General features: G+C 42.4%; 13 protein-coding genes across 19 annotated transcripts in view; 6 read left to right on the forward strand and 7 right to left on the reverse strand.

Moving 5' to 3' along the window:
- The first annotated feature begins 10331 nt into the window (after nt 1-10331).
- On the forward strand, nt 10332-57220 carry LOC132835845 (ras-specific guanine nucleotide-releasing factor RalGPS1-like). Its single transcript, XM_060854940.1, has 11 exons — nt 10332-10463; nt 10714-10809; nt 12755-12805; nt 22656-22739; nt 23406-23495; nt 24097-24189; nt 28223-28349; nt 53669-53806; nt 55064-55154; nt 56127-56191; nt 57111-57220. Exons 1-11 carry the CDS (start codon nt 10332-10334, stop codon nt 57218-57220), a joined length of 1077 nt encoding a protein of 358 aa, XP_060710923.1.
- LOC132836062 (angiopoietin-related protein 2-like) lies at nt 32645-57932 on the reverse strand. Of its 3 annotated transcripts, none has more exons than XM_060855309.1 (6): nt 56434-57932; nt 42160-42837; nt 40120-40312; nt 34476-34666; nt 33155-33425; nt 32645-33058 (listed from the first exon to the last, which is right to left on the reverse strand). In XM_060855309.1, exons 2-6 carry the CDS (start codon nt 42799-42801, stop codon nt 32862-32864), a joined length of 1494 nt encoding a protein of 497 aa, XP_060711292.1. In that variant the 5' UTR covers nt 42802-42837; nt 56434-57932; the 3' UTR covers nt 32645-32861. The 3 variants fall into 3 exon arrangements, with proteins under 3 accessions (XP_060711292.1, XP_060711291.1, XP_060711290.1); XM_060855308.1 differs by lacking the exon at nt 56434-57932 and adding an exon at nt 48103-48296; XM_060855307.1 differs by lacking the exon at nt 56434-57932 and adding an exon at nt 47998-48296.
- A 20271-nt stretch (nt 57933-78203) lies between these two features.
- Nucleotides 78204-107099, forward strand: LOC132835846 (suppressor of SWI4 1 homolog). The gene is made up of 13 exons (XM_060854941.1): nt 78204-78396; nt 79146-79316; nt 80141-80242; nt 81736-81786; nt 83048-83218; nt 84656-84732; nt 85650-85757; nt 87466-87589; nt 88039-88117; nt 89188-89317; nt 90546-90709; nt 93255-93534; nt 105415-107099. Exons 1-13 carry the CDS (start codon nt 78379-78381, stop codon nt 106364-106366), a joined length of 2427 nt encoding a protein of 808 aa, XP_060710924.1. The 5' UTR covers nt 78204-78378; the 3' UTR covers nt 106367-107099.
- Nucleotides 107100-119815: 12716 nt separating this feature from the next.
- On the forward strand, nt 119816-128995 carry eif3g (eukaryotic translation initiation factor 3, subunit G). Its single transcript, XM_060854908.1, has 10 exons — nt 119816-119887; nt 119979-120025; nt 121449-121537; nt 122693-122752; nt 124395-124499; nt 125910-126096; nt 126755-126862; nt 127048-127184; nt 127285-127391; nt 128895-128995. Exons 1-10 carry the CDS (start codon nt 119877-119879, stop codon nt 128908-128910), a joined length of 867 nt encoding a protein of 288 aa, XP_060710891.1. The 5' UTR covers nt 119816-119876; the 3' UTR covers nt 128911-128995.
- Nucleotides 128996-130581: 1586 nt separating this feature from the next.
- Nucleotides 130582-183509, reverse strand: dnmt1 (DNA (cytosine-5-)-methyltransferase 1). The gene is made up of 34 exons (XM_060855320.1): nt 183360-183509; nt 174142-174181; nt 173601-173708; nt 172736-172988; nt 168929-169004; nt 166834-166909; nt 165685-165728; nt 164374-164428; nt 163889-163972; nt 160050-160162; nt 159585-159703; nt 158733-158825; nt 158264-158415; nt 157794-157981; nt 157068-157245; nt 156280-156377; nt 155558-155711; nt 152666-152781; nt 147801-148002; nt 146197-146336; nt 144819-144995; nt 141866-142090; nt 140634-140826; nt 139212-139302; nt 138585-138716; nt 137585-137867; nt 136892-137033; nt 135558-135724; nt 134663-134840; nt 133674-133869; nt 132746-132909; nt 132286-132402; nt 131181-131271; nt 130582-130889 (listed from the first exon to the last, which is right to left on the reverse strand). Exons 1-34 carry the CDS (start codon nt 183419-183421, stop codon nt 130852-130854), a joined length of 4545 nt encoding a protein of 1514 aa, XP_060711303.1. The 5' UTR covers nt 183422-183509; the 3' UTR covers nt 130582-130851.
- A 13990-nt stretch (nt 183510-197499) lies between these two features.
- Nucleotides 197500-214890, reverse strand: LOC132835799 (surfeit locus protein 4-like). Its single transcript, XM_060854868.1, has 6 exons — nt 214543-214890; nt 210944-211130; nt 203933-204009; nt 202803-202846; nt 200796-200982; nt 197500-198426 (listed from the first exon to the last, which is right to left on the reverse strand). The coding sequence occupies exons 1-6, from the start codon at nt 214591-214593 to the stop codon at nt 198160-198162; spliced, it is 813 nt and encodes a 270-aa protein (XP_060710851.1). The 5' UTR covers nt 214594-214890; the 3' UTR covers nt 197500-198159.
- A 214499-nt stretch (nt 214891-429389) lies between these two features.
- Nucleotides 429390-947689, forward strand: LOC132835847 (voltage-dependent P/Q-type calcium channel subunit alpha-1A-like). Its single transcript, XM_060854942.1, has 49 exons — nt 429390-429649; nt 508063-508168; nt 511255-511394; nt 634010-634101; nt 634796-634945; nt 635367-635369; nt 642870-643057; nt 697060-697163; nt 707724-707839; nt 710576-710632; nt 710854-710859; nt 717469-717558; nt 724678-724887; nt 726171-726283; nt 727098-727210; nt 730346-730477; nt 734561-734633; nt 735088-735205; nt 739407-739474; nt 740190-740296; nt 757348-758238; nt 760260-760735; nt 763827-763986; nt 767617-767746; nt 772634-772693; nt 780594-780700; nt 800588-800684; nt 800976-801136; nt 813337-813477; nt 816134-816335; nt 819471-819635; nt 822726-822836; nt 824003-824086; nt 831396-831512; nt 832716-832781; nt 844759-844859; nt 845661-845811; nt 851641-851768; nt 873863-873959; nt 883547-883652; nt 884224-884331; nt 885644-885744; nt 904562-904671; nt 908771-908906; nt 914978-915091; nt 925347-925382; nt 929136-929328; nt 931833-932068; nt 947069-947689. The coding sequence occupies exons 1-49, from the start codon at nt 429390-429392 to the stop codon at nt 947687-947689; spliced, it is 7452 nt and encodes a 2483-aa protein (XP_060710925.1).
- A 54208-nt stretch (nt 947690-1001897) lies between these two features.
- LOC132836016 (immediate early response gene 5-like protein) lies at nt 1001898-1003285 on the reverse strand. The gene has a single exon (XM_060855213.1). It carries the CDS (start codon nt 1003114-1003116, stop codon nt 1002364-1002366), a length of 753 nt encoding a protein of 250 aa, XP_060711196.1. The 5' UTR covers nt 1003117-1003285; the 3' UTR covers nt 1001898-1002363.
- A 13399-nt stretch (nt 1003286-1016684) lies between these two features.
- LOC132835790 (syntaxin-6-like) lies at nt 1016685-1031968 on the forward strand. Its single transcript, XM_060854856.1, has 8 exons — nt 1016685-1016863; nt 1019391-1019560; nt 1020905-1020999; nt 1022012-1022074; nt 1023625-1023741; nt 1025884-1025990; nt 1029595-1029689; nt 1030181-1031968. The coding sequence occupies exons 1-8, from the start codon at nt 1016829-1016831 to the stop codon at nt 1030255-1030257; spliced, it is 759 nt and encodes a 252-aa protein (XP_060710839.1). The 5' UTR covers nt 1016685-1016828; the 3' UTR covers nt 1030258-1031968.
- A 9423-nt stretch (nt 1031969-1041391) lies between these two features.
- LOC132835925 (nucleus accumbens-associated protein 1-like) lies at nt 1041392-1057209 on the reverse strand. Of its 2 annotated transcripts, none has more exons than XM_060855037.1 (5): nt 1056370-1057209; nt 1047822-1047995; nt 1047078-1047183; nt 1046278-1046375; nt 1041392-1042695 (listed from the first exon to the last, which is right to left on the reverse strand). In XM_060855037.1, exons 1-5 carry the CDS (start codon nt 1057202-1057204, stop codon nt 1042430-1042432), a joined length of 1479 nt encoding a protein of 492 aa, XP_060711020.1. In that variant the 5' UTR covers nt 1057205-1057209; the 3' UTR covers nt 1041392-1042429. The 2 variants fall into 2 exon arrangements, with proteins under 2 accessions (XP_060711020.1, XP_060711019.1); XM_060855036.1 differs by having other exon boundaries at nt 1047822-1047998.
- Nucleotides 1057210-1066735: 9526 nt separating this feature from the next.
- Nucleotides 1066736-1090943, forward strand: trmt1 (tRNA methyltransferase 1). 3 transcript variants are annotated; one of them, XM_060855209.1, is made up of 18 exons: nt 1066736-1066803; nt 1069861-1070258; nt 1071121-1071176; nt 1071268-1071401; nt 1073056-1073243; nt 1075095-1075210; nt 1075704-1075816; nt 1075910-1076058; nt 1076778-1076861; nt 1077857-1077926; nt 1078459-1078593; nt 1079768-1079853; nt 1080792-1080900; nt 1081588-1081664; nt 1088370-1088489; nt 1089616-1089648; nt 1089803-1089917; nt 1090742-1090943. In XM_060855209.1, the coding sequence occupies exons 2-18, from the start codon at nt 1069891-1069893 to the stop codon at nt 1090796-1090798; spliced, it is 2010 nt and encodes a 669-aa protein (XP_060711192.1). In that variant the 5' UTR covers nt 1066736-1066803; nt 1069861-1069890; the 3' UTR covers nt 1090799-1090943. The 3 variants fall into 3 exon arrangements, with proteins under 3 accessions (XP_060711192.1, XP_060711194.1, XP_060711193.1); XM_060855210.1 differs by having other exon boundaries at nt 1066784-1066830; XM_060855211.1 differs by lacking the exon at nt 1089616-1089648.
- Nucleotides 1090944-1092207: 1264 nt separating this feature from the next.
- Nucleotides 1092208-1124716, reverse strand: man2b1 (mannosidase, alpha, class 2B, member 1). Of its 2 annotated transcripts, none has more exons than XM_060855207.1 (24): nt 1124609-1124716; nt 1118790-1118892; nt 1117950-1118123; nt 1116851-1117044; nt 1115498-1115630; nt 1114525-1114670; nt 1112435-1112551; nt 1111072-1111154; nt 1108921-1109041; nt 1107859-1107937; nt 1107165-1107274; nt 1106351-1106458; nt 1106040-1106156; nt 1105056-1105265; nt 1103480-1103577; nt 1102388-1102505; nt 1100824-1100942; nt 1100107-1100208; nt 1098596-1098683; nt 1098113-1098193; nt 1096409-1096645; nt 1095103-1095252; nt 1094258-1094360; nt 1092208-1092941 (listed from the first exon to the last, which is right to left on the reverse strand). In XM_060855207.1, the coding sequence occupies exons 1-24, from the start codon at nt 1124708-1124710 to the stop codon at nt 1092832-1092834; spliced, it is 3003 nt and encodes a 1000-aa protein (XP_060711190.1). In that variant the 5' UTR covers nt 1124711-1124716; the 3' UTR covers nt 1092208-1092831. The 2 variants fall into 2 exon arrangements, with proteins under 2 accessions (XP_060711190.1, XP_060711191.1); XM_060855208.1 differs by lacking the exon at nt 1124609-1124716 and adding an exon at nt 1119739-1119823.
- A 21686-nt stretch (nt 1124717-1146402) lies between these two features.
- clpp (caseinolytic mitochondrial matrix peptidase proteolytic subunit) overlaps nt 1146403-1153433 on the reverse strand; it is an 8039-nt gene continuing 1008 nt past the window's right edge. The window contains exons 2-7 of the mRNA XM_060854989.1: nt 1152477-1152578; nt 1151694-1151765; nt 1151512-1151608; nt 1149761-1149948; nt 1147702-1147807; nt 1146403-1146681 (exon numbers count right to left, since the gene is read on the reverse strand). Of these exons, the coding sequence (XP_060710972.1) occupies nt 1146521-1146681; nt 1147702-1147807; nt 1149761-1149948; nt 1151512-1151608; nt 1151694-1151765; nt 1152477-1152578 (726 nt within the window). The 3' untranslated portion in view covers nt 1146403-1146520. The remainder of the gene's footprint in view (nt 1146682-1147701; nt 1147808-1149760; nt 1149949-1151511; nt 1151609-1151693; nt 1151766-1152476; nt 1152579-1153433) is intronic.

Genomic DNA, 1153433 nt, shown 5'->3' on the forward strand with positions numbered 1-1153433 from the left:
GAACAGGCTGGGGCTGTTTTCCCTGGAGCGTCGGAGGCTGAGAGGTGACCTTATAAAAGTTTATAAAATTATGACGGGTATGGATAGGATAAGTAGACAAAACCTCTTCCCTGGGGTGTGGGAGTCCAGAACTAGAGGGCATGAGTTTAGGGTGAGGGGAAAGATTTAAAAGGGACCTAAGGGACAACTTTTTCACACAGAGGGTGGTACATGTATGGAATGAGCTGCCAAAGGATGTGATGGAGGCTGGTACAATTACAACATTTAAAAGTCATCTGGATGGAGACTTGAGTAGGAAGGGTTTGGAGGGAAATGGAGCAAATGCTGGCAAATAGGACTAGATTAGGTTAAGATATCTGGTCGGCATGGACGGGTTGGACAGAAGGGTCGGTTTCAGCACTGTACAGCTCGATGATCTGAACATAAGGGGAACGGCTGATGAATTAAACAGGTAACTGACCTTACCAAGTGATGCCCACATCCCACGAGTTAATGAAAAAAAACTGTAGAGAATCCCGAAAGAAATGAGGAAATGGACGAGTGGGAGGAACTCAGGGAAATCAGCAGGGAAGTGGTTTTGGGTAAATTGTTGGAGCTGTGGCTGACAAGGTACCTGGTTCTAATGGACATCAATCTAGGAACTTACAATATAGCTCATGAGATAATTTATGGTCTTAATCTTTCAACAGTGCGTGGATTTGGGCAAGGGTCCTATTAGATTGAAAGATTGTGCATTTAACGTCTTTAATCAAACAGAAGAAACAGAAATCAGGAATTAAAGGACAGTTAGCTTAACATCTGTCACAGGAAAAATATTAAAAACTATTATTAATAACATTATGTAAATGCAATTCGATAAGTTGAAGATAATTGGGCAGAGTCAACACAGTTTGGTGAAATAGGAATCAGGTTTGACCGATCTATGAGAGCTTGGTTTTGGGGAGGTAATATGCGCTGTGCATAAAATAAATGCTTTTTTGGAGAGCCAGTGAAGACAAGATGGGCTGAAAGGCCTATTTCTTTGTTAAAGGAAGTCTCTGATTCTGTGACTGTGTGGATCAGGCTGACCCAGAACCCTGGTCAGGTGGATAATCCGCCCCTCCCTACTCGACATTGCCCTTTGCTGTTTGACCTCTCACTGTTGGATTTGAAGCTGTGTTGATTTTCCAAAGACTCCAGTTGGTTTTGGTCCCACCTTCAGGCGAGATGTTGAGGGACTGTGATAGATCAGGTGTTGTTTTAGCTCTTTCCTCCGGCTTTATCTCAGACAGACAGACAGGCAAGCAGAGAGACACAGAGAGAGATAGACAGAGAGATAGAGAGACAGTGATAGCTAGAGACAGAGAGAGAGATAGATATAGAGAGAGACACAGAGAAAGAGAGAGAGAGAGATAGAGAGAGAGAGAGACAAGAGATAGATAGAGAGATAGAGAGAGACACAGCGAGAGAGAGAGACACAGAGAGATAGAGAGACAGAGAGATAGAGAGAGAGACACACACACACAGAGACAGAGATTGAGAGAGTGACACACACAGAGATAGGTATAGAGAGAGAAAGAGAGATAGAGAGAGACAGAGATAGATAGACAGAGAGAGATAGACAAAGAGATACACAGAGAGAGACAGACTGAGATAAAGAAATGATTTGGAAGTACTGGTGTTGGACTGGGGTGTACAAAGTTAAAAATCACACAACACCAGATTATAGTCCAACAGGTTTAATTGGAAGCACACTAGTTTTCGGAGCGACGCTCCTTCATCAGGTGATAGTAGAGGGCTCAATCCTAACACAGAATTTATAGCAAAAATTTACAGTGTGATGTAACTGAAATTATACATTGAAAAATTGATTGTTAAGCCTTTCATCTGTTAGAATACAGTGATAGTTTCACTTCTTTCATGTGTAAATCACAAAACCTTCTTTTTAAAGTTACATTCGCAGATTAGCTGTTAACAATGGGTGGTAGCTGGACAATATGTTGAAGGTGTTAGCCCCTGTAAATTGTTGCTATAAATTCTGTGTTAGGATTGAACCCTCCACTACCACCTGATGAAGGAGCATCGCTCTGAAAGCTAGTGCCTCCAATTAAACCTGTTGGACTGTAACCTGGAGTTGGTGATGTTTAACTCTGAGATAAAGACAGACAGCCTCACTGTCTCTCACTCACAGCAGCTCTCTCCAGGCGCGCACCTTTAATTGCTCACCTGAGGCGCGACCCCGCTTGGTGCGCGTGCGCAGACAGGTAGCAGACGGGAGCGTGTGTGCGCGGGACCGCCTCTCTCTTCAAACATGAACCCGCGAAGCTGCTGTGTTCCTACAGATTGCAACCTGCCCAGGGACTGCACTGGCCTGGCCTGGGACTGACCAGGAGCTGCACTGGCCTGGCCTGGGACTGACCAGGAGCTGCACTGGCCTGGCCTGGGACTGACCAGGGGCTGCACTGGCCTGGCTTGGGACTGACCAGGAGCTGCACTGGCCTGGCCTGGCCTGGGACTGACCAGGGGCTGCACTGGCCTGGCTTGGGACTGACCAGGAGCTGCACTGGCCTGGCCTGGGACTGACCAGGGGTTGCACTGGCCTGGGACTGACCAAGGGCTGCACTGGCCTGGGACTGACCAGGAGCTGCACTGGCCTGGCCTGGGACTGACCAGGAGCTGCCCTGGCCTGGCCTGGCCTGAGAGTGACCAGGTCTGGGTGCTGAGGGTATATCTCCTGATCTAGAACATTCCATGTTTGATTTAATGTCTTTCTGTTAATCTTTTAAAAGCTGGTTTTGGGAATTGTGTGCAGCTGGGACTGGTGGGAACTTAAATTTACTTATTCAACAGTCAAGGAGAAGGGACTCTCCAACTTGAAAGAATTTGATGGAGTTTTAATTAAATGAGACGTTTGAGGGACCGTGCTCACTTGGGGAAGCATCTGAAGAAGGTTCTGTGGGACCCGTCGTGTAAACGTGGATTGTTAAAGTTGTGACCATTTAAGAGTGGGGGGGATAGCAGAGGCATCCAAAGGGGCGGTTGGTGAATTGTGCTGTCATTGAATGTTTGGGAGGAGGGTGACCCTGTACTGAGTACCATTGCATTAGGCACCTGTGAGATGTGCCTTGCCCCTCCCCATCTCCAGAACCTTCCCCAGCCTCTGCCCCTGTCTAATTCCATTGCCCCCTTCCCCCCCTCAGTAGTTGCAGAGGCCCTAAACTCTGGCTTTGCCCCACCTCACTCCTTCATCTCTCTCGATTTGAATTCACCTTAAAACATTTCCCCTTGTGTCTTTCTCTGGCCCACTGCTATGTTGTACTGCAGCAGAATATATTGGGGCATTTTACCCTAATAGTGGTACATGTAGGTAAATGTTTTCCATTGTAATTTTTTGTATTAATTATTTGATATTTGACAAGAGGGGATGGGAATATCAAAGGGAAACGCTTAAAATTGTCAGGCTGTTGGTTGTAATCTTTAATTGTTCCAAGACCTACTCTATTTGATGGCTCATTTAATGAAGTACAATCTCCAAAGGTGAAACCCGAAGCTCATTACTTTCATTCCATCTTTTACAGAGTTTGACCCACTTGGGGTGTCCCAAGGTTGAAGGATTGCCAGCTGTTGCTATGGAGATGACCGAAGACTTGCACAGTGACACAGAGTCGGATTGTGACCACAAGGTAGGAATGTGTTGTGTCTCAGCCTCAGTCTGTTGTTGTAGCCTCCGGCACCCATAGCCGAATGCAGAGAAAGTATGGTGAGGTATACTGACACACTGACGTGGAGTGTCCCATTGAGAAGGGAGTTTGACTTCAGGAATAAACTGTTGGGTTTGATGAAATGCAGTTTTCCTCCCAGCTCTGTGTTCTGGCTGAGCTGGGAGCTGCAAGCTTGCATTTTGCTAGCACCTCTTTAACATCCTTTGCAACAACTCTGAAATATTCACTGCTGGAACTTTGAGAAATGCAGCAGTCACTTTGCCCGTGGCGGGAGTGCATAGGCAGGCCCGTGCGGTAGCTGTGTGGTGAATATAGAGTCATAGAGATGTACAGCATGGAAACAGACCCTTCGGTCCAACCCGTCCATGCTGACCAGATATCCCAACCCAATCTAGTCCCACCTACCAGCACCTGGCCCATGTCCCTCCAAACCCTTCCTATTCATATACCCATCCAAATGCCTCTTAAATGTTGCAATTGTACCAGCCTCCACCACATCCTCTGGCAGCTCATTCCACACATGTACCACCCTCTACATGAAAAAGTTGCCCCTTAGGTCTCTTTTATATCTTTCCCCTCTCTCGCGAACCTATGCCCTCTAGTTCTGGACTCCCTCCACCCCAGGGAAAAGATCTTGTCTATTTATCCTTTCCGTGCCCCTCATAATTTTGTAAACCTCTATAAGGTCACCCCTCAGCTCCGATGCTCCAGGGAAAACAGCTCCAGCTTGTTCAGCCTCTCCCTATAGCTCAAATACCCCAACCCTGGCAACATCCTTGTAAATCTTTTCTGAACCCTTTCAAAGTTTCAGAACATCTTTCCGATAGGAAGGAGACCAGAATTGCACGCAATATTCCAACAGTGGCCTAACCAATGTCCTGTACAGCCGCAACATGACCTCCCAACTCCTGTACTCAATACTCTGACCAGTAAAGGAAAACATACCGAATACCTCCTTCATTATCCTATCTGCCTGTGACTCCACTTTCAAGGAGCTATGAACATGCACTCCACGGTCTCTTTGTTCAGCAACACTCCCTAGGACCTTACCATTAAGTGTATAAGTCCTGCTAAAATTTGCTTTCCCAAAATGCAGCACCTCACATTGATCTGAATTAAACTCCATCTGCCACTTCTCAGCCCATTGGCCCATCTGGTCCAGATCCTGTTGTAATCTGAGGTAACCCTCTTCGCTGTCCACTACACCTCCAATTTTGGTGTCATCTGCAAACTTACTAACTGTACCTCTTATGCTCGCATCCAAATCATTTGTGTAAATGACAAAAAGTAGAGGGCTCAGCACCGATCCTTGTGGCACTCCACTGGTCACAGGCCTCCAGTCTGAAAAACAACCCTCCACCACCACCCTCTGTCTTCTACCTTTGAGCCAGTTCTGTATCCAAATGGCTAGTTCTTCCTGTATTTTGTGAGATCTAACCTTGCTAATCGGTCTCCCATGGGGAACCTTGTCAAACGCCTTACTGAAGTCCATATAGATCACATCTACTGCTCTGCCCTCATCAATCCTCTTTGTTACTTCTTCAAAAAACTCAATCAAGTTTGTGAGACATGATTTCCCATGTACCAAGCCATGCTGACTATCCCGAATCAGTCCTTGCCTTTCCAAATACATGTACATCCTGTCCCTCAGGATTCCCCCCAACAACTTGCCCATCACCAACGTCAGGCTCACTGGTCTATAGTTCCCTGGCTTTCCTTTACTATATTTTTCTTAAACAGTGGCACCACGTTAGCCAACCTCCAGTCTTCCAGCACCTCACCTGTGACTATTGATGACACAAATATCTCAGTAAGAGACCCAGCAATCATTTCCCTTGCTTTCCACAGAATTCTAGGGGGAATTTATCCCCTTTTATGCGTTTCAAGGCATCCAGCATTTCCTCCTCTGTAATATGGATATATTTCAAGATGTCCCCATCTATTTCCCTACAGTCTATATCTGCCATGTCCTTTTCCACAGTAAATACTGATGCAAAATACTTTTGGTATCTCCCCTATCTCCTGTGGCTCCATACAAAGGCCACCTTGCTGATCTTTGAGGGCCCTATTCTCTCCCTAGTTACCCTTTTGTCCTTAATGTATTTGTAAAAACCCTTTGGATTCTCCTTAACCCTATTTGCCAAAGTTATCCATTTTGCCCTCCTGATTTCCCTCTTATGTATACTCCTACTTCCTTTATACTCTTCTAAGGATTCACTCAATGTATCCTGTCTATACCTGACAAAGTTAAAAATCACACAACACCAGGTTATAGTCCAACAAGTTTAATTGGAAGCACACTAACTTTCGGAGCGACGCTCCTTCATCAGGTGATAGTGGAGGGCTCGATCATAACACAGAATTTATAGCAAAAATTTACAGTGTGATGTAACTGAAATTATACATTGAAAAATTGATTGTCTGTTAAGCCTTTCATCTGTTAGAATACAGTGATAGTTTCACTTCTTTCATGTGTAAATCACAAAACCTTTTTTTTAAAAGTTGCATTCTCGGGTTAGCTGTTAACAATGGTGATAGCTAGACAATATGTTGAAGGTGTTAGCCCCCTGTGTTCTCTGTCTATGCCATGATGTTTAGATTGATTCTAATCTAAAAAGTGAGATAACGGAGTTTTACATAAATTCATCCAGTTTTTAAGCAAAGTACAATGTAACTCTGCAAGTGCAAATTCACCCCACACAATATATGTGTGCATGTGTGTCTGTGTCTGTGTCTGTGTCTGTGTCTGTGTCTGTGTCTGTGTCTGTGTCTGTCGTGGGGGTTGTGTGTGTGAGAAAGTGTGTCTGTGTCTGTAGTGAGTGCAGAGAGTCTTAAGTCTGTGAGGGGGTGCATATGTGAGTGTGGGAGTGTGTGTGTCTAAAGTCTGTGAGGGGGTGCATATGTGAGTGTGGGAGTGTGTGTGTCTAAAGTCTGTGAGGGGGTGCATATGTGAGTGTGGGAGTGTGTGTGTCTAAAGTCTGTGAGGGGGTGCATATGTGAGTGTGGGAGTGTGTGTGTCTAAAGTCTGTGAGGGGGTGCATGTGGGAGCGTGTGTGTCTAAAGTCTGTGAGGGGGTGCATGTGTGTGTGGGAGCGTGTGTGTCTAAAGTCTGTGAGGGGGTGCATGTGTGTGTGAGAGCGTGTGTGTCTAAAGTCTGTGAGGGGGTGCATGTGTGTGTGAGAGCGTGTGTCTGTGTGTGTCTGTGTGTGTGTGTAGTATAATGGTGGTCACCTGTAATGTGACATGAACCTAAGGTCCCAGTTGAGGCCCTCCCTATGGGTACCGAACTTAGCTATCAGCCTCTGCTTGGCCACTTTCCTCTGCTGCCTGTCCCGGAGTCCACCTTGGAGGATGGTCACCCGAAGGTCCGAGGCTGAATGTCCTGGACCACTGAAGGTACATCACAGGTAATTTCAGTTACATCACACTGCAAATTTTTGCTATAAATTCTGTGTTACGATCGAGCCCTCCACAATCACCTGATGAAGGAACGTCGCTCCGAAAGTTAGTGTGCTTCCAATTAAACCTGTTGGACTATAACCTGGTATTGTGTGATTTTTAACTTTGTACACCCCAGTCCAACACCGGTATCTCCAAATCTACCTTGGAAATCTACCAAATCTATGCTTCCTTCTTTTTCTTAACCAAGTTCTCAATTTCTTTAGTCATCCAGCATTCCCTATACCTACTAGCCTTTCCTTTCACCCTGACAGGAATGTACTGTCTCTGGATTCTTATTATCTCATTTCTGAAGGCTTCCCATTTTCCAGCCGTCCCTTTATCTGCGAACATCTGCCCCCAATCAGCTTTTGAAAGTTCTTGCCTAATACCGTCAAAATTGGCCTTTCTCCAATTTAGAACTTCAACTTTTAGACCTGGTCTATCTATATCCATCACTATTTTATTATAGGCCAGAGAACATTGCCAGAACGCACGTGCACACATCCTCTCACCTCTTTGCTGCTCCCCCCCCCCCCCCCCCCCCCCCCCCAAAAACCACCCCTTTACAAAACAAAGTGTCTCTATTTCTTTGAATGTTAGCACTGGATCCTTAATAAGCTCCTGAAGACATGTTACTGCAGTGAGCACACCTTGTGTTTGTGTCCTCTGGTGGGGCTTGAACCCATGATCTTCTGACTGAAATGGAAGTATTACTGGCCCCAGATAGGAAGTACAGTCTGGTGAGACCTTTTATCCAGTTTCTCTCTCTTTTTTTTTCCCCCAGCTCGGACCAGACCTTGGGGATGTTAATGATGGAAGTTCCAATGACAGGCACTGGGGTTAGAAATACCCGACAGAGTTGCTGACCACCTTGGACTGTCCTTCAGTCAGCACTCTCTGTACTGAGGTTTCAGGCACTATCTTGCTGCATTGCATAGCGACTGGGAAAGGGGTGGACTGTGTTCCTTTGTAACGGCCAGAGATGGTGGCAGGGAGGGGCAGTATTGGTTTGTGTCACAGTCTGTACTCACTCTACGCTTCTGAGTGAACAATGTGATAGCAGTAGGAGGGAGGGAAAATATTATTCGTCTCTTCAACATGAGGAGGAAAGTGCTTTTGGAATAGCTATGGTAGCTATTGGACTATAAAAGGCTTCACAGAAACTCTGCTCTTGTTGACGTTAATTTTGCAACTAAATTTGTTGCATCTCTGGCTGCTCTAGGTGTGGAGATACAGATATCATTCAGAACCCTGGCAATGAACAAGCAATGTTTTTGTGTCTTTGTTCTGTCCTTCAGTCGCTATCTCGTGTCCTCTGCTTTCCAGGCTAATCCACATCTTCCTGGAACAGCATTAAAATAGTTTTCCATGTTAATGTTGACCCTTTCTGAAAGGAAATTAATTACGGCTCAGCATCAAATACAAAAAAGATTGATTAGTGTTTCTTTTCCCCCCCCTCTCTTCTCTCCCTGTTTCCAATTAAAATTTGGAGGATGGAGGTTTAAATAATTATGTGGGATTAAAGCTTTCACGCTTTGAGGTTAATTTTAAACTTTTGGTGTTAATTAGATTTTTCTCATGTGTTGGAGTTTAAGATTGAAGGGGTGGGAGATCAGACCCTGGCTCTTGGAGGGAAGGTCTCTGATTTTGTGAAATTTCATCATCATCATCCACATCCATTTCCACCACCTCCAGTGAGATGTCACCACCCAGATACATATTCCCCTCCCTTACCGTCAGCGTTCCATAAGGACCATTTCCTCCGGGACATCCTGAATACTCCTCCTTCACTCCTGACATCCCCACAGCCTCATGGTACCCTCTCCTGCAATCACAGAAGGTGTAACTACCAGCCCATTTACTACTGCCCTCCCCACCATTCAGCACACCCCAGACACACCCTGCAGGTAAACCAGCGTTTACTTTCACTCCCCTCAATCTAACCTACTGTGTGCGCTGACCACAATGCGGTCTCCTCTACACTCGAGAAACAAAGCGCAGGCTGGGTAACTGCTTCACTGAACACTGCAAAAAGACTCTGAGCTTCCAGCTGCCTGCCAGTTCAACACACCTCGATTCCTGATGAAGGGCTTTTACTCGAAACGTCGATTCTCCTGCTCCTTGGATGCTGCCTGACCTGCTGTGCTTTTCCAGCGCCACTCTGATCTAAACTCTGGTTTCCAGTATCTGCAGTCCTCACTTTTGCCTAGTTCACCACCCCACCCCATTCCCTGGCCAACTTCTGTCTCCGTCTTGGTGCAGTGCTCCTGTGAGGCTTAGCGTAAGCTGGAAGAGCAGCTCCTCATTTTCTACTTGGGAACCCTGCAGCCCTCTGGACTTTTATTGAGTTCAACCATTTTCGGGCTAGATCACCTTTCACTTGCTTCCCTCCCACCCCTACACCCCAGGTCTGGCTGTCACATCAGCTGCTCCCATACATTGTTAGCTGTTAAAGACCCCGTTACCAGTTATTCATTCCCCCAGACTGACCTTTAACCATTCCTTTATCCAACTGTTGTTCCCCTTCCTTGGGCTCTATCCCCACCTATTGTTTCTGCACCCACCTTTTGCCACCCTATTTTCTGTACAAAAACCCTCCTTTCCCGAGTTGCCATCAGTTCTGAGGAAGGGTCACTGGACCCAAAAAGTTAACTCTGATTTCCCTCCACCGAGACTTGCTGAGCTTTTCCAGCCACTTCCTGTTTTGGTTTCGGATTTCCAGCACTTTTTTTCGGGATTTTTTTTTGTCAGGTGAAACTCTTATGTTGGAGGGAGGCGGGGGGTGGGTGGCATCAGACTTTACTCTGACAGACAAATGAGGAACCTCTCTGGAGAGACTGTGATAAACTCCGGGAATCCTGGGATCACCTGAAAGGCCTTGGGTTGTCGGGGAGAGATTCCAGCACTTCATGGATGAGAAGAGGCTGGAAACAGAAAGGCAGGGAAGGGACAGGAAAGGTTAACCAGTGAGCACCTTCACAGAGGATTTGGCCAAGTTTTGGCAGAGCGAGTGAAGCTGTTCCCATTGAGGCCCAATAACGAAGGCTGCTGGATTCTGAGCGCATGGCGATAGATCGCGAGAGGAGTTGAGTGTTTTTGCTGGGAGTCGGGATTGGGAATGCTGCACCTGAGAAGTGGTGGAAAGGGATTTGATCCCATGCTGGAGAAGTCAGTGAGGCTGTGGAGACAATGACTCCTTCAGAGGCAGGACGGACTCTGGCCTTCATGTTTCTGTTTCAGGCGTCTGGGGTTGTGTTTCTGATGGAGCAAGCGGGAGTGACTGTCTCACTCCGTCACCTCGTCCTCCTCACTGGGCAAGAGGTGGGTCAGCAGCTGTGTCTGGTGTCCTGGCTAAGGATCTCTCCATCGACGTCCCAAAACACTCTGGGATCTCACGCTGCAGCAACGGTTGCTGTGCACCCTACATTTTAAATATGTTCATTAGAAGTTCAGGGAATTTGAAAGTGTTCCCAAGCTTGGGTGTGTGAGTGAACGAAGCTGACGTTAGTGTTGGAGCCATCAATGTTCTTGACTGGAATACCTCCTGCTGATGCTTTCTGTCTTCCTGCAGAGCCCAGCTGCTCCCCCCACACAGACAGCGTCCTGTGACTTCCACTTTGATGCTGTGGTATTTGACATTCTCATGGTGACCCCAGAAGAATTTGCAGTGAGTAGAACGTGAAGTGGGCCGTGAGGGGGTGGGGGGATAGCGGACAGTAAATTGGGGGTCTTGGTTTTATAATAATGCCTGGAGCCATGAGCTGTGAGATCGTGAAGCTGCAGGGAATGAATTTGAACTTCAGTGTCTCAAATTGACCCAGAGGTGGTGCTGAATATCGTGGGAGTAATAGGTTGGCGATTTCACTCCCGAGTCTGCGCTCCCCTCCAGCTGTAGCTCATTTCAAATGAACTCTGATCAACGTCCAGTGGGCTCCCCAGTGGACATTCCCAAGAATATCGGAGAGGGGGTCAGGATTACCTGCAGTGAATCTGCCCCTCAACACCCCGCCCCCACCCTCAGGTTCAGGGCCCAGGGACTCTGTCAGGCCCAGGGAGACAATCCTGGAGAGTAGGCAGGGGCCAGAGGGAGAACAGTTGGAAGGAGGTGACAGGATTGGGGCCACGCTCTTCCTGGGAGAAAGGGGTCTGTTTGTCGAAATGGAGTGAAGGACGGTTTTAGAGCTCCAGTGGGAAAACCCCACCCAGATTCATGGATGACAGGTTTTAGAAGTGTCTGACCTGGTCATTGAGCTTGAGTTTGGATTTCTGTCACACCTTCCACAGCTACAGGATCTGTTAACCACCCTTGAAGGTGGTCATGGTTGTTGGAAGTCAGTCACCTCCGCTCCAAGAGTGCCTCAGGGCAGTGACCTTGGCCCAACCATCTTCAGCTGCTTCAGCAATGGCCTTCCCTCCATAAGGTCAGAAGTGGAAATGTTCACCAATCATTGCACAATGTTCACCACCATTCACAGCTCCTCAGATACTGAAATGGTCCATGATCAAGTGTGACAGGATCTGGACAATATCCAGGTTTGACCTAACAAGCAGCGAGTAACATTGGCACCAATGCCAGGCAGCATCTGCTGTCAAGACCAGTCCCTGAGTGAGAGTCCCCAGTTCACAATAAGTCGAGATGGGATAGTTCCAAAATAGTTAAATCCCAGGTGAGGAGGGATGCAGTGTTCCCCTTCTTTTCTCAACCCCCCCCCCCTCAGTTTATTGCAACAAAGTTAATGTATAAAAGAACCCCTTCCCTTGTGGATACCTTTTTTCAAGTCCAAATATATTGATATTTTAAAAGGGACCAAATAAGCCAGGCTATTTTGAATGAGAGAGTGAGAGTTTATTAGCTACTGTACAGTATTCCCTCCGTGTTGTACTGGACTGTCAGCCTGGGGTCAGGTATTCTGTTTGTGGGTCCCATCACTGCTTTGGATTAACTCCGTCCTGCAGGTGAGGCTGGAGATGGGGAAAGGGTCATCTTTTGTTTCTGAGCAGTCTGCAGTGAATTGTTCTGCCGGTTGTACGTTGATATTACTCTTAAATATCTCCACAATCTTTGGACCATGCCTTAACCATATCACAAAACCATCAGCATTTGCTGTCTGTGTTTGCAGAAGAGAAGGTGAAAGGTTTGTGGATTTTAGTTTTGGAAATCTCAGACAGTGTGGCAGGTAAGTCTTTTTCATGATAAAAGATCAGGTCAGCTTTTCAGTAAGGCCAGTGCGAGTTTCCTTTTTAAGAATATATTTTTGCGTGGTTCTTTGGTAATGTAATTATCTATTAAACCTTTGGCAGTGAACGTCTCACCATAGCATCATAAAATAGTACAGCACTGAAGGAGGCCACTTGGCCCATCAGCTCTGTACTGGCGCTTTTGAAACGTCTAGTTTGTCGCAACCTCCTGCTGTTTTATATTCCTGTAGAGGATGAGTTAGGGATGGACGATAAATTCTGGCCCAGCCAGAGACAACACCATCCTGTGAATGAATAAAAAAAATTGATCTGGAAGAGCAGATTGTGAAATAGGTTGTTTTTATTTGTCGGTGAAATAATTCTGTTCCATTTTCTATCCTGAGCTTTGACTGATCCTGAATGTTCTATTGCAGAGTCAAATCACCCAACTTGACATTCCAATCTTCACAGCCATTCAACTCCAGGTAGGACCTGGGCTGGAGGTGGGATTCGGGGGGAGGGGGACAATGGAATTGGGGACATGGAGAGGGGTCAGAGAGAGCGAGAGAGAGAGAGAGAGAGACGCACGAGGGTCAGGGATTCAGGCTGGTGGAGGTGAGAGGGGCTGGCTTTGGGTGGATGGGATAAGTACTTCAGGTGTGGAAGGGGTAGAGGAGGGGGGAATGAGAAAGTGAGAACTGTGGGAGAGAGAAGCTCAGCTGAGGGGTAGGAGTCTGGGTCAAGGGAGAGGACTAGCTAGCTATGTGCTGAAATGGTGCAGAACTGGGGCTAATCTCGCTGTCAACATGACCATCTTTCACAAAAGGATTTTCTGATGGGACTTGAACATGGTTGACATGGCTAGTGTTGGTTGTTCATCGTTTAGTTCTCCTGGAGATGGCCATCAGGCATAAGAGCAGGAGTGGACTATTTGACCCATTGAGCCTGTCCCACCATTCAGTGAGATCATGGCTGATCTGATGGTCCTCAGCTGCACTTTCCCCCATAACCCTTGATTCCCTTACTGATTAAAAACCTGTCCATCCTGTCCTTTAATCTATTGTATTACTCAGCCTCAACAGCCCCTGCAGTTTAAAAATAAAATACATAGACTCACTTCCCACTGAGTAGAGATTCCTCCTCATCTTTGCCTTAAATGTACGACGACTCATTCTGAGCTTTATTCTCTCTGGTCCATGACTCTCACAAACACCCTCTCTGCCTCTATCCTACCAAACCTCTGAAACTCTGCTTCAATAAGGTCACCTCCCATTCTCCTAAACTCCAGTGAGTACAAACCCCACCTACTCGACTTCCCATCGGGAAATCCCTTGCTGCGTCCCTGGGCTCAGCCAAGTGAGCGTTCTCTGGATCGCCTGCAAGACCAGCCGATCGTTCCTTTGATAAGGGACCCAACACTGTTGACCATGTTCCAGGTGTGGTCTTGTATAGTTTGAAAATAGCTCCCTATTCTTAGACTCCATTCCCTTTGAGATAAAGGCCAACATTTCATTGGCCTTCCCTCCAGCTGCTGACCTTGGGCACTAACTACTTCCTCTGGTGATTGGAAGGTGGGGGTGAGCTGCCTTCTTGAACCGCTGCAGTCCATGTGCTGTAGCTAGACCCACCATGCACTTCGAGAAGGAATTCCAGGATTTTGGCCCGGTGAGATTGAAGGAATGGAAATATATTTCCCCATCAGGCTGGTGAGTGACTCAGAGGGGAACCATGTCTCTGCTGCCCTTGTCCTTCTAGATGTGGGTGTGGGCTTGGAAGATGCTGTCCCTGGAGCTTGGTGAACTTCTGCGATGTGCCTTGTAGATGGTACAGGCCGCTGTGACTGGGTGTTGGCGATGTCTGTGTCTCCCTCGATCACTGTTGTGACCTTGTGGAGTCTCTGGAATATTGGATGGCTTCAGGAATTGGAGGGACCTGTTGCTGAGTGACTAGAAGGACAAGTAGTGCCCCTCTTTACTCTGGAGAGCAGCCTCTCTGGGTTAGTCAGCATGGGGTTGTGATGAGACTGGTCTATGTCACTAAGTTGCTGTTTCGGGTCCTACAGTGGTGCACTCCTGGATTAACCAACTAGCTCTGACAGGTGGAGATGTGAATAATCTCCACCTGGAAAATTATTTTGTTTTTATTTTTTCACAGAACAATTTTCCTCTTTCTCACTGTAATATGATGATTATTGCTCTGCTTTGGTGGCTGTAGGCTCCTGGATTTTAATATCTTTGAGATAACGTGAAGGCTTTTTCCTCGGGTAGTGACCCTGACAATTCGGAGGCTTTGCTCAGTCATTGGTCTCTGAAACCATCCTGATAGTGCTGCTGTTGGTTTAATTGCATATTTGCATGTATCCATGGTAACCTGCGTTAATTATACCTTACTGGGTGACCAAGTTCAAACTAAATGGAATGGTTTTAATACAATGGCTTCATGTCAAATTGAATAAAGTCATCTCAAGTTCAAATCTCTCCACGATATTGATGCCTCAGCGTGACCTCTGTAATCTCCTGAATTCAGGCCGACAGCCCTCCAACTCTGTCCTGCACGGTAAAACCCATTTCCTTCGGTCCCCGTGACGTGCTTCCAGAACCATGAGCTTTGCAATTCCCTCCCCGAGTCTCTCACTCTTTCCTCCTCATAGCATGCTCCTTCAAACCCCCCACCGTCCAGCCTGGCTTGTCGGTTGCCTGTCTATGATATCTCCTCCTGTGACTCAGCGCTGGGTTTCATTTGACAGCCCTCCTGTCAGGGTTTTCAGTGTGGCGCCACACAAGTGCAGAAAGAAGGTAGTTGCCTGAGTTTAGCCAAAGGTGTGGGAGTCAGGGTCACGCGCTGAGGAAGGGGGCCATGAGGTCTCCCACTGTCTGCTGTACCCCCTCCCACATGTCCTGCACACACCACCTCCTGCCCTCCCCCTCCACCCCGTCACTGCCCTCTCCTTTTCCGGAAACTACTTTGGTCTCCCCTCCCCACCAGCCCAGCGGCAGAGTCCCAGTATTCCAGTCTGTGTGTGTGTTCTTTGGTCTTTTGAAAATAACATTACTTGGCTTCAATTGTGGATTAACTTCATTGTTTTATTTAAAATTTCCCTGTGATCCCACATCACGATCATCACCTTCACCCTGGATTCCTATGTTCTGCTCCACCTGCCTGCTGTCTTGTCTCTGTCTGCCCGCCCGCCTGTCAGTCGGGGAGGTGTGCCCACCCGCCTGTCAGTCGGGGAGGTGTGCCCACCCTGCAAATGTGTTGCTGGTCAAAGCACAGCAGGCCAGGCAGCATCTCAGGAATAGAGAATTCGACGTTTCGAGCATAAGCCCTTCATCAGGAATAAGAGAGAGAGAGCCAAGCAGGCTAAGATAAAAGGTAGGGAGGAGGGACTTGGGGGAGGGGCGATGGAGGTGGGATAGGTGGAAGGAGGTCAAGGTGAGGGTGATAGGCCGGAGTGGGGTGGGGGCGGAGAGGTCAGGAAGAAGATTGCAGGTTAGGAGGGCGGTGCTGAGTTGAGGGAACCGACTGAGACAAGGTGGGGGGAGGGGAAATGAGGAAACTGGAGAAATCTGAGTTCATCCCTTGTGGTTGGAGGGTTCCCAGGCGGAAGATGAGGCACTCCTCCTCCAGCCGTCGTGTTGTAATGTTCTGCCGGTGGAGGAGTCCAAGGACCTGCATGTCCTCGGTGGAGTGGGAGGGAGGGTTAAAGTGTTGAGCCACGGAGTGATTGGGTTGGTTGGTCCGGGCAGCCCTGAGGTGTTCTCTGAAGCGTTCCGCAAGTAAGCAGCCTGTCTCCCCAATATAGAGGAGGCCACATCGGGTGCAGCGGATGCAATAGATGATGTGTGTGGAGGTACAGGTGAACTTGTGGCGGATATGGAAGGATCCCTTGGGGCCTTGGAGGGAAGTGAGTGTGGAGGTGTGGGCGCAAGTTTTACATTTCCTGCGGTTGCAGGGGAATGTGCCGGGGGTGGAGGTTGTGTTGGTGGGGGGCCTGTCAGTCGGGGAGGTGTGCCCACCCGCCTGTCTTGTCAACACACAGAGACAGACACTTAGAAAATAAAATCCCAATCCGACAACTTCACCACCTCCTGCAGTCAGGTGACCCACGTGCTTGAATGTCACATTTGAAGAGTTCACCGTGCCAGCAACTTCATCTCCTTGTCACAGCATCGGTTTCTGTTCATACACACAGTATTGCTTTGTGTTTTGAGTTAATTGTTGCTGCCTCATGTCTAACAGCCTTTATAATAAGGTGTGGTTGTTTGAAGTGACCGTGAGAGGCTGCGATGTAGTTGGCAATCCAGATGTTCGAGTCTAATATCCTGCTGCTGCAGAACGTAAAGCAAAACAGCAAACAACACCAAAACGAGTGAGAACGGAACTAAAAATTGCAAATCCCCCGGATTGAGAATTCCTGAGTGTTGAACACCGGTTTCTCTGTGATAGGGTGGGATTGAAGCTGGTGTTGCTGTATCTGTGTCTGGAGTGCCCCACAACCCCAGTATTGGATAAATGGAAACTCTCTGAGATTGCGGTTGACTGAGCTGGGAGATTCTTGGAATTAATTCTACCCCCCCCCCCCCCAAACTCTTTCTCCTCCCCACCCCCACACCCCCATAACCACCCAGTGGGAGTTTTGAGGACTGTAGCTTCAGATTCCATAGAGACAGTGTTCAATATTTTGATTGGTAATGGACAACTGCATGAGGTGCCAGCTGGTTTATAGAACCTTGGTCTGTGTCTGTCTCCCCATCTATCACCCACTCCCTCACAGCAGCCTGACTGGGGCCCAGTCTGAGGGATGGATGCAAAGTTTTGTCCCTCTGTCTGGGACAGGTCAAGGTCAGTCCCACTGCGTCAACTGTCTCTGTGTAAGGTCCTGTCCAAACACTGTCCCTAACGGGGCTGGTTCCCACAGCAGCTCTGTAGGTACTAACAGAGGTACGTGATCCAACAAGGGACTGTGCGTGTGGCTGCTTTGATAGATTATTTTTAAGTTGCAGGCTTGTTTTTATTACCTTGCCAAGTAACTGAAACTCCGTTTGGAGCTGGCTCCCACTCACCCAGCTCCTGACTATTTGTGAATTCAGAAATTATTGCCGAACCCTCCCAGATTCTGGGCAGAAGCTCTTCCTGGTTAATTGTATCTTTTACAATCCATGTTGCTGTCATATATGGTCTTTCTGGGTCAATGGTTTCCCTCAGCAACTTGTATTCAGCCTTGATTGGTTAAACAGCAGCAAATCACTGTAGATGGGGAGAGCTAAAACAGCATTGTCAAGTGTTGGAAAAACTCAGCAGGTCTGGCAGTATTTGTGGGGAGGGAGAGCGAGAGAGAGAGTGTGTGTGTTTTGAGTCCACTGCGATTCTTCTTTGAGACTGCTGTTGGTTAAGTGTTTCTGTTCGGGGTTGTCTGAACCTTTCCATACACAGTGACAGCCGAAGGTAGCTAGGTGTGTGCTTACGATTTAAAATGGTCGCTGTAATGTTCAACTCCCTCCATAGCCTCACCTCCTGACCCTCTGTACGTTCCTGCAACCCTGGACAGAACAATACAGCACAAGAACAGGCCCTTCGGCCCACCAAGCCCGCACTGATTCTGACCCTTATTTAGACCCACTACTTATTGCCCCTAACTGGTTTCTATCCCCCTGTTTGCCTCCTGTTCATGTGTCTACCAAGATACACCTTAAATGTTGCTAGTGTGCCTGCTTCCCCCACCCCCACTGACAGTGTGTTCCAGGCACCCACCAGCCTCTGTGTGAATCCTTCTCCCCTAACCTTTCCCCTTCTCACCTTGAATCTCTGCCCTCTTGTAATTGACCTTTCCACCCTGGGGTGGGAAAAAACCCTCTGACTATCCACCCGATCTAAGACTCTCATAATTTTGTAAACCTCTATCAGGTCGCCCTCAGCCTCCATTTTTCCAGTGAAAACAATCCAAGTTAATCCAACCTTTCCTCATAACCAAAACCCTCCAGACTAGGCAACATCCTGGCAAACCTCGGCACCCTCTCCACAACATCCCCTTCCTTCTGGTAATGTGGTGACCAGAACTGCATGCAGTATTCCAAATGTGGCCTATCTAAAGTTTTATACAGCTGCAACATAACTTGCTAACTTTGATATTGGATGTCCCGCCAATGAAAGCATTTATCTGTGTGTCTTTCTGACCACCTTATCCACCTGAGTTGCCACTTTCAGGGATTGTGGACCTGTACACCTCATTCCTTCTGTATGTCAACTCTCCTAAGGGTTCTGTCATTTATTGTATAATTTACGCCTAAATTTGATTTTCCAAAATGCATTACTTTGCATTTGTCCTGACTAAACTCCATCTGTGATTTCTCTGTCCAAATCTATAATCTATCTGTATCCCGCTGTGGTGCATGTTGTGGAATGAGCTGCCCGAGGAAGTGGCAGAGGCCTCTACAATGACACCATTTAAAAAAAAACATTTGCTCAGGTCCATGGATGGGAAAGGTTTGGAGGGAGATGGGTCAAATGCAGGCACATGGGAGCTGGTTCAGTTTTTGGAAATCTGGTTGGCATGGGTGAATTGGATTGGAGGGTGGAGACCTCTGACCTCCTCCTTCATTATGTTGACTTGCCCAAGAATATTCTTCCTAACCTCAGCGTCCCTCGTATCCCCCTCCCCTTGTTGTAAAGTGCTCATTAAGGTTCTCTCCCATTTCCCCTGGATCCATACCCAACCTCTCCTCTTTATCCTTGAGTGGGTAGACGGTTTCCCTAGTTACACTCCAGTTTCTAATGTACGTATATAACTCTGCTGACCAAAGACATTTCTGAGCCCCTTGTAGCTCCCCTAACTGCCCATCGCAGCTCCTTCCTACTTTCTGTATATTCTTCAAGGACTACATTTGTTTTTAGTTCATTAGACCTTAGGTACACTTCCTTCTGCTCTTAAACTCGGCCAGTAACTCCCCCGTCATCCCATCTTCCTGAATCCTGACGTTCCTGCTCTTCGTTTTCATGGGAACGTGCCTGTGGTGCCGTCTAATCAACTGGTCTCTAAAATACTCCCACGTGTTGGATGTGGATTTACCCTCAAACAGCTGCTCCCCAAATCACCTTCACCAATTCTTTGTCCAACTTGATGTGGAGGTGCCGGTGTTGGACAGGGGTGGACCAGGTTAAAAATCACACAACATCAGGTTAGAGTCCATCAGGTTTATTTTCGGAGCAGCGCTCTGAAAGCTAGTGCTTCCCAATAAACCTGTTGTGCTCTAACCTGGTGTTGTGATTTCTAACTTTGTCTAACTTGCTCATAGTTGGCCTTAGGCCAGTTTAACACCTTTGTCCAAGGTCTACTCTTGTCTTCATCCATAAATATCTGAAAACTTGTGGAATTATGGTCACTATTCCCGAAATCTTGCCCCATTGAAACTTTGATCACCTGGCCAGTCTCGTTTCCCAATATGGCCCACTCCCTCGTTGGACTCTCCGTATACTGTTTCAAAAAGTCCTCCTAGACACACCTATCAAACTGCTCTCCATCCGAATCCCCAGCACTGAGGGAGTCCTAGTCAATATGGGGAGGGGGGGGAATGTTAAACTCACCCACCACAACAACCATGAATCTGCATACACGTCCCTTCCCCACTTTCCTGCTGAAAGCTGTGAGGTCTATCGTCCAATCCTAGCTCTGTGATTGCACCCTCCTTGTTCCTGAGCTCTACCCATAATGCCTCACTGAAGGGTGTCCACCCCAGCAGAGTTTGCTCTGCTTCCTCACCAGTTATGCATTCCCCCACCTCTGCTTCCCTGTCTCATCTGAAACACTGATATTCCAGAACGTTAAGCTGCCAATCCTGTCCCTCTTTCAACATCTCTCTGTGAAAGCAACATTTAATTGCATGCATTAATCCCGGCTCGAAGTTCACCTCTCTTAACTGTTCTACCTCTTACATTGAAACAAATACAGTCCAGCCCTCCAGTTCCGCTGAGTTCAGCAACCTCTCCCTGACTGCGCTTCCTCTTAGCTATATTTGTCTTAATCTCAAACATTTCCCCAGCCTCTGTACGTACTGACCTGCTGCTCCTGTTCCCAGCCCCCTTAACCACACGTAACTCTCCCGAATGGCACCATTAAATCTCCCTGCTAGGATATTGGTGCCCATCCAGATTAGGTGCGACAAGTCCTTCTTGTTCACTTGTCACCTTCCCTGGTAGACATCCCAATGACCCCCCCCCCCCCCCCACCCAGCTGAAGCCCTCCTGCCTACACCAGTTCTTTAACCACATGCTGAATTGTACTACATCTCTGTTCCTCACCTTGGTAGCATGTGACATGGAGAGTAATGCTGAGACTACTCCCTGGAGGTCCTGTTTTCTAGTTTATTATGTAATTGCAGGACCTCCAATCTCTATGTTCCTCTAATTCCAGCGTGCTGCGTATTCTGTCCACCACTGGGAGGTGGGTAAACCTTGAGCTGATAAAGACCTGTTCTCTTCCCGAACCTTCTACCCCAACCCACCCCTTGCCTTGTCCAAGAACTCGTTGACCAAGCGTTTGGCAGCCCAGGGTCTCGATCTTCAATAGCTTGCTGATAACACTCTCGTGAAGCACCTGGAATGCTTCCCTCTGTGAAAGATGCTATCTAAATGCAACTTATTGTTGGTTAACTCCATGCCAGTTGTTTGAGGTTTGTTGGCAGTCTGTTTGGGGTGATCCACTTTTCTTGAACCTGGGTGCCTGGCCGCTCAAAGCGAGGGATTGGAATCTTCCGTTGGGTTCCACCGGTTTCAAACAGCGACTGCTTTTGGAAAGCTGGAGAGGGGCAACTCCAGCCTCTGGCTGGGATATTTACTTCAGCACTTTGTTTAGCATCTTCCCCCTCCCAACCCCCATGGTCTCACTTTTTTTTCTCTCCAAATTAAAATAATCTTGCTTCAATAAAAATCATTTTATGACCAACTCATGCAGTTTGCCAAAGAACAAAGCCATGTAATTAAAATTCAAGAGTCTGGAAAAACATCTGTCTTCAATCTTGAAGTTATTTGATGAAATGTTTCATTTCCAAGGCCCCCCCCCAAAAAAAAAACCTGATTGGATCAGCAGCTTACTTTAGGTACTTTTTAAAATCTCAGATCTACAAATAGTTTCTTAAATATTATCTCCAAATGTGAATCTGTAGTTGATGATTGTATCTGAATCACCCTTCAACTAATCATTGGCCGTTATCTGCCTTGGTTTGAGTTCATTGAAACCATGTTGTGAGTTTTAATGTACAGTAGCCAGATGCTAACCTGTACCTTGCACCATGTCAGGTACATTTTACTGGATAAATGCAATTCCCATTCGGAGATTGAGTTCAAGCACCAAACTGGACTTGCTCATCACCTTTTGCAAATTTTTGGGGTGAATGCTAACTCTTTATCTAAAACGTTGCGTCAAATTTGGAAGTATGCTCATTTAATACAAGCAGTGAAGTTCCCATGTTGTGTGGTCACTCATGTAGGAGACACACCAGCCTATCTGTGCACAGCAAAATCCTATTAAACACTATCACCCGATAAAGGGGCGACGCTCTGAAAGCTAGAGTGCTTCCAATTAAACCTGTTGCTGTATAACCTGGTGTTGTGTGATTTCTAACTTTGTACATCCCAGTCCAACACCGGCATCTCCAAACCATTAAACAGGAATGAGATCAGGATCAAGTGATGGGTGTGGAGTTAAATATTATCCAAGTCACACAGGGAGAGTTCTCCTCTTCCTCTTTGAGTAACTGATGACGGATCTTTGCAGAGAACAGGTGGAGCCTCAGTTTAACACGACAACCTCCGACAGTGCGGCACTCCCTCAGCGCTGACCCCCTCCCCGACAGTGCGGCGCTCCCTCAGCGCTGACCCCCCGACAGTGCGGCGCTCCCTCAGCGCTGACCCCCCCGACAGTGCGGCGCTCCCTCAGCGCTGACCCCCTCCCCGACAGTGTGGCGCTCCCTCAGCGCTGACCCCCTCCCCGACAGTGCGGCGCTCCCCCTCAGCGCTGACCCCCTCCCCGACAGTGCGGCACTCCCTCAGCACTGACCCCCCGACAGTGCAGTAAATGAACTCCAGGTGTCACAGGAGGCTCCAAAGCACGGAGGATGTCACCGAGACAGGGAATGAAATGTCTGTAAATCAACTTCCCAGCTGAGTGAACATACCCAGAACTCCAACAACCTGCACCCGGCAACGAATCCTCAAGCATACCTTGAATAATATTTGGAATAAAGGGTGAATTTCAAATTGGGATGGGGACCAATAACTGATTCTGTTTTTGTTGGGTGTGGAATTAAATCCTGAATGATTGATTGTTTTCTCTCCAAACAGGAGTTGTCCAATTGCAGTTGGAACAGGAAAGAGAAGCACACTTTGGCTCCAAATGTGGTGGCTTTTACCAGGAGGTTTAACCAGGTAAAGTGTCTAACCAGGTAACATCTGGTAACTAAACCGAGGTGTTGAAATCTCGGACTGATTGGGTCTGTTTAATTTCTGTATTGTTGACCTGATCTTGCCCAGTTCTGGAAATCTGTCCACATCCAGCACCTTTTGCCTGTCGCTCCCTAGAGCCCCTGCCCCCTTGTTCCAGACTCTCACTCCCTGCTGTTGGTATTTCAGTTAAATGTTCTCCCCCGCCTTCAATCAGCTGAATGATATTTACTGTCAGAACAAGTCCAGTTCTGGGCTGGAGAATGAGAAATAGAATCTTGAAGCTGCCTATTACTGGGATCCATGGAAGTGGAGGGGTTCTGAAGTTTAAACTTTCTGATGCCATCAATTCCATGAAGAAGAATGACCTCTAACATTGTTGACGAAAACCTATGGATGTCCCAGAGTGTCGGAGCCTGGATGAAGTAGTAGAGTTTGGCCCATTGAATCACCTCCACTGTTTGAACATGGCTGATGTTTCTCAATCCCCTTGTCCCACCTTCTCCCTCTAAGCCTTGACCCCCTCACTAATCTCCCTCCCACCTTGACCCCCATCCATTTCTGTATTAAACGCACCCAATGACTTGGCTTCCACAGCCCTCTGAGGCAACGGTGTTATGACAGAGAAGTGAGGAGTTCTGTCTTTTTCAGGTCAGTTTCTGGGTCATCCGAGAGATCCTCACCAAGCAGTCCCTGAAAAGAAGAGTGCAAGTTGTTGGGCATTTTATCAAAATTGCAAAAGTGAGTTTCTTTTGATCCCGAGAGGAGCTGTGAGTAAGCTGCAGGTTTGACCAGTTGACGGTGTGTTGGTCCTGAGAATTCACTCACTTGCCCCAAGCGTGTGATTATTGAGGTTCCTCCAGATGATGAAAGTGCTGCTTCCCACCTGTTTAAGATTACTTACAGTGTGGAAACAGGCCCTTCGGCCCAACAAGTCCACACCGACCCGCTGAAGCGCAACCCACCCATACCCCTACATTTACCCCTTACTAAACACTACAGGCAGTTTAGCATGGCCAATTCACCTGACCTGCACATCTTTGGACTGTGGGAGGAAACCGGAGCACCCGGAGGAAACCCACGCAGACACGGGGAGAACGTGCAAACTCCACACAGTCAGTCGCCCGAGTCGGGAATTGAACCCGGGTCTCTGGCGCTGTGAGGCAGCAGTGCTAACCACTGAGCCACCGTGCCACCCACAAACTTCAGAAAGCCTTTGGTAATGAACCCTGTGAGAGAGAGAATGGAATAAGGTCTTCTCTCCCAAACATTTCATCGCGTGTGTGTGCCCCTGAGGACAGGGAAAGGATTTCTATGAAAACTAGTTTGTTTGTTCTTGCAGAAACTTCAGGGTCTCCATAATCTTCATGGACTGCTGGCTGTTGTTTCAGCGTTACAGAGCACACCGGTGTTCAGGCTGAGGAAAACCTGGGCGGTAGGTCATGCTCTCTGTCTCGTTGGGTTTTTAATTGTTGGTGGTGGGACTGAACACTGTACCAGACTGAAGAAGAATCCAGCATTAACTCCCCCCATCTCTCCCTCACCAGAGACGTGACGTTTCTCCAGCATTGCCTGTGTTTGTCTCTGATGTCCGGCAGCCCCACTGTTTCGTTTCTTTATCAGAGAGTCCTGATCCGGTTAGGCAGTGCAGGGGTTAGTTGAGGAGTGGGATTGGGGTGAGTTTTGAATATTTGTGTTGGTTGTGAAACAGACTGAAAAGCATAATTAACAGAAGAGATATGCGCTCTGTTGGCTCGTTAACCTTCGTGTCATTTGATTATTTTTACATGTGTTTATTCCAAATTCAGCGAGAAGTGGCGTTTAGTGTTGCCACTGTCTGGTGTCAAGTTAGAACACGGAAAATAAACCAAAACACAGAATATAAAGCCAGAAAAATACAACAGTGAGGTTCACCTCGTGGCCTTATCTTAATGACCTTGTTTTCAGCATAAGGGTCTGGTTTTGTTCATTCGTTCCGTCCATGCTCTTTCATTGAGTTTATTCGGTGAGGAGGGTCGGTTGGAAATGATTAGGACTGTTCTTGGAGAGCAGGCTGATAGAGATTTGCAGAGGCTGAACAGGCTGCACAACGTAGATTGGGAAAAGCTGTCCCCTCTCCTAAAGAGGTCAAGAGCCTGTGGAGTGCACTGCCTGGGACTGTGGCAGAGCTCAGTTCACTTGAGGCCTTTGAGAGATCTTTGGATCATTATTTGGACAGAAATAATGTGGAAGAGTATACAGAACAGGCAGCAGACTGGCTGTCCTCATGATCCTGGATTGTTCGGTGCTGTGCAGTTTGGTTTTCATCTGAATCTCGTTTTTTTTTGTGTGAATTAATTTTCATCAATTTCAGCCAAACGATTACGGTGTACATCTCTGCACCTCCCACAATACTGACATCAGAACAGATCACTTCACGTGAAATTTACTCTCTTTCCCCCTGCCTCTTTAACCTGTTCAGGCAGGAATTAGGCAGAGTATGGGATTAGTTTGGGATTGATACAGAGCTGCGGTGAATAATGTTTACATATGGCCTCGTGGTATTATCGCTGGTCTGTTAATCCAGAGAGAAAGTGAGGGCTGCAGATGCTGGAGATCAGTGTGGAGAGTGGGCTGCTGGAAAAGCCCTTCCTGATGAAGGGTTCTTGCCTGAAACACAGACTCTCTCCTGCTGCTCTGATGCTGCCTGACCTGCTGTGCTTTTCCAGCATCACACTCTCGACTGTTAACCTAGAGACTCGGGCACTGTTTGAATTCTGTCAAGCCATTTAAAAAAAATAAAACCTGGAATTAAGAGTCTAATGATGACCATGAATCCTCTGTCAGGGAAAGTCCATGTGGTTCACTAATGCCTTTAGGGAAGGAGACAGCCATCCTGACCCGGTCAGGCGCACAGCAATGGGGTTGACACTTAACTGCCCTCTGGGCAATTAGGGATGGGCAATAAATGCCCACATCCCAAGAATGAAGCAGAGATCTTGTTCTTTGGGCATTCGGTTTCTGAAGTAGAAGTGGGTAGGTTTTTTTGGTTTTCAGTTTTTTAAGAGGGACTTTTATTTTAAGGGTCAGAAACCTTGACCAGTGAGTTAACGTATGACAAGCAACATGAGTTCGACTGGGACAACACTACTATTATAGGACAAGCCAAACAGAGAACAGCCAGGGAATTCCTAGAGGCATGGCACTCATCCACAGATTCAATCAATAAGCATATCGACCTGGACCAACCACTGCAGCGGACAGCTGGAACTAACAACCGGAAGCGGCAGATACAAACCACTATAAATGCCGGAGGATTGATCACAGAAGCGCTTCACAGGAGGCTCCCAATCCCTGAGGATGTTACCTAGACAGGGGACGAAATGTCTGCAACACAAATTCCCAGCTCGGCGAATAGAACCACAACAACGAGCACCCAAGCTACAAATCTTCTCCCAAACTTTGAGTGAGTTAATGTGACATTTCCAATGAATCATTTAGATTAGATTAGATTCCCTATAGTGTGGAAACAGGCTCTTCGGCCCAACAAGTCCACACTGACCCTCTGAAGAGCAGTTCACCCCCCTCTGACTGATGCACCTAACACTATGGACAATTTAGCATGGCCATTCACCTGACCTGCACATCTTTGGACTGTGGGAGGAAACCGGAGCACCCGGAGGAAACCCACGCAGACACGGGGAGAATGTGCAAACTCCACACAGTCAGTCACCCGAGGCTGGAATCGAACCTGGGGCCCTGGTGCTGTGAGGCAGCAGTGCTAACCAACGTATTTGATTTAAGCTGAATGACCAGAGAAGCGACCTGGTGAGATAATTGCTGAAGCATTTCCGAAGTTAAAGTTTATAGCAGGTCAGGCAGCATCAGAGGAGCAGGTCAGGCAGCATCAGAGGAGCAGGTCAGGCAGCATCAGAGGAGCAGGTCAGGCAGCATCAGAGGAGCAGGTCAGGCAGCATCAGAGGAGCAGGTCAGGCAGCATCAGAGGAGCAGGTCAGGCAGCATCAGAGGAGCAGGTCAGGCAGCATCAGAGGAGCAGGAGAGTCAAAGGCTGGTTCAGTTCAGAAGGAAAGGTTTGTGGCAGTTTGGTTTCGGACGTCTCCAGGTCATCAGGACCGGAAAAAACCGTTTCCACAGCCCAGGAAGAAACAGGGCTTGAAGTCAGTGAGTTAACCTGGCGCTTGGGATAGACTGAGAGACTCATGTGCAAGTAAGCATTTGTGCTGTATGAAGGCAGCAGTGCTGTGTTACTGACATTCCCTGTGGTTGCTTTCTCTTCGCATAGAGAGACAGACAGACAACTGGTGATTAACTTCACCTGAGAGTCATCTTGGGTGGGGTTGAAGGTGTGATGCTTGTAGTGAATCCGCACTGTTGGTGTCACTCAGTATCGCAAAGCAGCTGTCCACCCAACTGAGCAATTACCCTCGAGGAGTGATCCTTCACTGGGGTTGAGTGTCTGTAAAGGATATTGTTCGGATAAAAGATTGATTCTTTCTTTTTACTGTGTACGATGAGCCGTTTCTAAATATATAATAGCTTTGTGTCAGAAACTTGCTTTTTGATGGTCAAAAGCACATTGGAAATCTTGTCTGAATATGTTCAGTGACTGAACACCATGGTAACTAAACTTAGGGAAAAGTAGTTCTAGTACATGAAGCTAGATTTCACACTGGAATCTGACTTGTGTGGGGTCAGAACATGATGGGGCAGTGGGATTGGGGTGGGGCAGTGGGATTAGATTGGGATTGGGGTGGGGCAGTGGGATTAGATTGGGATTGGGGTGGGGCAGTAGGGAATGGAGCAGTGGGATAGGGGTAGTAGGGAGTGGGGCAGTGGGATTAGATTGGGATTGGGGTGGGGCAGTAGGGAGTGGGGCAGTGGGATAGGGATGTGGGCAGTAGGGAGCGGGGCAGTGGGATAGGGATGTGGGCAGTAGGGAGCGGGGCAGTGGGATAGGGATGTGGGCAGTAGGGAGCGGGGCTGTGGGATAGGGATGTGGGCAGTAGGGAGCGGGGCAGTGGGATAGGGATGTGGGCAGTAGGGAGCGGGGCTGTGGGATAGGGATGTGGGCAGTAGGGAGCGGGGCAGTGGGATAGGGATGTGGGCAGTAGGGAGCGGGGCAGTGGGATAGGGATGTGGGCAGTAGGGAGCGGGGCTGTGGGATAGGGATGTGGGCAGTAGGGAGCGGGGCAGTGGGATAGGGATGTGGGCAGTAGGGAGCGGGGCTGTGGGATAGGGATGTGGGCAGTAGGGAGCGGGGCTGTGGGATAGGGATGTGGGCAGTAGGGAGCGGGGCAGTGGGATTAGACTGGGATTGGGGTGGGGGCAGTGGGGTTTGCTCCCTGAATGGGCCTGATGATCTCCTGTGTGGTGTCAGTTGTTGTTCACTGTACTCTGAGAGTGTAATCCTGTTGTGGTTAGTGCGAAAGCAGAATGTTGTCATTAAGCTTGTGTTCTTTTGATTACAGCTGTTGAGCAGGAAAGACAAGGCTACGTTTGAGAAGCTGCAGACTCTGACGTCCAACGGCAATAACTATGAAGAGCTCCGAAATTACATTTGCAGTTTGAAAGCGACCCCGTGTATTCCATATTTAGGTGAGTTTAATCTCTTCCTGTCTCTCTCAGGGCAGCTGCGTGTTCAGGATCTGCTACAAACTTCCCACATTTCAATAATAGTGCCTGCTGTCCCATTGACTGGTGTCTGAACCCGGGGACTAGGGGGAGGGTCTCCCCCTGTTGAGCCCGGGGACTGAGGGGAGGGGAGAGTCTCCCCCTGTTGAGCCCGGGGACTGAGGGGAGGGGAGAGTCTCCCCCTGTTGAGCCCGGGGACTGAGGGGAGGGGAGGGTCTCCCCCTGTTGAGCCCGGGGACTGAGGGGAGGGGAGAGTCTCCCCCTGTCTGATGTGACCCTCATTGATGGTTTCCTGCCTTTTGCTTTGTCCGTTGTGGAGCAGAATTCTCACGGTGGTGAAATCAGCTCCAGCCTGAGGGGTGTTTGTCCATTCTGCCTCCTCTGGCTAATGCACGGTGTGTTAACAACAATAAAACGTCTGCTGTTTGGAGGTAGGAGGATGTGTGTGTGTGTGATCCATGTTTGAAATAACCCAGGCTGAGGTAACTCTGGGAACAGAGTGGGCCTGGTTTTTCAGGTTGTTGCTCTCTGCCCCATTCCTAGACAACTGCACGGATCCATCACTAACCTCTGCAAAGAGGAGATTGTCTGGGGAAAATTTGAATTACAGTGAACATGTAATGCATCAGGAACCTTGGGCTAGAACACCGGTGAGCAGTTTTATTCTGGAAATGGTAGTTTGTCTAAACTTTGCTCCATCAATGTTCCTGATGTCTGAAAACCTTAATGAGTCCAAGAAATGAGCAGCTTTGAAACTGTTAGCAGGAGGTTGTTATTAACGAAACTCTTATCCACAGTTCCGATGTGTTAGTTTATTGTTTCTGCAATGTAATGTTGGCCACGTGGTTTAGTTTGCGATGTGTGGAATGAATTGGAGCAGTCATGTGTCTGAGTGTGTGGGTCCTCACTTCATAGACAACACTGACCACCCCTCCTTCCCGTCCGCTCCAGCCCACAGCCTTGTATGTTCCTGCTACAAGGGACACCAGTCCCAGTTAGAAGTCAGCATTGTGTTTGGAGGAGGTTTGTTGCCTGTGAGAGGTGTATTGTGTCATTTGCATGCAGAGAGTACTGTCGAAAGGGATCTGACTGATGGTGGTTAGTGAATGTGAAGCTGTGACCCATAGCAGGTTGGTCCAGTGGTTTTGTACTTACAGTCACCCCTCACCAACAGCCCAACCCTCTTTCTGCTGTTTCATTCCCACTATCCTGAGGTTGAATGAAAACCCAGCTCTCTCCCTCTGCTGCAGCAGTCGTGTGAGCAGTTTCACCATCGCATCGTTCTGTTTTTACCCAAATGGGATTTCTGTGTTGACTCGGACACATACTGGGACCCTCCAATACCTCACTGATTCACCACCCAACTCCAAAGTATATTACAGCACAAAGTGGTTTATTTGTTCTGGTATTTACAGTGTTTTCTAGCACACAAGTGTAAACAAACACAAAGAGTTAACAGATTAATATCTAGGATGGGAATGCATCTAATTCCGTGTTAGTTTTCTAGGAAATTGGGCCATGTCTTGTTTAAAGCAGTGAGCTGATGATCAAATGGAGGGAGTTGGATTATTCTGATGGTGGGTTCCCACACAGAATGATGGTGATTAATGTCTTGGTGAATTTCAGGAGAGGGTCGGATTGGAAATGGTCAACCAATCCGAACTGAATTGCGACTGCCTCCTGCTGGCCTGTTTTGGAGGTACAAGGGCTTAAGAGCCAGCGTTGCCGAGGGGTGTACAGTCAATGATGTGGGTGAAGTGTGGTGTGGAGGAATGAAAGGACTGCAGGCCGTACTGACTGTGGTTCTGCTCATCACCTTTATCTCCAGGTGCTGGAGAGAGTGCCCGGGGGGAGGGTTCTAAACGTGAAGCCAGAAACTAGGGTGAATACATCAGGAGAGAGGCTAACTGTCTTTTCTCTTGAAAACAGAAGGTGACCTAATTGAGGCGCTTTTAAAATGGTTAAAGATTTTGATTGTGTGAAAATATTCCTCTTGTGGGAAAGAGCAGAATTCGAGGCTGTCAGTATAATATTTCTCCAGAAAGCCACTTGAAGGGAGTGAGAATGTGGAACCCACACCCTGAGGGACTGAATGACATGGATTTTATTTAATGGGAACTAGAGAAATGTTTCGGGGAGACTGGAGTAGACGATTACTCTGACTGCAGTAATCCTAAAGCTGAAAGAGTTAACTTGAAGAGAAGTTGCAGAGACTGGGCTGATATCTCCAAGTATAGAAGATGTAGAGGTGGTGTCATCAGTGTTTAATAGAATGGGAAGAGCTGACTGGGTCAGTACAGTAGCCAGCTCCTCCAGGCAGGTTTTGGGAGGGGGATAGTTGGGGTGAAAGCAGCATTTTAAACATCGAGCCCCCAGCTCATTACCCTTCCTGAGACACAGGCTGTGGAAATCTCCACCTGCCCTTCACAGGACGGGGCTTGGTTAGAAAGATCAGAATTCAGATTGCTGAAGGTGGGTTTTTTGTTTAGGGGACAGTGTTGAGGGGGGTGGAAATAAAGACAGGTAAATAGTGTTAGGATATCCATCAGCTATAGTCTCCTGGGATGCTGGAACAGGCGAAGGGGTGGAATGGCTTCCTAAGTCACCAATTGTTTTTTTTTAAAATCACTCCTGGGATGCGGCCATCACTGCCTGAGCCAGGACTTCTGGCCTAGCTGCCTTTGGGAAGGCAATCCCCATGTTATAGGGAGGGGATTCCAGGATTCTCACCCAGTGACAGTCAAGGAACGATGATATATTTCCAAGTCAGGATGGTGTGTGGGTTGGAGGGGAACTTGCAGGAGTGGTGTTCCCGTGTATCTGCTGCCCCTGTCCTCTAGTTGGATGTGGCAGTGGGTTTGGAAGGTGCTGTCTGAGGGTCTCGGGTGAGCTTCTGCAGTGCATCTTGTCGGTGGTACACACTGCTGCTACTGAGCGTCAGGGTGGTGGAGGGAGTGGGCACTTGTGGATGTGGGGCCACTCATTAATTTCAGATAATTGCCTCAACTGACGATCAACATCCCAAAGAGGTTCTCGATTGGAAATGAACCCCAAGTATTGAACTTTAAATGTTGACCCTAATGATCTGTTCACATTTTTTTTGGGGAGGGGGGGGCAGTTTTGAGGTGTAGGATGTTGGCATAGAGAAGATGATGTGGGCAGCTTGGTGGCTGTGTGGTTAGTACTGCTCCCTCACAGCGTCAGGGACCCGGGTTCGATTCCAGTCTCGGGTGGCTGTGTGGAGTTTGTACGTTCTCCCCGTGTCTGTGTGGGTTTCCTCCGGGTGCTCCGGTTTCCTCCCACAGTCCAGAAAGATATGCAGGTTAGGTGAATTGGCCACGCTAAATTGCCCGTAGTGTTAGGGGCATTAGTCAGGGGTAAACATAGGGTAGGGGAATGAGTCAGGGTGGGTTACTCTTCGGAGGGTCAGTGTGGACTTTTTGGGCCCTGTTTCCACACAGTAGGGAGTCTAATCTAAAGACACGTTCTGTTATGGGGCACCCAGTCTCCCCATCAGACACCTGAGGTAGGGTGTAGCAAATCTGCCTGCAGGGTTAAATGTGCCACTCATAGTACCGCCCCCTCCTCCCCCATGTAGAGCCCACACCTTGGTGACCCCGGGCAGTGTGGAACTATGGAGCAGTCCTCTGCTTTCGGGCCTGTGTTTAATTGAACTGCATGAGGGCTGTCCTGTTGACTTCCTGTAGCCGCCTCTCAGTTACTGTGTAACTCTGCCAATAGCGTATTAGCTTCTAATTATCCTGATGCTTCCAAGATGGTGGCTACTTCTCCTGAAATCTCTATTTCTATAATTCACTGAAAAGACACTGCAGCTGATTATAAAATGTCATAAATGATGGGTGATATTAGAATGGTGTGTTGCTTGTCCAGTGTGAGGATGTCAGTGGGAGATGGGAGGCTGGGATGGGATTTGGTGTCCCTTAACCACTACTGTCCTCAGGACTTGGAGTTGCTGGCTTTGGACTGGGGTGGATAATGTTAAAAATCACACAACACCAGGTTATAGTCCAACAGGTTTAATTGGAAGCACTAGCTTTCGGAGCGTCGCTCCTTCATCAGGTGGTGGTGAAGGACAGGATTTAAGACACAGAATTTTTAGCAAACGTTTCAGTTACATCACACTGTAAATGTTTGCTATAAATTCTGTGTCTTAAATCGTGTTCTCCACAACCACCTGATAATGGAGCAGCGCTCCGAAAGCTAGTGCTTCCAATTAAACCTGTTGGGCTATAACCTGGTGTTGGGTGATTTTTAACTTTAGTTCTCGGGACCATTCTCTAGTTCAGGCTGAACAGAAGAAACGGCTTGAGACTCCTCAAGCCATAGTATACTCTAGGTAGGTAGTTCAGTTGTTTGTAATGTTGTGGATACAATGGTGACTGTAACACAATGTGTAATATAGTATGAAGAGGTGATAACATGGGCAATGGGACACAAGTGCTGAGAGAGTGGGGTTTACAGCAGGATCTGGTTTGGGCGGATCATCATCACCACTCTCTTCAAGGAGTACGCACCCCCACGGAATTCTGCCCAATAAACTCCGTCCTGATACTTGCTGCGATAGTGCCCTCCTTTATACCACACCCCGTTCAGGTTTGAGTGGGCACACGTGTAATACCACCAGCCTCCTTTCTGGTAGTGGGCACAGTTACCTTGGAAGGAAACAGAGAGAGAGAGAGAGCAGTGAGGACAGTGCTTCATTAACCTGACTGACCCATTGCACTGTAACCCCAAGGAAACTGTCCTACCTAAGTACAGATCCCGATCCCTGTCCAGGGTGGTGAACTGCTTGCCGTTGTGCCAGGATAAGGAATCTCCGGCGTTCCCATGGTAATGGCCTAACCTCATCCTGTAGAAGTCTCCCTCTGCCTCCACCCGGAAGTCGTCGTACTCTGCAAACACTCTCCTGCCTTGCCAGTCTTCCATTACAATCCGCAGCTTGTAGTTATCCTGATTGGTCAGCCAGTAGATGTTTTCCAAACCCAACCAGTATTCACCGTCAATGTTGCCAAAACCTTGCTACAGATAACAATCAAGGCATTGATAACATTCCCTTGTGCGTGTGGGGAATACAGTGGAAAGACAGTCTGCTTTGAAAGGCAAGTACGTTAAAATCGAAACAAGCGCTGGAGAAACTCTGCACGTCCGGCAGCAACTGTGGAGAGAGGGAGTTTGGTGACTCTTTGTCAGAACGAGAGCCGATGGGGAAGGGTGCTCTTTACGCTGGTGATAGAGCTGAGGGGTGGGATGGTGAGGAGAATTTCCAACACAGATGATGGCCTTGCTGTAAACAGGTCACAGGTTACTGCTTTGAGCCAGTCCCTGTGTAGAGTTGCATTCATTTTACTCTTTAAAGAGTCTGCCCACTCCTGAGTGACGTCCAAGGCTCTTTCAGAGAGCAGTTAAGAATCTAGCAAGGTGGGTGGATTGGTTTGTGAGGCCAGGTGGTTTGATTCATCTCACTGTGAATTTCCCTGTTGTGAGATTCCGATCCGCGGTCTCTGGATTACTGTGACTGTCCGTTGCCTGTTCAGGCTTGGGCACTGGAATATCTTTTGAGTCAACCTTCTCCCAAACCTGCCCACTACCTAACCCAAACCCTGACACCTAAAATCCCCCCAAAAAACCCCAGAATGCTAGAGAAACTCAGCAGGTTTGGCAGCATCTGTGCAGACAGAAACAATGAACGTTTTCAATCCAATGACTTGTTTCGTAAGAAGAGTCATCCAGCACAGAAACAGACCCTTCAGCCCAACCAGTCTATGCTGACCATAATCTTAAACTAAACTCAGCCCATATCCTTCCAGACCTTACCTATTCATGTACATCTGAGCCTGAAATGTTAACTCTGTTTCTGTCTCCACTAACCTGCTGAGTTTCTCCAGTATCTTCAGTGATGTGGGCAGGAGGTGTGGGGATAGGTGTATGGTGCCCAGTAACTGAGGGTATCCTTATACTCTGGCCCGAGGCAGCCCAGGCCTGGGCCTGTTATGGGAAATGTGTGTGTGATGGAGGTGGACACAGACTGAGGGCAGAGTGCTGGGCAGCTGATGCCCCACCTTCACTCACCTTGTAACTCTCCCAGGTCCTGAAGAAATTGACCGAGCCATCTTGCCGTCTCTGGATGACAGTCCAGCCGCTGGGACCTTCCTGATGGTCACACCAGACCTGCATCAGGCGATTGGTGGTTGGCTTGATCAAGTAGATCCCACTGGATCGGTGACCATCTTCCAAAACCTGGAGACAATCCTTCCAGGGACCTGGTCAAGACAGAATCGCCCGGTAACCCCACAGAACCACTCCCATCTGGCCCTATCCATATGTTATTCCGATGCTCATTCCCAGGATATTGTCCTCCCCGTCCCAGACCACAGTATGTCCATTCTGTACAACAACTTGGGGCATCGAGGGAGCAAATGATGTCAGAAATTTGAGTCATAGAGATGTACAGCACAGACACGAACCTTTCGGTCCAACCCGTCCATGCCGACCAGATATCCCAACCCAATCTAGTCCCACCTGCCAGCACCCGGCCCATATCGCTCCAAACCCTTCCTATTCATATACTCATCCAAATGCCTCTAAATGTTGCAATTGTACCAGCCTCCACCACTTCCTCTGGCAGCTCATTCCATACTCGTACCACCCTCTGTGTGAAAAAGTTGCCCCTTAGGTCTCTTTTATATCTTTCTCCTCTCACCCTAAACCTATGCCCTCTAGTTCTGGACTCCCCGACCCCAGGGAAAAGACTTAACCTATTTACCCTATCCATGCCCCTCATAATTTTGGAAACCTCTATAAGGTCACTCCTCAGCCTCCGACGCTCCAGGGAAAACAGCCCCAGCCAGTTCAGTCTCTCCCTGTAGCTCAGACCCGCCAACCCTGGCAACATCCTTGTAAATCTTTTCTGAACCCTTTCAACTTTCACAACATCTTTCCGATAGGAAGGAGACCAGAATTGCACGCAATATTCCAACAGTGGACTAACCAATATCCTGTACAGCCGCAACGTGACCTCCCAACTCCTGGACTCCATACTCTGACCAATAAAAGAAAGCATACCAAATGTCGTCTTCACTATCCTATCTACCTGCGACTCCACTTTCAAGGAGCTATGAACCTGCACTCCAAGGTCTCTTTGTTCAGCAACACTCCCCAGGACCTTACCATTAAATGTATAAGTCCTGCTAAGATTTGCTTTGCCAAAATGCAGCCCCTCACATTGATCTGAATTAAACTCCATCTGCCACTTCTCAGCCCATTGGCCCATCTGGTCCAGATCCTGTTGTAATCTGTGGTAACCCTCTTCGCTGTCCAACACCTCTAATTTTGGTGTCATCTGCAAACTTATTAACTGCACCTCTTATGCTCGCATCCAAATCATAGATGGAAATGACAAAAAACATGAAAATAAACCTTGTATCTATAAGCATTGCCTCCCTAATTCTGACATGTTCAGGGTGGATTAAATGGGTTAGAAGTGGAGTTAGTGTCTGTTTGAGGTAATTTGTTTTTGTGGGAGAGTTTGAAATCAGCAAACTCCAAATGAAGGGTCACTCATTTAAAACCGCTGGGGAGGAATTTCTTCAGCAGGGAGTCAATCTGTGGAGATCTTTGCCACTGAAAGCTGTTGAGACTGAGTCAGTGAGAACATCCAGAGAAAGCTGAGAGACAGACAGATTTTTAATCAGTAAAGGAATCTAGGATGAGCGTAGACATGCCTACCTAATGATCTGATCAGCTACTGAATAGCAGAGCAGACAATGGGCTGAATGGCCTACCTCCACCTTATGGGTAAATGCCACCTTTTTGTGTACAGCATGATCCCAGGAATGTTAATGGCAGGGATCAGTGGTTATTCGGTGGTTGGTGGTGACTGAGAGCAGAATATTAGCTGGAACCTGCTGTTTTCATGTGTCTCCGATCTTTCACTTCCACCTCTGCATGAGGCAACATTTCAGTGGGAGTGCAGCCCTAGGACGATGCTATACTCCCTGTGCGCTTCCCTGCGTGGTCAGAGCTCTGGGCCAGAGGGGATGCCATTGTCAGCTCAGCTCAGCTAATCCGAGTCGAGAGGGTGGTGCTGGAAAAGCACAGCAGGTCAGGCAGCATCCGAGGAGCAGGAGGACCGAAGTTTCAGGCATAAGCCCTTCCATCGGTAATGAGGCTTTTGTACGAAACGTCGATTCTCCTGCTCCCCGGATGCTGCCTGACCTGCTGTGCTTTTCCAGCACTACCCTCTCGACTCGGATTCCAGCATCTGCAGCCCTCACTTTTGCCCAGCTAATCTGACCCAGGTCAGGCTGACACTGTCCTGGACTAACCAGTGCTGACGGGGGCTATGTTTCTCTATTCTGTGTGGCCTGTGCTTTCGCTCATTCGGACACACTCTCGAAGAATCGTGAGGAGTATAGCTGATCTCATTGTGGCCATTTCCTGCCTGACTCCATTCTCTGGTCAATCAAAAATCTGTCTAACTCTGTGCTGATTATATTTAACGACCAGCCCCCACTGCTGTCTGCGCAGGAGATGTCCGGTCCAAAGACAGAAGCAATTCCTCCATTTCTGTTGGACCTGAAGGGCAACTTTTTTACACACACAGGGGGTGGTACGTGTATTGAATGAGCTGCCAGAGGAAATGGAGGAGTCTGGTACAATTACAACATTTAAAAGGTATCTGGATGGGGATATGAATAGGAAGGGTTTAGAGGGATATGTGTTGAGACTGTGGTGCTGGAAAAGCACAGTAGGTCAGGGTGCATCTGAGGAGCAGGACAATCGATGTTTCAGGCAAAAACCTTTCTTCAGATTCCTGGGAGATTCCTGATGAAGGGCTTTTGCCCGAAACGTCGACTCTCCTGCTCCTCGGATTCTGTCTGACCTGCTGTACTTTACCAGCCCACCACAGTCTCGACTCTAGTCTCCAGCAGCTGCAAACCTCACTTTGTCCTTTAGAGAGATATGGGCCAAGTGCTGGCAAATGGGACTTGATGAACTGAGGATATCTGGCTGGCATGGAGGAGCTGGACTGAAGGGTCTGTTCCCGTGCTGTGTAGCTCTGACCCGATGACTCGATCTTAAGTGGGAGGGAGACCTGTTCCTGAGCACACTGTGCTGTAGTTCACGTGTTTCATTGTCAGTGGTTGCTATGTTATTAGAGCTGTGGGAGCAGCTTTTGTGTTTTGTAGCAATGGTCTATTATCACCGAAAGTGAGTATGTTCATTGTTGCCCCGTGATGCGCTTCTATCTGTGGTGTGAGTGGCAGTTGCTTAAAGGTCAGAGAATGATCCCAGACCCGCAGTGACCTTGGTTTAACTTCTTTGTTCTGCCTTATTTAAGATGCTTCACAACACATTCCAGTCTTACTTTGACCTTCAGATATTTGTTTGGACTTTTACCTGTTTTTGAAGAAAACAAGCTAGTCCCTTGAGGCGATGTGAGGTGGTGTCTGAGCTGGGGGTGGAGAGTTTGAGATGGCACTGGATTTATCCCTCTCCCTGTTGCTAGGGGGAGGAGAGAGAGCGGTTTGTCCCACTGGGATCTCGGAATTGGCTGGCCTTGGTTTTCCAGCAGTCTGTAATCCCTGTGAGACATCTGTCTGTCTGTCTGGCTTTCCCATGGTTATTTTTAGCAGGGCACATGAGAAGCCAAGATTAGTTTGAAGACTATTTCCTTATCTGTCTTGTATCTATGTTGTTTCTCTTTGTTCTTGTGTCTCTTGTAAATGGGAATGCTCAGTGAACTGAGGCCACTCTGGACCGTGTTTGGCTTCAGCTGTCCTGGGGACAGACTAACTCCTGATAAGGGAGTTATTGAGCAATGTCTACCACAGTCAGAATCACCCTTTGCCCCACCCCACCCCCACCCCACCCCCACCCCAAACCACGACAGTATGATTTTTCAATGTGTTTCCCCTGCTCCTCACCCACCAGCTGGAGAACACCAGAGTCATACAACACGGGAACAGATCTTTTGGTCCGTGGAATGAATTGAATTGAATTTATTGTCATGTTTACCAAGGCACAGTGAAAAGCTTTGTCTTGTGAGCAACAACAGGTAGATCAGAGTTAAGTAGCAAAGATAAGTAAATAATAGTTAAACAGCAGCAAAAACAAAACCGATTCGACGTCCCCATCTCGTCCCACCTCTGAGAGGGGATCTGATTGAGACAGTGGTTAGCACACGGTGGCACAGTGGTTTCACGGTGGCACAGTGGTTAGCACTGCTGCCTCACAGCGCCTGTAGACCCGGGTTCAATTCCCGACTCAGGCGACTGACTGTGTGGAGTTTGCACGTTCTCCCCGTGTCTGCGTGGGTTTCCTCCGGGTGCTCCGGTTTCCTCCCACAGTCACAAAGATGTGCGGGTCAGGTGAATTGGCCAAGCTAAATTGTCCATAGTGTTAGGTAAGGGGTAAATGTAGGGGTATGGGTGGGTTGCGCTTCGGCGGGTCGGTGTGGACTTGTTGGGCCGAAGGGCCTGTTTCCACACTGTAAGTCTAATCTAAAAAAATCTATATAAGATTATTAAAGGATTGGACACTCTGGAGGCAGGAAACATGTTTCCGCTGATGGGTGAGTGCCGAACCAGAGGACACAGCTTAGAAATACGGGGTAGACCATTTAGGACAGAGATGAGGAGAAACTTCTTCACCCAGAGAGTGGTGACTGTGTGGAATGCTCTGCCCCAGAGGGCAGTGGAGGCCCAGTCTCTGAATTCATTTAAGAAAGAGTTGGATAGAGCTCTCAAAGATAGTGGAATCAAGGGTTATGGAGATAAGGCAGGAACAGGATACTGATTAGGAATGATCAGCCATGATCGTATTGAATGGCGGTGCAGGCTCGAAGGGCTGAATGGCCTACTCCTGCACCTATTGTCTATTGTCTCACTGTGAGCTGCCCATTTGCCCCTGAAGTTTTCCTATTTCTGTCCATTTGTAACTGTACCTGCATCCGTCACTTCCTTTGGCAGTTGGTTCCACGCACGAGCCACTCTCTCTGAGGAAGTTGCCCCTCATGTCCCTTTTTTAAAATCTTTCCCCTCCCCTTAAAGATCTGCCCCACCCTAGGGGCCGAGCCCTTTGTTGTCAGCCTGCGTGTGTTTGAGTGGATAGTTGCTACCTGGCTGACCTCTGTAGGGTCGTGGGTGTTTCAACACAAGTCCGTCCCCCCTCGTGAAAGGATGGACACAGTGTCACCGCACGAGATCTGACTGCCTCCCCTCACAGCCACAACGCTCCGTCAGCCGATTGGAGAATTTCATTGGGAATAGAGAAACGAAGGGGCCCTCAAAGTTCAAAAGCTAGAATTGGTGTATCCAATCAAAACATAGAACGTGATTTCGGTGAAATATTAACTAAGGAGCCAGACAGTGTGCACGCCATCGGGTAATGGACACACCAAGGTTATTTGGTGATTTACCCACCTCTCCATGGGATATCCACCACCTCAAGGGCAATTAAGAATGGGCCTAGCCAGAGATGCCAGAATATGTAAGGAGCCTATCTCCCCGTTTACTGGAGGCAAAATCTGAGTGAATTGGATGTGGTGGGGATTTTGTGTTGAATGATCTTGTCAGCTGTGACATTCAAGGGCTTGTGGGAAGTGTCCTGTCCATGGTCAGCAGGAAGTGGGAGGTACATGGGGGTCTGCTGATGGTAAACATGGGACAGTATCTCCCACTGCAGCGTCCCTGAGAGGTGAGTGTTGACTCACCGGCTGTCTTGGTGGTTGCCATCGGGATTGTTGTGGGAGGAGGTGACTGCTCTCTCCTCTTCAGCCTGTCCTGTGCCACGCTGTAATCCTGATCCTTCAGTATTTCGTTGCCCGAGGCCAAGCTCTTGCTCCAGTTGTTGCTGGCGTTCTGAGTGTTGGGTATCACAGCTACGAGTGGTGGCTGTCCTAGTGCCTGTTGATAAACACACAAATTCCCCCCCACTCAGGGAGATCATTCCATGTAAATCTGTCACATCACTCACCTCAAACTAATTCTTTACTGATTAACCCTTGGCTGTGCCAGCGTGTGACTGGGTTCTGCACCCACACAAAGTGGTGGATGTCCAAGTCCTGAGTTGAGTTTGTGCTCACTAGCAGCAGGAGGTACCCAAGGCGTTCTTTAGATACACACTGTACTCCCTTCTCCACAGACTCTGAGTGAACAGCTCGTGACTGACCGTCTCTGTCTGTCACCAGCTCTCAGACATCCGCTACTATCAACAATATGTTGCAGATAGCACACCGTCTAATGGTCATAATCCCAAGAATGTGATGGGTTTGGGGAGATGGGAAGTGGTGCCGGAGGGTGAATCATGTATCACGTTTTCCGCTGCTAAACTCCCTCCCTCCAAACCTGGGAATGCAGGGAAGTGATCGATTTGAGGATGGTTGTGTTCCAATCAGAGGCTCCTCTCTCTTACAGAGCCCTGTCCAATTCAAGTCGGACTGGGTCTCTCGCCTATTTCAGCCCATTTCCTGTATTCCTGATGTTCCACATCTCCCAGCAACCCAGCGGTGGGATGGTTTTCTAGTTTGTTCGGGGGAGGGTTTGCCCTGAAGGTAAAGTCTCTTTTTTTGAAAAAAGGCATCATGGTCCCAGTGACGGGGGTCAGGGTCTCGGGGTGATGGGGTCAGGGTCTCGGGGTGACCCTCCCTGTGACCGGGGTCAGGGTCTCTGGGTGATGGGGGTCAGGGTCTCCGGGTGACCCTCCCTGTGACGGGGGTCAGGGTCTCGGGGTGATGGGGGTCAGGGTCTCGGGGTGATGGGGGTCAGGGTCTCTGGGGTGACGGGCTGGGTCAGGGTCTCCGGGTGACCCTCCCTGTGACCGGGGTCAGGGTCTCGGGGTGATGGGGGTCAGGGTCTCAGGGCGACCTCCCTGTGACAGGGGTCAGGGTCTCTGGGTGATGGGGGTCAGGGTCTCGAGGTGACCCTCCCTGTGATGGGGGTCAGAGTCTCTGGGTGATGGGGGTCAGGGTCTCGGGGTGACCCTCCCTGTGATGGGGGTCAGAGTCTCTGGGTGATGGGGGTCAGGATCTCAGGGTGACCCTCCCTGTGACGGGGGTCAGGGTCTCCGGGTGACCCTCCCTGTGATGGGGTCAGGGTCTCGGGGTGATGGGGGTCAGGGTCTCGGGGTGACCCTCCCTGTGATGGGGTCAGGGTCTCTGGGTGACGGGGGTCAAGGTCTCGGGGTGACCCTCCCTGTGATGGGGTCAGGGTCTCTGGGTGACGGGGGTCAGGGTCTCGGGGTGACCCTCCCTGTGACGGGGGTCAGGGTCTCGGGGTGACCCTCCCTGTGACGGGGGTCAGGGTCTCGGGGTGACCCTCCCTGTGATGGGGTCAGGGTCTCTGGGTGATGGGGGTCAGGATCTCAGGGTGACCTCCCTGTGACGGGGGTCAGGGTCTCGGGGTGACCCTCCCTGTGATGGGGTCAGGGTCTCTGGGTGACGGGGGTCAGGGTCTCGGGGTGACCCTCCCAGTGACGGGGGTCAGGGTCTCCGGGTGACCCTCCCTGTGACGGGGGTCAGGGTCTCGGGGTGACCCTCCCTGTGACAGAGACAGTGTAATGGTTACTGGGGGGTTCTGCTCTGTTTCTCCCCCCCATCCCAGCTCCTGTTTGGTGGGGTGGGTAGTGAAACGGAGCACTTCCTCCTCCCCCTGGGGGTGGGTGTGTGTGTGTGTGGGTGTGTGTGTGGGTGTGTGTGTGGGTGTGTGTGTCAGGCTTGTTGACTCGATGTGAAGGAGGGAAGCAGTGGTTTTACCTGGGGTTTGTGCTGCTGGTTCTGCTGGTGTTCCTGAGCGCACAGCCTGTACTGTTGTTCCAGCTGTCTGATGGTCTGGCTCTGGTTGTTCAGGAGTGAGCTGAGGGCCATGTACTTGCGCTCCAGCTCCCTGTACTTGCTCGAGAGCTTCAGTACCTGGGTTGTGACGTTCAGCACCATGTTCTCCAGCTGGGAAACCTCCAGGGAGTCATCCTTCTTCTGAACGATGTCGTGCAGTAACTGGGTGTAGAGCTGGGTCACCCTGGTGTTCATGATGAGGTTCTCCTTGCGCAGAATCTTCACCTCGTTGAGTACGTCCCCGTCCACCTCCACCATTTGTCTCAGGTCTTCGATTTGTTGCTGCTGTTCCCTCATCTCCTGGCGTATGAGCTGGAGCTCACTGTGATTGTGGGACACTGGGCTCCTGGTGTTCAGGCAGATCGGGCCTGTCAGTTGTTGCTGTGGGACAATGAAGGTGTAGGTGCACCCACTGGTCCCTGGGCTCTCAGCTGAGGGCCTGGCCCCTCGGCTGGTCTCCCCTCTCTTGGCATGGTGGGGGCCGGTGCCCGGTTTTGGGGTGGCTCCTTTGGCTGTTGCTAACCCCACCAGGAACAGGAGGTTGGTGATGAACATCAGTTTCATTCCAGCTGGGATTGGAGGAGCTGGAAGGTTCAAAACCTGCGACACATAGAAAAACAACACATTGAAACATAGGAATATAGAAACCAGGAGCAGGAGTAGGCCGTTCTGCCATCCTATCCCATCATGGCTGATCGCAACACCAAATCCCCACTTTCTCCCCAAACTCCTTGAGACCTTTAAAATGTTTTTTTAAACAATGTAGCCGTCTCTTTGCTGAACATTTTCAGTGACTTGGCCTCCTTCACGTTTCTGTGATGGAGATTTGCCCAATCTTTGAAAACTAGTTCAAGGCTCATGTTGTGTTGTTTGTGATCAACTTTTTGTCAGCAAATGCCTTGACTGAACTAGCTGTGGTGGAACACTGACATGTGTGGAATGAATCCAGCTAACGGCCCCGTGAGGGAGCAGTGAGGGAAAATGTTTCCCATTTTAGATTAGATTAGATTACCTACAGTGTGGAAACAGGCCCTTCGGCCCAACAAGTCCACACCGACCCGCCGAAGCGCAACCCACCCATACCCCTACATTTACCCCTTTACCTAACACTATGGGCAATTTAGCATGGCCAATTCACCTGACCCGTACATCTTTGGACAGTGGGAGGAAACCGGAGCACCCGGAGGAAACCCACGCAGACACGGGGAGAATACCAGTTGCCAGGCCATCTCCCCCCTCCCTCACTCTCACTGAGTTGCCAGGCCAGCTTTCTAAAAGAGAAAAGCGAGTATTTGCTGATCTATCCTGACACCGTCCCGTAGTTGTCCTGATCAGAATCTCAATCTTAGCCCATTGTACAAACCCACCAGGGTCTGGTTTGTTCCAGAGTGCACCCTGAACCCATCGTTTCTCAGAGTGCGAGTCTGCCTTAGCAGTGGTTCCTGCGCTAGCTAACTGTAAAATCCACTTGATGCAAACCCTGGGAATTCTCAACTCTCAATTAAAATGCCAAGATGCGTACTGATGACAGTGTAGGGTTTAGTCAGTGCGGTAACCTCCCTGTCAATCTATGTCTTCACATCTTTGTCTGTGATCTCTCGCTCGCTCGCTCTCGCTCTCTCTCCAGATTCCCACAGCCCCTTTGTAATTATTTGTATTCTACTCATTTGCCACAGAGACCTGTGGAGGCCAAGTCACTGCCTGTCTTTGATACAGAGACAGCTTCTTGCTCATTAAGGGAATCGAGGATTACAGGGAGAAGGCAGGCGAATGGGATTGAGAAACATAACAGCCATGATTGAATGGCAGAACAGATTCAATGGGCCGAATGGCCTTATTCTACCCCCTTCACTTGTGGTGTAACGGAGATGTTGGACATTATGCCTCTTGGTTGCCAGTTAAACGTTTTGAACAAATTGGAGATGCCAACTCTGGGTGTATTCCTGGAGGTTTCATCACATAATCTCCCGTTATCTTCTGGAATATCTATCATCACATACCCTGCTTTCTCATAGTCAGAAGACTCCCAACCATTGAATGGGAGGCAACACAACAAATATTTTATCCCATCTCTAATATTAATCAAGTTATTAGAAAAAAAAGATTTCACTGTCCCTCGCTATCGTGCTGGAACTGAATAATTTCGGGAGATGCCGGTGTACAAAGTTGGACTGGGGTGTACAAAGTTAGAAATCTCACAACCCCAGGTTATAGGTTTAATTGGAAGCACACTAGCTTTCGGAGCGACGCTCCTTCATCAGGTGATTGTGGAGGGCTCAATCCTAACACACAGAATTTATCGCAAAAATTTACGGTGTGATGTAACTGAAATTATACATAGAAAAATACCTTGAGTGTGTGTTGAATCTTTCATCTGTTAGAATACAGTGATAGTTTCACTTCTTTCATGTGTAAATCACAAAACCCTTTTTTTTAAAAGTTGCATTCTCGGGTTAGCTGTTAACAATGGGTGATAGCTAGACAATATGTTGAAGGTGTTAGCCCCCTATGTTCTCTGTCTATGCCGTGATGTTTAGATTGATTCTAATTTAAAAAGTGAGATCACGGAGTTTTACGTGAATTCATGCAGTTTTTGAGCAAAGTACAATGTAACTCTGCAAGTACAAATTCACCCCACACAATATATGTGCATGTGGGTCTTTGTCTGTCTGCATGTGTGTGTGTGTGTCTTGGTTGGGGGTTGTGAGTGTGAGAGAGAGTGTGTGTGTTGTGAGTGTAGAGTGCCTTAAGTCTGTGAGAGTGTGCACGCGTTGGGATAGCCTTTCTCCAATTACTTCAGCAGAAAGGAAGCAGGCAGAGAGTACACATCTGAAATGAAGCCAGCACCTATCAGCTGGTCCCTTGGTTTTCAACGGTAAAGGTTTTGAATGTGACCCTTACTTTGGCAGTCTGACTGTGATAAGATCAGGGCTGAGATCCAAAGCTTTTTCTGTCTCTTTGGCTCAGCCACTGACCACCTGGACGTTTCCAACAATTTTATTTTTAGCCTGCAGCTCTGTTCTCTGTTAAATCTGCTTTTATTACAGTCTGGAGGAAAGTCACCATTTCTAACTGCTGATATTTCCACAATCCCGTCTCAGACAACCAGTTCCTTCTAAATACGCAGTAGCTGCATTTTTGTTTAGTCAGTGAATTTTTAGTAATTGAAATTTCCAAAAAGATCTGTAAAACGTTCCTTATTAAACCTGTTGAAAAGGACCAGGAACATCCAGTGAGTGATGTCTGTGGGAACGTAGCTCCCTCCTTTATTCCCATGGAAAAGTCCTCACACAGCTTTTGATTTGTTCCTAGATTTTTCTTCCTATGTACAGTTTAGGAGTAAATTCAGTTGAAAATTTCATAATTATAAATAAATTTCAATCAGTGACTTCATTCGAGAGTTTTTAGAGGAGTGAAAAACAAGCAAAGAGTGAAGTTTTGTCTAAATTTTACTGCTAATAAAATGTTGGAAACATTAATTCTGTTGATATTGATGCAAAAGATGTGTTGGGAAATAAACAAGACTTTAGCTTTTACTTCCTTGGAAACACGCCAACACCTGGAACCAATCCACCCACCTCCCTAACCTTATAGTCACAACAATCCCCTCCATCTATATTAGGAAGATTGTCTAGACCCTAACTTATTTTTCTGATTTTAAACATAAGGTGTTGTATTCCAGATGCAATTCAATTTGTCAAACTGTTCGACATTAAGTAAAATACACTTATTTTTACACTACAGTTAAAATACAGATAAAATGAAAAGAGACCCAGGTTCAATTCCCACCTCAGGTGACTGTCTGTGTGGAGTTTGCACGTTCTCCCCGTGTCTGCGTGGGTTTCCTCCAGGTGCTCTGGTTTCCTCCCACAGTCCAAAAATGTGCAGGTTAGGTGAATTGGCCATGCTAAATTACCCCTAGTGTTAGGTGAAGGGGTAAATGTAGGGGAATGGGTCTGGGTGGGTTGTTCTTCAGAGGGTCGGTGTGGACTTATTGGGCCGAAGGGCCTGTTTCCACACTGTAAATAATCTAATCGAAAAGGTAATCTAATCAAATTGACTAAATTGTAACTATCACAATGTTTAAGAAAATAATATATGTATTAACAATATGAATGATTTGACTGAAGGGGTGGAAGGTACGCTGGCTACGTTTGCTGATGACACCAAGGTACTTAGAAAAGTAAGTCACAAAGTGAATGTAAGGAAACTACAAAGGGATCTAGATAGTCAAGTATACAAACCAGAGCTGTTCTGGAGTCTGTTTGTATGTAACTCCAGATAACATAACCATTCATATCAGCATTTCCTGTACTTGTATCAGATCTTTATAATTCCAGCCCTGCACCGGATTGTGTTGTCAGTCGCGGCACCCTTGTACAATGTGGGAAATGTGAACTCAGGAGAAAGTGAGGACTGCAGATGCAGAGTGTGGTGCTGGCAAAGCAGAGCAGGTCAGGCAGCAGCTCTCTGGGAAATGGGAAACGGCTCATTTTGGCAGGAAGAATTTTTTATTTTAAAATGCAAGTTGCCTGAACGGTGAGTGTGTGTAGAAATATCTGGGTCTCATCATTCATGAATTGCAACAGGTTGATGTTCAGCTGCAGCAAGTAATTAACAAGCTGATGGAATATCATTGTTGATTGTGAGAGAAGTTGAATCGATAATAGGTTAGTTGAGAACCACGTCTTGAGTTCTGAGAGCCGTCTCAGTCCCCTGCGTTAAAGAAAGTGTTAAAGTGTTGGGAGGAGGTCAGAGAAAGTTGATCAGACTAATGCTGGCAATGTCAAGATTAGAGTGGTGCTGGAAAACCGCAGCAGGTCAGGCAGCATCCGAGGAGCAGGAAAATCGACGTTTTGAGCAAAAGCCCTTCATCAGGACCTTTGGGCTCCTGCCCGAAACGTCGATTCTCCTGCTCCTCGGATGCTGCCTGACCTGCTGTGCTTTTCCAGCACCACTCGGATCTCCAGCATCTGCAGTCCTCCCTTTCACCTAATGCTGGCAAACGGGGAATTTTGTTTTATGGGGAAAAGGTGAGGCCCTGCAACCTCTGGGGTTTATATAAGAATCCGAGCTGACTGGATTGAAACCTACAAGAGCCCAAGGGGTCTAGACCGAGTTGAGAGGATGGTTCAGTTTGTGGGAGAATCTCCGATGGGGTCACAGTTTGAAAATAAAGGCTCACTCACCTGTTTTGACGCAGAGGTGAGGGGAAATGGTTTTTCTCACAGAGTGAGTCTCTGGAATTCTCCCTCCACCGCGCTTTGAGGAACGGAGGCCTTGACCCTGTTTCTTAAAGGTTTGAGTCTCGATCAGGCAGGGGAAGGTGAGAGGTTGTTGTGGCAGTAATCGGGTCATGATCTGGTTGAAAAGGGGAGCAGGCTGGAGAGTGTAAATCTTCATATCTTTGTGTGTGATTGCTGCTGGAGTTTTTCCCGTTGAGGAGATGAGAGATTGACCTGCCATGGTTTCCTGGTCGTGTCTGAGGGAGGGGTATTGCTGAGCGGCTTGGGGTGACGTGGGAATTGTTCACAATTCTCAGATGACTGGGACCGTTTAACCCACCTGAATAGTGGAATCCTTTCACTTGTCTGACTTCTCAAGAGATGTGGGTGTGTCTTTGTCTCCCAGTGGGTCAGTACACTATATAGAACCCTGAGAGAAAACTTGTTTAACTTTCTTTACAAAACCTGAGAAGTCACATTTACACAAAAGCAATGTATTTCACTGGAGTATTGTAAGATAACGAAAAGTCCTTACCTGTAAGCAGACTGGAGCTGCCCAACAGCTGGATATCTGAGTGTATCTAGTATTCTCAACTTCAGATCGCTAGGGAAATGTCCAGTGAGAAACATATTCCTGTACCTTTAATTCCTATGGATCAGAGTTAATCCGGATTCCCTCTGTGCTCCTCTTCACCAGCCTGTGTTCACAATCTTCCCGGTCGGAGGCGTGTTGTCAGTCATTCCACCCTGTGCTGCTGTCTGTGTCTGTGTGTGTGTTTGACAGGGCAGTGGGGAAAGGCAGCTGTAGTTCAGCTCTGCCCTGTCTCTCACTGACTTTTATCAGAATCAGCAGCCAATCTCCTTATGCCTTTCGGAGTTCGGCTTGTCAAGCTGATAACTGATGTTTCTCCACTGGACCAGGCTCCTCCCAGACACAGTCAACTGTTGATCAGCATCGACCTGGGAGTGATCCTATCATCTCCCAGCCTCTTGTCGTTTCCAACGGGACTGATGTTGTTTTAATTCAAGCTGGACATTTCTCAAACTAAATGAGTTGAGATCGGTCTCCTGTGTGAAACCTGTGTGAAACCAGTGTGAAACTAAAAGGTCTGTGTGTGTGTGTGTCTGTCTGTGTGTGACTGTGTGTGTGTGTCTGTGAACGAAGTGGGGCTGGGGGTGTGGTACACAACAGAAATGTCAATTAAACAGTCTTCAAATAACCCCACTTTGAAAAGAATAGTCAGCTCCTGTGAGAGTTGGAGGAGTGACTGGGAGACTCCTGGTTTCTCTCTCTCAGCATGGTGTCAAACTTGGTGGGTGCTGAGAGACCCTTTGTTCCCGGGCAGTGAATGGGGAGGTGGTGGGGAATTAAAATAAACTCCTGCCCTGATTGTTTTGTGGTTGGGGAGTTTATGTCACTGCTAGCTGCCACTAACAAGTGATGACAATGTCTCTGTCTCTCTGATGTTGGTTGACGGACAGATATTGGCCAGGTCCCTGGGAAATTCTTTGCAGTTATGTTTAAATTGTGTAGTGGGAACCTTCTCCACCAACCTGAAAACCCAGACAGGATCTCCAGTTAATGACTAGATCAAAAGACCAGGCCTAAACCAGTACAGCACCATTGCTAGTGTGGCACCCCCTCTGGTGCGGCACTCCCTCAGTGTACCTCTGCTGATGTTGGCCTGGATTTTGTCCTGCAGTTCCCGAAGTGAGCGTTGACTGTCTTTCCCTGAAGTGGGAATCCTGTCTGCAGTCACCAGGTGGTTGAGGAAGTGAGGAACCATTTAAAGCAGTCACAGCAGAATCACTGAATGCGGATCTGCTACTGTGTAATGATCAGTGACTGAGCCAGACGGATGTTCTCAGGTCAGTGATGTTAGCTGGACTGGACTAACATGTTAAAACTGGCCTGAGCCACCCCAGGGCTGAGACACGCCAAAGATTAGCCTGAGTTCCCAGGGCTGAAAGCAAGCGGAGGTCCAGGTGGTGCTGTGTCTCACTGTTCCTGCTCCCTGCAATCCTGGGTGAGCTACTGCCTTCAGGAGAAGGTGGAAGTGGGAACTGGGAAAGCGAAAGGCATTTGTAGGACTTGGCTTTCCAAACAAATCTGCAGAGATGAGTCACCAGTGATTAAAATGGATGTGAGAGCAGATGTTAAAATATACATTCAGGTCAGTGGCCTCAATATCCAAACAATAGCTCACTAAATTCTGTGGTTTTGCAGCACTGAGCTTGGGTTTATTTACTGAGCTGACGGATTTACAGATTGTGAGTGATTCCAGGGCTGTTGGTGAGTTTTCAGGAGGGTCCCAGACTCCCCAGGGACACGGCAGGAATGTCGGGTGAAAATTCCGGTCCAGTGCCTTGGTTTGGGATGGAGCTGTGAGGTACTGGATATTAAGCTCTGGTGTTGTCTTTATAGATCTCTCCAGGACACTTTCCTCCTTTACAGACCCTCCAATCTGCCCAAGCCCTAACATGTCCTTGCATGGTTCAGTGTCATCTTTTATTTTATAATGTTCTTATGAAGCTTCTAGGATATTTAATCATCGGTGGAGTCAGTATATAACCGATAGTTGCTTTTCATTGTTAACTGTATCATCAATTATCACTTTTTTGTGTTTGAAATTGGGACATGGAGAGTTTGCTTTTGCTGTTGGTACAATCACATTCGGTCTAATGCGCACACACCCTCACACTTAGACACTCTCACGTTCTCTCTCTCTCTCTCTCTCACACACGTACACTTGTCTGTACACGCTCTTGCCCACACTTGTTCCTGCTAACCCCCTCCCCCACACACACTCACATGCTCTCTCACACCCGGACCCATACACCCCATTCCAACGTGAATTCCTGACTGAGATCCAAACTGGCACCACCCTCTGCTGGAAGGGGTGACTCCATTTATAGTTCCGATCCAGTTAGTCGCTGGGTAAAATGTCCAGCCAGGCCAGGCTGAGGGACTGACCTTCGTCCATCCCCGATAAGTCAGTCCATCGATTGAGGCCTCGAATACGTATCTCTCCCCTCCCATCACTCTGAGGTGACCCTGTTAGTATCATGTTGAGTAGGTGCTTGCTACACCTCCTTGATTATTATGGTGACTATCTTCAAAAGCACCTCATTGACGTTACAGCATTTTGGGATGTCCTGAGGTTGTGAAAGGTGCTACATAAATGCAATCATTTAATCTGTCGACATGCACAAGGATGGAGTATTTCTAATGGGGCTCTCCCCCTCTCCCAGCAGGCTGGAGCATTGCTGTGTGCTGGAGCAGATGGATTATGTTGAGAGAGGCTGAACAGGAGATAGACTGACAGGAAATGACCAGGCCCGTCCAGCAGCTCCGCTCTTGCCTACCACGGGGAATGTTTGTGGGTCAGGAGCTTCTCCTCACCCCCCCTCCACACACACACACACACACACACACCACCGAGAAGTGTTAAACATTTCCACAGGAATATGTACCCAGTGTTACTGTTGATTAGATCAAGGATTCACTGGCTGCTTGTGTCACTTTGACCTGGTGTTTTGCACGAGTTTCCAAAATTATCTGAGTTCACTTTTGATCTTGTACCTTCAAAACTGTCTCCTTTCCAAGTTCCTTTTTAATTGAATTGTGGTTATAAAATGAAACCATTGCAACAACATGGTGTTGATTTTGTTTCCGCGATGCAGCGGGGTAAGGGATGTACCGGGCAGGCTGGGAGGGAGTTGTCGAGCTCTGGAGCCGTGGTTTACTAAAGGAAGCTGAATCTCTTGTCAAGAGGAGGAAGAAGGAGGTTCCTGTTAGGATGAGACGTGATGGCTCAGTTAGGGTGACTGAGAGTTACAAGTTAGCCAGGAAAGACGTGAAGAGGAGCCAGGAGGGGACATGAGAAGTCACATGGCATGGGGTGGAGGGTGATTTAGTGGTTTGGATCAGAAATTGGCTAGCTAAAAGAAGATAGAGGGTGGTGGTTGATGGGAAATATTGATCCTGGAGTTCAGTTACGAGTGGTGTATCGCAAGGATCTATTTTGGGGCCACTGCTGTTTGTCATTTTTATAAATGACCTGGATGAGGGCATAGAAGGATAGGTTAGTAAATTTGCGGGTGACACTGAGGTTGGTAGAGTTGTGGATAGTGCTGAAGCATATTGCAGGTTACAGAGGGACATAACCTGCAGGGCTGGGCTGAGAGGGGGCAAATGGAGTTTAATGTGGAAAAATGTGAGGGGATTCACTTTGGAAGGAGTAACAGGATTACAGAGTACTGGGGCAGTGTAGATGAGCAGAGAGATCTGTGTCCAGGTACGTAGATCCTTGAAAGTTGCTGCCCAGGTTGATAGGGTTGTTAAGAAGGCACACGGTGTGTTGGCTTTTATTGGTAGAGGGATTGCGTTTCGGAGCCATGAGGTTATGTTACAGCTGTACAAAACCCTGGTGCGGCCGCACTTGGAGTATTGTGTACAGTTCTGGTCACCGCATTATAGGGAGGATGTGGAAGCTTTGGAAAGGGTGCAGGGGAGATTTACCAGGATGTTGCCTGGTATGGAGGGAAGGCCTTACAAGGAAAGGCTGAGGGACTTGAGGCTGTTTTCATTAGAGAGAAAGAAGGTTGAGAGGTGACTTAATTGATACATGTAAGATGATCAGGGGGTTAGATTGGATGTACAGTGAGAGTCTTTTTCCTCGGATGGTGATGGCTAGCACAAGGTGACATAGCTTTACACTGAGAGGTGATAGATATAGGACAGATGTCAGAGGTAGTAGGGGCGTGGTATGCTCTGCCTGCGACAGTAGTAGGCACACCAACTTTAAGGGTATTTACGTGGGCATTGGATAAGCAGATGGGTGAGAATGGAATGGTGTAAGAGAGATGGGCTTCAGATTGGTTTCACAGGTCAGCACAACATTGAGGTTGAAGGGTCTGTACTGCGCTGTAATGTTCTATCTAGGTAACACATCATTACTAGGTTAATCACCCAGAGAATCAAACTGACGGTCTAGAGAGCAGAACTCCAACTAGGGAGGTTTCAAATGATTGGATAAATCTGAAATAAAATGCTAATCCTATTAATAGTAATGAAGCTGCCCGATTTTACAGAAATCTTCATTTGCTGAGCCTGTCTCAGAGGAACTCTACCGTTCCTGGTCTGGCTAACGTCATGTACACAGTTTCACAATGTGATTAACTCTTAAGTGTTCTCAGATGTAGCTGAGCGAGTTCCTCTGTTTGATCCAACCCTTACAGAATGAATGATTGAAGGTGTACCTACACAGGCTCACCAGCATCTACCCAAGGAGAACTGAAGATGTTCAAAGATCCCTGTAGTTTTCTGGTTGAGGATCCAATCCGCACTCCAGCCTGTCGTTTCAGAGGGGTTTTGGAGGGGTGGGGGTAATTTGTTGCAATTGGACGGGTTGGACCGAAGGGTCCGTTTCCGTGCTGTACATCTCTATGACTCTTAATGGTGATCCAACTCTGAAAGAATTTTTTAAAAAATCATTCGGGGTGTCGCTGGCTCGGCAGAGGGTGGTTCAGAGTCACCCACATCACTGTGGGTCTGGGGTCACGTGCAGGCCAGACCAGGTGGGGGTGAATTTTCCTTCCCTGAAGGACATTACTGAACCAGATGGGGTTTTCCAAACATCCAACGATGGGTTCCCAGTCATCATTCGATCCTTAGTCCCAGATATTTATTGAATTCCATTCCCACTGTTGCTGAGTTGGGATTTGACCCCAGGTCCCCAGAACACCACCTGGGTCTGTGTATTAACAACCCAGCGATAATCCCACTTCCCCACTTGCAGCAAATCAAAGGAGAGCGTAGGGTGGGGGGGGTGTACGTTTACCAGACAGACTGAGGGAGTTTTATCGAGTGACCTGATGTTACACCAGACGCTGTCTGTGTGAAATATTCCTGTAGCATCCTCCACAAGCTCTGCATTGCCTACAATGAAGTTGTTTCTAAGAAGGGTAACCTCTGTGAAGTAAGATTCGAGGCTCCCAACCCGTGTACAGCAAGATCCCATGTACAAAGGGTCAACGACCTGGTTGCTATACTTTAGTGATGGCAGGTGAGGAAACATTTGTGATGCAAGAACTTCATGTCCCTCCCCTTTTAGTGAAATGGGACGACCAGCTAAAGGTTTGTGTTTCAGAGAGAAGCCTCCATTTCGGGTGGCTCTGACCCTGGCGCCTCTTGTCTCTCGCAGGGATTTACTTGTCTGACCTTACCTACATCGACGCTGCGTTTCCACCATCGACAGGAACCCTGCAGAGGAAACATTGCTGTGACCTGACCAATAACGTTCTACGTCTCATCTTGGATTTGCAGCATTTCTGTAAATACGGTAATAGCCTCTGACTGTCGTCTTTCAATGTGTTGGTGGCGGTGTTGGACTGGGCTGGACAAGGTCAGAAGTCACACCATCCCAGAATATAGTCCAACAGGTTTATTTGAAATCACAAGCTTCCGGAGCGCTGCCCCGTGGTCACTTGACCTGATGAAGGAGCAGCGCTCCAGAAGCCTGTGATTTCATGTTAACCTGTTGGACTGTGTAAGCTGTGTCATGTGCCTTCTGACTTTGTCACCTTTTGGATAAACTGAGATTGTGGTGGTTTTGAACCTTTCTCAATAAAGTCCACCTGCTGGTGCAGAGGAAAGCCCTTCATAGAACGGGGTACATCTGATTCAGGAGAGGTAGCTGAGGTATTTGACAACGTGCAGTACCTAGCAGTGATCAGAAATAGGCCATTCAGCCCATCAAATCTGCTGTCCTATTCCAAGATCACAGCTGGATCTGATAGTCTTCTCTTTCCTACCTTTATTCCCCATTACCCTGGATTCCTTCACTGGTTAAAACTATCTGTCTCAGCCTTGAATATCCTTAATGACCCAGACAGACTAAGGGAGTTTTACTGAGAGACATGATGTTTCTGTAGTGTCCTCCACAAACTCTGGATCGCCTGAGAATGGCGTTGTTTCTTAGAAGAACTCTACCGTAAAGAATTCGACATTGACTTGTTGCTGAGAGAAGGAACGTCCTCTCCGTTTCTGTAGTAACTCGTTGTTCTGAGATTATTCGGCTTGTCCTGGACTCTCCCACAAGGGGAAAACAGCCTACCCTGGCAGGCTGCTGGCAGTCTTATGTTTTAATAAGGTTTCCAGTGAGTAAAAGCTTCACGTTAGGGAAGCAGGTTGGGATTTTCCCCACAGCTTTTCCGGAGGTGAGCGTTCAATCCCAGATTTATTAATTGAGTTTGAATTACACCAGCTGCCTTGCTGGTATTTGAACCCAGGGCCTCTGAGTTCCTCACTAGTGACATTGCCTCGGCTCCAGGGCAGAGTGTCTATTTGAATGGGCCTGGTGGTGGTGATGATGATGAGTGAGACACTCTATACACACAGTCATTTGCCAATTTCATCAAAACAATGAACAAATTGCTGGCAACGTCCAATGGATTCATTGGTACCTCAAGGGAGAGTGTTAACGTGTGTCTGTGTGTGTGTGTGTGTGTGTGTGTGTGTGTGTGTGTGCGTGCGTGCGCTTGCGTCTCTCAAATGCTGCCGTGTTTTCTCCTCCCATTCCCACCTGGCTGGTTTGCAGACCTCCCAACATTGCCTCATGTGCAGAAATACCTGAATTCCCAGACCTACATCGAGGAGCTGCAGGGATTCATGGAGCAGGACAACTACAGGTTAGTTCTGTACTCGGCTGTGCTTTCACTGAAGATGTTATCCAAAAGGGCAGCCAATAGGTTTCCTAAACCAGGGCAGAGAGAACCTTGCAAGCTGGAAAATGCTGGCTGTTTCAGAATGTCCCATCACCTCGACTGGATTAGAGGGGGAACTGGGAAGTGGATTTTGTTCATAAAGAAATAACGTAAGGGCGGCACAGTGGCTCAGTTGTTAGCACTGCTGCCTCACAGCACCAGGGATCCGGGTTCGATTCCAGCCTCAGGTGACTGTCTGTCCTTGTGGAGTTTGCACATTCTCCCCGTGTCTGCGTGGGTTTCCTCCGGGTGCTCTGGTTTCCTCCCACAGCCCAAAAATGTGCAGGTTAGGGTGGATTGGCAATGGGAGATTACCCATAGTGTTCAGGGATGTGCAGGTTAGAGTGGATTGGCGACAGGAAATTGCCCCATGGCGTTTAGGGATGCGCAGGTTAGGGTGGATTGGCCATGGGAAACTGCCCCATGGTGTTCAGGGATGTGCAGGTTAGGGTGGATTGGCCATGGGAAACTGCCCCATGGTGTTCAGGGATGCGCAGGTTAGGGTGGATTGGCCATGGAAATGCAGGGTTACAGGAACAGGGTTGGGGGGTGGGGCGGTGGGGGTGGGGGTCCTACTGGGATGCTGTTTGAAGGGTCGGTGCAGATCCGATGGGCCAAATGGCCTCATTCCACACTGTAGGCGTTGTGATTCCAAGATGATGGAGAAGAGACTGAGTGAGGATGCCAGAGGTTGGGGTGTGTGAATGTGTTAATCGAGAAACTTGGAGTGGATTGAGGGAGCTTCACTCAGCCTCAACGTACAGTTAGATGCAGAGTATTTCAGGCAGAGAGTGTCCCATTTGTATCCACCTGCTCACAGTGAATAATTTCCAGATTAATCCGTTGTTTTCACTGAATAAACCCTGAACGTTTTTATGTTGTGACATCTTTCTACAGATTGTCTCTGATGATTGAACCTGCATCATGTGCTCAGCATCAGGTTTCCTCAAGGCAATCTCAAGGTGAATGACTTTTTTAAAAAACCCTGCCATAAACCTATTCACAAATGGGCAATTCTCAGAGGCTGAGGCTGATTGAGAGATGGTGTGTAGTGGTTCTGGGGACATCTAGTGGAATCTAAATTCACTTCATCAATCTGATCTGGCCTCCATGATGGTGACCCTGATAACCATTATTGTATGATTTGATTTGTTATTGTCACCGAAACAGAGATACAGTGAAAAGTATTGTTTTCCATACTAACCAGACAAATTATAACTTGCGTAAGTGTGGCAAGGTGGCTCAGTAGTTAGCACTGCTGCCTTCCAGCGCCAGGGTCCCAGGTTCGATTCCAGCCTCGGGTGACTGTCTGTCTGTGTGGAGTTTGCACATTTTCCCCGTGTCTGCGTGGGTTTCCTCCGGGTGCTCCGGTTTCCTCCCACAGTCCAAAGATGTGCAGGTCAGGTGAATTGGCCATGCTAAATTGCCTGTAGTGTTAGGTGCATTAGTCAGAGGGCAATGAGTCTGGGTCAGTGCGGACTTGTTGGGCTGAAGGGCCTGTTTCCACACTGTAGGGAATCTAATCTCATCTAATAAGTATGTCAGGGTAATAGACCAGAATATAGTGTTCCAGCTACAGAGCAGGTGCAGAGAAAGATCTAACCTATGAGAGGTCAGTCATAAGCCTGATAACAATGGGGAAGAAACTGTTCGCAAATATGTTGATACATGTTTTTCAACTTTTGCATCTGCTGTCCAATGGAAAGGGAGTGGAGGAGTATAACTGAGGAGGGAGGACCCTGATTTTGTTGGCTGCTTTCTTAAGGCAACGTGAGTGTAGACTGAGTCAGTGGAGGAAGGTTGGTTTTCGTGATGAACTGGGCTGCGTTCACAACTCTTTAACCATGGAGCAGTCTGTAAAGGATTCTGTCTTTTCCTCAGGCTCCCTCTCCCCCAGTGAGGAGACCGAAAGCTCTCTCAGTGATGCCTCAGTCACATGTCTGTGTTTGACCCGGGGCCATCGAAGATGGCGGAGTGTCGATTACAAGTGAGTGGTGACCTCAGTTGGGAATCTGTTTGTAATCTCCCCTTTGACTCTCTCTTGAACTGAGACACTGCTGGATTGTGCCAGTGGGCTGTTAGGGGTCAGTCATAGATCCCCATTGCTCTAACGCAGCCATTCTCCTGTGGGGGGGTCTCCTCCCTGGAACAAAACCAATACTGACCCTGGATACCCCTTGAACACGTAACCACGGTCTGTCTCAGGGTACTTTAATGACTGAGTAACATGGTAACGCTTCGGGATATGGTTCTGTTTTCCTTATTGGGAGACCGTGAACAGGTACCAGCATTGTTCAGTCCCACTTGCTTTCCCCACACTGGGGGCTGGTGGGAGTGAGACGAGGGCAGAGTTCTTGTTGGGTGGAATGTGTGGCTGGGAGAGGGGGTATAGGGCTGTGGAGAGTGAGCACACTGTCTCCTATCATCAGTGTCTGTGACATCTGGGAAGTCCAACTTGACAAGCAGATGCTGGGAGAGGTCAGCCCATTGACCTGGACCAAGGTGAGCCAAGCTAATAGTCAGAACGTTCTGAGAGAGTAGTTATTGTTTTATCTAGAGGTGGCTGTCTCTGGGCTTTGGGGGAGCATTGGTGACTGAAGGGGCCTATGGGTTTGGATCCGCATAATTGGAGAGAAGGGTGAGGGGATGGTTTTGGGTTACAGCTGGCTGCAGATTAAGTGCCTTCACTGTTCCTCTCTCTGCCTCCCCCCCCCACCCCCATCGCCTACTATTGGATATTGACAGAGCTGGACGGACCAATGCCAGCACCCAGAGGAGTGCCACCTTCCCTGGCTCGCTGCCTCGGTATCTCCTGGACGACAGTGAGATGGAAGGTGATACGCTGTGGGTGAAGCAGACAAAGGGTGAGTCTACCCATGAGCGCTCTCCAGGTCAAACACCGCCCACCAGCAGGCACGGCACCGTGTACCACCCAATGGGATTTGATCTCTTTCTGATATTTGGGGTTTGGCTTTGGTAACCCGGGGGGGGTGGAAGGAAGGGTACCCTGTGGGGGAAGTGTTGTTGTGAGCTGCTTCATTGGTGGGTGGTCCTTTACCTGCTCCCCATTCTCTCGCTGGTGGTCAATGTGGCTCCTCCAAGGATCGGCCTTTGAGGCCGTGAGACGAGTTTTACGAATCCCTGACGTTTAAACACTTCCTTCCAGATGCTCAGCAGAAGGCTGTTAACTTTCTGGGTTCTCTCCGTCTGCGACGCGAAGATGGGGGTGGGGGTGTTGGGGGGGTGGGGGTGGGGGGAAGCGGGGGTCACACCAGGAGACAGTTTGAGAAACCCTGTTTAGATCTGAGCAATCTCTCCACGTCCCAAAGCCAATGAGGTGCAGGCGCTGTTGTAGGTCAGGAACTGCAGCAGCCAGTGTACGCACAACAAGATCCCGGGTGGACTGTCTGCTCAGTTGCTGTTGGTTGAGGATGAAATGTTGAGCAGGACCCCAGGGAGAGATCTCCTCTCCTGCTCCTCTCGAATCTGTGACCATGACCTTAGTTTAACATCTCACCTGAAGGATCATTCCCCCTGACCCTGTAGAGCCCGGCAGAGCTGCCCTGGGGTTGGGGATGGAAGGGACTGGGGTTTGATCCATGTAATGTGCTGCAGGCTTTTGAAGTTGTTCCTGTAACCTCCTGATGGGGGGTGTGGGGGTCTGTGGTTTTTATGTTTGGTTGTTGGCCATTATCACTTTTAGATGGTCTCGGACATTATCACATTGTGGGATCTTGCTGTTCACTGTTGTGGCAAGGTGGTGAACCCTCCTGTTAATTAAACCGAACCCCCAGAAAAGCTCTGCTCACCTCGTAATCTGTTAAAGTAGGAAAGAAAAATATTAATTTATTCTTTAATTCTAAAAGGTGATCATTAAACAACAACTATTCACAAATCTAATCCCCCCTTTCTCTTAGCTGTTTACTATCGACCTCCAACTCAGTACCAATATACTGGTCCAATCAAAACTTATTAAAATAACATCATTGTCAGTGTCTGTCTTCCTCTGGCTGACGATCTCCCTGGGTTGAAGGCTTTTTTTTCGGTGCGAATATGTTTCATATGAAAAAGGTACCTTTGATACAGAGGCTCTCTATCTGTCTGTCTGTATCTCTCACTCTCTCATTCATTTATTGGCAGTTGCTCTGTCTGACTTTCAAACTGCCTGCCTTTTTTAATGCTCCTAAAATCTGATCATCTTATTGGTTCGATGATGGCAAAACAATAAATTCACACTCGATTGGGTTTTAGTATCCTGGGGCATAATTTAAACTGGCTAAATTTGAATTGTTGTCAACAGCAACCAACTCAGGTATCCATTTCACAGCCAGATGTTACATATTTTCAATTTTCCAGTACACTCTGAGACTGCCAGCTAGTCATATGACAGGTGCTTGTCATCTCTCAGTGCAAGACAGCATTCACTGTCTCTTGAAGATAAAGTACATGCCTTAAACTTCTTAACACCACAAACACCTGCTACCTTTCTCTCCAAGTCCAGTGTCTTCAGTGGCTGCACATCCTGATGCTGTATAACAGACTCTGGTTTCTGTGTCCCCACGTCATTCACCAAGAACCCAGCAATGTTTATCAGCCCCACAGCAGCAGAGCATCTACATTTCACCCACACTGAGTTTTCATGCCTCATCTCTTGCCTGGACCTCATGGAGTCTACCTGCTCACTAACCTGAGTCAGAGTTCGGGCCAGTGTGAGGGGATTGTGGAAGCGATTGGTTGGGGTTTCATGGATTCACTTTACTTTCTTGTTCCCAGCCCCTCAGGCAGAAAACTGTGACGTTCGAGAGAGAAACCTGTGTTCATCTTTTGAACGGTGAGACAAACGAGCAACTTAACTCGAAGTTAAACTCTCTTTTAAGCAAAGCAAAGTGAATATTTGGACTGCCCCCTGCCCATGCATGGAGAGATGCCAACTACCAGGAGTGTGGGAGGGTGAGGGGGTAATCTCTCAGACAGGGGCATGTTTAATGGTGTAGGAGGAAATCAATCTGCCCATCCTGTCTACGTCATCTCTCCAAATGATTTTCTTGGTGCCATTCTCCTGTTAACCTTCGATATCATTGCTGTCCAGGTAACAACCGAACTCCCTCCCGAATATCTCGACTGAACCGGTCTTTGACCCCACTCTCGGGCAGCATATTCTCGACCCAACTCACTTGCGTCGTGGCTAGCTTGGTTTTGGTCAAGTTTGTGTTTGCTGCTTTTGCACATGATTTTAAATCTCTTGTTCTCGAACTTTTTAAGAGTGGGACCAGCTTCTCCTGATCTACTTTATCCAACTCTCCCTCATACTCCTGAAAACTCTCTCTCAAATCTCTGACCGACTGCCCACTCTCTCCCAGGCGACCCCTCTGTCCCCACTGCTGGAGTTTTGTACCCCTGGGAATCTCTGCTGTACCTTCTCCAATGGGTTTGGATCCTTTCTGGGCGTTGTGGGCATAATACACCAGCTGAGATCTAACACACGCCTTGTACAAGGTCCACATCACCTCGCTGCACTCCTACTCTCTGTCCTTTTAATAAAACGGGGAATGTTGTCCACTTTATTCATATCTCTGTCTGCACTGTCCTCCCACCTTCAGTTATCCACATCCAACTCCCTCTGCCCCGAAATCATCTCAGGATTGATGGTGAGTTTTGGGATTTTGCAAAGACCTGGCAGGGTTATTGGAGGGGGAGTGTTGACCGGTGAAGGATTCGGTTAAGGGGGGTTAACCTGACATGGACTCATGAACAAAAATGGAGAGCTCTTTCTTCACACACACAGCAGTCTGAGTGTGAAACACTCTGAAAGGAAAACAATACTAAATCATGAATGGGAATGTTTTAAATGTTCGGGTTTACTCTGGGTGGTAAATTGGGTCATGGGGCTGAGGCAGCTGGTTACAAATCCCTGCTGTTCCTGTGAGCCCCCACCCCCCACTGTGCAGGCGTTGATTGGGATTTGTTTTATTCTGTTTCCACAGTAACACTGGGTTTTACTGCTCCCTGGGCCGTGTGACAACGTCAATGTGGAACCCCCTCAGGAACCTGCCCGGGTACGTACCCCCACCTCACCCAGCCCTGTGTGAGGCAGCTGCTGCACCGTCGGGTACTGAAACCCCTCTCCCCACCCCCACCTCACACACACTGTCAGGTACTGAAACACCCCCCCCCCCACACACACACACCGTCAGGTACTGAAACACCCCCCCACCCCCCCTCACCGTCAGGAAGCTTGTTGTGTATACAGGTCGGGGTATAGGATCCATACGGAGTGGCCATTCGGCCCATCGAGTCTGCACCCACCCATTCCCCATCAGCCCACACTTCCATGACCAATCCACCTGACCCTACCCGTCTGAGAGGAGCCTGAACCCGATCTCCTGTGAGTGTGTTGCCTGAGAATCTCACGGACTCCCTGCTGACCCTGGCCGAGCTGCAGGGCTGTGTCTGATCCTGGGAGGAGAGCTGGCAGGGAGTCCTTGGGTCCCTTTTCTCTTCCCACGTCAGTAACGTGCTAGTGCTGGAAGTGTCTCCCTCCGCACAGAAAGCTGAATTGATCGGGGGGGGGGGGGTGGTGATTGAACATGAGGGGTTGTGGAAATTCACGATCCTGGACTAATCGATCCCAATGTTACTGTACCTAGAGCCGCGCTGCATTCCGATGGAGGGGCTGCAACTATCCAAAGTGCATTGAGAAGGAAAACCATCCTGAAAGGCAGCAAGAAGCCGACGGTAATGGGAACAATCAGGAACAGCTTGTGTTTGCTTTCTGATATCACCTCCTGGTGGTAACAGAGAGATTCAGATGGTTATAAATTCTGTCATGGAGCGGTTGGTTCGAATCGGTGTTTGACTTTTTTTGTGTGGGAGCTCCCAGCTTCTGTTGAATAATGTTCTTGTATTTTTATATTTTGTGCCAAGACTGCAACACTATAACCTCCGACTGGCCTGATTCCACCATAATAAGGAAACAACCACAAGAACTGCATTTCTGTAGCGCCTGTCACTGTCAGGGCACCCCCCCCCCCCTCAAAAAAGCATTTCCCAGCCAGTGAAGGAGGTGCTGATGTGAGTCTCCCGTAATGAGCGATGTGAGAATGACCACTTTTTTAGTGATGTGGGAGGGGACAGATGGTTCACTCAGAGTGAACTGGCCTTCCATTCAGTCAGCCTGCACTTGGCAATGCCCACGGAGTTGAGAAGCCTGCTGTCTTGTTACACACGTGGCACTTGGGGACAAGGGACTGGTGAGACCCAATGGGGAAACTGGTGGGTCAAATGTATGTAGCCCCCCAACACAGCACACAGAGACAGACAGACATAAGTACACCCACGCACACACCCCACCATCTCTCCATGTACCCTCTCAACACAGCCCTGAACCAAGGGACTGCAGGAACCAGCCCTCTCGCTAACTGACCTGTGGGATCTGGAGAGAGATCCGTGTGTCGCAGGGAGCCGGTGAGGACAGATTGTGGGGCGAAGTGGTCAGTGATGTTGGAGAAGGAGTGTCTAAACTAGAGACTCTGCTGTCTGTCTGTCCCCAGGTCTCCCTGTGGACTACCTACTGGGTCGTACTCTCTGAGGGTCAGCTGTTTTACTATGGAGCCAAGTCACTGACATCGACTGAAAGGGACCAGGTCAGGATGGTTAAAAGACCATTGGGAAAGGGGTTTACTTATTTGATCAGGGCACGTGGCTGTGATCGAAAACACGTGTTGGGGAGCATCTGAAGGGGGAGGGGGGCATCCGCGAGGGGAGGGGAGGGGAGGGGAGGGAGGCACCCGTGGGAGGGGAAGGGGGGGCACACTCTCGTTTTGGGTTCACATGATTCTTCTTCAGAGCTGGAGTGAGGTGTAGAGGGGACAGCGTTCATGCTGGAGTGGCGTTGGGGAGGATGCAGAGTTGGTGGAGGGCCGGGGGGAGGAAGGATGTTGGTCGTTCCAAGTAAATGATTGGAATGTGAGAAAGATCCAAAACTGGAAAGAACAGACAGGAGAGCATTCCAGATGAAGGGCTTATACCCAAAACATCGACTCACTCACACCTTGGATAATCCAGCACCATCCTTCTCGACTTGGAAAGAACAGACAGACAGTCCCACGGGAGGGGGGTGGGGGGAGGAGAGAGAGACCGACTGGAGAATGTAAACACAGAAAGCTTCCCCTCTGAGCTCTAACTGTGATCCTGGGAAACAGACCGAATCTGCCCAATCACACCAAGGTGTTTTCTGATCCATTCTGATGCTTTAAGTCAAACATTTCAATGGGGTCACCCCTCAACCTCAAACTCAGGCCTACAGGTCAGGTTTATCCAACGTGACCCGGTGGGTTAACCCTTTTACTGCTGGTTATTCTAATGAGTCTGTGCTCCTGCTGTCCCTCCCTCCTTTGAACTAAATAACTCTTTAGTGAAAGGGTCCTGACCCTTTCTCCTCCTCTCTCCCTCGTTACTGTATTTTGGGGAATATTTTTGAGCTACAGGGACAGAGTCGTCAGCTGAATTTAACTGTTTCTGTCCTGTTGTTGAAGATAATGATTTGTGAGATTTCTTTTTTATTTTGGAGCAGTTTAAGTCGAGCTGGTGTAAGAGAGTGTGTCTTGTTGGCTGGATGCCGTTTCTGATGGAAGACCCAGATGTAGATGTTTTCCAGCTCTCCGACTCTGAGCACGGTGAGTTCACACTGTCCTCACCTCAGGAACTGCCTCGGTAGTTTAACAAACTTAGGCAGCTGTCAAAGAGAAGCCTCTTCACTAGGTATCGAGGGGCTATTTCTCTCGATGGGGCTGGTTAAGGAGTTGTTTGTGTTTGTGGTCACAGTCTCAGCTTTAAGTGAATCATTGATTCTCAATGTATTCAACTTTAAGGCTGGTGTTGGGTTCATTCAGACGTTTCTCAGGTGGGGATAGCAAAATAAAATTGGAAACAATCTCCCCCCTCGTGTACAATGCTAGCATCCCTGGGTGAAATAACTGTTAATTACAAACACTCTGAAATCTAACAGAAATATCCCGTACAATATTCCAAAGACTAGATTTGCCTGTATGGTCCCGTTGGATTAACCAGGCTGCAGGGTTAGGACATTGCAGGGAGTATTGGGGCCACACCAGAGGTGAGCGACAGTGTAGAAACAGGCCATTTGGCCTAACAAGTCCACACTGACCCTCTGAAGAGCACCCCACCCAGACCCATTCCCCTACCCTGCATTTACCCCTGACTAATGCACCTAACCTATGAGATAATTTAGCACAGCCAATTCACCTGACCTACGCATCTTTGGATTCCTCCGGGAGCACCCGGAGGAAACCCACGCAGACACGGGGAGAATGTGCAAACTCCACACAGACAGTCGCCCAAGGCTGGAATTGAACCCGGGTCCCTGGCGCTGTGAGGCAGCAGTGCTAACCACTGTGCCACCGTACCGCCCAGGTTGATGGAGATGGTGGGGAAGGAGGAGTGGAGGAAAGGTTAGGCAGACCACAGAACGTTGCAGTGTACAGTAACTGGTCATGTTATTATTAATTGGGTAGGTCAACAGGACTTGACTGAGCATGTTCTTCACAACACTGTTAACTTGCTGTAGCTTGTGGAGTTTCCCAGGACCAGGGTACACTCCCTGTGCTGATCTGCTGTTCACTTCAGTAAAGTTGTAAAGAATTCCTGAGGGGCAACAGTAAATGAGCATGTTCCCCACCCCACCCCCCTTCACTAAAGGAACATGGTTAGCTTTATAATTCTTTCTTTCATTTCTGTACTCCCTGCCTCCTTTACTGAGAGAACTATCCAGCGAGCTGTTCCTTGGGCAGGAGTGATGGTCCTGAAAGGGATGGGTTGGGCTTATGGAGAGCAGCAGGATTGGAATCAGATGTGACCATGGTTTGTGAGAGAGGCCTGCATGTCTGAAGTAAAGGGATCGTATTAGTCTGGCCTTTCCTGTTGAGATAGTGGAACTTTGCCAACTCTCCGTCTGTTTCCAAGCAGGGCATTGTTATCGATTCCACGCAGGGAGCAGACTGAATGCAACACTGTGGGTCAAACACTTAAGCAAGGCCTGTGAGAGAAACAGGAACCAGGTAAGTGTGGCCCAGTTAAGGACAAACTTATTTGAAAACAAGCCTGTGTTTCCCTGATGGTTTGGTTCATCCAGCCCTCTACAGTGAGGACTGCTACACCTCTAGTGATCAGATAGGTGTCACATTTCTCCCTCCACCTATTGTGTTTGACCCTCCGACGGGCGCAGGGCTCCCTCGGTGCCACCCCTCCGACAGTGCGGTGCTCCCTCGGCGCTGACCCTCTGACAGTGCGGCACCACCCCTCTGGCGCAGCACTGACCCTCCGATGGCGCGCGCTCCCTCGGCGCTGACCCTCCGGCGTGGTGCTCCCACGGCGCCACCCAGCTCCTGACTTCATTACAGCCTTGGTTCAAACGTGGGCAGAAGAGCCAAATCCCAGAGGGGAGGGAGGGGAGGAAGGGGAGGGGGACAGCCCTTCACATCAAGGCTGTGTTTGACTGAGTGTGACATCACAGAACCTGAGCAAAACTTTCCACTGGTTGGAGTCTATACCTGACACGTAAGAAAATGGCTGTGGTTGTTGGAGATCAGTCTTCTCAGCTCCAGGACGCCTCTCTATAGGAGTTCCTCAGGTTAGTGTCCTCGGCCCAACCATCTTCAGCTGCTTCATCAATGACTGTTCCCTAGGGTAAGGTCAGAATGGGGATGGTACAATGTTCACCATCATTCCCCACTCCTGAGGTACTGCAGCAGTCTGTGCAAACCCAGATGCAGCAAGGTCCGGACGGTATCCAGGCTTGGGTTGACAAGTCACATTCACACCACACAAATGCCAGGCTATGACCATCTAATCACCAGCTCTTGACTTTCAATGGGGTTACTGTCATTGAATCTTCCAGATTCAACATCCTGGGAGTTATCATTGACTGGAAACTGGACTGTTCTCAACATATAAACACAGAGGCTACACGGTGCGGCACGGTGGCACAGTGGTTAGCACTGCTGCCTCACAGCGCCTGAGACCCGGGTTCAATTCCCGACTCAGGCGACTGACTGTGTGGAGTTTGCACGTTCTCCCCGTGTCTGCGTGGGTTTCCTCCGGGTGCTCCGGTTTCCTCCCACTGTCCAAAGATGTGCGGGTCAGGTGAATTGGCCATGCTAAATTGCCCGTAGTGTTAGGTAAGGGGTAAATGTAGGGGTATGGGTGGGTTGTGCTTCGGCGGGTCGGTGTGGACTTGTTGGGCCGAAGGGCCTGTTTCCACACTGTAAGTCTAATCTAATCTAATCTAAAGCAGGTCAGAGGCTAGGAGCGAGTAACTCACCATCTGAGGTAGGATGGTGCCTCAGCTATGCCTCACAGCGCTAGGCCACCTGGGTTCGATTCCACCCTTGGGCAACTGTCTGTGTTGAGTTTGAAGATTCTCCCCGTGTCAGCATGGGTTTCCTCTGGGTGCTCTGCTTTCCCCCCTCAATCCAAAAATGTGCAGGTTAGATGGATTGGCCATGGGAAATTGGCCATGTTATATTGGGGTGCGTGTGGACGGGATAATGTTTGGAGGATTAGGGTGGACTCAATGGGCCGAATGGCCTCTTCCACACTGTAGGGATTCTATGATTCTATCTACAAGGCCCAAGTCAGGAGTGTGATAGAATACTTCCCACTTGTTTGGATGAGTGTAGCCCCAATAGTTGAACACCACTCTGTGGACAAAGCATTTGCTTGAGTTGGCACCACATCCACTCCTTCCAGCACCGACGCTGAGTAACAGCAGTGTGGACTATCTTCAAGATACCCTGCAGAAATTCACCAAAGATCCTCAGACAGCACCTGCCAAACCCAGGACCATTTCCATCTGGAAGGAGAAGGGCAGCAGATCCATGAGAACACCACCCCCTGCACGTTCCCCTCTGAGCCCCTCGCCATCCTGACTTGCAGCTATACTGATGCTTGTGTAACCTAAATTGATGAATGTTTATTGAACAATTAGTTGGTCTCCATAGTTGGTGCAGGATCTGTTAAGAGCAGGTTATTAACTGGAAGGAATCTTCGTACCAGGGGCATACAGCAGTGTCTCTGTCAAACTCCCTCACATTTATCCCAATTTCAGATTAAGCTGTGAAATCAATTCAATCCAGCCTCCCCTTCCTCCCCATCTCTCTGGGGCTTTTTTTCTCTCGTTGACCTTGTGTCTGATTCCGAACCCGATTTTATTTTGCACTAATTAATATTTATTGCAGCCTCCCCTGAACTTGATGTCTTTTGAATGAGTGAGGAAGCCGTGAAGATTTCCAGGATGTTTTCAGACACTGAAGCAGATTTCTGGCTGAAGATACTGAAATGTTGTAAACTTATGCCAGTGTCACCCCCGGGTTTGCAAGCTTTGGACATTTTTCATTGTCCCAAACAGATTGGGAGAGAATTGTTAAACTCTGCTCTGTTCCCAGAGTCTGGAATCTGCCATTCACAGGTACAGCTGGTCACTGAACAGACAGTGATCAGTGACTTTGTTGGTATTTCTCAATTATTATCCAGTGTCAGTCACTCTGACTGTAATGAGGATGTTGTGGATGGGGCAAATCTTTTGTGTATGATCTTGTGTGGAATTTTACTGCACGTTGTTTTCAGATGGGATGGATGGGCTAAATCACAATCATTCGTACAAAACCTATTGGTGGAAATGGCTGTGGAATTCTTGAAGTCAACAACCACTGTTAACCCCTTCCTGTTCCTTTTCACATCAATTAAATGTTTGACGTTTTGCCAGAGTAAGTTCTGCAGCTCCTGTATGTTACACTGACTCACATCGTTGACATTACCTGGTCACTTTCCCATGTTTCCCAATCGGAGTGTGACTGCACTCCTCCTGATTGGTGGTGAATGAGCAGGGCACTCCCTCTGTCCACATGGTCCACTCTCTCCACTGTTGGCTTTTGTTCATGTGTGTCCTGTGTTTTAACAGCCCCTGGTGTTCCCCTCCATTCAAACCCAGTGAGGAGAGACAGAGAGCAGGGCACCTCAGACCACAAGCTGCTGTCTGGCACAGACCTCCCCCCAGACTCATCCCAACCCTCAAACCACCAACAGGACAAATAAACCAGGTCCAAACCCTAGGCAGGAATTCCAGGTTGGATCCTCTGAGCTCATTGTATAAAGTCGGAATCCACTTTGCCAGCTCATCCTTGCTTTCCTGAAAAACATTAAGGGGTTTTGTTTAAAGCAGGGATCAAAATAAATCCATCCTGACATCCGTGTAACACCTGGGAATGTGTTAGAGAGAGGGAAGTCTTGTTGTTCTGTACGATTGTTTGGAGTTGTTCACGACTCACGTGTTCGAGTTTCAGTTGCCAACTCTCCTGTGATGTTTTCCTGCAAGGTTCATCTCCACTTTCTCTCCTCAAATCCCCAAAAGCTGCTGCAGTTGGTCACTGAGCACATTCACCCTCACGATGTCCTCCCCTTCCCCCTCACTACCCCTGCCTCACTGATCACAAAGCAGTTGCCGATTGAGAATCCCACTTCACCTCACTGCTGTGTTGGCCATGAGAATGGTTGCTGTCTCCATCACTGTACCTCCCTCCCGGGCTGTCACCACTTCAGCCTCATCCTCGTGGTGCTGTGCTTGGAGTGGGAATGGACAACTCCCTCTCACTGTCCCCAATGAGAAGCTCGGTCTTCCCGAGTGTCATCGAGGAATACAACACCAGCTCCTGACAAGTCAGCAAGTCTGTTCGACAGCACCCTCCCTTCTTTGTTTTTGTGTTCAATCCCAGTAGCTCCTGGTGTAGTGTCCCACTCTCCAGTCCCCCACTCCCTTCAAACCCCAACCTGACTCAGAGGGTGAATGTTACGATCGTGCTGACTACAGCACGCTGGTTTGGTTTGATCTCCTGACTGTACAACCTTTTATCTTTTAGTTCACTCTGCTGCAGAGCGAGGATGAGACACCTCTGGGAAACCGGTGCTGAATTTTCATTGACATCCCCAACTCCACTAACTCCCACATTACACCCAGAACCTGACTCTGTCCCTTCACAATGTCTGAGAGAGAGAGAACGTTGTTGGTGCAAACCCCCCTGACTCCTCCCTCGCTCAGTACCTTTAACAAGATTCATGAACCGACCACCAAATTAAAACAGAATGTATGTAAAATGTGTAAATATTAATTTAACTAACACCCAGAGCCGTGTGGATGTTGGCAGATTTGTTGCTGCTGTAAGTGCGGATGGCGAGAGTCCAAGACACAGCTGCTGTGTGTCTGAGTGTGTGTGACAGACCCTGAGTGAACCCAGGGGGACTTGGTGATGTTTGTTGCTCTGTGTTTACCCACAGGACCATATTCACCAGTCACAGCAGCCTCTCGGTCTCAGCTGATGGGGTTTTCTCTGCTCAGGTTTGATACATTGCATGGAGATGGATTTTTTTATTTTTAATGTGATTGATTCCTCAACCCCTGAGCTGACTGTGGTTTAAGGAAATTGTCAGAGGATTTTCACTCGCTCATGTACAGCGCCTGCCTGTGGTGACTTTTTACAATAAAATAAATATTTGGTGTAACCCTGTCCCTGGCTCTGCCATACTTTATTCCCTTGTAAAATGGTTTTCTGTCTTGTTTTATTTCAAAAAATACTTTATACACTAAAAAAAACCTCCTATACATGCAAACACAGTTCAGTTCTGAACAGCAGCATATAAAGGAATCAAACATTGGAGTTTCCCTCCATCCAGTCAAACCAAAGGCATCTCTTACTTGAACCAGACTGTGACTCAATATATTAGAGGCACCAGGAGAGTCCAATAACTGAATGGATTCCCATTAACCTTGGGCAGGAAGCCCTCAGCTGGTGGTCTTTCCCCACTGTACCTTGGCGGCAGCTCCCCTAAACTTTAGTGCATCCCTCAGGACGTAGACCTGGACCTTGGGATGTGTCAGTATCTGTACTGGGCTAATTCACAGGTCAGGTTCTCAACGACAGCGACAGATCGACACCGGACAATCTCTGCTCCCTGTTAGCTTACCACTGTGACAACTAACTCGGATTATAGACAGGGCTTCAAACTAAACAGGGGTTCGGGAAGGTAATGTCGATTACGAAATGATAGAATATGGCACCATTACAGGGTAGCTATTTGGGTGTCTCTAATCAGAGAGGGTCAGAGTATATAAATGGGGAAAATAGCAAAAGGAACAAAGTTTGGGAGGTGGAGGGGAGCTGGTGGTAAGAGGTAAAATCAATGGCTCTTTACTGAAAGGCATGTGCTAGACAGAACAAAATGAGTGGATTTTTGGCACAGAGGTTAATAAGTATAATGGGTATAATAGCCATTATGGAAACACAGCTGGTTAGAAATAACCAGGGGGAAAAGGCACTGATGGGAACAGTCCAAGTGGGGCAGCATTGTGGCTCGATGGTTAGCACTGCTGCCTCTCAGCACCAGGGACCCGGGTTCGATTCCAGCCTCGGGTCTGTGTGGAGTTTGCACGTTCTCCCCGCGTCTGCGTGCGTTTCCTCTGGGTGCTCTGGTTTCCTCCCTCAATGTGCAGGTTAGGGGAATTGGTTGTGCTAAATTACCTCTAGTGTTCAGGGAGTGTAGGCTAGGTGTGTTAGTCAGGGGAAAGCTAGAGTAATTGGTGTAGGGGAATGGGTTTGGGTGGGATGCTCTTCCGAGAGTCAGTGTGGACTTGTTGGGCTGAAGGGTCTGTTTCCACGCTGTAGGGATTCTAATTCTAATAATCCCTGAAGAGTAGCTGTATAGTAGAAGATTACAAGGGCATATCGAAAAGGCTGTACCTTGTTATTGGATTAGTTTAATTGTCATTGAGATTGGAAAAGTCACATTAGTGAAGATAGTCACGAGGAAGGATGTATTTGTGACAGTTTCAGAGAATTGTGGATCTAACCAAGGATCACGTTTTCTTAGATCTGTTTACACGTAATGAGGTAGGTTTAATAAATCTTACCAGAGTAGACGATTCCCTGGGAAACAGTGACCATAACATGGTAGAATTTAACATTCCGTTTGGGAGGGGGATACTTTGGAAACAGCTGTGCTGATTTGGTGTGGATGAGAGCAGGCTTGTCTGTGGTGAACTGAGAAAAGTTTAGCACAACAGACAGCTGAGGAACAACGTTTAAGAACATTAGGATATATCTTTGCTGAAAGTCAGGAACAATGAGGAAGAATAATTCTTGGAAAGTTAACCAGGATGTGGAGATGCCGTTGTTGCTCTGGGTTGGTCAAAGTTAAAAATCCCACAACACCAGGATACAGTCCAACAGGCTTCATTGGAAGTACTAGCTTTCGGAGCGCCACTCCTTCATCAGGTGGTTGTGGGGCAGGATCATAAGGCACAGAATTTATAGCAAAAGATTACAGTCATGCAAATGAAGCGATATATCGAACAAACCGAGATTGCTGTTCAGTCTTTCGTCTTTTAGAATGGATTGCAGGTTTTGGTTCATTAATATGTCGATCCCTGAACTTCTTTTAAGTCACCTTCTTGAGATAACTTAAGGTTTTTATTTTAAAAAAAGCGACAACTCAGCTCAGACCATGCATTAAAGATATGAAGTTAGAGATTGTATGCATTCCAATCTTGAGTCAGACTGGTTCTATTTCCAACCTAGGAATTTATTACATGTCACATGTACTAACTGCCTGCAAATTGTGTGTTACGTGAGAAAAATAGAATGGATCTGCAAATATAAATTCATCCCATAGACGTCTTTGTGTGTGTGTGTGTGTGTGTGTGTGCGTGCGCGCGCGTAAGGTTTATAAAGCCTTAAGTTATCTTAAGAAAGACATTCTGGCTATTGAGGGAGTGCAGCGTAGGTTCACGAGGTCAATTCCTGGAATGGAGGGATTACCTTACACTGAAAGACTGAAGCGACTGGGCTTGTATACCCTCGAGTTTAGAAGACTGAGAGGGGATCTGATCGAGACATATAAGATTATGAAGGATTGGACACTCTGGAGGCAGGAAACATGTTTCCGCTGATGGGTGAGTGCCGAACCAGAGGACACAGCTTAAAAATATGGAGTAGACCATTTAGGACAGAGATGAGGAGAAACTTATTCACCCAGAGAGTGGTGGCTGTGTGGAATGCTCTGCCCCAGAGGGCAGTGGAGGCCCAGTCTCTGGATTCATTTAAGAAAGAGTTGGATAGAGCTCTCCAGGATAGTGGAATCAAGGGTTATGGAGATAAGGCAGGAACAGGATACTGATTAAGGATGATCAGTCATGATCATATTGAATGGTGGTGCAGGCTCGAAGGGCTGAATGGCCTACTCCTGCACCTGTTGTCTATCTTGAGAATGTGACCTAAAAGAAGTTCTGGGATTGCCATATTAATGAACTGATTCTGCAACCCATTCCGAAAGATGAAAGACGAGGTTTGTTCAATATATAATTTCAGCTGCATGACACTAATCTTTTGCTATAACTTCTGTGTCTTACGATCCTGCTCCACAGCTATATGATAAAGGAGCAGCGCTCTGAAAGCTCGTGCTTCCAAATCAACCTGTTAGACTATAACCTGGTGTTGTGTGATTTTTTTGAACACGGTTAACCAAGGAAGTTAAGGATAGCATCTAATTGAAAGGAAAAAAAAGCCATGTGGGAAAGGTTTGGGAAAGGTGTAAGAACCAACAAAAGATGATCTATAAAAACCAAAAAGGGAGAAAATAAACGAGCAAGTAATATAAAACCAGACAGAAAGAGCTTCTTTAAATATATACAGTAAAAGGGAGAGGCCAAAGTTAGCGTGTTCCTTCAAGAATAAAACTAAGGAAAAAATAATAGGAATGAAAAGGGAACCAGGATTTGAATAAATATGTACTTTACATCTGTTTTCACAGAAGAATACACTGATAACATTCAAAAATTACTAAATAATCAAGGGATAAATGGGGAAGAGGAGATAAACACAACAACAATTACTCGAGGAAGAAGTACAGTGGAAACTGAGCTAAAGCTGGTCAGTCCCCTGGATGGGATGGGTTGCTTGGAGAATATTAAAGGAAGTAGCTACAAAAATAGATGCTTTGGGAATAATCTTCCAAAAGTTCTGACATTCTGTAAAAGCCTGAGAGGATTGGGAGACTGTCAATGTAACACCCTTATGGAAAAAAAACAGGGAGATTAAAAATAGGTAACTGTAGGCCAATTTACTTGATGTTTATCATATGTTAAGCAAAGGGAAGATGTTCGAGTCTGATTTTAAGGATGTGTCAGGGCATTTACAATTGGCTGAGGAACTTCATTTCAGTCTTCACGGTGGAAGACACAAGTAATATCCCAAAGGTTCAAGAGAGTGAGGGGGCAGAGCTGAGTATGACGGCCATCACCAAGGAGAAGGTGCTAGAAAAACCGAATGGCCTGAAGTTGGATAAACCACCTGGACCAGATGGACTACACCCCAGTGTTCTAAGGGAGATAGCTGAAGAGATAATGGAGGTGTTAGTGATGATCTTTCAGGAATCGTTCAAATCAGGAAGGGTCCCAGAGGACTGGAAAATCACTAACCTGATACTCCTGTTTAAAAAGGGAGTAAGGCAAAAGATGGAAAATTACAGTCCGATTAGCCTGACCTCGGTTACGGGTAAGATCCTGGAATCCATTGTGAAGGATGAGATTTCTGAATACTTGGAAGTGTATGGTAAAATAGGGCAAAGTCAGCATGGTTTCATCAAGGGGAGGTCATGCCTGACAAATCTATTAGAATTCTTTGAGGAAGTAATGAGCAGGTTAGACCAAGGAGAGCCAATGGATGTTATCTACCTGGACTTCAAGAAGGCCTTTGACAAGTTGCTGTACAGGAGGTTACTGAGTAAGATAAGGGCCCATGGTGTCAGAGGCAAGGTGCTAGCATGGATAGAAGCTTGGCTGTCTAGCAGAGTGCAGAAAATGGGGATAAAAGGGTCCTTCTCAGGGTGGCAGTCTGTGAGAAGTGGTGTTCTGTAAGGCTCAGTGTTGGGTCCACAACTTTTCACTTTATACATTAATGATCTAGATGAAGGGACTGAGGGCATTCTGGCTAAGTTTGCAAACTATACAAAGATAGGTAGAGGGACAGGTAGTGTTGAGGAGGTGAGGAAGCTGCAGAAAGATTTGGACAGGTTAGGAGAGTGGGGCACAGAAGTTGCAGATGAAGTACAATATGGGAAAGTGTGAGGTCATGGTGGGAAGAATAGAGGCATGGACTATTTTCTAAAGGGAGAGAAAATTCAGAAGTCTGAAGTACAAAGGGACTTGAGAGTTCCAGTCCAGGATTCTCTCAAGGTAAACATGCAGGTTGGGTCAGTAATTAGGAAGGCAAATGGAATGATGGCATTTATTTTGAGAGGACTTGAATATAAAAGCAGAGGTGTACTTCCGAGGCTCTGTAAGGCTCTGCTCAGACCATGTTTGGAGTATTGTGTGCAGTTTTGCCCCCAAATCTCAGGAAGTTTGTACTGACCCTGGAGTGAGTTCAGAGGAAGTTCATCAGAATGATCCCAGGAATGAAAAGCTTAACATATGAGGAACGTTTGAGGATTCTGGATCTACACTTGATGGAGTTTAGAAGGATGAGGGGAGATCCAATTGAAACACACACAAAGCTGAATGGCCTGGACAGAGTGGATGTTGGGAAGATGTTTCTGTTGGTAGGAGAGACCAGGACACAAGGGCACAGCCTTAGAGTAAAGGGAAGGCCTTTTAGAAAGGAGATAAGGAGAAACTTCTTCAGCCAGAGAGTGGGGAACCTATGGAATTCATTGCTACGGAAGGCTGTGGAGGCCAGGTCATTGAGTATATTTAACATGGAGTTAGATAGCTAGATTCTTGATTGTTAAGGGAATCAAGGATTATGGGGAGAAAGTGAGGGAATGGGGTTGAGAAACTTATCAGCCATGATTGAATGGCGGAGGAGACTCAGTGGGCTGAATGGTCTAATTTCTGCCCCAATGTCTTAGTTCTTATGAAAGATAGACTGACATTGGAGTCAGTCCAGAGTCAGGTTACAAGGTTGTTCCCAGGTAAGGTGGAATTTCCCTATGAGGGGAAGGAATCAAGTGTCATGGGGAAAATCAGTCCTCAGCAGGGGCCTCACCTTCATTCCCCTACGCCCTCGGATTAATGAGTTCAACACGCGCCGAGATATTGAACAATTCTTCCGCCGCCTTCGCCTCCGTGCCTACTTTCACAACCAAGACTCCCGCCCACCCTCTAACGACCCCTTCTCCCGCCTCCAACACACCCCATCCACCTGGACACCCCGTGCTGGCCTCCTACCTGCCCTCGACCTCTTTATAGCCAACTGCCGCCGTGACATTAACCGTCTCAACCTGTCCACCCCTCTTACCCACTCCAACCTCTCACCCTCAGAACGTGCAGCCCTCCACTCCCTCCGCTCCAATCCCAACCTCACCATCAAACCCGCAGACAAGGGAGGCGCGGTGGTAGTTTGGCGCACTGACCTGTATACCGCTGAAGCCAAACGCCAGCTCGCGGACGCCTCCTCTTATCGCCCCCTTGACCACGACCCCACCTCCCACCACCAAACCATCATCTCCCAGACCACCCAGGACCTCATCACCTCAGGGGATCTCCCATCCACCGCCTCCAACCTCATAGTCCCACAACCCCGCACCGCCCGTTTCTACCTCCTGCCCAAAATCCACAAACCTGCCTGCCCCGGCCAACCCATTGTCTCAGCCTGCTCCTGCCCCACCGAACTCATCTCCCAATACCTCGACACGGTCCTGTCCCCTTTAGTCCAAGAACTCCCCACCTACGTTCGGGACACCACCCACGCCCTCCACCTCCTCCAGGATTTTCGTTTCCCCGGTCCCCAACGCCTTATCTTCACGATGGACATCCAGTCCCTGTACACCTCCATCCCCCATCACGAAGGACTCAAAACCCTCCGCTTCTTCCTTTCCCGCCGCACCAACCAGTACCCTTCCACTGACACCCTCCTTCGACTGACTGAACTGGTCCTCACCCTGAATAACTTCTCTTTTCAATCCTCCCACTTCCTCCAAACTAAAGGAGTTGCCATGGGCACCCGCATGGGCCCCAGCTATGCCTGCCTCTTCGTAGGTTATGTGGAACAGTCCATCTTCCGCAACTACACTGGCACCACACCCCACCTTTTCCTCCGCTACATTGATGACTGTATCGGCGCTGCCTCGGGCTCCCACGAGGAGGTTGAACAGTTCATCAACTTTACCAACACCTTCCATCCCGACCTGAAATTCACCTGGACCATTTCAGACTCCTCCCTCCCCTTCCTAGACCTTTCCATCTCTATCTCGGGCGACCGACTCAACACAGACATCTATTATAAACCGACTGACTCCCACAGCTACCTGGACTACACCTCCTCCCACCCTGCCCCCTGCAAAAACGCCATCCCATATTCCCAATTCCTTCGTCTCCGCCGCATCTGCTCCCAGGAGGACCAGTTCCAACACCGCACAGCCCAGATGGCCTCCTTCTTCAAGGACCGCAGATTCCCCCCAGACGTGATCGACGATGCCCTCCACCGCATCTCCTCCACTCCCCGCTCCTCCGCCCTTGAGCCCCGCTCCTCCAACCGCCACCAAGACAGAACCCCACTGGTTCTCACCTACCACCCCACCAACCTCCGCATACAACGTATCATCCGCCGCCATTTCCGCCACCTCCAAACGGACCCCACCACCAAGGATATATTTCCCTCCCCTCCCCTATCAGCGTTCCGCAAGGACCACTCCCTTCGTGACTCCCTCATCAGATCCACACCCCCCCACCAACCCAACCTCCACCCCCGGCACATTCCCCTGCAACCGCAGGAAATGTAAAACTTGCGCCCACACCTCCACACTCACTTCCCTCCAAGGCCCCAAGGGATCCTTCCATATCCACCACAAGTTCACCTGTACCTCCACACACATCATCTATTGCATCCGCTGCACCCGATGTGGCCTCCTCTATATTGGGGAGACAGGCCGCTTACTTGCGGAACGCTTCAGAGAACACCTCCGGGCCGCCCGGACCAACCAACCCAACCACCCCGTGGCTCAACACTTTAACTCTCCCTCCCACTCCACCGAGGACATGCAGGTCCTTGGACTCCTCCACCAGCAGAACATAACAACACGACGGCTGGAGGAGGAGCGCCTCATCTTCCGCCTGGGAACCCTCCAACCACAAGGGATGAACTCAGATTTCTCCAGTTTCCTCATTTCCCCTGCCCCCACCTTGTCTCAGTCGGTTCCCTCAACTCAGCACCGCCCTCCTAACCTGCAATCCTCTTCCTGACCTCTCCGCCCCCACCCCACTCCAGCCTATCACCCTCACCTTGACCTCCTTCCACCTATCCCACCTCCATCGCCCCTCCCCCAAGTCCCCCCCCCCCACCTTTTATCTTAGCCTGCTTGGCTACTCTCTCTCATTCCTGATGAAGGGCTTATGCTCGAAACGTCGAATTCTCTATTCCTGAGATGCTGCCTGGCCTGCTGTGCTTTGACCAGCAACACATTTGCAGCTGTGATCTCCAGCATCTGCAGACCTCATTTTTTACTCATGGGGAAACTGGATGAATGTGGAATTGAGGATCCTCAGTTCAGTCATGATCTCATGGAATGGTAGAGCAGATTTGATGGGCTGAATGGCCTACTTCTGAGCCTGCGTTTTATGGATTCTCTCTCTTTGGAGCTGGAAGCAGTGAAAACCCAAGGCTCAATCCTCCAGTAACCTAAAGGTTCCCTCTCCCTAATTGTTCAATCAATGATAGTGTCATGATACCAGGGCAGGAGATTGGATTTTATTCCTTTAAATATAACACAGGCCAGGCTCAGCTCAGCGCCTGTATTTGACAATAACCCACAGGGAGGCTGTTGTGTCAGTGAGAGCTCAGTGTCATTCCCAGACTCTCCACTAGGGGCTGGTGTGAGGCCGGAACCTTTCTGCGGGAGAGGGCGGTTCCGGCCGGAGCGGTGAGCGGGACGGACCCGGGGTCACGTGGTCAGCGGTAATGGCGGCTCCGGCTGGAAACGTGTGAGAGGGAGAAGGAGAAGGAGGAGGAGGAGGAGGAGGGCGGACACCGGACACCGGACACCGGACACTCCAACAACAACCACCGCCACCGCGACAGCGACAGCGACAATGGGGAAACACGGAAGGGTCAGGCCCGGACTCATCCTCACCCTCCCCTCCCCCGATGCCCCATTCTCCCCACTCCCCTCCACCCCCCCACCCCCAAACCCCCCCACCCCCAAACCCCCCCTCCCCACCCCCCCACCCCCCCACCCCCAAACCCCCCCCCCACCCCCCCACCCCCTCCCCACCCCCTCCCCCCCCCCTCCCCCCCCCTCCCCACCCCCTCCCCACCCCCTCCACCCCCCCCACGTCCCTCCCCCTCCACCCCCCCCACGTCCCTCCCCCTCCACCCCCCCCACGTCCCTCCCCCTCCACCCCCCCCACCCCCCCACCCCCAAACCCCCCCACCCCCCCACCCCCAAACCCCCCCTCCCCCACCCCCTCCCCACCCCCTCCCCACCCCCTCCCCACCCCCTCCCCCACGTCCCTCCCCCACGTCCCTCCCCCTCCACCCCCCCCACGTCCCTCCCCCTCCACCCCCCCACGTCCCTCCCCCTCCACCCCCCCCACGTCCCTCCCCCTCCACCCCCCCACGTCCCTCCCCCTCCACCCCCCCCACGTCCCTCCCCCTCCACCCCCCCCACGTCCCTCCCCCTCCACCCCCCCCACGTCCCTCCCCCTCCACCCCCCCCACGTCCCTCCCCCTCCACCCCCCCCACGTCCCTTCCCCCCACGTCTCTCCCCCCCACCTCCCCCATCTTCCTGTCCACACATCTCCCTTCTGTCCCCTCCCCTTTCTCTGTTGTCACTAATTTGTTTAAATCTTGTTTCAGACCAAGGCCCAGAAGAGAACTCGTGAGATTGCGATCCAGCGCGCTCAGGAGGAATTCGCCAGTGTCCCTCACACCTTCATCTTCAGCCGAGGACAAGTGGGTCTGAATGTTCACCAGCTGATCACTGACCTCAGAAGGATCATGGAGCCTTATACCGCCCGGAACCTGAAGGTGAGGAACTCTCCTTACTCTCTGAAGGTCAACCCCGAGAGCCACCCGCTGAGCGTCCTTGGCAGGGAATCCTTGCTTTACCCAGGGATTGATCATTTCTCCTTTCTATTTAGTGGAAGCGTGAGAGAGAGAGGAGTGGAAGGTTATGTTAATACAATGAGGTGGGTGGGATGTGAAAGCATAGACCATGTGGGCTGAATGGACGGTCTCTGTCAATGCTGTGTACCTTTAGAGGAGAAAGTGAGGACTGCAGATGCTGGAGTTCAGAGTTGGAGAGTGTGTTGCTGGAAAAGCGCAGCCGGTCAGGCAGCATCCATGGAGCAGGAAAGTCGTCATTTTGGGCATAAGCCCTTCAACAGGAAAATGGCAGAAACGTCGATTCCCCCTGCTCCTCAGATGCTGCCTGACCTGCTGTGCTTTTCCAGCATGTGTTCACCGACCATGTTCCTTTAGAGGTAATTTGAGTGCATTTCTTACTCTCCTCATGGGAGATGGTGTGGTAGTGGGAATGTCACTGGACCTGGCACAACAAGGCCCAGGATAACGATGTGGCTTTACAGCAGCTGGTGGATTCGAAAGTTACTCTCCGTTACCATGATGGTTATCTTTAAAAGAAACTGTAGGCCACTACTATCCTTTAAGGAAGGAAAAGTCCTGTCCCTAATTGGTCTGACTTGTGGGACTGTCCTGTACTGACGAGCTGCTGGGTGTGACAGTGTGACTCCTGTATTGACAAGCTGCTGGCTGGGACTGTCCTGTATTGACGAGCTGCTGGCTGGGACTGTCCTGTATTGACAAGCTGCTGGCTGTGACTGTGTTCTCAGGTACAGAAGAAGAACTCGCTGAAGGATTTTGTCTCTGTGGCTGGACCACTCAGCGTGACGCATTTTTTAGTTTTTACCAAATCATCGACAAGTGTGAACTTTGTAAGTACGTGGAAATTCTTCCTCCAAGGAAGAAATGATTTTCCTCTTTATTATTTATTGTTAGTTTCGGGATGTTTTTATCAATGAAACTGTCCTTGCCACCTGGAGGTGTTTTTTGCTACTTGAGTAATTAATCTGTTTGTCACTGCAGATATTGTTAGCTCCTGATTCATTCTATTGTCAATGATTCGGGTGTAGCCAGCGCAGGTAAAGTGTGACTCTGTGTTGTCACTCCCTGTCCAGCAGTGATTGCTTGTTTCGTTACCTCTGGAGGTATTTAGTCTGTTTGCTGTGGTTTCTTCGTTTTATTGAATTCACTTGAAGTAACTTCCTGCCACTGTCCTGATACAATGCAGGAGCTACAGCCTACAATCAGGCTGTTCGGCCCAACCAGTTCATGCTGGTGTTTCTGCTCTGCTCAACTTACCCCCACTCCCCCCTGCCCCCCCATCTCTTCTCATCTTAACCCTTTGCCATCCTCTTCCTCAAATGCTTAATCTCCCCTTAAATGTATCCAGAAACTTTACTCCAGTCCCTCCCTGTGGGAGTGAGGTTTGTACTCCCTCCCATTCTGTGGATGAAGACATTTCTCGTGAATTCCTGATTGGATTGCTTGCTTCTAATTCCGCTCAGGAGGAAATGTTCTCCCTCGATTAACTTGATCAAAACCTGTCAATGCTTCAAAGATCTTGATTACGTCAGCTCCCGGACTGTCAGCCATTTCCTGATCGGTTTGTTCACTGACAGACACTGTACCCCAGGGATAATACTGATACACTCTGTAACCGGCCACTAGATTACTGGAAAAGAAACGTTTCAATCATAAATGTTAAAACTTTAAGAATTCTTATAATGTTGAGAATCAGTGAGGGGCAAAACTAGTCTGAAGTAAGATACCTCTGAAGCTGCTAACAGTTTCCTGTTAACCCAATCAGTAATGCTGAGATTAGTGAAGACATTTTAATAAAGTTATAAATACAGATTTGACTTTGGAATTCCAAACTGAGACGCTGGAATATCAAAAGACGCCTTTGCTGATTAACCAAAAGCCGTGAAGGTACAACCCAGGGCCAGGCACTGCATGTGTTCCTCCTGCACATAGTGAGCTCCGAGACCCCTCCACCAGCCCTGTTCAATGACCAGCCAGTGGATTGACTGTATTCTGTATTGCAATAGATTCCATCCCATCCCAAACAGTCAGTGGCGAATTGCTGCTAAGATATAGCTTTGAAGTGGTTGTGAAATGCACACTGAGTCATTGTTTTACCAAGTGTTACAGACTTAGAGAACTGGTCACATTGTTGTACAGTGCTGGGGGTCGAGGAGACATTGCTGGGTTGACATCCAGTTATGATGTCAATTTAACCACCACCTGCTGCCCCCTCTTGGTGTGGAGGTGACATTGATGTTGCTCTGGGGAAGCTGTTTCTGACAGTAAACGTGCGGGATTATCTTCAGATTGCTGACTTGCCTTTTCTTCCGTCGTCCTTCAGAAAGTTGCCCGTTTGCCCAGAGGCCCCACGCTCACGTTCAGAGTTCACCAGGTAAGTGTTCCTGTTCGGGGTTCATTGTAAGGACAGTGGCTCAGGGACAGCTTTGATCTAACCATCTGAATATCATGTTTTCAGCAACTAGCAACTAAATAGTTCATCTCTATTTTCTGTATAAGTTATTAAGCCGACGGTTAAATTGCTCAGTGTTGGTATTACCGTGTCAAATTGGGAGAGGTCCACTTTGGAAGTGTAAGCAGACTGTTACAGACAGATATCTGGAGATTGACCCCCTGTGATTACTGAGATCTCCATCACCACTGGTTCAGGGATCACTGGGGTTGAAGTTGAATGGGATTAACCGTGGTATTTATTCAGTGTGTCTATGGTGGGTTTTGTCGGTATTATTGATCTTGAATAAAGAGTATTTAACTTGGCTTGCTCACCTCACTGACCTGCTGGAGTGCTCCCATCTGTTTTCACTCTCTGTGGGAGGAGGAGTTCTCCACATCAGTCTCCGGAGACCTGGTGTTTGGTTCGAGTCCTGATCATGTCGGGGGGTGCCCAGGGTCTAATGACAGCAGTGCCGGGCTGAGGCAGAGCTGTTTTCCTAATGAGCTGGTGAATTCCAGTCCCTGTTCCACTGACTGGCAGCTGCTGGGTGAAAGCTAAAGCTGCTTTATCATGATTACAAACAGCTCACAGTCGGTAGTCTCTACTGTCCAGTGTTTCTCTCCCCTCGGCCCAGGACCCCTCCTGCTCATTTCTGCAGCCCCCAGCCTCCCCAAATATCTGAACAGCCCTGACCGCCACCCCTGGCGTGGGTGTGCCCCTGTCACTATCACCCTCTCCCACCCCAGGTTGCCCTCACTCTCCCCCATTTATTATTCTCAAATGTAAAAAGATTTAACCATCTGGCCCACCAATCCTGTTCCTCCGTGGGATTGAATGTCTGACCATCAAATCCCATGGGCCCTTTCTTTGGTCTAATCCCCTTGACTTGTGGGTGAACGATCCAGCTGGCTCAGACTAACGCATTTGAAATGTTCTGAGCCGGTTTTCCCTGAGATTATGCCATGTTTCCCAGCATTCCCTGGGTTAGCCCTGTCTTTCCCAGCATTCCCTGGGTTTGCCCTGTCTTTCCCAGCATTCCCTGGGTTTGCCCCGTCTTTCCCAGCATTCCCTGGGTTTGCCCCGTCTTTCCCAGCATTCCCTGGATTTGCCCCATCTTTCCCAGCATTCCCTGGGTTACCCCTGTGTTTCCTGTCTTTCCCAGTATTCCCTGGGTTAGCCCTGTGTTTCCTGTCTTTCCCAGTATTGCCTGGTGAAGGATGTAGTCTCCTCCCTGAAGAGACACCGGATGCATGAGCAGCAGTTCCTCCATCATGCGTTGTTGGTGCTGAGTAACTTTGGGGGAGATGGAATGCACATTAAGCTGATGGCCACTATCTTCCAGAGTATGTTCCCCTCCATCAACGTCTATAAGGTAGGAGGCTACCGTGTGGGTGAGTGTGCTGTGGGAGGGACAGGCTGGGGTTAGAGGTTACCGTGTGGGTGAGGGTGCTGTAGGAGGGACAGGCTGGGGTTAGAGGTTACCGTGTGGGTGAGGGTGCTGTGGGAGGGACAGGCTCCGGTTAGAGGTTACCGTGCGGGTGCTGTGGGAGGGACAGGCTGAGGTTAGAGGTTACTGTGTGGGTGAGTGTGCTGTGGAAGGGACAGGCTGGGGTTAGAGGTTACCGTGTGGGTGAGGGTGCTGTGGGAGGGACAGGCTGGGGTTAGAGGTTACCGTGTGGGTGAGCGTGTTATCGGAGGGACAGACTGGGGTTAGAGGTTACTGTGTGGGTGAGGGTGCTGTGGGAGGGACAGACTGGCGATGGAGGTTACCGTGCGGGTGAGGGTGCTGTGGGAGGGACAGACTGGGATTAGAGGTTACTGTGTGGGTCATCGTCGTGTGGGAGGGACAGGCTGGGGTTATAGGTTTCCGTGTGGGTGAGGGTGTTGTGGGAGGGACAGACAGGCGATCGAGGTTACCGTGTGGGTGAGGGTGCTGTGGGAGGGACAGACTGGGGTTAGAGGTTACTGTGTGGGTCATCGTCGTGTGGGAGGGACAGGCTGGGGTTATAGGTTTCCGTGTGGGTGAGGGTGCTGTAGGAGGGACAGGCTGGGGTTAGAGGTTACCGTGTGGGTGAGGGTGCTGTGGGAGGGACAGGCTCCGGTTAGAGGTTACCGTGTGGGTGCGGGTGCTGTGGGAGGGACAGGCTGGGGTTAGAGGTTACCGTGTGGGTGAGGGTGCTGTGGGAGGGACAGGCTGGGGTTAGAGGTTACTGTGTGGGTGAGGATGCTGTGGGAGGGACAGGCTGGGGTTAGAGGTTACTGTGTGGGTGAGCGTGCTGTGGGAGGGACAGGCTGGGGTTAGAGGTTACCGTGTGGGTGAGGGTGTTATCGGAGGGACAGACTGGAGTTAGAGGTTACCGTGTGGGTGAGGGTGCTGTGGGAGGGACAGACTGGGATTAGAGGTTACTGTGTGGGTCATCGTCGTGTGGGAGGGACAGGCTGGGGTTAGAGGTTACCGTGTGGATGAGGGTGTTGTGGGAGGGACAGACAGGCGATCGAGGTTACCGTGTGGGTGAGGGTGCTGTGGGAGGGACAGACTGGGGTTAGAGGTTACTGTGTGGGTCATCGTCGTGTGGGAGGGACAGGCTGGGGTTAGAGGTTACCGTGTGGGTGAGGGTGCTGTGGGAGGGACAGTCTGGGGTTAGAGGTTACCGTGTGGGTGAGGGTGCTGTGGGAGGGACAGGCTGGGGGTTAGAGGTTACCGTGTGGGTGAGGGTGCTGTGGGAGGGACAGGATGGGGGTGAGATGCCGTGTTCTCCAGCGTTGCTGTTTCCTTGGCCCTAACCCTGCATTGTCGATTCCTTTTCAGGTCAGCCTGAACACGGTTAAACGGTGTGTTCTGATTAATTACAACTCCAGTACACAGAGGGTCGACATCAGGCACTAGTAAGTGAGCATCCTATCTCACAGCCCAGCCTCCAGCTTCACTACACTGTGGATGGGTGTTGGAAAAGGAGATTCCTTCCCCTGTCAGGGTGTGGAGAGTATAATTCAGGGAAGTTGGTGAACAGGGGATGGAATTAGGTCAGTTGACATGGATTTAGCGAGGGTATTTATTAAGGATGTTACTTGTAGCATAGATAAAGGAGAACGACTCGAGGTGGTGTTTGAGTTTTAATAAGAAGCTGCCCAGCTGGTTGGTAAATGGATTAGGGCACACAGGATGTCTGCCCATCGATTCAGAATTGGATAACCCGCATTGGGAGTGAGCAGGTTGTTGCAATGGGAAACTGTCAGGGTTAGTGCTGTGTTCCCCGTACTTACTGCAGGTTTGGATATGGGGACCAATGGTCATGTTTCTAAACATGGTGAATGCACAGAGCTTGATGCCGTTACTGGTGTGTGTATGGGGTTGGGAGGGGCTGGGTGGGATATGTCAAGGAGATGTGTGAGTGAATGGGCTAGAACATGGCAAATGGAATATGATGTGAGGTCTCCCACTACAGGGGAAGATGCAGGATTTCACGGTGAGAGGTTCGAGAGATGTTCATGTCCAAGGGGAACATGGCTATGGGATGAGTCACTAAAAGGTGCAGCTCCTGCTGAGATATGCTGGCTTTCACCTTGGGAGGGTTTGAGACCAGGGCAAAGTTTTGCTGTGTCCAACCTTGGGGAGAACATTTCCTGTTAGAGTGTGGGATCACTTGAATATATCCAGGCTAGGGTTTAGTTGTCTGTTGAGCTTAGGGTATATCACAACAGATTGACTGTGGCCTAGTAACAGGCTGGGCAGGTGGGGCTGAATGGTCTCCTGCCTTTCTGTGTAACCATGTCAGTAATGGCTGTATCTCGCCTGTCTGCAGCTCCATTAAAGTGATTCCTGTCGGGATGAGCCGAGGAATGAAGAAGCTGCTTCAGGAAAAATTCCCGAGCATGAGCAGGTTTGAGGATATCAGTGAGATGCTGATCAAGTAAGTCCCACAGTCTCTCAGCCCGCCAGGTCATTTCCTCTGCCCTGAAGCTCTTCATCCCCTCTCCCACTCACCCATTGTACTCTATGCTACCCTCTCCCCACCCCACCCCCCTCTCGCTTATCTCTCCATGCTTCCAGCTCACTGCCTTTATTCCTGATGAAGGGTTTATCCCGAAACGTCGATTTCGCTGCTCATTGGCTGCTGCCTGAACTGCTGTGCTCTTCCAGCACCACTCATCCAGAATCCTTTCCGAGTCAGCGCCGCCCCATTAGGAAGGTCTGCCCTATCATTGGTTGGGGGTTTCGGTTGTACAGGGAAAGGACCATCAGTTGTAGTTTTTCATTTCTCTGATGAACTGGCTTGTTTTTGGTGAACGGATCCAAGTTATTTCCAGCTGTTAGTTTATTGAGCCATGGGATTTCAGCTCGTGCCTGGTTTTTGGGGGGGTTGGGGGTGCTGGGGGTGTGGGAGGTGTTGTTGACTTAGGTTTTCCAGCCAGCAGAGGGAGGGGCCTAGAAGCTGCAATATACTGGGCAGAGGGGCCCATAGCAGCAGAAGTGCTGTCGTTAGCAGTTTACAAGTGATCAGGGCCCGGGAGGGTTTGTGCGTTGTTTCAAAGTAAGTGAGTAGAGAGCTCTGGTTGGGGGGTGGGAAGAGAAGGCTGTCAGAGTCCAACTCGGATGTCGGAGTCCTGCGTTCAGGGAGCCCTCATTAAGCCGTAGATTGAGATGGCAGTTTGTTGTTGGGATTTGCTGAAGAAATAGAATCTCGTGAATGCACAGAAATATGCAAAACAAACCCCCAGTTACATCTGATCCAGCTGAGCTCGGCGCTTCACGCTTGGAATAGGGAGGATCCCTCACTGAGCTTTGTCTCTGTGCGTGAGTGTTGCTGAGAATATTTGTAATGAGATTGTTCCACTTGACTTTGTCTGGTGTAGTAGCATTTGTTTTATTCCCTTGTGTAAGAAACTTTTTTTTGTTAGAAGTATACTGGCAGACTCTTGTGAAAAATCCAGAGTTTATCAAAGTCGAGCTGCAGACTTTGCTGCCATCACTGAGATGATAAACCACCCTTTGAGTTTAGTTCCATTGACCCTGGATATCTAGTAGTCGCTCTGTATGGGGCAGGCACTATCTGTCATATTCAGTGACATCCTGCTCTCACTCATTTACAGCTCACGATTAACTAACTTTGTATTAATTACATGCAAATAGTCAGCATTAACCTGTAGTTCTCTATCGATACTAAGTGAACCTGTTGTTTTGGGGTGAGGATGTTTGAGTTTGTGATGTATAACTTTGTACATAAATCCTATAAAGTTGTGTAAAGATTGGTTTCAGTTGCATCCTTCACTGACTGTCTTTCTGGATTGTAGCACAGGGATGTAAAGTATGCAGTCACTCTCGTGTATTGCCAGTTTGAGTTACAGATCCTTGGGTTTTCTGGCTGTTTAATGACACGACTTCCTGCCTGAATGACTTCCCTCTGGATTTGTCGTACTCCCTCCCCCACCCTCTGTCCTCTCACAGAATTGTCAGTGCATTTATCTGCAAACATCAAACTGAGTCGAACCACAGCACTGTGTTACTTCAGTTTTTTTCCTCCTCTCTTGCGGTCCTTCACTGGGCCCTGAATCCCCGTCTGCCTGTCCAGTTGTTAATGAAGCGGGTTTCTGACCGGTTTCTTTCTGTCTGATCTTCAGGGGAGCCAATCTGTCTGAGAGTGAAGCTGAGCCGGACGGAGAGCACAACATTACGGAGCTGCCACAGGCCTGTGCAGGTCGGGGGAACCTGAAGACTCAGCAGAGTGCCATTCGACTGACTGAGGTCAGTGTGTTCACAGTCTGTACCCACCCAGCTCCCATCTGGAGGATAGCCTGACCCCTGGGGAGGAGCAGCACCACTCTGCTGTTACTGTCTGTCAGAATCTTGTCAATAAACATTCAGTGTCTGTTACACAGAAGGGGATCGGGGAATTAAAGCATCAGCCATATCAAACGGACCATCCCAGGTTACACTGCAGGACTGTGCTGATATAACCAGTCCCTCCTCAGACCATTGCTGTCACTGCCCTCAGCAGGGATGGTGATGAGAGAGTGTGAGTGAGTGAGGGACACTGCCAGCTGGGTTCCTCGCCCCCGGTTCCAAGTTAACCGGGGACACAGCGAGCTGTCTCTCTGCAATCTGTCTGTACTCTGATCTCAGGCCCAAGGCCTCGAGGAGGAATGTTCATGTTTAGCTCTAACCCTCCCCCTCTGTGCAATCCTGCCTCTTAGATTGGCCCTCGACTGAGCCTGGAGTTGGTGAAGATTCAGGAGGGGATGTGTGATGGACAAGTGATGTATCACTCATTCAGTAAGTATGGCTGAAAGGACAGAGGAAGGGTCAAGGGTCACTGGCTCGTCCGTCAGTGTGGGGGGGTCAGGGGTCACAGGCTCACCTGTCAGTGTGGGGGGTCAGGGGTCACAGGCTCACCTGTCAGTGTGGGGGGGGTCGGGGGTGACAGGCTCACCTGTCGGTGTGGGGGGGGGGTCAGGGGTCACAGGCTCACCTACTGGTGTGGGGGTCAGGGGTCACTTGCTCACCTGTCAGTGTGGGGAGTCAGGAGTCACTGGCTCACCTGTCACTGTGGGGTTGTCAGGGGTCACAGGCTCACCTGTAGGTGTGGGGTTCAGGGGTCACAGGTGACCTGTCAGTGTGGGATGGGTCAGGGGTCACAGGCTCACCTGCTGGTGGGGGGGTTAGGGTCACCTGTCGTTGTGGGGGGTCAGGGGTCACATTCTCACCTGTCAGTGTGGGCGGTCAGGGGTCACAGGCTCACCTGTCAGTGTGGGGAGTCAGGAGTCACTGGCTCACCTGTCAGTGTGGGGGGATCAGGGGTCACAGGCTCACCTGTCGGTGTGAGGGTCAGGGGTCACAGACTCACCTGTCACTGTGGGGGGATCAGGGGTCGCAGGCTCACCTGTTGGGGGTGGGGCCTTGTTAGTTTGTTGAGGGCAGTGTGGGAAGCTCTGTCTGTTTTTGAGAGCCTCCTTTTTGAGCTTTGCTAACGTTGTTGTATGAAAGCAGCAGCGCTGTGTTCAGGGGTTTAGGGAGAAGCTGCCTCCATCTGTTGGTGCTGCAGGCTCCCACAGTCAAGTTAGATCCCAGACAGACCTGTAACGTCAGGCCTATGCTGGGAGCACTGTCGGGTCCAAAGGCAGTGTTCTGTGCTCCGAAAGCCCCTGCTCTCTCAATGCCCTGTCAGATGAAGACCCCATTCCACTGTGATGCTTTCATGGTCAAGTGTTCTCTGACGGTCTGTCTGATAAATACTGGGTCAGGTTTGTCAGCATTTTCCTATTAAGCAAGAGATGAAAGCAGTATTTTCTGGAGAACAGTGTTTATGAAAGTCTGTGTGAAATATTCTTCCTTTTCGGTCCCAGTTGAAAAGACCGAGGAGGAGCTGCAGGCAGCGCTTCAGCAGCAAGAGGAACGACAGAAACTGAAAGAGGAAAGACGCCGAAAACAAGAGGGAGACGTTCGCCGTAAACAGAGGGAGCGTGAGCTGCACAGGTGAGTGACCCCACCCTCACCCTCTGTGTTCTCCCTTCACCACCACTGCAGCTCAATCCCACTGATACCATCTACATCGTCTCTCACACCCTGGCAGTGCTAGCCCACCGTGACCCAGAGCAGCACTCTCCCTGGAGGAGGTTTGTTCCACATCTTCACTTTGAACGTGGGGAGTGCACACAGTGACAGCCCTGGGTCTGTGTAACTCCCTCCCAAACTCCTTGGGAGTCGCATAATCCAATAATACTGGAGTCATTGACCACTCTCTGATGGGATTCCCTTGCGAGGAGAGACTGTGGAAGCTGTCAGGCCTTTGAACAATGGGAGCTGAACTCATGTCCCCTCCCACAGTCCTTACTGAGCAGGACCGGGTGGATCGCGTGCAGGTGTTTGCCCCTGTCCAGTAAGTAGAGAGCTGTGCAAGTCCAGGCATTGAGCAGGTTCAAGGCATAACTTGATAAATTCCTGGTGACTAGTGTCCTCAATGGATTGAAGCCAGTGGGGGTGGGGAAATAGCATTGAGTTTGATATTCAGATATAATCTAGAATGGGTTGAATGACCTGCTGTTGTTTCTATGATGGAATTCATCTAATTTGTGTTGGATTTGATCACTTGCTCCCATAGCTGCATCACTCACTCAAAACTCCAATGCTACCCTCTTGATTTGCATTTGGATACCCATTGTTTACATAATAATGCATCTAATCTCTCCTTCCATTCTAACTTGAACTGAGTGAGCAAGAACATCTCTCTCACTCTCCATCCGCACCTTCCTGTGGTGGGGTGGGGCAGACAGAGAGAGAGAGTTAAGTGAGCAGCAGCAGAGAGTGGGTAGAAATATACAGGACTGACATTTTGACAGACTGATAAGGTGTGGCCAGCCATTAGTGTCAGAGATGGCACAGGCAACTGGGATGTTAGTGACTGCAAGGTACCAAGACTGAGAGATCCTGCTCAATGCCTGAACTTGCACAGCTCTCTACGGCTGGTTCTGGAATGACTGGCCAAGGGACAAACATCTGGTCTCGATCCACGCTGTCCCACTCGGTATCTGGGAGGTGTGGCAGTGAGTTTGCGAATGCATCCTGACAGGGAGTGAGGCAGGTTAGGGCAGAAACAGCTGGCAGCACACGGAGCCTCAGGGAGGGAGGCTGCCTCAGATACACCGATCATGGCTGGCTCTGAACATCAGCATGTACATCCTTCATTTTCATTTCTTTACTTCAGGAAAAGAAGTCTGGCTGGAATGAAGAAGAATGCGGAGGGTGCCCAAGATGACGAGGAGGTTGAGGATCCGTGTACCGAGGAGCCAGGAGTTCAGAGTGACCAGTCTAACAATGACTCAGACCGAGAGTATTATCGCCAGGAAGTCGGAGTTGAACCAGATGATGGTAATGGTTTATTTTGCTTTCTGGAAGATTGCCGCTGTTCATTGAGCTTTGACAATGTCAGCAGAGTTTGAGTGGGGTTTGCTGTTGTGGGGATATAGGTGTCAGCAGCAAGTCCAGCATTTGTTGCCCCTGCCTACCTGCTCTGGTACTGAGTGGTTTCAGAGGGAGCTTCAGCCTTGCTCACATTGCTGTGGGTCTGGAGTTGTGAAGGGTGGGGGGCCAGACCGGGTAAAGATGGTAGATTTCCAAAAGGAAATCACTGAACGGTCTTTATGACAGTCAGACTTGGTTTATTTATTTAAAACCAAAAACCCATCTCCATGTCTGCTATGTAAATTCACCGTTTATTTATTTAGCACCTCTTGGTCCAATCTACATAAGATAAAGACACAAAATTCAAGAGAATCTCTCCTCTTCCCTTCAGTGTCAGGTCTGTTCATAAATGTTTAGAAACATGCCTTTAAGTACAATTGTGATGACTTCACTGGCAAGTGTCGCTGATAATTGTTCCTCACCATTCCACAAGCTGCCTCACCGTGGGTGGCACGGTGGTTAGCACTGCTCCCTCACAGCGCCAGAGACCCGGGTTCAATTCCCGACTCAGGCGACTGACTGTGTGGAGTTTGCACGTTCTCCCCGTGTCTGCGTGGGTTTCCTCCGGGTGCTCCGGTTTCCTCCCACAGTCTAAAGATGTGCGGGTCAGGTGAATTGGCCATGCTAAATTGTCCGTAGTGTTAGGTAAGTGGTAAATGTAGGGGAATGGGTGGGTTGCGCTTCAGCGGGTGGGTGTGGACTTGTTGGGCCGAAGGGCCTGTTTCCACACTGTAAGTAATCTAATCTAATCTAAAAAGCTGGAACAGTATGTATAAAATCCCAGGGAAACCAACGAATCGATCTATTTGTTCCACTGCTGGCTACTCAGGACAAGAACAGTTCACACCAGGTATCTACAGGAATAATAAAGAATAATTATTTATTGTCACACTAACAAAAACATAAAGGATTTCTAATCTCCAGGAAGCAATTGAAACTCTGTCCCCTCAAAACTCCAATTTTATGCGCATTCAGATACAAAATAGATGAAAAACATATATTTAAGTGAAAAAAGACAATAGAAGGAAACAGAATTCTAAAGATCAAATGTCTGAGACACAGTTACATTACTTTCTCTCAGTCCTTTTGATTTCAGCAAAGAGGTGGCTGATCAGTTGGACCTAGGTCATGTTAGAATGCTTGTCTTTTGTCTGTCTCCCCCCCCCCCCCCCCCCCCCCCCCCCCCCCCCGCCCACACACACACATGCAGAGAGGGAGATGGATGCTTTCAGTCTGTAGGCTCTGTGTATTTTTCTCTGCTGTCCACGCAGCTTTTTAATGCACTGTAGCTCAGTCAGAGTGCTGTTGTCAGGCAGAATTTCCTTGACTCAGAAGCCTATGTACTGTTGAGTTCTCCCCCTCAGTTTCCAAGAACAGCTCTGCATCATTCAGCTCAAAAATAAAACATTTGGTTTTTAACTTGCTCTTCTAATTCTCAAAGTATTTGAGTTAGATCTGTTCAGCTTCCAGTTTATCGTTGCAATAGAGAGGGCTGTCTGCTCTCTGACATGGTCATGTCAAATTTCTGTCTGATACCCTCTCAATCTCTGCATGGTCTTATCACCAACATGAACCCTTGACCTTTATTGCTGTGAATGTTCTCTGGAATCAGAGGTCACTTCGAAGGAACGTAACTGTTAATTATCCGTTACAATAAATTCCCAACTGATAAGTGATGATGAGGAATATATGAACTTCATGCTGTCAGTTGGAGAGATTCCTAGGAACATTATCAGTTATGCTGCTTCAAGAAATACATGGCTTTTATCTTTTGTAAATTTGAATTTGAATTTTGTTTAAATGTGATTTACAAACTTAATTTCCTAGTTGCAGCCTTCAGAGTATGCCCCCGGGCAGATAGGGAATGCAGTTTTCAGGCTGAGTGTCTTTGTTTTGTTGGGGGTGGGTGGGAGCTGGGTTTGATCCACGCTGTCTTACTGCCGTTCATTTGGATTGAAACAGCATTCTGTGGCTACATTGAGTACACTCAAATCTGACTGACACCGTTCATCTCTGCAATCTGACATGGTCTGCTTTTGGAATAGATCATTGTAAAGACCCCACAGCACTGATGGAGTAACATTCCAGAAATGTGTAATGTCTGTGGGCGCAAAAATGATTAATCTATATCTCAGAGTGTTTAATATCGTTCAACAGAAGCAGAACACAACAGGAGCAGTTTACATCCCCCTCCTCTGGTTTGGACAGTGTTTCATACTAACTGCTCCTGTAGATTAATGGTTAAAGTTGACCTAATATCTCTTGAATGGGATGCAGTATTGACTAAAGAGCATACACAAACCCCTCCCTTTATCCCACCGAGACTCATCCCGTCACCGCTGAAGCAGATTCGATTAATTTGCGTTCTGGGTTTATCAACTGTGACGGCTTTTTTTTTAACTTCTCGGCATTATAGTTTTCTGAGCTGATTTGAATTTTTCTTTTTCCTCAGACCTATTTCCAGGAGCTTTGCAGGGAAAAAGGAAGAGGAGGAACAACTCCCCGCGCTCGGTCAGGAAGCGGGCAAAGGATCCCGAGAAAGTAGCCAGCAAGAGGCCCACCAGCCCAGACTCGGGCCGAACCAAAAAGAGGAGGCTACAAGGGAGGAAACTCCGACTTGTTGGGTCTCGCCTGATCCACTCCAAATTTAGGGGCTCCGTGCGCAAGAATAAAGGTCATCAAGGTCAGAGGTCCAAGGCCAAGGGTCAACCTCCGAGGAAAGGCAAAATGAGGCATTGATCAGAAATGGAAAAAAAAACCAAAGACAGCACGGGGACAATAAAAACAATTTTGTTTGATTCAGATAATGGTTTCTCCACTTAATAGGCCACACCTGAAGCTCTGGGTTATACAGTGATGCAGCCTAACACTGCCAGTGTTGAGGGACGGGAGTGTGGATTAACTCCCAGGGACTCTCCATCTCACACAATATAAACCGGAAAGGCTGAGGGGCAAGTTTTAAAGACCAAAGTATACAACAGCAGCAGTATTTGGATTGGGGGGTAGGGGTGAATGTTGAGTTTTTGGAGCGAGATCCTCTTGAACGTTACCTTTGAGACAGAGGCACAGTAGCTGGGATGGGGGGGAAGGTGACCAGGGGAACTCCACAGGAATTATTGCTGCTGCTACCTGGTTAGGTGTGTCTCAGAAAGGACGTCCAGTAGATTACACTGAGAAGTATGAGCTATTTCTTCCCTCGAGTCTGAGAGTCAGGAGTTACCTACATTTACACCAGGAGGCAAAGGCAGTCTCACTTGATCTGTGCTCTTCCTGTAACAACTCGAGCAAAAGTGTTGTAGAGCGGGTCATTATGATGGGGATGGGGCCCTGGGGAGTGGAGGGGGGGGCGGTGCTGAGATCTAGGAGGAACGGGGGTTGTTGGTGCGAGTGACAGAGTGAGTGCTCTGTCCCTGTCTCTCACTCTCAGAGGGTTGTGACTCAGGAACTGGATTGAGAACCACGTTAAGGGGACAAACCTCAGAACGAGCCGTGCTTAGTATCAGGCACATGGAAAATAAACATCCCGAAAAGATCAGATGTTCTTTCTGTGCTGACTGCCAGAGATTCCTAGCCACTGAGTGAGTGAGCACTGATTCTCACAAGTTCCTGGTTACCTGTGGGATACAATGTCAGTGTAACGGAGTGAACATCAATAACGTGCACAATTTCACATGAGAGTTCCAGCTCTCTGTGCCCATCAGTATTGGTAGAATTTCCCTCCCATCTGTTTTGCTTGTAGCAGTCAGTGTTGGAGATGATCTCAGCAGCTTCATCCAGTCACCTCAGCACCAGGCCCCCCCCCCCCCCCCCCCAGGAACGGCCTGCCAGTTGGGCTAAGAGGAATGGGGCAGAGGAACCCTGATGATTGAATTCAGAGTCTGGCTGTATTGAATCAAATCAGCTGGTCACTGCAGCGTGTATCAGTTACATACCAGTTAGATGCAGCTTCCCACCAAGAGATGACGGGGAAAGCAAGTCATGCAAAATTCTCACACGTGTGTGTGCACTGACCATGTGTCACCCAGAATCTCTCCTGCAGAAACCAACAGATGATTGGTGTTTCTGTGGAATTCTGATGGCTAATATAATGTGAGGTTCACAAGGCTGGTCTGTGTACAAACATCCATTACAACCTACTACAGCCAAACTCTGCCACTTAGCTCTCAAAGTTCCCAACTCCATCGCTCTCCCTGAGAATAGTGTGAGATTAAACCAATCCATTCGCAACTTGCTGTCACTGAGATGAGCTAGTTCCGTACCATCAGTTAATGACTTGGAACGTTTCCACTTCTGTACCTTCCCAACTTGGTCCTTGTCCCAGTGCCTCTGCTGAGGGAACCTTTGGGTATCTCAAGGTTTTAATGTTCCAACACATTCCTGATCTCACGCTCATTTCTATTTGTTCTTTTGAGCAACACTGTAGGCACATTCTAACATCGAGTGAGTACTGTTTCCACTTAAAACCCTCTGTTCGCAATCGTCAGTTCCTTTGTCTCCCCTTACTTCCTTTGTGAGCTGTCTGTGATATCTACTGTCAGGCCTTGTACACATCCCCGAGATGTAATTGCTCTGCTATTGGGGCAGTCTTTGAAATTCCCTCTTGGATCTCTCCACCTTTCTTGCCTAGTTTAAGGATGCTCCATAAAACTGTCATTCACCAAATGTTCCCAGCCTGGAAGCTTCACAACTTTTAAACAAAGATAACGGATTTCCCTGAGCTGCTGCACGCTGCTCGAGGGAGAGAAGCGATGTTCTTCTGACCTCCCCTTCCTCCTGAACCTACCCCAAACGTCTTCAATATCTTGGTTTTCTAAGCTGAACTCAATCCCAAACTGAAGGTAAGTGAATGCCTTTCAATGTTTACACGATTTCAGTGTAAACCCCACAAGACAAATGATGTATTAACAGCCCAGGACGTTTGCAGTCAGTTCTCTTCATACAATACTGGGCTTGGGTCCCTGCTTAAGAAAGGCCTTTCTGACCTTGTTTCTTAAACCCTTCACGAAAGTAACTAAAACCCATATGCCACTTATTTAAAATCCAAACTCTAACTATGATAAATCTCACATTTTTGATCACATAGGCCATTCAGCCCCTCAAGCCTGTTCTAGCCAATGGGATCATAGCTGGTATTAGGCTTAATTCCCTAAACAGGTACCTACCTGCCCTGGGGCCACACCTCATTACCTTTGCAGAACAAAAATGTATCTGTGTCAGATTTGCATTAATTGGATTTAGCATTCCTTGCTGTATGTGGAGCAGAATTCCAAACCTCTCCCACCCTTTGTGTGTAGAAGTGTTTCCCAACATCCCTCCTATTCTGGGATCCCAACCAGTGGAGATAGTTGATCTACCCCTTGATTTTTCTGTTCATATCTTGAAGACTTTGATTCGATCTTTTTTATAATCTAATCCTTCTAACATAACCCCTGAGCATCGCCCTTGTAAATGTGCTTTTGATGCTGCAAAACCAAATAAGATAAAAATGCAGATAGTTACTTGATTTAATGCTAGAACACATTAACTGGCTAACACTGGATAATGCATATTAACTGGTTAACACTGGATAATGCACATTAACTGGTTATCACTAGCTAATGAACCACATTCTATTATTAATAGGAAGGATATTAATAAACAGGAGAGGGTTCAGAAGAGATTTACCAGGATGTTGGCAGGAATGGAGGGTGAGTGTAAGGAGAGGTTGGAGAGGCTGGGATGTTTCACTGAAGCGTAGGAGGCTGAGGGGTGACCTTGTAGAGGTTTGTAAAATCATCAGGGGTATAGATAAGGTGACTGTCAGGTGTCTTTTCCCTCGGGTTGGGGATTTCAAAACTGGGGAGCAGGTTTTTAAGGTGAGAGGAGAAAGGTTTTAAGAAGATGGGTAATTTGTTTTACCCAGGAAGTGGTTCATGTGTGGAAGGAACTTTCAGAGGAAGGGGTGGTTGTGGGGACAGCTACAAAGTTTAAAAGACATTGAGATAAGTACATGATTAAGAAATGTTTGCAGGGATGTTATGCATTAGCCAGTGTTAGCCAGTTATTGTGGTTCTTTAGCTAGTGCGAACCAGTTAATGCTGTTCATTAGCCAGTTAATGTGGTTCATTGGCCAGTTAATGTGGTTCACTAGCCAGTGTTAGCCAGTTAATGCGGTTCATTAGCCAGTTAATGTGGTTCATTAGCTAGTGATAACCAGTTAATGTGCATTATCCAGTTAATGTGGTTCACTAGCCAGTGTTAGCCAGTTAATGCAGTGCATTAGCCAGTTATTGTGGATCATTAGCCAGTGATAACCAGTTAATGTGGTGCATTAACTGGTTATCAGTAGCTAATGTGCATTACCCAGTGTTAGCCAGTTAATGTGGTTCATTAGCCAGTGATTACCAGTTAATGCAGTGCATTAGCCAGTGTTTCTGCTCCTGGTATGATGACCTTTACTGTCTGGTGGTAATGCTAGGTGCAGGCGTGAAATGATCTTTTTCTGCAGCCCCACCCTGGTTGAATGTTCTTTTTTTGGGGGGGTTATAAAAAGGAAAGGTAAATATGAACAGCATATTGCAACACTATACGCAGCATCAAAAGAGGGTGTTGATTGCGCCAGTATTTGCATGAAGTTATATCAACAGCAGTTTATTGTCAGTCGCACCTCTCCAAGAGGCAAGTGCGTTCTTGTCCAGGTGTTATCAGAGAATGTAGCAGCGGGTGGCTCTCTCCATTTACTCTATTCGTATGAAAAAGGAACAGTAAAAAAGGTAGGTGTGCACCCGAAGGGCAGCAGCAGGTCAGAATGGGACTCATCCTCTCAGGGGGATTTTGAACTAGCACCAACTGTTGGTCTAGTCTGTAAGTGAATAAATAGATGGGAAGTTTCAGATCTAACTGCAGGCAAGGTCTAGCTGAAGACACACTGACGAGAAACCAGATGTCTGAGATGAAATGTGGTTTCCTGGAAATGGATGATCAGTTTAATCAGCTGCTTTCTGGTCATTTATTGCAACTTTCCCATCAGCTGTAAGAGTTAACAACACGCAGGTTCTAACAGAAAGGAATCTGGAAGGAAACCACATCCATTTGGTTTGTGTATTGCTGTAGGGCAGTGTTAGAGGGGTGGAAGGGAACATGATGGGACAGGCAGCTGGAAACAGTACAAGGGCTTCTTCTGATTGAGGTTAGATTAGATTACTTACAGTGTGGAAATAGGCCCTTCGGCCCAACAAGTCCACACCGACCCGCCGAAGCGAAACCCACTCAGCTCAGGATTTACCAGGAGCGAGGTTTATTTCTTGTCAAGCGTTGTGATGTGTTCTTTCATTGACCTTTTAAAGACTGAGTGAATAATGTATGACATTAAATTAGATGTCCTACTGCTCATCAACAGTGTGTGTAGCTGATTGTCACCCGGAACAAGCAAGGAACCCTGCATTACCTCTCCACAGTTACACCTTCCTATCATAGAGTCAGTCATTGAGTTATCCAGTAACAAGAGAACCTTCAGCCCATTGAGTCTGCATCAACCTCTCTCCACTAATCCCACTTCCCAGCATTTGACCCAAAGTTTTCAATGTTCTGGCAATGTTTAAATGCACATCCAAGGATTTCTTAAAGGTTGTGAGGTTTCCAGCCTCCACTATCAGCTTGAAGAACAGCTTCTTCTCTGACGTTAGTAGCCAGCTGAATGGACCTCTCTGATTTCCACTCTAATGGTGATCTTGCTGTAGTGCACTTCCTGTGCAGATGTAATCCACGTGCATTGCTCTGTCTAAACGCCCTATGGACTGTATGTCCTTGTTTGTTATGATCTGTCTGTACTGCTCACAAAACAGAACTTTTCACTGTACTCAGGTACACGTGACAACAATAAATCAAATCAAATTAGATCATGTTCATCCTCCCAGGCAGTACTTCCCAGATTCCCACCAGCCTCTGGATGAATGAATTTTTCCTCATGACCTTTCACCTTGACGGTAGGCATCCCCCACCCAGTAATTTCCTGCATTTAGTTGTCAGTGAGTCTCAGGCCATGCTAAGTCTCACTGAGGGTGATATTTCAGTGCTGTGCTGGTGGAGACAGCTTCATGTGACACTGTCATTCTGTGAATAAATAAAACCGTTAGTGAACCTGCCGGATTTTGAGCATTTGAACAACGCTCAGGGTTGGAGACCATTGGAACGTGTGGCTGTATTGAAAGTGTTGCTCCCTCAGACTTGCAACCACAGCGTTATTTCTGGGTTTGTGTTTGCTGTTTATTATGTAATGGTAGCACAACAGCATCCAAGTCAATATTTGTCCACTCGGATTCAATGTTAATTTTGGAGCTATTTGTGAAATCACTGCTTGGCGTACCGAAGGGAAAAATAGTTCATTGTCTGTGGTTATCTCAATGAATGAATCAATTTTGTGTCTGATTTTAATTAAATGCATGAGCTGTGTTGGTGTTCGGGACGTCCATTGTGGATACAGAAATTCAGAGACTGGCTCAGGCTGCCTCCTGTGAGGCAGAAAGATTTGCATTTTCATAGCGCCTTTCGGGACATTCCAAAGCACTTCACGGTTTCTGGGGTTGTTTGGAATAATAAAAAATGCTGTAATCTCTCAGAGATATTCAGCTAGTATTTCACTCTGAGCTTTGTTAGCATCAGTCTGCACTGTAAGGGAAGGAGATGAAAGTTTCATGATGATTGTACCATCTACAATTCCTCAGATACTGAAACAGTTCATGTCCATGTTAAGTGGTAGGAACATTCAGACAACACTGAGGCCATCTTCAACAAGAGAGAATCTAACCACAGCCCTTTGACATTCAGTGGTGCCACTATCACTGAATCCCCCCACTATCAACATCATGGGGGCTACCATTACCCAGCAACTTAAAACTGGACTCACTCTACAAACACAACAGCAGGTCAGAGGCTGGAATCCTGCAGCGAGTAACTCCCCTCCTGACTTCCCCCAAGACACTAATCAGGAGGGTGCTGGAATGCCCCTCCACTCGGCCCATCACCTTCTCCTGGGGCAATAGCTCCTGCCCCATCAGGTGACCGCAGCATCCCTGAAGGAATTTTCAGCAAATACTGATTGTCATGTGAACCTGGAAGTTTGTGGGACATTCAACTACGGCATGCCTCCGCTTGGAGCCTGTATCCATGGTTAGGTGTCAATGGGTGAGGGATCCACGCTGAAAACCACTGGTCCTTTGCAGAAGAGCCAGTGGAACAGGAGGTGATTGTTCCCTTCCAACCACGGATCAAGCTGAGAACTCAGCTGCAAGAGTTTGGAATCAAAACGTAGTCCGGCCAAAAGCTCAAAATGCTGTAAAAGTGCTTTTTTTTTTCTAGTGTGATAAGAACTCAAACTGAAATGGGTTTCCTGTTCAAATCTCACACAGGAAGTAACAAGTGCATGGTTTGTATCCACCCATTGTGAACACATTTTTCTGAATAACAGGCTGCACAGACGAAACAGTTAAACAAACAGGCTACAAGAAAGGAACTGTCTAAAATAAGGACGCGGTTGCTTCACGGAACAGAATTCCCACTTGCAAAAGCATTCAAAAATTCTGGATTGTTGGCAGGTAACCATGAGAGAAGATGTTTTAACTGTGATTTGGATCATGTTTATAGCTTCCAGTGATATCATTAAATCTGATCGGGGCAGTGTGATTGGAATTTCATTCCCTTAACCGTAATACGGTTGTTAAATGATTTCTTTCTCTCGGGGAGAGTAGGGGAATATATTTTATCGTTGCACCTTCTTTGCTCTGGGAAACAATTGGCGTGTTCTCAATAACACACAGAGGCTTTGGATAATGTACTTGGATCAGTGAACATTTACAGGCAATGGCAACCAGCCTTTCTGGGCTGGAATTTGGTCAGAAGGAACACTATTTTAGGAGACTCAAATCACAGCCACGTGGTTCGATGGGGTGAGAAGGTTTGCTCTCCAAAAACTCATCCTGTTCAAATACCGTTTCAAAAAGTCTGCAGCAGCAAAAGAGGCCGAGACAGCTCCATCTCGGGGTCAGGAAACTGTCAGTGTAAGGCAGAAATCCAGCCTGACACACACTGCTGTGGGAGTGCCGCACTGTCGGAGGGTCAGTGCTGAGGGAGTGCCGCACTGTCGGAGGGTCAGTGCTGAGGGAGTGGGCACTGTCGGAGGGTCAGTGCTGAGGGAGTGGGCACTGTCGGAGGGTCAGTGCTGAGGGAGTGCCGCGCTGTCCGAGGGTCAGTGCTGAGGGAGTGCCGCACTGTCCGAGGGTCAGTGCTGAGGGAGTGCCGCACTGTCCGAGGGTCAGTGCTGAGGGAGGGCCGCACTGTCAGAGGGTCAGTGCTGAGGGAGGGCCGCACTGTCAGAGGGTCAGTGCTGTGGGAGTGGGCGCTGTTGGACGGTCAGTGCTGGGGGAGTGGGCGCTGTTGGACGGTCAGTGCTGGCTGAAAATGAAATCCTATTGGCCTTCTCAGGTGGATATGAAAAATCCTTCTGATCCATTTTGAACATGGCCTCATCTCCTGTAATAGAGTCATAGACTCACACAGCATGGAATCAGACCCTTCGGCCCACCCAGTCCATGCTGACCATAATCCCAAACTAAACTAGTCCCACTTGCCTGCTCCAGGCCCATATCCCTACAAACCTTCCCTATTCATGGACTTAACTAAATATCTTTTAAACATTGTAATTGTACCTGCATCCACAATCTTCTCAGGAATTTCATTCCACATGCGAACCACTTTCTGTGTAACAAAAGCTGCCCCTTCTGTCCTTTTTAAACCTCTCTCCTCTCACCTTAAAAATGTGTTCGCTAGTCTTGAAATTCCCCATCCTAGGGAATAGACACCTACCGTTAACTCTATTTGTGCCCCTTATGATTTTCGAACCTGTATAAAGTCACCTTTCAACCCTGATTGGGGCTGTTAACTGGGTCCAATCAGGGAGCCCTGGCTGACACAGACACACACGCGCGCACACACCCACACACACACACGCACGCGCGCACACACACACGCGCACACACACATACACGCGCACACACACATACACGCGCACACACACATACACGCGCACACACACACACAACACGCGCACACACACACACACATACACGCACACACACACACACACACACCCACGCGCGCACACACACACACACACACACACACAAAAAACACTCAGGGGTCCTTGCTCACTCAGGGAGCCAGATCTGTCCTAGCAGGGTCGGTGCCATGGACTGTGCATGTTTAAATAAAGGGGGACTTGGTGACGGGGAACTCTCTCTCTGGCGTTATTTCAGCTCGAGCAGAAGGCTAAAATTACCAAACGGCCCAGGATGCCAGCACTGTGGAGTATCCGAGGCTCCGTGTTTACTGAATTGATTGAATCTCGGGAGAGACAGGAGTTTGAACCCGACCTCAGTGTGGGGCAGAGACACTGCTGGGTGCCTGCTCTCTGTCCCGAATTTAAGGTACCCACACCGAGAGCTGTGAGTTCTTTTCCATTTTAACTTTACCTGGCCCGGTGAAAATAATTCTGAGTGTACACTGTCAAGTTTAAACTTAGCAGCTGCCCCATGCGCTTATTTTTGGACACAGACCTTCTGACGAGACGTGCTGCACTTTGATCTTTGTTACTGGAGGTCCTCGACTGTGCCCACGGCTCCGTTTTTAAAACGTGCAGATCGTACAGTCAGATTAGATTACTTACAGTGTGGAAACAGGCCCTTCGGCCCAACAAGTCCACACCGACCATCCGAAGCGAAACACACCCATACCCCTACACGTACCCCTTACCTAACACTACGGGCAATTCAGCATGGCCAATTCACCTGACCCGCACATCTTTGGACTGTGGGAGGAAACCAGAGCACCCAGAGGAAACCCACGCAGACACGGGGAGAATGTGCAAACTCCCCACAGTCAGTCACCTGAGGTGGGAATTGAACCCGGGTCTCTGGTGCTGTGAGGCAGCAGTGCTAACCACTGTGCCACCGTGCCACCCACTTACAGATTAGATGATTAGATTACTAACAGTGTGGAAACAGGCCCTTCGGCCCAACAAGTCCACACCAACCTGCCGAAGAGCAACCCATCCAGACCCAGCCTTGTAGGACTTGCATTGCTGTAGCGCCATTCAAATCCTCAGCATGTCCTAGGGAGCTGGGCAGTCAATGAAATGCTACTATGGAATACAGTTGTTGTTGCTGGAGTGGGCAGCTTATTTGCATACAGCCAATCCAACCAGATATTGCGTTTTCAACTATTTTGGAGTGATGTGCAGTAACAGGGTAATCTGAAGAAGTACAGCAGGTCAGGCAGCATCCGAGGAGCAGGAAAATCAACGTTTCAGGCAAAAGCCCTTCATCAGGAATACCGGCAGGGAGTCTCCAGGGTGGAGAGATAAATGAGAGGGGGGTGAGGGTGGGGACGGAGTTGATAGGTCAGAGAGGAGGGTAGAGTGGAGAGGTGGAAAGGAAGATAGGCAGGTAGGACAGGCCATAGGGACAGTGCTGAGCTGGAAGACTGGAGCTGGGGTGAGGTGGGGAAGGGGAAATGAGGAAACTGTTGAAGTGCCTGGGGTTGAAGTGCTCCGAGGCGGAAGATGAGGCGTTCTTCCTCCAGGCATCTGGTGGTGAGGGAGCGGCGGTGAAGGAGGCCCAGGACCTCCATGTCCTCGGCAGAGTGGGAGGGGGAGTTGAAATGTTGGGCCACGGGGCGGTGTGGTTGATTGGTGCGGGTGTCTCGGAGATGTCCCCTAAAGCGCTCTGCTAGGAGGCGTCCAGTCTCCCCAATGTAGAGGAGACCGCATCGGGAGCAACGGATACAATAAATGACATTGGTGAATGTGTAGGTAAAACTTTGATGGATGTGGAAGGCTCCTTTCGGGCCTTGGATGGAGGTGAGGGAGGGGGTGGCAGTTCCTGCGGTGGCAGGGGAAGGTGCCAGGATGGGAGGGTGGGTTGTAGGGGGGGGGGGCGTGGTTACTGACCAGGTAGTCACGGAGGGAACGGTCTTTGCGGAAAGCAGAAAGGGTGGGAAGGGACATATATCCCTGGTGGTGGGGTTCGTTTGGAGGTGGCAGATAATCTGAAGGTCCAGTCCAACAGCACGGACATGAGTTGAAATCTCCCCTGGGAAATCCAAAAGGCGTTACCTGCAGTGACAGACCTTGTAAGCTGACTCTGCCTTACCTGCAGTTTTGATGAATGTGGGGTGGTCTCAGTGAAGTATTACAGATTACTTGTTCAGGGAGATGTTAGTTTCCCCCCAGCCTGGAGAACCCAGAACAGAGATGAGGAGAAATGTCTTTGATCAGTGGAATGTGAATCTCAGACTGGGACCCACAGAGCTCCAACTAACACAGGCACCCTGGTGGATTTGGCTGCTCTCGTTTCCTGAAGGAACACTGGAACTATCTCGGATTCTCCAACATTACCTATGTTTGTTTCAGATTTCCAGCATCCACAATATTTGGTTTTTATTCAGAGACCAACCTACAGCTGCCTCCTCCACACTCTCAGGCACTACATACCCTCAATTTAATCACTCAATGCATGAAAATGATACTCTGAAAGCTGCTGGGGATTTTCACCATTTCCTTTGCTCTCTCCATAAGTTTGCTTCCAACAGATAATGTAGCGGCTCCCTCTGTCCAATCAGAGTCCCCCTGACCCCACTGTTCAATCAGAATCACCCCAGCTGACCCCACTGTCCAATCAGAATCACCCCAGCTGCCCCCTCTGTCCAATCAGAGTTCCCCCAGCTGCTCCCTGTCCAATCAGAGTGCCCCTAGCTGTCCCCTCTGTCCAATCAGAGTCCTCCCAGCTGCCCTCCTGTCCAATCAGAGGCCCCCCAGCTGCCCCCTCTGTCCAATCAAAGTCCCACCACCTGCCCCCCCCCCCATCAAAGTCCCACCAGCTTCCCCCTCGTCCAATCAGAGGCCCCCCAACTGCTCCCTCTGTCCAATCAGAGGCCCCACCAACTGCTCCCTCTGTCCAATCTGAGGCCCCCCAGCTGCCCCCTCTGTCCAATCTAAGGCCCACCAGCTGCCCCCTCTGTCCAATCAGAGGCCCCCCAGCTGCCCCCTCTGTCCAATCAGAGCCCCCCCCAAGAATTCCTGTTAATGAATGGTTTGGAGTTGGGACCCTGCCCTGGGAATGCAGGTGAATCCCTGACATTTCTGTTTGGGTGATCGAATCAATTAGATGGGAAACTGGGTGTTTCTTTTTCAAAGGCTACCACCCAGTCGCCCCTTGTGTCTCACTTGCTGAGGCCTGGCTGATAATTCTGATTAACCACAGCCTGAAAGCTTTACCCCCACCCTCTCATTTTCCCTCAGGGCACTGGCCTTCTCCTGGGGTTTTTTTTTTGTTCAGGTTCAAACTGAAACGTTGTTGAATCCAGAAGCTCAGGATCGGCAGAGTAACGGTGTCAAAGGGTGAGGGTTAGAGGCACCTCTTGGGTTTCTGTGAGTCTCACATTTACCATTCTATCCACAGGAAGTGGGCAGTGACAGATACCAGTGATCCCTCTCTCTATCTCACACCTCCCCCCAACACCCCCCCACACACACATCCTTCAAACAAGGAGCTGTTGGAAACTGAAAACTGGATCAGCTGAAGACAAGTGGAACTGGCGGAGGGAGTGAAAATGTCAACCAATGCTTCATTTGCTGATGTCCAGAAGGCCTTACTGCCTCCAATATTCAGCATTGAGTTCATCTGGGCTTTTATCGCCAACTCTCTGGCTATCTGGTTCTTCCTGAGCAAGGTTAAGACCTGGCACACGGGCATCATCTTCGCCTTTACCCTCGCAGTGAATGACCTGGTGTACATCACCACCTTGCCTCTTCTGATCGTTTATTACTCCAACGATAAGGACTGGATCTTTGGGCAGGCACTTTGTAAGATCGAGCGCTTCCTGTTCACCTGTAACCTGTACGGGAGTATGTTCCTGATCACCTGTATCAGCGTTAACCGCTACCTGGGGATTGTTCACCCCCTGTTTACCCACAAGTACATCCAGCCCAAACACGCCTGGTTGGTCAGTCTGCTCAGCTGGACTCTCTCCATCATCATCACCTCCCCGACATTTGTCTTCTCTGAAGTGGAAACGGCCAGGAACAGAAGCGAGTGTTTGGGCTCCTCCAACGATGAGCTGCTCCCACGGTATTTCTCCTACAGCCTGTTCCTTGCTGTTTTCGGCTGTGCCTTCCCCTTTGCAGTGACTGCCTTCTCCTACGTTTGTATATTCTGGAAGGTGCACAGCAGTCAGACAGTGACTGGCTCAGAGAGGAGGCAGGTAGCTCTGCTGGTCTGTGCTGTCATTGTGTTGTACATTGTATCCTTCATCCCCTTCACCATCCTGAGAAACATTAACCTATACCGCCGCTTACACGACCTGGACAAGGGGAGGCCCAGTGACATATACACTGTCTACCAGGTGAGCAAGTGTCTGCTCACTCTCACCATGTGTATCCACCCCCTGGTGTACGCTGCCATCCTCAACAATGTCAAGGAGTTGTGTCAGAGGTGCACCCACAGCATTGTCAGTACAGAGGTAACACAGTGTTAACCACCTCCTATTCATGTCCCCCCACTGCCTGCCCACTTACCCACAACTCAGGAGGGTCAGGGAATACTGCCCACTTGCCCTGGATGAGCAACGACACTCGAGGAGCTCAACACCATCCAGGACAAAGCAGCCCCGTTAATTGCGTCCACTCCCTCTGCCTCTCCACGCCCCCACCCCCACCCCCGATGCTCAGTAGCAGCAGTGTGTACCACCTACATGATGCTCTGTAGACATGCCCCAAAGATCCTGTGATGCTAGAGGGCATCAACCACCCAGAGACACCTTGGAAATGCCGTAAAACTTGCAGCAGTTCAAGAAGCAACTGACCCCCACCTCCTCCAGGCCAGATAGCAATGGGCTATAAACACTGGCCCAGCCAGTGATACCTGGACACCATGGTGAATGAAAATACAAATTCTTGGGATGTTAGGGGGTGGACCTTTATTAAACAGCCCTCCTTGTCCTGGATTCATGTGGGTGGTTCACTCAGTCATTAACTCATCTCATCTCAACACGATCTGGCGAGATAGCTCTCTAAGTCCGTAACACCTTTACAGTCTCCCCATGATTACCCAGGTTGTAACAATGTTTAAATAAAGGATTTTTAAAATGCTCTCAATCGATCCTTTCCATCACGTCTCAACATGACACAAATTGTACAGATATTTACCTGAAATTCGACCCAACCTCACATTGTTACATTGCTGATTGAATACAGTCTTAATAAAATATGCTTCTGGAGATGACAACCAAGTTTGAATGTACAATAATTAAATAAACTCCATTAATATATTTACAATTGTAATATATTTGAAAATTTGAATTTTCAAAACCGTGACTAAACTATTTTATGGACAGTGCCACCTGACAGTGAGGTGTTTACTCTCCCCTCTCGGTACTCCCATGATGTGAGATCCACTGTTTAAATTCCTCTCGGATCCCAGCACAGGGAGATTTCTCATTTCCTACAGTGTTTCCCACCTTAGGAGATCAGCTGACGACAGTTGCCTGGGAGAACACACAAACCCTCTCTCCCACACTTCCCACCTCCGAAACAGTCAGATTTGGTTTATTCTGAAAAAAATAGAATCAAGGGTCAATTTCCTGATTTAATTGTTGAGTAACTCAGCAACAGACTGGTCAGTACAACGTCAACTTGGTAACCTCCAATAGGGAAGAATGCTTGAATGGAAGGAATTAACTTTCAAAATGATGACTGATTGTTATAAAAACAATGGAACATTCTGCTGGGAAACTGTTCCTCGCAAAAAAACTGCAAAAATGTGGCTTGGGAACAGCATGGAACAGAACCATGTGATTGTCTGAGCTGTCGAAATGAGTGATGATGCTGAGGGAGCAGTGGAACAACGAGACACACCTCACCCTGTTCCCAGAGACCAGCGTAACTGCCCAGTGTACTGACACACCGATAGTGCCTACTCCCTCAGCACTGACCCACCGACAGTGCAGCACTCTCTCAGTGCTGACCCACCGACAGTCTGGTGCTCCCTCAGCACTGACCCACTGACAGTGCAGCACTCCCTCAGCACTCATCCTCCGACAGTGCAGCACTCCCTCAGCATTGACCCTCCAACAGTTAGGCACTCCCTCAGCACTGACCCTCCGACAGTGAGGCACTCCCTCAGCACTGACCGTCCCACAGTGTGGCGCTCCCTCAGCAATGAACCTCCGACAGTACGGCACTCCCTCAACACTGACCCTCCTACAGTGCTGACTCCCTCAGCACTGACCCTCCGATAGTGCAGCACTCCCTCAGCACCGATCCTCCCACAGTGTGGCTTTCCTTTAGCAGTGACCCTCTGACAGTGCGGCACTCCCTCAGCACTGACCCTCCAACAATGTGCCGCTCCCTCAGCACTGACCATCTGACAGTGCCCACCCCATCAGCACTGACCCTCTGACAGTGCGGCGCTTCCTCAGCACTGACCCTCAGACAGTGCGGCACTCCCTCAGCAGTGATCCTCCGACAGTGCGGCACTCCCTCAGCACTGACCCTCCGACAGTGCCCACTCCCTCAGCACTGACCCTCTGACAGTGCGGTACTCCCTCAGCACTGACCCTCTGACAGTGCGGTACTCCCTCAGCACTGACCCTCTGACAGTGCGGCACTCCCTCAGCACTGACCCTCTGACAGTGCTGCACTCCCTCAGCACTGACCCTCTGACAGTGCGGCACTCCCTCAGCACTGACCCTCTGACAGTGCGGCCTTCCCTCAGCACTGACCCTCTGACAGTGCGGCACTCCCTCAGCACTGACCCTCTGACAGTGCGGTACTCCCTCAGCACTGACCCTCTGACAGTGCGGCACTCCCTCAGCACTGACCCTCTGACAGTGCGGCACTCCCTCAGCACTGACTCCCTGCCTGTCAGGATTAATTCTAGATTCATTATGAATGCTCTGATTTTGACCGTGTGACCAGCACATCTCCTGCTGTCGCGGGCTGGCTGTGTGAATGGTGACTGAGAGACTGACAGGAACTGCCTGGGTCTGATCTGACGCACTGCCCAGTGACTGACTGACCAACCACCTGGCGTCCAGCTCATCCTGAACAAACCATCTGGAGTGGAACCAGTGCTGAGGTAAAGTTAATTCTAAATCGGAAATTCTGATTAGTGAATGGTCAGGCATGCAGCACATTCAGGATGTCCTGTTTATATACAATATTTAACCTGTCTGCAAAATGTTTCTGTTGTTTGACAGAGTCATAAATCTCCTTTATCAACAACGAGACATTGCGTAGCTATGGGATTTAATGAGAGATACAACAGTTGTTTGAGGAAATGAGATATTCCGTGAGGATTCAGGACTCACAGGTTAAGGCTGGATCGAGATGAGTGTGTCCCTGTAATATCCAGTCTGTCCATGGATAGACACCCCCCCCTCCTTAGTCAGGCAGCTGTCAGACTGGGTAATGGCAGTGGTCTGCTTGCTTGAGGAAGAAAGATGTGCATTTATATAGTGCTTTACACATCCTGAGGTGGTCACCTGACAACCAAGGAAGTAGATTTGCAGGGTGCTCACTGTTAGTGATCCGGGAAAGAAGGGGATGTGGGCACTGGGGAAGAGATCCCCTGCTTCACTGCCCCAGCTCAAAGAGGAGGGGGGGGGGGGGGAGAGTTCAATACCTCACCATAACCACTGGGTCATCAACTCAATGCGAGGGAGGGACAGAGAGCTGTGTTCCTGAGGCAGGTGGGGGGGGGAGCTCAGAGAGCTGTGTCCCTGAGGGAGGGGCAGAGAGCTGTGTCCCTGAGGGAGGGGGGAGCTCAGAGAGCTGTGTCCCTGAGGGAGGGGGGTGCAGAGAGCTGGATTCCTGAGGGGGGGTGGGGGAGCTCAGAGAGCTATGTCCCTGAAGAAGGAGGACAGAGAGCTGTGTCCCTGAGGGGGGGGGGGAGAGCTCAGAGAGCTGTGTCCCTGAGGGGGGGGGGGGCAGAGAGCTGTGTTCCTGAGGGGAGGGGGTAGAGAGCTGTGTCCCTGAGGGAGGGGGTAGAGAGCTGTCCCTGAAGAAGGGGAGGGTGAGTTCTGTGTCCCTGAGGGAGGGGGGAGAGAGCTGTGTCCCTGAGGGAGGGGGTAGAGAGCTGTCCCTGAAGAAGGGGAGGGTGAGTTCTGTGTCCCTGAGGGAGGGGGGAGAGAGCTGTGTTCCTGAGGGAGGGGGTAGAGAGCTGTGTCCCTGAGGGAGGGGGGAGAGAGCTGTGTCCCTGAGTGGGTGGGTGGGGGTAGGGACCTGATTGAAGCATTACGGTAGGAGCTGCAGCAGTGAGGGAATCGATAGCAGAGGCCGTCCTGAGTCCATCAGTTTCCCTCCGAGGGAACAGCTCCTGGGGGCCATGGACAATGTGAAGCCTCTTGGAGTCCCCGCGGCCCCCGGGATAAAACCCCTTTGTCACAGGATGTCCTGTGACAGAGAGATCCGAGGTTCCTTTGGGAATGACGAGTCCGTATCCAGGTAGCACGAGGCTGGGAACCCCACTGGAACACACCGCAGTGAGGCCTTGGGCAGCGGGGGATCATCACCCCAGTGCAGACTGTACCGATCAGGACGAAGGGGGCGGGAGATGGTGATGGAAGCCGCAATGAAGGACCAACTGCTTTGGGGTCTCAAGCTGGCATTGACTGCCCACGGGGAGAAGGGGGTGGACTGAGGGCACAGCCAACCCCTGCAGGAGGGCACCAGGGAAATCCTGGCACAGAAAACCACGGCGACCTGGGTGGGGACATACCCAGGAGGGGTCAACAGCACCCGCTGCACACAAACAGGGAGAGGCACTGTCATCACTAATACAACACATTCTCCACCACCCTCCACCCTGTCAAACTCCCTCCTTCCCGAGTAGAGGCTGCAGGAGGAAGGTGGGGAGGGGTATTTGGGACATGGAAGGTGGAAACAGGGAAATGATGTTTGAAGATGTTGACAATGAGTTAGACAAGGCAGCACGCTGATCAGAAATACTTCCAGGACAGGCCGCTGTAAACCATGAACAAATTGAACCTCAAGACATTTTTACTGCGTCGCTGTGTTTTCACCTGACATTTTCCTTTCAAAGTACAACATGCCCTTCGGTAAATCTGGTTATGTAGGGCACAGCCGGTGATCCGATAGCGTGGGTCTCAGGAATGTGCTGCCAGAGGAAGCGAGAGTGACAGTTGAACAGAGACATGGAAATACTGACAGGGGGATCTGAGCCAACACAGGCAAATGGGACTTGGTTGGTTTTGGTCAGCATGGATGGGTTGGGCCGAAGGGCCTGTTTCTCAACTGTTATGACTCCTCTGAACAAGATTCTGTGGGTAAATCTCATGTGATTGGTCTTATTGTTGTTGTCAAATTAAACTACAGCTGCAAATCTGAACTAAAAAGCAAATGTTCAGTTCTGGCAGTGTTTGTGGTCAGGGACATGTTTTAACTGGAGTCCAACCATTTCTCAGGAAGGGATTCTGAACGACAGTCATTTTAACTCAAAATATACTTTGCAGTTTTTGTTATTGTGAAGATGTCGTCTGAGATTTAAGGAATGCAGTTTCTAATCTTTACTCAGCATCGATAACATCAATAGCTGCGTGTGTGTTTTAGTTTGAAATATCTGATCGATGCGGCTGATAGTGTGACTATTACACCAACATACACGATGTGATGAGAAACACAACACACCCTTTCCACTTACTCAGCTTTTACTGTTGCACTGATTACAACAAGACATTTCTGCTTCTGTTTAACTCTCTACTCTTTACAAGAACATCTTTGGCGAACACTTATCCCTCTTGAACGCCCTGTGATCAGTTAACCATGTTAAAAGCTCTATACACAGTAAATGCAAAATGTTGGGAATTTTAAGAGTTTTCTTAAATAGTTCCATGAAAGACCTTCCCTTATTTAGCCTTGTAACCAGAGGAAGAAACCCTTGATTCCACTCTGACGTTCAGTCAGATCGTGCCTGCTCCTTACCTGTCAACAGTCCAGATTTCTGCTTACACAATATCCCTGGACTGAACTCTCCAACTGAACCATCTCACCTGCAGCCTTCTGGGGATAGGGTTACTGATTTCCCTAATCTTTGTGTGAACAGGGATCTGTTTCCTGATTTCACTCCTAATTTAACTGTAGCTTCCTCAATTCTGGACCTCACTGGGAATCTCCAAGTGCAAGCAAAATAATCTGACTGATGGAGATCTGAAACAATATCCCTGTCAGGGTGAAAGGAAAGGCTGGTAGGTATAGGGAATGCTGGATGACTAAAGAAATTGAGGGTTTGGTTAAGAAAAAGAAGGAAGCATATGTCAGGTATAGACAGGAATAGATTGAGTGAATCCTTAGAAGAGTATAAAGGAAGTAGGAGTATACTTAAGAGGGAAATCAGGAGGGCAAAACGGGGACATGGGATAGCTTTGGCAAATAGAATTAAGGAGAATCCAAAGGGTTTTTACGAATACATTAAGGACAAAAGGGTAACTAGGGAGAGAAATAGGGCCCCTCAAAGATCAGCAAGGTGACCTTTGTGTGGAGCCGCAGAAAATGGGGGAGATACTAAATGAATATTTTGCATCAGTATTTACTGTGGAAAAGGATATGGAAGATATAGACTGTAGGGAAATAGATGGTGACATCTTGCAAAATGTCCAGATTACAGAGGAGGAAGTGCTGGATGTCTTGAAACGGTTAAAGGTGGATAAATCCCCAGGACCTGATCAGGTGTACCCGAGAACTCTGTGGGAAGCTAGAGAAGTGATTGCTGGGCCTCTTGCTGAGATATTTGTATCATTGATAGTCACAGGTGAGGTGCCATAGACTGGAGGTTGGCAAACGTGGTGCCACTGTTTAAGAAGGGTGGTAAGGACAAGCCAGGGAACTAAAGACCAGTGAGCCTGACCTCGGTGGTGGGCGAGTTGGTAGAGGGAATCCTGAGGGACAGGATGTACATGTATTTGGAAAGGCAAGAACTGATTAAAGATAGTCAACATGGCTTTGTGCGTGGGAAATCATGTCTCACAAACTTGATTGAGTTTTTTGAGGAAGTAACAAAGAGGATTGATGAGGGCAGAGCAGTAGATGTGATCTATATGGACTTCAGTAAGGTGTTTGACAAGGTTCCCCATGGGAGACCGATTAGCAAGGTTAGATCTCACAAAATACAGGGAGAACTAGCCACTTGGATACAGAACTGGCTCAAAGGTAGAAGACAGAGGGTGGTGGTGGAGGGTTGTTTTTCAGACTGGAGGCCTGTGACCAGTGGAGTGCCACAAGGATCGGTGCTGGGCCCTCTACTTTTTGTCATTTATATAAATGGTTTGGATGCGAGCATAAGAGGTACAGTTAGTAAGTTTGCAGATGACACCAAAATTGGAGGTGTAGTGGACAGCAAAGAGGGTTACCTCAGATTACAACAGGATCTGGACCAGATGGGCCAATGGGCTGAGAAGTGGCAGATGGAGTTTAATTCAGATAAATGTGAGGTGCTGCATTTTGGGAAAGCAAATCTTAGCAGGACTTATACACTTAATGGTAAGGTCCTGGGGAGTGTTGCTGAACAAAGAGACCTTGGAGTGCAGTTTCATAGCTCCTTCAAAATGGAGTCGCAGGTAGATAGGATAGTGAAGAAGGCGTTTGGTATGCTTTCCTTTATTGGTCACAGTATTGAGTACAGGAGTTGGGAGGACACGTTGCGGCTGTACAGGATATTGATTAGGCCACTGTTGGAATATTGTGTGCAATTCTGGTCTCCTTCCTATCGGAAAAATGTTGTAAAACTTGAAAGGGTTCAGAAAAGATTTACAAGGATGTTGCCAGGGTTGGAGGGTTTGAGCTATAGGGAGAGGCTGAACAGGCTGGGGCTGTTTTCCCTGGAGCGTCGGAGGCTGAGGGGTGACCTTATAGAAGTTTACAAAATTATGAGGGTCATGGATAGGATAAATAGACAAGGTCTTTTCCCTGGGGTTGGGGAGTCCAGAACTAGAGGGCATAGGTTTAGGGTGAGAGGGGAAAGATATAAAAGAGAATTCGGGGCAACTTTTTCACGCAGAGGGTGGTACGTGTATGGAATGAGCTGCCAGAGGAAGTGGTGGAGGCTGGTACAATTGTAACATTTAAGAGGCATCTGGATAGGTCTATGAATAGGAAGGGTTTGGAGGGATATGGGCTGGGTGCTGGCAGGTGGGACTAGATTGGGTTGGGATATCTGGTCAGCATGGATGGGTTGGACCGAAGGGTCTGTTTCCATGCTGTACACCTCTATGACTCTGTGACTCTAAAAGGAAGTTAATTGAAACTTAATCTCAAAACGCAAATGCAGGAGTAAGTATGGAGAAGAATTCATGTTTCAACTGCAGGAGTTGTCTGTTCAATCTCTCATCCTCTGATCTACACCAACCTTTCTTTTTTTAATTCCCCAGTAGTCTTTCTGTATACAATCTAACCCTCATATTAGGGCCCTAACTCTGGTAGAGGAGGGCCAATTTTATATCCCCGACTCCAGAGCTCTGTTGTAACACATCTCAGCAGAGTGATTAAAAACACCTAAAACCCTCATAATTACACTTCTTTTCAGTTCCAAATAATTGACTCTGGACACAAAATGTTAACTCTGTTTCTCTGTTGATAAAGTGTGGTGCTGGAAAAGCACAGCAGGTCAGGCAGCATCTGAGGAGCAGGAGAGTCAACGTTTTGGGCCTAAGCCCTTCCTCAGGTGTCCCGATGAAATGTTAACTCTCCTGCTCCTCAGATGCTGCCTGACTTGCTGTGCTTTTCCAGCACCACACTTCATCGATTCTGACCCTCCAGCAGCTGCAGTCCTCACTACCCTGCCGAACCGCGTTCCTCTCTCAACAGGTCGGAGGGGTTTTTCCAGCAATTTCTGTTCTAATTCACCCAAATCCAAACTGATATTTCCAGAGGCTGAACAAAACAAAAGAGCTGATCATTAACTTTGGAAAGAAAGGAGGAGGAAATGCCCCTGTCTACATCAACGGAGCTGAGGGGCAGAGGGTCAAGAGCAAATGTTCCCGGGAGTGATGCTCACCAACAATCTGTCCCGGTCCACCCACAGAGATGTGATGGTCAGGAAGGCACAACGGCGGCTTTGCTTCCTCAGGATGCTAAGGAAATTCGACATGTCCATGAGGACCCTCACCAACTTTTGCAGATACATCACAGAGGGCATACTGTCCAGGTGCATAACGGTCAGTTTCCTTTTGTCTTTAATGGTCTGGTACAGCAACTGTTCTGCCCAGGACCGTAAAAACTTACAGGGAGTTGTGAACACAGCCAGAACTTCACGCAAACCTGCCTCCCAACCATTGACTCTATCTACACCTCCCTCAGCCTCAGAAAGGCAGAAACATCATCAAAGACCCCTCCCACCCCCGGTAATAATCTCCGACAACCTCTTCTGTCAGGCAGAACATAGAGAAGCTTGAACACACGCACCAACAGATTCAAGAACAGCATCTTCCCTGCTGTTATTAGACTGATGAATGGACCTCTCTAACTTTAATAATGTTGATCTTGTTTTGTGCTGTAACCCTGTTTGCCTCACTCTGTCTAAACACGATCTGTATGTCCTTGTTTGCTATAATCTGTCTGTAGAGCTTAGAAAACAAAACTTCCCACTGTACTTAGGTAACGACAATATATAAATCAAAACAAATGAAAAGGAGTCTGGGTAATCCAATATGGAGGATGGAAAACTTGTGGCTCCTTTTTGAGGTATTTTCAGTGTGGGAGCTGATTTCCTTGAATGTTTGGAGCAATTATTATTGTTTTATAAGCAGTATCATTGTTTTGGAACTTTGGGGATAAAAGTTAAAACAAAAGCACGATAAAAAGGGGGAAGATGGACAAAAGTGCTGACCACATGGGAAATGTAAAGAATGGAGGAATAAACCTGCACAGCTGTCTGATCCAGCAGGGAAACTGCACAGCTGTCTGACCCAGCATGGTACCTGCACAGCTGTTTGTACCAGCAGGGAACCTGCACAGTTGTCTGACCTAGCATGGTACCTGCATAGCTGCCTGACGCAGCATGGAACCTGCACAGCTGTCTGACCCAGCATGGTACCTGCATAGCTGCCTGACGCAGCATGGAACCTGCACAGCTGTCTGACCCAGCATGGAACCTGCACAGCTGCCTGACCCAGCATGGAACCTGCACAGCTGTTTGTACCAGCAGGGAACCTGCACAGCTGTCTGTCCCAGCAGGGAACCTGCACAGCTGTCTGACCCAGCATGGAACCTGCACAGCTGTCTGACCCGTGAGTAAAAAATGAGGTCTGCAGATGCTGGAGATCACAGCTGCAAATGTGTTGCTGGTCAAAGCACAGCAGGCCAGGCAGCATCTCAGGAATAGAGAATTCGACGTTTCGAGCATAAGCCCTTCATCAGGTACCTGCACAGCTGCCTGACCCAGCAGGGAACCTGCACAGCTGTCTGTCCCAGCAGTGAACCTGCACAGCTGCTGCTTCTGCTGTTTAGGAACATGTTTCACTGGACATTGGACTTAGTTCTTAGAAAAATAAACAAAAGTGAAACTCACAGCCGTCATATAGTGGGTGATGTGTGTATGGAATAACCTGCCAGACGAAGTGGATGAGGCTGTTACAATTACAACATTTAAGAGGCATCTGGTGGGTATCTGAATAGGAAGAGTTTGGAGGGACATTGGTTGAGAGTGTGGTGCTGGAAAAGCACAGCAATTCAGGCAATATCTGAGGAGCAGAAGTAGCAATGCTTTGGGCATAAACCCTTCATCAGGAATTTAGAGGGATATGGGCCAAGTGTTAGCAAACGGGACTAGATTAAGTTAGGGTATTTGGCCAGCATGGATGAGTTGGACCGAAGGGTCTGTTTCCATGATGTTCATCTGTTTGACTCTAAATCCTATTCACCCGAAAACTGTTGGTGGCGCTGTATTGGGAGGTCACCGTGTCCGCCCAGCCTGCGGATGGCGCTGTGTTTGGAGGGCACCATGCCTCTCCCCAGAGTGAGGGAGACACTGTGTTGGGAGGTCACTGTGTCTGCCCAGCCTGCGGATGGCGCTGTGTTTGGAGGGCACTATGCCTCCCACAGAATGATGTTAAAAATCACCAACACCAGGTTATAGTCCAACAGGTTTAATTGGAGGCACTAGCTTTTGGAGCATTGCTCCTTCATCAGGTGGTAGTGGAGGGTTCAATCCTAACACAGAATTATAGCAAAAATTTACAGTGTGATGTAACTGAAATTATACATTGAAAAATTGATTGTCTGTTAAGCCTTTCATCTGTTAGAATACAGTGATAGTTTCACTTCTTTCATGTGTAAATCACAAAACCCTTTGTTTTAAAGTTGCATTCTCGGGTTAGCTGTTAACAATGGTGATAGCTAGACAATATGTTGAAGGTGTTGGCCCCTGTAAATTGTTGGACTATAACTGTGGACACCCTGGTCAAACACCAGCATCTCCAAATCATGACTACTATCGACACCACTAACCGCTGGCTTAAAGTGGAGAGGATCTCCAAGAAGATCGCACATATCAACAAACATCAAGTTTCTCCAGGAATGCAGGCAAGCAGGAAAGATCCCGAAAGGATTACAGATCACGAACCCACTTAGGACGACCTACAACACAGACTACGCAGAGAGACTTTGCAACCGCTCCTCTCATAAACCTCTCAATCATTTTGTGCACCAACTCTACGGCAGACGCCACAACCTTGAAATTCAGATGGAGTCCACACTCATAGCCTGCACACAGGATACATCAGTACAATTACATGACATTACTAAACAGACAAGGCGACAAAACTACACCACATACATGCAGGATTTGTCTCTGCCGCTTCCGGTTGTCAGTTCCAGCTGTCCGCTGCAGTGGCCGGTATATTGGGTCCAGGTCGATGTGCTTATTGATTGAATCTGTGGATGAATGCCATGCCTCTAGGAATTCCCTGGCTGTTCTCTGTTTGGCTTGTCCTATAATAGTAGTGTTGTCCCAGTCGAAATCATGCTGCTTGTCATCTGAGTGTGTGGCTACTAAGGATAGCTGGTCGTGTCGTTTCGTGGCTAGTTGGTGTTCATGGATGCGGATAGTTAGTTGTCTTCCTGTTTGTCCTATGTAGTGTTTTGTGCAGTCCTTGCATGGGATTTTGTAAACTACTTTGGTTTTGCTCATGCTGGGTATTGGGTCCTTCGTCCTGGTGAGTTGTTGTGCGAGAGTGGCTGTTGGTTTGTGTCCTGTTATGAGTTCTAGTGGTCGCAGTCGTCTGGCTGTCAGTTCAGAAATGTTTTTGATGTATGGGTTGCGACAGTCAATAAGCACATCGACCTGGACCCAATATACCGGCCACTGCAGCGGAACTGACAACCGGAAGCGGCAGATACAAATTCTATAAATGTCAGAGGAAACATCACAGAAGCGCTTCACAGGAGGCTCCCAAGCACTGAGGATGTCACCTAGACAGGGGACGAAACGTCTGCAACACAAATTCCCAGCTCGGCGAACAGAACCACAACAACGAGCACCCGAGCTACAAATCTTCTCCCAAACTTTAAGACACTCTGCACTCACTACACACACACACACACTTTCTCACACTCACATCCCCCACCCCAGGCAGACACACACACACACACACAGACAAAGACCCACATGCACACATATATTTTGTGGGGTGAATTTGTACTTGTAGAGCTACATTGTACTTTGTTCAAAAACTGCATGCATTCATGTAGAACTCTGAGCTCAAAAACTGCACAAATTTATGTAAAACTCCGTTATCTCAGTTTTTAGATTAGAATCAATCTAAACATCATGGCTTAGACAGGGAACACAGGGGGCTAACACCTTCGACATATTCTGGATGAGTGGTGCTGGAAGAGCACAGAGTTCAGGCAGCATCCAACGAGCAGTGAAATCGACGTTTTGGGCAAAAGCCCTTCATCAGGAATAAAGGCAGTGAGCCTGAAGCGTGGAGAGATAAGCTGGAGGAGGGTGGGGGTGGGGAGAGAGTAGCATAGAGTACAATGGGTGAGTGGGGGAGGGGATGAAGGGTGGAGAGGGTGGAATGCTTAGGTGGAAAAGGAGATAGGCAGGTAGGACAAGTCTGGACAAGTCGTGGGGACAGTGCTGAGTTATAGTCCAACAATTTACAGGGGCCAACACCTTCAACATATTGTCTAGCTACCACCATTGTTAACAGTTAACCCGAGAATGCAACTTTAAAACAAAGGGTTTTGTGATTTACACATGAAAGAAGTGAAACTATCACTGTATTCTAACAGATGAAAGACTTAACAGACAATCAATTTTTCAATGTATAATTTCAATTACATCACACTGTAAATTTTTGCCATAAATTCTGTGTTAGGATTGAGCCCTCCACAATCACCTGATGAAGGAACGACACTCCCAAAGCTAGTGTGCTTCCAATTAAACCTGTTGGACTATAACCTGGTGTTGTGTGATTTTTAACTTTGTACACCCCAGTCCAACACCAGTACCTCCAAGTCATCCCCCAGAATGAGGGAGACAGTGTGTTGGGAGGTCACTGCACGCCCAACCTGCGGGTGGCACTGTGTTAGGAGGTCACTGTGCCCGCCCAGCCTGCGGGTGGCGCTGTGTTGGGAGGTCAGTGCGGCCCGCCCAGCCTGCGGGTGGCGATGTGTTGGGAGGTCAGTGTGCCGGCCCAGCCTGTGGGTGGCGCTGTGTTGGGAGGTCAATGTGCCCGCCTAGCCTGTGGGTGGCGCTGTGTTGGGAGGTTACTGTGTATCCGCCCAGTCTGTGGGTGGCGCTGTGTTGGGAGGTCACTGTGTGCCCGCCCAGCCTGCGGGTGGCGCTGTGTTGGGAGGTCACTGTGTGCCCGCCCAGCCTGCGGGTGGCGCTGTGTTGGGAGGTCACTGTGTGCCCGCCCAGCCTGCGGGTGGCGCTGTGTTGGGAGGTCACTGTGTGCCCGCCCAGCCTGCGGGTGGCGCTGTGTTGGGAGGACCGCGGCCTACCTCAGGCTCTCTGGCGGCGCTCCCATGGATTTCGAGTGAGTGAGCGCGGCTGTGGGTCCGGGGCGGCCCGGGGGGGGGTGAGATTGAGTCGCTAACCGGAGCCTGTTTTCTTTTCCCTTTTGGCAGCTCGAAGCCGAGTTGGGCGGATCAGGTGGAGGAGGAGGGCGATGAGGGTAAGGAGCAGGCCCCAGGCCCCAGGCCCCAGGCCTCAGGCCCCAGGCCCCAGGCCCCAGGCCCGACACGTGGGAGCGGCCCCGGCCCCGGCCCCGCTGACACTGAACATGATCAGGACCCCCCCCCCCCCCGGCTCTTCAACTGCGGAGAACATCACCCCCCGGGCCCCCCGGATACTGGGGGGGGGGAGTGGGGAGTGGGGACGGGGGGGTGAGGGGGGGTGGAGGGGGACGGGGGGTGAGGGCACAGGATGAGGGGACAGGGTCGGTGGGGCGAGGAGGTGAGGGAGGGGAAGCAGAGAGAGATAGGGAAGGGATGATATGGGGGTGAGGGAACAGAGGGGGATGGGGGTGAGGGTGCGGGGGCGGTGGGTGAGGGAGGGGACGGGGTTGGGGGGGCGGTGGGTGAGGGAGGGCTGGTAGAGAGGCAGAGAGGAGTGAAGGGATGAGGGGGAGGTTGGGGCTGGGCAGAGTGAGGGGCACAGGGATGGGAATCAGTTACTGGGAGGGAGGGGTACAGGAAGGGGGAGGGGTACAGGAGGAGTGAGAGGGTTGGGGGGAGAAGTACAGGTTAAAGGGGGGGGTTACAGGGGAATGTCAGGCAGAAAGGGATATGGGGAAGGGGGAGATAGTGGGTACAGGGAGGGAAAGAGAGAGATGATTATGGGGAGAGGGAGGAGGAATGAGCAGGATTGGACACGGGGTGGGAGGGCACTGGGAGATTAAGGAACGGGGTGGGTGAACAAGGTGGGACCTGGGGTTTGTGGTACCTTCCAAACTGTTTTCTCCTGAGGAGCAGTGAGTATGTACACTCACCAGCACAACCATGGCGGAGTTTGTTTCGTTAATAGAACGTATGCTGTTATTTTGTTTGCCGAGCTGGGAATTTGTGTTGCAGACGTTCTGTCCCCTGTCTGGGTGGCGTCTTCGGTGCTTGGGAGCCTCCTGTGAAGTGCACCCAGACAGGGGACAAAACGTCTGCAACACAAACTCCCAGCTCGGCGAACAGAACCACAACAACCAGCACCCGAGCTACAAATCTTCTCACAAACTTTGAGTATGCTGTTATTTTCATATCACATTGACAACCTACATTTGTATGGTGCCTTTAATTAAGTAAAGTTCAGGGTGCTTTATGGGATAATCTAACAAAATTTGAGCTGTAGACCAAAGCTGTATATGACACTCCAGATTGATCTGATAGAGACCCTGGTGTAGGAGACAGGTCAGGAATCAGACTGTGGCCGTTTGATGTTGCTGGTGGTGCGTGCCACGTGCTGACTGCTGCTTTATTTGACTCCTTTTCCCTTTGTACTGAGTGAGCTGGCAGTGTGGTATTGGGGTCCTGTTAGCATGTTGCTCAGCTTCACAACCAATACGAACATGTATCCCCTCATTAACGTGAGGTTCTGACTATCTTTAGGTCCCCTACCTTCACCTAAGGAACTGATCAAAGGGAATATCAAAACTATCATTGAGTACAAAATCGATGAAGATGGCAAAAAAGTGAAGGTGAGGATTTTTCAGTGCTCAGAAATCCAGTATTGACCAGAGTTAAATCAAAACCTATATTTCCTATTGTTGACATCAGCCTCTGTGTACATACACAGAAAATCCTAGCTGTCAAGCCGATTTCTTGTTGCCCTGAGATCGGGACATTAGCGAGAATCCATCTCTTGGAACTCTGTCCTTGTTCCTGGATTGTTAACATTTAGAAATCCTCTGGCTCTGGAAAACTCCACGCCACTGTTAAGTGGGAACGTTTAAGTGTGATCTCAATAAATCTTTCAGTTGCTCAGTGATTTGAGCACCAGGCTAATCCGGAAAATCTGGCATCAGATTTCACCGTGACAGTCGGAGAATCTTAGAATTAGATTACTTACAGTGTGGAAACAGGCCCTTCGGCCCAACAAGTCCACACCGACCCGCTGAAGCGCAACCCACCCATACCCCTACATTTACCCCTTACCTAACACTACGGGCAATTTAGCATGGCCAATTCACCTGACCCGCACATCTTTGGACTGTGGGAGGAAACCGGAGCACCCAGAGGAAACCCACGCAGACACGGGGAGAATGTGCAAACTCCACACAGTCAGTCGCCTGAGTCGGGAATTGAACCCGGGTCTCAGGCGCTGTGAGGCAGCAGTGCTAACCACTGTGCCACCGTGCCGCCCACAAATTGATGCAGGTTTTTAAAAATCTGGGAATGAAAATGTTAAAAGTCAGTAAAAGTGACCATGCAGGAACCTGATGGTAGTGTCCTGGGCTGGGCCTGTGTGTAATTCACGGAGACACATTCACACTAAACAAAGCCTTTTGCCCTTGGAAATATCTGTTGACTGTCGCGAGCAATCCAATCAGTCCCTCCTCTTTCTCATAACCCTGAAATTTATTTTCTTTTTGAAATCGTGTATCATCTCTGCGTCTGCCACCATCATATGCAGCAAGGTGCGTTTTACTGCGTGAGTGTTTCTTTGGGGGCTGTATGTATTAGTGTGTCTGGACTGCACGCCCATGTTAGTTCCCCTCTGCCCCCATCATGTCCAGCTGCCTCAGCAATGGGTGATAAATATTGGCCTCGTCAATGGGAGATTGGAAGCTGCAGGTTCATTTCTGAAGTGATTACCTGAAACTTACTGAAAGATACTGAACCTTTATTTTCAGATTATCCGCACCTTCAGAATTGAAACGAGGAAAGCTTCAAAAGCAGTGGCCAGGCGAAAAGTGAGTTTCTGTATGAGCACATCCTGATCAAACAATGCCTTTTTAAAGCTTATGTTCTTGGACATTGTTGCCATAAGGATTGACTGTTTACTTGGTAAGATATGGACCGATTCATTCCACATGTGTGTGTGTGTGCACATTGTGTATACAGTTAACTTTGAATAACTAAATATCACTTACCAGTAAAGGCTGGTTCGCAAATTAAGATCATACACTTGTTAGTAGGTATTGAGTTCAGTTTTCTGTGTATTTTCAGTATTGGATTGTCAGTCTGCTGATGATAGCCCTTAGGAAACGATACAATACAGCACTGGAACAGGCCCTTCGGCCCATCAGGCCCATGCTGATTCTGACCCTTATTTAGATCCACTACTTATTGCCCAGAAGTGGTTTCTATCCCCCTGTTTGTCTCCTGTTCATGTGTCTACCAAGATACACCTTAAATGTTGCTAGCGTACCTGCTTCCCCCACCCCCACTGACAGTGTGTTCCAGGCACCCACCACCCTCTGTGTGAATCCTTCTCCCCTAACCTTTCCCCTTCTCACCTTGAATCTCTGCCCTCTTGTAATTGACCTTTCCACCCCAGGGTGGGAAAAAACCCTCTGACTATCCACCCGATCTAAGGCTCTCATCATTTTGTAAACCTCTATCAGATCGCCCCTCAGCCTCCATTTTTCCACTGAAAACAATCCAAGTTAATCCAACCTTTCCACATAACCAAAACCCTCCAGACTAGGCAACATCCTGGCAAACCTCGGCACCCTCTCCAAAACATCCCCTTCCTTCTGGTAATGTGGTGACCAGAACTGCATGCAGTATTCCAAATGTGGCCTATCTAAAGTTTTATACAGCTGCAACATAACTTGCTAACTTTGATATTGGATGTCCCAGTTGATGGGGTCTCATGTGATGGTGAATGAACTAACCCACAAAATCAGCTTCTTGATCAGTTGGGAAAAACTGAACTGGTTACAGGCAAATAGTGAGAGACCTGGTGCTATGGCTGGAGGCAAGAGCTTTCTGAAATCACCATCTGTATGGTTAATAGAGGAACCCGGTGGGATCCTGTAAAGGGGTAGGTTGCATCTAGTGAAAAGCCTACAATTGAAGTTATACTCACCGAAATGAAAGCAAGATACTGTGATACTGTCTATCTTAAACAAACGAGAAAATCAGCCGGTCTGTGGAGAGCGAAACAGTTAACATTGAGTCTGATATGATTCCTCTTCAGCTGAGTTTCTGTTATTGTTGCTATACAGGCAGCAGCCACAGAGATGCAGTGTCTGAGCCGCCTGTCAGGAGAAGCCTGGCAGAGAAGTGAAGGTTCACAGAATTAGAACAGGAAGAGGGAAATTGAACCCCGTCAAATATTTGACACTGCTACCTGAAAGAAAGACGAACATTTATACAGAACACTCTGAAGATGTACAGGTCAGGCGATTTGACCACGCTAAATTGCCCATAGTGTAAGGTGTGTTAGTCAGAGGGAAATGGGTCTGGGTGGGTAACTGTCCGAAGGGTCGGTGTGGACTGGTTGGGCCAAAGGGCCCGTTTCTACACTGTAGGGAATCTAATTTTTCATCACCTCGGGCTGTCTGAAAGTGACTGACTGATTGTTTTACTAACTTTCCTCCCCTATAGAACTGGAAAAAATTTGGCACATCGGAATATGACCCTCCCGGTCCGAATGTCGCTACGACGACGGTCAGTGATGATGTCTACATGACCTTCATCACCAGCAAAGAGGTACGCACAAAGGTCAAAATTCAGAGAAGGCAGTGCTTCAGCAGCCCCTTGGGCTCAGGAGCTATTTCATAAAACCATGGCTTCAAATCCACGTTCCAGCCTACTCCCAATAACCCTTCAATCCCAACAAAAAGTTCCTGAATAATATTCACACGCTGTTTCCACTGACATTTGAGGGAAAGAGTTCCGGACATTTGGCACCCGGAGAAAAGATACTGCTTCAGCTGTCTTTTAAATTGGTCACCCTTTGGTTTTACTTGGTGATTCTGCCCCAAGAGGAAACATGGGTGGGACACACAGGGCATCGTGTGCACTATGTTGGTCAACCCACCTCACTGCTGAGCACAGGCTGTTTGACTTCTCCTTTCTGTCATATTGGATCATGCAATGTTATTCTTCAGCCTTATTATGTAACACCATTATTCAGTCTATTGTTAAATACCAGCTTTTTAAAAGAACTACCTGATTATTCCCACTGACCTGCTCTTGCCCCAAAACAGAGCAATTTTTGTGCTTTTTAAATCCAGACATATGCAGGTAAGGTGGATTAACCACGGGAAATGCAGGGTTACAGGGAAAGGCTTAGTGGGTGAGTCTTCAGAGACTCAGTCTGGACTTGTTGGGCCAAATGGCCTGTTTCTATACTTCTGGAGATTCTGTGGAATTATACTCCAGTTCTCCTTTGGCAGTCATAATTAAATCAGTTCCCACCACTCTCAAAGGCAGCACTGCCCAGATTTATCACAATTGACTGGTTAAAAAAGAAAACAAATTCTCCCCTCTGGTTCTTCTGCCAATTATCTGTGTCCTGTGGTTTACAATCCTTCAGGCAGGGGTTCTCGTAATGTACTGTGCTGATTGGAACATCGCAGTTCAATCTCTGCTATAAGAAAAACAACCTCCTCATCTCCAGTTTCTGCATTATTCTGAACTCCAGGTCCCTGTATCCTCACTGAGGCCTTGATGTGATACCCAGACTTGGACACGATATTCAGCTTAAGCTAACTTACAATTATTAACAATTTAGCCCTTGTACTCTGTGTCTCAATTAATAATGGCCTGCGTGAATCCCATTGTAAATTATGTGCTAATAGAACCTACAGTGACCAAAACCTGGGACAAACTGTGTGGTAAATAGAGGTATGAATTGACCAGTATAAAAGCAAGCTAGGATGGATAAACATGCAACTGGAGTTGAGGGTCAGTTCAGCCATTGTCCGATAGAATGACCTGACACTGGGGTTGAAAAGCTACTTCCTGTTAATTTGGAGGCCTGTTAGATTCCATGCACAACATTTAAAAATATTCCTGTGTATGTATTTACTCTTATCCTTCTTCTCCAGGTTTGCGTGCCTTTTCACTTGGATATGTTTCAGTCACCGCTAGCTGTACTTTTACACTCTTTTATAGGATTTGAATAACACCGAAGAGGATGACCCTATGACCAAACTGAAAGGCCAGAAGATTGTGTCATGTCGAATTTGTAAAGGGGACCACTGGACGACTCGCTGTCCATACAAAGACACCCTGGGACCAATGCAGAAGGAATTAGCTGAGCAGCTTGGACTCTCCACCTCTGAGAAGGAAAAGGGCTCAGGTACAGACAGGCTTCAAGCATGTTCACCTTGTAGGAGGATTTCATGTTCTGCGTGTTATTCGTTCCCCTCCCCCTGTTCTCCTGAAGCAGCTGATTCCAGTTAGATTGGTTTCAATGTTATTGGCACACTAACTTTCTCATTTTCCTTTCTGAGCTGGGACTGTGTTGACGGTTATAATCGGGAAAAATTACTTGTAAACCTGATCCTGTCAGTGAATGGGCTCATTGGTTTATTTTCTACATCCGAAAGAGCTGGGGGCATTTAATATTTAAATCGGGATAAACTAACAGTCCTGGAATCAAATGTGATTAGCCTTGCTGGAGGGAGAGGTGAACTTATCCAAATGAAGCCCCTCCAGCTAGTTAGTTGATAACCAGGTAAAGATGCCGATTTTATTATTTTCTCATTCTGACAGATGGTGATCAGAGAGGCAGCTTTTCCAGCAGCATTTGATGCACTATCACCTACAACCAGGTGATGGCACTAGTGTTCCCTCCAGTGCAGGCCCTGTGTTTATATATTTGTTCACTTGTCCAGGAGAAGGACTGATGCAGGTTCAGGAGAGAAAGCAAACAGTGTGCAGCAGTATGAAGTGGTGTTGGTTCCTGCATTACTGAAAGTAACTGTTAAACATTCTGTCTCGTTATTTGCTCCCAGAATCCGAACCAGTCCAACCAGCTCAGAGTAAGACTGGGAAGTACGTTCCGCCCAGTTTACGAGATGGAGCTAATCGGCGTGGGGAGTCAATGCAGACAAATCGCAGAGGTGAGGATATTTTGCTTCAAACATTAACATTTTTCAGATGTCACATGAGCCTTTGAAATAAAAAACATTTCCCTTGCTGACTGTCATCCCCTATCCCTGTCATATAATTCATGGGAGGGGAGCCTTTATTTTTCAGCTTCTGACCCCCTAAGATGGTGTTGTTAAGTGTGTTTTCCGTTCCACAGCGGATGACAATGCCACAATCCGTGTGACTAACCTTTCGGAGGACACGCGAGAGACTGACCTGCAAGAACTGTTCCGGCCTTTTGGTTCCATTTCTAGGATCTACTTGGCTAAGGACAAGAATACCGGCCAATCCAAGGTATGACCATTAGTGCTGACGCTTGGATTTAAAGTCAGTTACACCTTGCTGTCTACTCTTTTATATGTGACATTTGGTTTACTTTATACTTTGTTTTCAGGGATTTGCCTTTATTAGTTTCCATCGACGTGAGGATGCTGCCAGAGCCATTGCTGGGGTCTCAGGCTTTGGTTACGATCACTTAATCCTGAACGTGGAATGGGCTAAGTAAGTGGTGCAAATGTTTGGTGTGATGTGTTGTCATGACCCACTACGGGAAAGGGTGCTTTCTGAGCTCCACTACTTGCAGACTTATTGCAGCCGTTAATGATTTAATTAAATTACTAAGTGTACCTGCTTACCTGTCTGATGGACTCGGGTTGTTTGAGAACACTGACCAGATTTCTGCACTGAAGAAGTTACTATTTATTGCCACAGAAAAATATGAATGATCAAATTTGTGGGCAGCACGGTGGCTAGCACTGCTGCCTCACAGCGCCAGAGACCCGGGTTCAATTCCCGCCTCAGGCAACTGTCTGTGTGGAGTTTGTACATTCTCCCCGTGTCTGCATGGGTTTTCTCCGGTGCTCCAGTTTCCTCCAACAGTCCAGAGATGTGCAGGTTAGGTGAATTGGCCATGGGAAATTGCCTGTAGTGTTAGGTGAATGTAGTTGGGTTGCGCTTCGGACTTGTTGGCCCGAAGGGCCTGCTTCCACACTGTAAGTAATCTAATCTAATTAACTCTGCTAGCCTAAGCTCCATTCCCTTCGTGAGCCATTACCCCCATACACAAATGCTTCTTGATGGAGGAGAAATACAAGGGCATTAATGGCACAGTCCCCTGCAGGATTTGATTAGGTTCTTTTTGCTTCTAGGTCCTTTTGATTTCCATATCCTTTTGTTTTTTTTTGCTGCATGTGGAAAGGGTTGAGACGATTACTCAAGTCACTGGTTAGAGGCAGCAGTTTCTAACAAATGGGAGAGGATCTCTTTGATTTTGTTACTTCACTGCAGAGAGAGATCATTTGGTCCTAATTGTAAAACCAATCAGCAGCCTCTCTCTGTGGGCACAGCTTGCACTGAATATACCCAAGGTACTATTGGGTCTCAAACATCTCCTGCCCCAACTTGAAAAAGCAACAGTGTAAGTACAACTCACAATGAGTTCCAGTAATTCGGTTTTAAAAATAATGTAACTCCTTCCTTGAACCACAATCCCAAATAAAGAAAAATAAAAAGATGTGGCCTTTCTAAGCTTTGCCCTGATGTGATTTCATGCTGCCATTATCCTTTGTGAAGCACACTGATAAGGCTGACCTTGTGAAGCACACTGATCAGGCTGACCTTGTGCCAGTATGACTGACCACAGTGCTATCGTTACAAATGTGCAGAACGTATCTAATGGAACCCAATAGTACACACCAGAGCAGGTGCCGTGGATACATTTTAATCTTTTAAAACTGTCTTCTTAATCTAATGGTTTAGTTTACTAACTAATGTATTAGTTAAAATGTATCATTGGATTAAATCGCAAGTAATTTTTAAATATCCATTTGAGTAACTGTGTATTGCTGCATTTTCATTCTTACTACCTTTGTATTTTATTCAGTTTAGCACACTGACAATTTCAGTTGTATTATTGATTTAACTTAATTGATTAAGAATTAATAACACTTGAACTCATGTTTTATCTGATAATGTAAATCTTAGTTATATATTTTTCTTTTGCAGACCATCAAACAGTTGAGAAGTAATTGATGAGATGGAGTAGACTTTAAGCAGAAGTTGCTCTGTTAATTGTTAACAGTACTAAATAAAATTTCTGTACTGGCCATTTGTCTTGGACTTATTGAAGGTGAACCTCAGAAGTCTCTTCTGCTCAGTTCTGCTGTAAAATAAGCAGGTTGCCATAGTAAAGTCGTCAAATTTTTTTTCTAGTTTGCTCAGTGTGTTCAGGCTTTGAAAAGGGCAGTGAGGGATGTTACAATTACAACATCTAAATTTAATCTGGATAGGTATATAGATAGGAAGGCTTAGAAAGATATGAGGCCAAGTGGGACTGGATTAATTCAACGTGGCTGATTTAGACTGAAGGGTCTGTTTCCATGCTGTACAACTCTACGAAACAAGGATGAGAACTTCAAATTTGAAGCATTGTCAGTCATACTACAGAACAGTGACCAACACTCCTGCCTGTCATTCATTCAGAATGGTGCTACGAGATAGTGAGGTGAGGAACTGTCAGTGACTGCAGCTTAACACATGGCTGCGAGGGAGGGCTTCAGAAAGGGCACAGCAGACACATGGAGATTGTTTAAGGAGCAGTTGTTGCAAGTGATGTTCCTCTGAGACAGGTAAGAAGGGGTAAGATTAAAGGTGCCTTGGATGACTAGAACAGAGGAGCTTCTTGTCAAAAGGAAGAAGGCAGCTTATGGAAGGTGGAGGAAGCAAGGATCTAGCACAGCTTGAGGATTACAGGCTTGCAAGAAAGGCGCTCAGACTTTTCTCTCTGGAGAGGAGGAAGAGAGGTGATCTGCTTGAGATATACATGATAATGAGGGGCATGGATAGAGTCAGTAGCCAGAGACTTTTCCCCAGGGCAGGATTGACTGGCACATGGGGTCATAGTTTTAAGATATTATGAGAAAGGTATCGAGGGGATGTCAGAGGAAGGTTCTTTACGCAGAGAGTTGTGAATGCATGGAATGCGTTGCCAGCGGTGGTGGTGGAAGCAAGCCATTAGGAACAGTTAAGCGACTGCTGGACATGACCTACATACCCCTCAATTCAGTGCTATCCAGTGCAAGTTATTTTGTTTTACATGAGGATAAATCCTCGGCATAACATCATGGACCAAGGGCCTGTTCTGTGCTGTACTTTTCTATGTTCTATAACTTTAGTCTTCATATCTATATTTCCTTTAGACTGGGAAACATCCAAAAAATCTGCTATAGAGGGTATATATGTTGTTCAGGCCAAAATTATATAAATGTCAATTTATTTGATATTATGTGAAGTGCTTTTATGGCTTTATCCACTTGAATTACTGCTTTCAATATCTTGTGACATGAGTAAGATGCAACAGAGGACATGAAAGTGTGAAAATTACTGAACTGCATTTCAAAAGATGTAAAACATTAAAATTAAGTTTGATTAATAATTGTATTGAAGTTAGGCAGATGGTGTGATTCTATGGAAAGTGGTATCAAAAAGATTTGACAGAAACTAGCTCAATTAAATGGAAAATCTCAAAGAAGGGGCAGAAAGGTTTAAACAAATTCCAGACCTTGGGACTATTATTTCTGGCTATTGGGTAATTGGACAAGTAAAAATTAAAAGCTGGCTATCCTAATACAAGCAACAAGATGGAACATTAGCATTCCACTTAATAAAAGGTATTTATTGGAAGAAATATTACAACATATAAAAACTACAAGTTTATTAAACATATGAATTACCACTGCAGAAAGTGGGCAATTATTCAAATACTGCGCATTTAAAACCATGTTAAAATCCACAATGCATGACAGCACTGCACAATTGAGAAAAATGTTCATTAACTAAAAACAATGTTACATCTTCATTGGCAACTCCATGCCAGCCAGTTAAAAAAAGACATTGTTTCACTGAATATTCACAGGATATGTTGTGCACGAACAGTCTGGGAACATCAAGCTGAAGGTGAGAATTAGTCGGTAGTGTCCATAGTCTCCACTTTGACAGGCTCTATTAGAGAGAAAAGAAAAGTCACTGAGAACGGAACTGTTATAACCACCTTGCTGTACCTCTTCTATGGCGAGATGAAAGAATCAATCATATGTACCCCCACCATTACTTAGGACCAGATCAATACATACAGCTGGTCCTTTTTCTAAAACTTCAATTCTATCCAGGATGAAGTGTTTGACCTTTAATTACCTATTTCTTGTGCCTTGGGAATTCAAAAACTATATGATCACAATGTTTTGAAAGCTTGGTATAATATTAACATAGCTGTCCACATTTCAACCGAGTTACCTGCTGTGTTCTTTTTCATCTTTTCAATCATACACAGCTTAATTTCCAGACCAATAGCTTTAGCCAGAGGAGGTGGTACTGCATTGCCAACCTGTGGGGTTTTAAAACATAAATTTTAATAACGAGTGGCACAAAACGTATGCTCTGGGAGATTTCATGGTTCGTACATGGTCGGTATTTCTGTGACTTGACATTTAAAACCCATTTCCACCACAGAACACAAGATCTATTTGCTGCTGGTTCAACATATTATACTGGTAAAAAATGAGGTCTGCAGATGCTGGAGATCACAGCTGCAAATGTGTTGCTGGTCAAAGCACAGCAGGCCAGGCAGCATCTCAGGAATAGAGAATTCGACGTTTCGAGCATAAGCCCTTCATCAGGAATACACTTGTAGAGGGAGGAAGAGAGCTTCTTCAAGGAAGGCATCCTTGTAAGAGGATTCGCAGTAGGTTAAAATCTTAGAGTAAAAAATGAGGTCTGCAGATGCTGGAGATCACAGCTGCAAATGTGTTGCTGGTCAAAGCACAGCAGGCCAGGCAGCATCTCAGGAATAGATAATTCGACGTTTCGAGCATAAGCCCTTCATCAGGAATATTCCTGATGAAGGGCTTATCTCGAAACGTCGAATTCTCTATTCCTGAGATGCTGCCTGGCCTGCTGTGCTTTGACCAGCAACACATTTGCAACATATTATACTGCCCATTGGCAGCAGGTTTATCCCAAATGTAAACCCACTACCAAGACAAACTCCACCCAATCCTCTGCTACTGACAAGATTCACAAGACAGTCACTTCCCCCCGATCTGACATACAGGCAAGAACTACGATGATTGTTTTATTCCTGTAACTTGCAACAGTTGCTTATTTCCTGTCAGAAACTCTATGTGCAAATAATATTCTAGGACCCTGTACCAAAAATTGTTATACAAATTACAGCTCAATGTGCAGGCAAGCATCCTCAAAATGATTAACTGCTGTATTAAGTTCTTGCAAGATTATAGATGTAGTGTTACTCATTTAACCTACCCAACAAACACTTTTCTTCCGTAACATTATTGACATGTTGCTGTTAATAATTAGTGTAAATTTATGCAATACTCACCTGTCTGTGCTTGTCCAAAATGTTTCCAAACAGCCTGTATGTATCTGGGAATCCCTGGGAGCGTGCGCATTCTCTAACACTCACTACACGGTGCTGTTCAGGGTGTAACACACGGCCCTGGAACACACACAACCACATTAGATGCTATCAAAAATATTATTCAGTTCTTAAATCTCTTGAACGCCTCTAACATGACAACAAAAAGCACCATAGCATAGCTGAACTTATTCCTAATCAGGTAACATGCACAGAGATGCACTTTGCAGCAGAAGGCATTTAACAATAAAGGAGCCAGGATTAAATATTCCCATCTGTAGCTGGAATCAAAGTCCACCTGGTTGCAGTTTTTATTAACAACTAAGCCATCAGATAAACCTCAATAAGTTAGTTAGTGGGATGTACAATTTAAAAATTAAGAGACTGCAGTACAGAAAAAGCTTGAGCAGAAACCATGATTTACCTGTTTACCCATAGGTTCTGGATTGGTGACTGTCGTACTGAAAAATCCATCCCACTCCAGCCTACCATACAGGCCAGCCCAGTGATTGTGCCTGTTCCCAGTGTGGGGGAGACACCAAGGAATGAGTGTGTTGAACTGCCTGTCAGCTGACTCACACTGTTTACCTGAAAAACAAAACAGAAGTTACAAATTGGACTCTTGTAATTGTGTATGGTTCGGTGTGGCATTTAGTGCTTAGAGAGGGGAGGATAATGTGCAGGACACATGGAAATACTCAACATGAAATAACTCAAACAAAGCATTTAAAGAAGTCTTATGAAAAATTTTTGAAAAAAATCTATTTTCAATGAAAATTAAATTGTACAACAGAGCCACGTTGTAGTGAGGCAATTGATTAAACAAATGAAAAATTTAAGCCTTGCCATATTTTTGCAAAGATATTTTGGAGAAATTTGCATTAAAGATTTAAGTGTGTGTGCTGTGAAGGATGGGAATTAAAAAAGTTTGTCTTAAAAAAACGGTGTCACCATCCTAGGCTGAACCATAATGTTCATGTATATCGGATACCAGAATCGAGGATCCATGGGTTTTTTCTACCACAAAAATAAAGTTAATTATGTCCCCATGACGTCCTTCCTAAATTGTGATGCCCAGTATTGAAAATGATGACTTTACCGGAGACCTAACCAGTTCAGGTTCAACAAAACATCCTGATTTTTCACTGATACCTATATTTTGAATGCTGAGAATCCAGTTGGCTTTCTGAACAAGTTGTCCCCCCACCTTTAGACCTGTGAATCCCAACAGCTGTTCCAACACCCATATAAAAATTACACTGGCTGATATTGTCACATTCTCTCAAAATACGCCAAGGTGTTAGTGTCTATATGCGACTGAAAATGGGTAGTTCGTGCCATCCTCTACTCACCTTCTGCACAAGAGCACACTCCACGCAGCATGCCAGCACTGCTAAGTCCATTCTTTTTGTCATGGTGTGTGTACCTTAGCTTTTTGGTAGTGGTGCCATCTGAAAGGCGCACTTCAATGTTGGGAAGATCACGCCAGTCTGACCCTGGAGCAAGGGGGATGTGCCGCATTCTGCCTGCCACTAAGGCACTCATATCCTGCAGAGGAAGAGAGAGAGAGAGTGAGAGGAGATAAACAAGGGCATGTGGTATGGCAGAAAGCTCTGAAAATGTTTAAACTTCAAAGTCTGGAGAATCCAGTAAGCCTGGGACAGTAGAACATCAAATATACAACAGAAGGTGAACAAAACCAATATTATTGTTCTGTTAAGCCATAAATTGGCACTAATTAACATACAAAAACAATCCAACAAAAAAAATCGGGGTCAAAAATCAGGGGATTATGTTGAGTCTGAACTGGTTAGGCCTCAGTAAAGTATAATTCTCAAATCTAAGTATTACACTTTAGAAAAGATGTTATGGGGAGATAAGTAATTTTTTGAAATAGAGAAGACTTCTATGAACGGGCCCTCAATTCTAGATCAGATAGGATATGAACATTCAGTCTAGGATGGTGACCGGGAAGGAAGATTTAAATTGTGATGGTACAGGTTCTAAATAGGTTTGGAGATAGAGAGAGAGAAACATTACCAAAATCACAATGTTGTCTTTAAGAAAGAATGGTAAATGTTTGGGTTAATGTGCAGAGTAAAGTAATGAAGCCCATAAGAGATGACAACCTAAGTGAATTGGGAAACTAAAAATTGTTCAATGTTATTCCCTAGCTTTGAATCCCTTCGTGCTTGATCTGCAGTGATTGCAGGCTTTCCAGTTGGTGTTGGCTTTCGTAAGAACATAAGGAAAAGGAGCAGTATTAGACCATTCAAGCCTGCTGTGCTGTTCCATGAGATCATCTGGTATGAAGTTGAGCTAGTTGTAAAAATTCACCTACCTTGCAGATGTGATCCCGCAGAATGGGCTGGTATTGTGTGCCCCGAATCTGTCGCTGGAACCAGGACTGTGGTTCACCATTGTAGGATATTTCCAATGCAGAAGCTCCATTACGGATTTCAGGGAGATCGGACATGGTATCTCTTACAGTGATAGTTCTGAATGGAGCAGACCTTATCCTTTGGAAGATTTAATATATATATATTTAAAAATGGTCCTTCTCTTCAATAATAAGACATATTACCTGCAAGTTAGAAAGAGCTTCATATGCTAAGTTAGCTCACACAATACGCTCCTGAGCTACACCAGAGGGTTTCCACTTTTAACTACCAACCAGCGGTAAGTTAACTGCCTTCAGTCAACATGAGTTGGACTAAATGTCAGTTAACATAACAGGTGCTATGTGGTGGCAAACTCATGCAGAATAAAAATAAAAATGAAAAGCTAATGCACTATATTTTAGAATTTCTTTGTGGAGGATTGACAAAAGTTAAATGTAAAATAAATGCATGGTATTTCTATGAAGGAAGAGAAACGACAGTATGTCCATTACACTATAATTAAACTGCAGCTATAAAATTTACACCTCAATTTATGCAGAGATTAATGGAGCCTACTAAATAGGAATATTACAGAGACGCCAGTACCCTGGGTTGTTCAGCAATGGGAATGAGACTACTTCCTGTTGTCTAATTAATCCCTGCAAATATATGCGTGCTGATTTCAATCTGGGCGGTGACACCATTTGTGGTTGAACAGCCTGTGGCCCATGATGGTCTAGGCTAGCAAATGAGGTGAATTATTACAGGGTGATCAGAACCAATCTGAGGAATCCAATCTTCAGGAGAGGAGAACATTGACCAGACAAAGCAAAAATCCTGCACAGCAACTTTAACCTGGTAATATTGCTGACAAATTTCTTATCATCCACAGCCACACTGAGTTGACAGGCCCTGGGTGCAAAGACATGTAAAGGCTCCGGGAACAGGGGCAGCTTCTCTCCAGGGGCTGCAGCCAGAATGATAGCTCGCCGACGGGTCTGAGCAACTCCATACTGCCCGGCCTGTGAAGAAGAAAACACGGAAAATTCAGAAAGGGACATGCCAATCTGTTGTCAGGAAGGTGAAAGGAGTATTTAAAAACAGTTACTTCAAATGCATGAAGCAGCTCCACCTCTATTCATCCATTGTATTCATTGAACCTGAACTAAACCCACCTTCCCTACTACACAGTACAGCCCAGAGTACCAGCTACATCACTGCTTAATATTAAAACGTGAGTGGGATCAACATAAACCCGAGCCATAAAGACCAATTGAGCCCATCCTAGTCTAGTTGTCCAATTACAGATGGGTCAACAGTAGCAAAAGCTTACCACATGCTAAAAGTAAGGGAAGTCAGACCAAGATCCTGCAATTGCAATTTAATGGCTCCCATTGGGAGAATGGAATCTTGTAATTGAGACTTGTCACATTCCCAACAGGTAATCCAAGCTCTTAGTACAACTTAGACCTGTATGAGATTCTAGCACCACAGAATAGTATCCTAACAAAGTCAGGGCTCCCAGGGGACAGAAGGAATAAAACTAATTTCACATAACTTTGCTACACAGTGCAGCAAAAGATTCTTCAGATCAATTCAATTTCAGTGATCTTGAAATATCTCCAATTCAAGAAAATGAAAATTCTTTGACGCCTTGATTAGAATACACTATTGTGGTTCTGTTCGCGGAGCTGGGAGTTTTTGTTGCAAACATTTCGTCCCCTTTCTAGGTGACATCTTCAGTTCTTGGAAGCCTCCTGTGAAAAATTCCTAGCTTGGCGAACAGAATCACAACAACGAGCACCCGAGCTACAAATCTTCTCACAAACTTTGAACATCTATGGGCGAGAAACGCTAAGACAAGCCAGGAAATGGGAATCCGCCTAAGCGCCACAAACTCCAATAACAAAAATTCCCAGCTCGGCGAACACAACCACAACAACGAGCACCCGAGCTACAAATCATCTCACAAACTTCGATTAGAATACACTAGATAGTATGGTACCACCTTTTCTTAGAAACAAAAATGAATGATTACTGGCCACTGATCTCTTAAATATAGTTATGATTGCCTTCATAGCTTAACACACCACAGACAAAAATGATCATGAACAACAAGAGAAACAGACAACCGCTGCACAAGACACACTCTGCTGACAGATAAATATTCAAGAGTAGAAACAGCTCACCTGTAATACACCAAACGTGCATTGGTAACCCATTCGCACCAAACACCGAAGGGTCAACTTCAGAACCATGGAGCGCTTGAATGAAACAAAGTTCCTCACATTCTCCAACAGGAAGAATCTGGGTCGGTAATAGTCACAATAGCTGCAGAGTACATGAATACAGGTGATTGTAAACTGTGTACAATGCCCTGGAAATGCCCTGCCTGATCAATCACACAGATTTGCTATAAAAGAAATTAGAAACAGTTTCCTGTTGTTACTCCACAAAAAGCCCTGCTGTTACAAAGTCAGAAAAGCAGAATTGTTCGGCTGAGGCTTAAGATGAAGGAAGAAGTAATGTGAATTTCTGAAGCAAAATATTCCACATAGTCAGCCCCAAATGTTCATGTGAGATCGATTCAAATCCAACTGGTGTTCCACCTATTGTAAATGGATGAACACTGCTGAGCAATAGATCAAGGCAATTTTCTCTTCCATCCAGCACTTTACTGACCTACACTCCCTATAATAATGTGTTACTGGCTAAGGTGCACTAAGAATCTAATAATGATTTCTGTGCCACATTACATAATGTAAGCAATTTGAATTAGCAATCATCTGTTAGATTAGTCTAGAAATAGACGAAACAAATCACTGAAATAAATGTTAAACCAGTGAGAGAGACAACTAGATTTCAATGATCTGTCCACTGACCTGAGATAAGAGACAACCAGGGAGTTCTTGAATTTGGAGTAAGTGCGGGAATTGAAGCGATTCATTCCACTGAAACCTTGACACGGGGGCCCACCACAGAGCAACTCCACATCACCCTTCTGTGGCAGCTTCTGGCCAAGGGAATTGGTCTTCTCCCCAGCCATGACAAGTTTCAGGAGAACATTGCAGTCCTCAGTGAAAACAGTAGCACCAGGATTGTTCAAGCGGAATGCTTGTGCTGCTGGATCCCACATCTCAATAGCCCACAAAGTCTCTGAAATACCTGCAGGACAGGAGAGTTAATCTTCATGTTACTTCTTAGAAACTTGCAGCACACTTGGCTTGTGCTGGCTTTCTGGAAGAGCTATCAAGTTAGTCCCATATTCCAGGTTACTGGATAACTTGTCATATTGTTGTACCTTGAAGATGGTAAACTGTACAGTCATAAGGTGCCCTGAATCAAAAAGAAATTCACCAAATTCTGGCATATATTAAAATATTGTAATCAGTGACTTGACTGCTTTTGTGAACTACTTTTGTTAAATTAAATTCTGTTACAAAACACATATTGAATTCCCATTCCCTCCATATATTTAAAGTTACCAACTAAGTGAAAGTACTTATGTTTGAACTTTGAATTGAAACAAAAACAAACCACATTGTTCAGTAATATAAATTTTCCAGGCACTGCCTGAGTGAGAACCAATTCCAAATCCGCCATTGAGGAAGCCGAGCTCTAAAGCTTTTTAAAAATGATCAGGCCGGTAAAGATGAAATAACCAAAAATCCAAAAGGTCAGATAGCCAGAACTGCTGGATACCTGCATAACAACTCTGATGATTAAACTAACAGTGACATGCCAGAGAACAATTGCTCGTGATGCCACAATGCATCAAATGTGCAGTTTTGAGAGAACATTGATAGTCACCAACTGTAGAGCCCTAGTTCTCAGTTACTGGTCTGATTAACGGCAAGTCTTGTTTCTCCCTGCAAAACCAACCTGCCTGATGAAATCCTTCAGAGAGACCCCCACAACCTGAGAAAACATCAAGACTTCGCAACTTTTCCAATTTGCTGTCTGCCTCGGGCTCAGTCTGTTCAGGCTCAGCTGTAGATTTTGCCTTTCCTTTTCCTGCAAGAAACAAAAATAAAATCAAAACTAAACAACAATTTTCGCCAAACCTCAAATAAAATCTCAGTTCACCCCAGTTTCACAATACATGTAAAACTGTATAAGAATAGATCTTTCTCCTCTTCATTCAGCTACTTTAACTAGAACTCATTCACTGACTGACAAAGTGGCTGTTCTTAGTTTGTGAATTTACATCACGAGTATTGTCTGGAAGAGTACAGGACTATTAAACCCACACAAGGCATCATAGACACATTTAACAAGTCTCCAACAATAGCCACAAAATTGGTTGATTTCTCTAACTCAAGAGTATAAAAACCAATCATCATGTGTGATCTAATGCTTGATGGGATTATTCTAGGACCGAAACTATTTGGGGACTAAACAGGATCTTCTGATCTGTCTTCACCAATCAGCCTCTGGAAAAAACTTGTAAAATCAGACCTGCCACTTTGCAGCAGCTTCTCTAGCGACCAATGTTCAAACAGTATTTACCTTTGCCTTTACCTTTCCCCTTGCCTTTGTTTGCTGAACTGCGGGCACGGTTTGGTGGATCTTCATATGTTTTTAATTTTGCATTGTAAGCCTATAAATTAAACAAACAGTTTAAGATCTTAACCAGCATTCAATATATAAAAAAAAAACTGCTTGCGAAACATATCAAAAATAACTGACAACCATTATCAGTCCAGTGCCCACTCGACATCTGAAAAGGACTGGAGTCCTTCACAATTGAATCAAAGATACACAATTGCGGTAAAGACAGAAAACGCCATTTAATTCTCCATCTGTCCCCTTAATCAATTCAAAATTAAAATACACTGGTCAAACTCAGGTGTGGCAGGTGATGGAGATAGAAACAGAGTTAACATCGATTCAAGTGCCGCTCTTCAGACTGAAAAATGATGGTTCCTATGTTGTTGACAAAGGGGGAGGAGAAAGTGGAACAGATGGTAGGATGCCCAGGGCAAAGAATAAAAGGGATTGGTAATGGTGATAACAGAGAGATTAAGATACAATATAGAGATCAATGATCGGTTTGAGTTGGAGAAATAGGTCAGCTCTCCTGGGAGGAAAACCAACAAGATAAAAACAGGATGCAAAGGTAGAAGGGTGTTGTTATAATCAAAAGGGAGTATTCATAACCTGAAATGGTTGAACTCATTGTTGGGTCCTGATGGCGGTAAAATGAAGTGGAAGATGAGGTGGTGCGCCTCCAGTGTATGTTGAGTTCTCTAGAACACTGCTGCAAGCCTAGGATGGACCCGAAACGCTGATTCTGCTTTCTCTCCCTAGATGCTGCCAGACCTGCTGTGTTTCTCCAGCAATTTCTGTTTTTGTTTGTGATGGAAGTACTCACATGGGAGCAAGATGGCTTATTAAAATGGCAAGCAATTGGAAGGACAGAGTGAAGGTGAAAGTAAAGTAGTCACCCAGTCTCTGTTTGGTCCCATCAACATAAAGGAAATTGTATCGTGAACAACAAATGCAATAGGCTAGCTTGAGAGGAGTAAAACACTGCTTCACCTGGAAGGGGTTTGGGACCTTGGACAGTGAGAAGGGCAAGAACAACACCTTTTACAACTGCATGAGGTGGTGAGGAAGTATTAGGAGGAAACCAGGCTGTTACGGAGGGAACACTCCCTATGGAATGCTGACAGTGGAAGGCAGGGAAACACACATTTAGTGTTGGAGGTGCTAGAAACTGCAGAGGAGTTTCTGTTTACACAAATCATTCACTTCATTCCAATGCATGAATCTTTATTCCAACAACATGATGACCAGTTAAGTGACAATGTTCACTGTTAAAGATAACACTTGGAGCAGGTGGTAGAACAATTCTATAATTCACTTTCAGGTGGATGTGGGTGATCAACTCCAGTAGAGTATAAAGCCTCCTAATTTAAAACATCTTACCTCTAAGAAATAGAATCTGTCCGATCCTCCAGCAGAATACTCCTGAATGGACACAGTAAGATCTTCTCCATATTCCACAGTACAGCGTCCCTGAACATCTTTGAAATCCACAATCACTTCTTCATCACTCCAATACAACAAGTTGATGTCAGTGTGGTAACTGGCTTTAAGACCTTTGTGTGTGTTCTCAGCCCTAAAAGAAATAATTAGTGGCAGCATAAACGAACCCAACTCAAACCCTCTCAGCACTGCAAAATGGAACTCTTGCCAAAAGCGGGCAAGTCAAACAGATCTTTCGGTGGAAACATGCATTAAGTCACAAATTAATTTCTCGTATCAGGAGCTCCAACTAGTTTCATTTGGTAGCATCGACTGCACAACTCAGAGAACATTCTAGATCAGTACTTAACCGTAGACCCTAGATTATTTGTTCAAGTGGAGGATGCTGATCCCATGGCACTATCCAAAGAGAGAACAGTTCTCCTGGCATCTCAGAAAATATTACTCTTGTAAGTAAAATCACCAAAACTGATTTTTGGATCTTGCTATATAAATAATGGCTCCTGTATCTGCCAACAGAATGTTCCTCACACATTAAAAATAGCTGTACATTAAACAATTGGATACATACCAAACTCTCTGGGCTACAGAACTAAAACTTAAGGGCACTGTTTTAGCCACTTCAGACTTAAGTGGTGAGAAATTTCTTCATTCAAATTGTTGTCTGATTCTCTGTGCCCAAAGGCAGCGGACACTCAGCTGTTGAATATATTCAAGATTCACTTGATTGATATTTGGGCAGTTAAGGAATGAAGCTATGTGGGATTCAGAAAAATAGAGCTGATTTAAAGTTTAATCATGGGTCTTATTAAATCGTGCAGGAGGTTCAACCAGATGTTGAGTTATCCTTGCTCTTATTTATGTGATTGTATTTCTTAAAAAGTATCTATTCCTCCTTTGTACCTCCTGGACACTTTGCTTCTTGGGGAGAGTGTAAAAATCTAACTACCTCATAGAAGGTGACTAATGTGTACAAGCGTCCTCAATACCCCATATGGCAGAGAAAGTATCTCCCTAAACCTTGTGGCTGGCCAAGCAAGATAAACTGGAGGGTACCGATACAAACCAAATTTGGGATTATTATCATTTATATATCGTGCTCACCCACACACACAGTACTTGAACGAGACAGTTAACATTTGCTGTAGCTTTGTGTCTTGGGAACTGCTCACCTATAGAATTTATTGATACGCAGCTTAATATCTGCTTCATTGGGTTTTCCGTTACTACGCTTGTGACAGAAGATTTCTTGAATGCGGCCAATTCGGAATGGATCAGGTGCGTCTAGGTTGCTGCCTTTAATATAATCAGAGGATTTGCGGTAGTATTCAGGGTAGAGGTCTTCATCCACATCATCTTTTTTTATTGGTCGCTTGCCAGGGCTGGACGGTTTCACACTAAAGACAAGAAACCCAAGGTGAGAAAACTATCAGAGAACCAGATTTTAAATCATCTCTTCAGACATATTTCAGTTTTTGAATTTCTTCCTTTTAGCTTGCTTCTTCATCCAACACTCATTTTTTAATGAAACAAACCACTTAACAACTCAGATAGTTTCTGAATTCGCCATCCAATATCTCAAAACATTAGAAATTGTACCTCAATACAGAACAAAAAAAAAGCTGGAGAAACGCAGCAGTTCAGGTAGTATTTGTGGAGAGAAACTGAAGTAATGTTTCAGGTCAATGACCTTTGATCAACTGAAAAAAGATTGAAATGTAAGGGAAGTACAATGTAAGAAATATAAGGACTTAAGACTCCTCTTTAAAAACCCTCTTCAAAATCCTGGAACTCCCTCCCCAAAACATTGTCGGTCTCCCTACAGCAAATGGACTGCAGTGGTTCAAAGTGGCAGCTCACCATCACCTTCACAAGGTTAACCAGGAATGGACAATAAATCCTGGCCCAGCCAGTGATGCCCACATTCCACGCACAAATAAAGACATTCAAAAATGCAATAGCCAAAGATAATGGCAATGGATAGGGTAAAGAAACAAAGTTTGCAACAGAATGAGTTGCCAATAGCTGCTTAAAAACATTCCTTCATGTTGTATTTATAAGAAAGAAATAAAAGACTAACCCAGCAAAACAAAAAAAAAGAAACAAGGTGGAAATATCCCCAGAACACTTGTAACTTTAAACTCTTCAATAATGTGCCATGTGGCCATTTCTTCATTTATATGGCAGGTTGTTCGAACATGAGGTTTGGAGCCAAGTCCCACTTCTACTGATATGCACATTTCCATTCTACAGGATATCAGAACGGGAAACCAAAAACTAGAGCTGAAACTGTTGATAAGGCAAGATCTTGGACGCTTCATGTGGATGCACTGGTTACAAAGGCCCAAAAGCATCTCTTCTTCAGGCAGCTGAGGAAATTTGGCATGACGGCGAACACCCTTGCCAACTTTCATAGGTGTGCCAGAGCATTCTGTCTGTATGTGGTTTGGCAACTGTACCATTCAAGATCAGAGACGGTTACAGAGAGTTGTGAACTCTGTCCGGACAATCACAAAGACCAACCTCCCATCCATAGAATCCAGTTACCAGGCCTGCTGTCAAGCATTCTTAAAGACAATCCCACCCTGGCGATATTTATCTATAACCTCTACCAGCGGGGAGAAGGTACAGAAGCCTGAACATATGCACCAGCCAGTTTTTCAACAATATCTACCCTGTTAGAATACTGTTGTTTGTGAAAAGACTCACAAAACCTTAACATCTACTTTTTGTCATTTACATAAATGATTTGGATGTGAGCATAACAGGTACAGTTAGTAAGTTTGCAGATGACATCAAAATTGGAGGTGTAGTGGACCACAAAGAAGGTCACCTCACATTACAACAGGATCTGGGCCAGATGGGCCAATGGGCTGAGAAGTGGCAGATGGAGTTTCATTCAGATAAATGCGAGGTGCTGCACTTTGGGAAAGCAAATCTTAGCAGGACTTATACATTTAATGGTAAGGTCCTAGGGAGTGTTGCTGAACAAAGAGACCTCGGAGTGCAGGTTCATAGCTCCTTGAAAGTGGAGTCGCAGGTAGATAGGATAGTGAAGGAGGCGTTTGGTATGCTTTCTTTTATTGGTCAGAGTATTGAGTACAGGAGTTGGGAGGTCATGTTGCTGCTGTACAGGACGTTGTTTAGGCCACTGTTGGAGTATTGCATGCAATTCTGGTCTCTTTCCTATCGGAAAGATGTTATGAAACTTAAAAGGGTTCAGAAAAGATTTACAAGAATGTTACCAGGGTTGGAGGGTTTGAGCTACAGGGAGGGGCGGGGGGCTGTCTTCCTGAAGCATCGGAGGTTGAGGGTGACCTAATCGAGGTTTACAAAATCATGAGGGGCATGGGTAGGATAAATAGACAAAGTCTTATCCTTGCGGTAGGGGAGTCCAGAACTAGGAGGGCATAGGTTTAGGTGAGAGGGGAAAGATATAAAAGAGACCTACAGGGCAACTGTTTCACATAGAGGGTGGCACATGTATGGAATGAGCTGTCAGAGGGACTGATGGAGGCTGATAGAGTTGCAACATTTAAGAGGCATTTGGATGGGTATATGAATAGGAAGGGTTTGGAGGGATATGGGCCGGGTGTGGCAGGTGGGACTAGATTGGGTTGGGATATTGGGTCGGCATGGACGGGTTGGACCGAAGGGTCTGTTTCCATGCTGTACATCTCCATGATTATGACTATCTGCTCCAGGAGGCACAAATTGGAGGTTAAACTAGACAAGTAGTGGCAACTACTGACTGAAACCTCAATTATATCAATTATAGCAAAATACCACAGTTGCTGGAAATATGAAACAAACAGAATGCTGGAGAAACTCAGGAGATCTGGCAGCATCTATGGAGAGAGAAAAGCTCTTCTTCAGAATTTGGTCTCATTCCCTAACAGAGTTGCACCCTTCCCCCAATGACTGCAGCAGTTCAACATGACTCACCACCATTACTTCACGGGTAATTAGGGGGAGCAATAAGTGCGTTCTTAGAAATGCTGAGCTCAACTTTGAAGTGAATTGCCCCTCTACTAAGAGGACAGTAACCTTCACAACATTTCAGTGCTAATCGACAGTGCTCTCTCAAACATACATCCAGATTGGAACTGGTAAGGAAAGTATTACCTGAAGGAAAATGCATCTTGCAGCAGGTAAACACCATCTCCAACTCTATAGTGCGTTCCATTCTTAGAAGCCAATGAGTAGAAAACCTTGGAGTCATCTTTCACATCCAGTGCTTCGAGAATTCGCGGCATCTCTTTTTGTCTTATGTCAGCCAAACGAGCACAGCTGTCACAGAATCTAGAAAACCAGCAGCCAAAAGAACTCACAGTTAAGACTAACACTTTTAAAAGGTGATGGCATTTAGATCAGTTTCGGTGTCGCAGAACATTTTCAAATTGAACCAGTGAAGTAAATTGAAGGCTTTGACAGACAGGTCTTCCAAATTAGATCTAAAAATTAAATGTTGAATATAGAAAGCAAATATTGCTATTGCTTTAACATTTTGTAATTTTTGAAAATTAAACCATCACACGGGAGATAGACAGTGCTCACAGGATTATTGTACAATTACAGATAATGGTCAATAATACCAGCTCCGTCATTACTCAAAGATTACTTTCAGTCCTAAAGTATCCATTTCCTGATTTGAATAGCTAAAGGAATCCTGCACATGTCCAAGTAACATACAAACAAAAGCCTGGGAGATCTCTGATCAACACCTACAGTCTTAGGAAGGTCAGGTCGGTTGAGACTTTTAATTATGTCATCCCTTCATACTTCGCTGACAAGTGAACCATGTAGAGACAGGAGAACATTGGAATGGCAGTGGAAATGATCAAAATTCTTGATTCTATATTTTATTACATCATTGGTTTATGTTCATCCATTGATAGATCCATGTACTTTAAAAAAACCCTTGCTTTCAAGGGGAAATGGTGATATTGCTCTATTATCACGGAATAATCTAGAGGCACATAGTAGTCCGTGTTCATGCGTTCAAGTCCCATCACGGCAGCTGGTGGGACTTAAATTCATTTAATAAATCTGGAATTGAAAGTTAGTCTTGGTAATAATGACCATGAATCTAACGTTGATTGTCATGAAAACTCATTTAGTTCATTTTAGGAAAGACAAAACTCCCATCCTTCATCTATCTGTCCAACATGTGAGTACTGATCCACGGTAGTATGGTTGACTCTTAACTGACTCCGAAATGACGTAGCAAGTTACTAAATTTAAGAGCAATTAGGACTGGCACTATTGCTTGCCAGCAATGCCTACATTCCTTGAAAGCATACATTTCAAGTCATGTTTGCCATTTCAACCTTGGTTCTTTGGTTATTAAAAAAAAAGGGAGCATCACCTTTTCACCCTGATTACTCTGTCTTCAAACCTAACATTTCAAAAGCACAAGGTTTCTAATTGTGTAATGGACTTCAGCAACTATAGGAAAACTCTCTCTACACCCCCAAAATAAATGTCACTGGCCTTTACTCACTTATGTTTATTCTCCTCAGTTGGCTCACATTTTGCAGGAGTCTGGAATCGTGAATACTCTGGGTCATACCACATCTGGTAGAAATAGGTCTTCCCATCATCTTCAACCATCTTCAGTTCAAAACCTTCATCCATTCCACCCTAAGATGCAGAAAGGCAAAATGCTCACAACATATTCCAGACAAATCTGAAGTACCTTTACAAAAAAAGTCACATTATAGATGGTACAGTTCAGGATATTGATGCACGATCCAAATGGTTGGTGGTAATCTGTCCAATTAGTCAGTCAAAGCAAGTCCAGTTTTGTTTAGAAAATATGAAAGCATTTTAATTTTTTATTGCTCAGGTTATTTCAAATTAATAGACGATTTAAGAATAGATATTGATGAGGTTCAGGAGGCCAAACATTCCCATTCTTCATCAATACCCCAGTTTAAATGAGGTTGCTGCTGTAGTCTAATCTAGCATGTAAATCACTGACTTATGCTTAAACAAATGACATAGATATCGTATGGGAACACTTAAGACATTGAAACAGGAGAAGAATATCAGAGGGTTAGATAGGGTAGACAGGGAGAACCTTTTTCCAAGTACGGTGACGGCGAGCACGAGGGGGCATAGCTTTAAATTGAGGGGTGATAGATATAGGACAGATGTCAGAGGTAGTTTGTTTACTCAGAGTAGTAAGGGTATGGAATGCTTTGCCTGCAATGGTAGTAGATTCGCCAACTTTAAGTACATTTAAGTCATCATTGGACAAGCATATGGACGTACATGGAATAGTGTAGGTTAGATGGGCTTCAGATTGGTATGACAGGTCGGCGCAACATCGAGGGCCGAAGGGCTTATACTGCGCTGTAATGTTCTATGTTCTAATATGTAACCCAAGCCCACTCCATCATTCACTCTAAGCTTGGCTGATCACACGTCTACAATTGCTAACTGGTGTGTCAAAAAAAATCTGCTCTCTTTTATATTTCACCGGAACCTTGATGTTCTTCTGTCTCAGACCTGAAATGTTACCGGTTTTTCTTTCTCCACAGAATGCTGCTAGATGTTAATATTTTCAGCATTTTCTGTTTTCATTCTAGATTTCTAGCATCTGCTGTATTTTGCTTTTTTGTTTTAACAGTACATCTTGCACAATAGTATCAGAAAGAAAAACATGATTTTGTTTTTGGTGGTGGGGCCGGAGGCAGCAAAGGCCAAGATTAGGGCCATCAGATTTCAGGCTCCAGCCTCAGTGAAACATGAGGGAAGCACATTTATTGCTGACTTACAGCACAGTATAATGGGAATGTGATTATAGCTAAATTCTGCACATTCTTCAAGTTTGTCTGTGCTATGGGCCAAAAGCAGGAAACAAACCAAATGATACTTTGACTTGAGTTCCAATGACAATGAAGTGGCAGCAAGTTTGGAAATCCAAATCTAAGGAGATACCACCAAACATTCCCTTGATGAGGTTGAGGAGGCCAAACATTCCCATTCTTCATCAGCAACAATGTGAGATTTAGGAGGAACTAAATTTGTAAGCATTTTCATTGTACAGAAAATAATTAATAAAGCTAATGAAGATTTTTCAGACAAAAAACACTTCCTCACCTCTAATGCCCAATTCTCTGAAGCAGCCTTGTAGATGACCTTAACTTTGCTGTCTACATAAGACAGCTGCATGTCTTCACACTCATCCACCAGAAAGAGCTCAAGAGGGTCAGACGTCTCACCCAGCACAGTGTCAGTACCACGGCAAAACCAATTTGCATGGAACATCTTCCCATTGTTGTCTTCCCACATGGATGTGATTCTGCAGAATCAAGTATAAATGTTTTACACTAATCACTAAGACACCATTTCACACGTTTCTGGCCACCACTTAAAAATGTTTTGTTTTGAGGATCTCTCTATTCTACAGGACACAATTCCAACTCACACAGAAACCTATGGTGTTAGCCAAATACAATGATTATATGGTGTAATTTAACAGTGAAGCTGTAGAGCAGGTGACACTCTTAGATTGTTACAAATGCTAATAAACCCCTATTTAATCAACTCCAAAGTATATCCTTGATTGCAATTGTTTAAAAGAAACAGAATTATAGAGTAATAAAGGTACAGCAAATGACATCATGTATCCCAACCTGTACAATTATTTGGTGATTAACATCAACAAGATTGGAGGAAGCAGAACTGATAGAATTTAGTCAGAACTCCACTGCTGCCCAAGAGCTCACAACCCACGATGGGTCCTGACCCAAGTTTTGGATAGCCTTGCTGTATGGTGTTCAGTAGTTTAGACATTATTTTATAAACTTTCTTTTTCATGAGAGATCTCCCTCATTTAGTGGATCTCATGTCTGTAAAACAGACACAGACACCTCTTTCTGCCATGTATTAATTACTCATAAGACCGTAGACAATAAGACATAGGAGCAGAATATAGGTCATTTGGCCCATTGAGTCTGCTCTGTCATTCAATCATGGCTGATGCGTTTCTCAAGGAGAAAGTGAGGACTGCAGATGCTGGAGATCAGAGCTGAAAATATGTTGCTGGAAAAGCCCAGCAGGTCAGGCAGCATCCAAAGAGCAGGAGAATCGACGTTTCGGGCATTCCTCAAGAAGGGCTCATGCCCGAAACGTCGATTCACCTCCTCTTTGGATGCTGCCTGACCTGCTGCGCTTTTCCAGCAACACATTTTCAGCTCTGATACGTTTCTCAACCCCATTTGTCCACATTCTCCCCATAACCTTTGATCCCCATAACAGTCAAGAATCAATCTACCTCCGTTTTAAATATACTCAATGACCTGACCTCCACAGCATTCTGTAGTAATTAATTCCACAAATTCACCACTCTTTGGCCGAAGGAGTTTCTCCTCATCTCCATTCTAAAGAAGTCTTTCCGGGAGATCCAAGATGGCGGCGACTCAGCAAGTCTGAGTCTACAGAGCCCTTCCCAAAACCTGGGTAAAGTGGGTTTCCTGTCCCCACCACACTTGCCAAACCACCCAAAAAAATTTCTTTAATCTTAATTAGCTGCTGAATATTATATTTAAATAGTCTAATACTGAGTGGATAATGAGTAAATCAAAGGGACCCGCAGCTCTCAGAAAACAAAGACCCCTCCCCCACCCTCCTCTCCTCTGGCTGCAGCTGATGTAAAAACAGGCCTTATAGAGATGATTGCTAGACTGGAATCGACACTCGTCAATTTCATCGCAGAATCCCGACAGCGATGGAATGCATTCGAAGAAAAGCTGCAGAAACAGAATCAAACCATGGAAGAGCTGCAGGGCCGAGTGGAGGGGGTGGAACTAAAGGCCACGACCTCCGAGGCTGCAGCTCAAACAGCTGCAGAACAGGTGAGAGCTCTGGAGCAGAGAGTCAGGGCCTTTGAAATCTACATGGATGATATTGACAACAGAAATTGGAGAAAGAATATTCGGCTGCTGGGCCTTCAAGAGCAAGAAGGGAAAGAACAGTTAGTAGCATTTCTGGAGCGATGGCTGCCGCAGATTTTAAACCTGGGGGCTGAAACTGACCGGGTAAGGGTGGAGTGGGCCTACCGGGTCGCAGTACGCGGATCTGGCCCAAACCAGCGCCCACGCCCGGTCCTGTTCCGGCTGCAGAGTTATAGGGAGAGGCAGATACTCCTGGATGCCTCCAGAAAGCTTGGAAAGGATCCTAAAGCTATGATTCATGCAGGATCCAAGATTATGTTATTTCAGGACTTCTCCCCGGCTTTGGCACGAAGAAGGAAGGCGTTTGATGAGGTGAAGAAATGTTTAAGGGACTTAGATATTCAATACACCTTACGCTACCCAGCGACGTTATGCTTTACCCACGAAGGATCCGAGTATAATTTTAGATCATCGGAAGAGGCCAAGAAACTTTTAGACTCGGTTAAATAAATCGTAAGAGACAATTTATGTTGGCTTGCCTCTTCCACACTCCGTGGGGAGAAATGGTTACTTTATTCTACTTTACTTTTGCCTCTGGGAGCGGGGTTGTCTTCCTTGCTATGTTATTATACTTAACTGTAATCTGTTGGAGTTGTAATTTTATAGTTATGTGTGTTTGTACGTGGCATTGATGCTATTAGATATACTCCGGTATGGGTGGGGTGGGGTGGGGGTGCGGCGCTCACTGTTAACTCTAGCTCGGTATTATATCTAAATCCTATTAAGGAGCGCCCGGGTCGAGGGTGGGACACTGTTTGGGAGAGGATATGGTGGAACGTTGGAAAGGTAGTAAGGCCCCCTGAGAACAAGGGGGAAGATCTCCATTCAAACATGTTTAATGTTTTTTTTGTTTGTTCTTATTGTTTGGAAATAGCTTCCTTTTAATCATACTGTTATGAGTGTATTAGAGAACATTTTCTCTTATTTGAAGGATGTAAGCGACTCAACTATACACTCTGGATGATTGTGGATTAGTTGAATTTTGATGATTATATATTTAAGATCTATTTTTATATTAATGTTTGTGCTTGAAAATTCTGCTTATTTTTGTAAATTTGTCAAAATGTTAAATTCCCAATAAAAATATCTATATAAAAAAAAAGAAGTCTTTCCTTAACTCTAAGGCTGTGGCCTTTGAGTCCTAGCATCACCTGTTAATAGAATCATCTTCCCAACATTCACCCTAGCCAGGCTTTTCAGTATTCTGTAGTTTCAATTAGATCCCCTCTCATCCTTCTAAACTCCATCAAGTACAGCCCCAGAGTCCTCAAACGTTATACCTTTCATTTGTAGGATCATCCCAGTGAACCTCCTCTGGACCTGCTCCACGGCCAGTACGTCCTTCCTGAGATATGGGGCCCAGAATTGCTCACAGCATTCTAAATTTGATCTGACCTGAGTTTTATAAAATCTCAGAAGTACTGCCTGCTTTTATACTCTAGTCCTCTCGAAATAAATGCCAGTATTGTATTTGCCTTCCCAACTATTGACTCAACCTGCAAACTAACCTTCAGAGAACGTTGGACCAGGACTCCCAAGTCCCTTTGCTCTTCAGACTTCTGAATTCTTTCTCCCCCATTTAGAAAACATCCGTACCTCTATTCTGAAAATGTGTTGTTGGAAAAGCACAGCAGGGCTGAAGAAGGGCTCATGCCCGAAACGTTGATTCTCCTGCTCCTTGGATGTTGCCTGACCTGCTGCGCTTTTCCAGCAACACATTTTCAGCTCTGATCTCCAGCATCTGTAGTCCTCACTTTCTCCTCGCACCTCTATTCTTCCTACCTCATACTTTCGCACATTGTATTCCATCTCCCACTCTTTGCCCACTTTCCTAACCTGTCCAAATTCTTCTGCAGCCTCCCTAATGCCACCTGTCCCTTCACCTACCTTCGTATCATCTGCAAACTTAGCCAGAATACTCTCATTTCTTTCATCTAGATTATTAATGTCTAAAGTGAGAAGTTTTGGTCCCAACACTGACCCTTGCAGAATTCCACTAGCCCCCGGGGGCCATCCAGAGAAAAACCCTTTTATCCCCACCCTCTGCTTTCTACCAGACAGCCAAGCTTCTATCCATGCTAGTACCTTGCTTCTAACACCATGGGCCCTTATTTTACTCAGCAGCCTCCTGTGTGGCACCTGGTCACATGCCTTCTAGCAGTCCAAATAGATAGCACACGTTGATTCTCCTTTGTCTGACTTGACTATTACCTTCTCAAAGATTATGAACTGACTTGTCAGGCATGACCTCCCCTTGATGAAGCCATGCTGGCGTTGTTCTATTTTACAATGTATGTCCAAGTATTCAGAAATCTCTTCCTTCACGATGGACTCCACAATCTCACCAACAACGGAGGTCAGGCTAATTGGTCTGTGATATCCTGTCTTTTGCCTCACTCCCTTCTTAAACAGGGGTGCCGTGTCAGCGATTTTCCAATCTTTTGAGACTCTTCACCATCTCTTTCAGAACTCTGGGGTGTAGCCCATCTGGTCCAAGTGATTTATCCACCTGCAGACTTTTCGGTTTTTCTAGTATCTTCTCCTTGGTGATGGCCACCATACTCACCTTTGTTGTCCGACTCTCTAGGATTTTTGGGATGTTACTCATGTCTTGATGCAAAATACTTATTCAGTTTCTCAGCCTTTGTTCCCCATTACAACTTCTCCAGCGTCATTTTTGAGGGGCCCACTGTCCACTTTTGTCCTTCATACATCTAAAGAAACTCCTGCAATTTTTTTTATGTTACTGGCTATCCTACTGTCATATTTAACTTTCTCCCTCATTTCTTCTTTAGTTGTCTTCTGTTGGTCTTTGTCAGCTTCTCACTGTCCTGTGCTGCATTATATGCTTTCTCTTTTCCTTTCATGCTGTACCTGACTTCCCTGATTAGCCATACTCAAAGACACTCCAAGGTGATCTTGCAGTAACCACCACTCCAAGAAATCCAATGACCTCAAATTTCCATTGCTAAGTTTAGTATTAAAACCTACAGTTTAGAAAATACTAACCTTGCCAAGTAAAGGGGTTTGCTTGGGTCGTCGGGGCTAACAGCCACACAGTCACTAATCTCCAGAACTTCATCGTCAACAGACACCTTCTGGTAATATGTTTTCTTCCCATCAGCCTGAAACAAAGAAGTATTACACATTGAGGATTATGGACAATCCAATCCACGTGTGTCTTCAGGAGATGCTAATAAAATTCTCAACCACAATGGACCATGTGGTTAAACACTGAAGGAGCAGTGTTATAATTTTGGCACCACACCATCAGAAAGATGCATCTATGTATACAATGTCCACAGATGTACGTGATAAGGTTTGAGGAGACAATAAATGACATTCACCACATTGAACAAAGCAGTCAAAATAAATATGCAAGCAGAAAGGGGTATTGGCTGGAAAGCAGTAAGCAGAGGGTAAATGTTAGTTCTCCATGCCAAAGGAGGGTGTTCAATAGTGGGGGTGAAGGTGGAATTTATAAAAGTAACTCAGTTTACACAGCAACATTTCCTTTTAATGTATGATTACCAAAGCTTTTGGCATGCTGAAAGTCCACATTGGGTTTGCAAACTGATATTTTCTCAAATCAGTTATCCTTTAACTAAATAAGGTTCCCAAAATAGAGCTGAATTAAATATGGATAATTTTGTGCAAGACTTCACTCCAGGTTGAACTCAAATCCAGATGCCAGAAGACAAAGGACAACAGCAGAATCAAGCTCCATAGTCAACACCTAACCTGGAATGAGATGTCAACACATGGACAAAGGTGGATCCTTTAAATGATCCATTAATACTAAACCTATCGAGGAGATCCAAGATGGCGGCGACTCAGCAAGTCTGAGTTTACAGAGCTCTTCCCAAAACCTGGGTAAAGTGAGTTACTCACCTCCACCACACTTACCAAACCACCCAAAAAAATTTCTAACCTTAATTAGCTGCTTACTATTATATTTAAGCAGTTTAATATTAAGTGGATAATGAGTAAACCAAAGGGATCCCGCAGCTCTCAGAAAACAAAGACCCCTCCCCCACCCTCCTCTCCTCCGGCTGCAGCTGATGTAAAAACAGGCCTTGAAGAGATGATTGCCAGGCTGGAAACGACACTCGTCAATTTCATCGCAGAATCCAGACAGAGATGGAACTCATTCGAACAAAAGCTACAAAAGCACAGCCAGGCTCTCGAGGAATTACAGGGCCGAGTGGAGGGGGCGGAGCTAAAGGCCACGACCTCCGAGGCTGCAGCACAAACAGCTGCAGAACAGGTGCCAGCTCTGGAGCAGAGAGTCCGGGCCTTTGAAATCTACATCGATGACCCGGATAATAGAAATCGGAGAAAGAATATCCGTCTTCTGGGCCTCCCTGAACAAGAAGGGAAAGGACAGTTAGCAGTATTTCTGGAGCGATGGCTGCCCCAGCTTTTAAACCTGGGGGCTGAAACTGACCGGGTAAGGGTGGAGTGGGCTTACCGGGTCGCAGTACGCGGATCTGGCCCAAACCAGCGCCCACGCCCGGTCCTGTTCCGGCTGCAGAGTTATAGGGAGAGGCAGATACTCCTGGATGCCTCCAGAAATCTTGGAAAGGATCCTAAAGCCATGATTCATGAAGGATCCAAGATTATGTTATTTCAGGACTTCTCCCCGGCTTTGGCACGAAGGAGGAAGGCGTTTGATGAGGTGAAAAAATGTCTAAGGAACTTAAATATTCAATACACCTTACGCTACCCAGCGACGTTATGCTTTAACCACGAAGGATCCGAGTATAATTTTAGATCACCAGAAGAGGCTAAGGAACTTTTAGACTCGTTTAAATAAATCGTAAGAGACAATTTATGTTGGCTTGCCTCTTCCACACTCCGTGGGGAGAAGTGGATACTTTACTCTACTTTACTTTTGCTTCTGGGAGCGGGGTTGTCTTCCTTGCTATGTTATTATACTTAACTGTAATCTGTTGGAGTTGTAATTTTATAGTTATGTGTGTTTGTACGTGGCATTGATGCTATCAGATATACTCAGGTATGGGTGGGGAGGGATGGGGGTGGGGCGCTCACTGTTAACTCTAGCTCGGTATTATATCTAAATCCTATTAAGGAGCGCCCGGGTCAAGGGTGGGACACTGTTTGGGAGAGGATATGGTGGACCTTTAGAAAGGAAGTAAGGCCCCCTGAGAACAAGGGGGAGGATCTCCATTCAAACATGTTTTTTTTTTGTTCTTATTGTTTGGAAATAGTTTCCTTTTTATTATACTGTTATGAGTGTATTAGAGAACATTTTCTCTTGTTTGAAGGATGTAAGTGACTCAACTATACACTCTGGATAATTGTGGATTAGATTAGTAGTTAACTGAGTTTCATTGTTTTTCTTTCTTCTTTAGTATCATTCCTTTGAATTTTGATGATTATATATTTAAGATCTATTTTTATATTGATGTTTGTGCTTGAAAGTTCTGTTTATTTTTGTAAATCTGTCAAAATATTAAATTTCTAATAAAAATATCTTTAAAAAAATACTAAACCTATCACTTAGTAGCTCTGATGCATCCCATGATACTTTATGAAAAGCAAGAAATTTTGTCAGCACTCTGGTCAAATGTTCTTCCCTTAACCACTATCACCAAAAAAATTCCCATTCGTTCAACTTGTTGTTGTTTGTCGGATTGGTTGTGTTGTTTTTGCACAAAATGACTGAACTTCTAAGTGACATATTACACATGAAGCACTTCAGGGATGTTTCAAGATCATAATGTGTGATGTCAGCCTTTTTTGTCTCAAGCTGTTTTACCCAATGAAGCACAGAAGTTCCTCGTTGAAAAGGATGAGGCTGAGTTTAGGATTTCTAGCAGTTTATAAATCAGCAGCTGCTTGCTATTACATGAATACAATGAACTAAATTGAGTTTACCCTGATCGCCTCTCCAATCCAGGAGATGCGGCTTTTAGACTGCTTCTTTTTCCTGCCCTGCAACATTCTTTTGGGAGAAGCTTTGTCAATTATCTCAGAATCATCTTCATCATTTTCATCATCATCAGCCTCCTTCACAGCCAGGTTTGGACACCTGCAGAAAAGGACAGAACATCAGCAACTTAGCAACATATTTTCACTTAAAAAGCTAAGTGCAGCAACACTTTAAAGTTAAGATTTATTCTTTTTGGTTGGACAGTTTCTTCAATTTTCTGAGTTCATATATTTATTTACAGTTCATTTATTTTCCTGCATTCTCACTGCACTCCTTGCATTCTCTCCAACACCATCACAGGGCAAAAGCAAAATGACTGAAAATACTGAAGAATGGACCTGTTACATTTTTTAGTTGTAAGTGGGTTTAGTTTTTAGCATGGCTATGTCTTGCTGCAACATTTTTCTGTTCACTGGTCTGTACAGGAACCACAATATATTTTGCCAGATAGAAAAACACAGAATTTCACATCACCAGGAGTTTCATAGCTGCACACTTAATGATGTGGTTCTTTCAATTCAGTCTTAGTTCAATTGTATGTATCACACTGTTAAAAAGCATCCACTTCCTTAATGCCAAATCAGCATTTGAAATTTCTGTAGAATTTCTTGTCATTATACTACACTGTTTTGATATTTTAATGATGCATCATGTTTGTTGATTTTACCTTCTCTGCAAACAGGCCTGTTTATTGCGACCACTTCCTCCAAACTTCACCATGTCTTTACAAGCTCTGCATTTTCCACAGTCAGGTTGTTGGCAAACCTGTCACAAAACAAAAAAAGTGACCAATTTTCTTCTATTTTCCTCTATATTCCCTCAATAGCTGCAGCTTTCAAATTGTCCTGTTACATGAATCATCTTGTAATCTTTCCAGATTAATATTACAGAGTAGCTCAATGGAATACGAGAAAGCAATTCACTCTCATTGGCATAAACCATTGGTGACAACTAATGCACCATCAGTTACAGGGAGGTAATTCCATATAAGTACTTCATAAACTCCATATATAAGCCAAGCAAGCTGTTACACCAGATTATGTCACCTAGCCTGCAATAATCCCCCCAAAAAGTTCAAAATGTCAGGATGAATTCAGTTTAAATAAGTCTGGGCATCAGCAAAGTCTGAACTAAAAAAAATGTCTATGCATTTAAATAAACTTTGGTTGACCAAATCATTAATTACCATCTGCGACCAAGCAACCATAAAGTTATAAAACTGGACAACAAGCCAACAGCAATTCTACTTTCAACTGGAAGGGGTCTCTGGTTTTCTCAAGGCAGTGGGATCTCAATCAACCTGCAACAGGTTTTGCCTATGACAGTTTCTCCTGGTACAAAGACATTCCACATCATAACTGTTAAGCAGTAAACTTTGTACAGTAATATGCTGAAAATTCAACAACAGTGCGACCCTCTAAAAATGATTAAGTACAGTGACTATGTAGCACTTACCTCACATACTCCACAGCGCCTGCGCTTTGGACCGTTCTCTTTATCATTCTGATCGATTTCCTCAGAAAAGAATGTATCGAAAATTTGATATACCAGCTTAGTGGTGGTTGCTTTGGTGGGCCCTTTGTCCTTATCGATCTTGGTGGGGTGCCGTATAGCCTGTCGTCTTGCTGCGCGTCTAGTCACCAAGCACAACAGCCAAAATAAAGAGATCTTTCAAACAACAGTTAATTTGCAACTCTGAATTCTCCTTAAAACAGTGACACCGCCTCTTATGTGGCTATAGTTAGAGCGACAAAAGAACAAATAAGCCAAGAGCACAAGGCTCAAGATTGCTCTTCTACAGGGCCAACAATTACAATGGTCCAAACAGCTTCTTTCGCTGTATTATGCTATGAAATCAGTTGTACTGATGGTAAGAATTTAATACATTCACAAGTTAACATCAAGGCAAATTATCCTAAACTAACACTGCTATAATAAACAGCGAGTTAAGACCATCAATTAAAAAATCTTGTTGTTTCCAGTAACGAAAGTGTGCGTGTTTTTAGGTGGTGCAAGGAAAATAGGAGGGCTTGAAGGACTGCAGCTCCGTGTTTGGGGTGTTCTATTTCTCACCTCTACCTTTGTCTCAGCTTCAGCCCCGACATTAAAATATCTAAAGATACACACATTTCTCCCACACTTTAAAATGACCGAGTGCCTCATTATTCCCAAAGGACATACCTTTTTCCAAGGGTGACACCTGCCAGTTTGATTAAGTCTCTCATACACGGAGTAATGATAATCGGCTGCTCATCTGCATCTCCAGCCTCATCGTAACTCTCCACTTGTTCCACTACAAACTGAGCATGTCTCAGGAGGGAATCCTCAGTGAAGCGAGAAAAACTCAACCCAGCAGGAGGCACTGTTGTCTGTCAATACAAACAACTGATAGTCAAAAATTAATGGAACAATTATAAAAAGGAAGCGTTACCACCCTCCTGGATTTCACATCAAAAAGGTTCATGAACATGCAACTATGCCATAGTGAACAGGAAGAATCTAAGTTACATTACTTCTGTGTTGAGTTTAATCGTCTCTAGCTACTCAGTGCAGGCAGCAATATAAACAACCTCAGTGCCTTGGAATAAGGAGAATGAAGGCATAGGTTTACAGAAGTTTGCATCCTGTAGCCACTAAAGGAGAACACTTACTTCTATCTTATTCAGAAGATCTTCATAGGTGGAATCAGGGTTATTCTGCAAAAACTCGATGACTATCTTACTGATGTGGATTTTCTCTTGCATGACAGCAAAAATGGCTGCATATTCATCACTGGGATCCATCAGTATATAGTCAGCAAATGCTATGGGAGAAGAAATACATTTCATCGTCATCGCAGTCTCTTCCAATAATCCAGAATCACCACACAATTACAAATAACCTATTTCTACATCACCACTAAGACTCTTCAAGGAATCACTTTCACTGATTGGGATGTATGGCAAAATTGGGAAAACAAAGATCGCCTGACTGGCAGAATTAATATGAGGTTTAAATCAAACCCTGATTCCTACAGAGCACCACATAACTTCAATATTGAACAGCATTGCTCAAGACTCAAAAGCACATGTTCAAGATTAGAAACAGGATCTGAAGTTTTAATAATCCTAACTTATTTACCTGTAGTGAACCCAATCAAAGCCTTTTCACCACCATCAAAACCAGTTATCCACCAAGCGTTTATTGGTCCAAGTTTCTTCGCTCTGACTCCACCTGTTTGAGAGAACACAGAAAATGATAATGTCTCACCATACATTATCACCCCACATTGTATAATATTTTTAGGTGATAGCAAGTGACAAAGGAAAGGGCTCCACTGTGCAGAGATGGCCAGTAAAGCGTACTGGTGTCAATTCACATATTGCAGGAACAAATTATGCGAGTGAGTTTCAATTTGATCACCATAGAGGTTACTGTAGGGGATAGCCACTACTCAGTCTGTGGCAAGCTTTTCAGTTTAGGATAAAGGCGACCAAATGAAACAGTCACACTGCCCACGTGAACTGCAATAAACATCCAGCTGTAAACGAACAGATGCTATCTTCCCAAAATTAGATTTTGTCCAGAGCAATCATTGAGGTGCATAAAGCAAGGGTGAAATACCAGTTGGTACAAGTGACGGAAGCAATTAAATTGCATTATAAAGCACACTGCACAACATTCACATGCTGACTTTAGGCTTTCTTGTTGACACCAATAGGTTTACTACATTCTGTGAGAACAGTTTTTTCAGCAAGGTGGTAATGCAGACATAGCATCATCTACATTTCTTCCTAACAAATAAATAAAAACATATTCTTTACTTGAGAATAGGTTCACAACATGGAATTCACATCAAGGATTCTTACTGTACCTCAGACCACATGTTTTCAATTAAGCAGTGAAAGAAGTCAATGCCAGGGATTGGTTTTCAATACAATGCTATCTTAATGTCAACATTGATCAGTTATTCACAAGGGGGAATTCACGCACCATCAAGGCTAGGATTGTCATCATAGATTGGTTTCACCACACCGCTGAAGTACAACTCCACATTTTTTTCAATCAGCCCAGTATCAAAAGGACATAGGTGGCCTTTTCGATCATAAATACTGCAAAGACAATGGAATAAAATTAAAAACTAAAGCTGCAGCAAAACATTTTCATAACATTCATTTTTAGAGGCTCACTAAAAATATTGACTAAAACAACAAAATCAAAGCACATTTCATTTCACTAGTTGTTCTTGTAATAGCATCCTCTTAATTGACTTCTGAGAGCTGAACTACAGTAATACCCAGGTTCCTTTAAAACTAATTGCAGTTTATATCCACTCCTCTTGACTTGATTGATATTTATCCTCAAAGTACCTGCACCTGATGGGAACAAGTCACCTTCCATGTTTTGAGGAAATAGAAGAGTAAAGGAATTATTACCAATGTAGTCATCCATACTGACCTGAAGAAGGTAACTTTATGTTGAGGCAGGTCATCATAACTCTCAAACCCTTCATCATTTGTTCCTTCAAACAGTGACAAACGCTCATTGGTCAGCATCTCGGGCTCTTCCAGCTGTTTAAGTAACAATAGTATGGCATTAAATTCTTCATCATTTTAAGGTTCATAATCACCAACACACAAGTAGAGGGGACAAAGAGCTGACCATCTCCCAGGCATTCTCCTGAACATAATTGGTTCCAAGGATCGCGAATGAACATGTGAACGGTGTACACAAGTATCCTTCCAAGTACAGATTGTTCTGCTATAATACATGTTTCGTTAAATGTGAATTTGCTATAACATGATTGATGAATTGGGGACACAGTGCGAACATTTAAAGCGTGTATTGTTTATGATGCTATTCTGGCCCCGTTCATTTAAATGGTGCCGCTATTATGTGATTTGCGATTTTCTTATAACACATGGGGTTGCACAAGAATAGAACTACCGTGTTGTAGCAGAACTGACTGTACCAGGGGTGGGGAACCTGCGGCCTTAAGGCTGCATGCGGCCTTTGAGGCCATTGTGTGGCTTTCTGAATGAATCCAAATTTTGCAGAACAAATCTTTTATTTTTTATTAAATTTTTTTGTCTTTTATTATTTTTATTTTAATCTGAAAATGAATGATGCTAAGAAAGATCCAATTGAAATATGGAAAAATGCAATAGAATACCCATGCCTTCGGCAACATGCACGAAAAATTCCTTCTGGCTTTTCAATCACTTATTGCTGTGAATCTACATTCTCCTACTTAACCAAAATCAAGACGCATTCAAGGTCACAGATGATGGATACCCATCTAGAGGATCAGCTAAAACTGCAGACCTCCATGCTGCAACCAAATATTCAAATACTTTCCTACAAAAAGCAGTCACAATAAAGTCATTAAAAGGTTAGTTAACTTTAGAATTAACATTTTTTTCTTTTTTTTAGTTAGTACATAGTAGTTAGATTTTTACAAAGTAATGTGAATTTTGAAGAACATATAATTGAAGTGTCTTGGATGCGGCCTTATTAGATTACAACTAACGTAATGCGGCCTTCCAACATGAAAAAAGGTTCCCCACCCCTGGACTGTACCAAAAGCCCAAGACTTCTGGTCTGGTTTCCTCTATCTGTAATGGGACACATTGTAGGGTATTAACAAGCAGCACTGTAAAATCAGAAATGCAAAGTAACTCTGCAAGACCACATTTTCAATGCATGTGAGGTACAGATGTAAAGACCATGACTTTTTTTTAAAATTGCTTTTACAATTGGGGACTGAAATGAGAAAGAATTGTTTTAAAACTAGCAAATATTGCTGCACATTTTGAAAAGCAAGTAACCAAATACTCATGGCAAACATCACTTAAACAGCTGCTTGTAGAAGCAGTAACTGAAGATTAGGTTGCAGGTGAGGTAGAACCAAAGGGCTCTGTATTCAGACACAGCTTTGGATAGCAACAAGAAGTTGATCAGTCTACGGATTAATGATTAATTATCAATGACAAAGGCCTTTTGCTTGCAAAGAACTGGGTAACTGGTTCTCAGGTAACTGAACAACTTGGGGCTAGAAATAAGATATAGTGAGAAGTGATCAGATCTTCACCAACTCAGCAACTGTCTGTTTTTTTTCTTTACTTGCGGGACATGGGTACCACTGGCTGGCCAGCATCTACTATAGTTCTCTGTGGCCAAAACCTGAAGACAATCAGTTTATCTTTCCTTTAGCAGTGTCTTGTAAGCTGGGAAATTTAGAAGTATGTCAGAGATCTTTTTATAAGTGAACAAGCTACCCAGTGCCTCGTGCAAATCAGTGGAAGCATTCAGAAAAGGAAGGCTGCAAAGAACATTCTGATCAGCAAGAATCAACTCAACAGATTCTGCGAACAAACATGATTGAACTGCCTTCCTAGTTGTCCCTCTGACTCACCCCACAACCCATCTACATCAGCCTTTCCATATGGAAGGGGGGGTTTATAAGGGGATTAGAATCTTAACTAGTTGTATTTTATGATGATGGTTTATAACATTATCTATAGCTCGATTCTAATTAATTGCAACAAATAGAAATACATATTAAGGATAGAAACCTGTCCATGATTTTTATCAGTGTGTTGCTGTAAAAGCACAGCCAGTCAGGCAGCATCCGAGGAGCAGGAGAGTCAATGTTTTGAGCATAAGCTCTTCATCAGGAATGTGGGGGTGGCCCTGGGGGTGCTGAGAAATAAATGAGAGGAAGGTGGGGCGGGGGGAGAAGGTAGCTGGGAATGTGATAGGTAGATGATGTTGGGGTGAAGGTGATAAGTCAGAGAGGAGAGTGGAGCGGATAGGTGGGAAGGAAGATAGATAGGTAGAACAGTTCAAGATGGTGGTGCCGAGTTGGAAGGTCGAATCTGTGATAAGTGGGGGGAGGGGGAGGGGGAGGGAGAGAAAATTGGTGAAATCCACATCGATCCTGTGTAGTTGGAGGGTCCCAAGGTGGAAGGTGATGCATTTTTCCTGCAGGCGTCGGGTGGCTAGAATTTGGCAGCGGAGGCGGCCCAGGACTTGCATGCCCTTGGCGGAGTGGGAGGAGGAGTTTTGGTGTTCGACCTCAGAGCCACATGGAATCAATGTGGATTTCACCAGTTTCCTCATTTCCCCTTATCCCAGATCCAACCTTCCAATGCGGCACTACCCTCTTGAACTGTCCTACCTGTCCATCTTCCTTCCCACCTATCCACTCTGACCTATCATTTTCACCCTACCTTCAACTACCCATCACATTCCTAGCTACGTTCCCCTCAGCCCCAAACTCCCTCCCATTTATCTCTCAGCCCCCTTGGGCCACCCCTTTATTCCTGAAGAAGAGCTTTTGCACCAACTCTCCTGCTCCTCAGATGCTGCCTGATCTGTTGTGCTTTTTCTGCACCACACTCTCCGACTCTGATCTCCAGTCCTCACTTTATCCATGATTTCCATCAACCTGGACCTGAAGATCAGGTACATTGGGGATCTTTGCATACTTACCTATAAATCTTTAACTTGTGAGACAACTCTGGAAATAACAGGGGTTTATTTCCAGCACACTATCCCAGTGATCTAACCAAGTGGCAGCACAGGCTTGAGAACCGAATGACTACCCTCTTCTCCTATATTCCACTGTATGCCACCAGGATCTCTGGTCATAAGTAGTGACATGGAACAATATAATGTTTTGTGCCACTTCCAGATATCCATGTGCTTAGTGTACCTGAAACAGATGACTAACATCCTTTCAGGTTAATGGCAAAACATTTCAACAGGACTTGCTTTAAGCAAAACAGCTTCTACTGTTGAAATAATGGAACAAGGAAACCCCAGTTGGAAACGATTTCATTCTCATCCCATTCTCAGGTCAGTTGAGCACCAACATTTGCAGAATCTAGGAGCAGTTCAGAGCTTACTGTTGTCAGGTGATGTAAGTGGCTACTTTATACTTTTTGCAGCAAGTACTTAGTGATGGAGGATACCCTACTCAATGCGTATGTGCATCAGCCTCCCTCCACTGATAAAACATATCAGTATAATATACACCAAAATCTTCAGACACTTCAATCACTTCCCAGATAAACTAAAACAACTACAATGCCTCAAACTGGAGTTCTGCCCCATTCTACTGCACAGCGACTTGTTAAAAATGCTCATGCATGGCAGACAAGAACAAGTTGCAATGCTTTTCAGAATAGAAATATGGAATCTCATATGAGAAAATGCACTGGAGCAGGCTTCAGAAAGGCTAGAAGCTTTTTATTGCCTTCAGGAGAAAACTCAACAAAAGAAACACCACTTACTGCATCATCGGGATCGCCCTGGAAGTACTTGAGATCTGCATCATCCAAGAACTGCTTGCAGTCTGTGCATTTGGGAGGTGGAGTCTGAAAAAGAGCACAGGTATGAAATTACATTTTTGGATTCCAGATAATGACCAAATTACTCACTGAAACATCTAGGAGAAACTAGTGTTCAAATTTGTATCAAAGAGCAGATGATGTTGGTAACATGATGGACAAAGGTAACACTTGCATATTATTGTTAAAAAAAAACTCCTCAAACTCAAATTTGCTTAATTCTCACATAAAAATGAACAAACTGAAAAATGTACATATTTCATGAATGAAAACATTATATTCAACTAAGGCTCATTCTTATATTAGATTTCAACTTTAGAAGCATTGTTTTTCAGAATTACTAAATTGAGCTCTTTCTCCAAAAGCCATCATACAATTAACAGAAATACGTACTCCCAGTGTACAAGTCAATCTCTAATCCTACTCACCTTAGGAGTTTGCACAGCTTTGGGTTTGGAAGTAGCTTCACTCCCAGCAGATAGCCTAGAAAGAAAATTCCTGTTAATTTTGCTGATGAAGCAATATTTCCCTCCATCAGAGCCTACCTTCAGTGCAGGTCTCAGCCCTTTAACTGCAACAAGATGAACAATCACCAACTTTTGCCACAGAAAAGCAAGCTTGCTTTGTGATCCAAAATGTTAAGTCAGTCAATCTCAAATCCATCTCCACCACTTTCCTGTGACCCTTTGTGCATCCATTTTTGTCTCTTCAGCCTGGTTTTATCAAAAATCTGTTTTTCAAATTCCTTGCTTCCAAAGCTTTCTACCCTTTACCACAATACCTCTGCAGCTGTCAATGTGATTAACCACTCACTCATCTCTCCTGTTGGCACTGCAAGAAGCAAGACAATTCTTTGAGAACATTTGCCAGCAAAAGGAAGTACACAAAAAGAACTGGAAAAAGAATATGGGTGATCTCAAGGCCAAGGACCAGTTCCGCCTCCTGGAAACACCTGCCAAATGTGTGGTTGGAGATGTGGTTCTAGGATTGGGCTCACTGGCCACACACAGACCCACAGAACCCATAAGAGTGACTTGGAATTTCCGAGGTGGACAATCCTACTCATTAAATGAGTGATTGCTGATGATAATAACAATTAACACCTCTGAACTTACCAAAGTCCTTTTAGTTTCTCCCATCCTGGTCACACTTCTGCATTAATTCCCCCAAAACCATTGGTGAAAACTTTAGCATATTTGATGCTCAGCTTGTTTGCCAATCATCAGATCTGGGTGGATAGTATCAAGTGCTAATAGGGCTCCGTCTCCTCTGCCAAACTCCTTCACAACTCCAGGGTACTCCACATCTTTTTTCAACTCTTCAAACCCTTCACCCTCCCTCCTCACGTCACAATGAGACAGCTGCACCAGCCCTCTTCCCTAACAAGCCAACCTTCAACAAGGCATTCCTGTTCCAATCCTGAACTCACATCTCTTTCTAGCTTTACTTGCATCTCCTCACCTGAACTCATTTTCTGCTCAAGAACATCTACTCTGATTAAATTGTTCAGTACTCAACTTCCTTTTCTCACTCACATGTCCTTGAATGAGCCGTCATTTCTAAATCTGTGTTTATCATCCCCACTGTGTTTCAATTTCTGCCTCTATAATGGTTGCAAAGTCACAAGTGTCTGCTATGACTATAGTTAACATTGCTGTTACAGCATTACTTTCCAACATTCAAAGTAATTTATAGATTAACATTTTTAAAGTCATAAATAAAAAAAAACAAAAACCTACTTTTGCTCAGATTCCACTTTAATTCTCTTTTCATCCAGTTCCCTCTAAACCAGAAAAAAAACATCCAAACTGTAAGATTTATGTATCTTTTACATTAGCACTCTACATATGTATAAAATATCCCTAACACAATATTAGACAGGATAGGATGAAACGAAATAGTGATATTTCCATTTTCCAAATATTTGACCTGTTGACAAGACCTCCTATTTAAAAGGCTAAACTATGTCTGTATTAGAACATAGAACATTACAGCGCAGTACAGGCCCTTTGGCCCTCGATGTTGTGCCAATCTGAAGTCCATCTAACCTACACTATTCCATATACGTCCATATGCTTGTCCAATGACAACTTAAATATTGTATTGCAAGGAGATGTATTCTACACATTCACAAGAATTTGATTGAAAGCCATGCAATGTGTTGTAAACTTAATCAACCATTTCACTCCAGTAGAGAGGAATTTGTTCAGCTTACAATACAAGCTTATTTGTTTTCAACAAGTATCCTCCCTCTGTTTAGTGTTTAGCTCACCTCTGCTAATTCTATTATGAGCTAACAAATAGAGGGAAGGGGAATGGGAAAGGGGAAAGAGAAAGGATGAGAAGAAGAATAAATAAAACTTCTAGGAAAACGCTAACTCAAAAGTTACCATTTCTCTTTACAATTCTAAGGCAACCAATGTCTGCACAGACACACACCAATAACTAGGTTAGTTTGATATTCAGCTAAGAAGTGTCTATTCTGAGCTAAGTATGTGTGGCGGTGAGAACAGGCCAGAATATTAACAGTTCAATTCCTATTTATACTATATAAACTGTTCTCAGGAATTGGCTGAGCAGGGAGGTAGACAAGGAGTGACAGAATGAATGAGGACACAGGAAACAAATATAAGCATGGCATAGCATGCATGTGCTGTAATCGGTATGTACGGTCTAAAAATAATCATCTCCTGAGGTTCCCAATCCACAGCTCTAGTCAATGATTCTCGCTTGAGTTGACCAGAAAGATTCCTTGAACAGTTCTGACACTCATTGTTTAGCATCTGTAATAGCCAGCAGGCACATGATGGGGACCAAAAAATTAAGGAGATTACAAATGATAACGCTCTAGATCATCGTCTGAACCAAAATTAGCCTAATTTCATTACCTGGTCATCAGATTCCTCTTCTTTAACATTTGCCACTTCTAGTTCATTTAGATCCTCTGACTTGCGCTTATTTGCTCTAGAACAGATGATAACACGACCATCAAAAACTTGTCTTTGGAACATATAGTATATCATCACCCCATACAGAATCTATGCACTTATGTTTCAGTGTTGGTCTTCACCCTACAAGGGTTCTCTATTTCACTATATTCTCTATAAAGCTTTCAACTCCTAACGAAGGCTAATGCAGAAACAAAGGACATCAGAGAAGTAGGCCTCCTGGCCACTAAAGTTTGTCTGCCAAATAATTAGATTGTGGTGAATTTTCTATAACAAAAGCCATTTTTCAACACCAATCCCATATTCCTTAATATCTTTAATATCTAAGAATCTATCCATTTCTGTTTTGAACATACTAGGAACATTTTATAAAAAGGAGGAGATTCTGCTGGTTGAGCCTACTTCATTATTCAATTAGATCTATTCCATTTGCTCCTCTTCTGTCAACAGTATAAAAGCCACCTATATCCAGCTTCTTTCAATTATGGAAAGTCACACTGAACTTGAAAAGTTAATTCAGTTTCTCGCTGCACAATTGCTGCCATACCTAACCTTCTTCAGCATTTTTTAATTTCAGATTTCCAGTATCAACAACATTTTGCTTTGTGTGCTTTCAGATACAGTACTCTTAATTCAGACATTATTTTACATACTGATCCTATCTGATATTTGCTTTTGCCTCACCTTCTAATTTTGCTTGCTACTGTTCTACTTCCATTTACAAGTTGTCTTCCCTCCAATCTGATCTTTCATTTGGATTCCAATCCCCATTTAGTTTAATCTTTCTGTTGCAGCAAAGTAAGTGTCCCAGTGAGGATATTCATCCTAGACCTGTTAAACTGCGACCTACCCATCTGGCACAGGTTCCATCTATCCATGGGCTTGGAAATAATCCCGAGATTACTACTATTGAGGATCTATTTTAAAAGTTCCTTTCAAACTGCCCAAAATCTGCTTTTAGGACCCTGGTTTCTTTCCTACTTGTGCTTTTGATATTCACCTTGTTGCCAAAGAATGCCCTACAGCCAGGCCATGAGATCCTTGACCCTGGCAACAAGGGACAGAACATGCCAACACATATCTACAGTCACGGAAACACCCATCTTTTTCCTTATCACTACAGCTTTTCAACTCTTCTTCCCTTTTGCGGCTGAGCCACCGGCGGTGCTATGGACTTATACTGACTGCACTCCTGAGGAGCTATAGTCCTTGACAGTATTTGAAAAAAAAAACTGGTCAGTAAGCAGAATCATGTCAGGGGACTTCTCTTTACCGGCCTGGTTCTAGACTTCCTCAGTTACCCACTCCCTATTTTCTTGCAGACCCCCAACCAACTGCGTGGCCACCTCCCCACATAGCTTTCATCACTGTGGATGTAACTCAGAGACTAAATGCACTGTTCAAGCTCCAAAAACCAAGAGTTCAAGTTTCTGCAGCCAATGGTACTTTCTGCACATGATTGTCTAGGTCACAACTGGTGCCCATGACTTTCCACTTATTACAACAGGCATACTCCACATGTCTGAACTGCTGTGTTTGAACTTTATTTCACTTACATTAATTTTATCACAAGTTGTTTTAACTTAACTTTTCTTCCTTTCTTTTTAAAAGGCAAAGAAAAAATACAAAAGTCATGAGATAATTCTAGACAATTATCTAGAGCGCGGTGACTCATTGACTTGAGACTGCACAGTTCCTTGGAATAGACGCATTGTCTACCTGTTAGTCCTAAATAGCCAATCCCTTAATCTGAGATTGTGACTCCTGGTTCTACATAACATCCGGCATCAGGAAAAACACCTCTTCAGTATTTAACCTAGTGAGCCCCATAAAAGCTTTATATGCTTGAACAACACCTTCTAAAAATATCAATTTAGTTAGTAGTTTGTTCGACATGAGAATTGCCTAAAATCATTCAAGCTTTACGAGCATCACCTGAATCCAATTACTATTTCCTTGTAATTCATCAGTCAGGAACTTGACCTGAAACCAGGCACTCCCCCTTCATGCTACCTCTAACTACTTGAATACTCACGCCTTAGCAAACATGGAGATGATCGTAGTTTGCTGCTTGACTGAATTCCTGGTGACCCTTGGAGATCCTGATAGACCTAGAATAGAAATAAATTTTGTTAATTGGAAGCAGAGCTCAAAAGACAACACGGGATTTCAATTTTGGAGAAATATGAAATGTAGGAAACTGGGTTGCAATGGAGGATTTTCACGAAATCTCCCAACCCTTTTAAGGAATTCCTTCAAAGCATTGAGAGGGGAAAGTTCAGAGCCTCAGAAGGGCACTCAAGACTGACCCACATCCAGTGAGATAGCGGACCTCAGTAAGGGGCTGCGTTGAAACCAATAAAATAGTATTAAGATCCCTGGGACAAAGGATCAATCATTAACAGTGGCCCCTGCTATAAAGAAAACATGAAAGTTCAGTGAAAACATAATCACATTTTGCTTCAAAGCGCAGTGATGCAACAGCTTGCCCAAAATACATTAATAATGGCCAAAATTATAAATGTGCCAACTTATGTATATATGCCTATGGTAGTGCATAGGGGATTTTTAAAAGAATGTTCATGGTGTGTGTGAGGGGAGATGGTGATTTTATAGTAATGTCACTGGATTAGTAATCCAGAGTCTCAGGCTAAATGTTCTGACAGCGTGAATTTGAATCCCACCATGACAGATGGTGAAATCTCTGGAGGCATTGTAGATCTACCTATACCACATTGACTGCAGTGGTTCAAGGTGGCAACTCACCATTATCTTCTCAAGGGCTACTAGGGACGGTCAGTAAATGGTGATCTGCCTGCAACACTCAAGTGAATCAAAAAAAAAATCTGAATTCGATAAATATCTGGAATTAAAAGCTAACCATATCACCAATGACACTATCATAATAATTCATCTGGTTCCACCTGTCCTTCAGGGAAGAAAATTTGCCATCCTTACTTAGTCTGACGTACACTTGACTTCAGACCCACATTAATTGTTCTGTAGGCAATTTGGGGCAGTAATAAGGGCTGCTCTAGCCAGCATTGCCCACATTCCACGAAAGAATACTCAAATATAAATGTGGGTGTCACTAGCTAGACCAGCAGTTAGTGCAAATTCCTAATTGCCCAGAGAGCAGTGAAGAGTGAACCACATTGCAGTGGGTCTGAAGTTATGAGAACTAGCAACCATAAACACATGATAAGGACCAGGAAAATCCAAATGGTTCAAGCCTGTCCTTCAAGAATATTAATGAGCTGCTCTCTCCCTGACTACCTATCACCTGAGACTCCCTCAACTCTCAGGAACCTTCCGAAAAGGGCTGCAATAAATCCATATTTAACGATGAATTCTGAAATTCTTTCTGGTATCCAATTTAACAGAAAGGTTTGGATTTGAACCAATTTAAGTTTCCTAATGCCGGAGATCCAAGATGGCGGCGACTCAGCAAGTCGGAGTTTACAGTGCTCTTCCCAAAACCTGGGTAAAGTGAGTTACTCACCTCCACCACACTTACCAAACCACCCAAAAAAATTTTCTAACCTTAATTAGCTGTTTACTATTATATTTAAGCAGTTTAATATTAAGTGGATAATGAGTAAACCAAAGGGATCCCGCAGCTCTCAGAAAACAAAGACCCCTCCCCCACCCTCCTCCGGCTGCAGCTGATGTAAAAACAGGCCTTGAAGAGATGATTGCCAGGCTGGAAACGACACTCGTCAATTTCATTGTAGAATCCAGACAGAGATGGAATGCATTCGAACAAAAGTTACAAAAGCACAGCCAGGCTCTCGAGGAATTACAGGGCCGAGTGGAGGGGGCGGAGCTAAAGGCCACGACCTCCGAGGCTGCAGCACAAACAGCTGCAGAACAGGTGCCAGCTCTGGAGCAGAGAGTCCGGGCCTTTGAAATCTACATCGATGACCTGGATAATAGAAATCGGAGAAAGAATATCCGTCTTCTGGGCCTCCCTGAACAAGAAGAGAAGGGACAGTTAGTAGTATTTCTGGAGCGATGGCTGCCCCAGCTTTTAAACCTGGGGGCTGAAACTGACCGGGTAAGGGTGGAGTGGGCCTACCGGGTCGCAGCACGCGGATCTGGCCCAAACCAGTGCCCACGCCCGGTCCTGTTCCGGCTGCAGAGTTATAGGGAGAGGCAGATACTCCTGGACGCCTCCAGAAATCTTGGAAAGGATCCTAAAGCCATGATTCATGAAGGATCCAAGATTATGTTATTTCAGGACTTCTCCCCGGCTTTGGCACGAAGGAGGAAGGCGTTTGATGAGGTGAAGAAATGTCTAAGGAACTTAAATATTCAATACACCTTACGCTACCCAGCGACGTTATGCTTTAACCACGAAGGATCCGAGTATAATTTTAGATCACCAGAAGAGGCTAAGGAACTTTTAGACTCGGTTAAATAAATCGTAAGAGACAATTTATGTTGGCTTGCCTCTTCCACACTCCGTGGGGAGAAATGGATACTTTACTCTACTTTACTTTTGCTTCTGGGAGCAGGGTTGTCTTCCCTTGCTATTTTATGTTATTATACTTAACTGTAATTTGTTGGAGTTGTAATTTTATAGTTATGTGTGTTTGTACGTGGCATTGATGCTATCAGATATACTCAGGTATGGGTGGGGAGGGGTGGGGGTGGGGCACTCACTGTTAACTCTAGCTCGGTATTATATCTAAATCCTATTAAGGAGCGCCCGGGTCAAGGGTGGGACACTGTTTGGGAGAGGATATGGTGGACCTTTAGAAAGGAAGTAAGGCCCCCTGAGAACAAGGGGGAGGATCTCCATTCAAACATGTTTTTTTTTGTTCTTATTGTTTGGAAATAGTTTCCTTTTTATTATACTGTTATGAGTGTATTAGAGAACATTTTCTCTTGTTTGAAGGATGTAAGTGACTCAACTATACACTCTGGATAATTGTGGATTAGATTAGTAGTTAACTGAGTTTCATTGTTTTTCTTTCTTCTTTAGTATCATTCCTTTGAATTTTGATGATTATATATTTAAGAACTATTTTTATATTAATGTTTGTGCTTGAAAGTTCTGTTTATTTTTGTAAATCTGTCAAAATATTAAATTTCTAATAAAAATATCTTTTAAAAAAAAAGTTTCCTAATGCCAACTAAGATTGAGTAAATAACCCACTCCAAGAACCAAGTACTGTACTGTACAAAACCTCACTCATGGCTTTGAATTTTGTGCATTGTTCCTTATTTATTTGGGGGGTGGGGGTGGAATCAAGGGTTCCATTTCTAAGTCAATCCTAAAGCAGTTCTTCTTAAATGCGGCAGATCTCAATTTCTGTTATCAAATTAAGGAAACAGATTTGAGCAAGATTCCAGGGATGGGGTGGGGTCCGAACGATAATCTTGCACAAGAATTGTACTTTTCGTTCTTGTTCAACCTCTAACCTTGTTTTATAATAACCTGATCTAGCTATGCATCCTATTTACTTCCCCCAGGTTTTCTCAACATTAGCTGTGAATCTTGCATGTTGTCAACAAATCTTGAGTACCCTTCTTGGTCCACAGCTTTGAGCATAGAAACCTAGACATGGGGAAAGGACTTTAAAAAAAAAATAAAATGCCACTGAATTCTTTTTCCAGTGTCTTCATTAATTAGAACATTCAGCTGACATTTTTGGCCCCTCATTCCATACACTTTTCTCTGCAACCATAAGAATTGACAAAGATCAGTATTGCATATTTACAATAGATTAAAGGTGGAATTCAAGCTGAGCATTATTCCAAGTGGAATGTGATTGGAGTGGTAATTTAATATTTTTCAAGAGTGACAGTAAACAAACAACTCGGAAAGTGCACATACGTTTGTTATCGCCATTGGATTTACTCAGCCGCTTCCCACGACTCTTTGCAGTCGGGAAAACCATCACCTCGGTCTCCATATTGTTTTCCTCTTGACCATTTGGCTCATCAACCACTCCATTGGTCTCATTTTTATCACTGTCCAAAGCCCCATTCTCAGAGCAACCATTTGAATTGATTCCAGGCGCAGAGTCTCCATTCCCTTCGAAAAGCTCCTGACTGAGCAGCGCTTTCACTTTGGCCAGGTAACCCTCCTGGAAAAAAAAGTCAAACAAGTGAGAAACTATAAAGACAGACTAGCAGCAAACACACACAATATAATCACTGAAACAAATTAATATGGACAAGATTAATACCCATCTCAGACCAATGGAATGACAATGACCCTTTCTCAGCCCCAGGAATAAACAGGGACAATATACTTCAGCACTTTTGGGGAATCCAGAACCAAAACCAATGGGCAGGAGGCACAGTGTTCCCTTATCATCAGAAAGTTCAAGGCCAGGAAGCAAACATTAGATCTACAAGGGGCGAAGGATACTTAAAATCTACAACAATGCATGCCCAAATGTCTGTCATAAGAGAGAGAATAAGATACAGCTTATTGCTAGAAAAAAAAGGAAAAGGTTCATCTTCATAACTCGGGAGGCAACGAATAAATTATAAAGCTGTGGCTGGCAGCTGACAGTCAAGAGTCCACTATTTGATATCACTGACGCTCACTACTGCAAACAAATACCCGGGTTTTATACTGCTGGGACGGTTCACAACCATTTCTTGGAGGTTCTTTTATGTATTCATGATATTCCCCTTTTAAATATACTACTGAACAGAGCCTGCCCCACCAACTTTCTTAACAGACTTACCTCAGAGAGTTCCTCTCTCTGAAGTTTTGTTTCCAGTTCACTGAGGTCATTTTGTGTATTTGCTTGTAAGAAGCTATGTAGTAAACTCAGCTTTTCTTTTATACATTCCTGAAAGAAGGTATTCACTTGTTAAGTTACAAAAGCATAAAAAGACACCAACAATTAAAACACATCACTTATGCCATTTGCATGCCCAATACAGAAACAATACAGCATGAGAAGTACTGCTGCTGTTCTTCTTCTTCCCTTCCCCATTAAAAATAGTAATTTCATTTGATAATGCTTGCATTTCATTTTAAAAATAGTCGAGGTAATAGAAGTAACTCCACACACAAGTGCAGAGAAAGATAATTTCCTACCCAGTCTGAGAGAATTTAAAAGGCAATTTCAACTGCATTTCCACCCTCCCCCAACCACCATCGCACTTTGAACATATTAGAAATAACAACACTTCTCACTGGTGGATTTCTTTCCCGTTGAAACATGAACACATTAAAATGCAAACTAGAATGTAAAATAAATGCTTAATATTTCAACACACCTTCTCGGAGAGATCAACTTTATCCTCAAGCACTTGAAGTCTACAGAAACAAAAACAGATCAAAAAGTTAGAACTAGGAGTTTCAGCTTTTAACTATAACTTGGTGCCTCAATACTTAGCCTTTTTAATTTAAAAAAGTTGGACTAGGGTAGACAAAGTTAAAAATCACACAACATCAGGTTGTAATCCACCGGGTATAGTTTATTTGGAAACACTAGCTTTCAAAGCCCTGCTCCTACATTAGGTCGCTGTGGAGTATAAGATCAGACACAGAACTCATAGCAAAAGGGTTACAGTGTCATGGAGCTGTCACGACATATTAAACAAATTCAGATTAGGTTTTTCAACTTTTAGAATGGGATATGCTAGTTCCAGTTCTTTAATATATGAATTCCAGAATTCATTTTAAGTTACATTCTCAAAATATGATTTGGAGATGCCGGTGTTGGACTGGGATGTACAAAGTTAAAATCACACAACCCCAGGTTATAGTCTAACAGGTTTATTTGGAAGCACTAGCTTTCGGAGTGCTGCTCCTTCATCAGGTGGTTGTGGAGAATAAGATTGTAAAACACAAATTTATATCAATTGTTTAGTGTGATGTAACTGAAATTATATATTGAAAAAGACCTGCATTGTTTGTTAAGTCTCTCATTTGTTAGAAAGCCCATGTTGGTTTCAGTTCTTTCACATGTAAATTACAAAACTTTTTAAAAAAAAAAATTACATTCCCAAGTGAACTTTAACAATTGCTGTCATGTCAGCCCAGATAATGCATTAATCCATTCATCCGTTGCTGTAGCTTCTGCTTGGTCTCGCCAATTACCTTGCCTGCAGCGTATGAAATAGACAACGTTGGCTGAGTCGCATGAGTACCTGCCACGTACATGGTGAGAGGTATCCATGGCGTAATGGTGGTATCCATGTTGACACTCTGACATGTCTTGCAGCATCTACCATGACAAGGTTGTATGGATTGTCCTGAAAGTCGGGCAGCTTGCTATGAACAATGATCTGTTTGAGGTTCGGTGATTGTTAAAAGGTGAGAAGTGGATGTGTGGGGAAGGTTTTGGCAAGGTGCTCATCCTCAGTGTTGCAGGCTGTGAAGACCATGGTGTAGTTTTTCAGCTCCTGGACAATAAAGAGTACCCTCTCAGATGCAGCTCATATCTGTCTCCTGAGGAGGTTCCTCGCTGTGGCATGTCGGAATTGGCTGTCAATGAGTTGAGCATCTTAACCTGTTCTTACGAGGGCATCCCTGAGTACTTCCAAGTATTCTCAAAATAGCTCTGGCTTTTTGAACAACAGGTGTCATCTCGGGCAGCATGGTGGCTCAGTGGTTAGCACTGCCGCTTCACAGTACCAGGCTCCCAGGTTTGATTCCAGCCTCGGATGACTGTTTGTACATTCTCCCAGTGTCTGCGTGGGTTTCCTCCAATAGTCCAAAGATGTGCAGGTCAGGTGAATTGGCCATGCTAAATTGCCCATAATATTAGATGCATTAGTCAGAGGAAAATGGGTCTGGGTGGGTTACTCTTCAGAGAGTCGGTATGGGCTCGTTGGGCCAAAGGACCTGTTTCTACACTGTAGGGAGACTAATCTCAGCTCAGACAATGCCTTAAAGGTGTGAGGTTAAAGTCTGTGTCTCAATGTTAAGTGAGACTGGTTCTATTTCTAAAGTGGCATTTACAGAATATTACATGGATTTTTGAGCAAAATTACATGTAATTCTGCCAATACAAATTCATCCTATAAACTTGTGTGTGCACACGTGCAGGAGAGACAGTGTGAATGAGTGCATGTGAGTGTGAGCACAAGTGAAAGAGTATGTGTAAACTTGGGTCAAAGATGTGTCGAAGTGTGACGGGGGATAAGCCGATGAGAGAGTGCGTGCATACGAGAGAGAGCCTGTGTGTGCGTAACAAAGTGTGTAGTACAGTGGGGTTACGTGTAGTGTGACATTAACTCAATGTCCCAGTTGAGGCCACCCCCAGGGGTACCGAACTTGGTTATCAGCCTCTGCTCTGCCACTTTGCAATGTTGCATGTCCCAAAGTCCGCCTTGGAGGGTAGTCACCCGAAGGTCCGAGGCCAAATGCACTTAAGCCAAACTAAGTGTTTTTTTTTCAAAGATCAATGTTGCGTTCATTTGAAGAAGTTAGATCTCATTGAAATACAGGGAAAACTAGCCATTTGGATACAGAACTGGCTGAAGGGTAGAGGACAGAGGTTGGTGGTGGAGAATTGTTTTTCAGACTGGAGGCCTGTAACCAGTGGAGTGCCACAAGAATCGTTGCTGGGTCTATTACTTTTCGTCATTTATATAAATGATTTGGATATGAACATAGGAGGTATAGTTAGTAAGTTTGCAGATGACACCAAAATTGGAGGTGTAGTGGACAGCGAAGAAAGTTACCTCAGAGTACAACGGGATCTTGATCACATGGGCTAATGGGCTGAGAAGTGACAGATGGAATTCAATTTAGATAAATGTGAGATGCTGCATTTTGGGAAAGCAAATCTTAGCAGGACTTATACACTTAATGGTAAGGTCCTAGGGAGTGTTGCTGAACAAAGAGACCTTGAAGTGCAAGTTCATAGCTCCTTGAGAGTGGAGTTGCACGTAGATTGGATAGTGAAGGCGGCGTTTGGTATGCTTTCCTTTATTGGTCGAGTATTGAGTACAGGAGTTGGGAGGTCATGTTGCGGCTGTACAGGACTTTAGTTAGGCCACTGTTGGAATATTATGTATAATTCTGGTTTCCTTCCTATCGGAAAGATGTTGTGAAATTTGAAAGGGTTCAGAAAAGACTTACAAGGATGTTGCAGGGTTGGAGGATTTGAGCAATGGGGAGAGGCTGAACAGGCTGGGGTTGTTTTCCCTGGAGCATCTGAGGCTGAAGGGTGACCTTATAGAGTTTTATAAAATCATAAGGGGCATGGATAGGATAAATAGACTTTTCCCTGCAGTGGGGGAGTCCAGAGCTAGAGGGCATAGGTTTAGGGTGAGAGGGGAAAGATATAAAAGAGACCTAAGGGACAATTTTTTCACTCGGGGGTGGTACGTGTATGGAATGAGCTGCCAAAGGAAATGGTGGAGGCTAGTACAATTGCAACATTTAAAAGGCATTTGGATGGGTATATGAATAGGAAGGGTTTGGAGGAATATGGGCCAGGTGGGACTAGATTGCGTTGGGATATCTGGTTGGCATGGACGAGTTGGACTGAAGGGTCTGTGTCCATGCTGTAAATCTCTATGACTCTATAAGTGTTGAAGTGGCTGAATAACTAGTCTAAGACATGCAAATATAATTTTGATTTGGTCTGTATCTACTTTTTGAATTATTTAAAGATTATAATCACCTTGATTGGATCACTTTATAAACAATCGAATAATTGAAACAAATTTTTCTTTTGAAACCACTTGTAGTACAAGCACAACAGGTTGTGTTTTTTGCAAGGTGCCACTCACAGGAACTCTGCCAGAGAGTGATCATTTCTCACATCCTGGCCAACAGTAAAAGAAATACATCTCCCCAACCTATCCATGGTCCAGCTTATAACACAATTAAGCCATTTAAAACTTGCAATTCTGTACAGATATTGAACAGTAAATGTTATGTTGCAAAGATAATGACGATACAGGTGGAGAATGGAGTTTAAACAGTTTCACACAATGCCTCATATAGCATTCAGACCACACATTCTTAAGCAGACAGCACAGTCAGTTCTGTTATAACGTGAAAGTTCTGTTCTCGTGCAATCCTTAGTTATAAGAAAATCGTGTAATAGCAGCACCATTTCAACTAACGGGACTGGAACGGTGTTATATCTAATATGTGCTTTAAAAGTTCACATTACAGAAACAGTGTCCCCAATTCATCAATTATGTTATAGTGAATTTGCATTAATGAAATGCATGTTATAGCAGATCGAACTATATTCAAGTCCCATTGTGATCATTTGCTAGCAATAGATCAGTTCTTAGGACCCTCTTATGGTGCAGTGGTAGTATCCCTACTCCTGGACCAAGAGAGCCAGGTTCAAAGCCAACCTGCCCCAGAGGTGTGTCTATCATCTCTGAACAGGTTGATTAGAAAAATAGGTCACAGTAGGGAGGAGACTAACTGAGCACATTTTATTGATGTTTGGAACAGGGAATAGAGATGGTCAGAAACAAAGATTCAACTGTCCAAATATTACAAGTTATTCCAAATGCTGATCGATACAGCAACATAACTCAGAAACGCACCGACATAGTTCCTCAAATATTTCTCAAGTTGACAACGGATCATTTTAAAAATCTATCCACAAAGTAACTAATCAAGTTTCCCAATTCATTCATCAAATAACTGAAGACTAATTTTCGGAAAATGTGCATTAACGTTCTGTGAAAAAGGTGATTAGCAATGTTTTCTTGAGATATTGTACAGGAATCTCACCATTAGCCAGAAGCTGCAGTCACTGGTAATCCATGGTAAATGATGATAATTAAAAGCATTGCCATTTCTCTACTATTGCTAACGTCATCTGTCTGAAGTTCAATGTGATACAATGAACATGACCAAACACAAATCTATGAATTCACAGGCAATGCTAGCTAGATTCATCTCAAGGAAGTTTTTCTCTCGCATTTGTTTTTGACACAGCTTTTCTCCCCAGAACAAAAATAAGAGAAGGACCCATTTTGCTTTCTCTACACAATCTGGTTTGCTACGAGATGTCGTGACATAAACCAGAACAAAGGGGTCAGGACTGAGTTATTAATCTAAAGAAACTCAATGTCGCAAATTTAATGGGCTAACAGTTTTAACACTGACCAACCCCACTCCCATGCTTTTTTCAAGAAACTGTTTGCTTTTCAATAGAATTACTGTTTCAGCAACAGATGACACTAAGTTTTAGTTTCTAACAATCTTTTTAACTGCATTTTTTTGCGAGTATGAGTGTTAGGGGATGCAAATTTAACAAAAACACGAATTTCACAATAATGAATATTTTATCAACTTGTTATTCAAGGAAGCCATGTTAAAAACAACTCAGTGGTATAGAATCTCCTTGTCTCCAAACTGGGAAGGAGCAGTAATGACAGCTTTTATTTCTTTTAGAATTGTTCAATTATTATCTAATCTACCAGCCTGTACATCCCTGGACACTATGGACAATCTACCATGGCTAATACACCCAAATCTCAGAACTGTGGGAAGAAACCAGAGCACCCAGCAGAAACAGACTTGGGGAGAACATGCAAACTCCACAGTCACCCAAGGCTGGAATTGAACCTGGGTCCTCGGTATGGCACTAAGCCACCATGACAGCCGGAGGGTTGATATTAAACAGGCTTGAAGGCCCGAGAGGCACATATTTGTTTGCCTGTGGAACTGTCTTCTACAGAGAGTAGCAGTGTCATTTTTTTAAAAAAGACTGTTTTGGCAGGTAGGACTGGAGGATTATAAGCAGCAGATAGGAAAATAGAGTTAAAGCCATGACAAGAGAGCCATAGTCTTAGTAAATTGTGTTTGATGGCTCTATTGATTTTTCCTACAAGACCATAAAACATGGGAGCAGAAATAAGCCATTCAGCCCATCAAGTCAGCTTCACCATTCAGTTACAATCTTCTAATCCACAACTCCACTTTCCTGTAACCCCTGATTCACTTAATGATTAAAAATCTATCTCAGCCTTGAATATACTAATGACCCACCCTCAAAAGTCCTCTCTGGTAAAGGATTCCACAGATTCATTATTCTCAGAGAAGAAATCCCTCATCTCTATCTTAGATGTCCAAACCCTAATTCTCACATTATGTTTTCTGATATTAGATTCTCCCATACGGGAAACAACCTTCCTGCATCTACCCTGTCAAGTTGCCTAAGAATTCTAAGCATGTTCTGACGAACATTTACTGGATTCAAAGCGTTAACTCTGTTTTTAATGTAGAACAGTACAGCACAAGAACAGGCCCTTCGGTCCAAGATGTTGTGCCGAGCATGATACCGAATTAAACTAAACCCCTCTGCCTGCCTATGGTCCATATCGCACCATTCCTTGCATATTTGTGTGCATATCTAAAAGTCCCTAAACAGTCTAACATATCTGACACTACCACTACCCCTGGCAGGGCATTCCAGACTCTCACCACTCTGTGTAAAAAACTTGCCCCTCACATTTCCTTCCAACTGTCTCCGCCCCTCCCCCTTCCTTAAATGCATGTCCGCTAGCATTAGACATTTCAACTCTTGGGAAAAAGATTCTGACTGTCAATCCTATCTCAACAGTTGTTGTCAGATCCACTTTTTCTCAAGCACACCTTTTGTTTCAGATTGCCAGCACTCAGTTATTTGTGTTTATTATATTCCCTAAGAATCTCCATTCTTTCGGTAAGCTCTTTTCCAGTCTAAGGAATCTTGGAAGATCACAGTATGCTACATTACTGCATCCCCCATCTCTGCAGCCACTTCCTTTAAAATGCGAGAATGCATCCCATTACAATCCACTATAACAATATACATTTTTAAAACTCTCAACCACTCAACCCATACTTTACCTCAAGCCTCTGTATCCTTATGATCTTCGAAAACGTTTTGAAGATTCTGTATCCCTACAACTCTGGCCCCTGACTCAACCCACACACCCAGATACATATTTACAACTCCCTCAATGGCGAACTTTATAGGCAGCCTGGATCTTGATGAAGGAGGGGGAAGAATGGTGGAGAGAGGGAGTGATGATGAGGGTTGGGGAAACAATGACTGAGGGGAGGGAAGAGAATAATGATGGCAGGCAAGGGGACGAGGGGAGGGGGATGACCACAAAAGGGAAGGGGTTGTCAGGATCACATGACAGGCAGGGTTGATATTGATGGTGAAGTGATGGAAGAGGGGAGGGTTAAAATTCCAGGGAAAAGGTGATGATGACAGGGTCAAGGGCAAGGGGAAGGGAATGGTATAATTTTGGGATGGCGATGCTGATGACAGGAGGCATTTATGACGGGGAGGAGGGATAACGATGGAGGGAGGGGGAATTGATGACAAGGGAGCAAGTGTATTATATGGGAAACCTGATGATGAGGGGGTTTGATGACGGGGAGTGGGCGATGGGAGAAGGGATGTTGATGATGGTGGGGAGTGGAACATGACGATGGCGGAGAGGGAATGTCGACATTGGCGGAGGCAGGATGATGATGGCGGGGGGGGATGATGATGATGACGGAGGGGGAGATGATGATGATGACGGAGAGGGAGGATGATGATGACGGCAGGGGGGATGATGATGACGGCGGCGCGGGGGATGATGATGACGACGGAGGGGGGAGAATGATGATGACGGTGGAGGGGGGAGAATGATGATGACGACGGGGGGGGGATGATGATGATGGAGGGGGGGATGATGATGATCATGGCAGAGGGGGTGATGATGATGACGGCAGGGGGGTGATGATGATGGGGGGGATGATGATGATCATGGCAGAGGGGATGATGATGATCATGGCAGAGGGGGTGATGATGATGATGTTGATGATGACGGAGGAGGGGGTGATGATGATGACGGGGGATGATGATGATGATGGCGGGGGGGATGATGATGATGATGGCGGGGGGGTGATGATGATGATGATGATGATGGTGGGGGGAACGATGATGATGGTGGGGAGGGATAATGATGATGATGATGATGACGGAGGGGGGATGAGGATGAAGATGAAGGAGGGGGGGATGATGATGATGACGGAGGGGGCGATGATGATGACGACAGAGGGGGCGATGATGATTACGGGGGATGATGATGATGGCAGGGGGGATGATGATGATGATGGCGGGGGGGTGATGATGATGATGATGGTGGGGGGGAACGATGATGATGGTGGGGAGGGATAATGATGATGATGACGACGGAGGGGGGATGAGGATGAAGATGAAGGGGGGATGATGATGATGGAGGGGGCGATGGTGATGACGACGGAGGGGGGGGATGAGGATGAAGATGACGGGGGGGATGATGATGATGATGACGGAGGGGGGATGATGATGATGATGATGACGGAGGGGGGGATGAGGATGAAGATGACGGAGGGGGGGGATGATGATGATGATGATGACGGAGGGGGAGGATGATGATGATGACGGAGGGGGGGATGATGATGATGTTGACGGAGGGGGGGATGATGATGATATTGACGGAGAGGGGGATGAGGATGAAGATGATGGAGGGATGGTTGATGATGATGACGACGGGGGGATGATGATGATGACGGAGGGGGGGGATGATGATGATGACGGAGGGGGGGATGATGATGATGACGGAGGGGGGGATGATGATGATGATGGGGGGGGTTGATGTTGATGACGGGGGGTGTTGATGTTGATGACGGGGGGGATGAGGATGATGACGGCGGAAGGGGGGAGATGAGGATGATGGTGGTGGAGGGGGGGATGAGGATGATGACGGAGGGGGGGGATGATGATAATGACGAAGGGTGATGGGGAAGAGGGGTGATGTGGGAGGGGGATGATGGGGGAGGGGGTGATGGGAAGGGGGAGTGATGATGGGGAGGGGGGGTGATGATGGGGGAGGGGGGTGATGATAGGGGGTGTGATGATGTGGGGGGGGTGATAGTGAGGGAGGGGGTGATGATGGGGGAGAGGAGTGATAATGGGGGAAGGGGGGTGATGATGGGGGAGGGGGGGTGATGGGGAGGGGGTGATGGGGAGGGGGTGATGATGGGGGAGGGGGGTGATGATGGGGGAGGGGGGTGATGGGGGGGGGGGGGTGATGATGGGGGAGGGGGGTGATGGGGGAGGGGGTGATGGGGGAGGGGGTGATGATGGGGGAGGGGGGTGATTGTGGAGGGGGGTAATGATGGGGGAGGGAGGTGATTGGGGGAGCGGGAACATGGGGGGGTGACGGGGGGAGGGGGGGTGATGATGAGGGAGGGGGGTGACGGGGGGAGGGGGGGTGATAATCCCGGTCTGCCGTTTGGCGCCAAATGCTCCGATCGCCATCACCAAGGCGCCGGGGCTGGGGTTTCACTCACCAGCTCCACAGCCTCCCCCCGGCCCCATCATTCACACCCGGGACCGGCCGCTGCTGACGGTGACGGTGACGGTGACGGTGACGGGACCGGGTCGCAATCCCCCCCCCCCACCCCACACACACAGAGCCCGGGGATGGGGAGGCCACAGGCCCCGGCTTCGCCTGAGGGTAATTCATTCACTCACCGCTTCCTGATGTCCTCGGGCAGGGAGGATGCGGCGGCACTGCCGCTGGTCCGGGCTGGCATTGCGGGCGGGTGGAGCGGGCCTGCCGGCGGGCGGGCGGGGAGACCGGGGGGTGGGGGGAAGGGGGCGGCGGTTCCCGGCTCCGGGCGGAAAACAGCGGCGCGAGCGGGCGGGGAGTTTCGCGCGCGATCAGGACTGGTCGACCCGCCGCCAAGTGGGAGGGGGGGACCAGTCATAAATCATCATTTTAAACATTCAGGTCAGAATCAAAACATCAACATTCTGCCGCCATCCATTAATAATTGATTTTGTCCATTCAGCTGGTTGCCTTCTATGTTTCAACAAAGAACTTAGCGGGAGGTTTCTTTCTCAAACACAGGATGGCCACCCCCCTCCTCCTGCATGTAATGGTACATGCTCACGGTCCAAGTCATTCATCATCAGAATCCCAGAAAAATAACAAAGGGGGGGTTGTTGTAGTTATTTGTTTATGTTTTTATTCCATCCAGCACTCATGCTGTGAGCAAAATATTTCATCACTTGTGATTTCTTAACAGTAAATTAACTGTCTGATTATGAGTAATCGCAGTGATTCTGATGAAAGAGGATATTGGCAGGAGGTTGCTTTTCTGGAAGTAGTCCCCCCCTCTTCCCGAAATGGGATCCTCCCAGGCTGGAGCTCCTGAAAAGATGAATGGGAATCAGGGGAGGGAGGGGGCGTGACTCCTGCTCGTTGTAGTAACTGGGCTGAAATACTCCACACTCTGCAACCCTGCGCCTTACTCCATAGACAGCACCACTACACATAGCTTCAGCAAGAATAAAGCAATATCAGTTCGACTATCGTTTTAAATTTGACACAATCATTTAAGTAACTCCCTCAGGCGTCATTGAATAAGCCCAGGTTATTTAATGCTCACTGATGTAGCCCCCATTCATTGTAACTTGCTTCCTATAATTTATAGCTGCAAATGTGTTGCTGGTCAAAGCACAGCAGGCCAGGCAGCATCTCAGGAATAGAGAATTCGACGTTTCGAGCATAAGCCCTTCATCAGGAATAAGAGAGAGAGAGCCAAGCAGGCTAAGATAAAAGGTAGGGAGGAGGGACTTGGGGGAGGGGCGATGGAGGTGGGATAGGTGGAAGGAGGTCAAGGTGAGGGTGATAGGCCGGAGTGGGGTGGGGGCGGAGAGGTCAGGAAGAGGATTGCAGGTTAGGAGGGCGGTGCTGAGTTGAGGGAACCGACTGAGACAAGGTGGGGGGAGGGGAAATGAGGAAACTGGAGAAATCTGAGTTTATCCCTTGTGGTTGGAGGGTTCCCAGGCGGAAGATGAGGCGCTCCTCCTCCAGCCGTCGTGTTGTTGTGTTCTGCCGGTGGAGGAGTCCAAGGACCTGCATGTCCTCGGTGGAGTGGGAGGGGGAGTTAAAGTGTTGAGCCACGGGGTGATTGGGTTGGTTGGTTCGGGCAGCCCGGAGGTGTTCTCTGAAGCGTTCCGCAAGTAAGCGGCCTGTCTCACCAATGTAGAGGAGGCCACATCGGGTGCAGCGGATGCAATAGATGATGTGTGTGGAGGTACAGGTGAACTTGTGGCGGATCCTCTTCCTGACCTCTCCACCCCCACCCCACTCCGGCCTATCACCCTCACCTTGACCTCCTTCCACCTATCCCACCTCCATCGCCCCTCCCCCTAGTCCCTCCTCCCTACCTTTTATCTTAGCCTGCTTGGCTCTCTCTCTTATTCCTGATGAAGGGCTTATGCTCGAAACGTCGAATTCTCTATTCCTGAGATGCTGCCTGGCCTGGCTTTGACCAGCAACACATTTGCAGCTGTGATCTCCAGCATCTGCAGACCTCATTTTTTACTCTTATAATTTATAGCAAAGGTCACACTTCCCTTCACCTCGGTTTATTCTTCAAATGTATTTTTGTTGCATTGTTAGCTCTTATTTTTTTGACTGCTTCCTTTCCTATCATGATTAGATTAGATTCCCTACAGTGTGGAAACAGGCCCTTCGGCCCAACAAGTCCACACTGACCCTCCGAAGAGCAACCCGCCCAGATTCATTCCCCTACATTTACCCCTGACTAATGCACCTAACACTACGGGCAATTTAGCGTGGTCAGTTCGCCTAACCTGCTCATCTGTGGACTTTGGGAGGAAACTGGAGTACCCGGAGGAAACCCACGCAGACATGTGGAGAATGAGCAGACTCAACACAGACAGTTGCCCGAGGCTGGGATCAAACCTGGGACCCAGGTGCTGTGAAGCAGCAATGCTAACCACTGAGCCACTGTGCCACCCCAAAACTGCCATGATATGTAGAGTCATAGAGATGTACAGCATGGAACAGACCCTTCAGTCCAACCCGTCCATGCCGACCAGATATCCCAACCCAATCTAGTCCTACCTGCCAGCACCTGGCCCATATCCCTCCAAACCCTTCCTATTCATATACCCATCCAAATGCCTCTTAAATGTTGCAATTGTACCAGCTTCCACCACATCTTCTGGCAACTCATTCCATACACATACCACCCAAAAGCGCCTTTAATTTGACAGCGGTCAGGGAGTGAAGTCTTTGAATGCAGAACATGTTATGTTTCACTAAAGTAACCAGAGGTTCGGTGCAGTTGCTGTTCCAGAGTTGTCAGCAAGTGGTATGCATAAACCGAAATGGTGGTGGAAGCAGAATCCACGATAGCTTTCCAAAAGGAGGTGGACGAATCTTTTAAAAACAATTATGTGTTAGAAAAGTAAGGGCACAGCTAAAAGTCAGTGTGTACTGTCAGGCACAAACAAAAATTGCTGGAGAAACTCATTGAGTCTGGCAGCATCTGTGGAAAGAGAAAGGATTGGAAAATATTTCTACAGTATTATACCTTTGAAAGAACAGAAGAAGAGTGAAAAAAATACATGATGTGAAGTGAGATTTGAGAAGATTTGTAGCTCAGGTTGAGGTTCAGGATGTAAGTTTACTTGCTGAGCTAGAAGGTTCATTTTCAGATGTTTCGTCACCTTACTGGCTAACATCATCAGTGAGCCTCCAGATGAAGCACTGCTGATGATTCCTGATTTCTATATATGTGTTTGGATTTTTTTGGGTTGGTGATGTAACCCAAAATATATAAATGGTAAGCAAGGCCCAGTGCAAAAAGGGTTGTTGGTTGTGGTGACAGAAAAATAGAGATGTAAAATGGGTGTAAATTAAGGGGCGGAGGGAGGAATGGGTCCCTTCCATTGAGAGCAATGTAAACAAAACAGGTGTGATGGGAGTTGTAAGACAAATGGAGGCTGGAAAGCATCCAAGCTGAACACGAGATGTTGTTCCAGAACATATTTTGTATCACAGAACTGAATGTATAATTTGTATAACTTCTACAATTTTTATTTCAAAATAGAGACGGGTAGGTATTGGTTACTTCTACGAAGGTGTTTGTTTAAAAAAAATGAAACAAAGCCAGACTCCTTTTGTCCAATAAAATGCTGATGTTTATTCTGTTCGATGAACATAGGTCATTTGTTTACAGTTCAGTTCAGAAAACACTAGTGTTGAGTTTAGAAATAAGTTTTGTTCCTCTCCCAGGTGAGGATTCAGAGAATAAGTTCATCACAGCAGAAGGATTAAAGTTTTTAAACTAGCAGAATTTGGTTAACAGCTTATTAGAACTAAGAAAGTTTACGTCTCTGGTTTGTGAAAAATTCACATCTGCAGATTTGGACAGGAATAACTGAATTAGCTTCCCAGTCTACAGTAATTAAACTGTCAGGAGTCAATTCAGTAGAACCCTATTAAGTTGAGATAGGGGTATAATTTCTGTGAACTTGTCTCTGTAACAAAGTATATTTGGAAACTGGTTGAAATTTTGTTTGGTGCACTTTAAGTTCATCCCATGTATATATATTTAAATGTTTTTTGCATTTGTTCTGTTAAAGAAAATTATAGCCTCGTGATTATGTCTCAATGATTAACCACCACATTAACTAAACAAACTAACAGACATATCGATCAAGCAAAATTTCATTTTTAAATATATTTTGTCCAGTATTATCATCACCTGGGATCATAATATTTACATATGTTGGAAGGATTGGCAGGTACTTAGCCACGTTATGGATGGATTTTCTTTGGCCATCAAGTACTTGGATGGGACTCAAACTGGAGTTTCTTCTCAGAGACAGGGCATTCATTACTTGTTACGTGACAAGCCCTTTAATTGTAATGACATCCCTCAATTTAAGTCAAAGTTGGTGGTCAAAGTGTGGACTTTTGACATTGATTATGGAATTACGTCATGATGCAAGATTCAATGGCTTCCCATGTGACTTACAGATATAAAATCGATAAAAGTAAATGCACTAACTAAATTAGGTCATAGAGTAGCCATGAACACATCAAATAGAACATCCTCAAAGGAATAAATGGTGTCATCCTGTTCTTGTGTTTGCTGATTCAAGTCTGTACTTAGTGCTCAAGGTTGGCAATGTTTTCCATAAATGTAATGCTTCAGTGACCTACAAACGCAATGCTGAGAACTAGATTCAGCAGTTAGTACTAGCCCGGCTGTGCTGACAGTGATAATGATTTCTCATTTTACAGAAAATTTCAGGCCATTTCCAAAAGCATTAGACTCAGCAGTGTTGAAAACTCACAGGACATACCCTACATATGTATCAGTATGAGGTTCCCCCTCCATTACCAGTACAATGGCATCAGCAAGTTCTGTGTTCGGAATAGGACATGATTCTCTGCTTTTCCAATTTTCACATCCTTGTACTTGCTAGTAGCAGATTATAGTAAATATGTGAGAAATTCAGTTAATTCTCCAATTAGTCTAGCGAACTGAAACTAATTGTAATTTCCTGACTTCTATATGTGTGTGGTCAGGTCAGAAGAAAACAGAAAATCACTCTTCTAATCCATATGAATGTGTAGTAAACCACATGGCATACATCATAACAAGAAAATTCACCCACAATTTGTAAACTTTAATCAGTTCAGAATGTTTTAGATATGAGTTTAACACTGACACACAATCTGTCAAATTTATTAATTTTAGGTTGTAGGTTCGCTTCCTGAGCTGGTGGATTTATTCTCAGATGTTTCGTCACCATGCTGAGTAACATCATCAGTAAGCCTTCGGTGATACATTGGTGTTCTGTCCTGTTTGCTATTTACCTCCTCGGTTCATTGAGGGAGGTGATATCATTTCTGGTTCTATTTCTGAGAGGTTGGTAAATAGGCCTCAGGAGGACCAGTTCCAACACAGAACACACCAGATGGCCTCCTTCTTTAGAGACCGCAATTTCCCTTCCCACGTGGTTAAAGATGCCCTCCAACGCATCTCATCCACATCCCGCACCTCTGCTCTCGGACCCCACCCCTCCAACCGTAACAAGGACAGAATGCCCCTGGTGCTCACCTTCCACCCTACCAACCTTCGCATAAACCAAATCATCCGCCGACATTTCCGCCACCTCCAAAAAGACCCCACCACCAGGGATATATTTCCCACCCCACCCCTTTCCGCCTTCCGCAAAAGACCGTTCCCTCCGTGACTACCTGGTCAGGTCCATGCCCCCTACAACGCACCCTGCCACCGCATGAATTACAAAACCTGTGCCCACACCTCCTCCCTCACCTCCATCCAAGGCCCTAAAGGTGCCTTCCACATCCATCAAGGTTTTACCTGCGCATCCACTAATATAATTTATTGCATCCGTTGCTCCTGATGCAGTCTCCTCTACATTGGGGAGACTGGACACCTCCTAACAGGGCGCTTTAGGGAACATCTCCGGGACACCCGCACCAATCAACCACACCGCCCTGTGGCCCAACATTTCAATTCCCCCTCCCACTTTGCCAAGGACATGGAGGTCCTGGGCCTCCTTCACCGCTGCTCCCTCACTACCAGACGCCTGGTGGAAGAACGCCTCATCTTCCGCCTCGGAACACTTCAACCCCAGGGCATCAATGTGGACTTCAAGTTTCATTTCCCCTTTCCCCACCTCACCCTAGTTCCAAACTTCCAGGTCAGCACTGTCCCTATGACTTGCCCTACCTGCCTATCTTCTTTTCCACCTATCCACTCCACCCTCCATCACTTCATCCCCTCCCCCACTCACCTATTGTACTCTTTGCTACTTTCTCCCCCCTCCCACCCTCCTCTCGCTTATCTCTCCACATTTCAGGCTCTCTGCCTTTATTCCTGATGAAGGGCTTTTGCCTGAAACGTCGATTTTACTGCTTCTCGGATGCTGCCTGAACTGCTGTGCTCTTCCAGCACCACTGATCCAGAATCTGGTTTCCAGCATCTGCAGTCATTGTTTTTACCATGTCGTCTGGTGACTAGTTGGTGCTTATGTGTCCTGGTGACTAACTTCCTGCCCGTTTGTCCAAAGCACTATTTGTTGTAGTCCTTGCAGGGTATTTTGTATGACATTTATTCTGCTCGTTGTTGGTATAGGGTCCTTTAAATTCATCAGGGGTTTTTCAGTGTGGTGGTAGGTTTAGGGGCTGGAGTAGTCAATTGCCACCTCTGCGATGTCTTTGATATACTGTAGGGTGGAGAGAGTCTCTGGGCATGTTGTGTCTTCCTGTTTACTCAACCAGATACTCAACTGCAGCAGCAACCACCCATAAACGGAGCTGCATCAGGACATTATTTAAACAAGTAACAGTAAACTAAGGAACTAAGAGAAGGCAAGGCAAAAATACCTATACAACGTATTCAGGAACAAAGGGTACCCGATAAGTGCAGTCTGCTGCTTCCTGCACAACAGATCTAAACAGGATGACCCAACACACCCAGAGACTCTAGCCAGCCGACCAGATATCAAAGACATCTCAGAGATGACAACCAGACTACTCCAGCCCCTAGACATCATGGTAGCCCACAAACCTACCGTCACACTGAAACAGCTCCTGATGAATTTAAAGTACCAACAACGAGCAGAACAAACGTCATACACAAAATACCCTGCAAGGACGGCAACAAACATTACACTGGACAAATCGCAGGAAGCTAGCTGAGCACCAACCAACCACCAAAAGACATGACGAACTATCACTGGCATCCACATGCACAGACGAAGGGGGACACCAGTTCGACTGGGACAATACATCCATTCTGGGACAGGCTAAACAAAGACTTTTTTTAGATTACTTACAATGTGGAAACAGGCCCTTCGGCCCAACAAGTCCACACCGACCTGCTGAAGCGTAACCCACCCCTACATTTACCCCTTTACCTAACACTACGGGCAATTTAGCATGGCTAATTCACCTCGCCTGCACATTTTTGGATTGTGGGAGGAAACCAGACCACCCGGAGGAAACCCACGCAGACATGGACAGAATATGCAAACTCCTCACAGAGAGTCACCTGAGGCGGGAATTGAATCCAGGTCTCTGGCGCTGTGAGGTAGCAGTGCCACCATGCCTGTGATCTTAAAATTGTAGCTAGGCTATTCAAGATAATGCAGAATACACTTCTTCATACAAAGGGCATGTGTGGGAATTCCTAGATGCCTGGCAATCAAACTGGAATTTTCCTGGTCCTCAGATGCTACCTGACCTGATGTGCTTTTAAAGCACCATTTTAGAATCTTTGACTCTGATCTCCAGCATCTGCAGTCCTCACTTTCGCCTAATCAAACCGGAACTCCATTAACCAAGATATAGATTTGGACCCCATTTATCAACCTCTCAGAAACAGAAACAGAAATTATATCACCTACCACAACAAACCGAGACAGATTAATTGCAAGTGGGACAGAACTCCAGTACTTCACCGGAGGCTCACTGATAATGTTACTTAGCATGGTGACGAAATGTCTGAGAACAAATCCACCAGCTCAGCGAGCAAACTTACAACCTGAGCTACAAATCTCCTCCAAAATCTCAAACACCTGTGGGTGCAATACGCTCAAATTAGCCTGAAGATAGGAAACCAACACCATATGACTGAGTGCCACATGGCAACAACTGTACTTCCTACAAATACAAACCATCTTTCAACACCCCACAAGCCAGGAAAACAGAACGGTCACAGAATGCTACAAAAAAAAATGATTAGATTAGATTAGATTACTTACAGTGTGGAAACAGGCCCTTCGGCCCAACAAGTCCACACCGACCCGCCGAAGCGCAACCCACCCATACCCCTACATTATCCCTTACCCCTTACCACTATGGGCAATTTAGAATGGCCAATTCACCTAACCCGCACATCTTTGGACTGTGGGAGGAAACCGGAGCACCCGGAGGAAACCCACGCAGACACGGGGAGAACGTGCAAACTCCACACAGTCAGTCGCCTGAGTCGGGAATTGAACCCGGGTCTCCAGGCGCTGTGAGGCAGCAGTGCTAACCACTGTGCCACCGTGCCGCCCGGATGTGATGCCCACAAATACAAATGAGAAATTTTGCGCCAAAAAACTCTGTACACTAATGCGACTGACCATGAATGGATAAGTATGCTAGAACAAGCCATTAACATTAAACAACAGCAGAGAGGAGAAAGTGAGGACTCCAGATGCTGGAGATCAGAGCTTAAAAATGTGTTGCTGGAAAAGCGCAGCAGGTCAGGTAGCATCAAAGGAGCAGGAGAATCAATGTTTCGGGCATAAGCCCTTTTTCAGGAAGAACAGCAGACCAAGACAAAGCAAAGACCAGCCCTACAAGAAAAACTGGACAAGCTCTCTCACAGTAATGACATGGACAAATCAGAGACTTGGATAAAGAACCTCAAACACATAAAAATCCATCCTAGTACAAGGGATGAACTTCAACCACAGGTATACGGATAAAAAGGTCTTCCTAGCAGCACTGATATCCTCCCTGAAAGACAACAGACTTACAGAAGAAACCCAGCGGGCCATCAGATGGGATCCAAACTGATGTGTTTGTTGATAGTTTTCCGGTTGGAATGCCATGCTTCTAGGAATTCTCATGCGTGTTTCTGTTTGGTTTATCCTCGGGTGGATGTGTTGTCCCAGGCAAAGTGGCGTCCTTCCTAGTCTGTAAGTATACTAGTGATAGTGGGTCATGTCTTTTCGTGGCTAGTTGATGGTCGCGTATCCTGGTGGCTAGTTTTCTGCCTGTTTGTCCAATGTCGTGTTTGTTAAAGTTCTTGCATGGTATTTTGTAAATGACATTAGTTTTGTTTGTCTGTGTAGGGTCTTTTAAATTCATGAGCTGCTGTTTTAGTGTGTTGGTGGGTAGATGGATGGCGGGGTTAGATGGGGTTGTTGGGGCAGGAAGGGGTGGGAGTGGAATGGGGGAGCTAGGTGGGGCTAGATGGGGATGAGGTTGGAGATGGTTGGGGGGAATTGGACAGGAGTGGGTTTGTACAGGGTTGAGGGGGCCGGATGGGGGTCTGGGTGGGGGTGGGAGGGGGATTCAGATTTTTTTTTGGAGGGGGCAGTCAGGGGGTGCGGGGTTGGAAGGGGTCGGACAGAGACTGGGGGTGGTCAGGGTTGGGGGGTTGTCAGACGGAGGGGTAGGGTCGGACAGTGTTGGCGGGGCTGGGCGGGGTCAGGGTTGCGGGGGGGGGGGTGGTGGAGACTCATGCGTGGTGTGCTGCTGCCTAGTCTCCTGAACAGGGAGTGGACTTAGCAAGTGCTCGCTGTGTCAATCCCATTAAACTGACTGGGGAGCAGGGGTAGGCTTCAGCAATGCTGCAAGTCCCTTACACACACGTGTGTCTGCTCAGAAACACAGAGAGACAGAGAGATGGAGCAAGGCAGGCAGAGCAAGGACAAAGGAAACTTTAGAAACTTGGAACCCCAGAGCAGAGGCATTGAATCAATTAACTGAATAATCAATTGTCTGAACGAAATAATGCCCACCCATCTCGTTCAGACAATCAAAATTCCTCTGTACACTGGATAGGTGGTTTTCTTCTGCTCTTCTGAGTTCCTTGGTGCTGGTGTGTGTGGCAGCTCATTGAAATAATGTTCTAATGCAGATTTGTTTGTGGATTTTGGGATGATTGCTTCTGTAGTTCAGTATTTGGTCCGTATGTGTTGTTTTCCTGTAGACGCTAGTTTGAAGATGCCCACTGACTGTTCATTCTACTGTGACATCTAGGAATGGCAGTTTGTTGTGGTTTTCCTTCTCTTTTGTGAATTTTATGCCAGTAAGGGTATTAGTGATGATCTTGAAAATTTCCTCTAATTTGTTTCTTTTAGTGATGACAAAGGTGTCAGCTACATAGCGAACCCACAGTTAGGGTTGGATGGTTGGCAGAGCTGTTTGTTTGCATCTCTGCTAAGAACCCTGATATCGGAGATCCCATGGGTATTCCATTGGTTTGTCTGTAGGTTTTGTTATTGAAAGTGAAATGGGTGGTATGACATAGGGCCATCATCTTGAAGATGTTGTCCTTGCTGATGAAGTTGGTGGTATTTGGTATGTGTGTGTTCATTGGGTCTTCTAATAGTGTAGTCAGTATTACTTGATGGATGTGGACCAGCTGTTGCATCAAAGGAGACCATTATTTCATCCTCTCCTATCTTGTTATCTTTGAGGGTGTTCAGGAATTCTTGGGTGGAGTGAATTGAGTGGCGTGAGTCTTCTACTAAGTGTTTAGTCTTTGGTGTAGTTCCTTGGCTAATCTGTACATTGGTGTTCCAGATAGAGAGACTGTAGGTCTGAGGAGGGCCCCTGGTTTGTGAATGTTGGGTAATCTGTAGTGGCGTGGTGTGTTGGAGCTGTCTGGTTTCATTTTCTGTAAGTCTGTCTTGTTTAATTCTCCAGATTTCTGAAGTTTTTGAGTAAGGCTGTGATTCAGTTCTCTAGTTGTGGAGGTCGGTTGTATCACTACCTGTTGGTAAGTGTTGGTATCTGCAAGCAGTGTGTTCGCTTTCTCAATGTAGTCTGTTTGGTTGAAAATGACTTTAACTGGGACAACACATCCATCCTAGGACAAGCCAAACAGAGACATTCATGAGAATTCCTAGAAACATGGCATTCCAATTGGAATTCGATCAACAAACATATCGATTTGGATCCCATCTACACTCCCTGAGAAAGAGAGGAAACATCACCACAGGAAATGACATCACCAACCCAAGGAAACTGAAACACACAAATAGACAGTGGGACATAGTACCAGTGCTTCACCAGAGGCTCACTGGTGATGTTACCTAGTATGGTGGTGAAATATCTGAAAACAAACCTTCCAGCGCAGCAAGTAAACTTACATCCAGAACCTCAACCTGAGCTACAAATCTTCTCACAACTCGCTAACTGTAACTTATGTGTTAGTCAAGTTAAGTACAGCAAAGACACAGAAATTGTATTCAAATCAATAACCAGGTTATGTTTTGGATAGGCAAGAGATAAATGTTAGGTGAAAGATGCTGAAGACTAGAATTGAGACTATGGTGCTGGAAAAGCACAGCAGGTCAGGCAGAATTCGAGAAGCAGGAGAATCGACATTCCAGGCAAAATCCCTTCATCAGAAATGAAGCTATGAGCCAAGGGGGTGGTGGGATAAATGGGAGAGGGCTGGCGGAGGGGGAAGGTAGCTGAAAGTACGCTAGGTAGCTGGAGGTGGGGGTAATGGTGATGTGTGGCAAGGAAGATGGACAGGTAGGACAGGTCATGAGGGTGGTGCTGAGTTGGAAGCTTGAAACTGGAAAAAAGGTGGGGTGGGGTGGGGGGGGGGAAAGAGGGTAAATGTGGAAACTGGTGAAATCCACCTGGATGCCCTGGGGTTGGAGGGTCCCAAGGCAGAAAATGAGGCGTTCTTCCTCGAGGCATCGGGTGGTTAGTGAGGAATGCCCAGGACCTACACGTCCTGGGAGGAGGAGTTGAAGTGTTCGGCCAAAGAGTGACAGGGTTGGTTGATGCAGGTGTCCCGGAGATGTTCTTTAAATCGTTCTGCGAGTAGGTGCCTATGGCTAGCCCTTTCGTTTGGAGGAAGTGGGAGGATTCAAAGTAGAAATTATTGAAGATGAAGACTAGTGTGTGTGTCAGTGGAAGGGTACTGATGGGAACGTCGGGAGGAGAAGAAACAGGGCTTGGAGGCCCTCATCATGGTGGATAGAGATGTATAAGGACTGGATGTCCACGGTGAAGATGCGTTGGGGGCCAGGGAAACAAAAGTCTTGGAGGAGGTGGAAGGCGTGAGTGGTGTCCTAAACATATGTGGGGAGGTCCTGGATCGGGGGGGTGGGGGTGGGGGAAACAGTATTGAGGCAGGTATGTGGAGGGGAGTTCGGTGGGCCAGGAGCAGGCCGAGACAATGGGGTCTGCCGGGGTAATCAGGCTTGTGGATCTTGTGTAGGAGGTAGAACCGGGCTGTGCGGGGTTAGCCAGAACATCAGGAAAATACCCTGATCTTCACTAAATAAATGTAAGGTCCAACAGAATATACAGACAGTAATATCTCTCATGAAAGTCTTGGAGAGGGCCTTTATTCCACAATCTTGACCCACAGCCAAATGTGCTTGTAACAGAGCTGACACTTCCGGAGCTTTCATGTCAAAATAATATACATGTACACATAAATACATTTTGCCTCTTCCAACTAGGTATGCCTGCACTATCAAGTCTACTGGTGGCTGTTGTTTAGTGAACTCCTGGAATACCAATAATTGGCCTTAGCAATAACTGCATTTCAAACGTTTCACTGTGAATCTCTGGAATTGTTCAGTGAAGCAGTTGAGGCTACTTCATTGAATGGTTTTAAGACAAAAATAGATCATTCTTTTACTGTTCACAAAATGTAAGGGTTATGGTGAGCAGGCAACTTAGTGGAGCACAGTCCTCGAAAAGATCAGCCATAATTCTATGGAATAGCACAGCAGGGTTAACAGGCCAGAAGGCCTATTCCTTATGTTGATTGGGAGCAAGACAGATGTGGAACCTCAAAATTTCATGCATCAATTTAATTTGATGAGTGAGGAGGACAAGAGAGCACCTTATTTTCTTGACTGCTCTCCTTTTCTTCAAGCACATAGATCACAAAACACAGACGTTTAATGGAAATTAAATTAAAACCTTCTACATAGATTCAATAATGTCAACTCCCTTTGTAACTCATTATGTATTGATAAAGAACGGTGGCTTCAGTTAGTCTGATATAATATACAACAAACAGTAATTTTTGAATGTATTTAATGAGTCTTCAGCAGAACTGCAAATACAACCACAATGTCAAGACGTTTAAAAATCATCATTGGCTGCACTTACCGCCACAGATTTAAGACATTTTTGTACTAAACACAAATTTATTTATAAAATGGTTGTGTGTCTGTAACAGATTATATTTTGGCAATTTGTGTATCTGAGGTATCAGTGAAAAAGTTACTGCAGGGTTGAAAGTGACTTTAAAAAGTAACCTGTCGAATTTTTGGAAGGTTGGAACTTTGATTTTACACGTGATCTGGAGCCTTCTTTCATTCCCTCCAAGATCTTGAACCAATTCAACTCCAATATGAAGGCCAATATGACAAGCCCAATGGTTACCAGAGAAGATCTGGCTTTTTCTAAACCATCCTCACAGTCAATGGAGTGTAGCCTCTTTAAAAGAAAAGTGGGCCACACGTGAATTTTTCCCCAAATTGGTTAATTACGTTTATATTAACACAGAAAGGGGGAAATTCAGACTAGCTTTAGGAACAGGGAAACTACTCAACCTGTTTCATCTGGGGAGGGGTCCAAACAGGGGGGAATTACCCTTAAAATTCTAATCAGGCTATTCAAGAGCAATTGCTGTGTAACAGTTTGGGGTAATTCCTGGCAAAAATAAAATCTACAACTTTGGCTTCAAAAATGTTACTAATAAAAAAAATGACACTAAACACATGGACAACTGAGGCCCGCAATTGTTAAAGAACTAATAACAACAAGTGAAACATTGTCAACAATTTGAGCATTTAAAGGTCTAGGATTATATCTGTCAAAAGATTATATATTACAAACTGTACTAACTTTAATTGAGCTCTTGATTGCTTGTTGAGCCGGACAGTGTATAAGTATTGGGTGTACCTTTGTTTCAGTCATGCAGATGCTGCTTTGCCTAAGACAAGTTATTTTAAAATAATGATTAAAAAGTGTTTTTTCAAATAGTTGTTTCAGGTTAGGTGAGGAATGGGACACAGGTATAGTTTCAAAGTTGCTGCCTGTACAGGAACAATTAAGCTCGAAACTCAACCCATTAAAATATTGCTGTGCAAGGCACTTCAGTTTGTAGCAAGGCAGTTGTAGCATGACACCTGAAGGATTACAAACTCTGAAAGCTCCACTCATCACACCATTTCAAAGTGAGTTTGACCAATTTTTCAAAGGTATTTTGTTTTATTCATGATACAAGTTGGAATGGTCCAAGGTTAAGGAATGTTTAATAGCCACATGCTATTACACATCTGAATCAAAATATGGCACACTCAACATTCATTTCACCATCAAACCTCAGAATATTCCAACCTCCTGTTATGTAAGCCTGCACACAGAAATTCGTTAAATAGATTGTCTGAAACATCAAAGCCCAGAAAACAGAAGAAACATTCCCCATCTTTGAAGCAGTACCGAAGGTGCTGTAAAGAAATACTGTACCTGAAATAACTGCATGGTAAATTTTGGCACCAATTTTAACATCACCTAATATTAAATACTTGGAGGAAAAGCAACAGTAAGACTGATGTGTGTCGTTTTTAATTTATGCATCACATGAAGGAGATTCGATAGTAAAATAATTCAGATTCAGACAGAAAGAACTGATACTGTAGTAAAAATAATTAAAAAATTACACAAATATATATATATATATTTCTCTTCAGAAGAAACTCTTTACCACTTCTTCTTATGTTCATCCATCGAGACTCCACCAGGTCCCAATGCTACTACTAACAGAAGGCCACCAATCACAGACATGGTTTGGAAAAAGTCATACTTTAGGAAGTCATGCATGGGCTTGTAAACCGGGATTCTCCAAAATGGATTCTGAATCAGATTCAATGCAAAGAGCCAAATGACCAGTGTAAGAGCAGCTAACTTAGTCTTGAAACCAATCGCCACAAGGATTATCAAAGTAGTGCCAACAATGTCTTGAAGAATCTATGAAACAAAAGTTTTAACATGTATTTAGGAATTATATTATTTGATTTTTTAAAAAAAGTATTCTACTCTCCACTCAGGTCTCACAAAGTTATCAACTCACTGCAGTAACTTCCATGGATGCCAGCATCCTTTCTAAACTTTAAGTTAATACACACACACACACACAACTCAAAAGCAAGTGTTAGGAACACTGCATCAGGAGACCATTCAGTCCCTCAACTCCATATCACTATTCAAATAGATCATGACTGATTCCATTGTTTAAGTATCTGTAACTTGGTTCCTTCACGAAGTCTCTTGTCTAATACTGCTGTCTAACAAAAACTATTAATCAATCTCAGTTTTAACACATTTAACTAATCCTCACCTACAAAAAAGCTGTCCTAGCTAAGAGGAGGTCAAGATTTCTATTGCCCTTTGTATGAAGAAGTGTGTTCTGCCATTAAAATTGTAGCTAGGCTATTCAAGATAAGATCACAGGCACAGTGGTTATCACTGCTGCCTCACAGCGCCAGAAACCCGGGTTCAATTCCCGCCTCAGGCGACTCTCTCTGTGTGGAGTTTGCACATTCTCCCTGTGTCTGCGTGGGTTTCCTCCAGGTGCTCCGGTTTCCTCCCACAGTCCAAAAAATGTGCAGATTAGGTGAATTGGCCATGCTAAGTGCCCGTAGTGAAGGGGTAAATGTAGGGGAATGGGTCTGGGTGGGTTGCTCTTCAGAGGGTCGGTGTGGACTTGTTGGGCCTAAGGGCCCATTTACACACTGTAAGTAATCTAATCTAATCAGTCCCTGTATTGCGAATGAGTTCTGTTCTCATGTCAGTTCACAAGTCTGAATGCAATGCAAGTTTTGTAGGTTAGATCTTTACAATCAGCCCTTGTACCAAATTGCATTTGCCAGCTGGATGTTTGTAAATCAGGGAGCCCCTACACTGCTTGGTTTGGATCCCCAGAAGAAACAGCACATATAATTACTATCAACTTGTTAAATTCATCTTCAATTCTGTCACCTTGTAATATTCTTTACACAAGTGAATACAGACCTAGTTTAAGCAAACTGCCATCAACTTAACCCTTTTCGCTCCTGGTTAAACTACATGGCATTGAAGGACAATATATTATTCCAAATCCACAAGGGTTTCAAGGCTTATGATACTGGCAGCAAGGATGTGGAATGGAGACAACAATCAGATCAACCATTAAGGGATCAACATGGCCTTTGCGTGCTACTATTACTTAAAGATTTATGATGAGCAGTGCTCAGAAGTAAACACAATATTCTGAATAAAATCTAACTGAACTTTTAACATAACTATCATAACACTCCAATGGATTGTTTCACTGTGAAAGACTGATATCCAAGCTGGATCCTGTTCTTGTCTTGTATCACCGTCTCTGCAGTTGCTAATGTTCACTGGATAAACCAAAGGACAGAGACAAGGGTCACAAGCTAATATTTTAGGTCATGAGCACTGAGGCAGTAATGGATGGTTTGGAGCTCCATTCAAGTGACAGCAGCCATGCTCTAACAGGTCTATGTTCTCACAGGCACCCCCCCACCCCACCACCATGCTCTCTCAGACTCTACCCACCTTGGCTCTCTCAATCCTCACTGATGAAGTGCCACAATTTTCAAGCCTTGAACTGGGGAAAACATTTGTGAAGCACTGCCCCCTGCCTTCAATCGTGATTGTGTACTCTAATCCAATCCCTAACCCGAAAATAGTGTATAGCAGAGTACACTGCTGATAGGAGATAAAAAAGGCAAGCTAAGGGACAGGCAGAGACAAAAATAGCACAGTTAGATGACGTTCCTCTCAGGCCTTGGGCCAGGGTTTAAATCCACTTAAAACAAACAGCATGAAAGGCACTGAAGGCTGCAAGTTAACTGAGCCAACATTGTTGCATCATTGTACAAGTACACAATCCTTTATCCGAAACCCTCAGGGCCAGCTGGTTTCGGATTTCGGAATTTTTCGAATTTTGGAATAAAGTGACAGTTTCATAGTGATATTAAAAATAAATTACAGAATAGCAGATGCACCTGTGAGTACTATGAGCACCGAGATAGAATTGATGCTTGCCAGTGCTGGGCTACGCTAACACGTCACATCTGAGTGACGTGGGTCAAGTGGGTATGGAGTTGGGTTAGCTGTTTATGGAGAAAAAAAACTTCACGATAAAAACTTTGGATTTCAAAGCTTTTCGCATTTTGGATAAAGGACTGTCTATCTGTACAACGAGGGAGGACTGACCACAACACAGAACAAACTTCTGGATCAAAATTATCCTCGCACTGCAAGGTCACATACTGAACTAATGTATCAGATGGCATTTAAAGTAGACGATTTTCTTTCTAATGACTCACCATAAGTGCATTCATGGAGAAATGCAACAAAGTCATGAACATTAGGACAAGCAGAACGCGGCCTCCCAACTGCATGTACTGCCGTGGGGAATTTGTGTCCATGGTAGGGACACCTGCGAACATGGTTTTCCCTTCGGATCGAGACTCAGCCAGTAGTAGCAGCAAGCCACCACCCAATGCAAGGTTCCTAAACAAGTAGGAGATCAAAAGGGAGTCCAGGTCATTTAACATTATGGATAAAATTTGGAAATCAAAATACAATCGGTTCTGGTATAATGTGATAGTTCAGTTCCCCAGTGACACCATGTTGGCATGTGATAGCAGCACCATTTAAACTAACTGGACCAGAATTGCATTATAGCCAATACAGGTAAGGAAAGTTCGCATTCTACAAATAATGGTCTAAATTTTTCAATCGCATTATAGTCAATTTGTGTTGAAGAAACACACATTACAGCAGAACTGACTGTACTCTACTCTGCCAGAATTAATTAACCTTTGGGCAATGAAAGTTGGGATAACACATACAAAACGTTGGCTCTCTCTAATTAGAATTAACATGTACTCACATGAGTACAGTGAAAGGTTTACAAGTCACCTCTTACAGCAACATCTTACGTACAATGGTCCTAAGATACAGATTCTTAAGTACAAATTCTTAGAAAAAAAATTAGAAAAATAAAGAAATAAGTAGTCCAGTATTACAGACCTTGGGACTACCTTAGTTCCAAAAGTACAAAATCATAGGAATAAATCAGAAAAATAAAGAAATAATAAGTTTAGAATAACAGTCCTTCCAACCCAGTCCAAACCGGTGCCTCAACTCCAGACCTGGCTGGGCTTTGCCTGGAGTTTGCATTGGCCCTCACCTCCTGGTTCTCAAGGCCAGGAATCCTTGGCTGAGGCTCACTTAACAACATATCGTTTTAATGTTGTTTTATTTTTAAGGCTTGCTATCTCTAATAACGTAGCCAGTGCACGATATTCCTGCCACCACCACCACCACCACCACCACCACCACACTAGCCCCCCCCCGCCCCCAATTCCCTGGAGTTACCTCCTCTGACTTTGTTTCTTCCCCGCCCCTCCATTCCTCTGGTTTTTCCTACCCAACCTCCTGCCTGGCCTCTCCTCCCACTTTAGGCATTCTCCTTTCCATTCTGAACTTAGACTCTGGCTCCACCAAGTAGCACAGATTGGTCGGTGCAGGGATGCTGCATTTCCTTACATTTACACATCTGGCACTAGGTAGAGTCCAATCTAAAAATGCAGCTAAGTTTCTTTACTTTAGGAGAAAGTAAGGACTGCAGATGGTGGAAATCAGAGTTGAAACGTATGGCACTGGAAAAGTACAGCAGGTCAGGCAGCATCTGAGGAGCAGGAGAATCAATGTTTCAGGCATAAGCCCGTCATCAGTTATACTGCACAGACCAAAACAGGCCCTTCTTAAAGATATACTTTAAAATACTGTATTTACAGAGGGATATAGTATACTGTATTTCTTTTATGGTGGAGAATTTTGTTTTACTTCATCTAGAAATGCAGTGCTGTACATATGTGGCACAGTATTTCAATTTGCTGTGTTTTTCCCCTGGGCACAAATGTCCAAAGAGATCCAGCTTTGACATTAACATCGATTTCTTTGTGAACTTTTGATTCACCTGAAGTAGTTTCAGTTATGATTTTCAATTATGCAATCACAACTCGGAGGACTTTCTGTATATGTACTGTAAACAGGACAAACTAGAATAAATTCAAAGATATCTAATCAAAATTTCTTTTTTCACAAATTCTCTCGAAAGAAAGGAGAGATTTAAAAGGATTTTTATGTTTACACATTCTTGTTCACACATAAAAGTCACTCCAACCCATGCTTACAGTTTTGAGCAAAGTGTGAATGAACTATGTTAAAGCCTCCAAGCTAAATTTTTCACTTCAGCAGCACAAGAAATTCTTTTCACTCCTGTATGTTAATTTTCAGTACAGCAATAACTCTGATTCACATACCTCATAAGGAATTTAAGGTCCCAGAGAATACTGTATGCAACAGTCTGAAAAGAAAAATCATAACAAACAAGTCATTATTTTCCTGAAACCACAACAGTCTAGGTGACTGAATTGGATTATGACAGCACAGGAAGTAGCCCTCGGACTCATGAGACTGTGAGAGTGCCTTTAACCCATTCTCCCTTCCTTTTCTGAAAAACATATACCTTCTCTCATCAATTATTATTCAGTTCTCTTTTAGAAGACTGGAGATTGTGCTTTCAACACCATTTCTGGCAGGGTTCTGGTTTTATGTTTTAATAATTTGTCAAATATTGTAAAAATTCTCTCTTACACTCCCACACTGTTCTTTCAATAATCTTAAATTTATATACGCCAGTTGGTGGTTAACCAAACAGAAATAAAAAACCCATTCCTCTGATTCATCCTGACTTCAGAGTGTGGAACAGAGGTTATTCTCACAGTATGCTGCTCAGCTCAGTTATACTGCTTTGGAGTAAATGCATTTTAAGCTAAGTATCAGCATTTGAAAGTTACCATGGTTCCAGCCTTTATTTAGGTTTTGGGTATTTGTCAATATCTTGTCATTGCTTTGGAGATGGGAAAAGCAGCATCAACTATACACCAAGCAAGAAGAAACTCAGCAGGGAGGTAAGAATTAAAAACGGTGGACAAGTAACAGAGTGCTACAGCCTGTTTGGTGAATGGAAAGGGTGTGCAGTATTGAGAGGTGGAATAGAGAGCTATTGACCCAAATTGCATTCACTGCACCCTCCCCAGAGGGCAGCAATGCACTACTACAGACAGCACACATAAAGAAAGTCAATGCAAGCAGATTAAATGTGAGGATTCAAGTTATTTCAAGGTGGATATGATAGGGGTGGTAACAGAAGATTAATAAAGGCCTCGGAGTACAACTACTATCTTGTCTATAGGAATGAATCATGAGTTAATACCACAGCACCCATGTATCGAGTTACTAATTGCAGACTATTCACAGCGAGATAGATCCAGCACAAACATTAGCCCTCCCAGCAGGGAAGAAAGGACAGGGATGATGGAAAATTGCAAATTGGCGTTTATACAATCCAGGAGTAAAAGAGCAGTTTCTTTGTATGCCTGGAACTTACCTGCATAGCAATGAGTACAAATAAACCACAGCAAGCATAAGGCACAAACTTCCGACTCAGCACCAGGATGCAACCACCTGTAAACAAAAAGACTGATGTTTAAAAGAAAGTCAGTGTTAAAATTATCCAAAAGCGGACACTTTCAGGATAATTTTCAACTTGCACTAAACACTAAAAGATATTGTAAATGTTAAGAAAAGGATAATACTTGATTTTGAAGCTCCAATTCTTTTAACCACACGGTATTTCTGTAGAACATAGATCAGTACAATACAGACCCTTTGGCTCTCGATGTTGTCCCAACGTTTCATCCTGCTCTCCGCTCAAACTAACCTATATACCCTTCATTGTACCATCTTCCATGTGCCTACCCAAGAGTTGCTTAAATGTTCCTTGTGTATCTGACTCTCCAACCATTGCCGGTAGTGCATTCCATGCATCCACTACTCTGTGTAAGGAACCTACCTCTGACATCTCCCTTAAACCTTCCTCCAATCACCTTAAAATTATGCCCCTTCGTGATAGACATTTACACAATGGGGAAAAGTCTCTGGCCATCCACTCTATCTATACCTCTAATCATCTTGTACATCTCTATCAAGACACCTCTTATCCTTCTTTGCTACAATGCGAAAAGCTTTAGCTCCCTCAATCTTTCTTCATAAGACATGCCCTCCAGTCCAGGCAGCATCGTGGTAAATCTCCTCTATACTCTCTCTAAAGCTTCCAGAGGTGACCAGACCTGAACACAATATTCCAAATGTGTTCTAACCAGGGCTCTTTCCAGCTGCAGCATAACCTTGTAGTTCTTAAACTCAATCACCCTGCAAATGAAAGGCAACACACCATACGCCTGCATGATAACCCTATCAACCTGGGTGGCAACTTTGAGGGATCGATAGACATGGACCCCAAGATCCCACCTTCCTCAACACTGCCAAGAATCCTCCCTTTAACCCTGTATTCTGCATTCAAATTCGACCTTCGAAAGTGAATCACTTCACACTTTTTCAGGTTGAATTCCATATGCCACTTATCAGGCCAGTTCTGCATCCTGTCAATGTCCTGTTGCAACCTACAACAGCCCTCCACACTATCCACCACTCCACCAACCTTTGTGTCATTGGCAAACATACTAACTTGTAATGGTAGTTAGTATGGCCCACTGTGGCCCACTTATCTCCATAAACTATCTCTGTAAAGACAAAATGGAGAGAACACACCAAAAAGTACATAATTAATTATTGCCAATCTTAAATCACTCAACACTCAGCTTCCATTATGAACTAGACATATCTAGTTTGCAATCTGTGATTGCAAACTGCTTATGAGAATTGGCCGGGGTTACAACAGAGGCTACTGTGCTTTCACATGACCATTTCCTTAGAGTTGCTGCAATTTAAACTCAGGTAACTATATTTTATCAGAACACTCCCATAGCAAACTCCATCCTCTGCCTGTCAGATGCTTGACTGATACCGTAGCACTAATTTCACACTTACATCTATATGTGCAGATTGATTTGATTTCAGATCTCTCTCATTTCGTCTTGTAGGCACAGAACATAGACCACAGTCTGACTTGCAGGTTCAGCAAACACAGAACAGCACAGAGTAGTGATTGCTAAGTACGAGTGCTAAATAAACTGCAGACATCAGTAGAGTGGTATGCTCACACAAACATGGGATTGTGCAATGTTCCTTTCATGGATGTATCTTCTCTCTTAAGACTAAGCTGACATACCCACTGATCTATTTGTGTTCATTCAATCAAAAAGGTGAAACCCAAGTTACCTTGAATTTCCTTACAAACCTGTTTAACACTCCTCAGACAGCACTGCTGATGTGTCAAATTTCTCAGCATCATGTCTTTGGGCTAAAGCTAAAAAAACTGACAAAATTTAAAATCCTGGACATGACTGGACTTTACTGCCCACATGCACAGCCACAGTGCATGAAAGCAAACAGATATGCAGGAAATTATATCAGAATTCCCCTTCATGGTAATTATCACAATCTCTTCTGGCTCACCAGCTTGAACATGCTTGGCAACAGGAGATCAACCTGTGGCAGATTTCTGAGCTAGTCAAGTGTTTCAGATAACTGCAAGCGATTGACCAAGCTACCTGGTTTATTAAAAGAACGTGGAATGTGGACCTGTTATTGGAGCTAGCTCTCTTGATATTCTGCTCCAAATCTAGGGTGGCACGGTGGCTCAGTGGTTAGCACTGCTGCCTCACAGCACAAGGGACCCTGGTTCAGTTCCCGACTCAGATGACTGTCTGTCTGTGTGGAGTTTGCACATTCTCCCTGTGTCTGCATCGGTTTCCTCCGGATGCTCCAGGTTTCTCCCTCAACCCAAACACGTGCAGGTTAGGATGAACTGGCCATACTAAATAGCCCATAGTGTTAGGTGCATTAGTCACAGGAAAATGGGTCTGGATTACTCTTTAGAGGATCGGTGTGGACTTGTTGGGCCCAATGGCCTGTTTCCACACAATCTCTCAAAAACATCTCCCTGTCAACCCATCTTCAATGGGGAATGGTGATCCCAGCTGGACAAACAGCAGGAAGCTAACGAATACTCCATGCAAATGAACTGCTTTAGCTAGTTCAAAATTATAGGTGACATCTCACTTTGAGTGTTGTCAATTTGCACCCAGCTTTCTAACATTAGTGCAGTGTGCTCTCTTGGGGAGATGTGCACCATACAGAGCAAACAGGAACTCCTCTTGAATAGTGTTATTTAAATGTGATGCATTCTACAGGTGAACCACTAGGATGACTGAAAAAAACCTTAAATTCTTGTAGAAAATGGATATTTTGTTGCACATCTGGAAAACCCTTCACTGACACCTGCATGGTTAACTGGAATCTCACAATACAATAAAATGACCATTTTGAATGAGGTGGTTCTTAAAAGTGTACATAATACAGCAAATTAAAGATTTGTCATCCAAGTTCTCTCTCTCTTGATCTTCAGATTTCTCAACCATCAGAAATATAAAGAAAGCTATTTCTAGAGGGCTCTAGATGTTGATCACTCATTCTCTATTTCTCATTATGACAAATACTTCACCTTCTGCCTAACATTCAAGGTATGATGAAAACTGGCAAGTTCTAGCAAATGACACGTTTGAAGTTCCATCCCTTTCTGGTCACATGAACAAAAGAATTAAACATTTTCATGAAAAAAAAACTTTTGTTGCTAACTTATGTCTGTTGTGTCAATCTAAATACTGTGGTATCTATGAAATTAATGCTGTCTGTGTGTGTTGTGGTTTAAAGTTTAACAGATTTAACAATAATTGAGAATGTTGACAATTTCTAATTCTTCTTGAGAGAGAGTCCAATAGCCTTGTATGTCAACACAAATACAGAGATCTTTTGTTAGCTCAAAACTTAAATATTAAAGAGTTGGGAACAGAAGTATGCCACGGTACCTAAAGTATGTTCTGCCATTTAATAATGACATGGTTAATCCAAGTACCAGCACAATTTCAACTCCAGCTTCCTCCCTATAACCTTGGTTACGAAGAAGCTATCCACCACGGCCTTAAAAATATTCAACAATTCTGCTTTCACCCTCTTTCAAGGAACAGAATTCCAAAGAGCCTTCAACAAAACTGTGAAAGAAAAAGAAAATGCCTCATCTCTCAAGTGGTGATGCCACATTTTCAAATGGTAACCCCCTAGTTCTGAATTCTCTCATGGAATTCTCTCAAGACAAGAATAATATCCTTTCCACATTATGCTCTGTTAAGACCCTCAAGATCTTGTATGTTTTAATCAAGTCACCTCTTAAAGTCCAGTAGATACAAACCTAACCTGTCCAAACTTCTACATAAGAAAACTTACTTGCTCTATGCATTAGTCTGAAACCTTCTCTGAACCACTTTCAATGCATTAATTTCCTTTCTTAAAAATGGTGATTAATGCTGTACACAATATTCCAGATACGGTCTCATCAATGCCCTGTATACCTGAAGCATAGCTTCCATACTTTTGTACTCAAATCCCCTTGCAATAAATTAAAACATTGTGCTAGCTTTCCTATTTACTGGTTATACCTGCAAACTGTTTTGCTACTCATGCATGAGGATACTCAGGTTCTTCTGCACCTCAGATATCTGTAATATCTCACCATTTGAATAATATGTTTCATTTTCATTCTTCCTGCCAAATTTACAATAACACATTTTCTGCTTCCCTCCTGTTTTGTTTTGAATAAAAGAGTTAATGTGCTATTTTCCAATTATGGAACCTTCCCCAAATCTTTGGAATTTTGGAAAAGAAGAATTAATACTGCCAGGATCTAACAAGGCACTTCTTTTAAGACCCGAGGATGGAGTCTTAGGAACCAGGGACTTTTCAGTCTGCAGACCCAACTGTCTTTTTTTAAACAATACATAATTACAGAAGCTTATGTTACTTTGCAGATGCGTCAGTTAATAAAAGGAGCATGGGAGAATGAAAAGGTAGTCCCTGAAGTAAAAGGGGAAACCTAAAATAAATTTTAAAATGCCCTCCAAACCATTTCCCCACAATCACTTTGATTGATGTTCCTTTGACAAACAGTTATTCTTTCCATCATTTAGCCTGACTTATCTTTTCCTGAGTCAATTCCTTCTGATATTTTTGTTTAATGCATATTATTATCCTATTTGCCAAACTTTCAGACATTTCATGTTAGGAAAACATTTGAATCTTATGATGTTACTCATCCAAATATTTCATTCTCTTCTCTCCCATTACAAGATATTTTTCTCCTGGAACACACTTCTACCTAACAGCTGCCCATTTCTAGACATTTCCCTATCAGATTATGAACAAGAGTCAACATTTCCATAACAAATGAAGATATTTCTTAGGTAAATTCACCATTTGATGTCCAGTGATGAGTCATGCAGACCTGTGTTTACTGATCCTGTTCAGACACTGCAATGAGCTATATATGGCTTCACTAGAAACTGCTTAAGTTGAAGATGAGCAAGAGATACCTCCTGCTCACAAAATTAAATTGAAACCAAAGAAAGCTTTCCTGTAAAGCTTATAAGATTCTATTAAAGGTATTGCTGAGATCTTTGTTCTAGAGAAAAATGCATATCAGAAAACTGTAACACAGCTCACCAAGCCTATTCAAATACAGAACAAAAACAAACAGTTGTTCACCTTAAATTGAAGAAATATTTTTTCTTATTCAATTATGGAATGAGACCTGTACTTCTGGGGTTAAGTTTGGAGGAGAGATTTTACAAATTAGACCTGTTTTCTCTAGAACTTAGAAGGCTAAAGGGTGACCTGATTAAGGTTTTAAGATATTAACAGGAAAAGACAGGTTATATGCAGATAAACTATTTCCACTGATTGGGGATTCTAGAATCAGGGTATAGTCTGATAATTAGGCCTAGACCATTCAGAAGAGATGATAGGGACATAGTTAGGGTGAATGGTCAACGTTTTTCCCCCAGGGTAGGGGAGTCCAAAACTAGAGGGCATAGCTGAGAGGGGAAAGATTTAAAAGGGACCTAATGAGCAACTTTTTCCATGCAGAGGGTGGTGAGTGTATGGAATGAGCTGCCAGAGGAAGTGGTGGAGGCTGGTACAATTACAACATTTAAAAGGCATTTGGATAGATATATGAATAGGAAGGGTTTAGAGGGATATGAGTTAAATGCTGGCAAATGGGACAAGATTAACTTAGATTATAAGGTCGGCATGGACGAGTTGGACCAAAAGGTCTGTTTCCATGCTGTACAGCTCTATGAGGAAGCAAACAAAGGGTGATAAATGTTTGGTAGTGGATGTTTGATCAGTTGTTAATTTTAAATCTGAGATAGATACATTTTTGTTGGGCAAAGATATTAAGGGATATGGCCAAAGGCAGGCACATGAGTTAGGCCGTAGATCAGCCATGATCTCATTGAATGGTGGAACACATTCAAGGGGCTGATTGGCCTACACCAGGTCCTATGGGGATGTAATTGGCCAGGCCAGTATTTATTGCCTATTCCCAAATGCCTTTCAGAAGATGATGAGCTATCTTCTTGAAATTCCATTTGGTGTAGGCAGACCTATCGTGCTGTTAGGGAGGGGGCAGCAGGAGATTGTCCCAGTTACATAGTGATATACTTCCGAGTCAGGACAGTGAATGGCTGAAGGGGAATTTGCGGGTGGTGGTATTTCTATGTATCTGAACAATTTCTTACTGGAAGACAAGGAGCTGTTGAGGATCAAAGCCATCTTCAGGAATATAAATTACTAAAAGCTAGTGCACAAGTACAAAAGGGCATTGAAGGTTGTTTGTCAGGGTGGACTATAAAATAGAGGAAGTTACACCTCAGTCATACAGCAAAATTGGCCTGTCTTTAGTTTTGGCTCCTACACCAAGTAGTAAACAAATTAGTGTTAGGGTGTGTATAGTGCAGATTCACCAGCATACCAAGCATAATAGGGTTGAATTATAGCAAAGATTGTGCAAGTATACCTTGCACTGCCTTGAATTTAGAAGGTTGATGAGTGATCTAATTGAAGTGGTTGAAATGATGTTGGATTCAATATATCTATTTTGTCCAGTGAGTAGATACATATCTAGGCAGCACAATCTTAAAAATAGAGTTTGGCTATTTAAGTGTGCAATCAGAGAAACACCTTTTCACACAAAGGATAATAGAATGCTGAACTTGCATCCTCAAAAGATGTCGATGTTAATTGAATGGAAATTGTCACACTGCTATCAATGATGTTGATTAAAGGCAGGAAAGTGGAATGGAGTGACAGATCCACTGTTATTTAATATAATGACTAAATGAGTAGTAAAGGTCGAAAGACCTACTCCTATCTGCAATACCCAGCACTGCAATGTATTACGATGTTACACAAAGCCTCTTAAGAAATGCTTAATGCCTGAAGATTTTCAGAGGCAGTGTTAGGACACCAAAGCCACCACTTCCTTTTGCTGAATGAAACTACACAAATTTTATGAAACTCAATATACTATCCAATCACTCACCTAGCTGCCCGACCATATTTAGCAAAACAAACACGGTGGCAAGGAAGTTTCCACAGTGCCAGGCCATGTTGATGTAGTCACACTGTTCATTCCATTGGAACCACATGCGAATCCCATCTTCCAAGAATGTACTAATCAGACACAAGTGTGCAACATGAGGCAGGAAACGCTTGGTCACACGTAAAAACTGAAAAACAAATAGAAATTATGCCATTCTAAAGTCAAAATGAGCACGTAAATGACAAATGTCAATGTGTTGTGACTGGCTCTTTCCTGCTTTTCTGGATTATTTTATTTCAACTGTATTAATACTGCTTATTCGGATTAATCTCTGATTGAGAGACAGAAAATGTTGCACACTACCTTTGATGAAGTGACTATAAAGTTCAGAGCTAAAAAGGTGATAATCATACAGAGTTAGAGTGGAATTATTCAGGTTTCATGGACCAGAGTTTAAGACACAGAGAAGCCCCACAGATTACAGATTCACATTTCAGTCTTAAACGTAATAACAAAGGAATGTAGAACAGAAACATTGTGGTTTTCCGCAGTAAGGAAATAAATATATTTTCTTTTGTCAACAGTAATAAGGTTACATCTCATCCAGGGCTTTGTCTTACACAAAGATTCTGTACACAATTGGAGGCAAGGAATTTGGAAGCTGAACTGAATATTTTTACACGTCAATTAATCAAAATTCTAAATGCTCTTGTCAAGAGTCACTGTATTAAAAATAATGCATGCTTGCCCTTGTTTAAAAGTACATCCGTTGAATCAACTAATCCACTGGAAATTGGTACAAATTGTACCTATAAAATAGAACTCTCACTATATGTCCATGCCAAAAATCAATGTTTTAACTAAGTTTTACATCGATAGTATCACTGTTTCAACATATTGTACAAAATGTACTATTTAGCTTTTAAATCAGATGACCATTTACTAACATTCATCAAACCATTTAACTTTTACCATTTAACTTTAATTTGCAAACTACTTATCCACTTTTCTGCTGAACAAGGTTAGGAATCAAATTTCTGGTATGAACTGTTCTCTACTGCTTTGCTGATGACCTTATGTGTAAACAGTGTCAATTGGTGATAATTTCTTTCAGGAAGTTTTGAGACGATTTGTAGCTCAAGTTGAGGTTCTGGATTTGGTTTGCTTGCTGAGCTGTTTCATCATCATACTAGGTAACATCATCAGTGAGACTCTGGTGGTATGGCCCACTTTTTATTGTGTGTATAGGTTTCCTTGGGTTGGTGATGTCATTTCCTGTTCTTTTTCTCAGGGGTGGTAAATGGGATCCAAGTCAATGTGTTTGTTGATCGAGGAATGCTTCTAGGAATTCTAGTGCGTGTCTCTGTTTGGCTTGCCCTAGGATGGATGTATTGTCCCAGTCGAAGTGGTGTCCTTCCTCATCTGTACCCAAGGATCCTAGTGAGAGAGGTTCATGTCTTTTTGTGGCTAGTTCTCTGCTTTGTCCAATGTAGCGTTTGTTACAGTTCTTGCAAGATATTTTGTAAATTACATTAGTTTTCTTTGTTGTCTGTAAAGGGACAAACATCTTGGAAATGACCGCCAGCCTACTCAGACATCATGGTAGCCCACTAACACACCAAAGCAGCAGTTAATGAACCTGAAAGAACCTATACAGACAACAAGTACTGTATCTGTTGCTCTTAATGTGGTTTCCCCTACGTTGAGGAGATAGGAGGCCAACTCATGGAATGTTTCAGGGAACATCTCTGTGACACATGCACCAAAGAACCCCACTGCCTTGTGGCCGACAACTTGATCCATCATTAACATGCCCTATAATTTAACCAACAATTGGCAGTGTTGGGCAGAAGTGAAGGGTGATTTAACCCAGGGAAATTGAGCCAACAATCATCACAGCTCAATCCTACTCTTACTTGGATCCAATAGTTACAACAGCAGTTGTATTGATTTAATTTATTTCTTCCTTGCCTCTCAACTCAAATCAACTCTGGTATTCATCCCTAAATATTTCACAATTTGCAATTTCATCAAATGATCTCCCCTTCACTAGGAAGGCGAAAGTAGGGATATTCAACAATGACTGCCGAATGTTCAGCACCATTCATTACTCCTCAGATACTGGAGCAGTACGTATTCAAATGTAACAAACTCCAAGCTGGAGCTGACAAGTGAAGAGTAATATTCATGCCACACAAATGCCAGGCAATGACCACCTCCAGTAAGAGTTGCCCATTGATGTTCAATAATGTTACCATCATTGAATTCCCCCAATATCCTGGAGGTTACCATTGACCAGAAATTCAATTGGATTCACCACACAAATACAATGGCTACAAGAACAGGTCAGAGCCTAGGAACACTGCAGTGATTTACTTACCACCTGACTTCCCAAAGCCTATCCATCATCCATATGGCCCAATCAGGAGTTGATGGGAAAATACTCCGCACTTGCCTGGATGAATGCCGTCCCAATAACGCTTGACACCATCCAGCTCAAAGTTGCACACTTAATTGGAACTATGTCCACAAAAACCTACTCCCTCCACTACTGACACTCAATACACACGACTGTTAGTATCTACAAGATGCATGGCAAAAATTCACCAAAAATCATTTGACAGCACTTTTTAAACCCATGATCACTTCCATCTAGAAGGACAAGTGCAGCAGATACACAGGAATACAGCCCCTGCAAGTTCCCCTCAAAGCCATTCATCATCCTGACTTGGAAGTATATTGCCTTTTCTTCAATGTCACTAGATAAAAATCTTGGAATTCCTACCCTAATATCATCATGGGCCAACTTACAGCATATGGACAGCAACAGTTAAAGGAGGCAGCTCACCACCACCTTCTCAAGGGGCAACTAGATATGGGCAGAAAACACTGGTCAGCCAGCGATGTCCATATCCCAATAGTGAATAAAAAGAATTGCATAATCTAGAGTTATATCATATACTGCATTCACCTAATAAATCAAAGAACTTAATCTACCCAAAACAACATATGGGAAAACTGATCTATACTTGGCAAATGTGGCTTTAGTGCCCTATAAATAAATACAGAATAAAGTTTGCCCAAAACTGCAAGATGGCACACAATCTGTTTCAATCCACGTCAATGTCACAAACCACTGAATCACTTGTTTTTGTGACTAAACAGAACGGTTTTCACTCTCCCTTAGAGTAAGGGTTTATGAAACAATCATACACAAGAAATTTGCTGAATTTAACTTTAAAAAATGTAAGCAATTTGAAAGATTTCGGTGAAGTTGAGTACACCGATTCATGTGTTAACACACTCTTTTAAAACATGAACAAGATGTTGTGCATTATGCAGGGTTTTTAACTTTATGAATTAAGACTTTTGGTCCTGTTTGATCTAGCATTAACTTTTTTTTATATAATAAGCAGTGCTTCATTGTAGTGTTTTAGGTGAGGGATCCCAGCTCGGCACAGAGTCTGTTGAGGGGTCAACCCTAGTGCCGAGGCTGCTGCCCTCCTACACTAGGCCCGAGGATCCCCCCTACTCCTTTAGTAACACGATCCCCGGGCGGAGGGGGGGGGTGTGGGGGTGTGTACGCGCGGGCGGCTAACCTGGTCAGCGAGGTCCTCGGCGGTCCCCATCACATCGGTCTGCACCGACATCTCGCTCGCTGTGTCTACTCCGGGCGCGGGCCGGGAAAGGGGGGGTGGGGGGGCAAGAAAAGGGGATGGGCGAAGGCGAGACCGCGCCGCGTGCCCGATTGCCACGTCTCAGCGCGCCAGGCAGCGGGTACGAGCCCGGTCGGCGGCACGTACAGCCGGGGGGGGGGGGGTGGGTAATGGGGAGCTGAAGCGGACGTGAAAGAGCGTGAGGAAACGGACAATAAATATAGAGGGGAAACGCGGACGCGAAAGGAGCAGTCTCTCTCGGGCGGGGAAAGCGGACGCGAAAGTGATGGGGAGGGCAGCAGAGGAAGGGAAGCGGACGCGATAGGAAGAGAGTGGGTCGGGACTGCGCAAGATCTCAGGGACCATTGGGAAAGCAACACGTACGTGGGAACTGCAAGTTTACACACACACAGTCAACACAAGGACTGGCCTGGGGGTTGCATTAGTTTTGCAATGCGAATTCGCAGAGATGGATTGGGCAGCCTTACGAAGAGTTCAGAGGGCATGAGCAATGGTTCACGCTTAAAGAACGTGTGCATGAAATAGAATTACTAATTCCTGTCTGGCGCAAATATAAAAGAGGAACCGTGACTTTCAAAAGTTAAATTAGACAAGGCATTAGATCCAAAGTGGAAACGATAAAATTGCCAGAAAAAAAGTCAGCAAACCTGAGGACTGGAATAGTTTAGAAATTCAGTAAGGAGGACAAGAGGGGAAATACGAGAGTAAAAATGCAGTGAAGATAGAAATTGATCATTAAAAACTTAGAAAATATGTGAAGACAAAAAGAGTACAAGACAAATGTAGGTCAGTTACAACCAGAGGCTGAGGAATTTAGAATGGGGAACAAAGAAATGGAAGAAGAATTGAACATGCTACTTTGGTCCTGTCTTCACAAAAGAGGGCGTACATAACTCCTCTTGAAATGTTGCAAAACCAGGACTCCAGTGAGAGGGAGGAATTGAAGGAAACCATATTAATAAGAAAATGGTGCTGAGGAAATTAATGAGGTTAAAATTTGACAAGTCATCATGGCCTGATGATTCGGATGCATTGGTGGCCACCTTCCAAAATTCTAGAGACATCTGGAGTAGGGTGTCTTTCTACACAAGTCAATGGAAGTAGACTGGCAGGTGAATCAACAATTTGACAGGCAAATGGTATATTAATTTTCATTGCAAGGGGGTTTGAGTTCAGATGTAAGGATGTCTTACTGCAGTTGTACAGGGCCTTGGTGAGACCATACCTGGAGTGTTGCATGCAGTTTTAGTCTCACTACCTAAGAAAGAATATACTTGCAATGGGAAAGTGTGGCAGTGGTACACTAGGCTGATACCAGCGATTTTAAAAAAAAATCTGCAGATGCTGGAATCCAAAATAGACAATTAGGAGACTGGAAGAACACAACAAGCTAGACAGCACCAGGAGGTGGAGAAGTTGATGTTTTGGGTATAACTTTTCTTCATGAATACCAGGGATAGCAGGAATATCCCATGAAGGAGATTGGTTTGACTGGATCTGTATTCATTAGAATTTAGAATGTTGAGAGAGGATCTGACTGAATTCTCTGTCACAGAAGGATGTGGTGGTCAAGTCACTGAATTTTTTCAAGCAGGAGATGGATTTGTTTTTAGCTTTTCAAAGCATCAAAGATTTTGGGGTGAAAACGGGAATGTGGTATTGAGATAGATAATCAGCCATGATCATGTCAAATGGTGGACCAAGCTTAGAGGGCCAAATGACCTTTTGACTGCTCTTAGTTTCTATATTTTATAAAGTCTTGAGACACTGCAGCAAGTAGAAACCAAACAGGTGGTTGAGCAAGAGAAAGAAAGTGCCTTTATGATTTGGGAGGCGAAAAAGCGATTTGATTAATTAAACAGAGCTTGCATTTCCATAGGACTTTCACAGCCACTGGAGTTCCCAGAGCACTTAACTTTGAAACTGCTTAATTCACTGTATTTTCAATGTAGTCCTGTAAAATATGCAAAAAGTGTGTACAGCAAGCTCCCACAAACAAGAAAGTGATGCTGTCCAGTCAGTTTTTTAAATGTTGTTTGTCGAATAAATACTGGTCAAAACATCAGGGAGAAATCCGTTGCTCTAGAAATAACTCCCTGTAATCTTTCTTGATCTTTAATTCAGTCTGCTCTCATGTTCCTGATAACTATCTAAGGATGAGAAAATCTTTCTTTGGGACATCTGGTGAGCAAGGATCATTTTGATGTGACACTCATTGCAGATGCATAGCAATTAGCCAGTTGTTGGCATAAACGATTGTCATTTTAACATGGAGGTATATCTTCAGGTGACATTCAAAACAAAGGCTATTATACATGGGACACATCTGGGCTTCAGTAAGATACCAGAATTGAAAGGGCAGTGTAGTAATCCACCGTGACGTTTATTCTCTCCACATTTAGTGAGTTTTGCAAGTTTTGTAGCTCAGATTGAGGTTCTGGATGTAAGTTTGCTCGCTGAGCTGTAAGGTTCGTTTTCAGACATTTTCATCATCATATTAGATAACATAATCAGTGAGCCTCCGGTGGAGTAATGATATGATCCGCTTTCTATTTTTGTGTTTAGGTAAACATATAAAGAAAGCAGGTCATATCACCAGTGCTTCACTGGAGACTTACTGATGATGTTACTTAGTATGGTGATGAAACATCTGAAAATGAACCTTCCAGCTTAGCAAGCAAACTTACATCCATATTTTGTTATATTTCACACCTCAGTCTAGAATTTTCCTTCAAGTGTCCTCTGAATTTATATGCAATAAAAATAATTTTTAATATTGCAATTCATTTGAACTGAATTTCCTCTCATCTTTTTGAAATGTAGACATTTAAAACTGACAGTCTGTCTTTAGTGGCAGAATAAAATGGAGCTGGAAACATGCACATAATCACTCAATAAACAAAACAAATATTTTTAGCTTTGGGATTTAATCCAGTTACTAGAAGTACTGTGTTCCAAAATAAGTTGGAATCTAGGATGCTGGATATTGCTAGTAGTCTCAACCATACTACAAGAGAAATGGCAAAGGATCTTTCCAATGGAAAAATGGTAAAATAAAAAGTAAAGGTGTCTCTGCTAAACTTCAGTCAAATAATTCTGATGAAACAGTAAGTTATCTAATTATTCTTGATCACTCATTGGGTAAATGCACCATATCTGGGTTATGAAACTAGAAGATTCACAAGTAAACTGGCTTACTTTGAAGCTAGACCTTCAATAAATTAGTGGGCAGTTCAGATAAAAATGTTATAGCTTTTCATTTTGATAGTTTTCAAAAATTTTGTCACAACTGAAAGCTTGGTTATTGAGGTTTAAACTGATCTTTTCTTATTATGTTCTACATAGAGTTATACTCATTAACTGGAATGATTCAAATAGATGAGTTTGAGGAGTAATTAATTTTTCAGTGTTGTTTGACACTGTGAAGCATCTCTGCCCTCAGGACAGTCAGCTTTTTCAAGATGCAGCTATGAAGGATCCTTTTAATTTGTTGTGTGTGATATTTATTCAGCTAACTGCATTAATAAACTTCAATGAAAATTACAGATCTTGTACTTCAAATGACCTTCTAGCAAATATTGCATTCTGCAGCTATTTCCAGAGTGTGTACATAATGTCTTAAGAAACAAGAATGGTTTCTCTTGTTCAAGGCTGGTTTTGTTTTTGATTCACCGAATGCTGACACCCTGCCCTTTTAAAAGTGGCATTTATTACCAATCTCTGTCTGCTCTGAAATGGGGTAGGTCTGGTAGAGTGAACATTTTTAGTGTTCACACTAGGTTAAGGACAACAGCTTTCCTTCAGTGATTAATTGGTTTACAACAGCTGCATTGTTGCTTTCTATTTCCAAACTGCTATGATGGAGTTTCAGTTTATGTTTTTAAGATTACTAGTGTTTACTCTGGAGTGAAGGGATTACTAAAGGCTGCTAATCTTTCACAAATGCCAATTTCAGTTATGTGAAGATTATCAGGTTTTGAGGAGATTGAGAGACTGTATTAGGAACCAATGGTACTGCAAACAACCTCTTCCATCAGTATCAATGGTCATGGCACAAGGTGGCATTCAAAACAGAAAGAGAGAGACAATCTTTGGAGAAATAAGATGATGAGATAGTGAAGAGGAAACAAAGAAACCAGCATTTTTTTTTATCTACTTGGGTGAAATCTGTTGCGGACTACTGTTGCTCACAGTTAATGTGTCATTAAGAGACATGCTCATGATATTGTCACTGCATCATAGCATGTGACCCAAGAGTAAAAGTACTCATACTCCACCTTACCATGGATCACTTGAAACATCATGTGGTATTGGAAACATGCTCCTTTGTTGTAAGCTAATGTTAGCTCAGACACTTAAATGCCCAAAGAATGCAATGTTTGGACATGATAATTAGCTATAAAAATAACTGTTTGATTCTTCAATTCCAATACGTCCATGCCTATATGGAAGATAATATACTGTAACTATCGCTGCATCAAGTAAAACATCTGTAGGATACAAACTGACATCATTTACATACAGCAGCTCATAGAGGAGTATGTAATCCACTTAATGCACCACAATTTATTAGCAATGAACTAGTAAGAGATCGAATGGGGGGAAAGAACAGAATTTTTAAAAATCGCATAATGCAAAATGTCATAAGTCAATTTATTCACCTTCAATCATTTGCTTTGCACCCTGTGACCAGTAGATGGCTATGAGGGACTTACACTTGTTGAATGCAGTATTCCATCAGGCATATGCGACTACAGAGAATTCATGTAATGAACTCTCAGATACTTCATAAAAACCAAAAGATCTGGGCATGCAGTAAATTAGAAACAAAGACAAAAATTGCTGGAAAAGTTTAGCAGGTCTGGCAGTATTTGTGGAGAGAAATCAGAGTTAACATTTCAATCCAAAGACCCTTCCTCAGAAACATTAACTCTGCTTTTTTCCACAGATGCTGCCAGCCCAGATACATCATGTTTGACACACGTGGTATAGTTCTGGAATTATTTCTCCACTCATTATGGGGTGGCACAGTGGCTCAGTTGTTAGCACTGCTGCCACAGAGCACTAGGGACCCAGGTTCGATTCTAGTCTTGAGTGACTGTCTGTGTTATGGACTAGGCCAGACCACTCAAAACATTCTTAAGCAGGCAGCCCAGATCGTAACTTTGCAATTAGTTTTGGTAAGTGTACAGTGAAAATTACCCATAGTTAGTTAGCTAGGTTGACTACCAGATTTTAAAACAGACAAAAATTTATTCACAAAATTACAGAATGAAACACATAGAACAGAATAAAGAATACCTAGAGAACTCAAGCAAATCTTAGCAGGACTTATACACTTAATGGTAAGGTCCTAGGGAGTGTTGCTGAACAAAGATACTTTGGAGTGCAGGTTCATAGCTCCTTGAAAGTGGAGTCACAGGTAGATAGGATAGTGAAGAAGGCATTTGGTATGCTTTCCTTTATTGGTCAGAGTATTGAGTACAGGAGTTGGGAGGTCATGTTGCGGCTGTACAGGACATTGATTAGGCCACTGTTGGAATATTGCGTGCAATTCTGGTCTCCTTCCTATCGGAAAGATGTTGTGAAACCTGAAAGGGTTCAGAAAAGATTTACAAGGATGTTGCCAGGGTTGGAGGATTTGAGCTATAGGGAGAGGCTGAACAGGCTGGGGCTGTTTTCCCTGGAGCATCGGAGGCTGAGGGGTGACCTTATAGAGGTTTACAAAATTATGAGTGGCATGGATAGGATAAATAGACAAAGTCTTTTCCCAAGGGTTGGGGAGTCCAGAACTAGAGGGCATAGGTTTAGGGTGAGAGGGGAAAGATATGAAAGAGACCTAAGGGGCAACTTTTTCACGCAGAGGGTGGTACGTGTATGGAATGTGCTGTCAGAAGAAGTGGTGGAGGCTGGTACAATTGCAACATTTAAGAGGCGTTTGGATGGGTATATGAATAGGAAGGGTTTGGATAAATATGGGCCGGTGCTGGTAGGTGCGACTAGATTGGGTTGGGATATCTGGTCGGCATGGACAGGTTGGACCGAAGGGTCTGTTTCCATGCTGTACATCTCTATGACTCTATAACTCAGTCTATCCAAGCCAGACTGAATTATGCTGTTCTGAATATGCACAACAATCCCAATAAATAAACCCCTTAAACAGAGAGCAAAAATGAAACAAATGCCTACAGGTTGAACTTAGAATGGCAGAAGGAGAGAGAATTTAGTAGCCTGTTTCCACACAGCCCACTGTTCTAAATTAACTTCAGTTTCGAGGACTGGCACTCACCTTTCATTATACAGGTCACTTATAAACATAAAAGCTTTGGCCTAAAATCGCATCTGTTTACATATAAACAAAAAGGCTTCTCAATCCCCTTTTATTTCTGTACCAAACCCAGCTGTTTTGGAGCCCAAATTGTTTTATGACCCCTCTGAACAAAATAAAGGACACAGTATCCTTGAGAACAGCTTTTAGAAAAAGGACCAGCTTTGTGATAGAATTTGCAAACTTCACACCATGTCTGCATGGGTTTCCTCTGGGTACTTCAGTTTCCTCACACAATCCAAAGATGTGCAGGTTAGGTGGATTGGCATTGCTAAATTGCCCTTTGGTGTTAGGGTTATGCAGGCTAGGGTGAATTAGTTATGGGTTACAGGGATAGGGTAGGATGCAGTTTGGATGGTCAGTGCAGAATGGCTGAATGACCTTGTCCTGCGTGTAGGGATTTTCTGATTTTTTTTTGCTCTGTGTTTAAAGTGTTTGTTGATTGGGACTGTTGTGCATATTCAGAACAGCATAGTTAAGTTGAGCTGAGTTCTGTAGATATTTTTTAATCTGTTCTTTTTGTTACATTCTGTAATTTTGTGAATAAATTTTTGTCTGTTTTAAAATCTGATATAACTTACTTTGGGTAATTTTCACTGTACATTTACCAAAACAAATTGCAAAGTTACGATCTGGGCTGCCTGCTTCAGAATGATTTGAGTGTCAGGCCTAGTCCATAACACAGACAGTCACTCAATACTAGAATCGAACCTGGGTCCCTAGAATGGCCTCTTCCTGTGTGTAGGGATTCTCTGATTCCTGCTCACTATCACTATTTTACTGATTACCCTCTGTTCTGAATACTGCACAGCACATTTACCAACATATGGTAAAATCTATATCTAGCATGCATCAAGCTCACTTCAAACTGTCAACTGTCAAAAAAAGTTAATAAAAGCTATTGGCTTCATGTTGGTTTCTTCTGACCAGAAGTCAAAGACTTGATAGGCCAAATGGCTTACTTCTGCTCCTTTATCTTACGATCTTATGGTTCGAAAAATTTACAAATGTCCGTCAACCAACAAACACTAAATAACCTCCAATCTACTCCAGAATGTGTTTATTTGCAATAATTAAAATGTCTGGGATTACCAATGCAAAAATATGATGATCTCAAATTGTTGTTCTTTGCTCCCCAAAGATGTTGAATAAGGAATGACAGAATTCAGTATAAGTAACTCAAAGCTTGGTGAAAGAGAGAATATGTTTTGAACAGGTGGCTTAAGGATTGGGTAAAGGGCAGAGGGAGCTTTTGGTGGGAGCTCATTCTGAAAGGGAATAATGCAGATCCAGTTGGCAAACAGACTGGTAGGTGGGGTGATGGCAAGGAAAGTTGGAGCAGTTATCTTGATCTTGACAATCTTGACAAAAAAAATGCACTCTTTATGTTTTGAAGGAGGAGAAGTACAAATGGGATAGCAGAAGGTGGTGATCCAAGGAAATATAGGAGGATGTTGAAGTGAATAAGGATTGTGTAGTTAGCGTAAAGGCAGAGGGACAAGATATCAGCAAGTAATTTGCTATGGAATTCTGGAAGTCAGCAGATAAAAAAGACCAAATATTCAAAGCATATTTGGAAGGTCACTGATATTCTGCAATAAGTAGTATTGCCTGGTATCTCAGCTAACCATATACTTCTGTAACTTGTACGGATGCTTTTGAAATTTAGACTGTTAATCTAACCCAAATAAACCATCCATTTGGACAAAATAAAAGGTTAAATAGGCTAGTATTTAAAGCAAATTCTGATAAACTAAGACACTTAAGGTAAGATTCAAGTCATCCCAGATGGGGTTTTGTGACACACTGGTATGCTATGTCCCTGCTCCTGGACCGAGTTCAAGTCCCACCTGCTCCGGAGATGTGTGATAACATCTCTGAACAGGTTGATTAGAAAATTAAAACAAAAGAATCTCACCTTTCCATCAATTTTCTTACAGGCTGTCAACTCGGTCCATCGTGAGCAGACTGAAATTGAGCAGGAGTCTAGTTGTGGTCCAACTTAGTATTATGACCAGGTAAGAATGGAGTGAGTTGGGTCCTCTAGTTTCAACTTCTAGGTTGACAATAACAAAGACTTAATGGTCATCTTTTTAAAGTACATTTTTATTGATATAAAGTGCTGACAGAAAGTGTACTCATAGCACTGAGCACCCTCTTCCCTATGTCAGATTTGGAGGGATCAGTCAAAAGTAGTCATTTTTGAATAAAATCCCTAACTTGAAAAAAACAAAAGAGGTTCCTGCTAGACAGTTCATATTTCTGCACTAACTGATAAAACGACATCATATTTTAGACCAGATTGTTATCAATAAAAAAAAGAAAAAGAAAGACCTGACTGGACTTCTTTTTTTTAAAGAGAAGTAGAGACATACCCAACCAACACTATTATTGATACATACTAAATTGTTCAGATCAAGTTAATTTATCCACAAAGAGTTTTGCCTTCTCTGATGTGTCAAAGAGATGTACAGATTCATCTAAGGTGATCTGAAGCACCGTCAGATACCTCAGAGAATACTGGATCCCGAGCTCCCTCAGTCTTTTCTTGATGCTGTCACAGGATTTTCTTTTCCGGATCACTGCCACTGAGAAATCCTAGAAGAACATGATCTTAGAGCCCACATAAACTAGGGCCTTTGGATCCTTCCCCTGGATTCTGGAAGCTTCCATGATTCTCTCCTTTTCTCTATAGTGATGAAACCTCACCAAGACAGGACAAGGACATTGGTCCAAACCTGACCTCTGCTCTGTGACCAGGTGAGCCCTCTCAATCTTCAAGCCTCTCATTTCAGCCTCTAAGTTGAGGAATTTTGGCAACCAGTCCTCAATAAATTCCACTGGTTGTTCACCTTCCTTACCCTCCGGCAGACCGACAATCCAAATATTTTTTCTCCTGCCCCTATTCTCCAGGTCATCAACCAGGTCAAGCAAATTACGTTTCCTCTCCAGGGCCTGGATCCTATGCTTGGAGGTATCAGGGCTTCCATCACTGTGACCCTGCTTTCTACCTCATCCGTCCCTTTCTCCAGCTGCTGTTCATCCCTTCTGCAGCATGATAGAGATCGGGACCAGCTTCTCCTCTATCTGCTTCCCCAACATCTCATGAGATTTCACAAGGTCCTTTACCATGACTGGTAGGAAATCGAGACCAAAGATCCTGCAGGCTGGCCTCGGACATAGCTCCTCCCTTCTTCGGCAGCTCTGGATGGTGAAAACTGAGATAAATTGCTCTCTGACAGTTTCCTGGGACTCCATGACCTTTCCAGAGTCCCAGGATACCGCAGTGGTCCGGGTAGGGCGGCTTAGGACTTTGTCCTGCTTGCGGTGCAGTATGGAGCTCTGCAACGTGATCTTCCTAGATCGCTGCCATCTTGTATCCTCAATGTTCATTTTTTAACATGTAACTACATCTCACTTCTATTAAAATACGGTTAACTAGTTTGCTATAAAAAATTAAGGAGCCAAGAATAAGATTTTCTTCCTTGTAAGAAGGGACATTTAATACGTGTTAACACCAACAAATATAAAGAGGCACAAAGACACATCAAACACGTGAAATCACAAGTACAAAGTTAAAAGGGTCCAGTATGAAAGGGAAGATAAAAGAATATGCAGTTTAAAGTTCTAAGGTGGTCTGGTGGTTTAATGTAGTAATTTGAGACCATTGCTGGTTCGTGGTATCCTGGATCAGCAAAAGTCATGAACATTGCAGATATCTTTGCATTTTCATTGTTAGAATGTTTCTGCAATTTGTGTTGTTAGTTTTTTTTAATCCTTCCTGAACAAAAGTGCCTTCCCATTCAGCGATTACATCCATATCAATGCTCTGCCAAAGCAGTTCTTTGAAATACAGCTCATTTGTGTCCTTTTTAAAATTCATTCATGGGATGTGGGTGTTGCTAGAGCTAGGTCAACATTTATTACTCATAAGAGTCACTCAGATTGCTGTGGATCTGGAATCACACATAGGCCAGACCAGATAAGGAGATGGCAATTTCTCACCCTAAAGGACGTTAATTAACCAAAGAGGTTCTCTGTCAATTGACATTGGTTTCATGGTCATCATTAGACTTTTAATTCCAGATTGTTAATTAAATCCAAATCTGCCATGATGGGATTTAAACTTGGGTCCCCAGACTATTACTGGGATCTCTGGATCAAGAGTCTTGTGCCCCTATTGTATTCCTATGTCTGGGGTCATTATTTCAAGATGGATAATAAATATGGGAAATATTTAAGTATGTGTGAACTGAAAATAGAAGATCTAAGTTTCTTCATACCTAATTGGTTTCATTCTTTTCGATAAAAAAGTTAATTTCAGTTTGGATGATATCATTTATTCCACACTGGTTTCCTGGAACTTGACACAACCTAAAGTCAGGTGATCACTACACTCATTTTAAAATCAGCATCTTCTCTTTTTAAAAAACTATTTTAGTCCATGAAAGTCCCAGGTATTAAATTCAGATAATGGAAGTGAAAAATTGATAGTTCACATTTCACCACCATTTTCATGCAAGGTCTAGTACAAATACATAATTTTACTGTAATAGTCTCAAAATGCAGATTATGAACATTCAGTTTTTGTGACGTGCAGCCCTCAGATCTTTCCCTTTCTCTAGTTCTGAGTGAGTCACTGTGCATGATTTATATATACGCAGAATTACCCAGCATAAATGAAACACTTATCTACTTTGAAAGCTATCTACTCACATAGGCCCATTGGACTAGACTTGTCTATTTATTTTGTCAAAGGTCTGAGGTAATGGCAACACTTTTCCTTAATTTTAAACGACACTTCAGCTTCTGTTCTAAAAAATTAGTATAGCACAACAGCAACAAAAAAAGGGAAAGTCTATGCTTTAATGGGATGTTAGATTAACAATGTTACATCATAACAGCCCTTCTTAAACAGTGGCACCACGTTAGCCAGCCGCCAGTCTTCCGGCAACTCACCTGTGACTATCGCTGATACAAATATCTCAGCAAGAGGCCCAGCAATCACTTCTCTAGCTTCCCACAGAGCTCTAGGGTACGCCTGAGCAGGTCCTGGGGATTTATCCATCTTTACCCATTTCAAGACATCCGGCACTTCCACCTCTGTAATATGGACATTTTGCAAGATGTCACCATCTATTTCCCTACAGTCTATATGTTCTATATCCTTTTCCACAGTAAATACTGATGCAAAATACCGGTTTAGTATCTCCCCCATTTTCTGCGGCTCCACACAAAGGCCGCCTTGCTGATCTTTGAGGGGTTGAAAAGTGTGGTGCTGGAAAAACGCAGCAGGCCAGGCAGCATCCAAGGAGCAGGAGAATTGATGTTTCAAGCATAAGCCCTTCTTCAGGAATGAGGCTAGCGTGCCAAGCGGGCTGAGATAAAAGGTGTGGGGGAGAGGAATTTGGGGGAGGAGCACTGGGAATATGATAGGTGGAAGGAGGTGAGGGTGAGGGTGATAGGCCAGCGAGGGGGGTGGGGCGGAGAGGTCAGGAAGAAGATTTCAGGTCAAGAGGGCGGTGCTGAATCCGGGGATCGGGACTGTGGTAAGATGTCCATTGTGAAGATAAGGCATTGGGGGCTGGGGAAGCGAAAATCATGGAGGAGGTGGAGGGTGTGGGTGGTGTCCCAAGCCCTCCACCTCCTCCATGATTTTCACTTCCCCAGGCCCCAATGCCTTATCTTCACAATGGATCTCCCATCCACTGCCTCCAACCTCATAGTCCCACAACCCCACACCGCCCGTTTCTACATCCTACCCAAAATCCACAAACCCGACTGCCCCGGCCGACCCATTGTCTCAGCCTGCTCCTGCCCACTGAACTCATCTCTGCATACTGTCCTGTCCCCCTTAGTCCAAGAACTCCCCACCTACGTTCGGGACACCACCCACGCCCTCCACCTCCTCCATGATTTCTGCTTCGCCAGCCCCCAATGCCTTATCTTCACGATGGACATCCAGTCCCTACACACTTCCATCCACCATCATGAAGGCCTCCAAGCCCTCCGCTTCTTCCTCTCCCGCGGACCGAACCAGTATCCTTCCACTGACACCTTCCTTCGACTGACTGAATTGGTCCTCACTCTTAACAACTTCTCCTTCCAATCCTCCTACTTCCTCCAAACCAAAGGAGTAGCCATGGGCACCCACATGGGCCCCAGCTATGCCTGCCTCTTCGTCGGATATGTGGAACAGTCCATCTTCTGCAGCTACACTGGCACCATTCCTCCACCTTTTTCTCCACTACATCGATGATTGTATCGGCGCTACCTCATGCTCCCACGAGGAGGTTGAACAGTTCATCCACTTTACTAACACCTTCCACCTGACCTCAAATTTACCTGGACCGTCTCAGACTCCTCCCTCCCCTTCCTAGACCTCTCCACTTCTATCTCGGGCGACCGACTCAACACAGACATTTACTACAAACCGACCGACTCCCACCGCTACCTAGATTACACCTCCTCCTACCCTGCCCCGTGTAAAAATGCCATCCCATATTCCCAATTCCTTTGTTTCCGCCACATCTGCTCCCAGGAGGACCAATTCCACTACCGAACAGCCCAAATGGCCTCCTTCTTCAAAGACCGCAGTTTCCCCTCCAACGTGGTCGACGATGCTCTCCACCGCATCTCCTCCACTTCCCGCACCTCTGCCCTTGAGCCCCGCCCCTCCAAGACAGAATCCCACTGGTCCTCACCTTCCACCCCACCAACTACCGGATACATCCTCCGTCATTTCCGCCACCTCCAAACAGACCTCACCACCAGGGAGATACTTCCCTCCCCTCCCCTATCAGTGTTCCGGAGAGACCACTCCCTCCGCGACTCCGTCAGGTCCACACCCCCCACCAACCCAACCTCCACTCCCGACACCTTCCCCTGCAACCGCAAGAAGTGCAAAATGTGCGCCCACACCTCCCCCTTCACCTTCCTCCAAGGTCCCAATGGATCCTTCCATATCAGTCACAAACTCACCTGCACCTCCACACACATCATTTACTGTATCCGCTGCACCCGATGTGGTTTCCTCTACATTGGGGAGACAGGCCGCCTGCTTGCAGAACATTTCCGGGAACACCTCTGGGACACCCGCACCAACCAACCCAACCGCCCCGTGGCTGAACACTTTAACTCCCCCTCCCACTCCGCCAAGGACATGCAGGTCCTTGGCCTCCTCCATCGCCAGACCCTGGTCACACAACGCCTGGAGGAAGAGTGCCTCATCTTCCGCCTAGGAATCCTCCAACTACACGGGATGAATGTAGATTTCCCCTCATTTCCCCTCCCCCCACCTTATCTCAGTCCCAACCCACCACACTTTTCAACTCTGATCTCCAGCATCTGCAGTTCTCACTTTCTCCTCGTTGATCTTTGAGGGGCCCTATTCTCTCCCTAGTTACTCTTTTCAATCAGGTTCTGTATGGTTTGTAGTGCCTGTATCTCACAAAAGAAGTGCTTCCTACTCCCCAATAACCTCCTCCTCCTCAGAAGAGTGCTCCCATTCTCCCAGTTTATTTTCTTCCACCCTCTTCCATGAGGCAGAAATTATAACATGTACGAACAGATTCAAACACAGCTTTTTCTCCACTGTTATCAGACCTATGAACAGACCTGTCATATATCAGTGTTGATCTTTCTCTCCACCTTCTCTGTAGCTGTAACACTAAATTCTGCTTTGTATTCTATTACCCTGATATACTCATGTGAGGTATAATTTGTCTGGATAGCAAACAAAACAATACTTTTCACTGTATCTCAGTGCTTGTGACAATAATGAATCAAATCAAACCAAATCAGTTCAGCGTCCAGCACACCACCTCATTGGCTACTCCAATTATACAGAGCCTAGCTCACCAGGATGGGGTGGCACACTGTGCCCAGATTATACTGGAGCACCATCCCTCCCCTCCAAGACTGCTCCTTGCCGTGGAATTGGAACTTCAGCAGCTTCATCATCCACTTCACCATGAGGCTGATTACAGCTTGGGTACCAACTCAGTGATGATTTCGTGCTGGCTGAGTGACCGACACATTACATTCAAAAGGGAGCATTCCTGCAATGCTCTAACTCCCTTCCCATCCCAGACCCACCACAGCCATTTCACTTTCCATTGCATTCATCAGAATTATAGAGTCACAGAGATGTACAGCACGGAAACAGATCTTTCGGTCCAACTCATCCATACTGATCAGATATCCCAACCCAATCTAGTCCCACCTTCCAGCACCCAGCCCATATCCCTCCACACCCTTCCTGTTCATATACTCATCCAGATGCCTTTTAAATGTTGCAATTGTACCAGTCTCCACCACTTCCTTGGGCAGCTCATTCCATACACGTACCACCCTCTGTGTGAAAAAGTTGCCCCTTAGTTCTCTTTCATATCTTTCCCCTCTCACCCTAAACCTATGCCCTCTAGTTCTGGACTCCCCTATCCCAGGGAAAAGACTATGCTTATTTATCCTATCCATGCCACTCATAATTTTATAAACCTTTATAAGGTCACCACTCAGCATCCGATACTCCAGGGAAAACAGACCTAGCCTATTCAACCTCTCCCTGTAGCTCAAATCCGCCAACACTGGCAACATCCTTGTAAATCTTTTCTGAACTCTTTCAGGTTTCACAACATCTTTCCGATAGGAAGGAGACCAGAACTGCATGCAATATTCCAACTGTGGCCTAACCAATGTCCTGCACAGCCGCAACATGACCTCCCAACTCCTGTGCTCAATACTCTGACCAATAAAGGAAAGCATACCAAACATCTTCTTCACTATCCTATCTATCTGTGACATTACATTCACAGAGCTATGAGCAACACTCCCTAGGACCTTACCATTAAGTGTATAAGTTCTGCTAAGATTTGCTTTCCCAAAATTCAGCACCTCACATTTTTCTAAATTAAACTCAACTGCCACTTCTCAGCCCATTGGCCCATCTGGTCAAGATCCATTGTAATCTGAGGTAACCCTCTTTGCTCTCCACTACATCTCCAATTTTGGTGTCATCTGCAAACTTACTAACTGTACCTCTTATACTCATATCGAAATCATTTATATAAATGATGAAAAATAGTGGACCCAGCACCAATCCTTGTGGCACTCTACTGGTCACAACCGTCCATCACCACCCTCTGTCTTCTACCTTTGAGCCAGTTCTGTATCCAAATGGCTAGTTCTCCCTGTATTCCATGAAATCTAACTTTGCTAATCAGTCTCCCATGGGGAACCTTGTCGAATGCCTTACTGGAGTCCATATAGATTACATCTACTGCTCTGCCCTCATCAATGCTTTTTGTTACTTTTTCAAAAAAACTCAGTCAAATTTGTGAGACATGATTTCCGTCGCCAATCTTGAAAAACATATGGTGAGGTGATTTCCCTATCTCCCACAGCATCCTTGGATGTTTCACAAATGATGGGATTGTTTTATTGGGTATTCATCCATTTGTAAGCCAATGCCATGAACTTCAGCGTCATTGAGATGTCAATGTTCGAGATCCAAGATGGCGGCGACTCAGCAAGTCGGAGTTTACAGTGCTCTTCCCAAAACCTGGGTAAAGTGAGTTACTCACCCCCACCACACTTACCAAACCACCCAAAAAAATTTTCTAACCTTAATTAGCTGCTTACTATTATATTTAAGCAGTTTAATATTAAGTGGATAATGAGTAAACCAAAGGGACCCCGCAGCTCTCAGAAAACAAAGACCCCTCCCCCACCCTCCTCTCCTCCGGCTGCAGCTGATGTAAAAACAGGCCTTGAAGAGATGATTGCCAGGCTGGAAACGACACTTGTCAATTTCATTGCAGAATCCAGACAGAGATGGAATGCATTCGAAGAAAAGCTACAAAAGTACAGCCAGGCTCTCGAGGAATTACAGGGCCGAGTGGAGGGGGCGGAGCTAAAGGCCACGACCTCCGAGGCTGCAGCACAAACAGCTGCAGAACAGGTGCGAGCTCTGGAGCAGAGAGTCCGGGCCTTTGAAATCTACATGGATGACCTGGATAATAGAAATCGGAGAAAGAATATCCGTCTTCTGGGCCTCCCTGAACAAGAAGAGAAGGGACAGTTAGCAGTATTTCTGGAGCGATGGTTGCCCCAGCTTTTAAACCTGGGGGCTGAAACTGACCGGGTAAGGGTGGAGTGGGCCTACCGGGTCGCAGTACGCAGATCTGGCCCAAACCAGCGCCCACGCCCGGTCCTGTTCCGGCTGCAGAGTTATAGGGAGAGGCAGATACTCCTGGACGCCTCCAGAAATCTTGGAAAGGATCCTAAAGCTATGATTCATGAAGGATCCAAGATTATGTTATTTCAGGACTTCTCCCTGGCTTTGGCACGAAGGAGGAAGGCGTATGATGAGGTGAAGAAATGTCTAAGGAACTTAAATATTCAATACACCTTACGCTACCCAGCGACGTTATGCTTTAACCACGAAGGATCCGAGTATAATTTTAGATCACCAGAAGAGGCTAAGGAACTTTTAGACTCGTTTAAATAAATCGTAAGAGACAATTTATGTTGGCTTGCCTCTTCCACACTCCGTGGGGAGAAATGGATACTTTACTCTACTTTACTTTTGCTTCTGGGAGCAGGGTTGTCTTCCCTTGCTATTTTATGTTATTATACTTAACTGTAATTTGTTGGAGTTGTAATTTTATAGTTATGTGTGTTTGTACGTGGCATTGATGCTATCAGATATACTCAGGTATGGGTGGGGAGGGGTGGGGGTGGGGCGCTCACTGTTAACTCTAGCTCGGTATTATATCCAAATCCTATTAAGGAGCGCCCGGGTCAAGGGTGGGACACTGTTTGGGAGAGGATATGGTGGACCTTTAGAAAGGAAGTAAGGCCCCCTGAGAACAAGGGGGAGGATCTCCATTCAAACATGTTTTTTTTTGTTCTTATTGTTTGGAAATAGTTTCCTTTTTATTATACTGTTATGAGTGTATTAGAGAACATTTTCTCTTGTTTGAAGGATGTAAGTGACTCAACTATACACTCTGGATAATTGTGGATTAGATTAGTAGTTAACTGAGTTTCATTGTTTTTCTTTCTTCTTTAGTATCATTCCTTTGAATTTTGATGATTATATATTTAAGATCTATTTTTATATTAATGTTTGTGCTTGAAAGTTCTGTTTATTTTTGTAAATCTGTCAAAATATTAAATTTCTAATAAAAATATCTTAAAAAAAAAGAGATGTCAATGTTCAATTAAAAAGGACCAATGGCATGTTGTATGTTCATTCTGCATGAATTGCATATGGATAAAGAAATACTTACAAATGAAATGTAGCTGGAGTTTGCAAATGCATGCTTCATATATTTGCCCCTTCAATGTCGTAACATCCATAAACATGGACATTGTGTTTTCACTCATCAAACTGACACTGAGTCCATACACCCTATGTATTGTCACTGCCATTTTCCAGTGAATTTTGCACCTAGAGAACGGCAGGGAATGGAGGGTGCAGTGGACACCTACTTGCCACGTAGCTCTGTCTGACAGCTCTCCCACCACCCCCCCGAGCCTCCAAGTCCCCTTTTACCCTGTATTACTCAAATACCCCTTTTCTACATTTTCCCCCACTGTGGAGACTGACAATGTTGAACTTTGCCTTCAAATCTCCTCTCTGCTCTGAACTGCAACATTACACCTTTATGAAGCCCAACCTGCTCCTCCATGCTCCTACTGGGAAGGCCATATTGGTAATTACTACCAATCACTCCCCCACCATGGCTTACCATGTTGTCTGATGCTGTTCCACCTAGGCCCCTTTACCCCTAACACCCATGACCCCACCTCAGCAAATGACTCTGCTTCCCATCATCTTGGTGTGCCAAACAGCAAGTTCTCCTCCCTCCACTGTCTGTGCATCCCCTCACAATTCAGACAGAATCCTACTGACAAACATGGCAAGCTATCTGTTTGTGTATCAGTGCAAAAGAGCTCATCCAAATGGCAGTACTAGTAGCCTGTAGGATCTACTGAATTGCCAAGGTACAGTAAGGCAAGGCAGGATGCTATGAGCATGCAGGTAGGCATAAATGAGTGCTAAGAGAGCAATCAAGCAGCCCTGCAGCCTGGTCTAATACAGGAGCCACCTGAGCCTGTGCACAGTGTCCATGCAACAGCCTTTCAATAGGAGATGTGGGTGTGCTAAGCAATGCAGGTCTGTGTTCCCTACGTATCCTGCAATCAGATCAGACAGCTGCCATGTGGACCAGGAGGGTATGGCAAATCTAGGATGCCAATGTCTGTGGACAAGGACTGGTTATGGCTGGTATTCACGGATCATGCTGAGCATGGGGGGAGGTTTGCTAGTGCTCTTTGGGAGGGTTTAAACTAACTCCGCGGGGGCATGGGAATCAGGACTGTAGCTTTAGGGTACAGGACCTTGAGTGTAGGGAGGTTAGGAATAATGCAGCGATCTCTAAGGAGGGTGCCTGTAACCAGAAAGGTGGATTGAAGTGTGTATACTTCAATGCCAGAAGTATAAGGAATAAGGTAGGTGAACTTGCAGCGTGGGTTGGTACCTGGGACTTCGATGTTGTGGCCATTACAGAGACGTGGGTAGAACAGGGACAAGAATGGCTGTTGCACGTTCCAGGGTTCAAATGTTTTAGTAGGATCAGACATGGGGGTAAAAAAGGGGGAGGCGTGGCATTACTTGTCAAAGACAGTATCACAGCAGTGGAATGGACGATGGAAGAGGACTTGCCATCTGAGGTAGTTTGGGCTGAGGTTAGAAATAGGAAAGGTGAGGTCACCCTGTTAGGTGTTTTCTACAGGCCTCCTAATAGTCCTAGAGAAGTAGAGGATAATATTGCGAGGATGATTCAGGAAAAGAGTGAAGGTAGCAGGGTGGTTGTTATGGGGGACTTTAACTTCCCAGATATTGACTGGGAGAGCTATAGCTCGAGTTCATTAGATGGGTCGGTGTTTGTACAATGTGTGCAGGAGGGTTTCCTGACACAATATGTCGACAGGCCAACAAGAGGGGAGGCTATATTGGATTTGGTTCTAGGTAATGAACCAGGCCAGGTGTTAGACTTGGAGGTAGGTGAGCACTTCGGGGACAGTGACCACAACTCGGTGACTTTTACTTTAGTGATGGAGAGGGATAATCGTGCGCCGCAGGGCAAGAGCTATAGCTGGGGGCAGGGAAATTATGATGCAGTGAGGCATGACTTAGGTTGTGTGGATTGGAAAAACAGGCTTCAAGAGAAGAACACTAATGAGATGTGGGGATTGTTCAAGGAGCAGCTACTGCGTGTCCTCGATAGGTATGTACCAGTCAGGCATGGTGTAAAGGGCCTTGTGAGGCAGCCGTGGTTTAGTAAGGAATTGGAGTCCCTTGTGAAAGGGAAGAAGGCGGCATATGTAAAGATGAGGCGTGAAGGTTCAGTAGGGGCGATTGAGAGTTATAAGGTAGCCAGGAAGGAGCTAAAGAGGGAGCTAAGAAAAGCGAGAAGGGGACATGAAAAGTCTTTAGCTGGTAGGATTAGGGAAAACCCAAAGGCTTTCTATAGGTATGTCAAGAATAAAAGGATGACTAGGGTAGGTATCGGTCCAGTCAAGGATAGTAGTGGGAAGTTGTGTGTGGAGGCGGAGGAGATTGGAGAGACATTAAATCAGTACTTTTCATCAGTATTCACTCAGGAACAGGACACTGTTGCTGATGTGAATATGGAATCACAAATAATTAGAATGGATGCCCTGGAAATATGCAGGGAAGAGGTTTTGGGAATATTGGAAAGGATGAATATAGATAAGTCTCCTGGGCCTGATGGCATTTACCCCAGGATCCTATGGGAAGCTAGGGAGGAGATAGCAGAGCCATTGGCCTGGATTTTTATGTCGTCATTGTCAACGGGAATAGTACCAGAGGACTGGAGGATAGCGAATGTGGTCCCATTGTTCAAGAAAGGGAGAAGGGATAGCCCTAGTAACTATAGGCCAGTGAGTCTGACTTCAGTGGTGGGCAAAGTCTTAGAGAGAATGGTAAGGGATAAGATTTATGAACATCTGGGTAGGAATAACGTGATCAGGGATAGCCAGCATGGTTTTGTGAAGGGCAGGTCGTGCCTCACAAACCTTATTGAGTTCTTTGAGAAGGTGACTAAGGAAGTGGATGAGGGTAAAGCAGTAGATGTTGTGTATATGGATTTTAGTAAGACGTTCGATAAGGTTCCCCATGGTAGGCTAATGCTAAAACTTCGGAGGTATGGCATTGAGGATACATTAGAGGTTTGGATTAGGAATTGGCTGGCTGGAAGGAGACAGAGGGTAGTAGTTGATGGATTATGTTCATCTTGGAGCGCAGTTACTAGTGGTGTACCACAAGGATCTGTTTTGGGACCATTGCTTTTTGTTATCTTTATAAATGATCTAGAGGAAGGACTTGAAAGCTGGGTAAGCAAGTTTGCGGATGACACGAAAGTCGGTGGAGTTGTGGATAGTGAGGAAGGAAGTGGTAGGTTACAGCGGGATATAGATAAGTTGCAGAGCTGGGCAGAAATGTGGCAAATGGAATTCAATGTAGCTAAGTGCGAAGTCGTTCACTTTGGTAGGAATAACAAGATGATGGATTACTGGGCTAATGGTAGGCTACTTGGTAGTGTGGATGAGCAGAGGGATCTTGGTGTCTATGTACACAGATCTCTGAAAGTTGCCACCCAGGTAAATAGTGCTGTGAGGAAGGCATATGGTGTACTGGGCTTTATTGGCAGAGGAATTGAGTTCCGGAGTCCTGAGGTCATGTTGCAGTTGTATAAGACTCTGGTGAGGCCTCATCTGGAGTATTGTGTGCAGTTTTGGTCGCCATACTATAGGAAGGATGTGGAAGCTTTAGAACGAGTGCAGAGGAGGTTTACCAGGATGTTGCCTGGAATGGTAGGAAAATCTTATGAGGAAAGGCTGAGGCACTTGGGGCTGTTCTCATTGGAGAAGAGAAGGTTTAGGGGAGATCTGATAGAAGTGTATAAGATGATTAGGGGTTTAGATAGGGTAGATACTAAGAACCTTTTACCGCTAATGGAGTCAGGTGTTACTAGGGGACATAGCTTTAAATTAAGGGGTGGTAGGTATAGGACAGATGTTAGGGGTAGATTCTTCACACAGCGGGTTGTGAGTTCATGGAATGCCCTGCCTGTATCAGTGGTGAACTCTCCTTCTTTATGTTCATTTAAGCGGGCATTGGATAGGCATTTGGAAGTTATTGGGCTAGTATAGGTTAGGTAGGACTCGGTCGGCGCAACATCGAGGGCCGAAGGGCCTGTACTGCGCTGTATCCTTCTATGTTCTATGTTCTATGTTCTAAATTAGAGGCTCTTCATGGCCAGTGTTGAGCTGAAGTTGCCAGATACTTGTTCCCTCTTCCATATTGAGAATTTTCAATGTCTAATTTGCTCAGTGCATCTGGTAAGTTAGGAAGCTGCATATTAGACAGGCTAGATGTGCAGCTAATAAAGTGTTTAAAAAGCACTATCTCTTTTAATTGACTACTTTCTTCTGCTGAGTGAAACACTAGCTTCAAAGTATAGCAGATGCATTAACGACCCAATGATTTGCTCCTGACACTGGGATGGGGCTTGTCCGTCTTCTCATAAGATTCTGCCACAAATCTTGCATAGTCCTCATTGTTCAGATCCCTGTAAGATTCCATTCTTGTTTTTATTTTGATTGCATCCAAATTGAGTAGCCTTACCATTACCGAACCATTAAAACTAATGCATAACAAAAAGAATCTTTGGTGAGTTACCAGAATGCTCTTTAAACCTGTTCAATAGTGCTGCAGAATTAGTCTGTGTGTTCAGAAATGCAAGGAGGGATTCATGCCAATATTAGTTCTGTCAAAATAAAAAGGCTACTGGATTTGAAAAGTTACCTCTGCTGTCTCTCCACAAATGCTGCCAGACCTGCTGAGCTTTTCCAGTAACTTTTGTTTCAGAGTTCCAGCATCCACAGTTATAGAGTCATAGAGATAGCAGCATGGAAACAGACCCTTCAGTCCAACTCTTCCACGCCGACCAGCACTTGGCCCATATCTCTGTAAACCCTTTCTATTCATATACCTATCCAGATACCTTTTAAATGTTGTAATTGTACCAGCCCTCACCACTTCCTCTGACAGCTCGTTCCATACACGCACCACTTTCTGCGTAAAAAAGTTGCCCATAGGTCCCTTTTAAATCTTTCCCCTCTTGCTTTAAACCCTTGCCCTCTAGTTCTGGATTCCCCCACACCAAGGAAAAACCTTGTCTATTTACTCTATCCATCCCCCTCATGATTTTATAAACCTCTATAAGGTCACTCCTCAGTTCTTCGTTTTATTTTAGTTCTGTCCAATATGAGTTCTGTCCTACATTGAATAGCCTCAACTGGTATTTCATTGGTGGAATGCAGCTGCTTCCATTCCAATGAGTAATTACAGACTAAGCTGGCTGCTTCTATTTCTAGTTCAGTGGCGGTTACTCTTGAGTCGGGGGTCCATAACTGCTTGTTAGTCACCGAATTAAAACCATAATATATCACATAATTAATTTTTAAATCACACTATTAAGGGTGTGGAAACAAAAATAAATTACATCATCAATGACATATTCATGCTTTTCTTTTGTAAGAGAATGGAACTGTAATTTAGAAGTATCTTTGGCAAAAGCAAGTGCTTTAACGATTTGTATTTGTCTCACACATAGCAGTATACAAATGCAGCATCGTCTGTTTCATTGTCTGTACAATCTAAGATAATTCTTGTACTTTGGTTGAGAAACCTTTTGTGAAAGGATGTATGATGTGCACTGTTTAGACAACAGCAAACAACATTGTAAATATTCATTAGGCCCTTGTGAGTGAGTGAGGGTGATTGCTTGTTGTAGATTTCTAGTATATTGAGGATAATTTAACCAAAGGGTGAATTTAACTGTCAGTAAATCCAAAATGTTCTTACATCAGAAAAACATTTTAGCACTATTTTAGAAAATCTCAGGGAAATGGGCCAAAAGTAAATACGTGATCTGCATGTCTAACTTTTTCTATTGGTTTTCCTGTCACTATTGTAATTGTACTTGTTGAAGACTGATCAGGAACTAATGCATTGTCTATGCAAAGCTCATACTCAGGTTCTCGTGCAAATAGTTGTCTCTTGTTGAAACTCACCCTAAGGTAAGAAAACTACATACAAAGACTAGGTCAAAATAACCTAACATTTAAAAATGCTGTCAGAAATGGACAAAGCAGAGTTGACAGATCAATTGCAACATTAATACTAACACTCAGTTTGCAGCTCATGTTAATATTTTTGAAGATCAATATAGTGAGTCAGACTCTGCAGGGGATGAAGAGGCACCCCTCCAAGATCAACTTTCATTACCCTGAGGTGCAATGTCCAGAATGAACTGCTCTCCTGATGTAGGTTAACCAGAACCTTCTCCATCTTGAGTCTCATTGACATAATGGCTAATATTCCTTGAGACATTTTAATTAATTTTGTACCTGATTTTATTGGTTTCTGTACATGCACCTTTAGATCTCCCTGCTTCTCCAGAGATCTTAATTTCTAAACACTTAGAAAATACTCATTGTTATTTTTCTTGGGTTTAAAGTAAATTACCTCAACTTTTTCAAACTGAACTCCATAACACTAATAAATGAAAGGAACTGAGAGAACTAATGTCATTAACAGCCTAAACATTCATGTGTCAATGCAATATTGTACTAAGCAAAGGAGGGCAGAAAGTCATAGGTTTAATCTATGGTCTGTGTTGAGCTAAGTCTTGTTTCACAAATTTGATTGAGTTTTTTGAGGAAGTGATAAGATGATTGATGAAGGTAGAGCAGTGAACATTGACTTTATTAAAGCATTTCACAAGGTCCCTCATGGTAGGCTGGTCCGGAAGATGAACTCAGGTCAACAGTGAGTTTGTAAGTTGGATACAAAGTTGATTTGGTTATAGCAGGTGGACAGTAGCTGTGGTAGAGTGCTTTTCTGACTGGAGGCATGTGACCAGTGGTAATCCACAAGGATCAGTGATGGGACTTATGTTGTTTGTAATATATATAAACTATTTGGATGAAAATATAGGTGGTCTGATTAGTACGCTTGCAGGTGACATAGAAATTGTGGAGTTTTGGATAGTGAGAAAGGTTGTCAAAGGACATAGCAGGATATAAATTAGTCAGAAAGTTGGCGGAGAACTGGCAGATGGAGTTTAACCCAGACAAATGTGAGGTGATGCATTTAGGGAGATCAAATGCAAAAGGGAAGCATACAGTTAACAGCACAACCATTAGGAGCTTTGATATACAAAGGGACTTTGGAGTGCAAGTCCATAGCTCTCTGCAAGTGGCAACACAAGTGGATAAGGTGATAAGAAGGGTTATCGCATGCTTATCTTCATGGTTGCATATTGAGTATAAAAGTTGGCAAGTCAGTTTTGAGCTGATTAAAACTTTAGTCAGGTCACATGTGGAGTATTGTGTGAAGTTCTGGTCACTACGTTATAGGAAAGATGTGGAGGCTTTGGAGAGAGCAAAAGAGGTTTACCAAGATGTTGCCTGGATTAGAGTGTATTAGCTATAAGGAGAGATTGGAAAAACTTGGATTATTTTCACTAGACCGTCAGAGGCTGACAGGTGACCTGATAGAAGTTTATAAAATTATAAGAGGCGTGGATACAATGGATAGTTATATCTTTCCAGGGGATAAGTGTCAAATACTAGGGGCATAGGTTTAAGGTGAGGGAAAAAAAATAAAGGAAATGTGTGTGGAAAGTCTTTTACACTGAGGGCGGTAGGCACCTGGAACATATGCTGCGGGGGTGGTAGAAGCAGAGACAATAGCAGTGTTTAAGAGGTATTTAGATATATGCATGAACAGGCAGGGAATAGAGGGATACAGACCATGTGCAAGCAGGTGGGATTAGTGTAAAATGGCATCATTGTTGGCACAGACATGGTGGGCCGAAGGGCCTGTTCCTGTGTTGTATTGTTCTATGAACACAAAAGAAAAGTATCAAGACCTGTCCTAACCATGGAAGAAAGTAGATGTGTACTTGAAAGCCAGCTTTTGCATGGTCTGAAAGCTTGTGAAACTCAGCTGGGGTAGAATGTCTTTGCTCCCAGAAGAGAAAAGAAAGGACAACTGAGCGGTGAGGTCTCATCACTTAGATGGTCTTTTGAATTTTAAAAAGCAAGGCTGATGATTTCAGAGGGCCATGTTTGTAAGCTTCTTTATTAACAGCACTCTTTACAGCTGTCACTGTAAGAAGAGGGATGGCTTGGCAAATTGAGTTCCTGAGAGTGAAAACACTGCTGCCTCGAGGCCAAAGCACTCTCAGCAAAATCAGTTGAAACTGGAATGATTCACTCAATTTAAAATTAGAGCTGGGGATGTAATCACTTCTGCTCCACCACGGGGCTGGTCATGGCTTGGGCACCAACTCAGTGAAGGTGCCACCCTGGCTGAGTGATTGACACATTACATCCAAAAGGGAGGGTTCCTGCAGTACTCTGACCCCCTTCCCATTGCAGACCCACCTCAGCTATTCCATTTTCCATCACATTCACCAGAGTCCATCATCATACTTGACTGATGATGCAGCAATGCTCCCCCTGTCTCACAGCACTCTTCCAAGTTCCACCAATAATGGGGAGCTTTTGACCAGAACTTGTCTCCTTTTAAGTTATTGCCACTAACTTCCCCATCACTGAGACATCAATGTGAGCATCAGTAGCACTCTGCAATCTGCCTTTGACAAACATTTCACCATCTGCACGTTTACTCTGCACATGTGTTAAGAAATGTTTGGAAATGACGTGTAACTGGAGTTTACAAACACATGCTTCATGTATTTGCCCCTTGAATGTTCGAACGTCCAGCAGACATGGACATTGTACTTTCACCGATCAAACTGAAACTGAGCACACCCCACCCTGTGCACTGCCCCAGCCATTTTCCAATGTATTTCACAGCTTGAGAACAGCTAGAGATGGCAGGAAATGCAGCTTGTAGTGGACCCCATCAGTACTGGACACTGCTTGGTCATCAGGGGACTCTGCTGAGCTGAAAATGTGTTGCTGGAAAAGCGCAGCAGGTCAGGCAACATCCAAAGAGCAGGAGGATCGACGTTTCGGGCATGAGCCCTTCTTCAGGACTCTGCCCCTACTTCCCCCAGCCAACCTCCAAGTGAATTGGAGAATTGCCACAAGGAATGTGGAGTGTCAGAGGTCATGTCCTTGCATAAGTGGTGCATGTGGCTGGTGCCCAGGGATTGTGCTTGAACTGTTTGGTGCTGAGCAACAAGGAAGCTTTTTACCTTGCATTCCTCCATCAGACCATTTCCATCCAAACCCTCATCCCCAATGTGGAGACTCATCAGATTGAACAACATGAACAGCTACCCTCCCTGCCCTGAACCATAACCTTACATCTTAATAATGACCACCCTGATCCTGTGGAGGCCACTGTGGGGGGTCACTGCCAATAATTCCCCTCCCCCATACTGTTCCATACATCCTCAACATCTTGAGATTCCATACACTCCCATCACAATTCTTGTTCTGACCTCCACAAATGCCTCTGCTTTCCCAGTCTCCCATCTAGACACCAGGCTCCCTCTCCAAATCCACCCCCCCCCCGGCAGTGATTTCTCCACTGCTCAAAAGGGGAGGGAGGGAGGAATGGATGGATAAATTGGAGGGATGGATGGAGGGAGGGAGGGAAGGATGGATGGTTGGAGGGATGGATGAGGGGGTGGACGGATGGATGAAAGGAGGGATGGAGGGAGGGATGGAGGGAGGGATGGACGGATGGAGGGAGGGAAGGATGGATGGATGGAGGGATGGAGGGATGGATGGAAGGAAGGATGGACCGATGAAGGGAGGGATGGATGGATGGCGAGATTCCTGATGAAGGGTTCCTGCCTGAAACATTGATTTTCTTGCTCCTCGGATGCTGTCTGACCTGTTGTGCTTTTCCAGCACTACTCTAATCTTGACTGTACTCACCCCCAGACCTCTGACTTATTCTGACAAGCAATCTCTAGATGTGCTGGAACAGACCTTTGCAGCTCCCTGACTGATAATATACAATTCTGACTGCTGCTGGCCCGACAGATGGCGTGGTGTCCACTCCCTGGATTATAGTCAGACAGATCACATGGTGGTGAGTGTCCAAAGTTGTCAACTGACCATGGCCAAGCCCCCGAACCATGGCAGACATTGACCTGACTGAGGATACTAGGACCCACCCCTTGCCTGGACTGAGGATTTTGCCCACCCACTTACCACATGGCCTTTTAGCCAAACACACAAGGAGTGTGTTTGCCATGCAGGCAGCTGGCATGTATTGTAGGTATTAGATTTACATCTTGGTGTTCTACAATGCAAGATGTTCCATCTTCTTTGGATAGATTGCCCCTGACAAGCAGCCTGTCTGTGTGTCTGCACAAAATAACTTATCAACAGAGCATTACTGATAGCCTCTGGCTCTGTGCCAACATGCTAACAGGCACAACATGGCAAGAAAAATCAACTCAAGGCAGGGATGAGGTGAGCCCAAGGTGGACACAAAGTGAGCAAGTTCAAAGAGAGGAGGGAAACAGCACTGATGTGGAGCCAGGTTCAATTCATGAGTGCTTGCTTCTGTTTACAAATTTTCCCTTTCAATACTTGTTGCCAGTGTGCACTGCTGTGCAATCCTCTGCTTCCCAAATGGCATGCAAGTTAAATGGAGAGTTGCCATACGGATTGTGATGAGTGTCAGATGTTATGTCCTTGGATGGGCGGTGCATGAGGCTGGTGCTCTACGATGCTGTTTGGTGCTGAGTAACAAGGAAACTTTTTGCAACCAGTGGTAAGTTGAAGTCACCTGCTCAGACTCCATGTCAAGATTACTTTGACATCTAGCCTTTTCGGAGTGTTTGCTCATGGGGCATGTTGAAGTGTTAAGAGGTGTTTGGCAAGTATTAATCTATTTTAGTTGGCATCTCACTGCTGCTAATCAAGAAACATGCCTAATCCCCATTGGGTAAAAACATGAAATGTAAGAGGCTGCTCTTGATGTCGAGATGAGCCTCAATGGACTTCTTGTCTTATTCTACCACAAATCTCACCATAGCCTGTATCACTCAGATGCCCATAAAATTCTGAGCACTGAGTTGAAGGTGTCCTGGTTGGGACAGTTCATTGGTGAGAAAGTTATTGAGGATTGGCGGGTACATGGAGGAAAATTGACCTTGATAATTTACACATATCCCAAGGTCACTAACGATGAGAAATTCTTTGGTATATGGGCTAAAGAACAGAAAAAGGTGAGGAAATCAGAATTAGTCTTGGGAGGACTGTAAATTACAATAATTTTAAAAGGATCAGATGGCTATAAGAAGCTGTGGTTCTTGAGGAGAATGTGCTAGAGACAAGAAAGAAAGATTTTCACTGTGCACCATCTTTCATTATAGTTGGATGTCTCAAAGCACTTTCCAGCTAATAAGATGCTTTACAAAATGTAGTCTCTGTTGTAATGTAGGAAAAATGGCATCCATTGTATGCACAGCAAACTTCTACAAACAACAATGTGATAATGAAGAATTTTTAAATTATGTTCTTTGATGAATACATGTTAATCCATGACACTAGAAATAAATTCCCTGATCTTTTTGGGAATAGTGCCATGGAGTAAACTCATAGATGTTTACAAGACAGAAAGAGGCCATTCAGTCGATTGTGTCAACACCACGGTTGACAAAGATCTGACGACACTAATCCCATTTTCCAGTTTTTGGCTCATAGCCCTGGAGGCTATAACAATTCATGACTATCTAAATACTGTTTAAATGTTATGAAAGTTTCTGACTCAACGACCTTTTCAAACAGTATGTTTCAGACAGTGTTTTCCAGACTCCCAGCATCCTCTGAGTAAAACTTCTTTTCCTCGACTCTCCTCTTAGTCTATGCCCTTAAATCTATGCCCCCTCCTTATTGACCCTTAATTAGAATAATTCCTTCCTCTCAATGCTGTCTATTCCCATCCATCTTGTACATTTCTATCAGGAAAACAGTCCCAGCGTGTCCAACATTTTCTCATATTTCAGACCTCCAGCCCAGACAGCAACCTGCTAGATGTCCTCTGCATTCCATTTTCTGCAATCATATCCCTCCAAACTAGAACTAGAATAAATCCCTAATTGTGGCCTAACTAACAACACTTTGTAAGTTCCAGCATAACCTCCTTGCTCTTGTATGCTATACCTCAGCTAATAAAGGCAAGTATTCTATATACCTTCTTAGCCACCTTATTTACCTGTCTTGCACACTCAAGTCCCTCTGACCTTTACTACTTTCCAGGGTCCTACAATTCATTGTGTAATTCCTTGTCTTGTTATCTCTCTCCAAGTGCATTACCTCATACTTTTCTGGAATCTTTTACACCCACCTGAATGGGCAGACAAGGTAGTGGTTTAAGACTGAACCTGAATGATGGCACCTCCATAGATTCATACAGATCCTTCAGCCCAACTTGTCTGCTAAACCGAACCAGTCCCATTTGCCTACATTTGGCCCACCTCCCTCTAAACTTTCATGTACCTGAGCAAATGACTTAAATGTTGTAACTTTACCCACCTCAACCACTTCCATACATGTACCATCCTCTGCATGAAAATGTTGTCTCTTAGGTCTCTTTTAAATCTTTCCCCTCTCAATTTAAATCTTATGCCTCTGGTTTCGAACTCACCAACTCTGGTTTAAAGACCTTGGCTATTTACCTTATCTATGCCATTCATGAGATTTTATAAACCTCCATAAGGTCATCCCTCAGCCTCCTACATCCCAGGGAATACATTTGCAACCTATGTCGCCTCTTTTTACAACTCAAACCTTCCAGTCTCAGTAACATTTTTGTCAAACTTTTTGCACCTTTTCCAGTTTAATAACTTGCTTCCAACAGAAGGGTGACCAGCACTCCAAATATGGCCTTATCAATTAATTGTACAGCTGTAACATGATATCTCAACTCCTGTACTCAACGCTCTAATAGATGAAGGGAAGTGTGCCAAACACCTTTTTCACCACCCTGTCTACCATGATGTTATTTAAAAGGACCTGTGAATCTGAATCTGAGATCCCTTTGTTTGACAACACTCCACTGGGCCCTAGCATTAACTGTGCAAGTCTTGCTCTGGTTTATCTTACAAAAAAACTCAACACCATGCATCTATCTGAATTAAACTCCACTGCCATTCCTTGGCCCACTGGCCACTAATAGGCACGCCTCCAATTCTGTACAGGGTTGTTATCTTTGATATTTGCATCCAGTCCTGGAGAGGAATGTGAACACAGAACTTTGACTCAGAAATAAAAGTACCAGAAGTAAATGGGATGTGGAATTGAAGAAGGCCATTTAGCCCCCTAACCTGCTTTGCTCTTTAAAAAGATCTGACTTCAATACCACTTTCCTGTCTACCCCAATAACGTTTGACTCCATTGTAGACCAAACATCTGTCTAATTCAGCCTCAATATACTCAATGACTGAGTCTTCTCTGCTCTCTGTGGCAGTGAATTCCAAAGATTAAGAACACCTTTAGACAAGAAACTCTTCCTCATCTCCAGCTGAAATGGGAGACCCTTAAATAGTGCCCCCAAGTTTTAATCCTCCCTATGTATATTTCAGGATCTATCCTGTCAAGTCCCCTCAGGAACTTATCTGTTTCAATAAAATCACTGCACATTCTTCTAAATTCCAATAACTACAGGCTTTACCTGCTCAATCTTTTATCATATAACAACCCTTTCGGGGGTGATCTAATTGAAACCTATACGATTGTGAGGGGTCTTGACCGGATAGATTCTGAGAGGGTATTTCCCTTTGTGGAAAGCTTAAAACTAAGGGGCACAGTTTAAAAATAATAAGTCTTTCATTTAAAATAGAGGGGAGGAGGAATTCATTTTCCTGTTGATGGTGGTATTGTATTTGTTGATTTATATTCAAATATGATGAACCCAGAGATCTCTTCACTGTCCTATTTCCTCCAGAGAATCTCTTGGACTGAAGCCACTGATACAATAAATTATTTACATTAAACAGACTCTTAAATGCTCAAAATGTCAAAGAATTGAGAAATAACTTGAATAGAAACAACCACTGGCGCTAACTGGAGCATAATCTGAAGGGCTTAAGTTGAAATAAAGTCACTGTAAACATCAGCGAGGTGGCAGACAGATGGAATCAGATGCTGAAACCAGTCATTCAGAAAAAATAGTCAACAGAGGTAATATTTATCAAAATGATGGGGTGCAGGCTCATTGAAAAAGACTGCATAAGCTTCCTGTTGCTGATTTCCAGATTGTAATGTTGCCATAGTTCCAGGAACTGAAGAACTGATTCAAATGCTCAGCTGCGTAAAGCAAATATACAACTTGGCACCCATTCCTCTTTGTTATTGACGCTACAACCTGCCTGTAATAACCACTACAGTTGGCAAATATGCATTGTGACAATTGTCCAGATAAAAAATCTAATTATTTTTCTCAAATTTCTCTCCAGCTCTGTTGAACATGTTGATTGTTATTGGAGTGGAGTTGCGTTGACAACTCTTGTTTATATGGCATCATAATGCTATTTATGTCCAGACAGTATCAGCAGTTTCTTAACTGGATATGGGTGGTGAATATTACAGCTCATTCTTTCATGAATCTCCTGCTTGCATCTTCCATTGGTGAGTGATCTTATGACCTAGGCTATGGGAGAACATCATCTTTCTCTCGTCCTATCACCCCTGGGTCACAACAAAACTGTAATTGTTTAACCCAGTTTCCAATATAGCCAATAGTTTGCTTTCTCGATAAGAACATACTAACTAGGAGCAGGAGTAGGCTACCTGGCCTTTGAGCCTGCTCCACCATTCAATAACATTATGGCTGATCTTTTCGTGGCCTCAGCTCCACTTACCCACCCTCTCACTATAACCCTTAATTCTTTTACCGGTCAAAAACATTATCCATCTTAATTTTAAAAACATTTACTGAGGAAGCCTTAACCACTTCACTGGGCAGGGAATTCCATAGATTCACCAACCTCTGAGTGAAGAAGTTCCTTCTCCAAAATCTGGTCCCCCTAATTTTAAGGCTATGTCCTCTTGTCCTAGTTTCACCCACCTCACTACTTCTATCTTATCTATTCCCCTCATAATTTTATATGTTTCTCTAAGAATCCCCCCATTCTTCTAAATTCCAATAAATATAATCCCAGTCTACTCAGTCTCTCCTCATAAGCCAACCTCCTCAACTCCAGACTCAACCTAGTGAACCTCCTCGTCTGCACCCGTTCTAGTATCAGCACATCCTTTCTCAAGTAAGGAAGTCAAAACTGCATGCAATTCTCCAGGTATGGCCTCACCGGCACTCTATACAGCTGCAATATAACTGGTCTGTTTTTAAACTCAATCCCTTCAGCAATGAAGGACAAAATTCCATTTGCCTTCTTAATTACTTGTCGCACCTGCAGACCAACCTTCTGTGATTCATGCACAAGGACACAAAGGTCCCTCTGCATAGCAGCGCGCTGCAATTTCTTACCATTCAAGTGACAGTCCTTTTTACTGTTATTCATACTGAAATGGATGACTTCACATTTATTAACATTGTACTCCATCTGCCAGACCTTTGCCCACTCACTTAAACCATCTAAGTCCCTTTGCGACATTTCACAGTCCTCTGCACACTTTGCTCGATCACTCATCTTTGTGTCATCCGCAAACTTTGACACATTACACGTGGTCTCCAACTTCAATTTATCTCTGTAAATTGTGAATAATTGTGGTCCCAACACTGATCCCTGAGGCATATCACTAGTCACTGATTGCCAACCAAAATAGCACTCATTTATTCCCACTCTTTGCTTCCTGTTGATTAACTAATCCTCTATCCATGATAATACATTGCCCATAGTGCCTTGCATCTTTATCTTATGCAGCAGACTTTTGTGTGGCACATTGTCGAATGCCTTTTGGAAATCTAGATACACCACATCCAATGGATTCCCATTGTCCATCATGTTCATAATGTCTTCACAGAATTCCAAAAGATTAGTTAAGCGTGACCTGCCCTTCATGAACCCATGCTGCGTCTGCCCAACAGGACAATTTCTATCTAGATGCCTTGCTATTTCTTCCTTAATAATAGATTCAAGTATTTTCCTCACTACTGAGGTTAAGCTAACCGGTCTATAATTCCCCATCTTTTTTCTACCTCCCTTTTTAAACAGTGATGTCATGTTTGCTGTTTTCCAATCTGCTAGAACTGCCCCAGAGTCCAGTGAATTTTGGAAAATTACCACAAATGCATTTGCTATTTCTCCAACCAACTCTTTTAGCATCCCGGGATGCATTCCATCAGGGTCAGGAGACTTGTCTACCCATAACTCCATTAGCTTGCCCAACACTACATATTTGGTGATAATGATTATTTCCAGTTCCTCACCTACCTTTGTCTCTCTGTCAATTACTGGCATGTTATTCTTGTCCTTCACTGTGAAAACCAACACAAAATACTTATTCAATGCCTTGGCCATTTCCTCATATCCCATTACTAAATGCCTCTTCTCATCTTCTGAAGGAGTGATATTTACTTTAGCTACTATTTTTTATATATATTTATAAAACATGTTTGCTATCTGTCATTATATTCTGAGACATGGATTAAAATGATCATCAACCAGGTTTCTTTAATACTGTAAATATAAAAATATTGATTTCTTGTAAAAGAAAACTTACTCCATGATGACTGAAAGCTGATTAATACACAGAATTTGTAGTATGCATTAGTTTTACCCTTTGAAATAATGCATGGTTAACTCAGTTATAGGTCTTCTAGGCATACTGGTTTTTTATTTTTTAGATTTTGGGATCATTGCTGAGAGCTTGAATTTAATAAAATTGAAAATGCCCAGACATATCGTATTTACCGTTGCCTCTCCATTTTTTAATGGTCCTGAATTGGACAAAGTCAGTATGGATTTACAAAAAGGAAAATTATGCTTGAAAAATCTACTGGAATTTTTTGAAGATATAACTCGTAGGGTTACAATGGGACCCAGTGAATATGGTTTACTTGGACTTTCAGAAGGCATTTGATAAGGATCTACCTATGAGATTAGCATGTAAAACTAAAACACATGGGACTGGTGGTAGTGTATTGTTATGCATCGAGAACTGTCTGGCAAGCAGGTTACAAAAAGTAGTAAATAGGCTGGCCATTTTCTGAGTGGCAGCCAGTGACCAGTGAGGATTAATGCTTGGACTACTATGACCAAGGCATTATACTTGGACAATATCCATTAATGCGTTAGATGAGGGAACTAAATGTAAAGTATCTCTAAGTTTTCAGATGACACAAAGCTGGGAGGGTGAACAGTGAGGAGTATGGAAGGATGTCTCGTGATTTGGACAAGTTGAGTGAGTGGGCATATGCATGGTGGATGAAGTATAATCTAGATAAATGTGAGGTTATCCACTTTGGTAGCAAATACAGGGAGCAGATTATTACCTGAATAATAACAGAGTGGGAAGTGGGGAAAGGCAATGAGACCTGGGTGTCCTTATACACCAACTGAAGAAATTATATAGTTAAAAATCACACAACACTAGGTTATACTCCAACAGGTTTAATTGGGAACACTAGCTTTCAGAGTGCTGTTCCTTCATCAGGTGGTTGTTAAGGCATGAAATTATATATGCAGATGCTGCAGCTGGTGAAGAAAGTAAATGGCATGTTGGCTTTCTTAGTGAGAGGATTTGAGTACCAGAACAGTGATGTCTTGATTCAATTACAGTGTGTTAGTGAAACCACACCTGGAGCATTGTGTACAGTTTAGGTCTCCTTATCTCTGGGGAAGGATGTTCTGGCTATGAAGTGATTGCAATGAAGGTTTACCAGATTGATTCCTGGGATGGTGGGACTGATGTATGAATCAGTTAGGATTATATTCATAGAAATTTAGAAGAAGAGGTAGAATCTCATAGAAACCCATATAATTCTACCAGGACTAGAAAGGGTAAATTCAGGAAGGATGTTCTAATGGTCATGCAGTCCACAACAAGGGGTCACAATTTGAGGGACAGGACTGACATGAGAAGAAATTTCTTCACCCAGAAAGTGGTGAGCCTGTGGAATTCTTTGCTACAGAAAGCGATGGACATGAAAGCATTGAATGTTTTTGTGAAGGAGATAAATATTGTTCTTAGGGCTAAAGGAATCAATGGTATGGAAGAGGAAGTGGGAACAGGACACATTGTTGAATGATCAGCCATGATTATATTGAATGGTTTAGCATGCTTGAAGGACCAAATGACTTACTCAGGTTCCTATATTCTATGTTTCTATGAATTATTGAACATTGACAGTAATATAAAACATTATCCATAAATTAGTCCCAATCACCTCAGTGGGGCTGATAACGAAAGTAACATTCACACCATATAAGTGCCAGGCAATGGTCTTTTCCAACAAGAGAAAATTTAACCATCCTTCCATGATATTCAATGGTGTTATCATTACTGAATCCACATTATTAACATCCTGCAGCTTACCATGAACAGAAATTGAACTGGACTATCATATTAATACCATGGCTATAAGAGTAGGTCAGTGACTGGAAATTCTGAGGTGAATAACTTAGGTCATTTTTTAAATTCACAGAATGTGGGCATTACTGGTCAAGACAGCATTTATTGTCCATACAATAGTTAAGGATCAACCAAATTGCTGTAGCTCTATGTCAGGTGTACACCAGATCAGGTAAAGATGGCAGTTGCCTTTCCTAAAGTGAATCAGAAAGTTTTTACAACAATTGGCAATGGTTTCATGGTCATAGATACACACTTCATTCCAGATCTTTATTGAATGCCAATTCCATAATCAGCCATTTGAACCCAGGTCCCCAGAGCGCTACCTGAGTCACTGGATTAATAGTGTACTGTACCAGTATCCCTACATGCCCTTCAGCCCAGCAAGTCCACACCAATCCTTTGAAGAGCAACTCATCCAGATTCCCCCTATATTTTCTCCTGCCTAATCTACACATCCCTGAACACTATGGGCAATTTAGCACAGCCAATTCACCAAATCTTTAGATTGTGGGAGGAAAGCCATGCAGACACAGGGAGAATGTGCAAACTCCACACAAACAAGGCTGGAATCAAACCCAGGTCCCTGGCACTGTAAGACAGCAGTACTAACCACTGAGCCACCATGCCGCACAACGGTACGTAGTAGCAGTAAGCCATCCCCTCCCTCCTGAATCTCCTGATGCCTGTCCACCATCTTTAAAGCACAAGTTAGGAGTGTAATGGAATATTCTGTACCTCTATGATAAGGGTGGCTCCTTCAATGTTAAAAAACTCAATGCCTTATAGGACAAAGCAGCCCCATCCACAACCTTAAACATTCATTCCCTCCACTAATGACGAACAAATAGCAGTGTGTACCATTTACAAAACACATTGCAGTTATTCACCAAGGCTTCTATGACAGCATCTTCCATACCCATGACCTCTATCACACAGGAGGAAAAGGACAATGGATATCTGGGAGCACTTGCAAGATCCCCTCCAAACCACATACTATCCTGACTTGGAACTTATATTGCCATTCATTCACTTTTGCTGGATTAAAATCTTATCTCCCATGGACAATATGTAAAAAAAGGCTCACCACATCCCTCTCAAGGCCTTGTCAGTAATCTGTACACCCCAAAAATAAATTTTTAAAAAATTAGGCTTGTTATCTGAACTTCTGTATTCCATAGGTCCTAGGGTAGCATGTGGTGTCTAAGTGTTGAACTTCATTCATACATTCAAACTTTTGCTAAGTAATTAAAATTAATTACTTTGCTACACTATCAGATTTTAAAAAACCTGTTACATGACGTATTGAAATTCATTCATCCCAGCTTGGGAAGATACACACTGTTCATTGGAGTGACTTAATCATGTGCAATTAGATTATAATGCCATTCCAATCTCTCTGGAAGGGAGCACTGTGATAAGTCTAGACATTACAATAGTGACCACATTTCAAAAGTACTTAATTGGCTGTACTTTGTGATGTTGTGAAGTCGTGAAAAGCTCTACAGTCCTTAGTTCTTAAAACACCCATATTAAAATGGGCAGTTTGCTTATATTGGCAAAAAACTCATAACCATTATCCATTCACATTGACATCAATTTCAAAATTGCCAATTTTAAGTGCTTCGTTTATTTCAGGCAGAAACAGCTGTGCTGACTCACCAGTGCCATCTCATTATAAGGTTCTCATTTTCATTAAGTCCACCTCCATACCCAGTTATTTCTTATAGCTTCTGCCCTTTGAAATGCTGCTGCACATGTTACAGCGTGTTGTTTTTACCCAATTGCATCACTAGTCATTGCTGGAAAGGCCAAAGCTTTTCTTCCAGAGTCATTCCAATTTTTCTTTCCTCCAATGTTCATTAGTTTTCCTGCAATGTGAGAAGAACAATAATGCAATCTAACGAACACTATTATATCTGAATAGTTTATTCTTTCAGTCTTTCTCATACAATGTAACAAGCTGACTGTAATTGTCTAATTTCCTGTCTACTCTGCAACAGGAATAGACTACGCCTGAACATATATATGGAAATACCGTTTTTGTTACAAATTTGAAATTTCCACATTTTTATGACATCGTGTAGCAGGAAAACCAGCTACGCACAACGATGCCCAAAATAAACAATGCAAACTGTTTTAAGCATCAGTATTTTTTTCTTCAACTACTACAGGGCTATAAAAGGATTTTAATGCTTATAAAATGATTTTTATTATGACCAAATGAGTCAGCTTCATGAATGACAATAATAATAGACAGTTTGTAGTCTATTTAAATAAATGTTTTTGTCAGGGTTGTTATCTGAACAGCTTAAAATATCTAGTCTTTCGTCTCAAGCCAAACATATGTATATGTTTGTCGTCACCATCCCTCAAATTCCACAGTCTGAACTGTCACAGCAAGTCTTTTCTGAATTCAGGAGATCTAATGCATCTTAATTCTTTTCTGATTGCTTGTTTCAATACTAACTATTCAGTTAGTCTTTTGTATACCCTCTTAAGAATTCTTTGCAGTCATGCTGTACCTGGTGGCTTGTTGTAAGTGTTGTTTTCAGTATTATTGATTATAAATCATAATCCTGTAATTGGAGGTTTTCCCTGTAAAACTATTGACTGCCCTCGTAATCCTAATAACTCTAGGTGAATGTCTCAAACACTTTGAATTATTATGTTTAACACAATCCAATCAAGTCCATCTCCATGTCTTACTTGGCCAGAGAAATAATATGATCAAGCAAATGGCAAAAGCTGGTTTAGCAATCAGAGAAGAAAAAAATGTCATGAGTCAGAGAGAAGATGTTCACGATAGCTTTTACTCTTGTTGCACATATTGATTTTTCATGATTACTGTAAAATCAGATGAATGTGTCACACTGATGTAAAAGTTAAGTTTCTGTTTTCTCCTCTCAATTTTTCACCCCTACACTTTTAAAGGTACAGCTACAAAGGAACATGTGACCATCTTCCCATTCAAATTGATAGTTTTGAAAAAATGGTTTTTGTTGATGCTTTGTATCTTTTACTTATTAGTATAATTTGCAAGAACTAGCTTTCAAACAGGAAAATCAATATTTATACTGCATGATTGGTTGACAAGTGGACTTTGATTTGTAAAGGCGAATAGAATAGAACAGAATAGTTTATCCTTTATTGTCACTTATTTTCAAATACAGAAGTACAGCAGTACAGTGAAAAGTTTACAATGTTGCCTCTTATGGAGCCATTTTAGGCACAAATCTTTGATACAAAAAAAGGAATAAAAGAAAGTTGCATTACCTTATAGGGATTCATAGTATAAGCTAGAAATAAGTCATAGTTAAAATGATAAACATTATAGTTAGATAAACAAATTATAGATAAACATGACATTGCAGTAGCTCAGTGCAGAGACTTCCATATGTGTCTGACCAGCTTCTGTAGCCACTGACCGCCCACACCAGACCCCAGTCCAACTACTGTCCCTGCTCTGCTCCATGCCTCTGGCCTGCTCCGCTCCGGCTCCCAGCTGTTCCAAACTGCTCCAAGCCTCCTGCCCAATCTGCCCTGGCTCTCAGCCACTCCATGTTGCTTCAAGCCTCCAGCCCACTTTGTTCTGGCTTTCAGTCAATCCATGTCACTCTATGCCTCCAGGCCGCTCTGCTCTGGCTCTCAGTCACTCTTAGCATTGATAAATTGAAACTTTTTGTTAAGAAAGAAAAGATTCCTCTTCTAAAATATCTTCGCATAAAAGGCAGAAAACACAACAGAGGTTATCTTAATACTTGCTTTAATATTGTATTTATGTCTGAGTCACAGATTCAGGATGTGTTCATCAAAGTGAGAAAAAGCTTAAATGTGAAGCGTATTTTGAAGAGAGAAATGTTTTAAAAATGATAATAGTCTCTTTTGTATGCTTTCAAAACCCACCCAAAACAAAATCAAATTCCATTTGTTGTACTGGCCTTGTTGAAGAGGAGGAAGATTTTTAAAATTAAAGTTGTTACAGTTTTGAAATAGAATTAGTCAAAATCTGCGAAAGTCCAAGTCAATCAATCATTCTTATTCTGAAATGACAATTTTATAGGAAAGCTGTGGAGCATTTTCCAAGTCTGATAAATTGCAAGACAAATTCAGAAGTTCATCATTGAGAATAGGATGAAACGTGAAATGAGATAGGACATTTGGCCCATCCAGTCTGCCTTTTCCACAATTCACATGCAATCTGTTGTGAATCTGGGGAATTCACTGAAAGATTTGTGCTTATAAATAGAATCAAAAAAGTTAACATGGAGAACTGTTTTCAATTAAATAATTATAATTCAATAATTGGAATTTAGAGAGACATCTGCAAAAGACACTGATATCAAGAAGTACATCTTTGCAGTGAGAGATGAATACCTAGAATAGGTTTCCAGATATGGTAGTGAGTACACATATGGTAATGGAAAGACAGTCACTGGTGTTATTTCAAAGGAAGTTGATGCTGTGATAACATCACATACTTTTACAGAGGAATGAACTAATGGAAAGAATTACATTTCTCACCAGCAATTTTACGATAAGTTCTCTTCCTGATTGCTTTAATTTTCTGATAAGAGAACATTCAACATTTCATCTACTCTAAATCAGTCCTCATGCTAGAGCATTCATTATATCTCTCTGAACGAACATCATCACATCCTGGGATGACTGGGACTTCCCTGACAAAATTTTCAGTAGTACAACTTAATGCACTTATTTGTCTCTATGGTATGCTGCATGGTGCTTTGTGCAAAGATTGTACTTCACTTGGAGTACTCATGAATCTGTGTTTGTGACTGACCCCAAATAACAAATAAGGACTGTTCTGATCTGTCACCAAGAAAGGAGACTGATGTCTCAAATCACTGGACTGCAAAAATCACATAATGGCTTTTGAAACAAAAACAGAAATTGTTGGAAAAATTTAGCAGGTTTGGCAGCATCTGTGGAGAGAAAGCAGAGTGAATGTTTCAGGTCCAGTGACCCTTCCTTAGAACCCTTTTCTTTTGAATATTTCTTGTTGTTATTAGATACACTTTAAAACCTTGTTGCCTGATTAATGTTAGCAATCTGAAGAGTCATCTGTTATTAAAATCCTTTTATAGAATGAAAGAATCTTATTCATGGCACTTTACCTAAATTTCCATCAGAAACTGCACTGTGCCACATTGAAACTGACATTTCAGCGCAGCAACATGATCTGCCAAAGTATCATTTATTTGGCTAATGTGACACAAATGAAACTCAAGTGTTCAAAATGGCTGGAGTTTCCTATAGCAACTTCCAGATGGTCCAGCCACTCAGTGGACCATACTATCACCTGGGAGATAGGTTTGATTGTTGAAGGTTAGCAGGGGATTCAATCATCAGAAACTGATCCTAATAGAGTTCTCACTTAGGTCAGGAGGGTCCCTGGCACCATTAATAGTATTCATATTACAGGAAATTTAGCCCAACAGATCTATACCAATCTTTGTGCTCTACACAAACCTTCTTCAACCTCTTTTACCTAACTTAATTCACATATAGAGTCATACAGTCATAGAGATGTACAGCATGGAAACAGACCTTTTGGTCTAACTCGTGCATGCTGACCAGATATCTGAAATTAACCTAGTCCCATTTGGTAGCATTTGGTCCATGTCCCTCTAAAACCTTCCTATTCATGCACAAATCTAGATGCCTTTTATATTTTGTAATTTTATCAGCCACCACCACTTTTTTTGACAATTCACTCCATACATGCACTATCCATTGCATGAAAATGTGGACCCTTAGGTACCTTTTAAATCTTTCACCGCTCACCTTAAACATATGCCTTCTAGTTTTGGACGCCCTATCCTGGGGAAAAGAACTTCACTATTCACCCGATCCATGTCCCTCATGATTTTATAAATTTGCATAAGGTCACCCCTCTAGCCTCCGATGCTCCAGGGAAAATAGCCCCAGCCTACTTAGCCTCTCCCTATAGCTCAAACTCTCCAATCACTGCAATATCCTTGCAAATCTTTTTTGAACCCTTTCAAGTTTCACAACATCCTTCCTATAGCAGAAATTGAACACAGTATTCCAAACTGGCTTAACCAATGTCCTGTACCACTATGCAATAAAGGCAAGCGTACCAAAAGCTTTCTTCACTAACCTGCCTACCTGTGACTGCACTTTCAAGGAACTATGATCCTGCACTCCAAGGTCTCTTTGTTTCACAACACTCCACAGGATCTTACAATTAAGTGTATAAGTCCTGTCCTTATTTGCCCTATGACAACATAGCATCTCACATTTATCTAGATTAAACTCCATCAGCTACTCCTTGGCTTTTTGGCCCATCTAATCAAAGTCCTGTTGTACTCAGGTAACCTTTTTTGTTGTCCACTACACCACCTATTTTGGTGTCATCTGCAACCTTACTAACAATATTTCTTATATTCACATCCAAACCATTTATATAAATGACAAAAAGCAGTGACCCAGCATTGATCCTTTTAACACACCGCTCATCACATGTTTCCAGTTCAAAAAGCAATCCTTCACCACCATTCTCTGTTTCCTATCTTCAAGCCACTTTTGTATCCAAATGGCTAGTTCTTCCTTTATTCCACATGATCTAACCTTGTTAACTATTCTCCCATGCAGAACATTGTCGGACACTTTATTGAAGTCCATACAAATAATATCCACTGCTCTGTCTTCATCAATCCTCTTCATCACATCTTCAAAAAACTCAATCAAGTTAGTGAGACATGATTTCACATGCACAAAACCACATTGACTTTCCCTAATCAGTCCTTGCCTTTCCAAATACATATAAATTCTATCCCTCAGAATCCCCTCCAACAACTTATCCACCACTGATGTCAGGCTCACCAGCCCATAGTTCCCTATTTCTTCTTACCACCTTTCTTAAATAAAGTCACCATGTTAGCCAACATCCCATCTTTTGGTACCTCACCTGTGGCTATCTTAAAGAACAAACTGAGAGTGCTTAATTTAGTTTGTGACTTTTTAAAACAATTAACACATCCACAAAGAGTGTGGAAATTGTGTGGAAATGGAGAATTCATTTGGACACTCCTTCCTCTGTTTTAGCCTGGTTGTGAAAAGCTAACTGTAGAATCTCCCAGACCCCTCACTACAACTTAAATGCCACCATAGGTTGTAGATTAAATTACAAATTTGCTGAAAATATGTCACACAACCTCATATATTTACCTCCTGATACACTGGATGATCTTTCCAAATAATGTCTCTTGAAGGCAAAGTGGTTTTAGCTTATGTTCAACTTATTTGAGCATGAAGACTTACAATGCAGATAATGAGCATATTAAAGAAAATAGAAGCATTACCTTTATAACCTCAGCACTATAACTGCATTATTTAATCTATGCAGCACAGAACCAGCCATCACTGACCCTTCTACCTCACAGAAGACTGGATTTATATTTGCTCTAAAAATACAGATTAAAAATACACACAATTCATAATGTGGAATTAGAAGATTAAAAATTCCAAAATGGCTTGTTTGTAAGAAATGTTTCAAACTGTTAGGCACATTATGAACAATCGCCATTCAAGAATTCTTTAGATATTACCCCCAATAATCATCACATCTTCAAAAAACTCAATCAAGTTAGTGAGACATGATTTCACATGCACAAAACCACATTGCCATTACATGGTATTTTATAAAATGTAGTAGAGAATTTACTACATAATGTTCTGCATCCTATTTGTCCTACTTCAATCTGCAGATGTATAAACATAAAGAAAACAACAAAAGTTAAACTTTTCATTTTTCTGGTTTGAAGCAGGCAAGCCTAAAAGAAAGTCTTATAATCCTTTGTGTTGTGGAACTCCTCTCTTGTAAACACATAGTAGCCAACTGGTCAGTGTTGGGGCAACCATCAAAACTTAGTTTACTGTGTTTCAAAGACCAAGGCTTAATAATTGATGTATAGAGGAGGGCTAAAGGTGGTGATGTTGATACCACTTCTGCATTGGAATTTTCAGTCATGAGAGGATGACCAGGAGATGATGAAATCACTCATAGCTTGGACTTACTTGAGTAACATCTTTTGATTTGATTTGACTTATTATTGTCACGTGTCCCAAGATGCAGTGCAAAGCATTGTTTTGTGAGCTAACCAGACAAATCATAATTTACATAAGTACATCTGGGTAATAGAACAGAATGCAAAATGTAGTGTTACAGCTACGGAGAAGTGCAGACAAAGATTCACCTTAATATCTGAGTGGTCCGTTCATAAGTCTGATAACAGGACGGAAGAAATTGTCCTTTAATCTGTTGGTATGTATTTTCACAACTTTTGTAGCTTTTGCCTGATAGAAGAAGGTGGAAGAGAATATGACCATGGTGGTAGGGGTCTTTGACTATATTAGCAGCTAGGGCCAAAAGCTGATGATGCAGAAGCATCTGCCATTCTTCAAACTTGTATGACCAGTGATTATAATTAAACTCAGCATTAACAATTAATTTATGATCTTAAAGGATTGACATCAATCCTGAATCAGAATCTTCAGTTATGAAAGGACAAACAGAAGATGAAGAAATCATTTATAGCTTGGACTTACTCAAATAACATAGAGTCAACAATAGATACTTGTATAACATATCAATAAACATATGCTTCCCACATGCTAGTGGCTGGTGTTCATGGAGAATGATCAGTAGGAACCCAGGGTAATTTTCCTTGTTTGTTCAAGGGCATTGGAGCTATTAATAGCACATACTGTGGTCACAGCAAAGAAATTGCCTAACTTAGCATAAACTGGAGTTCTAACCTAGGTCTCTCACCTGGTCTTTATGCTCAACTTCACACACGTTGTTGTCAATACAAGTGAACTATCAGAGGAACAATCAATTTGTCATTAGGAACAATCCAGACTGATTTCATTTCTCAAAGACAATCAAGTGTAATAGGTAAAGTGGGAAATGGCACGGGGCAGGGTGACACTAGGCACAAGGACACACAAGATGGCCGCTGTGCCATCAGTTGGCCACTTGACACACAAGATGGCCACCGGACCACAATATGGAGAGAGAGAGAGAGAGACAGCAGAGCAAACACAAATGCTGTCTATGGCCAGCAGAATGCCAGCACAATGCACTCACAACCTAGTTGATTAGTTTAAGGCGGGTGGGGGTGGGGGGAGAGAATAAACATGAGTAGCATAGATTGCCTGCCGAAGTGTCTAGGTCCAGCCAACACCTTTGATAGAAATGTTAACTGTTTGATATGGACAAAATACAAAGTGATAATAGCCAGGGCTGCAGTAATCATCCCTTTCAAGAAGAGCGATTAGTGCCATTATAGCAATGGACTTTCCCGCAGACATTGAAACTGACAATGTGTGCGCTGAAACTGACAATGACCACACTGAAATTAGCAAAGAATGCGCTGGAACTGACAATGACTGCACGATACTGCAATGTTTACAATAAACAAACTTTGCTAAAGAGACAATAACGTCATCACTGGCCTATTATATCACAAAATGTATAAACGTATCTTGACATGTGCTCTAGGTTGAGAAAACACTCACAGTTGATCACTGTGTTATTAGTGTCTTTCTCTCCCCAGAGCTCTGGTATTTGCTTGTACAATAAACTCTGTCATTGAACCCCGACTCTGATTCCGAGGCTAGTGATTTCCCCCACAAAATAGGAATATGGAAATATGAAATAAACTGGATAAAAGAAATAATGCAGCAGACACCACTGACATTTCAGAAACTCAGTTGGAAACAAGATACTAAGTAGATTACTTAGTGACTAAAATTTTCCTTATTGATCCAAAAGCATGGTTTACATTTTAATTAAAAACAGAGACATCAGTGAGTTAGACATACTTGCATCTTGAAAGCTGCTCTATCCTTGGGGAAATTTACTGGAGGTGGTATTGGAGATCATTCTCCACTCAGTCATCACCTAATTTCAATTTGCGCCTGACACTCTATTGTGTTCCTACTCACAGGCTGAGAAAAAAGTGTTTGAAAGTGTTCATTAATAGGACTTAATTTGGGGAGAAAATAAATGTTGCAAAGAGAACATGAGGAAGCTAACATTATCACAAGTATCTGTGGTTCCTTAACCAAGTGTATAAGGTCCTTCTACATTAAACTTTGTCTTTCGATCTGGGTATTTCTTAGACTTTTTCATTAATTAGATCACAAATGATTTATTGATAACCTTGAGAGCAATGATAGCAAAGATGTCAATGATACAACAGTCATTGTACATCAACGAGATGGAGTGCTTTGGCAGTTATTGTGAATGCTATTACCATAACACACAATGTCTAGTGGTACATGTTTTATAGGACAGGAGAACTATTTAAAATTACCACGGTGAAGTGGTCTGTCACCACACCTTCAAGAGCATCCTGAAAACCTGCCTCATAAACCATGCTTTCAGCTTTTCAGCATCTCTTCTGATTCTGACCTCCTTTCCTTTGGTTCTCTGAGAAACTATAGATGTGCCATTTTACAAAAAGCAATTTTAAAACTTCAAAAGCAAAATGGAAAAAAAATTCTTATTGCATTATCTTTATAAAGAGTATTTATGTGATATGGACATCATAAGTTAGTCCAATGTTTGTTGTTCATTCCTAACCACTTGAAAAAGTGGCGATGAGCCATGTTTTTGAAATGCTAGTCATGTACTGTAAGGAAATCTATAGTATTGTTAGGAAAGGAGTTCCAGATTTTTACACACACACACACACACACACACACACACACAGCCTTGGAGGGGAAGGGGAAGGTGATTGTGTACCCATCTAACTTTTGTCCTTGTCCTTCTAAATATTGAAGGAGGTTTGTCAAGATACCACAGCAAATTAAGAAGATGAAGCACAACAATGCCACTGTTTTTCCTGTCGAAATGGCAAGTGTATATTGTGATAATCATTTTGAAGATAGATTTTTCTTCTCTTCTTAAGATTTAGTGACTATAGGTGGAGAATGAGAATAGATGAATAAATATGGGAGTTTTTTCTTCCCATCAAGTGATCAGTGATCATTTCTGAGCTTTAGGCATGATTATGAATAGCCTATTAATCTTTGGAATAATCTTTACCAATATCCATATATAATTACTTTCCAGCAACAGCCATGGAATAGTAAGCACAAGCAACAACATTCGTTAATTTCCCCTCTCTAGATAAGCATCATTGTGAGCTAATGTATTGACCCTACTATCCCTACATTTAAGACCAGTTAGCTCAAAGCATGAGATCTTTCGAGTCTGCATGGGTCAGTTCTACATTGCGACATGTAGGTCCATAACTACTACTTAAATAAAACACTTTAAAACATCAAAGTCTAAACTATATTGAAGAAGCAATTGTATGGTTTGTTGAATGCATTAGAAGTGTTCACTAAATGGAAAATAAATCTTTTATTCCTTAGCATTCCAACCACATTATTCATCTGAACATTTGAAGGAGGCTGGTAATCTGATAGATTTTTGTGAAAATGTGTGGGAGGATTAGGACAAAATGATTAGTATGATTGTCATTGCCATGAGTGTATCCAAATGTCAGAAGCAGAAATCAATTTACTGTTTGGTGATTAGCAGAGGATGAAATATGTAACAAGAAATAAAATGGTTTCAGTGAACTTAAATTTATCACTATCAAAGTTTTTAATCTGTACATGATGCTGCAAAACAGGAGGTGGCCAGTTTTCACATAGCTCAAAGTAAATTTGAAAAATGTTTCATAATTTTGAAAAATCTTGATGAAGGATTTTTACAATAAGAACATTATGCAAAAGTTATGCAAATACATGTTTTGTATCTTTGCATTACTATGTTGGCTAATTTTCATTAAATCCAATGCACTTTTCAAGTTTCTTGTCTCTAAGTAAAATGCTGTATTTGCATAGAGCCATCTATCACACTTAGCTACTGCAGACTATTACAGAAACATAAATGACAAAGGACTAATACATTTATCATTTTCACTGTGCAGCCCCAGCACCTACTGATGTGCACAAGTAACAATTCAGGCAGCAGACTGGACTTTCTGTGATTTGATTTATTCGTTTGATTGTGGATCATTTAAATCCATTCTTTTTAAGGCATAAGGTGGCTTGTCATTACCCCACTGTCAATTTTCAAAACAATATCTAAATAACCCTGGTAAAAGTCGAATTCTTCCTTGTTCACATGATTTCATATCGCACACACATTGGATCAATCATGAACAAACTTACAAATGAGAGTTGAATTGGAAGGTTGGGTGCACACTGGGTGTACAAATATTTACATATGATCACAATACTTCAGTCTGCACAACATTAGAATCCACAAAATTAATTTCTAGATCACAGTCATCCTAATCAGATAAGTGGAGATTTTGAATTAGTTAAAACTGTATGTTCAGGCTTATGGCATTAATTCTAAGCTACCGAATATGCTCAGAAGAGAACTTGTGGGGACAATAGTTGAACAAATCTTATTCAATTGTTTACTGCTCAGTCATCTGACACAGACATTTTATCTCCTCTTGTCCTGAATACTTACTTCTTATAGAAAAATTGGAAGAATTAGATAACGACTACTGCGACAGAATAATACATTGTGATAGAGAAAGTAATTTCAGATGTACGAACCTCGAGTTTGTATAATCTCTGAAATAACTTAATCCTTGAAGTCCAAGTACTGTATAAATTTCACAAAACTATGCGTCCACCTCCCTACAAGAGCAATATATCCTTCCTTAGGTTTAATATACATTTTTGTAAATGAGAACAATAAGAACATAAGAAGAAGAGCAGGAGTAGGCAATTCAGCCCCTTGACCCGATCACCCTAACACTAACCCTAATGGCTGATCTTATCTCAGCCTCAACTCCATTTTCTTGCCCACTCTCCATAACCCTTTAACCATTACTAATTAAAAATCTATCTGTTTATTCCTTGAATTTATTTAATGTCACAACATTCACCACAATCTGGGGTAGTGAATTCCACAGATTTACTTTGCTTTGAGAGAAGTCATTTCTCCTCATCCCCATTTTACATCTGCTACCCCTTATCCTAAACCTATGACCTCTCGTTTCCCACGAGGAAACTTCTAATTTATCAATCCCATTTAGTATCTTTTCACCGCTTCTCATTCTAAACTCCAGTGAGTATAGACCTAAATCTCTGCTTAATCTTCCTGCATAAGATAAACACCTCATCTCTGGAGTCAATCTCCTGAACCTCCTCTGTACTGCCTCCAAAACAACTATATCCCTCCTCAAATAATGGGAGCAAAATTGTACATAACATAACCAATACCAATTAAATTGTTCTCTCCCACTATTCCTTCTACTCTGGTCTACCTGTTTCCTTTAGCTATATGCCATCCATGTCTCATACATTTTAACGAAATAATTCCACTGTCTCCTTACCTTTAAATTGTGGAGGTGACACTTGCAGATATTTTAGCTCTAGCTGATCTTAGGATATTACATGGTGGGGAGAAAAAGATTCCAGAGGTAACATGATATGTTCCTCTCATATCTAGTGTTCTAATTCTCCTTGAAAGCATCTTGAGATTTTTATGTTAAATGCTACGTGTGTGTGTGTGTGTGTGTGTGTGTGTGTGTGTGTGTGCGTGCGTGTGTGTGCGTGTGTGTGTATATATATATATATATAGGCGGGCAGGCAGTGTGTAGGAGAGGTCAGATATGTACAGTAGGCCTCTCGGGTCTAAAGGACATTTTCCTCACATTTCTTATTTCCTGATTTTATGGATGTCCCAAAACATTTCTGTAATCAGCTCTGATTGTTTGCATAATGCAAATTGTTCACTATAATGCCAAATGAAAGCAGCATATTCCTCAAGAGTCAATGGAAAAGTATTTTTGGATTAGCTCAGTACTACTCTTGAATCAACCAGAGAGTTTTCAATCATCAGGATGCTTACAGTCAGTATTTCAAAGGGAGATAAAACAGAATGGCACACCTAAGAACACTCAGAGAATTGGAAAAACGCGGATAGATATTGATGGACACACAGAGCAACAACCAAAACAAATCTGTGGTGAAATTAAAGGAAGCCAAGGGAGTACAGGAAGTTAAAATGAAGTTCAACGGAAGGCTTGTTATCTGCAAAATCTTTCATTTAAGCTTAATCTCCAGCAGGTTGTTTGAGAAGCACTTTTCTCCTGGTTTTATGACTTGCTCCTTCATTAAACAGAGACAATCAGATGGTAGATTGTCAATGGTTAACATGATAACACATCTGCTTCTCAGGCTGCTGTTTGCTGTTACAATACCAAGGGCCATGTAGCTGTTGGACACAAGCTTTAACCTAGTTACATCCAATTAGTACAGAATGAAATCAGCAGGAACAAATTATTAATTTTTCTTCAGTATCTTTAAGGTAATAAACAAATTAACTGTTCAACCATTATGACGATAAAAACTAAGGGAAAACAGTGTTGTTATTGTTACCGTGTGAATGAAAAAGGATCCAACAGATGGTTCAACACAAAAGCAAAGAATGTACTCAGGCCAACATATTGGTCCAGTGAATGGATTCATGAAGGGAGGACATCATCACAAGTAGAAAGGAAAAGAAGGAGGAACTTAGGAATTGGCCATAATTTCACTGCTGAATGCAGGTTTCAAAATTCTGTCCAAGGTCATTGCCAGCCAGATCGGCTCTGCTCTGGCGTCAGTTCTTCACCATGTCCAAACCTGTGCTGTATCATGCATGAAGATCTTGGACAGCCACACACTACTCAGGGATACAATCACCTCTGTGAAAGATAAGGAGTACGGGTGGGGGTTGGGAAAGGGGAGTTGAAGCAGGAAGGGGTGCCTTTTAATCTGGACCAGGAGAAGGCTTTTAACAGAATATTGCACACCCACATGATGGATGTGTTCTCAGCAATGGGCTCTGGGAAGGAATTCACAATTGGATCTGACTGTTCTGTACAAACACCAGTTCTGCAGCCTCAATGGATGGGAATCAAAATACTTCCCACTCAAACCCAGGAATGGTTGCCCTCTCTCTCCTGCCTTGTTTGTGTATTGTAGAGATCATTTGCCAAGTCCATTGGGGAGGATGGGACTTGAGAGTGACTTTGCTTTCTTGAATTAGCTTTCTTGTCACATGTATTTAAACAAGTACAATGAAAAGTTAATAAGTCACCACTTACAGCACCATCTTAAGTACAGAGTACCTAGGTACAAGCCTTTGTTAAACAAGTCAGAAAAAATGGTTAAAAGGGCTTTCCACAGCAGACCTTTTGGGGGGTGGGGAGAGGGAGTCCCTGCTCCCTGCTTCCTGCTCCAGTCTCTGGTCACTGGAGTCCTTGCTCCGGCTGCTGGCAATAACTGTCCCAGCAGTAGTGGATTGCAGGTCAAGGCCTTGCCTATACATAGATGGCATCATTGTTTTCAGCTCAGATCCGTGATTGGTGTGTGCAGCCATGAGCATCTGTGACCAATCAAACTGGTATCGGGAACCAAAATAAATTGGGGCAAGATTGAAGCCACATTAATTGGAAAGTGCACTGACTGATTCTTCATACATATCATAAGTCAGATTACCTGAAAGTGGTGGGCAAATGACTGGGAAGTCTGGGTTATGCATTAAAAATTGAGACATGCATATCACTAAGATGAGGCAGAAACCGAGCATGTGAGGGTGCCACTCCCTGTTCCACCTCTGCTCCAGAAACTTCAACACAAAATTTACACTAACACTGCAGTATAATACTGAGAGTGGTGCTCTACGAGAGGGGCCAACTTTCAGATGAGATGTTAAATCAAGGCCCATTTATTTTCCAAAATGGTTGTAAAAATCTCCCATGTATCGTTTGAATAAGAGCCAATATTTATGGTCCTGGTCAATGTTTATCCTTGAATTAGCCTTGCAAAATTGGATGATCTGGCCATTATCATATTCATGTTTGTGGAACCTTTGTGCACAAATTGGCTGCTGCATTTCTTACATTAGAACAGGGACTAATCCTCCAGAATTGAATCAGTGACTATAAAGCACTTTGGAATATCTTGAGGTTGTAAAAGGCACATATAAATGCAAGTCTCTTTTTCTATTCTTTTTAAGGATGAACGTTACGATTCTGGAGTGTTTGTCTCAGCTTTAATTAAAAATTAATAAATACTTTCCTGAAAAAGAGCCAAATAAATTACAGGATTTTGCCAAGGTTTAAAAACTGTTTTTAAAATGATTTCACAATAACATCAATATTGCTTTGAGTCCAAATTCAAATTTGACCAATGATGCTGATATCCTGTCGTGAGGAATAATTAGAGAGTCTTGACTCATTATCAAAACTAAGTCTAGACTAGAGTGGTGCTGCAAAAGCACAGCAGGTCAGGCAGCATCCGAGAAGCAGGAAAATCGATGTTTCGGGCAAAAGCCCTTCATCAGGACTGAAGGCAGGGAGCTCCAGGGTAGAGAGATAAATGGGAGGGGAGGGGGTGGGGAGAAGGTAGCACAGAGTACAATAGGTGGATGGGGATGAAGGTGATAGGTCAGAGAGGAGGGTGGGGGAAGGTAGCAAAGAGTTCAATGGAAGGATGGGGGTGGGGATGAAGGTGATAGGTCAGAGAGGAAATCAAAATCAAATTGACATTTCACAGATTGTTGATTTAAACATTTCCGCCTGATTCATTATGTGAACGGTGATAATAGTAACTTAGATCATAAGACTGTAAGATAGAAGAGCAGAATTAGGCCATTCGGCCCATTGAGACAGCTCTGCATTTGATCATGCCTGATATGTTTCACAACCACATTCTCCTGCCTTCTCCTCTTAGCCCCTCATTCTCTATCTATGTCTGATTTAAATGCATTCAAAGACTTGGCCTCCACAGCTTTCTATGGCAATGAGATTCACTGATTCACCACCCTCTGGCTGAAGAAATTCCTCCTCCTCTCAGTTCTAGAGGGTTGTCCCTTCACTCTGAGACTGTGCCCTCAGGTCCTAGACTCTCATAGTGGTGGAAAATCTTCTCCAGATCCATTCTATCGAGGCCGATCAGTATTTTGTATTTTACCACCAGATCATCCCTCATCCTTCTAAACTCCATTGAGTACGGACCAAGAGTTCTCAACTACCCCTCATATGACAAGCCCTTTATTCCCAGGATTATTCTGGATCTCCTCTGGACCTCTCCAAGGCCAGCACATCCTTCTTTAGGTAGGAGTCTAAAATTGCTTACAGTATTCCAAATATAGCCTCAGGACTACATCCCTGTTCTTTCATTCTAGCCCTCTTGAAATGAATACCGATAGTGCATTTGCCTTACTAACTGCCAACTCAAACTGCATAGTAACCCCAAGAGAATTCTGACTAGGATTCCTAAGTCCCTATGCACTTCAGACTTTTCAAACTTTTCCTCATTTAGAAAATGGTCTGAACCACTATTTTTCCCACCAAAGTGGATAACCTCACATTTTTCCACATTGTATTTCATCCACCACTTTTTGCCTACTCTCCTACGCTGTGCAAGTCCTTCTTCCTCGACACAACGTGTCCCTCCACCTATTTTTGTGTCATCTGCAAACTTAGCTACAATGCCCTCAGTTCCTTTTTCCAATGGTCCCAACACTGACCAGTGTGGAACTACATTAGTCACCAACTGCCATCCTGAAAAAGACCCCTTTAGCACTACTGCCTGCTTTTTGTAAATTGGCCAAATCTCTGAACTCTGATTTTATTTACCAGTCCCCTGTACGGCACCTTGTTGAAGACCTTCTGGAAATCCAAATAAATCACGTCTACTGCTTCTCCCTTGTCCAACTTGTTAATTCTGCCCTCAAAGAATTCCAACAGATTTGCCATGCATGATTTCTCCTTAATGAAATCTACTAGTGCCTGGTATCTTTCTCAACCCCTGACTCAGCCCTACTTTACCATGCACTTGTTGAATGCCCTGATTCCTGATGAAGGGCTTATGCCCGAAACGTCAAATTTCCTGTTCCTTGGATGCTGCCTGACCTGCTGTGCTATTCCATTTCATTGGCCATTTGCAACCAAGTGACTTATCCAAATGATCAACCAGTAACTTGAGCTTAGAAGTGCACATTTAGGGACAAAATAAGGATAAGGTTGGGTCAGGTCTGGCTCTGATACTATCTCCTCCCACTCTCCACACCCACCCCATTCACAGTTAAATGACCTGTCAACAGTGATGATCTCTGAACCAAAAATAATAAGTGACCATTTGGGCGAGATACTGGAGAACTGTCAGTGTTCAGTAAACTTTAAATAAGTATGTGTCAACACCTTCAGGAAATAATCAATCACAAGGTATCCAGCTCATTCATGATTCCAACTGTATTCGTTCCTTTGAAACTCTCGCTTGTCGTCTGTATTTCACATTAGTCAGGATTAATTTCAATTTACCCTAAATAAAATTATTTGAAGTTTGTGTCACATCGAGATAGGGTGATAAAGAAGGTAGTTTAGCACACTTGCCTTCATTGTTCAGACCTTTGAGTATAGGAGTTGTGATGTTTTGTTGAGGTTGTACAGGATGTTGGTTGAGGCCTTATCTGAAGTACTGTGCCCAGTTATTGTCACCCTGTTATAGGATCGTACCCATTAAGTTTTGGGTCCACCCAATGGAATAGGAAATGGCCAGAATTAATGTTCTTTAAAAAGAGCTCAGTGACCATGTGCGTCTTGTTGATCCAAACAAAACATGTAGGTAGAGCAAACCTTTCCCTGCAGTAATTCTTGCATACTTCCTCTCAAAGGTCCTTTCCTTTTAATAGCATGCTGCAGACCTATGCTTTGGAAATGACCTTCTGTGATTCTCAGTCCTCAGAACAGCAAGACGATGGTCAACACTTGAAATGTATAGGCAACTACAATTATATTTAAGAGGCCATGCTTCCAAAGCTATCAGGGAGTTAAAAGTTAATATTTTAATAGGTTGATTAACTTGTTAAAATCCCAATGGAGATTGCATCGATTGCATTTCAATGCTTCAGCACAATAAATGGTGATGATTGTATTGTCTCAAAGTAATTTCTGTTAGTTTAAAAAGAGAAAATGTGATTTGGAGCATTACATTCTGAACATGAACTAACATCCAAAGTTTAATTCAAGAATGGCAGAAAACAGGATAGAAGGTTTTAATTCAGTCAGTTTCCTCAAATCAGTGCTACTCACCAATTTTCTGTTAATGTACCACTTATTGGGATAGTTCATCAGGTTGGACTGTGAAATTATGATTTAAATGCAGGCCAGTTACTCCTCATTTGGTGAGCTCTTAAATTTCGTTGAACCAATTTATATAGTTGCTGTTTCAGTTGTTATGGATGATGGAATAGCATCTGTCTTCTTAGTCCTTTATCATCTCATTTCAGGTTATGAGTACATTAATGTGGCTGACACTCCACTGCAGTATGAAGGGAGAGAGGTTTTCTTTTTGATGATACATTGATCAATGGTCTATCAACCTGATTCAGTGGTTCCTGTGGATATGAAGGAGTCTATTACACAATTGGGGGGTAACTAGCTCAGTTGGTTGGATGGCTGTTTTGTGATGCAGAATAATGCCAACAATGTGGGAACTGAATAGCTGAAGTTACCACAAAGCTCCTGTCTTCTCAACCTCATCCCTTGCCTTATGTGTGGTGACTCTCAGATTAAACTCACCACCAATTGTCTCTCTCTGAGTTATTACAGTAACTTTATCTTTATTTTATATTGCACAATTTAAAGAAAAATGAATTCTCAAGATTTCCTGGCCTATCTCTCCAATCAATCAAAAATAAAGATGAACTATACACAGTCCGTGTATTGTACAATTCCCAAGAGCCCAAACAGGAAAGAAATACATTTCCTTCAGGCAAAACCACAGTGTGGGTAGACCATGGAAAGAGTCACAGAAATACATTTACCACTATTCATATATAAGAGATCAGCATATGATGTGAGTTTACGGGCTTGCCTCAGATGATTACTATTTTATTCAACTTTTTTCCAATCCTCCCTATAGAAATTGTCAATTCTTATACCTGAGAATACTTACTGTTTGAAGTAGCCACTGACTTAGAGAACAATCATGGCCATTTCCAGCAAGAGACTTATGCCACCACATAGTAATCAGACGTGAAGGAAGCCAATGGTTCTGCCAGTTCAGATTGAGTAGAATAGAGGGTGAAAAACTCCACATAGGCTGGTATCCCATCACCAAGTTGTCCTTTATTTATACATGGAAATTCCTTTACGATGTTCCAGCTTCCTCAGAGCCAGGTCTCAGAATGAATAGAATCCCTGACACTCTCGTTTATATCTGTCAGCCGAGGTTCCCTCATTCCAGCCTTGGGCGACCGTCTGTGTGGAGTTTGCACATTCTCTCCATGTCTGTGTGGGTTTCCTCCGGGTGCTCCACTTTATTCCCAAAGTCCAAAGATGTACAAGCTAGGTGGATTAGTCATGGGAAATGCGGGGTTACGGGGATAGGGTTGGGGAAATGGGGAGGCGTGGCTTGGGTGGGATGCTCTTTAGAAGTTCAATGTGGACTCATTGGAACAAATGGGCTGCTTCCAAACATCATGATTCTACAATTAGACCAGATTAACAGCCCAAATCAGGGAACCCATATTCAATGATGCTGACCTCCTTATGATCACTACAGAGGGGAAGATATATTAATGGCCACAGGTGGAGAATACAGGAGAAGAGATAGCATACAGTGGTTTCAGAAATAGGCAATAATTTTTGATAAAGGCAATGGTTTTAACTGCAGAGTGACCAAGATGTAAACTCCAATTTAAACAAGTTCAGGATTCAAATTCACAGTGGCTGTACAAGCAATGAGATTACGAAAGGTACAATGCCAACCACAAGCCCGCTAAGCAGATAAAAGACTTGCAGCCATCAATCAAAAGATTAGCTCAAATCTCTGAAACATGCGAAGTAGAACTACAAATTGCAGCCAGTCAAAGGGATCCATTACACACAGACAAGAAAGGAAATGCATATATGACATTAAAATTATTTTTAAAATTTATATTATGATTGTACATAGAAACAGTAATTTGTATGTGGGAGGGATTATTAATAACCTGCAGTGCACTAAACCTACATAGATTGTGATTGACAAAATATGTAGGGTGGAATCTTAAAGGGATTGAGTGTCAAGGGCTATGGCGAGATGTGTGGCAGAATTAGGCAAGAAATTTGGCAAAGTGCACCTTGGTGTTAAGATCATCTCACTCCATGTGTTATGCTTGTCACAAGCAATTGGTAACATTCTCGCCAGGCAGCAGTGAGTTGCCAATTGTCAGTGATTGACATTTGTTGATGACTAAACTTACATCATCAACATTTTTGTTGTGACCATACCACATTTGCCTAACGAACTAGAAGTTGGGAAACCAGAATGGATGCTTGGTTGGTTGAGTTGTCGCCTGCTCCGATGGCTTCCTTGGGCACCACTATCTCAGGACACACTCAATGGGCACTGATCACACTCATCCCATGTCAATGGACATTGGTATATGACATGGATCAGCCTTTAATTTTCAATCCATCCACAGGGTGTTCTGTACTTAAATATTTGTCCAGCAAATTACTTCAATGCTGCAGGCAGGACACTATCCACTGAGTGACATACAATTGTGATGATGTTGCTCCTTTAACAAGGTCAGGTTGCCCTTGGTTTTTTTTCAGGAGGTCGGAAAGACACAGATTCTGAAATGTCTGAGGTTGTTCTACTTGAGGATGCTTTCAAGCTTTTAATAAAGAACTTATACAATGAAAGGGGAATGGCCAGTTCTCCCAGCTCTTTTCTTTGGTTTGGTTTTAACAGCCTGGCTGTTCACTGAAAGCAGGCAGTCAGTTTGAGGCTGCTGGCCCAAGAAACAGCTACATGGAAGAAGGTGTTCCATGCTGCCATCTCTCTATTTCCTGTAAGCCCCTGTGTTTAATTTTACCTTTTGTGCCAAGGCGTGTTTATGGATATTGTTGCAAGTATTTGGAACAGCATCATTAGGTTGGGTTAATCTGTTGAGTTTTCAGATAGGTTATGTTGTTCTCTATTCTGTACTCTTTTGTTTGTGTTTCATTTGGTAGTTTTGCAAGTAAATTCTGTTTTGTTTAAAACTAAGTGGTTGGGCTAACTCATCCCTCCTGGGACATCCACTGTACACCTACTTAGGACAACTAGCAAACTTAGAGTCCGGGCTACTTTCTTGAAATGTTTTGGGGGGGGGGGGTCTGGCCTGGTCCATAACAGATTAGGAGTTCTTGGCAGGGTTTGTTCTACAGTTCCAATTCGGGGTTAGGGTTGCTGGACCTGAAAGCAGCAAGGGGTAGGTGATAGTGTCTTTTGTTACAGGTGTTGAATTTGGTTGGTTTAAACAGTGCTTGGGATAGTAATGACTCTATTAGTCACCAAGAGTTTTCTGGGAGTGGAAGAAGTGACTTGCAAAAGGTGTTTAAGGCCAAGCTGCTGGAATTAGTAGACACATTGGAGCTGGAGCTGCCTCCTTCTGTGAGGAAAGAAGAGATAATTACAGCAATAGCTCAGCAGTTAAATTTGCTGGGAATGTGGTCAGAATCTTAAGAGATGGCGAAAATTCAATTGAAAATGAAGCAGCTTGAAGTAGAGGCAAAATACAAGGAAAGGGCAACAGAAATGAAACTGTTTGAATTATGATTAAAAGCAGGAGAGAAAAAAGGAGAGCGAGTAAAGTAAGAAAGAGAGGGACTTTGAACTTCAGAAATTGGCACTTAGACAGGAAAGTCAGCTTAAAAGGATGGAGATGAAGACTGTAGGTAAGTTTAGTGAAGAAGAGAGTGAGGATGAGTAAACCCATGGTAGCCAAAGGCCTGGTGAGAAACTACTTAAATATATTCAAGTCTTGCCTAAATTTGATGAGAAGGATGTGAAAGCCTTTTTCATCTAATTTGAAAAGGTGGCGAAACAAATGCAGTGGCCAGTGACCATGTGGGTCTTGTTGATCCAAATAAAACATGTAGGTAGAGCTAGTGAGGTAATTGCATCCCTATCAGAGGAGGTATCTGAGGCATATGAGGAGGTGAAGAAAGCCATCTTAAGGTATATGAACATGTACCAAAAGCCAACAGACAACGTGTCAGGAATCTAAGGAGGGAGCCTGGTCAAATCAACATTGAGTTTGAAAGGATCAAACAAAATAATTTTGACAGGAGGATAAGGGTATTAAAATTAGAGTAAACCTATGACACTCATAGAAGGACGATTATTTTGGAGGAGTTCAAAAGTTCACTTCCTGAAATAGTGAGAACTCAGGGAGTTAAAATGGCAGGATGAGCAGCTGAAATGGCTGATGATTATGAATTGAACCATAAATCAAAGTTGGGCTTTCAAAATTAATTTCAATCTGTGAGGGATAGAAATTGAGGAAAAGAGAAATCCTCACATGGAAAGGGAAAGGTAAATCTTGGTGAAGATCATAAGGATAAATTACCACAGGGTAAAAAGGAAACCCTTGAAGGGGAAAGAGAAGTTAAAAAGCTCAATGTTTTCACTGCAATAAAGCAGGCCACATGAAATCACAGTATTGGTGGCTTAGAAAAAGCACTGGGAAGCTTGAAGTTGGAAAACAGGATAAGCCAGTGAATTTTCTTAGAGTGGTAACAGAAAGCACAGTGGAGGCTAGAAAGCTACATTAGATTGTACAACCTGGTCGGATGTTGGTTAAGGAGGAAGTGCCAGATTTTCTTAAACCATGTACCTGGGAAGGTAAAACTTACTGGCATAGGCCAGGAGCAGCAGGTAAAAAAGTTATCATATGAGAGATACAGGATACTGTCTATCTTTGATGTTGAAAGATGAGGAGATATGTACCTCTGAAGAACTATTGCCAGAAAAGATGCGAGTAACGGAAATTCGTGGTGAGACAAGAAGAGTCCAATTATGTAAAGTGAGGTTAGAGTGTCCAGTGAAGGGTGGGGAAGTCATGGTAGGAGTACTGGACAAACTCTCTGCTCCAGGAATGCAATTTGTCCTTGCTAACAATATAGCTGGTTCACAGGTAGGAGAGCTGCCTACTGTGGTTGAAATGCTATTGGAAACTCAGGCAACTGAACTATTGCAGGACACACATCCTGGGATTTTTCCTGACAATGGTATTGAGGTCACAAAATCACCAGTTGGAACAGGAGAGATCAAAGAGTACACGTAAGAAAGTTGAAGTAAAATTAGCAGAGACCCTGTTTGATCAGACGGTTGAGACAAGCCAGAAACAGAGAGATGACAAAGCAGACATTTTTAGCTCAGTTAAATTAACTGAGTTACAGCAGAAAGATAAAAATTTAAAGCAGTTGTATCAAAAGACATACACAGGAAAAGAATCTGAGCGTATCTCTGAATGTTACAATCTTAGAAATTGTGTCTTAATGAGAAAATGGAGACCATCACATATTTAGGCAGATGTTCATCAAGTCATACTGCCAGTGGGTTATAGAAAGGAGATGTTGCGGGTAGCACACAAACTACCATTAGGGGGTCATTTAGGAGTGAGAAAAAAACTCAACTTAAAATACGAAATCATTTTTACTGGCCTGGATGTAGTTGAATTTCGCCAGACATGTCATACATGTCAGGTAATTGGAAAACCACAGGCAGTAATAAAACCTGCACCTGTAATACCTATTCCTGCTTTTGAGGAACCTTTTATAAGCGTCTTAATTGATTTCGTAGGACCCATATCTAAAACAAAAAGTGAGAATCAGGATTTGTTAACAATAATGGATATGCCCACAAGATTTCTAGACACCATTCCATTACGCAATATTACAGCTAAAAGAATTATAGAGGAATAACTTAAATTTTTCATGAGATACGGACTACCCACAGAGATACAATCAGATCAAGGGTCAAACTACACATTGAAATAATTCAAGGAACTTATGGACAGCTTAGGAATAAAACAATTCAAACCTACTGCGTACCATCCAGAGTCGCTGGGAGCCCTAGAAAGGTGGCATCAACATTAAAGACCATGTTGACAACTTATGGTCACGACCATCCAGACGATTGGGATAAGGGAATTCTGCTTGTAAATTTTATGATCAGGGATGCACCAAATGAATCGACCAAATTCAGTCAATTTGAATTAGTTTTTGGGGCATGAAATGAGAAGACAGCTAAAATTGATTAAGGAGAAATTAATAAGTCATAATTCAGAGACAACTTATTTATATTATGTGCCAAATTTTCAGAAATGATTAGGTAGAGCGGGGGAGTTGTCTAGACAACAGCATTTAAAAGATGACAGCATACAATGAACAGGAAGCAAACAAGAAATCAAAAACTCACAATTTTGCTTTCAGAGGTATGGTGTTAGTGTTACTTGCAGTGATAGGTGAACCTTTAAAAGCAAGGTTTAGTGGACCTTATAAAGGCAAAAGGAAATTGAGTGACCCGTTAACTATTTGATAAAGACTCCAGCCAGAAATGAATCTCACTGATTGTGTCATGGGAATATGCTTAAAAGGTATTTTGACAGGATAGGAAAGCCAAAGGAGACTGTGTTATCGGTTACAACACAGACTGAGGAACCAAGTTCAGAGGATTCTGAATTGAACATTCCTCAAACTAAATTGGACAATGAGGAAATTGTCAAAAATTGGGATAAATTATTGAGTTAGCTTCCAGAGAAAAATAGAAATTACCTTAAAGAGTTATTACTATCACATGGGGAGATATGTGGAAATAAGCTGGGCAGTATTTACCTAATTATGCATGATATAGACACAGGAGATACTGTTCCGATTAAGCAACATCATTATAGTAAAACCCTCTAAAGTGGCATGGGTTCAAAAGGAGAATGAACGCATGCCCCAAGACACTATAATCAAAATGAATTACAGTGACTGGAACTCACCCATAGTAATGGTGCCAAAACCAGATGAAACCCAACGGTTATGTGTGGACTATTGTAAATTCAATGCAGTTACAAAGATTGATGCATATTTGATTCCACATTTGGAAGACTGAGCTGAAAAAGTGGGATAGGGAACTTATATTTCTAAGTTGAACTTGCTCAGATGATAGTGGCAGGTACCTTTTCATAATGCCAAATGGACTATATCAGTTTAAAGTCATGTTATTTGGTATGAAAAATGCACCAGCCACATTTCAGAGACTAACTAATAAGGTCATTTCCAGATTCCCAATTGTGTCGTATATACCGATGACCTGGTGATTTTTAGTCACACATGGAAGGAACATTTGCAACATTTATCAGACTTGTTCGATCGACCTTGGAAGACAGGCTTGCTGATAAACCTGGCTAAAAGTGAATTTGCCAAAGCCCAAGTCACCTTCCTGGGACAAGTTACTGAACATGGACAAACGGCTGCACAGAAAGCTAAAAAAAGGTAATTGGGGAGTTTCCTATACCATCGACAAAAAAAAGCAGTATTTTGATTCCTTGGATTGAGCGGATTTTATTGAAAATTCATACCAAACTTTAGCAGTATGGCTGCTCCACTCACTGAATTGCTAAAGAAAGGCAAGAGGTTTCAGTGGACAGCAGACTGTCAAAAGGCATTTGACAGTCTGAAAGCTGTGTTAACCTCTGCCCCTGTATTAACACACCTAATTATGCAAAGCCATTCAAAGTGGCTATCAATGCAAGTGATATGGGTGTCAGCAAGAACACGATGAGAAGATAAAAAGACCTATCGGGTATTTCTTCAGGAAGCTGAACATTCATTAGCAGAAGTATTCGACAGTTGAGAAGGAGGCTCTGAGATTGGTGTTGGTGTTACAACATTTCAATGTTTATGTTACTAGTAATGTACCTGAGACAATCATACACACTGATCATGACCTATTGAAGTTTGTGGAGAAATTTAAGGACAAAAATGCCAGGCTGTTTAGATAAGCTTGTTGTTACAGCCTTTCATTTTGAAAATTGTGCATGTAGCAGGACAAGAAAACATGATTGCCGATATATTGTTGAGACTTGAATGAGAAACGGAGGCATTTGGTGGTGGGAGTAAAGGTGAAGGTGCTGCTCCTTTAACAAGGTTAGGTTCTCCTTGGTTTCTTTTCAGGAGGTTGTAAAGATTAGATTAGACTTACAGTGTGGAAACAGGCCTTTCGGCCCAACAAGTCCACACCGACCCGCCGAAGCGAAACCCACCCATACCCCTACATTTATCCCTTACCTAACACTACGGGCAATTTAGCATGGCCAATTCACCTGACCCGCACATCTTTGGACTGTGGGAGGAAACCGGAGCACCCGGAGGAAACCCACGCAGACACGGGGAGAACGTGCAAACTCCACACAGTCAGTCACCTGAGTCGGGAATTGAACCCGGGTCTCAGGTGCTGTGAGGCAGCAGTGCTAACCACTGTGCCACCGTGCCGCCCACAAAGACAGAATCTGAAATGTTGATCTACTTGAGAATGCTTTCAAGTTTAAAAAAAATGGACAGTGGCCAGTTCTCCCAACTCAGCTTTTCTCTGGTTTGGTTTTAGCAGTCTGGATGTTCACTGAAAGCAGACAGTCAGTTTGAGGCTGCTGGTTCAAGAAACAGCTTACATGGAAGAAGGTGTTCCATGCTGCTATTTCTTCGCTACTGTAAGCCCCTGTGTTTGATTTTACTTTTGTGCCAAGGAGTGTTTGTGGGGATTGGTACAAGTATTTGGAATAGCATCATTAAGTTGGGATAATCTGTTGGGTTGTCAGATAGGTTGAGTTATTCTCTATACTGTTCTTTTTTGTTTGTGTTTCATTCGGTGATCTTGCAAGTAAATTCTGTTTTGTTTAAAACTAAGTGGTTGGGTCAGCTGCATCCCTCTTGGAATATCCACCATACACCTGCTTAAAATAGCTAGCAGAGTTAGGGTCTGGGCTACTTTCTTGAAATATTTTGTACAAATCTAGCCTGGTCCATAATATACCCACCTCATGGACCGGAACGGGCTGCATCTCCAGGCCCGTTGCTCACTTTCATAGTGCTTACTTACTCTGAGCCGACCTGGATGGCCATGGCTTTTTGTGCTTTTCCCCTCATCCAGAAATAACAGGCTCATTTTATTACTGTCTTGCCAAGCCATTAAGCAGAGAGACAATTCCAGGAAGCCTGTCATAATTGTCAGCAGGTCTCAGTCAAGTCAAGGGGAATACCCTTTTTGCTCACGGGACCCTGACACAGTAACTTGAGGGCAGCCTCTAATACCAGTCCAAGGCCTACTGGGGGTGGTCAAAATAGGGATTCTGTCCTCATGAGGGGTCAGGAGCTGAATAATGAGCAGCACACCATCCATCTTGATTCTTCCTTTCCAATGTAGGCTGTTTTCCCCCTGGAACGAGAGAAACAGATATGATGGAAGATAAAAGTGGATGGCACATCTGTTACGGTTGATGCGGGTGTAGATGTCCCAAATTAGTGTGTAGGCAGTGCAAAGGGTTAGTAGTGTTGTGGGTTCCGTTGGTTGAGGGCAAATGGGGAAGTTGTTGCAGGCAATAGTGAGAATAGTAGAGCATAAGCCTTGATGGATACTAGATCAATGATCAAATAAATGTGCTATATCAAAAGGAAGATGATTGCACTTATGTTGGCAGAATGGAGATGGTCATTAACTGGTCTCCAGATGGCTGAGAAAGCTTTAATTTGGATGGCCTCCTCGGACTAGGCTGCCATGGTCTGTCATTGTCTCCACTGCTGGTCCTAAGGAAAAGGTCAGAAGTCACTTGACACCAGGTTGTAGTCCAATAGGTTTATTTGAAATCACAAGCTTTTGAAGCACTGCCCCTTCATCAGGTGAAGTGCAGAGAGGCACATAGTCACAGAATTTATAGCAGAGAGATCAAAACATCATAGAAATGGTGTGAGTGGAATGTTGACAGGTTGAATAATAAGTCTCTGCAGGTGATTAAAAGTGTCAGATGGTGTGAATAAAGTGTCAACAACTGAATAGCAAGTGAAGGGGGTGACCAATCATTCACCTAATTGAGGCACAGAGATAATTACAAAAAACTAAAAATAGGTGGAGCTAGAGACAAGCCAAATGGCTAGAATAACATGATAGGTAATAAGAGTCGCATGCTGAGGATCTAACCAAAGTGACAAGTAATGCAAAACTGTACAAACTAATTAAGGTACAGAGATCATAACATGTTACCAAGGGGATGATGTCAAAACAGGGCAGTAAGGCAGGTTTTACAGATACAGAACAGTATGGTGGGAGTTACATGTAGCACAACATGAACCCATGAACCATGAGGCTGTCTTCATAGGTACAGAACTTGGCTATCAGTTTCTGCTCGTTGATTTTGCGTTGTTGTGTATCTTGAAGGTCACCTTGGAGGATGATTGCCTGAAGATTGGAGGCTGAATGTCCAATAGACTGAAGTGTTCCCTGACTGCGAGGGAACATTCCTGTCTGACAATTGTTGCATGGTGTCCATTTAACCATTTTTGTAGCATCTGCATGGTCTCGCCAATATACCACGCCTCAAGGCATCCTTGCCTGCATCATGAGGTAGACAACATTAGCTGAGTCACAGGGCTATCTGCCGTGTATGTGATGGGTGGTAGTCCCACATGTGATGGTAGTATCCATGTCGATGACCTGGCATGACTTGCAGGGTTGTGTGGTGTTGTGGTTGATGTTGTCCTGAAGCTGGGTAGTTTGCTGCAAATGTTGGTCTGTTTCAGGTTTGGTGGTTGTTTGAACATAGGAAGTGGAGGCATAGGATGATCTTGGTGAGATGTTCATTGTCATTGATGACATTTTCAAGGCTGCAGAGAACATGGCAAAGCTTCTCTAGTCTGTGGAAGTATTGGACGATCAAGTGTCCTCTATCAGTTGTATCCTGTGCATGTCTTCCGAGGAAATCATCTGTCCGAGGATAAGACTGATTCTGAAGAGTAGTCCATAGTAAGTCTGACGGTGGGATGAAACTTGTTGATATTGTTGAGTAGTCGTTGCAGTGATTCCGTGCCTTGACGCCAAAGGAAGAAAATGTCGTTGAATATCTGGTGTATAACGTTGATTAGCGGTCCTTTGCAGCAAAGATGTCTTGCTGTAACTTGTGCATGAAATGTTGGCATATTGGAGTGCAAAGATTTTCCCCAGTTGTTCCATTTATCTGGATGAAGAGCTGGTTGTCGAAGGCGAAGACATTGTAAATGAACCGGATGAATAATAGGATGGTATCTGGAAATTGGCAGTTGTTGGTGTTGAGTACTAAGACTGTTGCTGCTATGTTGTCACAACAACCTCCTCAGAAGACAGACACAGAACACAACTGATAGAGTACCCTTCATTGAGGGTAAAATGAGGCTAATCAGTCCATTCAATTTCATTTTTCCTAGTGTACCTTCCCATGAGAGCTTTGTTTTTTGACTCTCCACTTATTTCAGACTTTCGCAAGAGCAACTAGAGATGGACAATAAATGCTGGTCCAAACAATGGTGCTCGCCTACTGTTAATGAATAAAACAAATGACACCCTCATCCTTTGCAGCAGGTTATTTGAATTGTTTAAAGCCCAATTCTTTCTATTAGATTTATACTTATTTTTAAATAATTCTAATTTATATCCTCTTGTACTAGTCTGGTTTTACAGTAATATATTGTAGTTACTTTTTCTCCATCTTTAAGAATACATTAGGATTACATGTTCAACAGCTTATGATAACAGATACCAGAATTAACAGGGCAGAAATCCGCAACATCTGACCCATCATTAAACCCATTGAGCCTGAAACAATCTTTCAGATCCTGAAGGAGGAGGAATTGGCAGACCCTGACTAGGATCTATTAATCACACTGATAGCAACAGAGGGTCAGTCATAGCTTCCATTATTGTGTGATAAGAAATTGCCTCCACCCTTCAGCATGACTGGATATTGGACATTTGACAGTTTAAATGACTGTTCCTTCCAGATATAAATACTGGGAAGCACAGTACCATTCAAGAGCTCATGAATTTGGAAGAACTGAAAGAAGATATTGCAATGTACAATGTGCTCTACTTAATACAATTTATTAAACGTATCAGATTTTTAAATTAATAATAATTTTTATTAGGAATACTGGTTAGAGCAATACTGTTCATAGATGGGAAAGGTTTGCTTGAAACTGGGTGATCAGCACGGGAAGTTAAGCAAGTATCTGTCTGAAATTACTTTTCCTTCTTTTAGCAGCTGTATTATGTCATTTGTTCTAAACAGGCTAGTTTCCCAGCTCGAATTATAGAGATGTGAACATAGCGATAAGAGGTGATCATTTGGACCTCCAGCCTGTCTTCTCATTGTAAGATCATGGCTAGTCTGGATCCTGACTTGCCTTGGCTCCATACTGCTTAACACCCCTAGCAGCAAAGATCCATCAATTTCAAATTATTTGAGCTACTATCCATTGGGACAGAGTTCCACTATTGTGGAACCACTCATTATGTGGAAGATCTGCCTACCGAGTCAGTATGGGTGGAAGTTAGGAACAGCAAGGGAGCAGTCACCTCTTTATGGGTTTACTATAGGCCCCCCAATAGCAGCAGGGAGATGGAAGAAAGCATAGGTCGGCAGATTTTGGAAAAGTGTGGACGTAGTAGGGTTGTTGTAATAGGGGACTTTAACTTTCCCAATATTGATTGGAACCTCCTTCGAGCAGAAGATTTGAATGGAACTGTTTTTGTAAGGTGTGTTCAGGAGGGTTTCCTAACTCAGTACGTTGACAGGCCGACGAGGGGAGAGGCCATTCTAGACTTAGTGCTCGGAAATGAGCCGGGGCAGGTATCAGATCTTGTATTGGGAGAGCGTTTCGGTGATAGTGACCACAACTGCCTCACATTCTACATAGCTATGGAGAAGGAAAGGATTAGGCAAAATGGGAGGATATTTAATTGGGGAAGAGGAAACTATGATGCGATTAGACATGAGTTAGGATGCATGGATTGGGAGCAATTGTTCCATGGTAAAGGCACTATAGACATGTGGAGACTGTTTAAGGAACAGTTGTTGCAAGTGATGAATAAATATGTCCCTCTGAGACAGGCAAGAAGTGATAAGATAAAGGAACCTTGGATGACGAGAGCGGTGGAGCTTCTCCTTAAAAGGAAAAAGGTAGCTTACATAAGGTGGAGGAAGCTAGGGTCAAGCTCAGCTCTACAGGATTACAGGCAGGCGAGGAAGGAGCTTAGAAGTGGTCTGAGAAGAGCCAGGAGGTGGCATTAGAAAGGCTTGGCAGAACGGATTAGGGAGAACACAAAGGCATTTTACACTTATGTGAGGAATAAGAGAATGGTCAAAGAAAGAGTAGGGCCAAGCTGGGATAGCATAGGGAATTTGTGTGTGGAGTCTGAGAAGGTAGGGGAAGCCCTAAGTGAGTTTTTTGCTTCTGTCTTTACGAAAGAAATGAACTTTGTAGTGAATGAAACCTTTGAAGAGCAGGTGTGTATGCTGGAATGGATAGAGATAGACGAAGCTGATGTGCTGAAACTTTTGTCAAACATTAAGATTGACAAGTCACCAGGCCCGGACCAGATTTGTCCTCGGCTGCTTTGGGAAACAAGAAATGCAATTGCTCCGCCACTTGCGAAGATCTTTTCATCCTCGCTCTCCACTGGAGTCGTACCTGAGGACTGGAGAGAGGCAAATGTAATTCCTCTCTTCAAGAAAGGAAATAGGGAAATTCCCGGCAATTACAGACCAGTAAGTCTCACGTCTGTCGTCTGCAAGGTGTTAGAAAGGATTCTGAGGGATAGGATTAATGACCAGCTGGAAGAGCATGGCTTGATTAAATGCAGTCAACATGGCTTTGGGAGGGGCAGGTCATGCCTCACAAACCTTATCGAGTTCTTTGAGGATGTGACTAGAAAAGTTGATGAGGGGCGAGCTGTGGATGTGGTGTATATGTACTTCAGCAAGGCATTTGATAAGGTTTCCCATGGTAGGCTCATTTAGAAGGTTAGGAAGAATGGGATTCAGGGGAACATAGCTGTCTGGATACAGAATTGGCTGGCCAACAGAAGACAGCGAGTGGTAGTAGAAGGAAAATATTCTGCCTGGAAATCTGTGGTGAGTGGTGTTCCACAGGACTCTGTCCTTGGGCCTCTATTGTTTGTAATTTTTATTAATGACTTGGATGAGGGGATTGAAGGATGGGTCAGCAAGTTTGCAGATGACACAAAGGTTGGAGGTGTCATTGACAGTATAGAGGGCTGTTGTAGGCTGCAGCGGTACATTGACAGGATGCAGAGATGGGTTGAGAGGTGGCAGAACGAGTTCAACCTGGATAAATGCAAGGTAATGCATTTTGAAAGGATGAATTTGAAAGCTGAGTACAGGATTAAGGATAGGATTTTTGGCAGTGTGGAGGAACAGAGGGATCATGGGGTGCAGGTACATAGCTCCCTTAAAATGGCCACCCAAGTGGACAGGGTTGTTAAGAAAGCATATGGTGTTTTGGCTTTCATTAACAGGGGGATTGAGTTTAAGAGTGTGAGATCTTGTTGCAGCTCTATAAAACTTAGTATAGACCACACTTGGAATACTGCGCCCAGTTCTGGTCACCCTATTATAAGAAAGATGTGGATGCTTTGGAGCGGGTTCAGAGGAGGTTTACCAGGATGCTGCCTGGACTGGAGGGCTTATCTTATGAGAAGAGGTTGACTGAGCTCGGACTTTTTCATTGGAGAAAAGGAGGAGAAGAGGGGACCTAATTGAGGTATACAAGATAATGAGAGGCATAGATAGAGTCAATAGCCTGAGACTATTTCCCAGGGCAGAAATGACTAACACGAGGGGTCATAGTTTTAAGCTGGTTGGAGGAAAATATAGAGGGGATGTCAGAGGTGGGTTCTTTATACAGAGAGTTGTGAGAGCATGGAATGCTTTGCCAGCAAGCAGTTGTGGAGGCAGGGTCATTGGGGACATTTAAGAGACTGCTGGACATGCATATGATCACAGAAATTTGAGGGTGTATACATGAGGATCAATGGTCGGCAACATCGTGGGCTGAAGGGCCTGTTCTGTGCTGTACTGTTCTGTGTTCTAAGTGACGAAGCATTTCCTAACTTCTGTCTTAAATAGCATGGCTCTGATTTTAAGGCTATAATCCCTGTGCTACATTTTCACCCCAATAGGAAAAAATGTACTCTTGTATCTGACATTTTAGGGTCAACGATTCCTAACTAATTGCCATCCGGTTGCCTCACTGACAAAGTAGTGGAGAAAAGAACAGATTACAAATGCCAAATGGTCTCACCCAGTCCTGCCTTGTCCCTTTTGGAATAATCTGCTTAGCATGATCACCTATCAATTACAAAACGTGATTAACTGATAAATCATGTGTTAAAAATCACACAATGCGCTTGATCATGTAATTCACATTAATTCTTTGTCATAATAAAGTTAAGTCAAGAGTCTACTTATTTTGGGTGAATGGACATAAAAAAGATCTCCTGGAACAATTCCAAAAGAGAACAGAGTGTTCTGATCAATATTCTTCTTTCAACCAATATTATCAAAACAAATTATTTGACCATTCATTCACTTGCTTTTTATGGTACCTTGGTGTGGAAGTTGACAGCTTTGTTTGCATAAATTAGTGTAGTGTCTATACTCAGGGAAAAAAATGAAATGACTATTTGTAAAACAATTTGGAAATCTTGAAAATTAAAAAGATACAAACATAAATATATTTAAAATTATTTTCCTTGGCAGGGACTATAATACAACAATTGTGACTTTAACTGTCCAAGTAGCATCTATGGTTATTGAATTTAAAACCTTATCTAAATACACACTGCAGCAAGAATTTTGCACGTTAAATTACGTCCCTACTTGTTTCATTGAACTTTACAAGCACCGTCCTTCCCAATGGAGACAAGGAAAATAATAAGAAAATAAAAGCTATATTCATTTAAAACAGAGGCCATGTTTATCTCTCGCCATAGAACTACCATTTTCAGAAATTCCTGGTGATCTTTTCAAAAGATCAACAGTTATTACTGCCTCTGAAACAGGCACAGGCACATCAGATTTTTAAAATGAGTGGATGAATGTAGCATGGCAAATGTGAGAAGTTTAAAAACCCAAAAATAACAGAAAGATAGATAACTTAATTAATTAATGGAGGGGCTTTGTTTGAATTTCCTTACATGGTTTCCCAGACAACAATCTGGAAAAACTGCTGTTGGCTGCAGTGAGAAACTGGAGAGGAGGGAGGGATGAATTGTGAGCATAAGTTTAAGGTAAGAAACAAGTGGTTTAGGAGAGATCAGAGGAAACATTTTTTCACCCAGTGGGTGGGAGAAATATGGAACACACTATCTGAGAAAGTGGTGAAGGCAGGTACTCTTGCAACATTTACAAAACATCAATTCTTTATTCCCAATTCCTCCGCCTCTGCCGTATCTGCTCCCAGGAGGAGCAATTCCAGTCCAGAACATCTCAGATGTCCTCCTATTTCAGAGACTACAATTTCCCCTTGCACGTGATCAACAATGCTCTCCAGCACATCTCCTCCACTTCCTGCACCTCGGCCTTTGAATCCCACCCCTCCAACTACAACAAGGATAGAATCCCCCAGTCCTCACCTTCCACTCCATTAATCTCCGGATACAGTGCATTATCATCCACCATTTCTGCAAACTTCAGTCAGACTCCACCAGCAAAGATATATTTCCATCTCTACCCCATCTGCGTTCTGCAGATAAATTTCCGTCTGCAACTCCCTTGTTAGGTCCATGCCACCTCCCCCGCTAACCTCCACGCCCCCCCTAGCCACCAACCCTCCCTCCACACCCAGCACCTTCCCTTGCCACCATACAAGGTGTAAACTCTGCACCCACACCTTCCCTCTCACCTCTGTCAAAAGCCCCAAAAGATATGTTCACATCCGGCAGAGATTTTTCTACATGTAGTGCACCTAACACTCACCTCACCTACTGCATCCATTGCTCTTGATGTGGCCTCTTCTACAATGGGGAAACAGGATGCCACCTCGCGGAGCAGTTTAGGGAATATCTCTGGGAAATACGTACCAAACAACCCCACTGCCTTGTGACCAACCACTTTAAATCCCTTCCCACTCCACCAAGGACACAAGTCCTGGCCTCCTCCACCACCAAATTAAAGCCATCTGCCTACTGGAGGAAGAACGCCTCATTTTCCACTTTGGGACCTTTCAACCACATGGTATCATCATCGATTTCACTAATTTCCAAATCTCCTCTCATCCCAGAACCAACTCTTGAACTCATCACCACCTATCTGCCCTACCCTTCCCACTGACCCATTTCCCTCTGACTAATGCACCCAACACTACGGGCAATTTAGCGTAGCCAATTCACCTGACCTGCACATCTTTGGATCGTGGGAGGAAACCAGAACACCCAGAGAAAACCCACGCAGACACAGGGCGAATGTGCAAACTTCACACAGACAGTTGCCCGAGGCTGGAGTCGAACCCAGGTCCCTGGTGCTGTGAGACAGCAGTGCTAACCATTGAGCCAAAGCTCCTGTAAAATCAATGCTTTCTAATTGATTGCATTTTGTAAGGAACACCTGGAGAAATGTGAAATCACTAACTGCAACATCTGATTTCCAAACTGAACAATATTAAGTAAACACCAGCTGCTGCTGTAAGTTTGAAATTGAAGTGACAGCAACAGCATCCAATTTCACTTTTTATTCCAAAATTCATGTTGATACATTTTATTATGTTGAGTAAACGGAACCTCAATATCATCTTTTGTTTAAATTCATGGGTTATGGCTAATACTGGCTACGTCAGCATTTATTGCGCATCCTATTCCCCTGGCCAAGATGGTGATGAGCTGCCTTCTTAAACACTTCCTCATTGCAGCACTGAAAGGTTAGCATCGAATGTTATGCATAATTCACTGGAGTGGGACATTGAACCCATGATCATTTGACTCAGAGAACTATCTTCTGAATCATGACCAATATTTTGATAATGACCTATTTAATGCAGACTGGAAAACGCAGCTGAAGACCCTATAACAGCTTGTTAGGAGTTAGTGGTGAGCAAAATGAAGGACAGTCATCCGGCAAAGAATGAACCTCAGGCCTGAGTATGAGTTTGCGGGAGAATGGGGAAAGGAGAGGCTGTGTGGATCGATGCAAAAAATCTTTTTCTGCTTTGCTCGTCAGAGATGTCATAAATAACTGATATCTTAATCTTATGGGCTGAGAAAAATCTTCTATGAGTAGTCAAAATCCACACATTTACCATTCTCTAACCAATACTTTGTGTTCTAATATTTTAAGTTGCAGCTCATCTTGCCTCTTGACCTTTGAAGGGTATTTGTTTGAAGTTTCTTTCACATCTTTAGGTGTCACATTCTATGAGTCTCTCTCTCTCTCTCTCTCCCTCCCTAGATAGCCACTTAATGTACTTCTGCAGTCTTTTTTTTGGCTGTCAGTCCTCTTTTAGAAAAGGATGTTTCTAACCTGTGGTCAAGATGCATTGCAACAAAAAAATGGGAGTTACAGCTTACCAAAGATTAGTATATTCCTGGAGTATACAAGTTCCGTGTGGATTCTTGTAGGCTTGGAGATATAAATAAAATTGAAGTGATCTAAGGATATGCTGCATAATTTTGTATGAATCAGTCCAAGAAATAATATCACAACCATGCCCTTGACCATGGTTTTGAAATGGGAATCACTGCAGCAAAGAAGGAAGCAACATAGACAGATCATGTCCAATAAAACCTGAAATAGATTGGTGGGAATTGATAGAAACACGTACCTGGTGTGTTCTGGTAATGACAAAAACATGAGATCACCATCATTAGACACAACAAAGATCATTTGTTTCCAAGACACTGAATGAACAATATTTCTTCCCCAGGATAATTCTACAATGAAAAATCTTGTCAAATGAAACAGTCACTGCTCCATCACTTAAAATCTTCAAAGCCCAACTTTGGATTATTTCCATTCAAACATGTTCACTATCAGGTCTACCAGCTCCGCAGATGATATATAGTTTACTATAATTATCCATATGAACATTAGTGAAATTAGTTACATTATAGAGATATTAATTTGTTATGCTGATACACCAACAGATTGAGCTGCAGATCAAACCTGCAACTTTTCTGTAACTTTAAGATTCAGATGGTTCTTTTTAGAGTTGACATTGAGACACACATAAAACATGCAGAGTATGTTTTTTTAAAAATTCATTCATGGGATATGGGCATTACTGGCCAGCACAGCATTTATCACCTATCCCTAATTGCCCAGAGGACAGTCAACAACATTGCTGTGCGTCTAGAGCCACATGTAGGCCAGACCAGGTACATTTGGTAGTTTCCTTCCCTAAAGGGCATTAGTACACCAGATGGGTTTTTTCCCCCAAAACTGACAATAGTTTCATGGTCATCATTAGACTTCTAATTCCAGGTATGTATTGAATTCAAATTCCACCTCCGACCATGACAGGATTTCAACCCAGTCCCCAGAACATTATCAAGGTCTCTGGATTAATAGTCCGAAACAATACCACTCGGCCATCACCTCCCCCAATTATAATTGGATGAAGTGATGGCCTAGTGATAATATTGCTAGACTAGGAGTACAGATAATGTGTGTCACATTATATTTTATAAATTTTAATCAACCTATTCAGACATGTTATGGTATATCTCTTAGGCAAGTAGGACTTGAACCCAAGCCTTCTGGCTCAGATGTAGGACACTACCACTGTGCCACAAGCCTCTTCCTTGCTCAATGTGTACTGTGCATACATAGAAGTTAATGTTAAACTATCCAATATATATAGTTACAGTGGAGATTAAGGTGATTTGCTTAGTATACACTTTAAATATTCTGGAACTGATAGTGAATTGCACATGGTATATTCTGTAATTAACACTAAGTTATTCAGTCTGTGCAGTATTTCACAGCTATATCGGAGCTGACATTGCACAGGAATATAAATAAACAAATTATATACTTTGTCAGACAAGTATAACTGAACTGATCCTGAAACTAACATTTGAATTTATGACAAAGATGTTAGTAAATGCAGCTCCTGCATTATATCTTTGATGAAGATTTGCATCTCAGCAATAAACTGATAGCAGTCTCACTGTTAATAGTGTGAATGAAGTACTGATAAGTCAGAGCTTTTAGAGTCATGCATTGGCATGACAACAACTTAATAAAACTATTCCTTTTTCATCGCTTAGATCTGATTCAGTTCAGTAAACAGGCAAGGGGCATGATCTGTACAGTAAATAAATTCTTTGCATCTGTACAGACTCTAAGTACCAACAAACTATAGACAAAATAATCTTTCATAGTCTGCTAAAGTAAATGATATAATGGAGCAGCAGACATATAGTTCAATGCTTTTCCACCAATTCATAGTTTAGTATACTGTGGATTATTTTAAGACTCGGTATCAAGAAGATATGGCTACTTCATATGGGGTTGCTGAAAGGTTAATTTCTTTTCCTACCTCTGTTAAATTTCTACATTCAACTGCTTTGATATCAAGTGCAATTAGGAAGCTACATCTGTTGCCACTTTTTGAACAAAGGGTGAGGCAGAAAATTGAACAGACATAGTTCATAATATGACATATAAAATATGACACAGATTCTGGGGAAAATAACAGAAATAATACAAATGACAATATTTTGAATGAAATGGGGAAGAAATGGGGAATAAACACAAACCAGGCACAGGCATACAGATCATTAAAAGAAGGCTGAGGTTGGAAAAAGATAATAAAAATACAAATGAGATTCTGAGTTTGATATGAAGAAGGCAAGGATTGATATTGCAAATGTAGAAAACTTTAGTTAAACTAAAACAGCAGCAATTTGTACAGATTTTGACACTGTGAAAGAAAAGATGTTGAAGTGATTTGTAATTTGAAGGATAAGAGATTCAATACGCTAGGTATATATGCACTAAACAGAGATGATTAAGAAAGAAGCTAAAGGAATCATTCAATGTTATGAAAAGATTTGTAACATTAGTGAAGTTTTTTTTAAGCAATGAATGAATAAATCAGGTGCACATCTCTATTACTCTATGACAATATTAAATCACAAAAGTGAAAATTAGAAGATTTTTCTTGCATTTATTAGAATGTGGAACATAATATCATAGGAGCTAATGAAGCCGAGTCACAGTATTTAAAAAGAAAAAGAAATTATAACATTTCTTTCATAATCTTAGGATGCCCCTCAACATTTTGTAATTAATGGTGTACTTTTGAAATAGAGTCACTTTGTAATCTGGAAAAAAGTGGGGGCAATTTTCCACATGTTCTAAATTAAACTATATTGGAAAAATATTTAAAGGTAAAGAGAAGGGAAATGGGATTGCAGTAGATATATGTAGAGATCATACTAGCATAAGTCCTTTGAACTGAATGGACTCCTGACGTACTAACATTTATTTCATTGTAAACTGCTGGTAGGAAAGTTAAATAGTAGAAGGATGCTCAAGAGATTGAGGATCAAAAAGGGAGATTTACACATGGAAGCAGAGAGCACAGGTGAGATAGTAAATTACTTCTTTGCATCTGTCTTTACCAGGGAAGGAGATATTACACAGGCTATGGAGAAATAGGAGGTAATTCAGACACTACCAAGTTTAAAATTGAAAAGCAAGAGGCAATAGATAGGCTGTCTGTACTTAAAGTCGCTAAGGTATTAGCACTGGATGAGATGCAACCCAGGATACAGAGAGATGTGGGAATGGAAATTGTGAAGGCACTGACCATAATTTTTCAGTCTTCTTCAAAGTTAGGCATTGTGCCAGAGAACAGGAGAATTGCAAATTTTACACTCTTGTCAGAAAAGCATGTGAAGATAAGCCTGCAATTATAAATCCAATGTTTAACCTCAAGTTTAACCTCAATGAGTGGAAAAAATTTCTAGAAACACTCACTCAGGAAAGAAATAATAATCAGAGACAAAAATAGAAATTGCTGGAAAAACTCAACAGGCCTGGCAGCATCTGTGGAGAGAAATTGGGTTAACATTTTGGGACGTTGATTCTGACTTCCTTTCACAGATGCTGCCAGACCTGCTGAGTTGCTCATTCAGAGAATGGATGGTGATACGTTGGGCTGAGTGGCATTTTTTTGGTATTGTAATTTCTGTGATTCTGTGACATCAATAATGGTTAAGCTGGGATCAGTTTATCATCTAACTATTTAGCTTCAGTTGGTATGTGGCCAGGAGGCAGCTAAAGATTTATCAGTATGGCAGAAAAATCAAATTACATGCAAGAGTTTTCTTCATGGGAGCAATTCAGAATTTGAACTTATATTGTACCTGAAGCTGCATCTGTTTTGTCAACAGCAAGTTGCCCGCAAATATCCTTTCAATCTCATTCAAATTCACTTGAATCTTAAGTGGGCGTAAATGGGTAAGTAGTGGTAAATTGAATAAATGAATCAAATTGAATGCAGTCGAAGTCAAAGGATGGTCTCATGGACAAAGAGTGACAATTTAAATTATGATTGGTTTTCCTCCTTTAAGCCCAGGACAACGAGATGTTGTTTAATTTACTCCTTTCCCTTTTTACTGCTGTCCTATACTGAGGTAGTTCAAAGGGTGACATGATGGGCTGAGTGGGTTTTTTATTTCAGCACTGTAACAATTCTGCGACTCTATGATATCAATGTTGATTAGGCTAGGATCAGGTTATCATCTAAGTTCTTGGCTTCAGTTGGTATGTGGCCCCCAGATGTTGGTTTCAGATTCCAATTTTGCAATAAACTGACAGCAAAAAGACCTTTAAGATGAAATGAATGGTTGGATTTATTAACAAAACATTCAAACACAGAGGAATTGCTTCACTACACTAGTCTTACACATTATGAACACTATAAAATAAGGAAGACAGGACAGGAGAGGAGGTGGGTTATAAATTACAAATTTTGGTAAATTCAGAGATATTAAGAATTAATTCACATGAGTGATAACTTCTTGGAGATCAGTGTCCTACAGTAATCTCCTCAGTGAGCTGAACCCATTAGGTTTCCTTTTTGCAGGCCTAAGGCAGGCTACCAATTCAGTCTGGAGTCCTGCTGTCCCTCTGGATGTGAAACAGCAACTAATTTTGAATCTCAAATTGTATACATGGACTGCAGTGGTTGAAGAATGCAGCTCATCACCACCTTCTCAAGGACAACTAGGGACAGGCAATAAATGCTGGCCAGCCAATGATGCCCAAGTTCCACAGATGTATAAAAGATTTAAGCAGTTCAGCTAGCTCTAATTTCAGTCATGTATCAAAGAGACAGACTTCAGATGCTGACAGGCCTTCTCAGTGAGCTAACTGGAAGGTCATTACCCTAAGAAGGTGGATTTACCTCCTCCATTAGAGTTCTAATTCTGACGTGGAAGTAACTGCAAAGGCATAAGTGCTGATTTCAGCATAATGGCTCTTTTATCCAGAGCTGGCTGGACGTCAAGTCTCTTATTTCAGATTTTGCTAGAATGTCTATACAATTTAGGGGTTCAGAAGCTTCTGGAAATATGATTACTCTCATCCATTTTATGACTCCAGCAATGTTGTCCATTTTTGTTTTAAGAAAGCAGAATTTAGAAATGAAGAGAATACAGTTTTCTGTCAGGTTTCAGATATCCTTCAGATATTTGTATATTCAAGTCCTATTCCAGGAAATGAAGAGCATGGTGGCTCAGTGGTTAGCACTGCTACTTCACAGCACCAGGCATCTGGGTTGATTCTGCCCTCAGTTGAATATCTGTGTGGAGTTTGCATGTTCTCCCCATGTCTGTGTGCTTTTCCTCACACAGTCCAAAGATGTGCAAGTTAGATGGAGTGGCCATGCTAAATTACCCATGGTGTCCAGGGTTCAGCTAGCTAGGTGGATTAGCTATGGGGTATCTGGGGTAACAGGGATAGGGTGGGTGTGGGCAGCATACTCTTTGGAGGGTCAGCATTGACTAGATGGGCTGAATGGCCTGCTTCCACATTGTAGGGGTTCTATGATTCTCCTCATGCATCAACGCTTTTTTTCATGGCCAAAGGCATCTAATATATTTTTCACTCACTTGTGTGATTGGAGAGATATGAAATTCTGGAATCCATCATCAAGGACTTTATAGGAGACATTTAGAAAGCAGTGGCAGAATCAGACAGAGTCAGCATAGATTTCTGAAGGGGAAATCATGCTTGACAAATCTGTTGGAATTCTATGAAGATGTAACTATTGGAGTTGACAAGGGGGAGACAGTAGATGTGGTATATTTGGACATTCAGAAAACATTTGACAAAGTCCTGCATAAGAGGTTATTGTGCAACATTAATGTGTATGGGATATGGGGAAGTGTGTTGAGATGGATAGAAATCTGGTTGGCAGAGAGGAAACAAAGAGTAGCAGTTAATGGGTCCTTTTCAAATTGGCAGGCAGTAACTAGTGGGGTGTCACAGGGACTGGTGCTGAGACCTTAGCTATTTACAATATCTATTAATAATTTGAATGAGGGAACAAAATGTAACATCTTAAAGTTTACAGATGATACCAAGTTGGGTGGGTGGGTGAACTGTAATGAGGATGCAGAGGTCCTTCAGCATAATCTGGACAGGTTGGGTAGTGGGCAAATCAATGACAGATGCAGTATAATTTGAATAAATGTGAGGTTATTCACTTTGGAAGCAAAAACAAGAAGGTAGATAACTATCTGAATGGCTATAAACTGGGAGAGGGAGTGTGCAGCGGGACCTGGGTGTCCTTGTGCACCAGTCACTGAAGGTATGTATTCAGGTGCAGCAAGCAGTAAAGAAGGCAAATAGTATGTTGGCCTTCATTGCGAGAGGTTTCGAGTACAGGAACAGGGATGTGTTGTTGTGGTTATACAGGGCCTTGGTGAAGCCACACCTAGAATATTGTGTGCAGTTTGGTCTCCTTTTCCGAGGAAGGATGCTCTTGCTCTCAAGGGAGTGCAGCAAAGGTTTACCAGAAAGTTTACCACCAAGATGGTGGGACTGATGTATGAAGAGTGATTGACTCAGTTAGGATTGTTTTTGCTGGAGTTCAGACGAGTGAGGGGAGATCTCAAAATTCTAACAAGACTAGACAGGGTAGATGCAGAGAGGATGTTCCGATGGTGGTTGCATCCAAAACCAGGGGTCACAGTCTCAGGATTTGGGGTGGACTATTTAGGAAGGAGATGAAGACATTTTTTCACCCAAACAGTGATGGGGCTGTGGAATTCATTGCCACAGAAAGTAGTTGATGCCAAAATATTGAATGTATTCAAGGGGCGGATAGACACAGCACTTGGGGCAAATGGGACCAAATGTTACGGGGAGAAAGCAGGATTAGGTTATTGAATTGGATGATCAGCCATGACTGTGATGAATGGCAGAGTGGGCTCAAAGGGTTGAATGGCTTCCTCCTGCTCCTATCTGCTTTGTTTCTATGTATTAATTTGGAATATCACCCAGTTATTTTGTTTCAAAAAGACCACAAGTAACTTCTTACCGCAATGCTTCTTTGGAGAGGAGAATTTAAAAGGAAATTTGATCGTAATTTTCAAAATCACAAGGGTTCTGGACAGAAGAGGCAAGGAGAAACTGTTCCCACTCACAAAAAGATCAGGAGACAGCACAGATATAAAGTAATTTGCAAAAGAAAGAAATGCACCGTGAAAAGAAATTTTTTTGACATATGTGCTTTTGGGTCTGGAACACATGAAGTGTGATGGAAGCCAGTTCAGTCGGAACATTCAAGAGGACATGAGATGGAGATGATTGTTTAAATAGAAATAGTATGTAGGATTATGGGAAGGTGCAGGAAAATATAACTAAGTCACGTCACTCACTCAGAAAGTTGTGCAGACACAATGGGCTGAATGACCCGCTTTTGCACCATAACAATTCTCCGATTCTGTCTCTCACCCCTATTTGTTATCTGTTTGTTTACAGTCAATTGTTTCAAAGTTTAATGGATTAATTTCAACAAACTCTGCTACACAGATAGGGTATGGCAAAAGGAAGAACTGATCAACTTTACGCAAAGATGTGGATTCAGATCCAGACCTTGTAACATTTTGAAGAAATTTTTCACTTTGGGGAAAGGGGGAACTGACTTTTTCAAAGAATGTTGTGGATTAATTTATTCAGTTTTGTTAACTTACAGAATAATATGGATTAACTCAGTTTCTGCAATGAATCTCATCACAGTTATCAGTGCATATGCAGAGTTTACAAAGCATGTTGTAGGGTGTTGATTGGCCTGAGGTCTCCTCCGTGGTTTGGAAGTACTGAATAAAATGTTTCTTTTTTTTCTGCTGTGTTACTACAGAAACGTAACTAAGCAAGGAAGAGTTGCTTAATTGTAATAATATTGACTTAACATGAATGTTAGAGATATGTACTCCACTGAATTCCCTCTACTTGTTCATACTTGTTTAGAATGACTTAGAGGAAGAATTTACAAGAATGATTCTAATAGACAAATGCGTTTCAAAAGCAGCAGTTAAGTCTCGAATTGAATTCAGTATCTTATAGGTTATAGCAATTCAACTTTTAAATCTTAAATTAACAGGTAAAATAAAACATAAAGTAAAATACAGTAGATAAACAAAAACTGAAACAAAAAAAAAGACAATACAGGAAATATTCAGCAAGTCAAGCCAACATCCAAGCAGAGAAACTGAAGAATGACTAGTGAGTTTTGAGAAGATTTGTAGCTCAGGTTGAGGTTCTGGATGTAGGCTTGCTCACTAAGCTGGAAGGTTCGTTTTCAGATGTTTTGTCACCATTCTAGGTAACATCATCAATGAGCCTCTGGATGAAGCACTGGTAGTATAGCCTGCTTTCTATTTATGTGTTTAGGTTTCCTTGGGTTGGTGGTGTCAATTCCTGTGGTGATGTCATTTCCTGTTCTTTTTTCTCAGGGGGTGCTAAATGGTATCCAAGTCAATGTGTTTGTTGATAGAGTTCCGCTTGGAATGCCTTGCTTCTAGAAATTCTCATGCATGTCTCTGTTTGGCTTGTCCTAGGATAGATGTGTTGTCCCAGTCGAAATGGTGTCCTGCTTCGTTTGTATGTAAGGATACTGGTGAGAGTGGGTCATGTCATTTTGTGGCTAGTTGATGTTCATGTATCCTGGTGGCTACTTTTCTGCCAGTTTGTTACAGTTCTTGCAAGGTATTTTGTAAAAGACATTAGTTTTGCTTGTTGTCTGTATAGGGTCTTTAAAGTTCATTAGCTGCTGTTTTATTGTGTTTGTGGGTTTGTGGGCTACCATGATGCCAAGAGGTCTAAGTAGTCTGGCAGTCATTTTGAGATGTCTTTGATATGTATTTTTGTCTGCTTGCTTGGGTTTGTTGGTCAGAAATTGGCGGACTGTGTTCATTGGGTACTTGTTCTTTTTGAATTCCCTGCATAGGTGATTTTCCTCTGCTCTGTGTAGTTCCTCTGTGCTGTAGTGTGTGTGTGGTGGCTCATTGAAATAATGTTCTAATGCAGCTTTCTTTGTGGGTGTTGGGATGATTGCTTCTTTAGTTCAGTATTTGGTCTGTATGTGCTGTTTTCCTGTTGATGCTGGTTTGAAGTTCCCCATTAGGCTGATCGCTCTACTGCGATATCTAGGAAAGTTGTTGCTTTCCTCCTCTTTCGTGAATTTATTGCCAGTAAGATTATTATTGATAGTTTTGAAGGTTTCTTCTAATTTGTTTCACTTTGTGATAACAAAGGTGTCATCCACGTAGCAGATCCAAAGTTTGGGTTGGATGGTTGGCAGAGCTATTTGTTTGAGTGTCTGCATTACTGCCTCTGCTAAGAACCCTAATATCAGACATCCCGTGGATAATCCATTGGTTTGTCTGTAGGTCTTGTTATTGAAGGTGGTGAGCGGTAAGGCATAGGTCCACTAGCTTGATGATATTGTCCTTGCTGATGATGTTGGTGGTGTTTGGTATATGTGTCTTTGGTTCTTCTAATAGTGTAGTCAGTGTTTCCTTGGCTAGGTTGATGTTGATAGATATGAACAGGGCTGTTACATCAAAGGAGACCATTATTTCATCCTCTTCTATCTTGGTGTCTTTGATTGTCTTCAGGAATTCTTGGGTGGAGTGGATGGAGTGGCGTGAGCCTTCTACTAAGTATTTTAGTCTTTGGTCTAGCTCCTTGGCCAATCTGCAAATTGGTGTTCCAGGTAGTGAGACCATGGGTTCTGAGGGGGGCTCCTGGTTTGTGAATTTTGCATAATCTGTAGAAGCGTGGTGTATTGGATCCATCTGGTTTCATTTTTTGGAAGTCGGTCTTATTTATTTCTTTAGATGTCTGAAGTATTTTGAGTAGGGCTGCGATTCGGATCTCTAGTGGTGGACTTGGGTCTATTGCCACTTGTTGGTAAGTGTTGGTATCTGCAAGTAGCGTGTTTGCTTTCTCAATGTAATCTCTTTGATTTAAAATGACTATCAAGTGTCCTTTGTCTGCAGGTAGGATAACAATGTTTTTTATAGTCTTTCTAGTGCTTTCCTCTCTTGTGTATTGAGTTTGTTTCCTTCCTTTTTCCTGCTTAATGTTGGTGTGACTGATGGTTTGCTGGGTTTCTTCTGTGAGTTGGCTGTCTTTCAGTGTTGTTTCTAATGCTGCTAGGAAATCTTTCTTGTCTGCATCCAGGAAGTTGTAATTTAATCCTCTTATTAAGACTGCCTTTTCAATGCCTGTTAAGTATCAGTCAGATAAGTTTTTTATCCATGCTTCTGTGTTGTCTGTGTTGTTATTTTGAGTGAGTATGTCTAGTTTTTTCTGCAGGTCTAGTTTTTTCATTTTCTGCATTTGTTGCTGTCTAATATCTATGGCTTGTTGTACTATGTCTGTCCATTCATGAGCTGTTGCATTAGTGAGTGAAGATTTTTTGGTGTAAAATTTCCCCATTGTATTTACAGAATCTGTTGTGGGCATCATTAATCATTTCTCAAGGACTCTGCAGCCGTTTTGCTCTGCTATTCTTTTGGCTAGTGCGGTGTTAAGGAGAGGTTAACTAATGATGTTACCTAGTATGGTGATGAACCATCTGAAAATGAAGCTTCCAGTTCAGCGAGCAAACCTACATGCAGAATCTCAACCTCAGCTTTAAACCTTCTCAGAACTCGCTAACACCTATGGGTGCAATATGCTAAAACTGGCCCGAAAATGGGAAACCAATGCCATCTGACAGAGTGCCATCTGCGAACAGCTGTATTTCCTGCACAAATGCCTAAAGAAACAAGTACTATCTCAATGTCTTAAATACAAGCCTCCCCTTAACACTGCACTAGCCAAAAGAATAGTAGAGTCAAGATTAGAGCAGTGCGGGAAAAGCACAGCAGATCAGGCAGCATTCAAGGAGCATGAAAATTGACATTTCATGCAAAAGCCCTTCATCAGGAATGTAGTACCCACTTTTGCCTAAAAGAATAGCAGAGCATAACGGCCATAGAATATTTAGAGAAATGCCTAAAATCTTTACTCACTAATGCAACAGACCACAAGTGGACAAACAGCCTGTCCTGCTGTGCTTTTCCAGTGCCATACTTATCGACTCTGAATTCCAGCATCTGCAATCCTCACTTTGTCCTCCTTGCTTCTATTGGCTCCTTTCAACAAAATTCTAAGATTTACAATCTGATAGCTGCTTTGTACAGCCTCATTCAATAAAAGGACAGGAAGATTAATATTAACACTGATAGATTACAACAATTATTGTTAGTGTGTTTTATAACCAATTACTTGTTTGTACTGGGGAAATGAAAAGTCTTCACATTTTTGAAATAAGTGAGAGTATTAAGCAATCTGATGACTGGTAGAATGGTTCGATCCAGAGAAAAGCTCCCTTTACTGTGTCCGAATAACATAGCCCAGAAGGAAGCCTACTGCATCAATGTAATCACTCCATCTTTGACACTAGTCATTCCATTGGTGTTTCTGTGTTTTTTTAACACTACATTTGATTTAGTTTTATTCTATGACGGTTGGAAATTTGGATGAGACAGTCAAATGAATTTCTTGTAGGATCCTTATCACCATAAATGGCAAAGATTTTTGTCTGTTCAATCTAAGTTGGATATCAACCCTGAACAGAGAGGTAAAGGCCAGTGTTTAACACAGTTAGTCTCACACTTAATGGTAAGGTTCTATGGAGTGTTGCTGAACAAAGAGACCTTGGGGTGCAGGTTCATAGCTCCTTGAAAGTGGAGTCACAGGTAGATAGGATAGTGAAGAAGGCGTTTGGTATGCTTTCTTTTATTGGTCAGAGTATGGAGTTGGAAGGTCACATTGCGGCTATACAGGACATTGGTTAGGCCACTGTTAGAATATTGCATGCAACTCTGGTCTCTTTCCTATTGGAAAGATGTTGTGAAACTTGAAAGCGTTCAGAAAAAATCTACAAAGACGTTGCCAGGGTTGGAGGATTTGAGCTATAGGGAGAGGCTGAACAGGCCGAGGCTGTTTTCCCTGGAGTGTCGGAGGCTGAGGGGTGACCTCATAAAGGTTCACAAAATTATGAGGCACATGGATAGGGTAAATAGACAAAGTCTTTTCCCTCGGGCCAGGGAGTCCAGAACTAGAGGGCATAGGTTTAGGGTGAGAGGGGAAAGATATAAAAGAGACCTAAGGGGCAATCTTTTCACACAGAGGGTGGTTCGTGAATGGAATGTGCTGCCAGAGGAAGTGGTGGAGGCTGGTATAATTGCAACATTTAAGAGTCATTTGGATGGGTATATGAATAGGAAGGGTTTTGTGGGATAATGGGCTGGGTGCTGGCAGGTAAGACTGGATTGGGTTGGGATATCTGGTCGGCGTGGACAGGTTGGACCAAAGGGTCTGTTTCCATGCTGTACATCTCTATGACTTGGAGATCACAGTTATTTTGACATTCTTTGTTTTGGCAATTTTTCATGCAATTTTAGTTTCCCTGAAGGTTTGAGCATTTGGTCCACACCTCAGCAATGCCAATATCTCAGATATCTGTCAGAACGTGTTTCAGTTACACTCTTCAATTCTGAAACCTCACTGTGACCCGGCATCTGATAGGTGAGTACCAAACCTATTGTTATGGACCAGGCCAGACCCCTCAAATCATTTCAAGGAAGTAGCCCAGACTCTAACTTTACGACTTGTTTTAAGTAGGTGTAAAGTTGATATTCCAGGACAGATGTCGCTGGTCAAACCACTTTGTTTCAAATAAAACAAAATTTATTTACAACATTATTTCAGCAAGGTATTTGATAAGGATCCCCATGGTAGGCTCATTCAGAAGGTCAGGAGGAAAGAGATACAAGGGAACTTAGCTGTCTGGATACAGAATTAGCTGGCCAAAATAAGACAGCGAGTGGTAGTAGAAGGAAAATACTTTGCCTGGAAGTCAGTGGAGAGTGGTGTTCCACAGGGCTCTGTCTTTGGGCCTCTACTGTTTGTAATTTTTATTAATGACTTGGATGAGGGGATTGAAGGATGGGTCAGCAAGTTTGCAGACGACACAAAGGTTGGAGGTGTTGTTGACAGTATAGAGGGCTGTTGTAGGCTGCAGCGGGACATTGACAGGATACAGAGATGGGCTGAGAGGTGGCAGATGGAGTTCAACCTGGATAAATACGAGGTGATGCATTTTGGAAGGTCGAATTTGAAAGCTGAGTACGGGATTAAGGATAGGATTCTTGGCAGTGTGGAGGAACAGAGGGATCTTGGTGTGCAGGTACATAGATCCCTTAAAATGGCCACCCAAGTGGACAGGGTGGTTAAGAAAGCATATGGTGTTTTTGCTTTCATTAATGGGGGATTGAGTTTAAGAGTCGTGAGATCCTGTTGCAGCTCTATAAAACTTTTGTTAGACTGTACTTGGAATACTGCGTCCAGTTCTGGTCGCCCTATTATAGGAAAGATGTGGATGCTTTGGAGAGGGTTCAGAGGAGGTTTACCAGGATGCTGCCTGGACTGGAGGGCTTATCTTATGAAGAGAGGTTGACTGAGCTCAGACTTTTTTCATTGGATAAAAGGAGGAGGAGATGGGGACATAATTGAGGTATACAAGATAATGAGAGGCATAGATAGAGTCGATAGCCAGAGACTATTTCCCAGGGCAGAAATGGCTAACATGAGGAGTCATAGTTTTAAGCTGGTTGGAGGAAAGTATAGAGGGGATATCAGAGGCGGGTTCTTTACACAGAGAGTTGTGAGAACATGGAATGCGTTGCCAGCAGCAGTTGTGGAAGCGAGGTCATTGGGGACATTTAAGAGACTGCTGGACATACATATGGTCACAGAAATTTGAGGGTGCATACATGAGGATCAATGGTCAGCACAACATCGTGCGCTGAAGGGCCTGTTCTGTGCTGTACTGTTCTATGTTCTATGCTCTATGTATTAGTGAATGAAACATGAACAAAAGAGAACAGAATACAGAATAACATAACCTATCCCAAAACCCAACAGATTATCCCAACTTGATGATGCTGTTCCAAATACTTGCTACAATCTCCTTAAACACCACTTGGCACAAAAGGTAAAATCAGACACAAGGTCTTACAGGAGAGAGGTCAGAGAGAGATCAGCATGGTCCTGCTTCTTTGGATCCAGCAGCTTTTTAACACTACTGCTAAAAACCAAACCAAACGAGACAAAAGCTGAGCTGGGAGAACTGGGCACTCCACTTTCATCCTACTAGTTTTCTTTTCAAAAACTTAAAAGCCTGTTGCCTAAGGCAAGTATCTGTTAGCTACAATCAAACTGTTCCTAAAACCTTTCAACTTAGACTTTTTGGAATCTGTGTATTTTATCACCTCTCTGAAAGAAAACCAAGGACAACATAACCTTGTTAAAGGAGCAGCTTCATCACACTCTCCCCAGAAGATTGTGATTGTAATAGTGGAATTAAAACCAGGAAATTATTATGTGAACAATTAAGAATTCGAGCTGCTTTGTACCACCCTGTCATACCGGATGAACGAACCGTACCATCTATCCGTTCCTTATGAATGTACCGTCAATGAACAGATTTAGTCAACCTGGTCAAAGTTAGGTAGGACACAAACAGCTTTTAGTCAAATAGAATATTAGAGTCATTCAGCATAAAACAGATCCTTCGATCCAACTCATCCATGCCAATCAAATTTCCCAAATTAAATTAGTACTACTTGCCTGCATTTGGCCAATATCCCTCCAAACCTCTTCTATTCATGTACATGTCCAAATGTCTTTTAAATGTTGCATCTACCATTTCCTCTGGCATTTCATTCCACATACAAACCACGTTCTGTGTGAAAAAGCCGACCCTCAGGTCCCCTTTAAATCTTTTTCCTGTCACTTAAAAAAAAGCCCTCTAATTTTGAACGTCACTGCTGCGCCTGAATCTGTGTTCTTATAGTCATGAAATTAGTAACTCCGGCAGTTGAGTTCATCTTCAATTCAACCGTGTATGCCCAACTAGATGGTATTGCCATGGGGTTCCTTCCAGGCCCAGCCTTTGGTAACATTGTTATTGGTTACCATAAAACGTGTATCTTCAATGGAAATACCACTAGCCTCCTATCTCTTGCATACTTCCAATATGCAGATGACAGGTTTGAAGTATTTGAATAATTAACTGCATCAAACAAGTTCTTTATATAGCTTAGTAACCACATCCTGTGCTCAAATTTACCATTGACATTCAGCAATCATATAAGCTCCCTTCCCTTCCCTTGATGTATTAGAAACTCAACTGTTTCCATCACATAAACCCAGTTGTTACAAGAACAGATAAGAGGCAAGGAATACTGTGGAATGTAACTCACCTCCTGATTTCCCAAAGACTGCCCACCATCCACAAGGCACAAGTCAGGAGTATAATGGAATATTGTCCACTTGCCTTGATGGGTGCAGCTACAACAATATTCAAGAAGCTTGACACATTCCAGGACAAAGCAGCCCACTTGATTGGCACCACATCCACAAACATTCCATTCCTTCCACACTGATGCTCAGTAGCAGCAATGTATACTATATGCAATGTGCACTGCAGAAATTTACCAAAGATCCTCAGACAGCACAACCAGTTCCATCTAGAAGGCCAAAGGCTGCCAGTACATGGGAACACTACCAACTGTAAGTTCCTTTCCAAACTACTGATCATTCTGACTTGGTAATATATTGCTGTTTCTTTACTTTTACCGGGTCAAAACTTGGATTTCTCTCCAGAAGGGTATTGTGGGTTAACCCACAGAAGGTGGTCTGTGGCAGTTCAAGAAGACAGCTCACCATCGCCTTCTCAAGGTCAACAAGGACAGTAAATAAATCCTGGCCAGCCAGCGACATCCACGTCCCACAAATTAATATAAAAAGAATAGGCCTTTCGGCTTTACGAGCCTCCTCTGCCATTTGATAAGTTCATGGCTGATTGGAAAAAATGGTCTGGTCTCCATTTTCCTGTACATCTCCCATAACCTTTGAGTCAATTACCTGTCAAAAATCTATCTAATTTGGCCTTGAATAATTTTAATGGCCCTTCCTTGATGACAATGAAAATGAAATAGTCAGTATATTTTTTATGGAGTTAAGAAAAAATTATAAAAACTGACATGTTTTTGGTCACTGAAATGGGAATCCCAAGATTCAATAAATTATGAAAAATCTTAGGTCATTTGGAGACAGTGCAAAGGAGATTTACTAGAATGCTAATTGGATGAGAAACTTCAGTTCCAAGGAGAGACTGGAGAAATTGATCTTACACTCCTTGGAGCAGAAAAGTTTAAGGAAAAATACCATAGGTTTTCAAAATGAAACGTGTTGATAGAATAAATAGGGACAAACTGACAGGAGGGTAATTGGTTAAAAAAACAGAAGGGGGCTCAGGAGATAATTTTGCATGCTTTATCAAACATAATATGGTCGCTGAAAGGCTGCTAGGAGCAACTTCAAAAGTAAAGGTAACTTTCAAAAGGAATTTCAACAAATGCTTGAGAAAGAAACATTTGCAGAGTAGGTACATTCGATTTGTTCTTTCAACTAACTGACACAAGCACAATGGGCAGAATGGCCTTCTGTGTACTAATACAATGTGATACAGTCTGAACTAACAACCCTCTGCTCAAGAGTTCAAACGAAATATTGTGCAGATTTCGGATAGAAAACGTTTTTACATGCTTTCCTAGGTTTACGAAGGTATCAATGTCAAAACTAGAAATGTTCAAGCAAAAACATAAACAGTGATATTTTATGTGATACTGTGGGGATCACATAAATAGCCCTAAAGCCCACATGATCAAGTTAAACCCAAACACTATTTTCTTCCAGGATATCACAATGTAATGGTCTCTTTTTGTTTTACAGTTTTGAACCAATATCTTTTTAAATTACGGAAAAGTCAACGGGTTTTCATTTACTTTGGTGACACGAACATGTCTTTGGGTTATGATTTTGAGAACTAACACTCAATTTTAAAATATGACATTACCAGGTAAATTAGGGACCCGAGTGTGTCTGACAGTCTTCAGCTTGGAACAGCGCGAATCATCCATCCCTCACATCATTCGAGATGCCTAGCTATGCGCCAGGGGCAGTTCACATTTGTTTGCTTGTGGAATACAGCGGGGTGATTGATTATTTTTGAAGATGGACGAGTGGAGTATTGGGGTCGCTGAAATCTTCTGATTCTTTCTGAGAATGGCTGTGGATTGTGTAGTCGCCGAGACAGACGGCGGAGGGGGCGGGGGATGGGTGGAGAAACCCGGGTTTCGGAAAGATTGCAAGCCAATGCCTATAACCGATTTTTGCCTTTATTTCGTATCAATTTTCAAAGTACAGTGACTTGTTTTCTATCCCCTTATACGATTGCATGGATTCCAGGTGAGCTTTTTAAAAAAATTATATTTTAACATCTGCTATTTTGAATAAAAATATAAATTCACATCTTAATTAACGCCATTTATCTAAGTACTCCTGGGTTAAAACTTTGAATCCTCTGAATTTAATTGATTTGAGGAGGTGCTACAGAAAATTTCTTCTTAAATTCAAAATTAGTGTGAAGAACGAGCCTAGCTTCATAAATTGAACAAATGCGTGAGGGAGATATAGGAGTCTTGAAGCATTTAACCCTCAATTTGTGGTGATTTCACTCGGCTGCATGATTAGGCTGTGGTATCTACTCAGTTGTATGTTTTCCACTCGGATTTTTGACAGAACTTTCAGTCAGGAGTGCTGCTAGATCCACAGTGACGAACGTGGTTAAAGACCTGACGTGCTTCAAGTACTGTCCTTTAATATTTAACGTGACCAAAACATATTTTATTTGCGTTTAAAAATAGATAATCTATGTTGTTCCCAGATAGGGTTTATCGGGACCAAGGTTGGTGCAGCTGCTAAAATAAAGCTGTAATTAAATTGATGCACCCAGAAAATGCTAGCGAAACGCAGTAGGTCTGGCAGCATCTGTGAAGATTTGCGTTTCGAGTCCGATATGACTGTTCTTTAGAATATCAACATGGTATGTTGGTTTAGAGGAACTTTTCTGTAGGTGAGTGGTTTAGATGCGTGTATCCTGAGGCTGATGGCTCCAGGAAATTCTGTGGATTGACAGATGCCGGTAAATCTCTCAGATCAGGACAGACTAGAAAACCCAACAGAAAATAGTCGATACTTCTGCCGTTATTTTTCTGTTTTGCTACAATCTTTAACTGGTTTATTGTCACAGAATATTTGAACATTAATTGAATTTTTGAGTGAGATTGATTTTCCTTTTCCCGGTTCATATTATTACGATAAGTGTAGTTGTTGTCTTGGCATAGATGTAAAAAAGAGCGTTAGTCCGTCTTATTTTTAAAATTTGCATTGGTAAAATTATGGCATGGGCTATTGATTTTTTGCCACTAAATTTGCTATCACGTTGAGTTTCTTTGAATGTATTTGAGACTGTTGCGTAACCATATTGGGAACATGCGCAAACTCAATGCAAGTTATTCAGATATACTGTACAGGCGTACTGTACTTAACAGTGGCAAATGTTGGTAAATGTTGGGGTGCTGCCCATTTCGCGAGACACGTGCTCCACGTTGACGTGATCTATGTGAAGATACAGTTGAAACACAATGGGGAATAATTTTTCATGCTATCCAGTCACTTACCAATTAACAAAACAGATCATGCCATTATATTGCAAAAACGATTTCAGAAGTGGCAGAGTGATCTGAAGATACCGTTTAGTTGGACACCAACCAAAAAACTGAACTTTTCACGACCTCACAGCGACTTCACAACAAATGTTGTCGCTGTTGTAATATAGAAGGCTCAATGCACCTGGCACACAGCTGTCACAGAGACACAATGACGTGTCGGCTGCAAAACTAACCCTTCAAAGATTTGGGGTTTTGGGAAAGCAAATGTTAGCAGGACTTAAGCTCGGGAGTGTCGCTGAACAAAGAGATCTTGGAATGCAGGTTCATAGCTCCTTGAAAGTAGAGTCCCAGGTACATAAGAAGGCATTTGATATGCTTCTCTTTATTGGTCAGAGCCTTGAGTATGGGAGTTGGAAGGTCATGTTGCAGTTGTAAAGGACATTGGTTAGGCCACTTATGGAATGTTGCATGCAATTTTGGTCTCCTTTCTATTGGAAGGATGTTGCGCAACTTGAAAGGGTCTGGAAAAATATTTCAAGGATGTTGCCAGGATTGGAGGATTTGAGCTAGAGGGAGAGGCTGAATTGGCTGGGACTGTTTTCCCTGGAGCATTGAAAACAGGGGTAACCGCATAGAGGTTTATAAAGTCATGGATAGGATAAATAGATTTAGTCTTTTCCCTGGGGTGGGGAAGTCCAGAATTAGAGGGCATAGGTTTAGGGTGAGACGGGAAAGATATGAAAGGGACCGAAGGAGCAACTTTTTCACACAGAGGGTGGTACATGTACGGAATGAGTTGTCAGAGGAAGTGGTGGAGTCTGGTACAATTGCAACATTTAAAAGGCATCTAGATGGGTATATGAATAGGAAGGGTTTAGAGGGACATGGGCCAAGTGCTGGCAAATGGGACTAGATTAGGTTGGGATATCTAGTCGGCATGGATGAGTTGGACAGTAGGGTCTGTTTCTCTGCAGTACATCTAACTGACTCTATGACTCTATTTAACAACTACTTTTCCGTTGAATTATCCTCTACATTCAAGTCTGGGATTAATAATAATTTCTTATTCTAAGTTAAAAATCACACAACACCAGGTTATAGTCCAACAGGTTTAATTGGAAGCACACTAGCTTTCGGAGCGATGCCCCTTCATCAGGTGATTGTCCTGATGAAGGAGCGTCGCTCCGAAAGCTAGTGTGCTTCCAATTAAAGCTGTTGGACTATAACCTGGTGTTGTGTGATTTTTTAACTTTGTACATCCCAAATGTACAAACACCGGCATCTCCAAATCATTTCTTATTCTAAGGTAATTTAATAACTTTAAACTCATTTTCTTAGGAATGCTGCTTTGCACATTCAACTTTTTCAAAAGACTTCTCAGCACTTCAAAGCTTGATACATGCATTGTTTTAATTTGGCTTCTCAGCCCAGACTGAAGAAATCTGAAAAGTTTTATCCTTAAGCCCTCTGGGAATTCCTTAGAAGCCCTGGGTAAATTTGCTCACCTGGGATTGTGGAAATTGTAGTCTTTAAAAAGCTAACATCAAGTTCAAAAACATTCACTTAAATCTTTACCCAGAATTCCACAAATTCAAACTCATAGAGCCATAGACTCATAGAGATGTACAACGCGGAAACAGATCCTTTGGCCCAACTCGTCTATGCCGACCAGATATCCTAAATTAATCTAATCCCATTTGCCAGCACTTGGCCCATATCCCTCTAATCAGATTCCTGATGAAGGACTATTGCCCAATATGTCGATTTTCCTGCTCCTTGTATGCTGCCTGACCTGCTGTGCTTTTCCAGCACCACTCTAATCTTGATTCTAATCTCCAGCATCTGCATTACCCACTTCTGCCATATCCCTCTAAACTCTTCCTGTTCATATATCCATCCACATGCCTTTTAAGCGTTGCAATTGTACCAGCCTCCACCAGCTCATTCCATACAAGCACCCTCCTCTACATGAAAAAGTTGCCCCTTACATCCCTTTTAAATCTTTCACCTCTCACCCTAAACCTATGCCCCCTATTTCTGGATTCCCCCACCCCAGGGAATAGACCTTGTTTATTTACCCTATCCGTGTCCCTCAATTTTATAAACCTCTTTAAGGTCATCCCTCACCCTCTGATGTTCCAGGAAAAATAGCCTATTTAGCCTCTCCCTATAGCTCAACCCCTCCAAACCTGACAACATCCTTGTAAATATTTTCTGAATCCTTTTAAATTTCACAACAACATGAAATTGGTGTTGCAACCAGTTCTAAGTGAATATTCCATATTTTAGTTTATTTATTCATGTGGGACATGGCATTGCTGACTAGGAAAGCATTTATTGACCATCCCTGGTTGGTCTTGAAAAGGTGGTCATTGTAGTATAATGAGGTCAGCTAGGTGGACCCACTGGAGTTCCCTGATTGGACTGGGTTTACAACCCCAATCAGAGAGCCCTGGCTGATAGATATAAACAGGGATGTTAAAAGGTCAGTCAATATGCGGGTCGTCAGGTACTGGAAGGCCTTCAGCCCATCTGTAGGAAAGCTGGTCGGGGGTGGTTTGGTTAGTATGCGGGGTGACCAGGAGCTGGTGGCTGACATCCGACCTGGAGAAAAGTGGGCTGGGGAGGGTCAGTCAGTACACAGGGCGGCCGGGAACTGGAAGGTCAACAACCAGCTTGTAGGAAAGTGGCCCGGGGTAGTCCGGTCAATATGCGAGGCGACTGAGAGCTGGGTGGTTGACGACCAACTTGAGGAAAGCGGACCTGGGGAGCACCAGTCAGTATGCAGGGTGGCCAGAGACAGGAAGGTTACTGACTGTCCTTCAGGAAGACTAACCAAGCATGGTCCAATCAGTATATGGTGTGGTCAGGTGTCTTTTTTATAACTACATTGGGTCTGTGTTCTATGCACTGTTTCTCATTTGATTGCACTGTCTTGCATTTGTTTGTAACTGTTATCTTTGTGATGAATAGAAGTGGGATTTGAGGTTTGCCCTCATCGCCTTGAAAACTGGTTGGACAGTAGGGTTTGGGGTTTGGCTTTGCTGCCCTTTCCCTGTATATACTGTTTTTTTTGTGAACTGTTGCTTTCTGTTTATTGTTAACTGTATTTTGTACTGTTTAATTAAATAAAAATAACAAGATTATTAAGTGTCTGTTCATGCTGAGAGCTGGCTCTGAGGAAGTTGGTTCAGTGTCAAGGACTCTCCATGCGTAAATAAAAGGTGACTTGGTGATGGAATATTTTACTGGAGTTATTTTAGTAATGAGCTGCCTTCTTGAACCACTGCAGTCCACATGATGGACATAGACCCTTTGGGATACAATTTCAGGAGTTTGACCTAGTGACAGTGAAGGAATGGTGATATCTTTTTGAGTTGGGGTGGTGAGTACTTGGAGGGGAACTTCCAGGTGGTGATGGTCCTATATATCTGCTAAACTTGACCTTCTAGTTATAAGTGGTCATGGGCTTGGAAGGTGCCATGTAAGAATCTTTGGCAAATTTTTGCAGTAAATCTTTCATTCAGCACACAATGCTGCAACTGAACATTGTGGAGGAAGTGGATGAAGTGGATGCTTGTGGATATGGTGCTCATCAAGTGGGCTGCTTTGTCCTGGATGGTGACAAGCTTCTAGAGTGTTGTGGAGCTGCACTCATTGAGGCAGGTTGGCAGTATTCCATCTCACTCCTGACTTGTGCCTTTTGTCAGGCTTTGGTGTGTCAGAAAGTGAGTTACTAGCTGTGGTATACCTAGCCTCTTATCTTCTCTTGAAACCACTTTATATAGAATGAATCATAGAATTCTTACTGTGTAGAAACAGGCTATTTGGCCCAACAAATCCACACCGACCCTCTGAAGAGTATTCCATCCAGACCCAGTCCTCTACCCTATTACTCTGCATTTTCCTTGATTAATATAACTAACCTACACACCCCTGAACATTATGGGCAATTTAGTATGACCAATTCACCTAACCTGCATATCTTTGGACTGTGGGAGGAAACTGGAACACCCAAAGGAAACCCATGCAGACACTGGGAGAATATGCAAACTCCACACAGACAGTCACCCGTAGTTGGAATCGAACCCAGTCCCTGGCACTGTGAGACAGCAATGCGAACACTGAGCCACCCTGATGCATCAACTATGATGAGTCCAGTTGGGTTTTGGATCAATGGTAACCCCCCAGCATGTTGATAGTGGTGGATTCAGTGATAATAACACCATTAGTGGCCTCTGTCTGTACTGATGGGATTCTATGGTATTTCATGGCATCAAATGACATTCTCAATTAGATGCCAGGCAACACTGTATTGTGTCCAGTAGATATAATTGTGTAACTGTTAAACAAGGGAAAATGTGATTCTGCAATAGCAGATGCTAGCACTAAAAGTACCATAATCCTATCATTGAGCTATATTTTTCATAAATAGATTGACTGATACTGAAATTAAATGCTGCAAATGTGTTGCTGGTCAAAGCACAGCAGGCCAGGCAGCATCTCAGGAATAGAGAATTCGACGTTTCGAGCATAAGCCCTTCATCAGGAAATTAAATATCAACTTATATTTGCTGCAGGGCTCAGCTAGCTTACAAATCTAAAATTAAGCATTTTGCCTGAGGGCTGTGCAAATGTTGCTTCTAATTTGTAGTGTTTCCTATCTTAGGAGCAGACAGTAATATAAACAAAAAGGTCTGGATACCTTAGAAACACACATTTTCCTTAGTCCGAGAAGTGGATGTTCATTGAGCCTCATACGTTTGTAGAAATGTAGCTGGTCCAAACAAATGGCTTTTTAGTGCAATCCTCCTATCCTTTTTAAAAAATATTTGTTCAATCTCATTTGAATTTTACTAGTCTCTGTCTCCCATTCCGTCATGCTGGTGAATCTTGTGTCTTTTCCATAGTTTTAATTTCTTCTCTATGACCAAATCAGTCTGTTCAGATGCAATGAGACCTCACCGCTTTTGCTGTGAAATCTCATATCCAAGTACATAAATAGGTTTTGAAAATCTATTTTCCAACGTGCTTTTCTTCCACCTTTATTGGTTTGATCGACGTGGTATCACTGACCATATATAGGGCTCAAACCTTCTGGCTTGAACAAGTGACATACTGATTCAGAACATACCTGAATGGATTCTGGAAATCCTCTTCCAATTTGACTACAAACCTCTTAACCCAGACTACAAAGAGACATTTCTCATTATTACAATTATGTAAATATTAAAAATCGCTCCAAATTTCATACAAATGTCAATTTCTACTCTCTGGCGTGTGTGTTATACAATCAAAATGATAACAGATGTCTTGTTTTTTAATATAGATTATGTCTATGCACTGTTTGCTGGAAATGAAAAACATTGCGAGTAGGACTTTCCTTAACTGATCAGGCTACCTTTTCATTGCCGCGCTCTCTCTCTCTCTCTCTCTCGGCTTCTTCTCATCGCCCTTGCATCCAACGCACGCACGCGCACCTCCCGTCCCCAACTGTCATCCCGCTCCCCCGGGCACGCGCACCTCCCCGTCCCCACATGTCAGCCCGCTCCCTCGGGTACGCTCTGCTGCCGCACTCAGCTGACAGCCCGCTTCCGCGCACGCGCGGCTCTCGTTCCCAACTGACAGCCCGCGCGCCAAAGGCGCTAACGGTTTTTGCTGCTTCTTCAGAGCCAACTGCCCATGGAGCAGTGGGAGCTGCACCGTGTACCCGTCCATTCTTTAAACCTTGGAGACAATCCTCTCGTTTGTGCTTGTCGACATTTTTCCTGGATATTTGTTGGGTAATTCCCAAAAATCTTAATCTAAAGTTGTTGGTGCTGGGTTTTTAAAGTGCAATTTTCTCACCGATTCCGATTTAAAAAAAGGCTTTTTCCAAAGGCTGTTCTGCTGCAGCAAAAATGGTAAATGTGAGTGTGTTCACCCAGAAGTGTTGAACGTGCAGTCTCCAAATAAATCCAGCCTTTGAAGCCCAAGCCACTTTTCTCTTACTGTATATTCACCATAATTTTGTTTTCAGAGATTTTGTATGTGGATGTTATTCTTGCTTGCGTTACGTCATTGGTGGGCAAATTCTAAATCAACATCAGAGAGTCCAACTAGTCCATACTGAACATAATCAGTCTCACTTGCCTGCTCCTGGTCCATGTCACTCCAAACCTTGCCTATTCATATATTTATCCAAATGTCTTTTAAACATTGTAATTGTAGTCACGTCCGCCACTTCCCCAGGAAGTTCATTCCACCAACCAACCTCTGTGTCAACAAAAATTTCCCTTGTCTTTTTAAAAATCTCTCTCCTCTCACCTAGTGCCTCTAGTCTTGAAATCCCCCATCCTAGGGAAAAGACAACTGTCATTAACTCTACCTGTAAACCCTTTTTTAAAATAATAGACAATAGGTGCAGGAGTAGGCCATTCTGCCCTTCCAGCCTCACCACCATTCAATATGATCATGGCTGATCATCCTTAATCAGTATCCTGTTCCTGCCTTATTTCCATAACCCTTGATTCCACAATCCTTGAGAGCTCTATCCAACTCTTTCTTAAATGAATCCAGAGACTGGGCCTCCACTGCCCTCTGGGGCAGAGCATTCCACACAGCCATCACTCTCTGGGTGAATAAGTTTCTCCTCATCTCTGTCCTAAATGGTCTACCCCGTATTTTTAAGCTGTGTCCTCTGGTTCGGCACTCACCCATCAGCGGAAACATGTTTCCTGCCTCCAGAGTGTCAAATCCTTTAATAATCTTATCTGTCTCAATCAGATCCCCTCTCAGTCTTCTAATCTCAAGGGTATACAAGCCCAGTCGCTCCAGTCTTTCAGTATAAGGTAATCCCGCCATTCCAGGAATTGACCTCGTGAACCTACGCTGCACTCCCTCAATAACCAGAATGTCTTTCCTCAAATTTGGAGACCAGAACTGCACACAGTACTCCAGATGTGGTCTCACCAGGGCTCTGTACAGCTGCAGAAGAACCTCTTTGCTTCTATACTCAATCCCTCTTGTTAGAAGGCCAGCATGCTATTAGCCTTCTTCACTACCTGCTGTACCTGCATGCTTACCTTCATTGACTGGTGTACAAGAACACCCAGATCTCTCTGTACTGCCCCTTTACCTAAATTGATTCCATTTAGGTAGTAATTTGCCTTCCTGTTCTTGCCACCAAAGTGGATAACCATACATTTATCCACATTAATCTGCCATGCATTTGACCACTCACCTAACTTTCCAGGTCACCCTGTAATCTCCTAACATCCTCATCACAGTTCACCCTGCCACCCAGCTTAGTATCATCAGCAAATTTGCTAATGTTATTACTAATACCATCTTCTATATCATTAACATATATTGTAAAAAGCTGTGGTCCCAGTGTAGATCCCTGCGGTACCCCACTGGTCACTGCCTACCATTCTGAAAGGGAGCCTTTATTACTACTCTTTGTTTCCTATCAGCCAACCAAACTTTCAATCCAAGTTAGTACTTTGCCCCCAATACCATGTGCCCTAATTTTGCTCACTAACCTCCTATGTGGGACTTTATCAAAAGCTTTCTGAAAGTCCAGGTACACTACATCTACTGGATCTCCCTCGTTCATCTTCAGAGTTACATCCTCAAAAAATTCCAGAAGATTAGTCAAGCATGATTTCCCCTTCATAAATCCATGCTGACTCTGATCTATCCTATTACTACTATCCAGATGTGTTGTAATTTCATACTTTATAATAGACTCCAGCATCTTTCCCACCACTGAGGTCAGACTAACTGGTCTATAATTTCCTGCTTTCTCTCTCCCACCTTTTTAAAAAAGTGGTACAACATTAGCCACCCTCCAATCCTCAGGAACTGATCCCGAATCTATCGAACTCTGGAAAATAATCACCAACGCATCCACGATTTCTCGAGCCACCTCCTTCAGTACCCTGGGATGTAGACCATCAGGCCCCGGGGACTTATCAATCTTCAGACCTAACAGTCTCTCCAACACCAATTCCTGGCAAATATAAATTCCCTTAAATTCAGGTCCTTCAGCCACTGTTACCTCAGGGAGATTGCTTGTGTCTTCCCCAGTGAACACAGATCTGAAGTACCAATTCAATTCTTCTGCCATTTCTTTGTTCCCTATAATATATTCCTCTGTTTCTGTCTTCAAGGACCCAATTTTAGTCTTAACCATTTTTTTGTCTTTCACATACCAAAAAAACTTTTACTATCCTCCCTTATATTATTGGCCAGTTTACCTTCGTACCTCATTTTTTCTCTGCATATTTCCTTCTTAGTAATCCTCTGTTTTTCTTTAAAAGCTTCCCAGTCCCCCGTTTTCCCACTTATCTTTGCTATGTTATACTTTTTCTCTTTTAACTTTATATTTTTCTTAACTTCCCTCATCAGCCACGGCCACCCATGCCTCCTCCTAGGATCTTTCTTCCTTTTTGGAATGAACTGATCCTGCAACCTCTGCATTATACACAGAAATATCCGCTATTGTTCCTCCACTGTCATCCCTGCTAAGGTATTGCACCATTGAACTTTGGCCAGCTCCTCCCTCATAGCTCCATAGTTCCCTTTATTCAACAGAAATATTGTCACTTCCGATTGTACCTCTCCCTCTCAAATTGCAGATTGAAGCTTATTGTATTATGGTCACTACTTCCCAATGGCTCCTTCACTTCAAGGTCCCTGACCAATTCTGGTTCATTGCACAATACCAGATCCAGAATTGCCTTCTCCCTGGTCGGCTCCAGCACCAGTTGTTCTAAGGATCCATCTCTGAGGCACTCCACAAAGTCTCTTTCTTGAGGTCCAATACCATCCTGATTCTCCCAGTCTACCTGCATGTTGAAATCCCCCATAACAACTGTAGTAACATCTTTGCAACAGGCCAATTTCAGCTCCTGATTCAACTTACATCCAACATCCAGACTACTGTTTGGGGGCCTGTAGATAACACCCAAGAGGGTCTTTTTACCCTTAGTATTTCTCAGCTCTATCCACACTGACTCTACATCCCCTGATTCTAGGTCCACCCGCACAAGAGACTAAATATCATCCCTTACCAACATGGCCACCCCACCCCCTCTGCCCGTCAGTCTGTCCTTACGATAGCACGTGTAGCCTTGAATATTCATTTCCCAGGCCCTGTCCACTTGAAGCCACATCTCAGTTATCCCCACAATATGGTATCTGCCAATTTCCAAAAGAGCCTCAAGCTCATCCATCTTATTTCTAATGCTTCGTGCATTCATATATAGTATTTTTAATTTGTTACTGCCCTCACCCTTCCCATCAACTCCTATTTCACTCAACCTTACAGCATGATCCCTTTCTGAGTTTTCTGCCTCATTGATACAGTTGTCTTTCTTGACTTCCCTTGTTCTAACTTTCCCTCCAATTTCCTTCTTAAGCATCCCGTTTGTCCCCTACCCCCCGCTACTTAGTTTAAACGTAGCTATGTTGCAGTAGCAAACCTGCCTGCCAGAATGCTGGTCCCTAGCCTATTAAGGTGCAAACCATCTCTCTTGTAGAATTTATGCTTACCACAAAACATACCCCAGTGATCCAAGAATTTAAATCCTTGCTCCCTTCACCAGTTCTCCAGCCACACGTTCAAGTCCATTATCTCCCTGTTTCTGGCCTCTCCAGCCCGAGGAACTGGAAGCTAACCGGAGATAACCATCTTGGACGTCCTGCTTTTCAGCCTTCTTCCTAGTTCTCTGAAGTCCCGCTGTAGCATATTCCTCCTCTTCTCCCTATATCATTTGTGCCAACATGTATCACCACCTCTGGCTCTTCACCTTCGTCCTTGAGGATTTCCTGCACTCTGTTTGTGATATCTTTAACTCTGGCACCAGGAAGGCAACACACCATCCTTAAGTCCCGTCTGCTGCCACAAAATCCCCAGTCAGTTCCTCTCATTATGGAGTCCCGTATTACCATGGCTCTGTGCGATGTCCGACTCTTTCCGCTCTGTTTCTACGCCAACTTTTGATTGACAGACCTGGCCGCCTCGCGGACTGACAGTGTCATCTGTCTCTACTGCTTCCAAAAGATTCAACTTGCTCCTGACAGGTACTTCCCTTGGGGTCTCTTGCACCTGTCTCCTCTCTGCCTTCCTCATCGTCTGCTCTCTTCTGGTACGATTGGTGTAATAACCTTACTGAAGGTCTTGTCCAGAAAGATCTCATTCTCTTGGATGAGCCTAAGGTCCTCGAGTTCTTTCATCAGTGCTGCAATATGCTCTGTCAGTAGCTGAACGTGCACACACTTTCCACACTTATACGAGCCAGACACACCAGAATCGTTGACCTCCCACATCAAGAACGTAGCACACTGAACCAGCTTGGCAGTCATGTCTTCACCCTCTTCAACTGTGGCGTAATCACTTCACTCAATCTTCTTGTCAAAGACTCCTGAGCTAAAGCCTCACTCTTCAATCCACAGGAACTTCCTTGGACCCTCTTTTTGGGGCAAGTCTGTGGACTTTTAATTTAGGTTAGAGGAGGAGGGAGGGAAGGAGGCCCTACTTTGTAGGACTTGGGGTCTAGAACACACCCACTCAAATAACAATCACTTACCTTCCCAACCGGCTTTGCGCTCTGCCTTCACTTCCGCCCAGCTCCCGCTGCTCTCTGATGCAAAATAAACTTCTATCAGGTCACCTCTCAAAATCCTATGATCCAATGAAGAAAGTCCTTTCTAATTAAAACCTTCTATGGGTTGTAAGTTTGTTCACTGAGGTGGTAGGTTTGTTCTCAGACATTTCATCACCAGGCTAGGTAACATCATCAGTGAGCCTCTGTTGAAGCGCTGGTGTTCTGTCCCGCTTTGTTATGTGTCTTGTCTGTTATGGTGGGTTCTTTCTCTCAGGTTAGTAACTGGGGTCCGAATTGTTGTGTTTATTGATGGAGTTCTGGTTTGAATGCCAGGCCTCTAGGAATTCCTGTGCATAACTTTGTTTAACCTGTCCTAGGATGGATGTGTTGTCCCAGTCAAAGTGGTGTCCTTCGTCTATGTGTAAGGATACTAGTAAATAGTTGGTCATGTCTTTTGGTGGCTAGTTGATGTTCATGAGTCCTGGTGGCTAGTTTTCTGCCTGTCTGTCCGATATAGTGTTTGTTGCAGTCCTTGCAGGGTATTTTGCATATGACATTCATTTTGCTGGCTGTTGGTACAGGTTCCTTTAGGTTCATCAAGCTGTTACAATGTGGTTGGTAGGTATGTGGGCTACCATGATGCCAAGGGGTCAGAGTAGTCGAGTTATCATCTCCGAGATGTCTTTGATGTTTGGTAGTGTCGCTAGAGCCTCTGGGCATGTTGTGGCATCTTGTTTGGCTTTGTTGTTTAAGAATCGTAGACTGGTACCCGTTGTTCTTGTACCCGCATCTTAATGAGATCATGGCTGATCTGGTCATCTTCAACTGCACTTTCAGGCTTTATCACCATAACCCTTGATTCATCTACTTATTTGAAAATCTGTCTATCTTAGCCTTGAACACACTCAATGACCCAGCCTTGATAGCCCCCTGGGATTTATAAAATCACGAGGGGCAAGGATAGGGTTAATAGACATGGTCTTTTCCCTGGGGTGGGGAGTCCAGCGCTAGAGGGCATAGGTTTAAGGTGAGAGGGGAAAAGTTTTAAAAGTACCAAAAAGGGAAACTTTTTCATGCAAAGGGTTGTGCAAATATGGAATGAGCTGCCAGTGAAAGTGCTGGGGGCTGGTACAATTACAACATTTAAAAGGCATCTGGATAGGTATAGGAATAGGAAGGGTTTGGAGGGATATGGGCAAAATGCTGGCAAATGGGACTAGATTAGGATATCTGGTTGACATGGACAAGTTGAACCGAAGGATCTGTTTCCATGCTGTACATCTGTATGACTGTTAAACAAAGTAGATTTTTATATAAATATTTAAAAATTAATTTTATATTGCATATGCATGTGTACAGGCTGGGGAAAAACAGAGGTGAGCATGCACAGTCAAAATTTATTAAATTGTTGGTGTCAGTAGACACTTTGAAAAAGATCCTCCTCATCTATCTTAAATAGATGATCCCTTACTCTGAGATATGCTTGCTGGTTCTAGATTCTCAGGCAAGGGGAAACAACTTCTCAGCAGCTATTCTGTCAATCCCCCTAAGAATTTTAAAAGTTTCAATAAGATTGCCTCTCATTCTTTTAAATTCTAATGAGAATCAGACCAACCTTTCAGAGTCATAGATTCATACAGCATGGAAACAAATCCTTCAGTCCAAGCTGACCATGTGCCCAAACTAAATTAGGCCCACCTGTCTTTGCTTGGCCCATATCACTCCAAACCTTGCCTATTCATGAACTTATCCAAATGTCTCTTAAATGTTATAACTGTACCTGCTTCTGCCACTTTGTCTGGCAGTTCATTCCACATGCGAATCACTGTGTGTAAAAAATAGTTGCAGATTCAAGATGGCAGCAACCAGCAGTCTGAGTCTGTAGTGCTCTGCCTAAGACTTGGGCAAAATGGGAACCCGTCTTCACCACATTTAAGATAGCTTTTGCCCAGCATAGTCATTTTACATCAAACTTGGACAGTTTGGTGTTGTTTTTAAAATGTCTAAGGGCAGAAATTCCTGCAGTTCGTAACAGGCAGGGACCCCCACCCCCTCCCGTAGCAGCAGAGACGTCCGTGGCTGCTTCGGGGGACTTACCTGCAGAAGTGAGCCTGATCTCTGGGATCAACAAACTTCAAGAGAAGATCGACGCCTTTATTGAAGAGACCAGGTCCAGGTGGGAGATGTTCTCGGTCATGCTGCAGAGTGGGGGGGGGGGGGTGGTGGGGTGTGTGGTGGTGGCAGAGCAACGGGCCCTGGCCTCAGAAACTGCTGTCGGGTTGCCCGTGGGTCGGGTCCAGGCTCTCGAGCAGCAAATCTGGACCTTGGAGGAGTACATCGACGACCTCGACAACTGGGGCCGTTGAAAAAATACTCGGTTGCTGGGCCTTCCCAGACAGGAAGAGGAAGGCCAGCTTATAAACTTTCTGGAGCAATGACTCCCACAAATATTAAAGTTGGATTCTTTCTTATTGAAGGACAGCAAACTTATAAAAATTTTTCTCAGGAATTCAAAACCTTTTTTGGAAATTAATTCAGGTACAGCCAGTAACCTGTCGATGATGTGGGAGACCATTAAGGCTTATGCGTGAGGTTTGGTCGTCTCATATTCTGCGACCCAGAAAAGACAAAAGGGAGAACAACAGCGCCTGCTCAAGGCTCGCTTGAAGCCAGCTGAGACAGTGTATGTTGATAGGCCCTCCATTACTAAGCTACAAAGGATCACAGCCCTTAGGGCAGCCTTGAATACCGCACTTAACCAATAAGCAAAGAGGGAAATATTATTTGCAAAGCAGAGATTATATGAATATGGCAACAAGCCTGGCAGATACCTAGCATATCTTGCTAGGAAAAAAAAAGGCTCCTCAAGCTATTACTCCATTAGAGAAAGTGCTGGTACTCTGACTTGTGATTGTAACAAGATCAATACAGCCTTTAGAAAGTTCTACTTTGAACTGTATAAATTGCAGGACTGTGAGGATAGAACTGAGAAGATGGAGTCCTTCTTTAAAAACTTGCCCTTTCCGGGCTTAACCTCAGAGCAGGTGCCGATCTTGAATGCTCCCCCTGATAACCCAGGAAGTACTTGACGCTATCAGTCAGCTTCAGAGTGGCAAAGTGCCTCGACCAGATGGATTCTAGGTTGAGTTTTATATAGAATTTATAGGGGAACTGGCTAGGCCAGCTGGCTGAGTAAATATGCGTAATTACTCACATAGTCAGGGCTGCCTCCCGCCTTCATTGAGAGAAGCAAATATCTCATTCTTAAAAAAGGAAAAGCCCCAGAATATTGCTCATCATATAGACCAATATCCTTGCTAAATGTGGATGTTAAAGTTCTTTCTAAAATGTTAGCATTAAGATTGGAGAGGGTCTTACCATACATCATAAAAGAGGACCAGACGGGGTTTATTAAGGGCCGCAGATCGACTAATATTAGAAGGGTCTTAAATATGATACAAGCCTGTCAACAGTGAAGAATACCGGGATTAGTTGTCTCCTTGGACACAGAAAATGCCTTTGTCGGATAGAATGGTCATAACTTTTTTATACACTGGAAAGGTTTGGTGTCGGAGAGTTATTTTCTAAACGGGTCTCAGTATTATACAATGACCCCAAAGCAGCTGTGATCACCAATGGTTCTTCTGGAAGCTTCAGTGTTGGTCGGGCTGTCATCAGTGATGTCCTCTCTCACCATTATTATTCACGCTAGTAATCGAACCACTAGCGGAAGCTATACGAACTGACCCTAACATAGTGGCTCGGAGGGTTGGTTCGGGTAAACATAAAATTACTCTCTATACAGATGATGTCCTCCTTTTCTTAAGTGATCCTTTGATCCGCCTAATTCAAGTGGCCAATCTATTTAGCATGTTCTCAGGTTATAAAATCAATTTTATGAAATCGGAGGCCATGTCGTTGGGTGGTCTCGCCGGAATATCCAACTTACCGGACGGATCTTGCTTTCCCTTTCGGTGGTCGCTGGAAAGTTTTCTATACTTGGGTATTTTCATCACCCTAGTATTTGGTCAGCTGTACAAAGCCAATTTTGTGCACCTATTAGAGAAAATAAGGCAGGATCTTCAACGCTGGGGAGATCTCCCAACATCCTGGTTGGGCAGAGTAGCCCTAGTTAAAATGAATATTCTACCTCATCTTCTATATCCTATGAGAATGTTCCCTCTGATGTTGCCGAGGTTGGCATTGCGTAAGCTTCACGGCTGGCTTGGTTCTTTTATCTGGAATGATAGACGGCCCCTTATCAAATTAGAAAAGCTGCAGCTTCCACAGGCAAGGGGAGGACTGGACTTCCCAGACTTTAGGAGATATCAGTTGAGCTCTTTATTATCTTATGTAGCTGACTGGGTCTCTTGTGACCCACAATCAATTTGGCTAGATATTGAGACCACCCAAGCAAAGCGTCCCCTCATCAATCTTTTATTTATGGATAAGATGAGAGCTATTATGAACTATTGCAAAAACCCTATTGTATTAAATAGAATTAAAGCCTGGAGGATAATGTGACAAGATGAGGATAACCTGCAAAAAACCCTCCCCTTAAACTCCTATAGTGGGAGCATCGGGATTTCAGCCAGGGCTGACAGACGCTACATTTAAAACTTGGAAGTTCAAAGTATCTCTTACTTGGGGGAACCTGTTTGATGGGAAGGTTATGATGTCTTTTGAGCAGTTGCACCAGAAGTTTGAACTGCCTAACAGGGACCTTTTTCGGTATTTCCAAATAAGAGATTATATCCAGACGAAGACCACACTGATAGGCAATCCCTACAAATCGGTTACGGAAAGAAGAATACTCTGGCCGATGGGGCCACCCTCGGTCAGTACTCTTTATCACTCATTATATAATGAGGTATCAAAAGACCTGGAACAATTATTTAAAATATGGAGCCAAGAATTGGGGTTAGAAATCTCTTCAGAAAAGTGGGAGGACATCTGGGAAAATGCCAGAAAGGTCTCTATTTGTAATAGAACTCAAGCTATTCAATTAAAGATACTCCACAGGGCCCATATAGCACCTGAACGACTTGCAAAATTTAAGGTAGGAGCATCTCCAATGTGTCCTAAGTGCAAAATCGAAGTTGGCACTCTTAGGCATTGCCTATGGACATACCATAAGATCCGCAGGTATTGGGACAGAGTAGTGAATGCCTTGACAGAGATCTTGGGTACGGAGATTAGATTGGATCCAGCGTCTCTACTCTTGGACTTTTCAGATTTTCCCTCCCTGGACGTGCACAGGAGGAAACTATTTTCCATCCTTTCCTTTTGTGCAAGGAAAAATATTTTAGTGAATTGGGCAGCTGAAGGCCCTCCAGGACTTTCGAAATGGCACAGGCTAATCATGGAATATATCCCCCTTGACTTCCTCACAAATATGGTGTACCAAAAAATTGAATTATTCTATAAAATATGGCAGCCCTTTTTGAACTGTATCGATACAGATATTTCAGCCACATTGTTCAGGGCTTTTGTCTGGCTGTGGGAGTGGTTCTGGCTGGTCTGGTGACTCCCGGGAGGAGGAATTCCGTATAAATACCGGTTTCATTATGACTTGATGTAAATCTACGTTTAGCGTGTACTTAGTTATTTAATTATTCTGTTGTTTATCGCTAGTAATGTATGATATCCTATTTTATGTTTTGGTTGTTTGTAGGATAGATCAATAGTTAGTTGGTTTTTTCTCTTTTTCTTGTTTCGGTTATTATTTACTTCTTGTCTTTTTTTCTTATTTATTTAATTTTATATTGGTGTTTATACTTGTTTATATTACTATTGTAATTTTGTAAAAAAGTCTTGAAAAAATTCCTTTTTGTTTCAATAAAAATACCTATACAAAACAAGTTGCCCCATATGTCATAGGGTCACAGAGTCCCACACCACAGGCTCTTTGGCTCAAACTGGTCCATGCCCAACCAAAATGTCCACCAATGCTAACTCCATTTTCTTGCTCTTGACTCATAAACTTCTAAACCTTTCCTATTCATGTATTTGTCCAAGTGCCTTTTAAGTGTTGTTAATGCATTCTACTGAACAACTTCTGCTGGCAGCTCATTCCATATGGATAACACCTTCTTTGTAAAAAAAACTTGCCCCTCAGATTTCCTTGATATTCTTTCCCTTCTAATGTTAAACTGATGCCCTCTATTCTGCGATTCCCTAACTCTGGGAAAAAGACTGTATGTGTTCACCGTATCCATGCCTCTCGTAATTTTATACACTTCTATAAGATCTCCCCTCAGTTTCCTACACTCTAAAGGTCCTAGCTTGTCCAACCTTTCCCTATAACTCAGACCATTGAGCCCTGGCAACATCTTTGTAAATTTCTTCTGCATTCTTTCCAGTTTAATGACATTCTTCCTTCACCAAGGTGACCAAAACTGAACATAGTACTTCAAGTGCAACCTCACCAACATCTGTACAACTGCAACATAGCTTCTCAACTTTAATACTCAGTGCTCTGACTGATGAAGGCCATTGCGACAAAATCTTTCTTCATTGCCCCGTCCACCTGTGACTCCACTTTCAGAGAGCCGTGCACCTGAACTCCAAGATCCCTCTGTTCCATATGTTCCTGAAGGCCCTACCATTCACCATGAAACTCCTGCCTCGATTTGACTTTCCAAAATGCAAGACCACACACTGATCTATATTAAACTCAATTTTCCATTTCTTGGCCCACTTCCCCAGCTGGTCAAGGTCCCGCTGCAATTTCTGATAACCTTCCTCACTGTCCACGATACCGCTTAGTTTAGTGCCATCTGCAAATTTACTAATCATGCCTTGCACATTCTCATCCAAATCATTGATATAGATAATAAACAGTAATGGGTCCAGCATCAACCCATGAGGCACTCCACTAGTCACAGACCTCCAGTCTGACAAGCTTCCTTCTGCTATTACTCTCTGCTTCCTACCATTATATTAATTGTGTGTCCAATTTGCCAGCTCCCCCAGGATTCCATGCAATCTTACCTTTCAGAGCAGCCTACCATGTGGAACCTTATTAAAGGTCTTACTGAAATCCATCTCGACTACATCCACCAACCTGCCCTTGTCAACCTTCCTGGTCACTTCATCAAAGAACTCTAACAAATTTGTGAGGCATGGTCTCCCATGCACAAAGCCATGCTGACTGCTCCTCATCAAACCCTGTCTGTCCTTTTTAAATCTTTATTAAAAATATGCCCTGTAGTTATGGACACCTCCAGTCCAGTGAAAAGACCCTTGTCATTCACCTCATTTATGCCCTCATGATTTTATAAGCCTCAAAGTCACCCTTTTGGACATTCGTCTGCCTCCATTGCCAGTATATCTTTCCTTAGAACTGGGCACTTGTGGCACAGTGGTAGTGAACTTATTTCTGGGCTAGAGGCTCAGGAGCAAGTTTCACCTGCTTCAGAGTTATGTTCCAACATGTCTGAACAAATTGATTAAAATATCTATTTTTCCTTAGATAATGGGACCAAAACAGTTTGCAGTATTCCAGATGTGGTCTAAACCTTGTTTAGTTTTAGCAAGACCTCCATATTTTTATAATGTACACCATTCCCTTTGAAATTCCATTTGTCTTAAATAAGGCTCATTGTATGTGGATGCTAGCTTTTCGTGATTCATGCATGGGAACCCCAAATCCCTCTGTGCTGCAGTTTTCTGCAGTCATTCTCCCTTTAAGTAATGTGCAGCACCTGTATTCTTCCTGCCAAAGTGCATTTTCACACATTGTAGTCCATCTATCAGATTTTTGCCCATTTGTTTAACCTGTCTATATACCCTGTAGACTGTTTATGCCACCCTCACAACTTACCCTACCACCTATTTTAGTTCATCTACAAACTTGAATGATAGTACACTGATTTCCATCATCCCAATCATTGTCTCTACATAAAAATACTTGTAGCTTCAGCACTGATCTCTGTGACGCTCCCAGTTACATGTCGCCATCCTGAAAATGCTCCTCTTAACCATACTCTATACTTTCTAGTTAGCCAATCCTCTATCCACGCTAATGTACTAGCTCCGATTAAGCAGCCTTCAGTGTAAGATAGAGAACCAGTACATGTAATATATTTGGATTTTCATAAGGAATTAAATTCAGGTACCAACCTTAATTGAATTCCTTTTGAAAATCCAAATATATTACACGTACTGGTTCTCTATCTATCCTGCTTGTTACCTCCTCAAGAAGCTCAAATCAATTTGTCATGCATATTTTATTTATTCATGGCATGTGGGCAGCATTTATTACCTGTCTCTAGATGCCCTTGAGAACATGATGGTGAGCTGTCTTCTTGTCTGCTGCAGTCCATATGCTGTAGGTTGACCCACAATATCCTTAAGGAGGGAATTCCACGATTTATTCCCAGCAACAGTGAAGGAATGGTGATATATTTCCAAGTCAGGATGATGAGGACTGCAGATGTTGGAGAACAGTCGAACGTGTAGTGCTGGAAAAGCACAGGAGGTCAGGCAGCATCTGAGGAGCAGGAGAATTGATGTTTTGGGCATAAGCTCTTCATTAGGAATTGCTTGGAAGGGAACTTATAGCTGGTGGTGTTCCCATGTATCTGCTAGCTGTGTCCTCTAGATGGAAGTGATCGGGGGTTTGGATGATGCTGTTTAAGGATCTTTGGTGAATATCTGCAGTACATCTTGCAGATAGCAGTAGTAGCAGCAGTGTGTACTGAGCATTGGTGGTGGAGGAAATGGATGCTTGTGTCGTGGTACCAATCAAGTAGGCTGCTTTGCCCTGGATGGTGTCAAGCTTCTTGAGTGTTGTTGGATCAGCTCCCATCCAGGCAACTGGGGAGTATTTCATCACGCTCATGACTTGAGCCTTGCAGATGGTTGACAGGCTTTGGGAAGTCAGCAGGTGAGTTACTGACTATAGTATTTAGATTAGATTACTTACAATGTGGAAACAGGCCCTTCGGCCCAACAAGTCCACACCAACCTGCCAAAGCGCAACCCACCCATATCCCTACATTTACCCCTTACCTAACACTACGGGCAATTTAGCACCCGGAGGAAACCCACGCAGACACGGGGAGAACGTGCAAACTCCACACAGTCAGTCGCCTGAGTCGGGAATTGAACCCGGGTCTCTGGCGCTGTGAGGCAGCAGTGCTAACCACTGTGCCACCGTGCCGCCCACCAAGAGGGTATTCTTACCCTCTGACCTGCTTTTGTAGCCATTGTGTTTATGTGACAAGTCCAGTTGAGTTTCTGGTCAATGGTAACCCCAAGGATGTTAATAGTGGTGGACTCAGTGATTGTAACACCATTGAATATCAAGAGGAGGTGATTAGGTCTTATTGGAGATGGTCATCGTCTGGCATTGTGTGGTGCAAATGTTACTTGTCACTTGTCAGACTAAACCTGGATATTGTCCAGATCTTGTTGCATTTTAACATTTTAACACTTCAGTATCTGAGGTGTTGCAAATGGTAGTGAACATTGTGCAATGATTGGTGAATATCCCCATTTCTGACCTTATGATGGAGGGAAGATCATTGATGAAGCAGCTGAAGATGGTTGGGTCTAGAACACTACCCTGAGGAATTCCTACAGAGATGTCCTGGAGCTGAGATGACTGAATTCCAACAACCACAATTGTCTTCCTATGTGTCAGGTATGACTCCAACCACTAGAGAGTTTTCCCTTGATACTCATTGATCTCAGTCTTGTTTGGGTTCTTTGATGCCAAACGCAGTTGAATATGACTTTGATGTCGAGGGCTGTCACTCTCACTTCACATTTGGGATTCAGCTCTTTTCCCCTGTTGGAACCAAGGCTATAATGAGGTCAAGAGCTGAGTGGTCCTAGTGGAACCCAAACTGGGCTTCACTGAGCAGTTATTGCTAAGCAAGTATTGTCCTGCCTTTTTTGTGCAGGATGTACTCGGGCAATTTTCCACATTGTCAATAGAAAATGCCAGTATTGTAACTGTACTAGAACAGCTTAGCTAGGAGAGTGGCAAGTTCTGGAGGACAAACTTAAGTACTATTGCTGGAATGTTGTTAGGGCCCATAGTCTTTGCAGTTTCCAATTCCTCCAACTGTTTCTTGATATCATGTGGAGTGAATCAAATTGGCTATAGACTGGTATCTGTAATATTGGAAACTACTGGAGGAGGCGAAGATGGACCATTCACTTGGCACTTCTGGCTGAAGATTGTTCTGAATGCTTCAGCCTTATCTTTTGCACTTGTATGCTGGGCTTTTCCATTGTTGAAGAAGGAGATATTTGTGGAGCCTCCTCCTCCAGTGCGTTATTTACTTGTCCACCACCAATTATGACTGGATGTGACCAGGCTGCAGAGCTGTTGATTGAAAGATCATTTAAGTCTGTCTATTGCTGGCTGCTTAGGCTGTTTGGCATGCAGGTACTCCTGTTTAGTACTTTCACCAGATTGACACCTCATTTTCGAATATGCCTTGTGCTGCTCCTGGCATGTCCTCCTGCACTCCCAATTGAACCACGATTGATCCCTGGCTTGATAATGTTTGAGTGGAGGATATGCTAGGTCATGAGGTTGCAGATTATGGTGGAGTTCAATTCTGCTGCTGTTGATGGATGCCCACTGCTGAGTTGTTAGACCTGTTCAAAGACTGTCCCCTTTAGCATAGCGGTGGTGCCACATAACACAATATCAGATATTCTCAATATGAAGGCAGAACTTTGTCTCCACAAGGACTGTCCGATAGTCAGTCTTACTGATACTGTCAAGGACAGATGCATCAGCAGCTGGCAGACTGGTAAGGATGAGGTCATTTATATTTTCCCACTTCTTGGACTCCTCACCACGTGCTGCAGGCCCATTCTAGCAGCAGTATCCTTTAGTGCTTTATCTTTCATTATTTTCCCTTTGTGAAGTCATGCTAGTTCTGCTTAATAATTATTATGTATCCATTTTCTGTTATGATATCCTTTATAACGGACTTTAACATTTTCCCAATGACCCATTAAGCTAATAACCTATAGGTTATGTGTATTTTGTTTCTTCTCTTTTTGAATAAGGGTGTTACATTGGCAGTTGTCCTTTGAGACATTTTTTGAATTGAAGAATTCCTGGTAGTTTATTACCTGTGCATTCATTACCACAGTCGATATTTCCTTTAAAATCCTAGGATGTTACAGGTCAGGTCCAGGGAATTTATCAATCTTTAGTCTTGTTAGTTCCTTGGGTGCTGATTCTCCAATGATATTTATTGTTTTCACTCCCACCCTGCATCCTTCCATTTTGAATGCTATTAATGTTCTCAACCATGAGGACACATGCAAAGTATTTTTTTAACTTCTCTGTTGAAATAATTCCACAGAGATTGGTATGCTGTTACTAAGCTGCTCTGTATTTATATGTGCATAATACTTGAAACTGGTCTGGCTTCCTGACAGCCAGCTCTGAATGAGCAGAACCTCTGACAATCCTATTTATATCTAACTGGCAGGGCTCCCTGATTGGGGTTGTTAATCTGGTCCAATCAGGAAACTCATATTCTGAGGTCCACTTGGCTAACCTCATTAAAAATCATGACATCTGCCAAATCTTGCTGCACCCATTATTATTTTGTCAGCTGTGTTCTTTAAGGGGCTAATGTTCGATTTGGCCTCTCTCTTCCTTTCTATATTGATTTAAAGAAGCTTTTACTAGCTATTTTTGTATTACTTGCAAGTTTGCCCTCAGTTTCTCCTAATTTATTATGTTTTTGATTGTCTTTTGTTGGCTTTTAAAGTTTTTCCAACCCTCTTGTTCAATCATTGCTGCATTGTATATTTTTTTTTACAATTTTATACTCACCTTAACTTCCTTTGTTAGCCATGGTTGGATTTTCCCTTTCCTAGAATCTTTCTTCCTCACCCTGTTTTGAGTCATGAACTATTTTCTTAAACTCAACTTTTACAATGACTTAGATAAGGGGACTGTAGGTATCGTAGTTAAATTTGCAGATAACACAAACATAAGTAGGAAAGTATGATGTAATAATAACAAAACAAGGATGCAGACACATATACATGATTTATATGAGGGGGCAAAAATCCATCAGGTGGAGAATAATGTGGGAAAATGTGAAGTTGTTGACTTTGGTAGGAAGAATAAAAAGCCCTGAGTATCATTTTAATCAGTAATGACTGCAGAATTGTGAGCTGCAGGGGGAATCTAGGTTTGTGCTAGTACACAAGTGACAATAAATTAATATGCAGATAAAACAAATGATTAAAAATTAATGAAGTGCAATCTTTTATTATGAGAGAAAATGAACAGAAAAGTAAGGACGTGATGCTTCTGTTATACAAGCCATTGTTGAGACCACATCTTGACAATGGCATGCCATTTTGGTCTCCTTATATGAGAAACAATATAAATGTTTGGTGGTTCAGAAGAGGTTTACTAGTTTGATGCCTGGCATGAGTGGATTCTCTTATGAGGACAGCTTGGACAGATTGGCTTGTTTCCATTGGAGTTTATAAGAGCAATGGATGACTTGATTCTGATAAGATTCTGAATGTTTTGACAAACTGACAGTGATGTTTTCTATTGTGGGAGAGATCTGATCTAGGGGGCACTATGTAAAAATTAGGTGTCGTACTTGTAGCACAGAGATGAGGAGAAACTTTCTCTGACAATTATGAGACTTTGTCGCCGAAGGTGGTGTCATTGACTATTTTTAAAGCAGCAGTGGATTTTTGTTAGGAAAAGGAATTGAAGGATAGATGTGCATGTGATATTCATAACATATGATCTTCTTGAAGGACCAAATGGTTTACTTCTATTCCTGATTCATAGGTTTCTACCTTTTTAATACCAGTTTTATGTTGTTGGTTTATTCCATCCAGAAGTTAGCTAGGAGTAGTGTTAGATCCTAATCGGCAACAGATGTTGTACACTTTAAGTTAATCAAATTGAGCTGAGGTAAGAGGCTGGTGTGTAACTTATTGTGCCATTAAGTCTATTTTGTTTGTAATCATAGTGTGAAAGACAGATGAATTGCTGAGCAGTGTGTTGTGTTGCTTGACTGTGTGATAGGGCATGCACAATTGATTTTGATACCTTGTGATTTGGAGGTGTTGAAGTTCTTTTTACTCTTGGTGTTTTATTTTGCAGTTGTTCAGCTACCTCGCTCAGGGCAAACAGATTGATGAATGCAAACATAACTTCATGGACGGACCCTTTTGAACATCTTCATACACACGTTCTGGACTTCAGCTCATCATCCCCTCCTAGTTATTATGAAGAGCTCTATGAAGTGAAAGGTGAAGTGGGCATAGATTCCATTAACCATTGCAATCCTAGTGCGTTACATGAAGCTCAGTATTACCAGATGACGGAGAGTGGGCTGGCTGCACCTTATAGAAGGCGAGGAGGCCTGGTAGATCACAGAGATGTCATCAAAGCACACGAAGCTCATAAAATGCACAGTACCCCTCAGGCAAAGAGAAAGGAATGGGAGTAAGTAGTTGCTTCTACTTCACATATTGGCAGAAAACTTAATTCTAATTCTTAATTTGTTCCTATATTCCCACAAGCACTGGCTGCTCTCAAGTACTTTACCAAAGTGGACACTTACCATATGTCAGCCTAGACCAGGGATTCCCAAAGTGCAAGCTGAGACACCAAGTGCATGGTGCAGTGTTTGGATTGCAAGGACCAAGTCAGCACTTACTAATTCCTTGCCCTACCACTGCACTCCAAGGTATTCTCCTTTTCTTCTCTCCCTACTCACAAGGGGTGGAAATGAGAGTCTGAAACCTGAATACAGGCTGAGCTAGGACATGGAGGCTCATGACCTGTGCCTACGTGACTAGTTGCAGTTAGGAACAACCGCCTGATGGATGCTCTTGCATCGAGAAGCCATCTTGTTGCCATCTAAGTTACCAAGTTAGCATGACAAAATGGCTTCTAGGCTGCCAACTACAAATTCCGCTAGAATTGCATGAATAACTAACCACAGACCATTGCAAAAAGAGATTAGCAGACAGTACGCCCTTTAGAATACAGAAGTAACTGATAAAGTATGGGAGTACGAACTATTCTGACTGACCTTTGGGTGCAGTTGTAGCGGCTCTGTGTCACAGGAAAAATTGACCTAAGCGTTGGGACGTAAGTTGTTTACCAGTTATTATCATTGGACCAAGTAACTGCCAATGAAGCAATGTGTATTGATTGGTAATTTTTGAATGCACTATGCAATCATGCCATGTACCCTGCTTTAAGAAAAGTATAAAAATGTCTTTGTCTTCAGCTGTGTTGTGCAGCTCCTCCAAGGAATACGGAAGTGCTCAACTTCTGTGTTTCCGGACACTCTTCATCCGGTTGAATGAAGAAATAAAGAGTGAAGTCTTAAACAGCCAGACCGATTGTGAGTGCTCATTGACTGGTCATGGAATTGAGGGGCCCCAACGGGAGTTAAGATCTTCATCATAGTGGTTGTCCTGGATTAGGGATTAGGATATCTAAAGCAGAAGAAGAATTACTGTTCAAACCATGCAGTTGTATCTTAAGAGTCTGGTGTTACCAACTGATTCCGATTCCTCTCCTAGTTTCCCATCGCCTCCATCTCCATCATCTTCCCCCTTGCAAGGGCCTCAATCGATGACCTTGTAATGATGGAGATGAACCCAGGAAGTGTGCCCAGTGATCTTAACAGCACTAGAAGTGGTGAGGAGAACCTGGAACGGCCCCTCCATCAAGGTTGGAGGCCGCGACGTGTCCAATTCTTGATGAGAATGAAAGAGCCGGGTTCAACAGCTGGAACATAGTTGAGGGGAGCTTCTCCTGAGCAGCACAGAACTAGGAGTGAAGACCTCGCAAAATTTTAGTCAAAGAAAGAATATAGGAGGACATGTCCTCAGTCATGTGGTGGAAATGAATAGGGGAAGAGGCATCATTTCAGGGCATGCGGAAAGCTCGATTTTGGCTGGGGACAAACGAGTTTTTCCTGCGGGAGTGCAACACAGTTGGAACAATACCAGAGGCAACAACTGAACCCAGGAGAAACCAGTCTCAGAAGTCAATTTTACAAGTTCAATTTTCAAAATCTGGTTACAACCCTCCACAAGCCCCGAAGCCTAAGGGCGATAAGCACAATGAAGTTGGCAGTAGAGCCCAAAATGAGAGCATATTTCATAATTGATATCCCCAATAAAGTGGGGGGCCATTGTCAGAGGACAGGCAAAAGGGAATACCAAAACGGGAATAATTTCTTTGAGCAAAATATTTTCAATTGTCTTGGTAGTAGTATTGGAAGTAGGGTAAGCTTCAACCCATTCAGAAAAAAACATCAACAATAACCAGAACATGCTTACAATGTTGACACCATTGCAACTCAATAAAGTTAAGCTGAAGGGTCTGGAAGGGCTCTTCAGGAAGGGGTGTATGCCCCATCGGGCAAGGCACACCCTCGCCTGAGTTGTGTTCTTGGCAGATGAGCCATCGAGCACTGACACTCTGGGCCATTTGCTGGAGGCGAGGATGCCATCAGGTAGTCAACAGGAGGTCCAATGTTGAATGAGCACCACAATGAGAAGCATAACGCAAACAGTCAATGACCCATGAGGCAAGAGCATCAGACATAAAAATTTGACCAGCCGGAGTGGTAAAGGAAAGGGGCAATATACCCTAGAAAGCAACTGCCAATCCAGGAGGCAGGCAGCCAGGGGTATGTCTTCTGGCCACAATTGAATTAATTGCTATTGAAAGCTAACAAATGATCACGTTGGATACCAATCCAAAAGGTTGTAAAAGAGAAATTAATGGCAGTCCTGTTGGGAACAGTGAGAATAAGTATGCTGCCATCCATAGTGGATTGGAAATCAGATATTGAGAGGAGGATGGAGTGAAGGCATTTACTGAACCCAGCTCACCAACCCAAAGGGTGTTTACTTTAAATGCAAATACTTGCTAGGGGTGTAGTCATGGTCATTACATTAATGAGGAACACAGGATAGAGTATAGCGAGGCTGGAACCATCCCTCAAAGATGTCCATCCTATATCCCGCTGAATGGCATCATAGCTGGGTGTTGTTCCCATAAATGGAAGGGGCACCTATCATTTTTAGGAAGGTAACAGGGTTATGAAAAGTTGTGACAGCAACAGAATGACGTTGATGCAGCCACCATTCAGCAGTGTCAGGTTCACTAAAAGGAACTGCCCTTAAGGGAATTCCACATATAGAATGGAAAGGAATGTGCTCACAAACCCAGCACCCAGAGTGGCTGACCTTCTGTGCATAAAGATATGCTTTATAAAGGAGGGTATTAAAATGTAGTTCTTTATTAGTAGAGGCCACCAGGTTATACCAAGGACCCCAAACAAATAAGAGCAGCATCAGAAAAAAACAAATAAAAAACAATATAATAACTGCAAGAACAATCTATTGGGCACATCTGCAGTCATGGGTTTTGCAGGTAATGCACCAGGAATCAATAGATTTTTTTCCTTGAAGTTGTGCCCTCTTGCACTGCATCCTGTGCGTCCATGTGGCCTCCCCTTGACCTTGACTGCTATGTGGGTGACCAGCCAGACTAGGAATGAGTCCTTCCACCTAGGCTCCAATTTGCCCCCTTCCTAATTCTTAGGCTTACCGTACCTGTGAATGTAAACTTTGAAGAGTTTTGGTTAACTACCTTAGATCTAGTCCTGTGTAATGAGACAGGAATAAGTAATGATCTCATAGTTAGGGATCCTCTTGGAAGGAGCGATCACTATATGGTTGAATTTAGAATACAGATGGAAAGTGAGAAGATAAAGTCCAATACCAGAGTCCAATGTGTAAACAAAGGAGACTACAATAGAATCCAGGACAATAATAGTTGGCTAAAGTAGGCTGGAAGCAAAGACTTTATGGTGGAACAGTTGAGGAAATAGTGGAGAACTTTCAAAGCAATTTTTCAAAGAGTTCAGCAAAAGTATAGACCAGTGAAAAGGAAGGACTGCAGGTAAAAGGACAATCAGCCATAGATGTCTAAGGAAATAAGGGAGGCTATCAAATTAAAAGATTAGACATACAAAGTAGCAAAGACCAGTGGGAAACTAGAAGATTGGGAAAATTCAAAAGTTTAACAGAAAGCTATTAAAAAAGTAAGATAGACTATGAGAGTAAACTTTCTCAGAATAAAAAGATAGATAGCAAAGGTTTCTACAAATATATAAAATAAAAGAGTGGCTAAAGTAATCATTGTACCTTTAGAGGACAAGAAGGGAGTTCTAATAATGGGCAATGAGGAAATGGCATTGAACAAGTGTTTTTGGTCGGTTTTCACAGTAGAGGATATGAATAAAATGCCAGTAATTGACAAGGAGACTAAAGTAGGTGAGGACCTAGAATGATCATTATCACAAAAGAGGTAGTGTTGGGCAAGCTAATCAAGCTAAAAGTAGACAAGTTTCCTGGCCCTGATGGAGTGCATCCCAGGGTGGGTGAAATAACAAATGCGCTTGTGACAATTTTCCAAAATCCATTGGACTCTGGGGCAGTTCCAGCATATTGGAAAACAGCAAATGTAACACCATAGTTTAACAAAGGAGGTAGACAAAAGATGGGGAAATTATAAGTCAGTTAGCTTAGCTTCTGTAGTGGGGAAAATGCTTGAATCTATCATCAAGGAAGAAATAGCAAGACATCTAGATAGAAATTGTCCCCATTGGGTAGACACAACATGAGTTCATGTGGGGCAGGTCATGTTTCACTATTTACTGGAATTCTATGAAGACATTATGAGCATGGTGGACAACAAGGACCCAATAGATGTGGTGTATTTAGACTTCCAAAAACATTTGACAAGGTGCCGCACAAAAGGTTGCTGCATAAGATAAAGGTGCATGGTATTACTGTCAATATATTGGTTAACCACCAGGAAGCAAACAGTGGGGATAAATCAGTACTTTTCTGGTTGTCGATCTCTGACTAACATTGTGCCGCAATTGTTTACAATTGCTCAATATTATTGGGACCGCAATTGTTTACAATTTACATAGATGATTTGGAGTTGGGAACTACGAGTAGTGCCAAAGTTTGTGGATGGCACTAAGATGAACTGTTCTGAAGAAGAGTCACTGAACCCAAAACATTAACTTGCTTTCTCTCTACACGTGCTGCCAGAGCTGCTGAGATTTTTCAGCAATTTCTTTTTTCTTTCTGATTGCCAATATCTGTAGTTCGCTGTTTGTTTTTCACTGGAATTGCCTGCCTGACAGCATTGTGGATGTACTTGCACTATTTGTCTGCAACAATTTAAGAATGATGCTCATCACTTCCTTCTCAATGGCAACTAGAGATGGGTAACAAATACTGGCCCAGCCAGTGAAATCCAAGTCCCCTGAAAGAACATCTTAAAATCCATCAAAGTCACTTCAGATTCAGATTAAACGTGACTTTCAAAAATGTGACACTTTGATTTAAAAATGGGATATTGATGAGGTCTGCCTGTTGAGTCTGTGCAGCATTACTTCTGTATTAATTAAATATCTGAGAACAACAAGGAAACTGAGATGAAACTAAGTTCATTGTACTGATTGACATGTTGCACCCCTCGTGTCAGGATTGTGTACTCAGCAAATTCTGGGCCAAATTGTACATTGAATAAAAGGAATGGTTTTGCTATTAATGGCTTCCCAGAGACTTTTCATGGCCTTATCAGTTATGGTTTCTGTAGGCTTTGAATGTCATTTATCCATAGATCAAGACTATGCATTTTACTTATTTGTAATCACCATAAAATGGCAATAATTGATATTCTCATTACAATCCAATGCCACATCAAATTGTTCCTTTATTCTTTGATTTTTCTTCACACTCACTTGACATGACTCCTCAGTTGACTTTACAAATGGACTGAAAATGTCACTGCTATCTGCTGCTCACTTTATATGCTGGTGCTGTTGCTTATGTTGCCTAACTTGTAAGGGCTGCTGTTTGTCACTGAACTCCAACTCTTGGAATTTGTGGACATCTGCTTTGAGACTTGTTTTTCTTTTGGATAGCAAATACTGTTATTTGAAAGCTAAGATATAAAGTGTCTAGTTGCATGTCAATAACTGTGCCAGTATTTGCAAGAAATCCCTAGCTTTATTTGAAAAGGTGTCCTTGAAGACACCAGGTTATAGTCCAACAGGTTTATTTGGAAGCACTAGTTTCCAAATAAAGTAAATAAAGCACTAGCTTTATTTGAAACGGTGTTCTTGAAGAAGTCCAATATTTTCAGTGTCAAAGGCACTGAAACTCCTTGCAAAACATTACAATTTCTACATGCTTGATGCCAACCATTGGCACCAAAACTTTATTATACCACATTTAAAAAGATAATTGCAAGGTTAGAGATTTTTTTACTTGAGCCCACAGGAAAGTTCAGAATGTTTTTCTGATGTTTAAACACATTGCTGCCACTAGATGGTGCTCATATACCTTTGGCATAGTTTATTGAGCAAAGAACTGAACGTCCGTCAACCATTTTGAAACTTATTAGAGGCATAGAGTCACAGAGATGTACATGAAAACAGATCCTTCAGTCCAACTTGTCCATGCCGACCAATATCCAAATCTAATCTAGTCCCACTTGCCAGCATTTGGCCCATATCATATACCTTTGGCATAGTTTATTGAGCAAAGAACTGAACGTCCGTCAACCATTTTGAAACTTATTAGAGGCATAGAGTCACAGAGATGTACATGAAAACAGATCCTTCAGTCCAACTTGTCCATGCCGACCAATATCCAAATCTAATCTAGTCCCACTTGCCAGCATTTGGCCCATATCCCTTCCTATTCATATACCCATCCAGATGCCTTTTAAATAATATTATAATTGTACCAATCTCCACCACTTCCTCTGGCAGCTCATTTCATATGCACACCAGCCACTGCATGAAAACGTTGCCCCTTAGGCCTCTTTTATATCTTTCCCCTCTCACCCTAAATCTATACCCTCTAGTTCGGGATTCCCCCACCCCCTTTCCAACCTCTTCATGATTTTATGAACCTCTATAAGGTCATCCCTCAGCCTCTAACGCTCCAGAAAAAACACCCCAGCCTATTCAACCTCTCCCTATAGCTCAAATCGTCCAACCTTGGCAACATCCTTGTAAATCTTTTCTGAACCCTTTCAAGTTTCGCAACATCCTTGATTAGTGATGATTAGAAGATAGAATATAGAACAGTACAGCGCACAGCAGGTCCTTCGGGCCGCGATGTTGCACCGACCTGTGTATTATTTTCAGCTCGTCTCCCTACACTATCCCATCATCAACCATGTGTTTATTTAAGGATTGTTTAAATTTCCCTAATGTGGCTGAGTTGACTACATTAGCAGGTAGGGCATTCCACGCCCTTACCACTTTCTGTGTAAAGAACCTGCCTCTGATGTCTGTCTTAAATCTATCACCCTTCAATTTGTAGTTAGTGCCCCTCGTAAAAGCTGATGTTGTCATCCTCGGAAAAAGACTTCCACTGTCGACCCTATCTAATCCTCTGATCATCTTGTATGTCTCTATCAAATCCCCTCTTAGCCTTCTTCTTTCCAATGAGAACAGACCCAAGTCTCTCAGCCTTTCCTCATAAGACATTCCCTCCAGACCAGACAACATCCTGATAAATCTCCTCTGCACCTTTCCAATGCTTCCACATCCTTCCTGTAATGGGGTGACCAGAACTGTACACAATATTCCAATTGTGGCCGCACTAGCGTTTTGTATAGTTGCAGCATGATAGACAATAGACAATAGGTACAGGAGTAGGCCATTCTGCCCTTCAAGCCAGCATCACCATTCATTATGATCATGTCTGATCATCCTCAACCAGTATCCTGTTCCTGCCTTATCCCCATAGCCCTCGATTCCACTATCCTTAAGAGCTCTATCCAACTCTCTCTTGAAAGTATCCAGAGACTTGGCCTCCACAGCCTTCTGGGGCAGAGCATTCCACACACCCACCACTCTCTGGGTGGAGAAGTTTCTCCTCAACTCTGTTCCAAAAGGTCTATCCCTTATTTTTAAACTGTGTCCTCTGGTTCGGGATTCACCCATCAGTGGAAACATGCTTCCTGCCTCCAGAGTGTCCAATCCTTTAATAATCTTATACGTTTCAATCAGATCCCCTCTCAGCCTTCTAAAGTCAAGGGTCTACAAGCCCAGTCGCTCCAATCTTTCAACGTAAGATAGTTCCGCCATTCCGGGAATTGACTTCGTGAACCTACGCTGCAGTCCCTCAACAGCCAGAATGTCTTTCCTCAAATTTGGAGACTAAAACTTCACATAATATTCCAGGTGTGGTCTCACCAGGGCCCTGTACAGCTGCAGAAGAACCTCTTTGCTTATATACACAATTCCTCTTTTTATGAAGGCCAGCATGCTATTAGCTTTCTTCACTGCCTGCTGTACCTGCATGCTTGTTTTCATGATATTGCGGCTCCAATACTCAATCCCTTTACGAATGAAACCTAACACACCGTATGCCTTTTTAATAGCACTATAAACTTGGGTGGCAACTTTCAGGGATCTATGTACATGGACTCCAAGATCCCTCTGCACATTCACACTATCAAGAATCTTTCCATTGACCCAGTACTCTGCCTTCCTGTTATTCTTTCCAAAGTGCATCACCTTACATTTAGCTGCATTGAACTCCATTTGCCACCTCTCAGCCTGAATCTGCAGTTTATCCAAGTCCCCCTGCAACCTGTAACATTCTTCCAAACTGTCCACTACTCCACCAACTTTAGTGTCGTCTGCAAATTTACTAATCCATCCACTTATGCCTGCGTCTAAGTAATTTATAAAAATGGCAAACAGCAGTGGTCCCAAAACTTGTGGCACACCACTAGTAACTGGACTCCAGGCTGAATATTTTCCATCAACCACCACTCACTGCCTTCTTTCAGAAAGCCAATCTACTAAACTACTAAATTCCATGCCACTGCATTTTCTCCAACAGCCTACCATGAGGAACGTTATCAAAGGCTTTACTGAAGTCCATGTATACCAAGTCAACTGCCCTACCCTCATCTACATGCTTGGTCACCTTCTCAAAAAAACTCAGTGAGATTGGTGAGATGCGACCTGCCCTTGATGAAACTATGTTGACTATCTGAAATCAAATTGTTGCTTGCTAGATGATTATAAATCTTATCTCTTATAGTCCTTTCCAAAACTTTTCCTACAACAGATGTAAGGCTCACTGGTCTATAATTACCTGGGTCATCTCTACTGCCCTTCTTGAAAAAGGGCACAACATTTGCAATTCACCAGTCCTCTGGTACTAAACCTGTAGACAATGATGACTCAAATATCAAAGCCAAAGACTCTGCTATCTCCTCCCTCGTTTCCCAAAGCATCCTCAGATAAATCCCATCCGGCCCGGGGACTTGTCTACTTTCACTCCTTCTAGAATTGATAACACCTGTTCGTAACTAACCTCGATCCTTTCTAGTCTAATATCTCGTACCTCATTCTTTTCCTCTACAATGTTCTCCCTTTCCTGAGTGAAAACCAATGAGCAATGTTCATTTAGCACTTCTCTTATCTCCACAGAGTCCACACTCAACTTCCCACTTCTGTCTTTGACTGGCCCTATTCCTACCCTAGTTATCCTTTTATTCCTCACAAACCTATAGAAAGCTTTAAGGTTCTCCTTTATTCTCTTTGCTAAAGACTGCTCGTGTCCTCCCTTTGCTCTTCTTAACTTTCTCTTTAAATCCTTCCTAGCTCATCTGTAACTCTCCATCATCTCATCTGAATCATCTTGCCTCATCAACTCATAAGCCTCCTTCTTCTGCTTAACAAGAGATGCAAGTTCTATAGTAAACCATGATTCCCTTACCTTATCACTTCATCCCTGCCTGACAGGGACATACCTATCAAGGACACGCAATATCTGTTCCTTTAACCAGCCCCACATTTCCATTGTCTGCATCCCCTGCATTTTGCTACCTCATTCTATGCATCCTAATTCTTGCTGAATCACATTATAATTGCCCTTGCCCCATTGATAATTCTTGCCCTGTGGCATGTACCTATCCCTTTCCATCGCTAAACTAAACGTAACTGAATTATGGTTACTCTCTCCAAAGTGCTCATCTACAACTAAATCAAACACCTGGCCTGGTTCATTACCAAGCACCAGATCCAGTGTGGCCTCTCCTCTTGTTGGCTCTTCAACATACTGTATCAGGAAACCCTCCTGTACACATTGGACAGAAACTGATCCGTCTGACATACTAGATTTATAGCATTTCCAGTCAATGTTAGAGAAGTTAAAGTCCCCATAATGGCCACCCTGTTCCTTTCACTCCTACCCAGAATAATTTTGCCAATCTTCTCTTCCACTTCCCTGGAACTCTGCGGAAGCCTATAAAAAACTCCAAGCAATGTGACCTCTCCTCTTCTGTTTCTAACCACAGCCCACACCACCTCAGTAGATGAGTCCTTGTCAAAAGTTCTCTCAGCCACCGTTCTACTATCCTTGACTAACAAGGCCACATCTCCCCCTCTTTTACTGCCTCATCAACACATAAGTCTCCTTAACAGTGATTATTAGCACAAATTTCTGTTTGTTGCCCTTTATTATTAATAAGGCATGTTTTTAATTTTCCCATTCTTTTTGATCTTTTTTACTTAATGTTGGTGGCTTCAGTTTCCCATTATTGCTCTGACCAGCTGTAGAATCTTGATGCATTTTGTTGAATTCTCAAAAATACAGCAAATGTAATAGGCATTTACTTTGTTGGAGCCCTCCCTGTATTGAATAGTAGCTTGCTAACTCCTTTTGACTAAAATCGAGGATTATACAAATGGTAACTTTTCTGGCACATTTGGCTGAACCTGTCATTGGAGACACAATTGACCTATTTGAAACCCATAATGATGACTCTTTATGAACATTCCTTACACAAGGAATTGTTAGGATCTGGACTGCACTATCTGAAAGAATAGTGGTATTAGATACCATAAGAAATTTTAAATGGCAGTTGGATAAATGTTGATGAGGACTAATTTTATGTGACTATTGAGAAAGAAAAGATGGGGCATTGGACTAAATTGGAATGATCTTTTTCAAAGAGTTAGCAGAAGCAGACTGGGCTGATTACCATTCTTCTCTTCAAAATTTGAGCTTCCATTCTAAACTGTGTGAATAAGGTTTTTGAAGGTGCTCAATAAATTCATAGAAATTAGCCTGCCCACCTTTGCTGAGCTAGTTATAATATTGCAGATCCCTATTGGGAGGCAGAGATTTGAGGCCAGAAGTCTTCCTGCATCAGTGGCTGTTACTGAATTATGCATATTACATGACTCAAAGTCCAGGGAGAAACCTGGAAGCAGCATAATTGCCTTTTCATACCCCAGAGGGATGTGTGGCCCAGAAGACCACTGGAGGAACGAAATAAGCTAAAACATAATCAAAAAGCATCACTTGATTTTCTTTGAGAGTTTTTCTCCAATTGATAACTAATGTCTCTAAGTATCATTTTTCTCTTTGTTCATGGGATGTGGCCATTGTCGGCTGCATTAGCATTTATTGCCTATCCCTAATTTCTGTTGAAAAAGTGGTAATTATTTGTTATCTTGACCTGCTTCAATCCCTGGGTGTTAGTACACCTACAGTACTGTTAGGAAGGGAGTTCCATGATTTTAATACAGCAACAGTGAAGGAATTATGATAAGTTCCAAGTCAGAGTGGTGTGTGACTTGGAGGAGAATTTTCAAATATTGGTGTTTCCAAACATCTGCTGCCCTTAATCTTCTAGGTGGTAAAGGTTGGATTTTAGAAGATTATGTCAAAAAAGCCATGGTGAGTTAATGCAGTGTATCTTATAAATGGTGCACACTTCTGCATCAGTGTTGAGGGGAGTGAATGTTGAACTGGTGGATAGGATGCTATTCAAGGGGGCTTCTTTATCCTGAATTCCTACAGAAGTTTCACTGGAGCTCCACTCATCCAAGCAATGAGAGAGTATTCTATCTCACTCCTGATTTGTGCCTTATAGATGGTGAACAGATACTGGGAAAACAGGAAGTGAGTTACTTTCCATGGAATTCCTATCTTTGGCTTACTCTTGTGGTCACAGTATTGTTCAGTGTCTTGCTATTGGTAATGGGAATCAGGGGCAAACTCTCCACTGATTGGAATCATACCTGGCACATAGGAAGATGTAAATGCCAGTCATCTCAGCTCCAGGACCTCTCTGCAGGAGTTCCTCAAGATATCATCCTAGGCCCAACCTTTCTCAGCTGCTTCATCAATGATCTTCTCTCTGTCACAAAGTCAGAAATAGGGATGTTTGCCGATTTCACAATCTCCAGCATTGTTTAAGATTCCTCAGATACTGAAACAGCCCATGTTCAAATGCAACAAGATCTACGAGTAAAAAGTGAGGTCTGCAGATGCTGGAGATCAGAGCTGAAAATGTGTTGCTGGTTAAAGCACAGCAGGTCAGGCAGCATCCAAGGAACAGGAAACTCGACGTTTTGGGCCAGAGCCCTTCATCACCGAAACGTCGAATTTCCTGTTCCTTGGATGCTGCCTGACCTGCTGTGCTTTAACCAGCAACACATTTTCAGCTGCAACAAGATCTAGACAACAAACAGTCTTGGCTTGACAAGTGGCAAGTAACATTCATGCTACTCAAATGCCATGCAATGACCATCACCAATAAGAGACAATGTAACCATCACCCCCTTGATATTCAGTGGTGTTACCATCATTGAACCCACCACCATCAATATCCTTGGGATTACTATTGACTCAAGACTCAGCTAGACTCCCCATATAGATACAGTGGCTATAAGAGCTGGTCAGAGGACAGAAATACTGCAGCAAATAATTCACCTTCTGACTCACGAAAGCCTAACAACCATCTACAAGGCACAAGTCAGGAGTGTGATGGAATACTCATCACTTGTCTATATGGGTGCAGCTCCAATAACACTGAAGAAGCTTGACACAATCCAGGACAAAGCATCTCACTCAATCAGCACCACATCCACTCCCTTGACCAGTGATAGTCAATAGTAGCAGTGTGTGCTATTTACAAGATGTACTGCAGAAATTCACAAAAAATCATTAGGCAGCACCTTTCAACTCACAATCACTTCCATCTAGAAGGATAAGGACTACAGATACTCCGTCACCTTCAAGTTCCCTTCCAAGCCACTCACCATCTTTACAGGGAAATATATTGCCTTTCCTTTACTGTTGCTGAGTCAAAATTCTGGAATTCCCTCCCTAAGGGCATTTTGGATCTACTTATTGATGTGGACTTGCAGCGGTTCCAAAAGGCAGTTATCCACAACCATGTCATGGGCAATTAGGAATGAGCAATAAATGCTGGCCAGCCAGCAATGCCCACATTCCAGGAGTGAATTTTAAAAAAAGGATGTTGATAGTGGGGGATTCAGCAATGATAATACCATTGAACATTCAGGACAGATGCTGATATTCTGTCTGTTTGGAAATGGTCATTCATGCCACACAAGTGCCAGGCAATGTTACTTGCCCCTTATTAGCCAAAGCCTGGTTGTTGTCTAGATCTTGCTGCCTATGAACATGGGTTGCTTTAGTGCCAGAAGATCATGATTGGTGCTGAACATCCCCACTTCTGACCTTATAATGGCAGGAAGGTGATGAAGTAGTTAAAGATGGTTGGGCCTAGGAATTACTCTGAGAAACCACTGCAATGATATCCTCGGGCTGAGATGATTGACCTACAAGCCACAACCAACTTCCTTTGCATCAGGCCCGACACGAAAATCTAAAAATTGTCTTTGATTTTACTTTTGCTAGGTTTCTTTGATGCCATACTCTGAAAAGTGCTGTCTTGATGCCAAGAGCAGTCACTCTCCCCTCACCTCTAGAGTTCAGTTCTGTCCATGGTTGGACCAAAACTGCTAAGGGTTTTGGAGTAGAGCTCAAATTGATTGTCTGTGAGCATGAGCATGTCAATCCTTTGCTAGAAATATTGATGAAGCTTTAGATCACTTTGCTGGTGATTGAAAATCATCTGATACAGTGATCATAGGTTGGATTTGTCCTGCTTTGTTTTGAACATAAGACATACTTGGGCAATTTTCCATTTTGGTAGATGCCAATGTTGTAGCTGTACTAGAACAGTTTGGGTAGAGGCATGGCTAGTTCTGGAGCATATGTCTTCAGTACCATTACCAGACTCCTTTTGGACCCCATAGCAGCATTCAGTGTCTTCACCCATTTCTTGATCTCACATGGTGTAAATCAAGTTAGTTGAAGACTGGTATTTGTGATGCTGGAGACATCAGAGAAATTTGAGATGGATCATCCACGTGGGTACTCGAGTTGAAGGTGGTGGAAATGCTCCTGACTTGTCTTTTCCACTGAAGTAGTCCTCCGTTCTTGATAATGGGCATATTTATGAAGCCATCTCTTTAACCAGTTAATTTAATTGTCCATTAGCATTCATGGCTGGATGTGGCACAACTGTTGAGTTTAGATCTTATCCATTGGTTGTGGGATTACTTTAGATTAGATTAGATTACTTACAGTGTGGAAACAGGCCCTTCGGCCCAACAAGTCCACACCAACCCGCCGAAGCGCACCCACCCATTCCCCTACATTTACCCCTTTACCTAACACTACAGGCAATTTAGCATGGCCAATTCACCTGACCTGCACATCTTTGGAATGTGGGAGGAAACCGGAGCACCCAGAGGAAACCCACGCAGACACGGGGAGAACGTGCAAACGTCACACAGTCAGTCGCCTGAGTCGGGAATTGAACCCGGGTCTCAGGCGCTGTGAGGCAGCAGTGCTAACCACTATGCCACCGTGCTGCCCACTAAGGGGCATTTGTGAGGCATAAGCATTTTACTTCCAAATTATTCGTTATGTATGTGAACCAATAACTGCATCTTCATTGAATAAGCTTTGTTGATAAATCAACAAAAAAGTTTAAGAAATGTGGTGGTTTAATTGGTCATTTTGGCAATTGTTACCTATACCACAATGGGAGTCAATGATGGGCATTTTTGGATAAGTTATAACACAGTACACTGAAGTTTCAGCTACCTGCCCCAAAAATGTAGCAGTCTCTGATTAGTATCTTCTTTGACAATTTTTCATTTCACACATCAGCCATCATTGGGCTTGTCTGAGTGACATTGGCAACTATTGCTCAATTCAGAGTAGTTGAGTCCTGTAGGAGCCTTGTGAACTTTATTGAAATAACTCAAAACCCATCTAATCATATGTCCAGCAAAGATTGCAAATTTCAACCCATTAGTCTAAGCCAGACCTGAAGTCCCACAGGTGAAATGATATTGATATTGTGTCATCTCAATTCTAGAAAGCACATAATGAGTCAACATTGTATTGAAGTTAAGAAAACAGCATATGTTAGTTTGGCAAGAGCAACACAGACATGATGCAAAATTACCAGAAGTGTTATTTTAACATTTTAGGAAAATCAAGCCATGAAACTTGAAATCCCAATACCTTCAAATACCCTCAAATAGCGCTCTCTCAATTCTATACAATGCAAGCTAATTAGTTCAAACAGTACGGGTTGTTGGCAATTATCTGAATTACATTAAATGCTGTTCCATTTCATCTAATTAGCTTTCCCAATTACTGCGGTTGTGCTATTCAGCACTATCTCCTCAGGCCCAAATTCCACCACTTGAGTTTACGTATTAACCCACTAGGTGCTTAAATGTTCCCAGCTATCTGCAGTGTAGCATTTGTTTCAATAATCTGTCATATACACTGTAACCAGGGGCTGGCCTTGTGGTCTGGACAGTCCAATCTTTGATTCAGGTGTTTAGAAATTTCTAAACTTGAACATGAAGCATATTTTAAAGCTGGATTCAAAACTTTTCAATGCCTTGTAAAATAATTTTTAATTAATTTAGTAACATTAAAGAAAGATAGACTTTATTTCTGAAACACCTGAACATGTTTTTAATGCCGCTAAGTACAGGGTATACAATGCTTTTGTAGGTAAACACAGTAACTGTTCTAATTACAATGAGATCTGACAAACAAATGAGACAATGATCAGTTATTTTAATAATGGTCTGACAAAAGACCATTGGCTAGAATTCTCTGTTTTTCTTTAACATTCAGCACAATAGGCAGAAACTGTAGTTCAGCATGTTATCCAGCAAAGGGCATCAGAGTCAATGCAATATTCCTTCAGTATTATAATGCAGTGTCAGCATAGAGTTTATGCTCATTTTCATATAACTCCTACAGTATGGAAGCAGGCCATTCAGCCCATCAAATGTACACCAACCCTATGAATGGCACCCCACCCAGACCCACTCCCTACCCTATTCCTGAAACCCTGCATTTCCCATGGCTAATCCATCTAGCCTACACATTTTTTTTAGATTAGATTACTTACAGTGTGGAAACAGTGTGCCCAACAAGTCCCCACTGACCCGCCAAAGCGCAACCCACCCAGACCCATTCCCCTACATTTACCCCTTACCTAACACTACGGGCAATTTTCCATGGCCAATTCACCTGACCTGCACATCTTTGGACTGTGGGAGGAAACCGGAGCACCCGGAGGCAATACACGCAGACACAGGGAGAACGTGCAAACTCCACACATTCCAGCCTCAGGCGACTGACTTGAACCCGGGTCTCTGGCGCTGTGAGGCAGCAGTGCTAACCACTGTACCACCGTGCCGCCCACCGTGCTGCCCATCTCTGGGCTTTGGGGAGTCAGGAGGTGAGTTACTCACTGCTTAGCCTCTGATCTAATGGTTGACATAATGGGAAGGATGTAACATCAGTGGGGCTGAAGGGTACTTGTAGATACTGAATGGCATAAGTTAACTGATTACTGCCAATAGGATAGCTCCTTTTTATGTATAAAATTAGACAAGCAGCAGATTGAGGGGAAATTAAGCAAGGGCAACAGAACTCGTGTATTGCTATGAATGTTATTAATATTTAGCAATATAAATAATATGCTATTAACCCTTACAAATCTGTCTTCTGTCTTTGATGTTTTGTGCTATAATAGTCAACTCTGTTAAACGCTTCTTTGATGTTTCTTCCGGTATTTATAGTGGTCTGTCCTTGCCGCTTCCGGTTGTCAGTTTCAGCTGTCTGCTGTAGTGGTTGGTATATTGGGTCCAGGACGGTGGGCGGCACGGTGGCACAGTGGTTAGCACTGCTGCCTCACTGCGGGTTCAATTCCCGACTCAGGCGACTGACTGTGTGGAGTTTACACGTTCTCCCCGTGTCTGCGTGGGTTTCCTCCGAGTGCTCCGGTTTCCTCCCACAGTCCAAAGATGTGCGGGTCAGGTGAATTGGCCATGCTAAATTGCCCGTAGTGTTAGGTAAGGGTAATGTAGGGGTATGGGTGGGTTTCGCTTCGGCGGGTCGGTGTGGACTTGTTGGGCCGAAGGGCCTGTTTCCACACTGTAAGTCTAATCTAATCACATGTCGTGACTCAGGTGTCTCATTCTGCCAGATGTCAATTTCTGCCAGATTTGCTGTAGGAGAAGACAGTGGGATTAAGAGTGCATGATGTGTGAGCCTTTGTTTTCTTTGGGCCCCCTTCATGGCCAGCTGAGCTTTTTGTTTCTGCTCACCTCTGACACTATCCTTCCAAACAGTCATCCTTTAGAGGCCATGGCTGTCAGTTACTGTCTTGTAGTTGTCGTGTCAAAATCTGCCCTTTTCATACCCTGCTTGAAGGTATCATTGTAGCATTGTATGGCACCCAGAGGATTATGAGGTAGTGGAAATTTACCATTCGGAAGGTCTTTGAATGGCTGAACGCCTATGAGTGTGGCTGAGTGGGCTCAGAAGTTGATGGCTTAGCAATGGGTGTGTTATTACTAAGATACTTTATACTAAATGCTGCTTGGAGGACTTAAGTTTTAAAGGGTTGAGCACAATGAATTTACTTTGGGTTTTGTGGAGATACTTGAAATGATTTCTTTAATGATTGACAGCTCAGTGGAGTTTTTTTTAAACAAGGCTTTGTGTAAAGGTGATACCTGCTTGCTTTGATGTACATCCTTGTTACTCACAGCTCCTAATCTCCCTATAATCTCTCTATGCACTGTCATTATCATCGCTTTATTGCTACCTTTGCTTCTGAAACCATGACTCACCTTCTCTCAGCCTCGTATAAATATCTCCCTATTTCTCCCCTTTTTTTTAGCTTTGACAAAGGGTCAGTTAGACTTGAAATGTCAGCTCTTTTCTCTCCTTGCAGATGCTGCCAGACCTGCTGAGATTTTCCAGCATTTTCTCTTTTGGTTTCTGGCTGGAGTGACTGGCTGGAGATTCTTATTTTGTCTGGTTTATTTGGAGGAAAACCTACAAAGAGCAGGCTGAGTTGGAGGAAAGGTGGCTGAGAACAAAGTGCCGATTTGATCTCTCCCATTCTTGAAAAGAAATATCTCTCGTTCATTTCAGACTTTTTTTTTGGAAGATTTATTGAAGAAACATGTTAAGATTGTATTTTCTGAGCAAGATTTGTCTGCAAGGCCTCAGACAGCCAAGTTTGATTAGTGATTGAACACACTGCTAGAATATCAACAGTAGACTCCAGAACACTCTACATTTATCCTTTAGCCTTGAATAATAGCCCATTGGCCAAAGTTTTCTTTTCAGAAAGCTAATCCTTTTTCCATCTTTTCCTGAAGAAAGAGAGGAAAGGAGGGAGGGTGTGTCTATGTGTGTGTGTTTTTAGATTAGATTACTTACAGTGTGGAAACAGGCCCTTCGGCCCAACAAGTCCACACCGACCTGCCGAAGCGCAACCCACCCATACCCCTACATTTACCCCTTACCTAACACTACGGGCAATTTAGCATGGCCAATTCACCTGGCCCGCACATCTTTGGACTGTGGGAGGAAACCGGAGCACCCAGAGGAAACCCACGCAGACATGGGGAGAACATGCAAACGTCACACAGTCAGTCGCCTGAGTCGGGAATTGAACCCGGGTCTCAGGCGCTGTGAGGCAGCAGTGCTAACCACTATGCCACCGTGCTGCCCACTAAGGGGCATTTGTGAGGCATAAGCATTTTACTTCCAAATTATTCGTTATGTATGTGAACCAATAACTGCATCTTTATTGAATAAGCTTTGTTGATAAGTCAACAAAAAAGTTTAAGAAATGTGGTGGTTTAATTGGTCATTTTGGCAATTGTTACCTATACCACAATGGGATCAGAACAACTATGTACTCCCCAAACTCCATCATAAACAGTATGCTGACAGAATTTACTTCCATCAGACCCTCTAAATTGGTGATCTCATCCTTGGCACCTCTTTGCAGGACATGTTTGAGATAATAAAGGTGGAAACTGTCCTCTCTTCAGCCTAACATATGCTTTTCAGTTGAGGAGTGCACTGAGGACATAGGCTTGATATACTCACGTTAATATCGTTAAACAAGAAATCAATAGAAACTTGAGTTTAGTACTCTATTCAGAAGAAGAAAGTTCTACAACAACCATGAACAGAACACTCTCACATCTCTCAAGGAGTTCAGAACTAGGTCACAGAGATTGGTCAGTACCACAAAGCTTGAGATTTTTGATAGCGATACATAGAATGTAAACATGCTTGGAGCAAGACTTGAAAGGGTAGAGGGGCAGAAGATGATGGTTATGTAAAGATGTCAGAGCTTCATGAGTAGGTGGTGAGACCTGGAAGGAAGGAGAAGCTGTAACCTCAAATGAAGATAATGCATGTAAATACCTAGCTGTAAGTAGTTCTTCCACAAAAGGACCATGGACTTGAGAAGTATATTTTTGGGAGATAAAACAGTTTCAAGTCTGGAACATGAAAAAGGAGAATAATGTTGAGTATCCTGTTTCTCTGCCACAAGCCCATGGATAACTTCACGATGTTACACTTCTCTAGCCTTCCACCCTGAACATATTAAAGCGGCCATCTCTTACAGACAAACCCTACGCATACACAGGATCTGTTCAGATATGGAGGAACATGATGGACACCTGAAAGTGCTGAAGGATGCCCTCACAAGAACAGGATGTGATGCTCAATTCATTGATCACCAGTTTCGTCGTGCCACAGTGAGAAACCGTAATGACCTTCTCAGTAGACAAACATGGGATACGACTGATGGGGTACCCTTTATCATCCAGTACTTCCCGGGAGTGGAGAAATTACGCCATGTTCATCACAGCCTGCAATACATTATTGAAGAGGATGGGCACCTTGCAAAGATCTTCACTACGTCTCCACTTCTTGCCTTAAGACAATTGCCAATCCTTAAACAGACCATTGTTTGCAGCAAACTACCACAACATCATACAACCCTGTCATAGAAACCACTGCAAGACTTGTCAGACGGTCGACAAGGATACTGCTATTACATGTGGGGACATCATCCACCACATGTATGACAGGTCCTCATGTGACTCAGCCAATGTTGTCTATCTCATGCGCCGCAGGTAAGGATGCTCCGAGGTATGGTCTATGGCGAGACCAAACAGATTTATGACAATGGATGAATGGACATCATGCAACAATTGCTAGACAGGGATGTTCCCTTCCAGTCGGGGAACACTTCAGCAGTCAGGAACATTCGGCCTTGGACATTTGGATGACTGTCCTCCAAGGCTGACTTTGCGATACGCAATAACGCAGAGTTGCCGAACAGAGACTGATAACCAAGTTTGGTACTCATGAGAATGGCCTTAACCAGGATCTGGGGTTCATGTCACACTACAGGTGACACCACTACAGTATACACTCTCACTCACACACTCACACAGACCCCTTCTCATACACATGCTGTCTGTCAGACACACACATACCCACACAAACTCATGTGCACACCCTCTCACAGACATATACTTTGTCACATTTGCGCACACACTATCAAGCATGCATGCACACACTCACATACTTTCGCCCTCTGTCCCACATACACACACTCTCTCTGTCTCACACATACATGCACATACAAGTCTATGGAGTAAATTTGCATTTGCAGATTTGTATTTGCAGATACATTCTATTTCATTCAAAAATCACATAATCTGTAGGCAGTCAGTCCATGTGACATTTTATAAATTCATACTATGGAAATAGAACCAGTCTGTCTCAAAGGTTGGAGACAGTACAGACAGATTCTAATCCCACACCTTTAATGCATCGTCTGAGCTGAAATGCCACCTTTCTTTTATAAAACCTCAAATTATGTTTGGACTGTGACTTGAAAGAATTTACATATTAATTATTCGGAACCTGTGTCATTCTAAGTCATTAAAGCTTTAACAGCAATCTAGGTTTGTTCAATACTTCGCATCAGTCGTATGACACTTTGATCTTTTACTATAAATTCTGTGTCCTATGATCCTGCCCCACTAGCTGCCTGATGAAGGAACAGCGCTCTGAAAGCTTGCACTTCCAAATAAACTGGTTGGACTATAACTTGGTGTTGTATGATTATTAACTTTGTGCACCCCAGTCCAACACTGGCACCTCAACATTGTGAGTACCCTGGAGTGATTGGAGGGAGTAATTTTCCACATGGTTGACTCCCTAATTCATGGACTTGGGGGCATGATGACAGAAGGTCATCTGTGCTATAACATCCACAAGAATCGGGTCTTGCCCTTAATCATAAATGTGAATTTTCACAATGACTATTAAATTCCTAGGGTGTTTTTGTATATGAATCAAGAGTCAAAGCAGATCCTCATAAAGCCAGAGTAATTAAGAATTTTGGCCTCCTTGAAATGTTACCAAATTCTAGTGAATCATGGGGATGGTAAATCTAGTGGGGAAGTTTTTCGCCAATTTAACAAATATGAATGAACCATTATATTACTTGTTAAGGCAAGACCAGGTTCTCTGCTGGGAAGAAGCCAAATGTTGTTTAAAAGGATTAAGGAAATGTTAATATCACTGAACACATCGGCAGTTCTGAATTATAATGAGTCAACAATTATTGTCAGAGAAGTATCATCGACTGGATGAGAGGTGCACTTTTTCAGATTCAGAGGTAAATTAAATGAAAACTGGTGTACTGTGTTTCTCATTCTTTGACCAAAACAGAACGAAGATATATAATTATTGTAAAAGAGATCTTAGCTGCTGCAACAATGGGTAGAAGGGAGCTGTTTCAGTGGGATGAGCTTTACTTGAATCATGCTGGGAACAGTGCCAAATTGAATAGGGCTGTAGAGAGGTCTTTAAGCTAAATAGAGGAAGGGAGGGTTCAGAGAGGGGCTATGCATTTCTTATACAGCAAAAAAAAAAGGCAGCATTGCAGAGAAGCTAGTTAGGTAATGATGCCTAGAATAGGACAGGAAGGGACAGAGTGTACAAACATGATTTTAAAAATAAACAACAAACAGGGTCACTGTGATGAAAATGGTAAAAAGGCAAAATTAATAGCTCTTTATTTAAATGCACATAGTATTCAGAACAAACTATATTAATTATCAATATAAATAGAGCTTAATGGACGTGATTTTATACCCGTTTTGGAGACATAGTAATTAGGAGCAAAGCTGGGAGTGAAACATTCAGGGATACATACGTTTCAGAAGGCCAGGCAGAAAGGAAAAAATGGTGGGGTAGCTTTTTTAGTATAAGATGGAATAAATACAATAGCAAGAAATTATCTTGGATAGGAAGATATGGGATCCGTATGGGTGGAGGTAAGAAATAGCAAAGGAAAGAAGACTGGTGTGAATAATCTATAGGCCAAATAATGATAGGACAGCAAATAAATCAGGAGATTATATTCTTTACAGTGTGGAAACAGGTCCTTCAGCCCATCCAGTCCACACCAACTCTCTGAAGAGTAACCCATCCCAGACTCATTTTACTCTGATGCACCTAACAATATGTTATAAGTCAGCATAGCCAATTCACCTAATCTGCACATCTTTGGACTGAGGGAGGAAACTGGAGCAAACCCACACAGAGAATGTGCAAATCCACACAGACAGTCAACCGAGGCTGGAATTGAACCTGGGACCCTGGTGCTATGAGACATTAATGCTAACCACTGAGCCACCATGCTGCCCCTAAATGAGGATATGGAAGCAAAGCAGAATATAATTCATTGTTGACCAGGAAGAGTTCAAAGTGTGTATTTTGGACAGTTTCCTAGAGCATTGTATTGAGTATCCAACCAGGGATCAGACTATTTTGGATCTGATAATGTGTAATGAGACAGGTTTAATAAATAATGTTAGAGTAAAAGATCCTGTAGGAAACAGTGACCTTAACATTGTAGAATTTGGCATTTGGCTTGAGAATGGGCAACTTGTGTCAGAAACAATAGTGCTGAATTTAATTAAGGGTAACTACCTCTGAATGAGGGCAGAGGTGGCTGGAGTGGACTGGGTAAGGTGTTCAGTAGAAAAAACTGCCGAGGAACAATGTAAGCCCTTTAGAATGAGACTAAGGAAGTAATAATGGGAAACTAGGAACTGGTAGAAGAGTTGAGGATTTTGCATCAATCTTCACATTAGAAGACACTAATAGCATTCCAAAAATGCCAAATAATCTAGGGCAAGAGGTATAGAGGATACAAATATATTAACTATCACAAGAGAAAAAAACACCAGGGTTACTAATAGAGGCTGATTAATCTCTAAGACCTGATGGGCTGATAGTAATCTTCCAAGAATCCTTAGATTCTGGAAATGTCCAGGAGATTGGAAAACTGCCAATGTGTTATCCTTGCTCATAAAGGGAGGGAGACAAAGACAGACAGTGAAAGGCCCATCAGCTTAATATTTGTTAGTGAGAAAAAGTTAGTGTTTATTAATAAAGGATGTAATAATAGAGCATTTAAAAGTCCTCCAATATGTTCAAGAAGAGTCAGCATGGCTTCATGAAGGGGAAATCATGCTTGAAAAAGTTATTAGAATTCTTTCGGGGGATAACAAGCTGGATAGTTAAAGAGGAACCAGTAGATTTAATTAATTTGGTTTCCAAAATGTATTTGAAAAGGTATTGCACATAAAGCTACTAAATAAGAGCCCAAGTGTTGCAGGAAATATATTATGATACTTAGAGGATTGGCTAACGAATAGAAGACAGAGAGTTGGGACAGTTTCAGAGGACATTTTCAGAATAGCAACCTGTAATTAGTGGAGTGGTACAGGGGTCAGTGCTATAGCCACAATTATTTACAATATGTATCAATGACTTGGATGAGGAACTGAATGTAACATCTCCAAGTTCGTCATGATCACAAAAGTAGGTGGGAGACAACAGAAGAAGGTGTCACCAAGTGAGTTGGCAAACAAGTTGTCAGTTGGACTATAATGTGGGAAAATGCAAGTTCATGCACTTTGACAGAAAAAGTAGAGAAAGTGAATATTAATTAAATCAAGAAAAACTGCTGAAAGCTGCAGTATAGAGGGGCTTAAGGATCCTTGTGCAAGAATCACAAAAAGCCAGCATCCAAGTTCAGTGGGTAATAGGGATTGCAAATGGAACGTTGGCCTTTGTTCAAAGTGGAATGGAGTATAAAAATAGGAAAATCTTGCTAAAACTGTACAAATCATTAATTAGATCACCCCAAACGTACTGTGAAAATGTTTGGTCCCCTTATCTCAGAAAAGATATGGAAGAGAAAGTTTACTTGGTTCATCTCAAAAACAGATGGATCTTAAAGAATTTGAGTAATATAAACCTGTACTTAGCTGAATACAAGAATCCTCACCAAATGTTGCTTGGCAGCAGCACTACTGATTGCGCAAGTCGAATCCCAAAGGGCATTTCTGCTTGACTGAATCTACTGCAGGGGTGGTGAGGAAACCAACAAGAGGTAAAAACATACTTGACCTCATCTTCTCCAATCTGCTTGCCTCAGAAGCATCTGACCATGACTGTATTGGTAGAACTGATCTTATTGTGGAGACAAAGACCTGCCAGCATGTTGAGAATACCTTACATCGTGTTGTGAGGCATGATCATCATGCTAAATGATACAAACTTCAAACATAGAACATAGAAAAATACACCGCAGTACAGGCCCTTTGGCCCTCGATGTTGCGCCGACCCAAGCCTACCTAACTTAAACTAGCCCACTATCCTCCATATCCTCCATATGCCTATCCAATGCCCATTTAAATGCCCATTAAGAGGGAGAGTCCACCACTGCGACTGGCAGGGCATTCCATGAACTCATGACTTGCTGAGTAAAGAATCTACCCCTAACATCTGTCCTATACCTACCTCCCCTTAATTTAAAGTTATGCCCCCTCGTAATAGCTGACTCCATACGTGGAAAAAGGTTCTCATTGTCAACCCTATCTAAACCCCAATCATCTTGTACACCTCTATCAAGTCACCCCAAACCTTCTTATCTCCAATGAAAACAGCCCCAAGTGCCTCAGCCTTTCCTCATACGATCTTCCTACCATACCAGGCAACATCCTGGTAAACCTCCTCTGCACCCATTCCAGTGCCTCCACATTCTTCCTATAGTATGGCGACCAAAACTGCACACAATACTCCAGATGCGGCCACACCAGAGTCTTATACAACTGCAACATGACCTTAGGACTCTGGAACTCAATTTCTCTTCCAATAAAAGCCAGTACGCCATATGCCTTCTTCACAGCACTATTTACCTGGGTGGCAACTTTCAGAGATCTGTGTACATGGACACCAAGATCCCTCTGCTCATCCACACTACCAAGTATCCGACCATTAGCGCAGTACCCCATCTTCTTGTTACTTTTACCAAAGTGAATCACTTCACACTTACCTACATTGAACTCCATTTGCCACCTTTCTGCCCAGCTCTGCAGCTTATCTATATCCCGCTGTAACCTGCCATATCCTTCCTCACTGTCAACAATTCCACCGACTTTCGTATCATCCGCAAACTTGCTCACCCAACCTTCTAGCTCCTCCTCCAGGTCATTTATAAAAATGACAAACAGCAATAGTCCCAAAACAGATCCTTATGGTACACCGCTAGTAACTGCACTCCAAGATGAACCTTTACCATCAACTACTACCCTCTGTCTTCTTCCAGCCAGCCAATTCCTAATCCAAACCTCTAACGCATCCTCAATGCCATACCTCCGTATTTTTTGCAGTAGCCTACCATGGGGAACCTTATCAAACGCCTTACTAAAATCCATATACACCACATCTACCGCTTTACCTTCATCCACCTCCTTAGTCACCTTCTCAAAGAATTCAATAAGGTTTGTGAGGCACGACCTGCCCTTCACAAAACCATGCTGACTATCCTTGATCACATTATTCCTATCCAGATGTTCATAATTCCTATCTCTTACAATTCTCTCTAAGACTTTGCCCACAACAGAAGTGGGGCTCACCGGCCTATAGTTACTAGGGTTATCCCTACTCCCCTACTCCCTTACTCCCATGTAGCAACTCAAGACTGGGCATAAGTAAGGCACTGTGGGCCATCACAAATGCAGAATCACACTCCAACACAATCTGCAACATCATTGTCCAGCATAGCTCACATTCTACCATGATGACAGGCTGAACCTTGATTCAACAAAAAGTTCAGGAAGGCATATCAGGAGCAGTACCAGGCTTACTTAAAAATGAGGTATCAACCTGGTGAAGGGTACAAAGCAGGAATACTTGTATGCCAACAGCATTGGCAGCAAGTGTTTGGCAGAGATAATTGATTCCAACCAATGGATTAGATCTAAGTTCTGCTGTTCTGGCATATTCACTCATGACTGGTGGTAGATAATTTTTTGTAGACCAGACCAAATTCAACCATATCGTTATGCAGTCCAGGCCAATAAAAATGATTTTGTATTTTGGCTTGAGCTTTTCTTACTCACAAATGACCTACTCCTGGTAATTCATGAGTTACCTGCAGCATCTCATTTCTATAACAACCTGATGAACCTTTGCCCATTTCTCATTGGCCTGAATATGTGATGGTCTCCATTTTCTCATTAAGACATCATTTTTAAGATAGTAACATTCTGGGATACACTCAAGTTCTTTTATGTATAATTTTTGAAAAACTACTTTAGTTTTTCATCTTTTTGCTGTAATTCAGTTACTTTCTCTGAACTAAAATATCCACTTTGTCCTTCACCTGTTCTTGTCTTTTTTCTCAATGATTTGATCAAAAATAGTCTCTGATAATTGAAGTTCAATTTCTTTACCTTTATTCTTTGATTTTTCTTCCTGCTTCGACCCGTGGCCTTGTGATCTTGTTACCATAGGGTCAGGAAAAATGATGTATTTCCTGTACTACCTCAGTTGCTTGATTTTTCACTGGATTTTCAACTACAGGAGGCATCATTCCCACCTGTGATTCAGCTATATCAATGATAAGCTATATGTCAGGAATCATTTCACCACTTTTCACTGGGCACTCAGCTGTATTTATATAATACAACATTGATCTTCTCACCATGAATTCCACAAATTATCACCTTTTCTGGCAATACTCTTTTTGAATTACATTACTCCTCATCCCTCACCTTCAAAGATTGACTTGCTTCCGTAACTCTTAAAATCTTAATATCTTGACCTGCTCCCAAGGCGGGTAAACTTTACCCACGCCAGTAAATTTTTAAAAGAGATCTGGCACTTTCTTCTCAACCAACCTCTGATCAGGATTTGCACTCTGTTGCATATTTTTAGCTTCCACTGTGCTTTCCTCTATTATTTCAATAAAACTCATTGGCTTATCTTGTTTTCCCACATCTGTCTTCCCAATGCTTTTTTCAAACCACCAACACTGCGAATGTATGTGGCCTACTTTAGTATAGTGAAAACTCTGGAGCTTTTTTCCTTTTCTTTCCCCCTCATTGGTTTCTTTCTTATTCTGTGGTAAACCAACTTTTCTGTCTTCAACGAGATCTTCCTTTCCCTTACCACCTGAGGATTTCTCTTTTCCCCAATTTCTATTCCTCACAGATTGAAGTTGGTGTCAGAAGCCAAGCTTTGGTTTATGAACCAACATCTGCTGCTGCTAATCTTGTAGTCTTAACTCTCTGCCCTTCCACATGAGTTCTCACTACTTCAGGAAGTGAATTTTTGAACTCTTCTAAAATAATTGTCTCTCTAATAGCATTATATTTTTGATTTATTTTCAATGCCTTTATCCATCTATCAAAATAATTTTGTTTGGTCCTTTCAAACCCAGTGTATATTTGACCAGTTTCCCTCCTTAGATTCCAAAAACATTGTCTGTAGGCTTCTGGTACTGAAGATCTCAACCCACAGGAGGGGTCTTTCGGTTCCACAATCGGTCAAGTAATCAACAGAATTGTGGTCCGCTTCAGCAAGATTTCACAGTTTATTACAAAGCTGGGCACAAGTTTGTTCAGCAACACAGAGATGAAAAGCTTCTGTGTTCCCTCGGAGAAACTACACAATTTCACTTGGAACAAAGGCAATTTTTATATGTTTCTTAAGAAATAGTACAGCCTTAGATTAGATTAGACTTACAGTGTGGAAACAGGCCCTTCGGCCCAACAAGTCCACACCGACCCGCCGAAGCGCAACCCACCCATACCCCTACATTTACCCCTTACCTAACACTACGGGCAATTTAGCTTGGCCAATTCACCTGACCCGCACATCTTTGTGACTGTGGGAGGAAACCGGAGCACCCGGAGGAAACCCACGCAGACACGGGGAGAACGTGCAAACTCCACACAGTCAGTAGCCTGAGTCGGGAATTGAACCCGGGTCTACAGGCGCTGTGAGGCAGCAGTGCTAACCACTAATTGCAGAGTAAATCCAATAAAGTGTAATAAAATGACATAATGGACAGCAGGTTAACCCATGGATATTTTCTGGAAAACAAAGTTATTTACTACACATTTATCTCCTTTCACCTGCATTTCAAGGTTACTGAAATGGTTAGTAATGTCCTATCTGTCTTAGTTAATTCCATGCTGTGAATGGTCCATTGTTCTGCTTTATCTTTAATTCAGTTAGTTCAGCAAGGCAGGAATAGAGCCTTTAGCAGGGTGCGAAGCCATAATTTGCAGCCTGAAGCCATTTTGTTATTAATAAAAGCATGCATAAAAATGGTTACTCGTGACAATGGTCTAATTCCAGATTTTAGATCCTCAGTATATGCTCATATGCACTTAAGATGGCATTTTCACCTCATTATACTCCCCAGAACCTCCTTTGATAGTGATGCAAATACCTCACTAGCTCTTCCGACCAACTTTGTTTGGATCAACAATACCACATGGTTGTTGGTCATTTCATTTGTTTAGCCACTTCCTCAAATGAAAAGAAAAAGGCTTCTACATTCTTCTTGTCAGACTTAGGCAACACTTGGACATATTTAAACAGATTCCGACCAGGCCTTTGTCTGCAAAGGATTGCTTACCATCACTGTCTGCATCGCTACTCCTGCTTTTCACCTGTACCTCCACTATTTTAAGTCTACTTTGAGTTTTCAATTCCAACCTCTGAAGTTCAAAAACTCCCTATTTCTCCTTTTCTTCTCTCTCTTTCCCCCTTTATTCTATCTCTCCTCTTTCTTTTGCTAATCATAATTCAAAAGGTTTCATTTCCTTTTTCTTTTTCTTTTGCCAAGGCTATTTCCTTCTTTTTATCTAATCCAAGTTGCCGTTATTGAATTTTAGCCATTTCCAAATATTCTGATGGCATTCCTGGCAATTGTAAATGGTCCATGATTGCCAAAATTATCTTCCACTTCCTCACAGACACAGGCAATTCCAACTCCAGCTTGTTTGCAAATTCTGAAAGCTTTGCCTTGCTCACTTTCGGTAAAACTCCTGAAGTGACCTCTTCCATTCCCAGGAAATTTAGCGATTGAAGGAGCCTTTATTACACAAGGCACACCTTATTTAAACCAACCACACACAACACCTGAAATAAATGACACCAACACCAACCCTCACCATTCACTGCCTTTGAGTCAAACAATCCTAAACCCAATCTGGAATTAACAATTTTGATCCCAACAAGAGCCCCCAATTTATTATGGACCAGACCAAACCACCTCAAAATCAAATCCAAAGATAGTCTAGAACCTAACATTTTCTTATTTTGAAGATAAGTGTAAAGTGTTGCATTCCAGATGCAACTTGATTGGCTAAACTACCAGATTTGAAGCTAACCAAACTTTATTCATAGATTATAGTTAAAATACAGCAAGAGAACTAAGAAATTAGAATAATTAACTCTGTTGGAAAACATAACCAAATAACAGAATATATAACTACTAAACAGTAACTGTTCCAAAAGAGTAACATTCCATTAACACACCCTTGGAAAAGGCAATTTCAGATATTGCAGCTTCCAAACCCAGCATCGAGACCCCAGCAACAACTGCAATAGAAAAACTAAAACTAAAAAGCCTAGCTTTGTAGAAGCTTGACCCCACCCATTCAGGCTGCTCTATTGTTCCAACTTTAGAAAAAAGACCCTAAGGCCTGTTTTCTTTGTGGACTTGAAGCAGACTGATTGCCACCTCTGATCTAAATCTTTCTTCATAAAAAGACCAGGACAAAATACACCTCTTAAAACTATAGTATCATCACAAATAATTTCACAACATTCCCATCAATGATAGGGGAACCTAGCACTTCATTGCAAAAGATAAGGCTGAAGCATTCGCAACAATCTTCCACATTGTCAGTTGCTGCCAGTGTTAGTAGCTGTATGAGAATAGCCTGGTTCAGCATGCACCAAGTTCTGGAGCACAAATCCTCAGTACTAATGCCAGAATGTGGTTAGGCCCTACATGCTTTGAAATATCCAGAAGTGCCAAGTAGATGTTCCATCTTGGCCTCCCTCAGAGGTCCACAGCATCACAAATGACAGTCTTTAGCCAATGTATTTCACTGCACATGATGTCAAGAGCTGAAACATTGGATATTTCAAAGCATGTATGCCCTACCACATTCTGGCATTAGTACTGAGGATTTGTGCTCCAGAACTTGCTGCATGCTGAACCAAGCTTTTCTCATACAGCTACAACACTGGCATCAACTGACAATGTGGAAGATTGCCCAGGTATGGGTAAAAAGCAGGACTAATCCAACTTGGCCAATTTGCACCCCATCAGTCTACTCTAGATCATCAGTAAAGTAATGGAAGGTGTCAACAAGCAGCAGTTGCTTAGCAATACCCTCCTCACCAATGTCCATTTTGGGTTTCGCCAGGAGGCACTCAGCTCCTGACCTCATTCCAGTCTTCGTTCAAACATGGATAGAAGAGCTGAATTCCAGAAGTGAGGTGAGAATAACTACTTTTGACATCAATGCTGCATTTGATTGAGCATGGCATCAAGGAGTCTTAACAAAATTGGAGTCAAATCAGGGATAAACCTTTCCATGGTTGGAGTCATACCTGGCACAAAGGAAGATTATTGTGGGTGTTGGAGGACAGTCATCTCAGCTAAGCCATTTTCAGCTGCTTCATTAACAACCTTCCCTCCATCATATGGTCAGAATTGGGATGTTCACTGATGATTGCACAATGTTCAAATCCTGAAGCAGCCCATGATCAAAAACTCAACCAGACTTGCTACATAGCAGGTCAGAGTTTTGGAACACTGTAGCAAGTAATTTGCCTTCTGTCTCCCCAAAGCCTGTCCATCATCCATAAAGCACAATTCAGGAGTGTGATAGAATACACCTCACTTGATGGATGAAGCAGCTAAATAACACTCAAGAAACTTGACACCGTCTAGGACCATCTACATGATAAACTGCAGAAATTCACCAATCTTCTTAGATAGCACCTTCCAAACGTATGACCACTTCCATTTGAAGGACAAGACCAGCAGACACATGGAAGTATGAATATTCCCCTCCAAGCCACTCACTATTCAGAAATATATTACCATTCCTTCAATGTCATTGGGTCAAAATCCTGGAATTTCCTCCTTAACAGCATTGTGGGTGTACCTACAGCATATGGACTGTAGTGGTTCAAGAAGGCAGTTCACCACCGCCTTCTCAAGGGCAACTCTGAATGCATAATAAATGTCAGCTCAGCCAGCATTTATAGTCTATGAGTGAATTAAAAACAAAAGTTTAGAAGAATGAGAAGTGACCTTACTGAACCATATAAGATTCTTAAGGGGCTTGACAGAGTAGGCGTGGAAAGACTTTTTCCCCTTGTTGGAGAGCCTCAGACCAGAGAAGTTAATTTCAGAATAAGTGATCATCTGGAGGAATTTCTTCTTAGAGGGTGGTGTTTCTGTTGATTCTTTATTGTAGAAAACTGTTGAGGTTTGATCATCAAGAATATTCAAAGATGAGATAGATTATTATTAGTAATGGATTAAGAGTTTTTGAGATAAGCCAGTAAAGTGGAGTTCAGGATTGTCAAATCAACCATGATTTCATTGATTGGTAGAACAGACTTGATGGGCTGAATGACCTTCATCTCCTTCTGTGTCTTATGGTCTGATGGAATACTTGGCTTTCCAGATGACACTGACACATAAAAAGTTTCTGCATAAATGTGGATAATGTCTGTATTGTTCTTTGTTTGTGACAGAAGATTAATTAACTGACAGGAAATAGAGAGTGGGCATTTTACAGGTTGGAATGATGTCACAAGTGGATTGCCATTTAGATCAGTGCTGGGGCTTCAAGTATTTACAATCTATATCAATGGTTTGGATAAAGGGAGTGAATATATGGTTTCTAAATTTGCTGATCACCCAAAAGAGCTGGCGTGGTAAATTGTGAAGAAGACATGAAATATAGGAAGAATTAGCCATGTATTAGAACTGGCTCGAAATTAGAAGACGAGAGTCGTGGTGGAGAGTTGCTTTTCGGACTGGAGGTCTGTGACCAGCGGTGTACCACAAGGATTGGTGCTGGGTCCACTGCTTTCATCATTTATATAAATGATTTGGATGTGAACACAGGAGGTATGGTTAGTAAGTTTGCACATGACACCAAAATTAGAGGTGGAGTGGATAGCAAAGAAGGTTACCTTAGAGTAAAATGGGATCTTGATCAGATGGACCAAAGAGACCTTGGAGTGCAGGTTCATAGTTCCTTTAAAGTAAAGTCGCAGGTAGACAGAATAGTGAAGAAGGCATTTGGTATGCTTGCCTTTATTGGTCTGTGCACTGAGTGTAGGAATTGGGAGGTCATGTTGCGCTGTACAGGACATCAGTTAGGCCACTTGTGGAATACCGTGTGCAATTCTAGTCTCCCTGCCATAGGAAGGATGTATTGAAATTTGAAAGGGTTCAGAAAAGATTTACAAGAATGTTACCAGGTTTGGAAGGTTTGAGGTATAACGAGAGGCTGAATAGACTGCTATTTTCTCTGGAGTGTTGGAGGCTGAGTAATGATCTTATAGAGGTTTATAGACAATAGACAATAGGTGCAGGAGTAGGCCATTCTGCCCTTCGAGCCAGCACCACCATTCATTATGATCATGGCTGATCATCCTCAATCAGTATCCTGTTCCTGCCTTATCCCCATAACCCTTGATTCCACTATCCTTAAGAGTTCTATCCAACTCTTTCTTGAAAGTATCCAGAGACTTGGCCTCCACAGCCTTCCGGGGCAGAGCATTCCACACACTCACCACTCTCTGGGTGGAGAAGTTTTTCCTCAACTCTGTTCTAAATAGCTTATCCCTTATTTTTAAACTGTGTCCTCTGGTTCAGGACTCACCCATCAGTGGAAACATGCTTCCCTCCTCCAGAATGTCCAATCCTTTAATAATCTTATACGTCTCAATCAGATTCCCTCTCAGCCTTTTCAGCTCAAGGGCATACAAGCCCAGTCACTCCAATCTTTCAACAAAACATAGTCCCACCATTCTGGGAATTGACCTCGTGAACCTACGCTTCACTCCCTCAATAGCCAGAATGTCTTTCCTCAAATTTGGAGACTAAAACTGCACACCAGGGTCTCACCAGGGCCCTGTACAGCTGCAGAAGAAACTCTTTGCTTCTATACTTAATTCTTCTTGTTATGAAGGCCGGCATGCTATTAGCTTCCTTCACTGCCTGCTGTACCTGCATGCTTGCTTTCATTGACTGATGTACAAGAACACCTAGATCTCGTTGTACTGCCCCTTTACTTAACTTGACTCCATTTAGGTAGTAATCTGCCTTCCTGTTCTTGCCACCAAAGTGGATAACCACACATTTATCCACATTAAATTGCATCTGCCATGCAACTGTCCACTGACCTAGCCTGTCCAGGTCACCCTGTAATCTCCTAACATCCTCCTCACATTTCACCCTGCCACCCAGCTTTGTATCATCAGCAAATTTGCTAATATTACTTTTAATGCCATCATCTATATCATTAATGTATATTGTAAAAAGCTGCGGTCCCATCACTGATCCCTGTGGTACCCCACTGGTCACCGCCTGCCATTCCGAAAGGGAGCCGTTTATCACGACTCTTTGTTTCTTGTCAGCCAACCAATTTTCAATCCATGTCAGTATTTTTCCCCCAATACCATACGCCCTAATTTTGCTCACTAACCTCCTATGTGGGACTTTATCAAAGGCTTTCTAAAAGTCCAAGTACACTACATCCATTGGATCTCCCTCGTCCACCTTCAGAGTTACATCCTCATAAAATTCCAGAAGATTAGTCAAGTATGATTTCCCTTTCATAAATCCATGCAGACTCTGACCTATCCTGTTACTGCTATCTAGATGTGACGTAATTTCATCCTTTACAATAGACTCCAGCATCTTTCCCACCACTGAGGTCAGACTAACTGGTCTATAATTCTGCTTTCTTTCTCCCTCCTTTCTTAAAAAGTGGGACAACATTAGCCACCCTCCAATCCGCAGGAACTGATCCTGAATCTATAGAACATTGGAAAATGATCACCAATGTATCCACGATTTCTAGAGTCACCTCCTTCAATACCTCCTTCATTATAAAATCATGTGCGTGGTTAGGCTGAATAGACAAGGTCTTTTCCCTGAGGTGGCAGAGTCCAAAATTAGAGGGCATAGGTTTAAGGTGAAAGGGAAAAGGTTTAAAGGGAACTAAGGGGCAACTTTTTCATGCAGAGGGTGGTGCGTTTATGGAATGAGTTGCCACAGGAAGTGGTGGAGACTGGGACAATTACAACATTTAAAAGGCATCTGGATGGGGATATGAATAGGAAGGATTTAGACGGGGAAGGGCCAAATGCTGGCAAATGAGACTAGATCTCTTGTATTACTACATGGGGTAAACTTTCCTGCTTAATTTAAAACCAGCAACACAGAAAAAGTTTATCCCATGCAGCAATCTGTAAAGATTTGAGTGGCCAAGAACTATGTAAAGTAAAAATGAACAACTTTATTTATTAAAATATAACAGAGAATAATTAATTAACAACTATTTATAATTTCTTCCTCTAACATATCTTTTACCTTCCCTTCTATAATACAAGTCTAATCGCATATAAGATTTACAAAACAACATTTATTATCTCAAAACCAGGCATAGGTAGGTTCTTGTCTTCGGATTTTCCTGTGTCATCTTTTCTCCTTGTTAGGAATTTCTGCGTCACAGGTTACTGATTGAAAAGAGACTTTTAAGAGAGATTGTTTTCAAGCTGTTTACATGCTAGGACTTGGCAGTTCTCCTTTCAACTGTTCAACTTTTCCTGGTCTTATACTCCAGATCATTGGATTGTGTCATTGGATTTTAAGCTTGTCAATATACTCAATTCAAACTTGATTGGAAATTGCTATTTTTATCGGGGTATAATTTAAACTGATTGGTTGGATTTAAATTTGTTTTGGTCTCCAGGCAACGAACTACTCGAGTTGTTTAACCCAGTGTTACATATATTGTTGCCTTATTGAGAACACTTGGTGCTGTGTCCGGTAGTTCTGCTGCTTTTAACTCCCCTAAAGATACACCCACATTTTCATAACACCTCCCCCCTTAAGAAAAAATGAACTATCATAAGAAAAAGATGGCTTCATTCTTTTAAACCTTTTAAACACATTACCCAAACATGCAGATAACTTTCGTTTAAGTTCACCTGAACTTCTTCCCATATACCTATCTATACATAAAACATTTAATAAAGACAAATCTCATCTAAACTCTATCAGTTAAATCCACGATAACGTGTCTGCGATTACATTCTTGTGACCCGCAACACGTATGATTTTTAAATTAAAAGTCTGTAACATAAGACTCCAACAAAATAGTCTCATATTCTTATCTTTACAATGTTCTAAGAATGTACGTGAATTGTGGTCAATCCGTCTCTGATACATTGTTCATGACATACACATTAAAATGCTGTAAGGCCAGTACCAAACCCAATAGTTCCTTTTCGATTGTGGAGTATTTCCTCTGGTGGATGTTGATCTTCTTCGAAAAGTAACCAACTGGCAGTTCAATCCTATCCTCATCTTCCTGGAGTACAGCTCCAACTCCAATATCACTAGCATCGATGGCAACTTTAAAAGGTTTTGAAAGGTTTGGTGTAGCTAAAACTGGTTTGGTGGTTAATATTGATTTCAAATGGTCGAATGCCTTCTGGCATGGTTCTGTCCACCAAAACTTTGTGTTCTTCTTCTGCAAATTGTTTAATGTTGCCACTACACTGCTGAAGTTTGGAACAAACTTCCAATAGAATCTGCTGAGTCCTAAAATCAAAGCACTTCTTTCTTCAAGATTGGTCATGGAAATTCCTCGATGACCTTTGTCTTTGCATTCTGTGGGGTCAACCTTCCACGATTGATGTCACCTCTGCTTTTGCGAATTCCATTTTATTTAAATTTATCACCAATTTTGCTTCTCGTCATCGTTCAAAGAGCTCTGTCAAATGTACCATGTGATTTTTCCAGGACTTACTAAAGATCACTACTTCGTCCACATAGACTGTGCAGTTTGTTAACCCAGCCACAACTCTGTTCTTGACTCTTTGGAATGCGGCGGGCACATTCTTCATTCCAAAGGGCATCACTTTAAACTGATATAGCCCATTTGGGGTTACAAATGCAGAAATTTCTTTTGCCGTCTCTGACAAAGGTACTTGCCAGTAACCACACATTCAGTCCAACTTGGTGATGTAACTGGCTTGTCCAACTTTCTTGATACAGTCCTCCAATCTAGGAATTGAATGTGAGTCCGATTTTGTAATAGCGTTGACCCTCTGATGATCCAAGCAGGATTGTTGAGTCCCATCCGGTTTGGGAACTAAGACGATCTGTGAACTCCACTCGTTCTGGCTTGGTTCAATGATGTTCACGTTGAGCATGGCCTCCACCTCCATCTCAACCTGTCTGGCTTTGAGAGGATTAAGCTGCTAGGGGTGTTGTTTTATCGGAGCAGTATTCCCTACATCTACTTCATGTACAATAGCATCAGTCCTCCCCATCTGATTCTTACATATGTCCTTATACTGTACTAACAAATCTTTCAACTGCGTTCTATGCTCCTGAGCCAGACAGCTAACTAATCTATCCCACTCCTCAAGGACTTCTTCATTTTTAGTCTATTTTGAGGCACCTCAAAATCCATATCATCTGGATTTGGTTCCTCACTCTGTGGGGCAGTAACTAACATCTGTTTCTCCAGTTCTTTCTCTCTAGTGTAATATGGTTTCACCATGTTCACATGACATACCCAATACCTTTATTTTTCTATCTGGCCTCTTTACTAGATAGTTCACTGGACTCAACTTTCTCTCAATTTGATAGGGACCACTAAACCTGACTTTGAAGGGATCTCCTATCATTGGTAACAATACTAACACCTTATCCCCTTGGGAAAACGTCTGAGTCTTAGAGCTTTTATCTGCCACCTGCTTTATTCTATACTCTGCCCTCTTTAGGTGTTGTTTAGCTAACTCACCTACTCGATTTAGTTTCGCCGTCATCTCCGATATATAATCTAAGAATGAGATCTCCAACTTTGGTCCTGTCAATTTTGCTTTAATTAATTTCAGAGGACCTCTCAGTTCATGACCGAATATTACCTCAAAGGGAGTAAACTGAGTAGATTTGTTTGGGGCATCTCTAATGGCAAACAATACGAATGGGATATCTTTATCCCAATCATTCAGGTAATCCTGACATTATGCTCTCAACATGGTCTTCAAGGTTTGATGCCACCTTCCTAAAGCTCCCTGGGATTCAGGATGATATGCACTGGATTTAAAGTGCTGTATACCTAAGCTATCCGTAACCTCCTTAAACAGCCTAGCAGTAAAAGTTGACCCTTGGTCTGACTGAATCTCTCTGGGTAATCCATACTGGGTGAAGAAAGCTACTAACTCCTCTACCACCTTTTTTGCCTTGAAACTCTGTAATGAAATTGCCTCTGGAAATCTGGTATAGATCCATTATGATTATCAAGTACTGGTTCCCACGTTTAGTTCTTGTGGGTGACCTACAAATCAATTATAACCCACATTAAAGGTTTTTCAAATGCGCGAATTGGTAACAAAGGTTTTATTACCGTCTGTGGCTTCCCTACCATTTGGCATGTATGACATACACGGCAAAAGTTAACCACATCCTTGTGCATTCCAGGCCAATAAAAATGTTTTTATACCTTAGCCTGAGTCTTTCGTACCCCTAGGTGATCTCCTACAGGTAGTTCATGTGTTACCCGTAACACTTCCTGTCTCTATGCTACCGGCAACACAATCTGGTGCACTTCGGCCTATTTTCCCTCTGCACTAACCTGCCGTGGTTTCCATTTCCATCTAAGGATTCTATTATCTTTCAGATAATGACCCCTTGCATATTCTCTGCTTCCTTTTCAGACTACGTATCCACATATATATCTTTTATCTCTTGTTTTCCTGTCGCAAGTCTCTTAGCATTTCAGGACTAAACACTTCTGTCTGACCCTCTGCCTGTTCAGGTTTTTCCTGCACTAAACAGGGTATCCATTAAATGAACCTCAACCTCTTCATCTTTCACTTTACTTTTCAATTCATGCTGTGACTTACGATAGTGGGATCTAGTTACCATACACTCTGGGAAAATAGCAGGATATTTCTGTTTTAACTCCTTAGTTTCTTGGTCTTCCCTGGGCTTCTCCACAACAAGGGGTGTCACCCCCATCTTGGATCCTGCCAAATCATTCCCAAGAACAAACTGAATTCTTGGAACTGACAGTCTGTCAATTGCTCCCACTGTAACTTCCCCTGTCTTAAGTTGGCACTCCAACCTGATCTTACATAAGGGTATGCTAAATTTCCATCCATCTATCCCACAAATTGCCACACTCTTGGGTAACAGATCAGAAAGAGCGCATATTCGCTCATCCCTTACTTTCAGCGATTGGTTAGATCCTGTATCTCTCAAAATTATAACTTCTTGTCCTTCTCCCCTGTTCTTTCTGAGTAAACTTTACCGACAGAGGTGAAATCTTTGTAGAAGTCAAGTACTAACTCCATACCCAGCCCCTGCCTAGGCTGTGCACTCTTCTGCAGCTCCTCAGCTCTTCTTGGGGTCTCCTTTACTACCTTCACTAATGCCACTGTCTTAGCTTCTTTTACCACACCTTTTCCCACAGCGCCTTTCTTTAACGACTAGCACTGTGTGTTTACGTGTCCCACCTTCTGGCAGGGGAAACACCTTTCCCCAGTGCCCTTCTGAAACCACTGGCACTGTAATTTTCTGTGTCCCTCTCCATTACAGTGAAAACACCTGAGGCCTTTCACCTCCTTTCCACCCCTTTGGCGTCTTTTTTATCCTTTGGCAAAACCTTACCAGTGCTCTCTATTTTTGGCTTAGTAGTGTAGGATCTCCCCTTCTCCCACCTTCTATCCCTTACAGGATGAAATTCTGGCCGGAAGCTTGTCTTATGCACCAGCATGCACTCATCTACTAATTCTGCTGCCCTTCTCACTTCCTGAGCTTTCTGTTTCTTCACGTGAATTCTTTCCATCTCTGGAAGTGATTTTTCAAACTCCTCCAGCAGAATAATCTCTGAGAGCTTCAAATGTCCTGTCTATTTTCAAAGCACACACCCATCGATCAAAATGACAATGTTAATTCTTTAGAACTCAACATAAGTCTGACCTGGTTCCTTCTTTGTGTTTCTGAACTTCTGTCTATATGTTTCTGGTACAAATTCATATGCACTTAAAATAGTCTGTTTAGCCTCTTCATAATCTCTTGACACCTCATCTGACAATGCGGCAAATCCCTCACTAGTTCTGCCTACCAATTTAATCTGCACTAGCATTACTCATAAATACTTGGACCACTCCAGCTGCCTAGCCAATTTTTCTAATGAAATAAAGAAGGCTTCAACATCTTTCTCATCAAAATGTGGCAGAGTTTTGACATATTTATATATATCACTACCTTCTTTTTTGATCTGCATCATGTTAACTTGACTTTACTAATTTGCAACTTCTCAAGTTCAAATTCTCTCTCTCTCTCCCTTTCTTTCTCTCTCTTTGCTTAGCCAAGAACCTTCTCTCTCTCTCTTTTTCCTCTCTCTCTTTTTTCTCTCTCTCTCCCTTTCCTCTCTCTCTCTTTCTTTGCTCAGCCAAGAACCTTCTCTCTCTCATTTTCCTCTTTCTTTCTTCTCTCTCTCTTTCTTTCTCTTTCTCTCTCCCTCTCTCTCTCTTTCTTTGTATTCTAACTCCATTTTTCTCAATTGTAATTTAAGTTTTTTCTACCTCTACTGCACTTGTCTGTTTCTCTGACACACCTAAGTGCTTGAGTAATTCCCTTTAATTTCATCTTTACTTTTGTCCTTGGTTAATCCCAAATCTAACTTCTTTGCTAATTCTAAAAGTATGGCCTTTTTCTTTCCTTGTAAACTTTCATGGCAAATTTGAGAATCATCTTCAAATCTCAGAACCTCTTTAACAATTTTAAGAACCATTTCTCTCACTCTTAATTTAATCAACTACAAGTCACTGAAGTTAAACAAACCTGTGTTTTATTTATGATTTCGAGATGCCGGTGTTGGACTGGGGTGTACAAAGTTAAAAAACACACAACACAAGGTTATAGTCCAACAGATTTATTTGGAAGCATTAACTTTTGGAGTGCTGCTCCTTCATCAGATGGCTGTGGAGAATAAGATTGTAAGACATAGAATTTATAGCAATAGTTTACAGTGTGATGTAACTGAAATTATATATTGAAAAAGATCCGGATTGTTTGTTAAGTCTCTCATCTTTTACAATGACCATGTTGGTTTCAGTTCTTTCATATGTAAATCACGAAACATTTTTTAGAAGTTACATTCTCAAATGAACTTAAGCAATTGATGTCATGTTGGCCCAGATATAAACCCACATGCACACATACACATATAAGTTTGTGGGGTGAATTTGTACTTACAGAATTACATTTTACCTTGTTCAAAAACTGCATGAATTGATGTAAGATTCTGTAAATCCATATTTTAGATTAGAATCAGTCTGACCATTGTAGCACAGACAGCCTCACACAGGGAAGCTCACACTTTCAATACATTATCTGGGCTGACATGACACCAGTTGTTGAAGTTCACTCTTCTTCAGAACACATTATGCAGTGTGAGAACAGCATGTGCTGGTTGAGACAGAATGACTAAGTAAATCCCTTAACATCCAGAGTCAACTTCCAGAATCAAAGAATTGATTAAAGTGAGACCAGTGGGAAGAAACCTCCGGTTGATCCAGAAGCTTCTTCTCTGAGCAAAGGAAGGACATAAACTGTATACAGTTGTTTTCAGCCCACCTTTGACTATAACAAACCAATTATATTACTAATTGATCACATGTGCATCCAATCAGGTTAATCATGTGACTGCATGGTCAGTGATGGGCAGCCTTATGGACAACCCCAGGTATTCCCACAATCTCAGTGTTTACTAGACATCTGTATCTTTATCCTTAGGCTTTTACAATGCAATTTATTCAATCCACATTCCAATGTCTGCTGATTTCAGTTCTCCCTGTAAGCAGTGTGGGGGGCCTTTCCTTATTGTCTAAGGTTGTCTGTTCATAGGAATATAATGGAATTGCTTTAATGCTTATTGTGTCCTTTTTAAGAGACTATATATATATATATTCAAAATATATGACTATGGTTATCTGGGAATTTCAACTAAAATAAATTTATTTGTGCTGGATCTCAGACTTTAAATCAGTTAGGTATGGAATTACTTTATCAGCATACTTAACGGTGTCCTTATCCAGCTGTGTGTAAAAAAACAACTGCAGCTGCATGTATGCAACAGGACCCTTTGTGTACTCATTGTCAGACCCTTTCTGTGCTATCTTAATCTTGTTACCTTGGATACATTCTGTCTACAGAGCTACAATTGTCCTAACTTATGGTTTACTTTAATACTACATTAAACAGGCTCCTGCTTCAGCTAAAAATCTTTTCCACCAATTTATGTAACCTAAAACTCACAGGCAGCCATTTCTATGTCACCTTAAGCCAGGACTGCCCAGCATGATTTTCTAAGAAGGCTATCATAGGCTTATGTCATCACATGCAACAAGAAGCGCAACCAGTTACCATAGGTTCATTTTTTTAAATTAAGTATTCATGGGATGTGGATGTCACTGGCTAGGCCAGCATTTATTGCCCCATCCCTAACTGCCCTGGAGAAGGTGGTGGAACAGCTGTCTTGAACTGCTAAGGTCCTTGGAGTATACGGACACTGACAATGCTATTATGAAGGAATTTGTGGATTTTGACATGTCTACAATTTTTCTTGCCAAACTTTGCCTCAAGTTTATCTGGCCTAACTCAATTCTTACCATTAAACTCATTGAAGTTACGCGACATTCTTACTTTATAAATTAGTCTTACTGTATAGTCCATTGCCCTTTTTCAGCACTATTCTAAATCTGATTATACAATGATGACCGTCCTCTAAACATTTCCACACTGACTTTTGATCTATTTGACCCATATTGTTCCCAGGAAACAAGTTATGCAGTGCCTCCTTTCTTGTTTAACTGTAGGAGATTTTCCTGAACACGATATAAGAATTCTTGCCCCACTCTTCCCTTAAAACTATATTTGGATAATTAAAAGCTCCTGTGGTTAATCCTCTATAATGCCTGACCTCTCTGTAGTTACCCTGAAGATTTGTTCCTTTATAGCCGTCCTACCAGTTAATTGTCAGTAGACTACCTCTCACAATATAATTGCACCCATTTTGTTCTTTAGCTCAAGCCAAATTGATTCTGTTCTTGAACTGTCTGAGACATCTTCTTTCTCCAGTGTTGTAATGCGATCCTTACCAATACCACTACTCTCTCCTCCATTTACCTATCTTTGCTAAACACCCTGTAACCAGGAATATTTTATGTCCTTGTCTTGCTCTCCTCCAGCCATGTCTCACATTACCACAATTTCAAAATATTACATGGCAATCTGTGCCAGCAGCGGACCAGTCTTATGTGCTGTTCTCTGATCATTCACATATATGTGGTTTTCTAGTGCTGTCTGTCCATATGTATTTTGTGTACCCTGGTATTATTCACTATTCTGTCTTGGCTCCAATAACCTGTGGAGATAGTTTAAAGCCTCCTCCCAATCACTGGCAAAATGTCCTGCAAGGAACTCCATCTGGCTGTGTTCCAGAGCAACCTACCTGGCTTATACAGGTGCTTTCCCCATCCGAGCCAATCCCCTTCCTCCTGCATCATCTTTCCAGCCATAAATTTATTTGTCTCATCATCTCATTTCTGTGCTCAATTGTCGATGGTAATCCAGGGATTACATCTTTTCAGGTCCTGCTTAATAATTCTCAATCTATCTCCCTAAATTCTGACTGCAGGTCACAAACCTCTTCCTATTTATATCATAGATACTAATATGGACCACCACCTCTGGCTGATCACTCTTCCCTGACAAATGTCCTGCAGCTGTCCTGTGACATTAATGATCCTGGCACCAGCGAGGCAGCATATTGGAGTCACATCTATAGTTGCAGAAACACATGTCTGTTTCCCTGACTAATAAATCCCTTTTCACTTCAGCTCTGCCACCCCTCTCTCTTTCCTGTACAGCCGTCAACCTGGCAATTGGGTTCCCCAACTGTCACTTGTCACTTATCACCTGAAGTCTGGATGTTATCCAGATCTTGCTGACATAGACTACTTCAGTATCTGTGGATCAGAATGGCAGGGAAATTTGTGAAATTGTTAGTGAATCTCCCCATTTCTCATCGTGTGACAGCTGGAAGATTATTAATGAAGCAGTTGAAGATTGTTGAGAGTGCAACATTATTCTAAGGAACTCGAAGCCTGTCCTTTATTGGAGATGATTAGTCTCTAACAAGCACAACTATTTTCCTTTGTGTTAAATATGACTTCAACCAGTGAGAGTTTTCTCCTGATTCCCATTGACTTCAGTTTTGTCAAAACTTCTTAATGCCACAATTTCAGTGCATCAAAATCTCTCACTAATGATGGATCCTTTCACACACTCTGATGTATTTTCTGGCAGGCAAGCTCTTCATTTTAAAAGCTAGTCTTCTGAAATGTGTACCTCTGGCATCTTCAACAGAAAGAAGGTACCTGTTGGCTGGCAATGATGGTGAGCAGTAGCATAAGAAGCTCAAAATTTGCTTTGATTGTTTGAAGCCTGACTATGAAAATCGTTTAGGTTGAGCAGATACCTTGGCTATTGTCCACACAATTTATTCTTTGCACAAACATTTTAAATTTTTGGGTATTTTATTCCTGAAAATATGGAAATAAGGGAGAAAGAAGGGAAAACACCAGCAGGCTTTATCAGTGCTATAATGTGGACTACTATCAAATCAAAACCTAGTGAAGGGGTTAATTTAAGCATTGCAATCTGTTTGAATTATTTTTAAGTTCAAACCCTTGCTGTCATTCTCATGCTGTTGTTTCTGGTTACCACAGAGGGATGTTCTTGGAATAACAGCTTTGAAAATCTACTTAAATTACAATCTCAGAAGCAGGATGGTATAAAACATGTTTAGTGCCTACAGTTTATAATATGGTAGGCGAAGACTGAGATTTAACTGGCTGTAACTTAGAAACAATATCTCTCGTAATGGTTCTTCAATAGCCATATTTTGGTTTAACATAATCTAGGCCTTAAAATTGCTTTTAGATGTATTGATATTCTATCTTGCAGATACAGCAAATATTATCTTGCAAATTCAGAGCAAATTTAATTCTGTCAAAATATCCCCATTCAAAGCCTTTGCTTTGATATATTCATGATCAGATTTTCCAAAACAAAGGAAATCATTGTAAAAACCTAGGCTAGCATTGCATGTTGGAACTATGCTGAAGTCCTATCTCATCTGCCTTTGTACGAATTGCCCAGAAAGTTAAGCTTCTATTGGATAACTACTTGGAACTCTTTTAAGAAGTTCCCAAAACCTGGAGGTAGGGTCAGAGAACTCGTACACAAATTGACTCCCTGTGCTCCCCAAAACCATCTCTCTCACCCTCCTGTCCTCCTTCCCCAGCCCTACCCAGAGCAATCACTCACTTCTAATCAACCAACTGGGCCTTCACCAAACTGCCACCTTACCCCTCTTTAGCTACCTTATTTCAGTAGTTGTCAATGGGAATTTTGAACCTTTAAACTATGGAGAATGTCAGCGATCAGTGTAAAAACTTGGCATGACTTCAGAATTAATCCGCCCTGCTTCTTGTGGATTGCAGGACTGGATTGCTTCAGCTGTGAAGGTTCTTGCCTTGGAGGTTCAGTTGGAAATCTCTAAAGGAAAAGCGGCAATCTTTTGTCTGTTCTAGATCAGAAATAAGGATTTATGTAAGCACTGAAAATAAGAGCAGGTGTAGGCAATTTGGCCCTTTGAGTCAACTCTAGTATTTTATATGGTAATGGTTGATTATCCAAATCAGAATCCCGTTCCTGCTTTTATCCCAAACCGTTTGATCCATTTAGCCCTAAGAATTATCTCCACCTCCTTAAAACATTCAAAATTTTGACCTTAATTGCTTTCTATGGCAAAGGATTCCACAGGCTGACCAATCTCTGGGTGAACAAATTTCTTTTCCTAAATGACCTATCCCATATCCTTAGACTGTGACTCCAGGTTCTGCACTCCCTGGTCATGAAGATCATTCTTCCTGTGTTTAGCCTGTCTAGCCCTGTTAGAATTTGATAAGTGTCTATGAGGACACATTCATTCTACTAAACTTCAGTGAATTCCTAATCAACCCAGTTTCTCTCATTATGTCATTTCTGCCATTCCAGGAATCAGTCTGGTAAACCTTCATTGTGTTCCCTCCATAGCTAGAACATCCTTCCACAGATACGGAGACCAAAACTGTATACAATACTCTAGGTGTGGTCTCACCAACATTCTGTTCAACCATAGTAAAAAATCCCTAAAATCCTCAGTCTTTATGGGTGAAAGTCAGAAACTGGAAAGGAGCAGTCACTTTATTGGGAGTATTCTGTTGACCCTCCAATAGCAACAGTGACACAGAGGAACATATTGGGAGGCAGGTTTTGGAAAGGTGCAGAAGTAACATGGTTGTTGTCATGGATGACTTTGAATTCCCTAAAATTGTTTGGAACCTCCTTAGTGCAAATTGTTTGGATGGAACAGACTTTAGAGAGTGTGGTGCTGGAAAAACACAGCCAGTCAGGCAGCATCCCAGGAGCAAGATAATTAACATTTCGAACATAAGCTCTTCGTTAGGAATGAGGTGTGGACTAAGGAGGCTGAGAGATAAATGGGAGTGGGGGGGGTGGGGGAGGTGAGTTGGGGATGGGGGAAGATAACTTGTTCCCCCCCTCACATTTATCTCTCAGCCCCCTTGGCCTACAAGCGTAATTCCTGGTGAAAAGTTTATGCTCGAAACATCGATTCTCCTGCTTCTCAGACGCTGCCTGACTGGCTGTGCTTTTCCAGAACCACACTCTCGACTCTGATCTCCAGCATCTGCAGTCCTCATTTTCTCCTGGAGCAGACTTTGTCAGGTGTGTCCGGGAAGGATTCCTGAACTCAATATGTAGATAGGCTAACTAGACGGGAGACCGTATTGAATTTGGTGCTTGGTAATGAACCTGGTCAGGTGTCAGATCTCTTGGTGGGAGAGCATTTCAGTGATAGTGACCACTACTCCCTGATCTTTGCCATAGTCATGGAGAGGGATAGGAGCAGATGATATGGGAAAATATTTGGATGTAGGTTTGCTCGCTGAGCTGGGAGGTTCATTTCCAGATGTTTCGTCACCCTACTAGGTAACATCTTCAGTGGGCCTCCAGGCAAAACACTATTCATGATTCCTACTTTCTACCTTTATGTTTGAGTTTCTTTGGGTTGGTGATGTCATTTCCTGTGGTGATGTAATTTCTTGTGGTGATGTCATTTCCTGTTCTTTTTCTCATGGGGTGGTAGATGGGGTCTAATTCGATGTGTTTGTTGATAGAGTTCCGGCTGGAATGTTATGCTTCCAGGAATTCTCGTGCGTGTCTCTGTTTGTTTTGTCCTAGGAAAGTATTTCATTTGGGGCAGGGGAATTACAATTTGGGGCAGGGAAATACATGACAGAAATGTGGAGGTTGTTTAGGGAGCACTTGCTGTGAGTGCCGAATAGGTTTGTCCCACTGAGGCAAGGAAGGGTGAAAGAACTTTGGATGACAACAGATATGGAACATCTAGTCAAGAGGAAGACGGAAGCTTATTTAAGGTTGAAAAAGCAAGGATTAGACAGAGCTCTAGAGGGTTACAAGGTAGCCATGAGGGAACTGAAGAATAGACTAAGAAGAGCTATAATGGGGCATGAAAAAGCCTTGGTAGGTAGGATTAAAGAAAACCCCAAAGTACTCTACACTTATGTGAGGAACAAGAGGATGGCCAGAGTGAGGGTGGGGCCAATCAGGGATATTGGAGGAAAGTTGTGCCTGGAGTCAGACCAGTTAGGGGAGGTCCTTAATGAATACTTTGCTTCTGTATTCATAGTGAGATGGACTTTGTCGTTTATGAGAACAGCGAGAAACAGGCTGATATGTTCAAACAGGTTGATGTTAAGAAGGAGGATGTGCTGGAAATTTTGAAAAACATGAGGATAGATAAGTCCTGCGAACCAGATGAGATATACCCAAGGTTACTATGGGAAGCGAGGGAAGAGACTGCTGTACCTTTGGCGATGATCTTTGCATCCTCACTGTCATAGTACCAAACCATTTGAGGGTGGTAATATTATTCCCTTGTTCAAGAAAGGGAATAGGGATAACCCTAGGAATTGCAGACCAGTCAGTCTTACATCGGTGGTGGATGAATTATTGGAGTGGTTACTTACAGACAGGAATTATGATTATTTGGAAAAGCATAGTTTGATTAGAAGTAGTCAGCATGGCTTTGTGGGGGGAAGGTCATATCTCACAAACCTTATTAAATTCTTTGAGGATGTGACAAAATACATTGATGAAGGTATAACAGTGGATGTAGTGTACATGGATTTTAGCAAGGCGTTCGATAAGGATCCCCATGGTAGGCTCATTCAGAAAGTAAGGAAGCATAGGATACAGGGAAATTTGGCTGTCTGGTAACAGAATTGCATGGCCCATAGAAGACAGAGGGTAGTAGCAGATGGAATGTATTCAACCTGGAGCTCGACGACCAGTGGTGTTCTGCAGGGATCTGTTCTGGCACCTCTGTTCTTTGTGATTTGTATAAATGACTTGGATAAGGAAGGGTTAGTAAGTTTGATGCAGTTGTGTATAGTGTGGAGGGCTGTCGTAGGTTTGCAATGGGACATTGACAGGATGCAGAGCTGGGCAAAGACATGGCAGATGGAGTTCAACCTGGAAAATTATGAAGTTATCCATTTTAGAAGATCAAATTTGAATGTGGATTACAGGGTTAAAGGCAAGATTCTTGGCATTATGGAAGAACAGTGGGACCTTGGGGTCCATGTCCATAGATCCCTCAAAATTGCCACCCAAGTTGATAGGGTTATTAAGAAGGTGTATAGTGTGTTGTCTTTCATTGGCAGGTGGATTGAGTTTAAAAGCTACGAGATTATGCTGCAGCTCTATTGAGCCCTAGTTAGATCACAGTTGGATTATTGTGTTCAGTTCTAGTCGCCTCATTATAGGAAGGATTTGGAAGCTCTAGAGAGGGTGCAGAGGATATTTACCAGAATGCTGCCTGGACTGGAAGGCATGTCTTATGAAGAAAGGTTGAGGGAGATAGGGCTTTTCTCATGAGAGCAAAAAAGGATGGGAGGTGACTTGATAGCAGTGTATCAGATGATGAAGCATAGATAGAGTGGATAGCCGGAGACTTTTTCCAGGGCAGAAAAGGCTATCATGAGGGCCATAATTTTAAGGTGATTGGAGGAATGTTCAGGGATGATGTCAGAGGTTGGTTCTTTTCACAGAAAGTGGTGGGTGCGTGGAATGTACTGCCAGAAGTGGTAGTAGAATCAGATATGTTAGGGACATTTAAATGACATTTTGATACACACATGGATGATAGTAAACTGAAGGGTATGTAGGTTAGTTTGATCTTAGAGCAGGATAAAAGATTGGTACTACATCGAAGGCTGAAGGCTGAAGGCCTAACTGTGCTGTACTGTTCTATGATCTGGTTTTCTATGTTCTATGAAGGCCAACGTATCATTTGCCTTCGTCATTGCCTTCTGCATCGACACGCTTACCTTAAGTTACTGGTGAACAAGGACTCCCAGGTTTCATTTCCCTCCCCCTTTCCCAAATTATCGCCATTCACATAATCTGTCTTCCTGTTTTTGCTGCCAAAGTGGAAAACCTAACATTTATCTAGATTATCCTTCAGCCATTATGTGTTTGCCCTTGTCCATCTTGGCCAACTTGTCCAAATCATGCTGAAGCATCTTTGCCTACTCATAGTTTAGTCTCCCACCCAGCTTTCTGTTATCTGAAAACTTGGGGTTATTACAATTTAATTCCCTCATTTAAATTATTAATATATGTTGTGAATAGCTGGTGTCCAAATACTGACCCCGCCGCACCCCACTAGTTATTGCTTTCCATTTGAAAAAGACATGTTTATTTGTACTTTTGTTTCGTATCTGCCAACCTACTCATGTCAATATACTACCCCCAATCTCTTATGCTTTAATTTTACATTCTAATCTTTTATGTGGGTCAGGATGTCAGTTTGCTTGCTGAGCTGGTGGGTTTGTTTTCAGATGTTTTGTCACCATGCTAGGTAACATCATCAGTGAGCCTCTAGTGAAGCGATGGTGTTCTGTCCTGTTTACTACTTATGTGTCTTGGTTTATTGTGGTATTTGATATTATTGCCAGTTCTATTTCTGAGAGCTGGTAAATGGGGTGCAAATTTATATTTTATTAATGGAGTTCCTCTTTGAATGCCAGGCTTCTAGGAATTCCTGCGTGTGTTCTTGTTTGGCCTGCCCCAGGATGAATGCATTGTCCCAGTTGAACTGGTGTCCCTCTTCGTCTGTGTGTGCAGATACCAGTGATAGTTGGTCACGTCTTTTAGTGGCTAGTTAGTGCTCATGTCTCCTGGTGGCTAGCTTTCTGCCGTTTGTCCAATGTAATGTTTGTTGTAGCCCTTCCAGGATATTTTGTATATTATGTTTGTTTTGCTAACTGAGGTGTGGGTGTCCATTAAATTCATCAATAGCTGTTTTAGTGTGGTAATAGGTTTGTGGGCTATCATGATGCCTGGGACTGGAGTAGTCTGGTGGTCATCCCTGAAATGTCTTTGATATATGGTAGGGTATTACGTGGGCCCTTATTTGGCAGCCTTTTGAAAGTCATTCCTGATGAAGGGCTCTGGCCCTAAACGTCGAATTTCCTGTTCCTTGGATGCTGCCTGACCTGCTGTGCTTTAACCAGCAACACATTTTCAGTCTTTTGAAAGCCCAAGTTAACCACATCTACTGACATCTCCATTAACTCTACTAGTTTTATCACTGGAAAATTCCAGTAGATTTGACAAGCATTATTTCTCTTTTATAATCTATATTGAGTTTGTCTAACCCTGTTCACTGTTTTCCAAGTGCTCTGCTATGAAATCTTTTATCATGGACTCCAGCATTTTCCCCACTTCTGAATGTCAGACCAAGCAGACTGTAATTCCTGTTTTCTCTTGACCTCCTTCTTGAAATAGTGGGGTTGAATTAACTGCCCTCCAATCTGTAGGAACTGTTCTGGAGTCTGTAGAATCTTGAAAGATGTCCACCAATGAATCCACTATTTCTAGGGTCTTAAATACCCAGAGATTTAGATTTTTCGGTCCAGGGGTTTATTGGCCTTTGATTCCATCAATTTCCTTATTAATTTGCTTCAGTTCCTCCTGTTCACAAGACCCTGTGTTTCCAAACTTTTTTGGGTTATTATTTTGTTTTTCTTTGTGAAGACAGGACTTATAGTTTATCTGCCATCTCTTAGTTTCCTATTATAACTCCCCTTATTTGTGACTGTAAAGGATCTCCTACATTCATTCATCTTTATCTGTTTTGATTTGATTGTCACATGTACCTAAGTACAGTGAAAAGTTTTTGTTTTGCATGCAGCACAGCAGATCATAAGATACACAGCACAAAGATCATAGGGTGATTGAACAGCATGAGGAATACAAAGTTACAGCTGCAAAAAGGTGTGGGCTCTACTCAGAAGACTAATGACAGCAGGAAGAAGTTCATGAACCTGTTGGTATGTGTGTCTAAGGTTTTGTATTTTCTGCCTGATGGAAGAGTTAGAAAAGATTATAACCTGGGTGAGGGGTCTTTGATGATGTTGGCTGCCTTTCCCCAGTAACAAGAAGTGTAGATGGTGTTAATTGGTGGAAGATTAGCTTGCCTGGCCTGGGCTATGAACACAGCCTGTAGTTTCTTATGGTTCTGGGCAGAGCAATTGCTGTGCCAAGCTGTGATGCATCCAGAGAGAATGCTTTAAAAACGTACCTATAGAAACATTTTGCATGTTCAATTGAGCTTTCTCTTGTAGTCTATTTTGCACCTCTTAATCAACCACTTTGTCTTCTCTTGCTGAAATCTAAGCTGCTTCCAATTCAAATGCCCCTTCCTTAGATCTAATACCATCCACAATTTCCCTTGATAGCCATGGTCGGGCTTCCTTTCTCACTTTACTTTTGTGCCAGACAGGAACAAACAAGCACAAGATGGAAGAACAGCACGTGATTTACCACTTGGGAATTTTACAGCCTTCTGGACTCAATGTTGAGTTCAACAATTGTAGGACTTGAAGCACCTTCACATGTGCTTATCTCACTCCCATACACCACGCGTGGTATCACATTGTCTGCTATTACACACCACCCATTGTTAGGAGAAAGTGAGGACTGCAGATGCTGGAGATCAGAGCTGAAAATGTGTTGCTGGAAAAGCAAACAGCTCAGGCAGCATCCAAAGAGCTGGAGAATTGACGTTTCGGGCATGAGCCCTTCTTCAGGCTCATGCCCGAAATGTCGATTCTCCTGCTCTTTGGATGCTGCCTGACCTGCTGTGCTTTTCCAGCAACACATTTTCAACCCATTGTTAGCCAATAATTGTCTTCTAATAGTTATTCATCTTCTCAGGCTGGTGATTATCCACTCCTTTGTCTGTCCATCTGTTCTTCTCTCTCTTTGGGATCTATCTTCACCTACCATCAGTTCTGAGGAAGCTCACTGAACCCAAAATGTGAACTCTGATTTCTCTCCACAGATACTGCCAGATCTAATGAGCCTCTGCAGCAATTTTTGTTTAGAAATGAACAATTGCTGCAGTTCTGCCTTGTACTCATTAGATGTTTGTTATTGCCTCTCCACCATCATCCCTTTAAGTAACATTCCCCAATTTATCATAGCTCATGCCATTGCAGCTTCCTTTAGTTAGATTCAGGACCCTAGTGTTAGAATCAACTATGCCACTCTCCATCTTAATGAAGAATTCTATTATATTATGGTCACTCTTCCCCAAGGGGCCTCTCACAGCTAAATTGCCAATTATTCCTTTCTTATTATGCTATATCCAGTCTAGATTGGCGTGTCCTCTAGTTGGTTCCTCAACAAATTCATCCAATACCATCACGTGCACACTCCAGGAATTCCTTCTCTACTGTATTATACAGTATTTCAACCCAGTTCGGAAGGTTTTGTCCATGATTATTTCAAGTATATTGAATACTTTGCATTACTGAATATTCATGTTTGGAACATGAGGGTGTATGAACAGGAATAGGTTATCCTTCCTGTCAAGCCTGCTCTGCCATTCATGTTAAGTCATGGCTGTTCATCTCTCTCAACATCACATTTCTGCACAATCCCCATATTCCATGATGTCATTAGTATCCAGAAATATATCTGAACATGCTCAATGATTGAGTTTCTAGTCCTTTGGGTGTAGATAATTCCAAAGATTCACAACTCTGTGTAAAGAAATGCTTCCTCATCTTAGTCTTTAATGGCATACTATTTATTATGAGGCTGTGTACCCTAGCCCTGGATATGGACAGAGACACAATGCAGAGCTGGGCTGAGAAATGATAGATGGAGTTCAACCTGGATAAATGTGAAGTGATGCATTTTGGAAGGACGAACTCGAATACTGAATATAGGATTAAAGACAGGATTCTTGGTAGTGTGGAGGAACAGAGGGAACTGGGTGTGCAAGTACATAGATCCCTCAAAGTTGCCACCCAAGTGGATAGGGTTGTTAAGAAAGCATATGGTGTTTTGACTTTTATTAACAGGGGATCAAGTTTAAGAGTCGCAAGGTTTTGCTGCAGCTCCACAAGTCCCTGGTGAGACCACATTTGGAATATTGTGTCCAGTTCTGGTCGCCCTACTATAGGAAAGATACAGAGGCTTTGAAGAGGACGCAAAGAAGGTTTACCAGGATGCTGCCTGGACTGGAGGACTTGCCTTATGAAGAAAGGTTGAATAAGCTTGGACTTTTCTCTCTGGAGAGAAGGAGGAAGAGAGGAGACCTGATTGAAGTGTACAAAATAATGAGAGGAACAGATAGAGTCAATAGCCAGAGACTTTTCCCCAGGGCAGGATTGACTGGTACAAGAAGTCATAGTTTGAAGATATAAGGAGGAAGGTATAAAGGAGACGTCAGAGGTAGGTCCTTTACGCAGAGAGTTGTGAATGCATGGAATGCGTTGCCAGCTATAGTGGTGGAAGCAAAGTCATTAGGGACATTTAAGTGACTGTTCGACATGCACATGGATAGCAGTGAGTTGAGGGGTGCGTAGGTTAAGTTACTATATTTTACATTAGGATTAAATCTCGGCACAACATCATGGGCCAAAAGGCCTCTTCTGTGCTGTACTTTTCTATGTTCTATGTTCTATGGATACACAGCTAAGGAAACATTGAATATATATCCATCCTGTCATATTCTGAAAGGACAGAGATTTAAAGTAAATCAGCCAATAAAGTATAGGAATTAAATTCTTAATTAATATCAGTATTTTAAAATTTAATCTGAATTAGCATGTTATGAGATGTTATGGTTGACATGCTGGGTGGAATCTTGTGCTGACAGAATATATTCAGGAGTTGGGACAATTTCTATGTCTCAACCCTGCACATGTTGGCAGTGAATACTCTGCTACAATCATCTGTGACGTGACGATTAATTGGCTGCCTCCACACCCCACTGCCAAGTTAAGGATGGCAGTCAGGTTCTTGAGACTACAGTCCTGGCAGAGTTCCAATCATCAGTATAGTTGTCAGTTGGGTAACCTGATGATCATCTTGCTCTGTCAACATTGTGCCGCCTAGCAATCACTGTGATGATGCAAAATTGACATCTTGTACCTCTGATTTTATTCTCAGATCCATCTTCAAATTTTACCTCTGTGGGACCAGGATGAATCCACCCACTATGTGGAGAAATGTACTAATAATCCAAGCTCAAATCTATATTGGACTGAATAATATTTCCTACAATATGGAAACAAGCCATTTGGCTCAACAGGTCCACACCGACTCTCCAAAGAGTAATCCACCCAGATCCAACTCCCTCTGACTAACGCACCTAACACTATGGACAATTTAGCATGGCCAATCCACCCAACCTGCACATCTTTTGGATTGTGGGAGGAAACCCATGGGGAGAATATGCAGACTCCACACAGACAGTCACCTGAGACTTGAATCGAACCTGGTCCCGGGTTTCCTCCGGGTGCTCCGGTTTCCTCCCACAGTCCAAAGATGTGCGGGTCAGGTGAATTGGCCATGCTAAATTGCCCGTAGTGTTAGGTAAGGGGTATGGGTGGGTTGCGCTTCGGCGGGTCGGTGTGGACTTGTTGGGCCGAAGGGCCTGTTTCCACACTGTAAGTAATCTAATCTAATCTAAACATCCTCATAGTTCATTTCAAGGGGGATGGAATTAGTGGAAGGTAAGGAAAAATATGAGGATTTTAGCAGAGGCACCAAACCCTTCCTTATACCTTAAAAAGATAATCCACCAAATTAATTATTATTTTCTAATCAGTCTTCAGCAGACTTTTTTTTATAAAGCATTGGTTTTTCAATAACTGGATGACGCTTCTGCATTTGTAGAATTCCAATTTGTATATAGTGATGAAATTTGAATTCATGACAGGAATCCTATTTGCTTATCGTGTGCATAAAAGAAGTGACAGTAAATGATTTAAACCTGTGTCCGCTATTTTGCAATTTCCCCCAAAGATGAGACCGGCAATCTAAAATTTTCTCCTGCTGTGACTATATTTCCATTTGCTAAGTCTGTGGCTCTGCTTTTGACCTGGACTAGTTTAGGTCAGGTAGGAAGAAAACTCATTTGCTGTTCTAGGAATGAAGCATGCTACAATTAAACTTATGGACCTCAATTAAACTCAGCCAGAAAGCCACAAGGTCCCCATGTGATCTTGGAGATACATTTCTGGTCTTCATGCCTTCTTCAAAAAATGTGAAACATACATTTTTGACCTCTTCTGGCCATTGTTTTCCTTCATCACTGCTAATCTGTATAAACACATGCATCCTGCCTTTATCTGTTTCTGCCTTTCTGATTCTGTGGGTGGGTTTGGATATATGTGCAAAATAGATATATATGGATATATATATCTATTTGTAATATGCACAATCTGTATCCATCTTTCTGAGAAGCACACACAAAAGTGCATGCAAACATACACTCACACATGTTCATAAAGGTAATCAATCCATTCTCATCTTTCTCAACCTGTCTGCACTCTTTAACAATGTTGACTATACAAGCCTTCTCCAACACCTCTCCGTTATCATCCAGCAGGATGGCACTGTTGTAGTGTATTCTATTTGTTCATTCTAAGTGTCACTTGAAATTGGTTCTGTTCCTGCCCCATTTGTTCCCTTTGACTCCCAAAGATCAATGCTTGATTTTCGTCTACTTTTCATCCACAGGCTGGGAACATTGTTCAAAATCATAACATTAGAGCTAAGTGTTGTCATTATGTACATACACACATCTCACCACCACCTCACTCAGCTCTGTACTGTTATTAAATTACTAGACTGGTTATCTGAATGAGTAGAATGTTTTTCTGATTTAAATAATTGGTAACTTCAAAGAAATTGTCATTGATCCTTAGATCTAAATTCCTTTCCCTAGCTTTGAACTCCATTCCAGTCCATGGCAACTGCCTGGGACTAAATGAAACTGTTTTCAACCTTGGTGTTATTTGATACCACAGCGAGCTTCCATCCATATATCTGCACCATCATTAAAACTTTCCATTTCCGATAACTTAGCTTGTCCTATTCTAGTTGAACTTCTGCTGGAAACAACACTTTTGCCTTTGTTACTGTTACTCCTATGGCAATTTGCATTTGTGACTGTAAACTGATACAGATTAAACTAGTTTTGCTTTTGTACCAGACTCCATTCTGTACGTGAATGATTTTATTCTGTTAAAATATGACTATTACAACTGGACTTTTCCAGATGTAATCTAATACACTCTTTACTGGCCTCCAACATTTACCCTCTCTAAATTTGAGGTTATCTAAAACTCTGCTGCACATGTTCTTATTTTTTCCAAGTCTGTTCAGTCATCGCTGCTATGTTTGTTGATCACAAGCTCCAAATTAAGTAATGAATAAATTTTAAAATTCTGGTCCTTGTTTTCAAAGCCCTTGAATGTCTTGCCTCACTCCATCTCTGTAAATTTCTCCAATCTGACAAGTTTCCTTGCTTACCTATTTATAGCCTCTTACATATTGTTGATTTTAGTTGCACCACCAATGTTGATTTTGCCTTTTGTGCTTTTAGCTGCCAAGGTTCCAAACTCTGGAATTGCCTCTCAGTAATTATCTACCTCTTTATTTCCCCTTGAAATGCTCCTTCAAACTCACCACTTGACCAAGTATTTTGCCAACTGCCTTAATATTATCTTATATTTAATTTTGCTCTACAGAAATCTTGTGAAGTGGCTTAAATGTAAATTATTGATATTTTGTGTAAAAAATGAGGTCTGCAGATGCTGGAGATCACAGCTGCAAATGTGTTGCTGGTCAAAGCACAGCAGGCCAGGCAGCATCTCAGGAATAGAGAATTCGACGTTTCGAGCATAAGCCCTTCATCAGGAATAAGAGAGAGAGAGAGCCAAGCAGGCTAAGATAAAGGGTAGGGAGGAGGGACTAGGGGGAGGGGCGATGGAGGTGGGATAGGTGGAAGGAGGTCAAGGTGAGGGTGATAGGCCGGAGTGGGGTGGGGGCGGAGAGGTCAGGAAGAGGATTGCAGGTTAGGAGGGCGGTGCTGAGTTGAGGGAACCGACTGAGACAAGGTGGGGGGAGGGGAAATGAGGAAACTATTTCTCCAGTTTCCTCATTTCCCCTCCCCCCACCTTGTCTCAGTCGGTTCCCTCAACTCAGCACCGCCCTCCTAACCTGCAATCCTCTTCCTGACCTCTCCGCCCCCACCCCACTCCGGCCTATCACCCTCACCTTGACCTCCTTCCACCTATCCCACCTCCATCGCCCCTCCCCCTAGTCCCTCCTCCCTACTATTGATATTTTGTCTCTATTTTGTGTTTGCTTCTTTTTTTCAGTCTTTCATATTTATCCTGCCCCCTGTTTGTTTTTCTTTCTTTGTCATCTAAGTTTATGCCAAGTTGTGACTGTTACACATCACTTCATTTTTTGTGTATATCTCCTATGTTTCTTTTGTTATTTTATGTTATTTGTTTATCCATCTCTCTCCTGTCACAAATAATTCTAAATTGCCTTTCTGTCTGTCAGATATCACTATCTTGTGATTCTATCCATTTCTTTCCCTTTCTCTGTGATATATTATGCCTGCCACATGAATTTATGTTCTGTCTCTCCCTCTTTTCCTGTGACTCACCAGGAAGAAACTCTTTCCTCAGGCAAGTGATGAGTGACTAGAGGCTATACTTTTAAACTTATTGGGAAAAAAACATAGAGGGGCAATGAGGATTTTTTTCACACCATTACATATTATGATCTGGAATGCAATAGCTGAAAGGGTGGTGAAATCTGATTCTCTAAGAGTTTTCAAAAGGCAAGTGAACAAAGACCAACTAGAAAGACCAAACCAATGTGGCAAACTTTCACTACCCAAAAGTGGGAAAGATAGGATAAAGTCTGAAACCAAAATCTCAAAACTATCCAAACCTACCTCCCTCTGGTTTCATTACAAAAGGTCAGTCAACCTCTTCCAGAAAATAATTTGGTAGACAAGCAGGAGGCTGGGTGAACATAGCAAGCCAGGCAACATCAGGAGGTGGAAAAGTCAACGTTTCGGGTGTACTGCTGCCAGGCTTGCTGTATTCTTCCAGCCTCCTGCTTGTCTACCATGGATTCCAGCATTTGCAGTTTTGTTTTGTCTCCAGAAAATAATTTGCCAATTAGATATTTTCCTGATGCTCGCAGCTTCTGATTTAACCAAATTGCAAGTTTAACAGTTGTTGATCCATGTGCATGAAGATAAACCTGCATTGTTTAATGTGCTAGACCACTTTAAAACCAATATTAAGTACATAATCCAAAAAGAGGTTTAAATGGTTCCCTGATTATGATCTTTTTAGATTTCAAGAGTGCTTTTGTGACCTGAGGTTATCACAAGGATGAACAGCTAAAAACTAAACTAGAAAGCTAATTGTAGTGGTAATGGGGTTCAGTCTGTCTTTCTGACTGGAAGTTTGGAACAGATTGAGAATTTGTCTGCAATGAAGCAAGCAAATTTCTTTTTGAATGGATCATTTTCAGTTTGGCAGTTCAAAACTCACCTTGATGATGGAGTGGGTCTCAGAATAGTGACTGCAATCTGAGTGTTGCCAGAGTCAATTGGACTATTTGAAGGGGTCAGAGAAGTAAGTCTCTGGGAATCTGAGCCAGGTTGTTGGTGCTAACTGTGTTTGGCAATTTTGAATGGAATATGGCTGCTGGTGAATGTGATTTGGGGCCAGAACAATTGAATGGGAAGTGAGAGATGCAATATATTGTTGACTTAGTTGCAAATGCAGCAATTGCAATGGGATTTCTACAGGAAGTAATGTTTGTAACTATTTAAAGTGAAAATTTATTTTATTTGAATATTCTTCACCTGTTAATCAACATAAGATGGCCTTTTACAGATAAAAAGTTATAAAGTGAAATCATAGAATCCTTACTGTGTGGAAATAGGCTATTCGGCCCAACAAGTCGATGCTGACTCTCTGAAAAACATCTCATCCATTCTCACCCCTCTTACCTTTCCCTGTAAACCTGTATTTCCCATGGCTAATCCACCTATGCTACACATCCCTGGTCACTGTGGGCAACTTATCATGGACAGTCCACCCAGCCTGCACATCTTTGGACTGCGGGAGAAAACCAGAGCACCAGCAGAAACCCATGCTGACATGGGGAGAATGTGCAAACACCACATAGTAACTTGATGATGGGATCAAACCCAGGTCCCTGGCACTGTGAGGCAGCAGTGCTAACCACTGAACCACCAATCATTAGCTTTCTTTCCATTGCATATGTAGGGATTCATTTCCTTTAAAGTTATTAGTTTCTATGGAGATCATAAATCAGTGACCAGCCAGATTTCCCATTCCCTGCTGCTACTACAATCCTAATAATCTCATTGCTTTCAGATTTGCTATTTCTGGACTTGGATGGCATGGGTGAGGAATGAGGATTGATCTTGGGTTGTGGAGAGAGATCTGGACATGATTAGGAGGTTGTATTTAGCTGGTGGGTGGGTCTTTGAGTGGTAATGCCCGTATTCCTAGACTGAGAGACTTGGGTTTGGGTCCCAATTGCTCCAGACATGAGTAATAGCATTTCTGAACAGATTGTTTAGGAAAAATAGGTTAAGTTACAAAAAAAAATGTTTTACCAAGGCTCAGGAATCTGGCCAACCATGGTTAGTGCTATCAGATACAATATGGGGCATGTACTGTATTAAAATATTTAAATGGGTTGTTTGCCTACTTAGCTATCCCTACCTCCAGGATCCCACCATCTGAAAAGCAGAAGTGATCAAGTTCATAGTTTGCTGAGTTAAGGTTTGAAGTCATTTTTATTTTAATATACCAGATAGCCTAAGTTCACCCATTTATGTGGTTCAGCTTACTCTCACTGTGACGATTTTTCTCTGTTTTATTTTGGATTTCCTCCGCGTTTGTCAATCTTTGTTTTCTTTCTTACTCGGAGTTTTTTTTACCCTCGGGTTCCTTTCGTTAATTTAGCTTCTCACTTCAAACTTCTGTCTGTCCATTTCACTCGAACGGTTTCCTGAATTTGCTCTCAAATCATGTTTTATCCATTTTTGTTTTTCTTTTAGTTTCTGTCTCAATCCTGTTTACTGTCTTTTTCTTTATTTTTAATTGCTGAAAATGTATTTATTTTAATATATTCTTGTCAGCTTTGTAGGGTAAATTCAACAACTGAGTTTTGCTTTCTCCAGTAACCAGATGAGAACTGGAGGTGAGCAAGCCATTAGCGTCCCTGCTGATTACACTTGCAAGAAGTGCACCCATCTCCAGCTCCTCCAAGACCGTGTTAGGGAACTGGAGCTGGAGTTGGATGAACTGCGGATCATTCGGGAGGCAGAGGTGGTCATAGATCAGAGCTTTAGGGAAGTAGTTACTCCGAAAGTTATAGAGAGATGGGTGACAGTGAGGGGGAGTGGGAGGAAGCAGCCAGTGCAGGGACCCCCTGCGGTCATTCCCCTCAAGAACAAGTATACCGTTTTGGATACTTGTGGGGGGGATGACTTACCAGGGGTAAGCAACGAGGTTCAGGCATCTGGCACGGAGCCTGTCCGCGTTGCTCAGAAGGGAAGGGTGGAGAAAGGTAGAGCGATAGTTATTGGGGACTCAATAGTGAGTGGCACAGATAGGCAGTTTTGCGGGGGCGACAGAGACTCACGATTGGTATGTTGCCTCCCAGGTGCAAGGGTACGTGATGTCTCTGATCGTGTTTTCCGGGTCCTTAAGGGGGAGGGGGAGCAGCCCCAGATCGTGGTCCACATTGGCACCAACGACATAGGTAGGAAGAGGGGTGAGGATGTTAGGCAGGCTTTCAGGGAGCTAGGTTGGAAGCTCAGAGCTAGAACGAACAGAGTTGTTGTCTCTGGTTTGTTACCCGTGCCACGTGATAGAGAGTCGAGGAATAGGGAGAGAGAACAGTTAAATGCGTGGCTACAGGGATGGTGCAGGAGGGAGGGATTCCGGTTTCTGGACAACTGGGGTTCTTTCTGGGGAAGGTGGGACCTCTATAAACAGGATGGTCTACACCTGTACCTGAGGGGCACCAGTATCCTTGGGGGGAGGTTTGCTAGTGCTCTTTGGGAGGGTTTAAACTAACTCTGCAGGGGCATGGGAACCTGGACTGTAGCTTTAGGGTACAGGACCTTGAGTGTAGGGAGGTTAGGAACATGGCATTGATCTCGAAGGAAGGTGCCTGTAAACAGGAAGGTGGCTTGAAGTGTGTATACTTCAATGCCAGAAGTATAAGAAATAAGGTAGGTGGACTTGCAGCGTGGGTTGGTACCTGGGACTTCGATGTTGTGGCCATTACAGAGACGTGGGTAGAACAGAGACATGAATGGCTGTTGCATGTTCAGGGTTTAAATGTTTTAGCAGAGTCAGAGATGGGGGTAAAAGAGGGGGAGGTGTGGCATTGCTTGTCAAGGATAGTACAGCGGTGGAAAGGACGATGGAGGAAGACTTGCCATCTGAGGTAGTTTGGGCTGAGGTTAGAAATAGGAAAGGTGAGGTCACCCTGTTGGGAGTTTTCTACAGGCCTCCTAATAGTCCGAGAGAAGTAGAGGAAAGTATTGCGAGGATGATTCAGGAGAAGAGTGAAAGTAGCAGGGTGGTTGTCATGGGGGACTTTAACTTCCCAGATATTGACTGGGAAAGCTATAGCTCGAGTTCGTTAGATGGGTCGGTGTTTGTCCCATGTGTGCAGGAGGGTTTCCTGACACAAGATGTAGACAGGCCAACAAGAGGTGAGACTATACTGGATTTGGTTCTAGGTAATGAACTAGGCCAGGTGTTAGACTTGGAGGTAGGTGAGCACTTCGGGGACAGTGTCCACAACTCGGTGACTTTTACTCTAGTGATGGAGAGGGATAAGTGTGCACTGCAGGGCAAGAGTTATAGCTGGGGGCAGGGAAATTATGATGGGGTGAGGCATGACTTAGGATGCATGGATTGGAAAAATAGGCTTCAAGGGAAGAACACAAATGGTATGTGGAGATTGTTCAAGGAACAGCTAATGGGTGTCCTTGATAAGTATGTACCAGTCAGGCAGGGAGTAAAGGGTCTTGTGAGGGAGCCGTGGTTTAATAAGGAATTGGAATCCCTTGTGAAAGGGAAGACGGCGGCCTATGTAAAGATGAGGCGTGAAGGTTCAGTTGGGGCGATTGAGAGTTATAAGGTAGCCAGGAAGGATCTAAAGAGAGAGCTAAGAGCAGCGAGAAGGGGATATGAAAAGTCCTTAGTTGATAGGATTAGGGAAAACCCAAAGGCTTTCTATAGGTATGTCCGGAATAAAAGGATGACTAGGGTAGGTATCGGTCCAGTCAAGGATAGTTGTGGGAAGTTGCGTGTGGAGGCGGAGGAGATTGGAGAGACACTAAATCAATACTTTTCATCAGTATTCACTCAGGAACAGGACACTGTTGCTGATGTGAATATTGAGTCACAAGTGATTAGAATGGATGGCCTTGAGGTATGTAGGTAAGAGGTCTGGGGAATACTGGAAAGGATGAAAATAGATAAGTCCCCTGGGCCTGATGGCATTTATCCTAGGATCCTCTGGGAAGCTAGGGAGGAGATAGCGGAGCCATTGACCTTGATTTTTATGTCGTCGTTGTCTACGGGAATAGTGCCAGAAGACTGGAGGATAGCGAACGTGGTCCCCTTGTTCAAGAAGGGGAGTAGGGATAGCCCTAGTAACTATAGGCCAGTGAGTCTCACTTCTGTTGTGGGCAAAGTCTTAGAGAGAATTGTAAGGTATAGGATTTATGAACATCTGGATAGGAATAATGTGATCAAGGATAGTCAGCATGGTTTTGTGAAGGGCAGGTCGTGCCTCACAAACCTTATTGAGTTCTTTGAGAAGGTGACCAAGGAAGTGGACGAGGGTAAAGCAGTAGATGTGGTGTATATGGATTTTAGCAAGGCATTTGATAAGGTACTCTATGATAGGCTAATGCAAACACTACGGAGGTATGGCATTGAGGGTGCATTAGAGGTTTGGATTAGGAATTGGCTGGCTGGAAGGAGAGAGAGGGTAGTAGTTGATGGTATAGGTTCATCTTGGAGTGCAGTTACTAGCGGTGTTCCACAAGGATCTGTTTTGGGACCATTTTTATAAATGACCTAGAGGAAGGGCTTGAAAGCTGGGTGAGCAAGTTTGCAGATGACATGAAAGTCGGTGGAGTTGTGGACAGCGAAGAAGGATGTGGCAGGTTATAGCGGGATATAGATAAGTTGCAGAGCTGGGCAGAAAGGTGGCAAATGGAGTTCAATGTAGCTAAGTGTGAAGTCATTCACTTTGGTAGGAGTAACAAGAAGATGGATTACTGGGCTAATGGTAGGCTATTTGGTAGTGTGGATGAGCAGAGGGATCTTGGTGTCCATGTACACAGATCTCTGAAAGTTGCCACCCAGGTAAATAGTGCTGTGAAGAAGGCATATGGCGTACTGGCTTTTATTGGTAGAGGAATTGAGTTCCGGAGTCCTAGGGTCATGTTGCAGTTGTATAAGACTCTGGTGCGGCCTCATCTGGAGTATTGTGTGCAGTTTTGGTCGCCATACTATAGGAAGGATGTGGAGGCATTGGAACGAGTGCAGAGGAGGTTTACCATGATGTTGCCTGGCATGGTAGGAAGATCGTATCAGGAAAGGCTGAGGCACTTGGGGCTGTTCTCATTGGAGAAAAGAAGGTTTAGGGGAGATTTGATAGAGGTGTACAAGATGATTAGGGGTTTAGATAGGGTTGACAGTGAGAACCTTTTTCCTCTAATGGAGTCAGCTGTTACTAGGGGACACAGCTTTAAATTAAGGGGTGGTAGGTATAGGACAGATGTTAGGGGTAGATTCTTTACTCAGCGGGTTGTGAGTTCATGGAATGCCCTGCCAGTAGCAGTGGTGGACTCTCCCTCTTTCTGGTCATTTAAGCGGGCATTGGATAAGCATATGGAAGTTATTGGGCTAGTGTAGCTTAGGTAGGCTTCGGTCGGCGCAACATCGAGGGCCGAAGGGCCTGTACTGCACTGTATTTTTCTATGTTCTATGTTCTATGTTCTAACTTTCTCTTGTAATACCACTCATTCATATTGCTCCTGTATTCTACTATCCTCAAATTGCAGGTAGTGACGTACAGAAAACAGGCAGGAAGCAATATTTCAACACTGAGTCTTTCGTGCTTCACCAAAAAGGGGGACAGCATGGATGTTTCTTAATCATATAGAGATGCTGCTCTGCCTCAGATGCTTCATCTTTGCCACAAATCTCTGAATCTCTTGTACAGTGTATTTGGAGTGACATAGGCAGCTAATATGTGTTGTGTAGATCTTCTTAGAAATAATCACCTTCTATTCATCCTTAGATATTCTTTTTGAAAATTACACCTGTAATTTTAGCAACAGATTTGTGCGAAGATTTGTAGCTCAGGTGCTCGTTGTTGTGGTTCTGTTCGCCGAGCTGGAAGTTTTTGTTGCAAACGTTTCGTCCCCTGGCTAGGCGACATCATCAGTGCTTTGGAGCCTCCTGCGAAGTGCTTCTTTGATGTTTCTTCTGGTATTTATAGTAGTCTGTTCTTGCCGCTTCCGGGTGTCAGTTTCAGCTGTCCGCTGTAGTGGTTGGTATATTGGGTCCAGGTCGATGTGTTTGTTGATGGAGTTTGTGGATGAATACCATGCCTCTAGGAATTCCCTGGCTGTTCTCTGTCTGGCTTGCCCTATGATAGTAGTGTTTTCCCAGTCGAATTCATGTTGCCTGTTGTCTGCGTGTGTGGCTACTAGGGATAGCTGGTCATGTCGTTTCGTGACTAGTTGATGTTCATGTATGCGGATTGTTAGCTGTCTTCCTGTTTGTCCTATATAGTGTTTTGTGCAGACCTTGCATGGTATTTTGTAAACTACATTAGTTTGGCTCATGTTGGGTATCGGGTCCTTTGTTCTAGTGAGTTGTTGTCTGAGCGTGGCTGTTGGTTTGTGTGCTGTTATGAGTCCTAAGGGTCGCAGTAGTCTGGCTGTCAGTTCTGAAACGCTCCTGATGTATGGTAGTGTGGCTAGTCCTTTTGGTTGTGGCATGTCCTCATTCCGTAGTCTGTCTCTTAGGCATCTGTTGATAAAGTTGCGGGGGTATCCGTTTTTGGCGAATACCTTGTATAGGTGTTCCTCTTCCTCTTTTTGCAGTTCTGGTGTACTGCAGTGTGTTGTGGCCCTTTTGAATAGTGTCCTGATGCAGCTTCGTTTGTGTGTGTTGGGGTGGTTACTTTCATAGTTTAGGACTTGGTCTGCGTGTGTTGTTTTCATGTGTACCCTTGTGGTGAATTCTCTGTTTGGTGATCTCTGTACTATCACGTCTAGGAATGGGAGTTGGCTATCCTTTTCTTCTTCTCTCGTGAATCGGATTCCTGTGAGTGTGGCGTTGATGATCCGGTGTGTTTTTTCTATTTCCGTGTTTTTGATGATTACAAACGTGTCATTGACATATCTGACCCAGAGTTTGGGTTGAATTTATGGTAGGGCTGTTTGTTCTAACCATTGCATAACTGCCTCTGCTATGAGTCCCGAGATTGGTGATCCCATGGGTGTTCCGTTGATTTGTTCGTATATCTGGTTGTTGAATGTAAAGTGTGTAGTGAGGCACAAGTCCAGTGGTTTAAGTATGCCGTCTTTGTTGATAGGTTCCGCCTCCTGTTTTCTGTTCTGTATGTCCAGTAGGTTGGCTATTGTTTCTCTGGCTAGGATTTTGTCAATCGAAGTGAACAGTGCCGTCACGTCGAATGAGATCATGGTTTCTTCTTTGTCTATGTGTGTATTCCTGATGATGTACAAGAATTCCTGTGTTGATTGTATGGAGTGTTTGGATCCGCTGACCAAAAGTCGTTAATTTCAAAAACCACTAATCATGAATGGACCCGGGCCATAGAACAGGCTGTCACTATTGGACAGAACAGGACAACCCACCACAAAAAAACGGCACTAAAAGAAAAAATGGCCAAACTAACACACAAAAAAGAGGACACTACAACACACACCTGGGTTAAAAACCTCTCCCACAGACAGCTCACAGACATGGAAAGAACTATACTGGCCAAGGGACTCAACTACCACCACAGGGATGCCAAGACAGCAGACTTCCTGGCAGCACTAGAATGCACACTCAGGAACAATGGACTGACAGAAGAGACACAACAAACAGTGAGACAAACGGTCGTACCTATGATGATAAGAAAAAGACAAACACATAACCTCAACACCAAGGAGAGGGAAGCACTGAAAGCACTAAGAAATGATAAGAACATAATCATACTACCAGCAGATAAAGGCAGAATGACGGTCATCCTAGATAAATCAGATTACATCAAAAAAGCACAACAACTACTCGCAGATACCAACACCTACCAAATGAAGGAATCTGACCCCACACCACAACTCACCAATAGAATAAATAACACACTAAGGAATCTCCAAAAAAACGGACAGATAACCAAAGCTGACCTACAAAGAATGAAACCTGAAAGCAACAACACACCCCAGATTCTATGGACTACCTAAAGTACACAAACCAGACATCCCACTCAGACCCATAGTATCACTACCAGGGACACCATCATACAAACTGGCCAAAGAACTACAACAGAAACTGAAACGCCTGGTCAGCGGATCCAAACACTCCATACAATCAACACAGGAATTCTTGGACGTCATCAGGAATACACACATAGACAAAGAAGAAACCATGATCTCATTCGACGTGACGGCATTGTTGACTTCGATTGACAAAACCCTAGCCAGAGAAACAATAGCTAACCTACTGGACATACAGAACAGAAAACAGGAGGCGGAACCTATCAACAAAGACGGCATACTTAGATTAGATTAGATTACTTACAGCGTGGAAACAGGCCCTTCGGCCCAACAAGTCCACACCGACCCACCGAAGCGCAACCCACCCTTACCCCTACATTTACCCCTTACCTAACACTACGGGCAATTTAGCATGGCCAATTCACCTGACCTGCACATCTTTGGACTGTGGGAGGAAACCAGAGCACCCGGAGGAAACCCACGCAGACACGGGGAGAACGTGCAAACTCCACACAGTCAGTCACCTGAGTCGGGAATTGAACCCGGGTCTCAGGCGCTGTGAGGCAGCAGTGCTAACCACTGTGCCACCGTGCCGCCCATATTAAACTACTTAACCTACTTAGCCCACTTAAACTACTGGACTTGTGCCTCACTACACACTTTACATTCAACAATCAGATATACGAACAAATCAACGGAACACCCATGGGATCACCAATCGGGACTCATAGCAGAGGCAGTTATGCAAAGGTTAGAACAAACAGCCCTACCACAAATTCAACCCAAACTCTGGGTCAGATATGTCGATGACATGTTTGTAATCATCAAAAACACGGAAATAGAAAAAACTCACCGGATCATCAACGCCACACTCACAGGAATCCGATTCACGAGAGAAGAAGAAAAGGATAGCCAACTCCCATTCCTAGACATGATAGTACAGAGAACACCGAACGGAGAATTCACCACAAGGGTACACAGGAAAACAACACACGCAGACCAAGTCCTAAACTATGAAAGTAACCACCCCAACACACACAAACGAAGCTGCATCAGGACACTATTCAAAAGGGCCACAACACACTGCAGTACACCAGAACTGCAAAAAGAGGAAGAGGAACACCTATACAAGGTATTCGCCAAAAACGGATACCCCTGCAACTTTATCAACAGATGCCTAAGAGACAGACCACGGAATGAGGACATGCCACAACCAAAAGGACTAGCCACACTACCATACATCAGGAGCGTTTCAGAACTGACAGCCAGACTACTGCGACCCTTAGGACTCATAACAGCACACAAACCAACAGCCACGCTCAGACAACAACTCACTAGAACAAAGGACCCGATACCCAACATGAGCCAAACTAATGTAGTTTACAAAATACCATGCAGGGTCTGCACAAAACACTATATAGGACAAACAGGAAGACAGCTAACAATCCGCATACATGAACATCAACTAGTCACGAAACGACACGACCAGCTATCCCTAGTAGCCACACACGCAGACAACAAGCAACATGAATTCGACTGGGAAAACACTACTATCATAGGGCAAGCCAGACAGAGAACAGCCAGGGAATTCCTAGAGGCATGGCATTCATCCACAAACTCCATCAACAAACACATCGACCTGGACCCAATATACCAACCACTACAGCGGACAGCTGAAACTGACACCCGGAAGCGGCAAGGACAGACCACTATAAATACCGGAAGAAACATCAAAGAAGCACTTCGCAGGATGCTCCAAAGCACTGATGATGTTGCGTAGCCAGGGGACGAAACGTTTGCAACAAAAACTTCCAGCTCGGCGAACAGAACCACAACATTTAGCAACAGACTTGTTATTCAAAAATACTATTTGTTTAAATCAGGAAGGCCTGACTTAATAGAAAGCATTTTGGTCCTCCTTCTGGCACTCAGCCAACATGACCAGAATAATTATGATACAATGACGTAAAAGCGAAGTACACTATTTGCTGAAAATCTGAAATGAAACAAAAAGTGCTGGAAATTCAGAACAGCTATCAACTTGAAACAGTTTCCCCAAATGCTGCTTAACAGGCTGAATATTTCCAGTTTTTTTTTAAATTTCAGAATTCTTCTTTTGATACATTATTTTTGGATTTTCAGTCAGCTTTTGATAGGTTTCCCCATAGGAAATTGGTTAGCAAAATTAAAGTACATGGTGTAGGAGGTAATGTACTGGCATGGATGAAGTATTGGCTAACAGACAGAGAACAGGAATAAATGGTTATTCTTGCATTGGTAGGCTGTCACTATTGAGTACTGCAAGAATCGATGCATGGGTCCCAGCTGTTCACAACATATATCAATGATTTGGATGTGGAGACCAATTAATATTTCCAAAGTTGTGCATGGTACAAAGCTAAGAAGGAATGTTGTGAAACATTTTCAGGAGGTTTTGAATAGGCTTGGTGATTTGGCAACAACTGGGCAGGTGGAATATAATCTAATAAAATGTAAGGCTAACCATTTTGTCAGAAAAACAGATGTGCAGAATATTTCCTAAGTAGTGAGAGGAAATTGTAGATGAGCAAAGGGACTTGGATGTCTGACTCAATAAGTCACTGAAGACTAACATGCAGGTGCAGCATAATTTTAGAAAGGCTTCTGGAATGTTAGTCTTTCAGGCAAGAGAGTTTGAGTACGGGAGTAATGAAGTCTTGCTTCAGTTGTTTGGAGTTTGGTCAAACTGCACCTGGAGTACTGCATGCGGCTTTGGTCTCCCTATCTTAGGAAAGATATTATTGCCATACAGGGTGTGCAACAAAGGCTCGCCAGCCTGTTTCCAAGCTATCCTAAAAAGAGAGATTGGGCAAACTGGGTGTGAACTCCAAAAATTATATAGATGGGTTTGTGGAGTGGGCAGGAAAGTTGCAATGGAGTTCAACTCTGATGAGTGTGAAGTAATGCATTTAGGAAGGTCAAATAGTAAAAGGGAACACACAATCAATGGGAATATATCGAGAGGGGTAGATGAAGTGAGAGCCCTTGGCATGCAAATACACAAATCCCGAAAGGTAACAGCACAGATAGATGAGGTTGTAGAGAAGGCATATGGAATCTCTCCTTCATCAGCACAGTTACAGTATAAAATACAAAAGTAAGGATATAATGATGAAACTGTATAAGACACTGGTGAGACCACAACCGGAATGTGGGCAGTTCTGGACATCACATTACAGATATGATGTAATTGGAGAGATTGCAGAGAAGCTTTAAAGAATGTTACCAGGGCTGGAGAATTGTAGCTATGAGGAAAAATTAGAGAAGTTGTGGTTGTTTTCCTTGGAACAGGGAAGGCTGAGGGGTGACATGATTGATGTATACAAATTGTGAGAGGTAGAGATAGAGTAGACAGGAGGAACCTGTTTCCCTTGGCAGAGATTCCAAAAACCAGTGTTCATAGATTCAAGCTAAGTGGCAGAAGGATTAAAGGGGACGTTAGGAAAAACCTTTTTATACAGAGGATGTGCATGTCTGAAATTCTGTGCCTGAGTTGGCAGTGGAATCCTAAATGTTTCTAAAAGAGTACCTGGATCTAGTGTGTATGCAGGAAGCTGGGATTAGAAAGGGAATCTCAGTGTCTTTTGGTCAGCATGGACAAGATGGGCCAAATGGCCTCCTTCTGTGCTGTATCATTCCTATGGTTCTATGGTGGTCTCTAGACGTTTAAAGAATGAGAGGAGACTGAATTGAAACTTACAAATCCTTAAAGATATAGACAATGTACACACAGGTAAGATATTCCTCCTGCTTGGGAAGTCTAGAACCTGGGGTCACAGTTTAATAATCAGGGGGATGCCATTTAGGACTGAAACGAGAGATTGTTTTTACTCAAAGGTTGGTGAATGTTTGGAATTATCTACCCCAAAGGGCTCTGGAATCTCAGTCTTTGAGTATGTTTAAATTAGAGGGTGATAGATTTCTAATTATCATTGACATGAAGAGTTGCGGGAATTCTGTTGGAACTTCGTTTAACTTGCTTTACATCTTCAAGACAATTCCTTGTGTACTGTTCAAAATGGCAGAGGGACAGAGAAAGAAGTGACAGAAATATAGGACTTGGGTCATGAGGTACTGAATGAACTTTTATTACAGTACCTAGTATTTATAAATACACACTACAGTCACAGGCATTTGCATGTCTTGGGCTGAAACTAAGCAATTCAGGCATGCTGTAGGAAACATGCTACAGTATGTCATGCTGCAAGAAGACAAAGCCTCAGTAAGGTGGAGATTGAGACCTTACTATCATGAGATCTTATGTCATGTAAAAATGATGAGCATGTTCCTTAAAGGTGTATTATATATCTGCTGTGAAACATAACAGAGGGAAGGTCTTTGGTGATGCAGCTGAAGATGGTTGGGTCGAGGACACTACCCTGAGGAACTTCTGCAGAGATGTCCTAGAACTGAAAATGACTGACCTCCAACAACCATAATCATTTTTCTTATATGCTGGTATGTCTCGTCAGTGGAGAGCTTTGAACGAAGAGGCCAGAAGCTGAATCTCCCTGGTGGTACTCAAAATGAGCATTAGCAAGCCAGTTACTGCTGTTTCATAGCATTGTTAACAACCTGCTCAATCAACTTACTGATGATCAGGGGAGGATTGGGACGATAATTGAATGGGTTGAATTCACTCTGCTTTTTCTGTAAAGAATATACCTTGGCAATTATCCACATTGCTGGATAGATACCAGAGTTGTAACTGAAGTGATAGAATTGGTTTCTGGGTTGGATAGATGATTGCTAACTTAGAATTATAGAATCCTTCTAGTGCAGAAAAAGGCCATTCAGCCTATCGGATCTACACCAACCCTCTGAAGAGTAGCCCACTCAGGCCGAGCCTCCAATGCATTCTCTGTAATCCCCATTTACCATGGCTAACCACCTACCCTGTACATCTCTGTATACTGCGGGATAATTTAGCATAGCCAGTCCACCTATCCTGCACATGTTTGCTCTATGTGAGGAAACTCACACAGTCACAGGGAAAATGTGCAAATTCCACACAAACTGTCACCTAAGGCTGGAATCGAACCTGGGTCCCTGGCATTGTGAGGCAGCAGTACTCTGTACACTGAGCCACCATGCCACCTCCTGAGTCAACATGCTGCCCCTTGAGCCACCATGCCACTCCATGCTGGCAAGGTTGCATAGCAGTGGGAAGTTGAGGGAAAACAGGCTCCCAGCCTTTCCCCAGTGAGCTGGTAATATCTATCCCTTTGTCTCTAAAAGGGCTGTGCATTGGTTATGTCTGGCGTTGCTGCAAATAGGTTGATGCTGATGAACTCAAGTAGCTTTCCCTACAGTCAGTTCTATCATCATACGCGATTGGCCGAGTCTGGCAGATAGATTCTATTGGCCTGTTTAGCTCAGTCAGTAGTAGTTCTATTGACCCTTGCTAGATGATGTTGGAGTTGAGGAGTGTGATGCTGTAAAAGCATAGCCAGTCAGGCAACATCTGAGGAGCAGGAGAATCGATGTTTTGGGCATAAGCCCTTCATCAGGAAGCCCAAAACGTTGACTCTTCTGCTCCTCAGATGCTGCCTGACTGGCTGTGCTTTTCCAGCAGCGCACTCTTTGACTCGGATCTTCAACATCTACAGTTCTCACTTTCTTCATGCTTGATGGTGTATTTTGAAGTCCCCCATTATAGAACAGTTTTTGCTTTTGCAGCCTTCAGTACTCCTTCCAAGTAATGTTCAACATGGCAGACTATAAATTCAGTAGCTGAGGCAGAGTATTATATGAGTTAGTCTGTAGCAAATAGGGTTCTTGTGCCCATGATTGATACAATGCAATGTGACTTTACAGGAATCACTGTTGAGGACTCCTTGGACCACTCCGTCATGATGGTATATCACATTCCTCTGGTGGATGTGTCGTGCTGTTGGAACAGGATATACACAGGAGATGGTAATGATGGAATTTGGGATACTGGCAGAAAGGATTCTGCAACATGACAATCAGTCTGTTGTTTGACAGTGGGACAGTTTTCTTGATCTTGGTGCAAGTCCCAAGTTTTTAAACCAGTTGGTGAGAAAAACGTTGTAGGATTGACTTAGATATACACCTTTTTCTGGATTAGTGGTGCTTGAAAAGCACAGCAGTTCAGGCAGCATCCGAGGAGCAGTACACCTTTGTCATATTTGAATTCAGTACCTTACTTAATTACAGTTAAATCCAGGTTTGATGACCAAATTAACTTCAATAATAGCAGTTTACATTGGAAGCATCAGTGAAGCATCATTTCAGGGAAGGCTTGTGCCTCCAAATCCATTAATGCCTAATCCTTTATATTATTGTTTGAAATGGCTATCACTGTCCTATAGTGATCCTACAGCTAAAAGGGACATTAGAGAAAGACTAAAACTCCCTTTGCTCTATCACTAAAAATGTGCTTCACCCAAACACTAGAAGAGCAATCCATATCATAAAAAGTCATTCACCCTTTGGGGGGGGGGGGGCCATGGTGGCTCAGTAGTTAGCACTGCTGCCTCACAGCACCAGGGATCCAGGTTCAATTACAGCCTCGGGGGACTGTCTGTGTGGAGTTTGCACATTCTCCCTCTATCTGAGTTTCCTCTGGGTGCTGCGGTTTCTTCCCAATCCAACAATGTGCAGGTTGGGTGATTTGGCCATGCTAAATTGCGTTGGTGTTCAGGGATGTGTAGGTAAGTGTAAAGTAATAGGGGAATGGGTCTGAGTGCGTTACTCTTTGGAGGATCGGTGTTGACTTGCTGGGCCAAAGGGCCTGTTTCTAGACTGTTGGGATTCTATGACCCATATAACTGAGATTGCAAGTTAATGCCAGTTTATTGTGTGCCCATTATCACCAGGAACTGAAATGAAAACACCTAAACTAATTTTGTATTGGAACCACATAAGTAGAGCTTTTGTGGCACAGTAGTAGTTTTCTGCTTCTGAACCAGCCAGCCTGGGTTCAGGTCTCACTTGCTCCATAAGTTCTCTGAACAAGTTGATCCAGTCTGGGTTGACTTTGAATCCTGAAGGGTAAACAGAAACTAGGAGCAGGCGTAGGTCATTCAGCCCTTTGAGCCTGCTCCAGCATTCAACATGATCATGGTTGATTCCAGTCTCAATGCCACATTCTTGCTTTCTATCCATATACCTTGATGCTTTTAATAGCTATAAGATCATAAGACTATTTGATACTGGAGAAGAATTAGGCCATTCAATCAGGACTGATATGTTCTTCCATCCCATTCTCATGCTTTCTCCCCATATACCTTGATCCCCTTACCAATCAAGAACTTATCTCTGTCTTAAAAACATTCAATGACATGGCCTCCACAGCCCTCTATGGGGATGAGTTCCACAGATTAACCATCCTCTGTCTGAAGAAATTCCTCCTTACCTCAGTTCTAAAGAATCATGTCTTCACTCTGAGGCTGTGCGCATGGCTTCTAGCCACTTCTACATATTTTTTCCATGTTCTCTCTATCTAGGTCTCTCAGTATTGCGCAAGATTTCCCCCTCCACAATTTTTCCCAATTCCATTGAGTACCAATGAAAGGCTTCAGCTGCCCCTCGTCTGACAAGTCCTTCATCCCTGTATAATATTTGTAGTTATGGGTTCATGCTCCTTTTAAGAGAGTGGGCCAGGTGACCCATGGCAGGAACTTTGAGTTAGTCTAGGTCTTACTATGTAGCTGTGTAATAAATTGTTCCCAGTTCAAGATACACAGGCTTACCTCATGGTCTTTTTATAATTTATGAATTATCCTAAACATATTAACTGGCATTGAGCCTGAGTCATGGCACACTAACTGTGTGCTATTTCATTCTCAGAAGGAAGGGAGGAGACTGAATGTCACCTGGATTTGGAAATGGAATGGAATTGAGGAGGTAGTTTAGTAGACTTATTGAGAGACAGAACATAATGTCAAGGGATGCGGTCACGAGGGGACTCTGGTTGCAAATGATGCTGGGTAAGAAGGGTACTTACTGGGAAGAGGGCTGTGTGCGCAGTCATGAGGGAACTGGACTGTAGCCAATGGCTAAGAAAGAGAATACTCATCCAAGAGCTTACTGAAATTGTCATGGAGAGCATTCACCAAGGGGTCTTGGGTGGTGAGCTACCAGACTTGAGTGACAGGCAAACAAAATAACTGAGTCAAAAAGTGTGGTGCTGGAAAAGCACAGCTGGTCAGGCAGCATCCGAGGAGCAGGAGAGTCAATGTTTCAAGCATAAGCTCTTCATAAGGAATGTGGGCGAGGTCCAAGGGTGCTGAGAGATAAATGGGAGGGGGTGGAGCTGGAAGGTGGGAAAGAAGATGGACAGTTAGAACAGATCAAGAAGGCAGTGCTGAGTTGGAGTGTTGGATCTGCAATAAGGCGGGGGGAGGATAATAAGGAAACTGGTGAAATCAACATCGATTCCATGTATTTGGTGGGTCCCAGTGCGGAAAATGAAGGGTTCTTCCTCCAGGCGTCGGGTGGCTAGAATCTGGCAGTGAAGAAGGCCCAGGATTTGCATGTCCTTGACAGAGTGGGAGGGAGAGTTGAAGTGTTTGGGCGACAGGGCGGCAGGGCTGTTTAGTGTGTGTATCCTAGAGATGTTCTCTGAAACGTTCCGCAAATTGGCGTCCTGTCTCCCCAGTATAGAGGAGACCACATTGGGAGCAAAGGACACAGTATACGATGTGTGTGGAGGTGCAGGAAAATCACTGCTGGATGTGGAAGTATCCTTTGGGGCCTTGGATGGAGTTGAGGAGGGAGGTTTGGATGCAGGTTATATACTTCCTGCAGTGGCAAGGAAAAGTGCCAGGAGTGGAGGTAGGTTGGTAGGAGGCATGGACCATTTCCGCCACCTACAAACAGACCCTACCACCACAGATATACTTGCCACCCCATCCCTATCTACATTCCACTAAAATCATTCTCTCTGCGACTCCCTTGTTAGGTCCACGTTCGCTCCACCACCCCATCCTATACTCCCAGAACCTTTCTTTGACACTGCAGGAAGTCTAAAACCTGCACCTACACCTCTCCCCTCACCTCCATCCAATGCCCCAGAACGGCTGCAGAACGCTTAGAGAAATGATTAACGTTTCCCACAATTGACTCCGCAAATGCAATCAGGAAATTTTGTATCAAAAAACTTGATACACTAGGACAGACCATGAATGGACAGACACATTAGAACTAGCCATAAGCATCAAACACAGAAAATAAAAAAAGCTCGCCCTTCAGGAAAAATGTGACAAGCTCACACAAAAGAACAACACAGACACCACAGAGGCATGGAATAAAAAACCCTATCAGACCGACCAATAACAGATACAGAAAAAGACGTCCTAGTAACAGGGTTAAACTGCAAGAACAGAGACACGGACAAAAAGGACTTCCTAGCAGCATTAGAATCAACACTGAAGGATAACAGACTCACAGAAGAAACCCAGCAGACCATCAGACTGACAGTAGCACTGACATTAAGCAGAAAAAAGGAAAGAAATACACTCAATACACAGGAACAGAAAGCCCTAGAAAGACTCAAATAAGACAAAAACATTGTAATCCTACATGCTGACAAAGGGCGCATGACGTCATTCTAAACAATTCGGACTACTTGGAAAAGTGAACTCATGCTTGCAGATACCAATACTTACCAATAGGTGGCGATAGATCCTACCCCATAACGAGAAAACAGAATCACATCCCGACTGTAAAGGCTTCAGAAACCAGGAGAAATAAACAAGACAGACTTCCAAAAAATGTAACCAGATGGATCCAACATACCACACTTCTATGGATTACCTAAAGTACGCAACCGAGGAGCACCCCTCAGACCCAACATCTTACTACCTAGAACACCGACATACAGACTAGCCAAGGAACTCCACCGAAAACTAAAACACCTAGTAGAAGACTCACACCAGTTCATTCATTCCACCCAAGAATTCCTGAACACTATCAAAGACACCAAGATAGAAGAGGATGAAATAATGGTCTCCTTTGATGTAACTGCCGAAGAAACACTGACTGCACTACTAGAAGAAGCAAGGGCACAAACACCAGACAGCACCGGCTTCATCAGCAAAGATAACAGCGTCACCTAGTGGACCTGTGCCTTACTACCCACTTCACATTCAATAACAAGACCGACAAACAAATCAATAGGCCATTCATGGGATCACCAATATCAGGGTACCTAGCAGAAACAGTAATGCAGAGACTCAAATAAACAACTCTCCCAACTATCCAACACAAACTTTGGGTCCACTATGTGGATGATACTATTGTCATCACAAAACGGAACAAATTAGAGGAAACCAACAATACCATCAACAATATCCTTACTGGCATAAAATTCACAAAAGAAGAGGAGAATGACAACAAACTCACATTCCTAGATGTCACAGTAGAGCGAACAATCAATGGGTAAATTCAAACCAGTGTCTACACGAAATCAACACACATGGACCAAATACTTAACTACAAAAGCAATCATCCCAAAACCCACAAATAGAGCTGCATCAGGACATTATTTTAATGAGCCACACTGCACTTCAGCACCCAGGAACTATGAAGAACAGAAGAAAAATACCTATATAGCATATTCAAGAACTGATACCCAATAAACACAGTCCGCTGATTTCTCAACAACAAACCCAAACAAGCAGACACAATGTGCCGAGAAATTCTAACCACATTACCTTACATCAAAGACATCTCTGAAATGACTTCCAGACTACTTAGGTCTCTTGGCATCATGGTAGCCCACACATCTACCAACACACTTAAACAGCAGCTAATAAACCTAAAAGACCCTATACAAGCAACCAGAAAAACAAAATGTCATTTACAAAATACCATTCATTCCCGACTCAGGCGACTGACTGTGTGGAGTTTGCACGTTCTCCCCTGTCTGTGTGGGTTTCCTCCGGGTGCTCCGGTTTCCTTCCACAGTAACAAAGATGTGCGGGTCAGGTGAATTGGCCAGGCTAAATTGCCCGTAGTGTTAGGTAAGGGGTAAATGTAGGGGTATGGGTGGGTTGCGCTTCGGCAACTTGTTGGGCCGAAGGGCCTGTTTCCACACTGTAAGTAATCTAATCTAATCTAATCTAATTCATACACTACATTGGACAAACAGGCAGAAAACCAGCCAACAGGATACATGAACATCAACTAGCCAAAAAATGCCATGATCTGCTATCACTAGTATCCTTACATACATATGAAGAAGGACACCACTTTGACCTGGACAACACATTCGTCCTAGTTCAGGCTAAACAGAGACACACATGAGAATTCCTATAGCATGCCATTCTAACCGGAACTTTATCAATAAACATATCAATTTGGACTCCACCTAGCATCCTCTGAGAAAAAGAACTGGAAATGATATCACCTATCCTAAGAAACCAAGACATATAAATAGAAAGTGGGATATAACACCGCTTCACTGGAGCTCACTGACCATGTTATCTAGCGTAGTGACAAAATGTCTGAAAACGAACCTTCCAGCTCAGTGAGCAAACTTACATCCAGAATCTCGACCTGAGCTACAAATCTTCAAGTACTTCATAATCTTGTCTAAAAGCAAGGCCTAAAGTGCCAGCAGCACGGAGTGGGAACTGCAGAGAGTGAAAGCTATGTGAGTTGAGCTAAGTGTGGGAGTTTTAAGGGTATATATCTGAATCTTTTGCCTTCTTAGAATCTAGCAAATTGTGTGTAAGTGAAGGCTAGATATTTAAGTTTCTCTTTCTTTCAGGCAGCCAATTAAGTTAATTCGGTAAACTGGTTTAATCTGGTTTGTTTAGCAGGCAGGCCATCTAGTACAAAAGCAAGGCCTAAAATACTCCCAGCTCAGAATGGAAACTGCATGGAGTATAAATACTGGCAGTTGAGCTCAGTGTGGGAGTTTAGGGATATGGGACCGGCATTGCAGTGTCTTGTTTTGACCATTTTTGAGATGTGCTGCTTTGAGGTCAAAGCTCTGCTGGTAGATCAAAGTGTGTGCCTAGGTGAATACGTGCTTTGTTGAGGAGGGCAAACAGCAACAAGGCAAGGACAAGGTAAGACTTTTTGTTTCCCCCTAAGCACTCTAGTTGTTAAAGGGGCAGAGATGAAAGCCAATGGATTGGTATGCTCCTGTCAAGAGATCATGAGGGTAGTCAAGTATCTCTGGTGACTATGTCTATAGGAAGTGTGGCAGTTGTAGCTCCTCTCTGCATGGATCAGTTGAAGCAGCAGTTGGACACTGAGGAGTATACAGGAGGCAAAGAATGTGATAGCTAGTAGCTTCAGTGAAGTGGTTACAGTGCAAGTTCAGTCAAGTCAATGGGTGACTGCCAGGAGAGGCAGGCAGGTAGTGCAATAGTCTCTGTGACTATCTCCCTCTCAATAAGTATACCATTTTGAATACAGTTGGGGTGATAGCCTCTCAAGGAAAAGTAACTGCAGCAGCCAGGTCTTTGGTACCACAACTAGCTCTACTGTAAAGTAGGATATGGAAAAGCCTAAGCAACTGATTGTGGCAGGGTCTTTCTAGTCAGAAGAACAGAAGTGTTTCTGTGGCCATGAGTCAGAATCCAGGATGGTGTTGCTTCTTGATGCCAGGGTCAAGGATATCTCTGAGCAGTTGCAGTAAATTCTCAAAGGGGAAAAATACCAAATACCAATGAAGTTTGAATTGAGTATATTGACAATGTTAAAAGCCAATGACACAATCCAATGCTTTGGGGTATAAGAGCAGGGAAAATTGAACAGTTGGGAGGAGAACTGCCAACAGACCAATAGCTGTAGACTGCTAGTCAGAACTCTCTGAGAGGTATCTGTCTAAAGAAGGAGTTTGCACAGAGAAAAACCTCTAAAACGACTCGGAGAGCCAATCTACCAATGAAGATAAAGAGAAGATTTGACCGCTGGCTGGTTTTAAAATTTGAATTTTCCAGTAAATCCTAATTGGTAGTTTTATCGGACTAATATTATAGAAGGGAAGGTAAAGATAAGTTACAGAAAGGAGGTGTAAATAGTTGTGAGTTAATTATTCTCTGTTATACTTTAAGAAATAAAGTTATTAGTTTTTACTTGAAATAGTTCTTGGCCTCGAATTTTCAGATTACTGCACAGGGTAAATTCTTCTGTGTTTCTCGTTTAAAATAAGCAGGAGGGTTTAACTCACGTTATAACATATTACAGAACATAGCTCAGGGAGGGACAGGACTGGCAGCCTCAATGTTCTGGGACACAGATCCTATAGGAAGGATAGCACGGGTAGCAAGAGAGGAGGGTCAAGTGACATTTTTGATTAGGGAAAACATCATGGCAATACTGAGGATATTCCTGACGGATCGTCCAGTGAAGCTACATGGATGAAACTGAGAAATAAGAAGGGGTGATCATTTTGATTAGATTATACTATATGCTAACCAATAGTCAAACGGAAATTGAGGAACAAATGTGTGGGGAGATCGCAGATAATTGTAAGGACAGAAGGGTTATAATAGTAGGGGATTATAACTTTCCAAACATTAACTAGGGATAGTGTTAAAGGCTTGGATGGGGAGAGTTTGTGTTCAGGAAAACTTTCTTAATCAGTATGTAGATGTCCTACTAGAAAAGGGGCACACCCGACTGCCTCTTGGGAAATAAAGCAAAGCAAGTTACTGAGATGTTAGTGAGGGAGCACTTTGGGACTAGTGACCGTAATTCTATTAGTTTTAAAATGGTTATAGAAAAAGATAGGTCTAGTTCACAAATTAAATTAACCAAGGTCAGTTTTGATGGTTTTAGACAGGATTTTTCAAAGTTGATATGCGAGGCTGTTCAAAGGTAAATGGACGCCTGGCAGGTGGGAGGCTTTCAAAAGCAAGATAACAAGAATTCAGGAGCTGCATGTTCCTGTTAGTACAAAGGGCAAGGCTGCCAGGAGATGACTAGAGACATTGAGGCTCTGGTTGAGAAAAAAGGAGGCATAAATTGAGTACAGATAGCTGTGGCTCAATAACTCCCTTGAGTATGGGGTGTAGGAATACATTTAAGAAGGAAATCAGGAAGGCAAAAAGGGGACATTAGAAAATTTTGGCAGAAAAGGTAAAGGAGAATCCAAAGATATTCTACAAGTACGTTAAGGGCAAAAGAATAACTGTGGACAGAATAGTACCCCTTAAAGAAGATCCATGAGGTCTTCAATTTGTGGAGTCACAGGGGATGGCTCATCAGTTATGGCTGTGGGTAAAAAAAACATGGAAGCTAGGGAACTCCGGGAAATAAGTAGTGGTGTCTCAAATAGTCCACATTCCAGAAGATGAGATGCTGGAGATCTTAAAATGCATAAAGGTATATAAATCCCGAGAACCTGATCAAGTGTATCCCAGGACACTGTGGGAAATTAAAGAAAACACTGTGGGGCCCCCCGTGGAGCTATTTATATAATTGACAGCACAGGCGAGGTACAAGAAGACTGGAGGGTGGTTAATGTTGTGCCAATATTTCTGCAAGGAAAAGCCAGTGAACTACAGACCGGTGAGTATAATGTCAGTGGTGTACCAGTTGTTGGAAGGGATTCTGAGAGACAGGATCTACATACATTTGGAAAGGATCTACATACATTGACTGTCTGACTAATAGTTAACATGGCTTTGTGTGTGGAAAATCATATCTCTCTCAAATTTAATCGAGTTTTTTTGAAGAGGTGACGAAGAATATAAATTAACACAGAGTGGCAGACATGATCTATTAGCACTAGTTAGGGCTTCAACAAGGTTCTGGATGGTGATGATTAGTGAGGTTAGATCACATGGGATCCAGGGAGAGCTAACCATTTGGATACAAAATTGATTTGATGGTCAAACAGAAGATGGTGGTAGAGGGTTGCTGCTCAGACTAGAGGCCTATGACCAGTGGTATGCTTCAAGGATTGGTGTTGGGTCCACCTTTGTTCATCATTTATATAAACTGTTTGGATGAAAATATGGGAGGCATTGTTAGTAAGTTTGCAGATGACACCAAAGTTGGTGATATAGTTGACAGTGAAGAAGGTTAACTAATAGTACAACAGGATCTTAATGAACCGGGCTAGCAAGGAGTTGTTGAACAGAAAGACCTAGGGTGCAGGTACATAGTTCCTTGAAAGTGGTGTCACAGGTAAACAGGTAAAGAGAGTGTTCGGCATGCTTGCCTTCATCAATTAGAGCATTGAGTAGAGTAGTGACCTTGTAGAGGTTTACAAAATCACAAGGGACATAAATAAGGTCTTTTTCCCAAAGTAGGGAAGACCAAAACTAGAGGGCATAAGTTTAAGGTGAGGGGGGAAGATTTGAAAAGGGACCTGAGGGGCAACGTTTTCACGTGAGTGTGGAATACTCATATATGGAATGAGCTGCCAGACAAAGTGAGAAAGACAGGTACAATTGCAAAGTTTAAAAGACATTTGGACAGGTACATGTAAAGGAAAGGTTTAGAGGATGTGGGCCAAACACAGTCAAATGGGACTAGTTTAGGAAACCTGGTCATCATGGATGAATTGGGCTGAAGGAATTGTTTCTGTGCTGTATTACTCTAGGACTTTAATATTGCTCTCTCATAGCTTACCAATGATTGAGGTCAACGTAACAGGTCTAAAGCTTCCCCTCTTCCGCCTCCCTCCCTTCTTAATTAGGGGTATTACATTAAACATTCCCAGCGCATTGGGAGTCTCCCTGACTATGATTCCTAAAAGATCACCACCAATGCCTCTCCCATCTCCTCAGCTATCTCCTTCAGAACTCTGGAAATGTAATGGGTTGGGTTTAGGGTTTTCAGCTTCTTCAGCACCTTTTCCTTAGGTGATGACCACTACCCTATCTCTGCCCTCAAATCTCTTGAAATTTAGGTATCAAAACATTAATCTGTCCCTTTCTTGAGTATATTCCATGACTTGGCCTCCACAGCCTTCTGTAATAGCTAATTCCCTGGGGTCACTACCCTTTGAGTGAAGAACATTTTCTCATCTTGGTCCTAAATGGCTTATCCCATTACGCGTGCCCTGTTAGAATTCTAATGTTTCAGTCAGGTCACCTATTATCCTTCTAAACTGTGGTGAATACAGGCCCAGCTGAACAATATTTCCTCATACAACAGTCCTCCCATTCCCAGTATCAGCCTTGTGTCCCTTGGCTGCACTCACATGTATGTAATTTCTCAGGTGGCGAGACCAAAATTATTTACAATACTCCATGTGTGGTCTTGTCTAGGCCTGTATAACTGCAGAAAGACAGCTGTATGCCTGAACTCAAATTCTCATGCAATGAAGGCCAATACAGAGGAACTTCGATCAACTGAAAGACACAGCGGGGAGTATTTTGCTCAGTTAATAGAATTCTGGATAATCGAATGCCGGTTAACTAGTTTAGCCGGCTATCGGGAAACATTGCGATCTTGCTGGATAATCCAATGTTCGGATAATTGAATGCTGGATAATTGAGGTTCCTCTGTATACCATTCACCTTCATAATTGCTTGCTACACCTGCCTGTCTATTTTACTTGAGTAGTGTACAAGGACACCTAGATCCACATTTTCCAATATGTCACCATTAAAATGATACACTTCCTTTCTGTTGATGTATATAACTTCATATTTAACCACATAGTACTGCATCTGCCATGTGTTTGCCCACTCACGCAACATGTCTAAATCATCTTGATGCCTCCTTGCATCCTCCTCATGACACTCAATCCTATCCATTTTTGTGTCGTCAGTAAACTTTGAAATGTTGCATCATTACCCTCATATAGATTGTTTTTATATAACTGTGCATAGCTGGGGCCCAAGCACGGAGGGTAAAGGCCAGTGCATTAATTTGGTACATTGATAAGTACAAATGATAAAATCACTGATATTCAATGTAAATATGTTCAGAGTTGCTGGTCCAATTGTTGATGTTTCATCAAAATTCTACCTGTTTTTGTTCCCAATGTGACCACATCCACTGGCTCTATAAATCTTATTATTATACCTCAAGAATCACGCTATTGTAAACACAGACATTGAGTCCATTAAATGTCTGTCTGTGACATCCGATAGTCTGCTTATGGGAGAGGCAGTTAACACTGACTAAAGAAAATAGATCTGATATTTGTAACAACATTGAGTGAGCCCCAATGGAATATTAAGCGGCTTTGTTGAATGCAGCAGCTGTATCAATTTGACCAGAAGACAATATAGATGTCTTGGTTAATAATAGGTGTTGAAAATAGGAAATAAATTACCAAAGGTAGCTATTAACAAGTCAAAACTCTCAGAACTTGACAATATCAGGTGAATTCCATTCATGTATGCAACATTAGTGCATAAGGATTTGTCACTTGCTAATGAACTCACACATTCACTCACTATGACCAGGTGAAAAACAGTTAACTGGTTCCCCACTTTTCAACCTTTTGATTAGTCACAACAATTCTTTTTATCTTGAAGCTATATCTACCTTTATTTAAAAATGCAATTCAATAATTTTTACTTTGGTATTAAGGAGCCAATCACAACATTTCTTGAATTAAAGAGTAGATTTATTATTTGCTAATCCTGAGAAAATTAATTAAAATGCAATGTCAAGCATTTGCTGTCATTTGCTGTCCCCTACCTTCCACCCCACATACTCGTACTCTGTCACTTACTTATTCATTCTCTTACACACACCCCTACTCATTCCCTCTTTCTCTCTCTCCTACCCCCCAGACACACACACAGACAAGCACACCTACGCACTCACCTCTTTTACTCACTCATCCATACACACTCTCTTAAAATGGAATAATCTTCAGTACAAAATAAACATATACAGTTTAAAGTCCTTTTGATGTCCTTGAGGTGTACAATTTTAACCTGAGGCCAGGACTATTTGGTTTCTTGGACTAACAGCTGCACTGAATATTGCAATTATCCTTTAGGCTCTTTTCTGCCTGAGGTCCTTTTCAGTCAGTTTTGTTACCAAATGCTTTTCTTCTTGAGGTGGAGAGAACCTCCCCGAGCCTATGTTCAGTTCTGTTGTCTCAATCCATCTCCTCTGCTTTGCCAAAATAGTCCATTGAAATAGCTTGTTTGTATCTTCTGTCTCCTGAAGTTTGTTTCCAGACTTGATGATTGTAGGTGATGTTTGTTATTGACAAGGCAATTAAAACATTTCAAGTAGGTAGTCCAGTTGCTAATTTTTCTAGTTGTTTCAAGCGGGTGAAAAGTGTATATACCAGAAGTGATGCACCTGGCCCAACCACTTGGTTTTAAACAAAACAATTTATTTATATATGAACAAAAGAGAACAGAATATAGAGTAACATTACTTACCTGAAAACCCAATCAACTCTCTCACAACATAATGATTCTATTCCAAATACAGGTATTTGTAAAATTTCCATAAACACCCCCTTGGCAAAAAAGGTAAATCAAATAAAGGTTCTTACAGGAGACATCTCAGAGAGAGATGATAAGCATGAAGCTTATCTTTAGTTTCTTTAGTCCAGCAGCTTCTTTGGGCTTCCAGCTAAGACTTGACCAGCAGCTACAAAAAAGCCAGATTGCTAAAACCAAAACAAACCAGACAAAAGTTGGGAGAACTGGCCACTCCCCTTTCATTGTACAGCATTTTTTTTAAAACTTGAAAGCTTTTTGCCTGATGCAGTATTGTTAGCTATATTCAAATTGACCCTAAAACCCATACAAACCAGACACATCTGAACCTCAGCATTTACAAGTCCTCTAGAAAAAAAAACAATGACAGAATAACCTTGTCAAAGGAGCAGTATCATTGCATGTTTCATCTCCAATATATGAAATCCTCTTTATGGTATAAATCAAATTGAACATGAAGCCCTTTTGCAACTATTGGAGAGCCTGGCTAACTTGTTAAAATGTTAATATCAGCTCAGACGATGTTGGTTTAATTCATATTGGTTTCATGAAGCCTGGCCAACCTGGATGGGTTAGGTGACTCCTGTGACAATTTTATATCAGTGTTTCAATCCCTTTTTAAACTTATGTCAGTCAATGAAAGTTCAAGATATTTAATCAGCTGATGGATTTTGAAGATCAGCATTTCATATTTTCTATTGTGATGACATACTTCCTTCTACAATTTGCAGAGTGAATATAAGACTGAGAAATGCAACTGATTGTGAGCAAAACTTCAGTGCACCTAGGTGTAGGCAAAATGAGGATCTGATGGAGGGGCATGAGAAGTGACCACCATAGGTTTTCTTTAATAATATATGTCCACAATTAGAAGATGTCCTAAGTGCGAGAATTTATAAACCCCATATAATGATATGATTGGATAATATAATCATGCATATTAGTTTGAATATGATTAGATAATATAGTTGTGTATTAATTTGAACACGATTGGGTAATATATCCATGTGAACTAACTTGGAATGTAACCTACATGAGCACAATTGGATAGAGATTTGGGTGAGTAAATGTATTACCTTTTGATTGGAAGTTTTTATCAGCAAAATAATATAAAACCTTTGCTCTTGTAATAAGGATTTGAGCTGTATGCCATTTTTGGGTATGTACATTTTCCATACATGCATCAATAAACATTGAAAATAAGAAATCTAAGTGTCATCTGGTCTAAGAGGAAATAAATGGTTAAAATCACCCCTTCAATGGTTTTAAAAACTTGTGAAAATATGAGCAAGAATAGGTTAGAATTACTTATATACTGAGAATATAAGGAAATGTGTTTGATAATGTTTAATATAGGGTGTCGGTTTGCTCGCTGAGCTGTAGGTTTGATATCCAGACGTTTCATTACCTGGCTAGGTAACATCATCAGTGGCGACCTCCAAGTGAAGCGAAGCTGTTGTCTCTTGCTTTTTACTTATATCTTTCTCCTAGATGGGGTTCCTGGGGTTTGTGATGACGTCATTTCCTGTTCATTTTCTGAGGGGTTGATAGATAGCATCTAGATACATGTGCTTGTTTATGGCGTTGTGATTGGAGTGCCAGGCCTCTAGGAATTCTCTGGCATGTCTTTGCTTAGCCTATCCCAGGATAGATGTGTTGTCCCAGTCGAAATGGTGGTTTTTTTCATCTGTGTGTAGGGCTATGAGGGAGAGGGGTTTGTGTCTTTTTATGGCTAGCTGGTGTTCATGTATCCTGGTGGCTAACTTTCTTCCTGTTTGTCCTATGTAGTGTTTGTGGCAGTCCTTGCATGGAATTTTATAGATGATGTTGGTTTTGTCCATGGGTTGTACTGGGTCTTTTAAGTTTGTTAGTTTTTGTCTGAGAGTATTGGTGGGTTTGTGTGCTACTAGGATTCCGAGGGGTCTCAGTAGTCTGACTGTCATTTCTGAAACTTCTTTGATATATGGTAAGGTGGTTAGGGTTTCTGGCTGTGTTTGTCTGCTTGTCGTGTTTTGTGGCTCATTGGAATAGTGTTCTGATACAGCTTCGTTTGTGTGTGTTGGGATGGTTGCTGGTGTAGTTGAGTATCTGGTCAGTGTTTGTCGGTTTTCTGTATATGCAGGTTTGTAATTCTCCCTTGTCCTTTCTTTCTACTGTGACATCCAGAAATGCGAGTTTGTTGTCAGTTTCTTCCTCCTTGGTGAACTTTATGCCTGTGAGGGTGTTGCTGATGATGTTAAATGTCTCTTCTATCTTGTTTCGTATTGTGTTGACAAAGGTGTTATCTACGTAGCGAACCCAGATTTTTGGTTTGATGATTGGTAAGGATGTTTATTCTAGCCTTTGCATTACCGCTTCTGCTATGAATCCTGATAGTGGAGATCCCATGGGTGTGCCGTTGGTTTGTTTGTAGATTATGTTGTTGAAGGTGAAGTGGGTGGTGAGGCACAGGTCCACTAGCTTCATGATGTTTTTGTTGGTAATGCGATTGATGGTGGTTGGTGTATGTGTGATGGTCTGTTCTAAAAGTGTGGCGAGTGTTTTTTTGCTAGGTCGATGTTGATGGAGGTGAACAATGCTGTTACATCGAATGAGATCATTGCTTCGTCTTCCTCTATTTTGGTGTTTTTGATGATTGTTGTGGTTCTGTTCGCCGAGCTGCAAGTTTTTGTTGCACACGTTTCGTCCCCTGGCTAGGCGACATCCTCAGTGCTTTGGAGCCTCCTGCGAAGCGCTTCTTTGATGTTTCTTCCGGTATTTATAGTGGTCTGTCCTTGCCGCTTCCGGTTGTCAGTTTCAGCTGTCTGCTGTAGTGGTTGGTATATTGGGTCCAGGACGGTGGGCGACACGGTGGCACAGTGGTTAGCACTGCTGCCTCACAGCGCCTGAGACCCGGGTTCAATTCCCAACTCAGACGACTGACTGTGTGGAGTTTGCACGTTCTCCCCGTGTCTGCGTGGGTTTCCTCCGGGTGCTCCGGTTTCCTCCCACAGTCCAAAGATGTGCGGGTCAGGTGAATTGGCCATGCTAAATTGCCCGTAGTGTTAGGTAAGGGGTAAATGTAGGGGTATGGGTGGGTTGCGCTTCGGCGGGTCGGTGTGGACTTGTTGGGCCGAAGGGCCAGTTTCCACACTGTATGTAATCTAATCAAAACCAACCACTACAGCGGACAGCTGAAACGGACACCCGGAAGCAGCAAGGACAGACCACTATAAATACCGGAAGAAACATCAAAGAAGCGGTTCGCAGGAGGCTCCAAAGCACTGAGGATGTCGCCTAGCCAGGGGACGAAACGTTTGCAACAAAAACTTCCAGCTCGGCGAACAGAACCACAACAACGAGCACCCGAGCTACAAATCTTCGCACAAACTTTGTTTTTGATGATTTTTAGGAATTCCTGGGTGGAGTGGATGGAGTGCTGCGACTCTTCTATTAGGTACTTCAGTCTCGCGTGTAGTTCTTTGGCCAGTCTGTAAGTTGGTGTTCCGGGTAGTGAGACTATAGGTCTGAGGGGGGCTCCTGGTTTATGGATTTTTGGTAGTCACCAGGATACATGAACACCAGCTAGCCACAAAAAGACACAACCCCCTCTCCCTCATAGCCCTACACACAGATGAAAAAAACCACCATTTCGACTGGGACAACACATCTATCCTGGGACAGGCTAAGCAAAGACATGCCAGAGAATTCCTAGAGGCCTGGCACTCTAACCACAACGCCATAAACAAGCACATAGATCTAGATGCCATCTATCAACCCCACAGAAAACGAACAGGAAATGACATCATCACAAACCGCAGGAACCCCATCCAGGAGAAAGATATAAATAGAAAGCTGGAGACAACAGCTTCGCTTCACTTGGAGGTCGCCATTGATGATGTTACCTAGCCAGGTCATGAAACGTCGGATATCAAACCTCCAGCTCAGCGAGCAAACCTACACCCTAAACCTCAACCTGAACTACAAACCTGCACAAACCTTGCAAATATTTAGTATATCTGAATTATAAAGGAAAGTTATGAGAAGTCACAGTATTAGTAGTTATGCCTTAATGTCCTGTAGGCTGATACAGTTAAGTCACTGAACAATGGCTAATGCTGAGGAGGTTCAGCAATGGTAATGCCATTAAATGTCACTAGTGGTGATAAGCTTTTGTGTTGTTGGAGGTGGTCACTGGCATTTCCTGGTTTTTATAATGTTTGTTGCCACTTATCCGTCCAAAGCTGAATTTTGTACAGGTCTTGCTGCATATGGTCACAGACTGCTTCAGTATCTGAGAAATCCAAAATAGACAACAACATTTATCACCTTTTATTATGGAGAGAAAGTCATTGATGAAGTAGCTGAAGATTGTTGAACCAAGGTCACTACACTGAAGAACCTTTTGTGGTGCAGTAGTAATGTCCCTGCCTATGAGTCAGGAGGCACAGGTTCAAGTTCCAGAGGTGTGAAACGACGTGTCTGAACAGGTTGATTAGAAAACATCTACCCTGAGGAAATCCTGCAGTTGTGTTGGGATGATTGGCTTCCAACAACCATAATCAAGTTATTTTATGCTAGGTTTGACTCTAACCAGTCAGGAGATTTTCCTCAATTCCTACTGACATCAATACTTTGGTACTCAATTATTGGGCCATAAGTTGTAAGTAACATCTAATTCAGTGTGATTACATCTAAAATCAATTTATTGTTAATGTCTTTTTTTTTCTGTCTGTGACAACCACCTCTAAAGTAGTCATCAGTAACAACCTATAGATATATTTGTGGTATGTGTTCATATCTATTTGGAATTGAATAGAGACTTCACCGTATAATAAGATACCTGGCAGAGAAGAGGCTTTTTCCTATCAGCTAAGGCTGAAATTGAACCTAAGTTTCATAAATAAATAACACAGTCCCAATCTATCTCCACTCAAAAACATTGAGATTAACTTTGTAAAATAGGCATTCTGGCCACATAGTTTTAAATATACACTATTTATAGGTCATTTGGTTTCAGTTACAATATATCTAAGCAGGTGCAGGAAGCAATTTCTACTTATGAAAGGATCTATAATAATAGGGAACAGATGTCATACAGTCATAGAGATGTACAGCATGGAAACAGACCCTTCAGTCCAACTCGTCCATGCCGACCAGATATCTCAACCCAATCTAGTCCCACCTGCCAGCACCTGACCCATATCCCTCCAAACCCTTCCTGTTCATACACCCATCCAAACGCCTTTTAAATGTTGAAATTGTACTAGCCTCCACCACTTCCTCTGACAGCTCATTCCATACACATACCACCCTCAGCCCCTTAGGTCTCTTTTATAGCTTTCCCCTCTCACCCTAAACCTATGCCCTCTAGTTCTGGATTCCCCAACCCCAGGGAAAAGACTTTGTCTATTTATCCTATCCATGCCCCTTATGATTTTGAAAACCTCTATAAGGTCACCCCTCAGACTCCGACGTTCCAGGGAAAACAGTCCCAGCCTGTTCAGCCTTTCCCTATAGCTCAAATCCTCCAACCCTGGCAACATCCTTGTAAATCTTTTCTGAACCCTCTCAAGTTTCACAACATCCTTCCAATAGGAAGGAGACCAGAACTGCACACAGTATTCCAAAAGTGGCCTAACCAATGTCCTGTGCAGCTGCAACATGACCTCCCAACTCCTGTACTCAATACTCTGACCAATAAGCGAAAGCATACTAAACGCCTCCTTCATTATCCTATCTACCTGCAACTCCACTTTCAAGGAGCTATGAACCTGCACTTCAAGGTCTCTTTGTTCAGCAGCACTCCCTAGGACCTTACCATTAAGTGTATAAGTCCTGCTAAGATTTGCTTTCCCAAAAGGACTCTGCATTTATCAGAATTAAACTCCATCTGCCATTTCTCAGTCTAATAGGCAATCTGATCAAGATCCCGTTGTAATCTGAGGTAACCTTCTTTGCTGTCCATTACACCTCCAATTTTTGAGTCATCTGCAAACTTACTAACTATACCTCTTATGCTCACATCCAAATCATTTTTATAAATGATGAAAAGATGTGGACCCAGCACCGATCCTTGTGGCACTCCACTGGTCACAGGCCTCCAGTCTGAAAAACAACCCTCCACCACCACCCAACGTCTTCTACCTTTGACCCAGTTCTGTATCCAAATGGCTAGTTCTCCATACATTCCATGAGATGTAACCTTGCTCACCAGTCTCCCAAGGGGAACTTTGTTGAATGCCTTACTGAAGTCCATATAGAGCACATCTACCACACTGCCCTCATCAATCCTCTTTGTTACTACTTCAAAAAACTCAATCAAGTTTGTAAAACATGATTTCCCATGCACAAAGCCATGTTGACTATCCCTAATCAGTCCATGCCTTTCCAAATACATGTACATCCTGTCCCTCAGGATTCTCTCCAACAACTTGCCCACCACCGTTGTCAGGCTCACTGGTCCAGAGTTCCTTGGCTAGTCCTTACTCCCTTTTTAAAACAGTTGCACGTAAAGGGACGTCTGAAAAATGGGAAGCCTTCAGAAATGAGATAACAAGAGTCTAGGGAAAGGATATTCCTGTTAGGGTGAAAGGGAAGGCTGGTAGGTATAGGGAATGCTGGATGACTAAAGGTTTGGTTAAGAAAAAGAAGGAAGCATATGTCAGGTATAGACAAAATTGATCGAGTGAATCCTTATAAGAGTATAAGGGCAGTAGGAGTACACTTAAGAGGGAAATCAGGTGGGCAAAAAGGGAACATAAGATAGCTTTGGCAAATATAGTTAAGGAGAATCCAAAGGGTTTTTACAAATACATTAAGAACAAAAGGGTAACTAGGGAGAGAATAGGGCCCTCAAAGATCAGCAAGGTGGCCTATGTGTGGAGCCACAGAAAATGGAGGAGATACTAAACGAGTATTTTGTATTAGTATTTACTGTAGAAAAGGACATGGAAGATGTAGAATGTAGGGAAATAGATGGTGACATCTTGAAAAATGTCCATATTAAGAGGAGGAAGTGCTGGATGTCTTGATACGCATAAAGGTGAATAAATCCCAGGACCTGATCAGGTGCATCTGAGAACTCTGTGGGAAGCTAGGGAAGTGATTTCTGGGCCTCTTACTGAAATATTTGTATCATCGATAATCACAGGTGAGGTGCCAAAAGACTGAGGTTGGCTAATGTGGCAGATGTGAAGTAATTGATAAAAGAAGGAAATGGAATATAAGAATATTTTTCATGCAGTGAGTGGTTAAGTTCTGAAATACATTGCTTGAAAGTGTGGTGGAGGCAGGTTCAACTGCAGCATTGTGTTATCCGAAAAGTATCTCCCTTAGAACTCTGGGTTGCAGTCCATTTGGTTCAGGTGATTTATTCACATTCAGGCCATTCAGTTTTTCTAACACCTTTTCCTTGGTGGTGGCCACCATACTCAGTTCTGCCCTCTCACTCTCTTGAAGTTTTGGGATATTACTCATGCCTTCCACCGTGAAGACTGACGTGAAGGAAATATTCAGTTCTTTAGCCATTCCCTTGTTCCCCACTACTATCTTTGCAGTGCCATTTTTCCAGTAGCCCAATGTCCACTTTGCCTCTCTTTTGCCCTTTATATATCTGTCTTCCTTTTATATTACTGGTCAGCTTACCCTCATATTTTGTCTTCTCCTTCCTTATTTCTTTTTCTTTGTTGCCTCTGTTGTCTTTGTAAGCTTCCCAATCCTCTGGTTACCCTTTACCCTTCACCACATTATATGCTTTTTCTTGCTTTTATGGTAGCCCTGACCTGTCAGCCATAGTTGCCTCATCCTCCCAGCACCATGCTTCTTTTTCCTCGGGATGAATCTTTGCTGTGTCTCCTAAATTACTCCCAGAATCTCCTGCCATTGCTATTCCATTGTCTTTCCTGCTAGGTTCCTCTCCCAGTTCAATTCTTCCCAGATCCTCCCTCATACCTCAGTAGTTGCTTTTATTCAACTGTAATACTGTTACCTCTGATGCTATCTTCTCCCCCTCAAATTGCAGACCAAGTTCAATCATGATATGATCACTGACTCCTAAGGCTTCCTTCACCTTAAGCTCCCTTTATCAAGTCTGCGTCATTGAACAACACTAAATCCAGAATTACCTGTTCCCTGGTGGGCTCCACTGCAATCTGCTCCAAAAAAAGCCCATTTTGTAGACATTCCATAAATTCTTTTTTCTGCAATCCGCTATCAACCTGATTTTCCCAGTCCACAGCATATTGAAATCCCCCATGATGACTGTAACTTTGCCTTTCCCACACATCTTTTCTATCTCCTGGTGTATGAAGAGGAACCTCAATTATCCAAATGAGATGGGCGGGCACTATTTTGTTCGGATAATTCATTATTTGGTTAATTGATTTTGCTCTGGGACTCGGAGTTTTCTGTGACGTCTGCTCCCCATTCAGGAGACTAGGCAGCTGCACATCACGTGCGAGACCCCGGCCATCGCCCACCCCCACTCCCATCTCCTGTCTGCACCAAACCCCACTCCCACCCCCGCCTGCCCCAAAACCCAGTCTGCCCCAATCCCCCTCAACCCTGCCCCTACCCCACCCCACCCCACCTTAGTAAAAGGCAACCCTGCCCCCCCACCCACTTGCCTTTCTTTTTGAATATAAAATTCAGCTCCCAATTTTGATCCCCTTGAAGCCACGTCTCCGTGGTGTCTACTATGTCATACCTGCTAATTTCAATCTGCACCACAAACTCATTTACCTTATTCCTTATATTGCATGCTTTCAGATATAACACCTTTAGTCCTGTATTAACTGCCCTTCTTCTCATTGTTATTCATTTGTCCAGCGTGCTTGAAGTTTTGATTGTTAACCCTTTCCATACATTCTGTCCTATTTGTGTCTGTGCTAGAGATTTTAATAATGTTTCCTGAGTTGTGCACTCTTGTGTCCTTCTTTAATTTGGGTTTTGTAATTTCCTGTATATCCCTCCCCCCCTCCAACCTATTCAGATTAAAGCCCTGTCTACACCTTGGTTATGCGATTTGCAAGGAATCTGGTCCCAGCACAGTTCAGATGAAGACTGTCTCATCGGAATAGGTCCCTTCTTCCCCAGTATTGGTGCCAATTTCCTATGAATTCAAACCCATTTCTCCCACACCAAACTTTGAGCCATGCATTTACCTGCTTAATCTTATTGACCCAGTGCCGATTAGCCTGTGGCTCAGGTATAATCCAGATTATTACCTTTCTGGTTCTGCTTTTTCACTTAGCTCCAAGCTAGTCATACTCCCTTAGCAGAACCTCTGCCCTGGTTTCATCTCTGTCGTTGGTCCCTACATGGATCACGACCACTGGATCTTTACCCTTGCATTCTAAGTTCCTCTGCAGCTCAGATGAGAATCCCAAACTCAAGCACCAGGCAGACAACACAACCTTTGAAACTCTCGATTCTGATCACAGAACAGTGTTTATGCCTCTCCCTATACTGTCTCCAATTACAACAACATTTCTCTTCTCTCCCCTCACTTGAATGGCTCCCTGAAGTACGGTGCTGCGGTCAGTCGTCTCATTCTTCCTGCAGTCCCCATTCCCGTCCACACAGGGTGCAAAACTCTTGAACCTGTCAGACAAGGAAAGGGGCTGAAGCTCTTGCAACTCTACCTCCTGGATTCCTTGACCTGCCTCATTCACAGCCACAACCCTCTTGTCCCTGACGACTGGCTGAATTTGAGTTGGTTAGTCTAAGGGGTGTGACTTTCGCATGAAACACAGTGTCCAGGTAACTCTCCCCCTCCCTGATGTGTCACAATGTTTGAAGCTCAGACTCCAGTTCATCCTCGACTCTGAGCTAGAGTTCTTCCAGCAACCAACATTTACTGCAGATATGGTCACTGGGAACCACAATGGGGTCCACATCATGCAGAAGCAACAAAGAGCCTGACCCTCCATTCTTAGTTTATTTGACTAGTTTTGAATTTGTTTTTTTAAATTTTTGATTATTTTTGTATCTCTGCTTATGCAAATTGTAACCAATAAATAAATTGTAACCAAGAAATGAACAAGATTCAATTTAACACAGATTCAAATTTAGCAGACCCCTTAATAACCAATCAAATCACAGCCCTCCTGTGTCACTTTTTTTCAGTTTCCCCTCCATTAAAACTGTTTCGAATCAGAATCTGTTACCTTCTCAGACTGCTCTCCGTTCTCTCCTGCTCAGCTCCAGTCCTGAATTATAGGCTCCAAATCCATGGGGTAAGTTTTTATAATCTCTTACCTTCTCAGATTGCTCTCCATTCACCCTCTGCTGGATGCTTTTCCTGCTCCTGATGATGGGGGCTGTTGTCAGATGATCTGCATTTCAATGTGGATGACTGCTTCCAAATTGGAATGTATACACCATAGTGATGCCTCTCCCTCTCGGTCACTGTCTGCTTGATGCTGTTCTTGCTGCTGATCACAGGGGGGCTGTTGCCAGATGATCTGTTTTTCAGTGCAGATGACTGCTTCCAGGCTGTAATGTATGTGTCATAGTGATGCCTCTCCCTTCTGGCAGGCAAAAAGCCTTTGTCATTGGTGAATAGACTGATGATCAGTTGGCAATCAGCTACTTGTGGTTGGTCGAATCTCATTTTGTGCACACCATTATCTGTAAGTTCCCCTCCATGTACTTGCCATCCTTACTTGGAAAAATACCATATTCCTTCACTGTCAGAATCAAAATCTTGGAATTCCCTCCCTATCGGCATTGTGGGTCCATCTACAGCACATGGACTGCAGCGGTTCAAGAAGGCATCTCATCACCACCTTCTCAAGGGCAACTAGGGTTGGATAATAAATGCTGGCCTAGCTAGCAATGCCAATATCTCGCGAGTGAATTAAAAAAAGTCTATGATTCTAGTTCACCTGTATCTAAACCTACTGAAAGAACAAACAGCAGTGTAAACAGCACTTACAATGAGTTTTGGTAATCTTTTAAAAAGTGCAATAATCCTTTCCTCAGTCCTTTATTTTTAGAACAGTTGTTTTCCTATTTTAGTCCACAATCAAAAATATAGAAAACTAAAGATATGATATTTACAGTCATCAAAAGATTTGTGCATAGTCTCTGATAGGTGGAATCCATGGTAGATTCTGTTTCATTTTATAAGATGATGTTCAGTTTCCATCGTCTTCTTGGAATTTATCTTGATGCTTCTTATACTAGTTTATGCTGCATGCTTTGATGGCCTTCCTGGGTAATTTATTTAAGCCCATTATTGATGGATTTTTTAGTCAATATGAAGGCACTTAAAAAATTCATGGTTGAAAGGGAACTTGAGGAATTGTTGTACTTGGTTATACAGAAAGATTTTATAAATTGAAGATACTTAAGAACACAAAAAAAATTAAGGAAGGTTGGGCATTTTATACAAATTTTTAAAATTCTGAAATAATATGTAATGTATAAGAAAGCAGGATATTTAATTTGGAAGAGGTATGTCAAGATCAAAGGTACAAATTTTACCAGTTGAATAAACAATTGTATGTAGAACAGGCTGTCAGATAAAGCAGTTAATGTGCAATTAAAATTTTTAAGAGGTTGAATGAATACCCCCCACCATGATTAACAGGGCTCTTAACCATGTCTGAGCAATCTCTGATACTTCAGCCCTTACCCCTTCCTCTCCCTGCTGAAATAACAGTAGGATTCCTCTTGTTCTCACTTTGCATCCCACCAGTTTCCACTTTCATCTCTGCCATTTCTGCCAAAGCAGGATACCATCACCCAACACATCTTCCCCTCTCATCTTCTATCAGCAATCTGCAGGGATCATTTCCTCTTTGACATCCTGGTCCACTTGTCCATCACTCCTAACACTTCCTCACTCCTCCATGGCACTTTACCATGCACTTGTAGCAAATGTAACACCTGCCCCTTCATCTCCTTTCTCTTCACCCTCCAAGCACATCTTTCAGGTAAGGTAGCATTTTATAAATACTCAATCTAGTCTACTGTATTCACTGCTCAGAATGTGTCCCCCTTTAAGTTCATGAAGTCAAATGTGGACTCTAATCACTTTATGGAACACCTCCACTGCGTTTGTAGATAACCTTCCAGTTGCATGCCATTTCTATAAATCACCTTGCTACCATGCTAATTTTTCCAACATTGGCTTGCTACAGTGTTCCAGTGAAACTTAACATAAGCTAGAGGAACAATACCTTTTTTTAATCTGCTTAGGCTTTTTACAGCCTCTAGGATTCAATACTGAATTCCACTACTTCAGAGAATGACCTTTGTATTCCATTTTTTAAATATTCCCACACCCTCCCCGGCTATGCCTCTTTCAGTTCATACTGAAAAGTCAACATTTTAACTCTATTTCTCAGTCTTCAAATGCTGACAGACCTGCTGAATACTATATTGATTAAGGGGACAGGGTTGAGGGCTAAAGATCAAAGGAAGAAAGGGATGATGAAATACCATATAGAACATAGTGATATCTGAGTGACTGGGAAAGACAAATATTTTCAAGAAATGATACTGAAAGGCATTGTAGGGTGCAGATGCAATTTTGTTTATTGCTGAAAAACACATTTCATCAAAACTTTTTGTCTAGTACTCATCAGGTCAGTTCACAAAAAATACCAAAGTAAAGGGAAAACAAAATTTCTACTATATGAGACTACGAACGTTGTTTTGCTTTTACTTTAGTATTTGAATGCACCATTAAAATGCATTTTTTTCAACTGTACTCCAGTTATATCCTACCAAAGGACTATTAGGCAAAATGTTAGAGTGTTACCTTGCAAGCCTTAGGATTGGGAAGAATTTCATAGAGAATAATTCTGGATAGAAAAAACACCCTGCTTTCACCAAATTTCGAACTGCTTTTCTTGGCATCACGAAATTTAAGTCAGTGAAAGATTTATACTTAAAGGACCAATAACTCGATCTGTGCTTTAATCCATCAGGTAATGTTGCCAGTTGATATCTTAACCAAATTTTGCTGCTCCTTTCTCCGAAAACAGGATGGATTTTTTTTAAAATAGGGGGAAATGATTTTTTTTGGCTTTCCTCTCTCTAAGCTTTTTTGAATAAAATCTGATTTTGTTCCCTCATTGGGCAGTAAGAATCATGTGGCTAGCTTTGATGCTGTGGGCTGTTGGTTGGCTGCATAAATCTGATCAGATGCTCCCTATTGCTTACGCTTAACCGGTTGATCGGTGCTTGCATTTTTGATCCTGATTAATATAAATACACGAGAGAGGACGAAAAATGTTCGGCGATGCAGTATGTGAAGGAAGCCGATGAAAGGCATGAGTAGATGGTGGATGTTTGCCTGGGAGGATGTGTGGATTTTACTCTGGGATTCTACAGCTTTGAGATGCAGATGATGCAAAGGCGATCGGGAGAATAAAAAAAACTGCAGATGCAAAAACGACGAGAACATAACAGATCTGATTTTTGACACGAGGGGGAAATATTTCTTAAATCTGCAAATGACCCAGTTTTATGAAGGATTAACCCGCTGGACAATGAAAAACTAAGAAAAACAGGGGGAAAATCTAAACTAATTGCATGTGCACCAGTATTGGAACAGATGGGATGTAATGTGGAGTTGCCGTATTTCTCTACTGAATGGTGATCTTTGGCATCTGTTTATAGAATGGCAAGATTTGGAGACGAGGTGCCGGCCAGGTATGGAGCCGGCCAAGGAGGCGGAGGACGCGGCGGTAGCCGCCAGGGCGGACCACCAGGAGCACCACAGAGGATGTACAAGCAGTCGATGGCCCAAAGAGCCCGGACCATGGCTCTCTACAATCCTATCCCAGTCCGACAAAACTGCTTCACAGTTAACAGATCTCTCTTTCTCTTCAGTGAAGACAACTTTGTAAGAAAATATGCCAAAAAGATCACTGAATGGCCATATCCTTTTTTTTATTTTGTCTAATTTATTGATATATTTTAATGTCTTGCATGAAAGCAAATAGTCTAAATTGATCGATAAAGAAATCAATGTGAATTTCACACTAGAAAGTACATATGTTAGTTTCACGGGTATAAATGCTAGTATAATGTCAGTTTCACTAGTAAAACGGTAACATCTTCTGTGACTGGCCCTTCATGTAAATTGGATGGCGATTGCTTTGCCATTGCAGTGAGAGAACTATTTGCAAAAGAAAAACAAAATAAAACCAATCACTACCAAAAATGTTGCTGTGCTTAAAAATTCCTCCACAGTGTGATGCAGCCAGTTTCACTTTGAAGGTATATAAACAGCCATTTGCAATTTTTAAAAAAATGGTACACCCCATCCAATCCTAGCTTTAAAATAAATTCAAGAAACCTTTTATTTGGTACATAATTGCACACTTTTATTTTTGTAGCGATTCCGAGCTAGTTAAATGCCTGATGGGAGAAGGATGCATTAACTGGTGTTGCTGACGTGGGGCTGTACCTATTTTAAGGAACCATTCAGAGAGGTTGGAGTGATGAATAGGATTTTTTTTCATGCGTGTGTTCACATAGTCACATGCACACCAGTGGACACATGATCATACGGATAAGATGCATAGAGTGATGGGAGTCTATACTGGTACAAAATCCTAACCAGCTCCTTTTTTTAAATTATCCACATGCACTTGGCAGTAGAATTGAAAAGAAATAACAAATGCATGTTTTTGAATTTCTAGCACTCGAAATTATAGTAAATGGTAATGTTAAATTGCACTTTTTGATTGGAATCCATATTCTGTAGTCATGTTGTGAAAATTGTGTTCTGCATTTTTTTTGGTGCAGACTAGATGGTATTGGCTTTGATTATGTAATACCTACTCAAGCTCCACTTGTATAAGTTTTTTATCCAGTTTTTGTCAATCATTTGAGCACTGAAAGAAAATAGACTAACACTTATTTAGAAAAAATAACACATCTGTTATGGAAATTTATATGATATCGCAGGTGTACCGATTATATCCAACTTTTACTTCACCACTTCTGTGACTGCTGCTGTTAGTGCTGAGGAATATCAGAACCGAGCATTTCAGATTAGGTCTGAAATTTGTTTTTAATTTGTCCTAACTTCAGAGGAGTAGTCCCTTGCACATTTTCAGCCCTGCCTACCACCACTATTACCACCATACTAACAAATCTGTGGCCTTTTCTTTATTCTTCATGATTTTGTTTCATGAGGAATTGGATTTAGACTGTTAAATTGATTTTACATAGGACATTTACAACCAAAAGATAGAGGAAACTTTAATATCTTCCACTTAATGAAGGCTTAATCCAACTTATTGTTTCAGTACTGAATTTCTACGTTGCTATCCTTGCAGTTCTTCGTTTTTGTCTGCATTAAGCTGCACCTCTGCACTTGTTTGTATTTCTGCACTGCAGAAGATTAATTTTAAAATTCAATGTTTCCCATTCTCCTGTAAATACCTATACAGGCTTGGACTTTATTTTCTGAGTCTTACTCCAGCTATACATTCCTTGTACATCCTCCAGTACACTGAACAGTCTGCTACTTGTTTTGAGGTCCTACTGTTATCCGTTTTGTTACAGTTGCTGTGTGTTCACTCTCTGGGCCTTGTTGCCCACATCCTCCTTAGTTTATACACACTGTCAGCTTCATGTTTTGGTTTTGAGTTCTCCCCACCATATTATCACTTTGTAAATACAGTACCAAGTACTATAAATTTAAATTAATCATTTTCTTTTGTGCATTGGCATGAAATTAACAATGATGATATCAAATTATTTGCAAACAGATATACCTAAGTTCCGACTTTGAGGTAGCTAACTAAAAGCATTTTTGATTACACAGAGGATTACAGGTTATTTGGCCCAACTAGTCCATGCTGGTGTTCATTGCTTCACATTAGCCTCCTATCTTTCTTCATCTAAATGTATCATTGTAATCATCTATTTCCTTCACCATCTATTATTTGTCTACCTTATCCTCAAATATACCCCATATTGTTTGCTTTACCCACTCTAGTGTAAACGCTACTGAGTTTCTTCTTTGGTGCTGCAGCATAGTAGTTATGTTTATGTAGTCTCACCATTTGAAAATATATCATTATTTGCAGTTCTCAGATTGCTGTAATTTCTGTGATATGAGTATGCATAATGTTTTCATCAGGCAAAATTTCAGTCTAACCTTAAATCAATTAAATATTTAGTTTGAGAAGCAACTCTTGTGGAGTACAATGCCATTGCTCAAATTAAAATTGGTGATATGGTAAATGTTTGTGAGACAGTAAAGTAAGTGGATAGTGGAAAACAGAAAGCATGTTACTACATGTACCCACTTGTACAGATTTGGTGAAAAATGGAAATCAGTCAGAAATTTTTGCTTTGCACACATTTTAAAACAGGGTAAATTATATGCAGCATTATGTAAATTGTAGTGTAAGTTAGAAAATGCATATTTGTTTTGAAAATTTTATATAAACATTTAAGCCCTACAATATTGTCTTTTTGGATATATTAGTTCTAATTTACACATTCTCTCACCATAGTTATCAAACCTAATCATATCTAATTGTTTAATTTATGGATGTAGGTTTGCGCTCTGAGCTGGAAGGTTCATTTTCAGATGTTTCATCACCATACTCATCATGAAGTATGGTGACGAAACGTCTGAAAATGAACCTTCCAGCTCAGCGAGCAAACCTACATCAAGAACTTCAACCTGAGCTAAAATCTTCTCAAAACTTACTTAATTTATATCAGAAACAGAAATTGCTGGGAAGCTGAGCAGGTCTGGCAGCATCTGTGAAGTGAAATCAGAGTTGACATTTTGGGTCCAGTGACCCTTCTTCAGGAGGTGTTGGCAGACCTGCTCTGCTTATCCAGCATCTGCAGTTCTTTCAGTTTTTGCTTCATTTACATGTGCATATTGGTGGGCTTTCTTGATTTTGTTTTTCCACCCACAGCTTTATTACACTCTCTGCCTCTTTTATTTCCTAACTGTAGTTGTGTACTAGTGAGAATTTTTCAGTGAGTAGTTTTCCAAGATCAACTTTAATTTCCTTAATTTATTTTTGGAATTCACTTGGATTATCTTAGTTTCTGTCCACAGAGAAGCTAAAATTCATAGTTTTTTTATTTATTCACTCATTTTTGTGGGATATGGGTGTCGCAGGCTGGCCAACATTTATTGCCTGTCCCTAGTTGCCCTTGAGAAGGTGGTTGTGAGCTATCTTCTTGAACTGCTGTGAGTTGACCTACAATGCCATTAGGGAGGGAATTTCAGCATTTTTACCCAGTTGCAGTAAAGGAATGGCAATTTATTTGATGGAAGTGGTCATGGTTTTGGAAGGTGCTGCCTGGGGACTTTTGGTGAATTTCTGCAGTGCATCTTGTAGATAGTACACACTGTTGCTATTGAGCATTGGTGGTGGAGGGAGTGGATGTACTGTCAATCAAGCAAGCTGCTTTGTCTTGGATGGTGTCCAGCTTCTTGGAGTGTTGTGGGGCTGTAGTCATCGCAGGCAAGTGGGGAGTATTCCATCACACTCCTGACTTGTGCCTTGTAGATGGTGGACAGGCGTTGAGGAATCAGGAAATGAGTTACCTGCTGCAGAATTCCTAGCCACAGACTTGCTCTTGTAACCACTGTATTTATGTGATGAGTCCAGTTAAGTTTCTGATCAATGATAACTCCCAGGATGTTGATAGTGAGGGATTCAGTAATGGTAACACCCATTGAATATCAAGGTGCAATGATTAGATTATCTCTTGTTGGTGATGGTCATGGACTGTCATTTGTATAGCACAAATGTTACTTCTCAGCCCAAGCCTGGATATTGTCCAGATCCTGTTGCATTTGAACACTGCTTCAGTGTCTGAGGAGTCGTGAATGGTGCTAAACATTGTTCGCCGATCATTGCGTAATCTCTTCTGACCTTATGATGGAGGGAAGCTTATTGATAAAGCAGCTGAAGATGGCTGTGTACAAGGCACTACCCTGAGGAACTCCTGGAAAGATGTCCTGGAACTGAGATGACTGACCTCCAAAAACCATGACCATCTTCCTATACGTCAGTTATGACTCTAACCACTGGAGAGTTTGGCCCCTGATACACATAGATTCCAGTTTCCTAAGGCTCCTTGATGTTACACTTGGTCAAATGCAGCTTTGATGTCAAGGGTTGTCACTCTCATCTCACCTCTGGGATTCAGCCCTTATGTCCATGTTTGAACCAAGGCTGTAATGAAGTCAGTAGCTGAGTAGCCTTGGCGAAACCCAAACTGGGCATCACGGAGCAAGTCATTGTTGAGCAGGTGCTGCTTGATAGCGCTGATGACACCTTTCATCACTTTATTAATGATCGACAGTAGACTGATGGGGCTATAATTGCCTGGGTTGGATTTGTCCTACTTTTTTTTGTATAGGACATACTTGACAATTTTACACATTGTCGGGTAGATGCCAGTGTATTAGAACAGCCTGGCCAGGGGAGCAGCAAGTTCTGGAATACAAATCTTTAGTACTATTGCTGGAATGTTGTTAGGCCCTGTAGCCTTTGCAGTATTTAGTGCCTCCAACTGTTTCTTGATAGCATGTGGAGTCAATCAAATTGGCTGAAGATTGGTATCTGTAATGATGGGGACCACTGGATGAGGCCAACTTGGATCATCCACTTGGCACTTCTGGCTGAAGATTTCTCGAAAGCTTCAGCCTTATTGTTTGCACTGATGTGCAGGATTGGGATATTTGTGAAGCAGCTTCCTCCAATGAGTTGTCTAATCACCCACTACCATTCATGACTGGATGTGACAGGACTGCAAAGCTTAAATCTGATCTGTTGGTTGTGGGATTGCTTAGCTCTGTCTATCATTTGCTGCCTATGCTGTTTGGCATGCAAGTAGTCCTGTTTGGTGACTTCACCAGGTTGACATTAAATCTTCAGTTATGCCTGTTACTGCTCCTGGCATGCCCTCCTGCATGCTCCATTGAACACAGTTGGATACAGTCAACATCACAGAATAAAAATTTATGTAATGTTTATGCTCCACACAAGTCTTCTTGCCACACCTCTTCCTTTAGCCTTCAGTTCATATCCTGATTATTTATTTCTCCTTCTTTAATCTATTTTCCCCTGCATTGCATCTCTCATACTTGCCTCAGCATTCTGTGTCATATTAGTTTCTGTATCCCATCACTTTCAGTAAGTTTACCTTGAATCTTCTGGATTTATTCGGTATCCTAATTTTGGACATGGTTGTGGACTAGACCATATCAAGGAGATAGCATAGATCCTAACTTTTTTTACCTTATTTAAAGATAAGTGCAAGGTGCTGTGTTCCAGATGTAATTCAATTGGTTACAATACTCAACTTTAAGCAAAACATACTTTATTCTTACTCCACAATTAAAATACAAACACAAGGAAGAAGTGATTTGGAGATGCCGGTGTTGGACTGGGGTGTACTAAGTTAAAAATCACACTACAACTTGGTGTTGTGTGATTTTTAACAAGGAAGAATTGATATAACTTTAACTCCATTGGAGTTATAATAGATTATTTAACTACTGAACAGCAACTGTTCCAATATTAGTAACAACCCATAAACACACCCTCAGTGAAACACATTGTCTCAAATGCAATTCTGGCTGCAGAGAGAGAGAGAGCTTCCGCAGCTGTTGTTAAAACCCCAATAACAGATGAAAGCTAAACTAACACCCTTGTTCTGTGGGAGCCTGACTGCACCTATTCATGCTGCTTCTATTGTTCCCAAGGTCTCACAAGCTGTTTACTTTATTGGTTTGGAGGAGACAGCTCAGCAGCTCTTGCTGAAAATCTCTCTTTTAAAAAAAAGCACAAAATACACTTCTATCATCACACCTCTCCCAGCCCTTAAAAATGAACCATTAATATTAAAATATGGCTTCCTTTTTATAAATCTTTAGTTTTATGCTATCGGTACAATACAGTATATAAACATTGACTCTATGCATGTAAACATTCAATACTGCAGTTCATCGCGATCTGTTTCTTCCTCCACTGAACACCTTCATCTTCCTTCAAATGTGACAATTACATTCTCTCATTCTGCCACATGTATAATTTTCAAATTAAACTTCTGTAACAATAAACGCCATCTAAACAGTATGGTATTTTTACTTTTCCACTTTTCCACAAATGTTAAGGGGTTATGATCAATATTTACAATTGTTTCAGACACATTATTGACAGAAATGTTGCAATGCCAACATCAAACTTATGGATTCCTTCTCAGTTGTGGAATATTTCATTTGAATATTTAACTTGCTGGAAAAATACCCAATAGGCCTTTCTATCTTGTTGTCGTCTTGCAAGACGACAGCACTGGCACCCACATCACTTGTGTCCATAGTCACCTTGAATGGCTTTGCATAATTAGATGTGGATAATACTGGAACAGTGGTTAATACAGCTTTCAGGCTGTCAAATACCTTGTCATATTCCTCTGTTCACTGGAATTTCCTGCACTACTTCAAGTTAGTCAGTGGAACAACAATGCTGCTGAAGTTTGGTATGAATTTTCAATAAAAATCACTCATTCCCAGGAAGTGTAGTACTTTTCATTGATGGTCCGGAAATCTCCTCAATAACTTTTGTTTTCACATCTCATTGAGCTGTGTGTCCACATCCAATGACATGGCCTAGGAATGTGACTTGGGCTTTTGTGAATTTACTCTTGGCCAAGTTTATCACCAAGCCCACCTTCTGAAGTCGATCAAACAACTGAGAGAGATGCTCCAAACGTTCCTTCCATGTGTGACTAAAGATCACCAGATTGTCTATGTACACCACACAATTGGGTAATCCTGAAATGACTTTATTGGTTAGCCTTTGAAATGTTGGTGTATTTTTTTCATGTCAAATGGCGTGACTTTAAATTGGTACACTCCATTTTATGTCATGAAAGCTGAAATTTCCTTCACTTCCTGGGATGAAGGTACCTGCAAGTATCCTTTGAGTATGTCCAGCTTCAAAATATAGGTTATTTGTCCTCCCTTCTCAGTACAGTCTTCCGACCATGTAATAGTATATTAATCAGATTTTGTAATCGCATTGATTTTGCAGTAGTCAGCACAAATGTTGGGTTCCATCTAGTTTTGACACCATTTTCATGGGTGAGCTCCATTTGCTGCAATTCACTTCAGTTACGTTGTTTGTGAACATGTTTTCAATTTCTTTTTTGAAGCTGTGTCAATGGAGGGTTTAATCTATAAGGATGTTGATTTATAGCAACAGCATCTCCTATCTCTATATCATGTGTAATCATGTTATTCCCACATCTGTGTCATTGTAATAACTTTTTGACGTAATTTTGATTTTCCTCTGGAAGGTAACGCAATAATTTATCCCAATTTTTGATAACTCCTCATTGTCCAATTTAATTTGAGTAATATCAAATTCAAATTTATCTGGAGTAGGTTCTTCATTCTGAGTTGTAACAAGTAGCATGTTTTCCTTATGTTTTCCTTCCTGTCAAAATATCTTTTGAACCCATTCACAATATGCACTGAGCTTTCCTTCTATCTGACGTTCATATAAAATAATTAACCTCATTCAGTTTTATTTTGATTTGATATGGCCCACTAAACCTTGCTTTTAAAAATTCATTTACCAATGGTAGTAGTACTAGCACTGTCTACTCTAGCAAAATTCATTTTGATTTCTTGTCTGCTTCCCATTTCATCACCTTTTGTGCTACTTTCAGATGTTGTCTGTTAATTCACCTGCTCTATCTTTAAATAAAATTTGACAAGTTGTCCAAATCTGTAATTCCAGTGGTCCTCACACCTCATGTCTGAAAACTAATTCAAATTGACTGAATTTAGTTGATTCATTAGGTGCATCCTTAAATGCAAAAAGTACAAATGGAATTCCTTTATCCTTACCTTCTGAATAGTCTTGACTCTAAGCACTCAACATAGTCTTTAAAGTTTGGTGCGATCGCTCTAATGCTCCTTACAATTCTGAATGTACGTAGTTGTTTTAAATTGTTTTATTCCTAAGCGTTCCATAACTTCCTTGAATAATTTTGATGTAAACTTTGACCCTTGATGTGATTGTGTCTCTGTGGGTAGTCTGTATCTAGTTTTAAAAATAAATTGAGTAATCCTTCTACAATCCTTCTAGCTATGATATTTTGTAGTGGAATGGCCTTTAGAAATCTAGAATACACATCCATTGTGGTCAACAAATGCTGATTCCCACCTTTTGTTGTAGGGAGAGGTCCCACACAATCAGTTAAGATTCTTTGTAAAAGCTTCCTCAAATTTTGAATGGATACTAATGGTGACAATTTTATCACTGCCTGAGATTTTCCTACTACCTGATTATATCTGGCAAAATTCAACCACATCTCTATGCAGTGCAGGCCAATAAAAATGTTTTTGTATTTTGGCTTGAGATTTTCTTACTCCCAAATGATAACTGGTAACTCGTGCTACCCGCAACACCACCTCCCTTCTATCACGCACTAGTAGTATAACTTGATGAACCTCTATCTATTTTTCATCTGCCTGAGTATGTAATAGCCTCCGTTTCCTCGTAAAAACTTAATTTTTAGGTAGTAATATTCTGGGATACTCTCAGATTCTTCTTGTGTGTCTGCTTCTTGATACAACTGCTTTGTTTTTTTCATCTTTTTGTTGTAATTCAACTAACGTCTCTGAACTAAAAATATTCACTTTTCCTCCACCTGTTCTTGTTTTTTCCTCAACATGATTTTGATAAATGAATTTCAACTTTCTTATCTTTTATTCCTTAATTTCTCCTCCTGTTTCAATCTGTGGCTTTATGAGCTTGTTACTAAACAATGAGGAAAAATCCCAGGGTACATTTCCTCAACATCTCAGTTGGCTTAGTTTCCACTGGCATCACTCCCACCTGTGATCCAGCTGTATCATTCCCGAGGATAAACTGCATCTCTGGAACAGAGAGTTTCACTATTACTTCTACCACCACTTCACCACTTTTCACCGGAATCTCCAACCTCACTTATTATGTAATGAAACACTGCAGTTTCTTACTATGAATTCCACATATTACCACCTTTTCTGGCAATACACCTTCCAAAATACATCTCTCATCAAAGATTGACTTGCTCCTGCACCTCTTAAAAAATTTTAATGTCTTTATCTACACCTCCTGGTACATGAGTAAACTTACCCTCAGTTAAATTCTTCAAAGAGATCTGGTGTTTTCTTATTAACCAACCTCTGACAAGGCTGCACATTCTCTTGCAGTTCTTTAGCTTCCATTAGGATCTGCTTTACCACTTTAATAAACCCCATAGACTTATCCTGTTTTACTACATTCGTCTTCACAGTCCATGTTCTAAACTAGCAACATTGCGACTTGATGTGTCCTACTTTATTATGATGAAGACACCTTCATTTTTTTACTTCTGTTCTCCCCTCATGGACTTCTTAAAAAAAATTATGATAAACTATCTTTGCTATGTTCAATGAGATCTCCTTTTCCTTTAATACATAAGGATTTCTCTTTTCCTCAATTTCTATCCCTCACAAATTGAAATTGATGTTGGAAGCCAAACTTTGATTTATGAACTAGCTCATAATACAGGTGCATAGATCCCTTAAAATTGCCACCCAAGTGGACAGGGTTGTTAAGAAAGCATATGGTATTTTGGCTTTCATTAACAGGGGGGTTGAGTTTAAGACCCGTGAGATCTTGTTGCAGCTCTATAAAACTTTGGTTAGACCGCATTTGGAATACTGTGTCCAGTTCTGGTCGCCCTATTATAGGAAAGATGTGGATGCTTTGGACAGGGTTCAGAGGAGGTTTACCAGGATGCTGCCTGGAATGGAGGGCTTATCTTACGAAGAGACTTTGACTGAGCTCTAACTTTTTTCATTGGAAAAAAGAAGGAAGCGAGGGGACCTAATTGAGGTGTACAAGATAATGAGAGGCATAGATAGAGTTGATAGCCAGAGACTTTTTCCCAGGGCAGAAATTGTTAACACGAGGGTCATAGTTTTAAGCTGTTTGGTGGAAAGTATAGAGGGGATGTCAGAGGCGGGTTCTTTACGCAGAGAGTTTTGAGAGCATGGAATGCATTGCTAGCAGCAGTTGTGGAAGTGAGGTCATTGGGAACATTTGAGAGACTGCTGGACCTGCATATGGTCACAGAAATTTGAGGGTGCATACATGAGGATCAGTGGTCGGCACAACACCGTGGGCTGAAGGGCCTGTTCTGTGCTGTACTGTTCTATGTTCTATAATCATCTGTCATTTCTGTTGTCAATCTTGCAGTTTTAACAAACAGCTCTTCCACGAGTTCTCACTACTTCAGGAAGTGAAGTTTTGGTTCTTTCAAAATTAATAGTTTCTCTAAGAGCATCATATATCTGATTTAATTTCAATGTCTTTATCCACCTATTAAAGTTTACTTTGTTTGATCCTTTTGAACTCCATGTACTTTTGATCAGGTTCTCTCCTTAAATTCCTAAAATGCTGTCAGCAGGCTTCTGGCCCTGGTTCATATGTACTTCAAATGGTTTTTTTCACCACTTAACTCTTCCCAGATATCTCCTCTGGTAATAATGCAAATACCTCATTAGCTGTACATACCAACTTTGTTTGAATCAACAATATAGAAGTGGTCACCGCCATTTCATTTGTTTAGCTGGTTTCTCAAATTAAATGAAAAAGGCTTCTATGTCCTTCTCATCAAACATTGGCAATGCTTGTACATATTTTAAATAGATGCCCACTAGGCTTTTGGCTGTGATGGGTTTGCTCCTCATTACTGTCCCCATAACTATGCTTAATTTCTACCTTGCTATTTAAGTTGCCATTCCTCTTTCATTGCCAACTTTTGAAATTCAAAGTCTCTCAATTCTTCCTCCCTTTCTTCTGCTAGGGCAATCTTTTCCTTTTTTCCTCTGCTTTTTAATCTTAATTCAAACCGTTTCATTTCCTTTTCTTGTTTTGTTCTGCCAAGGCTCTTCTTTCTTTTTCCCTTGCCATTACCTCTAATTCAAGCTGGTTCATTTGCAATTGAATTTTAGCCATTTCCGATGATTCAGATTGCATTCCTGGCACTTATAACTGCAGAGCTATTGCTGCAATTATCTCCCCTTTCCTCATAGAAACAGGCAACTCCAACTCAACTTGTTTGGCAATTCTGAAAGCTTTGCCTTGCTCACTTTCTGTAAAACACCAAAAGTGACTTCTTCTATCCCCAGGAAATACTTAGCAACTGAAAGAGCACTATTAAACAAGGTACATTCTGTTTAAACTTGTTGAATGCAACATCCAAAATAAAAACACAAATACTCATCACACACTGCCTTAGAGTCCAATAATCCTAAACCCTGTCTGAATTAGAGATTTTGATTCTTTCAAGAGCCCCCAGTTTGTTAGGGACCAGTCCAAACCTCCTTCCAACATATCAAGGAGATAGCATAGACTCTAACTTCTATATCTTATTTGGAGGCACGTGGAAAGTACTTTGTTCCAGATGTAATTTGATTATTTATACTACTCAACTTTAAGCAAAGTACACTATTTTTACTCTACAATTAAAATGCAAACACAAGGAAGAAGAATTGATATAATTTTAACTTCATTGGAAGACCTAACGGAATAATAGATTATTTAACTACTAAACAACAACCAATATTAGTAACATTCTATAAACACACCCTTGGCAAAGGCAAATTCAGTAAAACAGATGGTCTCACATGCAATTCTAGCAGCAGAAAGAGAGCTTTCACAGCCACCTTCAAAACCCCAACAACTGATGAAAGCTAAACTAAAACCCTGGCTCTCTGGGAGCCTAACTGCACCAATTCATTCTGCTTCTATTGTTCCAACATAAATAAGAAGCCTAAAGGCCTCACGAGCAATTTACTTTATTGGTTTGGGGGTGACCGCTTAATACCAATTGCTGAAAACCTCGCTTCAAAAAAAAGGACAAAATGCACCCATAAAAGCCATATTATTGTCACATTATTGCTTTAAATAGAAATTTTTTTCTTTATCTTGCTTTTGTAAACCCCTTCAGAATGTTAGATTTCTGTTGGTCTACCCTCTGCCTTCTTTTCTGGTCTCAACTTTATGAATCCTTTAGAACATAGAACATTACAGCAGAGTACAGGCCTTGTGGCCCTCAATGTTGCGCCGACCTGTGAAACCAATCTGAAGTCCATCTAACCTACACTATTCCATTCTACTACAATCTACTCCTGTTGCAGGCAGTGCATTGCACGCCCCTACTACTCTGAGTAAAGAAACTACCTCTGACATCTGTCCTATATCTATCACCCCTCAATTTAAAGCTATGTCCCCTCATGTGTAGCCATCACCATCCGAGGAAAAAGGCTCTCATTGTCCACCCTATCAGACCCTCTGATTATCTTATATGTATCAATTAAGTCACCTCTCAATTTTCTTCTCTCTAATGAAGGGCACTTTTTGCACTGTTGACAGTCTTTTTATATCCTTTTCTTCATTTGGAGACCAGAACTAAGCACAATTCTCAGCAAATGTGGTCTAACCAAGCTTCAATGCAAATTTATCACAATCTCTGCTCTTCAGTTCTACTTTTCCAGAAATGAGCCACAATTCTTAGTCATAGAGATATACAGCATAGAAACAGACCATTTGGTCCAACTTGTCCATGCTGACCAGATATCCTAAATTAATCTAGTTTCATTTGGCAACATTTGGCTCATATCTCTCTAAACCCCACCTTATTAATATATCCGTCCAGATGCCTTTTAAATGTTGTAATTGTGACAGCCTCCACTACTTCCTCTGGCAGCTCATTCCATACACGACCACCTTCTGCATGAAAAATCTTTCCCCTCTCATCTTAAACCTATGTCCTCTAGTTTTGGACTCCCCTACTCCAGAGAAAAGACCTTCACTATTCACCCTATTTGTGACCCTCATGATTTTATATGCTCGTGTAAGGTCACCATCAGCCTCTGACACTCCAGGGAATAAAAAGCCCCACCCTAGTCAACTATTCCATATAGCTCAAACCTTTCAACCATGGCAACATCTTTGTAAATCTTTTCTGAAACCTTTCAGGTTTGACAACATCCTTCCTATAGCAGCAAGACCGGACTTGAATGCAGTATTCCAAAAAGAGCCTAACCAATGTCCTGAACAGCCACAACATAACCTCCTAACTTCTATACTCCATGCATAGACCAGTAAAGGTACCGAACACCTCCTTCATTAGCCTGCCTACCTGCAACTCCACCTGCAAGGAACTATGAACCTGCACTTCAAGGTCTTTGTTCTGCAAAATCTCCAGGACCTCACCATTAATTGTATAAGTCCTGACCTTATTTGCCCTACCAAAATGCAGCATTTCACATTTATCTAAATTAAACTCCATTTGTGACTCATTGGCTGATCTGATCAAGGTCCCATTGTACTTTAAAGTAACCTTCTTTGCTGTCCACTTACACCCCCAATGTTTCACCAAGTTAATAGTGATACAATTGCTCTCAATTATTTCTTTAATCTTATACACGCCTGTTATTGAAAAATATATTTTGGGGATTCCATTGTTGTGGAATTTAACAGCACAGAAGGAAACCATGCAATCTACCCTTCCCATGAAGGCCCTTTGACAGGCTGATTTAATTACCAAACCTTATCCTGTTTGTCATACTGTTATTTTTTTTCATGAATATATCCAACTCCCTTCGAAAATTATGTTGCATTTGCTTACCTTATTATTTTGGGCAGTGCATAAATTACTGTGTAAACTAAAATTTAAAAATCTCATTCTTTTGCCAATTATCTAAAATGTGTGCATTCTGAATATCAATCCTTGGACTAATTGAAACGGTTGCATCCATCTATGCTGATCAAAACTTCATAATTTTGAATACTTACAGGAACGCCTAACATTCTCTTCTGTAAAATGAACCCTAGGTACTCCAGTGTTTGCTAATCTTATCTTTGCGACCATTCCAGTAAATTTCAATTGCACCTTTTCTCATTAAGGTTTCCACTTTCTGTTGTTTGGTGCACAGAATAAGGTACAGTTCTTCAGCTGAGGCCTAACCAGTAACTTATAAATTTGCATAACTGTGCTTTTATATTCTATGCCTTTATTTATAAAAGCCTACAGTCTAGTATGCTTTTTAAAAGCATAGTTATCAACTTGTCTTTACCATTAAAATATTATTACAACAGTTGGAGATTGGGAGTTCTCCTGCTTCCATGCAGGTGAGCTGAATATTGTCAATGCATTCATGTTCACTTGCAACCTGACCTTTTTTTATTCGAGGATAAAAGTGGAATGATGACAGACAAAGTATGTACCCATTTTACCTGGTGATAGAGTTGACGTTGGTTTTTCTAGGTGTGGTAATCTCCCTATCTCATAAAAAGACCCACTTGTTCATGATTCCCACCATCTACTGGCTCAAAATCCCCTAATTTATCCATATCAAAATTTTCATTCTTTTCCAATCTCTAAAGGAGTGTGTTTAATTCTCAGTAACCTCTTATTCACAGCACAGATCTTCTTTCTACTGATTCTGGCTTATTTTTCACCTCCGTTTTCTGCATGTGTCATTTTCTGCTTATGCCTTTTCTCTACCTATGTTGAACTATACTTTTGTTCACCTTCCCTAACTTATTTTAATTCATGAGATTGGAATGTTGCTGACAAAGCCAGCATTTATTGCTCATTTCTAGTTGACCTTGTCAAGATAAACAAGAGTCTATTTCCTACTAGTGCTCACCACTAGAGAGGTGAGCTATTCCTGCTAAAAGCAGGAAAAACCTGACTTTCTTTAAAGATTGTTTTGCAACTTCAATTCTCTTAACATTCATTTAAGGAAAACATGCACCTATTTCCTTTCATGAAGTGTTTCTAAGACAAGATGACATAGAGGTCACCTACTCATCTCTTGTATAGTCTCAAGCCAATGTGAGGGGTCCACAGGAATAAGTCTTCCTGTCAGACATTTTTTCCTCTGCTCAATGGCATAGCCGATACAAACTGATATCCTGTCTCTTCATGAAGTTGTTGCATACTCACTCTCTTGCCCTTTCCTCAGTTCATTAAATGGGAGTGCTAAAAAGGAGGCATCTACAAAACAATAACAAACAAAATTCTGGTAATATTCAGCAAGCCACTTGGTATTTGTGGAGTTTTCTAGAATCAACCAGAAACCAGTAATATTTAAATTTTTGGAAGGGGATTCTGACCCCAAGTTATTTACGAAAAGAATATAGACACCATCTTCACTGCTCGAAACAACAATTTTTAGTACACAGGAATCAAAGAACATGAATACTAATAACTATACGCTGTATCACAGTTACATTAAAAATATTAAAATATAATGAACAGATACTTAAGTAAATTTCATAATCCAAAAATGAGTACGTCACTTTGACCATTTAAAAGAAAATCAAGTCGGAATTTTATTGGAAATTGGAAGATTAACGACTATTGATTCTGGGTACTGCTTTGAAGTTTAATTTAAGGGCCAAGATTTGTTGGGTCTTTCGCATGTTTTCAGTAAGCTTGTCCATTCCACCCACCACCAAATGTTGACTGTTGTAGACTCTGATTTCAAAGCAATCATAGCACCTTAAGCATAGCCAACTTGGGGTTTCCTGATTCAACTGTTATTATTTAAATCCTCAAATATAGAATGCCAAAAGCTGACACAGTTGTGGAAGTGCAACAAAAGAGTTCGGGGGGGGGGGAAATTGGTGGGGATTGAGAGCAGAATGTTGGTGTGGTTTTTTCCCATTTTCCTCTAAGTGCAAGCAGTAGGTTGCACTTAGCTCAATTTCACAATTGATTTCATGAAAATTGAATATATAGGTCTCCAATTCCATGAGCAAATTTAAACTTAATGTTGAGTTGAATATTTGATTAGTAGAGCAACTGCTGATCTCACTCATCACTATCACACTGTTACTGCTTACACAGTAATAATTTGTCTAAATTACACATAGAGTCAAAGAGATGTACAGCATGGAAACAGATCCTTCGGTCCAACCCATCCATGCCGACCAGATATCTCAACCCAATCTAGTCCCACCTGCCAGCACCCGGCCCATATCCTTCCAAACCCTTCCTGTTCATATACCCATCCGAATGCCTCTTATGTGTTGCAATTGTACCAGCCTCCACCACATCCTCTGGCAGTTCATTCCATACACGTACACCCTCTGCGTGAAAAAGTTGCCTCTTAGGTTTCTTAAATCTTTCCCCTCTCATCTTAAATCTATGCCCTCTAGTCTGGACTCCCCGACCCCAGGGAAAAGACTTTGTCTATTTATCCTATCCATGCCCCTCATAATTTTGTAAACCTCTATAAGGTCACCCCTCAGCCTCCGACACGCCAGAGAAAACAGCCCAAGCCTGTTCAGCCTCTTCCTGTAGCTCAGATCCTCCAACCCTGGCAATATCCTTGTACATCTTTTCTGAACCCTTTCAAGTTTCACAACATTTTCCAATAGGAAGGAGACCAGAACTGCACGCAATATTCCAACAGTGGCCTAACCACTGTGCTGTACAGCCACAACATGACCTCCCACCTCCTAAGCTCAATACTCTGACCAATAAAAGAAAGCATACCAAACGCCTTCTTCACTATCCTATCTACCTGCGACTCCACTTTCAAGGAACTATGAACCTGCACTCCAAGGTCTCTTTGTTCAGCAACACTCCCTAGGACCTTACTATTAAGTGTATAAGTCCTGCTAAAATTTGCTTTCCCACAATGCAGCATCTCGCATTTATTAGAATTAAACTCCATCTGCCACTTCTCAACCCATTGGCCCATCTGGTCCAGATCCTGTTGTAATCTGAGGTAACCCTCTTCGCTGTCCACTACACCTCTAATTTTGGTGTCATCTGCAACTTACTAACTATACCTTTTATGCTTGCATCCAAACCATTTATGTAAATGACAAAAAGTAGAGGGCCCAGCACCGATCCTTGTGGCACTCCATTGGTCACAGGCCTCCAGTCTGAAAGACAACCGTCCACCACCACCCTCTGCCTTCTACGTTTGAGCCAGTTCTGTATCCAAATGGCTAGTTCTCCCTGTATTCCGTGAGATCTAACCTTGCTAATCAGTCTCCCATGGGGAACCTTGTCGAACACCTTACTGAAGTCCATATAGATCACATCTACTGCTCTGCCCTCATCAATCTTCTTTGTTACTTCTTCAAAAAACTCAATCAAGTTTATGATACATGATTTCCCACGCACAAAGCCATGTTGACTATCCTGATCAGTCCTTGCCTTTCCAAATACATGTACATCCTGTCCCTCAGGATTCCCTCCAACAACTACCCACCACTGAGGTCAGGCTCACCGGTCTATAGTTCCCTGGCTTGTCTTTACTGCCCTTCTTAAACAGTGGCTCCACGTTTGCCAACCACCAGTCTTCTGGCACCTCACCTGTGACTATCAATGATACAAATATCTCAGCAAGAGGCCCAGCAATCACTTCTCTAGCTTCCCACAGAGTTCTCGGGTACACCTGATCAGGTCCTGGGGATTTATCCACCTTTAACTGTTTCAAGACATCCAGCACTTCCTCCTCTGTAATCTGGACAATTTGCAAGATGTCACCATCTATTTCCCTACAGTCTATATCTTCCATATCTTTTTCCACAGTAAATACTGATGCAAAATATTCATTTAGTATCTCCCCCATTTTCTGTGGCTCCACACAAAGGCCGCCTTGCTGATCTTTGAGGGGCCCTATTTTCTCCCTAGTTACCCTTTTGTCCTTAATATATTTGTAAAACACCTTTGGATTCTCCTTAATTCTATTTGCCAATGCTATCTCACGTCCCCGTTTTGCCCTCCTGATTTCCCTCTTAAGTGTACTCCTACTGCCTTTATACTCTTCTAAGGATTCACTTGATCTATCCTGTCTATACCTGACATATGCTTCCTTCTTTTTCTTAACCAAACCCTCAATTTCTTTTGTCATCCAGCTGGTATACCTACCAGCCTTCCCTTTCACCTTGATAGGAATATACTTTCTCTGGATTATTGTTATCTCATTTCTGAAGGCTTCCCATTTTTCCAGCTGTCCTTTTACCTGTGAACATCTGCGTCCAATCAGCTTTTGAAAGTTCTTGCCTAATCCCATCAATATTGGCCTTTCTCCAATTTAGAACTTCAACTTTTAGATCAATCCTTTTCCATCACTATTTTAAAACAAATAGAATTATAGTCGCTGGCCCCAAAGTGCTCCCCCACTGACACCTCAGTCACCTGCCCTGCCTTATTTCCCAAGAGTAGGTCAAGTTTGCTGATGTTTCTTCAGCAGAGTCCACAACACAAATGTGGTGCAGCCAGTGACGTAATGAGAGAAGATCTCATTCAAAGTGAAATAAATCAGTTTAACAAGTGCAACAATGTTGATAGATTAGTATTTGAGTGTTTTTGGAAGTTGAGAGTATCATGCTGGGAAAACTATAGCAGGTCAGGCAGCATCTGAGGAGCAGGAAAATCGATGTTTCTGATTAAGAGCTTTTGCCTGAAATATTGATTTTCCTGCTCCTCGGATGCTGCCTGATCTACTGTGCTTTTCCAGCACCACACTCTTGATTATAATCTCCAACATCTGCAGTCCTCACCTTCACCGGGTGTTTGGAAATTACAAATTCACTCAGTTAAGAGTTTGTGGTCCCAAGCATATTTAAAAGAATGATGTTTTTAAAGTAATGAAATCCATTAAAAACATTTTTTATGCACTTAGAAGTACCTATTATGCTGTTTAACCTTTTTTTTGAAATTATTCTCAAGTACTAGATAGCCAAATAGTCTTTAAGTAATTTAAAAGTTATCTCCTAAAGCTGTTGCTTATGATATATCAGTGGATATGGTAGAAATGTTGGAATTAGTGCATTAAATAGATATCCAAAGTGTTTAAATTTCACAAGACACCAATCAGAACTATGCCAGATGATTTCAAAAATATGAACCATTTGCAGGATGATGCGCACTAAATGCAAAAAAACAAATTAAATAGATTATTTCTGCCTTAAAATGACTTTGAGGTGTTTAAGTTACTAAATGAAGGCAAACGCTGCTAAATTACAGTGGCTTTACAGCTTAAAAAACTTCAATAAATATGTTTAATTTGCTGTGTCTCAATCATAAATGTCAGTCCCAGTAATTGCAGTATTCCATTACTGTCAGTATGATAGGCTGGTAATTGTCATGTATGGTTAATAGTCTTAAAACCGAGATGTTCTCAGTTTTACTAGCATTAAACCTCACCTACCATCCCTTGAGTAATTATAGTACTAGTTTGTTTAACTGAAGTTGGGATGCAACATTAGCCCCAAGGGATAAATATCTCAGGATATACCAGTCCATGTCTAGTCCATGAAATGTGCTGGAGAAATGGACACGAGGAATTCTAGAATGTTGGGCTGAATCTTCTAGTTCCGGAGGTATATGGTCTCAACTGGGCGAACAACTTAGTTAGGCAGGACAGTAACATCCCAGAACCCTATGCCTTGCCACCACTGTTTGAACTGTGTTAAGAGTGGGAAAGCCCAAACTCGATGTCCCTGCTTCACTGCCAGTTGGGACCACTAAACTGTCGATTAGTTACTTAATAACCACTTGAGGGTCTATTACCACATGGGCCGAATTATGTAGGACAGAAAAAAAAATCTGTCCACCTGACTGGTAAACCACTCTGGGCAGGCTCCCAGTTGTCTGAGAAGGTGTGGTAACCAGTGATTTGCACTGATTTGTGCTTGTTTGAGGGACTGGGCATTGGGCAGGTGAGATGGCTGCTGAACACTATCTCCTGCACCCCATCTCCCTGTATCCCTCCAGTCCTCTGGTATAGCGGTCTTTAGGCAGGACTTCCGCTTCAAAGTACTTTATTCTGGAGAAAGGCTGACTGCTGCCTTTTCAACTGCCTGATTGGAGTAAGGTGCAGCACACCTTGCTGTAAACATCAGGTCAGGTTTCTTGCCACTTATTCATTGAACATGAGATCCAAACAAAATAACAGGAGGTCCCACACATTGACTTTTCATGTTTGGGACCTTTTTTGTTAAATTCAGTGTAGCAGACAGGGACTGACATTTAAAAGAACAGTGTTCTTAAACTATCCCTGGGACCACAAACTCTTAATTGAGTGAATTTGTAACTTCAAAGTCTCCATAGAGATGATAGACCCCATGTTAAGTGAGATTGGAGGATTTTCAATTCCATTGTTGAAAGGACAATTAAGTACAAACCTGTTCATAATTTAGTATTGGTATATAAAATATTAAGACCAATGCAGTCATTCATCTATTGAAGTTGATTGTAAAGCTAAGGAAACTTTAATGTGAACCTGATCCATACAAACTCAACCTTGATGAGCTTGATTAGGCTGTTGCAATTAAATTCTTTTCATGTTTTCATTCTAATTACTGATACTCATATTAACCGAAAAGGCACATTTATTTCCACTCGACAATTACATGTTTTCTTTCAGTTGTCCACGGAGCATGCTAATGAAAAATTTGAACAGGGAAGTAAGAAAAGATAGAAACAGTTGAAATATATTGGTAAAGTTCATGTAGCTGGTTTTGACATTCGGATTGTTTTGTGGAAGAATGTCATCTGTTGGCAAAGACACCTTTGTGCTTTTGAAGACCTGATGTCATTTGAATTAGGCAGGCAAGCTGTAAATTGCAAAGAAATGTCAAAATCATATGAGAGTGGCTTCTAAATGGTAAGTTGCTGGGGGGCAAACCAAGTAACTTTTCTGAATCCTGGAGGAGGCATGCATGGACAAAAAATAATTTGACATCTTTGGTTCTGTCAACCTTTAGTTTGCACAGCACAGGCTTTGAACCAATTCTGACTAAAACTCCCAATAGGATCCCCCAATTTCCATATTATAAGTAACCAACAACCTAAAGGTGGCAAGCTGTTTGGATACCTGTGGTAGATGTCTTTTAAAATAGAACTATCTTTGTTGCTAGTGTTAACAAGACAGTGAAAAATCTGAGCATTTTGATGCCATTAACATGAATCAGAGTGTGAAAATGACAGTGATAATATTTTGAAATTTAATTTAGGTAGTATTTTCTCTTTATAGTAAATCTATGGTTTTAGCCAATTGATATGAAAACAAAAAAAAATACTTGTGCATATGCTGACATTTTAAAACAAAAACAGAATATGCAAGAAACATTCAGCAGGTGAGGCAGCATCTGTGGAGAGAGATTGAATTGTGGCCTCAATTCTACTTTCATGCCAGTACCCAGTTCCTGACAACCCCCTCATCTTTGTCTGCCTTGTTGGTCAAAAATCTATGTAATGTAGCCTTGAATGCATTCAGTAACCTGGCTCAATTGCTGTATGGGAAAAATAATTCCAAATATGAGGAATAAACTCTTGCTTACTTTCTTAAATGAGACAGCCATTATTTTTTAGCTGTGTCCAAGACTCTCCTAGGAGAAGAAACATCCTCACAATCCTATCAACCCTTGTCAGAATCTCACATGTTTTAATAAATCACTTCTCATTCCTCTAAATTCCAATTTTTATTGCTCAACTTGCTAAATCTTTTCTTATGAATAGCACCTTCATTATAAAAATTAGCCTGGTGAATCTTCTTTGAACTGCTTCCAATGAAAATATATCCTTCCCTAATTACACAGTATTTGAGGTGTGGTCTCACCATTTCCCTGTATATTTTTATATGCGGCTCCCATTGTGGAATTTGAACCCATGCCACGAGGACATTGCTCTGAGTTTCTGATTTATTTATTCTGGTTTAGTGATGTTACCACTAGTATTCCAGAACCTCATTCTAATATTCTGAAGTTGTGGATTTCAGACCCACAATGGCAGATAATGAAATTTGAATTCAATTTTAAAAAAAACTACAATAAAAAGCTGACCAAATGGTGACCATGTAATCACCATTGATTATCATAAAAAAACCCCATCTGGTTAACTAATGTACTTTTAAGGAAGCCTGACTCCAGACTCAGCAATGTGGTAGACTTTCAACTACCACCTGGGCGATGAAGTTGGGTAATAAATACTGGCTTGGCCAGCAATGCCATTTCCCATGAATAAGTTTTGTTTAAACACAGCCTCACCACTTTTTTTTTTCTTCTTGTTCTTCTGAAATTTTATGTATCTGCCTTGACCGTCTTTCAATGACGTCTCTGATATAGCTATTATAAGAATATTTTTTGTTCTTTCAATTCATCTAATTATGAATATTGCATATGTTTAAAGCCTTTAATCCTGGCTTTTTAAAAAAAAACTGTTTTTGGCTACTCTGATGTTATTTGCTGGTACACACTAATGCTTGTAATCTCCGCCCCTTCCCATTGAATTCTTTTTTTTAAGCTATTGCCTTTCCTTTCTCTTTACAAAAAAATTCCAAATCTTCCCTCATGTGAACCCCCCACCCCCACAGCTATATAATTTATTTTCCTGTTTACATCTTTAATATGCCAGGACAGTTGTTCTATCTCAGTTCAGGTGCTGACTACTCCCATAGTACAGCCCTCACCTATTTTCCAGTACAGGGTCAGTGCCCATAAATCAGAATCCATTTGTTCCACAGTAATATTTGAGCTGCACGTTCAACTCTCTTAGGGCTTAGGCTCCTCCAATGCTACCTTTTGGATTCCCATACCTGCCTCACCTGCAGTCACATGCCGATGCCCCTGACCAAGGCTAGGTACAGAAGGGTATGATAACCTCTTGGAAAAAACTATTGAGATAACATTGCCTTTCCTTCATCATTGTCCTTTCTGGAACTCGCATTGCAGATTATCAACTGTGAGCCAAAAAGCTTTAAGTTACAGGCAATTATTGCAGATGTGGTTGATATGCCTTGCTCAGATGGACACCAGCTCTCATGTACTACAGCCACAACATATCAGCTGCCATGATTTTTAAATTATGTTTTATTTAACTGATTGAGCTAGAAATATCACTTGATTGTTATCTATAGTTTTATCAAGTGCTTTTAACTGACTAATCTATAAATTCAATGCAACACCTTTGTCTCCTCGATACCAGTTTAAATGACTGCCCCCTTTTAGAGCGAGAGAAGAAAATAAAACTTAACACATACCAACACCATGTCTGCTGACCTAATTAAGCTTCAGTTTTCAGATCCAACTGTTGGGTTCTGGCACTTCTTTCTGTTAAAGGTCAGACAGCACTACATCAAATTCCTAGTTCACACTGTATCTCAAGCTGCTATCTTGATGCCCGCTTACTTTGTATGCTTAACAAAACCATATATGTTTATGCCAGCTGAAATACTACAGAGATAAGCCAGGCTCTGCTGGCTGAAGAAACCGGTTCTAACTAACTTCAGAATTAACTAACACTGTAGCTGACACTCCAGCTTCTTTGTCTCAAAGATTGAAAAGAACTTAAATTTAACAGTAATTTGTAGTTAAATGATAAATTCAAATTATGCTAGATTTTAGAAAGTGATCATCCTTAAAGTTCCCTCACTTGTTAAATTTCTAAGCACTTTCTGGAGATATTAACTTTCCGCTCAGTAAGTAGCGTATAGTCAACTTCTAGTCTGCAGTACTAAAACTGTAAACAAGAATTTTCTGTCCAGTGTTCTGAAATTTGGTGAGCCCATGGGAACTGTCAGTGGTGCTGAAACTGGTTGCGTTGTCTGTTGTGTTACCATTTACCCTATTAGAGAATTTCTTAAATAAGGTTAGTGATTGATCAGGCAAATGACCGTGGAACTGAACGGTGCACACTTGTCAGCAGATTCTTTCAAAATCTGGACTGTACACTTTTCAGATCCAGAAGCTCCTCTTAATAAAAACTGACTTTTTCTTAAGAGTTTGTTTCAGCATTGGAACTTAAACCAAAATTATATGGCTAATTTACACTTGCCAAAAGCTGCATACTCACATGCAGACCCTGATCCTCTGCAGGCAAAAGGAATCTATCCAGTCATAATCAACTTTTCAATTAAATAGAAGCATGAGGACATTATTCCCTGGACAGTCCCAGAGGCACGTCTTAAACAATGAGAGCTGATTTGCCTTATTTAAAGTTTAATCAAAAGCTGTGGGGTAACTTTATCTTTCTGTATTCTACATGGCAATATCTTGACAAGCCAGTACTCTTGCCCAATTAATTAACATATTATCTTTCATGCAGTATGAAGTATTGTTCCCTTTAAACATAGAGACATAGAAAATAGGTATGGGATTAGGCATTCAGTCCTTCAAGCCGGCTCCGCCATTCAGTTGGATCATGGCTGATCATTTTACTCAATCTTCTGTTCCTGCTTTTGCCACACACCCTTTGATTCTTTTGGCCCTAAGAACTATATCTATTGCCTTCTTGATAATATTCAATGCTTTTCCCTCAACTGCTTTCTGTGTCAGAAGTTCCACAAGCTCACCACACTGGTTAAAACATTTCTCTTCATATCAGTCCTAAATAGCCTAATCTACATCCATCAACTGTGAGCCCTGGTTCTGGTCTCGGTAGTCATTGGGAACATGTTTTCTGTGTTTACCCAGTTTAGTCCTGTTAGGTTTCTATACGATTTCCCTTGTTCTTCTAAGCTTCAGTGAATAGAGTCATAGAGCTGTACTGTATGGAAACAGTCCTTTTAGTCCAATTCGTTCATGCAGAGCTGATGTCCTAAATTAACCTAATCCCATTTGCTAGCATTTGGCTCATATCCCTCTAAACGCTTCCTATTCATATACTCATCTAGATGCCTTTTAAATGCTGTAATTGTACCAGCCTCCTTCACTTCCTCTGGCAGCTCATTCCATATACACACCACCCTTTGTGTGAAAATGTTGCCCCTTAGGTCCCATTTATACCTTTCCCCTCTTATTGTAAACTATACCTTCTAGTTTTGGACTACACTCTGGGGAAAAGTTCTTGTGTATTCACTTTATCTGTGCCACTCATGATTTTATAAGTGTCTGTAAGATCATTCCTCAGCCTCCAAAGCTCCAGGGAAAATAGCCCCAGCCTGTTCAGCCTGTCCCTATAGCTCAAACCCTTCAATATCCTTGTAAATGTTTTCTGCGCTTTTTCACGTTTCACAATATCCTTTCTATAGCAGGGTGACCAGAATTGCACACAGTATTCCAAAAGTGTCCTTTCGAATGTCCTGTACAGTTGCAACATGATCTCCCAACTCTCATACTCAGTGCACTGACCAATAAAGGCAAGCATACCAAACACCGCCTTCATTATCTTGTCTACCTGTGATTCCACTTTTGAGGAACTATGAACATGCACTCCAAGTTCTTTGTTCTGCAGCACTCCCCAGGACCTTACTGTTAAGTGTATTAGCCCTGATTTGCCTTTCCTAATGGATCTTTGTACAGAAGTTCTGCTATTCCAGGAATCTGTGCGGTTAACCTTTTGTTGTACTCACTTAATAGCCAGAAAATCTTTCCTCCAATAAAGAGACCAAAACTGGACAGCCCTCTCCAGGTGGTCTCACCAAGGCTCTCTACGAGTGCAGCAAGACATCCCTGCTCCTGTGCTCAAAACCTCTCACCATGATAACCTCACATTTACCCACATCACACTTCATCTGCCGTGTATTTGCCCATTCATTCAACTTGTTGAAATGTTGGTAAGTATTGTCCATTTAAAAATGTATTCTCTTGTGTCTGTCCTATTGGTGTAAGGCAAAAAGCACTTTTTTTTTCAGTGATACCTGAATTTTTTAATACCAAATAATCATTTAAAAATAAATACAAACAGTGCTGGACATCTAAAAATAAAACCAGAAAATATTGGAATTACATGGTTAGTGCTACATAACTGACTGTACTAAATATTTTGCACACATGTGTTTTAAATTATTTTAGGCAAATGTCAGAGACACTAAATAATTGTCATGCAATTTTACCAGTAATTTCAGGATGCACAAAGCTATAACTAACAGGCACAATGGTCTTGAGCTAGATTAAGATTTATTGCATTGTAACTTTAGTTTTGGCTGTTATTAAACTGGAAAGAGTGCAGAAGAAATTTATAAGGATTTTGCTAGGACTCAATGGTCTGAGTTATAGGGAGAGTTTGGACAAGCTAAGACCTTTTTCTTTAGAGCTTGGAGACTGAGGGGGATCTTATAGAAGTATATGAAATCATGAAAGGCATGGATTGAGAGAACACACTCAGTCTTTTTTCCCAGGGTTGGGGAATTGAGGACTAGAAGGTATCAGTTTAAGGTTAGAGAGAAAATAAAAGGAAACCTGAGGGGCAACTTTTTTTTACAGAGGGTGATAAGCAAATGGAATGAGCTGCCAGCAGAAGTGGTTGAGGTGGGTACATTGGCAATATTTAAAAGGCATTTGGACAAATACATGGATGGGAAACATTTAGAAGGATAGGGGCCAAATGCAGGGAAATGGAGTTAGCCTGGATGGACATTTTGGTTGGGCATGGACCAGTTTGGGCCAAAAAGCCTATCTCCGTACTGTAGGACTCTATGACTCTATTGGTGTAGAAGTCAGCAGGTGTCAAAATAATATTTCTTTCTCCAGAGTTTCTTTTGATCTTTTCAGAGGCTACTTTTTGATTCTCACCACTTCATTTATCAGGTCTTGCTGTATTAATTTGTGTCGATATAGGTATATTTGGACTTTCACAAAAGCAGAATTAGAATAATCAATATCCTCAATAATTATCAACTCTACTAAATATAAAGTCACAACAGTGAAGGAAAGAGCTAATTTCCTCAATTACACAGTATTTAAATTTGGTGTAAGACCATAAGACACAGGAGCAGAAAATAGGCCTGCCAGCCCATTGAGTCTGCTCCACCGTTCAATCATGGCTGATGAGGTTCTCAAACTCATTCTCCTGCTTTCTCTCCATAATCTTGGTCCCCTTGGTACTTAAGAACTTGTCTACCTCAGTCTTAAATATACTCAATGACCTTGCCTCCACAGCCAGCAATAAATGTCTTGAATAGTAATAAATTTCACAGATTAACCACTCCTTGGCTGAGGAAGTTTCTCCTTATCTCCATTCTAAAAGGTCTTCCCTTTTATTCTCAGGTTGTGCTCTCGGGTCCTAGTGTTTCCTACCAATGGAAACATCTTCCCAATGTCTACTCTGTCCAGGCCATTCAGTATTCTGTATGTTTTGACTGGAACCCCTTCCCATTCTTCTAAGCTCTATCGAGTATAGATCCAGAGTCCTCAAATGTTTCTCATATGTTAAGCTTTTCATTCCTGGGACCATTCTCATGAACCTCCTCTGGACCTCTCCAGGACCAGTACATCTTTCCTGAGATATGGCATTCAGAAGTGTGGTCTGACTAGAGCGTTGTAGTGCCTCAAAAGTACATTTCTGCTTTTATAGTCAGCCTTCCATGGTCTAACCTACTCATTACTTCCTCAAAGAACTCTAGCAGATTCGTCAGGCATACCCTCCCCTTGATGAAACTGTGCTGACGTTGCCCTATTTAGCATACACTTCCAAGTATTCAGAAATCTCATCCATCAAACTGGATTCCAGGATCTTACCTACTACTGAGTATAAGCTAGTTGGTCTGTTATTTTCCATCTTTTGCCGTACTCCCTTTTTCAACAGGGGTATCAGGTTAGCGATTTTCCAGTCCTTCTGGGACCCTCTCTGGTTCTCGTGATTCCTTAAAGATCACCACTAACGCCTTCACTATCTCCCTTAGAACTCTGGGTTGTAGTCCACCTGATCCAGGGGCTTTATCCACTTACAGGCCATTCAGTTTTTCTCGCATCTTCTTCTTGGTGATGGCCCCCTCAGTCTCTTGAATTTTTGGGATGTTACTCGTGTCTTCCACTGTGAAGATTGATGCAAAGTAATTATTCAGTTCCTCAGCTATTCATGTGTTCCCCATTACTATCTCTCTAGCATCATTTTCCAGCAGCCCAATGTCCACTTTTGCCTCTCTTTTCCCCATTATATATCCAAAGAAACTCTGCCAGTCTTTCTTTATATTACTGGCCAGCTTACCCTCTCATTCAGTCCTTCCGTTTTTTTTTGTTGCCCTCTGTTGGTCTTTGTAAACTTCCCAATCCTCTAGTTACCTATTGCTCTGTGTCACGTTATATACTTTCTCTTTTGCTTTCATGTTACCCCGACTGCCCTAGTCAGCCATGTTTGCCTTATCCTCCCTGTACCATGCTTCTTTTTTCTCAGCATGAATCTGCTGTGTCTCCTGAATTACTCCCAGAATCTCTTACCATTGCTATTCAACTGTCTTTCCTGTTAGGGCCCCCTCCCAATCAATTCTACCCAGATCCTCCGTCATGCCCTTGTAGTTGCCTTTATTCAGCTGTAATACTGTTACCTCTGATGCTTTCTGTGTCCCCCTCAAATTGAAGACTAAATTCAACCATATTATGATCACTTACTCCTAAGGCTTCCTTCACCTTAAGCTCCCTTGTCAAGTCTGCCTCATTGCACAGTCCTATATCCAGAATTGCCTGTTCCCTAGTGGGCTCCACCACAAGCTGCTCCAAAAAGCCATCTTGTAGACATCCCACAAATTCCTTTTCGTTCAATCCACTACCAACCTGATTTTCCCAGTACACCTGCATGTTGAAATCTCTAATGATCACTGTAACTTTGTCTTTCCTACACATCTTTTCTATCTCCTGGTGTATACTTCACTCCAGCTCCTGACTACTATTTGGAGGCCTGTACATAAGAGTCATAGAGATGTACAGCACGGAAATAGATCTTTTGGTCCAACGTGTTCATGCCGACCAGATATCCTAACCCATCTAGTCCCAACTGCCAGCACCTGGCCCATATCCCTCCAAACCCTTCCTATTCATTTATCCATCCAGATGCCTTTTAAATGTTGCAACTGTACTAGCCTCCACCACTTCCTCTGGCAGCTCATTCCTTACGCATACCACCTTCTGTGTGAAAAAGTTGACCCTTAGGTCTCTTTTATATCTTTCCCCTCTCACCCTAAACCTCCAGTTCTGGACTCCCCCACCCCTATTTACCCTATCCATGATTTTATAAACCTCGATAAGGTCACCCCTCAGCCTCTGACGCTCCAGGGAAAACAGCCCCAACCTGTTCAGCCTCTCCATATAGCTCAAATCCTCCAACCCTGGCAACGTCTTTGTAAATCTTTTCTGAACCCTTTCAAGTTTCACAACATCTTTCCAATAGGAAGGAGATCATAATTGCATGCAATATTCCAACAGCGGCCTAACCACTGTCCTGTAGAGCCACAACATGATCTCCCACCTCCTACACTCAATACTCTGACCAATAAAGGAAATCATACCAAACACCTTCTTCACTATCCTATCGATCTGCGACTCCAAGGAGCTACAAACCTGCACTCCAAATTGTCTTTGTTCAGCAACACTCCCGAGGAACTTATCATTGTGTGTAAGTCCTGCTAAAATTTGCTTTCCCAAAATGCAGCACCTCACATTTATCTGAATTAAACTCCATCTGCCCCTTCTCAGCCCATTGGCTCATCTGATCAAGATCTGAGGTAATCTTCTTCACTGTCCACTACACCTCCAATTTTGGTGTCAACTGCAAACTTACTAACTGTATCTCTTATGCTCACATCCAAACCATTTATATAAATGATGAAAAAAGTGGACCCAGCACCGATCGTTGTGGCACTCGTTGTGGTACGGTGGTCACAGGCCTCCAGTCTGAAAAACAACCCTCCACCACCATCCTCTGTCTTCCACCTTTGAGCCAGTTCTGTATCCAAATGGCTAGTTCTCCCTGTATTCCATGAGATGGAACCTTGCTAACAAGTCTCCCAAGGGGAACTTTGTCGAACATCTTACTGAAGTCCATATAGATCACATCCACTGGTCTGCCCTCATCAGTCCTCTTTGTTACTTTTTTTTAGATTAGATTCCCTACAGTGTGGAAACAGACACTTTGGCTCAAAAAGCCCACACCAACCCTCCAAAGGATAACCCTCCTAGACCCATTTTCCTCTGACTAATGCACCTAACACTATGGGCAATTTAGCGTTGTCAATTCACCTAACCTGCCATCTTTGAATTGTGGGAGGAAACCGGAGCACCTGGAGGAAACTCACGTTAACACGGAGAATGTGCAAACCTCACACAGGCAGTCACCCGAAGCTGGAATCGAATCGGAGTCCCTGGTGCTGTGAGGCAGCAGTGCTAACCACTGAGCCACCGTGCTACCTCTTCAAAAAACTCAATCAAGTTTGTGAGACATGACTTCCCATGCACAAAGCCGTGTTGACTATCCCTAGTCAGCCCTTGCCTTTTCAAATACGTGTACATTCTGTCCCTCAGGATTCCCTCCAACAACTTGCCCACCACTGGCGTCAGGCTCACTGGTCTATAATTCCCTAGCTTGTCCTTACCACCTTTCTTAAACAGTGGCACCACATTAGCCAACCTTACCTGTGACTATTGATGATACAAATATCTCAGCAAGGGGCCCAGCAATCACTTCCCTAGCTTCCCACAGAGTTCTAGGGTACATCTGATCAAGTCCCGGGGATTTATCCACTTTTATGCGCTTCAAGACATCCAGCACTTCCTCCTCTGTAATATGGACTTTTTTTTTTCAAGATGTCATCATCTATTTTCCTACATTCTATATCTTCTATATCTTCCATGTCCTTTTCCACAGTAAGTACGGTTGTAAAATACTCATTTAGTATCTCCCTATTTCCTGTGGCTCCACACATAGGTCCCTTTGCTGATCTTTGAGGGGCCCTATTCTCTCCCTAGTTACCCTTTTGTCCTTAATGTATTTGTAAAAATCTTTTGGATTCTCCTTAAATCTATTTGCCAAAGCTATCTCATGTCCCCTTTTTCCCTCCTGATTTCCCTCTTAATTATACCCCTACTGCCTTAATACTCTTCTAAGGATTTACTCAATCAATCCTGTCTATACCTGACATATGCTTCCTTCTTTTTCTTAACCAAACCCTCAATTTCTTTAGTCATCCAGCATTCCCTATATCTATCAGTCTTCCCTTTCACCCTGATAGGAATATACTTTCTCTGGATTCTTGTTATCTCATTTCTGAAGGCTTCCCATTTTCCAGACGTCCCTTTACCTGTGAACATCTACCCCCATTAGCTTTTGAAAGTTCTTGCCTAATACCGTCGAAATTGGCCTTTCTTCAATTTCCCTCTGACTACTAGGGGTCTATAATACAATCCCAATAAGGTGATCATTCCTTTTTTATTTCTCAGTTTCACCCAAATGACTTCCCTGGATGTATTTCCGGGAATATCTTCCGTCAGTACAGCTATAATGCTATCCCTTATCAAAAACACCACTCCCTCTCCTGTCTTGCCTCCCTTTCTATCCTTCCTGTAGCATTTGTATACTGGAACATTAAGCTGCCAGTCCTGACAATTCTTGAGGCACATTTCTGTAATTGCTATGATATCCCAGTCCCATGTTCCTAACCATGCCCTGAGTTAATCTGCCTTCCCTGTTAGGCCCTTTGCATTGAAATAAATACAATTTAATTTATCAGTCCTACCTTGTTCTCTGCCTTGTCCCTGACTGTTCGACTTGCTTCTGTTCTCAACTTAACCAGTCTCAGATGGATCTCTTTCCTCAGGATCTCCCTGGATCCCACCTGTTCCCCCACCCCCCCCACCTTACTAGTTGAAATCCTCCTGAGCAGTTCTAGCAAATCTCCCTGCTAGTATATTAGTCCCCTTCCAAATTAGATGCAATCCGTCCTTCTCGTACAGGTCACTTCTACCCCAAAAGAGCTTTCATTGATCCAAAAATGTAAATCCTTCTTCCATACACCAGCTCCTCAGTCATGCATTCATCAGCTCTATCCTCGTATTCCTGCCCTCACTAGCTCATAGCACCGAGAATAATCCAGATATTACTATTGTTGAGGACCTCCTTTTAAAATTCCTGCTTAACTGTCTGTAATCTCCCTTCAGAATCTCAATCTTTTTCCTTCCTATGTTGTTGGTTCCAATGTGTACAATGACCTCCTGTTGGCCCTTCTCCCCCGTGAGAACATTCTGCACCCTCTCTGCGACATCTTGATCCTGGCACCAGGGAAGCAACGTACTATTCTGATTTTTTGCTGATGGCCATAGAAACGTCTGTCTGTATCTCGGACTAGAGAGTCCCCAAACACAATCTATCTCTTGCAACCCGATGTACCCCACATTGTATTAGAGCCAGTCTCAATATCAGAAACTTGTCTGTTTATGCTATGTTCCCTTGAGAATCCATCATCCCCTACATTTTCCAAAACAGCATACTTGTTTGAAATAGGGATAGCCATGGAAGACTCCTGCACTAACTGCCCATCTCTCTTAGCTTTCCTGGAGTTAACCCATCTATGTGACTGTGTCTGCGACTTTTTCCCCCTTCCTATAACTGCCACCCATCACACCCTCTTGCTCTTGTAAATTCCTCATTACCTCTGTCTGTCCAGCCGATCCATTCAATCTGATAGGATTTGCAACCAACGGTATTTATTGGGGTTATAATCCTCAGTAACACGTAAACCCTCCCTAAGCTCCCATATCCATCAAGAAGAGCATATCGCTCTAATAAAGGCCATTTTTGCTCCTTCACAATCTACAGACCCAGAAAATAGCACTGTCTTATTTCTCCAGGATAAATGAATAGTTATGACTTATATTTTAAGTTTAATCAAGAGACATATCTCAATAAAACAAATAATCAAGAAATAACCCACTCTCCTCAATACTGCAGACTTAATGTAAGGCCATGTTAAATATCCACTTATCTGTTTGTGTTATGACCTCTCCCAAACAGGCTGCTCCAAGATTAGTTGTGAATTTCACTGTTTGTTAGTTTTCCCACATGCACTCCGATGCCCAGCAATACAGCAAAGACAGTAACTGTGCAAGTTCACTGCTGTGTCAATTTGTTTGTTTCTTCTCTTTCTCTCTCCTGCATTGACCTCACCATGTGCTGCCTTTGTGTGTTCCTCTCCCTTTTAAAAGTGCTGTTGTCTTGACTTTGTTTCTCCAGAGTTCCAAAACAATGCAACAGCATATAAAGTAGTAATTGCTGCTCCTGGAATTTGAGGAAATCGCCTCCATCAACTAAAACACCTCAAAAAAAGGTAGCAGCTGTTACAGCCAGAAAGTTTTCCTGTCCTCCATCTTGGATTACCCGGAATCCTTCAGCTACTCCAACAATGGCTTTTTATTAAACCTTTTGCGGTTCTTCAATTCTTCAAACACAAATTCTACACCATCTGACCCTACTTTGTTTTTTACTATTGACTTAATTTAATACTAATAAGGTAACCCCACTCCCTCTGCCCACCTGCCTATCTTTTTCATAAGATGTATATCCTTGAATATTCAGCTCACAATCCTGATCCCCTTCCAGCCAAGTCTCCGTGGTGCCCACCAAGTCATACCTGCCAATTTTGATCTGTACCACAAGCTCATTTACCTTATTCCTTATATTGCGTGCATTCAGATATAACACCTTCGGTCCTATATGAACTGCCCCTTTTCTTATTGTCATTAGTTTGTCCAGTGTGCTTGAAGTTTAATTGCTAACCCTTTCCAAATACTCTGTCCTATTTGTGTCTGTGCTGGAGATTTTAATAACGTCTTCTGAGTTGTGCACTCTTATCTCCTCCTTTTAATTCGGGTTTTCTAATTTCCCCTATAACTGAACCCTTCCCTCCCCCGCCCCCATCTTATTTAGTTTAAAGCCCTGTTTTCAGCCCGAGTTATGCAATTTGCTAGGACTGTGGTCCCAGCATGGTAAGTAAGTTCACAAAGTTTTATTTCAAAATAAATTATGAAAACTTTTAGACATAAAAAGCCAGCACCCTAAACATAATTTGCTCAGACTGGTAATGTCATTGCTAATGCATTTTCATTGCATATGCTCAAAGCTGGAACATTTTAACCAGTTACAACTTTATTTATTGTATCTCCGATCTCGAGCGCAGATTTAAATTTAACAATTGACAAGATTCATCACAGTAGGATCCTCTATGCCCTTTCCAAGTTTGGATGCTCTTGGTGTCACTTAGTCATAAACTAGTTATTCTACATTAATTTACAAGGAATTTATTACCTCAGTGATTTAAAGTTTTCTAGGTTCCCAGTTAGCTGAGTATTTCTTTGTTGACAGGTTTAAAATTGATCTCTCTGGTATTGTACTTCTCTTCCCCTGCTCCTTTGCAACCAAACCTACACTTCTTATTTCCTTCCCCAACTCCCCATGCAGCTGCCTTATCCTATTTTATATCTTTTGCAGTCTCTTCCTCACCAGAATCCAGATCCAGTGGATGGAACTCCCAGAACTGGTGATGACAAAAAGCTCAGCCATTCCTGCCAAAAGGTGTGTGTCCCCTCCCCTTCTCTCTCCTCCACTTGGATCTCACACCTTTGCTCTCGGCACTCCCACTCCTGGCTATTGCCACCTGACCCTGGGTTCAACCCTTGGCCCTCAACTGTAATCAATTGTGCCCTCAGGCTCTTGTCATTTGGACCTCATCCTCTGAAAAAGGCATTCCCTGGTAATTTCCTCAAGTCAAAGTCAAAAGTCACACGACATTAGGTTGTAGTCCAACAGATTTACTTAAAACCATTCCTCAAGTCAGCACTTGCCTTCCCAGCTACTCACTGCTCCTCCAATCGCAGACTGATTTTTTTTGTCACATTTGTTGCTGATAAACTCATCTGCCAGCCTGTAAGATGCAAATATGGGAAAGGCCCAGTCTGTGCTTGGAGGAGCAACTCTTAATCATTTACTTTCATTGCAACTAGAGGGGAAACTTTTCTGCTTTTGGGCACTCTTTGAGTGAATTTTCTCAGGTGATTGGGGACTTTTGCCTGAAACACCTGCGTATTTTGAGCAATGAATATCAGAATGGTCCTTTTGCTTACAGTGACTAGCAACTCAATAGTTGTCCTGATTTCAAAATAAATTGAAATCAAAACTGTAGTCTGAGCATTCAAACCTTTTTAACGCACAACTATTTACAAATCTCCTCTGTTGTGTGGAATATTAGAGGACAACTGGATCCTGGTTCTAAAAATGTGGCAAAAAAATTTGATCTCAAAATTTATTTTGTAATGAATGGCCCTTGTCAAGGAATTTGGTTGTTGATTGATTAATTTGAGACTATTATCGTGGTGATTCTGAAATATCCAAGGCAACTATTACTCAAGATTGTGTCTGTCTTGTATTTTATGATTTTAAAGCTTTTATGTATTCAGTACTTGATTTGCTACGATCTTTTTGTCTCTCACTTTAAAATCATAGCTCCCATGACACCAATGCTATAACTAAACTGTATGTAAATGGAGTTCCAAAGAAGAACTTTAAAGCTGTTTCTCCCTCCACAGATGCTGCCAGGCCTACTGAGTTTTTCCAGCAGTTTCTGTTTTATTTCTTATTTCCAGTATCTGCAGTATGTTTCTTTTATTAAAATGTAAACGAAAGCTTCTTCCAAGGCTTAACTTTCTTCTTCCCCCATGATGTAGAGAACAAGGCAAATTTACTCCTTTGGAGACTGACCATTAGTGTAACAACATTAATGACTAAACTTGGAACTCTGTGTTCCAAACATATATTGTTGAACCTCTCATGGTTATTCAAACTTATCTCTCAAGAATCATGATTTATTGTTGAATTTATTCCATTCAGTCTAAGCGTCATCCTTAGCCAAGCATCAGCCAGCTACCTACTCTTAGAGTTACTCATACAGCAATATTCGTTGTTAATAAAAGTTGCCTAAGATTGGTCAAGAGTGACATTTGTTCTCTCTTGATCCCCTCATGACACACAGCTGAGAAAGTCACATTATGGGAAGGTTCAAAGTCACCATACTCTAATTTACACCATCGTTTGTTATTTGATTATTTCAAAACATAGTGTCATGGATGTCACCCATCATTGAGCTAAGATACAAAACTCACCAGTTAGCTTTGTTTTTAATTGATGAGATTGACTGGGTAGCCTGTTGAGAAAAGTAGTATTTAAAGGCATATATAGTAATGTTGATTTGAATTCTGCAAAAGATGAACTATTTTATTGTTATTCTTGTCTCAAATTTGAATAAAAGATTTTTGTTTCTCTCAGAAGTAGCACAAATGTTTGATTTGTAATCAAACTAGAATAGCAGACATTTTGGAAGAGATTTTATTGTCCCAAAATATCAAAATATACATTTCTGTATTGGAGTAATCTATGAAGAAACTGGGTTCTTAGTTTTTTTGCTACTACTGAATTAGCCAAGACACTACAAGATTTCAATTCCTAACACAAAAAGGAGTTACTCATTCATTCAGATATTTCGGAACATAGTCTTGCCATTTAAGTTTTAATCAATTTGTTTTTCTTCCCAAGCTTGTGTGAATATACAACATGCAGAAATTCATGTATATAGAACATGCATTTTCCACATTGCAAACATTTCATTGTTACAAGCTCCCTTACTTCACACAATCAAATCAATAAGACCAATTAAGTATCTGCATTTGATATTTTAACGTTCATAGAATTCTGAACTAAAATATTAGATTTAGGTGGAGTCGGATCCAGGTTGTGCTTCCCAATATTGTTAGAACAGAGAATGGAAAGGAATTGTATATTCCATAAAGTGACAGTGTTATATGTCTCTGCACTTGTAATAACATATGGTTTCATAATTGGTAAATGTCTAGGAACAAATTTGTCACATTGCATCATTTAGGGATGAGAAAGATGCAATGAATCTGAGAAGATAAATTAAAATATGTTACTAGATGGAGAAAGTGAGGACTGCAGATGCTGGAGATCAGAGCTGAAAATGTGTTGCTGGAAAAGCACAGCAGGTCAGGCAGCATCCAAGGAACAGGAAATTCGACGGGGTAGCCTGTTGAGAAAAGTAGTATTTAAAGGCATATATAGTAATGTTGATTTGAATTCTGTAAAAGATGAACTATTTTATTGTTATTCTTGTCTCAAATTTGAATAAAAGATTTTTTGTTTCTCAACCCTGATGAAGGGCTTATGCCCGAAATGTCGAATTTCCTGTTCCTTGGATGCTGCCTGACCTGCTGTGCTTTTCCAACAACACATTTTCAGCTATGTTACTAGATGTCCTGGTTGTGAAAAATCTTGATCAAATGAACCATGAAGACAGCCCATAAACCTTTTAACCACGACTCCCCACATGCTGAACCTCTATATAATTAAATATGAAGAGCAAACTCTTCTTTTGAGACCGGATGGCAAATTTAGAAGATGGATTTGCCCAATGTCTGGTTTGATAACTGAGTAAGTGAGTCGGTCAAATGTCAGATTTATATAATGTTGTCCACAATTCAGTATAAAATGATAAGGTCCTTGAAGAGTCCACAAAGATGGGTGGTGTGGAAAAATCAAAATTTTCAGCTGACACAGTGGGTCTGTCCTTATAATATATCACTAGGAGAGAATAGAGATTTTGCTTTGAGTTTACTTCTCTTACATTTGAGGTACTTGATACTGGATACTGAGATGAAAAATGTTCCGCTCCCCAACACTAATATCACTTACCTGAATGAACACAAAATTGTGTGTGTGTGTGGAAATCTGGAATGTGCAAGATAAAATTAATATTTTGCTTTACAATGCAACTCACTGTAGATATAGATAAAACGTTTCGTAGGTCATGTAAATAACGTTAAGTGCAGCTATAAACATATTATAAAATCCAATTTGTTTATTTAAATCCAATTTAAGAATAGTAGTACATACTTTTTACTGGTGAATGACGATTCCAAAGTAATGGATTGACAGCACTCATTTTAATTAATGCAGTTCAGTGGTTTCAGTGCAAGACTTTTAGAAAATTGTTAGATATAGTATAATATTTGTTTGTATCCATACCATAGCAAATATTATAACAGGAGCTAGTTTGGAGTGTGTACTTTGTCCTTCTTTGTGCTACTGTTCTCCTTCATCAGTAAGACAGATTTAAATAGTAGTTTTTGCCATCTCCAGACAATTGCGATTTAAAGATTTCTGCCTGGAAATATTTGAACACCTGAGCAGCCATACTGAGATGCAGAGTTGTTTGTAAGATTCTAGACTTGCTAGACTTAAGTCAGTACAGGATTACATAGATAGCATGTATTCTTTTTAAAAGGAAAAATGGTTAACTCTTCCCGTGCCAGTATATCTGTAGGAATATTACCTTCTTTGCGGACACACCTTCTTTGTGTTTCATATCCTTTTATATTAGATTAATTTGCTGCTGTTTCCCTTATCTTCTTCTATTCTTTGAAGCTCCAACTCCCTTTCCTGCTTTGCCATTTCCTGTTCTTTCAACTTTTCTATATGCTTAAACTTCTTGACAGCAAGTCAGTATCAGTTGATTTTGATGTTTCACTACCCAGAGTGCACAGTCCCTCCTGTATTTCTATTAAACTGAAATACTGTGCTATCCCTTTGATTATTTCAGACTTTTTAGTTTTGGCAGGCAACTCTGCTTCGACTAACTTACTAAATGAATTGACTGGGCTGTTGTAATCTCTTACCTTTGTGAGGAACAGCTCTGCCACCTGCAGAAGGCTTTAGCAGTTTCCAGCGTCAAAACCCGTTTCATCCTTTTAAATCATTTACCATTCTCTAACTCCATATTCAAATCTTCGTCCTTGTTCCAAAATATACCTGGCAAGAGCGAACAATCTTGAGACTCAATCAACTTAGGAAAGTGTACTGATACTAGATGACGACTACTGAGGATTGTCACAAAAGTTAAAAATTTAGTTAAATTACTCAAAGTTCCCAATTTTCAATCTAGTGAACTTAAAAGTCCTGATCATGATTCTGTACTTAACAAAATTACTATTCATTCCAAATAAATCAGTTCCAACTACACTTAAACAAAATATGAATTTATCAACTTTTAACTCTAGCCTGTGTGCTACCCCTTCTTAAATCCCTACAAACACATTGAAACAGACATAGATGAACAAAACAAAATTGCGGAAAGAAAAATATTATGGGAGCTCCTTTCAAAAAGTACCACTCCAGTGAAATCAATTAGGTGCCTTTTTGTTTCTTTACTCAGACACAGGGCAGTTGACACACCAATTGTTCGGTCTGTCAGTCATTGATTAGAGGCAGCAGCCTTATAGGCAAATAGTGAGAATAGCTAGCTGTCTTCCAATTCTTTATTTCTCTGGAAGTAAAGAGAGATGCTGTCATCTTTGAGTCTGGAGGCCTTTTGCCCCTCTGTTGTTCACACACAGACTGGCTACCTACTCAGATGCCAAGCAACGAGCTGTTGTACTGAGCATTCCTGACCCACACAACTGATCCTGTTTGAAAACCAATCAACAGCTTGTCTCTAGGCAATTGATCTGAGCACAGACCCTGCTACCAATGAGTCCAGCAATCCTCTCTCACTGCTTGATCAAGGCAACATTGTAAATACAACTCTCAATGACATGCAATAACTTGTTTGGAAACTGCAACACTTCTTTAAACAGTTTCCATAGTTAAAAAAAAGTATCTTTTTTTTCGTTTTGGTCCACAATTTAAAAGTAAAGAGGAAAAGGCATGCTCTTTGCAAGATATTTGACATTTCATAATATTCAACAAGCAATTCAGTAGAATGATGCTTTTCTTCTTTCAATGTGTGACTACCCTTGAGGAATGTTTTATAACTTGGCCTTTCCATTTTGTATAGACCTTCAGTTTTCCTTTACCAAATTTAATAACCAGGGTTTTAAAATTGTAAATAAGAATGGAATAAGCTATTTGAATATGGTGTATGGCTGCCATTTGCTATTTAGACACTGGACATGTGAACACATTCTGATGGTGGAAGTTGGTCTCTCACTTAGCTTAGACTTGAAATATTTATATTGCTGTGGCACCCAGAAGCTATTTTCTGCCTGCCTTTCTCTTTATATTTGGCAGACTTGCTTCATGTGCCAAAGCCTGGTTTTAAAATTACAGTAAAACATGCAGCAGTATTTTTCAAATATAAAATTGAACTGTTAACCCGATAATTGAAAAGTGCAAACTTCTTTTATTTCTTCTCTTTCCTCCTCCCTCAGTCTGTGGTGAAATAGTTCTAACTTATACTTCGCAACTTTTAACATTTGGTATATCACAACCACAGCTTTTATTTATGCATTTTCTTTTAATGTGGGAAAATATCATAAGTCACAGGAAGATCGTCAGGCAAAAATTGTCACTGAATAAAATAACAGGTAACTGAAAACTTGCATTGGCCATTGTCAACACAGAGTTGTGTTCCATCACTTGAAGGTGAAGGACTGCATTTTGAGAAGATATTTAAGATTTAGAGCTGACTGTGAGTTCCAAGGGAATGTATCAATAAGTAGTTCATTTCTCTATGGTACATGCATGAGATTGCCGATTATATAGAATTTGAATAAAATATGGACTCAAAGATTTTTTTCCACACTTTGTAGGTTTTATATAAAATATTGGAAAAGCTCAAATGTTTTTATATTGATTACTGAATCACTTGATTGTCTGATAGTAACAAAACATGCAATGTTATGCTGTGAGTAGCAAACAATTTTTGTAAAAATTATATACATTTTATGGTCGTGCTATTGAAGAGTACATGTGATCTCAAACTTTAAGCTTTTTGGTATTTGTGAAAGACCATTTTGTTCAATCACTTTATCCTTTCAATGTATCTCTTCAGAAACCTTAATAATTGTCTTTATAAAAGTATTTCAGTGACTTTCTTGGTAAGGAAAGAAAAATTAACTTCTTAAATGTCTCATGGCATTTCATATGCAGTGAATTATTTTGCGGTACTGTAATGACATTTTTGTACCACCAGAGAATATTAACAACATTGTTTTGGGAAGAAAATCTGCTGACCATGTTCAGTCTGGTATATGTGTGAAGATAATGAGTTTAATTCTTCATTGTCCTCTGAAATGGCCATGCAAACCACCCAATTGTGTTCAAGAAAGCTGCTTATAATCAGCTTCTCAAGGGCAATTAGGGAAGGGCAATATATACTGGCATTCTCTGGGTCATAGGATAATATAATAAAACATGAATAGTGAATAATATTCATATGAAAAATGAATAATAATAGAACACTAGATGATTTTTCTACTGTTTTATGCATTATGTAATGTGATCTTTAACTGCCTTTGAAGAAAACCAAATTACTCTACTCTAAATCTAAAATTTACTTACTTTAGTGAAAGCAGTCTCTCCTGATTCCTAAATTTTAAGTAGTTTCCCTTGGTGATTGAACTCTTGACTATTCACCTTGGTCAGTTCTATCAGTTCCCATTCTAGCTTTAAACCTTCCATATGAGCATACTTAACAGGAGCAGAAATACACATTCAGCCCTTGACCTTGCTCCACAATTCAATAATATCACAGCTGATCTGATTGTGTTTTAGATTCCACATTCCCATCTATCCCTGATAACCTTTTGATTCCTTGCCTAATGATAATCTATCCATCTCTGGCTAAATATTCAATGACCCGTTTCTACCACCTTCTGAAGTAGAGTTTCAAAGTTGCACTACCCTTTCAGACAAAATTCTTGTCTTTTTTTCAAAAGGGGTCTCCAATGTTTACATATTGACCCTACTTCTGGACTGATCACAAAAAGAAACACCTTTTTGATGTCCACCCTGTCAAGTCTGTTCAGGATCTCTTAAACGTCAATCAAGTAATGCCTTGCTCTTCTAAACTCCAGTGGAAACAAGCCCAGCCTGTTCCACCTGTCCTCATAAAATACCCTGCTCATTCCAGATGTCAATCTGGTAAGCTGCCCCTTAGTGAAACTTGTTGTTTCCCATTAGAAACCTTTTGATAATTGTGATGTGTAACCTTTCAGGAATGCTGAATGATAACTGTCAGAAAACGTAAGTACTGTATACTGGATAGGCATGGGGAAAAATTCTTTGCCCTTCAAATGGACTCCCCAGCTTGTAGCTATGTGATATTCCACAATTTAGTATATAGGATAAGCAGCAGGCCTTGTATGTCCAGCTGTAAAACTAATCAACTGAGTACAGTATTGCATGATTCTTCATTGTTCATTTTTCAAAATGTAATGTGTACCAGTATGCACCAGTACAACATTTGTACCCAGTCAAAGCTATACATGTTCATACAAGTAATATAATCTAATTCATGTAAGAATGCAGATTCTTAGGGCAGCTATTGAGTAGAAAAAAATGTCTATCTTAATGAATGGAAGAAAATTTGACATTTCATTGAAGGATTCATCTTATGACTGAAAATTTATATTTTTAGTTTGCTTAAACATCAAACAGTTCACTTGTGAATAGGAACTGTTTTAATTGCAGTGGCTGTTCTGGAAATTATATCTGCCTGGCTTTGATCTCTGCAAGGGATGACTGAGACAACAGGATATGTTTGAAGCTTGTCAGCACAGCAGCATTCCTGTGGTGGCTCTTTTAATTTGTTACAGCTTCATCATTGTTATATCAACCCCTGTGGTAATAGTATGTTCCTGAACAGCCTTTGATCAGCCACCTATTATTCTCATCCTCTGCTACTGAACGTGATGATCTTCAACTGAAGTTTGTATCAACAAGAACAGTGTATTGCCCAGTCCCTAGGTGAGGGTATGCAATTTGTAATGATTCCAGATGGGATACTTGGCTGAGGAGGGATGTACTAACTCCCTTTGTTTTTTCAGTCACTGACCACCTTCACTGATTACAACCAGCGCCATTTTAAAAATTTGATTCAAAGGAGATATCTTTCTCCAGATCCACAAAGACCCATACAGCACAGAAACAGACCCTGCGGTCCAACTTGTCCATGCTGACCAAGTTTCCCAAACTAACCTAGTCCCACTTGCCTGCGTTTCACCCATTCCGTGTAAACCCTTCCTATGCATGTACCATCCAAATGTCTTTTAAGTGTTGAACTTGTACTTTGATCCTCTGGCAGTTCATTCCACATACAAACCACCCTCTGTGTGAAAATGTTGCCCCTCAAGTCCTTTTTAAATCTTTCTACTCTCACCTTAAAATTTGCCCCCTAGTTTTGAACTCCCTCATCCCAGGGAAAAGGCCTTAACTATTCACCTTATCTGTACCCATCATGATTTTATGAACCTCTGTAAGGTCATGCCTCAACCTCCTACATTACAATGAAAAATGTCCCAGCCTATCTAGCCTCTCCCTATAACTCAAGCCCTCCAGTCTCAACAGCATCCTGGTAAATCTTTTCTGAAACCTCGGCAATTTAATAATATCCTTCCTGTAGCAGGTCGACCAGAACTGTATCCTCTTGTTTAAAAGGAACTAATTTAACCAGGCTTTCTCGAGTTAACAAAGAGTGAGGTTATTAATGATGAAAGTTGAGAAGAATTCTTAATGGAACAAATACCGATTTTAAAAGAAGTGAGTCCAAAAAGATCAAAGTCTTTATAAAAAAAAACAGATATATAGACCAGTCTCTGGATTCATCATAAAGAGCTAGCAGTTCAACATTGCAGCCATTGCAAAAGAGGTTACTGGTCATGTGATGTTGTAGCTCAGCAATCAATTTCAAGATTCTTAGTTTCACAAGTTGGTTGAGATTCTGTTGTTCTGATTCCTTATGACTGTGACTGAATTCCAGTAGACCGTGTGAGAGAGAGCCTTTTTATTGTCAATTTTGTCTGGCTTGCTAGTTGGCTGGCTCAGAGTAAGAGGTAAAAACAGCTTAAAAACAATGACTGCAGATGCTGGAAACCAGATTTTGGATTAGTGGTGCTGGATAGTTCTTCAAGTATGGACTTCACAGCATGCTAATCTAGGCTAATACACACATGAGAACTTTAGTCCCTGTAGCCCATCCAGTACAGTTGAAACTGTCTTTTTAGCACTTGTCCTTGTGCATTCTACAAAATGGATCTACAGTTTAGGGCATAATTCACACTGGGTGGCTTTCTGTTTAGTAGGAGAGCATTCGTTCCTAATTATCTTTGTAGCCACAAGATCACGGTCCAGTCTTTTTTGACTTACCTCTTTCCTCCTTTTGAAAGATTGTTTGGAATTTCTTTTATACCTTTCGAGTGACATTTCAGGGGTCTCTCCTCTAGCCATCATTTAATTTAATGCAGCTATCTTTTGCTGCATCAGCACTCTTATAATTCCAAAATGTGTTTTACAGTCAGAACTGTGGTCATGATAGCATTTCTGACCTGTGGTCATGATAACAGCAACACATTTGTTGTAATGTCCTCTTCATTTTCTCTGTGTTTTCCCTATCCCCAGGAACATGACATGGTAGTCCGCTATCATGATTATTTGGGCTGACACTGAGAAGAGTACTGCTTGGTTAAGTGCCAGGCAGTCAAAATGGAAAAGAAACCCAGCATAGGTCATTTCCTTTGAGAAGATTGATGCTGTTTAACATTCAGAGCTTGCATTTATACATTGTCTTTGAGAGAATTGATCAGAAGTTTCATAGGAATATAATTGGGCAAACATTACTAACAGAAATGCCCGGTCTTGGTCAAAGTAGCTTTTAAGGAGAATCAGTTATTATTGAGAAGTTTAAGGTGGAAATTCCACAGTGTATGGCCTTGATAGTTCAAGGCACCACCAACTGTGAAGTGGAAATGTATAAAGCACATCTGTTACTATAGTATTACTGTACTGATAACATCATATTCAGTGTGTTCTACTTAAAATTAATGGTAAATATTTGACTGAGGATTTTGCCTGAAACCACTCTCTTTAATAGTGGACAAAAGCTATGTCTGAATATTTCAGAAAAATTAGAAACCATTTGGAAAGTCAGGACTGTTTAGCATGTGAGTCTAATGATTCCAAGGAATCCATGTGCCTGTGATTCCCTGAATTGGGCTGATACCATTCTAACATTAGAAAGCAATGATTGGAGGTTCGGTTGGTATAAAAATAATGAAATGATTCTCCTCACCTTACCAACCAGTTTATAACTTTAATAGTGGAGACCTGGGAACAGGTTGAAGAGAGCTTTCAGAAAGGCTATGTAGTGATTGGAACGAGATCAGCTAGGTAGACCTCATCAAACTTGAATTCCCTGATTTGGATCAGGTTAACAGCCCCAATTAGGGAGTCCTGACTGACAGATATAAATAGAGTATCAGGGGTTCTGTTCACAATAGGTGCCAATTCTGAGCTAGTTGGGTCAGTGTCACATACTATGCATGTGTAAATGAAGGTTGACTTAGTGACCAAGTACTAGCCTTCCTGGAGTTATGCAGTGGGGACAAGAGAAAACCACATACCTGAAGAGATTCACTCATAACAGTTACCTTTGAGTTGGGGGTAAGCATTTCTGGCATTATAATGCTATTTGGGAAGCTTGACTCAAAGATTGGGCCCAATATGTGGAAAGAATGTGCTATTTCTTTCCAGCCAAATGGCATTGGGGCAGATGTAAAGCAACAAGTAATTCTCCTGACAGTTTATGGACCTGTAGCTTTTTCTGTTATTAGGAGCCTAATGTTTCCTGAGGCACAACATACTAAAACCTTTCAAGAGGTGCCAGATTTAGCTAAGGAATATTATGACCACAAGCCGCCTCTAATTCTGAAATGCTATCTGTTTTATTCGACAGTTCGCGAACCAGGGAAATTTGAATCGGGATTTTTGACGAGATTAAGATGACTGGCAGAGGCATGTGATTTTGGTTTGACCCCAAGTGAGGTGCTGAGAGATCATTTGATATGTGGAATTAAAGATGTGACCATGCAAAAATGTCTATGAGCTGAAGTCCAACTGGACTTCAAACAGGTATCACACTGTCACTAGAAAATGCAGCAATTGGAACATATGAGTTATAGGGTATTCCAATGGAAGTGAATACTCTCACCAGTTCAACTGAATTTGGGGAGCACCACTTGAGTGAATGCAATTGCAATACCATACTCAGGACATAGCCTGAATAGAGGCCCTCTTGGTCAACTCACAGCAAAACCCTAAAACAAAGCCAAGCTTCGACAAAATGTTTTAAAAATTTCTCAAGGGTCTGGGCCAGCAGACCATTGTACTTGCTGCTGATATGTAAATGCATACCAACCAGCAAAAGTGTGCCACTTGGCCTGAATTGAGTAAGAGAACTCATAGGCAGGTATCCAGGAGAGTGCATACCCTGGAAAGTCCACCTACAGGTAGCTTGAACAGTTAAATTGCTTAGCAACATCCAAATCAGAACTATTTAAAGTAAGTGTCTGGTTAAATGTTAACTCAGTTATAATGGAGGTTGAGACTGGCACGGATGTATCAGTGATTGCGAAACCAATCTTTAGCAAAATTTGCTCTGGACTCCATAAGTTTGCAGAAGACCTTTGGCCAGGTTGGAAACCCATACCAGGGAACCCCAACAAATTAATGGTACTACTTCAATTCTGGTCTCTTATGAGAAGCAGCTGGTTCAGTTACCACTGATTGTAGTAAAAGGCTTGGACCCAAGCTTGATAGGGTGAAATTGGTTGAGAAAGACTCAACTTGATTAGCTTAATATTTTTTGATTCAAAATGCCTCCCTGAATGAAATCCTAATTAAATACCTGGATATTTTTCAGGAACGTCTAGGAACTATCAAAGGGGCCAGGGCCACCTTACATGTTGACCGAAAAGCAATTCCATGACCCTGCAAGACCCACCCAGTGTTATTTGATTTATGTGCGAAATTAGAGGCAGGAAAGCACAGAAATGATCAAACCGGTAGAGCTTGCAGAATGGGCAGCCTGACTGACTATGCAGCTTGAAGGGTTGCTTTGCCTTTTGTGGGAATTTCAAACAAATGGTAAACTGCTTTTCAGAGCTTGATAAATACCCATATCCTTGCTTAGAGGATTTATACGCAATACCGATGGGATAGCTATCCTTCACAAAACTGGACATGAGCCTTGCGTACCAGCAGTTGTGATTTAGATGAGGATTCCCAGAAGTATGCTACAATTAAAACCCATAACGGTTTGTACCAATATATGTGCCTGCCTTTTAGGGTATCATTAGCCTGTGCCATTTTCCAGTTGATGTTGGAGAATATTTTCCAAGGCCTACCCTAGGTCGCCATGTGCAAATAACCTGGAAGATGAATAAAGAGAACTTAGACATTGTGCTTAATCATTTCTCAAAGGCAACTGCATGCCTTAGGAGGGACAAAAGTGTGTTCCTGGCGCCTAAATGACCTACTTGCACTGCAGAGTCATCAAGACTAGTTACACCCATTAGAAGATAAAGTGAGGGTGATCAAAGGTACCTACAGAAAATTCTTACGTAACCTGGCCTCCACCTAGGCACCCTTACATCAGCTACTGAAAAAGGATAAATCTTGAAAATAGTCTTGTAGCCAAAACGTGTCCTTCATGGAATTGAAGAAGCAGCTATTGTTATCTCAGGTGTTGGCACACTACAATCCCAAGTGATATGTGATCCTGACGTGCAGTGCCTCCCCATACGGTATCAAGGTAATGGCGACACACTGGTGAGCTAGTGGAAAGGAACACCTGATTGGGTATTCTTCACAGACTTTGGCTAGTGCAGAACAAAGTGCACCCCAGATAGAGAAGGAAGATTTGGCTATCATCTTTGATGTGAGAAAGTTCCACCAATACCTTTATGGCTGTAATTTTATAATAAGAATAGACCACAAACCATTGCTAGGTCTACTTTGAGGAGAGAGCCGCTTATAGCCTCTAGTCGAATTCAGCGGTGGGCTCTTATTCTGAGTGCATACAGTTACATGTTGGAATGCCGTCTGGGTGGACTGTTGGCAAATGCAGATGCCTTGAGCTGCCTTCTACTGGCAGATACAGCATTGGTGGTACTGCCACGAGAAGAATCCATTCTGCTTTTAAGCTTTTAAGGGATACCTATCCAGATATTGCTGACAATATCAGACTGGCACAACTAGAACAGTTGGTGGTGATAAGGAAAAGAAAAGGACCGTCACAACTAGAATTGAAATCTTTCTGGACCCAGCGAGATCAAATCACCATAGAGGATGTCATATTAGTATGGGAAGCAGGAGTGATTGTTTCGAGCAAAGGTCACCACTGGATACTGACTGAACTCCACTAGGGTCATCTTGAGGTTTCCAAAAGGAAGATATTAGCGAGAAGTTATGTCTGGTGGCCAGGACTGGATGCTGACATATCCACATTGGTGGGGCAGTGCTGAGTGTCAACAAAGACAAACATCACCACTACCAGCTCCCCTACATTCATGTGAATGGCTGGGTAAGCCCTGGTTTCAGTCACATATTGAGTATGCTGATCCTTTTATGGACTCCAGATTCTTAGTCATTATGGATGCCCATTAAAAGTGGAAGGACATGCAGAGAATTAATTTATCAAACTCAAAAACGATGATAGAAAAGGTGTGAGCATCTTTCGCAATATGCAGACTCACAGGCCACAGCCCATCATTTGTCAGCAGAGAATTCAAGTGTTTCCTCAAGCCAAATGGCATTTGGAATGTAACGACAGGTCCATACTATTCATTGTCTGGTAGAAAGAGCAGTCCAAACTTTGAAGGCTTAAAGAAGCAGCCTCCAGCTTCACTTGATACCAGTTCCTGTTTGATTGTAGGGCCACCCCTGACTCAACTTGAGGGCAGCTCCAACATAGTTGTTAATGGGGAGAAGACTCCACCCAGGTTAAACCTGATATTCCCAGGTCTAGAGGAGAGGGTGAAATGGCATCAAGGGCATCACTGGACACAAGACTCCCAAGCGAGAGAAGCCGTTTACTTCAGTGGTTGAAGTTTGGTGTTGAAACCATAGAAATGGCACTGCATGGGTAAGAGGCATGATTAATATGAAGTCAGGTCCTGTGATGTACTAAGTTCGGGTAGGAAAGGTGGATCCAAAGAAGCATGTGGACCACATGAATGCTGCAACTTTGTAAACTGAGGTGAGTAAAATGTACCTGGTCCGCAGGCAAGGCTGTCAGAACGCATTGGTTCTCCCCATCAGCCTAGTGTAGAAGAAACCTCCTGAGGACAAGGTGGACACAGCAGATCTTGTAACCTTGACGCCATTGCCGCAGGAAGAAGAAGATAAATTTCTTCTGAGATTCTCTAAGCACAAAAGCTGGGTCTAGAACACGCCGCCAATATGTGAGGCAGAGTCGGACAAACTGGATCTAGTGGACAGACATCACAGGAGAAGCTGCAGGACTTCATAAAATAAGAGTTCCCTGATTGGACCAGGCTAACAGACTCAGACTCAGAAAGTTCTGGCAGATATAAACAAGAATTTCAAGGGTTCTGTACACTCTAGGAGATGTCTCTGAGCTAGCTGGGTCAGTATCATGTACTGTGCACGCTTATATAAAGGGGGGACTTGGTGACAGGTTATTAGTCTTTGTGGAGTTATTTCAGATTGTTTTACAAAAAAATACACACCTCCTAAGATCAGATCATGATCTTGACAAATGTATTGTGTATTATTGTGGATTCAGCATAAATATAGCAATGCATCTAGGTCATTCACAGTAAAGGTAACCCATTTTTATATAAAGCAATGTAAAGATAAAATGGGTCTATGTTTACATAACACCTTATCAGTTCTTTCCACGATTACATAAATCATTGTACTTAAAAATAAGTCATGTTTTATAGGCAAACACAGCAGCAATAATGCATGCAGCACTGTCCCAAAAACAATGATTTTGGAGAAGCAGTTAATCTGTTTGCTTCTTGTGTTGATTTGAGGCAAAACGTTGGCCAGAAAATGTGATCTATGTTCACATTTTTCAGTTGTGGAGTGAGATCTTTAGCATCTATCTGAATCAGTAGCAATTTCACAATTTTGCTTGTATTACGTTTGCATGTCTGTAAAGGTTGCATGCTTAAACCCTTGAGTGTGCCTTGACATACAACTTAAGGAAGAATACTACCACTTTAAGCTAAACCAAATGGACACTAATGGTTTATTTATTGGAATGAAATTTCTGGCTAACTTAGTTGATCTATAAATATCAACATCTCCTTCAGATTTTTTAGATTAGACTTACAGTGTGGAAACAGGCCCTTCGGCCCAACAAGTCCACACCGACCCACCGAAGCGCAACCCACCCATACCCCTACATTTACCCCTTACCTAACACTACGGGCAATTTAGCTTGGCCAATTCACCTGAACCGCACATCTTTGTGATTGTGGGAGGAAACCGGAGCACCCGGAGGAAACCCACGCAGACACGGGGAGAACGTGCAAACTCCACACAGTCAGTCGCCTGAGTCGGGAATTGAACCAGGGTCTACAGGCGCTGTGAGGTAGCAGTGCTAACCACTGTGCCACCGTGCCGCCCACAATTATTTACTTCTCCTCCTGTAAGTATGTACTTGATCCTCACAGTATACTTTTAGTGAAGACATGGTTAAGATTGATAACTCGCTACAGTTGAGCAGCCTGGTTGTACATTACTCTGCATTGCAGTGCACTGCCACTGGACATGTGTTATATCACTGTGTTGTCATCCTTTTCCATTATAACTGAGGGTGGGAAATCTGATAGCTGCAAAACTTGCTACTTGATTCAATTTTGGAATGTCAAACTCTCCTTCAGCAATCCTTGGGCTGTGTTTTCTAGACCCAAGACAACAAAAAAGAATAGGATTGATTGAACGTTAGTTCAGTATGTATTATTCCATAAGGCCTTGGATTATCTAAAGTAACCCTGCTACTGCCTCTCTCTCAAAGTAAACCCTAAAAAGGTGATTGAGTACTGAAGGTATTTATCATGGTAATGATAATCGTGTATTGATCAAATTATTTGTCAGTGATTGACCAACTCTGTGGGTTAGTTTACTTGAAATAATAAAACACTTTATAATTAATGAAGCAGATAGTACAGTAAATAAACTTGTGTCTGCGCTGCCTACAGACTAACAACTGGGAAAGCCACATACACACAGTACGAGCATTCTTAAAGGCATACAACAACATTTGTCAGACCATTTTGTTCTCCTTTTTAGCCAATGTTCCAATTAATGCCTAATTTTGCAACTTGAGTTGCTTGCCTTCTCCAGTTTTTCATATTTTCCTGCATGCTAAACATTGGCCAATTATGGGATTTATTAATTTAAGTTTTAATATCTGCACCATTGAAAATAATGCTTTTAGTGACCTATTCAAGGATCAGAACTTTTTTGTCTCTAATCATGCACCTGTTTGCTGAATCTTTTTGCTTCTGAACAAAATTAAAGGCATTTCATCAGGTAAAAGTCTCTAATTGCCTTGGACCCAAACCAACAAAACAGCAGATTTTTTTTTAGGAAATAGATTATGAGATTGCTAAAATGAAGATTTGTTTCATGCACAGATTGCAATTAATCAGTAGATAATAAGAACTCAGCTCAATTTAATTTCTTAGTGATCCCCTGACTACTATCATCCATTTTGTCCAATCTCCACTCATATATTAGATTCAGAATAAATGAAGCCTGGAGGCAACATCTTTTTTTTAAGATGTGAGAGGAATCCACATCATTGTCAACAGGACTGATGTGAAAATGATAGGATTCTAAATTTTGTTAAGCAATAGTATAATGAGAAGGAACAGAAAAAATAATTAATGGAAGATGGCTATGAAATAGAGCAAACACTCCTGTAGTGAAATTTCTATGAATGTTGGTCTGGGATCAGTTGTGAACTTGTTGCAACTCACTAAGCTTCCTTTTGCCAACACCTTCAAAACCTGCAGCTCCTGCTACCTAGAAGGGCAAGCAAGCAGCAGGTACATGGGAATACCACCACCTCCAAAGTCTCCAAGTCACATACTATCCTGTCTTGAGAACTATATTGCTGTTCCTTTACTGTTACTGGATCAAAATCCTGGATATTCCTGGTAGCATTGTGGATGTACCTATGCCACATGCAGTGGTTCAAGAAAGGTGGTCCACCACCACCACCTTTTAAACAGTAGTTAATGGTGAACAATAAAATGTTCATTTTTGCCACTTATTCCCTTATCTGATGAAAGAATTCAAATAAAGAAAACAATGTCTGTTATTCTTCATGTGTTATGAATGTTCTTTTTGTGTTGCTTTTGAGAAAAGCATTAACATAAAAGAGATACTGCCAGACCTCTAATTGACTTGAGGACCTGAATACCAACCAAGCTATTGGTTATCTAGGAGAGCAGAGTAATTAAACCTTCCTTAAAGGAACATATCATCAAGTTTTACACACCTGCTCTTCAGAAATTATTATTCTTTGGCTTCATATTTTCTCATTCTATAATGTTGCTGGAAGTGTAGCAAAAAACATTAGGGCACACCTCACAGCAATAGTTGTGGAATGAGAGCAATTCCAAGCAAATGTATCAAATATCCTTGCTAGCCCATTTGTGTGGTATAACATGTCTTTATTGCCTGAGGTATACTTTAAGTGGTATTGTGAGGAGTTTTTAAAACAAAAGTTACCCTTCATATTGGCATGATTATGAGAAACACAGAAAAATATTTCATTCAGTTCACTCTTTTTTCTTAACCATAGGTGGAACTTTACAAGCACCTCTCATTGCAAATTTCTTTAGAGTGGGTAAATACAAAATGTTCACAGCATTAGTGACTTAAGTACTCAATCTGTCAAGCGAAGCCTGCAACTGCACATTTTGAGGGATCGTTTCTCTGACCACAGTTCTGGATCTCTGTGTTCAAGTTTTACCAACTAAAACATTGTGGAAAACTTGAGTTATATCATTCAGAAAAAGGTTCATGTGCAGATTTTTCAGATACGTTTCGAGATGTGTTGCTGGTTTCTTGAGTGTTATGAAGTGGTTGATATCAATCCGTGAAGCTAACATCCAGTTACTTGAACCTTCACCCTGTAATTAGCTAAATGCAAACAATGCCTAAGTGGATGCCTAAGATAGAAATCTTCTCATGCAACATGCTGATTCAGTCATTTCTTGCCTTGCACCAATCAATGAACAGTAAAAGTCCGCAGCAGGGTGCGTTCATCAGTAAGTGATGCTTCCAATGCATTATATTAAAGTGAAAGCAGGTCATTGAGAGCTACGATCACCAAGATACAGACACTATATCTGCGGTGCTTGACTTAGGCAGGTCAGGTCCACCTGGGGACTCTTCAAATTGCAAGATCTGATCTTGCTGCAATGTGATTTCAAGCATCGGTAAAATGAACAGCCACAAAAAGTAGATGTGTAAATTATTTTTGGGTCTGGAGTCTCCACACTTTGATTCTTAACAATTTTTACTGTATTTCCTTTTGATTGGCAAAGTTTTGGGGCTTCCTTGATAGTGAATAAATGCCATCCAACCAGCTCTGTGACTTGCTGTCTCAAAAAGAACAGGAAATCCCCGCTTTGAAGTATGAATATGATGCTTTAGCAGGTTAAGGCAATAGACAGCTGAATGAAATAGCCAAACGAAGTCTCTGCCTGAGTTGCCATCTGTAGTTAGGCTATTACATATTGGTTTGTATTTAAAAGCCAGCAGTTCTACAGGCAGTACTTCCCAAATCCCGTCAACCATTTACAAGAAAAAGTCGTGTTTGTGATGGAATCCTTAACACTTGCCAGGGTGCAGTTCCAACAATTCTCTAGCTCAACATCGTCCAGGCCACAACAGCCTGCTTGATTAGCATCCTGTGTAACACCTTCAACATTCAATTCCTTCACCACCATCACAGTGGCAGCAGTTGAGTACCACATAAATGATACACTGTAGCAACTCATCCAGGCTCTTTAGACAGCACCTTACAAACCAGTGGCCTTTACTGCCCGAACGATGCTTGCTGTACGACACTCAATGACTGTAACGTTTCAAGAAGGCAGTTTATCACCATCTTTTCCAGTATAATTAGGGATGGGCAATAAATGCTTGTCTTGCTAGGGATGCCTACATTACCATGAACATTCCTGCTTAAGGAGTGGAAAATTCTGAATGTATTCCTGTCCCTAATCACTAGTCAGTGATTTTTGCTACAAAGTCTGGTTTACCCAAATCACTGTTAAATGTACTTTGCCTTCTGATGTTAATACCAAACTCTCATTTGGGTAGGCTCACCCATAAATAATTGCCATGTGAAGTACTCAAACCAAGCTTAAATGCATTATGGATGAGGTTAACTTCCCAGCATAAGCTAGGAATCAAACTTGAGATTTGTCTGATCAGTGTGGCATTATCCTAAATAAAAATTAAAAATAGGTGAAATCAGATGGACTACCAAGTACCAACATGGGCACAGGAAACAGCAACAACTTGATGAAATGCCTTGATAAAGCAGCAGATGTTTAGGATTTGGAAACTACCCTGAGAAATTTGGTTGCGATGTCAGTTGAAGTGATTGGCCTCCACCAACTATAGCTAATATTTTATGCCAGCTAAGACTCCAGCCAAAGGAGACTTTTCCCACTAATTCACAGTGCCATTAATTTGAAAGGGCTACTTGAAGCAGATTTTTGCCACCGTGGTAGGTGGCTCCAGCAAGGACATTTCTAGGCTTGTCACACCAGCCTCAATAGAAAGGCTTCCAAATGGCTGTTTTTTCCCCTCTGGGGTAGGGGAAGCAGGTTATAGAGTAAGGTCCATGTTAATCTCAGAAATAGGTTGTTGGTGGTCACAGAGTCGCTGAGGGCTGAAGTGGACTGGTTTTTAGTGTGTCTCAGTTCTGTGATTTAATTCAAGTTTTTTGGTTATGTTTTAGATTTCTCAGCCCTCACCTCTCACACTTCATTATCCCCCCACTCCTCATGCCAACTCACACCCTTCCCACAAATCCCCGTGGAATCTTGTAGCTCTCATTCTAACTCAGTGCCAACCTATTGGCTGAGTGCCAGGACTTGTAAAAGGATTACGTGAGTAAGAGGCTATTTGGATAGCTTGAAAGAACTGTTGACTTTGCTTGACTGACATCTTTATGAAGTTATGTTTTCTTTGGTGACCTATCTCAATATTCCAATGTTTATTTATGCACGCTTAAGTGGTGTGAAATGCTTAAGCTGCTATTACTGATACTTTAATGGTATATTTCATTGACACTTTTATAAAGTTGTAGGAAGACTTGTATTTGTTTCCAAAGAATAATGAATGGACATTTTTTTTTGTTGAAGCAGTTTCAAATATACCATGGTTACTATAGGGTTAATTGGTTCCATGTATAGTGTCTACTGATTAAATAGACATGAAAGGACCATGAGCTAGTATTGGAGAGCATGCGAGGTATTGGAGCTGGAAGGGATTACGAATGCTATTGGGAACCATGGTGAATTGGAGCCATTCATGGGGGTTGGGGCTATAAGAGGCTATTAAAATGGGTGGGAGAGGCTACTAAATTGGTTGGGAGTTAAGAGTGTGGTGCTGGAAAAGCACAGCAGGTCATGCAGCATCCGAAGAGCAGGAGGAACCAATGTTTCAGGCATAGGTCCTTCATCGGGCATCTCTTGCATCTCGGATGCTGCCTGACCTGCTGTGCTTTTCCAGCACCATACTCTCGACTCTGATCTCCAGCATCTGCAGTCCTCACATTCTCCTATTAAAATGGTTGGGAAAATGAATTGGTATTCAGTTGGCATGGAAGTGGCTAAGATCATTTGAGTTTACCTTTCAAATGTTTCCTGAATACAGATGATCGTTCAGGACTCCCCTGGCATCTGTGAAGCACGAGTCATGGAGAAGCTGGTCTGGCTTGATGATAATTATAGGAGAGGCTGCAATACAGTTGGCCAATGTGGAAGTGCAGAATGCAGGTTTACTATTTGCATCTGGGGATGCCGGGAATGGGGACAGGGATCTCAGTCCTACTCACCATTTTCAAATTGGTCTGGAGTCCTTCCAACTCTAGACCAATTCCAGGTTTTGATGTCACATTTGGTCAAATGCTGTTTTGATGTCAAGGTATTCATTACTTCACCATTCAGGTCTTTCTAAATGTTTAGAACAAAGCTGTAATGAGGTCTGGATCAGAATCATCCTGGCAGATGCCAAACAACATCAGTAACATGTGATTTGGGAGTAGGCACTTGTTGATACCACCTTTCATCACTTACTGACAATTGAGCATACATGATGGGGCATTAATTGGGTGGATTGAATTTGTCCTACATTTTGCGGATAGGTCATACCTGGGCAATTTTCCACTCTGTCGGATAAATTCTTATTGTGAAAGGTTTTAAAAATGCATTCATTGGATACAGGTGTCATTTATACCCCATTCTTAAGAACCCTTGAAGAGATAGTGCTGAGTTTTCTTCTTGAACCTCTGAAGTTGATGTGGATTACGGTTTTTCTTGTAAAGAAAATGAATAGTTGGCTGGCTAGAGCAGTAGAGTCAACAAACTGGGAATGGGTTTAAAGTTGCACTTGGCTAAAGTGGATAAGGACACAGAACTCCTTCCCACTGGAATATTTTGTGAACAAGAGAAGTGTGTATGTCAATCTAACAGTTTCAGAACCATTGTAATTACTAGCTTTTTATTCTAAAATTATTTAATTAACTGAGCTGCAATTCTGAGATTTGAACTCATGTCTCAAGATCTACAGCCTCAACAGCTTGTCATTTGATTTGCACCTTAAGGTGTTAAAAGCAATTCATAGGGCATTATCAAATAAAATTTATACCACAAAAAGAAATTAGGTAATTTGAACAAGTGAGTAAAGACTTGGTAGTGAGATAGCTTAACAGAGCATCTTAAAGGAGGAGAGAGAGGAAGAGTGACAGAAAGGTTTAGCCAGAGAATTCCAGTACAGCCACTGGTAGTTTGATTAATCTTGGGGTTCTTCAAGAGGCTAGAATTGGAGGAGCGCAAAGGTTTGTAGGGACGGCAGAACCCACAGAGAGAGGATTAGGAAAGGCCAGTAAAAGGTGTAGAAATCAGGATAAAAAATTTACAATTGTAGTTTTGTATGTGATTAATGTATTCTAGGGATGACTCATGCATAAGAAATAAGGGGTCAAAGATAGATCCTTGTTAATCATTAGTGCAGGCATCTAGATTGGTACTCCAGTGACAATGCTGATGCAACTGTCCCATTATTCAGCTTTCTGCCGCAGGGCCACTCAGTTGGTGGTCTTATTTTTCCAGTGTCTATTATCAGGCTTCTGCTAGTTTATTACAGGAGCTACCATTCAGGTTTTCTTGACTTTAGGCATATTACAGTATAAGGAAGGCCATCAATGGCCAGGGCTAACTAGTGTATCATGTCACAGACAAGATCAATGTCACGGAGGCAAATTTGAATTCTTTTCCTTTTCACCATGGCAGATATAGTTTTAAATTATTTTATTTTCTTTCCCTTTTAGTAGAGACATGGTGCATTTGCCTCAAATGTTCTGTGAAATCTAATTTTTTAAAAATACTCACAATAAGCCATGCTTAGAGTTCACAAAAAAAAGGATGGTTTATTCAAGTATTCATTCAGGGAATACGTTTCCATAAGATCATCATCATTGGCGGTCCCCTGTAGATAAGGATGACACTCTCCCACTCTCAGTGTGAGACTGTAGGTGGCTGTACAAACTGATGCAGCTTTTGCAGGCTCTGAGACACTTTGGGTAGAGGGTTTTTGTGGGAATGGGTGGGTGGGGTATTGGTGTGGCCATATGCTCCTTACCTTACCTTTTCACCTGGCTTCCACTTCCATCAATCAAACAGACAGACGAGCGTGTACACACACACACACGGAAGAAGAAAGAAAAGAAGTTTGAATTACAAATAACTTAAAACAAAACACACTGGTATTAATGCATTTGAATCGGAGTGCTGTAATTTAATATTCAGTGAAGGCTCTTGCAGAATTCCATTTTGTAGGAGCTCAGATGCAGTTGAAGAAATACTGTTTTGATTCTTATAAACTGGAGATTAATTCACTTTCTAAGCAAATGGGAAATTCCATTAATAAATAGCAACATAGTTCAGAGCTGTGCTCTTGAAGTTTATTCAAAAACCTGAAGATTCAGTCACCTGGCAAGGTTCTTGGATGGGTCAATTCAACTTATTGAGGTGATTTTTATGTCTTTTGTCAAAACCAGTGTGCCGTATGAGACAACTGTGAGACCTTCAGCTAAAATGAGTTTCAGTGATTTCCTTCTTTCAGAATTGGCTGGCATAGACACATTGTATGGACTTTGTCTACACTTCTCATTTGCAGTAATGTTCAGACAAATGGCAGACTGGAAATTCCTGACCGACTATGAGTCAGCTTTTGTTCAGGTTACTACTGGATGTTTCTAGAAGCACCCAACTAGCCCATGCTACATTCAATATCAACCATTAAATTCAGCAAGAGTCAATTTTAAAAATTAAACAAGGGGATACAGATTAAAAAATAAATAAGATCTCTCTTCATGCCTTGTAGATAAGACAGTTGTTTTTTCCATAGTCACCAGCATTTGAAGTGAGTGCTCTGTGGAAGTTTCTGCAATTGCTGACTTTTCCAACATTCAGGACATAATAGACTGCATGTAGTCATCAAGACCCCAGAAGGTTTCTCTAACAGAAAGAGCTGAGCACTTAACTCATTTCAAGTTGGAGTGTGATTAATGAAGGGGGATGGTATGTCTGTGCCACTTTAGATGGATAGAATTTTGAATTTATTGCCACATTAAGAAAAGAGGATAGCAGTGCTACAGAGGGTGCAGAAAAGGATTTACAAAGATAGTACTAGAAACGCATTTGTATGTATATTAAGAAAGTGTGAACAGATTAAATGTTTTGTTGAAAAAGAAGGCTGAGGGATGACCTAATAGAAATTAAAAATTACAAAATGTTTTGATGGAGTGGCTTTCCAGCGAATGTTTCCACTTGTGAGGAGGAACATGTCTATCTTGTATTGATGGCATTTTGTTACCATTAAATCCAAAGGAAATTCAGTGGTGTTTTTATCTAAAGAGTGGTGAGAATGTAGCACTCTGTTATACAGAATGGCTAAACAAATTGCATAGCTGAATTTAAAGGAAAACTAAATGAGGTACAAATAACGAGAGGATATGCTGATGGGTTGAGCTGAGGAAAGGCTTGAGGAAGCTCAGATAGATTATGAATGCCAGCATGGACTGTTTGTGCCAAATATCACATTTATGGACCATAAATTCTATTTAAGACCTTCAGCATGTGTCACACCTGCACTGTAGACTTTAGAAACTTTAATTTTTAAAATTGCAAGTATATATTTTATTATAGAAAGAATCATTATCTACATTCACAGGTACTAAAGCAGTTCTGTACAATCTTTGCTTATCAAGAAAAACATTAGAATTTTACGTTCCCTGTAGTTGCAAAAACCAAAGGAATTTCTTATTCATACTGAACAGAATTTATGTACATTGAGGCAATGAGAGGATCTTATAATGGAACAAAATCTCATTATGCTTTGGTAGAAAGACCTTAGATGGTAGTCTTTTTCCACTGTGCCTGCCCCAGGCTTCATTACATACCTTAGCACATTGTCCTGGACTTTGGAACGTACCAGTCCGCAAAACTCGGTCGATGTCAACTGTTGACACTGGAAGATCAACAAGTTTCAGGCAGACCAAAAAGTATCTTTCACTGAGTTGATGGTCCTCCGAGCACAATTGATGTTTATCCTGCAGTGTGACCCGGGGTCCAGCTCATAGAGCGCAGAGTCCTGGGTCACAGAGCTGCTTGGGATGAACCTCAACAAAAACCACTGCAACTCTTTCTAGATCTCCTTTGCACAGACATTGACTCAGCATTGTAGTCAGTAAAAATCAATCAGCAACTCACCTTACATTAGTTGATTATCCCTTTAATTAATGCTGGTGATTCGTACTGCTGATAGCTGTAATTGGTGAGGAGAAGGCATTAGCTGTAGCATTATGTTCCCAAATTGCCAACCTGCCATCAAATCAACATTACATGTTGATTAACATCATGATCTGCCTACTGTTCAGACTTATTTGAAAAGCTCCTTGTACCTCCAGTAATACCATCCCCAAGATCGTGTCCAACACTGCCTGTACAGAAGTGTATATGCATGGCTTGGACTAAAGCTAAACTCAACACAGCACCTGTAGCACTGAAAAACACTGGCACTATGCGGTTGAATTTTGTGTCTATAGAATGTTAAAGCTCAAGAAAGCAGTCAGTCATTGTGCCTGTGCTGGCTCCTGAAAAGGACTGTTGGTCCCATTTCTATCCTGATACCTCTGAACATCTTGCCTTTCCAAGTGTATATGTACAATTTCCTTTTGTATTTTAAGTCATCCTCCACCACTACCTCTGTAATATTGACATTTTTCAAGATGTCACCATATATTTCCCCACATTCTATATCTTCCATGTCCTTCTCAACAGTAAACGCTAAAGCAAAATACTCGTTTAGTATCTCCCTCATCTCCTGCGGTTCCACACATCGGCTGCCTTGCCAATTTTTTGAGTTTTAATAGTTTTAATCTATTTTGTGTATACTCCAGTTTTTATACTGATAAAGCAATTTATGTCCAGATATGCTCAACAGTGACTTTGGAGATAAGGGCAGTATGCTATGTTGTTCTGAGTCACATGAGCTAGGGGTTTGAAGTTTGATATTTGGTCTGTTCTGCATTGGGTAATCTCAATAGATTAAAAATGGAAAGGGTTAGTCAAACTCTGTGAGGGATTTCTGTTATTAACAATGAGAGTGATGAGGGCAGAGCGGTGGACATGATCTATAAGGCATTCAACAAGATTCCTCATGATAAACTGGTTAGCAAGATTAGATCACATGGAATACAGGGAGAATTAGTTATTTGGATACAGAACTGGTTCAAAGGTAGAAGACATGGTGGTGGTGGAGGGTTGTCTTTCAGACTGGAGGCCTGTGACCAGTGGCGCGTCATAAGGAATAGTACTAGATCCACTGTTCTTCATCATTTATGTAAATGATTTGGATGTGAATATAGGAGATATAGTTAGTAAGTTTGCAGATGACACCAAAATTGGAGATATAGTGGACAGTGAAGAAGGTTACCTTAGACTGCAACTTGATCAGATGGGTCAATGGGCTGAAGAGTGGGTGGATGGAATTTAGTTTAGATAAATGTGAAGTGCTGCATCTTGGAAAGGCAACTCAAGGCAAACTTATACACTTAACGTTAAGATCGTAGGGAATGTTGCTGAACAGAGACCTTGGAGTGCAGGTTCATGGTTACTTAAAAGTGGAGTCACAGGTGGATAGGATAGTGAAGGTGTTTGGTATGCTTTCCTTTATTGGTCAGAGCAATGAATATAACAGCTGAGAGGTCATGTTGCAGCTGTACAGGACATTGGTTCGGCCACTTTTGGGAGTAGAGTAGCGAGTTTTGAGAAGATTTGTTGCTCAAGTTGAGGTTCTAGATGTAGGTTTGCTCGCTGAGCTGGAAGGTTCATTTTCAGATTTTTTGTCACCATGCTAGGTAACAACATCAGTGAGCCTCCAGATGAAGCACCGCTGATCTTTCCTGCTTTCTATTTATATGTTTGGGTTTCCTTGGGTTGGTGATGCCATTTCCTGTGGTGATGCCATTTCCTACTCTTTTTCTCAGGGGGTGGTATGTGGACTGTAACAAGAACTGTAACAAACACTACATTGGACAAACAGGCAGAAAACTAGCCACCAAGTTACATAAACATCAACTTGCCATAAAATGACATGACCCTCTCTCGCTCGTCTCCTTACATACAGATAAGGAAGGACACCACTTTGACTGGGACAACATATCCATCAGAGGACAAGCCAAACCAGACATACATGAGAATTCCTAGAAGCATGGCACTCCAACTGAAACTCTATCAACAAACACGTTGACTTGGATTCCATTTACCATGTGTTTGATTGAGTTCACCCTCCAATCATCTGCCACCATTCCAGTGGACAGTGAGATTGCAAAGGTCATTGCCAAAGGCGCAACAATGTCTTTCTTTGCTTCCTGTAGTAACATTGGGTATATCCCATCTGGCCCATGGGAATTATCAATCTTCATGTTTTTTCAAAATTTTCAGCACATCCTCCTTAACATTAACATGTTCAAACATATCAGCCTATTTAATGCTGTCCTCATAAATGACAAGGTCCCTCTCACTAGTGAATACTGAAGCAAAGTATTATCAAGGACCTCCTCTACCTCCTCCAACTCTAGGTACAATTTCCCTCCACTATCACCGATTGGCCGTACCCTCACTCTAGCCATTCTCTTGTTCCTCACATAAGTGTAGAATGCCTTGGGGTTTTCCTTAATCCTACCCACCAAGGTTTTTCATGCCTCCTTCTCACTCTCCTAAGTCCATTCTTCAGTTCCTTCCTGTTGTCATCCAAGGTTCCATCACCCTCCCAACCCATCTTTGCCTCAGTGGAACAAACCTATCCAGGAGTTGTAGCAAGTGCTCCCTAAACAACCTCCACATTTCTCTTGTGCATTTCCCTAAGAACATCTGTTCCCAATTTAGGTGCCCCAGTTCCTGCTTAACAGCATTGTAATTCCCCCTCTCGCAATTAAATACTTTCCCATACCGTCTGCTCCTATCCCTCTCCATGACTATATTAAAAGTTAGAGAGTTGTGATCACTATCACCAAAATGCTGTCCCACCAAGAAATCTGACATCAGACCCAGTTTGTTGTGAAGCACCAAATCCAATATGGCCAACCCCCCCTCCCAATCTGCCAATCTACCAATCTACATATTGAGTCAGGCATCCTTCCTGGACACATGAGCAATTCTACTCCATCCAAACTATTTGCACTAAGGAGGTTCCAATCAATATTAAGGAAGTTGAATTCACTCATGACAACAACCCTGTTACTTTTGCACCTTTCCAAAATCTGCCTCCTGAACTGCTCCTCTATGTCTTTGCTATGGAAACTCTTGCAGTTTTGTGCTGCAAGATTCCTAGCCTTTGACTTGTTCTTGTATTGACAGCACCCATACAACTGGTCCAATTTAGTTTTGTTCAGTGGTAACCTTCTCTCTTTTGCTCATGCGCATCACACACACGCACAGGCACACACACACCCCCCAGCAGCTCATTCGTCTCTCCTTGCACAGACTTTCTCGCTGCCTAACAAGCTCTCTCACTCACTCACATGCTACATACGCTCGGCTCTGTCATCTTGATTACAGTCGTTCATGCGGGTAACACCTCAAGTGAAGGAATGATTGTCATTCTCCCAAGTCTTGTTCACCTACATGAAGCTTTTTCCCTTGACCTGCTTTCCTACCTGAAGTCCTGGCCTCTCACCTGCCTAGAAAACAACCTGCCCTTTGATATCTCCTACCTATCAGCATCAATGGTGGGAGGGAAAAATCCGATGATTGCAAGAGTATCTCCTTGCAGAATCTTCCTTAAGCACTTATCTGTATTTGGAACAACAGTCACTGGTTCCTTAGGGGCCATATTCTGGACTAGGGGCTGCCTTTTGACAATGGTTTAGGGACATAGATTCAGATCATACCATGGCAGTTGTAGGAAATTAAATTCATTTATTAAATTTAGAAATATTATAAAGCTAATCTAGTAAAGGTGACTGTGAAACCATCATTAATAGTTGTAAAACCCATATGGTTCATTTAATATTCTTTAGGGAATGAAAACTGGTCATTCCCCCGTCTAAGTCTTCAAACTGAGAACAATGTGGCCAATTCTTAACTGACCTCTGAAATGGCAAGCCATTCAGTTCAAGGGCAATTAAGAACGTGCAACAAATGCAAACACTGGCCTTTTCTGCAAAACCCACATCATACGGAAGAATTGAAAAATCTCAGAATTTGGGCCAAGTGATTGAAGAAGTGAGGATGAAAGGTGCTTTTTGCGCCCCACTCTATTTAATGCCCCAGCATCCCTCACCATTGCTGTTTGCAGATTAATAATTTGTCGAGTGATCTATGCACGTACTGTAGTTTTTCACTAAAATAAATGTAATAAAAGCGAACTGTTAGTTGAGCAGCATTTTGATTGTGTTCCCAATTGGCATGGCATGTTTCTAATGCTGTGCACCATAACACGACAGTGCACACTTCTCACCCACGATCTCAGCTGGGCCATATGGGTGAGGCGGAGCATTCCCATGAACTACGGATGGAAGTTTAGATGGTTAATCATCACAGAGTAAAAAAAAATCCTTTCACATAATAAAAATGGATGATAAATGGTTAATCTGATAGTGTGGAGAAATACCACCATAACTGTGATTTCTAAAAGGGTTGAAGCTACTTATAATATTGCACATCACAAACATTCATGTGGATGGCACTGGGCCATCCATCAACTCAATGACAATTGATTTTTGAAATGCCATCTTCGGAGTCTTTGACAATATTTTCTGCGGCAGTAAACTAGGTTACAGTCTAACAAATATAAAAATGAATATTTGGCTACCTTTGATTTAAAAAAAGACTTGGCCATCTATCCTGATCAAAAAATAATATTAATGTGATACTAATTCTGCTACTCCTGCTGATTTGTCTTTTAAAAACCATTTGTGCTAATGTTGACCTGTTAACTTGATATGCCTTCTCCCTACAATGCTCTGCTTAAAAACCCTTTTTCAAAATTAAAGATAGAAGACAAGAGTTCAGAGACAGATGGGATAGAAGTCACCTCCAAAGGCTATCAAGAATCCTTTGTGAAATGAGAATGGGCAGCTTCAACCACGCTCTCAGTTGGAGTTCAGTTCAGAAAGCTGCCCCCACAATTCATAGCAATAAAAAGTGTACTGGCCTGAGAAGGGTGAGATTCTGTGATTTGCTTTAACCCTTTTGTTCATAATAAATCCCAAAGCAGTATCTTCAGGTTGAAAAAGTACAGCCTCTCAATCATTAAGTAACACTTAATTTGGCAAATGGGCAGAAAGCAGGGAGAGGGATAAGGCATTTTTTTTCAGGTTGGTGACCTGTAACCAATGGGGTACCACAGTAATCAGTACTGGGATTGCAGCAGTTATAATATATTAAAGACTTGGAGGAAATAAGGGAATGTTCTCTAGCCAAATTTTCAGGTGACACAAAAGTAGATGGAAAGACAATTTGCAAAAGGGATACCAACAGCTTAAGAGAGATAAGTGGGCAAAAATTTGGCAAATAAAGTATAATATGGGGAAATGTGAAGTTATTCATTTTGGAAGTGAGAACAGAAGAAGTGTTATTTAAAAAGAGAAAATCTGTAGAAAGCTGCAACACAAAGACACTTGAAGGCACTTGTGCATGAAATACAGAAAGCTAGTACAATGATGCAGCAGGTAGTCCAGAACGATAGTGGAATGTTGGCCTTTTTTTAAAGTGGGTTGGATAAGAAGAGCAGGTATATCATATTGCAACTGTCACTGTGCTGGTGTCATAGAATAGAATCATAGGAACTCTACAGTATGGAAACAGGCCATTCAGCCCATGGAGTTCACACGACCCCTGCAAAGAGCATGCCACCCAGACATATCCCCCCTGCCCTATCCCTGCATTTCCCATGGCTAATCCATCTAACCTACACATCCCTGAAAACAATGGGCAATTTAGCATGGCTAATCCACCAAACGTGGACATCTTTGGACTGTGCGAGGAAACCCATGCAGACAATGGAGAATGTGCAAATTCCACACATTCCACACCTGAGGCTGGAATCGAACCTGGGTCTCTAGCACTGTGAGGTAGCAGTGCTAACCATTGTACCATCCCAAAAACAATGTCACCATTACTAATAGAAGCTTCATTTTTCCACATGTTTTTGCTGAATTTAATTTCCACCAACTGTTATAGTGGGATTTAAACCTATTTTGCCTGGCTGTTAAGCTAGCCCACTGGGTTACAAGCCGAGTGACTTTTACCATTATACCACCATCTTTCTGCACGTCTGAGTACTGTGAGCAGTTTTGGTATCCTTATTTAAGGAAAAATATAATTTTATTGAAGGCAGTTTCGAGCGGGTTCACAAGGATAACCCCTGGTATGGAAGGGGGGTCCTGTAGTACTTGCTTGGAATTTAGAAGAATGAGAGGTGATCTCATTGAAACATATAGGATTCTTAAGGACCTTGACAGGGTAACTACCAGGAAGATGTTTCTTGCTACAGAGAGCTGTGGGAACAGAACCCTTGTGTATATTGAAGGCTTAAATACATCGATTCTTAATCAGTAGGGAAATCGAGGGTTACGGGGAAAGGGCAGGAAAATGGACGAGAGGCATTTCGGATCAACCATGATCCTGTTGAGTGATGGAGAAGGGTTACGACCGAAATGTAGACTTCTCCACCTCCTGATGCTGCCTGACTTGCTGTGTTCTTCCAGCCTCCTGCTTGTCTACCAAGACTATGTCATTTCCCAATTTTGCCTTCCTGATTCCCCTGTTAAGAATGCCCCTACATCTCTCATACTCTCCAAGAGATTCACATGATCCCAGTCGACTATACCTAACACATGCCTCCTTCTTATTCTTGACCAGAGACTCAATATTTTTATTCATCCATTGTTCCCTACTCTTACCAGCCTTACCCTTCACTCTAACAGGAACATAATGCCTCTGGACTGTTGTTATTTCACTTTTGAAAGCTGACTTACCAGTCATCCCTTTACCCACGAACTGTCTACTCCAAACAACTTTTGAAAGTTCCTGTCCCATTCTGGCAAAAATTGCTTTACTCTAATTAAGAATTTTAATTTTTATACAAGGAATCTCCTTTTCCATAACTATTTTAAAACTAATAGAGTTATGATCACTGGTCCCAAAGTGCTGCTCCACTAACATTTCAGTCACTTGCTCTGCCTTATTTCCCAAGAGAAGGTCAAGTGTTGCTCCTTTCCTGGTATGTACATCTACATATTGCTAAAGAAAATTTTCATGAATGTATTTAACAGATTGCTTACCATCCAAACCCTTAACACTATGGCAGTCCCAATTTGTGTTTGGAAAGTTAAAATTCCCCATTATTACAACCCAATTATTTTTATATATATCTGAGATCTCTCTACCTATTTGCTTCTCAATTTCCTGCTGACTATTGGGGGGCCCTGTAGTACAATCAAGGTTATCATCCCTTTCTTATTTTTGAGTTCCACTTATATAGCTTCACTGCATGATCCTTCAGAAATGTTGTCTTTAAGTACAAGAGTAATGTTTTCCCTAATCAAAAAGACTCCCCCCATCACCACCACCATCAGAATCCCTACCACCAGCACTATCTCCCTTTCTAACCTTCTTTTAGCATCTAAACTCCGGAACATTGAGCTGCCAATCCTGTCCCTCTCTAAGCCATGTTTCTGTAAGAGCTATGATATCCCCATCCCATGTTCCCATCATACCCTGAGTTCATCTGCTTTACCTTTAATTCATTAATTCTCATCTGTCTTTCTAATCTTACTACTACTTAGGAATCCCCTTCTCCTCACCTAATAGCTTAAAGCTTTATTAAAGTGTTCAGCATTTTGAATAGGGCATATAATATAAAGTATTATTCTTGAGTACTGGTGGTGCAGGGAACGAACATTAATGGATGTGATGCCAAATAGGGGGGTGGCTTTGTCTTGGATAGTCCCAAACTTCTTGAGTGTTGTTGGAGCTGCACCCATTCAGGCAAGCGGAGAGTATTTCATTACATGCCTGACTTGTACCTTGCAGATGGTAGACATGCTCTGGGAAGTCAGGAGGTGAGTTCCTTGCTTAGAATTCCTAGCCTCTGACCTGCTCTTGTTGCCATATGGCCAGTCCATTTTAATTTCTGGTGAATGGGAAGGATATTGAGATAGTGGGGTTTCAGTGATGGTAAAGGCATTAAATGTTAAGGGGCAAAGGTTAGATCCTCTTTTGTCAGATGATCATTGCCTTGTACTTCAGTAGTGCAAACATTATTTGCCAATTGTCAGTCCACACCTAGATATTGTTCAAATATTGCTGCATTTGGACATAGATTACTCATGGAAAACAGAAATAAACTGTTAATATTGGTATAAGGTGCAAGGTTAGATTAGGATGTCTGGTTGGCTTGGACAAATTGGACTGATGGGTATGTTTCTGTGCTGTATGACTCTGGACTACAACTACACTCACAGATTTAAAGTAATTGGCAAAGATGTAAAGGTGACATGAGGAAAATAGTTTTCATGTAACATGTGGTTAAGGTCTGGAATGCGCTATCCCAGAGTATGGTAAAGGCATTCAGAAGAGAATTGGCGTCTTATCTGGAAAGGAAGAATGTGAAAGGATTCAAGAAGGTAGAGGAATGGAATTATAAATAAATAGTTCTACCAGGGAGTCAACATGACCTGCCAGTGGGCTCCTGTGCTTGTAATCTGAAAGGCCGGTATCCCATCACCAAGTCACTGTTTAGTTACAGGTGCATAGTACATTACCAGCTAGTTCAGAGCTAACTACTAGAGTGAACAGAACCCCTGACTCTCCTGTTCTTTTTTTCTTTTTCTTTTCCCCTTTTCCCCCACACTACTGCCTGACAGTGGTAGTACTTATTTTTTCCCAGAACCCATGTCATGTGTGTGCAGGTGTTGGACACAGTGGAAAAACAGCAAGTGTGTAAATCTTTATTTATATTCCACCACCAGGAAGAAAGGAAACACCTGAGTGGCCAGTGAGACACTTGTGTTTTTTTTTCCTTTTTTTTCTTTTTTTTCACCCCCACACTACCGCCTAACTGCGGTAGTGCTTATTACTTCCCCCAGCACCCATGCTGTGTGTGCAGATGTGAGACACAGTGAGAGACACAAAGTGTATGAATCTTTATTCAAATATCCACCACCAGGAAGAAAGGAAACGCCCGAGTGGCCAGTGACAAGCAGTGCCCTTCACATCAAAGGGCAATGCTGTGTGATCAAACAGTGAAGGGGAGGGACACTTCTGTTTAATATTTTTTCTTTTTTTCAGAGTGAGCAGAAACTCTGACACTTTTTTTTGTTTATCCCCACACTACCGCCTAACTGTGGTAGTGCTTATTTTCTCCAGCACCTATGTTGCGTGTGTGCAGATGTGAGACCCAGTGAAAGACACAAGGTGCACGAAGAAAGGAAACTCCCGAGTGGCCAGTGACAAGCAGTGCCCTTCACATCAAAGGGCAATGCTGTGTGATCAAACAGTGAAGGGGAGGGCAGAGATTAAATCAAAATAGAGTTGGAGGGGGAGATAATGCATTCCACTCCCTGCAGCGCCCACCTCTCCCTGAACAACTCCAGGGTGTTGGTGGAGACCGCGTACACTTCTGTTTATTTTTTTTCCCCAGCACCCACGTTGTGTGTGTGCAGGTGTGAGACACAGTGAGAGACACAAGATGTACGAATCTTTATTCAATTTACACCACCAGGCAGAAAGGAAACACCAAAGTGGCCAGTGACAGGCAGTGCCCTTCACAAAGGGCAATGCTGTGTGATCAAACAGTGAAGGGGAGGGCAGGGATTAAATCAAAATAGAGTTGGAGTGGGAAATAATGCACTCCACTCCCTGTGGCACCCACCTCTCCCTGAACAACTCCAGGATGTTGGTGGAGACCGCGCACACTTATGTTTTTTTTAACCCCCACACTACCGCCTAACTGCGGAAGTGCTTATTATTTCCCCAGCACCGATGTTGTGTGTGTGCAGGTGTGAGACACAGTGAGAGACACAAAATGCACGAATCTTTATTCAATTTCCACCACCAGGAAGAAAGGAAACACTCGAGTGGCCAGTGACAAGCAGTGCCCTTCACATCAAAGGGCAATGCTGTATGATCAAACAGTGAAGGGGAGGGCAGGGATTAAATCAAAATAGAGTTGGTGGGGGAAATAATGCACTCCACTCCCTGCGGCACCCACCTCTCCCTGAACAACTCCAGGGTGTTGGTGGAGACCGCGTACATTCTATTTTTTTTCTCTTTTTTTCATCTTGTTTTTCCTTATTACCCCCACACTACCGCCTAACTGCGGTAGTGCTTATTTTACACTCCAGTTCTTTTTTTTAAGAATGTCTCTCACTCCTTTTTTTTCTTTTATTTCTTTTTTTTTTCTTTTTAACCCCCCACACTACCACCTAACTGTGGTAATGCTTATTTTACACTCCTGTTCTTTTTTCTTTGCTTATTTTTTCCCCAGCACCCATGTTGTGTGTGTGCAGGTGTGAGACACAGTGAGAGACACAAGGTGTATGAATCTTTATTCAATTTCCACCACCAGGAAGATAGGAAAACACCCGAGTGGCCAGTGACAAGCAGTGCTCTTCACATCAAAGGGCAATGCTGTGTGATCAAACAGTGAAGGGGAGGGCAGGGATTAAATCAAAATAGAGCTGGAGGGGGAAATAATGCACTCTACTCCCTGCGGCACCCACCTCTCCCTGAACAACTCCAGGGTGTTGGTGGAGACCACGTACACTTCTGTTTTTTTTTTGTTTTATACACAGTCAAGGAGGAGAGACCTTGAAAACACACACACACACACACACACACACACACACCCTGATCTAGCTCTCTCAAGTGCTACCTCTCAGAGTGAACAGAATGTTTGACACCCGTTTTTCTTATCTTCTTTTTCTTTCTTTTTCCAAGTTGTGTGTGTGCAGGTGTGAGACACAGTGAGAGACACAAGGTGCACGAATCTTTATTCAATTTCCACCACCAGGAAAATAGGAAAACAGGAAAACACCCAAGTGGCCAGTGACAAGCACTGCCCTTCACAAAAGGGCAATGCTGTGTGATCAGACAGTGAAAGGGAGGGCAGGGATTAAATCAAAATAGAGTTGAAGGGGGAAATAATGCACCCCTCTCCCTGAACAACTCCAGGGTGTTGGTGGAGACTGCATGCACTTCTATTTTTTTTTACAGTTCCAGACACCAGACCCGAGAGACTATAAAGTGATGGAATGTTACACTGAATGTTTTCGAGCTTCAAAGGTTCTATTTGAAATAATTCCCCAGAAACCAGTATCCTGACACCCGGTCCCCCTTTTATTATACGGAGAGAGTCCCTGACACTGACCCAGCTCCCTCAGAGCTAGCTCTTAGAGTGAACAGAACCCTTGACACTCCTGGTTATTTTTTTTGAAAAGGATGTCTGATGCTCCAATTTATGTATTTATTTATTTATTTTTAACGCCCACACTACCGTCTAACTGCGGTAGTGCTTATTTTTCCCCAGCACCCATGGTGTGTGTATGCAGGTGTGAGACACAGTGAGAGACATAGGGTGCACGAATCTTTATTCAGTTTCCACCACCAGGAAGATAGGAAAACACCCGAGTGGCCAGTGACAAACAGTGCTCTTCACATCAAAGGGCAATGCTGTGTGATCAAACAGTGAAGGGGAGGGCAGGGATTAAATCAAAATAGAGTTGGAGGGGGAAATAATGCACTCCACTCCCTGCGGCACCCACCTCTCCCTGAACAACTCCAGGGTGTTGGTGGAGACGGCATACACGTCTGTTTATTTCTTTTTTGTTTTTCTTTTGGGTGGCCAGTGACAAGCAACTCTTGCCTTTTTTTTAATCCAATTTTTTTTAGACTTAACCCCCACACTACCGCCTAACTGCTGTAGTGCTTATTTTTCCCTAGCACCCATGGTGTGTGTGTGCAGGTGTGAGACACAGTGAGAGACACAAAGTGCACAAATCTTTACTCAATTCCCACCACCAAAAAGATAGGAAAACACCCGAGTGGCCAGTGCCAAGCAGTGCCTCTCATCTCAAAGGGCAATGCTGTGTGATCAAACAGTGAAGGGGAGGGCAGGGAGTAAATCAAAATAGCGTTGGAGGGGGAAATAATGCACTCCACTCCCTGCAGCGCCCACCTCTCCCTGAACAACTCCAGGGTGTTGGTGGAGTCCGCGTACACGTCTGTTTATTTTTTTCTCTTTTTTAAATAATTAACCCCCACACTACCGTCTCACTGCGGTAGTGCTTATTTTTTCCCCAGCACCCATGCTGTGTGTGTGCAGTTGTGAGACACAGTGAGAGACACAAGGTGCATGAATATTTATTCAATTTCCACCACCAGGAAGAAAGGAAACACCCAAGTGGCCAGTGACAAGCAGTGCCCTTCACATCAAAGGGCAATGCTCTGTGATCAAACAGTCAAGGGGAGGGCAGGGACTAAATCAAAGTAGAGTTGGAGGGAGAAATAATGCACTCCACTCCCTGCGGCACCTACCTCTCCCTGAACAACTCCAGGGTGTTGGTGGAGATCGTGTACACGTCTGTTTATGTCTATCAGTCAGGACTCCCTGATTGGCCCAGATTAACGGTCCTAATCAGAGAACTCATTCTATGAGGTCCGCCTGGCTGACCTTGTTCTAATCACTACATCCATCCCCCTCTAAGTCCTGGTACATAGGCCCCTTCTTTTTTCTGCAGCTTCTCGTGGCGTGTTTTCGCACCACGTCTGGTTTCTGCCTTGGATTCTGGTGAGGTGAACTGGACTGTAGCCTGCCTCTTGTGCTCAGAGCATTTCAGAAGAATTAAATCTTCAGGTGGTAATGGCATCGAGGCTGCGACATCTGCCATTTTCATTCTGTCCTTGCAAGTTTCTTTGGTGCTAGGCAGATGGGAGAGCCCATGGGTTCTGACAGCCTTGCCTGATGTTCTGAAGGGCTAGATATATTTTGCTCCTGCTCTGTTTGGGAGGTTGCAGGTTTCATGTGGTCTATATGCTTGTTCAGGATCACCTCTTGTACCTGTATGTCATGAGACTTGATCTCACGTCGACCATGCCTTTCACCCATGCAGGAACATTTCCATGGTTTCAACACCAAAACTTTGTCCCCTGAAGTAAACTGTCTCTCTTGCCTAGTGGATTCTTGTGTTCAGCATTGGCATTCCTGATGCCGTTTCAGCCTCTCCCCTAGGTCTGGGAGGATTGGGTTTAACTTGGGGTGGAGTCATCTCCCCATTAACAACTCTGCTGGAGTAGCCGCTGTAGTGGTGTGAGGGGTGTTTCAATAATCAAACAGAAACTGGGCCAGTTTGGTATCAAGTGACGCTGGAGGCTGTTTCTTTAAGCCTGCCTTCAAAGTTTGGACTGCTCTTTCCGCCAGATTGTATGGACAATGGATAGTATGGAGTTGTCCTTACATGCTGAATGCTGACTGACTTTAGAAAATAATTCAATTCCCTGCAGGTAAACCATGGCCCATTGTTTGTGCCAACTCCCCCGGGAGTCTGTGTATTGCAAAAGATGTTTGCAGCTTTTCAATTGTCATCCCCATGTTTGACAAATGTGCTCTTTGCACATCCAACCATTTTGAATAGATTTCACAATGACTAAGAATATAGACCCCATGAAAGGACTGGTGAAGTCGACGAGTAACAGAGTCCATTCTCATGAATGTGGGGGAGCTGCTGGTATTAATTCTTGTCTTTGTTGGTACTTTGGGCACTGCCCCACCATTGCAGCTATGTTGGCATCCAATTCTGGCCACCAGACATAACTTCTTGCTGAGATCTTCATTTTGGAAACCTCTGGATACTGAGTTCAGCCAGTAGCTGGCGGTGAACTTTGTTCAGGACAATTATTCTTGCTCCCCATAATAATATGCCATCCTCTATGGCGACCTTGTCTCGATGGGTGCAGAAAGGAATTAGTTCTGGTTGTGATGGCCCTTTTGTTTCCCCAATCACCGCCAGCTGTTTTGGTTTTGTCAGGGCGGGATTGCTTTGTGCCTACAGTCTGATATTGTCAATGGTGACAGAAAGGGTGTCTGGAGAGCTTAAAAGCAGAGTGGATGCTCTTCTAGTGGCAGTACTAACAATGGAGTATCTGCCAGAGGGAGGTGGCTCTAGGCATTCATATTTGCCACTTGGCCTCCCGGACAGTGTACCAACATGTAACTGTCAGCACTCAGAATAAGAGCCCACTGCTGGATTCGGCCTGAAGCTATGGGTGGCATAGCCTTGTCCTCTTTAAGTATACTTAGCAGGCGTTTGTGGTCTATTCCTATTACAAATGTACGGCCATAAAGGTGTTGGTGGAACTTATTCACACCAAAGATGACCATCCAACTTTCCTTCTCTATCTTGGTGTATTTTTGTTCAGCACTAGCCAATGTCTGGGAAGAATGCGCTATCAGGTGTTCCTCTCCCATGGCTCTGGTGAGCTAACACTACCCTGATACTATATGGGGAGGCATCACATCTTGCTTAGGATCGTAGTGTGACAACACCTTAGAGGATGATAGCTGTTTCTTCACTTCCCTAAAGTCGCATCTTGGCTATGAGATCATTTTCAAGGCTGACTCTTTATTGATACTGGATGTAAGGCTGAAGGCCAGGTTACATTTGTATTTCTGTAATAATTTACCAACTCAAGGAAATACCTAAACTCCCATACAGACATGGGAGCTGGGCACCTTTGATTGCCCTTATTTTATCTTCCAATAAGTGTAACTTGGTCTTGTTAACCCTTAGCCCAAGCAGGTCACTTAGAGTGCCTGGATGAACACCCACCATGGAGAAATGTTTAAACGCTTTGTCCAAGTTCTTTAAATGTTCTTTCTTGGTTTTCCTGGTTATTAGTGCATCACCCAGATAAGTGTTGATTTGGGTTAAACCTTGTAAAGTGTTCTCCATTGTCTGCTGGAAAATGGCACAGGCTGATGCTACCCCAAAAGGCAGTCGCGTACATTGGGTATTAATTGTAGCATACCTCTGGGGATCCTCATCTAATCACAATTTCAGGTACGCATGACTCATGTCCAGCTTTGTGAAAGACAGCCCTCTCTCTCTTTCTCTCCACCAACTTTGTGTGCAAGTCCTCAGTTATGGTCAGCGCAGACTGGTTGGACTGAAGGGTCTCTTTCTGTGCCGTATGACTCATTGCCACATATCTGAGAGGGGGACAGTTGCAGATGGGACAGTGACAGGATGTAGTGCATCTATCGGGAAGGTTTCTCATCTGATGAAACACAGGGATTGGTTAAAATATGTCTGCTTCAATGCAAGATTTGTCAGAAATAAGAGTGACGGACTTAGAGCATGGATCTGTACTTGGGAATATGATGTTGTGGCCATAACGGAGATGTGGGTTTCGCAGGGGCAGGAATGGTTGCTTAAAGTTCCAGGGTTTAGAACATTTAAAAAGAACAGGGAGGGTGGAAAATGAGGAGGGGGTGTAAGCATTGCTAATCAGAGAGTGCATCACAGCTACAGAAATGAAGGTTGTTGAGGAAGGTCTGTCTGCTGAGTCAGTATGGGTGGAAGTTAGGAACAACAAGGGAGCAGCCACCTCATTGGGGATTTTCTACAGACCACCTAATAGCAGTAGAGAGATTGAAGAATGCATAGGCGGGCAGATTCTGGAAAAATGCAGAGGTAGCAGGGTTGTAGTTATGGGTGATTTCAACTTTCCCAATACCGACTGGAACCTCTTAAGTGCAGATGGTTTGGATGGAGCCGTTTTTGTCAGGTGTGTTCAGGAGGGTTTCCTTACTCAGTATGTAGACAGACTGACGAGGGGAGAGGCTATTTTGGATTTGGTGCTCAGCAATGAGTCAGGACAGGTGTCAGATCATGTGGTGGGAGAACACTTTGGTGACAGTGATCACAACTGCCTCACATTTAGCATAGCCTTGGAGAGTGAAAGGGTCAGTTACCGAGGGAAGATATTTAATTGGGGAAAAGGAAATTATGACGCTATAAGATAGGAGTTGGGAAGTAAGGACTGAGAACAATTGTTCTACACAAAGGGCGCAGGAAACATGTCGAGCAGTTGTTTCGAGTGATGCATGCATTTATTCCTCTGAGACAGGTAAGAAGGGGTAAGATTAAGTAATCTTGGATGACGAGAACAGAGGAGCTTCTCGTCAAAAAGAAGAAGGCAGCTTACGTAAGGTGGAGGAAGCAAGGATCTAGCACAGCTTTAGAGGATTACAGGCTTGCTAGAAAGGAACTCAGAATTGGACTGAGGGGAGCCGGTAGGGGGGCGGCGGGCACGAAAAAAGCTTGGCAAATAGGATTAGGGAGAACCCGAAGGCATTTTACTCATTCGTGAGGAATAAGAGAATGATCAGGGAGAACATAGGGCTGATCAGGGATAGCCTAAGGAACTTGTGCATGGAGTCTGAGCAGAAGGGGAGGCCCAAAATGAATATTTTGCTTCAGTTTTCTCTAAGGAAAGAGACCTTGTTGTGAATCAGAACTTTGAGGAGCTGGGATACAGGCTTGACCAGCTCAAGATTGATTAAGTTGATGTGCTGAAAATTTTGGAAAACATTAAGATTGATAAGTCCCCAGGGCCTGACCAGATTTATACTAGGCTGCTCTGGGAAGCGAGAAAGGAGGTTGCTAAGCTGCTGGCGATGATCTTTGCCTTGTCACTCTCCACGGGAGTCGTACCGGAGGATTGGAAGGAGGTGAATGTCGTTCCTCTTTTCAAGAAGGGTAATAGGGAAATCCCTGGCAATTACAGACCAGTCAGTCTTACGTCTATGGTCAGCAAAGTTTTGGAAAGAATTCTGAGGGATAGGATTTATAACTATTTGGCAAACATCGCGTGATTAAAGGCAGTCAGCATGGCTATGTGAGGGGTAGGTCATGCCTTACAAATCTTATTGAGTTATTTGACGAGGTGACAAGACAGGTTGACAAAGGTCGAGCAGTGGATGTGGTGTATATGACTTCAGCAAGGCATTTGATCAGGTTCCCCATGGTAAGCTCATTCATAAAGTCAAAAAGTATGGGATATCAGGGAGATTTGGCTATCTGGTTTCATAATTGGCTGGCTGACAGAAGGTAGAAAGTGGTTGTAGATGGAAAGTATTCTGCCTAGAGGTCAGTGGTGAGTGATTACCTGCAGGGCTCTGTTCTTGGGCCTCTGCCCTTCTATGTGCAGACCTGCTGCACTTTTCCAGCAACACATTTTCAGCTTTGTCCAATAATAGTAGTGTTGTCCCAGTCAAACTCATGTTGCTTATATGACAAGCAACATGGGTTCGACTGGGACAACACTACTATTATCGGACAAGCCAAACAGAGAACAGCCAGGGAATTCCTAGAGAAATGGCACTCATCTACTGATTCAATCAACAAGCACATCGACCTGGACCCAATATACCGACCACTGCAGTGGACAGCTGGAATTGACAACCGGAAGCGGCAGATGCAAATCACTATAAATGCCAGAGGAAACATCACAGAAGCACTTCACAGGAGGCTCCCAAGCACTGAGGATGTCAACTAGACTGGGAACGAAACGTCTGCAACACAAGTTCCCAGCTCGGCGAACAGAACCACAACAACGAGCACCCAAGCTACAGATCTTCTCCCGAATGAGGTTTTACTGTTCTGTGATGCTCAATGAAGCTGCTGTCTGGACAGATTCTCTATGTCTTCTGAGGTCCTAACAGAGGGACTAAAAGTCTGCATGGGTAGCTGTTAGTTCAGCTGAATTAAGGTTCACAGAACAACATCAATTATGACATTCATTTAACAATTTGAAGGATTTTTATTGAGAATGTGAATTAAAGTATGCAGCCAATGTATGTGTAAAAAGAAATTCCCCCAACTGTACATGGCTCACTGGCTTGTCTTTTGTGGGTCTTTTCAAGTCCGTTATCATTCCCGAGATGTAATTATGGACCCAGGCTTATTCCTTGTAGGCCCCTTCATCAGTTATCTCCTTGGTGTAGATTTCTGGCCAAAGTGAGCTGCAGATGTTGAGAAAAGAGGGAGAAATAATTAATGGCTGTGACTGCCGAGATAAAGGTCACCATTTCTAAAAATTAACAACCAAGGTGAGATAGATAAAAGCATAATTAAATATTGTTATTGTCTGTCGTGAACCCATCTTTAACACCACTTAGCTTTTGTAACCTGCCACGGATGAATCTGGTCCATAGTATCTTGGAGCATCATGCAGCAATAGCAAAGATATTTACAAATATTGCGTTTCTCTTTGAACTATTGCTCCTCCCTTATATGGATGCCACCCTGCACTTTGCCACTTAATTATTGCTTCTATAAAAATGCACCATCTCACAGTTATCTACAATGAAGAATCATTTGCACATTTTGGGGTTGCAGTGGTGCAGTGGTAATGTCACTGGACTAACAAGCCAGAATCCCAGGTTTGTGTTCTGGGGACATGGGTTCAAGTCCCGCAGTGGATTTTAAATTCAATTTTAAATAATGGAATTAAAACTAGTTTCAGCAATGGTAGCCATGAATCATTGTTGGGATGAGCAAGCCTCTCAGTTCAAGGGAAATTAGGAATGGGCAGCAAATGTTGACTCTGCTAAAGATACAAGCATCTTATGAAAAATGTGGACAACAATACCCATTCTGCATGTTTGTTGATATCCTCTTGCAATGTGTAATGATAGCAATATGTTTAATTGAACATTTTACGGTGCTATTTCATTAACTTATGTTTCTATCAGAGTGTTGAAATACTGTTGAGGTGACAAAGGACTCCTGTTTGAAACTGAACTAAGACTTATGCGTAATATTTTATAATTATCTTACCTTTACATGAAATTTTGCCTTAACTGCATCTCACTCCATTTGAGTATATGATTTTAGCAACAATCATTGCCAACTGCATAGTTTTAGCTCTGGAGCAGCACTTGCCTGATGATGACAAGACTCCCATGTCTGAACGACTGGTGAGTAATATGTTTTACTTGTATATTTTATTATGTGTGTGCATTCATTGTACTAATTGTTAGTGGATATTGAAGTGAAGGTTAACTCTAGATAATGGCAATGTGCTATAATTAAAAGTGCATGGGTATGGGTATTGAGTCAGGGTAGGAACATGTTTGACTGTCTTGCTCCCATTATAAAATAACCACTTCATGTATAAAAGTCAGACTCACAGGTAGCTGGGATCCAAGGAGCTGACTCCTGCTCAACTTGGAATTCAGGACAAGAGGAAATTTCTTAAAATTCGTTGTAAACACTATTTTGATTTCTTCCTAGTTGGATCTTCTGAGATTGTTGATGTCCTGGAGTGTGAGATAGTGGTGGAGATTGTTCTTGTCAGGTTTGCAGTGTAGTAGACTTGCTTGTACTGGAAGCTGCTTACATTATTACACAGTTCCTGTTCTTTGTGGCAGAAGGAACATGTACGTGCATTGCATCAGTTTCAACTGAACAAAGTAGGTGACATCTGTTTGCTGGTTCATTCCTCAGGGCTGACACTGACCATTCAGAGCCAACCTGCCTGATTTGAAATTAAAACAAAGTTGTCAGTCAGCATGAATGGGTGCATTTGTCATGGAAATATCCCTCTCAATCAAAGTCCATTTGCCAACCAATCAGTTTTTTTTTAACACCGAGTCAAGGACACCACTTCGCTTGTCACATCTTGAAGATTTCTGTTAAAAATCACACAACACCAGGTTATAGTCCAACAGGTTTAATTGGAAGCACACTAGCTTTCGGAGCGACGCTCCTTCATCAGGTGATTGTGACAATCACCTGATAAAGAAGCGTCGCTCTGAAAGCTAGTGTGCTTCCAATTAAACCTGTTGGACTATAATCTGGTGTTGTGTGATTTTTAACTTTGTACACCCCAGTCCAACACCGGCATCTCCAAATCATGAAGATTTCTGAGCATCCCTATTCATGCCCATAGGTTCCTAGATTGCTGAATAGCTTATTACATAATTGTTGATAGTCAGAAGGCTTTTATCATCGACAACTGTTCACCACACCATAGACCAATTATCTACTTATTAGTAGCCAAGTTTCCCTTTGTACATGTGTTGGTTCCATCTGTAACTAAATCTGTCCTGCTGGTTGAACAAACAACAGCATAAAGACACTTACAAATAAATGCTGGTGTCTTGCTCTTAAAAAATACAGTAATCCCTCCATAAACTTTGATTTTGAAACATACCTTTTCCCATTTCAGTCCACAATCAAAAATACAGAAAATAAAAAGATGCAGTCTTTTACTGTGGATACAGCAGATAGGGAGAAACTGTTCCTGCTCCTATGAGTATTAGGAGGAGTGGGCACAGATTTAAAGTGTTTTGCAACGGACACAAATGCAAGATGTCAAAAACCTTTTACACACAGTGAGTAGTTAAGGTCTGGACTGCACTGAATGAAAATGTAATGGAGGCTGGTTCAATTGAAGCATTCAAAAAGGCAAAGTGCAGGATTATAGGGAAAAGGCAGGAGATTGGTGCTAAGACAACATTCGGAGAATTGGTGCAAACATGATGAGCCAAATGGCTTCCTTTGGCACCATATCACATTTGCAATTCTAAGTACGTATGGGCAAGTTACTGGATGGTGACCAGTGTATTTGGAACTTTACTTCAATAAAAGATAGTACTTTCAGGAGAGAAGAAGATAAATTTGAATACAAGAACTTCTAAGAAAAATCTTTCATGAGCTGTGAGCACCATTATTAATGCCAGTAATTATGGTTTACATCTAATTGTCTTTAAGAAGATGGTGGTGAACCGCTCCTGCAAAACCAGCTGAAGTAAGTACATCTACTGTGTTTTTGGGAAGGAACAGCAGGATTTTATCTGGTATCAATGAAACAACAGCTTTATAGTTCCAAGTCGGGATGGCTTGTGACTTGGAAGGGAACTAGGTGTTCCCATGTATCTGCTGCACATGTCTTTCTAACTGGCAGATGCCATGAGTTTAACGAAACTTTCATGAGTTGCTGCAGCACATTTTGAACATGATGTATTTTGCTGTCACCGTAGGTCAGTATGGAGGGACTGAAATTATTTTCAGTGAAAATCCTCCTAAAACTAGTTTAAGTTTTGAAAGTTACTTGGATTCTTCAGCCATCAGAATTTGCTATTCCTTTGCAGGTTAACTAACTGTGTTGATCATTTCTGGGTTATAGTATTAATCTGGAATCTCAGTTAATATCCACATCTTGGGTCTCAAAACTGTAAACGCAATGTTGGAACAACTAACTCCCTAAAGGCACTTTTTCACCGTCATCTGCCTGACCAATATTCAACCAATTCTGTAGGTGAATAAATTCGTAGTCCCTGTGTGTCTTGGTTATGTAGATGAGGCAGATTATCTGATTGGGAAGACATGGTTTCAAACTGTTCATAGTTGATAAAGTTGTTTTTTGAGTGCTTTTTGAGATAATATGTAACTGTTTCATTCAGACTATTCAATATTTTCAACACCTGATTTAAAATTGCTTAATGTTGTCAATGGATGTAAAGTAGAAAATGACAGTCACTGATTTTTATGAAAATAAAGAAAAGTGTAGCATACATATTTATAGCTTTATCACATCCATCTCTTTGGAAGTGAATTATTTTGATGTACACCAACTACTGTTAGATAAACAAATGAAAATAATTTTACATATAACCAGATGACAGTGAGGTATTTTCTTGATATTGTATATGTGGGAGAGGAGTTTTTGTAGGACAAGAGAGAAACTCCCTGCTCCTTGCTGAATCCTGCCATGGTTCCTTTGATATTTGCTTAAGCAAAGTAGTAAAGGGATAAAAATTCAAAGCCAAGCTCAAAGGACAGAAAACACAAATGCTCATTAAGTACGACAATGGGATATGATCTTAGATTTTATGTTGAAATAGAATGGTTCTTGAACCCACAATTTCTGATTTAAAGTCAAAAGAGTGCTGCTAACTAAGGAAAATTAGCATCCTTTATGAGCTCTCAAATGTATTAAACAAGAATTTATTGAGAGAAAAGATTTCTAACTCTTTTTTCTCTTTCTGCTTTGTTTCAGGATGACACTGAACCATATTTCATTGGGATCTTTTGCTTTGAGGCAGGAATTAAAATAATTGCTTTAGGGTTTGCTTTCCATAAAGGCTCTTACTTACGGAATGGCTGGAACATCATGGATTTTGTTGTGGTCCTGACTGGGTAAGTCATAGAAATGTTGTCTTATAGTATTGTCCTTGTTAGACTGGAATTATTTTGCAGCTGGATAAACATGTGCAATATGTGATTGTATTCAGTAAATACGTGCAGCTCATTAATAAAGAAACTATGTGAAGTCAACTGCAAATAAAAATTGAATTGTACTTGAGTGAAGAGTACTTTGCTCAATGGTTAAATAATCCAAATACTGCAAACACAGATAACAAGGGATTTCCTAGTCTTTCTCAGTCCTCCCTAAGTTCTTATGGTTTTTTTGTTGGTCAGATAATGCCATTGAGAGCTTGGATTGGTGACTATGTCTTGGAGACATCTAAAAAACAGAAATAAGGTATGAAAGGGGATCAGGCAAGGACAGGGATCCAGAATGTTCACTGCAACAATTTTATTGATCAGGTGTGATTTAGTAAAATACCTTTCTCCTTTTATACAATGAAATTCTGAAATGAGGAGGAATGGATCACTTTTGGTGTGAAGTATTTAACCACTTGTATCTCAAACATATGTTATGCCAATTTACTCAAACTGACAAATGTTTATTTTATCTTTTCATGTAAAGTTGAGCTACAGTATCTGGGAGACTAGATGCTGGGGTAGGAATTGTTCCTGAACATTTTTGCTACTTTGCAATTCCTAAATGCTGATTGATGCAGAATTTATTTTCCCTGACATGAGACTTATTCATCCCAATGATAGGAAGAACAGACATGGAGATGGGAAAAGAAGGGCACCTTAGCATTCAAAATTTCATTCCTCTGTCTACTTGCAAGACTTGCTATGGATATTTGCAAGAGATAGCAACCAAGTGATAGAGTGGTCTCTTGAGCAGTTTTTCAATGAAGGAGTCATTGTTACAAATTAGAATTATATACTAAATGTAAATGTGTAAATATTTTAGAATAAATGCTCTGACAGTATCGTTTCTGAACCAACAATAATTCTGTGATTTAATTTTGCTCAAATCTAAACTCATTCTCAATTAGAATAGTGTACTCTTAATTGAGTTTTAAATGCAATGTATGATGAAATCACTTTAATTTTTAATTTAATGCCTGGTTCATTCAAGAATTTTTATTACCTGAAATAATATTGATTAAACCTAAAAAGAATGTGTTTTGTTATGTGATTTTTTTTTAAAAAAGGCTCAGTTGGCTGGAGAAGGGTTACACTCGAACATTGACTTCTCCATTTCCTGATGCTACCTATGTTCTTCCAGCCTCTTGCTTGCCTACCCAGTTGGCTGGATGGCTGGTTTGTGATGCAGAGTGATGCTGACAGTGTAAATGGGAGGAAAAAAATGCCACTAAAATAACAGGTGTAAAGGATTATAAGTAGCCACCTGTGTTGTGACTGAAATATTGAGATTTTTATTTGCTCTTTATTCCTCCTTTTCTGTATATTTTGTGATTGATCTCAGGTTTTCATTTAGTGTATTATCTGAGTTTTATTTGAAAACAGATGACAGCTCTACAATAGCCAATAGAATGCTGAGTTCTTGATTGAATTTTGTCTAATGTAGTTTGTGGATTTATGTTTTCTAGTGGGTCTTACATTTATTTGGTCAATAGAACAGTGGAATAGGAGCACTGGAGCCATTCTCTTGTGTATGTCTGCCAGCACTACTGGCACTTGTCTTTTTTTTAAGGTTCATCATAAGTTACTTTTCTACTTTCATCCCTGAAGCTTGTCCAAAGTCAGAAGTCACATGACACCAGGATATAATCTAGCAGGTTTATTTGAAATCACAAGCTTTTAGAGCATAGCTCCTTTGTCAGGTGAAGTGAGAGAGAAGCACACAGACACAGAATTTATGGGCAGAGAGATGAAGGATAGAGAGATAAAAAGATCAGAAAATGGTTTGAATGGATCAGCTGCTACTGTGCATTAGTGGTGGAAGTGTGAATGTTGAAGGTGTTGGATATGGTTCCCATCAAACAGGTTGCTTTGTCTGAACTCCTCCAGGCAAGTGGAAAGTGTTCCATGTACTCAATGATGGTAAATCCACTGAATGTCAAGGAGCCATGATTAGATTCTCTTATTGGATGTTGAGCAATATTCAATTGCAATCATGGTAAATATAGACCATCAAATTTTAATGCCCATCATCATATTGTTATTTCAGAGATTTATCATGAACTAAAGTGGGTTTAAAATTGAAAATACTGATTGAAAATGGCTGATCTGATCACCTGATTACATTGTCCCTTTTAAATGTATTACCTGATACTGTATGTGTATATTGGTGCCTTGTTTCATTGTTTTTTTTTCCCTTGGGGTAAGCAGGTATTAAAATTCCTCAAGAAAACCATGTAATTGACTTCTTCATGTTGATCTACAGTTACATACCCAGCTAATGTTATTACCGGACAAGTCAGATCCCAGACTGAAATTTGCCTTCATAGTTCATATTTTGATTTGTTTTGGTTTTAACAAAATGAACTTTCACTGAAATATAAGCGCACATTGTTGCAGACTTTGTTTTAACAATTAAACATAAATTTATTAACAAAAGAGATAAAAGAAATAAACGAGAATATACCAAAGTATCTACTTGTAAATTCAAATATTTTTAACACACTATAAAGGTACGATATCTAATTTCAAAGTAGTCCTTTATGAATTAAAAGAAAATCAACAGCTTTTGTTTAAATCCAAAACATACCCCTGACACAGTACCCAAAACACTACTTGTACAATACTCACATCAGAGTCCTTATATCTTACACTCTGATAGGTTTAAGTCACTTGTGACATTGGCTAGTTGATGTTAGCTGTAGATAGCATTATACACATGACTTTAAATGTACTCAGCTTTATCTCTTCAAGTTTTTATCCCAACATGACTGGTTTGGAACTAAGATTAACCTTTCTCTCCAAAATAACCTAGTTCACTATCCTTCCCTTCTCAGGATCACTAATCTATACAGCCATCCTCATCCCAAGGACTTCACACGACTGTCCAAAACTCAAAGTAAAACTGAAATCAAAAATCAACCCTTCTAATATATGGGTGTTTTTCTTAATCTCTTACAAACCTTAAGCCTCTATTATTTGCCATGCTGAGCCAAAAAACATTCTAAAATAAACAAAAGTCCATGAGAGGTGCATAAAACTAGCTAGGTTTCAAAAGTGTTTTTCAAAATAAATTGCCTTGGAATACTTTAATTAACATCAGACACATAAACTTTAATGTTTCTAACTCAAAAAAACATAATTCTAAACTGACAGTAAATGATATTCAAAATATAAATCACAAAGTTTACGTCATGCTACCTTAATCTACCGCTGGGTTGATGAGTCTGTTGTATGAAGAGAGATTGGATGATCTTTGGTCTGTTTTTCTTTGAGTTTTGAAGAATTAGAGTTGATCTCTAGAAGACTTATAAACTTGAAATGAATTGAATGATTTATTATCACTTACATTTTACAGTGAATAATACAGTAAAATAGAATGAAAGCTTTAATTGTTGCCACAATCCGGTGCCATTTTAGATTGCTTAAGAATAAAAAGATACATAAAGAAATAGAAGGATGGATGCAGGTAAGACATTTCTTCTGGATGGGGAGACTAGAACCAAGGGGCACAATTTAAAAATAGGGAGGATTCCATTTAAGACAGAGATGCAGAGAATTTATTTTATTCAGAAGGTTGTTAAATTTTGTAGTTCCTTCCAAATTATTTTGAAATTAAATATTGTGCCTTTATAGTGTGTTTAAAAATATTTGAATTTATAAGTAGATAGTTTGGTATATTCTCATTTATCCCTTTTATCTTTTTTTTTGTTAAACTTGGAGTGTCTTGAAGACTTTGAAGTATTTAATCAGCTGAGTATATTAAATGGCAGAGCAGGCTCAATGGGCAGAATGGCCTACTTGTGTTCTTATGTTTCTAAGACCATAAAATGTTAAAGCAAAAGTAGACCATTTGGTCTACTGCTCCACCAAATGGTAATATCGTGGCTGATCCTATAATCCTCAACTCCACTTTCTACATCTCAATTACTACATCTTTGAATATGCTTAATGATCCAGCCTTGACAGTTTTCTGCAGTAAAAAGAATCCACAAATCACTACCTTGTGAAAGCAGAAATTCCTCCACCTCTGTTAAATAGGTGACATTTTGCTTTGAGATTATGCCCGCTGCTCTCAAACTTTCTTACAGTGGGAAACAACCTTACAGCATCTATTCTTTTTTAAGCTTTCTAAAAATCTTATATGTTTTCATAAGTTCACTTCTCATTCTTCTAAACTCCAATGGGCACAGGCCCAACTCAACTTCTTCTCATAAGGAAACTCCTCTGTACCTGGGATCAATCTTGTGAGCTGTCCCATGACTAATTCCAATGAAGAGACACTGACCTAATTAACTACATTTTTAATTGATATGTGTGATGTAGCTGCATGCTAAAAAGAAATAAAATTTTTTTGTGATCAAGTGAGCAGTGGTCAGAAAGAGGGGAACTGAATCAGCCTTCCCCATATCCATTAATGTATTCAAAAACTAGAAATCTAGCGAAATGTCTTAAATTGAATGAATGAGCTTCTACAGCTCTTTGGGGTAGAGAAATCCAAAGATTCACCAACCCCTGAGTGAAGAAATGCCTCCTCACCTTTGTCCTAAATGCTTACCCTTTATTCTGAGTCTGTGTTCGCAAATTCTGGACACCTGAGCCAAGGGAAACATCTTTTGTGCATGTACCCTGTTGAGACCTAGAAGGACTTTGCAAATATCAATGTGGTCCCTCTCTTACTTTGAAACTCTACAGAATACAGGACTAGACTTCTTGATTACTCCTCCAGACAATCTTGGCATCCTAAGATCAGTCCAGTAAACTTTTGTTGGGTTCCCTCTGTGCCCAGTATATCCTTCTTAAGTAAGGAGAGACATGTAATGATTAGAAAAAAAGGTTCTTTTCCCTGGTTGCAAAACATGATGGATCAAAAATTATTGCAATGTATAACTATGCTTACATGTTAGAGTCATTATTCATTCTCTGATACAAATTATTTGCTTGGATTTTTGCATAAAAGTTGTCAAGGGATATGGTGAGATACAGATCAGTTGAAAATATGTGGAGAAATGGCAGATGGAGTTTAATCCCAGCAAGTGTGAGGTGTTGTGCTCTGGGTGATCAAATGTTAGGGGAAATTGTACAGTTAATGGCAGGACCCTTAACAGCATTGATGTACAGAGGGATCTTGGGGTTCAAGTCGATAGCTCCCTGGAAGTGGCCACACAGGTAGATAGGGTGATAAAGAAGCCATTTGGCATGCTTGCCTTTATTGGTTGGACAAAGTTTAAAAATCATGTAACACCAGGTTATAGTCCAACAGGTTTATTTGGAAGTACTAATTTCCAAACAAACCTATTGGACTATAACCTGATGTTGTTTGATTTTTTAATTTTGTCCACCTCAGTCCAACACGGCACCTCCACATCATGGCTACCATTAATGGATTAATTAGTTGAGTACAAGAATCAGATAGTGATGTTGCAGCTTTATAAAAGCTTGGCTGGGCCGCACTTGGAGCATTGTGTTCAATTCTGGTCACCACGCTACAGGAAGGATGTGGAGGCTTTGGAAAGAATGCAGAAGAGGTTTATCAGGATACTGCTTGGATTAGAGGGTATGAGCTATAAATAAGCAGAAGGTGGACAGATTAGAATTGTTTCCTTTGGAGCAATGGAAGCTGAGGGGAAACCTGATTGAAATTTATAAAGTTATGAGATGCATAGATAAGGTTGACAGAATGTTTTTCCAAGAATTGAAATGTCTAACACTAGAGGGCATGCATTAAAGTAAGTGTGGAACGTTCAAAGGAGATGTGGGGGCTAAGTTTTTTACACAGAGAATAGAAAGTGCCTGGAACACACTGCCAGAGTAGTGGTGGAGCCAGATACAATAGGGGTGTTGAAGGGACTTTTAGATAAGCACATGAATAAATAAGGAATGGAGGGTTGTGGACCATAGGTAGACAGAGGGGATTAGTTTCACTTGGCGTGATGTTCAGCACAAGATTGTTGGGTGAAGGGTCTATTTCTGTTCTGTACTGTTCTATTACTACGTTTTTCCAACAACACAAGGTCAAACTGCATTTTGCCTTTTACATGGCAATACAGCTTACCACAGCAGCTGCCCTGACTTACTCCACATTGCTTTTTGTTTTATCATCTTCAAAGAAAGCAGATAAGCTTGGGCAGAAAGTAGGATCTAGCCCTACCTTCTCTAGAAAAAAAAAGACAGGATTATTCGAATTCAGATTACATTTTGGCCACAGTTCAGACCTTAAGTACATAATGATTAAGAATGGATACCAAGAATACAAATCCAAAAACAAAAGTTTGATCATTTTAATCTAAATTTCAGGAACAAAAATATTTCACGATATTTACTGCTGTGCCAAAGAGGTCAGTTCTTGCTTGTGCTGCTTCTTTTATTTCAGAAGAGTATCCTTCAGCAGTAAATGATAAAATTTTAGTCTGCAAACCACTTCAGGTTGAATAATTAAATTTGAAGCATAAGTCCAAGCATTTTTCATGCAGTAAGACCCCACAAAAAAGTGCTGAGATGAAGGATATGTTGATGCATTTTCTATTATGATCTCAAGAGAATGTTGGATAGATACCAGTAGACCTCTCTACTTCAAAATTTACAAAGGTTTCATCTTATTTAGGGTAAGGTTAAAAATCACACATTACCAGATTATAGTCCAACACGTTTATTTGGAAGTACAAACTTTCGACATGCTACTCCTTCATCAGGTAGCTAGTGGGGCAGGATCATAGGACACAGAATTTATAGGATAGCATTTATTCAATACTACACACACATATTATGTGCTTTTTAGGGACATTACAACAAGCTCATATCTTTTCTTGTGGCTCATGTGTATGTTAAAAGTCCCATGGCACAATTTGAAGAAAAGTGGCAAGTTTTCTAAGATCTTGACAATATTCTTCCTGCAGTTAATAACATCAAAAATAGATGAACCCACTTGAACCAATTTCTGAGTCTGAAATGCCAACTGAGCAAAGTGACAGTTTAATGAAGAGCTATTGATGGATTATTTATAGATGAATGGATGCCTATGAGTAAATTATAGGATGAAATTTTACTGAGTGGTTTGGTTAGTCTATAAAAGGAATAAAAAGGAATAATGGACACCCAGGAGTGAATTACAGAATGGAATCCAGTCGAGGTGTTTGTGTTATTTTATGACCCACAATAACAAATACAAAGTTCTAGCTGTTTCACAAGTATGAGTGATCTTGAAATCCATTATTTTCTGCTAATCTGTGTGATGGGTTCATGGGGTGATGGAACTACTATCAGAAAAATTCAATTTTAGTAACAAATAACAGATATTGGCAATTAATGTGCTCTGTGTGGCTGGTGTTGGTGCCATTGAAGTATTAATGATCATCTGAGAATTGGAGCAAATTTTTCATACAATAGTCAACAATTAATTTCCAGAAATAGTATGATTATTACACAATAATACATTGGAAAAGTGTGCAGCCCATTTCTTTTTAAACTAAACTAACATGTCTGTTGACAATAGAAACTACCCCTGTAAACTTGTTACAGTATAAATTTATCCTCCCGTTGGTAATGGCAGTCTCCATTTTGTATCTGTCAACCATTTTAGTTCCTCTGCATTCTGTAAACATGTTTAAACCAAAAGACAAGACAATGAAAGAATGTAAGACTATAAACTGAAATTGGAACTGAATGAAATGTGGATTGTCTCATGACTTTCCACCCAACTTCACCTGAAGCTTATGTTTAGTTTTAACTCCTTACATTGAAATCTGCCAAGTCTTTTTATTTCTCAATGGTGAAATGAATCTTGAGTATGACATTGAGTCATACGGATTAGGAATGTTTCAGTTTGAATCCATGATTTACGACAAGTTAGTTAGCCTCATCTCACTAGGGTCTGGGTGGGTTCCTCTTCGGAGGGTCAGTATGGTCTTGATGGGCTGAATGGTTTGCTTCCACACCATGGGGATTCTATGATTGGAACTCATAGCTTGGAAAGCTTTTGTTTTCCATTTGCAGAAGTTCCGATGCAGTTAGATGCATGAAATGACCTCTCCTGAAGAAAAGAGGTAGCTGACAACTGTTAAGAAATAAGTTACTTCAGCTGTAAGGGTTTTAGTATGAGTATTTCAGATCAGAAGGGGTTGTTTGAAGCTGAGAAATTCTAAGATCAGTTGTGTGGTTAATCAACAAAGAAGCTACCAAACTCTTAAGACTGGGAATGAAAAGAAACAGTTAATTAAACCCTTAGATATGATAGAGAAGGCATTCTCTCTCATCTTTGAATATTGTTGAGTGATAGTATTGAGACAGGTCAGATTCTATTTTTTCTGTGTTTTGAAATCTTTTGAATTGTGTTATGTACACATAGTTTGGTTTATTCTAGTTTACCTTTTCTTTTGTGCAATAAAATTCTGTTTTATTGTTAAAACTAAAGGTCCAGCATTTACTTAGTTGAGTTTCAATGAAATATCCACTGTTCTAAAAAAAAATTATCTGTGATCTGACTTGTCCAGTAATATTATCAGCTGAGATCATAACATTTTCTTTCTGTTGTTAGCTGTCTATCACAACCTCCAGAGATTGTTCCTTAGGTAATTTGTTCTTATGAACATTTCTCTCAGTTTGAGGTGGTTATTCCAAACTTCCTGAAGTTTGCCTTCAAAGCATCCTTGATCTTTAGACCTACTTTGCACATGGTGTTGTTCAATTTGTGAATACACAACTGCCAGAAGAATTTTATCATCGGTCATATGAATTGCATATCCTGAATATTCCTGAGCTAGCCTTTACCAGATTTCCATACGACTATCAATGGGTGCTTATTGGGATGTGCACACCTTGTGTACTCATCAAGATTTCTTAGCTGCTGAGTTAAGATCTTGGAATGTTCAACTTTAATAATGCTGTGAGAGCACCTGAACTCCATAGACTTCAGTGGTTAAAGATGTCTCATCAGCACCCCTCAATGGCAGTTAAATATTGGTAGTATATGAAGGTCTTACTGATGGAATCTCTATTCCAATAATGAACTAAACAAACAATAGAAAGCCAGTTAGCTTTGATGTTCGCATAGTGAATGTCTTTCTGATATCACCCAGGCTAGGTTTGCCAACCTTAATAACAAAAAGAGCCAATTTTAAAATTGAGTCTAAAATGCAGTAGCTTAAATGCAATGCTATGGCTCAAATGCCAATAATAATAAAAAATAAGACACAGCTGCAATTTAACAGGCAGCATGGTGGCTCAGTGGTTAGCATTGCTGCCTCACAGCGCCAAGGACTTGGGTTCAATTCCATCCTCAGGCAACTGTGTGGAGTTTGCACATCCTCCCTGTGTCTGCGTGGATTTCCTCTGGGCGCTCCATTTTCTCCCACAGTCCAAAAATGTGCAAGTTTGGTGAATTAGCCATGCTAAAGTGCCCATGGTGTTAGGTGCATTAGTCAGGGGTAAAAACAGGGGAATGGGTCTGGGTGGGTTACTCTTTGGAGGGTCGGTGTGGACTTGTTGGGCCAAATGACCTGTTTCCGTACTGTAGGGAATGTAACTAATGTAAACACCGATTAAAGGTTTTACAAAATTATAAATTTGTACTTACGAATAAGTATCATTCAATATTAATATGTCTTAAAAAAATGAAACAAGTCCTTTGGCAGTCCTTTAATTGCCATCAAATTGAATTGATCAAGGTCTGGATCTACACACATCCTTAAAGAGCTACATTCAGCTCTAAAGTGTATTCCCCTGATTTATGTTTACATTGGACATGACCGCTTGAACTGGGGTCAAAGAGTGTCTAGTACCTATTTAATCTGGTTGCTTTTAAACTCTTCAAGGTAGGTCCATTTGCGGCAAGTACTAACACATTTCTATCATTCCAACTATAATTATTCATTTGTATTCAATAATGGAGATAGTATGTTAGCAAGCCAATAAATGTAGAAATCCCAGGAGAATATGAAGATTTTGTCCTCTCAACCCACCGATGTCCACAAACTCTAGTTTGAAAACTAGAGGTATAACTTCAGTTCACCATGAGTAAGATTTACTGGAGTAAATAACAGTAAATGCATAGAGTATGTGTACAGTAACAGGATTTGTATACTCACAAAATAGTTTTATTCTCATGAGACAAATTAATCAAATAATGAAAACCACTAAGCTACAATACAATTAGAAAAAATCACTGGTTTTGGTTTCGTTCAGTGGATTATTTTTCAATAAGTTGTTGCTGATTATTGCTAGGAGGAGGACTTGAGTGTTGTTAAAGTGAATCCTAATTTTTTGTAACAAATCAGATCTCAGAGTGAAACCAGGCTTGCTATATCGCAAGTTTTGTTTTTGCAGTTTGCTTACTGCGGTGGTCAGTCATTGAGCAAATTCATACGAAGTTGTCAATGTTCTTTTAATAAATGAATGCAAATTGATTACACGTAAGATTAAAAAATTAGATATATGACAATTTAGAAAGGTTTTAACACTAATAGTAAGAAGATTCAACTCTTTTCCCATCAATGTCCCTGTTGCACAATTCCAGAGAAGCATCTCTTTAACTTTTTAAATTTTTACTCAAGTGACTCTCTCCAGCTCTCCTTCTTGGACTGCTTAAGCCTCCTTTTCAACTCTCATGACCTGAAGACTTATTTCTAGTCCTGCTAGCCTGGATACTTCTTTCCAATTATGAGATTTGTACAAACCAAACTGTCTTAGTCTGGAGAATTCTACAAATCCTGTGCCCTTTTGCTACTTCTTTTCTACTGAACCTAACTAAAACATACAATTCATACATCTGTTTCTTCTTCATAAAGCTAAGTTCAGTCTCCTTGTACTGACACATTCTATCTTATGGTTATCACAAAACCAAATTCTTCTTGAAAACAGTAATGAAGACATTGTCAGGTCTCTTATTTACTTTTACAATGGAGCTTACATTATATGCCATACTGAAAGGCTTCTCTTTGGCTCAAAGTTGAGAGTGGAAATGACGGAATCAGTGACAGTGATATATATATTGCATTACATGTATAGAACAGCAATACCTTAGAGTCAGGAATATAGACAAATAAAGCAATAATAAAATAAGCATTATGTTTTATAGCTTTATTTCATGGGAATTGGAGAATAAGTAACCAACCAACTGTGTAAATTCTGACAGATAATTGTGGCAGTTTATTTAGAGAAGTTGTTTTGCCTTCATTGCAAACTTTTGAAATGTTACTAAAATGTACTAAGCAAAATTTTTGAAATGTAGATATTATCTTGCCTTTGTTTATAGTCATAGATGAAGGGTTCTGATGAAGGGCTTTTGCCCGAAACGTCGATTCTCCTGCTCCTCGGATGCTGCGTGACCTGCTGTGCTTTTCCAGCTCCACACTTTCAACTCTGATCTCCAGCATCTGCAGTCCTCATGTTCCCCTTTGTTTATAGTAAGTTGAAGGAAAGCACTGTTTTGAAGATGGTTGTGTCACGCATAAAGAAGGGAACCATAATTTGCTGGGAGTATAAAAATGATTTATCTTGCACACTGCTACAAGTGTTAAGTAATCTAAAAAATTGTAACAAAATATAAATACAGTCACCCTGGCAGTTGCAAATTGCCTCTGGTTACTGGGTGATTTGTGTCGTTCCACTGTAAGCATTGAATGAATGGCAATTAGGTTTCCTATAAGTTTTAAAAGTTTTTCACACTTTATTCTGTTAAAGTAAATTAAACTTACTGCAGAAAGGTAGGACTGAGAAGGACAATTATAATAATAACGTTTTATGTTCCTGCAACCCCAAACTGAAAGGGACAGCTTCCGAGGAGCCGTGGATGGTTCTGAGCATTGTGCCATCATCCCCAGTTTTGACCTTGTGATGGAGGAAAATTCATTGATGAAGCAGTTAAAAATGATTGGGCCTAGCTCACTATCCTGAGGAACTCCTGAAGATATCCTGGGCTGAGTCGACTGACCTCTATCAACCACAACCACCTTCTTTTGTGCTAGATATGACTCCAAACATCAGAGAGTTTTACACCTGCTTTTCATTGATTTGTATTCAATAATGGAGATAGTATGTGCGCTCCTTGATCGCGCAATGTGTCAAATATGGCCTTGATATTATGTCACATCTGGAATTCACACCTTTTGACCATGTTTCTGACAAGGCTGTAATGTGGCTCTGATGGAACCAAAACTGAATATCAGTAAGCAATTTATTCCTATGATTGTGATATTTGATGATCCCTTCCATCACTTTACTGATGATCAAGAGTTAACTGATAAGGTGGGTTTGGTTTGTTCTATGTTTTGTATACAAGACATGGCTTGACAAATTTCCACATTGGTAGTTGGTACTAGTGTTGCAGCTGTACTGGAACAGCTTGATTAGGAGGTGTGGCAAGTTCTGGAGCATGTCTTCAATACTATTGCTAGAATGTTGTCAGGGACCACAGTCTTTGTGGTATACAGTACCTTCAGCTGATTATTAATATCATATACAATGAATTAAGTTGGCTGAAGATTGCTGTGATGCTGGAGACCTCTGGAGGAGGCCGATATGAATCATCCATTTGGCACTTCTGGCTGAAGATTGCTGCAAAAACTTCAATGCTATCTTTCACACTGATGTGTTGGGTTCCAGTGTCACTGAGGATATATGTGGAGCCTCTTCCTCCAGTAAGTTAGTAATAGAGGTCTACAGCACAGAAAAAAGGGCCTTCGGCCCATCAAGTTGTTTAATTGTCCATCATCATTCGTAACTGGATATGGTAGAAATGCAAAATTTAGAGTTGATCCATTGGTTATAGAATCACAGAATCCTGCCTATTATTTTGCTGCAACAACCTATACTGTTTGTAGAATCATAATCCTTACAGTGTGGAAAGAGGCCATTCAGTCCATTGAGCCTGCACCGACCTTCTGAAAAGCATCACACCCAGATGTCCCACCCTATTCCCGTTATCCTGCATTTACCATGGCTTATGCATTTGGCCTGTACACCTGGATAGTATGGAAAATTTAGTATGGTCAGTCTACCTAACTTGCACATCATTATTAACTGTGGAAGGTAATCAAAGCCCCTGGCAGGAGCCCACACAGACATGGATAGCATGTGGAACCCCCACACAGAGAGTCACCCAAGACTGTAATCAAATCTGGGTGACTGGTGGTGTGAGGCAACAGTACTAAACAGTGAGTAACCATACTGCCCTGGCATGCAAGTTTAGCATGAAATAGTCCTGTGATGGAGCATCGCCAGCTTGATACTTCATTTTTATATTTGTGTGGTGTTCCTAGTATGTGTAACTGTATAATTTCATTGAACCAAGGTTGATCCTCCGATTAATGGTAATGGGAGAGTAGGGGAGTATGACTGGCTTGGAGGGGATCTTACAGGTGTTGGCGTTTCCATGTATCTGCTGCTCTTGTCCTTTAGATGGAAATGGTCATACATTTGGAAGGTGCTGACTAAGGATCTTTGGGAACTGACAACCAGAAGCAGCTGGAACAGAACTAAACAAATTCCAGAAGACATAGTTCTTCACAGGACGCTCCAAAGCACTGAAGATGGCACCCAGACAGGGAACGAAACGTCTGTAAATCAACTTCTCAGCCCAGCAAACATACCCACAACTATGACATCTTTGAATTTCTACAGTGCATCTTGTAGATGGTACACACTGTTGCTATTGAATGTTGGTGGTGGAGAGATTGGATGCTTGTAGATGGGGCCCTAATCAAGCAGGCTGCTTTTTCCTGGATGTGTCCAGCTTCTTGAGTGTTGTTGGGACTGCATCCATCCAGACAAGAGGAGAATATTCCATCACATTCCTGACTAGTGCCTTGTAGATGGTTGTCAGGCTTTTGGAGAGACAAAAGGTAGCTATTTGTTGCAGTATCTCTAACCTCTGACCTGCTCTGGTAACCACAGTATTTATGTGGTGAGTCCAGTTCAGGTCGATGGTAACCCTCAGGATGTTGATAGTGGGGGATTCAGTGATGGTAATGCTATTGATTGTCAAGGGCGGTGCTTAGATTGACTTTATTGGATTGCCTGGCAGTTGTATAGCTTGAATGTTATTTGTCAGTTTTCAGCCCAAGTCTATTTGTTGTCCAAATTTTGTTGCATTTAAACATGGACTGCTTCAGTATCTCAGGAATCATAAACACTACTGAGCATTGTGCAATCATCAATAAACACACCACTTCTGACCTTATGGTGAAGCAGCTGGTTGGGACAAGGACATTACCCTAAGGAATTCCTGCAGCTGTATCCTGGAGCTGAGATGACTGACTTCCAACAACCACAATCACATGATTCCAACCAGTGGAGTTTGCCCTGATTCCCATTGGTTCCAGTTTTGCTCAGCTCCTTGATGCCACACTTGGTTGAATGCAACCTTGATGTCAAGGGCTGTCACTCTTGCCTACCCTCTGGAATTTAGTGCTCTTATCCATTTTTGAACTAGTTTGCATTTTGTGTACAGTACATATCTGGGAAATGTTCCACATTGTCAGGTGGCTGCCAGTGTTGTAGTTGTATTGGAACAGCTTTGCTAGAAGTGCATCAAGTTCTGGAGCACAAGTCTTCAGTACTATTGCTGGAATGTTGTCAGGATCCATAGCTTTTGCAGTATCCAGTGCCTCCAATTATTTTTTGATAGCACGTAACGTGAATCGAATTGGACATTTGGCATCTGTTTGCTGGATATGACTGGAAGGGGCTGAAATGGATCATCCTTTTGGCACTTCTGGCTGAAGATTGATGCAAATGTTTCAGCCTTATCTTTTGTACCGAAGTATCGGGCTCTTCCATCATTAAGGATGGGGATATTTGTAAAGCTGCCTCCTCCAGTGAGTTGTTTAATTGTCCTCCAACATTCATGGCTGGATATGGCAGGACTGCAAAGCTCAGAAATGATCCATTGGTTGGAATCACTTCTTTGCTATGTCCATTAATTGCTGTTAGTGCCATTGGCCTGCAAGTAGTCCTGTTTAGTAACTTCACCAGGTTGACATCTCATTTTCTATGTATGCCTAATGCTGTTCTTGGTATGCTTTCCTGCACTCTTCATTGAACCAGAGTTGATCCCCTGGCTTGATGGTAATGGTTGAGTTGGAGATATGTCATGCTGTGAAGTTGCAGATTGTATTGAAGTTTAATTCTGCTGCTGCTATTGGCCTCATGTGTGTCCAGTCTTGAATTGTTGACTATTCAAAATCTATCCCATTTAGCATGGCTATAATATACAACATCGATAGAAGATATTTTCAGTGTGAAGGCGGGACTTCGTCTCCTCAAGGACCATGTACAATGGTCATTATTACTGATCCTATCATTATCAGATGCATCTACAGATGATGGATTGTTAATGATGAGGTCAAGTCTGTTTTTTCCTCTTATTTGTTCCCTTGCCACCTGCTGCAGACTCAGCAAAGTCCTTTAAGACCTGGCCAACTTGATCAGTAGTGCTGTGCTGAGCCACTCTTAATGGTAGACATTGAAATCCCCCATTGAGGTGGAATTGAGGAACCACCAATGCAAAAAGACCATAATTGGAGTTGTGTACAGACCTCCTATCAGTGGTCAGGACCAGGGACGCAACATGTGGGCGGCACGGTGGCACAGTGGTTTGCACTGCTGCCTCACAGCGCCAGAGACCCGGGTTCAATTCCCGCCTCAGGCGACTGACTGTGTGGAGTTTGCACGTTCTCCCCGTGTCTGCGTGGGTTTCCTCTGGGTGCTCCGGTTTCCTCCCACAAGTCCAAAGATGTGCGGGTTAGGTGAATTGGCCATGCTAAATTGCCCGTAGTGTTAGGTAAGGGGTAAATGTAGGGGTATGGGTGGGTTGCACTTCGGTGGATCGGTGTGGACTTGTTGGGCCGAAGGGCCTGTTTCCACACTAAGTAATCTAATCTAATCTAATCTAATGTACTGAGAAATAGAGAAGGCATGTCAGAAAGGCAAGGTCACAGTGATCATGGGAGACTTAAATGTGCAGGTGGACTGGGTGAATAATGTTGCCAGTGGATCCAAAGAAAGGGAATTCATGGAATGCTTACAGGATGGCTTTTTGGAACAACTTGTCATGGAGCCCTCAAGGGAGCAGGCTATTCTGGACCTAGTGCTTTGTAATGAACCAGACTTTATAAAAGATCTTAAAGTAAGGGAACACTTAGGAAGCAGCGATCATAATATGGTAGAGTTCAGTCTGCTGTTTGAAAGAGAGAAATCAAAATCAGATGTAATGGTGTTTCAGTTAAATAAAGGTAATTATGAGGGCATGAGAGAGGAACTGACAAAAATAGACTGGAAGCAGAGCCTAGCGGGGAAGACGGTAGAGCAAAAATGGCAGGAGTTTGTGGGTATAATTGAGGACACTGTACAGAGGTTCATCCTCAAGAAAAGAAAGATTATCCGGGGAGGGATTAGACAGCCATGGCTGACAAAGGAAGTCAGGAAATGTAATAAAAAAAAGATCCTATAAAGTGGCCAACAGCAATGGGAAATCAGAAGATTGGGAAGGCTACAAAAACAAACAGAGGATAACAAAGAGAGTAATAATGAAGGAGAGGATCAAATATGAAGGTAGGCTAGCCAGTAATATTAGAAATGATAGTAAAAGTTTCTTTCAATACATAAGAAACAAACGACAGGCAAAAGTAGACATTGGGCCACTTCAAACTGATGCTGGAAGCCTAGTGATGGGAGATAAGGAAATAGCAGGAGAACTTAACAAGTACTTTGCGTCAGTTTTCACAGTAGAAGATATGAGTAATATCCCAAAAATTAAAGGGAGTCAGCTAAAATAGCCCGTAGTGTTAGGTAAAGGGCAAATGTAGGGATAGGGGTATAGGTGGGTTTCGCTTCGGTGGGTCGGTGTGGACTTGTTGGGCCGAAGGGCCTGTTTCCACACTGTAAGTAATCTAATCTAAATCTGAAGCCATGTGATATCATGAGTCTGGACTCAATGTTAAGAACTTCTAGGACAACTCCCTCTTGACTGTTTACTACAGTGTTACTGCCTCTGCTGGGTATGTTCTGCCGGTGGGATAGAACATGTCCAGGGATGGTGATAGTGGTGTCTGGGATATCTGTGAGGTATGATTCTGTGAATATGACTATGTAAGGCTGTTGCATGACTAGTCTGTGAGACAACTGTCCCAGTTTTGGAATTAGCCCCCAGACATTCGTATAGGGAACAATTTGCAGGACCAATAATTTGCGCTGGTTATGATAAATGCCAGCTGGTCCATCCAATTTCATTCCTTTTTTAAGCAGTTTCCTTTTTTTGAGACTTTTAAGCAGTTTGTTGCAACAAAATGACTTGCTAAGGTCATTTAAGAGAGCAGTTAAGAGTTAATCTCATTGCTGTGGGTCTAGAGTCATATGTAGGCCAGACCAGGTAAGGACAAAAGTTTTCCTTCCCTAAAGGACATGAGTGAACCACATTTTCTTTCAATGACAATCAACAATGATATCATAGTCATCAGTAGACTTTTAATTCCAGATTTATTTGGATTCAGATTCTATCATATGCACTGCTATTATTCAAATTCTGCTCCCCAGAATATTACTTAGGAGTCTGGATTACTAGTCCAGTGACATGATCTTTGCACCATCACCTCCCCAGCCTGAAAATTAAATATGCCCTGTAATATTTAGGGTTGCCAAGCCTACAAAATAACGAGGGATTAAAGGGGTATTGAGGAATTCCTGACTAATCTTTGGGGCTGTGATATGTGCACCCAAGAGAAGAAATATTGTAAAACTTGCCTTTTAAAATTTTCTTTGAACACTTCAGCATTTTGAAAACTGTAAAAATATTCAAATAAACACTGTACCAATAGTTAAATCAAATTTGAAATTGAGATCTGAGATGCAGTTAAAATTTGTAGTAAATATTCTGATTTTGTGCACAAGTGGTGGTAACATTTTAGCTGTGGCCCCACTAGTTTCTGGAGGATATAATTTGGGTAACGGCATTGTTACTGTCTCATAAGCAACTAACTCCTTGACTGCAGATATTAGCAGACCTCATGGATCCATGAATCTTGATGATAGTGACTTTAGTGAACATAGAACATAGAACATTACAGCGCAGTACAGGCCCTTTGGCCCTTGATGTTGTGCCGCCCTGTCATACTAATCTGAAGCCCATCCCACCTACACTATTCTATGTACGTCCATATGCCTGTCCAATGACGACTTAAATGCACTTAAACTTAGCGAATCTACCACCGTTGCAGGCAAAGCATTCTATACCCTTACTACTCTCTGAGTAAAGAAACTATCTCTGACATCTGTCTTATACCTATCTCCCCTCACTTTAAAATTGTGTCCCCTCATGTTTGCCGTCCCCATACTTGGAAAAAGGCTCTCCCTGTCCACCCTATCTAACCCTCTGATTATCTTGTATGTCTCTATTAAGTCACCTCTCAACCTTCTTCTCTCTAATGAGAACAGCCTCAAGGCCCTCAGCCTTTCCTTGTAAGACATTCCTTCCATACAAGCAACATCCTAGTAAATCTCCTCTGCACTCTTTCCAAAGCTTCCACATCCTTCTTATAATGCGGTGACCAGAACTGTATACAGTACTCCAAGTGTGGCCGTACCAGAGCTTTGTACAGCTGCAGCATAACCTCCTGGTTCTGGAACTCAATCCCTCTATTAATAAAGGCCAAAATATTGTATGCCTTCTTAACAACCCTGTGAATCTGGGTGGCAACTTTCAGGGATCTGTGTACATGGACACCGAGATCTCTCTACTCATCTGAACTCCCAAGAATCCTACCATTAGCCCAGTACTTTGCATTCTGATTACTCCGGCCAAAGTATCACCTCGCACTTGTCCACATTAAACTCCATTTGCCACCTCTCAGCCCAGCTCCGCATCCTATCTATGTCTCTCTACAACCTACTACATCCTTTGTCATTATCCACAACTCCACCGACCTTAGTGTTGTCTGCAAATTTACTAACCAACCCTTCTAAGCCCTCATCCAGGTCATTTATAAAAATGACGAACAGCAGTGGATCCAACACCGACCAAAACAGTGTTGCCCAAAACGTCAATTTTCCTGCTCCTCAGATGCTGCCTGACCTGCTGTGCTTTTCCAGCACCACTCTAACCCAGGTCTTCCACTCCTTATGACTGAAGCTGTTCAGAGTACTGTCTCCTGCTGGTGTACAATGAGCAGTTTCACAGGTTTGGTCTCTCCAGACCACAGTGAGCAGTTTCAGTGGTGAGGTCTCCAAGGAACACAGTGAACAGTTTCAGTGGTGAGGTCTCCCCGTATCACATTGAGCAGTTTCAGTTGTGAGGTGTCTGGCGCAGTACTGTGAGCATTTTACTGGTTAAGTCTCCTGGGAGTACAGTGAGCAGCTTCAGTGGTGAGCTCTCCTCGGAGTATAGTGAGTAGTTTCAGTGGTGAGGTCTCCCCCGGAGTATAGTGAGCAGTTTCAGTGGATGTTTCATTTTAATGTGTATAAAAACAATGTGAAGGAGTATATATCAGCTATTTTGTAAACAAAATTGTGCTAATTTTTGCTATTCTCTTGTGCCAGTTCAAATATTGTGCTATCTAGGAAATGAATGCTGTCAAACTCTATTGCAGGTATCATAAGTTTAATTAGGTTAATGATTATTAAGGATAGAACATAGAACATAGGAAAGTACAGCACAGAACAGCCCCTTTGGACCACGATGTTGTGCCGAGGGTTAACCTTAATGTAAAATAAAATAACTTAACCTACGCACCCCTCAATTCACTACTTTCCATGTGCATGTCCAGCAGTCGCTTAAATGTTCCTAATGACTCTGCTTCCACCACCACTGCTGGCAACACATTCCATGCATTCACAACTTTCTGCGTAAAGAACCTTGCTCTGACGTCCCCTCTATACCTTTCTCCTAATATTTTAAAACTATGACCCCTCGTACCAGTCAATCCTGCCCTGGGGAAAGATCTCTGGCTATTGACTCTATCCATTCCTCTCATTATCTTGTATACCTCGATCAGGTCGCCTCTCTTCCTCGTTCTCTCCAAAGAGAAAAGTCTGAGCTTATTCAACCTTTCTTCATAAGGCAAGCCCACCAGTCCAGGCAGCATCCTGGTAAAGATAAAGTGCCTCATCTTCCGCCTCGGAATACTTAAACCCCAGGGCAACAATGTGGACTTCACCAGTTTCCTCATTTCCCCTACCCCCACCTTACCCCAGTTCCAACCTTCCAGCTCAGCACCGTCCTCATGACCTGTCCTACCTGCCAATCTGCTTCCTGCCTCCATTCCTGATGAAGGGCTTTTGCCCGAAATGTCGATTTTCCTGCTCCTCAGATGCTGCCTGACCTGCTGTGCTTTTCCAGCACCACTCTAATCTAAACTCTGGTTTCCAGCATCTGCATCCTCACTTTTGCCTAGCATCCCGGTAAACTTTCTTTGCACCCTCTCCAAAGCCTCTGTATCTTTCCTATAGTAAGGCGACCAGAACTGGATACAATATTCCATGTATTGTCTCGCCAGGGACTTGTAGAGCTGTAGCAAAACCTCGCGACTCTCTTAAACTTGATCCCCCGTTAATGAAAGCCAAAACACCATATGCTTTCTTAACAACCCTATCCACTTGGGTGGCAACTTTGAGGGATCTATGTATTTGTACACCAAGATCCCTCTGTTCCTCTACACTGACAAGAATCCTGTCCTTAATCCTATATTCAGCATTCGAGTTTGACTTTCCAAAATGCATCACTTCGCATTCTCCAGGTTGAACTCCATCTGCCATTTCTCAGCCCAGCTCTGCATCTTGTCTATGTTGCGCTGCAGCCTGCAATAGCCCTCAATACTATCGACGGCACCTCCAACCTTTGTGTCAAATTTACTTAACCCACCCCTCAATCTCCTCATGCAAGTTATTTATAAAAACTACGAAGAGCAGAGGCCTGTGGGACTCCACTGACCTCCAGGCAGAATACTTTCCATCTGCAACCACTCTCTGCCTTCTGTCAGCCAACCAAGCCTGAATCCAGATATCCAAACCTCTCTGTATCTCATACTTTCTGACTTTATGAATGAGATCAGTTCATTCTATTAAGAGAAATGCCTTTTGGCGCAACATTCAAGAATTATCCAATCAGAAACTGAAGAGTCTCGTAGCTTTGCAATTGACCATTAAAAATGAAGGTACTATGCGGGAAGTCATGTTATGTGATCAATGGCACGAATGTCTGCGGAGACTATCAATGTCCGATAGTCTTAGAGTTGATAACACTTCATGTATGCAATGGTAGCACTACTAGTGGATATGAAAATGCGTCAAAAGCTAAAAGAGAACCAAAAGCATAGAAGCTGAAGCAAGGACACTTGTACATAAATCTCCTATTATAAATCATGATTCATCACAGTGTGTGCTAACCTGCTTTGTGGGAATCAGAACATTCACACTGTGCAGATAGAATTTTCCAACACTACAGGGCTGTATCTCTTCAGATCTTACCTACTAGCTTCTTGTTCTAATAGTAATAGCGGGCATGCTGCTTTTCTGTCTCTTGAGACAGCAGCTCCTGTAAGCCTGTGCTAATGACTGTGGTAGACTGATGTTTAACATACTGTCCTCAGATTCATAATAATGGCATGGCCTTGGTATGCAATATTTGTTCTTTCATTTTCAGAGATTCCATTAAAATTATTGATGTAGTGTGAAGGGTAAAGGTTAGGTAACAAGAGAAAATAACTTCAGTCTTGTTGAGTACTTGTTTCTGTTCTTGCAGCCCAGTAGTGAAAGCAGTGTGAGTGATATATAAAGATGTTACCCGTCCTCCCCTGTGAACAGCTTTATCATTGACCTTGCCAGGCTGAAAGACACAGGACACAGGGAATTCAGCAATGTCCTATCTAGCAGCAACCTAATGAGAGAAACAGTTGACATTTTTTTAAATCAATGGTTGCAGCTTCTTAGTATTTCAGTGCAAAGAAAGATGGTTGTGAACTTAAAATTAGGGACTAAGAAGAGAACAGCAATCACAGAGAACATTGTCCTTGCAGTCACCTTGATTAAATGGCCATCTGTTTTGCTTTTGTATTGTCAGAAATTGCTGTGCTTATAGATTAATTGGCAATGAAAACTATTTCCATTTTGATGACCTTCCTGATGACTAAACTATTAACACGCTAGCGTTAGTAAGAAATCTTGGTGAGTTTGTACACTGTTTGGCAATGGAAGGTTTTGCTGTAGGCAATAGCTTAGGCTCAGATACACACAAAAATAAAAATGATTCTTGTTTTTCTGCATTCCCTCCTTTTTTTTCCTTTTCACCTCTTCTGACCCATCCTCTTGATTGGTGTATAGTACCACAGTTTTGGTTTCTGACAAGACCTCCCCCGATATTGGGGAAAAGTTAACATTATTTGCCTGGAAGCCATTTTCCTAATCTGGCTGAGAAACCATTCTGTGTCCTCAGCCAGAACTTTGCTGGCTGCGCATTCCTTACTATGAGGTAATGTAAAAGGTAGGCCTTATCTTCCTAAGGTGTCAAGATAGTGTTTCCTCCCTTTGCTGAATGATCAGCGCAGGCTGTAGCAAGCTGACATAGACTTGCCAATCAGTCCCACTTCCTTCACAAGTTATTGCCACTTCACGGTCAATTAGGGATAGCTCTGCTTAGTGTTAGCAATCTGTGTAACTCGAACGGATAGTGATACTATTTGTCTGTCCACTTGTGGAATGCATAATAGTGCTTTAGTTTTGAACTTAATGATTAACCTCTAATTTAGTACCAACTTGTAAGCATACCAAACTGTGTAATTAACGATCAGTTCCTATCTGTTTTCTCTATATAACCCTGTAGTATCCTGATGTACTTCGGAATAACACCGAGCCACAGTTAGGACGGTGAATTCCCCATGATATATTCTGTAATAAACTAATCAGTTCACAAGGTCCGAGTCTTGAGAGTTTCCTTCAACACCCAGGGAGCACAGTTTTAATGTAAGGTGCAGGAGATTTAAGAGGATATAAGGAAACTTTTTTTTTTACTCAGATGGTGATGGGTGTCTGGAACACAGTCCAAAAAGGATGGTAGAGGCAGAATCTCTCGACATCTGAGAAGTAGTTGGATGAGCACTTGAAACAATGTAGCACACAAGGCTAAATGTCAGGTGCTGGAAAATGGATTACAACAGATGGATGCTTGATGACCAACATGATACAATGAGCTGAAGAGTCTTTCTTCATGCTTAAAAATTCCATGACTCTAATTATTAGTGTTGAGTGGTAGTAGTTGGAGTAGGAAATTGCACGTACAGACACATCTCAATATTGTGCAAGATGCCCAGCTTACTTGATTAGTTGGCATCTCTTGGAAATTGAAGTGTGGCAAGGACTTGGCAATTCATTCAGAGGAATAGCAAAAAAGACAACGCAGACCATTCCTCCCTACCTGCTCCTTCTGTTGTAAGTGAAATCTAAAGGGACTGAAGTTATGATTGTTGGGAATGCAATGGAATTGTTGATTTTTAAACATGGCTCAGGGCATATTAAATGACCATAAAATTAAAGTAAAAGTCCTTAACAAATATAAAGATAAACTAAGTGCTTTGACAAAATGAAATATTTGTACACTTCCTATGTACTCATTCACCTCTTATGAGCTTGTTTTATAAGTAAAATATGCTAGTTTTGGAAAACTGAAGGGAAGACATTTTTAGGGTAGTTTTTGGTAGTGTTTTATGATGCACAGTGGGAATTGTTTGAATGTTTGCACCATCACAACAGTCTGTTAGGACCAGTATAAGAAACCACAAACAAGGTTCCAACCTGTCTGTCTAAAATGTGCATTAAACATCTGACATACAGATTCTTAAAATTGTATTTTAGTAGGCTGATTTGTTGCCTTTCGGCAGGATGCTTCTCTTTGATGACAGATGGAGAAATTATTAGGAACCTGGAAAATGCCTGAATGGACCTGTTTAATGTGTGCATTCACAGGAGCTTTAATTTATCAAATGTCCAATTGCATTTCTTAAATGCCTCAAATCGAGAGATGAAGAATGAATAACATTTGATTGCAATAACTTATGTAGTGAAACTGCTGCTCTTTATTCAAAATAAGAACCCAGAAGCAATAAGGTGAATGATGTATTAGAAATTTTGATGTTCTTAAATGAAGACGGAATATTGGTCTGGGCACTAGGAGAACAACTTAGTATTCAAATACCCTAAAAATGATTTCAGAGATCAGTCAAGCTTGTAACGTAGCTCAGTTAGAGTTGTGGAAGCAATATGCATTTATACATTAGGACCTGTTCTTTTTAAACTTCAGAAAAGTTTACACCTTGAATTATTAAGGAGAATGGGGAATTTCTAGCTCTTCATGCTTTATCCAGGGCAGTGTGGTTTCCAAGCAGGGCTAACTTGACAACCATTCAGCACTGTTCTGTCCTGCTGAATAAATTGTTGTGATCATTTGAAATTTGACATTCACGCACTTGTCCTGAGGAGTGTCAGAAGAAAATCTTTGGCACAGGTCTCTCATTTCAGAAACTTTGTAATTAATTATGTTGTTAGTAAGTTCAATGCAATTGAGCTACCTATTAAATAGAGGCATAAAGGCTCGGAAACTGCACTGTGCAATACTGGTCATTCATATACGTTCTCTCCACTTGTTGGTAGCTGGATTACACTTGTTTAACTCAGTCAGGAAGTCTTGTCAGCTGGTCAGCCTGCCATTTTTATTAACAAAGCCAGTTGTCACTGTGCCAATTCATTTTCAACAATAAATAACAGGTTCAGAATTATTTTATTAAAGAACAAAAGGATCAATGAGCTAGGAGATTTTTCCTGGAGCATATGAGGCTGAGGGGCGAACCTATGGAAGTTTATAAAATCACAAGGGATATAGATAAGGTGAATAGCAAAGGTCTTTTCCCTGGTGTAGGGGAGTTCAGAACTGAGAGCACAGGTGTAAGGTGAGAGGAGGAAGATTTAAAAGGAACCTGAAGGACAACGATTTCATACAGAGGTGCATATTTGGAATGAATTGCCAGAGGAAGTACTAGATGCAAGTATAGTTACAACATTTAGACAGATCATTATATAATACATGGATAGGAAAGGTATTGTATCACTGATTGTTGGTTTTCTTTTTTGTTCAGATGAACTCAATCAGTTTTGATTAGTTGAGTTATATACTGAACAGGAGAATGTCACAGACACTGCAATTTATCAAATATTATTTCAGAGATCTCTGAAAGAAGTATGCAAAATGTTAAGGCCTGAATGTGTAATCTGGCAGCTTTTATTGTGGAAGTTGCTGATGTCTGTGTTCTTGGAGAAATTATAGATTTATTTTTACAGTTTGTCAGCAAAGCAGTGGCAGCTTGAGGCCTATCCAGAGCTCTGATACAATGCTATATGTCCTTGGTGTCACTGAAAGATGAAGTGATCCACTGTGAAAAGGAATGACTTCTCTGGTTAGGAAGAAATATAAATGAAGGTAGGAGTGAAAGGACTTTATCTTCCCCAATATTGACTGGAAATGCCATAACTCTAGTAGGTCAGATGGATTAGTTTATGTCCAATGTGTGCAGGAGGGTTTCCTGACACAGTATGTCAAAGGGCCGACAAGACGGGAGGCTATACTGGATCTGGTGCTTGGTAATGAACCAGGTCAGTTGTTTGATTTTAATGGTAGGTGAGCACTTTGGAGAGAGTCACCATAATTCAGTTATGTTTAGTTTAGCGATGGAAAGGGATAAGTACATGCCACAGGGCAAGAGTTATCAATGGGGCAAGGGCAATTATAATGCAATTAGGCAATACTTAGGGTGCATAGAGTGGGGTAGCAAAATGTAGGGGATTGGGACAATCGAAATATATTAAGGAACAGGTATTGTGTGTCCTTGATAGGTATGTCCCTGTCAAGCAGGGAGGAAGTGATAAGGTAAGGGAACCGTGGTTTACGACAGAAATTCCATCTCTTGTTAAGTGGAAGAAGGAGGCTTATATGACGATGAAACAAGATGGTTCAGATGCGGCGATGGAGAGTTACACATCAATTAGGAAGGGTTTAAAGAGAGAGTTAAGAAGAGCAAAGAGAGGACACGAGCAGGTCTTTAGCAGGTAGAATAAAGGAGAACTCTAAAGCTTTCTAAAAGTATATTAGGAATAAAAGGATGACTAGGGTAGGAGTAGGGCCAGTCCAAGACAGACGTGGGAAGTAGTGTGTGGATCTTGTGGAGATGGGAGAGGTGCTAAATGAATATTTCTCATCGGTTTTCACTCAGGAAAAGGAGAATATTGTACAGGAGAAGAATGAGATGTGAGATATTAGACTAGAAAGGATCAAGGTTAGTACGGAAAAGGTGTTATCAATTCTAGGAGGAGTGAAAGTAGATAAGTCTCCTGGTCTGGATGGAATTTATCCGAGGATTCTCTGGGAAGCTAGGGAGGAGATGTCAGAGCCTTTGGCTTTGATCTTTGATTTGTCATTCTCTGCAGGTTTAGTACCAGAGGACTGGAGGATTGCAAATGTTGTGCCCTTTTTCAAGAAGGTCATATAGCTGACCCAGATACTTATAGACCAGTGAGCCTTATGTCAACTGTAGGAAAAGTTTTAGAAAGGATTATAAGAGATAAGGTTTATAATCATCTAGCAAGCAACAAGTTGATTTCAGATGGTCAACATGGTTTTGTTAAGGGCAGGTCATGTCTCACAAACCTCATTGAGCTTTTTGAGAAGGTGACCAAGCATGCGGATGAGGGTGGGGCAGTTGACAAGGTGTACATGGACTTCAGTAAAGCCTTTGATAATGTTCCACATGGTAGGCTGTTGGAGAAAATGCAGAGGCATGGGATTGAGGGTGATTTAGCAGTTTGGATTAGAAACTGGCTTTCTGTAAGAAGGCAGGGAGTGGTAGTTGATGAAAAATATTCAGCCTGGAGTCCGATTACTCGTGGTGTGCCACAAGGATCTGTTTTGGGACTACTGCTGTTTGTCATTTTTATAAGTTACTTAGATGCAGGCATAGGTGGATGGATTAATAAGTTTGCAGATGATGGCACGGTGGCACAGTGGTTAGCACTGCTGCCTCACAGCACCAGAGACCCAGGTTCAATTCCCGACTCAGGCGACTGACTATGTGGAGTTTGCACATTCTCCCCGTGTCTGCGTGGGTTTCCTCCGGGTGCTCCGGTTTCCTCCCACAGTCCAAAGATGTGCGACTCAGGTGAATTGGCCATGCTAAATTGCCCGTAGTGTTAGGTAAGGGGTATATGTAGGGGTATGGGTGGGTTGCGCTAAGGCGGGTCGGTGTGGACTTGTTGGGCCAAAGGGCCTGTTTCCACACTGTAAGTAATCTAATCTAATGACATTAAAGTCAGTGGAGTAGTGGACAGTGTGGAAGAATGTTGCAGGGGGACTTGGATAACTGCTGAATTAGGCTGAGAGGTGGCAAATGGAGTTCAATGCAGATAAATGTGAGGTGATGCACTTTGGGAAAAATAACAGGAAGGCAGAATACTGGGTCAATGGAAATATTCTTGGTAGTGTGAATGTGCAGATCTTGGAGTCCATGTACATAGATCCCTGAAAGTTGCCACCCAGGTTGACAGTGCTGTTAAGAAGGCATACGGTGTGTTAGGTTTTATTGGTTGAGGGATTGAGTTCCGGAGCCGTGATGTCATCCTGCAACTATACAAAACGCTTGTGTGGCCACACTTGGAATATTGTGTACAGTTCTGGTCGCCCATTATAGGAAGGATGTGGAAGCATTGGAAAAGGTGCAGAGGAGATTTACCAGGATGTTGCCTTTTCTGGAGGGAAGGTCTTATGAGGAAAGGCTGAGAGACTCTGTTCTGTTCTCATTGGAGAGAAGAAGGCTGAGAGGGGATTTAATAGAGACATACAAGATGATCAGAGGATTAGATAGGGTAGACACAGTGAAAGTCCTTTTCCTAGGATGATGGCGTCAGCTTGTACGAGGGGGCATAACTACAAATTGAGGGGTGATGGATTTAAGACAGATGTCAGAGGCAGGTTCTTTACTCAGAGAGTGGTAAGGGCGTGGAATGCCCTACCTGCCAATGTAGTTAACTCCGCCCCATTAGGGAGATTTAGACAATCCTTGGATAAACACATAGATGATGATGGGATAGTGTAGGGGAATGAGATTAGATTAGTTCACAGGTTGGCGCAACTTCGAGGGCCAAAGGATTGGTTCTGCACTGTATTAGATTAGATTAGATTCCCTACAGTGTGGAAACAGGCCTTTTGGCCCAACAAGTCCACATCGACTCTCTGAAGAGTAACCCATCCAGGCCCATTCCCCTACCCTATACTAATGCACCTAACACTATGGGCAATTTCCCATGGCCAATCCACCAACCTTCACATCTTTGGATTGAGGGAGGAAACCGGAGCATCTGGAGGAAACCCACGCAGACACAGGGAGAATGTCTGTGTGGAGACATTTGCACAGTCACCTGAGGCGGGTATCGAAAATGGATCCCTGGCACTGTGAGGCAGCAGTGCTAGCCACTGTGCTGCCCACAAATTGTATTGTTCTGTGTTCTAAGGCATGTGGCTTTGAATTTAAGTTAATGTTCCAGCTCATAGGGTATTCTAATCTTATGGGCTATTTAGTCATCACTGATTTTATTTGGGGTGAAATATCTATTGTGTAGTATACAAGTGATAAGTTTTGTTCCATGGTGCAACAAGAGTACATTGTCTGTTGTGTGTAAGGAAAGTTGGGCCATCAAGTTCCAACAGAGGGATATTGATACACTTTGAACAAATGCCAGTTCTGTCCTCCCTAACCTGTTCCACTTTGCAGTTTTACTGACTGTCACACTCTGAAACACTTTTTCCACTTGTGCTAGCCTGGCTGACTTCACTGGCCTATTATCCCGTTGTATGTAACTCTTATTGTAGTTGAGTGGATAAATGCACTTGCAATGTAGAATTGAGTGATCAGAGTAAAATTAAAATGACAGCTTTAATGGCCAATTAACTCAGGTAATATTGAGTCAGGTAATAGACCTTATGATACAGTTTATGTGGCTGGGAAAGTTTCTGATGAGATTCAGAAAGAAAGATACTTTGAAATCATTGCCTATTATGGAGGTGTATTTTATTGGAAGTCAAGTTGGGTTGAGAAAAAGACTAGGAATAGCAGAATCACTAAAATCTGCCTTAAAGCCTCTGACATAACAAGTGGAATCACACTTATTACCCATTGAGTGGCTGGAAAAAAATTGTGTGAGGAAAGGCTCATTTTAATGTGACCTTCCCATGTGAAATTGTGTTTTGTTACTTACTATTTGGTCTGCTACATGAAGCATAACAAACACAGAGAATGCTGGAGAAGCTCAGCAGGTATGGCGGCATCTGTGGAGAGAGAAACAGAGTTAATGTTTTGAGTACAGTATGACTCTTAAGAACTGTGTTTGTTTCAAATTTCCAGCACCTGCAGTATTTTGCTTTAGTTTTACATGAAGTGTAGTTGGATGAGATACATCAGGATTGATTGCTGGTGTAGAACCCACCACTTGAGAAGGATATAAAATGATGGTGAAGTCTGCAGTGCTTACATGTACTAAATCAGCTAGGTGAGTTTCATGAATCTTTAGTTTCAACACTACTGTTCTTAAAATCCAAGTGCGCTGTTTTCCTCTGTGAATAACTGACCTAGTTGACTAACATACATTCAGTTGCTTCAGATTTTCCCAATTGATGAATCATTGTATTCATCAAGGTCAGTACTAGAAATTGAAACATTGGCTGCAGCCAGAGTCCACATCACATATTCTCAGATAGGTAACAACACTGACAGAATCCTGCTACAATAATGCAATAACCCAAACTTCAAAAGTACCTTCACAGCACCAGAGTCCCTTGGTGTTTTCTATACCAGCTATCCTAGTGGTCACTGTGGAAATTGCTGCTGTAGTGTTCTGCAATGTTCTCTGTATTGAATTGTGCATACTGTGTAGGATTGATTTTACCTGGCCCTAGAAATTGATCTCTACAATATTGTTTTATGGTTGTTAAACTGTCCTAGTATGGTGAACAGAAAAATGCAAATATTTTTATCCAGAAGTGCGTGGCTGCCATGATTGGTATGGACAAAAACAACATGTTCTTATCTGGATGAAACAACAACAGCTTGCATATATTTATCCTTTTAACAGTAAAACATCCTCGTGCTTCATAGGATATTATGGCAGATAGAGTCATAGTCATAGAGATGTACAGCATGGAAACAGACCCTTCGGTCCAACCCGTCCATGCCGACCAAATATCCCAACCCAATCTAGTCCCACCTGCCAGAGCCCAGCCCATATCCCTCCAAACCCTTCCTATTCATATACCCATACAAATGCCTCTTAAATGTTGCAATTGTACCAGCCTCGACCACTTCCTCTGGCAGCTCATTCCATATACGTACCACCCTCTTCATGCAAAGGTTGTCCCTTAAGGCTCTTTCATATCTTTCCCCTCTCACCATAAACCTATGCCTTCTAGTTTTGGACTCCCTGACCACAGGGAAAAGACTTTGTCTATTTATCCTATCCATGCCCCTCATAATTTTGTAAACCTCTATAAGGTCACCCCTCAGCCTCCGATGCTCCAGGGAAAACAGCCCAAGCCTATTTAATCTCTCCCCGTATCTCAAATCCTCCAATCCTGGCAACATCCTTGTAAATCTTTTCTGAACCCTTTCAAGTTTCACAATATCTTTCTGATAGGAAGGAGATCAGAATTGCATGCACTATTCCAACAGTGGACTAACCAATGTCCTGTACAGCTGCAACATGACCTCCCAACTCCTATACTCAATACTCCGACCAATAAAGGAAAGCATACCAAACGCCTTCTTCACTATCCTATCTACCTGTGAATCCACTTTCAAAGAGCTATGAACCTGCACTCTGAGGTCTCTTTGTTCAGCAACACTCTCTAGGACCTTACCATTAAGTGTATAAGTCCTGCTAAGATTTGCTTTCCCAAAATGCAGCACCTCACATTTATCTGAATTAAACTCCATCTACCATTTCTCAGCCCATTGGCTCATCTGGTCCAGATTCTGTTGTAATCTGAGGTAACCCTCTTCGCTGTCCACTACACCTCCAATTTTGGTGTCATCTGTAAACTTACTAACTGTACCTCTTATGCTCGCATCCAAATCATTTATGTAAATGATTAAAAAGTAGAGGACCCAGCACCGATCCTTGTGGCACTCCACTGGTCACAGGCTTCCAACCCTCCACAACCACCCTCTGTCTTCTACCTTTGAGCCAGTTCTGTATCCAAATGGCTAGTTCTCCCTGTATTCCATGAGATCTAACCTTGCTAATCAGTCTTCCATGGGGAATCTTGTCGAACGCCTTACTGAAGTCCATATAGATCACATCTACTGCTCTGCCCTCATCAATCCTCTTTGTTACTTCTTCAAAAAACTCAATCAAGTTTGAAAGACATGATTTCCCACGCACAAAGCCATGTTGACTATCCCTAATCAGCCCTTGCTTTTCTAAATACATGTACACCCTGTCCCTCAGGATTCCCTCCAACAACTTGCCCAAAAGCATGATTAAAGAAATGTTCAACAAAAGTAGAAATTGCTGGAAAATCTCAGCAGGTCTGACAACATCTGTGGAGAGAAATCGTAGTTTATGTTTTGGATCTAGTGACCCTTGTTGAGAACTGATGGTAACTAGGAAAAGGATGTTTTTTGTACAGAAGATGCAGTGGAGGAAACTGGGGGAGTAAACGATAGGTGGGGATAGAGCCCAAAGAAAGAGAAAAACATTTGGGCAATTAATCCCATTCCTTTGTCCTGTTTTTCCACATAATGATAGAACTGATTTTCCATTAAATATTTTATCTATCTTTCAAATTAAATTGGATCTGCTTCTACACTATTCTTTCCTACAGTGCGTTCTAGATGACAACAATTCATTGCGGTTAAAAATAAATTCTTAATGTGGCTTCTGGTTCTTTTGCCAATCTCCATAATTGGGGACCTCTAATTACCAACTTGCCCAGCACACTTGAAATTATTTATGATTTGGAATACCTCCATCAAATCTTCTCTGAAGCTTTTCTGCTTAAGTTGAGGTCTGTATCTCTTGTTGTGATATGTTTGTACTATGCAGCCTAGAATTTCTTCCTCTTGGGTTATCAGTTTTTATCACAGTTGTTAATGTTAACAGATTAAAAGTAGCTTGAAGCAAAAATATTTTAAGCTCACATATGGGGTTAGGATTAACTGTTCACCGAAATAAACATATCATCAGTTGCATTTCACATCTGCTGATCTGGTAAAGTGCTAACTAAATGCCAAGTGCTTATTGCATTTGAAGGCAGAGTCAACCCAGGTCAATGGCATAAAATTCCCAGTAGACACTTTATAAATATTTTTAGTAACCAATAAATTGTTGAGTTGCTTGATCTTTGAGTTGTGGAGGGTGTGAAATGTGGAAACCTGGAGCTGGGGAGAAGATATTGCTATTTTGTTTGTACCTTGAATCCAAATTATGAAGAGTAGTTTAAATGCAAGTATAATACTAGCTTTCTAAAAACAATTTCAGATATCAGTCAAGTTTGAGAGTTGTAGAAGCAATATGTATGCATATACAAGGACCTGTTCTTTGTAAATTAAAGAAAAATTCAGCCTTTGATTATTAAAGAGAACCAGGGCAGTGTAGTGTCCGATCACAGCAAACTTGCCAACCATTCAGCACTATTTTCTCCTGCTGAATAAATTGTTGTGATCATTTGAAATTTGATATTTGTACATTTATCCTGAGGAGTGCTAGAGGAAAATCTTTGCAAACAAATCTCCCTTTTCATAAGCTTATTTTGTGAATTATATTGTCAGTCACATTAATGTAGTTGAACTATCTATTAAATAGAAGCATAAAGGCTCAGAAACAGTACTGTACAATATTGGTCATTCATAGAAGTTCCACTTGTTGATAGCGTGATTACACTTGTTTAACTCGATTACTGGTGGCTCAATGGTTAGCACTGCTGCCTCACAGCGCCAGAGACCCAGGTTCAATTCCTGCCTCGGGCAACTGTCTGTGTGGCATTTTCACATCCTCCCTGTGTCTGCGTGGGTTTCCTCCCACAGTCCAAAGATGTGCAGGTTAGGTGAATTAGCCATGCTAGGTAGTGTTAGGTGGATTAGTCAGGGGTAAATAATGGGGGGGGGGGGTTCTCTTTGGAGGGTTGGTATGGATTTGTTGGGCCGAAGGGCCTGTTTCCACACTGTAAGTAGTCTAATCAATGCTTTTGTTCAAATTGCAGAGGAAGTCATGTTAGCTAGTCAGCCTGCCGTTTTTATTAACAAAGCCTGATTTTAACCAGTTTGTCACTGTGTCAATTCATTTTCAGCAATAAATAACAATTTCTGAATTATTTTATTAGAGATCAAAGTGATCAAGGAGCTAGGGCATTTTTCCCTGGAGCTTATGAGGCTGAGTAGTGACCTTATGGAAGTTTATAAAATCACAAGGGAAATAAATAAGGTGAATATCAAAGGTCATTTCCCTAGGGTAGGGGAGTTAAAAAAAAATGAGGGCTTAGGTTTAAGATGAGAGGGAAAAGATGTAAAAGTGACCTGAGGGGCAATATTTTCACACAGAGGGTGATATATATTACATATATGGAATGTATTGCCAGAAGAAGTGGTAGATGCAGGTACAATTACAACATTTAAAAGACATTTAGACAGGAACATGAATAGGAAAGTTTTAAAGGGGTATGGACCAAACATAGACAAATGGAACTAATTCAATTTAGGAAATTTGGTTGGCATGGAAGAGTTGGACCAAAAGATCTGTTTCCATGCTGTATGCCTCTATAACCCCAAATGGGTTGCATTGGAGTGGCTACAGCATTACCTGCTCAGAGGGAAACAATATGGACTGTTTCATGTTGCCCAAAGCTGCTAGATGAACCACATTTTACCTGTACACCTGATGTATACATTTCAATTACTTTCTCTCCCATCCACTTTGTTGGAAATTGTGCATGTATAGAATTTGGATTCCCCTTACTCTTGGAACTAGGTAGTCAGTTCATAATCTCTGTCTAGTTTCTTATACAAAGAATAATGCCCATTTGAATGAGATAGCAAAAGTATCCGGATACTTGTGGAATTGTGTGGCAACATGAATGAATATATTCAAAAGTAGAGGAGGCTACAAATAACCATGCCTTGATATGAATTGTAAAAATTTGAGGACCCAGCACAGACTCTTTAAGAATTCTAATAAATCATTAAACATGATTTTTCACTTCACAAAACCAAGCTGACTCTTCCAAATTATCTGTAGATTTTGCAAGTGCCCAGTTATAACCCCCTTAAAGATCAATTCTGATACCCTCCCTGTAATAGATGTCAAGGTAACTGGCTGACAGTTTCATGTTTTTTGCCACCTCCCCTACTTGAATAGAGGGATTATAGTTGCTAATTTTCAGACTAAAGGAACCTTTCCAAAATATAATGAATTTTGGAAAATTAACACCACTGCATTTGGTACCTCATCAGTCACCTGGATGAAGTCCAAAAGGACTCAGAGACTTTCCAACTTGCACCTTCATCACTTTACTCAGGAGCATTTCCCTAGTGATTATAAGTTCCTGTCTTCCTTCGACCTCCTAATTTATTGGAACATTTTTTGTGTTGTCACTATTGAAGACAAAGACTGAATACTGAGGACCATCTTCCCATGCCCAAAAGGAAGGTGAATAGACTCTTTATTACTGAATTGAGCGATTCTTCATTTTCTGTTGACAATATTTTGTCCCATTGGAATACTTTTATACCTGAACGTTCAAAGAAAATTATTTTTTAAATATACTTTTAACTGTTTTGATGATTCTTCTGAATTACTTGTATCAATTCTTTCCTGAAGATTGATGTTCAATTCTTGGAAGGATCGCAACCCTACTCTGCTATCTTTTCTAGTGAAAAAGTCGTAAAAAGAGAATCCTGAAGATATTGTTACTGTCTTCAGTCGAAAGTGTTGAATGGATAATTCAACTCAGCCTCTTCGTGAGTTTCTCAACATTATAGATTTCACTTCAATTCACTTAATATCATGTCAAGAAAGGGCTGAAGGCACTAGCTACAGCAAAAACAGTGGGCTCTGACAATATTCTGGGCTGTAATATTTAGCTTCAGAACTAACCATGTCCAAAGCCAAGCTATTCTAATATAACTTCAATGCTAGCATCCATCGAAAAATGCGCAGGTATATCCTATTTACTAAAATTAGAACAAATCCGATCTATCACATCTGTTCACTCTCAAACATCAACAAAGTGCTAGATGTTGTTGTTGACAGTACTGTCAAGCAGCACCTCAACAGTAAGCTGCTTATCCATGCTTGGTTTGGTTTCAGTTAAGGCCACTTGACATTTGTTCAGGAGCAGCATCAAAAGGTCTTAGCAAAATTGAATTAGTTAGGAGTCAGGCTAAACTTTCAGGTGTGGCACCAATCACATACCTCAAAAGAAGATGATAGCATTGCTGGAGGTCAGTCATTTCAGTCTCAGGGTATCACTCCAGGAGTTCCTCAAAGTTGTGTTCTCAGCCTGATCATATTTGGATATTTCATGATTGACCTTTCCAAATAGATAGCTGCAGTGCAAGAAGGTAGTTCCCCACCACTTTTTCAAGGGCAATTAGGGATGGGCAATAAATACGGTCCAGTCAGTGCAGCCCACATTCTGTAAATGGATGAAAAATAAACATTCATGTCATTCAAGAACCAGGCAGTAATACAAAGAAAAGGAAACTAACTATCTGCCCTTGATGTTCAATGATATTATCATTACTGAAAACATTCTGTGTCACAATTGAAGAGAAACTAAACTGGAACAGCTATATAAATACTGTGGTAAGAAAGGCTGGGAATTATGTAGAAGGTAATTCTCCTCCTGATTCTCAAGTTTCAATCATCTGCAAGTCAGAAGTCAAGAGTGTGATGCAGTACTCCCCATTGGCTTGGACAACCGCAGCTCTAACAATAATAAAGAAGGCCAACCCCATCCAGAAGAAAAAAAGACCTACTTAAAAGGCATCTGTTACCACCTTAAGCAATTAGTCCCTTCACCACTGATGAATAATCGCAACTGTGTTCCATCTAGATGATACACTTGAGCAACTTGTCAGAATTACTTTGATGAAACCTTTCCAACAATGTGGGTTCTATCACCCAGGAGGAAAGGGGAGCAAATGCATGGGGACTCCACTTCCTAAATTTCTTCCCAAATTACGCATTATCCTGACATGAGCACAGGAATAGGAGGAGCCCATTCAGCTATTGAGCTTGCCCCACCATTCTAGATCTTGGCTGATCATCACCTCAGTGCCATTTTCTGAAATATTTCCATATCATTTAACATCAGGCTTTTACCAATTTGGTCCAACAAATTATTTCCCTAAAAATAAGTTAGATTCTTTTATTTTGTGGCTAGCGGTGAAATGATACTATCTAATGTAATCTCCTCTCCTTTCACTTCAGCACAGAATTGCTGGTACCTAATGCAGCACCAGCCTGTTTGAAATCTACTAAATCAATACAAGCTGAAGATCTGGTTTCCTGATTTCTGCTTAGTGTCACAGCTGGTGGTGCGTTTCCCACTGAACTACAGAAATCTGCTACAAATGCAACAATGCCAAGTTCAGGCATTTGTTGTGATGTTTAACATCATCAGCACAGATCTGCTTCACCACATCACTAGCATGTCGCCTGTGGGAGTGCTGTGACACTCTTCCGCCCCCAGGAATAGCTACACTTCAAAAAATTGATGTGGGGTCTAATTTAAATCTCTACTCCTGTGACTAGTTTGCATCAAATAAGTATAGTTTAATGCCAGAAGCAATAAAAATGAATTATATTCTGATAATATTTACAATACTGTTGGATCACGCAGACAAAATTTAAAACAACTAAATGGATTATTAAAATATTTAGTCCTTGGTGAACAGCCCATAATTTCTCAGTTAATTCTACTGAAATCTCAGGAGCAGGCTAGAAATCTATGACAAAAAGCAATTGAAATTCTGAGATTAAAAAGCAGTAAATATAGTGAAGAAAAAATGTAGGATTTCTTGGAGCCTTGCCTAATGTTCTGTGCATAATTACACTGTGGTGTAAGATAATGAGCCTTTGGGTCGAAGGAGACAAAATTGTGTGGACTAGAAGGTTAGAGCCCTATCAATGAAGTATATGGAACCATAAAGAACCATGAGATCTTAAATGGTCTCCTGGTCTGTGTATTGATTTGGCTGTTTTTAGCTTGAATTTGAAAGAAAAACTATTGTTTTGTGATCCCTGGGTTTAAAAAAAGGAATATTAGCCAGGATCCCAACTCCATTATACTGTCCAATGACAAGATATGTTCCAATCAACCTATTCGGAGATGTTGTTACACACCTCTGGAGCAGGAGGGACTTGAACCCAGGCTCCTGGCATAGAGGTAGGGACATTAGTGCTGCACTGCAAGAGCTCTTCCGTCTAGTGGCTACTGTATTGGCATCTATTGAAACAGATGAATACATTATCACCATGGTTAATGACATAAAGATCAGGGCTCTTGTGGTGCAGTGATGGAGTCCCTGCACCTGAGCCAGCTGATCCAGGTTCAAGTCCCACTAGCTCCAGGGGTGTATAATGGGTTGTTTAGGAAATATCTCCATGACATAATGGCCCTGAATATAATGACTCCACCTGGTGGAAGCTTTTATAAATCCATCTGTGAGTTGCGCTTGAGAAAGTTGTGGTGGTGACCTGCCAGTGGACAGCAAGGAGGGTGTACTTGGCATCCCATGATTGCAGAACCTTCCTGCTGCATTAAGCTTATCTTTTGAGAATGTGAATGGGAAACGCTAGGAAAAGGTGAGGACCTTATGTATATTGGGTCCAAATCACAGAATCTTGGCTTATGAGGGACACATCAGAAAGTTGAGTTGAAACCAAGATCGATCAGCCACTAAATTATTGAAAGGTGGTGCAAGCTTGAGGGACTTCTTTGCCAAGTTCTGCCTTATTTCTTAGGTCTTGATTACCCTACTGAACATAACAGTAGTTTTTCAAGTGAAGATCTGAGTGGTAGAAGATATTTGCTAAGAGGTCCATCTTCACCAGAAGAGGCCTTCTAAGTCAAGACATTTTTATTAAGGTTCCTTTGAATGAGTTTATTTCCTTTATTTGTCCCTAAGTATTTTTCTGGCTGCAAGCAGCTACTGATTTAAAAAAAGCGCAGAGCAGGTATATGCTATAAGTTGCTGGCTTCCTGCAGTAATTTTGGGAAAAATTAATTAATATTCCTGTTGGTGTTCATTGCAAAGTTCAGGTGACAAAATTACATGATTTCTGTAGCTCATTTAGTCTCAATTTATGAACAGGTGAGGTGATGGCATCACGATAATGCCACTGGACTACTAATCCAGAACCACAAGCTAATGTTTAGGGGACATAGGGTTTGAATGAGAAGAAATCTCTTCTTTCAGAGGGTTGAGTCTTTTGAACTCCTTGCCAGAGAACTATGGGGGCAGATTGCTTTGGTATATTTAAGGCTGAGATAGATAAATTCTTGATCAGCTGAGATATCAAGAGTTATGGGGAAAATCTAAGAAAATACATGTGAGGAATACTGGAGCAGCCACAATCCTATTGAATTGACCCAGGGTCTAAATACCTGCTCCTGTTCCTTTTCCTTATGGTCTCATGGTCTGATTTCACCATGCCAGGTGGTGAAATCTGAAGTCAACGAAGATCTGGAATTAAAAGTTAGACTAATTGCAATGATGTAACACCTGTTGTTAAAAACCCATCCTACGCACTAATGCCTTTAGTCATCCTTACCCAGTCTGATATACATGTGACCTCAGAATGATACCAATGTGGTTTACTCTTAACTGTCTTCTGCTATGATTTAAGAGGCCACTCAGCTGTCTCACACTGCTACAAAGTATAACAAAAGGAATGAAATTGGATGGACCACCTGCTGTTGACCTAGGCCAGAAATGACAATGCCAAAGACAGCAAAGTCCTTCTTATCAACAACTGGGAGTAAATATTAAAATTGGGAGAGCTGTCCCACAGACTGGTTAAGTAACAACCTGACATAGTCATACTCACAGAATCATACAATGTCTTAGATGCCAACATTACCATTCCTGTGTATGTCCTGTCCCACTGGCAGAATAGACCCACTAGAGGTGGTAGGCAGTTGTAAACAGTAGGAAAGGAGTTGCCCTAAAAGATGCCCAAAAATAGCTTGGGTATGTGTTAATTAATGAAAGAAACAATAACAGGGGAAAATCTACTTGTTCATGTCCTCAACAATCTACCTGTTGCAGATGCATATGTCCCTGACACTTTTAGTAGAAATACTACTATACAGCCCTTGTGAAGATGTGGTTCCATCTTGACCGTTGTATTGTTTAGGTTACCAATAACCTAAATGGAACAGACTTTGACCATATCTAGCAATTCAAAAATAGGCATCAGCAGCAGAATCATATTCACCTACAGTCAGTAACCTCATGGCCCAATATATTCCCCCCTCTCCTACCACCACCAAACCAGGAGAACAACCCTGTTTCACTGAAAAGTACAGGAGGGCATGCCAGGAGCAGAACTAGGTGTACCTCAAATGAAGTATCAACCTGGTAAAGCTACACCATAGCAAAATCAGATTGCAAGACAGAGAGCAACGGAAACCCATAACCAATAACCAACAAGTGATATTTCAGCTGATCCAGGACAGTGTCTTATTCAGCTGCTTCACCAATGTCCTCCCCTCCATTATAAGATCAGAAGTGAGAAGGCTGATGATTTTATAATCTTCAACACCTTTCATGTCACCTCAGGTATGTGTATATTTGGAGCGAGATCTGGACAGCATCCAGGCTTAGGCAGATAAGTTGCAAATAATATTTGTGCCACACAGGGCCAGACAATGACTATCTCCAACAAGAGAAACTCTTAACTATCACCCCTTGACATTCAATGATGTTTCTTTTGCTGAGTCACTATTAACATCTGAGTGGTTGCCATTGCCAAGAACTGAACTGGATCAGCCGCATAAATGTTATGCTGTAAGAACAATTGATGCTATGAATTAGGTAATGAGTACCCCACATGCCTACCCAGTGCCTATCCACCTTTTACAAGACACAAGTCAGGAATGTGATGGAATACTCTCCACTTAACTGGATGAGTGCAACTCCAATGTTCAAAATTGTCTTCACAAGGTGACAATTTATGAAGTATATTCACTAAATGATTATGCTGATACAGACCCTGTGGTCACACCTCCAATGCCAAATAAATTAGTTAATTGTAAGAAACAAAAACAGAAATTTCTGAAGAAATTCAGCAGACTTAAAGATTTACTTAAAGCTTGACATCATTGAGGACAAAGCAGTTTGCTTGATTGGCACTTTACCTGTCATCTGCAATGTTCAAAGCTTCATGTCAAGTTGGGCCGAAATATTGTGCCTTAGTGTCCTGCTTATTGGTGCTCTAGAATGTTTCCAAAATAGTGTCCATGATGCACATGCGCACGTCTGGTACAAGGCACACTTGATATCATTTTATTGGGAACATTTGGCCTCATATTGGAAAGGATGTCAATTTCAAGTTAATCACTTCAGCTCCCTCTTCTAACTTAGCACAGCTGAAATGTGTTCAGCAGCAAGGAAAACACATCATACTCCTGCCTGAGGTAGGATTGTCAACAACTTTCTGGTTAGCTACAGTTGGATTTCCACTGGCCTGTTGTGATTATAGACATATTTGTTAGGTTTTAGAGTTGAAGTTGCTGAAGTCTAGAAATAGTACTGTGGCACATGCTGAAGAACTTTGTCCTGAGTGGCATGATGGCTCAGTGGTTAGCACTGCTGCCTCATAGCACGCAGGACGTGATACGATTCTAGCCTTGGGTAGCTGTTTTTGTGGAGTTTGCATTTTCTCTCTGTGCCTATATGGATTTCCTCCAAGTGCTCCAATTACCTTCCACGGTCCATCATGCTAAATTGTCCATGGTGTCTGGGGATGTGTAGGCTAGGTGAATGAGGCATGGTAAATGTGAGGTTACGGGGACAAGGTGGGATACTATTTGGAGGGTTGTGCAATCCTCATGGACTGAATGGCCTCTTTCTGCACTCTAAGGATTCTATGATTCAAGGATTTTGCACAAGCTATTTGGTTTATTAGACACAGATGAGGTAGCATTCTCCTTGCACCACAGCAGGATAGAGTAAGATGAAAGATATGTAATTTTGTTTCAGAATTTGGATTTCAAATTAGTGACATATTGATGTTCATTTATTTTTGTGATGGTGTCTAAAATTTTACTGGATCTGTCTTTCCATCGGACTTTAACCTAGTATGCACCTCCTGAAGTGTTGGTGGAGGTTTCTTTATACTGTGAGGGTTTATGACAGCAGAGAGAAAGTATTGAGCCATTAGTTTAGCAGAAGGTGAAAAAGTGTTTTTAAATTTAGCTCAAAAGCTTTTGGCTTCAGTTCAAACAAAACCCGTTTGAAGTCAGGTGAAACTATAGTTTGTCCTAGAAAAGAAGATTATTCAGACAAGTTAAGGAAATTATCTATCTCCTTGAAAGAGAGTAATTTGTAAAATTTCCAGACCATGAGTATTTGGTGAGAACACTGCAAATTTTTAAAAGACTGAGAAAATATAAGATCAGTTGTGCAAGGATTCAAAGAAAAGGCTTTGCAGCCCGCAGGACCAGAGCTGAAAAGGAGCAGTAAAGTCAAACCTACAGATTTGATTGGGAGTTATAACTCTTATAATAGAAAGTAATTAGGGCAGATAAATTCTTTTATAATTTCTATGGGAAAACATATGAAAATGAAGTAGTGGGTTGGAATATATAAACCCCCTTTGGAGACAATTATTTATCCTTATATTTTGGACTTTGATACTTCCTTGCCCTAGCTAATTGGTAGAAATAGAGATTGTAGTACTACTTGAAAGAACTCCAAATAACTAATGAAAATCAATATCACTTTCAAGTGTAGTAATGTTCAAAACTGTAGGCACAAGGTGAGAATTTATGAAAGTATATTCTTTAGAGAAGATTAGATTACTTACAGTGTGAAAACAGGCCCTTCGGCCCAACAAGTCCACGCCGACCCTCCAAAGAGCAACCCACCCAGACCCATTCCCCTACATTTACCCAACACTACGGGCAATTTAGCATGGCCAATTCACCTAACCTACACATTTTTGTACTGTGGGAGGAAACCCACGCAGACACGGGGAGAATGTGCAAACTCCACACAGATAGTTACCTGAGGTGGGAATTGAGCCCGGGTCTCTGGCACTATGGGCCAGCAGTGCTAACTACTGTGCCATCATGCACTAAATGATTATGCTGATACAGACCAAATAAATTAGTTAATTGTAATAAACAAAAACAGACATTGCTGAAGAAATCAGCAGATTTGGCAGCATCTGTGTAGAAAAAACAGTTAAAGTTTCAAGTCCAGTAACCCATTAACTTTTCTCTCCACAGGTTGTGGGGTTGTACTTTTGTCTGTGCTCAAACTACATCTTTTATAAAGGCAACAGATTGTTCAGATACTGTTTAGGCCTCCCAAACTTTGATTGCAATTGTTCTGGGTCAATTCTTTCATAGCCTGTTAAAGTTGACTTTTTGCAGTTTTTTTAAAATCCTGGACTGTCCTCTGTCCTTTTCTATCAACAAACTAAAACCTTATGATACAATGATCACAGATCCCTAAATGTTCTCTGACTGACACTACTCAAACAGCTAGGGGTACTGTTGGTGTAGGAATTGTAGGTGCCGCAGATGCTACCCATGATGTAAAAGGAAACCCTCTATACCCTCTTTAACAATTTAGCTGCTGTCCTGTTTGAACAATTAATTTCATTTAATACCGCTAGACCTACTCTGAGCTTATAACCTCATTAATTCCCTTACAACTACAGTAACCCAATTTAAATTCTTAATTTCCCAGATCCTAATTTGAAAACAGTCCCCAAGTTTTGATAGAAAGAAGAAAAATAGTTATCAACCAACTACTTAACTGATGTTCTGTGACATCACATGTTTTCTGTAGGGACCTCCTGCTGGTCTGTTAGTGACTCTCTTGCTCTCTCTGCCATTCCCTTTACCTGCACTGTGTTTGTATTTCTCCTGGTTTTGCAATCTAATGTTATTTGATCTGTGCTTTCGCTTCTCCAGCTGGTTTCACAATATAATAAAAAATAATATGAATGCAATACTAAACATGCTTCACTTATTGGATGACACTAGTCAGTCATGTGTGCCACAGAACAATTTTTTTAAACTTTATGACAGCATTATAGACACCTGGTAAATTGCATCAGAGCTGTAGAGAAATAGGTGCCCAAGAGCTCATTTATTTCAGGGCAGTAGCAACAAATTCACTAACACTCATTTATTCCTCTCCTTTCTGCTGAGTTAAATTTAGCTGTTTCTCAGTTTAGATCTTTAAATAGCATAAAAACCTATTCCCTAGTTTGTATTTCTAGTGCTTTCCAGAAATTGGCAGCAAATTTCAACTGAGATGATGGTATTGTGGTAATGTCACTGGACTAGTAAACTAGCGGCCCAGGCTAATGATCTGCTTATATGGTATCAAATTCCACCATGGCAGCTGCAGAAATTTAAATTAAATCAAAATCTGGAATGGTGACCACACACAGAAACCTGTTGTAAATGGAGGGAAATCTATCATCTTATCTGGTCTAATGTGACTCACACCCACATCAGTGAACGACTCTTAACTGCCCTCTGAAATAATCTAGCAAGCTACTCAGTTCAAGGGCAGTTTGGGATGGGCAACAAATGATGGCCTTGTGAGTGATGCTCAAATTCTATAAAAAGAAGTAAAAAGACCACATTTGAGAGCCATATTCACAGTTTCCAAAGAATACTTAAAACCAGTGGCTGCTGTACAGAAAAATGCCACCTCGTCAATGTGATATGCCGGTTCTCTACAGCAGCAATTCAGCTAGTTGCACTGTCACACCCTTTCCACATAGTCCTGCAATTTTATTTCCTCTTTTGAAAGCCATGGTTGAATTTTAACACAGATTTTATGTGGTCAAATTCAAATCAGTCTGCTTCCAGCTTTTTTCTTGTGGCTATATTTATATTTGCTATCAGAGGAAAAATTATAGATACAGTAGAAATTAATTAGGATATTCCTGAGTATAAAGTTAAAAAGGAGAAAGTGAGGACTGCAGATGCTGGAGATCAGAGCTGAAAGAGTGTTGCTGGAAAAGCGCAGCAGGTCAGGCAGCATCCAAGGAGCAGGAGAATCGACATTTCGGGCATGAGCCCTTCTTCAGGAGAGGGGCTCATGCCCGAAACATCAAATCTCCTGCTCCTTGGATGCTGCCTGACCTGCTGCGCTTTTCCAGCAACACTTTTTCAGCTATAAAGTTAAAAATCACACAACATTAGGTTACAGTCCACCAGGTCTATTTGGAAGCAGTAGCTTTTGGAGCGCTGCTCCTTCATCAGGTGATTGTGGAGTATAAGATTGTAAGACACAGAATTTAGAGCAAAATAAAAGTTCTGGGATTTACATATGAAAGAACTGAACCAAAATGGTCACTCTAAAAGATGAGAGACTTGAAAAAGACCTGGATTGTTTATTAAGTCTCTCATCTTTTAGAATAATCATGTTGGTTTCAGTTCTTTCATATGTAAATCCCAGAATTGTTTTGCTATGAATTCTGTGTCTTACGATCTTATTCTCCACAACCATCTCATGAAGGAGCAGCACTCTAAAAGCTAGTGCTTCCAAATAAACCTGTTGGACTATAACCTGGTGTTGTGTGATTTTAAACTTTGTATACCCCAGTCCAACACCAGCACCTCCAAATCATTCCTGAGTATGTAAGGTTTGAGTTATAAAGAAAGGCTGGATAGGTGGGACTTGTTTTCACTGAAGCATAGGAGGTTGAGAAATGACCTTAAAGAAGTTTATAAAATCCTGAAAAGTGTAGATAGGACTAATGGTAGGTGTCTTTTCTCTAGGATGGAAGATTTCAAGACCGGGGACATATTTTTAAGGTGAGAGGAGAGAGATTTAAAAAAAGACACGAGGGGTAATTTTTTTGCACAGAGGGTGGTTCTGTGTGAGTTGAAGAAGTGGTGGATGTAGGTGCAATTACAATATTGAAAAGACATTTATATAAGTACGTGAATAGGAAAGGTTTGGGATGATATGGATCAAGAGCAGGCAGGGGATCTGATTTAGGATTTCGGCATGGACTGGTCGGACCAAAGGTCTGTTTCTGTGCTGTATGGCTCTATGACTCTTTGACTCTATGTTTTTGGATCAATCTTTTCATGGATGATATTACACACCTCTGGAGCAGGGTCAGCTTGAACCCGTGTCTCCAATCTCAGAGGTAGGGACACTGCCACTGCACAGGAGTCTTTATGTTATGGCTTTGGAGCCACTTGGAGCCTCTGATGGCAGCAGCTCCATCTTACTCACCTTATACCCTGCCATCTAGGTCAGTGCCACAATTAGCCAACAGGTTGCTCCCAGAAATGCTCCAGTGAACAAGTGAATTCTTTCTTGTATTTCAAGGAAAGAGAAGAAAATAAGGTTTGAAGTTTCACAGAATCCTAAAATTTTTACAGAGCAGAGGAGGCTACTCAACTTATCATGTAAGTGCCAGCACTCCTAATCAGCGATTCACATAGTACCAATCTCTCACTTTCTTATTCTGCACATTCTTCCTTTTTAGGTAAGTCCAATTACCTCTTCAGTGCTTCAATTGAATCTGCCTCTACCATATCGTCAGGCTGTGCATTTCAAGCTTTAAGCACTTGCTGTGTGAAAACCATTTATTCTCATGTTGATTTTACTTCCATTCTTTCATTCTGATGTAGTTAATTTGTGTGTGGATTTAATAACTTCTGAAATATGGTTTTGGAGTGATTAAGAATGCATTCTGCGTCACTACATGAAGTTATCAATGTTCTGGAGCTAATTGAATAGAATTTATTAATAAGTTCAAAGATATGCAGGTTAGTTGGACTGGCCATGCTAAATTGTCCTGTAGTGTCCATGGGTGTGCAGGCGAGGTGGATTAGCCATGTAAATGTGGGGTTATGGGAATATGGTAGGGTCTATGTGGGATGCTGTTCGCAGTATCGGTGCAGCCCAATGGGTTCTTTTTGCGTTGTAGGGGTTTGATGATTCTATGAAGTCCTCAGTCTGAAGATTTGTAATTTCCTCAAAGAAATTCCAGAAGTGTCGTGGTTGGGCAACTTATAAAATGTTTCACTGTATCTTTCATGCCAAAGTGCACATGACAATAACTTTCTATTCTATTCAAATTTAGATCAGGATATATGATATTTGATTACAAGCTATCAATTTCTGGTCAGAGCTGATTGTAGAATTAACATTATTGGGACAAAGGCTATAGTACTTCTCTCCCTCATAGATTAATGAGAACTTCCAAACTTTATATAAAAAAACTATAGTATATCTCAATATTTGAGTCTATATAAATTTCTGTATGGATTGCAGTTTTCTGTTTCAAAGTGACTTGGAATCATTTTTGTCACATTCCATTACTTTGCTGCCACATGTACATCTCTGTCGCTTTGCTCCACCATTCATGAAGGCGATTTCAATTGCCTCAGTCCTACTCCATGTAGCTTTCAAACTTTCCCTTTCCTCCTCAAGGTCCACGTACAAGATACAGGTATTGGTCTTACCCCAGCTGGAGAATTTGCTCTGAACATGAGTAATTCAGTTAGCACCATTTTCCTGCTTTCTGCCATTAATCCTTCACATTCTTCCTTTTCAGATAACAGATAAATTCCTGTTTTGAATGCTTCCATCAATCCTGCCTCCACCACAGACTCAGGCAATACATTCTCGATCTTAACTACTTGCTATGTGAGGAGGGTTTTCCTCACTGCAACATGATATGCCTTATCTCATAGGCTCACTATAAATGCTTGCTGTTGTTGCAAAAACAATAATTGACCTTTTCATCTCTCTCCTGAAGTTGCTCACCAGTGCATATTTTTATAAATACTGAGTACCATTCAGTATCTCATCCATATAGACATTGTTGATTTCATAGCAAAAGCTGTTGGCATCAGCAAACTTCACCTGTGTATAATATCTCAGATAATCCTAACCCTGCATTATTTCAGCATTTACACAAATGCTGGCATGTGATCAGTAGCGGGAACCACAATGAATTTTGTGTTTCCATAGTCCATGAACACTGAAGCTTACTTGTTGCACCACCCCAGTTGCTGCCAGACCAGAAACAAGCAAAAACCAAGAGAATAAGCATATCAACTCTGCTAAATATTTATATCAGCCAACTGTCAGGTACATTTGGAACCTGTCATCACACTTCAGAATCTTCTAATCAATCTACTGAGAAATCCAAAAGTATTTCTACTTGTCTGATACATAGTGCTCAATCTATCTATAAACATTTTAATTACATCCAGCCTGACCTTATAACTCAAACCCTCCAGTCTCAGTAACACTCTTGTTTTTTTGGACACTTTCCAATTTAAAAACATCCTTCCTATGGCAGGGTGACCAGAATTGTATGCAGTACTCCAAATGTGGCCTTACCAGTGTCTTGTACAGCCATAACATGATTCCTACACCGACTGATAAAGGCAAGCATGCCACCCTGTCTACCTATGATGCTACTTTCAAGGAACTATGCACTTGCACCCCCAGATCTCTCCATTTGACAACACACCCTAGGGCTCTATCATTAACTGTGTGAATGATTGAAACAAGGGTGTTCCAATATAAACAGGAGTCTCAGAGATTCTCTTCATTCCAGCGACTGGCTCTAATCAAGCTAGTCATAGTCCAAGTACAATCCACGCATAAATAAAAGGTGATTTGGTGACGGGATACCTGCCTCTTTGAAGTTATTTCAGTGGTGACGAAAGAAAACAGTACGCTCCTGAAGAAAATTTGCTTGCAACAGTTGTCTCTGAGTTGGGGTAGGCATTTCTGGCATCATGCCTTTATTTGAGAAGCGTGACTCATTCAATCCTGCTGTTGAAGACCAGGCCGGTTTATGGAAAGAATGTGTTTCTTTTGTGGGCAAAAGACTTTGGGGCAGATGAAAAACAATAAGTAATTCTTCTGACTGCTTGCAGATCTATAGAATTTTCAATTATTAGGATACTAAAAATCTTGCATGAGTCGATGACTTAGCGAAGGAATATTATGAAAAAGTTGGTCTGCAGCCGCAGCAGGTAATTAAGAAGGCAAATGAAATATATCCTTCATTGCTAGAGGGATTGAGTTTAAAAATAAGGAGGTTGTGCAGTAGCCGTATAGGGTACTGGTGAGGAATACTGTGCACGGTTTTGGTCTCCTTACTTGAGAAAGGATGTACTGGCTTTGGAGAGGGTGCAGAGGAGGTTCACTGGGTTGATTCCGGAGTTGAGAGGGTTGGTTTATGAGGAGAGATTAAGTAGACTGGGCCTACACTCATTGGAATTTAGAAGAATAGATGTTATAGAAACGTATAAAATTATGAAGGGCATAGGTAAAATAGAAGTAGAGTGGATGTTTCCACTGGCAAGCAAAACTAGGACAAGAGGGCATAGGGGACAAGATTTAGGACTGAATTAAGGAGGAATTTATTCGCTCAAAAGGTTGTGAATCTGTAAAATTCCTTGCCCAGTGAAGCAGGTGAGGCTCCCTCATTGAATGTTTTTAAGGCAAAGATAGATAACCTTTTGAGCAGTAAAGGAATTAAGGGTTATGATAAGCAGGCCATTGGATAGAGTTCAGTCCATTAAAAGATCAGCCATGATCTTATTGAATGACAGCGCAGACTTAATGGGCCAGATGGCCTACTCCTGCTCCTATTTCATATGTTCTTATGAAACCAAGCCTCCTCTAATTCTAAGATGCTATCAGTTTTATTCGGCAGTTCAAGAACCAGGAGAATCAGTATTGGGATTTTTGACAAAGTTAAGACAAATGATAGAGGAATGTCATTTTGGGTTAACACTGAATGAGATGCTGAGGTGGCTAAGTCTTTGGGACCTGATAAAATGTGACTCAGGGCGTTATGGTAAGTTAGGAAAGAAATTATGGGATGCATCAAATGCTGGAGATCACAGTGGATCAGGCAGTATCTATGTTTTGAGTCTAGTTGAATGACCCTTCATCAGAGCTGACGTCAGCTGCCTGACCTGTGGTGATCTCCAGCATTTGTTGTTTTCAGTACAAGTTCCAGCATCTGCAGTAATTTGCTTCTCAGAAATTGTAGGAACTCTAGCAGAGATGTTTGCACCATCTATAGCCACTGGTGAGGTACTGAAGGACTAGAGGGTGGCTAATGTTGTGCCTTTATTTAAGAAAGGCTATTAGGAGGAGCCTGGGAGATATAGACTGGTGAGTCTGACATTTGTGGTGGGTAAGTTGCTGGAGGGGATTCTGAGAGATAGGATTTACAAACAGTTGGAGAGACAGGGACTAATTAGGGATAGTCAGCATGACTTTGTGTGTGGGAAATCAAGTCTCACAAACTTGCTTGAATTGTTTGAGGATATAACCAAAAAGATTGATAACAGCAGAGTGGTAGACATTGTCTGCATGGAGTTTAGTAAAGCCTGTGACAAGATTCCGCATGGTGAACTGATTAGTAATGTTAGATCACATGGGATTCAAGGACAGCTTGTCAATTGGATACAAAATTGGCTGATGGCAGAAGTCAGAGGGTGGTGGGGGAGGATTGTTTATCAGACTGGAGGTCTGTGATCAGCAGTGTTCCGCAGGGATCTGTTCTGGGTCCGCTGTCGTTTGTCATTTATACAAATGATTTGGATAAGAATTTAGGAGGAATGGTTAATAATTTGCAAATGATGCCAGAACCAGGGTATAGTTGATAGTGAAGAGGATTATCTATGATTACAAAAGTTTAATTTGAATAAATGTGAGGAAAAGCATTTTGGTAAAGTGAACAAAGGCAGGACTTGTACAGTTAATGGTAGACCCTGGGTAGTGTTGTCAGATGGAGAGACATAGGGGTTCAGGTGCATCAAAGGTAGACAGGCTGGTTGAGTAGGTGTTTAGCATGCTTGCTTTCATTGTTCACACCATTGAGAATAGGAGTTTGGACGTCATGTTGAGGTTGTACAGGACATTGGTGAGGCCACTTTTGGAGTACTGTGTATCAGTTCTGGTCACTCTGCTATAGGAAGGATGCTATTAAATTGGAGAAGATTCAGAAAAGATTTACCAGGATGTTGTCAGGACTGGAGGTTTTGAGGTTTAAGGAGAGGCTGGATAGATTGGGACTTTTTCAATGGAGTGTAAGAAGTTGAGGAGTGACCTTTTAGTGGTTTATAAAATCATGAGGGGCATAGATAAGGTGAATAGCAAAGGTCTTTCTCCTGGTGGGGCCGGTTTCAAAACTAGAGACATTTTTAAGGTGAGAAGAGGATAAATTATGAGGGACATGAGGGACAACTTTTTCACACAGTGGGTGGTTGGTATGTGGAATCAACTGCCACAGGAAGTGGTAGATGCAGCTACAGTTATAACATTTAAAAGACATTTGGATAGGTGCATGAATAGGAAGGGTTTAGATGAATATGGGCCAAATGCAGGTAACTGGGACTAGTTTAGTTTGGGAAACTTGGCTGGTGTGGACAAGTTTGACTGAAGGGTCTGTTTCTATGCTATGTCTGTATAAATGGGTGTCTTTGTATTTCTACATGATTGGTCTTGACCCTCTCCAACCATTTCAAGGATCTTCTCATCAGGGGCGAGGAGCCAAATGTTGGCCACTCCACTGCCCATCCTGGCCCTCTGTGTTATTTTCTCCTGCAATGAATCAGAAGGAAAGATTGAGTGAGACGGAAGTCGATGGAGGAGCTGTTCATGGTAGTGCAGGAAAGGAGAGGTAGTGAGTTGTTGTCCCTAGTAAGTGAGCAGAATGTACAGAGGGCAGGTAGAGTTATAGTTTAGGAGGATGATATGTGAGAACCGTGAGTCAAGATGTGACATGCAATGGTAAAAGTTGTAGACCATTATCCTTGGTGATGCTACTGTGCAGTTGGAAAGTTAGAGTGGGTGTGAGGTAGCCAAGAGAAGATGATGGCACCTTCCTCTTGAATTGCTGGGCTTTTATTTTGGTCCAAGAAGTGGAATTGACTGGCTGCTGTCTCACCTCTGGTTGTATGGAATCTGATGGTATGGCTTCCTTTGCTAGTTTGTAGGAAAGAGGATGGCTTTTCTAGCTACCACATCATTCACCAGCACCTCCAGGTCCCTGATGGACAGAACAAGGTCACCAGCTTCCCTTTCTGGGATATCTCAGTTCTGGTAATGTTCAAGCACCATAAGGATAAGGCGAGTTCCTGACTTGTTACCTTTAAAGTGGTGCCCAGCTGCAGTTTAAATATGGGGCCAGCAGAGTGAATTGCGCAATGTGCTTGTAATAGTGCTTATGTATGAGATGTGCACTGTTAGCATGGGTGCATAATTAATGAGATTGGCAATTGAAGATAGCATGAGAAATATTACTATGAACCATGATGGGAGAACTGCCTTGAAACTCCCCAAAAATAATACCTAACCCAAGACTGGGAAAATTCAGCCCACAGAGTTTGTTTCTGAGTCTCCATCACACATCCTGTCTCACTTTCCTCTACTCTCAGATTCTGCAGGTCTGATTTTGATTTTGTCTTTATCATATGGTTTATCTCACCTAGTTTACATGATACCTTGTACTCTATAGCATTTCCTATTCTGTACTTTTTGTCAACATGTCTGCATCTTTTTCTCAATCCCACACTGTGAACCAGCACTTTCACAATGTGACTTGCACTGAACATATACCTGTTCTGCTTTGCTTTTCTTGTTTGCAACTTACCACCTAAACACATAAATAGTATAAAATAACTGGAGCCTGAAACGCACACAAAAAAAATCATATATTTAATTTTAGTTTCTCTTTTGTTAATGTTATGAAAATTATTTTAAAGCCACTTATCCATCATTCTTTCATGGCAAGTACAACAAGTATAACAAAATACCTTGTTGAAGCTTTTATTTTCATTTAACTTTGATACCATTATAATATGAAATATTAAAGAAAATATAATGCAGATCACACTATGGAGAACTTATTGAAAATAAATCATTACAAAACACCAGAAATAGTTACTTAAGGCTGTTCTGCACAAAATACATTGGAGATAAGTTTATGTTGATTAAATATTGTTGCTAATGTTTGAGAAAGTTTGAAGTATTATTTAGTTGTAAAACTATTCCGTGCTATCATATGTGCATTTTATCTGAGGGGAAAGGATGACACAACTCTGACCTTATTCCATTGGTACCTCTAGGAAATGCTGGGCTTCTGCACACTGTCAGACTCCATGTTAGTGTTGATGAATAGGGAGCATATGATTTGTGTTGTTTAGGAATTTGTGATGTTTTTGACCATGAATTGTCAACTTTTATTACCATTACTGAATCTGACTGCAGCTTCTGGATTTGGCGCAAACGCAGATTAATGTCAAAGTTCAGAAGTTACCGTTTGCCATTCATTGTTTCTCCACAAGTGGTGTGATGTCACCCCCTATCCATATCCTCATGTCATCCCTAAAACCAGCAATCAATGAAATCAGTTGATAAACTTCCTCATTGCTGCTGTAATACTGTTGGAAACCCCATGAGCACTTGAGCCTTATTCATTGAAATATAATTGTGTCTTTAATTGTAATTAGAGCAATAACTACTGTTTTCATGAGGTGCTGAGGTTTACTGATGATTTGCAACTATTATGCAATGGTAACTTTGTCAGTTCCTGTATCATAAATATAAGACTTGGGTCATTTAGTACAGATGGAATTCAGTGAGCTTTTCTTACAGCTCTTGATATTTACAGAGGTACACTATGATCGCAGATATTTGCACGTCAGAGCTCAAGCTAAGCAATTCAGAAGTACTGTAGCATGTTTCCCTAAGATTTGTCAGGCTGAAAGCAGACAGAGCTCAGTAAGGTGGAGACTCAGAGCCTTATAACATTAGGTCACGTGTTGTAATATTGTGATGATTTCATAAGCATATCCCTTAAAGGTATATTGCACATCTGCTGTGAGACATAACCACAACAACTGTGAACAACCATTCTGACCCAGAGAAATAGTAGACATTATTGACTCTCTCCATTATGATTCATTTACTATTCTTTTAAATAAATCTTTAAAACCATTTTCTTTATTGTTTGCTCATCTTTTCACTTTTGCCGTTCCCCACATGCATATTACAACATTAATTTTATTTTTTGTAAAGCAATTTAAATATATTAGTGTTTTCAATATCTTGGGTTGGAGTCTGAAATCGTTAATGTATTTGGCAACTTAATGACAAAATTCAACTGAATACTGGGAAATCCTATAAAATACTGTACAATCAGTTGAATTTTGCAAGAACTAAAGTTCTCCCCACAGAGATAACTAGGTCTCTCCAAAACATTTTTGAGGTAAGTTGTGAATTGGTATTGCTTTGTCACTAACCACAAAGTAGCAGTCAATGTATTTAGATTGTTACATGTAAATATTCATTGCAGGATCTTTTATATTGCTACAGAAACGTTTTCAACATGCACTCAAACAAATATGAGACATCAGTATAGCAAGAGAATGTCTATAAAAGCATAGAATGTGCAATTGTAATTATCTCTGAATTTTCTCTAGATCTGCTAATGTATTTTATTCCACACTGCTTAGTGCAACCCCTGGATTAAAATCTAGTTATAATTTGGTGAGATTCCCAATTTATAGTAAATGAATAATGATTTGTTTCCAATTTTCTGATATTTTTGATTTTCTCATAAACCGTTCACTGTTTATACTCCTTGCAGGTTCAGAATTTCTTCTAAAGACTGCCAGCACAGAATGAAGTGTGGTTATCTACCATGTTTAGTAGTCTGTAACCATGTGATAAGTCAAAAAGATAGATAGCATTGGATATTTAAAAACTGTGTGATATGTAGATTGGATTTGTTCAGAACAGATATATGAGATGGGGTCCAATCGGACACCACAAAACAGGGTCAGATCATGCTCAGGCAATGATTTATATTCCAAGCACTAAGCACAAGCTGAACACTTGCAGTTTGTCCTGTATTGTTTATCAAAATTTCCAGATATACAAGCCACAGCTCTCAAACCACTTGAGAGATCAGTTGAATTTTTTATGTACGTTACATTTCTTTGATCTCTACCCCACTGTCCAACTTCACAACAGATCCCTCAATCCTTCCCTCAACTATCTCCTTTCTTAACATATCCCTTAGCCCTGTCTATCAACTGCCTATCTGCTCACCATATCTTTCCATTGCTTTCCACTTTTTAGATCTGATTTTTATTATAGTGAGAAGTGATAATAGCTTGTTTCCATGAGGTTAATCGATGTACATATAATTTTCCAGAAGTATTGGTCATATTTGAAAATCTTTGCTATCGGCTAAGTTACGGAGATACTTATCAGGAAAGACTAAACAGACTGGGGCTTAGAAGACTGAGGGAGATTGAAGAGTCATTGAACTGAATGTTAACTCTGTTTCCCTTTCCTACAGATGCTACCAGATCTGCTGAGTTTTTTAGGCATTTTTCTTGCCTCATTATGGAACATATTAGCCTGAATGTCCTGTGTTTAGAGAGAAGAACAATTAGTCATAATTCTTTATCCTTCTTCTGGTTCCATGCACTAGGTTGAGAAGTGCATATGAGCATATATCAGCTGAGTAAAGAATTAATTTGGTTGTATTATGTTCATAGATAATTTATCAGCTGATATGCACACAAGAAAATAGAAATTGAGTAAAATGCCAAATGGTTACTGGTAAAAGGTATTATATTTGGGAGAGGAGAGAATGTGGGGTAAGAGGGGTGTATGCAACTTGAGAGACAAGGACAGAAATCATTTTGTGCTTTGATGCCAAAAAATAGGGAAATAACAAACTATATGCCACTGGGAATTTTGCAAACTTTTAAATTTCTGGTAATTCCAATATATATTTTGCCAAAAATTCCTTATTCATAACGTTGTCCATATCGACATCTGACAGATCTCCTTTTCTTCATAAATTTCAATCTGAGTTTTGCTTAAAAAAAATACATTTGCATGGCTACCTGGGAGTAGATTGTCAATCATTATTAACTGCTGCAATTTCCACAATAAAACCCCACCAGAGTCCACTTGTTAATCAAATAATATTCTTCTCTCATACAGTATAAATATTGGTTCTCCCCTTAAATTGATATTCTTGTGAATTGGCGTGATGAGTGCAATACATAATGTTTTGACAAAATGTTTTTTTTCAGTAATACACAAATCCTGAACCAAAGGAAAATATAAATTTATGCAAACATTTACTGTTTATTATACATTCTATTCCAAACTGATGTGTTTCCATCACCCCATTTTCCTACTGTACTACAGTGGCTATCTGCTTTCTCAAAGTCCCCACTTTTAAGTATCTGTGCTCCATGGCTTTCCTGTGCAGTATCTTAGAAATAATCTTGAAGTTCTTTGGGATACTCTTATGTTGAAGATGTTTTTAAATTGTAAGTCCATATTGGTTATACTGGATGAGAAATAAAAATAACAACTTTCCAGCAGTCCTAGTTTACTAAGACAGTATGTTTAAAGATTTAATGACATAGCAATGATAGAAACACCAAATCTACCAGGGACTTGTGGTGCTCTGTAATCTTCCCCCAACCTGCTGTTCCCTTGTATACTGTAATGTATGCGGTGTAATTTGTTTTTCTCATTACATTCTGTTAAAATTTGGCTGCCATCTTTTAACAGTGAGTTGGCTGCATGGGTGAAGAAGTCTTTGGTCATCATGAAAATTAGTGATTTACATCATTGGTGACAGGAATTCTGACAGGAATCAGAAGTGGATAATGGTAGAAATAATTAATATACAGGAATGTAAAATTTGGATAATATGGGGAGAATATTGTACCCAGCAGAACTTAATAAGAGCTAATATTAATTATGTTAAAATGTAATATCTGGGTAACTGGGCTGTGTGGTAATGAGATAGAAATGCTGCCTGTACCAAGCAACTGAACACTTTTTTCTGACAAATACTTCAGTGAATTGCTCCATACTGACACACAAAACCCAGGATATAGTAGCAGCTGGTTATAAACCCCAGTTTTTTTAAAACACTGGCAATGTTGTAGAATTGTGAAGACAATTTAACGAAGGCACATGTATGACATTTGTATTTTCATGTAGCGCATTTAACGTAGTAAAATATCTTTAGGCAATTCATTGGGCCATATAATGGGATATAGGACATGTGATCAAAGGTTTGGTCAAACAGACTTCAAATAAGAAATGAGAAGAACAGAAATAGAGATGAGTATATAGGAAATGCCAGAGTTCAGGGGCCTTGCAATTGAAGGCGTGGCTTCTGCAATAGCAAGAATGATTAAAATCCGGGTTGTTCAAAATGCCAGAGTTGAGCGCAAACACTTCTGAGGTTGGTAATTGGAAGATGGTAACAAAGGCAGGAAAAGGTGGAGGGATCTGAAAACTGGAATAATAATTTTAATATCAGGTCATTACTTAGTTAGAAGTCAGTATAATCAGCAAGAGTGGGTTGATAAAGGATCAGGACTTAGTACAAGTTAGGATCTGGCATCAGAGTCTTGAATGTCCTCAAGTTGATTGATGGTGCAACAAGTCAGGCTGGTCAGAAGTGCATTGAGATTATTAAGGCAACAGTGCTTTATTTACTTAGTCATTTTAACCTATAGCTCTGGTTATCATTGACCCATAAAGAGGGCTAAAGGTTATAGCATTTCAGATCTTCATTTTCTACGTTTTCCCACTTTTGTATGCATTATTGACCAGTCTGTAATTTAGAACCATGCTATTTTAATAAACTTCTGAAGTGACATACATTGTGCTGTCCACTTGATTTAAAGTTTAATGATTTTTAAGATTTAAATAACTGGAAAGAGAAATGTAGTGCAATCATCAACCCTCAGGGCAGGTCTCTGTGTATTAACTGTATAGCAGACACATCAGCTGAGAACCTTCAGGAAGCATGCTGCTCTTGAGCATGTGAAGAATGAGTGCCCATGGCACTTGATGACCCTTCAGACTGGCTTAGCGCCATAATGCTACTGAGGACCTGCAATATTAACTCCATAGACAAATATGAACAAATGAATAAGAATCTAATAATCAGGTCATTGTAGTAGATGAAGCTATTGAAATTTGGCTAGTGGAATAATAAGACTGTTGATCTTTCTGTTTGACAACGTGCGGGACACAGTGTTCTGCATATACTGTCATTTATGGAGGTTGGAAGTCGAAGGCAACAAAAGAGCACCTGAAGTTGTAAACGCCTGCAGTAAATTCTTGGTATTGAATTGCTAGGGGGACCAATGGGCAATGTTACAGAGTTGATGATATCTCGGTGTCGGTGATTGATGAGATAGATACACATGAACAGGGTTAAGCTATTCAGCCTCTGGATAAAATTGTTGAGCTTTTGAGAGAGACAAGATGCACAGTCCTGGGAATGTTCCCCAGCAAACTGCAGTTTGGGAAAAGGCCACGATTGTAGGAATCTGCATTGAGGAGTTTGGAGAAGCCCATGATCTTGATAGTTGGGGCAAAATGATAATTGGGGCTGGAGGAAACTAAAGGCATCCTTGAAGATCCTGGGAAGAGCTCTTTCTGGTCCACAAAAGATTGCAGCTCCCAGTTTCCTCTTAGCAGTCTAGTTTCCCAACACCTGGAAAATACAGCAGCAAAAATTTCAAATGATCTCCCAGTTGTACTGTGGAAACCCAATTTAAATATATTAATTAAGTGACCCACTTCTGCACAGGAGGGCAGTGAAATATTCACTGCTATAAAGCAGCTGGGAATGTATATGCAGGAAGCTGGGTTCATATTCCTTACAGTTCACCATTTTACCCTCTCCTGCCATCTTATCTCATGAATATTAATGTTAAGGTCAAAAGGTTACGGAAAGGGAAACCAACACATAGGTGTGGGAGCAAGTATAACCTAAGCCACTCCTCAAGAAACTGATGATTGATTTGAACGGTTTTACACCATGCCCAACACTACTTTCCATTTAAGTCAATATTCATCAGCTTGTAAAACAAGCAATGAGATTGCAGCCCAGGAAGTTAGGATAAAATAACTTCCAATTACAGGTGGGAGAGAATTTTAAAATTGTAACTTTAGTCTAAAAATATCACACCTCAATACACTTGCGTGTTGTTTAGGTATCATGCTAGTAAAATATTAACAGTTCAGCAGGTTAAAAATTTGCCAGAAAAGGATAATTTTATTTTTGAAGCAGGAATAAAACTTCCAGCTTGGCGTTTTCTGATCCGGAGATTGGGATTCACAAGTGGCTGTCTCTTTACAAATCAAAGTTAAGAATATCCCTTTTGAGTGTTTCTGCTTTGTTGCTTTGCTGAAAGTGACTTGCTCAAGCATAACTTTAGTTTAGGTGGAGTATGGCCTTGTGTACTAGATGGTATAACAATCTTATCCTTGTAAAATGCCATTATGATGTGAGATCCATAAGAAAGGAACAAAGGAATGCATTTAATCAAATACTGTTTTTGACTTTTCAGAACACTTCACAGCCAATATAATACTTTTTAAAGTCTAGTTGCTCTTATAGTGAAGGCAAATGTGCAACACCTTTTTGCACAGCCAAGTTCCACAAACAGGAATCAGATTAATGATGGGAATTATTTGTTTTTAATGATGTACATTGGATACCAAAAGAGCTCTGATATTTTTTCCTAGTAGGGTGGAATCTTTTGCATTAATCTGAGAAACAGGCAGTGCTCCAATTTAATATATCATCTAAAAGACCCCACATCCAAATGTGCAGCACTTGTACAGTATTATTATGCAGTACAGTGTTGGAATTTTAGTCTTGATTAAATACTGGGTGCCGAGTGAAGCTAGTATATAATAATAGTAATTTTCTCTGGTATGATATGTCCATTTTCAAAAGCAGCCATACTTTTGGTCTCGGAAAACATTTTGCTCTGTTTTGTGCTGTAGGCCAACATCCAGTGGGATTTGGATTTAGAATTACTCAGACTCATTAAACAGATATCTTAATTGCATTTTTACATTTAAAAATTAAAACTGCAAGCATGTGATTCTCTCCTCACTGGCTACAGATCAAGAATCTAAACTTGCAAATTTGACTTAATTCAATGTTAAGTGGAAACCTTATTCTCATGGGTTACAGGAATCCTGCTACCAGACTGACCACATGTAGTTGTGCCCAGGAATATCTGATACACTGTTCCATTAAATGTAGGCATAAACAGAGTGAAACAGTATTAGATGACAGTTTGGTGCTTAAATGGAGAATGCCTTTAGAACCTGCAGAGAGGGGAAGCTGGATTTGTACCCATGTGCTAGACATGCAAGGATTGTCTTTATTTCCTCGTATTACACCCTTGATTGGAGTACAAATGTACTATCTTATCTCTTCCCTACCCCACAACGTAGTCTGTATTTACATGTATTGTATGAAGTTAATCAAAGAAAATTTCTTCTTTCATTCATGGGATATGGGTGTTGATGACAAGGTCAACATTTATTGTCAATGTCTAAACTTTAAGCTGGTTAGCCTAACATCTGCCCTTGGACAAATGCTGGAATCGATTAACAGGGAAGTAATAGCAGGACATTCAGAAAATAATGTTCATTTTCTTCTGAGGCAGTTCTTCAGGATTGAGGATGACTTTCTCCCACACTGGTATTGTGAATTCTGAGGTGACTAAATAGCACAATGCTGGGTCCACACACACTGTCATAGTTGGTGCAGGTATTGTTTGGCAATGTTGGTATATGGGATGCTTGAGTTTTTTCACTCATCTTCTGACATTGTGCTTGACATCTATCTGGCCTGTCAGGGTGTACGTACCTTTGAGATTTTCTTTCTCCAGTTCGTGTGGTCTTAGACAAGAGTCAGTGGTATTATTGCACTTTGTTGCAGAAATTTAAAAGATATCCTTTGCTGGCCTGGTAGCAATGTCCCCTCTAAGTTAGGTTCCACCATGGTGATCAGTGTCAGCATGTCAGCCGTGGAATTGACTTGCAGTTCTAGAAGCTACTGCTGTGCAAGGACCTCAGAGACCAGCACAGATGGAAAGAAAGTTGACATTATGCTGCCTGGTGGTGCTTGCTATAATGGAACTTGGAGTAGAGAGCTTGTTTTGAAAATGTTTTGTCAGGCGTGAGGATGCTGTGGCCTTCCCAATACAGCTGAATAACTAACCAATGTCTTGATAGGAGGAATTTTGGCTTGAGAGAGTTCACTGATATTGGAGCACCTGTCCTTTTCTAAATAGCCAGAAGCTCTGTAGGCACACTGGAGATGATGTTGATTTTCATGATTAATATGTGCCCTCACAGAAGGTCCCAAGATATTGTAATTGATTCATATTATCTAGTGGCTCACCATGGATCTTGATAGTGGGGAGGTAAGAAACAGATAATGTTGTGCAGCAGAATCAGGCTGGTAGATTGTACCTCAGGCCCATTCTCTCATATTTCTGTGAATGCCATAGTGCAGCAGGCCGAGGATGATCATGGATTTCTGCAGGCAGTCACATTTGAGGAAGGCACTTCACATTTTCCCAGTTGATAGAGTTTGAAGGCCATGGTGAGGTCAAAACAGGCCACATATAATGTTACTGCTTCTCACTGAACTTTTCTGTTCAATTTGCCTTGCTGTGAAATTCATGTCCAATATGCCTCTTGATCGATGAAAAACATATTCATAACTCAAGGAGGAGGTCTTCAGTCACTAAAAGAGACGATTGAGAACGATTTTTGAAATGATGTTTTCAGTGCCAAATAGTAGAGATAACCTTTTTTAATTAGTTTGATTAATTTTCTCTCCCTTTTTGAAGATGATCACAACATTGACTCACCACGTAAACGCAGTGGCTAGAAGAGATTAGGAATACTGTGACGGGTAACTCATCTTCTGACTCCTCAAAGCCTGTCCACCATCTACACGGCACACGTCATGAAATACTTCCCCACTTTCCCTGGATGGGTGCAGTCCCAACAACACTCAAGAAAGTTGATACCATCCAGGACAAAGCAGCCCACTTGATTGTCACTACATCGACAACCATCTACTCCCTCCACCACGGACCCTCAGTAGCAGCAGTGTGTATTATCTACAAGATGCACTGCAGAAATTCACCATAGATCCACAGGCAGCACCTTCCAAACCCACATGCACTTCCATCCAGAAGGACAAGGGCAGCAGGTATGTGGGAACACCACCACCTTCAAGTTCCCCTCCAAACCACTCAACATCCTGATTTGGAAATATATCGCCATTCCTTCTCTGTTGCTAGGTCAAAATTCCCTCCTTAATGGCATTGTGAGCCAACCCATATCAGGTAGACTACTGCAGTTAAGAAGTAGCTCACCACAACCTTCTCAAGGGCAACTAGGGGTGGGTAATAAATGCTGGCCAGCCAGCGATGCCCATATCCCACTAATGAATATTTTAAAAAAAAAGACGGCTCAGAGATCCTCTGGCATACTGTCCTCCTTCCAGTTGAGGAATATTATGAGTATGAGCCAAGGGTGTTTCTCTGCCATATGTTACTGTTTCAGCATTGATTCTGTCTGTGCTGGCAGACTTGGTGGTTCTCAGTTCTGAGATGGCTTTTTCAACCTCATGTTGGCCTTCAGTTGTGATGGTGACCGATAGTATACTGAGAATGTGGTCAAGGACACTCAACGTTAGGATTGAGCCTGTGGCGGAGATTCTGAAGTTGGTGTCTCCAGTTTAGGAACACCTTGTGCATAGGATAAAGTAGGTTTTAGAACTCCTGGTTGTTCTCGCTTCCTGGCAGAGAAACTTAAAATCTCCTTGAGTGCTACTTATGATCAATATAAGGAAGGGTCATGTGCTCAGAAATTAAATTATTCCTGTTTATTGAACATTGCCAGGTTGGTTATGAGGCAATAACTGATGGTAGGTCATTCTTTGTCAGGTCCTTAAATACATTAACTTGAAATTTGTTCTGCTGCTGTTTTAAACAAAGCTAATGGATTAGGCCATGGTTGATCGAACAGATGTCATGGCACAGATGATGCAAACTTTTTTTTTGATAGTGTATTTGGTCCTGTGAAGGTCTTGGAACAGGATGGCTGTATACAACAGTGCTTCTGACAAGGGACTGATAGAGATAGTGAATTAGATTGAAGAGTTAGTGTTAGTTCCAGACCAGAATTATTTCAATAAAAGCCTTGAAAGATTACTTAAAGCTGAGTACAGTAAAGCTCAGATATACGGTAGCTCCACCAAGAAGCTATCTACAGTTCCAGTTGAAGTCACAAGTGATGGTGTTCAGGTATACAAACTCTAGAGTATCATACAAATGGTGTTTTCAGTACTGTACTAGGGATTTGTTTTGGGTACTACACAAAAGCTGTTCCATTTCTTTTCGCAGGTCTATAAAGACTTACCAGCTTTTATAGGTGCATTATTAGAAAGCATTCTATCTGGATGCATCACCGCTTGGTATGGCAGCTCCTCTGCCCAGGAAGAGCAGAACATACAAAAGAAACTGCAGAGTTGTGAACTCAGCTCAGTCCATCATGCACCACAACCTTCCACCCTTGATTTCATCTGTAGTTCTCATAGCCTCAGAAAGGCAACAAACATAATCAAAGACCCTTCCCACCCCGGTTATAATTTCTTCCAACCTCTTCCGTTGAACAGAACATACAAAAACTTACATACATGTACCAACAGATTCAAGAACAGTTTCTTCCCTGCTGTTATTAGACTTCTGAATGGACCTCTTAAATTTAATGTTGATCTCGCTGTTTGTGCAGATTCTCTGCAGCCATAACATTGTATTCCTCACTCTATTCTATTACCTTTATACACTTTGCACCCTCATACTCTTTTCTACCTGAACTGCATGCAAAACAAACTTTTCACTGTAACTAGGTATGTGACAATAATAAATGAAATAGAATGAAATGAAATGAAATCAAATCAAATTAAACATGTAAGGTTCTAAGAGTCCTGGCAGGGTAGATGCAGAGAGGATGTGTGTGCTTGTGGGGAAATCTAGAACTGTTGACCCAGTTTAAAAATAAGGGATCACTATTTTAAGACAGATGAAGAGATTTTTTTTTCTCTTAGAGTCATTAATCTTTAGAATTCTCTTCCCTAGAGATCAGTGGAGACTGAGCCATTTAATATATTCATGGCTATGTTAGGTAAAAACAATGACTGCAGATGCTGGAAACCAGCTTCTGGATTAGTGGTGCTGGAAGAGCACAGCAATTCAGGCAGCATCCGAGGAGCAGTAAAATTGACGTTTCGGGCAAGGGTTTTTGCCCAAAACGTCGATTGTACTGCTCCTCGGATGCTGCCTGAACTGCTGTGATCTTCCAGCACCACTAATCCAGAATCATGGCTATGTTAGACAGGTTTTTGATCGACGAGGGAGTTGAGGATTACGTTGGGATACAAGCAGCATAGGAAAGCAAAGATCGTGATCAGATCAACAGTGAACCTCTTGAATGATGGAGCAAGTTCAATGAACTGAACAGCATATTCTTGTTTTATGTCTTATGGACATAAATGACATAGGCACTGCTCTGTTCACTGTCACTATTGACAATGTGCAAAAATTGCATTTCTTGTCTATGACTTTACCTAGTTGTATTATGGAAAACTTCCATCTGAAAATCGGATGGAAGACTGCTGTGCTGGCCATTATCGGTAGAGTGTGTTATCCTGAGAAGCATTGTACTTGTCCTCAGCCCACACTGATCCTAGTCAAATTCAATTACATTAGCAGTTACATGGAGTGACATTTTTCAGGCCCACATGTACAGTCTAGGCAGCTTTCAGGAAATGCCTAACTGCGTAGAAATACTAAATTGGCATCGCACAGCCAGTTCCTGTTAAATTAATAACTACTTTGCTACGAATCATTCATTTATTGAATAGACAGATAAATCCACCCTTTTGCTAGTGGCTGTTTCGAAGTTTAATTTCTGATTGTAATTAAAGCTGCAACATCTCATCAGCTTCACAGACTGCAGTAAGAGAAGAATCATTTGCTTGACATTTTAATGTATTTTGTCCAAGTATACACGGCTGATTTGTTATGTATCAGATTCTAAAAAAGACCATAAGATATAGGAGCACAAGTAGCTCATTTGGGCCATCAAGGTCTGTCATTCATCAAGATCTAATAATCCTCAACTGCATTTTTCTGCCATGTCTCTATAATCTTTGATTCCATTGCTGATTAAAAATATTGAATATGCTTACCAGCCCAGTTTCAACCACCCTCTGCAGTAAAGAATTCCACAGATTTTTTGACCCTCTGAGAGAAAACAAATCTTCCTCATCTCTGTCCTAAATGGACGATCTCTTATCCTTAGGTTGTGCCCACTGGTCCTTGACTCTCATAAAGAACAAAAGTTGCCCATTTGATCCTTTGAGACTACTCCATCATTTATTAAGATCATAGCTGATCTGATTTTAGCCTCAATTCTACATTCTTGCATATCTCCAATAATCTTTCATCCCCTTAATAATCAAGAATCTGGATTTTATATGTTTCAATTAAGTCATCTCTTTCTAGAGGTGCCAGACAATGCAGGCCTAGCCCTATCTAGCCTTTCCTTATAAGATATTATGCTCAATTCAAGTATTGGTCTAGTAAATCTCCTGTGAACTGCCTCCAATATAATAGCTTTTGTAAGCATGATGACCGGTACTGTACACAATACTCCAGATAGCCTGTATAACTGAAGCAAACCTCTCTACCTTGCATTAACTTCACCTCGCAAGAAAGCATAACATTGGATTAGCTTTCCTGATTACTTGTTGCACCTGCATACTAATCTCCTGCAAGTCATGCACCAGGACAACAATATCACTGCATTTCAGAGTTCTGCGACCTCTCGCCGTTTAGATAGTATGCTGCCTTTGTATTCTTTCAGCAAAAGTAGACAACTACACCTTCCCATATTGCATTCTTTCTGCAGATCGTAGCCTGCTTCCCCAACCTATTTACATCCCCTTGTAAGCTACTTACATTCTTCCCCAACTTACTTTCCTACAAGGGGAAATAACCTCTCTAAATCTACCTTGCCAAGCCCTCCAATAATCCTGTGTTTCATAGAGTCATAGAGATGTATAGCACGGAAACAGACCCTTTGGTCCAACTCGTCCATGCCAACCAGATATGCCAACCCAATGTAGTCCCACCTGTCAGCACCCAGCTCATACCCCTCCAAACCCTTCCTATTTGTATACCTATCCAGATGCCTTTTATGTCTTCTTTCATTCTCCTAAACTTCAATGAGAAAGGCCTAACCTGCTCAAACTCTCCTCACAAGAACATCCTTCCAGGATCATTCTTGGGAATCTTCCCTGGACTGCCTTCAGACCCATTATATTTTTAAATATTGTTCACAATATTTCAAGTGTGATCTGACAAGTGCCTTGTATGATTTTAGCAAGAACTCCCTATTTTTGTACTCTTCCATTTGTCTTCTCTATTCCCACTGAACTTGTATGTAAGTTTTCTTTGTTATTGATGCACAAGGATCCATACTCCCTCTGTACTACAGCTTTCTTTAGTCATTCCCCATTTAAATAATATTAGATCTTCTATTCTTTCTGCCAAAGTTCATAAACTCACATTTTCGCACATTGTGTTAAATCTGCCAAGTTTGTGCCCATTCGTTTAACCTGTTTATGTCCCCCTGCAGGCTCTGCGTCATCCTCACTACTTGCCTCCCACCTACTTTTGTGTCATCTGCAATCTTGGTGATAGTACATTCATTTCCATTATCTAAGTCATTAATATATATTAAAAATAATTGTGTCTCCGGCATTGATCCCTGTAGCATTCCACTACTTACAGGTTATAATGTTGATTATGCTCCCCTTTATCCCAACTCTCTGTTTTTCATTAGTTAGCCAATCCTCTATCTATGCTAATAAACTACTACCTACATCATGTGTTCATCTCTTATTAAACAGCCCTAAGTGAGGTACTTTATCAAATGCCTTTTGAAACTCCACATATATTACTGAGTCTCTTTTATCAATCTTGCTTGTTACCTCTTTAAAAAACTGTAATAATTTTGTCAGGCATGATTTCCCCTCCCCTTTCCCCATTTTGTATTTCTAAACGCTCTGCCTGTTGCAATCTTTTTTACCTCCCTCCCTCCATTTTTGAATAAGCATGTTACACTGCAGTTTTCTAATCCTCTGGGACTTTTCTGAATCTAAGGATTCTTGAGAGATTACTACCAGTGCATCTGTAGCTGCTACTTTTAAAATCCTTGGATGATGAGCCATCCAGGAAACTTATCAACTTTTAAGCATAAATCTATTTCCATAATACATTTTCTCTAGTAATCGTTATTGTGTTTATTTCCTCCCCTTCTACCCTGAGCCCCTTGATGACTTAGTATTTTTGGAATGATATTAATGTCTTTTACTGTGAAGTCAAGAAACGTCATACCAAGCTGTGAGTCAGGACCACTTTATGTCCCTTTTATTGTAATGATAGCCAGAGATCAAAGTCATTCTCCAAGAAACCGATATACGCTTTAGAACCTAAAACCTTGATATTGCATCATTTGGATTTCTCTTAATGTTATTTTATTGCTTCTGAAGTAGAACTTTGCAAAAGAGCCGTTCTTGCAGCATCTGACATTTACTAAAATATTACCTCCTGTACTTGAACAGTAGAATCATAGATTCACATTTTCTTAACTGTTTGATTTTCCCATCACAAGAAGTGTGTCTGATTTAATAGTGTAGATTTGAGAAGCCATCACATGGATGATACTTCTCTACAACCGAGTTGAGAAAGCATGTCAAATGTGTATGGCAGTCAGGTGTGGCTTAGTGGCTAACATTATCACTTTTGGATCAACAGATTTCAGACAAAAGTTAATCGTGACAATACTGGAGAAGTACTGCAACTTTGGAGGAGCCTTTCAGATGATATTTCAAACTGTGGCTGTCTGCCCTCTCAGACAGAAGTAAAAAATCCAATGAAACTACTTTGTAGAGGAGTCGGGGAAGTTTTCCCTTGTATCACTGACCAGTATTTATCCCTCAATCAACATTACTGTAACATGAGAGTTGATCACACAGGCAGCTCAAAGACCATGAAGCAGTAATCTTTATTTCACAAGCATCAGACCATTATAAACAAGAAGGAAAATTCAGGAAAAGCAAATAATTATTTACAGCGTGTACATGGATTAAATATTGCAGATTAATTGAGACAGCCTTTTTCTCTTATTCCCCTTTCCATCTGCCTCCTTCCATGCCTTTTATCATAGTAACTGTGTGCTAATCAGTGGTATGATTAAGAAGTTCAGTCGGATCATTCTAGCTAGAATGTTCATGTTTACATAGGTGACACCATTCTCTTCTTTTAGCACTGATCTCAGCAAATGTTAAGATTTGGGATGATATGCAGCATTTTGTTGAGAAGATCTTCTAGACCCCTTTCCTGCATTGGTTCCTTTATGATGTACAGGCTCTGTAGCAGATTACCCACATTGGGGTCCAGGACAGTCAAGGCTTCAGGAGTCATATGATAGGTGGCACTTGTTGCTTCAGTTACTGCCTCTCAGCAGATCATCCCCATGATGTTTTCCAGAGTGGGAGTATGACTGGGTTCACAACACACCAGTCACTCCAGGATTCCACATCACTATCTGACTCCACTTCCCTCGAGTCATCATGCACCGTTACTTCAGGTTCTGCAGTGAACTGAGTGAGTTTCTTGCCACCATGTCATCCATAAGACTCATGGCCTCACACAACTTGCCTCTGTTAACCATTTTCCACGGAGCTCCTTTCTTTCATAAAAAAAGAGGTGGATTGGCAATCTGCATGAGATTGAAAGTACAGTCCAATTGACCTATCCACTAATTTTTTTCCATTTTAGGTGTGTGAGTTAACTAACCACTGTAGCAGAATCTTGGTGCCTTCCCAATAATTGAGAGAGCTTAAATATTGTGGTGTGAATTTTAACCGTATATTTCAAGTTCTCAAGGATAATGTTCAATTCTGTGAGCTTTTAAGATGTCAGCTGTTTCTGCCTCCTCCAGTTTAGGTTCTCTGTGGCCATTGTTGTGAACAGTGTTTTACTTAAGAGCCCTTGCACTTGATAGAAATTAAAGAGGCTATTTTGATTTTAGCAAATTTTGAGAAGATTTATAGCTCAGGTTGAAGTTCTGGATATAGGTTTGCTCGCTGAGCTGAAGGTTCATTTTCAGACATTTCGTCACCATACTAGGTAACATCTTCAGTGAGCCTCCAGACGAAGCACTTCTGATGTTTCCTGCTTTCTATTTATATGCTTGTACTTCCTTGGGTTGGTCCAAGTCAATGTGTTTGTTGATAGAGTTCCAATTGGAATGCCATGCTTCTAGGAATTCTCGTGCATGTCTCTGTTTGGCTTGTCCTAGGATAGATGCGTTGTCCCAGTCGAAGTGGTGTCCTTACTTATCTGTATGTAAGGATACTAGTGAGAGAGGATCATGTCATTTTGGGCTAGTTGATGTTCATGTATCCTGGTGGCTAGTTTTCTGCCTGTTTGACCAATGTAGTGCTTGTTACAGTTCTTGCAAGGTATTTTATAAATGACATTAGATTTGCTTGTTGTCTGTATGGGATCTTTCATGTTCATTAACTGCTGTTTTAGTGTGTTGGTGGGTTTGTGGGTTACCATGATACCTTGGGGTCTGAGTAGTCTGGCAGTCATTTCCGAGATGTCTTTGATGTAGGGTAGAGTGGCTAGGGTTTCTGGACTATTTTGATTTTGCACTCATCAATTACATATGAACTTGATCTAGAGGAGGCAGATGTACAACCCAGAAATTTAACTAAGAGAAAGCACTTTGTACAATTATAATTTTAGGAATAAAAGCAATTCACCTACGGCAAGAGGGGCTATTTAAGGTCCAACATTTGCACAGTTACTCACTTTGCTTTGGGATGATTGAGTTACTGAATTTGTTTGCATCTTTTGATCAGGGTATAACTTTTGATTTTGATGTTCATTAAGTCCCCATTTTACATTGCCCCATTTAACATTGTTCTGCTTTAAATCTGATCAGTAAATAGGGCTGACGTAGGACTTCATAACTGACTGGTGCCATTTTGGAGTAGTCTCTCCCACACACTGATTCTATCTCTCACTGCTGACAGTCCAACTTAAAGCCAGGTAGCAGCACAGGTTTTATTTCTTGACTCACTGGACTGCACATATTTGCTTGGAAATATAAACTGGGCAATGAAAATTTGGTTTCTTAGTTTTTTTCACAACTTGAAGGAGTATTCATATGAATGATTTATAAAATCAAACAGCAATGAAATAGACCCTTCAGACCAATCAGTCCATGCCAATCATAATCTCAAGCTAAACTAGTTTCTCCTGTCTGTGCTTGGTCCATGTCCCTCCAAACATTTCTTATTCATGTACTTGTCTGAATGTCTTTTAAACATTGTAAGTGTACCTGCATTCACCACTTTCTCCGGAGGTTCATTCCACACACGGACCACTCTCTGTGTTAAAAAAAATTGCCCCTCCTGTCTTTTATAAATTTTCCTCCATACATCTTAAAAATATACCCCCCAAGTCTTGAAATCCCCCACCCTGTGGAAAAAACACCTGCATTCACCTTATCTATACCCCTCATGATTTTATAAAACTCTATATGGTCACCCCTCAACTTCCAAAACTCCAGTGAAAAAAAGGTCCTAGCCCTCTCCTTAAAACTCAATTCTCCATTCCCAGCAACATCCTGTTAAATCTCTTCTGAACCCTCTCCCTTTTAATAATATCTTTCCTATAACAGGGCAACCAGAACTGCCCACAGTCTTTCAGAAAAGGCCTCATTAACGTCTTGTACAAACTCAACATATTGCCCTAACTCCTATACTCAAATGTCTGAACAATGAAGGCAAGCATGCTAAACGGCTCCTTAACCGCCCTATCTATATGTGATAGAAACTTCAAAGAATTATGTATCGGAATCTCTAGGTATCCTTGTTTGACAACACTACCCAAAGCACGACTTTTAATTGTATTAGTACCTGCCCTTGTTCATTTTGCGAAAATGCATTACCTCACATTTATCCTAATTGAACTGCATCTGCCATATTTCAGCCCATTTGACCCACAGATAAGATATCTTTGTAATCTTAGATAACCTACTTCACTGTCTGCTATACCACCAATTTTGGTATTATTCACAAATTTATGAACCATGCTTTCTATATTCCCATCTGAAACACTTTGTCATCTAAATGACAAACAAAAGTGAACCCAGCACTGATCCCTGTGGAACACCGCTGGTCATAGGCCTGCTATGTCACAGTTGTGATATAACTTTGCTGGATTTTGATACTCTTGTGATGACACTAGAGTCTTTGAACAAAACTGTCCAGCAACAGGATTTGGATTAGTTGTACATGGCAGGTTGTCATTGAACTGAGAGAAGACAGAAATCAATTGAAACACAGGTTTGCAAAAGCCTGCAGTAAGTGAAATTGTTCTTTCTCTCTTTCACACACTCTCTGGTCACTTTTCAAGAATCATTTGATCAAGGTCACCTTGTCAGTTCACTTGGATAAAAATAGTAATTATTCTAACTCAGCTTTCTACTCTTTTGGGTTTCTCGAAGCTAGTATGAGAGCTTAGACAGGGAGTTTTCAACCCTTTATGTTGTGTCACCAGCAGCCAATCTCATCTCCCCAAAAAACATGGTTCAAAAAACCAACTTCAACTACAGGCCTGTCATGATAGACTGACCATCTCTTCCCGAAGTTTCAATTACCATGCAGCATCTGCCATCTGCTTGGACATCAAGTCTGTTCCAGACTTGCCAGAACTATTTTCCAGGAACTCACTTCATTAATAGCCAACTTCTGTTATCTGTTTAAACACAATGCTCTTCCTGGCCTTGCTGTGTGTGTGAAAAATCAGCAAGTTCTAACAATAGAGTATAACATAAGTAAATGTAAATTTTAAAAGTTGTATGCTATTTAAATGGCAAGAGATTGACAGATTCAGTGGTCCAAAGGAATCAGGGGTCCTTTGTATATGAATCACAAAAAGTTCGTACTGTACGCAGGTTCAGAAATATAATTTAATTTATTGCAAGGAACTGGAGAATAAAAGTGGGGAAGTTTTGCTGCAGCTGTACTGGATGTTGGTAAGACCGTGTTTGGAGTACTATGTGTAATTTTGGTCTCCTTATTTGAAAAATATACAATTCCTTTAGAAACAGTTCAGAGAAGGTTCATTTGACTCTTTTTCCTAGGATGCAAAGCTTGTTTTATGATAAATAATTAATATGTGATTTGATGTATCTTCTTTGGAGTTTAGAAGAATGATATTGATACATAAAGGTATTAAGAAGACTGGTTAGGGTGTATACCAGGAATATATTTTCTCTTATGGGAGAGATTAAATCTGGGAAACATAGTTTAAGTATAAGATGTCTGTCTACCTTTTAAGATAGCTATGAGGAGAATTTTTATTTTCTCAAAGAGTCTTTAGAGTGTGTGGAATTATCTTCGCCAAAAGGTAGTGCAGGTGGGTCATTAAATGTATTCAAGATTATTAAACAGATATTTGATAGACAAGTGAGCTGAGGGTTATGGGTTGGGGTCAGTAACTGATACCACAACCAGATCAGTCATAATCTCATTGACTGGTAAAGAAAGCTTGATGTGCCATTGCTGCATTTATGATGCTGCATTTTGACTACCTTCTTAAAAATGGCTTTTTACTATTAAGGAGGCCAACTCCTAGTCTAATGCATCAGCCACTGATCATTAAAACAATGGATAAAATGATGCGTATGTGTGCATTTCAACCTGGATGGAGATTGACAAAAGTTAGGTACAAAAGTTTGGGTTTTAATGTTTGATTTGTAGGTGCGTGTTATGTTATAAAATATTTTCTGCAGAAGATGGTGGGAATAGTGTAAGGTGAGGCATCTTCAGATCATCTTTCTTCTCTATTGTAGGGATCCGGCATGCTTGGAATTATCAGAAAACAGCACAGTGAAGACTTGATAGTGTAGGATATCGGAGGTCACATTGCTCTTTTGCTTGAAGTGCTTTCTTTTGTAAGAGGACTGCCTGAATGTCATATAAGAGTGTGTGGGGATCGAGGTTGGGAGTTTTTTCCCTTTTCATACTCTTCAGAGACCACTGAAAAATTCATGGTGACTCAACATTAAGAATTTAATTTTCAGAAAATGCTTGTGATCAGATGACTCTCTGTAGCACTGCTCAGAAGCTGTGGATATTTTGCTGTTATTTCTGCTAAGGTAGAACATGGTTTCCTTGTTCACTTACCACAGTGAGTGCTTAACATATGAGTTGTTCCTTTGACCTGTAACTGTTTATGTACTGGATTAGACTTTAGAATCTTAGAAAAGGTTGCTTCTTTCTTCTTTATTTCATCTGTTGCACTCCTTTTGCCTGCCCTCTTGTGGCACACATTATTTTTTGCCGTAGAGATAAAATGAAATACTATCACACATTTATATTCCTGATCTCGCTTTGTGCCAAAGGGCAAAAGCTTCTCAATTTTCCATCCATCTTCTTCAAAGGGGCTTCTTTTGCATCAGCAAAACCAATAATTATAAACATATACCCAGTGTACTATTCACAAATCTGCCCCCCCCCCCCCCCGCCGCCCCCCAGTGCAGGACCATTCCTGTGGTTCCCATGCCAAATTTTGTTCCCTGAAGTAAACTGTCTCTCTTGCTTAGTGGGGACTCATGTCCAGAATTGGCATTCCTGATACCATTTCACCCGCTTCCCCTCCCCCAACACCCCATTAATAACTCTGCTTGGAGCCATCCCTGTAGTTGCATAAAGGACAGTGTTATGGACCAGGCTAGACCCCTCAAAACATTTAAAGAAGGTAGGCCAGACCCAAACTTTGCTAGTTGTTTTAAGCAGGTGTAAAGTGGATATTCCAGAAGAGATGCTGCTGGTCAAACCACTTAGTTTTAAGCAAAACAGAATTTATTTACACAATTACCAAATGAGACCGAAACAAAAAAGAACAGAATACAGAATAACTTAACCTATCTGAAAACCCAACAGACTATACCAACTTAATGATGCTGTTCCAAGTACTTGCAACAATCCCACAAACACCCCTTGCCACAAAAGGTAAACTCAAACACAGGGTTTTCCAGGAGAGTGGGTCAGCATAGACCTGCTTTCTTAGATCCAACAGCTTCACAACACTGCTGCTAAAAAAAAACTAGAGAACCCTGAGCTGGGAGAACTGGCCACTCCTATTACATTGTACAAGTTGTTTTTAATCAAACCTTGGAAACCTGTTGTCTGAGGCACTATCTGTTAGCTATAATCAAACTGGCCGTAAAACCCTTCAATTTAGACTTTACTGAGTTCGTGTCTTTTTCGATGTCTCTGAAAAAAAAGGACAACATAACCTCATTAAAGGAGCAGCTTCGTCACAGGATCTGGGACAGTTTGGTATCTGCTGAAGCTCTGGGTTGTTTCTTTAAGCCTATCTTCAAAGTTTGAACTGCTTTTTCTGCCAGGCTATTGGATGATGAATAGTATGAAACTGTCCTTATGTGATGAATACCATTCAACATTAAGAAATAACTCAAATACCCTGCTGGTAAGCAATGGCCTGTTATCTGTGATCAACACTTCTGGGAATCCAAGTATTGCAAAAGGCGCCTGTAGTTTTTCTATTGTCTCTGTGTTTGACGAATGGACTCTGAACACATTCAGCCATTTTGAGTTGGTGTCCACAATGACAAGAACATTGAGCCCATGAAAGGACCTGCATAAGCATTGTGTAACTGGGTCCATGGTTTACCTGACCATTTCCATGAATGCAGGGGAGTTGCTGGCAGTAATTTTTGTCCTCGTTGGCATTCAGAACACTGCCCCACCAATGTAGCTATGTCTGCATCCAATCCTGGCTGCCAGACATAACGTTATGCTAACATTTTGAAAACCCTAGGGTGGACACTGGTGGAGATCAGCCAGCATCTGGTGACAACCTTTGCTTGGGAGAATCACTCTTGCTCCCCATAATAATATGCCATCCTGTACTGTGATCTGGTCACTCTGGGTCCAAAAATGTTTCAATTTTGGTTGCAACGGCCCTTTCATTTCTCTCATCATGATCAGCTATTTTTTAGTTTTGCTAGGACCGGATCTTTCTGCACCCAAAGTTTGACATTGTTAGCTGTGACTGGAAGTGTGTCCAAAAATTTTAAAAGCATGACAAATTTTCCAGTAGTGGTACCACTGGTGGTGTATCTGACAACAGGAGGTGGCTTATTGCATCTTCATTTGCTACTTGTACTCTCGAACACTGTTCCAACTTGTAATTATACTTACTTAATATTAGAACCCACTACTGAATTCAGCCTGAAGCTATGGGCGGGACTGTCTTGACCTCTTTGAGTAGACCTAGCAGAGTTTTGTGGTCCAGTGTTACTACAAATTTATGACCATAAAGGTATTAGTGGAATTTCCTGACTCCAAATATGACTGCTTCTGGGCTTATTTGCGCTTTGCATTAGCTAAAATCCTGGATGCATACCCTATTGAGCAATCCTCTCCATTGGGCCACTTATGCGCTAATACTACCCCAATGGGGAGGCATTGCACGTCAATACTAAATTTCGCTTTGGGATCAGAAGGTACCAACACCTTTAGAGGATGCAAGCTGTTTCTTCACTACCCTGAAAGCTATGGCTGGGGTAGATGACCACCTCCAGGGTTGACCCTTTTTTAAGAGTTGATGTAAAAGTGGATGGCAGGTTATATATGAACTTCCTTTAATAATTCACCAGCTCAAGGAAAGACCTAAGGTCTGGTACTTAATGGGAGCTAGGGCACCTTTGATCCCCCTCACTTTATGAAATCTGGTCTTATTGACGCTGTCGCCAAGCAGGTCATTTGAGGTGCCTGGAACACATGTACCTCCATTCTAAGGCATACGCCTACTAGAAGAAACATCTGAGGACCATATCTAAGTTTTCTAAGTGCCGTTTATTGGTCTTCTCTGTTATTAGCATGACATCTAGAAAATGGTGACCTGGAGTAGATTTGTAAAATGTTCTCCATCATCCGCTGAAAAATTGCACAGGCTGACGATACGCTAAATGGTTGTGTGATATATTGGCTCAAACTTGCTGGGTATTAATTGTAGCATACTTCAGGGAATCATCATCTAACCGCAATGCTTGGCTCATGTCCAGTTTGCGAAAGACAGCCCCCTCTGCCAACGTTGCATGTAAATCCTCTATGCAAAAGATTGGGTATTTATCCAGTTGCAAGAAGCAGTTTACTGTTTGTTTAAAATCCTTACAAAGGTGAACTGACCCATCAGACTTCACAATTGGCACAACTGGTGCTGCACATTCCGCCAACTGGACAGGTATGATCATTCCTTCACTTTCTGGTCAATCTGATTTCTGCCTCTATTTTTGCTTGTAAGGCGAGTTTTGCAGAATCATGAAATTGCTTCCTGGTCCACATGCAAGTTGATCTTGGCTCCTTTGATTGCCCTAGAACTTCCTGAAAAGCTTCTGGTATTTAATTAGGACTTCGCTCAGGCAACTACTTTCTAATTGCAAAATGTTGAGCCAATCTAGGTGAATATTTCTCAACCAATTTTACCCCATCAAGCATGGGTTTGAGCCCTTTACGACAATCAATTATATCTCAACCAGCTGCTTCTCGTAAGAGACCGGAAGTGAAGTTGTACCCTTGACCTCTAAAGGTCCATAGGTATATGTTCTCAGTCTAGCTGACATCTTGCGCAAACTTAAGGATAGGAGTCCAGAGCAAATTTGGTTAAAGATTGGTTCTGAGACCACTGAAACGATTGCACCATTATTGGTCTCTATTGGAACTAGGTGACCATTTCACCAGACATTTATTTTGGTTCTGACTTAGAATTTGCTAAGCAATTTAATTGTTCCAAACCAGTAATAGGTGGACTTTACAGAGTGTGCACTCTCCTGGATACTGGCCCATGAGGTCTTGTACTCAGTGTAGGTCTAGTGGATCTCTTTTGTTGTCTCAAGTCTGCATAGGGGCAGCAACTACAATGGCTTACCGCCCGAATCCTGAAGAAAATTTTAACAGTTTGACTGATGCTTAGTTTTGTTTTGGAGTTTTGTTGTGGGCTGACCTAAAGTCCCTCAATTCAGGCTATGTCCTGAGTGAGTCTATGCAATTGCCTTCACTCAAGTGGACTTGGGTGAGGGTGTCCACTTCCATTGGAATACCCTGCAACTCATATGCTCCATTTGCTGCACTTTTCCCAATGATAAAGTCAGTTGTAATGTCAGTTTGAAATCCAGTTGAGCTTCAGTTAGTAGACACTTTTGCAGGGTTACATTATTAATCCCACATACCAAATGTCTCTCAGCAGCTCATTAATGGTTCAACAAAATTCACATCTCTCTGCCAGTCATCTTAACATAGTTAAAAATCCAAATATGGAATCTCCTGGTTCTTGGATTGCCGAGTAAAACTAGTAGCATTTCAGAATTATGGGAGGCTTGGGGCCATAATAATCCTTATCTAAATTCATCAACTCTTAAAGCTCTTGGAGCCTTATGGAAAGTTAGACTCCTAATAATTGAAAAAAACTGCAGGTCCACTAGCTTTCAGGAGAATTATTTATTGCATTTCATCTGTCCAAATGTCATTTGCCTTGAAAAATAACGTATTCTTTTCACATGTGGGGCCCACTTTTTGATGGCAGCATCAAATGGGTCAAGTTTCCCAAATAATGACATGATGCCAGAAATACTTACCCCAACTCAAAGACTACTCTTGTAAGCGAATTTCTTCAGGAGTGTGTTTTTCTCTCATTGCCACTGAATTTACTACACAGATGCCAGTATCCTGTCACCAAGTCACCTTTTATTTATATGTGGAGAGTTCTTGACGCTGATCCAGCTCCTTCAGAGCCACTTCTCAGAGTGAACAGAACCTCTGATGTGCCTGTTTGTGTCTGTCAGCCAGGGCTCCCTGAGGGACCAGATATCCTATGAGATCCACCTCATTACAATCACTACACATCCAATAAAAACTGCTGAGATTTTCTACATTTATTAAATAATAAATTAAATTGTTTTGGTAGCCTTGCCTGGTATTGAGTACTGAGTTGCACAGAAATTCGCCAAGGATCCTGAAACAACACCTTCCAAACATATGATGACTGACATCGTGAAGGACAAGGGCAGCAAGTTAAAGTTTCCCCCTAATCTTGTCAGTGTCTTGACTTTGCAAATATGTCACTGTTCTTTCAGTGTCGCTGGGTCAAATCCTGCAACTCCTTCCCTCACAGCATTGTAAGCATATCTACACCAGTGGGCTGAACTCACCTCACCACTACCTTCTGAAGGACAGTTAGAATGGGCAGTAAATACTTGCACAGCCAGTGAAGGCAATATCCCATGAATAAATTTATGAAAGATCAGAAAACTCCAATATTATATACAAACAAGGAGCAGAAATAGCATAATAGGTTTGGATCTTTTCTAAGAAAATGAAGGACCTATGGAACATATTTCTTGCTTGTGTAATGAATGTTTGTCTTTTGTGTAACTTATGTTACTCAATCTTACTTAGAACCCTACACACCCAGACTCCAATTCCATGTGATCTGACATCAAGATGTCATTGCTGCTTTTGCACATCCTCAACTATATCCAGAGAAAAGCTTATTTTTCTTTGACAAAGCAGCCTTTTTTAAAAAATCTCTTTGACTCTCATTCATTTCCTTGCTATTTCTCTCTCACTCTTCCACCACCTCTCTCCCTCTTTCTGGAGATTGGGTAAATGTGAATTATTTCATCATATGTGCTTGTGCTTTGTAGGGTGGTGGACAGACTTTGGGGAGTGAGGAGGTGAGTTATTCGCTGTAGAACTCCTAGCCTCTAACCTACAGTTGTGGCCATAATATTATTATAGGATTTCGAGACCAGTTTCTGATTACTGGTAAGCTCCAGGATATTGATAGTAGAGAATTCAGTGCTGGTAATGGCATTGAATGTCAAGGGGCGATAGTTTGATCCTCTTACACCTGAGCTAATTGTTGTCTGGCACTTGTGAGATGTTACTTGGCACAGCTTAAGCTTGGATATAGTTCAGGTATTGCTGAATTTGGAAGTAGACTGCTCCAGAATCTGAGGAGTCACAAGTTGTGATGAATATTGTGCAGTCATCAGCGAAAAATCCCCAGTTCTGATCTTATGATGGAGGACATGTCACTGCTGCAGCAACAGAAGATGGTTTGGCTTAGGACACAATCTGAGGACCTCTGTAGGGCCTGAGGTGACTGAACTTCAACAACCATGGCCATCTTCCTTTCTGTCAAGTGTAATTTCAATCAGCAGGATGCCTAGACAAATTGAAATTTGTCTATTTAGCATGTAGTGCTACAGAACATGTAGTGCCACAGTGTGAAGATGGGACTTCATCTCCACAACGACTGGCGGTGGTCACTTTTACTGATAGTCGTGGGCAAAGGCTTCTGTTCAGGCAGACTGATGAGGCTGAGGTCAAATGAATTTTCCCCATTTTTTGTTTTATTCACCACCTGTTGCAGGCCAGCTCAGTAAGCAGTTGTGCTACTCAGCCATTCTTCATGATGAACATTGTCTGGTGGGACATTTCACTCTGCACCCTCCAAGACAGGTTAACTTGGAAGAATATAGATTCTTCTGCTGAAGGTGCAAGTGTGAGGGAAGTGGGTGTATGTGATAGTTAAAGATCACATGGGTTTTCTTGCCCATGTTTGACCTGATGCCATAAGTTCATGGGATGCAGAGCCAAATTTGAGGACTCTCAGTCAAATCCCTCCCAAGACTATATTCCTGTGAGAAAGTGAGGTCTGCAGATGCTGGAGATCAGAGCTGAAAAATGTGTTGCTGGAAAAGCACAGCAGGTCAGGCAGCATCAAAGGAGCAGGAGAATCGACGTTTCGGTCATAAGCTCTTCTTCAGGAATGATGCCACCTCTGATGGATGACCTGCTGGTGGGGCAGGACATATCCAGGGTTGTTTGCTGTGTCCAAAGTGATATATAAGTTTTTCGATGTAAATTGGGGTGCTTTTATGGTGTGATATCAATGCTGGATTTTTAATAACTTATTTCTTTTAATGCTGAACAAGATTGAAAGTGTGTGTGTCCCAAATACTTGAAATAGGAACTGTAAAATGAATTAAAAAAGCAAATTGTTTTAGGTTTTCGTTTTAGCCCACAGCATTTAGCTATTAAAAGCTGTAAAAATGCCATTGGAGTCTATCTTTGAGTCGGCTAGCCTGTCGCATTTTTAAAAAAATGCCTAGTTTCTGAAAATACCTGATGAAATTATCATGGACAAAAAAATGGTTTGCACTAACCCATCATTGATTTGCTAGAGCTAAGAGTGCCTGCTTAATGAGACTATTTGTTAAAAGCTCAGCAGGGTAATGCTGGTGGCATGGCAGAGCTTGGCGAATCACGTTAGATCCCTTCTGGCTCTGACAACGGTGGGCGTCTTTCTCCATCAACTAAATTGTCTCATGCTGGCTCAGCACAGTGCAGACAAAGCTCCTTGATGGCGATTCATTTTGTCAGAGTCACTGCGGAATTTATTTTAAAAAAAGCCTTTAAACTCCTCTGGCAAAGGAAATCAAGGCAACCTATGAAATATTGTATTCTGTAACTCAGTGATTTGGATGCTGTGGCTATAAAGGTAATGGTATACTGAGGCAACAAATAGATATTGCTGTGCTGGTTTCAATAAAATTGTGTCAGAATTTAGGTCTACAAAATTTTAAGGATGAGAAATTGGGCATTTTACTTCCAGTTTGGGGTATTATTATGGTCCCTAGTGCTCCAAAGTGGCATCCAAAGGATGTGCATGTTTAAAGTGAATTATACCAGATGCCATATTGATGAAGGTGTTTATACCTTTCACATGCCAGGGATATGCAAAGCAGTCATATCAAAACATCAGTCAATTTGCAATACTATTTTAAAGCTTCATACCGGCTAACATCCTTTCTTAACCACAAATAAACAAACATGAAGCGCAGCAAAGACAGCAACACTTTCCACCCACTTCCTCTCCCCACCTCTGCAATTTGTAGGGATATTTTTAACATCTCACAATTTGCATCTACCTTTGCATGATAATTTAGTCTCATATTTCAATGAGAGCTAATTTCATTGCTTTGACTGAAGACAAGCAGGCAGAGTGAACAGACCTTTGATATATCCAAAGGAGTGGAATCTGACTATAGGCAGCAAATTAGGCAAAATATTGTATGGTATTCTGGTTACAGTCAAGATTCCATCATTTAGAGGCAATCCATTATGCCACCAACATTGAAACCGTTTGGCAAACCAAAAGTTGGCACGAGAGTGAGAAAGCTGTCTACTGACAGCAAGAGTAATGCCTGCTGCCGAGCCCACACACCAATGAAGCATGTAGAGGATGAAAACATTACTACCATAAGTACCACTATAGAACCATCCATTAGCATGCTGTAATAATATTTTTGTTGTGTGGAGGAGCTCTTTAGGAATCAGTGGATTGGGCTTAGATTTGTAATGGTCTGCAGTGTGCTGCACAATCTTGTCATCATGAATGGACATCCCTTACCACGAGGTATGTGGTGACCAGCTGAAACGTTTGGGAACACAAAGATGATTAGAGGCCTAGTAGCTTTTCGAGAGAATGAAGAAGACAAAAGGAGGCAAAAATTTAGTCTGTCTTTTCCCAGGCTGTCTGTGACAAACTCATTTGAGTACGAAACTAGTAACCTCAATCCCAATTCCAATTTCTCATTCACCAACAATCCCATTCTTTACTAAAGCAAAATACTGCAGATTCTCCGAATTGAATTGAATTTTTTGTCACGTGTACGAAGGCACAGTGAAAAGCTTTGTCTTATGAGCAATACAGGCAGATCATAGAGTTATGTAGCATAGATAAGTAAATAATAGATAAATAGTAGCAAATACAAAAACACAGGTACAGGCATATGGTAAGAGTTCGTGACTTGATCCAGTATTCTAACAACAGTAGGGTAGAAACTGTTTCGAAACCGGTTGGTGCATGTGTTCAGGCTTCTGTACCTTCTCCCCAATAGTAGAGGTTGTAGAAAAACATTGCCAGGGTGGGATGGATCTTTGAGAATGCTGGCGCCTTTCCTTGACAGTGGGCCTGGTAGATGGATTCTGTAGATGGGAGGTTGGCTTTTGTGATTGTCCGGGCTGAGTTCACCACTCTCTGTAACCGTCTCTGATCTTGAATGATACAGTTGCCATACCAGGTAGAATACCCTCGATGGCACACCTAAAAAAGTTGGTAAAGGTATTCACATCATGCCAAATTTCCTCAGCTGCTTGAGGAAGAAGAGACGTTGTTAGGCTTTTGTAACCAGTGCTTCCACATGAAGAGTCCAAGAAAGCTTATTGTGGATGACCACACCCAGGAGCTTGACACTCTCCACTCGTTCCACTTCTGTGCTGTTAATGTGGAGGGGAGCATGAGTAACATCCTGCCAAAAGTCAATAATGAGTTCCTTGGTTTTGCTGGCATTGAGAGCTAGGTTGTTCTCAGCGCACCATTTTTCCAGGTCTTCCACCTCCCATCTGTAGTCTGTTTTGTCGCCGTCTGAGATTCAACTGACGATGGTGGTATGGTGGGTATACAATGAGTACAGTAGAGGGCTGAGTACACACCCCTGGGGAGGGCGGGGGCGGGGGGGGGGGAAGAGAGGCTGCTGTATTGAGTGTTAGTGAGGATGAAATATTGTCCCCAGTCATCACTAATTGTGGCCTGTGGGTCAGGAGCTGAGGATCCAGTTGCAGAGAATGGGGCTTAGTCCGAGATCACTAAGTTTAATAATCAGTCCTGAGGATATAATAGTGTTGAAGGCTGAAATGTAGTCAATTTCTAGGATTCTTACATTTGTTTAAATCAGAATGGTGTCAAGATGTTCTAGGGAGGAGTGAAGGGCAAGTGATATGGCATCTGACTTGGATCTGTTGGTCCGATAGGCAAATTGGAGTGGGTCAAGAGTAGTGGGGAGGCTGGAGTTGATTAATGCCATGACCAGCCTTTCAAAGCACTTTGTGGCCACTAAAGTTAGGGCCACTGGGCGGTAGTCATTGAGACATGCTTCATGAGCCTTCTTAGGCACAGGGATGATGTTGGTCCTCTTGAAACAGGCAGGGACAGTGGCCTGCTGCAGGGAGAGGTTGAAGATGTCTGAGAAAACCTCTGCCAGTTGATCTGTGCGTGCTCTGAGTACACGGCCTGGTACTCCGTCTGGTCCCATCGCTTTCCTTGGATTCACACGAAGGAGAACTGATCTGACCTTTGATGCAGTGACTGTTGGGATAGGTTCATCAGAAGTTGTCAGAATAGGTGTTACCTCTCCGCCGAAATTCTGCTTAAAGCGAGCGTTGAAGGCATTGAGATGATCTGAGAGGGATGTGTCATCATCTGCTGTCTTGCGCTGTCTCTTTTTAGAACCTGTGATGTCATTCAGTCCTTGCCATTGTCTCCGGGTGTCTGTCTGAGTCTCTAGTTTGGATCGGTATTGGTCCTTGGCTGTCTTAATGGCTCTGCGAAGGTCATACTTGGATTCCTTATATTTGAGTAGGCCTCCTGATCTGAAGGCCTCATGCCTGGTGACTCATGGGCAAACCTGAAATAAAAAAAACCTGCTCAAACATCAGATGCAAAGTAGAACTAATGCAATGAATTGATGATCTTTCACCTTTATCATACCTTTCCTTGTCGTTAAACATCAAAATGTCCTCTTAGTAACAATGCAAAAATAAAAGTCCCAACAAAATAGCCACCCCATTATAAACCTATACATAAAATCAGGCCATTTTGCTTACAAATATCCTTTAAGGACAGCCATAAGCAGCTCTGGGCTTTGTACTGCACCATGTTTGCATGAATGGTGGCAGTCTAGGCTGGTCCCGGTCAGGATTAGACCAGAACAGGGCCGCTGGTGTAATCGCAGGGGTAGGAGGATAGAGGACAGTCATTGCATATACTTTGGCAAGTGTACGAAGATAAATTTTATGTTACAGATACACAACAGTTGTTGCATGCATTTTGGAGTCATGATGACACCATTATTAAATACCAGAGATTAAATTGCTTGTTAGACAGAGTCCAGTTGTATACGTTTCTAGTCAGAGTTTTATTTCTAGTTTATGCACCTTAAGTTAATTAATTACTCTCCATGTTTATGCTCCCAGTTCTCATCCAATTAACCCTTAATAATATATCAGGCTGATCTATTTTCTAGTTTCGTAAGGTGTCAGACTTCCTAGCCAGACCATACTAGATGATAATATCCACTATGTTTTAATTTCAGCAATCCTTATGAAGGACAGATTGCCGGACTACTGGGGGATCTATCAAGTCTTTTTAAACACTCAACCCACAGTCAGGATGGCTAGAAAGCTGGACTGGACTGCAACACCCAGGTGCTAGGTGGCTCTTTATTTGGGATAAAATGGAAACTGCATTTAGCCATACACTGCTGCATCATGGATTGTTTCACAAGTCTCTGCATGGTGTTGGCCACCACATTCATGCTAGAAAGTATGGTCCCAAAGTATTGTGAAATACCTCTGGCAAGTTAGTGCTGCAGAGTGACACATGTGAGATGAGATGATTGACTTCCAATAACCATAACACATTTCTTTATATTAGGTATGACTCCAACCAGCAGAGAGTTTTCTCTCAATTTCCATTTTGCTAGGATTCCTTCATGCCATAGTCAAAATGAGGCATTAATCAGAAAGTCATTTACACATCACCTCTGAAGTTCATCTCTTTTTCCATGTTTTAATCAAGACTTTAATGGTACTGAATGGCCCTTGTGGAATCCAAACCGAATGTCAGGTTGAAAAATAAAACAAAATTCAAAGAAACTATGTTATATTTATGTCAGAAACCAGGGCTTTCAGTTGGTTGTGATTTTCTCTCACAATTGGCACAAACTCAGATAAGCAGATTCCCATAAATAATTAATAAGGATGAGTGTTTGTGTGCCAGTCTATAGAAGAAGAAAACAAATTAAATGGCATGTTTATAAAAATTGCCAACACCAGCAAGGCTCTGTGCCATTGGTTACATTTAGTCTCACTTTGGATGCAAGGTTGCCATATTTATCTGCTAACCTGTCTTTAATTATCTGTCCTATTTCTCTAATGTGCTTATGTGGATTTGATTATTTCAGCGTTGCAAGTTACTGATAATGAGGCCTGTATTTTCCTTGCTGGAGCCATTATACTTTGGCAGTTGAAAGGCCATTTGATCAAATAAAGGGCAAGCTTTCTGCAGCAAGCTAAGAGGCGGGAAAGGAATTTATTTGGAGGTGAATGAGTTTTTTTTTACTAAATTCCACCACCTTCCCACCTCTGTCAGAATTAAATCCTGGGAAGGAAGGCCTATGGTTGACCTTTTCACTTGTTACCATGTGCTTCTCTGTGGGCAGCCTAATCAAAGGCCTGGACATCATGCCAACTGGGAGCCATGTCACCACCCTACTCTCCTTGTAACCACAACTGGAGAAGCCTTTGGATATTCTGTGATCCTGGGACTCTGGAACAGGAAGGTAAATGGTGTACTTGTTGGGGAGGTGATAGCCTAATGGTATTACCACTAGAATATTAATCTAGAGATCCAGATAATATTCTGGACCCCAGATTTGAATCCTACCATGGCAGATAATAGAATTTACAATCTACAGAAAAAAGTCTGAAGTAAGAGTCTAATGATACTGTCAGATGTCAGGAAAAAAATCTATCTGGTTCACTAATGTTCTTTAGGGAAGGCAACTGCTGTCTTTACCTGGTCTGGTCTACATGTGACTCTGGAACCACAGCAATATTGTTGATTCTCAGTTGGGGATGGGAAATGAATACTGGTCTAGCCAGTGAAACCCACTTTCTTGGAAATTATGACCTTTGATCAGCCAGCAGCGCTCACTAGGTGGGACATTTAACATGCAGACTTGACTCCAGGGGAAGATTCATTGGTAGCCACACCACTGAATTGTGATTTGGGTAAGTATTTCACTGCTCTCTTGCCAACTTATGAGACTTTTGACACTTCAATCAGATCCTGCCCTCCAGCCCAAAAATTAAGTGGAGTAACTTCTCTCCAATGACCTCCATCCGACCTGTTGATTCTCATTTTAATATTTGGTTAGTTATGCAGGCAATTTTTCTGACTTACTAGGTAGATACCATTCTTACATCCTCTGTAAACTTAACCTTATGCATAATTACTGCCCATATCCTGACCCACACTAAGGGTGGGACTTTCCCATCTTTGGAGTCCATCCAGTCAGAGGCTGAAATCTTGAGAACTTGGGAGTGCCACAAAGGAAGCCACAGCTGTTCGGGCACCAATCCCGAGATTTCCAGAGGGAGGATTAGAACGAAGATGATAGTTGTTATTTGAAGGTGTGGGTGAGGTTTCAGGGACTAGCAGGGAGAGGGAGATGAGATGTGTCTGAAGTGGGGACAAGGGAGATGGCTCTCAAAGATTCCAACTCTGCCCTATGTCCATTCCCTCATTCTTGCACTAATGGGACTGTCCACCCACCCAACCGTACAAACTGATAATCTATCCACACATAGATTACAGTTGGGTAGGGAAACTGTTTCTTGTCCTGGTGGTTGAGTAAACTGACCAGTTAAGAGACTTAATTAGTGGCAAGGCAACAATGTCTGCCATTGGTCTTCCCAGCCAGGACTTAATTTGTGAGATGGTGGGAAGAAAGTGGGTATCTTCCTGGTGTCAACTTGCTCTTTTCTCTGTCTTTCCCTCCCATATTTCCTGCCATTTCTCAGGAGGGCAAAAGTCTGCCCTAATAAGTCTCAACCATCTCCTCAGTCATCTACTCAGTGATTTTAAAATTTGTTTGGATTTTATTGAAATAGAATAAAATATTGATGTTTTACTATGTTAAATTACTGTCTTTTCACAAAGTTGTTATTTATAATGGGGACATGGAAGAAAGAATGGAAGCCGAGGGATTGTAACACCTTATAATCAGAAACTTTTGACATATAGATAGCCATGCCATAAAGCCTATAGACAGAAGGATCTGCCAGAGGTTTTCTTATAAACAGTACCTGAGGAGGCTAAAAGTGTCTCTGGACTACTGAGATATGTCATCTGGGAACCAGACCTGTAGTAATTTTCCACCAGAATAATAGACTTGTCAGTGTATGTAAAGGTGACAACAGCAGCACTAAATTATTATTCATCTATATGTTTTACATAGTTTCTAGTGTCATTAATCATAGTTGATCAATAAACATTGTAATGATGCATTACACAGGAAAAGAACGTTGCGTTCAGACAGCCCCCTGCATTTAGTAACTAATTTGTGTGCCTAGCAAAACAAAAAGGAAGGCTGTCAAGTCTTCCAATCCCTGTAGACATCAACAACACAGTAAGAACTATTCCCCATGATCACTCCTAGCAACCTAGCAGGATCATTTCTCCCCACCAGGACAGGTCAAAACTTCCGGGGTCCTTCAACAATCACTCTGCTGTTTTAGTTTTCTAGATCTGAATATCAACAATACGGTGCACCACAGTAACTTCCTATTTCCTATATTTTCAAGAGTTCAGTCTGGTTATTACCTTCAATTTTCATGGAAATCAAACTCCTCAGGTTGAAAAAACAAAACAGTTCAATGGCTCTCCCATACCCTTTGTTTCTGTATCTATAACAGCAGCTGCCTTTTTTCTGTGAGTGATTGTGGAAAGATGTTAAAATTGAAGCTGGACACTTCAACACTTTTCTGTTTGAGTCTTTCTCCCCATGGCAACCTGATTACTGGAGTGTGTCCAAACTGAGGTTATTTATCAGGGCTTCACCATCCTCTATTTCAGAATGTTAAAATTCAGTTAAAAGGGGCATTTTGAGACATTACTGCTTGCAAATTTCAACATTCATGCCACAAGCACTTCCTTTTATAATGAATTTCCATAAGTTTAGGGTGATATTAGGACCATAACTGAAAAGGCTAAGAATTTCATATGCAGTTTAATTTTCTAAATGTGCTGGAAGCTATCATATTCTAAGTGTCAGTACATTTATTAACTTAGGCAATCATGATTATCTTATTCTTGGGTAAACTGAAGCTGCTGGATTGTTAAAAAAGGGCAAGCAGACAGTGGACAGCATATTCATTTCAGTGCAATAACTCATTTCTATCATTTTATGAAGGCCAAAAGAGCATTGCCTGATTGGACTTGAGCAGCCTAAGGTATCCAAGGCCTGCAATACTTCAAGATGGCAGCTCAGTACTATCTTCTTTAGGGTAATAAATGGGATTGACAACAAATGCTAACCTATCCAGTGAGCCCACATCCCACGCTTGAAAGAATGATGTCCTTTCCATCATGTGGATCAGTTAAGGCACTCCATTGTATCATTCATAACAGTTCAAGAATTACAATCAAGAATTGCTATATTCTTCATAATTTGGCCATATTACAAAGGGAGTGAGCCTTCCAAGCACAGAAAGAAAACAAGAAGAAAATGCTAGAGACCAGTTTCTTGATCAAGAAGTGGACACTCAGGAGAAGCTGATGTACACACCATCAGGTAAAGCATTGTCAGCAAATTTTTCTTTTAGAAGTTACAACCTCATAACTACAGAAATCAGAAGTGTCCCAAATATTGCTTGCTTTTTTTCTCAAATGACTGTGACCAGTTCTGTGATGCCACTGACATGTTTCAGGAAAAGGAAATTTCCAAACATGAATTGCTGTGTAGGAAAGATAATCATAGATTCCCTGCAATGTGAAAACAGGCCATTTGGCCCAACAAGCTCACACCAACCATCTGAAGGTAATTTAACAAGGCCCATTCCCCTGACTAATGCACCTAACCTACACATCCATGAACACTATGTGCAATTTAGCATGGCCAATTCACCTAACCTGCACATCTTTGAATTGTGGGAAGAAACTGGAGCACCCAGAGGAAACTCACGCAGACATGGGGAGAATAGACAGTCGCCTGAGGCTGGAATCGAGCCTGGGTTCCTGGGTGTGAGGCAGTAGTGCTAACCACTGAGCCACCCTAATATATAACATATAATATGAGCCTTTAATTCATATGATGCACTAAATGGACTGAATTGTCAAATATTTATATATTTATTTCTTCATGTACCTTCATTTAACTGTATTGCACCATTATCACTATTACAACTACTACTTTTCTTGCTATGTTTGAATCTAACTTTTCATTTCTAAGCGGCCTCACTGCCAGGACTATGGTTGCGTGAAACTGTACTTATGGAGCTCTTATGAATTTTTGTTTGACGGTATTCTTTTAAGGAACTACTCTTGGTGTTACATTACTTGAAGATTGAATATCTCCCAAGAGGCCCAGACCATGTACTGCGTCCTGTGCAACCACTGAAAGTCATTTAAAGACTATGATCAGTGATATTATTATCTGCAATCATTCATTAAAGCCCCAAAGCATTCAGCATTAGCTTATGTATTAAAGTGTGCTATTATTTCTTAAAGTTTTTCTAACATGTTTTTAGGGTCATTTTCTGGAAGCTGTTGTTGTTAATTTCATATTAATTTTGTTCAATTGTACATAGGTTGTGAGCATTAACTGGAGATTTACATACATTATTTTGAATAGAAAATGCTTAAGCTATGTTATTAGGGCCAGTTGCTTAAGCTGTAAATAAATGCTTATAATGTGCATAAAGATCATCTCCATTTCTAGCATTTATTACCTGGTTTTCTTTATAACAATCAGTGCTACCAATCCTGAACACAATTCCTCGGCACTTATAAGCTCCAGTTATCTCCTAGATAACTACCAATGTTCATTATTATGTTCTTTATAGTGTGCAGATATAATTTCTTTCAACCTATGCATCACCTAAAATGCACAAGATAGGATTGTTTCCAATGCTTGAAAATGAAATCCATGCTTCCATATTTCCTGAAGACTCTGTTCCTGCTTCTTGGCCAAAGAAATCATCACTGTAAAGATGTGTTTTTCTTCCAGATTCTCATGCTTATTTGCACTCTATGATTCATCTTGTATATCACTAGTAAGCATATCTGGATTAGTGGTTTCATAAGTAAGGTGGGGCCTGTTGAGCTGGAGACTGCTCTACAGATCTCGTTTTCTGTGAAGGTGCAACAATGTCAGGAACAGGTGGGCCACATTTTAGGATACACAATAAATTTTAAATTAGAAAACATGAAAGGAGAGCTTTCAATTAATCAGAATGTCTAAGAGCAGGAAGAATGGATCAATCCCATTATGAACTTAAACTTGACAACTCTGCTCCAAATTTGTGGACAATTGTCTGTACAGACTATTGCATTTACAATAGATTTATCTTCATGTAAATCAGTTTCACTTCTCACCCATTTATTAGCTAGATGCAACCTAAATCTACAATCTGAATGTGACTTGACATCAGTGAAGCAGAGCTAGACCTGCTGGAAGGATAAGTAATATTCAACTTTGCTCCAGATTCAGTTTTGAGCATACCTTCAATTTCTGAATAATAAAATTCTAAGAATGCCAATAACCCTAAGCTGTGTCATTCAAAGCAGTAACTTTTGAGCTTGATATGCTGACATCTTAAATTGAAAAAGGAATAATCTCAATATCGAAATCTAGAATAAGAGAAGACTTACCTTTCACGATCTACCATGGATTTACCAGTTACTACAATGCTTATTGGTATACAAACAGTCAAAGCAGATGCTCATCTGTTTCACCATAATCCAGAGATCATTCCTTATATACAGCAGAATAAATCAAAGTGACTTCTTTCTTCTCTTTCTCCCAACTCAACTCATTATGCATTTACACAGATTGTAAGCATATTGTCATAGTGACGCGATTGTTGAGCCTCAGTTTTTTGCTGTGGAGATTATATGAATGAGCATATGTCCATTGGCATAGTAACCATTATGAATGAGTTATGGCCTATTGGCATGGTAACAGTTATGAATGAGCACTGGCTAGTTGCCAAGGAAACTATGTGAATAAGCAATAGTCCATTGCTATCAAGATGGTGTGAATAAGAAAACATCCTGTGGCATGATTCCATAGGTTTCAAGAATTCATAATGAGAAAGCTTTGAAATCATTGATCATGTATAAAATTTATTTTAGAAGTCCCACCTGAGATGCAGAGTTTTGTACCTTAAAAAAATTAAAGATCAACGTACAGAGTTATCTCATAGCAAAAGAGAATTTCAGCTAGAACTGAAGTTTTATCTTTTTATCCACACATTCAGTCACCTCATGTTACTTTGGACACTTTGGGATGGGAAGGAGAGAGGAGACTATCAAGTGGCATTTTTTCAGTAATTGACAATCTTATTAATAAGTACGAGTAATATAATAAAGCTTGGTGTCTCAAGAACATGAATGGCCCAAAGTCAATGAATAGCAAAGACAGAAAAGTTGAAATTAATTAGACTTATTACCTGAAAATATTGACAAGACAAAACATCCAGGGATCTTGACGCTCCTGATTGAAACCTGTGCATGATTTACAAGGATGTTGCCAGGGTTGGAGGATCTGAGCTACAGAGAGAGGCTGAACAGGCTGGGGCAGTTTTCCCTGGAGCGTCAGAGGCTGAGGGGTGACCTTATAGAGGTTTACAAAATTATGAGGGGCATGGGTAGGATAAATAGACAAAGTCTTTTCCCTGGGGTCGGGGAGTCCAGAACTAAAGGGCATAGGTTTAGGGTGAGAGGGGAAAGATATAAAAGAGACCTAAGGGGCAACTTTTTCACACAGAGGGTGGTGCGTGTATGGAATGAGCTGCCAGAGGATGTGGTGGAGGCTGGTATAATTGCAACATTTAAGAGGCATTAGGATGGGTATATGAATAGGAAGGGTTTGGAGGGATATGGGCCGGGTGCTGACAGGTGGGACTAGATTGGGTTGGGATATCTGTTCGGCATGGACGGGTTGGACCAAAGGGTCTGTTTCCATGCTGTGCATCTCTATGACTCTATGTCAGATAACAATAGGATTGGGTTCTGCTCACAACCAAACAATCTCAAATATGTAGAGATTGATCGAGACAGTGGTGGAAAGGTAGTGCTCAAGAAGCTGTACCATGATTTGAGTGTGACTATTAGAGTAAGCTAGGAAAAGATTTACAGACGGATGTAGATTTGACAGTGATAGTGGAAAATGGAACATGTTGTGAGTGCAGACCAATTGTATGCTCTTCATCAAGTTACACTCTGAACTGTCTAAAGGAGAGGATTAAAATTGAAGTGCTATTAAATAGACATCTTTGTGGGTGTACTGCAGTGCATTTACTATCTGAGGAGTCGATAGATTCTGTGTTGAAGCTATACTTTCTATAGCTTGTTACAAGCGTTGAAAATTGTTGATATATATATACAGTAAGTAGATACTAAAATACACATAACTTGAAAGAGATCAGAAAAGATTTACAAGGATGTTGCCAGGGTTGGAGGATCTGAGCTACAGGGAGAGGCTGAACAGGCTTGGGCAGTTTTCCCTGGAGCGTTGGAGGCTGAGGGGTGACTTTATAGAGGTTTACAAAATTATGAGGGGCACGGATAGGGTAAATAGGAAAGTCTTTTCCCTGGGGTCAGGGAGTCCAGAACTAGAGGGCATAGGTTTAGGGTGAGAGGGGAAAGATATAAAAAAGACCTAATGGGCAACTTTTTCATGCAGAGGGTGGTACATGTATGGAATGAGCTGCCAGAGGATGTGGTGGAGGCTGGTATAATTGCAACACTTAAGAGGCATTTGGATGGGTATATGAATAGGAAGGGTTTGGAGGGATATGGGCCGGGTGTGGCAGGTGGGGCTAGATTGGGTTGGGATATCTGGTCAGCATGGACGGGTTGGACTGAAAGGTCTGTTTCCATGCTGTATATCTCCATGACTCTATGACATGAATTTTACAAAACATTCACTACTAAGCGAAGTCGAAACTAATCCGAGGCAATAATACATTCCTACCCAATGAGCTTGAAGCATTGTATGCTTGCTTTGAACAGAAAGACAGTGAAATGCTATCACCTGTCCCATCAGCCTGTACCCTTGGTCACCACCACTGATGTTTTTTAAGGGTGAACCCATAGAAAGGGACCAGATGGAGTACCCAGCCATGCACTCAGATACTGGTAGGACCAGTTGGCGGGAGTGTTTCCTGACATCTTCAACCTCTCCCACCTGCTGCAAAAAGACCACCACCCCAGTGCCAAATAAAAATCATGCAGCATGCCTCAATGACTACCGTCTGGTGGCTCTGAAATCCATAATTATGAATTGCTTTGAAAGGTTGGTCATGGCTCACATCAACTCCAGCCTCCTAGTTTACCTCGATCTCTTGTAATTTGCTTACTGGCGCAACAGGTACACCGCAGACACCATCTCCCTACACTCATGCCTGGAACATCTACATAACAAGGACACCTATGCCAGGCTCCTGCTTACTGAGTATAGCTCCGCCTACAACACCACAATTCCAAACAAACTCATTTCCAAACTCCAGATCTAGGTCGCCACTACTTTCTGTAACTGGATTCTTGATTTCCTGGCCAATAGAACACAGTCAGTAAGGATGGGTGACAACATCTCCTCCACGACAATCCTCAATACTGGTTCCCCACGCGACTGCATACTCAGCCCCATACAAATTCCTTGTACACACTCCAATTCCATTTTCAAGTTTGCTGACGATAGTTTCGCGGTAGGTTGGATCTCAAATAATGATGAGACAGAATACAAGAAAGAGATTGTTTAGCGGCATGGTATAAAGACAACAATCTCTCCATTAACATCAGAAAAATGAAGGAGGTGGTAACTTCAGGAATCGGAGTGGAGGGCATGCCCCTGTCTGCATCAGTGGTATTGAGGTGGAGATGGTTGAGAACATCAAGTTCCTGGGAATTACAATTACCAACAATCTCTTCTGGTCTACCCACGTTGACACTAATGTCAAGAAAGTACAACAACGTGGGCGGCACGGTGGCACAGTGGTTAGCACTGCTGCCTCACAGCGCCTGTAGACCCGGGTTCAATTCCCGCCTCAGGCGACTGACTGTGTGGAGTTTGCACGTTCTCCCCGTGTCTGCGTGGGTTTCCTCCGGGTGCTCCGGTTTCCTCCCACAGTCCAAAGATGTGCGGGTCAGGTGAATTGGCCAAGCTAAATTGCCCGTAGTGTTAGGTAAGGGATAAATGTAGGGGTATGGGTGGGTTGCGCTTCGGCGGGTCGGTGTGGACTTGTTGGGCCGAAGGGCCTGTTTCCACACTGTAAGTGTAATCTAATCTACTTCTTCAGAAGGCGAAGAAAATTCAGTATGTCCTTATAGACTCTTTCAAATTTTTATAGATGCACCATTGTAAGCATCCTATCTGGATGCATCACAGCATGGTATGGCAACTGTCTCCCCAAGACCAAAAGAAATACAGAGAGTTGTGAACACAGCCCAGTCCATCACACCAACCAGCCTCCTATTCATTGACTTCATCTGTACTTCCTGCTGTATCCAACACTGGAAAACAACCAAAATAATCAAAGACACCCTGGTGTCCCTCTGCTTCTACATTGGTTATTCTCTCTTCCACCCTCTTCCATTGGGGAGAAAATATAAAAGTTTCTTTACATACACAATCAGATTCGAGAACAGCTTCTTACCTGCTGTTATCACGCATTTGGATGGACCTCTTTATTAATGTTGATGGCTCTCTGCACCTTCTCAGATACTGTAGCATTGCATCCTGCACTCTGTTCTGTTACCCTGATGGACTTTATAATATGATCTGCCAGTAAGGTACCTTAGACCAACACTTTTCATTGTACTTTGGTACACATGCCAGGAATAAATCAAATCAAATCATTGATTCGCATCCTTATCGAAAAATGTTATACGGTGCTACGTGGATAAAAAATTAATTGTCTTATCCACACCAAAGTTTAAATTAGATTTATATTTCGATTTCTGTTCATGTATTGCTCATGTCATTTCGAATACATTCAACTTTACTTTCACTACTGCCTGTTTTGACAATTCACCAACTTTATAGATTGGTACTTTTGTCGATCCATTGAAAATAACCTTCAAAAACTACCTTTCCATTATAGCTACTAATGAATCTCCAATGGCACTATTCACTGCTAGGATCATTTGGAGGTATAAAAGAGAATTAAGGGGCAACCTTTTCACACAGAGGGTGGTACGTGCATGGAATGAGCTGCCAGAGGATGTGGTGGAGGCTGGTACAATTGCAATATTTAAGACGCATTTGGATGGGTATATGAATAGGAAGGTTTGGAGGGATATGGACCAGGTGGGACTAGATTGGGTTGGGATATCTGGTCGGCATGGACGGGTTGGACCGAAGGGTCTGTTTCCATGCTGTACATCTCTTTTTTTTTGTAGATATTTTTATTGAAATTTAACATTTTTGCAAATTTACAAAAATAAACAAAACTCTCAAATACAAACATTGATGTACAATTAAATCATATATACAATAGTCATAATTTAACAAAGAAAAGAGAAAGAAAGAAATCAAAAAAAGAAAAAAAAAGAAACGAAAAAAGAAAGAAAAAAAAACCTCAACTTTCTACTAATCTAACCTATAACTAACCAGAGTGTATACCTAAGTCTCTTACATGCTCGGAATGTATAAACATCAAATATAATACAACCCGTATTCGCGCAGGATTCCTCTCCCAAGGGGCCCCGGAGCAGCCCGGTCTGAAATCTTCACTAAATAAAAGCCCTTGTTAGGATAGCCGAAATATCTGCATTTATATAATTCAAAAAGGGCTGCCATATTTTATAAAATAATTCAGTCTTTCGGTGCACCATATTTGTGAGGAAGTCAAGGGGGATATATTCCATAATTAATCTGTGCCAATTTGAAAGTCCAGGGGGGCCCTCAGCCACCCAGTTCACCAAAATATTTTTCCTTGCACAGAAAGAGAGAATAGAAAATAGTCTCTTCCCATGCATATCCAGAGATGAGAGGTTCGAAAAGCCCAAAAGGAGAGATACAGGGTCCACCCTAATTTCCGTTCCTAAAATTTCTGTCAGGGTATTTGCCACTTTAGTCCAGTATCTGTGGATTTTCTGACAAGTCCACAGACAATGTACAAGAGTACCCACCTCTATTTTGCATTTAGGACACATTGGAGATGCTCCTGCCTTAAATTTTGCCAGTCGAGCTGGAGCTATATGGGCCCTATGAAGTATCTTTAGTTGGATAGCCTGAGTTCTGTTACAGATAGCAATTCTTCTAGCATTTTCCCAAATGTCATTCCACATATCCTCAGAGATTTCTAGCCCCAAGTCCTGCTCCCATGTTTTAAGCAGGTCATTCATGTCTCCTGAGACTCCATCATGTAGCAAATGGTATATAGTACTAACGGAGGATGCCCCCGCTGGTCGTAAGACATTACGTTCTCTGTCTGATTTATAAAGACTATCTATTAATGTAGTCTTCCTCTGTATATAATCTCGAACTTGGAAGTATCGAAAGAGATCCCCATTAGGTATTCCGAATTTCAGACGCAGCTGCTCAAAGGACATCAGGATCCCATCTTTAAATAGGTCCCCTAAGCATGAGATGCCCCTGGATCTCCAGAGTTTAAAGGTGGCATCTGTAATCCCCGGTTGGAATCCCCATGCGCCTACTATTGGTGCATGGGGGGATGTTTTATGTGAGTTACCCTCATTTTGCCGCATTATATTCCAGGCCTTAATTGTGTTTAATATTATGGGATTTTTACAGTGGTCTGTAATGATTTTCCTCTTATCTGAAAATAAAAGGTTAATAAGTGGGTATTTTACTTGGGAGGCTTCGATATCCAGCCAAATTGATTGTGGATCAGATGAAACCCAATCAGCTATGTAACTTAGTAGGGAGCTTAACTGATATTTCCTAAAGTCTGGGAAGTCCAGTCCTCCCCTTGCCTGTGGAAGCTGTAGCTTCTTCAGCTTAATAAGGGGCCGTCTATGGTTCCAAATAAAGGAGCCCAACCAGCCATATAATTTACGTAGGGCTAGCCTTGGCAGCATCAGCGGGAGCATTCTCATAGGATATAAGAGACGGGGCAGAACATTCATTTTAATTAATGCTATTCTCCCTAGCCAGGAAATTGGAAGGTCTCTCCATCGCTGGAGGTCCTGCCTTATCCTTTCCATTAATTGTACAAAATTAGCCCTATACAGCTGATCAAATACTGGCGTGATAAAAATACCTAAATATAAGAAGCCCTCCAGGGACCAACGGAAGGGAAAAGGGGATCCGTCCATTAAGTGGGGTATCATAGCCAGACCACCCATTGGCATGGCTTCCGATTTTGAAAAATTAATTTTATAGCCTGAGAATGCACTAAATGTATTAATAACTTGAATTAGACGAGGCACTGACATTAAAGGATTACTGAGGAATAAGAGAACGTCATCTGCATAGAGGGTAATTTTGTGTTTACCTGTACCAATCCTCGGGGCCGTTATATTAGGATCAGTCCGGATGGCTTCTGCTAATGGTTCGATTATCAGTGTAAACAACAATGGTGAGAGAGGACATCCTTGACGGCAGCCCCTACCCACACTGAAGCCATCCGATCTTAACCCACTAGTAATAACAGCTGCTTTGGGGTCATTATACAATGTTGAAACCCATTTGGTAAACACCTGTCCAACGCCAAACCTTTCCAATGTGTAAAATAAATATGACCATTCAACCCTATCAAATGCCTTTTCCGCATCCAATGAAATTACTACTCCTGGTATCTTTCCCTGATGACAGGCTTGGATCATATTCAAGACCCTTCTGATATTATTGGATGATCTGCGGCCCTTAATAAATCCCGTCTGGTCCTCCTTTATAATATATGGCAGTACCCTTTCTAGTCTTAGTGCTAACATTTTTGAGAGAATTTTAAAGTCTACATTTAGTAAGGATATTGGTCTGTAAGATGCACAATCTTCTGGGTCTTTTCCTTTTTTGAGGATAAGAGAAATATTTGCTTCTTTCAGCGTGGGCGGGAGACAGACCTGACTATGCGCAAAATTATACATATCCATAAGTGGGTCAATCAATATTCCTGTAAATTCTTTATAGAATTCAGCTTGAAAACCATCCGGGCCCGGTGCTTTTCCGCTCTGAAGTTGCCTAATTGCCTCAAGTATTTCTTGGACTGTTAAAGGGGTATTTAGGGCCGACACCTGTTCCGGAGTCAGGCCCGGGAAGGTCAAATTTTTAAAAAATGACTGCATCCTCCTAATCCTATCTTCACAATCCTGCGATCTATATAGTTCAGAATAAAATTCTTTAAAGGTCGCATTGATCTTTTTATGATCATGAGTCAGGGTACCTGTACTTTCCTTGATGGTCGGAATAGTTTGAGGGGCTTTCTTTTTCTTTGCAAGAAATGCTAAGTATCTACCCGGTTTGTCGCCATATTCATATAATCTTTGTTTCGCAAATAATATTTCCCTTTTAGCCGTTTGAGTAAGCGCGGTGTTTAAAGCTGTCCTAAGAGCTGTAATCCTCTGCAATTTTGTGATAGAAGGTCTATCAGCGTATGCTGTTTCGGCTGCTTTTAGGCGAGCTTCGAGCAGACGCTGTTGCTCTCCCTTCATTTTCCTCTGGGTCGCTGAATAGGAGATGATCAAACCTCGTGCATAAGCTTTGATGGTCTCCCACATCATTGACGGATTGCTAGCCGTACCAGTATTAATTTCTAAAAAAGTTTTAAGTTCTTGGGAGAAGTACTTTAAAAATTTGCTATCTTTTATCAGGAAGGGGTCCATACGCCAATGCCGAGCAGATGTCCCATTGTTCTTTACCTTAGTTTCCATGTATACAGCGGCATGGTCAGAGATTGCTATAGTACCTATTTTACAGGTTGCTATAGAGTTTAGAAAAATCGATGGGGCAAAAAACATATCAATTCTTGTGTGACATTTATGTGGATTAGAGTAGAAAGAAAAATCTCTACCCTGTGGATGGAGACATCTCCATACATCTACCAATCCTAATTCTTTATTCAGGTCCGCCAGTTGTCTAGATCTGGGAGATACTCCAGCGGCACTCTTGGGAATCCTGTCTATTTCCGGATCCATAATACAATTAAAGTCTCCCCCTATAATTGTTTGACGGGCACCAAAGGCCATCAGTTTTGAAAAAGCTTCCGTTATGAATTTAAAGGGGTGTGCCGGGGGGCAGTATACATTTAAGATCCCACATTCCTCTCCATTTATGAGGGCTTTAATCAAAATATATCGTCCAGATTCGTCTTTTATCTGATTTAGAATTTTCAAAGGGAAGTTCTTCCGGACAAGGATAACGACTCCCCTGCTTTTTGAATTAAAAGAGGAAAAAAAGGCCTGATCAAATCCGCCCTGTCGTAATTTTAAGTGTTCTTTATCCGACAGGTGTGTCTCCTGTAGGAGAGCTATATCAACTCTCTCCTTCTTAAGATTTGATAATATTTTCTTCCTTTTAACTGGCGAATTACTCCCCCTGACATTCCAGGTGCACCACTTAACCGACTGTTCAGCCATAATCATCTGGACAGATCCGAGACCCCTCGGGAGGGGAAACCCTATCTAGAACATCCCGAGCATGGAGCATACAAGATTTACAAAAGTAAAGACTCTCTGATATACTCAAAACAATATAACAAAAAACTCTTTCTAAGTATAAAAAATATAAAACATTCCGAATTGGAGATTTTCTCCCTTGTTCCCAGGGAGCGTCACTTCCTCTCCCACAGTCCATCTTACCCTCTTCCAACCAGTGCCCCACCCTTGACCCAGGTGTTCCTCAATAAAATGAGGAGAATTCAAATATAATATAAAGCTAGAGTTAACAGTGAACACCCCACCCCCACCCACACCCACATCTAAATATATTTGGGAATATTAATACCATATATAACTATAAGATTACAATCTCAACATGTAATACTTAAATATAATACCACAAAATAACAGGGGAAAGAAAAACAACCCCGCTCCTAAAAACAGAAGTAAAATAGAATAAGGTAACCACCTCTCCCCATCAACATTAACCAAACGCCCCAACATATATATATATACATACACACATAGGGGGAAAGATAAGAAAAGATGAAGGGATGTAAACCAAAATAATGGGAAAGGCAGACCAGCGTCCACAATCTCTTACAGTTTATTTAAGAGAGTCCAAGAATTCCTTAGCCTTCTCCGGTGATCCGAAGTTATATATGGATCCTTCGTGGCTAAGGCGTAGCGTCGCTGGATATCGTAAGGAGTACTGGATATTTAAGTCCCTTAAACGCTTCTTCGCCTCATCGAATGCCTTCCTCTTTCGGACCAAAGCTGGGGAGAAGTCCTGGAACAGCATGATCCTGGATCCTTTGTGGGTCATAGCTTGGGGATCTTTTCCCAGATTTCTTGAGGCTTCCAGGAGCATCTGCCTCTCCCTATAGCTCTGCAGCTGGAACAGGACCGGGCGTGGGCGCTGGGTTGAGCCGGGCCCACGTACTGTGACCCGGTAGGCCCATTCTACCGTTACCTGGCCTGATCCAGCAGGCAGATTTAAAAGTTGTGGCAGCCAATGCTCTAAGAATGCTGTCAGCTGACCTCCCTCTTCCTGCTCGGGCAGGCCCAACAACCGAATATTTTTTCTACGACATCGATTTTCGAGGTCATCAATGTGGTTTTCTAGGTTCTGGACTCGATTCTCGAGAAAACGGATGTGGTCGGCTGTTGATTTTATCCCAGTCTCTGAGGCTGCGGCCTTCGACTCCACCTCTCTGACTCGGCACCCCAATTCCTGAATATCTCTGCCCTGCTTCTGCAGCTCGGCTGATAGTGCTTCTCTGCTCTGCCGAGACTCATCGATAAAAGCATCAATCTTCGCCTCCCACCTGGCAAACATCTCCTCAAAGCTCATCTTCATTGGTAAATCTCCTGAAGTAGCTGAAGACACCTTTGTTGCAGATGAAGAGGGAGAGGGTGGGGGAGGGGTCCCTGCTTTCTTAGAGCCGCCTGTTCCCTTCCCTTTACTCATTTTCCAGCTAGTATTAGACTATTTAAATGTACTAATAGGTAACTATTTAAGGTTAACAACTATTATAAATGGTTTAGTGAGTGTGGTGGGGGTGGATAGCCCACTTTTCCCAAGTTTTGGGTAGAGCACTGTGGACTCAGTCTTGCTGGGTCGCCGCCATCTTGGATCCCCATGCTGTACATCTCTATGACTCTTTGACTATTAACAGTGCTGATAAGCAAACTAGCAGATGATTATAAATTTCTAGCTAGGAAATTTAACAGGAAATAAGTTAATGTTTGTCTCCTGAAATAAATTCCATGCTTTTGACAGTGTGACTGTTAGCTATTTAAAGAGAGTGCAGGGACAGAGACACCTAGAAGTTCACATTGATAATGTTTGGTGATCAACCTGTTGTAAAGTTATTAAAATGTATTGCAGAATCCACAGTTTAACATATTACATGTTTTTCCTCAGATCACCAATGACAGCAAGTTATTGTCAAATTATTATCAACCAATCCTTCAGTTCTTGACCTTCCCACTGATGTGTACAGTTTTACCCTCTCTACATTGTTCAGTTCCTTCATGATTGAATCTCCTTTTAGCATTCTTTTCTACAAGGCAAGCAGTTCCAACTTCTTCAATCTATCCACATATCTGAAGTTTTGCATCCTCAGAACTATGATTTATCTAGGGACAAGAAGCTTGAGCTGTGTGTATGCACTTGAGAAGCATGTATTGTTCTATCACAGTTATCATTATTTTTTCCTACATATAAAGCATTTACTGGGTACTTGATGATGTGATGGGTTAGTGTGATAAACCAGGCCAGACAGCCTCAAAACGTTTCAAGAAGGTAATGCAGACCCTAATTTGTTTAGTTCTTTTAGGCAGATGTAAGGTGGATATTCCAGGAGCGATGCAGCTGGTCAAACCATTTGGCTTCTAGTAAAACAGAATTTATTTACATAACACTGAATGATACACAAGCAACAGAAAATAGAATTTAGAATAACACCTCTTTGAAAACTCAACCAACATGATATCCCCACAAATTAACAAAGGAGCTGTTCCAATTTCTGCAACCACCATAAACATACCCCTTGGCAAAAAAAAAGTTAAGTTTAAACACAGGTTCTTATAAGAAAGATGTTAGAGAGAGACAATCTGCCAGATACATCTGTTGAATCAGGGAACCTTTCTTCCCAGCAGCTTTCTTTGACCAACAGTTTTGAACAGACTGCTTACTAAAATCCTGAACTGGGCGAACTGGCCACGCCTGTTTGATTGTACAAGTGTATTTTTAAAAAAAACCTCAAAGCTTTTTCACTGATTGTTGACTTATCAGTATCTGTTAGCCATGAGTAAAGTCCCTAATCCCAGACAAATTGGAACCTCTACCTTTTACAACCCCGCTTGGAAAAAATACTAATGTCTCTGGGACATGTCCCTGCAGGTAAAGGAGGCTGGGGCAAAATGAGGGCGAGCCCCTTGGGGATGGGGTTAGTTGGGTCCAGCCACTTTACTGGGTGAGGACAAAGGGCAAAAATCTGAGGGTGCAGGAGTCTGTGGGTGAGGCCAGGGTTGCACGAAAAGTAGCCCATTAATAAAAACCTTGAAAAAAATCTAATTTAACTTCTGCTGTACAAATGTTATATCACATTAAAGTAAAACCTTCCTCTTTCTATGGTTTCTAATTATGTTCAATTAACCTAACCAGACATATTTTGACACACCTTCACAACAGGTGGCATTTGAACCAGGTCTTGGTCCATTAATAGGAATATTTCCACAGTGCCACAATAGCTCCCGCTCTGGAAACGGAGAATGTTAAGTATCCTTTGAAACAATCTGTTCAGACACGTTATGCATATGACGCATCTAAATGGCAGGCAGGACTTGAATCCACACTATGATGTGCCAAACACTTAAGTCTGTTGCTATGGTTTAAGTCAATAACATAATTATATGGCTTTCAAAGTTAGCTTGCCTTCTTCCAGATATTAATCCATGATTTTACCTCAATGCAAATTCAATGGCTATTAGAGTTAGATTAGATACAACGTTCTCCCCGTGTCTGCGTGGGTTTCCTCCGGGTGCTCCGGTTTCCTCCCACAGTCACAAAGATGTGCGGGTCAGGTGAATTGGCCAAGCTAAATTGCCCATAGTGTTAGGTAAGGGGTAAATGTAGGGGTATGGGTGGGTTGCGCTTCGGCGGGTCGGTGTGGACTTGTTGGGCCGAAGGGCCTGTTTCCACACTGTAAGTCTAATCTAATCTAAAAATCTAAAAAAATGCTGCAATCGCTAAGAACTGGAACATAGCAAGCAGGAGGTCAACACTTTCATTCCATAATTTTGTGTTAGATTTAACCTTGAGCTGAAAAAGTGTCTAATGTGACAATGCTGCTCCTTTAACAAGATTGTGCTGTCCTTGTTTTTTTTTCAAAAATGTTGTACGAGGCAGAGTTGCTGCGATGTCTGGATTTATCTACTTGAAGAAGCTTTTAAATTTAAAAAAGACACTTGTGCACTGAAAAGGGAGTGGCCAGTTGTCCCAACTCAGCTTTACTGTTTTTTTTAATTTTAGCAGTCTGGCTGTTCAGAGCTGCTAGTGAGTTTAAGCTGGAGAATCCAAAGAAACATCTGCAGTGGAAGGAGGTTCCATGCTAAATCTCTCTCTGCTGTAAGAACCTGTGTATGATTTTACCTTTTTGCCAAAGGGGTGTTTATGGGGACTATTACAGGCATTTGGAACAGCATTATTAAGTTGTGATAGAATTGATTGGGTTTTAAATAGTTATGTTATTCTAAATTTGGTTTCCTTTTACTCTTATATAAATAAATGCTGATTTTTTTTTAAACTGAGGGATTTTGACAGCTGCACCACTCCTAGAGCATCCATTATTACCTGCTTAAAACAACTAGAAAAGTTATGATCTAGGCTATCTTCTTGAAATGTTTTGAGGGGCTCTGGCCTGGTCCATAACAAGTAGCTGTGAATGTAATGTTTATACATATAAGCTAGTTGTAATAAATGCTTGTGGAAACCAATATCCATACCTTAATACCATATTAGGAGAGGCAATATCAGCATTGAAGCATCAGATAAAAAATCCTCCTGAAGGTAACAGCACACTCCCCTTCTCGCTGTTCCTCCAATCATTTCTGCAATTGCTGCTGCTCAGCTCACAGAGAGTCTAACAGCAGCAAATACTGGGGGAGAAACACCCTGTGATTAGAGAAATACTTCCTCTGAAACTGTCTGTTTTGTGAAAGGTGTAGTGATTGTAATGAGGTCAGCCAGGCGAACTTCATGGAATGTGAGTTCCCTGATTGGACCGTATTAACAGCCCCAATTATGAAGCCCTGGCTGACAGATATAAACAGGAGAGTCAGAGGTTCTGTTTTCTCTGAGAGCTGGCTCTGACAGAGTTTGATTGGTGTCAAGGACTCTTCATGTGTAAATAAAGGATGACTTGGTGATGGGATTTCAGCCTCTATGGAGTTATTTTAATGGTGTGCAAAAAGCACAGTTCTGAAGAAAATTGCAATATTTGTCTTTGAGTTGGCTAAGTATTTCTGGCATCACAGTGTTATACAGGAAGCTTGACTCGTTCAATCTTGCTGGTGAAGAATGGGCTCAGTGTTTGGAAAAAATGCATTATTCTTTTCCAGGCAAATGACATTGGGACAAATGAAAAGTAACAAGTCATTCTCCTGACAGCTTGTGGACCCCATAGTGTTTTCATTTACTAGGAGCATAACATTCCCTGAGGCACCAGATACTAAATCCTTCCAAGAGTAGACAGATTTAGTTAAGGAATATTATGACCACAAGCCTTCTCTAGTTCTTAGGCATTATCGGTTTTACTTGGCAATCTGAGAATGAGGGGAATCCACGTTGGGATTTTTGACAAGGTTAAGATGACTGGCAGAGGCATGTGACTTTAGTTTAACCCTTAATGAGATGCTGAAAAACTGTTTGGTGTGTGGGATTAATGATGTAACTGTGCAAAAGTGCCTACTAGCTGAAGCCAACTAGACTTCAAACAGGCACTACAACTGGCTTTATCATTGGAAAATACCGCAAGTGGATCATATGCGTTGCACGGTATTCTGACGGAAGTGGACACCCTCATCAGTCTGACTGAGCTTGGAGAACTCTAAGTTGAGGGCAGTCAATTACATAACCTCACTCAGGACATATCCTGAACAAAGGGACTCGAGATCAGCCAACAGTAAAACCCCAAAACAAAGCCAAATCTCAGCCAAACAGTTAAAGTCTTTTCAGGATTTGGGCTGCCAAGCCATTATAGTTGCTGCCCATATAAGTGCTTGTGACAGCAAGAGCCCCACTACACTTAAATTGAGTAAGAGAACTCATATCCAGGAGAGTGCCAATCTGGAAGTTCCACATATATTTTGATTTGGAACAGTTAAATTGCTAAGCAAATTCTGAATCAGCACTAATGTCTGGTTAAAGGTCACCCAGTTCTAATGAAGGTCAGAAATGGCATTTTTAATGATCGCAGAGCCAGTGTTTAACAAAATTCACTCTGGACTCCAATCCTTCAGTTTGCATAAGGTGGCATGGTGGCTCAGTGGTCAGCACTGCAGCCTCACAGTGCCAGGGACCTGGTTTGATTCCAGCCTCTGGCGAGTCTTTGTGTAGAGTTTGCATGCTCCCCCCACCCGTCTGTGTGGTTTCTGACACATGCTCCGGTTTCCTCCCACAGTTCAAAGATGTGCAAGTTAGGTGAATTGGCCATGCTAAATTGCCCATAGTTTTCAGGGATGTGTAGATTAGGTGCATTAGTCAGGTGAAATGTAGAGTAATAGGGTAGGGGAATGGGCCTGGGTGAGATACTTTTCGAAGGGTTAATGTGCACTTGTTGGGCCAAATTGCCAGTTTCCACAGTGTAGGGATTCAATTCAATTCGATTCGATTCTACTCTATACATCAGCTAGACTGAGAACCTATACCAGCTTAATGGTACAACTTCGGTTCCGGTCTCTTAAGAGAAGCAGTTGGTTCAGTTACTACTGACTATAGTAAAAGGCTTTGGCCCAAGCTTGATGGAGCAAAATTGGTTGAGAAAGTTGAACCTCGATTGGCTCATCACTTTTTGATTAGAAAATGGCTGCCTGAGTGAAGTCCTAATTAAATACCTGGATGTTTTTCAGGAAGGTCGAGGGATGACCAAAAGGGCTAAGGCCACCTTACATATTGACCAGAAAACAAGTCCATGATTCTGCAAGGCCCTCCCAGTGGCGTTTGCCTAACAGGCAAAAGTAGAGGCAGAAATCAGAGGGCTGGAAAACGAAGAAATCATTAAACCTGTCCAGTTTGTGGAATGGGCAGCACCAGCCATACCAATTGTGAAGAACGACAGGGGTCAGTTCGCCTTTGTGGGGATTTTAAACAAATGGCAAACTGTCTTTCCCTGCTAGATAAACAGCTATCATCTTGTAAGATATTAGCATACAATTGTGCCAAGCGAGATCTGATATTGTCTTGCAGTGCCTCCCTGTACCGCATGGAGCAGTATTAGCTCATAGATGCCCATTGGAGAGGAATGCCTAATAGCTCATGTATCCAACACTCCGGCTAATGCAGACTATAAAGGCACCTAAATTGAGAAGGAAGGTTTGGTGGTTATATTTGGAGTCAGGAAGTTCCATCAGTAGTTTTATGGATGTACATTTGTCATAACAACAGACCACAAACTCCTACTAGATCTACTTAAAGAGGACAAAGCAGTGCTACCATACCTTCAGGTCAAATTCAGCAGTGGGCTCGAATATTAATGTGTATAATTACAAGTTGGAACACGCTCCGGGAGGCCAATTAACAAATGGAGATGCATTGAGGCACTTCCCGCTGGCAGATATGCTACTGCTGATACTGCCACTGGAAGAGTCCATAATGGTTTTAAATTTTCTGGACACACTTCCAGTCACAGCTGACAATATCAAACTTTGGGTGCAAAAAGATCCAGTCTGGCAAAGCTGAACCAGCTGGTCATGATGGGAGACATGAAAGAGCCGTCACAACCAGAACGGAAATGTTTTTAAACCTGGAGAGACCAGATTAGACTAGAGAATGGCATATTGCTGTGAGAAGCTAGAGTGATTGTTCCAAGCAAAGGTTGCTGCCAGACACTGACTGAACTCCACCAGGGTGATCTAGGCAATTCCAAAAATAAGATGTTTTAAATTCCTTTATTGTTCAAAAAAAAATCTGTCTTAGCTTTAAAAATATTTATTGAGGATGCCTCAACCACTTCACTGAGCAAGGAATTCCATAGATTTACAATGCCCTGGGTGAAGAAGTCCCTTCTCAACGTAGTCCCAAATCTGCTCCCTCTAATCTTGAAGCTATGCCCTCTTGCCCTAATTTCACCTGCCAGTGGAAATATCTTCTCTACTTCTTTCTTATCTATTCCCTTCATAATTTTATATGTTTTTATAAGATCCCCCCTCATTCTTTAAATTCCAATGAATATAATCCCAATCAATCAGTCTCTCCTCATAAGCCAACCTCCTCAACTCTGGAATTAACCTAGTGAACCTCCTCTGCACCCCCTCCAGTACCTGTACATTCTTTCTCAAGTAACGAGACCAAAACTGCACATAGTACTCCAGGTGTGGCCTCACCAGCACCTTGTACATAACCTGACTGTAGACCAACCTTCTGTAATTCATGCACAAAGACACCCAGGTCCCTCTGCATAGCAAAATGCTGCAAACTTTTACCATTCAAGTTATAATGCTTTTTACTGTTACTCCAACCAAAATGGATGACTTCACATTTATTAACATTGTACTCCATGTGCCAGATCTTTGCCCACTCAGACATATTTTCCATGTTCCTCTGCAAAGTTATAGAGTCCTCTGCACACTTTGTTCTGCCACTCATCATAATGTCATCTGCAAACATTGACATACTACACGTGGTCCTCAACTCCAAATCATCTTTATAAATTGTGAATAATTGTGGTCCCAACACCGATCCCTGAGGCACATCGCTAGTTACTGATTGCCAGCCAGAATAGCACTCATTTATCCCCACTCTTTGCTTCCTGTTGGTTAACCATTCCTCTATCCATACTAATTCTTTACCCGTAATGCCTTGCATCGTTATCTTATGCAGCAGCCTCTTGTGCGAAGGCCTTTTGGAAATCTAGGTACACCACATCCACTGGGTCCCTGTTGTTCACCTTGCTCATAATGTCTTCACAAAATTTCAAAAGATTTGTTAAGCACGACCTGCCCTTCGTAAACCCATGCTGCGTCTACCCAAAAGGATAGTTTCTATTGAGATTCCTTGCTATTTCATCCTTCATAATAGACTCAAGCATCTTCCCCACCACAGAGGTTAAGCTAACCAGTCTATAATTCTCCATCTTTTGTCTATCTCCCTTTTTAAGCAGTGGGGCCACACTTGCTGTTTTCCAATCTGCTGGGACTGCCCCAAGGTCCAGCAAATTTTGGAAAATTACCACCAGTGCACTTGCTATTTCTCCTGCCATCTCTTTTAATGCCCTGGGATGCATTCCATTAGGGCCAGAAGATTTGTCTATCCTTAGCTCCATTAGCTTGCCCAACAATAGCTCTTCCATAATAATGATTGTTTCCAGGTCCTCACCTGCCTTCGTCTCTTTGTCAATTACTGGCATGTTATTTGTGTCCTCCACTGTGAAGACCGATACAAAATACCTGTTCAATGCCTTGGCCATTTCGTCATAAGGTAAATTCCCCCTCTCATCCTCTAAGGAACCAATGTTTACTTTAGCCACTCTTTTTTGTTTTATATATATTTATAAAAACTTTTGCTATCTGTCTTTATATTCTGTGCTAGTTTTTTCTCGTGTTCCCTCTTACTTTCCTTCAAAGCTCTTTTTGTGGCTTTCTGTTGATCATTAAAGTTTTCCCAGTCTTCTTGTTTCATGCTGTTTTGGCCACTTTATACGCCTTCTCTTTCAATTTGATAGCCTCCCTTATTTCCTTAGATATCCATGGCAGATTACCCCTTTTCATACTGGCCATTGTTTACCAGCAGAGAATTTGCATATTTCCTAAAGTTTACAGGCGGCACGATGGCACAGTGGTTAGCACTACTGCCTCACAGCCTCACAGGTTCAATTCCCGCCTCAGGCGACTGACTGTGTGGAGTTTGCACATTCTCCCCGTGTATGCGTGGGTTTCCTCCGGGTGCTCCGGTTTCTTCCCACTGTCCAAAAATGTGCATGTTAGGTGAATTGGCCATGGTAAATTGCCCATAGTGTTAGGTGAAGGGGTAAATGTAGGGGAATGGGTCTAGGTGGGTTGCACTTCGACGGGTCGGTGTGGACTTATTGGGCTGAAGGGCCTGTTTCCATACTGTAAGTAATCTAATCTAATCTTATATAAAGTGTTTGTCATATAAGGACAGCTCTGTATCATCCATCACCCAATGGTCTGGCAGAAAAAGCAGTCCAAACTTTGAAGGCAGGCTTAAAGAAACAGGCTACAGCTTCACTAGATAACAAATTGCCCTGGTTCCTATTTGATTATAGAATGATCCCTCAAGCAACTACAGGAATAACTCCAATAGTGTTGCTAATGGGGAGAAGATTCTGCACCAGGTTAAATCAAATCTTTCCAGACCTTGGGGAAGAGTGTGAAATGGCATCAAGAATGCCAATGCCAAAGAAAAGATTCTGCTAAGCGAGAGTGACAGTTTACTTCAGGGGATGATGTGTGGTGTAGGAATTGTTGGAATGGCCTCTTTGGGTAAGAGGCACGTTCGCCGCGAGTTAAGGTCTCCAGTGATGTATAAAGTTCAGATAGGTCCAATGGTCTTGAACAAGCATGTGGACCATATGAAAGCTGCAAAATCACAAATGATTTGGAAGAAAACCTGCCCGGCTCCTCAATTGCCTTTCGGACTGCTCCAGAACCTGTGGGTTCTCCCTTTCCATCGAGCATTGAAGGTATCTTAGAATCTGAGATATACATGATGGATGTTGCCACCTGAAGAGAATAATGCATTTCGCCCGGAACCTTCTGGGCGCAAGAAATGAGCTACTGCGCATTACATGCTACCGTATCAGGTAGAGTTGGAGGAACCTGACTTGGTGCTAAAATGCCCCATGCAGAGCTACAAAACAAAAGAGCTGGCCTATCTCCTTGGACTAAGAGAGTGAGAGATGTGGTGATTGTAATGAGATCAGCCAGGTTGACCCATAGAATATGAGTTCCCTGATTGGTGCTGTTAATCCACTCCAAATGGGGACCCCTGGCTGACAGACATAAGCAGCCATTCTGGCTCTGAGCGAGCTGAATCAGTGTCAAGGATACTCCACATGTAAATAAAGGGTGACTTGGTGATGGGATATAGGTCCCTGTGGCATTATTTCACAAGGGAACAGCTTTTCTGAGCATTCATCCATTATTGATGTTTCCACTGCAATTTTGGGACTTTAGAGGATGAATTTGCCTTCCACACCTGTGTACTTTATGCCCTGAGGTACAGAATCACTAATTGCAAAACATTGGAATGGTTTGCGAAACATTACCTACATATTATTTGCTAATTTTTGATTCCATTACCCTCTAGTCCTGATTTCCCTTGATGTGCCTTTTGCCTTGATCCCGAATCTCTCTTAAATTTAGAAGTAAGTTGGCTTTCTGGCAGCTCACAGATGGATAGTTTGTGTGGAAGTACTAACAGTATTCAGTGATTGAAGTGGTATAGAGTCAGAAAGTGTAGAATCTGTTTGCGTAGAGTAATGGGAGTAGGGTCAGGCCTCCTACCAGTAGTCAGGATGTGGGGAAGAAAGTAAATCAAGAGATAGAAAAGGCATGTAAGAAAGGAACTATTACAATCATAATGGGGACCTCAGTATGCAGGTGGACTGAGAAAGTTAGATTGGTAGCCAGTGTCAAGAAAAGGACTTGTTGGAATGTTTTGAGGCAGCTTGTGGTAGAACCCATTAGCGAACAGGCAGTTCTGGATTTGGTGATGTATAATTAGGCACACTTGATTGGTGAGCTTAATTCCTCATGGGGCAGTGACTGCAATATGATAAAATTCAGTCTGCCGTTTGAGAGGGAAAAGCTGGAATCAGATGCAACGATATTACAATTGAGTAAAGGTAACTACAAAGACCTGAGGGAGGGTCTGGGCGGAGTTGATTGGAAGGGGAGACCAACATGGAAGATTGTAGAGTAGCAATGATAGGAATTTCTGGATATAATTTAGGAGGCACAGCAGAAATTTATCCTAAGGAAGAAGAAACATGCCAAGGCAAAGATGAGGCAACCATAGCTGACAAACCAAGGAAGTCAGGAACAGCATAAAAGCAAAAGGAAAAAAGATACAATGTGGTGAATATTAGTGAGAAGCCAGTGGATTGAGAAGCCTTTAGAAACCAGCAGAGGCTAACAGAAAAACAATAAGAGGGGAGAAGATGAAATATGAGAGTAATCTAGTTAGTAATATAAAGGAAGATTGCAAAATTAAAAAATATATATATAGACGTTAAGAGAGAGGTAAGAGTAATATCGGAGCACTAGAACATGATACTGGAGGAATAGTAATGGGGAATGAGGAAATGGCAGAGGAACTGAATAGATACTTTGTATCAATGTTCACAATGAATGGCACCAGCAGCATACTGGAACGTAAAGGGAGTGGGAACAGAGGTGAGTGTAGTGGCCATCACTAAGGAGAAGGTGATGGGGAAGTTGAAAGACTGATAAATCACCCAAACCAGATGGACTATATCCCTGGGTTCTGAAGGAGATAGCTGAGGAGTGTGTAGAGGCATTAATGGTGATCTTTCAGGAATTACTGGAGTCAGCGTGGATCGCAAAGGACTGGAAAATGGCTGATGTAACACTGTGGTTTAAGAAGGGAGGGAGGCAAAAGGTTGGAAATTATAGGCTAGTTATCTTGTAAGATGTTAGAGTACACTACTGAGTATGAGATTGCAGAGTACTTGAAGTGCATGGTAAAATAGGGCTGAGTCAGCATGACTTCATAAAAGGGAGGTCATACCTGACCAAGCTATTAGAATTCTTTGAGGAGCAAACAAGCGAATTAGACAAAAGAGAGCATTGACAAGGTGTTGCACAGGAGGCAGCTAAATAAGATTAGAGCCCATAGTGTTAGGGACAAGGTACTGGCATGGATAGAGGATTTGCTGACTGACAGAAGGCAGAGTCCAGGGATAAAGGGTTTCTTTTTCAGGATGGCAGCTGGTGACTAGTGCAGTTTAGCAGGGGTCCATTTTGGGACACAACTATTCACATTATACATTAATGATCTGATCGAAGGAACTGAGAGCATTGTCGCTGAGTTTGCAGATGATACAGAGATAGGTGCAGAGACAGATAGTGTTGAGGAAGTGGGGAAGGTATAGAAGGACTTGACACAGTAGAAGAGTGCAATACAATGTGGGAAAGTGTGAGATTATGCGCATTGATAGGAAGAATAGAAGCATAGAGTATTTTCTAAATGGGTAAAGGCTATAGATATCTGAAGCAGAAAGTAACTTAGGAGTACTGGTTCAGGATTCTCTTCAGATTAATATGCAGGTTCACTTGGCAGTTCGGAAGGCAATGCAATATTAGCACTCATATTGAGAGGGCTGGAACACAAGAGATGTACTCCTGAGGTTTTTTAAGCCTTTGATCAGATGACATTTGGAATATTGTGGAACAGATTTGGGCCCCATATCTAAGGAATGGTGTACTGACATTGGAGGGAGTCCAGAGGAGGTTTACAAGAATGATCTCAGGGATGAAGGACTTGCCATATGAGGAAGGGTTGAAGATTCTGGGTCTGTACTCAATGGAGATTAGAAGGTTGTGAGGTGGGGGGTGGGGTTGGGGTGGGGGGTGGGGGGGGGTGGGGTTAGTGAATCTCTTTGAAACTTACAGAATATTGAGAGGCCTGGATAGAAGATGTTTCCATTAGTAAGAGAGATTAGGATCCAAGGGCACAGCCTCAGAGTGAAGGTACAACCCTTTAAAACCGAGATGAGGAGGAATTTCTTAAGCCAGAGGCTGATGAATCTGTGGAACTCATTGCTACTCTGGGATTCAAGTCATTGTATTTTAGTTAGAAATAGATTGGTTCTTTTGGTGAGGGGATCAAGGGATAGAGAGAGAAGGCAGGAGAATGGGCTTGAGAAGCAGCCATGATCAAATGGTGGAGCAGACTTGATGGGCAGTGTGACCTAATTCTGCTCCTATATCGTAATGTCTTATGAAGTGGAAGAATATGTTGAGACACAATTAAAGCTGCTATATCATGCACTTAACCCACAATGCACTTCATCTGGGGTGCTTGGTGCTGATGCCTGATGATCAAAAGCATTGCATTTGACATGACCATATATTTCTTTCCTTGATAGACATGAAATTAATACAATACTGTTAAAACTGTCCATAACTTGTTTCAGTGTTATATCATTATTTTGCATGTGTTTGCTAAAACCATTAAAGTTTTCTATCATGTCAGCATACACAGTTTGAGATGGACCCTTCTCAGGAACAAGTTTACACCATACACAAAACACTATGGATGCTGGAAATCTGAAATAATAACAAAATATGGAAATACTCAGCTGGTCAGGCAGCTTCTGTGAAGAGATACAGAATAAATGATCTTTCATAATTAAATATTGATTATGTTTCTCTCCGCAGATGCTGAGTTCACTCCTGCTGAATTTTTCCACTTTATTTGGTCTTATTACTGCACCAATACAGTCTGGCTTTAGTCTCTGTTGTGGTGAGGGAACTGTTTATTGATTGAGTGAATAGGTATTTTATTTAACTGAGACGTAATGAATGTGAGCTCTTATTAAAATTAACATGATGCAGCAGGGAATACAATTGCCATGGTGATAGCCTCTTAATGAAATTAACATTATGCAGTAACTGAGCTGTGTTGTCAGCAAAATACCATTTTACTTCAGTATGTGAGTGGTTCTGTTCTTGCTTCATTCATATTTCCATCTATGTCAGTTCACTGAGCCAAACAGGCTCTTGGCTATGTATAGTCATATGATGCAATGGCAGATCATTATGTCCGTTGTATCTGATTCGAATGGCTGAGCTTGCCTGTGCTTTAAATCTATTTCCTAGCGACACTGTGTGGCTTAGATGGTAGCACATTCGCTTCTGATTCATCTTGGGTTCAAGTCCACTTTGGGACTTGAATGCAGAAATCAAGGCTGACATTATAATGAACTACAGAGGGAGCACTGGAGGGTTTGAGGTACTGTCTTTCAGAGATTTTAAACCGAAGTTGCATCAGCCAGTTTGTATCCATGTTAAAGATGTGGCACAGTTTTGAAGAAGAGCAGGGGAGTTATTGCTTGTTTCCAGGCCAATGCTTATCTTTTAATTATGATCACAAAAAACAGATTGCTTCTTCATTCATAAATATTGATAGAGTACAGGTGCTGATCTGTGATGCTGATGCAACCAGAACAGAAATGTTAACCATGTCTGATGCCGAACCAGAATACTTGACTATTTGGCATTCCATTTGAGCTTGAGTTAAATTTCAAACCACATATCCCCTCCTGGCTAAGACTGATTCTTGATGAAGGGCTTATGCCTGAAACATCAATTCTTCTGTTCTTCGGATGCTGCCTGACCTGTTGTGCTTTTCCAGCACCACACTTTTGACTCTGAACTCCAGCATCTGCAGTCCTCACTTTCTCCATGGCTCAGACTACCTAATTTCGCCTTTGTAACCCTCCAACATAGGGAACTGGTGTTATTGTGGCATTATCACTGGACTAGTAATCAAGAGACCCAGGTCAGTACTCTGGGGACATGGTTTGAATCATGAGGTTCAGTTGATAAATCAGGAATTAAAAGTTGTCTAATGGCAACCATGAAACCATTAGAGTAGAGTAAAGTAGCTTTTATTTGTCATTTCTACCATACACAGCTGATAGAGTAAAAATGAGACAGCGTTCCTCCAGGACCGAGAGTGCTACTTTGACAGCACATTATCAATTGATGTTAAAACCCAACTGGTTCACAACTGTCCTTGAGAGAAGGAAAATCTACCATCCTTAAGTAATCTGCCCTACATGTGACTTCAATTCACAGCAGAGTGGTTGACTCTTAACTACCCTCTGGAATGACATAGAAAGTCACTCAGTTGTATGAAACGTCTACAAAACAACAATCACAACAGCGCTGATGACCCTGTGACGTGTTATCACCAAACTTCTTGGGGCTTGTGTCAAAACTGGGAAAGCTGTTCCACAGACTAGTCAAGCAATAGCCTGACATCTTAAAAAACACTGAGAGCAGTAGTGGGAGGGGATTCTGTCATAGGAGAAAATGTTTTGTGTTTGTTAAAACTATTAACATTTTCTATCCTGTCATTCGCATGCACTGAAATGAGCTCTCCTTGACAGTTTACAAAACATGATGGATCCTGACATTGGAAATAAGAACAAAAATTTGTAAATACACAGTTGGTCAGGCAGCCTCTGTGAAAGATATAGAATAACTATTTCAAATCAATGGTCAATGTCGATTCTATCAAAATGCATGTTTTACACATTTGAGATTGCATATGTGATACCAGAATGGTATGTTGGTGGCCCACTTTAGTGACAGCAATCTTATCTGCACCACTGATACGGGCAAATAATAAGGGTTGTGGTAGGATCCAGCATTTGCTGGAGAAGACCTTCTCAACTGCTTCACTGTTCTGGTATCTTCCAAGGAATCCAGTCTCTGTGGCAGATCATGCATATTGAACTTTAGATCTGTCAGGTCTCCAGAAGTTGTTTGATCAATGACACTTATTGCTTCTGTTTCTGCTTTCTTGCAGGACAACTGCACCATTTTTCAGGGTTGGTGGTCCCCACACTAGATGCTCTCTGTGGAATCACAACACACAGACAATTCAGAATTCTATATTACTAACTGACTCTACTCGACACTGATTATTCAGATTCCATTGAAACACTAGCACTGAGTTGGTGGACGTTGGGCCACCCAGTAATCATGCCCACATTAATCAGCTGAAGCTGAAACTACCTGATAGCTTCTTTTGAAATAAGTGGCAAAGTGTCTCAGCATTTGTATTACTTTTGTTTGACCTGTACCAAATTTAGAATTGAAACTGTGCATGTTCATTGAGCCTTTCTTACACCAAGATTGGTGAACATTTAACTTTAAACATATCAAAGCTTGTACTAGTCAGATCTCTGAAGTTCTAGGAAACAGCCCACCTCAAAGCTAACAGTTTGAATTTCATACTGGGATCATTCTCCTTGTTCCTCTCATTCAACTTGAGACTGACTGGAATAAATGATAACGGCTCTTTTTTGCCCTTGAACTTTTGGCAGCATCAATATGAAATGGAGTTGGAAATCTGGATGCGAAGGGCAAATGATGAGATAAGCTTCTGCTTTTGAAGGTGCAAAAGGTGTCGTCACATAGGGATAATCCAGAGCCCAATAATGTTCAGTCACGTAGCACGCTCATAAGCCTTTCCCAATCACTCCTTCTACATTCTGAGATATCCATAGCAAATTGTGAGATGGTGTCCAACTGTGCATAGCCTTGCACAAATCTCCTATAGCAACTAACTGGACCAAGGAACCATCTCAGGTTGGGCCAGTCCTCTACCTCTGGGATTTTCTCATCATCTTGAAAAGTTGGCACTTCTCTGGTTTGATTCTTGAGTCAAACTTAAGTTAAACTGCAAAAGGTAAAAGTGAGGACTGCAGATGCTGGAGATTAGAGTCTAGATTAGAGTAGTGCTGGAAACGCATAGCAGGTCAGGCTGCATCTGAGGAGCAGGAAAATCGACATTTCGGGCAAAAGCCCTTCACCAGGAATGAAGACGGAGCCTCCAGGGTGGAGAGATAAATGGGATGGGCATAGGACTGTGGAGAAGGTAGCCAAGAGTACAATAGGTGGATGGAGTTGGAGATGAAGGTGATAGGTTAGAGAGGAGGGTGGAGTGGATAAGTGGGAAGGAAGATTGGGAGATAGGACAGGTCATGAGGATGGTGCTGAGCTGGAAGGTTGGAACTGGGGTAAGGTGGGGTGACAGGAAATGAGAAAACTGGTGAGATCCACATTGATGCCCTGGGGTTGAAGTGTTCTGAGGTGGAAGATGAGGTGTTCTTCCTCCAGGTGTTGGGTGGTGAGGGAGTGCAGTGGAGGAGACCCAAGCAGGATAAGATTGTCTTGCAGAGGTCTCCTCAAATGTCAAGCTGAAAGTGACTTTGTCATCCAGGTACTCAAGGAGGGACTAGAAATTAAATCGCCAAACGTTTTAGCCATCTCATGCATGAGAGTAGCAGGGACACTCCAGAGCCCAAAGGTGATCTTATGTATTGGTAAAGCCCTTCAGTGCCTGTTCAGAATATCATATATTCAATACCTTGTTTAGTGATGGATAGTGCTTATAATTATGAACCAAACTGCGATTGCAGAAATATTTTGCACCTTTGAGAACTAGCAGTGCTTCCTTAATCTTAGGAAGATATTAAGTATCCTTATAAATTTTTGCATGAGTGTCTGATCAATGACGCAGATCCTTAGTTTTCTATCTTTCTCTCTCACAAGGACTATGGGAGAGGCATATGGACAAAACAGCTGTTGGCTGGTATCCCCCTCTGAAGACAGCTGCAGGTAGTCCAAGATGTCTTCCCAGTGATGGTTTGGGATCGGATAGTTATGAATCCTTGCTAGATGGTGACCTTTAGTCACAATCTTGTGGCTCACCAGCTCACAATTCTCAATTTTATCATCATCTTTACATGAAAGTTGTATTGTAATTGGTGAGGCCTTCTCTGAGCATTTTCAAACTTATCAATAAGTAGCTTTGAAAAGAGGTTAAAGGTGTATTCTCTAGTCTGTTCACTAACCACGACATTGGCTGGTTTGAGGATGGAGTAAATTCTTGGTTGGAGTAAATATCTTTATTGCTGAAATAGGCAATCTGTATGGCTACCCCAATCTTTTCTCTAACAATGATGAAGCTACCAGAATTATACCAAGTAGAAACACTACTACATGTGACACGTGGTGGTCTACCAAAGGCTGATGGCAATTAATTGGCAATGGTTGGCATGAGCCTTTAAGAATAGTGATGTTGTGAGCAGATAAAAGCACAGCCTGATTCCTTGCTACTTGAACAGTTCTACAGTCCTGTACAGATATAAGAACATAGACTATAGGGGCAGGAATAGACTATTTGTCCCTTCAAGGCTGCTCTGCTCGCCAATGTCATCATGACTGATCATCCAACTCAGTATCCTGTTTGATCCCTTTAACCCCAAGAAATACAACTACTTCTTGAAAACATTCAATGAATTCAGTTAAAACCTGAAACACTTGCTGTGGCAGAGAATTCCACAAGCTTACCACTCTGTGGGTGAGGAAATCTCTCCTTATCTCAATCTTAAATGGCCTACTTTATATTGCTCAACTGTGACTTTAGAATGTGTCCTTAGACTGATAGTTCTTGAGGACATTTTTAGAAGAGAATCCCTACAGTGTGGAAATAACCCTTTTGACATAAGAAGTCATTAGCAGATAGGATCAAGGAAAACCCTAAGGCTTTCTGTAGGTATATTAGGAATAAAAGAATGACTAGAGTAAGATTAGGGTCAATCAAGGATCGTGGTGAGAAGTTGTGCGTGGAGGCAGAGGAGATGGGGAAGCGCTAAATGAATACTTTTCATTCGTATTCACACTAGATAAAGACAATGTGGTCTAGGAGAGTTCTGAGATACGAGCTAATAGACCTGATGGATTGAGGTTCACAAGGCGGAGGTGTTAGCAATTCTGGCAAGTATAAAAATAGATAAGTCCCCAGGGCCGGATGGGATTTATCCTAGGATTCTCTGGGAAGCTAGATTGCCCAGCCTTTGGCTTTGATCTTTATGTCATCATTGTCTGCAGAAATAGTGCCAGAAGACTGGAGGATAGCAAATGTTGTTCCCTTTTTCAAGAAGGCGAGTAGAGACAACCCTGGACATTATAGACCAGTAAGCTTTACTTTGGTTGTGGGTAAAGTGTTGGAAAGGACTATAAGAGATAGGATTTATAATCATCTGGAGAGGAATAATTTGATTAGGGATAGACAACACGATTTTGTGAAGGGTAGATCATGCCCTTGAGTTCTTTGAAAAGGTGACCAAACAGGTGGCTGAGTGTAAAGTGGTTGATGTGGTGTGTGTGGATTTCAGTAAGGTGTTTGATAACATTCCCCATGGTAGGCTCTTGCGCAAAATATGGAGGCATGGGATTGAACGTGATTTAGTGGTTTGGATCAGAAATTGGCTAGCTGAAAGAGGACAGAGGATGGTGGTTGATGGTAAATATTCATCCTGGAGTACAGTTACCACTGGTGTACCGCAAGGATCTATTTTGGGTCCACTGTTGTTTGTCAATTCTATAAATGACCTGGATGAGGGCATAGAAGGATGGATTAGTAAATTTGTGGATGACACTAAGGTCGGTAGCGTTGTGGATAGTGATGGAGGATGTTGTAGGTTACAGAGAGACACAGATAAGCTGCACAGCTGGGCTGAGAGGTGGCAAATGGAGTTTAATGTGGAAAAGTGTGAGGTAATTTACTTTGGAAGGAGTAACAGGAATGCAGACTACTGGGCTAATGGTAAGATTCTTGGTAGTGTAGATGAGTAGAGAGATTTCGGTGTCCAGGTACATAGATCCTTGAAATTTGCCAACCAGGTTGATAGGGTTGTTAAGAAGGCATACAGTGTGTTTGCTTTTATTGGTAAAGGGATTGAGTTTCAGAGCCATGACGTCATGCTGCAGCTGTACAAAACTCTGGTGCGGCCACATTTAGAATATTGTGTACAGTTCTGGTCACTGCATTATAGGAAGGATGTGGAAGCCTTGGAATGGAATCAGAGGAGATTTACTAGGATGTTGCCTGGTACGGAGGGAAGGTTTTAGAGGAAAGGCTGAGAGACTTGAGGCTGTTTTCATTAGAGAGAAGAAGATTGAGAGGTGACTTAATTGAGACATAAAAGATAATCAGAGGGTTAGAGAGGGTGGACAGTGAGAGCCTTTTTCCTCAGTTGGCGATGGCTTGCATGAGGGGATATAGCTTTAAATTAAGGGATGATAGATATAGGACAGATGTCAGAGTTAGTTTCTTTACTCAGAGAGTAGTAGGGGTGTGGAAACTGCTGTCTGCAACAGTACAGACTCACCAACTTTAAGGGCATTTAAATGTTCTTTGGATAGACATATAGATGAAAATGGAATAATGTAAGTTAGATGAGCTTCAAATTGGTTCCACAACATCGAGGGCCAAAGGGCCTGTACGCACTGTTATGCTCTATGTTCTATAACCTCTTAAAGCCACAGCATTTAAAATATATTCAAATGTTGCTTGGCCTTTAACACATTGAGATTAAATTGCTATGCAGCTCTTTTCCAAACAACAAAAATGTTCAGCCACAAAAAGGTAAATAAAAAAAAGGGTTTTGTGATTTACACATGAAAGAAGTGAAACTATCACTGTATTCTAACAGATGAAAGGCTTAACAGACAATCAATTTTTCAATGTATAATTTCAGTTATATCACACTGCAAATTTTTGCTATAAATTCTGTGTTACGATCGAGCCCTCCACAATCACCTGATGAAGGAGCGTCACTCTGAAAGCTAGTGTGTTTCCAATTAAACCTGTTGGACTATAACCTGGTGTTGTGTGATTTTTAACTTTGTACACCCCAGTCCAACACCGGCATCTCCAAATCATATAAAAGGTTAATACAGTAATTCTGAGTACTTCAATATACATCAAGTTAATCTAACATGCATCAGTGCTATGAAGAATGAATTTCTAGAATGTACGCAAGATGGTTTCCCGAGCAGTGCGTTAAGGAAGTATCTAGGGAGTAGGCTATTTTATATTTAGTATTATGCAAAGAAAAAGGGGTCAATAAATAAATGGTAAAGTAAGGAAAAGTTGCCACAATCCCAGAGGACTGTGATTAGAGAGCAACAACTGGTGTTGGTTTTAACCTGATGGTCACCACACCTCAGGCAAAATGAGACATTGAGAAGGAGAGTGTGGGAATTGAACCCAAGCTATTAGCATCACTCTGCGATGTAAATCAGCCAACTGAGCTAACCGACCCCAGTCAATAAATAACCTTGTTGCAAATAAAAAGACTTTTAGAGAGTAGTGACCATGAATGTGATTACATTTTCCATTAGAGTCATAGGGACGCAGAGAAGGACAGCACAGAAACAGACCCTTCTGTCCAACGCGTGCATACTGACCAGATATCCCAATCTAATCTAGTCCCACTTGCCAGCATCTGGCCCATATCCCTCTAAACCCTTCCTTTTCATGCACCCATCCAGATGAATTTTAAATGTTGCAATTGTACCAGCCTCCACCACATCCTCTGGCAGCTCATTCCATACACGTACCACCCTCTGCATGAAAATACTGCCACTTAGGTCTCTTTTATAGCTTTCCCCTCTCATCCTAAACCTATGTCCCCTAGTTCTGGACTCCCCCACCCCAGGGAAAAGACCTTGTCTATTTATCCCATCCATGCCCGTTATGATTTTATAAACCTCTATAAGATCACCCCTCAGCCTCAGACGCTCCAGGGAAAACAGCCCCAACCTATTCAATCTCTTCCTATAGCTTAAATCCTCCAACCTGGCAACATCCTTGTAGATCTTTTCTGAACCCTATCAAGTCTCACAACATCCTTCCATTCCATTCAGTCAGGACAGCCAGGTTCCGATCAGTGGGTTGCAATGTCGTTCTTCTCTTATTCCAGCACCTTCTGGAAAGCTCCTTAACCAAGCAGGGGCAACTTGCAGTATGTCTGTGCTCGTCCAGATGCACAGCAGCCTTTTAAAGATGGCGTGGACTGGAGATGCCAATCTTACAGCAGATAATCATTGGATGGTGAATTGTTCTGGGAACAGTGTGCTAATTGAACATGACTGACACAATAAGGGCATGCTAGGTAGTTAATGAGGTGAGTTTGGTAAGATACAACAAGTGCTAGGCTTTGTGACAAAACCCGTGGCATGGTGGCTCAGTGGTTAGCACTGCTGCCTCACAGTGCCAGGGACCTGGGTTTGATTCCAGCCTCAAGAGACTGCCTGTGTGGAGTTGGCACATTTTCCCCATGTCTATGTAGGTTTCCTCTCACAGTCCAAAGATGTGCATGATAGGTGCATTAAGGAGTAAATCTAGAACAATAGGGAAGTGCATTAGTAAGGGGTAAATTTAGTGCAATATGGTGGAAGAATGGGTGGGTTACTCTTCAGAGGATCAGTGTGGACTTGTTGGGCCAAATGGTGTGTTTCCACACTATAGGTTTTATATTTAATTCAATTCAACCAGCACTTAGCCAGGAAAATATAAGATTCAGCCCATTCTGTCCAATTCTGGGCACTGCAATTTAGGAACACTGAGGGCTGTGGCAAGGGCTTGGAAAAGATTTTGAAGAATGGTTCCAGTAATTAAATATTCAGATTTAGTCACATGAATCTGGGATTGTCCTCCTTAGAAAAGTGGATATTCAGTGGCGATTTGGTGGAAGCTTTCAAAATCATGATCTAAACAGAGTGGATAGAGAGAAAATTGTTCCCTTCAATGGATGGAATAAGAGGATCAGGATCAAGGTCGTTGACAAAGAAACAAACAATGGTGGAAGGAAAATCTTTGTACATGACAAATAGATTGGATCAGGAATGTAATACTTGACATGGTGGTGAAAGCAAATAAGATTTTGGCTTTGATAAGGGGATTGGTTAAGTACTCTTAGAGAAATAATTTGCAAGGCTGTGGGAGAAGTGTGTGGGAAGGGGATGAGTTGAATTAATCTTACAGACATCTAACATAGACACCATGGGTTGAATGGCTTCTGCCCAGGTTATCATCATTCTACAATTGCATTAATTTGAATGTGATGTCTTCCCACTTATTCCATTACTCCAGAAAAAAAAACACACTATCATATGAGAAGTGTACTTGCTTACTTGAGGAACTGTAACCTAGCATGAGTTTGTACTTTTAAATGAGATGAAGAAATTGGGAAGAAGCTTTTTGTTGAGATGCAACCCAGCCCAGTATTTATATCATGCAGGAACAAATTTACTTCTTGCATCCTGTAGCCAACATGAATCTTGACGTATATGTACAATGCAGTGTGGAGCTACTACACACATATGTAGTTGTGTGTAAATAAAACATGTCATATATTTTCTTTTCCAGTATTGTTGCTACAACAGGGGCAGAATTCGATCTTCGAACGTTACGTGCAGTTCGAGTCCTCCGACCCTTGAAGTTGGTTTCTGGAATTCCAAGTAGGTATAACATCTGTGTTAGGATATGTTTTTAAGATAAGGATTCCAAGAATAATTCTATGGTACATTTGATCCTTCTATTCTAACGTGATGAATTACAAATTGGTGGAATGTGGCCTTGAGTCTTATTTTAGTGAATATAATATATCAAATCTCTGATTCTTAAAGCTGCTAGAAGTTTCAAATTTTATGTTCAAACAGGCAGAAAATGATCTGGAAATTTGCTTTTCAATACTTTCCAGTCAAGCTTAATGCCAATTTATGCTTTGTCCATTTTGCATCTGATGTTCAGGAAACAGGGTTTGGGGGAAAATCCATGATAAGAGAAGTGGATACAATAGATTAGAGTTCAGAAGAGCAAATAAACATTGCAAAGTGAAAACATAGATGTTTTTTTACCTTTTAAATTTAGGTTGGATCCCAGTGATGTTATTGGAATTTGACATAAAGTGTGTAAAGATGGACCTTATCAACTTTAGGTGACTGCCATTTTGAAATTCCTAATGGTGAAATTCTGATGGCTTTCTAGTGTTTAATAAATTAGATGTTTTTACCTGCTCACCTGCAGAAAGTGATATGCCATATCTTAGTGAGTAGAACTATCATGTAAAATTTATAAAATGGAAGATGTAAGCTATCTGTTAGGGATGATTTACAAAAAGTCTGATCTAATTGGTATTACTTTACATTTCAGGTTTACAAGTTGTGCTCAAGTCCATCATGAAGGCAATGATCCCCCTCCTTCAGATTGGATTGCTACTTTTCTTCGCCATTCTCATGTTTGCAATCATTGGATTAGAATTTTACATGGGAAAATTTCATAAAGCATGCTTTGATAGCAACAGTACGTTTTTACATCTGAAAATTTGTGTGTGGAAGTTTGGATGATGCTGCAGTTTGTTCTAGACATTTGTTGTAAGAATAAAGGACAAGTTTTCATCAGATTAACCGAGGATTAAATTACAGTCATATTCTCATGTTCTGTTATTTGCATTTACTAATATGCTGATTTGAAGAGTGCTAATGAGAATTAAATGAACAGCTAATGTGATACTGTGCCATAAATAGTAGAAATGCATGTTTTGTTTCTTGGTTTATTCATCTCAGTAGGCAAGGTAAGAACCCATACTAATGCTACAAAGTATTCATTTGTCACAGAAGGGAATAAAATCAGCTGCTTTTGTCTGCAAAGAGTATTTGGTGATCTTTGCTGGAAAATTGGCCAGTTTAGAATAAGCTGAAAATGTATTGCTGGAAAAGCGCAGCAGGTCAGGCAGCATCCAAAGAGCAGGAGAATCGACGTTTCTGGCATGAGCCCTTCTTCAGGAATCTTGCAGCATCCAAAGAGCAGGAGAATCAACGTTTCGGGCATGAGCCCTTCAGCTCTGACCTCCAGCATCTGCAGTCCTCACTTTCTCCTCCAGTTTAGAATAAGGACAGGAACTAGTTTAGCCACAAGAGCCCTAAGAGATAGCTGACCACATTAATCCTGTCTAGACTCACGTTGAGAAATAGGCTACCTTTATGAAATCACAAAGGTTTGCCAGTGTATATAGCTTGCACCTCCACAAGACTCCATACTTTAGGAGAGGAATTGAAACAACTTAAATGACTTCGGGTCAGAAGGGTGACCAGGTACTTGCATTGGCCCTAGTCATGCCTGTCTCTTTGTGGGGTATGTGGAGCGTTCCTTGTTCCAGCCCGAGTCTGGCTCCCATTTCGATGCCCGCCCCCTTCATCACAACCACCTGATGAAGGAGCGTTGCTCCGAAAGCTAGTGCTTCCAATTAAACCTGTTGGACTATAATCTAGTGTTGTGTGATTTTTAACTTTGTACATCCCAGTCCAACACCGGCATTTCCAAATCTTAATTAAACAGCATAGTATTATGTTTAATTTTGGGTACGAAACAAGGATATTCCTTACACAATCACCAGGAAGATCACAGGGCTCAGAGTTTTAAAAAAATCGATGAACCTTTCCAACTCTGCATCTGACATCAATGCTGCTTCCCTTTTTCATCTGGAGTTGGAAAGGTTCATCGATTTCTCTTCTAGTTTCCATCCCACCCTCGCTTTCATCTGGTCTATCTCTGACTCCACTCTTCCCTTCTTCGACATCTCTCTTTCCATTTTTGGGGATAGGCAGGGCACTAATATCCATTTTAAACCCACTGACTCTCTCAGCTACCTTGACAATACATCCTTGCACCCTATTTCCTGTAAAGGGTCTATTTGATTCTCCTAGTTCCTCCGTCTCCATTGCATATGTTCTGAGAAGGCCAACTTCGACAAGGGATCCTCCGAAATGTCCACCTTATTCCTCAACCAAGGATTTCCCTGCAACATTGTTGACAGGGCCCTCAACCAGGCCTGATCCATCTCCCGCACTTCCGTCCTCACCTCCTCTCTCCCCTCCCACAACAGCGATAGGTTTCCACTTGTCCTTACGTACCATCCCACCAGCATCCATATCCAGAAGATCATCAGCCACAATTTCCATCACCTCCTGTGAGATGCCACCACCAGAACATAATCCCCTCCCCTCCCTCATCTGTGTTCCACAGGGTCTGTTCCCTTGGGACACTCTGTCCACTCTTCAAAAATGTCCAACACTGCCCCACAGCACTATGGCACCTTCCCCTGCAATCACCAAAGATAGAATACCTGCCCATTGACCTCCTCTTTCCCTCAGTATCCAAGGGCCCAAACTATCTTCCAGGTGAAGCAGCACTTTACCTGCACTTTTCACAATTTACTCTACTGCATTCATTGCTCACAATGTGCTCTTCTCCATATTGGGGAAACAAAGCATAGACTGGGTGACTGTTTCACTGAACAATTATGTTCTATCTACAAAAAGACTGAGCTTCCAGTTGCTTGCTGTTTTAACACACCACCCTGTTCCTTGACCAACATCTCTGTCTCAGGTTTGCTGAAGTGTTCCAGCGAAGCTCAGTGCAAGCTGGAAGAATAAGTTTTCACTTGAGGACCCCAGCACCTTCCGGATTCAATATCGAGTTCAATAGTTTTAGGGCCCGAACTCCCCTATGTCCTAGCCCCCCACCACACACACCAGGTCTTGTTATCACATAGGAAAAAGTGAAGTGTGCAGATACTGGAGACGGAAAGTGTGGTGCTGGAAAAGCACAACCGGTCATGCTGCATTCGAGGAGCAGAAGAATGAATGTTTTGAGCACGAGCTCTTCGTCAGGAGCACACGCTCAGAATGTTGACACTCCTGCTCCTCAGATGCTGCTTGACCGGCTGTGCTTTTTATCATATAGTCTGCCATTACACGCTATCTATTGTTAGCCACTAACAGTCTCCATTAACAGCTATTCATGTCCCAGCCAAATCGTTAGCGACTTCTTTGTCTGTCCAACTATTGTTCTCTCTCTTTGGCCTATCGTTTACTCTTTGCCCCTCATCCCACCCTATCTTCTGCATATAAACCAACATTTTTCTAGCTGGCATCAGTTCCGAGGAAGAGTCACTGGATCTGAAATGTTCGTTTTGATTTCTCTTTATTGATGCTGCCAGACCTGCTGAGCTTTTCCAGCAACTTCTGTTTTTGTTTCTGATTTACAGCATTTGCAATTCTTTTGGTTGTTAAATGTAATGGTTAGTAAGAATCATAGAATCCCTACAGTGTAGAAACAGACCATTTAGCCTAACTGGTTCACCCTGACCCTCTGAAGAGCATCCCACCCAGACTTATCCCCCAACCTATTCTTGTAACCCTGCATATCCCATGGCTAACCCATCTAGTCTGCACATTCCTTAACATTATGGGCAATTTAGCATCTTCAATTCACCTAACTTACACATCTTTGAACTATGGGAGGAAAAGGGAGCACCCAGTGGAAACCTACACAGACATGGGGAGATCATGCAAACTCCACACAGACTGTCTCCCAAGGGTGGAATTGAATCCGGGTCCCTGGTGCTGTGAGGTAACAGTGCTAATCACTGAGCCAACATGCCAAACTTTAAGTGGGATGCAATAATTTTAGAGGTGGACTAATCCAGTTCTGTAATTCTTTTCTTTCTTGGAAACCCTGATATATTGTGTTTTATACATCTTTAACAAATAGATAGGATTAAATGCATGGTTAAATAATTCTTCTCCCCCATGCCTAACATCTTACACCAAGTTTACACTATAACTAATGCAAATAATGCAGAATACGAATAAAGCAAGTAAGGCCAGCAGCCTGCTTGGGAAAACTAAGCAAACATAATTGCAGCACCTTCTCTAGTCATCTGTTTTAACAATCTATAGAACTGCAGTTCAGTCTAAAGCATTTTTTTATTTGAACAGTATCTTGTACCTGAAGATTAATTAACTTAAGGGTATTAAATTGGCCTTCAACATGTTTTCTGACTTGCCATTACATCACTGCTTTTCCCTATTTACATTGGACCTTTTGTTCAGTTGACAGTTATTGAATTTGTTGATCAGATTCTATGTGTAGCACCTTCTAAGTGAGTCAATAGTTTATAAATAACTGAGAAGGCACATTTGGATTCTCGCCCATAAATTGCTCCTAGATATTCTTTATTCCGTAGGTATACCATCTGAAACCTTTTACTCAGATTCCAGTCAACATTTACTCTCAGGTTTCTGATATTCAATATAGATTCCATATAAACTCTAGTCTGCAATCCCTGCAATGTGTTCATTATAAGTTTGAACCTCCCAGTGGAACTGGAGTTTGTTACTTAATACTGATGCTTGTTGATGCATGCATGTGTGTGGACAACATTTAGATTAGATTTGGCAATGACCCAAATTGAAGTATTTTACCTATATTCATTGTCTGACCTCAAGCACGACATTTGATGTCTGAGTTAGGTGCTAGAGTGCTGCAGGTGTCCAACAGCTTGTATTCAGCAAAATATCAGCACATCTAAAAGTGAAGGTCAGAAAAAGATGGGAGAAAATAATAAATGAATTTGTTAATACTAATTTAGTCAACTTCCAATAACTTTAGCAGTTTGAGCTCAGTGCTGAAGTGAGGTATATGCAATCACAAGCGTGTTTACTATACTGGAAGAATTAATCTTTTGCCCCTCAGACTGGGGATTATTCCTGCCCTTCTTTAATAACTGGACAAGTCTCTTAAGTGCTGTTTTATATCAACAAGTAAAATCATAAAACCTTTAGTGTGGAAGCAGGCCATTCTGCTATTGGGTCCACACCGACCCTGTGAAGAGCATCTCTCTCAGACCACCCTGCTGCTTTAGCCCTGCATTTCCCATGGCTAATCCACCTAGCCTGCACATACATGAACATTTTGGGCAATTTAGTATAGCCAGTCCACCCACCCCACACTGGACTGTAGGAAGAAATCTACGCAGGCATGGAGAGAAGAGATACATAGGAGATAGGAACAAGAGGTGGCCATTCGGTTCTTTGAGCCTGCTCTGCCATTCATCATGATCATCCAACTCAATAGCCTAATCCTGCTTTCTCCCTCTAACTTTGACCCCATTCACCCCAAGTGCCTTTTGAGTACATTCAGTGTTTTGGCATCACCTACTTCCTGTGGAAACGAATTCCACAGGCTCATCACTCTGGGTGGAGAAATGTCTCATCTCCATCCAAAATGGTCTACCCCGAATCCTCAGACTGTGAGCCCAGGTTCTGGACACACCCACCATCAGGAACATCCTCCCTGCACCTACCCTGTCTAGTCCTGTTAGAATTTTATAAGTATCTATGAGAGTTCCCCACATTCATCTGAACTCCAGCGAAAACAATCCTAACCTAGTCAATCTCTCCTCATATGTCAGCCCTGCCATTCCCAGAATCAGCCTGGTAAACCGTTGCTGCACTCCATCAAGAGCAAGAACATCATTTCTCAGCAAAAGAGACCAAAACTGCACACAATATTCTAGGTGTGGCCTCACCAAAACCCTGCATAACTGTGACAACACAGCCCTGCTCCTGTCCTCGAAACCTCTCCCAACAAAGGCCAACATACCATTTGTCTTCTTTACCGCTTGACTGGTGCACAAGGACACCCAGGCCCCACTGCACACTCCCCTCTCCCAATTTACAGCCATTCAGGTAGTAATCTGTCTTCTTGTCTTTGTTTCCAAAGTGAATAACCTCAGATTTATCCAAATTATACTGCATCTACCAATGATTTGCACACTCACCCAGCCTGTCCAGATCATGTTGGAGGAAGTCTGCACCCTCATCACAGTTCACCCTCCCACCCAACTTGGTATCATCTGCACACTTTAAGATGTTACATTTTGTTCCATCATCAAACCATTGAGATATATTGTGACTAGCTGGGGTCCCAGCACCGATCCCAGTGGCACCGTACTGCCTGCTAATTTGCCAATGTGCAAACTCCACACAGACAGTTGCCTGAGGATGGAATTAAACCAGGGTTCGTGGTGCTGTGCCACCCCAAAAGAATAGACTTTATTGCTGTAGGTTAGAAATTAGTTGTTGCAGGAAGATCAACTTTATATTGTAATTCAAGCTATTTCCTGTAATTTTGTGATGCACAGATAGTTAGGTGGACTAGAAAGGCATTATGTAGTGTGTTCCTTTTCCGTAATCAGAGTGAGTAATGAATACAATGAATTGGTGGAAGTATTTTGAGAGTTCTACTGGTTTATGTACAAAACAATTGAATATTAAAGCTCATTGCCAGACAGAAGCATAATGAAGAGAAAAATAGATAGCTATTATTAATTCATGGGATGTGGGTATCTCTGGCTATGCCAGCATTTGTTGCCTTTCCCTAATTGCTCAGAGGACCATTAACCGTACTGCTGGGGTCTCGAGTCAAATGTAGGCCAGATCACGTAAGGACATATCACTAAATGACATTAGTGAATCAGATGGCTTTTTATCACATTGACAATAGTTTCATGGTTACCATTAGGCCAGTTCTTTATTCCAGATTTTAAATAAAATTGAATTCAAATTTAACCATTTGCCATGATGAGATTCAAATTCATTAGCTTAGCGTTCTGGATTGAAGGAGAAAGTGAGGACTGCAGATGCTGGAGACCAGAGTTGAAAAGTGTGGTGCTAGAAAAACACAGCAAGCCAGGCAGCATCCGAGGAGCAGGAGAATCGTTTGTGGCATAAGCCCTTCTTCAGGAATGAAGGTCTAGTGACATTAAAGCATTGCCACCACCTCCCCATCACCTTTCTACTCAGATCACTGCTGCCAGTCTCCCAGATCTTCATGGTCATTCAAATTCCTTCTTTAGCTGTTCCAGTTATGCAGAGCACAGCAAATTAGGATTATGCAGGACAGTCTTTTTGGACTATGCTGCAAGGCGTTTATCAGATTAATCCAAGCATCAGAATCTTATCCTCAGCAGGCTTATAGTCTGCTCCGCGATGGTTCTGTTTGAAGAATGGACAGCACAGTGATTTTAGATTAGAATTACCAGCCTAATGACAATACCATATACCACCATCTTTTCACATACAGGATCATGCACAAAAGGGAAAAGTGATTTTTAACTTCAAAACTTCTGTTAATAACTGAGGAGTTTGAAATTTATGTTCTTATATTTTCCCTTTCGAAACAAGCCATGGTGCATTTGCACTACACCACTCCCACCTGCCCCAAATGCTTTGCTTGTGAAGTCAAATGTTTAAATGTCTTACAATAAACTCTCTTTAGGGTTAAAACAAGAAAAGATGTTTATTCAAGCATTCAACCTAGGAGATAAATCATAATACACACATATACACATGTACACAAGCATACAAGGAAGAAAAAAGGAAAATAACGTGATTTCACATTACTTAAAAATCATGTGAATAGTGCCAGTATCTTTGATTTTTAAGTCAACGTCCAGTAAAGGTTTGCAGTCAGCTGGTTAAGCAGAATTCCTTTTTGTAAATCCTTGGATGCAGGTGGATTACATTTGAAAGAATAGCGATATAGTTTTTGCTGACTGGGAAGTAATTCACTTTTCAAGCAAAATGCAGGAGCCTTTCCACAAATTAGACTTTTGAGAGAGATTGAGACTTGAGGAAGCATTAGCTAAGCCAAGTTGCTTGCTGTTTTCTGTTCTGATGTTAAAAGAAGACTAAGGAAAAGCAATGTCAAAACTGTACAATAAAACATGTTCAAAACCAGGGCTCCCAGTTGATACAGTCAGCTAATGAGGTGGTTTTGATATCACTCGTTAAAATACATTGTGTATTTAAGGAGATGACGGTACAGATCATTAGCACCATCTCATGAGTAACATATTTCAATGGTTTCCTTTGTTTCAAACTGGCTGAGTGTAAACATCTTTTCTGCAGTTTCTTAATTGAAAGGTCTGTATGATGCAATAAGTATAACACTCCAGGAGAGTTATGTAAACCTTTGTCCCTGGTTACTGCTGATCAGAAGTTTTAGGAAATTATAGTCAACTGGCATCTTGTGATCAGTAGCAGATCTATTGTCAGTCCAACAAAATATCAATATAATAAATGTCCAAACAAAATAATATTGTTTTAAAGAAAACCAGTGTAAAATCTCTCATTTTGTCCCTTCTGGGCACGACAATGTTGTGAGGTTAGTTATAGACTGGAATCTGATTCAGGATTTCAAGTAATATTGGGAAATGAATGAGACAGAGTTTTGAAATCTCATTAGAAACAGCATTACTTTTTATTTATGACTGATAATGATCCATGTGGCTTTAATTGAATGAAATTAATCAATCTGTTTTGAGTATAGTACTACAGTATTTAAATGCTAATATTAGATTGTCTTGTTCACTTATCAGATGAAATAGTGGGTGACTCTCCTTGTGGGACAGACTCACCTGCTCGAACCTGTCCAGTTGGAATGAACTGCACTGAATACTGGGAAGGGCCAAATTATGGAATTACACAATTTGATAACATCCTGTTTGCTGTGCTGACTGTATTCCAGTGCATCACCATGGAGGGCTGGACTGATCTCTTGTATGATGTGAGTAACTAGGAGACTTGACTTCAGCAAGTATTTCTGACAACATTTTTTCAATCTTTCAATTAATTTGAATTTGAATCTGAGTTTTGGTCTTGGCTCTGGACGTCAATTTTTTTTTGTAATTTTATTTGTTGCTTTGGAAATAAATTTAATCCTAATTTTAATTGAATGTTTTTTCCTGAGACTTTAGTCTTGGAGAAACATTGTAAATGGTTATTTTTTGCTTTCTGTGCTTATTCTAAAATTAATTTTTCAAAATATGTTTAATATAAAGTTTTCAATTCATTAATGGTGTAAAGAAATGCAGAGCTTTTGTATTATTTATACTTGTGTGAATAATTTGAGTTAGGGTATGTATAATTTTAAGAGAACAATGTAAAATGGAATATAGGTTTCTGTCCTTTCAGATGTAAACAGAGAATTATTCTATGAATGAATACATAGGCCGATTACAGATAACATTACCGACGAGAACCCAGGTTTTGCTTTGCTGTGATCTCCATGTACAAGTTGAAGGCAAAATGGAATAATGTTCTGGAAAGAGTCAGCACCCCTTTAAGATCATTTTACACTGGTATAAGAGCTGAGTGTGTAAAGTAGAATGTATAGCAACAATCTTAATTGAAAGATGGCTCTGTTAAGTTTAATCCTTCCTATACTAACATGTAATGTGGAATTATTTAATTGTTTTTCATTTTTTAAAATCTCACTTAGAAGCTTTTGCAAACAAAATTTTCGTAGATGATAGGGCATAGAACGGCGGAGCAGGGAGAATGATGGAAATAGAATCAATAGTGGTTTTTAAACGTAAAATTATAGAAACTATGTGCAGGAGTTGGCCATTCAGACCTTCAGATCTGCTTCACTATTCAACGTGGTTATGGCTAATCATTCAACTCAGTACCCTGTCCCCACTGCCTACTCATATTGTTTTGATACCTTTAGCCCTCAGTGCTAGCTATATCTAACTTTTAAAAAAGGAAGTGGATGAATATTGGACAAAGAGAAATTTAAAAGAATATGGGGAAAGGGTATGGATAATGGATTTAAATGGTTTATTTTTGTAGACAGTAAAGTAAAATGCTGGTGATGCTGGAAATCTTAAATAAAAACAGAAAATACTGGAAATACTCCACAAGTCAGGAAAGAACTGAAGAGAGAAAACAGTTAACATTCCAAGTTGAAGAAGGGAAGGTGTAATGTGAAGGTCCTGGTGTTAGACTGGGGTCGACAAAGTCAGAAGTCACATGACACCAAGTTATAGTCCAATAAGTTTATTTGAAATCACAATCTTTCCGAATGCTATTCCTTCATCAGGTGAAGTGGAGGGAAGTACACAGGTACAGAATTTATAGGCAGAGAGATCATTGCAAGATAATTTCAGGGAATTACTAATATGTAAAGATAATACTAATGGTGTGATTGGAGTGTCGACAGGCTGAATAACAAGTCTTTGCAGGTGATCAAAACTGTCCAATGGTGTGAGTAAAGTGTCAACAGCTCTACAGCAAACAAAGGGGTGATCTATGATCTGATTGATTAAGGTCAAGAGGTAATTACAAAAACATCAAAAATAAGAACGTGCTAGAGACAAACCGAATGGCTGACATAACATAATAGGTATAAGAGTTGCTTGCCGAGGACCTAACCATGATGTGGAGGTGCTGGGTGTTAAGCTGCGTTTCTAACTGAATGAGAAGAATTTAAAAATATATGTATTTCACAATAACATGGAGAAAATAATGCATGAAGTTGCCTCTTGCATCTTTGAACAGCTTTATTAATGATTTGTTTCTCTAAGGCCTTACTCTTTATCAAAAAAATCATGGTTGGAGTTAATCATTTCTGAAATATCAGGTCTGATTTTAAATCTGTCCAAGTTACCAATCATCTGTGCAGAAAGGAGTTTATGGGTCAATTTCTACTTCCAGCATGGAAAATCATAACAAGCATCACATGATTTGCTTTGCTACTATGAAAATAAATCTTTCCTCAGATTATCATATTATGTGAGTATGTGTTTCAAATTTTTTTCAAAACAAGCTAAAGGATGAATTTAGAATCTCTTTTGATGTGAGATTTCACAGGAAAGCTGCATAAACTTCTTTCGCATGTGAGAGCATAGCTTCTTGAGACTGAGATGGAGAGTCTGTGTTTTATTCAAATTATATTAAGAATTTGAAAAGAATGTTAATATAAAAGGTATTTATGCATCTCCATTGTATTTATCGATAGTGACTGAGGAAAATGCTGATTACTTACTCTATTGCAACCAATTTAAAAGCAAGAGAGTTTTCAACTTATGGGCAGAAGTATTGTTTGTATTCTTTTGTTGTGAAGGTGCATCACTTGTTACCCTATAATCCTTCCAATATTGCCCTCCCATTGCTGTCAGATCATTGAGCAATGCCTCAGGAGGTCAGCTAGTTTGATTGTGTATTCAAAACACCCTTGTTGTTCCAGATGCAAAATAAAAAAGGGCAAAAACATTTTATAATGGAGATTCTTGACAGGAAGTCAGAATTTACAATCATCTTTAATCCTGATGTCTCCCAAAGCAAATAACAATTAAATTCCCTTTAACCTTGCTTTGTGTTTACTTAACAATAACAATTCAAATGTATCACCATTAAGTGGCATTGTTTTTCACATGACATGAAACATGTGTCTTTACAAAGTAGCACATTATCAGATTTATATTAAGCATGGCCAATCATAGAATCAAAACATCCCATTTTGCAAAACATCCCATTCCTGTTTTTCTCGTAATACCAGAAATTTCCAACTTCTGTTTCATAAATCTTAGATTACTGTGTAATGTCCTGGTTAGAAAGAATTTCCATTTTAGGCTAATCTCTTATTTCAAATTTTAGACTTGTTTTGTTGAACAGAATACCCTGAAAATATTTGTACTATTGCTTATACAGCTAGTTTACAACATGAGGACCTGCATGTTCTTAACATTTGGCCAAACGACTACATGATGAAACCAGTGCTGAGTACCAATACCATGATTAAGTAGATAACTGCACTGATTGTGGCACTATTGAGTCATACAAATAAACATAATCGCAAGTTCAGTTTCTGGGGTCAAATTTTCTGTACAGGGCAGAATGAAAGTGAGATAACGTAGCAGCACACATCAGGTGAGATTGACTTCTTTTGAGTACTTTGGAGTAGATACTGGCTGCTTGCTCTTCAAGAAATGCAGCTTATTTTAAACCAGTGTGGGCGGCACGGTGGCACAGTGGTTAGCACTGCTGACTCACAGCACCAGAGACCCGGGTTCAATTCCCGACTCAGGCGACTGACTGTGTGGAGTTTGCACGTTCTCCCCGTGTCTGCGTGGGTTTCCTCCGGGTGCTCCGGTTTCCTCCCACAGTCACAAAGATGTGCGGGTCAGGTGAATTGGCCATGCTAAATTGCCCATAGTGTTAGGTAAGGGGTAAATGTAGGGGTATGGGTGGGTTGCGCTTCGGCGGGTCGGTGTGGACTTGTTGGGCCAAAGGGCCTGTTTCCACACTGTAAGTAATCTAATCTAAGTAATCTAATCTAATCAGTGTGAATGTGTGAGTTGTGATTTAGCTTCCATGAATGACAGCATGAGGGAGAAGAGTTGCAGTGCCCATGGGGCAGGATGAAGCAAAGGTGGCATAATGGAAGAAGGATCAGTGGAGAGAGAGGAGGAATGCTGTCTGGGGAAGGATGAAATAGACATGGTATCATGTGCTTGTCCTATTCTGCATCTTCTGAGCTGGTTGCTGGATTGGATTTATCTCTGGGAGTTGGGTGAAAGACAAAATTATCTGGGATTGGAACCTTAATTTTCTTCAATTAGTTGCTCAAGATGGGTGGGTAGCGTGTGTATCGTGCCCGGGCCTGAGTTCAACAGTTAGGTTTAACCTCACTGAAGGGAAGCTTGTTATTGTGTCCAAGAAAATACAAAGACATTCATAAGCATCCCTGTCATAGAGCTGTACAGCATGGAGACAGACTCTTTGGTCCAACTTGTTCATGCTGACAGATGCCTTCGTGTTCTACATTTGCAGGTTTCCTATAGGTGCAATGTTAGAATTAGAATTAGAATTCCTACAGTGTGGAAACAGGCCCTTCGGCCCAACAAGTCCAACTGCCCCTCCGAAGAGCACCCCACCCAGACCCATTACCCTACATTTCCCCTGACCAAAACTATACATCCCTCGACACTATGGGTAATTTTAGCTTGGCCAATTCACTTAACCTGCTCATCTTTGGACTGTGAGAGGAAACCAGAGCACCCATAGGAAACCCACACAGACACAGGGAGAATGTACAAAGTCCACACAGACAGAAAGAGGCTCTTCAACTCTGTTATCTATGCCTGCTGAATAAACAACCCATTCCAATTACACTTTACAGTACTTAGCCTATAACCTTACAGGTTTCAACATTTCAGTGCAGATACAAATTCCTTTTAAATGAGTTGACTGTTTCCACTTCAACCACCAGACTGGGCAGAGATCCACCAGTACGGTGGATCTTACATCATGTTCCTTCTAAATCTCCTACTGATCACCGCCTTTAAATCTGTTTCCCTTGGCAACTGTCTGCTTGTGCGAGGTCATACAAGTCTTCTCTGTCCACTCTTTCCAAGCTCCTCAATATTTTGTATATCTCCATTCAGTTGTCTGTCAGCTTCCTCTGTTCTAAGCAAAATGTCTCTCACCTATCCAATCTTTCTTCAGAATTGCAATTTTCAAGACTTGGCAACATCTTGTAGATCTTTTCTGTACACTCTTCAGAACAATTATGTCCTTGTTGTGTGGTTACCAGAACTATCCACAGAATCCAGCTATGGCCTAACCAGTGTTTTACATAGTTTCAGTATTCTTTAGCATAATTACATCCCTGTTTTTGTACTCAAACCTCACCCAAAAACATCCATATGTCTTTTTAGCCAACCTACCTACCTGTATGGTTCATTGAAGGACCTGGACCTGCTTTCTAAGGTCTCTCACTTTCTTTATCTCTCTCAGAATCTTCCCATTTATTATGTATTCCTTTGTATTGTTTTCCTTCAAACGCATAATTTCACAATTCACTGGATTGAATTTCATTTGCCATTTCTCCACTAATAACCAAACTATTGATATTGTCCTGCAATCAATAGCCATCCTCTTCACTATCAACTATCCAGCTAATTTTTTGTGTTGGCTGCAGATTTCCAAAACATGCCTCCATATTTAAGTCCAAGTCAAGAATATATATTCCAAACAGCAAGAGACCCAATACTGAGGAAGAGAATGTGGTATCACAATATTGATTAAGGAGTCAATTACTACTTTAATGAGGATGATATCTTAGAAGGTTCCTCAAACTTCAAAAATAGGGTAATCAGTTCATTGGAGGCATATAATAAACCTCCAAACAGTGAGGGTAAGACAGGTAGACAGATTTCAGAGGCACATTTCAGAGAAGTGTAAAAATTTTATCATAATACCAATGTAGGATTTCAACTTTCCCAGTATTAACACTTAATTGACAAAGTGTAAAATGCTTGGAGGGGAAGAAATTCTTAAACTGTATCTAGAATAGCCTTTTAAGCCCATGTAGAAAATCCTCCAAAAGTACTGGATTTAATTTGAGGTAGCAAAGCTGGACAAGTGGTGAATATGTTCAATGGGGAAGAATTTCAGTGATAGTGACCATAATTAACAAGATTTAAGGTAATTATGGATAAGGATAAAGGTGAATCTGAAATAAAAGTACAGAATTGGAGAAAGGCTGATTTTAATGTGTTAAGACAAAATCTAGTCAAAGAGGACTGGGAGCAGCAACTTGCATGAATATACTCATCTGAGCAGTGGGAGATGTTCAAAAGAGAAAAGTATCAGTGCAGGGCCAACATATTCCCGTAAAATGAAGTGTGTGATCAACAAGTCCTGAGAATCTTCAATGTCAAGGGAGAGACATTTAACTAAGGATTAAAAAGGAAGATAGGGAGGTTTATCCTAGTAGTATTATCGCTACACTACTAATCCAGAGACCCATGTAATGTTCTGGGGACCTGGATTCAAATCACGCCATGGCTGCCATTGGAATTGTCAATTGTTGGAACAACTCATCTGGTTCACTAATATCCTTTAAAAAAAGGAAACTGCTGGGCAATTAGGGATGGGTAATAAGTGTTGCCCTAACCAACGATGTCCACATCCTGTGGATTAATTAAAAAAAAAGATTGTGACAGATACCTAGGGCATTATTAGAAGATGTCCTTGAGTGCAGAAAGTGCATGGCATTACTTAAAGTAGAAATTAGGAAGCTGAAGAGGGAACATGAAAAAACACTGTTTAGTAATATTAATAAAAATCCAAAGGTGCTTTAAAGTGTGGAGCCATAAGATATAGCTGTGACAATGTAAGTATCGAAATCAGCAAATTAGCATTGAGAGGGAGGAGACATTTGTGGTTTTAGTGGGCTTGAAAACGAATAAATCCCCGACCTTGGATGAAATGTATTCCACGTTGCTGTGAAAGGCAAGTGAATGGATTGCAGGGCTCTGACATTAATTTTCAAATCCTGTCAGATCACAGGAAGTGTGCCAGGGGCCTGCGAACATGAAGGGTCTTCCAGAAGGATGATGTGGATAAACCAGGAAACTACATCCATTGAGTCTAACGTCAGTGATACAGAAACTATTGGAAAAATGTTCTGAGGGACAGAATTAATCTCCACTTGGAGAGGCATGGGTTATTCCTCTAGAGCATCTGCTGTTTTGTATCTGTCATAATTTGTCCATAATCTCTAACAGTTATGAGAGCTGTAGATCAAGAGAAACTTCTCCCTTTAGCAGAGGGGTCAGCAACCAGCGAGCACAGTTTAACGGTAAAGAGCAAAACATTTAAAGATTCACCTGGACCACACTTCAACCTCTATCACCTTTTTAGGAGCCCTCAAGACATTTAATAAATATTTAGATGAGCACTTGAATCATCATAGCAAGGCTTTGGGCCAAGTGCTGGAAAGTAGGATAAGAGTTGAAAGATGCTTTATGATTTGGATTTTTTTTTAGATTATTAGATTAGATTACTTACAGTGTGGAAACAGGCCCTTCGGCCCAACAGGTCCACACCGACCCGCCGAAGCGCAACCCACCCATACCCCTACATTTACCCCTTACCTAACACTACGGGCAATTTAGCATGGCCAATTCACCTGACCCGCACATCTTTGGACTGTGGGAGGAAACCGGAGCACCCGGAGGAAACCCACGCAGACACGGGGAGAACGTGCAAACTCCACACAGTCAGTCGCCTGAGTCGGGAATTGAACCCGGGTCTCAGGCGCTGTGAGGCAGCAGTGCTAACCACTGTGCCACCGTGCCGCCCGCTAAGGACCTTTTGAAGGACCTTTTTCCATGCTACAAAGCTTCTATGACTGACCCCTGTGGAACACCAGTAGAAACCATTTTCAGTTCACAAAAAGATCCACTACAAGTCAGCCTAGCCTCTTTGTCAGCAGGAAACAGTCCCTTAATCTACAGCTGTCATGTGACCACATCAAGTTTGTATATAACAATCAGGACCACTCCATGATTCCTATATTCTGGTGCACTCACAAGTGGCTAATGTTTTCAGTTTCCCTCGTTATCTACAGAGTTGGCAGCTGGGAAACTAGGGTTACTTCCAGAAAACCCAGCTGATGACATAATTGAGGAATTTCTGATTGATGTTAAGGAGAGGTACAATGCAGCACATGGCTTCAAAAGGGCCATCATTGATTTGGCCAGAGGTCCTTGAATGCCACAGACTATCAAACCCTGGCTTTATAGCTTACATCACCATGACAAATGCAGTAAATGGAGTCATGCAGAGAACTTTGTAAGGCAGATGGTAGGACATATGGAGAGCAGAAAGAGAGGCATTATTAGGTCAGTATGACCCTAGAGCATGCTCCACAGACCTATATCATGGCTGATAGAACTCATCACCATACTCCCCCACTATCCCTGTAGTCCTGGAGCTATTTCTCTTTCACAGTTCTAATGTTGCATTAGTGAGTGTCTAGTGGCTGTGCCTCCAGTACTCTTATAATGGGCCAATTCCAATCCTTTACATCCCATCCTCCTGAAAAAAACTAAGTCCTTATTGTCTACCTCTCATTCTGAGAATTTGTTTATCTGGCTGTGGAACCTTTAGCTAGAGGAAAGATTTTTAATTTTTCCAATTTGTAGAGTCTGGTCACTTTTTTTTTAATTCCTCAAATAGATTCTCTCTCTATTCTGTACAATCTAGTGAACTTTCTCTTTAATTCTTGCCTCATCTGACAATGCTATTTCCTGAGCTGAAATACTCTTGTGAATTACATTCCTAGTAATGATAATAACATGAGGCATACTCATCACTGATCATTTGTTGTTCTTTCTTTGTAATCACTATGTCTAAGTGCAGTTCTGACATCGGCAGCTGGTTTCCAAAGGTAGCTTCTTGACTGGTACACCCCGTTGACTGTGATAAATTTGTTTGAGGTTTAAAGGGTACAATAAACTGACAGTCTGCTGCACAGTGCACGTATAGACTTCTTGACCTGACCTGCAGCAGGAATGGGGTCCCTGCCAAAGATGAAGTTCTGAATATCCTGTGATGAAACCTCCAGGGTGTCTGACTGGAACTCCCCTCTGTGGATATGATAGAACTTCACTAGCTCCTTGAAATGAAGGGTCATCTGGTGGGAGATCACCTTGTAGTCATTGTATACATGGCTATATTGATGGCGTTCAAGTGCAAGTCTGGCAACCACAATGTGTTCTGCTGAGCATGAATATCCAAGGCACCTTTCCTTGGAAGCACAGTAAGTCCTTACATGCCAAAGTCACAACTGAGACAGCTTATACCTTGTCGACTGACTTCCTCTCCCTTGTTTGTCTTTGAATCTCCAACATGGCTGTTATGGTGGAGAATAGAAGCAGATTAGATTAGATTAGATTAGATTACTTACAGTGTGGAAACAGGCCCTTCGGCCCAACAAGTCCACACCGACCCGCTGAAGCGCAACCCACCCATACCCCTACATTTACCCCTTACCTAACACTACGGGCAATTTAGCATGGCCAATTCACCTGACCCGCACATCTTTGGACTGTGGGAGGAAACCCACGATGACACGGGGAGAACGTGCAAACTCCACACAGTCAGTCGCCTGAGTCGGGAATTGAACCACTGTGCTAACCACTGTGCCACCGTGCTGCCCACAAGCTTGGCAGCTGTATGGGGCTGATCAAGGTCCTGATCTCCAGCAGTCCTTCTAAACATCAGTGATCTTCAGATACTTCTTTCAAATTGTAACCCTGAGCTTATTCCAGAAGGTGCATCTTTCTCTGTGCTATTGCCGATGCACATTGCATCAATGCTATGCCAGTTCATCCTTTCAGTGTGAAACTGAAGGGTGCTGTTGACCTGTAATAAGTGAAGGGATGTCTAGGTGGCCTTTAAATATGGCATCAGGACCTTGGAATCTGGATGATCCCGGTTGGAATTGCCCTCTAAGATACTTCATTGTAGTTATACAAAAACCGCATGCATATGTAATGAGCTAACTATCACATCATTGTGGAAGCAAACCTGATCAGTCCCTCTGCAGCAGTGACTTTCTCTTCTACATTTAGAACCAGAATTAGACTCTCTAATGGACAATTCCAACCCTGGGCTGTGCTAGTGTCGTTGATCTTATTTGCATTTCCAGAATGGAGAATACGTTTGATTTTGCAGCTCCTCCCACTCAATTAAAATTACTATCAATCAAGGACATGTGATTGGACATGATACTACCGCATGGCGGATGCTGAATGGACACTCAAGCACTTAACCTGCTGGACATACAAAACAGACAATGAAGAATGAGTGTTTGGATAAGTTGTGAAATGTTGATCGTTGAATTGCACCTCAGTATAATTCAGAAGAGGACAAAGGGAAATTAAAATCTAGCTTTAGGTTAGTACAGCTATTGCAAAGCTACAAACTGGGAAATAATATTCCTCCAAAATTATCATGCTATTTTGTTTTTAAAAATTTTGAATTTTCTTTCATTCTTTCTGTAACACTTCTCCAGAACAAGCACTCCCCATAATTCCCAGAAAGGTGATGCACATGAGCTTTTACAGCTGTTTCTCTGCTGAAATTGCTCGACTCACTTTATTATTGATTGGTTGCATGACCGTGTTATATATAGTATGACAGTCTTTGGCCACAGGCCAGAATGGCATTCATTGTGCAGAATAAGATGGATGATGTTCCATTCACAGGAAGAGACAGAACCTTAATGTCCTCTTTCACTGCCGGTTAGAGAGGCATGTCATATCAGTACAGTATTTCTTTACATTCAGATTACAATAACATGCATTAAACTAATCCTTGCTTTATAATTTACTTTGCATTTTCTATCCTTGAGCAAACACATTTGTAGCACTATGGTCTCATTCGATGTAACAGCACTGTTCACCTCTATTGACAAAATCTTAGCCAGAGAAATAATAGCCAACCTGCTGGACATACAAAACAGGCAACAAGATGGTGGACCTATCAACAAAGACTGCATACTCAAACTACTGGACCTGTGCCTCACAACACACTTCACATTCAACAATCAAATATATAAACAAATTAACGGCACAACCATGGGCTCACTCATCTCTGGACTCATAGCAGAGGCTGTAATGCAAAGGTTAGAACAAACAGTCTTACCGCAAATTCAACCAAAACTCTGGGTAAGATATGTGGATGACACCTTTGTAATCATTAAAAACACAGAAAAAGAGAACACACACCGGATCATCAACGCCACACTCACAGGAATCCGATTCACTAGAGAGGAAGAAAAGGACAACCAACTCCCATTCTTAGACGTGATAGTATAGAGAACACCGAATGGAGAATTCACCACAAAGGTATACAGGAAAGCCACACACACAGACCAAGTCCTGAACTACAAAAGCAACCACCCCAACTCACACAAAAGAAGTTGCATCAAGACACTGTTCAAAAGGGCCACAACACACTGCAGTACACCAGAACTGCAAAAAGAGGAAGAAGAACAACTCTACAATGTATTCGCCAAAAACGGATACCCGCGCAATTTCATCAACAGAAAAGGAAAGACAACGGAATGAGGACATGCCACAACCCAAAGGACTAGCCATGTTACCATACATCAAGAACATTTCTGAACTGACAGCCAGACTACTATGACCACTAGGACTCATAACAACACACAAACCAATAGCCACTCTCAGACAGCAACTCACCAGGACAAAGGACCCGATACCCAGCATGAGCAAAACCAACGTAATGTACAAAATCCCATGCAAGGACTGCACAAAACACTACATAGGACAAACAGGAAGACAGCTAACGATCCGCATACATGAACACCACTAGCCACGAAATGACACAACCAGCTATCCTTAATAGCCACACACTCAGATGACAAGCAACATGAGTTCGACTGGGACAACACTGCTATTATCGGACAAGCCAAACAGAGAACAGCCAGGGAATTCCGAGAGGAATGGCACTCATCCACAGATTCAATCAAAAAGCACATCGACCTGGACCCAATATACCGACCACTGCAGCGGAACTGACAACCGGAAGCAGATACAAACCACTATAAATGCCAGAGGAAACATCACAGAAGCGCTCCACTACTTGGGAGCCTCTAGAAACATCACATAAATTTGCTTGAAGTTTAAAGGGCCCCAACAAACTGACAGTCTGCTGCACAATGCACGTATAGACTCCTTGACCTGACCTGCAGCAGGAATGGGGTCCCTGTCAAAGGTGAAGTTCTGAATATCCTCTGATGAAACCTCCAGGGTGTCTGACTGGAACTCCTCTCTGTGGATATGATAGAACTTCACTAGCTCTTTGAAATGAAGGGTCATCTGGTGGGAGATCACTTTGTAGTCATCGTATACATGGCTATATTGATGGCGTTCAGCCTCCACAGGAGGCTCCCAAGCACTGAGGATGTCACCTAGACAGGGGACGAAACATCTGCAACACAAATTCCCAGCTCGGCGAACAGAACCACAACAGCGAGCACCCAAGCTACAAATCTTCTCACAAACTTTGAACATTTGTAGCAACATTCGAGAGTTGAAATTACAACTTGATTCTAATATAAGTTTTAGCTATTGAATTCATTTAATAGCAATCACTTTTTCCCTGGAAAACTCTATGTAAAATATTAGTTTTTTTTCTGCTTGTTCTTTGTCTGGACTCAGGAACTGGGTCATCGACATCATTTCATATTTGTGACCATTCTTCCTTTCATATACCATGCAACTGTGGACACAGAAATAAATGAATGAAAATAAAATACATAGAAGTTGTAACATGGGAATAGCTAATTCAGACTAACCAGTCTCTGTTTGGGTTCAATGTTTGCTTTAGCATATACTCCTGATCATATTTACACATTTTGTTCCCAAGTATTTTCTTCTTCTCATCCACTGATCCAAACTAATTTTTAATACTCGGTTTTGCATTACTTTTGTACCTTGCTTCATAGAATAAAGAAACTATATAAATATAAGTTCACTTGCTGAATTGAAGCAGCATGCTTCCATTTAGTTTCTCATATTTATCTTTCATCATTTTAAACACGACTGTTGTGTGCTATTTCAGAATTTATTGCCAGTTTTGTGTTGTGGATGGTCCCTACTTGAACTAGCATTACTCTTTTGAAAAGGAATTCATGCCGAACCCTGGTAGACAACAAGTGGGGTGGAGACTCATGTACCATGTCTGTACATAAGCACAGGCCTGATGTGACAGGACATTCATTAACTCATAGTCTGGACAGATTTTAAAATATCTAGGTCCTGATCTTTCACCTTGATTGGAGGAGAGGATGGATCAGCAGCTTGTGCTCAGGAAGGCACATGGAATGTATCCACTTGTTGCAGAGGGAATGGTATATAAAAGCAAGGAAGGAAGTTTTATGACAAATATAAAAGGTGTTTGTGAGGGTCTGGGGGAAAGATGTGACTGTTCATAGTTTAAGAAAAATGCATTTCCTTTTTAGGGATGGCATAGAAAAAATATTTTCTCTGAGTTAAAGTCTAGAATTCCCTTCCCCAGAAAGTAGTGGAGGCTTTGTCATTGAATTTATACAAGACAGAGTTAGATAGATTTTTGATCGACAAGGGAGTTGAGAATCATGGGGGTCCGACAGGAAAGTAGAGAAATTCACGTAAAATAGTGCTAAAGCAAGAGTTATGTTCCGGAAAAATAGTCCTGAAAGTTTGCTTACTTTAAATTCTGGAGGTTTCTGAAAAGAAACTGCAGAAATGGCCATTTTCAGCTACTGTTTTCAATGTGCAGTAGTGAGATTAGTTACAAATTATGATGAACTGATTATAGAAGCATTTTGATATCATGTCTAAAAGATTAATCGTCATGTGTGGACCAAATCAGTACATGTTCAATGGGAAGGAGGAAATCAGAGTCAGATACGACTCTTGAACAAACTTCACATGGACACATTTTGCAGCAAAGATTAATGTAGAAACAGATTATTGGGAGTCTAGGCTTATTTATTCCACCCCTGGTTCAGAGGTGCTGAGACCAAGTGTCACCTTAATAATGACATTCTGGCTTCAGCAAAATAGCACCAATACCATGTTGAAGCAATATTTTGCACTTAATTCCCTTGGTTTACTCCCTGGATTTCTCTTTTAAAGTGCCATATCTTTCCCTCCTATCTATAATTAACTCATATAATAGAGATCACACTAATCCCTACTAGTGATCTAGTGCTGAGAGAAAAACACAGTGTTAGCACTGTTTATTTTGCTGTGAACGTAAGTTCCAGGTTATTCATTTAGAATAAGGGTTAACTGAATACAGGGCAAAAGTCTGAGAGGCTGTTAAGAGTTCTTGTGCTCCAGGCAGAAGTTTGCAAAATATTAGAACAATTCACTATTTTTGCCTTGGAGTAGTTTATGTTCTTTAATGTTGCAATATATTTAGAAAACCCGTGTCATTATGCATGAACATATTTTTCTAAGAACATTGACAATAATGGGAACGCAAGAGAGCAACAATAATGGATTTCAGCGCTCAACTGAAATTAAGGACTCAGGATTTTGAGTATTTTCTGAATTTAAGCAATTTTTGGATTCACTGATGTGAGCAATGTCAATTTCAGGAGGAATAAAGTGCTTCAGTAAATCTGTGCATCCACTGTCAGCAGCAGTGCTATATAGCAAAGGTTTTATTTATATCAAAGCTCCCTTTTCTCAGGCATAATGCTCAATCTTAGTTCAAACCTCAGAAAAATGTACCCCACAGCATCACTGTTAACTTTTCCATTTCATAATCAGTTATCCTTTTGCCTTCTGTAAGTGAAATTGTTAATTCTAGCCAACTCTAGGGATTTTTGTGCTGTGGATTTATGCTTATTAGGATGTAAATTTATTGTCTCATTAAAAAGAAAACACTATTTCTGTGTCAGCCTAAAATAAGTACTTAAGTAATGGAATGGACTTGAAAGCACGATCTTTAGCTCAAAGGGCATAAGGTACATAAGACCATAAGACATAGGAATGGAAGTAAGGCCATTCAGCCCATCGAGTCCACTCTGCCATTCAATCATAACTGATGGGCATTTCAACTCCACTTACCCGCATTCTCCCTTATCAATTTCTGCCTTGAAGACATTTAGCGTCCCGACTTCCACTGCACTCTGCGGCAATGAATTCCACTGGCCCACCACTCTCTGGCTGAAGAAATGTCTCTGCATTTCTGTTCTGAATTGACCCCCTCTAATTCTAAGGCTGTGTCCACGGGTCCTAGGCTCCTTGCTTAACGGAAACAGTTTCCTAGCGTCCACCCTTTCCAAGCCATGTATTATCTTGTAAGTTTCTGTTAAGTCTCCCCTTAATCTTCTAAACGCCAATGAATACACTCCCAGGATCCTCAGCCATTCCTCATATGTTAGACCAACCATTCCAAGGATCATCTGTGTGAATCTCTGCTGGACACGTTCCAGTGCCAGTATGTCCTTCCTGAGGTGTGGGGCCCAAAACTGGACACACTACGCCAAATGGGGCCTAACCAGAGCTTTATAAAGTCTCAGTAGCACAACGGTGCTTTTATATTCCAACCCTCTTGAGATAAATGACAACATTGCATTCGCTTTCTTAATCATGGACTCAACCTGCATGTTTACCTTTAGAGAATCCTCGACTAGCACTCCCAGATCTCTTTGTACTTTGGCTTTACGAATTTTTTCACCGTTTACAAAGTAGTCCATGCTTGTATTCTTTTCTCCAAAATGCAAGACCTCACATTTGCTCACATTGAATTCCATCAGCCATTTCCTGGACCACTCTCCCAAACTGTCTAGATCCTTCTGCAGCCTCCCCACTTCCTCATTACTACCTGCATGCCCACCTAACTTTGTATCATCGGCAAACTTCGCTAGAATGCCCCCAGTCCCTTCATCCAGATCATTAATATATAACGTGAGCAGCTGCGGCCCCAACACTGAACCCTGCGGGACACCATTTGTCACCGGCTGCCATTCTGAAAAAGAACCTTTTATCCCAACTCTCTGCCTTCTGTCAGACAGCCAATCCTCATTCCATACCAGTAGCTCACTTCGAACACCATGGGCCCTCACCTTGCTCAGCAGCCTCCCATGTGGCACCTTATCAAAGGCCTTTTGGAAGTCTAGATAGGCCACATCCACTGGGTTTCCCTGGTCTAACCTACTTGTCATCTCTTCAAAGAATTCCAACAAGGTTTGTCAGGCACGACCTCCCCTTACTAAATCCATGTTGACTTGTTCTAATCCGACTCTGCTCTTCCAAGAATTTAGAAACCTCATCCTTAACGACGGATTCTAGAATTTTACCAACAACTGAGGTTAGGCTAATTGGCCTATAATTTTCCATCTTTTGTCTTGATCTTTTCTTGAACAAGGGGGTTACAACAGCGATCTTCCAGTCATCCGGGACTTTCCCTGACTCCAGTGACTTTTGAAAGATCTCAACCAACGCCTCCGCTATTTCCTCAGCCACCTCCCTCAGAACTTTAGGATGTAGTCCATTGGGGCCAGGAGATTTATCAATTTTAAGACCTTTTAGCTTTTCTAGCACTTTCTGTTTTGTAATGGCAACCATACTGAACTCAACCCCCTGACTCCCTTTAATTGTTGAGATATTAGTCATGCCTTCTACTGTGAAGACTGACGCAAAGTACTTGTTAAGTTCTCCTGCTATTTCCTTATCTCCCATCACTAGACTTCCAGCATCAGTTTGAAGTGGCCCAATGTCTACTTTTGCCTGTCGTTTGTTTCTTATGTATTGAAAGAAACTTTTACTATCATTTCTAATATTACTGGCTAGCCTACCTTCATATTTGATCCTCTCCTTCCTTATTTCTCTCTTTGTTATCCTCTGTTTGTTTTTGTAGCCTTCCCAATCTTCTGATTTCCCACTGCTCTTGGCCACTTTATAGGATCTCTCTTTTTCTTTGATACATGCTAACACTGGGTCCAATCTCCCTAATTGCCAAGGTGACATCCTACACATATTGCATGTGGAAGAGTTCTTAATGCCATACTTGCTGAATTAGATTTTGAAATTCATATCCCTTCAGTGACTGGGTCAAACCAAAATTAATGAAAGATTCTTGAATATTCTTTTCAATTCCAGGCTGCTTTCAAAGCCCTGATTACATGAATGCTTGACTTCTTAAAGAATTTTTGAATGAACTTGTTCTGAAGTTGGCCTACAATATTTTTATTGGCACTGATATATTCCCATCCAAGTGGAATCTAAGAAAACATCATAGTTACTCTCAAGAAGGAAGCTAGTTCAACCATGTTGTCTAAATATGGCTGTGGGTCCACACAGTTTCTTGTTTGAGATGAATGCTTAACATTAAATGTACCTCTCCCAGAAAATGTCTCTTATATAAGAGCAAATAGGGTTTGGAGAGCTGAAGGCTTGGCTTTCTGAACTGTCAGTTTATTGCAATATCACTTAATTTTTTCAGTAGTTTGAATATTGCACAAAAATAGGCATGATGCTAAAGCATTTTGTTCTATACTCAATCAGGAATGACAAAATTAAGAATGTCAAAATTTAATTGAGCACAACAATTTATATTACAGGAGAAAAAATGCTGATTGATTTGCATGTCTACTCTGACTGGCCCTGGTGTTTCCATGGGAAAAGAAACAGGCAACTTTACGGTTTCCAAAGACTATTGGTCTTGAGTACTTCTAAAAAGGCATATTCCTTTAATTTGTAAGTGTATGAATGTATGTTGCTTCAAGCAAGTGTGAATGAGACATTTTAAAACTTGACTATCATAAATTTGGTGTTAATGTACTTACAAACACACTAAAGATAGTTCACAAGTGCTATTCAAACAGGGAATGGTACCCAACAATGGAGAGTTAGTTTTGGGTTTCACAGATGCAGGCTGGTTAAGTATGGTCTGTGTTCAACCTCATTATGAACAATCAAAGGAGGATCCCCTTTGATTTGATTAGCCAATTGCTGAGGCAGCTGGCCTATGTAGCAGACGTCACACTGGTCAGTTGCTTTGTCTACCACTCAATTGAGCAATGCAATGTATTAATTTTACTGCTGCTAAGTATCTAGGCAGTATGTCCCAAAAAATGGCTGATCAAATCAAACAATGTTTTACATTGGTAATAGACAGTACAGATCATATGTAAAAATGTATGGGTGCTGATGGGATTGATGTCTAAAAGGTGCTAAATATTTTTTTCTTATTATGAGGTTCCAGTCATCTATTACTAGGCTATATTTGACATTGTGCCCACCATCACAGTGTGAAAATGAAACGGTACTCTCACTCTTGGCCCGAGAAACCGAGGAGGAAAGACCAGCCTAAGGGAATGAGGAGGAGGGGACCTGAGGGAGTGAGGAGGTGGCAAGCAAGGAGCAGCTGTTGATGTCAGAGTGAGACAAACTCTCCCAGAATCTCTTTATTTGCTCTTTCAGTTGCAAACCCGCATTTTCCAAGAACTGGTGGCTACTCAATAACCTGTGCAGGCATATGGAGAATAAACCATTATCTGTGAATATGACGGATGTGCTAAAAGTTTCTCCAGAAATGTTTATCTTACAAGATAACTCCTGCCTCATGAGGAGAAAAACGTACAGGCCTATCAACTATCATAACCATCGCCATGCCTTCACCTTCTCTTCAACCGTGGTAACAATTGTTGGAACATGAGTGTTTGTTAGTACCCATGTCCTACAGCAGAGCCAGGTCTCCAGTTGTCTCAGATTTTCCTTGCCATTAGGTCAAAACCTCACTCTGCTGGGAGTATATGGTGGTTGATAATGACATGTCCAGAGAATCCATGTGCAGTGATTTTCTACCCTAGCCTCCTGTTTCCACCAACCCCACCCAAATGAATTTCAGGACCTGAAATACCAGGACTTTTATGGGCCCTAACCCAACAATGTCCTGAACATCACACTGCCATCATAGCTCAGGAACTCCAGTATTGCAATATCGACATTGCTGCCCTGAGCTAGACATCACTAACAGGAGAAGACCAGCTTAAGGAACACTGAGATGGTTATACCTTCTCCTAGAATAGCAAACCAGAAGAAGAACACCATCTCCATGGAGTCGGCTTCACCGTAAGAAATGAAATGGTCAGACCTTTTAATGACTTTCCCTGTGGCATATGATATTGCATCATGACCCTAGGCTCACCTTGGCCCAGAAGTAGTACATCACAGTCGTCTGTGCCAGGTCCTGACCCTAGATGTAACGGATGAGACAAAAGGGGCATTCTGTATCAGCTTCAACCAATCGCTGTTCCGTATGGTGATGGGACACAAGTTGATTCTCCTGAACACCTTAAATGCAAGAGTCGGAAGGGACAGAAATCTTTGGAAAGGCATTTTTGGCAAGGAAGTTGTAAGGAAAACAAGCTCCGACAGAGTCCTCGTTCTGGCCAACTGCCTAAAATGTCACCTCATCATAACAAACAAACATCCTGTTCCACCAGAAGGAAAGCAGAAGACCTCATGGTAACATCCCTGTTCCAGACATTAGCACCTGGTAAACTACATCAACATTCAAGCAAGGAACTGCAATGGTCTGCATCACCAGTACCATGACTAGAGCTGACAACTGCTGGACCAACCACTAATCTACCATCAACCTGGCCCTAAACTGGCAGCAGAAGAAAAAAAGATCTGCTGCAGGATACTCAGTGTTGGAGTCAAAACCCTGAGAAGAAAGACCTATTCAGGCGGTCCCTCACAGCCAATCCAGCAATGACCAACATACCAGAGCTGCAGAGTGCTCACAGCACCTGGTCCACCCTAAAAACTATCATAGTCAACTCCTGCATAGAGATGCTTGGCCTCTTGACCAGGAAGCACCAAGACTTATTCCAAAAGAACAATCAGGTGATCCAGGATCTCCTACATCACACATGCAAGGCATTCCTGAAATGGTAGCTCCACCAAAACTAGTGCAAGAGGAAACAAGTCTCCAGGCAATTGACGTCTAAGGTGCGACAAACAAGGGTGACCTAAGAATAGATGGTGGGTGGAAAGCACGCAGGAAAATTAACAACTTAACAACAACCACAATGTGTGTGGTTTCCTCATTGCACTCTACAGTCTGAGTACCCAGGAACCCGATCCAGCAAGAGCCAAAAACAGAGAGTTGTTCATTAATGCCTGTTGGAGACAGCACTTCGAGGACCTCCTCAACCTAAAGGAGCGTTCAATGCAAGTGTTCACAGCCGCATCCCACAACACATTATCCAGTGCAGCCGAACAGTCTAAACAGCCGAAAGACAGATGTCCAGCAGCAGCCTGTTTCTGCTACACAGTCCTGCCTCCATTCCATCAAAATCTATTTCAAGTCCCTGGACAATGTGGATCTTTTCTCATACTTTGGGAGCCTCTTCTCGGTGTGACCAGATATTGACGATGAAATCCAGCATTAACTGCAATGCATCAGTGCAACCTTTAGACACCTGACGAATACGGTGATTGAAACCTGAGTATTTAAACTCAGTACCAAAGTCATGGTCTATAAAGCAACTGTGCACTCAATCCTCCTGTGTGCATCAGAGACATGGACCATGTACAACAGACATCTCCAAAACCTGGACAGTTATCAACAACACTGCCTTTGTAAACTCCTGAAAAACACATGCAGGATAGGTGTAAGAACTTGAGTGTTCTCTCCCAGGCTTAACCCTAACCCTCACCTTAACCCCTATATCGAGGCTGTGGTCTCTCACATTAAGCTGTGATGGGCAGGCCACATTGTCCACATGTCTGATACAAGACTCCCTAAACAAATGCTCTACTCTGAGCTTCTCAAGGGTAAGCAATCACTAGGATGGCACGCTACAAAGGCATCTTGAAAGCCTCCCTAAACAAATGCTACATCTCCATCAACACATCAGAATCACTTGCCATTGAATGTACAAAGTGGGGAAGAAGCATCTGCAAAGGTACTACTTTGAACATCACCAAGTGGAGCAGGTGGAAATGAAGTGTAAGAGCACACAGAATGCAGAGCATCCCACCCACTCATCAATCATCAGCTGCCTCACTGAAGGCAGAGTCTGGCACTCCAGGATTGGACGAATCAACCATTTAGAATTTATCCCCTCAGAGTGAAAATAAGTAATCCTTGACCTTGAAAGACTGCCAAGGAAGAAGAATAGACCAAACATTACCAGATCATGCTTGCAAAACCTAAAACAAACTGTCTACTGTCAGATGTGGTTATCAGTTGGTCCATACCTGCTGAATAATTCCAAATGTACTAATAGCTCATTATCTTAAAATGGTTTTATATGTAGCTTGTAATGTGGTTTGTTTATGTTTGCTAAAAGCAACATATATTCATATAATTAGACTGGTTTTCTGCAACAAGCTTTGTGACCTTGTTGAATTATACAAAGCTGGGGTGGCTTTCTCTACAGCACTATCTTGGCCAATCTGACTCAACTTTTTTTTTCAATAATTTGTATGTTAACCATCTTAGGAAATGAATGACAACATATTTGGTGATTAACAATTTTTACTGAATTAAATAAATACTATTTACAAAATAATCATTTTGCTACATTTGGCTGGCTTTTTACACATGGGCCCTTAACGTACCTGTTGGTTTCTCCGTCTTTGGCCTTCATTATTAGTTCTTTGGTTACAGGATGTTGCCAGAACTGAGTTTCAGTGCTAATCCTACATTTACTCTTATTTTGTGTTGAGATGAGACAATGTTGACAGAAAAACTTTTGACTTGCTCCCACTTGGCTGCTACTTGCGATTTGAAAACCAGGAGATCAAACTAGGAAATTTGCTGGTGTATCTTTGATTTTTTTTGCTCTATGTTGAGGTATGTTGGAGCATGTGTGAAGGTCACAAGAAAGATGTTATTTAGGACTATGGCCATGAACAAAGAGCATAGAGTAGCAGGGCAGTGGCAACTGTTTTGTTTTAGCAATCATGTGTGGCAATCGTGTGATCCCAAGCCTCTGGATTCAAGTGGTCAAATTAAATTCCCAATCTGGGAAATACTTACAAAGATAACAAAAGTCATAAAACCAGAAGTCACAAACCAAACCAAAAGAAAGAAACCGAGAAACAAAGTACAGTAGCACCTCAACATACGAATGACCCCGTTCACAAACAAATCAGTTTACGAACAGGATTGTACATAGAATTTTGCTTCAACGTACGTACGAAATTCAAGGTACAAACGAAGGTACGAACGCAATAAGCCCATGTGCAACCACGTGGTTTAATTGTTCTGCTTTGCTATGCGCTTGTTGAACGCAAAAGCTCTCAGGCCCTGCGCAATCTCATTCAGTTCGTCTTTGGCGCATGCGCTGTGAACAGGCATCCAAGCATTCTTCCGCTATCTGTCCAACGGAAAAAATAGATTCAGTTCGTGAACTTTTCTGTTCGCAAACCGGGTCCCGGAAAGGATTAAGTTTGTAAGTCGAGGCGCTACTGTATACGAAAATGGAGGAAAGTAAGATGCCGTTGCTATGATTCTTATGTATGCGTTTTATGATTTAATGTTTTAGGGATATTACTTGAACCACAATTAGTTGCAAGTGAGACACTGAATTTGCAAACCTGATACTTTTATGCAAGAATTTGCTGAACTTGATATTTTATATGATAAATAATGTGAGACCCTACAAAACCAATATATATTAGTGCTGCTGATGGTGCAGAACCTGAATAATCTTGGTGTGGAAGCCTAGTTCTGGTGTCCAGCTGCTGTCCAGAAGGTGCATTTAATCTGGCTTGTTATTTTGATAAAGGCATCAAAATAGCTATCTTGAAGTCAATTAGGGTTTATTAATTGGGAAGGAATAATTCTTTCTTTTGGTAGATGTTGATTTTCCTTCCTTTGGGAATATGCCAAATTGAGATTAGAAAATCCAGGAAGAGATGTCAAGCTCTCGTTCATCATCCTTTTAAGTATAAGGGGCATATCCTGATCATGATCTGCATAATTTGACTCTGAACACAAACCTATCATGATGCATAAATGTACAGAATTATATAGGCTTAAGGAATATTGTATGTTATACATGCTGTATATTTATATGCATCAAATTACTATTATTTTTATTGCTGGGTCCAAGTAATAGTAATAGGTTCTTTACGCAGAGAGTTGTGAATGCATGGAATACATTGCCAGCGGCGGTGGTGGAAGCAGAGTCATTAGGGACATTTAAGCGACTGCTGGACATGCACATGGATAGCAGTAAGTTGAGGGGTACGTAGGTTAAGTTATTATATTTTACATTAGGGTTAAACCTGGGCACAACATCATGGACCAAAGGACCTGTTCTGTGCTGTACTTTTCTATGTTCTAATATGATCTGCACACAGCAACCTTACTGTGCCATTGATAATAATCAGTCTTAAAACTGCAATCTGTTTAAGAGCTCAGATTAACAGGACACTTGATATGGTTTTCGTTTCGATACAGACAGATTTCTGATTAATTTTAGACACAACTGTTACATAGTAATCTGATGCATACTGTGTAGCCTATCAACTCCATAAATATGCAACTGTTATTTGACGCACGTAGCTTGTCACTATGTAAGGACACATGGATGCAGCACGTGTGAATAGATGAATAGAAAAAGCAATGGCTGCATTAGCTAAAAGGTTTTTTTTTATGTCAGCACTTCTCCAGAGTACGTGATTACCAAATCCTATTCATCATTTCTTTGACTGAAACACTACCTCTGTCTTCATTTTCCCCTTTTGCCTTGTTTTTATTATGAAAGCTGAATGCAGATGAGTGAGTCTCAATTAAAATCGAATTAGAAGACAATTTTTTTTTGTTTTTTCCTAATACTGTTGTTGATACTTTTTGAACTATTACAGATGATATCTCCTATCATACTGGGGTGCTCACTTACACTGGAATGTGATTTCACAGATGTTGTACACTCAAACAGTCACTTACCTCGATAATCTTAGACTGAGCATCAACTGACTTTTGGAGGAAGAGCTCACAGTCAACCTTATTTCCTCTCACTCAGAGACTACTTATGTACTTTCCAGTAAGAGGTAGGGATGCTACAAGTGGCCTCAACAACTTTGAGCTAATCAAAATCCACTTGAGCATCTCTAAACCAACCAAGATCAAATACAATGTTGCACTCATGTACTTTTCAAGATTTTCAATAACTAGTGACAAAATATTTAATTCCATTTTTTTGCAAATATTTATGTTTATCAAATAAAGGGATAGGAATAGTAAATGGAAATTCCTCAACTTAGATATTTAATGTCATTATCAAGTATTTTCAGGTCAAATCTATTAAAGTTAGATGGAGCTAAAACTCTCACCATTCTCCTTTAGCAAATGCCTCAGTTCCTACTTCATGTTACCATATTTCTATAATAAAAGTCGCGACAATCTTACTACACCACAGGGTTGCTTTCTCATTAGAAAAGAGATGACTGGTGGTGGTTTAGCCTGAGGTTCAGGGAAGGGTAGAGGTCTCATAGTAATGGAAGCAGGAGTAAGCCATTTGGCCTGTCGAGCCTGCTCCGCCACTCATTAAGATCATCTCAGCTCCTTCTACCTGCACTATCCCATAACCCTTAATTCCCCTACCAATCAAAAACCCATCCAACTGTGTCTTGAATATATTTAATGAAGCTGCCTTTATTGCTTCCTTGAGCAGAGAATTCCACAGATTCACTACTTTCTGGGAAAAGCAGTATCTCCTCATCTCTGTGCTAAATCTACTCCTCCTGATCTTGAGGCCATGTCCCCTAATCTTAGTCTCACACACCAGCTTGCCTGCTGCTATCATATCTGTCCCTTTCGTGGTTTTATATGTTTCTATAAGTTCCCCTCTCATTCTTATAAATTCTAGCGAGTTTAGTCCCAGGTGGCTTAACTTCTCCTCATAGGGTAACTCCCTCATCTCCGGAATCAACCTGGTGAACCTTCTCTGCATCGCCTCCAAAGCCAGTATATCCTTCCTCAAGAAAGGAGGCTAGAACTGTGCACAATACTCCAGGTGTGGCCTCACCAACACCTTGTACAATTGCAGCAGAACCTCCCTACTTTTAAATTCAATCACTCTAGCAATGAAAGCCAATACTCTGTTTGCCTTCCTGATTACCTGTTGCACCTGCAAATCAACTTTTAGCAATTCATGTATGAGCACTCCTAAGTCCCTCTGAACAACAGAATGCTGCAATCTTTCACCATTTAAATAATATTCTGAAGTACTATTTTTACTTCCAAAGTGCATAACCTTACAGTTACCAACATTGTCCTCCATCTGCCTGACCCTTGCTCACTCATATAACCTATCTAAATCTCTCTGCAAACTCTCTACATCCTCTGTACAATTTGCCTTTCCACTGAATTTAATATCATCAGCAAATTTGGATATGTTACTCTTGGTCTCCTCTTCCAAATCATTTATATTTATCATGAACAGTTACGGGCCTAACATTGACCCCTGTGGGCACCCCGCTCACCACTGATCTCCAACCATTTATCCCAACTCTCTGCTTTCTATTGGTTAACCATTTCTCTATCCATACTAGTACATTCCCTGTAATTCCATGCATTCTTATTTTATGGATGAGTCTTTTATGCAGCACCTTATCGAACACCTTCTGTAAATTCAAGTATGTAACATCCTTAATTAAGAGTGGGACCCTACCTCCCTTACCTTCATGCCTATCCTTCCTAATTACCTGATACCCTTGGATATTTAATTCTGAAACATCACCACTCTGCAACCACATTTCTGTAATGGCAACTAAATCATTCCCCTGTGTACTATTTGCACAACAAGCTCATAGACTTTGTTTTGAATACCACGAGCATTTGGATGAAGTACCTTTACTCTCATTGTTCCTCTAGAAAGAAAGTCCTTTAGAGTAACCTCAGCCAGTGTGAGAACTGAACCCGCACTGTCGGAATAAGTTTGCAATGCAAACTGGCTATCCAGCCATTTGAACGAATCAAGTCCCACATATAATTCAGCAATGAACTTTATTCATCTTGCAAATCTGCAATTTTTCAGTGTGATTATGATGTACCTGGTCAAGAATGCAGTTCAATTTTGACCTGCCAGTTATTTGACCTTCACCACAGGCAGTTCACAGCAGAGATCACTGGATAACAAAGAGGAGAAAAATTTCTATTATTTTTCCCTTAGCTCAGGGATGTTCAGGCCACTTGTTATATCACCATTTGTGACACTGCTGATTAGCATAGTCTGGACCAACACTGGATCCTTGGGATTTTCATGATTTTAGTACTGCATTGACGAGTACTTTTCCCCAATAGATCACTTGGGAACAGTGATGCATTTTCAATATGTGACGTGCATTGTTCTGTTCAGTCTCGAGGGTAACACTCAATCCTCTGTGCTACTTCATGCAGTGATTAAATATAGTAACATACAGTCGCAGTGTGTAAGATCACAGTCAGCACAATTGCTCAGGATGAAGATTATTTTTCTAAGCAGCATGTAGGCTGCAGTGATGCAATTCTCTCCAACTCTGCTGATGTCTGATCTCTTGCTTATAGGGATGAGAAATGTATTTCCAACTCGTGATATTAAGCATAAATCATTGGTTGCCTCAGTATGTGATTTGCGTTGAGAGCAAGGCTAAATAAGTTATGCTTTTCCCCGACAATATTTTCATTCTCTTCCTCCTACCATGACATCAGTTGTGGCTTACTTCAGTGGGTGCAGGCAATCTTGCAGTAACCTAAACAAATCTTCATGTTTGAGGTGGAACAAGTTGAAGATCAGCAGTTGATATGGTAGACTTTATGAAGCATCACAGCCAAATCTAATCTCTTCCTCATCTGATGTTTACCTACACTTCATCCACACTTTTCTGTTCTGTTTGGGCCATCACTGTCTGGGACAATGCATTTATAGACTGAGCCATCAATGGTCTGGTTGATACACAATGACAACAGATGTACACCATTTACAAGACACACTGCAGCAGCTTGCCAAGGCTCCTCCAACAGCACCTACAGCACAACCTCTACCACCGAGAAGGACTAGGACAGTGGAAGCTGGAAACATCACCACCTGTATAGTTCCCATCAAGCCGTATAGTTTCTTGACTTTGAAACATAACACTGTTTCATCCATGTCACTGGTTCAAAATCTTTGAACTCCTTCCCTACTAGCACCATTGTCAGACTTACACAGATAGTTTGCAGTGTCATGGAGTCGTAGAGATATACAGCATGAAAACAGACCCTTCGGTCCAACCCGTCCATGCTGACCAGATATCCCAACCCAAACTAGTCCCACCTGCCAGCACCCGATCCATTAAAGTAATGGGCCTCCAAACCCTTCCTATTCATATACATATCTAATTGCCTCTTAAATGTTGCAATTGTACCAGCGTCCACCACATCCTCTGGTAGCTCATTCCATATACGTACCACCCTCTGCGTGAAAAAGTTGCCCCTTAGGTCTCTTTTATATCTTTCCGTTCTCACCCTAAACCTATGCCCTCTAGTTCTGGACTCCCCGACCCCAGGGAAAAGACTGCCTATTTTTCCTATCCATGCCCCTCATAATTTTGTAAACGTCTATAAGGTCATCCCTCAGCCTCCGACACTCCAGGGAAAACATCCCCAGCCTGTTCAGCCTCTCCCTGTAGCTCAGATCCTCCAACCTTGGCAACATCCTTGTAAATCTTTTCTGAACCCTTTCAAGTTTCCCAACATCTTTCCATTGGGAAGGAGACCAGAATTGCATGCAATATTCCAACAGTGGCCTAACCAATCTCCTGTACAGCCGTAACATGACCTCCCAACTCCTGTACTCAATACTCTGACCAATAAAGGAAAGCATACCAAACGCCTTCTTCACTATCCTATCTATCTGCGACTCCACTTCCAAGGAGCTATGATCCTGCACTCCAAGGTCTCTTTGTTCAGCAACACTCTCTAGGACCTTACCATTAAGTGTATAAGTCCTGCTAAGATTTGCTTTCCAAAAATGCAGCACCTCACATTTATCTGAATTAAACTCCATCTGCCACTTCTCAGCCTGTTGGCCCATCTGGTCCAGATCCTGTTGTAATCTGAGGTAACCCTCTTCTCTGTCCACTACACCTCCAATTTTGGTGTCATCTGCAAACTTACTAACGGTACCTCTTCTGCTCGCATCCAAATCATTTATGTAAATGACAAAATGTAGTGGTCCCAACAACGATTCTTGTGGCATCCACTGGTCACAGGCCTCCAGTCTGAAAAACAACCCTCCACCTCCACCCTCTGTCTTCTACCTTTGAGCCAGTTCTGTATCCAAATGGCTACTTCTCTCTGTATTCCATGAGATCTAACCTTGCTAATCAGTCTCCATGGGGAACCTTGTCGAAAGCCTTACTGAAGTCCATATAGATCACATTTACCTCTCTGCCCTCATCAATCTTCTTTGTTACTTCTTCAAAAAACTCAATCAAGTTTGTGAGACATGATTTCCTACACATAAAGCCATGTTGACTATCCCGAAACAGTCCATGTGGTTCAAGAACTTGGTTTATCTTCTCGAGGGCAATTACAATGGACCTCAAATGATGACCTTGCCAGTGACATTTGTATTCCATTAAATAATTTAAAATCTGTTGGTCTTTTTATCAAAGGAAGGTGAATATTGTTGTGGTTCTGCTCGCCGAGCTGGAAGTTTTGTGCAGTCCTTGCATGGTATTTTGTAAACTACGTTAGTTTGGCTCATGCTGGGTATTGGGTCCTTTGTTCTAGTGAGTTGTTGTCTGAGCGTGGATGTTGGCTTGTGTGCTGTTATGAGCCCTAAGGGTCGCAGTAGTCTGGCTGTCAGTTCTGAGACGCTCCTGACGTATGGTAGAGTGGCTAGTCCTTTTGGTTGTGGTATGTCCTCGTTCCTCGGTCTATCTCTTAGGCATCTGGTGATAAAGTTGCGTGGGTATCCGTTTTTGGCGAATACCTTGTATAGACGTTCCTCTTCCTCTTTTCGCAGTTCTGGTGTACTGCAGTGTGTTGTGGCCCTTTTGAATAGTGTCCTGATGCAGCTTCGTTTGTGTGTGTTGGGGTGGTTACTTTCATAGTTTAGGACTTGGTCTGTGTGTGTTGGTTTCCTGTGTACCCTTGTGGTGAATTCTCCGTTGGGTGTTCTCTCTACTAACACGTCTAGGAATGGGAGTTGGCTATCCTTTTCCTCTTCTCGTGTGAATCGGATTCCTGTGAGTGTGGCGTTGATGATTCGGTGTGTTTTTTCTATATCTGTGTTTTTGATGATTACAAAGGTGTCATCAACATATCTGATCCAGAGTTTGGGTTGGATTTGTGGTATGGCAGTATGTTCTAACCTTTGCATAACTGCCTCTGCTATGAGTCCCGAGATTGGTGATCCCATGGGTGTTCCGTTGATTCCGTTGAATCAACGGAACACCCATGGGATCACCAATCTCGGGACTCATAGCAGAGGCAGTTATGCAAAGGTTAGAACATACAGCCATACCACAAATCCAACCCAAACTCTGGATCAGATATGTTGATGACACCTTTGTAATCATCAAAAACACAGATATAGAAAAAACACACCGAATCATCAACGCCACACTCACAGGAATCCGATTCACACGAGAAGAGGAAAAGGATAGCCAACTCCCATTCCTAGACGTGTTAGTAGAGAGAACACCCAACGGAGAATTCACCACAAGGGTACACAGGAAACCAACACACACAGACCAAGTCTTAAACTATGAAAGTAACCACCCCAACACACACAAACGAAGCTGCATCAGGACACTATTCAAAAGGGCCACAACACACTGCAGTACACCAGAACTGCGAAAAGAGGAAGAGGAACGTCTATACAAGGTATTCGCCAAAAACGGATATCCACGCAACTTTATCACCAGATGCCTAAGAGATAGACCGAGGAACGAGGACATACCACAACCAAAAGGACTAGCCACTCTACCATACGTCAGGAGCGTCTCAGAACTGACAGCCAGACTACTGCGACCCTTAGGACTCATAACAGCACACAAGCCAACATCCACGCTCAGACAACAACTCACTAGAACAAAGGACCCAATACCCAGCATGAGCCAAACTAACGTAGTTTACAAAATACCATGCAATGACTGCACACAACACTATATAAGACAAACAGGAAGACAGCTAACAATCCGCATCCATGAACATCAGCTAGCCACAAAACGACACGACCAACTATCTCTAGTAGCCATACACTCAGACAACCAGCAACATGAATTTGACTGGGAAAACACCACTATCATAGGACAAGCCAGACAGAGAACAGCCAGAGAATTCCTAGAAGCATGGCATTCATCCCCAAACTCCATCAACAGACACATTGACCTGGACACCATATACAAACCACTACAGCTGAAACTGACACCCGGAAACGGCAAGAACATCCATCAACAGACACATCGACCTGGACCCCACATACAAATCACTGCAGCTGAAACTGACACCCGGAAGCGGCAAGAACAAACCAATATAAATACCGGAAGAAACATCAAAGCAGCGCTTCACACGAGGCTCCAACAGCACTGATGATGTTTCCCTAGCCAGGGAACGAAACGTTTGCAGCAAAAACTTCCAGCTCGGCGAGCAGAACCACAATAACGGATACCCGAGCTACAAATCTTCAATCAGATTTTTGAAGGTGAATATTTTTAATCAATCTGTTCAGATATGTTACAACACATGTCTGGGGTAGGTGGGATTGGAACCCAGACCGTATAAGAGCTCTTAATTGAGGGAAGGATATACTTCCTTTAGAGGTGCACAGCAGAGGTTACTTTCAGTGATTCCTGGAATGAGCTAGTTGTCCAATGAGGGGAGATTGAATAGAAAATAGGAAGTAGTTTAGGAAAATGAGAGTTGATCACGGTGTATCATATGAAGTTTAGAGAAGGCTTGACAGGGTGGATGATGAAAGGATGATTGGAGGTTACAGTCTCAGGATAAGGGCTCAGTCATTTCAACCTGAGATAAGGAAATATTTCTTCACTCAGAGGATTTTGGAACTTTGGCATTTTCTCCTATGCAGTGCAGTTGATTCTCAGTCATTCAGGATGGTCAAGGCTGATATTGATTGATTGCTTAGCATTCAGGGAATTGAGAGATGTGAGGAAGTGCCAGGAAAATGCAGCTGAATTAAGATTATGCATGATCTTTTGGTGGACCTGCCTCAAGGGGCTGATGATTCACTGCTCTCATATTTTATGTTCTTAAGGCAACCGTATATTTCTATATAATAGTAAAGATGTGGTTAACACTGGTAATGATGGCTAATCTAACTCAGGGACTCTGTAAATAAACAGTTGAGGATGTACATAAGATGGTGATTTCTTTTTACTTTAATAAGCATAGTATAATAAACAGACAACTCTGTAGGCTCTGCTACAGCTCGACTATCTATGTTTCTCCCTTGTGTTCTGTCATGCCACTGAAGACAGAATTGTCAGGTTCTTGAAGTGCATTCATCCTCTTCTGATTTAGATTCTCCTGAGAATGTGAAATGAGCAGGCTGTGTTAGTTCATTCCTATTTGGTAGATCTGAAAATGCTGGATGATTGCCACTGTCTATTGTTACCTATGGGCTTTTGTTGCATGAATGCACCTTCTGGGACAGTCAGAGCTCAGTTTCACATCCCCGTGAGGACAGAGATTATATTTCATTGTTAACTGGTCACATTGATCAACAGGAGACTTACAGGATAGTATCCCTACAACAAAAAAGTTTTGTGTCTACTTTATGACTGCTTTATTTCAGTTCATAAGAAGGTCAGTCACTCTTAATTTCTCCTTTATTGCATGTTCTTTGATAACTCAATGCCCTGCAACCCTGCATTCCAGGTTGTTCACCCCTAGCATTCATTGATTCGAGATAATTGATTTAGTCGAGCAAAACGTCCTCCTCCTGAAACAATGAAATTATGTTTCCTCTATCAATCTTTCTTGATTAGCTTTGGATCAATCTGTTCTTAGTTTTGTTTTGTGATAGTTTTGTTTGTGTGAACTTATGCTGAGCAAACAGTGGATTGCACCTTACCCACATACATTCTTCGTGGCATTATCACAGCTGGTACATATTGAAGATTCTTATTATATTTATTTGAAATGGATTTCAGACCAAAGCTAAATGATAATTGTCTAAGTATATCATTTCAGTGTAAATCTGCTCAATTCATGAAACGGATTCTTTGTTCTATGAGTGCCAATTACAGTTTAGTGCTTTTACAGATGTTTTTATTCATTCAAGGGAAGGTGGGCTTCACTAGCTAGGCCAACATTTATTGCCAATTCCTAATTGCCCTGGAGGAGGCAGTGATGAGCTGCTTTCTTAAACTGCTTAGTCCTTTTGAATACACAAAGTGCTGTTGTGGAGGGAGTTCCATGACTTTGTTGCATTTAATAGAGTGAGAAATAAGATGTGAATACACAGCAAGTGTTTGGATATGTGAGATGGTTTGGATACATAATATTGCATGTATTCACACTGTCTGGTTCATTAGGTTGACCTGACATTTTACAGCTATTTTTGTTCTAATTTCAGAATTTCAGCATCTGCTATATTTGCTTTTATATATATTTTTGTCCTGCTTTTGAAAAAAATGACAATTAGCAATGTTCCTCTGTAAGAGGAAAGTGTGACTTTTTAATGACCAGCTTCAACAAAGCTGCTTTACACTATTCCTTTCATTCTCTGGTAGCTATGTATTCAGTTTGATCTTTCAGAATATAAAGTGAGCAGATGATAGTGTAAGTCAGGACAACACATGACATGTAATCAATGAGCACTTCAGTTACTGTTGGCTCCCTTTGGTGTATATGTTAGATGAAATCAAGGGATTTTCTTGTGTAAGGAATGAGAAAACTGCTATCTGAGGAAATCTTAACTGAACCAGTTAAAGATTGTGCTTGAAATCCAGTAAAACATGAACAGAGGGGTACTTCCCTCTTTTGGTGAAAGGATGAGGAAAAGATTTCCTTCCTGGGGCAAAGACAGGTTTCAGAGCTGTTTCTGAGTCCTGCTGTCCTGCTTAGGTGAAACAATTACAGCTCCTCATTTTTATGTGTCTGCATATTATTTGGCTGAAGGTTAAATCTGAATGGCAAATTAGTGCTCAAGAAGGTGGGAACAGAGATGGAACAGAAAGGGAGCGGACCCAATTTAAACCCGCCATAAGCTATTACCATGGCTGCCATTTTAGTGCATCAATTGCTGTGGTAATGTTACTCCTGCTTACTGGATTGGCTGGTGACAAGTACCCAAGATAAACATGGAAAAAGCAGAGAACAAAATAAATGACCAGATGGCAGAAAAGAGAGTCTGCTACAAGGGAAAACACCAGTTGACTTCAGGCTGACACTATTTATCTTTGCCAGCTGCAGAAGGGACTGCCAGTTACAAAATGGCTCAGTAACTACAATAGTATTCAGTACACAACTTATATAAACCGTGGGTGCAATCCATTGTCTCCCAAGTGGCAATAAACCTGTCCAAACCAATGTGCACCATCACTAAAATTCTTCAGCAGTGCAACAGGGTTGGGAAACTATGGTTTGAACAGCCCTACCAATTTGTTGCTGTCTCATATAGGTCTATAAAATTCTCCCCATGATCCAATTTTGTTTTGCCCCACAGGTGTTGACATCAAAGTACAAAACCAGCACTGCCAGAGCAGAGCTCATCACATCCAAGCATATCTGACACTAGCACAGATGCAGACATATTGGTGGGTCCCTGTGTATCATTAGGTAGGGTGGAGCTGGGAGTTGAGTCTGCAGGAGGAGCTAAAAGAAGCTATGGCATCTGTGAAAAGAATAGCTAAAGCCCTGTTCATGTGGGTCCAGGTATAGGGCCTCAGGAATCACAAAAATGGAGGCTCTGATCAGATCATCAGACATAAAAGTACTCCCACATATTACAGAGTTCTCCAAGGCAGTACAGGTCACAAGATGAGAATGAGCTTATCCAGTCCAAGTACACAACAGTGGTTTGTGGCTTTGAGCACATGAGCTCCTCCATTGAAAGAGGAGCCAACCTCTGAGAGTCAAATGTATTAGCACCAAAGATGCATGAACTATGCACTAATGTTCCCACAGTATTTGTCGTAAGTAGCTTGACTGGTCAGTGCCTGATAGTGCAGAGATGTTTTGGCAGGATGGCAATCCCAGCTACTGGCTCCCTCCTTGCAGCGATCTGAATTTTTAGATAAGGGCTATGGCAATCACTAAGGAGAATGAGGGTGCTACATCTTTAGCCTCTTTATGACTGAGGGAGAAATTGTGCAGTAGGGTCCTGTGATGGATATTGCTTGTGCAGTATCATTGGTGCAGCAGACTCTAGAACAGCCCTCACCGATACCTCCTGGGAAAGGATACTTGCCACATATATTTCAGTCATTGGAGGAGACAAATGAGTAGGCTGTCTCCACTTTATCCATTTCCACAGGAGGAACACCCTGTAGAAGTGGCTAAGAGCATACAGCACCACACTGAACAGAGTTCTTTGCTGCAGAATGGGATGTCTGTGCATATTTTGACTTTTTGAACATCAGCTAAATAATGGTGTGAGCCTTTATTAATGGCAGGACAGGAATAGAGGGATAAAGTGATGAAGGGTTTTGGAGTCTGTGAATGATGTACATTCTCCATTAGTAGTAGGTGTTGAATTGTTTTGGAATGTGCTGTCTTTGAATGTCAAATGTAGCTAAATGAGGTCCATAACATGTCATTCCTCTTGGTTGGAGGAAATGTCCTAAATCATACCTGAATCAGATGATTCCTGAAGTTGATGGTATCCTGTCAACACTCTTGAAAATCATGCTGGGCCTAGTCAAAGCAACAGGGGTCCGTGTTGGCACCACAGCTATTCACGTTATATATTTGTGATCTGAAGGCATTGTTGCTAAGTTTTCAGATGACAGAAAAGTAGGTGAAGGGATAGGTATCATTGAAGAAGTGTGGAGGCTGCAGAAGAGCTTGGACAGACTGGGAAGGTGTGCAAAGAAATGGCAGATGAAATACAATGTGGGAAAGTGTGAAGTCAGAAGAAGTGGTTTATTTTCTAAATAGGAAAGACTTTGGGAATCTGAAGCACAAAGGAACTTAGGAGTCCTAGTTCAGAATTATCTCAAGGTTAACATGCAGATTTCACTTGCAGTTAGGAAGGCAAATTCAGTGTTAGCATTCATTTTGAGAGGGCTAGAATGCAAGAGCAGTGATATACAGCTGAGGCTTATAAAGCTCTGGTTAGACTTAATTTAGAATATTATAAACAATTTTGGTCCCTATGTCTCAGGAAAGGATACTGGCCTTGGAAGAAGTCCACAGGAGGTTCACAAGAGCAATCCCAGGAATGAAGGTTTTGTCAAATGAGAGTAGGTTAAGGACTTTGGGTCTGTGCTCGATGGAATAAGGATAAGGATGAATCTTATTGAAACTTACAGAATACTGAGAGACCTGGATAGCATAGGCATGGAGAAGATGTTCATACTAGTAGGAAAGACTAGCAGCTGAGGTCACAGCCTCAGAGTGAAGGGATGGCTCTTTAAAACTGGGATGAGTAGGACTTTCTTCAGCCAGAAGAAGGTGAATCTGTGGAACGCACTGCTGCAGAGGGCTGTGGAGGCCAAGTCATTGAGTGTATTTAAGACAGAGGTAGATAGGTTCTCGATTAGTAAAGGGGATCAAAGGTTATGGGGAGAAGGCAAGGGAATGGAGTTGAGAAACAAATCAGCCATGATTGAACGATAGAGCAGACTTGCTGGTCTGAAGCACCTGATTCTGCTCCTCATATCTTATGGTCTTTTGGTCTTAAATTCTAGTGGATACAAGCTTAGCCTGTCCAATCTTTCCTCATGAGGTAACCCACCCATTCTAGGTGTGAAAGATCACAAAAGTTCTGAGGTGCAGAAGGATCTTAGTGTCTTAGAGCATGAATCGCGAAAGATAAAGCATTTCTTTCTCTTTATTCCTTCATGGGATGAGGGCATCGCTGGCTAGGCAGCATTTATTGCCCATCCCTAGCTGCCCAGAAGGCAGTGAACAGTCAATCACATTGTTGTTGGTCTGGAGCTGCATGTAGGCCAGACCAGGTAAGGATGGCTGTTTGCTTCCCGAAAGGACATTAGTGACACAGATGGGTTTTTCCAACAATTGGCAATGGATTCGTGGTCACCATTAAACTCTTAATTCCAGATTCAAGTACAGGAAATAATTAAGAAAATTAATAGGATGTTATCTCTTAACTTGAGAGGAATTCGATACAAGCTATTATGCTTGGTACGAGTATTTTCATCTTTGCTGCATCCATTATCCAACCCCTCCCAACCATTCCTGATGGGACCGAAAAATTCACCCTATGATTTGATATTTGGGATAGTTAGACTAAGTAAAGGTTGAAAGTCATTCACACAGACCTGCATAGCCCTTGCCTGAAAGTGTTGACTCCCATCTTAAGAATGATACAAAAGTAAAATACTGCAGGAACTGCAAATCTGAAATGTAGGAAATAAAAGATTCTGGAAATGCTTAGAAAGTCTGGTTGGAGAAACATAGCTACGGCTTCAGATCTGAGACCTTTCATTGAACATCCTATTCCTCTTTATATGCACACTATAAGATCTGTTGAGTTATTTGCAGCATTTTCTGTTTTTTTTAAGGAAGGATGTACTTGCTATGGACATTTTGTGAGAATTGATTCTTTGAATGAGAGGTTTGTTCTATGATAGCAACATTTTGAGTAGAACAAGCCTGCACTCTTGAATTCAGGGGAATGAGAGTCTAACTCACTGAAGCTCGTGGGCCAGATTTTCAGGGAAGTGGTGATTTCATGCACATTGCCACTCAGATGCTTTTTTACAAAAAAGGTAGCTCTGCAATTCTGTCAGAAAATTCCACTTGGGACTCCCTCAGAAATGTGGACCTGTATTTCCATTCTTTCATACCATAGAACTGTCAGAGGAAAGCAAACCATGCCCATTTTCACAACAGGCAGCTGCTGAAATGTAATGGTCCTGACAGTCGCTTTGACAGCTGCTGTCAAACATTATATACGTACAGTAAATATGATGTTAAGGTGCTGGATGGGGGAGTTAGGATGCCAAGTAAATGGTTCTTTACCAAAGATGCAGGCAAATCAATTGTTCAGTCTTTCAGTCACTGGTTAGAGGCAAGATCTTACTGAAACTGGTGAGAGAAATAGCTAGCTATCTTCCAGTTTTTGAGTATTTCACTGCAGAGATAGGGAAAGACTATCTCTTTTACAGTCGGAAGGCTTTTGTCTCTCTGTATTTTTCATACACAAACTGAACATCTACCTGGGAGCCAATCAGACAGTTTTTCTCATGCTGATGATGTCCACATTGATCTTCCCCCATTGGTTGAACAAAGCAACAGTGAAAATTCAATTTGAAATGAATCCCAGTTGCTTATTTTTAATAGTGCAGCAACTCCTTCTGCAGTCCTTAATTTAAAGCAGTATCCTTATCCCATTTTGGTCCACAATGCAAAATAAGAAAACTAAAACATGTGGCCTTTACCTAGGTTGGTTTCAATCAAAGCAGTAAAATTAATGTCACTGCCCTTACATTAGAAATCTGTTTGTTGAGATGTTGCCCTCTTGCCACTGAACATGATGGCTCCCCAAAGGTGCGATGCTTTGCAAGCAGAATGTGCCACGAATGTCAAGATGACAATTACTGTCTTAATTAGGATCTCCTGACCAAAGCATATAGCTAAAAATCACACACTTTGCAACACAACACTTTACTGAATTGACCGAGACATTGTACTTAATATATAGACGCAGAGATTGCCAATCAAAAATGGGAGTCTGTTTCAGAGTATTTCAAAATACTCCAAAAAGACTGTGTTATTTGGCTGTTGAGACCTATTGTATCGCTGATATGTTTTCTCATTTTATGTAAGGCATGATTTGTCTGGATAGCGCACAAAATAGTATTTTTTCACTACCTTTTGGCGCATGTAACAATAAAAACGTCAATCAAAAATCAAATCAATTTTCTCTTTTCCTGTCCTGAATCTGTTGATCCATGCTGGGCTGCAGTTGCCTGGTCCTGTGTCTTGCTCAGTGGTGTTCCTCATGTGATATGTTATCATCTAAGCAACAGCAAATTTCACTTCTCAAATTGTAGTAATTGTAGCAAGGTCAGCCATGTGGATTTCATAGAATACGAGTTCCTGATTTGTACTGTTAATAACGGAGCTGACAGATATAAACAGGAGTGTCTGAGGTTCTGTTTACTCTGACAGCTGGTACTGAGGTCGCTGGATCAGTGTCAAAGACTCTCCACATGTAAATAAAAGGTGATTGGTGGTGGGATACCAGCCTCTAGAGTTATTTCACAAAGAATGATTCATAAACAAGAACTGCAAACCAATGTGTTTTGCCTCTACCCAGCCTAGAGGCAGCTAGGGACATTAATTTTAAAATTCAGGCTATGGCTAACCAAATTAGCAGTTCTAGGAATAGCAATGCTGCATCCTTAATCTGCATAGGCCAGTCACACTTCCACAAAAATTTCATCAAGGAGTTTTTTCCACGGACAGCACGTGTTCAATGTTAAATATGCTATAAATGCTGAGCAATGAGCTCACCTGTTTGCTGATTTAATCACCTAAATAGAGCATCCTAATTAGATCTTTTGTTCATCTTATTGATTTAATGCTATCAGCCTGACAGTCTATGCATAAAACAGTGTAATCATTTCTCAAGCAGGCTATTAGAAACAAGACAACATGGCATTGGATTGGAGGTCCGTGTCCCAAAAGATATAGGCACAGGATATTGCTTGCAATTCTATGAATGGAAAATTTTCTATAATTTCAGAAATTTAAGTGTAAACTTTGAAACTATTCCCAACTACTCTGTCACTTCCCGGTAATCAGATATGAGATAATATTGACAAACCAAAGATTTAAATCTGCAGCTTGTATAATAAGTAACGTTTTTTCAAGAAGTTAAGAACCTTTTTCTTATTGCTCCTTGCTTCCCTATACTTTAATGGCTCAGAGGATGACCTAAACTCAGGAATTTGGAATTAGTCAGAAAATAGTGCATACTTTATACCTTAATATTCTCCTCCTCTACCTCTGTTCCATTGCTTAGACTGCTGTCATAATGTGAAGCATTTGGAGGAGTCATAGAGAGAAATGTAAAATGCGATGATTCATATGGTTAGTGAACAGTTCAGTTGAAATTCTGACATGATACATGTGACATCATCAGGCATGTGCTCTCACCGTGCGTATTTACCCAATTTTTCTGGTGCTTTGAGAGGAAAGAATGAACAAGCGTTGAGGGGTCTGTAACAGGCTCAAGGAATAATTTACAATCTGTTTTTTTTACTTGTAAGAGTTGCAAAGGATGGGGAGGTGATAGAGTGAAAGGAGAGAGAAAAATATTAAAATTTTAAATTTCTGTTTTCAAACATAATAGTGTGTGAGACTACAAAGCGAATGACTAAAGTTAACAAGGACAGACTTATTGGGTGAAGCACAAATATATATTTGAATTAACTATCAAATGAAGGACAGTTGTCGCAAGTCTCCAAGTCTGCCATCTGTCTGGAATAATCTCCTTGTCATAGTTATGCTAGTTCCAGAATATAGGAAATATTCTCAGTATGGCTCATTTAGGGTGGTATTGACTTCTGAATGAGAAAGTTGTAATTTCATACCTTACTCTGGGATTTGAATTTTAATCTAGGCTGAAATGCAGTGTGAAACTGCATTCCGGAATGCTGCATAATTGGAGGTTCCATCATTAAGATAAAATGTTAAACTCCAGACTGCTTATTCCAAGACAGCTTCCATGTTCACCCACATTAATAGTAGTTATTATTTTTAAAGACAGCCTTCTTCTTTTGTCTTGCATAAACAGCAAGTAGTAAGTCTCTACCAAAACAGTCTTGGTGAAGATGATGGTCCTGGTTTAAATTGCCTCTCCACACCCACTTGTCAGGCTGTGCTTTAACTTTCATTTAATGTAATTTCATCTAGCCACTGGCCTCTTGAGCATCCTTAATTTTAGTTACACCACCATGGAAGGCATGTCTTCTGTTGGACACATAGCTCTTGAATTTCCTCCCTGAACCTTCCTGACTCTACTTCTCTGTCCTCTTTTAAAACTCTCTTTAAAACTTACTTATTTTTCCAAGTTTTTGGTCATCAGCCCTAAAATCATCTTGCATGTCACTTGCTTCGTAATACTTCTGAAAAGTTCACTGGGATGTTGAATTGATTTGCTATCTTTAAGGTAATGCTATAACTGTTGTTTATCAAACAAATGGTTCATTCCATTATGTTATTTCTCACATTCAGTATACCTTGAAGAGAAATTCTCATTTTATTCTCAGTTCTCATAATAGCATGTGAACTGAGGGCATAAAGGTCTCAGATGCCATATTTTTTGAGATCACCTGAACTATCTCACACTGCCAAAAGCATGCTAAGCCTACTACGAGCTCAGACACTTGAGTCTCTGTGAATGTAATAACTGTATATAATAGCCAGCTGTAATAAATATACAGTGGATCTGCCTATACCATGTTATCCATGCCTAATTTATGTTATGAGAGATAACATTAGGAGGCAAAACTCCTATCGCATTCATTATGTGTGAACGTTTAAGGTGTTTCTAAGGAATTCACTGAGATACTCTGTAAGTGCATGTTCTTTCTGTTATTGCTGGAACCTGACACAGTGTTGTGGCTGAGGAGATATGTATCATTTGTTTTTGGAAAGGCAAACCAGAGAAAATGTTTGTGTTTCAAGTTGATTTCTCACATTCAATTACCATAGTTAGTGTTGTATCCTGACATTCTTGCATGATGATCATACCTTGTGATCTGAAATGTCCTTTGACTTGTTTTTCCTTTTTAAGAGTTTCTTGATTAAATTTTCTGGTCACTTGCTCCCTCTCTTAGGCACCAAATATGATATGTCACACCTTGGAAATATCAGCTGGACAGCTGTCATGATTTTTTCCATGGGCCTGTTGTCACTACCTGCTAAGAGGCAAAAGGGTGGCAACCTGGACTAATACAATTAGCCAGGCTGGAAACAAACTAAGGAATCTGATGTTGCAGCCTTTAATATGAAAATGTGATTGCTGTATCCAAAGTATGGTGTCTTTGTGATTTAATTTTACGTATCCTACACCAAAAAATACAAATAATGAAGTTTTTAACCTTTTAATTCAGCCTTATTGAAACCTGCTTGCAAATTTTAGTAGCTTTCTGGGAACTCGTGAAAACTGTGATGTTCTTCTGGAAGCCTTTGCAAATACTGGCAACTTCCTGGGAACTACTGGAAATAGTCACTCATTTCCAGGGAGCTCTGAAAATATTGGCACATTCCCCAAAATCGCCTTTGCAGTGACTGTGATGAGGTCAGTCAGCTGGACATCATAGAATATGAGTTCCCTGATTGGGGCTGCTAATCTGGTCCAATTAGCGATTCCTGGAGACAGATAAAAAGGAAAGTGTCGGAGAATCTGGCACTCTGAGAGCTGATTCTGAAGACGCAGGAGTAGAGTCAAGGACTGTTCATGTTGAAATAAAGGGTGACTTGGTGACAGAACACCATCCCTGTGGCAAGAAAGTAAAGCATGTTCCTGAAGAAGCTTACTTGCAACAGTCATCTTTTGACTTGAGGTGGAAAATTTCTTCCATCATGCCTTTGTTTTGGAAGCATTACTCATTTGACCCTGACATCAAAGACTTGGCCCAGTACGTGGGAAGAATTTTTTTTGTGAGCAGATGAAAAGCAATGTGTAATTCTCTTGACAGCCTGTGGAGCTGCAGCCTTCTTGGTTCTGAGGACACTAACTTTCCCTGAGGCACCAGATACTAAAACCTTTGAAGAATTGACAGATGTAGTTCAGGAATATTATGACCCTAAGCCTCTTCTAATTCTTGGATATTATTGTTTTTCCTCAGCAATTCGAGAAGCCAAGGAATCCATATGGGATTTTTGACTGGGTTAAGATGACTGACAAAAGCATGTAATTTTGGCTCAACTCTTAATGAGATGCTTACAGACTGGTATGTGAGATTAATGATGTAACTATGCAAAGGCACCTACTAACTGAAGCCTAACTGGACCTCAAACAGACACTACAACTGGATTTGTCATTGAAAAATATGGCAAGTGGAGCACATGAACTGCAGGATATTCCAGTAGAAGAGATTAAATAACTAATGGATCATCTAGTGAGGCTTTGTGGGTGTAGCTAAGAAATAAGAAGGGGATGGTGACATTATTGGGGTTGTACTAATGGCGCTCAAATAGTCAATGGGAATTAGAGGATCAAATATGCAGGGACATAGAGGAGACTTGTTGGAGCAATAATGTTGTCATAGTCAGGGATTTTAATTTTCCTAACATAGACTGGGGCTGCCAGAGCAATAAGGACTTGGGGTGGAATTTGTTAAGTGCATTCAGGAAAGTTTCCTCAAGCAGTATATAGAGGGTCTTACTTGGGAAGGGCAAAACTTGACCTACAGTTGGGAAATTGGGCAGGACAGGTGATTGAGGTGACAGTGGGGGAGCACTATGGAACCAGTGACCATAGTTTTATTAATTTTAAAATAGTAATGGAGAAGGACAAAACTGGTCCACAGGTTCAGGTTCTAAATTGGGGCAAGGCAAATTTTGATGGAATTAGACAGAAGCTTGCAGGGGTTGATTGGAATAGTTTGTTTGCAGGCAAAGGGGCTTCCAGCAAGTCGGAGGCCTTTAAAAGTGAGATGGCTAAAGTTCAATGTCTATATGTTCCTTTGAGGGTGAAGGGCAAGATTGGCAAGAATAGTGAACCCTGGATGACAATATGTTGAGGTTTTGACTAGAAAAAACAAGGAGGCGTAATTCACGTACTGGCAGCTGGGATCAAGGGAATACCTGGAGGTATACAGGGAATACAGACATTTACTGAAGAAGGAAATCAGGAGGGCAAAAAGATGGCATGGGATAGCCTTGGCTGAGGAGATTAGAGTGAATCCAAAGGGTTATTTTAAGTATATTGAATGATGAAGAATAACTAGAGAGAGCATAGGACCCCTCAAGGAGGTGGGTGAGGCTCTCGATGAATATTTCTCCTCTGTGTTTACCATGGAGAAAGATATGAAAACTTAGGAACTTTAGGAAGTTAGTGGTGATATCTTGGAGACATTCCATATTGCAGTAGAGGAGAAGGTGTTGGACGTATTAGAATGTATGAAGATGGATAAATCTCCTGGTCCTGACCAGATATATCCAAGATGCCTCAGTGATGTCCTAGAAGACTGGAAAGGTGGTAAATATTGTGCCATTATTCAAGAAAGGCTGCAGAGAAAAGCCTAGGAACTGTAGACCAGTAAGCTTAGCATCTCTGGTGGGTAAGTTACTTGAGAAGATTCTGATGGATAAGATATACATACATACAGGGTTTGATTAGGAGGAGTCAGCATGGCTTTGTGAGTGGAAGATCATGCCTCACAAATTTGTTAGAGTTCTTAGTTTATATGGATTTCAGTAGGGCCTTTGATAAGCTTCCTGGAAAGCTTAACTTTCCAGCTGATCTGGAAAGTTAGATCGCATGGAATCCAGGGCAAGCTGGCAAATTGATACAAAATTAGCTTGAGGGTAGGAAGCAGAGGCTAATAGTGGAAGGATGCTTGTCAGGCTGGAGGCCTGTGACTAGTGGAGTGCCTCAGGGGTCAGTACTGGGCCCATTGCTGTTTGTTATCAATATCAATGATTTGGATGAGAATGTATAAGGCATGATTAGTAAGTTTGCTGATGACACTAAAATACGTGGTATTGTAGACAGTGAGGGAAGTAATCAGAAATTGCAGCAGGATCTTGATCAGGTGGGGAAGTGAGCTGAGAAATGGCAAATGCAGTTTAATATCGATAAGTTTGAGGTCTTGCATTTTGGAAAGTCAAATCAAGGAAGAAGTTTTGTGGTGAAGTTTAGGGCCTTAAGGAGTGTAGTGGAACAGAGGGATCTTGGAGTTCAGGTTCACTGTTCTCTGAAAGTGGAGTCACAGGTAGACAGGGTAGTGAAGAAGGCTTTTGGCACACTGGCCTTCATCGGTAAGTTGGGAAGTTATGTTGCAGTTATACAGGACATTGGTGAGGCCACACTTGGATTATTGTGTTCAGTTTTAGTCACCTTGTTATAGGAAGGATGTTATTAAACTGAAAACTGCAAGAAATTTGCAAGTATATTGCATGGACACAATGGTCTGAGTTATAGGGAGAGGGTGGACAAGCTTGGATATTTTCTTTGGTGTGTAGGAGACTGAGGGGGGACTTTATAGAGATGCATAAGATCATGAGAAGTATGGATAGGGTGGATGCACTCAGTCTTTTTTCCCAGGGTTGCGGAATCGAGGACTAGAGGGCATCAGTTTAAGGTTAGAGAGGAAATAATCAAAGGGAACCTGAGGGGTAATTGTTTTTTACACAGAGGGTGCTTCGCATATGGAATGAGCTGCCAACGAAGTACATTAATAGCATTTAAAGGCATTTGGACAAATACATGGATAGGAAAGGATTAGAAGGATATGGGCCAAATGCAGGGAAATGGGATTAGAGTGGAAGTACATTTTGGTCAGCATGGACAAGTTTGGACTAAATGGCCTGTCTCTGTGCTATGGGACTCTGTGACTTCCAGTGGATACTCTCACCAGTCCGACTGAGTTTTGGGGACACCACTTGAGTGCAGTCAATTGCATAATCTCACTTAGGCCATGCCTTGAACTCTAGGTTAGCCAACAGCAAAACCCAAAACAAAGCCAAGCCTCAGACAAACGGCTAAAATTTTCTTCAAGCTCCTGGCTGGCAAGGCATTGTAGTTTCTGCAGGTATTTGGACTCAAGACACCTAAAGAGCCCTTCTCGACCTAAATTGAATAAGTTAACTCATAGGCCAGTGTCGAGGAAAGTTCATACCCTGGAAAGTCCCCCTACATCTGGTTTGGAACAGTTAAATTGCTTAGCAATATCCAAATCAACACCAGTGAAAATAAACATCTGGTTAAATGGTTATCCAGTTCTAATGGAGGTCAATACTGATACAGCCATGTTAGTGGTCGCGGAACCAGTTTTTAATGAAATCTGCTCGAGACTCCAGCCCTTAAATTTGCATAAGAGTGTAAATGGATCAAATGCTTGGAAATGGGAAGAGATTAGTTTAAGATATCTGGTTGTTGTGGACGAGTTGGACCAAAAGGTGTCTTTCTGTGCTGTATAACTCTATGACTTAATGATTCCAAGACCTCAGCTAGGCTGAGAACCTCTGCCGGGGGACCTTTACAGATTGAGGATACAACTTTGGTTCCAGACTCTTATGAAAAGCAGCTGGTTCAGTTACCAGTGATTATAGTAAATGTCTCAGGCCCATGTTTGATGAGGCGAAAGATTCACCTAGATTGGTTCAACATTTTTCAATTTGGAAATGACTGGCTGAGTGAAGTCCTAACTAAATGCCCAGAAGTTTTTGAGGAAAGTTTATGAACTATCAGAGAAGCCAAGGCCACCTTGCATATTGACCTGGCAGTAATTCCACAATTTTGAAAGGCTATCTAGTGCCATTTGCCTTATGTGCAAAAGTACAGTTAGAAATCAGAAGGCTGGAAAGTGAAGGAATCATCAAACCAGTCCAATGTTTAGAAAGGGCAGCACTGGTCTAACCGATTTTGAAGCCCAACTGGTCAGTATGTCTTCTGGGAATCTTAAACAAACAGTAACCCGCTTTTTGCAACTGGATAAATACCTAATCACTCACATAGAAGATTTATGTACAAAATGGGTAGGGAGGCTGACCTTCATGAAGCTGGATCTGAGCCATGCTTACTTGCAATTATGTTGAGATGAGGATTCCAAGACATATGCTACAATTAATACCCTTAAGGGCTTGTACAAAAATGCAAGCCTGCCATTTGGTCGCCTGTTCAATTTTTCTCTGGATGTTGGAGAACATTTTGCAAGGTCTACCTCGGTCACCATTTACTTAGATGATGTTCTAATTACAGGGAAAGCAAATAAGGAACACTTAGAAGTTGGACATAGTCCTAAGGCATTTTTCGAAGGCTGGCGTCCACCTAAGAAGGGGAAAATATGTGTTCCAGACCCCTCAAATTATCTGCTAGAGCTACAAAGTCAACAAGACTGGGTTACACCTGTTGGAAGGTAAAGTGAGGGTAATCAAAGGTGCCCTGGCTCCCACATCTGTCCAGGAGCTTGGGTCATTTCTTGGGCTGGAAATTATTATGGAGAGTTCATATATAACCTGGCCTCCATCCTGGCACCTTTGCATCAACTCCTTTTAAAAAAAAAGGTCAGCCTTGGAAATGGTCACATAGACAAGCCCTATCTTTCAGTGAAGTAAAGAAACATCTATCATCACCTAAGGTGTTAGCACACTATGATCTCAGGAAAGATCTGCTGTTGACATGTGATGCCTGCCCATGCAGCATCACTGTGGTATTAGCTCGCAGATGGCCCAGTGGAGAGGAATGCCCAATATTGTATGCATCCAGAACTTTGGCTAATGCAGTGCGTAATTATGCTCAGATAATTAAAGAAGGATTGGTAATCATATTTGGAGTCAGGAAGTTCCACTGATGCCTTTATGGGTGGAAATTGGTTATAACAGACCACACAGCTACTTAGTCTTTATAAAGAAGACAAGGAGGTGCTGCCCATAACTTTGAGCGCATTCAACAATAGTCCATAATACCAAATGCGTATAATTAAAAGTTAGAATACTATCTGGGAGGCCGAGTTGCGAATGCAGACATATCGAGTGCCCCCCCCCACCCCACCCACCACCATTAGCAAATACACCATCAATTTTATCCCCAGTTGAAGAGTATATAATAGTACTAAGTTTGCTGGACCCACTCCCAGTCACAGCTGATAACATCAGACTTTGGATGCTGAAAGATCCAGTCCTGTCAACTGAACAACTGGTAGTGTTGGGGTAAACCAAAGGGCCATCACAAACTTTTTTGGATCTGGAGAGACCAGCTCACAGTAGAGAATGGCATATTGTTATGGGAAACAAAAGTAATTGTCTTGAGCAAAGGTCACCATCAGAAATTGTTGACTAGGGCCATCAGGGGTCTCCAGAATGAAGATGTTGATGAAAACTTGTGTCTGTTGGCCAGGCTTGAATGCAGACATAGCCACATTGGTGGGGCAGTACCCAGAGTGTCAGCAAGGACAAAATTATTGCTAACAGCCCCCCACATTGGTGGCAATGGCTGGGTAAACCTTGGGCTCGGTTGAACATCAACAGTACGTGTCCCTTCATGGGCTTACTATCCTTAGTCATTGTCGATGCCTTCTCAAAGGCATGCATTGGATGCTCATACAGTCCATTTGTCTAATACGGGGATGTTAGAAAACTGCATACATCTTTTTCCATATGTTGAGCACTGGAAGTCACAGATAATGGGCCATTATTTATCAGTCGGGAATTTAGGCATTTACTAAAGTCTGATAGGATTCGACATATATGGACCGTTCCATACCACCTATCATCCAATGGCCTGGCAAAAAGCATGGTCCAAACTCTGAAGGCAGGTTTGAAGAAATAATCTACAGCCTCACTAGATAACAAGCAGTCACGGTTCTTGTTTGATTATAGGAACACCCCACACGCAACTACAGGGATACCACTGGCAGAGTTGCTAAATGGTAGAAGACTCCGCACCAGGTTAAGTCTGATCTTCCTGGACATGGGGGGGAGGGTGAAATGGCATCAGGAACGCCAATGCCGACACAAAACTCTACCGAGCAAGACAGACTGTTTGATACAGTGGATGAAGTTTGGTGTAAGAACCACAAAATGGCATGGTTAAGAGGCACGGCTGATGCGAGGTCAGGATCAGTAATGTAGATGTGATGGTTCTGAACAAGCACCTGTACCATATGAAAGCCGCAAATTCGCAAATGGAGCAGGAGCAAAGTGTGCTCTATTCCTTGGAACAGTTGGAAAGACTGCCACAACCCTTGGGTTCATCCTGTCCATCAAGCATTGATGAGACCTCTGAATCAGAGATCAGTATGACAGATGTAGCTGCCTTGACCTTTGCAGCTGGAAGAAGAAAATGAAATTTTATCGAGACACTCCTGGCGCAAGAGGTGAGCTCCTGTGTGTTGCATGCCATCCGTATTGTATGCCGGGTTGGAGGAACCTGACCCAGTGTTAAAAAGCCCCAGGAGGCCCTCCAAGAAAAAGGACTCAGAACAGGAAGGATGGAGTAATTGTAACAAGGTGATCCAACTGGACATCATAGAATATGAGTTCCCTGATTAGGACTGTTAATCTGGTTCAATCAAGCAGCCCTGGCTGACAGACCAAAATAAGTGTCAGAGATTCGGCCACTCTGATAGCTGACTCTGAAGAGGCAGTGCTCGAGTAAATAAAAGGTGACTTGATGAGGGATACCAGCCTCTGTGGAAATATTTCACCTTTGAATGTGAACACATTTGCATGGACATTTCCCTGAAAATATTGACTGATAGAATCCCTCAGTTATAAATTCTGGAAAACATGTCAGGATTTTCGCATCCTCTCCAGGAAGGAGAGGGGCAATGGTGACAGTAAACTTAAGGAATTGTCAAGTTGGCTGTTCCAACCTGGTCCCATCACTGAGGCGTTTTATCAGCAGTGGGATTAAATATGGATTGGCTGCCATTTCAAAAACATAGCATAACTAATACCACTATTCAGGGCAATTTAACAGCACAGTCAGCATTTTCTGATGTTGAGGTAACTGCAAGCTAAATGGAGGCTATCACACTAAAGTAACCCTGGGCAATCCTTGGAACCAGAGGCTTGATGGTCCAAAGAGGCAGCCATAGGCAGAGAAAGTAGCCCTTATGGCGCCAACTATCTACTTGGAAAGGGTTCCCTTTCTACTCTGATTTTTAAAATAATTTTATAAATTAACCTACTGATTACACTGATACATCCTGAATGTCTTTACAGTGACCATGACTCCTCCCATTGTATGACTGAGGCTTCGGAATTCCTTGAAAGTCATCCTATGGAGCTTAAGTAAACATTTAAAAAGAATTGTGAAGGAGGACAATTAGGTTGAAAGATTAGGGCAATTTAGTTGGGAGATAGTGGTAATTGATGGATTGGTAGCTCCAGCCAATGTGGAAGTTGTAATGATCTGGACTGGGGAACTGGCAGCTGGCAACTGTTCATGCTTTCTGAATGAGGAGCCAGGTGGTACTGAATACTTTATTGAGAGACAGGTTGTTTGTCACCATGGATCTAAGGCAGCAGAATGTTCTGACTGATTCCAATCGTTTATTATTGAGACTCACTGGGAGAGATACAATATCCTGTCTCATAATTGCAATTCCTTTTTCACTTAGTCATGAGGGCAATGTCTCAAGCATAGAATAACAGTCTCAAGATTCCAAATTCAGGTATTCCCCATTGATGCAATATTGAAGTAAACTCAATCATGAGTCTAAGTTTAAGAAACCGTTGTATTAATACACTGCTTCATCATGCATTTCAAAACATGTGTTCATTAAATTACACTCACCACCCTCTAAGTAGCAAGATTCCTTCTTATTCTCAGCTCTAAGTTATGTTTGAGCTTGTGTCCACTAGTTCTCGGGGTTCCACAGTCAGGAGAAACATGCCTTTTGCGTCCCCTTTATCTAGCACTTTAAGAATTTTGTAAATTTCAATGAGATCGCATCTGATTTTTGTAGAATCAAGAAGGTGCAGGCCCAGTCACCTTAATCTTGCATCACAGCAGAATGCAACCATTCCAGGAATAATGAGGGGCTTAAACAGAGTAGACAGGAAAGGTCTGTTTTCTGAGAGATTACACACCAGGGGGCACAAATTTAAGGTGATTGTAGAAGGACTGTAGGGAAAGGTTGAGGAAAGTCTTTTTCACGCAGAGGAAGCTTGCTGCCTGAGGTTTGCTGCCCATTTGATGATGGAGGCAGAAACCTTCAGCTTGTTTCCAATGTACCTGAAGTGCTGTTACTTGCAAGGCTTTGAACCAGTGTTTTCTCAGCTGGTATGGACATGTTGGGCTGAATGGTTATCTTCTGTGCTGTAAATTTCCATGGTGCTATTGTCTTTTTCAAATGTGAACATTCTCAGGAGCAAATCAGTAAGTACATAACTTGACATGTCTTTGCATTGCTGAGTATAAACTATTATATACGGTAACAGTTTGGTAAATATTCCAGGATCAGCAATATTGTTATCCCATTGGAGTTTGAAGCACTGTTGTTCCTTGGAAATTTTATTAAGAGATACTATGGAATTGCAGAGATTTTGATGTGTGATATGTAGCTATTAAATCAATCTGTGTTTCCCGTAAGATCTGCAGTTTCATTTGTTAAAAAAATGAGATTGCTGTACACTAGCCAGCAAAGCTGTTTTTATTAATTTTGCTGGGTAAGCTGCTGAACTCAGGATTTTTCCTTTGAGAGACAAGCATTCAAAAACTAACCATCCAAATGCTGATATTCTGACATGTCATGCCAACTTCAGGTTTGGGCCCAGAATTCTCTCATGAGAGATGTCTTGGTCTTAGCTATTTGCAAAGATCTCAAATGGCCATTTAAAAAAAAAGATTACCTAGTAGTAGAGCACTAATAACAGGTCATCAAGCATAGGCCTGCTCATCTTCTCCCATCATTGTCTATTTTCATCCCATCAGTGTGGTTTCCATCCTGTCCCCAGTACTGGGACTCGCTTCGTCAATAACACAAATGATATTTCTTGTGACTGTGACCACAATGCAATATCCTTCATCATCTTTCTTGGCTTCTTTATAAGTTCCTGAAGAAGGGCTTATGCCCGAAACATCGATTCTCCTGCTCCTGAGATGCTGCCTGGCCTGCTGTGTTTTTCCAGCACCACATTTTTTAACTCTGGTCTTCAGCATCTCTGCAGTCCTCACTTTCTCCTTCTTTATAAGTTAAGCATAGTCAATCATATTCTCATTCATGTCTTTTCCTTCAACCTTTACTGTGTTAGTAGCACTCTCACCTCTAAGTCAGAAAGTCATGAGTTCAAGTTCTACTTGTCTGACATTTCAAGCACTGTGTAATGTTTCAGTTTCAAAGCTAAACCTAGGCCATCAAGAATGAATATTGAGAATCCGCAGGACAACTGCAAATTGGAGGAACAACACCTTATCTTCCGCTAGGGCAGCCTACAGCCCGAAGGACTCAACATTAAGTTCTCCATTTTCATATAACCTCCTTTCCCATCCCCGACTCCCTTCCCAGCCCCTCCCCCTGCCTTGCACTCCTCCCTGCCACCAACCAGATTCACACCTCCCATTGACCAACCAGGTAGTACCCTCTACCTGTCTTCATCTATCGTCACTTCACCACCCTGCCCCCATCAATCCCTTTATCTGCAGCTCCCCTACATGTACCCCAAGTCCTGAAGAAGAGTTACACCCAAAACATCAACTTCTCCACCTCCTGATGCTGCTTGGCTTGTTGTGTTCTTTTAGCCTCCTGCCTGTCTCCCATTTGTATTTGCCTTCTTGACAAGTCTCCTATGTAGTACTATGTTAAAGGCGTTGCTGAAATCTTTGCAAACTGCATCAACTACACTATCTGCATCTTCACACCTGTTCATCTCCTCAAAAAATTCAATCAAATTTGTCAGGCATCACCTCCGTCTGACAAAGCTATGCTGACTATTTCTGATTCAGCCTTGGCTCTTCAAATGGAGATAGATGCTCTCCTTCAGAATTTTCTTCCTTCTACTGATATGAGGCTAACTGGTTTGTAGTTTTCTGGCTTATCTCTACAACCCTTCTTCAATCTCGGAACCATATTAACTGTTCAGCAGTCCACTTACACCACCCCTGTGGCCACAGAGGAATTAAAAATCTCGATTAGTGCCCTTGCAGTTTCCTCCCTTGCCTCCCACAGCAGCCAGGAGACATTTATCTAGACTTGGAGATTTGACCACCTTTATGCCTGCCAACATCTCCAATACCTTGTCCTTCCCTATGTCAATTTGCTCAAGCACCTCACAGTGTCAACCCCTGGGTTCCATATCTTCTTCATTTTCTTTTGTGTAGATGGATGTGAAGTATTGGTTCAACATTCTACCAATGTCCTCTTTCTCCACCTGCATATTGCTCCCTTGGTGCTTACTGGACGCTACTGTTTCTCTGGTCATCCTCATCCCACTGACATAGAATATCTTGGGATTTCCCTCACTTTTACCAGCCAGAGGTTTCTCATATGCCCTCTTTGTTTTTTTAATTGTTTTCTTAAGTTCCACCCTGCACTTCCTGTATTCCACTAATGCCTCCACTAATTTGTTCCCTTGTACCTGCTAAAAGCCTGTCTTTCCCTTCTCATCATATCCCAAATATTTCTGGTCATCATTGGTTCTCTGGGCTTGTTACTCTTTCCTATCTCCCCAGAAGGAGCATGTGTGCTTGTACACTTTTTGGACACACAACCCCATTGCACTTTTATAGATTTCCAATGAATCGCTGCTCCCAGTCTACCTTGGTCAGTTCTTGCCTCATTTTACTAAAATATACTCTCCTCAATCCAAAACTTTTTTTTTTGCAACTTGTCTATTTCTTTGCTCGTAATAAGCTTGAATTGCACCATTTTGTGATCGCTATCAGTAAAATGCTCCCCCACTACCACCTCAACCACATTCATTCTCCAGAATTAGATCCAGAACAGCTCCATCCCTTGTTGGACTTTCAACATATTGGCTTAAAAGTTTCTCCTGTACACATTTCAAGAAATTCACTCCATCTTAGGCCTCAACACTCTCTCTTTCCCACGTAATATTGGGAAAGTTGATATTACCACCTGTAATTACTCTTTTGTTATTAGTTTTACATACCTGCATGAATTTTGCACAAAATTGTTCTGCAATTTCTCACCAACTCTCTGGGAGTCTATTATAGACACCTAGGAATGTGGCTGCCCTTTTTTTATTTCTAAATTCTGCCCACAAAGCTTCATTTAATACCCCCTCCAAGATATCATTTTCTTTACTGCAGTAAATGACTCCTTAACTAATAATGCAATGCCTCCTCCTCTTTTATTCCCTCCTCTGTCTTGTCTGAAGATTCATTATCCTGTAATGTTGAGTTCCCATCCCATGTGATGGTTACTATATTGCATCTTCACATATCAACCATCATCTTTAACTCATCCATTTTACTGGGGGTACTCCTGGCATTAAACTAAAGACCATCAGTCTTGCCATACTCCTTCAAAATCAGTACAACTGCACTTATTTTGACTTGATTTTGTGCCCTTATTCTGCTAACAGATCCCACCTTTCCCAGAAATGGTCCCAGTGATCTAAGAATCTAAAACCCTCTCTCCCGCACCAAATTTTAAGTCACTGAACCATCTCCACTATTTTCCTGTTTCTGTGCTTGCTAGCATGTGGCACCATGAGTAATCCAGAGATCACAACTCGAGAGGTCCTGCCATTTAGTCTACTGCTTAGGTCCCTGAATTCAAGACCTCATCCCTCCTTTTCTGCTTGTGTCTTGGTACTAACATGTACCATGACCTTTGCCTTATCAATCTCCCACTTCAGGATTCCCTGCTGCTGTTCGGTGACATCCTGGACCTTACACCAGGGAGGCAACAAGTCATCCTGCAGTCATGATGACGTTGACTATCTGTTTCCCTGATGATAGAATCTCGTATTACAGTTGCCCTTCCTCTCTTTGTCCCCTCCTGTACAGACAGGCTGCTTGAGGTTCCAGAAGCTTGGCTCTGTCTGCATTTCCTGAAGGAACCAGTGTTCTTATCAGCCTCCAAAATGGAATACCAATTTGTGAGAGGGACCCCGGGGATTCCTAGATTTCTTTTAAGTACATCTATGCTGTCATACCATTTGCCTCAACTATTTCAGATGTCCACATTTTGAAAAAGTAATTCTTCTGAATTTTTTATGGATTACCATATGGATTTTTTAGTGATTACCATATAAGTATTATATTTATGATTCCTAGTTTTGGCCTTCCCTGCAGGTGGAAATCTTTTTGTCTTTAGTCTTAACTGTCAAAAACCTTCATAATATTGGAGTCCCCTACATGATTTTAAAGTGAAATCAATTCTGTTAGGAAAAAATGGATCAACTCGTGGCAGTGCAGGTAATAGAAATATTGAGGGTGGATGTGACTGAGACGAAAGTTTAAAAACTCAGCTGTTTCCACTTTTTCTCCCCTTGTTTTCTTCCCATTTGAGAGAAAAACTGTGTATATTTATGAAAACATCTCTCTTATATATGGGAGAGAAAATCTTCTGAATACTGATACCAGGGAGAGAGAAAGGAATGCAGTTCCTGTGCTAACACAAGCTGGCAGCTAATTTTATTTTTGTTTTTACTTTTCAGAGCAATGATGCCTTAGGAAACACCTGGAACTGGTTGTATTTTATCCCCCTCATCATTATTGGCTCCTTTTTTATGCTGAATCTTGTCCTTGGTGTCCTGTCAGGGTAAGTAGCTCTTTGTGTATCTATATTTTGCTTTAGAAAATTTCAACCCTGAACTTCTAGATCATTTGAGTATGCTAATAAAAAGAGATTGCTGTCAAAGTTTTTCATCTTGCATACTTCAGGATAGACGGAGAATGCCAAATTTCAAAGAGAATAGCAATTTATACTGTATCAGAAACAAGGTGCTGATTGTTTGGCCAGTGGACTCTGATTGATCAAGGCATTGAATGAAAAATGTACAAGGGAATAGTTACAACTTCGTTTTGTTTAAACTTTTCGAAAAGGCAAATTGACTGTGACTGGTCAAGATGTGTCGTTGTGACTGCATCAGGGAATAATTACTCCCAGTCCCCCATGTTTCTGTTTAATGGAAAAACATAGATGTCTGAGCAAATTCTCTTTACCCACGGACCATACCCTGCACATAGCTTTTAGCAAGCATTGATGAGCCACATTGCAAGCCTGACGATGGTTTTAAATTGGTTTTAGTATAGTTCTTAGTATACTTAAGATTGTTGAACAAATTTACCCAACCACTGATCTACAGTGTTGGACACTGTGTTCTGAGTTTTGCCAGCATGTAGGATTGAGTGCAGTCAGTACTCTGCCTGTTGTGAGCAGGCAAAAGGAATGTTCCTTTTGATATCATCCGCCAAACTTTGGGACATACAGCCTATACATTTGGCATTACACTACTGATGAAATTTATATACCACATTACTCATTTGTGTGATAGGCAGGATGTCTTTTTGCTAGACAGTTTGTTAATGAAGAATACCACTTGTGTTATTACTGCGTAGTAGTAGCATGCAAAGGCTAACTTTGCCTGTTACACATGTTTTTAAGGTAACCTACCCTTTCAAGATAGTTGGAGGAAGATTGGGCACTTTTCAGGAACACATATGGTAGCCTTGGGCTGGTACGTCAGTTTGAAATAAACTGATGGGTATACATTATCCTACGGAAGAGCATTAATGTGCCTTTTTGAGTAAATGGTTCGCACCCTATTTACAAGGTTCCCATAAAAGTCAATCTTTCAGCACATGGAGCTCTAGAAATTTCAATAGGAATATTGACCAGTGAAGTTTGGCTTGCATTTGACAGCAGCAGAGAGCACATTAGTTACTTTCCTAACCAGCACGCTGAAGAAAGAGTTTGTTAGGTTGCTGGTGTCAAATGTAAGTGCCATACTGATATTAATAGGGAGCAGCCCAGCAAGAATCAATGCCTCCAGAATAAAAAATAGACAAGAACAAGTGAAGAAAAGTTAGTGTATGCAACTATGAACAACAGGAAAGCTATGGCTTACAAGAAGAAAATGATCACAGGTTTTAAGATATCTGCAGAATATTTTGGGTATTGTTGAAGGACTTTATTTTTTTTCTTGGAATGTGGGAAAAACTAGAAAGCATATTTCCCCAAAAAGATGGTAGATCTTGAATTACTATAGCCCTTATAGTTTTCCCATAAATGGAGAATTCCAAGACAATGACCAATGTGTGTAAGTACTCTCACTTCTCCTTTAGCATTAAACTCTTTCATCTGTATCTGTTTTGAGATATAGTGAAGTCTGGAGCCCTTGTTCTGTTGGAGTGCAAGCTGAGTATCTGTGACTGGATTACCATGATTTGGTGTTGTTTGATTGCTGATGATTAGGAGAAGGCTGGTATTTGTACAATATTCCACATTGTCAGGGAGTTGTCATACTGCACTAGAACAGCCTGATTGGGGAACAGCTAATTTTCAGGTTTACATCATTACAGTAGGATAGTGGGGTGTTTGCCAGGGTGTTTAGCTTTTGTAGAGAAATGCCACTTAATTATATGTAGAGTGAACTGAATCAGTTGCTTACTGTTCCCCACGACAATGGAAATTTAGGATAATGCTGAGTAGCATCATTGCCTCAGTTCTTTTGATTGAAGACACATGACTAGCATGAGTTGGCAAAAGGGCTACAAAGCATCATAGAGGTTTGGTGCAGGGACATAGGTTGACATGGAGGATATGAGGGATCATAGTTGGTGGGAAGAGTGGTGTAGGTTGTCATGGGGGGAATGAGGGGCTTAGGGTTGTGTGAGTGGTGTTGCATACCTTGGCAAAGGAGCGTTAAGGGCCATGGGAAGTGGGATAAAGGCACAGGTTGACAAGGAGGGTATAATGAGTGGATGAAGAAGCATACCTTGGCTTGGGATTTCTGTGGAATCAGAAGAAACCCTGCTCCAAACTATCTTCCAGTTTGTCCATAACAATTCACAATTCTCGATTCCCTCCCTACAAAATATCATTTCTTTTTGGCTTAGTGATGAAGCTGCCTTAACTTACAGCTGTTCAGCTGCCAAGAGCAGTCACTGCGGCTCAATGGCAATGATGAAATATGGTTCAAGCCTCTCACAGGGACTTTGGACAGGTGGTGCAAGCAGTCCAGCAGATATCTATACAAAATTAAAATATACTCAGGACGAGATTTATAATTGTGCAAAGTATGCTTATTCACAAGATCTTTTGCATCTGTTGAAGGTAATAAAGAAGCTAATGCCTTACATTTTGGTGGTATATCATAAATTTAAACACTATATGAGTAACAATTTATCAACTGCCTGATAAGAAACAGTGGTATGCAACAGCATGAGTGTAAGCAGAAGAATAACAATTAATCAGTTGAGGTTAGCAGCCAACAAATGTTTTATTAAGTTAATCCAATCAATAATGAGTTAAATGGTTGACCAGATTAATGTTGGATAATGTATTGAACCTGAAAACTTTGATTACTGTGGAGATAATATTTTGGCAATTTCTTTACTAATAGTTCTTTTGACTGCTACAGTCAGTGGAATGAAGGTTGAGTTGAAGAGCTAGCATCCATTATAACCAACTCCAGATCTTAGTTTGTGTTGTATAATCTAACCTAAATGGTAAGGTGTTACAAAAAACTGCAGTGCTTTGCAGTTAGAAAGGGGAGAAATTATTTAGGATTTTTGATTCATCACACCAAATGATCTCTAATGTAAGTTTATTACTGAGGGTGGAGTAAGTGAAGACTCCACCTTATATCAATTAAGATGAACAAACCTACCAAAATGCCCAAAGATTAACATCAACTTTACACAACGAGGAAACTGTTGCAGGTGACTACCTTGTGATCTGCACTACAAAAGGAGTTAGTCGCTGCAAGAAATGTGGGAGAGAATTGAGTATTTCACTGAATTATGCAATCTTAACAGACAGTTAAGTTGCTGAATTCATATGAGAGAGTGTTTGGCTAGTCTCTTTCTCGTTGTACAGATCTCTCTTGCAGTCGCATTCTGAGTTCTCCCCAACACCTTTACTTTGTTATATTTTTGACGACTTGCAAAAGATTCAAAAACCAATATGTTCAGCCTCTGGTCCCCTTCTTTAAACTTACTGCATATCTAAATCCCGTTGTAAAGACACCTTGGGAAGTTTCACTAAGGAAAGAATTCTCCTTCACAATCTTGAAATAAATCAGATGTAATAGTAGTGAAACATGAGGGTAAGCTTGTGCTGCCTTTTCTTCTGTTCAGAATTCCCATCCACTGCTATCTTCAGGATCCCCACTGATCGCTTCATATGTTGTCTGGGTCTTCAATGGATATCATTCTCATTCATACATCTGCTCTGGCCTTTGAGTAAAATAGTACCAGGGGTTGGGACAGCTTTGTAGCAGCTCCTTCCCTTCTATCAGTCTTAACACGTATAACAGAGGCTTTGGTCTCTGTCTTCACCTTTGATCTTTATTCAGGGCATTTCTTTCTCTGCAAAGTCCTCAGCTGCCTCTTCTGACACATAACAGCATTACCTGGACTTTACCCACTAGACTCAGTGCTGTTGGAAAAGTTTCTCCTCCAAAATGTTCTGTACTAGATGTTATTGTGTTAATGATGCATTCAATTGTTGTCCCAAGCAGCTTAACTGACTTGATTAACAATAGACACTACAGATAATATATAAATGGCAACATAGTTAATGTTTTGTGAATGTTGGTGCATAATGCCAGTTTTCCATAAGTGGACGTATCTTTTCTACCAGTGTTTGGTTTTGAGTAGGGTTTTTTTGTAGCCAAGAACTAATAGCGTTTAGTGGCATTAATCCATCCATCTCTATACACAATGTGTAGTGAGATTTGTAGGAGGTGGTCTCCAGTCCTGAAGAAGGGTTTCACTCGAAACATCGACTTCTACACCTCCGGATGCTGTCTGACTTGCTGTGTTCTTCCAACCTCCTTCCTATCTACTTTGGATTCCAGCATCTGCAGGTTTTTTTTGTCTCTAACCATGAAGGATGAATAACATTTTCCCACAAGCAGACAGCCTTCATATCTTACATACTTGCACATGTCATCAGAAATCTATTGACTGGACCATTTCAACTGAGATTGGACTTCACTCTCCTTTGCTAGAACGAATTAATTTGTAACAATTGTCTTGGAAAATAAAATAACTTTTGTATTTCTTACGACCAACTTTCTTCTTTTGAGTTGACACATCCATCATCAGGCATCACAGTGCAACAATGCAGACAGTGAATAAAATTTTATCACCTCAGAACTTTCTGCTTTCCACCCTGTGGTGTTGGATGGCCACACAGTGTTACAATTTTCTGAAAGGCAACCAATTAGGAAGCTGCCTCTGAACTTACCATCAGTGACAATTCATAAAACAGAAGGCCCAGTCAAAGGATCCAAAACCAAAGACAGATTGCAGTCCCTCAGGAGAGGTGAGCATTGCTGATGCAAGTACGAGAAGGCAAAACAACTCAAGATGGAGACCCTCTCTGAAAATGTCTGCAAATTTTTAAAAATGTTTAGCTATAGCTGTCAGGCCAGCACTGTAGAGGGGAATTGAAGCACAAGACTGCCAATTATCACAGCTGTAGCCTTCATCATCTATCCCTGTGGCTCCATGAAGAAGATTGAGAGGCGACATTGATTGACCACCACCCCTCCCCCCACCCGCGCCCCTCCCCCCAATCTACTGCTGAAATGCCACCATCAGGTAACTACTGAACTTTAGACAGAAAATTGCTGAGAGTCAAAAACATGAGTAGCTGTCCCTTTCCTAGTTTCCTCCCAGTTCCATCTCCTAACCCATCTACACAGGGCCAGGAATATTCTCCCCAGTGGATTCCATTTTTGTATATTGTAATGGTGCGCAGATATGAAGGGTGCTGTAAACATGCGAAGTTTTTTGCTTTCTTAACAAATCAGTGCATAGAACACTTGCTCTGCCATTCATCATGATCATGGCTGATCAACCAACTCAATAGCCTAATCCTGCTTTTCCCCATAACCTTTGATCCTATTTGCCCCAAGTGCTACATCTAGCCACCTCTTGAATACATTCAATGTTTTGGCATCAACTACTTCCTGTGGCAATGAATTCTACAGGCTAACCATTCTTTGGGTGAAGAAATGTCTCTTCATCTCTGCAGTAAAGGGTCTACCCCCAAATTCTCAGACTGTGACCCCTGGTTCTGGACACACCCACCATGGGGAATATCCTCTCTGCATGTACCCTGTCTAGTCCTGTTAGAAAACTGCACACAATATTTTAGGTGTGGCCTCACTAAGGCCCTGCATAACTGCAACAATACAGCCCTGCTCCTGTTAATGAAACCTCTCGCAATGAAGGCCAACATACCATTTGCCTTCTTTAAGCCTACTGTACCTGCATGCCTACCTTCAACGAATGGTGCACAAGGACACCCAGGTCCCACTGCACACTTCCCTGTCCAAATTTACAAGTAGTAATCTGTCTTCTTGTTTTTACTTTTAAAGTGAACAACCTCAGATTTATCCACATTATACTGCATCTGACATTAATTTGCCCACTACTAAACCTGTCCAGATCATGTTGAAGGATCTCTGTAACTTCATTACAGTTCATCCTCCCATCCAACTTGGTATCATCTGCAAAATTTGAGATGTTACATTTTGTTCCCGCATCTAAATCATTAATATATATTGTGAATAGTTGGTGTTACAGCACTGATCCCTGTGGTATCCCAATAGTAACTGCCTGCCAATTTGAAAAGGACCTATTAATTCCTACCTTACTTTAACTAACCAGGAGCAATGCTACATGGAATTTATCTATGTTGAACAAAAATTTGTTTCAAAATCATCCATGACGTTACTCTAAATACTTACGTGCGCTTTCACTGATTATATTCTGTGATTACTTTTCCATTTGCAGTAAAAATGCTAAAAAGACTATATTTTGAGTTGGTAATTTGAAGCAAGGAAAATTCAAAAAATGGAAAGTTAGCAAGTATATGAGTCTTTTCAAAAATTGAATTAATATGATAAATAGAGGTATTTTCAGCAGTGAAATGGCAATTGTTTTGTATGTAACGTGTAAATTTCCATCCACAGAAAAAAAAAATCAATTTACTTCAGAGTAACTTATCTGTTTAGTTTTACAGACCTAGGACAATTATTCCCTAAATCAACCTGCCTTCCTTTCATCATTAGTATCAGTAATACCTTTGTACTATGTATTTCTGACCCGTTACTTATGGCCCGTGGCTGCAATAATGTTAATTGCCTTTGTTTATCATTTTTATAACAGTTCAAAATATCTTTAGATTCTGGGAAGGTCCCAGGATGTTGGAAAAGAGCAATGTAGCACCTTTACTCATGAAAGGCAGGAGGCAGAAAAAAGAAAGGCACAAGCCAGTTATCTTAAAGTCTGATATAGGAAATATGCTCGAATCCATTACTAAGGACAGTCCTTAGCAAACCACAATGTAATCAGACAAAGCCAACATGACATCCTGGAAGAGGAATAATATTTAACTAATGTACAGAGGAACCTCGATTATCCAGCAGTCAACTATCCGAATGTTAGATTCTCTGACAAGATCAGAAGGTTTCAATTGTTACGACATGGGTAAACCCTCCTGCTTAGTTTAAATCAGCAACACAGAAAAGATTTATTCTGTGCAGTAATCTATGAAAATCTGAGAGGCAAAGAACTATTTAAAGTAAAAATTAACAACTTTGTTTCTTAAAATATAACAGAAAATAATTAACTAACAACTATTTACAACTCCTTCCCTTCAATAATACAAGTTCAATAAAACCCCTGATTAAGATTTACCAAAAGTCAAATTTCAAAACCAAACAGCTGTTGAATCTTCCCTTTGTAGATGTACTCTCCGGGTCGGTGTCGATGTTTTTTCTCAGTGCAAACTCATTCTCTAGAGAGGTATCTCTCAAGACCATTCTCCCTAGCTGCCTACACTTGTTGGTCTTTTGGCAGTTCTCTCTCAACTGTTCAATGTTTCCTGGTCTTATACCCCCAAAACATTGGTTTGTGTCATTTGCTTTTAATATTGTCAATATACTAAATTCAAACTTGATTGGAGTTTGGTTTTTTGGGGGGTATAATTTAAACTGATTGGCCTAATTCAAGTTTATTTTGTCTCCAGGCAACCAGCCACCTTAGCTGCTGGGCTGCATTTTACATTGTGTCTTATTCAGAACATTTGGTACTGTCAGATAGTTCCACTAGTTTTTAACTCTCTTAAAGGTACAGTACACTCACATCTTCATAACACAGATGCTTAGTTAAACTTAGTTAAACCGGCATTCGATTATCTGAATATTCAATTATCCAACAAAATACTCCCCGCCCGTTTCATTCGGATAATCAAGGTTCCTCTGTATTTGAATTCTTGGTGAAGTAACCTGAGGAAAGTCTGCAGAAACGTCCTGGGCTGAGATGAATGATCTTCAATAACCATAAAATATTCCTTTGTGCCAGGTTTTTTACCCTGATTCATATTGACTCAAATTTTGCAAGGGTTCTTTGGTGCCACGCTTAGTTAAATGTGGCCATGTTTGAACCAAGGTTGTAATGAAGACAGAAGCTGTGACCATGACAGAACCCAAACTGAACATCTGTGAACAGGCTATCAGAAAGCAAGTGCTCTTGATGGCACTGTTGATGATACTTTCCGTTATATTACTGATGGTTAAGAGTAGACTAGCAGGGCTATATTTGCCTGGATTGGATTTGTCCTGCATTTGTGTATAGTACATACCTGGGCAATTTTCCACATTGTATGGTAGTGTTGGAGTTGTACTGGCTCATTTAGAGTCATGGCAGGTTCTTGAGCACACATCTTCAGTACTACTGCTGGAATCTTGTCAGCCTTTGCAATATCCAGTGCCTACAACCATTTCTTCCTATAAGTGAAATGGAGCGGAGTGAACTGAATTGTCTGAAGACTGTCATCTATGATGTTGGAGATACATAGAGGAGGCTCCTAATATTCCTATCAAGCTTTGTGGGTAAGGCAAATAGTACAAAAGAGTTGTCTATATACAATGTCTTACTCAATCATTGGATGTGCCAAAAGGCTAAGAAGACAATTAAGTGCTTTTAAAATACAGCCCTTGTGAAAAAGAAGTGTCCCACCCTTAGCCAGCAGCTCTTGTAGCTCAGCAATGTTAGAACTCAGTAATGGGAGCTGTCAACTTGGATGGAAAAACATTCTTTCCATTTTCATCTTCCTGCCACAGCCCAGTATATTATGGCAGTTGAGGCAAATTGTGGGCCTTACGTTGGCAATGATCTACCACTTTCTGATCAAAATGGACCTAAGGATGCCTTGCCCACTACACCCGTCCTCCACTCTCCCAGTAATTCTCACCCATAGTACTTGGGGAACCAGGTTGATGTTGGGGGGAAAGAAAGTGAGCCAGTCACATCCGATAATTTTATATTGCAAAGCGTTCGTATGTAGTTACAGAAGTTATAAGAAATCTAATAAAATATTACCATTTATTGAGTGGAAATTTAAAACAAAAGGAGGAAGGTTTTGCTTTAGGGGACTGATGAGACCCATATTCAGAGACGTATGCACAGTATTGCTCACCTTTTTTAAGAAAGGAAGTAATCAGTTGGAAACAGTTCAGAGAAGGCTTATGAGGTTATTGTCTTGAATGGGGTTGGGGGAGGAAAAGTTGGAGAGGCTAGGCTTGTATACACCGGTGTGCAGAAACTACAAGGCAATGTGATTGAAACATTAAATCCTGAGGGGTCTTAACAGAACGATGTGGGGGAGGATGTTTCCTTGGATCTAGAGCTGAGGGACACTATTACAAATCAGGGTAGCCCATTTAAACACGAGATAAATTTTTTGCTCCTAGAGACACGTGCCTTTGAAATTCTCTTGAAGAGGTAGTAAAAGCAAAATCCTTGAATGTTTTTTAAAGCAGAAATGGATATATTCTTGGCAAGTAAGGACATGTGAAGATTATGTAGGTAGGAATGCAGATTTGAGGTTCTAGTAAGATTAGCTATAACATTATTGAACATAAGAGCAGGTTCAGATCTACTCTTGCTTCTTGTTCATATTTGTCTTCATCCACCATCACCATACTACCACCCCTCCACTCCCCACCTCCACATAAAATAAGACCATTAAATCCATCCTATGGAGTGTGAATTGAACCCATAACATGCTGATTCAGAAATGAGTGTTATCAACTAATCCACATGCATGTGCAAGTGTTATGCAAGGGAATGGTGTTAGAAGGCAGATTATCTCAACTGTGTTGTAGAATTATTAGTCCAGCATTTTTCCCCTTTATTTGGGAAGTGATTACTGTTGTTGTGGTTCTGTTCGCCGAGCTGGGAATTTGTGTTGCAGATGTTTTGTCCCCTGTCTAGGTGACATCCTCAGTGCTTGGGAGCCTCCTGTGAAGCGCTTCTGTGTTGTTTCCTCCCGCATTTATAGTGGTTTGTCTCTGCCGCTTCCAGTTGTCAGTTCCAGCTGTCTGCTGCAGTGCCCGGTATATTGGGTCCAGGTCGATGTGTTTGTTGATACTCACCAGGACAAAGGACCCTATACCCAGCATGAGCAAAACCAATGTAGTGTACAAAATCCCATGCAAGGTCTGCACAAAACACTACATAGGACAAACAGGAAGACAGCTAATGACCGGTATCCATGAACATCAACTAGCCACGAAACGACATGACCAGCTATCCTTAGTAGCCACACACGCAGATGACAGGCAACATGAGTTCGACTGGGACAACACTACTATTATAGGACAAGCCAAACAGAGAACAGCCAGGGAATTCCTAGAGGCATGGCACTCATCCACAGATTCAATCAATAAGCATATCGACCTGGACCCAATATACCGGCCACTGCAGCGGACAACTGGAACTGACAACCGGAAGCGGCAGAGACAAACCACTATAAATGTGGCAGGAAACAGAAGCGCTTCACAGGAGGCTCCCAAGCACTGAGGATGTCATCTAGACAGGGGACGAAATGTCTGCAACACAAATTCCCAGCTCGGCGAACAGAACCACAACAACGAGCACCCAAGCTACAAATCTTCTCCCAAACTTTGAAGTGATTACTATGGCACAATTGAAATCAGTAATCTCAAGGTTACATTAACAATGCAATGTTGTGAATATCTGGATGTGCTCTTGAAAATGACTTTGATTCAATAGTTATCCTTAACAAAGGTCTGCTGTCACTGCTGTAACCCATACTGGGAAATCTTTATTGCAGAGAGTTTGCCAAAGAGAGAGAGAGGGTGGAAAATAGACGTGCATTCTTAAAACTGAGGAGACAGCAGCAAATTGAGAGAGAGCTGAATGGTTATCTGGAGTGGATTTGTAAAGCAGGTAAGTGTGGGACTTGAACAAGCCTACAATACTGAGCCGGAGTTTAACAAAAGATAAATCGTCTTGTAACCTAATCATACAGGGTATATTGGTGCCTTTAAAAAGATATGGAGATAAACAAACAAGGTGTTAAGTCAATTTGACAATTTAAGTCTGTTTAAAGTAATGGGAACCTTGGTTTTTTAAGTAGAGGCAGCAAATACAAAGGTATGGACATTTTGCTCAACAGTTATCAAATACTTGTTAGGCCCTAGTTAGCATTGTGCCAATTCTGGCATGACATTTTCAGAAAGATATCAAAAACATTGGGATTGGATGCAGAAGACATGCACCCAAAAATGGTAACAGGATGAATGACTAGAGCAGCCGAGATTGTTCTACTTAGAGTTGTTACAATGCAGAAGTCAAACCCCTCTGCTAATTATACTAAAACACACAGAAAAGATCGCCTCGCTTCGTAATCTGTTAAAAATGTGTGAATGAAAGAAGATCCCTGATTTCTACTGTATAAATATAAAGTAATTATTTATTTATTTAACCCTAACAGTGAACACTAACCAAAACTATTAACAATCAGAACACTCTTTCCCCAACTAACCACTTATCCTTTCGCTAACTGTAATTCCATTAATATGCTGTTCCAATATCATAATTATTAAATATTACATTAACATAATTTCTCAAAGTTCATACAGTCTCTTATGCTGTCTTCCTTCTGGTCCTACTTCCAGTCATCCGATTCTCTTGTCTTCTTCTTGTGTTGTCTTCTTACTTTTTACTGCTTTTACATGAAAAGGTACCTTTAGACAGTGCCTTCTGAGATTTCTTTGAGAGCAAGATGTTTATTTCCTTGATGGCCTTTGCTCTCCACATCTACAGCAGTTGCTCTGACCAGTTTTCAAAAACACCCTTGTATTATATAGCCCCTAACATTATACCCTCTGATGGTCCGAAGTTGTCAATGCAATAAATTCAAACTCAATTGGGTTTTGGTCCCCTGAGAATTATTTACGTTAATTGGTTAAATTTAAATTGATGTCGAAACAGCAAGCAAAACGCAGGTATCCATTTAACAGCCAATTGTCACATATATGTGTTTTGGAACAGCCCGCCTCTTAGCTGTTCTGTATACTGGCAGCTGTGGTTGTACTTTAAATTTAGAAAATACCTTCTATCTTAAAGTGACCATACAATCTTTCGACTTCATAATAAAGTGGAGAAAGTCAAGGGAAATTTAACAGATGTGCTCAATGTTATGAAGCATTTTGGATATACAAAGAAGGAAAGAAATGTTTCTATTGGCTAGAGGAGCAGCAAATGAAACATAATTAGCAAAAGAACCAGAGGCGAGTTAAGATTTTATTTCGCAGTAGAACGTTATGATCTGAAATTTACTGTTTGAAAAAGTATAAGGCACAATTTCAGTATTCATTTTCAAGAGCAAATTGGATAGATATGGGAAAAGAATTAATTGCAAGAGAATGTTGGAATAAAGCTAGGTAGAATTAATTGAAAAGCTCTTTCAAAGAGTCAACAAAGAAATGATGGGCTCTATGGTCTTCTTCTCTACTTTAAAATACCTAATCATCTGGAACTTTTTTCAGTCATCAACATCGCCATAGTAAGGTGGACAGTGTATCTTGTTTTATTAAACATATAAAGTTACAAGTTAATCTATAGTAGTTTCAGAAGCTATAGAGCTTTGTGAGAGAGAGAAAAATAGAGATATCGTCTGACAAATCACATGATGGTTCAGACATCATAAATGTGCACCCTATACCCCAAAATCCAAGACATGATGAACGGAAATTGGAATTAATTTATTTCAAAATCAGAAACTTCATGCTGATTCATAGCTTTAAACATTATAAAGAGAATTGACAAAGTTGGTGGAAGTGCAGTTTTCACCATGATCAAGGGTTGTGAAATATCAGCCTGCTGTTAAAATAGACAAGGTGATAAGAAGGAAGTCTAACAGTTTCCAGCAGAGTATAGGACATTTGTAGCACAAACAAAAGAAACTTGAAATGCTTAGAAAATCAGGTAGGATCTATGGGAAGGGAAAGAAAGTTAATGTTAGATTTAGAGGTTGAGATGAGATCAACCATGATCGTATTAAATGGCAGAGCAGGCTTAAAGGACTGAAATGCCTACTCCTGCTCTTAGTACTTATGTTCTTACATTTATTAAATAAGTTACAAGAAAGAGCTTGCACTAATTCACACAGAGTGCTGGTCACTGATCTAACACCTACCTAGGACAGTTGGTATGGTCATGACTAACATTTAACAACAGCCAGGTTCAGCTTTTATTAGCTGAGTGTATTTTGGTTGGGCAGAGTCTGAGAAAGGTCCAATTTATTTTATTGACTTAAATGTAGCATTTAGCTTATGCATTTGGGGCTAATCTGTATGTAGGAAGGGTGAATCTCATTTTTATTTTGGTGTTTCCACCTAAGCAGTAGCTGATTGAAATTACTGAGCCCGACAACTTTATAGCTTGACATATTTGGTAATTGGCCCGGGGAAAAGAAAATTGAACATAACGTGTTCAATAGCAACTCTTCATGTTAAACTTTCTAGAACTTTAATAAATCTTTTCAGGAAATCAATTTTATGTGTATATAAGGCAAATATGTATGTTTTGAGAAATAATTTGCACTGCTCATTAATTGCAGAGCCTTTCATCATATTTCTACCATTTCTTTCTTGTTTTTTGACTATTCATTTCATGCAGAAGAGGTGATACTGGCGGAGGAGGAGACTGACACTGAGGAAAAATCACCCTTTGATGGTAATACGTTCAGTATTATATCAATAATGCGAGCAATGTGCTGATAATCAAGCTCCACTACTCCACCAGTCGCATAAAGCTGTTGATTCAATTACCAAAATGATCAATTGCTTTTCTTTTATACTACTATCCAAACTCATTCTTAAAGCAAGTGGCAAATACAGGATAACACCTAAAATATAATTCAGGGCTAAAATTATATCCCCAAATTCCACACATAGTGGGCGGCACGATGGCACAGTGGTTAGCACTGCTGCCTCACAGCGCCTGAGACCCGGGTTCAATTCCCAACTCAGGCGACTAACTGTGTGGAGTTTGCGCGTTCTCCCCGTGTCTGCGTGGGTTTCCTCCGGGTGCTCCGGTTTCCTCCCACAGTCCAAAGATGTGCGGGTCAGGTGAATTGGCTATGCTAAATTGCCCGTAGTGTTAGGTAAGGGGTAATTGTAGGGGTATGGGTGGGTTGCGCTTTGGCGGGTCGGTGTGGACTTGTTGGGCCGAAGGGCCTGTTTCCACACTGTAAGTAATCTATCTAATCTAATCTAATCTGACCAAAAAAAAAACATAGGTACATTCCCATAACAAAGACAAGTCGGTGCAAGATGATGTTTATTGAAATAAAGAGAAAAGATGTAAACAATTCCTTTGGGCCAAGGGTCAAGAAACAAAGGATAATCAAGGTGGTGACTTCTCATGTCCACTGGATTTCTTGTTGGTGAAACAGAATTGCTGACATTAATGGTAGATGTTCACTTCTGATTCCACTCAATTAAGATTTGAGTATTTGGGTTTGGTCATAGTCTTCTTTTGGTTTTTGCCAGATAGACAGAAACACTAGTATTTGGAAACTGCCAGGTTCTCAAGAACTTGTACTGAGAAATGGACTTCAGGACAGTGTCTCACAGCTTCTGGACATCTTCTTTGCTGACTCCTGGGTCTGTAAAAAGAATTTAAATCCACAAATCCACAAAGTGGGCAACCATTAACATAGAGGCTCCCTTTTTTTTCAAAGCCAGGTTTTCCAATAATTGAAACAAACAACGCATCTCTTATCTCCTTAAAAGCTTTTCTTGCCTTTTCTCCAACTTCACTTGAGTTCCAGGAAATAAGTAAACTAGAGCTCAGGTTAAACTATAGATTAATTTCCAAGAAATCACATAGAATTTCATTTTTCTTCCAAGATCTGTTTATCATCCTACCTCAGCTGATGAATTTGTTCTCCTCTACGTTGAACAACATTTAGAGGAAGCAAAGGATGGTAAGAGCACAAAATGTACTGTGGGTGGGGGATTTCAATGTTCACCACCATCACTGGCTCAACAGCGGTACAGATTGAACTGGTTAGTTCCTAAAGGACATAGCTGCTAGGCTGGGTCCACAGCAAGTGGTGAGGGAGCCAACAAGCAGGAAAAATATATTTGGCTTCATCCTTACCAATCCTCCAGCTGCAGATGCATCTGTCCATGACAGTATCGGTAAGAGTGACCACCATATAGTACTTGTGGAGATGAGGTCCACTCTCCACATTGAGAATACCTTCCACCGTGTTGTGTGGCACTATCACAATGCTAAATAGGACAGACTTCAATCAGATCTAGCAACTCAAGACTGGACATCCATGAGGCACTGTGGGCTATCAACAGCAGCAGATTTGTACTTCAGCATATTCTGTAATCTCATGGCCCGGCATATCCCCATTTAACCATTACCATTGAGCCAAGGGATCAACCCTGGTTCAATGGAGAGTGCAGGAGGGCATTCCAGGAGCAGCACCAGGCATATCTGAAAATGAGGTGCTAACCTGATGAAGCCACCAAACAGGACTACTTGCATGCCAAACAACAATAGCAGCAAGTCATTGACAGAGCTAAGTGATCCCATAACCAACAGTTCAGATCTAAGCTGTGCAGTCCTGACACATTCAGTCGTGAGTGGTGGTGGATGATTAAGTAACTCACCAGAGGAGGAAGCTCCACAAATATCCCTATCCTCAATGGTGGAGGAGCCCAAACACAATCAGTGCAAGAGGTAAGACTGAAGCTTCCTCAGTAATCTTCAGCTAGTGGATGATCCATCTCGACCTCCTCCAGTGATTCCCAGCATTACAGATACCAATCTTCAGCCAATTCGATTCACTCCATGTGATACAAGTAACAGTTGGAGGCACTGGATATTGCAAATTCTATGGGCCCTGATAACATTCCAATAAGAGTATTAAAGACTTGTGCTCCAGAACTTGCCGCTCCCCTAGGCGAGCTGTTCCACTACAGTTACAATGCTGTTTTCTGCCTAACAATGTGGAAAATTACCAAGGTATGTGCTGTACATAAAAAGCAGGACAAATCCAACCTGGCCAACTACCACTCCATTAGTCTACTCTCCATCATCAGTAAAGTGATGGCAAGAGTCACCAATAGTGCTATCAAGCAGCACCTGCTCAGCAAAAACCTGCTGAGTGACACCCAGTTTGGGTTCTGCCAGGACCACTCAGCTCCTGACCTTATTACAGCCTTGGTTCAAACATGGGAAAAGAGCTGAATTCCAGATCTGAGGTGAGAGTGATAGCCCTTGACATCAAGGCTGAATTCGACCAAGTGTGGCATCAAGGAGTCCTGGCAAAACTGGCATTAGTGGGTATTGAGGGAAACTCTCTGGTGATTGGAGTCAATCCTGACACATTGGAAGATGTTTGTGATTTTTGGAGGTCAGTCATCTTAGCTCCAGGACATCTCTGCAGGAGTCCCTCCGGGTAGTGTCCCAGGCCTAACCATCTTCAGCTGTTTCATCAATGATCTTCCCTCTGTCATACGGTCAGAAGTGGGGATGGTCACCAATGATTGCGCAATGTTCAGCAGCATTTGTGACTCCTCAGGTACTGATGCAGTCCATGTTCAAATGCAACAACATCTGGACAATATCCAGGCTTGAGCTGACAAGTGGCAAGTAACAATTGCCATGCTATGACAATCCTTATAAGAGAAAATCTAATCACAGGCTCTTTACATTCAATGGTATTAACATCACTGAATCCCCCAGTATCAACATCCTGGGGATTACCATTGATCAGAAATTAATTGAACTCACCATATAAACACAGTGGCTACAAGAGAAGGTCAGAAGCTAGGAATATTGTGGCAAGTAACTTACCTCCTGACTCCCCAGAGTCTGTCCACTATCTACAAGGCACAAGTCAGCAGCATGATGTGATGGAATACTTCCCACTTGCCTGAATGAGGGCATCCCCAACAACTCTCAAGAAGCTCAACACCATCCAGGACAAAGCAGTCCACTGTTTGGCACTACATCCATAAACAACTACTCCCTCTACCACCAGTGCACAGTAGCAGCAGTGTGTACTATTTAAAATATGCACTGCAGAAATGCAGTAAAGATCCTCAAACACCTCAGCATCTTCTAAACCCACGAGCACTTGTATCTAGAATGACAAGGGCAGCAGGTATATGGAGACACCACCATCTTCAAGTTCCTCTCCAAAACATTCAGCATCCAGACTTGGAAATATTTCGCCGTTCCTTCACTGTCGTTGGGTCAAAATCTTGGAATTCCCTCCCTAAGGGCATTGTGGGTCAATCCACAGCAGGTGGACTGCAGTGGTTCAAGGGGCAGCTCACCCCGACCTTCTCAAGATAATTAGGGATGGACAATAAATGCTGGCCAGCCAGTGATGCCCACATCCCACAAATTAATAAAAAAACTACCAATATGTATACTCAATCCAGTGAAACTGTATGGATAGAACTCAGAAATAAGAAGGGAATGATCACCTTGATGGAATTGTACTATAGGTCCCCAATAGTCAGATGGAAATTGAGGAACAAATATGTAGAGAGATGTCAGATATATGTAAGAAAATAGTGTAATAGTGGGGGATTATAGCTTTCCAAACACAGACTGTCATAGTGTTAGGGGCTTGGATGGTGAAGAATTTGTTAAGTGTATTCAAGTAGTTGTGATGTTGGGGATGGCATTAAATAGGAAATTAGAGATGCATCAGAAAGGATCCAGCAGTTATTATGGGTGACTTCAATCTTCATATTGACAGGACCAACCAAAGTTGTAGCAATGTGATAGAGGAGGATTTCCTGGAATGTATGATGGATGACTTCTTTGAGCAATATGTCAAGGAACCAACCAGAGGGCAGGTCTTCCTTGACTGGCTATTGTGCAATGAGAGAGGATTAATTAGTAACCTTGTGGTGTGAGCTACTTTGGGGAAGAGTGACCATAATGTAGAATTCTTCATTAAGATGGTGAGATGCTCCAAAGTGAATCCAACTGCAGCTCCAGGCCATCAAGCGGTCAGGCAGGAGCTGCAGTTGGACACACTTCTGGCATGTGAAAGAGTCAGGGACATCAGAAGGGTCCCTGAATTCCCACATTGCACAGGAAGAGCATGACACCAATCTTGGATCTCCTGCCATGACTTAACCCTTAAGTTAACAGCAATATCAGTATACTTGTGAGTCTGACATCAGTGGTGGGTTAGTTGTTGGAGGTGTTTCTGAGAGATAGGATTTACATGCATTTTGGGAGGCAAGGACTGATTAGAGAAAATCAGCGTAGCTTTGTGTGTGGGAAATCATGTCTCATGAACTTGATTGCATTTTTGAAGATGTAACCAAAAAGATTAAGGGCATTTCAGTTGTCATTGTCTACATGGAAACAAAAATAGAAATTGCTGGAAAAGCTCAGCAGGTCTGGCAGCATCAGTGGAATCAGAGTTAGCGTTTTAAGTAAAGTGACCCTTTCTCAGAAGCATCAACCCAAAATGTTAGCTCTAATTTCTGTCCAGAGATACTGCCAGATCTGCTGAACTTTACCAACAATTTCCATTTTGCCTCTGATTTACAGCATCTACAACTCTTTTGGTTTTTATTGTGTATATGGACTTTAGTAAAGCCTTTGCCAAGGTTCTGCATGGCAGACTAATTAGTAAAGTTAGATCACATGGGATTCAGGGAGCACTTTCCAATTGGATACAAAATTGGTTTGGTGTTTGGAAATGGAGGGTGAGGGGGAGAGTTGATTTTTTGGGCTGGAGGCCTGTGACCAGCAATGTTCCGTTGGGATCGGTGCAGGGTCCACTTTTGTTTGTCAGTTATAAAAATGATTTGGTTGAAAGTTTAGGAGGCTTGGTTAGTAAGTTTGCAGATGACACAAAAATTGATAGCATAGTTGAGAGTGAAGAAGGTTATCTAAGATTGCAACGGCATCTTGATCAGTTGGGCTAGGGAGTGGTAGATGGAGTTTAATGTGGATATTGCATTTTGGTAAAACAAACAAAAGCAGGATTTATGCAGTTACAGAATCTCTACAGTTTGGAAGCAGTCCAGTCAGCCCAACAAGTCCACACAAATCCTTCGATGAGCATTCCCCCCCCCCCCCCACCCCACCTTATTCCTGTAACCCTGCATTTCTCTGGCTAACCCACATAGCCTACAAATCCCTGCATACTATGGGGCTATTTAGCACAGCCAAACCACCTAACCTTCACATTTTTGAACTGTGGGAGGAAGCCCGTGTAGACATTGGGAGAATGTGCAAATTCCATATAGACAGTCACCCAAGGGTGGAATCGAACCCGGGTCCCTGTGAGATAGCAGTGCTAACGATTATGCCATTGTGCCAACCAGTTAACGTTACGGCCTAGGTAGTTTTGTCAAATAGAGAGGGCTTCAGGTACATCGTTCTTTGAAACTTGCATCACAGATAGACAGGATGATGAAGAAGATGTTTAGTAGCTTGCCTGCATTGATTAGACCACTGAGTATAGGAGTTGGCTCGTCATGTTGATGTTATGCAGAACATTGGTGAAGCCACGTTTGGAGTACCATGTACAGTTCTCTTTGGCCTGCCATAGGAAGGCTATACAGTTCAGAAAAGATATACCAGGATGTTGTCAGGACCAGAAAGTTTGAGTTATAAGGGTAGACTGGACTTTTTTCACTGGAATGTAGGAGGTTGAGAGGCGATATTATAGAGGTTTTTAAAATCATGAGGGGCATAGATAGGGTGAACAGCAAAGACCTTTTCCCTTGGGGGTGTGAGTTCAAAACTAGAAGCATATTTTCAGAGTGAGAGGAGAAAGATTTAAAAGAGATCTGAGGATCTACCTTTTCACGCACAGGGTGGTTGGTATGTGAAATGAATGAACTGCCAAGGGAAAAGGTAGATGCAGGTACAATTACAATATTTAAAAGACATTTAGAAGGTCCATGAATTGGAAGGATTTAGAGGGATTGGGGTAAATCAGGCAATGGGACTAGTTTAGTTTGAGAAACATGATCTACGTGATTAAGTTGGACCAAAGGGTCTGTTTCTGTGTTATATGACTTTATGAAACACACAATCCATACAGAATACAAACTTAGGTTGGGGTTAGAACTGGGTGTCCTTAGGAGTTTGTTAAAATTTACTTAATTCCCAATACTGAACTGTAATACCCAGGTGCTTTCTGGGAGAGTGCTAGTAATTTGCAGAAATTCTGGGAGTGGCAATATTTGCAGTGAACGTCTGGGATTGCACCAGTAATTTAAGGAATATCCTGATAATGCATCAATATAGACAGTGAGTTCTGAGAGTGTGTCAGTTTTCACTGGGAGTGTGCTAATGAACAGTCTTCAGTACATGCTGTGAGACCTATCAGTGTTCATATGAGTTACTAGTGTCATGCAAACTTTACAAAAAGATCCCACGATGAAAATTTGATGCTCATTATTTAAACAGCTTAGATTGGGCTTCTGTTAGGAAGAACTAAGCCTCTCTATTCTATCTCATCCATTTTATTTCTCTTCACTTTTCCCATCTGTTCTTTCCAGCTATGAGAAGGGGAACAATAAAAAAGAGTAAAACTGATTTACTGAATCCCGAAGAGGGTGAAGATCATCTGGCAGACATTTCTTCTGTTGGTGAGTGTTTTACATAGTACTGCTGTCAGCGCTAAATTAAACTAAAAATTGAGAGATACTGTTAAAAAAAAGCTTTGGAGTTTCCCAAATGCAATGTAGAATTAAGTGGACTGGGGATGCACTGGTATAGTGGTATTTTTGCTGGACTAGTAATCAGAGACATTTGAAATGTTCTGGGGACATTAGTTCAAAACCCGTCAAAGCAGATGTCAAAAATTGAATTTGATAAAAATTGGGAATTAGAAGTCAAATGATGACTGTGAAAGTATTGCCAATTATTGTAAAAACCCATCTGGTTTACTAATGTCCTTTTTGGGAAGGAAAACAGCCATCTATAACCTTGTCTGGCCTGTACGTGACTCCAGACTCTCAGCTGTCTTCTGAAATGACTTAGCAAGCTATTTATCAACCACTAAAAAGCCTCAAAAAAAGGAATGAAATCAGATGGACTGTTTGCCATCGTAAGAGGCAGTAGCAACAATATTATCAAAAACCAGCCCTTTCAACTCTGCAAAGTCCTTCTTACCAACATCTGGAGGCTAGTGCCAAAATTAGAGGAGCTATTTCACAGACTAGTCAACCAACAAACTGACATCGTCATACACATGGAATCTTTCACCACATGCAATGTCCTGGATAGTGCCATCACCATCCCTTGGCATTTCCCATCTCACTGGCATGAATGACCTAGCAGAGAAGCACCACAGTGATATACAACTGAGAGGGAATTGCCCTGGAATCCTCAATTCTCCTGCTCCTCGGATGCTGCCTGACCTGCTGTGCTTTTCCAGCATCCACTCTTGATTCTAATCTCCAGCATCTGTAGTCCTCACTTCCACCTGGAATCCTCAAAATTGATTCTGGACACCATGAGGTTTCATCATATCAGGTAAATCATGAGCAAAAAAGGACCCTGCTGATTACCTCACCCACCACCCCGACACCCCATCCCTCCCAACCTCTAATCAATTAATTCTTTCAGCTGATGAATCAGTGCTCCTCCACATTGAACACCACTTTAAGGATGCACTTAGGATAGCTAGGACACAGAACATACTCTAGGTGTGGGACTTCAGCGTCCATCACTAAGAGTGGTTGGCACTGACTGAGCTGGTTGAGTCCTAAAGAGCTCAGCTGCTAATTTGGGCCTACAGCAGGTGGGTGAGGGGAAAACAAGCTTCATGTCATCCTCACGAGTCTTCCTGCTGCAAATGCATCTGTCCATGACAGTACAACCATGCAATCCTTATGAAAATAAAGTTCCATCTTCACATTGCGGATACCCTCAAACATTGTTGTGTGGCACTATCACCGTACTCAATGGGATTGATTTCAAACAATCTAGCAACTCAAGACTGGACATCTATGAGCTGCTGTAGGCCAATAGCAGCAGCAGAATTCTACTCTAACACAACTTATAATCTCATGGCCTGGCATATTGCCCACTCTACCATTACCATTAATTCAGGAGATTGGCCCTGTTCAAAGAAAAATGTAGAAGTTCAAAGTTTGGGAGAAGACTTGTAGCTCGGGTGCTCGTTGTTGTGGTTCTGTTCACTGAGCTTGGAATTTGTGTTGCAGACATTTCGTTCACCTGTCTAGGTGACATCCTCAGTGCATGGGAGCCTTCTGTGGAGTGCTTCTGTGATGTTTCCTCCAGCATTTGTAGTGGTTTGAATCTGCCACTTCCGGTTGTCAGTTCTAGCTGTCCGTTGCAGTGGTCGGTATATTGGGTCCAGGTCAATGTGCTTATTGATTGAATCTGTGGATGAGTGCCATGCCTCTAGGAATTCCCTGGCTGTTCTCAGTTTGGCTTGTCCTATAATAGTAGTGTTGTCCCAGTCGAATTCATGTTGCTTGTCATCTGTGTGTGTGGCTACTAAGGATAGCTGGTCGTGTCGTTTCGTGGCTAGTTGGTGTTCATGGATGCGGATCGTTAGCTGTCTTCCTGTTTGTCCTATGTAGTGTTTTGTGCAGTCCTTGCATGGGATTTTGTACACTACATTGGTTTTGCTCATGCTGGGTATCGAGTTCTGGTGAGTTGTCTGAGAGTGGCTGTTGGTTTGTGTGCTGTTATGAGTCCTAGTGGTCACAGTAGTCTGGCTGTCAGTTCGGAAATGCTCTTGATGTATGGAAGTGTGGCTAGTTCTTTGGGTTGCGGCATGTCCTCGTTCCGTTGTCTTTCCCTTAGGCATCTGTTGATAAAATTAGAGGGTATCCATTTTTGGCGAATACATTGTATAGGTGTTCTTCTTCCTCATTTTGCACTTCTGGTGTACTGCAGTGTGTTGTGGCACTTTTGAATAGTGTCTTGATGCAACTTCTTTTGTGTGTGTTGGGAAGGTTGCTTTCGTAGTTCAGGACTTGGTCTGTGTGTGCGGCTTTCCTGTATATCTTTGTGCTGAATTCTCCGTTAGGTATTCTCTGTATCATCACGTCTAGGAATGGGAGTTGGTTGTCCTTTCCTTCCACTCTAGTGAATCAGATTCCTGTGAGTGTGGCGTTAATGATCCGGTATGTGTTCTCTATTTCTGTGTTTTTATTGATTACAAAGGTGTCATCCACATATCTGATCCAGAGTTTGGGTCGAATTTGCGGTAAGACTGTTTGTCCTAATCTTTGCATTACCACTTCTGCTATGATTCCAGAGATGGGTGAGCCCATGGGTATGCAGTTGATTTGTTCATATATTTGGTTGTTGAATGTGAAGTGTGTTGTGAGGCACAGGTCCAGTAGTTTGAGTATGCCGTCTTTGTTGATAGGTTCAATGTCCTGTTGTCTGTTATGTATGTCCAGCAGGTTGGCTATTGTTTCCCTGGCTAGGGTTTTGTCGATAGAAGTGAACAGTGCCGTTACATCGAATGAGACCATGGTTTCTTCCTTGTCTATGTGTATATTTCTGATGATATCCAAGAATTCCTGTGTTGATCGTATAGAGTGTCTGGATCTGCTGATCAGATGTTTCAGTTTCTGCTGTAGTTCTTTAATGCCGGAGGAAAGATCACAGAAGTGCTTCACAGGAGGCTCCCAAGCACTGAGGATGTCACGTAGACAGGGGATGAAATGTCTGTAGCACAAATTCCCAGCTTGGCGAACAGAACCACAACAAAAGTGTAGAAGTGCATGCCAGGAGAAGCACCCGGCGTATCAAGTGATGTAGTGTCCACCTGTTGAATCTAAGGGCAAAGTGGTTCCACAATGAACAGATCAGATTTAAGCACCACAAACCTGCCACGTCCAATTGTGAATTATGTGGGCAATCAAAGAATGCAGTGGGGGATGCACGTCATCCCCAACTTTAAAAATAGTGAAAGTAGCACGTTAGTGCAAAAGATAAAGCTGAAACATTTGCAATAGTCTCCATCCAGAAGATAAGAATGGATGATCTACCTTGGCCTTCACCAGAGATTCCCAGCATCACAGATGTCAATTTTCAGGCAATTTAGTTCATTCTACATGACATCAATAAGTTGCTGAAGGCAATGGATACCATAAAGGCTACGGGCCTTGACAACATTCCACCAATAACACTGATGATGTATTCTCATAAACTCCAGAGGTGAGGTGAGAGTGGTTGATCTTGACATCAAGTTCATATTTAACCAAGTGTGCATCAAGCAGCCTTAGTGAAACTAGAGCCAACTGGAATCAGGGGGAAAACTCTACTGGTTGGAATCATACTTAGCACAAAGGAGGATGGTTGTAGTTGCTGGACATCAGTCATCTCAGATCCAGGGCATCACTGCCAGGGTTTTTCAGGGTAGGTTCCAAGGTCCAAGTATCTTCAGCTGTGTCATCAATTACTTCTCTCAATTGTAAGGTCAAAAATGTGATGTTTTCTGATGACTGCACAATGTTCACTATTCATGATTCCTGAGCTACTGAATCAGTCCATGTCCAAATGCAGCAATACTTGGACAAGCTGCCTAGTGGCACTCATGCTACACAGTAGAATGGAAATGACTATCTCCAACAAGAAATCTAACCATCATTTCTTGACATTCAATGGCATGACCTTCACTGAAACCCCAACTGTCAACATCCTGCAGATCAGAAACTGAACAGAACTAGTCAAATAAATACTATTGCTACAAGAACAGGCCAGTGACTAAGAACCTTGCAGTGAGTGACACATCTCCTGACTCAACAAAGCCTATCTGCATCTACAAGGCACAAATCAGGAGTGTGATAATACTCCCCAGTTGCTGAGATGAATACAGCTCCAAAACACTCAAGAAGCTTGACACCTTCCATGTCAAAGTAGTATGTTTGATTGGCATCACATCTACAAGCATTCAGTCTCTCCACTATTGAGACTCAGAAACAGCATTATGTACTGTCTACAAGATGCACAAGAGACATTCACCATGGATCCTTAAACTTCACGTTCCAAACCCACTACTTCTACTATCTAGAAGGACATGGGCAGCAGATACATGGTAAGAACAGCATCTGCAAGTTCCCCTCCAGTCCACGCAATATCCTGATTTGGAAAAATATTGTTCTTTCAGTGCAACTGGGTCAAAATCCCACAACTTCCTTTCCAATGGCATTGTGGGCCTGCCTACATCAAATGGGTTACAATGGTTCAAGAAGATGACTCACCCTCACCTTCTCAAGGGCAACTAATAAAGGGTAGGAGATGCTGGCTCAGCTAGTGACAAGGCACAAATCAGGAGTGTGATATCCCACAAGCAATTAATAAATAGCGACCAGTTAACGTACCCTAGGTTCGTATCTAGTTGGGCTGATGTCACTTGTAGAAGAAATAGAGGAGTCTAAGTTATCTTCCTGCTGTCATGACTCTTACTTTCAGATTCAGATATGGAGAACAAGTATTGAAGTGTAATTGATTAAATTATAAGCGTTTCATTTTCTAACTAGCTGCTCCTTTTGTTTGAACCAGGTATAGAGTGAATCAGCTTTCCTCATTTCAACCCTGTTTGTTGGCTACGATAAGAATGTTTTATAGTAATTTAGAGCAAAGGTTCTGTTTCTGAGAACCCAGTAAATGATGAAATTCACAAGTGTGGAGCCCTTTAAAAGATTGAAAACATGTTAAATATCGCTGACACATGAGCTTTGCCACAGATGTTGAATTTTGTTGCTACTTACTTTTTGGTGTGGATTTTTGAATTTGCCAATCATGAACTCATGAATACTGAGGATTTACAGTAAATTCTTTTTTGCATAAAACAATACCTCACTCCCATTAAAATTTTTAAAAATCAAATGGATGATGGAGCAGCGGTCCAAAAGCTAGCGCTTCCAAATAAACCTGTTGGACTATAACCTGGTGTTGTATGATTTTTAATTTAGTACACCCCAGTCCAACACCAGCACCTCCAAACTATTAAAATTTAATTGTGTAGTTTACTAGAAACCAAAAAAAGTACCAGTTACAAGGTGTTTTTGAGTGAATTGAAGTGCAACTTTATTTCTTGTCATAGAGTTATAGAGATGTACAGCACAGAAACAGGAAGTGAAGAAGGCGTTTGGTATGCTTTCCTTTATTAGTCAGAGCATTGAATATAGGAGTTGAGAGGTCATGTTGCAGCTGTACAGGACATTGGTTAGGCAACTTTTGGAATATTGTGTGCAATTCTAGTCTCCCTTCTATCAGAAGGATGCTATGAAACTTGAAAGAGCTCAAAAAAGATTTACAAGGATGTTGCCAGGGTTGGAAGATTTGAGCTACAGAAAGACGAAGTGGTGAAGGCTAATACAAATACCACATTTAAAAGGCATCTGGATAGGTATATGAATAGGAAGGGTTTAGAGGGATATGGGCTAAGTGCTGGCAAATGGGACTAGATTAGGTTAGGATATCTGGTTGGCATGGATGGGTTGGACTGTAATAAAGGCACAACAAACATGCATACAGACACGCATAACGAGCTTTAGGTGATTGTGACAGCACAAAAGTAAGATGAAAGAATATGCATTATTGAAGTCCTTGGGGTGTTCTTGAGGTGCTAGATTTTAACTAACAATATCAGTTGGTTAGAAGTTTTCTGGATCAGTATCCATGAATATTGCAAGTATCTTTAAGTCCTAGGCATTCAGAATTTCCTCCAATATTTTTTGTTATCTGTTGCTTTGTCTTTCCATAGAAAGCAGAGAGAGAACCTTCTCCAGTTTCAGTCACAAATCCATCTCTGCCAAATCAGTTACTTTAAATATAGCTCATTCATGTGTTTCTAAGTATTTACTGCCTCTGAGCTAGATAATTATAGGTGATGACTTTCATCTCCTATGAATAAACTTGTCATGCAAGTGTGAATAAAACAGAAGGTGTAGGTTTCTTGATGCCTGACTGGTTTCAGTCTCTTTTGATAAAAATGGTAATTTCACTTCATCTACTGTTGGTTTCATGAAACCTAGCTCATGCTGTGGCCATTTTTAAAATCAGCATTCTTTCCTTTTTGGAATCAGTCCATGAAAGTACTAGATGTTAAAAATTGACGATGGAAGTAGAAAATTGCTACTCTGTATTTTTCACTATCATTAAACCATCTGAATAGTTTTAAGTGTTCCAAAAAAAGGATTTACTAAACTGCCAATCTCATCTCCACTAATGTATAAAGTGACACAATGAAACAGTAACTAATGCTCTTTGAAATATACAAATGTTAATTTATGTCAAACATTTTTCTGACTTCATCATTACTTTTCATCATGGTTTGAGCTTCCTGAATGATTTGGCGAGTTAAGTATGCCATCTGGTATTTACTGAGTCTTATTTACTCGAAGAGCAGAGGTTCCACAATTGGTCGCTGCTGATGCATTGATCTCAGTGTTGCAATTGACTTCTGGTTATCTGTGCTAAGGAAGAGTGGAAATTCATTCAGAATTATTGTTCTTGATTGCTACAAGAATGTACAAAGTTCGTGAATTTGACTTGAGGGGAGAATTCAGCTTGATTGTGATTGTCTTATGGTTGAATAAGCTATATATTTACATTGGATATTGAATAGCAACTGGTTCTAACCAAACTGTACTTTAGTGCACCAGCTTCAGGACAGGAGAGGAGAAGAAAAAGGAGCATCAGACATTTTGATCAATACTCTAATATGATCTTTTTATTAATTGACTGTCTGTTGTCTTCTCCTGGAACAGGATCTCCTTTTACAAGAGCAAGTATTAAAAGTGCCAAACTTGAGGGATCTTCATTTTTCCGTAAGAAGGAAAGACGGTTTCGCTTCTTCGTCCGACGGGTAGTGAAAACTCAGGCCTTTTACTGGACTGTCCTTAGTCTGGTAGCACTCAACACCTTGTGTGTTGCAATTGTACACTACAAGCAGCCAGGTTGGCTCTCTGACTTCCTCTGTGAGTATCTCAGAATATTCATACGTATTGTAAATCAGCAATGATTGTACATAGGCTGGACTTCGCTATGTATAGGTATATTTAAAAAGTGATAGGGTTTCAACTACAATATTGTCTATGTCTACTTCAGAATTAGGGCCTCAAAGCACAGTCCCATTTTAATGGCTATTTATTGTGCACCCTATAATTAAACAGAAGTTTATGTTTTGTCATTAGTAAAGGGGAGACAATGGCTGAAGCGATATTGCCACTTGACCAGTAATCCAGAGTTCCAGGTAATGTTCTGAAGTCCTGGGTTTAAGTCCCAGCACAACAAATGGTGGAATTTGAATTGAATAAAAATCTGAAATTAAAAGTCAATTATTTAATGATTGGTTTCATTGTTTATTGTCATAAAAACCCATCTGGTTCCTTTAGAGGAAGAAATGTCTGTCCTTACCTAATCAGAATCCAGAGCCACTAAAATGGAGTTGACTCTGAACTGCCCTCTGAATTGGCTTAGAAAATCACTCATTTGCTTCCAAGGGCAAATAAGGGTAGACAATAAATACTCGCACAGCCAGTAATGTCCACATTCCATGAGTGAATGAAAAAAGAAAAATCCTGTTGAGTTTTCAGGCCTCTTGGTATTAGAACAGATTTTGGTCACTCAGACCAGGGTTATTTTAATGAGGTGGGCTGCTGTCTGACAATTGGAAAACTCAACTATGGGCTATAATTGTATTCAATTTGCCTAAGAAAACTATGTAGGAATGTATTATAGCAGAAAAAGATCTCTATTATTATCGTAGAACTTTATAATTATAGTGGATTTAAATTCTATAATTTATAGTAGAATGGTATATCCTACATGTCATTTAAAAAAAGCTTTTAGGCATTGTATAACAGCACAGCTTATTTTTATTAAAGAATGCTGCAATCTTCATGTACCAATTCCTTCATACCTATTTTTAATGGAAACGGTCTATGTAAAACTGTGTAAAACAAGAGGAGAAATTGCTGAAGAAACTCAGCACATCTTCCAGCATCTGTGGAGAAAGAGCAAAGTCAATGTTTCGGGTCCAGTGAACTTCTTCAGAACTGGACCCCAAAAAATTGCCTCTTCACAGATGCTGCGAGACCTGCTGAGTTTCTCCAGCAATGTTTGTTTTTGTTCCTGTTTTCCAGCATCTGCACTTCTTTGTTTTTTTTTGTTTAACCTATGTACACTTGTCTTACTGTAACCCTGCTCCATTGCCTTTGGTTAAATTATTAACTGATTGTCTTTTCTCCTTCATTTTCAGACTATGCAGAATTCATTTTCTTAGCACTCTTTATGTCAGAAATGTTTATAAAAATGTATGGGCTTGGAACTAGGCCTTATTTTCATTCTTCTTTCAACTGTTTTGATTGTGCGGTAAGTAGCAAGCAATGATTTCTTTGAAAGGTTTATTCTTAGAATTCCCTGTAATGTCTCAGTTGGTCAATGCATTGCACATTGTGTATCTGAGGCATAGACTAGGAAAAACCTGAATTCCAATGCCTGCTTTGTGCTCATTTAACTGATCTTGCCATATGGACTCTCAGAGAATGAGTTGGTGGACCTGATAAGGCTTGGAAGTTATAATTAAGGTTGTGGCAGCATGTTCAGGGGAGAAAGATGGGAATGTAAGATTAATTTTATAAAAAAGGTTAGTTCCTGAACTGATCAGTTAGTTTGTTGAAGAGTAGTGAAGCTCACTCATGAAGATTGACTCTGCAATAGGCTTTGAATGTGATGGTCAAAAGAAGAATTGGTAACAATATTTTAAACATGCTGATGATTTTTTTTCTGGTTGATATTTTCAGTCAAAATATAAGTGTTCAAAATGAAAGACCAGTGAAGTAAACCTTCATAAACATGTTCACAATTTTGGAGTCATCACTTATTGTGGAGATATGTCAGAAAAGTATGATTCTTCCTTAGGCTAACATTCAGATATGTGTCTTTCCAACAGCATGCATTGGATAGTGAAGGCCTCACTCTTCCTCCCTTCTATTCTATCTCTGAGTAAAGATTGAAAGAAAGTTAGATCATTGCTTTGGGTATGACCATTGATGAGTACTCTGAATCAGATCAACATCTCAAAAAAGGCTCAACTAGAAACACTTTCTGAGCTTTTGTGTATTCACAAGATTTTTGTTTCATTTTTGCTCTCTATAATGTGTTAATCTGTATTCTTTTATTTCAGGTTATTATAGGCAGTATTTTTGAAGTCTTCTGGGCTGCTGTTAAGCCAGGTACCTCTTTTGGCATCAGTGTTTTACGGGCACTCAGGTTACTTCGAATATTCAAAGTTACAAAGTAAGTTTTCCAGTTTGCCATTCTGTCAGTTTAATATTTGGCTGATAATATTAGTGGTCACATATACGGGAGTGTACATAGTTTCTTGATATTCTCTGTTCCGGATTTTCTGGTTGGAAGATTATTTTTATAGCAATGTATCCTGAAAAATGTACCAGGACTCCTTGTAAATCCCAACACACTGACTCTACAGGAAATTTTCTGGACAATTATCCTGCATCTGCAACTCTCTGAAAATGTCTACAACCCAGAGGGAGATAACAGTTTCCAACTCATTTACCTGAATAGTTATCCAGGAAAAAACATTGAACAATTAAAATCTGCTGTAATTCCTGGTAATTAAAGAGCTGAACTTCACCACCCTTCTAAATAACCAAAGACCTTGACACCCTCAATTTGAAACTCTGTTCACGATTCATTAATCTACCTACACACAATTTACACACAACAGAAATAAAGCATGACTTATGTTTTTCTATACAAGGACTAATTAAAACTGTCTAATATCAGACAGAAAATTGTCAATGCTTTCACCCTCAACACCAACATTATAGACACTCAAATCTCATTGAATGGTAACCCCTGTATCCACTTTAAAGTTATTTGACTTGGAGCAGGTCTGTCATTTATTTTACTACATTGATGGTGAATGCCACAAGCTCCCTTTGGATGAACATATCTGTATTGTTTCCCATAAATGGCAATCTGATGATGCTGCCATGCATGCACACAGAATATCTCCTTGTGGTTCTGTGACAGTAGTACAAAGTCCTTGGGTAAGAACATCTTACTCTGTCACCAATAATCTTCCAGGAATTTAAAAATAAAATTATAAATTTAATTAAACTTGAAAACTGGTCTATGAAGGATATCTGGTTGTTCTGATTATTTAATGGTTAGCCTTGAAATAATAAAATTTGAATTGCTTGTTTTAACAATGGTGCCAGAAGACTGGAGGTTGGCAAACGTGGTGTCACTGTTTAAGAAGGGTGGTAAGGACAAGGCAGGGAACTATAGACCAGTGAGCCTGACCTCGGTGTGGGCAAGTTGTTGGAGGGAATCCTGAGGGACAGGATGTACGTGTATTTGGAAAGGCAATGACTGATTCGTGGTAGTCAGCATGGCTTTGTGCTTGGGAAATCATGTCTCACAAACTTGATTGAGTTTTTTGATGAAGTAACAAAGAGGATTGATGAGAGCAGAGCAGTAGATGTGATCTACATGGATTTCAGTAAGGCGTTCAACAAGGTTCCCCATGGGAGACTGATTAGCAAGGTTAGATCTCACGGAATACAGGGAGAACTAGCCATTTGGATACAGAACTGGCTCAAAGGTGGAAGACAGAAGGTGGTGGTGGAGGGTTGTTTTTCAGACTGGTGACCAGAGGAGTGCCACAAGGATCGGTGCTGGGCCCTCTACATTTTGTCATTTACATAAATGATTTGGATGCGAACATAAGAGTTACAGTTAATAAATTTGCAGATGACACCAAAATTGGAGGTGTAGTGGACAGCGAAGAGGGTTACCTCAGATTACAACAGGATCTGGACCAGATGAGCTAATGGGCTGAGAAGTGGCAGATGGAGTTTAATTCATATAAATGTGAGGTGCTGCATTTTGGGAAAGCAAATCGTAGCAGGACTTATACACTTAACGGTAAGGTCCTGGAGAGTGTTGCTGAACAAAGAGACCTTGGAGCGCAGGTTTATAGCTCCTTGAAAGTGGAGTCACAGGTAGATAGGATAGTGAAGAAGGCGTTTGGTATACTTTCCTTTATTGGTCAGAGTATTGAGTATAGGAGTTGGGAGATCATGTTGCGGCTGTACAGGACATTGGTTAGACCACTGTTGGAATATTGCGTGCAATTCTGATCTCCTTCCTATTGGAAAGATGTGAAACTTGAAAGGGTTCAGAAAAGATTTACAAGGATGTTGGAGGATCTGACCTATAGGGAGAGGCTGAACAGGCTGGGGCTGTTTTCCCTGGAGTGTCGGAGGCTGAGGAGTGACCTTATAGAGGTTTACAAAATTATGAGGGTCATGGATAGGATAAATAGGCAAAGTCTTTTCCCTGGGGTTGGGAGTCCAGAACTAAAGGGCATAGGTTTAGGGTGAGAGGGGAAAGATATAAAAGAGATCTAAAGGACAATGTTTTCACGCAGAGGGTGGTACGTGTATGGAATGAGCTGCCAGAGGAAGTGATGGAGGCTGGTACAATTGCAACATTTAAGAGGCATTTGGATGGGTATATGAATAGGAAGGGTTTGGAGGGATATGGGCCGGGTGCTGGCAAATGGGACTAGATTGGGTTGGGATATCTGGTTGGCATGGATGGGTTGGACTGAAGGGTCTGTTTTCATGCTGTACATCTCTATGACTCTATGACTCCAAATACTGGATCCAAAAAGTGAATGTACCATCAATCCAGATTAGTGATCATTATTAATTTTGTTTTAAACAAATTGATTTTTATTTAATTGATGCTTTACTTGAGAAGAGCGCTTATGATTGTTCTTTTATGATAGGGCTTTCAGTATGAAATCACTTGGTGAAACTTGAAAGGATTCAGAAAAGATTTACAAGGATGTTGCCAAGGTTGGAGGATTTGACCTATAGGGAGAGGCTGAACAGGCTAGGGCTGTTTTCCCTGAAGCGTCGGAAGCTGAGGAGTGACCTTATTGAGGTTTACAAAATTATGAGGGGCATGGATAGGGCAAATAGGCAAAGTCTTTTCCCTGGGGTCGGGAAGTCCAGAACTAGAGGGCATAGGTTTAGGGTGAGAGGGAAAAGATATAAAAGAGACCTAAGGGGCAACTTTTACACGCAGAGGGTGATACATGTATGGAATGAGCTGCCAGAGGAAGGGTGGAGGCTGGTACAATTGCAACATTTAAGAGACATTTGGATGGGTATATGAATAGGAAGGGTTTGGAGGGATACAGGCCGGGTGCTGGCAGGTAGGACTAGATTGGGTTGGGATATCTGGTCGGCATGGACGGGTTGGACTGAAGGGTCTGTTTCCATGTTGTACATCTCTATGACTCTGTGTTAACACAGATACAGGATTTAATGCTGATTTTGAATTTTGGCTTCCTCTAGGACAATAAAAACTGATAGCTATTTCTTTTTATCCCAGGTACTGGGCCTCTCTTCGAAACTTGGTTGTCTCCTTACTGAGTTCCATGAAGTCAATTATTAGCTTATTGTTCCTATTGTTCCTCTTTATCGTTGTATTTGCCCTTTTAGGAATGCAGCTCTTTGGTGGCCAGTAAGTACCAGGTTTCTAGATATTTGTTTTGTATGCATGTCATCTGTAACTTTATGATCTAATCAAATCGTGCATCATTTAGGAATGCTTAATTAGGTGAAATAAATGATTAGTAGTTGTGATAAATTAATGATACTAATTAATGATAAATTAGTAGTAATGATACATGACGTAATAAGGTCATAACCAGGAACTGATTTTAAACAGCATCAATTATTGTGGGAGATTTTGCTCGAATTGTAGTTGAAGATTCATTATTTGCAGTTTTGCTAGGAACTGCTATAATCTCCCCCAAGGAGTTAACTTTTTAAAAAAGAATTTTGAATTTTCATGCAATAGCTGAGAGGATGAATAAACAATATATTTATAGAAAACTTGTACAATAAACTACAAAAAAAATCCACTTTCTTCAATACAACCAAAGACACCCTTCATAAATATACTTTATGCCGACCTTTAAGTAGACAAATCAATTCTGTAAGCAGTCCAAAATGAGTCATAACTCCTGAGGGTAAATCTTTGTCCTATTCCTTTCTGTGCCTGAGAATATTTAATTTGACAATTGACTTCCAGTAAGTATTTTTACTCAGAGATTCTTGCTCTAGCACTAGGTAGGCAGAGCTTCCAGCTTCAGTTTAACATTTCATGAATTTGTTTTCAATCCATGTGCTAGCTCTCATCCACTTCTTGTATAGTGAAACATAGCGGAGAAAGTGAGGACTGCAGATGCTGGAGATCAGAGCTGAAAATGTGTTGCTGGAAAAGAGCAGCAGGTCAGGCAGCATCCAAGGAACAGGGGAGTCGACATTTCGGGCATCTTTCCTGAAGAAGGACTCATGCCCGAAACGTTGATTCTCCTGCTCCTTGGATGCTGCCTGACCTGCTGCGCTTTTCCAGCAACACATTTTCAGTAGTGAAACATAGTATCTTGTTGCCTGCATCTGCTCTATCTCCTTGGATATCAGGTCTATCTTTAAAAACCCTTCCCCTCTTAAAGACATTTCCATGGCAACATGACTCACATGGACCCAGGTAGAAATGCTGATTAGTTTTCCTTCAGACTTCACCTCTTGTTTCTCTTGGGAGTAAATTGAAAGTTTCTAGCATTAACCATTTGTAATCTGACATGTTCAACACATTTTTGGGACTTTGGAGACCTCCAGTTGACCTACTGTTACCATATAGGCTACAATCAATGTCTTCAAGAGTAAGCATCATGCACCTTCTTCTCAAGTGAAGAATGTGGGTCCCCTTTGAACCACAACAATCAAAATAACCCAAATTACAGTTAGCAGACTTCAGACCAGTTTATATGATTCCCTCCATTTCTCACTGAAATACAGCCACAGTTCTAAAACATAACAATCTAATAAATCTCATAATTAAAGCATGATTCAAACACAGCTTAAAAATGTGTTGCTGGAAAAGCGCAGCAGGTCAGGCAGCATCAAAGGAACAGGAGAATCAACGTTTCGGGCATAAGCCCTTCTTCAGAAATGAGGAAGGTGTGCCAAGCAGGCTAAGTTAAAAGGTAGGGAGGGGGGAATTGGGGGAGGAGCATTGGGAATACGATAGGTGGAAGGAGGTTAAGGTGAAGGTGATAGGCTGGAGAGGGGGTGGAGGCAGAGAAGTCAGGAAGAAGATTGCAGGTCAAGAAGGCGGTGCTGAGTCTGAGGGTTGGGAGTGGGAAAAGATGGGGGGAGGGGAAATGAGAAAGCTGGAGAAATCTGTGTACATGGGGCGCTCTTCCTCCAGGTGTTGTGTTGCCATGGTCTGGCGATGGAGGAGGCCAAGGACCTGCATGTCTTTGGCGGAGTGGGAGGGGGAGTTAAAGTGTTCAGCCACGGGGCGGTTGGGTTGGTTGGTGCGGGTGTCCCAGAGGTGTTCTCTGAAATGTTCTGCAAGTAGGCGGCCTGTCTCCCCAATGTATAGGAGGCCACATCAGGTGCAGCGGGTGCAGTAAATGATGTTTGTGGAGGTGCAGGTGAATTTCTGACGGATATGGAAGGATCCCTTGGGGCCTTGGAGGGAAGTGAGGGGAGAGGTGTGGGCGCAAGTTTTGCATTTCTTGCGGTTGCAGGGGAAGGTGCCGGGAGTGGAGGTTGGGTTGGTGGGGGGTGTGGATCTGATAGGAGTGGGGAGGGAAATAGACCCCACCACCAAGGATATATATCCCTCCCCACCCCTATCAGCGTTCCAGAAAGACCACTCCCTCCGCGACTCCCTCGTCAGATCCACACCCCCTGCAACTGCAAGAAATGCAAAACTTGCGCCCACACCTCTCCCCTCACTTCCCTCCAAGGCCCCAAGGGATCCTTCCATATCCGTCAGAAATTCACCTGCACCTCCACACACATCATTTACTGCATCCGCTGCACCCGATGTGGCCTCCTATACATTGGGGAGACAGGCGCCTACTTGCGGAACATTTCAGAGAACATCTCTGGGACACCCGCACCAACTAACCCAACTGTCCCATGGCCGAACACTTTAACTCCCCCTCCCACTCCACCAAGGACATGCAGGTCATTGGCCTCTTCCATCGCCAGACCATGGCAACACGATGCCTGGAGGAAGAGTGCCTCATCTTCCGCCTAGGAACCCTCCAACCGCAAGGGATGAATGCAGATTTATCCAGCTTTCTCATTACCCCTCCCCCCACCTTTTCTTAGTCCCAACCCTCAGACTCAGCACCGCCTTCTTGACCTGCAATCTTCTTCCCGACCTCTCCGCCCCCACCTCCTCTCCGGCCTATCACCCTCACCCTCACCCTCACCTCCTTCCACCTATCGTATTCCCAACACCCCTCCCCCAAGTCCCTCCTCCCTTATCTTAGCCTGCTTGGCACACCCTCCTCATTCTTGAAGAAGGGCTTATGCCCGAAACGTCGATTCTCCTGCTCCTTGGATGCTGCCTGACCTGCTGCTCTTTTCCAGCAACACATTTTAAAACTCTGATCTCCAGCATCTGCAGACCTCACTTTCTCTGAGATGATTCAAACACAGCTGAGCATAAAAGTTCGAGAACTCACAAAGGAGAAATCTTTTTAAACTGAAAATCACACAACACCAGGTTATAGTTCAACAGGTTTATTTAGAAGCACCAGCTTTCGGACCATCGCTCCTTCATCAGATGGTTTCTAAGCTGGAATTAGTTTATGTTGCAGTCTGTTTTCCTTAAACAGTGCTGTAGAATGTTAATCTCTGAAATGATCATTCAGTAGCTTTACAGTGTAATTATATGCCTGGTTCTTCCTCTAAGTTTTGTCAGTTTTCTTTCGCTTGCTATCTGACTGATAGCCTTGACTCCTTGCCAGGAGTGTTACATGTCTGTCACAGTAAAACTGAGCATATATGGAATATTTTAGTATTAATTTGAATCTATGAGGAAAAATAGCATTCCAACAAAGACCGAACAAAAAGAAGTGGCATGCTCTAACTCTCATGGTTGTCTATAAAAGTGCAAGAAATCTGGAGCATATCATGTCTGCTGTTTTTAAACATTACATGAAAGGAGAGGATTTAAAAATAACAGGATGCTTTATGGCCTGATTACTTACTTGATGTATGCAATGCTTATTCTTTCAGTCAGATGTCATAGGTCTATTCTTTGTCAGAATTTGCATGTCTCAGCAGCGACAGTAACTGGGATAGTACCACCTGATGAAGGAGCGTCGTTCCGAAAGCTAGCGCTTCTAATTAAACCTGGTGGACTATAACCTGTTGTTGTGTGATTTTTAATTTTGGGATATAATAGTTTACATCTATGACAAGCAAAGCCCATCTCTATTTCTCATCAGCTAGAAAGTCTGTATGCAGGAAAAACAAAGTCAGCGTTGCTTCATGATAACTTCCTTGATCTGCAAATAAATTGTCTTTCACTGTCTATTTTCATGAATAAAGAATTACTATTTAAGAAAGACATTGAAGGATTTTTGATGTAATTGCAACTGACAGGAGAGATCAGTGCTCTCATTTAAGGGCAGGGGAAGCATTTGAAAAGAAACCATAATTTGGTTTTGAATGAAATCAAGAGAAATACATAGTTTTGATTCAAAGCTTCCTTTTTTTTCAAATGTTACAGATTTAATTTTGAAGCTGGCACACCCTCCACCAACTTTGATACTTTCCCTGCAGCAATAATGACTGTATTTCAGGTAAGACATGTTGTTGAAATATTCCACTCATCCAGTTGAAATAAGTAAAGAAGACAGTTAAAAAAATTTAATTTTTGAAAAGTCAATGTATAGGAGTGCAATATTGCTATTAAGTCCTTTTGGCATGCTGTCTCAAAGCACTTCACAATTAATTATTGCTATGGCGGCAATCAAAATGGTATGGTGTTCAAACTAAGTTACGTAGCTTGAGCAGCTCAGCTTGTGACCTTCGAAGACATATCTTTTAAATAAAATGAATATTATATTAAATTGCTGGATTTTGCCAGAATGTTTTAAGAATTTGATAGTTGGGCATTTGAAGGGGTTCTTTCATGCTGCTGTCTCCAAAGAATGAACTGCGTACCAGCAAAACTTTACTGCCCTGTAAATAGAGTTGGCAATGGGAAATAAAAATATATTTTAAGTAGATGAATGTTATGTTTTTTCCCTTTAGATTCTGACTGGTGAAGATTGGAATGTTGTGATGTATGATGGGATAGAATCCCAGGGCGGTGTTAACAGAGGGATGATTTCTTCAGTCTATTTCATTGTTCTGACTCTCTTTGGAAACTGTATCCTTGTCATTTCAAATGTGAACCTTTGAATATCAGTTTTTTTGGCACAGTTCCAACAGGAACATGGACACACCTTGTTGGTTAGAGCAAGTTATAGGACCCTAGTGGCTTTCGTGAATACTGCATATTTTGTAGAACTCTTGATATTCCAATGGAAATTCTGTATTTTCTTTTGATCTTCTTGTTCTGAATCTTTATCAGCTTTATCCCAAAAGTCATTATTGTAATAAGTCAGATCACCCCGTAGCTGTCTATCCAAATGTTAATCTGAAATAATTCTTCTTAGATTTTTTGTAGATTAGACTTACAGTGTGGAAACAGGCCCTTCGGCCCAACAGGTCCACACCGACCCGCCGAAGCGCAACCCACCCATACCCCTACATTTACCCCTTACCTAACACTACGGGCAATTTAGCTTGGCCAATTCACCTGACCCGCACATCTTTGGACTGTGGGAGGAAACCGGAGCACCCGGAGGAAACCCACGCAGACACGGGGAGAACGTGCAAACTCCACACAGTCAGTCGCCTGAGTCGGGAATTGAACCCGGGTCTACAGGCACTGTGAGGCAGCAGTGCTAACCACTGTGCCACCGTGCCGCCCACGGTTCCAGATATTAGAAATGTTCTGTGATGGATTTCCGTATTTGTGCTTTATAACAGATCTTTTAAGAAATCAAAAAATATATTATGTAGTCCCTTCTACTCTTAACCATGATCTTTACAAAGTTTATTCTGTCTGATGAACAGAGTTTGGACCAATAATGTTATTTGTTCCATTTTATCTTGCAAACAATAAGAATGAGGTGACCTGTTTATTGAAGTTGTATTCTCCTATATCTCCAATGGTTGTACCTGTGATGTATAATATCCATTGCACGATTGCAAAATTGGTTGTCAAAACTTTTTAATCACATCTCCAGTGAAAGGTCATTGACCTGAAACAATTACATAAGTTCTGGTGCTGCCCATTGTGGTGAATATTTCCAGCATTTCCTGTTTTAAATTCAACTTCCTATATTGACACTAATTTACATTTGATTGGTTATTGTACTGAGATTTGCATCCAAGACATTCTGAAATCAGCTGTTGGAAAGTGGTCTGAGTGGCTCAGAATACACCTGTATCTCCTAAGGGAAGTTACCTGGGTTCTAATTTGTTCCTTTTTACAACAAAAAGAGGTATACCATAGTGCAAGCTAATAGAAAGAAGAAAATATCTGCTTTATTAAATTAAAATTAAAATATTGCAGATGCTGGAAGTCTGAAATTTAAAAAATACAAGTGTGCAAAAAGCTCAGCAGATCTGGCAGCATTTGTGTTGACAGAGAGAGAGAGAGATAAAGTTTTTAGTCAAATAGGGATAACATTACTACTGTACTTGGGAAGGATAATCCAAGGAGATCATCCAGTGAAGTTATATGGGTGGAACTGAAAAATAAGAATGGTATGATCACCTTGTTGGGATTTTATTATAGGCCCCCCAATAGTCAGTGAGAACCTGAGAAGCAAATATGTAAGGAGACCTCCAAAACCTGTAAGAATATGAATAGGAAGGGTTTGGAAGGATATGGGCCAGGTCCTGCAGGTAGGACTAGATTGGGTTGGGATATCTGGTCAGCATGGATGAGTTGGACCGAAAGGTCTGTTTCTCTGCTGTACATCTCTATGACTCTATGACATCCTTGTCCCTGGAACCAAGGAGGCAACATTCCATCCTGGAGTCACCTGCAGAAATGCCTATGTGCTCCTATAGAGGTTGAATGTCCCACTTTGCCACACCACTGGGCTATAAGATTGGCTCTTGTTAAGTTCCTGGTTGGACCGAAGGGTCAGTTTCCATGCTGTACATCTCTATGACTCTAATAACTGGGTTGTAACCAGTAAGGGATTTCAATTTTCCAAACATCCAAACTGAGACAGTCATAGTGTTAGGGGCTTGGATGAGGAGGAATTTGTTAATTGAGTACAAGAAAACTTTTTATTCAATATGTGGATGTACGCACTAAAGAAGGTGCAAAACTTGATCTTCCATTGGAGATTAACGCAGGACAAGTGACTAAAATGTCAGTTGAGGAGGGGATGGCACTACTGGGCAAGTGATCAATTTTCTATTAGTTGTAAAATATTTATGGAAAAGGATAAAACTGATACACTTTAGGTGTGAGGTCCCGCTTCAAATCTGCCTATGTTTTAAGAGGACCTCACACCTAAAGTGCATTGTCTAACCTGTGTTACCTCTTGTTCATTGATAAAACCTTTCACTATCTAGGGACTTGAAAGGAATCTGGGTTTTGCATTTTAATTAGCAATCGGCTTCCTAACCAATTAAAGGATTCAACGTGCAAAGCTAGTTTTAAAGTTAATTTTTGCTTATAAATAGTGTCTTATACTACCCTATCATAGCATGCTCCAAAAGCTTGCAATTTCAAATAAACCTGGTGTCGTTTGATTTTTGACTTTGTCCACCCCAGTCCAACTCTGACATCTCCACATCATGGAAAGATGATGGTGCACATTCTATTTGTTGTTAAAGTTGAATTTTGAAATTCAAAATCTTATCGGTTAGTTTATTAGACAAGCCACATGCATCATATGCTTGATATCAAATTGATATTCTTCTAAATTAGAGAAAAATAATAGCAATTATATTTCGATCTGATGATGGCAGAAGCACCAGACCTCATTGCAGCCTTGTTCCAAACAAAAGGGCTGAACTCCAGAAACGAGGTCAAAAGTGTGGTGCTGGAAAAGCACAGCAGGTTAGGCCATATCCGAGGAGCAGGAAATTGATGTTTTGGGCAAAAGCCCTTCATCAGGAAGCCCTTCCTGATGAAGGGCTTTTGCCCGAAATATTGATTTTCCTGATCCTTGGATGCTGCCTGGCCTGCTTTGCTATCCCAGCACCACACTCTTGATTCCAATCCCCAGCATCTGCAGTGCTCACTTTCATCCAGAAATAAGGGGACAGTAACTGCCCGTGAACACAAGTTGGCATTTTAACAAGTGTAGGTCTACAGCCCCAAATAAATTGAAGTCAAAAGGAATATTCTGACACTGGTTGGAGCCATCCCTCAAAGAAAGGAAAATGATGATAGTAAGTGAAACACAATCATCTCAGCACCAGAACATGACTGCAGGACTTCCTCAGCACTTGGCCCAACTATCTTCAGCTGCTTTATCTTTGACCCTGTAACTTAACATTGGTAATACACAAATGTTATCATCAGCAAGAGATAATCCAATCAATTACCTTTGCTTTTCAAATCCCCAGCAACAATGACTTTTATTGACCAGAATAATCATAGGACGAGCTATATAAAATGCAGGTTGGAGGCTGTGAATTCTGCAGTGGTTACCTCACATTCCAACTCCCCATAAGCTGTTTATAAGGTTGAAGTTATAGAGGTTTATAAAATCATGAGGGGCAAGGTCTTTTTCCTAAAGTAAAAAAACTGGAAGGCGTAGGTTTAAGGTGTGAGGGTAAAGATTTAAAAATAACCTGAGGGGTAAGTTTTCCATGCAGAGGGTGTTGTGTGTATGGAATCAGCTGCCAAAGGAAGTGTTGGAGGCGGGTGTAATTACAACATGTAAAAGGCATCTGAACGAGTATATGAATAGAAACAGTTTAGTGGGATAAGGGCCAAATGCTGGCAAATGGAACTAGGTCAGATTGGGATGTCTGGTCAGCACGGATGAGTTGAACCAAAGGGTCTCTTTCTGTGCTGTATGTCTCTATGACGTTATGTCTGCTCTGACTGTCTGAGCATTTTAACCTGGTGCCAATTTCTTGCCTTTTCCCAATTAAATGAAAGAACCGTAGAATCATTATAGCACAGAAGGAGGCTATTCAGCACATCTTTTTGAAGGAGAACCTCACCTAATTTCATTTCTGTCTTCGTCTTTTAGGCCTAATTTGCTTCTTTTTGAGATAATGATCCAATTCCTTGTTGCAATTTTTGTTTCACCTTTCCTCCACCATACTATCAGGCAGTACATTCCAGACCCCAAACACTTGATGCGTGAAAAGATTTTCCTCATGTCACTATTGCTTCTTCTGCCATTTACCTTAAATCTATGTCCACTGGATTGCCATCCTGCCACCAGTGGGAACTGTTTCTCCCCATCTACCAATATATGATCATTTTAGAGTTTTTGTGTACATTCACTGTCTTTTATTACCTTCATTTTGGTAACCAGACACTCTGCTGAATGTATTCTTGGCCATCGCTGTGGACAACCTTGCCAATGCACAAGAACTCACAAAGGTAAAATAAAAATGTTTTATTTAGCAAGTCATGCTTGTGAAAGCAAACGTGGTGCTGAGAAAGCACACCTTCCATTTTATATAGCCAGTGTAAACATCATGCATTCCCAGACCAAGCCCAATGCACGACTGTGCATTCTAGTATAATGCGACAGTTGCGTTCCTGTGTAGCATCATGCTATAGAAAATCACTATACCTGTTCAGTAGAAAGTTTGCATTATCCAAACAGCATCCACAATTTGTCAATCATGCTAAAGCTAGTTTGTATTGATGAAATACACATTATACCAGAGCGTGCTGTATAAAATTTCTTCTCCTTTACTCCAACCAATGCATTTCCTGAAACAGAGCTTTTATGCAGCACTATGATACTTTTTATTCCTTTGACAAGTTGGGTAGCCTTATGGTAGTTTTGAGTTGAGGTATGATTTCTACTGAGTACTACACTGAAACTGTATCAGGCCTGTTTCACTTTAGTGGTTGAGCTTATTGAAAGACTTTCTAACCAATATTTTAGTTGGAATCAAACCCAGAGTTCAAGGATAAACTTCTAACCCATAGTTTGTGACATTGAGTAGATTCCATTGAAATAGCTAAAAGTAGACCTGTAGTACACACATTATCACCACTTGTAACAGTTAATGCAATGCAACAACGCCCCCTTTCCTAGCTACCTATTTAAGTTTCTCACAGAGCTTTCAATGTGTCGTAATAGGATGAACAAGAAGAGGAGGAAGCTGCTAATCAGAAACTTGCACTGCAGAAAGCCAAGGAAGTAGCAGAAGTGAGTCCATTGTCAGCTGCCAACCTGTCAATAGCTGCGTAAGTAGAGACTGGTAACATTATCTTAGCTGGACTAAGGGTTAATTAAAGTAATAAAGTTACAGTTTGTCAGAATAAGGAGTTTCTGTGACATTTAAAACTTTTATTCGAGTATCACATTTGACAAGGCATATTTGGAAACATTGTGAACAAGTTACTGTTTTGTAGCACGATGTTTTGATGTGTTCAGCTTGCTAATTCATGGTCTACCTGAACATTGCATTTGTGATTCATTTCATGGCAGAACTCTAATCTTGGAGATGAGGTAAGGGGTGAAATTGGGAGCCAGCAACCCAGATGCCCTTTTACCTCTTGGTGTATGCACATAATTGATATTGACATTAAATGGGAACAGGTCAAATGACTGGCACCTTAGCCAGGAAATAGAAGAATGAAATTCATATGAAGGAATTCAATCCAACAAGAGACCAAAATTATATATTTCCTGCTTTGTTGGAATTAGGGTTCAAGTCTATTTCTTGTTCTGACAGCTATACCCTAAATGCCATGAATTCTTCAAAGACCAGTTTCCCGCTGGTGTGTAACAAGAAACTGTCACTAACCTAGCAATTGTTTCTGATTATAACCAAATTAAAGAGAAAGAAAAGAATCAAGAGGAGAGTACCTGCTTTATATCACTCCAATCTCTATCTTGGGAAATATAGTGATAATGATATATTTGATTAGTATTAAAATAACATGTAATTTCTTCCTTCTTGAGGAGCCTCCAATTCAGGCTGTCCTCCAGGACAAAATCAATGAAAGCTTGGCTGCTACCACAGCTCCATTTATTTCACTACAAGCAGATGCTGGAAATTTGAAATAAGATCAGAAAATACTAGAAGTAAATAGCTGGCCAGGTAGCGTCTGTGGAGAGAGAAATGGAGTTAACATTTCAAGTTGATGGTCTTTCAGTGGAACTGAATGAGCTATTAATTTTAGTAGGGTTAGATGCCATTAGAAATGCAGTAACCATTGGTAAAATGCAATAGACCACTTCCCAGATTGGTTTAAAGTTCTTCTTACCACAGAAATGAATGGGGATGCTCTAAGACAATGCAACCTTCCCACATTCACTGAAGTGTTGGGTCAGGATGACAGTGAAGGCAGTTGATGGAAATACAGGTTTCAATTAAGACAAATGATTAGCATTCTTGTACTGTAAATAAGATTCTATACTTCTCCATAAGAGATGGGACTGAGTATATTGCACAGAAAGTAACTCTCTGAGATTTTCTTTCATCTTTCTCTCATATAAAATTATGGTTGACTTTTAACCAGATAAAATTAAAGTTGAAAGAGAGGAGGGGCTACTAGACATTACAAAAGAATATACATAGCATCAATCAGAAGAGTAAGCTGTTGGGTGGAGATTTCACACTAGGCTAATGTTGCAACCTGGAAAATTAGTTCCTCAAAGCAGGATAGTGTAAAATAGCAGGAATAGAATTTGGTGTGAGTATAATAAGCATCTGTTTGCTGAAATCACCTGTAGCAGTTTCTAGCCTGATATATACATTCTGCATGTATCAGCCATGTGGATATATTTTAGTATGCCCATTGTGCCAATTTTTTGTATTTGTTGTCTATATCAGGCCAAACTGTATTTCTTTTATTTTAAAAGTTCTAAATACCACAAAGACTTTAACAAAAAAACATTTTTCTTTTCTTATTTTAAGATGGATATTCCTTATATTTATACAACGTAATTGCTCTAGCCTGGAATACTTGCAATCAAAGCATTTCTGGATTTAAAATTTACAATTTAATGTTAAAATGCCAAACCACAAGTTTATGATCTGTATAGAAATATGTACCTGTGATATTAAAACATGCCAAAGCGAGTGTTAAGACACAAAAATGCTCATTTTTAAAACTATTTAATTGAAAATATGTCCTGATAAAACAATGAACACTGTCAAAGGTTAAATAACATCCTGCGTTAACAAACACAAATATAGCACCCTGTCTCTCTCACTCTCATTTTCTCTGTCACTCTGTCTCACTCTTGCTCACTCTCATTCTCTCTCTGACTCTCTCTCATTCTCTCTGTCACTCTGTCTCACTCTTGCTCACTCTCATTCTCTTTCTCACTCTCTCTGTCTCACTCTCTCTTACTTTCTCTCACACAATGTCTCTCATTTCTCTCACTCTCTCTCTATTGTTCACACAATCAGGCAAACAAGCACATTCACCACTCTTGGTTGCCAGCCTGAAATTCGAAGTCATCTGCTGGGTTAAGATGTTTATTCAAAAGGCAGACTGGGAAAAAAAACACAACAAATTTTGAAGCTGCCCTCAGCTTCCCAACTCAGCTGTCACAGTTTTTCCTGCGCTCTGGACACATTTTCAGTCAGCAACTGAATTAAGATTTGCCCATCTCAGTCTGCATACAAACATCCTGGACTCACATGGCACTTAGAAAATAGAATCCCTACAGTGCGGATGCAGGCCATTCGGCCAATTGAGTTCACACTGACTGTCCAAAGACTGTTGCACCCAAACCCAAACCCCTACCCTATCCCTGTAACTCTGCATTTCCCATGGCTAACCCACCTGGCCTATACATACTTGGACACTATGCAATTTAGCATAGCCAATCCACCTAACCTGCACATTTTTAGACTGTAGGAGGAAACTGAAGCAGCCAGAGGAAATTTTCAATTAAATATGTTACCAAAGGTTGAAGAAGTTTGGGGCGGCATGGAGGCTCAGTGGTTAGCAATACTGCCTCAAAGCACCAGGGACATGGGTTCAATTCCAGCCTTGGGTGACTGTGTGGAATGTGGAGTTTGCACATTCTCCCCATGTCTGGGTTTCTACCGGGTGCTCCGGTTTCCTCCCACAATCACAAAGATGTGCAGGTTAGGTGAATTGGCCATACTAAATTGCCCATGTTGTTCAGGGAATGCATTAGTCAGGAGGGTAAAGGGGATGGGTCTGGGTGGGTTACTGTTCGGAGAGTCAATGTGGACATGTTGGACTGAAAGGTCTGTTTCCACAGTGTAGAGGATCTGTGATTCTATGATGAGCTCTTTGGATGCATTGTCTACTTCAGCAGCAGCGCCCCAATGGGTTCCAGGCCTATTGCTAAGTCAGAGAACTGTGGGACCAGCTGAAAACAAATTTAAGACAACTATTATTGTGGATGTCAATAATTCCAGACTAGAGAGGTTACAATGTGGTTGTTTACTGAGCATACATTTCTTTACCAAATAAAAGTTGATTATTTTTTGGTAAGTAATTGGTCAGAGCTTTCCCGATGTCTTAAGTAGGAATGTGCACCATGGGATGTAATACAGTCATAGATGCAGAAAGATTGCAGATTTTACTCCTAATTTCTGGTGGTTCAACTCTTCTGTAACAAAGCTACTGCAACCAAGGAAATGCTCTGAAACTAGGGAAAAAGATCAAACTGATTACTCCTGTTTAGTCTTATTCAGTAATTCCTATTAGAAAGTATTGGAACATTAATTGTGAGGCATGATTGAATGTTTCCTGACACCTAAACTGTTTGAGTTTACACAATGCAAATGGTTATTTGAGCAAAGTGCCAGAGGCTGTTGATGCAAGAATCATGAAATCACACATGAAATAAAATTGGGAAAAAAAACATCAACTGAAAATACTTCCTTATAGAGAGAGAACTATCAGTTGTACACCTGAAAGCCACTCAGCACAATGGAGAAACAAAAAGAGACAGAGGAGGAAAATAAGCTAGGAGAAACTTAGATATAAGATCTTTGGATAGAACACAAAGAATCTTTTAAATCTAAGCATGAAATTTCTAGCTTGTGGGTGGAGTTGGAAATAGATGCTGTTCCTTGACTTCTAGAATTTTGGTTTAAATCCAGTTTAGACATATGATGAAAATTTCCCATCTCTTACTTAAGAGTAATCCATGAATTTAGTTTGGACAATCTTAAAAAAATTCATACTAGGCACAAAATAATAAGAGGCAGGTCATTTGACTAAACCAGTCCATGTCAATGCTATTGTTCCAATTGAGCCTCGTCTCGTTTTTCCTCATTAAAACTATCAGCAAAACCCTGTATTTCATTCTCCTCGTCTACTTATCTAGCCTATTATTAACTGTATCTGTACTGTTCACTTCAACCACTCCCTATACTAAAGAGTTTCATATTTTCATCACTGTTTGTAACTTATATGTTGTTGTGGTCATTCTGTGAGTAAGTATTATGAATTCTCCTATTAGATTTCTTGATCATTTATGTTGATAGCTTCTAGTTATGTTTTCCCCACAGGAGGAAATATTGTCCCTATATCCATTCTTGTCAAAATCTTTTATAATCTAATTGGTTATTCCTTTGTCTTTTGTTGCAGCATAGTAATCCTTCCCTTGTAAAACTTCCCAGCTCCCTCTTTAATTCTTTCTTAAAATGGTAGAAAAACTAAGAACTAGAAAAATGACACTGGTGCAGAAACAGTTATGCTCTGAAGATAGGACTAAGATGTATTGTTAGGGTAGTGTTGAGGATGTTTTACTTTACCAAACATTTAAACTGATAGCAGGAACTGAGCAAGTGTTCCATTCAACATTGCTAATGATACTTTTCTTTACAAATACAAAGTTCACTAAATAAAGAAGGGAAAGAATAATGAATATATGTATTAATGTCAAAGAATTAATGTCAAAGTATAAACAAAACAGAATAGTAATTTCCCCCTATTTTCACTTTGGTAACCAAGTCTCTGTCCTAACAGCAACTGAGAATGTACATGCAGGTTAAGGAATAGGATTAAGCAACCAAAAAGGAAGAGAGAGGAGAAATAAATCAAAGGGAGCAGCTGACAGAAATAATATTCCTCCAGTAATTACACTCTTTTAGATTTCAGGACATGCCTATTTAGACTCCTTCATTCCAGGAAGTGCCAGAGACATAACCTTAAAGGAACTGCCCAAGTTAAGTGCAGCATCATCTTAGAAGTGAGGCATCAACCCATGTTCCAGATTATCTCTCAGAAATTCCATGGAAGACTCATTAGGCTAAAGTAAATTTGAAGTTAATAAATTTTCTATAAATAAGATTATAATAACATTGCAAGTCAAGATTTTAATGAATAGATTCTCACTAATTAAGGCAATTTTGTTTTGCTAAGTCAAAGTCTTCACTAAAACTTACAATTAAACATTTTAAATAAGATATTTAGAAATATTGCCACAGATTAGGTTTTCATGATCCCCTCTAGAAACCCAGTTATTCCCTTCCTTCCTCTCTGCCTTTTGCTATAGGAGGGCATCATAAAACTGTAGATGATTATGGCACAGAAGAGAAACATTTGGACAATTGCCCCTGTGCTGCTGCTCTTTCTTAAATTTGAGAAATGTGGTCCTCCAAAAGAGGTTTTTTCTTCATTGACTGTAGAGTGTTTACCTTCAGTATTTATCTGAAAAGCCATCCTATTACATGTAGTTACTTAAGTGAGCTACCGGAAAGTCAGTAGCCTTTGTAAAACCATAACTCTCCAAGAGTAGCTGCCTTCAAGGAGAGGTGAGGAAAACAGAAGTAAAAAATGTTAAACTAGTCTTTGTTTACTATTGCTATGTCAGCAAGAAGAACAATGAGTGTACATTAAAGGAAATCAATTGGATTTCCAACTATTCATCACCAGCATTCTATGGTGTAAGGTACTTGTGTGAACATTAAGCTAAGCCATAATCAGACTCAACTGAGATATCTAAAATGATTTTTATTTTGGAGATCCAAATCATAGGCTCACATTGTGAAAGTAAGGAATCAAAGTTGAAATCATACAGCCATTACCTCAGGGCAGTAGTTGAGAAGTTAACTGAAATGTTTGGCAGCTTGTTATTCTGAAGTAATTTTCCAAGGTTGTCTTGCAAACTTCCAAAACTGAATATTGAATAAATTCAAAGCATCAACAGCTGAATAGTAATTCATAAATTGATAATAGTATACAAAATCCCAAATGTGCTTGTGTGTCATTATCAAGTTAACATCTTTACTAAAATGACGGACAGAATAATACCTAATTCTTGTCTGTAGTTATAAGTGACATCTTACAATTCTATAAAATTGCATTTTTAAAATTTTCATTATTTATCAGATTGTCAAATGGTACTGGAGAGCAGCTAATGTCTATAGGGATATACCTCAACTAGGTTTGGCACCTGCAGGAAGCAAAGGGAATAAAGCGTGGGGAAGTTTTAAAACAAAGTTAACTTGATACAAGGTATCTTATCATGGATGGTGCTGCACTTTGAGCCGGGCCAGCTCTGAACAACTCAATCACATCTTTTAATACATGCTTTTGTTTGTTTCAATAATCATAACTGTGTCATTCCTTCAGAACATACTGTTGTGTAGCAATTTGCTGAATGATATATTTGTAAGGTTTAAAAACTGTATATTTTTATATGATAAGATATCTTGTGATACACCTGACTTTCCTGATCTGGCTACGTGGCAATCCTGGCCCAAGTAGCCTCAAGGCTCAAATTAGCTCCACATTTTGGAAATGCAAGGCTAACATTGTAATTTTAACATAACATGGAATGGTTAGAGTATTGGATTTCTTGAACATTTTGATTTAAAAAAGCGTTTTGTTATTCAATTTCAGGGGAAAAAAAACAGTGATTTCGTTTTTCATTTTTTTTGCTCAGTTGAAATCAAGGATCATAAAATATTAGCCCCAGTTAGCATAATCTCTTATTTTTGTTTAATTATTATACTTTTACATTTTAATTGATCTTGCCATTTTATGATAATTTTCTATCTTTATGCCCTACCTCAACCTCCATATATAATGGGCCTCTCCAATAACACTTTATTGTGTCCAGTTGTTAGGTTAGCCTGGCTAACATTTTGATTTTCCCTCTATTATTTATTGACATTGTAGCCTGAATGAAATAATAGTTAAAAAATTTTCTAAGTTGCAAAATGTTGGTAGATGATGATATTTTTGAATTGAAAAATACATGCTTTTCAATATTTTGTTTAAAATTAGACTTTTAAGAGTTTTAAGTTCTTTCTCCAAGACATTTTCACACTCCTCTGCTCTTGGGTTTCGGTGTGTCACGTGCCATCTACAGCTGAGAGTACTACCATGAGAGTTCTCAACAGGCCTCAGTATCTGCCTGTGTTACACTAAAACCTGCTGCAAGGAGGTAAGGAAAAGTAGCTGGGGTGGGAGCAAATCTCCTTCTCATTCTCCTCCCCGTGCTGAGGATCCCCGCTGCACCGAAAAATGCAGAAGTTTGGGCAACTGGAGATAGGCAGAGTGGATCCTGCTTGACAACCCCCAGCATTCAGTGACAATATTATTACAAAAGCAATGGAAAACTAAACTTTTAAAGATGGCAATTAGCTGATATTAATTAACATGGTGATAGTAATATCAAATAGATATCACATGAGTGGCTCCACCTAAGGTTCACCTAACCTGGTTTGAAAAAAAGGCCAGTTCTACCACACTCCAGAATCCAATACTCAAACCTTGAAGGTAATTTGGTCTTCTTGAATATTAAGTGATAAAGTTACTTGAATTTTCTCCCAAGAGGCGATGTTGATTTTAAGTCAAATTTTTAGCAAGTTTGAAAACAAAAATTAACCAGGACAGTCATGAATACAGAATCCCAGGATGTGTACACTTCATCTGGTGTTCAGTAACAAAGAACATGCTTCTGAACTTTGACACTTTTTCCACATGTCTGAACAGTACAGAGAGGGTAAGAGCCCCTTCCCCTAGGACCTCAATGTACTACAATGATGCCTGCACTCAAATGTAAGTACTCATGCAGTGCAGATTACAAATGAAACAGAAAATCTAGTTTCCCTCTAAAAATCCAGATAACTCACTTCATGATCACTTTTGTAATTATTCAAAATATTTTGTATATATAGCATTCGGTCCAGATTTGACAGAATTGAGTATACTTCAGCATTGCCTGACTATAAATCCCACCTTTGTGTTTCTTGAAACTGTGAAGATAATTCTAAGCAAAATATTTGCTGTATAGGTTTGTAAAATAGAATAATATCTTGTACATCAGTGGTATTTATATTGTATATTTTGTTGTGTTTCTTAGTTATTTTCATGTAAATATATTTGGATTGTAAAACCACAAATTACTTTGAAAATTATGTTTGTGTGCTAAATGTACAATAATATGGGTTAGGTGAAACTAGGTTAGTTCATTGATGTTTAATTTCTGAGCTCTGTGTTTGAATCCAATACAAACAGTTTTGTCTACTGACTGAGGAATGAATTTAGGTCATTTTCAAATAGGGCCACCAATTTTTTAGTTGTAGAAACGTTGATCTTATAATAGCTGGTCTCCAATCATTTCACCCCGCTCTCCCTCCTTTGGCCCCTCAACCACTCTCATCTTCTTGCTATTTTATTCTTGTGAAAAATGAATGGATTCTTCATTATTCAAATAATGGAAAGAAAATGGAGAAAGTATGTAATTTTGTTTTAATACCCCAATATTTTTTTCTCCTGCATATTCTAAACAATGCCCAACTAAACCTAGTTGCTTCTAAGTTAGAATGCTCATTTTTTTAAGCCATGATTTCCTAATGTGGAAACTTCAGTTCTAGATCTGAACTCTCAGTTGATGTCTAGTGGGATATGCGGAATGGGTGTCTGGCACCTCCTTCCATTCCCACATCAGGTGAGTTGTGAAAGCCCATAAACCCTTGCTTCATTTAGGACCAAAATTCTGGTATGATGATGGTTGCAGCCATGAAAGCGATATTTGCATTGTGGTCTGTTCGACTGTTAATCAGCCTTCGAATCCATCTAAGAGAAGAGTGTGAAGGTATGAAAACAACAATAACAAGAAGTTGATTTGGACTCCAGAAGAGATAAAGAAAATGTGTAGTTTTGTTTCTTTTTTTAAAGTCCACAAGCTCTGTTTGTGAGACGTTCAAAGTTCATCCTGTGGTCTGTGGGGAAGATTGAGTCCTGGTTATATGGTAGAGTCTACATATTTACATATATAGTTGAAATCAGTGTATGATTGATAATATATATTCTGGCCATATCTGAGGATTAATTTAGGATTCCTCACTGGGGGAGTGGATATACAGAGAAAATTGTGAGTCTCTTTCAATAATGGGTCTGACATCCGATGTCACTTATTAGATCTGGATATAGAGAATGAGGCCATTATACAAAGATGTTTGTAGTTCCAATTAAGTCAAACTGATTGATAATGTGTGTTTTGGTTCTGTAATAATTAGCATAGTTCATTATTTGGCTTGAAGTACTATTTTTTAACTTCTAACCTCTGTGAGTAAAGCTGAAATCCATAATCTCCTTTTTCCATTTTGAAACTCAAGCTATTGTTCAAACTCACCTGTGGAGCAGCAGAAGTTATCACATACCATGACATTGACGTATTAGAAGCGGTGCTGACATCAAATGGCATTTGTAATAGGAATTGAGTTGACATTTCTTTATTTTAATTTGTATTTATTTTATGTCCATTTGATTTAATGTGTTTTCACGATGTACTTTACTTTTAGTAACTGTGGTCCATTGTAAGAAATGGACCTAAGTTATATGGAGCCAACAGCTGAGTTGTATATGGTGAAATTGCTTTATATATTGTCATGTTACTTAATATTATTTATTATTTAAATGTGTTATTTTGAGAATTTGATTTCCACAAAGGCTTTATGACAGGCTGGGCAAAATTTTACCAGCCCTAATGAGAGTGGGAATTAGAAGGGGGACTAGTTAAAAGGCATAGACCCATATTCAACCAGCTCCTTTAAGTTAACTCACAGCAATGTTGTGAGATAAAGGAGTAGGATGAATTATGAGTTATAATAAAAAGAATGTATTATAGCATAATCTGTCACCTTGTGGTATATACTTCACTTTACCACTAATAAGGGAGAAACCCTGATTTAATGGCGAGCAGATGACACTAAAATAGGTGGGAAGGCAAGTGGTAAGGATAACAGAGTCCATACAGGGATCATCATATTCACTGGAGTTGAGCAGGGAAATCAAGTTCTGCTGTTCCTGGAGTCATCATAAAAGTTTTGTAATCCCCAGTATTGTTAGGAAGGGAGTTCCAGGATTTTCACCAAGTGACAATGAAGGAACAGTGATTTATTTCCAAGTCAGGGTGGTGAGTGGCTTTGATTGGAAGTTGGAGGTGGTGGTATTCCCATGTATTACTGCTCTTGTCCTACTAGGTAAAAGTAGTTTTAGAGTTGGAAAGTGCTGCTAAAGAATCTCTGGTGAATTTCTGTAACACATCTTGTGAATAGTGAGCATTAGTGGTGGACTGACTGAATGTTTGTTTGTGGATATGATACCAATCAAGAGTTCTGTTGATAGCCTGCAGCACCTCATGGATACCTAATCTGAACTGCCAGATTTATTTTGATTCTATTCCATTTTACACTGAGTTGGTGCTATTGTATTACATCATAATTGGACAGTGTGTACCAAAAACCAGCTTCGCTATTCAACAAGCCATCATAAATGTATAAATACCACTTAAGTCATGAATGTGTTCGTTTTACCTGACTGCTATTGTGGACAAAATCAATTCACACTGGGTTGTATCATTAACAGAAAAAAACCCCTTTTTTATTGTAAACAAACTTACTTACTCTTTAACAAATGGCAAAGACTGAAGAAACATATCCACTATTATGTACCGTAAATAATATCCTTTTAAAACTGCAGTCTCTCACACATTCATTCATGAATAAGATAGACGAAAGACAGACTATTTGACATAAATATTACGGGTGTAAAATATAGACAGCTAAATAAATTCTGTGGGTCAAGAATCCAGACCAATGTAGTGAGTTAGTTCTCATCATTCTTTTGATTTTAACAATGATAACACAATGTCATCTGCAAAATCACGATCATTCTTTGATTTGATGACTGATCACATGGACCTAGGTCTTTTCTTGTTTTAGAATCTTTATTTTTAGAGTCTTTAGGTTTTCTGTCTTTTCACACATGCAACAAGAAGGGAGAGAGAAAGATATTTTCCATTTGCGAGCTCTGAATGTCTCTCGCTGCACTCTTCTTGCAGGTCTGTAACAAAATATAGTTGGACCAATCTGAGAACAGTCATCAGGCAGTTTTTCCTTAACTAAAAGACCTTGATGCCACTGTGTCTCATAATGTAACAACCTCACATCTCCAAAAACAACATTATCTTCTACAGCTGAAACTGTACACCACACAATCTAACTTGGTTTTCAAAACTCTACTGGTATTTTAGCTGTATACCATTGAATATTCCAGTCCAGGTTATGGTTCAAAAGGAAAAGTATATGATCCCTTACAATTGCCATACAATTCTTCATTGAGGTACTGAAACTTTATCTCCACAAGGACTGTTTATTGATCGCTCCTGCAATGATGTTACGGACAAATGCATCTGCAACAGGTAAGTTAATGAAGACAAGGTCAAATAGGTTCTTCCCTCATTTTGATTTTCTCTCCACCCGCACTGGTCCCAATTTGGAAAAACTGTTCTTCAGAACTCCATCAGTTTGGTCAGCAGTGGTGCTACTGAACTACTACTGATGATGGATGTTGAAGGCCTTGAAAAACTTTAGATTGGTGCTTTGGGCTTTAGTTCAACTACAATAATAAATTCATGGGTTTAAAGAGATCAAAGAGTAACTGGATCATTAAAACTTGCAGATAACTTGTGTTGGATGTTGTGATAAACAATCTGTACATCAAGGTATTGAAAATATATTGTATGTCGAGTGTAGAGCTTTCTTGGTCCTAATAACGTAACCTTTTAGTATATAAAATTTCACTTTAGTTTTTTTGTCTTTTAAAAATATACAGTACATTGATGATGGTACAGTGATTGCACTAGGTGATGGTTACCCATTGAGGAAATCAAAATGGATTACAATTCACCTTGTTTTAAAATTCATATTCATAAATTAGTTGTAGATAGGTAGTAGTAAAATATTGGCAGAAGTGGGTACTGCAGATGCTGGAGATTAGAGTCAAGATTAGAGTGGTGCTGGAAAAATGCAGCAGGTCAGGCAGCATCCGAGGAGCAGGAAAATTGATGTTTCAGGCAAAAGCCCATCATCAGGTGAAGTATATGTAATTTTTGTAAAGTTATGATAGATTTTATCTGGATTTCAATTGATTTTTTGTTCTCTCGGATCTAAACAGTAAAAAGCGGAGTATCACATTGCATGTAATATCTGGTCTGTGCTTAGTTGGTTTCAACTAGGGTGGCCTTCATATCTCTGGAATAGGAAATGACAAAAGAAAAAGCTGTGAACTAAATTATATAAAATAATTGTTAAGTATACCAGCATCCTTTCTGCGAAATAACAGATAACAAGGAACCTGTAACCCTACCTTGAACTTTGCTCTTGCAATGGGACAGTGTCAGTCTTGCAATTCATGTAAATCACTCCATGCAAACCACTAGAGATTTTCAATTGAACTATAACTTTGTATAATTCTGTTCTTTATGAAAAAATGCAGCAAGCTGGTAAATAATGTACGACATTATTTCTTTTTAATCTCTCATTTTGCTTCGTTTTCTCATTAATGTTCATCCGTTCAGTTTTGTTACTTGCATTTTAATTTCTCACTGGTTGACTTTGCAGGTGGAAATGGAATAATGTTTAAAGTTAATGATTTATGTCAATCAGGTTTTGGGACAGTTCTTCAGAACAATCCAATTTACTCCTCCAGATCCCACACTGCCCATTTTCCCCACTATGCACAAATAAGTGAGTACAAATTGAGCTTCCTGACATCCTAATTGGCTGTTCACAGTTTTGTGGCACCATTAGATAACCTGCCCTGTGATGAAGGAATATTTTACCTCCAGCACGATCATGAGTGAGAGCAGCTTCTCATCTTGCTACATGTTCCCAGCCCTTTATCATAATATGACCATATTTACCTATATTCTTCAGTCCTCTGCTAATCCATTAGTCTCTTCCCTCTAAGGTGAGACATCATTTTTGATTGAGTACAGACATCTTTACTCTAAACTTAATCTGACCCTTAGGTAAATGGAACTGACACTGTGAGCACATTCTATTTCAATTCCATAACATAATAAGCACAGTAAGCAAAGTTCACCAAGAATTGATAACCAAGGCATTTGAATGCAGCTGTGTATTCTTGTTATTGATGCATTGCGCAGCCTTTGGTTGAGGCATATGCTGTGTTAGCTCAATTGCTCTCACACTACTGAAAAATCAATGAAAGAAAATGGAAAAGAGGGAGGGACAGAATTTTTTAAAAATAAATTTGTTCTTCCAGTTTCCTGCCTTGCAAAGCAGCTCATGTTGAACTCTGTACATTTAACTGATTGCATGCTGCATGGAATGTGCTGGATTTCATTTGCACTCTGGTAAGTAAGGATGGCACTGAGTGTGTTCACAATCTCAGCTGCATCTTCACTTTGCTTTTTTTTTGCTCATCTCAGTTTTGTGCTTTCCACTTTTGACAGTTCAGTTTTAAGTTTAATAAATCTAAATAAGAGTAGAAACATAGAAATATTACAGCATGAAAAAAGCCATTCAGTCCATTGTATCTACACCAGCTAAATAAACTAACCACCCATTCTAATCCCACTTTCTAGCATCTGATCCGTAGCCTTACACGTTACAGTGCTCCGGGTGCTGGTCCAGTTTCCTTTTAAATGAGTTGAGAGTTCCTGCCTGGATAGTGAACTGAAAAAAATATCTAATGGGTGAAAATGTTTTTCCTCACATTTCCTCTTAGCCTCCTATTGTTTACCTCAAGTCTGTTCCACTAGGACCTTTCCACTAGGGGAAACAGGCCTTCCCTGTCCCCTCTATCTAAGCCACTTATTATTTTGTACACCTTCATTAAGTCTCCCCTCAACCTCTTGTGTTCTAAGGAAAACACCTATCCCTATCCCTCTTTCCTTGCAGCTACAATTTTTAAACTGTGGCATCATTATTACATTATCTTCTCTGTAGTATGTTAGAGCTATAGGAATATAGAAATGGAGTAGACTATTCAGCCCATCGAGCTTATCATGCCATTCAGTATGATCATGGCTGATGGAACTCTTGAGCACTTTTCATCCCGATAACACTGTACATCATTGGTAATCAGAAATCTATCAATTTCTACTCAAATATCCTCAAAGACTGAGCATCCACATTTCCACTCACCTCAGACCCAAGTGGCCCCCTTCTTATTTTTAAATTATGCCCCTGACTCTATACTCCCCAACCATGGGAAACATTTTGCCTGAATCCACTGTAACTATCCCTGGCTATCATTCATTCTTCAGAACTCCGGAGAATACGGACCCAGCGGATGCAGTGATAGGATCCCTACCTCTGAGGTAGATGCCCTGGGTTTAAGTCTCATCTGCTCCAGAGGTGGGTCATAACATGTCTGAACAGGTTAACATTAAAAAGAAACTTTACCACAGGGGCTGGGTGCATTGTTTCTCCCCAAAACTAATGATCTCTTATGGTGCAGTGATAGTGTCCCCACCTACAGGTCACAAGGTCTGGGTTCAAGTCCCGTCTGCTCCAGATGTATGTAATAACATCTCTGAACATTCTTCACTTAGGATATATCTAACAAGTGTCCCAATTTATCAATACATTATAGCAGAATGACCTGTACTTTGTATCTTTATTCACTGAGGAAGAAAACAAAAATCTTTCAGAACTAGAGATCCAACTGGTTTAGAAGAATGAGGAGTTTGAGAAATTTAGCATCAGTACAGATCAATCAGCTCTGTATTGTCAATTTTGTTAATAATATCTTCAAAAAGTTCGAAGTTTATCAAAGATGATTTCCCATTTGCAAATCCTTGCTGACTATGCCCAATCAGGTCATTATCAAACAGATGTCTATTTATCCTATTTTTTATAATAGATTCTAGCATTTCCTCTACTGTTGATGTAAAGTTAATAGGTCCGTAGTTCCCTGTGTTTTCTCTCACTCTCTTACATAGTGAGGTGATGTAGGAATGTGGACTTCCTTCCAATCCACAGTAATCATTCCAGAATCTATATACTTTTGGAAGATCATCACCAATTCATTGACTATCTCTGTAATCATCTCCTTGAATACTCTGGTCATCAGGACTTGTCAACTTTCAACCCCATTACTTTCACCAATACAATCTCCGTACTGATGCTAAATTTCTCAAACTCCTCATTCTTCTAAGCCAGTTGGGTCTCTAGTTCTGAAAGATTTTTGGTTTCTTCCTCAGTGAATAAGGATACAAAGTACAGGTCATTCTGTTATAATGTATTGATAAATTGGGACACTTGTTAATGCACAAACTTTTAAAATGTATGTTGGCTGTATCCCATGGGATTTATTATTTCTGACCAGTCTGTTTTGTGGAACCTTATCAAATGCCTGACTAAAACCCATGTAGACAATATCAACTGCACTAACCTCATCAATCCTACTGAGATGTGACATTTCCTAACATAACAATGTTGAAAAGTATTGATAAATTTCCCCTGAAGGTAGGAAGGCTTTATATTTGGTGTTGCCATTAGTACAGGCCACTTATGCAATTCCAGGTCTTCTAACCCCCAAACCCACCTCAGATGTGCAGTTAACTAGAAGAATTTTCTTACACTTCTGGAACTTGGGTTCAATTCCAGGGAAACCAATATGAAGAAAAAAGCTTATTCTCTCTGGTGGCTGTATATTTCTATGTGAAAATTAATCTAGAAAATCGTTAATCTGTTAGTCTTATGCATTTATAAATGTAAACGAGTAGACCATTCAGCCCACACTGACATTTACACTTGGTCATTACAGTCCATACCATTTTCTCCCATCCATTCAACTAACCACATCAATAGCTTTGATTCTCACTCATGTTTCTTTAGCTTCTCCTTAAGTTCATTTAATTAATTAATATTGTGATAGTGAATTTTTACCTTCTGAATAAAATAGCTACTTTGGAATTCCTTATTGCATTTATTAGCAAAATTTTATTCTATAGACCTTCATTCTAATCCTATCAGTGGAATATCCTATGTGAATTCCATAAAACTGTGTCATTATTAAAAAAGACTTTTATCAGATCATGCCTCTGCCATTATCATTACCAGAGAAAAGAGTCCCAAACATTTCTTGGTAAGTATAACCTCCCAGAACTGATTAATAAAAATTGATATTTGATCAATTTCCTATTGGACAGAGGCATACATTGTTCAATTCAGTTCTAGTTAACACAAATCTGAGAAAAAAAATCACAATTCAAACATTGATGTTGAAGAAGGTTAATGGTGGATCAAAAAGAAAGAGGAGACAGATAAAACAGGAATCCACATGGTGGAGTAGGAAAGTAGTAGCTATCATGTTCAATCTCGTTATGGCGCATGATTCAATAAAGGGAGTTGACAGAGATCCAATATAAAGGGGAAGAAAATGTTTTAAGGCAGTGAGTTGACATGTCCTTCAAGGAAAGAAATGTGTTCTCTGTGATGCATTTAATCTGAACCTGACAACTTCTTCATTTTCAAAGATGCTAAATCTTAGTATCTCTTCCCTGACTAGGCTTACCCAATGGAATATTTTATCAAGAAACAAACTCTATTGCCAAAATTTTATAATGATTATACAGATGATCCCATTTTTAAGAAAAGTCATTTATAAAGAAAGATAAAGGGGTTGACTTTGTTTCTCATTAAATATTGAAGTGACCCAGTAAAAGCTTTCAAGAATGTGAAATTAATAATAAAAGGAAATTGCTCACTATAGAAGAGCCACAGATAGAATTTGAGCAAAATGAGAATGAGTCAAAATTAATTTTTCACTCAAAGTGTAATGAGTTATGAGGAAAATCCGTTTAAGTGGACAGAACAGAATGATGCAGCGATAATTAGACAACCCTTTGGTAGGAGTAAGCTTTGAAATATAAATAGAAAACAGGTAGGTGAAGTCAATCATTTGAGACAGAAAGGGGCTTAAAATTTGCTTAAAAACATACAGATTGTTGGTATTATGAGCTAATTGATTGTGGATATTGCACTGGCTGGTCAATGTGATAACTTCTATTATCTTCACAGGAAAGAACAACAGAAGAACCAGAAACATGGAAAGACAGTGTGGGAGCAACGAATGAATGAGATGAGAAAGCAAAATCTGATGACCAGTCGGGAGGCCATTTACAATGAATTAGACCCTGATGAGAGGTGGAAAATGGCTTATTCCATGAATATCCGACGTGACATGAAAACGCACTTGGATCGGCCTTTGGTTGTTGACCCTCAGGAAAACAGGAACAACAACACTAACAAAACAAGGCCTTCAGAACCCTCAGCTGATCAACGAAGCAGTCAACAAAGGGCTGAGGAGTTTCTGAGAAAGCAGACCCGTTACCATGATCGAGCCAATGATCCAAACAAAGACAGGACATCTGAAAGGGAAATGGGGTGTGTGGAGCAGGGAGACAGGCCCAGGAGGTATCGCAGTAACAGCAAAGAAGGAGAAACAAATAGAGATGGTGTTCCTAAAGACGTGGAATACCGTGGAAGGGACCGGGGGGGAAATAATGAGAGGAACACACGGGATGGTGATAGTGAAAGAAGTAGAACCAATGAACCTCACCGGCGTCACCAACACAGGCCAGGAGTAAGCAAAGAAGGGAGAAGTGCCTCACCAAGGACTGAGGGAGACAGGGAGCGCAGACACAGACCACACCGGCGTAATGCAGAAAGTCACGATGTCAGTGGAGTAGAGGAGGGTATCAAAAGTGAAAGAAGTGAGAGGCGGTCAAAGCACAGAGAGGGTTCCCGGGGCAACAAGGAAGGGAAAGGAGGTGCAGAAAGTGAAAATCTGGATGGGCCAGAAAAACGCCGCAGAAGCCGTCATGCTCAATCCACTTATGATAATGACGCTAAAAAAGAAAGAGATGATAAGGATCCAACAGCAAAGGAAAGGAGACACAAACGGAAGAAGTATGTATTGTTTTATGGTGACCTAACAAAACATTTACAATATTGTTCAGTGTGGGGATGTTCATGGTAGGCACTGCAAAATTTATTGTCAACTACCCTTTTATTGGATAACATTGTATGTTATAAACCGAGGAACTTTGATCATCCGAATATCAATTATCCGAATTTCAGATTATTCAAAGAAGGTCTCAAGGTTCTGACAAAACATTACATCAAAGAGGTGTTTTAACACTGTTCACGTCTATTGTTTATAGTGATTAAAAATGAGGAGAAAGTGAGGACTGCAGAGGCTGGAGATCAGAGCTGAAAATGTGTTGCTGGAAAAGCGCAGCAGGTCGGGCAGCATCCAAGGAGCAGGAGAATCGACGTTTCGGGCATGAGCCCTTCTTCAGGAAGAAGGGCTTATGCCCAAAACGTCGATTCTCCTGCTCCTTGGATGCTGCCTGACCTACTGCGCTTTTCCAGCAACACATTTTTCAGTGATTAAAAATGAACCTGGCTTACTGAAATGCTGCCAAGAATAGTCCTGGACATTGATGGGAGCCCAGGCACTGTCTCCAAATGACTGACCGCCTGTGCGCTCTCTCCCTCTCTCTACACTTTCCCTGGAGTTCTACACTGAGTGTACCCTAAACACCCCTTCCTCAGATTATCTCTCCCACATTGTCCTGTACAGGGCAGAGTGAGAACCTGTCAAAAAGTTGCAGTAAAATGTGTGTGTGTGAGAGAGAGATTTTGAGACTCACCCCCCAAAGGCTGCAGCAGTCTTACTGGACTGGCTGTCCAAGGGGGTACCAATGGGGGCAGGGCAGACGGTGTTGGGGGTAGCAGGTTGGGGTGGGGGCGGATGGGGGGGCAGGAACAGATGGTGTTGTGGAGGTGGATGGGGCAGGGTTTGTGATACTTAAAGCATAACTGAACTGAACTCGGCACATTTATACTATGGCTTAGGTGTCAGTCGTGCACAGTATTCAAATTCTCCTCATTTACACTGTAGTAAAATATTCATCATCCTACCTCCACATCTCCTCCAAGCCTAAAGTTTTTCATAACTATAGAATTCTCTAAGCTTTATGATTTACTGGTGGAAGCAGTTGGATATGAAAATATCTCTGGCACAAGATTTACCCATGTACATCTTTGGGATAATCATAGTTGTGACTAATACATGGTCCATGGCTGTGATTGATGTTAATAGTTCTTTTTAATGATTCATGTTATTTCTGGTTTCTTAGTAATGGGCAACTCCTGCTGTCAGTGCTCCTGTCAATTATATTTTATGATTGTTCACTCTTTGGTTACAAAGAAAGATTTCTTTTGTGCACTGTTTACAACAAAAACAAAATACTTTCCTCAGGAACAGTTCTATGATTTTGCTCATTTTGATTCAAGTAAATGGAGAAAGAAAAACTTGCATTCTTGTAGCATCCACTCTGACTTCAGGATGACTCAAAACACTTTATGTCATGAAATAATCTTGAACTCTAGCCATTCTTGTCATGTAGACAATGTCATAGCCACATTGTGCTCAGTAAGCTCCAAAGATCAACTGTGAAATAAATTATAAGATCATCTGTTTCTTATATTGATTGTGAAATAAAGCCACCATAGCCTTATCAGTCCAGACGATTGCTGGCTCATGAGAGAAAGAGAGACAACTGGGAGTGGTTTAATGTGAGTGTCACCAGGCCCTAGGCGAGGGGAGAGATTGAGAAGGAGAGTCCTTCGTGGTAACCTTAGCCGGCTCGGGACTTGAATAATTAGCATCATGCTGCACTGTAAACCAGCCATTCAGCCAACTGAGCCAATCAATCTCCAGGTTGTGAAATAAGAATAGTCCAAGATACACATGGATTCATTCTTGTACTTTAAATATATTGTTGGTTCATGTATTGTAATACTGTTAGTAAACTCTGTCTTATGTGATAACTGACTTTTGTGTTTAGTAGAACTTTTTCTTTGTTGTAGTTTATTATTTTGCTTTACTTATTCTCACCTGTGATTTCAATTTGTTATTCTAGAGAAAATCACGGAGGTGTTCTGCCTGCTCCAGGTGGCCCAGCCCTTTCTACCACTCGGCCAGTGCAACAGGACATGAGCAGGCAGAATGGACAACAGACAGAAGATATAGACAATCTCAGAAACAGCAAGTTGGCAACCCAACCCTCCAATCCCAGGAATACCAATAATACCAAGGATGTCACAAATCCAGCTAACCTTTCCAATCCTGTCAATCTTCATAATCCTGGAAAAATTGGAAACCATACTAATCCTCATAATCCTGGCAATCCATCTAATCCCCATAACGCAACCAATCGTAAGGCCCCAACTACTACACCTGGAAATCCTACCGATCCTGGGAACCCCAAAAACCCGGAAAACAGCCTTATTCTCACCAATCCAACTAATCCAACCAATCCGAACAATCCAGCAAAAAATGCTAAGAAGCCTGAACATACAACTATTAATATTCCATTTGCAGATCCATCTTTGCAGGGTAAGTCTGTCGGTTACAAGATTATTTTATGTAAGTACTGTATTTATCATTTTCTGGTTAGATTGGTACCAGTTATGAGAGACGTTTTGTTGGTGCACCACATGTCACAAAATAAGAATTGTTCTTTATAAATATATTTATGAAGATGTTAAATTTGGCTCAAAATGTGATCCAACCATTTCCACAATTGTATTATCTGAATAATATTCTATTTATTTTTTTCATTCATGAGAATGAATGTTTTATATACACTATTTCAGCTTTCTGGCTGTATTTTCATGGAGAAACTCCATAATCCAATTTCAGGATTTGTGACACCATTCTCAGAATTCCCGATTTTCACCAATTCTATTTAAGGGCTGGTTCGGATTGTGAGCTTGCACCCTATAAACTAGAGCTGGCTGCCTCTGTTACAGGGATAGGTATCTCTTAGATCGCTGCAATTTTCATAGAAATGAGCCAGCTTTTAAAGGACTCTGGTTTACCCTAGGTGTTACAAACCATAATCAGGATGAGGGAGCCTTTTGAAAGGTAAGTTTTAGAGCTCCTATCCATGCTCCTACCCACCCAAACTGTTCATGCCAAGCTTGACGCTTAAATGCCCATTCTAAACACTCTCTGTTGAATCATTGACTCTATAGTGAAAGTTTAAAGTGTTTTCGAAAGGTCATTCATTCATAAAATGTTGTTACTACTGCTGTCCAGTTAAACTGTCAATAATCTAGACCCTTTAATTAAAACACTTTTTTCTTGTGTATGTAAGTATTGTAAAATTAACGAAATAGACCACAGAGTTGATTTGGTGGTGTTTTCCCTGAGGCTCAGCTGTTTCTCGGTTGAAAGCCCAGATATCCAACAAGTGAGGCATTAATCGTTTTTGTAAAAACCAGGAGGAAGTCTCAAAGTACTGAGGGCCTTTCAAGTCATCCACCTTGGCACCCTGCAGCTTCCTATTGCTGCCTCTGAATCCGTTCTGGGTGCTGTGGGTCTGACTCCCGTTAACACCATGCTTCCCCCACAACTGTGGAAACTGATTCTTTTCAGTCACTTTCTCCAGAATTGGATATGCAGTCCAGTGTGTATAATCTCATTGAATCCAAACTCAGTTATATATATCTCGAGCTGATTTTTAATAATTGAAAATATCAAAAGCTATTGTTAAATAGAAAATTATCTCATTAGACAATTAATTCCAAGTCCGTGGAATCTATACTGTGTGGAAATAGTTTTTCAGCCCAACAAATCTACATCAGCCCTCAGCAGAGCAGCCCATCCAGACCCATCCCCCTATCCAATAACCCTGCATTTCCCATGACTAACCCACACATCTCTGAAAACTATGGGTAATTTAGCATGGCCAATCCACTTAACCTGCACATCTTTGGATTGTGGGAGGAAACCAAAGCACCTGGTGGAAATCCATGCACACAGGGAGACATGCAAACTCCACACAGTCACCTAAGGGTGGAATCAAACCCAGGTTCCTGGGGCTGTGAGATAGCAGTGCTAACCACTGAGCCACTGCACCATCCTGATATTCTTGAACAGTTTATTATTTGTCTTAGTGTTTCTAGCAGAGCCATTTTGCATGCTTATTGTTTCCAAGAGTTACCTAAAGATTAATACTGTTATCAACAAGGAAATGGGTTTTCTTTAAGAATTAGAATCTTTATGTCCTCCAAATGATCACCAGGTAGTTTCTATTAATGTACTACCATTAAAAAAGAAATAAAAATAAGAGTTTGGAGTAGAGTGTAGTATTTTTGGTATAGAAAGTAAGGCAGTTTTGAAATGATAAAGCCTTCCTGTAACTGCATATTACAGGAGTCAACACAAGCCTTACTCTTCAAGGTTCTAGATCTAGACCCAAGGCAGACAGGTGAGATGGAAGTTGGTTTTAAGTATCCTGTATCATGTGAAGGATCTTGTGATTCACAAAACTGGTAGCCTCCAGATATTGATAATACATATCCTGAGAGTGCAAGATAAAAAACTTTGATAAAGTGTATTTATCCAACAATATTAAATTAGAAGTGTTTTAGTTCTGTATCACCAAGCAAGTGCTTATAAGTTAGAAACTATCCATTTCCAGTTAACATTAGAATTAAGCTTGAGTATTACATATTGCTTGGTGACATTCATTTTCAATTAAATACATTAACAATTACCCATTCTTATAGAGATACCAGGATCATCTTTTTGGTTCAGTTGATTAATTAGTAACATTTCTGCCCAAGCTGAGGCTTTGTCATAATAACAAATAAAATCCCCAGTTTGGGTTTCTTCTTGCCTATGTTAATTTACAAGATTGTAATATCATTTACAAGATTGTTGGTAAGGACATTAACACGGTAAAAAGAATCAGCCAAGCTTATTGCTCACAAGTGTTGATGAATTGGGTATGACTGTCACCTGATTCCCTCTCATGTTGTGAAATAGCCTGCCAAATCTTCCTATCTAGGTTTACACTTAAGTTCCTCTGTTTAAAAGGCTGAGGGTGTTCTAATTGGGGATTTTAATGATAAACTGATTAGACAAAGTAGATGCAAAGAAGCTATTTCCGTCACTGAAGAATCTTAAACAAGGGGCAACAATTTTAAAATTTGAGCTCAGCTATTAAAAAGTGACGACCAAAGTCCATTTTTACATGTCCGGTAGGAAAAATCTCCCCGAAGGAGCTAATCACCTGATTCAAATTTTCAAGATTGAGATTGGAAGATAGGTTAAAAGGGATTATGGAATATGGATTGAGAACGGGCAAAGGAAAATTTGATGTGGAAAGGATGGAATGACCCACTCATCTTATGTTCCTAACACTTAACCCTTTGAGGTGAGATTGCAGAGTTACAGTGCTGTGAACGTTCTGAAAGGCAATGATTTCTGTCTATTTGTTTTCAGTTACTTATTTGTGGTGTTTTGTTCATAAGTAAGACATTAAAGAAGTCGACAGTAACTTCTGGGGAGGGAAGAAAATGTACTTTAAATTGACTACTTGACTGTCTTACAAAAACTTTTTCAAAATTTTCAGTGTTTCAAAAAATATCATTTTAATGTACAGACATACATTAAGCGCATAAAAATGAAAATCAAGTAATGTATCTCCTTCTTTCAGTAAACAAAAATGCGAACACTGATGTTTTGCCGAAAAAGGAAGAAGAAAAGAAAGAAGAGGAAGAGAAGGGTGGTGATGAAGATGGACCGAAACCAATGCCACCCTTCAGCTCCATGTTTATCTTCAGCACTACAAATCCGTGGGTCACTTCCAAATATTTGTTAGAATTTGGACTGATAGAGACCTCAGCAATATTTCCAGTTGTATATCAGAGCCCTTTCATTTCACTCTTAATTATAAATATTACTTAGAAACTGTGCTGGAGAGTCATGCTTCAGGCTTTGCTTCTATTTAGATAGGCCCAAAGACCATATCATGTTGGGCCTAGGGTTTTGTAATGATAGTCAGCAAGCTGCAGGCAGCAGGAGGCATCCCAATCAGCTTACTGGAAAAGTGGAGTTGGACATCAGGCCACTATAGTTCTAGGAGTGATTCTTAAGTAAATTGATAACAGAGACAAAGAAAACTAAGTAAAAGAATGTAGGGATAAACCATTTAGATATCCCAGCTGTATGTCTAAAAATACCTATAGGCCCAGCAGGTATCTACTATTTTCTTAAACTGACACTGAAGCAGCAGAAGAGTACCAATTGTTTGCAGGTGAATCAAAGCAAAAGGACATAATTAAAGAGTTTGTTCTGCCAATCTAGTGATCCAGGGGACAGTCGAAACAGGGATGGGTGGAATGGAAATAAGTTGGAAACTGTGCAAATCCAAGTTGTGAGCTTTGGTATGTGAAAGGTGGGAGAGGAGTCACAGCAAGGACAGTTTGAGGAAAATGCAGTTCAACACACAGTCCCAGCAGAACAAGCTGAAAATATTCTGCAGATTATGACAGTATATGTGAAGTCTCATTGAAGGATAAAGTACTATTCCTCAAACTTGCATTGAGTTTCGCTGGAGCAGCGCAATTAACTGAGAACAGAAATGTCAGTATGGAGGGAGGGTAGAGAATTAAAATTACATTTGCCAGCATTTGACCCATATCCCTCCAAACCCTTCCTTATTTGTATACCCATCCAAATGTTTCTTAAATGTTGTTATTGTCCCAGTCTCACCACTTCCTCTGGCATTCCATACAGTCATCACCTTCTGTGTGAAAAAGGTGCCCCTTAGGTCCCTTTTAAATCTTCCCCCTCTCAGCTTAAACGTATGTCCTGTATTTTGGACTCCTGCAACCTGTGGAAAAGACCTTGGCTATTCACTCTATCCATGTTCCCCAAGATTTTATAAATCTCTATAAGGTTACTCCTCAGCCTTCCATACTCCAGGGAAAATAGCCTCAGATTATTCAGCCTCTCCCTACAGCTTAAACTGTTCAACCCTGGCAACATCCTTGTAAATCTTTCCTGAATCCTTTCAAGTTTCACAATCTCCTTCGTATAACAGGGAGACCAGAATTGAATGCAGTATTCCAAAAGAGGCCTATCCAGTGTCCTGTATAGCTGCAACTTCTGTACTCAATGCACTGATCAATAAAGACAAGCATTGCAAATGCCATTTTCACTATCCTGTCTACTTGTGACTCCACTTTCTAGGAACTATGAACCGGCACTCCAAGATCTCCTTGTTCAGCAACATTTCCAGGACCTTTCCATTGGGGGGGTGGCATGGTGGCTCAGTGGTTAGCACTGCTGCTTCACAGCGCCAGGGACCTGGGTTCAATTCCTGCCTCAGGCAACTGTCTGTGTGGGTTTCCTCCAGGTGCTCCAGTTTCCTCCTACAGTCCAAAGATGTACAGTTTAGATGAATTGGCCATGCTAAATTGCCCATAGTGTTATGTATATTAGGGGTAAATGTAGGGGAATGGGTCTGGGTGGGTTGCTCTTCGGAGGGTCAGTGTGGACTTGTTGGGCCGAAGAGCCTGTTTCCACACTGTAGGGGATTTAATCATTAAGTTTATAAGTCCTGCCCTGATTTATCTTTCCAAAATGCAGCACCTACATTTATCTAAATTAAATTCCATTTACCACTCCTCGGCCCATTGGTGCATCTGATCGAAGTCCCATTGTATTCTGAAGTAACCTCCTTCGCTGTCCACTACACCACCAATTTTAGTGTCATCTGCAAACTTACTAACCATACCTCGAGTGTTTACATTTAAATAATTTATATAAGCTGTAGACCCAGCATCGATCCTTGTGGCACACCACTGGTCATTGGTCTCCAGTCTGAAAAGCAACCCTCTACCACCACCCTCTGTCTCTTACCTTCAAGTCAGTTATCCAACTTGCAATATGCACACAAACACAACATAAAGGAGACTATATTGTGAGCAGTGGAAAAGATTGAAAGAAGTACTTGTAAATCCAGGAGTGTTTGGGGCTTTGGTTCGTGAGAAGAGAGGATTTAAAAGGACAAGAAACATTTCCTGTGTTTTGCTTTGAAACACATAGTTGGAAGAGAATCGCAAGTTGGGATTGCCAAGAATTAACCAGGATATTTAGGCAGCAAACGTCCTTTAGAATTCTGAACAGAGAAAGGAAGAGAAGACGGTAACAGCAGTGGTCTTCATTTTCTGTTATGGTTTCCTTTTGTATCAATGACTTACCTGATTTTGGCAGGAAAGCACTAGTGACTCTTAATTTTGGAAAAAATCAAAATGAAAACATTCTTAGAAGGCATTACAGAACAGTGACGCAGTAAAGTGGGGTAAGCACTGTGGGGAGTACCTTTCTGTCGTAGTTACCTAGGAATGGAAATCTCATGTTCTGAATGAACCTTAACAATTCAACTTAGTCACCCATCAATTAGGAAAACAGCAGTAGGTTATCATTAAAGTATCTAGCACCAAACTTCTGTTACCAAAGCTGCCATTTCAGTAACCCCATTGCTGCTCATCTTTCAGTCTCCCTGCTGTTTGCTTACCAAATCTCATATTGAGTGCTATCTTTTTCTCTTGCTTTCTTAGCACTCAGCTGGAATATTGCTCTAAAATTTGCTCTTGCCAATGAACAGGAAACAAAGGTCAGGAATGTTTGCAGATGCCAAACCCATCTCCTGGACTGGAACAGTCACTCATGATTTTCACATGGGTGCTCCTTAATTGACATGGAGACGGATCTGCCATCCAATTAATTACGCTGAATTAGCTCTTAAAACCAGGGGGCTAATCAGAGGTCTTCCAGCTTGAAAGAAGCAGCAGTTTGGCATAAATAAGTGAGAGGGTGCCTCAATATGAAGGCACCCTCTCCAACTTTTTCAGATCTTAACATAAGCAATGTCTTTAGCAGCCAGGCAACTAGTTATGGGAGGGCATTCCTAATTATTCTTGGGCACTGACTCCTTACTGCATGCCACTGGAAGACTATTTTCCGGTGCATAAACTAGGCTCCACTACCTACAATAACATCATCCGGTTGGAAAATACATGTCTGCCTCCTTTAATTCGCCTCAAGTAGCTTTTACTGAGCTTAATGGGTTACCTGTCAAATTAGGGTGTGGAGCCCTACCCCAACCAATTACCCTTTCCTCCCACTCTCCAACCTTCTTCCATCACCCTCACAAAAATGGCCAGAGATGGGATGGGACGAGACCTGAGAGTTAGTATGCAGGCCAACAGTGCCAATTTTAGCTCCCACACACTCCTGATCCTGGGCCAAAATCTCAATCCTGTTAACTGAAAGTTATTGTTCTCATCAATACATTGATCCTTTTGTGAACAGGAGTTTATATTGCTCTAGTTCTAGTTTTAAACTTGTTCTAGTTTTACAAAGCTTCATCAATAACGAGTGCAATAAACCAAATTATTTTAAACCTTTCTTGACAGACTGCGCCGAGCCTGCCATTACATTGTAAATTTACGCTACTTCGAAATGTGTATCCTCATCGTCATCGCAATGAGCAGTATTGCACTGGCTGCAGAAGATCCTGTCCAACCAAATGCCACAAGAAATAATGTAAGCTGTTGCCAATTAATATATAGTAAACCTTTGATCTCTGTCTTTAAAAGGGTCACTGCTGCAATGGAAATGATAGAGTCAAATGTTGTGAATAATTCTGTGTATAAAAGAGGGGGAGGGAAATAAATTTAAAAGTAAAATAGCTAACAACAATTTGTCAAAAAATGACAGAACAGATTCAGTAGACAAAATTGCCGAGTTATCCTTCTATGTCCACCACGTGCAATTGTGCAGTGCACATATTTTTAGTGTTATGGATTCCTTTTTGTGTTCAAAATGGCATTTACTTTGCACTCAAACTTTTGACGTGGGTTGTACCAATCTCCAGCCTGGCAGTTAGCATGTGTATATGTGACAACCATCATGTGCCAGTGAAGTGAATGCATATGATGGTGCCAATTAACCTGTAAACCTGATTTGATGTTAGCCTTTCCATTTTCAATTTTAACACTGCAATTTGACATCTTACCCAGCTGAACATATGTTTTTGAGTTTGTAGAACTGCTATTTTAAGTTGATAAAGTATACAAGGAGGTGTACGACTCATGTTCAAGGTCTTGATTCAAAATTCTAGTTATCTGTTGAGACCACATCTCCAAATTATGACTCATACAGTTTCCATTCCCTAAGCCTACATCCTTACAGGGAGAATGAGTAGAGGAGATAAAGCTGAAAAGTAGTTTGCTAATCAGATGGAGGTCGAAGGGGAGAAGGGGATTCTTCAGGGGGGCAGTATCATTATGCAATTTTCTCCATAATAGCATTGTAGGTCTATCAGCAGTACATGAACTGCAGTGGTTCAAGATGGTAGCTCACCACCATCTTCTCATGGGCAACTCAGGATGGGCAATAAATGTAGCCAATGATGCCTACACCTCACAGTGAATAAATAAAAAATGAGAATGCAGGAAAAACCCAGGGACAGTTTTAGCTTGGTGAAGTTAGCTGTTGATGAAGAGCTGGAATTATGCTTATGAGTGAGTATACGTTTGCAATTTCTCAGTCCTTGGAGCAAAAACCAGGAACGGAGCGTAATTGGCTTGAATAGGAGTAATTGCTGAGGTATTACATGAGGGAGCAGTTTTTGAGAGGGAAATTTAAGATTGACAAAATTAAAATTTATAAATTTTATAAATTATAAAGTTATAAATTGATAAATTTTAATAAGATTTGGTAATCTATCATGACATTAATGTTTGGGAGGAATTGCTGAGAAATTTGTGGGATCTGTCTTGATTGCCTTTGCTACTTGATGTGCATTGTGGATTATTCAATCACAATCTATTACCAGTTTTTACTATATGTTAATTCAGAATATTAGAAATGATTTGTATGTGCATTGTTGATTGTATTACTGTTCTAAAGTTCCATAGTAAGGTATATTATTGTTTGTTTAAAACCCATTGAGTTTTGTGACTTTATTCACTTGAGAAGCCTCCGGACCTTATATTTGTATACTTGAAAAATAAAAATTATTGGTTCCTGGAACAGTTGTAACATACATTTGGTGCTCTCACTTGGTATAATAACAGCTGTCAATTGTCAGAATGACTTTATTTTGCCTCCATTTCCTGTGCTTTCACTATTTGAGCCTGAAGAGGGATACTACTGGGTTAAAAAGGCTACCACTGACCATTGGCTCGTTGTTCCAGTTCACAATCTATGCAAGTGGTGGCAGTATATGAGGACTATGTTGCAGGGGAAACTATCTCAAGTAGACTACTGGGTGCTTAAAAAAGCTTCCAGTGCTTCAACTGCTCTGGACCAGTCTAGATCTCCCACGGTATGTGATCATGAGAGCATGGCCCTTGACATTAGTTATAAGGTGCACAGCTGAGTAGAAAGTGAGATAAACAATCAACATTTTGTTTCTGACTGAGCTATCTCTGATTCACCTGAATGTGCCACCAGGGAACACAGCCCCAATTCCCCTTTGGATAGTCCCACCTTACTTTCCCATTGTTAGTAACTATAACAATGTCCTCTTGATCAGAACTCTGAAAAACAAGTCACTAAATAAAAAACAAACATTCCAAATTAAGTATTGTAGGTTTTCTTGCTGAGCTGGAAGATTCATGTTCAGACGTTTCATCACCATACTAGGTAACATCTTCAGTGAGCCTCCGGACGAAGCATTGCTGATGATTCATGCTTTCTATTTATATATTTGGGTTTCTTTGAGTTGGTAATGTCATTTCCTATGGTGATGTCATTTCCTGTTAAAATGAAAGTTAGAGAAAGCAATTTTACAGAGAAAGAAGGGAGACAAAAATTGACACAGCTAGTTTCTGGATGTTTTCTTGCTTCACTCTGTTTCATTTCCCTCAGAATCTGTATTAAAATGCAGTCTGACCAGTAAGAGGGTTGTTGCTATGCTGAGCTCTCCTCAGCCCACAATAATAGTGCCAACTTGTCTGGATTTAATGTCCTCAAAACATAATATTGTCTCATATGCATCACTCAGCTGCCCTTGCTTTTTAAGCTGCAAACAACTCTTTGTAAACATAGGAACATAAAAGATAGGAGCTAGAATAGGCCATTGGATCCCTTGTGTCTGCTCCATCACTCAATATGATTATGCCTGATCAGTAAGCTCAGTGCCCTAATCCCAGTGTCCCCCCATGTCTTCATCTGTTTAGCCACAAGTTAGATCTGCCTCCTCCTTGAAAACATATTATGTTTTGCTTCAACCATTCTGGGGTAGTGAATTCCACAGGCTCACCAGTCTCACCTTATTTCAATAGTAAAAGATTTACCCCTCATCCTTAAACTATGGCCCCTGGTTCCAGACTCCCAACACCATTGAGAACATCCTTCTTGCATCTAAACTGTCTAATCCCTTTGGAATTTTATAGATTTCTATGAGATAAATCCCTCTTTCTTCTAAACTCAAGTGAATACCATCCTATATGACTCAATCTCTCCGCATGTCATCCCAGGAATCAATTTCGTAAATATTCACTGTGCTCCCTATATAGCAATAGCATCCTTTGGTCAAAATGACCAAAACTGTGTCTCATCAATGCCCTTAATAATTGCAGTGAGGCATCCTTGTTCCTGTACTTGAATCCTCTCACTTTGAAGACCAATATACAGTTTGCCTTCTTTACTGCCTGCTGCATATGCGCATTTACTTTCAGCAACTGGTGCACAAGGACATCCAGGTCTCAGTGACCATTCCCCTTGTTCAATTTAAGCCACTCACATTACAACCTGCCTTCCTATTTTTGCTGCCAAGGTGGATAACCTCCCATTTTGTCTACATTATTTTATATTCACATCTGCCATGCATTTGCTCATTCACTCAACCTGTCCAAATCACACTGTAACCTTTCTGCCTCCTCCTCACAGCTCACCCTCCACCCAGCTTTGTATCATCTGCACATTTTAAGACATTACATTTAATTCCCTCATCTAAATTATTAGCATACGTCGTGAATAGCTGGGGTCCTAATATTGATCCCTGCATTACCCCACTACACTCTGTCTGCTGCTCCGAAAAAGATCCTTTTATTTTTACTCCTTGTTGCCTGTCTGCTAACCAATTTTTATCCATCTCCCGTGCACTTAAGTTTTACATATTAATCTCTTATGTACGATTTTGTTGGAAGCCTTTTGAAAGTCTAAGTAAACCATATCCACAGGCTGCCTGTAATCAATTCTACTAGTTACATCTTTGAATGTTCAGAAGGTTTATCAAGTATAATTTCCCTTTTGTAAATTCATACTGAGTTTGTCCTCATTCTACTACAGTTTTATAAATGCTCTGCTATAAAATCCATGAAATTGGACTCTAGCACCTTTCTCTCTACCAACATTAGACTCAATTGTCTATAATTCCCTGTTTTCTCTCTACCTTCCCTTTTAAATAGTAGGGTTACATTAGCTACCTTCCAATCTGTAGGACCTGTTTAAAAATCTACAGAATGTTGGGAGATGATCACCAATGTACATTCTTCCCTTTTAAAATTACGTCCTTTTTCACAGTTTCTGTCTGTAGTCCAGGGAAGAAAAAGATACCTACTCTCACACCCTGGCCTAAAATGGGAAATGACTAGCCAAATTGAATTGCCTGGAAAGTATCTGCATTTGCTTGAGATTATAAAAGAATGTTAATATTGTATGATACCTTGTCACAGAAATTGAGAGATTTTTGTCTTCAGCCACTCTCATTCCTCGAACCAGCACAGCACTACCACAGTGTTGTTGGTAGGTTGCATAGCTTCAGTGGGCCAAAGGCTGAAAAATAGGACTAAAGTAGATCGGTGATTGATGATTGTAGTGGACATGATGGACTAAAGGACTTCTTTCTACTCTGTAGAACTATCCCAAGTCTGTTTAAAACACTGTCACCAGTAGTCAGCTGAAGATCTTATCAATTTTCATTATCAGTCACATTGTAATGGCCTATCTCATGCAGCATCTTTTAGTTGATCCAGACAGTTTAGCTGGTGTCAAAGACTTGGCATGTAAAGAGCTTTGCTCTGTCACTTCGTGATGTATATCTTCAGTAGACCAGCACACTGTGTTACCAATTATCTTCATATCTTCAGTATCCTTTATGTAATTGAAAAACTTCCTGGAATGATTTGAGTTCATAAGGGTGAATTCTATGATGTGCATGGCACTCATGGACTCAGAATTACAACCTTATTGCTCATTCAAAGAACCAATGCAGGCATAATCAGCTGAATGGCAGGAAAGTGGACCTAAGGTGACAATGTGATTGACCATGGTTTTGTTGAAAGGCAGAGCTGGCTCAAGGGGATAAATGATCTATTGCTTCTTCTATTTCTTATGATCTTAATAATGATTGTCGTTCATCCTCAATGAGTAAACTGAAATTTTGATTTCATTTACTATTTTCATTCCTTCTTTCCACAGGTTTTAAGATATTTTGACTATGTATTTACTGGAGTCTTTACTTTTGAAATGGTTATTAAGGTGAGTAGGAACTAACATGGAGAGTTGGGCAGTCCAAGGTTCTTTGCAGTTAACTGATCTTAGCTAGCTTGACAGTCAAAATGCAACAATTGGCTTCATTATCTGAATAAGAGTGGGTTAAAACTGCCAAGGATACAACCACCAATTCCTGATGAGAAATCTTTGAGGTTATAAAAGGCTCTCAATAGCATAAACATAAAGAATATTTTCCACTTGTGTGCGAAATCCAAAGCTAAAGACCATCCGTGGAGACATTAGGAACACTATTTTCACAAGTGAGTGTCCGAGATCTGGAAGGCACAGTCTGACACGAGTGGAGGGATGTTCAAACAAGGCATTTAAGAGTGAACTAGATTATAATCTGAAATAGAAGAATGTGCAAAAATACGGGAGACTGGCTCTTGGTAAATTGCTCAATTGGAGAGCAAGAGCTACATGATGGGTGGAATTCTCTAATATTGGAACCATTCTGCATAAGATGGTTATTAATAAATCTGATGGGGAATTCAGGAGTAGTCAGATATGGAATCTGTTGCCATATGGTCTAATTGAGACAGATAGCAGAGATGCATTTAAATTGAACCTAAGCAAGAGAGGGAGATGCAAATACAAGTACATGTTCAAAGAAGGTCTATGTCTATGCTGTAAATTCAACATAATGTTTTTAGAGATTGAGTCTGCTAAGTGCACTAAAGCCAGAAGGATAGCATTGGGATTGCTTCAGATATAACTTCTCTGATCAAATTGGCAGCAATGTATTTCACTTGGCTAGTTATAGAAGTACAGCCAGCACTTGGAAATGTACTAGGAATTTAGTTTCTTCAAGAGGGATATGAAAACAAAACTTAAGGGGTAAAATGCAGTCTTCAAAAACTGAATTGTATTTCCGTTACATCTTAATATGTAATAATGAATTTGATGTAACTTTTCATTGTAATGTTCTGCTAAAGTTTTTTAAAAAGTTTTCTGTGACAGCTAGTAGTCCAAAATCCCTGTGATGTGGGGAAGAAGTCCATACACAGATAACAAGCAATATGTGGAGTGATTGATAGACAAGGAAGCAGAGATCTATCAAGAGATAAGAAATAAGTCAAAGGTGCAGAAGGCAACAAACATTGGGGAATGTTACCAAAGAGTGGAAAGGTTAGAGATGGGAACAATGAGTAGAAGCTGAAGCTGTAAAATCATGGTTATGAAGAAGAGAAACAGAATTACTTGTGTTTATATAATTCTAAAATTAGGAGAGTTCTCCCACAGACTAGTCAAGCACTAGCTTGAGACAGCCATACTCATGGATCAGACTTTACAAAAACTATAGTGGCCAACCCTGAGTAAACCTGATGGGGCAGACTAGTGGTATGCAATTGCCTTGGGACTACTCAATATTGATTTTAGATATGTGAGGTCTCGTGGCATTACATCAAATATACATGAAGAAAGCCCCTGCTGATTGAAACCTACTGCTCCCCCAAGCTGATGCTGTCTGTAACGAACACCAACTAATGTGTGGGTATCAAATGGGAGCAATTTCAAACAGATCTAAAACTCAAAGCTAGGTATCCATAATGATCTATGGGCCATCAGGGGCAGCAAATTATAGCCAAAGCAATCTGTATTCTCACGGTTCATCATACCCACTACTGTACCATTACTGCCAAACCAGGAAATCAAACTTGGTTCAATGAAGGATGCAAAAAGGCAAGCCAGGAACAGCATTAACTTAAAAATGAAGTGTTGCTCTGATGAAGCTACAGTACAGCCCAAATGTATGTCAAACAACTGCTGCAGCATACAGAAGAGTTAAGCAATCCATCAAATGCGATCTAAATCTGCAGTCCTTTTGCATTCAGCCATTAATGATGCTGAACTATTAAATGACTAACAGAAAGAGGATCTTCTACAAATATACCCATTCTCAGATGCTGCCAGACCTGCTGAGTTTCTCCAGCACTTTATGTGTTGATGTCAATGGAAATTAGGAATCAGAATCCACAGGTTGGATTTGTACTCATCTCAAGAAGTTCAGTTTGGTTGTTGGAGGTCAATCATTTCAGTCCAAGATGATCCCTGCAGACATTTTTACCACAGTGACCTAAACCCAACCATCTTCAGCTGTTCAGATTTTTCTTCCATCAGGATATTTATACGGTTTGACGATGATTGCAAGCTTTTCATTTGCAACTTCTCAGATACTAAAATGCAGTCTACATTCGTGTACAGCAAGACCTGGAAACCATCAGCCTTGGGCTGATAAGTGGCAAGTAATATTCTTACCACACAGGTGTCAGACAATGACCACCTCTAACAAGACAGAGTCCAAACATTACCAGTTGACACTGAAAGCACAAGCCAGAGTTGTGATGGGATTCTCTCCACTTGTTTAGATGAGTGCAGCTCAAATAAAATTCAAGGCTCAATACTGTTGACCCTCGTGATTGGTACTCCATCCAGCACTTTCAGCATTCATTCCTTCCACCATCCACAGGTAATAGGGTGTACCATCTACAGATGCACTGCGAGGATTCACCAAAGCTCCTTCAGCACGACCTTCCAAATGCCTGACCTCTTTTATCTAGAAGGTTATAAAAAGCAAACACATGGGAACACCAACACCTGCAAATTTCCCTCCAAGCCACACAGCTTCCTGATTCGGAACTATATCACCATTCTTTCCCTGCTACTGTGCCAAAATTCTGAAACTCCCTTAGCAGTTCCATGGGTATTCCTACATCCCATCAACATACCACCCTTTATTTACACATGCATAGTACATGACACTGATCAGGTCTCCTCAGTGGCAACTCTCAGAGTGAACAGAGTCTCTGACACTCCTATTTCTTTTTCTAGTTCTTTTTTGTAGTGCTTATATTTTCCCCACCACCCATGTTGTGTGTCTGCAGGAGTAGGACACAGTGAAGAACAAGTGCTTAAATCTTTATTTATATTCTACCACCAGGAAGAAAGGAGACACCCGAGTGGCCAGTGACAAGTAGTGCCCTTCTCAACAAAAGGCAATGCTGTGTGATTAAACAATGAGGGGGAGGGCAGAGATTAAATCAAAGTAGAGTTGGAGGGGGAAAACAAAATATTCTATTCCCACACTCTGTTTCATTTTTTCTTTCTTTTCTATTTTCCTGTTTGTTTCTTTTCTTTTTTTTATTACCCCCCCCCACCCCCCATTACCGTCTAGCTGCTGTAGTGCTTATATTTTCCCCAACGCTCATGTTGTGAGTGTGTCAGGTGTGAGACACAGTAAAAGACACAAAGTCTACAAATCTTGATTCAGTATCCACCAACAAGAAGAAAACACCCAAGTGGCCATTGACAAGCAGTGCTAGTCTTAGAGGGCAAAGCTGCATGATCAAACAGTGAGGGGGAGGGAAGGGATTCAATCAAAATAGAGTTGGAGGGGGAAAAAAACACTCCACTCCTACACTCCTGTTTCTTTCTTTCCTTTTTTCATTTATTTTCGTACCCCAACACTACCACCCAACTGCGGTAGTGCTTATTTTTTTTTTCCCAGCACCCATGCTGTGTGTGTGCAGGTGTGAGACACAATGAAAGACACAAGGATCATGAATCTTTATTCAATGTCCACCACCAGGAAGAAAGGAAACCCCCGAGTGGCCAGTGACAAGCAGTGCCCTTCACATCAAAGGGCAATGCTCTGTGATCAAACAGTGAAGGGGAGGGCAGGGAGTAAATCAAAATAGAGCTGGAGGGGGAGAAAAACACTCTACTTGTTCCTATCTGTCAGCAAGGGTTCCCCGGTGGGACCAGATTAACACCCCAATCAGGAAAGTCACATTCTTTGTTGTTCACCCGACTGACATCGATCCCAGCAGTACATTCTCTGTGTTGTCCATCTGACTGACCTCAGTACCAGCAGTACATTCTCTGTGTTGTCCACCTGACTGACCTCAGTACCAGCAGTACATTCTCTGTGTTGTCCATCTGACTGACCTCAGTACCAGCAGTACATTCTCTGTGTTGTCCACCTGACTGACCTCAGTACCAGCAGTACATTCTCTGTGTTGTCCACCTGACTGACCTCAGTACCAGCAGTACATTCTCTGTGTTGTTCATCTGACTGACCTCAGTACCAGCAGTACATTCTCTGTGTTGTCCATCTGACTGACCTCAGTACCAGCAGTACATTCTCTGTGTTGTCCACCTGACTGACCTCAGTACCAGCAGTACATTCTCTGTGTTGTCCATCTGACTGACCTCAGTACCAGCAGTACATTCTCTGTGTTGTTCATCTGACTGACCTCAGTACCAGCAGTACATTCTCTGTGTTGTCCAACTGACTGACCTCAGTACCAGCAGTACATTCTCTGTGTTGTCCATCTGACTGACCTCAGTACCAGCAATACATTCTCTGTGTTGTCCATCTGACTGACCTCAGTACCAGCAGTACATTCTCTGTGTTGTCCACCTGACTGACCTCAGTACCAGCAGTACATTCTCTGTGTTGTTCACCTGACTGACCTCAGTACCAGCAGTACATTCTCTGTGTTGTCCATCTGACTGACCTCAGTACCAGCAGTACATTCTCTGTGTTGTTCAACTGACTGACTTCAGTACCAGCAGTACATTCTCTGTGTTGTCCACCTGACTGACCTCAGTACCAGCAGTACATTCTCTGTGTTGTCCACCTGACTGACCTCAGTACCAGCAGTACATTCTCTGTGTTGTTCATCTGACTGACCTCAGTACCAGCAGTACATTCTCTGTGTTGTCCATCTGACTGACCTCAGTACCAGCAGTACATTCTCTGTGTTGTCCACCTGACTGACCTCAGTACCAGCAGTACATTCACTGTGTTGTACACCTGACTGACCTCAGCACCAGCAATACATTCTCTGTGTTGTTCACCTGACTGACCTCAGTACCAGCAGTACATTCTCTGTGTTGTCCATCTGACTGACCTCAGTACCAGCAGTACATTCTCTGTGTTGTCCATCTGACTGACCTCGGTACCAGCAGTACATTCTCTGTGTTGTCCATCTGACTGACCTCAGTACCAGCAGTACATTCTCTGTGTTGTCCATCTGACTGACCTCAGTACCAGCAGTACATTCTCTGTGTTGTTCACCCGGCTGACATCGATACCAGCAGTGCATTCTCTGTGTTGTCCACCTGACTGACCTCAGTACCAGCAGTACATTCTCTGTGTTGTCCATCTGACTGACCTCAGTACCAGCAGTACACTCTCTGTGTTGTCCATCTGACTGACCTCAGTACCAGCAGTACATTCTCTGTGTTGTTCACCTGACTGACCTCAGTACCAGCAGTACATTCTCTGTGTTGTCCATCTGACTCACCTCGGTACCAGCAGTACATTCTCTGTGTTGTCCATCTGACTGACCTCAGTACCAGCAGTACATTCTCTGTGTTGTCCATCTGACTGACCTCGGTACCAGCAGTACATTCTCTGTGTTGTCCATCTGACTGACCTCAGTACCAGCAGTACATTCTCTGTGTTGTCCATCTGACTGACCTCGGTACCAGCAGTACATTCTCTGTGTTGTCCATCTGACTGACCTAAGTACCAGCAGTACATTCTCTGCGTTGTCCACCTGACTGACCTCAGTACCAGCAGTACATTCTCTGTGTTGTCCACCTGACTGACCTCAGTACCAGCAGTACATTCTCTGTGTTGTTCAACTGACTGACTTCAGTACCAGCAGTACATTCTCTGTGTTGTCCACCTGACTGACCTCAGTACCAGCAGTACATTCTCTGTGTTGTCCACCTGACTGACCTCAGTACCAGCAGTACATTCTCTGTGTTGTTCACCTGACTGACCTCAGTACCAGCAGTACATTCTCTGTGTTGTCCATCTGACTGACCTCAGTACCAGCAGTACATTCTCTGTGTTGTCCATCTGACTGACCTCAGTACCAGCAGTACATTCTCTGTGTTGTCCATCTGACTGACCTCGGTACCAGCAGTACATTCTCTGTGTTGTCCATCTGACTGACCTCAGTACCAGCAGTACATTCTCTGTGTTGTTCACCCGGCTGACCTCAGTACCAGCAGTACATTCTCTGTGTTGTTCAACTGACTGACTTCAGTACCAGCAGTACATTCTCTGTGTTGTCCACCTGACTGACCTCAGTACCAGCAGTACATTCTCTGTGTTGTCCACCTGACTGACCTCAGTACCAGCAGTACATTCTCTGTGTTGTCCACCTTACTGACCTCAGTACCAGCAGTACATTCTCTGTGTTGTTCACCTGACTGACCTCAGTACCAGCAGTACATTCTCTGTGTTGTCCATCTGACTGACCTCGGTACCAGCAGTACATTCTCTGTGTTGTCCATCTGACTGACCTCAGTACCAGCAGTACATTCTCTGTGTTGTCCACCTGACTGACCTCAGTACCAGCAGTGCATTCTCTGTGTTGTTCACCTGACTGACCTCAGTACCAGCAGTACATTCTCTGTGTTGTCCATCTGACTGACCTCAGTACCAGCAGTACATTCTCTGTGTTGTCCATCTGACTGACCTCAGTACCAGCAGTACATTCTCTGTGTTGTTCACCCGGCTGACCTCAGTACCAGCAGTACATTCCCTGTGTTGTTCAACTGACTGACTTCAGTACCAGCAGTGCATTCTCTGTGTTGTCCACCTGACTGACCTCAGTACCAGCAGTACATTCTCTGTGTTGTCCACCTGACTGACCTCAGTACCAGCAGTACATTCTCTGTGTTGTTCACCTGACTGACCTCAGTACCAGCAGTACATTCTCTGTGTTGTCCATCTGACTGACCTCGGTACCAGCAGTACATTCTCTGTGTTGTCCATCTGACTGACCTCAGTACCAGCAGTACATTCTCTGTGTTGTCCATCTGACTGACCTCGGTACCAGCAGTACATTCTCTGTGTTGTCCATCTGACTGACCTCAGTACCAGCAGTACATTCTCTGTGTTGTTCACCCGGCTGACATCGATACCAGCAGTGCATTCTCTGTGTTGTCCACCTGACTGACCTCAGTACCAGCAGTACATTCTCTGTGTTGTCCATCTGACTGACCTCAGTACCAGCAGTACACTCTCTGTGTTGTCCATCTGACTGACCTCAGTACTAGCAGTACATTCTCTGGGATAATTAAGTGCTGCCCTGGCCAGCAATGCCACGACCCATGAATGAATAAGAAAATGCCCAAAGACGGTCTTCCTAAGAGTTCAATGCAGCCACATCCACACAAAGAGGTAAATGTAATCAACAACTTCTCAAAATTTATTATTTGTGATGTGAACTGAAGGAAGCTGGTGGCGTTTAATCTTACCTCTATCTAACTGGCTGTTTTTCATTGTTCACATTGCAACAAGTCAAATATTTGACACATGAGCCAATATTGATTCAGTGAGGAAATGTAAATATCTGATCCCTTCCCCGCCAAACAGGAAACAAATTACTTAAACAATATATTCGTAAATCAATTGAATTTGCACAACAAAATCATACTTTTATTAAACACTTTCTGATGCTAGACTGTTCTCTAACTGATTTATTAAATTAGATTTTAGAATCCTATTTACCTGTTATGAAGATGTGTGATAGACTACGTCAAAAAAAGCTGGCTATTGTGTTTAAAGGAATCCGGACAGCAGGACATAAATATAAAATTAAATGTTAAGAGCTTTCTTCGAAATGTGAGGTCACAGGGCATTGGAGTTTATTATCATTATTAGTAATTAGCGTCAAGAGATTTCATAATAAGACGATTTGTTGTCACTCACTGTCACAGCATAAATCTGGAGAATAAGTCATGTAATGAGAGGCAATAATCATGTCTCAGCACCTTTGAGAGTGAAGTAATGAAGTAATGCAGGGAAAAGCATGAATCTGCTGGAATTTATTCATTTATTCTGTTTTTCTGTTTACAGATGATTGACCTTGGCTTGGTCCTGCATCAAGGAGCATATTTCAGGGACCTATGGAATATTCTGGATTTCATCGTAGTCAGTGGTGCACTAGTGGCATTTGCCTTCACGTAAGTTTCTTCCTGATCTCATGTACCTGCATGGAAGGTCCTGCTGCCTAGGATCTTTGTATGCAGCCTGTTCATTCTTTTCTCAGTTTTTCAATGAGAGACATGGTACGTACACTCTGCTCGTATCTCTATGCTTGCAGAGAGAGGATGTAGATGCATGTTGTCTCTACTTAGCAAGTGTTCTCAAATTTTAAGTTTTCATAAGTGTTCAGAATCATTGGGGTGGTGTTTTGGAACAGGTGTGAGGGACAGTGTAGCTCTGACTATAGCTAAGAAAATTAGCACAACGCAAACAAATACTGTTAAACACATTAATGGATAAAAGTTTGTCAAATTCCCTTAATTTGGCAGGAGTGTTAACTCATTAACAGAAAGATTAATACTTTCATTAAAATATTAAGCAGAAGATTGTTGCATAAATACGCTGAACTTTCTTTTGTCAAAGTAATTTCTGTTCTAAACCTGATATCTCAGTCTGCAGGTGCACTGATCTATTCAGACCAGGAAAGTCCCTAGCTTCTAACACCAATCCATGTTAAATTGATTGAAATTGTTAAGGGTGGTGGTACAGGTACTATTGTTTACTTTAACATTTCTTGGTTAGGGAGGGCTGTGTCTCAGTTCATAATGATTGTTCAAGTAACCTGTGGTGGAAGTATGTGTTTGGCTGCTAGGCTCAGCTGTTTTGACCAGTTGCAGCTATCCTGCTGTCAGTCACTGTCCAGGCTAAGGTGGAAAACTAGGCACTTGTGAGAGATATCAAAAGCTATCTATTGCCCACAAGCCATAACTCACTCCGTGACAGTACCGTGACAGGCTGAGGGTCATATAAAATTGAAAGGGAAACAAAACACAGCAGTGAATAATTGAATCAAACATGTTTAGGGATGGGGTAGGAGAATTAAAAGGTTCATTTAAGTCTTTAGACAAGAAGTTAAACCATTCTTTTCTTATCTTGACTTGAACAATACATATGGCTTAATGGATTTAACGTTCTGGATACCCTTTCTCTTGTTTTCTTCTTATTCCCAATGTGCATGTTGAAGAGGCAGATTGCAAAAAGTATATACACTTGTGAAAACATTGAAAATTGTGAAAATCGCTAAGTAGTAAATACAATTTAAAAGTTGTTTCTGAAATATTTTCTGAGAAGATCAACTGCAACAAGTATTTCAATCTTGTTTGGAGCTATATGGGATCTGTCCATTTGAACCAATGAAGAAGTATTCTTTCAAAATATATGTTTCAAATTTCTCTAAATGTCCCCTTTGGTGCAGTCAGCTTTTCCATCACTCTTTGTTAATTCCATGCTCAATTTTCCAATTTTTGAATAATTTAACACTCTTTCCATACTTTTTGTTCCTATCATTCCCTACCTATCACAGCTATTAACCATTTCTCACCTCGAGCAACAGAAACAAATACTCAAGCATATTGTTCTGTGGTGCTCCCGTTATGACTGATTATGGATACAAGGAATTTGGCAAACGTATGAGTTGTATGCACGACTGGCTGTCTATAACGCAATACCTATGTTATACTGGTACCTTCACTTAGTTTTTGACTATATTAGTTAAAGGAATTAGAGAACATAGATTGTTGGGAAATGTAGTCTTGGTGTAATGGCACAACAAATATAATGTGAGAAATGTGAGATTATGCACTTTGTCAGGAAGAATAGAAGAGCTGAATATTGCTTAAATAGAAAATTTTGCAGAAAACTTCAGAACAGAGAGATTTGGAGTCCTAATTCTTGCATCACAAAAAGCTAGCATTCAAGTTCATTGGGTCATAAATGGAATGTTGTCCTTTATTTCAAAGCTAGCATTCAAGTTCATTGGGTCATAAATGGAATGTTGTCCTTTATTTCAAAGGGAATGCAGTAAAGAGGCTTTGCTAAAACTATGCAAGGCACAAGTCAGATCACAGCTGGAATATGTGAACATTTTTAGCGCACTTACCTAGGGAGAGATATACTGTCCAGTCCAGAGTAAGTTCCCTAGGCAGATACTAGGGTATTGCGGGATTGTCTTATGAAGAGACATTGAGAAGCTTGGGCTTGTACTCATTGGAATTTAGAAGAGTAAAAAGTTATTTCATTGTACCACACAAGATTCTTAGGAGACTTCATAGGGTAGACATGGAGAGGTTGTTTCCTATTGTGGGCATTGTCTCAGAATAAGAGGTCACATTTTTAAGACAGAGATGAGAGGAAATTTCTTCTATCAGAGGGTAGTGAATCCCTGTCAAGGCTGGGTCATTAAATGTTCTCAGGACCACCATAGAGGCAGGAAAGTGGAGTTAAGGATTATCAGATCAACCATGATCTTGTTGAATAGCAGAGCAGCGTCGATGGACTGATTGGCCAACTTTTGCTCCTACATCTTATTGTGGTTAAGTCAGTGGAAAACAAATCTATGATGGTACTGTGAAGCTTATTATTGTACTAGCCAAAGCTTGTGGAGTGCTGTATGTATCTCCTGTTTTTATATTTCAAAAGGAATGTGCAGACATGGGAGGAAATAAGAAGTAAAGGAGTTATTTTCATATAAAGAGGATGAAGTTTGAGGAAAATCTAGAACAGTTTTGCTCTATAATTCAGAGAAGATATAGATTAAAGGCATTCCCTCTCTCTGTGTATATGAAATATTATGTTATGTAGGTGAGATGAACACTGATTATGTTAAGCCAATATTTAAGGGATAAATATTCAAGTTAGTGAAAATAAACTTATAGCCATTCTTTGAAAGTATATCTTTAGTGAAGGGTAATGAATATTTGAAATAATCTGAGTGAGAAGGCAGTAGTATCAGAGGCATTGGGGACATTCTAGTTACAGTTAAATATGAGACTGGGTGAATTAGATTGCTATGCTCTTTTGGCTGAATGTCCATTTCACATCATGAATCTTATACTGTAATGAGCTTATTTTTGCTGGCATAATAAATGTGTATTTCATCATAATCGAGTAGAGTGCAACTGCTGAAGGAGGGATCAAAGGATTCCTAATAAATGCATGTCTTCTTTGACACCTTAAGCGTAAGTGAAATGATGTGGTTTCAGATTCAGAATTTCAAATCAGGTAATTATTTCTTTATAGTTTTCTTTCCCTATCATAAATGATCCAGATTGAACCAGTTGGATGTCTGAGTAACACTTGGCATTTGTATTATTAGTGGAAGAGAACAATGATATTGCATTGCATAGAAGGTGGGTGAGATTATCTCACTAGCATTAGCATCCAAAGGAAGTCCAAGAAAGCAAAAACATGGTACAGCTTGTTTTCCTATAATTGTACATCTGAATCTGTTGGACAGAGGTTGCGATCAATGATGGATTGCTTATTAATGAGGTCATCATTTTTTTTATGTCAATGCATTCTCCCTCATTAATGTCTAATGTGAGTGATGTCTGAGACCTATTCCTGTGCCAATGCATGTTCTGTCATATACATGCTTCATGGAAGTTGTACCATTTTGCTTTATGTTACCTGTCTGTAATGCTGTGCATTATAATGTATAACTGGATGATTATACTGAACCATCAAAGCAATTTCAAAATTGTCTTCTGCACCATTGTTTCAAAGAGGAAAATAAACTTTGACTCCTGCCTTTTACAAATGTAATACAATCAGCACGTGAGAAACAAAGGATAATTTAACAGCTTGGTTTGGATTAATCATCTGATCTGGCAAAATCAGAAACTCTTTTAACAGATTAACAAAGATGTAGTACCTCTGAAAAAGGGAAAAGAAAAAAACTTTTGGGGTTGGTGGAAAATGGGATTCTCCAGCTGGAATGTGCCACTTCTAATCTAGAGGTCAATCTGAAGTATTAATTGGCTTGTGTTCCTTCCTCGGTGTACTTCTAGTGTTGTAGTTCTGTTTGCTGAGCTGGGAATTTGTGTTGCAGGCATTTCGTCCCCTGTCTAGGTGACATCCTCAGTGCTTGGGAGCCTCCTGTGAAGTGCTTCTGTGCTTTAGACAGGGGACGAAATGTCTGCAACTCAAATTCCCAGCTTGGCAAACAGAACCACAATAATGAGCAGCCGAGCTACAAATCGTCCCCCAAACTTTGAACTTCTAGTGTTTGTACTTTTATTTCCTATTTTCAATGTTTGTGATTCCATATTGCTTTGCTCTCCTTTGTTTTTACTTGAGCTGGATGACTGAGAATTTAAAACCTGGTTTTGAAGTCTCGTGGTTGTCCTGTTCTAACTGCTGTGAATAGTATTGTTCCTCCACAGTTTTGGTCTCAAGACTTTGTTCACAAGTCTTTGCATGAAATGTTTAGAATAATCAGCATTTTGACATGGGCAGAAGTACTTTATGTGAATTCTTCATAAGTTCATCTGAAAAATAGGAGGTTGTTATGAATATCTAACTGGAAATGACTTGGTAACTCTTCATGAATCAATTTACAATGATTGAGTGATTCTGACCCCGTAATCTGTTGGGTATATGCTAAGGGATGTAAGATTGTAAAAATAAAGTATCAGAAAGTGATTGAGAGTTTTCATTTATGCAAGTGACAGCCCGTGATTTTCCCTCCATTAAATAGACTGCAAAATCACTGTCATGCAGAGAAACAGACTTTCCTGAATAAAATTACTTTTTAGATTTGTGATGATATCACAGTCTTTGATTCCTCAGTGTGAAAGGTATAACCTCCCAGTGGAAAGTGACCCTTTATCAGTTATTCATTGACCATTGAAAAATTGAGTAAAATAAATGATGAGCCTATAATCTAGTAATGTCAAGCCAATAGTCTACAATTTTAGGTTTATACAAAATGAGATAGTATAAAAAGAACCCATTCAATCCATAATTTCTGTGCCAGTTCTTTGGAAGACTGTCTAATTAATTCCATTGCCCATTGTTTCTCCATAGCAAATTTCTCCTATTCAAGTGCAGTTTACCTTTGAAAGTTACTACTGATGCTTGCACATTATAAATGTTTGCGTAAGATCTAAACTCTGTAATTTGGTTTGACTGCAACTCATTGCCAGATATCCCTAATGGTATAAAAACTATCTGAATCTCTCAATTAGTTTTAGTCTATAGTGTGCAATGTAAGTAAATCATCCAAACCATTAATTAGATTCTTGTCTGTTTTTCATTTCGATATTTGTACATTTCTGAATTCTTGATTAGATTTGAGACTATTAGCTAACCTGGAATATTTGTTAGATAGCTAGCATTTCAATCAGATCTTAGTGCAGAGTGGTGAAACTGGAATTTAGCTTCCAAATATTAGAAATCCCTTAAAGGGAAGATCAAGTGTTGATCCTCTTGTTTCAACACCTCAAATTCTTTTTGCCGAGCCCAGAAGAAAGATCAAGGCCCACTGTGCAGGACATCACCAAATTGAAGAGGATAAGGTATAGGCAAGCTTAATCAAAGAATTATGTGGCATCAAGTTTGGGTTTTAATAACGTATTAATTGTATTTTCTGTTCAAACATGACAGCTGAATGGGACAGAAATTCATCAACCCCATGGTAAATTTTGAGATCTCAGTATTGATCTATTGAAATGGTCCAGAGCATAATCCATTCAATAGTAGTGGTTCTTTTGCTTGAGGGAAAGCAAGCCAGCATCAGACAATCTATCTGTATGTTGGAAAAGAACAGAACTAGGATCCTGAGAATATGTTGTCTAACCATTCTCTCATTTATGAATAATTTAGGCTGTGGTCAGATTAGGTAAAGAAAACTGAAGAACTAAGATAAAAATGGGAAAGTATTAACTAATGAAATGTCCAAAAATGTTTTAAACTTTTTTAGACAATTAGAACTTAAGAAAATTACAAACATTATGAATTTTATGGTCCCTGTTACTTTACATCAGCGGTGACTTGTTGCACGCTGGTATAATAGGGTTTCTATATCTAAGTTCCTGTCTGGGACAAGTTATTTGCTGTTGCTGAAATACACATGGGAACATCCACTTTCACAGTTGTTGAGACTTTTTAATGCACAATGACAGCTCTTGTACAACAAAAACAGTAAGTAGGTAGAATCCATGTGATTAATTGGCACATACCAAATCACTTGTCCTGATCATGTTCAAAAACTAGAGTGGAATCACCTTCCCTCCCTGTTGCTATGGAAGAAGGCGGTCCCATGATGCACGTTCATTGGATTATTGAGATAGATCCCTTTTGAATATTTTGTCAATCAATGGCTGAGAAAATAGCACATAAGGTCTGCCTGTCAAAGGATATAATTGCATGTTGCATGTTGATGCACGTCACATTGGGTTTCGCTGCTTGAAGCTATTTTGGTAAGATTTCAAAACAGTGTCACCAAAATGTGACGTTTTTGTCTTATGTTACATCCATGACAAAAGATCCAAAAATATATTAAATTGCCACTAAACGTGTCTGCGGTTTATGTGAGGTCATTAAATGATGAAACGGAGATACCAAAAATAGTAATATATCAATTCTTAAAAACACTATTTGTGGACAAGCATGCAGAGTGGAACATTTGGACTCATCCAGTGTTCAAACCTTCATTACTGAAATGTTTTAATTGTCATTTCTTGTCTTTTTTTTTTGTCAAATTTTCTCCCCTTCTCACCTGAAGCTGCTGACTGTTGCTTGGGTATCTCACCCAAATCATTGGTCTTCATTTGTGAACTTGGACTGTGGGTGTCAGCACGGTCAGAGTGACTAGAAACAAGAATCCAATTTCTTATTTTTCTTTGTTTTCACTATCTTAAGGACACTAAGTACACTTATTGGCAGCGTAGCTGAGTTCAGTTACCTCAGCACAGAGCAATAATATCTTATTGTTCTGTGACACTCCATATCGAAAATGTGGTGCATCTAACAGTGGAACCATTGGAGGGCCTTTCTCTTGTTTTTTTTTGCATTTCTCCTCCCTTGTCTGCCTTCTATGTCCTCAAGACAGTGAGGATCACAAGTGATCAAGGCCTGTGTTGAGCAAAGAAGTGTCTTTTAAAAGGGGGGATTCTTTAATACTCAGATAACTGAGAAGCATAACTAACAATATCAATTAGAGATCCATGTGAATCTCCCCAGCATCTCATCTGAACAACAATGTAAGGACTTCTTACATCCAGGTAAGAATAACAGTTTACAGGCAGCAATTGAGATTGACCTCAAATGGAATAGAAATTTAAGTGGAAATTGGCATGTGCTATAAAGTTTCAATTCTGAATGAAAATTTATTCAGGTTTATTTTCTATCTGTAAAATTTTCTAAGTGATGATTATTTTGAGCTTCAGATGTCAGCTTTATGTGAATACAGCTACACATTGCCTAAAACTGTGCAGAGAAAACCCAAAACATTTCTGAATTTCCATATCATTCTCAAACCTAAGGAAAGGAAAACAGATGAGAACTGCAAGCACCTTAACTTTACACTGAATTCAGTTAAATCTTAATTAATACAAATTCACAATGCACAATTCACGAGTTGTGGATTTGTACTAATTAAGATTTAAATTCACAATTACACTATCTGTAATTAAGTACTAACTGGGTATTCTTACTTAGATATATGCTGATAATGATTGTGAAAAATATCAGATTGTGACTTGGAATAACATTTTCCCAAATTTCCCCTCAAGCTTTAGGTGGCAACTTCAGAACTTCAGTCATTGTGTGGTAACAACCTTATTTTCATATATGTATCTTGTTAAAACCCAAGATTCCCACATTGTATGTCAGTTCCGATTCTCCTCACTTCCTCCAAGAAACTAGACATGCAAATTCCTGACAAGTAAATCAGAGGAGGTACCTGGCAGCTGCAGCTCGATTAATGCTTGCTCCCTCAGATGACCCTTCATGGTCTATGGACCATGATTGTTCAACCACACAAGTTGGCATCAGCATCACAACACATAAACCTACACAATCATACTTTTGTGCTGAGGAGCTTGATCCATCACCAATGGATAGACCTCTCGCTGTTCACCATGTGAGATTCTTGTCGCGCCATTCAAATCACGAATGCAGAATCAGAATTTTCTCAATGTCAAGAGTTCTACTGTCTTCTGATATTGCCATATTTTCCCAACTGACTCACCATTGCCCACACGATCAAGGGACTAGGAAATTTCTGCCCACAAGTTCAGAAAAAATTGGTAACTCTATAGCATCCCAGAAGTAATGTTAGGATGCAATGATTGTGGGGATCCTTGCTAAAATTGAATTGGAAGTTATCACAAAGAGGCAAGTATTCCTTAACTAGACAAGCAGGAGGCTGGAAGAACACAGCAAGCCAGGCAGCATCAGGAGGTGGAGAAGTCGACCTTTTGGGTATAACTTTTCTTCAGGACTGGAGATAAGCATAGGGGAAGCTGCAGATAAAGGGAGTAGTGGGGGCAGGGTGATGAAGTGGGGAAAGGTGAAGACAGACAGAGGGTATGACCTGACTGGTCAATGGGAGGAATGAATCCGGTTGGTGACAGGTAGCAGTGGAAGGGAGGAGGAGAGGCTGGGAAGGGAGTCGGGTAATGGGGAGGGAGATTATTTGAAATTGAAGAACTCAATGTTGAGTCCTCCGGGCTGTAGGGTGCCCAGGTAGAAGATAAGGTGTTGTTCCTCCAATAGGAGCTGTGGTTTATTATGGTAGTAGAGGAGGCCAAGGACGTCATGTCAGAAAGGGAGTGGGAAGGGCAAATGAAATGGGTGGTGACTGGGAGGTTAAGTTAGCCCCTGCAGGCCCAGCTGTAATGCTCAGTGAACCATTCCTTAAATTTACGTTCAGTGTCCTGATGTAGAGAAGACCACATCGAGAGCACCTGATGCAGTAAACCAGGTTGAAAGTGAGGCAGGTGAACCTCTGTCTCACCTGGAAGGACTGTTTGGGGCCCTGGATGGAGGTTACGGGGGTGATGTACCTTTTATGGTTGTGGGAGTGTACCTGGGGGTTCGATTGATGGGGGTAGCGTAAACCAAGGACTTTCAGAGAGTCGACTTCTCCACTTCCTGATGCTGCCTGGCTTGCTGTGTTCTTCCTTGTGGAAAGCAGAGAGGGGTGGGAGGTGAAGATGATCTTGGTGGTGGGGTCCATTTGAAGTTGGCAGAAGTGTTTGACGGTGATGCATTAGATGCAGAAACTGGTGGGGTGATAGGTGAGGACAAGGGGGACTTGGTCTTGATTGCATGGGAGGGAGGGAGGTTTAGAGCGGTGGAATTGGGAATGTAGGTGGTGTGGCAGAGGCCTGTCTGGATGAGGGAAGGAGGAAAAGCACATTGTTCAAAATAGGTGGACATCTGGGATGCTTGCAAGTGGAATGTCTCCTCATCCGAGTAGATGTGGCAGAGGCGGAGGAGTTGGGAGAATGGGATGGAGTTCTTGCAGGATACTGGGTGCGAGGAGGTGTAGTCCAGGTAGTTATGGGAGTCTGGAGGTTTGTAGTAGACATGACCATCCTTGACCTCCTCCATTGCCATAACAAACCACAGCACCTATTAGAGGGACAGCTCCTTATCTTTCGCCTGGACACCCTACAGCCCGGTAGACTCAACATTGAGTTCTTCAATTTCAAATAATCTCCTTCCCCAACCCCTGACTCCCTTCCCAGCCCCTCCCCCCCCCCTTCCATTGCTCCCTGCCACCAACCGGATTCATTCCTCCCCTTGACCAACAGGCCGTACCCTCTACCTGTCTTCACCTATCCCCCCACACCCACCCCTAGTCTTGAAGAATGGTTACACCCAAAATGTTGACTTCTCCACCTCCTGATGCTGCTTGGCTTGTTGTGTTCTTCCAGCCTCCTGCTAGTCTACTTTGGATTCTAGCATTAGCAGTTTTTTGGTCTCTCACCAAGCATTCCTTAACTGTCGGCCTTTATCTTGATGAACCTCATATTTATTCTCTCCTTAATAAAATCATGACTTCTATAATTCTGGAAAAATATTGTATGTTTTTTTCAATATTGAGTTGTTTGTCTTCAAGGAATGGAGGATACAAAAGCTTGGAACAGTTTTAATACAATTGCTTAGAATCTGCAGTCTACAAACAGATCATTTGGCCTAATGTTGAGCATTTATGCTCCTCACAATCCTCTTCCACTTATTTTCATTTCATATTCAGCCTCATGTCTTATATAATTTCCCCTTAAATGTTGTTTTTCTCAACCACTGTAGTAGCAAGTTTAACATTATCCCACGCTCTGGATCAACGAGTTTCTTCCAAATTCTCAATTGGATTTATTGGTGACTACTTATGGCTTCTAGTTATAAACTCCTCTGTTAAGTGGAAACATTTTCAACATTTGATCTGTCAAGCCCTGTCATATTTTTAACAACGTCTGTAAAAGAGGCTCAGTCTATCTAATGTTTCCTTATTACTATATTGACCCAGTATTGCTATCATCCTTGTGTATTTTTATTTGAATAGTAATTACTTTATGTGGTGTTCAATGATTAAGCCCATTCCTCAATAAATAGTTAATCATTTGTGAACTTCCCTTAGACTACTGAATGCACTGCATTAAGAATTAACCTACTTACTTTTCTTAATTAACTTAAGATTCTTACTTTATTTGTAATTCTACACCATTGTAGATTTTCTGCTTGTAGGTGGCTGCCTGACAACATATAAAATGCTCACAACTGGCTCTCTGCATGCCACTGAATGTGAAGCTTGGTAAAACATAAATATTTAGAACAATCAGATTTTTGTCTTGCTGGCAGAATGGTTCCCTCACTGTCTGAAATGTAACTAGCTGAATTTCTCTGCCTGGTAGAAATTGTACTCTAAGGATTTTTAAAATAGCTAGTGCCCAAACTGGGATTCCTTTTGGTTGTCAGATAGTGGGGTCGTCCCATTATAAACTTTATGTAAAAATCAAATATAGGTTGAAGTGTGCATTTCCGTTTAAACTATTCACATATCGCTCTAAGACCCAATGGGTAAAAGCGTTATGTTAGTATAGACTAAATGCACCAGGACATGGCATATTCACCACCAAGGTTCATGCACAAATCGAGCAAGGAGAAGAAGGTATCCGAGTGCCTCTGAGTTTTTCATGCAATGAGAGTTGAACCTTGTCATAATTATTTAAACTTCTATTAATTTTAACATTTGTAAAATCATTTGGATTAATACACAGTTGAATTTTAATATTATTCATTTCATAGGAATTGATCGTCTTCATTTGTTTTTGATACTGTTTTAAAAGTCCTGTACATGGAGGTAATACTAAAACTTTGTGGGCCCATATCATCTCTTTATTATTTTCACCTGTGAGTCATGAAATAAACAATATACCAGTCACATGTGGTACAAAATCCCACTTTTGTTATTTTGACAGTGTGTCATCATTGTATTGCCACCACCTTATGATTCCTGAATATAAATTAATAGAGGATTAGTGAAAGAGAATATTCTAACATTGCCTTAGAGCTTGCTGTTGGCTATGCTGATATAACTAAACTGGGCACCCCTGAGATAGAAAAATCAGCCAGATTTTTTTTTCTTAATCAATATCTATTAAAAGTAGAGTTGACATTAGGTTTTGACAGAATCTTGCTCAAGGCTACCCTCTCCTCCTATAAATTGTCCACTCCCACACATAATCACTAGAGGAAAATGGTGGTGAAATGGCACCAGTCATAAAATTATGCTCAAGCATGAGTCAACATCATCAGGAGAAGTGCAGGGGAGAACAAAAATAATAACGAGCAACAAAGCTAAATAAGTGAATGCCAGTAGAGAAATAGCCAACGTTGTCTGTTTGCGGTTCTTGCCAGCTCTCACCAGCTTGTGTTGCCTAGCATCAGTAGGCAGTGCATGTTAGAAGACGTACATCAATGACACACGGTTACTATTATGCACTGAATCTGGGCACCATTGATAGCTCAATGAAGTTTTTAAATCATTGGCTACCAATTGTGTTCAGTTGTGGCATTGTTTTAGCACAGCAATTTATTTCTAGTATGCATAATGTGGATCCTATGATGTAGATGCTCCCTAAGGTAGTGCTGTCATTGGAGCTGTGACTGGCTTTGACCCCCAACTCACAGATGACATTGCGTGCATTAATTTTCCTGTGCAGACTTTTGAAAAAATGTTGATTAAGGGGGTCAGCCCAGTCAGAGCAAGGAGTGTAGCCACTCTGCATTTGTGAGCATGGTGGTAGCATTATGTAGCTTATGTTTTTTTTTCTTTAAATCCCTTTTACCTTTCTCAACAGGAAGCCACCATCGCCGGAGTTGGGGTCAGATCAGGAGTCCTCTGAAATGTAAATCACCCAACGCAGCTGGCGCTGGGATTTATTAAAGACGTTTATTGTGAGCCGGATTGTTCATTAGTATTTAAGTGATATTCAGAGGACATTAAGTATTTTAATTTTACAATATCCCCCTCCATATTTATATCTTTCATATACTCCCTATTCTGTATGTCTTCATATCCCATTATTCCTGCTGACTAGTAACTGAGATGGACTGAAGTCTTGACCCTGATCCAAAGATTTCATTGTGCAAGTATATAACCAACTGTTGGAACCATTACAAAGCATGGCAGAATGCTGTTCTCCCTAGGGTTGACGGTGGGGAAGAACTTAGTTTCTGTCTAATGTTTGGATCCAGTCATCCTAACTCAATGCTGAAACTCAATAAGAAAGTGAAAAGTCTGCATTTTAATCTGCATGCATTAGTTATATTTCTAAATAATTGTTGATCTGGAACCTTCCTTAGCCTGAGGGGGTTTTACTGAACAAACCAGCAAAGTTCATTGCCACATTTATGAGTTAGCTTTTCACCAAGGCAGAGTCAGAACTAAGCTTTCTTTGATTGTTATTCAGTAGTCCCTTTTGGAAAGTCCGTGGCATGGGATACACTACAAGGATTGATTCAGTTGAAATGTTGTTCCGTGGTCAAAGTTTCTGCTGACTTTCATTGCATATTACCCACTTTGTTGAAATACCAGAGACTCACAAGCACCGTTAGAATGTTACCCTAGATAGTGCTTTCAGCAGAGGTAAGTGTAAAGAAAAATTAGATAAAAGTACGTAAATGGCACCAAATGCAACCTTCTCTGTCTAATTACTGTGTATTACAGTAACTATTCACAGAAGGTTCTGCCTATATAGCTTCGTCAGATTCATTTTTATACTTGTAGTCACAATTAATGAATATAATTATGGATATTGCTCTGTGCGGACCACAATTCACATTATCTATTATTTTACTGAATTGTCTCAGGCCTCAGCTATCCATATATTGAACTGCTGAATAGCATCTTCAGAAGGTGTGATATCAAACCAGATTTGGCCTGTTATCAATTGTGTTTGACTGCAGAATATAACAATGACAGTCAATACAGAGATCATTCAGGTGATCCAATGATAAAATAGGAATCGTAGTCGTATGACGAGTATTCTCTGTCATGAGTTGCTTTCTTAGATCGTGGCATGGTATATTTTAGTCGTCATATGTAGTTGGTGTGTTAACCTTGCTTTCTTTTTCTAAGCAATTTAAAAGATGAATTTTTGGCTATTTGTGGAAGATTGATTGTATTTTGGTTTTGTTATATTGCACTGTTGTGTGTGATTGTATGGAAAATGCACAGTATGAGTAATTGCTTAAGAGAATGTCAAGTAACATCAGAGCTATAACCATGTATTCTGATGTCATGTTTGGTTCATTTACTTAAGGACCTTTCAAGAGATTGTAATCCACCAGACCAACCTTCAAAACAACCTTCATCCTGTCCTATCCACCTATAACCATATCAGTCCAATTTCGTACAAAATATCTGTCAATTTTTCTCTCAAGAAATGCATTCAGTGTGTTTTTGTACAAAGTTCAAGTTGCCAAATTAGATTTTCTAGCTATGTAATGATTTTATACTCCCTCCTTTTGCATATCCACCCATCACTCCCTATCATGTGCCTACTTTATACAATGTGTTCTTATGTATAAGACTTTATAAACCACATTTTCACTCAATTTTCTTTTATACATGTATTTTTCTGCTCTTTCCTGAAGGCACTGACTTGTGCTGGCTCATCTGATTAGCATTGGGGTGAAGTGACTGTCCTTTCTATGTGAGAATAGAGAGTGAGTGTTGACTACAGACACAACACAAATAATCCTGATCCTTCCTTAACCGAATGTTCACACCTTGTGACATATTTTCCAGCAGAAAGCTAGTAATCTAGAATTTTGATAACTATTCAAGTTCTTCTCAGCACCATTTCTTCTCATCAGCCAAGTGACACTGAAGCCAACTGTGCGTGCTTCTATGATGCTCTTGTTTAATTGGCTAACTATACTGATGGTGTTAGAACAATGAGTATGTCTTATGATCTGTATACGCCAATGTTCATCTGGGACTTTATCCCTACAAGTATTAGGGATGTATTTGAGAGCAAGTTGAATCTCAGCCAGAACTCCCATTTGTATTACTTACACCCAATGACTTCAAATAGAAATTGCATGTGAGGTATTAAGTATGGACAGATTGGATTCAACTGTGATTTAACTAACTAGTTAACGCATCATCTGGGTTTACCTTAGAAGAATAGTTATATTATGACACACATCTAGAACAGGTGGGACTTGACCCTGGGAGTCACTGGGCTAGGTATCAGAAGTTAACTAGTCTGTGGTACTATTGGCCAGCAATCAGTCAATGCTTTCACAAGAAGAGAGAAATTGGAAAGGGGAGAAATGAAGGCCATTATCTTGAATTGCAATTGCTATTTCCTGGTGTATATTGACTATGGTATTTACATCAGGAACTAATATTTAAGTTCTGTCATATCAGAGGACAATAGTTGTTTGTTCTGTCAGGCATGGAATTGTCAGCAGAAATGTCAGTTTAGCACATTGACTGCATTTCTTTAGTTTCTCGTGTCAGAGATTAGAAAATTTAATGAACCAAACAATCAGCAATCCTTGAACTGAATGATTTCTTAAGTTGTGTTGTGGTGTTGCAGTAGGTAATGCATTGTTTAAGCCCTCTCTGGTTACCGGCTGTGACTCGTGGAAGAACAAAAAGCATGTTACAGCAATCTGTAACTTGATCCCAGGGCTTTTGTGATCTGAATTAACAAAATAACCCCTGAGACTAGGTTACAGACTCACTGCTTAGTAACATTTTATGTAACATATACTGTCTTTGGCTCCCCCATTGATGCATCTAATTCTCAGTATGCTGTACAGATCAGGAGGTTATGAGATTTCATCCCTGGTAAACACAGAATTGGTGTGGCAGTAAGGCTGCGACAATTAGTCTACGCAATTAGTGTATTCTTAACCTAAGAAGTATTAGCTGTTCAATGTTCATTGACTTCAACTACAATCTATGCATTGAATGTAAATAGGATCAGTCAGTGATGATTTCCCTTCACAGTTAACACTGACCATCCCACCTGTAGAATGACATTTGGATGCAATACAAAGAGCTATCAGTGGTTCTGAATGTAATCTCAATGTTGGATAGGAGAGGGAAGCAAAAAAAACTTTCAAAATATAAATTTTCGTTGTAATATTTTCAGTATTGGATTTTTGCAAGCTTTTTAAAAAGTATTGCAATATATATTAAGCCATTCCATACACGGTATATATTATAATCCAGTAACCAATAATTGCAGCCATCTCTTCAGTGTTTCCTAACTAGTAGATGTGTATCCAAACCTTATTAATAGCACCCTCTTACTGGCTGATCTGTGGATAAGATGTGAACTAACATAGTCTTGGCACTTGTTTGGGAAGGGAGGGTGCGATGGGCAAAGGTTAACTTAAAATTTATAATTTGATGGCAAATTAAATAAAGTTTAGTTCGACTTTTGAAATGAACTAATTCCTCCAGCACTTCTAATTTCCATTTAATAACTATGACTAAGTTTCTGCTGTTTCTTATTCCTCTGCACTCATTGTGTGGGTTGTCATGATGAATTTATCTTGCAATGAGGCAATCTTTACTAAAGCTTTGATCAATCTTTGTTTGCAATAGGAAATATTTTTTCTTGTCAACTTGTTTCTTCTCCCAATTAAGAACGTGATAGTGGGTGGATGGATAAATAGATAAGCACAGTCTTCTCAGTCTGGAGGAATGCAAAACAGCAGCAAAGACTGAAGAATAGAGAGGAATGGGATAAAACCATTAAGGCCACTTTTCTGTGGCTTAGTTTGCATTCAAGCTGAAACTTCATGTTTTATCCATAGTCAGACACTACGTCAGAAACCATGTAAATCAGGCATCTACTTGGAAATTTGTAGGGAAGATTGCATGTTCTCAGGAAATATGCAGGGGAATAAAAGAGGGAAACAGGAAATAGGATACTGGACAAGCATTTCTGTTTTATTTATTCATGATCATGAAAAATCTGCCTCTTTGAGAAGCTTTAATTAGATCCCCAAATGGAAATTGAAATGCCCATATTTATTGGTTGTTTACAACATTCCTGTTTTGTTTTATCTGAAGAAATCAATTTTGTAAGCTTTTGTAATTTAATAACTAGATTAGATCACTATTCAACTATGATACCATTTGGAAATCTTACTTCACAGTGTCTTATGAGTATTATAAAAATGACTTTGCTCTCCACTGCAGCAGCATTAAAGCGTGTTCATTGTGTAGCTGTGTTGCATCTATGTTAGGCACTGAAAGTTGCATTAAAGCAATTTCTTTCTTAAGTATTAAGTCTTAAAAGATCAGAGAAATTAATTTCATATACTTTGAATTGCATTGTCACACCATTTCCTATAATCTACACTGTTATGACATTAAGCAGCACCTAATAGGAACTTGTGTTGTTGGAGTATCATTTGCATTAGTGAATAATTTTAGTTACTTTACAGCTTGTAATTGGTCACAGATATGATGTGAACACAGTCTGGTGCAATGGTTTCCTATCCAAAATAAAAGAAATACATTGAGGGAAGTTGTTTCCTGACCAAGTTACTTAATGTAGCATGGCTGACATGATTGCTGGGGCCTGTGCTTTGTGTCTCCTGTGTCCTGTTTCCCTATTTACTGCATTGTCTGTATTGGTCCTTCAGGTTTTTATAACTGTGCTTTCTGTTTTCTCAGTCTGATTCACCTCTGTACTTGAAGTATGTGTAAAAGCTTTTTTTGTTTTTTTTTTACACTGACCCTTTTCTCGTCTTTCTTGACTTGCTGGATCAGGAGCCTTATGGGGTAATATTTCTGCTCTTTCTCTTTATAATAGTCAGCAAATTTGCATTGTGTTCTATTCTTCTCTGTATATCTCTTCATATTTCTCTCATTCTCAATTTTATATCTATTTATATATGTATATCTGTGCTTTTTGGTAAGTGATTATGTTGCAGTTCTGCTTGGTGCAGGGTACGCCATTGTAACAGATAGTGCTGAGGCTGAATTCGTAAATAATGTAACTACAGTAAAGTGACCACATATCCAGTTTTGAACTGAGTAGCCTAAAATATATGTTATGCACAAATAGATCAGTTTATTTTACTTTCAATGATGAGCTGACCCATTTTGCAATGGCTCAACAATAAAATCTTTTTCCATAAATGTATGAACATATTTTTTAAAAGCATCTCACACTATTGGACCTCTTTGCAGAATCTGGCTCCAGCTACATCTTCATTTGGATATAAGGTGCAGTTTTAATACAATACAAATGTGAATTCAGATATTAGGGCTGAATAATGTCGCTTGGTCTGTTAATTTAGGTTGGTGATATTTAATACCTCAGCACTGAAATTGAATTTGAGAAATTATGTTCATGAAATACTATACCTTTCTGATGATTAGATATATCCAGGTCTTTAAAAATGTCAATTTGCTGCAAGTAGTTCAGCAGTACACAGCTATGGGTTACACATTATTGTGTATATATAGAAATACATAAAATTTATGCTAAAAAGAACCTCACAATTTGGTCGAAACCCTATGTTTAACAATTAGACCTAAGAAGAATGAAGGAAGGTTTAATGGTTTAATGGTTAATATTGGTCAGGCTGTATCTGTACTTGATTTACATAAAAATCTGAATGACTGAAGTCCAGAAAAATTTCCCATGAGAAATAGGTATCAAATGTATTACAGAAGACTCACCACAGCATTATGTGCGGAAGGAGATTGTTCGGCCCATTGTGTCTGCACTGCTATCCAATGAGTGTTACAACTTAGTGCCATTCTTCTGCCTTTTCCCTGTACCCCCACATGTTGTTTGTATAAAATTACTATAAATTCACATTGGTGTCCCTTCTGAATTTAGAGGGTGTGAGACTAAGAAAGATGGCGGTAAAGTAGCAATGTCACTGGATTTGTTTCCAGAGGTCTAGGTTAATACCATAGCTGAAAGAATTTCAATTCAGTTTTATTTATTAAATTCATTGGGATTGAAGGCTAGTCTCAGTAGTGGTAATCACGAGTCTATAAATTGTTGTAAAAACCCATGTAGTTCACAAAAAATCTTTCGGGATGGAAATCTGTTGTCTTTACTTGATCTGCCCTACATTTGACTCCAGACCTACAGCAAATTGGCTAACACTTTACTGTCCTTTGAAACAGCCTTAGCAATACACTCAATTCAAGGACATTTAGGGTGGAACCCAAACCAGTGGGTGGAACCCACTGATGCCCACTATCAGACAAAGGAAAACGTTCATTAATGCAAAGCATTATGGCATTTTGCATTCATTTTTATCTTATAATGAAACATTAGAATTCAAACAATGAGTCATTTCTTGAACCTGAAAAATGTGGTGGCCTGAACTGTATGTAAGTTGATAAGTTCACTTAAAAGGACCAGTGGATATTTGGTTCTAGAAATTAAAAATGTCTCATTTGTGGAAAGTAGGGGGCTTATTTTCAGCTTGGGGATGAGACATATTAATAAATATAAAACTAATTAAGTTTTAAACTGTTGTTTCATTTCCTAGTATTGCCATGCCTCATTTAGATCAGCAAGCTGAAAAAGAAAGGGCTTAGTCTTCCAATTTTTCTGTTTCAGAGTTTGTATTTAAACATTGTTTCACTTTCTCTTTGTGGTTTAATTAACATTACTGACAAAGAAACTCTTGGAGGACATGAATCTTCTACTCTTTTAGATTCAAGATTCTCAATTGAACAACTGGACTTATAATTCACAGTAATTGATGTGTGTACCATTGACTAATCTGTTTCCTAAATGTTTACTATTGGCTTTATGGTGTGAAATATAATTGGAATGTCAAGGCTTTTACCTCCACGTACAAACATTCCAACATAATTTTCAGTATTACGTATTGTGTGGCAAATAATGATTTACAGTAGTATGGAAAATAACTGCAAAATACATTCAGTACCCTTAACTGGGATAAGATAACAACAAAAATTATTCATACTTAGATAGCAGTCCAATGTGTTTCACAGGAGCTTTATGAAACAAACTATTGCACGAGATGTTTCCATCCTGGTTCAGTTATTGCATTTTTTCACATGTTAGGATATTTGATGATCGTGGTCAGGTTTTGTTCTGTGAGTAGTTTGAGAAATGTGTTTAGCAGTGCTTTAACTAATTGAAAGATTGCAGCATATTGCCAACTGATGGAGACTATCATTGTCTTTCAATAAACTTAAACATCTAAAACTGCCTGCTTTTCTTAGTCAATGCCACTGACACATTTTTGCACTGAAATACAATTAAAATAATAGAATGAGAATATTAAAATACTGTAAATTACAATTGATCCTGAAAATAGTGAGAAAATGTTGCACAATGGATATGTTTGCCGAGGTCATCATTCGAGGTGACTATATTTACTCTAATAAATATGAGGTCTTGTTTGGAAATGTTCCTGAAATAAGGTGAGTTTTTAAATGTATAAGAAAGGAACAGTTATACATAAACAACCATTTTTGTCCAAAGTTCCAATCTAGTATTGTGTTATTTTATGATTTTTTTTTATTTAATTGATAGTGGGAGCAAAGGGAAAGATCTGAACACCATCAAATCTCTGAGAGTACTTCGAGTGCTACGACCCCTTAAAACTATCAAACGGCTGCCTAAGCTCAAGGTAATGCAAATTCAATGGACTGTCTTCAGTACACAATTTCTTTCCTCCATTATTTAGACACAAACACAGCATTACAGGATTGTTAGGAATGTGAAATAACTACTGTCTGGCCATGTAAAATTTTATAATAAACATATTGAGAAAACTTGTACTCAAAAGTAAAAAAGACAAAGGCTGATAGGAAATCTTGCTAAACTTGTACAAAATATGGTTACACACAATGATGTTTAATTCTTGTCAGTTTTGACAAATGTTGTGACTTTTTCTCATTTGATTACTATTTCCATCTAGGCTGTTTTCGATTGTGTGGTAAACTCCTTGAAGAATGTACTCAACATCCTGATCGTTTACATGCTCTTCATGTTTATTTTTGCTGTGGTTGCTGTGCAGCTCTTTAAGGGCAGATTTTTCTACTGCACTGATGAATCCAAAGAGTTTGAGCGGGATTGCAGGTACATGGCTGTTAGTGTAGTGCATTAGAACACCAGTATATCATGCTGTAAAATAGTGGGTGCAGTGTCTTATACCCTGAATAACAACACATTGAAGTTAAAAATCCGGCGATAGTCACCTAATGAAGGAACAGAGCTCCAAAAGCTAGTGTGCTTCCAATTAAATCTGTTGGACTATAACCTGGTGTTGTGTGATTTTTAACTTTGTACACTCCAGTCCAACACCGGCATCTCCAAATCATTAACATATTGAAGGATCAACAGCTATTAAACATGTGAAGAGGATTTATTTTTCAAGGCCCACAAGTGATGGGCAATAAATGCTGGCCTAGCTAGCAATACCTGTACCATGTGAATAAATAAAAACATCCTCTGAGCTGCTGTTTTATACCTTTTGGGAAGTTGGAGAAACCTCCAAACTAGGTCACTTACCATTCCACATCTTGAGTAGAGGCTGATGTGTATTGGAGGGTGATAAGATATGTAATAGAGTCCAGCATGAAGCAAGAATTAAAATTTCCAGTAATTTAATTGTTTAAGCAATTACATTTTTAATGGTTTGCCAGGGGAAGAATTATTTTTGCTCACTGGACTTGGATAATATTGAAAGATGGATTAAAATTTTGTTGTGTCCAGATTGGTTCCCATATCTCCCTGCATTACAGTTATCATTTCAGAAGTACTTTGTTGGCTTTGAATTGTTTTGGAACATCTTGATGTTTTGAAATGTATTTAAATTAAGATTTGTTCTTACTTTACATGTTCTTCATAATCCTTTTGCTTTGTGAAAGATCACTGGTTGTTAAATATCTATTTATTGCCGTTAATCCATGACGGATTCTGCTCTTTGTTAGTTTAGTTGGCTGGACCTTGTGGGAAGGTACTAAATTGGGGGAAGGCAAATTATGTCAGTATTTGGCGGGAGCTAGGGAGTGTTAATTGGGAGGAGTCGTTATCAGGCAAGTCCACATTTAACATATGGGAATTGTTTAAGGACCTGTTTCTGGATCAGTGGTGCTGGAAAAGCACAGCAGTTCAGGCAGCATCCAACGAGCAGCGAAATCGACGTTTCGGGCAAAACCCTTCATCAGGAATGAAGGCAGTGAGCCTGAAGCGTGGAGAGATAAGCTAGAGGAGGGTGGGGGTGGGAGAGAGTAATATAGAGTACAAAGGGTGAGTGGGGGAGGATAATGACTTGTTGATGAGAGTTCAAGATTGGCAAGTTCAAGTGAGGAGGAAGGTCAAGGATGGCAAGGGAAAGGACTCTTAGATAACCAGGGAAGTTTTAAATTTAGTCAAAAGAAAAAAAGAAGTATTAAGCTAGTTCTCCTAGAATGCGCATTTTGTAAACATGATTTGGCAGTAACGCAATTCGTGAATTGCAGACCAATCACTGTTATGCAATTCCATCACCTGTATTACCAGCTGGCTGTGTGTTGCGCGCGTGTGTGTGTGTGTGTGTGTGTGTGTGTTTATATTTCTTTGCTTCTATCTGCAACTAAGGTAGGGGAAACGAATGTTGGAATATTTTGCCGGAATGCCTTCTGGGATCATGCATTGAGTTGGGGGGTGGGGGCTGAGGAGCAGGAAGAGAGAAGGAGACAGGGGGTGAAAAAAAGGTGCAAGTACAGTGATGTCCATCGAGTAATGGAGCATAAGCAGGGCCTTTTGTTAAGCAAAGGCTCAGTTGCTGGCTATCTGCAGCTTGAGCACTTTACAAGAGAGGGTGTTTGTGTGTGGAATGATTCTGGATAAACTCCACTGCACAAGGAGCCGGGAATACAATAATACATTGAGAAATTTTGCAACTTGGCATTTCTGTGACTGACCAGAAATGGACAGGTTTGCTAGAGTTCCTAACTCTTTTTCCCAGAGGCCCCTTACTTCTATTGCTATTACTTGTATTTTCTATACACTGCCATTGCATGGGAACACAAAACTACCATGTTACAGGAGACCTACCTATATGTAAGGTTTAGGAAGTTGAAATCGGACAGGGTAGGTGAGGAATATAAAGAAAGCAAGAAAGAACTCAAGTAGGGAATTACGAGAGCTAGAACGGGCCATGAAATGATCTTGGCAAGTAGGGTGAAAGATAATTCCAAGGCATTCTGTAGATACATTAAAAACTAGAGGATAACTAGGGAGAAGGTAGGACCACTCAGCGATAAAGGAGGGAATTTGTGCATGGAGACAGAGGATGTGGGTGAGATCTTAAATTAATAGTTTGCATCAGTATCACCCAGGAGAAGACTATGAAGGATAGTGAGATTTGTGTGGAGCACTAACACTTTAAGGCATTTTGAGATCTAGAAAGAAGCAGTGTTGGATCTCTTGAAGAGCATTAAGGTGGAATTGCAAAACTTGTGCCCACACCTCCCCCCCTTACTTCCCTCCAAGGCCCCAAGGGATCCTTCCATATCCGCCACAAACTCACCTGCCCCTCCACACACATCATTTACTGCATCTGTTGCACCCGATGTGGCCTCCACTATACTAAGGAGACAGGCCGCCTACTTGCGGAACGTTTCAGAGAACACCTCTGGGATACCCGGACCAACCAACCCAACCACCCCGTGGCTCAGCACTTCAACTCCCCCTCCCACTCCACCAAGGACATGCAGGTCCTTGGACACCTCCATTGCCAGACCATAGCAACACGACGGCTGGAGGAAGAGCGCCTCATCTTCCGCCTAGGAACCCTCTAACCACAAGGGATGAACTCAGATTTCTCCAGTTTCCTCATTTCCCCTTCCCCCACCTTGTCTCAGTCCCAACCCTCGAACTCAGCACCACCTTCCTAACCTGCGATCTTCTTCCTGACCTCTCCGCCCCCACTCCCAGTCCGGCCTATCACCCTCACCTTAACCTCCTTCCAACTATCGCATTTCTAACGCCCCTCCCTCAAGTCCCTCCTCCCTACCTTTTATCTTAGCCTGCTTGGCACACTTTCCTCATTCCTGAAGAAGGGCTTGTGCCCGAAACGTCGATTCTCCTGCTCCTTGGATGCTGCCTGACCTGCTGCACTTTTCCAACAACACATTTTCAGCTCGTGATGATGTGGCCTAGGACATCCCTAGATTCCACTTACTCAGATTCTCTGACGTGTACAGTCAGAAAAGATTTACAAGGATGTTGCTGAGCCTGGAGGGTTTGAGCTATAGGAAAAGGCTGAATAGGCTGGGACTATTTTCCATGGAGCATTGGAGGCTGAAGGATGACGTTTCAGAGGTTTATAAAATCATAAGGGGCATGGATAGGGTGAATTAATGAAGTCTTTTTCCCAGGTTAGGGGAGATCAAAGCTAGAGGGCATAGATTTAAGGTGAGTGGCAAAACATTTAAAAGGGACCTATGGGGCAAATTTTAAAGCAGAGGTTTGGTGTGTGTATGGACTGAGTTGCCAGAGAACATGATGGAGGCTGGTACAATTACAACATTTAAAAGGTATCTGGATGGGTATATGAATAGGACCGATTTAGAAGAATATGGGCCAAGTGCTGGCAAATGGGACTGGATTAGGTTGGGATAGCTGGTCGGCATGGATGAGTTGGACTGAAAAGTACATTTCGTGCTGTCCACCTCTATGAGTCTATGTATAGATAATGACAGTGAGTTGGTGGGTTTAGGGTCTAATCATTCTTCTTTGTCTTCTTGAGGGATCTTCAACTCCTGGTAATTTCTTTGGAGGCTATGCAGCAGCCACTGGAGGCTACTGTTCTTTCTGGACTTCGTGACAATGTTGAAATTGATATCTTCTTTGACATTATCATGTTATATTCAGCAAAGCCACAAGGAATTCCCCCAAGCACTGAGGTAGCCATGCGTAGATTGCCATCTTTCAAAATCTGTAGAGTCTGGAATAATCTTTGCAGATTGGTGGCTATTAGATGTAACTTCATTATTTAAAAGAAAAAGGAGGGAGAAAACCAGGGCTTACAGATCAGTTAACTTAAGAGTAGTAGGATGGAAAATGGTGGAGTCTGTTATAAAGGTTGTGTTAAAATAACGCTTAAAAAGTAGCAATAGTGTTACTCAACGTTAACATTGATTTTTGAAACTGAAATTGTATATGGCATTTTTTGAAGTTTGGAACTAGTAGAATAATCAAGAACCACAGAATATTATGAATTTGGATTTTCAGAAACGCTCTGGTAAAATTCAACTTTAGAGAATAATGTCCAAAATTAAAGCCAGTGGAACTAGTGGTAGCATATTGGTATGGTTTGAGATTTTGGAAAGAAAAATAGGAATAAGTGAGTCATTTTCAGAGTGGAACACAATGACAAGTGGGTACTACAGGATTTAGGGATTGGACCCCAGATACTTACAATATATATACCAACAATTTGGGTGAAGGAATCAAATGTTTCCAAGTATATTGGTGATACAAAATTAGGTGGTATTGTAAGTGATGAGAATTAAAGAGTCATCTGGGTGAATTGAGTGAATGGGCAAATGCAGTATAACATGGATAACTGTGAAGTTTGGACAGCGATGCAGGACAGCAGAGTATTATTTAAATGGAAACAGCTTAGGAAATGTTGATGTACAAAGGGATCTTGGTGTCCCTGTACACTGGTCACTGAAAGCAAGCGTGCAGGTGCTGCAAGCAGTTAGGAAGGTACTCGTGTGGCGGCTTTCACTGCAAGATGATTTGAGTACAGGAGCAACGAAATTTTACTGCAAATATACAGGATCTTGTTGAGACCATACCTGGAATTTTATGTTTGAAATAACTCTGCAGAGGCCGTGACAGTCCTTCGCACTGATTCAGTTCCCTAAGAGCTGGCTCTCAGAATAACCAGGATGTCTGACACTCCTGTTCTTATTTTTCTTTTTTTATTTTCCCTCACACTACCACCTGATAGCAGTAGTGCTTATTTTACCTCAGCACTCATGTTGTGTGTGTGCAGGTGATGAACACAGTGAAAAACAACAGGTGTGTAAATCTTTATTTATATTCCACTACCAGGAAGAAAGGAAACACCCGAGTGGCCAGTGATAAGCAGTGCCCTTCACATCAAAGGGCAATGCTGTGTGATCAAACAGTGAAGGGGAGGGCAGGGAGTAAATCAAAATAGAGTTGGAGGGGGAAATAATGCACTCCACTCCCTGCGGCACCCACCTCTCCCTGAACAACTCCAGGGAGTTGGTGGACACCACGTGCTCCTTCTCCAGAGACACTCGAGCTCTAACGTAACCGCGGAAGAGGGATAGGCAGTCAGTCCTAATGACCCCAAACACTCCTGTTCCTTTTTTCTGATACTCCTGTTTTTTCTTTTTTCTTTTTTTTGTTTTTTTTAAAAAAATTTTCCAACCCCCCCACACTACCGCCTAACTGCAGTAGTGCTTAGTTTTTCCCCAGCACCCATGTTGTGTGTGCGCAGGTGTGAGACACAGTGAGAGACACAAGATGTACGAATCTTTATACAATTTCCACCACCAGGAAGAAAGGAAACACCCGAGTGGCCAGTGACAAGCAGTGCCCTTCACATCAAAGGGCAATGCTGTGTGATCAAACAGTGAAGGGGAGGGCAGGGAGTAAATCAAAATAGAGTTGGAGGGGGAAATAATGCACTCCACTCCCTGCGGCACCCACCTCTCCCTGAACAACTCCAGGGTGTTGGTGGACACTGTGTGCTCCTTCTCCAAGGACACCTGGGCTCTAACGTAACCACAGAAAAGGGGCAGGCAGTCAGCCCTAACTACCCCAAACACTCCTGTTCCTATCTACAATTAAGGCCTCCCTGATAGGACCAAGTTAACAGCCCCAATCAGGGAACTCGTATTCTATGAGTTCCACTTAGCTGAACTTGTTGCAATCACTACATTCTTCCCACTCTGAGTATGAGGACAGAGGACAGTTCCTTTTTTTTATTTCTCCTCCTGGGGCCTTTTAGCATTGGGTCAGATTCCTCCAGCTCTGCCTCTGATACAAGTGGTGTGTGACGCACAGCTCGCCTCTTGCGCTGAGAGCGTCTTGGAAGAAATTCATTCTCCTCTTCGGGTGGTAAAGGCGCAAGGTGGCAACACCCTCTGTGTCCATCTCGCATTCTGAGGTATCTTCAATGCATGACAGAGAGAAAGATACCATGTGTGCTTTTCTCCATCATCGACTGAAAAACTGCACAGGCTGTTGATACCCCTTCAGGCTGTCTCGTATATTGGTACAAACCATATGAGTATTAAATATAGCATACTTCTGGGAATCCTCATCTAATTGGAATGGCATAGTGGCTCAGATGTTAGCACTGCTGCCTCACAGCACCAGGGACCCAGGTCCGATTCCAGCCTCGGGGGGCTGTGTGGAGTTTGCACATTCTCCTCATGCCTGCTTGGGTTTCCTCCGGGTGCTCTGGTTTCCTCCCACAGTCCAAAGATATACAGGTTAAGTGGATTTGTCATGCTAAATTGCCTATAGTGATCAGGGATGTGTAAGTTAGGTTCATTAGTCAGGGGTAAATATAGAGTAATAGGGTAGGGAAATGGGTCTGGGTGAATTACACTTCAGAAGATTGGTGTGGACTCATTTGCTGAAGGGCCTGTTTTACACTGTATGGATTCTATAACTGCAATTGCATGAAGGCATGTCTCATGTCAGCTTCATAAAAAACAGCTACCCCATCAGGTTTGCATATAATTCCTCCCTGCAAGGGTTTGGGTATTTATCCAGCTGGCAAAGTGATTTACCATTTGTTTAAGATGCCCACAAAGGCAAACCGACCCATTGGGCTTCACAATCGGTACAATCAGTGCTGCACGTTCCACAAACTGGGCTGGTTTAATGATTCCTTCGCTTTCTGGTCTTCTGATTTCTGCCTCTACTTTTGCCCATAATGCACTGGGCAGGTCTTGCAGAATCATGGAATTGCTTCCTGGTCAACACGCAAGGTGGCCTTGGCTCCTTCGATAGTCCCTTTACCTTCCTGAAAAACATCCGGGTATTTAATGAAAACTTCACTCAGGCAACTATTTTTGAATCAAAAATTGTTGAGCAAATCTAGGTGAATCTTTCTCAATCAATTTCATCCCATCAAGCCTAGGCTCGAGCCCTTTACTACAATCAATGGTAACTGAACCAGCTGCTTCTTGTAAGAGACCGGAACCAAAGTTATACCCTTAATGTGTAAAGGTCTACTGGTATAGGTTCTCAGTCTGGCCAAGGTTTTGTGCAAACGCAAGGATTGGAGTCCAGAGTGAATTTTGTTAAAGAACCAGTTGTGCGATCACTGGAATGGGTGTGTGGGTATCGACCTCCATTAGAACCAGGTGACCATTTAACCAGAGGTTTATTTTGATTGATTTTGATTATTTCATTATTCTGATCTGGATGTTCCTAAGCAATTTACCTGCTCTATACTAGACGTAGGTGGACTTTCCAGAGTGTGCACTATCCTAGGTGCAGGCTTTTAAGTTCTCTTCCACAATTCAGGTCCAGTGCGTCTCCTGTGTCCATATACTGGCAGCAACTACAATGGCTTGCTGGCCCGGATACTGAAAAGCATTTTCACCGTTTGGTCAAGCCTTGGCTTTGTTTTGGGTTTTGGTGTTGTATGATCTAGAGTCCCTGTTTTCAGGATATGTCTTGAATGAGACTATGCTATTCAAGTCGGTGTCTCCCAAGCTCAGTTGGGCTGGTTAGGGTGTCCACTTCCATTGGAATATTTGTCAATCATATGTTCCAATTGCTACATTTTGTTCTGATAAAGTCAGTTGTAGTGCCTGTTTGAAGTCCAATTGGGATTCAACTAGTAGGCACTGTTGCATGGTTACGTTATTAATCCCATTATGAAACATTTTCCCAGCATTTCATTAAGGGTTAAACCAAAGTCACATGCCTCTGCCAGTTGCTTAAACCTCATCAAAAATTCCGATACAGATTTCCCTGGTTCTCAAATTATTGAGGAGAAAGTGAGGACTGCAGATGCTGGAGATCAGAGCTGAAAATGTGTTGCTGGAAAAGAGCAGCAGGTCAGGCAGCATCCAAAGAGCAGGAGAATCGACGTTTCGGGCATGAGCCCTTCTTCAGGAATGAGGAAAGTGTGTCCAGCAGGCTAAGATAAAAGGTAGGGAGGAGGGATGCCCCTCCCCCAAGTCCCTCCTCCCTACCTTTTATCTTAGCCTGCTGGACACACTTTCCTCATTCCTGAAGAAGGGCTCATGCCCGAAACGTTGATTCTCCTGCTCTTTGGATGCTGCCTGACCTGCTGTGCTTTTCCAGCAACACATTTTCATCTCAAATTACTGAATAAATCCATCAACTCTTGAAAGATTTTAGTATCTAGTGCCTCAGGAAAAGTTAGGCTTCTAGTAACCGAAAAAGCTGTGGGGTCTAAAAGCAGTCAGGAGAATTACTTGTTATTTTTCATCAACTGCAATATCATTCGCCCGAAAAAATAATGCACTCTTTCCACATACTCAGCCCAGTCTTCAACAGCAGGGTTGAACGAGTTAAGCTTCCCAAATAATGATGCTAGAAATGCTCACCCCAGCTCAAAGATGACTGTTGTGAGCGAAATTTCTTCTTGCTCACGTGTTTTCTTGTCACCACTGAAATAACAACACAGAGCTAGTTTTCTGTCATCAAGCCATCCTTTATTTACATGTGCAGATTCAATGACTGATCCATCTCCCTCAGAGTGAACAGAATCCCTGATACTTCTGTTCTTACCCGTCAGCCAGGGCTCCCTGATTGAACCAGATTAACATCCCCAATTAGGGATCTCATATTCTGAGCTCCATCTGGCTGACCTGGTTTCAATCATACAATCTGCAGTTTTAATTTCCTTACTGAAGAAAATATATATTTGCCTCAGAGGAAGGGCAGTGAAGATTGAATCCTACAGTCACAGTTTTTAAAAAAAAAATAATAATTTTTGGGACGTGTGCATTGCTGGCTGGCCAGCATTCATTGCTGGTCCCTAGTTGCCCTTGACGAGCCTGATCATTTGAGGAGAGATTGGATCACATGTGACTGGAGTTTAGAAGAAAGAGAGGGATCACATTGAAATGTTAAAAATCTTGACAGAGCTAGACAGACTGTGTAAAAAAGTGATGTTTCCACTGGCTGGGGCATGGGGGTGATTCAAAACAAGGGTTACTCGCAGTCTCAGGGTACATGTAGACCACTGCAGGCTGAGATGGAGAGAAAGTTCTTTATTCAGAGAGTAGTGAATTTCTGGAATTCATAGAAGGCTATGAAGGCCAACTCACTGATTTATTCTCATGTTCACCGAAGTACGGTGAAAAGCTTTGTTTATGAGCAGTAAAGGCAGATCATAGTAAACAAGGATGTACAGATCAGAGGTTGTAAAAAGACTTAGACAGAGGCATAGGGTTACACTGCACAGGGTATGCGCTAAGCGAGAGCAACGTTAACAAGATCAGCATTACTTGAGACTAGAGAGTCATTCATCAATCTGCTGGTGCATGTGTTCAGACTTCTGTATCTTCTGCCTGATGGAAGAGGTTGTAGGAGATCATTACCAAGGTGCGATGGGTCTTTGATGATGTTGGCAGCCTTTCCGCAGCCGGAAACCGTGTAAGTGGAGTCCAGGGATTGGAAGGTTGGCTTCCGTGATGGTCTGGGTTGTGCACACCAACTTCTGTAGTTTCTTATGGTCCTGAGCAGAGCAGTTGCAGTAACAGGCCGATCTGCACCTGACAGTATGCTTTCAATGGCGCATCTGTAGAAGTTGGCAAGGGTCTTCATAGATGTGTGAAATTTACTGAGCTGCCGAAGGAAGAAGAGGCGAGGTTGTGCCTCCTTGATTGTTGTACCTGCCTGGTAAGTCCAGGACAGGTTGCCAGGAATCATCACTCCGAGGATACTCTCCACCCTCTCAACTTCACTCCCATTAATGTACAGAAGAACCTTGGTTATCCAAACATCAATTATCCAAATTTTGGATTATCGAAACAAGAACTCAAGGTCCCATAAAAACTTTATTAATTTTAAATAAAAGCACAGCAAGAGCAGACAGACTAGCCTGGCGGCAGAAGCAGGAACTGGGTCACCACGGGACTGCCACGCCCACGGGACTGTGTTCTTGCTATTGCCACCACCACAGGAATCCTGTTCCTGCTATTGCTGTCATCACGGGAACCCTGTTCCTGCTATTGCCACTGCCACAGGACCCTGTTCCTGCTATTGCCGCCATCACCACGTGACCCTGTTCCTGCTTTTGCCGCCACCACAGGACTCTGTTCCTGCTATTGCTGTCACCACGGGACCCTGTTCCTGCTATTGCCGTCATCACAGGACCTTGTTCCTGCTATTGCTGTCACCACAGGAATCCTGTTCCTGCTATTGCCATCACCACGGGACCCTGTTCCTGCTATTGCTGTCACCACAGGACCCTGGTCCTGCTATTGCCATCACCACGGGACCCTGTTCCTGCTATTGCCGTCATCACGGGACACTGTTCCTGCTTTTGCCGTCACCACAGGACCCTGTTCCTGCTATTGCCGTCATCACGGGACCTTGTTCCTGCTAATGCCGTCATCACGGGACCTTGTTCCTGCTATTGCTGTCACCACAGGAATCCTGTTCCTGCTATTGCCGTCACCATGGGACCCTGTTCCTGCTATTGCTGTCACCACAGGAATCCTGTTCCTGCTATTGCCGTCACCACGGGAATCCTGTTCCTGCTATTGCCGTCACCATGGGACCCTGTTCCTGCTATTGCTGAGTTAAGTGGTGTCACACTTGTATTATAACAGCACCCTCTTGCAAAACAAAAGTCACCCTTGAACATCTCAGATGATATAATTGCACGCATAGAATTTGATGTAAAAATGTGTTTTTGTCTTGTAATTGTACAGGTAAGTTGGGTACAAACATAGCAAGATTGTGAGTTTGCGTCCTCATGAGCCTGAGAGTAATGATAATTCTTCAACCCTTCCAACCCGTCCACCATCACACCCCACCTGCACCCCACCTCCACCCCTGTCCATCATCATATTCCTCATTGACTGTTCAGTGTTCTGAAACATGACAAACTATCTGTCCCTGCTTCTGTTAAACAGCAGTGCTAGCCAGAAAGGCTGGCGACCTGTTAGTCATGGCTGAGGAGCCTGTGTACAAAAAAAAATCAATGCAAGCCAGAGAATCTGAAAGCCTCCAAGTCAGTGCAAAGTTAGTGAGTGCGAAGAATCATTAGATCCGTCCTGTATTGATACATAAGGTGCACATGTCCATGTGCACAAAGCAACCTGCAGGAGCATGCAAGGCATAACTGTCACTGAGCAACGAAGTGATGTCCTGAAAGGCTGAAGAGGTGTGTGAGTTGTTATGAGATCAACCATGATGATGATATGGTGAGACTAATGATTTGGTGATATCCCTTGGATGGAAGAAGGATAAAACATCACAGAGCATACAGGGAAGTAGTGGTGATGGTGGAGCTAGATGAAGGTCCAGAGAACCAAATGGTGAGCTATGGCATCAGGTAATTTCTCTAACTTGCATATCAGCAGTTCGTGTCTTCTAGTTTCTTGATGAAGGAGGGCAAATGAGGAAACACAAATTAATAAAAATAAGGTATTGCAGCTCATTAGTGAGAATCAGAACACCCCACTTGAACCTTAAGTGGAAAATTCAATTTGTTTTCTCCTTTGGGAATCTGAACGTTTTCATTCTCACTATAATTTCACAAGTTTCTCACCATTGCCACTCAAAATGTGCAAATATTCCACCATTTAATGCACTCCCAGTTTGGATGCTGCTATTGCATGCCGAACGTTTTTAGCAAGTTATTATTTCACATTTTCAACATCTGCAGTAATTTGCCTTTGCATGACTGCCTGAAGGCTATTGGAGAATACAGGAAGGAAAGTTTCACACAACTGGAAGGAGATAAATGAAGTTTTGCAAGTACTTTTATCTGAGGTCAGCTTGGCTCAGTTGGTGCACTCTTGTCTGACTCAGAAGGCTGTGTGACTATCCTATATTCCAGACTTAAACCCAAATCTAAGCTTAGAAATTAGTGTAGTGTTTGAGAGAATGTACCAACTCCACATAGACAGTGGCCCAAAAGTGGTATCTGATGATGCATGGCATTAACCTATGTAACATTGGAAATGGCATTCCAAAGTAATTTTTGTTTTTGAAATACTTTGAACTTTTTTCTGAGATTTTTAAGGAGATATACAAATACAAATCTATGTTTTAATTTTCTTTTCCCTTTTCTGTTTCAGAGGACAGTACTTGGTCTACATGAAGGAAAGTGATATTAAGGCACAGAAGCGGGAGTGGAAACGATATGAGTTCCATTACGATAATGTGCTCTGGGCTCTACTGACTCTCTTCACTGTGTCAACTGGAGAGGGCTGGCCAGAGTATGTTTTATTGTTAAACACAACTACAGTCAACCTTTTGTTTATTTTACCTATCAGTTTAATATTTTATGAAATTTCATTAAAATCTAGTGTTTCTATTGTATGTATATGAGAGAGGAAAAAAGTATTAAGATCGAATATGATGTTCCATATAATCAAATAACTAGCCTACATATTGTCTACATCAAAATTGTCTAGTACATTATGCATTATATATGAATCTGAATATGGGCCATCATTGAACAGGTAATACACATTTGAACAGCGTACACTTGTGACCTGACTGTGCATTTTTGGTAAAATGATGAAATAGAAAGCAGAGTTGTTTACTCACTAAGTATTTTACTATTGCCTTGATTAGTGAATAGCAGTAGACATTTGTAATGCAGAAATGCGCGTCTGGACATTTATCCAAACTGTGTCACAACCCACTACTCCTGGATTTGCTACAAAAATTAATGATTTAATAAAAACACACAAAGTTCAGAATTTACCTAACTGTTAAACCTCTACATACACAGACACAGACAAACAAATAACAATGGTTTCATGGGTGGAAGAAAACTAACTGGGAAACATAGTTCAATAGCAGCACTCTGGTGTGCCATGGTAGCAGTAATATGATTTCAGCTTGAGACTTTAATGGAATTTTTAGCCACAAGTTTCTACATTCCTGCAAGTTGGATTTTAGAATCTATTGTTAGACTTTAAAAGAGAAATGTGTAGAGTATATGATACTATTCTCTAATATCGGGTAGCCCAAAATGACCCTGTCAACCAACTGGTTCAGAAGGCTGAAATATCTATTTAGGATCTTCTATTGGTACAAATCAGTCTTACTAGTAATTCTGGTTGTTTTCTCATCATTGTGTTTATACAAAACTGGTAGAGTTCAAATCAGTGGCCTGAGAAAGGCACCAATTACCTGATAACAAAATGATATCTTTGGAACTATTTTGTGAATGAGGGTATAGGACAACTTTTAAATGCGGTGCTCATCTTACCTAACTCCCATGTTAATATTGTTGGCACTAGAACTGCATAACAGGAGGGTTTTTTTTTAAAGAAGTTGTTCAAATGGGGCAGGATGCAGCTTCAGATAGTCTCAGGAGGTCGGTAATTGAATTTGGCAACCACTTGACAATACTAAAAGTGTAACTAATAAAAGAAATGTAACCATAGATACGTGGGTGGACTGTTTTAAAGTTAGGATTTAATTGTCTTATTGAGGTACAGTAGATTGAATTTACCTGTATCTTGCTTTGTTGTACCTGCCAAAAAGTGTGTTTGATAAATGCATGAATATCTATGAAGAGAGCTTTACTTTGCAGCTAATTCATGTGACTTTAAGATACTTGCGCACAAGCATTATATCAAAAATCTAAGAACCATATCCCACCATTGACATCCTTCACATTGATTTACTATTCTTCCCTTAAAAAGGGTATTGCAGAATTGTTACAAGTTTTGAGGAGATTTGTAGTTCAAGTTGAGGTTCTGGATGTACGTTTGCTCGCTGAGCGGGAAGGTTTGTTTACCATTCTAGGTAACATCATCAGTGAACCTCTGGTTGAAGCACTGGTGACATGGCCAGCTTTTTGTTTATGTGTTTAGGTTTCTTTGGGTTGGTGATGTGATTCCAAGAACAGGAAATGACATCACCGCAGAAAATGATGCCACCACAAGAAATGACATCACCAGCCCAAAGAAACCTAAACGCATAAATAGAAAGCCAGCCATCCCACCAGTGATTCAACCAGAGGCACAATGACGATGTTACCTAGTGTGGTGATGAAATATCTGAAAATGAACCTTCCAGCTCAGTGAGCAAAAGTACACCCAGAATTGTTACATCACAGAAAAAGGCCGTTTGGCCCATTGTGCTTGCACCAACTCGTTAAAAGAGCATCACTACCTAGTGCAAATCTCCTGCTTTTTCCCCAGACCCTTGTACATTATTTTATCTAAATAGCTATCCAATGCCCTCATGAGTTTCAATTGAACCTACGTCCTCCACATTTCCGGGCAGTGCATTCCATACCCAAAGTACTCATTGCATAAATAGCTTTTCCCTCACTCTACCCTTGCTTGTTTTGCAATCACTTTAAATCTACATCCTCTAGTTCTTGTTCCTTTTATGAGTGGGAACAGTTTCTCTCTATCTTCTCTATCCAGCTCTGAGAACCACAGTGGTTAGCACTGCTGCCTCACAGCGCCTGAGACCCGGGTTCATTTCCCGACTCAGGCGACTGACTGTGTGGAGTTTGCACGCTCTCCCCGTGTTTGCGTGGGTTTCCTCCGGGTGCTCCGGTTTCCTCCCACAGTCCAAAGATGTGCGGGTTAGGTGAATTGGCCATGCTAAATTGCTCGTAGTGTTAGGTAAGGGGTAAATGTAGGGGTATGGGTGGGTTGCGCTTCGGCGGGTCGGTGTGGACTTGTTGGGCCAAAGGGCCTGTTTCCACATTGTAAGTAATCTAATCTAATCTAAAGTCTAATCCAAATTACTTTCTACAATTCAATGGAATGTTCCATATTGAAGTAATATGTTACAACTTCCTCAGTTAATTTCAGGACAGTGCATGATTACATAAATGGAGAGTAAAAAGCACCTACTTAGTTCTACTTCTGATGATGAGTTTTTGTTTTTCTTTCACAGCGTACTGAAACATTCAGTAGATGCTACCTATGAGAATCAAGGACCCAGCCCTGGCTATAGGATGGAGATGTCTATTTTTTATGTTGTCTACTTTGTTGTCTTCCCTTTCTTCTTTGTTAATATCTTTGTGGCCTTGATCATCATCACTTTCCAAGAACAGGGGGATAAAATGATGGAGGACTACAGTCTGGAAAAAAATGAGGTTTGTGTTGTAGGTCAAATGGCAAACTAGGCCAACTAATGCGTGGTCAGGAATTAATTATGTGAGACAAAAAAAACTAATGTTTCCTTACAAATGGTGGACATTGTAACAGAGAAAGAAAGAAATCCCAAACTGAGTAGTTCAGCTTCTGCTGTCATTATTGGGGTATGGTGAAAGGATCTTTAATTTGCACCGAACATACTCCGTTCCTAATTTGGAAATTCTTGCTACTAACCATAAGGCATAGGAGCAGAACTTAGACCATTCAGCCCATCAAGTCTGCTTTGCCATTTAATCATGGCTGATAAATTTCTCAAGGAGGAGAAAGAGAGGACTGCAGATGCTGGAGATCAAAGCTGATAATGTGTTGCTGGAAAAGAACAGCAGGTCAAGCAGCATCCAAGAAACAGGAGAATCGACGTTTCGGGCATGAGCCCTTCTTCAGGAATGAGGAAAGTACTTTCCTCATTCCTGAAGAAGGGCTCATGCCCGAAATGTTGATTCTCCTGCTCCTTGGATGCTGCCTGACCTGCTGTTCTTTTCCAGCAACACATTTTCAGCTCTGATAAGTTTCTCAACCCCATTCTCCCACTTTCTCCCCATAACCTTTGATTCCCTTTGATAATCAAGAACCTATCAATCTCAGTCCTAAATATACTGATAGCCTTATGTGGCAATGAATTCCATAGGGTCACCATGGGAAAAGGTAGGTGGGATGCCGATAGGTGGGCAAAGGTGGAAGGTGATTGTGACATTGGGGCACTGCACCGAAATCAAACATTTTGCTGAATGTAAATTTAGTCTCTCCTCCCCCCCCCCGCTGCCTCCACAAGGAAATATGCTAAAATATTGGAATGTAGTTGAAGATTATGTGAGAGATACTGGAATTTTATTTGAAGTGGCAACTTTTATTTTGGTCTATGTCTTGTGTATGAAATACAGATGATATTGAAGGATTCAATTCAATCTGAAGCCTGAGATTGACTTTCTCCACAGCATCTCAGCCAGCCCTTGATTGTAGACACAGTAATGTTTGTGTTAAATATTGGAGTTGGGTTAAGTTACTGGCTGCTGTTTTACATCAGAATTGTTCTTGTGCCTCTTGGAGTTAAGTTTGTATGCAATGCACATAAGATAGTTTTGAATTAGGAGTTGGTCATTGGGGTTCAATCAGCCTGCTCCACTTAATAAATTGCAAGTCCATATGTGCTGTTCCTTACTGTTTTTCATGGACACATTTCTTAATTTCCAGTATACTTCAGTTTCAAGTCCCTATGTCCTTCTGTAAAACATGTAGCACCTTTTGTTTCAAATTAATTGTTTTTGTTTATCAAATGGAGGAATGTTAATGCAAGTAAATTTCCCGATCTTTACCTTGTGTACTCTGATATTTGAACTCCTCACCACAATTAACAAGTTGTTCCATGCAAGCTTGTCAGTTCCCTTCATATTCTTTAAAATGTCAATTAAATGGAAGATGGGTAACACAGATAAGTCTGACTTCATAATAAATATCAGATTATGTTGCTATTGTTTTTGATAGCATGTGTTAGAAAGATATATGTAGTCTTAGTTGATTCCAAGTAGCTGACTTGTTGCATTTAAATAATCGGGAAGAGTCAGCATGATTTTGTGAAAGGGTAATCACGCCTGACAAATGTATTTGAGTTCTTGAAAGAATAACATGGGCTGTCGATAATGGGATGCTTGTATACATACTAAATTTGGATTTCCAGAAGGCATTTTAGAATATGCCACATAAAAGGTTATTGCACTACGTAGGAGCTTATGGTGTAGTGGGTAGGTAACATATTAACATAAATAAAAGATTAATTGACTGTTAAAAATATAGATTATACTTAAGTGAATTTTTCTCTAATTGATTGGTTGTGACACGAAGAGTCCTGTGGGAGTCTGGTGCCTCCTTTTTATACATTTTATACCAATAACTTGGTTAAGGGGGAGCAAGGACATTGTGACTAAATTTTCATATGGCACTGAGATAGATAGTTCTGTTGTTAAGAGTACATAAGGAAGTTGCAAAACAATGAAAGTAGATTGAATGAATGGACAACAATGTGGCAGATGGAGGATAACATGGGAAAATATGAAGTTGTTCACTTTGGCAAGAAGAATAAAAAATAGAGTATTTCTTGAATGAAGAAAGACTGGAGAATTCCAAAATGCAAAGAGATCTAGGTGTTCAACTGCATGAATCACTAAAAGTTAGTATGCATGCACACAAGTAATTCAGAGGCCTAGTGGAATGCTCACTATTATTATGAAAGAATTGAACTTAAAAGTAAGAATGATTTGCTTCAGTTCTGTAGGGCATTGGTCAGAAAAGGTCTCAAATAACTTGTACAGTTTGGAAAGATGTAAATACATTGCAGGTAGTTCAGAGAAAGTTTACTAGATTGATGCCTGGAATAAGCAAGTTATTTTTTGAGGAAAAGTCAGATTAGACTTGTTTTCACTGGAGTTTAGAAGAATGAGGAGTGACTTGATTTAAGAGTGTAAGATCCTGAAAAATCTTGTCAAGGTGAATGTAAAAATGATGCTTCGCCTTGCGGGTGAGACAAGAACTTGGGGCACTTTAAAAATTCTGAGTCATCCTTTTTGGATAGAGATGAAGAGAACTTGTTTCTCTCAGAGAATTGTATGACTTTGGAAATCTCTATCAGAAGGCATTTGGGGAGGAGTCATTGATAATTTCCCCAGCAGAGGTAGATAGATTATTGCTAAACAGTGATTTAAAGATGAGAATAGGAGTGTGATAGCTGGAAATATTAAAGTCAAACATAAGCAGTCAGCCATGACTTTATTGAATGGTGATGCATGCTTAAGGGGCTGAATGGAGTATTTATGCTCCTAATTTGTATGATTGTACGTATGTTGCTCATGTAAACTTCTTACTTTGATAAATTTGGGACAATCTCAATTCAGATCCTTGTTAGCAGAAAATATGTACTGAATTGTTCATAGAGAGCTCAATAGAGACTGCAATGGGGATAGCAACTAATCTGTATGGCTGATGAGAATAATTGCTCAGAGAGAAAATAAGTATTTTGTTTTTATGTATTCAATTTTGAGTTTGTTTTGTTGAATTGACCTTTATGATCTTGTCTCTTGCAGAGAGCATGCATAGACTTTGCTATCAGTGCCAAGCCCTTGACACGTCATATGCCACAGAACAAACAAACTTTTCAGTACAAAATGTGGCAATTTGTGGTGTCACCCCCATTTGAGTACACCATTATGGCTATGATTGCACTCAATACTGTGGTGCTAATGATGAAGGTCAGTAAGCAGATTTCCAAATTTTGATTTTCTGTCTCTCCATTCAGCTTTTAACCATTTGTGTTTTGGCATTATTGCCCCTTGCTGTGTTGCTGCCACACTTCTCCAACCAACTATCAATACTGAAGAATGTCACCTCTAAACAGGGTTTCATTGATCTCCCCTTTACCCTCTTAGCTATGGGTAAATTCAATTCATTAATAATTAAGGATGAGCCATGAACAAATCTTAAAAAGCTGCTAATACAACATAATATGTGACCAGTTTAGTTGACTTTTAACTGTTCTCTGGAACGACTAGTAAGCCACTCAATTGTACTGGGATGGGTAAAAAATACCAACAATGTCCACAACCTGTGAATGAATTTTTTAAAAAACACAGCTTAACATAATTCCAGTCCACCCTATGATGATCCCATTTCATATATTCCTTTATATGTTTCAGTACTTATTGCATTTTATCTATTTGGCAATGAAGCTGAAGAGTAGCAACTTGTATATTGTGATTTCTACTTCAGCCAATAGCTGTCTTAGAGAATAATGTAGATGGAAATCCATTGATTCAATTAAAGATATTAGTAATCATTGTTCAGTCTCCTAGTCTAGCTTATTTTAAATGCATGTATCTTTAATTCCATTGTTAAAAAAAAACTCTACCTCTGTGCATATTATGCATTGGTATGAATAAAAATTCTGCACTTACAATTCAATTTATTTCACATGAAGAAAGGCAAGTGAGCATGGAGGCACTGACTACACATTCGCAACGCTCTACACTTTGTACACAAATTAATACTGGATAAAAAGGGCAGTGTGTATTCCACAATGCAACATCCTGACTGGGATTGGTAGAGAATGGTCAGCACAGCCTCAATGGGCTGAAGGGCCTTTTCTGTGCTGTATAGCTCTAAAACGACTGGACAGTTCCATACATGCAACTTGATCAATCACTAGTCACTGTGATGAATTCAGTGAGCTAAGCTACATTACATTCCCTGATGTTGTTTGCTGGCCGACTGTTCTGTAAATAATCATATCGAAGTTAAAGAAGTTTATATATTCATGAGGGACATGGATAAGATGAATAGCCAAGGTCTTAGTCCCAAGGTAGGGGTTTAAAGAAGGCAGAGGTTTAAGGTGAGAGGGGAAAGATTTAAAAGAGACCTAAGGGGCAACTTCTTCATGCAGAGAATGGTGCATGTACAGAATGAGCTGCCAGAGGAAGTGGTAGAAGATGGTACAACTACAGCATTTAAAAGACATCTGGATGGGTATATGAAGAGGAAGGGTTTAGTGAAATAAATGCTATCAAACGGGACTTGATTAATTTTGAATATGGATGAGTTTGACCAAAAGGTGTGTTTCCGTGCTGTACAGCTGTATGACTGTGTCTCTTTGCCTATCTGTGTCTTTCTCTTTAACTTGGGTAAAGACTGAGCATCCTCCACACTTTTGACTCTCTGTACGAGGTCTCCCAACATTTTACAGACACACACACACACACACACACACTCTCTCTCTCTCTCTCTCTTTCCCTCTCAGTGGACCTGCACAGGTTTACAAATAATGTTACAGATTATAGATTCCAATAGCTAATAGGACTGTGTTCAATAGAGATGTCTTTATACAGAGAATTCGCTTGGTCGCTAATCAATTCCCTGTTTGCACTAGACAAGAAGTATCTCTAAGAAAAGACTATCTCTGGGAAGCTAAGGAGGAGATTGTAAAGCCTTTGGCTTTGATCTTTATGTAATCACTATCTATAGGAACAGTGCCAGAAAACTAGAGGATAGCAAATATTGTCCCCCTGTTCAAGAAGCGGAGTCGAGACTATGCTGGTAATGGTAGACCAGGGAGCCTTACTTCGGTTGTGGGTAAAGTGTTGGAAAGAGTTACAAGAGGTAGGATTTATAATCATCTAGAAAGGAATAAGTTGATTTAGGGATAGACAACATGGTTTTGTGAAAGGTAGGCCATGCCTCAAAAACCTTATTGGGTTCTTTGAGAAGGTGACCAAACAGGTGGATGAAGGTAAAGCAGTTGATGTGGTGTACATGGATTTCAGGAAGGCGTTTAATAAGGTTCCCCACGGTAGGCTATTGCAGAAAATACAGAGGCAAGGGATTGAGGGTGATTTAGCGGTTTGGGTCAGAAATTCGCTAGCTGAAAGAAGACAAAGGGTGGTGGTTCTTTACTCAGAGAATAGTAAGGGTATGGAATGCCCTGCCTGCAAAAGTAGTAGACTCGCCAACTTTAAGGGCAGTTAAATGGTCATTGGATAAGCATTTGGGTGATAATGTAGGTTGGATGAGCTTCAGATTGGTTTCACGGGTTGGTACAACACTGAGGGATGAAGGACCTGTACTGTAATGTTGTATGTTCTGTGTCCTATTTTTATTGCTGAGAAGTCAGTAATTAAAAGTTCAAAACTATGTGAGGGGCAAGGTCAGAAAATATTTGATTTCTACAGAATTGCCTGAGCATGAGATGTTTTATCATAATGTAGAGATTTAAGAACAATACAAGCATTTTTAAGACAATGTGGATAAATATTTGTATTGGAAAAAAAATAACACTCAGAAAGATACAGGTCACTTGGATTCATTTTACATTGTCCAAGTGAAGAATGAGTACTGATGCAATGAGTTTAATGGCTTCCTTTGTGCTGTAAATGTTTATTGTGAAAGCTTTAATAACCAGTTGATTCGGCAGTGATAACCTGAAAAATGGAATAAGTTCACTTATACCATCGTCTTCCAATTAACATTCCTTAATGATCTTTCTCTTTTGCCTCCATTGCCAATATTGTAGAAGCACAACATTAATAAGTAAATTAAAAGAAAAAATGTTGGGGAATCTCAGCAAATCTGGCAGCAACTGTGGAGAGAAATAGCTGATATTTCAAATCTGATCCAACCTCCAGTTCTTAAGAAAAGTAATATTAGACTTGAAACTTTAACTCAGTTTCTCGATCCAAAGATGCTGACAGACCTGCTGAACTTCTCCAGTATTTCTTTCTTTTATTTCAAATTTCCAGCATTTACAGTATTTTGCTTTTGTTAATAAGTAAATTTTCTTTTTCTTGGTTTAGTTTTCTGATCAGCCACAATCTTATGACGATGTTCTAAAGTATCTCAATATGGTGTTCACCATTTTGTTCTCATGCGAATGTATCCTGAAAATTATTGCCTTTGGAATTTTGGTGAGTATATGGCATGGGCTTATTATTATACATTTTTTCCCCTAAATTTTGTCCTGCTCCCTCTCTTTCTGAAAGCATTGACTCTTGCAGGTTACAGTTCCACAGGTGCAGGAAACCTTCCACTGCTTAACTAAGTGGCTATTTTTGATATGTGAGTAGACGTAAGTGTTAGAAGAACTTTCAAGTGTGTGGACACAACCTTGTCCTCAATGTATAAATGCATGCACTTCCCAGCTATTAATACTGGATAGTGACTGTGAATGGAAAAGCAATTAATTTCTTGTATTCCTACCCAGCTCAAGAAAATTGCAGCCATTGTAGTATTCCTCTTGTGATCCTGTGAGTTGACTCAAGGTAGCACTTGATGTACTTCATTTGGCTGCAGCAACAGTGGCCATCAAAGTGGAGAGAAAAATCATTCAAGACTCTCATTCCTGATCAGTGATTTATGATGTAAAGTGTGCTTATGGATGTCTGCTTGGAGATAAATCTAGCCTTGCTACAAATACTTATAGTCCCAATAATTTTGCAGTAATTGGGAGGGTTCAGAAAAGATTTACAAGGATGTTGCCAGGCTTTGGAGGATTTGAGTGAGGCTGAATAGGTTCGGGATGTTTTCCCTGGAGCATTGGAGGCTGAGGGGTGATCTTGTAAAGGTTTATAAAATCATAAGGGATACGAATAAGGTCCTTTCCCTAGGTTGAGGGAGTCCAGAACTACAGGACATAGGTTTAGGGTGAGAGGAGAAAAATTTAAAAGGACCTAAGGGGCAACTTTTCATGCAGAGGGTGGTGTATGGAATGAGCTGCCAGAGAAAGTGGTGGAGGCTAGTACAATTACAGCATTTAAAAGGCATTTGGATGGGTATATGCATAAGGAAGGGTTTAGAGGGATATGGGCCAAACGCTGACAAATGGGACTAAATTAGTTTAGGATATCTGGTTGGCATGAACGAGTTGAACTGAAGGGTCTGTTTCTGTGCTGTACAGCTCTATGACTATGATTGTGTGACTAATTGATGCTGAGCTAACACATAAAGAATTAGTATGGAATACACCGGTGGACTAGCGTTACCAAAAACTCAATATAAGGTGGCACACTCAGGAAGAGGGAGAAAATCACTTCAGAATTTAACATTTTTAATGGTGTTGCCTTTTGCTTTCCAGAACTATTTTCAGGATGCTTGGAATGTATTTGATTTTGTCACGGTCCTGGGCAGTGTCACTGATATATTAGTGACAGAATTTTGGGTAAGTACATATTTAAAAATGTTCATGTTAAACATTTTAGATGTAGCAGTTAATAAATAATAATTTAATTTCTGTCTTGATAAGAAAGAGACAGATTGTTTCTGACGCACTAATGTTGTGATAATTCCTGAGGTCTTCCTGAAGCAATTCCATATGTTCCTATTGTGTAGTTCTGGTCACATCATGGCACATAATCACATTTTAAAAATGTTTCAGAGATCAACCTGTCTTATCTGTCAGGAGAGGGTTCCATGGCTTGAACATTCTGACAGGAAAGGCTCGATTCCACATCAGAATTTTGTAATCATTTCTATTTTATTTTATTTGTGACTACATCTTATTTAACTTTTTTTCAAAACTATACATTAGTAGCAAAACACTTTTAAAGAAAACAAATATCTAAAACAGAGTGAAATGATTTTTTTTGGTGATATCATAAGGTTGATGAAGTAAGGTATATTAGCTCTGAGGAAGGAAAAATGTAACTCAAGTACGCTGTGTCAGTATCAATTATATCCTGATCAAGTACAGTGCAGTCAGATGTTTTTTCTCTACATTTAATATATCTGTGTCCCAACCTCATAACATCAATCCTTATAGCCCCATTTCCCATGTATCTCTATTTCTGTTTTTGACTGAGGCTCAGAATTTAATCACAAAAATGAGGAATAGAGGATTTGGCATTGCAATCAAGCTGGGGATCAACCCTGGTACAATGAAGAGTACAATAAGACGTTCTAAGACTTGTACCAAGCATACATAAAAATGAGAAATCAATATAATGAAGCTAAAACACAGAAATACATGCATGTCAAACTATGGAAACAGCTGCAATAGACAAAGCTAAGGAATGCCCAACTAGCAGAATCTGATCCAAGCTCTGCAGTCTTGTCACATCCAGTCTTAAATGGTGATGGACATTTAAGCTACTATCAATGGAGGAGGGTTCACAAATATCCCCATTCTAAATGATGAAGGGGCCCAGCACATCAGTGCAAAAGACAAGGCATTGGAAACATCTTAAGCCAGAAGTGCCAAGTGGATAATTTCTGTCAATCTTCTATTGATGTGCCTGGCAATTTAATTCACGCCAAATGATGTCCAGAAACAGCTGAAGGTATTAGATTCTGCAAAGGCTATGGATCTTGAAAACATTCTGGCATATTTACTAAAGACATATGGTCCAGAATTAGGCATGTCACTAGCCAAGCCATTTCATTGGCATGTGCCTGGCAATATGGAAAATTGCCCAAATGTATCTTGTTGACAAAAAGTCCAAACCAGTCAATTTCTGCCACATCACTCTATTCTTGATTATTTGCAAAGTGATTGAAAAGGTCAATGACAGTGTTATTAAGTGGCATGTACTCAGCAATAATCTGCTCACTGAAACTCAGTTTGGGTACCACCAGGACCACTCAGCTATTCACCTCATTACAGCTTTGGTCCAAACATTAACTGAAGCACTGAAGTCATGAGGTGAAAGTGACTGCCCTGGATATCCAGGTAGCATTTGAAATAGTGTGGCATTAAGGAACACCAATAAAACTAACATAAATAGAAATGAAGAGGGAACATCGTCACTGATTAGAGTACTATCCGGCACGGAGGAAGGTGGTTAAGGTTGTTGAAGGACATCATCTCAGTCTGAGAACTTCACTGCAGGAGTTCCTCAGGGTAACATCTAGATCCAATAATCTTTGGCTGCTTTATCAATGACCTTCCATCAGTAATAAGGTTGTAAATGGGAACATTAATGTTCAGCAACATTTGTTACTCCTCAGAAACTGTAGCATTCCGACTCTATACGTGGTAAAACCTGAACATATTCAAGCTTGAGCTAATAATTGATAGGTAATGTTTATCCTACCCAAGTGCCAGGCAACAACCATCTTCCACAAGAAAGAATCCAACCGTCTCCCTTTGATATATGATGGCATTATCATTGCTGAATCCTCCATTGCTGTTGTTTATTATCATATAATTACTATGATACCCTTGTGAGGGCCAATAGGGAAGTCACCATTACTGACCATGATTAAGTTTCAATTCCACATTTATTAATTGATTTAAAATTCTAACCAACTGCCATGTGGGATTTGAGCTCATGTCCCCAGACTAAGGCTCCTTTAACAACACCTTCCAAACAGATGACCTTGAGCACCTCACAGACAATTGCAAACGTCACAACCTGCAAATTTCCCTCTAAGCGACACACCATCCTGACTTGGTACTATATTAATAATCCTTCATTGTTACTGGGTCAAAATCCTGGAACTCCCTTCCCAACAGCTAGGGTTATGGGGAGAGAGCAGTGATGCAGGATAAAATTGATAATTCTTTGCAATCAATTCCATATTTTATGAAGAAAGTCACAGAATGTAGAATTGAGGTACTGTAAGGCAAGGGGTGGTGGGCAAAAGGACAGATGGAATGAGCTAGAGACCAGAATTAAAACCACAAAATTTGATGAGTTGGCATTGCATTAGGGAGAAGAGAGACCACAGAAGAAATTAAACACAAAATCAAGTATCTTGAGTTGGAGGCATTAGAGGACTAAGGCTTTATTCAGGTTAGCAATGATAGAAATGATGGATGTACAGGACTTGGTATAGGAAAGGATGCACCCAACAAGTTTTTGTAGCTGTTTCATTTAAAGAGATTGAAATGTGATCAGAGACCAGATAGAAATGCACAGAACCGTACAATTAAATCCAACTTTACCCTTCACAGTTTTGGATGTAGATCATTCAGGTTTTTTTTTTCTCTTTATTATGACAGTCCAGCACAAACCAATCAGAACAAATTGGCAAAACATTTCCTGAGAAAAACGCTGTGGTATGCTGGTGTGAGCAACAGAAATGAAATATGGCTATACAATGCAATGTATTGCACAGCTGATTATCTGGTTCATGGTTTGCCCACCTCTGAGAGAAATAGGTATCACCAGATTATTCACGCAGCTTTTCATGATTTAGAACTCTTTAGCTCACTTGAGAAGAACTTCTGTCTCCTTTTCTGCTAAGCCAAATGTTTTCCCGTGAGTGATTTACTACATCTCCTCAGAAGAAATCTCCATGCTGCTTTTCTTGTGTCTCTGTGTTCCTTTTTGCCAGCATCTGTGTGCTGATCATCTTAACCTTCCAACTCTTCTTCTTGTGGTTTTCATTCATGCCTGCAGCTGTCCTTTATGTCTAGCAACTTAATATTAATAGCTTAGCTTTCTTTCTGTTGATACTGTTTCAAGATCAAATGACACTAGATCACATGGACTAGTATTTTTTATTATCCAAGAAAAGTACAATTGATCCCTTTTCAAACTTTGATTTCTATCGAACTTTGAAAAATAATATATTTTATAAGAGGAAGAAGTAAACTTGCCTGGTTCTGTTTAACAGGAGAATGGCAGAAACAGAGAGCGCTGTTATGTACTGTTCTAGATCAAAACACTTTAGCTATTCTCATTTTCTTTCCATCATACTCTTATAGCTTACAGGTGAAAGACTTAAACATAAAGAGTTAGTGCCTTAATGGAAAAATATTTGGGAGAGTGAAGAACTATATAATAATTGTCTTAGAATGATATTGTGTTTAAATAGCCTTGTGGTGTTTTTATCTTTGGTTTGTAGATACAAAGATGGTGTTTGCCAAACTTCTGTTCAATTATTATTGTTCTGCACATAAAAGTGGTGGATGGAAAAAATCCAATTTGGATATTTTGCTGGATGCCTGCTTGTTGTTGAATAGTGAAAGATTGGTCCAACCACTTGGGTGTTGTGCAGAAACCAGGAACTACAACGGGAATTAGTTTGCTGTAATAGAGTGGGTGTTAGGACCTAAACCAAATGTTTATTAACGATCTCTGTATTATCAGGCACAATAGTATGCTGGACTTCCAAAACAATCCAATTGTTTTATCACCTCCCTTGAAATATTGCCAGTACCCTCTTAACATCATTTTTGAGCCCTTTTTGTTTCACTCCTATTAGTTGGAATTTGTTTACCTGCTGGCCTGGGACTTTTTGATGTCCAAGCAGTTGTTATTCCAGCATATACATGAGTTGAACATGAGGACCCTGTGGAATCCCCATTGTAGCAGACTCTGAAAAATTGCTCAGGAAATTTAAAATACTGCCATGCAATACCCCTGTACTTGGAACCCTCTGAAAATCTCCATTTAAATCAGAAATTTCAGAAGGGTCCAGAGAAAATAATAGTTATTCAGAAAAAGTTAGACTATTAAATAGATAGTCTATTTACTGAGTTAAGTATTTAACTGACCCTGTACTGAGCACATGCATCACCAACATTTAATTTAGGAATAGACAATAAATTCTGGCCTAGCCAGCAATGAATGAATAATAAAAAAAACTATATCTACCCCAGGCACTGACCTCAGACTCGGACCTAACACCGCCCTCTCTCCCCTGTCCCCACAACCTGACACCTTTTGCATCCCACATGGACCCAATGGCCCCTTCCTCCACTCTGGACCCGCTCCAGACCCAGTCTGCTACCAATCTCTTCCCGTTCAGGTCCCCTGCTGCCAGACTGACATCCACTCTCCCCCTCCCTCTCCAACCCACATCTACCTACCCCAAACATCACCTGCCCCACCTTTCTACCTTGCATCCTGGCACCCCACTAATTCGGCATGCTACCCTCCTGATAATCTACCCCTTACCTACCTGCCTGTATCCCCCTGGCACTCCAATCCCTGCCAAGTTGGCATTCTACATGCATTGCATCCTGTCCCCAATATCTTACCTCCTACCGACCTTGCATCCTATCCCTACCTAACACCCTAGCAGCCTGACCCATTTAGCACCCTACCCTCCTAGGACCCTAATCTGACACTTGCATTACGTATTTTGGATTTGACAGCAGCTGTCAAAGTGATTGCTTGTGATTCTGGACCTTTACATTTCAGAGTATGATAGCTGACTGCTATGAAAAGGGGATATAGTTTGCCTTTCCCCAGTATTTCTGCACTGTAACAGAACTGTCAGAATGGAATTACAGCTCCACGTTTCTGAAGAAGCCCTAATTGGAGTCTTCTGTTCATTAAAAAAAGAAAGGGTGGAGTGGCATTCTGTGAGATTGCTACTCCTTGCAAAATCCAGCCCATTTTTCTAATCCAAATTATAACAAGAACTAAGAAAATCCTTAACATCACTGCAAATGGGCACTTTTTGTATAGTTACATTGCAAGCTGCCGATGAAAATAATGATGACAAATGCAAAAACAAAGAAGCAAAGTGCAAGCCATAAGTTGTGTATATTCACTTATATATTCATTGCACTTTCCTGATCGGAATGTACAGCTAGAGTGCACCATTCCTGGCTGAACCAGTCTATCACTGTTGTACTTTGATATAGATCATTGCCGTTAAAAGAAAAATTACTGCCGATAATGATTGATGTATTTCTTGTTTTGTCTTTTCACATGCTGTCTTTAATCTGTGCTTTTTTGGCACAACGCCTCCTGAAATAATTCATCCAATCAAAATGCACTATGAAATTCATGTGTCCATCCATGTATCCGTCTGTGTGTCCATGCCAACTAATTTTAAAACTGGTTGCAAATCAATCCCAATGCAATCCAATTACAATCATCCATCAACAACATCTACATATAGACCACGGTTGGTTTGTAATTTTTTTGAGCCTAATGCATACACAAACTAAGTACCCTTTGCATGTATAGCACTGAATTGTGAATTGCTGTTGCGTTCTTGCACTGTGATTTTTGGCATGGCTTCGGATTTTGTTGTGCCCTCCAGCCTCCTCTTCATTTACCTTAATGCTCCCTTGCAAAACCTCAAAAATTGGTTCCCTTAGTTATTTACTTAGTAATGATAAAAAGTTCATTTAGTGCAACAAGGTTGTGGCATTTTTGTTTTATCTTCTGCATAGTGAAGTCTCATTAAAGTTTATTAAATTTACAGAGGAAGGTTCAGCAATATTTCACTTTGTCCTCAAAAACAACCAATAAAGCTCCAGAATATATATTTTTATATCATCCATTAAATACCTTTTTACTCAACAACGAAGTTGTAGTCCTTCAGGGATCATCATGCTCTATAGGATGCTTCTCAATCACATTTTTGATTCAGCTCCTCCTTTCTAAAATCCACTTTCCATCTCTCAAACTTACCTTTCAATGTCAATGCCATCTCCCCTATCACCAAGTCCTTCTTTCAATAATCAGGTCACGAAAAGCAATAGACTTACATTATAACCAAAAGGACTTGGCCGTGGGTTCTGAAAATGCACCACAAAATTTCACAGGTAGAATGGGTAACTTGAGTAATGGATTAATGTTTTCATCTTTTAAGATTTGAGTTGAATCTGATCCATAATGATGTTGAAGATCTCGCTCATAAGAAACCAGTACTCAATGATGTTATCATCTGCCCAGTGTGAAATCCTTTCCTTGGTTACAAAATCTGTCACAACAGTGGAGTGGGCCCTGGCCAATAAGTTACTGCATCATCCTTTAGCACTATATATCCTGTTGACCAGACCACGAGAATGTTTCTGCCCAAGAATTATAGTCTCGCTGCTTTTTCCTTTCTTTACTGTTTGCTAAAGGGTTTGACTAGACAATCTCCATAAAGAAACAATATAATGGCTGGATAATAACATATTCACGATCCTAGGTAAGACCAAAATTTTAAAAAACACAAAAAGAAAGACATGTAAACAAAGAGCCACTGGTTAGATTGAAGGCTTTATTTTGATCATATATATTTTACGTGTTCCCACCTTTTGTTTGACTTTGTCATTCTGTGGGTATTTGATAACTGGTTTCATACCATTGATGAAGTCAAGCTCTTGCATTAATGAAATGTACATTTGCTGCATGTGTTTCAAGAGCACCAATTATTGTCCCACAGTTCTTACCAAGGACTACAACTACATTTTTTGCTTTTTGCAGTTGGTGCCTGTGCATGCTTAGTGGAGTCTACACATGTAAATCATCATTTTAAATTGTTTCATCTCTGCAGAGTGTTCTGTAAACTGTGCATATTCGCAAACTCTGAAAATGTCATGCATTTACATGCAAGTAGACTCCGCATTATAGCTTCCTATATCCAAGAACAGTGCATTTGGTTGTGTTATAAATATATATACATATAGTTTATATATATTTTGACAAATAAACCCATTCTCTTCCATGATTGGATGATGGCTAGACTTGTTTTTTGGGAGTCTTTTTAAGTGCCATTTTTGTCAAATGCAACTAAGGAAGGAGCAGGCGTTCATCTTTAACTATCCTATTTGTCCATTGATCTCACTTTTGTAGAAAAATATTATCAACCTGAGCTTTCTAAGGCTATTCCGTGCTGCTCGACTTATCAAGCTTCTGAGACAGGGTTACACCATCCGTATCTTACTGTGGACATTTGTCCAGTCTTTTAAGGTGAGACGCATAACAGTTCTGTTTTCATGTCAGTCCCTCAAATATTAAATATATGTTGGTGAAGGAACTAGGCATCATAGTAGATTAGACACTTTTTTTTTCCCTTTTCAGGAACTAGGTTCAAATCCATTACAAGCTGAAAAAATGAAAGTTTGCTTCGAATTTAGAACTCAATGGTTGAACGGTCTCAATCTGACTGGATAGAAGTTCACCTCAAAAAGTACATGCAGAAAGTTATGTTCTTCAGACTATTCCTTGGATAGTCACTGGAGAGAAATGCCACACAAGTGCCCTTGATGGGAGGCATATTTTGAGCTTGCGTTGGAGTAGAATGACCTTTAACTCTGTATGCAATCATTGCATCTTATTTGGAAAAACTAGGCCCTAACATCGCAGAGTAATTTTAAATTCTAAAATGGACAAATATGAGTTGGATGGGAAAATAAATGATACAATTTTTTTTAAAAGGAATCTTAATCCAAATCCAAACCAGCTCAAATCAGCCATTTTGGGTTTTAAAGGAGGAAAAGGTGGTAGGTGACCAACCTGCACCCAGGAGGCAAGTTATATCCACCTTAGCAGAACTTCTATCTATTCTTAACTATTGTCTGTCAGGTTCCCTTGCCTCTGGAAATGGAACGGGTAAAATATAAGGTATGAAGGGCTGACTCCATCAATTAAGTCCATTTGCAGCCCTGAAGAAACATTTTCTCCAGGCCTAACAAGTTATCTTATGAACTCCCTCCTCTAATTCATACCTCCATAATCCTCAATCCTCCTTGTGATCTCTTCCACCAACGACACTCCAAAAGTCTGTACCCACAAATTCCAGCATGATCTCCTAACTACACCAACAGGCCACCCCATGATCACTTCTCCTTGTGATCCTCTAGCCATCTCTTCCACAGGTTTTCCCATTTATCAGGCTCGCTGCCTATCAAGCCAGCCTTTATCTTGGAAATGTCAAGAACCCCACCCGAAAGGCACAACTTGGTAAATATGTGGCCAGTATTAAAGGTGTTCCATTCCCAATATCAGAATATTAGCATGTGATTTCACCTGATAGTTTTCAGCATCAAGATGGAAACAAATTAGTCAGTATGTTTGTGAAACTTCAAATATTTTGTTCGAGAGATGGATAATGCTTGATTTTTGAGATATTTAGAGAATTGAATGGAATGGGTAATTGATTCTATTTTTCAGGCGTTACCTTATGTCTGTCTCCTGATCGCAATGTTGTTCTTCATTTATGCCATAATTGGCATGCAGGTGAGAGAGAATTTATTTTCTCATTATAATTAAATGTCCAAAACTTTCAGAAATCTTTCTAAAATTTTCTGATTGATGCACAAGATTAAATAACTCTAAAATAAGTCCCCACCTCTACTTCTGCAGTTCAAATGAAAGATATTTTCTGAAATTGAGCAGGAGCACCCAAGGATCAGTGTTGCTGCAAAACACCAGTTTAGATTGCTGCCTGTCAGTGAACTCACAGCAGTTGCACATAGAGACTGGAAATTCCAACAAGGCATGTTTATTTTCAGATCAACAATTCTAAAATTTAGAAGAATATCAGTTGAATTGAATTAGCTTTATTGTTGCGTGTACTCGAATGAGTGCAGCAAAAAGTTTGCAATGTCACCGCTTATGGCGCCACCTTACGTACAAGATACCTAGGCACAGATATTTAAAGTGTTTGATACAATTGAAAGAATAATAAATAAAATCCCAGCATAAGGATAAAGAGAAAAAAATGTGACCTATTTACAGCCCTTTTGCCCCAATCTGTGCTGGTCCCTAGCCTCCAGACTACATCAGGCCAAATCTCCGCACCACACTGGGCTTCAAGACCTGAGGCCTCACCTCCCGTCTGCAAGGGCCTTGCCTCCCTGTGACGACCTTCAGTCCGGGACTCACCTCCCACATCAACCTCTGATCCAGGAGTCACCTCATCCATTCCCCTCCAAGTTAAATTTCAAAAAAGAACACTCAAGAAAAGAGAAAAAAGAAGAGAATAGGTGGAGCAGAGGAGCTCCGACTGGAGCATCCTACTTTGCTGCTATCTTAACAGCAAATCACACTGTACTTACGAACAGAAAATTTTAAACAGTACCCTATTACTCCTCAAGTCCCTTTAGCCCATTCTGCCATTCAATGAGGTAACGTCTGATCTGTAACCTTAATGTTACGAATTTAAAGAATCTATCCATCTCAGATATATTCAAATAACGACTTTAAAATCCAATCAGGTCAGCCAAGGTTGGCTCAAGGCAAATCCCCAGCAATCACATCTCTGACCTCCACCAGGCCAGGCTTTCCCAGCTCATTTTGCACCATTTTGACTTGATCCTTAATCTGTTGCCACAGGATTTCAGGTGGTGAGCAGCCTGGGACTGTGCCCTGACCTCTGGTTCAGATAGCTGTCCAACACAAAATCGTTGTCATGTCGCCACAGTCATGGTCTTTGCCTCCTACTCCATCATGGTGGCATTCGGTAATTAGTGGAAGATAAATGTTCGTTAGCGCACATACCCTATCACCTTATTGCAGAGCCAGGTCTCCAGTCATTGCAGATTTTCCCTGCCACTCTGTCAAGACCAGACTCTGCTTGGATTGTGGTTGTTGGTCAGTAACAACCATCCCACATTGAAAGAATCATCTTCTTTCACCTCCTTTCACCAACCCCACCCAAATAAATTTTAGGACTTGCAATGTCAGGACCCTTATGGACAACCCCAATGTAAACATCGCACTGCTAACATAGCTCAGGAACTCGGGAACTGCTATATCGGTATCACTGGCCTGGACGAGACGTGACTAACAGGAGAAGACCAGCTTAAGGAACAAGGAGATGGTTACACCTTCTTCGAGAATAGCAAACCCCCCAGAAGAAGAACACCATCTCTATGAGGTCAGCTTCATCATAAGAAATGAAATGGTCACATGCTTCACTGAATTTCCTTGTGGGGTACATGAACGTCTCGTGACCCTGTGGCTCACTGTGATCAGTGAAAAGCAATATGTCACAGTCATCTGTGCTTAATCCTGGCCCTAGATGCAATGGACGTGGCAAAAAAGGCATTCCACACCATCTTTGACCAATTACTATCTCAGGTGATGAAGGGAGACAAGTTGATTCTCCTGAGCACCTTCAATGTAAGAGTCGGGAGGGACACAAACCTTTGGAAAGGCATTTTTGGCAAGGTAGTTGTAAGAAAAACAAGCTCCAACAGAGTCCACGTCCTGGCCAAGTGCCTAAAATGTAACCTCATCATAACAAACATTCTGTTCCACCAGAAGGACAAGCAGAAGACATAGAACATAGAACATAGAAGGATACAGCGCAGTACAGGCCCTTCGGCCCTTGATGTTGCGCCGACCGAATCCTACCTAACCTATACTAGCCCAATAACTTCCAAATGCCTATCCAATGCCCGCTTAAATGACCATAAAGAAGGAGAGTTCACCACTGATACGGGCAGGGCATTCCATGAACTCACAACCCGCTGTGTGAAGAATCTACCCCTAACATCTGTCCTATACCTACCACCCCTTAATTTAAAGCTATGTCCCCTAGTAACACCTGACTCCATTAGCGGTAAAAGGTTCTTAGTATCTACCCTATCTAAACCCCTAATCATCTTATACACTTCTATCAGATCTCCCCTAAACCTTCTCTTCTCCAATGAGAACAGCCCCAAGTGCCTCAGCCTTTCCTCATAAGATTTTCCTACCATTCCAGGCAACATCCTGGTAAACCTCCTCTGCACTCGTTCTAAAGCTTCCACATCCTTCCTATAGTATGGCGACCAAAACTGCACACAATACTCCAGATGAGGCCTCACCAGAGTCCTATACAACTGCAACATGACCTCAGGACTCCGGAACTCAATTCCTCTGCCAATAAAGCCCAGTACACCATATGCCTTCCTCACAGCACTATTTACCTGGGTGGCAACTTTCAGAGATCTGTGTACATGGACACCAAGATCCCTCTGCTCATCCACACTACCAAGTAGCCTACCATTAGCCCAGTAATCCATCATCTTGTTATTCCTACCAAAGTGAACGACTTCGCACTTAGCTACATTGAATTCCATTTGCCACATTTCTGCCCAGCTCTGCAACTTATCTATATCCCGCTGTAACCTACCACTTCCTTCCTCACTATCCACAACTCCACCGACTTTTGTGTCATCCGCAAATTTGCTTACCCAGCTTTCAAGTCCTTCCTCTAGATCATTTATAAAGATAACAAAAAGCAATGGTCCCAAAACAGATCCTTGTGGTACACCGCTAGTAACTGCGCTCCAAGATGAACATAATCCATCAACTACTACCCTCTGTCTCCTTCCAGCCAGCCAATTCCTAATCCAAACCTCTAATGTATCCTCAATGCCATACCTCCGTAGTTTTAGCATTAGCCTTATCGAACGCCTTACTAAAATCCATATACACAACATCTACTGCTTTACCCTCGTCCACTTCCTTAGTCACCTTCTCAAAGAACTCAATAAGGTTTGTGAGGCACGACCTGCCCTTCACAAAACCATGCTGGCTATCCCTGATCACGTTATTCCTACCCAGATGTTCATAAATCTTATCCCTTACCATTCTCTCTAAGACTTTGCCCACCACTGAAGTCAGACTCACTGGCCTATAGTTACTAGGGCTATCCCTACTCCCTTTCTTGAACAATGGGACCACATTCGCTATCCTCCAGTCCTCTGGTACTATTCCCGTTGACAATGACGACATAAAAATCCAGGCCAATGGCTCTGCTATCTCCTCCCTAGCTTCCCATAGGATCCTGGGGTAAATGCCATCAGGTCCAGGAGACTTATCTATATTCATCCTTTCCAATATTCCCAAAACCTCTTCTCTGAATATTTCCAGGGCATCCATTCTAATTATTTGTGATTCCATATTCACATCAGCAACAGTGTCCTGTTCCTGAGTGAATACTGATGAAAAGTACTGATTTAATGTCTCTCCAATCTCCTCCGCCTCCACACACAACTTCCCACTACTATCCTTGACTGGACCGATACCTACCCTAGTCATCCTTTTATTCTTGACATACCTATAGAAAGCCTTTGGGTTTTCCCTAATCCTACCAGCTAAAGACTTTTCATGTCCCCTTCTCGCTTCTCTTAGCTCCCTCTTTAGCTCCTTCCTGGCTACCTTATAACTCTCAATCGCCCCTACTGAACCTTCACGCCTCATCTTTACATATGCCGCCTTCTTCCCTTTCACAAGGGACTCCAATTCCTTACTAAACCACGGCTGCCTCACAAGGCCCTTTACACCATGCCTGACTGGTACATACCTATCGAGGACACGCAGTAGCTGCTCCTTGAACAATCCCCACATCTCATTAGTGTTCTTCTCTTGAAGCCTGTTTTTCCAATCCACACATCCTAAGTCATGCCTCACTGCATCATAATTTCCCTGCCCCCAGCTATAACTCTTGCCCTGCGGCGCACGATTATCCCTCTCCATCACTAAAGTAAAAGTCACCGAGTTGTGGTCACTGTCCCCGAAGTGCTCACCTACCTCCAAGTCTAACACCTGGCCTGGTTCATTACCTAGAACCAAATCCAATATAGCCTCCCCTCTTGTTGGCCTGTCGACATATTGTGTCAGGAAACCCTCCTGCACACATTGTACAAACACCGACCCATCTAATGAACTCAAGCTATAGCTCTCCCAGTCAATATCTGGGAAGTTAAAGTCCCCCATAACAACCACCCTGCTACCTTCACTCTTTTCCTGAATCATCCTCGCAATATTATCCTCTACTTCTCTAGGACTATTAGGAGGCCTGTAGAAAACACCTAACAGGGTGACCTCACCTTTCCTATTTCTAACCTCAGCCCAAACTACCTCAGATGGCAAGTCCTCTTCCATCGTCCATTCCACTGCTGTGATACTATCTTTGACAAGTAATGCCACGCCTCCCCCTTTTTTACCCCCATGTCTGATCCTACTAAAACATTTGAACCCTGGAACGTGCAACAGCCATTCTTGTCCCTGTTCTACCCACGTGTCTGTAATGGCCACAACATCGAAGTCCCAGGTACCAACCCACGCTGCAAGTTCACCTACCTTATTCCTTATACTTCTGGCATTGAAGTATACACACTTCAATCCACCCTTCTGGTTACAGGCACCCTCCTTAGAGATCACTGCATTATTCCTAACCTCCCTACACTCAAGGTCCTGTACCCTAAAGCTACAGTCCTGGTTCCCATGCCCCCACGGAGTTAGTTTAAACCCTCCCAAAGAGCACTAGCAAACCTCCCCCCAAGGATACTGGTGCCCCTCAGGTTCAGGTGTAGCCCATCCTTTTTATAGAGGTCCCACCTTCCCCAGAAAGGACCCCAGTTGTCCAGAAACCGGAATCCCTCCCTCCTGCACCATCCCTGTAGCCACGCATTTAACTGCTCTCTCTCCCTATTCCTCGACTCTCTATCACGTGGCACGGGTAACAAACCAGAGACTACAACTCTGTTTGTTCTAACTCTGAGCTTCCAACCTAGCTCCCTGAAAGCCTGTCTGACATCCTCACCCTTCTTCCTACCTATATCGTTGGTGCCAACGTGGACCACATCATGGCAACATTCCTGTTCCAAACATTAACACCTAATAAACTACATCATCAGTCAAGCAAGGAATTGCAATGGTCTGTGTCAATCAGCAACTATTCGACTCTACCATTTCCATCAACCTAGCCTGAGAGTGGAAGTCAAATCTGTGCCACAGGAGACTCAATGTTAGATTAAAAGACCCTGAGAGAAAAGGCGTACTCAAGTAGTGCCTCACAGCTAATCTAGCAATGACCAACATTGAGCCTCAGAGTGCTCATAGTGCTTGGTCCACCCTAAAAGCTGTCATAGTCAGCACCTTCATAGAGACGCTTGGCCCCTTGATCAGGAAGCACCAAGACTGGTTCCATGAGAACAATAAGGTGATCCAGGATCTCCTAGATCACACATGAAAGGCATTCCTGAAATGGTAGCTCCACCAAAACTGGAGCAAGAGGAAACAAGCCTACAAGCAATTGAAGGCCGAGATGCGACAAAGAAGGGTGACCTAGAGAATAGATGGTGGTGGAAAGAGCAAATGCAACTCAATGACACCCATGATATGTGTGTGGCTTCTTCAGCACAATCAAAGCCATTGATGGTCTGAGTATCCAGAGACCTACTCTAGCAAGAGGCAAAAACAGGGAGTTCTTCATCAATGCCTATTTGACATCACTTTGAGGACCCCTCAACCTAAATCAGCCTTCAGTGCAAATGTTTTCAATCTCATCCCACAGCACACTGCCCATCACCAGCTCTGTGCACCTCGAACCCACTGTGAGGTTAAAGAAACCACCCAACAACTGAGAAACAACAAGGCCTCTGGATTCCCTGCTGAAGTACTAAAATACGGCAGACAGGCACTCTTGACATGAATCCACATTCATCCCCCTTGACTGGAAGGAAACAGTTGTGTTTTTGGGACTGCCTTCAAGAAAGGAGATAGGTCTGACTGTGAAAATTACAGAGGGATTTCCCTAATATCCACCATGAGAAAACCATGATGTGTTGACCTGGGTGGATACAGTCATGCAACACCAGGTTATAGTCCAACAGGTTTATTTGAAAACACAAGGTTTCAAACACTGCTCCTTCTTCTGATGGGCTCTTCATTTAATAAAGGAGCAATGCTCCTAAAGCTTGTGATTTCAAGTATATTTGTTGGACTATACTCTGGTGACATGTGACTTCTGACTTTATCTATCATGAGAACAGTCATTGTGAGAATGCTCCTCAACCACCTCCTCCCAATGTCTTAAAAGCTCCTTACTGAGTCACAACATGGCTCTGCCTGTGAGGAGGCACATCCATCAAGATTTACAATGTGTGACAAATCAAGACATATTCAGAGAACAGGACCAACTTCTACTACATGGCCTTTGACCTCACAAAGGCGTTCAATTCTGTCAATTGTGAAGGATTATGGAGTATCCTCCTTAAATTCAGCTGCCTACAGAAATTGTTCACCATTCTCCACCTGTTTCACAATGACACACAAACTGTGATCCTCACCAGTGGATCCACCACAGACACAATAGACTGGGGTCAAGCAGTTGCTCTGTCATTGCACCACTGCTGTTCTCCATCTTCCTCAATACTGAAGCACTGCACCACACCTTCATGAAGCTCCATGTGCAGTGGAGCTAACCTACAGAGAGGTTGGGAAGCTGTTCAATCTTCAACACCCTACAGGCCAGAATCCCAACACATCATCGAGCTGCAGTACACAGATGATGCCTACATGTGCAAACACTCAGAGGCTGAGCTGCAAGCCATTGTTGAAACTTTTACTGAGACATATGAAGAAATGGGCCTCAGATCCAGAAAAGAAAGGTGCATTCCCAAACTATTTCTGCCACACAACTCTACCCCAGGCTATAAAATTCTACGGTAAGTCTTTGGACAATGCTCCCAAACTCAGGAGCCTCCTATCAGTGTGAGCAGATATTGACAATGAAATGCAACATTGGCTCCAATGTGAATGCATCCTTTGGGCACCTGAGAAACAAAGACTTCAAACCTTGGTATCAAGCTCATGGTCTGCTGATCAGCTGTGCTGCCGACCTTCCAAAAACATGGACTATGTACAGCAGACCCTCAAATCCCTCGAGAGGTATCCCCAGTGCTGCCTTTGCAAATTCCTGTAAATCCATTGGAAAAATAGGTGGACTAGCATAAATATCCTCCCCTAGGCCAATATCCCCAGTATCAAGACACTGGTCACACACAACCTGCTGCGATGGCCAGGCCACATTGTCCATATGCCCAACACAAGACTCCCTAATCAAGTGCTCCACTCTGACTCTGCAATGGTCAGGGATTGCTACAAGAATACCCTGAAAACCTTCCTAAACAAATCCAACATGTGAATCATTCACCATAGAATGTACAAACTGGAGAATAAGCATCTGCCAAGGTGCCAACTACTTTGAGTAGCAGGACTGGTGTAGGAGGGAGGGCTTCAGATACGTGGATCATTGGGATACCTTCTGGGGAAGGTGGGACAAGTACAAGAAGGACAGGTTACACCTAAACTGGAGGAGCACCAATATCTTGAGGGGGAGGTTTGCTAGAGCTCTTCAGGAGGGTTTAAACTAGATTGGCACAGGAGTGGGAACCTGAGCTACAGCTCAGATGATAGAGTAAGTCGTGAACAGCCCGATACAGTGTGCAGAGAGTCTGTAAGGTGGGATAGGCACTTGATAAGGAAAAGATGCAGTCAGTGTGTTGGGTTTAAGTGTGTCTATTTTAATGCAAGAAGTATCAAGAATAAGAGTGACAAACTCAGAGCATGGAAGAGTACTTGGAATTCTGATGTTGGATGTTCCAGGGTTTAGATGTTTCAAAAGGAATGTGTGGAAGGTAAAAGAGGTAAAGGAATGGCATTGCTAATCACAGTTGCAGAAAGGGAGATTGCCGAGTAGGGTTTGTCTACAGAGTCAGTATGGGTGGAAGTCAGAAACAGAAAAGGTGCGGTCACTTTATTGGGAGGTTTCTACAGATCCCCCCAGTAGCAACAGAGACATGCAGGAGAAGACTGGGAGGCAGATTTTGGAAATGTGCAGAAGTAACAGGGCTGTTGTCATGGGTAACTATAACTTCCCTAATATTGATTGGAACATCCTTAGTTCAAGTAGTATGAATGGATCAGTTTTTGTCAGGTGTGTCCAGGAAGAGTTCCTGATACAATATGTAGATAGGCTGAGTAAACGGGAAGCCATTTTGGATTTGGTGCTTGGTAACAAACCATGCCAAGTGTCAAGTCTCTCGGTGGGAGATCATTTTGGTGATAGTGATCATAACCTCCTGACCATTACTATACTCATGGAGAGGGATAGGGGCAGAAGATATGGGAAAGTATTTAATTGGGGGAGAGGGAATTGGAATGCTATTAGGCAGGAACTTGGGTGCCTAGATTTGGAACAGATGTTCTCAGAGAAATGCACAACATAAATGTGGAGGTTGTTTAGAAAGCATCTGCTGATAGTGCTGGATATGTTTGTACCACTGAGGCAAGGAAGGGAGGTAGGTTGAAAGAATCCTGGATGACAAGCGATGTGGAACACCTAGTCAATAGGAAGAAGGAAGTTGACTTAACATTAAGGAGGCAAGATCAGACAGGGCTTAAGAGGGTTACAAGGTAGCCAGGAAGGAACTGAAGAACGGACTTAGGAGAGCTAGAAAAGGGCATGAAAAATCTTTAGCAAGTAGGATTAAGGAAAACCCTAAGACAGTCTACACTTATATGAGGAACAAGAGGATGGCCAGAGTGAGGGTAGGGCCAACTATGGATAGTGGAGGGAACTTGCGCATGGAGGAAGTAGGGGAGGTCCTTAATGAATACTTTGCTTCAGTATTCACTGGTGAGAGGGACCTTGTTGTTTGTGAGGATAGCATGAAACAGACTGATATGCTAGAACTGGTTGGTGTTAGGAAGGAGGATGTATTGAAAATTTTGAAAACACAAGGATAGATAAATCCCCCTTGGCCAGATGGGATACACCCGAGGTTACTACAGGAAGAGAGGGAAGAGATTCATCACCAAAGGTGCAGCAGCTTTGCATCCTCACTGTCCACTGGAGTAGTGCCAGGTGATTGGAAGGTGGTAAATGTTATTCATTTGTTCAAGAAAGGGAATAGGGATAATCTTGGGAATTACAGACCAGTCAGTCTTATGGCTGTGATATGCAAAGTATTGGAGAGGATTCTGAGAGACAGATTTCATGATTGCTTGAAAAATCATAATTTGATTAGAGTTAATCAGTATGGCTTTATGAGGGGCAGGTCATGCCAAACAAACCTTATTAAATTATTTGAGGATGTGACAAAACATGTTGATGAAGGCAGAGCAGTGGATGTGGTGTACATGGATTTTAGTAAGGCATTTGATAATAAATACTTTGCTTCAGTATTTCTCGAATGTTTCTAATAAAATACACCAAAGAATTCTGACCAAAACGTGAATGTATTTGTTCTATCGCTTTTGAGTTTTATGTACCATATTACAGCAATTTCTAGGAATGAGATTTATGACAGTGAGCTGACGAAAATGGCACGTTAGATGCAAGAAAAGTCCAGAAGTTGACAGAAATGTAGAGTTGAGGACACATTCAGATCAGCCATGTCCTTATTGAATGGCAGACCAGATTTCAGGAGCCTACTAGCCGCTACCTGTTCCTAATTTGTACGTTTGCAAAACTGAATTCAGTTTAACAGAGCAAAATGCATTTATCTTAGGAAGAATTAAGTGGAGGGCTGCATCATACACATATATAGCATTAATTCAATTGCCCATCCAGTAGGCCCTACAGGCTAATATATTTAGAAATAAAAAAAAATTAAGAATGATGATTGACTTAGAATAACTTATTTAGAGTTTTCATATTTTCAGTAGGTTCCTCTGAGATGTTACATCTCCTTGTATCATAGGATAAACTGCAAGCAAATGCTTATAAATAAATAAAAATGGGTTAAAGAAATTGTGCCAAAACCAAAACAAAAATTGAGTTGAGCTCATTGACAGCTTTTGAGACAGTTTCGTAGAGCAGACATCTTCAAGTCAACCAAAGAGTCAGCTATTCTAGATCTAAAAATTTGCAGTGCGATAGGATTAATTAAAAACCTCATAGCAAAGGAACCCTCAGGTAACAGTGATCCTAACATGATTGAATTTCAGTTTATGGAAGAGAAAAGTGTGGCTAAGACCGGTGTTTTATACTTAAATAATAATTACAAGGTAATGAAGAACGAGCTGGTGAAAGTAATAGTATGCATTGGCAGATGTCTAAGGAGATATTTCATTACTCCCGGCAAAGCTGCAGACTGGTGAGAAAGCAAGACTCTAGGAGAAGGATATTCCATTTGTGGCTAACTGAGAAAGTTAAAGATGGTATCAGATTGAAAGGCAAAATGTGCACTTCTGTGAATTTGAGTGGTAGGTCAGAAGATTGAACAGATGTATAAAAATGGCAAAGATTAATGAAAAAAGAGGGTGAAATTTGACTAAGGAGAACTTAGCTAGACATACAAAAATAGATAGTAGAGTTTCTATGACTATTCAAAAAGGAAAAAGGAAACTAAACTGAATATTAGTCCTCTCTAGAGTAAGTCTGGGGACTGAATAATGGGCCATAAGGAAATAACAGGCTTTGAACAGATATCTTGTGTCTCCCTTACTGTAGAAGCTCTGAATAACATTTCAAAAATACTTGCAATCAAGAAGTGAAAAGAACAGGCTGAATTGAAAAAAATTGCAATCACCAGAGAAAGGTGCTGAAAAAAATTATTAGAACTAAAGGCTGATAAATTCCCAGGACCTAATAGACATTTTTCTGGTGATCTTAAAACGAGTGGCTGCAGAGATATCAAATGCATGGATTACAATTTTCCAACATTTCCTAGGTTCTTGTGAGGTCCTAAGAGATTAGAAAATAACAAACATAACTTCTTTGTTCAAGAAAAGAGGAAAACAAACAGAAATTATAGGCCGGTTAGTCTAACACCTGCCATAAAGGGAATGCTATAACCTACTTGTAAGGAGGATATAAAGTTAAAGAGTCAGTATGGAAACAGACCCTTCGGCCTACCCATCCATGTCAACCGTGTTTCCTAAACTGAACTAGTTCAATTTGCATACATTTGGCCCATATCTCTCCAAACCTCTCCTAATCATGTAGCTGTCTAAATGTCTTTTAAAGTTGTAATTGTATTCACCTCTGCTGCTTCCTCTGACAGCTCATTCCATATACTCATCACTCTGTGTGTGAAAACGTTGCCCCTCCGGGCCGTTTTAAAGTTTTTTCCTGTCCCCTATGCTCTCTCATTTTGGACTCCCTATCCTGGGGAAAAGATCTTGGCTATTCACCCTATCTATGCCCTTCACGATTTTATAAACCTCTATAAGGTCATCCATCAGCCTCCTACACTCCAGGGAAAGAAGTCCCAGCCTATCCAGTCTGTCCTTATAAATCAAACCATCCAGCCTTCGTAACATCCTTGTAGATCTTTTGTGCACCCTTTCCACTTTAACAACATTCATTAAAATATCATGATGCACTCAAGTAGAATTGTCATGGTTTATTAAAAGATAAATGAAGAACCTATAGATGCGGTGTACTTGGATTTCCAAAGTGCCTCTCTCAGCTTTTTTGATTTTCCAGGTATTTGGAAATATTGCAGTTGATGATGATGATGAAGAGAGTGAAATTAATCACCACAACAACTTCAGAACATTCTTCCAAGCTCTGATGCTTCTTTTCCGGTAAATAATGTCAACTTTATTTGTCTCTTACTTGCTCCTAATGTTTGCTGGAGTACAATTTCCAAAGGTACCAAGCACTTCTCCAGTATCTCTCTTTACCGAACCCAGGCAATGATTGATAGGACAGGGCGAAAATAAGGACTGCAGATGCTGGAGATTAGAGTCAAGATTAGAGTGGTGCTGGAAAAACACAGCAAGTTAGGTAGCATCTGAGGAGTAGGTGAAACGACGTTTCAGGCAGGAGCCGTTCATCAGTGATTGACAGGAGCCTATCATAGTATAGAAGATACCACAGCCAACTCCAACTTTGTCTTCACCTGCCATGTAGACTCAAATTTTTCAGTAGGAATCAATTAATAGTGATCAGGAGATGGAATATTGGCAATTCCAGTGTTTGTTTCCAATGCTATTAGGCAATGAGACTTCCATTATCTCTCGTACCCCTTCCTGCTGTCCTGCTTAACAATAGTAAGGCTACATTGCACAGATCTACTGAACCATCACAAAGATGAACTCAGAGTGGGTTTGTAAATCCACTGGTCATTTCTAGCATACATTTGAAGAGAGGAATCTCTGATGCAATGAGGTCTAGAACAGGCTTTGAATTTTACATTGTCAGTTTTGTTGTAGCATCGGGAATTATCTGTGCTGGTGCTTTTATAAACTTGAAGTCTTTCAGATAGGTTACTAAGGAAATATTGTGAACTCCAAATTAAGTTTCATCCGGATTGTGAACTCCAAATTAAGTTTCATCCATCTTTCTGGACTGCAATCAATCCTTAACAAGACTCTGTATTTCAGGAGTGCAACAGGGGAAGCGTGGCATAGCATCATGTTATCATGCTTGGGCGGCAAACCTTGTGATCGACGATCTGGCATCAGTGGAAATGAGTGTGGCAATGAGATTGCCTATTTCTACTTCGTCTCCTTTATTTTCCTCTGTTCCTTTCTGGTAAGTCTTGAATGCATCCTGTTTCTTGACAGTCCAATGTTTAATAAAAGAAAAAAGAAACTGTTGGATATATGTAGAATCCAGTCTTTGGACCATCAGAGACTGAACACACACCTCTATAACGTGCAGTAATACTGGTTTGCTTATCTCAATGGAATGCCCAGGATGTTTGAACATCCAAGAGGCAATTCTTCCATTCTCTTGGGCCCTCCACAATAGTGTCGACTCTGAGTCAGAAACTTTGCTGTGCGGTACCTGCCTTAATAGTTATCCAGGAAATGTTAGTCAGAAAAATGATATTCTAATTCCCTTTCAGCTCTGACCCGTCTTCCCACTCAAACTTCACAACTGCCGCCCTGAACTGTCTCAGCTGCTCTTTCTGACCATACTAGTCCCAATCACTTGAGTACCTTCCCAACCCAACCTGATTGCCCTTCTGTTACATATGACTCTGAAAACAGTTAATACTGAGGAGTGCCATTGGCATCATCCATTATGATGATGTCAAATAGACTTGTAAGAGCAACACCTTAGGCCTCTAAGATCTTATTAAGAGCCTTCTCATTGTGTCTGGAATTAGTCTATCACATCAATGTAACAATAGCTGTTTGCTACTTGTTCACTATAAGAGCTTCTTCTGGTTAGACTGGAAGTGTTTTTCATCTACCATGCTCACGCAAGGAGACCTTGCAGATCCCTACACACAAAGAGGATGGTGGCAGCTACTCTTCAATGTGTTGACATGCAAGCTTGGATTAGCTGTGTATACAATATGCTGGCAGGAGTGGAGTATGAAATTTTCAGCATCTTAGGTTCTACTTTAAATCACCTCCTCACGCAGAAAGTGAGCAGGAGGAAAGAGCTGAAACTTTTAGAACCTTACAGAAGAATCGTGGTAAAATTCAGCAAGGAAGAATCCATACAAATGGTAAAAATATTTTGATATTTCTGGTAAGAGAGAGTCTTCAGCAGGAGTGTTAGGCACTTCATAGAGAAGGAGGATCAATTACTCCAAAAGCAGATATAAAGTGAATAGCATGGCAGTGGTTTGTAGGAGCAGTCTTGAATCAGGTTTCAGCTGAAGAATGAATGGACATCAGAGGCTCTTTGAGTAAAGTTAAAATCTGGTGGACAACAGTAAGCTTCTAAAAAACAATGAGTCTTGTAGTTCAGAAAAGCCAAATGTAAGGAAATGTTACATTGATCGAGCGCCACTGTGATAGCAAGTGGATCTCCAAGGCATGGCTGTGGTGAAGGAAATCAAGGGCCACAAAAGCAGTTTAAACTGATACTGTAAACCTGGCAACATCACAAAGCCAAAATTAAAATAACAAAGGGACAGATTAGAAACCTAAACATCCCTGGCCTAATGAAAGAGTAAAGATAGGAGACTTTATTAAGATTACAGAATAGGTAGACGATCCTTTATTTAAAACATTTTGAAAGCAGGAAACATCTATTTAAACTGTGGGGAGCAAAACCAACCAGAAAAACCTGGGAATCAGTATTGAACATGCAAAAAGCAGGAATCATCCAGAAAAAAACTATTAAAAGAGCAAGGTTCATCTCTTAAAGCTTCAACTAGCAGAAGCTAAATTCAGCATCACTTATGAATGCCACAGGAAGCAGAATTCATTCAGCAAAGCCATTAAGGAAACAGGAATTAATTTATTAAGGCTATGAATAGTAGTATTTATCCAAGTCAAGCCACAAGAAAGTAGAAGTCCATTTTATGAGAAGGAGGGAATCTTCCATTTTAGCCACAATGCACAGGAAAGCCCTTCAGAATAGCAGCAGAGAACAGCAGATTTGCTGTTACTGCAAAATAAAAACCTTTTAAGCAAGGAAAATAAATAATCACATTCAGAAGACAAGCCTTCATATTTTCAGAAAGTCCATATCTGAAATTAAATCTAACTGGAAATTTAGAATTGGTTATCTTGAAGAAAACAATTCTTAACATACAGAACAGTTTTCAAGCTAGATATCAAACCATAAGCTAAACAAGTTAATAAACTGGTTTAATATGCTACAAGCAGCTCTCCAAATTAGAAGATGCCAAATCGCAGAAAACCTGCATTTACTTCACATTCTGACCCACAGGCCACAATCAGTGAAGATTGGGGACAATATTTCACCCTCACTAACACTCAACACTGGAGCCCCCCAGGGGTGTATACTCAGCCCCATACTGTACTCGCTGTATACCCATGACAGCATCGCCAAATACCAAACTCATGCCATTTACAAGCTCGCTGATGACACCACCACAGCCGGTCGAACCTCAGATGGCAATGAAACAGACTACAAACTGGAGGTGGAAGACCTGTAAAAGTCACGCACCGAGAACAACCTAGCTCTCAAAACCGGCAAAACCAAGGAACTCATTATTGACTTTCGGTGGGATGTTACTCATGCCCCCCTACACATTAACAGCACAGAGGTGGAATGAGTGGGGAGTGTCAAGCTCCTGGGAGTGGTCATCCACAACAAGCTTTCTTGGACTCTACATGTGGATTCACTGGTTACAAAGGCCCAACAACGTCTCTTCTTCCTCAGGCAGCTGAGGAAGTTTAGCATGACGGCGAATACCCTTGCCAACTTTTGGTTTACCTGTATTTTTGGTTTGCTGTTGTTTATCTATTATTAACTTATCTATGCTATTTAGTCATGTGATCTGCCTGTATCGCTCGCAAGCCCAAGCTTCTCACTGTGCCATGGCACACATGATAATAAATCCAATTAAATTCAATTCAATTCAAGAATTCTCACTCACTTGAGAATAAAGGCATACCTTGACCTCAGTTATCTTCAAATTCTGGAAAAAGTTTACCAGGCTAAAGTCAAGAAGTGATTGGTCGAATATTTCATTGGATTCTCTGTCCTCATGGCAGAATCCAAACCGAAATCAGAAGCAATTGAGAGTAACTTTGTTAGGATTTTAAAAATTATGTTGTTAATGAGATGGGACTATACTGGTTTGACTTAAATGTTTTCCACTGCTGTCAAAACTGAAAAGAATTCAGACAAGCAATGAGATAATCAATGAGCAGTATACCTCACTTAAGCCAATTGACAATCTGAACTGATATTATTCAGTATGCAACACCGTTTGGTGAACAAGTAGTTATGAAAGATTTAAGTCAGATGTTAGCTACCTGGATTGCTCAGAAGTGACAAGTCCAAGCAGAACATTTGGCGACCTTATCTTTCCGGGAAGAATCTTCAGTCACAGTGACAGCAATCATTGTCATGCAAGAATCAATCCTCAAACAGCGAAACTGAGAAAGGAACATAACTGGTTTCAGCAACAAATGAGAATATCCAAATGAATCAAAAGATTGAAGTAAAGAGTCCATTTAGTTCATCAAAGATCCACAGGTAGATTGAGAATAAATATCTGTGACAGAGATTGAAAATGTGATGCATGGATCTCTATAGAAACCATCACTGAGAAGAGAATGACCGATGTCTAATGATTCAAGAAAATGTAAGGAAGAAATGACCTACTTCAGAGATTCAGCATTCTGTAAAGAAGCAATTGACTATTTCAGTAGGGACAATGTCATCTGTGAAGGAAGTCCCAAGAGTTTAAAGTTCATGCAGTATTAAAGGTCTCAGACTGCCAGGAAAAGCATAAAAGACACCAGGATTTTATCTCTCAAACAACAAGTCTTCCAAGTCCAGAGAGAACACATTCCAGGAGAATAGTGGAACCTTCAAGTTGCCTGGATTTGTAAAGTCAGAGACTTGGTGACTGTCAGGAATGGTAAACTTAATTATAAGCACAAAGTTATAATAATAATGGAGAAAAAGCTTTGAAGAAATGTCTTAAAGAGTTAATGTTATTTGGGGTGGCATGGTGGTTCAGTGATTAGCACTGCCACCTCACAGCACATGGGACTTGGGTTCAATTCCAGCCTCAGACTGTGGAGTTTGCACATTCTCCCCATGTCTGTGTGGGTTTCTTCCAGATGCTTTAGTTTCCTCCCACAGTCCATAGATGTGTGGGTTAAGTAGATTGACCATGTTAAATTGCCTCTCGTGTCCAAGGATATGTCAGTAAGGTGGATTAGCCATGGAAAATGCAGGGCTACACGGATAGGGTAGGGGGTGGGTCTGGGTGGGCTGGACTTCGGAGAGTCAGTGTGGACTTGGGCTGAAAGGCCTGTTTCATTCTATGAATTAAGGATTGCTATAAGCATTATTCACTACGATGGTGTCATATGGACTTGCGGAGGATATACCTTGGTGATTGGGATTTATCCATGTCCTCATAATCTCTCTAATAGTGTCTCTCACATCATCGTAACTTCAAATAATTGCTAACATGAAATAAACTCCTACTTATTCTGTACAAGAGCATCTTCAAATGAGACCAGTGTCTGTTCTCTACCACACTAGATCAAGCATGCCCTGTCGATGTCTGTAGAGAACAGTGACAACAAACCTACCACATGGTGAGATGCAGACTCTGATTAGCTGCACTCACATCTTCCGGAACTGACCAGACTAATGCCCGTCCCAACTCACCCACCTACTACCTCACCAACCATCATCCTACTCACCTCCCAACCCACCCACTTAGTTCACAAACCCACCCATTCACTAACATTCATTCATTCATTAGCACAAACATACATTCCCTCTGGACATTTAAACTTACTAAATGGCAGTTTATGCTCTATGTATGGGTTTCTGTATTGAACAAGTTCATCAGGATGCTGCTGCATTGGAAGTGATCTCCTTTTAAACATAACCAGGAAAATGCGCAATTATTTGATCCCCTGATTCAATGCTGGTTGGATGATTTCAGCCTCTGTGTTTTGATTTAGAATCATTAAGCGTAAGAGACTAATTAGTATCTTTAACAGGATATTATATATTTCTAGCTGTTTTATTATTAATCCCTTGTTTGCCAAAGTGTGCTTTTTATGATTAAAATTTATGTCAGTACTGATGTTCTAAAATGTTTTCCATGGTTCCTAATAAGTTTCATATTTGTCACTGCTGGTGTAGCTTGGGGCATGTATGCAGCCCTTTTATTCCTTGGACCTGAGCTAAACACTAGCTGTTAGTTGTAGCATTGAATTCTAATTTTATTCTGCAGGCTTCAAGTATTGCACTTGAAATCAGTTTAGAAAGTTTTAATCTCAGAAAGAAGCATGTAATAGATTTTTATACTTGTTCCTTTTTGATACCTCTGATCCTAACATGCATTACCAAAATTTTCCATGTATATTTTTTTCTCTTCCTTCCCCTACTGACACAATTCGTGCTTAGCCATTAGTTAGTTGAGTAATAAAGGTAACTACCTGAGAAGGAAGAATGTGTAGAGCTATAAGAAGGTGCAGGAGAGTGGCACGAAGCAAACTATTCTTATGGAGAGCTAGCACAGATAAGACAGGCCAAATGATCTCTTTCTATATCGTGGCCATTCTGTGTGACTGTAATATTGTGAAATGAGGGTGGATGAATATTCTGGAGTTGTTTCATATCACTGGGAATAAGAAAATATTCTGCTTCCCTTGGGAAATTTAATGGGTGCAGATTCCAAGGTAAACTGTAGTAAATTATAGATGACCCCAAAACAAGAAATAGGATTCAATTATACTTCATGTGCATTTTCTGCTGCCTTACATTCTGATTATACTATCATGTTCTGATGTGATTACTCATTTGGTACTTGGTGAATTCTATATTCTGTATTCTACCTTTGTGTCACAGAACTGGGACCTTAACTCTTTCAATTATCTGTTATATAATTTAAATTCATAGTTACTTAATACAGCATATTGGGTTTATGCTTCTTTCCTTTTTATATAACAGATGCTGAACCTTTTTGTTGCTGTCATCATGGACAACTTTGAGTATCTGACGCGGGACTCTTCAATCCTTGGACCCCATCACCTGGATGAGTACGTCAGGGTCTGGGCTGAGTATGATCCAGCTGCCCGGTAAGCACCTACCCCTATCATGCTTTCCTCATTAAAGTTCTGGACAACAGTGTGAAATTTGAGGGAATTAGAAATGAGAACTTAACTATGAACTTAATGCTAAGATTAAAATTACAGTTAAAGTGTTCATTTTCAGTTCTTTACATTTTGCTCAGATGGTTAATGACAGGTTTGTATGAGTCAGCCAAGTATCCAAGTTCAGATCCAGTGGAGAAGAACTGGATGAGTGGCTTCAGCAAGATGCCAACAAATGGTCATACTATCATATAGCCCCGTCTAGAGGTCATTAATTTAACATTTGTAGACACATCTTCACCATCTATCGAGAACCTTTACAATGACCACTCAATCTGAATGAGAATTTCTGGCTTCCAAACCCAAATTCCCCATACAGGTGTCTGCATGCACTGTGCAACAGGGTGCAATCATATACTTCCCACTGGGCTTTGAAGAATCTGTAATCATTTTGAAATTATATTTAAAATAATCCTTCCCTATTTACTTAGCTATAGCGAGGCACTAAATTGGTTTCAAAAAGATTAAAGTGTTTTATTAGACTTAAACTGACAATTGTCTGGGCCCCATTTTATCAGGCACTTGTTTGAATGCCACTGCATCATAATGAGTGGACATCAATGATGTTGCTAAAGTTTCCTCCTTTTTCAATCATTATTTGCAATTCCAGTTCATCCACCTTCATGCCTTTAACATAGGTAATATGTATTTGATTAAATTTTCAGTATATACGGAAAATGATTATTAACAGAAATGGTGTAATTTCTGTCACGTCTGAATGAATTGTATATTCCTAGCAAGTATACAGATCCTCACGGGCAGAACAATTCCAAGTAGTTACAGCATTATAACAAGAATAAAAATACCCAGAAGTCAAAATATGGAAAAGATATGGACAAGACTATGAGTTATAGTTGGTATTGTTGGTCAATAAAATTTAATAATCCTTTTACTATGAGTTTTGGAGCTCTTACTAGCTCCATTTATGATGTGTGAGTGGAGAGGGTATTTACTCTGTGACAAGTTCAAAGGAATGAACTGCAAGCTACTTAGCTAACATTTTATAAATTTTCTAAAGACCTCTCACCTGTCAGCATTCACTTGCAACAAGATAAATGAGAGAAGCATTATCCCAGAACATCTTAGATCAATCATCGCCGTTTGTTTTCTTTGAGTTAGTGCCTAGGACTTGTTGCTGAAGTCCTGAATGAAATTCTGTGTAACTGATTACCATCATTGCTAGCCCCAAAAGAGCATCTGTCTCGACAGTAACTAATGGTGTGCAGGAAGTTACCTCATTGTCTTCCTGATTGAAAGGAAGGACTATGATGGTCTCCTCACATCTAGAAAAGGTGAACATTTTAGGGAATACTGTAAAGCTGGTCATTTTACAAAATACAGTATTCCAGAAATATCTGAACAAAAATAGGCTGATTAGAAATCCTCCAATTTTGAGATTAGTTTTCTGTTAGTGGCTCTGCAGCAATGTCTTTTCATGTATGTATTTTGGAACCATTTAGTTCCCTGTCCTTATTTATCTAATTTCCTGGCTTATAAAATGAAATCTAGGTTACCATGGCCACTTCTATCTTACCCTGACATGGATTGGATTCTGGTCAGCTTCCCACGGTAACTCCTCTTAGAAAATGTTATTTAGTTAATCTCCTTCTTGTGGAAGAAGTCTCTCTCTAGGTAGAAGCTAAGCACTAAGGGAATAGGAAGGAGTTGGTCCTTGAATATATTGGAATACTTTGAATTACTAGTACGTGAGTTGATGGGAAAAGACATTGAACATTACATGAATCATTTTAATCAATGTTATGAAATGTTTTTTGTTCCACACTGCCTCAGATATAATAGCCCTCCCCGCCACCTTTGCCACTAGTCACAAAACTGTATTAAAATAATTTCCAACATCCTCAACTTTTTTTGTGCTGCTTGAATTAATGATGTCCTCGTGAATATCATAGCCTTGTCCCACCAGTATCTGATGTTATGTGTGAATCCTATTAGTTTTGTCAGCCGTGATGCAATTATTGTTCAGTAAAGTGGTTGTTGTATAAAATTGTGACAGCTTAAAAAATGTTTAGAACAAGTTTCGTAATGAAAATACATGCCTGATCTCAACTTCATTCTGCAAAATTTAAAGTTGCATTGTATTGTTAAGTCTGACCTGGTTCCAAGATATTATAAAGTTATCTAATTAATCTGTTTTTAAGAAAGGGGCTAAACTCAATTATGGTTCTGTCCCGAACTTTCGTCAAGTTGGCAATAGGAGCCTGGATAGAAAATTTACATAGCAATAGGTTCAGTCATAATATATATCACTTTTCTCTGTTTGTACTCACTACCTCGATATACATGAGGAAGGACCAAACCAAGGAGTGTTAATGGGACATTCAGTATTTCTGGATTTCACCTCAGCAAAGATGACTTATGGGCCAAAGCCAATCTTTCTTTTGTATCTTTCCTTTCTATCTTTGGTAGTGCAAGGGATGAAGCTGTTAAGTCATGACTAGGACTTTAAGCATACTGGGAGGGTGATGTAGAACCAAGCTATCAGATTCGGGACTGAGGTGCCTCTTGCTTTCCCACTACCACTGCCCTTTTATCAACAGTGGAGGAAATAGTGAGTGGACAGCCCTACTGCCCAGGGGCTAACAGAGGCTCTTAAGTGGCCATTAAGGGCTTCTTTCTGCCATTGTTGCTTGTATTTTTGCAACAGAATGTGGGTCTTCCACCATGTGGGAGGCCACCAGCCATACACCAATGTCCTTGTGAGTTCAGCAGTTGTGTGCCCTTCTGATTGTGCAACTTTTTGCTCAGTAAGGACTTGCTCCCCCACCCCCCAGCCCCCACTACCTCAGTGACAAGGATCGTCCCATAGTAATAAAATCCCACCTTCACAAACTACTCCTTCTCTCACTCAGAGTCTGTATGATTGACTCTGTCAACTCCAATCCCTCTAACCTTGGATTCACAGCAGGGCCCATGCTGCTGCTCCAGGCTGGGTTTATTGCCAGCCTAACTGGCATTCCAGATAGTGCTACTGGAGCCTAAGATCCTCTCATTGACTGGTAGCTCTTGGGGATTGAGAGTTTAATTTTTAAAGGAACAGAAAATCTGACACCAGATATTTAAATGTCTACGGACTTAAAATCCAAATCAGGGCTCTAAAAATGGCCAAATTCAGTTTATATCCAACTTTTCAGCTTGTGGCTATGTTGCCTGTCCTCCATAAAATCCCTACCTATTTGTAGCAGCAGTAACACTTGCTTTACTTAGATTCTTTGAAAGAGTCGTTTGCAAGAGTTACGTCAGGAAGGGAGGTTGCCTACGAATAAAGAAATTAAACTAAGTAGAAAGAACATCCATAGGAACAAGTAAAAATTGAAGTGAGAAAGTGTCATAAACCCTTCAAGCACATTGCCCCACAGTATATTCATACCTGCAAAAATCATTAACCCTCCCATCCCACCTACAAATTCCATAACAGTCTATTTATAGCAATGATAAGTGAGTATGAAGCACACTTCCTTTCTGTTGGCATGTTATCAGGCACATTTGTCAAGGAACTACAGCATTAGTAACAGGTTCAGTCAGTTCTGCAAGTTGAATCTTGGCTTTACCATACTCTGCAACTTTAAATATCTGATTGGCTGGTTTGTTTGCTTCTCTCTAGAAAAAAAAACTCTGTACAATCCATCTATTGCTGAACTTGAATGAAATTCAATTTACCTTATTTTATACCTGTATTATGACATGAACCAAACTTTGAAACAAGATGAAGCCTTGACTGTTCAGAGAGTGATATCATAATGTTGCCTTTTTGAATCTCTGTGGATGTGGCAACTGATGATGTTATTGATTAGGTAGAATGCAATGGTCAATATAAACCTTGAAAATTAGTCTCTTTCCAAAGTCTATGACTATCTAATTTCTGAAGTACACACTTCTTTTGACATGATAAAACAATATTGTGTTAGTAGTCACACAGATGAGATGCTACACCATTATTAGCATGCGGCAGAGGTATTTTCCTAAGGGAAACTGGCCTTACCTAAAAAAAGAGCATTTTGAGTAACTAAAAGAGCATAATTTGCTAAAAGACACATCACCTGCATTGACATTTTAAGGATAATATGGCTGTAGAATTAATCTCTTCCTTTTCAATCACTGAACTGTTGGAAATTATAGGGCTTTTGTGAGGTCAGATAGGTTTCAGGGCAACAATTAAAAGTCAATTAAAAGTTAGTAGGAAAGTTTTTGGATTTTGTTACCTGTCTTCAAATGATATGTTGAGCACTTCAACTGCTACATTTCTTCCAGGAACATCAGTGACTGTTGTGAATACATCTGTGGACTCCTCAGGAGCTCACAAGCTTATTCATCAGCTTCTATTTATCACTGTCTATCCATCAGCCAGGATAAAGCTTCCCTCTTTGGGAAACCTGCCAGGAGCTGACTACACCCACTGATTTAGACAATAAAAGAGGAAAGAACAACTGAGTCTGGTGCCTGAACTCTGATCCATATGTTCAAAGCATTATAAATTTATGGAACAAAGGATTGAATCGCCCCATTATTTCCTCTGGCAGTGAGTTAGGTAATTCTGGTGTCTGACGGCTGCATTTTTTTCAATGACTTTTTGTTGTTCTGTTTTACATGTAATTTTGAAAGGAGCTGTTCCCCTACTTGCTCAATCTTGCATTTCTGTACTAATAAGATAAGGCTTTACATATGTGAGACTATGTAGCACGGAGACTTAGGTTTGAAATTGAGACACACATATGGAAGTTCATTAACAGTTAACTGTGTACACTAATGTGACATTTCAGACTTGCATACAGTTTGGGTTACATGCTTATATTACAATGTTGACTGGCTGTCACATATCGACTCATTGACCACACAGAGAATAAGATGGAGATATTTTATACTGGAGCATTATATGTTGTGATGTCATCTAGCTGTCTTAGTGCCTTCCTGAGATCTGTCCAACAATACAAGTACCACATGATCGTTCTGTGAGCATAGTGTATATCGTTCCTTGTTCATCCTCAATTTCCTTTCCTGTTTGTAATAATGGCAAGGGGGAAGTTGATTGTCTAGTGGTATTGTCCATTGGACTAGTAATCTAGACACCCAGACAATATTCAGGGGACCTGGATTCAAATCCCACCACAGCAGATTGTGGAATTTGAATTCTAGAGCATATTTTTATTTTTACTCATGTAATGTGAGCATTGTAAACCAGCTAGCATTTATTGACCATCTGTGGTTGCCCCTGAGAAGGTGGTGGTGAGCTGCCTCCAGAAACCTCTGTAGTCCATGTGCTGTAGGTTGACCCACAATGTTCATGCGATGAAATTCCAGGATTTTGACAGTGAAGAATTAGTGATATATTTCTCAGTCAGGATGTTGAGTGGTGCAGAAGGGAACTTACAGGTGGTGGTATTGTCGTGTATCTGTTGCCCTCATTCTTATAGATGGAGGTAGTCATGCATTTGGAAGGTGCTGTCTAAGGAGTTTTGGTGAATTTCTGAATGCATCTGGTAGATGGTGCGCACTGCTGCCACTGAGAATCACTGGTGGAGGGAGTGGATGCTAGTGTTGCCAATCAAGCGAGCTGCTTTATCCTGTATAGTATCAAGCTTTTTGAATATTGTTGTAGCTGCATATAGGCAAGTGGTGAATATTTCATCACACTTCTAACTTGTGCCATGTAGATGATGGACAGGCCTTGGGGAGTCAGGAGGTGAATTATTCACCAGAGTATTCCTACCCTGTGACCTGCTCTTGTCGCCACTATGTTTATGTGGTGAATCCAATTGAGTTTCTGGTCAACGATAACCCCCAAGATGTTGATAATGGGAGATTCAGTGATGGTAATACCAGTCAAGGTCAAGGGGTGGTAGTTAGATTGTCTCTTATCGGAGATGATCATTGCCTGGCATCTGTGTGGTGCAAACGTTACTTGCAATTTGTCAGGCTAAGCCTGGATACTATCCAGGTCTTGTTACATTTCTTGTTACAGTATCTGAGGAGTCATAAACGGTGCTGAACATTGTGTAATCATTACAAAGCATCCCCACTTCTGACCTTATAAAGGAGGGAAGGTCATTGGTGAAGTAGTTGAAGATAGGCCAGGGACCCTACCATGAGGAACTCCTGCAGAGATGGAGTTGGGATGACCAACTTCCAGCAACCACAACAATCTTCTTATGATTCAAGTCTGACTGCAACCAGTGGAGAGTTTGTGCTGATTCCCATTGATTCCAATTTTGCTAGGACTTCTTAATGCTACAGTCAGTCGAATGCAGCCTTGGTGTTAAGGGGTGTCATTCTCATCTCACATTTGGAATTCAGCTCTTCTGTCCATGTTTGAACCGAGACTGTCATGAGATCAAGAACTGAGTAGACCTGGCAGAACCTAAACTGGACATCACTGTGAAAATTATTGCTGAGTAGGTGCTTGATAGCACTACTGATGACACCTTCCACCACTTTATTCATGACTAAAAGTAGATAATTGGCCAGGTTGGATTTCTCTTGCTTTTAGTGTACAGGAAATGCTTATGCACTTTTCCACATTGTTAGCTAAATGCCAGTGTTGTAACTGTACTGGAACAGCTTGGCTTGGGCATTAGGAAGTTTTGGAGCACAAGTTTTCAGTACTATGGCCGGAATGTTGTAAAGGTCCATAGGCTATGTGGTATCCAGTGTTCCTTGATATACAGTGAATCATATTGGTTGAAAACTGATACTGTTAATGCTGGGGATCACGGAAAGAGACTGAGATGGGTCGTCCAATCCATGCTTATGGCTGAAGATTGGGCTCTTCCATCATTAAAGATGGGGTTATTTGTGGAGCCAGTGAGTTATTTAATTGTCCATCCACATTCATGCCTGAATGTGGCAGGACTACACAGTTTCAGTTGAACCGTTGGATTTCTAAAGATGACCATAAAACCAATGTTGGTTGTCATAAAAACTCATTTAGTTCACTGATGTCCTTTAGGGAAGGAAACTGCCATTTTTACCTGAGGTTGAGTGGTCATCTTATTGAGGATCATAAAATCATGAGGGGCATATGTAAAGTGAACGGCAAGCATCTTTTCCCTAGAATGGGGAAGTTCAAAACTAGAGGGCAGACTTTTAAGGTGAGAGCAAAAAGATTTAAAAAGGACATGAGGAGCAACTTCTTTACACAGAGTGGTTTGTGTGCATAATGAACTACAAGAGAAGGTGGTGGGTGCAGATACTGTTAGAACATTTAAAAGACATTTGGATAAGTTCATGAATAGGAAATGTTTGGAAGGATATCAGCCAAATGCAGGCAGGTGGGACTAGTTTGGTTTGGGAATGTGGTCGGCGTGGACTGATTACACCAAAAGGGTCTGTTTCCATGCTATATGACTGTGACTCTGTATGACTGTTGACAGACCTACAGCCATGTGGTTGATTCTTAACTGACCTCTACACTGGCCTAGTAAGCCATTCAGCTTTGTCAGCCACTAGAAAGGAAGAAATGAATTAAACCAAATGGACCATATATCATCGAATAAGGAATAGTAAGCAACAATGGCAAACGTAGCCCTAACAAAACTGTAAACTCCTCCTCACTAACATCTGGGCACCAGTGACAAAATTGGGAGAGCTGTTTCACAAAGCACATGAGCGTATATTCAGGGAATCCTACTTTACAGGCAACATCCTTGATAACACCATCACTGTACCTGGATATGTCCTGTCCTACCATTAAGACAGACTGAGCAGAGGTGAAGTGCACTGGTTTACAGTTGAAAGAGAGCTGCCCTTGGAATCCTGGACATTGACTGTGGACTCCATGAAATCTCATGGCATCATACCACATCTGACAAAGGAGCAGCACTCTGAAAACTTGCAGGTTAGATAAACCTGTTGGACTATAATCTGATGTCACTTGATTTTTGACCTCGTGGCATCAGGTCACACATAGGAAAGGAAACCTCTTGCAGATTACCACATACTGCCCCATTCTCGGCTGAAGATCAGATCTCCTCCATGTTTGATCACCTGTTAGAGGAAGGCCTGAGGGTGGCAAGGGCACCAAGTGTACTCTACTCAGAGTATCCACCACCAAGAATGGCTCAACAGCATCGGTACTGGCCAAGCTGGTTGACTCCTTTGGGATATAGTTGCGATGCTGCAGGTAGTGAAGGAACTGACAAGAAGGAAAAACAAACTTGGTCTTGTCCTGATCGATCAGCCTCACAGATGCATGTGTCCATTGGCAGTATCAGTAACAGTGTTATGACACAGGGATAACAAGCCAACCAATCAGCCTCACAACACAGTGACATTAAAACATTCAATGTCCCACAAAATTGTCCAGTTGTTCCTAACCAGACTTTACGAATGCAGATTTTAGACACCACGTTTATAACATAAACAAAAATTAACAATTTTTTATTAAATAGTGTAATTTTAACAGAACACAGTTAAACAATAAGGTAATCTAATTAATATCTACAGAATTTATAGCTAAAGTTTACAGTGTGATGTAACTGATGTTATAAATTGAAAAAGACCTGGATTGTTTGTTAAATCTATCATCTTTTAGAATGGCCATGTTGGTTTCAGTTCTTTCATATGTAAATCGCAGAACTTTTTTTAAAGTTACGTTCTCAAGTGAACTTTATGGGCGGCACGGTAGCACAGTGGTTAGCACTGCTGCCTCATAGCGCCAAAGAGCCGGGTTCAATTCCTGCCTCAGGCGACTGTGTGGAGTTTGCACATTCCCCCCCTGTCTGTGTGGGTTTCCTCTGGGTGCTCTGGTTTCCTCCCACAGTCCAAAAATGTGCAGGTTAGGTGAATTGGCCATGCTAAATTACCCCTAGTGTTAGGTGAAGGGGTAAATGTAGGAGAATGGGTCTGGGTGGGTTGCTCTTCGGCGGATTGGTGTGGACTTGTTGGGCTGAATGGCCTGTTTCCACACTGTAACTAATCTAAGCTAAATTGATGTCATGTCGGCCCAGATTATGTATTGAAGGTGTGGGGTGCCCTATGTGAGGCTGTCTGTGCCACAATATTCAAACTGATTCTAATCTAAAAAGTAGATTTACAGAATCTTACATGCAGTTTTTGAGCAAAATAAAATGTAATTCTGCAAGTACAAATTCACCCCACAAACATGTATGTGCTTGTGGGGATGTGGGGGGGTTATGAGTGTCTGTGAGAGAGTGTGTGTATGTATGTGAGTGTGAGTGTGAGTGTAAAGGGGTATAAGTTTATGAGAAGGTGCGTGTGTACGTAAGTATGTGGGAGTGTATATATGAGTGTACATGTGAGCGTATGATAGAGGGTCTGCATGAGTGTATGGGTCTGTAGGAGTATGAGTGTGTGTGTGTAGGAGTGAATGTGTATGTGTGTGTCCGTGTATTTATGTAGTGCAGTAGGGTCACCTGTAGTGTGATATGAACCCAAGGTCCCATTTGAGGCCATCCCCGTGGGTACCAAACTTGGCTATCAGCCTCTGTTTGGCCACTTTGCGTTGTTGCTTGTCCCGAAGTCTGCCTTGGAGGACAGTCACCCGAAGGTCCGAGGTCGAATGTCCTGGACCACTGAAGTGTTCTCCGACCAGATGGGAAAAATCCTGTCTGTTGATTGTTGTGCAGAATCCATTCATCCATTGCTGAAGCCTCTGCTCGGTCTCGTCAATGTACTATGCCTCAGGGCATCCTTGCCTGCAGGGTATGAGATAGACAACGTTGGCTGAGTCGCATGAGTATCTGCCATGTACATGGTGGGAAGTATCCCCACACGTAATGGTAGTATCCATGTTGATACTCTGACACATCTTGCAGCATCTACCATGACAAGGTTATATGGTGTTGTCCTGAGAGCCGGGCAGTTTGCTATGACCAATGATCTGTTTAAGGTTTGGTGGTTGTTTAAAGGTGAGAAGTGGAGGCGTGGGGAAGGTCTTGGCGAGGTGCTCGTCCTCATTGATAATGTGTTACAGGCTACGAAGAACATGGCATAGTTTTTCAGCTACTAGGAAGGATACCCTGTCGGTTGCAGCACGTTCCTCCTCATCTGAACAGATCTTGTGTATGTGTAGGGATTGTCCATTGTGGATGGCTGTTTTAATATGTTTCGAGTGGAAGCTGGAGAAGTGTAGCATTGTGAGGTTGTCTGTGGGTTTGTGGTAGAGTGAGGTGCTGAGGTGTCCATCCTTGATTGAAATACATGTGTCCAAGAATGAGACAGATAGTTGAGAGTAGTCCATGGTGACTTTGATCGTGGGTTGAAACTCATTGATATCACTGCGTAGTTTTTTCAGTGACCCCTCACCATAGGTCCAGAGGAAGAAAATGTTGTCAATGTACCTGGTGTGTAATGTTGATTGGAGGTCCTGTGTAGAGAAGAAGTCTTGTTCAAACCTGTGCATGAAAATGCTGGTATATTGGGGTGCAAATTTGGTTCCCATGGCTGTTCCGTGTGTCTGGATGAAGAACTGTTTGTTAAAGGTGAAAATGTTGAGGTTGAGGATAAAGCGGATGGTGTAGGACAGTGCTCAGAGATTGGCGGTTGTTGGTGTTGAATACTGAGGCTGTTGCCGCGATGCCATCATTGTGGGGGATGCTGGTGTAGAGTGCATTGTGATGAGGAATATTCCCGGTTCAACTGGTCCGTGAATGCTGAGTTTCTCTAAGAAATCTGTAGTGTTGCGACAGAAGCTGGGGGTCCCCTGTACAATGGGTTTCAAGATGCCTTTTGACGTAGCCTGAGAGGTTCTCACACAGGGTCCCATTGTCTGATACAATGGGACATCCTAGTGTGTTGGCTTTGTGTATCTTTGGAAGGCAGTAGAAGTCGCCTACATGAGAAGTATGTGGCATGAGAGCGTGTAGGGAACTCTCAAGCACTGGATCCAAAGTCCTGATCAACGTGTTCAATTCCTGAGTGTGCTGTTTGGTCGGATTAGCCGGTAGTTGCCTGCAGTATTCCTGGTTGTTCAGTTGTCGGTACACTTCCTAGCAGTTATCTGTTTTATTCTGAATGACGATGGCTCCTCCTTTATCTGCTGGTTTGATAACAATGTTGTGATTGGTTCTGAGAACATGGATGATGTTACGTTTTGGTTGGGTGATGTTTTGCTCTACCTTGTGGGTGCGGCTGATGTATCTGGCATTTATATTTTCCTGATGGTTTACACATGCATAGTACATGATACTGACCCTGCTAGTTCAGAGCTGGCTCTTAAAATGAACAGAAGCCCTGACACTCCTGTTTAATCTGTCAGCCAGAACTCCAAGATTGGACTAGGTTAGCAGCCTCAATGTTCTGTGAGGTCCACCTGGCTGACTTTGTTCCAATCGCTACAAATATCAGATTTCATGAAATTGGTGAAAAATGCCTGGTTCACAGGGAAATAGAACTATGTATCTTGGTTGAATTCAAACTCACTGATGAATGCAAACGGCTTCAGTTGAAAAATATTCACCTATTTCCTACAGACTGGAATTCTTTTCTGATAACATTCAACTATTTGATAACGCAATAGAAAACTAGAAAGACATAGCAGAAAATAGCCGTCTCCAGAGCTTCCAAAAATCATGCTGCTCCTGTTTAAACCTAGTCAGAATCTTTTTTTTTCTCTTTCTAATCAATATTTTCTGTGTTTGGTTGGTTAGCACCAGTCCCCCCTTAATTGACAATTCAATATCCAACGAGCTGCCAGCCCATTGGACATAGCAAGCTCTTGGTGATGATTCATCTATAGTGTCCTTAGAGCAGCAATTAGGTCCCATTATCTACAATAAAAACAGAAATTGTTGGAAAACATTAGCAGGTCTGGCAGCATCTGTGGAGAGAAATCAAAGTTAACATTTCGGGTCCACTGATGCTTCCTCAGAACTGAGCATCTGCAGTCCTTTCAGTTTTTATGCATTATCTACAAAACTAGTTCCCAACAGTAAACATCTGACCTTGTTTTCTTCTCCTTTTGAAGCAAACTGCTGCTCAACATTCAACTGTTAACTTCAACTCTCAGTTCCAAACCAAAAAAAGAGAAAAATAAAAGAAAAATTATGAGGGTTTCTCTAAGAGTGATCACCACACAGTACCTGTGGAGATGAAATCCCATTTTCACATTGAGAATATTGAGAATACCTTCCAATGTGTTGTATCACCATGCTAAATGAAATAGACTTTGAATACATCTAGGCTGGCTATACAAGAAGTGCTAAGGGCTATCAGCAGCAGCAGCCGACTTATATTCCAACACAATCTGCAACTTCATGGCCTGGCATATCCTACATTTGACCATTACCATCAAGCCAGGGAATCAACCCTAGCTCAATGAAGAGTGCAAGAAGACATGCCAGGAGCTGCATCAGGCATTTCTAAAAATGAGTTGTCACCCGAATGAAGCTATAAAACAGTGCAACATCATAAGTAGCATGTGATAGACAGAGCTAAGCAATCTCACAACTAATGGATCAGATCTAAGCTCTGCAGTCCTGGCAATCTATCCATGAATGGTGATGGACAATTACACAACACACTGAAGAAAGAGTCTCCATGAACATCCCCATCCTCAAATCCCTTATCCCAAAAGATAAGACTGAAGCATTCGCTATAACCTTCTGCCAGAAGTGCTAAGTAGATGATCCACCTCAGCCTCCCCAGCATCACAGATGTCAGTCTTTAGCCCATTCAATTCACTCCATGTGACATCAAAAAGAGGAAGGCAGTGAATATTGCAAGGGCTTTATGCCCTGTCAAAATTTCAGTAGTAATACTGAAGACTTGTGATAAAGAGCTTGCCACATCCCTAGCCAAGCTATTCCAGTACAGCTACAACACTGGCAACTACCCAACTATATGGAATATTGTTCTGGTATTTCATGTTCAAAGAAAACCAAAACCAATTACCACGCCATCAGTCTATTCTCGATCATCAGTAATGTGTTGGAAGATGTCATAATTCACGAACTGGAGTTACACCTAACACACAGGAAAATAGTTGTGGCTTTTGGAGATCAGTATGCTCAGCTCTAGAACATCTCTGTAGGAGTTCTCCAGGGAAGTGATCTTGATCCAACCAATTTCAGCTGCTTCATTAATGAGCTTCCCTCCATCATAAGATCAGAAGTGAGACTGTTCACTGATGACTGTACAATGTTCAGCATCTTTCACAAGTCTTCAAATACTGAAGCAGCCCATGCCTAAATGCAGTGCAACCTGGAATAATATTTAGATTTAGGCTGACAAGTGAAAAGTAACATTCAGGCCACACAAATGCCAAGCAATGCCCTTCTTCAAAAAGAGAAAATGCAACCCTCGTCCCTTGACATTCAATGGCCATCACTGAATCGCCCACTATCAATATCCTGGGGTTTACCACTGACTAGGCACTGAACTGGACCAGGCAAAAGTGAGGACTGCAGATGCTGGAAACCAAAGTTTAGATCAGAGAGTGGTGCAGGCAGCATCCGAGGAGCAGGAAAATCGACGTTTCAGGCAAAAGCCCTTCATCAGGAATAGAGAACTGAACTGGACCAGTATAAGTATTGTGGTGACAAGAGCAGGTCAGATGCTATGAATTTTGCAAGAACCTCACTTGCTCACTCGGAAAGGCCTGTCCACCACCTACAAAGCACAAGTCAGGAGTGTGATGGAATACTTCCCACTTGCCTAGTTGAATGTACTCCAAACGAGAAGTTTGACACCATTTAGGACAAAATAATCCACTTGATTGATGCCATCTCCACAAATATCCACTCCCTCCACCACAATGCTTAGTGCCAAAATCCACCAAAGCTCCTTCCAAACTCAGCAATGCTACTATCTGGAAGGACAAGGGCAGCAGATATATTGGAACACCACCAGCTGCAATTTCAACTCCAAACCACTCATCAACCTGACTTGAGCATATACCCTTCAGTTCCTTCAGTTTTGCTGGACCAAAATCCTGAAACTCTTTTCCTACTACCATTGTTCGTCTACCTATACCAAATGGACTGCTGCAGTTCAAGAAGGCAGCTCACCTACCATCTTCTCAAGGTCATTGAGGAATGGGCAATAAATGCTGGCCCAGTCAGTAATGCTCACATTCCATTCATGAATCAAAAAAATTGATTCCAGTGGAATAAAGATGCCCTGCTTCATGATCTTTGGACCATCCCTCTACTTAAATCACAAGTTATATATCTGGCACAGTCAACAGAATGTAGACCTCAAGCTGAAGAGGCAGGGGGAAACAGATGCAGTCCTGGCTGTTGTATCTGCCTGGTAAATCTTGTGGTTGATATTGCCCTCAGGATGTTCCAATGAGGTGTTGGAATTAGGATTTATAATAGCACTTCAAATGGCACTGCCATTAATAACCACAGCCACTTTTGTCATCAGGCACAGAACTTCCATCCTGTGTGACAGCCTTTCTTTCTCCCCAGGCATTAAACTGGTTGGGCCTTCCAACAATAGCCAGGTGGGAGCATGAGGTTCCTTCAGAAAGATGTTCACTCTGATGTAGAGCGATATGAACATGCCTTACAATGAGCATACAATTTGGCAAGGTAGAAGTTTTGTGCCTCATTGAGGCAGGAGAGGAGATGTCACCATTATTCACCAGTTTTTGCATGAGCATCTGGCTAAGGAGTGTGAGCTGATTGACTTCTTTTTCCTTCTCCAGGTCTTTGCTTCACAGGGGTCAGATATCTCCTGTATTGGTTACATCAAGCTTTCCCTATCTGGTCTCATTCCCACTTTTCCTACTCTATGGTTTCTAGTAGGTCATAACTCCATTGATGCATATTTGGAAAGCAAGAATGTGAGAATAACCATAACATTGGGGTCAAATATTGTTTGATACAGCTGGGTGTCTTTGGAAAGCAAGTATTGTATCGGCTATTAGCAACACATTACAAGATCAGCCAATGGTGCATAGGAGACTTTGACTGTGTTCTATGTGCTCTAGGTGCATCAATCTGTACAGAAACCTAGGACTGAGTGGAAGGAATTGAACTGTCATTTTTCCTGTCCATACCATCATTTCTTGAGGCTCATTCCAGCCATCTCTAACTGCTCAATATCAGGCCTTGCTAGAGTATCATATGTCACATATAGTAGAAATGCCAACTCATTTCAGTTCTTGGCATAACCCTGAGAGGCGTCCTTGTCACTGTGGGAGAAAGGGGTAGGCACCCATGTTGATTGCCAGTTTCAGCTACAAAATGATCCTGGGATTGAGGGACTTGACATATGAGGAGTGGTTGAAGATTCTGGGTCTGTACTCAGAGTTTAAAAGAATGAGGGAGAATCTCATTGAAACTTACAGGATACTGAGAGGCCTGGATAGAGTTTACGTGGAGAAGAGACTAGGACCTCAGATCAACTTCAGAGTGAAGAGATGACCCTTTAGAACTGAGATGAGAAGGAACTTATTCAGCCAGAGGGTGGTGAATCTGGAAATCAAGTCAGTTAGTTAATTTAAGACAGAGATAAATAGGTTCTTGATCAATACGAGGATCAAACATGATGAGATGAAGGCAGGAGAATGAGTTTGAAAAACAGTCATGATCAAATGGCAGAGCAGACTTGATGGGCTGATTGACGTAATTCTGCTCCTTTATTCTATGGTCTTATGGTTAAAGATGTTTACCTCCAAACAAGGATACCTGTAGGTATCCTTAACCAGTGATTGTCATGGACTGGAGGAGACATCTCTAAGCTCATTTCAAAGATGGACTTTGGCAAGTTAGAGGAGACCCAAAGTACAGAACTTGTCTCTACTCTCACCAAGTATCTGACAACTTTCAGTAAAGTTGATGATGACATTGGGCATCGCATCCTGGTGAGCCACAGGTTTATGACTAAAAAATGACAGCAATGAAGATTCCTCACCGCAGAGCCTACTCCATCGCCAGGAGGAAGTCCAAAATTCCCTGCAGAAGTCTTTATAATGAAGTGTAAGCTGAGAAAAATCAAATCTGTATTCCTCCCCCATTTCCTCATGTGAAAGAGCAGTTCTTCAGGACCTCCACCAGGAGGTGGCAATAATGATGGAGGGAAGCTGGAGCAGTCGAATGAACTCTCATTGGAGGAGAGTGGGCTGATGGGAAGACGGAGCCAACAGACAAAGGAATTCCTCAGCATAATATAACCCACACAATCATTCTATGGGCATAGTGTAAATCGTTTCCTATCCATCCTTAATTTTCCTTTCTATTTGTAATGACCTGATGCCAGTGGAACAAAGAATCCACACTTCATGATCTTTGGTCTGTGTGTCCAAATAGCATTACATGCAGTTAAGAAACTCCAACGGAGGTGAATAATTTTATATAGATCTTTGAGTGTAATGTCATAAAGCATGGATTCCGTTATGTTCTGGACAGGGCAGTGATTAGTGGCTGGTGTTACCTGGTCATGGAAGAAAAGCTTTCTGTTCTAACAGCAGAAGCAGTGCCAAACAAAATAGCTGCTCTGAGACTATTTTTCTAGCAGTGTAAGGTAGAGTATCAGAATGTCTACAGATTTATGATTAGGTGGAAATCACCAGATTGTATTGCTCATCTAAGATTTTAAATGGCAGCTATGTTCTTCTTCAAACAAAATGATTATTAAATATAAAACTATTATCACATTATTTTTGACTAACAGATTAGTTTGGCTTGGTATTTGATTTCTCCAGAAAATCTGTGAACCACAGTTGCTAATAAAGCAACATCCAACTTTTGATTCCAACACTTGACCAAAACCAACTCCAAGATTCTCCTGTTTGGGATAGAGTTTTGCCATGTTGGAATCCTGATTCATTTTCCAAAATTGCAATTCATTTATGAGGCACAATAGCTATCGACACGATTTTCTCTACCCCCAACAAGAGAGAACCTCGTAGTATATGGGAGCAAAGTTCCAGAGGTGCTGTGGCAAAGCAGCAGATGATAAGGCCATAAATGTAGGAGGAAGTTAGCCCATTCAACCCATCTGTTCTGCCAATACATTTCTCAACCCCATTCTCCTGCCCTCTTCCCATTGATCCCCTGACTAATCAATAACCTATCTATCTCTGTCTTAAATACATTCAATGACGAGGCTTCCACAGCCCTCTGCTGCAATGAGTTCCACAGATTCACCATCCTCTGGCTGAAGAAATTCCTCCTCATCTCAGTTCTAAAGCTTCACCCCTTCACTCGGAGCCTAGGGTCGTAGGCTCTCCTATTTGTGGAAACATCTCCATGTCCACTTTATCAGGGTGTCAGTAGTATTCTGTAACATTTAATCAGATACCCCTCTTCCTTCTAAACTCCATTGAGTACTGACCCATAGTCCTCCACTGTTTCTCATATGACAAGCCTTCGTTCCCAGGATCATTCTTGTGGATCTCCTCTGGGTCCCCTCCAACATCTTCCTTAGATATAGGGTCCAAAACTGCTCACAATATTCCAAATGCAGTGTGACCAGAGCCTTGTACAGTCTCAATAGTACATCTCTGCTGTTGTATTCTAGCCCTCTTAAAATGATTGCTGACATTGTTTTGCTTTCTAACCACCAACTGAACCTGCATGTTAACCTTAAGAGAATTCTGAACTGGGATGCTCAAGTCCCTTTATGCTTTAGATTTCCAAAGTCTTTTCCTGTTAGAAAATAGTCTAGCCTTTATTCTTCCTACAAAAGTGTACAATCTCACACTTCCCCACATTGTATTCCGTCTGCCACTTCTTTGTCAGTTGCCTGGCATTTCCAAGTCCTTCAGCAGCCTCCCCACTTAGTTAACACTATCTGTGCCTCTAGCTATCTTGGGTAATCTGCAAACCTAGCAACAGTGTCTTCAGTGCCTTCTTCCAGACCTTATATGTATAATGTGAATAGTTGTGGTCCCAACACAGATCCCTACAGAACTCCATCAGTCACTGGCCACTATCCTTTATCCTTACTCTCTGCCTTCTGTCAGTCAGCCAATCTTCTATCCATGCCAGTACCTTGCCCTTAGTACCATGGGCTCTCATCTTATTTAGCAGCTTCCTGTGTAGCGCCTTGTGAAAGGCCTTTTGAAAATCCAAATAGATCACTAGGGAGAGAATAGGGCCCTTTAAAGATCAACAAGACTATGTGCAGAACTGCAGGATATAGGTGAGACACTAAACAAGTACTTTAACTCACTATTTACTATGGAGAAGGACTTGGAAGCTAGAAAACTTGGAGAAATCAGTAGTGATATTTTTAAAAGTCTCCATATTACGGAGGTGGTGATGCTGGATGTCTTAAAATGCATAAAGGGGGGTAAATCCCCACGAACTGATGAGGGATATCCTTGAACTTTGTGGGAAACTAGGGAAGTGATTGCTGAGTTCGTTACTCAGATATTTGTATCATTGATAGCCATGGGTGAGTTACCATGTTTTAAAAATGGTGGCAAAGAAAAGTCAGGGAACTATAGACTGGTGAATCTGATGTCAGTTGGGTAAGTTATTGGAGGGGATTCTGAGGGACAGGATTTACATACAAGGAAAGGCAAGGACTGATTAGGGATAGTCAACATGACTTTGTGCATGGGTAATTGTGAGAAAGTGAGGACTGCAGATGCTGGAGATCAGAGCTTAAAAATGTGTTGCTGGAAAAGCGCAGCAGGCCAGGCAGCATCAAAGGAACAGGAGAATCAATGTTTCGGGCATAAGCCTTTCCTGAAGAAGGGTTTATGCCCGAAATGTCGATTCTCCTGTTTCTTTGATGCTGCCTGACCTGTTGTGCTTTACCAGCAACACATTTTTAAGCATGGGTAATTATGCCCTAATCTCTGGAATTTCCTCTAGAACTCTTCATCCCCTCTCCTTCTCACTCCTTTTAAGGTGTTCCTTAAAACCTACCTCTTTTTGCAACATTTAAAAGACATTTGGATAAGAACATGTATGGGAAGGTTTTAGAGCCAAATAGACCAAACACAGACAAATGGGACGAGTTTAGTTTGGGAAACTTGGTCAACATGGATGATTTGGGCTGAAGGGTCTGTTTCCATGCTTAATGACTCTATATAGTTTTCCTTTATAGAAACTGCATGTTATACCCCATCAGGGTCATTTGTACTTATATTTAGTTTGCTTTACGATCTAATCCAAAATATGAAACCGGACAAAGACAGCAAGAAATGGGCTGAAAATGTGTTGCTGGAAAAGCGCAGCAGGTCAGGCAACATCCAAGAAGCAGGAGAATCGATGTTTCAGGCATGAGCCCTTCTTCAGGAATGAGGAGAGTGTGCCAAGCAGGCTAAGGTAAAATTTAGGGAGGAGGATCTTGGGGGAGGGGCGTTGGAAATGTGATAGGTGGAAGGAGGTTAAGGTGAGGGTGACAGGCCGGAGTGGGGGTGGGGGCAGAGAGGTCAGGAAGGAGATTGCAGGTTAGGAGGGCGGTGCTGAGTTCGAGGGTTGGGGCTGAGACAAGGTGGGGGGAGGGGAAATGAGGAAACTGGAGAAATCTGAGTTCATCCCTTGTGGTTGGAGGGTTCCTAGGCGGAAGATGAGGCGCTCTTCCTCCAGCCGTGTATTGCTATGGTCTCGCGATGGAGGAGTCCAAGGACCTGCATGTCCTTGGTGGAGTGGGAGGGGGAGTTGAAGTGTTGAGCCACGGGGTGGTTGGGTTGGTTGGTCCGGGTGTCCCAGAGGTGTTCTCTGAAATGTTCTGCAAGTAGGCGGCCTGTCTCCCCAATATAGAGGAGGCCACATCAGGTACAGCGGATGCAATAAATGCAGTACATCATACCTGAAGAAGGGCACATGCCCGAAACGTCGATTCTCCTGCTTCTTGGATGCTGTCTGACCTGCTGCGCTTTTCCAGGAACACATTTTCAGCTCTGATCTCCAGCGTCTGAAGTCCTTACTTTCTTCCAGCAAGAAATGGGGTCAAGACTTTGAGCACAATCTTCCCAGCCTGGAGGTGGTGGGCCTGGAGACAGCCAGTGAACTTCATTAGGCACGGTGGTAACAGACTAGTAACCAGTCATTTTCCCAACCTTGTCCTAATTATGATTTGGAGATGCCAGTATTGGACTCAGGTGGACAAAGTTAAAAATCACACAACACCAGGTTATAGTCCAACAGGTTTAATTGGAAGCACACTAGCTTTCAGAGCGACGCTCCTTCATCAGGTGATTGTGGAGGGTTCGATCGTAGCAGAATGTATAGCAAAAATTTGCAGTGTGATATAACTGAAATTATACATTGATAAAATGATTGTCTGTTAAGCCTTTCATCTGTTAGAATACAGTGATAGTTTCACTTCTTTCATGTGTAAATCACAAAACTCTTTTTTAAAATTGCATTCTCAGGTTAGCTGTTAACAATGGTGATAGCTAGACAATGTGTTGAAGGTGTTAGCCCCCTGTGTTCTCTGTCTATGACCTGATGTTTAGATTGATTCTAATCTAAAAAGTGAGATAACAGAGTTTTACATAAATTCATGCAGTTTTTGAGCTCAGAGTTCGACATGAATGCATGCAGTTTTTGAGCAAAGTGCAATGTAACTCCGCAAGTACAAATTCACCCCACAAAATATATGTGTGCATGTGGGTCTTTGTCTGCTGTGTGTGTGTGTCTGTCTGGGGTGGGGGTTGTGTGTGTGTGTATGTGTGTGTGTGTAGTGAGTGCAGAGAGTGCAGAGTGTCTTAAGTCTGTGAGGGGGTGCATGTGTGAGTGTGGGAGTGTGTGTGTCTATAAGGGTGTTTGTGGGTGTCTGTGTGCGCATCTGTGTGTACCTGTGTCCGTGTGTATGTGAGACTGTGTGTGTGTGTAGGAATATCTGTGTGTGTGTGTGTAGTGCAATGGTGATCACCTGTAATGTGACATAAACCCAAGGTGCCAGTTGAGGCCCTCCCTATGGGTACCGAACTTAGCTATCAGCCTCTGCTTGGCCACTTTCCTCTGCTGCCCGTCCCGAAGTCCACCTTGGAGGATAGTCACCCGAAGGTCCGAGGCTGAATGTCTTGGACCACTGAAGTGTTCCCCAACTGGAAGGGAACCCTCCTGTCACACACACACAGACAGACAAAGACCCACATGCACACATATATTGTGTGGGGTGAATTTGTACTTGCAGAGTTACATTGCACTTTGCTCAAAAACTGCATGCATTCATGTAAAACTCTGTTATCTCACTTTTTAGATTAGAATCAATTTAAACATCAGGTCATAGACAGAGAACACAGGGGGCTAATACCTTCAATATATTGTCTAGCTATTACCCATTGTTAACAGCTAACCCGAAAATGCAACTTTAAAATAAAGGGTTTTGTGATTTACACATGAAAGAAGTGAAACTATCACTGTATTCTAACAGATGAAAGGCTTAACAGACAATCAATTTTTCAATGTATAATTTCAGTTACATCACACTGCAAATTTTTGCTATAAATTCTGTGTTACGATCGAACCCTCCACAATCACCTGATGAAGGAACGTCGCTCCAAAAGCTAGTGTGCTTCCAATTAAACCTGTTGGACTATAACCTGGTGTTGTGTGATTTTTAACTTTGTCCTAATTAAGCTGTGGGTGGGAAGGCTCAAGTTTGACCTTACCGTCCTGCTGCCAATTGAGGAATTTAATTTGCACTAACTAAATTTGCCAGGAGCTCCAGGGTTCCTAACTCCATCAGAAATCCTGTTGACAGCCAATAAGCTGCCCAATTGCTGAAATAACTATAGGCTTCAATCTTGGAAACTGTCCCATTCTTGGACTTACTCTGAAAATCCTACCCTTTAATCCTGAGGGTTGCTTAACTGCTAACAAACATTCATTGAAAAACCTCTTAATAAATGCCTTGACATCAGAGGAAACCAGGATTGCATAAGTGTTTAGATTCTTGATCTATACTCTGGCTATGAACTGAAACGATAGAACTCTTTTTAAGATGGATTTTACATGTGTGTTGACACGATCATTAAACAATGACAAACCAGCTGATTAGATTCTGAGTGCTTTTGACATGTTGTGCTTTGTACAGTTTTAAATTAAGTTCCTACATGTTAATTTGTGAAGTTCTGCTGTGTTTTGACCTTCAAGCCTTGTTTTCACTAACTGATTGTATTCTTTTTCCAGCGGTCGAATTCATTATAAGGATATGTACAGTTTATTGCGTGTTATCTCACCCCCTCTGGGCTTAGGCAAGAAATGTCCTCATAGGGTGGCCTGCAAGGTTTGACTTCCACTAACCTACCAACCTAAGCATCAATGAATGAGTGTGCTTTCTCTTTTTTTGCATTTCTTGAAGTAGAATGTGCAGGAAAATGCAGTCACCTAGAGAAAATAGCATGGAAATGCACTGACCAACCTCAACCTCAGCCATTGCTGCTTGTCGTAATCAATACCACTCGGCATCTTGGGTATACTAGTGTTCATTACTTTAGGGACAGAAACTGCATTGACAAAGACTGGCATCTCCTCAAAACAGGCAGAGGAAAGAAAATGTTCTCTGTATTTCTATGCAATATTTAAACATTGCATAGATATTGGGTGAATTTCTGCAATTGACAGACCCATAAAGAATAACCTTGTAATTTTTTTTGTTTTGTTTGTTTCCTTCCGTTTTTGTTTTCGTTCGTCTTGGATACATCTTTTTGCCTCATTTCTGCTACAAAGTGGCCGCATCAGTTACACTGATATGTATGAGATGTTGAGACACATGTCTCCGCCCTTAGGCCTGGGGAAGAAATGCCCTGCGCGAGTTGCTTATAAGGTAGAAATGTGTCCTTAGTGTTCAGTGTGTTGGAGAAAATCTGTGACCTTTGAACTGTTAGGTTCAGGGATCGTGCAGTCCAAAAGAAGTGGGAGGAGTCTGAGAGGGTTGACAATAAATACGATCTACCTATTAGTTGATGAAATATTTATCTAAAAAGCAGACATTACTTTCATTTAGGAGGATTTATTTTAAATCAATTACTTTCTCTTAATTGAAAACCATTGTGGCAAATTTATTTTTCTGCCTCCTTGCAGTGTTTGATCCAACAAATGATTTTTAAAATTGAGCAAACATTTTGCTTTTAGTTGTGATATTAGGCTACATTTAATCCCTTCGTCTGCCTTTAGAATTTATAGATAATGCTATCAGAAAAAGATTCACTACACTTCACTGGACCAGACACTCTTGAATTCTTTTTCTTGATTTTATTCATAGTTTGCATCTTCCATTCCCTTCAGATCAGCTTCAGATGTTCATTGCTGCATCAGGAGAACTAACAAACAATGCATAGACTCCAATGGCAAATCTGCCAGTCTTCCTTTTTGATTACCTGGTGTGTGGATTTGCATGGAAGAGAAAAGGAGGAAGGTTTCACTTTGTCTGAGATTTGATGGTCCATACTGGACCTCAATTTATTCACATCCATCCACATCTATTCAAATAAATGAACTTAGATATAGACCTTGAAATGAATTTACTTTTAAGGAAGAAACTAAAATGTGTAATCCCCATTTCTCACCCCCAACAAGATATTCCATTCTGTAACCTCTCAAGTTAGCTTTATCCAAAATCAACTTATCCTACTTCAGCAATTAATTACAATGAATGTAGGTCCTTTATTCCCTTACTTCAAATTTCTCATCTCTCTTTGCGGCACTAATACCTAAATATGGGTTTCACAAATACAATAACTCTTATCACCCCAATGGTTTGTAATTTTTGTAGGTAAAGCTAAATAATAAACATTGCCAAGCTATTTGACCCATGAGGTGGTGAGAGATTCCATTGTCATCTGACCCTGTCATCAGCTGATATTCACACATGTATAGTTCAACACTCATCACTGAATGGACATCAAGGATACTGAATCTAACCACCATCCTGTCTGAGAAACTATAGCTGGAACCTGAGACCTTGCTGGTCTTTGCGATTCATTATTACAATAGCTTATGCATTTACTTGTTGGGTCTTTACGGAACATGAACATTGTCCTTTTAAGCTCGTTGATATTCAAGTTACCAATCAAAATTCCCTGAAACAGATTACTCGGTTTTTGCTACATATAGAATCACAACAAAAGGCACAGGTACTTAAATTCTTCTGATTAGTGTGCATGGCAAATTTCCCCTACAGTGAATCTTCATTTAAAATGTGATCAAATCTCACTAGTGATGAGAGAAGCCTTACATGCATTTGGAGAGTTTCCACATCTGATGGTCTGAGGAACCCTCCTGTAGAGAGTTGGGAGAAGTAAGATCCTGAGAAACTGTGAGGTCTGAGTGTTGGACAGAAATGCATCATCAAACTATCACTCACTTTACTACTGATGTTTTTGTATTTTGAATGCAAAACAGAATTTAAATCTAGCCTTCTTTAGCATGGTGAAACCTGAATCAGATCAAAAATATTATTTTGATTGGCGTCAATAAATTATTTTTTAAATTTCAATATAGAAAAGTTGTTTTACAACAAGCACACTCCCCTTCCTGTGGGTTGCATGATTATTCTGTGTTTCAGAAAAGGCAAATTCAATTTCTCTTCAGGTATTCAGGTTGAAGAATAGAATTTTCAAGCATTAAATAGTTCTGATTTTTACATTCACCTCTGACCGTTTAATTGTTACTAACTTTTCCACCTTTTACCTATTTTTTTCCTGTCAATGCAGTTCTAACCTGTATTGGTCCCTTATTCCTACATAATAAACCTGGTTAATCATTTGTGTTTATTCTCTCTTCCTCTTTCTCTTCCCTCACGATTATGCATGCTGCAATGTAAAGATGTGCCAACATTAAAGGAAAATCACCAGAAAGTGAGCAAAATGTGGGCCCTTGAGATAATCCAACACTGAACTGCAACGTCTTCACCAAATTTGTTTTGTGGTTTTAAATGAGGCTTCCCAGAAAAATATTATGTTGTATCATATTTAGTGCTACGATTGACTTCAATTATATTTTGCTTGCAAAACAATAAAGTATCTATGTTGTGACGTTGGGAGCTATCCTGTCCCATGCTTGGTTGTGGCAGGGTGTTTCCCACAGAGAAGAACAGAAATCCTTCTTAAAAGTTGAAATGTTGGCATATCAGTGCACCCATCTGAGGCATGGTTCCACCGCCCCACCACCTCCTCTCCATACAATCCAGTTTACATGCAACTGCCTTTTTCCAGCCTATGCATAACCTCTCTTTCCAGCCCATGGATAATCTCTCTTTTCTGTTTCCTATTCTTCCCCCTGTTTCAACATTTTTTTGCCCAATTCTCACCTCAAGGTTACATACATGCTCAGTTAACAGATAACAAAGAATGGCTGTGAAAATCAATATTACATTTTAAAATCTATATGTTTTCCTACAAACTGACTAAAATAAGATACAGATGCTTCATTTGTGGTATTAATAGTCATTATAGCTGCTTGCAGCCCCAGATCCTGTCACACATGGCACTCCCGTCTTGCTCCATGTTTTCTATGCCTCTGGCCTGCTCTGCTTTGGGACATCACCAGATTTGGAATCCACAGCTACTTCTTTTTTAGTTGGTGAGGATATGAAGGCCACTGAGTGTTTTCAACTTGGATTCATAGGTCAATGGAAAGAGTATTTACAAAGGCAAATACTATCTTATAGCTTTACCTTCCATTCCTGTGGATCCTTCATTCGTCAGCTAACCAGTGCCACTAATGATTTCAGCACTCAACACCAAGAATACTGGGCATTGATTTTGTCACCACTTTGAAAGCTGAGCACATTTCTACAAGTCGTGTTTGTGAACTATCTCAGTGCTGCAATTGATGATGAGGTGACAATGTCAATACCCTGCACTTTTCTTGAACAAATTAATCCTATGATTCACAAAGTGTCACCCTGAGCCTACCCCTACTCAGAAGTATAGGGTCATGGTATTTGAGTTAATACAGTTCAGCTTTCTAAAAGGAGAACCTAAATAAATTGAAATCGAATATCCATGAATCTTAGAAGAATAGACTTCTCAAAGGATATATTTGCTGACTTTCTAATATGACTAACTTAATTACAATATGAATTGCATCTTACTTATTTATAAACAGCTCTTTGAATGAGGGTATCATAACAAAACGCAGGCCAAGTGTATTTTTACAGAGTGTTGTTCTAATAATCCAGAATGAATAATGTCTTTCTTTGGAGAAGTTTAAAATGAAGAGTTTCCGAAGCATGGAAGGTGAAGTAGAGAGGGACATGAGCAATTGCACAGGAGATAACATATGACAGTAAAACCAGGTGGAGTGCAAAGCTCAGTTTGGGCTCATTTGGGATATTGAGGATGTGCATTTTTGGGTTTAGGCAAAAGTGGGTACTGCAGATGCCACTGAGATTAGAGTCAAGTTTAGAGTGGTGCTGGAAGAGCACAGCAGAGTAGGCAGCATCCGAGGAGCAGGAAAATCGACATTTCGGGCAAAAGTCCTTCTTCAGCAATGAGGCCTCATTCCTGATGAAGGGCTTTTGCCCGAATCATCGATTTTCCTGCTCCTCGGATGCTGCCTGACCTGCTGTGCTTTTCCAGTACCGCTTTAATCTATTTTTGGGTTTAGCCTCAGGATCAACTGGCAGTAGAGTGGGTGGGTAGGGTTGAGTTTGCAACAGTGACCAGTTTCTGATGGAGCAGATTTAATCTTGCTGTTATTAATCCAAAGAAAATTGTGTAACATCCTCAACTTTCTTCTTGAAACAGCTGGATAGAAAGCACATTTGAAAAAAAAGTATAGCTGGATAGGTGAACACACAGATAAGGTGAGCAATGGATCTGATCACCAGCAGTATATAAACCAGAAATTGAAGGGGAGCTAAAAATGAATGTGATAATGCAAGTACAAGAGAAGTATTTTGTCACTGAGAATGGAGGTTTCGTTGTATCAAAATCTATGGAGAGATTAAGAGTATTAAAGATATTATTGGTGACTTTAAACAGATGGTCTTGATACTGAGGGTAAGATACAAACTAGAAATGAGATTCAAATGGGTAGTGATGGAGTGGTCTGTCTCAGTCTGTGAGACTGCAGAAAGAATGTTCTGTGGGAAAACAGGGGTTGGATAGAGTGACAGACCAAGGAACAGATAGTAATGTACAATACACTGTGAAAGATGGGCAGTGGAGTATGGAGATTGTGGTCCCAAGCAATATGCTCACAACTAGACATTGATAGTAGTCTTAAGTTACACTGTGAAATATGGAAAACTAGTGAAGAGCTTGAAATGGCATACCTGATGTTCTGTCAGTCAGAATACTCAATTATGTAAAAAATCTTAAATCAAAGAATGCCTTACTTTGTGGAAGCAGACAAGTCAGCCCATCAAGTCCACATTAACCCTCTGAAGAGCATCCCACCTCGACTGAACCCCTACCCTAACCCTGTAACCCTGAATTTCCCATGGTTAATCCACCCAGTCTGCACATCCCTGGACACTATGGGCAATTTAGCATGACCAATCCATCTAACCTGTACATTTTTGGACTTTGGATACATGGAAGCACCACAGAAGATCAGTTGGTCCATGTCTGTGTCAGCTCTCTGCAAGATCAACTCAGCCAGACCCGCACTCCACAGTTTCCTGAAGCCTTGAACATTTTTATCCAGTACCCTTGTCCAGTTTTGATCTTCTTAACTTGGGGAAGGATGTGGTGACACTGGAGATAGTTTGGAGGAGGTTCACCAGATTTATTCAAGGGATGAAAGGGCTGCCATAAAAGGAGTGGTTGAATAGCTTGGACTTGGACTCACTGGAGTTCAGAAGAATGAGGGAGGAATTTTTTGAGGTATATAAAATGGTTTGATAAAGTGAACATTGACCAGATATTCTCCCTTGTGGGACACTCTCAGACAAGAGGTCATAGATATAGAGTGAGAGGAGGTAGGTTCAGAACTAAGATGAGGAGAAACTACTTCTTTCAGAGGGTTGTGAATCTATGGAACTCTGCCCCAGAGTGTAGTGGAGGCAGAATCAATCAACAAATTAAAGAAAAAAACTAGTTAGGTTTCTGATGAAAGGTGGGATAAAACGCTACGTGGAGCAGGCAGGAAACTGGAATTGAAACCAGAATAACCTCAACCACGATCATGTTAAATGGTGGAGTGAGCTCGAAGAGCTGAATTGCCTACTACCACTCCTAATTCCTATGTTGTTATGTCCCTATGTTAAATGTGTTTCCACCGATTCTCAAGCAGTGCATTCTTGATCATAACCACCTCTAACAACTTTAGTTTTAAACAGTGCAGGAAAGGTAATGGTGATAAGTTTTTGTTTATCTAATTATTATACAGAATAAAAGGGAAAGAAAGACAAAGGCATGCCTGACAATCCATAGATTGCATGATGCTTGGGGATCAAGATGAATGTGATGGTTAAAGTCTAGACTGACAGGCTTGCAAGGCCAGGCTGCTTTTCACTTGAGGGTTGCTTTGTTGTCTGCAAAATTCAATTTCCCTAGTTCCTCTCCAGATTATTTGTTTGGGAAGAGATCTGTCAGAAGTGCAAATATTGATTAGCCGGAAGCTTAAATTTGGGTGGGACATCTCTGCCTCGGGACCTGGTTGGCCCAGAAAGCTCCTGATCACCACTTAGGTGCCAGATTTTGATCCTGTCAGGCTTATTCACCGACTGGGGTGGGGAGTCTCTTGCTATTCCAGATACCCACTTCAACACTGCCAAAACATTAGACCATCCCATGCAGACATGAAGTTTGACACTAACTAACAACAATTGGTTTGTGGTAATGTTCCAGTCTATTTTATATTAGCTGGCTGGACAGGAAATAAGGTTTGACTGCTATTCACATGATGTTCCTCATCATGTGGAGCAGTAGAATTTTTTAATTGAATTCTTACTGCTTCCTCCTAGATATTCCAGACATGACATAAGGGATGTCAGTCAATACTTGTATTACAACTGGGTAATCCTAGGAATAAGTCATGCTGCCTTACTGTTGCTGAGATATCATCTGTGCTGTTTAGATTGCCCTTTGAAAGGCTGCAAGTAGATTTACATTCTTTAGGATATTAGGAATGGGACTTATTAAGTGGACATCAGACACAGGCTGTCAGGATGTGACATATGTACTTTGGAATATTTGAACCTACTACATTGAGAAAAGGTTTTTGAGGAAGGTGTTAAAATGGAATTTGAGAGGAGCGGGACAATGGCTCTAACTGTAAATTTTTAAAAAGCAATTTTTATTGCTTTTCTGTATTTAGGTAATTAGATAAATAGTCCCCTTCACTGTATGATCTCCCTGTTTCTTCATGCATCTTATCTGGTTTACCCCACTTCGTGTACTGTAGTTTAAGAAGTGTGAGACAGCATTCCCTGTTTAAATCTCCCTCCCTCAGGGATCATTCCTACCTTTTGTCCTCTCAAGGCCATAGTTCAAATTCAAAAGTCGGTTGATAAGCAGTAGCGGCTGATCTTGTTTCTTTCCCCAGTAGAACTGTCCCTTCCTTCCTGATCTTCCCTGGATGGTGTAAGTTTAAATCTTTTTCCTCCCCATTCACTGTTAAGCTTTCCAATACACTGTGTACCATACCTTATGTGTTGATTTTGTACATGACCACAAAAATAAGCAGTTCAGTTAGTAGAGTATTTGAAAGTTTCCATAGTTAAATAATATCAAACAATTAATTAAGTCTCTAATGATTCCACAATTTGCTCCATCAGTCTCAAATAAACATAAAACTCAGTATTGACATATGATATTTATTGTAATGTTACAATCAGCACTTCCCACAACTCATTGAGTTCCCTACCAAAAAGCAGTTCCCCTCCATCGATTAATTGGTTAAATATTTCATCATTTATATATCTCTGCCATTTAGATCACAAATGCCTTGGCTTCAATAACACCTACATACAAAGACCTCTGATTGTAAAATTGAAGAAAATCTAGAGTGAGCGAGAAAACTAAAGATAGCAAAAAATAAATTATCCAGCATTAGACATTCATAAATCAACTAGCTTGTAAAACCTCCAAAAGCTAATTCCCCATTGAAAGGAGCTGGCCTTGTCATTCAAAGAATGTCATCAAATACAGATCAAACTTCCGCCTTACCCCAGCCACCACCAGAGTCTGGAAATCTTTTTAGAAGTGAAAAAGATAAAGGAGCAGTGAACTTTAACCTCTTATCTCCCCATGTTTACATTATCCTTTATGATTATCTTATTGTATCCATGGGCATTTTTTGATGTCCTTTTATCTTTTCTGACATTTCCTGTCCTTCCAAGCACTACTACTTGTCTGGAAAATTCTGTGCTGTTGGGAAGGATGCAACTGTAATAATCTTGATGCCCCCCAACCTTCCAAGCCATTCTTTGAGGTTCTATATGGTTCTGACTGGTTAACTCTAAAGTGCACCCATTTACTCATAACTAACATTGCGGTTTTCAGTATAACATCACAGGCCCAAGAACCTTCAGCTGCCTCCTCAATTACATTCTCTCCATCATAAGGTCAGGGAGTGAGGATATTTACTGATGATTGTATAGTGATCAGTACTGTTCACAACTCCTAAGATACTAAAGCAGGCCATACCCACATGCAGCAAAACTTGGAAAATATCTAGATTTGTACTAATAACTGGCTACTAACATTCACACCACACAAATACCAGGTAATGATCATCTTCAACAAAGAAGAATCTAATGATCTATCCTTGATATACATAAGGAGCTGCCTGTTGATGGGACCTTGTGTCCTTTTTGTCACTCTGCATTGTACTGAGTTCAGTCATTCCTGAGAGTGGTCTTCACAGTCAAAATGCTGTTTGGGATTGTAGTCCTGATTTAAATGTTAACACTACCATGTTCAGGACTTGAGTGCCTTCAGAGTGTTCCACTTCACAAGACAAATAACCAGATCAGCTTGGCTGAGACCCTTTACGAATAATGAAATAATGGTACACTCCTGAGGACCCAGTGCAACTACTGATAGACATATGGAGACCACCTGAGGAACAATAGTTTCCTGTCCAAACATCATGTTCATAGGCACACAGCCACAGAAATATGTCACTAACTCAACAAAGTAGAAGACTTCGCAACCCTGGATTGAGAACATATATGGATTAAATGAGTTCTATTCTTCCTTATATAAGCACAACTTGTTTTCTGGACAGCTCTCCTAATAACTCTCTCATGCTTCAGCTATCCCACTGTCTCATTTCCCTTCCCAAACCCCACCCAACCATCTCATGCTTTCTTTGCCTACCTTCTCTCAATTACTGTATCTTTCGCTTTCTTTCAGCCCTATTACTGGCATTGCACTTCTCGGAAAAATAATGTTGAAATCATTTCATTGTCTCCAGCTTTAATTGCATTAAATGCACTATACTTGTTCCTTCCTAATTCACTCAAGAACCTCTGAATGCTGCTGTTACTTATCCTTGAATAATGCTCCATTGCATTGAGAGAGCAGATTTTAAGCAATAGCCTATTATAGTGTAGCTGTGAATGAAATCCAGTGTCTTTTCCTTGGAAGCTTCTGTGTCAACTTGACTGCACTGCTTGTCCTGTGGGGTACTTATGCATGTTGCATGCACCTGCATCTCTTGTGTTTGTTAACTGGATGTTAGTACCTCAAGTGGAACTGGGAATGACCATTGCATTGTGTGTTGTTCCACGGAATATTTGTGTGCATCGTGTTAAATTGCAATGATGACCAATGTATTTATATTTGTACATGAATGGAATGAATTATTTGACAATGTTTAGATTAAAATGAAAGGAACATACAGGTGATTTGTGGTAACTCAGCCAAACAGCAAACAGTGCTTTGGGCTAGGTTCGTTGTGATTGATTCCCTACAGAGGCTTCTGCGAATGGATTTACCAGTTGCTGAAGACAACAGCGTGCACTTCAACTCCACACTTATGGCACTTATTAGGACAGCCTTGGATATCAAAATAGCAAAAGGTATAGTGTGGGTTTTATTTAACTGTCATGCCTCTGCTACTGTGTAGTTACTACCACCATATACGAACAAAAACAAATTGTGAAGATTTTTATAAGTCTTGTGAATAATTATTTCACAATATTTAAAAGGTGAAAGATGGATGTGCCCCGACATTTAAATGAAGGTTTACTGCCACATAATTTCACATTATCAACTATTGTATTCTCATCTCAGAATCACAAAACTGGTGTAGGGTGCAGAAGCTGAGCAGCACCTCTAAGTATTCTCCTGCCTTTTCCCAGTAACTCTGCTTATTGTTTCTATTTAAATAACCATATAATTCCCTCTTGACTGTCTTTATTAAACCTGTTTCCATCTTACTTTCAGGCAGTAAAACAAAATTCAGTTGTATACCACGACTGCTTTGCTCAGTTGCAGACAACCAGATAATATAGGGAAACTTTCCAGCTGTACTATCTGCATGTGGCACAGCAAGCCTTGTTCCATTGTGGTTGCCCATAAAGACATTTTTGCAATAATTGCAGCCTTTTTAAAATTTATCCCAAATGTTCTACCAATTTTATCTCTTAGGAGGGGCTGATAAACATCAAATGGACCGAGAATTGAGGAAAGAAATGATGTCTATCTGGCCAAACCTCTCACAGAAGACAATTGATCTACTGGTCACGCCTCACAAATGTAAGTGAAGATCTCATTATAACTTCCATTTTCTTTGTCATCAGTTCTTTACATATTGAGTCATAGAGTATTATAACATAGAAAGAGGTTTTTCAGCTCATCAAGCCCACACTGGTCATCAAGCCTACTATCTACTCTAATCCCATTTCCCACCACTTGGCCCATTACCTTGTATCCTATGGGTTTTCATGTACTCATCGAATACTACATAAACTTTATGACATTCCTGCCTTTACCACCTTTTTAGGCAGTGAGTTCCAGATATTCACCACCCTCTGAGTGAAAAAAGTTCTTAAATCCCCTCTAAACCTCCCTCCCCTTACCCTCAATCCATGCATCCTCATTAATGAACCCTCCATTAAAGGGAAATATTCCTTCCAATCTACCCTATCTATGCCTCTCATAATTTGTAGACTTCGGTCAGGTTCCTCTTCAACCTCTCTGCTCCAAGGAAAATCCCCAGCCTATCTCATATCTTTTCATAGCATACCACCAGGAGGGCAGGTTCCTGTCATGTCACTTACAATACTACATGTGAACCAAGTGAGTGACATTATTGGGAAAGAGCATGATAATCTGAATTCTCTAATTTCATCTCCTCCCCCCGATTAACTCTAACACCACAGTTAAACATGGGTTTTGGTATTATTGCTCATTTTTGATATATGGACTTGCTCAATTGCTTTCTTAGTGGCTAATTTATACTGTAAAACCAGTGTTTGACATTTGTAAAATTCTTATCTACAGCAGAATCAGCTATCCTCTGACATTTGAAACTTGACACCAAAGCTAGCAACTCAGTGCAAGTTTATTTAAGATTCCTGCACTCCATTCATCATCATCATTCCAGATTCGTGATAACATTATTTTCATTCAGGGTTCAGACACCATCCTTTAATCCTCACTGACCATTAGTCATCAGAGAACTCACTGTCAAACTTAGCTTCTCTTCATAGCTCATTAGCTACAAAAATAATATTGTCCTCTTCTATTTTCAAATTCTATTTTACTTTTTATAAATGAAGTGCTTCAGAAACAGATGGTTATAAACTTTGGCTATACAGCTGGTTCCTGTGGATAACTCTCAGTGAAAATCATGTGTTGAGAGAGTGAAATCAATCATCAATTGTTTTCATCTTTCTCATTGTGCCTATGTGAAAGTTAACAGATTTCAGAGCATTCAAAAGTAGTATGAATGAAAATTTACAAGATGTTTAGAAGACACGTCCAGGGGAGATTGGATAATTGAACCACAATTCTCTGTTTCAGTTTTCTAAATCCTCTTCTTGACTTCTGACCTTCCTGCCTACAGCAACTGACCTTACCGTGGGCAAGATCTACGCAGCTATGATGATCATGGAATACTATCGACAAAGCAAAGCCAAAAAGCTCCAGCTACTCCGTGAGGAGCAGGTACTACCATAGTGGAGAGAAGTGATTGAATCGCAAATGATGTCATACTATTCAAAAAAAGAAACTGAGAATGAATCATACAGAGAAAGACAAACAGCTCTTCTTAATTTGCTGTGCTTCCAATTTTGCTTGATGTATGCTTTTTACACATTTCCATTCATGCTGTTCCACTTCAGAAGTCACCGATAGAGATTGAAATATTTTTAACAGCACTGATCTCCCAACATAGTTACTTATTTTTGCATCTCAGCAAATCTGGGGTATACAAGCCTTGGCTCATGAGTCATGCATGGCTGGTAAGTCCTAGCAGTATAGCCCATGCAGCCTCATGAAGTATGTTTCCATCTGAACATACCTCTCTCTTGCCCATTTGTCCTGTTTGAATTTTTGGGGCCTGGAGGTTTGGAAAGGGCTGTTCTTAGCACTGTTGCACTATTTTCTGTTGGATAAATACTAAAGTAAAACACAAGTCAATTAGCATCAGCAACTTGAGATTTATTGAGAGTAAGAGAAACAAGGCTTGATTGCTCCTTCAAATACTCTTACTGGAGTTCCCCAAAATTATGGATATCTGTTTCTTCACTTTTTCATTAAAAACTTGTTAACATTTTTATACTTATATATAGATAAAAGTGACAAAATGTTAATTTAAAAAACCATTTGTATTATAATTGCTTTTTGGAGGATATGAGGAGCCGAAGAATACAATTGTCTATTCCAGCAACAAAATTAGAAAGCGTTTACCATGTCTTTTATGCAAAGCGATGCCCCTTTTGATGGGAGAAATTTGCTATTTAGTTTGGTTGAGCTTGTTGGATATTAAAATGTATCAATCTTTGTTTAATCAATTCATTGTTCAGGAGTATTGAATTTTTTTTTGTTTTCCTATGTGCTTCTTGCTGATTTCTTCCCTGCTTTAAAGTGCATCTGGTCCCTTTTATTTTATTTTGAATATATTATATTATCCATATGCATGACACTGAACCAATTAATTCAGTATTCTGGCATGTAATGTTAATATTGTTATCCATGGCCAATGCTAGAACCAGATATATCAGGTTTTAGAATCGTATTCAACCCAGAAAATGTTAATTGTACCCAAAAGTATATTAAAACAAATGGCCATGTAAATTGTAAATATACTAGCATGTATGTAAAGTAGTTCATCACCTATGATGTCAGGAGGCAGAACATAGTTGCAATGTTTAGCTGGTATGGTGAAGCTGCACTTGATCACTACTTGGGGGTGGAGGAGGTAGTATTATTAGATACATCCTGTGGTCAGTTCGAGGCTAAATGTTGGTGAATGGGATCTGTACATTAGATACTGCCAGTTTTGCCCTTGAGAGTTCATGATAGAAGGGCTTTTCTTTGCAAAGTTTTGACACTTTAAGACATAGTGTTTGAAATGTCAAGGATACATGCTAACTTATAGTTTGAATAGTTGTGAATTTACAAACTTTATCAGTAAGACAACATATTGCTATTTTCTAAAAGTGGAATCTTTAGAAAATCTTTAGGGATCTACGTTCTGAAAAAGTATACTTGTGGCAGTTACGGATTTTTCGAATCAACCTGTTATAATATCTCTGGAGAAGTTGGGTCTTGAACCATTACCTCCTAGATCAGCGGTTACAAGTTAGGCTGTAGATCAAAGCCCTAACTTTGTTCATAAGCAGTCAATTAAGCAATATTATTTATGATACAAGTATTTGTTTTTTATACACTTTCGTAATATAGGTGAGTTCAAAGGAGCGATTTTCCTCATAATATAAACAATGAGGTGAAACAGGATATGAAGAGAAAGAAGTTGTTTCTTAGAGTTGAGTAGGAGACATGTCATTCTCATTGTGGTTGTGCACAACTAAACACTTGATTATTTCGATTACATATTCTGTCCCAAATACTGGTTCCTACATACCAAACCAAGCTGAATAACATCCCCACATCAACTCTTCATCTATAAGACCATAAGACATAGAAGCAGAAATTAGGCCATTTGGCCCATTGAGTTTGCTCTGCCATTCAATCATGGCTGATAACTTTCTCAATCCCATTCTCCCACCTTCTCCCCGTAACCTTTCATCCTCTTGACTATCAAGAAACTATCTGTCTCTGTCTTAAATATACTCAATGACCTGGCTTCGACAACCTTCTGTGGCAATAAATTCCAAAGATTCACCACTGGCTGGCTGAAGAAATTTCTTCACATCTCTGTTCTAAAGGGTCTTCCCTTTATTTTAAATCTGTGCCCTCAGTTGCTAATCTGTCCTGCTAATGGAAACATCTTCCCAACATCCACTCTGTCCAGGCCATTCAGTATTCTCTAAGTTTCAATTAGATCTCCTTTCATCCTTCCAAATTCCATTGAGTGTAGACCCAGGGTCCTTAAATGTTTCTCATATGTTTAGACTTTCATTCCTGGGACCATTCTTGTGAACCACCTCTGGTCCCGCTCCAGGGCTAGTACATCCTTCCTGAGGTATGGGGCCCAGAATTGTTCACACTACTCTAAATGTGGTCTGACAAAAGCCTTATAAAGCCTTGGAAATACAACCCTGTTTTTATATGCTAGTCCTCTCAAAATAAATTGAGAACATTGCATTGAGAATCCTGGATTAGGACTCCAAGTCCCTTTGCATTTCAGGTTTCTGAATTTTCTCCCCATTTAGAAAATAGTCTATGCCTCTATTCTTCCTACTAGATGAACTCACACTTTCCCACATTGTATTCCATCTGTCACTTCTTTGCCCACCCTCCTACAGTGTCTTCTGCAGCCTCCCCATCTCCTCAATACTACCTGTCCCTCCACCTATCTAGTGGGCTATCCACATTTCTTGATTTTCAGTAAGGTTTCAGTAATTTTATAGCTAGGAAGGAGCAAATAGGAAAGAAAAGGCAAAGCTGGAAATATAGATGGGTGTAAATAGAGAAGGTAAAATTTCTGGTCATTAGTTGCTACTCAGATTCCTTTCTGAAACAGTTTGTTCGTGTGCCTACAGGGATAAAGACATTGTGATTAATGATCAAGTAACTGAGAAAAATGTGGGATCCCACTGCAAAATAAATATATCCCATTAAAAAAGCTACATTTCAGAATATTGCAGATAGATAAATAGGTTTTAAACTGTCAATAAAGCATAACTAGTTATTCTCTTAATATTATTACCACATTTGATTGAGTGTGGCATGAAAGGTCCTAGCAAAATTAGAGTCAATGGGAATCGGGGAAAAAACACTCCACTTGCTAGATTCAAATCTAGCACATAGAAAGATGGTTGTGATTGTTGGAGGTTAGTTATCTCAGTTCCAAGACAGTTCTGCAGGAGTTCCTCTGGCAGATATTTTCTAATCAACCTATTCAGAGTACTTATTACACACCTCTGGAACATGTGGGACTTGAACCTAGGTCTCCTAGTCCGGGGGAAGGTCTCTATTACTGCATCACAGAAGCTTAGAAGTTCCTCAGTGTCATGGCCTAACCATTTTCAGCTGCTTCATCAATTATCTTTCCATAAGGTCAGAAATGGGGATATTTGCTACTGATTGCAGAAATATCCAGTGCCACTTGCAACTCCTCAGAGACTGAAGCAGTCCATATGTAAATACAACAAAACCTGGATGATATCCAAGCTTGGCCTGAAAAGTCGCAAGTAACAGTCATGCTACACAAGTGCCAGGCAATGGCCATCTCCAACAAGAAAGAATCTAACCATCAGCCCTGAACACACAATGTCACTAACATCACTGAATCTAACACTGTCAACATCCTGAGGGCTACCATTGACCAGAAACTGACCAAAACTAGCTATATAAATGCAAAATAAATGCAAAAACAGTTTATAGTTTACCAAGTCTTGCAACAAGCAATTTACCTCCTGACTCACCAGAATCTGTCCACCATCTACAAGATACAAGTCAAGAGTGTGATGGAATATTTCCCACTTGCCTGAATGAGTGCAGTTCCAACAACACTCGAGAAGCTGACAGCAACCTGGACAAAGCAGCCTGCTTGATTGCACCACACCCTCAGCATTAACTCCATCCACTGCTGATGGGTACCATTTATAAGATGCACTGCAGAAATTCACCAAGGCTCCTTCTGAACCCACACCTTCTACCATTTAGAAGGACAAGGGCTGCAATTAGATGGGAACACTACCATCACTAAGTTCCCTATTGCAAGCCACTCACCATCCTGACTTGGAAGTATATCACTGTTCCTTCAATGTTGGTGCATCAAAAAAAAGAACAAAGCCTGATGGCATTGTAGATCTATTGATACCACATGGACTGTATGGTTCAAGAAAGGCAGCTCACCACCACCTTCCCAACAACAACCACAGGTGGGCAGTAAATGTTGACCCAACCAGTGAAGTTCACATTCTCTAAATAAATAAAATAATCCAGAATACAGGTAAAATAAGGAGAGAAGGCAGGGTAAGGAAAGCAAAGAGTGAGGGTAAGATAATTACAAAGAACGTTAAAAAGACTGTAAAGTATTCTTCAAACATACCAGGAAAAATATCTTTATTGGATGTGAGTTGCTATCCCTGAAAGGATGGTGAGGCTTTAGAGGATATGCAGAATTAGGCAAGTAGTGTTTACTGAGAAGAATATTAGGAAAAAAATCATTCTTGAATTGCTCACCAGCCAAGTGAGAGTTGAAATAATAAAAGAAAGTATTGGAGGAGAGAATGAAGATGAAGGATGACAAAATGCAACAAATCAATGGAATACAAAGGATTCTGAAGGAAAAAGGAGAAGAAATAAGTATCCATTACAAAATGGACAATAATTTTGTAATTATCTCCCTTGGTATGATATGTTAAATGCTACCCACAAACATCACAAATTATAATACATATCGGATAAATGAAAGTTGTATACCCTAAGTTTTTCTGTATGGCCTATTGGCCACTGGGCGACAACCTCCTGGGCATTCACTACAAGGACACCCATAAGTGAGATATGAAGATGAGGGACATTGAAAATGACAACTAGGAGATAGTCAGATAGCCTTGACCTTTGGAGGATAACTGTTTGAAGAGGCATTGGAAGTAGTAAGCCAAAATGAAAACTTCGCTGACAAAAGAGAGAGCCCAGAGAAGATAGAGGCCAGCAAATCATGCACTTTCTTGTCACCTTCTGCAGCAGCGACTACTGACCCACACAAGCCAATGCTTAACACAGTATTGACCACCGCAGCACCGTAATCATACAAGATGGAAGGCCACCTCCATTGAATAGGCAAGAGCAATGGCAACGTCCCACAATAAACCACATGACAACAGAATACATTGTGTAGTGTTGGATTAGGCAGCACAGTAAAGTTCCATTCTGCTCAAAATGAATTGTCTTGAATTCTATGTCAGGCTGAAAGGGTGGGGCAAATAGGTCAGAGTTCCCTTCTGTAATTGTCCATAGAATCTTCCGAAATTACACTATTTTAGGCATTTGAATAAGGATAATGGGGCTTGATTATCATATGCTGCCCAATCAATATCTTGCCATCACTGGCTGCTGAAATTCTGATTGAAAAATAACTATTTAAGAGCAATCACTACAGCATAATTAAACAGAGGTAAAAGCATAGCCTGGAACTTTCAGCATAAAGGAGAGAAATCAGAGAGATTACTTCAATTAAATATGAAATTATCAAACCTTTTGTTACACATTACCAGAGTCACTGAGACTTGAATAAAGCATCTGTAACATACTCAGACCCCAATTATCCTGTGATAGTGAGATGGACAGCTATCATCTATATTTTTAAAAAATACAACTTATATTCTGGTTAGAAATTATCTGAAGAAGTGCTTAGCTGGTTTGATTGAGATGCTTATGACAATGACAGAAATTGATAGATTAGAGTGGGAATAAATCTACCCTCAAGTAAGAAGAAAACAGAACAAGAAGATAGAGGCACATACAAGTAAATTTGAGAAATCCTAGTTTGCCTGGCCACATAAATTTAGTTCTCTGCATAGGAATTGAGAAATTCAGGAGCTATTGATGTTGCTTATCAGACCTCTACAACATGAGACCAGTAGGCCAAAACCAAAGCTAGATCAGACAGTTTTTACTGCCACAGTATTCTTCATATAACAACATACTGGGATGAGGAGAGGAGAAATTATGAAAGGGTTGGTTCTGGGATTGGGAAGGAGATTGTCCACTGGTTAGAGGATATTGGTTCTTCAGGATGGACTGTTGGGGCTTTGAAGAGAGAGTGTGTCTCATGGAAGGATTGGTTCCATAGCTAAGAGATTAGGTCACAGGAAAGGATCAGGTCTGAGAGTAGGAGACTAGATACCAGGGAAGGATTGTTCTGAGGGTAAGGAAGAATTAGGGACAGAGTGAAAAGACCTCAGCTGAGATGATTATGTCTCGGGGGAGGGAAACTAAAATTGAGAGCCATCCTCACAAGAATTGTGGACACTCATATAAATAATTAGTGTTCTTATAAATAATTAATTAAATAACAATTCCCCACTCTACCTCCGAGTATTGGCAAAAGGATTGGTTCTCCCTCTTGACTTTGGCAAAATGGTGGTTGGCTTCCAGTCCTGGCCTTTGGCCGCCCACTCCCAGACTACAAACCCTTCCTGGCTTCCTGTTCTCATCCTCCCCGTTCCCAGTTCAGCTTTTTGAGGCTGTGTGTTCCAATGTCTCACAACTCTCAGAGAAAAGAATTCTCCTCATCCTTCTCCTCAAAAGGCCACTTCTACTTTATTACACAGTGCACCACTGTTTGGACTGGCTCACAAGCAGAAATATCCTTGTATTGCCAACACTTTGCAGAATCTTTTGCAATTTAAATCACCCATCATTATTCTAATCTCCTGTGTGAACAAGCCCACTCTTGTCTAACTTATCTTCATAACAAAACCTATTCATTCCAGATATCAGACTCTGAACTGTTTCCAATGCATTTGCTTTCTTCCTTAAAAAGAAGACCAAAACTGAATGCAATATTTGAAATGTGATCTCACAAATGTCCTGCACAACTGAAGATAATATCCTTACCTTTATGTTAAATTCCTCTCTAGATAGAGGGTAACATCACATTAGCCTTTTTGATTATGTACTGTACCAGCATCCTATCATTTTGTGAGTCAGATGATGGCATTGGTCGTAGTATTGTCATTAGACCAATAATCCAGAGTCCTAGGTAATATTGTGGGGACTCAGTTTGAATCTTACTATGACAAACAGTGGAATTTGAAACCAATAAAAATCTGGAATTTAAGTTCTCCTGATGACAGTTGAACAATTGAACTGTTGTAAAACCTATCAAAAAGCCCAGCACATCAGTGCAAAGATAAGATTGAAGCACTTGCAACAACCTTCAGCCAATAGTGCCAGGCAGATGATGCATCTCTGTCTCCTCTGGAGGCCCCCAGCATCTCAGATGCCAATCTTCAGCCAACTTGGTTCACTGCACGTTTATGTTAAGAAATGGCTGAGTGTATTGGATACTGCAATGGCTATTGGACCCAGACAATATTCCACCAATAATACTGAAGACCAACATTCCCTTTCAGCTGAATAAAAACTGAAAGAACTATGGAAGCTGTAAGTCAGAAACACTTTATAAGTAGCTGGATAAATTCAGTAGGTCTGGCAGCATCTATGAAGAAAAATCATAGTGTTAGTGTTTTGGGTCAGTTATGAGGAAGGGTCACTGGACCTGAAACGTTAACTTCGATTTCTCTTCACAGATGCTGCCAGACCTGCTGAGCTTTTCCAGCAATTTCAGTTTCTGTTCCCTCTCAGCCACAAGTTTCCACACACGGTGATCAACATCAGCATGCCAATCGCAGCATTGACTTCCGATTCCAGAAGTTACTGCCATGTACAATTCTCAGAGGTCCATGCAGCCAGCAAAAAAATCAGAGGGAATGCTGCTGAAGGTGTGCATCCTGTCTGGTTTGTGCCAGCCAGTCAGCCAGCCAATCTTCTAACTTTGTCAGTATGTTACTCCATATATCATGAGCTTTTCATTTCCACAATAACCATTGGTGTAACATCTTATCAAATGCCTTCTGAAAATCCAAGTATAGTACCCCTCCAGACTCTCCTTTATCCACAGTCAAATTACTCCTTCAAATAACATGATTTCTCTTCAATGAAACCAAGCTGATTTTTCCTAACTAAGAGTTTTTCTAAGTGTCCAACTATAATTCTTTTACATAAACTTCTGGTCCCTTCCCAAGACAGTCTCAAGTTAATTGGCCTATAGTTTCCTGTTTTCTGCCATCCTCCTTTTTTGAACAGAGTATATTTGTGCTCCTTTCTGGTCCAATGGAAACTTCCCTGACTCTAGAGAATTATAGAAAGGCATTACTTATTTTGTCTTTTCTATGTTTTTATTAACCTTACGACCAATTTGTACACTATGTTAAGATTTAAGAATAAAAAAGACTTTAACAACTCATGAGATACTCATGAAAATCTAGCTCCTTCCTATATAATAGTGCAGGCATCAATTCCAATCAGCTTCAATGAATCTAGCTTTGTCTCTGACTACATGTCACAGGGTCCTTTTCTCACCTATTTCTCTCAGTGATGCCAACTGCCTCTATAGTGGTCCTCAACTGGCTTGCTCCTCTAGGTGATGTTGACTGACTGTGCTGAGGTCATCCTGTCACCTGAAGAGGGAGAAGAACCTTTCATCTAACTACAATGATACAGCTTCTTTTAGATTTTTCTGTTTTGCTTCATATATTGTGTTGAAGAAGGTAGACTAACCTTGTCAATAAAGAATGGACATTCCTTGTGATAGTTATTGTTTATTCTGATAATTAGATTTGTATGTAAAGTCTATTTTCTAAGATACGGAAATAAAGTGTTTCTTTTAAACTCTCAATCTGTTTCTCTGTTCTCCATATACAGTTTATTTTTCAAAGTTTGTTTTCATTATTAATTCCCTCTCATTAGACTACCATGTTCAGACTATCTCCCTTGGTCAGTATCATGGAGCAGTTCATTCACAAATGGTGATCCCAGGGCCCATCATAATTCAAACGTTGTCAATTTTACCAAATCTGAAAAGCAGCATTTAAGATTTAGAAATGAATCTGGAGAATATAGTTCCATATTAAAGTACTTTGAAAGAAGCAATCTTATCCTTTGTGTGGTTGCTTACAAGACAGCATATGGCAGAGCAAGACCATTTCCTATGATGATGTGTATTGCCTCATTGGTGAATCACAGACAGACAAAAGCCCTTAAACTACATTTTCTATTATATTATATCTGCCTCCATGTCTCTTGCTTTAATTTGTGATTGTTGCTCTGGTCTACCTAAGTATATTCTCAGTTTCTTCTCTGCTGGATAGAAGGAGAATTGATAGATGACTCTGGTTCAGCAATTAGACTGGATCTGTCAAGGAATTCAGCATTCCCAGTCTGTTGACTTATGATGGTTGCTTCAGTTGTGTGGAAGGTTGCTTCTATGTAAAAGCGAGTTCGCATGTGTTGTTTCTTACTGTGCCATTTTTAGATTGAATGAGGTAGATCTGAATATGTGATGTCTGTTCTTCTATTTGTCCTTAATGAGCTTGATCTCAAATCCAAACTGGCACTCTTAGTTGAAGACCTGCTAGGTTGCAAGCTTTGTGATGTTTGTCATAGTTCTAAATCTGAAGATTCCTGAAGAAGGCTCATGCCTGAAACGTCGACTCTCCTGCTCCTTGGATGCTGCCTGACCTGCTGCGCTTTTCCAGCAACACATTTTCAGCAATAGTTCTAAATCTCACTGAAATTGAACTCATCCTCATTCTTGCTCACTTTTAATAAGTCATCATATTGTAGATATATCATGAATGTATGTGGGAGAATAGGGACATGAGTTGTCAATCTTCTTCCCATGAGGAGATCACATGGAGGTAAGCTATTTTAGATTGAATGAGGTAGATCCGAATATGTGATGTCTGTTCTTCCATTTGTCCTTAATGAGCTTGATGAACAGTGCTCAAATGGTGCAAGTTGAATGTCATCATTTTTCAGTAATACTCTCGTTGTACTCTGGCATCTTTGAGCTTCATCATTGGCTTGAGGCTATCTCGGTTATCAGTAAATATGTTGAAATTTACGATGATGTAAACTCTTTAACATACTCATGGACAAGCTATAGTCCATTGAGATTACAAGGCCTCGGATTCAACATGTTGGAATACCTCTTTCAGTGATATAATGACTGTTTCAGAAGTGTGACCCTGCAGATACTTAACTTCTATCCATCTGGAATAGTGATATACTACAATTAAGAACATTTTTCCATCTGAAGAGGTCTGTCCCAAGACATTCCTATGGTTCTGACGGAGAGCAACATGAAATCAACAGTTCTGTTGTTTCCTGATGATAAATATCACAAGCAATTTTTATTTCCTCTTTTCCAACGGTTTTGAGAGACCGAGCCACCAGACAACAATCTTGCCCTGCTTTAACATTCTTTGTCGTTCAAATGTATAATTGTTGCAGTATAGAGTCTGGGGATTCTTGGAATAATTTCTCACAGTAATAGAGTAAATCATTCACTTTATTGAGGTATCCTCTCTGTTCACAGTACTATCTGAAAATGGGATTATGTGGCATGTAAACTGGCCATGCTTTGAGGCAGTACCCTCTGGCATGAGCACATCCTTCATCAGATTTCTGGGCATTTCTGATTTAATTTTGTCACTGAGGTATTGCTGGTGGAGTTGTGGTTGTTATTGATGTACCACTTTCCACCTTTTCAATTAAACTACATCTGTTGTTCAGGTCTTGCCAAAGTAAAACAGAACACATCAGATATTTTCTCCCATTCGAATCATTGTACCCGGTGTGGCATTTCGCTAACTTCTTACAATTCAAGAGTGTCTCTAAGGATTTGTAGTTTCATTCTATTTTGAAGCAACAAGCAAGTATGTAAGCTGCAAACTGTTGTCAAGCCATGCAACAAATGTTTTTTTTAATCACCACATTCTTCTGTCAATGAACAGGATACATGGCAAACTTTATTTCTCCAGTTATGGGACGTGGACATCAAAAGCTAGGCCTTGGTTTATTATCCTTGCTCTGGGGAAGTTGGTGGCAAATTGCCTTCTTAAACCAGTGCTATCCATAGAATCATGGAACCCCTAGTTTATAAAAGTGATATTTTATAAAACTTTGGTGTTAATTCTTCACATTTCTGCTTTATTATGATCTGCAAATGGCTCACAACTTTTTGGTAATGGCAGAGATTTTTCTATTTTGATTTTTCACTTACTTCCTCCATGTATAAATCTTGATCTTGTTATGTTGCTACAGAATACCTACAGAATCCACTGAGGTATCATTATTTACGAAATATCTTATGATGGCTTCATCTTGCTGTGAAGCTACAAGAAAGAGCAAGATCATTGAACCTTCTTATGATGATGCTATAAACTGTCTTATTCGTCTATCACAGTTAGAAAAATGCACTAACTAGCATGCTATTGAAAAATATACAGTAAAAAGCATTGTGTAAGGACTACATATATTTTATTTGAAATATAAATTAGAAAATGGAGATTTGGACTGTTTGTTGCAGAGAAAGAACCAATTAATTTTAGCACTCAAAGCAGAAGTGGAACTGTGATGTTCACTCATCGGTTACACGCATGTGTGCAACATTTTCCAAAGCTGTTTTTGTTACTTTGTGAGATAAACTGGTATGTGGTACCTTTGAGTTGAAAAACAAAAACTGCTCAGCAGCATCTCAGAGATTGGTTTTAAGTAGCAGCTTTATCATAGAACTAAAAGAAACCAGCAGTGGGCCCTAGACCTTAAAAAGCCTATAATCAAGCTACATCTCTCTCTCTCTTTCTCTCCCTCTTTCTCTCTCTCTCTTCCTCTCTCTCTCTTCCTCTCTCTGTCTTGTTCATGCTCCCTCTCTCTCTTTCTCATCCTGGAGAGTTGAAATGCCATAATACTTAAAGGCTTTGCAAAGGATAACTTCTAACTCAACTCAGGATTCAGATCCAACTGACTGGCTACCAAATTGAGACTCACTATTGTCAAGAATGATGCAATATCATCACATGTAAAACCTAAAATAAATGAGAGTAAGCCACCTCATTCCCCCTTATTGTTTGGACTGTTGGTCCACAGACTTTGTTCATTTTACCTCTGTTTCCCACCCACAATATTCCTGTAAAACTATCTTGTCTGTCTGGTTGATCTATTCTACTTGATACATCCATAACGGCTGTGGAGTAGGACTCCCAAGCCAGAGTCCATCCACTTCATCTGAATCTTTTTGTTTTTCTCTCCCTCTCTTTGCAACTTTTTTTCTTTTTCCTTTTACCTTCCATCCCTGGATGAAATCGGCAATGTCCATGGGGAAAGCCAGTGCACACTCTCAGCCTCAACGTGGACTTGAACTCCCGGCTTCAGCATGGACTCAACATGCCAGCCTCAGCATGGACTCAACATGCTGGCCTTAGTATGGATTTGAACTCCCAGACTCAAAACCCTGGCCTCAGCATGGACTTGACACCTGGCCTCAATGTGGATTCAAACTCCCGACCTCATGTGCGGACGTGAACACCCAGCCTCAGTGTGGACTCGAACACCCAGCCTCAGTGTGGACTCAAACACCCAACCTCAGTGTGGACTCTAACTCCCGGCCTCAGTGTGGACTCTAACTCCCGGCCTCAGTGTGGTCTCTAACTCCTGGCCCCAGCGTGGACTCGAACTCCCGGCCTCAGTGTGGACTCAAACACCCGGCCTCAATGTGGACCCAGACTCCCAGCCTCATTGTGGATTCAAACACCCGGCCTCAGTGTGGACTCGAACACCCAGCCTCAGCGTGGACTTGAACTCCTGGCCTCAGTGTGGACTCAAACACCCAGCCTCAGTGTGGACTCAAACTCCCAGCCTTAGCATGGACACAAACTCCCGGCCTCAGTGTGGACTCAAACTTCCAGCCTCAGCATGGACTTGATCTCCGGGCTTCAGCGTGAACACAAACTTTCTGCCTAAGTGTGGACCTGAACTCCTGGCGTCAGCGTGGACTCAAACTCCCAGCCTCAGGTGTACCTGACTCTGAGCCTCAGCGTGGTCTCAGAGTCTTGGCTTCCAGACTCGGACTCCCAGCTTTGAGATGAAGTCTGCCACAGTCTGAGTTGGAAGCACTGAATGCTTATTTCTCTATTTTTCTAATTTATTGCTGGACTTCTTATGTCTTTACCTGTCTAATTCCTTTCTCTAAGAATTTGTGTTTAAGAATCTGTACCTAGGTAGCTTTGTATCTCAGATGGCACTGTAAGTGGCGACTTGTAAACTCTTCACTGTAATCATATGAGTACGTGTGACACTAAAGCTAATTCTAATTCTATTTGTGATTAAATATGTATGCATTTGGATTTAAATTAGTCATGGTTTAAATTTTTATATATTAGTAATTAATTGTCCATTTTTGACACTTATTATGAATAAGTTTGTTACAATAAATAAATTGTTCTTTTGTGTTTATTGATAAACCCTGGTGTAGATTTCTTTTAGATAGTTACCATATTCTACATTAGAAATCCCATTGATTGAATTGGTCATATTTCACATTTGTGCTAATTTGTGCAAAAAGTGGGTCTTAAGTAACAGGTTCTCTGGCCACTCAGGCCATGATAATCTATATTTGATCTTAGCTAAGTGAGTTCAGTTGGAAGTTTTGATGGATTGTTGTTATTTCCAGCGCACCTAGGTTACAGGTGAAAAAGTTCTGTTAGACCACTGCATTCTCACCCCCAACTCCAATTCTTGCTGTTGAAAGGCCAGGTATCAGAATTCAATAAGAAAAGGTTTTAGCATTGTGGAATGCTTATACGGACATTTAGCCTGCTGATCTACTTTCTGGGCTCACACAATGAAGAAGAGCTAAAATGCTAGTGGTACGTTAGAACACCTAGCATGAGTTGGTGCCTTGGAGAGAAAAATGGGGTAAGAGGATGGATAAGTTTAACTAATACTATTTCAAGTCTTTGCCATGTACCATTTGCTTTAACAAATCCCATTAAAAGAGGTATCCTGTGCTAAAGATATTGCAAGGCTAGAATGGATTATACTATGTTTGGTTAATTGTAACTCAATCTTGACAACACTTAGGCATATTCTGACATGAAAAAGTGAAGAAGAAATGGTTTGTAAAAGATTGAAATTACTAGAACTTGCTAAACAATTTTCTTTAAAATTAAGTTGGTTTTGGAGTGGACTGTTCAAGAAAAAAAATCAACATGAATTTTTGACCGAAGTTGTCCATCTGTTGGAGGCGTGTTTGTACAGGCTGTCGATGCCGTCACCAGGTACCAATTGCAGATTGTTGAGGGGACTTTGGAGAAGAGAGGCCAGCTTTGATGGCAAGTCGTTTTCTGCCACATTGACAAGACTGGAAAAGTTTGTAGATTTTCTCTGCTTTTCCCAACTTGCACAGGTCAATAAAATGCGATCCTGTCTCTAAATGTCTTCCAAAATGCTGGAGAAAGGTTTACCCTGGATTTCATTTCTGCATCTTGCCTTGAAATCACCAGAAGGATGTTAATTATCTGCATGATTTCTTTTTGCATTTTTCTAATCAATGCTTTTGGTTCAGATGACATTCATTTACTTAGGAGGGTCATTCAACATTGAATCCATGAGATGTGCACAGATGTATTTTTTTTAATCTTTAATTTTAGTTAAAATTGTGTGGAGTCTCTGATAGTCTAAACTGAATAATAAGCTTCAAGGATACATGCAGAATTTCTGAGTGTCAGATTAGTTTCCCCCATTTTCCCTTTGTTTGACCATTATAAATCCTGTACTAGTGAGTGCTGACCTGCCAATGGACTCTATTCTAGAAATGGTACTCTGCATTCCCTAATAGGAAGGGTGAAATTGGGGTTTTAGGAAAAGGGAGTGTTCCTCTACAGGAGAATGAAAGAGTCAACGAGACCTTTAGTTCTTACTTTTTCCAACTGAGTATAGGAACACTGCAATGTAGTTCAACATGGACATCAAACCATGACAACACACCTTCTGTTGGATATTGTTTAACATTTTTAAATTACTTTTTATACATTATTATATCCCAAAGTAAAACTTTAGCTGATGACAAATGTGAATTTGACTACTTTAGGGGGAAGAATGGAAAAACATTATGTTATTCAAATGGAGAGAGATTGCAGAACTCTGGTTCAGATGGATCTGGGTCTCCTGGTCTGTGAATCACAAGAAACAGATACAGCAAGTGATTAGGAAGACAAATGGTTTGTTGGTATTTATTGCAAGGGGAATATAATATTGAACTAGGGAAGCTTTATTAAATTGTACAGGGTTCTGGTGTGCCACATTTGGAACACTGTTACAATTTGTGCCGCCTTACTTAAGGAAGCATATAATTGCATTAAAAACAGTTCAGAAAAGAAAATCACTTTACTAATTCCTGGAATGGAAGTGTGATCTTATGAGGAAAGATTGGACAAGTTAGGCCGTTGTCCATCGGAGCTTAGAAGAATAAAAGGTGATCTTACTGAAATATAACATCCTCCAAAGTCTTTACAGGGTGGATGTGAAAGGATGTTTCCTTTTGTGCAAGAAACTAGGACTAGGGGATACAGTTTAAAAATTACGATCTCCCATTTTAGATAGTCATGAGAATTTTTTTATCTCAGGGAATGTTAGACTGTGAAATCCTCTTCTCCAGCATGCAGTACACGCAGTTTTATAGAATATTTTAAAGCCTGAATTAGACAAAGGAGTCAAAGTAATAAAGGGTAAACAGAAAAGTAGAGTTGAGTCCATGATCAGGTTCACCGTGATCTTATCAACTGGCAGAGCAGTTTCTCAAGACTGAATGAACTCCTGCTTTTAATGTGTATGTTCATGTATACGAAAAACAGTATGCATCCCTTTAAAAATTCATGTTTGAATCCTTCCAATCTGGTTTTCATTACTAGCTCAGAGTTGAATTTTCTGTGTGACTGTAACAAAAGTAAAAATCTCTGTTCTTTCTTCTCAAACTACCTGCAGCTTTAACATAATTGACACATGACCCTGCAATGCCTCTCCAATATTGTCCAACAGAGTGGGAAGCTATCACCTGTTTCAACTCTTAACTATCTCCTCATGGCCAGAATATTACTTGAAATAGCTCCTGCTTTTGTCTCTGTATCATTAATTCTGATTTACCCCAAAGATCTATTTTTAATCCTTTTATATTTCTCATTGACATGGTGTTACTTGATGGCATCATCCAAAAGCATGGTGTTAGTTTTCACATATATTTTGATGACACCCAGCTGTGCCTGACCTCTCATCTCCCTTGACACCTTTATTGCTACTAAAATATCAAAACTGCTGATCCAACAACATCCAAGAGTGGAAGAATAGAAATTTTCTTCAATCTGATATTGAGAAGACAAGTTAGTGTTTTTGGTCCCCACTCCAAACTCCATTCAGTTGCTACTAACACCATTGTTTTCCCTGGCAATAGTCTCAGAGTAACACAAGCGGCTCACAAACTTAGTATCACACTTGACCCTGAGAATGTCAGACACGCATTCACAACATCACTAAGACATTTGTTTTCACCACCCTGTAACATATACTGGCATTGCCCCCTTTGAGGTCATCTGCTGAAATCCTCATTCATACCTGTGTTATTTATTGATTTAATTATTCCATTGCATTCCTGACTGGTCTCCCATGCTTTTCTCTCCCAAAACTCTGTTCCCAATGACTAACTCAAATCAAGTCCCATTTACCTGTCACAATTGTTGTTCAGTGATCTATATTCATCCCAATCAAGCAATGGTTTAATTTCAAACTTCTCATCTATGAATTTAAATCCTTCCATAACTTCCACCCTCCCTATCTTTCTCATCTCCTCCAGCTCCATAGCCCTCCTAATTCTGACCTTCTGGCCATTCCCAATGTTCTTCCTGTGGTGGCTGTACTGTTAGTTGCTAAGGGAATTCCTGCTCTACACCTCTCCAACTTTTTACCTCATTTATTTCCTTTAAGGCACTCCTCAAAACACCCTCTTGGATCAAGCTGTTGATAACCTGACCTGTCTCCCTATTTAGCATGGTGTCATATTATGCCAAATTTTGTTTTATAGTGTTCCTGTGAATCACCATGGGGTGTTTTTATTATTTTAAAGGTATATAAATATGAGCTGTAGTCTAATTGGAAGTATAGTCTAACACTTATCTGTTTTATTTTCAATTTAATGAAAAGATAGTTCTTGTTTCCTTGGGATGTTAATTTTGTTTTGCAGTAGCTGAAATTTTCAGAAGGAAATACAGAAGTTCCTTTTTTGAATATATTTTCCCATAATTCCTTTGTCCATCTCTGCCATGTGGCATCAGTGATTGGCAGTATTGTTTGATTTTGTTTGTTTCATTTACAACAGTGAATACAAGTGTCCTTCCCTCCCTTTGAAAACAGGTCTGACATGTCCAGCTCCTCTCTGCGGCTGTAAGAGAAGATCAGGAGCATAAAAGACCTAAACCTTTGATGTGCTCATGGCTCATGCTTCACCATTGCACCTGAGCATTTTTCTGAAGTTTGTTGAAGCTTCTGTGATCTCACCTGGTGACAATTTCATTACCATAAGCTGTAATATGTATTGAGCAAGTTTATAACTTAGTCATGTAATGAGAGATTTTTGTTTCTCTGAATTTCTTGAAAGTAGCAAGTCACATTTAGAACGTGATTCAATGAGCAGCATCAGATAATCTTGTCTACATGGCCCTTGCTAATGTAAAAATATAAGAGATAAGTACCAGGAGGCTATTCAACTGTATCATTTTTGAGATTGAACCGGTCATCCATCACATAGGCACACTTTGTAAGTAGAAGCACTGAATAGACATTGGCAAAAACCATGTCTGATTGTATTTTACTTCCCTAGTCTAGGACATGCAGAAACCTGCTACAGCACCCACACCTCCTCACCTGAAACTTGCTACAATAAACTTGAAATAAAAATTCTAATCTTCCATTCCATTTTGAAAATATTGTAACTATACATAATCTGTTTTCTGCTTACTACAGCACCAACAATAATTTTTACAGCAGTATTTTTACTGCTACAGTTTTGGGCCTCATATTTAAAAAGAATATTCAGGCATTGGAGATGATCAAAAGAGGTTCACTGGGCAGATTCCCGGGAAGAAGGGGTTGACTTTATGAAGAATTGTTACACAGGTTAGACCTTTATTCATTAGAGTGTAAAAGAATAAGGGGTGATCTATTGAAAATACAAGACCCTGAGGGGGCTGAACAGGCTCGATGTTGAGAAGGTGTTTCCATTAGTGGGGAACTCTCGAATTAGGGGACATAGTGACAGAATAAGGGAACCCTCATTTAAAACTGAGATTCAAAGGAATTTATTTTTCTAGAAGGTAGTAAATGTTTGAAATTCAATAGCCAGAGAGTTGTGAAGTCTAGATCACTGAAAGTATTTAAAGAGCAAGTAGACAGACTAATGAAATATCAAGGAGTTGACAGCTCTGCTGAGCTGCCACGAAAGAATAGTTGAGGCCTGGATCAGATCAGGCATGATCTTGTTGAATGGCAAAGCAAGCTTGAAGGGCTGAATTTCCCACTTCTGTTCCTATTTCTTATGTTTTTATTTGTGGTACCTGGAATGCAGATTAATTCTGTCAGAGTTACAGTGTTAAATGACCCCCCTTTTCCAGAATCAAGAGTGACCTGGGAGGTAAATGAATCTTCGCTTGGCATCATAACATTCTGAATCTTGTATCTTCATTCCCATAAGTCTGTCTGATGCCAGCCCTAGGCCATGTTATATCTCACACAGAATCGAACGCCATTACTGTTTCAGCGTATGGAGCCACCTTCGCCTACGCAGGAAATGGATCCAGGGCAGAATACCTTACCAGATCCCCAGCACATATCTGGAAATGGCCTGTAAGTTCCAATGCTGATGAATTTTCACATAAAGCAGCTAATTCCATAGATCTAACATATTACAATGATTGCATGGTATGAAATAAAGCTATCAGTGGATTAAGCACAGACCTTTGACCAAGACCCTTCAGAATAATTCTACAAAAACAAAACTGGTGTAATGCTAATTACAGAAACACAAAACGAGGCTATTTGGCCAATTGTATCTGGTTATCCAAATACTTTAACTTTATGCCAATCTCCTGCCTTACAAAAGCAAAGAACTGTGACGCTGGAGATCTGAAATAAAAACAGAAATTGCTCGAGAAACTCAACACCTGGAGAGAGAAACCTAGTTCACATTTCGAGTCTGAAAATGACTTCTTCAGAGCTTCCATTAATTCTGTTTCTCTCTCCATTAACATGGCCAGACTTGTTGAATTTCTCTAATACTGTCTGTTTATATTAATGATTTAATATTGATCAGGATGATACACAGAAGTACATGTTTAATTCTTGATTTTCTTATCTGTAATTTACTCCTGTTTCTTTTTCCACTTTATCCCACTGAATTAAAAATTATTCTGAGTTAGGAGGATGGGATGGTCTGACACCAATCAATCACCTTTGACTTGATTGATGGACGGTGTGGACTTGTTGGGCCAAATGGCCTGTTTCCCACACTATGATTCTATGATTCTATTTACCTGAATCTCTGAAAATCATACTGATCAGTATATGAAAGGAAACTCTACCCATCATCCTGCACTTCCCAATAGGTTCCTCTCATGAGCCTACTGAAGTGGGACTCCACAGAGAAGACTGTGCATTTCACAATTAGTCATTGTGAATTGTCCCTGGGTCGGATAGTTGGGGATGTGATTTGAATTCTCATTTCCTCATTGGTATTGGTAGACCTTACCTAGTTGGATTGAATTTATACTGAATCTCTGAGCTGGTTTTTAAAGTCAGTTCCTAGTTAGTATTGTAATATAATCACAAGGGCCTAGTTAGCATCATGGAAATTTATGGTACAGAAGAAGACCATTGTGTCTGTGATAGTTGAAAAGTGCTTTCCCACCTCATCCTACTTTCCAGATCCTGCTCCACAGTAAGCCACGACACTTCAAATACATACCCAAATGTCTTTTTCAAATGTGATGAGAGTTTCTGCCCCCACCATCCTCTTTGGTAGTCAGTTCCAGACCTGCACCACCCCCAAAATGAAACAATTTTCTCTGCAAATCCATGTAATTCTTCTCTCGATCATTTCAAATCTAGTTAGTATTTGCATTTATACCCAGCGTTGCTAGTTGAGGCTGTGACTACTACTTCCTGGATGAACTTGAGAGTCCAATTGTATCTGTTGATGATGATGCACTGTATCCAAATTTAGGGAAGGCAATGGCATTGTGATAATGTCACTGAACTAATCCAAAACCCAAGGCTCACCTTCTGGGGACATAGGTGCAAATCTCATTGTGGCAGATGGTGAAATTTGAATTCAATAAAAAGCTGGCCTCATGCAATGACTGTCAGCCACCTGTTGACTAATGTCCCTTAGGAAAGAAAATCTGCCATCAGCAACTGGTCTGACCAATATATGACTCCAGGCCACAGCAATGTAATTGACTGTAAACTGTCCTTAAGGCAATATGGATGGACAATAAACGCTAGCCTAGCCAGTGACACCCACAGTCCATTGACAAAAGAAACAATTTCAAAATTTTCCAATTGAATTAACTGGAGTGGATACTCCTAAACAGTAGCCGAAAATGTAGATACAGGTTATTCTGCTCATCTGCTCTATGTTGGTTTTTATGCTCCATGCTGGGCTTTTTCCACAAGCATATGCTTCTGTTTCTTTCTCTGTCATGTGAACATGCAGGTTTCCCTCAAGTGAATTTACATTTTTCACCTCAACCACTCATAAAGTAGAGAATTCCACATGCTATCAGTTTTTTCTTCAAGTATTTTGCATACTTAGTGCAATGATTGGTTGCATTATTAATATATAATGTAGGGAAATTCATCTAATAATACATAATAATAGAATGCAGTGAACTATTTTATTGAATGAACAAGATTGTGATTCACAGTAATTTTTGTGAGAAATTAAAATGATAGGTTCTCCTACAGGGTTGATTAAAAATGACTGCTACTCAAAAGCTGTTTACAGAATGAACATTAAGGTGTTGTCAACATAATTGCTTAACACTGACATTAACTTCATTGTTGCATATGCCAAGTAATATGCTTCTACTGTGGTTGTAGCATTGCAGAAGACAATCCAGCTGTTGCACTGTTTTATAGCATAATGGTGACATGCTGCAAACAGCTCAAATACCATTTTCACTCAACAGTTTATTCTGAAGTAATAAACCTTTCCATCAAAATGGCAGAAAGACAGTTTGGATGACTGATCTCTGAATCTCAATCAAAATGACATTGGCTATTGCCCATTTTACGTTTTGGTTTGCAGAGTTTTGTTGTTGAACCTTAATTCCCCCAGGTGGGCAGAGCTTTTACCAGACAAGGTCTCATCTTCAGATTGCTGTTCAACAACCCCCTACTGAAATTGCATTTTTTAACACATTCATGGAATGGAGACCTCACTGACTTATGGAGTGGTGACCTTGCCGGCAAAGACATCATTTATTCCTATCCCTAATTGCTCCTGAGAAGATGAGATGAGCCATTGTTCAGTTATGGATTTGGAATGATGCTGATGAAGTCTGGTTAAGTATATAAAGTGCATCTTGCAGATGATAGTGCTGCAACCATGGTGCACCAGTGTTGAAGGTGAATATTTGAGTGTACATGTCAGGTGAAGACACAGTTAATGCTTCTCAAACATCCAACAGTTAGCAAGTCTTTTGATACTGTCCATTCTCATGCACAAAGATTAGCCACTTGGACAACATGGCAAAGAACTGTCATTGCCCAGAAGTCCCAAACCAGCAAGAATTATACAAGTAATGGGGCAAGGGCAATTTTGGGAGCAGAAAGGTGGAAGAACGAAGTTTCAGTAGAAAGCTATAATATTTGAAAGAACGAAGACAAACAAAATGAAGAGAAGAAATTTGTACCTGTGATCAACTTTGTCCCTGGTTTCCTTTTTTAAATAGTTCTTTTATGAGAAGGCAGTAAAAGTGAGGTTTGCTGTTCTTCCACAGTGCCCTAAGCCATTTTGACACCTTTGCAACAATTGGTTTGACATAAGAATAGGTAAAACCCTGAAGAGAGACCAAGAGGTGCTGGGTGTCAAGAGCACCCAGATTTTCCCTAAGAAAGTAAGAAAGGAATAAACAAAAAAAAAGTCATTTAGCCTGTGAATCTCATTCAATCACTGTACGCACCAAAATTCCATTAGCCTTTTCAATTACCCTTTTGTCTTTTCATGACATCCTGTCTATGATTTCCAGTGTTTCTGCTTTTTTAGATTTTCACTATTTTAAAAAATACTTTGTTATAATCTTTTTAGTTAGGAGAAAGTGAGGACTGCAGATGCTGGAGATCGGAGTCAAAAAGTGTGACGCTGGAAAAGCACAGCCAGTCAGGCCGCATCCAAGGAGCAGGAGAGTTGACGTTCCGGGATCCTAATGAAGGGCTTATGCCCGAAACATTGACTGTCTTGCTCCTTGAATGCTGCCCGACCGGCTGTGCTTTTCCAGCGCCACACATTTTGACTCTGACCATATTCTTTTTAGTTGCAAAGCTAACATGAATGTTACTGCGTTCAATGTTGATATCCCATACTTTGATGAATCCACAGGATATAATCATTGTCAGTGAATGCAGGGAAGCTTCATATTTTAAAAGCACCAGATGCAAGATGAATCAGGAATTTCCCTGAAATGTTCCTCTTTCCCTGCATCTCTTTGTTATACTGCAAAACCTCAGGCACAAATACAACCCCTCTTTCCATTACACAAGAATCTCATCCCCAGTTAGTTTTAGTATTGCCGAAGGGGCAAACAACTGTTACTTGAAGGTCTGAGCCATGCCCTTCTTTAGTGTGTGACTGACTAGATGACATCTCTTATATTCTGCCAAGTATTGAATTCTAGCTTCTTCTTTATTAATGTCCTTATTAAATATATAATTTCTCTTCCCAAAGTGCACAGGATGGGATTATGAAAGAAAGTCAATCTTGGGTCACAGACCGAGCTCAAAAAATGTTTCAGAAGACGGGGGCTTGGAGTCCTGAAAGAGGTCGGTCAGAAGAAATAGAAGACACTCGACCAAGCTCCCAGGTATAAATCAGCAAAACGCATCTCACTGTTTCATTACTTGATATTAAAACAGTTGAATGATTACAATTTTGTAATAATGTGTTTCAATCCTGATGGAAATTTGCTGGTCACACCTGTACTGAAATCTAACAGTTTGAGACTGGTACATTAACAAAAGTTTAAATGCATTTTATTGGCAGAATCAGAAAACACTGGCTTCCACAGCTGTACATGCCTATGATATCATGTTCCTCTTTCCTTGTGGATCATTTATAACCGTATGTCAGGTTCAACAGTCTGGAGATTCTGTCAGTTATCTTGCTTCATAATGACTGAGCATCTGTAATAGCTTAGGCTTTAAACTTCTAAAAGTAGATTTAAACATTTTATTCCATATTAAAATTTAAAATGTGTTTAACATATCTAAATGGATATAGATAGTTATACATAAGCTCTTATGGAGTGTTCCTGATTCTTTGAAATAGCTGTTAGCATTTTTATCTTATGTTGAGGATATTTGACTGTAGGTCTCAGTCCTCTTATTTCTGAAAACTCACCCAGACCTCTCTATGAGGTGTCTGTTCTCCTGCACTATTTCACCATGTCTTAATAATATGAATAAACTCAGCTCAGAAACTTTTGAATGTCCAACAAATATTTATAACTTTCTCAACAAGTTGTTTCTTTATTCTTCTTCACTTCTTATGTAGCTGTAACAACCATTGCTCAGCTGAGATACACAGTAATTAAGTGTTATCCAAACCCTGCATTGTCATTCAACAGCTGGAATGTGATTGCTGTGCATTCTGTATGATTTCTATCATCCTGGATTCTTTCTACGACTGTCATACAAAATGGGGAGAGTTTATCAATTTCAGAGTTAAAATTTCATTCGTCATCATCATTGTTAAAACACTGTCGGTTTATGCAATTAGATGTTCGAGTTCTGTAATAAACAGGTCTTGAAGAAATTGTCTTTAAAACTCTGCAGAATATTTGTACTTTATATAAAGGAAGTGCATTTATTTAACACCTCGTAACATATAATTGGAATGTCTCTAAGTGTTTCACTTAAAGCGATTTACTTTGAAATACAGTGATTGTTACTATGTTGACAAATGCGAACAGTATTTAATACAAACAACAGGATGCCTGTTTTATGCTGGTTTTATTTGAGGCGAAAATGCTGGACAGGATAGCATTCATTTAGTTGACAATCTGTAAGTTTATTTTGTTCATTGCCACCATCAACTAGGTTTGCTGAGTACAGGGGAGAGGATGGGTAAGGTACAAGAGTGACAATCAGCGTGTATGACCTAAAAGAACACAGCAATGAATCATTCCATGCAAATTAAAGCACTGTGCCATAGATTAGCCTTTCAGTCTTTTCAGCAGTGTGTCATAAATGCAATATATACTATGTTAATATACTACAGACAGGTTACCCATTGTGTTGCTCATAGTTAGCTAGATGATATTCTTTTATACAAAGAATTACAAATAAATGGGACAGCAAATGTGATTCTTATAGAAAGTCATTGGTGCATGAAAATATACCGATATGATATATTAAAAATCTACATGTCCTTTGTGCACTCCTATGTGCACTTTATAATGGAAATTGCGTCATTGTAAACAGTTTACCTGCCTATTATGATGTTGTACTATATCCTATGAAATAAATAACATCATGTGATATATTTGAAATAATTCATCTGAGGGTGGCATCCCATCATTAATCACTTGTTATTTTAAAGTGCATAGCCTTTGACAATAGCACTGTCTGACTGAGTCAGGCATTCCAGGAGCTCAGTATCCCTGACGTTCGTCATCTTATGTCTGCCAAGTCTCCCTCATTGGATCACATTAATAGCCCCATTCAGGGAACTTCTAATCTATGATGTCCAGCTGACTGACCTGGTTACAATCACTACAATATCAATCTCATATACATTGGCCAAGGAATCCCTATTAGCAGCAAATTGTTTCTCAATGAATGTCCATGAAGATGCTGCCATTCAAAAGTAGACGGAGAACTCAAAGAAATTCATCCCAAAATTACTAAATAAGTTCACATCACAAGAATAAGTCATACCCTGTTGTGATTTCAAGACATTTAATCTCACTATGTTCTCACAATTTTTTGTGGTATCTGTGCTGCTTACACTATTCAGTTAAATTCTAACGTGTACTTATCCCTCAGTTACCATTGTTTTCCTTGTTAGCTATGTTGTGAATCTTACACAGGAACACAAGCTTACACAACAAGGGGAGAAGAAAGTGAGGACTGCAGATGCTAGAGAACAAAGTCAAGAGTGTGGTGCTGGAAAAGCACAGCCGGTCAGGCAGCATCTGAGGAGCAGGAGAATCAACGTTTCAGGCATAAGCTCTTCATGATTCTCCCGCTGCTCAGGTGCTGCCTGACCTGCTGTGCTTTTTCAACATCACAGTCTCGACAACAAGGGGAAGCAACGGCCTAGTGGTATTATTGCTGGGCTGTTATTCCAGGGACTCAGGTATAACGTTCTGGGGACTTGGGTTTGAATCTCACCATGGCAGATGCTGGAATTTGAATTCAAAAAAAAATCTGGAATTAGGAATCTAATGACGACCATGAACCCATTGCCAACAGAAAGGAAAAACCCATCTGGTTTACTAATGTCCTTTAGGGAAGGAAACTGCTACCCTTACCTGGTCTGGCCTGCATGTGACTCCTGACCCACAACAATGTGGTTGATTCTTAACTCCCCTCTGGAATGGACAATAAATGCTGGCCTAGCCAGTAGCATGCTCAACCCTGGAATGAATATTAAAATAAAATTCCAAAGCAGTTTGTTCTGTGAGGTACTTTTATATTACAACAATGAGATGAGGTACTCTAGAAATCTAATATCCTTGTTATATTTCAATGTTAATATGACTGCAGTTAGAATCTAAGGGCAGTACTTTTACTACCAGCTGTGCTATGACTGAATAACTGTATTGCCATACTAGAGAGTGACGTCTGTCTTGATGCTTAGCAGGCGTTGGGGTCTGCGCACCAGTACAGAACCATAAGCACTCACTTGTTTATAAATTCTTCTCATGAAACCAATCATCTGACAATTTTGACAATACTGAAATATTTTAAATTGCTAGTGAGAAGGTAAATGTTTAACCTTAAAGGCAATTTATCACAAAGTGTAAAGAATAGTACAGCTCAGAAACAGGCCCATCAGCCCAACAAGCCTCCTTCAACACATGATGCCTTTCCAAACCAAAAAACCCCTTGCCTGTATGGGGTCCATATCTCTCTATTCTCTGCCTATTCATTTATCTGTCCAAAAACCTCTTAAACGTTAGTATTGTATCTGCTTCTACCACCACCTCTGGCAGTTCATTCCAGACACTCTTCTCTAGTAATTGATATTTCAAACTTGGGGAAAAAGACTCTGACCATCCTTTCTAAAGGCCCGCCTTATTCATTGAATAATGAAAAGGTGCCTTTTTTTACTGTGGCTGGTTTGAGGAAGAACATTCTGAATCTTCCTTAACCAGGATGGGATTGAACCTTTTGCTGTTATCATTAATAGAATCTACAGGTTAGCCCCCTAGCTAACTGGCTACAGTTCTATTCATAATTCCCTAAACATTTATGATGCATAATGAAGAATGAAAATGTCCAAGTGGCCCCAGGAGAGATTAGAAAACATTTTTGTGTTACAGTAGAGGGAACATTAATATGACCGATCACCAAGTGACCGTCACAATTCCAGACAGGATTCCCCCAAACGTGAATGCTTTCGCATAAGGAAGGATGAACTGGCTCTATTTCTTAATTCACCCCCTCCTCAGTTGATCTTAACAGGGTTAATTTAAAAAGGAACCCTTCCCTCTTTAAAACTTTTTCCCAATCTAAATATATCTTAAAAGGAGTCACATTAACCTTTCTTGAGTTAAATAATAGATAAGTATATGAGCTATTAAATGTGTGAAAATATATTTAAACTTGATGAACTTACTCACAAATTATAAATGGAAATTGTGTATCACGATAACAATTCAAAAAATTAACATGTTATCTTTTGGGTTCTTTGTAGAAAAGATGTGGGAATGTTGTAGTTGTTAATTTGGATGATTCTAGTAAAGTTGAAGTCAGTAGTGAAGCAATTGGTTTCAGGACTCCTGGCCCTATAGTTTGCTGGCAGGCTTTAGTCTTTTTCCTCCTCAACGGTTACTTCAGCGGCTTGCCTGGCTGTCAGGACTCATAGAAAGAGAAGATCTTTCTTTATCCTCCATGCAGGAATGTCTAATGGCTGATGTCAAGCTGTGATTCTCAGCACAGTAGAGCACACCGGTACATCTTCGGCTAAAACACGTATACCATGGATTGCAGTTGGTCCTTCACCCTTTTGTGTATACTCCTAGAAGAATAAAATATAACCATGTCTGCAGTTTGGATCATAATCTACAGGAGATGGCTTTCTTCTGAGGGATTGGAAGTGTCAACCCTTCCTTATCTCTTCTTTTTAAGTGCCTCAGTTTGAAATTTCCCTGACAATCTAAAGGTGGAACATTCCAGACAGCCACTGAAATTACAGTCATCATTTGACTATATTTCCTCGTATTAAAAAATGTCATATTTAATAGTTTGACATATCATGAGTAATCTGGGGTTAGAATCCAATGTTCTGACATTACTTTGTGTTTTGATCCTGGCTGATGATTTTAGTGGGCAGTTTGGATTACTGAGTATGACCTGGTTTGATGGACCATAGATTTTATTTTTATTTTTTGTTTGCTGTGCAAGTCAGGCATTGAAACTATTCACGAGAATCTTCCAATCTATTTCTTAAAAATGAGCATAAAAGATTATTACAGAAAAGGAAAACATATGAACTGTGTTACGACAAGATAAGATCAATTTGAAGATGTCTTATTACGAATATCAGAAAGGTTTCACCCAAGTTATTCTGGCAAACTCAAATCTCAGTGGAAAGTTACCCCTCCCTCCACATAAAGCTTCTTGTTCAGTTATTGGTTTCTGGAGCTTTCACTTCCTTCTTACTGACTTTGAAGTACCTTGAGAGTAAATACTCTGAGATTTCCGTATACTGAGCTTCAAGCAGTTTTCTGGCTAGTCTTCTGACTAGCTTAGCATTTCAGTTTCCACTCTCTTGTACCCACAAGCTAACTCACTGATCTACTGAATGTTTCTGTCTGCATTTCCTGGTGTCATTGGTTACCTTATTGCTGGGCAGCTTAGTAATTTCTCACCAGCCCTGATTGCTTGGACAGTGAAAAACAGCCCTCTGCTTCTAAAAACTGCTTGTCTCAGAATGAATCGATTTCAGTTTCTCAACCTGTTGCTCCCTCTCTCTTTGTAAAACTTAAATCAAACACCTTAGCAATTATCTGCCTAGATGGCTTGCTGTTCATTTATCTGGAGTCAGTTGATTTATTTGAAATACTGTTTTATTCATTCTCTATTCAAAAATGACTTTCTGACTTCTTTTAAAACATTAGGATCTTCACAGAAATAATTAAAATTAATTCTCTTTCACTTTAGAACTTAATCTTTCAATCAATAGTACTGTACTATGAACCTTCATTGATTGCATCAGTATTTTAGGCTACACTTATCCTGACCTGAAAATACTCGTGCGGACAGAAAGGAGGAAAATATTTACAAAGCTGATGAAAATGTAAAAATCTAGATCCGAGTTATGAGACTGAATGGTTAGTCTCATAAAACCATCACCATTTTATACAGCACTGCAGTTCAAGAAAACTGTCAAAACACATCTCAGGTCAGCTGAAAATTGGCAAAAAGTTTACCCTTGCCAGTGTTGGCTACATCATGAAAATGAAAAGAAGATCATTTAGTGTATAATTTAATTCTCCAGTATCTGCAACTTTCAAGTTCAGTAAGTCCCCTTTTGTTTGATGTTTGTTTATGTCAACTCATGGAGCATGTAGCAGGGTTTACACCTTACAGAATTATGCTCAGGAATGGCAGCTAGTACGAGGAGCCTTCCAGCTCACTCAGTTCCAGCTAAGGCTGACGTTTCCTCCCCCTTTAATACCCCCCCGAATTTGGCTTTGTATTGCAGGCTGTGGAGATGCAAGAAATGGGGAGGGACGGCTACTCGGACAGCGACCATTACCTCCCGATGGAAGGCCACAGTCGAGCAGCCTCCATGCCACGGCTACCTGCAGAAAACCAAGTGAGCTCAGTGAGATGTACTCTGCTGCATCCTGTATCATGTTCCATTCTTTTAACTCTTTCAATGCAACCAGTGGCAATACTTTGATGGAGTTCTTCTCTAAAAGCATCACAGTGGAAATCATTAAATTATAAACACACCCAAATGAATTACATTTTAAAATTATTTTAAAACAAGGTAAACTAGTAATGAATAAAATGTTTAAAGGGGAATTAACATTAGAAACATTTGTGTTTTAAACTAGAAATCCCCGCGTTAATCAGCAATCTGTTTTATGAAGAGACATTTAACATGTAACTATCAAAGACATGACTTTCATTCACGGTATCATGTGAGCATCTTGTCCTTGAAGATTATTTAAAATGTTGTGTAACCCTCACATTGTGCACAACATTTGTGTGCTGTCAAGTAGGTCCTGTCTGTGTGAAGGAATGAACATTCTTTGCCTGAGTCTATGTTAAAGAGCTATTTGTATCAGAGAACCTGTATTTTACAGCATTTAATAAAACCTAAACAATTAAGCTAGATTTAGGAAAAGACAAGGTGAGATTTCAAACATGATTCCTAACAAAGAAAATGTTAATTCTTTGTGATGCAGCACTGAAAGAGTTAAATGGAGATCATTGTTTTTAACATGAATTATGGGCTTTTTCATCTGCATGTTTTCAATTTTTTTTAAGTTGTCCACCATAACTCAAGCATTCCTGGAAAGGGATAGTAACTCATTTACTAATGCAGCAGCAATGCCTTTGATTGTCTGTGCCATACAATTGCCTCTTGGTGGTTGACAGTGGGTCTTTATGATTTTAAGCATAATTAAGACAGTGAAGGCTATTATCATGATGTTGGCCCTCGATCTTCAAATCAAGTGCTGCTGATGATGTTAAATTGACACAATACTTCAAACAGAAATTTGTTGAAAATATTGTGAAAACAGATATTTCACTAAGAAATTATTGATCAATAATGTCTATTTTGAAGCAGTGGTTTAAAAGTTACTTATCTTTTGCACAACTCCTGAAAATGCTCAAAACTAATTGAACTCAGAAATATTCTGTTTGGGATAATAATGAATTAATGAGTTTGTATTTTTCTGTGCACTGTTTTAAAATAAATGCTATGTATGCCTTTGTCAAATTAACCAACAGAGTACACTACTCACATAGAGTAACTTTCTATTTTGAGACTTTACATTAAATTTCTGTTTGATGCTTGGGTTGTAAAAATCTTCAGAATTGAGCTTGTTTCTAGATGATTTGGTGTGTTAGGGAAAACTTTTTTTTAATTAGCTAGTTTAGTCAATTTAGTCAATTATCCTTTTTTTTCGAAAAGAGAAAGGAGGCATATGTAAGGTTTAGGAAACTGAAGACAGACAGATGCCTCAAAGTACACAAAGATAGCAGGAAAGAATTCAAACAAGAAATTAAATGAGCTAAAAAGAGGCATGAAATCCCTTTGACTAACAGGATTAATGAAAATCCCAAGGCATTATATGGAGCAAGAGGGTAGCTAGAGAAAGGGTAATTTGATTCAAAGACAAAGAAGTGAATTTATGCATGGAGCTGGAGGAAGTGGGTAAGGGCCTTAACAAATACTGAATTGATGCTCACAAAGGAGAAGATTATGGTGGATGGTGAGTCTTGGGAGGGTAGGTTGAAATTCTAGGGCATATCAGTGCAAAAGAAAAGGGATGTTAGGTGTTTTGAAAAGCATTAAGATGGATAGGTCCCCAGGACCTGATGGGATCTATCCCAGAATGTTGAAGGAAGAAGGTGAGGAAATTGCTAGGGCCTTGGACGAAATCTTTGTATCCTCTTTAGTCACAGAGAGGTCCCAGTGGACTGGAGAATAGCCAACTTTGTTCCTTTGTTTAAGAAGGGCAACAGGGATAATCTAAGAAATTACAGGCCGGTGAACCTTACATCAGTGATATGGAAATTATTTGAGAAGATCCTTAGGAATCGAATTTACTCACATTGGATAAAACATGAATTTATCAGCAATAGCCAGCATGGTTTTGTGCACGGATGGTCATATCTCACAATCTTGATTGAGTTTTTGAGGAAGTGACAAAAATGACAGATGAGGGCAGATTGGTAGGTGCTGTCTATATGGACATTGGCAAGACCTTTGACAAGGTCTCTCATGGCAGGTTGATACAAAAGTTGAAATCACATGGGATCCATGGTGAGCTGGTAAGTTGTATACAGAACTAGCTGCCACAAAAGAAAGAGTATAGCAATGGAACATTATTTTTCTGACTGGACATCTGTGACCAGTAGTATTCTGTTCATATCAGTACTGGGACCCCTGTTGTTTGTAATATCTATAAATGTAAGTTTAGGTGTTCTGATTAGTAAGTTCGCAGATGACAGAAAGTTTGGGGAAGCTATGGATAGAGAGGAGGATATAGATAAGCTGGAGACTTGGGTGGAGAAATGGTGGATGGTGTTTAGGCAAATGTGAGGTGATGCATTTTGGAAGATCTAATGCACATGGAAGTAAATAGTTAATAGTAAAACCTTTAGTAGCATCAGCATACAGAGGTACAGGTCCACAGTTCCTTGAAAGTGGATAAGGTGGTCAAGGACGCATACGACATGCATGCCTTTATCAGTCAGGATATAGAGTTAGAAATTGGCAAGTCAGCTTGCAGCTGTATAGAAATTTAGTCAGACCACATTTGGAATATTGTGTACAGTTCTGGTTGCCACACTACCAGAAGGATGTGGAGGCTTTGGAGAGGATACAGAAATGGTTTACCAGGATGTTGCCTGGTTTTCAGGCTATTAGCTATGAGGAGAGATTGGACAAACTTGGCTTGCTTTCACTTGAATGTCGAAGGATGAGGGGTGACCTGCTGGAGTTTACAAAACTATTAGAGACATGAATAGAATGGATAGTCGGGGCCTTTATCCGAGGGTAGAAATGTCAGTTGTTTGGGAACATTAGTTGAAGGTAAAAGGGGGTAGGTTGCAAGGAGGATGTGAGAGGCAATTTTCTTTTCCACAGAGGGTAGTGAGTACCTGGAACGTGCTGTCAGAGGGGGTGGTGGAAGCGGATATATTAGCAACATTAAAGAGGCATTTTGACAAGACATATGAATAGAGGGATACAGATTGCATATGGGGTAAATGCTTTTAGTTTTGAAAGGCACCATGTGTTGGGTCAAAGGGCCTATTCCTGTGACGCACTGTTCTTTATTCTTTACACATTTCTACAAGTATCACTAAGTCAACTGATTCTACCCCTTCCACCTTTGGAAGTCCCAAGAATTCAGACTGACTGACTGACAGTGAATTACTAGGCAGTGATTGTGTGTAGAAACTGGCTAAGTTATTTTTGACTTCCTACTGTCAAAGATACTAAAACCAGTTTTTGATCTCTGCACCCTCTTGATTGAAACCAGGTATGTGAGTAAAAACCAAATATCAAACTGAGATATTCTTCTAACTCTTAACAGTACATGAAAATGTAGATATAGCATGATTGCCTCTTCTCCAAATACTCTATATTCAGTTTAAAATACAGCTATTATGTGGGGTGATAATAACTTGAAGACAATATCTTTGTTATTACAAACCACAATGAACTCTCAATTCTGTCACAATCTTGCATCAATGTTTTGAAATTCTTTCATATCCATTTTGAAAATGACTAGGCCTTTTCATTCAATGTAACTAAAAGATTTTGTATTTCTCATTACTTTGATTAAAGCTATTATGTATATTGCCTAATGACCATAGCTAAGCACAAACTGTCTGCATAAGTGGTTTGCATTAGTACACCTTTTTTTTAACCATGAGGTTTGTGAGAAATTGAGCTTATTCTGTTTTGTTATTTGCCAGCTGAAAATGTAAACTTTGGCTGAATTTTAATTCTGCGTTAATGAATGGGCTTTGAGTGGGTTAAAATCATACACTTAGTTCCATAACATCCTGCAAGTAGTTTCTGGCAAGGATCTTGCTTGTTTAAGCTATGGACATTTAGTGGTAGAGCTTATAGATTGTGCTAACATTTATTTTTAAAATATATTGATCAACTGCTAACTTGTGCACTCTTCATCTCTTAAAATTATATTTCCAACTAAACATTCAATCATATATTGATACAGTAATACCAGTGCTTCTGATAGGAAATGATCACTGTATGCTGATGCTTGGCCTTATTAAGAAAATTGATTTCTATAAGAAAAAAAATTGAAAGTAAAATATATATGATAAAAATTGAATTTGATAAGTCAGTCAGTTAAATAATTGACCCTTCAAATATACTCCAGAAGAGGAGACAGACATATTCTATCATAATAGTTATGATTCTTAAATCAAACTACTTTCTAACTATGCCTGTTCAGATGCATATTTACTACACATGACCAGCTACACATAATTTGTTCTGAGAAGTAAAGTTGACAGATAGATTTGAGAAATGAAAATGTCCTTCATATTAAAAGAGGAAACCTGTAAACTATATTAAAATTGTTTTTAGCTGGGCTGAAAAGAAGGAAATGATCTCTTCTCTCACTCTGAAGCTTTCCTGTCAGCCCCTTTTTCCTTCAGGTACCTATCCCTTTTACTTTTACCATCTGTATACGTTTGCCCTATTTCTTGTTTTTTTTTCCCTACTTTCTTTTCACTGAAATTCTCTTGATCTTGCTGTCACATTTGTTATTCTAATTAATCCCCTTCATATCCTGCTCTTTATTTTACTCACTGATGAATACTTTACATCCATATTTACAAAATTTAAGGGCCATGATGTGGAGGTGCTGGTTTTGGACTGGGGTGGACAAAGTTAAAAATCACACAACACCAGGTTATAGTCCAACAGGTTTATTTGGAAGTATTAGCTTTCAGGACAGATGCTGTTTTGAAAAGTCCTGATTAAAGGAGCATAGTGACACTCCCTAGTGCAGCTCATAGTCATTTAACCAGTTAGAGCATGCTCTGCCCTAATAAAATTGAACTATGCAGTGCAATGTGTTTTTGCACAACAGCCACGAGAAGCACTAATTTCACATGATGACTTCTGCACTCAAAAATAGAACCAACAGAAACTTTGTTCAGATTAATTTTCATATACCTCCAGCTACTGCCCAAAACTATGCTTTAGGCACATTATGTACTTGAATGAGAAGCTTAACACTGTATTAACTTCCTACTTAAATTGTATAGTGATAGGTGGAATGCACAGTGTAGCCTGTAAACAGAAAATGCTGGGAATGTTCAGCATTTCCAGTAACATCTGTGTCTACTCTGTTCATGATGTTTCAACTGTATTGGAGCCAGGAGACATACTGAAGTTACTGTCCTCAAGGTAACATCAATGGTCTAGGAATCTAGAATCTCAAGCAGATGTTCTGGGGACATAGATTTGAATCCCACCATAGTAGGTGGTTAAATTTGAATTAATTAAAAATTTGAAATTTAAAGCTAGCCCAATGGCAACCATGTAACAATTGTAGTAAAAAACAATCTGGCTCACCACTGTCCTTAGGGAAGATTCTGCCTACCTTATCTGCTCTGACTACATTTGCCTCTGAACTGACCTAGTAATGACTCAAATCAAGGGTAATTGGTGAACAATTAAACACCTAACAGAAGGGGAAGGCTCTGCAAGTATCACCATCCTTGACAATAGAAGAACTCAACATATCAATGTAAGAGAAAAGCATTTGCATCCATCTTCAGCCAAAGACAGATGGTTCATCTTGATCTCCTCATGAAATCTTCAGCATCTAATCTTCAACCAATTTGATTCATTCCACATGATATTAAGAAACAACTGATGACACTAGACAGTACAAAATCAGCAAAGGCCCTAACAACATCCAGTAATAATAATGAGGACTTGAACTGATTTATTTTAGTTTTGTGGAAACACATGGAAGTTTTTTTTAGAAAAAGTCATTAAAAGGTCACATTGGACATTGAAGGTTTTTTCAAACAAAGCTTCCTAGAAATCACATGACTGGTGATATCTGCTTGCTTTGTTATAGACCATGCTGGGCCTGTTTAGAATAGTGACTGGCTTGCCGGTATGCTTGCTTTATCTTGTTCAGTTGGAGAAAAGCCTGCTTAGATCAAGCTGCCTAGCTGATTGCTCCTATTTCTGAAAAGAAGACCCTTTAGTTGCATTCAATATGAAACCTGTTTGTTTTTTTTTAAAAGAGTGATGAAAGAAACATCTTGATATTGTGTTTTTATGAACATATGAATTAAGAGCAAAGTTAGGCCATTCAGCCCTTTGAGTTTGTTCCACCATTCAATAAGATCATAGGGGATCTGATTATAATCTCAAATCTGCATTCCTACCCACTCTGCACTTTTTACCCTCTGCTCTTACTACCTTTCCAGGAAGAGAGTTCCAAAGATTCATGACTCTCAGAGAAAATGAAATCACCTAATCTCTGTTTTGGATTAATAGATGAGTCCTGTTATATAAATCGTGACCACATCCACCCCTCCCCAAACCACCAACTCCGGCTCGTCAAGTTCCAGATTCTCCATCAACCACTCTGCATAACTGTTAAAGCTGTGTCTGCAGCATTTCAGATACAAGCATGCATGATTATAGTGACCACATATGATAGAACGCCCGCGCAACAAACTCCAGAGCATTCTACATTTCACAATTTTGCTTTCAAGAATAATTCATTATGTTTTCTCAGAAAGCCAATACCTGCAGAGAATTTTTCTTTTGCTTTTTTCCAGAAGAGTGTGTGTGTGTGTGTGTGTGTGTGTGTGAGAGAGAGAGAGAGAGAGAGAGAGAGAGAGAGAGAGAGTCTGTGTGTGTTTGCATGTGCATTTTGGGGATATCTAACAAGAAAAGAGATTATTCTTCCATATCATTGACTGAATATATTAACCAATTGTTGTATCATTTTTGAATATGTTTTGTTTGAATAAAAAATAAACAAATAGTCGTGTACGTTAAGAAACAAGGTTGATAGCTCTTCTTGTTTAAAACTGAATACAAATAAGATATTTAATTAGTCACTTTAGCAACTGGAAAAAGTATTTTTATTATGCATTGTGACCAATGGAGTAGTAGAGCAACAGTGTACTCCACCAGTCTCTGTCATAACACTGTGGATGCTCAATATCGATACTAAGGACTCAATCTATATATGAAATATTGTAAAATCTGAAAAACAGGGATCAAGCTGCTAGCCTTATGAGCAGAGGGTGGTACCTGTTCCTGAGAAAAACTCAAAGAAATGTACATCTCAATCAATATTTCAATTTCTTCTGAAACTTGAATCAAATTACACTCATAATCCATGTGATGAGAGTTATCTTCTGCAAAAAGATGCTATTATACATATGTTGAAACTCCTTGAATAACCATCAAGCTTAATTAAAACAAATATGAAGATACAATTAAATAGATAAATTGGATGAATGGATCTGCTTGAGGTGACCAGAAAGAATTTTATTTATGACTTTCGCAATGACAATTTTCCTAACTAACAGAAGCTTAATGTTAAAAGTTACTTTGTCAACATTGTGTAAAGCACTTTGAATAAACTTAGCAGGATGATCCGGTGTGACAATCTGGAACAGAGATTGACCAAGGGAATATTAGAATAGCAGTCTGGAGATGGATGAGGCTTAGCTGTGCATGGAACGGATAAAGACAGAAACAGATAATGTTATGGAGATGGAAGTAGGTGCTGTATGAATCATACATGGATTTTAGATTGAAACTTGAATTTTCTATTGTCTTTGTCATGCTCAATATCTTTAATCAGTGGTCCTGCAGAAAGATAAAAACAATTGTCCAGATTTTCCTCCAGGTCAACATTATTCTTAATATTATACTTTTTGTTCATGAGATGTCGATGTCACTTGCTATGCCAGCATTTATTTCCCATCCTCAACTCCCAGCTGCAGTGCTTAGGGTGTAGGAACACCCACAGTACTGTTAGGGTGTAGGAACACCCACAGTACTGTTAGGAAGGGAGTTTGTCACCAATTCTGAAGGAAAGTTTAAGATTTTTGTAGGGTCTCTAGCCACACATTCTGGCATTGGTGATTTAATACGTGTCAGTAACTGAACCTCCCCATTCCTATCAGAAATTAGATTCTTATTAAAATATTGGATGCCAACTGTTGGGGTTTGTTTTTGCAAATTGTATGGAAAATCTTCAGTTGACAGGCATAAATCACATATTCTACATCTCAACAACAGTCAGTGAATTGTTACACTGATGTGTCAAACTCAACAGCATCGTGTGAATGAACAGTTTAACTATTTCTAGCCACAGTATAATTCCAAAGGCCACAAACAAGTTCAAAAGAAAGCAAATATCTTTAATCATATGGGGTTACAACAAATACTATTCCTATCTGTATATCTATGCATAAAGAGGGTATTTTTGATATCTTATGATGAAAGGATCTGGGCTTCAAATCTCAGGTCAGTTAGCTAATCAGTGATCAATGTATGTATAGACATGTGGGCACATAGGACCTGCACAATACCAGGCAGAATGAAAATCATACCCTCTACAATGTATTGTGGTGAAGAAAGGATCTGTCACTGTGGGATAGTTCTATAACTCCTGCCCAGTTACCTGTTTAAGAACACTTGTGGCAGAGACGGGGAGCAGATTTGTTTCCTACCTACTTGTTCAGAACATAGACTGCAAATACATTGTTAAGAAATTAAGTAAACTACATTTGAGCTTTGGTTTTGTTCCTAAATAAACTGGTTAATCTGGTACCATTCCACATAGACCAAGACGACCTGAGTCAATCCCTATTGTGTTTCATTAGTGATTTCATTCTAGTGGTGGAAGCAATGTAATTACAGAGTCCCTAGATTAGGGAAGAAGACATCAGTCAGGGTTGTCTCATTATTCAGTATTCCTGCTAAAAATTTACTTCACCTCTGAAACCTGAGTTCAGTACAACTCTAATGACAGGAGTCTTCTGTAGCAACTGTAGCTGAAGTTTGTTTGCTGAAGTTTCAAAGGTTTTTTTAAATGCCTATGACTTCACACCAGTATCCACAATTCAGCACTAGTTGGTATTTTGTCATTCTTACCCAGAAAATCTATAGTATGGAAAGAGAATGTTTATATTAACACAAAAAATGTAATGCTGCATCCCTGCATCTGTTCAGCATACGATTCTGACATGCTGTCCCAATTTTAACTTAAGAGAAAGTGAGGACTGCAGATGCTGGGGATCAGAACTGAAAATGTGTTGCTGGAAAAGCGCAGCAGGTCAGGCAGCATCAAAGGAGCAGGAGAATCGACGTTTCGGGCATAAGCCCTTCTTCAAGAATGAATTCCTGAAGAAGGGCTTATGCCCGAAAAGTCGATTCTCCTTCTCCTTTGATGCTGCCTGACCTGTTCCAATTTTAACTTAACCCAATCAGTGAGAATTAAGGCAATTATGTCAAAAGAGAATAATAAAAAGTATGAAACAGATGTTGACCTTAAATGACTTTTGTTTCCACTGGGCAAGTTAAGTGCATATCATATGCCAGGCACAGAATGGTGTCATTAACCCTTTGATCTTGCTCTGTAACATTCAGTGAGATCCTGGCTGGTTTGTGAGATAACATGCAGATTCTAACAACCTACAGTTTCTTGCTACATGAAACAAACTGCCTGTTGAGGAAGAGTTAGAAGACAATGCTGTGGAAAGAGGTAACTAAAGCAATTTGACAGAGAAAAAGATCAGGGAGAATAAATTATATATGAGATAATTGGAAATTATCCAGCCAAGTGGACAGTAAAGATTCTTCTGTTCTTTAAACTGCAGGACTTGCTTTACTGTGGAACACAAATTCTCAAATATTTATTCATTTTGACCCCTCCCAAAACCAATTACACTTTCATCTTGAAGAAATCCTGTTGGTCTGGCCTAACCACCTTTCTTTAATGAATATTAAGCAGCCAAGTGTTTTCTATTCTGCTCTTTCTACCTGCTTATTGTATAACTGTTATATCTTTGTGCTTCTTTCCTTCTTTCCCTTTCTTCTCTTCTTTCATTTGTTTTGTTTTTTAAAACCCAACTATGTTATTTTTACAAATCATTGTCTGTGTTTGTGTCATTCCATACCCTGAACATTCTTGTTGCTGCCTTGTTTGCGTTTCTAATGTCTCCCTTTTTTTGGATGTGGGGTGTTCTTGCTACCATTTCCTGTCACCTTGCCCTGTCTCCTCCCCTCTCTGTCCCCTATTTGTCGTGTTTTCTTTCCACCCATCTCGGTATGCACCCTCTCTTGTGGCTGTTAGCAGAGGAGAAAAGTGCGGAACCGTGGAAATAACCTCAGTGTATGTACCCTGTCTTAGTCTCTCTTCTCTTATGTTTTGATTACTCTTGTCTGTCTCTAAGTTTCATTTTGTCAAATGTGGAACTTGCTAGTGTCTCCCTTAAAGGGACTGTTCAGTTGTTCAAGAAGCAATCTAAACTGGTGAAAGGTTATCACCCATGTTTCCTCAAACAATTGATTGAAAAAATCAATCAAAATTATATAACTTACTTTAAAATGTCTAATTATGTCAAAAAATCTGACACAAGAATCACCTAGCTCTTCTTAGAAGAATGAAATTTATCAAATGGTTTCTTCATGAAAAGAATGGCCCTTAAATCTCTAATGTTACATAACCAACTTGATTTCCAGAAATTATTCTCCAGGAATTTTTTTACAACTGATATGCTTGTTATGTGTGTGGTTATTAATGCACAAGATGTTATTTTAACCTTGATGGTAGGTGTCATATTCAGGCAGGAGATCATGAGTTTTTAGTTCCCCCCCCACCCCCACAATTTTGTTGATCTGGATTGACACTCTGCAGTCACAAAAACAGCAAATTGTGTTCCATATAAAAGGTAGCACTAGGACTTGGCTACCCACAACTCTCTCCTCTGGTTTCCATAAATTACCCACTAACAAATCCTTTTGCAAGACAGGTTCTGTTAGCATCTCACCTTTGCCCTGGGAAATGAGCAGAACATTATTCAACATTGCATTTACCCTGGGAAGCGCCACATACCTGTGGTTAATTGTGCAGCCTCACTGGCTAAAATAACTACTGACCAGTTACTGAGTCTTGATCCTTCCTGGTCTCAAGATTCAGTACCACACCAGACAGCATACTTACTCAATAAATCGTCAGGGTTCTATTGTGTAATTCCTTCATAAACACAAAGACAACTGAACGGCCCTTTCAACAGCATGCATGTCGAGGACATTGTATTCTATTAGGTGTTTTAAAGCTTGATTTAATTTTGTTTCAGGAGATTGTGGGCAACTGAAGAATCAACTGAAGGATTGCATGTTCCTGAGGACTTGCTAGAATGCATGAAACACTTTTAAAACACTGTGCCAGCATGTGGCACAGATTTTAACTGTTTGACAAATAGCTTTGATAGAAGAAAAAAGTTTGAGGAAGGAAACAAAATTTAATTTACATGATTGTAATAGACTGATATCAAGATGTGCCAAAATAGGCAAAAATCACATTATTTAATTGAAATTGAGGATTTATGATGTCATTGTTACTCCTGGTGCCAATTTGAGTGTCATCCAGTGTGGTACCTTTGACTTCTAGACCAGTTATTAAATCTGAACCCTTCCTGGTGCTATGATTCTGCATGCACAGCTAGAAATAGTCAGAAAGGATGTTCCTTAAAGATATCATTGGAAACAGATCTTAGCACAAAAAAATCATTTGGGACTTTTTAGGCATATACGTGTCTTACCATTAATTTTCCTCCCTTTGATTGACCCAACCCTCTATTAAGCCCTTGGTACAGGCCTCTACTTAATAAATAGTCCATTGAATTTCTCATCCACCCAACAGATAATATTGGCAGCTCATACACCTGTGGCCTGACCATCAAAAGGCCTTATTGGATAAGCATTCAATCACAGCTCACATCTTCCATCCCTAGCTGATAAAAATCGAACCTATTGTATGTGTCAGTTTCCAAACAATGTTCCCTGCACCAAGGTAAACACAATGCAAAATACATTTACCTGTAATCTAAAAGTAATAGACAAAATGACAAATGTATAGAGAACTCAATTGCTCAGTTATCCATTTTCTTGTTACCTATCCAAAAACAGCAAATACAAATCCTGCATAATTGTATCTCCTCCTTCATTATTGTCATGGTATAAGGGTACCTGTCTACACAGTTTAATTCCCTATTTCTCATGTTTAAGAAGCCATGCAAATATATTGCACTCTTTATACCAGTCTATCATGAAACTCAAAAGGGATTATTGACTTGGGGCCCTATTGGTTTTTAAACAGCTAACAGTGTCAGATGTTCTTTTTACAAATACAATGATCATATTACTGCACCTTAAAAGGAAAAGGTAAGAATCGGAGAGGAAAGCAGTCCTGCAATGATCAACTAACACTCTTTCCATTTAGCAATGGAAACACACAAACACTCCTGTTATTAAACAGTGGGAATACACCAGCACTCTTACCAGTGAGCTGTGGGATTGCACTAGCTCTTCTGCTATTGGGCAATGCAAACATTTTAACATTTCTACTGGTCAGTGGGAACACACTAACACTTAAGGTGTTGGATACTGCAAACACACTAATACTCCTATTATTAAGGACTGGAAACACAAAAACACTATTACTTTTGGGCAGTGGGAACAGAAGACATTCGTGGTACTGAACTGGGAGAACATATATACTAAAAGACTGTGTATCTATATATAATATATGAAAATAAGTATGGATAACTTATAAATATTTGTAGACTTTTTAACATATAAATGTATGTATACCTACATATATTATATACATATAATATATGTAGGTATATGTCTACTCTATAGTGTATTTATTTTGGTTAGCATATATATAATGCATGAATAGATCATATTTCTGTAACCAATATGTGTAAGGTATGTGTCGAAAAGGATAAACTGAAATGTTTTCCACTAAGTTAATTCTAATATTTACAGAAAATCTTAGCATAATCATTCTTTTAATGTACATATAGACTGTGATGACTATTGTATCCTAACCTGGAAATGGGCAGGATAATGTGCAACATTAATTTTATACTGCACCCTGTTTTTAAACTTTGCTGAAGTCAGTGTCAAATGTGCTGTAGAACAGCCTTCCACCTGATGCTCTGGAATTGCTGCTTGGTGAGTTAGGTTAAAACTGTTGCTTTTTTTATTTTACCAATTTATAATTTGTTTATGTACTGTACATATAGGTATCTTGTATCCTGTGTGCAAAGCACCTTGTATTTATAGGTAGAGTATGCATTCAGTTAGTTGTTTCTAGGTGGTATACATATTACAATTATTTAAACATTTATTACAGTCTTAATATGTACAGATGGTATATGTGCAGTGTTTCTATGTATACACTAAGTAACATAAACTGCATTAGAATTATGTGTATGTATATTAACATATTTTCAATATGCTTCATAATATTACGTATTTGTCACACTTCCTCTCAATTCTGCCATAATAAATTACTATGTCCACATTTATAATGAAGACTGCCTGTGTCAAGGCACAGTAGCACCACCACTGGAAGGACGTTGTAATTTTCGTACTACAAACATAGAGAATGCTGGAGAAACTCAGCAGGTCTGAAGAGGAGTCATACCAGATTCAAAATATTAACTGTGTTCCTCTCTTCACAGATGCTGCCAGAGCTGCTGAGGTTTTTCAGCATTCTCTGTTTGTTTCAGATTTCCAGCATCCACAATATTTTGCTTTTTTAAGCAATTCTAGTGTGACAGGTTTACTTAGGCAGATCCCTTAAAAATGCAGAATAGGAATTAACACTGTAAAAATCTGACTTAAGAGTGGGTTAAAAACATGGTGACAGTAAATAAGATTTTGTAGGGAGGACAATGCAAAGATATTGCAAAGGTAGATTCAACAGGCAAATAAATAATAAGGCATTCCCCCAAGTGCTGTGCATTTCTACACAATCCTACTGCTTTTCACATGCTGTGCTCTTCACTCTACATTTTAATGATGTCAGTATGGTTATTTTAAGTAATCTGGATTTTCCTTGGTGTCACAGACTATTGAAGATACAAGCCCAATTAAGAGATCAGCATCCACATTGGGTCATCAGCGCTCCAAAGGCATGCGTCTAGATGACTATTCGCTAGAGCGGGTCATCCCAGAGGAATCACAAAGATCCCATCGACGTAGGGAAAGGGGTCACAGGACCTCTGAAAGGTCGCAGAGCCGATATACAGATGCTGACACAGGTAAGCTTTTAGTATTCAATTGGAAGGCAACAGCAAAATTTCCACAGTGTAGAAAAATATTCTTGGACGGAAATAGCTTATACATTTGATATATTGATACATCAGGGATTATGTATCAGGTACAATTGGAATAAAATTCATGCCCCAGCCATATTAAAATTTACAGGAGGTATATTAGGCGATGATGCAATCAATTAGTGAAGTGCTAAGCCATATACAGATCCAGCAGGATTCCAGCCCACCCTTGGTCTGTGTTGAGTTAGCTGTAGTTAGCCAGAGCAATATCAAAGCCACAATTCAGTGTCTTTCAGCTGGGAAGGCTAGTAACACAGTCAGAAATTTAGCTTCTGACAATTTCATGTTGACAAAGTTATATGTGTTTGGTTTATGACAAGATTGGGTCTGGATATGATTGCCCCTGGCATTTAATGACCTTTTGACATGCACTGTGAAGAATTCTCATTCAGGAAGAGCCAAATGACACCTGACAACCATAGAATCCAATCCCAATATTGCTTGGGAAAGGAGGAAAAGCAGGAAAAGAAAAACAGTGGAGAGAAAAATACAGAAGATTTTGGAATATAGCCTGATACAGAATATACTTTGCCTATCTTTGTTCATATGAGTAATGTAATGATCCCAAGAAGGAACCACTCGCTGTATTCCATAAAATTCCATAATTTTTCTTTATTTGTCACACCTTCATCAATGTCTTTTCTATACACCTGTACATAGATGAGAAATTTTTATGTTGGAAATTAGACTTTCAAAAGTCTAGTGATAAGTAAATCAAAGTGACGCTGATGCAGTTGACTTAAACAAATTATACATAAAGACAAAATCGTCAAAGGCCAAGGAATGTTGTTTAATAATGAAAAATACAAACAGATCAGTGGATAATACAGAGAATTACTGATCAAGAAAACCTTTGAAACAAAATTGTATAAGATCAAGAGAATTTAATATGGTCCTCAAGAAAAGGAGGGTTTTGGGAAAAGTGGTACTGATAAGGTAAAGACATTGAGTGTAATTGATTAAGTAGTTCTCCACTTCTCTTAAAATGTTGAAGTTCCTTGTCCTTTCCTCACAGATATCAGCATACTCTATCCTAAAACTCGTAGCTGTGCATTCATTGTTTTAGGCAGCATTTGTTTGGTAGTCTGCATTTTATGGGGTTGGAGGGAGGGTTGTTTGCCTGTGCTTTCTTTCCTTGTTCTTATTTGGTTATGTTCATTTACAGAATAAATAGTATGTCACACAATGAACTAATCAGTTTATGAGAAAAGTGATGTTCTGCATCATCAGAAGAATATAGACCACTAAATTGAATTAACTGAGTTGTTCCAAGTTTACCTAACTGGGGATAGTCACATCAGGGGTGCAAGAGCCATCATCATAGAGAAACTGAGGAAAATAATAGATCAAATTGCCCCCAGCAATGACTATACCTTAACATGCACCCACTGTGGAAAATTTTGATGCTTACACATAGGCCTGATCAGCAACTAATGAGAACAACTTACACATAGAATTGCCAAGAGAAAAAAGATGTCACAAGTTGTGAGGATAAGAATGTTTTTAAGGGTTCTTGTAATGGGGGATGATGCTGCTGAGGAATACAGGTTTGAAAGAGGAGCAAATCTGAAATGTTTTATCAATACCATATAGACTCCTGCATAAATACAAGGATCATATTCAAAGAGAACCATGTTTACCATCTCAGATTTGCAGATGGCATTGTCGGAGAATTCTATCTGCAATTTGAACATCTTGCATTCAAAGTTTTGAAGGTTACACCATTACGCTTTCATACTGATGGATCTATCCAGACCAGGGTGGAACGCCTGAATCATTAGGCAGTTTCGCTGCTTGTTGGAAGCTGCCTGAACTGCTGTGCTCTTCCAGCACCACTGATCCAGAATCTGGTTTCCAGCATCTGCAGTCATTGTTTTTACCTCATTAGGCAGTTTGAAGAGCACATAAATATCAACCAAATGACAAACATTTAATTTTGTAAAAAGCAGCACTTTCATCACTTTCCCTTTGAAAAGGAAACATCAATCTATTCTGGATGTCAAACTTTCACAGTGTTACATTGAAAATCAGGCATTGCAACATTATCAGTTATTTTCCTATCAACTCCATTGTTTATTTCACAAGTTTGTATTCAATTAATGTTCTGTGTTTTCTGATCACAGAAACAGATTATACATAGCAATATCCACTATCCTCTGATTTTGTTTTAATTTATGCAACATGCCAGGTTTTCCACAGTATTTGAAAATTAAACAATGAGACAAGTCTGGCTTAGGAAATTCATATAAAAATACATGGGTTTTTTTAATATGCCAACAGTCACTGTACTTCACAATGACTCCTTTTATGTAAAATATGTTCAAACAATTCTGAGAGAAACTGTAGGTACTGTAAAATGCAAGTCCTTCTTTCTAAACATTTTTTGATTTCTTTTTCTTTACCTAAATGATCAGCTTTTATTGATATAGGGCTTGGAACAGACCTCAGTACCACAACACAATCAGGTGACCTTCCTCCAAAGGAGAAGGATCGTGAGCGAGGAAGACCCAAAGATAGGAAACATCACCATCATCACCATCACCACACATCATCAGACAAGGAACGCTACTCCGAGGAGCGGCATGAGTACAGCAGACCTCGATCGAGGGACAGGCGATGGTCCCGGTCACCCAGTGCGGGTCGCGAGTGTGTCCCTCATAGACAGGTGGGTCTGCAGGGTTCACAGACCTTGGAAATAGAATGAACATTCATATATCCTGCATGCAATTCTGGCAATGTGAAAAAGCTACTTAACAATTTAATTGAAAAACCTTTGCAAAATGATTTCAAAAGTCTAAAGTGTTGTTAATGATTCCCAGTCGCAATGGACTTTAAATTCAACCCCAACTGCAATCTAATTTAAGCAAGGAACTGTAATCACAATCCTTACTTATTGTAATCACAACAGCAACTCCACCTAACTATAATCACAACCCAAGTCCAACCTCCTGTAATCACAACCCCCAATCTCATATAATCAACCTAATCTCAACCTCTGATAATCACAACCCAACCCCCAATCTCAAATAATCAACCCAATCAGAAACTAGACCTGAATATCTTATATTCACAACCCAGCCTACTGAAACCACAACCCCAAATCTCCTGTAATCAGAACCCAAACCCAAATCTTCTACTCACAATGCCAGTACAAATCTCCTATAGTCACATATCCCAATTTCCTGTAATCACAATTCCAACCCCAATCATTTATAATCATTACCTCAAACCCAATCTCTTGTATTCAACACCCCCAACCTCAATCTCCTGTAATCATAATGTCAACCCTATACAATCACAATATCAACACTAACCTATTCCTGATGAAGGGATTTTGCCCGAAATGTTAATTTTCCTACTCAGTGGCTGCCTGATCTGCTGTGCTTTTCCAACACCACACACTCTCTCATCGTAACACCAACCCAACCTATTGAAATCACAAATCTAGCCCCAGTTTATCACAAACACAAACCCAGTCCCAAATACTGTAATCACAACCCAATAGTGTATATCTGTTGCCATAAATAACCCTAGTTCCACCCATTTCAATTCTCCAACTCCAGCAACTTTGATGAATAACCTTTGCCCCACCTGCATTAATTAATGAACACAACCTATTTTGTACAATGAACAATTAACCCTAGTCCTAAGTATTGAAACTATCTCTTTGTAGATTTTCTTTCAATGAGGTAGGCATTAGGAGGAGAAAGTCTTTGGTCCAAGGATTTCATTCACTGTCAAACAACGACTTAGTGTGTTCATTATTTGCAATGTGATGTTTAACAATGCACTCAGGACTCTTCCATACATTTAGAATATACTTCCATCCTATTTACTTCCTGTACATTGTTAAGTACATATGTTGGAGAAGCAATCAGTAAATCAGTGATAAACGATACAGTAATCAAAACAGGAAGATTCTAAATTACTGATTTATTCTTGATATGAATATTGGATCTTATCTTGCTCATCAGTTAGTGGGACTGTCTTCAAATTGTTACTAGCATCTGCAGTCCTTGTTTTTACCTACCTTCAAATTGTTACTATCCAAGCCGATGCCAAGTATAAATGAGCAGTGAACCTTGTAACTAACTTAAGATAATTTTGAGGTGATAAGTAATATGCATCTGTGCAGCATCTGTCATTAGCTAGAGGAGTTGAGGAAGAAATAGTGGACAGCAACATTATACAATAAAATTCCCAGAAGAGAAGATTTCACTGTAAGATATTTCAATAACTATCCGTCCATTGCGTGTATGTGCATGTCATTTCAAGATTCTGCTGGCTGGTTCGACATTGGATTCGTTTGTGATGAATTAGCTTACTCAGCCAGCTTGATACCAAGGATTTTACATTTGCTGTAGAACACTTCGAGAAAATAATTATCCCAATTTTCTACTCCTGAACACTGAATGTTGGAATTTGACCACTGCACTGTCACTTGATGAAAACATAGTGAGGCTCAGTTCTAATGTGCTTATGGCCAACCCACTAACACTCATCCTCTAGGCTAGGAAAACGCAACCTTGCACAGTGATTTTACGCAGAGAAAGCAAACATTGACCATGTCCAATCAAATACTTTTACCTCTGTAACCCTCCTCCTTTTTGCTTCCCCATCAATTTGTAATGTTACTTCTGCTAGCCAATTGTTGGATGGATGGTCACAGGAGGCATGTGGATTGATGAGGAATCCTCTCCAGGAATCATTGAGAAGAAGCAAATCATTTTAAGTAAGAGTTGGTCCCCTAAAAAAGAATAAATTGGACTTCAGGGACATGATTCAGGAAATTCCAATACATGGTGCCTCTTTTGAATTTATTGGGCTCTAAAGTTTGCAATGATATGGCTGGAATGTATGATTATTCATTTCCTTTTTTATTAAGATCCAATAAGTTACACCAAGAATGCTGTCTCCCTTCTGCTTTTCTAAAAAGCTGTTAGGCCATACAAATTAAATATTTTGGGCAATAGATGTTTCACAAAACATTTGCATTTTGGAGAATATGTTTTGTTTAGTTACAATTCCCTCCCTTCCCATATCCATAAGGAGAAGGATTTTACTTGAACCATAATTATTTGGACTTTTCCCCCCAACCCTTTTAAACCATACAAACTTTAGAGGTTTTTATGGATTTGGGTGCTATTCCTCTGAACGATATCTGCACAATTGCATTCATATGATTTCCTCTCCTTCATGTCGGAACAAAATATTTCAGAAGTTTAAAAGGTGAAATCTGTGACCCAAACCTGTAAATATTCAGGTGTTGCCAAATGTTTGTCTGATAATTCATCTTTTAGAATTGCTATTTAGATAATCAGGGCAGTTGTACTTTTTATTCACTTCCAAAATGAACAAGACAAAGACAACAACTATGAAAGGCCAGAAACAAAATGCTTTAAAATGATAGAAAACATTAATGATTCCAAAAGCTAGAATTCAGGTTTTCCTGAAAGGATTGAAAATTGAGAAGAGGAGATTATGAGAAAAATAAACGGTAGGAGAATGTGAACTATTTGAGTATTTATTTTGTAAGATTGTGTTTCATTTGTTCTTTGGCATGTAAGAATCTCAAATGTAGGAGTTGACTGCTACTTCTGATGTTCATGTAGATTTATAACTGCAATATCAGTGTTTCTTTGAGCTTTACAAATTGTTGTTGCATTTTCTAGTAAATCATCATACATCAAACACTTTGATGTTTTCCTAACAATTGTGATAAAGCATTATATGAATTATGGCCATGCTTTTCACAATAAGCTGACTAAAGTCAAACAAATTTGGCCTTCTGAGGAGATAGAAGTTTCCCCAAATATAACAGCAATCCATGAAGTCATTGTTACATTTTCATGCAATCCTATGTTGCAATTAACATCAGCTAAGGATAAAAATTACTTGCAGAGTGTTTCCAGATGGATACTAAGCATGGTCATGTCCAACTATTCTCCCAGCATTTCAGTGAGGATGTTAAATACATTAACACCACTATGAAAAAAAGTATGGGGAACTAGATTTGACCGTATTAAATGGCTGTACAATAACAGATGCAACTAATCATTTTTAGTTAACTGCCTTAATATCGTTCAATAATATGCTCTGAAAAGAAGTTAGTGGTTACAGTATTTAATAATGTGAAACGGTTTAGATGTATTATATTGAGTTGTGAATGGGCCTGGAAGATTTAATGCTTGATAGAGTGCAATAAGCACCACCCACTGTGAAATTGTCATGGGGACTTGGTCAGAGGAAAGGGTCAGCTTGTAGGAGGCAGACTTGAGGCTAGGATATACCTAACAGTCTCTGTAGTAACATAGATCCGGTTCATGTAATCTGTAAATAGTTACAGTAATGCAATAAACTTCCTCTTGGTTACCTAACAAGACTCTTTTAGTTAGATCAGAAAGCTGGCTATCCTTATTCACACCAGACTACTTCAGTAAAGGAAACTACACACAACATGGTGCATTGTGGTATGGTGACAGTGGTGGTCCACTGGCCCAACTTAGTGAGTAGTTATGACAAGCACTATTTCTAAATGGTGTCAAATTAGAGAGATTAGACTTCAGCCTTCAAGAAAAAAAACAAAAAAACATGCAGGTGGCTCAGAAGATTTCAAGACAAGCCGATACTGCTGTTTGGTAAAGATGGCAACCTCATGGAAACACTAGACATAAAAGACGAATTTCAAAGAATGACACAGAGCATTTCAAATCTGAGGGAAAACATCCAGGAATAAAAGAAACCTCCAACTCCATTGCTTCAGTCCAGCCTACGTCACAAGGCTGTCATGTGCTGAAACAGTCCTGAATCCAAGTTGAGCTGCTGAGCCAACCAGAAATTGAAGATTAAAGCCAAAACTCCCTATTATGACACATAAAACCTCAAACAATGATATAACTCATGCTAAAAAGGTAGTAATTTAAAAACAAAATGCAACTCTAATTGGGTACTGGACACTGTCATGAAGTGAATACTATAAGGCACGACTACAAAAAACAAAACTAAGAGGGCAATGACTGAAAACCCAAATATTCGAGGTGCAGAGAGCTGAGGAAAGTGCTAGCCATGCTACTTAAATCAGAATGTGTTGGGCAATTTAAAGAAGTATGCAACTTTGAATCAACACACAAATGTTTTTAGAAAACAATGAGAATGTAGCAGGAGTCATAGCAAGACTAAAGTACAGGAAAACCTCCATTACAGCTGTAAAGTGGTGGGCAACTCCTCCTCCCCATCCAGCTGTAAAATGTGTAAAAGCTACCATTGCAACAGAATAAAAAGTTGTGAAAGACATGAAGCTATGGCATCAGAAATAGAATTGCCAGGAAAACTTAATTTCAGAGTTGGGTCAAGTAGAACACAAACTGGACATCCTGAGGAAAACAACTTGTGAAGTATAGAGTACTTCTGAACTAGACATACATATGTACAGCAAGTACATACATTCCTGTGCACAATTTGAAGAATAGCAGTTGATGGTTTTGCTGACCAAGATGTAAATGAAACCAACAAATTCAAAGAGATATTGAAATGCTTTGACAATTATTTTAACCTCAGAATAAATAACATTCTTGAAAGCGCAAGATTCAGGATTCCAGAGACAATTTCATCAATGGAGTCTTCAGGCTTGGAAAGATGCAACAATATTGTCCTAAATTCAGAATTCATGAAAGACTAGATTTTTATAGGCATTATTGAGGAGTCATTATCACATTGTCTGAAAGAGACCTAACTCTAGGGAAAGCCATTCAGATGGTGAGTGAAACAGAGATGTAGAAGCAAACCAGATGAATCCTAAGAGGAGAATTTATAACTTTCCACAAGAGAGCTACAGAATCTGTTCATTTCTTGAGGAAAAACCAACAAAAGACACATTTAGTATGTCAATGCAGTTGGTAGGAAGGCTTCCAGACAGTAAAAGGTCCTTACCAACTGTCACAGATAAGTGGGAAATGTAGGAAAATCATAATCTAATTTTCTATCTTAAGCCAGAAACAAAAAGGTATTGTTTTATTTGTTCCTTTCTCTTTTCATTCCTCTCCCTTACTGAGGTAGTTTGAAGGATGTTCCCTAAACCACGGGTTTCAGTTTCCAACCTTTGAAATAAATACTTACAACAAACTCCTTTTAGATGAAATCAAAAATAGGATTTCTTAATAAAACATTCAAAACACAGGGAATTGCTTCACTCAAACATGCACACATACAGTCAGAAATTAAGAATGACCAGAGGAATTAGGTTACAAATTGCAAGATTGATAAATCCATGGGTATTAAATAATTAAAAATTTGCGTAAATTACAATTTCCAGGAGGTCAATGTCCAATAAAAGTTTCCTCAGTGAGTTAGGCAGGCAAAGTTGTCTTCTGTCCAGCTAGCAACTTGGAGCCAGAGATGGAGGGTCTGAGGGCAGGCTATCGGTTCAGCCAGTTCTCCCCCTGGAAAATTCAAACAGCAATTGATTTAGAATCCCAGAACTGTATTTTTAAGCAATTTAATGAGCTGCTGTTTCAGTCATCTGACAAGGACAGACATTTCAGGTGCTGATGACATATCTCAGTGGAAGGTCATTAAGTGAAGATTGTAGCTTTACCTCTCACATCAGAGTTTCCATTGACAGATGATGAGGTAACTAAAACCATTAGCAGCAATTTTAGCAAAATGGATCTGAGCTGACGAGAATCAGATGGCTTGGCTCCAAATGTGACAATACTATGGCTTTAATAAGTATAGTTTGTCCTGTTTTTCTTATGGAGAAAGGTTGAGACAGAGTTGGAACAGCTAATTAATACTAGTTAATATATATATTATTTTGTTAAGCATTTCAATAGAGTTACAGTTAGGCCAGTTCTTTCTATTTTGTTGTTTTATCTGTGTTTTAACTGTAGTTTAAAAATAAAATGTGTTTTATTTGAGAAGTTAAATTTGAGAAGCTTGACCAATTAAATTGCATCTGGAATGCAATACCTTACACTTACCTTTAAAATAAGAAAAAAAAATTGGATCAAGGCTATCTTCTTAATATATTTTGAGGAGGGTTTGGTCTGGTCCATAACACCAAGTCCTTTCTGTCAGCTTTAACTGAAATGTCTATATAATGTAGGGGTTTCAGAAAGTTCTGAAAACATGAACTTTGGCCAGCAATGTTGTCAATGTTTTTAAAATGAACAAAACTTAAACATGAAAATATAGAAAGAAATGCAGTTTTGTTTTAATAGTTTTCTTCATGCCCCCAGCTAAGGCACAATACTGTCAAGCAAAGAAACCTCTTAAAACAAACAGTGTCCAGCTTATATAAATGAATGTATATATTGTGAGAAAATAGATTCCTTTCAGAATATGCACTGAAGCCTTACAGAGCCAAGAAAAGCAAAAGACTGGAGAACTACTGGCAGAGAAAGATAAATAAAATAGGACAGTAAAGGATAAAGCAGAAGTTTTCCAAGGGATATCAGTGATCCAGACCAAACATTTCAGCATGCAAACATTTATATCAATAGGCAGCTCACGAATTTCAAGTTAGACACATGAGAAAGTATCATGATCTTACCAGACAATGAACTTTGATTGTCAAAACACTGCTTAGAGCCATCAGATACCAACTGCATGGTCTCACATGGTCCAGAAGGCTCTGCACTGCCTTCCTTTTTTAAAAAAATGTATTCATTTGTGGAATGTGGGCATTGCTGGCTGGGCCAGCATTTACTGCCTGTCCCTAGTTGCCCTTAAGGAGGTGGTGGTGAGCTGCCTTCTTGAACCGCTGCAGTCCACCTGTTGTCGGTTGACCCACAATGGCATTAGAGAGGAAATTCCAGGATTTTGACCCAGCGACAGTGAAGGAACAGCCATATATTTGAGTCAGTATGGTCAGTGGCTTGGAAGGGAACTTGAATGTGGTGGTGTTCCTATATAAGTGCTGCCCTTCTAGATGGAAGAGGTCGTGGGTTTGGAAGGTGTTGTCTGAGGATCTTTGGTGAGTTAATGCAGTGCAAATGTCGATAGCACACACTGCTGATACTGAGCATCAGTGGTGGAGGGAGTGGGTGCTTGTGGATATAGTGCCAATCAAGCAGGTTGCTTTGTCCTGGTGTCAAGCTTCTTGAGTATTGTTGGGGCTGCATCCATTTAGGCAAGTGGGGAGTATTCCATCACACTTCTGACTGTGCCTTGTGGCCAGGCTTTTGGGAGTCAGAAGATAAGTTACTTGCCACAATATTTCTAGCCTCTGGCCTGCTCTTGTAGCCATTGTGTTTATGTGGTGAGTTCAGTTGAGTTTCTGATCAATGATAACCCCAGGATATTGATAGTGGGGGATTCAGTGATGGTAACCCAATTGAATGTTAAGGGACAGTGGTTAGATTGACCATCACCAACAAGAGACATAGTCTGGCATTTGTGTGGAACAAATATTACTTGCCACTCGTCAGCCCAAGCCATGGACAGCTTCAGTATCTGAGGAGTCATGAATGTTGCTGAACGCTGTGCAGTCATCGATGAACATCCCCATTCTGACCTTACAATGGAGGGAAGGTCATTGATGAAGCAGCTGAAGGTGGTTGGGCCTAGGACACTACCCTGAGGAATTCCTGCAGAGATGTCCTAGAGCAAAGATGACTGACCTCCAACAGCAACAAACATCTTCCTATGTGTCAGGAATGACTCCAACCAGCAGAGAGTTTGCCCCTGATATCCACTAATTCCAGTTTTACTAGGGTTTCTTGGTGCCACACTCGGCCGAAAGCAGCCTTGATGTCAAGGGCTGTCCCTCTCGCCTCATCTCTGGAATTCAGCTCTTTTGTCCATGTTTGAACCAAGGCTGTAATGAAGTCAGGAGCTGAGTGGCTCTATCAGAACCCAAATTGGGCATTAATGTTAAAATAGAGATATGGTGGTGGAAAAGCACAGCAGGTCAGGCAGCATCTGAGGAGCAGGAGAATCGACATTTTGGGCATAAGCCCTCCATCAAGAATTGTAGAGAGAGGAATTTCTGATGAAGGGCTTATGCCCAAAACGTCAATTCTCATGCTCCTCAGATGCTGCCTGACCTGCTGTGCTTTCCTAGCACCTCACTCTCGACTCTGATCTCCAGCATCTGCAGTTCTCACTTTCTCCCTATTAATGTTAGAGGTATGCTACAAGCACCTCTCCAACATCAGGGACACAAAATGCTGAAAAAAAATATAATTCACAACCAAGAATTCTCTTTCCTGAGTAGACAGGCATATGTTGATGTCAATCTCATTTAAAAGGAGAAAGAGATTAACCAACAAAAACTAAGGAAAAGCTGTAGAAAATTTTGGTGAGCGTTATAATCTCATAAAGAGATTAAAAGATTTTTAAAAATCTCCAGAGGCCAATAATAATGGAATAAAAGAAAAGTTTCATGTTGTAACTGAGAATGGAAAGTTTTGACTAGAGTGGTTTGGCTGAATTTTTTTTCCACTGCTATCAAAGTAAGTTCAAAGTGAAGTGCATGCAAAGAGGCAATATCTCCACTATTTGAGAGGTGTGAAGTTAAACACAGACAGCATCTGCAATTTAATTAAATTAGATTGTCTAAATTAACAGATATATTCTAAATTCAAGACTAGCTTTAGGGGCGGAGTTGTTTAAGAAAAATATCAGGTCAAGCAAAATGTCCACCCTCACCTTCCAAAGAAAAATTCCCAACGATAGTATGACACGTAACAGCATCAAGCAAGAATGTCTTTCCAGGTAAAGAATTGAGGAAGTAAACAAGCTGGTTTCACCAATAATTCAACTACTGTCAGGGAACGAGAAAGCTCAAGAAGTTGAAGTAATAAAGTCTACTCACTGTGGTACAAACCTACAGATGGAATGAAGATCAAATTCTACTGATGCAAATTTGGTGCATAAACTCCAGGAAGACACCATTTAAAAGATATAAAAGCAAGCAAACATTCAAGAAAGAAGAAAAAACTACCACATATAGCAAGGGCCATACCAACAACTATAAGGAATAGGCATACATCATTAAGGAGCTCCTTGAAATGTATACAAGAGATTATAGACCCTCCAGTGCTATAGAGAACTACAGACCTCAGGCCATTAGGAAGATAGTCTGAGTCAACTATCTGCTATCCAACAAACTACCATTCTTCCAAGTCTAAATTGAACACTTTCAGGGAGGACAATGAAACCTGAGAGTTGGCTGGAATTTGTAAAGTCAAACATTTTGGGCGGAATGCTAGTAATTAATGTAGAGGTAGGTATTGTATTTGAATCTGAAAAGATTAATATTTGATTGATTGCAATAAGCATCATCCACCGTGATGATGTCGAAGGGACTTGGTCAGAGTCAAGATGTTGCTGGTAGTATGATTTGGAGGTGTTGGACTGGGGTGTACAAAATAAAAATCACACAACACCAGGTTATAATCCAACAGGTTTATTTGGAAGCACTAGCATTTGGAGTGCTGCTCCTTCATCAGGTGGTTGTGGGAGCAGCCCTCTGAAAGCTAGTGCTTTGAAGTAAAGCTGTTGGACTCTAACCTGGTGTTGTGTGATTTTTAACTTTGCTGGTAGGAGACAGGGTTGGGGCTAACGTGCTCCTAACATTCTTTGGAGTAACAAGATCACATCTATGTAATCATCATTTGTTGTAGTAATGCAATAACCGTCATATTGTTTACTCAACAATACATTTCCAGTTAGACCAGAAAGGTGACTACCTTCCTCCACACTAGAGCACTTCAGCTTTGAAGGAGCGCACATGCACATTGAATACACATCCAAAAACATAGCACTATCGAGTGCTTATATACCCTTCATGGGGGATGAACATATGCTCAGTAGCTGCCATTCTTAGTAGCTCTCAATTGCTGACATTGCAATATTTATACTGTGGTGGTGGTGGTTTCACTTCCTGATGTAGACCAAGTCACTTGTCAGAAAAAATAAATTTCCTTCCTCATTGTCTCCCTTTTTAGTGCTAACATTTCTTTAGCTTCCCCTCTAGAAATGTGAAGGCTATTCAATGATCAAGCATTGTTCATCTTTTGCCGGCTATCTATTCATACAAAATATATTCCAACATCATTATCAGGAACAACAGATTGGAATAATTTATTCCTTTCATTAACCCAGGAGACACTGAGGTCAATTCTCAACAACATCTTGGCTGAGATCAGATAACTTGGACATCTAAGAGACAGGTCTGTCTTTTGTGACAATGATAGTAAACTGCACACTTATCATTTAATTGTTCTCTGGTATGGATTTTAAATTAAGAAAAATCCAAACAAAGTTTGCAATACAGAGTTTCTATGATTCTAAGGTGTGGAAAATCTGAAAGATAAACACAAAATGCCGGAATTCCAGCTCAGTCAACTGATGCCTATGACCAAGGGATCTCGTACTCAACAAGCTCCATTGGCTGATTAATTAGTTATTCCCCATCAACCTATAGGGGTTATCATAGGCAAGATATTGAAAATGTTCAAAACCTGAGAAAAATTGAAATAATCCACAGACATATGCATGAGTCTGAATTGGTTGAGTAGTGGATTAAAAGGCAGTAACTATTATTAGTTTTAATCCTCTAGACATGGTGTGACACTGGGTGTTTGTTTTATGTTCTTGACTTGAAAGGATTTTCATCTACTATGCTAAGTTTGGAGGTTGCAAGCATTTTGGGACCAACCAGCTGTATATGAGTACAATCCATGCTTCTGATTACACTGGTTTCCCCCAAGTCTTCTTGTCCCTTTGGAACTTGACTTGTTAGTGTTTGAAGCTAACACATTATTACAAAAATCTCATAAATCTTGCTTCCCAGCATTGACTCTCACAATTAAAGAAATCCCATAATCTACTTTATTTTCTTTCAATTCTATAACCAATCACAGCACACATTCCTGGGCCAAGGTATCCCAGTAACTAGTACATAAGAGCTATTTCCGGCTTTGTGAGAATTTCAAATAAGAGGTTGGTGTTTATTTGGTGCCTTCTGAAGATTACACCTGAATTAGGAATATTGTAGAACAGTAAAACTTCATTGTTTCCTCCCTCCCTTAGTTTTTGTCTTTTTCCTCCTCTTATCACTGCCCCTCACCTGGGACATAATGTAAGGTACAGGTATTGAAACCATTTTGGACCATTTTAGTGCATCACTCAAAACAAACCTATTGTTTGCCATCATATCGTCTGTATATCCTTAAACAATTTCCATCTCCATTACAATGCCTAGAAGCCCATTTCATTTTTATGTGAAGAACTTCGAGATTAGTTTTATACTTTTCAAACTCTGTCCACTTCTCCTGTTCTATCAGTTTAATTTGAAGTTTGAGGTTTATGTTTTCTGTATTGTCCATTACTTTACATTCTTCAATCTAATAGAGTCACCATGCATAGAAAATCAAAACTATTGATTGACAGCTTCCAAAACTCTGCAGGCAAAGAAAACACCTCCATGCTATATTACTAGCGCTCTAGATTGGTGCTACATCTGAAGCTATATCTGAGTATCCAGAGGACAATTCATTAAAATAATTTCAGTTTAATGTCCCTCATCCAAGTAAAACAACAAATCAAAGATCAGGTAACAGGAGAGAGCTACAATCCATTTCAGTTCTGCTGTGCTAGGGAGTGGAGGAAACATCTAGGGCATACTACAGGTAATCGTTATCCGAAAGCCTCCCATCATAAAATGTATATATGTAAATAAACCCTACATGAGGATAGAATTTTCTTCAGCTGAATGCTCCATGGGGTGCCTATTTCTGCTGCTAAATAAGGCAATGCCTATGATGTTAGCAGCAAGGTAATGGCAGGAATAGAGGACTGGCTGACTGGTAGAAGGCAGGGAGTGGAGATAAAAGGGTCTTTTGCAGGATAACAGCTAGTGATGAGTAGATTCCGCTGGGGTTGGCGCTGGGACCATGACTATTCACATTATATATTAATGATCTGGACGAAGGAACAGAGGGAAATGTTGCTAAATTTGCAAATTACATGAAGATAGTGGAGGGAAAGATAGTGTTGAGGACACGGGGAGGCTGCAAAAGAACTTAGAGGAGAAAGTGAGGTCTGAATATGCTGGAGTTTCAGCTGAAAATGTGTTGCTGGAAAAGCACAGCAGGTCAGGCAGCATCCAAGGAACAGGAAATTCGACGTTTCGGGTAGCATCCAAGGAACAGGAAATTTGATGTTTCAGCTGCAAAAGAACTTAGGCTAGGATAGGACAAAGAAGTGGCGGGCAGAATACAATAAGTGGAAGTGTGAAGTTATGCATGGGGAAAGGCTTCCAAAATCTGAAGCACGAAGGGTCATGGGCATTCTAATTCTGGACTCTCTTAAGGTTAACATACAGGTTCAGTTGGCAGTTAGGAAGGCAAATGTAATTAGATTAGATTACTTACAGTATGGAAACAGGCCCTTAGGCCCAACAAGTCCACACCGACCCGCTGAAGTGCAACCCACCCAGACCCACTCCCCTACACCATGGGCAATTTAGCATGGCCAGTTCACCTGACCCGCACATCTTTGGATTGTGGGAGGAAACCGGAGCACCTGGAGGAAACCCACGCAGACACGGGGAGAATGTGCAAACGTCACACAGTCAGTCGCCTGGGGCGGGAATTGAATCTAGGTCCCTGGCGCTGTGAGGCAGCAGTGCTAACCACTGTGCCACCGTGCCGCCCTGAATGTTAACACTCAGATTGAAAGGGCTAGAATACAAGAGCAGGGATATACTGCAGAGAAGTCTAAGGCTCTGGTCAGACCATATTTGGAATATTGTGAACAGTTTGGACCCCATATCTAAGGAAGGATGTCCTGGCCTTGGAGACAGTCCAGAGGAGGGTCACAAGAATAATCCCAGGAATGAAAAGCTTGTTATATGAGGATTGGTTGAGCACTTTGGGTCTGTACACAATGGGTTTTAAAAGAATGAGGAGGATCTTATTGAAACTTACAGAATACTGAGAGGCCTGAAGAGAGTGGATGTGGAGAAGGTGTTTCTACAATAGGAAAGACTACAACACGAGAGCACAGCCTCAGAGTGAAGAGGTGACCTTTTAGAACAGAGATGAGAAGAATATCTCCAGCCAGAGAGTGGTGAATCTTTGGAATTCATTACCATAGAAGTCTGTGGAAAACAAATTATTAAGTGTATTTAAGACAGAGTTCGTAATTAGAAAGGAGCTCAAAGGTTACAGGGAGAAAGCAGGAGAATGGGGTTGAGAAACATTTGCCATGGTCAAATGGCCATGCAGACATGTTGAGCCAAATTACCTAATTCTGCTCCTATATTTTACGGCCTTATGACATCAAATAGCCTGCCTAGGCTCACTGTTCACTCTCAGATGTGAAGAATGAGGATTCAATGGGCTGAGGGCCTCGAGGAAGCTGTATGCTAGGAAGCACCATCGTGAAAGAGAGAGAAAACACTGATAAAAAAAACACAGCAGTCCAACAGCTAAAGCACACACAGTAGGAATGGATTCAGAGTATTGGAGAAGATTTGAATGTGAGGAAGAGATAAAAATTCCTATTCTTTGCACAGTAAGCAATTAAAACTACATCCAACAAGATTCTTCCATCAGTTGCTCAGACTATATCGCCAAGTCTTTTTATATTTGTGCCTCGTTTTATCTTTTCCTAAATTTTATATTTTTATTTTGAGATTCTCATTTATTTTGTCCATTGTATTTGGGGTAAAATTGACTGTAATACTCACGCATGTTTATAGGTGGGTAAAATTAGTGAAAGTATCATTAATTAACCTAGAAGACAGCTCCACTCTACCTGTCAGGAAAGATTGCAGTTTTCTTATAGAATTGATATCAAATAAAGTTTGCCTGGTTCAGGAACAAAATAATCTTGAATAGTGAGTGGAAGCACCTTGGATTTGTCTAAAGTGGATTTGGATTGAATAAGAAGACCTTATTGGGTCTTAGGTGGGTGCACGAGATAGCTGGTTATGGTCAATGTCAGAGATTCAGATACGTTAGAGCATGTAACTGTAAAATAACCTGTACAATGGCTTTGTTATTATAAATGACTTCTTTTACCTTCTGATATTCTCTACATCAGGAAACATACCTAGCAAAATTTTCCCTAACAAAATTTGGTTGAAAAAAAATGCTAGAAATGCACAGTGGCTCGGTCAGCGTCTGAAAGAGTCACTAAGTTAGCTTTTCCAGGAGGAATGGGTCCTCCCCAGTTAGGGTTGGTTTACTCATTTTTAAGGGCCTGATATACACAAGTCCAAAGGTGAAGGGAAGAACATCAGTTGTTTCTAATTTCAACCTGGGTCAGGTCTCCAATCTCCCCCAAAAAATTAATTCATCGTTTCTTTCAGCTACAAACATATCCATAGCATCAGTTTTCCTGCTTAGATTTTGGATTTCCAGCATTCATAGTATTTCCCATTTTCTCTTGATAGATTCCGAACTGTTTAATGTGTATGGCCTAACAATATGGTTTTAAACCCTTGTAAACTAAAAGGACATGTCTGCACTCTTTAACCCCTTGACTTACAGACGTCACTTTCTCTTTTTACTTTCTTTTGACTTTTTGTTCTGTGGTCGTTGCTTCCCCTTTTTCCTTTTGTTATCTCTTTGCTTTCTTCAATGTTTTTCTGTCTGTGTTTTTTCTCCTGGTTTTTTATTTTTTGATTTGCTTTGTTTCAATTTTCATGTAGGGCAGTAGTTCTGTGAGTGGGAGTCCAGTACCTTCCACTTCTGGCACCAGCACACCAAGGCGCGGACGCAGGCAACTTCCCCAGACTCCCTCCACACCTAGGCCGCATGTCACCTACTCCCCTGTGGTGCGAAAAGCCATGAATACATCACAGCAGGGCAGGATACCAACCCCCGTGCCACGCAGGTACTCACCACCGCCCCCGGAGCATCAGAGGGGGGAGCGGCAGAGCAGCAGCAGGTCTCCCGCTATGGAGAGAAGCACCATCCCCCGTAACGAGTCCCCACGACTAAATCGCCAAAGCAGCAGCCGCTGGTCCACTCCCAGCTCCCACGTATCTGAGCCTTACCTGGGATCTCACAATGATAACTATTACTGCAGCCCTGACTATGATGTGCCAAGCGAGGAAACTCTGACCTTCGAGGCTGCCATAGCAACAAGTTCTGGAAGGTCGCCCAGGACTTCTCGGGTGACGTCATCCTCTGTGTCCCCTTCACGGCATGGGCGACGAGTACCAAATGGGTACTATCACAATCTCGGGGCGATGAAAACAAAAGGACCTGGCACAAGAAAAGGAATGCATGAACCCTACAGTGAAACTGACGAGGATGACTGGTGCTAGCCCTAACATTCATCTTACATTGCCAAGCACGTCAGGGGGACTCTCTGGGCCTCTTAGGACCTGAGAAGCTCTAGCCTTCTAAAAAAAAGTTTGAAAAAAAACAAAAAATGGGAGAAAGGAAAAAAAACTGAAAAAAATTTTAAACTAATCTTTATTGGGTGGGGGTTTGGAGCATGTGTAAAAATAAATCAAAATGGGGACATTGCAAGAAACTACGACTCATGTGGGTCCCTATAACAGGTTTAGTTGTCTCTAACATAAATAAGGAGAGGAAAAAAGAAGTAAACAAAATCCTAAAAGGACTTTTGGAAACTGTTGGGTTTCATTGATGAGTTTTATCATCTGTTACCTGTTAATATATATTGATATTGTATGGGGGAATGAAGGTTATCCAGTGCATAACATGTTCAATCACATAAATTCATCCGAATGCCTGCGATATTACTGTCATTTCTGAGGTGTGGGCTCTAAGCAATGACAAATAAGAAGAGAAAAATAAGAAATCCATCTACCAGCTTGAAAGTTCTGTTGTGTGCCTTCTTGCCTCATCAGAACAGCCTATCACAGCATGGAATCCTCATGAAGCTCTCACGCTACGGAAAGAGCATGCCCCATTCAAGAGCACTTTGATTTTGCGTACGTACAGGGGAGGGGTGGGGGTTGAGCGCGGGGGGGAGGGGCATGTAAGATGAATGAAGTTGCCAGATAATAGTTAATTTTTTTAACTATTGTGAGATCATTTCCATTTAATTTGTAATTCTGCTTTTTCAAGCCTGTCAATTGAACAAGTTTGGATATAATTTACTCCTCACCGAGGCTCTTAGTTGATGAGAAGATCAGAGGAAGGTGAATCATTCTGTGTAAGGCAATTACAATGAATATGGGAGCAAGTAAAATATACCACACCAGCCCAGCACAAAACAGAGTGCATGCTTTGTGTGAAACACTATCTCCTGTGTCTTTGTCATTCAATCCATTAGGATTGTTTGTAAATTTTTCAAAATTTCCTTCCCTGCATTTCCTCCTTAATTAAGGATTGTGCAGATTGTGCCTGCTTTACTCAGCTCAGTCCAGCATCTCCAATTATTGCTAAATCTTAGCAGGCACAGTGTGATGGGGAGATGGGGAAATGGTTATGCAAGTTTTCTGCAGGTTAATTAAAAGCTGCATATTTATTAATGTCTCTTTAAAGCAATTTTGGGTAATAGCACGCTTTTCTTTAAAAGGTTAAGTTCTATTTAACCAACTTAAAGGACACAATTTTAACTATAAGCAAGTGTCTGGGTTTTGAATTAGCTTAAATCTTGCATTGGGGTCCAATTTCAATAAGCTTGAATGCTGTTAATCACTATCCAGTACTGAATACATTGCAACGTCCAGCAACCAGCTAGATTGTACAATCCTTTGATTTCCTTCATTCGCTTATCCTGATTGTCCATCTGCCCAGGACATGTTGACATTGTGTTTGAAGTTGCTGGTTATCCTCATCAGATAGCAACAGATTAATTGAGTTGCCCTCAACTGCAGACAGAAATGATCTGTCCAAGATGCTGCATACATTGGTAGCGTAGGAGTCAAAGTAAGATTTATTGGGGTTACATTTTAAGAACTTGTAAATTATAACAGCAAAGAAAAGACTGAGGATGATGAGAAATTTGACATTCTTTGAGAGTCTTGGTGAGTTAAAGTAGCAAAGTTTCTTGTTGTTTCACAACAGTAAGGTATACGGAAAGGAGAAAAAAGGTGTGGGATAATGTGCATGAAACTTCAAATTGTACGTTCCAGCTACAGTTTTTTTTCAAAAACCTGTCTCTGAAGAGAAAAGCCATTTGCCCCTACCTCACCCCCAGATGTTGGACCTGTCAGCCAACTTTGTGAGAGAAATTCTCTTGTAATTACACAGCATGTGGTTGGGTCTGGCAAATATTCGAAGGAGGAATCTGATGCAAAATGCAATAAACATGCAAAAGATGTAAAAAGAAACCGAACAGGTACAATCAGAACCTCACTTTCTCCTATCAGAATTCATATGGGGTGCAGCTAGTTTGCTAGTGTACTGAATTGGTGGTAGTACTGAGATGGTATCCATCACTGTCTACATCCCATGTGCACAGGCTGGATTTTCTGGAGTTTTTGCTTCAGTTTACTTTCCAGTTTATTTTCCCCATTAAGCCTGGAAGATCAGGATTAGTTTTACTTTGCTACGGAGCCTGATTCATGTTGGCAAAGCTTCCAAGATATTAGACAAGTAGAGAGGATAGAGGTGGAAGGCAAACAAACAAGGAGAATTAGGCCTATGAAGCATGCCTAAATACTTGCACTGGTTCATATTTCTTGCCTGATCCACTGTTAGTCAGTACATTTGAACTGATCCATGAGTCTTTTTATAACATGGATTCTATTGCATGTTTCCAACACTGGGGGGGGAGCATGGAAACATACTGAAGATGTGGCTCCCGAATATAGCAAATGACAGTCTATGATATAGAGCCCACATAGCTCCTTCAGCACCCATCCCCAGTGCAATACTGCCCTCAGATGAGCATTTTCAAAATGTGCAAGCCTTAAAATATACAAAAGCACTAACTGTGGGGACAGCAGAAATGTGCACTAGCCAAATGTGTCTGTCAAAGGTGGAGTAAAGCAGAGGTCTTAAGTCACTTTGATTTCTGTGATGCTATGTGCAGGTATGTTGTCCACGGAGTCCACATACAATGAAGGGTATCACATCTCCTAAACTCCCCAGCATCTTGTAAAATATCAGCATGTTCTCAGCATGTCTGAAAGAGCAGGAAAATACTGGGAAAACTTCTAATATGGGAATGCAGGACCATTTAAACAGCAACAGGAAAATAATGAACACATTTTTGTGTACATGTGTTTGCTAAGGCTATGCATCCTCCTTATTGTAAATACTTTAATGGTTCTCTTAGAATAAGATAATGATGTGAATTTATAATTAATACAGTTCCAAAAGATAGAGCTTATAAATTTCTGGGAAATATATAAATATATAGATACATATATTTATGTATGAAGAATTTTATTAATATAAAATACCTTGTCAGACACTGCAGGGACAAACTGTTATGTTACTGTCACCTGAGACATGAAAGGGGTACAACAGGAAAAAGAGAATTACAAAACATCCAAATGTCAAATTGTAATGGAGGTGATCTCGTAAAGTTTTGACTGCATTCTGTTCTCCAGCTTTGGCTGTGACATCATTGTCAATCTGATCCACTTGGTTGCCAGATCATGTCCTAACCTTTTTGTGTAAAGTTTTGTTGTTTATATACTTGAGTCCAAGAATGGATGTAAATGTTCTTGTTGGGGTTTAAATGCAGCTGGTTAGCTCATGAACCTCTCCTGTATGGGGAGCAATTTTCTGAAGGATGGCGTGCTCCAAAGATGTATCAACCAGACCTGTACCAACCAGCTACCAACTTCTGGTTTGACATGCCGAGATTGCGTAGGTACACTACGAGACGCCTTCCAATGCCTTCAGCAGGAATCACAGCTGAGAATATTGGCCATAAAATATTCCAGTGCTGTGGGAGCTAATTAGGAATATCCTGATTACAATGTGAGGAAAGTAAAAGAAAAAAATATCTTTGGTCAGTAACAGATTTAGTGAGGTCTGGTGGTGACAACTACAATGAGCAATCTTATTTTTATACTTTTATCACAACTATTTTAATATTAAGCCATCACAAAAAACTCAGCCATGTGAATGGCGCAAAAGGCTAACTAATCACAAATTACTTTTAAAACTCTAATACAACTAAAAGAGGAAAATATTTCCAAATCAAGTAGTTGAAAATGAATGGTCATTGTTTTCCAACTATCTGACAGAACAGCAGAGTTCAAACCAAGTGTTGAACTGAGATTTTAATTGTTTTATTATCGGGCTTTCCATCTCTTTATTTTGATTCAGCTTTCGTTCTCTCAAATGGGGGAGTTTACATGTAGGGGTGGGTAGGGCATACTAATAAATGTACCTTTCCATCATTTAAGAGAAGAATTTTGAAAGATGTGCTGTAAAATTAGTTATGTAGTTCAGTCCCAAATCGAGAACAGAAAATTGATTCACCCATACATTTATTATTGCTGCCATCTTGAAACTTATTCCAATTATCTATCTAGACACAGGCAACAAAAATAAACTTTACACAAAAAAAAGCTTTAAGTTTTATTGTTTTCACGGAAACTGTCAGCTTAATGGACATGTGCTTATATTCCCAGGGTTAGATGTATTTTTGGACAATGGGTTAGTTCGTCAGAGATTGATGAATATTGTCTTCTGTTTTTATTTTGATATATATTTCTTGTATTATTTTGCCAATATTTAATGGATGTTATTGTATGGATGCAATTAGACTTGCAACAAATTCCTACCTAAGGTCTAGATTGCTTGACAATATTTATCATAATGAGCTATCACGGTGAGGGGAATATATTTTGTTGAATGGGATGTTGCCAGACAGAAGATGCTTCAGCTTACTTAATTTCTCTCATTGGCACTCATGCTCCAGAAACATATACAGTACAAAAATGTATATATCTGCTATGAATTAAATATATCTCAGTGACCGTTTCACTGACAGTAAGATTCAGTCCTGATTTAATTTATTTTCCCCTCTGAGAAAGTTATTTTATATTTCCTCTCCTCCTCCTTCTCTGAAGTATCTGTATCACATGCTTCTCAGACAAACTAAATAAAGGCAGAATTTATTTATAGAGTCTGCAATTGCTGACATGGAGGTGTAGTAAAGCAGTAAAGACTTTGATTTAAATTCTCCTGTACCCCTAAACAAGGAGGAACCCATCTTCTGTTTAGTGTCTTCTCATGATGGGTTTAATCTGAAAATGTAAATGGCAGCACAACCCAAACTCCATTCTTCATAAATACTTCCATTCTCAAATATATGCTTCCAAACTAACACTGTTACACATTACCATATCTCCTCTTATGATGATCAAACATCTTAACATTGACTCAGCCAAATGCAGTGACTAAATTGCCACAGATATGAAACTACCTGAAGCTTATTACTGCTGTCAATGTTTCAAAATCTTTTCTTTGAAAACCTGGTCAGCCACAACCAATGAAAATAACAGACATGCACAGCAACTCACAGCTTGAGGTACACTGAAAATATGCATTTTATTTTAAATAGCAAAAGGCCATTAACATCAGACATAACTTGGAATAACTGGCTGAGATTTTGAAGTAATTATCATTTAGTTAAGGCGTAAACACAAATCGAAGATCGACAATAGGTAAACATTGGTTGTAGTTTTCATTTGAAGATTATCAACGTGTCAAATGGAACTTTTCTGCAGGTGTGGATGATTTAGGATACCCCTGCATTTTAAATTGGAATGTGAGCTTGCTACTTAGATTGCCCAGCACAACAGATTTTGCTGCAACCAAGTGAACTGCTGACAAGAAACCTTGCACCAACTGTTCAGGAAGTGAGGACCCCAGCTTTCTGGGGAAAGGAAAGATGAATAATATTCTGATGGCCTTCTTCAATATTATGAATAAATAATTTACATATCAATTACTAGTGGAGAAGTAAGTCTGCAATGGCCTTTATAAGCCCATTGAAATGGTGTATTTTAGGACTGTTTCAATAATGGTGTGGTGGGATTACCATTTTGATAAATACGTAGAATATTTAGCCATTGAACCTGCCATTCTAAACAATTGAGACTGGTCACAATTGCACTTGAACAACTACACTTCACGCCTGCTCCCCATATTTCATGATACCCTGAAAGACCAAACTTCTGTTTACTTTGGTGCTAAGTATGTGATGGCTTATCCAAAAACCTCTGGTGTAAGAGAGCTCCAAAGATTCACAAGCATTTGAGTGAAGAAATTTCTCATCAGTTCTAAATGCTCAGTTTCTTATTCTCAATGTGCCCATTTGTTTGAAGTTCCCCAGGAGAGGGAACAGCTTTCAGCATCCATCCTGTCAAGCCCCCTTTATAATCTTGAATGTTTCAATGATATTAACTCTCATTCTTCTAAACTCCATGGAATATGAACCCAATTTATGCCACATCTCATCATAGGACTCCCCTATCACCTCCATTGAAACTTAGAAGATAGGAGCAGGAGGAGGCCATTCGGTCCTTCGAGCCTGCTCTGCCATTCATCACGGTCATGGTTGACTGTCCAACCCAATAGCCTAATCCTGCTTTCTCCCATAATCTTTGATCCCATTCACCCCAAGTACTCTATCTAGCTGCCCCTTGAATACATCCAATGTTTTGGTATCACCTGCTTCCTGTGGTAATGAATTTCACAGGCCCACCACTCTTTGGGTAAAGAAATGTCTCCCCATCTCCATCCTAAATGGTCTAACCTGAATCCTCAGAATGTGACACCTGGTTCTGGATGCATCCACCATCGGGAAAATCCTCCCCACATCTACCCTGTCTAATCCTGTTAGAATTTTATAAGTCTCTATGAGAGTCCCCCCTCACTTATCTGAACTCCAGTGAAAATGGTCCTAACCTAATCAATCTGTTCTCATAGTCAGTCTCACCATCCTCAGAATCAGTCCAGTAAATCTAGTATTCTTTTATTCTTATCTTCCAATCCCCTTGCAATAAAAGCCAACATGCCACTTGCTTTCCTAATTCCTTGCTGTGCCTGTGTTCTAACTTTCCACGGTCCTTGTATGAGTATACTCAACTTTCTCTGAACATTAACATTTACAAATTTCACACTGGTCAAAAGTTTGCTTTTCTACTCTAACAACCAAATTAAATGACCTTGCACTTTCCTGCATTATACTGTATCTGTCATCTTGTTCCCAGCTCATTTAACCTGTCTGTGTCTTATTGTAGACGCTATGTAGCATTCCGCCTAATCTGGTATTGTCGACAAACTTAGATTGATTATTCTGTCTGATTGTCTAATTAATTAATGTACTGATCCTTGTAGCATTTCACTAGGCATAGCCTTCTATTGTGAATACACATTTAACAAATATTTTGTAACTATTTGTCATGTTGCCATTAATAAGCATGCTCAGAGGAAATAGTACAAAGTAATTTGACTTGATCAAGTCCAAGTGAATTGAGATTATTACACAAAGATTTTTAAAAACTGGGAAATCAAATATGCTGATTGCACATTTTGAATAGTTATGAATAGAACCATCAATTTCCCCTGAATATTTTCAATCACAAATTTGGCCCCAGACCTTTTTTTTTAACTCTGCTCTTCGTGTCATGTACTAAACCTCCTAATTATCAGCTGACTTCTCCGAATGCTGTTTTTTTATTGGTCATAGCATATTACAGCGCAGCATAGGCCCTTCGGCCCTCGATGGTGCGCCGACCTGTGGAAACAATCTGAGGCCCGTCTAACCTACACTATTCCATTTTCATCCATATGTTTATCCAATGACCATTTAAATTCCCTTAAAGTTGGCGAGTCTACTACTGTTACAGGCAGTGCAGTCCACACAGTCCTCTGAGTAAAGAAACGATCGCTAACATCTGTCCTATATTTATCACCCCTCAATTTAAAGCTATGTCCCCTCATGCTAGCCATTACCATCAGAGGAAAAAGGTTCTCACTGTCCACCTATCTAACCCTCTGATTATCTTATATGTCTCAATTAAATCACCTCTCAACCTCCTACTCTCCAAGGAAAACAGCCTCCAGTCCTTCAGCCTTTCCTCATAACACCTTCCGTCCATACCAGGCAACATCCTACTAAATCTCCTCTGGTTTCTTTCCAAGGCTTCCACATCCTTCCTATAATGCAGTGACCAGAACTGTACACAATACTCCAAATGTGGTCACACCAGAGTTTTGTACAGCTGCAGCATGATCTCATGGCTCCGAAACTCAATCCCTCTACTAATAAGAGCTAATATATCGTATGGATTGTTAACAACCCTATCAACTTGGGTGGCAACTTTCAGGGATCTATGTACATGGACACCGAGATCTGTCTGCTCATCTACCCTATCAAGAATCTTACCATTAGCCCAGCACTCTACATTCCTGTTACTCCTTCCAAAGTGAATCACCTCACATTTTTCTACATTAAACTCCATTTGTCACCCCTTAGCCCAGCTCTGCAGCTTATCTATGTCCCTCTGTAACCTATAACATCTTTCTGCACTATCCACAACCCTACTGACTTGAGAGTCATCTGCAAATTTACTAACCCAGCCTTCTGTACCCTTACCTAGGTCATTTATAAAAATGACAAACAGCAGTGGCCCCAAAACAGATCCTTGCAGTACATCACGAGTAACTGAACTCCAGAATGAACATTTCCCATCAACCACCACCCTCGTCTTCTTTCAGCTTGCCAATTTCTGATCCAAATTTTAGCCTACTGTGGGGAACCTTATCAACCTCCTTACTGAAATCCATATACCACCACATCAACCGCTTTACCTTCATCCACCTGTTTGGTCACCTTCTGAAAGAACTCAGTAAGGTTTGTGAGACATGACCTACCCTTCACAAAACCGTGTTGACTCTCCCTAATCAACTTATTCCTTTCTAGATGATTATAAAGCCAATCTCTTATAACCCTTTCCAACACTGTTCCCACAACTGAAGTCAGGCTCACTGGTCTATAATTACCAGGGTTGTCTCTACTCCACTTTTTGAACAAGGGGACAACATTTGCAATCCTCCATCTTCTGGCACTATTCCTGTAGACAATGACGACATAAAGTTCAAAGCCAAAGACTCAACAATCTCCTCCCTGGCTTCCCAGAGAATCCTAGGATAAATCCCATCCAGCCCAGGGGACTTACTTATTTTCACACTTACTAGAATTGCTAACACCTCCTCCTTGTGAACTTCAAACCCATCTAGTCTAGTAGCCTGTATCTCAGTATTCTCCTCGACAACATTGACTTTTTCTTGTGTGAATACTGACAAAAAATATTCATTTAGTGCTTCCCCCTTCTCCTCTGACTCTACGCACAAATTCGCACTACTGTCCTTGATTGGCCCTAACCTTACCATGCAGGAATCAAAACCACAATGCAATTTAAAAACTTTTGTAGTTTCTGCCAGTAATAGGGGAGAGATTCAGGCACTGTGGCATGGGCTAGCTGGTCATAAAGACAGTCATAGGAGGATGTCTGAGGAAGTCCTATGCCTTGTACTGATGTGTTGAATCCACTGAGCTGCTCTGGCTTTTACCTGCTCATCCTGTAGACATGTGCTTCAAGATGTTATTTTTTCTTGCAAACATAAATGTGTCAAGAGTGCTAAGTGAATACCTAAGTAAAAATTAAACTTAAAATTGCATAAATGAGTGTTTATACTGCACACTCAACAAAAAGCCCCAAGTATATATCAGCCATATGTGGACACTAAATGATATGGGTCAGGAAAAATACTGGCCTTTTCTCCTCTGAGCCCTTTCTCTGTTCAGATTGAAGTAATAGTTGTCTCATCTATCTGCAAACTGGTAGGGCCCAAATGTTAAATAAATTTGTCCAGTCACAGCCGAGTTTCTTACAGCTGATATTAAAAACATAAAGCATTGGGAAAACTCAGCAGCATGCAGAGAGAAACAGAGTTAAAGCAAGTTCCAAAGAATGCGGTTCTTTTGGAACCCCCCAGTCATCTAGAAATATGGATGATGTAGTTAAAACAAATACTCCCAAATGAATTGTACCTTGGGTAAAGGAAACACATTGAATTTGTGTCAAACTCCTAACTTCACATTGAGAAAGATCATGATTGACCAGGGGAGTGAATGCAGTAGATTAGAGCTGTGAAATGAACTACATTTAAATGAATATATATTTAAATAACTGTTGATGCTATTTTACAAATTTAAAATCACTTTACAGACCTTATCACCAGCATTTAACCACAACCAACAAATAGCAATCCAGTGACACACAAACTGTAGCAATATCGAGGCAAAGGCAACACTCAAAATTACTCCCTTTTCTAAGTCAAAGAATTTAAGGCAGGATGATGTTCTGTCCTGCTCAAGCATATTGCAAGGTTTTCAAATTACTATTTGATTTCATAATTGACCAAACTTTGATTACTGTAGAGTAATATGTGACTGTAACTGTTAGTAAGTTTTTAGGGAGCTGCATTTCTGAGGGGCATTATCAATCAAGCCTTTCAAAAGACTGGAGCACATTGTTGGAGTTGGGACAAAGGAGGGTACGTTTCAAAAATATGTCTTTTGTTATTTGATAATATTTTCATTGATCTCTGTCTGTCATCTCTCTGCTCAACTGCTGAAGAAAGAAGGGGAAGAATGTACTCTTAAGATAAGAGGGCATTCTTTGTAACACTATGTCTGATGCATTGAGGGACTGTTTCGTAAACAATTTGGAAATGACTAATGATGATATTGCTATCAAAGCACCTAATGCTTTCATGTGACCTTCCCTGCCAATATTTTGATAATCATGTTAACTTGTTTAAAATAATGTCATGTGAGTGTGTTAAGTGTTTGCTGATACACCAAGTCACTACTAGAGTTATACATAGAAATTATTTTATTCTATGTCAATGCATCATATCACAGGCATTGTTCTAGATGGGCTGCATCCAAATGAAAAATAAGCAATAGTGTCTTATGTGAGTATCTCAGTGGCGTGGAATATAGATACATTTTTAACACTTTTAAATTGATTGGAAATGCTAATACATTTATGTCAAAACATCTAATTGCATTTTCAGTAATGTGACACCAAATGAATGCTGACAAATGTGGCTGGAATACATGATGCAGTGACTGAAAAGTAATGCTAGGGATTGTTGCAAGCCTAATATGCAAATATGGAACAATTACATGTGTCATATAAGTGTATCGTGATGAAATAGAATTCACATATTCTGTCTTTGAGTACCAGTGGATGAACATGTGTTTTGCTGAAGTGGAAGACTTTAAATGTCCTGTTTTTGCCAACAGGTGGTTAGGCCAATCCAAGCTTGTAGTGTTTTGCTAATACTTCCCTGCATGCATTCACTGCTGCACCTCCATTAACTATAAAGGTTTTTCACTCATGTTTTCCTCCAATGTTTTCTGTAAGTCAATGAAGAAGTGTTTATAAGCTCTCTCCTGACTCTCAATGCCAACCCTACAATCATCTGATGTTGGCATCGCAAACACATAATAACATCAGCAGTATTCTTGGTGAAAATGAATTTCAGCTGGAGAATGGAATCAACAAAGGCAACAGATTCTGCTGCTATAAAGAACTGTGATTGTACTGAGGGTTCTTGTGTGCTACTCTTTTCACAGTCTCTCATTTTAAATATTATTTGTGTTAATGAAGGTAGCGTCTAACTATTTGTCACTGTAGAATGTTGTTGTTAGAGAAAATCTGAATGCTGACTGTGTAAATGGTTTAATAAGTCAAAAAAGGTTCAGGAATGAACCATGGTTTAAGTACAGGTTCCCTGCTATATGTATTCTCAGTGATGCTTCACAAACTGTTACACTGCTGAGTGGCTGCCTTATACACTAAATTATGCTGTGATACCCAAGGGTCACTTTGCTAGATTGAGTGGCACACCCAGCAGTCACTCAGAACAGTGCTATTTAACATCTGGGGCCAAAGTCTAAATGTAGCCTAGTCTAAGTGGTTAAAAGTCTCCTTAATCTGCTCAGTAAATTGGAATTTGCAGAAAGTTTGAACTAAATTTCTCGCTACTAAAGATATAATTGTCTAATATTATGTAATCATTATAATCCTATTCAGAGATCATATTGGTTACCAGTATACAAAACCATAAAGAATCAAACTGATACAAGCAGCAACACTCTTCCTTAATTATTATTTGCATCTAGTGTGCATTAAATCTATTGTGCATCTATTGTGCATTAAACTGGATTTTCTTGATATTGACAATGACTGAAAAGTTCAGGAGTGTCCTTATCTATCTTTAGTGCAAATATCCCTTACCTCAAACAGCACAGAAATGTTAAAATGACATTAAAGAAGCTAATTCTTGTCTGATGGATGTAATTTGTGGTCTCACCTCTTGTATTAACTCCAGTTCACCAGTGGAGTAACCTCTTTTCAACGCATCATTATTTAATTTCAAGTGTAATATTCCAGGATTATCTTTTATTTTTGCTATCTTAATATGATATCACCAAACAATAAATAAAGGTAGGTCAGGTACCGCACTGAGTTTAGGCAGTTTAGAATAATTATGCAATTTTGTGATTCCAGAGAATGTGACACAGTCCAAATTTTATATGTACTGTTATTTCTTTCCACAGACTGAATAACTGAGGTTATTCAGTATGTCTGATGACTTGCTGGAGACTCAGTGAGGAGTTGCACCTTACTGCAGAACAGTATCAGGTTCAATACACTGGTGCACACTGAGCTGTACAATTACTCTGGCTGGCAGCTGAGATGTTATACTTGGCCTTATGGTCCATGGTTGAAGAAAGGGTCATCTAACTCAGATTACATACCTGATCACTATGGCAGAAACTAATTCCTGAAGGTGAGGAGAGGATTGTGCTCTGGTCTGACAAGTCCCACAATCAGATAGCCTGCAGCACCAACTGGATTACTCAAGGTGACTGGCATTCACTGAGTCTTATACCAGCAGTCAGTTCCTTCAGTCGAGCAGCAGAGATATGAGAATTGGCGCAGTCAGAAGTCAATGTATTTTCATCCTTCCCCAGTAAGATTTTTTTTAAATAAACATTTTCCCCACTCTTGAAATTCTTCTGTTTGAAGACACATTACTAGATAAGAAAAATCAAACTGTTGACAACATCAGTTTCATTACTGCTGTACCAGTTAAGTGATGATTATAGATAAGATCAATCTTGCTATGTATTTACAAACAGAGCTGTAAGATTCTCGATTACAGATGTTTGTGTGGGTTAAAGGAATAATACTGGGCCATGTGCCTTGTGCTTCTGTCACACATTTTGATTTGCATCAGCCTATCTGAGTGAGATGACCTTGAGGCCATAACATTTCATGCATGCAGCTTTTAATTAGCCATTGGATAGCACCTCTTTTACAGGATACTAATCCTAAACTGTGAATACTGTTTGCTGAAGTGATGGTGTTTAATGCGTACCCACATTAAAAAGTCCCACTTAATTAATCAGTTGTTATTGTGGTGTCGCTACATTAATAAATTCCATTCTGATTTATTAATTGTGTTAATTAACGGGGAAGAATATTTATTTTAATCTCAGACATTCCCTTTGGCAGTAAATTGAAGAATTGGGAATAGAGTATAGTTTAGTATAAATAGACTGCTGCAAAGTGCTCTGTCCAGTCATCTATTTTTCATCTTCCCCGAACAACAATCCTGTGCCCTGTGATTCCGTACATTGCTGCGTCGATGCACAATTGGCAACAAGGCCAATCACCTGGAGTAATTGAAGGATTTCCCATTGCTGTGGCATGAGGTGGTGGGTATCTGCAACACCATCCATATGTCACTACCCATGTAGACTATATGTTGATAGAGACGGCGCACTAACTATTTTATCAGTCACCCATCTCTATGTAGAATAGTGAGTACACAGAGTAGTGACCTTGTACTCTAACTTCAATCATGACAAAGCAGATTTGATAGAGGCCAGGGTAGACTAGTGAATTAATACAATGTCCAAACCAAAATGAAACTAGTCTTTCCTCAATCTTCCCTCAGTTAGCTGACCCAAGCAGTGGGCAGTATGGTAGGTGTGAAACCATTGGATCACTGGCTGAAAGACAGCAAAAGTAAATCAGCTGCAGTTCAATTCTTGAATGTTATCCAGCTGTAGTTTGTGTGTGTGTGTATAGATATATAGTGAAAACACTGTTCAAGATCAGCTGTGCAAACCTCTCTGAACCCTAGTCTATTCCCACTCACTGTAGACTAAATCCTATGAAAACTAATTACTTGGTGAAGAATATAATTAAACTGCCAGTGTCAGTGGAACTAAATGATAATATGAATTGGCACTTTCAGCACAGGAAGAGAACAAATTTAATGGAATATAATTTAGTGTAAAAGGCTATAAGCTTCTCAATAGTTAGCTCTTAGTTACTGAATGAATACACTATACAATGAGGCAGGAGAAGCCTGTGGGTGAAATTCTCTCCTGAACTTTTTACTGAAGATCAGTAAAATCAGTAAATCTCTGGTTTCTAGGATAAAGTAAAATCTAAATGTATCAAAGTATTTTTATTTTAGCCCCATGTTATTATTTAAAAAGAAGCTCTGCCTACCTTTCTTCTTCCTATTTATCTCAATGCTCCATGTCTCTGCTCCACCCTCTGCAAATTATTTACGTGGGGACTTGGTATTCTCTTTCCTAGCTCGCAGGATTATTTGTCTTACCATAATGTGAATTTCTTTAGTCATGATGTTGTTGAAATTGAATTCTGACATCCATTCAATCTTGTGACGATACTTCTTAAAGAAGCAGTTACTATACCCATCATAAACTGATTCACAAAATCAAATTTATGTGGAAATAAAAGGAATATCAATCTTTAAATCTGGCTTTTCTAACTTTGTTAATTCGGCCTCTCCCCAAAGCTAAGCAAGGGATATTTTATGAACAATTACCAGTGTAGTAAAGTTTCTTGTAGTAATTTGCCTCTGCCTTCTGTTAGACTGCTCTCATGTAGCAGGTAGCTGAACTGTGGCCTTTTAGAGAAAGGCCAGGTTGATCATGTGATTCCAGCTTTGTAACTAAATGTTGAGTCCTTGCTCCAGATTTCACACTATCCATGAGCAATACCATGGTTGATCAGCTAATTACTTTGTAATGATTTTTCTTAGTTTTAGTTTTACATACAGATACTCAGCCAATCTTCAAATTGATATGCTTACTGTGTCACTATAACTAATGAAAACAAACTTTGGTTAATGAAATGCAATATATTTGTTAAGGTGGCAGAATCTGGTGACCAACTTGTTCACTGAACATTCTGGTAACTTGCTCTGTGATTTGGCTTTCGGATCTGGATCCCTGGATTTGGGTCCTTGCAACTGAATTAGACTGAGAATGGACTAATATTCGTTAGGAATCTAGCAGTAGGATGGGTTCTGTTTGCTGCCTTTTTTTTGTTGAGAGCTGAAAGAGGTGGACATTGAATAAATACAAGTGATCCTTATCCCCTCAATGGCATCCTCCTATTTTCATGTAAGTGCAAAATTTGAGAGCAATTATTTTCGGTCATTTGCAGCTTCTGGTATAAATTTTGTATAAGTACTAAGGTTATATATTATGTAACAACAAACACTAGGAAAGGGTGATATAATCAATGAAAATATCCTTGTCTTTTATGTATTCTTGGAAGCTGGGAAAGGGAATACTGTCTTGTTAAATATATAATGGTAACTTCTATCAAAGTGAATTCCAACATGACAAATTCTGTCCGGGCAAAGCCTGTTGATGTGAAACCGTAGAAACCAGTAGCTGTTAGTTTGATCTGACTACCAACTGTTGTATCAGTGTATAAAATATGTTGATTTTAAGAGCAAGGGAGTGATGTTGCTGCCTGGATCCTGCAGACTGGTGATATCTTGTCTTTAATAGTTTACAGCAAGAGGTTATCTAGAATCATTGTGAATCAGTAAATTGTGGCTGCAATATCAGCAAAGAACTCACATTTTACAAGTCACTGGTTTTCCAAAAATGCCCAGGACAAGGTCAATATGGTTTAGCATTACGTTTTTGTTTTGCCTTTATTCAGTTATCAATTTTAAATTTGTAATTTGGAATACCCATTTGCTTTTTCCTCTTCCCTCCAAAATCAAACAGAGATCCAAATTTTACCCTATCCTCCCATTTATAAGTGACAACTTTATGCACATTTGTGATGTCCTTAAATATATAAGGAGCAAATTATTGTAGCCAAAATGAATGTTATTTATAAAGGGGAGTTACCTATGACTAAATTTTATGGCAACATGGGTGTGCCACTCCACTGAAATAAAACTGGATTATTGATAAATTGGTGAACCATTCCCCACAGGAAACCCCAGGTGGCACAGTCATGGACCTGCTCGAATGGAGACCAGTCTAATGAACAAATATGTGTGTCAGTTGGAGACTCATTGTCAGGTTTTCAGTGCTGTTCAATGAAACTTGTTGTACCTGATGTTTGCTGGAAGTTTAGAGTTGTTTCCAGTCACTTGTTATGTGCATGTTTCGTTTCTAACAGATCAGTATTACTTCAGTGATAAACAACCCACAAAAAAAAAACTGGGAACACATCCAGTGGACTATGCAATTCCATAAACTGCCATTCCTCCCCTGGTATTTATCCAACAGTATTTGCTTGTATTGAAGCAGAGGTTACAAAGGTGCACAACTCTGCAAATGAAAGAGGCAACTTTGGAATAGTGATGTCTGTATACTGCATGGTGTGTAGTAGCATGGCTTCGGGCACTGCCCTCCCTCTTTGCTGTTTCCTCTACCCAATTTTTATGTTGCTTACAGTCTGCAACTGGGTACAACCTGAAGCCAGTATAGCTTTCTCTCTTCTCTCTCAATAGGGATGCTGGTCAGTGGTGAATGAATGAATGATATGCTAGTTGTCTGCCATTGAGAAATTAAACACATTTCTAAAATGACAGCCAATTGGATGAAACTTTAAATTGAAAAGATAATTAAATTAATTAATTTGCAGCATTGCGAGATATTCACTGCTGGATGCCTGTTAGAATAAAGTTAGCCTAATTTGTATGTACATATACCAGGTGACAAAAATCAACCTTTATTTCTAGCATCTGCACTCTAAGCATTTAAATTAACTCCTAATATTTTAAAGAGACATTTGGACCTTTCCAAATCCTTGAATTATTCTGTATGTGATATCAAAACCCAAGCTACTGATTCTCCTATTTCAAGGGTTTGTTCCTTCTTTCTGAAGTCCTATTGGGTACTGACTCCCTATCAGAATAACACTGAAGTTATAGTGTAAACATGTCCCAGCCCATTAGCTCACTCTTCCAACACACCATTACTTTCATAAATCCCAAGGATAAAAAGATCCATATCCCTTAGAGTGCTCAAATTTAGACAGCATGCTCCAGCATCAGTCAGTGAACGCTGAGGGATGTAAAGATCAAAAAAAATTAACATGCTCTGAATGAAGTACAAATGCTCTGAACAGGGACTGAAATTGGGTGTCAGTGATACTCCCCACGGAGTAATAGAATGTTGAACTTATTAACTGGCACCATTTGGGTGAGATACTGGATGCTGAGTGAGATCTCAGAAAAGAGCAAGCATATTCAGTAAAGCTGGGATGGGGGAGGGGAATCCAAAATCCAGGCTTATCATAATTCTGGAGAAAGTGAGGGTTATGTAAGTGGGTAATGGCTGCTTCAGAAAATCCATTGAACCACTAACATGCTGATTATAAATGATAGCTCTAACCTAATTTTAATTATGTGTATTTGCACTTTAAATATTTTTCAACAATTCGTTATTCAAAGTGAGGCCCGCAGCATACCTAGAGATATATGTTTATTCAGCAGTTTGAACCTAACACCACGCTTAGACTTAATTCCTTAATATACCTTTCAACTCAATGTCTTGTCCACTGAAAAAAACTCAGTAGTTAATATTGAAACATGAAATGCATGGTTTTGTGATCAGGGCACAGTAACATTTCCTATTTAAATAGCTTAGCTTTTTCTTGAATGCATAGTCCCTTAGACCCACTTTGTGTGATAACTGTGAATAAAATGCAAGTTTATGATACTAGTAAAGTGCAGAGTCATAGACAGACTGAGAACCTCATGTTTTGATGTTGAAATTGATCTTGGGTGAGACAAACCACTGCTTATGTCCTTTCTACCACTTTGTTTTCAACTAACAAAGTGTAAAACCAGCTGGCACTGCATCCTCACTTGTATTTCCAAAGACCAACTTCACCCACCCCGCCCCCATGGAGCACAGTTGTAACAGTGAGAGAGGGGCTTCGAGGGGAGGAGATTGAATGTAAACACAAATGAAAAGGCTGCTCCCCTTTTGCATTACTTTGCTCTTGACAAGATCCCTTTTCACTCTCTCTAGTATTTTTTTCCCAATTGCTCATTAGGTACCTCAGGAAAAATCCCAGAGGCTGACAGGAAAATATCCAGGAAGCCAGCAAAAGAAACTGCATAGTCAGGAAGGGGTGGTCTCAATAAAGGAATGTGACTTGATTCCCTCACCCCCATCAACTCTTTGGAAAAGACCACACAAAATGTCAGTATAGCTTTTCAAACATTCCTTGCAGCAATAATCCTGTGCCCATATTCCCATCCCCATCATTCTTCCAAATTATGAAAATTGCCACCAGCAATTTGGAATCCAGTGGAGCTAATATTTTAGTTGCATATTTATATAATCACTTTGAAACATTTAGGAAAGTTACAGAAAATCAACTTAGCCACTCTTAGAGGGCGGCACGGTGGCACAGTGGTTAGCACTTCTGCCTCACAGCGCCTGAGACCCGGGTTCAATTCCCGACTCAGGCGACTGACTGTGTGGAGTTTGCACGTTCTCCCCGTGTCTGCGTGGATTTCCTCCGGGTGCTCCGGTTTCCTCCCACAGTCCAAAGATGTGTGGGTCAGGTGAATTGGCCATGCTAAATTGCCCGTAGTGTTAGGTAAGGGGTAAATGTTGGGGTATGGGTGGGTTGCGCTTCGGCGGGTTGGTGTGGACTCGTTGGGCCAAAGGGCCTGTTTCCACACTGTAAGTAATCTAAATCTAAACAGTGACATACTTAAAAAGTTGAACCTGTTTTTCTCAAACATACAATTGCCAAATAATATAGTAAAGAGCCAAGAAAGGTACTGGGTCCCAAATTTCATCATCCATCCTGAACATAGCTTGGACAACAAATCTAACTATAAACTCATTCAACTGTGCCTGGCCTACCAACAGAGAAAACCAGAGGGGTTCTGAGCATGACCATTGATTTACGCTGTGAGACATGCAGAACCAGATATCAAAATAGGTGAAGAATATGTTCATCTGTCATGATGTTGATACTCACTGTCCAGAGTCAAACATAAATCAAACATGGCCTGATTTTGCCTGACTGACCATGATGGAATGTGTTCAGTTCCAAAAGGGCAAATATTCTTCACTATGATAAGCACAAAATTTGTAGCAATAAGAATAGCTTTCAGAATGAGACACTAGTTGCCAGAGTCTGTATAATTGATTCCCACACATGCCAGCCAGTTTAAGACAAAAATAAATTAGATAACAGTATGAGTTAAAACTAGACCCAACGTAATAGAGGAACGACATCTCAAATATCATCATGTTAATGATGTTCTAGGAAGAAAAGGTTAATCTGTGAGGTCAGAAGAATAAAAGAGATTCTTTATTCAGATGCTGTCCAACTGTTATTAGAAATGTAATGGGTTATTTCTATGTTTCCCTCTTCATTGTCTGCTCCTTCTCAGCCTGCCTCTTGTTATTTATTATTATTTATAAATCAGGCAGTCTAGGCTGCACACATCACAACTATGTTCCCAACACCATACAGAGTTGTGACTGACATGAAAACAAAATACATTATGTCATTTTTATGTTTGCTACCCTGGCTCTTTATCAGTTCATCATTCTTTTAGAAATATCATTAACAAATCTAGTTTAGAATTACAAATACTCAGTAACATTTTAAAAGCTGATCCTTTACTTGAGTTTGTTCCCTGGGTTGCACCTTGCACCTTCTACTCTCCCTATTGAGGCTGTCTATAGCTTTGCAAATGGCCCTTCTCATATCCCTGCTTCCTTTCTGGAAAAGGCTCTGACCTACACTCATCATACTACAAATGCTGGTACTACGTCCTTCCATTATTTGCTTTCACTCAATGCTCTGGGCAATTTCATTACTCATTTGAAACAAAAACAGAAATTGCTGGAAAAGCTCAGCAGGTCTGGCAGCATCTGTGGAGAGAGATCAGAGTTAATGTTTTAGGTCCATTGGCCCTTCCTCAGATGCTGCCAGACCTGCTGAGCTTTTCCAGCAATTTCTGTTTTTGTTTCTGATTTACAGAATCTGCAGTTCTTTTGGATTTTATTCATCATTCATTTGTAGGACCCGGATATCCACTGGTAAAGCAATGATAGAAGTGTTTAAAAAGATCTAACGGAGCAGGCATGGTCTTCTCAAAATGTTTTGTTAGCCTTTTTAGATAATATCCTCAAAACTGAATTCCCTGCAGGTTTGTAAAAGCATCATGTTTAAAACAGAATCAGAAAGCTCAGCTTTGCTGAAGGTCTTCTAATTAAAATTTCTTAATGATAGATTTTTGAATATTTGTAACACTTCAATTTGTGCAAAGGCTGTTCCATAACAGCAGAGTAATATTGTTAGGAATAATCCTATTAAGTGGTTAATTCTGCAGCTTCAGTCCACCACAAATTAGATTCAGAATATCAGAACCCCACTTGATTTTCACAAACTTTCTAAACCCTTTTCTCTCAAAGTTTGGCTTTTATTTAAGCCCATTCATTGAAGCCAAAATTAAAAGGTTGAGTTTTAACACTCAGTCACTCCCCTTGTACATTTTACCAAGCTCAATGCCCACTGTCTTTCTTCCCTCATTACTGAAGAAAAATGTATCTGGCACATCTTGATGCACATGAGCAATACTGTACAAGAGCAAATTGTGGCTGATTCCAATTGTTTGCATGTTGCTCATTCATTAGCACCTACTTGTTCCAGAATTATGGATGTCAATAGAAATCTGGTATTGACAATAAACCTATATAAATCTATATTTAAATGAAAATGCCCAATGAAGTTAAGAGGGACCTGAGATGTCATTGTTTAAAAAGATCATTTCTACATGTGGCAATTTCTCGTAAAATTTCCTAATGATAGATTTTTGAATATTTGTAACACTTCAATTTGTGCAAAGGCTGTTCCATAACAGCAGAGTAATATTGTTAGGAATAATTGATTTCCACAAACTTTAACATCCACAGGAGGAAGGACACTTTCTAAACCCTTTCCTCTCAAAGTTTGGATTTTTTGAAAACCCATTCCTTGAAGCCAAAATATGTCTCAGATGGTTTAGGTTTCAGTTCTGTCCACATCAAAAACCTCTTAAATATGGTGCTGTGAGGCAACCAATATCCTCAAATGCAGCTATCTTTGACAAACCCGAACACTGGCTGGTATGTATTATAAGAAACTGTAATCCCCTCCCCTGAAGGGAGCAAGAGCAGGAGATCATAGATTTAAAGTATATAATTTGAGAAAAAAACATTTTTTACACAGCAAGAAATCAAGATCTGGAATGCATTACCTGAGAGTGTGGTGAAGCTAGACAGGTCCAGTCGAGAAATTTGAAACAGAATTAGACTGCTATCTGTAAAGAAAGAATGTGCAGGGTTACAGAAAGATCAGTTATGTTGGGCTAAGTGCTTGCTTCATTCTGTAACAATTTTGTAAACTGTCACTGTAGAGCCACAAAAGGGAGGTCCCAATTGGAACTCTGGCTAATTTGCCAAAATTGGGAAGGCATCGTCACTGAAAGAATAGCAATTGCTCAACTAGGTGGTGACTTTGAGACTTATCCATTCAAGTCAGTTAATTTATAGCAAAGAATAACCATCATGCCTCTTTGTTAGCCCATGCCTTGCTGCTGAGAACAGGGGATTGGAGTGAAGGCAAGAGGAGCAAAACAAAATATTATTTACCCGCAATCTTTACATTTGCCAAAATGTGGCATCCAAAGCTTTTGATTATTTTATCTTTGCAGAAAGAAATTTTATATCAATTGTGAAATGCTTAAACTTGAATATGTGTGCATTCCACTCTCCTCCCCTCTCCCCACCACTCCCTGCCCCCATCCAGCAAGGAAAGAAATTTAAATGTGCCCTTGTTCATACACCACTGACCAGAAATTTGGCTTTTATTCCATCTTGGGTTTAGTACAGAAAACGCAGGGCTCAAATATATGAAATATACCAAATATTTAATTTGTTATTTTTTTCAAATATTCTGTTTCATTCTGAAGACTATAATAGATGAAGTTTTAAAATTATTTACGAACACTTTGAAAAATGCATGAGATTTTTAAAATGCATTTTAAGCTTCTTGTTTCATTTTCTCCACTCAGTATCTGAAGTGCATCTCTAAAGGCTTTGGGGCTGAACTCACTTTAATCAGGGGCCTCTGGTGCTCCACTCCACTGTTGCACTCAGTGCACCTTCATTCGATTGCAGAACGTGCAGGCATAACATACAGTAGGAGCCGTGGATTAACAAGAGTACTAAAAGTTTTTAAAAAACTGCATGTGCAATGTGCATGCCACTATATGGGTAAATGTCATCTTCAGGATTATAGATGTTTTTAGGGCAGTGTGTTCTTTCCTCTATTTTTAACAACTTTGGTAATTAATGGAAGTTTGTTTGAGATATTTATATACATGCTGTTATCAAGATGGTCAAATCCTTCACCAGATATACCTGAGTAACAAAGTCTAACAAACAGTGACAGGATAAAGCTGCCTGATAATATAATACTTTGGCTTTGGACTATCAGTGCTGTTTCTACCAGTGCATTTTGTAATCCCAAACAGAACCTTCCTTACCAAACCTGAATAAATCAGAGAGTATGCACATGTGAACTGTCTGCAGTGGGTGTAATTATTTCACTCAGCTTTCTTTCTTTCTCTCTTAATTTTATGCCTCTAACGGTGTCAATGACAGCATTCTGCTATTATGGTCGTACCAATTTAACCGTCCAGACCACAGGGTGGTACTGTAAGTATATCACTTCCACTCTAGGCACACCACAGTACAGGGAAATTGTGTCCCAGGTATCAGAACTTTTTGGACTCACTTCCATTGTCTATAAATTCAGACAGATCTCGCAAATCTGTACTTGATTCATCTCGCAAAAGAAGGAGTGTTGACAGCATAATATCTGTGAAGGCAAAAAACCAAATGAATGTTTCAGACCTTTTTATACTTGGCCCAGCTTTTGGAAAGTGGTCATCAAAATAGCTTTTCTTTCTCTAAATACCACCCTGCCCAGAGACATCTCCGCAACTACATTCCATCCAGTTCACTTGAGTGCAAACTTGTTGTAGGACTGTGCCTGGTTTGGAGATTTCTGCTGAGATATTATTGTGAGGGTTTGAGGGGTGCAGTTACTGTCTTTTACATGAGGTGGTGAGCAAAGATTGTGGCTACCTTCCTGTCAGACGTGAGGAAGAGTATGGAGTTTTCGTTACCTGGACCTCCATCAACCAAATCAACTCAGCTGGCCATTTGTAGCTGTTGGGCTCCAATTTTCCTGAATTTGAGTGCTCACTGCTTGTGATCCCAGTCCTGTGTGAAGGATTGTTGATATTTTGAGAAGGTGATAAGGTGTATAAATGTCATCATCTTTGTTCCTATCTACTATTTTCCTCTTTCATTTTCATATAACTGCCTGAGTACCATGATCCAATTAGTGATAATAATTATGTGAGAATAAGGAGATACTCCCTGAACACTGTATGCTGCATTGGTGTTTCAGTCAAGGCTGGTTAGAACTGGACTCAAACAAAACAATCTCCAAGCTGGAATGCTTCAGTTGCTAGAGTTTTAATCGCTTGACACATAGAAGCTCACTTCAGTTTGGTCCACTCCAAAATATAGAAATCATTTACAAATGCACAAATGTTGCACAGAAACTTGGGAACACACAGGGCATCAGCCAGGATCACTGGGACTGGATCATTTTTAAAGAACATCGAGCCTCTTGCCTTGGTGGATAATATACTGATACACAAGGGAACTGAACCATCCTCTGATCACTGCAATGTTTCTCCTCAGGACAAGGGAAAGATCAGCCAAGTGCCTGCCCCTGCTAACCTCGCACAAATGTGGATGAGAACAAATTTGGAATGCATCCCACATTACTAATTAAACTCAAACCTCAAGAATGGCAAATTATGGATAGGTGTCTGTGAGAAAGTGTCCAACTAGAGAAATTCAGCACCTTCAGAAGAGAGGGACGGAAGGAGAGAGAACAGAAAGTGGGTACACTAGCTCTGGAACAATCCCACTTTCACTCTTCAGCAGCAGTAACTTATGAATAAATCTGTCTGTCACAGGTTTGAATTTATCACACATTTAGCACGTATGTCCATTAGATTCTGGGTTAGCCAGAGCAGTTCTTGAACAAACCTGACCAGATTGTGTCTAAATATGAACTGAAAGGGTCGCTTTCTAAAAGAGAGAGTGTGTGGGCTGAATCTTACATTATTTTGGCTAAGTACAAGTTGCACTGAGTTTTTTCAAGGGTCTTTCACTGAAGGCTGAGCAAGTTTTCATGCTGAATCTCACCAAATTCACCCCATATCACCAGCCCCTCCTCACATCCTGTTCCAGTCCTATCTTTACCATACCTTGTACCCAGAACAACTCCTCACCACTGGCATATTCCTGGAATTCACTGGCATCCTTTGCACCCTCATCACCTTTAAAAGCCCTGTCAGTCTGGAGCTGTCCTGCACTGTCCCACGACAGGAAGCTGGATCTCCTGCTGTTCAGGCTGCTGTACTGTAGAGCTTCCTGTTCCCTCAGGACCAGCAGTACAGACCCCTATTCTGACCATACCAGCAGGTCAAAACTATCTCGGCTGTCTGGAGGAGTACCCAGCAGTGAAGGAAGGTCAAAGACTTTTTTGAGTCTTACACTCTACCACTCTCATTATTGCTGCAACATCTTCCCCTCTTACTCATGCCAACCAGCGATACCACTAACCCTGGGCATGCCCTACGTGCTGCCTACTCACTCACCCACCACCCCACCTGCACCAACAGCAATAGTTGTGCCATCCACAACTATTATGGTTATGGACTAGGCCAGACCACTCAGAACATTTCCAGGAAGTAGCCCGGGCCCTAACTTTGCTAGTTGTTTTAAGCAGGTGTAAGGTGGATATTCCAGGAGGGATGCAGCTGGTTCAACCACTTAGTTTTAAACAAAACAGAATTTATTGGCAAGATCACCAAATGAAACACAACAGAGAACAGAATATAACAGAACTTAACTTATCCAAAAACCCAAAAGATTATCCCAATTTAATGAAGCTGTTCCAAATTCCTACAATAATCCCCACAAACACTCCTTGGCAAACAAGATAGAAATCAAACACAGGGACACAGGGTCTTACAGGAGAGAGAGAGAGAGAGAGAGAGATGGCAGAGATATTCAGCGTGGAATACCTTCTTCCATGGAGATGGTTCTTTGACCAGCAACCTCAAAAAACTGACTGCCTGCATTCAGTGAACAGGCAGACTGCTCAAACCAAACCAAACCAAACCAGAGAAATGCTGAGCTGGGAGAACTGGCCCCTATCTTTTCATTGTACAAGTATGTTTTTTTAAACTTAAAAGCTTCTTCAAGTCAGTAAATGCAGACAAAACAGATGCTCTGTCTTTACAACCCCTCTGAAAAATAACCCAAGGACAACCTCACCTAGTTAAAGGAGCAGCATCATCACAACTTTCATCTTCCCTTGTACCATTTTCAGAGATGGAGATAAGGATAGATGGGGTGATGGGGTTGCTATCTCAAGCTTTATGCAGAATGGCAACATAGGATATGGGCAGGGATAGGAGTTAGAATTAGAATTTCTACAGTGTGGAAACAGGCCCTTCATCCCAACAACTCCACACCAACCCTCCAAAGAGTAATGCACCCAAACCCATTCCCCTACCCTATATTTACCCCTGACTAATGCACCTAGCCTACACATCTCTGAACACTACGGGCAATTAAGCATGGCCAGTTCACCTGCCCTGCGCATCTTTGGACTGTAGGAGGAAACCGGAGCACCCGGAAGAAACCCACACAGATACAGGGAGAATGTGTCAAACTCCACACAGACAATCGCCCGAGGCTGGAATCGAACCTGGGTTCCTGGCGCTGTGAGGCAGCAGTGCTAACCACTGAGCCACCGTGCCACCGAGTTATTGACAGTGACTTTCACAGGGGGAGCATATGTGGCCAGAGTGGGCAGTAGAGGGAGACCACATCAGGAGCAACTGGTCCACCTCTACAGGATGCCAACTTGCGGAACGTTTCAGAGAATATTTCTGGGACACATGCACTAAACAACCCCACCACCCTGTGGCCGAACACTTCAACTCCCCCTCCCACTCCGCCAAGGACAGGCAAATCCTGGGCCTTCTTCACTGCTAGATTCTAGCCACCCGACGCCTGGAGGAAGAACACCTCATCTTCTGCCTTGGGACCCTCCAACACGCAGCATCAACATCAATTTTACTAGTTTCCTCACCTCCACTACCCCCCCAACCTCATCCCAAATCAACACCTCCCTCTTGAACTGTCCTACCTGTCCATCTTCCTTCCCACCTATCCATTCCACCCTATAACCATCACCCCCACCTCCATCTACCCATTGCATTCCCAGCTACCATCCCCCAGCCCCACCCCCCTCCCATTTATCACCCAGGCCCCACATTCCTGATTTGGATGGCGTGGCCTGGATTTCATGTTGTCTATGAAACAACGGGGCTCACTCCTGCCCTGGTAGAAGGCTGCCTGTTGATTTCTCAGGAATCTTATCTATCGCCTTCTCCCACCAGCTGATTACATCAGGCAACACGTCAAAGGGCTACATTGTACACACAGCAAGCAGGTAGGCAACCACTCACAGTGAAGAGGGTATTCAGGAACTAAAGCTCCTAAAATCCTTCATTTTTAATCTCCATTTACAAATAGTAAAATAAGATTGAAGGGGAAGTGGTGGGGCCTCAACACCACCTCCTCCTGGGAAAGCACTGAATCAAACTCTAACATATTCTGCTCCAAACCCAGGGCAAACACTGAGCTAATCTTTAAATTAATTATTTCCAAATTCCTTCTTGGTCTCAGAGTAAAGGTGATTTCAGTTCAAGCAGAGTTTCTGTTACGTTATTCGTTTACAGAAGGATATCTTCTTAAAGCTCTATGCTACTGGATAAGGCGAGCACTCTGCAGGAGGCTGTGTGTGAAAGCTAATCCCAGTTCCCAGCAGCAGACAGACACAGTAATCCCCTCTCAAACTGTCAGAATAACACACTGGGCCGAGCCAGCCGTGCTGTTCAATACTGCGCTGTGTGTTCAAACCAAGTGTGACACTCACATGATTCACTGGGGTAGGTTTTGGGGAACTGGAATGAAATACACAGCAGTGGCTGAGTGAGACTCAGCTTTTCCACAATGTACACAGTGAGACGTGTATGGGAGAATGAGTAGGATTTTGACCAGAATGCACTGTACTGACGTGAGTCATACAAGCCAGATGAAAGTGAACCATTGCCTGTAAAAGTGCAGCGCACAGGCACAAATACAGTATTTAATAGTGAGAGCCCCTGAGGGTGAGGGAACTTTGTTTCCCCCAGCTTTGCCTTCCCCCTTCATGGTGAAGCCATGAAAACATTTGCTCAGGTAAGAAAGCAAGTTGCTGATCCTGACCGCTACTGAAGGGGCTGTGTCCTCACTGATTCTCACAGGCCTTCCGCCTTCCAGAGCTTGAAGCATTTTAGCCAGTCCTTAAACACAAACCTCATCCCTTAGACAAAACAACCTCCACCCAGTTCCAAAAGGTGGAATACACAACGCTCCTGCTGTGTTAGCAGCATTCCTTTGCTCGGTCCTTCCAGAATTCCTCTTTCTTTATATAAACGGGACGTCAGCAACATTCCAGACAGCCAGCTCACTTCCTCTCCCCACCCTCCAGCTCGAGCCAAGGGTGGTTTGTGGGCCTCACTCAGAAACACAAACTCAGGAGAATTGGAGTCCTGTCATTAATTTGTGCTTTTTAAAGATGACAAGTGGAAACCGGGCTAGCATTCGGTTTCAAGTGTAAAAGGAATGGAGAATGTAATCCACCCATCACCCTCTGGGAGCTCGTGTTCTCTCCCCTCAGATGCCTTCTGGAACACATTCTGATGGATCCCAATTTCAGTCTCAGGAATCCTCAGAGAAACCAAACTGAAACATAACTCCCACCAAAACGGGATAGATTCTGGGGGAGGGGTGGTGAAAGATGCAGTTCAGAGTCACATGGTGACACACTGCAGACCCATCGTCATCCTTCCTGCAACACCTCCTTTTTCATTATGAATTCACAGGATGTGGGTGTGAGTGACCAGACCCAGCATTTACTGCTCATCCCTCATGTCCCTGAAACGTGACGCAGTGAGCAATCTGCTTAAGGGCAATTTTGAGGCTCTCTGGACCATCGCAGAGGGCAGGTCAGAGACAATCCCATTGCTGTGGGTCTGGAATCATGTGTAGGCCAGACCAGGTAAGGATGGCAGTTTCCTTCCTTGTAGTGCATTATCGAGTTATAGAGATGTACAGCACAGAAACAGACCCTTCGGTCCAACTCTTCCATGTCAACCAGATATTCCAAGTTAATCTAGTCCCATTTGTCAGCACCCAGCCCATATCCCTCCAAACCCTTCCTACTCATATATCCATCCAGATGCATTTTAAACGTTGTAATTGTACCAGCCTCCACCACTTCCTCTGGCAGCTCATTCCATCCAGACACCACCTTCTGTGAAAAAGTTGCTCCTTAGGTCCCTTACCCACGCCCTCCTCCTCCTCCTCCAAGACTTCCGTTTTCCCATCTTCACCATGGATATCCAATCCCTCTACACCTCCATCCGCCAAGACCAGGGCCTCCAAGCCCTCCGTTTTTCCACTCCCAACGTCCCCAACAGTACCCTTCCACCGACACTCTCATTCGTTTGGCCAAACTGGTCCTCACCCTTAACAATTTCTCCTTTGAATCCTCCCACTTCCTCCAGACCAAAGGGGTAGCCATGGGCACACGTATGGGCCCCAGCTATGCCTGTCGCGAGGAGGTTCAGCAATTCATCAACATCACCAACACATTCCACCCTGACCTTAAATTTACCTGGACCATCTCTCCCCTTCCTGGACCTCTCCATCTCCATTAATGACAACCGACTTGACACTGACATTTTTTACAAACCCACCGACAGCTACCTGGATTACATCTCCTCCCACCCTATCTCTTGCAAAAATGCCATCCCATATTCCCAATTCCTCCGCCTCCGCCGTATCTACTCCCAGGAGGACCAGTTCCACCACAGAACACACTAGATAGCCTCCTTCTTTAGAGACCGCAATTTCCCTTCCCACATGGTTAAAGATGTCCTCCAATGCAGCTCGTCCACATCCCGCACCTCCGCCCTCAGACCCCACCCCTCCAACCGTAACAAGGACAGAATGCCCCTGGTGCTCACCTTCCACCCTACAAACCTTCGCATAAACCAAATCATCCGCCGACATTTCCGCCACCTCCAAAAAGACCCCACCACCAGGGATATATTTCCCTCCACACCCCTTTCCGCCTTCCGCAAAGACCGTTCCCTCCGTGACTACCTGGTCAGGTCCATGCCCCCCTATAACCCACCCTCCCATCCTGGCACTTTCCCCTGGCCACCGCAGGAACTGCAAAACCTGTGCCCACACCTCCTCCCTGACCTCCATCCAAGGCCCTAAAGGAGCCTTCCACATCCATCAAAGTTTTTCCTGCACATCCACCAATATCATTTATTGTATCTGTTGCTCCCGATGCGGTCTCCTCTACATTGGGGAAACTGGGCACCTCCTAGCAGAGCGCTTTAGGGAACATCTCCGGGATGCCCGAACCAATCAACCACACCGCCCCGTGGCCCAACATTTCAACTCCCTCTCCCACTTTGTCGAGGACATGGAGGTCCTGGGCCTCCTTCACCGTCACTCCCTCACCACCAGACGCCTGGAGGAAGAACACCTCATCTTCCGCCTCGGAACACTTCAACCCCAGGGCATCAATGTGGACTTCAACAGTTTCCTCATTTCCCCTTACCCCACCTCACCCTAGTGCCAAACTTCCAGCTCAGCACTGTCACCATGACTTGTCCGGACTTGTCCTACCTGCCTATCTTCTTTTCCACCTATCCACTCCACCCTCTCCTCCCTGACCTATCACCTTCATCCCCTCCCCCACTCACCCATTGTACTCTATGCTACTCTCTCCCCACCCCCACCCTCCTCTAGCTTATCTCTCCATGCTTCAGGCTCTCTGCCTTTATTTCTGATGAAGGGCTTTGCCCGTAACATCGATTTCGCTGCACTTTAGATGCTGCCTGAACTGCTGTGCTCTTCCAGCACCACTGATCCAGAACCTGGTTTCCAGCATCTGCAGTCATTGTTTTTACCTCTCAGCTTATACCTATGCTATTTTAGATTCCCCATCCCAGGGGAAAAGATCTTGTCTATTTACCCTTTCCATACCCTCATGATTTTATAAACCTTTGAAAGGCCTCCTTCAGCCTCCGACGCTCCAGGGTAAACAGCCCCAGTCTATTCAGCCTCTCCCTGCAGCATATTCCCAATTCCTTCGTCTCCGCCGCATCTGCTCCCAGGAGGACCAGTTCCAATACTGTACAGCCCAGATGGCCTCCTTCTCCAAGGACCACAGACTCCCCCCAGACGTGATCGACAATGCCCTCCACCGCATCTCCTCCACTTCCCTCTCCTCCGCCCTTGAGCTCCACCCCTCCAACCACCACCAAGACAGAACCCCACTGGTTCTCACCTACCACCCCACCAACCTCCGTATACAGCGTATCATCCGCCGTCATTTCCACCACCTCCAAACGGACCCCACCACCAGGGATATATTTCCCTCCCCTCCCCTATCAGCGTTCCGAAAAGACCACTCCCTCTGTGACTCCCTCGTCAGGTCCACACCCCCCACCAACCCAACCTCCACTCCCGGCACCTTCCCCTGCAACTGCAAGAAATGCAAAACTTGCGCCCACACCTCCTCCCTTACTTCTCTCCAAGGCCCCAAGGGACCCTTCCATATCCGCCACAAATTCACCTGCACCTCCACACACATCATCTATTGCATCCGCTGCACCCGATGTGGCCTCCTCTATACTGGGGAGACAGGCCGCCTACATGCGGAACGTTTCAGAGAACACCTCTGGGACACCCGGACCAACCAACCCAACCACCCCGTGGCTCAACACTTCAACTCCCCCTCCCACTCCACCAAGGACATGCAAGTCCTTGGACTCCTCCATCGCCAGACCATAGCAACACGACGGTTGGAGGAAGAGCGCCTCATCTTCCGCCTGGGAACCCTCCAACCACAAGGGATGAACTCAGATTTCTCCAGTTTCCTCATTTTCCCTCCCCCCACCTTGTCTCAGTCGAATCCCTCGAACTCAGCACCACCTTCCTAACCTGCAATCTTCTTCCTGACCTCTCCGCCCCCACCCCACTCCGGCCTATCACCCTCACCTTGACCTCCTTCCACCTATCACATCTCCATCACCCCTCCCCCAAGTCCGTCCTCCCTACCTTTTATCTTAGCCTGCTGGACACACTTCCCTCATTCCTGAAGAAGGGCTTATGCCCGAAACGTCGAATCTCCTGTTCCTTGGATGCTGCCTGATCTGCTGCGCTTTTCCAGCAACACATTTTCAGCTCTGATCTCCAGCATCTGCAGTCTTCGCTTTCTCCTGCTTAAACCTTCCAACCCTGGCAACATCCTTGCAATCTTCTCTGAAACCTTTCAAGTTTAACAACATCCTTCCTAAAAGAGGGAGACCAGAATAGCACATAATATTCCAATAGTGGCCTAACCAATGTCCTGTACAGCCGCAAATGAACTTAGTGAAGCAGATTGGATTTTCATGATAAGTAATTATAGTTGTTATGGCCACCATCACTCAAACTAGCTTTCAAATCCACATTAAATCAACTGAATTGAATGTACGTTCTCCAGGCACCATGATCATTAGTCTCTGGCTCTGGGATCCTCCTAGAAAGGCAGGGACTGGGTTGGGCTGAGTCACTCTTACAGACTAGAGCCAACACAATGGGCCGAACGGTCTTTTTCTGCAACTGCTCTCAACGATTCAATCATTACTCCAGTCACGTAACCGTGATACAACTGTAGCCCTCTTATGGGGTAAAGCCAGAGGGAGCGCCGCACCGTCAGAGGGTCAGTGCGGAGGGAATGGGCACTGTCGGAGGGTCAGTGCTGAGGGAGTGCCGCACTGTCAGAGGGTCAGTGCTGAGGGAGTGCAGCACTGTCGGAGGGTCAGTGCTGAGGGAGTGCCGCACTGTCAGAGGATCAGTGCTGAGGGAGTGCAGCACTGTCAGAGGGTCAGTGCTGAGGGACTGCCGCACTGTCAGAGGGTCAGTGCTGAGGGAGTGCCGCACTGTTGGAGGGTCAGTGCTGAGGGAGTGCCGTACTGTCGGAGGGTCAGTGCTGAGGGAGTGCCGCACTGTCAGAGGGTCAGCGCTGAGGGAGCGCCACACTGTTCGAGGGTCAGTGCTGAGGGAGTGCCGCACTGACAGAGGGTCAGCGCCGAGGGAGTGCCGCACTGTCAGAGGGTCAGCACCAAGGGAGCACCGTACCGTCAGATGGTCAGCACCGAGGGAGTGCCGCACTGTCGGTGGGTCAGTGCTGAGGGAGTGCTGCGCTACCGGAGGGTCAGTGCTGAGGGAGCGCCACACTGTTGGAGGGTCAGTGCTGAGGGAGTGCTGCACTGTCAGAGGGTCAGTGCTGAAGGAGTGCCGCACTGTCGGAGGGTCACTGCTGAGGGAACGCTGCACTGTCGGAGGGTCAGTGCTGAGGGAGGGCCGCACTGTCGGAGGGTCAATGCTGAGGGAGTGCTGCACTGTTGGAGGGAATATGATGTCTTTTATTTGAAACACAAAGAAGATTGCCAAGCAGTTGTTTTTAAAAAAGGACATTACTCCTTGGTTTGACGTTTGGAAAGGATTTTCACCCAATGTCCCAGCAATATATGGCAATGTGTTCTCTCCACAGGAACAGAATTCTCAGTTAATTAATCAGGTTTTGGCTTGGCTGCTGTTGTTGGAAATATGACAGTGACTACACTGTACTGTCTGTGAAAAACTCTACATCAATACAGCTTTGCTCTGTAACACACCCAGTCCACAGGTAATGGCCTAACACTTACACAGCAGCAGGTCAGAGGGCTGTTAGGTCCCAGGACAGTGAAACCAAAGGACTGCCATTTGAGAGAGTGAATACAGCAAGGAAAGTCATAATTCCCACTATCCCTGTTTTCTGCTTCCCTGTGACGGATCGTGCATTTTCTAGTCCACAGATCGCAACAGTCAGGGTTTTCTGTGCAATGCACTGCAGTCCATGCCTGATATCTGCAGGGTAAGATTCCACACAGTGTGCAAGTGGCTGAGAAAATGCAGAGAGCTGGAGTAAAGGGAAAGTGAGGACTCCCATTGATATGAGTTCCTGGGACAAAGATATTCACAATAAAACGTGGTGCCAATTCTCTAGCAAGATGTTTTTGCCTGAGTGAATATAGAGCAATAGTCAAGGAAGACGGACATGTAGCATTTCCTAGATTTCTTGCACCAGGAATAAAAGTCATTCCTGATTTTGTGCAGTTCATTCACTGAATGCTATCAAGACGGAAAATTAAACAGAGAGAAAAGAAAAACAAATTTCAGAAAGAAAGCGTTTACTTCCAACTCAAAAAAGAAGTGAATATCCGGCTCCTAACCTCAACTGAAATTCTGGGATTCTCTCTGGAACACGTTGTGGGCCCACCCACGGTTCAAGAAGGCAGTTCACCCACTCTCCTTCCCCAGGGCAGGCCAGGAGCAAGCAAGAAATGCTGAGCCCAGCCAGCAACACCCACATCCTGTCAATGAACAAGTAAACAGCAGTGACTCCATTAGGGGCAGGTCATCTGCTAAAATTCCACTCCAGAAATGTGAACCCAGAAATCCACCTTTAATGACAGATTGAGTGAGTGCTGCACTGTCAAGTAGACGCTATCTTTCAGAGTTAAGGGAATCAGCCCTTTTGGGGAGCTGCCACTACCACAGTCCTACACAACTCCACGTCAAAGCAGAAAGATGCTTCATCAGCTGTATCTTGCTTTGGGACATCCCAGGTCAGGGCAGATGCTGCAGATGCAGAGGGCTGTCTCTCTCTTACACCCAGGCACTGGTTTCCCTTCACTGAAAAGCCATAGCAGTGAAAGCACAGCTGCCCACATGTCTGCTTTCAGATCCTGCCCTAGCTCATGCAGTATAAGGGAAGCATTAACTGAACAGGAAGTTTGAGGTAACACCCAGCTCTCTGAGGAAGGGTGGGGGGGGGGGGGGTGGAACGACTACAGCTGACTTGCCCATAAACTATACACAATCTCCTTCCATTTACTGTCAAGCAGCAAGTGGAAACTCTGTAATTGATCCCAGAATTGTGGAGACAGCACCTACAGGGACATTGATGACACAGTTTTTCATTGCTGTCCATGTGGATACTAATGATCGCATGGCCCTGACTGACAGAAGCTTGAATTAATAAGGTGCTGATTTTTAAGAGTCAGAGATGTACAGCACGGAAACAGCCCCTTCAGTTCAACCCGTCCATGCCGATCAGATATCCTAAATTAATCTAGTCCCACCTGCCAGCACCCGGCCCATATCCCTCCAAACCCTTCCTATTCATATACCCATCCAGACGCCTTTTAAATGTTGCAATTGTACCAGCCTCCACCACTTCCTCTGGCAGCTCATTCCATACACGTACCACCCTCTGCCCCTGAGGTCCCTTTTATATCTTTCCCTTCTCACCCTAAACCTATGCCCTATAGTTCTGGACTCCCCCACCCCAGGGAAAAGCCCTTGACTATGCCCCTCATGATATTATACTTCTTAAGTCACCCCTCAGCCTCCAATGCTCCAGGGAAAACAGCCCCAGTCTATTCAGCCTCTCCCTGTAGCTCAAACCCTCCAAGCTTGACAACATCCTTGTAAATCTTCTCTGAACCCTTTAAAGTTTAACAACACCTTTCTTATAGCAGGGAGATCAGTATTCTAAAAGTGGCCTAATCAAAAGTGTAACATGACCTCCCAACTCCTACACTCAATGCACTGACCAATCACCTTCTTCACTATCCTATCTACCTGCGACTCCACTTTCAATGAACTATGAACCTGTACCCCAAGGTCCCTTTGTCTTAATCCAGTTTAAGCCTTTTTAACAAAATAATTAACAATAATGGGACAATGGGTGATGGAGTGGATTGGACCAGGATTGAGGGGGAAGTTAGAAAAAGAGAATACAAAATTAGTCCAAAATATAATTCAATACTTGAATAGATTCCCTACAGTGTGGAAACAGGCCCTTCGGCCCAACAAGTCACACCGACGCTCCAGAGAGCAACCCACCCAGACCCATTCCACTACATTCACCCCTGAATGATGCACCTAACACTAAATTGGCAATTTAGCGTGGCCAATTCACCCTGACCCGTACATCTTTGGACTGTGGGAGGAAATCAGAGCACCTGGAGGGAACCCACACAGACACAGGGAATACGTGCAAACTCCACACAGAGAGTTGCCCGAGGTGGGAATTGAACCCAGGTCTCTGGCGCTGTGAGCCACTGCGCCACCTTCGTTAAAAGAGTGTAGGGAATTCTAAATGGAACATCATTGGGGAAGAGGATTTGCCTTGTTTTTTGCCATCAGGATGAATGGACAACATTAGTGGCCTCAGTTGGTACCACTTACCTCTAACTCTCAAAGTTTCAGTTTCAAGTCCCACTTCAGACACAACACTCCATGCTGACTTTCCCAGGCTCACACTCAGGGAGCGGTGCACCCTCCCAGCCTGAGGGGCCGCTGCACCCTCCCACCCTGAGGGGGCGCTGTACCGTCTCACCCTGAGGGGGCACTGCACCGTCCCACCCTGAGGGGCCGCTGCACCCTCCCACCCTGAGGGGGCGCTGCACCGTCCCACCCTGAGGGGGCGTTGAACCCTCCCACCCTGAGGGGGCACTGCACCATCCCACCCTGAGGGGCCGCTGCACCCTCCCACCCTGAGGGGCCGCTGCACCCTCCCACCCTGAGGGGGCGCTGCACCATCCCACCCTGAGGGGGCACTATACCGTCTCACCCTGAGGGGGCACTGCACCGTCCCACCCTGAGGGGGCGTTGAACCCTCCCACCCTGAGGGGGCACCTCACCGAGGTAAATTCAGGATCAGTGGTGCTGGAAGAGCACAGCAGTTCAGGCAGCATCGAGGAGCAGTAAAATCAACGTTTCGGGCAAAAGCCCTTCATCAGGAATAAAGGCAGAGAGCCTGAAGGGAGGAGAGATAAGGTAGAGGAGGGTGGGGGTGGGGAGAGAGTAGCATAGAGTACAATGGGTGAGTGGGGTAGGGGATGAAGGTGATAGGTCAGGGAGGAGAGGGTGGAGTGGATAGGTGGAAAAAGAGCTAGGCAGGTCGGACAAGTCCGGAAAAGTCATGGGGACAGTGCTGAGCTGGAAGTTTGGAACTAGGATGAGGTGGGGGAAGGGTAAATGAGGAAGCTGTTGAAGTCCACATTGATGCCCTGGGGTTGAAGTGTTCCGAGGTGGAAGATGAGGCGTTCTTCCTCCAGGCGTCTGGTGGTGAGGGAGCGGCGTTGAAGGATGCCCAGGACCTCCATGTCCTCGGCAGAGTGGGAGAGGGAGTTGAAATATTGGGCCACGGGGCAGTGTGGTTGATTGGTGCGGGTGTCCCAGAGATGTTCCCTAAAGTGCTCTGCTAGGAGGCGCCCAGTCTCCCCAATGTAGAGGAGACTGCATCGGGAGCAACGGATACAATAAATGATACTAATGGATGTGCAGGTAACACTTTGATGAATGTGGAAGGCTCCTTTAGGGCCTTAGATAGGGGTGAGGGAGGAGGTGTGGACACAGGTTTTACAGTTCCTGCAGTGGCAGGGGAAAGTGCCAGTGGGGTGCGTGGACCTGACCAGGTAGTCACGGAGGAAGGCGGAAAGGGGTGTGGAGGGAAATATATCCCTGGTGGTGGGGTCTTTTTGGAGGTGGCGGAAATGTCAGCGGATGATTTGGTTTATGTGAAGGTTGTAGGGTGGAAGGTGAGCATCAGGGGCGTTCTGTCCTTGTTACGGTTGGAGGGGTGGGGTCTGAGGGCGGAGGTGCGGGATGTGGACGAGATGCGTTGGAGGGTATCTTTAACCACTTGGGAAGGGAAATTGCGGTCTCTAAAGAAGGAGGCCATCTGGTGTGTTCTGTGGTGGAACTGGTCCTCCTGGGAGCAGATACAGCGGAGGCGGAGGAATTGGGAATATGGGATGGCATTTTTGCAAGAGGTAGGATGGGAAGACGTGTAATCCAGGTAGCTGTGGGAGTCGGTGGGTTTGTAAAAAATGTCAGTGTCAAGTCGGTTGTCATTAATGGAGATGGAGAGGTCCAGGAAGGGGAGGGAGGTGTCAGAGATGGTCCAGGTAAATTTGAGATCAGGGTGGAATGTGTTGGTGAAGTTGATGAATTGTTCAACCTCCTCGCGAGAGCACGAGGTGACGCCGATGCAGTCATCAATGTAACGGAGGAAGAGGTGGGGAGTGGTGCCGGTGTAATTACGGAAGATCAACTGTTCTACGTAGCTAACAAAGAGACAGGCATAGCCGGGGCCCATACGGGTGCCCATGGCTACCCCTTTGGTCTGGAGGAAGTGGGAGGATTCAAAGGAGAAATTGTTAAGGGTGAGGACCAGTTCGGCCAAACGAATGAGAGTGTCGGTGGAAGGGTACTGTTGGGGACGCCGGGAGAGGAAGAAATGGAGGGCTTGGAGGTCCTGGTCATGGCGGATGGAGGTGTAGAGGGATTGGATATCCATGGTGAAGATGAGGCATTGTGGGCCGGGGAAACGGAAATTTTGGAGGAGGTGCAGGGCATGGGTGGTGTCTCGAACATATGTGGGGAGTTCCTGGACTAAGGGGGATGGGACAGTGTCAAGGTAGGTAGAGAGGAGTTCAGTGGGGCAGGACCATGCTGAGACAATGGGTCAGCCAGGGTGGTCAGGCTTGTGGATCTTGGGAAGAAGGTAGAACCAGGCAGTGCGGGGTTCCCGGACTATGAGGTTGGAAGCTGTGGGTGGGAGATCTCCTGAGGTGATGAGGTTCTGTATGGTCTGGGAGATGATGGTTTGGTGATGGGGGTGGGGTCATGGTCGAGGGGGCGGTAGGAAGAGGTGTCCTCGAGTTGGCGTTTGGCTTCAGCCATGTAGAGGTCAGTGCGCCAGACTACCACTGCACCCTCTTTATCCGCTGGCCTGATGGTGAGGTTGGGATTGGAGCAGAGGGATTGGAGGGCTGCGCGTTGTGAGGGTGAGAGGTTGGAGTGGGGGAGAGGGGTAGACAGGTTGAGGCGGTTAATGTCCCGGCGGCAGATGGAAATGAAGAGGTCAAGGGCAGGTAATAGGCCAGCGCGGGGTGTCCAGGTGGATGCAGTGTGTTGGAGGTGGGTGAAGGGGTTCTCGGAAGGTGGGTGTGAGTCTAGATTGTGAAAGTAAGCTTGGAGGCGGAGGCGATGGAAGAATTATTCGACGTCACGGCGTGTATTAAATTCATTGATGCGTGGTAGGAGGGGGATGAAGGTGAGTCCTTTGCTGAGGACTGATCGTTCATCCTCAGTGAGGGGGAGGTCTGGAGGGATGAGTGGGGTCGGAGCCAGTAACTGGAGTGGGTGTGGTGATGGGGGAAATGGGGGTGGAGTCACGAGCAGGGGTAGTGTTCCCCTCAGGGTTCTGGGGGGGGGTGGGGATAGTGACAGTGGGGTCTGTGGGAGGCGTGTCAGCAGAATGCAGGCGAGTGGCGCTGGTGGGGGCGGAAGTGCTGGTGACCAGGGCAGTAGGGGTGGCGGAAGTCACTGAGCGTGTGGCCTCAGCAATGATGTGAGGGGCGGAAGTGATGTCACGTGTGATGCATGAGGAATTGTGAGGGGGCGGAAGTGGTTGTGGGAGTGGCCATGATGCACCGTCCCAACCTGAAGGGGTGCTGCACTGTCCCACCCTGACGGGGTGCTGCACCGTCCCACCCTGAGGTGGCGTTGCACTGACCTAGCCCGTGTCTTTTGGGGAAACGGTTGCACCAAAACCCCATGTGGCACCATTTTGAAAAACATAGTGACCCCACTAACACTTACCCCCTGAATAAAAAGTAAGATCTCTGTTTATTTTCACATTCCTGTTTTACGCAGCTTGCTGTGTACAAATTGGCTCCATGTTTCCTGTATTACAGCAATCAGACTTCAAAGTACACTGTTGGCTGTAAAGTTCTTTAGGGCTTTTGCCCGAAACGTCGATTTTCCAGCTCCTCGGATGCTGCCTGACCTGCTGTGCTTTTCCAGCATCAGTCTGATCTGAACTCTGGTTTCCAGCATCTGCAGTCCTCACTTTTCCCAAGTTCTTTAAGATGTCTGGTGGTCATGGAAGGCACTACGTGAATGCAAGTTCTTTTTTTGCTCCGAATCCCTCACACACGTGTTTTTCTCAGTTTTTTAAGCCGATCTAAGGTTTATTGTTCCAGGATCAGGCCCCATCCATTAACGTAGTCACAGCGCAGGTCTGACCGTTGAGTCATGGTCATAGAGCTGTGTAGCAGGGAAACAGACCCTTCAGTCCAACTTATCCCAGCCAACCAAATGTCCCGATCTAATCCTGTCCCATTTGCCAGCATTTGGCCCATCTTCATCTAACCCCTTCCTATTTATATACCCATCCAATGTTGTCATTGTACTAGCCTCCACCACTTCCTCTGGCAGCTTGCCCTATATGTGTACCACCCTCTGTGTGAAAGAAGTTACCCCTTAGGTCCCTTTTAAATCTTTCCCCTCTCACCTTAAACCAATGCCGTCTAGTTCTGGACTTCCCCACCCTGGGGTAAGACCTTGTCTATCTGCCCTCTTCATGCCCCTCATGATTTTATAAAAAGGTTTATAAGGTCACCCCTCAGCCTCCGACGCTCCAGGGAAAACAGGCCCAGTGTTTTCAGCCTCTCCCTACAGATCAAACCTTCCAACCCTGGCAACATCCTTGTCAATCTTATCTGCAACCTCTCAAATTTAACAACACCTTTCCGGTAGAAGGGCGACCAGAATTGTACACAGTAAATTCATTGATGTGTGGACGGTGGGGGATGTAGGTGTGTCCTTTGCTGAGGACTGATCATTCATCCTCAGTGAGGGGGAGGTCTGGAGGGATGGTGAAAACTCGGCAGGGCTGGGAGCTGGGATCTGGTGTGGGTGTGGAACTGGGAATGGGGTCACTAGTGCCCTGGACAGCCGCAGCCTTATATCCCAACCCCTAAACTTAGTGCTCCGACCAATGAAGGTAAGTGTTCTTCACCACCCTGGCCACCTGCTGCTCCAGTTTCAAGCAACAGTGCACCTGCTCCCCGGAGGTGGGATGATGCTGACTTAGCTGGAAGCCTCTGAATTGAACATGGGCTCTTACAGAGACCTTTATCAATTATTTAAAATCAAAACCTAATCACTGACCATTGCACACCACTGACACAGTTCGGTGTAATTTGTCTCAAAGTTATTTTAAACCAGGTTACTCACACGTTTTTCTAATTAGTCTGTTTTAGCTGCTCCAGGTCTCCCGTTTAACTGCACCAAAGATATTTTATAAAAATGGAAAGTGAGAGATGAAACAGTTAACACACGGTCCATTAGTGCTGTTCACTGACGGGTTCCCATTGCTGGTTCTGTGACTGCTGGGTTTAATCTTCATCCTACCCAGAAGCAGGTGAAAGTGATTTGCTTAATGGGAATGTGGACCCTGCAGAAGTAAGTTCACACCCCTGGAGCGGGCGGACTAGAACCCAGGCTTCCTAGTCTAGGGGTAGGGACATTACCTCCACACCATAGGAGTCCATTCTCCCTCAGACTTCACATTTCCTTTAAGTAAATCACTTTCACCTGGTTCAGGGTAGGTTAAAGTTTTAAGATTAGATTCCCTACAGTGTGGAAACAGGCCCTTCGGCCCAACAAATCCACACTGACCCTCTGAAGAGTAACCCACCAAGACCCATTCCCCTCTGACTAATGCACCTAACACTATGGGCAATTTAACATGGCCAATTCACCCTAACCTGCACATCTTTGGACTGTGGGAGGAAACCGGAGCAAACACGGGGAGAATGTGCAAACTCCACACAGACAGTTGCCTGACGCTTGAATTGAACCCTGGTCCCTGGCACTGTGAGGCAGCAGTGCTAACCACTGAGCCACCGTGCCACTTAAAACAAGGTGAACCCTGTAGATAATCCTACTGAGAACAGGATTGAAACTCCACGTGTCTCCTGGTAGAAGAGGGGAAATGAAATAATTCAGCCTTTCCTTCAGCTTGCGGAGAAAGGCCATTCAGCCCATTGTCTCACTCCCGGCTCTTTGAGCATCATTCAATTTTGCTCCAGCCTTCCTTGCTCTTTCCACAGAATCCAGCAATTTTGTACTTCATCAGCTCTTTATCCAGTTTCTTTTGAAGAGCAACTGACTTCCATCGCTCCATTGGGCAGGGATTCCAGATCGCATCATCTCACTGTCGATCACAGCTCCAACCTCTCGCCTTCTGTCTGTGTCCTCTCATCAGCTGATGTATCGAGACAGCTGTGTCATTTGGAACAACTATATTAATTTTCCTCTTCCCCTCTGCAATCCTAGAGAAAGGTCCTTATGCTGCAGTGGCAGTGTCCCCACCTCTGAGACAGGAGGCCATCTGCTCCGGAGGTGTGTCAGAACATATCTGAACGGGTTAGTTCAATGATATCTGCTCCCTAACGGCACCAGTCCCAGCTTCTCTGAGTACAATTCTAGGAAACCCAGCAGTGTCTCCAATGACTGATGACTGATCAGACACTGGCAGTGTGGAGACCGGGCTGTTTGACCTTGGAGGCAGAACATCAGCTGGAATCTTGATGAAGATCTTTCAAATCAACCTGCTTCAGACATGATACATGCCTGAAGCAGATGGAACTTGAACCTGGCTCTCCTGTCCCAGAGGTAGGGACATTACCATGGCGTCATGAGAATGGAACCTTGAGGAATAACCTGAGCTAAATTGGCAACACCTCGGAATCACCATGGTAACAAGGTGCCTGCTCTAAAGGAGGGTAGAAATGAGGCAGGTTTGATCAATATCCACACAGCCACAGTCAGCATTGTAACCAGCATCCCAGTTCCGCCAGGGCAGGAAGCGAGGATGCCGGGAAGGTGATCCTTAAATGAACTGAAAACAACAAATGCTGGAAATCACAGTGGGTCAGGCAGCATCCACGGAGAGCAAGCAAGCTAACATTTCAAGTCCCAATGACTCTTCATCAGAGCACACATGAGCTTGCTCCCTCTCCATGGATGCTGCCTGACCCACTGTGATTTCCAGCAGTTGTTATTTTCAGTTCAGATTCTCTCATCTGCAGTAATTTGCTCCTGCATGATTTTTCAATTTGACTTCATTCTCCATATCAAAGCCAGTTAACTGTATAGCCCCAGTTTGTCCCTGAAAGCATGTTGTCTGTGCAATATCATCTTGAGGCACCACTATCTATGAGCTAGCAGAGTCCCAGCATTGTGACCTAGTCACAATCCGGGACAGCGATTCTATGTTGAAGTTGGAACATGTGATGTAGCTTGTACCTGCTACTGTTGTGCTATACTGCAGCAGACCCTTTGTTAAATACCAACTCCTATTGCACGGTATTAATCTCTTCTGGGGCTGATTTTACATCAGACACAATCCTCTCAATTCGAGAAGGAGGCTGGCACGGAGCAGTCCTGTGACAGCAGTCAGTTGAAGGAGTCTGTGGATCTGGCACAGTGTCAACACTCAATCAATGGCACCGATCCTCAAGGTAATACAGAGACAGAGACCGCCAGGGAATCGAGAACCACAGTGTTACCATAACGACAAAGTACCCATTCCCTCTGCAGCTCAGCTGTCAATCAGTCCCCAGCTGGTTTTACCCAGGAGCCTGGGATACACATAAACACACAGACAAGCATATACACAACAAACTGAGGCCCCACACAGAGTCAGACAGACAGACAGACAACACGGAAACAGACCCTCCAGTCCAACTCATACGCACCGACCAACCATTCCAGTCTGACCTAATCCCATTTGCCAGCACTTGGCCCATATCCCTCCAAACCCTTCCTTTTCATATACTCATCCCAGATGCCTTTTGAATGCTGTAATTGTACAAGCATCCACCACTTCCTCTGGCAGCTCATTCCATACACTCACCCCTCTCTGTGTGAAAAACATACCCTTTAGGTCCCTTTAAATATTTCCCTTTTCACCCTAAACCTATGCCCTCTAGTTCTGGACTCCCCCCACCACAGGGAAAAGACTTTGTCTATTTATCCTATCCATGCCCCTCATGATTTTATAAACCTCTGTAAGGTCACCCCTCAGCCTCCGACGCTCCAAGAAAAACAGCCCCAGCCTGTTCAGCCTCTCCCTGTAGCTCAAATCCTCCAACCCTAGCAACATCCTTGTAAATCTTTTCTGAACCCTTTCAAGTTTCACAACATCTTTCCAATAGAAAGGAGACCAGAATTGCACGCAATATTCCAACAGTGGCCTAACCAATGTCCTGTACAGCCACAACATGACCTCCCAACTCCTGTACTCAATCATAGAATCCCTACAGTGTGGTAGCAGGCCATTCAGCCCATCAAGTCCACACTGATCCTCTGAAGTGCATCCAACACAGACATATTCTATCCCTGTATTAGCCTTTCCCATGGCTAACCCATCTAACCTGCACACTAAAGACAAGTTAGCATGGCCAATCCACTTAAACTGTACATCTTTGGACATGTTATGACTAATGAAGACAAGAATACCAAATGCCTTCCTCACCAACCCCTCTACCTGTGACTCCACTTTCAAGGAACTATGCAGCTGTACCTCTTTGTTCAGCAAAACTCCCTAGGACTCGACCAAGAAGTGTATAAGTCCTGCTCTGATTCGCCTTATCAAAATGCAACACCTCACATTTATCTGAATTAAACTCCATCTACCAATCCTTGGCCCATTTAATCGAGGACCTGTTGTATTCTGAAATAATCTTCTTCCCTGACCACCAATTTTGGTGTCATCTGTAAAATTACTAACCATTCCTCCCATTTTCACATCCCAATCATTTATATAAATCATGAAAAGTAGTGAACCCCGCACCAATCCATGCAGTACACTGCTCCTCACAGGCCTCAGTCCAAAAAGCAATCCACTACCACCTCCCTCTGTCTCCTACCTTCAAGCCAGTTTTGTATCCAATTGGATCCCATCTGATCTAACCTAATAACTGGTGTTCCATGAGGAACCATGTCAAATGCTTTACTAAAGTCCATATAGACAACATCTACTACTCTGCCTTCATCAATATTCTTTGTCATCTCTTCAAAAATACTTAATCAAATTAGTGAGACATGATATCCCATGCATGAAGCCATGTTAACCATCCCTAATCAGTCCTTTATCTCCAAATACATTTAAATCCTGTCCCTCAGGATCCCATCCAACAACTTACCCAACACTGATGTCAGGCTCACTGGTCTATAGTTCCCTCTGGCTTTTCCTTACAGCCTTTCTTAAATAATGACACCACATTAGCCAATGTCCAGTCTTCCAACACCAGATACACACACATACATAAGGACAGCTGGACATGCACACACATAAACAGAACCACACATAGACACAGACACAAGCACATAGATACACATAGACACATGAGCACAGACACACACACACACAGTTACATACAACTCATACATACACACACAAGTGATCATACAGGTCCACACACACACACCATAAGATACAGGAACAGATATAGGGCATTTGACCCACTGAGTCTATTATTCGATCACAGCTGATTGTTCCCCTACCTTCTCCCTGTAATCCTTGATCTCCTTTACTAATCAAGAACCTTGGGTGGCACGGTGGCACAGTGGTTAGCACTGCTGTCTTACAGCGCCTGAGACCCGGGTTCAATTCCCGACTCAGGCGACTGACTGTGTGGAGTTTGCACGTTCTCCTCGTGTCTGTGTGGGTTTCCTCTGGGTGCTCCGGTTTCCTCCCACAGTCCAAAGATGTGCGAGTCAGGTGAATTGGCCATGCTAAATTGCCCGTAGTGTTAGGTAATGGGGTAAATGTAGGGGTATGGGTGGGTTTCGCTTCGGCGGGTCGGTGTGGACTTGTTGGGCCGAAGGGCCTGTTTCCACACTGTAAGTAATCTAATTTAACCTATCTACTTCTGTTTTAAATACATCAGTAACTTGGCCTCCATTTACCTCTGTGGCAAAACACACATACACACACAAACACATAGATACACACATACAAACACACATACACACACACATAGATACACACACACACACACACACATACACACACACAGATTATCCTGTCAACTCTGCCAGGTTGCTGGGTGTGGACAGGAAGTTTCTGAACAGGCTTGGCAGGTCCTGACAGATTTCCTGCCATCATGAAAATTCACTGTGACTCACGTCACAGCGTGGTGTCTGTCATAAACCTTTACTAAACACAAATATCCACATCTCTCACAAAAAGCAAAATAAATATCTGCATTGATATAGCCCTGTTCACGACCACACTAAGCACGTTACAGCTAATAATGTACTTTTGAAATGCAGCGTCTATTCAGGAAACAGGGCAGCCAATTCTGTGCACAACAAGATCCCATTAGCAGCGGGGTGTGAATGACCAGGTCATTTGTTTTTGTGACTGGGATGTGGACTGGCCAGGATGTCAGGAATAACTGCCCACTGCCCTTCCAAATAGGACCATCGGACTCTTTCACATCCTTTAGGGCAGATGGGGCCCAGTTTAATGTTTCCTCAAGACACCTCTCAGGCCTCACTGTTACCACACCATCCCGTCAGCTCCATTGTGCTGCTCGGGTCCTGGAGTGGGACTTGAACTCAGAGACTGAAAAGTAAAGTTGTTATTAATGTGCCACAACAGACCCACAGCTTTATTGTACTTTATTGGTTTAAATCTCATTGAGTTGCTCTGAGAGGGTGAAAGGTTCCTGTTGAAATGTCAGTCTTTGGTTTTTGGTGTCTCTGCTGTCCACAGGGTCAGTGGGGAGACAATGCAGGATAGCCCAGGGGAACCATCCTAACCACCATCCGGCTTGAGTTAAGTAATGCTACAAGAGACTGGTGCCCCAGGGGCCCAGTTTCAGTGGGAGATTCACCTCCCTTCTGTGTTTGTCCTTCTATTTTCGAATCTTTACTGCGAGTGCTGTTTGTGGCCCTGCAGTTCCACATCATCCTAGCGATTGGCCTTCAGTGCTTAGACAGTGACAAGTGTGTGTGTGTGTGTGTGTGTGTGTGTGTGTGTGTGTGTGTGTGTGTGTGTCTGTGTGTGTGTCTGCCTGCCTGCCTGCCTGTATGTGGGAGGGAGCTGTGTTTGTGTGTAGGGGGGGCATGGGGTGTGTGTGTGTGTGTGCGTGTGTGTGTGTGTGTCTGTCTGTCTGTTTGTCTGTGTGTCTGTGTGTGGGGGGGAGCTGTGTATGTGTGTGGGGAGGGTGTTGGGTGTGTGTGTGTGTGTGTGTGTGTGTGTGTGTGTGTGTGTGTGTGTGTCTGTTTGTCTGTGTGTGAGGGGGAAGCTGTGTATGTGTGTGGGGGAGTCATGTGCTGTGTGTGTGTGTCTGTCTGCCTGCCTGTGTGTGGGAGGGAGCTGTGTTTGTGTGTAGGGGGGGCATGGGGTGTGTGTGTGTTTGTGTGTGTGTGTGTGTGAGTGACTGGGGTGGGGGGGGGGGGAAGGAGGGGTAGTGCTCCAAGCTCTCAGTTGAATCATTGTTTGCTTCAGGGTGAAGTCACAACTTGTTTTCCCACGTTCCAGCTCTCAACATCATCATCATTGACGGGCCCTAGCAGATGAGGATGACTCTCTCCCACTCTCTGGGTGAGTCTGTAGGGGGCTGTACAGACCGATGCGGTTACCACAGGCTCTGGTACATTTGAGGCAGATGGTATTGGAAGTTGTCCACATTCTCTAAGGACACCCTGTGGACCTTGATGATCAGGGTGTGCTCCATAATGCCGGGCAGAGTTGGTGGAGGGCCTTGTGGGTGTTCAGGGTGTGACCCGTGCTCTCATATGTCCCTGTAAAGGTGCTGACCATGGGTGGGAATATGTCCTTTGAGATTGCACACACACACACAAACCCCATCCACGTCCTGCTGCTCAATGACACTAGGTTGGGGTGAGTTTGGTTTTTGATTGAAGGTGGGGCTGTGGGAGATTGAATAATTTCTTGCTGGTTCTGGAGCTTAGTCCCACTCCAGTGGGGAGCTTGTTGGTGGTGACGTGAAGTATTGCAGTGAGGTAGATCGGGAACAGTGTTGAGGCAATGGCACAGCCCTGTTTGACCCTGGTCCAAACAGGGAATGGGTTGGTGTTGGAGCCATTTATCATTGCCATGACTTCCATGTCATGGTGGAGCAGGCAAAGGATGGGGACAAATTTCATGGTGTAGCCAAAGCAGAGAAGGACATTCCATAATGTTTCCCAATTGATGGTGCCTTTGTAAGGCTGAGGGGGGAGGTTCTTGTCTCTACATTTCTCCTCCTTGGTGACAATCATGTCCGTTCTGCCCCTCCAAGGTTGGAAACCACACTGGGATTCCGGGAGGAGTTTGTCAGCCACAGGAAGGAGACAGATGATGAATCTTCCAATGACCAACAGCAGGGAGATTCCTCTGCAGTTACCACAGTTGGACTTGTTCCCTTTTTTTTGAAAATGCTCAGGACTGTGGCATCTGAGAGCTCCCCAGGATGCTCTCCTCCTTCCAGATAAAGCAGACAAACTGCACTGGGAGCTCTATGCCTCTGCACTTCAACACCTCAGCAGGATACTGTCTGCTCCAGCAGCCTGGTTGTTAAACTGGTGGACAGTCTTCTCTACTTTGTGCGGGACTGAGATGTTGCTAAACTCATGGCATGTGATGAAGCTCAGACACTCACTGGGTGCAGTCAGACTTCCTCCTATTCCTCTTTCGCTCTGCCTCTTTCTGTCTTCATCAGGCTCCACATAATCAACAGGTACAAGTTCGGAGAGTAAGGGAATACTCACTTACTCCTCACAGCTCCAAGCTCAACACCATCCAGGACAAAGCAACCCACTTGATTGGCACCACATCCACTCCCTCCCCCACTGATGCTCAGTAGCAGCAGTGTGTACTATCTACAAGATGCACTGCAGAAAATCACCAAAGATCCTCACACAGCACCTTCAAAACCCACAACCACTTCCATCTAGAAGGACAGAGGCAGCAGATACATGGAAAACCCTATATGCAAAACCCTCTGAGCCACTTGCTATCCTGACTTGGCAATATGTCAGCATTCCCTCAGTGTCACTGGGTCAGAATCCTGGAAAACCCTCTCTAATGTCACTGGTAGTGTAATTACAACCCCAGAACCGATAGCTCACCACCATCATCTCAAAGACAACTACGGATAGGGAATAAATGTTTGCCTCCTCAGCAACACCCACATCTCACACAAAAGAACTTCTTTAAAAAAAACTCCTGCTTCATGAGAAACATGTTGATTTTTGACATTGTAACAGTGACTGAATTTCTGAAGTATGTTAACTGACTATGACACACTACATTACATCCTGACTCATGAGAGGTGCTATATAAATAGAAATCTTTAACTAAATAGCTGCATGCATATAATGGGAGTCTAGTATTGGAGTATAAAACTTTAGTAACATTACACATGTATGGTTCTTTTTGATTTTAGACCATTTATAGTAACTATTCCCAAAGATTAGAAAAGAAATGTATTTAGCTGCAAACTAGTTTCAACATGTCAATTTATCAGGAACTGAGGCCTTAAAGTCAAAGGCTGCATTAATCATAGTGTGCATCGAAAATATTACATTATAGCATATCACACACAATGTGTCTTGTTTTATAGAACAAGTCCTCCTCCTTCACTGAGCAATGTGACACCAATAGTGTTCCCTTTATCGCCTGTCCACTGTTAAACCCTCTTTTTGGTTCTGCTTTCACAGTCACTGGGGAACTTCTGGAAAGCATCAGGAAAACGAATGCCTTCAGCCATTCCACTTAGATAACCTCACTGCTTCTCTAGGCATTCGTGTGAACTGGTCTTACTGCAAAACACGCTCCATCCCTGCACAATGACACTGAATTGTAAAGGTCAACAGAAAGATTAGCAAGTGGATAATCAACTGCAAGAAGTTCTGTGCAAGTGGTTTCAGAGTGGGAATAAACGCGGGACTTGATTATGACACTGTCCTTGAGAATTGTTTGGCACGGTGCCCAGACCAATCTGCTGAGAGTCCACCAGCCAAGGACAGACCTTTGTGAAATCTGTTAGAGCAATACCAGAAATTCCAACAGTCAACAGGAAAACAATATGACATCCTCCTCTGTGTAACTCCTTGTAACGAACCCATTTCACAACAACCACAAAAAGTGGCAGTTGTAAAGTCCACAAGCTGTGCTTAAGTTGACCGACTTGGTGAAGCGAGCTGTTGGATGTCTGTGGATGAATGAATACTGGTGTAGGGTTTCAGAGACAGGAAAGGAACCCAGGACAGCAGCAGCTGTTCGGGCAGTGCTTGTACCAAGTGACTCTCATTAGGCAATATTCCAAGGCTGCATCAACAAAGGTGAAGACCCGAAACGTAGTTTGTGATTAGATTAAGATTAAGATTAGACTTACAGTGTGGAAACAGGCCCTTCGGCCCAACAAGTCCACACCGACCCGCCGAAGCGCAACCCACCCATACCCCTACATTTACCCCTTACCTAACACTACGGGCAATTTAGCATGGCCAATTCACCTGACCCGCACATCTTTGGACTGTGGGAGGAAACCGGAGCACCCGGAGGAAATCCACGCAGACACGGGGAGAACGAGCAAACTCCACACAGTCAGTCACCTGAGTCGGGAATTGAACCCGGGTCTCTGGCGCTGTGAGGCAGCAGTGCTAACCACTGTGCCACCGTGCCGCCCACTGATGTTTGAAAGGATTTGATGAGCTACCATAGGTGCTGCCATTTTAGGATGTTGCCTGGTATGGAGGGATAGTCTTATGAGGAAAGGCTGAAGAACCTGAGGCTGTGTTTGTTAGAGGGAAGGAGGTTGAGAGGTGACTTAATTGAGACATATAAAATGATCAGAGTTAGATAGGGTGGACAGTGAGAGCCTTTTTCCTCAAGGGCATATAGCTTTAAATTGAGGGGTGATAGATATCAGCAGTAGTGTCTTTACTCTGAGAGTAGTAGGGGTGTGGAACCCACTAGTAGTAAAAAATGAGGTCTGCAGATGCTGGAGATCACAGCTGCAAATGTGTTGCTGGTCAAAGCACAGCAGGTTAGGCAGCATCTCAGGAATAGAGAATTCGACGTTTCGAGCATAAGCCCTTCATCAGGAATAAGAGAGAGAGAGCCAAGCAGGCTGAGATAAAAGGTAGGGAGGAGGGACTAGGGGGAGGGGCGATGGAGGTGGGATAGGTGGAAGGAGGTCAAGGTGAGGGTGATAGGCCGGAGTGGGGTGGGGGGTTCCTGACCTCTCCGCCCCCACCCCACTCCGGCCTATCACCCTCACCTTGACCTCCTTCCACCTATCCCACCTCCATCGCCCCTCCCCCTAGTCCCTCCTCCCTACCTTTTATCTCAGCCTGCTTGGCTCTCTCTCTCTTATTCCTGATGAAGGGCTTATGCTCGAAACGTCGAATTCTCTATTCCTGAGATGCTGCCTAACCTGCTGTGCTTTGACCAGCAACACATTTGCAGGTGTGGAACCCACTGCCTGTAACAGTAATAGACTCACCAACTTTAATGGCATTTAAATGGTCACTAGATAAACATATGGATGAAAATGGAATAGCGTGAGACAGATAGGCTTCAGATTGGTTGCACAGGTCAATGCAACATCGGGGGTCAAGGGCTCTGCCCTGATTACATTTCCAATTTGATGTAGATTGTGGATAGTTCAGTGACAGTCTATTTTAATAAGTGTGAACCACATTCATTTGGGGGTGTTAGAAATTAGCTATCTGTGTTTTGTAGATTGTATTATTGTTCTAACACTTCAAGCTTATTGGTGTTTATTCAAACCTGTGGATTCTTGTATCTTTATTGTCTCAGTAAGTTCCCAGGATATTGCATTCACCTCCTTGAAAATAAATGTTACTGCCCATAGCCAGAACCTAACATGCATTTGGCAGCAATTGTAACATATTACATGCCAACCATTAACCATTCACACCACAGTGTAACCCACTTCAACAATTATGCTCCAACCTTCACCATTACACTCCAACTAGCACCATTATATAGAACCCTACGGTGTGAAAGCAGGCCATTTGGCCCATTGAATCTGCATCAACCCTCTGAAAAGCATTCCAACCAGACCAACCTATCCCTATCCCCATACCCCTGCACTTCTGTGGCCAATCCACCCTAACATCCCTAGATACTATGGGCAATTTAGCATGGTCTATCCACTTGACCCGTGCATCTTTGGACTGCGGAAGGAAACCAGAACACCCAGTGGGAACCCATGCGGACACAGGGAGAATGTGCAAACTCCACAGTCGCCTGAGGGTGGATTCAAACCCAGGTCCCTGGTGTTGTGAGGCAGCAATGCTAACCATTGAGCTACCAGTAGTCTAGCCCATCTTACCATGACACTTCCTCACCTTCACACTGCACCAATGTAGTCTCATCCACCCCACTATACAATGGAAACTACTCTCATTGAGATGGAGATGTTTAGTGTTGATGAAATGAGATGAATTAATAAGTGGAATGGCAGGATGCATGATTAGAGTGGGAGATGGGTAGGAAAAGGCTGATTTGTAACATAAACACGAGCAGGGACCTGTTAGGTCAACGGGAAGCCTATCACTGCCAGGTGATTCCAAAATGCTGGGGTTTTGGAGGGGTGGTGAACCAAGGAGCAGGGAAAAGAGGGGGAGTTGGGACTCCACTTGGCCATGAGATGAAATGTTGGGGTTGGGATTGAAGATGACAGTGCTTGCCACATGGTCACTTTTTCTGGCTGTTCCACCTCACTCCATTCCGCAACCCGCCCCCCCTCCCAATTCTCAGACAGTTCTCACTCAAATGTTCTGATGATTTTCAATCCTTCAAATGGGGTCAGTGGGGAAAAAGTTCAGAGAGCACTGGTCTATGCACTGCTTCCCCACATGCCAAATATTCCAATCCCCAGCCTCAAGACCATGGTCCTTTATAACAGGGATTAGGAGATAATAAAAGGAGGCTTTAGGTTAAAATAACATTTTTATTGTTCATATGAGACAGCCTAAGGAAATTTAACTATTTTGACATTGACAATTTGACTCATGGTTCACATGCAGTCTCATTTATCCCAGTGTGCCAACTCCAAACATTCAAAGAGCATCCCATCCTGATCCTATCCCTGTAAGCCTGCATTTTCCATGGCTAACCCACCTAACCTGCACTTCCCTGGACATGATAGGGCAATTAAGCACAGCCTATGAACCCATCCTGCACATCATTGGACTTTATACACTTAAAGGTAAGGTCTTAGGGAGTGTTGCTGAACAAAGAGACCTTGGAGTGCAGGTTCATAGCTCCTTCAAAGTGGAGCCACAGGTAGATAGGATAGTGAAGGTGTTTGGTATGCTTTCCTTTATTGGTCAGAGTATTGAGTACAGGCGTTGGGAGGTCATGTTGCAGCTGTACAGGACATTGGTGAGGACACTGTTGGAATATTGCATGCAGTTCAGGTCTCCTTCCTATCGGAAAGATATTGTGAAACTTGAAAAGGTTCAGAAAAGATTTACAAGGATGTTGCTAGGGTTGGAGGATTTGAGCTACAGGGAGAGGCTGAACAGGCTGGGGCTGTTTTCCCTGGAGCATCAGAGGCCGAGGGGTGACCTTACAGAGGTTTACAAAATCATGAGGGGCATGGATAGGGTAAATAGGCAAAGTCTTTTCCCTGGGGTTGGTGGGCATAGGTTTAGGGTGAGAGGGGAAAGATATAAAAGAGACCTAAGGGGCAACTTTTTCACACAGAGGGTGGTATGTGTATGGAATGAGCTGCCAGAGGAAGTGGTGGAGGCTGGTACAATTGCAACATTTAAGAGGCATTTGGATGGGTATATGAGTAGGAAGGGTTTGGAGGAATATGGGCCGGGTGCTGGCAGGTGGGACTAGATTGGGTTGGGATATCTGGTCGGCATGGACAGGTTGGACCGAAGGGTCTGATTCCATGCTGTATACCTCTATGACTTTATTATTGGACTGTGGGAGGATACCCACACAAACACAGGGGAAAATCCCCACAGTCACCCAAGACTGGAATTGAACCTGGGTCCCTGGCACTGAGCCACCCCATTTCATACAGAGTCCAGTGTTCTGCCCTCTAGAAGGAAGCGACATTATACAAAAGCAATACTGGGGGAGTGCTGAACTGTCAGAGGTACAACCTTTCTGATGACATGCAGGGGATAACCAACCCCCCTGCTGCACAAATCTCTGAACATTATTTGAAGGGCAGCATCCTGACCAACAGTTATCCCCAAATTATTAAACACAGATTGTCTGGTTATTGCTGACCGTGGGAGATTACTGTAGGGGTGCCACAATCTAACACACGCCCCCACCTCGAAAACCTGTCAGAGGTCTGAAGGTAGACGGATGAGGTCACGTGGCGCAGTGGGAGGGTCCTGTCCCTGAGCAGGAAGTTCCGGATTCGAGTCCCATTCAGGTTCTTGATGACCAAGGGGGGGGTTGGGATATTGACGGTAAAGTTAGACAGGTCAAATAATAACCTGCAGGATTGTCATTTCATGTAATCTGTTGAGAGTCCGCTGGCGGAAAAAGTGGGAGAGATTCTTGCCCAGGCCACATTTCGGTAACAAAGCGGACTATCACAGATTTCAAGCGTGTCTTAAACTTAACACAGCAAACTATAACACCACCAAAGGTGGCTAGAAACTTCGTCATTGAGTCGATTAAATTAAACCTTTCCCGACCTCCAACCCGTTCAAAAACAAAGGTGTAAGACATCACTCGGGGAGGGGAGAAAGATTGGGTTAGCAGATGAAGTAAAATGATTGTAAATATACATTAGCTGCAAATGTGTTGCTGGTCAAAGCACAGCAGGCCAGGCAGCATCTCAGGAATAGAGAATTCGACGTTTCGAGCATAATAAATATACATTAATTTATAAACTTTACTAGCAGAGAAAGAGATGAAGTAAAATGATTGTAAATTTATAAACTTTACTCAGTCCCATCAAGAGAACCAATTAGAAATGCAGTTGGGCTTTATTGTCTCATTTTGAAAACTTTAGAAATACATTAACTTGCATATTTGACAGCAGCGTTGAATCACCGAAAGGAAAAGTCCTTAGTGTTTGAATAACACCCTCCCGGGGGCAATGGGCTCAGTCCCTGACCCGATGGCTTCAGTTCAAGTCTATAGATCGAAGCAGGAACCTGGCGATCCTGTGGTGTAACGATGATGGAAACCGCCTCGTCACTGCCTGGAACTTGGCTCCAAGTTCAGGAAACAACAGTCTGAGAGGATCCCTCCCTCCCTCTGTCTCTCGGATCAGCCTTGGCCCGGGTTCCGCTCTCTCTGAGCCGGAAAACACTCTCTCAATGCCGGATCCAGAGGCGATTTCTCCGCCCGTTTCCAAGGGCGTGCTCCTGGATGTGGGGAGTTCCCCCCCCCCCGCTCACTCTCCGCAGTCCTCGCCCTCTCTTCCGGCTTCAATACGCCACGATGGCTCGGGGCCAGCTGCCCAGCTCACTGAGCGCCCGGTCCCGGCAGATGTGACCCGGGGACACCGGCTGCTCCCCGGGGATACCGCTGAAGCCGGAGCCGAGGGCACAGACCAGGCTGGAGGTGGATTCCGCCGGCCTCCGGGACTCCCCGTCCTCCAGGCGGGCTCTCTTCACCGGCAGGCACCCGGAGTCAGGGCAGTCCCTCTGTTCCCAGGCTTTCCTCCGCTTTCGGCTCCTGTCCGGCTCCGGTCCGGGGCTGCCTGCGGTCCCCAGTCGCCGCTGGCTGGGACATGAAGCCGGGCAAACCGAGGAGCCACTGTGCCCAGGATCCGATACATTGTCTCGGCCGCAATGGATACATTCCCGGGACTGGATACATTCCCGGGGCTGGGGCTGGATACATTCCTGGGGCTGGGGCTGGATACATTCCCGGGACTGGATACATTCCCCCGGCCGGGGCGCCCCTTTGGACTCCTCGCCTCCGGGTCGGGCTCCTCTCTCGCCCTCCTCACGCCGGACATCCACCTCCATGGCCCCAGCCTCTGTTTGCTGAGCGTGCCCAGCCTCCTGCTGCTGTTGCTCGGTCCTGGCGCTCAGGTAAATGTCCCGGGCGCTGCGCAGCACCAGCGACAGTAAGAGGCTCTTGCGCAGCCGGACACCTCCTCTCTGGAGCCGGGAGTTGTACATCTTACCCAGGGCCACGGCCATCACTCGCTGCGCTTCCACCTTCAGATCCATGGGCTAGGGGAGTATAGGTAAAGAGTGTATGGTCGTGGAGTGGTATTCAGTCGAGTGTTGGGGGGGCGGGGGAAGATACTTCCAGAGGAAGGAGTTGGTATTTGGGAACAATCGGAACAGGGAGCCTCCCTCTCCGGACAGTGGAGCTGCAGTAATCCGCGCTCTCTGCTCCTGGAGACTTTTATAAAGTGACTCAGCCCCAGCGCTCCGCCCAGCCCTCTCTCCAACATCAGCTTCCTCCCCCACCCACCCTGGGCAGACTCCTGCCCACTCTCCACCTCTCCCCCCCCCCACCCACACGCCTGATTCCTGTTTCTAATCCGCTCTCGGTCCATATATGGTCCGGCCGGATGGCGCCCCGTCACTTTCAGGGGGTGGGCAGCCGGCAGCTGTCAGTTTCCGGGTCCATATTTGGCAACTTGTTGGAAACTCCCGGGCCTCTTCCCCACCCACCCCCACCGCCATCGTAATCGAGAGAGACAGTCACGCCCAGCGAACTCAACTGACACAAAGTCTTCCGCATTATCAGGATGTCGGGATTTAAAAGGGGATCTACCACATTCAGCACCGAGGTGCTTCCCACCAACGGAGGGAGGGAGGGAGAGTGGTGTTAAAACAAATACAATCGCCTCAAAAAGCAACTGCGACCCCCTCCCGTATGTTTTTTATATCAGAAAAGGGTCTAAACCATCTTTTCTTTAATGGTCAGTTTAATAACCAGTCAAACAAGACACTTGGCTGATTTACCAGGAACAGGATCATGGAACGTGACCCCCTAGTCAGTCGTTTATTGCTTTTCCCCTGGACTTCAATACCCGATTTATTCTCGAATCAATCTAGGGTACAGTATTTTCTGGACAGAATTAGCTCGTTGTTCAGCTACTTTGAATGGCTCCAGTTTTTAAACATTGTCATTTGAATCATGGGGCGTTCACTGGTATTTGCTGACTCAAACAGTGTCCGTGTGTTGACCAACAAACAGAAACCAGAATTTATAAGCACCCACCAATCTATAGAAGCTTTTGTAACTCAGCGGCAAAGCAAGGTTTAGGGACCAGGTATGAGTCAAACAGGGCACTTGGCTGATTTGCCAGGAACAGGATTAAAGAATGTGACCCCCATTAACCACTAACCTGGGACGGTTCAGATTTGACAATCAGGGAGATGGGGGCGGGGAATCTGGCAGTGAAATGGAAGTCCTTCCAAACTGGTCTTAAAATGTAAGGGGGGTGTCACATACCCTTCCCCCTTGGCCACTGCTATAGTTTACCTCAGGATCAGACTGTTTGGATTATCCGACCACGAAGAGACCTGGGACTGTGCCCATAGGTGGACAGGTAAGGCCGATTGACAACTGAAACCTCCCAGAGTTTAAACAACTAACAGCACAGGAGATCAGTTATCGTTGGGAAAATACTAATGTCAGACAAAGGTTGCTGAAAATTCCATTGAAAATGAGAATTACATTCAGGGATTTTTTAAAAAAGAATCACTCCAACGAGTACCTGTCTGTAACATCGCAACCATGATTAATAATACATCAATGAAACTAAAAGATGATGCATAATATTGGTATTGAACATCTCATTGTTCCAGTAATCATAATAAAGTAACTGGTGCCTGTACTCATGTTTTAAAGTGATTCATGGGATAAGGGAGTCACTGGATGAGCCAGTTTCTGTTGCCCATCCCTAATGCCCCAGAGGGCAGTTAAGAGTCAACCACATTGCTGTGGGTCTGGAGTCACATGTAGGCCAGACCAGGACAGCAGTTTCCTTCCTAAAGGACATTAGTGAACCAGATGGGGTTTTCCCAACAATTGACATTGAATTCATGATCATCATTAGACTCTTAATTCCACATTTTTATTGAATTCAAATTCCAGCATCTATCATGGCAGAATTCAAACCTGACCACATATAAACCCAGAACATTACATGGCTCACTGAACTAATAGGAGAAAGTGAGGACTGCAGATGCTGGAGATCAGAGCTGAAAATGTGTTGCTGGAAAAGCGCAGCAGGTCATCCAAGGAACAGGAGATTCGACTTTTCGGGCATAAGCACTTCTTCACTGAGCTAATAATTGATTGACAGTATGACTAGGCCATCACCTCCCTGAATCAGACAACTGTACTGACATAGCCCTGATGAGGAGGCTGGGACAGAAATCAGGCCTCACTATTTCACGGGTTGTCCCAAATGTGAAAATGACCAAGTTAATCACTGGGGTGATTAATGTCCAACTGTGACCACACTCACCAGATTTCATCGATAAACAAGAAAACAACAAATTATTTATTAAAAACAAACATCCTTCAGCAGGAAGCAAGTGGGGGTTTTTTTAGATTAGATTACTTACAGTGTGGAAACAGGCCCTTCGGCCCAACAAGTCCACACCGACCCGCCGAAGCGCACCCACCCAGACCCATACATTTACCCCTTACCTAACACTATGGACAATTTAGCATGCCCAATTCACTTGACCTGCACATCTTTGGACTGTGGGAGGAAACCGGAGCACCCGGAGGAAACCCACGCAGACACGGGGAGAACGTGCAAACTCCACACAGTCAGTCGCCTGAGTTGGGAATTGAACCCGGGTCTCAGGCGCTGTGAGGCAGCAGTGCTAACCACTGTGCCACCGTGCCGCCCACACAGGTTTTTTTAGATTAGATTAGATTAGATTACTCACAGTGTGGAAACAGGCCCTTCGGCCCAACAAGTCCACACCGACCCGCCGAAGCGCAGCCCACCCATACCCCTACATTTACCCCTTACATAACACTACGGGCAATTTAGCGTGGACTGTGGACTGCACATCTTTGGATTGCTAACCACTGTGCCACCGTGCCGCCCCGATTTATTAAGGACTAACGTGCACATGAACAATATCCCCTTTAAATCCAAACGCACACACACACTTACAAAGAGGACAGGCAAGACAAATAAGGAAAGAAGTTTGGTAGGAATTTTGTGGCTGAAAAATATAGACAAAACGAACAAAAAACGTGGATGAAGACTCCAAATGGCAAGAGTAAAATGAGGAGAGATTTTTGGTTTATTTTTGGTTTTTGGCAAGGTTGTTATGTTGTTGTTGTTAACCCCCAAGAATCCTCAGTTTGGTGGATGGTCATTTGGACCTAGGTCTTGAGAGTTACAAGGTTTTTTGTTCCTTTTTGGAACATTGAAGGAAAAGAGAGGGAGATCTAGCATAGTTTCCAGGATTTGGGAGGTCTGGGTGTCCAATGCCTTTTACTCTCAGTTTTGGGACAATACTTCCCACTCATAACCCATCCAAAAGCTAGTTCCTTCTTTTTTCAAGCTAAAGGCACCAGGACCCAGCTCCTTCTAAGATTTCCATGCTCTTCTCTAATCAATGAGAGAACACCACACCCTTTCCATTTTTACTGAGCTGTAAAACAAAATTGTTTTCTTCTCTGGAACAGAGTATTCCAAAATTCTATTTTCCAGTTTATATTTCAAATGTCATATTTCCAGAATAAAATCTAATCTTTCACAGTCTTCATGGAGAAGTGGATAGAATGACAGGAGAGTGAAGTTTCGGAAAAATCCTCCAGACCAAGTAATGAAAAGGCAGTTTATCTTAAATCATTCTGCCATTTACAAATGGACAGTATTGTGGAATTCAGTAAAAATTCCCAAATTCCATTTAACACAAAGGAGATTCTAGATAAAGATAATGATTTGTATTTATGTAGTAAATCAGCCAATACTTTTCACAGCAGTGTTATCAAAAACCCATCAAACTACAACGGTGATCAAAACCTCTTATTACATGAGATGTGGGCATCACTGGTAAAGGTCAGTATTTGTTTCACATCGCTAATTGGCCTTCAATTAAACGGCCGCTATAGGGGACAGTTAAAAATCAGAGTTGTGAGTGTGGTGCCGGGAAAGGCAGCATCCGAGGGGCAGGAGAATCGATGTTTCGGGCATAAGCCCTTCATCAAGAATCTGATTCCTGATGAAGGGCATGTGCCCAAACATCTCCTGCTCCTCGGATGCTGCCTGACCTGCTGTGTTTTTCCAGAGCTGCACTCTTAACTCTGATCTGCAGTCCTCATTTTCTCCATTGTTAAAAATCAGCCACGTTGCTGTTTGAGGTCTGGAGTCACATTTAGGTCAGGTTGGGTAAAAACGGCAGACTTCCTTCTCAAAAGGGAGTTGGTGAACCTGATATTTTTAACTATTTTTCCTAATCAACCTGTTCAAAGATGTTATTACACACCTCAGGAGTTAGTGGGACTTATAGAGTCAGAGAGATGTACAGCATGGAAACAGACCCTTTGGTCCAACCCGTCCATGCCGACCAGATATTCCAACCCAATCTAGTCCCACCTGCCAGCACCTGACCCATATCCCTCCAAACCCTTCCTATTCATATACCCATCCAAACGCCTCTTAAATGTTGCAATTGTACCAGCCTCCTCCACCATATGCTCTGGCAGCTCATTCCATACACACACCACCCTCTGCATGTAAAAGTTGCCCCTTAGGTCTCTTTTATATCTTTCTCCTCTCATCCTAAACCTATGCCCTCTAGTTCTGGACTCCCCGACCCCAGGGAAAAGACTTTGTGTATTTATCCTATCCATGCCCCTCATAATTTTGTAAACCTCTATAAGGTCACCCCTCAGCCTCCAACACTCCAGGGAAAACAGCCCCAGCCTGTTCTGTCACTCCCTATAGCTCAGATCCTCCAACCCTGGCAACATCCTTGTAAATCTTTTCTGAACCCTTTCAAGTTTCACAACATCTTTCCGATAGGAAGGAGACCAGAATTGCACGCAATATTCCAACAGTGGCCTAACCAATGTCCTGTACAGCCACAACATGACCTCCCAACTCCTGTACTCAATACTCTGACCAATAAAGGAAAGCATACCAAACGCCTTCTTCACTATCCTATCTACCTGTGACTCCACTTTCAAGGAGATATGAACCTGCACTCCAAGGTCTCTGTTCAGCAACACTCCCTAGGACCTTACCATTAAGTGTATAAGTCCTGCTAAGATTTGCTTTCCTAAAATGCAGCATCTCACATTTATCTGAATTAAACTCCATCTGCCACTTCTCAGTCCATTGGTCCATCTGGTCCAGATCCTGTTGTAATCTGAGGTAACCCTCTTCGCTGTCCACTATACCTCCAATTTTGGTGTCATCTGCAATCTTACTAATTGTACCTCTTATGCTCGCATCCAAATCATTTGTGTAAATGACAAAAAGTAGAGGGCCCAGCACCGATCCTTGTGGCACTCCACTGGTCACAGGCCTCCAGTCTGAAAAACAACCCTCCACCACCACCCTCTGTCTTCTATCTTTGAGTCAGTTCTGTATCCAAATGGCTACTTCTCCCTGTATTCCATGAGATCTAACCTTGCTAATCAGTCTCCCATGGGGAACCTTGTTGAACGCTTTACTGAAGTCCATATAGATCACATCTACTGCTCTGCCCTCATCAATCCTCTTTGTTACTTCATCAAAAAACTCAATCAAGTTTGTGAGACATGATTTCCCACGCACAAAGCCATGCTGACTATCCCGAATCAGTCCTTGCCTTTCCAAATACATGTACATCCTGTCCCTCAGGATTCTCCCCAACAACTTTCCCACCACCGAGGTCAGGCTCACCGGTCTATAGTTCCCTGGCTTGTCTTTACCACCCTTCTTAAACAGTGACACCACGTTAGCCAACCTCCAGTCTATGGCATCTCACCTGTGACTATCGATGATACAAATATCTCAACAAGAGGCCCAGCAATCACTTCTCTAGCTTCCCACAGAGTTCTCGGGTACACCTGATCAGGTCCTGGAGATTTATCCACCTTCAGCCATTTCAAGACATCCAGCACTTCCTCCTCTGTAATCTGGACATTTTGCAAGATGTCACCATCTATTTCCCTACAGTCTATATCTTCCATATCCTTTTCCACAGTAAATACTGATGCAAAATATTCATTTAGTATCTCCTCCATTTTCTATGGCTCCATACAATGGCCGCCTTGCTGATCTTTGAGGGGCCCTATTCTCTCCCTAGTTACCCTTTTGTCCTTAGTATATTTGTAAAAACCCTTTGGATTCTCCTTAATTGTATTTGCCAAAGCTATCTCATGTCCCCGTTTTGCCCTCCTGATTTCCCTCTTAAGTATACTCCTACTTTCTTTATACTCTTCTAAGGATTCTCTCGATCGATCCTGTCTATACCTGACATATGCTTCCTTCTTTTTCTTAACCAAACCCTCAATTTCTTTAGTCATCCAGCATTCCCTATACCTACCAGCCTTTCCTTTCACCCTAACAGAAATATACTTTCTCTGGACTCTTGTTATCTCATTTCTGAAGGCTTCTCATTTTCCAGCCGTCCCTTTACCTGCAAACATTTGCCTCTAATCAGCTTTCGAAAGTTCTTGCCTAATACCATCAAAATTGGCCCTTCTCCAATTTCGAACTTCAACTGTTAGATCTGGTCTATCCTTTTCCATCACTATTTTAAAATGAATAGAATTATGGTCACTGGCCCCAAAGTGCTCCCCACTGACACCTCAGTTACCTGCCCTGCCTTATTTCCCAAGAGTAGGTCAAGTTTTGCACCTTCTCTAGTAGGTACATCCACATACTGAATCAGAAAATTGTCTTGTACACATTAAGAAATTCCTCTCCATCTAAACCTTTAACACTATGGCAGTCCCAGTCGACGTTTGGAAAGTTAAAATCCCCTACCATAACGACCCCATTATTCTTACTGATAGCTGAGATCTCCTTACAAGTTTGTTTCTCAATTTCCCTCTGACTATTGGGGGGTCTATAATACAATTCCAATTAGGTGATAATCCCTTTCTTATTTCTCAGTTCCACCCAAATAACTTCCCTGGATGTATTTACAGGAATATCCTCCCTCAGCACAGCTGTAATGCTATCCCTTATCAAAAACCCCACTCCCCCTCCTCTCTTGCCTCCCTTTCTGTCCTTCCTGTAGCATTTGTATCCTGGAACATGAAGCTGCCAGTCCTGCCCATCCCTGAGCCATGTTTCCGTAATTGCTTTGATATCCCAGTCCCATGTTCCTAACCATGCCCTGAGTTCACTTGAACCCTGGTCTCTTGGTTCTGAGATAGGGACACTACCTCTGCACTACAAAAGGCCCCAACCTGATGTTTTTAATTTTAAATGACAATCAGTGATTGGGTCTAAGTGAACCAATTTCAATTCCAGATGTGTTAATTCCATTTAAATTCCACCAACTGTTGGTTTTGATTCGAACCCTCATCGCAGAGTATTAGCAATGAGCAGGTGCCACCTACAATAGAACTGTCTGATAACATCTCTTAACAGGGTGTTTAGAAAAGAAAGGCCCCATGAGCATTGGCCTGTGACACCAGATTATTGGTCCAGTGATATGATCACTGTCTCCCCTGAGCTTGTTCGGAACAGAAGTTTGGAAGTTCAAGAATTTAAGGAATAGGAAGCTGAGAACATGGTCACCGACGTGTTAACATCTGAGATATTAAACCATCATTTTAGTATTTAGAGCCATAGAGATGTACAGCACAGAAACCGACCATCCAGTCCAACTCATTCATGCCTACCAGATATCCTAAATTAATCTAGTCCCATCTGCCAGCATTTGGCGTATATCCCTCTAAACCCTCCTATTCATGTACCCATCTAGATGCCGTTTAAATTCCACTTCCTCTGGCAACTCATTCCATAATGCACCACCCTCTGCATGAAAAAGTTGTCCCTCAGGTCCCTTTTATATCTTTCCCCTCTCACCTTAAACCTATGCCCTCTAGTTTTGGATTCCCCTACCCTGGGAAAAAGACCTTATATATTTATTCAATCCATGCACCTCATGATTTTATAAAATTCTATAAAGGTACCCCTCAGCCTCTAATGTTCCAGGGAAAATAGCCTCAGCCTCTCCCTGTAGCTCAAACCCTTCAACCCTGGCAACATCCTTGTAAATCTTTTCTGCATCCTTTCAAGTTTCACAACATCTTTCCTATAGCAGGGAGACCAGCAATGAACACATTACTCCAAAAGTGGACTAACCAAATAAACAGAGAAAGTAGGTTTCTGTGCTCTACATCTATATGACCGATGTTAACTTTGGGATTGATGGCAAGAAATCCTTTAGATACCATGAAGTGTGGATCTGAGGGTCAAACGCTGAAGACAAAAATCCCTGCAATCACTGAGGATACAGCTGATAGTATAGCAGGAGCTGAGTTAAGCCAAGCTCTTTAATCCAATATAGATCCTTTAAATATATCACTCCTTCTCAGTTGGATGAGGACGTCTGTATTCCTATAGTGCAGTTCCTAACCTCTGATGGTCCCAAAGTGCTTCACAACTAATGAGGTTGTTTTTTTTTAAAGATATTTTTATTAGAAATTTAATATTTTGACAGATTTACAAAAATAAACAGAACTTTCAAGCACAAACATTAATATAAAAAATAGATCTTAAATATATAATCATCAAAATTCAAAGGAATGATACTAAAGAAGAAAGAAAAACAATGAAACTCAGTTAACTACTAATCTAATTCACAATTATCCAGAGTGTATAGTTGAGTCACTTACATCCTTCAAACAAGAGAAAATGTTCTCTAATACACTCATAACTGTATAATAAAAAGGAAACTATTTCCAAACAATAAGAGCAAAAAAAAACATGTTTGAATGGAGATCCTCCCCCCTGTTCTCAGGGGGCCTTACTTCCTTTCTAAAGGTCCACCATATCCTCTCCCAAACAGTGTCCCACCCTTGACCCGGGCGCTCCTTAATAGGATTTAGATATAATACCGAGCTAGAGTTGACAGTGAGCGCCCCACCCCCACCCCTCCCCACCCATACCTGAGTATATCTGATACATCAATGCCACGTACAAACACACATAACTATAAAATTACAACTCCAACAAATTACAATTAAGTATAATAACATAAAATAACAAGAGAAGACAACCCTGCTCCCAGAAGCAAAAGTAAAGTAAAGTATCCACTTCTCCCCACGGAGTGTGGAAGAGGCAAGCCAACATAAATTGTCTCTTACGATTTATTTAAACGAGTCTAAAAGTTCCTTAGCCTCTTCTGGTGATCTAAAATTATACTCGGATCCTTCGTGGGTAAAGCATAACGTCGCTGGGTAGCGTAAGGTGTATTGAATATTTAAGTTCCTTAGACATTTCTTCACCTCATCAAACGCCTTCCTCCTTCGTGCCAAAGCCGGGGAGAAGTCCTGAAATAACATAATCTTGGATCCTTCATGGATCATAGCTTTAGGATCCTTTCCAAGATTTCTGGAGGCATCCAGGAGTATCTGCCTCTCCCTATAACTCTGCAGCCGGAACAGGACCGGGCGTGGGCGCTGGTTTGGGCCAGATCCGCGTACTGCGACCCGGTAGGCCCACTCCACCCTTACCCGGTCAGTTTCAGCCCCCAGGTTTAAAAGCTGGGGCAGCCATCGCTCCAGAAATACTGCTAACTGTCCTTTCTCTTCTTGTTCAGGGAGGCCCAGAAGACGGATATTCTTTCTCCGATTTCTATTATCCAGGTCATCCATGTAGATTTCAAAGGCCCGGACTCTCTGCTCCAGAGCTGGCACCTGTTCTGCAGCTGTTTGTGCTGCAGCCTCGGAGGTCGTGGCCTTTAGCTCCGCCCCCTCCACTCGGCCCTGCAGTTCCTCAATAGCCTGGCTGTGCTTTTGTAGCTTTTCTTCGAATGAGTTCCATCTCTGTCTGGATTCTGCGATGAAATTGACGAGTGTCGTTTCCAGCCTGGCAATCATCTCTTCAAGGCCTGTTTTTACATCAGCTGCAGCCGGAGGAGGAGAGGAGGGTGGGGGAGGGGTCTTTGTTTTCTGAGAGCTGCGGGGTCCCTTTGGTTTACTCATTATCCACTTAATATTAAACTGCTTAAATATAATAGTAAACAGCTAATTAAGGTTAGAAAATTTTTTTTGGGTGGTTTGGTAAGTGTGGTGGAGGTGAGTAACTCACTTTACCCAGGTTTTGGGAAGAACTCTGTAAACTCAGACTTGCTGAGTCGCCGCCATCTTGGATCTCCAATGAGGTTGTTTAATGGGGGCCACCGTTGTGGTGTAGGGAACCCACGCAGCCAGCTCCCACAAACAGCAGTGTGAGAATGATCAGGTGACCAGTTGGTTGGGAAATAAATGCTAAAATTATATGAACATGCAAAAAAAGGAACTGGGACAGGCCACTCAGTAAGATCATGGCCACTGTGACTATACCCTGAACTCCACAGCCCTGTCCACCCTCCATAGATTCTTGACTGATAAGGCTGGCAAAAGTTCTCTTTCTCTGCCATAAATTATTTAATATCTTGGTCTGCACCACGTTCTGGGGAGTGAGTTCCAAAGAGCCATGGCCCTCTGCAAAAACAATTCTCCTGCTCTCTGCCTTGAGATGGAATGGCCCCTTACTTTTAAACCAAGTCCCCTTAGGGTCTGAAATACTTCACTCAGATGCCTCCACCTTCCCTCAGAACAGGAAATCCCCTGGAATCAGTGCAGTCAACCTACTCTGAAACAAACACTAATTCAAAAGTTTGTGAGAAGATTTGTAGCTCGGGTGGTCGTTGTTGTGGTTCTGTTCGCCGAGCTGGGAATTTGTGTTGCAGACGTTTTGTCCCCTGTCTAGGTGACATCCTCAGTGCTTAGAAGCCTCCTGTGAAGTGCTTCTGTGATATTTCCTCCAGCATTTGGAGTGGCTTGTCTCTGCCGCTTCTGTTGTCAGTTCTAGCTGTCCGCTGCAGTGGCCAGTATATTGGGTCCAGGTCGATATGCTTATTGATTGAATCTGTGGATGAGTGCCACGCCTCTAGGAATTCCCTGGCTGTTCTCTGTTTAGCTTGTCCTATAATAGTAGCATTGTCATGTTGCTTGTAATCCGCGTGTGTGGCTACTAAGGATAGCTGGTCGTGTCGTTTCGTGGCCAGTTGGTGTTCATGGATGCGGATCGTTAGCTGTCTTCCTGTTTGTCCTATGTAGTGTTTTGTGCAGTCCTTGCATGGGAGTTTGTACACTACATTGGTTTTGCTCATGCTGGGTATCGGGTCTTTTGTCCTGGTGAGTTGTTGTCTGAGAGTGGCTGTTGGTTTGTGTGCTGTTATGAGTCCTAGTGGTCGTAGTAGTCTGGCTGTCAGTTCAGAAATGTTCTTGATGTATGGTAGTGTGGCATGGGTTGTGGCATGTCCTTGTTCCGTTGTCTTTCCCTTAGGCATCTGTTGATGAAATTGCAGGGGTATCCGTTTTTGGGGAGTACATTGTAGAGGTGTTCTCCTTCCTCTTACTGCAAATACAACCCAAACTCTGGGTCAGATATGTAGATGACATCTTTGTAATCATTAAAAACACAGAAACAGAGAACACACACCGGATCATCAACGCCACACTCACAGGAATCTGATTCACTAGAGCGGAAGAAAAGGACAACCAACTCCCATTCCTAGACGTGATGGTACAGAGAACACCGAACGGAGAATTCACCACAAAGGTATACAGTAAAGCCACACACACAGACCAAGTCCTGAACTACGAAAGCAACCACCCCAACACACACAAAAGAAGTTGCATCAGGACACTATTCAAAAGGGCCACAACACACTGCAGTACACCAGAACTGCAAAAAGAGGAAGAAGAACACTCACCAAAAACGGATACCAGCGTAATTTCATCAACAGATGCCTAAGGGAAAGACAACGGAACAAGGACATGCCGCAACCCAAAGAACTAGCCACGTTACCATATATCAAGAGCATTTCCGAACTGACAGCCAGACTGCTGTGACCACTAGGACTCATAACAGCACACAAACCAACAGCCACTCTCAGACAACAACTCACCAGAACAAAGGACCCGACACCCAGCATGAGCAAATCCAATGCAGTGTACAAAATCCCATGCAAGGACTGCACAAAACACTACATAGGACAAACAGGAAGACAACTAACGATTCGCATCCATGAACATCAACTAGCCACGAAATGACACGACCAGCTATCCTTAGTAGCCACACACACGGATGACAAGCAACATGAGTTTGACTGGGACCAAACTGAGAATAGCCAGGGAATTCCTAGAGGCATGGCACTCATCCACAGATTCTATCAACAAACACATCGACCTGTACTCAATATACCGGCCAGTGCAGCGGACAGCTGGAACTGACAACCGGAAGTGGCAGATACAAACCACTATAAATGCGGGAGGAAACAACACAGAAGCGCTTCACAGGAGGCTCCCAAGCACTGAGGATGTCACCTAGACAGGGGACGAAACATCTGAACACAAATTCCCAGCTCGGCAAACAGAACCACAACAACAAACACTAATTGCTGGAGAAACTCAGCAGGTCTGCCACCATCTGTGGAGAGAACACAGAGTTAATGTTTCGAGTCCAGCGCCCTTTCCTCAGAATTGAAACTGTTTTTCATATATGAATGAGAATTTATTAGTAGAACAAATCTGCACACTGAATCCTGTCTAACGACAGCACAACATTTCTGTTTCTCCCCTTCCCTGAAGATCAGGTTACCTTTCCTAGCTGCTATTTGTTCTGGAGAAGGGGCATTATATTCACAACTTTAACTCTATTTCCATCTTCAAAGACCTGCTGAGTTTCTCCACATCCAACAAAACACCAAAGAACAGCACCAGGGTCCCAGGTTCGATTCCAGCCTCAGGTGACTGTGTGGAGTTTGCACGTTCTCCCCGTGTCTGCGTGGGTTTCCTCCGGGTGCTCCGGTTTCCTCCCACAGTCCAAAGATTAGATTAGATTAGACTTACAGTGTGGAAACAGGCCCTTCGGCCCAACAAGTCCACACCGACCCGCCGAAGCGAAACCCACCCATACCCCTACATTTACCCCTACCTAACACTACGGGCAATTTAGCATGGCCAATTCACCTGACCCGCACATCTTTGGACTGTGGGAGGAAACCGGAGCACCCGGAGGAAACCCACGCAGACACGGGGAGAACGTGCAAACTCCACACAGTCAGTCGCCTGAGTTGGGAATTGAACCCGGGTCTTAGGCGCTGTGAGGCAGCAGTGCTAACCACTGTGCCACCGTGCCGCCCACTATGTGCGCAGATGTGCAGGTCAGGGTGAATTGGCCGTGTAAAATTGCCCATAGTGTTAGGTGCATTAGTCAGAGGGGAAATGGGTCTGGGTGGGTTACTCTTCGGAGGGTCGGTGTGGACTCGCTGGGCCGAAGGGCCTGTTTCCACGCTGTAGGGAATCTAATCTAATCTAAAGATACTGAAAAAATCAGGAATTGCTGGAGAAGCTCAGCAGGTCTAGCAGCATCTGTGGGGGGAGAGAGAGAGAGCAGGGTTAACACTTTGGGTCCAGTGTTGTTTATTCCAGATTTCCACCATCCGCAGTTGCTTGTTGTAGTTTGTCCCTAGGTTTCTTCTCACCAAGTTTACCTTCTTCATCACTCGCTGTATCTTCAGTGTAACTTCTGTACTTCTCCAAAGCAGTCAGGGATTACAGCTACAACCCACCAGCACCACTGGCTGGAGCTGTTCCTCGCTGGGGAATTGGGGTTTTTTTTTCGCCATGTGTGTTGTTGCAGCTGATCTGGTTTTGTGTTGAAGTCGAGTCCCTCATCATGTGATGAGGGAGAGCAGCCCCGGATGGTTCTGGAGCTGGGACAAAGATGACACTGGAGGACCCGTTTGTGTTGGTGAGAGGGTGAGTGCGGGAGCCTTGCCTCATTGGGAGCTTGTGTTTCTCAGTCCCTGGAGGAAGAGGGGCTGGCTAGGACTAGCTACTGCCGCCTCTCTTTCCTGCTGAGTTTTGTAGAAACTTTCTGAGTGTGTTCACTCCCTCCTGTTCACACTCCCGTTCCCCGGGAGCTGACCCTACAAGCTGGGCTGGGCTGGGCTGGGCAGGACAGGGTACTGCCAGGCGCTAGGTTCAGAGGGGAAACTGAACGACCCCCTCCCCAGGGTGGGGTTCTGGAACAGAATTGATCAACCTTCCCCCACACGCGAGACAAGCCTCAGCCTGTGAGGGGACAGGAATTTGGAGGAAGTCCCACTCTCCTATTGGGTGCTGCTGTCAGGGGAATCCCCAGGAGGTGGAACAGATGGAGTTGGATTTCTGTCTCTCTCTCTCACGATCCGCGTCCTCTGGATCCCAAAACGCCTCAGAAGGAGCAGAAAATTGCAGCACAGAGGGAGGACCGTTCGGCCCATTGGAGTCTGCACAGGCTCCCTGGAAAACCCAGTCCTGATCATCACCCTCCACATGTGAAATATTGTGTCCATTTCCCTTGGGAAGCCTGTATCCCATGGGGCAGTGTGCTGTAAATTCGGGCTCCCCACAGTCTCTGCTTCTTTTGGAAATTGTTTTAATTTGTTCAGTGACAGTTGCAAACAGATTCCGTTTATTTACTTTATCAATGCCTTCATGGTAATAAATATTTCAATCAAATGGTCTCATTGCCTGTGTCAGCACTGGAGTGTAGCTCTGTCTGTGGAATCTCATGGTATCTTGAGAAGACTCTCTCCTTGACCGGCCCAGGGACCAAAATCTTCAGAATCCAGGAGTTTTTCTGCCTCCCAGCCAGTTGTGGGTGTGATTCATGGTTATCAGAGAATCCCTACAGTGTGAAACATGCCCTTCGGCCCATCAAGTCCATACCGACCCTCCGAAGAATAACCCACCCAGATCCATTCCCTATTACTCTACATTTCCCCTGACGAATGCGCCTAACCTACACATCACTGGGCATTATGGGCAATTTAGCACGGCCAGTCCACCTAACCAGCACATGTTTGTAATTGTGAGAGGAAACTGGAACCCTCCAACCACAAGGTATGAACTCAGATTTCTCCAGTTTCCTCATTTCCCCTCCCCCCACCTTGTCTCAGTCGGTTCCCTCAACTCAGCACCGCCCTCCTAACCTGCAATCCTCTTCCTGACCTCTCCGCCCCCACCCCACTCCGGCCTATCACCCTCACCTTGACCTCCTTCCACCTATCCCACCTCCATCGCCCCTCCCCCTAGTCCCTCCTGCCTACCTTTTATCTTAGCCTGCTTGGCTCTCTCTTTTATTCCTGATGAAGGGCTTATGCTCGAAACGTCGAATTCTCTATTCCTGAGATGCTGCCTGGCCTGCTGTGCTTTGACCAGCAACACATTTGCAGCTGTGATCTCCAGCATCTGCAGACCTCATTTTTTACCCCTGGAGGAAACCCACACAGACACGGGGAGAATGTGCAACCGCCACGCAGACAGTCACCGGAGGCTGGAATCACACCCGGGTCCCTGGTACTGTGAGGCAGCAGTGCTAACCACCATACCACCTGTTATGACCCAGTATGGTCAGTGCATTGCAATGCAATCCTTTCCCTCATCGTGAGGGGGTCCCAGTCAGGACACTGCCCCCCACCCCCCTCACTGTGAGGGGATCTCAGGGTACTGTTCCCCTCCTCCCTCACAGTGAGGGGGGGTTCCCAGTCAGGACACTGTCCCTCACCCCCACCCCTTTTAATGTGAGGGGGGTCCCAGTCAGGACACTGTCCCCCCCCCTCACTGTGAGGGGGTCCCAGTCAGGACACTGTCCCATTGCTCCTTTACTGGCCTTTGAGGAGAAGGGTCGTAAAAGGGTTTGGGTTTTGTTAGTGCCGAATCTCTGCAGTCTGCATGTTACCAGACTGGGACTGTACCTCGTTCACCCACCAGCCCTTCCCCGAGACTGGGGTGGGTTTGGAGGAGGTAGTGTTTGTAGTGGGGGGGTGAGTCAAGGGTAGTAGAGAGGGAGTAAGTGATGGGAGGGGAGGTGCTGAGGGGAGAGGGTGTCTGGGGAAGTGTAGAGGAGGGTGTAGAGAATGAGTTGGGAGGTGAGTTAGGGGTAAAGATTGTGAAAGGAGCTTCCCACTGAACCCTTGCTGCTGGCTGCTATTGACGTGGGTTCCAGGCCTATCGCAGAGCCGGGGCTGGGTGTGAATCTGATCCCAGGGTCAGCTCTGAGGAGATGCCCCAGTGCTGTGGAAAGGTGGGGTAGGAGAGTGGTCCTGTCTGTAAACAGAGGTCCCGTCTGCCTGGCACTATGGAAGAAAAGCTGGTGTGTTCCCCATTACCCCCTCAATCGGCAACTAAGGAACCTTGCAGCTTGTGGGATCTTGCTGTGTGCAGATTGGTGTAAGTATAAGGTGGTACCTTCCCCCGCCCCAAGATGAGCTGCTCCTGAGATGTCTTTCTTTCATTGCAGAGAGGTTCAGAAGGCGGTGAACACAGCCCGCGGACTGTACCAGCGATGGGGGGAGTTACTACAGGACACCCAGGCCGTCAGCAGAGAGGAATATGACTGGACGACCAATGAGCTCCGGAACAGCCTGCGCAGTATTGAGTGGGACCTTGAGGATCTGGATGAGACAATCAATATCCTTTAGTGGCAGGAGCACAGCACACCTCCCACCTTCCCTAACTACCCCCTCCCTCCCCTTGTTCCCCTCCCCTTTCCCCTACTCCCTCCCTTTCCCCCTCCATTTCTCCCCCTCCCCTCCCCCACTCCCCTTTCTCCCTCCCCTCTCTGATGCCGCCCCCCCCCCCCCCCCCCCCCCCCCCCCCCCCCCCCCCCCCATGCCCTCCTGCTCCCCTTCTGAGTCTCACCCCGTGCTGAGGTTAGAATGAACACCGACGGGCCAAGGCTCTGGTTTGTCTGAGCCGTGTTGGTATTTTTATCACCTGGGAAAATGTGGGGAAATTCCGCACCCCACCCCCACACCACCCTCTCTCCCAATGCCGTGTTCACCCATCCCCCACTGAGGCAGCACTTACCCCTTGAGTTTGAGGTGAGGGGAGGTACGGAGACATCCTGCCAACTGTTGCTGGTCAGGGTGTGGGATTGTGGGTCAATGTTTCTGTGAAGTGGATAAACTGGGAGCAGGAGCTGGCTCAGTAAGTTGGGTGTGAGGTGATCAAGAGAAAAGCAGTACATTTCTGAAAATTAACACCAGGGAAGCAGTCTAAAAGTGAACACCCCAGGCTAACTAGAAGCTGAAAGGATCACGTGTATGTTTCTATAATTCTCCATATGTGGGTCATTGTCGAATACATTTCATGTTATGTGTGTGGCTGAGAGATTGAAGTGACTCTGAAGGGTCAAAAGTACCTCCTGCAACAGGAGGTTCTGTTTCACATAAGTACAACACTCTCCAATGTGGGTCTGATATGTCCTGTTGCTCAGAAACGTTCCCAGGTGTTAGCCCGTTCTGTGCTGAGTTGGTTCATGGAATCAGTACAGGAGGCTGTTCAGCCCATTGTGCTGTGCTGGCTCTTTCAAAAAGCACTCTCATTTTGTCCAACATCCCCACATTCTGTCTGGAACTTTCTGATTTCTCCAGCCTTGCCTATCGGAGCAAATCAGTCTGAAAGGTATTGATGGAATCAGCTTCTACCGTTTTTACAGATCTTGATAAATCTTGAATTGTGCAGCAAAATTCTCCTGGTCTCATCTTAAATTTTTGTTTTGCCAATGGTTTTTAACCCTGCAAGACCAGACTTCAGAATTTCAGTGATGTTTTATTTTTATTAAATTGTGCTTTAAAATAGTGCCAAATTCATTTTTGTATTTGGTTTGTTTTATCTTATCCCATTTTATTGCAATTTAATTGGATTTGCATTTTCCATGTTCACTCTGCGCTGAGTGAATTGTCCTTCTCATGATTTCCTGACTGTTGCTCTAACCTTTAATTGCATCCTTGTTCCTTAACTATCGCAAACGCATTGTGGAATCAAATCCTCGGAAGTTCAAGATTGAGACTGCAGAACTGCAAGAGAGGAAAGCATTTGTCCTCAGAATGAGACAAACTGTGAAGGTAGCGACATGCACTGCTGAACACACACAGTACTTATCAGTCACAGTATTTCTCTGATTATCCTTCAATAATAATCTGGTGCCTTTCAGTCAGTGAGTTAATAGTGTTACCATGAGGCTGAAGCTTGATTTGGGAGCAGTGTCGTGGTCCTGTTGTCTCATGCTCTCCTGTCCCGATAGATTAGTTTCTCACGCAGCTCACCCCTTTCAGCTCGAGATGGTGAATGTTGTCAGGTTAGTCAGTCACAGTGGGCTGAGGATCATAGTCAAAACCAATAGGAACAACATGTGGAAGTAGGATACATGCTACACCTGAACCTACACTGCATGAACCATTAGGAATTGAACTTACTATTTCAGTCTTAGATTACTTACAGTGTGGAAACAGGCCCTTTGGCCCAACAAGTCCACACCGACCCGCCGAAGCGCAACCCACCCATACCCCTACATTTACCCCTTACCTAACACTATGGGCAATTTAGCATGGCCAATTCACCTGATCCACACATCTTTGGACTGTGGGAGGAAACCAGAGCACCCGGAGGAAACCCACGCAGACACGGGGAGAACGTGCAAACTCCACACAGTCTGTCGCCTGAGTCGGGAATTGAATCCGGGTCTCCGGCGCTGTGAGGCAGCAGTGCTAACCACTGTGCCACCGTGCCGCCCATCCCATATTGAGTGCAGTCAAATGTTTCAGTGTCTTTGCACATCACACAGAAATAGAATTAGATTTTATTGTCATGTGTAATTAAATATAGGAATACACGAGTATATGTGGGTCAGGTGAATTGGCCATGCTAAATTGCCCGTAGTGTTAGGTAAGGGGTAAATGTAGGGGTCAGGGTGGGTTGCGCTTCAGTGGGTCGAAGGGCCTGTTTCCACACTGTAAGTAATCTAATCTACCTAGTCTTGTTGCCAGCTCTCTTGCTCGATAAACTGCAAGGCTCTTGAATTAGAATTATTGCTAGGGATGCTCAGTGTTTGTAACAAGCTTTTCCTCACCTCTCTAGGAAATGAAAGATCACATTACAAGTCCTGCTGCTGTTGCGTTTGGAGAAAGGAGGAACCGACAGGTGGGTGGCTGTTTGAATTTCACTTTCTCTGTCTTGAGTCTCCTGCTCTGCAGCACCCTCTGCTCTTACTCTGTCAGTGTGGACAAAGTCAGATGTCACACGACGCCCAGGTTACAGTCCAATGGGTTTATTTGAAATCACAATTTTTTTGGAGCGCTGCTCCTTCATCAGGTGTAGAAGACACTTCACCTGATGAAGGAGCAATGCTCTAAAAGCTTGTGATTCCAAACAAACTTGTTGAACTATAACCTGGTGACACCTGACGTTGTCCAGCCCAGTTGAGCACCGATACGTCCACATCACATCTGCCTGCATGAGCTGAGATACTGAGTGCAGTCAAATGTTTCACTGTCTTTACACATCACAGAGAAACAGAATTAGATTTTATTGTCATGTGCAAATAAATATAGGAATACACGAGTATATGTGACCATAAAATCTAATTCTGTAGGAATATAGGTGAGGATAGTGAAAAGTGTACAATGTCAGCATTCTCTGGGGCCATCTTGGTTGCAAAACCAGAACTTTAAAAAAAACCCAGCAGAAATAAAAGCCGAAAGTAAAGAAAAATGTCCAGCTCTTAAACTTTACATCTGATCTCCATAAAGATGTTTAGAATCACCAACGCAGACACCCAGGCCTAAAACCTTGTTCATTTTGTCCAATATCTGGATAGTGAAGAGGAACAGGAATTCTGCTGGAGGGCTGGGGTTTGACAGAGTCAGTGAGCACAGCTATTCCGCTTGCTCATCACTGCCCGAACCACGGCTGCCTCTGGGAGTGCAAAACCTTTGTACTTTGACTAAAAATATTCAACTTGCAAATAACTGGAAACGGTGTCAGTGACACCACGGGAAGGGAATGTTTTGTTAAACTGTTCTGTGGAGGGTGAGAATAGGATTATTCCCTTTCTCAAAGATTTCGTGGAGGTGTGCAAAATCATGAAGGATTCGATAGAGTGAATGAAAAAACACAGCTTCTGTTGGGGCGGGGGATTTTAACCAGAGGACACGGATTTAAAATAATTGGCAAAAGATCCAGAGGGAGAAGAGAAATGTTTTTGCGCAGTGAATCATTGGGATGTTCCCATCGCCCTCTCACTTCCAAAAGGGAACTGGAGAAAATTCTCGAGGTAAACTATAGGACGATGGGATAGTCCTTCCAAGGGCTGAGTGGCTTCCTCCCAGATATTCTCTCTGGTCATTGGCTCTGCTTTCAGAGTGTATGGAAACCATAGGGTAAAGCTCTGGTCTTCCTTGGACCTTGATCTTGGAGATTGGGTTGGGATATCTGACTGGCATGGATGGGTTGGGATATCTGACTGGCATGGATTGGTTGGGATATCTGACTGGCGTTGACGAGTTGGACTGAAGGGTCTGTTTCTGTGCTGTACATCTCTACGAACTGTCTGAGCCCTTGAGAAGGATAACACACACCCCAGTCTGTTTTTTTTTATCTTGAATCATTGAGCTCTCAGATGGTTAGCAGCATCACTTTGGTGTGACAGACTTGGCAAGGCAAGGACTCACCTACGCTTGCTGTTGTTGTAGAGTCTGCTTGGGGGCATTGAGGACCAGCACAAGCCCATGGACAGATACAGGCGCCTGGACCAGGAGCTGGAGAATGTCAACTCCCAGTACATTGAGGAGCAGAGGGCCCATCAGCAGGTAAGTGCTCAGGCAGGAGTCTGACTCCTCTGTCACTGAGTGCAGGATAACACCAACAACTAGAGAGAGGATTGAAAATTAAAAACCTGTGCTTGGTGGAGAAGGGAGGTGAGGGGCTCCATGGTCTCTGACAGAGATGGTAACAACTTTGATTTACGTTGGCTCAAGTGTAGTAAACATTCCAAAGTGATTTATGTTATCCAGCAGGGGTATAGAGTCACAGGCAGAGATAGGAGCTAGTGACTAAAAGGAGCCCGATCCCAGACAGTGACTCCAGAGGAGAGAGGGGTTAGAGGAGATGACAGAGATAGGGAGGGATGCAGGGGTTGGAGGAGGGGACAGAGATAGGGAGGGGATGAAGGGGGCTGGAGGAGATTATAGATAGGGAGGGGGTGTAGGGGCTGGAGGTGGTGACAGATAGTGTGGAGTGTAGGGGCTGGAGGGGGTTACAGAGATAGGGAGGGATGTAGGGGCTGGAGGAGGTTACAGAGATAGGGAGGGGGTGTAGGGGCTGGAAAGAGTTAGTGAGATGGGGAGGGGGCTTAGGGGTGGAGGGGGTGACAAGATTGAGAGTTGTAAGTGTGTGTAGTGTACTAACTGAGGTTGAAACTGAGCTATCAGCCATCCTGTGAGAGGTGTATGTGAGCAATATTGTTTTGAACACATTCCGTTTAGAAAATCCTCTTAGAATATCCTTTATTTTCGTGTGTATTCAGTGTAAAATACAGTGGAAACTGTGTGCTGTTCCTGTACAGAGGAGCATTGTACATTAACTTAGAATAACATAAATAAAGATAATGTAAAGAGAGTCCAACTTATCCTTTTCCGCTGCTAGAGCGTGTTACTGCCGACAGTATCCCAATCCCGGATTTCCCAGCCCATGTCACTGCTGACAGTATCCCAATTCCGGATTTCCCAGCCCATGTCACTATGTTACTGCTGACAGTATCCCAATCCCGGATTTCCCAACCCATGTCACTGCTGACAGTATCCCAAACCCGGGTTTCCCAGCCCATGTCACTGCCGACAGTATCCCAATCCCGGATTTCCCAGCCCATGTCACTGCTGACAGTATCCCAATCCCGGATTTCCCAGCCCATGTCACTATCGACCGTATCCCGTTCCGGGGTTTCCCAGCCCATGTCATGCTGCAGAGAATTCTTTTTCTGTTTCCTCCTTCCCCTTCCTTTCCCTCGAATGTAACCGATGGGCAGGAGGAGGCTTCATTGGGCCCTGGAACGGTGGTTTTGTTTTCAGAGGCCGTGTGGTTGCACTGATGGTTAGTCAGCCCTGGGACACTCTCAGTAGTGTGGGCTGGATTTTGAGCCCAGGACTGTGTTATTCTGAAGCATCCCATCCTTGTATTAAATCCAAGACTGTGACTGTTAGCAGCTCAGTCCAGTGGAGCTATAGTAGCAGCAGTGTGGGTCATGTACAAGATGCACTGCAGAAATACACCAAGGCTGTTCTGAGACCACCCTCTAAAACCATGAGCACTTCCATCTAGAAGGACAGGGGCAACAGATACATGGGAACAGCAGACCTGCAAGTCCCCCTCTGACCCACTCACCATCCTGACTTGGGAATATATTGCTATTCCTTCACTGTCACTGGGTCTAAATCCCTGAATCCCAGTGTTGCAGGTTCCCTCCAACCCAGGGTCAGTAGAGGTTCAGTTGCCTTGGGCAGCACGGTGGCACAGTGGTTAGCACTGCTGCCTCACAGCGCCAGAGACCCGGGTTCAATTCCCGCCTCAGGCGACTAACTGTGTGGAGTTTGCACGTTCTCCCCGTGTCTGCGTGGGTTTGCTCCGGTTTCCTCCCACAGTCCAAAGGTGTGCGGGTCAGGTGAATTGGCCATGCTAAATTGCCCGTAGTGTTAGGTAAGGGGTAAATGTAGGGGTATGGGTGGGTTGCGCTTCGGCGGGTCGGTGTGGACTTGTTGGGCCGAAGGGCCTGTTTCCGCACTGTAAGTAATCTAATCTTGCCTTCACGATTTTCTGAAGGATAATTAGGAACAGGCAATACATTCAACAAATTGGGATTTTAAGTGTTGCTTTGGTGTGAAGCACAAGGAAATCCTTTAGTTTCTGGAGGGCAGGGTGTGTGCTGATATAACTCTTCCCCCCTGGTGCCTGTGCAGCTGATAATGGAACAGCAAGATGACCAACTGGATCTGGTCCTGGGAAGCAGTGCGGTCCTAAAGAGCATGTCAACACAAATCGGCGAAGAGTTGGAGGAACAGGCAGTGTAAGTCGATTCCATTCCTTAATAAAGTCAGACCAAAAACAACCGATCACTTTCCAGCTCCCTTCCGGTGATCTCCAGAGGGAGCACTGCACTCTGAGGATCAGTCGGGAGGGGGTGCCACACCCTCCGAGAATGGGAAAGGTGTGCCCGCTGAGGGTAGATAGGTAGGGGGTGCTGTGCCCGCTGAGAGTGCGTAGGGAGGGGGCGCCGTGTCTGCTGAGGGTGGGCAGGGAGGGGGTGTCCTGCCCTCCGAGGGTGGGCGGGGGGGTGCCCTGCCCTCCAAGGGTGGGTCTTGAGGGGGTGCCCTGCTCTCCGAGGATACGTCAGGAAGGTTTCAGTGCAGAGGGAGCTGTCAGAGGGATGTATAAGAGGATGCTGCGCTGTCAGACGAGAGGGGCGGGAACCCGATTAACGTGTACCGATACGGAAGAGCATGGACAGTGTGTATAGGAAGCAGTTGTTCCCCTTTGTCGGGGTGTCAGTAACAGGCGGGCATCGTGTTTATGTCAGGGCAGGAGGTTTTGAGGGGATTTGAGGAAAAGCTTTCTCACCTATAAGGCAGTGGGGAGGGGTGGGTCTGGGAGGGTAATTGAGGTGGGAAACCTCTCAACCTTTACAAAGTATCTGGATGAGCACTTGAAGTGTTGTAATATTGAAGGCTGTGGGCCAAGGGCTGGGAAATGGGATGAGAGTAGATAGGCTGGTGCAGACTCAATGGGCCAAATGGCCTCATCTGTGCCATGTGACTTTGTGACACTGCAAGAAGATGTTGCACTCTGGGTGTCAAGTTAGACTAAGGTCCTCCATCCTTTTTATTTCAAAAGTATACTTCATTCATAAAATGGTCACTAGAGCAGTTTGATTCTGTACAGATTTACGTATGGGAAACAGACAAACCCAAGACATTTATTTTGTTCAAGATGATACTTATGTACAACGGGGAGGAATTGATAACTGACTAGATCCCCATTTCCCTTCAGCAGAAAGACCTCAGACAGTGCTCGTTCCCCACTCCGCCTGGGCAGCAGCTGCCCAAGGTTACTGCGTCCCTCAGCACGTAGTCCAGGACCTTGGGATGTGCCAGTCTGCAACACCTGGTCAGGGTCAGCTCCCCTATCTGGAAGACCGATATGTTTCAGGCAGACCACTGCCCTCCTCCAATAGACCTCATGGTGACCCAGCTCATGACTGAGCCACTGAAACTGATTATTTGATCGGGTTATCGCTGATCCTCCATGGGAATTTGCCACTGTGGTTCACACAGAAACGATGACTCCAATTCCAAAGTTAACTTCTCTGGGTTGTAAAGCATTTGGAAAGTATTGAAGTTGTGAACAGTGGTGCAAGATGTGAGCGCTCTAGGGAGAAAGTATTTCCCCATTTGACTCTCACAGAGATAAGCTCTGAGGTGGAGGAGCCAGTGTTGGACTGGGGTGGACAAAGTTAAAAATCACACAACACCAGGTTATAGTCCAACAGGTTTAATTGGAAGCACTAGCTTTTGGGGTGAGCTCATATATGTTCTGTGGTGGGAGATTCACCAGATGGATTTTGATGTAGGCTGTTATGGAAGATGTTGACAATCTGCAGAGGGTGAAAGGGGTAAATGATTCGGGAGGGAATCCAGCCCTGCTACATTTAGGGAGTTTCTAAAGGGAGAATGATGTGATCCCACACCCCAGTTTCTGAGGGTCACTGGACCTGAAACGTTAACTCTGATTTCTCTCCACAGATTCTGCCAGCCCCACTGAGCTTTTCCAGCAATTTCTGCTTTTGTTTCCAGTTTACACTCATTAACGTGAGGACTCTTGTGACGTGCTGGTAGTGTTCCCACCTCTGAGCTAGAAGATCCAGGTTCCAAGTCCCACCCATCCCCGAGATGTGTCACAGCATATCCAAGTGGGGTTGATTAGAAATCACAGCACAGACTGAAACGCCATTTCCCGTTCCCCCCTCCCCTGCTTTTTGAAGTTGTGCTGTGCAGGAGCAGTCTTTGTGCGTGTGTGTGTGTGTGTGTGTGTGTGTGTGTGTGTGGTGTGTCAAGATTGAGATATTAATGGGATCTGAGCCACACTCAAAAATATTTACCTTGTCATTGAGCTGCAGTGAAGCAGCTGCTGTTTACTATCTCCGAGACGGGTTATGATCCTGTTACTGCCTCCAGCAGCCTGCACCTTGTGATCAATGTTCAGGGATCTCTTCTACCGAATCAGAAAAAAAAAACTCCTCAAGGCTGCTACACTATTCCAAAAGATCACAGCTGTAACGTCATCTCCCACCAACTCTTGCTAACCTTTCACCCCCTTCCCTGGCTTAACCGGAATCTCTCTACCTCTACATTCAAAATATTCAAGTGCTCTGTTCCCCCCAACTTTTTTTGGGGAAAATGCTTCAAAGATTCTAAACTATCTGGGGTGGCAGGGGGGAGGGGTAGGGGGTAGGGTGGTGGTGGTGGTGGTGGTGGGTGGTGGGTGGGGGAGCGGGTTGGAAAAATGTTGCCCCATCTCTGATTTAAATGGGCGACCCTTGATTTTTAAACAGTGACCCCTCGTTTTAGACTCTCCCATGAGAAGGTACAACCCCCCTCCACATTGACATCCACAAACACCGTTAATGAACCAACCCAAAAAATACACATCTCATCCCACTCAAAACCATGTTATGTAGGATGTAGGTTTGCTTGCTGAGCTGGAATGTTCATTTCCAGACATTTCGTCACCTCACTGGGTAACATCTTCCGTGGGCCTCTGGGTGAAGCACTGCTAATGATTCCTGCTTTCAATTTATATGTTTGGGTTTCTATGGCTTGGTGATATCATTTCCTGTGGTGGTTATTTCCTATTCTTTTTCTCAGGGATGGTAAATGGGATCTAACTCGATGTGTTTGTTGATAGAGTTCCGGTTGGAATGTCACCCTTGCTGGATGGTCAGAGCTAGTCCAGGATTGGCCGTGTCCAGTACTCACCTGTTGGATCTCAGGCCCAGCAGGAACTAGTCCCTGTCCCTCTGGAAGGGACTTACTGAATCAATGTCATAGCGTCATACAGCAGAGAATCTTCAGTCCAACTGCTCCTTGCTGAACATAATCCCAAAGTAAACTAGTCCCACCTGCCTGCTCCTGACCCATTTACCTCTAATCCTTTCCTATTCATGTACTGAACTAAATGTCTTTGAAATGCTGTAAGTGTAACTGCAGTCATCACTTCCTCTGAAAATTCATTCCCCACACAAACCACTCTCTGCGTTTTAACAAAAAAAGTTGCCCCTCATGTCTTTGTAATTCTTTCTGCTCTCTTGTTAAAAATATGCAGCCTAGTTTTGAACTCCACTACCCTGGGGAAAAGACCCTTCTAATTCACTTTATCTATACCCCTCATGATTTTATAAAGGTCACCCTTCAACCTCCTACGCTCCAGTGAAAAAAGTCCCAGCCTTGCCCTAGAACTCAGTCTCTCCATTCCCAGCAACATCCTGGTAAATCTCCTCCGGACTCTCCACAGTTTAATCATATTGTATGAGTCAGTAGTCTGTGTCAGAGGTTCGCTCTGTCCCAGGGAGTGGGCCCCCTGTTGCTCTCTAACCTGGCTTGACTTGCCTTTCCCAGGATGCTTGATGAATTTTCCCACGAGTTGGACAACACCCACTCCCGGCTCGACAGCACATTGAAGAAACTGGCCAAAGTTTCTCACATGACCAGTGGTAAGTTTCCCAGGAGCACAACCCCACCGCCTTCATCAACGCCTCAGCCCCTCGACACCATCCTCCCTCCTCCCCCAACACTTTCCCCCTCCACTCCCCAGTCTACCCGGGTGGCCATTTGGCCCTTCGCTCCTGCTGTGGTGTTTCCTCATTGTTTAAGCAGGCTGCTCCCACTTACTGTTGTCACACCTATTTCACTTGGCCTGGATTTCTATCATACCACCCCTGGCAGCCTAAACACTGGCGTTCCCTCCCGAAACCTCTCCCTCCCCTCCTTTTAAGATGATCCTTAAAACTTACCTCCTTGTCTGAACTTCTGTTCAGCTGTCCAAATACCTCTCCCTGCCCGGTTGGGGGGGTGGGGGGGTTTACCGTGTCTGAGGCGTTAGGTAAGTGCATGAGGCTCACCCTCCCGAATCATGAAATGATGTTGAATTGTATGGTGCCTCTGGGCTGACTCTGACGGCGACTGTGTGTGTCTCTTTTGGTAGCTCGGCGTCAATGGTGTGTCATTGTCGTTCTCCTCATCATCCTGATCGTAGTGCTCATCTTATTATTCACCCTCTGACCGTTGACCATGGGATGTTGAACTGTGAACCACTTGGGTTGCCGGGGACAGTCAGCAACTGGAATGTTCACGGTGGGAGGCAGCAGCAGCAGCAAGTTTCCTGGAGCTGGGGTAGAGTTCTCCAAGTGACCAAACCTACTTGCTCTGAGGGCTTTTTATTTGGAACTTTTGGTTTGTATCCAATATGACTGAACCTGCCGCACGTACGTGGAGCGGGAGGAATGTAAAATACCTTTTTTTTAACTTTTGGAATGGGTTAGCTTGCACTTATTAGACTGTTCATAGTGGACACTAAGTAGTTACTTTAGAATCGGAACGACACCTAACCACCTGCTTCATAGCTTATTCATAAATAACAGTTAGCAGCAAACTCCGCTTCCTCCCACTGACCGACAGAACCGGTGGTCAGGTCAGATGTATGAATGCTAAAGCATTGTGGCATTAGTGGGGAGAGTAATCTTTCAGCTAAGGAACGGAGGTGATGAGGGATTCCCTGGGCTTTCAGCAGGTCTGCCCAATAGGTTGGAGTTTCAGTAACTCACAGCAGCTCATGCAAAATAATTCCTGCAGTCTGACTCCCCTTGAAGGAGATGCACTGGAACCCCTTTTCCTTGCAGGCATTGTGTATTACCGTTCTCAATCAGACCACTGTGGATTCAAGTCCCAGTCCAGAGACCTGAACTCTCAATCCAGGCTGACACTGCCAGTGACAGTGCTGCACTGTCAGAAGTGCCATCTGTCAGTCCATTCTAAAAGGAGCGATCTTCTGTTATTAGAATGGATCAGAAGCAAAGGTTGTACCATGATTGAAAGTGTCACGGAGGCTCAGTCCATTTTTTAAAAAAAAAATTTTGAATTTTTGACAGTTATTTTAAATTTTGATCATTTTCAATAATGAAATGGATATCCCAGTCAAGATGGGAGTATGTTTTGAGCAGGATATGACATGCTGGTGTTTTGCTGTATATTGCTACTTTTATTGTCAATAGTCACTGGGGAGGTGGTGAGATGCAGTCAATATAATCTTAGCAAGTTGCTTCAGTTACACCCCTACAGATGGTACATATCACAGCCTCAAGTACCAGTCGTAGAGGGAGTGCATATTGAGTGTAGAGATAGATTCCTTCTGTCCTGGATGGTGTTGAATGGAAGATGTTGTGTCTATGTCCAGTCCTGTGAGTATTCCCAGCACCAGCTGCCCTGTACCAGTTCATGAATGATTGGATTTGACTTAACAGTCAGAGATTGGCATGTTTCCAGGCTGATTCCCTTTCCAGTTCATACACATGGGGCATCACAACTTGAGGATTGCAATTCCAGAAATAAGTTTTGATAAGGTTACGAAAGAAGAACTTTTGCAGACAATGTGGACAGATCTCAAAGGTGCTTTATACAATGAATTCTGTTCCTTTCTGGCTGCTGTCAGTTATCTTGTTTGTGGTACAGAATCCAGAAACCAATTCTTCAAAAGAAGTAAATGAACATGCATTTCTGTGTTTATGCTTTAAGGTACTGTTTTTTTTTAACTGGGGCAAGGGGTGATGTTTAAAGATGAGGAAATAATTGCTAGGAGGAGTGTGTGACTCCAGCAGGGATATTTCTGTTATTGTTTCATAACTACATCATAATACTTTCTTATTAAAAATGTGACAATGGAGAGAGTTGAAACTGTGTACAAAGGTATTTGTAATAAAATAGGCATTTAAAATAATTCATTGTCTCTCACTTGTGTAGTATTTTAAGACAGCGAGGTCTGTGCTAACGTTCCTGACTCTCTCAAGTATCTGCTCACCCTATCAACATATTTCTCCTTCCGGATCAGTGGTGTTGGAAGAGCACAGCAGTTCAGGCAGCATCCAACGAGCAGCGAAATCGACGTTTCGGGCAAAAGCCCTTCATCAGGAATGAGCTTCATCAGCTCGTTGGATGCTGCCTGAACTGCTATGCTCTTCCAGCACCACTGATCCAGAATCTGGTTTCCAGCATCTGCAGTCATTGTTTTTACCATATTTCACCTTTCTGTATCTCACTAGCTTCTCCTTCGATGCTATGGTCTTGTTGCCTGGACAGTTTGTTTGACTGCAGATGTAGTTTTTCTTGGAGATGGCTCCAGCTCTATCAATTGCGTTACTTCCCCATAGTGGGCCAGTGTCACGGAAACCTGTGGAGGGCAAGTCACTGACTTAAATTTGAGAAAGAAAAAAATTTCTACAGGTCAAAGGTGTTGAGAGTGGGAGTATGGCATTAAGATAAAGGAACAGTTATGGTCACGTCAGATGATGAAGCAGTATTGATGGGCTGAATGCCCACTCTCTCTTCTGTTTGCCAGGTTTCTCTGCTGTTTCCTAGACAATGAATCCACAAGCAGCAACCATCCTCCAATACTATCTGGTATCCAATTGATATGCACCAGTTTGGGAGTGAGTTCCGTTTACTTTGTGTAAACTGCCAATCAGAGTAAACAGCCCAGATGTGGGATAGTTTATGTCACGGTGTAGGGTCTAGCAAGTAATGAGTGTTTTATCTTTGCATCATTTGAATGCATTGTAGCATATGTAAAAAATCATTTAGTTTGCCTTCACAATAATATTTTCTGTAGTTTGGCTCATGGGTTTAAACATGAAGTTACTATAAAAGGTGTAATTGGTTGAGATTTGAGGGAAGCAAAACAATTGTCAAAATAGCAGATATTTTTATTCATCCCGTCCCTTTATCCCCATGTCGGACGCCAGAGTTTTAGGGTCTGACTCACACCCTTTAAAAGCGATTCTTTAACCGGGACAGTAGGCTGTTAGACTTGGTGACAATGACCTGCCCTCACCTGGTGTCACGTCCCCACCTTGGTCAGCAACTGAGAGTGAGCAATTTTAAATTGAGTTGGTGAGCTGAGGGGGACTGGGACCAGTGACTTCGTGGAGTTGAGGTCACAGTCTGATCAGCCTCAGTTTTATTTAATGGTGGAGCACGCTCGAGGGTCTGAAAAGTTTGCCCCGGCCTCTAAGTCATACTTTCAGAGGACGTCCTGCTGTTTTGTGATTCAGCAGCCTATTCACAATTGATTAGTTTGGTTGGCTGGTTTATGAAGCAGTCTTATTCCAACTGCATGGGCTCAATTCCTGCACTAGCTGAGCTTACCATGAAGGACTCTCCTTCACCACCTCTCCTCTCACCCCTGCTACGCAGTGACCCTCAGGTTAAACCCCTACTGGCTGCCTCTCTCTAATAGACCTATTCTCCATTAGGACTGTGGTGACTTTATACATCCAAAGAATGAAGTTTAGATTTGTGGAAAACACAACATGTCATTAGATCCCATAAAACATTTGACATCTTTCACTGCAATTTGAGTATTATCCATTATGGAAATGTATCAGAAGTGATTGTCATGTATAGTTAATTCAAGTGTTCATTCATTCACTGATAGACAGGGTAGATAGACAAATGCTTTTTCCCAGGGTGGGGGATTCAATAACGAGAGTTCACACGTTCGAGGTGAGAGGTGAAAAGTTTAAGGGGGATATACATGGCAAATACTTCACACAGAGGGTGGTGGGTGTCTGGAACGCGTTGTCAGCAGGGGTGGTAGAGGCAGGCACAGTAGATTCATTTAAGGTGCCTCTGGACAAATACACGAGTAGGTGGGGAGCAGAGGGATACAGATGCTTAGGAATTAGGCGACAGGTTTAGACAGTGGATTTGGATCGGCTCAGACTTGGAGGGCTGAAGGGTCTGTTACTGGGCTGTAAATTTTCTTTGTTCTCACAGAGACAGTAAATAACTAAACCAGAAGGAAAAAAACTTGTCTTTTTAATAGTCACAGGCTATGTGATACATAAACTTTACAAGTATTGGTCAATATAAGCAGTAGCTGGAAAACATTTATGCTCAATTATTTTGTACAAAACTGCTATGATATTAAAAATGGTGAACAGACAAAGTACATACAGATGACACTGATATACAGGTAAGGCAACAGCAACAACAAGCCATCAGCAATGAGTCTGGACTTGTAGAATGATCTTTTCCATCTGCCCCCTCTTTAAACTAAATTTAAATTGACAATAGTTAAGCCAAAATAAGAACTATATATACACATTACCCTAAAAATGTTTTTTTTTAAATTACTTTTTTTTAAGCTAAAAAAATCTTTCCTCACAGATTACAGGTAAAAGTGCAGTCATCACTTTAGGACACCCTTTGACAGGTGTGAGAGAAGCTCTAAAGGACTAGAAGGGCCATGGATCTCACTGACAAATCAAAATGAACATTTGCAAATCCATTTAACACATTCCCTTTCAACTCCCAGAGCCCATACTCAGCAAGGCAGGAGACACATCTTGTCACCTTACTCTTTACCCAGAACTCTAGGGTTCCAATTACCGTTTGTAAATGGAGCAACTTTTGAAATTAGACATTTGGAAAAGTTATATTAAAGCTATTCTTTCTACTTTGAGAAGTAGTCAACTATGCAATTTTTTGGAGCCTGTTTCTTCTGCACTATGTTCTCTCCAGCGACTTTAACAAGTTGTTCTGTCAGTGACTGGATCATAATATCCTGAGTGTCAGTAGATAGTCTAACACGTTATCTTCTGTGGTGGTGGTGGAACAAGTTGAGTTGTGCTCCTAAAGAACTAATGTTCTATGGAGCTGTGGTATATTGGAAGGCTACAGTTTTCTAAATAGATACACATTTAGCCCTGCCCTCAGTATTACAGTGAAATCAGTGTACCTTCAGCTCCCACTGTGCAGAATTCCATTGGACCAAACCACTTCCCATTTAGTCCACGAGAAACGTGTTGATTTATCATTTCACCTCACACTTTATATAATTCCTTACCCAAACACACAGTTCGCCCAGTTTTGGGTTCTCACATTTTACTGTCAGTGCAGCAGTCAGTGATCATTTGCTCAGTAATACTTCTTTTTAGATTATTTTGTATAAAAGGTATCTGATTTTGGGCAGTGACAGTATAAATCTTTTTAAACAATACCATTAATATTTAATAAAAACCAAAACTACTGCAAATGCTGTAAAGCAGACACAAAAACAGAAAAGGCTGAATAAACTGAGCGGGTCTGGCAGCAGCGCTGGAGAGAAATCAGAGTTGACATTTCGGTTCGAGTGACTCTTCAAAGGTCTTCAAGACTGTGATTTCTCTCCAGAGATGCTGCCAGACCTGCTGTGCTTATCCAGCAATTTCTGCTCTTGTCCATCATTAATATTTAGTTGATCTTTTCAAGTATTCATCATAAACCAATTGGTCTGACCCTTCATTGCTGTTGCACCTAAACTTTAACCTTTCACTTTGTCACCGGTGTTGAATCCCAGAGAACCAGATCACTGGGAGCAAACTAATAACAGTAACCACGCTAGTTAATTCCGATTGTATGACAGTTCTCCCTCCAAAGGTCAATGGTTATTCTTTAAAAGAAAAGCTATTTTGTTCAGGTAAGGGATGTTTGGCCAATTTTTAATCTCCTTTCTACTTTCAGCATTAGCATCAAGCACTCCAAGGTTGTGACACTCTGGTTCCAGACAACATGAAGTTCCCTATATTAAGCCCTAGTGACATTTCCTAAACTAGAGTGCAGACTCACGGCATCAAACTAAGTGCACTTTTGGCCTTCAAATGCTAATAGGCAGATGGAAGAAACTTTTGTTCCACTCGGCCGAGTCGGATTTGAACAAGGTGGGAATGATACCTGTGTCTGAACCTCCACATCAGGGGATCCATGTCTCAGGCTGACCAGCAGAAGGTAAGGAATAGGCTCCAAGTCTCGGTGATTATAGCTGGCTTCATACACTTGCTGCCCTGTCTTGAAGGTGAACCCATCCCCTAGAATCATAAAATCCCTGCAATGCAGAAAAGGCCATTCCGCCCATTAAGTCTGCACCAACCCTCTGAAGAGCATCCAGACACAGCCCCTTACCCCTGCATTCCCCATGGCTAACCCACCTAGCTTGCACATCCCTGGACACTACGAGGCAGTTTCCCAAGGCCAGTTCACCCTAACCTGCACATCTTAGGACTGTGGGGGGAAACCCATGCAGACACGGGGAGAATGTGCAAACTCCACACAAGACATTCACTGGGTCCCTGGTGCTGTGCTAATCACTGAGCCACCATATCACACACCTTTTGGACATCTGGGAAAATGAATCCACTTCACAGCAATAAATAGTTGTGGAGCCTGTTGCCAGAGTCTAAATGCAGTAGTTGTACTGACGTTAGAATCACTTACAGCTGATTTCATTTTTTTTAATCAAACTCTCCCTCTACATGGATTTTTAGGATCTACAACTGAACTGTCAAGTGTGTGACAGCTTCCACTTCACAGCACTCCTGCTCTTCCTTCCCTTCCCATCCCCCAACCCCTTCTCTTCCCAACATGTTTCCTGGTTGGTTTTCTGGGTGATGGACACTGCAGCCAAGTGGATTTTCCTTAGGACTGAGTGTCGGCAATGAGTGTTCACAGGTCACCTGACCTTGGGGAATGGCTGCTATCATTTTCTCCCACACACATGTGGGCAAACACATGCGTGTACACACACACACACACACACACACACACACACACACACGTGCATTTCCAGTGAACAGCAGAAAGACATGGATTCCCTGTGCTAGCCCCAGCCCACCATAATACGAGGGTATTAAATGTCAATTGTAACACTTCCTGATGGCGACTGAATATGCCAGACTCCATTTCTATCACAATTCTAGAATTTCTTTTGTTGAGTTCTACAGTTCTAACGCTTTTCTGGAAAACGTGCAAACACAATGCGTCTTGCCTAAAACATCCAAAGGGGTTTCGTTTTCCTATAACCAGCCAGTGGTTACTGGAGGCCAAGTAAATCAAATATATTGTTATCCTCCATTATTCAGGAAGATATGGCTTCACGTTCCATACAAGAGCTGGCCACTGCACTTCCAGGCAACAGAAAGAGACTGGGCTGTCCTTGTAAGCAAAACACGGAAAGCTAGCATGCAGGTACAGCTGGCAACTGGAAGGCAAGAGGTCAGATGTTGGCCTTTAATGACAGAGGGCTGGGATACAAGAGTAAGGAAGTCTTGCTGTAAATCTGAGGAAAGGTCACTGGACCCAAACCTCAACTGATTTCTCTCCTCAGGTGCTGCCAGACCTGCTGAGCTTTCTCAGCTATTTCTGTTTTCATTTCTTGCTGTCTTTGTTGGAGTACTGGCTATAGTTTTGTTCACCCATCTAAGGAGAGATAAATTCGCCTTAGAGCAGAAAAGGTTCACTAGATGGATCCTGGGAATGACACAATTGTCTTTATGAGGAGAGTTTGAACAGGATGAGTTAGGGTTAGGGTATCCTAACCCTAGGTGTCCTAACTTTAGGAAGGATACAGATATTTATCTGAGGAGATAAGGAGAGATGCTTCCCACCCGCTGGAGAATCTAGAAATCGGAGCACTGTCACAGGACAAGAGATTGATCTTTAAAACTGGGATAAAGAGGAATTTCTTCACTCAAGGACTGTGAATCTTTGGAATTCTCTACCCAGAAGATAGCAGTGAGATCAACGGGTCTTTTGTACTTGGAGTAATCGTGGGATATGGAGATCAGGCAGGAAAGTGGCAGTGCAACTTAAGGTGAACTACAATCTTAATTAATGGCAATACAGATTTGAGGGCTGAATAGTCCATTCCTATTTCTTATGTTCTTTAGGTCTAAAGGGAAAGCCATGTGCCTGTCCTTCATCACTGCCAGGGAACTACTTTATACCAGGGCCAGTCAAGGACAGCATCAGATCTGGCAGTGATGCTCCCCATAGTTAAACAGACAGAGGTGCACATCGGACCATTTTATAAAGGAAAGGTCGGATAGGTTAGGCCGGAGTTGAAAGAAATAAGAGGTGATCTTATTGAAGATTGTGAGGCCACTTTCCAGAGTAGATCCTGAAAAGGATGTTTCTCATTGTGAGACACACTAGAACAAAAGGACATGTTTTAAAAATAAGAAATCTCCTACTTAATACAGAGATGAGGAGAAATGTTTTCGTGAGTCTGTGGAGCTCTCTCTATCCCAGAAAGCAGTGGAGGCAGAGTCATTGAATATTGACTAAGGCAGAGGTAGATAAATTCTTGATTAATAAGGGAATCTAAGTGTATCGGGGTCAGCAGGAAAGCGGAGTTGAGGACACAAATCAGCCGGGATTTTATCAAATGGTAAATCGAGGAGCTGAATGGCCTGCTCTTCCTTCTAATTTGTATGTTCCTGTTTATGTTCATGTTTAAGAATCACTACATAGTTGAGGGAATGAACAGCTGAGCCTGTCAAGGGGTCACAAGGTAACTGGTGAAGGCTGGGAGAGAACAGCCTTTTGCAAACTTGAATGGATTGAGGAAAGTGATAACAATTGTACAAGGGTACTTTATTTTGTTCCTTTTGTAAGTTTAAAGTGTCCCAAAGGTAAACCTTCCTTTAAAGTCATGAAACTAAAAATATCCTGTTGCTGAGTAGGACAACAATCCCAAATTCCTCAGCTTTTAATCTGACTCAAGGAACAGTTTTAGGGAGGTCTTTAAAAATCAGGAGTGATGGAGAGATGTGGTGGGATTCACTGATCGCGGAAGTTTCTTAATGGGACTGCTAGTTTCTACAGAAACTCAGGTGACTGGGATAGAAAATCAGAATTAAAACAGGAATCCCTTACAGAATGTGCTATTTGGACACAATGTATTTGACAATGGAATATACTAAGGCATTACTGGCACTAATGATAATGATATTAGCAGGATGTTGACAGTCTTATCTCCACAATAATGTCATGACAGTACCTGATTCTAACCTACACCCTCCAATGGTAGACACGAATCATTACAATCAAACCCTTACTACTGAATATTGGGCTAGGCAGGCATTCACTGGGTTGGGGGACAGGGAGGGTGGGGTAACTTCAACTGTACCAATTGTTCCTCCCCATCCCCAGTATTTCTGACTGCACCAATGCTGACCTTATCTCGTGCAAACACTTTAAACATCTATTTTTTTCATCCACACTGTTCCAATGAGCAACACTTAGGGCAGGGATTGACAGAAGAAAAGCAGAGAGATACCTTTCAGGACTGAAGAGCCTACTGGGCCTCAGTAACAAACCAATTCGCTAACACTACTCTAAAAACAAAATGTATCATATTTTCTAGAACAAGAGATTTTTCCCTACCCAAGTGTTTTCCACTGCCACTTCCTCTCGCAAAACTGGATATGACTATAGTTGACACCTCAATACATCCAATGAATTTTAAAAAAGCGATTACTATTTTAATACTTTTTAAAATATATGTGTGCCTTATTTAGAGTTGAGATGCACTGATGAGCTACATTGAGTTAAGCTCTGGACAATCTCAAGAAGTCAGTCCTGTATAGCATCTCACACTGTTAGACAATTTTGAGTCTGTCCCGTGCAGTGTTTCACACTGATTGCTTTGATAACCCATATGAGTAGATAACACTGAATTCATTGTGTTAATTTTGTGTCAATCATGGTGATGGGTAAAATATGCATCATTAGCATCAAGAACCTCTAGTCAAGTACAGTACTAACCTGATGCAATGTAGACCCCTCCCACACAATAACATAATTCTTTGGCTGCACCAGTGTGGTGTGTATTAATTTCCCTCCCTAGTGCTAAATCAGAGTCAGTTTTCTGCTGTGGGTCACTGAGGGCAGACTGAATTTGCCTTGAACCACCCCACTGGTCTCAGCATAGCTCCCCAAAAAGGCCATTATCTAACTCACCAAGACATTCAGCCCCCAGACTCACCCATTGCCTGCACTTTATATACAACCAGCCATACATTTTCAGGACTACAATGAGTTCCAGAAGAGGAAGCTGATTCAGTAAAGGTTCAGAATTGAGTGTTTTTGAAAGAGTAAACAATCGGTTTCCACTAGTAGATGGGTCAGGAACCGAAAGACATAGATTGATTGTAATTTGCAAAAGAAGCTGTAGAAAGAAAACAAGAATAGATTTCATGCAGTTATCGCGATCTTGAATACTCTAAGAGTAGGAGGAGAATTGCCCAATTGGAACTTTGAATTGGAAAGGCTATATTTGAAAATGAGAAAATTGCAGGTTATGGGGAAAGAGCAGGGCGTGGCACTAATCAGGCACATCTTTCAAGGAACTGGAAAATTATCTATCATTTTTGGGGAGTGCTTTTTTGTCACAAATGCAAAATTTCCATTATGTTTACTGCACATGTGCTATGCGTACATGCCTGTACACGTGCTGCATTTTTGCACATGTTGTATTTGTAGGCATTTGTAAGTGTGGTGCATGTTTGAACATGTCTGCATAAGCGTGCATGTCCGTACATGTGCTGTGTGTGTGTGTGTGTGTGTGTGTGTGTGTGTAAAGGCACCTGTATGTGTGCATCTGTGTGTTGTCTGTGCATGCATTGTATCTCTGAGTGACACCACACTCTAAAATGAAGCAACAGGCTGAGCATCAGAAATTGTGGCTGAAAGGGATCAAGGGATATCGGGGGGTGTGGGCGGTGTTGGGTGGGGCTGGGATTATTGCAGTGCACTCACTGTTGATCATATTGAATGGCAGAGCAGGCTCGAGGGGCCGAATGGCCTATTCCTGCTCCTATTCTCCATGTCTTGTATCACAGAGTAAGACAGACAGGTGATGGACAGGAGGTCTGTGGTTTCTGTGTCCTGAAGGTGTGCTTTAAAGGCTCTGGATTCTGTCTTCAGGTTTTGTTTGTCACCCAGAAAATTTCATGGTTTTGTTCATTATGTTCATTTTACATCTAATGGGACGTGGGAGGGACAAACACGACAGAGAATGGACTTGGACTGAATTCATTGGATTTGTTACAATAAGAAGTAGGTAGGTAGGTTTTGTTTGAAGGAGGGTTTTGAGGGAAGGTTAACTCTGGACTCAAAATGTTAAGATCTTCGAGGAGAAAGTGAGGTCTGCAGATGCTGGAGATCAGAGTTGAAAATGTGTTGCTGGAAAAGCGCAGCAGGTCAGGCAGCATCCAAGGAACAGGTAATTCGACGGTTCGGGCATAAGCCCTTCGTCAGGAATTCCTGATGAAGGGCTTATGCCCGAAACGTCGAATTTCCTGTTCCTTGGATGCTGCCTGACCTGCTGCGCTTTTCCAGCAACACATTTTCAACTCAAAATGTTAACTCTATTTCTCTTTCCACAGATGCCGCCAGACGTGCTGAGTTTCTCCAGCAATTTCTGTTTTTCTTTCATTTCAGATCCCCAGCATCTGAAGTTCTTTGTTTTAAGTGTGTTTTAAAGAATGGTTTCAGGGGAGGTTGAATCACTTGGAACCCAATTTTAAAGAGCTACAAAGATGCATTAGTAAAACCAAATCATACAATTCAGCAGAGAAAATCAATGAAATAATTATTGCAACCCAAAATCCCAGTTGCAGCAATTTCGGTAAAAACTGGGAACAATCTCAGTGAGTGAGATCTGCCCTCATTCATCAGCACAGACTGGTTCTAGTAAGCAGCATTACCAATGCAGCCTTCAAAAGGTTCAACATTATCGTGGTTAAACAGAGCAGTTCTTAAAAACCTTTAAGACCATAGCTTATAAAACAATTATTAAATAATATTGTAGTGTATAGTGAAACAAAAAGCCAGACACTCAGGAAGATACAAACCCCGTGTTAAATCCAGGTATCACATCCTTCCCCCCCACCCCCAGCCAAAGCAGAATGGTGTCACCTTCAAGATTTTAGACACAGAGGGAAAGATGGCCAGGCATGAAGGAAATCAATTTGGGAGTTAGAAATGTAACAGTCTCCATTTTGGATAGGCTGCTCAAACCTAGCTGGGTTAATCTAGGCTGCTAGTGTTCAGAGTTCAATCTAGGCTGAGTCCTTGGAGAGCTGGCATGTCCATTTAATATCTACCCTAGTCACCCACAGGCCAATGGCCTGTGTGCAATTCCTAACTCTTTGATATAGTCATTCCTCCCACCGCCCCCCACAACTGCTCAGATCCTTTCATTTTATCATGCTCACCAATGCAGAATAAATAGTTTTTTGTATCTGTACCTCTAGACAGTATTTATGTGCACAAGATGGTCAGGTTTGAGTGTGTCTGGAACTTGTGGGTCATTGTAGATTGAACCCTGGGATTTTGACCCTTCCTTCCACGGTAGCTCCCATCACGGAGCAGATTCCAGGGAAGACCCTGCCTCTCCATCATGACTAGCTGCGTCAAAGGCTTGCTCTGTATTCAGTACGTCCGATTCGAGGTTCACACCTGTAGTGTCCGAGATAAAGGAGTGGTAAGCATCCCCCTCTACCATCAGCAGCTTCAGTTTGGGAATCCAGCTCTTGCGGACCACCCGTCGGGCATTGGTGCACATATCCGCTGCAATGGCATTCATCTCACTCTCCTTGAAGTTGGGGGCGAAATTCTGGCAGTAGACTGCAGGGGTTGGGGGAGGGAGGTGTTAGAGAGAATAATACCAGAGTTAGAGCAGTCTTACTCACTCATCTGAACAATTCAATACTGCAATCCATTCCCAGTTTTCTCCTCTTCAAAAGGCCCAGAGGCATATTGGGGTATACAATTAAAACCCCTGGGCTGGCCTCTAGTGTCTAGTGAAAACTCAGCTGGCTTGACAGCTGATTTGCGAAGCAGTGTGATGCCAACAGTGTGGGTTCAATTCCCACACCAGCTGAGGTTACCATGTAGGACTCTCCTTCTCAATCTCTCCTTTCACCTGAGGTGTGGTGACCCTCAGGTTAAACCACCACCAATTGTCTCTCGATGATGAGAGAGCAGACATATGGTCTGGTAGGGCTATGGTGACTTTACCTTTCAGTGTAAGGCTAGGCAAGTGTGTTTGTGAAGGGGAATCCCAAACAGACTCAGTCTAATCTTCAGGAACTTTGTTAGTGATCTCTCTAAACCTATCAGAAACTAAAACGCCAGCTAATTACCAAGTCAGGGGTTTGCACTAAGCAGGAGGGATTGATCCAGTAGTTCCTATCCCTTTTCAAGTAGGCCTTTTCAAGTTAAATTCCACTCCCAGGGTGGCCTATTGATGTGACAATTGATGTTCACTGTCACTGCCCACAAAGTCCTGAATGTACTTTGTAAATAGAAGCTGCAAATATTTACCAAACTATGCCAATTACAGGATTAAACTAAATTTTAGTCTTAATCTGATGGATTGTTCAATTCTGCCTCCCCTTCTTTAAAATCCTCCTCTCTAATCAAACCGTTAGCAACTGGTCCTTCTTCAGGACAACGTCCGGTTTTCTCTGAAGCTACTGCTGAGAGATACTGTCGGCCATTTCATGTTAAACTCACCATATAAACACAGCGATGGACTTTCACAAGAATTTGCCAAGGAGAGCTCACCCAGAGTCTAAAACAAAAACAAAAATTGCTGGAACAACTCAGCAGGTCTGGCAACATCTGTGGAGAGAAATCAGAGTTAACATTTCAGGTCCGCCGACCCTTACTCAGAACATTGAGGAAAGGTCACCAGACCCGAAACGTGTGGGCGGCACGGTGGCTCAGTGTTAGCACTGCTGCCTCACAGCGCCAGGGACCCGGGTTCGCTTCCAACCTCGGGCGACTGTCTGTGTGGAGTTTGCACATTCTCCCCGTGTCTGCGTGGGTTTCCCCCGGGTGCTCTGGTTTCCTTCCACAATCCAAAGACGTGCAGATTAGGTGAATTGGCCGTGCTAAACTGCCCAGAGTGTTAGTCAGAGGGAAATGAGTCTGGTGGTTTACTCTTTGGCAGGTCGGTGTGGACTTGTTGGGCCGAAGGGCCTGTTTTCACACTGTAGGGAATCTAATGTTAACTCTGATTTCTCTTCTCAGACTTGCCTGAGCTTTTCCAGCAATTGTTGTTTTGTTTCTGATTTACAGCATCTGCAGTTTCTTTCAGTTTTCACTCAGAATCTATTTCAATTTTACATAATTGAAAGAAAACGTACTTGGTTAGAAACGTGTGTTTACAGTGCAGTACGCTGGACAGCCAGAAAGCACAGCTGATAGAAGGAAACAGTCCAAAATTTGAGAGGAAGAATTAATTTGAATAAGTGCTTTGTTGCTCATGTAATTTCATGGTTGATGCAGCAGGTTCATTTTCCAGGATATACCCAGCCAGCAAGTGAAATGAAAGGGGACAGCTGCTTTGACATTTGGCCAGGTAGTTCCCCTTAACCTGCTGCAGTAACAGATGACAGCAGGAACTACATGACAACTGGGGCACTAAGAAGCAATTTCCAACAAAAACACACACACAACTAATTAGTCTTGGTCATGCCTGTACAAATGACTGACAGTTCTGAACATAGTAAGATACATTCATTAATTTACCTCACTGATGCAGATTTGAATGGCAATTCAGAATTAATTGTGGTGCTTTAATTTTCTAAAAAGAAATTAAATAGGTATTTTCTCACCCCTCTTCTTCACCACAATGTGCCGACCTCTTGCTGGGGAGACCGTGTGTGGCCATCTATAAAGTTCTGGCACTTCAGTCGTTTCTTTTGGTCTGGGCTGAGGCAGTGAGTTTGACAACAGCAGCATCACTGCGAGGTCCAAATGTACCAGCCCCTCCACAGCGCAGCTATGTTGGGCGACTTTCAGTAGAGCTGCAGTTTATAAACACTATGCATATGTAAAGATTCAGTCAACCTTTACAAATGGCCTCTGATTTACTGGCAGAAGGCTGCCAAGTACTGCACAATCTCACAGAGATTGTGGTGTTCTCCCGGCACAGCGCCAATTCCCTTCTCAGCAAAGATGTCACGGGAGGCAGTGTGGCTGAGATCTGGGTATTTCTCTCGTCGGGAGAAACAGGAGGTCTTCCAGAGGAAAACAATGTCAGCAACAGTCTACAGAATTCTGAGTTACCACAGGACTGGGGACGAACGAATGTCCCTTCCAGACATCTGGTGATTTTTAACTACACTAAGTTCCACTAATATTGGGCTTGTAACATAATAGATCATTCCACATAAAAAGTCAAAAGCTGATGACAAGCCAAGATGGAAACTTTGGTCCAATGACCAAAACCTTGCTTGACATAGGAACCATAGCTGCCAAGGTGGGGAAGGCAGGGTTAGGGGAGGTGCACAGGGAGCGGTAAGGGATGGTCAGGGGTAGGATGGAGATGGGGGAGAGCTGGGGCAGCTTTGAGGGCAATTACAGTGGGACTAAGGAGAATGTGAGGGCAGAATGATGGTTAGACAGTGGGGAGGTACATTGGGGATAGGTTGAGGGGTGACGAGGATGGTACATTGGGGATAGGTTGAGGGGTGACGAGGATGGTACATTGGGGTAGGGATAGGAATAGGTGGAAGTAGAGGGCTGAGGTAGACGGTGAAAATGGCCATAGTGCAGAATTCGCGGAGCGTTGCTGGTTTGGAAGAGGATACAGAGATAGAGAAGGATGAGACCAAGGAGGGAAATGCTAACAGCGTTGAAAATCTTGAAGTTGTGCTATTGTTGGAGCAGGGATAGTTGAGCATGGATATGACAAAGGAATGGTTTTTGGAGTCAGCAATAGAGGAGCTGATGCAGAGAGAGTTGGGCAACATTATGATGGTAAAGTTAAGTGATGAGGAGGTGAACATGTGGTTGAGACTCAGGAAGGGGTCAAATAAGACACAAAGGTTGTGAGTGGGTTGCTTTAGCCTTGGACATTGATTTGGTTTGATTTATTGTCATAAGTACCAAGATACAGCGAAAAGTGTTGGTTTGTGTGCTCTACGGGCAGATCATATCACACAAAGTACATCAGGGTAGCACAGCAGAACAGAGTGCAGAATACAGTGTCCTAGCCACAGGGAAGGTGCAGAGACAGAGAGACTAACATTAACATTTGAGAGGTCCATTGAAAACTCTGACAACAGTGGGGAAGAAGCTGTTCTTGAATCTGCTTGTACATTGGTCAGGTAGAGTAGCAGAGTTTTGTAGCGTCTACAGAATATTTATAAAGAAATTCAAGGGCTGACCTGTGAGTGCAGGTCTCATTATACTCACTTTTCACAGCATTAAGGACCCGACTATCCAGAGGTTTCCTGCTTGGGTCATTTGTAGACGAGCGAATCCCAGTGCCACAGCTATTTGCCAGTGTGTTCCTGAGGCAAGAGAGGGCATCAGCATAAAACGTATCCCATTCAGAATAATATCGTCGTGCAAACTTCAGGTCTCCTACTCAAAAGTCAGCTCTTTAGAACAAGCTCCTTTCTATCCAATGCCTGGTTTGTAAAACTTTCAAAGAACGAGGCTGAAATTACAAATTCATTTCCCACTCCCAGTCCTCCTTTGCCCTACTGTGAAAGTATGGCTTGCTCTGGGTTTTGGGATCACAGGCACCGATTGCAAGAAGACTAGATATCACCAGGCCGTTCAACCACATTTGCATCTTCTCCTCGCTGCTGACCGCGAAATACAAAGCACCAGGATATAACGAGAGAAAAACAAGCAGAATAACACTGTGTAAAACAATACTTAATGTACCTCGGGAATCATCTCACCTCAGCCTCGGTTTCCTTCTTTCTCAGACGTCCCACACTTCCCTGCGTATTTTTCTGGACTCTTTTCTCATGTAATCGCTCCTGCTCTCCAGACGCTGGCTCTTCCCTAACTCCCAATTTCCCTGGCTTTAAAGCTTTAACATCATCTTAGTTTTGCTGAAAGCTCTGAAACATGAACACTCTCTCTCTCTTTCTCTCCCCCCCCCTCCCTCACACACTCTCTCTCTCCCTCTCAGTACAGCCTGTCTGGTTTGCTGAGTTTCTCTAACAGTCTTCTGCTGGAAATTCCACTTTGCTTCTTACCGATCAAAGAAGGATGCCAGCAGCCTTCGAAGGAGGACTTTGTGACGCGTTCCTGCACATACGTGGCAGTTCATTAACTGGGCTCGAGTGATGAAGACACTAGTTCCTGTAAAAATATAACGAATCAAACTCAGGAGGTATTCACAAACAGGAGCGTGGGTCAGGGGTGGAACAGCTAGGGAGTGGAGAGGCCTGACAAAATGTGAAAGATTCCTGACTTCCCAAAGCCTGTCCATCATCTACAAGTCAGGAGTGGGATGGAATACTCCCGACTTGCCTGGATGGGTGCAGCTCCAGCATCACTCAAGACACTTGACACCATCCAGGACAGAGCAGCTCACTTGATTGGCACCACATTCACCAGCTTCAGCATTCACTCCCTCCATGAGCAACGCACAATAGCAGCAAGGTGTCCCATCTACAAAATGTACACACTAACCTCCCAAACCTATGAACTCTACCACCTAGAAGGACAAAGGCAGCAGATTATATGGAAACAGCCCCACTTACAAGTTCCACTACACCCTGACCTGGAACTATATCGCTGTTCCTTCATTGTCACTGGGTCAAAGCCTACAATGACCTTCCCAATAGCATTGTCGGTGTACCTCCATTTGAAGGACTGCTGTGGTTCAAGAAGGTAGCTCACCACCACATTCTCAAGGCAGTTATGGTTTAGCCAACAATGCCAACGTTCTATAGGTGAATGAAAACAAGAAGGAAAACATGAAATGTGGGCAGTACCTGTAACAAGTTCCAGCTTTTCAGTGGGGTCCCCCTCTGCATAAAGCTTGGGGTGGCATCGATTACCAATCTGGGTGATCAGCTCAGCTGGCAAGGCTGCCAGGTCCCTCCTCATCCGCACTCTTGAACGGGCATCTGTGGTCAAGTGATCAGGCAGGGCATCGACCCGCTCGACTGCTGGCAAGGAGAAACAATGAAACGAGTCTGGTGACGACATTATATACAACATTCAACATGAAAACAGGCAGATTTCCAAGTCGCTGTCCCTCCTCCACCCCTCACCTTCAACTCACGCTATCAACGACCCACTGAGTGTGACTGTGAACAGTGTGCTGGGGATTGAGAGAGCAAGGGGAATCTTTCTAAACAGCCAGGTTTGTTTGTATTTCACCCTTAACATTTATCCAAAATTAACTGCTTAAATTTGAAATTTAAACCAGGCTTCAGCAGGAATATACACTGGAGAACAGCTTATGTTGGACAATTAGCTTAAATTGTGCTTTCTATCCCTAAAACTGAGATAACTCAGAGCGCATAAAGAGAAGCATCTCAGTGAAACTTTGAACAAAGTGCTGACAGTCGGGTGAATAAGGAAGTTTAACTGAGAAGGGGAAGGTGGTGAACCTTTGTTGTTTCTTACTTTTTCACCCTGTAGGAATTGGTAGTTGCTCTGACCCAGGGAAGAAGTCAGAGGTATGCAGATGCTGGAGTGCAAGGTAGACAAGCAGGAGACTTCCAGGGGAGAAGTTAGCTGTTTGGTAAGTAGCTGGTAAGTGGTGAAAGTTTATTTCCTTTTTATGGTTTATAATAGTTTAGGAACGGTTAGTAAGGTCATTAATGCTTTTAAAAAGTAAAATATATAATTGATTGAAATAATTAAGGATCTAACTAAAACACATTAAAGATGTCAGGGCAGGCAACATGCCATGGTTGTAGCATTTGAGAACTTCTCAATGTTTACATTGGACCACTATGGCAATGATGTGGAGGTGTCAGTGTTGGACTGGGGTGGACAAGGTCAGAAGTCACACAACACCAGGTTATAGTCCAACAGGTGTATTTGAAATCACAAGCTTTCACAGCGCTGCCCCTTTGTCAGTGTTCACAGTTGGACTCAGAGTCACTGAGCTGGAGACCAGGTTCTAGACACTATGGCACATCATGGAGGGGGAAATTGTCTGGGTGTGTTGTACAAAGAGGCAACCACATCGCTTAAGATGGGGTCTTCTGATTTGATAAGTGGTCAGAGAAAGGAGTGTGTGAAACTGCTACTTGAGCAGCAAAGGGGACCACCAGGCAAGAGTCTCCGCCTTTGGAATTGTTCAACAATTTGAGATTCTTTCACCAAGTTTGGATGTGGGTTGGGGCTGCGGGGCAGTTGGGCTAACTCAACATGGCACTGTGGTAGAGGAACCCATTTATGTGAGGGGAGGGAAAAGGACTGTGATGGTTGTAGGGCATGCTATGTTGAGGGGGATTGACACTATTCTCTGCAGCAAGGAGTGAAACTTCAAATGGTTGTGTTGCTTGCCTGGTGCCTTGGAACATCTACTCAGTTCTGGTAAAGAATTTGCAGTGGGAAGGGTAGGAATGTAGTCATTGTTCTCCATGTAGATACCAACGACATAAGTAGGATAGAGAAATAGGTTCTGCATTGTTAGTATGAGGAGCCAAGTACCAAATCTACAGAGAAAGCTAGAGGCTTAAATAATAAAATCAATATAACTAAAGACTCTGTCCCTAAGTGCACAATGCATTTAAAGCAACATATATGAACTGATGGCATAAAACACAGGAAAGCACAAGAAATAACATCACCAAAGGAAATGACATCACCAACCCAAAGAAACCCAAACATATAGATAGAAAGCAGGAGGTTTCAGCATTGATTTGCATAAAGCCCACTGAAGATGTTACCTAGTAAGGTAATGAAACGTCTGGAAATGAACCTTTCAGCTCAGCGAGCAAACCTATATCCAAAACCTCAACCTCAGCTAAAAATCTTCTCAAAACTCCTGCTTTCAATTTATATGTTTGGGTTTCGTTGGGTTGGTGATATTATTTCCTGTGGTGATGTCATTTCCTGTTTTTTTTTCTCTCACAAAACAACATGACCCTCTCTCACTAGTATCCTTACACACAGATAAGGAAAAAGTGAGGACTGCAGATGCTGGAGATCAGAGCTGAAAATGTGTTGCTGGAAAAGCGCAGCAGGTCAGGCAGCATCCAAGGAACAGGAGAATCGGGCATGAGCTTTTCCTGAAGAAGGGCTCATGCCCGAATCGTCGATTCTCCTGTTCCTTGGATGCTGCCTGACCTACTGCGCTTTTCCAGCAACACATTTTCAGCTCATACAGGTAAGGAAGGACACCACTTCGACTGGGACAACACATCCAATCTAGGACAAACCGAACAGACACACACACGATAATTCCTAGAAGCATAGCATTCCAACCGGAACTCTGTTAACAAATACATCAAGTTAGACCCCATCTACTGCCCCCGAGAGGGAAAAAAGAACAGGAAATGACATCCCCACTGGAAATGATGTCACCAACCCAAACATATAAGTAGAAAGCAGGTATCATGGACAGTGCTTCATCTGAGGCCCACTGAAGATGTTACCTAGTAGGGTGACGAAACATCTGGAAACGAACCTTCCAGCTCAGTGAGCAAACCTACATCCAAAACCTCAACCTGAGTTACAAATCTTCTCAAAACATACTGTGCTCAACAATTAATGGCTACCACCTGTTTCTCTTAACTGTAAATAAAGGCATTAACAATCTCAATTATTTTATTAACCAGCCGTTAACAATGGGAGTTTTGGTATGCATGCAATGGGGAGGATTCTTGTGGTAGTGGCCCTACCTCTGGACAGGTTGATTGGAAAGTACGTGATGGGTTGTGTTTGAAGATAATGCAGATAGATGCCCAAAGTAATAGAATGTCATTGGTTAATCCAAAATTGTTGGCTGAGTTGCAAACAAAGGCTACAGAGCTGTACGTCTGAGTGACAGGAGAGCTTAATTTGATGCTCAAGATAAGTGATTGGAACTGCTTTGTTCTGGGCAACAGTAAGTGGGAGGAAAAACAATGTGGCCCTTCATTTTCTCCCTTTCCTGTAATATTCCCAAACACATCAGACCTTACTCTCAAAATGGGGGCATTCAGAGATTTCCACGTTATAGAGTCATAGATGTACAGCGCGGAAACAGAACCTTCAGTCCAACTCGTCCATCCCGATCAGATATCCCAACCCAGTCTAGTCCCACCTGCCAGATTCCCATCTATCCATTTCTTCCTTTTTCTCAAGCACAAGGCTCAGTGAGCTCTGCTGGAAATTGAGCTGGGTATCTGTCTCTCTTCCTGTGGGACAACCCATCATCTGACGACAAATTCCCAGGGTTTCCATGACTCCGTACCCTAGGGTGTGAGGACATTCTCTATGACAGAGGAGTCAGTGGAGAAAAAGGCATCAGCTTCTTAGGTGCCTACATTCCTTTTAGAAAAAAATAAAGTCTTGCATTTATATAGTGCTTGTCACACCCTCAATTCCTGAGAGGGACTGCTGAGAATTTGTGCTCAGATTTCTAGAGTGGGACATGCAAGAAAATACTTCTTCAGGGAGGATAAAAAAGCAGTGTATAATATTTAACTAGAGTGAGATGGCAGAACTCTGAGGTACAGAGGAATCTGGCTGATTTGGTACATGAATTACATCAGACAGATGCAGCAAGAGGGGGAAGATGGAACATTGCAAGGGAATGGAATATAAAAGTAAAGATATATGATAGCTCAAAACGGTATTGGTGAGACCATACCTAGGGTACTGTGTGGGGTTTTGGACTCGTTATTTAATTAAGGGTGTAAACATGTTAGAAGCAATTCAGAGAAAGCTCATTGCAAGTTGAAGTGCAATGCATCCAGCTGTTTCCATGTATAATATATAATATACAATATATAGTTTCTTTAAAGAACTGCAATAACTTAGAGTCATCGAGATAGACTGCATGGAAACAGGCCCTTTGGTCCAACTCAGCCACGCCAATCAGATATCCTAAATTAATCTAGTCCCATTTGCCAGCACTTGGCCCATATCCCTCCAAACCATTCCTATTCATGTACCTATCCAAATGCCTTTTAAATGTTGTAATTGTACCAGCCTCCACCACTGCCTCTGACAGCTCATTCCATACACACACCACCCTCTGTGTGAGAAAGTTTCTCTTTTAAATCTTTCCCCTCTCAGCCTAAACCTCTGTCTAGTTCTAGAATCCCCCCACCTCAGAGAAAACACCTTGTCTAGTTATCCTATCCATGCCCCTCATGATATGATCTGCCCTTCAGAAAACCAGGTTGACTCTGACTGATTACCTTGTCTTTTTTTGAAGTGACCTGGAATAATGTCTTTAATAATAACCAGAAGTCACACAACATCAGGGTATAGTCCAACAGGTTGACTCAAAACCACAAGCGTTCAGAGCGTAACTCCTTCGCCAGGTTAAGTGAGAGAGAAGCACACTGACACAAAATTGATAGGCAGAGAGATCAAAAGATCATACAACTGGTGTGAGTGCAGGTGATCAAAAGTGTCAAGACGGTGTAAGTAAAGTGTCAACAGCTGAATAACAAGCAAAGTGATGACCTATAACCTGGATAAATGAGGCAGAGAGATAATTACCAAAAATTAAACATCAGGAGGTGCTGGAGATGAACCAAATGACTGGAATAATCGGATCGGTACAAGAGTTGCAACCCTTGGTATGCTTTTACCCAAACTCCTCACCCTGTTTGCTGCAACCTGGTGATACCAGCATTAACTAACAGAGGTGTACCTCTTCCTCCTCTTCCTAGTTTCCCGTTGTTCCTAAATGTCATTAAGCCTTCAAATTCAGGATCCAATCCATATCATCCTGCAATTATGTCGGTGTCATTGCAATCAGATTGTATTTATTCATTTTGGTTTATTGAGTTTTGAGAAGATTTTTAGCTGAGTCTGAGGTTTTGGATGTAGGTTTGCTCGCTGAGCTGAAAGGTTCATTTCCAGACGTTTCATTACCTTACTAGGTAACATCTTCAGTGGACTTTATGCAAATCAATGCTGAAACTTCCTGCTTTCTATTTATATGTTTGGGTTTCTTTGGGTTGGTGATGTCATTTCCTTTGGTGATGTTATTTCCTGTGGTGAAGTCACTCTCTGTTCCTTTTCTCAGGAGGTGGTAGATGGGGTCTAACTCGATGTGTTTGTTGATAACTCAAAGTTGGACCAAAGGGCCTGTTTCCATGCTGTCCATCTCTATGACTCTAAGTTATTGTAGTTCTTTGAAGAAACTATGTACTGAGGATACATGGGAACAGCTGGATGTACTGCACTTTGACTTCGAGATGGTATTAATAAGGTGTTACAAATGTTAAGGAAAATAAAACTGCATAATGTTGGGGATGATATATTAGCGTTGGTGGAAGATTAGTTAGCTAACAGCAAACATTAGGCAAAAATAGGTATTTTATGGTCAGCAAATTGTGAATGGTATGCCACAGGGATCAGTGATGGGGCCGCACTTTCAGATTCTCACCTACCCTGATAATCTCAGACTCCTTTGTTAGTCACACATACATTTCAGGCACAATATTCAGTGCCTGTGTCTCCACTGCTTTCTGGGAAAGGAAGTTCCAAAGACTCAAAAATGAAAGATCCTTTTTATTTAAACAATACTCCTTAAGTCTGTCCTGAAACATCCTTCCATCATCCAGCCTGCCAGGCCCTTTCAGGATGTAGTACGCCTCCACAAGATCTCATTTTTCTAAACTCCAATAGGAACAGGCCCAGCCGATCCAACCTTTCTTCATAAGGTAACAGCTCATCCCAGCAATCAGTCATGTGAGCTTTCTCTGAATTGTTTCTAACACATTTACACCCTTAATTAAATAATGAGTCCAAAACCCCACACAGTACCCTAGGTATGGTCTCACCAATACCGTTTTGAACTGTCATACATCTCTACTTTTATATTCCATTCCCTTGCAATGTTCCATCTTCCCCCTCTTGCTGCATCTGTTTGTTGTAATTCATGTACCAAATCAGCCAGATTCCTCTGTACCTCAGAGTTCTCACTCTAGTTAAATATTATACACTGCTTTTTTTATCCTCCCCGATGAAGTATTTTCTTGCAAGTCCCACTCTAGAAATCTGACCAACAGTCCCTCTCAGGAATTGAGGGTGAGACAAGCACTATATAAATGCAAGACTTTATTTGTTTTAAAAGGAATGTAGGCACCTAAGAAGCTGATGCCTTTTTCTCCACTGACTCCTCTGTCATAGAGAATGTCCTCACACCCTAGGGTACGGAGTCATGGAAACCCTGGGAATTTGTCGTCAGATGATGGGTTGTCCCACAGGAAAAGAGACAGATACCCAGCTCGATTTCCATCAGAGCTCACTGAGCCTTGTGCTTGAGAAAAAGGAAGAAATGGATAGATGGGAATCTGGCAGGTGGGACTAGACTGGGTTGGGATATCTGATCGGGATGGACGAGTTGGACTGAAGGTTCTGTTTCCGCGCTGTACATCTATGACTCTATAACGTGGAAATCTCTGAATGCCCCCATTTTGAGAGTAAGGTCTGATGTGTTTGGGAATATTACAGGAAAGGGAGAAAATGAAGGGCCACATTGTTTTTCCTCCCACTTACTGTTGCCCAGAACAAAGCAGTTCCAATCACTTATCTTGAGCATCAAATTAAGCTCTCCTGTCACTCAGACGTACAGCTCTGTAGCCTTTGTTTGCAACTCAGCCAACAGCTTTGGATTAACCAACGACATTCCATTACTTTGGGCATCTATCTGCATTATCTTCAAACACAACCCATCACGTATTTTCCAATCAACCTGTCCAGAGGTAGGGCCACTACCACAAGAATCCTCCCCATTGCATGCATACCAAAACTCCCATTGTTAACGGCTGGTTAATAAAATAATTGAGATTGTTAATGCCTTTATTTACAGTTAAGAGAAACAGGTGGTAGCCATTAATTGTTGAACACTGTGTTTTGAGAAGATTTGTAACTCAGGTTGAGGTTTTGGATGTAGGTTTGCTCGCTGAGCTGGAAGGTTCGTTTCTAGACATTTCGTCACCCTACTAGGTAACATCTTCAGTGGGCCTCTGGGCGAAGCACTGCTGATGATTCCTGCTTTCTATTTGTATGTTTGGGTTGGTGATGTCATTTCCTGTGGTGATGTCATGTTTGAGTACAATATATAGATGGTAGGGACCTCTTGTGGCACAGGGTTAGTTTCCCTACCTCTGAACTACAAGGCCAAGGTTCAAATCCCACCTGCTCCAGAGGTTGATCATAAAAGTAAGTTAATATAGGGATGGGAGGGATCTTATGGTGCAGTGTTACTGTCCTGACCTCTGAGATAGGAGACCTGGATTCGAGCCTCAAGACCCTCCTACTCCAGAGGTGGGCATTACCATCTCTAAAACAGCTCAATTCAAAACAAACATCTATGAATACAGAAAGCACCTGTAAAACTACAGCAGGGTGAAAGCAGCTGTAAGACCGAGTAATCAATAAACATCATCCACAAAGGCAGCTGTCTTAGTTTTCTCTGGGTGTAGGTTTGTTCACTGAGCTGGAAGGTTCATTTCCAGACGTTTTGTCACCCTACTAGGTAACATCTTCAGTGGGCCTCAGATGAAGCACTGTGCATGATACCTGCTTTCTATGTTTGGGCTGGTGACATCATTTCATGTGGTGATGTCATTTCCAGTTCTTTTTTCCCTGGGAAGGGGGGGGGGGGGGAGGGGTAGATGGGGTCTAACTCAATGTATTTGTTAATAGAGCTCCGCTTGGAATGCCATGCTTCTAGGAATTCTCGTGGGTGTCTCCGTTTGGCTTGTCCTAGGATGGATGTGTTGTCTTAGTCGAAGTGGTGTCCTTCCTCATCTGTATGTAAGGATTCTAGTGAGAGAGGGTCATGTTTTGTGAGAGAAAAAGAACAGGAAATGACATCACCACAGCAAATAACATCACCAACCCAAAGAAACCCAAACATATAAATTGAAAGCTGGAATCATGTACAGTACTTCGCCTGAGGCACACTGAAGATGTTAACCAGTATGGTGACGAAACGTCTGGAAATAAACCTTCCAGCTCAGCGAACAAACCTACATCCAGAACCTCAACCTGAGCTACAAATCTTCTCAAAACTCATGTCTTAGCTTTCTGTCTCACTGATGGTTTAGATTAAATCGACATCCAGTACATGTGCACCAAATGCTCCCCACCGCATGGGCATCAAACAGCTCATGTCAGGCAGTTACATACCCTGAGCAAGCTTTGCACTGGACATTGGGAACAAACACTCTCCTGATGATATAGGAAATACGGAGCTTCTCCATTTTACAGCTGACCTGAAAATTCTACCCATTCCTCTGGGGGAGATGATAAAGGAGACTCAAATTCGGGGAGATGATATGGAAGACAATGCTTCCAATAAGAGTAGCAGCTTTTGGATGTAATACTGAAATGGAGCTGGCTTACCTGGTGATCCAACATTCATCATGCTGTACATAGTGTACATGTTACAGATCTGTCTGTAGTGCTCCTCTGTCATATCGTCGCCAGCTTCTTCCTCCTCATCCTCTTCATTCTGGTAGGAGTTGGGACTGTCACTGGTGTAGGCACTGGACGTGCCAGGGCTGGTGCGGTCTGAGGTGCCCTGTGCTCCCGCTGCACAGACCTGCTGCCGACTGGCAGGGGCTCCGTGTGAAACCCGAGCCAGTTTGGAAGCAGCACCCCCATTCCCTTCCCCCCGCTGGCCGCTCTCCCACAGGCGCTTGCCGATGGGGGTGAACTGCACAGTGTCCAAGTCAGCCTGCTCTGTCTTGACACGCGACACTAGCGAGAGGGGGGTGGCTGCCAGCGAGCGAGAGACCTGGGCAGGACTCGGGGGCTCTGAGGGTGTCTCCTCCACGTGGAGACCTTGGGAGTCGCACCGTGGCGAGCTGACCTTCAGGCAGAACTCCGTCTCCTTGTCCATTATCTGCTGGATCTGGAGGAAGCCGGCTGTGTACATCAGGAGGAACTGGTCACCCATATTCATGCTGAGCCGGCCGGTGTAACAGAACGCCAGGATCTGCTGGAAAGACTGTGGTTGGACAGCTGTGGGAAGCTCAAAGCTGGTGCAGTTGCTGGAACTGAACAGGTCACGGAAGTAGGAACTGCTTGCTGCTAGGACTGCACGATGTGCCTTGAAAGCTTGTCCCTTGACAACGATGGAAACATCACAGTACAGGCCCTGGAGTCGCTGGTCATTCAGAGATTCCAGGATATTATTCCCAAAGTTCGGAATCTCCATTTGCAGGGTCTGAGCCATGGTATCCACTCAGCACACTGCAGTATCTGCTAGGATAGAAGAGGAGACAAACGCATTAGCATTGATATGTTTAACGTGTAGCATTTCACCTGCAAAGCTCAGTCTGACACACTCACTCAGGGCTAAATGGTTGTGGGTTTACCTCCTACTCAAGAAACTTAAGCACAGAATCTAGGCAGACCCACTTTGTGCAGTGCACATCTAAATGAATGAAATAGGAGCACAGACTGACCATTTGGCCCCTTGAGCCTGTTTTGTCATTCAATAAGACCATGACCAGTCTGTTTGTGTTCTTGTCAAATCCCTGATTGCCCTGGCTTCTCCTGGTGAACAAGAATCTATCCACCTCTCTCTTCAAAATATTCAATGATTCCACCTTCTGAGGCAGAGAGTTCCAAAGATATAGAATCCCTTGAGAGAGAGAGAGAGAAAAAAAGTTCCTCTAAATATCTGTCCTCAAAGGGTGACCTTTAGTTTTAAGACTGCATGCCCTAATTCTGGACTGACTCACAACACGAAATATCCTTTCCGCATCCACCTTGCCAAGACCGTTCAGGACCTCCTTTACTTCAACCTAGTCACCCCCCCCCCCCTCACTCTTTCAGACTCCAGTGGAAGTGAGCCCAATCTGTCCAAACAATCATGAGGTATCCATCTTGTAAATCTACTCCAATGTATTTACATTCTTCCTTAATTAAAGAGTCCAAAATCTGGTCTGACCAATGCCCTGTATAACTGAAGAATCACATCCTTACTTTCATATTTAATTTGTTTCAGAATCATTGATAGTATTTCATTCACCTCGTAATTACATACTGTAACTGCATACTAATGTTGTGTGACTAGTGAACAAGAAGTGAATATTTTCCCATGTTACACTCCATCTGCCAAATCCTTGCCACTCACTCCTTAGAATCCCTACCGTGTGGAAACAGTCCATTCAGCCCAACAAGTCCATACCAACCCTCCGAACAGCATCCGACCCAGGCCCATCGCCTTACCCTGTCTGTATATTTCCCATGGTTAATGCTGCTAGCCTACAAATCCCTGAACACTTCGGGCAATCCGCCTAACCTGTATATATTTGGACTGGGGAGGGAACTGGAGCACCCGGAAGAAACCCAGGCATACACGGGGAGAATATTCAAACTCCACACAGTCACCCAAAGGTGGAACTGAACCCAGGGCGACATGGTGGCTCAGTGGTTAGCACTACTGACTCACACGTGGAGTTTGCACATTCTCCCCGTGTCTGCGTGGGTTTCCTCTGGGTGCTTCGGTTTCCTCCCACAGTCCAAAGATGTGCAAATTAGATGAATTGGCCATGCTAAATTGCCCATAGTGTTTAAGGATTTGCAGGTTAAGTGCATTAGACAGGAATAAATGTAGAATAGGGGAGGGATGGGTCACTCTTCGGAGGGGTTGGTCTGGACTTGTTGGGCTGAAGAGCCTGTTTCCACACGATAGGATTCGATACAAAAATATCCATGCTCCCTAGTAATGTGGGGCAGCAGCACTAACCACTGAGCCACTGTGTTGTCTAGTAATACCCAATCTTTCTATATGGGATGCCACACTGTCAGAGGTGATACCTTGGATGAGAACACTGCCTACCTAACATTGAAATAACTGCTGGTTATCATATTACTGTTTGGGTAGTCTTACTGTGCAGGAACACATGGCTCGGTTTTAAATGAAGGCTTTACAAACACCAGCCACATCTTGGAAAAGGATGAACAAAATCCCTGCTCTTTCTTCAGGATTTCACATCCCTCAGAATTATTGAACTCGAGTTCTCCCAGTGCCTTGGCCAATATTCCTCTCGCAAGTCCACATCAGAAGCAGCTTTAACTGGATATTTAACTCTTTGCTATTTGCTTTGCTTTCCCATGTAGCAACACTATTGCAAAAAAAAAATTAGCCTCATTGGTTGTAAATTTTGATGACCTGAGAACAAGGCTCTATGTGAATGAAAACATGCTGCTCTTTATAGAGGGATTCTGGTGGTTTCAGGAGCAGATCGGACTCGTAATCACCAAGATTCCACACAGCAGCATTTTCCACAACAGGATAGCTACACATGGTTCAGGGGCTGGAACCTATTCCCCCCACCTGGGGTAGGTTTCTTCCTCAGAGATCAAATCTAACCTGGTGTGGGAAATAGACATTTCTTCTCAACAGTGAAAACAAAAATTGCTGGAAACACAGCGGGTCGGACAGCATTCATGGAAAGATACTCTTCATCAGAGTTATCTAAACTCAAAATGTTAGCTTGCTATCGATCCATTGTTCCTGCCTGATCCACTGTGATTTCCAGCATTTTCTGTTTTCAGCACAGATTCCAGCAACCGCAGTATATTGCTCCTACATTTCTTTCCAATAACTGATTTCAGACTTCAAGTCTTGTTCACAGGTCACTCCAGCCTGACCACCCAGTTTAGATTAGATTCCCTACAGTGTGGAAACAGGCCCTTCAGCCCAACAAGTCCACACCGACCCCCTGAAAAGCAACCCACCTAAACCCTCCTTCCTCTAACTAATGCACCTAACACCATGGGCAATTTAGCATGGCCAATTCACCTGACCTGCACATCTTTGGACTTAGCACCACTTTAACTCAAAATGACCAATTCCAGACAGACATTTTTTTGAGGTGGTGATGGTGGGCTTTTCATGAAGATTGGAACTGCTGAATGATCCTCCACACTTTACATGATTCTCCTGCTCCTCGGATGCTGCCTGGTGTGCTGTGCTTTTCCAGCACCACACTCTCAACACTTTAGCACCAGCCTCGCTCTGTAGGTTCATGTCTGTGAGCACACTGAAATCAGGCAGCATACAGAATGCAAGGGCACGTGTAGCTGCAGTTTCATTTCCAGCTTGCTCTAGGAGGGCAGGACAGGTTATAACATGGATGAAACTCTTGTTCAAATATCCAGTAAAGCTAGTTTAAAAAACAAATTATTCTGTCTCTGGAATGCTGAAATGGTTTCTCAGGCAGTGCTGTATTCATCAACTCCAGTCTCCAAGTTTCCAGTTTATCTCAGACGGAGGTTAGCAAGGGGTATTCATATGGGACTGGAGTGACACATAGACCAAGGTGGGTAAGACGACATTAGTGACCCAACTGGGTTATTACGACAGTCCCACACCTACACGTCACTTTTATATTCCAGGTTACTTTTACTTAAGAAAATAAACTCAAATTCCCAACTGCCGTGGTGGGATTACAGTTCATGGTCTTGGATTATTCGTCCAGTTTTTAGCACTGCTGGTCCGGGTACAGATTAAATTTTTTTTATATTTCAATATTGAGGTTAGCGTGATTCTAGTCTTTCCACACATTCTCTAGACTATTAAGAGTCAGGTCAGGAAAGGTTCCACAGGGAGGAAAAATGTTTGCGGTAAAATAAAAGTTTCATACCTTGCAGAGAAAGTAAATTTTGAACTAGTTGTTTTGTAGTATAGAATTTGAGTATTGCTGAAAAAGACAAATTTTGTCAAAGCTGTTTGCTTTGCACTCATCAGGACAATTTGCAAGAATACAAGCTCAGGAGGAAAACCAATAGCTGCCTCCTGTTTTAAATGGATATGTTAACACACAGGACCTGCACTCTTTAGACAGAAAGAACACATACAAACACAGTGCCCTATTCAACTCAACAAAACAGGCGACAGCCATTCGCTGGTTCGCTTCTCAGGGCAATGCCTTGCCCAGTTAGAGTCAACCTGCCTAGGTTAAAATTTAAACAAAGCCTGACTGTTAACTGTCAGTCATCATTAATAGGTGCAAGATCTCAACCAATAAGAGTCCTCTTGCCAGCCAAAGAGCACTCTCTTCGTGTGTAGTATAAATGGTGGTTTCCCCCTTGAATTGATTTTCTTGCAAATTGTCCTGATGAGTGCAAGATGAAAACCTCGACAAAATGTGCCTTTTCTCAGCAATGCTCAAGTCTTAATTCTTTTAAAAACTAATATCAACATTTTGATGGTCCTCCCCTTGCTTGGACCTAACTGTAACCTCGTGACTGCAACATCAAACTGAGCAGTAGTGAGGTGGTTGACAGGAGGGTACAAAATCTTCACTCTCAGGTCAGTTGCCATAATGCAGAATGGAAGATCTGAAGTAGCATTTGAAATCGGATATTAAAAGGTTCTCTCACAGTTTGGAGATTTTCATTTTATTTGAATCAACCTGTTTAGATGCAGTATAACGCAACTTGGGGATAGGTCGGATTTGAACCTGCACCTTTGACCCAGAGATAGAGACACCATTACTGTGCCACAAGACCCCTAAGTTTGGAGTTTATTTTTGTCAAAACCCTTGAGGGAATTAAACTGTGGCAGTTAAAAAGCAACATCTTTAATCACCTTGAAGCTCTTTAATTATTCACATCCAATGCAGTGCCTGCCACCTGCATATTAATATATCAAGTGCTGCAGAAATCAGAATTAAGCCCATAACCTTTAACAGGGTACTGATAAACATAATGAGGAATTAGCTCAAATTGTTCTTGCCATGGACAACATAATAATCAGGAGAAAAGTAGGTCATTCAGCCCCTCGAAACTGCTTCACCATTCCAATCGATCACGACTGATCTGACTGTAACCTTACATTCACATTCCTGCCTACCCTCGTTGCTTAACAAGAATTTCTTAACCTCTACTTTCAAAATAGTTAATGTTTCGGCTTCCATCACCTTTTCAGGTAGGAAGTTCTAAAGACTCTCGTTCTTCAGAGAACTTTTTTTGCCTCATTCTGAACCAGTGACCCCTAGTTCTAGACTCTCCCACAAGATAGACTGATTTGATTTATGGTCGTATCATGTACCGAGAAACAGTGACAAGTGTTGTTTTGTGTGCTATACAGAAAGATCATACCACACAAAGTATATCAGGATAGCAGACCAGAGTGTAGGATACAGTTTTACAACCGCAGAGAGACAGAGATCAGAATCAACATTTAATAGGTCCTTTCCGAAGTCTGATAACAGTGAGGTTAGAAGCTGTTCTTGAACCTGTTTGTTTTTGTATTCAAACTGTTATACCTTCTGCCTGATGGAAGAGGGTGGAAGAGATTGTAACCGGGGTGAGGGGGGTCTTTGATGGTGTTGGATACCTTTCTGAGGCAGCTGGAAGTATGTTGGGCTGTGTTCACAACTCTTTTGCAGCCTTGGGAAGAGCAGTAGCCTTACCAGGCCGTGCTGCATCCAGATAGGAGACTTTCTGTGGTGCATCTATAAAAATTGGTAAGAGTCCTTGTGGACACGGTGAATATCCTTAGCCTCTTGAGGAAGGAGAGGCTTTGTTGTGCTTTCTCGATCATTGCTTTCTCAGGATCTTCAAGGTTTCAGTCAAGGTACCCCTTACTCATTAGGCAATCCGCTGTTGCAGGTAATCATCTAGTAAAGCTATTATCTGCATAAACTGCTCTCTCATTTATCTGGATGTACATACTTAATCTAATTGCAATGTTTTCTCACAGAGAGGAAATATTATGAAAGTGCTCAGATACAACTATGCAACTCAGGACACCGAAATCTGCAGTTTAGAGTCTAATCCTCTCCATCTCAGTTGATCCAGGAACATCACTAAAGTATTGTCTATCACAGGCAAATGTTCTGAATAACATCATGTATGGATGGAGTAATCTCACCCCAAGGGGCTTCATGAATGTGGTGTCAAAGCGACAGGTTAGCACATGTAACTAAAGGTTTGCTTAATGAGGTCTGCCGAAGTCCCTTTGGGACCATATCTCTCACTTCCCCTTCAAGTGATCATATCTCTCACTGCTCCCTTCAGTGATCATATCTCTTACCTCCCCTTTAAGTGATCAATAATCCGACTCCTTCTTCATCACCTTTCAGCTCATGGGAACCCTGGTCTCTCTCTTTCTCTGATATATGCATCCTTCCCTCACTCAGCCCCTTCATCCCCAAACAGTGACCAAGGGATGGAGCTAGTAAGGAATGGCACCATAGCATCAGCAAACTCTCGACCCCACAGCGGATCATCTCACAGAGGCACATTTCTGGATTCAAAATCTGTTTCCATTAAGAAATTTGGTGAAGGCTATAGAGCCATATGAGCCCCACTCCAGAAACTCCACAGTCACACTTCAGGGCTAAAAATCACACAACACCAGCTTACAGTCCCAACAGGTTTAATTGGAAGCACTACCTTTCAGAGCGCTGCTCCTTCATCCGGTGTTTGTGGAGTACACAACTGTAAGACACAATTTATAGCAAAATGTTACAGTGTGATGTAACTGAAATTATACATCGAAAAATAACTTGATTGTTTGTTAAGTCTCTCATCTGTTAGAATGACCATGTTACTTTCTTTTCTTTGATACATAAATCTCAAAACTTTTTTTCACTTGAGAATGTAACTTTTTAAAAAAAAGGTTTTGTGATTTATGTATCAAAGAGGAGAAACTAACATGGTCATTCTAACAGATGACAGACTTAACAAACAATCAAGATATTTTTCAATGTATAATTTCAGTTACATCACACTGTAACCTTTTGCTATAAATTCTGTGTCTTACAATTGCGTCCTCCATAACCACCTGAAGAAGGAGCAGCGCTCTGAAAGCTAGTCCTTCCAATTAAACCTGTTGGGACTATAACCTGGTGTTGTGAGAGTTTTAAACTGTGTACAACCCAGTCCAACGGCAGTGTCTCCAATGTTTACCTTGAACACTGAGCTGAGTTTATCTGAACCCCACACTAGAATATTCGCTGCCACTTTTGTTGTTGGAATAACCCACTGACATTCATTATCCTTACAGACAGAGACACACATGACGGAAGTAAGGGGGATGTCAGTAACATTGAAACTTGAACTCTATTGCATGAGTTGTGGCCTTTAAAGAGGGTTGAGTGGGGAAGGGTGTGGAAAAGGGGGGAATGTCAAAAGGAATGAGATAGGGTAAACATAAACACAAGATTATAGATAATCTCCAGTTCAGAAACAATTTCAAAATGACAAGAAAATTGAACGTGGATGTATTAGAGTGGTCTGCCTGCTCTGTTATAGAGACCAATTCAGAAGGAAATTGAAATCAACGTTGTAAAGAGCAACATAATTACTGAATGTAATTGTCAAGAGGTAAAATAACTGTCATGTCACTCACAAGCTATACACCAAAGTTTTACATTTTTATAAACTTAACCATGTGAGGTTATTGGTTTAGTGCTGGGGAGACAGAACTGGTATCCAGTGGCAGCACTAAGACTCCCAGGTCAATCAAGGTCAGTTAGCTGCAGGGGAAAGTTAGTTGTCTTATACCCCAAAGGTTGTTGGATCTCTACAGTGTCTCCAGCCTATAGCTTCATCAAACCATGCTGCCAATTTAGTAGCAATCTGCTGGAGTGTGCCCGTGGCCATGAATAGCTGAATAGAGACTTCCCAGGCCGACTAGAGACTGTAACGCGGACTTTGATCCTATTGTACTGGGCTGGGTTTGAAGAGGAATTTTCTATTTTCCTTTTTTCCAGGAACATTCAAAGCAATCCCAGAGATTGAAACATAGGATTCCATTTTTAAACAAAATTTAATTTCAAAAATCCTACTCTTTGGTATTATGTAACCTGATCTTGACTAACTCATAATTTTAAAAAAAACTTTATCAAGAGGTTTCCAAAACCACAGAACTGTACTATAAAACACTGCATACAACTTAACTCTCTCAGCAAATGAAGATACAGAATGCAGGCATATTACAAACAATTTGTTTGTGTCTTATTTTGACTAAGCTTGCAGAATACACATAATGGACAATCACTTCAAAACACTCTGTCCATGAGTGTTTTGATTATTTCCAGTTACTCCACAAATCACCCAATTCTGACTGAAGTTGGGAGGGGGGGGGGGTCATATCCTGACAACTTAAAGAAAAAAACAAGTTTGCCCACCATCATTTTTTCCACTGTTTGAAAAAAAAACTGATGGAGAACAGGCAGAAGAGTGGGGAGGTGGGACAGGGAAGAGGGGGTGAGGTGGGGAAAGGGGAGCTGGGGTGGGGAAAGGGGAAGGGAAGCAAGGAGAGGGGGAAGGGGGGAGAAGGGGGGGAGAAGGGGGGGGAGAAGGGGGGGGAGAAGGGGGGGAGAGAAGGGGGGGGAGAAGGGGGGGAGAAGGGGGGGGAGAGGGGGGGGGAGAGGGGGGGGAGAAGGGGGGAGAAGGGGGGGAGGGAGGGGAGGGGAGAAGGGGGGGAGGGAGGGGAGGGGAGAAGGGGGGAGGGAGGGGAGGGGAGAAGGGGGGGAGGGAGGGGAGAAGGGGGGAGGGAGGGGAGGGGAGAAGGGGGGAGGGAGGGGAGGGGAGAAGGGGGGAGGGAGGGGAGGGGGGGAGGGAGGGGAGGGGGGGAGGGAGGGGAGGGGGGGGAGGGAGGGGAGGGAGGGAGGGGAGGGTGAGAGAGGGGAGGGGAGGGAGAGAGAGGGGAGGGTGAGGGAGGGGAGGGGAGGGGAGGGGAGGGGAGGGGAGGGGAGGGGGGGGGGAAGGGGGGGAGGGGAGGGGAGGGGGGGGGAAGGGGGGAGGGGAGGGGGAGGGGAGGGGGAGGGGAGGGGGAGGGGAGGGGGAGGGGAGGGGGAGGGGAGGAGGGGGGAGGGGGGGAGGGGGGGGGGGAAGGGAAGGGGGGAAGGGGGGGAAGGGGGAGGAAGGGGGGGGAGGGAGAAGGGGGGAGGAAGGGGGGGGAGGGAGGGGGGGGGAAGGGGGGAGGAAGGGGGGGGAGGGAGGGGGGGGGAGGGAGGGGGGGGGAGAGGGGGGGGGAGGGAGGGGGGGGGGAGAGGGGGGGGGAAGGGGGGGAGGAAGGGGGGGGAGGGAGGGGGGGGGGGAGAGGGGGGGGGGGGAAGGGGGGGAGGAAGGGGGGGAGGAAGGGGGGGGAGGGAGGGGGGGGGGAGGGAGGGGGGGGGAGGGAGGGGGGGGGAGGGGGGGGAGGGGGGGAGGGAAGGGGGGGAGGGAGGGGGGGGAAGGGAGAGAAAGGGGAAGGGTGGGGGTGCTACATAAGTTCTGGAAGTATTTGGGAAGTGGAGCTTGGTCAGCTTGCAGCAGGTTTTTATTTTTAAGAAAAGTTTTGTGGCTTTTCCCCCCACCCCCATCCCATCCCCCCACAAGATACAATCCTCTCCCCAAATCTCTCTCACTCACACAAAAGGGGCATTAAATCAGGGGGGGTGGTGGGGGGGAGGGAGGGAAGAGAGAGAATAAAATAAAAGATAACCCCGCTCAGGGCTCTGTCAGAGCTGGTGATGGGGGGGGCTTTGAGGAGTAACTGGTGCAGCTTGGAGGCCAAAGCCTGTGCTGGAAGCTCACAAACTCACCCCAGTGTCTCTCAATGCTTGCAGCAGCCATTCATTGTCAGGACAGCCAGCGCCTAGCAACCGAGCGCTGAGCGCGCCGATCGGAGTCCAACCCCCCCCCTCACCCACCTCACCTCCCCCGGCGCGCTACCACAGCCGAGTCCTCCAGGCCGCTGAGCCAAACACCGAGCACATCGATCCACCAGCACGTGACCTTCCCCCTCCGTCCACATCAACCAGGGCGTCCACTTCCCATCATGCCCCCTGCTGACCTCACCAAGATGGCGTCGCTCATCAGGTACTGCTGCTGCAAGTCTCAATGCAGGTGCTTTTGTAACTTTTTGGTTTTGCTGCTTAAGTACATGCTTCCCCCCCCCCCCCCCCTTTTGCTGCACTTTCTTATTTTCATTCACATTTGATTTCTTGCATTCACATCCTTTGCACTTACTAAGCAAGGGTGAGGGGAAAATAGGATAGTAGTACCAAGGCAGAATGGCCTCCTGGTTCTAAAAACCGAAAGAACTGCGGGTGCTGTTAATCAGAAACAGAAATTGCTGGAAAAGCTCTGACAGCGTTTGTGCAGAGAGAAACTTGGATGGGCATATGAATAGGAAGGGTTTGGAGGGATTTGGGCCGGGTGCTGGCAGGTGGGACTAGATTGGGTTGGAATATCTGGTCAGCATGGACGGGTTGGACCGAAGGGTCTGTTTCCATGTTGCTCTGGTTTAGAGTGAACATTTTGGGTTCAGTGACCCTTCCTCAACTACTCTCCTCCAGTTTTTGACGAAGGGTTCAATTAACTCTGACTTCTATCTGCAGACCTTTTCCAGCAGTTTCCTTTTTTTTTGTCTCCTCCTTTATTCATCCTTTTTTAAACCTGCCATCCGAATTCTGAAGAGTCACATTGGACTCCAGATGCTAGCTCAGTTTTGTGTCTCTCCCCCTCTCCACACATGATGCCCAGACCTGCACTGTTTTTCTTAATTGCAGGGAATGTGTGATTGTGTTCAGCACCTCCTGCTATCTTCTAGATCTCATCGATTTCCAATAGCAAATAGATTTCAAAGTTCTGAGAAGGTTCCTCTTTAGAAAATTCCAAACCCTTGCAAAGGGTTGTATGTAGTGGTGACTGAGTGACTTAACTAAAGTCCTTGAATGCTCTTTCTTGCATTCTGCTAGAGAAGCTTTTTAATAAATAGAGCAAAAGTGGAAAAATTCCTTACTTCCTCAATTCCTGCTCCTACATTTCCTGTGGCTCATGCTTAAATCTCAATTCTTTGTCATTGTGCCATTCTGCTACAACTACTACTTTGTATCTGTTCCATTGGCCTCCTTTTCAGACATGACCTTCACTACATGCTTTCCATTTCTACTCCATTCTTCGTACTAACCTCCTCTAGTTCTCCCACACCACTATCCTCTTGCTATTTAACAAGCTGCTCCCACTGAATGATATTGTTCTGTACAACAGGCAGCCAACCTCCTTATCTGGAATAACTTTCCTATCATCCTCCACATCCAAGTGGCATTAATTGGTGCTCCAACCTAGGAGAGTGTCAGTGACAAAATAATTTGTGTTCTGATGAGATAGCAACATATTACTATTTGGGTTAGTGTCAATTTCTCAGACGCCTTTGTGAAATTTTAAATTTTAGATCTGATATTAAACAGCAGAGAGATGTAAAATATCTGGCTAATGTTAGAAGCAGGGGAATTCTGTGCTGTTCTTGCTAATGTTTATCATATGAGTTCAAAGCAGGAGTAGGCTACTCAGCCTCTTGTCTGCTCTGATTACTGCATGTTCCCAACTACCTGATGATAATCTTTCACCACTGGCTTATCAAGAATCTATCCACCTCTGCCACCTCAAGTCTTTTTGAGGAAGAGTTGGAAAGATATGCAACCCTCAAAAAAAACCTCACTCCTATCTTGAATGGGTAACCGCTTACATTTTTAAATGGTGACTCTTAGTTTTATTGGTTGTGTGGAAGAAACATCCTCTCCACATCTACCATTGCAAGACTCCTCAGGGTCTTGTGTTTTAATCATTTGTCACTTCTTCCTGTTTCACAGATATAACCCTAGTCTGTCCACCCTTTCCTCATAAGACAATGTGCCCATTCAAGGTCAAGATAATCTTCTCTAAAGTGCGTCCACACGCTTACATTCTTCCTTTATCTTAATGGCAGGCAGTAACCAGCAGGGTACCACAGGGATCAGTGCTGTAAATCCCAGCTATTCACAATATATATGAATGATTTAGATAAGGGGACTAACTGCAATATCTCCAGATTTGCAAATGACATAAATCTGGGTGGGACAATGCAGAGACATTTCAGTACTTCATCTACAAGTTGAGTGAGTGGGCAAATGCAGAGCAGGAGCAGTACAATCTAATTTGTTAGCAAAGCTGGAGGCATTTTATTAGCTGATTGATGATAAAATGAGGGGCGGGGACTATACAATGAGACCTTGGTGTTCTCATACAAAAGTCGTTGAAAGTAAGCATGCAAATACAGCAAGTGGTAAAGAAAGCAAATGGTATGTAACACACACACACACAGAGAATTCAAGAACAGGAGTAACGTGTACAGTCTTGGCCTCCTTATCTGAGGAAGGATGCTCTTGCTACAGAGGGAGTGTGCCAAAGACTTAGTACACTGATTGCAGGACAGATGTATGAGGAGAGTTTGAATCAGTTAAGATTATATTTGCTGGAGTTGGGGAGAATCAGGGTGGATCTGATAGAAACCTGTTAAATTCTAACAGGACTAAATGGGGTGGATGCAGGAAGGGTGTTCCCAATGGCAGGCGTGTCCAGAACAAGGGCTCACAATCTAACAATACTGGTTTTGTTTTGGATTGAGAAGAGGATAGATTTCTTCACCCAGAAATTGATAGCCTGTGGAAGTTGCTACCACAGAAAGCATTCAAAGCCAAAATATTATGATTTCAAGGAGTTAGGTGTAATACATGTGGAAGGTGGGGGTGGGTCACAGGATTTGGGGGGGAAAAGTAGGAATAGGCTTTTGAGTTGGATGAGAAGCCATTAACATAATGAATGGTGGAGCAGGGTTGAATGGCCTACTCATGCTCCTACTTTCTATATTAAATAGAGAAACAATTACTGTGCACAATATTCCTGAAGTGGTCTCACCAGTGTCCTGTATAACTGAAGCATAACTTCCTATTTTGTACTTAATTCTCCTCACCATAAACAATATTAGCTTTCCTAGTTCTTGCTGTACTTGCATACTAACCATTTAATAAAATGCAAGTTGCTGATATTCCATTTAAGATATTTTTCTTTATAGTATGCCACTGTCTCACTATCTTTTGCTTTTTCCTCCTGCAGAGTTAAAACTACAGCCTCTCCTGTTGCTGAATGCTGGTAAACAGGGTGCTCCAGGTCAGATATTTCATTCCCCGCACTTTGAGTGCCACTTGGATGGTGGCAAGGAGCGCAGTGCAGACAGAGTCTCTGTTTCATGTTACTGCAAGGCACAGCTCCATGATGGAAATGGGAGAGGAGACACGTGTGGAGCGGGACTCTATGTGTACCAGCAATGGCAGCAAGCAGTGTCAAAACAGCAGCCTTTTGGAAGCTGCTGAGGACTCTCTACCAAACAGTGCAACCCTGCCAGGAATGACGAGCACGGAGACTGTTATAAATGAGGGGAAGGCACAAATTATTTTCCCCAGTGCGAATGAAGTGTTTTATAACCCTGTGCAAGAGTTTAACCGTGACCTCACGTAAGCACCTGCTGTTGTGGGCCTAATAACATGGAGCACATCTTGTTATCAGACCCTTAATTAATTGGTTCAGATGGACTATAGTTAGGTAGTTGTTTGCTCTAGTTTGTTTTGCAGTTTTTAAAGACCATGCCAAGTTCTAATAGCATTGTCAAAGCAAATTTGGTAGAACTACTGACAGCTAGAGGAATGCCTCAAGTTGCTGCCATATTGTACTTGTGATGTGGGGGTGCTGGTGTTGGTCTGGGGTGGGCAAAGTCAAAAATCATACGACGCCAGGTTATAGTCCAACAGGTTTGTTTGAAATACAAGCTTTCGGAGCGCTGCTCCTTCATCAGGGTGGGGGCCGTGGGTTGGGGGAGCTGTGGGTTGCTGCCTCTGAAAGTTGTTTGAGGACAGTTCCCCAACATTGTACCCAAGGCAGTCCAGTGGCAACTGGATGCAGACTGTCATTTCACCGACCTGGCTGCTTCACCATCAGGGTGTACCATAACGAATTTGGTTCAGTGGGCTTCAAGGTAACAACAGGTTGTGACACAAATCACCAGGAGGGAATACCCATGAGTTTGAAATGTGTGATCAGGAATTTGAAAGCACTGAAATAGTGTGAGGGACAGTGAGACAGGGTGAGGACAGGATCCCGAGAGTGCACATGCTGGGGTAATTAAAGGGTTGGGTGATAATTAGAGTGGGAAACTAGGTCAGTTCCATTGTTCCCCCACTCAAGGCTATAAATCCCATTGGGAAGCAAATGGTCTTGTGCTTTGTGGGATGGGGCTTGGGAAGATGTTAAGGCCAAATTGCAGTAATTGTGTTTCTCTCTCTTGTTCTGTCTGTCTCTCTCTTCCCTGCCCCACTCCAGATGTGCTGTCATGACCGAGTTTGCCCGACAGCAGCTCCTGTCCAAGGGGATTCGAGGTGAGTGGGTATTGGGCTTGTCTTTAGTGGAGCATTGGACTGCTGGTGCACACCAATACAGTACTAACCAGCCTTGGAACGTTTTACACAGTGCTGGTCCCCGGAGAGGAGGAAAGGCAGAAAATTGTTGTCAACTTGACGGAAAGTGAAAACGCTGGAACTGCAGCAGGATTGGGAGATACTTCAGCGTTAAAGAGAACGGCCACTGTCGGGGAGAAATGTGAGGTGAGGCAATCCTCATTTAGCCTGGTTCTTTCCATTCTCAGTGTGAGCCACATGAGTGAGACCCAGTGTTTACTGTCCATCTCTAACTGCTCCTGAGAAGGCAGTGGTGAGCTAACATTTTGACTCCAGCTGAGTGGCTTGATTGGCTTTTTCAGAGGGCACGTAGGATAAGGTTGGCAGAAATCTCTCCTAGAGTTCAGAGATGTGTGGGTTAGGTGGAGTGGTCATTCTCAATTGCCCTGTAGTGTGCAGGGATGTGTAGGCTGGGTGGGGGGGTTAGCTTTGGGAATTGCAAGGTTAGGGTGGAATGCTCTTTGGAAGGCAGACTTGATGGGCTGAATGGCCTTTATCTTCCCTGAAGGGATTATGTGCTCTGTGCATGAATCAGATGTGTTTTTTTTTATATAATCTGTTAATTTTACAATAACCATATCTGAGATCAGCTTTTTATTCCAGGTTTGTTATTTAAGTAAAGTTCCAAGCTTTCCTGGAGTGATTAGAACCCATGTCTCTGGACGGCTAGTCCGGGGCTCTGAATCTAGTGATGTAACCACTGTGCTGCACAGACCCGTGTTTCTGTCCAAAAGCCTCTGAATCTTGGACCTTGCTCATTGCTATAAATACTACAGGAACCTGAGACTTTGTTTGCAGTGCTGTGGAAGGGGAAGTGAGATGTGCTTGATACAAAATGACATCATTCATTGTAGCTGGATGGTTCTAGACATATTGGAGCTCATTAGCAATGGGTTACTGAGGCAAAGTTACTCATTCAATAGAAATTAATAGCTTTCCTATTCAAGCAAGAGGCTGGGGAGCAAATCTACTTGGCCCAGAGCAGGAGATCTTTACTGCAAAACACCAAAGGTTAAGATACTTCCCTGGTCAGAGTTTTAACTTCACACAATTTCAATACAACTGATTTCTTGACTTATACCCTGTACAAATTTGATTCTCGTCTAAATATCCCCTAATTAGCATATAGTCATCAGCTCTCTCCTAGGTGCAGTGGACTGTGGAAATCCTTGCCAGACCTGACTAGTTGATGATACTTGAACCAGTTTAACTTATTTGTGGGATTGGAAGGGACTGTAATTGGCTTCAGCATCCCTTAGGTTAAGGTAGGGGGGAGGAAGAGTGAAAGTCTAGAGCTTGTTCCTTACTCCTTGTTGCTGGAAAGGCCTGAGGACAGGGATTAACTGCTTGGTGATTGCTGACAATAAGCAGGGACTGTGCCCCCTGTGCTGGGGTGGGGGAGGTAGGGGTGGCAGTGGGACCTGTCGCCCCCTGTGTCAGGGGGCGGCGAGGGGGGCAGCGGGTGTGGCAGTGGGCAGGGATAGACTGAGGTAGGGGTGGAGTGGCCATGAGGATCTGGTCAGTGGGGGGAGCAGCAGAATTGCCACTTTGTGCGATTACCTAATCATCAGGTTCCTAATTCAGGGCGAGTGTGAATGGGAGGCAGGAAGGGGTTTTGACTGTCGAGAATTTCGAGAGTGCTCACTGAAGTGAGGCAGGGAAAGACATCTGTTTAGATTTCAAACTGGATTGTGAGCTGGTGCCCTTGAGAATCTTGCTGCTGCCTGAGTTGGTTTGAAGGGTCTCGGGCCTATATTCTGTGATGCGACCTCTGCTTATCGAGTCTGGTTACCGTGTGCAGGGTGGGATTCGTGTTCTCGAGGGACTGGCAGCATCTGGACTTCGCTCGATTCGGTTCGCCAAGGAAGTCCCCGGAATTCACAGCATTGTGGCAAACGACTTTTCTGAGAGAGCAGTGACACTGATGAAGAGAAATATTGAGCTGAATGAAGTGCAACACTTAGTAACAGCCAGCCTGGCAGATGCAAGGTACTTATTTTATTAAAACTGAGACTTATTGGTGAGTGAAGTAAAAGGCGCACACGGCCTGATGTAGGAAAATGGGGTGGAGAATAGTTAGGTGACTGTGTCTGTCAAAAACCGTCTCAATGGGCCAAAGGGCCTTCTTCAGTGTTGAAGACTTTGATAACTCTATTACTCCCTTCCGTTTCTTCCACCCAGTGTATCTGGATAAAGTTAGATGGAGTGTTTGTGTTTCTGTAACATTGATCACCATGTTGAGATGTTCTGAAACACTTTACAGTCAATGACGTAGTTCTGAAGGGGAGTCTCTGTTTTTTGTTTTCAAAACAAACTGTTCAGAGAATCTATTACTCACATCTGCAGCAGGTGGGACTGGAACCTGGCCCTCCTGGCTTAGAGGTAGGGACACTACCACTATCCCACAAGGGTCTTCTAGGAACGGTGGCGGTCCATTTGCACACTGCAAAATCCCACAACCTGGCGTGATGATGTTTTAATGCTGTTGATTTGAGGGATGTGTGCTGAGCCAGGGTGCTGGGCTGAGCTCCCTGCTGCTCTTCAGAATTATGTCACGTAACCATTTACCTCTGCCCGAGGCAAAACTGTCTCTGTTCAACAGCTCATTTGAAAGATGCCACTTCTGACTCGGCACTGAGATGTTGTTCTGGACCTTGTGCTCGAGCTTCACAAGTTCACCCTGAACCTGTCCCCTCCAGATTCAGGGGAGAGGGAGACCTATCTCAGCCTCTGGAGGATCAGTGACCAGGAGAGAGGAGCCTTTAGAATGGGGAGGTCCAATCAGTGACCAGGAGAGAGGAGCCTTTAGAATGGGGAGGTCCAATCAGTGACCAGGAGAGAGGAGCCTTTAGAATGGGGAGGTCCAATCAGTGACCAGGAGAGAGGAGCCTTTAGAATGGGGAGGTCCCATTGGTGACCAGGGGAGAGGAGCCTTTAGAATGGGGAGGTCCCATTGGTGACCAGGGGAGAGGAGCCTTTAGAATGGGGAGGTCCCATTGGTGACCAGGGGAGAGGAGCCTTTAGAATGGGGAGGTCCCATTGGTGACCAGGGGAGAGGAGCCTTTAGAATGGGGAGGTCCCATTGGTGACCAGGGGAGAGGAGCCTTTAGAATGGGGAGGTCCCATCGGTGACCAGGGGAGAGGAGCCTTTAGAATGGGGAGGTCCCATCGGTGACCAGGGGAGAGGAGCCTTTAGAATGGGGAGGTCCCATTGGTGACCAGGGGAGAGGAGCCTTTAGAATGGGGAGGTCCAATCAGTGACCAGGGGAGTGGAGCCTTTAGAATGGGGAGGTCCCATTGGTGACCAGGGGAGAGGAGCCTTTAGAATGGGGAGGTCCAATCAGTGACCAGGGGAGTGGAGCCTTTAGAATGGGGAGGTCCCATTGGTGACCAGGGGAGAGGAGCCTTTAGAATGGGGAGGTCCCATCGGTGACCAGGGGAGAGGAGCCTTTAGAATGGGGAGGTCCCATTGGTGACCAGGGGAGAGGAGCCTTTAGAATGGGGAGGTCCCATCGGTGACCAGGGGAGAGGAGCCTTTAGAATGGGGAGGTCCCATTGGTGACCAGGGGAGAGGAGCCTTTAGAATGGGGAGGTCCCATTGGTGACAGGTCTCCAACAATTCCATTTGGAAATGGCCCTGAGATTATTGCTTCACCATTAACAATGTATGCTTGGATTCTGTGCTGTTGTTTCTTGCGCTTTATCAATCATCTGCTGACTTTTGTTCTATTTTTTTAAGGTAAGACTTGTCTGTCTGTAAACAATACTAACCGAGGAGACTAAAGGATTGTCTCTGATTCTGTCTCTTTCTTTCCCTCTCCCTCTCTCTTGTCCCTGCAGTATGCTCCTGTGTGGGTCCAGGAGGAGACAGGACCGGTTTGATGTGATTGACCTGGATCCATATGGAAGCCCTTCACAGTTCATCGATGCGGCTGTTCAAGCAGTTAGTGAAGGAGGTGAGGGCTAGTGGTGATGTGTTTGGAATCTTGCAAGGAAATGGAGTGACCATTCAGAGCTGGTCCTTGGCATCTACGGTCCAGCCTTAAAGGGATGTGTGGATGTGAGGCAGTGCGGGTGAAATGTGTTCTGGGCTGTTTCTGCAGCTTGTGGATAACGTCGTGCAGAAGGTGTCTTCTCTGGCTGACATCGTACTAGCAGCAGGAGAGGGTGCTTGTTCCAGTCTGGAACATCTGTGCTGACCTGAAGGAAGGATTGCTATCACCCAGATACTGTTGCTTCATGGAGAGTCTGATGCATTAACAAAATTTCAAGCAGTATTTCTGCCCTTTGGAGGGAATCTGTCAGGCACCGGAAGTATTCCGTGTTCTGCTGACTTGCTGTGTAAGGATAGAACTGTAGATGTTTGCAGTTCTCACTGGAATTTCTGAGGATGCTCCTGATTACAGTGAAGTGAGTTGAAGCACTCCTCCATCTTTTGTGTTTTTGAAGGGCTTCTCTGTGTGACATGTACTGACATGGCAGTAATGGCTGGGAACAGTGGGGAGACCTGTTACAGCAAGTATGGAGCCATGTCGCTGAAGTCAAAGTTCTGTCACGAAATGGTGAGTGGCTGCTGATTCTGAAGCTCTCCTGGTTGGTGTGTTGGTTCTTACCGCCTTGGTCATTCCCTGTTCTCATTCCACGTCTCCCCACAGGCTTTACGCATCATCCTACACAATTTGGATCTTCGTGCAAACTGTTACCAGCGATACATTGTTCCTGTCCTCTCTGTCAGTGTGGACTTCTATATCCGAGTCTTTGTCCAGGTCTTCACAGGACAGGCTAAGGTTAAAGCATCTGCCAGGTACGGTCACCTGGGTGAAGCCTGGTCAGCCTGTTTACAGGAGGGTACACAGCTTCAGTCTAATATGAGAAAGACTGGTCAAATAAAATTGAGTTTGCAACCTTTATTGTTCATTTTGGAGCTAGTTAAATTGTTTGCTTTTAAATGTCCGGTCGTCCACATGATGCGTACTGCTCCTGGGATTTCTCTTAGTCACCAGCTTCTCTTTGCACACTGTCCAAGCAGCTGTCCTGCCCAGACAGTGTGCTGCATCTCCCCATGCTCACAGACGTGAGGATTCGGACCTTGTCAGCACTGACCCCAGACCCTGGCCTCTGCCTTGTGTTCCTGGTGCTGACCTGATGCGATGTTTATACACAGCCACACGCACACCCAGGGCCAGGAGCTAGGACAGTATGGATCTGTGTCTCACAGGAGAACCATTTTAAGAAGTGGTTCTGTCTGGACTGAGACTAGGGGCTTCATCCTGACGTCTTTACCTTTCATCCTCCTGGAACAATAATATCATTTCAGTTGTCTGTTAGCTGTATCATTGCAATCTATCTTTTTTTTTTGGAAAACGATTTATGTATACACTGAAAAATCAGAATCTGTCTCCACATTTCCCAGTCCTGTAGCTGGTGCTTGCCGATGGGGAGATGATTGATGTTGCTTAGTTTTGTGCATGTGTTGGAAGCTGTCAGCTGCTGTGTGCCTGAGAGTTGGGCTTTTTGTTCCAGTAAACAGGCTCTGATCTATCACTGTGTGGGCTGTGGCACCTTCCACCTTCAGAGGATGGGCAAAATGATCAGCCATGGTAACAAGTAGGTCACTGTTTCTCTTCTTGTTAAGTAAGTACACAGTATTGCCCATTTCTTTCTCTCTCTCGCTCATATCTTGGTTATCGCTGTGTCCCAGGATACCCTGGGCTGCACACTCCCTGCTAACACTGCTGTTACTCAACCTGGCCAAGAGAGAGACCTGTTGGAGGCTCTGCACTATTAAGTGGCTCCAAAAAAAACCCCAAGGCACTATACAAAGAAACAAGTGAATTCTGCCCCAGAGTCCTGACCAATATTTGTCACTCAGCCAGCAAATAATTATTTTATTTTAAAATTGTCCATCTTCAGCTAGAAATACTGAGTGGCTGACCCATTTCGGGGCTCCCGAGATTCCGCATCATGTGAGTCCTTTATCCAGTTTAGTTAATGAGGTTATGAAAGGTACTGGAGAAACTCAAGTGCATTCATTCCTTCTTGTACCGGATAAGACTATCTGTTGCTGTGGATACTGCGGACAGGTGTAGGGATGCTGAGTGAGTAGAAATGCCCTGGTCCTTGACAACTTACCCATAAAGCAATTATTTCTGAGGGATGGAAAAGTTGCCCCGTGAAATCCAGAGCCAGCTACTGTGCTGATGTTCAGTTCATGCATGGCTCGGTAGGTGACACTCTCTGAGTTAGAACATTGTGTGTTCATGTCCAATTCCCAAAGAAGAAACAGGAAATGATCCTAACATTCCCAGTGTAGAACAGAGAGAGCTGAAATATGCCATGAACTGTTAAACCATGATCCCGTGGTATTATTTTGAACAGCAGGAGAGTGCATCTTGTGTAATATTTATTTCGACATCACTGAGATAGTTTCTGTGTTTGTTTGTGGAAGCTTGCTATGTTTCTGCACTTCCTGCGTCACAGCAGTGACTCCATTTCACTGGCTGCACAGTGTTCTGGGACATCCTGAAGTTGTGAAAGCTGCTGTATAATTCAAAAATCTTTCTTTTCTAGTAGTAACCTGGGATAATATTGTTCTTATCCAGCTACAAGTACACAGCATGCTCAGGACCACCTGTGGGAACAGAGTGTGAGCATTGCTACCAGAGGCACGTGGTAAGAGAGGCCTTAAATTTGGTATATGCTTTTTATTTTTATTCTCGATACAGTCATGGTACAGGTGCACTGTAGTCCTAAGAAGCCCTTTGAATGAATAAAGGAAAATTAATAACTACAAAACAAGGTGGGCGGCACGGTGGCACAGGAATCCTGATGAAGGGCTTATGCCCGAAACGTCGAATTTCCTATTCCTTGGATGCTGCCTGACCTGCTGTGCTTTAACCAGCAACACATTTTCAGCTGTGATCTCCAGCATCTGCAGACCTCATTTTTTACCCTGTGGAACAGAAGCCAGCAGGGTTAGAAGGCCTGTTAGTAATGAGCAGTTGCTGACTCTCTCTTTTATCAGGCATGGCACTGGTGGGTGACTGGTACTTGTGGAATTGAACCCCTGATGAACTGCTGGGGGGGTGGGAGAGTGTGGCAGTGAACAACAGAGACCAGTCTGTGTATAGGTGTGTGCTCATAATGAGAGGGGTTGGGGGGAGTATGTGAGAGTACACCAATGATGTTTCTGTTCTGGTTTCAGCTTGGCGGCCCAGTCTGGGCTGAGCAAATCCATGACCAAGACTTTGTCGAGAGAGTTCTCAAATCAGTGGAACGCAACCCAAAACGGTTCAAGACTTCCGATAGGATCCTGGGTGTTCTCAGCATGGCCAAGGAGGTGAGCTCCCGGGAAGATGCTCTGTTTGCTGAGGGGCAGAATGGTGGAGGGAAGGTTGTGCGAGTGCAGTCTAGGGGCGGATGACACTATGCTGGAGGAATGAGTTGCTTGTCACATCCTCAAGTGTAAAGTGCCTTGAATTACTTTGGAAATCATTGACTGCTCTGTAGAATGATGTCGTAAACCCTTGTTTCATGGTTATAGTGTCGGCAAATATGGCAACCAGTTAATGAAATGATTCACCTCTGACCTGGCCCTTTTTTTCCAATGTAAACATTCCTCTTCATCTTTCCACACGGCCAATTCCAATCAGCAATTCAGAACAAATTCTCAACTCCCATTTCAACAACTCTGGGCCCTAGGAGTGGGGAGCCCAAGGTGAGAGAACATGCCTTAAACACTGGGACAAAAGGGAGAGAAAGAGAACGGGTAATAACATTGGCTTCAGTCTGCCATCAACTCCTTTCCCCTCCCTCAGGAGACCAGCTGTAATGTCAGTGTCCCCTACTTCCCTAATCACACACCTCTGTATCCTCTTCATCATAAAGATCATGTGCTTCCACCTCCAAGGTGTTATCTACTGCCACCGTTTCCTCACTGGCCCTTAAAAATCCTTGCTATCCTCAGGCTCTGTACACTTCACTCTCTACCCTTGGTAAGCAGGAGCCTGCTCAAACAGTGTCCTGTCTCACTCACCCATCACCATTGTGCCTGCTGCAGTACATTGGACCTTGGTGCCTCCACACGTCCATGTGAACTTCTCTTGTGTTAAAGTTCCTGCAGGGTTCCTTCTGTCTCTCTGTTCACACCTCCCAGCCCCAGCCAGAGCCCTCCATTGGCTTCTCTGACTACTTAAACACACTCAATCTCCTCCCTTTGACCCATCACTGGCGACTGTGCCTTCAGCGCTTGACCCTGTGCTTTAGAATTTTCTTCCTTAAACCTCTTTGCACTTCCATCTCCTCCTTTAAGACCTAATCTTAAAGCTTGCTCTGTGACAAAGGCTTTGCCTTCTCCCTGTGACGGGTTTATCCTTTTGAGGTTATTGTGTTGACTGAAGTTGACTCCATTTACCTTCTCAAGTCATGAGTGGGGAAGATGCAGATGGAATGTGATCACTTGGAAGTGATCGGTGCATTTTAAGCTTATCTTGAAATTGGTTTCTCTTTCCCAGGAGTTACCAGACTGCCCTTTGTACTACACAATGGATCACCTGAGCAGTATCATCCGCTGTAATACCCCATCACTCCTACAGATGAGGTAGGATCATTAGCCTCTCTCCTCTGTCATGAATCATGGTGCAAGATGTTGGAGATTTATAAATGAATCCCTAACGCACTCTCTCTGCTGAAGAGGCAAACCCTGGCTTTTTAATAAAAGGGCAATAAATTTAAAGTTGGTGTTGGTGACTCCTGAAAATTCCCCCATTGCAGATGTGGTAATTTATAATCTCTGGGTGGGGAATGGAGTACCAGGCTACTTGGCATTCCCAGTCACAGTGGACTGAGCCATCTGCGAAACTACTGAAGGTGTCTGAGATGTTTCATTTGTACTTTAATATAAAGCATTTTGCCATGGGGTTAGCTGAGTTATTGAGCTGTCTGTAACTGTAGATCAGGAGTGATTGATAAAAGCAGATGGAAGCAGTGCACTGCCTGAAACCAAGAGGATTGAGTAAAACGGATTGACAGACAATGCCAGTGATTTGATATTTTAACAGAAGCAGGTGGTTGGGAGGGTAGGTGTTTGCAGTTGAAAGGGAATTACAAGGTTTATATATGACACTGGTCCCTCCCAATCCAGAATGACTGACTGACAGACAAATATAGGAAAGGGTTTTTTTCCACTTTGCCAGGAGCAGAGTACTAACCTACCTCTGAGAGTGCATCACTGTATCCTCATAATGCCGCACATACGGGCATTGGAAAGGAAAGCAGAGGTAGGTGTGTAGGCAGTGTTGCTTGAGGTTGAGCTTACTGGGGCAGTGTGTATTGGGAGCTTTACTCTGTATCTAACTCTGTGCTGTCCCTGCCCTAGGTGTTTTTGGAGTTAATTGGAATGAGTTTTCATTTCCAGCTGAGTACAGTGACCTTCCAATATCCTTTCCCATAACAGTTAAAGGCAAGTAAAGATGGTGGTGCTGAATGCAACAAGATACAGAAATGTTTGTAATCTCTCTGTCCTCCACCTTCTATTAGATCTGCCTTGCTTCACGCCGGTTATCGAGTGTCTCTCTCTCACGCTTGTCAAAAGGCTGTTAAAACTGATGCACCACCTTCAGTGATCTGGGATATCATGAGGTGCTGGGTATGTGTGATTCCGCAGATGTTTGAGTGATGTTATTGTCCACAATTAGATGGAAAATGCAGTGAAATGAAAGTTAATGTTCTGCCAAGGCCTGAAAATATGAGAGCACAGATCTTTGTGCACTGGTTATGAGGGTGGCAGTGTTATGAGTGGTTCGAGGTTTCGGAATGTAGGGACAGGAGTAGGCCATTCAGTCCCTCAAGCCTGTTCCGTCATTCAATAAGATCACGGCTGATCTGGGACCTCACCCCCTATCCCCTGCCCATGGTGCCTATTCCTTAAAATCTTTTTGTGCAAAGGCACGTTCATGGAGTTAGGTCAAAACATTCTCTCTCTCTTAGATTTAAAACTAACAATTGTTCCAGCATCCACTGCCATTTGTGGAAGAGAGATCCAAACATTCATCACCCTTTGTGTGTAGAAGTGCTTCCTATCATCTCTCCCAACTGGTCTGGCCCTAATTCTCAGATTATGTCCCTCTACTTCCAGAATCCCCAACCAGTGGGAATAGATTATCTACCCTGCCTCTTCCTGCACATAACTTGAAGGCTTTGATCAGGTCATCCTTCAGCCTTCTAAATTCTGGAGAAAGCAGTTAATTTGCATGATCTTTCTTCATAACCTCACCCTGAAGAGCAGCCGTCATTCCTGTAACCCTGCCTAATGTGAGTTGTGTTTCTGGTGCAGGAGAAAATCCACCCAGTGAAGCGAGAGAAGCTGTCCGAGAGCTGTCCTGCCTTTCGAATCCTCAGCAAAGAGCCCGTGTAAGTTGTCAGGAAACCTTCAGCTGCGCCGCCCTGCGTGAGCCTGGGATTTTACAGATCACTAAACTCCTGGGCTCGCTCCTCCCTGCTCTATGCAGAGTTAGCTGGCACTGTTTGGATGAGGGTAGGGTTGTTAGACATCGCCTGTGACCTCCTAATCTGGCCTGTTTGAGGGTGCAAAGGTCTTCCCCCACCTGTTGTGGTTCATATTAGGATGTGACTATTGGGTGTAGATAGGATCAAACACAGACATGACATGAGCCCCAGTTGCAGATGCTCCCCACGTTTGATATCCAGCCCTGATATTGAACAAAGAAAATTTACAGCCCAGGAACAGGCCCTTCAGTCCTCCAAGCCTGAGCCGATCCAAATCCATTGTCCAATTCCTAAGCATCTGTATCCCTGTGCTCCCCACCTACTTGTGCATCTGTCAGACACACCTTAAATGAATCTACTGGGCCTGCCTCTACTACCTCTGCTGGCAACGCATTCCAGGCACCTATCACCCTCTGTGTAAAGTGCTTTTTGCCTGCATCCCCCTTAAATGTTTCACCTCTCACCTTAAACGAGTAACCTCTTGTTATTGAATCCTTCATCCTGGGGGAAAAGCTCATCTCTATCTACCCTGTCCATACCCTTCATGATTTTGTAGACCTCAATCAGGTCCCCTCTCAATCTCCTTTTTCCTAATGAAAACAATCCTCACCTACTCCACCTCTCTTCATAGCTAGCACCTTCCATACCAGGCAACATCCTCGTAAACCTTCTGTGCACCCTCTCCAAAGCGTCCACATCCTTTTGGTAATGTGGCGACCAGAACTGTACACAGTATTTTAAATGTGGTTGAATCAAAGTTTTGTACAATTTAAACGTGTCCTGCCAGCTCTTATACTCAATACCCCGTCCGATGAAGGCAAGCAGAGCATATGGGTAAAAGCAAACTACTGCGGATGCTGGAATCCGAAACCAAAAGAGAAAATGCTGGAAAATCTCAGCAGGTAGCTTTGACAAAGGGTCAGTTAGACTCAAAACGTCAGCTCTTTTCTCTCCTTACAGATGCTGCCAGACCTGCTGAGATTTTCCAGCATTTTCTCCTTTTGGAAGCATACCATATGCCGCCTTGACCGCTCTGTCCACCTGTGCAGGTACCTTCAGGATACCCAGATCTCTCTGACCATCAACTTTCCCAAGGCTCTTCTGTTTACTGTATAATTCGCTCTAGAATTTGTCTGGATTGAACTCCATCTGCCACTTCTCCAACTAACTCTCCAGGTTATCTATATTCTCCTGTATTCTTTGAGTCCCCTATGCTTTCTGCTACTTCACCAATCTTCGTCATCTGCAAACTTACAGATCAGACCAACAGTGCTCTCTTCCAGATCACTTAGGTACATCACAAACAACAGTGGCCCCAACACTGACCCCTGTGGAACACCACTGGTCACCTTTCCCCATTTCAAGAAACTCCCTTTGACTACTACTCTCTGTCTCCTGTTGCTCAACCAGTTCTTTATCCACCCAGCTAGAACACCCTGCACACCATGTGAGTTCACTTTCTCTATTAGTTTACCATGGGGAAACCTTATCAAATGCTTTACTAAAGTCCATGTATATGACATCAACAGCCCTTCCTTCATCTATCAACTTGGTCGTTCCTCAAAGAAATCTATTAAATTGGTAAGGCACGATCTGCCCCATACAAAACCATATTGCCTATCACAGATAAGACTATTCTTTTCCAAATAAAGGTAGATTTTATCCCTCAGTACCTTCTCCAGCAACTTTCCCACGACTGACGTCAGGCTGACTGATCTATAGTTACCTGGAATATGGAGAAAGTGAGGACTGCAGATGCTGGAGATCAGAGCTGAAAATGTGTTGCTGGAAAAGCACATCAGGTCAGGCAGCATCCAAGGAGCAGGAGAATCGACGTTCTTCAGGAAGAAAGACTCATGCCTGAAACGTCGATTCCCCTGCTCTTTGGATGCTGCCTGACCTGATGTGCTTTTCCAGCAACACATTTTCAGCGTTACCTGGAATATCCCTATTACCTTTCTTGAACAGAGGGAAAACGTTAGCAACCCTCCAGTCCTCCGGCACCTCACCTGTGTTTAACGATGCCACAAAGATATCTGACAGAGCCCCAGCTATTTCCTCCCTCATCTCCCTCAGCAACCTGGGATAGATCCCATCCAGTTCTGGGGATTTGTCCACCTGAATATCCTTCAGCCTACCCAACACATTTTCCCTCCTTATGTCAACGTGATCCAGAGTAAACAAACTTCTGTCTCTAATTGCAACATTCGTGTCCCTCTGCTCAGTGCAAAGTAATCATTGAGAATCTCCCCCATTTTCTCAGGTTCGATACAATCTTCCTTATCCTTTAGTGGACCAACCCTTTCTCTGGTTATCCTCTTGCTGCTTATATATGAATAAAGGCCTTGGGATTCTCCTTAATTCTGCTCACTGAAGTTATTTCATGACCCCTTTTAGCCCTCTTGATTCCTCGTTTAAGATTGGTCCCACTCTCCTGCTATTCCTCCAAGGTCCATTCGGTTCTTAGCTGCCTGGACCTTATGTACGCTTCCCTTTTTCTCTTGGCTAGTCGCATGATTTCTTTTGTCATCCATGGCTCATGAATCGTGCCTTTCCTATCCCTTGTTTTCAAAGGGGCATGCCTATCCTGCACTAGCTTCAACCTATCTTTGAAAGCCTCCCACATCTCAAATTAGATTACTTACAGTATGGAAACAGGCCCTTCGGCCCAACAAGTCCACACCGACCCGCCGAAGCGCAACCCATCCATACCCCTACATTTACCCCCTACCTAACACTACGGGCAATTTAACATGGACAATTCACCTGACCCGCACATGTTTGGACTGTGGGAGGAAACCCACGCAGACACGGGGAGAACATGCAAACTCCACACAGTCAGTCGCCCGAGTCGGGAATTGAACCCTGGTCTCAGGCGCTGAGAGACAGCAGTGCTAACCACTGTGCCACCGTGCCGCCCACTAATAGCTTCCCTTCAAATAGCTGTGCTCAATCCACATTTCCCACTCCTGCCGAATTTTGATATAATTGGCCTTGGCTCAGTTTAGTACTCTTCCCTTAGGACCACTCTCACCTTTGTCCACAGGTATTCTAAAACTTGCATAATTGTGGTCACTATTCCCAACGAAATCCCCCACTGCAACTTCTACCACCTGGCCTGGCTCATTCCCCAACAGCAGGTCCAGTAAGGCCCCTTGCCTCATCAGACAATTGACATTGTGCTCTAGAAAACTTTCCTAGACACCCCTTACAAATTCTGCCCCATCCAGCCCTCATACACTAAGTGTATCTGAGTCAGTGTTGGGAAAATTAAAATCTTCCATCACCACCACCCTGTTGGCTCTACATCTTTCCATAATATGTTTCCCTGTTTGTTGTTCTACCTCATGCTCACTGTTGGGAGACCTCTAGTACAGCCCCAATAATGTAACTTCACCCTTATTTATCAGCTCTATGCACAATACACCTCTGTTCAAGCCCTCCATAGTGTCCTGCTTTAGCACAGCTGTGATATCCTGACCGGCAATGCAACCCCCACCCCCCCCCTTTACTTCCCTCCCTGTCCTGTCTGAAGTATCTACATCCTGGAACATTTAGTTGCTAGTCATGCCCTTCCTTCAACAACTTATCTGTGATCACAATAATTCCATACTTCCAGGCACCAATCCAAGCCCTAAGTTTGTCTGCCTTACCTTGCATTAAAGTATATGCACTTCAGACCACCGATTCTTTTGTGTTTATCTGCTCTCTGCCTACTCTTCTGCTTGGTAATGCTCACTTCATGATCCTTATAGTCTCCAGTTTCCACCTCACTGTCTACTAGTCTTCTCTTCTGGTTCCCAGCCCCCTGCCACATTAGTTTAAAACCTCCCCAACAGCAGTCGCAAAAACTCTGCCAAGGACATTAGTTCCAGTCTGGTTCAGGGTAGACCATTCAATTTGTAATCGTCCCACCCTCCCCAGAACTGGTCCCAATGTACCACAAGTCTGAACCCCTCCCTCCTATACCATCCCTCAAGCCACCTGTTCATCCTGCTTATGCTTTCATTTCTATGCTGGTTGGCACGGGACACTGGTAGCAATCCTGAGATCACTACCTTTTGAGGTCCTCCTCTTCAACTTCTCTCCTAGCTCCCTGCGCTCTGCTTTCTGGACCACATCTCTCTTTAATTGTATCGTTGGTGCCTATATGCACCAAGACAACTGGCTGTTCACCCTCCCCTTTTAGACTGCTCTGCAGCCGATCTATGACATCCCTGACCTGAGCACCTGGGAGTCTTGTTTTGGGCCACAGAACCACCTATCTACTCCCCTTGCAATAGAATTCCCTATGACTATGACCCTATGAGTCTTTCTCCCACCCTTCTGAACAGCAGTGTCCACCACAGTGCCATGATCTTGGCAACTGCTGCCCTCGCGTGGTGATCCATCTCCCCCCAACAGTATCCAAAATGGTCCACCTGTTTTGGAGGGAGATGACTGCAGGAGACACCTGCACTGCCTTCCGAGTTGTTGTCTGCATTTTGGTCACCCATTCACCGCCTCCCTCAGCAATTCTGTGGTGTGACCAATTCACTAAATGTGCTATCCATGACCACCTCAGTATCCCGGATGCTCCATAAAGCATCATCTCATGGCAGAGGCTGTAAGTATACCCAACGCCCACTACCAATGCTGTGCCTGTGTTTATTTCTTACAGAAATGAGGCTTGTTCTGAGCTTCAGTGGAAAGCATGTTCAGTGAGCTCTCCTAGGGTGTGGCAATGCTTTTGCCCATCACTTACCTCTGAGTGGGCTGCAGAGGTACGGTGGCTCAGTGGTTAGCACTAGTACCTCACAGCAGCAGGGGCCTGGGTTCGATGCCAGCCTCGAGTGCCTGTGTGGAGTTTGCACATTCTCCCAATGTCTGCATGGGCTTCCTCCGGTTTCCTCCCACAGTGCAGAGATGTGCAGGTTCGGTGGATTAGCCGTGGGAAATTGCCCATAATGTCCAGGGACGTGCAGGCTAGGTGGATTATCCATGGGAGATGTACGGTTACAGGGATAGGGTGAGGGGGGGGGATGGGTCTGGATGGGATGCTGTTTGGAGGGTCGGTGTGGACTCGATTGTCCAAAAGGCCTGCTTCCACACTTTAGGGATTCAGTGGATTCCCTGCAGTCACCGGTCATTTTGTTTTAATGTGCACGGGTTATTGAAATGCTGAAAGGATTTCGGCTGGGCATGTCCCTAATTCAAGCAGATCGCGATGGAGAGTGGGATTTAACCAGTGAGTGTGGCTAGGAATCTGCTGCTGCCTGATAAGATGGTGGAAACATTCAGTAATAATTTCAAAAAGGAATTAGATAAATTCTTGAAAAGGTGGGAAAAACTGTGGAGGAATGGGAGGAAAAGAGCAAGGGAGCATAGATAAGATGGACAGAATGGCCACCTTCAGTGCCTACCCATCTAAGTTTCCAAGTCAACTACAAGAAATCACTGCAGAGGGGGCTTTGCAAACCACTGCAGATTGTTCCTTGGATTCCATGATCAAATACCTGTCCTATTTCCTCCTGCTGCATCCGGATTGTGTATCCAACTACAATTAAATCTAAATGCCTTATGGGCTGCTGACTTCGTGATACAGAATTCTGTTTATTTCTATCCCTTTATGCATCTGAGAACCAATGTTTGTCTATATTCTACCTTCCACTGCCTCTGGTTCCTGCCCTGGGAAATCAATGTAAAAGCCTTCAGGGAGGGCTTCATGTGGTGCAGTGGTAGCGTCCCTACCTCAGTGCCAGGAGGGACTGGGTTCAAGTCCCATCTATTTCAGAGCTATGTCATAACAGCTCTGAGCAGATTGATTCGAAAACTATCTAAAAGCTTTTCAGTGTGGCCACTGCATTGAGACCCTCTCCTGTGGTTAGGAGTCTGTGCAATGGGTTTTGAAAGAGATGGTGGAAACAGATTTCTTTCCAGAAGATAACATTTTGGGATATGTCAGTTTGGGAAAAGGATGATTTTTCTCGCACCTCACGTCCAGGCCTGTTGTCAACTCTGAGTGAATGTTGTCACTGTGGTCAGTCAGTAACCCCATCATGGTTTCTTTATTCTGTCTTGGGTCTGCTGTCAAAGTGAAACTTTGTTGTCCATCCCTGCTTACCCTTGAACTGAGTGGCACCCTTGGCCATTTCAAACGGTGGGTAGGAGTCCAACACATTACTGTGGGTCTGGGGTCCCCTGCCATCCCAGAATGGATGAGGACAGCAGACAGCTTTTATAGGTGATGGGTTGCTGTGTTAATCATAATTACTGAGGTTTTTATTGTTGGATGTGAACCAATGTCTGAACATTAGTCCGATCCTCTGGATTTCCAATCGTGCCACCTGGCAACTAGGATGGTGGGAATGCACTTTAGCTTTGCAATTCCAATGCTGTTTCTCCCTGAAGTCTTCCAGCCAAAAAGTGCTATGATTACTGAGGTAGAATTGTGTACATCTGTGTCATCCTCTTTTTCTTTTTCAGAAGGGTGGGACCTTTCTTTCTTTCTGACTGACTGGATTGTGCTGCACTTCCTTCAGAATAAGTTTATCGTTTCCTGGTAATGGTGACTTTTTGCTTTCTTTTTTGCCTCCAATCGAGCTTTTACACCAGCCTCGTGTTTCTCAGTCTGCAGGCTTGCTTCGATATCCGGGAAGATGCAAATCCCAAATCGAGGAAGCAAGGGCTAAAGCGATTCCAGGAAAACCCGGAAGTCAACTGGGGGCCAAAGGCCAGGGCCAAAGTTGGGTAAGCTTTCAGCTAGTAACAGGCAGCCATGGCTGGAGGGGGCTGCGTTTGGGCTGGGCTTGTCTTTTTGTAAAACTCCGAGCAATACAACTTAAACCTAATTTGTATAATTCCAAAGTGGCCCATTTCACTGCCAGTCTGCCTGATGCCGTGTGAGAGAGTTTGGCTGTGTAACTCCATCGCTGTTTTGGAGACGGCAGTGTCTGGGAGGGAGGGAGTGACGGAATAGTGGCTGCTTTTCACCACTTAGCTGCATTATACATTCACCAAATCATAGAATCCCTGCAGTGTGGAAACAGGCCATTTGGCCCAACAAATCCACGCCAACCCTCTAAAGAGTAACCCACCAAGATCTGTTCCCTTACCCTATTACCGTACACTTACTCTGACTAATGCACCTATCCGACACATTCCTGAACAGTATGGGTAATTTAGTATGGCCAGTTCACTTAACCTGCACAGAGTCATTGAGATGTACAGCATGGAAACAGACCCTTCGGTCCAACCCGTCCACGCCGACCAGATATCCCAACCCAATCTAATCCCACCTGCCAGCACCCGGCCCATATCCCTCCAAACCCTACCTATTCATATACCCATTCAAATGCCTTTTAAATGTTGCAATTGTACCAGCCTCCACCACTTCCTCTGGCAGCTCATTCCATACACGTACCACCCTCTGTGTGAAAAAGTTACCCCTTAGGTCTCTTTTATATCTTTCCCCTCTCACCCTAAACCTATGCCCTCTAGTTCTGGACTCCCTGACCCCAGGGAAGAGATCTTGTCTATTTACCCTATCCATGCCCCTCATAATTTAGGTCATCTTGGACTGTGGGAGAATGTGCAAACTCCACAGGCATCCGAGGCTAGAATTGAACCCAGGTCCCTGGCGCTGTGAAGTAGCAGTGCTAACCACAGAGCCACTGTGCCGGGTAAACTCAGATTTCCAAAAGCAGCCTGGGTATTCTGTTAGCATAGTCCACTTCCCGAACACCCATTAGTCTTGCTGCAGACACCCTCTATCTGTACTGTACCCTGTCTGCTATGAGAATGTGTCCTGAAATGCTAAGGACAGCAACTGGAACCAGGATTATTCCTGACTCTGTCTGTTTCTCTGATTTTGCAGTAAGGGTCCACAGGCTGATGGACAAACTGTGAGGTGAGCATTCCTTGTGGTTCAGTGCTCTGTGTCTCTCTACCAGTCACTGCAATGTCACAGAGTGGGCTTTCTGAGCTCTGACAAAATAGCAGGAGGTTCTGTTGTAAGGGAGTTGACTGGGTGTGTTGAAGAGTTGGTGCTTTGTGTCTCCTAGTGGAGGAATTCATCAAACGTTGGAAGAGAAAAGGAAACGGCTGCAGAATAAACGGAAGCAGAAACTGAGCGATTCCGATTCTGGGAAGATCATCCCCTGTAAAAAATTCCGAGAGGTGAGAGCAGCAGCTGGTGGCAATGTGGATTTATTTGGGTGTGAAGCGTACATTAACATGAAGGGTTACAGCATGGAAACAGACTCCTCCTTGCTGACCAGATATTCTGAATTAATTTTAGTCCCATTTGCCAGTGTTTGACCTATATCCCTCTAAACCCTTCCTATTCATATACCCATCCAAATGCCCTTTGTCATTGTACCAGCCTCCATCACTTCCTCTGGCACACATTACCCTACATTTGGAGCTAATACACACAGAGCCAGGTGCTATTGAAAGGTTTACAACAGGAATGTACTAGTTAGTGTGTCAGTTGCCTGCTTTGGCACTGATCATCTCCACTTGAACATCCTGCTGTGGGTGTATGGTGACCTGGTGGAAACATTTGTCTTAACTGTGTAGAGACTGGATGTTTTCATTGTTGTGTGTGTTCTAGTCCGTGTAGATTTTGAGATCGAGTCCATTTTAAAAGGATTCTCCTTAATGGATAAGGGCATTGTCCCAGACAGTGCGCACACATCTCGCCCCTCCCCTGCCCCCACCCCAGTGAAATCTTACTGCTCCACGATGATGCTGCAAATACCCTATAGCTGTGTAGCAGGAACATCAAGGAGGTTTGGGACTACTTGAGAAAGGATCTTTCTCAGTTGCTAGCACTCCTTGGGATCAGAGATGTTGTAAATCATTTTTAAAATAAGCTTTAGATACAATCTTGCCTTAAGTATTGGATTGAAATGCAATGGAGGTTTCTTATGCTGCACTGTGGAGTTGTTGAGAGATACTGGTTTGGTTTTTGTTTGGTTGATCTGTCCTTTCTGTTTTAGGGAAAAAGTGGAGAGGATTGTCACCGGGAATCAACCACAAAGGGAACTGACCAATAGGCTTCAGAGAGATGCGGTTTTGTGTTAATATTGAACTCTTGAGAGGTAACAAGCCATCCTGAGTGTGGTTGCAGGATCCAAATGTAAAGTGTAAGATTAGATATGCAAGTTTTATTTATAATTAAACTGCATTGTTTTTAAAGAAGCTTGTTTCTCAAAGTACCGTTCCATTTTCCTATCCCTAATCCTGTATCGTGTTGGACTGCAGTTCTTGTTATAGCTACCACTGTCCTGGTCTCACCTGAACTCCATTCAGATGTAAGTCATTGAATATGGTTGTAGTGTTCCTGCCTCTAAACTTGGAGACTTGGGTTTGAGTCCAGTCTGCCCCAGAGGTGTGTCATAACATTTCCGAACAGGTTGGTTAGGGTTGCTGGATGGTCTAGTGTTTATTGGCCATCCCAAAGCCAACCACATTGCTGTGGGTCTGGAGTCACGTAGGCCCAGCAAGGACATTGGTGAACCATTCCTGATAAAGGGTTTTTGCCCGAAACGTCAATTCTCTTACTCAGTGGATGCTACCTGACCTGTGCTTTTCCAGCACCACACTCCCGACATTAGTGAATCAGATGGGTTTTTCTAACCGTTGACAACAGCTCATGGTCATCATTAGACTCAATTACAGATTTTTATTGAACTAAAATTTCACCATCTTCCATAGCAGGGTTTGAACCCAGGACCCTGAACATTACTGGGTCTCTGGATGAATTGTCCAGCTATGATACTACTAGGCCGTCGCCCCTCCCCAGTTACAGTTAATTGGGCTGAACAAAGAGCCCAGAACTGGGCTAGAGATTGGAGTAATCCAACTGCACTTTTACTTTTCTAGCTGAATGCTATGCAGCTGACAAATCCAATAAACAAACACTCAGGATGTCCTGTTCCCTGTGGAAGGCCTGCTGGTAAAATTGATCCCTTTCAGGAAAAGGGAGTTCCCTTTGTTGAAAGCTGCTGCTTGTTTCAGACTGTGGTCTCCCTCAGGAGAAAGACGGAACAAATTATTTCCCCCTCCGTACCTTCTCTGTCCAAGCACTAGATATGCAGACTTGGCTACTGATGTTTCAATAAAACTTAAGTTATTGTGATTTCAAAACATTCTGACCAAATTTCATACAAGAAATGGGGTGGCTAGCCCTACCGCCTCATAGTGCCAGGGAACCAGGTTCGATTCCACCCTTGGGTTACTGTCTGTGTGGAGTTTGCTCCCACTATCCAAAGATATGCAGGTTAGGGTGAATTGGCCATGCTAAAATGCCCATAGTGTTCAGGGATATGTATGTTAGGTGCGTTAGTCAGGGGTACATGTAGGATAATAGGTCAGTGTGGACTTGTTGGGCCAAATGGCCTGTTTCCACACTCTAAGGATTACAGAAATTGATGTGTTTATCACAAAGGCATAGTCCTGAATATTGCATTGATAATTCAAGTTTAATCATTATTAAAAAGGATTTTTTAAAAACTTCCATTCACACATCATTCACAAAAGCAGTAGTATGGAAATTTATTGCACTGTCCTTCACTTAGCTGAATCATGAGGTTTTCTTTAAACTGACTTTTAATTGAGTGGGAGGCTTGCAGCTTTTCCACTAGTGCTTTTAAGAGTCACCAATTAAAGTGGAGATGTTCTCAGTCACAGGATTGCGACCTGGGTACAGGCACATGATCAATGTTACAGGGTGGGGGAACAAGACACCGTTTTTAAGTACATCGGAATCCAGGCTGTTTCCTTCACTTTCTTTCATGGAACAAGGACTGATTGATTGGTAGATAGAAGCCTCATCCGTCAAATGTATTAAAAAGTGAACAAACTCCTAAATGTGGCTGGGCCCTTGGATGAAGGCAGAAGATGATGATAAAGTCATCTGTCATATTAAGGCATCATCGAGTGAAGTGTGAAAACAGCAGTAGACGCAAAGCTGACTATGACATTGTCCCTGGGAAAACCACACTGTGGACAGATTTGGACTTTCCATGTGCTTGATTGGTTGGTCCACAGTATTCCGACATTCCCCTCACTTCCCAGTATAGGGCGGTTATAGGTACTGGATGCGAACACGGAATGTGCGGATCTCCATTGGATTGAGGACCACCTCATGCTTGGAGCTATCCTTACGCCTGGAAACTGACTTGATACTGTCCTTCTCTGAAAGGTGGGAAGAGGAGACCATCAGAAGTATTAGTTAGAACATGCAGCACAGAAACAAGTCAAATAGAAAGGAAATACTGCAGATGAGTGAGAAAGAGATAACATTGAGTTTGACTGTGGTTGTGAAGAATCATCATACTGAACTCAAATTGTTAACACTTTTCTCTCTCCCTGGATGCTGCTAAACCTGCTGACCCTCCAGCATGGAGTCGGCCGATTCAATCCAACTGCCCCCTGACAGTGTTTCATATTCCACATCAATCATTAGGACAGAAGTTGAGCAGTTAACGCTTCAGCCTTGAGGTAGAGAGTAACCTAGCTCTGTCCCATCTCCTCTTGGCCTACAGAAGTCTACCAATCTGATTTCTAATTAATAATTGACATCAATTGCCATTTGTGAACCGATTTCTAAACCTCCATCCTCACTATAGAAGTGTATCTAATTTTGTTCTAATGTTTAGACTCTGCTGTTTAATTCTCCAGCCAGAGAGAAAAAACACATTTGTGTCAATCATCTTCATTTACTTTGATACTTTAAACTTGAATCAAATTATGATTTATTGTTCTCTGTTTAAGGGAATACAGACTTTGTTTACTTTCTGCTTGAAATCAAGGCTTTGATCTTGTAAATCCGTGCTGCACTAGGACACTAGGGCGGCACGGTGGCACAGTGGTTAGCACTGCTGCCTCACAGCGCCAGGGACCTGGGTTCAATTCCCGCCTCAGGTGACTGACTGTGTGGAGTTTGCACGTTCTCCCCGTGTCTGCGTGGGTTTCCTCCCACAGTCACAAAGATGTGCGGGTCAGGTGAATTGGCCATGCTAAATTGCCCGTAGTATTAGGTAAGGGGTAAATGTAGGGGTATGGGTGGGTGGCGCTTCGGTGGGGACTTGTTGGGCCGAAGGGCCTGTTTCCACACTGTAAGTAATCTAATCTAAAGACATGATATCTTTACTGAGGTGTGATGTCCTGAACTGCTCCCAATCTGTATCCTCTAACCAGGGCTTTAAACAGCTGAATCTTGACTGTTTCCCTAGAGAGGCCAGTACGCCTTAATCTTTGAATTATACTAGATCTGTTCTTGAGATTTTACCAAGAAACCCTCAGTCTGTTTTGCCCCACTCCGAGTTAGAAATTAATCTGTTTTTACTTGATTTTCCTACACTAAAATCACAGATTTGATTCCCCCAACCCCCTGCCTATATTAACAGCTTTAGGTTTTCTATACAGCTACTGGGAGACAGGATGATGAGATGGAGCAGGATGGTGAAAACAAGGCAGTGTGTTTCTGACCCAGACGCTGGGCGACCAACCTGGTCCAGTTCTCCATTTGAGTCTAGACACGTCCTCTTTCCGCTGGTTGAAGCCCAGAGACATTTCCTCAACAGAAATGATCTTGAAAGTAGAAAACAAATTCTGAAGGGAGAAGCAGAGAGAAAGCCAGGGTAAGGCCATCGGTGTACAATCGGACATTCCCCCTGTCCCTGTTGATTCTGCTCTCTAGCTGAATGGCCCTAAGCAGCTAGTCTCAGAGCGAGGTTAAGAGAGTACAGCAGGGGATTTGATCACCGTTGGCATCAGAAACAATTAACCCATGCCTTTTATTCCAAGTTGTTGTAGAGCGACTGAGGGCAGGGACTCTGTCTGCTCAAGGCCTACCACCACAGGGAATTCTCAGAATGGATGTCTGTGCGGGAGTGGGGTGTGTGTGTGTGTGTGTGTGTGTGTCAGGGTTTGGTATCTCATGGGCCATAGGTTTACAGATGATTCTAACAACGTCTGTCATAGACTGTCCCTGATCTCAACTTGGCTGTGTTCCACAGGCCGCTGCTTCTCAGCCTGTGGTGTACAGGTCAAAACCTTCCTGCTCTGGCATGGAGCTTGGTACAAAGAAACTGGATCAGGCCATTTGGCCCATCAAGCCGGTACAGCCCTTCAATGTGATCATAGCTGACTAAAGTAAATACTTTAATTCGTTTCACACATTCCATCCCCTCTAACCCTGTCCAGCATTTATACAGGACAGATGTAATGAAGGGCTCATGTTAAGATCCTATCCTGGTCTCTTATATTCCAGAGAGAGGGGATTAGTTAATGGCATTGGCTCTCCCTCCTCTTGTTGTCTCCTCCCTACCGTAACGAGAAAGAGGGAACTTACATCCAGATCCACAGTGATGGGCTTGGAGTAGACACTGCTTTCCCCCATTTCGAACTGGTGTTCCAGCCGGATGAGGAAGGATTGGGAATCCCACTGAGCCAGGGTTAGGAGATGGACGTTAGGGGGCAACTCCTCCTTCAGGGCTGAGAACTGGAAATGTTCAGAAAACAAGCAAAGGTCACAGGAATAGCAGAGAAAGTAATCTGAGAATTTCTACCCGATGGAAACATGGCCTTCAGCCCAACACGTCCATGCTGATTCTCCGAAAGGTGTCCCACCTAAACCCGTTCCCCACGACTCTACATTTAACCCTGACGAATGCACCTAACCTACACACCCATGAACACTGAGCAATTTAGCATAGCCAATTCATCCTAACTAGTATTCTTTGGATTGTAGGTGGAAACCCCTGCACTCATGGGGAGAATATGCAAACTCCACACAGACCATGCTAACCACTGAGCCCCCATGCCGTCCTAATAAACTTGTATCAGTGAGATTACAAAGTAGAAAGAGCAGACCCCTCCCCGAACACACTATCATCCTTTCTCCCCTGTAAACACAGTTAATGCCATTTTCCTCAGCCAGTCCATGGGATACTCAGTTCTACACACTCTGGATGAAGACGGTTTGTTTTCCTGAATTGCCCATTGAGTTTATTAATGACCGTTATTTGTAAATCCTAGGTCTGCCTTCTCTCGAGTGTCAACCTAATCAAACTCTTTCAAGAAACAATTTTTTAACAGTAAATGTGGGCGGCACAGTGGTTAGCACTGCTGCCTCTCAGCGCCAGAGACCTGGGTTCAATTCCCACCTCAGGCGACTGACTGTGTGGAGTTTGCACGTTCTCCCCGTGTCTGCGTGCGTTTCCTCCGGGTGCTCCGGTTTCCTCCCACAGTCCAAAGATGTGCGGGTCAGGTGAATTGGCCATGATAAATTGCCCGTAGTGTTAGGTAAAGGGTAAATGTAGGGGAATGGGTGGGTTGCGCTTCGGCGGGTCGGTGTGGACTTGTTGGGCCAAAGGGCCTGTTTCCACACTAAGTAATCTAATCTAATCTAAAAAGAGTCAGGCCGTGCCTCTGCCTTCTCTCTTATCCACAGACTTCTTTAGATCTGTTGGTAGATATTAATGTGGACTGTGGTTACAGCTGAGATACCGAAGTATGAGACAGAGGAACTGGTTATTGACAGGAAGCAGCATCCCTTCTGCAGTGTTGGCCATGAGTACTGACGTTAAAGTAGACACCACTGTAACTCTGCTGCTCCCTGGCCTTGGACACTTACACCAAGCCAGGAGCTGGATTACCTCTGCTATGTGTTTCGGCCGGGAACTGTAAGCTGTCCCTGTGCCCTGGGCCATTACTGTCCATGGTGCCATGTACTCTGCCTGTGCCTGTAGCCTGTGGAGTTCAGCAGAGGCACTGACTGTGTCGAGAAAGACGAGGTGCTTTCCTCGTACGACCAGCCCTTTGCCGTCGTAACCCGGCTCTGACAGAGCTTCCCCGACACCTCGGTTATCATCGCGGAGCAGTCTCCGGTGAACCTGTTGTGATCAATGCACAATGTCAGTAACGTAGGAGTCTGGTTGCTGGGTCATCATTCACCCTATTCAGGGCAGGCTAACACCCGATCAACACTCATTCCAACCCCATCACAGCTGGAGCAGGCATTGAATCCCTGTTCCCCCAGATACGGTAAGGACCAATCTAACCCACAGCCAGCCCCACCGTAGGATCCCAGAAGCTTTCAACCTTCCTTCCATCACACTGGTGCCTGGGAATCTCTAGCCCTCTGAGAGTCTGTCCTTGGTGTGTGCTACAAGAACCTGCAGGTAGCTACCCACCCAGTTTATCTGCTTTATGAGCACATTTTCCAGCATCTGGAAACCAAGGAGTGGGAATCAAACCCAGAGTCTCTGCCTTAAAGACCGGTAAATGACCCACTATCTCCCCCTTCAGGGGATTGTTCTGATCCCAGCCTGGAATCGAGCTTGATAAAAATTATAATGAGCTGGTCTTTCACTGAAACGCAAGCACACAGTGCTACAGCGTTGGACTTAACAATAGAACACAAAAACAATTAAATGGAACAAACCAAACTATTTACACAAAACACAAACCTACAGCTTTCAAAATTAGAGAGAAAAACCTTCTCTGTAGTTTAACAGGAGCTTCAATTCCTCATTAAAAACCACGAAATGTTGGAGCAGAATTCGGTCACTTGGCCCACTGTGTTTGCTCTGCCATTCTGGTATGGCTCACATGTTTCTCAACCCCAAGCTGCTGCCTTTTCTCCATAAAGTTTGATCCCCTCAGTAATCAAGAACCTCTGCCTCAATTACTTAAATGACTAATCTAATAACCTCATCCTTGAACCATCATACAACTGAGGTTAGACTTTCTTGGCTTCAAATAATCTCTTTGGTGTTTTAACCAACATTCTTGGTCTGGAAGGTTATACTACACTGAGGTAACCAATTTCTAAACTCTTCCCCTTCTTTAAGAGTAACTATCTTACACACCCAGCTGCAGCCAAGCCTCCTGCAAAACTGCCCAATTCCAAAATGGCTTCCTTCTAGCCCTGAGATTTTCCCCGAAGCCAACAAACAATTCCAGAATCTTCAACAGAAACCTAATATTTATTCATAAAACTCACCCACTGAAACAAAAACGCATTACTCCCCAGGAAGTCGCTCTCTCTCATACTGTGTTACAATAAATCACCATGATTATAAAAATATTTGTACATTAATCATTAAACCCCCTCATAGACAGATCAAACTCACATGCCACTAGCTCAAACTCCAAACTTTAAAATAAATTAAATATAAATAACAGCTTCTATCACCAGGATGAGTTAATTAACAATATCACCACAGAACAGGGTATTTGCGACCAAAGCTATTGCTCTCAATTCCATCTTCGCTTACTTTGTTCACAATCCTTCTGCCACCCCAACCGCTCCCCCCCCCCCATCCATCTCAAAAGGGGAATAACTGAACAAGATTTACCATGAGCTCCAAGGACCCATCTTTGATGCTGCTTCCTCCTTGTGATCGATCAGTCAACACAGTCAACTGCATCTTGCTGTCCTGAAATAGAAAAGGTACCAACATTTCAAGCCTGCAGAGGGGCTGTGTGCCAAAACAGTGGCCGTTGAAATCAGCGTATCTCAGCTGTTGGGAGAGCAGGAGAGAGATCGTTAGCTGGGACCATGCCTCTGCCTGTCTCCTTTACAGCGAGGGAGGGAGTGAGTGAGTATGTGGGGCTGGGAATGAAGGCAGAATCACAATTGGATGTGGAATAGCTAGTTGATACTTTATGGAAACATTGAGGAGATATACTGTAGGGTGAGCGTATGCCCATAGACTGTACCCAAACAAAGGCAGTGGAGCGAGAACACTGCTGTGAATGGTTTTAAGGAGCAGGGGGTGGTGGTGTAGGATCCCTTGTGAGACTGTGGGGTTAAAGCTGAAACACAACAAGGGCTTCACCTTTATGTAAATCCGGCTGTTCACCGGGAAGTAGTTTCCAGCAACAGGCTCCGTTTGTTCAAATTTCCACGTCGGTCGATAATCTCTCCTTGGAGCACAAGGACAGGTTAGAATTCAGTACACAGCATAGATTCAACAAACACTCTCTCTCCTTCCTGTCAATCAGTTTCCGAGATATCAGTACACACATCTGGAGCAGGAGGGACTTGAACCTAGATTTCCCAATCCAGCGATGCAGAAAGTCCCGTTGCACCACAGACCCTTCGGCCTAACCATTCCATGCTGACCATAATCCCAAACTAAACGAGTCCCACCTGCCTGCTCCTGGTTCATATTCCCCCTAAACCTTTCCTATTCATGGGCTGACCCAAATGTCTTTTAAACATTATAACTGTACCTGCATGCACCACTTCCTCAGGAAGGTCATTGTACACACTAATCACTCTCTGTGGAAATAATTTGCCCCATATGTCCTTTTTAAATCTTGCTTCTCTCACCTTAAAAACCTTCGCTCCCTGAGGTTTGAATACCCCCAGCCTAGGGAAAAGATCCTTGTCATTAACCTCATCTAAGCCCCTTATGATTTTGTAAATCTCTAAGCTCTACTTCCTACGCTGCAGAGACATTGTGACACACGTCTAGAGCAGGTATAGGTTGAACCTGGGTCTCTTGGTCCAGAGATGGGGACAGTACCACTATACTGCAGATGACTACTGCAGTACCATTATACTCTTTTTAGATGATTAGTGACATATTTCCCCCACCCCACCCAATGCTTTATGACATTCCTGTTCTTTGACTGCCATTGGATAATGTGAATGGCCCAATCACTGGGCAGCTCTGCAGCAGATCCCACGTGGATTATGATATTGATGGCTGTGACTCAGTGGTAACCTCTGCCCTCTGAACCCAGGCTGACCATCCGAGTACTGAGCTGTGACCGTCATCAATCAGGTGAGATATTAAACAGAGGGTGCTGCTGCTGTCTCTCGCAGGGCTGTATTGGGCCCGGTGGCCAGAATTCACTCCTAACCAACATTTCATTTTAAGAATCATTCATGGGTCAGCATTTACTGCCAAGAGGATAATTAAACTCAACCACATTGCTATGGGGCTAGAGTCACATGTAGGCCAGACCCAGGAAGGATAGTCATAGTGGAGATTTGAACTGGGTTTCCCAGATCATCGCCTGGATCTCGGGATTTATAGTCAAGCCATAACAGCAGTAGGCCATCACCTCCCTCTGTCCTTCCTGTCTGTGGGAACTTGCTTTGTACAATCTGGTTGCTCTGCTTCATTCATTGCAGCAACATTTCGTAAGAACTCAGTTCACTGTCAGGCAGTTTGGGACATTGTGAAGTCAGGAACGGTACTATAGAAATGCAGCTCTTGAGGGAATTAGCTGCAGGTTCTAAAAAACAGGAGTTTCATCCACAGCATCAGCTGGTGGCTGGAAGTCAGTGACTACACTTCTCCAGGCAACTGTTCCCATCGGGAATTTCCCACCTTACCTCCGGGTGAGGATCTCTCTGCCGTTGGAATCCGTGTAGAAAGTGCCCTCGGTTTTTAACGACGTGTCGAAGCGGCTGATAACTTCCTTGCCAATTCCATCACTAACGTTTCAGAGAGAGAGAATGGAAAAAGAATTAAACCCAAGGCATAGGGACAGGAGTAGGCCATTCTGTCCATCAAATCCACTCCACCATTCAATGATCATCCTTAACTCCACCTTACACTGATTAAAAACCTGTCGATCTCAGCCTTGATACACGTCATCACCCAGTCTCCACAGCCCTCTGCCGTAAAGAATTCCACAGATTCACTCCCCTCTGAAGAAATTCCTCCCAATCTCTGCCTTAAATGTGTGACCCCTTCCTCTGGGAGTCTGCCCTCTGGTCCTAGACTCTTTCACAAGAAGAAAACCTCTCCACATCTCCCCTCACAAGCCTGCTAAATAATCATATGTTTTCCGGTGAGTTTACCCCTTGTCGAAATTAAGCCGACACTGAAGCCAGAGGGGAAGGGATAGAGCCGAGGTCCTACGACACTATCCCCAGGAGCTGCTGTGCTTAATGAAGGACCCCACTGTGAATCCCTCTGACAGAGTGGGACACTCGCATTCCCTGACACACCAGCAATAGGCAGCAGCTCTGTTCCCAGGTCCACCCCGAACCCTGGCTGTATCCTGGAGGATAGCAGTGTTTCTGTCAGGAATTCCGGATACTTACCCAGTTGGAATTGGCCCCACGGTCCACTCGAGTTCAACAAACTGCTGGTCTTTGTACAGCCGAACAACTTGGGAGCACCACGCTGAAAAATTTTGATAAACTTCCTGAAATAAATCCGTCTTCAGTACGGATTAAAAAAAAAGAACACATTATATATCAGCTATATCCCGCTTGGAGTAACCTCCCACTAACCTATTTCCCAAACGAGACGGCCCGGCAGGACTACCACACACACTTTGGATAGTCCACACCAAGGGAGTGCCGCACTGTCGGAGGGTCAGTGCTGAGGGAGTGCCGCACTGTCAGAGAGTCAGTGCTAAGGGAGTGCCGCACTGTCGGAGGGTCAGTGCTGAGGGAGTGGGCACTGTCGGAGGGTCAGTGCTGAGGGAGTGCCGCACTGTCGGAGAGTCAGTGCTAAGGGAGTGCCGCACTGTCGGAGGGTCAGTGCTGAGGGAGTGCCGCACTGTCGGAGGGTCAGTGCTGAGAGAGTGCCGCACTGTCGGTGGGTCACTGCTGAGGGAGTGCCACACTGTCAGAAGGTCAGTGCTGAGGGAACGCTGCACTATCGGAGGATCAGTGCTGAGGGAGTGCCGCACTGTCGGAGGGTCAGTACTGAGACAGTGCTGCACTGTCGGAGGGTCAGTGCTGAGGCTATGCCGCACTGTCGGAGGGTCAGTGCTGAGGCTATGCCGCACTGTCGGAGGGTCAGTGCTGAGGCTATGCCGCACTGTTGGAGGGTCAGTGCTGAGGGAGTGCCGCACTGTCAGAGGGTCAGTGCTGAGGCAATGCCGCACTGTCGGAGGGTCAGTGCTGAGGAAGCGCCGCACTGTCAGAGGGTCAGTGCTGAGGGAGTGGGCACTGTCAGAAGGTCAGTGCTGAGGGAGTGCTGCACTATCATAGGGTCAGTGCTGAGGGAGTGCCACTCTGTTGGAAGGTCAGTGCCGAGGGAGTGCCGCGCTGTCGGAGGGTCAGTGCCGAGGGAGCACCGTGCTGTCGGAGGGTCAGCGCTGAGGGGGCGTCGCGCTGTCGGAGGGTCACCGCTGAGGGAGTGCTGCACTGTCGGACGGTCAGCACTGAGGGAGTGGTGCACACTGAAGGGGTGTGGGTACCACTGACAAGATCATCTTGCTACCTACCCCTAATTGCCCTTAAATGGCTTGAGAGGCTGTTTCATAGGATGTTACAAACCCCACAGTGACCATGTTGCTGTGGGTCTAGGGACATATGTACCCAGACCAGGGTAAGGATGGCCAATTTCCATTTGTGATCCAGATGGATAATCAATGATGGGTTTTGTAGTCAACATTATGGAGTGTAATTTTATTTAATTATATTAATTAGCTGAATTTAAAATTCCACTTGCTGTCAGGGGTGGGACAGATAGGTCCCTGGATATACAGTATGAACCTGTGACATTTCTACAAGACTGACACCACTGTGTGGGTGCTTCCTCATATCAGAAACCTTCTAGGTTTGCAATTTCCTATCAGGTAGTCACAATGCTTAAAGTTGGTGCTTGCATTTCTAATAAAAACTGAATGAATGGTCTCACACTCCTCCTTACCTGCACTGTGTAGGTCTTCACGTTTTTGGCCATTGGTAAAGGTTGCTCCGGTTTGGGTCTGAATATATAAGCTCCCGAAGGTTGACTGCTCACTTTATCGCCCGTACTGGCAGTGTACCTGCTCAATCATATCCACACGTTCAGGGTCAGCACCACACACACACACAGCTACAAAACCTCACAAGGAAATAGCTCAAAACTTCTCTGCTGAAGGTAATACCAATGGACGCTGCCAGAGTCCGGACAGTGAAGTGGTGAAAGGCTGCTCAACAACAGAATGCCTCACAGCTCAGACCAATTCGGCCCTCAGCCAACACCAGCTGCAGTAGAAGGTCTGGAAGTGGAACTGTATCGGAATTATAGCCCAGGAGACTGCCACAGAGTTATACAGCACGGAAACAGACCCTTTGGTCCAACCCGTCCATGCTGACCAGATATCCCAACCTAATCTAGTCCCACCTGCCATCACCCGGCCCATATTCCTCTAAACCCTTTCTATTCATCAACCTATCCAGATGCCTTTCAAATGTCATTGTACCAGCCTCCACCACTGCCTCTGGCAGCTCATTCCATGTGAAAAAGTTACCCCTTAGGTCCTTTTTAAATCTTTCCTCTGTCACCATAAACCTAGGCCCTTTAGTTCTGGACTCCCCCACCCTGGGGGAAAGACCTCACCTATTTACCCTATCCTCGCCCCTCACTGTTTTATAATTTCCCTCAGGGAGATGACAGGACCCTTTGCATCATCCCAGCCGACAGCTGAGTCTCTCCTGTGTGACTCAGTCTCACACCATGGGGTGCATTTACCCACTGAGCCACGGCTGTGTGTAAGTGCTGTCAGGTTAAACACTCACAGGGAGAGTGGGCAGTGGGCACTGTATACAGTAAAGTGATCAATCCTGCTCTGTGTTACAAACCCCACAGTGACCAGCAGGGACTGAATGGGCTGAAGATCTTCCTGTGCTCCCTAAGGGACAGAGACAGCAGGTAATAGGTTCTCAAATACACCTGGTCTGAAAACTAGTTCACAGGATCACATTAATAAAAACGGAGGGGCAGAGAGAGAGAGAGAGACTACAGGATGTTACTCACCAGTGGAAACTCTGAGTAACGGGTAGAGAAAGGTTCTTGAGCAGATTCTCAATCCCACTGATGAGACCAGTGTGTGCGTCAAACGTCACTCGGATATACTGCACAGAAAACACAAGAGAGCGATTCCGACAGCAGTACTGGCTGTGTCACATTGTTAAAGCCCTCAGTGCGGGCGATGGGGTTTATATGGTGAAACCAGGTGGAGGACCAGAGCTCCACAGGCAGGAGACAGCCAAGTGCCAACAGCAACAGAGCAAGGAGGGAGTTCACCTACTTGGGGACAGACAGGCAGACTGGCTCTCTGTCACACGGACAGGCAGACATACACTCTGTCACACAGACAGGCAGACATTTTCTCTCTCTGTCACACGGACAGGCAGACTCTCTCTCTTTCACACGGACAGGCAGACTCTCTCTCTTTCACACGGACAGGCAGACTCTCTCTCTTTCACACGGACAGGCAGACTCTCTCTCTTTCACACGGACAGGCAGACTCTCTCTCTTTCACACGGACAGGCAGACTCTCTCTCTTTCACACGGACAGGCAGACTCTCTCTCTTTCACACGGACAGGCAGACTCTGCCTGTCACACGGACAGGCAGACACTGCCTGTCACACGGACAGGCAGACACTGCCTGTCACACGGACAGGCAGACACTGCCTGTCACACGGACAGGCAGACACTGCCTGTCACACGGACAGGCAGACACTGCCTGTCACACGGACAGGCAGACACTGCCTGTCACACGGACAGGCAGACACTGCCTGTCACACGGACAGGCAGACACTGCCTGTCACACGGACAGGCAGACTCTCTCGCTCTGTCACACAGACAGGCAAACACTCTTTCTCTGTCACACGGATAGGCAAACACTCTTTCTCTGTCACATGGACAGGCAGACTCTCTGTCACACGGATAGGCAGACATTTTCTCTCTGTCACACGGACAGGCAGACTCTCTCTATCTTTCTCTCTGTCACACGGACAGGCAGACACTCTCTCTCTGTCACACGGACAGGCAGACACTGTCTCTCTCTCTCTCTCTCTCTCGGACAGCCTGTCCAGTAGACTGGAGCTGGAGAATATTCCCAGTTTTCTGATGTGATGTGTGGCGGTGGTTTGAGATACAGCCCTGGAGAAAGGGTCTGGCTGCTTCCTACCTGGTCATGGGTTTGCCAGGCGGTTTGGGGTAGGGGTGGGGTCCTTAGCCCTGAGCTTCCTGGTCCACATGCACAGGTGTCGAATGAAGATACAACATTCGCTGTAATATCTGTACCAGAACCCGGGGAATAGTTTTTGAGAAGCTAGGGATGTTAATCGGAAACGTTCAGATTGAGCAGTGACTTTCCAAAATGAATATGATAAACAGGAATTGTGGGAATCAATCAGAGAGGTCTCTCAAACAGCTAGCACGGGCACAGTGTGCTGAATGGCCTCCTCTCAGGTCTGAGGGGAAATACCCTGTAGGCCTTTCTGGGTAAAGCTGAGGGACAAATACCCCTTCCCAAATAACTGCCCCACCCCATTGCACGCGGGGGACAACACCATTCAGAAAGGCCCTGTTCTTAGTGCTTACCTGGTTTTCAATGGTCAGGCCTGTCCTCCTCGGGTGCTGATGTCTCCTCCCTGACCTGGTCATCCTGCTGAGCACAGGACTGTCCGGCTTCCTGGTCACACTGTATGTGCTAAAGCCCAGTGCCAGAGTCCTGGCCTGGAACACCAGCTCATTCACCGCATAGCCACGGTCTTTCCTCAGGAGCTTTGTGAAGTTCGATACAGCAACAACCTGAAACAGGGAGAGACAGAGAGAGAGAGAGAGCGCGACAGGGAGAGGGGAGAGAGAGACAGGGAGAGATAGAGTCAGAGAGACAGAGTCAGAGAGAGAGAGAGGGAGAAACAGAGACAGGGAGAGGAGAGAGAAACAAGGAGAGGAGAGAGAGAAAGAGGGAGAGAGAGGGAGAGACAGCGTCAGAGAGAGAGACGGAGAGAGAGAGAGAGAGAGGGGGAGAGACAATGTCAGAGAGAGAGAGAATGTCAGAGAGAGACAGGGAGAGGAGAGAGAGAAAGAGAGAGAGAGAGAGAAAGAGAGAGAGAGAGAGAGAGAGAGAGACAGGGAGAGACAGCGTCAGAGAGAGAATGTCAGAGAGAGAAACAGGGAGAGGAGAGAGAGAAAGAGAGACAGAGAGAGAGAGAGAGAGAGACACAGAAAGAGAGAGAGAGAGACAGAGACAGGGGGACAGACAGAGAAAGACAGTCAAAAGTCAGACAGAAAGAAAAATTGTGTCAAGGTGAGAGAGATTTAGAGACACAGGAAAGGGGACAGGAACAGACAAGGATTAGAGAGACAGGGATGCCGAGAGCGAGAGAGGGGGCTTTTCAATATATTACAGTCTTGTACAATATATTAACTTCACGACAAATCTAGTTACATGTTGCAAATTGAAGTCAGTAGCTTCAGAGTACATCATTGACAACAGCATGCATTACATTTACATCTCTTCAGATATATCCAGGTAGTTAATAAAACAAAAATCAAGGTTTGTTTGAAGATTTCAGTTACCTGGTTTGGTACCAAACCTCCTCTGAGGTCATGAACTGTATAGTTAGTGCCATTGACCGGGATTCTCACGTACACACTCACTGCTCTGGCCAAGGGGTTGTACAGAGTCACTGTAAACTGCAGACAGAGAGGTTACCAACATTAAATCCTGCCAAACCACCACAAACACTCACCAGCAAGTAAAAGACAAAGTCCCCGAAATGTAAATGACATCTACTGGGATGTGATGGTCCAATGGGGGAGGGAGTGGAATGCGAGACTGAAGGGTTTGGGGAAAGGTGGATGTGAATATTGATCAGCCAATCACTCACCTTGCTAAGTTCTTCAATGCCGTGACAGACGCTGATGTTGAGTTGGTCACAGAAAATGAAATTCTGTTTCATTCCACTGAGACTCGACAGAGCGTTGCTAACCAGCACCTGCAAACACAAGAAAGCAAAGGCTAAAGCAGGCAACACTGCGCTAACCTTCTTCAACAAAGCTCTTCATTGTGAATACCCATGTTCCTGAGTAGAGTTGTTCCCAATGCCCTGGTGTAGAATGTGCCGAGGTGGGACAGTGCTCATTACCTGGATGTGAAATGTTACTGAGGTAGGGTCACTCAACCCAAAACTGACTTCTCTCTCCACAGGTGCTACCAGACCTGCTGAGCTTCTCCAGTCATTTCTGTTCTTGTCTCTCTACATCTTTGTTGTGTTCTACACATCTCCTCCCCCTCTGACTCCACACCCTCAAAAGCTATCAAGCAGCTTGGTCTTTGTTCCGTCCTTCCTTATTGTCTTGGAACGAGAGCCAACATTTCCTAATTTCGTTGGCCCCAGAACGTTTCGAATGTTCAGTCGTTGAGAATATTCTAGACTGAAATCGACTGGTTGTGGGGGGACAAGGGGAAACTGAGCTGTAGGGAGCAGGGAGGAGAGCGATGATGGTGTAGAAACCAGCCCCCATCCTCAGCAGGCTGGGAGACTCACCCCTGTCAGCTTTTGAAACTCACCCTCCCCCCCCCACTCCCCACTCCCCTCCCCACTCCCCCCAAGGGCAGAGGGTGTGTGTGTGTGTGTCAACCAATGACCTTCCCTGTCAGTCTCCCCCTACAGCCCTCAGCATCTCTATTCAAGCTCTTACCTCACACTGTTCCCAGCCTCTGGCCAACTTCTTGGCATAATCATTGGCTACGTGTTGTTTCTCTGTCCCAGAGACAGCGTCGTGATGCTGAGCTACAGCCATTGCCTTCCCTAAGTATAAAACACACAGCGTTACTGCCAGACCGCTCTTCAACAACTTTCAACCAAGCACACGGTTTGGGGGAAAGGCGCAGAGTGATGGTTAATACCTGGGCCCCACTCAGGGTCTCACTGATCCCAAGGTGCCAGTGCAGAGACACAGTCCTTAATGCTTTCTCTCTCACTTACAGGGAAAAAACAACGACTAAAACCAGGAGCTTCCTCTCAATCATGTTGAGGCCTTTGGAGCAATTTGTTCAAAAGGATCAAAACAGATTATGGAATTTCTGCGCCAAATTACACTCAGTGCAAAATCGCGGGGCCGCCAACTCTTGCGCTTATTTGAAGCTCCGCACATTGGAAATCAATGCACAGAGCACACCCGCAGAGGGAACCCATCATCACAACCAGGAATGGGGAGGTGGGGATGGAGGTGGAGTGTGGGCGGTGGTGTAACACTGCCCGAGTGCGCACTCTGTGCCCGCACTCCCCAAGAGCAGGCAGCTCAGGAACCCAGTGGCTGTGCCCGGTGCTGGGATCCCGGGGTTTGCAGTGACGCAGATACGGGGTCCCGTCGATCTGGGACCAGGACTCACTCAGTACGGAGCTGTCTCCGACACCGTACGGACCGCTCCGAGAATCAGCAGCTGCCAGCACCTCTAGCTGGTTACAGACCTGGAAAGGAAGCAGATGTTGGGAAACAGTAACAGGAAACCTGACAGCCCACTCACCACCCACAGGGATCCACTCCCACTTCACGATCCAACTCTGGGAAGTTAATCACATGTCTGGAATGCCCAGTGAACACTCCATCCTCTAACCGGACCGTCAGACACTCACATTCTTTTGGAGACCTCGTGTGGTCTCCTTTAGTGCAGACAGCCCAGCCCTGTCTCAGCCCTGCACAGTCCACCCCACAGTGCATGCTCCCTGCGTGACCTCCACCCCCAATCCCTGCAGTGTCTCTGGCATATCCTCCCACCACCACAACCCTCCACGGAGCTTGTCCCACCCCCACCTGCTATTGCAACCCTCTCCCTTGTCCACGAACCCCATTACTGCAACACCAGCTCTCTGCTTAAACCCAACACCTTGTAAAAACAGCGCTGTTTTTTTTGTGAAGTTCCAAATCTCTCCAGCACACCGAAGGGGGCGAAACAATTCAGGCACCTACAAACCGGGGGCAGGAGAAAGACAATCCTCCTGCCGTGGCAGGCTTTGAACCCAGACCCCCAGGACTTTATCTGCATTAACACTCCACCAATAAACACCACAAGGCCAGTGCCTCCCCATCTCTCACCTCTGCAAATTGATTCCTTCCTTAAACATATTGAGTGACTTGGCCTCAGCTGCCTGCTGCGATGGGGAGTTCCACAGGCCCTCTGCTGCCTGAGTCCTCCCCCTCCATCCAATATCGTCTACCCACCCCCCCATCCCCCTCAGATCCCAAGACTGAGAGTCCACGTTCCGGATCCACCTTCCCCTCCCCTCCTCCCGAGAGGGGGATGTTATGCCACCATCCGGCTGTCCCGTCCCGTCCCGTCCCGTCCCGTCCTGCCCTTTGGTTTATACATTTCGCCGAGACCCTCACCCCGACACTGACTCCCCCCTCCCCGCCAACACCATTCTGTCTGTCTCAGTCCGAAGGGGGTCTTCACCTGGAGGAAATTGTTACTCAGCCTCTCGTAGCGTTTCAGAGCTGGCCGACTGGTGAAGTAACCTGTCCAGAACTGATGGGGTCCATCCGCGTACGGGAAAAAATCATCAGATTTCACCGACCTGCACGCCGTTTATTAAACAGGAAAAAACCCACAGGTTACACATTGCTGTCAAGACACAGAAAATGGTGGCCACGGCTCTGGACTCACATTTAGTAATATTTTAAGTGATTTTTAAATTGGTTCTGTGTAGAATTAGCTGAACTCCCAACGGCACTGCTTATAGTGAGTGAGGACCATTCAGTTTGATAATATGTCTGTGACAGAACAGTAAATGTGACACTGATAGGTAAACAGTGGGTTCATACGGAAGAGCAGTTATTTGCAATTAGGGTTCAGTTGGTTGGTGATGCAACGTGATGCTAACAGCGTGGGTTCGATTCCCATCACTGCCTGAGGTTATCATGGGGGACTCTCCTTCCCTACCTCTCCCCTTGCCTGAGGCGTGGTGACCCTCAGGTTAAATCCGCCCCCTGCCATTGTCTCACTCTAACTAGAGAGCATCCCCCAGACTATGGTGATGTTACTTTTCCACCTTTATTGTGAGAGGTATATTCATGTAACACTGAAACAGATCCCTTGGTCCAACCAGTCCACACTGAACATAATCCCAAACTAAACTGGTCCCACCTGCCTGCTCCTGGCCCATACCCCTCCAACCCTTTCCTATTCATGTATTTATCCAAATGTCTTTTAAACATTGTAACTGTACCTGCATCTGCCACTTCATTCTACACATGAACCACCTTCTGTGTAAAAACATCGTCTCTCACATCTCTTTTGCCTCTCACTTTAAAAATGTGCCCCCTAGTCTTGAAATCCCCCACCCCAGGAAAAAGACACCTGACATTTACCTGTTCCATACCCCTCATTATCTTATAAACCTCTGTAAGGTCACCTCTGAACCTCTTACACTCCAGTGACAAAAGCCCCAGCCCCTCCTTATAACTCAAACCCTCCAATCCTGGCAACATCCTGGGCAATCTCTACTGAACCCTCTCTGACTTCATAATATCCTCCCTATAACAGGGGGACCAGGATGTGGCACAGCTCTCCAGGAGAGGCCTCACCAATGTCCTGTATAGACTCGACATAACTTCCCAATTCCTATACTCAAAGGTCCAAGCAATGAAGACAAGTGTGCTAAACACCAGCTTAGATTAGATTACTTACAGTGTGAAAACAGGCCCTTTCGGCCCAACAAGTCCACACCAACCCGCCGAAGCGCAACCCACCCATTCCCCTATATTTACCCTTCACCTAACACTACGGGCAATTTAGCTTGGCCAATTCCCCTAACCTGCACATCTTTGGACTGTGGGAGGAAACCGGAGCACCCGGAGGAAACCCACGCAGACACGGGGAGAACGTGCAAACTCCACACAGTCAGTCGCCTGAGTCGGGAATTGAACCCAGGTCTCTGGCACTGAGGCAGCAGTGCTAACCACTGTGCTACCATGCCGCCCACAAAGCTTACCCACCCTGTCTACAAGTGATGCAAACTTCAAAGAATTATGTACCTGAATCCCTAGGTGTCTGTTCTACAACAATAGCCAAGACTGTATTTTTAACTGTATAAGTGCTGACATTGTTTGTTTTACCAAAATGCAATACCTCACATTTACCCAAATTAGACTCCATCAGCCACTCCTTCACCCTTTGACCCAATTGAGCAAACTCTCTGTAATCTTAGATAATCATCTTCACTCCCCACTGTAGCATCAACACTGGTGTCACCCACAAACTTACTAACCACGTTCAGCATGAGATCAGCTTTGTCTGCCTCTGGGCTCCCTCAAATTGGGAATTACTTTATGAATAATTTGAGAAATACGGCAGGTCTGGCAGAAACTGTGTTCATGTTGTAAATCCGATAAGAGTCTTCTTCAGTTCTTCAGAAACATGAACTCCTCTCTCTCTCTCACAGTTGCCGTCAGACCTGTTGAGTTTCGCCAGCACTTTCTGAAGACAGACCCTGACCTTCGTGTATTCCTATCAATGAGACCCGGGCAGCTGGTGCCTGAGAGACTGTGCACCAGTTAGAATCGGAGAAAAGAGGGGAAGGGGCCAGAGAGACAGTTTGAGACTTACCAGGTCAGGTTAGCTCTGTTTAACTCATACAGATAGCACGACGGGGTCGAGTAGAGCACATTGACGTTACTCCCAGTCTCTTGCTGCTCAGAAACAAACAAAAGGTTCAGGTTAATGTTGCCAGGTTCCAAACCTCTCCAACACTTCTCAGTAGTTTTGCCCATTAGTTGGACTCTGGGTAGGGTTTCATAGGAGAAAGTGAGGTCTGCAGATGCTGGAGATCAGAGCTGAAAATGTGTTGCTGGAAAAGCGCAGCAGGTCAGGCAGCATCCAAGGAACAGGAAATTTGACATTTCGGGCATAAGCCCTTCATCCTGATGACCTGACCTGCTGCGCTTTTCCAGCAACACATTTTCAGTAGGGTTTCATAGACCAGTCACAGTGCATTTCACTTGCTCAGGAAGTTCATTCCACACACGGACCCCTCCTCAGCCATCACAGGAGATATTACCAGAGTCACAATCACAGATCTGACAAAATCCCACATGGAACTGACATTCCTGCCCAGTGTCTGTCACACCCCTGTGGCTTCCCACAGTACCTTACAGCCAATGAGCTCCTGTTCCACGTGCTGTCCCTGCTGCATTGTGGGAGAGAGACAGCTCCCGTTTAGGCACAGCGAGTTCCCACAGGCAGCACCGAGAGCATGACAGAACCATCTGCTGCCGGGGGGCCCTGTTCAGGGATAACTGTTGACAGGACAAGGGAAGAGAGGAAGCTCAGCATTCACAAAACTGCCATATTCCCATCTAACAGCCGACAAATCAAGTGTGCTGACCGCTGGTTTGTATCCAGGGGCTTAGAGATTATTCCAGGGTAAGAGGTGTACCACCTGGGGGAGATGTCTTTTTCATGGGCTGTAGTTTCACTGGTGACACTGGCATCTGTGACCCACCCCCTAACTGCCCTTGAAGTGAGCAGCTTGCAGGAGGGTGGGGGACAGGGGGAGTCTGTGGGGGTGGAGTCACATGGATGCTAGTCCAGGTACAAACAACAGATTTCCTTCTCTAAGGGGACTTAGAGTCTTTGTGCTACACAGCACAGAATCAAACCCTTCGGTCCAACTCGTCCGTGCCGACCAGATATCCTAAATTAATCTAGCCTCATTTGCCAGCACTTGGCCCATATCCCTCCAAACCCTTCCTATTCATATATCCATCCAGATGCCTTTTAAATGTTGCAATTGTACCAGCCTCCACCACTTCCTCTGGCAGCTCATTCCATACACACCCACCACCCTGTGACTGTGACCGTGTGTTGGGGGGGTGTTGCGGAGGGAAATTCCCAGAGAGAATGTCCCTACTTCATCCTTGGCTACAGCCGACCCAAAGTGAACAGACCAGGAGCTGTGCAGAGACATTACCGCAGCATTGACGTATTTGATGAGCTTGTCGAGATTCTTGTACCACATGTTTGCATCTTGAAAATGGAAGTCCGAGCCCATGGTCATGATGATGTGGTTGGTTCTGTAATGTGTTGCCTGAAAGGAGAGACACAGACTTGGTTAAACCCTCACTCACAATGACAGTGTTTGACTACACCAGAATAGACCGAAACACTCCAGAATCTATAATGCCGCATTTAGCAACGAGACAATAAATCATTACGGGTCACTGGCTGGGTCTCATGCCCAATTCTGGATTGTCATTAAGGAAACAGATTCAGAGGTTCACAGGAGAATGGTAGCGTGGATAAGGGACTGTTGTAAATGTGGACATATTGAACTGGCTGAGATTGTCCTCCTTTGAGCAGAGAGGGTTAACTAGAAATTCAGTCATCGCACAAAATCATTCGATGTTATGACAAGACGGAAGGAGGTGGTTGTATTCAGCCTGGCAAAGAGGTCAGCACAGAGTGGGTAGGGTGAAGGCAGTGGGTGAGAGCTGGCATGCACTGTCTGAAAGGGCAACAGTTGCGGATTTAATCATCACTTCCAAAAAGAAATTGGATCAATCCCCAAAAAGAAATAAAAACTAATGCAGGGCTTTGAAGACATGGAAAAAGGGGAGAGGTTTCCATCAGGTAGCTCTACCAAAGGGCTAGCACAGGTTCAGTGGGCGGAATGGCCCGTGTCACTTCACAGCTCTGATGTAATGCAGCCTCTGTCACTAAGGGAGACCCTGTGCAGCAGTAATGTGTGTGTGTTGTTGCAGTTTGACTGAGTTTTATAGACAGCTGCTCAAACTCCAGGAAAACCCAGCCCTTTCACAGTCAGCTACCGTATACAATATGGGATCGCAGGCTGGTGGTAACTGGGAGCTCTCTGTCCTCGCTCGAGATGGAGGGTCAGGGAAGATCTTGATCCTCTCACCCTCTAACAGGGAGAGACTAGACAAAAGCCAGAGATTCCCCACTGCAGGGAGGTTTCACCTTCCTCAGCATCTCCACCCAGAGCAGCACTGCTAGGAGACAGGTCACTCATTCAACCTCCACCTTCCCCCACACCACGGCCCCAACCTCAGGGAATGTGGGTGAAGACATTCCCCAGCACAGCTGATGCCTGGGAGAGTGGGATAGCCAGGCCGTGGGCCAGGAGTGAATGGCACTGAGCAGGCAGGCTGTGGCTCTGTGTCCTTCAGGGAATGGGTGGCAAACTCCATCCCAGGAATTCTCAGGGGAAGGTGAGGAGCCAGCTTTGTGCCCACACTCCTGGCTACTTGACCAAAGCGGGTATCGCTGCTGAGTCTATCCTCCCCTGAAGGTACAGGGGAGACAGCTCCATGGTAACCGTAGCTTGAGCTGCTGCAGTAAGGTGATTCTCCCACAGGCCATCCATGAATTCTGGCCTCTCAGAGTTCTCCAAGGGTGTCTACACTCCCACTCAGAGGCTGCACTGTTCTGGGACCCCACCATCCCAGTTAGTCCTCAGTGTGGAGCAAGGCTCCCACTCTCAGTAATGGCGTACACCCATTCTTCACCCTCTGACATACATCACCCTCAGGGCTGCTCTGTGGTAATGCTCACATCACACTGAGCAACTCAGCCCTGTCTGACCTCACCCAGCCGCTCCTGACCTCTCCCGGCCCCCGTCTGACCTCTCCCGGCCCCCGCCTGACCTCGCCCGGCCCCCGCCTGACCTCGCCCGGCCCCCGCCTGACCCCGCCCGGCCACCGCCTGACCTCGCCCGGCCCCCGCCTGACCTCGCCCGGCCCCCGCCTGACCTCGCCCGGCCCCCGCCTGACCTCGCCCGGCCCCTCCTGACCTCGCCCTGCCCCCGCCTGACCTCTCCCGGCCCCCGCCTGACCTCGCCCGGCCCCTCCTGACCTCGCCCGGCCCCCACCTGACCTCGCCCGGCCCCCGCCTGACCTCTCCCGACCCCTGCCTGACCTCTCCCGGCTCCATATGGAAGGATGAGTGTGTTTCTGGACTGGGGCGATGGGGGGCGGGGGGGGGGGGAGGAGGGTGCTGTAGTTTGTGGATCCGAACTCCTGGGCAGTGGGCAGCCCCACTCACCTGCTTGTAGGCAGTCTGGTTGAAGTAAGAAACAATTTGGTCCACGTTATACTCATCCAGGTTCTTGTCGTCTTTGATGGGCTCATCTGAGCAAAGCATGTCCCAGCACAACATTCTGGGAGGGTTATATCCATTGGGAAGAACACCTGGGAAATAAGATGGGAAGCTTTAACATTAGAACACAACATGACTGACCCCAGGACAAACCCAAGAGTTTGTGGTGGAGCAGGGTCCAATGTTGACGAGGGCCATGTTCCCCACATCACGCGGAGCTCATTCGTTATTGGGAATCCCGGTCGGAACAGATTGTGGGATTCACTGGATCATTCCTCTATCATCTTCCTCCAGGATATCACCTGCTTCCATCCCCACACTCCCAACCCTCGTTGTGTTTTGAATGTGTTCACAGGACAGGAGTGACACAGGCAAAAGGCCAGCATTTACTTATCGTCCCTAACTGCCCTTGAACGGAGCTCAGCCTTTTGAGAGGGCAGTTTAGAGTCATTGCTCTGAGTCACATGTCGACCAGACTGGGTGAGGATGGCAGATTCCCTTGTGGTTAAGTGATCCAGGCAGGATTTTAATGACAATTTGGTGGTTTTTGGGGTCACCATTATGATTCTAGTTCTTATAATTTAACTAGTTGAAGTTGACATCATTTTCCCAGGCCCCTGGATTGTTCACCCAGCAACATTACCACGACACTCCAGTATCCAACAACCACATTCCTTTACATTGTATTCCCAGATCCCACCTGGAAAACCCACAGCCTTCATTTCCATTCCAAATATCTCTATCACTCACATCCAGCTGCATTTACAGTCACCCCTGTAACCAGGTTCATCCCGCACAAAGACATTTCCGGATAGATCAGCGTAAAGAAACATTTTTAATTCTGCGCTTTGTACAAACAGGTGGATAATGGAGCTGAAGTTGAGAGAGAGAGAAACAGACAGTGAAGATTGAGACTGACCTGTGAATAGGTCAGCGCTGGGTTCAGGCAGGTTCACACTGGCTCTCCACACTTGCTCCATTTCCCGCTCATTTTCCCGGTTTAGTTTGTCCTGATAATCCAGGCGGCCGAAGAAAAAACCATCGAACCCCATCTGCAGACAATACAGAAAACTCACACCGCAGGAGGGTCAGGGAGCGCGACCCCCTCCCAGTGCAGGAAGGATCAGAGAGCATGACGCCCTCACTGTGGGAGGGTCATGGACCGCAGCCCCCTCACTGCGGGACGGTCAGGGAGCGCGACCCCCTCCCACTGCGGGAAGGGTCAGAGAGCGCGACCCCCTCCCACTGCGGGGTGGGTCAGAGAGCACACACCCTCACTGTGGAAGGGTCAGGGAGCGCGACCCCCTCCCACTGCGGGAGGGTCAGAGAGCACACACCCTCACTGTGGAAGGGTCAGGGAGCGCGACCCCCTCACTGCGGGAGGGTCAGGGAGCATGACCCCCTCCCACTGCGGGAGGGTCAGAGAGCACACACCCTCACTGTGGAAGGGTCAGGGAGCGCGACCCCCTCATTGCGGGAGGGTCAGGGAGCGCGACCCCCTCCCACTGCGGGAAGGGTCACAGAGCACGACTCTCTCACTGCGGGAGGGTCAGGGAACGCGACCCCCTCCCACTGCGGGAAGGGTCAGGGAGCGCGACCCCCTCACTGCAGGAGGGTCAGGGAGCATGAAACCCCACCCCCAGCGTGGGAGGGTCAGGGAGCACAAATCTGCCCCCACTGCAGCAGGGTCAGGGAGCACGACCCAACAACTGTGGGAGGGCCACGAAGCATGACTCCCTCTTCCCCTCCCCCCCAACCCACCACTGGAGGGTCAGGGAACGCGACCCCAACCCACTGTAACATTCCTGCAGGTTAAGGTGACAGCTCCCACTGGAATATTAACTGCCCTTTATCAGCAGGTCTCCCAGACCCTGGTTAACAGTTGTGTTCAGACACAGTCAGTTGCAGGCAGATGAGGGACACACATCTTTCTTCAGTGTTATTTGACACATTCCTCCCCAGCATCTCCAGCTCCCCGTTGAGTGAATTACAAAACCCAGCAGCAAATGGTGAGATTAGGAATGGACAGCCCGAGTTGGCAACAATCCAGGTCTCACCCACTCTCTGAACACTATGGCCACACTATGGCCCTCTGACTCTACAGAACCACACTGTGGTCAGAAGCTACAACCACATCGTGACTGCTCACACTATTAAAGAGAACGTGTTGACATAGCGACTGAAAATGGTAAGGGCGTGATCGAGCAGGGGGAGGAAGGCAGCCCACAGTTTGCAGACACGGGGACTGTATTTTTACGAGCACCTCTCTTACCTGAGCGAAGAGGGAGGCCTGTTCCCGGGAGTGCCCAAACGGGTCAATGTGCCAAGCCACACGGGGTCGGGCACACTTGCCAAACGTGTCGTTCAGAAACTGGAAGCCTAGGGTCATTTGGTCAATGATGGAGCTGTAGTGAGTGGTGGCCTCATCATTCATACACCAGCCTCCATTAACAAACTCCAGCCTGCCTGCAGGATCAAAACCAGCTCAGCTTAGAACTGGGAGACATCGAATCACACTACAGTCCTTACACCTCCCCTCTCCATCAGTCTAGGCACTGCAGGACACACCAGATTAACTCATTCAAACTAGAAAGCCCCAGATCCAACATCCAGCCTCAGTCGCCTGGTCACTGGGTGCTGGCTATTGACGTGGGGGGACTCCCACTCCATTCAGAATTAGAGTCATAGAGATGTACAGCACAGAAACAGACCCTTCGGTCCGACCCGTCCATGCCGACCAGATATCCCAACCCAATCTAGTCCCACCTGCCAGCACCCAACCCTCCAAATTCATATACCCATCCAAATGCCATTTAAATGTTGCAATTATACCAGCCTCCACCACTTTCTCTGGCAGCTCATTCCAACAAACGTACCACCCTCTGTGTGTGTGGTGTTTCAGCCTTGCAGGAGAGTGGTCTCACGATGCCGCTATTAAATGACACCAACATGTATTATTACCCAATCTGCACCATGACCTGTTGTAAGATCACAGCCAGGCCCCAATATCCTGAGACTACAGCTTTTTCATTTTACAGAATACAGGAAGTTGAATGGGAGGGGACTTTTCTCTGGCTGTAACATTGTAAACATCAGAATTTGGTGGATAGTCCCTTCCACATGACAGAGTCTCACTAGAAACACTGAGCATGTGCAATGTTGGCGATAGGTTAACATGACATGACCAAGTAAACTGAAAAATGTGTTGCTGGAAAAGCGCAGCAAGTCAGGAAGCATCCAAGGAGCAGGGGAATCAACATTTCAGGCATAAGCCCATCTTCAGGAATCCAAGTGACCAAGTGAAACCTTCAATGCCCAGGCTGCTGACCCGTCCCAGTACACTGTCTCTGGACGTGACCGCTCCACCTTACCCTCATCCACTAGCTGTTTCACCAGCTCCTTCGTGCTGTCACTCTGCTGCCTCCACCAGCGGTAAAAGAAAGCAACTTCCACGTAGATGAACCGCCTCCTGGGGTCTGCCTGCAACTCAGTGATCACAGAGTCCAGGATGTACTGTACGCCAGCTCGCTGAGTGTCAGTCTGTCCTGAGTAGGGAAAAACAGCCAGGACTTCATACAACTGCTGGGCAACTCCACATGGGTCAAGTACACACACACATAGAGACAGACACAGACAGACACACAAACACAGACACAGACACAAACAGACACACAAACACAGACAAACAGACACACAAACACAGACAGTCACACAGACACATACACACACACACACACACACAAGCGCACACAGACAGACACAGACACACACACAAAACTCAGACAGACACACACACACACAAACTCAAACTCAGACAGACACACACACGGACACTGACAGACACACTCTCAAACTCAGAAAGACACACACAGATAGACAGAGACACACACACATACACCAGGTTATGTCGGGGTAGGCAGCCAGTCAAACCCTTCAACATGTTCAGTCAGATCACAACTAATCTGCATCTAAAATACATTCACCTGTTCTTGTCCCACATTCCTTCATCCCCGAACACTAAATGTTACGACCGGTGAGTAGTTGCACTCAATTCTTCCTATCGCCGTCACTGAGACAATCCAATTTACCTTTGAATATTATTGTTCAATTTGAAAGCCACTGTACCTAACAATGGAGGACTGTCTCCATACTGCACTGAAGGTCTGAGTATAGCTGCTACCACATAGTCAGACAATCAGAAGGATATTCACCTCCATAATAATACTGATCCACTGTCTTAAGCCACCCCACGTCGTCATGAGTGTGAGGGACCAGGTGAACATTCAACATCCCGGGCTTGATCGCAGGACAGGCCTTTTGGAAAAGAGAGTGAGATCAGGTTAACACTTCAAATCAAACAACTTCCACTGATCAAGAATCCTGGGACAGCTTCTCTCAACTGCTGTGTTCTGGACCCCGTGGACTGTGACACCTTGTCCCTTTAACCTGAGGCCAAAGCTGGCTGAGTTTACCCTGCCTCCCCAGCCTATTAAATCCAGATTCAAACACTTCAGCTGCTGCCTGGATATTAATTCACATCAAGTCCCCTTCACTGAGTAACTCGGTGTTCAATATACACTGTGCTGACACCACCTCCAATTCCAATAACACCGCTGTTTTAAAGGACTTCTCTGTATTTTCAACCAACTTCAGTCTCTCGCCTTCCAATTTCTGCGATTTCCTCCTGTTCTCCAACCCTCCAATTCTGGTCTCTTATGCACCCCTATTTTCTTCATCCCCACAAACTAGATTCCCAAATTCTGGAATTGTCCCCCTGACCGTCTCCACCCGCTCTCGCTCCCTTCTTCTCCAATATACTGCTTTGATGGTGTTTAAATCCTGCCCTTCGTAGCATTACATCTGCTCTGTCTCGAAAAGCTGCTGGGAAAATGTTTGGTGAGTGGTTAACACGCACAGAAAAACACTCCGCAAACTTGAAACAAAAACAGTCATTGCTGGAGAAACTCAGCAGGTCTGGCAGCAGCTGCAGGACGAAAGCAGAGTTCAGGAGTTCTGAAGGTGGGTCACCGGACACGAAACCTTAATTCTGCTCTCTCTCTCCACAGATGCTGCCAGACCTGCTGAGTTTCTCCAGCAATTTCTGCTTTGTTTCCGACCTCCAGCACCTGCAGTTTTTTGGTTTACGTGAGAAATGTGTACCTTTCTTTCTTCATCCCTTTGAACAGGCAAGACTTTTTAAAATCCTCATTGCTTCCTTTGGGATCACTGTCCTGCAATGCCCTGTTGCAAAATACACTGGATAGGTTTAAGGACAGAGAGAGAACAAACTAGAACAGGGGCCACACAAAACTGTTAAATCCTATTAAGCAACTGGTTAGTCTCAGACATATTCCTCAATTCTGACCAATAGTTCTGCATTAAAAGATGTGAAAAACACATGGAAATAAAAAAAAACAAGTTGCTTTCCATTTATTTAATGATTTCACATGTTGTTGTTGAAAGTCTAATCTTAACGTGGCACCAAACACAGTGCAAACATACTGTGGGGTGAATGTATAAAGATAAATTAAACAAGAGAACTAGATAACAGCAGCATGAAAGAGATTAGTTAGACTCTGTGTTAACCACTGAGGGCAAAGATAGACAGTTTCTGAAATATCACAAACAAAAATTTCTCACTCTGTGACCAACGGTTACAGGTCTCCAGCTCGTGTTTAATTTATTTTTCCTTTTGTGGCCAGACTGTGACAAATCGAGAGACTTGAAAATCCAAAGTGCCTTTCACAACTGTGCAGTACAGCATTCTAAAGCGTTACAGAGCCCACAGAACCGTTCCTGCCCTTAATGTAGGAAATAGAAGGAATAAGCTCTGACCTTGCAGCACGAGAATCCAGACAGTGTGTTCGTGGAAGTGGAGTCAGTTATGTGCAATATCTGCACTTTGCTTTCAACAGATAACAAAGAACAGCACAAGCCATGGCCATTGAAAGAGTTCCCAGCAACAGCAGCATCAGCAGACACCTGGTCTGTACATTTCAGATACAGCTTTCCATCCACAGAGGTAACTTTAACCAGCCAGCAGACTCAGATGTGTAGGGGTGTCTGGGACCGTGGGTCTCAACAGCAGGGTCACCAACCCCTCACAAACCCCTGAAGGCCACATGGCTCCTGTTACTGGGCACAGGCTGAGCTGCTGTGTCTCATGAGCTGGGATTGAGGGAGAAGGATTAACACAGCAACATTAAAATGCTTATGTGAAAGTAAACAGCACTTTTTAAGAAAAGGGTGCAAATATCACTTTGCAGAATTTGCATGTGTTTTGTATTTTTCATAAAAAAAACACATGAATATTCAAATGAAGGACAAGCAGAGACCAGTCAGCCCATCGAGCCCACTGCCCCATCCAATAAGAACACAACTGATCGGACTTTAACCTCAACTCGATATTCCTACAGTGCCCCAATCATTTATAAGCTCCGGTGTTCCAATTGCTTTTGAGCCACTAAATATCCTGCAGCTCAGTGATCCAGAACCTCCTAAACCACCAGACGATCCAGTTATAGTCCCATTGATCAAGGAGTAAATTATAAACCAGGGCATCGAGAGAAGCCATTCCTCCGCACATAGTGCCAGGAAACCTTAGGGAGTGGGGAGAAAAGGAGACAGTGGTGGATAGGCGGGGGAGGAGACAGGGGGAGGTGGTGAGGGGGGGAGACAGGGGGGAGAGACGGAGGAGACGGGGGAAGGGAGAGATGGTGGTGGGGGTGGAGAGACAGTGGGAGGGGGTGGAGAGACAGTGGGAGGGGGTGGAGAGACAGTGGGAGGGGGTGGAGAGACAGTGGGAGGGGGTGGAGAGACAGTGGGGGGGGTGGAGAGACAGTGGGAGGGGGTGGAGAGACAGTGGGAGGGGGTGGAGAGACAGTGGGAGGGGGTGGAGAGACAGTGGGAGGGGGTGGAGAGACAGTGGGAGGGGGTGGAGAGACAGTGGGGGGGTGGAGAGACAGTGGGGGGAGGAGAGACAGTGGGGGGGGTGGAGAGACAGTGGGAGGGGGTGGAGAGACAGTGGGAGGGGGTGGAGAGACAGTGGGGGGGGTGGAGAGACAGTGGGGGGGGTGGAGAGACAGTGGGGGGGTGGAGAGACAGTGGGGGGGGGTGGAGAGACAGTGGGGGGGGTGGAGAGACAGTGGGGGGGGTGGAGAGACAGTGGGGGGGGTGGAGAGACAGTGGGGGGGTGGAGAGACAGTGGGGGGGTGGAGAGACAGTGGGGGGGTGGAGAGACAGTGGGAGGGGGTGGAGAGACAGTGGGGGGAGGAGAGACAGTGGGGGGGGTGGAGAGACAGTGGGAGGGGGTGGAGAGACAGTGGGAGGGGGTGGAGAGAGTGGGAGGGGGTGGAGAGACAGTGGGGGGAGGAGAGAGACAGTGGGAGGGGGTGGAGAGACAGTGGGGGGAGGAGAGAGACAGTGGGGGGGGGGAGAGACAGTGGGAGGGGGTGGAGAGACAGTGGGAGGGGGTGGAGAGACAGTGGGAGGGGGTGGAGAGACAGTGGGAGGGGGTGGAGAGACAGTGGGAGGGGGTGGAGAGACAGTGGGAGGGAGGAGAGACAGTGGGAGGGGGTGGAGAGACAGTGGGAGGGGGTGGAGAGACAGTGGGGGGGGTGGAGAGACAGTGGGGGGGTGGAGAGAGACGGTGGGGGGCGTTGGGGGGGGGTAGAAACAGAAGGAGACGGTGGGGGGAGGGGAGAGATGGGAGGAGACCATGGGGGTGGGGGAGGGGAGACAGGAGGAGATGGTGGGGGCAAACGGGAGGAGATGGGGAGGGGAGGGGAGGGGAGGAGACGGTGAGGGGGAGATGGGGGTGGAAGAAGATGATGAGACATAGAGATGGGGAGAGTTGGGGGGTGGGGGAAAGACAGGAGAGAGGAAGAGAGAGTGGGAGGATGAAGGGGAGAGAGGGCACACTACTATTAATTATTTAGCAAACTCTCACTCCTAACGTTAAGCAGGTTTAGAGCTTTTTCAGACCTGGAGTAAACCGCAGATCAGGCTAGAGCTTTATAACCGTTTCTTTCTAAAATAAAAAGAAGGCAGTTTCTGGGACACGATTCATACATAGTCCTTCCATCTCCAAAAGGAGTTTAGAATATGATTCAATATAAAAACAAAGCACTGTGATGCTGGAAATGATCAAACAACAACTGGCTAGTTCTGAAGAGTCACGTTAACTGTTAACACGTTAACTCTTTCACTCTTCACAGCTGCTACCAGAAGTATGAGTTTCTCCAGTACTTTTTGGTCGTCATTTTTAAAATGAAAGGTCACTGTACAGCATACTGATATGGTACAGGGGTTTTAGAACATCTAGAAAAATGTTGTGACGGAATGCTTTAATACTTAACAAGAAACACGGCTGCTATTGGAATGATATGGAGGGGTGGGGTGCGATGCAGAGATACAGAATAGAGCCTGAAAGGAGATGTTTTACGTGGACTTTTTTCATAAATGATATTCAATCTCCAAATGCCCGGACTAGGATAAAAACAAAATACTGAGTGTGTTGGAAATGCAAAACAAAGTCAGGAGAAACTCAGCATGTCAGAGAGCGATACAACTGTACAGTATGAAAATAAAATCCTTTGGTCCAACTCATTCACATCGACCAGAAATCAATCTGATCTGGTCCCATCATTTGGCCCATGTCCCTTTCTATTCATACTCTCATCCAGATACCTCCATCGCTTCCTCTGAAAGCTCATTCCACACACACATCACCCTCTGCGTGAAAATGTTACCCCTTACATCCCTTTTATATCTTTCTCCTCGCACCTTCAACCTAAGCCCTCCAATTTTGGACTCCCTCTCCCAAGAAAAATGACTTTTGCTATTCACCCTATCCACGTCCCTCATGATTTTATAAACTTTAACGTCACTCCTCAGCCCAGTCTATTCACCCTCCAGTCCCAGCAGCATGCTTGTAAATCCTTTCTGTACCTTCAGGTTTAGTTATCTTTTCTACAGCAGGGCACTCAGAATTATATACAATATAGTATTTAAAAAGTGGCATTGTCCCATACAGCCGCAATATGACACCCTGACTCCTATATTTAATGCACAGACCAATAAAAGGCAATTGTACCAAATGCCTTTTTTCACTACCTTGTTGACTTGTGACTCCTTCAAAAGGAATTATGTACCTGCTCCCCAGGTGTTTTGTTCAGCAACACTCCCCATGACCCTACCATTAATCACTTGATTACATTAGATTCTCTCCAGTGTGGAAACAGGCCCTTTGGAGGGTCGGTGTGGACTGGTTGGGCCGAAGAGAAACCCACCCAGACCCATTTCCCTCTGACTAATGCACCTAACACTACGAGCAATTTAGCACGGCCAATTCACCCTGACCTGCACATCTTTGGAGTGTGGGAGGAAACCGGAGCACCCGGAGGAAACCCACGCAGACACGGGGAGAATGTGCAAACTCCTGTCCTCTGTAGACAGGAGGTTGGAAGAACACAGCCAGCCGGGCAGCATCAGGTGGTGTGTCCTGACACACTTGCTCTCTCTCTCTCACACACACTCACTCTCACACAGTCTGTCCCCTCTCTCCCCCCAACACACACTCTCTTTCTTCCCGAGGCTGGAAGAACACAGCAAGCCAGGCAGCATCAGGCGGTGTGTCCTTCCAGCCTCCTGCTTGTCTACTGTGGATTCCAGCATCTGCAGTTTTTGTTTTGTCCCTCAGTCCTGCTCTCCGACAGCATTTGGGGAAAAGAGAAACTGGGTGAATGTTTCAAGCCCAGTGAGACTCTTCCTCAAATAAGAAAGTTGGCCCAGCTCACACAAGCAGTGTTCCCGGAATCCACCCTGTAGGGAATCTAATCTAATACCCAAGTATTGAATTATATTCGGGCAGCACAGTGACAGTGGGTGGCAGTGCTGCCTCACAGTGCCAAAAAACAACAGACTTCTCCAGGAAATGCCCACTTCCCCTTTACTCTCTCTGTCACTGGGATTGACCCCCAGTCTCTATCCCCTGAGTGGTGAAGGCATGCCCAGTGACAGTCTCCCTCACCTGGTATCCGCACCGCCCCCCATTTGCCCCAGGTCCCAGCAGAAAGGGGCAAACCGAGAGCAGCAAATACAGCGATCCCGGGCGCCGCACCAGCCCAGCCATCAGGACTGATCATGTGACCGGCGCTCCCCACGTGATCACGGTCCGCTACACTGCGGGTCAGCTGACCGGGCCCCCACCTGCAAGCCACGCCCCCAAAGCCGGCTCCGGCTCGTCACAATGAGCCGCGCGCGACGCAGTGCGGTTCCAGGCTACTCTGACTGTGGCCGTTCAGCCCATCGGATTCATGCTGAACCTGCACAGGACCACAGTATTGCTGATGAAGGGCTTTTGCCCGAAACGTCAATTGTTTTCCTGCTCCTGGGATGCTGCCTGACCTGCTGTGCTTTTCCAGCACCACTCTAACCTAGACTCTGCTTCTACCTTGCTGGGAACCAATGACTGCAGCTGCTGGGAACCAGATTCTGGGTCAGTGGTGCTGGAAGTGCACAGCAGTTCATGCAGCATCCAAAGTGCAGCGAAATCGACGTTTCAGGCAAAAACCCCTTCATTGGGTTCCCAGCAGCTACAGTCCTTGTTTTTAAGCTACAGTATTCCAGCCAAGTCAAACCAGACTTCATAAACTAGGCAAAAGTGAGGACTGCAGATGCTGAGATCAGAGAGTTCGGAGTGGTACTGGAAAAGCACAGGAGGTCAGGCAGCATTCCTGCTGAAGGGCTTTTGCCCGAAATGTCGATGTTCCTGCTCCAGGGATGCTGCCTAACCTGCTGTGCTTTTCCAGCACCACTCTGATTTAAACAGACTTTTGATAAACACCTTTCCTCTGATAAAGGTTAATGGGGGTAGGGTTTGCACCTTGCATTCCAACAATCTGAAGGTAGTGGAATGGGTCTGGGTGAGTTGCTCTCTGGAGGGTTAGTGTGACTTGTTAGGGTGAAGGGTCTGTTTCCACACTGTAGGGAATCTAATATTCAAGTATTGAATAATATTAGGGCAGCACGCTGGTTAGCACTGCTGCCTCATAGTGCCAGAGACCCAGGTTCAAAGCGCACCTGTGTGGAGTTGGCACATTCTCCCCATGTCTGTGTGGGTTTCCTCCGGGTGCTCCGGTTTCCTCCCAGTCTAAAGATGTGCAGGTCTTGTCCGTAGTGTTAGGGAAAGGGGTAAATGTAGGGGAATGGGTCTGGGTAGGTTGCTGTTCGAAGGGTCGGTGTGGACTTGTTAGGCCCAGAGGCCTGTTTCCACACTATAAAGTAATCTAATCTAATAATCTAAAAGTAACAGCTTTAAAAAAAAGTCACAACTGAACACCAGAAAGAAAAAGTTTATTGAATATGCACAACAACAAATCTCAATTTTGAATGATTTGCAAATCTTCCAAAAAAGTTGACTAAAAATTGTATACATCTAAATTTACTTTAAAACTCACATGTGGCATTAGAGTAAGAGAACTGAGTGTCACCCACAGCCTGGCCTTTCAATTATTCTCTACTGGGACTGAAATAGCTGACAGCCATTTCAGAGATTTGGCAACAGAGTCTAGTAGCAACATGTAGTTAGTGGCAAAAAAAATTCAGTTCCCGAGCCAGGAGTGATGTAAGCAAACTGGTTTCAGCTATTCTCTGCGTTTAGTGGAAACAGGATTTCCTGAGTGAATGCAGACCAGGATGCTCACCCCTCATGTTGAAAAAGGCCCAGGTCAACCCATGAACTGCAGTGGGGATGTGGCATTAGATGGCATGCACAAGTGCCCACTGTATGACGAATCTTCATGCTCATTTAAAAAGAGGCCAGTGCGGACCCAGCGGAGGCCAGTCCTGGTGCGAGTTGCCAAGTCTCGCTGGATGGCTGGGCTCTCTCTCATGCTGCTGGGTCTTCTAAGTCGCTCAGTTGGGGCCGGTCTGAAGCTGTAGCAAAAGATAAAAAACTCTCCTTATAACTAAGATCCAGCAAAACTAACAACCACTCCCACTGCACTCCAATAATAGATACAGAAGTTTAGATTGCATCCCTTCCCCCTCCCTCAGATAGAGAAATTTACACATTAAAAAAAAGTGAATTTTGGGCCAGCTGTGATGGCAAAAAAAAAAGTGCTATAGAGGATCCTGGTGTGTGCACTCAGTCATAATAAAACTGGCTATTGTAGATGGTTCAATTCCAAATTAACACAGATGGAGTTGAAGTTCTGAACCAAAATGCACAAAGGGAGATGAATACAGCTCTCCCAAAAGGTCAGGGGTCTGTTAATAAAATGAAATCTTCACAAAAAAAAAAGGAGAGAGAGACAGCTTCCAGAAATCTATTGAATTTAGTCACTGGGCTGGAAATATGAAATAAAAAGACAGACAAAGTACATACTTTACACTGCATTTCACCCCCACATGCTCATCTAAAGCTACCAGCATTGCATAAACTTTTTAGTGGAAAGATTATGCTTTAAAATGCACCCTACTCAACATGTTTCAGATCATCATCAACTCCAGCATTCACCTGTTTTCTGGAATCACCCCGAAAACTTCATACATCTCAGAGGCAGCAGGCAGAGAATGGCGCCTGAACTTTGAAAACTTGAAAGACGGGCTTGGAGTGTGCATTGAAGCACGCTGATATCGCCTGGACGTGCTCATCTTTTGATTGGATAAGCACGGAGCCAGATTTTCTTGGTCTGGGCCTAGAGAAATGAACCAAAAACTGTTAAATAATAAACGCACATCCAGGCAGATGGTTCTTACACAACTTCCTCTGATTCTATTTGACGGCAAATTAAGATCGGTGTTACCTACTCACTTCTGTTCTGATCCCAGGCAGAAATCTGACTAGATATGAATTTTTTTTTAAAGAAAGTCTCTCTCCCCCCCCCCGCCAAAGAAACACAAGCCTGCTGCAGATTTGGTTTTAAAAAATAGTAGTATTTTGTTTTAATAAAGAAATATTTAGAAAGAGATTTTGAAACAGTAAAATGCAATCCATTAATCCTAAAAGTATTCCTTTACAGTACTCGAGTACTGCCATCTCGATCACATCAATAGCATTTCATCCAATAGTCACCTCAAGCCCTGATCTTAAGAATCCGATAGCCTCTCCCTTCAGTCGGGCCATTAAAAAACAAACTTTTGTCAGACAAAAGCTGTGGCCTCTTTAAAAGGAACTTCACCTTTAATTACTACTGGAACTGGGTTAAAAATCTCAACACCAGGTTATAGTCCGACAGGTTTAATTGGAAGCACTAGCTTTTGGAGCGCTGCTCCTTCGTCAGGTGGATGCTCCTTCGCCGGATGAAGGAGTGGTGCTCCAAAAGCTAGTGTGCTTCCAATTAAAGCTGTTGGAGTATAACCTGGTGGTGTGAGATTTGTAACTTTGTACACCGCAGTCCAACACTGGCATCTCCAAATCATGACTACTGGAACTGGAGCAGATTTTTCCCCCCCAAACACAACATCTGAGGTCAAGAGAGATTCAGAGCTAGAAAAAAAATGTATCGTATGGACTTTCAATTGAAACATGCTATGGTTTGTAGCAGAAAGAGATGGCAGGACTATAACACACTGGAAACACTTCCTCCAGTGAGTTAAGTCTCTGCTCTGTCCATGGGCAAGGCCGAAATGGTGTCAGTTTAAGATCTTCAAACAGTTGGATAGATTTGAGTGGAGGAATTCAAAGGCTATGGAACCAGAGCAGATACAAGACGACCAGCTATGGTCTCAACTCGCTGGAACGCTTACTGTTCTTAAGTTCCTAGAAGAGCAGTGTAATTTTGAAAACAGGTGATTCTTAAAGAACTTTGCAAGAAAATTTTGAAAATTAATTCTCCAAGCTGCTCTGTACAATCCTTACTGGGCATCACAATATTCAGTCCAGGGTGACTGCTTTCTTTGTAAGCAAGCACATTCTGAATCTTAGAAATAAATTCCGAAGCATACTTTTTAAAAAAAAAAGTCAAACTGCAACAGAGCTCATTGCTGAGAAACTCCTAGTTTTACAAAAAAGGTAGAAAGATGACAGCCCTTACTGGTCACAGCAAAGGAAGCCTGCAGTTTCCGCTTGGGTTTTGTCCTTTGATCCCGAAATGGCGTCAGGTTCAAGAACTGTTCCTTCAAGTAGAGGGCTCGCTCCTCCTCAAACTGTTTTCTCTAACCCAGTACCATTCAAAAAAATAGAAAAGCAAATTGGAACAAGGGTTCTTCGAGGGATTCCTGACTTTGTAATTTGAATAAGCACCAGGTTCTTCACACCACAGTCTCTCTCCCCTGTGCCCAACTCCAGCACCACCCCTGTGCCCACACCCTCCATATCCCAGTCCCCCACCCCAGCACCATCCTTTTGACCACATCCGTGCCCACCTCCCCCACCCCCCAGCACATCCATGCCCACCTCCCCCAGTTCCCCCAGCACGTTCCCTGCCCACCTCCCCCAGAGGGTCCACACCCACCTCCTGACCCAGTCGGATTGCTGCCTCTGTGAATCTCTGCCTCTCTGTCTCAAAGTTCTTTCTCTGCTCCTCAAACAATTGCATTTCTTTATAGAACCATTCCTCTTCCTCTAGTAAATCAGAACCTCTGGTCAGGTCTTCTTTCTGAATGGTGAACTGGTCCTGGAATACAAAAAATACCAGGAGACGGTTTAAAAAAGAAAAAAAAGAGTTGCAGCTAAGTATCTTCCATGTCTGGAGTTTAATCATTAATAAAAGGGTTTCATATCGGACATCCTAAAAAAAAATTCAGAGATCTGGTAGAGATTAAATCTTTCTGCCTGTAAAGATATAACAGTAGCATCAAGGCTTGCTACAAATCAGTTTCAGGCAGGCAAAAGTGGGAACTGCAGATGCTGGAGATCAGAGTGGTGCTGGAAAAGCACAGCAGGTCAGGCAGCATCCCAGAAGCACTCTAGAGTATCCCTTGGTTTTGATTAGAAAATAAATGGCTTCAGCCAGACCAGTCTTACTCTAGTGCCAGACCCAATGGGAACAGCTCAGACACTAGCTGTACTAGCACTGCCACTCTCCCAACAGAAAATCAATGCTTCTGCACGTGGGTCATGAAGAACAGGAACTCAACTATAGCCCTTTGAAACAATCTGGAAGCTCGGTGCTCCAAGAAGCCTCTTGAAACAAGCTGTCTCAGCCAAAAAATGATTGAAAACTGGGATAAGGCGAGAGGTTGGCTTATAAAATAAATCAAGTAAAAAATGAGGTCTGCAGATGCAGGAGATCACAGCTGAAAATGTGTTGCTGGTTAAAGCACAGCAGGTTAGGCAGCATCTCAGGAATAGGGAATAGCATACTCGAAACGTCGAATTCCCTATTCCCGAGATGCTGCCTAACCTGCTGTGCTTTAACCAGCAACACATTTTCAGTTATTATAAAATAAATCTTAACATTTACTGCAATATAGCAAGAATAAGAGGAAAAAAAATTGGTAGAAAATACAAAAATCATGCAACATTTGAAGTGTTCTCCTTGGAGTACAGAGTATTAAAGACAGTGTTTATCCATTGCTTCACCAAGGATCTCCTACCTCAAGAAGACGCTGCTGTGTGCAGATTATTTCTTTACTCTGTTCAACCTCCAGCTTCAGTTTGGCTATTTCCTTGTCGTGGTCAGTGATACTGACCACGTGGTCATTCTTCCCAACCAGAGATGACTGCACAGCTGAGGGGAATGGATCACATTGGGATAATGGATTTATTTGGCTTGTTCATTTCACTCTCAATAGAATGCCAACAGATCACTAAAATAAACAAAGAACCTGTGGACGCTGAAGATCCACAGCAAAAACAAAATGCTGAAGAAACTCAGCAAGCCTAGCAGCATCTGTAGAGAGGAAGTGGAGTTAAAAATGGAGTCCTAAACTCAAAACATTGCCTGATTCAATCCACAGACTGCTGCCAGATCTGCTGAGGTTCTCCAGTAACTTCTGTTAGATAACTGTTAGTTATCTGCTTCATGCCTGGGGGTTACAACTGTAACAAGAGGCACCGCAGCAAGACAGATTGGAGCAATTTCTCCCCAGCATCATTAATCTTTGGAAGTCTCTATGCCAATGTACAGTTGAGACTGGGTTGTTGAATATATTCAAGACAGAGTTGGACAGGTTTTTAGTTGATTAAGCAGTCAGCTTAGAAAGTGGAGTTATGGCCAAAATCAGATCAGTCATTACATTATCAAATTGTCACACAGACTCATTGGTCCAAATGGCCAACTCCTGCAGCTATTCCTCATGCTATTGCGCTCCAGCAAAGCCAGCACTCATTTCCCATTCCAAGGTGCTCTATAGCAGACATTGAGTCGTTTACTTCAAATGGAGGCAACCGCTCGAGGGATATTAAGGGTTAGCCATATTGATGTTTGGGTTTGGAGTCACCTAGACTGGTGAGGAATGGCAGGTTTTACCTCCCTGAAGGGAGACCCTGGTGAAAACAAAAAATCTTCGTTCAAATTTATGAGCAGGTGTCTGTTAAAACACTATAACCCACATTTCTAAGTTACTGGCTCAGTAACAGTCACTATACCATAATACCAGCTATAACCACCCAAGGTCAGTGTGACAGTGGCCCTACTGGTGTTCCCGTCTGCAATTCTGGATTGCTTTTTGTCAATTGACAGTAGGGTGGGAAGGGGGTGCGGGCAATATGGCAGCCAGCTCACTGGGCAGCTATTGGATGTTCAGGTTCAGCTTTCATTATCCAGCCCACAAGACAAACTGTTAAAGAAGTTCAGTCTCAGAGTGTTGGACAGGAATTGAAAGAACAGAAACTTAGAGCCAAGGGGATGATGTCAGGGAAAATAGGACTGAATGAACTACTGTTCAGTGTCAGCATGGATATGGGCTGAATGGTCACCTCTGCCTGAATAAGGCAGATCGAGCTTTGTGGAAATCGTTTCCTGGAACTATTTAAAAAGGAGTTTGTGCTCAGTGCCAGTGGGTGGAAACAAAGAGTCTTTAGTGGGCAGCACAGTGGTTAGCACTGCTGCCTCACAGCGCCAGAGACCCGGGTTCAATTCCTGCCTCAGGCAACTGACTGTGTGGAGTTTGCACATTCTCCCTGTGTCTGCGTGGGTTGCCTCCGGGTGCTCCGGTTTCCTCCCACAGTCCAAAGATGTGCGAGTCAGGTGAATTGGCCATGCTAAATTGCCCATAGTGTTAGGTAAGGGGCAAATGTAGGGGTATGGGTGGGTTGCACTTCGATGGGTCGGTGTGGACTTGTTGGGCCGAAGGGCCTGTTTCCACACCAAGTAATCTAATCTAAACCCTATGACATGGAGGGTACACAGATTTACTAGAACATTTCAAAGAGGAGGGAGCTGGGCTGAACCCAATCTCTCTTCTGCTAACTGGTGACACTGACAGCACAGCTCTGAACGGAACAATGGGCTGAGTTACAAACAATTCACTTTAGACTACAGTAAAGGATGACAGTGTCTCACACTGATGAAAATGGGTACTGCAGATGCTGGAGATCAGAGTGGTGCTGGAAAAGTACATCAGGTCATGCAGCATCCAAGGAGCAGGAGAATCGACGTTTCAGCCAAAAGCCCTTCATCCGGAAAGGTCTCACATTGACCTACAGTTCAGACAAATCCCAAGTCAGATTCCTCGGATGAATGGATTGTTGTCTTCAGAAAGACAAAAGTCAAACCTATAGCCATGAACTGAGACCAATGAGGGGGGAAATCTTACCGAAAGGTGGTTTGAGGGGCATTGACAGTAGATGCTGAGGGGAGATATCCTCCTGTGGGAAATCTAGAACCAGGTTTAAAAGTAAGGGTTTTTCATTTAAGAGGCGGGATAAATTTATTGCAGGTCATTAAGCTCGAATTCTCTTTGAGAGAGAAGTGGAGGATGGACCCTTAAACAGTTAAAGCCAAGTTGGACAGACTTTGGATGGGCAAAAGGTTATGGCAGTTAAGGGCAAGAGAATGGAATCAAGCCCACCAGTCAGTCACAATCTTAGTGAACCCTATTTCTCACAATCCACAAAGTGAGCCAAGAGGTCTGTTTGCTAACAGACAAAAACGAGAAGCATTTGTACACATTGGAACCAGTTTTCTTACAATTTTGAATCTGAAAATCCTGTATCACAATTGTTACAGGGGCGCCATTCAGCCCATTGTTCCATTCCGAGAGTTGGTGCAGACACAAAGTGAATCACTCATTCTCCCACCTTCTAACCGTGCACACTCCTCATTGGAGGACTATTTCCAGTCTTGAATATTTCAAATGAAACTGAATCCACTAGAAGCACGGCATTCGACACTAACCATTCACTGTATGGAAACAAATGCTTCCTCATGTCACTTTAGCTTCTGTTGCAAGTTACACTTTAACCTGACCCCCCACCCCCAAGTAGGGGGGTGGCAGTTTCCAGATCTCATGATTTGGAATCTCATGTCATAGCTATTTTTCCTCTTAGAGAAGGCGATGGTCTTAACTTCTCCAATCTGGTGCGGTACCCAGGATTGGCCACAATGTCCCCAGTACAGCTGCCAGAAATAGACAAGAGCCAAGAACATTACCCATGACTCCAAGTTTCGCCATGTGATCCTTTAAGGTGTTCCACTGCTTTTGAACACAGTCTGTAAGACGCCCTCTCGTCACTTCCCGGGACTCACTGATGCTAGTTTCTTCCTCCTAGTTTCAAAAGCAGTCAACACAAGATTTCAAAACGTAAAGTTATTTCTTTTACAATGCCATAAATAACAAGACTTCAGCTGGAACTTCTTTAGAACTGAATGTTTGCAGATGTCAGATTTGACTCAAAATGCTAAACAGAGTCAGAGAACCAGGGAGTCAGTGACATACAGCACAGAAACAGACCCTTCGGTTAAACTCACCCATGCTGACCAGACTAGTGGGCGGCACGATGGCACAGTGGTTAGCACTACTGCCTCACAGCGCCAGAGACCCGGGTTCAATTCCTGACTCAGGCGACTGACTGTGTGGAGTTTGCACGTTCTCCCAGTGTCTGCGTGGGTTTCCTCCAGGTGCTCCGGTTTCCTCCCACTGTCCAAAGATGTGCAGGTCAGGTGAATTGGCCATGCTAAATTGCCCGTAGTGTTAGCTAAGGGGTAAATGTAGGGGTATGGGTGGGTTGCGCTTCGGTGGGCCGGTGTGGACTTGTTGGGCCGAAGGGCCTGTTTCCACACTAAGTAATCTAATAAGTTAATCTAGTCCCATTTGCCAGCACTTGGCCCATATCCCTCCAAACCCTTCCTATTCATATACCCATCCAAATGCCTTTTAAATGCTGTAATTGTACCAGCCTCCAACACTTCCTCTGGCAGCTCATTCCACACACGCACCACCCTCTGCATGAAAGAGTTGCCCCTTTTAAAATCTTCCCCCTCACTACAAATCTATGCCCTCTAGTCTCTCTCATTAGAGATGCTACCAGACCTGCTGAATCACTGCAGCAATTTTATTTTAAGTTTCAGATCTCCGACACTCAGCATTTGGTTTTGTCCAATGTGGTGGAGTTGAGTGAGCAATGCTCTGAAGTAGACAGAGCAGTATCTACAACCCAAGAACATTAGAAACTATTGAAGGTCACTTGCAATGTTGCTGATAATTGCACGATAAAACTCTAAATACAATGTTAACAATTGTTTCGTTATGCATAAAAGGAGAAGGAACATGAACTCATACAGTTTAACAGTACCTGAGAGAAGATTATGTTATGTTGTTTGATGACCTTTCAGAACAGTGCTAAAGGTCACAAGCATGAAACATTAAAATATTTCACTCTTTACAGATGCTGCCTGACAAAGTATTTCTTGCATTTTGTTTTTAAAATTCTAGAATCAGCAGTATTTTGGTTTTAAAATTAATTCTCTTGCCATCTCTTGCCACCACTTTGTGGGTGTGAACCACTTTTGTGGCCTCATTACTTTAACTGTTTGGCAGCTAACGTCCCCACAGCAAGGTCCCATCAATAACTAGTTATATTCTGCTTGGGTGCCGCGAGTTGGAGTGTTGGTCAGGAAACAAACTCCCCAATTTAAGATATATTGTCCTATAATCCATTACATTCACCCGAGTCTGATTCAGGAGAGCAGTTTAATATCCAAGATATTAAGGCTTACACAAACAATACAATGGTTTGAGTACCGCACAAGAGTATCTATTGTTTATTTATAGTATCACAGGAGGCTCTTTGATGGTGGCCTTAACTAGACCAAAAAACATCCCCTCTTCAGCACAAAGAAAGAAAGGACAGTGAGGCACAAGAATATGGATCTCCACTTCAGTCTCGCTGTAAACAGAAATCAAATGCCCTGGTTAGTTTATAGATTAAGGATCCCACCATGTATAGTTATGTAAACGTAGAGGGGTCCTACACCTCATTCTGAAATACCTCAGGTCCAGCTAGGATCCAATTAAACCCAGTGAAACTCTATTATAACACCACTGTTACTTTCAATACAAAACCACGTACTTACCACAAGTGATTGAAGAGAATTGGCTTTGCAAAGATCGTCTGGACTGAGAAACCCACTAATCTCTCTCTTCATTTGGTTCAGAACCCTCATCAGCTCTGCGTTGTCCAACACCAGCTCCTGGATCTGAGCCTCGTAGTTTGTTGCAAGCACTTTGTACATTTCCTCCTCTCTCCTGTAACACAGAGCAGACATGGAGTTAAACACCAGATACTGCAGCATTCAGAAGACATCCAGACAAGCTCCATCTGTTCCATTGCCAATATCAAACAAGGCACTGGGTTTGACATTGACGTTGGGTAACTAACCAAGAGCAAACCCACACAGTGATAACCTCCTAATTCAGGTCAAACTCTGCATCAGTAAGTGCCTTCACAGAAGGCAGAATTTCTGAACCCTCCCAACCCTGCAGAGAGAGTGTCTCCAGGGGAACAAAGGGTGGAATTGGCAGGAGGCTGGAGTGGACAGTTACCTACTCTCATGGAATATAGCAAAATAATCCAGGAAATACAAAAAAAAAAGTCAGATTCCTAGACCCAAAGATGTGTCTGTTTCTCCACTCTCTCCTGCCTAGTTTGTAAACAAATCATGACTAAAAGGTAGCTAAACAAGAGTTTTGAGAAGATTTGTAGCTCAGGTCAAGGTCCTGGATGTAGGTTTGTTCAGCCTTCCAGCTCAGTGAGCAAACCTACATCCAGATAAACAAGACGCTGAGTCTGGCCACAAGGGGTTGAAGTGCACATTCAACTCCATCAAAAACTGATGGATTCAAATCCTCTTCCACCACATCACAGTTGCCCCCTCTGCAGTCATTAACATTAATTGCTTTGCACAAACTGTCCTGGATTCAAAATTCACGATTGTTTCTGCTGTATGACTGGCAATGACCAGACTCTTCGGTCCAACTTGTTCAAGTTTCCCAAACTAAGCTAGTCCCATTTGCCTGCATTTGGTCCATATCCCTCTAAACCTTTTTATTCCTTTACCTGTCCAAATGTCTTAAATGTAATGGTACCTGCATCCACCACTTCCTCTGGTTGTTCACTCTGCATACCAACCATCCTCTGTGAAAAAGTTGCCCATCAGCACTCAAGTCCTTCTCCTCTCATCTTAAAGAAATGCCCTCCAATTTCAAACTCCTACTCAAGGGGAAAAAACACATGGGCATGGAAAAGGTGAATAGCCACTCTATTTTAGAAACCTCTAGTGTCACTCCTCAACCCAAGCTCCAGAGCCTCAAACCCTCCATTGACCAGAATGTTGCTGAAAATCTCTTTTGAACCCTCTCCAATGTAATAATATCCTTCCTGTAACAGGGTGACCAGAACTGCACACCTCACTCCCAAAGAGGTGTCACCAACACGCTGTACTGGAAGGTGCGCCAAACATCTTAACCACCCTGTCTACCTGTGATGCAACTTTCAAGGAACTATATACCTTAACCTAGAGATCTCTGTTCAACACTACTACTCAGGGCCCAGTGATTAACTGGGTTAGTCCCACCCTTGTTCATTTTACCAAAAAAAAGCAATCCCATGCATTTATTCAAATTAAACTTCATATGCCACTCATCAGGATCAACATTCACACAGAGCACTTGGACAATTACTTTTTACACTGCTTCATTACCAAATCTAACCAGCAAGACACATTGAACAGATTCCCATCTGATTCTGCAAAGTACCTCACACCTTCGTACGGAAATCTGTTACTGATCAGTTTAGTCAGGAAGATAGGGTCTCATTCAGTTTTTGGTTTGACAGAGTGAAGAGACAGTAAATCCCACCTCAGTTCAGTCTTCCCTGTTCTCCATAAGGGGCGTTTTCCATCTGACCGTCCAATGTGATTCAGGATATCTATAGCTGTGGAACGTGGAGAGCAAGGGGCATGAGTAATTAATGGCGGTTAGAATTGCAGCACTGGCGAGTTTCTCAAATACACGGAGGTCTAACCTGAACGGGGGGTCTGTAAAAGCAGAGTATTACAGTCCCGTTCCTTGTGGCAACAAATGGCTCAGCTTCTATTTGAAACACTAAGACCCAATGGTGAAAGTGGCAGCAGAATTTTCCAAGTCTTTTTATCCCCACCATCTATAACTGCCCTAAGTTTTTAAAACATTTGGTTGTTATACATCCTGTATGATGCCCTTAGGATACACAACATCATCTGGGACACACCCACACACAATCTACTCCCTGCCCTTAGCATTCAGTAGCATTACCATCACTGAATCCCCCACTATCAACACTGGGTGTGGAGTATCATTGACCAGAAACTCAACTGGACTCATCACAAAGAGGCTACAAGGGCTAGTCAGAGGCTAGGAATACTGTGGTGAGTAACCCACCTCCTGACTCCCCAAAACCTGTCCACCATCAACAAGACACATCAAGAGAGTGTGATGAAATGCTCCCCAATTACCTGGTAATAGTGCAGCCCCAATACCACAAGTAGCATGACACCATCCAGTACAAAGCAGCCTACTGGATTGGCACCATATCCACAGGCAACCACTCCCTCCACCATAGTCCACGCTGCTACTGAGTATCACTCTACAAGATGCACTGCAGCAGTTCAAAAGATCCTTAGACAGGACCTTCCAAACTCAGAACCACTTCCATCTAGAAGGACAATGGCAGCAGATACATGGGAACACCACCGCCTACAAGTTCCCCTCCAAGGCACTCACCGTCCTGACTTGGAAATAGTATCACTGGGACAAAATCTTGAAACTCCTTCCCTAAAGTCTTTGTGGGTCAACTTACAGTTGGTTAATTGTAGCAGTTCAAGGAGGCAGCCCACCCCCACCTCCAAGGGGCAACTCAGGATGGGTGGTGAACATTGTTGGATGGACTAGCATTTATGTCATGTCCCACAGGAACATACAAAACACTCACAAACCATCGTACTGCCTAGGATTCCCTGCCTGTCATGTTGCTATTCACATTTGCACTTCCTCAGATTAAAGACAAATAATTCCACTGTTTGTGACAGAAAGTTAGGTTCATGTAGTTTCCCTCCAATAAAGTCAATGGATGTTAGAAACAACACAATTGCAAACATTTTCAAAAACATTAAATTAAGGTAATCAGGCTTTAACAAGACAAAGAGTTAACTGAAACCAGAGCCTTAAGTGACAAAACAGAATCAACCTGACTCACTCCTTATCCAGCATCCAAGGAACAGGAAATTCGACATTTCGGGCTAAAGCCCTTCATCAGAAACGTCGAATTTCCTGTTCCTTGGATGCTGCCTGACCTGCTGCGCTTTAACCAGCAACACATTTTCAGCTCTAATCTCCAGCATTTGCAGACCTCACTTTTTACTCACTCCTTATCCATACAATTTCACCAAAGTTCCCTGGATTTTCTGATTTTAACCCATTTGCAGCATGCACAGTATTGCACACTCAAATGAATTGTACAGAATAGTTCCCAGGTTTCAGATCCACCTTTAATTGACACATGGGGGAAAACCAGTCTCTATGGCACATTGCCTCCCAGATCCAAGCACAGGAGGAATTTGAACTGTGCAACTGATGGGTGATGGGAAATGTGAACCCTCCAATTGAAGTTTTGCACTTCTTTACCCCCATCCCACCTCCAAACCAGGACCAAAAAAAAACCAAACAGTTACCAATTCTCTTATCCTTTTTGTCTGTCAGGTGGTGACTCATCTTCTCCTTCAGTTTGCTCAGTTCCTGCTCCTTCCGTTTCAGCTCATGAAGATACTGAGCTGCCCGACTTGCAATGACACTCTGTAACTTCACCATCTGGGAGTGAGAGATGGACGTATCACTAACCCACCATTTATCAGCTCAGTATGGCTACAAGTGCAAAGGCCCTACATTTAGTCAGCTGTTTAAATACCTCTGGGGTGACATGGTATTAATTTTATTTGATAATGTGTTTGCAAAGCACCTTGCGGTGATTTATTGCCTAGACATGATTTTTTTGTCGTCTCAGGTGGTTGCAACTCAGCCAGGTTTCCTGATGAATCTTTAACTTATCTGGGGCTAACGGGGAGAAGGCAGAAGCACACAGAGGCCCTGTGCTCACCCAATAATCGACATGACCCAGTAGATCACCATACAGCAGTCAGGACTGATATTCAGTGGTACCCCCGATATCCTGATCTTGCTTAAGCAGACAGTAATAACCATGCAATCTTTCCTCACCCTCAAGAGGTGGGCCCAGCTATCAGCACAGACCCAAGATTTTGCTGGTGTGACTGTATTCACTAAGCAGTTGCATTACTGAGGGGGGGGGGGGTGGGGGGGGGGGGGGGAAAGAGGTGGTGTTAGAGCACAGGTTTAAACTAACACTGACGGTCGCTCTTACCTCCTCCTCCTGGCTCTTCAGCTGGTTATTCAAATTCCTGATGCTCTTCTGTCTTTGCAGCTCCTGTGTTTGGGAAGCAGCAATTTCCTGTTCCAATGCTGCTACCTGTTCCTGTTTGGGAAGGACATCCAACCAAACCATCAGCCTAGTGCATGGACGCAGAAGGACAGAATTTCAGAGTTACCTGACCTATTAGCTCTTCAAGCAGGCTGTTTCCCCAATTACAGAGGTGGGGCGGGGGGGGAAGGGGGTGGGTGGTGGTGGCAGGGGGACAGACAGCACCTTTGGTCGTCAGATCCTCCTTCCCAGAAGGTTGGCTGTTATTGACCTCCCATCTGTCCCCTACTGCCCTTACTCACGCCACACAAAAAAAAAAAGGTCATCAACTACATCCAGTTGATATCAAAAATCAGCATTTCCTAATCTGGTTTCCTCTACATTTCCAAAATGGTAACTGTCCATCTACCACCCACTTCAAGCCAGCAGAAACAAACTTTTCGGTCCAACTCATCCACACCCACCTAAATTCAAATAGTCCCACTGGCCAGCACTTGGCCTACATCCCTTTAAACCACCCAGATGCCTTTTAAAATGTTGTAATTGTACCAGCCTCTGCCACTTCCTGTGGCAGCTCATTCCATACATGCACCACCCTCTGCAAGAATACATTGCCAAATAGATCCTTTTTGAGCAGCACGGTGGCTCGCATTGCTGCCTCACAGCACTGGGGTCCCAGGGTCAATTCTTGGGCAACTGTGTGGAGTTTACACATTCTCCCCGTGTCTGCATGGGTTTCCTCCGGGTGCTCCAGTTTCCTCCCACAGTCCAAAGATGTGCAGGTCAGGTGAATTGGCCATGCTAAATTGCCATGATGTTAGGTGCATTAGTCAGGGAAGTGGGACTGGACGGATTACTTGGAGGGTCAGTGTGGACTTGTTGGGCCAAAGGGCCTGTAGGTAATCTAATTTAAATCTTTCCCCTGTCACCCTAAACTGATGTCCTGTAGTCTTAGACTCCCCACCCCAACGAAAATACATTGGCTATTCACCCTACCATGCCCCTCATGATTTTGTAAACCTGTGTAAGGTCACCCCTCAGCCTCTGATGCTCCAGGGAAAACAGCCCCAGCTTGTTCAGCCTCTCCCTATAGCTAAAGCCCTCTAAACCTGACAACATCCCTGTAAATCTTTTCTTAACCCTTTCAGGTTTCAGAACATCCTTCCTATAACAGGGAGACCAGAATTGCCCACAATATTCCAAAAGTGGCCTCTTCAATGTCCTGTACAGCCACAGCATGACTTCCCAACTCCTACTCCATGAACTGACCAATAAAGGCAAGTGTACCAAATACCACCTTCACTATCCTATCTAACTGACTTCACTTTGAACTATAAACCTGCACTCCAATGTCTCTTTGTTTTAATGAGATGACCAAAATATTGTCTTTGATGGTACGCATCAATTTCCTCATTTCTCCAATCATTTCCACTAGTTATTTACTGGTTAATCTACTTGCTGGTAAAAGCCATGGAGAACAGTGATATCTCCAAACAAGAAATAGCCAATTACCAGCCTGAACTTCATCTCACTGCCATACCCTTGAATAGAAACGAACAGACTGGCCATGCTGAATTCGCATTCCAAGAGAAAACTTTTGAGAGCTGGATGGAAGCAACACCAATGCTTGTTAGAGTTAATTGCTCTATACAAAATGGGAGGAAGACAATTTAGTAAGATCCCCCTTCATACTGACTAAATCACCATCTGGGGAAATGCACCAATCTAGAGTGCAGTGAGTAATGGGACAGAATAAATTGTTGGAGATTGACAGATTTCCATTAATAATGGAAGAAAGAGTTAGGGAGAGTGGACAGAGGTTGAGATGAGGTCAGCCAAGAGTGTACTAAATGATGGCGCAGGATTGAGGGGCAGAGTGGCCTACTCCTGCTCCTAGGCGTGATATTCTTATTGCTCTTTTAGATAGAGGAGCACAGCAGAGGCACAGGGCTGGTGAACTGCAGATTCCTTTCTGTTGCTTTGAGAATAACGTGTAAATGCTCACATTTCATTTACAATTAACCACAGCAACTCCATTTATTAGCAGCAATAAAACTGCTCAAAACAAACAAACAAACAAACAAACAAACAAACATTCACGATAGTACAAGCCTCAGTTCCTTCCAGTGCAACTCACCTGCAGTTTCAGCTGGCTGTTTTTCAGACAATCCTGCTCACTGAAAGACTTTAAACGCTCCATTTCTAATCCATTTACCTTTGTTGCATTTTGCCGGTAGAGATGCAGCAGGCTATACACAGTGTTTATGAGAGAAACGAGGCTAAAACTTGGCACTGGATTCTCCTCAAAACTATCGAACAAAGCAGGAAGGCCCAGTTTATTTAATTCCTGGAATATTTAGGAGACAGTCAATATTTAAATCGAAACCAGCTCCTCAAAATTTAAGAAAATGGGTGAATGGCTAAAACAATTGGCCCACTTAAACAATATGCAGATCCAGGATGGTATAGACAAGTAATCAATACAAGCATTAAAAAAAAGAGAGAGAGAGAAGTACTGTTGGAACTGCCTAAACTCCAAACAGGAAGCGAACAGTTGGATTACATATCTCCTAGAATACAAAACACAAAAGCATGACATTCCAGGTCAAAATGAAGTTATATATTATCAGATGAAACAAACAAGGGCATTTCGAAAAAAAAAGTTTCTAAAAGAAACCATTTGGCCCATCATGCCTAAACCAGCAGACACTTAGGCATGCTGATCAAAATGAATCACAATATAGAGGCAGGAAGCACTGACCTATTGTGCCTTCCTCAGTAGAATACTAGCAATGGTTGAGAGATTGCTACGAATATAAAATGACATTGAGATAGTTGAGATCCATATGTTTGAACGTGGGTTGAGAAGCTGGCCTCAAACAGTGTGCGAGTCAGAGACCTGGGCTCCCATCCTTCAGCAGTAGTAGTTACAGTCTGACAAGGAAGACAATGAAATAGCAGAAGTGGCTAGGGGAAAGGCCAAGTAGCACAGAGTTATAAATCTTATTTTCAGGATCTACTAACCTTCCCAGAACATTCATAATGAAGTTCCATAAAAATCCAAACTTACATTCATTGCATTGCACTTCCTACACTGTAGGTGTAACATGCAGAGAGACAGTTTCCATGCTTCTCCGGGACAGAAGCCCAACACACACACACACACACACACACACACACACACACACAAGTTCTTGATGTCTACTGAGTGGAACTGCATGCCTTCACCTTTAGATATTTTCTAATGAGCTTATTCAAAGATGCTATTACACACCTCCGGATTCAAGTTTCACATGCATCAGGCTTCCTGGCTCAATCTTGAGGCAGGATTAACAGAGTAAAAAATGAGGTCTGCAGATGCTGGAGATCACAGCTGAAAATGTGTTGCTGGTCAAAGCACAGCAGGCCAGGCAGCATCTCAGGAATAGGGAATTCGACGTTTCGAGGATTAACAGAGAAAGGAAATAAAGGTTAAAGCCCTGGGATGCATTTTAAAATCGCTGGGTAAAAATTTTACATCCTTATTTTTACTTTAAGTCTGGTATCCAAGCAGAAACCAATGGCTTCTTGAAATGTTTCACAATTCTAAAGATCTGTATTTTCACAAAATCCGTCATACTTCAGCCTACCTTGCTTAGGTACGAGACACACTCATCAACATTGTCACCCCAGCAGAAAGCATTTTGACTGAACAGGTTTGGAAGTGCCAGCCTGGGGGAACAGTGCAGTGTGATGGTGCTGGCAGGGGAGAATGGTGAAGCAGATCTCAGGACAAAGCTCTTCGCATCTGTGGACAGATTTATTTTTAAAGAGGTTTCAGTAGCTGCACTTACCTAAAAACCCCATCCCACATCATGACCGATTTTACAGCCAAACTGAAGCAAGGCAGGGTGACAAGAGTTAACCAAGAGGGAGGTAGTCTAGATTGGGTGCAATATGCATTGCACCGTTCTGGGGCCCCTGTAGTTTATCTTTGAGCAAGTTTTGCCAATTGATGCTCAAATCCTGATTGATCTCTTTCCAGTTTGCCACCTCCACTAACCAGGGATACTAGTATCTTCAGTATTAACACAGAGTTACGAGTAGAAGTGGAAACTCCCTAATAATAGTGATCAAAGAACAATGACCAATTGTGGGAACTTGCTATGCACTAGTTAGCTGCAGTGCTCCCCACATTATAACAAACCACAGTACTAGAAGAATGAAATGTTTTGGAAAACCTTGAGTTTATAAAAGGTGCTATAGAGGGGAGGTGATGGCCTCATAGCATTATTGCTGGACTATTAATGCAGAGACCAACATAATGTTCTAGGGACCCAGGTTCAAATCCTGCCATGGCAGAATTTAAATCCAATTTTAGAAAACAAACAGAATTAGAAGTCTACTGATGACCATGAATCAATTTCCAATTGTTGGAAAACCCCCATCTGGTTCCTTAATGCCCTGTAGGGAAGTGTGGGATATAGGTAAAGTAGTGTTACTGCTGCAATTATAATTACTTATACAAAGTAAATGAACTCACACCAGTGTGTAATTGTTTCAGCCAAGAGCTGAGTCAACAAGAATGGAAACTATGTGGAGGAAATACATAATTGTTTGTTTGTATTAGCTAAAAGTGTATGCAAGAATGAAACGGGACTGCAAAATAATGGTAGATATTACAGGCAAATACATAAGATGCTGTGAGGGGAGGCAGTTAAGCTAGATACACCTGTACAAACAATAGGTATAAACATCTGTTTCCCACTTTTACAGAAACACAAGAACAAACCCCAATTAAAAGGGTCTTAATGATCTGTATGAGTGGAGAGACACAGATGGAGGGAGTAGATAATGGTAATGAAAGGATATGCCTAACAATGACCCAGAGCAGGATGAGGTCAAACGACCTTGAGGCCAGAAATAAGCATTTTGTCACAGACAAGGCAAGAGATAAACAGGAGTAATGGGTACTGATCTTAGGAAAGTGGAAGATGTAAATAGGGGAGGAGCAATTAAATTAAAAAAAAAACCAAATTATATAAATATCAAATATTTGTTGAATTCGGTGTGTGAGTCCCTTGCCTTGTAGACAGACAGTGGACATCACATCTTCTTGCAAGAGTAAAATAAATGACACTAATGATTCAGATCTTGTCTCAGACTGAAAATTATTGAAGTGTGTGAGCTTAGTTTACCACAGAAGGAATCTACCATTCTTAGCTGGTCTATCCTACGTTTGATTCCAGACCCACAGCAATGCTATTCACTCTGAACAATTCAGGATGAGCAATAAATTCTGGCCTGGTCAGTAACATCCACACCCCAGAAGTGAATATATTTTTAAAAATACAAGTCTTTTTACACACCATGAATTGGACAAAAAGAAACTCACCAGGGGATTTGCCAACTTCAGCTGTAGACACAAACTTCCAGTCACCCATCTCTCTAATGAGTATAAAGAGTTCTCTGAGAAAGAAGAGAATGTTTATTGAATGATTATTATGGAAAGTCATTATAAAAAAACAGATATGTAAAAGTGACCTAGAGCATTTACATTAATAAAAATAACATGCTTCAAAATTCAACTTACGTTTCACTATTTCCCTCTTATACCTCTGGGGTGGGGAAAGGAGAAGGCTACAGTTACTCAGCGTATTAGTGCTTCACTCAATCACTTTAAACGTTTCATACAATACCCTGTTTTGACTAATTAACCTGAGCCCAGATTTTCCTCTACACTACTGCCCTGGGTTTTAAATCTCCCTCCACAACATTGATTCCGCCCACCACCCAATCAGAAGCCGTACACAACAAGGCTCTAGCCAATCGGAAGGGGCCTTCGTATTGCGCATGCGCCCACCTCCAGAGGTGTTCTGGGAGTTGGAGTTTTCTTGACCCCGAACGCTGCATCAACACTGCCCCCTGTGGTGGAGGGCCATTCACCATGCAGCAACACTGACCCTGGTGAAACACTCAGCATGGAGGGCCACTGAGCATGCAATATCTCTGATCATGGAGGGCCACTGATCTTGCAGCAACACTCACCACGGAGGGCCTCTGAGCAGGCAGTAAGACTGACCACAGAGAAACACTCAGCATGGAGGCCTCTGACCATGCAATATCCCCAACCATGGAGTAACACTGACCATAGAGGACCATTGACCATGCAGCAACACTGACCATGGCATAACACTCACCATGTGTGGCCTGTGACCATACAGTATAACTGACCATGGAGAGCCAGGGCATGAACTAACTCAGCAACACCACAATCAGAGCCAAGGGTTGACCATGACATTCCACAATTTAGTAATGAAGTTTAAATTCCACCCTGTTGTTGTGTGTGGGATTTGACACCATGTCAGAGTATTAACCTGGCCCTTTATGAATTAGCTTTACTGTCACATGGACTCAAATGAGTGCAGTGAAAAGTTTACAAGTCACCACATTATGGCCTCCGTGCAATGACACTACCACCACGATTCCTCCACTGTCTCCCCCTTTGTAGCTGTATAAAGGATGCATTTATAAATACACATCAATGTTTATTCCACCCTCCAGTATTTAAGGGCACTAATGACAATTGCAGTTTTCCTATAGTGATGGCAGTATTCAGTCGACATCCATCCTGGCCTGCAAAGATCAGTGTAACCTGGCTGTTCAGTCAGCAGTGGGACAGGATCTTTTACAAGATATAAATCCAAATAAAGCCTCATATTTATACAGTCTGCTTCAGTATAGAAGAATACAGCAAATGAGGTACTTCACAGCAGTTATTGCACTTTGAACACGCAGCTAATGTGGCAGCCAGTTTTCACACAGCAAACTCCAACAGACAGTGATGTGATCGTGACTTGTGTTGGTGACATTGTCTGTGAATCAGGGCGATGGACAGTGACTGCAGCACTTTCCCTGGCCATCACAGGGAACTACTGGGGCCTCTGTGAAACATCTCAATCAAAAGGAAACAGCACAAGGTTCCAAAAGTTTAAATACAAATCTTTAATACAAATATTTGACTGGGTGAACAAACAAGGCCAACACAGCAATCTGACAGGTCAGAGAGATCAGATGAACGATCGATGCGGTGGGCCGTACAGTTCAGGATTCGGGAGAGCCCGATGACTCCCTCGTGTTGTCCTTATGCACAAGTTGTGGCTCATCTTCCCCGTCCTGCGGAGGGTGAACAAGGACCTTGTCAATGATCCCAAACTCCTGAGCTTCCACTGGGCTCATGTACCGGTCCCGCTCCATGGCTGCTTCTGTAAAACACCACAATCACTACACACTCCACAGCAACTGGGCAAAATCCAATATCTCCAGTACCTAGCTCACATCCCGCCCTCACTGTCCCCAACCCCTCTGCTCTCACCCAGACAAACCATGCTCCCTGTTTACTATCAGCAAAGCAGCAATTACAGACGTACTATCCAAACTGTTTTAACTGTGACGGATATTTCAGGCAACTCAGTGCTTATTCAATTGCATCCTAGTCTCACATTAAACCCAACAGGAGACTGAATTAAGCCACTCCAAATCTCCACAAGCCTGTTGTTAGGACGTAGAACAGTAGGATTTGAAAACAGCACAAATGGCTCACAGAAACTTGGGGCAGCTCCAGACACCTGTTACTGACGTGAAAGTCTCTCTGACAGCCACCTCCACCAACACACACGCACACACACACACACACACACACACACCCTGAGAGAATTCTGTGGCTCCAAAGAGGTCATAGTGGACCTGAAACATTCACTGTGCTTCTCTGCTCACAGTTACTGCCAGACTGTGTGGAGTTTGCACATTCTTCCCGTGTCTCAGTGGGTTTCTTCCGGGTGCTCCAGTTTCCTCCCACAGTCCAAAGATGTGCAGGTTAGGGTGGATTGGCCATGCTAAATTGCCCCATTGTGCACAGGGTTGCGCAGGCTAGATAGATTAGGTAATGTGGGGTTATGGGGCCTGGGTGGGATGCTCTTTGGAGGGTCAGTGCAGACTGGCTGACCTCTTTCTGCACTGTAGCATTCTATGAAATCCATATGGTGGCCACAGCAAATTGCCTGGACACCAAAAGCAGAGTCACTGGATGAGAAACATTAGTTCTGTTTTCTCTCCACGGATGCTGCCAGATCTGTTGAGTTTCCCCAGCAATTTCTGTACTATCTGTACCACACACCATCCCAACATGGAACAAAAAAGTCACCTGGCTGGGAACCAGTTTCCACCAGTTACTGATAATGTGACACTGACTGGGAGATGAAATGACAGCTGCATCAAGTACTTACCAATGACTGACAGCTCCTGCTTAGTGTGTTTGGCATAAATATGATTGATCTGTCTTTTGATTTTGAGAATCTCCTCTGCCTGTATAGCAATGTCAGTCGCCTGGCCCTATGGAGGAGACATCAGAAACAAACATTAGATCTTCTAGTGAAAGTCCATAAGACATAGGAGCGGAAGTAAGGCCATTCGGCCCATCGAGTCCACTTCGCCATTCAATCATGCCTGATGGGCATTTCAACTCCACTTACCTGCATTCTCCCCGTAGCCCTTAATTCCTTGTGACATCAAGAATTTATCAATCTCTGCCTTGAAGACATTTAGCGTCCCGGCCTCCACTGCACTCTGCGGCAATGAATTCCACAGGCCCACCACTCTCTGGCTGAAGAAATGTCTCCGCATTTCTGTCCTGAATTTACCCCCTCTCATTCTAAGGCTGTGTCCATGGTCCCAGTCTCCTCGCCTAACGGAAACAATTTCCTAGCGTCCACCCTTTCCAAGCCATCAGTGCTCCCTCGCTGTTGTTACGTCTCTCACAACCCTTCTCCCCACCCTCTAACACTGCCTTGCCACTGTGTTCCCCCATTACTCCAAGCCAACATCATGCTCATCGCCAGCCTCAGTAAAACCAACATTGCTCCAGAAATAATAAACTTTGAGAAAAAGCATGCAAGCAGGAGAAGAGAAACACTTGCATTTATCCAGGACGTTACCATATTGAAAGAGAGAGCAGGGAGATTACACTGAACTTGTAAAGGACACTGGTTAGACCTCAGCTGGAATGTTCTGTACATTTCTGGGTAGGCTGTAGTCCCACTCTCTCATCAGAGAGGCATGGCTGGTGATGGTTTAACATGAGGGTCACCACACACAGGCAAAGCGAGAGGTTGAGAAAGACAGTAACCTCAGCTGGTACGGGAATTGAACTCATGTCACTGGCATCCAGCTGCATTATAAACCAGCCATCCAGCTAACTGAGCTAGCCAAGTGTAGGAAGGATATGAACACGTTGGAGAGGGTCCATATGTGGCACTTAGGCGGTTGGCACAGGATTCCCATTTCCTGGCTTGTCTTAGCGTCTCTTGCCCGTAGGTGTTCAAAGTTTGTGAGAAGATTTGTAGTTCGAGGGCTCGTTGTGGTTCTGTTCGCCGAGCTGGGAATTTGTGTTGCAGACGTTTCATCCCCTGTCTAGGTGACATCCTCAGTGCTTGGGAGCCTCCTGTGAAGTGCTTGTGTGTTGTTTCCTCCAGCATTTATAGTGGTTTGTGGATGAGATTCATTCAACAAACACATCGACCTGGACCCAATATACCGGCCAATGCAGCAGACAGCTGGAAATGACAACTGGAAGCGGCAGATACAAACCACTACAAATGCGGGAGGAAACAACACAAGCACTTCACAGGAGGCTCCCAAGCACTGAGGATGTCACCTAGACAGGGGACGAAACGTCTGCAACACAAATTCCCAGCTCGGCGAACAGAACCACAACATCGGAGAGGGTGCAGACAAGATTTATGAGAACAGTTTCAGGGACGAGGGGAGCTAGGAGTGTTTTGGACTGTACGAAGGCCAAGAGGGAAATTATGGAAGTTCTCAAAGCCGTGAGGGATCTCGATAGAGTAGATCAAGAGGTACAATTCCCAATCTCAAAAGGATTGACAATGAGAAGCCTCAGATTTAAAAGTAATTTGTAAAGGAAGCAGATGTGTTATGAGAAAACAAAAACATTTTCATACATTGAGTGGTTCAAATGCCGCCTGGAAATATGGTGGAGGCAGGTACAATCGAGACATTCAGCAGGGTGTCAGACGACTATCTGAATGGAAATGATGTGCAGGATTATGGGAAAAAGACAGGAGAGTGGTGCAATGTCATGGTGCTTGTTCGAAGAGCAGGTGCAGACACACTGGGCTGAATGGCCTCCTTCTGCAGTGTCACGATTCGACTATCATTCTGGAATGTCAATATCCTTCTTCCCAGCGGGAATGGTACTTTGAGAGACAGAGGGGGAACATGAGCAGAAACTCACACAAAGCAGAGGTGAGAACAGTCAGTACTTACAGACGCCCCTCCCGAGGGTTGGTGGATCATGACACGTGCGTTAGGCAGGGAGTGCCTCATGCCTGGGCAACCCGCAGCTAGAAGCAGGGAACCCATGCTGGCAGCTTGCCCCACACACCAGGTGGAGATGGGGTTCAGGATGTACTGCATGGTGTCGTAAATAGCCAGGCCAGCAGTCACCACACCACCTGCATGGGAGTGAAAAGGAAATGCAGTCACTGAACAAACAGTCCATGCATGGGGAGGGGAGTTGGGATAGTACCCCACGGGAAAGCACTGTGGTGGGGACAGCTACAGCCGTGGGGGTCCCTGCTACACCCAGCTGATGGGGTGCACTCCATCTTGTGCTGTATCCTCAACGCACTGGAATCAAATTCTTCTTCCTCTTTCCTGCAGCCCCTTCTCCTGCCTTAGCCTTCCCTTCCCAATTTTCTATGCAGGCTGCTGACATCGCTCCCCAATTAGCTACTCCTATGCACTTCAGACCTCAGAACCCCCAACCTTTTCAGTAAATCCAAACATGTGCGCAGGCCCTGTTGTGCCTCCGAATAAAGATGATGCAGAGATGCCGGTGTTGGACTGGGGTGGACAAAGTTAAAAAAAATCACACAACATCAGATTATAGTCCAACAGGTTCACCTGGAAGCACTAGCTTTCGGAGAATTACTCCTTCATCAGGTAGCTAGCTACCTTAGTGCTCTGAATGTTAGCGTTTCTAAATAAACCTGGACTATAACCTGGTGTTGTGTGATTATGAACTTTGTCTCAATAAAGAGGAAGGCTTGCATTGCTGTGGCACCTTGACACACCACAGGAAGTTTCCAAAGCACTTTCCAGCCAATGGGACACTTTTGACGCAAAGCTGTGAATGTTGGAAAAATGCACACAGCAAGCTCCAGCGAGCAGAATATCTGTTCTGGTGGTGTAGCTTGAGGGGCAAACATAGCTCATGCAAACCAGGGAGAACTCCCCTGCTCACCTTTGGAACAGTACCTTGGGATCTCTGACTTCCACCCCAAACTAGAAGGGTTTCATATTTCATCCAAATGATGGCACCGCTGACATTTCAGCTCAACATGGTGCTCAGCAGCCTGGGGTGAACTGAAACACCTGACTCAAACAGGTGAGCACCAATCAGATGGTCACTGCTGCCAACAAGCGATGATTTCACTTGTAACAAAACACAAAGGGAGCTGCACCTCCAGAAATATTAAACTGCAAATTCATTCAGCAGCAGAGACGCGGTGAAATACGGTTCAGGTCCCTGGCTCCACTTCTCCCTCGCTGGGGACATTCGTGTGGAATTTAAATGAACATTGATTAGATTAGATTACTTACAGTGTGGAAACAGGCCCTTCGGCCCAACAAGTCCACACCGACCCGCCGAAGCGCAACCCACCCATACCCCTACATTTACCCCTTACCTAACACTACGGGCAATTTAGCATGGCCAATTCACCTGACCTGCACATCTTTGGACTGTGGGAGGAAACTGGAGCCCCCGGAGGAAACCCACGCAGACACGGGGAGAACGTGCAAACTCCACACAGTCAATCGCCTGAGTCGGGAATCAAACCTGGGTCTCAGGCGAGGCGCTGTGAGGCAGCAGTGCTAACCACTGTGCCACCATGCATGTCAGGTGACAGCAGCAAGATCTGAGCAGCACTGCCCTCCTTAACTGGACACAAACCTTTAAAGCACCGATATTTCAGAGGAACCACGGAGACAGTGACACAGAAACCAGACTTTACCTGGACTGTTGATGTACATGTGGATAGGCTTCTTGTTACTCTCTGACTGAAGGAACAAGAGCTGAGCGATCACTAGGCTGGCAACATTGTCATCTATCTGAGAGAAAGACAGAATTATTATAACAGAGCAAGGACATCAGAGAAGGAGGAAAGGTGAGGCACTCGAAGTGACATATACTCACAGGTCCCATGACACAAATAATTCTTTCCCTCAAGAGTCTCGAGTAGATATCGTAAGCTCTCTCCCCACGCCCCTGAAATGGAAAAAGTGACGTTTGACCAGCAAGTGGTTATGTATTGCTGGGATACAGGTTGGATGGAGATTCACTGTGCCTCGGTACATGTGACAATAAATTCAATTCAGTGGTGCCAAGAAGGGTGCGTGTGGGTAGATGGAATACAGACATAGACTAATGAAGAAACCTTTGTGAATCTCACCTTACTAGCTGCAAAGTAGGTAGCTGATGCAAGTTAGCAACACTGCTTTGTAAGGGTAAGCTAGATTTTAAATAAGCAATTGGAAGGCTTAAGTGGCTGAGAAACATGTACTAGATCACCAGATTACTGCCAAGCATGACGAAGTAAACAGAGTATGCATAAAAATAGAAAGATTTTAAAAAGACATGAGGGGCAATTTTTATTTATAGAGATTAGTTCATGAGTGGAATGGATGGATGCAAGTACTGTTACAACATTCAAAAGACATTTCGATCGCACATGAATTGGAAAGGTTTGGAGGAATCGGGGCCAAGTGCACATAGGTGGGACTAGTTTAGTTTGGGATTCGGGTCATCATGAACTGGTTAGACTGGAGGGTCTGTTTCCATGCTGTATGACTCTATGACTATAGAAAGGATAGCAATCCCCGGGGACAGATGGAACTCAGAATGTAGTGACAGTGGTTCCAATACTGAAGATTGATTTACATGATCAATAAGAAAGCACTAATCCATTGAAGCACTTACTGTCTGCTCGATGACAATGGGGATTAATGGTTGGCTACAACTTGATGTTCGATGAACGTTCCTGCATCCTGTCAGCCACTGCCCAGAATACTGCACCAACGCCTGAGTAATAAATAGATACAAACACCATAAGAAATAGCTACAGGAGTAGGCCATTCAGCCCCTCAAGCATGCTCTGCCATTCAACATGAGCATGGTTGATCCCATATTCCTCACATCCATTTTCCTTCTCGTTTCCTGTACCCTTTAATTCCCTGACTCATCAAAAATCTATCTCAGCCTTAAATATACATAAAGATTTTTGCCCCCATAGTTCTCAGTGGCAAGGACTTCCAAATACTGTCAATGCTTTCAGAGAGAAGAAATTCCTTCTCATCTCAGTCTTAAATTGGTGACTTTTTTTCCCCCTGAGACTATGCCCTCTGGTCCAAGACTTTCTGACCAATAGTAACCCCCATCCCCCAGACATTAACAGTAGTGGAGTCACTGATTGTAATATCATTGAATATCAAGGGGCGGTGGTTAGATTGTCTCTTGTTGGTGGTGGTAATTGCCTGGCATTTGTGTGGCATGAATGTTACTTGCCACTTCTCAGCTCAAGCCTAGATATTGTCCAGACCTTGCTGCATTTGAACACGGACTGCTTCGGTATCTGAGGAGTCATGAATGTTGATGAACATTGTGCAGCGATCAGCAAACATCCCCACTTCTAACCTACTGACGGAGGGAAGGCCATCAATGAATCAGCTGAAGATGGTTGAGCCTAGGCCACTATCCAGAGGAATTCCTGCAGATGAGATGACTGACTTCCAGCAACAGCCATCCTCCTACATGCCAGGTATGATGCCAACCACTGGACAGTTTGCCCCCGATTCCAGTTTCGCTACAGCTTCTTGATACCACACTGGGCTGAGTGCAGCTTTGATGTCAAGGGGAAGTCCCTCTCACCTCCCCTCT

This window comes from Hemiscyllium ocellatum, chromosome 45 (genome assembly GCF_020745735.1).
Source record: "Hemiscyllium ocellatum isolate sHemOce1 chromosome 45, sHemOce1.pat.X.cur, whole genome shotgun sequence".
NCBI classification, from domain to species: Eukaryota; Metazoa; Chordata; class Chondrichthyes; order Orectolobiformes; family Hemiscylliidae; genus Hemiscyllium; species Hemiscyllium ocellatum.

What these genes read in the sequence shown, in the direction of transcription:
- LOC132835846 (XM_060854941.1), top strand. An exon ending in AGGGTCGACATCAGGCACTA is followed by an intron (nt 84,733 to 85,649) that starts GTAAGTGAGCAT and finishes GCCTGTCTGCAG; the next exon opens with CTCCATTAAAGTGATTCCTG. An exon ending in CGGAGTTGAACCAGATGATG is followed by an intron (nt 90,710 to 93,254) that starts GTAATGGTTTAT and finishes CTTTTTCCTCAG; the next exon opens with ACCTATTTCCAGGAGCTTTG.
- man2b1 (XM_060855207.1), bottom strand. Translation starts at nt 1,124,710, where the DNA reads ATGGCTGGGCTGGTGCGGCGCCCGGGATCGCTGTATTTGCTGCTCTCG. An exon ending in GAAACAGCTAGTGGATGAGG is followed by an intron (nt 1,117,045 to 1,117,949) that starts GTAAGGTGGAGC and finishes TTGATCCTGCAG; the next exon opens with GCAGGCTGGAGTTTGTTAAT. An exon ending in ATGGGTCCTTGGAGCTCATG is followed by an intron (nt 1,096,646 to 1,098,112) that starts GTAAATCTTGTT and finishes TGATCACAACAG; the next exon opens with GTTCACCGGAGACTGCTCCG.
- eif3g (XM_060854908.1), top strand. An exon ending in CCTTCATCACCAGCAAAGAG is followed by an intron (nt 124,500 to 125,909) that starts GTACGCACAAAG and finishes ACTCTTTTATAG; the next exon opens with GATTTGAATAACACCGAAGA. An exon ending in TGAGAAGGAAAAGGGCTCAG is followed by an intron (nt 126,097 to 126,754) that starts GTACAGACAGGC and finishes ATTTGCTCCCAG; the next exon opens with AATCCGAACCAGTCCAACCA.
- LOC132835799 (XM_060854868.1), bottom strand. Translation starts at nt 214,593, where the DNA reads ATGTCGGTGCAGACCGATGTGATGGGGACCGCCGAGGACCTCGCTGAC. An exon ending in CCGAGGACCTCGCTGACCAG is followed by an intron (nt 211,131 to 214,542) that starts GTTAGCCGCCCG and finishes TTTGTTTTTCAG; the next exon opens with TTTTTACGTGTGACCAAGCG. An exon ending in GACCTTAAATTCCTTATGAG is followed by an intron (nt 200,983 to 202,802) that starts GTATGTGAATCA and finishes CTACTTGTTTAG; the next exon opens with GAACCTTGCATTGGGTGGTG.
- LOC132836016 (XM_060855213.1), bottom strand. Translation starts at nt 1,003,116, where the DNA reads ATGGATCTGAAGGTGGAAGCGCAGCGAGTGATGGCCGTGGCCCTGGGT.
- dnmt1 (XM_060855320.1), bottom strand. Translation starts at nt 183,421, where the DNA reads ATGCCAGCCCGGACCAGCGGCAGTGCCGCCGCATCCTCCCTGCCCGAG. An exon ending in AAAGTGGAATCTGAGCAAAA is followed by an intron (nt 164,429 to 165,684) that starts GTAGGTTTTTGT and finishes TTTTCTTTCTAG; the next exon opens with GCTATCTGCTGGGAGTGAAG. An exon ending in TGAAGGATTTCATCAGGCAG is followed by an intron (nt 137,868 to 138,584) that starts GTTGGTTTTGCA and finishes CCTGTCCTGCAG; the next exon opens with GTATTTCAGAGACTTTGTGG.
- LOC132836062 (XM_060855309.1), bottom strand. Translation starts at nt 42,801, where the DNA reads ATGAAACTGATGTTCATCACCAACCTCCTGTTCCTGGTGGGGTTAGCA. An exon ending in GGACCTGGGAGAGTTACAAG is followed by an intron (nt 33,426 to 34,475) that starts GTGAGTGAAGGT and finishes TGTTATCTGTAG; the next exon opens with CAAGGTTTTGGCAACATTGA. An exon ending in GGATCGGGATCTGTACTTAG is followed by an intron (nt 33,059 to 33,154) that starts GTAGGACAGTTT and finishes TTTCCTTCCAAG; the next exon opens with GTAACTGTGCCCACTACCAG.
- LOC132835847 (XM_060854942.1), top strand. Translation starts at nt 429,390, where the DNA reads ATGGCAAGATTTGGAGACGAGGTGCCGGCCAGGTATGGAGCCGGCCAA. An exon ending in AACGGCTGCCTAAGCTCAAG is followed by an intron (nt 800,685 to 800,975) that starts GTAATGCAAATT and finishes ATTTCCATCTAG; the next exon opens with GCTGTTTTCGATTGTGTGGT. An exon ending in ACTGGTCACGCCTCACAAAT is followed by an intron (nt 884,332 to 885,643) that starts GTAAGTGAAGAT and finishes TCCTGCCTACAG; the next exon opens with CAACTGACCTTACCGTGGGC.
- LOC132835790 (XM_060854856.1), top strand. Translation starts at nt 1,016,829, where the DNA reads ATGACACTGGAGGACCCGTTTGTGTTGGTGAGAGG. An exon ending in GGATCTGGATGAGACAATCA is followed by an intron (nt 1,019,561 to 1,020,904) that starts ATATCCTTTAGT and finishes ACTATCGCAAAC; the next exon opens with GCATTGTGGAATCAAATCCT. An exon ending in GAATGAGACAAACTGTGAAG is followed by an intron (nt 1,021,000 to 1,022,011) that starts GTAGCGACATGC and finishes TCACCTCTCTAG; the next exon opens with GAAATGAAAGATCACATTAC.
- LOC132835845 (XM_060854940.1), top strand. Translation starts at nt 10,332, where the DNA reads ATGACTCCTTCAGAGGCAGGACGGACTCTGGCCTTCATGTTTCTGTTT. An exon ending in TGACCCCAGAAGAATTTGCA is followed by an intron (nt 10,810 to 12,754) that starts GTGAGTAGAACG and finishes GTTCTATTGCAG; the next exon opens with AGTCAAATCACCCAACTTGA. An exon ending in TTACCAGGAGGTTTAACCAG is followed by an intron (nt 22,740 to 23,405) that starts GTAAAGTGTCTA and finishes TGTCTTTTTCAG; the next exon opens with GTCAGTTTCTGGGTCATCCG.
- LOC132835925 (XM_060855036.1), bottom strand. Translation starts at nt 1,057,204, where the DNA reads ATGGCTCAGACCCTGCAAATGGAGATTCCGAACTTTGGGAATAATATC. An exon ending in GATGAATGTTGGATCACCAG is followed by an intron (nt 1,047,999 to 1,056,369) that starts GTAAGCCAGCTC and finishes TCTCCTTGCCAG; the next exon opens with CAGTCGAGCGGGTCGATGCC. An exon ending in GGTCCTTAATGCTGTGAAAA is followed by an intron (nt 1,042,696 to 1,046,277) that starts GTGAGTATAATG and finishes CAACCCCTGCAG; the next exon opens with TCTACTGCCAGAATTTCGCC.
- trmt1 (XM_060855209.1), top strand. Translation starts at nt 1,069,891, where the DNA reads ATGCTGGTAAACAGGGTGCTCCAGGTCAGATATTTCATTCCCCGCACT. An exon ending in CCTGTCCAAGGGGATTCGAG is followed by an intron (nt 1,071,177 to 1,071,267) that starts GTGAGTGGGTAT and finishes CGTTTTACACAG; the next exon opens with TGCTGGTCCCCGGAGAGGAG. An exon ending in GCCAGCCTGGCAGATGCAAG is followed by an intron (nt 1,073,244 to 1,075,094) that starts GTACTTATTTTA and finishes TTGTCCCTGCAG; the next exon opens with TATGCTCCTGTGTGGGTCCA.